Source organism: Ochotona curzoniae, unplaced genomic scaffold, assembly GCF_017591425.1.
Source record: "Ochotona curzoniae isolate NIBS_2020 unplaced genomic scaffold, NIBS_Ocur_1.0 contig_66, whole genome shotgun sequence".
In the NCBI taxonomy this organism is placed as follows: Eukaryota; Metazoa; Chordata; class Mammalia; order Lagomorpha; family Ochotonidae; genus Ochotona; species Ochotona curzoniae.
The window spans coordinates 23,284,322-24,340,770 of NW_024466512.1; the positions used below are offsets into that span (position 1 = coordinate 23,284,322).

A 1,056,449-nucleotide genomic window follows, 5' to 3' on the forward strand; every position below is an offset into this window, starting at 1 on the left:
AAAAGTGCTTGGTGTAAGGTCCTAAGGACTTGAGTCATTTTCTGCTGCTTTCCCAGCACTAAGCTGGGAGCTGGATGGGAAGTGGAGCAGTTGTGACAGAAACTGGTGCCCAAAGAGGATGCCAGGGCCACAGGTGAAGGATTAACCTGTTTGATACCATGTTGGCCTCAACCACCAAATTTTTTTAAAGACTTATTTCTTTTTATTGGAAAGGCAGATCAGATTTATGGAGAGATGGAGAGACAGAAAGATCTTCCATTTGCCAGTTCACTCCCCAAATGGCCACAACAGCCAGAGCTGAGCCAATCCTAAGCCAGGAGCTTGCTCCCAGTCTCCTGCTCAGGCTGCAGGGTTCCAAGGCTTTGGGGCATCTTCTGCTTTTCCAGGCCATGAACAGGGAGTTGGATGGGAAGTGGAGCAGTAAGGACATGAATTGGCACTCATTTGGGATTCCCACGCTTGCAAGGTGAGTACTTAGCCACTAAGCTATTGCACTGGACCTGATCACCAGATTCTTAATGATTAAGCTATTGAGTCAAACAAAACCCACTTTGTCTCTGAACATACAATTATTTGAGCTAATAAATGCCTATTATTTAAGCCTATATGAATTGTGTACTATTTGCATTTTGGTATGTTTGGCAATGTTTATAATTAAAAGGTTGTGGCCAGGGCCTGGTGCAGTAGCCTAGCAGCTAAGGTCTTTTCCTTGAACGTGCCAGGATCCCATATGGGCACCAGTTCTAATCCTGGTGGTCCCGCTTCCCATCCGGCTCCCTGCTTGTGTCCTGGGAAGGCGGTAGAGGACGGCCCAAAGCCTTGGGACCCTGCACCCGTGTGGGAGACCTGAATGAAGCTGTAGGCTCCTGGCTTCGGAACGGCGCAGCTCTGGTCGTTGCAATCGCTTGGGGAGTGAATCAATGGACAGAAGATCTTCCTCTGTCTCTTCTGCTCTCTGTAAAATCTGACTTTGCAATAAAAATAAATTAAAAAAAAAAAAAGGTTGAAGCCAAAACTTTTCCAGATACTATTCCTTAATTATCAGGCTGGCAAAGAATAACATGTCTGATATCACTGTTGAAAATGGGGTATAAAAACACTCTATCCTTCCACATGCAAAGACCCCAAATCTTGGAGTCATATTTAATTCTACAGTTTTCACACGTAACACTTAGGCCATCAGCAAATGTATGTATCCAGAACACAGCCGTTTCTCACTAATCCCACTGCTGCCATTCTGGTACAAGCTATTACATTTTTTTTGCTGGATTATCACAATAACCTTTGAACTGGTCTGCATAGTTCTACCCTTGCCCCCTGTTGTGTGTTCTGAACTACAGTCAGTGTGAACCTTTAAAGCAATCGTGTCACACCTTACATTAAAGTCTCATTTTTATTAAAAAAAAAAAAAAAAAAAACTTGCTACAAGCTCCTTATGAAGGAAAGATATACTTATTTGGCTTATCACTCAGGATGATCAAGTCCAAGGTTGGAGGTCCCCATCGGTTCGATCTCTGATGAGTGGTGGATGAATACGGTAGAATAGAGATAGAAGGGCACATGCTAAGTTGGGGAAGAACAGAGAGTAGCCAAATTCAACTTAGTTTTTACAACCAGCCTTCTTATAAAAACTTCCTTCCAAGGGTATGCTTTGAATGGCCTTAGGGCCTCCCACTGGGACCAATTTCTAAACACCATAATTGGATTAAGTTACACTCTCTTAGTACTATTACCTATGAGCCAAGTCAAGCCCTTTCTGCCCCTCCTTAGCCTCTCCACCCCTTTGCACAGTTCTGGGCACACATGTAACAAAAGCCCAGTAAGTAACTCTTGGGGTGAGTGAATTAAGTACAAAGGTGATTTTGTGTCACTTTGTCACTGTGAGGAAAAATTGCACTTTCTAAGAGGCTTGATCCTTTGGAACAATTGATGTGAAAGCCTGAGTTTTTAGATACTGATTGATAATGAGTAATCTGTCAAAGAAATATAGGCATAAAGAGGAATGAGCTGGTAAATTAAAAGTAGGCAATGAAAAGAGCACTGTTGAACAGAGCAAAAGTTTAGGTAATAGGGTCAGGAAAGCGCCTGTAATAAAATGTAGTAAAAAGAAAAAAATTGGATAAGGAGTTGAAGATTGGCCAGGGAAATCACACACACCCCACGGCCTTATGTGTTATGTGTTAATGTGGTTTTCTATTACTAACAATGCTTGCTATTGTTAACGTTCATTGCCTCTACTGATAATGCATCCTATACTTATAAATATGTATCTATTCACATAAACAACCCAAACATCATTCCTTGCTAGTAATGTATCTTCTTTATTGCTTGAGAGTTAGACAATATGATGTTGATTTCTATGATGGTAGATAAATACTTACAAGGGAAAAATAAGTAAACTAGTCAACATATACTCAGTTCTACTATTTGCCTAATGGTGTACTAATCACTTCATGTTCCTTTTTAAATTGAATCCTCAGTTCAGATATTATTACTATTCCCACCTTACAGATGAGGAAATTGGAGCTTAGATCAGGTAAGGGCACTGCAGCGACCTTGTGACCCTGCCTCACACTCATTTCTGAGTCGGGGCCAATGCAAGAGTAGGGTGAGTCAGAGATAAAGGTTTGCAGTTTCTCCTTCTGTTAAGACAATCGTTTGGCCTGACGATTTTGGGGTTTTACTGTGTTGACGTAGAGAAGCAGTGCATGGTGTGTTTAACAGTCTGAAGTCAGGCAGATCAGCATTTGAAACCTGGCTTCACACTTACTGGCTGTGTTCCATGAGAACTCTCTCTCTTTCAAGTTCATTCCTTATGTACCACCCTTACTTCAGAATATTCACCCAACTTCTAGAATTACTCTTCTCAATATTTTCCCACATAAACCAAAACAGCCTTTTCAAATGGAAAAGTGACCATGTTAAGTTAGTCATGTCTAACTTAAGTCCACAATGGGATCAGATATGAACTGATCCCCTAAATATTACTTTCAAATCCTCTCGTGGTGTGGTATTACCTACTTCCAAGAACTCATCTCAAATTGTGCTTCCCTGGCTCCCTATATACTGGCCTTATCCTCTCATCACAGGATCTCTGCAAAGGATATTCTCTTTGTCCAGAAAGGTCTACCTGTCTCCCCTCCATCTGATATACCCTAATTAGCCCTTATCTCTAAGATTTTGTTTCAAACATCAATTTCTCTGTAACATAAATTCCTAGATTAAGTCCTCTTAACATGGGATTTTTGGTACAACATGAGCCTTCCTTTCCTTGCACACATCCAATGTTGTAATTCTACATTTCTGAATGACTGGTTGGTGCCTGTCTGCCCCAGGAGACTCTAAGCTCCACTAGAGGCTGTCAAGATTTATTCATCCTGTATCCCCAGTAGCTAATTCAGTCTGTAAGCATACTGTCAGAAAGACTGACTTAGCTCACACCACTAAGTTTTGCCGGTTCTGCTGAGTCATAACCAAGGAAACACCAGGTGTTTGGAACTGGTATGGTGCCAACAAAGTAGTATTTCTCAAAGTATGAACTGTGGCTCACCTTATATGACATGCACAGTGCGTTAAGCAACTACCTGCCATGCTGCCATCCCATGTAAGCACCAGCTGCTGCACTTCCAATTCAGCTTCCTTTCCTGATGTACCTGGCAAAGCAACAAAAGACAGTCAATGTAGTTGGGACATATGCCGATCATGTGTGGAACCTGGATGGAGCTCCAGGCTCCTGGCTTCAGCCTCACCCAGCTGTGGCCACTATGACCATTTGGAAGGTGAAGCAGTGGTTGGAAGATCCCTTCTGTCTCCCTTTCTCTCTGCAACTCTGGCTTTCAAATAAATAAATAAGTCTTAAAAAACAAGATTGCACATTCCCAGGCTTTACCCTCAAAACCCTATGTTCTTTTTAGGCCTAATCTAGGATAGAGTCTAGAAGTATACCTGTCTATAAAGCTCCCCTGGTAAATTTGAGAACCACTGGTAAGAAAAGGAACAGACCGGTATGTACTTTTTAAAGAAATTCTCACAAAGCGGTGGCAGGGGCTGTTTCTAGTCCTGGCTCCTGAACGCACTGCAAGGCCTGTTACTCTGGAGAGAACTTCCTAGAATGAAGGCCAGAATTAGGAAAGGAATGAGTTTTGCTCCCTGCTTTCTTCGATGGTGTTCCTGGTTACTACACTGCAGAGCATCTAGGAAGGTTCGACAGGCTAGGCACCACCTAAGGAGAGATGGCAGCGCAGACTCAGCTTCCATGAGTGGCTCGCTCATTACATATTCACGCAAATAAAGCTGACTGAGAATTTACAATGTTCCAAGTTCTCTGCTATTCCGAGAATAAAATTGTGCAAGGGATGTTCCATGGCCTTTATCCTGGTATTTGTTAGTTAAGCTGCCACAGAGACAACCTCAGCCCATACTGCTTCGATTTCTGGCTGTTCCACTTCTGACCCAGCTTCCTACTAATACATCCTGGGAGGCAACAGATGATGCTTCAAGTGCTTCAATTCCTGCTACTGGTGTAGGAGACCCATATGGAGTTCCAGGCTCCTTGCTTGGGCCCAGCCCAACTTGGCTGTTGCAGGCATTTGGAGAAGTGAAGCATGGTTGGAAGACTCACTTTCTTTCTCTGCATTTCAAGTACACAAACATAAGTAAATAAACAAACAAGCAAACTTTTTTAAAATACTCCTCTCCCTGATGAGACTTGCTGCTGGGGACAGAGACGTAACTTAAATGTCATGCAAAACTACAGTAATATAAACTATAAAAGAGAATACCTGAGGCATATACTGGGAGGATGATCAGGTTGGGGAGATGACGCAAATAATGTCTGAAGCAGGGTATGAAGATATTATAACTAAGATAGCAATTCCTCAAAGTCAAATAAGGTTTTGATGAATAATCACCTACATGACAAATAGAATGTTAATGAACCATACCCTTAAGAGATGGATGAGGCGTTTGAAACATTGTAAATTATATCATGGATAGTTAAGTGACTCTCAGCTTTTGATAAGTGAAATAGAGTTCATCATCAATTCTGTTTCAATTTAAAAAAAATACAGATGCGAATGCCATGGAGACTTATGACATAAATAAATAAATGTGATTTTGCCAACTCTGCCATTCGATTCTCCTATTTTTATACATTTTGTTATAGGATTAGAAACCATCTCATTTGCAAAAGGATGCCATGATTCATCAGCATAGTCATTGTCTCTGGAAATGTCACCCAAAAGGTTTTACCAAGGGCCAGCATTGTGGTGCAGTGGTTTAAGCTACTGCCTGCAATGCCAGCACACACATTAGCACCGAGTGAAATCCCTGTTGCTTCAATTCTAATCTAGCTCCCTGCTAACGTGCCTGGAAAGACAGATGAAGATGGCCCAAGTGTTAGACTCCTGTCACCCATGTAGGAGACGTAGATGGAGTTGCTGACCCTGGCTTCTGCCTGGCCTGGCCCCAGCCATTCGAGGAGTGAGCCAGCAGGTAGAAGATTCTACTGCTTGTCTCTCCCCCTTTCTCTGTAAGTCCGTCCCTCATATAAATAAATAAATCTTGGAAAAAATTTTCACCAAAACTTGTCAGGTGATGATTAATTGTTCTTGTTATTATTTCATTAAAAGCATTTTTATTTTGAGCTAAAATTAGATGAAATTTAAATTAGAAATTTCACAAAATTGGAATCTGTGCATTTCACAGCTTTCTTGTTGATTGTGAACAAAGCCCTATTTCAATTACGTAGATAATTTTAAAGCACGTTAGAAGATATCATAAATGGGCCCTGCAGCGTGGCCTAGTGGCTAAAGTCCTCGCCTTGAACGCACCAGGATCCCATATGGGTGCCGGTTCTATTCCTGGCAGCTCCACTTCCCATCCAGCTCCCTGCTTGTGGCCTTGGAAAGCAGTCGAGGATGACCCAAATCCTTGGGATCCTGTACCCGTGTGGGAGACCCAGAAGAAGTTCCTGGATCCTGGCTTCAGATCTGCATAGCATCGGCTGTTGTGGTCACTTGGGGAGTAAATCATCGGACGGAAGATCTTCCTCTCTGTCTCTCCTCCTCCTCTCTGTATATCTGACTTTCCAATAAATAAATAAATCTTAAAAAGAAGATATCATAAATGGAAAGAAATTACTATTGTAAAAATAGTATATTCAAATTTATAATGTCAATACTTAAAACAGTAAGCTTAAAATTATATGTTAGAATGTAACAGGATACATTAATTTCCAAGCAGAAATGAATTCTAACTGATCAGTGGTTTCTTAAAAGTCAGATCCTCCTAGTCTACATTGTATTTATAGAATATTTTGTCTTTCTAGGCTGGTCAATAGGTGCTTGACAGAAAAAGAATAAAAAGTAGAGAAGGTATTCTGCAACCAGTAGGTACAAGGCTTAAAAACAGGAATAAAAATGATTGTTTGGGGGTTGTACAATTAATAACAAGCTCCTGTTAAGATAAAATGACTATGAAATAAATGAATAAAATTGGCAGTGATAACATGTATGTCTAGATAACTACTGATTTACTAAATCAACTATTTTCCCCTAACTGCTCCACTTCTCATCCAGCTCCCTGCTTATGGCCTAGGAAAGCAGTGGAGGACAGCCCAGAGCCTTGGGACCTGCAGCCATGTGGGAGAACCCAGAGGAAGCTCCTGGGTCTTGGCTTTGGATTGGCACAGCTCTGGCCAATGGGGTCTTTCGGGTTATGAACCAGCAGATAAAGATCTGCCTTTCTCTGGGTCTTTTCCCTTTCTTTCCTTTTTTTTTTAAGGTTTTTTTTTTTTAATTGGAAGGCAGATTTACAGAGAGAAAAAGAGACAGAGAAACAACTTCCATCCATCTTTTCACTCCCCAAGTGGTCACAATGGCCAGAGCTGAGCTGACTCGAAGCCAACTGCCAGGAGGCTCCTCCATGTATTCCACATTGTGCATGGGCAGGAAGTGGAGCAGCTGGGACGCAAACCAGAGCCCACATGGGATCCTGGTGCTTGAAGGGAGGGGATTAGCCTATCAAGCCATTGAGTTGTTGATTTACTCCCCAAATGGCCACAATGGCCAGAATTGCGCCAATCTGAAGCCTGGAGCCAGGAGCCCCTTCCAGGTCTCCCACGTGGGCGCAGGATACCAAGGCTTTGGGCCATTCTCAACTGTTTTCCCAGGCCACAGGCAAGAAGCTGCATGAGAAGTTGGGCCAATGAGATTAGAATCGGCACCCAGGGATCCCAGCGCATGCACAGTGAGGATTTTAGTTGCTAGGCTACCGCACAGGCCCTGCAGATATTTTTGTCAGGTTATCCCCAAGTTAGCTGGTCTAGAGCTGTTCTTAGAGTTGCAGAGGTATGTGAGAGGATATTCTCCAGGGTACTATCCAATTTTTCTATTTTTTAAAATTGAGGTAGAATTCATAGAACATAACCGGTTTAAAATGAACATCTTGGTGGTGCTGAGTTCATTCACAAAGTTGTGCAATCACAGTATATTGCTAACCAAATTCTAATACATTTCATCACTCCAAACGCAATGTCCATACTTGTTCAGCAGTTAGTCCTGCTCCCTGTAATCCTAGACCACCAGTGTGCCAATATGCATTCTATCTCCACAGACACACCTAGGCTGGATATTCCACCTAAGTGGACAGTACCTAACTGAATTTGGCTGCCTTTACTTGAGGTTTTCAAGGTTCACTGACGTTAGAGCCTATGCCAGTACTTCATTCATTTTTGTGGCTATATTATACTCATTTCATATATATTTTTATATATAACTGCATATATAGATATATAATTTATCCGTTCTTGTGTGATGAGCAGATGGACACTTGGACTGTTTCCACATTTTGTCTGTGGGTTGAGGTGCTGTTACGAACATGCAGGTACACATGCTTATCTGAATCCCTATTTTCAGTTCTTTTTGGATGCATTCCTAAAATTGCTACATCATGTGGTGAGTATATGCTTCACATTTCAATGCCACCACCAAACTGTTGTCCATAGTGGATGAATGAGTTTGCATTCCCACCAACAATTTCCCCACATTCTCTGTGGTTGCTACATTTCAGCTATGCTTATGTTTATTGGTTATAGATACCCTAGTGAGTATAAGGTGGTATAACTGACAATCTTTTGGTAAGGGAAAATGAAAATGGGTAACTGTTCAAGAAAATATACAATATGAATATTTTTTGATATTGCTTCCTTTTAGTTAAAAGGACTAGCTCAAAGGCTCAGCTAGTTAATCCTCTGTCTACAGTTCCATATGGGCACCAGTTCTTGTTCCAGCTGCTCCACTTTCTAGTCAGCTCCCTTCTTATGGCCTGGGAAAGCAGCAGAGGATGACCCAATGCCTTGGGATCCTGCATCCATGTGGGAGACACAGAGGAAGCTCCTGGTTCCTAGCTTTGGACTGACTCATCTCTGACCACTGCGGCCATTTGGGGAGTGAACCAGTAAATGGGAGAGCTTTCTCTTTTGTCTCCCTCTTTCTTTCCAACAATAACAAAAAGAACAATAACAAAATAACAACAGTAACAAAAAGAAATCTTAAAAATAGTGATTTGTGAAGCAGTTAAACATATATTTCTCTATATTTTGGAAATAATGTGAAACATATGGACAAATGAGGAACAGCCTAGAATTACACACTTCCTTGTTTCTTTTTTACTCATAAAGGAAAGGATTTTCTTCATGTATTTCTTATTGTAGTTGAAAGGCAAAAAGAGAAACAGATGGGCACAGAAATTTTCCATCTATTGGTTTATTCTCCAAAAGTCCGTAACGGCCAGGGGTGGGCCAGGCTGAAGCCAGGAGTCAGAAACCCAATCTGGGCCTCACATGTGAGTTGCAGGAACCCAAGTACTTGAGCCTGTATCTGTCATCTCCCAGGGTACACATTAGCAGGAAGTTGTTCCTGAAGCAGAGCCAGGACTTTGAACCTAGGGACTCCAATATGAGATGCAGACGTCATAAGCAGCAGGTTAATCACTGGGCCAAACCCTCATGCCACTTTAGTTTTGATAACAAAAGGGAAATCTGCCTTTTGTACCTCATCACTACTTCCCGGCACGAACCTAAGTAGTGACAATTTTATCCCTGAGACAGATAAAGCACAGACTTGCCTTGCATGTGCCACCTTAAGGCTCTACCCACCACTTTCAATCTTCTGTTATGCTCTCTTGGCTTTCCTGTCAGGGCAATCACCCTTAGAAGTAAAATTTTTAAGATGTATTTTTATGGGAAAAGCAGATTTACAGAGCGGAGGAGAGACAGAAAGATCATCCATCTGTTGGTTCATTCCCCAAGTGGCCACAATGGCTGGGGCTGAGCCAATCCAAAGCCAGAAGCCAAGAACTTCCTCTGGGTCTCCCACACGGGGTTCAGGGTCCCAAAGCTTTTGCGCCATTCTCCACTGTTTTCCCTGTTAAAAGCAAGGAGCTGAATGGGAAGTAAAGCAGCTGGGGCAAGAACCAGCACCCATATGAAATCCCAGTGCTCGCGAGGGGAGGATTTAGACATTGAATCGTCACACCAGGCCCAGATTTTCTTTGACAATGGGCAGGCACTGGAATGGGTGGTATAGTTAACTAAAAACCCACTCTTGCACTGTACTCTACAAACATACACATAATAGATCACAAGGTCCAAAGTATGCATTCTCATCTGTGTTTCACCCTTCACAGAAACATACACAAGTCAGAAAAAAACCAGAAAGTCTACAGTTCTACTTCTGTTGACTGAGGCTTGGCCTCCACCAGAACTGTCTTAACAATTTGGAGACTTTTATGATCTGGGGACCTGGGGAATGAGCCACAGTAAGACAGAGGATAGGTGAGATCATGTCTGCTTTTTTTTTTTTTTTTTTTTTTGTAAGTTGGGAGGACAGATTGGGCAAGGGGAGGAAGAAAAACACTGTCTCAAATTGCTTTTGTAGTAGATGAATTGGAAAGAATACATGCAGATGCAGAGTAACAAAATACCTCTTTGATAACTTGTTCTCCACATATCCCTTGGAAACTCTTCCTGTACACATGACATGATTCAAGTGGAAGACTGCTGAATTCCGTAACACTATCTCCTCAACCCTTCAATCCTTGTTTTGATGGTCCCGGGAGTTCCTGCTGCACTCAGGCCCATTCTTCCTCATTTAGGAATCAGTTTCTCTTTAAGTGGCTCTAAAGAAATCAGTCTTTTCTTCAAGTACAGACGGTGGAATCAATCTCACTGAAATTTTTTACTTTCATTGTAATGGAAAGGCACAGAGTAATATATAGACTTCAGATCTTCTATCTGCTGAGTCTCACCCTAAACGCCCTCAACAACCAGGACTCAGCCACGCCAAAGACCCAGGATTCAGCCTGGGTCTTCCACACAAGCGTCAGGAATACAAGTACCTGAGACATCATCTACTGCCTCCTCCAGTGCACATTAAGAGAAAGCTGGATCAGAAACAGGGCAGCCATATCCCCGCCCCCCCACAGACATATTTCTCTCCTCTCCTCCATCACTACCCCTACCAGAGGCCCACACAGGTCTGCAATCCACATCCCCTCACCTCTGTAAGGATCACTCAAAAAATTAATGGTTAAAATGAACAAATAAAAGAAATAGGGTAGCCAGGATGAAACTGGGCACTCCAATACGAGATGAGGGCATCCCAAGCTACAACCACTATACCGAAAACCTACCCCTCAATCTTATTTGATATTACACTCAATCCGCATGTCACCTTTGATGGCAGTTCAGGAAAACAGGCTACTATAAGCCAGAAGCAAAGGCAGGGTCCATTTTGGACCTTCAAGAATGAGTTTTAAGGCAGTTGTTGCTGCGTACTGGGCTAAATTAGTGCCAGTGTGCCATATCGGTACCAGTTTGTGTGCTAGTTGCTCCATATCCAATCTAACTCCTGCTTGTGGACTGAGAAATCAACAGAGTGTGACCTGAGTCCTTGGGTCCCTACACCCATGTGGGAAACCCAGAGGAGGCTCTAGGCTCCTGGCTTCAGATCGGATCAGTGTTATCTGTTGCAGTCACTTGAGGAGTGAACCAGTGGATGAAAAATCTCTCTTTCTCTCTCTCTCTGCTTCGCTCTGTAACTGCCTTTCAAAGAAAAATAAGTATTTTTTAAAAATGAGAATTTTAAAAAGAGCAAATGAAAAAATAATCCAGGAAGAGTAAATGTTGCTTGGAATCTAAATTCAGCTGCTGTTACCAATATCCAGATGAACAGCAATTGCTTAAACAAGTTCTCTCAGGCCTGAACACAGTAGCTAGAGGGAAGAGGCAGCTCCGTGTTATTAAGGACACAGGTTTCTTCTCCTGCTACCTACTATGGTACAGATCTGACCTTGTGGCTAAAAATGGCTAACATTGTTTGAATCTATTATACGTTGATGAGGAAGGAAAAAATAAGCAAGAGAAAGATATACCCTTTTCTTTTAAAGGTAAAACTCAGGCTAGTTCATGCACCATCTTCATTCATCTCCTATTACATAGACCTTAGTGACACAGCCAATGCTAACTGCAAGGAAGGTGGAAGAAACATGGGTTCTACCTGCGAAGCCACGTGCCCGACTAACACCTGGGGTTTCTAGCACTAAAACAGACGTGATAATTGAGGCAACTAGCAGTGTTACAGGTAGATGGAGGAAACACCAAGAAACAGGAGGATGTGGAAGGCAATTGTCCCGGGAAGATCGGAGAGTCAAACAGTCCTTGACTGGAGAGTGCAGGTAGAGGAAACCACTGAATTTCTAAAGAGTAACAACAAAAGGCTGCTGGTGTGTTTACTGTTATTGTTTAGGAAGGCTTGGTGCCACTTCGATACAGGATAATGCGCCTAGGTGTGTGTGTAGGTGTGACGAGGGGAGTTCATCAGCTTGTCAAGATGGATTGGTTCTTGTTATACAAAATATGGTTCAGGCAGCCGGCAAGGTATTGTGGCACTGGCAAAGCAGAGCAGACAAATCTGACCCTGTAATGCCAGAATCCCATATGGGCATGGGTTTAAGTCCTAGCTGCTCCGCTTCTCATTCACCTCTGGCTAATGGCTTGAGAGTAGAAGATGGTTCAAATGTGTGGGCCCCTGTGTCCATGTGGGAGACCTGGACAAAGCTCCTGGCACTTAGTTTTAGCCTGGCTCAGTCTGGGGAACGAGTCAGTGGATGAATGATCTCTCTCTAACCATTTCAAATAAGTAAATATATCAAATATATTACACATATATATGTAACACACACACATATATATATGGTCTAGAACTGGTACTATGGAATGGCAAGCTAGTCCTCTGCCTGTGGTGCCAGCATATCATATGGATGCCAGGTCAAATCCTGGCTGTGTCACTTCCAATCCAGCTCCCTATTAAAGGCCTGGGAAAGCAACAGAGGATGGTCCCAGGCCTTGGGTCCCTGCATCTGTGCGGGAGACTGGGAAGAAGCAGCTGGCTTCTGGCTTTGGATCGACCCAGCTCTGGCCATTGTGACCACTGGGGAGTGAACCAATGGATGAAAGATCTCTCTCTGGGTTTCCTTCCTTCTCCATAACTCTGCCTTTCATACATAGATACATGCATGTGTATACACACACACACACAAAATACAGTATCTGCAGCACATGGGAACTTATCAGAAATGCAGACTCACAAGCCTCTGCTGAGACTTTCAGAATTATTATCTGCCTCTTTACCAATTCTTCAGGTGACAATATCACACTGTAGTCTTGGAAGCACTGGGCTGGATCACACTATCATAAGAAACAGTCCCAAAACTTCTGCATCTTAAAGAAGCAAAGATATGGGACCGGCACAGTAGCCTAGTGGCTGAAGTTCTTGCCTTGCATGCACTGGGCTTGTGGCCTGGGAAAGCAGCTGAGGACTTCCAAAGCCTTGGGACCTTGCACTCACCTGAGAAACCCAGCAGGGGCTCCGGGCTCTTGGCTTCAGATCGGCAGAGCTCTGACTGTTGTGGTCACTTGGGGAGTTAATCAATGGACAGATCTTCCTCTCTTGTCTCTCCTCCTCTCTGCATATCTGATTTTCCAATAAAAATAAATATCTTTTAAAAAGAAAAGCAAAGACTTACTTCCTCATACCTCAAGTTCACCCAGGAACAGGGAGATAGCAAGTAGGGGTTTCTCCTTCGCATCCCCCTCACTGGGCCAAGCTGATGGAGCCCCATGTGAACATCAGTAGTCATGCGGCAAGGGAAGGGAACGCACAGCTCCTGCACCTCCTGCATACTGCACTGGCCCAAGCAAATCCCATGGCTAGACCATCTTCTACAACATGGGAAGCAGAATCCCACAATGAACCTGGAAGGAGGACAGACAAGACCCCAGGGAAGGTATGGGAGCCTAGAGACCCAGGGATGTTTCTGGAAGCCATTACAACACAGATGAAAAGTCATCAGATTCAAGAAAAGAATGTCAATGGGAAGGGGAATAAAAAAGCTTAAGGGGAGAAGGCATAAAGTAATTACTGGAGACAACTGGCAGGAAAGAGAATTAGCACTCCAACAGGACTGAGCCGGTTTCTCAGAGATGAGCAGCAGAAGGAAGACACAACGTGCTAAATGGGACTGCACAAGTCACCACGGAAGCTCAGAAGTTACATGCAAAATTTCATGCGTGTCATACAGGGTGTGAGGTGTAGTTTCATTAATTACCAAAAGGTCGTGACCCAAAGGTTATTAACTACTGCTAAGGAGAATAGGTGAATTTTTTAAAAGGGGGGAGGGAGGGAGTTACCAATCTAAAAGTTAAAACAAAACAATAGTAGCCCAGGGAAACGCAAAGCTTCTGAGAGAAGAAAAACCTCTTCCCTATTTCAGGAAGCCCTGTTAACGGATGAGAGCTCACAACTGCATCAATAAGTCAGCTGGGCGGCCAAGATTGCGCTGCAGCGAGCAGGCAGGCGTGCACAAACTCACTCTGAAGCCCTGCCACGCCTCAGCCTGGCCCGGCTTGACAGCCAGCAAGCGACCCTCTTCATTCTCGGGCCAGCCGAACGTCACGCTCGGACTGGGCTCTGTGTCATCTCAGGGACAAGGCGCTGAGGTTTCCGCACCAAAGTGCGCCCCAGCCGCCCCACAGCTGCCTTTCTTCCCCGCCTCCAACTCTCGGCCCAGCGCCCAGCGCCCAGCCTCAGCCCGGCTCACGGAAAACCCGCTCATTCATTCAGTGAATGCGCGTGGTTCACTCAGCGACCTCAGGGACCCAACCCAGCGCCCGGAGCCGCAGAAGCCCGCGGTCCTCGGGGAGTTAGCCCTTCCAGATCCGACCGGTGTCTAACGGGGGCTGCCAGCCCGGGCGGCCCTGGCCAACGTGTCGCAACCGCTTCCCAGATGGACACTCAGTCGGTGCCAGGGGATGCCCGGGCCGGCCGGCTCCGCCTCCCGCGCGCCACCAGATCCCGCGCGAACAGTGTCGGGGAACTCAGGGCGCGCGGGCAGTAACGGCATCCGCCGGCGGTTTGACCTTGAAGACATGGACACCGCCCCGCCCCCTGTGCGACTCGGCCGCCCGCTGGACCCGCAGCGCCCGCAGCTGCCCGGGCGCCGGTCAGGAGCTCCGCGTCGGGCCCCTCAGAGTCCCCGGGGCGCTCGGCTGCCTCGCTCGCTCTCGGCAGCCAATCGGAGGCCGGCGTGGCGACGGCCAATGGCCGCGGCCAAAGTATCAAGAGTGGTTGAACCTATCAAAGTTCAGCCTTAAGTTTTTCCCGCCCTCTCTGAAAAGTCGGAGGCGGGTTGATCTTACCTGTCTGCCAATCACTGACCAATAAACAAGAAGCTTCCAAGATCAAAGGGGAAAGGGTGGGCTCTGGCAGCTAGCAACGCCTCCGGGAGGCTGAGTGACAGGCAGCTCCGCTAATCACACAGACCTGTTTTCCCAACGCAAGGTAAGGGGTGGAGCTAGCGTAGCATCCGCGCCAATGGTTGGCCGGGGGGCGTGTCCGTGAGGGCCAAGCGGGAGCCGGAGGCCCCGGGCTCTCCGGGCCGTGCCTGAGGCGGACACGACGGGGCCCGGGGGCGGCGGCGGCGGCGGTGGCGGCGGCGGTGGCGGGGGTGGGCGCCGCAGCTGGCCCGGTTGGATGGAGTTGGAGGGGCGGGGCGCTGGCAGAGTGGCGGGGGGGCCGGCCTCTGGGCCCGGGCGGAGTCCCGGGGAATCGACGCTGCTGGACGGGTGGCTGCAGCGGGGCGTGGGCCGGGGGGCCGGCGGCGGCGGGGAGGCCGGGGCCTGCAGGCCCCCGGTACGTCAGGATCCGGACGCGGGTCCGGACTACGAGGCGCTGCCGGCCGGAACCACTGTCACCACGCACATGGTGGCGGGCGCCGTGGCGGGGATCCTGGAGCATTGCGTGATGTACCCCGTTGACTGCGTCAAGGTGAGACCTGCACCTAGCTCCGAACCCGACCTGGGGCTGACCTGACCCGTTGGGAGTCCCCGTGCGGAGCCAGGATCCCGGCCGAGAGAGCCTCCCGGGCTCCCGCCACTACCACCCGATCGGAACCGATACTGCGTACCAAGCAAGGTCCTGTTTCTAGCGCCAGTGAGATCTGAATCGGCACACAGGACCGAAAAATCTGTCAGCCAAAGCCTTGGATCCCACCTGGGACTAAACAGGATAGGGTGGGCTGGGGGATCCCGAAGCACAGGTAAGTGCTACGAACTGCATGGAGGTGACGCCAGTGGGTGTCCAGCAGAGCCCAGACCGGACCCCTCAGCCTGCTAGCGTAGACCGGGTGTCTGGATCTCTCTTGAATAAGGACCTGGATGTTGTGAGTGGCTGGGAGTCATGTTGCAGTCGGAGTGGAGGTCCAGACTGGAAGTAAGACGGGCAAGACGCTGGTCAGGGAAACTTTCAGTTTCTCCTCGCAGTGTAAAAGCGTGGTCTCCCACTTACTTCCGGAATAGGAAAGTAGCCAGGATCAGGAGTGTGTGTGTGTCCGCGTGCGCGTGCTTGCAGCTGCCAAGCCAGAGAGATGAAAACAGGCAGTTTGTGCCGTAGTCCACCTGAAGCAAAAGGAAGAAGGGCAGTGTAACCGTGTTGGAAAAGGAAGAGTAAAGAAAGTGGAATGAGAGCAACGTGAGGACGCAATTGCTATGCAAATCGTCTAATTGTATCTACCACCCTGCAGGAGGATGAATGGATTCAGAAAGTCTGATCTTTCTGCAGAGCCAGGGGAAGGAGGGGACCGACCAGTGTGTTTGACAGTTCTTATTTTTCTGCAACAGTGAAAGTGAGGGCTTTTTTGAGGAAGAGGTAAGCTCGCCAAAGGACTATAACAGTGACAGATCTATGCCTCCTTTGGGTCTTGAATAGTCAATATCCTGGCAGATGTCATAAATTCAAAAGGAGGATAGTAGCAATTTTGAAAATGCAAAGATCTCTTTCATGCCTCTCCCTCCCCCTCCACGAGGCACGTGGATGAGGAAATCAGGAAAGTCCTTCACAGAACTTTGTAAGTGTCACTGAGTTGGCAGGAGTCTTCTGGCTAACTGTCCCCAAGGGCCAAAGCCCGTGAAAATTAACTGAATGGATATTAGAATTTTAAATGCCCCTATCAAAGTGGAAAAATAGAAATCAACAGCAAATCCCATGGGAGAGAAGCAATTATTGAAATGTAAGATGATTACTTTGAAATGAAAACAATTCAGAATGTTATCTCAATTATGTAATGCCTTCTGAGTTGAATGGACTATGAGTTGCTAAAGCTACATATGCAAGAATTACTATGATCTAGTTACAGAGTAACCGCACTTGAATTGCCCTATGAGTCGAGTACTGGATATAGGGTGCCATGTTTCAGGATAATCAAACAAAACAATCAGGGAAAATTTTCCGTGGCTTGATAAATACAATGTAAAAGAAATACAGTGTAATAATGCGGACTGCCTTAGATGACTAAACTTGTCAATGTAATTGTTGCAACATTATAGTACAAGCGGCTGTCTTCTTTGCTCCTTATATTTTCAGCATGACATTAATTCCTCCATTTTAGAGATACCTTTTGAACATTTGGGTACATGTTCTTCATGGGGGCAAACCTTTGTCCTGTGATAAGGTGGAGCTGATTTGGTAGTGTCCGAAATGACTAAGAATCAGATCTGTGAAGTAAGATGAGAGATGACCATGACTGGTCTTGTTTGGTGTCAGCGATGGGATGGACCTGGAAAGCAAGGGCACTGCTTTGCTCCCGTGGCCTATAAACCCGGACAGCTGAACTGTTTTGCATAACCACAGCATTGCTGGGAGCACTGCTGGGATCTGGCACCTCCAGCCTCCCAAGGTAACTGCTTACGAATAGTTGCTCATTTACATGAGCTTTGGAAATTAGTTTCTATTTATTTATTTATTTATTTTTAGAAATGAGTCATGTGACCCTATAACCAGGCCTCAAAACCTGACATTAAAGATGGTTTGATCTGGAGGAAAGAATCTCTGGACTACACACACTGATGTCAGAAGAATCATTTTTACTTGCTGTGAATGCTAAAATTAAAATGATGAGAAGGAAGGGCTAGGAGAAGCCAGTGCTAATTTGGCTTTTGTGCAGACAAGAAAATAAAACTCAAATCTGTTCCTTCAGGAGGAGCTTCCAAGTTCATGCCTCCCCTGGTAGTTAGTCTCTTTTTTTAACCATAGGAACTCTGCCCCAGCTCACCCTGAGCGAGGAGGCAGGTATCCATGTTGGAGCCTAGAGAATGACCACAATGTTTGCAAATGAAAGCTGACATTGCCTGCTGGCATGCAAGCCTGTGTATTCCCAGCCACTTATCAGGGTCAAGTTGACTTAAATTATCCTTGGGAGGGACTATGAGAAGTCAGCATAGTCATGGTTATTCAACCAGAGATTTCCATGGTCATAGGGAGGATTAGAAACCCAGATAAACTCCAGTTTGCTTTTCTGGGCCTCTGAGACAAGCATTCGGTTCAATCCATAATAGGCAGGCTGTATAACCCCAGGCAGTCAGAATCTTTCTGAAAATCTGGCCAAGTAGCCACTTGTCACTAAGGGGCTATTTGGCATTCTGTGGTGGTGAAGTGAATATCTATTCACAAACTAAGCCAGAGAAGAGCAGAGGTCTTCTCACAGCTTCAGATGTACGTGGCTATCTTTCTGAGCGTACACCCTTCAGTTAGGAAATGGAAACACTGCCTTGATTTTCTTGCAGCTCACAATGCTAGTTAGTACTCAGTAGATGCTGTCTGTTCATATGGGCCGAGCACTGTCCGATGTGTCTCACAGATATTTATTCAGTTAATCCTTCAAACAAGTTCATGTAATAGACACCACTTTCCTTAGTTTATAGATGAAAAAAAGAAGTGCATGAGACGGTTAGATAGCTTGTCCAAGGTCATTGAGCCAGTCTTTCTTACTCCTAAGCCTTCTGCAAAACCACTAGACTAAATTTTAAGAACAAAGCAAGAGGGGTGGGTGTTTGGTGCCGCAGTTAAAGTACTGCTTGGGACACTTGCATCCCACATAGGAGTGTCTGGGTTTAAATTCCAGCTCCTCTTCCAATCCCAGCTTCCTGCTGAGGTGCCACCTGGGAGCAGCAGGTGACAGCTCAAGTACTTGAGACCTTACCACTTATGTGGGAGACCTGGATTGAGTTTTGGATTTTTTGGCTTGGGCCTGGCCTAGCCCTTGCTATTGTGGACATTTGGGGAGATGAGGGAGGCAGAGGTGGAGCAGTGGCTGGAAGATCTCTGTCCCTGTTACTTTGTCTTTCAAATAAATTGAAAAAAAACAAAACAAAACAAAAACAAGCAAAGCACAAAGTTTCACAATTTTAGACTCATCCCTGAAAATATATGACCTTCACGTTAATACTGAACATGTAAATCATAGCCACAGAGAAACTTCAAACGAAAACAAACAAAATATGTATATATATATATATTTATATTCGAACTTATTAGGGGCTAAGGACCACTTTGTTGCCCGTGCATATTTGTGACGTGACTGAGACAAGAGACAGCGTTGCCATGAACTGGAAATCATTAGATATGAATAGATCAGAATCGCATGGTGTCTTATGAATCAGCAGCAGCTTCACATGCCCTACCACTCCCAGGCCCCCAGCAGCCCTCTGAGCCAGCCATTCTTGGAAGCTCAGAGAGGTAAAGTGGCACGCTGAGGACCACGCACCTGGCAAAGAGCCGACTCAAGCCAGCCTCAGTACCAAACCACACTCCTCCTTGTTAGTTCATGTGGTTCTTCTCCAAAGCCAGGCAGTGGTTTTTCATACTGTCAGCTTCTTATACATTCTTCCTTAGAGAATTCATCTTCCTTGGAAAGGCAGATTTAGTGCTCCGCAGATCTAGGGTGATACGGCCATTTTCATATTTGGCATAGGTTTCCCCAGGTTCTTTCCGCAGGGAGGTTGTCTTTGAGTTAGGATTGAGTTTGATTCACACATGTGTGGGGAATGTTCAGCTTGCTCCCGGGGAGCGAAGGCCTCTGCAGACAGAGCTCTAGGACTGCCAGGCATGCCGCTGACTGCGGCAGAGCAATGCCATTTTTCTTGATCGGCTTCCCACAAGCAGGGAAACATTTATTCAGCCCCCAAGAGCCATTTATCTTGGTTTAGTAGCTATCACCAACATAGACCCACAGTCTCTATAAAAATCTGCTTAGATGTATTTTATATCCTTGGGCGATGTGAAAGATCAGTAAGCACATCCTTTATTGAACATTCATGAACCTTTTTTTTCCCTCTTCAAACTTAAAAAGAATCTGTTAAATTGTAATGAATGACACAGTGTGCTTCCGATTGAATTTCCAATACTTAACCTTTTAAACTTCCGATTGTTTGTTAGCAGGCAAGAGAAAATAATTCTAGAGGAACTTGGCCTTGCTCATAGCTCACCGGAACCTGTTCATCTGGCTAGTTTACTCTCATGATCTTGAGAAGTGTCACTGTTAAGATACCAGTTGGCTAGCAGGAAGGTCTGCGCGTTTAGCCCTGAATCAGTGGACATCACTTGCCCTGTTGGCTCACCGATGACCATTCTTGTGTTTAGCTACATGACAAAACACTCATTCGTTCACGCAGCAAAGAATCCCTAAGTGCCTACTGAGTGCCGGGCCCTGGACACTGATTGCATAGTAACCATTATAGTTCATGCTACTTGAATCTTGTAATGGGTCACTAGTAGAGATTATCATAGAGACACACCGTTCAGGGAAGGACTGTGATTCGGGGAAGTGTTCCAAATAAGATGAATTCCCCTACTTCTAATAAAACGTTATCCGGACACTTCATCCAAATTGTCTCTCCATAATGGAATCCTCCCGATTCTGAGGATTCTGTTTCACTTTAACCAATTTTCTTGGCTGATGCCACTTGGGGAGTTTGGTGCTTGAAACCAGAAATCCAGAAGGCCCTTCAACGCTAGAGACGAATTTTGTTTCCAGCTAGATCCTCAGCACCTTCTTCCGCAGGAAAATGAGAGCAGCACACATTAGGAAGGCTGCTTCTGCCAAGGACTCCAGCAGCCCCAGCCGTGACGGCCAGATAGTCTGGAAAGGTATCGAAAGATGAGCCACCATCTTATTAATGTAGTGTGTGGTAGGGAAAGCAGAGCCAAGGTCAGGGTTTAGAAATAAAGCATCAAGTATGTTGTAGATAGTACATACTTGAATTTCAGGTCCCTTAATAAACAGCTGTCAGCCTGGGTTTAGGATGGCACAAAAACCACATCTGAAACATGCGCAGGAGACTGGTTCCTGGAACTGTGAATCATGGTGACATTCCAGGCCACTTAGCAAGTGGTGGTACTCAGGGAAAATGACATTTCACTCCTGAAATGACTAGGGAAAAGACAGGTCCCAGACTTGCAAGGATCTGGTTTAGGATTGGAAAGACACAAAGCTGGATGCCAGGCACCACTGCCATAGATTGACACAGTCCCACGTGGAGTTGCTGCCCGGTGTCCAAAGCCAGAGTATTGAGGTTGGTTGAGAACTTGACCTCACTGACATTGCCCTTCTTGCTGTGATTTCAGACCCGGATGCAGAGTCTGCAGCCCGACCCAGCCGCCCGCTATCGCAACGTGTTGGAGGCCCTCTGGAGGATTATAAGGACAGAGGGCCTGTGGAGGCCCATGCGGGGGCTGAACGTCACAGCCACAGGCGCAGGGCCTGCCCACGCCCTCTATTTCGCCTGCTACGAAAAGTTAAAAAAGACCTTGAGTGATGTAATCCACCCCGGGGGCAATAGCCATATTGCTAATGGTATTGAGCCTTCCTGCACTGGTTTCCCTGGCCTCCCAACTCTTTGGGCTTTTGCTGCTGTCGGGCCTCAGTTTGACTGGGAGCGGAAGCCTTGGGCTGGGGTAGGCCGTGTCACAGGGAGGGCCTTCCGATCCTGATGCTCTCAGACACTGGGCAGCTTCTGTCCCACCCCTCCTCCAGGAAGCCTCAACAAAGGGGCACAACAGCCTCTCTTGCCTACCAGCTTGACCTTCTTCTCACCTCCCTGGCCTCAACTTCTAACGCCCCAGAAACACGGAGATAAACACACACCCTGAACTACCCTAGTGGGTATTCCTGGGTAGTTGGGTGGTGTCCTGTTCCTCAGGATCAGGATCGGAGGGGACCGAGTCACCCAAGGAAAGTGCCAGTGGAGCCTCGGCTCTCTTCGCTGCACCTTTTCAGGATCCCAGCTGACCACTGGCGTTGGTCTCATTGAGGGAATGCCAAAGCCTCCCCCAGGCGACTAGAGGTGGGTGGGAACAAGCAGGAACCAGCCAGTTGGAGGCTGTGTGGAAGGAAGGGAAGGGAAAGCAGCCTAGGGGTTCAGGATTGAAAACCACATTGAGTACGGACAGGCCGAGGGCCAGTATGCCTTGGAGGAAAGATCTGGATGGACAGGTGTTAGCAGCAGGCCGCAAGGTCAGATTCTGTAGTGATGCTCTGACCACTTGCCTGCCCTGCCCCGAGTTCTCCCTCCGCTGGTGGCAGCTGCTGTGCCAGCCTCCCTTGGCCACAGCGTATCTTCCAAGAAACCAGCGACATTTCTTTTCAGAATCACCTTCCTTCATACAATCCAGGCTGTTCTCTGATCCTTTTTGGCTTTCCCGTCACAGACGCGGGCTGCACATTGGTGACCTGATTAAGTTGGTGGGAACAAACGCTTTCCTTGCTTGGGAGAGAAATTTGGGAGCAGTTCCTGTCTTGTGGACTGTTAGCGCTGCCTCTCCCCACTGGTTTAGCACAGCCGGGTCGGGGTGGAGGAGCCTCAGTGCATTGGTTGTCCGCCTTCTCCCGGCTTCACGTGTGACGGTGCTTCTCTCGTTTGCAGGTGCCGCGGGGTGTGTGGCCACATTACTGCACGATGCAGCCATGAATCCAGCAGAAGGTAATCTCAACCTGATCTCACTGGCTGCTGCAGCCTCACCCCTGGGCTTTTCCTTCAGGATTGGAGAAAACCCAGGAACTCTGCTGTTTCGGTGGGAAATCCTGCCGTGTTGCTTCGTCTTGTCACTAGAGGGCGCCCCCTCCGTGTTTTTAGAATTTAGGAACTGCTACTGGCACCCCCAAGAGAGGAAATACATTCTTTGAGATTTGTGGCAAAAGATAGGATTCCACTTGACCTGGTTTGAGACCTTTCCAGAATGTCCTTTGTAGTACATTTAGAGTATTTCTAGTTTTTTGCCTCAAAGAAGTGAAGATGGATTTTTGAGATGTAAAAATATCGCCTTTTTTTTTTAAGATTTATTTTATTTTTATTGGAAAGGCTGATACACAGAGGGGAAGAGAGACAGAAAGGAAGGTATTCCATCTGCTGACTCACCCCCCAAGTGTTCGCAACGGCTGGAGCTGAGCCAATCCGAAGCCAGGAGTTTCTTTTGGGTCTCCCACATGGGTACTGGTCCCAAGGCTTTGGACCGTCCTCGACTGCTTTCCCACACCACAAGCAGGGAATTGGATGGGAAGTAGGGTCGCCAGGACTAGAACTGGCACCCATATGGGATCCCGGGCGTGTAAGGCGAAGTCTCAGCCACTGGGCTACCACACCAGGCCCAAAATATTGCCTTTCTTAATGGAATGAGGATAGCTGAGAAAGGAATGAAAGGTTGAATTCTAGAACTCAGTCCCTACACTGCTGCCTGGCTCTTGGCTTCTCAACTAGAGCAAAGTTCTTTCAAAACATTCTCAGTATGAGACTGAAGCAGCCAGACAATTGTAAGGGTTCGGGTGACCCAGTAACCGTGACCAGTTCTGTGCCTGTCCGGGCAAGGCCAGAGCTAAGCCGACGGACACCTGGTAGGAGAGGTCTGGAAGCTGAAGCGAGCCCCTGGCTCAGATCCTTGTTTTCCTTCTGGTAGCATTTGTCTCCCCTCCCCTCACCCCAGGAGGATGGCAGCCTCATGCCTTGACAGTGGGTGCCCTTGGCATCCAAGAGCGGGGCCGATGGGGCTCTTGTGTTCATGACTGCTTCCACTGGGGCCAGGTCAGTCCTTGCTGGGAGCAGGGAAAGGGTCAGATGGCATTAGACAAGGCCTGGTTTCCAAGGGAGCCTCTGGAGCTGCTAAAACCCTAGACACTGCCTGCGTGCCGATTGTCGGCCCATTTTACAGAAAGTCTTACGGGGTGCAGGTTCATTATAGTTCGACTGTTTGCCAACACTCTGAGAAAGGCGAATTTGCCAGGTTAGCCAGCAGCTCATTCTTCCTTTGTTCTCTCTCCACTGCCTTGGCTGGTCTGCTGCCGTGGGACCTTGAACCTGGACACTCTCACCGGCTGGTGGCTGTCACCCTTTCCTTCCTGGCTGATGACACTCCCAGTGGTCAAGCAGAGGATGCAAATGTACAACTCGCCATACCACCGGGTGACAGACTGTGTACGGGCAGTGTGGCGGAACGAAGGGGCCGGGGCCTTTTACCGCAGCTACACCACCCAGCTGACCATGAACGTTCCCTTCCAAGCCATTCACTTCATGACCTACGAATTCCTGCAGGAGCACTTTAACCCCCAGAGACGGTACAACCCCACCTCCCACGTCCTCTCCGGAGCCTGCGCAGGAGCCATCGCTGCCGCCGCCACTACCCCACTGGACGTTTGCAAAACACTGCTCAACACCCAGGAGTCCGTGGCCTGGAACTCGAACATTGCAGGACACATCACAGGCTTGGCTAATGCCTTCAGGACGGTTTATCAAGTGGGCGGCGTGACTGCCTACTTCCGAGGGGTGCAAGCTAGAGTCATATACCAGATCCCCTCCACAGCCATCGCGTGGTCTGTGTACGAGTTCTTCAAATACCTAATCACCAAACGGCAAGAAGAGTGGCGAGCAGGCAAGTGAAGGAGTCCCGAACGAGGCCAGGGTTCAGACCACACCGCTGCCTCCCGCCCACGCCAGCTACATCCTCAGGTCTCCTGGCGTGTTGCGGCCTCGCCTGGAGTTGGAAGGAAAGGTCCAGGGCTCCCCCAGCCCGGCTGCTGCTGGTTTGGCTGACGTCACTTCCTGCCAGGCCCTGCCGCCACCATCTGCTTGCAGGCCTGAAGCGGATGCAGCGGATGCAGCGGAGCCCCGCACTTCAGACGGCTCTCCATCGTGGGCCAGAGGGCCTGCTCCGGGCTGTTATGGAGGGTTAAGCAGCACTTCCCCCTGGTTCCTAATAAAACACCTCTAAGTTAAATGGCTTCAATAGGTTTGTCTTGCCAAAAGAGAAGCGAAATGCTCTCACCTAAATGGAAAGGGCCCAAAAGGGAAGGCTTGCTGGGTGTCTGTAGTTTTTGTTTGTGGCGAGAGTCATGACCTTCCAGGATTTTAGACCCACTCCTTCTAGTAGGCCCTAGTGGCTGGGACAGTGGGCCTTGGGCAGACCCCCAGCTATAAGGGGAGGCCTGACCACTCCTGCATCTCCCCTTGGGGCATCGTGTGGCCCAGAAAAGGGAGAAGTTATCCAGGCTCATAGTTGCAGAATAAGTTTATTCAGTGAAGTTGCAAACCCTGAAGACTGGTTAATAACACACGGCAGTAGACTTTAGGCTTTTACACAGTGTTAGAGCACATGTGCTCTCATTTGGTTCTCATGCCATCCCTGAGGTGGGCAGTGCAGCTGTCACTTCCATTTCACAGGCAGGGAAGCCCCTTCATCAGGCAGAGAGTTTCAGCCCAGGAAGTGAATCTGTGGCTTCCAGCGCACAGAAAGGGAGCTGAGGGTGAGTGAGCTGAGGGTGGATTCCCCCTCTGCATCTGAAGACGCTCCCTGCCTGGTGATTTTTCTGGCTTAGAGACTTAGAGATGAGGCTTTAGCCATGCTTTGGGTGTCTGTTCCTTTTGATGCTTTTTATTTTAATTTAAACATTTTTCGATTGAAAGGCAGAGAGAGAGAGATCTTCCATCTGCTGGTTCACTGTCTGAATGCCCATCTCCAGGGCTGGGCCTGAAGCCAGGAGCCAGGAACTCCATCTGGATCTTCCCGATGGGTGCAGAGACCCAGGTAGTTGAACCATCACCTGCTTCTTCCCAAAAGCTGCGTTGGAATCAGAGGACCAAGGACTTGAACCAGGTGCTCCAGTAAGAGATATGGGCATTCTAAATGGCAAATTAACCTCTGTACCAAATGCCTGCCCCTCTGTTCCTTTCTAGGGTGTCTCCAGTTACTGCCAGCCCCCGTATACAGAGAAGAAATTTCCCTGACGCTTCCACGCGTCATTCTTAGGTCACCTGTTATTCATTCATATATTCTGTAATGATTGAGCATCTGTCGGGCTCTGGTGCTGGAGATCCCTTCACAAATAAAACAGTGTCAACCCACAAGGAACTCACAGTCTGGAGGAGGAAGATTCATGGCAATAGGCAATTACAAGGCGAGATGACAAAGGAAATGACATGTAAATCTAGAATATTGTCAGAGAGCAAAGGAATACTCAGCCAAGCCATGGGGCGACACCTGGAAGGCAAATAAGTGAAGGCAGCACAGGAATGTTCCAGGTGAAGATTCCAAGACAAGAAAAGGATCTGGGTTCAGGCTGCAAGTGCACAGGAAGGCTGGAGACAATCAGGGCAAGGCCTGCAGCCCGACCCCCGAGCAGACTGGGCCTTCAAAGCCACGCTAGGCAGTTTATCCCGAAGGCGATGGGGAAACATTACCAGGGATTTAAGCAGAGGTGTGGTGTGATTCCATTTACAATTTCAACAGCTCACTCATGCTCTCTGGAGAAGGGATTAGAGGAGCAAGATCAGACAGGCTAGGCAGCCCGAGCAGGAGGCTGCGGCTGTAATCCAAACAACTGCACGGTGGTCCGAGCAGGCCCGTGGCAGGGAGCCGGGAGCCATGTTAGGGCTGTCAAAGCAATAGTACTCGATTACAGAATACATCTTGTTCCCCTTGCACCTGACAGCTCTTCAAGTGTCTACAGAGAATTGTGTCTGAATGGACTTTGGAAAAAGCTAGCAGGGTTTCCTGTTCCAACCGAGCCTGCCTCTCGGATTTAGCGATGGCGAGATATTACTGTTGCCAAGCAGTAGTTCACAGAGTTTGGCTCATTTGTGGAGTAAAAAGCATGATGATGACACAGGGTGGTTGTGAGGCAGGAGGTGGGGCCAGGGCCGCCCGCAAGTGCTGCCTGAGCAGCAGGACAAAGGGATGGCTCTCCAGACACAGCCTGTGCCCTCAGCTCTGCACCCCTCCTGTGTGGTGCAGCAGCTCCCAGGATAGGGTACCAAGTGATGTCTCAGGGACTGCTTGCCGCACAGGACTCCCTTCCAGCACTATGAGACAAGGACATAAAAGGGACCACCCAACCTCCACCTACCAAAGGACTTCAGTTTGGGATTGGACAGGGCACTGAGTTCCACAGGTCTTGTGGCCCAGAGGAGACTGAGCCAGGACAGTGTGACCCAACCCTTTGATCACCTCCATGGCTGCACTCACTGTACCCAAGACAGCTGTGCGGATTTGGGGGCATCCCTCGGTCTAGAGCCTCCTTGGAAAGCCAGGTACATTATGTGACACCTTTGAGGACCATGCCACCATCTGTCCGGTGGTTAATTCCTAAGCACAATGTGGCCAAAGCAGACTTTTCTTGACTGGTGAGACAAGATCAACAACAGTGAAATGATCTTATAGTTCACAGGCAGGACATGGCCATGTCCTATATTCTGTACAACCAACAGTGAGCTTTAGATGCAGAAAAAAATCAAGGTAGGGCAGGGTGAACAGAGAAGTCGGTGGCTTTGATGAATATTAGAATACAAATATTTTCATAAAATTTGAATCAGACTAATTTTATAAAATTTAGAAAATGTACAGAAAATACCTCTCAGAGATAATGATATGTTGGTATGTGTATCATCTATGATTCTTCCTATGCTGTTTTTTGTTATATGGCTGCTAATTTTTCAATACAAGATCCTGTGGTACTCAGCTGCTTTCACATACTAGGATATAGAGTCCAGCTCTCCACAGCCTGACATTTTCATCCATCACTCCCCTACAGATGGCCACACGACATTCTGTCATAAGACTGTATTACACTAACATAACCTGCCAGGCCCTTGTCACACCTGTGTCATAATTTATTATGATGAACATTGCTGTGGGAGGAGGACCCAAGGGAGCCAGCACATAGGTACGGGCTGCAGTTTGGCGCCACCTCCTGGCAGGCACTGACAAGATCCTGCCTGGAGACCAAGGTGCCAGTCAGGCCACAGTGAGGCCAGGAAAAGAGGCTCCTTAGAAGTCATCTTGCATTGCATACAGCATCCTGGATGGCCCCCTGGCCTCTTGCTCCTCGGAACCAGTCATGTCCCTGTTGCCAAACCTGCTAGAAGGTCTTGGTGTCCAGCCTCTACTCTAGGTTCACATCAAGGCTTCCCTGCCTCCATTGTCCCAGAGGCAGTACAAGTGGGGCATGCATGGGGCTGGCATTGCGGTGTATGTGGGAAAGCTATTGCTTGTGATGCCACCATCTCATACGGGCACCAGCTCAAGCCTTGGCTGTTGTATTTCTGATCCAACTCCCTGCTGGGAAAGCAGGAGCAGATAGCCCAACCAAGTAGTTGGACCCCTCACCTATGTGGGAAACCTGGATGAAGCCCCTGACTTCAGCCTGGCCCCCAGTCCTACCTGCTGCAGCCATTTGTGGAGTAAAACAGCTGATGGAAAATCTCTAACTCTGCCTTTCAACTAAATAAGTCTTCTTGAAACAAAAGCTATGCATGCATTTCAGTGACTTGCAGTAAAATTCAATCTGACTCTTTTTTTTTACAAAGTTTCTGAAATTCCTTCATATTTCCTCTAGTAAGGTATAAGATTTTGTGTGTAGGGAAAATGTTCTTTTTTCCTTTTGATTTTCAATTTTTACAGTAATTGCCATGAATTTTCACCCAGATTTGCTCATTGCTAACATTTTATTTAGTTCATCTGTCACTTTATTCTCCTTATATACACACATAATTTTTTAAACTATTTATATCTCTCATATCTAGAAAAAAATAAGAACTATTTTCTACTCAACCACAGCACGTTCAACAAAATCAGGAAAAGTAGCATTGCTGCACAGCTCTTATCTGATTGCCAGTTGTTGTCTGAATTTTACCAATCGCTTCCACAATGCCGTTCAGAGCTATTTGTTCTCATTCAGCATCCAAAGCAGGACCACACATTGCCTTCACCGTCCATTTCTCTTTAGTCTTCTTCGATCTGCAGCCCATCTTTAATAAACTTTATTTTGAAGTGGTTTGACTGTGGAGATCATAGTCCAGTTATTACTCAATTTGATGTTTCCTCATAACTAGATTCAGGTTATGCAATTTGAACAGGTGCATCCCAGAAACCATGAGTCCTTTTAAGAGAATCATATCAAAGGGCGCACGAGTGCAGGCGTTTCTATTGCTAGAGCTAATATTTATTAAGCAGTTGTGGTCCTGCTCACCAGGTTAATCAATCGTGGAGTTAATGATTTTCTCTTCATAGTTAATCAGTTATTTATAGCGAGGTCCTTTGAGTCTCTGTAAATAACCTGTTCATCCTCAAACTTTGGCGCCCTCTTTATTTCATCTGGATCATTCTTGTCTAAGTCCGTTATTGTTACAATGCTTCACAATGATGATATTCTAACCCCATCACAGCATCTGTATTTATCAACTGATGCTCTGTTATAAGGAACAGCTATCCTTTTAGTGTATATATTTTTTATATCAGCATGACCTCGTAGATTCATATTTTATTCTATGGTTAGTCCACGATAATTGTTCTGTTGTCGTTTACTTTGATGTCCAAATTGTCCTAGATCAAGCCGGTGGAGGTTCCTCTGAGCTCCGTGCTTTCTTTATCTCTTTAGTATCTCCTTGTTTTCTAACACAACATGATATTCCAGGATTACCCATTTCTTCCTTTCTCAACCCTGGCCATCTTTCCAAAGAGCTCTGGTTTCTTCTGGTGGAAATGGTGTTTAGGAACCAAACTCTGGATGCTGGCAGTGCTCAATCCTACTGAGGCACTTCCTTCTGAGCCCTGCAGCAGGCAGAACCAAGAACTCTAGCTATTTGTATTTCAACTGATTTCTATCTATGCATATACACAAAACCATGACTTCACACAGCTAGATCCTATTCCATTGCAACACCAGACGGCTCAATTTTCTCCTTCTGCACAGGTGCAGTGTTCTTGTCCAGTCTCCCACCCTCTCCAGTGCATCCACACATTTGCTCGGTTCGATAACACCCAAAGCGTGCTCCAGATTGCCACTGCCAGCACTGCTGGGAAAGCTCCTACTAACCAGAGTGCATGCTCTGTCACATTCGCTTGTCTTCCCCCTCTCTGTGCTGTGATGATATTTATTTAAAGTTGTCAGATTCATTCATTTCTTTTTAATTTAATTTACACTTTAAAAATATTTATTTTATTTTTGTTGGAAAGGCAGATTCACAAAGAGAAAGAGAGGCAGAGAGGAAGAACCTCCATCCATTGATTTACTCCCCAAGTGGCCAAACGGCTGGAGCTGCACAGACTCAAAACCTGGGGCCCAGAGCCTCCTCCAGGTCTCCCACGTGGGTGCAGGGTCCCAAGGCTTTGGGCTGACCTCAACTGCTTTCCCAGGCCACAAGCAGGGAGCTGGATGGGAAATGGGGCCACTGGGATTAGAACGAGTGCCCATATGGGATCTTGCAGCATGCAAGGTGAGGACTGTAGCTACTAGGCTACTGCCCTAGGCCCAGATTCATTCATTTCTATGTATTTTCTATTTTAACTCTTTTTTCCTACCTAATAATCTTGGCTGATTTTTTTTCCTCAAACAGCAAGTGTTTCCCACCTGTGACCATGGTTTTTGTGGATGGACCTTTTGGGGTCTGGACACTCCCTAACCCATGGGAGTTCATGCAAAAGACTGGCTGTGCCAGCAAGAGTGGGAACATAGTGCAGCTAGAAACTGCCCAAGAGCTCAGAGTGGTCTTTTAGCTAAATATTAGGAAAGAGAAAAAAAAATCAGGAATCCAGAGACTCTGTGATGAGCTGGGGAGGGAATTCTTCCAGACTGTAACACAGGATCTTCCGTCTGTCTCCAGGACTCAATACACATGTCAGTGTGGAAGGAATAGAAGCCCAAGCAGAGGAGAGGAACATGGGAGCGAATCTGTACCTTGAGGCAAACTTAGGATCACATTTCCTTCTAAGGATCTTCCTACCAAAGAAACTGGGGCACCAGCTCATATGTCCTAAATTCTGCATCAACCAGGGCTCTCCTACAGCTAAAACACGAGAGGGGGGCTGGGGAGATGACACAGCCTGGGCATCTGTCCACAAGAAAACGTCCAAGGAAAACATGCAGAAATCACTCTGTGTGGTACCATGCCTACTTCCCAGAAGAGAAAACTGATGCCAGGAAAGGTCAGGCAGCTGCCATTATCACCCAGCCAAGCACCAGCGGGCAACCCCATGACCCTCACACGTGAGCCTCACCCTGCCTGTGCACACAGACCTCATGTGCTGAGTTAGCAAGAATCGCAGGGATCTTATACAATATTTGGCTCAGATCTGCTACCCACTTGCACTCTGAGCTCCAGGCATTGACTTATCAAAGGTTATTAATTCAGCATGTTCAGGGTCATTGGCTGAGTCTGGCCTGCCAGGTCAAATGCCCAAGGAATGAAGGTAGGAGCAAGGGCATGCGAGGGCCTGGTGGTCAGTCCCACCAGTCACCCACCCCTTTTTTTCTAGAAGTCCCGAACACTCCACTTTCCCTGACTCCAGCTTGGAGAGGACGTGGATACTAGAAGGTGGACAGGGCATTGGGTCCGCATTGGGTTGAGCAAAGGCAAGACCTGAAGGCCACTGCTGTTCCTGCCTGCCAGGGTAGAGACTCAGGAAGGCATACAAAACACTGATGGTCACTTTAAATCTGTGCAAGCCAACACACTTCTATCACCTCATGCCCCCCGCAGTACCACCTTAGTGCTGGAACCCTCACATGGCTACCCATTCACCAAGTTCTGCCATGTGAGGGGTCCTGGCCCACACAAGCACACAGCAGGATGGTTCTGGTAGGTCTCACCTGCGGGACATGTGAACTTTAGGAGCCTTTTGTTTCTGGCTAAGCCCTAAGACCTCTGCTTTATCGTCTACCTGGTTCACTTTGTTCTGAGCCGGCAGCAAAGTGCCAGTGGCAGGGGTCGGACAGGCACAAGGGCCACATAGTAGGAGACTCTGCTTCTTCATATTATTTTTTTTTAAAGATTTATTTTTATTATTTTTTATTGGAAAGGCGGATATACAGAGAGGAGAGACAGAGAGGAAGATCTTCCGTCCGATGATTCACTCCCCAAGTGAGCCGCAACGGGCCGATACTATGCCGATCCGAAGCCAGGAGCCTCTTCCGGGTCTCCCACGCGGGTGCAGGGTCCCAAAGCTTTGGGCCGTCCTCTGCTGCTTTCCCAGGCCACAGGCAGGGAGCCGGAAGGGAAGCGGGGCTGCCGGGATCAGAACCGGCGCCCATATGGGATCCTGGGCGTGCAAGGCGAGGACTCAACCACTTGCGCCACCGCGCCGGGCCCCGCTTCTTCATATTATTGCAATGAAGGACTCCACCTGACTTCTGCCTGAGAACAGCTGCTAACACGGGGTTGGAGGAGGGGAGGACTGGCATCATGGCACAAGGGGTTAAGCCTCTGCCTGTGATGCTGACATCCCATATGAGCACCAGTGGGAGTTCCACCTGCAGAAGACAGCCCAAGAAAGGAACCATGTCACCCCGTGGAAGACCTAGCTGGAGATCTAGGCTCCTGGCTTGAGCTTGACCCAGCCATAGCTATTGCAGTCATTCAGGGAGTGAACTAGCAGTTGTAAGATCTTTCTGTCTCTGTTACTGTGCCTTTCAAATATGTAAAATAATCTTAAAAAGAAAAAAGGGGATAGGAATTGGCATTGTGGCATAGCTGGTTAAACCTCTGATGGTAATGCTGGCACCCCATATGGGCACTGGTTAAACTCTCAGCTGCTCCACTTCCAATCCAGCTTCCTGTTAACATGCCTGGAAAAGCAAAGGGAGATGGCCCAAATGCTTGTGCCCTGGTACTCACATAGGAACCCTGGAGGAAGCTCTGGGCTCCTGGCTCCTGGCTTCAGCCTGGCCCAGCTCTAGCCCTTGCAGTCATCTGGGAAATAAACCAGTGATTAGACAATCCTCTCTCTCTGTCTCCTTCTCTTTCTGTAACTCTGACTTTCAAATAAATAAACAAGTTCTTAAAGAAAGAAAAAACTCTTTTGGGTGTGAAGTCTAGCATGCCTTGCTGTGACATCTGCTCTCCCCCTCCCCCAGCAGGCATTTTCAGGTGCTCACACCCCCAGCCTCTGCAGTCGCTCAGCACATGAATTACTTCATGGGGTGTTCTCTAACTTTGAAGCCTTTATTCCACAAAATGCATTGAGCCCCGCCTATGTGCAGTGTCTCTGGAATGTGGTAGTGACTACAAGGAATGTCATTTTACATTTAGCACATGCTGGGCCCTGTTCCTTTCCACAACCACCCTGGAAGTCAGCTCTTGGAATGCCTCCACTTTACAGATTAAAAACCAAAAAACAAAATGGGGTTGATGCTATGGCTCAACAGGCTAATCCTCCACCTTCAAGGACCAGTATTCCATATGGGCACTGCTTCATGTCCCAGCTGCGCCACTTCCCTTCCAGTTCCCTACTGTGGCCTGGGAAAGTAGTGAAGGATGGCCTGAAACCTTGGGACCCTGCATCTGTATGGGAAATCTGGAGGAAGCTCCTGCCTCCTGGTTTCAGATCAGTTCAGCTCTGGCCATTGTACCCATTTGGGTAGTGAACCAGCAGATGGAAGATCTTTCTCTGCCTCTCCTCTGTCAAACTGCCTTTCTAATAAAAAATAAATAAAACTTTAAAAAGAAAGATCTCAGTAAAACAGGAAATATGCCAAAAGTCACACAGCAAACAGCAGGAGTCCAACCCTACAGGGCTTCCAAGGCTAACGGGCTCAACACTGTCCACCCCTCCCCTGGGCCCTGAGAAGTGATCGGGGGTCTGACCACGGAATCCCAAGTCGGAGGGAAGAAGCAGGAGTGTGGGTGCATCAGCATCCCTAAGCACTTGTGGTTCTCACAGTTTTTCTTCTGCCTCTTCCTGCATTAGGGCTTCTGGTTGGAATTGTCAAAGGAAGAACTGATCTTTCTGTGGCTGATCCCGTGCATGTTGTCAGAGGTCACAACCAGACAGGCCAGACCTGGCTGACCCCATCCTGCCACACCTGTGGACACTCATCCCTGGATGCCACTGGCTCCTCACTTCCTCCTCCTCTCACCTCCCCACCCCTCCACCAGCAGCCTGGCTCTGTGCTTTTAGGTGCCAGTACCTGTTGGGAGTTCCACTGCATGCTCCTTTGTTTGTTGTCTGTCTTTCCCAAATGAAGGGGGGACTACTCTATTCCCAGCACCCAGAATACAACAGGTGCTTGACAAGGAATTTATCCATGGTACGTGAATCTGATCCTTCTAGTGATCCTGTAACAGGAGGAGGGTCTCATCAAAACCCCCAAATCTCATTTTACAAACAAGGCAATGGCCTCTGAGGATTGATTCACTGGCCTGTGCAGGCTCTGCAGTATGCACGCTGTGCTCTCGGCATGCTCTGAGTTACCACAGCAATAAAGAGAGAAACTGAACCATATCAGAAGAGTCCTTCCTGACCCCTGGGCAGGGTGGGGTTCCAGCCTCAAGAGCACAACTCAGCTCCCACACCAGTGTGGTCTCACAGTACATCCCTGGGAGCAGTAGGCCCAGCCCCAGGCCCCCCGGAAAGCAAGAGCAATGGCTCAACCTCACCCGGGTGCAAGGACAAGGTGCAAGGCCTCTCACCTGGCCTGCCTTGGTTCCTCAACAGGAGCCCAGGAGCTGCCACTGCACATCTGTCTCTGCAGGTTCAGTGGGGAGGGAAAGACCTGCATACGAGTGTTGCAGCCCACATGGGGCAATAGGCAGCTCCTAGCGTAGTGAGGCTTGAGGACCTGGTGAAGTTCCACTGGAGGTCTCCTTCACATGTGGGTGCTCAGGGCTGGGCAAGGCAATGGGATGCATGTGTGTACATACGTGGCAGTGGCAGCTTCAGAGCTCATCCAAACACACAGGACAGCAGCTGGGAATTTGTCCCCTCCCATCAATGGAGACCCTTCCTTTGCTAACTGTGAATAATAAAATGCACCTGCCAGGTTACTTCTTGTAGTCTACAAATCAAGTCCCACAGCAAATATGTGAAAGCATCTTGGACGGTGGGAAATATCTATAAACACAGGTGTGCTCTCCGTACCTCTTTCTGGCTAAACAGGAATGTAAACATTCTTGAAAGTATAATCCAAATATAAAAGCTTAAAGAAACTAAAAATCATGACTCCTCAATACTGTTGAATTTGTTACAGACCCTCTGCAGTACCCCCTGCAGATGCAGTAACTGAGGGGGTGGGGAACTGGCCTGGAAGGAGAACTGTGGGCATGCCTCTGCTGATGAGCATGACAGCTAGGGTTGGGTGCTGCCAGGCTGGTCAAAGCAGTAGCACCCATTGGCACACAAGCGGGTTGAATCTGGGGTGGGTTGGGCTGAGCTAAGCTGCAGCACCCATGGGTGTACATGAGAGTTAGATGGGATGCAGGACAGACTGGGGATAGGCATGGTAGGGCTTATTGGGGATTGTCCTGACTATGTGTGAGGACTGGGCCTCTGGTGGGCTGGGCTGGGCTGGGCGGTAGCAGCCATCCGTTCCTGTGAGAGACGGGGTTGTGGTGACATTGTCCAGGCAGCTGCATCCACTGGCATGTGCATTGGCTGGTGCAGACATCAGACCAAACCTCATGCTGCACTGGCTGGTGCACACAAGTCAAGTCTGAGGTCACTCCAGGCAAGGTTTCTTGGAGGACTCCCTAACTAGATGGTTGTACTCAAACTGTGGCCACAGGGAAAGTACAATATATGCGGTATGACCACGGCTGGGGATACATAGAGTGCATGTATGGGGACCAAGCCTCCTCAGTTGCTGATGCCTGTGCAGTGGACAGCATACCCAGACAGCCAGATCATCTAGGCCAGCAGAGGACATCAAGTGCCTCGTCAACGAATGGAAAGCAGAACAGGTTGGACCACTCTCCTGGCCAAACTTTGCAACATGTTCCTGGAAGCACACCGAGGAGGACTTGGTCAGCCAACAGACCCTGGAAAGACTTTATCAACCCTGATGCAATGAAGCTGATGACATCTAAGAACTATTAAAACTTGGAATATTCTTCCCGCATCAGGTTCTCTAAAGCAGTATCAAATGATCATCCTCTATCTTCAGGTGCCAATGTATTTTTTTAAATTGTTTTTTGATACACTTTAGTTGGCACTGGGCACTCCCCTCTCCCGAGTTCTCTCTCCTCCACTCCGTTCTCCCCTCCACGTTCATAATGTGTGTCCATCGTGAATTTTCCCAAGCTCATCATGTTTCCTCTGGAGTGTCTCCCAACCATGTAGGAGACTGTCATTTCATTGTGGGTTCATTCTTGTATCCTGAGGCCCTAATGCAGGTACAGTGAGGATTAGGTCTTTGTTGTTTATGGGCAGTACAGGTAACAGTGACAAAGGGGACACTGACCATGTCAGGTGATTATAAACAATCAGCCTCTTATGGATGCCTGATTAATGAATTACATCACAAGTTCTTGTTACATTAGGTGCCAATGTAATTTGACAGTAAGGAGTGGCCTCCTCCCCTCCCCCCTCCTGCAGTCACAGGAGAAAATAAAGCATTGAAACATTTGTCCCATCTACCTTCTTCCATACCTCAACCCTCCCTACCCTAATCAGAGTCCCACATGGGCGTCCCTCTCAGCTATGTAAATATTAAAACTAAAATAAAAATAATAATATGTGTTATGATCTTTTCCATCATTTATCAAAAGCACATACATGCAAATACTTAATTACAAATGTGTGTGCCCACCAACACAAACCCAGATTCTACAGACTTACGTACCCCCCAGGGTTTCTTAGGAATTTTACCATGAACTTCCTTTGAACAGTGACCTTGGCCTGTGCTGGTATTTTGTTATTGCTCTGCCTAAGACAGACACTGGAGACACTCACTATTGATGCTTGCTCAGTGCTCTAGTTTGATGCATGCTAAGTTATCTGCAAGATGGCACACAGGAGAAAGAATAGTTGAGTTCTCTTCCCAGGAGATTGGCTACACCAGGCAGAAGCCACTGGGGCTTGGTTTCCTCTTGGCGGAATGAAAGCTGTGGTCTATGTCTCCAGGACCAGATGAGACTGCACACAGGAAAGCAGAAAGCTCCATGAAGGGGACGGACAGCTCGTATCAGTCTTGTACAGCTAAGCCAGGTCGGGAGACACACAGGCATTCCCACTAAGTCCCTTGAAGGTGTCCCAGCAATGTAAGCAAAGGCGGCCTTGGAGAGTCTGCTAGCCTGCAGCATGGAATGAGGAGTCACAGCATCTGCACAGAGTGGAGGTGGTCCCAGAGTGGTTTGATGCCAGCAGGACTCCAGGCCAGAGCCCAGTGCTCATGGAGTGAGGGAAGCGTCCCCTCGCTGGCCAGCTGCTCCTGTTTCTTACCAGTGTGTGTAGGCGTCTCCTGCAGCTGGACCAGGGCTCTCAGGGACCCAGCCGAGAACGAGAGTTCTAGAGAACCAGGGCTCAGGCATCACCAGGGTCCTCCAGTAAACACACGGAGAATGACCTCGCAGTGAGCAAGCCCCGTGTCGCCAAGTCAGAACTGCAGAACCAGCACTCAGTTCCTCTTCCTCCTCCTCTCCCTTCTCCTTCTCTTCTTGATTTCAAAAACACACGCTTTTTCTCTTTTATCACACACAGTTCAGTGCCAGGGAATCCTAAGTGTTGGGCAGTTCTGCTTCACAGGGTTACAGAACTTGGATTTCTTGTTCAGATTGAAATGTTCAAGGTGTTTTTTGTTGCTGTTTTGTTTCGTTTTGAAATCAGCAAGCAGGGAAAGTGGTTTGAAACACAGCAGTGAGCAGCCAGGATTTTTTTATCTGTCAGCTGAAATTGTTAGGGAGTAGACAGAGGAATTAAATACTTCCACCACCGAAGCCATGTGCTCTGCCCCAAACTCACCACTCACCAGGCTGAGTCAGTATGGCTGAAGGCTCAGCATACCCACTCCCACCACGCACCTGAGCCTCACTTTGCTTTGTGTACCATCATGGCCATACACATGTATGTCATGGCCCTGTGTGGAGGTTCCACATCTTCTTGGAGATCCCCATGTGTGCTGAAGCCCCACCCAAACCATGCCCCACGTGTATGTTCAATTAGTTCAGTCTCTACCCTCTACCTTAGAAAGGGGTGACCCCAGCTTGGTGGAAGCAGTAGGTCTTCCTCATGGAGGGAGGTTGACCTTTGAAGGTGTACAGTCCCTTTAATTAAATCTTCCCTGCCTGATCCTCTATGTCTTTGCCTTGAATTTCCCTCCTGAGCCAAGACAAAAACTTGGGATAAGTGCAACAAGGGACCCAGTTCCCTCACAACACAGAGAATCAGCTGGGGAAGACACAGAAAGCATGTTTTAATCATTCGTGCCTTTGTGCATTCATTGTTTTCATCACAGCATCATTAACATGGTTGGGTGACTGGTACTTGGAACACAGCAGCCAAAAACAAAACTTGGGACTCAGTGTACCAAGCTGCCCCGAGGGAGCCAGCCCAGCCACATTCTCCCATCACCCTCAGCCTCCCTCTTCTGGGAAGGACAGGGTTTGTGTGGGCCGAGTGTCGCATGCAACATTTCTTTTTCAGTTGTTATTTGTGGGGAAGAGAGTGAGAGTGCAGGAAAGCCCTCATTGGCTGGTTCACTCCTCAAATGCCTGCAACAGCTCTCAGCTGGGAACAGAAACTGAGAGCCAGGAACTCAGTCCAGGTCTCCCCCATGGGTGGCAGGTACCCAGCTGTTTGAGCCATCTGCTGCTGCTGACTCGCAGACTGTACCCTCGCTGGAAGCAGGAAGAGGAGCTGAGCTGGGACTCGGAGTCAGACTCGGTACTCTGATATGGGCTGTGAGATCACAGCAGCATCTTAACTGCCAGACCAAATGCCTGTTCCACGCTGCAGATGGGCCTCAACCTTGGTTCAAAAGCAGAGCCCAGCTTTGGGGTAAGCAAGAGACTCTCCTTCCGCAGCATGCTGGACACCCACGCCAATGCCTGCCAGTAGAAGGCTGGGCAGCCCACCCAGAGCCCATAAATGTCATCTCCTCTGACTTTAATATGGTTTTCAATGGGTTCCCACTTAAGGAGTCCTTGAGAAACTTGGAAAATCTGGCTGTGCGAACAAGTTTCAGAAAGCAGGGTAAGGAAATTCGACGCTACTGCTTCAGGGGCCCTGGTCATCCTTGTAGTTTCTCTGCCCTGCCCTAGGCACTCTGTGAGCCATCCCCGCCAGGCTTGATTCTGGCTCTGTCCTCATCCCAGGGGTCTTAGGGCGTCTCACTGCCTGCGGCCAAGGGCCTGGTGCAGCTGTGAGCAGGGCTGAGAACAGCACTCACATTAAAACGAAGCACAAAGGAGGCATAATAGAGTGATTTAAGCCAGTAAAAACACTGTCGGCTCCAACTTCAAAATCTAAAATTTGAAACCACTCTGAAATATATGGAGCTGAGAACATGGAGAATAACACTTCGCGGTGAACATAAACTTGGTCTTGAGCCATCTTTTTGGACACCAAGCACAAGTAAGTACTGGGAGGAGGGAAAGCGTTGCAAGGGCAGAAATTATCCATTGGGTTCAGAGTAGGGAAAAAGTTGGGGTGCTGCAGCCCAAGGGCATGAGGCGGCCAAGGCTAAGGAAACTGCTCAGAATCTCTTGTCTTTTGTTCAGTCAACCGTGTCACCCCCCAGCTACGCACCTGCTAGAGGCAGAAAACACACCAACAGTCACTGTGGATACTTGCAGCCCCTGCTGACTGTGTCCCCCGAAAGGCAGAGCCCTGCACCAGGCGATTTGTGCATCTTCTCTCACTTGATTTTTCCAAAAGTTCTGCAAGGGACGTGCTTGCATTTGCTGCTGCATAGGTGATCTTGCTGGGTCACCCAGCTCAGACAGGATTAAATGCAGTCCCTGCCAAAGCCTGCTTCTTGGTTTTATTTTCAATCACATCATAGAAATGATGATTATAAGGACCTGGACTGGTAATGACGCCAGCATTTCTCATCTTTTCCCCACACGGATTAGCACAGGAGGGCACTCCCAAAGGCTTGGAGAAAAATGAAATTGAAAGACAAGTTTATTTTGATACTAAAAGATACCTGAAATCTGCAATTTTTTTTTCAATTTACAATGTGGAAACTCCACATGTGCATGAATTTCAAACTTGTTTTGCACCAAAATAGTCATTCATTTCCATTATTCCACAGATCTTTTAAAGTATCCTTACAATGTATCTTTTAAACATGTACAAATGATATATTTTGTTCATTTTTATGAAAATCAAGCCATTTAGATGAACAGAATGAAAGTAAAAACTCTCCTGGACTTTCCCTAGAAGCATACAGTAATAAACACACATTGGAGAAATCATTTTAAAAAGAATAAAGAGGCAAAATCAACCATCCCTTGTCTAACAACACAGTGAGGAGATAGAAGGTTCTTGTTCAGCCTTGCACGCGAGATCAGCTCTGTGACAACACGCCAGGTGTTGTCCCCTGTGTCCTGTGTCCCCTGAACGTCCTGGGCACTCTGGCCATCACCGACTTCTCTTCTTGGACCTGTAGGGAACACTGCAGAGCCATGACCTGCTTCATCGCCCCTTGACTGCTGAACATTTGGTTTGTTTCCAATTATCTGCGAGTGTAAAATGCACGCTGTGAATAAGATTGCCATACTTTTTTTCCCCTTTCCCTGCTTTGGATGATTTCCCTAGCATTCCCAGAAGTGGAATTACTGGGTCAAAGGGTGTAACCATTCTCGAGGCTCTTGATCCAGGGTGCCAAGCTGTTTTCCAGAAGGATGGAACCAATTTTCAGTGTTTGCAAGATTGCTTCTCACTGGACGCAAAGTTCTGGGGAAGACTTTGTTTAAGGCTTCTTCGCCGCTTAGCTGAGATCATCATACTTCAATCTGCTCTGTCAGACGGCCCTCTCAAAGTCTGTTGACAGAGTTTGACCATCTGATTACTGAGTGCAAGATTTGTGTTGCTCTCCTGTCTCCGGGCCCTTCCTGCCTTCAATCTGTTTGGCACATTTCAGCCAGATTCGTTCTCTCAGACACAAATCACTTGTGTCCCGCCACTGCCTTGCTCAGAGACCTACAGCATTCCCGCAGCCCACACCTCCCCGCCGAGGCCTCTGGGACTCTCCACAATAGAGGCTCAGCCTCCTTCCCAATTCAGCCACGCCTGGAGCCGCTTCCTCTCTCATCCTCGATTCATATTCCATCGCCATCCTTTTTACTTGTGTTTTCACGCACCTGGAATGCTGCCTCTTCTTTCTGCTTAATCCACATCCTCTGCTCTCCTTACTGGGTGGTTCAGTCCCACCCAGTAAGGATAGGAATTCAGCAAACAGGAACCAGAGGAAGAGGGGGCAGACCAAGAATGAGGAATGCAGAGAGGGTGGGGGACACAAGAGGGAGAGCAGAGGGGGTGCTGTGCATGAACCGGGCTGGGAGTCAGGTACCCCACAAGGCAGGCAGGAGTGGGTTGTCAGTGGAGGCCAGAGCTGGGTGCAGCTTCCATAGTGGCTTTCTCCAGTGGCCTAAACACGGGGTCTCTGTGAGACAACAGGATTGTGGGTGGGCCCTAACAGAATTCATCATAATAATTTTAGCACCTTAGTCATGATGAACTTCACTTTGAGAATTGAAAATTAGTTTAGATGTGAGAAAAATTAATGTATATTTTACCAGAAAAAAAAAAATCTTCAGACAGTTCTGAGCTGGAATGGCAGTTCCCTGCTTGACAAGGGACCTACAACTGGGCTCTCTGCTTTGCTCCCCACTAGCATGAACCTCCTCCTCATGCACCAAAACAGCAGTTGGGACACCAGCCATCGCATCTAGGATCCACACCAACCACAGAAAGATGTTGACAACTTTCTCCTCCACTTGGAGACCACCCGGGAGTCCCATGCAATACTTCTGCTCACAGGAGTTTTCAAGGAAAAAAAACTCAAGAAATTATATTTCTACAAAACAATTCACTTTCCTTTAGAACATCCAAGGAAAAACAGCTTTCACAGCGGGATGTTTACTGAACTCATTGTCCACAGGCATTCACTCTTGATCGTGTTTTGAATGATTGCAGTTTTCCTGTAAAAGAAATGAACTGACTCATCACCAACTAGACCGACTGGCAGGTGCGCTGAAGCTAACTGGGTGACAGGCTGGCATCTCAGACATGAGGAAGTGGACACACGGCGTGGGGCTGGCAAGGATCATGGCGGGCAAGGGTGAGGCAGGATGATGGGGAACAGAGAGCACATTTAACTAGAAAAGGAAAGTGGTTTTAAAGGGCTTTCAGACAGATGTGGGCCGCAGATGACGGAGGACAGGTAGGGGTGGACAGTGCGTCAAAAAGTACAGTGGGCATGGAGTGGGGGCTGGGCACTGGAGTAGCAGGAATTGCACATAACAGTCTCACATTTGTGCCACTGACACCCAAGTACTTCTCTCTGATACCCCAAGGCACCCAGCACCCTTCATTGACACCCCAGCTTCTCCTCACTGACACCCCAGCTTCTCCTCACTGACATCCCAGTTACCCCCTGACACCCCAGCGCCCCTCACTGACACCCCAGTGCCCCCTGACACTCCAGTGCCCCCGACACCCCAGTGCCCCCTGACACCCCAGTGCCCCCGACACCCCAGTGCCCCCGACACCCCAGCACCCCTCGCTGACACCTCAGCACTCTAAAATGGTGCCTCAGTATACTTCCATACCTCTCAAGACCATTTAAAAAATTTTTTTAGGTTGGGAATTTTCAGCTGACATTTTTTTTAAAAAGCATTTATTTTTATTGGAAAGTTAGATGTACAGAGGGAGGAGAGACAGAGAGGAAGATCCTCTGTCCAATGATTCACTCCCTAAGTGACTACAATGGCAGGAGCCAAGCCAATCTAAAGCCAGGAGCTCTTCTGGGTCTCTCATGCAGGTACAGGGTCCCAAGGCTTTGAGTCATCCTTGACTACCTTCCCAGGCCACAAGCAGGGAGCTGGATGCAAAGTGGGGCTGCCAGGATTAGAACTGACACCTATATGGGATCCTGGTGCATTCAAGGTGAGGAGTTTAGCCACTAGGCTACCGCACCAGCCCCTAGCTGACCTAGCTGTCATATTTTAAAGTTATACCTACTCCTGGGTTACCTTTGATGATTTGATTCATATATACCTTGGGCAATATTCCAATCAGGGCACACAACTCCATCTCATCTAACATTTATCTTCACAATAAAAACACTCAAAAATTTTGTCTTCTAGCTTTTTTTTTTTTTTTTTTTTAAATCCAAGTCTAATTTCTACAGAAGGACTGCAGCTCAAGAGGGATTGGTCCGCAGTAATGACCAGCATCTTGCCAGGATGCCCAGCCTTCTGTGATTGAGCTGGCCAGGCCTGGCTGCGTGCCCCAGAGAAGGGGCTTTCATACCGTGGAGCAGGGTCAAGGCCGAGCACCTCCAAGGGAGTGAATCCACAGGCAACCTGGAGGAAATGCTGATTCCCAGGCAAGTGGGGTCAGTTTGGCTTGGTGATACATTCCATGCCAGGGACAGCACTGGTCCTCGAGTCCCCGCCCTTCATCCAATCAAGATCTTTTGAATGAATGAATGCAAGACTACAAGGTTACAAGCTGGGAAACCTCCACAGCACCTGCAAGATGGCCTGCGGGAACAAGAGAAACTCTGCTGCAGGTGGCTGCCCTGGCCTGCTGTATCTTCCCTGTGATGATGGGGGCCCAGCATGCGGAAATCTCCAGCACGTGGGTGGGGCCTCAAAGGGCAGAGGCTGAGAAGTCTCAGGACTGAAGGCCTTGTACCTGTCACGTCTCTGCCTGTCCTCTCCCTCCCGACTGCGACCTGCTGCTCACCCATCATCTGTGGCACCTCTGACATTCCAGCACCATCCTCACAACCCAGACGCAGAAACTGGCACGGAAAGGGGCTAAACACCCTGCCTGCATGACAGCCATAGGAAGCCAACCCTGCCTCTGTCTGTCCCACGTCACCCCTGAGGTACCTGCTACCTCACCTGGTCATAGGCTGCTTCCTGTCCCTAGCCAACATTTTTTTTTCCTTCTTCTACTTTATTTTTAATTTTATGATTCAATTCCATAAGCTCTGGGATTTCCCTTACCCCCTCTCCAAATGCCCTTCCCCCAGCTGATTTTCCCCATATTATTACAATAGTAGAGTCCCTCATAAGCAGTCATAGGTGCATCAGTTTGCTATTTAAGTGCTTCCTGACATTGCAGGTACAGACAATGCCAGAGTCCAGCATCCTATTGTCAAGATAGCCAACATTTTCATTGGGAGTCCATCTTGCATACTGCATTGTATCTTCCCATCTGAACATGATAGTCTCTATTACACAGTTACTATACATTCCCTTAAATGCAAAGCCACAAACCAAACAGACACATCACACATAAAAAACAAATAGGGTCCCCTTAGACCCTCCGTCCACATTCCCCCACCTGGGCCATTTGGCAGGGAGGTATCAGCGGCCTTTTCTGGCTATATCTTCTACTCCTTAGGACTTCACACACAGTGAGCACCAACCCTCGCCTAGGGCAGCAGGCTCCACTCACAACACGAACCCGAGCGACAACGCAACAGATGTGCTGACTCCCAGCATTCCCCCAGAGGACAAGCAGGTCATCCAGTGCCTCGCCAGTTCGACAGGAAGGCTGCTGAGCAATGTTCCAACTTCCGGGCTTTGGGAGTCCCATGAGCTACAACAGATGTCTACACACAGGAAGCCTCCTCCATGAGGCTGTCAATTCCGTTCCAGCGGATGTGTGCCACCCTCTATACACCAGGGCAAAGAACATGAGTGGGCTATGCTCCTGGTGGCAGAAAGTGGGGGGAAGAAAGCAGCTAGAGCAGAAAAGAGGGCGTTGGTAGGAATTCCCCCGCTGGTCTGCCACTAGGGAACCTCGTTTGGGGAAAACACCTCCCAAGTATTTTGGAAATAAAAACTAGGAGAAAGAGAGGCAGAGGGCGGCAGGCAAGAGAAGATGGGACAAGCTCTTGCATGAATACTGCTTCCTGTCTCACTCGAGTGGGTTTGGCAAAGGGTGGGAAGGGTTTGGGAAGGAGGTTCTATCGGGCATGAACCTGGAACAGTGTGGTTCTGAGGGCAGGCCTCGAACATGCACAGAGCACCAGGTCAGCTCCCCCTGGCCCTGCTACCACCCGGCAAGTCTAGTAATTAGGCCTAGACCAGTGACTGATGTTGCTGTGACATCACACACGTGGAACAGAGGGCCCATATGCAGGGAAGTGGCAGCCACTCTGCCCCCAGCTCCAGTCATCACACCCTCCAGCCTTCCTGGGCTTTACCCCCCCACCACCTTGGTTTCTCCCCTCAGACTGGCTGGGAAGACACCATTAGGGAGTTATGGGGTGCCCTGGCCCAGTGAAGTGGCATCCAAGCGACCATATGGCTGCCAACCAGCCAAGTGGCTGTGTCTCTCCTCTGAGTTTCAGTTCCTGCTCTGTGAAGCAAGGCGTTGGCCCCCTTGCACGCAGGGGGCATGACAGGTGACAGACACTGTGTTTGTTGAGTGTCTGCAATGGCTCCCAGCACACTTGCAGGTGTCACCCTTGCTTTCTGATACAATGGGATCGAGCCTGCTGCTCTCTCCTTTAAGAATTTCTCCAGGTTACCAAAGGGCTGGGATTGACTCCTGTGCTTAACAGCTCTGTGACTTTGGACATGTCACTCAACCTCTCTGAGCCCCAATTGCAAAGTGGGAATCCTACCACCTATTTCAGATGCAGCAACACAGGGTGGCGCTAAGGCAGTTGGGGAGACTCAGCTTTCCCCCCTCCCTCCCCGTTCCTCCCTCCCCATTCCTCCCAGCACCACTGTGGACAAGTCAAGGCTTCTGTCTCCTCGTGGCCTCTCCTGCTGTGAGCTTCTACACTTCTCCTCAATGGGGTCAGCAGTCTATTTTCCGATAGGAAACTGCTGGGAGGCATGGCTCAGTGCTCGGAGATGCCCTTGCTGTGTTCTATTCCATACAGCTACCATTCCATCCTTCTCGGTCATGTGTGAGCCTGAGGGTGTTTCCAATACTCCATCTAGGGCAATTAGTCCTTTTGACCCTTAGCAGGGGAAATATCTCCAGTTGGGGTGGAAATGAAGTTGTCAAACACAGTCCTTAAGGGGAGGGAGATTTATTGGGGATCACATACAAAAGCCCAGGAATTAAACAAACAAACAGGGAAAGAGCACTTAAGAGCTCAGACCAAACAATATATACTGCACGCCATGCTCGGGCAGGTCAACCAGTGGCCTCAAGTCTCCCCCAGCACCACCCCAGCACAACAGCCCGGACAATTGTTCATCTTCCAAGTCTTTCCCAGAAAACATAGGGTTGCAGGAAGGTAAAGCCGATGACCTCGTCGAGGGGAAGGAACAGCCACACACAGTACTGGCCTTTGGCGACCATTTTCTTTTGTAATACTTGCCTTTGTGTGGCCTGAGATTCAGCCCCGTGCTCTCTCCCAGCCCGCTTCCCACACCCCTCTGCCAACTGCCTGATGTCCTTCCAGCTCTGCTCCCCAGGTCTCAGATCTGGGGACAACCTAGGGTGGCCACTAGATTCACATGTAATTCTTGCATCAGAGATGCCCACGTAAACCACGCATTTTTTTTAAAAGATTTATTTTTTTATTATTTTTTTATTGGAAAGGTGGATATACAGAGAGGAGAGACAGAGAGGAAGATCTTCCATCTGATGATTCACTCCCCAAGTGAGCGCAATGACTGATGCTATGCTGATCCGAAGCCAGGAGCAAGGAACTTCTTCCAGGTATCCCATGCAGGTGCAGGATCCCAAAGCTTTGGGCTGTCCTCAACTGCTTTCCCTGGCCACAAGCAGGGAGTTAGATGGGAAGTGGAGCTGCCGGGATTAGAACCGGCGCCCATATGGGATCCTGGTGCATTCAAGGCGAGGACTTTAGCTGCTAGGCCATGCCGCCGGGCCCAACCACGCATTTTTAGCCTAAGTTTATGTATACATGCTTTGGGATATACTTATCCTGAAAATGATTCATGAAATTTTGCTATAACTGGACATTCTGTATTTGAATTGGCTAATCCAGCAGCCTGGTTTGAAGGAGCTTTTCCTTGCTCCGACCTCCGTCCAGGATGTATCACCTGCTCATCTCCCTGGGCTGATTCCTGGTCACTCAAGCTGCACTGCCCAGAGAGACAGTCTTGTAGGTCAGGCCTGAACTAAGGAATTTACATTTATTTTTCCTCTTTTTCTCTTTTTCTTTTTTTTTTGGGGGGGGTGAAAGTTATTTATTTGTTTGGAATTTATTTATTTATTTTTATTTATTTATTTACAGAGAAGAGGGAAAGGCAGAGACAGAGCACTTCTATTTGCTGATTCACTCCCCGCAGTGGCCACAACGGCTGGAGCTGTGCCAGTCCAGAGCCAGGAGCCAGGAACTTCTTCCAGATCTCCCAGATGGGTGCAGGAGCCTAAGCACTTGGGCCATCTTTTGCTGCTTTCCCAGCCAGGACTTGAACTGGTGCCCATAGGGGATGCTGGCACTGGAGGGGGTACTTTAATTCACTATGCCAAAGTGTGGTTCTTAGGAGTCCCCATTTCTTTTTTTTTTTACTATATTTTTATTTTGAATTTTGAATTACGTGATACAATTTCATATAGGCTAGGATTACCCCCCAATCTCCCACACCCTGACAGATTTTCCCAATTTTACTACAATGGTGTAGTCCTTCATAAGGAATCATAATTCTATCAGTCTCTTATTTACGAGTACCCCGACATTGTTGGTACAGACAATGTCAGACAGTCCAGCATCCCATTGTTTACACATGTCCAACAGTTTCATTGGGAATCCATCTTTCATCTGGAAGCAGGGATGCATGTTCCACTATACCCCCACATTTGGATATGGTAGACCTTAGTACTCCATAATTATACATTTCCATAATTGAGAAGCCATGAAACCAGGTCAACAACTGGTATGAGTTAGAACAGCCACAAGAACAACAACAACAACATCAACAACAAATTACAGCACCATGAAAAAATGCCCCAATGAGTGACCAACACATGAGTGACAAAAAGGAAACACAAAAGTCTCTTGGGAAAAATGATGTCACCGTGAAACCCGTGAGCCAGTGATGACTTCAACAAGAGAAAAGAAATTACTTGGAATAAACAAAACTGAAATAAAAAAAAACATATTACCAAAAGCAATATACATATTACCAAAAGCAATACACAGATTCAATGCAATCCCAATCAAAATCCCAACAACATTCTCAGAAATAGAAAAGATGATACAAAAGTTCATCTGGAATCACAAAAGACCACAAATAGCTAAATCTATCCTGAAAAATAGAAATCAAGCTGGAGGAATCACAATTCCAGACCTCAAGACATACTACAGAGCAGTGGTTATCAAAACATTCTGGTACTGGTACAAACAGAGAAGAAGATCAATTATTTTAGTCATCTGAAAACAATGCAAGCAAAAATCCTGGTCTCTTCAACAAATGCTGTTGGGACAAGTGGATAGCAGCTTGCAGAATTAAGAAACAAGACCCACACCTGTCACATTATATGAAAATTAGCTCTAAATGGATTAAGGACCTAAATCTACACGCAGAAACCATAAAAGTGTTAAAGGGGTCCACATTTCTAACAAGTTCCCAGTGGCGTTCCTGCTGCCAGTTCACGAGTCTTACTCTAGGAACCCTGAGTGATATGGGAAGTGTTCTACACTCCCACTGTCCATCACGGCAGCCACTTGTTGGCTGTGGTCGCTGAGCACTTGAAACATGGCCGATGCACCTAGGAAGTAAATCTTACACTCCATTTCATTTTATTAATTTCAGCTTCAATGGCCCCCTGTGGCCTGTGGTGAGTATTGGACAGTCTGGCTCAGCAGCGGGAGTTCTCAGTCCTTGCTGCACATGAGGCCCTACCAAAGCACAAGGAGAAAACAGGGTTCTCCGTGGACCACTTTAGAGTCTTTGCTTTGGGAGGTCTTAGAGCCCTGGTGGGATTTGCTGTTTTTAAGCTTTCCTGGGTTATCGCCAAATCCTCTGAGAACTCGAGGACCCTATCTTAGGAGTTTTCACAGCAATAGTTCCCTCTGCTCATGTTCTCCTCATCACAGCCTGGACAACACCTAAGACAGGTGTGCCTGTCTGCCACCCATACCACTTTGCTGAGAGCAGCAGGAAGGTGAGCCAGTATCTGACAGCCAGGACACACAGCCCCATTACTTCCCCCACTCAGTCTCTGCCTCAAATCCTTTGTGAAAAGGGGCAAATCTCCCTCCATCAATCACTCGTGCGAAAAGAAGCTGCTTCCCGACCTTCCCCACCAGGCAGCCCTTTTCCATCTTGGTGGCCTCTGCTAGCTTCCATTTGCTTTCGAGGTTTTCCCTCCCCAGGCCCTGGCCTGGCCTTGATCTTGCCCAGGGAAAACAGCTGATAGAAATCCTCGGCCTGTTTTCCTCGTGGATCCAAAAAACCCAGGGCCTCTCTCCAGCCCACACAGGAAAGGAAATCCAAGCCGATCACTCCCAGGGAACAGGCCTGCTCCGCTACGCCCCGCCTGCTGTGTCCAGCGTGGTGGGGATGCCTGTTTCAGTTTGAATTGAGAAATAAAATCCATGATTTCTCTGACACAAAGGACCTACCAAAATTAGCTGGTTAAAGGACAAAGAAAGGCCATTTAAAGTGAACACAAAGGGCCCAGTGTGGTAGCCTAGCTGCTGATGTCCTCGCCTTGCACATGCTAGAATCCCATATGGGCATTAGTTCTAATCCAGGCAGTCCTGCTTCCCATCCAGCTTTCTGTTTGTGGCCTGGGAAAGCAGTCAAGGATGGCCCAGGGCCTTAGGACCTTGCATCCATGTGGGAGACCCGGAAAAGATTTCTGGCTTCTGGTTTCGGGTCATTGCAACTCCGGCCATTGTGGCTGCTTGGGGAGTGAAACAGCAGTCGGAAGATCTTCCTCTCTCTTTCCTCCTCTCTGTATATCTGACTTTCCAATAAAAATAAAATAATTCAAAACAAAACAAAACAAAACAAAACAAAAGAATGAAGGAAATAGCAGCAGGCTTAGGCCAGGGCAAACATGGCAGCAGCGGCCTGGGTGTGCTCCCTGGGCGGATGCGGATGTGGGTGCGGTGGGCGGGGCGGACAGTGCGCTTTGTTCTGGAGGTCGGATGTGGAAGGGAAGGCTCCCGTGGAAAGATTCTTATCCATAGCACTTCTTTCAGTAATAAAAAATGACAAGAACTCCATTGTCTTAGAATAATGACCAAGAGAGCAAGGCATGAGGTCTCATGCACTCCATCCCCCACCCTGCCCACCTGCACTGTGAGGCCCCGCTGAGCGTAGGACTGCCAGCAACTTCAGCCTTTTCAAGCCCCAACACGCCCCAAGAGCTACCGTAGTGCGCCCACAGCTCAGCCATTGCTGTGCTTGCAGCACTGGAACTGTGCTGGAGCTCGGAGTCCCAGGTCCAACCTGGCTCCCTACAGAAGCAGCCAGGGAGAAGGCTCCCCTTAGAACCTATAGCACCAGCTGTCCACAGCCAAGGTCCCTCTGTCTCACCGGCCCCTGCTGCTGCAGGCCCCTAGTGGCTTTGGCTCAGAGGGTCACTGCCAAAGGGGACCCCTCACTACCCATACAGCAAGCCCTCCCCAACGCTCAGTTCAGACCTTTGCTCGTCAGCTGGGTCTCAGATCTCCCTGGGGAAAGGATGGCCACAACCCTTGGGATGTGTGGAGGGAGCAGAGGCTGGCAGTCACAGGTTGAGAATGAAGATGAGTTAGATCCAGCTGGTAGAACTGAGTGGGCCACCTTTGAGCAGCTGAACACTCACAATTCACCGCAGGCGACCTGGGACAGGCGGGCGACCCAGGAGGGGTGTGGCAGGGAGTCAATGTCAGAGACCCCCTATCGCCAATGGAGGACATGTACATGGTTATATGTGTGTGGCGTTCCACTGAAAGAAGGAAAACTGAGAGCTGGGGTAGTGTGGGTCAGGTGTCTGCCAGGGGGGCACTCAGAGGCAGCTGGGCATGGGGTCTTTGGCACAACCTGGGGGACCAGGGGCTCAGATCTACAGCCGGGAATGGGCTCTGGAGGCAGACAACACTACACTCACCCTCACAAAAGCAAAGACCAACATCAGCTTTGAATACTTAGTGGCAGGCAGCACTTTCAAAGCATTTAATTCTTACAACAACCTATTAAGATAAAAAGTTAGACACCTGATATCTTCATTCTACGGACGAGCATTCAAGTGACAGAGCCATAGCTGGACAGTGGATGCTGAGCTAGCTGGCATTCACAGCTGTGAGGTGCTGCTCGGATGGCCATTCAGACCACACTCAGCCTTCCGCCTCATGCCCAACAAGTCATCCATGGAGCAGGGAAGCTGCTGTCTGAAGCCGACATCCCTATGGACACCGGTTCAAGTCCCAGCTGCTCCACTTCTGATCTAGCTCTCTCCTAATGCACCTGGGAGAGCAATGGAGTATGTCGAAGGGCCTGGACCCCCTGCCACCCATGTAAGAGATCCAGAAGACACTCCTGACCTGACTGGTCAGCCTGGTCCTGCCCTGGCATGATAGCCATGCGGGGAGCAAATCAGTGGATGGAAGGCAGATCTCTGTCTCTCCTTTACTCTCTGTAACTCTGCCTTTCAAATGAAATGAATCTTTTTTTTTTTTTCTAAGTTCAAGTAACACTGGTGAAGTCAGCTGAGTAGGGTTCAAAGCTGAGCTCTAAGTTATGGCTAATACCTGTTGGGCAAGGACTGTGAGGATGAAAAGGGGAGACCCACTCAGAGCACACAGCAGGGTGTAGCACACAGGAAGACCTCCATGGCTGCTCACACTACTGACCAGTGCGGTCTCCTTGAGTCAGCTTTTCATGGCTACAATGAACTGAGGCGGCTGACTTTATAAAGAAGAAGTTATGGCAGCTTATGGCTAGGAGGGTACAGTCAAGGTCAGGAGTGGCACATAGTTTTAGCCTCTGGTGATGACACCTTGTTTTAGTTTATTAACTTAAGACACACACAGTGTGTGTGTGTGTGTGTGTGTGTATGTGTGTGTGTGTTCCAAACCACTGGTTCACTCCCCAATGCCCAGGAACTCAGTCTGGGTCTCTCTGTGAGTGATAGGGACCCATCTATGCTTGAGAATAAATTAGCAAGAAGCTGGTATCAGGAGCAGAGCTGGGACTCACACTCAGGTACTTCGACATGGGACATCCCAAGCAGTGGCTTCCCTGCCAGGCCCAATGCCACCCCTGGTGACAGCAGAGTTCCCCAAGTGCAGGAGGGAGTGCATATGTTTACAGGGTCTCCTTTAATAAGCGCGGGAACGCCACCCTCATCACCCAGACCAATCCATTCATTTCTGAGAGGATCCACCTTCCAACATCAGCACCAGATGAAGTTTTTGCCCTCCTGCCTTTAATACAGATCCTAGGAAGCAAGCCTTTCGCACTTGGGACTTGCAGCGCAGTTAACATCCAAGCCAACATCTGTACCACAGCACTTGCCGCAGGTGCATCTCAGTAAGCCTCAGGACAACAGTAGCTCCCATTTCCTGAGGGCTTCCCATGCACCACGCACTCCTTGGAGAGTTCTAAGCACACCCTCTGATCTGCAAGGCATGGAATGTTACCACCCTAACTCAAAACATCTCAATTATCACTGATGCATCCGCCCCTGGTGAGTTCAGCAATTTCTCCAAAGATAAACCTCTTCTGAGTACAGAACCAAGCAGCACCATCAGGCCTGCAAAGCTGGTGTCCAGATTCCCAGAGCATCACGGAGTGCCCCGCTAGCCCATCCAGGCTCTGCCACCTGACACTTGGAGCCACCTCTGTAGCTGCCACAGGATATACCTGGGACACCCTGAAGCTGCTAATCCTAGCATCAACACTGTGCTTTTCCTGGAAGGATTTCCTTTCCTTTCACAAAACTGGTACTGAACAATAGTAACACATAATCAAAAACTGTAAACGCCATGCCTGGGAGATGTGTGCCTTCTGGGTATATAGTAGGTGTTATATCCTTATGAAGTTAATGAATCATGTGTACTATAGAAAAAGGTATAGATTTCAAAGTATGAACATATTACCTATGTAACCTTGACTTTTTTATAACCAAAATAAACATATCTTTTTGTTAAACCACTTTTCACACCAACATATCTTTTAATTATATTTTCCACAAAAGTACCCTCATGTATGCTTTAAATATTTCACGTACTATTCTCACCTAATAAATGCCATCCATCTTTTCACATCAGAGTAGCTACACAGCTCTAGATCATTCTTTAAAGGACTACGTACAAGGCAGCAGGATGTTTTTTAAACTGGTTAAGAAGGATTGGATATTTTTTCCTATTTTACTTCTCTATATTCTGTAATACTTCAAACATGCAGCTATATTACCTACTTGAAAAAAAAGACATCCTAAATGCTTTTTGAAAATGAGTATTGAAAAGTTGATGGAAACACTTTGGAAACCCAGCCAGCCTCATTTTTATTATTTTCCAGTTCTTGATTTCATGGGGAAACTGGAACAGATGTGTTTTAGCTGTATCCACATTGAAATGCTCCAGAGTCAGGCTGCATCAGACACGTCCCTGGAGGGTTTAAGCTGAGAGCTGCATGACTTGGATGGGGAGAAGGTGCTTGCCTGAGCCATCAGACAGCTTCCACAGCCAAGCATGGGGACAGACCTCTTGACCAGTGGAGTCCCGGGACTCCTTCTCAGAATGAACAAAACTGAAATGTGCACATTCCCTTCTCAATACTTTCAGAGGCTTGCAATGACATGCAGGAAATTACAAAAGAAACCAAGCATATTGACATACATTTATCAAAACAAAAAAATATTTTTAAATTAAAAACGTATTTTTTAATGTAGAAAGAATATACATACTGTTCTGTGCCTTAAGTAACAAGACTCAGCCGTGAAACTATGGTATAGTTTCAAAGTCAAACATTCTGGGAGTTCTACCACACAGTGTCGCGATTTCTATCACCAACAAGTCTCAGTCATTGCCACAGCTGCGGCTTAGAGAATCTCAACTTGTATTTGCTTTGTAAAGATGAAAGGAGAAAATTAATTTCTTCTCCCCTTTTGTTTCTCATAAGACTTACTGATATTTAAAAACAACAAAAAAATTTGTTTTCCATTACTTTGAAAGCCCAAGACACAGAGAAGCAGACCTAAAGCAAGCAAAATCTCTCTGCTGATTCACTCTCCAGGTATTTACACCAACCAGGACTGGATGAGGCTGAAGTCTATGGGTGATAAGGACCCAAGGACTTGAGCCGTCTGCTCCCTCCGAGGGTGCATGCCAGCAGCGTGCTGGCAGGGAGAGCACGCAGGCATTCTGGTGTGGGACACAGAGGTCCCCAGCTACAGCCTTGCCACTGCACCCCTGCCCATAGCGCTCAGGCCATGAGCTGATTCAGCTGGGAGCCTTCCGCCATCTCTGGCACCATCTGCTCAGCGCTCCTCCCTGAGCCCCGGGCCACACTCCGTGCACCCACCGAGAGAAGCCGCTCTTGCCATACCCCGCACCCCAGCAACTCTCACATCTGTGCCAGATTTAACAAGGCACCCCTCTTCCTTCCTGACAGCTCTGAAGTGGTCGAACAAGTCCCGTCAGTTCTGAGAGAAGGAAGTTGGATAATCCACCTACTTATGGGGGGCTGCCTAATCCAAATAGATGTTTTTCATCACCAAAGGTATTTTCCAGAACTCTGCAAATCCCGAGGATCAGTCTCCTTCCTTCACACAAGCATCGGCACCGGCTTCGTTTCTGAAACCACCGGCACCCAGGAGGCTCTGGTCTTGGCCCAGCTCTCCAAAATTATCTGAGATTGCGTTCAAATACAAGCACACTGCAATTGTGTGTGGTAACTTAGACTTATAGGGGTCATGTTCTCCTACAAAACATTGATATCCCAGAATCAGGATGTGGACCCAGAGCTCTGGATTCCCAACCAAGTGGGTATTGCATGATGCCATGATCCCATTGTGACTATTTTCATTATAACCAAGTAGACATGTGACCTCACTGGTGTAACATGACAATCTTATGTTCTCTTGGACAACTCTGAAAATCTTAAATCCTTAAAATGGGAACACACATTTCGACCTAGCAGCTAACATGTCAACATCTTGGGGCCAACGAGACAGCTTATCAGGTTAATCCTCTACCTACATGGCCCACATTCCGTGTGGCCACTGGTTTGAGTCTCTGCTGCTCCACTTCCAATCCAGTTTCCTGCTTATGGCCTGTAGGAGATGGCTCAAGTCCTTGGGCCCCTGCACCCTTGTAGGAGATCTAGAAGAAGCCCCTGACCATTTGGGGAATGAACTGGGGACGGAATATCTCTCTCTGTGTGACCCTCCTTCTCTTATAAATCTACTTTTCCAATAACAAAAATAAATATTTTAAATAATAAAAGATAAGATACCAACATCCCATATGGGCATGCTTTGTTCTTAACTTTAGGTTCAACTACCTGGGTCCTTGCAACCCACAAGAGAAGCCTGGATTGAATGTGCAGTCCTTGTGGACTCTGGGGAGTGTCCAAGTAGACAGTGACCCTGTCTGTCCTTTTCTGTCTTTCTGCCACTCAAATTTAAAACAAAACAAAATTTACAATACTGTGGCTAAATCCAAATCAACAATGTAAATTTATAACAAATACAGATTTTATTTGATTTTTAATTATGACATATAAGCCTATTTAATGCCAATCCTGCCATATTCTACAGTAACGAGATTGCCAAGGAACCTTCTGTCATGGGTACCCCTGGAGGCTAGATACCCAAGGAGCCTGGGTACCCTGGGTAACTGGTCATACATAATCATTGTCAATGTGGGCTTCAAGTTGCTTTTCCATTGACCCAACTTTTTAAAAAATTTATTTTTATTAGGAAAGCAGATTTGCAGAGAGGAGGAGAGACAGAGAGAGATATTCCCCCCATTGGTTTATTCCTCAGATGCTGCAAGGCCAGAGCTGAGCTGATCTGAAGCCAGGAGCCAGGAGCTTCCTACCAGCCTCCCAGCTTTGGATCATCCTCTGTGCTTGCCCATCCATCATGCTCTGTGCTTGCATAAGCAGAGAGCTGGATTGGAAGTAGAGCAGCCAGAACATGAACAGGTGCCTATATGGAATGATGGCACTTACAGATGGAAGATTAGCCTCCTGAGCCATTGCACTGGTCCCTGTGGGCCAAACATTTAAAAACAACAACAGTAACAACAGCCTCCTGTGTACGGTGAGAACTAGCATACAACAGGTGATGATGTGGCCACACCAGTGCTGCTCCAACAAATGTGGGTCCTCACCCATCAAGGCTACACTATATAGTCACATTCAGCCAGACATAAAATATGACCCGATACTGATTTCTCTAAATGACTTTGGCAATTCAAAACATGAGTTGAACATCTTTGTTGTGTGAGATACCCTGGAGACTTAGTCATTGCTTACAGTGGAATTACAATGGAATGTGCAATTAAATGCTATAAAGTTAGACTTCATTGATTTATAAATAGAAACCAACTCACTTTGAGCAGATAAGAAAGAATATCTCAGGAAAATATGGATTGACTCTAAAGAATCCAAGGAAACCTTGAGGAACCAAGCTTTGAAAAGGACAGGAGACAGTCTAGCTCCTGGGGTCCCCAAGTCATAGGAAGTAGTGGGTGATCCCTTTAGGGTCTGGATGAGCAAACCTTTTCTGACCAGGTGCAGGCTTTGTGGGGCAGACAGCTGCATGTTGTCATGGCAGCACAATGACACACACCGACACATTGGGGTGCCTCCCCACAAAGCTTTATTTAGCCGGAGCAGTACCCGGCTTAGGGTGCTTCCTCTGCTAACATCTTCATGTCACCAGCCCCACTTTCAGATTCAAGGCTGAGACAGTATCATCAACACCTCAATCGGCCACACGTCATCCAATCAGGATTTGCTTTTGCCAAGCAAAATTATGGCCTGTCACCAGAAGCAGGTGGGAAGGCTGCAGGCAAAGCAGAAGCAGCAAGGGTTTAGCCTACTGTCTTCCTCATTTGCCAGTTCCTCGTCTCCACTTGACTCCTAGGGAAGGAGCCTGTGGGACATGGGCACCAGCATCCTCTGCTTCTGCTCCTGTCCTTGTAGGTGAGCCTGTATGTATGGCCCCACTTCTCCCGGTCAGCCACTGGACTTGAACTTTAGGAAGGGAGAGACTCATCGATGTGACTCCTCCGATTCACAGAGGAAAAAATGGTTGCTTACAAACAACTGCCTGGGAGTACATTCACCTGTGTCTGTGAGTGGACTGGTTGGCCAGGCCTTGGAAGAGGTGGCTGGCCTGGTGTTACACTTATTCCATGGATGGAACGGGATGAGAACTTGGTCTTTTGACTTACAGTCCTCTGCTGCATCACTAAAAAGTCTAATTAAGCCCAAGGTTCCTTCTCTCTCCAACTGAAATCATCCCCTCTACTGCCCCTCCAAGCAGCAGGGCCTGCCACTCTAGTCCTTGTAGAGTCATACTCTGCTGCACTTCTGGGCAAGCAGGCACAACTTAGTGAGCTGGATTTGAGCAGCTCCTTCTTTCCCCAGTGACCTGGTACGATTGATTCCTGCCTACTCCTAGGAGGATGAGCGGAGCAGGAAAGCACTGCTCCCTTGCATCCTAGCCAAGTAAATCCTGATGAGACTGCTTTGTGGGGACCTGAACTCTCCTTGCCTGGTGTTTTGGCCTAGCCTGATTCTGGTCCTTGCTCCCTCCCCAGTGCTGCTCCCCCAGCGCCGTCCTCCCCTTTGTGGGGATGGGAGCTTTGATCTTGGCTCAGGTGCAAAGCAGAGGAAATCCAAGATTAAGCTTCTGATGGCCAGAGAATGCCTAGCAACTCTGGGGAGGGGCACTCAACTGGAATTTCATAAGAACATGGGTGCCATGTTGGTGAAAACGATCTGCATTTTACAATTTCTGTTAAAGCTGAATTAATCAAGGCAGAAACTGAGTAAAGTGGCTTTGATAGAAGCAGAACACACGTTTTTCATCACTAGCTCTGACAGTAAGGTTCGGGTCGACCAGATGCCTGGGTTTGCTCAAGCTTGATACATTTTCTTGGGATATTTAGGGACAATACAGGACAGACCTAGCAGGCAGGGAGGGGCTGGTCCTTTAGGGGTAAATCATGACAACAATGGTGCCTCACTGTGCACGTCACATTCATTCACATCCTCGCCAACTCAATGAGAGAAGGTCTATATTTATTTCTGTTTTATGAATGAGGAAACTGAGGATCAGATAAGGCAAGTAACTCACCCAAGGTCACAGCTCCGGAAGTACCAAAATGGGATGGAAATCCAGGTCTGGTTCCCAAATCCATGCTTTTAAGCAAACATCATAAAGGTAATTGCATACAGGGCTGGGTGTCCCAGGATGACTGTCCACAACAAGGTGGGACAGGTCATGCCTGTGACCACTACCCAAACTGCAAAGAACCTTAGGAAAACAAAGTTTTGTTTGTTTTGCTTTTTCAATTTGACATATCTTGCTTAATTACTCTTGTCCTGGTAACATACCAACTAGTGGGTAACACCACATTCCCCATCAGACTGCTTGCTGATCCAGCTCCCTACAGAGGTACACTCTACGGGGTGGCAAGTGATGGGTCAAACACTTGGGTTCCTGCCACCCGTGTGGGAAAGTTGGATTGATTTTAAAGTTCCTGACCCAGTACTGGCTGCTAAGAGCAATTGGAGTAAACCAGTGGATGCCAGATTCTCTCTCTCTCTTAAATAAATAAATATATACATAAAATGTATTTTTAAAAAGAAAGAGGAAAATACAAGTAGCAGTTTACTGTTATATAAAGCTAGCACTTCAAATCAGTGAGGAAAAAGTAAGGATTAGGAGTCCCATTTGAAAACAAAGCCGGGATTCCTGGTTTGTGTTTTATCCTGAAAGGATTCCTAATGGACCTGGATCTGTGTGCGACAACACAAGCACCCAACTCTCAGAGGGAGCATGGGGGTGGAGAAACCAAAACACGACGCCAAAGACAGAAGACATAAAAGAAAAAGTGGCACATTCATTATTTTAACAAATACTCAGGATGACAAAACAAAGTTTAAAAGATAAACTAGAGAAAACATTTTCACTGCTCATAAACCCAAAATAAATTTCCTTAATGGAAAAAGCTTTTATGCAAGTCATAAGAAAAAGACAACAGGGAAATCATGAGGATGTGAACATTCAGTTTGTAAAAGACTGATGTTGAACCATCTGAAAACATGTCCATTTTCGCTGATAATGAGAAATGACAAGCAAGGCTCCAGTGGATCACTATGTCCCACCCGCCAGAACGGCAGAAATGGGAAGTCCAACAATTCTGTGTCAGCCAGGATGCAGACGCGGTCGCCTCAGAAGGCAACTGGCCACACATCCATCACAATTTATGGCAAACCATTATCCTTGTTTTGACAATGCCACAGAAACACACACGCAGGACAATGATGTGGCTTTGTTGGCTAATTTTTAAATTTTGTAAATTTATTTGAAAGGCAGAAAGACTGAGACAAAGAGATTCACTGTCCAAATGTTCACCGTAGCAGGAGCCAGGCCAGGCCAGGCCAGCACAAGGACACTGGGTCTCAGGCTGGGATGACAGGGTCCCAGGACCTGGACCATCACTGCTGCTTGCCCAGGTGTGCAGCAGCTGGGCCCTGAGTCAGGTGCTGTGATACAGGACCTCCGTATCACACATCTTCACTGCTGCTTCCGATGTCCACCTGTTGTCCTTGGAAACAACCCTTACATCCATCAAAGTGGAGATACAGTGTCATGCCTACTCAGTGCAAGATGGCCCAGCATGGAAAAGAACAAGGAGATGTTATCTGTAGGGATAACGGGTGATCTCCAAGATATGTTGAAAAAAACTAAATACAAACCACTGTGTAAACTATGTTACTATCTGTATGTGTGTGTCCCGAAGTAACACAGATAATATACCATACGTGTATACTTTTGTCAATGGATGAAAATCTTCAGAAAGATAAGAAACTGGTGGCAGTGGATCCTACAATGAAGGCAGCTAAAGACTATTTTTGTTATCTTCTAAAATGTGAAATCTGTTTATGCTAAGCACCAATCAATCAGTCAACCAATAACAGAAACTTTAAAACATTAGGCAGGGGCTGACATGATGGCTCGGTGGCTAAATCCTCACCTTGCAAGCTCCAGGATCCCATAAGGGTGCTGGTTCTAGTCCCAGCTGCTTCGCTTCCCTTCCAACTCCAAGTTTGTGGCCTAGAAAAGTAGCAGAGGATGACCCAAAAGCCTTGGGACCTGCACCCCATGAGCGACCCAGAAGAAGTTCCTGCCTCCTGACTTTGGATTGGCTCAGCTCCGGCCATTGTGACTACTTGGGGAATGAACTAGCCGATGGAAGATCTTTCTCTCTGTCTTTCCTCCTCTCTGGAATTTTCTTTGCAATAAAAATAAATAAATCTTAAAAAAAAAAAAGTAAGGCAGACACAGGGCCGGCATCATGGTCATGAAACCCATGCACTTGCAAAGGGCTCTGCTCCTGGTTTCATGCTCCATGCTATGTCTTGGCGATTGCATTGCAAGCCAGCCAGGCATCACCACAAGCCACACATATACCCCACGATGATAGGGCATGCCCTCCCTGGGCCTCAGCAGTCATGCTCAATTCTTCAAAAACGATCTGACGGTTCAGCTCTCCGTAAAAGGAAGCCCTGTGTAGTAAAACTCTTGTATGGTTTCTGCCCGCCAAGCAGACTAAACACAGTCATGGTTCCACTGAAACATACATGCACAAGATATGTGGCTTTTGGGAATTTTTAAAAATTATATCCCTGAGTGGCGAACAGCAGCACCAACTCCCATCTCATGTCCTGGGAGCTGTCGCTAAGGATGCTTCTCTGAAGACGAATGTGTTCTAAGCCTATTTGATGACAGCACTGGAGAACAGCAAAGAGAACCAAAGTCCATGCTTAAGGGATCAGGCGGTAAAAGACAAAACCACGAGGAGATGCAGCCCAGACAATGGTGAAGCGCACGTCTTACATGTTGGCTTTCTCAGCTGTAAAACACCACCTGTTTTTCCACAAAACCAAGCCATAAATTAAGTGAGAAATGGATGTGAGTCTGCTTTGTAAACTGCTAATTACTAAGGCATCAGCCTTCGTATTAGCATGTGAGGATATTGTTTCGAGTGAGTATTTGTGGTTTGACCACTGGCATTGTTCCACAAAGGAGGAGTCTCACCGAGCGCCTGGCACTAACAGACCTACGTTACAAATGTGAGACACACGGGCCTTCACACCGTAAACACACAGGGTGCGAATGTACGTCTTGCTTCACTCTCTCCCACAACTCCCTCTGTTAGCACAGGGCGAGTTCTCCCAGGAGATTTTTCTTTTACAAGAAAATGTCTCAGGGGTGGGCATTTAGTGCGACAGTGGAGACACCTCGGGATGCCTGCACTCCACAGCCAAGAGCTGGGCTTGAGTACCAATTCTGCTTCCAGTTGCAGCTCCCCGCTAACGCACATCCAGGAGGTGGCTGGTGGTGACTCCAGTTACTCGGATCCCTGGCATCCCTGCAGGAGATCAGGACTGAGCTCTGGGTTCCTGGCTTGGCTTAGCTCAAACAGATTTATATGCCGTGGGTTCAGTTTCCATGCTAAAAACACCCTGGCACAGGTAATCTGGCTCCCATCCCATACAAGGGGGAGTCAAATCCCATTCCCAGCTCATGGCTTTGCTTCCTCTGGTTGTTGTGGACATCTATAGAGTACACAAGAAGATGGGAGCACATATTCTCCCCATAATATTGAATAAGTGAAAAAAAATTTTTTTAAAAATCTAACTGCTTCTGGGCCCAGTGCAATAGCCTAGCAGCCAAAGTCCTTGCCTTGAATGCACTGGGATCCCATATGGGTGAGGGTTCTAACCCCGGAGGCCCTACTTCTCATCCAGCTCCCTGCTTGTGGTCTGGGAAAGCAGTTGAGGATGACCCAGAGCCTTGGGACCCTGCACCCATGTGAGAAACCTAGAAGTTTCCAGCCCTTTGCTTTGGATTGGCTCACCTCTGGCTGTTGTGAGCATTTGGAGAGTTAAACAGCAGATGGAAGATCTTTCTCTGTGTCTCTCCCTGTCTCTGTAAATATGCCTTTCCAATAAAAGCAAAATAAATTCCAAGCAGAAAAAAAATGCACAGGTAGGGAATTGGGGAAATAGGACCTTGGCCTTCAAGTGATGAAACTGCGCCCCCTCGTGGTCATCATCTGCAACAGCAAAGAGTCCCAGAAAGGGAAGGCGGGCCCTGCCTCAACTGTCATTCAATCTCCCTCAACCCAGTAATCTGGATGCTGGCAGTGTCTTCTTCAATGCGGTGACATTTGTTTCAATTTTTATGTCATTATTTATTTTCAAACCAGAGAAACAGAGACCAACACATAGAGCTACCATCTGTTAGTTCACTCACCAAATGCCCACATCACCTGGGACTGGGCTTTGTCAAAACCAGAAGCCTAAAACACAATCCAAGTCCCCCAGATATATAGCAGGAAGCCATCACTGCCACCTTCCAGCGTGTGCACTGGTGGGGAGCTGGAGTCAGGAGCAAGGGCTGGGAGTGGCGTCAGACACTCCAGCATGAGGTTAGACACCTGCTACTGAGTGTCTGCATCTCCCCCTCACCCCACACACATACAGCAGTCACAGGCAAGGCTTCCTGCTGTCGTTGTAGGCACTCCTGCTCTCTCTTGCAGCATGGCGAGGCTCGGAGGCACAAGTTCAAGGCCTCACGCTGCAGCCACCGCACTCATGCACACATGAGCACTTAACACGCAGGGAGCTGACTGGAAGGAAGACCTACACCTCCTTATGTGGATTCTCTGTCCAGGCCTGAGGATGGCAGAGATACTAGACAGGAACGGTGGGCTTTTATTTTTTATGTTTTGCACAAAAACACACACTCTTGAATTACAGTAAGGGTCGCCCACACAGGGGCTGCCACTTCCGGTGTGTGAATGAGCAGGAAGCAGATGGCTAAAGCTTTAATCCAGCGTATCATACAGTGATTTCTCCTACCACTAGGTGTCCTGGAGGCTTCATCTCAGGTGCCCAGTCCATGGACCACACTCTGAGAGATCTCACACTTCCGGCCTATACCATCTCCCCTGGGGCCTTCAGTCCTGCACGCCCCAGTAGTAAGGGTTTGCCTGTTGCTATTATCTGGACTATGGAGCAATCCCACCTCCTGCTCTGTAAAAATACTGGCTGTCATCTGAATTTTTTAGGATTTATTTATTAATTATTGGAAAGGTAGATTTACAGAGAGAAGGAGATACAAAGAGAAAGATCTTTCATCTGCTGATTTACTTCCCAAATGGCCACAAAGGCCAGAGGCAGGCTGACCTGAAGCCAGCAGCCAGAAGACCCTCTGAGTTTCCCATGTGGGTGCAGGGTCCTGAGGTCTTGGGCCGTCCTCCACTGCTTTCCCAGGCCATAAGCAGAGAGCGGGATGGGAAGTAGAACAGGTGGGACAAGAACCAGTGCCCATAAGGGATGCTGACACTTCAGCTAGAAGATTAGCCTGTTCAGCCATTGCATCAGCAATTGTCCTATGATTTTTTTTTAAAGATTTACTTATTTATTTGAAAGGCAGAGTTACAGAGAGAGGGAGACAAAGAGAGGGAGAAAAAGAGAGAAAGAAAAAGAGAGAGAGCTTCTATCTACTTGTTCACTTCTCAGATCCATCTGGGTCCATCCCACGTGGGTGGCAAGGCTCCAAGTACTTGGGCCATCTTCTTCTGCCTTACCAGGCACATTAGCAGGAAACTGGATTGGAAGCAGAGCATCCCATGGACCAAGCGCCATGGTAACCATTAAATGTTGGACTGTTTGTAATTTCCCCAAGTGCAAAATGTGACACTCTCTCCCCACAATATGTAAATACTTTGACTTTTAATTATTTGTAAATAATTTGACTCCATGTCCTGGAGTCAATACCAGGAAAAGCCCTCTCGCTGCTACTCACGCTGTCCCCAGCCCCCTGGAGTGCTCCCAAACTGAAGGCATCTTTGTATGGAAACAGGAGAGAAGGGCTGGACTTCCCAATCAGCCCGGACCCCAGGACTGTACTGATGGTGACTTGGGCCCTGCTCACCCAAGTCCTCAGGCCCTGCTGAAGGTTTCAGATATGAAAAGTCTTAGATCAAATGCAGCATGATATACAGCACAGAGGCAGGCTCATGATATACGGCACAGGGGCAGGCTCATGGATAGTGGTTAAGATACCCGCATCCCATATCAGAAGTCCTGGGTACCAGTCCTGGCACTACTGACTATGGCAGATCTGTACTCATGAGCCCTGGGAGGCAGCAGCTGACGGCTCAAGCACTTGGGTGCCTGCCACCACATGGGAGACCTGGCTCAGCCCTGCCTGCTGCTGGAATTTGGCAGTGAACCAGTAATGGAAGATTTTCTCTCTCTCAAATAGAGTGAAAACATGTGCTTATATGAATGTGTCTGCAGAGATGTTCAAACACGATTCCGCTCCTGGTAGACACACGGAGCAGCGACAGCATGTCCACACAACAGCTTGCTCACAAACACTCCTTGGCATGTTGCTCTCAGCAGTCACCGAGAGCAGACGACCCAGACGGCATTCAACTGGGGAGCAGATGCAAAACACATCCAATACAGGAGTGTTGGTACATAGAACTCTCTGTGATTCTGCCTTCCAAATAAATAAGTAAATCTTAAAGTCAGTCAATCAGTTCTTTGAAGGAAATGGTGTCCAAGGGCCCAGGGCTTCAGGATTTCCTCTCTGACCCCAGACTCACCTGCTTGAACAGAGGACAGGATGGGGTCCCTCGGAAAGCTTGTCTCTAAGCTCCAACGGGGAGACAGCAGGAGATCCTGCCATTCATGTCAAGGCACCGGACGTCTCTGTCCCTCCTAAGGGTGCATACGTGGGGACAGATGGCTCCATCCTAGCATCTCTGGGCCACCATGTGACCAAGACTCCAGGGCATGAAGTGACAAGATAAGTGGTATAGCCTGGTCAACAAGGACAGAGAGAGCCAAGGGGTCCGAGTCATCCAGATAGGGCTTGGGGCTTGTGTGTGTGTGTGTGTGTGTGTGTGTGTGTGTGTGTGTGTGTGTGTGTGTGTGTGTGTGTGTGTGTGTGTGTGTGTGTGTGTGTGTGTGTGTGTGTGTGTGTGTGTGTGTGTGTGTGTGTGTGTGTGTGTGTGTGTCTCCAGTCTGGTCCACACCCAGGTCAGCCTGCACAGTGGCCTCTGAGCCCTTGTGCATCACTAATGTCCCTGGCTGTGGGCTAAATCTTCCTGCAAGATCTGCAAGATCCTAGGGAGGTGAGAGGAAAGAACAAAGAAAGAGAACAACTCATGAGAACCGGGGTGAGCAGGGATGGGTGGCAAGGTCAGCGACGGGGGCATCGCTGTGGCCGCTCCCTCTGCTGAAGGTCTCTGCTCCATAGTTGACAGGTGTTAGGAGAGGAGAGCACAGCTGTCCACTGAGTCAGACTCCAGCCAGCGGTGCTGGAGTGTAGGGTTCTCCAAACCAGCCCTCACGGACTCTCGGGAAGCACTGGGTGCTGCCTGCGTGCAAGGGTGCTGCACTCAGCTGATCCAAACTCCATTTGTGGCTCTGCGGCCTTGAATGGTGCACTGGCATCTCTGAGCTTCCCTTCCTTGGTTACAAGAATACTGGGGAGGTGGGGGGCAGGTGGTTAGGAGGTGAAGATGCTGGTTAAGGAGACCTATCCCAGATGTGAATGTCTGGATCTGCATCTGGGAGGCAGTGATGACCACTGGGCTTCTTCCACCTCTGCTGGGAGACCCAGACTGTGCCCTCAGCTTCCAGCTTTGGCCTTGGCCTGCCCTGCCCATGCAGACATCTGGCGATGACCAGGGCATGGGAGGGATCCCACTTGCTCCCTCTCGCCTCTCAATTTTTTTTTAACTAAAAAGAAAGATTTCTGGAAAATGAACTTGCAAAGTTTATGCACTTTAATTTGGAGTAATAATGAGATCTCAGAGACTTACTCTGTGGATTAAATGAAGGAACCTAAAGTACTTAGGTTAGCCCTGGCATAGATTTGTGGCCTACATGAACTTAACTATATACAGCTATGAGACTGTTTTTGGTAGCTTCAGGGAGCCACCAAATGTTACAGACCCTGGGGGACCAGCCAACCCACCTCCACCCCACTCTCACAATTCTCAAAACCAAATCCTACCAGACTTTGTGTGTCTACCAGACACACCTTTCCCTGCCAGTAGTCAGAAAAACCATCTGTTGCAAAACCTGATTCCAGCTCCAACTGCAAATGGCACGAAAGGTCAGCTTGTGGGAGACTCCACAACCTAGAGGTAGGGTGTGGTTAGCCTTCAGGCTTCGGGCCACACGGAGCCTCTGACAGTATAGCGAGACATAGCTGATTTCAGAACAGAGCTTCAGGAACCATCCACAAAGGTGGAACGGGGAGGGAGGGCTTAGTCAATTCCTCTTCTTTCTCTTAGCCTGCAAGGATATGAAATGACGATGAATTAGTCTAGCCCATATGCATATCTTGTATGCCACTGATTTTAATAGTGAGAACTCATTTCTCTTTGTTTTAAAATACTTGTTTATTTTTATTGGAAAGGCAGATTTTACACAGAGAACCAAAGAGAGGTCTTCCATCCACTGGTTCATTCACCCAATAGCCACAGTGCTCAGAGTGGGACTGATATGAAACCAGGAGCCAGAAGCTCCTTATGAGTCCAGAAGGGTGCAGGGTTTTGGGTACAGGGTCCCAAAGCTTTCACCATCCTCCACTGCTTTCCTAGGCATAAGCAGAGAGCTAGATTAGAAGTGGAGCAGCTAGGACATGAACCAGTGCCCATATGGGGTGTTGGCACTAGCAAGCAGAGGCTTAGCTTGCTATACCATTACACTGGGCCTAGAGAACATGCATTTTGAAAAGACACACACCTGTGACCAGCCCGGAAGCACAGACTTCTGGGGGCCAACTGCTTGGCTCTAGTACCCTGGCACTTCCAGAATAGCAACTTTCCCCAGCAGCTCAGATCCAGATTTGGGGCCCATCGACACTTGCCAGCTGCCCAGATGCCAGTCAGCTATTCCTGGACTTTCATCTGGGGGTTAATTAGGACTTCCTGTGTCTCTGAGGACACTGCGACTCAGAGGGGTGACATCACATGCCCAAAGCCACAGAGCAGCAGGAGACAAAGAAAAAAAGAAATGAGAGGTCAGCATGGTTGGCTCGGTGGGGTAAGCTGTGGCTTGCGATACTGTTATCACAGTGCCAGTCAAGCCCTCGCCACTGTATTTTCAACCCAGCTCCCTGCTAACGCACCTGGAAAAGCAGCAAAGGATGACCCTGGTGCTTGGGCCCTTGCAGGCACATGAGAGACCCAGATGGAGCTCCAATTCCCTGGCTTCAGCCTGTTCCAGCCTGGGCGGTTGCAGCTACTTGGGGTGTGAATCAGCAGACAGAAATTGATATCTCTCTCGCTCTCCATCTCTCTGTCACTCTGCTTCTCAAGGAAAGAATTAATCTTTTCTACAACTGAAAACAAAACGAGCATCTCCCTGTAAATGTGGTGTTGCACTTTAGGTGGGGAGTCTGCTCTTTAACAGACTGAGGTTGGCCACCAAGCCTCTCCCTGCCCCCTTCCCATACAGCCAGTCAGTCCTCAGTAATGAGAATGGCATAACCTTGTGGTCACTCTAGTGCATCTCATTTACTTCCATTTGAGTGCTAATTTCATACTAGCAATTGACTGCGGAGTGATGTACTCTCTTCCGTTGGTCTGGTTGAGCACTCCAGGCAGTTCACACTGCCCCATTCCGGCCCAGGGCCAGACCACCTCCATCTAGAATTACAACTGGCTCAGGGCTAGAGTTACTGCACTTAGCTGGAAAGGCCCCTCATCAGGGCCTGATAGGACCACGAGGTTAATCAGTCATCGCTGGCCAGTTGGCCGGTGCCTTCTGGGCTTGCTTTGTTTCTGTTGGGGCTGAAAACAAGCAAAGGGTCAAGGACCTTCAGAAAGGCAGAAGGCCGGGCAGGGCTGGGGGTGCCAGGAACAGGACGCAACCAGAGTGTCAGGACTTGTGGAGACCTGTGAGGGTGAACATTGCACAGGTCACTGGGGCATGGTCCCCAGCTGGGATCACTGAGGGTCTATATGGTGTAAAGGACTTTTAATGGGACCTGCTTTGAGAGGAGCCCTGTTGGAGGATAAGGAGGTGTCCTCTTCGTGTATCACCAGCACACTCAGTCAAGCTGTTCCTCCTGGGGTCCCCTCCCACTCCACTTGACATACTTCAGCCCCCAGGAGCAGATGTCCAGGAACCTTCTCACCTAATTTAGGAGCCCCACCCACCTGGTTCCTTCCCCGTCACAGTTGATCAAGAACCACATCCTACAGAGGTCACCTCCTTTCCTGCGATCCTGTCCTAAAAGCTCACAGAATACCACACAGGCCTCCCCGGGCTGGGATCTGCACCTGAACCTGCCCCTTCCCCTCTACAGCCAGATGGTCCCTCGGACACTCATGCTTGGCCATGCCCGGAGTTCCCTCACTGCCTCCCACCCATGGAATCGAGCCTCAGCTCGACTTTTGAAAGGCAGAGAGAGGGGAGAAGGGAGGGAGGGAGGAGGAGAAGATGAAGGGGGAGGCGGGGGTGAAGAAGATGAGAGGAAGGAGAGGAAGAGTGAGATGGAGAGGCAGAGTGGAAGGGAGAGACGGGGAGGGAAAAGAAGGGGGAGAGAGAGAGAGAGAAATTGATCTTCCATCTACTGGTTTACTATCTAAAACTATATAACAGTCAGAACTTGGCCAGGCTAAAGTCAGGAGCCAGAAACTCAAACTGCTTGGGCAGAAGGAACCCGAATCCTTGCACCGTCACTTGCTGCTTTGCGAGGAAGCTGGCATCGGCAGCAGAGCCCGGATGCAAGGAAGCTGGCATCGGCAGCAGGGCCAGGACGTGGCCCCAAGCACCCTGACACAGCAGCAGGGTGTCCCAAGTGCTGACTTAACCACTGAGCCCATCACCCACTCCCACCCTGTCCCTCCCATCCTGAGCCCTTTCTCTATACCTGAAACTAAGCTGGGAGCAAGAGGACGGGCAGGAACAGAACAGACCTGGTCTGTGCCCTCAGGGAGTGGGCAGCCTTACTGGAGAAGACAAACCAAATGAGGAAAGTGAGGGCCACGTGGTGTAGCAGCTGCCAGCAGGACGGACGGTGGCAGTGACGCCTGCTTAGCTCCACTCAAGGTGCCAGGATGAGGAGGCAGATGTAGAAGGAGCAGAGCAGAGAGGAGCTTGAGGTATTTTGGAAACTGGAGAAAGAACTGCTGGCTGTACAGGGTCAAACAAGGGCAGAGTCAGGAGGGGGAGGCAGACAGGGCCAGGGCACCCTGGCCAGGTCCTGGGGAAGAGCTGGGATTTATTCTGAGCACACAAGCAAGTCTCCAAAGGCATGAAAGGCACATTTTCAAAGCACTTTTAGCTGGTGATGGCACAGCAGGTTGAGCCACCAACCCAGTACACTTTAAGTTCAGGTTGAGCCACCAACCCAGTGCCCTTTAAGTTCTGACCATTCCACTTCCAATCTGACTCCCTACAAATGCATCTGGGGAAGCAGGTCTCCCACATTGGGGTACCTAGATGGGGTTCCAGACCCAGTCACTGTGGTCAGTTTAGGGGGTGAGCCAGTTGTTTGAAAATGACCTGCCCAACCTTGTAACTGCTTTTCAAATAAGTACAACCTTTTTTTCCCCTAAAGATCATTTCAGTGGCTACCTGAAAAATGGTCCAGAGGAACTGAAAGCCATGTTACCTGGGGGATACAGCCCTATCCAAATTTAGACAAAGCCCCAATGCCCAGCACCTCAGATGTGACTGTGCTCAGAGAAAATTAAGCTAGAGGGAGGCTGTCTGGGTGGGTCCAGACTGCCTGGTGTCTAAAACAAGGGGAGGATTAAGGGAGAGATGCCTGCAGAGAGAAGACCATGGACAATGAAGCGAGAAGGCAGCCACCTGAGGACCCAGGAGAGGGGCCAGCTAGAAGCAGCACAGTGTAGCCCACACCCTTGGCTCTGACTTGCAGCTGCCAGGTCTGTAAGATGGGCTCTTGATGCCTAAGTCACGTGGCCACAGCACACCTTGACCAGCAAAGTGGGCACTCGGTGCCATAGTTCAGATGCCTTTTGGGTCTGGAGTACCTGGGTCTGTTTCCAGCTTCCTGCTAATACACACCCTGGGACACAGCAGGTGATGGCTCCCTGCCACATACACCCCAACCCCATGTGTGTTCAGTTCTGAGCTCCCGAATTCAGTCTGGTCCAGCCCCAGCTGTTGCAGACATTTGGAGAGTCGACCAGCAGATGGAGAATCTTTCTGTGTCTGTGTCTCTTTGCCTTCCAAATCAAATGAATACGCGGTCAAAAACAAAGGCAGAGAGGCCTTCGTGAGCAAGCTAGGCTGGCAGAAAGGTGGCAGGGGCTTGTTTCGAACTGGAGGAGGAGAGGACTGCAATGAGAGTGCAAAGTGCAAGATACAGAGCTAGGTGACCGGCCAGATGTGGAGCCAGCAGGGTCAGGACCATGCAACGTGGGGATGGCAGCCCCTTCAATTAAGCCGGCAGTGGACAAGGGAGGGCAGGTGGGAGAAGATCAGGGAGATGGCATCACAGCCTCCATGGATGGCCCTGTTCTCACTGACAGCTGAGACAACTGTGGCTGCTCCCATATTTCCAGCCATAACCAGAGAGCAGGACATGTCCCAGTGGCACTAGCCTCTCCCCTCACCCTCATGATAACACTGTGAGCCCTGGGGTGGGGGAGCTGTGTCCTGTTATATCTGTACTGCTAGTGCCCAGGGATTGGTGATAGTAAACAGCCCACATGCATGGAAGTGACAGGTGCCATTCCAAGAACAAAGAAAACGAAACAACAGTCTCCAGGAATCCAGGATGTCAGAAGCTCAAGACCGAGCAGCCAGGCTGCCTATACAGCGCAGACTTCAGCCACACTTGCCACGGGAAAAAGGCCTCCAGGGGCGCAATAGGCACCCAGGAGAGTGGCAGATGTCTGTCTGGGAGCTGCAGTCCAGCACATCAGCGGGCAGGGCCTGCTGCGCGTGAGAAGGGCCAATGCAGCAGGTCGTCTTCCCCGTGGGTAGCAGCCGTAACCCTGACCCTCAATACGGAGACCTGGTATGTGTGAATGGGAATGAGAGGCGACAGTTTCATTCAGTTGGAATCTGGTTTTGCCCTTCTCTGTTGCTGCCATGGCTGTCTTCCCCTTGCAGGCCACAGGGTACAGGCTGCCCTTAGATGGCGGGCAGCTCTCGGGAGGCTGTTTGAGGTCCCACAGCTCCCGCAGAAAAGAATATGATACCACCTGTGCAGGATGCCAGGTGTGTTTTGCAAACAGGCTCCCTTGATTTCTTGCCATGAATCGGCTGTGTGACTTTGGAAAAGTCTGCTAACTTCTCTGAGCCTCCATCTTCTGCATGGGGCGGTGAGGGTGTGGATCAGCAAGCCCATCCTCATTGTCTTTGGCTGCCAGCTCCCATGGCTCTCCCCTCGGCACCCTCGCAGGCACGGACCAGACTGAGGCTGCTTTTCTCCACCCAAGGTCACTGACGCACAGGAAAAAGGCAAGCCACATGGCTGCTATTTCTTACATGAGAATTCTAAGTGGTTCAAGATGTCCAATCTTGTATTTTTTGGCCAATCCAACTTGTTACTATTGGACAGCTAGAGACAGACATGACGATTCCACCCGCTGGTTCACTCTCTGAGTGGCCACATTAGCCAAGGCTGAGCCAGGCTGAAGCCAGAAGCGCAGAACTTGACTCAGGTCTCCCACATGGGTGGCGGGGACACAGACACTCAAGCCATGCCCTGCTGCCTTCCAGGGGACACATCAGCAGGAAGCTGGACTCGGCAACAGAGTCAGGACTCCAGCCCAACATGGGGCACAGTGACCCAAGAGATGTCTTAACAGCTGTACCAAATACCCATCCTAGGACTTTATATACAAACTATAGAGTATGTAAAGCTATTGAATATCTTTAAAAATATTTAGGTACTTTGAGAGAGAACAATCTTCCATGGGTCGGTTCGCTCCCCATAGGACCGCAACAGCCAGCACTGGGCTTGGCCAACTCCAGGAGTCAGAAATTTCTTTCGGGTCTCCCATATGGGGTGCAGGGTCCCAAGGTCTTAAGCCATCCTCTGCTGCTTGCCTAGGCCATAAGTAGGAAGCTGGCTGGAAAGTGGAGCAGCCAGGACACGAATTGGTGCTTCTGTGGGATGTCAGAGTCACAGGTGGTGGCTTCACCTGCAATGCTAGCTGCTTGAATATCCTTGAATCCAATTATAAGACAGTTAACAGAGAAAAGTGACAGGAGGGAAAGGGCAAGAGAGGAAGAGCAAGGACAGAGTTTGGAGGAATATGGCTACACAGAGCAGAAAGGAAGGGCTGTGGGAAGAGGAGAGCCAGTGAAGGGGAAGGAGAGAGAGATGACCCACAGTGCGGACAGAGGAAACAGCCCAACATCCTGCTGGCCCAATGTCCCCACCTGTCTGTCTTCCTGGCTCCCCAAGGGCCGGTCCCTTCTCCATCACTGCCACAGCACAGGTCTGCATCTGCGAGTCACTCATTGTAGTGACTGAAGGGAACGCAGCCACCCTGGGAGCCACAGTTGGTTAAAGGATTCTTCCTTAGCCCCCTTGGCCAGTGACAAGGGCAGGATCTGTCCCTTGCCTGGGGAAATTCGGCAAACCATGTGTGCAGGAGAGGAGGTGAACTGAGAGAGAGGCCGGGTTGCTGATGTATCGCAGCCAGCATGTCCCAAATTCAGCACCAGGTTATTCAGGGAGGAGATGTGTGGTGGAATAGTACCCAAGCTGCACAATTTGTCGCATGAGTTATTTACCAAGCAAAAGTGCATAGCCCAAGAGAAATGCATGTGCATGGGCCACACCAAGCACCTGGCAGAACTCGTGAGCACTTGGAGGAAAAGACGCCTTTGGCTAACCCGTCCAGAGGTGGCCACAGTCCATGTGACCGGGGTCCACTCAGAGCAGTTGGCTCACCTATCTGAAGGATGCTGTGATGCTGTGGTTGGCACTGGTTCTGCAGGTAGGCACCAGAGCCCCAGGACAGCAACGGGGAGGGCAGGAAATGGCCTCACTCTGCCCACCCACTGCCCATGAGCTCCAGCTGAGCCCCACCGCATCCCTCTAGTGCAGGGAGCCAGAATCTCCATGCTGCTTACAGCAGCACACGTTCCTCAGAGAGCTAAGACACCTGCTCGAGGTCCTGTTAAATAGGCCTGACACCTGGCATGATGTCAGGCATAGGTGTGTGTCAGTAGGCTACAGAAGCTAAGGACAGGCATCAGCTGGCAGACATTGAGTCCAGTGCTCCTGCTGACCCCCCAGAAAAAGAATCTGCTGGCAAGTCCCGCTCTGATCTGGCTTCAGTCACTGTCAGATCACTGGTTGGATCTTCCTTAAAGGACAAGCAGGCGCGGAGACCCACAGAACCCAGGACCTTCCTCCAGGGAACAGCCTGGGGAGCCAGGGAGATCTGTGTCACCCCAAAATCTGAGTCTGGTTTTTGGGTTCCTGGCCAAACAGAGGAGGCTGGCAGAGATCTTCAGGCTGCCAGAAAGAGGTGCACATCCCCCTTTGTGACCACGAGAGGGCGCAGGTAGGGCAAGGCTTCTGTAAACAGAGTTGAGGTAGGTCCTTGCTAGAGCCATCACCAAGAGCAGCTACTGAGGAAACGGGCATCCAACTGAACATGTGGACAGTCACTCATTTTCCTGGGATACTAGCTGTGTAACCCAGAGCAAGTTGTCTGGCCTCTCTGAGCCTCAGTCTTCCCATCTGTATGATGGAGTTACTATGACTTCATAGAGTAGCTGTCAGCCTTCTAAAATGCCTGGTATATTATCTCACACCCTCATCAGTGGAGTTACGATTTATTATTATAAAGACCACCGTGTGAGTGGACCCAGGGACATCTCAAGAGGGCAGTGGAGCCTTGACCAACCAAGGTGGTGGGGTGGATGAAAGCGATTCAGAAGTAGGACTTGCCAGTGAAGGCTACACCCCTCTCTGTTGTTGGTTACTGGAGCACGCATGGGCACAGCCTGGGAGGGATTGTTGTTTACATTCCCCAGAGCACCAAATCAAGGCGGAGCGCAAACTGGAGGGGGTAGAGCTGGGAGAGGGTATGTGAGAAAGGAAACTTGCCTGGGAGGAAGAAGGACTGGGGATAGATGCAGACAAAAAGCTGAAGAGATGGAGGCACATAAATGTATTGGGAGGGGCGGGAGTTGAGGAACCACTGGACTAATCTCCAGAAGAAACTGGCCGCGAAGGCCAGGGAGGTGACCTGGGGACAGCTGGGCCCCTCTCTGGGATCACGTTTTCCCCTTCATGATGAGGCGTCTGGCCTGACCCTGTCTCATGCTGACCCCTTCTTATTCGCTGAAGAGCTGGGGACACAGGACCACGCCCACATCCACTCCAGGTCACGCCTCCTGTTGCTCACTCCTCCAGGTGCTTAAGCAGACGCCCAGCACGTGCTGGCCACTGTGCTGAGGTGTAGAGGGAAGCTGGACAGGCGAGCATGACATGTCCTGGAAAAGCTGATCCTCCTGTGTTGCAGGTGGCTGTCCTGGCACTCTCTGAGAAGACAGGAAGGCGTGGCTAAAGAGCAACTGGAAGAAGGAGCAACCCTGAGATGGCTTTACCTATGGGCTCCCTCAGATTCTGCTTTCTGATGAGCCCATGCCCAATACATAAATGCCACAGAGCTCATAAAAATGAACATTAAGAATGATCAGCTTCCAGGCCCAGCATGGTGGCCTAGTGGCTAAAGAACCTCACCTTGAATGCCGGGATCCCATATGGTCGCCAGTTCTAATCCCAGCAGCTCCACTTCCCATCCAGCTCCCTGCTTGTGGCCTGGGAAAGCAGTCGAGGACGACCCAAAGCCTTGGGACTCTGCACCCGTGTGGGAGACCTGGAGGAAGCTCCAGGCTCCTGGCTCCAGATCGGCACAGTACCAGCTGTTGCACTCATTTGGGGAGTAAATGAGCAGACAGAGGATCTTCCTCTCTGTCTCTCCTCCTCTCTGTATATCTGACTTTGTAATAAAAATAAATAAATCTTAGAAAAGAAAAAAAGAACGACCCATCTTCCTTACATTGTACCTTGCTTTCCTATACATTGTCTCCTAAATTGTTACATTTATACCCATCTCTGAGTCACAGGAAGGAAGGGGAAGACACGATCCTTACCCTCTGGAAGCTTCTCTTCCAATTAAGGATAGAAATGAGGAGACCACAGGAAGATGCCGGGCCAAGGTGGAAATGCCGCAGGTAAGGTCACTTTAGCTCCAGGCAGAGAATGTGCAGCTGCAGCAGGCTGGACTCGCCTAACTAGGGGGTGCCTGACCGAGGGTGGGGAGGGAAGAGCTGAGAGATTCCTCCAGGGATGCCAGGCAGGTGGAGGAGTGGGAGGAGAGGGACGGGAGAAGGGCGTCCAGAAACAGAAGCAAGCAGGTGGACGAAGGGAAACACTGGGGTTCTGGTGGCTTGGGGTGTGTATCCCGTACCTCACGCTGAAGAGCCAGTTAAGGCAGAGAAAGCATTTGATGTCTTTGAGCACTTTGGGAAAATGAACTGGCACCTGCATCAGGATAGGCATTGTCAGCCACGCACCTGAACTGGTACAGCAGGCATTAGAGTCACACAGAACTGGATTTGAATCCTCAATTGTCATTTCAGTCCTGGGTGTCACTAGCAAAATGTTTGTATTTTTAAAATTTGAGTTCTTGGTCCTAGCACAATGCCCTAATGGCTAAATCCTCATCTTACACATGCCAGGATCCCATATGAGCACTGGTTCTTGTCCAAGCTGCTCCACTTCCCATCCAGCTTCCTGATTTTGGCTGGGAAAAACAGTAGAGGATGGTCCAAAGCCTTGGAACCTTGCACCCACACTTTAGACCCAGAAGAAGCTACTGGCTCCTAGTTTCATATCAGCTCAGCTCCAACCACTGTAGCCACTTAAGGAGTGAATGAGTGGACAAAAGATCTTTTCTGTCTCTCCTTCTCTCTGTAAATCTGACTTTCCAATTAAAAATAAATAAATCTTTAAAAATAAAATAAAATTTTATTTTTGGTGGTTGACACTTTGGTGTAGCAAGTAAAACTGCTGCTTGTGGTGTTGGCATTCCACGTGGGCTCCAGTTTGAGTCCCAGTTGCTCTGTTTTCAATCCAGCTCCCTGCTAAGATGCCTGGGAAAGTGGTGGAGGATAGCCCAAGTGTCTGGGCCCTTGGACCCACATGGGAGATCCAGGTGAAGCTGTTGGTTTTGGTCTGGCCCAGCCCTGACCTTGTGATCATTTGGGAAGTGAACCAGTAGAGTCATGATTTTTAGATCCAGAAAAGAAATTGTACAGAAACTTTAAGAGACACTTTCAGAGAGAAGATGGATATGAATTCCTCTAAAGTGTAAAGAATAGAAACGTAAGTTGAGTTCACAGGGGAGAGCCTCCCAGTTGGTCCAGCCACGGCAAGGAAATGTGAGCTGCTGGATGTGTCTCAAGGCCCCTCAGGGGGCCCTCCCATGTGAAATCATAACAGCCCAGGCACACCAGAAGCAGGAGGGCCAGAGACCACATCGAAGAAGGACCAGGAAGCTGCAAACAGAAGGTCTACCCAGCAGCCAAAGGTTGACTTCAAACCCCCAAGAGTTGCTATGCAGGAGTAAACACCTGTGGGAATAGGAAGAGCCACTGGTGGATGTTGCAGGAAGACAGATTCACCATAAACAGAAGACAGAAGCTCCTTGCTTACAGAGGGGCAAGGAGAGTACTCCTGTGCTGGTATCCAAGCGATGCGGCTGCTGGTTGTCTCCGCACACGCAGTCAGAGTGTGGCATCAGAAGAGCTGGATTGTGGCGATTCCTAGCCAAGATGCTATCGCCGCATCTACAGGAAAGTCACAGGCATAAAGATTCTTGGGACTGGAAAAACCATCAAGGTCATCTAACCTACCTCTGTGATCAAAGGCTAAAGAATCCCCAGCTTCAGGTTTGTGTTCGCCAAGAGCCACCAGATGCAACGAGGTCGCAGTCGCTCATCAGTGAACTGAGAACGAATTGACAGTCCTCCCAGAGAACACATACCCTCCAGATGGGTTTCCTAGGACTTGCCTGATAACCCTCCCCAGTGCGTCAGGGAAAACACACGAACTACTGCCGAATCTGGAGTGTAATTTAGAGTGGCATGGCACTTTGGGTTATCATTGAAAACCCTAAACTCATAAAACAAATACCAAGCTATTGTTCAGATTTCAAAGATTTCTACACCCTATGGAATAATTCATGCTGGGATCTTCTTAGGTAAGAAGCCAGCTATGAGCTCGTATTTCACCTTGGGGCTTCTGAGCCTCAGGCAACAGCTCTTGGCACACAACTTTCCAAGAACTCCCTGGTCACACTCAGAGCGAACTCCTCGGGTACTGCAACATAAATGCTTCCTTTGCTTGGATGCCCCCTCCCCTCCCCACAGGGCCCTGGCAGAGGGCATCCAACCTGCCACAGAGATCTGTACCACTCAGGGCTTTGCACAAGGGAATAGAACATGTCAGAAAGTACCCTGAGTGGACGGATTCAAAGTCCTGTGGGGGTTACCTCAGTACAGCATGCTAGCTGTGGGCCTGTGAGGCGGACATTGACGTAGCCTTTCAGAGCCCTGGCTCCTTCTTTTTCAAAAATATATATTGTGGGAGGGCTGGCGCAATGGCTTGATTGGCTAACCCTCTCCCTGCAAGTACGGGGATCCCATATGGGTGCTTATTTATGTCCCAAACCACTCCATTTCCCACCCAGCTCCCTGTTTGTCGCTTGGCAAAACAATAGGGGATGGCCTGAAGTTTTGGGGCCTCATACCCATGTGGAAGACCCAGAAGAGGCTCCTGGCTCCTGGCTTCAGATTGGTTCAGCTCCAGCCATTGTGGCCACTTGGGGAGTGAACCAGCAGATGGGAGAGCTTTGTTTCTCCTTCTCTCTGAAATCTGCCTTTTGATAATTAATTAATTAACTATTTAAAAAAATTACTGTGGCATAGCAAATAAAACAGCTGCCTGCAATGCCAGCATCCCATATGGATACTGGTTTGAATCCCAGCAGTTAAACATATGTCCCAGTTCCCTGGTAATGGCCTGGGAAAAGCAGTGGAACATGGTCCAAGCGTTGGGAATCCTGCCACTCAAGTAGGAGATCCAGATGAAAATCTTGGCTTTGTCCTGGCATAATCTCAGCCATTGCAGTCATTTGGGCAGTAAAAATCTCTTTCTCCTTCTGGCTTTCAAGTAAGTAAAAAAACAAACAAAAAAAATATTTTTAAAGTATTTGAAAGGCAAAGAGAGAGCATACCCAGTGATTCATTGCCCAAATACCTGCAACAGCCAGGTCAGGTCATGACCAAGCCAAAGCCCGTAGCCCCCAACTACATCCAAGCCTCCCACGTGGGTGGTAGGAATCATCTATTTGAGTGACGCCCCCTCTGCCTTTCCTGTGCATGAGCAGGGAGCTGAGAGGGAAGTGGGAGAGCTGGAACTCAGTCCAGCACTCCAGCACAGGCATCTGAAGTGATGGCTCACCCTGTGCACCACAACACCTGCCTTAGCTCCCTCTGTGTCCTCAGGGAACATTTCACTGGCACCGCTGTTCTGAGGATTAACAAGAATGGCTACAAAGTATGCTTTCCCCTCCCTAACACACAGCCTGACACACTGTAGGGAATGCCGCTGCTCCCTCACGGGGCTTGACTTCCCTTCTTACCGGGCCAGGGAGCTAGCACGCCCATAGATTCTTAAGGGTGTTTTATGCAGGGCAGGGCCAAGCCACGGACTAAGGCTGCAGCCAGAACAAAACCTGGACCCTCCACGCTGGTGGCAGCTGCCAGGAAGTTACACTCTCTCCTCCTCCAGTACCTAACAGCAGGGGAAGAGGGCTGTCTGTCAGAAAGGCATGAAGTAACAGGAGTTGGGGTTGGCAGAAAACCACCAGTGACACTGCCCCCTCCCGTGGCTGATGCCAAAGTGGCTGAGTGGGTGGGAGCTGGGACTGCAGGGCTGGGGCGGGGCACAGGGTAACATCCCCCACCTCCAGGACACACAAGCCTTCAGCATCATCTTTACTGTGGTTCAAGGGAGCAAACAGAAGCCTCTGTTAACTGCTCACCAGAAGGACTAATGAGAAATGTGAATACCGTGTGTGGAGGACCTCGCGGGGCTGGCTAGAACATAAACAACTATCAACAATGGAGGAAGACTGGCAGACTGGAGTCCCGCTCCACAACACAGCAGTCGCACCTGGGTGCACAGAAAAGCAGGGTAAGAACTAAGCTGCACCACACAACAGCCCTAACCACGCGTAGCTGTTTCCACTTGAAGCACCATGACTATAATTTTAGAAAATTAAAAACACCGTTCCTCAATCACACCTGTCATGTTTCAAGAGCTCAGAAACTGCATGTTACCATATTAAGCAGCACAGTTCAACAGCACAGATACGGAGCACATTTATCGTCAACGAAAGCTCTATCACACTGCTCACAGCAACCAAAACAAGAAGCCCTGCAAATGCCCACTAGCAACAGAATGGATCATTACACGGTATATTCACACAGAACTGGAATAAATCTCACAAGCGGCACACGGCAGGCACCTGAGGACACACTGCAGCCGGGCTGTGGAGTCTGCGTGCACTTTTCGCACGTTAAATCGCCTCTAGATGATTTGTATTATACAATGGCAATACCGTGTAAATAACGTGTACACTTTAGTTGTTTAGGGAACAGTGCCAAGGGAACCTCTGCACACTTAGGTACAGATTCAAGTTTTCCGCTGGGATTGGCTCAATCCAGGCATACAGAGCTGGGCTCTAGGGAAGTCAGCTGTGCCTGATTCCACTTACAAAAGGCTCCCAAACAGGCAAAGCCAACCTGTGAGAAGCCAGAAAGAGCGGATAACCCCTGCAGGTTTTAGAAAAAGGCGGGTAAGCAGGAGGCTCTGGGGCTCCCTGAACGACGCGTTCCCTCAGTAGGAGCAGCTGAGAAATGAAGGGGTGAAGACCAGGAGCACCGTGCACCTGACTTCGCTGTGATTCACGGCTTGCAGGGTGTTTTCTGGAGCGTTTTTCTGGGGTGGGCGTTCCCTATCAGCCAGACACGGGCAAGAGGAGGGCGGAGCGTCCTTTCAACAAAGCAAAGCAAACCTGGGCCGTGCCCCCTGCTGAGGAGCCTCCCGTGGAGGTCTTCAGCGCGTCCCCACCCCATCCCGGACAGCTTACCTCTGGTCTGCGTGCTGGGCTCGGCTTCCTGCCCGGCTGGCGGTGCTCAGTGCTGTTGGCACTTCCAGTCCGGGCTCACTTCGAGCCGACCAGGCTCTCCCGGGGCCGCACTCCTTGCAAGGCCAGCTCAGACCGCCCCTGCCTGCCTGACGGCCTACCTGCACCTGCGCTGTCCCCGGTTTCCCTTCCGCGACCCGGCGCCGAACTCGTGTCCACTCGGGGCAGTCGCCGTCCTGGCAGCGCGTGGGCCCCTGGAACTGGGAGAAGGCACCCGGGAAGTCCCCTCTGGATCGCTGATGCCTCCAGCCAAGCCGGAGGAGGCTGCGCCCGAGGCCTGGCAGCACTCCGCCTCCCGCACGCGCAGTTCTCCAGGGAAGCGCCCGCCCCTCCGGCCCCACCCAAGCGGGGGATGCGGGACCCGAGGAAGCAGCGTGAGGCCGTTTTCCCTCCGATCCTTACCTCCCTGGGATCCTGGGCTGGAGGGGTGCCGTGCCTCCGTCTGGAGCCGAAGTTTTCCACCTTCCTCTCCAGTCAAATTCCCCAGCCCTGCAGCCCCCGGGAGTGCTGCCTGCCCCGAGTGTAACTGCCCAATGGTGTGGGGCAAGGTTCGGAATCTTCAGGCCTGGGAGTGCTTCAGGGAAGGGATAGAGCCGGGCTTGTTCCAAACTCACCTGTCCAGGGCCGGCCTGGCCTAACACTGACCGCAGAACTTGATCGCTGTTAGCCCCGGGGCAAGCTGCTTTTATCTCGATCTTCACCTGCAACTTTCAAAAGTTGACCGGAACATGAACACTCGCCTATCTATGCAAACATTAAGTTCTATTGCAAATATCTGGTCTTTCATAAATTAAAAAAAAAAAAACTCACTATGAGTAGCCGCACCATGAGTAGACCCATTCTATGGAGGGATGACTGAGGCCCTGGGGCATCTGACTTCAGAAGTCTCAGACTCAGGAACCATTCTTAAAAGACTCCTCAATATTGAACTCTGCAGGGCGGTAAAACTGCAGGCCACCTAGCACATCTTCTCCAAGTGGTGAGTGGTGGCAGCACCAGTGCCAGTGGGAGACGTTATATACCCGCAGGAATACAAAGGGGGCTTGACCTGAAGTTCCTCTGGAATCAGCCAGTTCTCTCTCTCTCTGCCTCAGAGCTCAGACAGGCGACTCCAGTGACCTGCTGAAAGTCTCCCGGGTCTGCAGAGAATTCAGTAACGCTGCTGGCTGAGCCTGGGACAGCCCTTCCATGGTCTCAGCCCTGGAGCCCCAGCCATGACCAGTGCAGAGCTCCTCCAGCTATTTATACCTGGAGAAGGTGACCCCAGAGAGGGGCCAGAGAGCAGGGAGGATCTGCTCCCGGCTCCCTTAAGTGTCTGGAGACACGCAAACTCCGCGGAAGTCAATCTGTGTAGCCAGCTCGATTTCCTCTAGCAGGGTCACGCACCTCTTTCTAACACTGGAGGGGACGCAGACTGAAGGAAGTCCAGCCTGACCTGGGAGGTGAGGGTCTGGTGCTGGGGAGGCCAGCGTGCAGCAGGATGCTGGACTGGGTCAGAGAGGAAAAAAAAAAGTTTCTTACTTAGGAACCCCCAAGGGGAAAGGGGCTGCTACCACAGACTTGGAAGAGCACACTCCTCCCAGTGTGTGGGAAGGAGGGCAGGCTCACCCACCATTCCCATCACCGCTGGACCCTAAGCAAAAGCACAACTGGCTCCCACCTGCAGGTTTGAGATTTAGCTCCTGGTTCACGCCCGAGCCCTCCAATGTTTTCATCGAGTTCTCACTCAGCCTGCATGCTGAGATTCTGAGTTGTAGAGTGAGGTGCAGCGGGGAGAGGGAATGAGGGCATGTTCCCAAGCATCACCTCAGGGTGCAGGAGGCAGGACCCTGCCCTGGGATGGGGCTGGATTTCCAGGGCACCAGGAGATGGGCACTGTTCCTCTCTCTCACTGCCAATGCCGTGTAGGGGCCATTTGCGGGCCCTGGAGCTCCAAAAAAAGGCAGCAAAGAGGAGTCTGCACAGGTATCCACTCCCGGGAGCTCCTATGAAGGTGGCTGCCCCAAGTTGGCCCTCAGTGACCTCAGGTAGAAGCAGAGACGAAGTTTTCCACCATGTATGCCCTGGCTTTTGGAAAGCACCTAATACTTTGACGCCACAGAACAGGGAGCCTTAATCCCACGTGGGTGGCTCAGGAAAGAAGTTTGGCCTTGGCAGGGTGGGGGGGGAGGTTACAGGGTAGCCAGAAAGATGAGGATGCCACTGTTGTAGGCGGAGGTGAGGGCAGAGGGAGAGGCACCTAGGATGGGTTTGTCACTGGGGCATTCTGTAAATGATGCGACCTGCTCACCAGGGTGCCCCTGCCCGCCTATCGGAAAAGGACTCCTTTGCCATGATTGCAGTCTACTTGTTAATTAGAACCACTCTATCACGGTAGCATGCATTTGAATTGTCTGTCTCCCTACATACACACACTCCTGCAAATAATCATGGAATTTACGGACATCAGATTTTGTTCCACCGTCCAAGCACATAGAGCAGTACCCGCAAAAACACCGCGGGTGCTCGAGCTGTGCGTACAGCTTTACGTATGGGCAGACGGATGGACAGGTGTGTGCATGCTCGGGTAGGGGGACAGACTGGCAGGTGGATCGATGGATCAATGTTTCGCATTTGCAGGCTGTGAGACCAGCACAGAAAAGCACAGAAAGTCAGAAATTCCCTTTCCAGTCCTCAGCTTGGGCAATCCCCCAGAGACGGCGGTTCCCGAAGAGGGGCTCCGGGGCTAGGAAATCGGCCGGGAGCACCGCGGGGATCGCAACGGTGGTGGGCGGCGCGAGAGGGAGGCTGCGAGGCCGAGGCGGCCGGGGGAGCCCGGCGGCCCGCAGCGTGGTGCCCTGACGCACGCTGGGCTCCGAGTCTTTTCAAGTTTCGGGCGAGGCGAGGGAAAGGAGGGCGTTCGCCCCCCAAGCTCCGCTCCGCCAGTCTCCCGCTAGGCCATTCTGGACTTGTCCGCGGCGCATCCTGGGCGGTCAGAGGGCTCAAGAGGGCTTCCCGGCTGGCCTCCCTCCCCCCTCCTCGCGTCCCTCCGGCTCCCCAGCCAGGCGGCCTCCACCCCCTCCTGCAAGGGCGAAATTGCTAAACTTGTAGCAATAATGACCCTGCTTTCAGGCTGCCGACTCCCGCTGAACAGCTCCGCGCCCCGGCCAGCCGGGTCTAATCAGTGCGCCCCTCCCTGCTGCCCGCCCAGCCCCCTGGCACCCCCTCCCCCAGCGCACAAGAAACGGGGAACAAAACCCGCGCGCATTTCTCCGTCCCTCTGTCGAGCAGACTGCAGCACAAAGCCCCCGCTCTGAGAAGCAATGGGGAGCTGGGGCGGGGGACGTCAATCCGACGCGCTGGGGTTTTTGTTCGCCCAGGGGACCTCGCCTTCCTACCACACCTTTTGTTCGGGACTCCAATAAAAAGCCATTCTTTCCGCACCTTCCCGGCCCGGAGCCGGCTTTCAGCAAGGCCCGGCCCCACAATGGTGCGGCGCTCTGAGGCCTCCCCATTCACCCGCCTTGGCACGCTCACAATCGGCCGTGTGGCAGCACAGGCCTCGCGCAGGCATTCTCGGCAAGTGACAAGGAGCCGCATAAAGCCGCGGCCGCCGGGGGAGAAAGGCGGGCGGCCGAGGGGGAGCGCTCAGCCACGGCGGGGCGCAGGGCTGCGTCCCCGGGCGGGCGCGCTGGAAGGCCCGGCGGCGGCCGAGGAGGGAGCTGCCTTCTCGCCGTCCGCAGCTAGATCTAGGGGAGAACCTTCACTTTTCCCCGGCGACCCTAGAATCGAAAGCCGAGGGTCCCAACGCTCTTCTTTCTTACCAGAGAGCGTCCAGCTGGGGGGGGGGGTGGGAGGGAGGAGGAAGGATTATAAAGCCCTGGACCTCAAAAGGCCCAATCTCTGACCTGCCCTCCCCGCAAAAGGGAAGTTAGTGAGCAAAACCGCGGAGAGCCGGGACGCGCAGCCCGAGCCAGGCTCGCCGAGTCCAGGCTTGAGATCGACCCGGGACGGCGGCCTTCCCTCCGCGTCGTCTTCCCGGTCCCTTTCGGCGCCGCTCCCCTCCACAAAGGCAGCCAAGGTTGGAAATATTGCACCTTGTTTATTGACTCCTGTAGTGTGTGGCAGCGCTGTGTACACGGCGTGTGGATACAGTTACATAAAAATAATATGTGCTGGATACAGATACGAAACAGAAAGGGATCTGGTCACCTCTCGAAGGGCCACGGTCCCGGATTCCTCCAGCGGCCCCGTTCAACCTCTTATCTCCTGTGGCAGGTTTTCCTCCCAGAGTCCCACCTCACCCCCTGGGCCCTCGGGGAATCCGGGCCAGACCCAGGTCTGCTGTGGAGGGAGGCAGCTGGAAAACGAAGGTTGACTGTGATGGGCGACCCAGCGGCCAAGGACGCATCGGGCCGGAGATGTCTCAAACCACAACCCCTCCTTGTTCTCCTCTTTAAGCTTTCCTCTCCCTTGGGCTCCCCGCCGACGCTTGAGTGCGCGGGGAGAGCCGGAGAGACGGTTCTCGCTTGGACAGAATTCAGCACAGCCAGCCTAGGCCTCCCGCACTGCCCGGGGCCGCCGCCGCCGCCTCTGGGCTCACAGTCCACTTGTCTGTCTCTGAGACAGTCCTGCCACCGGACGCGGGCATCCTCCTCGCCCCGGACCTCTTCCCAGGCCTCGGGTGGGCTAGGGGGGAGCGAGATGTGTCTTTTTTTTTTTTTTTTAACGAGGGGATATGGCCCGGGAATCAGATCTTTCTCATGCTTTTGAGTCCTGCGGCACCAGGTTGTGGCGGGGGCGCCGGCTGCATGAATCTACCCCGTCTCTACCAGGCCCGAATGCCCTGCAAGGTGCCTTGCGCACACGCGGCCCCGGCGGCCGCGCCCTGGTGCAAGGGCTGCGCGCCACCGCCGCCAAAACCGCCCAGATTGCTCACGTTCACGAAAGGTCCTCCCCCAGCCGCGCTGCAGGCGGGTGGCATGGCCGTGGTCGCCGCCGAGGCCCCGCTGCCGGCTCCTCCACCTCCGCCGCCGCCGCCCGCCGGGTACGCACAGCCGTAGCTGCCGCTGTAGGCCGCAGCGGCGGCGGCAGCGGCGGCGGCGGCGGCCGCGGCGGCCGAGTTCCCGTAACCGTAGGCAGGGAAGCTGTTGTAGGAATAGGCGCCGGCGCCCACGCTGTAGGGCGCGCCGTAGGCCTGCGCGCCGGGCGTGACGCACGGCTTGCCGTCCCGCACCAGCACCGGCACCGCCACGCGGCGCGGAGGCGGCGGCGGTGCGTGCGCGCCCAGCTCCAGGGACTTGTCCTGCCGCTGTCTCTTGCACTTGTACCTGCGATTCTGGAACCAGATTTTCACTTGCGTGGACGTGAGTTTCAGGCTGCTGGCCAGGTGCTCACGCTCGGGCGCGGACAGGTATCGTTGCTGCTTGAACCTGCGCTCCAGCTCGAAGACCTGAGCTTGCGAGAAGAGGACCCGTGGCTTCCGGCGGCTGCGCGGCTTCGGCCTCTCGCTCTCCTCCGCCGCCTCACAGTCTCCGGCCGCCTCCAGAGGTTTCTTCAGCGGGCAGCTTTCTGTGAAAGAAGCACAACAGTAGCGTTCAGGAGCTGTTTTCGTCCTGGCCTCGCGCGGCTCCCTGAGCTGCTGCGCCACGGTTCCTTTCGGGGACCGGGGAGGAACGAGCAGTCCTTAACCACCGGGGCCATTTGGAGAGCTGGAGAACCCTGCCACAGCATCAGTGCCCTCGGCGGCTGGAGTAGCGAACGTGCGCCTATTGGAATCCCGAGCCACTGCTGAGGGAGATGCCCTGTGATAAGCACTGTTTTTCCATTGGAAATAGATACCGAATTTGCAACTTCGCCTGTCTTCCCGGTCGCGCCGGGTGGCTGAAGCTGCCTGAGCTGGACCTCTTTCCGTTGGAAATGCCCGAGGCTTACCCAGCGCCTGGCCCCGCGGCTGCTAAGTGCTTATAGAAGACTATATGCAAATGCGTGCGTGACGGTGTCTGCATTACCTCAGGGAAGAAAAAAAAAGTTTGCGTGTAGGCGGTTTCTCAGAGGTTTCAGGCCCAGAGGGAGCTATCGCGGCAGAGCCTGGGCCTCAGACCCTCCAAACCTCCTCTGGTGGTGGAGACTGGGTGGGAAGAGAATCTTTAACAATGAAACCTCTGAGAACGCTTCCTGGGGGTGAAGCTGGGGTGTTACTCAGCTATGCGTTCTCCCTGCCCATCCCACGCACCGCACCGCAAACTACGTTGTGCGGTTTTCTTGGGGGGTCCGCAGCCTGGGACACAAAGCAGAAAAGCTGGAGTATCAGGGGTGTGAGAGCCAGGAGCACGTAAAAGATAGTATTCTCACGCACACCCCAGTGTGCCCTCCCTCTGTGCGAGCGAAGACGCGGATCCCCAAGCTGAAAAGTGAGGCGTCCACCCACTCTGCGCCCCGTGGGATGCAGGAGCCACAACCTGCCAGAGGAGGGACAGCTGCCCTAATCTCCCAGGCCCATTTCAGGACGGAAGGACAGTGCGGGACCCTACCCTTTCTTGAATGGTGGGGTATTTTTTTTTTCAGTGAGAAGGTCCCTATTAGAGGGGAAGAGCCAACGCTGGCCAGTGGTTGGGGCCCGGCGGCCGCACCCGTTGGGCTCCTCCAGCAGTTGCCTTTTCCTAGGGAGCTGTGCTGCCTCCGGCTTGGTAGTAGTCGTTGTCGGGTGGCCGCGACCTCCCCTCCAACTGCGCCTCACGGGTGCCTGCGCCTGGCGGAGCTGGCGACGACCGACCCGGGCGGAGGCACAGCGTGGCCCCCGCCAAAAGGTTAAAGGGGCGGAGGAGGTGCTGGCCAAGGTTTACTTTGGGGCATATATATTTTGCGGGCGCTCGGCCACCTCCGCTCCAGGTGCGATTCCTTCCCAACCCCCGCCCCCCTCTACTCACTTTGGCTCCTCTCCCTGCGGACCTCCGACTCCTCTTCGTGTTCCTTGGGCCCACCGCACGAGTCTCGCAGCACTGTGTGGACAAAGCTCTGCGGACAGAGCCCCGCGTCTCCGTGCGCGTCGGCTGCGGCCAGAGAGTTCAAATAGGACAGTTTGTCACCCTCCTCGTCTTCGTCCTCGTCCCCTCCGTCCGAGAACTGCGCCCCCTCGGCGGCGGCCAGCATGCAGGGCGCCGAGTGGAAGTGCTGCTCCAAGTCCGCCTGTAAGTGCGCTCCGTGGAAGTGCTGCTGCTGCTCCAGATTCAAAATGTCTTTGACTGAGAAAGGGGTGGAGGTGACCGGGCTTGGTAACATCATCAGGGCCACTTAATTGTCCAGTCCAAATACTCAATAAATCCCGGCGGGGGCGGGGAGGCAGCGCGGCGGCTGCAGCTCTCCCTCCTGGACTCTGCCGCCGCTGCCGACTCGGACTTTTTTTGACAGACGCGGTCCCGCTGCAGTCTAAACCGCCTCCATTGGCCGGGACCTGGGGGTCTGGGTTTTGTTAAGCCACTGCAGAGACTGGGGCCGGGGCTGCCGAGCCTCTGGCCGGGGGCTCTCGCGTCACGCCGAGGGGCGGAGTGCGCGCCAAGCCTCCGTCCCCATTGGCTCGGGCTGCCGCAGGACACGCCCTGCCCGCCGCGTCCAGGGCGCCGAGGCCGCGGTGCCACCAGAAATAAACGAGAACCAGACCCAGAGCGGTGGAGTCCCAGGCGCTGCGGGCCGGGCCGTGCTGACCCGAGTGGCCAGACCACTCCCAGGCTCCAGCCCCGCCTGGCTGCACCTTCCTGATCTGAGCTACTTCTGGGGTGGGGGGTTTGGTGGCCGAGAACCAACTCCTGGGAAGGATACCCACCCCTCCAGAAGTGTGGGGCCGGGAAAGTTTTCCGGCGAGTTGCACCAGGCGCAGGATCCACCGTTGTAGTCTTCGGATGAAAGGACGTTCTTGTCCATTGCCGCCTGAGGCCTCAGAGCAAGCCGCCCTCTCCGCCTGGGATGTCGTGCTGCCCTGGTCGGTTCTCCGAGGCGGTGTTCAAGGAGCACCTCCCACGAAGACGCACTCCTCGGTCCCCTGGCCCGAGGGCCTCTCTTGCGCCTCTGCACTTGCAGCTCTCTTTAGCAATGAAGTTAGTGGTGTCATTGATGGCTTCCCACCTAGTTTTGTAGCTGAATGCACCTGCCAGACACCCTGGTTAGACTGCGAGCCTCCACCTCCCCCTCCGAGGGCAGGGTCCCTGTAGGTTGCTTTTTACCCCTGTGGTTCTCTCAGCTGCTGCCCAGAGCAGGTATGTGAAAACATGATGGGTGTACTGACAACTCTGGGTTCGAATCCTGATCTTCCTCAGTGTGTGGCCCGGGGCGTGATGAAACCTGTTTCCTTCTTCAGGGTTATCAGGGTTAAATAGGGCAAGACACACCAGGGACCTAGTACAGCGATGCTTCTGGCTCAGGGTCGGCTCACAGGTCACCTCTGGCTGCCCTGGCGTGTGCCGTGGCCCTGAGGGCTGCGCGCACTAGGTGGCCCCACGCAGATCTGACAGCAAGATCTGTCCTTGCAAGGGTAGGGGCCCAGAAATCCTGGGTGTCTTCCGCCTATTGAAATGGAGTGCTTTTCACATTTGTTGACCCACGGGTCTTCTGGGGTCCTGATGAGGTCACAGTGGGTTTTTGTTAGGGGGGGCAGGTAGAAACCCATGGGATCCCCAGAGATTCAGGAAACTCGCGCGCGGGAGGGTCATCTTTCCCCTCTACAGTAGGCATTCGCGCCAGTCACCACGCCCAGCGCTGGGAGGAGCAGCGCGGACCTTGGAAAAAAAATGGGGGCCTGTTCCCGCCCAACCGTGGCGCCCCTCATCCGGCCACAGCCGCCCCAAGCGATTTTTGGCGGTAAGGATGGCAGAACTCGGAAAGATTGTGCTCAACTGGAAGAGGCACATATAAGGTGCAAGGGCTGCTGACAAGGCCTTGGGACAGCGGCGGCTGGCACCGGGTTCGAGGGGAGATGAAAGTGGGGAGCGACCCTGCGGAGGGTGGGGGGTGCACCACTGGGAGACAAATGGGTGCCCTAGGCCAAGCAGAGAGAAGGGGGGGGAGGGTTGGAAAGGCGGGGCTATTCAGGAAGGAGGCGGAAATGTTATGGGGGCAGCTCTTGGGGCCGCCTGGGGGAACCTGGATGAGGCGCACCCCACGTGCAACGGGGCTGTCGGAGGGCAGTGGGTAGAGACCCTCGGTGGGCTGGGCTTTGCACTCCACGGCCGGCCCTCAGCGGAAGGGGCACCAGTGCCTTTCTACTTTAAATCTTAAAACTCTTGGCGCCCTAGAGGTAGGCCGGTGTCTCTAAACCAGGCCGCGAATCTGCTGCGGGAAGAAGGCACCTGGTTTGGCCGTGGATCCCGGGCGTCCGAACCCAGTGACCCGGAGACAGCGGTGAGTGCGCAGCGCTTCGGGTTGGGGAGGCCTTGGCGTGCACAGGCGTCCTCCGGAGCGCACAACCGGGAATTGGTGGCGGGGCCCCACTCCCCCAACCTACCCCCAGGGCAAAAAAAAAAACACCTTCCTCCTCCTATCCGCCCTGCCCCACACCCCCGACCTTCTCCGGCTCTTTGGTGATTTCAAGATTTGGAAAACATTTGGAAAAAGACAAAAGCCAGCAAAAAAAAAAAAAAAAAAAAAAGACACTTTTCTCTTCCTGGTTTCCAAGGGAAGCCGGGATTTCTCTTGGCTACATTCCCTTTATTCGTCAGCCCAGCGGCACCTCCCTCCCGGGCCTTCGCTCACTCTCACAGGTCTCAAACCTGTGGCTTGAGACCACCGCAGGGACAAAACGCCCTGCTGGGCCGGGGGGCGCGGAGACGCGCTCCAAAAGTCTTACCACACGCAGTTCAACATCAGCCCCTCTAGCTCACTGACCGCCTCGGCCACTACCGGGCAGGTGGCCATGGCAGGACCTGAGCCACGGTGCTGCCTGGCTTCGCTGGCCGGGACTCAGCTCCGTGCAGCTGGAGCACAGAGGGTCGGGAGGCCTACGGGAACTCGGAACCCAGAGGCCTCGTGAGCGCCTTCTACATCCCATCCCCCCCCCCAACTTTTCCCTCCTCCACCGCAGATGGAGAGAGAAAACGAAACTCCTACCGCTACTGCGTCCCTAGGGTTGATCTTGGTTTAGGGCCAAAGAACAGGGATTCCAGGGTACTCCTGCTACTTTTTCTTGTCTGATCCTCCGATCTCGAGGAACCCGCAGGGTCAGTCCTGCCTCCCAGCAGGCCAGACCTCGGTGGGCCTGTGCCCCGCGCTGCAGAGGACCGCGGACTGCGGTTGTCACTTACCGGCTGGTGGGACTCCAGTTCCAACGAGGATCCAGTTTCCAGAGCGTGCGGGATATTTGCATCTCCTGGTGCGAGGAGGGGATCTTTGAAATCCACAAGCTGTGTTCAACTAATAATGGGTTTTCGTTCCAGACTGTTTAGCTAATTACTGTCAGATAAGGTAAATATTGGTTGCATCCATGGGAGCGTGTGATTTGATTTTAATCGAGTGTATCTGCCGTGGTATGCTTTTGTTTCATTGTCCATTTATGCGACTGCTCCTCCTCCCTGGAGTATATGATTAATGATCATCGTTAAATGGTGGCAAATTCCTTGAGGCGGAAGTACCATATAGTTGCATAAATGATACATTTAAACATATCCTAAAAAAAAAAAAAAGACAAAACCTTGTGCTAACCATGACAGCAAATACATTACCAAGAGAAAATGTGATAATTCTTTGAAGCCTGCGAAATGTCCTTGTAACTGTGATCCTGTACACAAATGTTGCTTAAAGCATATGTGAATCTAGGCAGTCCACGGATGCTCTGAGTTAGGTAAGCCTCTGCTTATCTTGTTGCCTCCCAGCTAGTACAATGGCCATTTAATTATGTAAGCAAAGCCACAACAAAGTCGAAAGTTGCTGCGGCTTTCTAATCTAAATGTGACACCACTATCAAAAGTGATACTTTCAAATTGTGAAAAATCACCCCATGCTGGAATTTAGCCGAACAAAGTTGGACATTTCTGGTGAATGTCCCTACTATTTTATTGCTCTCCTAAAATTTCACATTCAATGGTATCTTAGGGAAAAAGGCAAAACAGTGTTAAATGCACCGTGTTAATTTATTGTTGGTGGTAGGGATGTGTGTGTGTGTGTGTGTGTGTGTGTTTAGATCTTGGGAAAACAATCCAAAACATTTGAGAAATCTAGAGGTGTTTTGGTTGTGAGGAAGGTTCTACTTTTAAAATGTCAACTAGATTAAAATGCCCTAGAAAGCATGAAATTGATCTAATTTCTGGGGAGTACTTTTTCCTTGAAGTAATTTTGTAACATATTTTAAATATTGTGCCATTTATTAGACTGTATGTGCGTATTTGCATAAATGCCAGGCATCGCTAGATTTTATTTGGAATCAGATTTTCTAAATAACCTGTCATTTCTCTTACCTGGGAGAAAGTCTGTTCAAATTCAGAAATTCTATACAGCTGCTTGTTAATTACCAGACTCTTTCGGAGAAAGTGAGTTTCGATTTCTCCTGGAGAGGGTTTTTCTCGAGTATCTGTATATCTGCCCCCCACCCCAACTTCCGAAGACAAAAATGTAAATTGAAGCTTCTGGTCCAAGCTGTTTATTTTCTGTTCATAAAACACTGCGTTTGTCGAAGAAAATAATCAGTTCATTATTAATTTTTTTTCGAACAATGCTCAAGCGAGGGACACGTGAACAGAAATTTATTTTTACGATTTGCCCGTGTTATTTGGGGACGCAGTGAGCAGTTTTAACTGGAGGATTAAATTGGAATTCTGAATGCATTCCTTAACTATTTTTTCTTTTGGTGTAAATTTAACTTCTGTAGAGATTTGTTAACGTGTACAGACTTTTAAAAATGCAATCTGACTTCAGAGGGGCGTTGCCAGTTTGGACAATTGATTCTCATAAACCAGGGCGCCGGCCTGCTCCCCGTGGCTCCAGGGCATTGAAATGGGGAGTCTCCAGGCACAAATGCTTCGTGGGGCTTCCTGGGAGACACCTCGGCCTCCTGGGACGTAAAAGGCTTTTTCCAAATGCCCCCTGGGGGTACGAGGGCACAAGTACCCGCAAACGCATCTGAGAGTCAGAGACCATCCTACCCCAGTGGAGGAAGAAGCGTTTGCCGCGGCTTGGTCTGATACGGCGGAGAAAGTCCGGAGCCCAGAAGGTCCGGAGCCCAGGCCCGCGTCGGCAGTGCGATTCTCCAGCTGCAGCGAGACCTTCGCGGTCAGCTGAGGGCGACGACTGCGTCCCCGGCCACCCCCTGGGCCCAGACTCCCGAAGCTCCTGGGGCGTCCAACAGTTACCACTGCCGGGGCAGCAGTCTCGGTTCGCCCGATCCCGAGTTTCTGGTCTGGCTGGCCGGCAGCCGGGGACCGGTCGTGGAAAGGCCCGAGGCCCCTTGGCTGGCGCGCCTCACCTGGGCACACAGCGGCAGGGTGAGACGGCGGGAACCGCCTCGGGAGCCTCGTCCAAGCCGGGAACTGGGGGACCTGGGGCCGTGCTCGGTGGAGACGCCTGAGTTTGCGGCCCTTCGGCTCCAGGCTGCAGGAACTTGGGGCTGGGGCCTTTTAGTGTAGCCCGCGCATTTAGTGAGTGCCAAGGCAGCCAACAGTGCAGGAGCTTGCCCGCGCCGCGTAGCTCTCCAGCTGCCTGCCAAGGGTCCGGGGGGGCGCAGTGAGAAGGGCCGGGAGACTTGGACAGCTGCGCGGGTTGGATCTTTGTCCTGAACCTTCCGGTAGGTTCTCAGGCTCCCCTGACCCTCCCTTCTTCCCAGGAGGAAGGTCTTACCTCTCCAGGGTCGTCTGCAGAGACCCCGTGAAGCTTTTGCTGGGGGTCCGGCAGTTCCAGCAGCCTCAGGGCCTTCATCTCCCCTTCGCTGTCTTTCCCCCTTTTCGGCCCCTTCCTCTTCCTCGGAGCCCCTCCTACTTCTCCACGTTTCCCCCCTTCCTCTTTCCTCACTCTCCCTTTCCCACACTGCCCTCCTCCTTTCCCTCTCACCTCCTTCCCCATCTCTTCTGCTTCCTCCCGCCCTAACAGGTCTCCACTCCTACCCACCTGTCTCACTCTCCCTCACAGTCCTCTTCCCCCTCCCCATCTTATTAAATCCCCATTCTCCTCCCTTTGTACAGGACAAATCTGATGGGGGAGCGGCGGCTAGCGCAGGTGTTTGAGAGCAGAGGAACCTGGGGTTGCAGAATAAGTAAGCCCAGTGGAGCAAGAGCCATCCTTGCTGGGCTCCAGACCCCTTCCCCCCGCTATTCCTTCCACTCAGGGCTGGCTCTTAGGAGTTGCCCTGCACCTGAGGCCATGCAAGGCCCTTGTTCCAGCCCTGGCCCCCTAGCACCTCTGCAGTGGCCAGGGTGGCAAGCTTGGCTGCCCGCTCCTGGAAATCCCCGCTCCAGGCAGCTCCTGACCAGTTCACGTTTCCTTATATTGTGGAAGTGTTAGGGAGACTGGAACAGAACTGGAGGTGATGAGCAACAGGAGGGTTCCTGGGTCCCCAGGCTTGGGCCAGGCCATTCCTGGCCCCCACTGTACTGAGGTAAGACCAGGTGGGAGCAGACTGGCTGCCTCCCGTTAGACAAGGTGGTGGTCCTTGACATCTCCCCAGCTGGGAGCCACTTCTCGGGTTGCTTTTAAAACTAGAGGTCAAATCTGGGAAAGGAGAGTGGAGTTCTTAGTTTTTCAAACCAGTCAACAAGAGTAAAGATTCTGGGTTTAGCATTATCTCAACTTGTTGGAGCTGCTGGCCCTGGGGGCCATCATGGAGTCGCTGGTCTCGTCTAGACCTTTTATGGTGGACTCCCTAGCTACGGGGAGTCACACTTTACCGTTTTTATCTTCCATCAGCACCCTGTGGGTTGCATCACCCAGAGAAATGTGGGTGATCTAGGGTAGATGAGGCTCCAAAGTGTGTGCTTTTAGGAATTCATCTCTGTGCTTGAGTGACGGGGAGGGTGTTCTCCCCTGTGAATAGGCAGGGTCAGCACCCATCCTGAATCCTCCCCACGCCCGCCCCACAACGATATGGATTACATGAGATTGGGGAGAGCTGTTTATATGATCCAAATTGAAGAACAAGCTTCCAGCACTATCAGATGCACTATTTCCATACAGGCAATTTATAGGATCATTACAATTAGTCTTGTACAAGTGGTCCCCTAAGGACCTGTCTAAGCTAGTCAGGGAAGAGGGAAGAGATTTTATTACCAGAGTTGTAACAACTGTGTGTGTTCTTGGAAGTAATAAAACCATATTGAAATTCTCTGCAATTTAGACTTTTAAAAACTCCATATGCCATGCCTGGCATTTAGTATGTTAAAGAGAGAGTGGCCTGTGTGTAGGTATGTGGACAAAGTATGTCCTATACTAAGTCAGCTTGTGTGTGGCTATGTGTGGCCATGTGACCCTTTATTATCTCCCGCAGCCAGTGAGCAGGGGTGTGGATGGGTGCACCCCGGCTTCCTGAACACGCACAAGATGGGGTTACACAGATGACCCTTCTCCCAAGTGAAGCTAAGTTGGGGTGGGCCTGGGGATGTGTGGCTTTCTCTACCTCAGGGTCACACCTCCCACCTCTGTTTTGGCCTGGAGCCCAGGCCCTGGAGGGCTCCTCCCAGAGTTAAGTTTATAGTCCACAGTGGCCACAGCAAACAAATCGCAGGCCCAGACCAAGCTTCCCGCTCCCACAAATGCATCATCTTCAGTTGCTGTAAACAAATCAAGTCTCATGTCCATGTTATTGTGTTTAGATATGAGTCTGGCCAATTAGTGTCTGTTCTGGAATGCAAATAAATCAGCTGCCTTGGACCTACCCTGGAGGTGGGCAACCATCTTCTACCCTCCCTGGCACTGGCTGGCTACTCCTTATCTATTTTTGCCTCTGGTTTGGGCAAGAAACTTGGGCCTTCAGATTTCCCCAGTTTCTGGCTTCTCCATTGAGTCCCAGACAACTGTGTGGCTTTAGATAAGTCACCTATCCTCGCTGAGCCCATTTCCTCTCCTTAAAGGGAATTCCCGATGACTACCTCTCAGGGTAATGAGCAGCAGGAATAGCGCAAGTAACACAGCTGACCGCAGTAACAACAATGATCCCACCACCAATGACCATATCGATGATTCCTGGCTCCTTTCCCCAGGCCCGGCATCAACTGGCTGATTGTGGTGGTGGTAGGGGAGGGGTCACCAGCCACAGCTCCCCGTCGTAGGGCTAGGAGTAGGGGTTGAACGGACTCCCACATATGAAGATTTCCGAAGAACAGCAGGCTGCAGTAAGCTCTTGTCAACTATCCCCAGTTGTTACTAGTTCTGCTGTTGCAATACCTCCCATCCTTGGCTCAATGGATGGAGTCATTTCATAGAGAGGAACCCAAGACTCAAGAGAGGTGAGACAGGTGGCCCAAGGCCAGTCAAGCTCCTGGCCTGCCACACAGGGCTTCCTCTGCGGTCTCTGGGCAGCCCAGCTGGTACTGAGACTGTGCCCCTGCAGGGGCTGCCCGCCTGCCCAAGCACTGCTCTTCCTACTTCTGTGAATTCTTGTGCTCAGATCTTCCTGTTGGGCCCACAGCCCCAAGAGGAATGTGCCCTGCTGACAAGATTGACTGAAGGCCACCTTGAAAATAAACACGGCTAAGGTGGTGGGGCAGAGGCTCCTTCAGCCCCTCCTTCCCTCCTTCCCAAGGGCACCCCTCCAGCTGCTGCTTTTTTCTTCTCCACTGTCGCTCTCCCCTTCTCCCACTGCCCAGGTCCCAGCAGCCAAGGCATCCTCCAGTTGCTATTAATTATGATAATAAACTCCCCCATTGAGACAGTGTCAACCCCTCCCCATTTTAGAATCATAGCGGTCCACAGAAGCAAAGACTTCTGTAAGGTTATGGTGGGCCCGGCGCGATGGCGCAGTGGTTAAGGTCCTTGCCTTGTACGCCCGGGGTTCCCATATGGGCGCTGGTTCTAATCCCGGTGGCCCCGCTTCCCATCCAGGTCATGGTTCAGGTGAGACTAGAGTGTGTCCACCCTAGCTGGACCCCAGGGATCTGGAAATCACCACCCACTTGGCACCAGAAAACCCTTTCCCAAGCACTTAGGGCCAAGACTAATTCTTGTCCTGGAGGCGTCTCGGTGGCTGCTGTGCCTATGGCCCCAACACTAAAGCAAGGCTCCTAGAGACCTGGGGACTCCTGCATTTCCACTAGAAACGGGTCACAGGGTTTCCTCTGGTGTCCCCTCTTCGTCTATCCTGACCTCTCATCTCTTGGGAGAAGCAAGAAGTTCTCCCACTGCAAACCCATCCCTTTTCCCTCCACACCCAGTCCCACGAGAGAGCTGGAAGCATGGCCAGGAAAGGCAAGCAAGTCTGTGTCTATTGAGTGTGCCCTGCGGGTCTCCAACCGCAGGATCGTGGGTTCAAGTCCTGTCCCCAGCCGGCGCCGGGAATTTGCCATGCCCTGAGCCCTGCTTCTCTGAGTTGTACAACTAGGCATACTCAAAGGCTCCTCGTTCATTGGTCGGAGGATGGACGATTATCTCTGTGACGCTCTTAGCACCTGGCCTGGCACAATAAACGCTCGGCAACGTTGGTTTGTTATTATCAGCCTCGGGACCAGAGGAGGCTGCGTTTTTCCGTTTCTGGGCGTGAGCTCTGCATCCCCGAGCTCCTCGAGGCTGAGATGGGTTTGCGGCTGGCCCAGGCAATTACGCTCCGCGATTGATTACGCGGAGCGCTGGGCGACCTCCCGGCTGCGCGCCCATCGCGGGCAGCGTGCGTGCGGGAACCAGGTCTCCACCACTGCGCTTTGCGGGGACCTTGCTGGCGCTGGTTTCAGATTTCAGCGGGTAGGGGACCCTGCGATTCACCTGACGGATGCTCGGCATCCACGCTGTGTACACAAACCCGCGCGAGGCTGGAGTCTCAGGGGGGGCTAGGCCTCGGCTCATCGAACAATTTGCGCTATTAATGGTTATTTTATTTATATCGTTAGAATTGTCCCTCCGGGTCTGTTTACACCAAAGTCTGGCCGTCCGGCCGCAGTGTTTGGACAGGGGATTACACTAATGGATGGCAAGCTGGGAGGGGAGAAGGAGGCACGGCTGGAACCGGGGCTCCAGGCCTCCGCGCGGGGTGGGCCTGGAGGGGAAGGGGGAACGGCCGCTCCCAGGCGCAACCTCTGACCCCAGAGGGGAAGGAAACCTGTCTGCTTGCGATAGGAAGCCTTGGCCTCCAGCGGGCTGGGGGCTGCTTGCGGGGCCCCTCCCCCGAGCCAGGGGCCCCGCTGCGGGCTCGAGGTCGCCACGCTCGGGTGCGTCTTCGTCAACAAGTAAATAAGACGCAGAGCTACTGGGACCGAGCCTCTTTCATTCTCTCCTGTCGGTGGCGGCGGCTAAGTGCTGCGGCTTCCAAATCCGGATGGCAGCCGAACCCCGGCGCCTGGCGGGCGGCCTGCAGAGTGACGGCCCATCTTCTAAGGGTTGCTACCCTGGGTGCGGGAGCGCAGCTTGGCGAATTGGGGGGAAACCTGCAATGACCGGTCCTGGCGGCCACGCACCTGACGCTCCCTGCCAGAGGCAGAAGCTAGACCCCACGCCGTGGGGCGCCTGGCAACCTGCGAGGGCCCGGTGGCTGGGGGTGGGGGGATCGGTGTCCTGGGAGTCTTCCGCTGCGGAAGACTAAGCCTGGAATTCCTGGCGCTGAGCCAGGCATCTTTGCAGCCCCCTAAACCGCCCCCCTACAGCTGGGGGGTTGGCGTGTAAAATGAACGTTTATTTAGCGTTTACCTTGTGCGAGACCCCGTGCCCAAGGGCTTTTCCTTTCTCTCAGCCTAGGAGAGCAGCAGGGGCCTCAGTACCATCCCCCCCACCCCACCCGCATCCTGGCAGCCCGGAGCTCCGGAGCTGGGAACTGCAGGCTTGGGCGGGGAAGTGGGGAGCGCGCCTGCCTGGGTGCTGTGAGTTCCAGCCCTGGCTTGAGAACTGTTCGAAGCTATGCGCCCTCTTTCCCCTGAAGAATGCGCCTGGTCACCAAGCAGGCAGTTGCTGGCAGTGCCGGGGCCTCACGAACCAGCCTAGGCCCATCCGTGGCTGACTCCGACTAAGCGAGGAACTTAAATCTGCTGTGAAAACAGATTCTGTGCGTTTTTCGTCTGCAGATTCCTGAGGCTCGGAGAATGAGTCGCTTGTTGGGGAGACACACTGTGCGTCAGCGTGCAGCTGGACTCCAGGGTCTCCTTGCGCACACCACCACCGTGCCTCCAATCTGTGCTGGTCCCGAAGGGGTCCCCTTCCAGCAACACCCCCTCTCTCCCCTGAGGCTGGAGGACTTGTGGCTGGTCTATAGGAGACCCTGGGGGCGCGGGGGGGGGGAGCTCCCTGGGGGTGGGTGGGGATCCGTGCCAGGCCTGAGCTGTCCTGGGCTCTGTGCACCGCGCTGCCAGGACGCGCGCTCCGGTAAACGGTTTATCTAAAGACAACTTCTGTTTCTCGTTCGCTGTCTGGAGTTGCCCTGCAGCCAGCAGTGAAAAATGCGCCTTTTCCCTAGCCTCTGGCGCTGGTGATTTATGTGGGAACTGCCCTGGTCCTTGAGGCCTGGGCTTCGAGGCCTGGCCCAGGGGGTAGAGGGCGGGGGGTGGGGGGGCGGGTGGTCTGGAAGGGAAGCTGGTGCACCCGCCCTCCCGCTTTCGCGGCGCCCCCTTCTACTCCCACCCCCACGGACATTTTACAGCCGCTCCCCCAAGAAGCTGAGCGCTTTATCGCGGTAAAGTAAACACCATTATCCCAGGTCCATTAACAAGGAGATTTCGACGTTGTAAATAGACCCGCGCGAGAGAGGGACCAGCAGCCCCCGCGGACTCGCTCGGAAGATGCGAAGGTTCGCTAAGATTTATGGCTGCTCGTTGGCCCTCAAACCTTCCAAGAAACCCAAGTTTTGGCCAAAGGCAGAAGGTGGGGCATCCAGCATCCCCATCTCTACCCCCAGCGCCTGGCATTGGGGCTGCTAGGGTGGAGAGTCCTCAGGACGCCTCTGCCCTGGTCATTAATTTTCCAAGTCACAAACCCAGGAATGCTGATTCCTTTCCGGCTGTGGATGCGGAGATAAACCCTTCGCAGGGAGCAGTGGGTGTAGATGGTGCCCCAGCCCCGCCCCGGGGGGCCAGGATGCCTGTGTTTCAGGCTCCTTCCTCATTTGTAAACTGGATAGTGCTTTCAGCAGCTACTTGGAGTCTGTCAAGCTCTCGGACGGACGGGACTTGTGCTGGTGGGCACTGCCAAAACACAAGTGACCCAGGGCAGGCATTAAGCCAGCGGATGTGGCCTTGCTTCTCTTTCCAAAAGGATATGCCCACCCTGTTCACTCTCGGGCCAACCTAGAAACATGAAGGCAAGGCAGGGAGGCTGCTGGCACACCACTCCGCAGTTACCTAGCTCACCTTCCCGATGCCTGCGCAACCACCCATTCCAGGAAGGTCCCTGGGGCTCCACAGCTCGGTTTTCTTAACCCCTCTTGTCAGCAGATCGGTGGATTCCGAACTAGGAAGTGCGTGGCTAGGTTTGATTTGGGAAAACAAAGGGAGAAGTTCTTTAGGCCAAGGGAAGCTGCAGAACCCAGCCTCTCCTAACATTTGCCAAGCTCTTTTTTCAGGACATCCTTGGAGCCTGGAGGGGCGTACTCCCCTAGCTGCAGCAAGAAAGTAATTCTTGTGGAGCTACCATCTGGCTTTAGGGGTAGCTTTCGGAGAGCACTGAGCAAGAGAAAATTGGGAACAGAAGAGTGCAAGAAAGTGTTTTATTGTATTTTATGTTATGTTATTTTATTTTGGGACAACTGATTCTAGAGCAGTAATTCCTAGATGTGTGTGTGTGTACGCTCACATACACACATATGCAACAGGGATCTCACTGGCAATGTGATGAGGCAGCAGACCCCAGATCCCACCAACCTCTGAGACAAACAGTTCTAAATTTATGAAATAAAACACATAGATTACGAAGGGAGCCATTGTTATAAAATACAAGTTTTGAAATATTCCTTAAAAGTAGAGAGAGAATAAGGTTTGTGTTCATTTACTGATTAAATGAGAGCTGGAGGCAGGTCAGCAACCACACTTTCAAAGCAGTGATGAGCATAAGTGGAATTTACAGGTGTCTACAGGCAATAATGTGCTATAATGAGATCAGTTATTTCTGTTGGTGACAGTCATAATTCATACTGGGTTTGTTGCTCATATGCAAAAGCATTTGAAATAGAGTAAATCCCAGCTATAACTTGAAAAAGTATTCCTTTCCATTTCAACTTCATCGATCCTCTGAATTCTGTCCTCAGCTGCTTGGAGATCCATAAACTGACAGGTTAAGAACCATTTCTCCAGGCTCCAAACCCAGACCACTTCATCTGAGAGTGATCATCTACACCAGAGCCTTCTGGAGGAAGGGGTGTGCACATTAGAAGATTCTAGGGCCCCTCCTGTACCTATTCCATGGGAGGACCCAGAAAAACTGCATTTTAAGCTTAATCCTCTGATAATTGTTCTCTACCAACTGTAAGAATCACTTGCATCTGGATTTGACTGATACTCATCACTTTGGTTGACTGAGGGATGACTAAGGATGGTCCCTCTGGAGAGGTGCAAGATGGAATCAGAAAGTGGGGGACTGCATAGAGGTGATGGGCATGAATTTAGGGGGCACCAGGAGCTGGGCATGTGAGAATGTCAGGGAAAGAAGCTGGGCTGGCACAGCTTGACGGAGGATCCTCACATATTTGCCAGATGTTCTGAAACTTCTAAACTCTAGGAAGCACCTCATCCCTATCCCAATCGTGATCATGCATTTTGTTGCTGAGACGGGGAAGTTGTTGAAGACCACATTACTAATAGTAGAGATAGTCCTGTAGGTGTCAACTTTAATTCTCACTCTTGCTGATAGTTAAGGAATAACCATATTGTCTGTGACAAAGCTCCTTTGCTATGTAACTTCTCCTTCTCTTCTAAGCACTGGTTTCTGTTTTATATTCAAGTGCTCTTGAGTTCTGAATTCCTTTACACTGTTTTTCTGAGTTGGCATTTAATTCATTCACTGAGTAGCTGCTTGTCATAGACCTTAACTTAGGCACTACAGGAGACAGAGAAATCAGTAGAAAGTAGTGACTATCCCTAAAAAAATTTCAGATCTACCTGTTTCAGTGCAATCATGACAGTCATCACACTTCTTTTGGTAACGATTAAATGTAAAAGTCCCAAAGATAAAGAGTGTCTAAGAATGGAAGAAGAGCTTTTAGCATATCGATTCATCAGGACTGGTCTTCATTACAGTGTTAGTGTTCAGCAAAGCGGAAGGCTTGGTCCAAAAGTTAGGAACTGCACAGCAGGGGGCCTGCATGACCCCACAGAGAGTTGGAATGATTGTAGAGGACAGCACAGAGCCAAGCGCGCTGTCACATGTTTCCGCTTGGCATGAGCTTCCACGCCGGCCACCGAGTTTGCCACACTTTGTGTTCTTCCATGTGCCTTCAAACAGGTCACTTTCTTCTAAACGGAAAGAGGCTGTGTGAATCTGTGCGCCATTCCGAGTCTAATGAGAATGGAAGAATGTGAAGGACGTGGAGTTCATCATTGAAAAGTCTGGATTCCAATTCTGTTTCTGTCACTTAGTAACTCTATGAGTTGAATTTGGGTTTTCTTTCTGGTCAAATGGGCTTAGCAAAAGCCAGTTCACAGATTTGTTGGTTGAAGTAATATGATGCAGGATAAAAGTGTCTTGTAAACGGCAGATGTCTATGATGCCAACAGTTACTGAATATTTTTGGAGCTAGGTACGCCTTGGTTCTTTGCCTGTCATGAGCTACTTCTTGCCACTTGCTTAAGTTGTTTAACTTTGTAAACTTTCCTTTCCTCATCCCTAAGATGAGATTAATCATACCGATTTCTCTGGATCACTTTTCTAAGAGCTCAGCGAGAGCACTTAAAGTGTCCACCACATGGTAGGCAGTCCATATCTCCTTGTAGCTCACCAGTGTTGGAATGGCAATAACAGCATCCTTTCTGTGTCTGTAGAACACAGCAGACTGCTGCACACAGTAGGCTTTTAATTTTTGTGGTGTAAGAAAGCTTTTTTATATGTATCCCCAAGCACAGCACAAGCTATCATTTACAAAGTCCTCATTGGTTGAACAGAGCTATTCCCGGGTTGCTTTTAGCTGCAGGTTTACCCAGGTGAGTCCATTACATGCAACCCTCTCCTTGAAGGGAACTGGGGTCATCATGAGGCTCAAATAGTCAGCAGCAACAGAAGGCTCCTCCAGCACGTATGTTGGGAAATGGTGCACGCTTTCAAATCACTGTCCATTCATCAGCTGTCAGCACATGCTTGGTAAGGTCTGACGGAGCAGTAGGCATTGCCTGAGGTGTTTAAAATTTACCAATCCCTTTAGCCAGCACAAAGGGCCCCTCATAGAATTTCTGTTTCTTTCCTTATTTTCTTCTTTTGAAGATATGGAGGCTGAGTTCTAGAAAAATTGCTGCAGTCACTGAGATGGTCTCTATTTGAGCAATTCAAGGATATTTAAGGACTGGAGCATCAAGCCACAGTAAACATTAGTCAGCAAGGATGAAAGAAAGAAATAGAGACTTTTATTGCTGGACAACAAACTATCACAGTGATTTACAAATATGAATAATTTAAACTTTTTTTTTCTTTTTGCAACAAGAACATTTAAACTGTATTTGCACGTTTGAATATATAATGCAGTCTTGTTAACTACAGTCACCACGCTCTACATTAGCCCCACAGAACTCTTCATTTTGTCCCTGGAAGTTGGTATGTTTTGACAGATGGTCGCTCACTGCCCCCACCCTCACCTTAAATGCCATCATTCTGTTCTTTTTTTTCTTTCTACTAGTTCAGCTTTATAGATTCCACACGTAAGTGAGATTTTACAGTGTTTGTCTTTCTCTGCTTAACTTCTATCCATTAGCACAATATTCTCAAGGCTCCACAATGTCAAGAATGACAGGACTAAGGGAGCCTTGCGGTACTGTTGCTTAGTTTGCTCTCATCCCATATTGAGGTGTCCAGTTCAAGTCCTGGCTACTCCACACTTCCAACCCAACTTCTTGCTAATGTGCCGGTGGGGGGAGGGCAGCATGTGGCTTATATGCTTGGGCCCCTACCACTCAGTGGAAGCTGCTACAGGCATACTGGGAATGAACCTGCGCAGGGAACATTGATCTCTCTCTTTATGTCACTTTGCCTTTCAAATAAATATAGAATTTCTTCTTATTTTTAATTCCCAAGTTATAGTACATTGTACATAAAACCGTGATTCTTGTATTCATTTATTTGTTGGGTCTGAGTTTATCTTATCATATAGTACTACAGGTCAGAAGTGTGACATAGTCTCACTGAGATAGAATCTAGGTGTCAGCCTGTTCGGGAGCTCCAGGATAAAAATTCATCTCTTTGCATTTCAGCTTTTAGAGGCTGCTCGCATTGCTTGGTTTGTGGCCTCTGTGTCCATCTTTACCACCACAAGCTGTCTCCTTCAAAGTGTCCCATCTCTGCTTCTTTCTGTATTCTTGTCTCTCTCAAGTCACAGCTGGGACACATTCTCTGTTTTCTCTTGTCCATTGTTTTGTTTTTATTTTTGGAGAGAAACATGCAGAGAGGCTCCTGTCTGCTAGTTTACTCCTCAAGTGCTTCAAAAGGCCAGGATTGGGCAGGGCCAGAGCTGGAACCAAGGAATTCAGTGTAGGCCTCCAGTGTATGTGGTGGGAACCCAGTTACTTGAACCGTCATTGCTGCCTTCCTGGCTCTGCATTGGCATGAAGCCCCAGTGTGGAGCCAGAGCTGAGAGCGGAACCAGGCATTGTCACATGCATTGTGGGCATCTGCACTGTTGTCTTAGCTGACAGGCATAATGTCTACCTGGATCCTCTGCTTTTAAGAACTCACCATTAGATTGGCCTCACCTGGGTAATCTAAATCAGCTCGTGCTGTTAAGTCCCACTAATAATCACACCACAAGATCCCTTTGTTTTCTGTAAGGTAATGTACTTGTGACTTCTGGAAATTAAGGTGTGAACATCTTCAAGGACTCTAACATACCATGTACACACACACACACATACACACTCACACACAGCAGAGCAATGGACTTCCAGTAACTGAACAATTAACCATCCTGCTAAAGGTCCACATTTTCTAGTAAATTCTGTTCCAGTGTTTGCTGCATATCCAGCAGCTGTTGACATTACACAGGATGCGCAAGGCACCAAGCAGTACTTTTTAAACTCTTACCTCCTACTCTCATGTAGGAGACCCTGCTACCTGCCCAGTATAATTGAGTGAACTGGAAATCAGCTCCTCTTTAGTTGCACTTTAATCTTTGTTATTGTTTCAGGATTCCATCTGATGCAAGAGGAGTTCCAGGCCAAGCCGTGCAGTAGCTGCTTTGTCTTTGGTGCTACACTTGTCTTCTGCTCAAAGTGTGGATGCAACATCTGAGGATATTTTTCCTAGGCACACATATGGGGAAAGACTGGAAGACAGCACATTAGCACAACAGTATTTACTAGATGGTGAAATTGTGGACTTCTTTTTTATTTTTCTTAAAAAAAAACACATCTCCTTTCTGCATTTATCAGTAAAAGTCTGAACGCAAAAGTGTTCATCATTTGATGGAGAATTAGTGTCACAATGTGGACCTGAGTTAGAGATCAGAATTGAGATGCTATTTTGTTTCTGAGGAAGCAGCATTGCCCAGGAGTGAGGACAATGGGAGGCACAGCTGGGTTGGGATTCTACCTTCTCCCCAGGGAGCCTGGTTGATCCTGGGCTAGTGACTTAGTTTCTCAGTTGTAATATAAGGAAATTAAGCAACTTTTACCTCTCAGTGTAACTGTAAGCATTAGCTTACATAGGAATGTAAACCTTTTGGACTGGCATCTGGCACACAATAGACTCAATAAGTGTACTTTTTACTTTTTTTGAGGTTGAATACTCCTTAATCCAGACCCCAAAGCAAACATCATCTCTGCTCTCAGGGACAGCATGGTGGTGGCATTCACAGTTTTTGGATGTGATGGTCACAAACAGAATGTGTTTCTCTTTGAGAGCCATCAGTCTGGGTGAATGTCCACAGTGACTGAATTGTGCAGACAAATGATTTGCAAGGCAGAACATAAACACAAAGCACAGCAAAGCAGCCTTGCACATTTATTTACTTATAACTCACGGGCACTGGTGTTTCTCAGGCCCTCGAGAGACAAGTCTGTCTTCTCAAGAACTTGGTATAGCAGGGAGGAGAAGGGTTGAACACAATCAGAAAAAAAGACAGAAGAGACAAATGGTGGAGTGGCCATGTGTCGCTGGCCTGGATGGCTTATCTGGAAGGGAGAGTAGAGTGTAATTCTGCATTGTCAGGGCGAAGCTGGATCTTTGGTTTACGAAGATGACAGCAGAGGAATTCTTGATGATGGCAGTGCTCAGAACATTTGGTTCTTAAGTTGGACTGTCCCAGGCAGAGCTGGCCATTCTCTTCAATGGGGGCAGAGCTATTCTTCTGGGGTCTCCATTGCTGGCTCTGGGGCTGCCTCTGCTCTGCTGGCTGGTGTCCTATGGCCCAGGTGCTTCTCATGGTTAGTGCCTGAATTGGTAGGCGCAGCAGTTCTCCAAGCTTTGGCCAAGGGAAGGGTATGTGGGGAGTCAGTCATCTGAGACTTTGAATATCTCAGAATTACCTTTAGCTTACACTCATATTTGGACTTTTTAAAATCTTGAATTATTGTGTGGAAAATAATTTTGTTTTCAAATGTGGAAGACATTGCTCTATTGTCTTCAAGCCTTCCATGTTAGCATTGGGAAGTCCAATGCTCTAATTCACCTGTACTTTCTGTGGGATTTCTATAGTTGTTCTCCCCACTCCCCAACGTGAAATGATAGATCAGGTGCCTTATTGTGCATCTGTTCTCATCCATTGCGCCATGGACTTTGCATTTTCAAGTTCATGTCCTTTCCTTTAGGACATTCTCTTGGATATTTCATTGGTTTTACCTCCTCTTATTTGAACTGAGCCTTTGTTTTGTATCCTTCCATTTTTCTTTCTCACCTCTGATGTGTCACTCCACTGAGAGATTTTTCTGGATGGTGCCTTTCCTACTCAGCGCCTGAGTTTTGTTTTTGTTTTTTTTTTTCCTTTCAGGATTTTAAATCTTGTCTCTTCGGGGCAGTACAGTGGCATAGTGGGCTAATCCTCTACTTGTGGCACTGGCATTCCATGCAGGTGCCAGTTGGCGTCCCAGTTGCTCCACTTCTGATCCAGCTCACTGCAGATGGCCTGGGAAGGCAATGGAGGATTGTTCAAGGCCTTGGGCTCCTGCACCCATATGGGAGATCTGAAAGAAGCTCCTAGCTCCCGGCTTCAGATGAGCCCAGCTCTAGCCATTTGCCATCATTTGGGAAATGAACCAGTGGGTGGAAGATCTCTTCCTCTGACTCTCTCTTGCTTTATAGCTTTGATTTTCAATTAAGATAAAAATATTTTTAAAATTCTCAATCTAAACGAGGGGCTAGCATAGTGGCATAGCAAGCTAATCCTCAGCCTGTGCTGACATCCCATGTGGGTGCCAGTTTGAGTCCCAACTGCTCCTCTTCTGACCAAACTCCCTGCTTACCGCCTAGAAAGGCAGTGGAAGATGCCCAAGGCCTTGAGCTGCTGTACCTACATGGGAGACCTGAGGGAAGTCAGGAGCCATTGTCAAATCATGGCATAAAATAGAAATGAGAGGATCTTTTGTTTATTTTTGCTTACACTTTCCTCGATATTTCCCTTTCCTGACCTGACCATACATCTTTGTTTTTAAATTGTGTTTTCTGTTTTGTGTGGTGCTAATTATTTGCTTGACTAGGTATTAAATGAAACATTTTCATGTTTCACGGGGTTTAAGTATCTTACTTTGCACGTTTTTAGCTCCCAGTTTTCTTCCAGAGGCAGTCGATGTTATAAGTTTTTGTGTCTTTTAGAAAAACTGTGCACATTTCAATAAGAGTTAGCACAGACTCATTGTCTTCCCTTTCTGCCTTTTCCACAAGTGGAAAGCTTGCACATTCTATACAAGGTTCCTGCATCTGTCTGCCTGCCCCGCCCTGCCATGGCACCTGCTGGACTGGCACCTGGCTGGGCCAAGCTCTGTTCATTCTGTGCCTACTGATGAGCCTCTGCAGGATTTCACTCCTAATTTTTCCCACGAGAGCTTCATTTCCTAGTATTTTATCTCCATGTTTTTCCTTCTTTATATTTCTAAAAAAAATACAGTCTAACATGTGGGACTTTAATTGTGACTGCCGAATTACTCACTAAAAAACGTATAGTCACTATTAAAATAGCGAAGGTAGGAAGAGGTCACAACAGATGATGGGCAGAAACACAGCACAGAGGGTGAAGGGTGAGGTCTTGAGGGAGGGTGGTGACTAGGGCTAGCAGGGGAAGGAACTAATACAAATCAAGGAGATGGAGAAGCAGCAGAGAGAGAGAATTAAAGGAGGGCAGTGTGGGGCCACCAAAGGCTGATGATGACAAGTGTCGCCAAAGGAAGCAGGGTTGCTCTCAGCAGAGTTCATGGCATGTGAAGGGAGATAACAGAGAAGCAGCCACCTGGTGTGATGAGAGCTGAATAGGGGGGAAAGCGGCCCTGAAGAGGTGAGAATGGGCTGAGGTACAGCCACAATGAGCCGATGACTGTGTGGCCTCTGCAGCCCCTGGCCTTGACAAAGCAGGAGGACGCACTCTCCTGTCTCCCTGCTGCTTCACCTCTCAGCTTGTATTGCATTTTCAGCACCTGTTGCATCAGACCTGCTATTGTTTTTCAAACTATTTATTTCCTCAATAAAAATATTGACAAGAGGTTATAACCCAAGTGTAGGGCTCTTTGCCCTGCAACATCAAATGCCTTACATAGCAGATTCAGAATATTCATGGGAGGGGTGGGGATCCTGGTAGCAGTGAGATGGGAATGGGGCAGAGGAGGCAGAGTGAGAGACTGTACATGTGTTTAATTGAACATGTATGGGAAGGCACACAAGTGCGAAGCACATGGTTTGGTGACCTTTCGCCCAGCACACACGCTGTGTAACCTCTTTCCAGGTCTGATCCAGAATGTCTCCAGCACCTACAAAGCTCCCTCAAGGCCTCTGGCTGAGAAAATGGAGAACTGGGCGAACTTTAGGCAGAACACATGGTGGGGAGACGGAAGGGCAATCCTTGGGAACAGCACAGGGAATATTCCTGTGTTGCATTCCTCCTTCTGGACAGGACCTATGCTAGCAGTCCTGACTTCCATATTCTGGCTGCTTCTGAAACTCAGCCAGAGGATAAGAACTGCACATGGGGCTACTGCTTGGGTTTGAATCTTGGTTTTTTACTGCTTAAAGCACTGTGGCTTTTCATAACCTTCCAAACCTCCTACATTTCTAAAAGGAGCAGCATTTAGAAGGTGGAGAGGGCTGACAGAGGCCCCGAGAATATTGCTTGACACACAGTAAACTTAATCAATGAAAGTTCTTTTTAAACCATTGATGGGAATTCCAGGTGCATGGCCAGAGACAAGGAACGTGTACTTGGGGGTGAGCTACATTGACCTGCACATCCCATTTTCAGTTGCATCCATTTTGCTTATCTGTAGTCAGGGCTTGTAACTTTCTCTCCTCACTCTTACATGGGTACATACTCCTTCCAGAATGCAGTCTCTCCAGGTCATCCCTCTTCTATCCTGCCCTTGGGTCCTGCATGTACAGCAGTTGGAGCGGGAATGCCACAGCTAGCTTAAATGCTGACCTTATCGAGACTTTTCCGTCCTACTCACTGGGTTGTCGGAAAGGCTCTCTCACTGTCCAAACACTGTCCAGCTTCCAAGGAATTCACAAGTGAGCTGGAACTGGGGATGTGTGCGGCCCTCTGCTGCTTCCAGGGCTTGCCTCTTCCTCTCCCCACCCTGAGTTCACCTCTGGAGTTGGACCAGCTCTCCACAGTTGCAGCCAGGGTGACAGCAAGGTGTGATGGATGGATAGGGAGCTGTGGAGTGGCAATGCGCTTGGTCAGGAACCCAAGGCTGTGTTTATGAGAAGGAAGAGGCTGTTTCCTGGTGCAAGCATAATGCAGCTCTAAAAAAGGCAGGGGAAATACATCATGCGAAGGAGCATAACCCTGGGAGGGCCGCTGGGAATCTGAGCCGCAGAGAAGGCCTGGCAGGTCAAGGTGCCTCTGACAAGGCCGTTTTATAGGCCATTTGCGTGAGGGTTAGCTGCTGTTCCCCACGCAGTTGACAGCCTCTCAAGGCCTCAGCGGGGAGCTTGCAAGCTAATCAGCTGCCGCTCTCCAGACTGGTCCTGTTGATGCATTTAGAAAAGAAAAAATTCTATTGTTTAGACCAAACCTGCAAAAATGACAGTTTTGGCCGTTGTCTCTTACACTGTTACAAATAGATCAGAACCATCCATTCTGTACTTTCCTTCCAAAACCATGGCAAAAGAAATCTTAACTGGATTCTTTCAGTGGTCAAGAGAGCTGCCAACTGCATCTCCCTAAATAGTGTAAATATTTGAGTCTATTTCTAAGGATCTTTTTTCCTCTTTTTTGTAGCTCATGATGTGCTGTAAGGGAGACGTGGGGTAAAATGAGCTCTTGGTCTTAGCTTTTTCTTTTATTTTAAAAAGATTTATTTTATTTTTATTGGAAAGTCAGATATACAGAGAGGGAGAGAAACAGAAAGAAAGATCTTCCATTCGTTGATTCACTCCCCAAGAGGCTGCAATGGTTGGAGCTACACTGTTCTGAAGCCAGGAGCTTCTTCCAGGTCTGCCACGTGGTGCAGGGTCCCAAGGCTTTGGGCCATCTCGGCTGCTTTCCCAGACCACAAACAGATAGCTGGATGGGAAGTGGAGCTGCTGGGATCAGAACCAGCGCCCATGTGGGATCCTGGCACATTCAAGGTGAGGACTTCAGCAGCTAGGCCACCATACCGGTCCCTGGTCTTAGCTTCTTATGGCTGTTGTGATAACTTGATAGCAAAGTTAGTGGATTTCCATGACAGAGATTGATTATGGTCTGGAAGTGCAAAGTTCAAGTTGGGTCCACTGAGGTTAAAATCAAGGTACCAGGAGAGTTGGTTCCTTCTGGAGACGGCACAATAAAGTATCTTCCTTGTGTCTTCCAGCTTCTGAAGGCGATGGGGAGTTTTTGGCTTATGGCCCATTCATCTCCTTCAAAGCCAGTGACAAAGCTACTTCCATCTCTGAATCTCCTTCCCTCTTCTCTCACATGGCCTTCTTTTGCAGGCTGATATTCCTCTGCCTTCTTCTGATGGGACATTTGTGATAAATTTAGAACCTATCCAGAAAATTCAGTATGATATTTCTATCTCAATATCCTGCAAAGTCTCTTTTGCCAATCTTCAGGGGTTCCAGAGGATTAGGCCCTGGGTCTCCTTGGAGGTTGTGATGGTCAGTTCCATGGCTTCTTAATTGGGCTAAGGGATGCCCAGATAGCTGGTGAAGCATTTTCCTGGTGTTTGTGAGGATGTTTCTGGAAGATAGTAGATTTTGAATTAATAGACTGGGCAAGGAAGATTCACCTTCTCCAATCTCCTGGGCCTCTGAATACAGCAAAAAATTGAAGAAGGCTCATTGCCAGTTTCTGCTTGTGCTGAGCCATCCCCTCGCCTTGGACAATGGATGTTAGTGTTCTTGTTCTTGGACGTTACTGCTCCATCCAGTGCAGATGCCATTGGCCCCTCGATTTTCAGGCCTCCAGACTTAGACGGAATCACATCACCACCATTCTTGGTTCTCCAGCTGGCAACAGCAGAGGGTGGGGCCAAACCTCCCAAACTGCTGGAGCCAACATCTGTAATATGTATCTATGGATGTCCTGTTGGTAATGTTTCCAGAAGCCAGAGGAACATATTGAGTATTTACACATCACTAAGTGAGCATTACACATCACCAGTGCTGTGTTAAGTGCTTTAATGCAGGCTTCCTTTTGGCTTTCCAACCCGAAGTGAGTACTGTTCACAATTTGCAGACAACAGGTGACACTCATCTGACTCTTAGAATATGCCAACGTTTCCTGGATTTTAGGGAAATTAACTCTTTGAACTCTGACAGCAAGTTGTACAATAACAGGACTGATAATTTCTATCTCATACATCTCTTCTTTCGGGTCTCCCATGTAGGTGCAGAGGCCCAACACTTGGACAGTCCTCTGCAACTTTCCCAGGCACATTAGCAGGGAGCGGGGTCAGAGGTGGAGCAGCTGGGACTCGAGCTAGTGTCAATAAGGTATGTCAGTGCTACAGACAGCAGCTTTACATGCTATGTCACAGCACCACCCCAGCAAGTTAAATAATTAGCCCAAAATCTGCTAATAAGAAGGAAATTTAGGATGTGAACCCAAACATACAGCTGCTGTATTTGTGGTCCATTCACTTTGATTCTTCCTCGTTCACAGGGAGCCTACCTGGTTCTTGATTGTCCTTATTCTACTGACAAAGGGAAAGGGTTACTATGATGAAAGGATCACCCAGAAGGGTGGTGTTGTGGTGTAGTAGGTTAATATTCCACTTCTGGCACTGGCATCCCATTTGGGTACCAGTTTTAGTCCCAGCTGTTCTACTTCTAACCCAGCTCCCTGCTGATATGCCTGGGAAAGTTGCAGAGGATGGCTCAAGTGCTTGGCCCCTGCACTCGCCTGGGACACTCACATGAAGCTTTTGACTCCTGGCTTTGGACTGGTCCAGCTCCTACTCAGAGCTGCCCTGGAGAGGCTCCCACTGATGTGGAATATAATTATAATGCAATACCCAGGCTGCAAACTGGCAACTCAGAGACCTAGTTCTACAAGCAATGCTTTTGCCAGCAAAGCAAAGCATTTTGCAATCTGAATATGAGGAGTTTTTGTTTTGTTTTGTTTGGGTTTTGATAGGCTGTGGGGGTTTAACTGGTACTTAAAGTGTTCTTTAAAATGCCACCTCTGCCCCACACTGGTGTCTGAGTTTGATTTCTATATATTTTTCTTTTAATTCCATCTTCTTGCTAATGTTGACCCTGGGAGGCAACAAATGATGGCTCAAGTAGTTAGGTCCTTGTCATTCTTGTGTGAGACCTGGATTGAGTTCCAGGTTCAGTCTGGCTCATCTCTGGCTGTTACAGGAATTGGGGGAGTGAACAGGCAGATGGGAGTATTTCTATCTCTCTGCCTCTTGAATTTTTGAAAGTTAAATGAGAAATATTTTTTTAAAGTTAAGCATGTAGTTTCCAGTTCATGACACTTCCAACATTCCACAAGGATGTATCTTCAACCCACTGTGTTATTTATCTAGTCCCTTAAAGCGGTCAAGTGTATAAACTTTGGGGTAAGATCTTGTACCATATGCCAGAGACTGTCAAAGTTTCAAATTTGAAACTAGCAGGTCAACAAAAACTAAGTTTATAATCATTTACTAACTCTGGAAGGTCACATTTCAGTCTAATTTGGAAGACCTACATGTCATGAATTATACTGAATTAAGTTGTAGAGATATTAATTTTCATTTTGTCTTCCTTGGCTCTTCCTCTTCTTGAGTAAATGGGAAGTTTTTGTCTTAATGGATTCTTTAAAATGTACTTGCTTGTTCATTTGAAAGAAAGCAGTTTCCCATCTATTGGTTCACTCCCTTAATGCTCATAACAGCTAGAGCTGGGCAGTAGCCCAAAACCCAATCTGGACCTCCCACATGGGTGACAAGGGAGTCATCTGTGTGAGCCATCATCTGCTGCCTCTCAGTGCATGTTAGTGCAAAGCTGCAATGGCAAACAGAAGTGGGACTTGAACCCAGATCCTCTGATATGAGATGCAAGTATCCCAACTGTCATCTTCATTCTGTGGTAAGTGCAAGCCCCTCCACGACTTAAAAGATGGGAAAGAGTGACCACCTTATGCACATTGGTTGCTTAGCAAAGAGGGTAGATTGAGTCAAACCAACACTGTCTCAGATGACAGTGATAGGACATTGGAGCTACTAGAGGGGCGAGACTCATTTTCCACTTCACAAGGTTTATTGAATTCTACTTTGGTCTCATGAGTTGCCTAGAGTTGTTCAGCTTGTAAATGATAAAAACAAGAGTGAAAATTGGGACTAGACACTGATTCTGAAGTTTTTTTACTTCCTGTCAACCTACACATCCTTCTCAGAGGTTTCTATTCTCGGTCCTCTTTCACAATGATATGTCTCAAACAACGTATCTACCGACACTGGCCTTATTCAAGTCCCCTGAGCTTGACTCTCTGCCAATTCTCCCATCTTCAAGAATTGGGTAGTTTGTCACCTGTGTATGGAGCAGTTTCCTTTCTTCTTGCTATGTTACTTCCCTTCCAACTTTATCACATTCAAAGGTTTCATTGCTTTCTCCGATTACTGTATTTCTACCAGTGGACTAAAACTTTATTTAAATAAGAGATTTTATTTCACAAAATCATACATGCCATCTGATTTCATTTATTTGAAATTCATGAAAAGGGAAATGCTATGTCCTGGAAGTTTTAGAACATTCTAGAAAAGGGAAGTGGATCACTAGTTGTCTACTGTTAGGGATGGGATGCTATTGCACACGGGCACTCTGGAACTTTTTGGTGTGATGGAAATATTCTGTCTCTTGAAAAATGAGAACAGACATTTATCAAACTACACTCAAAATGTGTTCTATTGTTTGTAGAGCACAAAATAGTTTTTTTTTTAAGAAAAAGAGAAATTTTGAAATAGGCTTGACTTCCTGAGAAGAGGCAAATATAATGTGTCTACTGATACAGAGGTGGAACTTTAAATGAAAATGTGTGGATGTGTGATTCTATGCAGTGGGGGGGTGAGACTGCAGAAATGGATCTAGTCTGCTCATTTGGTCTCATTTGCCTTGTGCCTGTCATGAAATTGCATTAGGCTGCGAAAGTGCAGGAGATGGGATAGGGGAGAATGGAGATCAATATGATCTTTAAACACAAACCAAAAATTCCATCTAGTATTCAGTTTACTATCCTTGTCCTGGAGTAGAAACTGGCTGGGTTAACTTACGGAGATGTCTTTAGAGAGACATCTAAGTAGGGGCACATCTGTCCTACTTTACGTCTTACATAAGGTCTTCTCAAGCATCGTTTTTGTTATATATGCGTTGACTTCAGACCTTTACTACTTCATGTAAAAATCAGCTCTTCTGTATGTTTTCAGCATGACTGGAGGCTAAAGGACAAACACTCAATTCTAGGTCTGTCTGAGTCTAATTTGTCTCCAGGGAATTTGACACAATATTTTACTGGAATTTTTTTATGTTTTAATTTCTTCAAAATCTATTTCCACTATATTTGAAAGTTGAACAGAGAGAGTGAAAGAGGGAGGGAGAGAGATCTTCCATTTACTAGCTCATTCCACAGATGCCTACAACACCAGGCTAGGCCAGCTGGGTGCCAAGCTCTCTCATGTAGGTGGCATAGAGCACCAGTTGTCTGCCGGAGTAATAGGTTAGAATCTGGAGTGGGGATGGGAATTGAACTCAAGCACTCTATTACGAAATGCAACTGTCTCAATTGACATCTCAATCCATTGTGCCAAATGCCCACCCCTTCTCGGGCGCTTGACAAAATTCAACAACATGCAGATAAGCTTAGTCCTGTGTGTGTCTGCGTATGGATGTCTGGGATGCACATAAGTACGTGCCTACAGCCTGTTGCCTCCACAGCACTTTTATCAATTTACAGGATTCCTCCAACTCCTGTGAGTATCTGATGGGCCATTTGAATCCCTCTCCTTTTCCAATCTCATATTGTTCTTTTTTTAAAATAGGAATTTTTTTCTTTGTTTAAAAATATTCATATTATTTAGTTGAAAGGTAAAGAGAGAGGAGAAAGAAGAGAAAAAGGGCTACTTCATTCACTGGCTCGTGCCCAGATGTCTACAATTGTGGGGCTAAGCCAGGCCAAAGCTGGGGTCCAGGAATTCAATCCAAGTTTCCCACATGGTGGCAGAGACCCCACTGCTTGAGTCACCACCGCCTGCTGCCTCCTCAGGGTGTGCAACAGCAGGAACATGAAATAGGAAGTGGAGCCAGACTTGAACCCAGGTATTCTAGTATGAGATATAGGCATCCCAAATGTTTTCAAATTATAATTTTAATGTTATGTTGAAGGAGCCCAGTTACACATTTGTTGGCGTACAAGACCAAATCCCTACACAGAGGCAACAGAGTGGATGAGACCATCTTAAGGTGTCTGAATTAACGGAAATAACTGTATCCCAGCCTCTTGATGATGGGCAGTCCCTTATGGAAAATGATACTTGTAAAACTCAATCCTAATAATAACTTAAATTTGCTGGGTATTTAACACATCTTGTGGTACTTTTACATGCATTATCTTCATAACTGGACTGAAAAGTACATTGGATAAATATTGTCCCTATTTCATGTATAAGACAGCCAGGCTCAGAGAGGACATGAGTTCCCCAAAGTTCTGTAGGGAATTGGTGGGAAAGCTGGGACAAGGACCAACTGTCCGGGATAATTAACTAGACAATGACAGAACTAACATCAAAGGATTCATCAGAAAAATCCATGAGGAAGCAAACCACAGTTTATTGAGTATGTACCATGTACCAGGCATTAAGAGGTTCCCTATCTATATTGTTCTATTCAAGGTCATAGAAAATATGTAGGATTGGGATTTTGTGAAGAATATGGCTTTTGATTACCCCACTTTACAGGAGACGAAATTAGAAGCTCAAAGAATGAGTAACTCATTCAAAGCACTAGAACGAAATGAATTCATCACTTCTTTTTATTTATATTGATTTGCTAAATTTAGAAATTAAATGTAGAAATATAAAGTGTATTTATGGATTTATTTTCACGTGTCTAAATTGTGTAATGCCTAAAGCAAATGAATTAGCATGTCCATTTCCTCATATATTTATTTTCTATGATGAGAACACTTAAAATCCACTCGCCACATAATCTTCAAGTATATACCACATATTAACCATGGCCTCTGTGAGATCATTAGATCTCCTGCTCCTCCTGACCAACATCTTCCAGTCCCCACCTCCTTGGAGAGCAGAACGACAATCACCATTCTACGCTTTGATTCTATGAATTCGACTTTTTAAGATTTCATATTTAAGTGAGGTTACATGGAATTTTTCCTTCTATCCCTGGCTTATTTCACTTAATATAAAGACCTACAAGTTCACAAATTCATCAATGTTGTCAAAGATGACAAGAGTTCTTTCTTTTTTTGAGATCGGATGGTATTCCAATTGTCTATCTTCATTATCTACTAACTGGTAATTGGTTGATTCAATACCTTGGCTATTGCTGAAAATGTGGCGATGAACATGTGCCGATATTTCTTCAACACTCCAATTTTATTTTGTTTGGATAGCATTCCAGTGTACTATACTTCTACTTTTAATTTTTGCAGTTCTTATGCTATTTTCCATAATGACTGTACTAATTTGTCTTCTTATCAACAGTATGTTAAGATTTCCTTTTCTCCACTTCCTCTCTAACACTTAACCCTTTGTCTTTTTGATAGTAGCTAATCTGACACATGTGGCATGACAGTTTTAATTTACATTTTCTCTGATAATTAGTGAGGTCGAACATTTTGTTAAGTACTTGGGACCATTTGTATGTCTTATTTTGAAAAATGTCTGTGTGGATCCTTTGCCTATTTTTAAATTGGGTTACTTATTTTGTTGAGTTCCTTTCATGTTCTAGACATTAATCCCTTATCAGATGTATGGTTTTCCAGTATTTTCTCTCATCACATGGGTTGTCTCTTCACTCTGTGAATTACCATCTCCTTTTTAAGACATATTCCAGAATGTACAGATGAGTGTCATTCTTCAGCCTCCATCCTCATGACTGTTCATTGCTTCTGCTTCACCTTCAACACATTCTCAGTCTCAGCCTTCGTCTTCTCTTGGATCTCAGTCAATACGCTTCAACAATAAGGAATTTCACATTTCCTGAACAACCCCACCTACTCTTCATCTTGCCAGCACCGTTCCTGACACGTCATCTTTCTCACGCCAGTCTGTAGATCATTGTTTTTAAATATTTATGTTGAGTCAGTTTGTGTTTTGTCTTTTCCATTATTTTTTATAAGCTTCCTCAGGATAGGAATTATGGCTGTGCTTTACACTAAGAAGTTGGCAAAATCATTTTTGCATTGTGGGAAGTTACTATGTATTTAAGGGTGCAAACATGATTACTCTCACACAGAATCTGAAGGATTTCTTTACTTACCCATTTCATTTGTTTTTTGGTTGGGCCCAGAAGTTTACCATCTTTTCTTATTTTCATGGTGTACTATTTAATATTATCATTGGATTTTATTTGATGCATTAATTCAACAAATATTTACCATGCTAAGTAACAGAAATACGAAAAGAACAACACACAATCTCACTCCTCAAGTCTAGTGACATCAATGAACTTTTTCCTATTTTGAATGCAATTTACTTATTTTGGCTTTGTGTTTGTTTTAAAAGTCGTAATTTGACTTGAAAGACTGAAAAAAACGTTTGCTTAGTGCAAGGACCAGTAGAAGCAGCAGCTTTTAAGACGCTATGTGACTTTTTATAAAAAGATTTTATTTATTTTTATTGGAAAGGCGGATATACAGAGAGGAGGAGAGACAGAGAGGAAGATCTTCCATCCAATGATTCACTCCCCAAGTGACCACAATGGCTGGAGCTGAGCCAATCTAAAGTCAGGAGCCTGGAGCTTTTACCAGGTCTCCTGCATAGGTACAGGGTCCCAAAGCTTTAGGCCGTCCTCAACTGCTTTCCCAGGCCACAAGCAGGGAGCTGAATGGGAAGTGGATCTGCCAGTATTAGAACTGGTGCCCATATGCGATCCCAGGTGCATGGAAGGTGAGAACTTTAGCAGCTAGGCTACCATGCTGGGCCCGACCCTGTGTGATTCTTGTCAATGGTCACTGGATCACACTATGGCTTAATTTATACTCACTGGGTTTGCTTTGCACTCAGCCAGACTCCTGTGACCGTTTCCTTTCCACAAGGAAACCTTAGGTTAAATCAAAAGGACCCTCAAAAGCAGCCAGTACCAAAGAAAAATTAGGAACAGCTGAACAGAAACAAAAGAAGGACCCTTTCCAGATTCAGTCTTCACTCTACTTGATGATTTATACCCAGCCACAGATAAAAACGAAGTGCCCGTGGTTGGGCAATATGGTACCTGGAGTGGTGGCATTCTTAGCAGATTGAATCTTGGTGTAGGCCTGTGTGGGGGTCGTGCTGCCCTTGCTTCCTGAGGATGGTATGAGTTTGAACAAGGGAAGGTTGAATGTGGAAGAAAAGAGAACCTTCCGGCTAGGAAGATGTTTTGTCCACCTTCTAGAACACTTTCACCAAACAAATACCTTGTTTCTGAATTCATAAAGAATAAAGCTCAAAGCGCCCCCTTCCTACATATAGAATTTATGTTACTGATTATGTTGGCCATATCTTGTTGCCATTGTCATTGTCCAATGCAGTTCACTCTGGTGTCTTGGCAGTACAGGCAGGATACTAAATACTATAGGAGAGTGGAGATATTGCATATTCTGTAATGCAGACCAGGCAAGAAACTGGTGTGTTTCTTTTACCTACTATCTTTACACTTTCCAACATTTTTTTCTAGATCTTTCATAATCAGGGACTCCCTTATCTTCCTGCAATGCCTTTTCCATATGGTTCCTCCATCCAAACCGTTCTCACAGGTTAGGTCAAGCTTCCTCCCCAACAGGATACCAATCCTTCCCTCAGTTCCCCCTGGGAGGAGTGACTTCTCTGCTTTTCCCAATGCTTTCCTTCCTCCAAGGTCTACTTTAGACCTATATCCTCCATCAAGTCCTCCCTGACAGCTCCTGCCCAGTTCCTTCTTCCCTGTCCGACCCCCCAGTATACAATGGTGTGATAATAATAGCCTTCATTGACCCAGTGGTTGACAAAGTACTGCATTCACTTTTGACTTTCACAGGCTAAGAAGAATTTTCTTGTCTGCCACCTGCACCATCCTCCCCCACCCCAGCCCCGCCCCCGCACTGCCCACCCACCCCCAATTCCATAACTATGAAAAAACAGCCCAAGGCCATTTGCAAATAAATAGTGAAACTGGGACATCACTCTGAGCCCTTGAAATCCAAGGCTTTTGCACTGCAATGTTTTGTTTCCTTCTTACACCTTTCTACCTCAACAGTGCCTACTTCAACATCAGGAACAACTGTGTGCTACAGTAACTTGCGGATTGCAGTAGTGGCTTTGTCAGATCTTCATCTTTCTTCCTGCATTCCACCTGCTCAGAACTCAAAATGGCTATTTAGCATAGATCATAAAGTATGCGTGTGTGAGTCTGCAAACTACCAGCAGTGGAGGGAAGGTCTGGTTTTTGTAGATGTCACCTATGAAGGAACCTGCAGATCTGTGAGGACAGAAGTCTGTTCTCTGGGCTGACTGCCTCCTTGGAAGGCACAGCAGGTTGAAGACAGGATTTTAGTTGTTTGCCAAGAAGGCTTCTTTTAAAAACCAAAGAAAAGGGATATTTAGAAACCACTAGCAGAGAGAATCTCTCTCCTTTGAGTGACATTTCATGCTTGTTCGTATCAGTATATCATTAGACAAAAGGAAGAACTGAGTGTTTCCCTAATCACAGCCCACAGGTAATGAATGAAGCGTTAGGACTGTAGCTGAGTCATTGATATTTGGGGTAGGGGGACTAGAGGTCTCCTTCTCCCTTGAGCACTCCAAGGCCATAGGCATGCTTAGGGCCACGGATACCCTCGCCTGCTGGCCACAGTCACCCTTATTTGCTAGCCATAGTCACTCTCACCTGCTGGCTGCTGGCCACAGTCACCCTCGCCTGCTGGCCACAGTCACCCTCGCCTGCTGGCCACAGTCACCCTCGCCTGCTGGCTGCTGGCCACAGTCACCCTCACCTGCCGACTTCCAGCCACAGTCACCCTCACCAGCTGACTGCCTTTGGGGCTGGTGCGCTCGGCATTCAGAGATGCAGCTCCAGAATGTCTAGTCATCTTTACTTTTTTGGAAATGTATCTAATCAAGATTTGATGGTTTGCATTTCATTTTAAAATAACTTATAGCAATTAAAATCTCTAAGAAATTGCAACAGAGTATAGGGAATTTCTGTGTGCCCTACACCCAGCTTCCCCTAATGATATATCGTTCAGCTGTAGATGTTTGCGTCGAGGTAGTGTTTAAGAACAAATTATTTCTTATTACCTCTTGTGGTTTCAGGTGGAGAGGAACTCACCTGGTTGTCACCGTGGAGGGTCTGTGAGACAATGCCGGGGCCATGCTAGGGCTGCTTTGCTGACGGTAGCTGAGCCTCCACAAGGCCCCTACTGACAGGGCAGCCTCAGTGGGATCACAGCCCTTTCTTGGTGGCTGGCTTACTCAAAAACAATGACTGCAGGAGGCTGGAGTACAAATTGCGAAGCTTCTTACGATCTAGTCTAGAAAGTTTCAGAACATTACTTCTGTCCTTTTGCATTGGTCAAGCAAGTCAAGCCGGGTCAGCCAGGTTCAAGGAAAGAGCAATCAGATACTCCACGATTCTAACGTAGCAAAAGATGGGCAGCTGTCCTTAATCTGCCACAACTGCCGTGAGGCTTGAAGGCCACCAGGTGAGCAGACAACATACTAAGGAAGAGGTTGTTAGTGCTTTTGTGAAGGGTGTGAGACATGTCCTCGTGTCCTTTGGGAAGTTTCATCCAGTCACTGTGCCATAGCGCCAACGGGCAGTTGATATTCAGTAAAAGTTACATGACAGAGCAACTTTTCAACCCTTGTGTAATAAATAAGAAGGTAGTGACCATCTCTGCGGGCTCCAGGGCACTTTGGAACTGCCTTTACTCTGCTGTAGCTTCCATTCTCCAAAGGCCCTGGAATCCTTGTGATGCTTTTTATTCTCCAAGTGGGTCTTTTAAAAAGTTCCTGAAAAATGCATAATGTGGAACATATACACGGATATAAAAATAGGCTCTTGCTTCCAAACAAAATGACCTTGCTATTCCATGAAGTTTTTGAAGAAGGCTTGCACCTGAGTCTATTAACAATCAATTGGCTGGAAGAGAGAAGACACTGTGTTAGGTGCGATGTCCGAGCGGACTGCAAGAGGACTCTCGCTCTCAGGAACCCTAACAAAATTCCTCCCCACCTTTTGCTGGAGCTGCATTTCGCAGCCTGGTTGTTGAGCACCTCCTGAGAGACCCTAGGTGGCGAGAAGGAACCGTTAGGAGAACCAACGGCCCCGATGTGGGGTGGTGGTTATTGGCAGCTTCCTTCTCCGCAGTAGCCTCAGTGACTTTCCGATGGAGAGCAAGGAGTGGAGCTTAGGATCTTGAATCTTTTTTTTTTTTTCTAAAAAGGTTTTTCTTTTCCGTGCCCAGATGTCAAATTACCCAAAGAACAATTCTCTGAGCACGCATTGTTGGGAAAGAGACCGTCCTTGCAGGGTGGGGCGCGTCCAGCCGACGGTGGGTGGAGCTGGGACCGTCCTGGGCAGGCGCACAGGGGGCTTCAGTGAGGAGCCAGCTGAGCATGCAGGGCAGGCTGTCTGAATTAAAGGAAAGGCTCCGGCTGAACGAGTCAGCTGGCGTGTGTGTGGAACACGCTTCCTGTGATCCTCTTCCTCAGACTATAGATGATTATCACGCCAGTCTTGGGGCTGGTAGGAGAGGAAATTCGATTAGGAAAATGGGCGTGTCTGCCAGCAGCAACCGAACGGAATGAAAGAGCTCCACCTGGAGGCCGTGCCTGGAGGTGGCGGCGAGAACGTGGGGTTCCGGGGAGACCTGGGGCAGGAAGAGGCGAGGATTCTTCACCTGAGACTCAGGTGGGTGTCAGGTTGCGGTTTCCAGGGTGGTGCGGTGGTATGGAAGAGAACTGTGCGTATCCGAGCAGGGGAGGCCTCAGACGCCTGCTGTGGCTGAGCTCAGGAAAAGCGCTGTCTGCTGTGGCCAAGCCGCCCTTGTGCATGGGCCGCGGTCCTGCATGCCCCGTGCCTTTGTCCTCGGAGTTCTCTGCGCTCTTCCCGACTCCGGTTGGTACGAGGTTTGAAGATTGAGATGGAACATCAGGACCCCTGGGAGACCTTCTCTGGTCTTTCTCAGTTCGGAATCAGGGTTCCTCCTCTGTGTCCACCTGACTGACGTGAGTTGTTCTACTGAGCGTGAGCACCTGACTCCAGGCAGGTGCACAGAGGTAACACCTGCCTCTGTCTGGCTCACCGTCACATTGCCAGTGCCTAAAACGTGTACGTTGTCGATTATGGCTTATTACAGGATGAGCTGTTGGTCAGTGTGAAAACTCAGATCAACTTAGTTTTCCAAGGACATCAGCTCAGAGTCTGGGGACTAGAGGGTAGGCCGTCGATATTTGCTGAATGAACATTACAAGGGGAAGGGGAAGTGTGGGCTACAGAGGAATGGTAAATGATGCCAAGATTGGATGCACTGGGCCGGGCACGGTGGACCCTAGTTGCTAAAGTCCTCGACTTGAACGTGCTGGGATCCCATATGGTCGCCGGTTCTAATCCCGGCAGCTGCACTTCCCATCCAGCTCCCTGCCTGTGACCTGGGAAAGCAGTCGAGGACGGCCCAAAGCTTTGGGATCCTGCACCTGTGTGGGAGACCTGTAGGAAGTTCCTGGCTCCTGGCTCCGGATTGTGCAGTTCCAGTTGTTGTGGCCCCTTGGGAAGTGAATCTTTGGATGGAAGATCTTCCTCTCTGTCTCTCCTCCTCTCTGTATATCTGACTTAGTAATAAAAATGAATAAATCTTTTTTTTAAAATGAATAAATCTTTTTTTAAAAAATTGGCTGCACCATGAAATCACCAGGGCAGGCAAGTCTCTGAGGAGGGGCCCAGGGATCCACGTTAAATCAATCAATCAATGTGATTTTAATGCTGAGACTGTCTGAGAATAACAGTTGAGTGCAGAATCCAGTCTGCTGGAGAGGGAGGGGATTTTGTTCTCTCCCAAAACTATAGGTATCAGAGCATAAGGAAAGAAGGAAGGCTGGGTTCTATCCTGACACTCGGTGGCTTCTCTCTGGGACAGTAGGTGAGGTGACCAGTGCACTTTGTTTCCAATAGATCGTTTTCTAGAATGATTCCCATGACAACTGACTCAGCGTTGCCTGGGAGGGAGCTCAACATTCGTTTTTATACAGGATCCCCAGGTAGTCGGTGCACTCTTTGAAGCCCCCTAGGAACATGGTGATGAAGTAGTTGTTCTCAAAGTGAGACTGGGGCCCTGGCATCACCAGAAGGTGCGTGTGTGGGGGCGGGGGTTGGAGTGTGGTTCTTACACTTTATCCTACAACAGAATTGTGTACAGGATTTGTTCATCACATGTTGCTGGGACAATTCCCAGTTCAAAGGGAAACCGGCACACCCATAAACCTGCTCATTGGACAGGTGTATCTGAGGCACAATCATTTACATTATTAATGGCTTCCTAGGCAATGTTGATGCTGCAGGCTCATGGAACGCATTTCTGGGTTATTACAAATATGGCTGTGATTGCCATTCAAATACCAGTATTTCTGCATACGTTGCTTTTGTTTACTTTGGGTAAAGACCTAGGACTGAAACTATGGGACCCTATGAGAAGTATATGGTCAATTTAAGAAACTGTCAAACTTTCCCCCATAGCTGTTGGACCAGTTTATGTTCCTACCAACAGTGACAAGTGTTCTAGTGCCTCCACATCTTTACCGTGGTATGGTCTGTATTTCAACTTTTGCCATTATACTGAGTATATAGTGATATCGCATTATGGTTAAATTTACATTGACTTAATGACTAAGTGAAGTTGAGCATCTTTGCACGTGCTTTTTTCTCTCCTACATGTTCTCTTGGTGAAGTATCCATTGAGATCATTGGCCATTTTCTTATGGCATCAATTAATTGCTCACTGTTGAGTTTTTTTTTATTTTTACTGAGTTTTGAGAACACTTTATGAATGCCAGATATAAGTCCTTTTTCCTATAAATTATCTGTAAACGTTTCCTTTCAATATGCGATTGTCTTCATCCTCCAGGCAGTGTCTTTCAAAGTTTTAGCTTTGGTGAAGTTCAAGTTATGAATTCTGTTTTTAACAGAATGTGCTTTTGAGGTTGTGACGAAGACATCCACACCTGTCCCAGGGTCACAGTGGTTTTCTAGAATGTTTTCTTCTAGAAATGTTATGATTTTATGTCTTAGGTTTAAATCCGTGGTCTATTGTTTGTACGCAGTATCCGATTTTTTTTCCAGCATTGTTTGTCAGAGACACAAGCTATTGCATCGCCTTCCATTCTGTGAAACATCAATTGTTCACATTTGTATGGGTTTATTTCTGGCCTCTTTATTTGGTTCCTTCGGTCTAATTGTTTATCTTTACTCTGATACATTGTCTTGATTATTGTAGCTTTATCATCCAATAGCTTTAATCCTATTTTGTTCTTTCTCAAAGTAGTTTTGACAGTGCCAGGTCCCTTGCATTGCATGTGAAATTTTAGATGCAGCTTTACAAATTCTACTCTCCCCCTCCCCCAAAAAAAAGAGAAAAAGAAAAACCTCGCTGAGACTGTGATTGGGGATATTCTGAATGTATGAACCACTTAGGGAAGGACGTGGAGCCTTCCGAGTCATGAACACAGCAGCTCTGTGGGGTCTTTCATTTCTGCCAACATCATTTTGTAGCTCTTAGTGGGCAGCTATTTTACATCTTTTGTTAGGTTTATGCCTTAACATTGCATGTCTTTTGATGTTCTTGTAAATTGTACTGTTTATTTTCAATATTTGCACGCTGATCTTATGATACTTTCTGAACTCATCTATTAGTCCTAGAACTAACTTTACAGAGCTGTGTGATCTTTATTCGCAGATTCATATAACCTGTAAATAAGCATAGTTTTCTATTGCCTTTCCAATGCAGGTACATTGATTTCCTTTTCAAAGGAAATCATATCCACTAGATGCCCGGGACAGGGCTGCACGGGAGGGCCCATCTTGCCACACTCCTGATTGTAGAGAGGAGGCAGGCAGCCTTTCACTGTTAAGTAAAATGTCAGATTTTTCTGAGGTTTAAAAACAATCAAGTTGAGTGTATTTATGAGTATTCCTAGCTTATTTATTTTTTTAGAAAGTCAGGAATGGATGTCACATTTTGTCAAACGATTTCTCTGGGTTTTTTTTGGACATGCTTTTTATTTTATTAATAGGAAGAATTACATCAGATTTTGAAAGTGAAACTAACCTTGCATTCCTGAGATAAGCTCTCTTTTGTCATGATGCATCGTCCTTTTTATATATTGTTGGATTCATTCTGCTAAACTTAGTTATGAATTTCGCACCTATCTTCACAAGGGATATCGGTTGTTTCTTTGTCATCATTTTAACTGGTTTTTTAAAAAAAGATTTATTTTTATCATTGGAAAGTCAGTTATACAGAGAGGAGGAGAGACTGAGAGGAAGATCTTCTGATTCACTCCCCAAGTAGCTACAATGGCCGGAGCTTCACCGATCCGAAGACAGGAGACAGGACCTATGCAGGTGTAGCGTCCCAAGGCTTTGGGCTGTCCTCGACTGCTTTCCCAGGACAAAAGCAGGGAGCTGGATGGGCAGCAGGGCTGCCTGTATGGGCTCCTGGTGCATGCTAAGTGAGGACTTTAACTACTAGGCTACCATGCCGGGCCCATATATGTTTTTTATATCATGGTAATGCTGGCCTCATAGGATGAGTTGGAAAATAATCCCACTTTTTCAGTTTCCTGGAAGAGTCAGTGCAAAATTGTTATTATTTATTCCATAAATATTTGTTATAATTTGCAGCAAGGAAGCTAGGCCTGGAGTTTTATTTTTTTTTAATTTAAATTTATTTATAAAAAGGGAACAAATCTCCTGCATTTCAGATATACAGTGTTAAGTGTATATATCCCATCCACTTTTCTCTTCCTCCTTCCTTTTCTTTTAGTTGCTATAATGAAACACTCTCAATCCTCTTCATGATCAGAAAATTAACCTTCTACTAAATAAAGAATTTAAATAGTAGGTAGGAAAACCACTGTTTCTCAAGGTATAAGTACTAAAGATGGCAATTTTGCTCATATACGTTACTTTTTTTTTGCACTCTTTTTATTAGTTACCACAAATCAGGGAAAGGATAGTCATTTGTACTTTAGGACTGGTTTGTGTCACGAAGCACAATGGCCTCGTTTTATGGCTGAGTAGTATTCCCCTGTGTATACTGCACCTGCCATTCCTTTATCCAGTCATCAGCTGACAGACGCCTGGGCTGATTCTATTTCTTAGCTGTTATGGGTTGAGCTGCTAAAAACACGGGGGCACAGAGAATTCACTTCATATACTGACTTCCTTTCTTTTGGGTAAATTGGAGTTTTCCCTATAGAAATCTTTTAAAGGCCAAATTCTTCAATAAATAAAAGGCTATTCAGGTCATCTCTTTCTTCTTAAGTAAGCTTTAATAGTCTGTGAACTTCAAGGAATTTGTTCATGCATAGGTATTACTAAATTTATAGGCATTAATTTTCAACAGTTACCCCTTATCCTTTTAAATACATTCATGACCCATGGTGATGCCACCTCTATCATTACTTACATTGGTAATATTTCTTTCTCCTGATGAGTCTGCTTAGAATTTTGCTGACCTTTTTTTTTTTTAAAGATTTATTTTTATTATTATTATTTTTTATTGGAAAGGCGGATGTACAGAGAGGAGAGACAGAGAGGAAGATCTTCCATCCGGTGATTCACTCCCCAAGTGAGCGCAACGGGTCGATACTATGCCGATCCGAAGCCAGGAGCCTCTTCCGGGTCTCCCACGCGGGTGCAGGTTCCCAAAGCTTTGGGCCATCCTCGACTGCTTTCCTGGGCCACAGGCAGGGAGCTGGAAGGGAAGCGGGGCTGCCGGGATTAGAACCGGCGCCCATATGGGATCCCGGGCGTGCAAGGCGAGGACCTTTAACCACTTGCGCCACTGCGCCGGGCCCATTGCTGACCTTTTCAAAGAGCCAACTTTCTTTCTACTTCATTGAGTTTTCTCTATTTTTTCTGACTTCTATTTCATGTTTTAAATAATAATAATTCATTTTCTTTTTGATGACATTTACACAGTTGAAAGAGATGCGTGCCCATGTGGATCATCGATTAGGGTGAGAGGTCAAGGAATGGGGGAAGTGGATGAGACAACTGCCTTCATCTGCTTTTTCCTTCCTGTATCTGGGGAAAGTGGGGATGGAAGATTTATACATTAAAGATTTATTTATCTTTATTGGAAAGGCTGTTCGCAACAGCCCAACTGCATCAGTACCCAGGAATGGGCTGCTCATCTGATGACATCCCACAGCCCCTGCTGTGGAGATGTTCTGAGGGTAGGTACTGCTTAAGTGGTTTTGACAGTTTTGAGATGCTGTTGATTTCATTGCTCCAAAGTTGAGCAAATCTTTTCAAGGTCTATTTGCTAACACAGTGAACTTTAGAGTCTTGATTTGTACAGATACTCAATGTCAAACTCAATGGACCAGAAGAGCTGTCCATTTTGCTTTGCCCTTCATGGTTTTTTTTAAATCTATTTCTGCTCTCATTACTTCATATCTTCTATTTTTCCTAGTTTTTAAAAAGAATCCTTTTTAAAAAAATTGTAGATTTATTTATCTTTATTGGAAAGGCAGATTTAAAAAAAAGATTCATTTTCACTGTAAAGTCAGATGTACAGAGGGAGAGACAAAGAGGAAGATCTTTCATCTGCTGGTTCCTCCCCAGATGGTCACAACAGCCAGAACTAAGCCAATCTGCAGCCAAGGGCCACGAGTTTCTTCTGGATCTACCATACAGGTGCAGAGTCCCAAGGCTTTGGGCTGTCCCTGACTACTTTCCCAGACCACAGCAGGATGGGAAACTTGGCCATCGGGACTAGAAATGGCGCTCACATAAGATCCCACCACATGCAAGGCAAAGACAGATAATTTACAGAGAGAAGGAGACAGACAGAAAAGACCTTCCATTCATTGGCTCATTCCCCAAGTCATTCCCAAGTGCCCACAATGGCTGGAGCTGAGCCAATCAGAAGCCAGGAACCAGGAGCTTCTTCCAGGTCTCCTACTCTGTTGCAAGGTAGAGGGTCCAAGGCCTTGGACTATCCTCTATTGCTTTCCCAGGCCACAGGCAGGGAACTGGATGGGAAGCAGAGCAACGGTGACACAAACCGGTGCCCATATGGGATCCTGACATGTGCAAGGGGAGGACTTAGCCTCTAGCCAGGGAACTGGGCCCTCCTAGTTTCCTGAGAAGGAAGCCTAAGGCCACTTAGGGGTCAGCATGTTGACCTGATATCCTTTTTCTTTTCTAATATATTTATTTAATGTTCCATGTTTCTCCCCAAGTAGTTACAAATCTTGATATGTTGTGCTTTCACATTCTTTGTTAAAATATTTTATAGTCACGCTTTTGACTTCTTATTTGACTTGTAGATTTACTTACAAGCTGTCATTTATTTTACAAATTCTTCTGGGGTTTTCCAGAGATTTTTTGTTTGTTTTTACTTTAATTCTACTATGTTAAGAGCACATACTTTTATTTGGGTTAAATTGATCATGTTGGTATTTGTTACCTGTCCTGTCCTTCCACTCTTACCTTCTTTCTGCCCTTCTTGGGTTAAATATTTTTTAGATTCCACTTGTGCTCTTACTTTAAGGAAATCTACTGCCCCCCATTTGTTCTTGTGTATGGAGTGTGTCTTTGTTTTTATTGTGGTTACTTTCAACATTTTGTTCCTTATCACTTATTTAAACTTATGTGGTTGAGTATGTAATTTACCTTGGTAAATGTCCCATATACATATGACAAGAATGGGGATTCTGCTGTTGAGTGACATATTCAAAAAGTGTGAATTTGATTAGGTTTATTGATAGCATTTAACTCATCTATACCCTGAATTTTTTTTAACTGTATAAATTATTCAGAGAGGGGTCTTTAAATGTCAAGTTATGTTATGGACTTGTCCATTTATTCTTGTAATTCTATCAGTTTTTCCTCTGTATTTTTAAAAAAAGATTTATTTATTTTTATTGAAAAGTCAGATTTTACAGAGAGAAGGAGAGACAAAGGAAAAGATCCTGCAGCCTCTGGCCCACTCCACTGGTCACAATGGCCAGAGCTAAGCCGATCTGAAGCCAGGAGCCTGGAGCTTCTTCCTGGTCTCCCACATGGGTGCAGGGTCCCCAGACTTTGAGCTGTCCTCTGCTGCTTTCCCAGGCTACAAGCAGGGAGCTGGATGGGAAGTAGAACAGTTAAGATATGAAGTGGTGTCCATATGGGATCCCGGCACATGAAAAATGACTTTAGTCACTAGGCTACCGAGCCAGAACCCATCTATATATTATTAGGTTGCTATTAGATGCATAAATGTTCGGGATTGTTGTGTTACTTTGATGACCGGAAACTTTTATTCCTGGTAATAGTGTATGGTCTGAAATATATTTTGCTATAAATTAACAGATCCATCGCATATTTCCTTTGCTAATTGCTCTTACAGCGTATCTCCTCTTATCTTTTACTTTTGACCTACCTGTGTTCCTATATTTGAAGTGCGTTTTATAGACCATGTATAGTTGGATCTTGCGTCTTTGAAAATCTAATCTGACAATCTAATTTTTTTAAAAAGATTTATTTTTATTTTTTTTTATTGGAAAGGCAGATATACAGACAGAAGGAGAGACAGAGAGGAAGATCTTCCATCCGGTGATTCACTCCCCAAGTGAGCGCAACGGCCAATGCTATGCCGATCTGAAGCCAGGAGCCTCTTCCGGGTCTCCCACACGGGTGCAGGGTCCCAAAGCTTTGGGCCATCCTCGACTGCTTTCCCGGGCCACAAGCAGGGAGCTGGAAGGGAAGCGGGGCTGCTGGGATTAGAACCGGCGCCCATATGGGATCCCGGGTGTGTAAGGTGAGGACCTTAGTCACTGCGCCACTGCGCCGGGCCCCTTTTGTTGGTTTTTTAATAATACAGGCTAAATATATCATCTTGCTATTTTGCTATCCAATTGTCTTATCTATTCTTTGTATCCTAGTCTTCCTGCATTCTTTGGATTAAATTTCTTTTTGGATTCTATGTTGTCTCTTTTGTAGGCTCATTACCCATGTCTGTTTTTTATTTTCATTGTTGTCATGGTGTTTATATGTGTAATATATTACAATCTACCTTCGAGTGCTTTTAAACTGCCTCACGTACAGTCATTAGTACGTTTTTACTTCTCCTCTGTTGACTTTTGTGCTATTGTTGTTAAAACTTTTACTTTTGCATTCAAGTCCAATCTACACTACTATTTTTGCTTAATTAGTTTCTGAGAACATTTAAATAATTTTAACCCATGCAATTGCCACTTTCACAGTTCTGTATTCCTTTCTGAATTTCCATCTGTCTTTGTGTTTCCTCTAGTACAAGCATTTCCTTTAATCATTTTCTTAGTGTGGATCTGCTGGTGAATTATTTTGTCTTTTGCTTTAGAAAGCTGTCTTCGTGGGTAGAGAATTTTGGTGTTTATTTTTTCTTTCAGTACTTTCATGATGCTTTTCTACTGTTTTTATGTTGCATTTTTTTTCCTAGCAAAAAGTCTACAGCCTGCTTCCGCTGCTTTCTCCATAGTATTCTCTTTTTCTTATTTATCTACGTTTAATATCACTGCTTTTGAAAATTTGTTTATGATGTGATGTGACATAGTTTTCCATGTGCTGTACGCTTAGGGCTCATTGCGATACTTGGCTGTATGGGCTTTCATAATGTTTATACATTTTTGGATGATTTATTAAATATACTTTTGGCCTGCTCTCCTTTCTTTATAAGGTTCCAATTTTGTGTAAACGAGGCTGCTTGAAGATGTCTCTGATGTCATTCATACTGTTTTGCGTTTACTTTTTGATTATTACATTGTTCTGCTTTATTTTATATCTTCTAAATCACTAACTTTTCTTCCTGCATCTAATTCGACATTAATCTCATCCAGAGTATTTTATCATATTGTTTTCATGTCTACAAATGTGATTTGTATTTTTAAAACATACATCTTCATACAACTCAACAAAAAACCAAATAATCCAATTTAAAAAATAGGTAAGGGATTGAATAAACACATCTCCAAAAGTGACCTACAAATAGCCAACAAACCTGTGGAAGGATGCTGAACGTCATTAATTATTATGGAAATGCGAATCAAAACCACAGTGAGATATTTGGGGTGATAGAGAATGGCTAATGAGTTCATGAGTTGCTTAATGACTATAGGTTTTCAGTTTTGCAAGATGAAAAAGTTCTGTGGAATCACTGTACAACAATGTAATTATATTTAACAATATAATTATATTTATATTGAGTCATACTCTTACAAATTGTTAGAATGATAATTCAAAAAAATGTTTGCACTTAAGTATCCTTTCTTTGAATAGGTAGGAATTAAAATCCCTGCACTGTGCTATACTTATAGGTCACAATTTTGGCCAAGATGAATATAGTTGTGGTTCCCATGGAGTTTAGGATGGTCAATTTTGTTATACATTTTTACCATAATAATAATAATAATAATAATAAGTCATAATGTGGGACTTGGCACAGTAGCCCAGTGGCTAAGGTCCTCACCTTGAATGCACTGGGATCCCATATGGGTGTTAGTTCTAATCCCAGTGGCCCCGCTTCCCATGTAGCTCCCTGCTTGTGGCCTGGGAAAGCAGAGGACAGCCCAAAGCCTTGGGACCCTGCACCCATGTGGGAAGAAGCTCCTGACTCCTAGCTTCAGATCGGCTCAAAACCGGCTGTTGCAGCCACTCATGGAGTGAATCAGCGGACAGAAGATCTTCCTTCCTGTCTGTCCTCCTCTCTGTATATCTATCTTTCCAGTAAAAAAAAAAAAAATCACCAAATAAAAAAGATAATAAGCAAGAAGTCTATCAGTGTAATGCCAAAATGTTGTTGGGAAAAGTAACATTTTTTGGTTCCCTGAGAAAGTCCATTTTTAAAGTATGTTTTTTTTTCTAGCCATATGATTATAAATAAAACAAAGTATATTTGTTTTTTAGGAAATCTTCTGTGCCTCTACTTAACTTCTAGAATTACTGTTATAATTTAACAATGATTTTTCATGTCCTCCCTGCTAAATCTAACATCTGTGCCCATCCTGTGTCCACTTCAACCACTTTCCCCCATCACTACGGCTTGTACACTTTCCTGCTTTTCTGGTGTCTGGGAATTTTTCAGTAGATTGCAGACTTTGCATTTTACTTTTGTTGGTTGCTAAGTATTTCTGTATTCTTAAGAAGATTCTGGAGCTTTATCTAAGAGTTGGTGAAATCAGTTGACTGATGTGTGCTGGGCAGGGCTTACGTTCAGGGCAGGCGTTCAGTCTGGGACTCCTCAGGAGTTGCAGCTCCGCCCTGTGTGCCCTATCTGCCCTCACCCCTGAGGAGTGGCAACAACCTCCGATCCGGCGGGTGGGGACAGACACCCCACCCAGCGCCGTGTGAGCATCAGTCATTGCGGCCTCTGATCTTGCTCTGGCTTCGGTTAGCTGTTGTGTCTAGGTCCATGCTTTCAAGTCTTCAGGTGAACACTCAGGGAGAACCCTTGGCCAAACCCCCAGGTCATCCTCTCTCCCCGCAGCTCTCCTCTCATGGACTGTGTCGCAGAGTCTCCAGCAGCCTTCATCTCCCTGGACTCTCAGCAGCGACTCCTGAATTCAGAGATTCTGCCCGGCTCTCTGGGTTCCCCCGTCTCTGTATGCCATGGCCTGAAAACTCTTGCAAAGCAGAAAGCCACGGCAGCTATCATGCCAGCTTCAGTGGTTTCACAACTCTCAGGGGCCAGTGCTTCAGATACCAGCAATGCGCAAACCATTGCTTGCTAGACTTTGTCTGATTTTTGGTTGTTTCGGCAGAGAGGAAACCAGTGTCCCCGTGACTCTTTCTTGGCCAGAAACAGAAGCCTGTGTTAAAACATTAAAGTGTATTTTTATCCTAATGGTTATCTGTGTATTTTATAGAATTTTAAAAAATTGATTACTTTCCCAAAGGAAACCATAGCTTTGTTCACCTGAAAACTATTCCTGGGTAAGCCAACTGCCCTTTGCTTTCATAGCAACCCCATTGCTCAATCTGAGATGTTAGCACAGCGCTGCATCTGAGTATAAACCAAGCTGCGCTAAATCACTGTGTGTGTACTCCACAGTGACTGGTAAAGCACAACTGTAGTTCTAGGTACAGCCACTTGAACTAGAGCAGCAGCATTAAATCTCTGCCTCACTCAAGTACGGCCATTCTGTGGTTTGCTTTACAGCTGACACGTCAAAGACATTATGAGGAAGAAGATGAAACTCAAAGGTAAGATTTATAAACACAGGCTCCCTGCTCTTACATTAAGTGTCCCTGAAGACTTCAACCTAAAGTGGATCTCTCTAAGACAAAACCCTGATCATGCATACACCAATGTCATCTACTTGGAAACCAATGGAAACTGCCACGTGACTTACATGTAAATCTGACAGCAGTGAAATGCAAGCACTTACTGGACAATGCTGGGCGAGTGGAGGGGTAGGGAAGGGATGAGGTACAAAATACGGAGGAGGAACAAACGGGAACTTCCTGTAGCCAAAGAGAACTGACAGGAGTATTTCACACATGTACTGGTATATTGAGAATAAGTGCCCCATAGAAAGAACTTGGATTCAACTCCTATCTGTGACAATTACAACTGCATAACTTTGGGGCAGTCATTTCACATTCCTGTCTTAGTTCCCACAGTACTGCCTCATATGGTTGTTGTAAGAATAAAGTAAAGGGAACTGGTATGGTGGCTCAACTGGTTAGTCCTTTGCCTACAGCACTGGCATCCCCATATAGGCACTGGTTCAAGTCCCAGCTGCTCCATTTCTGATCCAGTTCTCTGCTTATAGCCTGAGAAAGCAGTGGAGGATGGCCCAAGTCCTTGGGTCCCTGTACCCACATGGGAGACCAGGATGAAGCTCTCAGTTCCTGGCTCTAGATCAGCTCAGCTCTGGCCATGCAGCATTTGGGTAATGAACTAGGGTGGAAGATCTCTATCCCTCCTTCTCTCTCTGTAAATCAGCTTCTCAAGTAAAAAAATTTTTAAAAATCTTAAAAAATGAATAAAGTAAAATGTTGCAAAGTGCCTGGATATGTGCGCTCGAGGCAAATGTCTCTGCTGTCACCATCATCATTGCTGTTAATACAGAGAAATGCACCTGCAAAGCAGGAGGAAATGCCCAGTGTGGTGCATCATGGAGTGGGGGTGGAGTCTGAGCTGGGCTCTGGAGCACAAACAAAACTTCAAATGAGGGAAATAGGCAGTGCTTCTGTGTCTAGGAAATTGAATGAGCCAAAGTCCACAGAAAAATAAGTTTGAAATATGCTTACAGGAAAAGTTGGGGATCTAGCTGGAGTATAGGAGCCTGCTGGGGAGTAGAGACTGATGAAACCAGAAAGGAAAGCATTACAGAAATTAGCAATACTTCAGAGTGGCAAATGGAGGAGAAGGAGGTGTCACGTGGGACCCAAATATCAGCTGGACATCCTGTGGTCCGTCCCAAAGCAGCAGTGAACTGTACCAAACCGTCTATGCCCACTTATTTTAAAACCAATTCAAAATGCTGCTTGTTAGTCTCCCAGAGCACTTAAAAGTCTGCAATCCCTAAGCTTAGAACAAGTTTTGAACATCCTTTCCTCCCTTCAGCGAGTCTTAGCCAGTGTTGGCGTATTTCACTCCTTCCTTCTCCATCCCTGTGGCTCTGTGGAGCCCTACAACTCTTCCCAAACCCCAGCCCCCGAGGCCCTCCCCCTTTCCTCTTCAGCCTCCCTTCCCGATTTTGAATCCAAAACCCCAAGAAAGGCAGAGCTCTCAAAGAGGGCAGGCTTACCCGAGCCACCAAAGGCAATATCCTCTTTATGGGTGGGTGGTAGAAGGGTTGAGAAGAATAACACGGACGAGAGATGAATTGGAGCATCATGACAAGGTGTAGATGGACAAAAGGAAGCTGGATAAATAGGGCAGAGATTTAGTTGGATTTAAGTATCATCCTCAAAGAAGAGGCAGTTGATAATGCCAGAATGAATGGGAAGAAAAATACATAAAAATATGGAGAAACACAGGAGTTCCAGACAGAACTTGAGAAAATAGCTACGTTTCAGGGTGGGAGTTGACAAGAGGATTCACAGAAAGAAAGAGAAGGCCTCGTGCAGACCAGTTCCCCGGAGGCTGCCTGGAGTGGGGCTTCTCGGGTTAGCATGGCTTAAAGCCCTCCACGTGATCCTAGGAATAGCCAAGGCTGAGAAGCACAGCCTTAATGACTTCTCGATGCCTAATGCAGCCTTGTGGGAAAGCAGTTGTTAAGGAATCAAGTCCCAGATTATTGGCTTTAAAAACCAGAAGCTAAAATATTTGCATTTTGCTGAAGAACCCGTGGCTCAAAGAGATTCATTAACTTTGGGCCGGGAACAAAACATTAAGTAAAGTTCCTCCCTCCTACTTGTCTCCTGCTTGCTGCCCTGGATACAAACCCCTGCCTCTCCGCTTCTCTCCCTTCACTTCCCCTAGCCCAGCCCCAGTCCTCTGCTGCCCTTGCCTGAGACGCCCTGCCTCTTGCTCCAAGGCTTTGCGTCTGGGGTGGAAGACTGTATTTCTTCTAGGTTCGAGGCTCACTGAAGGTCTGGCTGTCACAGGTCAACTGATGGCTGGATGTGGCAGGGCGGGGCCTCTGCCTGGAGCCTCCGGAGTTGAAGATGCCCCCGCTTCTAGCACAGCCCCTTCATCGAGTCTCCAGCAGCACCCTCCATGCTGTTTACAAAGTGGCGTCGAAGTCTGGGGCTGTGGTGGTGAGTCCTGCCAGAGCTGACGAGGACACAGCATTTGTGGGAATTCTGTGACTCCGAGAGGCGAAAGGTCAGTTTCTTTTCACTGACAGTGTTCTTGCTGCCCAAGAGTTTATCTCTGAGAATCTTGACTGGCTTCCAGGGCCAGCCTACACCTCCATTGTTATCTGCAAACACAGGAATGGCCCTTGTGGAGCGCCAGGCTGGGTTAGACAGTGGATCCACTCCCCGTGCGCTGCAATCACGCCCTTCCCCCACAAGCAAAGCTGTGCACCCTTCCCAAACAGCTGGGGGAGGTTGCTGAAGCCACACGACCCCTGCTCCTGTCCCTCTCGCCTGCATATATTTTCCTGCTTGTACCTATTTCCCTGTTGTGCCTATTTCATTTTTTTTCTCTGGCTCCACAAAAACAGCCCTGAGTGTGAACCAGCCTCGGAGCACACCCTGGAGCGCGAATTTCCAGCTGACGCCCCTCTGTCTTTCACTTGTCCCCACAGTAGCACACAAAACCTCTGACCTCACATAGGCTCCAGCAGCCCACAGGCATGCTAAAAGTGGATTCAAGTTACACAGGGGATGCCTGCACCTCAGCTGCCACAGTCCTCGCTGGAGGCGTGTATACACAGGGCCTCGTCTTTCCTGAGACTGCCAGCATCACACGTATGCCTCTTGGATGGGCTCCTTCCGCTCTGTTCTCAAGCGTCGCCACCAGGCTCTGCGGGACTCACTTGGTGTGCTGGGCTCCAGGGTGGATCCTCACCACAGACCCTGATAGGACTTTCAGGCCAGGAGCAGCCATCGCTTCCCCAGCAATGTCTGCTTGGTTCCTCCAGCTGTCTCTGGGGTGATTCTCCCTGAATGCAAACTATGAGCATTTCCTGTTAAAACATTTGTAATAAATAAATGAATACATCATCTTCCCTTCCCCAAGCAGGTCCGAAAGCAGCCTAGGAGTGACTCTGAGCTAAGGACCGACATGGACCACCCAGCACCAGCCCACTGGCCCAAGGCCAAGGCTGCTTTTGTTTGAATTCCTGTATGAGTAACTGCTCAAGCTGACGCCAGCCAAACACAGTGAAATATTATTTTTAATATTAAATAAATACATGGTGGGGTGTGTTGATCTTTCCTTTTTTTTCCCCCCTCTCGGCACATTGCAGTATCGCAACCCAGAAGCCGGCTCTTGTAGCCACATATCCTTGGATAGCAGAAGAAAGGCTGACATTCTCTTTGACCTTCCTCATGGAACACTTACCCCCCAGGAGGCAGAAAAGTCCCAGTTGGTGTTGACAGGACCCAGTATGGAGAAAGCTGGGAGCTCAGACGGTAACCAAACTTACAAAGGACCACCGGCCCTTTTGGCTTCATTTGCTTAACTGTGTCCTTTCAACATACAGAAAACACGTGCTTGTTGATATAAAACTCAGAAAATATAGAGGAACAAGAGGACACGAAGGGGATTACCCAGTTAGAGATAATTACTGCTACATTTTGTTGAACATTCTTCTTGGCTTCTACAAATATTAATAATAATTATATTATACTCAGTATATACTGATTTGAGAGAAATGGGCTGAGATTGTATATGAGTATGTACACACATATATTTAAGAGTTTATGTATTTATTTGAAAGGCAGAGTGGCAGAGAGAGGAAAAGACAGGGGCAGAAAGAGATCTCCTGTTCACTGGTTTACTGCCCGTATGTTTACAACATCCAGGGCTAAGCCAGGCCAAAGCGGGAGCCTGGAATTCCACCTAGGTCTCCCGCTTGGGTGGCAGAGCTGGAACCCAGGCACTTGGGCTGTGATGTGCTGGTTGAAGTAGCAGAAATGACAGAATGGAAGCAGAGGGCTCAAGCAAGCCACTCCCATAAGGCTTACTGTGTGTCACAGCACCTGGCCACCATGTGTATTTGTTGCAGAGAATTAATTTTGGGCACCTATTTCATAAGACATACTCCCTGAACTCTGCTTGTAAGGGCTGCATAACATCCTATCATGTGAATATGAAATGATATGCTCCACAAGCCTCTCACTGTTGCATCTTAAGGTTGTTTCTAAGCTTTTGCTGTTAGAAACAATACTCTGGATAATAGTCCTTGCAGTGGCGTCTTAAAAAAAGGAGAGATTTATTTATTTTATTGGAAATGCAGATTTACAGAGAGAAGGAGAGATAGATTTTCCATCTGCTGGTTCACTCCCCAAATGGCCACAATGGCCGGAGCTGAGCCAATCCAAAGCCAGGAGCCAGGAGCCAGGAGCTTCCTCTGGGTCTCTCATGTGGGCACAGGGTCTCCAGGCTTTGGGCCATTATCTATTGCTTTCCCAGGCCACAAGCAAAGAATTGGATGGGAAGTGAAGCAGCTGGGACATGAACTATAGCCCATATGGGATCCTGGCACATGTAAGGCAAGGATTTAACTACTAGGCTACCATACCAGGCCCTGCATTGGCATCTTTGCTTACCTCTTTAAATATCTTTTCCAGATAAAACTTTGGTCACATATTGCCAAGCCACATTCTGTAGTGATTCTCCCAAACTACATCAAAACGTTTCCCTGCTTGCACCCCTGCCACACTACATATTATTTTTCGAAAACTATCTGACGCCTTAGGAAACAAAAAAGAGGAACCAACCTTCCCCATGTAACAGGAAAGGCAAGTGACAGAGGAGTTTTGCAAGTCTGAGTCGTGGGCAGCTCCTGTGCTGGGCAGTGAAGGGGGCAGTGCAGACCCTGGCTGTGCTCAGGCAAGGGAGCCAAGCCCCTGCACCAGGCTCAGCCTGTGACCCGGTGACCCAAGTGCAGAGAGAGCGCAGACAGCAGCAGCTTCTACTGTGGAGTTTCCCAAAATGTATCCGCGATGAGATTTATCAATTTGTTGGAAAACATTGAGGTCAAAGAGGTTTTGGGAGCCACAGTGTAGGCAGAGTTAGGCTAGCTTCTTGACAGCAGGATTTCTCAGAACTCATGTGATGCTCAGGGAGGGGGCGGCCTGCCGGATGCTGAGCAGGGCCGTGGCCTGCGGAGCTTCCGGAGCGTGCTCAAACACAGATCCACGCCGCTTGTTCCCACAAAGCATCTCGGGCAGGAGGTGTGTGGCAGAACGCTCTTTGGGAAACAGATGCCATAAGAAGAAAATGGGCTTCACAGAAAGGGTCGATAATGGGAACTGGGACAAGAAAAGAAAGGATGGGAGAGGGGAGGGGGAGGGGGAGGAAAAGAAAAAAATCAGATGCGGTCATGGTGGGGGGGTGGCGGTCAGGAGAAAACCACCACAGGAGAAAGAAGAGAGAAAGAGATGCAGAGAGAGAGAGAGAGAGAGAGAGAAAACGAATCTAGGGGAATAAGGGAAAGTGGGGAGCAAGAAACTCATCAACAGAGAGGTCCCTCTTTGGTCCCTCTTAAGTCCCCACTGCTTTTGAGGGTGCCCAGGGCTCCTGTGATGCTTGCTGGAATCCTCTTCACTTGAGGCTATTGCAGTGTCCCCCCGCGTCACTTTCCTGAAGCGCTACCGTCTCCCAGCCTTCTCCCCAGAGGCTGCTGTTATTTGGAAGGCATGAGTCCATTTATGAGAAAAATCCAGAACCAAGAAATAACACGGTGATCAACCAAAGAAACCCAGATGCAACCAAGCAACCAGTAAGAAATTCCCCCAAATATCTCATCTTTCATGTGTCCTTCATGGTCATTGTGGAGCCTGCAGTGGGAGCACAACAGGACATGAACAGAAGGAAACCGAGGCGCTCTACCCCGCCTGGGAAGCCTGGTGCCTTCTAGGGTGGTCAAGGCAAGCCCAAGGCTCTGCAACGCCAGCTAGCCTCTTCAGCCCGCACACCCGCTTCCCAGCAAGCTTCAAGCCCCAGTGCGGTCAGAATAAATTCCTCCGACCTTAAATGCAGTGCATGTGTTTAGCGCAGAACTCTTGAGAATCCCACAACCAAAAGACACGGGATGATTTAATAGAAACTTTTTGTTATTTTTAAGAAGCCTCATTGTATGCTGCAGCGCACAAACAGGCAGTTGGAAATAAACACACGGTACATTCATCCAGCTCTGAAACTCTCAGAATTCGCAGAAACGCGGGGTAGGGCTTGAAGCCGCTGAATTGAGATTGACAGCACATTTCATTCCAACAGTGATGCTCAACCCCGTAATCTGCAAGAGTCCCTTTTCAGCAACTTTCCCTGCAGTCACTTATCTTAGGTCGTCACTCCGTATTCATGGTCACAGTTGCTTATGGTTCAATGGGCACATTGGGACTTCAGGTCAACCAATAACATTCTCAGGAACTTCTGTATCTCAGCAAAAGTAAATCAAAATGACTGCAATGATACACCCAGGGTTAGTGAATGGAGTAGATTCTATTCTATCTGAAAGGAAAGGAACTTGACATTTAGCTGACATGGTTAACCCTCTCACAGATAAGAAACCGAGCCTTTACGTTAGAAAGAAATAAAATGTAAGTCATTATTATGGACTTTGAAAATGTTCCATGGGTCAGAGACCCCCAAGGATGGAAACCCTCCCACATCTGATATTTTCTTGAAAATCTTCCAGCTTTCAATAATGGCTGCATTTGTAAGAGCTGACTCATTTTTCAGCCTCTAAAGCAGGGATGGCCAGGTCAGTGTTGTGGCACAGAGAGCTGGGCTGTACCTGTGATGCCTGCGTTCCATATTGGAGCACTGGTTCCAGTTCTGTCTGCTCTGTTTCCAATCCAGCTCCTTGCTAAAGCACCTGGGAAAGCACAGAAGACTGCCCAAATGATTGGGTTCCCAGGACTCCCATGGGAGACTCTAACGTACTTCTAAGCTCTGGGCTCCTGGCTTTAGACTGACCCTGCTCCTGGTGCCATTTGGGGAGTGAACCAGCTTATGGAAGACCCCTTTCTCTGTCTCTCCATCACTCTGCCTTTTAAATAAATAATTATTAAATTCTCTTTAAAAAATTATTGGAGAGACAGTGAGCTTGCATTCATCTGCATCTGCTCCTTTGAAATGTCTGCAAAGGCCTGAAGTGGGCCAGGCTCAAAGTGGAAGATGAAAATTCAATTCAGGTCTCCTGTTGGATGGTAGGAACGCAAGTACTGGGGCTGCCACTGCTGCCTCCTGGGACCTACACTAGCAGGAAACTGGAGTTAGGAGCCAGAGACAGCTACCAAACACCACAGCTTCTTCAATGTAACCACTAGGCTAAATGCTCATACCAGATTTAACTTTTTTTTTTAATCTATTTTATTTGAGAGGGAGAAGGAGAGAGAAGGGAAGAAAGGTAGTGGGGGCAGGGAAGCAGAGAGGGAAGAAAGGGAGAGGGGAGAGAGAGGGAAGAGAGAGATGGGGAGATGGAGAGAGTGTATGAGAGCGACCTCCCATCTGCTCATTCACTTGTCAAACACGCAGGAAATGAGAATCAATCCAGGTCTCTTATGTTGCTGGCAGGGACCCAGGTACGGAAGACATCACCTGCCGCCTCTGAGGCTGCCCACGGCAGGAAGCTGGAGTTAGGAAGGGGAGCACAGGAAGGAAACAGAACGAGGGTTTGTATCAAGTGGCTGTCAGTGGGGATGGGAGAGAAGTCAAATTCCTGTCTTCACGTGACCCTACATCCCTTACGTGGCCCCTCACTTCTGTATCTTCCATCTGCATTATGGGATCCCAGGCATCCCTTGTGCGTGCCTAGTGAGCAAATTACCTAAGACCTCAGGCAGAGAAAGGCAAATTGGCTTCATCTCCAGTACTAGCTGGAACTTGTTGATTGCTTGGAACACTGAATTTTAAAAATAAAAGCTGGGGAGTAGAGTGAGGTAGGCATTTCACACAGCTATTAAGACAGTGCTTAGAGGTCCAGAATGGTAGCCTAGTGGCTAAAGTCCTTGCCTTGAATGTGCCAGGATCCTATATGGGTGCCAGTTCGTGTCCCTGCTGCTTTACTTCTCATATAACTCTCTGCTTGTGGCCTGGGAAAGCAGACAAGGATGGCCCAAATCCTTGGGACCCTGCACCCACATGGGAGACCCAGAGGAAGCTCCTGGTTCCTGGCTTTGGATCAATTTAGCTCTGACCACTGCAACTACCTGGGGAGTGAACCAGCAGATAGAAGACCTTTGTCTCTCCTTCTCTCTGTAAATCTGCATTTCCAATAAAATAAATAAATCTTTAAAACACACACACACACACACACACACACACACATTCTCTCTCTCTCAGCTCTTGGCTTCAGATATATATATATATGTATGTATATATGTATGTATATATATATACATAGACACAAAACCAAGGCCCCTTAGAAAGTAGAATGTAGTCTTTGCATGCATTTTATGAAAAAAAAGATTCTGATGATATTGCCCTATGGCAATGGCCATTCTGGCCAGCCTCACCGCAGGTGGGCTTTCCCTGTCTCTGCTCTGCCAGGGGATATGGACAAGAGGTGCTACCTGTCGCCTTGCGCCTTTTCTCTCTTCATTTTTCCTCTTTTTCCACTCCCTCCCCTTTGTTTTCTTGGTCTTCATTTCTTTTGGTGACCTCACTACTTTTCCAGCACCCAAAGGAACTTTGTTTGCACGATTAGTGCAAGGCCTAGGGCCGCCCTCAGGGCTGCAGTGCAGAAAAGGTTGGGAAGAGGCTGAGTCACTCTTGCTGGGTAAGAGTGGACTTGCAGCTGAACCACTCTGCCCTAGGGGCCTACGAGTGCATCTGTCAGCACAGGCTGCAGTGACAAAATAGTGTAGGGTAGGTGGGTTAAAATTAGGTCTAGGGGCTGGAAGTCTGAGTCTGGGTGCGAGTGTGGTCAGCTTCTGGTGAGGGCTCTCTCCCTGGCTGGCAGGCAGTTGCTTTCTCACTGCGTCCTTACATGGCAGAGAAAAAGGTTGTGTAGCATCTTTCCTTTTAAGGATAATAATCCCATCAGGATGTCTACCCTCATGATCTCATCTAAAATTAATCACCTCCCCAAGGGCCCATTTCCAAATACTATCACATTGGGAGTTGGGGCTTCCACAGATGAATTCTTAAAGGACAATTTCAGTACTCAGCAATCAGGGTAATGAAATTGTAAGTGATAGAAGCTCCAACTCAAAAGGACTTAAAGAGCATCTACTGGTCCAGATAACTGGAAGCAAATTAAGACAAGCTCCAGGGATAGTTGGTCCTGAATAGGGTCAGGCACAATTCGAACATGTTACCAATGACTGTGATGTCCACATACATAGTATTGCCTTCATACAAAGATTGTTTTATTCTTCACTGTAGCATGTCTGAGATTTTGTGTTTTGCAGTTTGTCTCCAGTGAATATATCTCATTTGTGGTGATCAGTGTGTCACAGGCTCATTCCCAAGTAGATCACTATGACTTAGGTAATGGGCTTTACTATGCATTTCAACCAATCACAAAGTCAAACCACCCAAATTCCATAGCAACTTCATTAACTGGGAAAGCAAGGATAAGAGTTGATAGGAGACTGTGCGACCCAATACAATATCTTCTTTAAATATCATCTACTTTAGGGGCCAGCATTGTGCGTTAAGATGCCACTTGTAATGCCAGCATCCCATATTGGAGTGCTAGTTTGGGTCCCAGCTGCTTCACCAGTGATCCAGTTTCCTGCTAAGGTGTCTGGGAAGCCAGTGAAGGAGGCTGGCTTAAGTACTCAGTTCCTTGCTATCCAGGTGGGAGACTAGGTTGGAAATCTAGACTTCTAGCTTTGCCTGGTGCAGATCTGGTTGTTTGACCATTTAGGGAGTGAATCAGTATATGGAAGGGCTCTCTCTCTCTCTCTCTCTCTCACACACACACACCCTGCTTCTCAAATAAGTAAATCTTCAGAAAAAGTTTACTTCAAATTGTTTACTTTTGACTATTCACTTAAAATGTTAGAAAGTGACATCAGCTTAAAAAACGAATTTCCATTGTCTTAACCCATCCAATTTGTTGCATTTGATTGTGGCTGCCTGAGCTGCCTAACACACTGATTTAGATTCCCTGGACTCCCTCATGACTTTAGATTGTTAATGAGCACAGCTCTATTCATATAGACACTGCCACTTCGCATGCCTGCAGCGTGTAAGACCTGTGGGCAACTTCAGTTGACCTGGTCTAGCTGGTCACCTGTCTGAGCTGTGGTGAACATCCTGGAAAACCGCAATGAAAGGTTGGGCTTCCCAGAAAACAGAAGGCTGTGAGTCTCAACATCTGTACCCCTCTTATGGCAACATAAAGGAATTCATGAAAAGGCAGAAGCGCTTGGCCCCCAAAGCCATATTTGGGGCTTAACCGGGCTGCGCTGCATCTGAATCAGGTCCTCTTCCAGATCTTGGAAGAGCCATCTTTATTCTTCTTTCTTAGGGAGGATGGCAATGAGTCATGTCAGCCTGTCAGGACTCACATTTTACTTAGAGTATTTACTGTGACCTATGTCCCTACATCTCTTTGCAAATGACATTGGACTATGTTTAGCTTAAAAACTGATAGTATATTATGCTAAGTGAAACAAACCAGTCTCATATGCAAAAAATACTGTAAGATTCCAATTATATAAGGTTCCTAGAATTATCAAATCCATAGAGACAGAATGGTGGCTGCTAGGGGCCGGTGAGAATGCAGGTGTTAAACATGGTTTCAGTTTATAAGATAAAGAGCTCTGGGGACAGGTGGGATGATGGTGAATGTTCTTAATGCTACCTGGGAAAACGGCTCAATCATAACTTTATGGTTTGTGAATTTTGCCACAGGAGTCATGTGTTATATTTCCCGTTTGACTTTCCATCTACCATCATATTTTTTAAGACATTCTTTTCTAGTTCTATATAAATATCTCAATTTGACAGCAAATAAGATGATTTTTTTTTGTGTGCTCGGCCCCAGGCTTAAAGATTTTTTAAGGATTAAATTTAGATCTGTTGAAGCATTCTGGATTGTTTTCTTGATTTACTGTGTGTTATTTTTCTTCTAAAATCTTTCCATTTTTATCTTTTTTATATGAAATTCTTTCATATCTGTTTCTTTTCCACAAATGGATTACTTCAGAGGCTGTCAGAGTTACCATCATCACATGTTCCCTTGAATGGGTCAGAACAGCCCGGTCACATGTGGGGAAACATACAGCAAAAGCCAGACTCAGCCACTTCCCGCAACTGCACCGAGCCTTCCTCAGAACTCAGCGGTCAGCTCAGCTGCCAGGCTGTGTAGGAAGGAGATTTCACCCAGGCGTCATCACTGCTTCCCTGGGAAGGCTGGGACACATCATCATCCCAGACACGGGGGCCCTGCGGTAAACCCAGTAACTTGTTCAAACCTCACAGCTGATGTTCTTGCCTGCAAAGCATGGGGAGGTCTCTGCACCATTCTGCCCCATTCGGTCTTTCCCTTCCACTCCAAAGCTTAGGAGTAGAAAGCTTACACTCATCTGCAACCTCCTGGAACACTAGCTATCATCGATGGGAGTATTGAAAAGCCTGTTAGAAAGGGCTCTTGGTCAGAGTAGAGACATCGTGGCTTCCTGGTTCACCTCCCACAGGCTCCCCTTCCGTCCATCCATCTCTGGTACTCCAAGTTCCCTGCTGTCACGCCACAACCAATCTAAAGGATACTTGGATTCCCTCTCTGGGCCAACTCAAATTATTTTCTTTCCTTTGTTTAAGAGCAGTCAGCATGGTGCTTTCCAAAAGTAAAGGGACTTTGGCCATAGAAGGAAGATAGGTCAATTGAACTACCAACTGGGAATGACTAAAGCACCAGAGTGGAGGTTCCGGCTGAGTGAGGAGCCTCTGTCTCATTTAGCTGCCTAAATGAGAGCTGAGCCAGCTTCAGTCCACACCCCACCTGCACAGCCACTTCCCTCCAGGGGAAGCAGAATCCCCATACTCTCCTCCTCCTCAGGCCAACAGGGGTCAGAGGAGCCAGCTGGACCATGGTGCCCAAGGAGGGTCACAACCTTCACACTCATCCAGCACCAAGTGCCTCACCTGGAACCTGGTGTCCTTCTACCCTGCTGAGAGGCGAGGGAGACTGTTGTGTTGATGAGAACTTGGCAGGAGCTCGGTCTTCAAGGCCACCCCCACAAATAAGGTGAGGGAAGACTCCAGAATGTGCTTAGATTCTGGCATTGCCCACCACCAGCGGCAAGACCCCAGGCTGGGCAAACTGCTCAGCACTCCTAACTTCTACCTCTCTCCCACAGGATCAGGGGGATGGGGTGGTAATCAGATCCAACACCCCATCGCTCTCCACAAACCCTGGCAGCAGGCAATGGCCCTGCCAGCAAGAAGTCAATACCCCAGTCTTACAGGTGAATTAGTCTTTGAATCCTGGCCTGCTGTGGCTCTTCCCCGCCCCCTGCTCTGTGGCTACAGCAGTTACAGTGCTATGGGAGCAATGTTCTCACACTGTCTTCTACCATTCCCAGGTTGTGTATTTGAAGAGGCCTGAACAGCCCAAAGTAAACAGCTGTTTGAATTGAATGCACGAATGCCCATGTTAGTCAAAGCAAAGGAAATGATTTGAATATGAGAGACAGTAAAACCACTTAAACCAGAGGCTAATAGATTAATTCTTTGAGACAATCAGTTAGTTAATATTTACTGAGTGATTGCAAGATACTGGGCCCACTCATTTAGTTCTAGCATTCTGGTTGCCTGGAGGGGATGAAGAAGGCAGGATGAGGAGACTGGAGAAATGGAGAAATTGGTGTATAATATTTTTAAATTATAATTTGCAACATTATCGTGTCATTTCTAGATCATTTGTAATCCTCAAACTTAGATAAAAGTTTTGTTAATTATAAATTATAACTTTAATAACTAGTAGCTATTGTTATGTGAAACATGTCTCCTTTTCTATCCCCAGATCCTGGTTACATGAATATTTAACATCATCTCGCCAAACTAGTGATCTTACATGCTAAATGAAAAAGGTGAAGGCTTTTACTGGATGACTGCGACAACCGGAAGGAAGCTGAAAGGGAGGTACCATCCCCGGGATTAGAGGACAAGGGTCCTGGGGGTAAGAGATCCTGTCTTGAAGGTAATTTGTGCTGTTTGACTCAGTGTCATTCATTGGGCTGAAGAAGGGGACACGCAGCTCCAGTAGGAATCCCAGGGTGGGGGGCATGTGCAGTTAGTTGAGGGTGACACTGGCTTTCCTGGGAATACTTGATGCTGCCAGTGCTTGAAGACGGATAAGTGGATGGGGTGGAGGCGGCAGATCTAGGGCCGAGAATCCCTCAGCTTCGGCATCTGCAGGTTGAGGCAGGTTCGAGAACAGGCAGGTTGAAGCAGGTGGGATCGCAGCTGTCATGGTGAGAAAGGGCTCCTAGGAGCAAGCTCCTGAACACAAATCCTCCAAATGAGCACTAAAATGGGAGTGAGAGGACTCTGGGGATCTCACTCCCTGCAGTCAACCAGAGCCATTAAGTGGATTGATACGGAAAGGGGACTTGTGGAGGCAGCCTTGGAAGTGCCTCCCAGCATGTTTGAATGCCAGCCTGTCACAGGCTGAGTGATCTTGGTAAAGTATTTAATCTTCTGGCTTCTACTACCTCATCTGTAAAGTGGGGACAACAACAATAGCTCCTGCCTCCCCCAGCTGGAGGATTAAATGACTTGAGTGTCACGTACTAAGCACTATGCCCAGCGCCTAGAAAGTACTCAACAGCAAGCAGAGACAATTATTACTCCATGTGTAGGGTCCAGAGCTGCCACCTTGGATGTGTGAGCACCTCAAGGGCAGGTTTTACAGCTTTAAGCATTCATGGAGTTAGTTAGATCATCATCCTTACTGTTCATGAAATCATGCTCAACTCTTTCGGTTCCAGTGGCGATACCTGATACCAACCTCTGTAGGCCAGGAACCAACTCTTCCAAGATTTGTCCATTGACAAAGAGGTCATTGAGGCACTGCCACACAAAGTAGCTGCTCCTGGACCACCCCTGTGCCCATCCCACATTCTTACACTACTACTCTAGCCTGGCCCAGCCCTGGGATGCTGTAACCATTTGGGGGAGTGAAAGAGCTGTTGGAAGAACTTTTGTCTCTCTTTGTCTCTCCCTCCCTTTGTTTAACACTGCCTTTTAGACAAATACATCTTTTAAAAAAAATTCTTCAGTTTCAGAATTGAAAAGGGAATAAATGAGGGCATTTTTCTCAGAAACGTGCTCCACGATTCACATTTTTTTGGATAAAGGTTTAGGAGACAGAGCTTCCCCATTTAAGTTACAAGGTGTTCAAAACTGACATTCTGCTCTCTCAGGGCCAAGTGTTCTGGTCAGAGCCAACTCGGGCCATCTTCTCAACCCACAGGCATCCCGCACTTTGTCACTCTCAGTAGGGTTTGCTGCACGGTCAGAGTCTTTGGGAGAAAAATTCTTCAAAAGCATGTAGGGCCACCAGCTTCTGATATCTGAATGCCTGAATCCCAGGTTCCCAGGCAGCCCCAACAGGCAGCCCAAGCTGCTCCAGATAATGCAGCTGAATTTTCAGAGCAAACATTCCTGTGTTTGGTCATGATAGTTATTTGTTTAGCAAACTCTCTTACCATGAATGGCATTTTTAAGAAAGATTTATTTATTTATCTGAAAGTCAGAGTTATGAAGAGAGGGGGAGGAACAGAAAAAGAGAGATCTTTCATCTGTTGGTTCAGTCCCCAGATGGCCATGATGGCCAGGGCTGAGTCAGGAACTTTTTCTAGGCCTCCCATGTGGGTAACAGGAGCCCAGGCATCTGGGCCATCTTGTGCTGTTTTCACAGGTTCATAAGCAGGGAGCTGGATGGAAAGCAGAGCAGCCAGGATTCAAACAGGTGCCAATATATGGGATGTCTGTGTCATAGGCTGCAGTTTTATCTACTATGCCACAATACCAACCCAACAGTTATTATTAGTTTGCAATAGCTACAGTTTATTCCCTTCCTATCAAGGGATTCCAAGTTATCAGTAACCAAATGATTACTATTTCTTTTTTAAAAAATTTTAGAATTGGAGGTAAAAATGTGTTTATACACTGTGGATCTAGCCTCCTCGTCCCGTTGTCCATAACAGTGGCCTCCACTTCTGTAATAGCTAACACTTCTGGTATTACTCCATGCCATGCTTCTAATGATTTGCATATGGAATCAAGAAAATGTCATAGTTTAAATAACTTCCCTTAATTGTTCTCCTGTAGGGGCCCAGGACATGATAGCAAATCAGCAAAATAAGGAATCTAAACGCTGTCTAGTCCATCCCCCGATTTTCTAGCTGAGTCCCGGAGAGGGCTTGGGTTTCACTGAAGACCACTCAGCTACCAGGAGTAGCCAGACAGTATCCTGAGTACCTGAGGCAACAAGCTGCTACTCACAGCCAAGATTCAGTAAAGAGAGCTTAGGAGTCTGAATTTTGGGGGGGAGGTAATAATTTGCCTCATCGGTAATTCATAACTGTTGAATTATCAAAACCTCTTGAGCAGGATCCTCGGAGCATGCCCCACATTGGGGTCCCTGGGATGGCATAGAATGGCTGTCCTCCATCCCAGGGTACAGAGGCGGTCGGGAGGCTGGGTGTGGCTTCTCTCCATATCTCTCCCCTTCCCCCAGATACAGGAAAGAAAAAAAGAGAATGTGGAAATAATGGTGTCACCTACCTTCCTGTACACCCTAATCAACTATGTAAAAATCATCAAAAAGAAAATAATCTTATAAAAAAAGAAATTGCTTCATATTGCTCTACATGTGGATAATAATTTGCCAGAAGGTACCAAAATCACCATTCTATTTTTACTACTTTAAAAAAAATGATGAAGTGTTAAGAGGCAGGACCGGCACTGTGGCATATAGGCTAAGCCTCCACCTGCAATCCCGGCAGCCCACATAGGTGCCAGTTTGTGTCCTGGCTGCTCCATATCTGATTTAGATCTCTGCTTATGATTTGGGATGGCAGCAGAGGATGGCTCAACTCCTCTTGGCTCTGTGCCCACATGGGCAACCCGGAAGAAACTCCTAACTCCTGGCTTCAGATTGGCCCAGCGCTGGATGTTATGGCCATTTGAGGAGGGAACCAGAAGATGAAAAATCTCTTTCCACAAAACAAATAATTTGTTCTTAAAAAGTTTTTAGAGGCGGAAACACACACATACATATACGTATGAGAATGAGACAAAAGGAAGCAGATAAAAAGCACTCCTGTTCCCTGGTTCATTCCTCCAATGGCTGGAGTGGGACTGGGCCAAGCAAAGGTGCAGAGCTGGGAACTCAATCCAGGTCAACCATATGTGTGATAGGAACCCAGTGATTAAAGTCATCACTACTGCCCCCCAGCATCTGTACTAGTCAGAGAGACACCCCAACACCAGACATTTGGCATTCTCGTCCAAATCTTAACTGCTAAGCTAAGTGCTTGTCCTCCCCACCCGCTTCTAAATCTTTAGTAATAAGTCTGGGAAATGGAAAGAGATGATCCAAATGCCTAAAATGGAAATTCAAAGAAGTGTTTCTTTTTTTTACAAGGAAATTATCATAGCTGTATGTATTAGGGGAAAACACTGAAGACTGAATTTCAGTTAGGTTAGGGGTGAAATTTTCCCTAATTGTCTGAACTTTGCTGTGCTTTAGCAGCTGCAAAGATAGTGTGTGGGTGTCAGAGTCACACCCACCCAGGGCTTGGTCCTCCATCACAACTGTGGGAGCTTGTGCCTGTTGCTCAACCAGCCACATCTGTGCTGTCTTCCACATGGGAGCACTTATCTCACAAGCCGTGGAGGTTTCAACCAAGATTCTGCACTTGGGATAAATTTACAAAGTGCTAGGCATGTAAGTACGTACACACGTGCGTGCATGTGTGTAGATGAGGAATTGGGCTGTTGAAGGCCTGTTCTAGAATGTACAGGATTTGTCAACAATTATACTAATTATAAACCAAGCATAAAACCAGAAATGTATGGAAATGAGAAACAGAAAAAGAAGTTTCATGGCTGCTAAGAACCCACCTGTTTTGGGACTAGCATGATGCTCAGCGGCTAAAATTCTTACCTTGCACACACCGGGATCCCATAGGGTGCTGTTTCGTGTCTTGGCTGCTCCACTTCTCATCCAGCTCCCCGCTTGTAGCCTGGGAAATTAGTAGAGGGTGGCCAAAAGCCTTAAGATCCTGCACCCTCATGGGAGACTTGGAAGAAGCTCCTGGCTCCAGATCAACTCAGCTCTAGCTGTCCCAGACATTTGGGGAGTGAACCAGCAGATGGAAGATCTTTCTGTTTCTCCTTCTCTCCATTGCTTTTCCAATATGAATAATTCTTTTTAAAGATGTACATTAAGTACTTCCTATTTATGCATTCAGTGTCCTCTGCCACACCAGTATTCAGGACTTAAGAATGGTCCTTGTCCCCAAAAAGCCAATAATCCAAAAACAAATTAATTCACTTGTGAAAGAGACAGTTATGCTGCAAAGGAACTGCTGCTGGTGGAGCCTCGGAGAGAAAGTCCCTCCAGAGGCCAGACACTCCAGTTGCTGTGGGCAGGGGAAGATGACAGCAGGACACACCTTGAAAGCACCAGTCCTTCGACTGCATGACAGGCACTTGTGAATGTCTGAGACTGTTGGTTTTGTCAAAAAGATAGTGGTGAAAAAAATGGCCAGATTCTCAGAAACCACAGAAAATCCCCCAAGAAGGCCTGGTAGCCTTCCTGCCCTCGTGCCTGGGGGAAGGGCACGGGCATCCACTGCATCCTCCCGCTTCCCTTATTGGGCCTGAGCGTCACAGACACCCTTCTCCGGGCTTCTCATCCAGATCCGCTGCAAGCTCCATTTCTTTCTTTTCCCAGCAGATCCCTGGAGAGATGTCCTTTTAACCTCTGTGTCTGCTAAATGCCTGTTGGAGCCCATTGGGCGGCTGGCTGGATTTCCTTAGGATAGGCCTGTTGGGGTTGGCCTAAAGCCTCCTAAGGCAAATCTTCTAGGTTGGGGAAACGTGGCTACTCCCACAGGTATTCCCCTGACAAAGCCCAGCAGCCCTCCCACAGAGGGTTAATAGTCCCCCCCTTGCTGCCATCCTCCCCTCCCCAGCTTGCTGCCAGAGATCAGCTAATCTGATAATTACGGCAACAAACACAGTTTAGACAAACAAGACCTGACCCTGAGGGTTTGGAATGAAAACATTTACTCTCGCCCTCCCCAGAGAGACAGTGCCTGGAGCACATACACAGAAGGACACTGGGAAAACAGGCTTGCGCTGGAGCAACAGGGTGAGAACATCTGTGTTCAGGCGCAGCTTAGGAAGATAAAGTTAATGGGGAGAAGCAGGCGGGAGGGTTGGGGCGGGGGTGCCGGCCTAGGGCCTGCATGTCTGCAGCAGATGGAAGATGTACCCATCCCTGGAGATGTAAGCGGATTGTAATTGATTTTGCAACAGGGACAGCGTGAGTGGAAAGGTGGAGGATTCCAGGGAAAACCTGGGAGTGGCCAAGTAGGACAAACTGCTCCAACCCCAGAGCAGGGTTTATTCCTGGGAGTTGGAGAGGAAGGGACCCCCTCAGCGGTTCGTAATGCTCTGGGTTTCCTCTTCTGCCTTGGAGACCCAGGCGAGTTCCTGCCACAGACCTTGGCAGTTTGGTTTCTAAGCTGAATATGCCCTTTTACTGCCCCTTGCTGTCTCAAAACTTGACCTTTTTTTTTTTTTTCTCTTTTACTTAGGCAAAACAGCTTCCTGGGTGCCATCATTCTGAGTTGTTTAAGCCAGGGGTCCTGACTTTGGCTTGTTTCCACCCAGAATCCCATCCGGGACTCTCCTCTCCATCCTCACATCTTGTCCACACATCAGCGCCCTGGTGGCCAGCGATCTTCCTGTTTGACAGCTGCTGGTGGTGTGTTAGACACTCCTTTGAACTCTGCAGATGACCTCTAGGCATTCAAACCCTTGGGGGATTTGCAGATCCTAAGTATGGTTGGCACCAGGCTAAGAGGTCTCATCCAGGTGATGGATGAGAGGCTCAAGGCTCGAGATGAATTCCATAAGCTGAAAGACAGCCTCAGATCAATAAGAGAGGATGCACCAGGAACCATGCAAAGCATTGCAATTTAGATCTGGTGTCAGTTACACGAGTATTGGAAGGTGAAACCCACAACATAGCAGTGTGTGTAAAAACAAACCAGAATCATCTGGCTTTACGGTCAGTTTTATAGGCAACAAAACCGAATCTATCTTAAACAGTGAATATAGTTGTAGTAGGAGCCATTGAGTGTACTGCAAGCACACTAATCCTTTATCACATTCTTAACAAGGGAAAGGATAGTGTAGAGACTGCACATAACTTTTTTTTTCTTTTTAAGAAGTGTAACTGTTGGCTGACCAAGAATACAGAATCCAGTAGGCTATGCAGAGCAATTTTATTCGTTTGTATTTCAATTTAACTACAAGTTCAAGTTCTGTTACAATTTATACAGGGTCCACCTTGGCAATCGTGAGTGGCTCCCATGCTGTGTCCATGTGGTCCCACATGCCCATGTGTTTTGAATCCTATGCAGGATCACCAGTTGACCCTCAGGAGGTTTGTGCAGAGCCCCCACTTCCAAAGACGGATACCTCCTTCCAAAAAGGCCAGTCTGCTTTCTGAACCTCACACACCACAGGTCCCTCCATCCTTCACTGAACATCTCCAACGTGCCACGTGCTATTCCAGGAACTAGGGATTCACCTGTGAACCAGCAGAGGCCTTTCTCCTCCTCAAGCTGAAGTTGTCAGGGAGGTCGGGATGGAAAATTTCAACAAAACTGTCAGACAAGTAGGTAGGAAAAGTCACCGGGTTCCTGAGATGCCATCTGTGCAGCTGGCTCAGACTGTTCCCTCTGCTTCCCGAGGAGCTCAGGTTCCACTTTCCCCTTGGAGGCAGACAGCCCCTGTGAGCCTTGTACATCATTTAGCACTGGCTGCTCTCTAATTGTTTTCCTAATGCTAATTTCATCTCCCCAGCTGACTCCTGGAAGTTGTTGGCTGCTGGGATCTGCCTTCACCTGAAACACATTCAGTCAGGCTCCAGCTAGGATCCTTCTTTACAGGGAACTGCGAGGCACAGTTCAAACGGGACTTGAAGTTTTAAGCTGATGGCCAGATAGCAAGAGAACTTCCACCAGTGCCTTCCCCCACCAACGCCCCTCTTCAACTCCCAATAAGAATGTCAAGTTAGGACAATAGTTTGTTTATTTGCTGAACTTACATCCTCCAAAGAGTCCCAGCCTCTGTAAGGAGATCTTTAAAACAACAAACATACCTTAAACGGACTAGGAGCCAGATTAGAGAGGGCAGCGGGAGGGAGACATCCAGCTCAAAGATGGGGGAAGGCAGGGACAGACAATGGCCAAGTCAGAAGGATACAGAGTCTAAAATTTAGCTCAAGTAACCCTCTTCTGGGCCCCTCTGTAAAATAAAAGCAGGTGGGAAAAAAAAAAAAAACCCAGTTCAAATGGCCATCAACAGAAGATTGTGAACTGATAACGTGCAAACAAGAGTAGCAGAGTATGGAGCAGAGAAAGTTGCAAACCCAGCACAGAAAGACAGGCCACTACATTCTGTGAGAAGCGAGTCTTGGCGCCATCCTGATAATAAAAATGAGACATATATGGGTTGAAAAATGCATATGAGGATTTAAGCCAGCTTGTTAAGTTGCATGTTTCTGGAGATGGTAATAGGTAATGGGGCTGGGGGTGGAGACATGTGGCGGGGTTTAATAACTTATTCTTACTTCATACACTTCTGAAATGCATGTAATTGTATTTTTTTTTAGAACAAGCACTTACTGTTTTAATAAAACAATAAACAATTTGCCAGAGTGTTCATTAATCTGTCTTTTGGAGAAGATCCATGTGTTGTAGCAAACACGATCACTACTCATGTTTGGTTTGCCCTGTGGGGGATTGTGGATGCCCAGGTTGGCTTCTGAATTTCCATAGATGTCCTTGTGCCATTTGGAAGAACTTCACAAAAGAGTTCAGACATTTCTCAACAGACTGCCCATGGCTGTTCCTGGAGGGACACTCCTGGGAGGAAGGGCAGCATATCCAAACCAAGGACTCGCCAGGGCACACGAGAAGAGAAACGAGCGGCAGCCAGGAGCACATTTCACTAGCTGGCTTCCTTAATGCAATTCAAGAATGAATGGAGCAACTTCCTCTCTATGTTCTCTGCTGCATATATGAACTCTGGAAAAAGACGAACAGATGCAATTTTTGTGCCAACCTTAAGTTTAGACACTAAAGGGAAAACAATATTTAAGTGATATTGAGGTCAAGTGTGTGGCTTTGCAATATCAAACACTTGGATTCCAGGTCTGCCACTTAGGCAAATGATGTTACTGACATGATTTTCCTCTTAGGGTGCTTAGTCTCTTTGCAAGTCCCCTTCTCCTGCTAGTTCCCGGAGGCTGCGGTCCCGGACCACACTGCCCCTTCCCGCTGTCACTGCCACATTAGACCTGAAGCCTCTCCTCAGCCACCAGCTTGCCTAACACTGTCATGTCTCCCCACTGAGCACACACCCATGCCCTTTGCTGTGCTCTTCAGGATCCTTCAAAGTCTGGCCCCAGAAGACCTGTCCAACCTCATCACTTGTACCTGCTCCGATGAGAACACACCACTTCGCAGATAGAGGACAAACTGTGCCAGCAGATGTCTCCACTCTGGGCTTTTGTGTCCACTGGACCCTCAGCCTGGAGCCCTTCTCTTAGCAGAGTGATTCTGAGCTCAGCTGAGACCTCACTCCAAGAAACCTCTCTGGTCCTCTTTGTGTGAGCCCAGCAACGACCTGAGACGGTGCTCCTTGCACTGCACTTCACACATGTGACACACGACCTAGATCCACAGCCCCATAAAGGTAGGGGGTGGCATTTATGTTATTTGTCTCTGTGTACTTGGAGCACAATCCCTAGTGCTAGTAAATACCAGTGTCAAAATAGGTATTTGTTGAATGAAGCATTGTTTTTATTTATTTAATGTTAAATCTTATTTGAAAGAGCCACTGATTCACTCCCCAACTGCCCAAGCAACGTACAGGGCTTGGGCCAGACTATACCTGGGAGCCAGGAACTCAATCCAGGTCTCCCAACTGCATAAGTTGTTACCTGCAGCCACCCAGGGTGTGTATTAGCAGGGAGCAGGATTCAGGAACAAAGTGGAAACTCAAAGCCAGGCACTCTGATACGGGTGTCAATGGCTCAAGCAGTATTTTTAACTGCAAGGCCAAAACCACCTGTCCCTGAAGAATTAATAGGAACAAGTACTATGATGGCTAAGAGCTGGGCTCTGGGTTCAGATTTTTAACTGTACAGCCTGACAGCTGTGCAGCATCTGGCATATAATGAGAACTTACTCAACACAAGTTATTATTGTCATTAACGTTTTTTGAAATGGCAAAACAATCTCCAGTTAGTTTTAAAGGATTAGATTTTTGAGTACAGATTTTCTTCAGCTACAGCTCATGTCTGCTTGGCAAACCAGGTAGCAGTGATATAGAAAGCTATTAGGCATTTTAAGGGAGCCAGCAATTCTGTTTAGTGTTAACGTTTTAGTGTCAGCTTTTGCCACCCCATATTTTAACTTTATCGATAATATTGTTTCTGTGGCTATTGTATTGGTTCTGGATAGCAACTCCCAAATGTCAGCGTGTGAGTACTGTCCAGTAGCTGGCTAAGCTACTGACCAACAACTGCTTATATCCCCTCGGGTTTGTGGCACCTCACCAAACTCTCCTGATAATTCTGCTGCATACTGAGATTTGAAAACCTAGAAGCTAAAAAATGAAAATGAAACAAAACAAGCGGTTACAATCAGCAACCCACACGATAGAATCAAATGGCAGGCACGTTGATAGAAGTTACCAGCCTGGATGGGTGGCTCTGGGAGACAGCGTGCTGTTGGCAGTAGGCCCTGGAGGCTGCTGTTTCCTTTAGGAGTATGCTGTAGACGAAGCAGCCCCACCTCAGATGGAGACGGCTGCTGAGAATCTGCTATGGGCTTGTCAGCCAAAAGAGAGGGGCGCTAGGGCCAAGCAGGCAACCGGGAGTGCCACAAGCAGCCCTGGCCAGCTTGTAGCAGGTAGTGTCAGAGTTTATCAAAGGGATCCCAGGACCACCCACATCCAGAACTACTGTGTGTTTGTTAAAAACACAGATTTCCTGCCTTTCCAGACTTTCTGAATGAGGGTCTGTATGCGAAACATACTCCACATACATCTGACGTTATACTGAAGTCAGAACCGCAGAGAGAAGGGTGGGTTGAGCCAGCCACTGCCATGTTGGGGCGTTGTGGTTTTCACACTCCCTGGCTAACAGCAACCTGGCTGAGCTGGAGGCCCAACGTGTCCCCCTACCCTCCTGCTTGTGGAACCTCCGGCTGACTTCTCAGATCTAAAGGTGCCAAGACCAGCTGGAGGGGACGAGTCTAGACCCGATGTTTGTAAAGTAAAGTATCATTTTGTTGGGCTCCTGCGCATTAGACACATGTGTCTGGGGACCACTGAAGGGACATTTGGTTCTCAGAACTGTCCTGTTAAAAAATGATTTCCTCTTGCCAGAGATTGCAGCCATGGTAGGTTAGCCAGATTCTTCCCAATGGGCTGCGAGGGGAACAGGTCCTCCTGGCCCTCTTGTTTCAGGTGAGCCAAGTCTTTTGTAGATGACACCTACTCTGTTACCTGTCAAACAGAAGGAGACGAGCGGGGGCTCAGCTGCCACGGGGGACATGACCACCCTGGTTTGCCCATCAAACTCTGTCAGGCCATATGACTTACAGAAATGAAAGCAATCGGAGAGGGACAGTCAGGAGCTGTCAGCAGGACCCTCATGGGCGTTGGCAGGCAGCCTCTCAAAGGCCTATGGCTCTCACTGTGCTCTGACGTTCTCAGGTCCAAAATGCCTGCATTTCAATCAGAGGAAAAGCAGCAGTGGCCTGGGGCTGAGAGGCTCAGCTGGGTGAGTCATTCCGCTCCGTCTGTACTTCCAGGACGTAATGGCCAGTTCCAAGAGGAAAGGCCAGCAGACTGGAGAACTTTGCCCAGACAGGATGCACATCCTGGGGAAGGGGGCTCTGACTCCACGGAAGGCAGAGCTGACAGCGACTTTTAGAGTGGAGCCAAGGAAGGATTTTCTCAGTACTCATGGCAAGATGCCTCCAGACGCAGGGTCTTCTTCCTAGGGGAAACAACCTAAGGAGCCAGAGAGATGGCCACACTCAACGTCAAGTTTGACGTTCAATAGATAAGCCATCTAGAGAAATCGATGCCACACCCAGGATGAAGGAGTAAAAGCCCTAGGTGCCCTAGCAGTTTTTGTCTTGAGAGATACTATGAATTTGTCTCATTTTTGCCAGCCACTATACCATTTGTTATAAAATTAAACATTCAGGATTATATTATAATTAGTTTAAGTGTTGTGTGTTCTAAGATTTCGGCTGGTATATGATAGTCAGCAGCCCTGAAATGCGCTTTGGAGAGTTATCTGATTAAGTAGTGTGTGAATATGTTCTTGTAAAACATTTAGAGATTTACACAGCAAATGTCCCTTTTCCTCCACTTCCCTGTTCCCGGAAGTCAGCCCTAATGAGGTTTCTAAACATTTACATGTACATGCATGTCTATGTGCACACGTCTTACATGAATGAGATCCTGTACCACCCACTGCTATGTAGCAGGGTTTTGTTTGATTCACTTAATAGGTTATGTCTTGGGGACATGACCATGGTGGCACACGCAGGTCTGCCTCCAGCATTTTAACATCAGCACAGTGTTGCACTTATGGATGTGTCCTACTTTCCCAATTACTCATCAATTGGTGGGCAGTAAAACTGTTCCTAGCATGTTTGCTCCTACAATGTTGCAATGAGCCTTCATGCTCATTTTTAAAAAAGATTTATTTATTTTTTATTACAAAGTCAGATGTACAGAGAGGAGGAGAGACAGAGAGGAAGATCTTCCATCCAATTATTCACTCCCCAAGTGACCACAACGGCCGGTGCTGTGCCGATCTGGAGCCAGGAGCAAGGAACTTCCTTCCGGGTCTCCCACACAGGTGCAGGGTCCCAAGGCTTTGGGCCGTCCCTGACTGCTTTCCCAGGCCACAAATAGGGAGCTGGATGGGAAGTGGAGCTGCCGGGATTAGAACCAGTGCCCATATGGGATCCTGGTGCATTCAAGGCGAGGACTTTAGCTGCTAGGCCATGACACCAGGCTCCATGCTCATTTTTTAAAAGACTGATTACTTTGAAAGACATACCTACAGGGAGCGCGAGAGAAATTTGCATCTGTTGATTAGAGCCAGGTCTGGGCCAGTCAGAAGCCAGGAGCCAGGAACTCTGTCCTGGTCTCCCACATGAGTGGCAGACTCAGTTACTTGGGCCACCATCTGCTGCCTTCCTAGATACATTAGCAGAGAACCGGATCGGAAGTAGAACAGCTAGGACTCAAACTAGTGCTCAATATAGGTCACAACTTGCAGTTTAACCCACTTCACCACAATACCAGCCCCTTAGGTTTTACTTTTTTTACTTTTTATTTTTTCAATTTTATTTTTAATATTGTTTACATAGTTGAGAGGGATGCATACCCATGAGGGTCTCTGATTAGGGTGGGGAGGGTCAGGTATGGAGGAAGGTGGGTGGGACATTTGTCAGTTGTTTTTTTTTTTCCTCCTGTGTCTGCAGGGGAGGAGGGGAAATGGGCCACTCCTTGCTGTCAAACTGCATCAGCACCCAGGGATGGAGGATGCTCATTTGATGATACCTTACAGACCCCAATGTGGGGAGTGTTCCAAGGGTGTTACTTGAGCGGTCTTGACAGCTCTGAGAAATTGTTAGTTTTATTGCTACAGGGTTGAGAAAATCTTCCCAAGGTCTATTAGTTGATGAGCCTACCTTAGTGCATCCACAGACCCAGGAACATGTTGCAAAGGTTGGCCAGGATTGTTCAACCATTTCTGCTTTCCTTTGATGAAGCAGTTGACGCCCCCTGCTGGCCTAGACAAGCTGGCCATCCTGTCCCCTGTGTGTATCTGGACATGCTGTTCGCCGGGCAGACATCAGCCACTGCGGATGTCTAGTCCTGCTACATGCACTTGAAGGTAGGACCACACATCCTGTGACTTTCTCTGGGGCTGGGGTCTGAGTCCAGTGGTCTTGCTGGGGAATCCCTTAAAAATTCTTGCCTGGTGTGACTTCAGATTTGACTACTGTATATACCAGCCAGGTTCAGTCTGTCACTTGCACCAGCCAACACAGTTCCGCCCCAGCCTTATATCTCATTTGAACTGATGGATGCTGTGACCCAGCCCAGCCAGACTACCACAGACCCACTCCTCACACATACCAGTGGGTGTCTCAGCCTAGTTTGGGTACCTGCAGTAATCCCCATCAGGCCTGCCCCCGGGCCCTGGTTTCTGCATGTGCCAGCCTCTGCAGCAGCCTAGCCTGGTGCAGCCTGTTTCCTGTCCAGCTCTTGTGCACAACAGTGGGTGCTGCGAAAATTTCTTTTTCTGTCTCTCCCTCCCTTTCTTTATTGCTCTACCTTTCAAAAATGAATAAATCTGAGAAAGATACACACACAGAGAGAAGCCAAGTGCTAATGAGATGGATGACAGTTATTAAGAGTTAATTCTGGATGGAAATATGCTAATGATCTGTTATACAAAAACACACATACAATTGACATGACTGTACTGGATGTTTGAAGATGGTCAAGCTGGTGCTGCACGTTCACCACAGTTAAAAAAAAAAGGGTTCTGTACTCTAAGTCCATGCTCCAAACCACTCCACAAACATTTGAGTTCCTAGTACCTACCAAACATATCTTTTTGTGTGTGTGTGTAAGATATCTGGGAGTACACTCTATGGTGTTTGTTCTCAAAGAACTGATGAACAGTCAAGTTGAAGGAAAAAGTCTGTGTGAAGATTAGTAACTTCAGGAAATAGGATGGCAACAGAAGAAGAGAGACAACACGGAGTCTTATAGGGGCTTAGAACAGGCAGGAATATCTTCGGGCTACAGCGATGAAAGCACTCGTTAGGTACTCTAATGATGTGCAAATGTCGTAATACGTATCTTCTAACTTGAGTGTTTTTGTAAATCTGAGAGTATTATCTCTGCTCAGCAGATGAGGAAACAAAAAGACTGCAAGGTTTAGCATTTGCCCAAGTTCACGTGGCAGTGTTGGGAACAAGGCGCGATGACTTCCAGCTCTTGTTTCTGGTGAGATTTATTTTAGTTGAAAGAAAAGTTGAGAGGGTCAGAGTGGAATCCAAATGGGCTAGGAATACTGTAGTGAGGTATTCGCTAAAGTTAGACTCTGTCCTGTCATGCTGCCAGGGAGCATCAAGTAACGCTTAGTACCAAGCTGCAGCGTATTTTTCCGTTGCTATTTACTGCACGAGGGAAACTCAAACCATACTACGATGGAGTGAGGACATCGTACGAGGCTTCAGTGTCACAGCTATCAATGCACAGCTGCTTAGCCAGTTGCGTGGAAGATAGGCTTCATTCACTCAAAATACATGTGCTCCCTTTGAGCCAGTTTTGTTCTGACACAGGTATGGCAGACAAACACTGACCGGCAGAATAGAGTTACACACATTTTAAAAACCACATGCAAAAAAAAACCCACATGCAAGCCTGGAAGATCAGGAGCCTTAGCTGTGTTCACACAATAACTGCATTTATTATCCAGGTTCCAACCACGCTCTATCTTTGCTGCACAGAATCCATATCTGAGGGAGGTACCTATATAAAACCTTCTGTTTTCACTAATTCCCACTTCAAGGCAATGCAGACCCCAATGTTCTTTCTACATAATTTCATCAAAATACAAAGAGACTCTAGTTTTCAAAAAGCATATGCTGAAAGCTTTGCTTTTTTATTTTTGGTTCTCAGCAGGGTGCATTTCGCAAAAACAAGGGCAGTGCTGCCCTCTACTGCTTGATGTTGGAATTGTAGAAATACATTTCCCTGGCTCTGCCACCTGGGCCCAACAGGCTTAAGATAAAACATTACCGTTATACGCTGTCCCTTTAGGAGCTGTTCTAAAACACAGTGTATTCTTGGAAAACACAAGGAAAACTGAATTTGTTTCCTTCATTATATATTCATCAATCACCACCTTTTGTCCAAACCAGGATTTTATGTCATGACCTATACACAAAAGCAAAAAAAAAAAGTTTTTGGGTATTTTTTGGGGGGAGGGGGACAGGTGAGAGGAGACAGGGGCAGGGGGCTTAAAATATTGCTCTGGAGGAAAGAGACTGTACTTTGTGTGATGCATGTAGGGAGAAATGAGGCAAGGAGAGACTGTGACTTCAGATATGTAGTCTTCCCATTCCTTTCTCACCTGCAGTGGCTTCATGTGCTTTTTGCTAAGGTGATCCACAAGCATTTCCTTCTTTGCCGAGAGTAGTAGCGCTTCTACCACACTGTGCTTCAGGGGAAGACAATACAGAAATATGAAGAGTGATTATTAATATATTTACTTTCTTATCAAACATGTCTTACCTGAATGTCTGAGATTTTACAAGTTGTATCATAGGCAACGCTTTTTTTTTAAAGGATTTATTTATATTTTATCAGAAAAACAGATTTACAGAGAGAAGGATAAACAGAGAGAAAGATCTTCCATCTGCTGGTTCACTCCCCAAGTGCCAATAATGGCCAAAGCTTAGTTGATCTGAAGCCAGGAGCTGGCTTAGTGGTGTATTGGCTAATCCTCTGCCTGTTGCTCTGGCATCCCATATGGGCACTTGGGCTATGGCCTGGCTGCTCTACTCCTTGCTTGTGGCCTGGGAGGGTGGCAGAGAATGGCCCAAATCCTTGGGACCCTGAACCCATGTGGGAGAACCCTCTGGCTCCCAGCTTTGGATCAGCTTAGCTTAAGCTGTTGCAGCCATTTGAGTGAACCAACAGATGGAAAACCTTTCTCTCTCTCCTTCTCCCTCTGTAAAATCTGCCTCTTAAATAAGTAAATAAATATTTAAAAAACAAACAAACAAACAAACAAAAACTATTTTAAAGCATAAGCCTGCAAGGGACCAACCAGATCAGATAAACTTTAAAGAAACCAGTGTAACCATTACTCTAACCAGCAATGAAAGTTCCATCTCTTGGACACCAGTAATATTTCTATAACTGTGTTAAACAGGTATATGCATCAACACTAAGCAAACAATCTTACATTGTTTCATGATTTACAAATAGGATTATTAAAATACAAATTAATTTATCAAAGATCCAAAACTAATTGGATTCTAGGTTCAAGTCCTTGCACTGTTTTTCTATGCTGCTCACAAGCCAACGGAAATGACAGATTTCAAAGACAAATGCCTATAAACACCTGTGACTGTGATGATGACCCCAGTTTACACTTACAGAATACTCATAAAGTATGCAACTCAAATAATTTTATATGAAATAATTAATCACAGTAGATCATTTAAACCTCACCACAGGACTGGCCGTTAGCCTACTGATTAAAATACACATATCCAGGACAGGTACTGGGGCACAATGGGTTAAACTACCACCTACATGCTAGTATCTCATATGGACACTGGTTCGAGTCCTTGCTGCTCCAGTTCTGATCCAGCTCCCCGATAATGTGCCTGAGAAAGCAGCAGCAGATGGCTCAAGTGTAAGCTTGGGCCACCCACATGTGGGAGACCTGGATAAAGTTCCTGGCTCCTGGCTTTGGCTTGATCTAGCCCTAGCTATGCGGCCATTTGGGGAGTGAACCAGTGGATGGAAGATCTCTCTGTAGCTTTGCTTTTTGAATAAATACATCTTTAAAAGAAAAAAAAAGATGCCCATAGCCCACATTTAAATATCTTGATTTGCTCTGCAATTTCTGAGTCCAGCTTCCTGCCAACTGTAGATCCTATTAAACGAGGGGCACAAGTGATGAAGGCAGGAAGAATTAATGGGTCCCACCCAAGTAGGAGACCTGGACTGGTGGTGGATGTTGGGGGGCATTGAGGAAGTAAACAAGCTCTGGGAGCCGTATGTGTCTCAAATCCACAAATATCCCAGTACCATCTCCCTGTAATCCCAGTAATATCTCCATGCTACAGGTCAGGAAACTGAGGCCTAGAGAGGAAACGTGGTTCCAGAGGCCATGCCTCAGACAATCAGGCTACACTGCTTCTCGAAGTAAAAGAGCACGATGATTTCTGAGTGGTGCCGTGGCGGTCACATTCGCCAAGCAGGAGTCCTAAGTCCTGTTGATACTGCTGTTCATACAAAGGTCTCAGCAGCTTTCAGTAAAGCTATGCACATTAGAACATTAGAACACACCCACTCCAGGCCTCACTGGACACGCCCTTCTATGAGAGAAGAATCACCAAGGACTTCTGCGAGTTCCAATCCATGTGTTCAGGTTGGGGGAGGAGTCATACATGAGGGAGGGAGACAGAGAAGGACCAAGATATGACTCACCATGGCACAGGGAGGAAACAAGCCAGTTCATCTGAAGGGAGAGGCTGAGAAACTATCACTTTCCTTAGCAAAAGACTCACTATAGTGGCAGAACAGCCCTTCCTAAGGTGGCTCTACCCATCTGATCACCCACTAGTCCTGCACAGACCTCCTCTCACCACTTTGGTTTTTAAAGAAACACTTAGTACACAACCCGGCTTCTAAATAATATCCTACCCTTGGTGCCGGCACACGCCCAAAGAGAAGCATTCTGAAGCACTTTGTGCTTGAGTGCGAAGGGTGACAGGCGCCTCTCTCCCTGACTTGTTCCTAAGTTTAGATCTTCTGGGTATTCAGGGGCAGGTGTGGACTGGCTTAGAGAGCCAGGCAGTGGCCTCTGCTGTCCTGCCTCTTACACTCTGGGACAGCACCACTGAGCCCTGACAGCTTCAGATTACCAAGAGGACACTCTGAAGGAATCCACTCTGGATGAAGCCAGTGCAGGGTGGGTTTCCAGTTCCTCTCTTCTTTCTTTTGAAGAAAAGATGGGGCCAGGGAAGCAGAAGGGAGCTGACAGAAGGATGCTGGAGCAAGAGTGTGCTCAGCATAGCCCCTTCTCTTCTGCCCCTTTCCTGCCTCACTGCCTGGCTGCCTACTGTCCAGGCAATGTTTGGTTCTGAGTTTTTGTGCTTTAATTAAGCATTCGGCAAAAGAGGCCATGTTGAATTAATTCTAAGTCAAAGTGTTAAAATTAGCCATGACCTGGAAAGCATTTTGTTTATTTCAAGACTGACATTTTAGCTGGAGGGTCTGGCTTTAGGGCTCAGGATAGAAGGACACTCCACTTAAATCCTGAAGAACTCCATATCTCTGAGGACAGAAGTTTGAACCTTGGATCCCACTTGACACACAGCCTTTCGTCCCCAGCCCTGCCTACCCCCAATTACTACCCTTTCTAAAATTTGGGGTAGGGGACAGGCACCTGGTGCCTAAGTTAAGACATGGATTGAGACACCCACATCCCCTGTTGGAGTGCCTGGTTTGAATCCCAGTGCTATTCCCAATTCCAGCTTCCTGCCAACACACAGTCTGGGAGGCAGCAGGTGATGGCCCAGGTATGTGGGTCCCAGTCACCTATATGAAAGACCTAAATGGGGCTCTGGGACTCTGGCCTTGGCCTGGCCTAGCCTTGACTGTGTCAGCAATTAGGAAGTGAATGAACAGGATGGAAAAGTCATTTTCTGTTTTTCTCTCTTGCAAATAAAATGAAAGTAAATTAAAATTCAGAACAGATGTTTTGGGGACATGAAAACTGTGTATGACATTAATGGCACTTGCTTTGTCCCCATCAGCACTGGCTCAGTTCTGGAGCTGCTTAGGTTGCTAATAAATATTTATTTGGCCTTAGTGAAGTCGATAGTGTTTAGGTAACCTAGGGTTGGTTATTTATCCCACTGGGAATGAGGTAGGCAGTTACCATGATACTGTTGGCCAACACTGTGAAGATCATACTTTCAAATCAAATTTTGGGCAACTCAGGACATCATACTCCCCTCTCTGCAGCTTCCCTGGGTTCTACTGTTGGTAGCACAAACAGTACACTGCCATTTGACCTTCAGCGTCTTTCTGCAACTCATGGAGGAGGAAAGTATTGTTAATACAACGTGGTGGGCAGTTCCTTTTAAAATCAGAGGTGAAGTTTCTCAAAAGAGGTAGATGGTGAGGTGAGCGCAGTGGTGGAACAGTGTAACTCTCCACCCTGTGGTGCCAGCATCCCATACTGGCACCAGCTCATGTTTTGGCTGCCCTATTTCCAATTCAGCTCCTTGCTTATGGCCTGGGAAAGCAGTGGAGGACAGCCTAAGTCCTTGGGGCCTTTGCACCTACATGGCAGATGCAGAAAAAAGCTCCTGGCTTCCAGCTTCCAATCAGCTCAGCTCTTTTCATTGCAGCCATTTGGGGAGTGAACCAGCAGACAGAACACCTCTCTCTCTGCCTCTCCTCTCTCTGTATAATCCACCTTTCAAATGAAATGAAATGAAAACAACAACTAAGCAGCTAGTCCACAAGGTTGGTGGGTATTACACACAGTCCTTTGGTTTGTGTTTACGATTTTGAGAAATTCACTTTAAAACTTGCATTATCTGATAGATTGTGATTCAGCTTTCTTCTGAAACACGGAGAGAATTGCCACCTTCTGTCATTTGTTGGATAAGGGCAAGAAAATGAGAGCAATTTCTACAGGGGAAGATTCCCGGTTCACAGGAGCTTAGCAGCTGCAGCTATGGGGCAGCAGCTAATAGTAGGCAGCGCTTACTATGTGGAACCAAACCCTGCATGTGTATTAATGTAATCCCCACAATAACCCCGAGGAAAATATTATTCTCTCCACCTTACAGAGCTGTAATGGGGAAGCTAAACAGTAACTTGTCTATACTTGCCTGAGTTAGGATACAATCTAAACCTAAGCTGTCCAGCTGGGGATCAAGGTTCTTAACTGCTAAGGGCATTTTCTACAGTTGTAGCATGGCCACCAAGGCACACACAGAGACAAGCGAGATAGGTTTTGGACAAAGCAAAACCTAAGGGGTTGGCATATGATCCCGGTCTCAAAAGTCAGAAGGTGGCAAAGGGGTCTGGAAAGAATCTAGGTGTAAGGGAAGGGGAGGAACAGCTCAGTGCATTCTGGAGATCAGCCAACTGTAAGGCCGCCAAAAGGTGCTCTAATGCATGTTTGGGAGAAAGCCAGGGAGGACTGAGCCCCTTGTAAAGGCGCGGGAGGGCAAAAAATCTCAAGATGGGAGCCTGACACTAACAATTCGTGGCCACCCCTCAAAGGATTCTCCTTGCTAAAAACCAAGGTGCGCAGCATGCCCACGTGTCTACCAGGGGGGCATATCCAACTCAGATGGTCAAGGTCGCCCGTATGGGCTCCGGAGCAGCTTGTGCCAACCACTGGCTCGCGTCCCGGGCACAGACGCTGGGGACTTGGCGGGCAGCCCAGAAGGGCCAGGCTTGGTCAGGGACGTGCGCACTGCCGGGACTGACCATCACCATACCGGCTCGGTGAGTACACAAAGACCTGCACTCCGAGTTCCCGCCGGCCACGTACCCCTGGTGTGTGGCCCGCGAAGGTCGAAGAGAGCGGCCTCAGGCTCCACGGGCTCTCGGCTCCTCCCCTAGGTCTCTCCCCACAGCCCTCAGGAACAACGGCCTCAGTGATAGGAGCTTTCTCTGCCAATCAACGCTGGCCGCCGCCCACACCTCAGCTGACCTAACTTGGATTGGTTGCATTATTGCCGGCCTGCGATAAGATTCTCTTCCAGGATTCGCTAGCAATATCCCCTCCCGCCTACCGCCTCTGTGTCAGAAGCTCACTATTGGTTGGCCGCGTTGCCAAGCTCCGGACGCGGCTCGACCATTGGAGGCCGCGGGCCCGCCCCCGCCGGCTAGGTGAAGGTGAGAGTCTCCTCGAGTCGCGCCCAGACCGGATTGAGCAGCTCCAGGAACCGGGAAGGTTCTCGGCAGCGTGCAGCTCTCTCGTCATGGCGCCTCCGTCCGTCTTTGCCGAGGTTCCACAGGCCCAGCCGGTGCTTGTCTTTAAGCTCACCGCTGACTTCCGGGAGGATCCAGACCCCCGCAAGGTCAACCTGGGAGTGGGAGGTAAGGATGCGGTGCCCAGGGAGCGTGAGCCGCTGGGCGTGGAGCGACCCCGGTGTGGGTCGTAGGGGCGCAGGCCAGAAGGAGGACCCTGGGGACGAGCGGGGTCCACGAGGACTAAGCCCAGCCTAACCAGTTTTGCAGATGAGGCTGTGGAGGCGCTGGGAAGGGGCGATGTGCCCAAGGTCACATGGAACGAATGCAGCAGCTGGTACTCAAGGAGCTCCGTCTTTCTGATGCTCCATCCTGGGTTCCTCCTCCTCCTCCATCCCCCTAAGAAACTAGATGGCCAGGGTCTGTAAGGAGAGGAGAGAAAAGATGACGCCTGATGGATGGGCTTGGGGTCCTGACCGCCGGGGGCTGGGTGAAAAGACTTCTGGGAGCCTTAGGGGCAGCTCTCGCCTGGGCCAGTAAATATTTGGCCAACGGGTGACCATCAGGAGCCTTGTTAAATCTTGTGGTGGGAGGTGGAGGCTTCGTTTTGTCCTCGCAGATTTAAAAATCTGCTGCTGTGTGTGCTGCGGTAGCTCCCCAGGTGCCTCCGATCCCAGGTGCCTCTGACCCTGGCTCCTGCTGCGTGTTGTAGCCGGCTCCGGCCGCTGTGGGAGGGAGGGATGCAGTCGGAAGGCGAGGACTGTATTCTTAGCTCGCCCTGTCTTGGGCCTTGGACAGCTGAGTATGGGCGGCAGTTTCCTCATCTGCCAAGATTTGTCCTGGAGGGCCTCTGAAATTCCTTCTGTGATCTTCTCTGATGAAGGCGTCATTTCTATCCCTATTCCTGGGCTGTAGGAAGCCCCAGAAAAAGACGTTTTCTTGTTTTTTCATTGTGCCACGTGCTCAGACCACTCAGAGAGAGAAAAGTGAGCCTCATGATGTTCTGTGTGAGGGAACACACGTAGCAGGAAGGGATGAGGGATTTGGGCATGAAGACGTGGAATTCTTTTTGTAGCAGCAGTGACATGAAGCAGATTTCCCATAGAGAGTGTGTGCACAAAGCACTATTGAAATGTCTCCATTAAGGTGGATGCAGGAGAGAGTAAGGAAAATTAAACTACTAGGAAAGGGGAATCTGTTGGAGTTGGGTACCTGTGCACACACTGTATTATTCTTTCAAATTCTGCGAGTGTTTCAAAAATCTTCATAATAAAGGATTAAAAAGTTAGTTCAGTACTGCATAGCTCTCTGCCCACGAAGGGAAAGCTTCTAGTACTAAGAGAAATAGTGAGACACTGCGTTGAGTTAGGACGGGTACTAGTCAAGCTTTTGATTTAAAATCTAATTTAATTTTAATTTAAATCTAATACAGAACCTCCAGAAGTTGAGTATGGCCAAAACCTATGAAAGAACTAGTATTAATACCAGCCTGAACCTCAAATTTTATTGGTTCTCCTCCCTTTGAACTGCCTTACAGATTTTCTTCTTTCTTAAATTCATTAAAGGTGCTTAGGATAAAATCTGGCACTTACCTAGGAGTTATGCAAGTGTTAAATATTTACTATTATTGTTGCTTTGGCTTTTCTTTTTTGAGTGGGTCTCAGAAGAAGTTGAATAAAAAATTTTAGCTCTAGAACTGTACCGTGGAATCATTTATGCTTTTGGTTTGGAAAGAAGCTGCTCATGCCGAGAAAAAGCATCCTGCTATTCCAGGCCAGAAATGATTGGCTCAACTTTTAGCCCAGGCAGTGCCTTTGGAGATGTTGTTTACCAGGAGTCCAGAGCTTCACCTTCTTACTACTCGTTACTGCGAGCAAATGAGTTCTGCTTGTGATGTCATAGCACACAATATACGGAAGGTTGCTCGTTGGTTACTCTTACTCAGAGCTAAGGAAGCTCAGGCTTAGGGAGTTAGCAGTTTGTCCCAAGTCTTATGACCACTAGACGTTAGTCTGGGAATCCTGGCCAGGTCTTTCCAGCCCCAGGGTCTCTGCTCAGTCCTCTATTTTTGATACTTCAGGAGGTTTGGAGGCAGCCAATGAATTGTCTTAGAAGGAGCCAAAAGACCTGGGAACAGGCCCAGCACTAGGATCCAGCAGTGTGACCTTGGGAAGATTATGTGACATCCTGGGGACTCAGTCCCGATAGTGAGGAACTGAATGGCATCTAAAATTCTGCTAAGATCTGACTACTGAAAGTCTCCTCCAAGCTTTTCTAGCACATTCCATGACTATAATGTAGGGTAATAATTTTACTAGCCTTATCAGTTGACTTGAGGGTTAAAAATGTGAAATGTGCTATATGAATGGAAAGTGTAACATATAGGTGTTAATTTTGAACGTCCCTGCAGTCTGTCTTTGTAGATGGAAGAGCCTTGGATAAGGATTTCGACAGAGTAGGGTAAGAGATACCCTTGCAGCTTTTGCAGCCTTTGTAGTCTCAGCTTTACTTACACGTAGCACAACGTATTATTCCAGGAACCGTCATGCATTGCTAGCTCTAAGGACAATGTTTTTTCCACCCTCCAAGTTACGATAAAACCTAATAGTGGTTAGGTTAGCTCAGATTCCAGTGACTTTTTTTTTTTTAAAGAATAAATGGCAACTATGATCTCATTGGTTAGTTCGTACTTCCAATGAGTTTTCCTTCTTGCTGTGTTGGCTTCATGTTCCATGCAGTTAAATAGAGTATAGTATTACATTTCCCACTGTGAGGCACAGCAGTTTTTGAGTTGATCATTTTAGTGCTTCTGAAAAATTTCAGACTAAAGTAGTTTTAAGGGCAGAGGAGATATGAATAGAACAGGCTATAGCAAGAAATTTCTTCCAAGATTTCAGTTTGTTGCTGGGGTCCGTGCAGTGGGTGTGGAAGACACGAAGGTGTGAAGAGAACTGTTTCATTGCAGGCAGGGCTGCAAGAAATTTCCCGCTGCATGGCAGGGCCTGTGGACGTCTCTACAACCACCTGAAAAGCAGTTTCACCTCCCTTTTGCATGGACACCCGACAACCCCACTGAGAATTCTGTTATCTGTTTAAGCATTGTTTGCCACTGCAGGAGTTGGTTTTTACTGTCAGTGTGAGCTTGGAAGTTGATGTTGCTGATAGTATCTTGCAAAAGGGCCTTTTATAATTCTTGCTATCTCTGTCTCCCGTCTCTGTTGCCCCATTGACCATCCTTGATCTTTAGCTCCCTCCTTCTGTGATGCATTTCCTCCCTTAACTGATTCAAGACTAAGTTGTAAAATGAGGATTGTAGTGGGAATGTGTTACTGATTGATATGTGAGAACTTCCTGACCACAGGATTAGGACAGCTGATATCCTGCCTCAAGGTGAAACAGTTGGCAGAACTATCCTTAGGAATGCCTGCTTCACCAGGAGTGAAAAGTTGGTGCCAGAGTTTGTGAAGGCATCTTCTTGCATGGCCCATTATCATCCTGAAATTGCAGTGGTCTGTTTATTTTCTCTGCGTCAATTCACGCACCCCTCTCAAGTTCCAAGCTCGGCTGGAGCTGGACTCTGGCTGTTAATTTTTCATGTAAACTTGCCTTTCTTTTCATCCAGATAACCTACCTGTACTTCTGTACTTGCTTTATTATTTGTTGATATTTTCAATGTGATTTTCTAGCACAAATAAAAAGTTGTTAAGGATATATTATCAGATATTTTAAAAATTTTTCACACTAAAAAATCTTTTACTCTTTTTTAATTTAGGAGAGAGAGAGAGAGAAAGAGAGGGATGCTTCCATCTGTTGCTTCATTCCCCAGTTGCCCACGATGGCAGGGACTGACCAAGCCGAAGCTGGGAACAGGGAACCCGATCCGGTCTCCCACTTGGAAAGCAGGGACACAGCCATTTTTGAGCCCTCACTTGGTGTCTTCCAGGATGCACACTAGCAGGATGCTGGGGGTCAGGGGACAGAGTGAACCCATGGACACTGTGATGTGAGGTGCAGGCATCCATTCCAAAGCAGTGTCAGGTGCCTAAATACCCACTCCTACGCCCTGTGCTCCTGAATACTTCCTGGTCCTCTCCCCGGGATCTTAGTGGGAGGAGGAGCTCAGGGACAGAACTTCACAGATCTTGGGTGGGGATGGGGGGGAGGAAAGTGGAAATGTTAGCAAGAGGATGAGAGTGTTTTCTTTAATTCTGTGTGTCCTTTCTTTCCTTCAGGCCTGCTTGTGACCTGTGTGACTGCTCTAGAAGGCCTTGTCCCCTGGGGGAAGGGCAGGGACACTTAGAGCTGGGGATCTTGCTAGGACAAGACCCTGACATAATCCCCCTGGGCCTGGCCTGCTTCCCAATTTTTGTTGCATTTTTACTCTTTAGAAAAGCACATGGGCCCTTGAGCTTCTGTGGCAGCCTCTCTGTCTTACTGTCCTTGTGATCTTGGGGAAATGATTGACCCTTTCTGGCCTCACTTGCAGATCCCTAGCACAGCCATCCCAGTATTTTTGGTGTACTGTTAGAACAATTACATGAGAATAAAGACTCGCACATTCTTCATAGATGTACAAAGTGTTTAGTAAATCCTGCTTTTCCTTGGGCTTCAGTTACCATTGTTGTCTGTCATTAGGAAATTTTTCTCTCCATCCTTGATGTCTCTGAGAGCTAGGCGCCTCTTAGACACAGCCCATCGCCACCTCACATTCACCGTATTCCCAGCAGAGCTCTTCAGGCCCACCTTCCCCTCTTTTTTCCCCCCTCCTAGTGTTCTGTCTCTTGGTAAGGTGCCCTCTTCTCCACCATCTGCTCCTCATCCAGGCAAAGAGCAGACTGGAGTCAGCAGCAGCCCATTCCCCAGTCCCAAATCAGCTGATTTGGTAATTGGATCCCATCTGTTTCGGGTGTCTTTCAGTTTGTGCATTTCCACTGCCAGTGCCTTCATTCAGACCCTGTTATTTCCCTTCTGGATTGGTGCCACACTGTGCAGACTTTACCTGCCTTTTGTCCTCTTCAGCTTACTTTTCACAGTTTCTTTCAAATGATCCCATTAATGTGCAGCCGTCCCTGTCAGTCTCTCACGGCAGTGCTCACTTGGGTCCCACTGCAGTGGAGCTCCTTAGAAGATGCTCCAAGTGCTTGGAGACATTCCCTCTGCTTCCTCAGTGCACCCCACTTGAGAGCCAGGAAAACAGAGCTCCTCTGAAGCCTCCTGGGGGACCTTGTGCAACTCTGGGGCTGGCCCGGGCTTCTTCCCCTTCCTGCCTTTGAAACTGTTCAGTCATTCACACTCCATCTTCCTGGTGAAATCTGCCCCTCTAAGGAGAAGGCTTCCCGAGGCACATAGCACTTCCTGCTTCAGGCGCAGCCAGCTTCTGGCTCAAGGTGGATTAAGTGAATGAGAAGCTCATGACTCCACAAGCAGCAGTAGAAATTCCTGGGCGATCCTGAAGGGTGGGTATGGGTGATGCTTGCTCCACTGCTGCAGTTACCAAGAGGAATCTGCAGCTGGGCCGGGCTTTGGAGCTAACCCCAGGACTGAGCCTGGAGGCAACGAGCAATGAGGCAGGAAGACTGGGCAGTTTCTCCTCTGTCACAGGTAGTGACACAGGGTTATCTAGTTTCACCGTGTGTACAGCAGTGGCAAGAACTGTAGTACTACTGCCACTTTCTCTTTCATTAATTTTACTTGTTTATTATATATTATTCATGAGTGACTATCATAAATATAAATGCATACATAATTGCTTAATACATATAATATTCAAACCCAGACTTGACATGTAAAATAATGGGCTTTCTATGAGCATCCACATTTTGTACATCTAAGTAGTATCCTTTCTTTTTCAATACTTTTGTCAGTCTGTTGCGGTTATAGTCATTTATTTACTTGTTTATTTGAAAAAGAGGGGGAAGATACACAGATAGAGCAATCGATTGGTCAGTCAATTGATCTTCTATCCTGTGGTTCACTTCCGGGCTGCTCCAGGCTGAAGCCAGGAACCTGGAACCCCATCCGGGTCTCACACGTGGGAGTCAGGGGCCCAAACACTTAGGCCATCATATGCTTTTCCCAGGGATGTTAGCAGAGAGCTGGATCCAAAGTGGAAGAGCTTGGACTGTGTAGGATGCTTGACCTACTGTGTGCCACACGTCAGTCCCTAAATAGTATCCTTTCTGTGTAATCTAAACTTGCTACTCTTCTACAGAGATTTCTGGAATGGCCTTTGAGGCAAATAGGAGTCACCCCGGAGTCCCTGTCTTTACAAACACGGTTCTGCCCGAGTATTCCCAGTGCTCTTTGGTGGCAGTGATGCAAGTACTTCTTTCTTGCTTTCTTACTTTCCTTCCTTCCTTTTTTTTTTTTTTTTAATTTTTATTGGAAAGTCTGGTTTACAGAAAGGAGGAGAGACAGAAGGATCTTCCATCTGCTGGTTTACTCCCCAAGTGACTGCAATGGCCAGAGCTGAACATGACTAAATTCTCACCTTGCTTGCGCTGGGATTCCATATGGATAGATAATTCAAGTACTTTTTGTAAAAATTCAGTTGACTTGCAAAGAATGAAGATTTGGTGGCACTACTGGGAATATTGAAAATAATGAGAATTCCCTCTGAAAACGATTCCGGAAGTAGTTCCAAAAATGTCCTGACAATGATGGCATTGTGATCACAGGGCGAGCTGCTCCGTGAGCAGCTCCCACTTGGAAGTTGTTATCTTGGTGTATAAGTACACCAGACCTGTCTGGTACAGTAGACTTTGTGAATTTGCTGCATGGGCAATGGTTTGCGTGCTGTGAGTGCCCTGCAGGTTAGATTCTGCTGCCCAGAGACTTGGCTGGCCAGTGGCTGTCTGGAGCTCTCTCCCTGTGTTTGTTGCTAGCTAGGTATGTTTCTCAAATTTGCAGTTGACACATTCCTAGAGGGTAGATTTAACTGTTAAGAGAGGGCCAATAAATTTAAATATCTTATGAAGTCATATTTGTTGTATACCTTTTTTTGTTTTGACATTTATTTTTATTGGAAAGTCAGATCTACAGAGAAAGAGAGATAGAGAAAAAAAGATCTTCCATTTGACCAGAGCTGCACCAATCGGAAGCCAGAAGGCAGGAGCTTCTTCCAGGTCTCCCGCATGGGCACAGGGTTCCAAGGCTTTGGGCTGTCCTCCACTGCCCTTCTAGGCCACAAGCAGGGAGTTGGATGGGAAGTGGAGCAGCTGAGACACGAACTGCCACCCATATGGGATACTGGCACGTGCAAGGCAAAGACTTTGGCCACTAGGCTACTGACTGGGCCCTGTTTTATACCTTTGCCTAGTAATATTATATTTAGAATTTTTCTTTCTTTTAAGATTTATTTATTTGAATGACAGAGAGAGAGAGAGAATGCCCAAGTGATTGCAGCTTTGGGCAGCCCAAAGCCGTGAGCCTGGAACTCCATCCATGTGTTCCACATGGGTGCAAGAGCCCAAGTATACTTGAGCCTTCTTGTGTGGCTTTTTCAAGTGTATTGGTAAGCGCTGGATTGGAGGTGGAGCAGCATGGACTAGAATGGCTCTTATGTGGGATGCTGGCACTTAAGGTGGTTGTTTAATATACTGAACCATAACCTCCTCCCCAGAATTTTTTTCCAGGAAGGTGCTGTAAGTATGTATAAAGATATGAGCATTTATCATGGTTATAACAGAATACTTAATAAAATATGCATAGAAGGGACTATTACCTAACCACTAAAATGTTATAAATAGTTCATTTATATGAAAAAGTGCCCAATTGCATTTATAATTAGAAAAGTGTAAATTAAAGCTACCTTGAGATATCATTTATATGTTCTAGTTGGCAAAATTCACTTGGGGGTGAGACTATTACAAGTGAACATTTTTATGCAGTGCTGGGGGAAAAGATTGATACATCCCTATGAAGGACAATTTGGTAATAGCTATCAAAATTATAAACATACACACTATAGCCCATTCTTCCACTTTCAACCCTGAATCTTCTAGATACTTTTACATACATGTGAGAGGACATGGGAGCTTTGTTTATATTCCTATGAAATATTGCCTCAACTCCTATGTCTGTCAACAAGAGACTGGCAGGACCCAGTGTTGTGGGATAGCATGCTGGGATCTCATCAGAGCGCTGGTTTGTGTCCTGACTCCGCTTCCGACCAGTTCCCTGGGAAAGCAGCTGAGGCTGGCCCGAGTGCTTGGGTCCCCGCCAACCTGCAGGAGACCTGGGTGGAGTGCCTGGCCCCTGGCTTCAGCATGGAACAATTCTGGCTTTTGCAATCACTTTGGGAGTGAACCAGTGGATGAAAGATCTCTGTCCAAATAAGTAAATCCTTATGAAAATAAGCAAGAGACTTGCAAAATAAAATGTGATACATTCATCATTCAGCCATGAAAAACAACAGTACTCTGTATACACAAATGTAAAAAGGCCTTTAACTAGAAAAAGCAAGGAAAAAACAGTGTGATATACTACGTTTTGTGTAAGAAGGGCAGATGTGATAAGCTGTTTTTTTCTTGTTTGCACACAGGAAAATTCTAGAAGGATACAATAGAAACTAAGAATGCCTATTTCTTAAGGAGAAAGGATTTAGGAACCAGGCAGGTGGGGATAATGATGGTGCTGGGGCATGTAGAACATGTCACTTGTTAGAAAAACTGTTGATGATGAGCTATTAATGTTGAAGTGGAAAGCAGGATGTTGAAAATTCTGATTACAGTGTGATCCGTGGGAAATGGGTTGTTTTTTTTTTAAGTCCGGGATTAATTCTGGGCCGAAATCAACAAGATCAAACAATCAGAATGACTATAATACTTTGTTTTCATCTTAAAACCACTTGCCTAAGTATAGGATTGCTGGGAAACCTAAATATTCGAGCAGAATGCCAATGACCTCTGCTGAGAAATTTTGCTTAGAGAGATTACCGGCCTGGACGCAAAGCCAAAGCAGCTGCCCACGAAATGCTGTAATCCTGTCAGAGTCCAGGGGGAAATATCAGCGCCAGGACAGCTCGGCACGGCCTTCAGGTACTTTCAGTGTAGAGTCGAACATGACTAACAACAACTTGGAATTTTACTATAAAGTGCGTTAAACTTGGTGAGATAGGTAAATTTCGATCATTGAGAACATGAGGCAGAGTGAGTAGGACGGACAGCCAGGTGAACACTGCCTGTCATGTCAAGTGACAGGGCGAAGCTGTGCTGAAGTGGTTCCTTGGGTGATGGCGAAATAAGTTGTCGGACACTCGTGTCAGGTGTGTCTGCTTGCTGCTTATCCCAGTTCTGTTCTCAGGGCTTGAGGAGAAAGTTGGCTTCCTTCCACCCTTCTCTTGCCCTATGCTTAGGTTTGAATGTGCCAACTTCCTGGGAAGTAGAACCCAGACTTCTCTGGAAACCTTGGGGAGCTATAGAAAGAAAATTCCTGGGCCTGTGGCAGTAGAGATGTCAGTGCAGCAGTAACATTGGCCTGGTCTTTTGTTTTTGTTTGTATAAGGCAGAGGGATAAAGATATTTACTGGTTCATTCTCCAGATGCCAGCAACAGGCAGGGCTGGGCCGGGCTAGAGCCGAGGACTGCGTCATTGCTGCCTCCCAGGGTGTGCGCTAACAGGAACTAGATCAGAGTAGAGAAGCCAGGACTTGAACCCAGGCACTTTGGTACGAGATACAGGTGTCCCAAACATGGTCATAGCTTCTACACCAACCATGACCCCAAGCTGGCATCTTAAAGACTTTTTTTAGTTTGTAGATTAAATTTTTAAAAATTTTAAAAAGACTTATTATTTTTATTGCAAAATCAGATATACAGAGAGGAGGAGACAAAGAGGGAAATCTTCCATCCATTGATGTACTGACTCACCAGGTGACCACAAGGGCTGGAACTGAGCTAGGAGCCTCTTCTGTGCCTTCCACATGGGTACAGGGTCCCAAGGCTTTGGGCCGTCCTCGACTGCCTTCCCAGGCCACAAGCAGGGAGCTGGATGGGAAGTGGGGCTGCCGGGATTAGAAGCGGTGCTTATATGGGATCCCAGCACCTTCAAGGCGAGGACTTTAGCCACTAGGCCACCATTCTGGGCCCCAATTTTTAAATCTCTTATGCTTTTTTTAAAAGCGTTCAAGGCAAGGACGTTAGCTGCTAGGCTATCACGCTGGAGGTTTTAATTTTTTAATTTTTTGATATAATTCCGTAGTCTGGGATTTCCGCCCTCCCCCCACCGACTGATTTTTCCCTTATTATTACAGTAGTATAGACCTTCATAAGGAGTTATAATTCCATCAGTCTGCTATTTAAGTGTGCCCCAATACAGATTACTTTTATATGTACTCTCTTACATGGTCAAGCTTTGTGCTGGTATGGTTTTATTTTTGGTGAGCACAGATTTTAGAGCCAGAAGTTCCCGTAAGAACCATGTCTGTCCTGTTTGCCTGGCATCTATCTCAGTGCTTGGTCCACAGTCGAATCTCAGCAAGTAAATGAGCTTTAATCTCCTTCATTATAATTGAATTATGTTTATTTATTTGAGAGGCAGAGAGAGAGACTAACCGAAAGAACTTCTGCTTTCTGGTTTACTTCCCATATGCCTGTAACAACCAGGCCTGGGGCAGGCTAAAGCCAGGAATTCAGTCCAGCTCTCCCGAGTGGGTGGCAGGGACCCACCTTTGCTCAAGCCATCCCCTGCTGCCTCCCAGCGTGTGCCTCAGTAGGAATCTAGAGCTGGGATCCAGAGCAAAGATTTGAACTGGGACTCCGGTGAAAAGGCAGCAGTTGTCCCAAGCAAGGTCTTAACCACCAGGCCAAATCCCCACCCCCACTGCTGTGCTGGAGTGGGAAGTGTTGGAATTCTCTGTTAGCAGTTCCTACCTCTTGCTTGGGCGGAGCTGGGCACCCCACTGTGTGTGACTCTGTGCTGTGTTGCAGCTTATCGCACCGATGACTGCCAGCCCTGGGTTCTGCCAGTAGTGAGGAAGGTGGAGCAGAAGATCGCTAACGACAGTAGCTTCAACCACGAGTATCTGCCCATCCTGGGCCTGGCCGAGTTCCGGACCTTAGCTTCCCGCCTGGCCCTTGGGGACAACAGTCCAGCTCTCAAGGAGAAGCGGGTAAGTGTGGCATAAAGCTCTGTTGCCTCTTTGAAAACTCTCAGAGCCAAGAGGAGTTGAAAATTCAAAATCCTGCTTGTTTTTTAGTTTGTACTGTGAAATCTAGTGAGCTATTGACAGGTAAGTCGTCCAAATAAGGTGTGGGATCAGGAACCTGGGAGCCCAGGCACTGTGGCCGTGTCCAAAGCACAGCCTCTTTAATCATTAAGGTTCTCCCAGCGCGTGATCCGGTCGCAGCTGCTGGATTTAAAGCAGTCACTGGAGATGCCAAGTTCAGGGAATTTGATGAAATAATGACAGACTGAGTTCCAGACCTCACCCCACCTTTACTTTTGACTGTAGGAAGGTCATTTACCTGCCAGCCCCAACATCTCTTATAAAATTACTAGTCTGTGATTTATGGGCCTATAAGGAACATCTCACAGCCCTCTGAAAGTCCACGCGGAATTTTGTATATATTGATTTCTGGGGGAAGGATCATACCCTTATTAGATTTTCCAAGGGTGTCTGTGGCCTCCCAAAAGTTCAGAACCACTGGTTCAGATGCTGTCTGAAGTCTGTGCCAGTTCTGGTATTCTGTAATATTCTAGCCTTCACCCCAGCATCTCCTGTTTAGCTCCTGGTGTGTGTTCTGTACATGACTGGAAACGTGTGGAAGAAGAACCCGTTTGGATGCAGCACCTTGAGCTAGGTTGTGTGTGTCACGAAGTGATACGGGACAGGTTGTAGCAGCTGAGGAGGAAGACCCGTGAAGGCCGCGGGCAGGTCTTCGGAGCCTCGGAAACAGTGTAGGCAAGGCCGGGGTGCTGCCCCTTGATGTCGGTGTATGTTTCTGTCAGCTGGAGGGGTTTGAAAACCATGCTGATGACTGGACTCCATGGCAGACCAGTGTGAGGTCAAAGGCTGAGAGGGTGGTGCCCTTCCCCCCTACCTTTCATGTATGTTGTCCTGCTTTTTTTCTTGTTTCCCCATGGGCTTACTATTTATTTATTATTCATTCATTCATTCATTCAAAAAATTGAACGGCAGAAATACAGAGACAGACAGAAGGATCTCCCTTCCCATCTTCTGGTTCACTTCCCAGATTCCCACCACAGCAGGTGCTTGATCATCCTGAAGCTAGGAACTCCACTTGGGCCTCCCTCCCACATGGCTGTCAGGAACCCAGCTATTTGGGCCATCAGTTGCTGCCCTCTGGGGTGCATGTGAGCAGGAAGCTGGAATCCAGACCTGAACTCTGGGATTGTGATACAGGATGTGTGTGCTTTAACTGCTGCGACACACGTACTTACCTTGGCCATATCCCTTCACAGCGCCCCCCGCAGGTGACGTGCAGCTGTGGTCAAGAACCACAGTTCTGAACACAGAGGGGCGTTCACCTCAGGGGCCAGGAGTCCAGGGCCAGAGGTTGGTGGCTGAGAGCCCACCTGACAGAGCCAGACGCAGGTCTGAGCAGAAGACTTGCCCAATACCAGTGTTGTTTGCAGGAGATAGGCCTGGCTGGGATGGCAGGGAAAGGGAAAAGCTGGGGTTTTTGCAATAGTCCAGTTAGGTATTGTGCAATTCCATCCAGCTTGCCCCAGGCTCCTGTTCAGGTGTCAACAGGACCACCTCACGGAGTCAGCCAGCCTGCTCCCCACCTGCTCTTCACAGCAGGTTTTTCCTTTGGTGTATCACACTGCCCTGATGCCCTGGAAGCTGAAGCAGGAGGAAATGAAGGTCACACTTGTGTGAGTTCTTAAACATGCCTCGGGAAGCAGGGACACTGGGTGAAGGTGCTGGAGCTCAGACCAGTCATTAGGCAAGGAGTTAATTAAGGTTTTAACTGGGTTCTTATGAGACATTGAGGCTTGCCTGCAGAGCAGGGTAGAGATAACAGAATGTAGAGATTATGTTGCTTTGGCAAGTTGCTCCAAAAATTCAAAGTTTCTACAGAGGGATGGGAATTTCCTACTGACATTTGAAAGCAGGGAACTTTGACTGCTCGGGGGCCTGTCTTAGCTGCTGTAGGAAGATTGATTGATACTTTGGTGTTGATACATGGGAACACCAAATTTATCTGTGTTTGGGAGCTCCTTCCTTGAAGACCTGCTCTTAGCAGCTATGTAAGGTGCTTGCTCCTCTGCCCAGTGAGCCTCAGTTTGGTCACTGCAAAGACCAGTAGCTTGTGGCCTTGACCTGGGAACACCGCCTGCTTCCTCAATCTAGTTTACTCAGTGTTGTACTTATGATCACAGAACAAGCTTAAACAGCAGTTTCACAGCACTCCTGTTTGAAGACACGTTTTTGGACTGATTCACTGTACTCTCAGTGTCGCTTATCACCCGAGGTCCCAACTGGTTCTAAGTTCTGAGAGTTTCCTCTTTTCCTTGGGTGTGCCCTCCATCCCCAGACTATGGTCTTCCTTAGCTCTGTTCTCCACAATCTCATCTGGATTCTTGAAACAGCATTCTAATGGGTCTTCCTGCCTCTACTCCCTTCCTCCATTCTAGCACATTCAGTACACTGCAGTGGAAATGATCTTAGAACAAAAGCTAATCATGTCCCATGTCCATCCCCTACATCCCTCAATAGTAGTTCACTACCTGCAGGGTAACATCTAGATTTCAGTTTTTGAAGGTTTGTATATTTACTTGAAAGTCAGAGTTCCAGAGAGAGAAAAGATGGGTAGAAATCTTCCCCCTATTGGTTTGCTCCCCAGATGGCTGCAATCAATGGTCAGGGCTCAGCCAGCCTGCAGCTAAGAGGCTGGAACTCCATCCAAGTCTCCTCTGTGGAGACAGAGGCCCAAATATGTGGTCCATTTTCTTCTATTTTCCTATGTAAGTTAGTGGGGAGCTTGATTGAAAATAAAGCAGTGGGCACTCAAACTGGCACCCATGTGGGGTGCTGGCATTAGAGATGGTGGCTTGACTTGCTGTGCCACAGTGCCAGCCCCTAAAATTTGGACTTTGAGCTTGGCATGTAGTGGGTTTAGTAGACAGTCTTCATCTTCTTATTGCAGTTTCTTATTCTTCCTTATCCCTCTAGGAGTCAAGAGTTTGGCTGTTTTCTAGACCCTAGGCCCCTGTCATGACCTGGAACCTTGGCTCCTCCCTCACGTCTCCAACCTTCCAGGCCCTATTTCCATGTCCTTCAAGACCTGATTAAAGGTCATCACCCTATGTGTCTTTGGCTTTCTCAGGCAGTTAGTGTCCTTTGAGTTGCCAGAGGACTTTGTTCCCAGCCTGAGATAATAGTTCCCTGCTTACCTTAAAGCAGATTTTAAAAGTCATTCTCTCCCACTGTAACTTCTTTCAGACCAGGGACAGTAGTTTACCCATTTGCTTTGCGTGCATTCAGCACTGAGCTCCTAGCTTGGCACTCTAAGGTCCACAGATAAAGTTTAAGCTTAGTCATTCAGCTCACAGGTGCTCACTGCTAGGTCTATGCCAGGTGCTGGAGCATGGCGGGACCCGAAGCAGAACCTTTGGCCTAGCTTTCAGCTTTGTATAAAATAACAGACCAAACATAATAAGAAAATGATATAGCATATTAAAGATGATATGTGCTATGATGACGGAGCAGAGGAGCCTTGATAGGAGTGCCAGGGGTGGAAATGAGGGTGGATACGGGGTTTTTTTTAAGACCATATATGTTTTTAAAGATTTATTTAACTTTTTTTTTTTTTATAGAGTTACAGAGAGGAGAGACAAAGACAGAGGGAGAGGTTTTCTGTCCTTTGGTTCATGACCCAAATGATTGCAATGTCTGGAGCTGAACCAGTCCCAAGCCAGGAGCCACCTTTGGGTCTCCCACATGGTGCAGGGGCTTAAAGCCTTGAGCTGTCCTTCACTGCTTTCGCAGACCACAAGCAGGGAGCTGGATCAGACTTGAACCAGTGCCCATGCGGGATGATGGCACCACAGGCAAAGGCTTAGCCTAACTACACCATGATGCCACCCTGTGGATAGAGTTTTAACCAGGATGGCCATGGTAAAAACAGAAACTTTATTTGAGCCTGAGTGAAGGTGATGAGGCATGAAAGAATGAATGAACAAAAAGCCAACAGCATCTTCCTTTTGCTTCTCAAGGTTAGCCCTGCCAGGTTCTTTTCCTAATTTGAAGAGACCTATCTTCTGAACTCCCCACTGCTTCCTGTTACCTTTCTGCTCTCAGAAAAGGATCCACACAGCATTCTGAGCCCGTGTAGGTGGGAGGACTGTGAGCTGTATGACACCCCAGTCTTCCTGACTGTCACCTCCGGCAGCCTTGAGGCTTGAGCTGTGGATCAGGTCTTTTGACACTGCCTGCTTTCTTCATCTGGATCAGTATATGTGTGTGCAGTACCATGTTTTGCTAGGGGCGTGGAGATTAATGCAGCCTGGCCGTGTCCCCACAGCTCCCAGACAGCTCTCCTATTCCCCATAATGTCAGCAAATTGTAATCTCAGGCCAAGGTTTTAGAGGCCAGCACCTAATCTGATTGTGTATTAGATACTGAAGGTACCAAGCCTGCCTTGTGTAGTATTGTACCAATTCTTTCTGCTGCCCTAGGCATTCCTGTTTAGCCAGAGGTCCAGCTGCTTGAGAGTCTGTGCTTATTTCCTTTGAGTTCACGATCTTCCTTAATGCCTGCACTAAGGGTCAGTTTGCCAAAAATTGTTCATAGAATGACCCACTTGCTGTGTGATGGAGTCACCCAAGACTTGTTTGTGTTACTGGTTGCAGGTTAGAGCAACTTCAGTTGCATTGAAGCCACCTAGGGTTCAATTTTTTTTCATTTTCTATTATTATTTTCTATTATACAGTTTTGTAGATTAGGGATTCCTCCCTCCCTGTTTTCCCCTCAGCATTTTCCTCCATATTTTTATAGTCTAGTAATTGTTACGTGTTTAACATTCTGCTGTTTTAATGTATCTTGAAGTTGTAGTTATAGAAAGTGATGGAAAATTTAGTATCAATTTTCAAAGTAGGGGCTGGCATGATGGCTCAACTGCTCTCTCCTCTGCTTGCTAGCTCCAGCATCTCATGTAGGTGCTCCACTTCCCATCCAGCTCCCTGCTTTTGCTGGGAAAGCGATAGAGGATGGTCCAAACCCTTGGGACACTGCTCCCACATGGGAGACCCAGTAAAGTCTCTTGGTTCTTGTCTTTGTATTGGCTCAGCTCCAGCCATTGCACCCATTTGGGGAGTAAACCTGTGGATGGAAGATCTTTCTGTCTTTCCTTCTCCAAAAATCGAATCTGCCTTTCCGATGAAAATAAAAATGTATTTAACAGTTCTGTTAGGTGTGCTTCTTTTATTCAGGATTAGAGATGCATATTACAGTGCATCTTTATTTCCTGATATGGTAGTCTCTATTATACAGTTCATCTATGAGAATATATGTATATATTTGTTTACCTGTGTTGACCTCTTGAGAATTTATTTTAAGTGTTATCCTCATCATGATTGTTAAGAATTAATTCACGTTGGGCCCGGCGTGGTGGCGCAGTGGTTAAGGTCCTCACCTTGCACGCCTGGGATCCCACATGGGCGCCGGTTCTAATCCCGGCAGCCCCACTTCCCATCTAGCTCCCTGCTTGTGGCCCGGGAAAGCAGTCGAGGACAGCCCAAAGCTTTGGGACCCTGCACCCGCGTGGGAGACCCGGAAGAGGCTCCTGGCTTTGGATCGGCATAGTATCAGCCTGTTGCGCTCACTTGGGGAGTGAATCATTGAGCGGAAGATCTTCCTCTCTGTCTCTCCTCTCTGTATATCTGCCTTTTCAATAAAAATAATAATAAAAATAAATCTTAAAAAAAAGAAAGAATTCACGTCAGTGAAGGTAGGTGTTTTTCTCCTAATCTAGTCTCCTGGTTTCCTGATTTCTTGTAATGTGAGTCGTTGGGAGATCAAGGGTGGTGTTAGTAGTTGAGCACAGGAAATTATTCCTGAGAATGTTTTCACATATTTCTGTGCATGTCTGTCCTGTTTCTATGGTAACCTAAAACTGTGTTCCCAGGAAACCTTGCTCCTCTGAGTGGAAAGTATTAGCATTTCCAGAATCGCTAGGGTGTCTGACATGTAAAGTGATGCATGAAACTTTTTCCTGTATCTAAGATGATTTTTAAGTCTGTTTGAAAGTTGAGCATGCAGCATGCGTGAATCTGTGTATGCTGTCACCTCGCTTCCCCAGTCACCTGTGTTGATGTGGTTAATCATGTGTGTCACTCCCCTCGCACTCCCCATTCCCTTCCCACTGCCAGGCTGGATTAATTCTCATCCCAACGCAGTCATCTAAATAGTCTCTTAAAACATTTTACAAATGATGTATGAACACATTGCTCTTGTTTTAGAAGACAACTGTCATATTGGATCAAAGTCTTTCTTGAGCATTATGCTGTCACCTTCTCCCCGGAGTGGCCACAGTTGGGAGACTCGTGTGACCTCCTTTTATTCTCCTTTGCTGGACAGGCTTGTATTGGCCAACATGCAGTTGATGACGTTTCTCTCCTGAAAGGCTTATGCTGAAACCTAGTGACAGTTTTGAAGGGACAGACTCGGATTGGTATAATAACATAAGCGAGGCCTACAGATTAGACGTAGAGTGGTCTTTGTGTCTAGCTCTGTTGCTTCCCAACCTCGGGTTGTTTTGTCTTGCCACCTTCCTGTATCCCTTTTCTCGTAGGGAGATGGGGATATAGAACTTGCCCCATGTGTTGGCATCCAGTGAGAAAGAATTTTGTGACTGGTGAGATAAAAGGCCCCTAGCAGGTCACTGTAAAGGTGGAAAGGAGGTGATACTGGCCTATCACCTTTGTTTTGCTAGGACGTGTTTCTAAGGCTTATGAAGTCCAAGTCCTAGAGATGGGAAGGAATGCCGCAGGTTGCTGTTGAGACAAGCTAGAGACCCAGTTTTCTAGGCTTCTGCTGGAGGGATGGGAGCTGAAAATGGTGGGTTTGCCTTGCAGGGCATACATGACCTGTTGTGGTGGAGTTGGTCCTCCCCCTCTGTGGTTAGAATTGGAGCTCCACCTTGGGTTAGAACTCCTGGGTTGCAGACCTGGCCTCATGTTCAGGGGGTGGTAACTTTGAGCAAGGTGCGTCACCTCTGTAAGCATCAGTTTGTCATCTGTAAACACAGGCCAGCAATCGCGCCTTCCCTGTGTGGTCATGTGAGGTTTCAGTGAGATTCCACCAGCACAGGACTTTATACCGAGCAGGCACCAATCCGGTGCTCATGATGACCTTACAACCTTCGTTTGCTGATATCATCTGACCTGTTCCCCATTAGCAACCTGCTGACCCTGCTGACCCTGCTGACCCTGCTGCTTGTATTTCAGGTTGGAGGCGTGCAGTCTTTGGGTGGCACGGGTGCCCTACGAATTGGAGCTGAGTTCTTAGCACGGTGGTACAATGGCACGAACAACAAGGATACACCGGTCTACGTGTCCTCACCTACCTGGGGTGAGTATGCTGTCACCAGAGGAGAGAGAAGCCCTAGAGAACTGGTTCCACGGAGAATGTAGCACAGCAGCCTTTGGGGAATTGCTGCAGCGGTGGGCGATGGACGTGAAACAGTGCTGACTCAGATCAGGGGTGGTTTTTCCTGAGACTCCTGGTAGACTTGTGTTTTAGTCTATGTTGAAACTCCCTAGAGGTGACGTGAAACGTAGATTACAAGAAGTACCACCATAGTAGCATGCATTAATGTGACGGGTTGAACTTGCTCGTGCTTTATAGTAGTTCTTTATTTTAACTTCTGGCGTCAGCGATCCCTGTGGACATTGAACCTGTGAGGCCCCGGAAGTTCACGTAGGTCCTTTCCACTTAGGCCTCCTGCTTATGTCTGTCAGAGCGTTTAACATTTCACCCCTTTGCTTGCAGAGAATCATAATGGTGTATTTTCTGCTGCTGGTTTTAAGGACATTCGATCCTATCGCTACTGGGACGCAGAGAAGAGAGGACTTGACCTTCAGGGTTTCCTGAGTGATCTGGAGGTGGGTGATATAGAAGTCAAAGTTAAAAGAACCCCAAGGGGTCAGGAACAGAGAGGAAGGTCTTTGGCTCAACTGATTAGCAAGAGAAAGTGAAATATTTTCCCTAACAAGGTGATAGTTTCTGAGCTAGTATGTAAGAGGGAAACCACCAGAGGAACGTGGAGAAAAGCCAAGAACACAGGTCCCCTTACCCCTTGGGGCCAGAGCGTGCGCGACTGACCCTGCCTCCCTGTGGCACTGCTGCTTTCAGAGCTGACACAGCTTCCTTCTCCCCAGAATGCCCCCGAGTTCTCCATCTTTGTCCTCCATGCCTGTGCCCACAACCCAACCGGGACCGACCCGACTCCGGAGCAGTGGAAGCAGATCGCTGCTGTGATGAAGGTAACCGTCCTCTCTGAGCATCTCCTAGCACAGCAGGCTCCTCCTGCACTTTCCCTGCTCCTGCTGCCCAAGGCAGAAAATATACAGTAATTAATCCTGTTATCCCAAGGCAGACACTGTGAGTGTTTGGGTACAAGATTGTTGAACTGTGTGTGTGTGAAACAGAGAGAGACAAAGAAGGGATCATTTTTGTTAACACTTTTATGTAACAGGCCTTGTTTTTTTTATTTGGACTGCTTCATGCACATCACTAAATTTTCTTCACAGCTCTGTTGCATTCCTTTCACAGCCATGCTGTTAGGAATTAGGCAAATCACCTGTAGGGTATCTAGGTATATTTACAATTTCTTAATCTTATGAACAATTATTTAATTAAGCTTTATTTTCATGATTTCTTTGGGATATCCTATATTTGAATCTTGGGCTGTAAGCAGGTATATTCTTCAGTAATGTGCTTCTAGAATGCTTGGTGAGCTGCCATGTGCTGGGTGCCATGGGATGCAGTGATGAACCAAGCAGAGCCACAGTCCCTGCCCAAGCACAGGAAGCCTCTGTGGGATGACCAGTGAGTACTAAGCAGTTGCTATTCTGGGATAGGCATGTTGATAGGGTTCTGTAATCCAGACTTGAGGCAGTGTGTAGGAAGCAGTGAAGAAAACATCGACAGGTGAGCGCTGGCAGAGAATAAACATTCCTTTGGGAGGAAGGTGCATGGTCAAAGCCTCAGGATAGATCATGGCTCCCTGAGGAAGGGACAGTTGTTTCTGTGTGACCTGGAGTGAGGCCTTGGACTGTGATCTGTGGGCTGCTGCAAACTCTGAAATCTCTGCTGTCAGGGCAATGTGAGTGTATCGTACGTGGTCCTGTGATCACCTGGCTCTGTACTAAGTAATGGAAGGAAGGGAGAGCCTTTAGGAGGTGACTGCCGCTCTCCAAGTAGAAGCTGCTGGTGACCAAGCAGGTGGCAATGGGGAGAGTGAGGTGCAAATGGATCCTGGAGTTTTCAAGGAACAGGATCAATGGGACTGGGGTATGGTTGGATGTGGGGGATGAAGTGCAGAGGTAGAAGTTGAGGTCCAGCCAGTCTGGGGCCCGGAGAGGTTGGGAGAGGGATGCAGCATCCACTCAGCCATAGGAGGAGGTTTGGTACGGAGGCTCTTTGTGGAGATAAAAGTGATGAGAACAGAAGCTCCTCTGCTTTCCCTAAAGTCAAGAGGAAGCTCGGGGGATACCAGGGCTCACATAACTAACTTCTTACACCAAGGCTTTGTGGAGAAGAAGCTCAGGACCTCCATGCCTCAGCCCTGTTGGCAGAGCTGCATAGTGACATTCTAGGCCATCTTGGAAAATCTGCTTTAAGATTAGGGATAGATGTTGTGGCTCAGCGGGTTAAACTGCTGCTTAGGTGTTTGCGATTCATGCTGAAGCACCAGTTGGTGTCTTGGCTCTTCCTGCCTCTGAACCAGCTCCCCATGAATACATCGTAGGAGGCAACAGGTTGTGTGTGACTCAAGTGCGTGGGGCCCTGCCATGCATGTGGGAGACCCGAATGGAGTCCTTGGCTTCTAGCATCAGCCTGGTCCAGCCCTGGCTGTTGTAGCCATTTGCACATTAAACCAAGGGATCGAAGATTTTTATTTCACGCTCTCTCTGTTATGTCTTTAAAGTATGTGAAAATAAACAAACATTTGAAAAAAAGTCAAGTTTACTCTGGGCAGGTGTGGTGCAGCCAGTTTCACCACTTGGGATAACTACATCCATATTGGAGGGCTGGTTCTGTCCCTGGCTATTGCAGTTCTGATCTAGCTTCCTGCTGACACATCCTGGGAAGCAGCAGATGATGGTTGAAGTGTTTTGCCCTGGTCACCCATGTGACCTGAGTTCTGGCTGCTGGCTTCAGCTTGGTGCAGTCCTGGCTGTTGTACCTGCAGCCAGTCTATGTGAAGTCTCTTTCTTTCTCTCTTTTTCCTCATTCTGCATTTCAAGCAGATGAAAATAAATAATTGTTTAAAGAAGGAAAAAGGCCAGGTTTACTGAAATTCTCCTGCTTGTTGGTTGGGATTCCGCTAAACAGAGAGACACGTGTAAATGGAGGCTGGCTGCATGTAGACTAGATGCAGGAGACACAGCCCGGGTTAGGCGTTGCTTCCAGCAGCAGCTGGGGCCAGAGGCCAGTGTCTGAGTGCGCTCGGAAGGATTGCCCGCCCTGACTCACTGTCCTTGCTCGCAGCGCCGGTTTCTGTTCCCCTTCTTTGACTCAGCCTATCAGGGCTTCGCATCTGGAGACCTGGAGAAAGACGCCTGGGCTGTTCGCTATTTTGTGTCTGAAGGCTTCGAGCTCTTCTGTGCCCAGTCCTTCTCCAAGAACTTCGGGCTCTACAGTGAGTGCTCGCCCGAGTGACTCCCTTCCTGCCCTGCTGCCCCTGCCTCAGCACGCAAGGCTCATGCCTCTGTTCCCTCTAGATGAGCGAGTGGGAAACCTGACAGTGGTCGCGCAGGAGCCCGGCTGCATCCTCCGGGTCCTGTCCCAGATGGAGAAGATTGTGCGGATCACGTGGTCCAACCCTCCAGCCCAGGGCGCTCGCATTGTGGCCTGCACGCTCTCTGACCCCGAGCTCTTTAAGGAATGGTAAGAATCACGAGGGGGAGGGCTGGGATGCTGAATGGTGATCATCCATTTCATTATATCTCTGCTTTTCATCTTAAAATTTTTTTTATGTTAGTAAGAATTTCTAGTTTTTAGATTTTTACTTATCTGAGAGGTAGTTGGCAGGGAGGAGGAGAAGAGATCTGTGTGAGAGAGTATTTCCATCCTCTGGGTCACTGGGGGGCAAAGTCATGAGTCAGGAATGGCACCCCCGTGTGGACAGCAAAGACCCCAAGTCCACACTCTGTGGCTGCTGCCCCCCAAGGTTCATGTCGGCAGTAAGTGGAATCGGGAGCCGGAGTGGGAATGGAATCCCAGCACTCCGGGGCGGGCAGTGGGTGTCCTGACCTGTGGCTTCACTGCTCAGCCAGAAGCCCACTCCATTTGCAGTCTGGCAGGCTGTGATCCCGTTTTCATCTTGTGGCTTAAACTACACTTCTGAAACTGTCATGATTCTGTGTCCTGTCTCTCCTGTGTGCCTTGGCTATGCTGCTTGTCCACGCGTCAGGACGGGTAATGTGAAGACCATGGCTGACCGGATTCTGACCATGAGATCGGAACTCAGGGCACGGCTAGAAGCCCTGAAGACCCCTGGGACCTGGAATCACATCACGGAGCAGATCGGCATGTTCAGCTTCACTGGGTTGAACCGTAAGTGGCCCTGACTGCATGAGCACTTGCACCTCTGCCCTCTGTTGCAGGTCTTGAGCTTGCCTTTGTCAGCTGTTGCTGTTCCTTAAAGCAGCCATTGCATAGGACCAGGACCAGTTCGGTGTCCTTAATGTGTCCCAATGTCCCCTGACTCCATCTCAGAAAGACCCTGTTGTGCTCTGCCACGTGGACCCCATAACCCATATACTTCCATTTTAGGAAGTGCTTTTAAGACAGCCACCGAAGGCAGTAAAGGGGCTGGAGTGGAGAACAGATTCATTTGAGTCATCCTGAAACAACTGTAGAAGTAGCCAGTGTAGCGGAAATGGTCCCTAGTAGTTGAGTTCTGAGACCACAAGGTGAGGATGTCTCCCCAGCAAGTGTCTGCCCTGCCTCTGGGCAGAGTTGTTTGTAAATGGCCAGGCCTGTGTTCACTACATACAACTTACATTTTTAGCACTTGACATCATTTAGCATCTTTTTTTTTAAAGGATTTATTTATTTTTACTGGAAAGTCAGATTTACAGAGAGAAGGAAAAACAGAAAGCAAGATCTTTGATCTGTTGGTTCACTCCCTAAGTGACTGCAACAGCCAGGGCTGAGCCAGGTCAAAGCCAGGAGCCTGGAGCTCTGTCTGATTCTCCCACATGGGTGGCAGGGTCCCCAGTTCTTGGGCCATCTTCCGCTGCTTTCCCAGGCACAGTATCAGGGAGCTGGATTGGGAGTGCGTCAGGAGGGATTTGAGCCAGCTCATATGGGATGCTGGTGTTGCAGGTAGTGGTTTAATTTGCCAGATCACCTTGTTGATCCCACATTTTCCCCCTTCCCCTCCTAGCGTGTTAGTGGGAGAATTTAGAGAATGCTGGGAGGAACTGTGCAGGGACCCTATTCCCTGTGTCCAGTGCTCGTGTCCCGGCACCTTCCTGATGACCTTTACCAGTGTGGAACTTGCCCTGTCCCTCAGGAAAGTCTGAGTCCCTGGAGTTAGATTCAAACAATGAAACTCTTTCTAGGGAAGAAGTCCGATGCTTTTATTAGCTTCTCAAACAGCAGCACATCCCTCCTCCCAGAAAGTGGGGAAATTGCATTTGTGCTTGAACAAAAAACAAGCCAGGATAGGAGCTATGGGCTACCATCCAGAGCAGGGCTGGCCCGTGGCCCTGTAGGCTGAGGGGCTGGGCTTTGTCTCTGCAGCAACCGTCATTCACAGTGCAAGCAGCTCAAGGTGACTTCCAAAGTGGCCTGGCTGCCTTTGTGTTTTGTTTGGCCAGCCACGTGGGTAGCACGGAGTCCAGGGTCCAGGTTTTCACTGCCATAGAGAGGGAGCTTAGAATTGTGGCATGAGAGTCACACTGCCCACCATTCACCTGCTGTGTGATCAGCAAAGCCATTTGATTTCTCTCCACTCTATCTGTAACATGGGGATGATAAGGTTATTGCCAAGATTAACTGCATCAGAAATAAAAGTACTTAGAGCACTGCCTGGCATGGGTGGCATTTGCTTCTTATGTTATTGTGATGATTTGGTTGTTATCCCGTGCAGTCAGACTGCTGACGCCTCAAGGTTGCTCGTCCTTTAGGCTAAGATCAGCAAGAATTACATCATGGACTGCCAATAAAGCAAAACTACTCTAGTGACTGTAGTATAAAGAAAATTAAGGCTGTGCTTTCCTATTTCACACCTGGGGCACTTGCACAAATGCAGAAACCCTCCTGCAGCTGGCAGGGAGAACGGGAAATGACCAGACTTCTAATGGTGCCAGGTTAGAGGTCTTCGTAGATTTTCAGCTGTTGCCTCATTCACACAGCATGTGTCATAGCAGGGACCTGTCCCATGTACTGTAAAATGAAGTGTCCAAGGGGAGTGGCTGCCACGTGCTCAGAGATAAATAAGCAAGTCGGGAGAGGGAGGAAGATCACCTTGTCACTGTTAACGGGCTGTTCCCAGGCCTGCTGGATGTTGGTAGGTGACGTGGTGCCCTGGGAAGGTGACGTGCAGGATTTGGTGGAAAGGTAGTACCCGGCTGAGATTCCCACTGGAGGTAGTCATGTTGAGCTTGCTGTGGATTAGAAAGTTAGCTGAAAATATTTTCCAAAATTTACTGATTTTAAAAACTTAGTGTTTCAATTGGCAGGCTGAACAAAAAAGGTCCTTTTGCTTTGCTTTTCTTATGTTAAGAGAAGCTGTCAACATATGATCATGACACCTCCACCTTACCCTAACGGAATCTTGTGTCTCCCACAGCCAAGCAAGTTGACTATCTGATCAAAGAAAAGCACATCTACCTGCTGCCCAGTGGTCGGATCAACATGTGTGGCCTAACCACCAAAAACCTAGATTATGTGGCCACTTCCATCCATGAAGCAGTTACCAAAATCCAGTAAAGAAATACCAGCCAATCCTGCACCACCACCACGGGTCTCTGTCACGTGTGCTCCCCGCCTGCACCAAACCAGTTGTACATACGGTGGATTCGAGATGACTCAAGAACTGAAAAGGGCGGCTGCTGTTTAAACTGGTCCAGGAAAGAGAACGGCCTTGGGAAAATCCCGGGGACTTGGGGCTGGAGCCTTCGGGAGGCCAGGGCCAAGGAAGCCTTTTATTTAAGAATAAAGCACTGCTTTGACGGTGAACGGGAGAATCCTGTGCCTCTTGCTAGCAGCAGGAGTGAGGCCCGTGGTGGTGGTCATGTGCTTCTGCGTGTTGCTCGGCTCTGCACCAAGCCCAGTCCCAAAGATGAGGTTGCTGGAAGGAGGCGAGTGTGCTCAAGGGTGTTGGCTGTGACATTGACATTCGTCATCTCCACCCGCTGCGTGCCGTCTCCCTGCTCCTTCTGCATGGTCGTGTCCCTGATCCCAGCTGTTAGTCTCAGGGTGAGTGTGCTCAGAGATAAGGTTTGCATCGTGACACACATCTGACATCGAACAAAGGTTTCCTGAAACAATACTGACCCTTGCTATGTGTAGTGCATTCTGATGTTTTCTAGTCCATTCTGTTGTAATCTATTTCACTAAAAAGATTACTTCATAAAAAATAAAATCATGATCAAGATCCATGTCATTGCTTTTTTTTTTTCCCCTTTCCCAAGATTTATTTTTATTGGAAAGTCAGATTTACAGAGTGAAGGAAAGAAAGAGAAAGATCTTCCATCTGCTGATTCATTCCCCATGTAGCCATAATGGCCAGAGCTGAGCCAGTCGGGAGCCAGGTGCGTTTTCTGGGTTTCCCACGCGGGTGCAGGGTGTTGGGCCATTCTCTATTGCTTTCCCAGGCCACAAGCACGCAATTGGGAGGGAAGTGGTGCAGCCGGATATGAACTGGCACCCAGTGGGATCCTGGGTATGCAAGGCAAGTACTTTAGTCACTAGGCTACTGAACCATGCCCACCTTTGCGTTTTTTCTTTTTTCCTTTATGTGATGTATAACCCGTAGTTTAAAATGAAGGCCTTGGAGGGATTTACTAGTGGATGTGTTCTCAAAATAAAACTGACTCCCTCTAGCAAATGCACCACAACAAATCTTATATCCTTGTGTGCAGGTCGGGCGGAGACCAGCTCTCTTGTGATACCACTGAAGAAACTGTACTTTGTGGACTTGCAGGAGGGCTGGTCACTCGGGGTGATGCTAGAACACCAGCCCTTACAGCCGGAGGACGGCCTAGGCCACTGGGACAATTAGAGCAGTTAAACACAGCTCACAGTTTCCAAATCCTTCAACTCTCACATGGTGCGTTTAGAGAACTTGCTGGGGGTCCGGGTGGTGGGGAGCGAGTCTTCAAACGAGGATTACTACTAGAAGTTTTGAAGTATTTGAAGTTCATTTTTGTGTATACAGGATCTGTACCTTTCTGGAACTCTGTAAAAACCATTGTCACTGGCCGTGACCCTGCCTCTACCAGGCAAATGCCTCTTGGGGGCAGACAAAGCAAAACAACCACGGGAAGATGGCTGTGGCCTTCCAAAGCACAGTGAAGCTTTCTTCTTTGGTATTTGACATTTCTTGTTGGGAAGAATTCCAGCTTTTGTTTTTCTTCTCTTTTGGAGTGCACAGACTCTTGGGAATAGTTCAGAAACGGTACCAGAGTGCTAGCATGCTAGAAATTTAGCATTTTCAAAAAAAAAATTATTATAAAGTCAGATATAGAGAGGAGAGACAGAAGATCTTCCGTCCAATGATTCACTCCCCAAGGGATCGCAACGGCCAGAACTGAGCTGATCCGAAGCCAGGAGCCAGGAACTTCTTCCGGGTCTCCCACATGGGTGCAGGGTCCCAAGGAGTTGGGTCATCCTTGACTGCTTTCCCAGGCCACAAGCAGGGAGCTGGACGGGAAGTGGGACCACCAGGATTAGAACTGGTGCCCACATGGGATCCTGTTGCATTCAAGGTGAGGACTTTAGCCCCTGGGCCCTGGGCCTAGAATTTTTTTTAAAGACCTATTATCAATAGGAGTTAAGCTTTTATAAAAAAAGTCAGAGACACAAATATGTGAGGAGACTTATCCACTGTTTCACTTCCCTGGTACCCACAGCAGCTGGGGCTGGGTGAGACGGAAGTGAAGGGCTTGAGCCATCATCTGCTGCCTCCCCGGATACACCTTATCAGAAGGTGACTGGAAGCAGAGCCATCTGGCCCCAGGGGTTCCAGTATGGAATGCGGCTATTCCAGGTGAAAATTGCTGTGCTAAATGTCCATCCTGGAATCTTGGCCAGCTGTCCTCCCGCTTCCAGGGTTCTGTGCAGGTGTGGGGGAGCTGCAGTGCCTCACTGGCTGTCATGTCCTGGGGATTTCAGAGGCAGCATTGAGCCACAGATTTCTGACTGCTCAGGAGGAGGGTGCTGTGTACGCCTGGCCAGTCATCCAACCTCTCTCGAGTCCATCCGATGGACACAGATGCCTCCATAGGCTGCCTTGAACAAGCTAATGGATACTGAGCACAGCGCCCACCACTCAGTGTGCACAGCAAAACACTTGTGCCTCTAGTTTGCCATTACTGGTTGTGAGGAGTACTCACTGTGCAGGCTCCTGGTTAGATGTGCTTGTCGTGCTGGCTTGTCAGGGAAGGTAGTGGTAGGGGTGTGGTCGCAACCAGCCTTCCTCTACCGTGGGATGCCCAAACAGCTAAAACTGTCACCCGTTCCCTCCCCTGCCGCTGGTTTGGAACTGATCTGGAGCCTGGCACCCAGTCCCTTTCCCTCAGCCTTTAGTTGGAAATTGCTAAAACTTCTTTCCTGAAGAAGCCAGTGTGGCCAGCACATTGTTTTGGGGGCTCGGTGGGGTCTGGTTGCCTTGAGTGCAAAAGGCGCCCAGCTCTAAGTCTCGCCCATCACGTGGGTTCTCGTCTTCTCAGTGCTCCTTCCTTTTCTTCATCCACACCCTTGGCTTCCTGTCCTGGCATTTGCCAAGTGGGGCTGCTGAGGCTTTCCTGGCATCTCACCACAGCCTCACACCTGGCCTCTTCCGGCAGGTGTGCCACTGTGAGATAATTACCCGTGTGCACCGCCCCCCCCCCCCCCCGCACCTCTAGTGAAAGCACCTGAGAACTCCAGGACTCCAGGGCCAAGGAAAACAGCCACATCCCAGGCAAGGATTTTTTGTTTTATTTAAAAAGTATTTACAACTTATTGAACCTTCATAAACTTGCTTTATCTTAAAATCCTTTTGTTTTAAACTTATATACGTATTTTTTAAACCTGAAGAAAATCTTGGCAGGGGGGTGCAGGGGGACAGGGAGGGTAGTGGTGACAGGCTCTTTGGGGACTGCGCAGCGGAGGGACGTCACAGGATGGCAGTGGCCTGAGCTGATGGCTCAGGTGGTGAAGGGCAGCTGAGCCAAGCAGTCCCCCTTGGGCCAGTGGCCAGCTAGACAGCCAGAGGCCACAGGACGGCAGCTCCTGCTTAAGCTTCCTGCTGGGGGTCTGGGGCAGAGGGCACCCAGCCCCGAGGAGGCGGCTTGGTGTCTTCCTGCCAGGCCAGAGCGGGTGTTGGGAGGGGGTAGCTGTGCGGTTGTCAATGAGCAGTCATGCATGGTTGAGCCTCGGGCTGGGTGAGGGGCCAATTCCCCCGTCAGTAAGACGCTGCTGGGGGGAAGCATTTCTAGCTGCCAAGTCTTCCCTTCTGTGACCCTCCTGTCTACAACAGCGGCTCTGGGTGGGTGGGGATGACGGGCCAAAGCTTTGCGGGGTGTAGTTTGTACAACAGGTTGTGCTTGGAACTTCTGGGAACTCCCACTTCTTGGTGGGTGCCAGCCTTCCCCTCCGAGGGATGGACATTGGAGAAGACCACGTGTGATTAACCATCTGACTCAAACTTCACTCTGCATTGCAAAAACTCTGGGCCCAGTGGGCCTTCATGGTAATGAAACCACTGAAACTTAGGAAATCCTTAACCCTCTGGAAAACACACACAAGGACACCTGACACTAAATTCTGACAGTTCGGGTGATTTCACAAACCCTTGAAAGTCCAACTCTGGACCCCTAGGGTAATGGACCCCAAGTGTAGAACCCCTGAGTTAAAGGTTCCCATGGGTAAGCATTTTCTTTTGCCATGCAAATATCCCAGAGGAATTACTACTCCTCCCACGTGATTATTGACTGAATGGCTGTAGGGGTGGGAGTAACCATTTTCATAGAAAGGGAAGGGATGCCAGGACAGCCCACTTGAGGGAAATTTGGGAAGGGCCTGGGATTCAGCAGGTAGCACTGGAGCACTGAGTACCTGGGTGAGGGCTTCCAAAAGGTGACTGACAGGCCAGAAATGGAGACAGGTGTCCCAAAGGCAAACTTCGCCCTGAAATTTTCCCATAAAGTCCCCTGTGGTTCCTGATATGAGCGCTTTCACTCTCAGGTACGTGCAATCCTGCCATCTAGTGACTCTTTCTGGAATTACATCTGCCCCAATGTACAGGAGAAAAACCAGGAATTTATGACTGAGTTCTTGTAATAAATACACTTAGCTGACCTGCTGTAGTGTCGAAAGGGCTGTGGGTCAGGGGGATCAGACGACAAAGAAGAACGACTCTTCAACATTCCCGTGTGATGCACACTGAAGTCTCGTGAGAGCACACATCCCTCTTGACTGACATGGGCACTCTTTGGTTTGTCATGGCTACACTTGCTTTAACAGCTTGGAATCTTTTGCCAGTCATATGAATTTTTCTCTTTCATGATTATTTTCTTAAAACCTGAAGTTTCATCTCTGGCTCCCACTTTCTGCTCTTCCTCTTCCAGAGCAGATATACCCATCAATGCAGGACTATGGACTGGGAGCCAGAACAAGTGTCCCTGGGAAAAACGGAGGCTTGAGGCTCTACCTCCCGTTCTGTCCACTCAGCTGTGACTCCTTCCCCTGGCTCTCTCCAGGCTGCGGGAGCCTTGGTCTAACAGGAGACTGGTCCCCGACTGTTCTGTGCTCGGACTTAGTTGCACGCGGTATAGTCAAGTTCCACCGCCGCACACAAATCCCTGGGGCTCTTGGTGCGTCCCCTGAACTGACCTTCACCCCTGGCTCCTCCAGCCTTCTGTGTGCCTGGCTGCCAGTGGCACCTTACAGTAAGATAAGCGTGAAACGTGGCAGAAAGGTGTCAATTTGGAGGAAAGAAAGGTGACTTCCGGGACACAGGGGAGCCCAAAGAAAGGGGAACATCAGGGGTCCCAGGACGGTGCTGTTGGCTTGGGCTCATCTCTCCTCCAGTAACAGACTGTGCTGTGGACAGACCATGTCCAGCTGGTTTCATCGAAGGCACCTCCCTCCATGACAGCCGCGGCAAGGCTCGCAGTCAAGTTGGAGGCAGAGAGGGGAGATCTGCCAAATGGACAGCTGGGGGCAGAACAGTGGCTAGGAAGGCAGAAGGCCTTGTCACCTGGGGGAGGCCCCGGGAGTGGGGAGCAGGGGGTGGGGACGGGATCTCCCCAAAGCTCTGGAATCCTCCACGCCCAGCCACTGCTGCCCTCTCTGCTCAGGTGATCAGAGGCGTGAGGTTGGAGCTGTCCTCACAGGCTCGCTCTCCATCTGGCGACCGCTTCCTTTTCCGGCCACCTGAAAAGAATCAGGCCATGAGAGGGCGCACTTCGCCCTAGCTGGTCTAATCTGCCCGTCTCCTGTTGCTGAGCACAGCTACATCTGGAGGGTTTAGGAAGCACCTCCCTCCTAAGATGACATCTTTGAAAAGCCACAAATCCAGGGTGAGGCCTGGCACGTCGATTTCCTGGAGGGATTGAGTGAAGCCTGTAACCACTCAGGATCACGTCTTTCCTGCCCCGCGGGCGCCAGCCCCACTCCCCACTCACCCTGAGACACCCACTGAGGGAGGCAGTGGCTCTCACCGTCTTTAATGTCCCAGGAGCCAAGGTTTGTGGTTGCAGCTGCAAGCCCCACCACAGGGACTTGGTTCTCTAGCTCTGAAGGAAGTGCCGTTCCGCACGGGGGCGGTGGGGTGGGAGCCCCCAGCTCTGGCTTTGCTGATGGTTGGAAGGCGCAAGATTCCATCCACCCCCAGCCCCACCTGGACCACTTTCCCATGCTCTAAGTCAGCTGGACACAAGTTTCTTCTTTTAAGGACCACATAGTAAATGTTACAGGTTCTGTGGGCCAAATGGAGTCACAAACAAGTACTTAACTCTGCCACTGTGGCCACAGGTAGCACATGGGTTTTTCTGGTCCAGAGTATTGATAAGAGCAAGTGGAGGAGGGACGTTACAATTTGACCTACAGCCACAGGCCATAGACTTCCCTATCCTCAAGACCACCACCAGGTGCAGCAGATCCCCCCACTATCAAGGGTGCAGTACTGGCCCAACGACAAGTGAACCTCACTAAGGTTCCCCAAGCAGCTGGTGCTTTTCCTACCAGCCAGCAGTGGGGCGGCCTCAATCGGGGACAAGTTTACTCACTCAGGGTTCTCAGCAGCTTCTTGCCCATAGTTTCCTCAAAGTCGCTACGGCAAGGGCTGGTCTCTGAATCCACGTTGATGTTGAAACATTCCTTATCTGACGCTGAGACAGGAAAGGTGAGAGAAAACTCAAGGTTTTTCAACCTACACACCCAGGGATTTAGGCAAGATAGTTTTGGGTGACCAACCTGCAGCAGGTGTGGCAAGGGAGGGATGACCTGGAGGGTGTTGGCTCTGATGAGTCAGCAAGAGGCATTTCAGTGCCATAAAAGGAGCAAAAACGCAGTGTGCAAGAGCAGGAACCCAGAAGGCCCGGCAAGGGAGGAATGACACCTTCTCCCCAAACACCACTTGGCAAAGGAGGTATATTCTCTACTCTGAATCCTGGCCAGACCAAAAGCTCATGCAGGGACAAGTGGGGGTGTCTCCTCCTTTACTCACTCAAACCCTGGGCAACAACCATCAAGCACCTGTCTCCATTTTGACCCTCAAGAGGATGCTGAGAGCTACAGAACGTCGTAGCCAGGAATTGCTCAAGGCTTGTGGCAAGTGCAGAACAACCCAAGCAGGCAGGCAGGCAGGTTGGAAACTGCATTGCACCAAGCACCACGAGACTGAGCAGGCTTTAAACACAATTTTGGGACTTGATTAAGTCATTTCCCTTCTCTGGGGCTCCAGAGATCCGTGTCCCATGAGGAGTGAGGACTAGGTGAGCTCCAAAGACAACGCCCTGCCTCCTTTTGGATTGCTTTGAGCCATTCTCCTGCTTTGCGCTACAGTGATGGATTCCATGTGTAGGGGATAAAAGCAACTCCAGTTCTAAATTCAGATATTCAGATCCAAGACTGGGTTAGCCACACATTGTGACAGGTTGCTTCCTGACCTTCTGAGTTTGTTTCAGGGCCTTGCTCTGCCTCCGAGGGCTCTGATACATTGGGTTAGGGTCAGTCTGAAGGCTCTTGGTGGTGGTGGGGGGGACTGCTGGCCTGAAGGCAGTACTATTCCTTCTGCTCGTCCTAAAGGGGGCTACTCAAAGCTTGAGAATGACCTGTGTGAGCCAAGCACAGAAACATGTCAGGATTGCTGGAGCGCCTTCACTGCCAAGGCCAAAATGTCCAGTGTCTCAGAGGGAGGCTGTGTGACCTGAGACCTCAGGTAAGGAAGGATAAGAATGATGGCTGACTTTGGTGTCCTAGTTTGCGAAGCAGATGAAATAGTAACTAGCTAACACAGATAAACACTGGGACGTGCATCACCCTTCACACGTTATCCCACTTATATTCAAAGCTCCTTTCCAAGAAAGCTACCATCATTTATACCTATTCATGTAGAAAACCATCTGTTGAGATAAGGAAATCCAGTCTTAAGTAGCTTGCCTAAGATTGCACAGCTCCAGCAGGAAGGGGCCACGGTCTGAACCCAGGCAGAGTTCTGGCCCCTAACACCGCCTACTAACAAGGGGCTTAGGAGAAGGAATGAGACGGGGCCCAAGGCATAGCAGGTGCTTCGTGGCTGCTCATGTCTGTTCTGTGGCTATGTCAGGGCACGAGAAGTTGTACTCCAGGACTGGAATCCCAGGGTTCCTCGACCCAGCTTGCCCTGTGGCATCTGCTCACCCAGGATGATGCTCATCTGTACCCAGCCTGCCTCCCTGACCTGTTTGTGTGGGACCAGCGGCCGGAGACAGTGACAGCTGCTGTGTGCTCTGCTCCTCGAAGTCGGTTGGGTCTCCTTGAGTGAAGGCGAGCTCCTCCATCCTCACGTATACCACCTCGCCCGGGCTTCTGAGCCCATCTGAGCGGCTGCCTGGGAGAGGGGACGGGGGTATATCAGCTCTGTGAGGCACACGAGGGGGGCTCTGGGTAGGTAGGGCTGGGGCAGGAAGGCAGAACCATCTGCCCAACAGACTCACATGGTAGGCTGCTCCTGTGGTTCAGGAATGAGACGGCAGCAGGGTCGTCCTTGGGTGTCTGCGGAGTGCCCCGGGTCGTGGGGGCCTTGGTGGAATCCCCATCCGTGAGGGCTTCCATGTCAGGGGACTGGGGGGAGCTGTCCATGTGGCAGGCAGTCAGTGCGTTCTGGTACTGCTGCCGGGTGATCTGCAAAGAGGCAGGTGGAGGGTCAGGAGGAGCAGGCCAGAACCTGCCCGTGAATGCCCAGCTCAGAAGCAGCCCACTCATGTGCCTGTGAGGCCCGAGAACCAGACCCTGCCCGTGAGTGCCCAGCTCAGAAGCAGCCCCACTCATGTGCCTGTGAGGCCCGAGAACCAGACTTGTGTAGCAGGGCTGCCAAGGGGCCCTCGATCGTTTGCCACCAACTCTTGTGGCTCCATGTAATTGGCACCTCCCAAACTGATGGCGCAGTCCGAGAAGCCTATCTTAGTCTGTGTCGCTGTTGCTATAGGAAGTACCTAGGGCTGGGTTCTTTACAGAGAGGTTTCCTCGGCGCGTGGTCTGGTGGCTGGAGGGGTCAAACAGCATTGTGTTGGCAGCTGGTAAAGCTTTGCCTGGGTTTCATCACAGCATGGCTGAGGAGCAGGCATGGAACGGCCAGGAGCAGAAGGGGCCAAGTGCATGGGTGGCCTCACTTTACGACCACCTGCTCTCCTGAGAACTAACCCAGTTCTGTGAGCATCACATTTATCCCTTTTCAGGGTGGTACCTCTTGAGCTAATCATCTTCCCTCAAAACCCCGACTCCTAGAAATCTGCCACCTCTTCATGCTGGAGACCCAGGTTCCAGCACATAAACCTTTTAGGGAACACACTCAAACCACCCCATAATCAAACCTCCTGGAGAGGTTAGCGCACACCTCAGTGAGAAGCATCGAGCACACGTTGGTCCTTCCGACGAGCCATCTCCTCCCCAGGCAGTCAGTGCGCAGGGGGACCTTAGGGAGATCTTTCCTGCCCAGGACTCATGTCAGAAGCTGGAGGCTCCGACTAGCTAAGCACAGGCCTTTCTGACCTGGGCTTAGCCAATTGCCACACATAGGAGCACAGCCCAGCTATCTCTCGGCTGCCCCTGCCCACCGGCCGACCACCGCATTTTCCTGGCGTGTCAAAGTTCACCAGCGAAGGAAGGCATCTGGAAGACTGGGCCTGAGCTAGAGCAGAAGGGGAAGCTCGTAATTTCAGGCAGGAAAGTTACAAAGATGGAAAGGAGGTACTTTTTGTTCCTCAGTGTATATTACAGTTCTCTCTCTCTTCCTTTCTCTAAACTGTTAAAGAAGAAGAGGAGGAAGCCTGGTGGACTGTGGCTGGGTGGATGGGCAGCGGGGAGCGGGAGGGCAGGTGATGATGGGTCCTAGTGGTGATGGTATAAAGGGAAAGCCATCACCCTGCTGGCTGCCTCCTCCATGTGTCCCAGCTCCTTGCTTTCACACTGCTTTATTTAAAATCTTTCCCCCTGAACTCTAAGTTGTTGCCATGCCAACATGTCACCTTTAAAGAAACAGCTGACAAGATAACACCCCGGGAGGTGTAGCACACAGGAGGCAGCCTCCGCCCCGCTTCTCCCCAGCTACCTCTCTAAATTCAAGCATCATTCCTGGCCCGCAGGGATCCAACAACCCAGAACAGGACTTTATCTAGCACAGTGCTGGTGGCTAGGAATAGAATGTGCATCAGCAGGTAACTGACAATTTCCTCACAATTACATTAACCAAAGAAAAGAAGGTGAAATTAATTTGAATAAGGCATGTCGCTTAACATATCAAAAGGTAATTAACAAGGACTTTGACATTCTTTCTTGTATTAAGTCTTCAAAATCCAATGTGCATTTTCCACTTAGTATGTCAGTTTGGATAAGCCACAACTCAGGTGGCCAACAGCTGTGTGTGAATGTCAGCTACTGCTCTGGCAGGAAGGGCCAATAGACCTGCCCTACCACTCTGCCCTGCTTGATAATCTGGCCTCGCATGGCCAGCGGCCGGCAGCTGGCTCAGCTCCTCTCTCCACATGGTCCCGTCTAATGGCCCTTCGTTCTCTTGTTTGTGGGTTTGCTTCATGTGGCATTGCCTGAATTCTTCTGATAAAGGTTCAGTTCTCTAGCTAACATGCTGCTTTCAAAATGCCTCATAATTTTATAACCAATTAGATGCTCTCCTGCATTGGTCATTGTAATTTAACCTGAATTTCCACTCCCTAACTTGGTCTTACTGTACTTACAAGACAGGTTACACATGTTTATGTAACAGAAGATGTTGGTAAAATTTTTTTCTGATTTTTATTTATTTTCATTTTCTTCGGAAGAGAGAGGGAGAGGAGGAGGGGATAGAGAAATGACTATTGTATCCACTGGTTGGTTCTCAAATGACTTCAACAGTTGGGATGGCTCAGGCTGAAGCCAGAAGCCCAGAAGCCCATCTAAGTCTTCCAAGTGAGCGCTCTCCACAAGGCTCTCTGACCTGGGATGCAGGCATCCCAGTCTCTCAGCCACGGTGCCAAATGCCTACCCCTCAAAGTGCATTTTATACTCATGCTTCTTTAGTACATCTCATGGCACCCAGAACTATGGTTAATGCTCAAGAAATACTTATTGGTTAGTTGACACAGGGAATAAAACTATTTTTCATAAGACAGCCTGTTTGCATTTTTATCTTCATTGCTGTAGATACAATCATTTCTTCCCAACAGCTTAAATTCAGATTCTCTCCTACTAAGGGCAGTTAAGAATTCAAGCACCCTGGACGTGACAGAGGAAATGGATGTCCGTTTACCTTGACGCTCACAGAAACATTTACCCCCTTTTGGACCTAGCAACCAAGGTGTCTAGAGTCAATCTTAAGGCCAATGTGATGTCTCCTGGTATGTTACGATGCTTTGTTTTCACTTTGCACTTTTCATCCCTCAAAACAACATCCTGCAATACAGGGATTCTGCCACCAGATGGTGCCGGGGCACCTTGGTCAAGGTTGTGTACACCAGACTGAGACATCGGTCAAATACTTGCAGCTTAACAATGATACCTCACAGGACATTGTTCAATACAAATACAAAGATTGGTTCGTACCATCAAACCTTATTAAGTGATGTTATTATGGCTTCGTCAAATCATCATTAGATGCACCTTTTTATCCTATTTTGTAGCTTATGTTGAGTTCTAAGGACTCCTAGACTTAACACTGTTTTGGAATTTCAGTCCATGGGGCCTGAAAGCTCATGCAGAACCCTCCTTCAACCATACACAGGTTGTGCAGCTTGTGAAAACCCTTTTTGCAGTCTTCTTTTGATTTCTCACCAACTCCTCGCAGTGGCTTAACTGTTAAGATGTCCACATTCAAGTAGCTGGCTTCCATTCCCAGCTCTGGGTTCCAACTCCAGCTTCCACATTGTTGGTATAAGGAGGCAGAGGTTCCTAACACCCATGTGGACTGAGGTCCTGGTTCCTGGCTCTGACCCACTCCCAGCTATCGGACATGTAGGGAGTGACGGAGTAAATGGGAGCTCTAACTGTTTCTGCCTCTGAAATAATTTTTTTTTTAAAAAAGATTTATTTATTTTGCTTGAAAGAGTTACAGACAGAGAGGGAGAGACTGAGATCTTCCATCTACTGGTATGCAATGGCTAGAGTTAGACTGATCTGAAGCCAGGAGCAGGACCTTCTGGGTCTCCCACCTTGGTGCTGGGTCTCAAGACTTTGGGGACATCTTTCACTGCTTTCCCAGGCCACAAGCAGGGGAGCTGGATGGGAAATGGAGAAGCCAGGACTAGAACCGGTAACCACATGGGATGCTAGCACTGCAGGCAGAGGCTTAGCCTGTGCTAGGCCTTCAAATAAGTACATTTAAAACTCCTCATATTGAAAAAGGTTGAGGGCTGTGGAACAGGGCAGACAGGTGAGGGCGATAGAAACCACAGCAGTCTAAACAATGCCTCTAACAAAGCTATTCAATGGGAGGAGGTAATTTTTAACTGTAGCCTAGGCTATAATCTTGGCTTACCTGAAAAAAAAACAAAACAAACACTTTGTCAAAACAGGAGGGTGAACTCACAAAGTTCTTTCTTGTAGAAATGTCTACCAGTTTTCTAAGGATCTATTTCAGAATCACAAGTCGAATTTAGATGTCATTTCCCTTTTTATGAAAAAAAATTTTTTCTTCCATTTTATTTGAAAGACAGGGAGTCAGAGAGAGAAACTGACATTTTCCACCCATTTCCTTTCCCAAATGCCACCCACAGGCAGTGCTGGGCCAGCTTGAAGCCAGCAGCCTGCAGCTCCAGCCAGTCGTACAAGAGGGTGGCAAGGACTAAGCTACCTGAGCCATTATTAACTGCCTCTAAGGACATCTATCAGCAGGCAGCTGTGTCATGGGGGAGTAGCTAGGACTCATACGAGGCACTCCAGTATGACAGGTGAGTGTTCTGAGTCAGGTTTTAAACAGTATGCCAAACGCCTGTCCCTATGGAAATTTTAGAGAGAGGGAAGCTGCAAGCTTATACTGATCTGGAGTGACACAGTAATCGGTGTCTATTTTCTGCTCCACTTCCCAACCTCTAATATCTCATCCTCTTAGTTTCAACATGTGTAGAAAGGACACATTCTGTGCTGTAGGTCAGAGAGGTCTGAGCAAAGGTCTTCTGGGAGTGACCCAAGGACAGATGCTAGCAGCTGCCTCTGGACTGCAGCTTCCTGCTAATGTGGACCTTGAAGATGACTTCCCTTTTTTTGTTGCTTGATGTTTTTTGTTTCCTAAAATTCATATCCTTAAGGCCTAACCCCATCATAGTAGTTTTAGGAGGTGGGGCTCGTGTCAGAGGGGTCGTCATGTGGCACAGCCTCCATGTTAAGCTTTAGGAAGTTTAGGAAGAAACCCTACTCCCTGTCTCTGCTCTCTACAACATGAAAGACCATCCACAGGCCAGGAGGTGGGCCCCCCGCAGACCAGGTCTGCCAGTACCTTGAACTTAGATTTCCTGGCCTCCAAAACTGAGAAATCGTGCTTACCATCCAAGTCACCTGGCGTGTGCTAATTTACTGCAGCAGCCTAAAGCAGACAGATTGGAGAAGCAAGCTTCCAAATCCTGCACCCCCTCCACAGAACAGCATCCAAATCTCTCACTTTGACCTCAAGGTCACAGGTGACACTGCTTCTGACCCACATTCCACACCAGCTTCCACCTCTCTGCCCACCAGAGGCCAGCACTCACATCCCTGGCTAGCATGCCCCTTCCTGCCTCTGCTGATTCTGTCTAGAACACGCTCCCCCTTTGCTCAACTTGCTGTGAGAACCATTTCCACCCTAGCATCGTAGCCTTCTGGGCCTAATCTCTGCTTGTCCCAGGGCTCTGTCTGTTTTCTGCACACACTACCTGGAATTATCTAGATCCTGTACGTGGTTCCTCATTTGTCCATCTTGTCCTCCAGATGTGTAAGGTCCACAAAGGCAGCAGCTTGGCCTTCACAGTGCCAAACATAGAGCAGGCCCTCATGAAGGGCTCATGATCCGCACACTCAGGCAACCACATGTCTAGTCCTACAAGCCATCAGGCATCCACACATCCGAGTTTCTCTTTGCTTTTTCACCACTTCTACATTGAAGGAAGTTCTGTGTTATCACTGAAAAGGGAGGGTGGGGGAGCTGTAGGCCAATACTGTCAAGGTTTCACTTCCTTGCACGTTCCAATGTCCTCTGCTAGACACCATGGCTGTTGCTCACTGACTCAGATGGCTGCCCAAGATCACTGCTCCCCAGCTCTTCCCCTGGGATTTCCTAAAGTCCAGGGATTTCAGAATTCAACCTTTGGGTACTCAAGTCTATTGCAATGGGGAATGACAGGAATACTTACCTCGGAGAGGAACAGTGACAATAAATAGGTAATTCAGCCAAGGGCGTTGGCCAGAGCCCCTTATAAATGACACTTATCACCTACCTCATTCTCCAGATCTGTCCCTCCCCCTGGCAACTTTGCACGGTTACTTTAATCTGCTGGAGTCAGTGTTAGCCCAGGGCAGCCACTGAGTTCTAGAACACAGAAAGCCTGCCAGCACACACTGCTCTCTGAAGGGTGTGTGTTCTGGACAGAATGACAGATACTCTGCCACCTCTGGCATCTCTGCTCACCTCTCATTGCCCAGACTGCATCTGGAACAACAGGTACCCAGGGAACTCATGGGCTGTGTTGTTGGGCTGGACCACATACAGTCAAAGTCTGCGATGGTTTGCAGAATGCCAGAAAGCCAAGCAAGCAAAACGCACTACTGATCAACAGCAAGGGGGAACCGAGAGGTCCCTGTGCCATGCCAGCCTCTAACCAGGCAGCAAGGGAGTCTGTGAGCGAGCAAGCAGGCCAAGGCCCTGGCATAGGGGTCCTCTTCAGACAGCTCCTGACAGGTTGCAACAAAGGATTTTTAGAGAACAGGGCAATGATGTTTCAGACTTCAAGCATTAAGGTGTGAAAAACACACTGTGATATGCAAAGTATGGCATGGTCTCTTCTCGGACATTCCGTTCCCTAAGCACCAGCAAACTCACCTTGAAAACAAAATCAGCAAAATCAACCTGGTGCGGACCTTGTGAGATTCAGAGGATGCACTCTAGGGCAACTTATCAGGAGCAAGCCAACCTCCTGCTTTGTGCCTGCTTTCCCAGGCAATGAACAACAGCGACATTTATTGGAAACAAGGCCCTTCCAGTACCAGCAAGCATGACAGGCTGCAGCACAGGGGGAAGGAATGAGGGTCTCCTGGTCCCATGAGCTAAGCCAGAGGTGACAGCCATCGCAGTGGAGGTACCTTTACAAACTGCACGTCGCTGAGGATGTGGACTGAGTAGTCGGGCGTGTACAGGTTGTTGTTGCTGCCGCAGAGCTGGGTGCTGCTCCCCCCGAAGTCGCTGCGTTCGCGGTTCGGAGACTCAGAGCGATTCAAGCCGCTGCAGCGAGAAGGGGACCGGTTTACTGCAAATGGAGAGGGAGGAGGGCGGGAGAGAGAGGAGAGACAAGGGCACGGGGATTGGAGTGGGGGAGGGGGAGGAAGAACGGGAAGATGGAAAGAGGGAGAGAGAGACAGGTGCTGTTTACTGAGGCCCCCTGAGTGGTGGCGGTACTGGGCGGTGGAAGAAGGGAGAGCCCATCGCACTCTCACCTCAGCCCCCCACCAGAGCCCAGGGCAGGGCCAAACTGCTGCTACTCATGGGTGGGGTGGGATGGGGCAGGATGGGGAGGGCGGGCAGATCCCTAAGACACAGGACACCTGGCTCTGCTGGGTTCGTAGGCTACCCAACCTCTCCCATGGAGCAGCTGGAGCGTTTGCTTCCTTTAGGTGTGTGTGTGTTTGGGGATGGGGCAGGGAACGTGCTTCCTGTACAGCATGTGTGCATGCGTGTTTGTGTATGGGGGGTTGGAGGGGAGAAGGGTTGTGAGCATGGTTTCCTACCCAGACGAGACCCTTGACTGTGAAATAGTTTACAGACTCCACCACAAGCCTTATTTTAGAAAGGCCAAGATCTTCGATTTGGTCTATCTGCCTACTATCACAGTATGGACAGCCAATCCTCACATTGGTGACACATTTCAACAGGGACAATGCAGGTCTGCCCAACATTGGCAGGAGCTAGGACAACAGCCCAAACAGGCCCACAGGGCACAGGGATAAATATTTATAGGCTATCAACTGCATTTACCAGTTGTTGAGATGAGGTCCATCCTTGTACTTGACAAATGTGTACAGCAGCTCAAATCCTTTGTGTTCTTAACTGGAACAGGCTCAGGGTGGGAGGGCCGCCCCTGCCCAGAGCTGCTCAACCTCTTATCGTCCCCTACCAGGGCTAGGTGAGCAATTCCAGGATTCTAGGTTTCTGGCATGTGGTCTAGAAGGAACAACATGGGCTCTGGGAAGGTGCATGTCTGGTCCTACAAGCTTCTACATTCACATAGAGCGGGTCCCATTTGGTTAGAATACTAAAGAATGTCTAGAACACATTGCTCAGGGATAACTGAATACACTCCCTGCAAGGATACAGCACCTGGGAATACGGTGACAGGAATAACATACTACAAGAGAAAGGCTCATGGAAACCACATCACTTGACTATAGAATGGCCGGCACAGCTGTCCTCCCAAGAGCAACATGAAGGGCACTGAAGGGAACCCTAGCCCTGCCTCATCCCCGGGACAAGTCTGTACACCACAGCAAAGTCCTTCCACCCCTCGGCTTCCTTTTTTAAAAAATATTTATTTATATATTGAAAGGCAGATCTACAGAGAGAAGGACACAGAGAGAGAGAAAGATCTTCCATCTACTGGTTGGCTTCCCAAGTGTCTGCAATGGCCAGAGCCATGGGCTTCTTCTGGGTCTTCCATGTGGGTGCAGGATTACAAGACTTTGGGCCATCCTCTACTGCTTCCCCAGTCCCACAAGCAGGGAGCTGGATGGGAAGTGCAGCAGCTGTGATGATTTAGCCACCAGGCTATCATTCTGGGTCCACCCCTCTGTTTCCAGTCAACACCACTCCTTTCCCAAATGCATTCCTTTCCCAAAAAGGTGGGGGTGGGTTAGAGGTTTCAAAGAAGAATCTGTTTCTTCACAGATCCCAGAGATTCAGGTTCTTACTCTTTCAGGGTGGAACCTGGGGAATTTAATCAATCTCCTGAAACAACACTGGCACCAACTCAAAGATTTGATCTCCATCTATCTGGAGTTGAGTCATGCAGGGTCAGGATCAATACTGTTTTGCTGCCAAGCTGTTACTGCCTGGCAAACCATGCAGCAGAAAGACGAAAATAACACCAGGTTGAGTAATTTTCTCATTAGAGCTACTATAATAACTATCTTGAGATGTCTCTAGAATTAAAGCCTCCACTGCCAATCTCCCTCTTCTCACTTCCATGCTGTGACTTAACCAGCAGCTCAGCAGTCATCTGGGCTCCTGTCACTCTTTCAGGCCAACCCTGCCTTCAACACGAGAGGTCCATTTGTTCTGTCTCTATCTCCAGCAAAGGCCCAGAGACCACCACCCTTCCTTCGAGTCCCCCACTAAGAATCGGCTTTCATCTCAGCTGCTGGAATAACATTGCAAAACCACAAACCCACTTCTACTGAATGGAACCCAAATTCCTTGCTATGGCACCTAAGGCCTCTGTGCCCTTGCCCCCGCTTTCCTGAGTGGTCTCATTTTGGGTCCTTCTTGCCCCTCCTGGCTCATGATAGCCCATAGGCCTCCTTGGGTCTCTGGGATCACAAAGTTTCCTCTTCCTCAGCAAATGCCATCTCTTCTCCACACCCCAACCCCACTAATGGCTGCTGACTGTTTGGTCACTAGCTGTCATCTGAGCTCTCACCTTCACAGGACCTTGTCTGGCCACCCTGCACAGATGCCCCTGGTTTCTTCCATCACTGCCCCCTGTGCATTTCTTCCAAGCACTTCTCACAAACGCTAATTATGTGGCTGCACATACTTGGCAATGATTTTGTGTTTTCTGATCATCATCCCTATATCCCTCATACCCAGTACATTTCCCGACCAAGGGCAGGTGCTCAGTTAAAACTGCATGGGATGGGGGCAGGTATTGGCTTACAGGTTATGTCTCTCACTGGGACTCCCCTTTTCCATATCTGAGTGTCCACACTGAAATACTAGCTTGGCTCCCAATCCAAGCTTCCTGCAAACACAGGGGTGATGGACAAGTGACTGAGAGCCTGCCTTCCACATGGAGTCCGAAATTGAAATCCTGGCTCTCAGCTTTGGAAAGCTCAGTCCCCACTGTTGTGGGCATTTAGGGGTGAGCCAGCGGAGAGAAGAACAGTCCATCTGTCCTATCAACTTTAAAAACATGTAAAATTTCAAATGTCTCTTATGGATATTTGATTTAGAATCTAGATATTGTTAAAAATGGCTCCAAAGCTCTCAAGTTCTAGAACCAGAACACTTTTTCTCCTCAACCTAGAGGAGCTCTACAGAAGCTGTTTTCCCCAAGGAGTTAGGGGTGGAGGCAGGATACCTCAGGAATGCAGTAGGTAGAGTTAAATCCCATGCAACAACACTTAAAGGACACCAAGAAGCCTCAGAGCTTGGTCTGGTAATTTGAGAAGGCCACTGGGCACACCAGGATTCTCTGCTTGTCTGGCCAGGTAATAACAATCTGAGGAACAGGTGGTTTTTGAGTCAGGTGTGTAGGGTTCTATGTATGCACTGGACAGGGACAGGACCCTCTCCCAGAGGACTCTGGAATGTGAGGGACAATGATAGCACCACAGAGAACAGAGTGAAGCACTAAGGTGATTGAAACACTGGACAGAAAAAGGTGCTTTTCATGTCTGACTCTGGTCCCCTGAAAGCAAAGTAATGAGTTCTGGTTTGGCCAGACCTATCTGTGACTATTCTAGGATGGTATGTGGAAGGCAAGTCAAGATTCTTTTCTCAAAGTTCAATGCTGTGAATAAGATGGGTGGGAGCAGGGGGGATACAGTCCTACAGGAGGTTGACATCTTTGGTTTCTGAGTAGAATCCAGAACAACCTACCTTATCCTGGTTGGTCAAACTTCCACTCCTTTTGGACAAACCCAGGGTACAGAGCAGGGTCTGTGGCTTATAGTTTTCCTAAGGACTCACCACCCTTCTTGATGGTGCTTGGTTTTGCCTGGCCTAACCTGAGCTGCACATAACCCGACCCTTAAATTGCAACTTCAAATACATTCATGGAGGACAACAGACAAACAGAGCCTGGGTGACCTGTCAACCTCCTTCCACCCAAAGAAATTTCTGAATCATTTCTCCTCACTGCAAAACAGAGGCAGCAACTATATGCCCAACCCCTTCTCCTATCCCCCACAAAAACGCCACTCACCGTCTCATGGGTACCTTGCTGCTACTCACAGGGGCTCATAGGTCAAACACACTATTGTGCTGGGAGGAGAAACATGTCTTTCTTTTTAATCAAAAATTCTATTAAAAGGTTTGTTTAGTCACAAAATCTCCAATGATTGCCCATACCAAAAGGCACAACTGTCCTACAAAGGTCAGATCTATAAAAGCATTTTTTTTAAGAAACAGGAAGCCTCATTTCATGACAAAGAAGGTCTCGGCTCATCTGAGTGTTGTGCAAGATCAGTGATTTTGTTTCCCACAGCCTGACATTCCTCAATAGGTAGGATGCTGATGACTTGGCATTTTGGTAATTGTGCACATACACTCAGAGATTTCTGAGCAAGGAAAATGGAAATGAAAAAAATGCCTTTAATAAAAAAAAAAAAGAGAAGAAATCAGTAACAGACGAGTGTCCCCACAGCATGGCAAACTAGTTCAAGTTGTTTAATTCCCCTTGGCATTTCCTGCAAGCACAGCAGCACAACTTGGGGGAGTGAAGCAAGGAAGAACATCCTTAGTTTAAGCAGGTTGGAAAGGACACAGATCAAGCAGCGATGGGTAAAACTGACCATGGGACCTGTCACAAGAGGTCCCCCATGCCCTTGGCACGCTTTGCACTTACATGACACCCTCAAGTTGGCTCTGGCATGACTGGGGGCAGGGAGCTGGATTTCCTGCTTTAGGCCCCCAACCAGCTGCTGCAAATGTGTCACAGACCTCATTCCTGCAGCAACTGAGGCATTGATTTGCAAGAGATATCTGTCCTGATTGGTTACTTGGCATCCCAGAGGTTGTGTAGAGCAGACAGTGCGATGGAACTGGATGTGCAGCAGGAGAACGTGTGGAAGAGGATTTCACAAACTGGTACTGAGGCTGGATGACTCTGGGACTCTGGCTTTTCTGCTGCCACCTTCATCTAGGGAGCCTCACAACCCCATCCTGGAAGTAGGAGCCAGGACACAGAAGTAGAATACCCTACTCCCCCTTTCAGCTTGAGGATTTGAGAGAAAAGGGGGGCAGGGTGGGTGCCTGCCTATGGCTTTTGTAGCATCGGGAAGGACAATGGGGAATCACCTCCTTTGGTCATGGTCACTGTGCTTTGGGCCATCTGTGTTCTCTAATTTGGATGGGGGAGTTCAATGACCAGGCTTCTAAAAGTACATGCTAGAATTATTAAAATTCATCCTCTGTGTAACATTTAACATCAGAAAAGCAAATGCCAAAAGCCAGCCCTCTGTCAAAGCTACAATGTGAACTCCTCAAGTCAGCCCAAGTTAGGATCCCAGATGAACTCGCTCACATTACATGAAGCTTTAATGGTTCCCAAATGTTTACTACAAGAGCCAACCCAGAGGAATATTTCCACTTGCCACGTTTTGAAAAGTAAAACAATTATTTTATTTTTTGCAGAATCTGAGAGAAAACTCTCATTATCATTGATTTCAGAGCACATTCTGGATGGACAGTTGCGCACTGGAAATTTCTGACATTGGCTCTGACATTTCTCCCTTCTCTGTACTTCTGTGGATCTGGAAGGACTGTCATGGATATTCTTTGTTACCTTCATCATCAGGACAGGGAAGAATGAACAGGAGTCGTGGGTCTGCTCAGATGTTTCACTTCTAAATGAAATTTCAGTTGGCTAATTACTCGACATTGTGGGGAAAATCCACAAACCACTCAGCTGAAACTAAGGCTAAAGAAACTCCCTGTGGCTGGTGATTCGTAGTCAAACAATAGGTTGCAGTATTTGGTGCAAGGACTCCTTTGAACACCACATTCATTAGCAGGCTGCTTTTAAAATGCAAATCCGTACCACGTGCCTACATTCAAAGAAGCTTGGAGGCCTCTGGCCAGAGATTCTAATGCCTACCCTAGTAACTTGCAGTATTTATGATTCCTTTGGTAAGATGGCATTAATACTTATGATGTGTAGTAATTACTGGATCAGAACCAGAAATTAAATATGGGGAAGAAGGAGTCCAGGACCCTTTTCCACAAAATTCCAGGTGATATGGTCAGAAAACAGTGTGGCAGAGGGAATCCAATACTATAGGTCTTGGGAGGTCACCTGAACATTGAGAAGGTAGTGAAGTTGGCTGTGAACAAAAACCAACAGAGAGCTAAAGAAGAAGGAAAGATGTTCTCTCTCTCTCCTTTCCTCCCATTGCACCTGTCATTTTGCTCCACCCAACAGAGTTGAGCCTGGGGTTGGAATCAGCATTGCCCTGGCTCTTTTTCTGTCAGATTGAAGACCCACAATTAGGGAACACGTGTGGATGATGGAACAAGCTCTAAGGGGCCCATGGCACCAGCAAGGCTGGATCAGGAATATCAGGGACTTCAAAAAACCAGCCACTTGACTCTGCCTGACATGTGTTACCATGACGTTGTCACGATAAACACTGATGAGTTAGAATGTACCTCCCTAAACTGGAAATTTATAGTGAACTGGGTCATCAAGTTAACAAAAGGTTAATTCAAAAGGAAAATAGGGTCTTGCTTTGATCCCTTTGGCTGAAAAATCTCTTAGAAATGTGTGTCCTCCCTCTCTTGTGGAACTTTCATAGCACTTGCTTGGCCTTCCCCAAGGTTCTCTGCATGTGAAGGATCTTGAAAGCCCATGAAGCAGTCATTTCTAATTTTGTTGGCATGTGGGAGTAGACCATTTGGTTGAGGAGGGCAACTCTATTCTCCAGGAATTTTCATGAAGGCAGGAGCTCTCACAAAGCAAGAAAAACTCGTTCAGTGGAAAATCACTCTCCATTGAGACAAAGACCATTGGTGAGGAGATAGTGACTTGTCCTATGAAGATAAATGTGGGAAACAGATGATTTTTGATGGGAAAACAAGGTTTGAGAGAAAAGAGACCAACATAGATACCTGTCAAGTTGCAGATTTAAGGGCTGGAGGTCTTAGAACACAGCCCCTTTAAAAGCTGAGGGTGTTTAATGCAGGCAACAAAATATAACTAAATTGTTGATGACAGAGGATACAGTGAGATCTCACAACTTAGCATTGGATTGTATTCTAACTGCCAGGCAATTTAGCAAATAGGTTCCTGTCTTGGTCATTACTTGCTCTACAAGCATAAGAGATCATTCTCTACAGATGAAAATAATATGACCAGTTATTTGATAGTTCAGATTTATTACATTTTATTCAATTGGATCATCGTAGAGCTCCACAAGGAGCTACTTTATTTGATTAAAAAGAAATCCAGTAACTCATTTCATTAACAAGAGAGGTTAAGCCTAATGAAAAATTGGTTTGGAAATTTTAAGAACAGCTTCTTTTGTAAGAATAGAGCAGAGGGAATATGATGATCACATTTTAAAGGGGGGTGAATATGGATTGGTGGCTAGCTGTAGGAAGAGCTCTTAGACGGGAAGGTGGATGGCAGCAATAAAGCAAAGTGTCACCCAATTTCTTCCTATTTTTCTTTTGTTCACTGCTTATCCCCTAGACAAACCACAAGGAGAAACTCCCACTGCCTCTACCCTCATCATTTTTCCATGTGTACTGAGATCTGTCCCTCGAAGGCAACTTCACAAACGATGCTACAGAAGCAGCAATGCTGGGTTGTGTGTGCATGACAGCATTATTTATGTGACACACTATGTCTTTGACGTGGGCATGCTTGTTGGCAGAGATTAATTCTCATACAGGATAGTGACCAAGACCCAAAGCTGCTTGTACACCACTTGGACTTACAGAGAATCGAGACATCCATGCATGTTTACCTGGTGAGCCTGCCAGAGAGTCCCCTCTGCTGAAGGCGAAGGTACGTGACACAGACACAGGCACTAAAGAATCAGGGGCCAAGGATGTGTGAGTTGCAAAAAGAGAAGATAAACACAAAAGGAAAGAGACAAAGAGCAAAGTGGGTGAGACAGTCTGGTTTTGCATCTTCATGACATCACTTCTCTACAAAAAGGGATCATGCCTTGGGAAACATGGGGACGGGGTTCTCTTAGAAAGTCACTTTCAAGAAAGACAAGAAAATACAATGGACCATGCTGAGGGTGACTCAGAGATCAGAGATGCCAATCATAAGGCCAGACAGTGCCCCTGTGGGGAGCGTGTGGGCAGCATTTTCTCTGGGATGCTCTTCTGGAGCTGACAAGTGTACAGGGAGCCCAGCACTGCCTTCCCACCAGGCACTCCCAGCTGCTGTGTTTAGCCTGCTTAAGTATTCATGACATGAAGTATTCATGAATATTTATGAAGATGGATCAGAAATGTGGGGAGGGAAAAAGAATCAAATACTTCCTTTCAGCTGACTGGTTTGAAAGGAGAGATCAGTTTCTGTAGGTCTTGTAGGTTCCTCCTCTCACTGATAACCTGGAGGATTGTGACAGAAAGGACTAGAAACAGGAAAGGAGGATAGCATGTTTTATCTTCCTTCTACTTAGAAAATCTAAGTAGATTTTTAAAGAAAGATTATCCAGTCAGGTGGGAAGGGGAGCCTTATGTAGCCCTCCTTCCTCAGAGTTCCCACCTCTTTTGACCTTCTGGAACTTTCTTCAGAGTTTCCACCTCTTTTGATCTTCTGGAACCTTCTTTAGAGTTCCCACCTCTTTTAATCTTCTGGAACCTTCTTTAGAGTTCCCACCTCTTTTGATCTTCTGGAACCTTCTTTAGAGTTCCCACCTCTTTTGATCTTCTGGAACTTTCTTCAGAGTTCCCACCTCTTTTGGTCTTCTGGAACTTTCCTCAGAATTCCCACCTCTTTTTGGTCTTCTGGAACTTTCCTCAGAATTCCCCCCTCTTTTGGTCTTCTGGAATGGGCAGAACAGACGCCGTTTGATTGCAACCTATCACAGTCCTAGGAGTATGTTAAGGAGTCCTTAACGTGATGGATGGTGGAAATCCTTATTAGGGATAAAGGTGTTCCTCCAATGCTGTGTCTGGTTCCTCACTCATCTTAGATTCTGCCACCAAGCACGGATGCTCCCTTCATCAACCCTGATGGAGATGGTTGGCTTCCGTCAGTCTAATAATGCACTAGGTACACATCTTCCTCAAGTGGACTGGCATGTAGACTTCATTTTAGCCACATGCCTGGCTAGAATGTGAAATTAATCACACTATAAATTGCCCCATTATTTCCATATTGTGTTCCAGAATATGGTTGCTCTAAAATCCGCATTTTTACTGTGCGGTGTGAACTAGTTAGGGCACTGGAATGCTTCTCTGTAAGTTATCAACTTGTTGAGTAGTTTGTAGCAGGTCATTTCTTCAGTGTCTCATGTTCAAATGGTATTACCTTGTCATGCTCCAGGGACTGTGTTACTATATGCAGGGACCCTCTGATAAATCCCAATACAAAGCACTACACAAAGAATCCTTTTCATAATGAGAAGAAATACCTCATTTGGCATTAACATGGCCACCATGCACACTAACTGCTGAGAGCAACGCGACATTGAGATCAACAAATGAAAAGGAAATCTAGAGAAACAACTTTTTTTGGCTCACACTGACATCACCATCAATTCCATGCCCTGCAAACACAAGTGCAGTAACAGCGCTCAGGGGGCAGCCAGAAGGCACAGCACAGAGAGAAAAGAGCAGACCAGCCATCAGCCTTGTGCCAGCCCCCACCAGCAGCATGCACAGCCAGCTGGCAGCCACCTTTGCACCACCTGAGAGGAGGGTGGACAAACACTAGACTGGAGCCTACAGCCCCAAATCCTGCACTCACTTCTTACTGAGGATTAGCCCAACAAATACGAAAAAACAGCACATGAGAGCTTTCAGTTAAAGGCAGGGAGGTGAATGATCACTGTGGAGAAGGAAAGCTTGAGCCTGCATCCACCAAAGCACACACACATCACCTGCCTGCCTTTCCTGGCAGATGGCAGGAAGTGGTGCTTCCACTCACAGCCCCTGGCCCTCCATTTCCCTACTGTTCGTCACTTGCCTGTGAGCAGAGAAGCTGCAGGAAACATTCCAGACACACACAGAACCTGAGCACCCACAGTTAGTGGGTACCTGGCAGACAGCAGCATTCCTGGCAGAGCATCACAGAGACTGCCAGCATCGGTGCTTGCCTCAGCCCTGGCTCACAGTGCCTGTGGTCCAGGTCCCCAGAGTGGGATGAGGCAGGACTGTGACAGGGAGGATGGGGAAGGGGTTGGAGGGATACATACGAAAAACCGAGGATCCAGCCAGGCTCCCAACCTTCCGCACATCATTATCTAAGGAGAGAAGGATGCACTCTCAGAGGCAGTTCAGAAGACACATCTTTTCAAGGGAATCTCCCTTCATCTACTCTACCCTCAGCTCCAGACAACCCTGTAAGACCAGGCAATCGAATGGAAGGGTAGGAAACTAGAGCAAAAAGCCAGGGAAACCTTATCTTGCTGAAACTAAACCACTCTCTAACGTGAACACTTGATAATGTGAGAGCTTTTTCCTGCTTAATTTTTTAACACCTTAAACAAATATATTTATTTATTTGAAAGGCAGAGTGACATATACCCACAGATCTTCTATTTGCTGATTCACTACCAAAATAGCTGCAACAGACAGGCCAAAGCCAGGAGCCAGGAACTCCATCAGGTCTACACCATGGGTGGTCAGGGCCCAAGGCTTGAGGCAGCACCTGCTGCTTCAGAGGTGTGTCAGCAGGGAGCTGAATCCAAAGCACAAGAGCCAGGTCTTGAACCATATGGGATGCTGGCTTAATCTACTGCACCACAATGCCAGACCTCTTTCGTCACTTTTTTCTTTAGCACAAATGAATTCTGAATGAAAAGTGACTTTTACACTCATTTTGCAGAGAAGAAAACTAAAGCAAGTTAAATAGCTTGTCCATGGTCTGTTCCAGGAATCAAAGTAGACTTGCACCTGAATGCTTTTTCTACATTTCATTGCTTCTCCAGTAAGTCGCGGCTTGGAAACTGGGATACCTGAGCAGGCAGTGGTCATGATGGCTGGGACCCCATAGTAGGTGAAGGCTCCATTCTCGAAGCGAAGGCCTTCCTTTCCAACCTCCACCTCTACTTTACCCTGGAGAAGGAAAGAAGCATGATAAGGGTACACATGAGCGCATCCGGCTCTTTCATTGACTAGAATCGCAAGCACGTCTGCTGTTGTTATCACAGGAGATTGCTAATTCTGCCCGGATTTACATTTCACAAACAGCACCTCTAACGTTGGCAGTTCTTTACAGTAAATTCATTGCTTCATTGCTCACAAAGCAGCATCTAGTCACGAATAACCCAGCTTCTTTGAAATTCTGTGACACAGTTCCACGTGCCAGCTAACCCATGGTCCTACAGATTAGAGTTTTATTGAGTCTGACTGAGATAAAATATATCATCACCAATAATAAGAGCAAATGTGTAGTGCTTAGCGTTTGCCTAGGGGCCTGTTGCTGTGTTACATGTACCTCATGGAGTTTCCTTCAGTCAGTCTACAGCCACAACAGGGATCCCTTGTTTGCAGACAAATCAAGTTTCAGGCTCAGAGAATAACTTGGTCAACCGTAGTAGAGAAATGGTAATATGAACATTTTAAATCCACATCTGTACGGTTTCTGAGCCTACCCTCTTGCTATTACATATATTATTTAAAAATCCATTTTTATATTAAGCAGAAGACAATAGAATACATATGTCCCTTACATTATGTAAATAAAGTAAAGGGGCCCTTCTTGATTCCCAGCAGTGAAGAGCATGAGGTCTCTTCCTTGAGGCTTGTTGAAGGCTGCTTGGGAGGCAAATCAGAGTCTGAACATCAGGTGGACGACAGCACAGGGAGAGTGTTTCTAAGATAATGTGAGCTTCATCAAGGCTTTAAACCACTCCTCAACTTTGGGTCCATGAGACTCTGTCAGCAAGAGACAGAGGATCAGTGACAGAGCTGGCAGAGGATGCAGGCTAGGGCAGAGTAGGGCCATGAGCCAGAACCAAGCCTGACTCTTTTCTAGGACCCAGCTAGGCATGCAAGGGAGAATGTGATGGTCTGTAGGTGAGCATGGGAAGACACTGCCCTTCTTCTACTTGGTCAATTTCCCCTTCCTGATATTCCTAAGGGAGAAAATATTCAAAGCTCTGTGAAAGTTGCACTATGGCTCCTGGAGAACAGGGTCGGGTGAGACATCAGCAAAGGGAAGGGTTTCAAGAATTGTCTAAAGTGCAGGAGGGAGTAGGCTGTTTCATTTTTGCGGGAGATAGTCAAAGATAAAGAAGTGTTACTGAATGGAAGTTCAAAAGCAGACTCTCTACAGTGAAAGTATTCACTGTGTGAGATACCAGACACTGCTGAGTAGTCAGAAGAGATGCTGTCGAAGATCCTACCACGTCTTGACTTCAGTCTTCCAGGTCTGGGCCCTTACTGCGGGTCATGCAGAAATGCCTACCAGCCCTTGTTCTAGGGGCAAACAGCCAAGTGTTGAGCTTGGCACTGAGGGAGGCCTGGCCATTCCTCTTCACCTTGAACATGGTCTTGTCCTCAGAAGTGCCTTTACTTTCCCACCTACCTGAAGAAGCAACACAAAGTAGTCCACAGGGCGGTTGCGCTGGTAGAGGTAGTGTTCTGGGGCCTTCTTGTTCTTTTCATCAAACTTCAGTTCTTGGATCACATTGGGATGCTTTAGGAGCCGGAGCAGGATCTTCTCCGAAAGGTACAGAGACTTGAAGGGCTCTACTTCTAAGTGAGAATGGTGGAAGGGAGAAATTAGCACCTCCTGGGTCTCACCTCTTGCTGCAGCAACAGTTGGCAGGAGTCAGAGAGTAAAACAGGGGTTGTGGCTGGATCACTCCCATTGGGCTCGGGGCACCCAGCTGGCAGGACTTCTGAGGTTTCCTTGGGGAGGGCAATCCTAACCTAAGTATGCATCCCTCAGGGCTGGGGATCCCTAGATGTGCATCTCAAGAGAAACATGTCTGTTTTGGAAATGTTCGTTTGTTATTAGTGTTCTCTTTGATTTTAAAGTTGGGCATGGGTAACTAAGCCATGTGAATGACAAATGCTATAACCGAATGAAATTCTGAGAATTAACGTTGAATGGAATGAAAGTCCAAGTAGATGGAGGCAGGCTGTTCTTTAAGTGACGAGTTGTCAGTAATGTGAATCATCACTGCATCATATTTATATATTATCTCTCTATATATATTAAAAAGATGCAAGTACAGCTGTTTGCCCTAGGCAAATAGGCAGAACTTACAAGCAATCTATGTTCAGAACTAGAAGACATGTTGAAAAGCCTTCTTTAAAGAAAATTCATCTTAAAATCTTCCTCTCCTTAGCACCTGGAGCTGTGCTAACACTGTTCTAAGAAATATATCTGAAACAGAGGAATTACATAGTAAACCTAGAGATGCTCGCTGTAGCACAGCACATGTGTCAGCATGGATGACAGGCTCCCAACTCAAAGACAAACTACCTCTTCACAAGAAAGAGCTTATCTGAGGATTCTCTGATCTTTTTTTTCTTTTGAAGACCCCAAGATTCACAGCCCATTTCCGTAGTTTCAGAATGCTGGTCAACAATGGACCCCAGAGTCTTGCAGCTAGGTAGGAAAACTACTTTCTCACCCGAATACTCTGGGGCACCCCGACTCTAACAGGACGGGATGGCCTCAAACTCCAGCCAGGGAGCGGGCACAGGAAGGGGAGAGCACAACCATGGCTTCTGCAGTTGACTTGTCTGCACCTCAGCCCCTTGACGTTCAGGTCTGGGATACACATGACAGCATGTGGCATCTGCCATCCTCTCTGAGGCCATTTCTTTCCCACAACAGTGACTGGCAGCACCAGCTGCTTGTTGCAATGAGATTAGAAAGCACCTGCATCTCTGGTCCCAATTCTGCCTCAGCTGGTCTGGAGTGTAGACCCAGGGAGAACGGGCAGGGTCTTACCTGTGGCCATGAAGCGGTGTGTGGCCAAAAGAAGCTGGGGCGAGATCTTCACCCTGATCTCTGAGTCGGAAAGCTTGAATAAGGAGAAGTCATGCCGCTTCCTCTCCCGGTGGGGGACCCGCTGCTTCTTCCGATTGTCAGCTTACGGGGATTATAGGGGACAGAAGACAGCTATGTCAGAATCACTGCTAGTCTTTGGAGGTTTACCCAAAGTCACACAGGACAGGGAGATCCTTTGGGACCACACACACATTTCTGCAGCACCAAGCATGGGACCACACCTCTTTCCCAGGGAGTGGAAGGGTGCTGCTGAGCGATGGAGGTGGCTATCTTGGTCTAAACTGGAAGATGGCTCTTATCATCTCAATGTTCTTCACACTTCGGTGGTGACTATGGAACTCTCAAGTTCAAGGTGCTAGGGTTTTCCTACCTTCTAGCTTTGCAACATCTCTATGCATCGGTTTTTATTTGCTTGAAGCTACATAAGGAGGCTGGCAAGAATCAGCAACAGCTTTCTTACTCATCCTGTACATTTCTTAGGAGAGTCCCACTGGAAGTTACTGTGAAAGTCCTTACGCAGTCACACAGGCGGGAGGTACCTGCATTTTTAGCATCAGGGGGTTGGTGGGTCTCAGGGAGTGAGTGCCTGCCTCTGTTCCTTCCCTTTTCCCTGGTCTTTCTCTGGTCACTTAAACCAGGGTCTTGGTGGCAACCCGAGGCTTGCAAGGAATGAGAGCAGACATCACCTTTTCTGTTTTATCCTCTGCTCCTCCACTGGGGAAGAATTGAGGGAAACATAGAAAAAAGGAAAGAGAAGAAAAAGTAATGGAGCTACATTCTATGCAGGTGAGCAGGGGCCTGTGGCTTGGCCTGGAGTCTCAGGAATGTATGTATTGGGCATGTGGTTACTGATTAAGAAACTGTTTTTCCTAATTTAATGTGGTATGGGGAATGTTTTCCATGGACATTTCTCTTTTGCCTTCCTTGAATTTGGCATAAAACATTGAAACTGTAGCCCTATCTCATCTGCTTTAAGGGGAACTGGGCAGAGGAAAGGAAGGGAGGGGGGTTAGGGCTTTCTCCAGGAATCTGGCTCCCCTGTATGCACCCTTTCTTCTTGGGGAGTGTTTTTGCCAGATCCTTTGGGTTTCTGTGTAGAGGGAGAAGGTGCTCTTCCAGCCATGCAGTTCGTTGGGGACTGCCTTTAACTGGAGGCCTCTGTAGTCATCTGGCCCCTGAAAGGAGCCTCAGCTTGCTCAGCTTGCAACAGTGCGCAGGCCCAGACTCAGAAGCCCAGATTCTGTAAGAAGTAGCAGTCATGCAAAGAGAGACACAGTATTCTTGGATCCTTGCTCTTTGATTTCACAGCTGGTCTGGAGCATTAGCTGGTTTAAATGTCCTGGGAGGACATTTAGACTTCCACTAGCCACTAACACTTTAGTGTGAATATTTTCATGTATTTGCCTACTGAGACTCTTGGGAATTCTAAAGCATAGCTGGTGGACCAAAGGTGGAGAAGGGGGCATGGAGTGGTGAGGGAGAGGGCACTTCTGAGCTCATTCCCTGCCTGGCCACCTGCTTCCTGGTGAGGGATGTGCTAGTTCCTGAGAATATGGGGACCACCATTTAACTTTGCGTTCTTCTTAATCCCAGGCAAGCTACTCTGTGTACGGCTCCCTGCCCTACTGCCTGGTAGTATCCAAGTTTGATATCCAAGCAGTCAGTTTCTGCAAGGCTGCTTCTAGCCGGGGAGGAAGAGATGAAATCCTGAGGAGGAAATGTTTCCTGGTCCGGGGATAACATTCCCATCCCAGAGACCCAAAGACAGCACCGCCTTTGGAATGGCTGCCAGCAAAGCTTCGATAAGGCTCAGTAACCCAAGTAGACACTCATATCATTCCTGGAGCAGGAGAAGACAGGAGAGCAGCCCAGGGACTGGAGACAGGCAGGTGCCTTGCAGGGAGAGAAGTTGGGGGAATAGAAATCTGGACTGAAAGGTTTAAGAGAGAAGCAGAGTGTCGGGGCAGGGACATTGAAGGTTTTGGCTTAGGATGGGTGGGCAGCCTCATGATCATGAGTACACTCTGATTGGAACCCCAGGGGCTATAATCCAGGATTGAATCCGGGTAAAAGAAGAAACAATAAAGGAGTAACACAGGACTGAAGCAAAGGCAGAGAGAGCTTGGGGCTCCATTCTGGGTACCCCTTGTTTTCTTCAGTAGTTCCTTTTCAAAGTCTTGGCTCCAATCCCAAAGGTGCCCTTTGGGTAAGCATTTAGCTAGCATGGTCCCAGTGACTCGGGTGAATCCATAGAGCTCTTGCTGAGACACCGTTCACACTATAGCAATAAGGGCTGTCCCCGCAGTCTCAGAGGCAAACAGGATAACCTTGGAGAAGAGCCAAGGCCATGCACTTACTGTAGAGGTCCGTTTCGTCCAGGATCTCTGACTTGATGATCTCCTCAATGATGTCCTCCAGTGTGACAATGCCCATCACCTCGTAGAAGGGGTCCCCTTCTCCCTCATTATTCACCCGCTGGACAATAGCCAAGTGAGATTTTCCTAGAGAACATATGGAATCACCATGAATTATCTGGGACATTTGCAGAGATTTTTCTTTCCTTGTGAGAAAGGGATACAAAATTGCTGTTTGATCAATTTCAGGACTGAACTCATCTCAGAACTTTCCTAAAATACGATGTGTGTCAGCTCTTACAAATGCAAACCTCATGAGTTTTAAAAATATACAGTTGTGCATCACTTAACGCTGGGGACTTGATTTGGGAAATGCATTGTTAGGCAATTGCATCACTATGCTAACAGCATGAAGTGTACTTGCATAAACCAAGATGGCCATAACATCACTGGGCAATATAATCTCATGGGAATGTGTTCATATAGACATCTTGCACTTGACCAAGTCATTATTACGTGGTGCATAACCATTTTCAACTGACACATAATAGTTGTATATATGTATTGGGTATAGTGTTATTTCAATACATGCATACATTTCTCCATGTTGGAAAGATTCAAAAGCTTCTCTACTAACATTTTGCGACGAACAATTACTTGCTGCCAACCACAGTCACTCTACCGTGCTAAAGGTCTCCTTATCTGGCTGTGGTGTAATAGGTAAAGCTACAATTTGTGAAGCCAGCATCCCACATGGACACTAATTTGAGTCCTGGTTGCTCCATTTTTTTGATCTAGCTCCCTGCTAATGGCCTAGGAAAGCAGCAGAGGATGGCCCAATTATTTGGGCCCCTACACCCACGTGGGAGACTCAAATGAAGCTCCTAGCTCCCGGTTTCAGACTGGCCCAGCTCCAGATGTTGCCGCCTTTAGGGGAGTGATGCAGAAATGGAAGATCTCTCTCCTCTCTTTGTAATTCTACCTTTGAAATAAATAAATCTTTTTAAAAAGTCATTCCTCCTATACAACTGTACCCTGTTCCTCTTGATCATCCTTTCCACCTTCTCCTTTTCCCAGCCTCTGCAAACCTTACCCTTTTATCTCCCTCAGGCTTTCAGAGAAGTTTCTTGCTATCCTCAAAGCCAGTTAAATTTCTTTCCTTCCAACTTTCACATTTCAGGAAACATATGCTAGCTGAAGGAGGCTGAATACTCTGATAAGAAGACCAAGGGTTTACACTAAGAAGAATCAAGTCAGAAGTCCTTTCCTGCTCCCAACAACCCCCTAGCTAACTATTACAGTTACTATTGTTGAGCAAATCAACCTCTGGGCAAATTAACCTCTACTATGTAACAACCTCTCACCCAGAATTAGGAACTAGTATCACTTAAAACATTCTCCAAATCAATGCCTCCCACGGAGAGGTGTGATCTTGCCTTCCCCTCAGTCTGGTGGCCTTGTGACTATTTTTACCAACAGAGCACAGGGAAGGTCCACCAGGGGACTTCTGAGACTAGATGATAAACAGACTTGCTGCAAAAACACTCTAATTGCTGCCCTGAAGCCACTGTGAGAGGGAGGCCACTTGGTGACAGGCATCCCAGACAGGTTCCAGTAATTTAGGCAAAGACTTCCTTGCAGTGGACTCGCCAGTCTCGGCCAGTCCAGTCCCACCCTTTCCCTCGGCCTCCTTTCATATCCTTTCCAGCTGCAGCCCTGGACACTCAGCAGAGAGAACCCACTTTTGCTGAACTGCTTCAGAATTGATGACTCACACAGTCTGTGAGCAGCAAAAATGGACTTCTTACGCCTCTAGAATTCGGATGGTTTGCTAGCAACAGCGGTCATGAGAACAGCCATCCATGCACTGTGGAGCTCCACTGACCTGGTGGATATGAGATGGGTAGACCAGGCTCAGTAAGATACAAGGTATCACGGACAGCTGCTTCATTCCTATTGCCCAACAACTTAATGAAAACAGAACTCATTTGTTGAGCTCTTACTACATGTCAGGCAATAGTGAGAGCATCTTATAGGTGTCCATTTATTTATTCCTATTTTATGGATGCCAGAACTGAGGTGCAGAATGGTTAAGTAACCCTCTGCAAGTGGCAGGGCTGCAGTATAAACCCATGTAACCCCTGTAGCCAGACTGAATGGGGACACAGGGACTGAAGTTTTACCTAACAGTCCTGCTTCATGTCAGTTTGTTTCTCATGACATTTTCTGGTCCTGTCTCTAAAATGCAAATGTGGGTAGTTCTTTTTTTTTCTTGGCAAAGGGACATTTAAGGAGAATATCTAGGAGACTGACTCAGATGTTATTCTTGCCAATAAACACATTAATAAAAAAGAAAGTGTGTGTTTTATTGATACTGGTCTTTGAAGCTTTTGTTTGGCCACTGCTAAAAATACCAGACTAGAGCAGCAGTCTCTTTTCTGTACCTGAAAACACAGAATGGCTACCCCTTGCGATTTTGTCACTGAAATGAAATGGGAAAGATGGAAATTATATTACCTTGGAATAGGCTCTGATTTCTTCCCCACCTTCAGCCTAATCTTTGGCTTTCTTTTATGCTGATGAGATCACATGTAGCCCTGGTCATGGTCCTCCAAGGCTTCCTCATACCCACAGACCCATTGGTTTAGTTAGGGAGCCTGTCCGATGTGGCTCTGCTCTTTCTAATGGCATGCTCTGCTAATCCTCCAATCACTCTATATTCCAGGAGTGCCAGCCTGCCTTCACTCCCTCAACTGCCACACGGACATGTCCAAGTTTTTGCCCCACCCCATGCCTGCAGGCCATTCCAGTTCAGCTCAGATGGTGGTTCCTCAGGAAGGCTCCTCTGCATCTGTCCTGCCCTCACGTCTTCTTGCCATGTGCTCCTCATCCTTTGATAAATGACAGCATTAATTGCAATTCTTCCTGTTTCTGCTAAATAGCCATGTATATGTCCCATGTTAACAGTGTTCCTTCATCAGATGAGCTCCTTCTAGAAAAAGGATCATACATTTCATCATGGTCCCCATCACCTAGCAGACGGCCAGTAAGTGTCGGGGAACTGAAAAAGCTGAAGAGTAAATGAAATCCATAGCTGCTATGACCGATGGTATTAACACAGGACCCTTGTGCTTCTAATAAAATACTATGTGTTTAAATTAAATTTTAAAGTCTGCTCCAGTGGTTCTAAAATCATCATTCTTTGAAGCAGTTGCATCCTACCCAACTGAAGTATTTGTAGCTTAAATTAGAATGTGTTAGAATATGCTAAATTTAAATGTTTAAAAAAATTTTGAACACATTTTTCTTAAACTTATGGCACCTGTTCTCACTTTTCTGCTGACATGTGTTAGCAGACGACCAGAAAAAAAAAAAAAAGACTAGTATAAATGAAAACTGGAGAAAATAGTTTCTTAAAATTGTCTCCCATAACTGGATACATTTTGTAAAGTGGAATGCAGAATACATTACAATATAGCCATATTCCTCAGCACTATCATAATTAATTCATATGATGAAACTGGATAAGTTCACAGATTTGGGTGTTTTACAGAGTACTATTCCATCCACATGAGGAAGTCACGCTCACTTTCTGAGGTCATTCTGAGGACACACTATGTTATCACTCGGAAATAGAGATTTTTAAGTCCTAATACATAGTATTCAAGACACTGTACCTGTACAGTCAAGTTGGAAATATTTTATCATTTATAACCAGCCTTTAAAATTCATTCCAGAGCCTGCCGAGGTCTACAGACAATGAAAGAAACCATACTTTATTAGGTGTGGACTGGGGCAGGGACCAGCAATCACACAGTCCTGTTATGAGCTGACAACCTCAGGGGCAGGAAAACCAGATGTTGCCAGCTATTCACATATATAAAATAAATCTAAAAGACAATTCTGTTGAAAAATGTGCAAATGACTTGAATCTATTTCTCCAGGTGAAATATGATATTGGTCAATGCACACAAAAGAGGCTTAAGATCAAGAACTCTATAACTAGCAGTTGACAACTAGGCAGCTCTATGCAGAACAAGGAATTTGGATACCTATCTACTCCACACATGATTAGCCCTAAAGAGATACAGTATCTAAATAGAAGTGAAAACTATAAAACTTTTAGAAGAAAACATAGGACAAATTGTCCATTAGACAATGAATTCTTAGCACACAAAAGTACAATCAAGCAAAGAAAAAAATAAATTGGACTTCACAAAAATTAGAAATGTCTGCTCATCAAAGAAGCCATCAGGAAAGTGAAAAGAGGGCCTGGCACGTGGATGACTTGCAGAGAACAGCAAAGCCCTGCTGAGCTGTAGGGATCACGGAGCAAGTTAGCCAAGTGACGTGCTTGCATACACTCCATCTTCACACAAGCCCAAAGCAATAGGGCCTGGCTGACACCTTCCAAGTTCCTAAAAAGAGCCATGACAAAATTGAAGCCTGCCAAGTCATAGGGCATGTTATACCACACTAAAAATATAGCAGAGATAAGAAACTTATTCCAAAAGCAGAAAACTTTATATGACATTTTAAATGTCCATTAAACATACGTGAAATTGTTTACCAATGGATAGAAAAATCTTTAGGCTGAGTTACCAGATAAGAAACAGTGGATTCCTGTAGTAAGTCATTCCTAAGCATGAAGACTATGTCTCCAATTTGTACAAAGCACATTTTACTCTGCGCCCACTGGTGTCCTACTTCTGAACTGGAAGCTACAGACTCACTGGCGTCTGGTTTGGATCCCTGACATATTCTTGGTGTTTGGCTTCACAGCAGCCTGACTCTGTCCTGCTCACACTGGCCTTGCCTGATTTTTAGCAGCTCTGTGTTCCTTAAGCATTAGGTTGTCACATGTGAGCTTTGACTGTTTCTTCCAAGTTTCTGATTTAATTTCAATTTCCGGTTCCAATGTTGTCCATACGTCGGTGAGACACACAGTAGAGAAGGCATAGCTGCAAGCTGAGCCCTACTTGGATCACCATGTGAGAACAGTTTTGGTTGGAATTAGAGAAGCCATTATCAATGAAGGATGAAGGATTGGAGCCAACTTTTCTAGGATTAAATGATTCTTTTTTTTATTGAAAAGTCAGATATACAGAGAGGAAGAGAGACAAAGATCTTCCGTCTGCTGAATCATTCCCGTAGTGCCATAATGGCCAGACTGCGCTGATCCAAAGCCAGGAGCTAGGAGCCTATTCCAGGTCTCCCACGCAGGTGCAGGGTCCCAAGGCCGTCCTTGACTGCTTTCCCAGGCCACAAGCAGGGAGCTGGATGGGAAGTGGAGCAGCTGGGACATGAACCGGCACCCATATGGGATACCAGCGCATGCAAGACAAGGACTTTAGCTGCTAGGCTACCATGCTGGGCCCCAGGATTAAATGATTCTTTTTTTTTTAAAGATTTATTTTTATTATTTTTTCATTGGAAAGGCGGATATACAGAGAGGAGAGACAGAGAGGAAGATCTTCCGTCCGATGATTCACTCCCCAAGTGAGCGCAACGGGCCGATGCTATGCCGATCCGAAGCCAGGAGCCTCTTGTGGGTCTCCCACGCGGGTGCAGGTTCCCAAAGCCTTGGGCCGTCCTCGACTGCTTTCCCGGGCCACAGGCAGGGAGCTGGAAGGGAAGTGGGGCTGCCGGGATTAGAACCGGCGCCCATATGGGATCCCGGGCGTGCAAGGCGAGGACCTTAACCGCTTGCGCCACCGCGCCGGGCCCGATTAAATGATTCTTAAAGAGACCTCTCACTCTTCCATTAAACAGGGTCCCTGCCAAAACTCCTCACTCCAGCTCAATGCTGTCCACACATCAGAACCACCTGAGAAGCTTTAAATACATTCCAGAGTGGATTCCACACCTGAAGATTCCTGATTCACGGTTTGGGGCAGGGTCGTGTCACTCATAATTCAAAATGTTCCTCAGATGATTCCAATGTTCAGCCAAAGTTGAGAACTACTAAGTTGGCTTACTGTCACAGTTTTCAATGTGTGGACCCTGAAGAGCAGAATCAACATCAGTATCACCTAAGAACTAATCACAAGTGCAAATTCTTAGCTCGGGCCCAGTGCGGTGGTGGCGCAGTGGTTAAGGTCCTCGCCTTGCACACCCAGGATCCCATATGGGCGCCGGTTCTATCCCAGCAGCCCCGCTTCCCATCCAGCTCACTGCCTGTGGCCCGGGAAAGCAGTCGAGGACGGCCCAAAGCTTTGGGACCCTGTACCCACGTGGGAGACCCGGAAGAGGCTCCTGGCTTCGGATTGGCATAGTATCAGCCGTTGCGCTCACTTGGGGAGTAAATCATTGAACGGAAGATCTTCCTCTCTGTCTCTCCTCTGTGTATATCTGCCTTTCCAATAAAAAAAATAATAAAAATAAATCTTTAAAAAAAAATTCTTAGCTCTATCCCAGATCTAATGAACCAGAATTTGGGGGGCGTGCATCGCAATAAGTCGTGGTTTAGTAAGTTCTACAGGTGGCTCAGATGCAGGCTACGATTTCAAAACCAGTGCTTTACAGGTGGACTATGTCACTGTTATTTGGCGAATTACGAGGAAGGTAAACAAGCAGTGAGACGTCTAATAAATCTTAGGTGCATGGTTTAACCGTCACAACGTATTCATGAAAAGAACCTCCTATAACAAAGGCAAGCTGATGAATGCGTTCTCGTTGATGACATGGGGGGTTATGGTATTTTGTTGACATGGGCAAAAGTAGCTGTTGATTGTTTAATGCTAGCCTTGGGAATCCTAAAATAACAGTCACCTCTGAGACAGCCTGAAGGTTCTGCACTCTCATTCTTTGCATGAATGAGGTCAGTAAAATAAGGTCACACTGGTCTTTCCTGCTGCCCCAGGAGTCCAGGGGGCATTCTTGGTGCTGGTTACAGGTACATGTGTAAGATTCTATTACATCACCATCTGCTATTAATGTAGCCAAACTACAAGTCAGATTGCCTAGAACAGTGATTGGCTCACAGATCTTGCTTCTACAGCAATGATTCTCAACTGGGGGGATTTAGATGCCCCTACCCTCTGAGGGGAGGCAACTGGCAATCCCAGGGATAATTCTGGTTTTTAAAACTTGTGGAAGGGGACACTGCTGGCATTTCAACGACAGAGGCCAGGGAGGAGGCTAAACATCCTATAATGTACAGGACGGCCCCCCATAACAAGTCATTTTCTGGCCCTACATTTCAATACTATAGTGGTTGGAAACTTTCCTTTAAGGAAATAGGAAGTCAGATGGCAGCAATATCACAGCTACATTTTGGTATTTGAAGAAGGCAAAACACCCTCCAATACCCTTTACTAAGTATTGCCTCATCTGCATTAAAAGATGTAGATGCTTCCTCATAAAACAGCTCTCCAGGACCCTGTATATTTCCTATGCCTTAAAAAAGAAAAGAAAAAAGCAAGTAATTGATTTGGTTCCTCCCTCTTTTCAAAAATAGCTACAGCACTCTGGCAAGGTAATTGTTGCTAAGATAAAACAGAGAAGCTTAGGAGGAGGGCAAATTGCTTGGAAATGGAGAACTAAGGAGAGCAGATGTTATGGTTTCTGCTTCACTTGTGACCTTCACCTTGTAAAGCACAGAGTATTTTGCCACATTCTTCTCTCTGATGCCCCTGCAGCCTCTTATTCTCATTTGGTAGACAGTAATGAGGGCCTCCTCTCTCTTATCTTGGTCTTGGGGACTTGAAGCGTATTGCTAAGCATAAAGTGTATTGCTCCTAGCAGCAGCATATACATTACCTGGACAACCATTCAAAATGCAAGTGTTGGGGCCCTAATTCTTCATTACTGAATTAGGATCTAGGGAGTAAAAAGGGGCTGAGACTGAGTGTGGATTTAGAAGGACTGGAAGCACTGCCATCACCTGGGAGCTTGTGAGATGCAGAAGTTCATTCCAGCTTTTGGAATCAGAATTTTCATCACAATCTGCAGATGATACTTAGTTATGAGAAGAATTGGTCAAGCCATTGTGGTTTTCTGCCAGATTAGGACTTACGTTTTTCTGTTTCCATTGTGGATTCCTTTATTTTATCTTTATCTATAGGTGATTATATTAGTCTGTAGCTCTGCCACTCTCAACAATGGCTATCCATGGGAACCACTTGGAATCTTCTTTCAAACCTGTTGACTACTTTGTCCCACCCACACGAATTCTAGCCTAATCGATTTGAGTTACGGTTGGGGCACTGGAATATTTAAAACTTTGAAAAATTCTAATGAGCTGTTACATTTAAGAGTGTCTGCTTAGTCCTTGACCTTGTCCTTTTCTTTCAATGAAAAAATCCCAGAAGAGCCTGTCACCTTAAATCTCACTACCTTAACATCAGCATCCATTCTGAACGTTTGTCCTGTTTTAGGTATTTTGCCAGTGTACCACTCTCCTCTCCTTCAGTGTTGCCCAAAATCGCTTCACAGCTCCTGATTCTCAAGACCCACCATCCTTGCTCTTCCTCTCTTTACAACAGCACATGGCACCAACCTTGTAGTTACCCAGAGTCATATGTACAGCCATCTTTTACCTTCTTCTACTACTAAAAAATCCCCACATTATTTCAATTCTTCCTTTACCCTCTAGTAAGTTGTTAATGCTTACCATGTACCAAGCATTCACATAGATAACTCAAGTACAGCAATGAGCACAACAGACAAAATAATTTTGCTCTTGCAACTTTAACACTCTTCTAAGTTGGGGGTGAGAGTTAAGAAACAAGATCAATAGTTAAGCCATCTACATAGTGGGAGTATGCAAGCAGATGTTACAATTTTAGGTCAGGTGGATCAGAAAAGAACTCCCTTAGAAGCTAGTGTCTGACTAAAGATCGTGAAGGTGGTCAGAAAGGCAGCCCCATGAATATCTGGAGTGATATCTTTAATAGCAGAACAACACCCACAGGCCCCACATTGAAATTTTAACTGTGTGTTGGAGAAACAGCAGGGAGGCCCAAGTGGCTGTTGTAGTGCTGGAGAAAGGACAACAGTTGGAGCCAAGATGACAGGTGGGGGAGGTGCAGAGGTGACAAAGTCTAGAAAGCCTTCACAAGAACTTTGGATCTCATTCTAAGTAATTTAAGAAACTAGAGTTTTATGTTTGTGAGTAATTGTAATTTTTTTTAACCAAAAATTGGTATGATCTGATTAACATGTCAGAAGGAAATCTCTAGCTCTGGGTTAAGAATAAATACCAAGTGGGCAGAGGTAGAAGCAGCGAGATCTGATAGGATGCTCTGGGAATGAGATAACTGGTGGTGTGGACTAGGATGGCAGTAAAGGAGGTGGAAAGGTGGTGTCAGATTCTCCAGCTATGTTTGGAAGCAGAGTATGTCTAAGGGACTGGATGTGGGATGACAGAGAAAAGAGAGGTTATGGCCTGAACACCTAGAGGAATGCAACTCCCGTTAACAGAGCTTGGGAGTATTGCACGGGAATACATCTGGCAAAAAGAGAAAGAGCATGGTTTTGAGATGCCCTTTAGACTTACCAGTGGAGATGTGGAAATAGCAGTTAGAGCTTAGGTTAATGATCTCTTTGGGAGAATCAATGAAATAATCAAGTGAGTGTAATTATAGAAGAGATCTATTTCTGAGCCCTGAGACGGTTTCAAATTTAGAAGCCAGAGAAATACAACATGCTGGCACTCATTTCAGTGTCTGATATGAGCAGACTGTCTGATTTCCACATGCGGAAGATACATCAGAAGATGTAGGAGACTGAGAAGGAATGACCAAAAGAGAATGAAGTCTCAAAGATTTTCCATCCTTTTAATTGCAAGCGCATTGTCTCAATATCCATGTCCTCATCCTATCCTGGATATCTGCATTAACATCATAATTGATTCCCCTTTGGGAATTTCCAGCTCTGGCTTATCCTATACACTAAAACAGATAAAAGATCCCCCCAAACATCACATTTGTAACGATACTCCCAATATCAACGACATTTGCCAGCTGCCAGGGAAGATTGTTTTTGAACTCTTTCTCCTGGCATTAGAGGTCCCAGGTGTTTTTGGTGTCTACTTTGCCTTCCTTTCCGGTACTCCATCAAAATGTGTTGTGCTTTTTCACTTTCCAGAAAGTAACTTATCAGCTAATAAACAATGGAGCCAAAATGTGAATCCAGGGCCCTATTAGGACCCACCCTGGCTAAGGTTTGTGGAGAGCTTCAAGACCTAACTAACATGCTCACTTTGGCAGCATATATACTAAAATTGGAAGACTTAAATAAGACTGGACATTTTAACCTAAGGCCTCTCACACACAGAGCTCATCACGGAGGTCACATATGGGGTCAGTTTGATTCTCAAATATAACCAGGACTTCTTGCTTGAAAACCTCCATGATAATTTGGTTTTGGTAGATGATGTCATTTGCAGACCATGAACCAACCTCAGGTTTGAGGAAGGTACATCAAGAGATACAGAAGACCGACTTTGGTCATCTAGCAATTCAGGTAATTGTGGTAAGTTTAAAGCCTATGTTCCTGGCTTTATTGAAGTAAGCTAGACACCTGAAATGACCTTATAACACACCCTTTGAAGGATTTTATTCGGGTAAAGGCAGCTGGCAGCTGCTCCAATGCTCTCTGCACTGTGCTTGGTCTAACACAAGCTGACTCCTGAGAGTAGGGGTTTTGCCCTAGAGGTGACTCCAACACCTGTTGTACACTGGCAGCATATATTACCTCTGATTTTCATTATTACTGCAAAGTGAGGATTGTTATTGCTGATAGACACAAGGAAGCTGAGACCCACAGAAATGAAATAACTGTGCATGGCCAATCATTTGTACCCAATGGAGCCAAGAAACTATCTGCTCTGCCTACCCTGACAGCCTAATGTTCTTTTCCACACAATGAACTTTTTAGGTCAAATGTCAGTTTCCTGTGGCAGATGTATTAAGAGTCTTGGACCCATATTTTGTAATGCCCAGAGCCTCTAGGAAAGCATGCAGAGGCAATCTGCTGCACCTCCTTATTAGTGAGTTACCAAGAGGAGGAGGGCTTTCTGTTGGAAAGTTCCAGGAGTCACAGTTCTGCCTTCCCTGATGACAACTGCTTTCTGTTCCAACCTTTCCTGTGATACTGATAATTTAGCCTCATGAGCTGACTGGAGCTCTGAGGAATTTTGTTTAGATGGCTATATTAACAGATGGCCATGTTTTACTTTGCCTGAGATGTCTGAGGAAGGGCAGGATGATGGGAAGAAAACTACCTCTAACTGACCACAGGATGAAGAATAAGGCTCAGTGTTGGTCTCTTGGGTCTTGTCAATGGGCTGGATTAGAGAAAGGACTTGTTATAATGAGATGACAACTACAGTCAATTCATTTACCTATGTCGGGAGGTAAGAGGCACACAGCAGAGCATCTTAAGTACACTTACATTTACAATACAGTGTCCCTATTCTCCCCTCCTGTAAAAAATTTATTTTTGTGTTTATTTGAGAGGGAGACACATACACACACAAAGGCACGGGGATAATCCCGCCTGGATCTGGGAGCCATACCTCCCGCGTGGGTGGCAAAATCCCAATTGTTTGAACCATTACTCTTGCCCTTCAGGGTCTACATTAGCAGGAAATTGGAGCCAGGTGCTGAAGACAAGTATCAAAATTAGGCACTCTGACACAGGAAATGGCATTTTAACCTGTGTCTTAACCACGAGGCTCAAGACCTGTCCCAACAGTTCCCTTTTAAGAAGATGGAAGATAAACCTTGGAGTGATGGATGACCTGACCAAGTCACACAGGTAGCACATGAAGGAGATCCAAGCCCAGGCCTCTGGTAGTCTCCGTCTGTGTCCATGTCTCCATTGATTGGAGTGTGAATCACAGACACGAGTTCTGGTTCTACCTCTGTCACTGACTTTGAGCAGGATATTCCAGTTTCTGCATCCCAGGTGCCTTAGAGATATGAAATGGGGCTAAGAGCTGCTGGCTTCACATTCTCAGTGAGCATAAAGCGAGTAGCTGCCTTGAGAAGGTGCAGCATATGCAAAAGGCTTGGCAGCTATCAAGGATCACCACCACTATTTTTGCTCATCCTTTCTGGGTCTCTCAACCTTTAAAATTAAAGGGCAGAACAGGGTCATGACCGGGTTTCTTTTTCTGCTTGCAAATTACATGTTCTTACAAATCTAAACAGTCCTGTGCTGCAAAAACAGTTTGACTTCAGAGGATGCGTTTTGTGTGATGACATATGATACAACTATTTTAACGGTGTCAACAGTTTCAGCTTGTCTTTTCCAAGAGCTGTGGACTCTAATGTTTATATCTTAATACTGAAGAACTCCATTGGCATGAGATGAGAAAAAGCTACCTTGATCTGTACCAATCAAATAATTTTCTAACAAATCAGGAAAAGAAACATCACAACCATGTACCAACCACACGAGTGTGGAAAGACAAAACTGAATCTCTAGCTTAAAAAAACAATTCTGAACTTTGTAGTAATTGTCTTGTTCTAATTTATCGGAAATAGAGTAATCAACACCTCAATCCCCAAAATATTTCTTGAGCCACAAAAAGGCAATTATAAAAAAGCCAACCGTGTCATCCAGAGCACCATGGCAACCAACATCACTAAGACATGAAGAAAACAGTTGTTAGTCACTAGAATGTGAGCCAGTTGGCAGTTTGACTGCCGAGTAACACTGCAAAAATAGCAGAGAAGCGACCCATTATCTGGAGGTCTTGCACAGCTTTGAATCTGGTTCCAGAAAGAATTATTGCAGGTCCGTAGGCCAAGTTCACACCTGACTATGCCAGTTACTGGCTGATTAATCATTATTCAGCAGGTATTTATTGAAGATTATTGTATACCAGGAATAGCACTCAACATGCATGCTTATGTGAATTCTCAGTAAAACAGAAGCTGTATGAGAGATGGACAGAAAAAGAGTGGTTCTGTGTAGAGTACGATGGGGTCAGGAATCTGCCCGAGGCTGACTCAAAGAGAACTAATGTTTGACAGCCAGAGTGCAGAAAAAATTAGGGAAGTAGACAGAGAACTGCATAATATATTTTCTCATAACCACAACCCTGCGTCATCAAGATTCAGGTATATTTAGCACCCTTTGTTAAGGAAGGCAGGAATGGTTCAAAAACATTTTAGAATTATTGCCATCAAAAACGGTGAAAAATGTAGTGCTGGCACCCAAAGGGAACAAAAATTACACTTGACAAATGAGTCACTGTGCCCTGTTGTGCTGGCGGGAAACAGCACCAGGATCACTGTTTTGCCAGCATTCAGACACAGCGTCGCCTCCCCCCTCTGCCTTTAGGTTGCTAGCTCAAATTCCTGCCTCGGCTACCATGTACTTCAATTCAGCCCTGCTTATCAGAGTCGTTTTTCAAGGCTGAGCTGAACTTGTGCCTTCCTCAGAGAAGTTTCCAGGCCATGCAGGGCACGGCACAGATCTTTTCTGGATGTCTTTGCTTCCAGGCCACCCTGCCTCATACCTTCCCCTGGGGACCTTCCCTGCTGCCTTCATGTTCCTGGAAGGCCAGTGATGTGTATCTGTCTGGAGCCCTGGCACGCAGTGAACAGAGCTGAACTGAACTGCCCTCGCCATAGTGACAGTCACTGGGGAGGCAGGAAGGCAGGCTGTCAGCAATGATGCTTTCTCCAACTCCTGTTACACAGCCTGGGAACCTCGCTGGGCACTGCACTGGCCCTTCTTCCTTAGGGTCATTGCTGGTGGGCTCCCTTCCCCACGTCAGAGACAAACATCTTCTGACCGCTTTTTAGGGGTTCAGTTCAGTTCATTTGGAGAGAGAGGAGTCTTATCCTACCTAAAGACCTGTACAGGACCTTCTGCCAGACACTGCCAGAGTTCCTTATTCCTTGTATTCGAATAATTTATTGCTTATTGTAATTATTCATGATGACTCTCTCCCTCCCTACTTGGCTGCAAGCCCCAGGAAGGCAGGGATGGTATCTGTCTTGCCCACACTGAATCCCCACCGTATGGCAAAGCCAAAGACCCACTCAGTGTACTTGTATGGAAGGAAGAATTGAGAAGAATCTCCATTTGGGAAAAAGGACACAGAGAAGCACATCAAAAGAGCATGGAGAGTTGTTACTGTGACAGGCCAAGGGTCCAGCGGTGAACCAGTGCAAAAGAACCCTGACACATAAAGCGCAGAACGTGTGACTGCAGCTGAAGGACCGAGTTATTGTAAGACACAGGGGACAACGAGGAGGAGAAGAGGAGGGAGGAAAGAGAGGGAAGGGAGGGGAAAGCCCTATACCTGCAAAAGCTGTGTAATGGAAGACAGGAACTGAAAAAAGGCAGCCTAGCAAAGCCCACAGACCCCTCCCAAAGGGAGAGCTAAAAACACAAACAAGTGGATCTGGTGGTTAAAAAATTGGAACTGAGGGTAAGACAGGATTGTCTTCAAATAAGAGAAGTCAGGAAGTGTGATGAAAACAGAAAATGGAGTTCAACCACAGGCTGTGGTATGCAGATCAGATAAAAAAGATAGTCTGACAATGGAGGCTGAGCTGGCCTGGAAAGGAGAACTTAAAAAAACAAAAAGTTTGAATTAGATTCTCCTTCAGGCTGTTTTTAGCCTCTTTCCACTTCAGGCTCTATTGTTACTTTTCTTTGCCTGAAGGAAGGTGAAGAAAAAGCATATTACATAACAACATTACAGAAATCACACTGAAAAATTTTAAAGGGAGAAAAGTCAATCTACAGTTTCATCATCTTACAATTAACTTCATTTTTCCCTGTTTGTTCTTCCTATCTGTGTGTGATGGATTATGCTTTGTTTTCTGCTGACTCTGTTGTTTAGAACGCAAACATTTTCTTGTTCTACATTTTATTAATTGTTATCCAGTAATACTTAATATTTTTGAAAGCATATTATATCTTACTATACCAGAGAAGAGTAATAACTTAATGAAGATATTTTAATTTTCCTTTTAGGGGGACTGACTAAGGCACTAAGGTTTTGGTAGATTCTTTTCTGCAGAATTAGACAATGGGATGATTAGTCCTCTTGCTTATATAGTTTACATTAGCATTTTAAGTGTAAAGTGACTAGCGGACTCTTCTGACCAGATTATTCCTTACGTAAAACTTATTCTGTGTCTGGGACAGAACTGACTGGCTGTAGGGACCTCTGGGGGGCCTTCAAAAATGTCACTGAAAACACAAATCATGCAAAAACCATGCAAGGATCTCAAACATTTCTTTGGCAATGAAATACACATTATCTTTGACCTCCACAGGCCCACAAACTTTTTAACTTGCTCTTGTACTTTAGGCAACAAACTACGTGCAGGAAGACCCAAGATGGAGGATGACAACATGCAGCTACATAGGGATAGTCAGAGCTGGTCTTGGTCGGCACGGTATTCCCAGGGCCTATTGTGGTGCCAGGCCCAAAGCAGGAGCGGGGTGGGTGGGTGGGAATTTACTGATGCAATCCACCAAAGAGTGAAGGCTGAGTATGAAAACTGCAATAGGTCCTATTGAAGCCACATGGTGCGGTGCCAGTCTACAGATAGAACAAGCCTGCAAATGAGGGCTGGGACTGTCTTTTGTTTGTAGACAATGTTACTGACATAGCAGAGTTTTCTAAATGAGTTAAATACCAGAGCTGTAGTGCCCAGAGGCCTCTGATTTCAGAACAAAGCTTTCTTCTTCACCCCATGGGTTTCCCCCGAAATAAAAACTCTAATAGAGCTGTAAATTTTAGAAGCACTATAAATCTCTAAGACTCTAGTTTATAAATTAGTCCTACCAAATTACAGAACTCACCCCGAGGAAACTGTAGTGAAAATAACACCATCACAAAAGAAAAGCACTCCAGGGTCTTCTGATTTGAGGATAAAGGCAGGATAATGGGTTTTCCCCCTTTATTTTCTTTTTAAACATTTGACGAAGGTTATTATTATGTACATTTCTCATAGGACAAAGCAAAGTTACTTCTGGGCAGTGGGATGGTTATATTCAGGTGAGTTTCATGCATTTTTTTTCCTGTATTCTATGTGCACAGAAACCAATGTCAATAAAACTTTTATGAAAGCAAAAATGACCCCTATTCCTAATTACTATGTCCCCCACGGTTTCATTGCATTTTCATATCTCCATTATAAATATTTTTGTTCTGATGATTTATTTCTAAGCTGGTCCTGTCCATAAGGTTAAATAAAGACACTTATATAATAAGGTCATGGAAAATGGAAGTACAAGCTAAGTTCATTTTAGTGCGAAAAATTCAAATCATGTGTAGTCTTGTCATAATACACATTTCCACCACATTTTTGTGGTCCCCTTGCATTTGAGCTGTGAGCTGCCATATCACTGGAAGTCACTAGAAAAGGTAGTCTATCTTCTAGTTTTGCAAGGGGAGTCCCTCCTACCCCCACCATACTCTAGGGTCTTTGGGAGTAAGGACTGTTAGTCCGGAGGGTCTGGGGGCAGGCAGAAAGTCCCTAGGTGGTGCCAAAAGTTCTAGTGGAGAATAGCAGCCTGGGACTCATTCAAATGGAGCCAACCAATCAGAAGGCTACATATACCTTTACTTCAAGTTCACCACTACTTAAGCTAGGCGAGCCTCATTCCAGTGCAACCTTTCCAGCTCACGCCATTGCTGACAGGTAAACCTCTCCTGGGAGCAGACCTCAATAAAAGCATGGTTTTATCATCATAAACCCTGCTATATCATCACAGCCCAGCTGTTTGGTGCAGGTTTTTATCTAACAACATGCTCAACTCTTCAGCACATGCTTTGTTCATGATTAGGAACTGTGGCAACAAATAAATGTGCCTGGGCTGGTGTGATGTCCTAGTAGCTGTAAACCCTTGCCTTGCATCCACTGGGCATCCTATATGGGCGCTGGTTCGTGTACTGGTTGCTTCGCTTCCTATTCAGCTCCCTGCCTGCAGCCTGGAAAAGCAGTCGAGGACAGCCCAAAGCCTTGGAACCCAGCATCTGCATGGGAGACCTAGAAGAAGCTCCTGGCTCCTGGCTTTGGATCAGCTCAGCTCCACTGATGCAACCCTTTGGGGAGTGAACCAATGGAGAGAAGATCCTTCTATCTTTCCTCCTCTCTGTAAATCTGCCTTTCCAATAAAAATAAAATAAATCGTAATATAAAAAAAGAAATAGATGTGCTAAAGAAGCAGACAAATAGTATGTGCATCACATGTCTTCCAACGTAGTCTGTCCTGCTGCGGAATAGTCCAACACGAGTGGACTGGAGATAATGATTCGTTTACTAACTCTCCACAGATCCCTTCCATTACATTACGGTTTAATTCCTTCGATCACTCATTTGGTCTTTCAACAAACATGACCGAAACTTTACTCTGTGTTTCTTCCATGCATAGATGCTAGAGTTACAGTCTGCCCTCTGGATGGTCTTTCTACGGGTAAGGGGCGCTTAGAGGCAAGCACAAACATGGTCTGTTGGTTCACGAATTGAGATAAGCACATGGAACAATGAAGTTAGCTAAAACCGGAGTTTACAGGAGAAGCTCGCCAGTGGCCTCTGAGCTTAGTGTTAAAAGAGCTGGAGCTGGATTAGTCAGGCAAATCCTGACAAACAGACCAGCATGAGCTGAAGGAAAAAGACAAGAAACTCAGGGCTACTGGAGCCTAGCATTGTAGCATTGTGGTTGAGTGGTGAGTGGCAAGGCCAGAGGGGAGAACAGCAAGCTGGTAGGAGACGGTTGGCATGCCTGGTACCAGCTTAGACTTCATCCTGCAGGAGGGAGCTGCAGAAGGGTTTCAAGCAGGGATAATACTCCTGGAGATTATTTTAGTGGCCCTGGAGAGGATGGATTTGAAAGAGACAAAAATTTGAAGTTTAACTTCTTTGGAAGCATTTGAATGAATGAGTAATTTATTTGCATTTATATTAAATAATTCCAGCTAATGCTTAGCACTTAAACAAGCAGTATAATGCAATGGTTTCAATGTTTCAAACAGCCCTATAAGTAAATACTCATTGTACAGCTAATGAAGCAGACATTGCTAAGTAGGTAATTTACCCAAGACTTATATCAATCCAGGCCAGCTGGCATCAAAGCTTGTGCTCTTAATCACCACTCCATGTTTCATTTCTGTCTCTTGTATTAGAACAAAGTGCACGTGTGTTGGTGGTGTTCTCCCCTATGAACACCTAACAGGTTTATAGTAACTATTTGTTGAATAAAATCAATGAATATCCTAATAGAACAGTGTGCTAAATTATGCATCGATTCAATAGTATAGATGCAATATTAACAATTTTATGGTTTAAATAAATGGACTTTCATGATCATGATGGATTGAATGTTTGCTCCCCAAATTCTCACACTGAGCCCTGAATGCTTCTCCCCCTAGCTCCCGTCTCCCACCTCTAAGGGAGCTTCTAAGAAAACAGTTACAGGAGGTCTTCAGGGTAGGATGCAATCCAATAGGATGGAGTCCTTCTAAGAAGAGGGGAGAGCAAAGCTCTCTTGCATTCTGTGTGCACATACTGAGGACAGGCTGTCTGAGGACCAGAAAGAAGGCAGCCACCTGCATGGCAGGAAGAGAGCCCTCACCGGAAACTGAACTCGCCAGAACCTTCACCTGGACCCCTAGTCTCCAGAAGTGTGAGACAATTCATCTCTTTTGCTGAAGTCTTCCAGTCTACAGTGTACTGCTGCAGCAGCCCGAGCAGACTCAGACAGGGGTGGACAGTGGAGGCAAGGTTCCCAGCACCGGAGCCTGGAGGGATGGTGTGCTCACAGTTGGGACAGAGAGCCAGGAAAAGGAAGAGGAGAGATTTGTTGTGGTCATCAATGGAGTAGCTCTAATTATTCTATTCTTAGGATTCACCTCCCTCAAACATAGAAATATACAAGTTAGTTATTTACATCCTAGCTATCAGAGAGACACAAATCAAAACTTCTCTCTGTAGGAAAGGCTAAATTCCAAAACACAGAGAGTAACAAATGCAGAAAATGTGGAAAGGGGATTCTTATACACTGTTGGAGGGAAGGTAAGCTAGTGCAGGACTGTGGAAAACAGTATGGAGATTTTGGAAAAAACAAGACAAACAAACAAATAACAGCAACAATAACAACAACAACAAAAAACAACCTGAAAATAGACTTGACAAATGGCCCAGCAATCCTACTTTTGGCCATATAGACAAAAGATATAAACCCATTATATCAAAGAGACACCTGCACCATCATGTTTATCACAACACTGTTTACAAAAGCCAAACCATGAAATCAACTAAGGTTGATGGATGAAAGGATAAATAAAATGGGTCACATACATACAATGGAATATTATTCAGCTATCAAAAGGAAGAAATCTTCTCGCTTGCAACAAAATGAATGCAACTGGAGGACGTTGTGTTGAGTGAAATAAGCTGGACACAGAAAGATAAATCAGTGCATACTCTCCCGTTTCGGTGGGAGCCAAAATCAAAAAAGAAACAAACAAAAAGGACAAAAAAGAAAAGAAATACCTGTGTCAACATTGCCACAAATATAGTTTTATCAAATTTTTGTTTTATATCTTCATCAAGTCAATGGTTAAGAATGTTATACTACATTTTTAATGATCTGTAACTCCTTTAAAATTTCCATGTGAGTCAAATGGCCATTTTTCCAATGGACTATTGTTTATATCCCTTGGCTATGTTCCCTGCTAAACTAAACTTATTAAACTTCTTATCTGGCAGAGCACTAAACCCTTGACTGTAATATAAATTTAAAAATGTATTGTCTTAAAATCTAAAGAACAAAAGGAAGACAGGAGGAAGGTAAGGAGAAAATATTATAAGAATTGTCCATGAGGAATATTAAATTTGTTAAAAAAAGATAACTTATAAATATTTTAAAAGTAAAAAGAGAAATTTTTTAAAAGAGAGGAGATAGTTGTAGCACTGGGCATGGCGGTTCTTCAAGGTCTCACATTTCTGAGCACAGGGCCCCAAGGACTTTAGCCACCCTCTACTTCCTTCACAGGCCATAAGCAGGGAGCTGGATTGGAAGAGCAGCTGGGACTTGAACCGGCACCTACTGGGATGCTGGCACCACAGTTGGAGGCTTAGCCTACCATGCTAGCCCCTCAAACAGTAATTTAGAGTCACCTATTTGGGCAGGCATTTGGCCCAGCAGCTGAGACAGCACCCGGGTTTGTGTCCTACCCCCACACTCGTCTCTAGTTTCATGCGAATGTGCATCCTGGGAGGCAGCCAGTGAAGGCATCAGTAGCTGGATCCCTGCCACCAATGTGGGCGATCCATATTGAGTTCTGGGCTTTGGAGGAAACAAGGGTATGGGATATCTCTTGTTAAGAAAGAAAACGTAAAACCATGAATTCAATAAATGCATTGAATCCCCTAGCCATGATGGCCACTGTCCCTATCCTGGACTACAGAGGCAATGCGATTTATTCTCTGTCCTCAAGAAATGTACAGTACAGGGCCTGGTGCGGTAGCCTAGCAGCTAAAGTCCTCACCTTGCACATGCTAGAATCCCATATGGTCGCCGTTCTAATCCCAGCAGCCCTGTTTCCCATCCAGCTCCCCACTTGTGGCTTGGGAAAGCAGTGAAGGATGGACCAAAGCATGGGGACCCTGCACCTACCTGGGAGACCCAGAAGAGACTCTTGGCTCCTGGCTTCAGATTGGCTCAGCTCCCACTGTTGTGGTGGCTTGGGGAGTGAACCATTGGACAGAAGATCTTCCTCGCTGTCTCTCCTCCTCTCTGTTTATCTGCCTTTCCAATAAAAACAAATAAATCTTAAAAGAAGAAAGAAATGCACAGTACAGAGGGGAGAAACAGTTCTCGCCTTTGTACAGCTAGCACACTTGTTAGAAAAACCAATTTCTTCTTCCCACGTTTAAAGACCTGCAACTAGGAAGTCAACAGGCAAAATCCCACACAGTTCAATCAAGTACTAGCTAACTAACGTGAGCAACCGTGGTACTGATCTGAGGTTTAGGATCTTTACCTGTAAAATAGAATTAATAATACTACCCAGCAGAGTTGTAAAAGGCAGAGCACCACCTCAATTCGAGGAGTTACAGGCCTACTTCTCTTTGGTGATTTAGCTCCCTACCAACTAATTACTAATAAATATTGGCAAGCCTTATACGCTTCAGATTTAGAAAATCTTCAGAAAAATTCATTTCAGGTCAATAGTAACTTTTCTGAAAAACCTACTTTGTGCAAGTAACTGTTGAAAGCACTGGAGAAACAAGAGCTATGAGGCAAGTCCTGCAACCGAAGGCTGCGCTCACTTCAACACAAACTCTACAGACAACTTCTGAATACTTTCTTGCCTCCTCTGTTGCCTAAAACTGTACAAAAGGGACAAAAGCAAGAGTTCGCAGAAGTTTTACTAAACACTATTGTACCTCAAAAGAGTCCATACGTTAGAATGCGGCCATAAGGCGGGCCCTAATCCAATCTGACTAATGTCCTTGTAAGAACAGAACACTTGGGCACACGAGTAGACATCAGGGGTTCATGCAGGAAAGGCAGTGTCAGGAGACAGAGGTGGCCATTGGCAAGCCAAGGAGAAAAGCCCAGAAGGAATCAGAGCTGCTTGCTGACACCTTCATCTTGGACTTTCAACCTCCAAAACTGTGAGAACATAAAACTTCCGTTGTGTAAGCCACCATCCGTAGTTTTGGTTACAATGTCCAGAACAGACTAATACAGCTTTTTCACAGCTCTCATAGCCAGATCTAAGACCCTACATCTGAAGGGGACACACAGAATAACCAAGGACCAAAGAAAAAGCCAGAAGATGAGCCATTAGCCCACACTGGGTTTAAGTGGCTGCCACACCCTCAGTCCCATCCTTGTCTCATGGCACCAACTCACTTAGCCTATTCTGTGTTGCTTATTGCAGAACACCTGAGATTGGGTCATTTACATATAAAACATAAAATGTATTTCTTATAGATTTGGAGGCTGGGATTTTCAGGAGCCTGGAGCTGGCATGTGGCCCGGGTCTCTGCTCCCTAACATGATGGAAGGACACTACGCCCTTGGGTGACACCCACACGACAAAGAGCCAGAGTTTGACTTGCCTTTATAAAAACCGTCTCTCGATAACTAATCCCTACCATGATAACAACTTTAGAGGGACAACCCTCATTTCCTATCTAATCACCTCTTAACACAATTAAATCTCAGCATGAGAGTTTTGGGGAGACATTGAACCATATCAGCAAATGGCCTGGATACAGTCTGGAGCTGTTCTCCCCAAGTTGGAGGTTGCAAGCGGCTTTTTGACATTTGCCTCCCCTTCCCAGGCTGTATTTGATATTTATAAAATTTTCAAAAGATTTTAGCTGGAAGAAGATCCCCAGATTTCTCTCTTTATTTGAACTCTTAGTATCTATGATGATAACATAATGAGATCAAATTATTGGTCAACAATGGATAAAAAGGTCATTCAAATAAGAATCCGGCTAGCCACAGAAAAGCTACATTTGAAGCCTGGTTCTAAAGCCAGGGAACCACTCTGCTTTTGTTTTGTTTATAACAAACATGTCAATCTGTATGCACAAAAAACATGCATCTTTCAAAAAGAGCCAATCTGGAAAGTTCTAACCACATCCTTGTTCCCACACACATCTGGAGTTGTCCTCAGGCTCTGTGAAATAATCTCTCAAATGTTCCCAACAGTGACACCTCAAGGTAGATCTGGTTTTCAAAAGCAACCAAGGGTTCTTCTGTACCTAGGCTGGAGTGCCAGGGGACCTGTGGAACTATGGGATTCCACGAGGATTGACTCCCAAATACGTGCCCTGATCTTCCTTGAGTAAATCCTAACTCACAACCTTAGAAGGTCATTTTCAATGACAAAGCTCAGACGTGAAGTAAACATGTTAGGGGCATGACATCAAGCTGAAGCTCAGGAGAGCAGCAGCAACCACACTGAAGAAAATCCTGCATTTTCGGAAATGAATGATTCCTACGGTTTCCTCGACCCAGAACATTTACTCAGGCCAAGATCTACCCTATGTCACGAGACTTCAAGTTCAGGGGCCCTACTGTCCCAGTCGCATCTTAATCTCCGAAGTGGGTACTTGATGCATGTTGCAGCCATAGCTGATGCGAAGTTAAATACGGAGAAGAATCTAAGGTGCCTGGGGCTGCCTCTCCCTGACTCCAAAACAGAACTCTGGAAATCCAAATGTCTGCTCCACGTAAGGGAGACACTGTCAGCAGCAGGAGCTGTCCAGCAATAGATTGTTTGTTTTGAACACTCCAAGCTTCTAGCAGTGGAAGAGTTGTAAGGAAAGGCTGTTTGCTTAGAGAACCTGCAGAGGTGCTCATTGTGATGGGTAAGGAGCCTTGCAATGACGCCCCGGGCCATCGGGACTGCAACCTGCACAAACCGGAAACTTCTCAGGCCCATGAAAACCGCTAGTGGAACAAAATAAACGAGGGATATGGTACATCTTGTGAGGCGAGAAGGGAAAACACTGGGGCTCACAAGATGTACTGCAAGGAAAGTAGGTAGAAAAAAGTGCAAGAGCACAGAGGGGGTGGGAGGGCGTGTAGGACATACAGGAGAGAACTGGCTTTGGGCAACAGAAACTTCACAGGGGATAGGAGCTGAGGGTCTAGGGTGGGACAGACCATTGCTCACCTTTCTTAAATTCCTCCAACACCGTGTCCAGGCGTGTATCATTGAAGACACAGTGCAGGGGCCGGTTGTAGAAGCGGGTGACAGTGAGAAGTGGGGTGCAGTCGTCGGGGTCCACAAAGGCCAAGTCCTTGACAAACAGAATGTCCACAATGTTGTGCCGCTGGTCGCCTTCGTACACCGGGATGCGAGTGTAGCCACTGCGCAGGATCTCGGAGACAGTGGCGAAGTCCAGCACGGCGTCGGAGCGCAACATGAAGCAGTCCCCGAGCGGGGTCAGAACCTCCTCCACCACCTTGGTGCGCAGCTCCAGCGCGCCCTGGATGATGTTAAGCTCCTCCTTCACAAGGTCGCTGTAGGGGTCTGCCGCCCGCAGTGTCTCCAGCAGCTTCTCCCGCGTGTAGAAGGTGCTGATCTCCTGGCGCAGTGCCCAGTCCAGCAGGCGACCCAGAGGGTAGCACACGGGGAAGGCGGCCGCCATGAGGAGCCGGGTCAAGCACACGCTGTGAGACGCAATGGCCAGCCCGTGGCGCGAACAGACGGAGTAGGGGCAAATCTCAGCCCCCAGGAACACGGCGCCGGTGCACACGAGCGCAGGCAGCCACGGGAAGTGAATCCCCGCCTCGACGTAGTCTTCGCCTGGGCCCCCGACGCCCGGAGGCAGCGAGGCGTACAGCCAGCCGGCTAGGGCGGCGTTGGCTCCGGCTTGGCCCAGGAGCAGGGTGCAGAGCAGATGGGTGCCCCTGCCGCGCACGGCCTGCACGCGGCGCGCCTGCTCCTGCTCGGCGGCCGAGCCGCTGTTCCGCAGCACCCGTAACTCCACCGGGTCCAGCGAGAGCAGGCTGAGGCGCAGGCCGCTGAACAGGGCAGACAGGGCCAGCAGCAGGAGCGCCCCGAGCGCCCGCAGCCACGCGGGGGGCAGCAGGTCCCCACCCGGGCCATAGAGCCGCGGGCGGACGCGCAGCAGGAAGCCGCCGGCGGCGCCGTGGTGGTGCCAAGCGCGCCCATCCCAGGCGCACAGCGAGAAGAGCTTCCCGCCACCGCCCGCGCCGACCCGCTCTGCCTCGCCTTTGCGCAACTCCCGCACCCGCACCTGGACCAGGGCAGAGCCCGCCACGCCCCCGGGGCGCAGGGGCCCGAGGACTTCCACATCCGACGCCCAGTCGCTCTGCTCCCGGCAGCGCTGCGGTCCCGGGGGCCGCGTAGGCACTGAGCTGGGCGCCACGCCGTTCCCGCCTGGAGGCTCCTCGATAAACACGAGCCTCGGAGCCCAGTCGCCGGTGCCGTTCTCCCCCGGAGAGAGGGTGGGTGAGGGCACTGGCGCTGAGGGCGCTGAGGGCCCGGGCTGGAAATAGACGCGCAGGAGGAAGCTGGTGCCTTCGGCCGCGCGCAGAGTGCCCCCTTCCAGAGACACGCGGCCTCCAGCAGTGTCCTCAGGCCGCAGGCCCAGCAGCCAGGCGGCGGCGGCTGGAGGCCGAGGAGACAGGGAGAAGAAGAGCAGGAGCACGGCGCCCCGGCTGCAGCAGTCCCGGAGCCTGACACCCGGCGCGGCTGCTGCCGCCGCCATCCTGCACTTGGCGCGGCTGCACGTGATACTGCAGAAAGCCTAACAAGAGAGAGCCGGAGGGAGGAGGAGCCGGAGCCCGGAACGCAGCTCCAGGCAGGTCACCACGTGTGCGCCCTCTACGCGCGTGGGCTGGAGGCTGTGGAGGCACAGACGCTGGCGGGGCAAGGTGCTGCGGTCGGAGGCTGGAGATAGCCACGCATCGGTAGGCACAGTGCATAGCCCCATGCACTTGGGTATATCTAAGCTGCAGCCTGAGGAAGGCTTCGCTTGGCCTGCCCCCATTCCCCCCCAGCGGTACCGCGCTCCGCCGCACCGCGAACTCCTACCCGGCAGTAATTCCCTGCCCGTCCTACGGCTTCCTCATTGGTCCGGGAAATATCTCAGTGTTTCCCGTACCTTCTTGCTACTTGGCTTTTTCCCTTTCAGTCAAAAGATGTTGTGGAGGCAAAGTCTGGAGCCGATGAAAACCTTTTTAGTGATTAGCATCGAGTCCAGCTGTCCTTTTGTGTTGTAAAAATTTGCAAATTATTTCAGCCCAAATCCTCGGAAAGGTCAGAGTCTAGGGTGTCATGGTGACATTAGGGGTTAAGCCTCAGCCTGTGGATTGGGCATCCCTTATGGGAGCCAGTTTGAGTCCTGGCTGCTCTGCTTCCCTTCCAGTTCCCTGTTAACAAGCCTAAGAAAGCAGGAACAGATGTCCCAAGTAAACCTTGCCACCCACATGGGATAAATGCCCGACTCCTGGTTTTGATGTGGCCCATTCTACACTGTTCCAGTTGTTTTGGGCTATGAAACAGTAGATAGATCTATTTCTACCTCTCCCCCTTGTGTCTCTACCTTTCAAATATCTACTTTTTTTTTTTTAAGGTTAGAATCTCTATCAATAAGGAACAGGAAGTAAATGATGATACCACTGTGCAGTGGAATACTATACAACAGGAAAAAGACCGAGGTGGATCTATTGCATTTGTCACGATGAAAATGTGCCTCCCCGAGTTCTCATCAGCAGGAAGCTGGAGCTGGGAGCAGGGCTGGCTGGAATCTGTAGTAAAACTCACTTTTTGGTGTGCTGTCCTATGAGCCTTGACAAGTACAAACTCATGATGCCATCATGGCAATCAAAACCAGTTCCATCACCTCCCTAAATTCTCTTGCTGTCTTCTTGCAGTCAGCCCCTCCCACGTGCCTTTTTGGAAACTGCTTATTTGTTCTCCCCTATAGTTTATATTCTCTGAATGTCAAATAAGCTGAACGACAGAGTGCATGCCCTTTCTGAGACTGGCTTCCTTGACTAAGTACAATGCATGTAAGACGTATCCATGTTATGTTTATCAATAATTCGTCCTTTTTTTAAAAGGGGGATTTATTGATTGATTTGTTTGGAAGGGAGGGGGACAGAGTGAGACAGATCTTCAGGTTCACTCCCTGAATGCCTGCAGTAAGCCAAGGCTGGGCCAGGCTGAGGCCGGCAGTCTGGAACTCCATCCACATCTTGCGTGTGCGTGGCAGTGCCCAAGCACTTGGGCCATTCTCGCATGCCTCCCCAGGTATATCAGCAGGGAGCTGGGTGAGAGGTGGGACTCTCACAGCTGGGACCCCAACTAGCACTGCAATGAGGTGCCAGTGTCACAGGAAGCGCCTAAGTCACTGTGTCACTCTACTGGCACACTGTGGCTGAGTTGTATTTTATTAAATGGATGTGTAAACCTGTTTACCCACATAACGAACACTTCCAATTAGGGGCAATTATAAAGAAAGTGGTTGTAAATGTTTGTGTATAGGTTTTTGTGTGAATATAAGTTCTGATTTCTCTTGACTGAATTTACTATCAATATACATTACAATTTTTCTCTCTTTTTTTCAAAGATTTATTTTTTATTGGAAAGTCAGATCCACAGGGAGAGATTGCTTCTCGGCCTTTTGGCTAAGATCAAGTGTAGATTCACAGGGAGAAGGAAACACAGAGAGAAAGACTCTCTGTCTGCTAGTTCACTCTCCAAGTGGCCACAATGGCTAGAGCTGAGCTGATCCGAAGCCAGCAGCTTCTTCTGGGTCTCCCACGCTGGTGCAGGGTCCCAAGGCTTTTGGCCATCCTTTACTGCCTTTCCAGGCCACAAGGAGGGAGCTGGAAGGGAAGCGATGAAGCCAGAATATGAACCAGTCCCCACATGAGTTCCTGGGGGATGTGAGGGGAGGACTTCAGCCACCCAGCCACACTGGACCCTGCATTACTTTTTAATTTATGTTTACAGACATCACAAGTTGTAAAAAATTTTTATTTTGAATTGCGCAAAAATAGTCTATAGAGTATAATGTGCTTTTTTACAGCTTTATTTATTTGAAAGTTAGAGTTGCAGTGAAAGGGCTAGACCTTCCATCCACTGGCTCGTGCCCCAGAGGCTGGTATGGCCAGGGCTAAGCTGTGCTACACAGATAGATGGGGTTCTAATCTGAAGAGAAACCATTGAAAGTGTAGGGGAGAGAACTGGTGTAAGCATGTGATAGTTTTTTTTTTCTTTTTAATTTGAAACATAGGGTTGAAGGGGGGTGGGAGAGACAGAGAGAAAGAGTGTACAAGCCCATTGCCTGCTGGTAAGCCCCACAAATGCCAACATTAAGACTGGGCTAAAACAGGCTGAGAGCCAGCATCTGGAAACTCAATCCAGGTTTCCCTGTGAGTGACAGAGATCCAGTGACTGGAAGTAGGATCTGAAACTGTAATGGGACTCTAACGCAGGGACTCTGATGTGAGATGGGGCATCTTTTCTTTTTCTTTTGAGAAGGGGCTACCCCATTCCCTGGTTCACTTCCCAAATGCCCAGCACAGCTGGGACTGGGCCAGCCCAAAGCCAGAAACTGGGAATCAGTCTAGCCTTGCAGAATCTGTGTTATAAGGAAACTTGAATTGGGAGTCAGAACCAGGACTGGAACCCAGGAATCTTAACTGCCAGACCAAATGCTTAGTCCTGGGATTATATATATATTTTATTATTTCATACACACACAAGAGCCCTGTGAAGATGATATACTTACAAATATACACATTTTACGGAGCTGATTAATTGAACTTTTTTGGATTCTAGATTGATGCTCCCTTCCATTTTGCAGAGCTGGCAAACACCAAAATGAAACTTTTCAAAAATAACACAGTAGTAATTAAAAATATCTAAATTTCTAATTATAAAGTAGATGTCATTGAAAATAATTTTTAATAAAGAAACCCATAAGATAAAACTAAGTCATAACTCTATCCATGATAAACATTGCTAATGTTTTGGCATAATTCCTTTTATTTTCTACAAAGATGAGCAACAAGTACATACATGAGGTCACCATATATTTGTATATTTTATAATTCAGTATATTACACTTATAATTCTTGCCTGCTTCTGTCACATAGCATATTATGAACTCCACTACATATATAATAGCAAATTCTCTCAGAGACATATATATTTTTACTTAAGTTTTGTATATATACACAAATTCACTCAAAACAGCTTTTCAAAAAGGTCATGGAAAATACATGTTATAGAAAACCTATGCATGGATTTCAAACTTTTGTTACCACAAAATAAACTTTTTTTTTTTTTTTTTTTTAAAGATTTATTTTTATTATTTTTTCATTGGAAAGGCGGATATACAGAGAGAGGAGAGACAGAGAGGAAGATCTTCCGTCCGATGATTCACTCCCCAAGTGAGCGCAACGGGCCGACACTATGCCGATCCGAAGCCAGGAGCCTCCTCTGGGTCTCCCACGCGGGCGCAGGTTCCCAAAGCCTTGGGCCGTCCTCGACTGCCTTCCCAGGCCACAAGCAGGGAGCCGGAAGGGAAGCGGGGCTGCCGGGATTAGAACCGGCGCCCATATGGGATCCCGGGCGTGCAAGGCGAGGACTCAACCACTTGCGCCACCGCGCCGGGCCCAAAATAAACTTATTTTTAATTTCATTTTCTATGAACTTCTTGAAGTCACTTGTAAGAATGAGCCTATGGTTAAGAAATGTTAGGCTTAGGAAAATGAATTCACATTTCTGGGCCAATTCCTCATCTGTGAAATGATAGACAGTTTTATGTGTCAGGTGTCAGCGAGCAAAGTTTAATGCACCCTGGGTATAGATAACCTGGAGAGCCCGAGTACTTTTCCTTCGACTGAACAGGAGGGTGTGGAAAAGTACTGGGTTTCAAGAGCTCTGCTGTAACTGAAAGGATTCTTGCAGACAGGTTTTCTGGCTGTGTGATTGTCCTAAGGAAGAGCTGCCAAAAATAGCTCCCCACAGCCTAAATGTTCACTCCCTTAGTAGCTTATAAGACAGATACTTCCTCGCTTCTCAGTTGAGTGGAGGAAATAATGCCAGCCTCTACTGTTATGACTATCAGAATGCATGTGTCTAAATGCTTTTGTTGGCCACACCGGAAGAGGCATGTCCAGGCCTGTGCTGAGCACAAAGGTGCTGTTATACGGAGTCTAGTGTGATCTCTGTGAATTTTACTGGCTGCAGAAATGGCCAGATCCTACCACTTTGCCGCCAATTGGACTGGTTTTCAGAAGATCTTGATTCTTCAAATTGGATTTCTTTGCTGCAAATATGGTTGGTCAGGAATTTTTTTTTAAGCTTTATTTATTTATTTGAAAGGCAGTTACTGAGATGAGAGACTCAATCTTCCATCTAGTGGTTCACTCCCCAAATGGTCACAATGGCCAGAACTGGACCAGTCTGAAGCCAACAGCCAGTGGTCAGCAGCCAGGAGTTTCTTCTGGATTTCTCACGCAGGTGCAACTGCCCAAACACTTGGGGAGCTGAATCAGAAGTGGAGCAGCCAGGACTTACACTGCTGCTCACATGGATGGTAATGCCACAGACAAGGGGCTTTACCAGCCAAGGCACAGCACCAGTCCCTGGTCAGGAATTTGAGTGACTCAAATGGAATCAAATGGGCTCACAGTCCTTGACTGTGACCCTACTGTATCTGCAGAGAGTTCCTCTAGGATGCCCTGGTGTGAGACTGTTGGATCATAGAAAATACATCCACTTGTCCTGCTGACTAATTTCCACTAACACTGTCTAAAGTTTCCTCTTTTTCTCAATCCCAGATTGCACTTGATTCTATTCATTTTCCAAATTTGGCTAAGCTGATGAATGTCTCTGATTTCTACTAACTTTTAATATAAGTACAGTTGTTAGCATTTTATGGGTAAATTTGAGGCTAGTGTTTTATGTTGGCATTTGAAATAATCCTGTGGAATGGACATTTGGTACAGTGGTTAAGACGCCTGCATCCCATAGTGGAGTTCCCGGTTTGTGTCCTGGATCTACCTCCAATCCAGAGACCTATTAATGTGTACTTCAGTAGGTTGGAAGTAATGACTCACGTGGTTGGGTGACTGCCACCCACACGGGAGATCTGGATTGAGTTCCTGGCTTAGGTCTGTCCCATTCTTGGATGTTGTAAGCTTTTGGGAAATGAATTGGCAGATGGAAGACATCTCTCCTACTCTCTTTGTCTCTGGCTTTCAAATATGAATAAATAAAACACATGAGCTCTTTTTAAATAGGACAGTTTACTGTTTGATTTTGCTTAATTGCTGAACGCACATGAGACAGAAGCTGGGAGACAGGGTTCCTGTTCAAGGGCAAAGACTTGACTGCTTTTACACCTGTGATGTGCACAGCACCTCTGAGATACAGGTGTTTCTATCACTTAATAAAAAAACTCCTGTGTGGGGCTAGGGGAGTTTGTTCTCCCAAAAAGTTTCTCTCTCTCTCTCTGTGTGTGTGTGTGTGTATGCAGAATTGGAGAGTAATTAATTTCCAGTAACCAGAAAGCCAGAAGATTGGTTTCACGTGGGCCTGTAGCTAATCAGTTTATTCAGTACATGGAACCAGGTTATTCAGTGTGGGAGTTCAGATCACAGTGAGTAAGAAACAAGAGCAATGATCTCTCACTAAACAGGAAAAAAAGTGTTGAAGATAAGAGGAGATGGAAAAAGTGTTTATGTGATTGAATTGAGTGTTGTTTTTCAGGATAATTGAGTTTTCAAATGAGTAGGAGCGAAAAATCAGTCTGACTGAGACAGATTTTAATGTAGGTAAACACTCATAGTTTTTCTTAATGCAACAATGTTTTTCAAAAAAATTTTTTTTTGCATAGCTACTAGAAGAATTTACGGAAAACTGCTGATAGTATTGCCTCTCTATGGGGAAACTAGTATGTGGGGAACAGGAATGGAAGAAGGACTTTGTGCTTTTGACCTTTAAAATTTCATGTAACTAGCATACATTGCCTAGTACAAATAGTTGACATTTAATTTTAAAATACACATTCTTGTCTCCATTTCTATTTCATTTACTGAAAGAGAATCCAAGAATCTGAATTTTATACATTTATTTAAAATGTGCAATGCTTGTTTATTTTTTTTGCATTTGAAAGGCAGAAGGAGAGGAAAAGAGAGAGGGACAGAGATATTGCCCATGTTCTGACTGACTCCTCAAATATGCATAATAGCAAGGCTAGGACAGGCTGATGCCCAGTCAGGAGTTATTTGAGCTATCTTCTGCTGCCTTTCAGGGTGAATGTCAGAGGAAGCCAGAACAGCAAGTGGAGGCAGGGCTTGAACCCACACATTTCATGGAGATGTGGGCATTCTGAAGTGTTGTCTTACCACTAGGCCAAATGCCTGCCCCAATAATCTGCTTTTTTTAAAAAAAGATTTATTTTTATTTGAAGGGCAGAGTTAGAGAGAGAGAGAGGAGAGAAGAGAGAGAAAGACAGAGCTCCTGTCAGCTGATTCACGCCCCACCCCCCCCCAAATGGCTGCAAGAACTGAAGCTGAGCCAATCTGAAGCCAAAAGTCTGGAACTTCTTTCCACATGGATGTAGGGACCCAAGAACTTTAGCCATCTTCCCCTGCTTTCCCAGGCCACAAACAGGGATATGGGTAGGAAGTAGAGCTGCTGGGAAACCAGCTGGCACATATCCAAATGGGATGCCAAGACCTCAAACAGAGGATTAGCGTACTATGCCACAGTGTGGCCCCAGCCAAGAATCTGCACTTAACAAATATATCATGTGATTCCAGTAAAGCTGATTGTTTGATCATTCTATGATAAATATGATATGAGAAGAGTATCTGCAATCTTTTTTGGATTCACACATACTAGTGAGATTCTAAGGAAAGTCACGAGTCTTTTCCGTGGAAAACTGCACATCTATGTCACAATACACTGACAGGAATCAGTTGTGAACACAACTGCTGGGGGTTCAGAAGAACAGCATCATGGCCTGTGCTCTTCAGGTTCAGGACCCCTAACAGAGATGACGCTGTGGCAAGCAGGTTTTATTTTAAGGAGAAATTTTGTTCAGGAAATTGAGAACAGTTGTGTGTGTGTGTTTGAATGTGTATGAGAGAGAGAGAGAGAGAGAGAGAAGAGAACAGAAGTGATTTCTACATTTAACAAAGATATTCTTTCTCCATTTCTAGACCTAGTACCTAATAATGGAACCGAAGATGGGTCCCTCAACAATTCCTTTCTAGTTATATCCTGTCCTCCACACACGTTAATGAAATTTTCAGATGGCCCTAATAGAAGACATGCTGCAAACACAAGGAAGGCCAGAGAAATTGTAGAAAACATTAGCAATATGGCAAAGAGAGTGACACTTCACTTGGAGAAAATTCAAGAAGAGGTGGCTTGGGAAAAGCAATTGGAAAGATATATATATATTTTTATTGGGAGGGCAACACCTGGAAAATAGTAATGTCTGTAAGAGGCCCAGTGGTGATGCTAAATGGCAAATTAGATACATGACTGCTGTGTAATATTGCAAGAAAAATATGACACCAGCCGCCTTGTCATAAAGCGGGAAGATAATGGCTCTTTATTTTTGAGCCTCATGAGATAGCACCTGTGATGCTGTTTTTAGTTTTGGACACTTCATTAGTAGAGAATTGTTGATTAGCATTTGGGAATTTGAAGGCAAGAAATAAGAACAATTAGCAGCATTTATGTGATGTGACAGAATCATTCAAAAGCAGTGGTGCAAAGAGAAAAAACAGCAATAACAGCTCGCACTTAGATTATGTTGCTGAGAAAAAAACCTCTTCACTTTCAATTTCAGCATAGAATCAGTGTTTATTGAAACTGGGAGACTTTTTGAAAATGTATTTTTCGTCACCTTTAAGTTCTTGGGCAGTGCTAGCATTTTGTTCACTGGACAGGTTGCTCCTGAGTTATATATGGTACCGAGACCTGGAAATGTTTATCTTTAAAGCATAGCTCTGAAAATATCTACTTGCTTACAAGCCTTCAGCTTTTCCATGGCATTTTAAAGAAATCCAGTCTCTTCTCAGGCTCACATGATTCTGATGGTCTACTGCCTAAATCTTGACTAACTTCTCTTGAGCTCAGCAATCTTCAGCCATTCTGGCCTCCTTACTATTTCTAGAACTTTCTTTCCAGCCTGATAGTTTTTACATTTGCTGTTTATTTCTTAATCTTGCATTGCTGATCTCTTCTTATTTTTCTTCCTAATCTCTGTCTTTTATTATCCTGTTTGTAGCAGTATCATAATATGTAATTATTATTATTATTACTATTATCTAGTTACTTATTATAATCTTTTCCTTTTGTTAGGTTACCAAGTACTGGAGCATAAAGATTTTTTGTATCTCATTCACTCCTATAATCTCAGTACTTAATATACAATAATAGCCAGAATATATTAAGTTTTTATTATATTCCTGACCTTTTACAGTTTTTACATGTATTGACTCATTTAATCCTCATAGTAACATGTGATGGGTTATTGTTATCTTTGTCTTACAGGAAACTCCATGGAAAAATCAAAATGCAAGGAGGCTGAGTGCAACCCATGGCTCTACGGCAGGGAAATGGAAGGGGCCGGGAGTTAGCCTCAGCAGCATGAGCTGCCCAGGGTCTGGGAACAGGCAATGGTTCAATTTCTTTGATAGTTATATGCTATTATCTTTTCCCCTATGAGAAATTCTAGTAAGTAAAAATTTGTCTCTATACTTGAGAATGTGTGATCTTAAGTCATTTCTTTTGGGGATAATGAGGAAAAGAGACACTTTAGGAAAGAGGACAAGAATAAACATAGGAAGCAAAACATATGGTAGAGTAAGATTTAAACTTTTTGTCATACAGTTTTGGGGGAGGCAAAGGAAGCTAAAAGGACATAAAACAAAGGCTTTTCCAGTTTATTAGAAGGCAGGGAATTGTGCTAGTGTAGGAGGAATTGTGCCTTTTTATGAACTTACTTATCAGGGTTGAAGCAAGACCTGTGACACTGTGTGCTGGAGAGAGGATTGAGAAATACCTGTTTAATTAGGCCAAATGGAGTAATGTGCATGTAAGTCTTTTTCTAGGCATCCAATCTGTGTGAACCTGTGGAACCCGTGACATGAGAGTCAGTATTGTCCTGTGTTACATAATCAGAAAGATATATTTGAATGAGGGAGCCAACAGGGGTGACATATTAGTTTGCTTGTTATCTGGAACTAAAACACATTTCCAAATGCCTGGTTAAGCCTGAAAGGTTTTTAGCTAACAAGGTAAGCTAAATGGACATTATTCCGAGGCACCACTATTTATTCATCTAAGTGTCCATTAACATGAATGGCTTTCAATGTTTTATAAACAGGAATGAAAACAACCCATAAGAGATTTCACTGATTCACTCCTGGAGGTATGAGGATTCAAGTCTATTTTGCCTGATATTGGTCTTGTTTTGTTTCTCTCCTCTTTTCTTCAGAATGCAGAATATGATTTTTTTTAAAGATTTATTTTTATTGGAAAAAAAGATCAGATTTACAGAAAAGGAGAGACAGAGAGAAAGATCATCCATCTGCTGGTTCACTCCCCTAATGTCTCCAATGGCTGGAGTTAAGTCAGTCTGAAGCCAAAACCCAGTAGCTTCTTTCGGGTCTCCCATGTGGGTGCAGGGAAGATTTAGTCACTGAGCCATCACGTTGGACCCAGAAAGCAATCCTTATAAAACATGAATCTGATTGTCAATCTCCTACTTGTTGCTTACAGGATAAAATGCAAACTCTTTAATAAGGGTTGTCAAAATCCTTTTGAGCTTTCTTCTCTGTTCTTTTTTTGTTATTGCTCTGGTTCCTGATGGTGCTAAGCGGCAGAATCTGGACTTGAATTCAGAAAAATTCTTTCCAGAGCCTGTATTCTTAACCACTTTTGCCATGTTGTCCCAGTATTTGGCCAAATTGAAGTTCTTAAGCTATATTTCATGTTTAAAATATGCACTTATTTATTTGAAAGTCAGAGTAACAGACAGAGAGAGAGAGAGAGAGGCAGAAAGAGAAAAGGTCAGCATTACAATGCAGCTAACTAACCTACCACTTGTTACACTGGCTTGCCATATCAGAGCACAGCCTTGGTTGATCTGTGTCCTATATAGCTCGATGTTGATGTGTCTGGGAAAGCAGCACTACATGGCCAAACTGCAGTCATGTGAAGGTCTGGATGGAATTTTTGGTTCCTATAGCCATTTTGTGAATGATCCAGAGGATGGAAGATATCTTTTTCTGTCACTCCTCTTTCTGTCACTCTCCCTTTCAAGTAAATATTTAGATCTTTAAGAAAAATAAAGGGGGAGAGGGAGAAATAGATCTTCCATGTTAATATTGCAAGTAGATATTTAAACCACTGTGCCACAATAGTAGCTCTCTCCCCTCCCCTATCACATTTCCCTTTCTATCTCAAAAAAGATTTATTTATTTTTATTCAAAAGGCATATTTTACAGATAAAGAAGGAAAAGTGCACGCATGTGAGCACACACACATACGTAGACTGGGTTCATTACCCAAATGACTGTAGCAGCCAGAGCTGAGCTGATCCAAAGCTGGAATCCTGGAGCTTCATCCTAGTCTCCCATGTAGATGCAGGGGCTCAAGGATTTGAGTCATTCTCTGCTGCCTTCCTAGGCCATAAGCAGGGAGCTGATTGGAAGTGGAGTAGCTGGGGCATGAACTGGCATGCATATGGGATGCTGGTGTTATCAGAGCGTTAGGCTATACATCTTATTTTCCCCTCTTTTAACTTTTCAAACCCAGACTTTTTTGAAAAAATGTTTATTTGAAAGGCAGAGTGACATAGAGGAAGAGATAGAAGAAAGGTGTCTTCCATCTTCTGGGTCTCTCCCCAAATGGCTATACCAGCCAAGTCTAGGTCAGATTGAATCCAGGAGCCTGGGAGTTTATCCAGGTTTCCCACATGAGTGGCCAGGGCCCAATTACTTAGGCTATCATCAGATGACTGGAGCAGGATTGGAAGCAGACCAGATGGGACTAACTCCAATATGTGGTGCTGGCATTGTAGGTGGCAGACTAAGCTGCTGCACCACAGTGCCAGTTCCAACCCCAAGCTTCTATTGGCTGCATGCTTTTCTTACGTGCTGTAGCCTCTGCCTGGAATTTATACTTTCCACTCTCTTGATTTAGAAAATCTCCTCCTTATTTATCCTTCAGGTATTAGTTTTGAAGTTTTTCCAAGCTTTTATGTTTTCTTTGTCTTCTCCCTAAGATATCCCAAATGGAAATAGCCCTTGACTTCTGTGCTTGTGCTTGTGTGGGTGTGTGTGTGTTTAACTTGATGCCAATATGCAAGAGCAATATGAATTCACTGGAACTGATTTTGGAATTTGACCTTCTCCTGGTCTAATTTTTTATATACATATTTATTTATTTTTATTGGAAAGGCAGATTTACAGAAAGAAAGAAGGGACAGAGAGAAAAATCTTGTGTTCTGGTGGTTCACTCCCTAAGTGGCTGCAATGGCTAGATCTGAGCTGATCCAAAGCCAGGAGCCCAGAGCCTTTTCTGGGTCTCCCATGGGAGTGCAGGCTGCCAAGGCTATGAGCCATCCTTTACTGCTCTCCTAGGCCATAAGCAGTGAGCTGGATGGGAAGTGGAGCAGCCGTGACACGAACCGGCACCCATGTGGGATCCCGGCAGCACATGCAAGGCAAGGATTTAGCCACTGAGCCCTTGCGCGGGCCCAGCACTCTACTTCGGACACTTTCCCATCATGCAGAGGAGAGGCAGCAGAGGCAGTAGTCAGGGGGGCGAAGGCACAGATGATTCCCATCGTCCGCTGTGTTACTGAGCGAGGAGACTCTTCTGTTAGATGTATCAAAGGTGTTTTTCCTTTATCCGGTTTCTAATTTGTAGCCAATTGTAAATTGAGGAGCACTTGTAATATAATTGGCCAAATTTGGATTTTTTGGGTTTAGGAAATGTGATCATTGTAGCCTTCATTATACTCTTTGTGTACAAATAGAAAGACGGATGTAAAAGTCGGTTAACAGGGCTTTTATAAACTTGACACTGGGGATGGAGAAGGGAATACTGTAGTTATCTTCCCGTTGAGATTTTCTGTGGGATCACAAAACACAACGAAGGAAAACCTCAATGGCGGCAGAGATTTTAAGAGCGAAGAGATTGAGCCACACAAAGCTGCCTAGGGAACGAGGGAGGGGGTGGGAGGGGGAAGAGCCAAGAGCCCAGGGAGCCGGAGTGCGCAAGCGCGACGGCCTTCGCCATCCGGGACCTGTGGCGTCTTGCGCTCTTGGTTATTCGGTTTTTTTTTTTTTTCTTCCTCAAAAACCCTTCTTTGGGACTAAAGCTGTGAGGTCGGAGAGTAAAGCCACACACAGTTCCTAAGAGATGTCGTGAACCCGCTAGAGGCCGGAGGTGGTTGCGGTTGGGTTGCGGAGTCTCCTCACAGCCAGGAAACCTTGTTGAGAGCGTCTCAGGGGTCATGGAAAGTTCGGGAACTTCCTCACAGGGCTTCGACGACTGTGCCTTGAGCGGCCCTCCAACACGTGTTTCCGCCTCTGCCCCGACTTGCCGTGACTTGGCCACCCCGGGACACCGGCCTTGAGCCCGCAGCAGAAGACCGGGGTGTCGTGACTGGAACCCCCAGAGCTCGGCTCGGAGCCCCGGCGGGATGGCGCGGGGGGGCCTGGCGGCGGGGCCCGGGCGGAGGCCTGTGCGCGCCCCGACGGGCCGCGGGCGGAGAGCACACCGCCTGCCGACGTGCCTGGTCGGAAAGACTGCCGCTCCTTCGCTCGTTCGGTGGGCAGAGCAAGCCCAGGGCGGCCGGAGAAAACAGAGAGGTGAGCACCTGCGGCCTTCTTCCCTCCTGAGGGGTCGTGGCAGGGCTCACGGTGGGGTGGGAGTGGGGTGGGAGGGAGAAGTCCGCGAAGCAGCGGACTGATGACGGGGACGGGGCTGCAAGGTGCAGGCCTGGTGTGAAGCTTTATGGTCGCCACCGGGGAGAGCTGTGGAAAAGAACTGGTTCTCTTGGGATTAAGCTGCTGCAGTCCGGGGACTAGTTTGTGTGGGCAGGACACAGTTATAAAATCTGTCCGTTAACCGACGTGTTACTGTAGAATCACCGCGGAAGTAGAGACGGCATGGACAACATCTCCAGGCGTTGTTTGCTTAGCTTGGGTCCGCAGCTTGCGCCGTTAATTTCTGCTTTGCTTGCGCTTACTCCATATCGCCTCCCTGTCCCGCTGCGCTACTCCCCATCCTAGACTGCTTCTCCACCTCTTGCTTGTCCTTCCTAAGCCACGAGTTCTCAATCCCAGAATTCTGGTGGTTTGTGAACTAGAGTGGAACGAAAATCACATCTTCGCCTGACATCCAAATAAATGTTGGTGTCTTCATCTGATATGGGAACAATCACAAAGCCCCGGGCGGATTAACAGAACCTGTATTTTTGCCGTCATAGATGTCATTCACCTTGTGGCATTTATTGCTGTTTTTGTGAAGTGCTGGGAAATTGAGTTATTTTGCCTGCCAGTATGTGTATGTGTATATATTTATATATAATATATATTATGTATAATACATATTTATACATAATTTATATTATATACAATGTAAAAAACTGTTTATTTGGTGCATTAATGTTAAAACATTCATTACACTGTACTACATATTCTCATGACTGTAATTCAGTAGAATTGGTTTCCTTTGTGTAGGTCTCATCTATTCCCAATCTTCACTGTGGTACATGTAAGAGAAATTGAATTCAATACCCATGGATTGGGAAAGAAAGTACTGATTATGTAGACTTTTTTTCTTATTATTTCTTCCTTCTTATTTACATAGTGCTTACCTTGTACTAGGTATTATAAATAATAAAAAGCTGATTTGGAGTATATGAGAGGGTATCTTTAGATTATGTATGAATACCACAGTATTTTATGTGTGTAATTTTTATTGGAAAGTCAGATTTACAGAGAGAAGGAGAGAGGAGAGACAGAGAGAAAGATCTTCCATCCGCTGGTTCACTTCCCAGGTGGCCGCAGTGGCCAGAGCTGAGCCGATCTGAAGACAGAAGCTTTTTCTGGGTCACCCACACAGGTGCAGGGTCCCAAGGCTTTGTGCCATCCTCTACTGCTTTTCCAGGCCACAATCAGGAAGGGAATTGGAGCAGCCAGGATACAAACCAATGCCATATGGGAGCCTGGTTCATTCAACGTGAGGACTTTAACTACTAGGCTATTGTGCCGGGCCCTTAATTTCTTAATTGTATCATTTGAAGCATGACACTTGTCTATGGCTATACCACCCTGAACGCGCCTGATCTTGTCTGATCTCGGAAACTGCATTAATGCAACCCTTTTTACATTGTTAGCTGAAGAAAAACACATGGTCATTAAAGATTTTTTTTTAAATTAGGAAATGAAAAGAAGCTTGAAGGAGCCAAATCAGGACTAAATGGTGGTTACCTGATGATTTCCCACTGAAGCTCTCACCAAATTGCCCTTTTGTGATGAGAAGAGTCAGCAGGAACATTATTGTGGCGAAGGACTCTAGTGAAGCTCTCCCAGGCTTTTCTTCTGTTCAGTCTTTGACTTCTCAACATTCTTCTGATCGGGGATGCTGCCATTCTTTGGCCCTTTAGAAAGTCATCCTCAAAATAGATTGAACTTCCCAAAATCTGTTGCTATAGACAGAGTGGAGCTGATCTGAAGCTGGGAGCCAGGAACTTCTTCCTATCTAGCTGCAGGGGCCCAAGGATTTAGATTATCCTCCACAACTCTCCTAAGCCATAAGCAAAGAACTGGATCAGAAGTGGAGCAGCTGGGACATAAAGCAGCACCCATGTGGGATGTTGGCCCTTGCAGGTGGAGGATTAGTGTGCTGTGCTCTGGCACTGGCCCCTGGCTGGACTGCTTTTACGTCTTGGTAGTGATACTTTGATTATGCTTCGTCTTCAGGATCATATTGTGAAAGCACTGTTTCATCTTTTGTGACAATTTGTTGAAGAATTGCTTTAGGATTTCAATCTGAGCTCTTTTCTCAGTTGATGTGATAGTTTTTTTTTTTTTCAAACTGATATCCTTAGTGTCTGAAACTGTGTCCTATTCAAACATGTTATATATAGCAAGTTAATAAAAATTTATTTTGGAGATGGAGAGGGAGTGAGAGGGAGAGAGGCATGCATTTTTCTCTCATAATATACATTTCCATGAACTTTAAAAAAAGAGTTTTTGTATAGTGAGTGGAATTTCAAGGTAAAATGGTAATATGCAACTTTTTGAGAAATTACCAGACTATTTCCCAGTAACTGCATTTTTTTATATCCTCACTAGCAGTGTACGAAGTTCCAATTTCCCCCGTTCTTGTCAGTTTGTTTTTTTGTTTTGACAACCATCCTAGTGGTTGTAAAAAAAAATTGTACTGTGGTATCAATTTACATTTTCAAATGATTAATGGTTGAAGTACCTTTTTATCTGTCATTTCTATATCTTTGCAGAACTGATTATTCAAGCCTGTTGTCCATTTAAAAAAGTGGGATTTTTTTTTGTCATTGAGTTGTAATTCTTTATATATATTTTGGGTAGTAAGCCCTACTTAGATACTTGATTTGAAAATATTTTCTGTCATTTGCTTATTCACTCTCCTCCTAGTAGATTTTAATTTTAATGAAGTCCTATTTATATATTTTTCTTTTGTTACTTGTGTCTTTGAGGTTATATTTGTATTTTTTGTTTATCAATTTTAAGTGAGGAGTATGCTTATCAATTTTAATTTGATAAGTAAGTCAAGCTCTTTTAATAAGGAATCCAGCAGTCACTGAATTTATTACAACCTTAATAATAAAATAAATGAAAAAGAAAATTCATAGCCATTGTTTTACTTAATAGAAAATTTCCTATATATACTTCTTAGAAAGTAGCAATTGAAATATTAGAAGAGCAGAAATACATTAAGTGAAACAATGAGTTGTAGAAAGTTTTAGGAGTTAGAGATTACTCTTACAGAATGAAACAGCAGTTACTAATTTGCTTTTACACATAGCACTTTTATTTTTCTATTTTTAAAAAAATTATTTATTTATTATTTGAAAAGCAGATTTTTACTGTGAGAGAAGGAGAGGTAGAGAAGGTGTTCATCCACTGTTTTACTCCTCCAAGGGTCACAGTGGTCATAGCTAAGCTGAGCTGAAGCTGGAAGCCAGGAGCTTCTCCCACGGGAGTGAGGGGCCCAAGTTCTTGAGCCTTCCCATCAACATGGAGCTGGATTGGAAGTGGGGAGGCTGGGACAGGAATCAGCACCCATATGGGATGCTGGCGCCACAGGGCAAAGGATTAGCTGGCTGCGCCACAATTGTGGCCCTCAAATAACACTTTTATAAGAATTGGACAATATTTTGTGTTTTTTGAAATGTTTCTAGTAGAATAATTTGAACATTTTATGAATTGTTTATACCATATTTTGTATTAAATATAGTGACTATAAAAGTAACAATGATATTTAATGGTAATAGATGTTGTTTAAGCAAGGTGCCAAGGCTGACATTTTGACAGAGTGGATAAAGCCTCTGACTGCAGCTTCCCATATGGGTATTGGTTCATGTGCTGGATGCCCCATTTCTGATCCAGCTTCCTATTAATGACATGGGAAAAGCAGCAGAAGATGCCCTAAGTGTTTGGGCCCTGCCACTCCTGTAGGAGGCCTGAATGAAGCTCTTGGCTCCTGGCTCTAGCCTTGCTTAGTGCTGGCTATTGAAGCCATCTGGGTTTGAATCAGTGAATGGAAAATCTATCTGTGTCTCTCACTCTCTCCATAACTCTGACTTTGAAAATAGATGAATGAATAATTTTTAAAAATTCTTCCTTTAATATCCAGGACTGTACCTCACTCATATATTTGTTGAGTGAATGAACAAAATTACATTTAATAAATTAATAAACCAAGATCCAGGGAATGTAAAAGCCTTGTTCAAGGTCTCACAGAGTTATTGAGCGTAGGCGTTTCAGTTTGATTCCGTAACTGGAATCTTCATGATTGAGCTGCATTGCCATGCTTGTGATGTGAGACAGCCATCAGGGTGGCAGAAAGTGAAGGCTTGCAGGTTAGGTGGTGATGATAGTGAATTTCTGAATTTGTTGGGATGTGCCTGTCTCACTCTTTCACAAAAGCTGGGAAAGGAAAGAGGAAGACTTGTCATTGCTTAGCTGCTCCAGTGAAAAGTGTGGAAGAGGTTGATGTCAGCAACAGATGATTGAATCTGAATCTCAAGTGTCTATTTTGTTGTAATTGGAGATATTTGAGCCTTTACTATGCTTCAGATTTTAGATAAATACAGGCATGTTTTGAAACATATGGTAGAATATTCTAACTAGATTTTCCTTTTCAACCTGTCTCCCGATGTTACCCATACTAAGTCTGCACTCTCTAGGTGACTTGGTTTTTTCGCTGTCCCCTAATAGGCTTCATTCTTCCTTCCCTAAGCGCCTGCCTAATCAGGCCTATAACTATAACCTTACTAGTGATAAATCTTGAAGAATTCAGCAAATAATGCTTTTAGAGTTGGGAAAGGAAGGGACTTTGAAGAACATCTAATCCAGAAGGGTTAAGAGCCTTGTCTAAGTCACTTAATGGTTAATGTCAAACCAGTTAGGAGCCCAGTGGCTCTGCAGTCACAGGCTCTGTGTTCAGCCTTACTCTGCCTCCTAAGGGCATGCCTAGAAAGCCTCTGGGTCTCCTCTGATATCAAGTTTAAAATATGTGCCAGTGTGAATTTTCATTTACAGAGTATGGGATTTTTCAAGAAAGTCACGTCTGTTTTATTTACTCTCTGTAGTTTCTGACAGCAATATGCAAATATAGAATTTATTTAGTCTGCCTCCTCTGGTGACTTGCCAGAGACCGAGTGGGGAGGAACACATTTTATATTTCCCATGGGTTTTGTTTGTCATAGCTTGATTTCCCATAATGAAAAGAACCCTGGGTAGTCCCATATGGGACAAAGCTGGAGATTATTAAACACTTCTGTCTTATGTGTATTGGGCATTCATACTTACTTATGAAGTTCCTCATGCATTAAATTTAGAACTTGCCAAAACCTTCAACTCAAAAGTTGCTTTCTTGGATATTCAGATGAGCTATAATATTTGACAAAAGAATACTAGGTTTTTAGTTGACAGTGTGAGAATTGTAATGTGGATTTTATTTACAATTTAGTAACCTCTTTTAGTTAAGTGCATTCTCTTTGGTTAGAAATAAAAATTTTTATTTTTATTGAGAATTGTAAATCCTTTCATCTCCATATTCCCTGTCTCTGAGTGCTGTTTATCATGAATACATGTCCTTGATGGAAAAATCTAGTATCATCCTGCTGTCCTATGTATTACTTGTAGTATCATTGAGATAACTAATTTATGTACAGTCACTTTTCAGGAGATCAGGGAAGAACAGTGCAACCTTTTAATGAAAAGAAATAATTTCTTCCTTTTTTCTAATTGTTCTGTCATCTATTAAAAAAACAACCATTCAACCCTGTTGTTTTGAAATGTTTCTTTTTGTCCCCTGAAAATAAATGAAGATCCAGGGAATTCATATGGCTTCAGTAATTAAGAGAGAAATACAGTTCTTGCAAATTACAGTTTTGATGATTTAATGAGTTATCTTTGGTAGCTTGAAGTCTGGAATCAAACATTTTTTTAAAGGGAAATAAAGTATTTAGAACATAGCCTTAAAAAAAACCTTTTCACTATCATTCTCTATAGCAGAATGTGGTTGATATTGATCAGAAAATATTAAATAGGGATTGGTGCTGTGGTACAGTGTGTTAAGCTGCCACCCACAGTGCCAGCATCCTATGTGGGTGCCAAGTAGTGTCCCAGCTGCTCCACTTCTGATCCAGCTCCCTGCTAATGTGCCCAAAAAAGGCAGCAGAGGATGGCCCACATTTTTGGCCCCAATTCCACATGGGAGACCCAGAAGAAGCTCCTGACTCTTGGCTTTGGTCTGGCGTAACCATGGCCATTGTGGTCATTTGGGATGTGAATCAACAGATGGAAGTTATTTTTTTTCCCTGTGACTTTTTCAAATAAATAAAACTTTAAGAAACCCCAAAATGTTAAATGTGAAAAGTCAGAAGTAGACAATTCATAAGTGTTCAATTACATGCCCTTGTGAGTAGCACAGTGCTGCATCCCACCCTGATGAAGTCATTCCTCTGTCAGGCAGAGGTGTGCTACACACAGCACAGCTGTCCCTGCGGCCACAGCCATCAAATCAGCTGTCCCAGGGTCCCAGTGCTTGTGCTCAGATAACCTTCTCCCACTCACAAATGACCCCACGTGGCAAACACAGTTGTGCTGGTAATCTGACTCTGCCAAAGAGAAGCCACAGAGTGTTCTCTGTAGGAGAGGGTGGACATCCAGCTTTGTTTGGAAGGAAAAGAAACTGGATGCTGAGGCTAAGGCTTGAAGTAAGATATGACATTGTGAAGGGAAAAGAAAGGTGTGCTGGTTTTTCTGTTGGACCTTGAACTGCAAAGGTTACAGCCACAGTGCATTGCAGGTGTTTCAGGTAAGGCAGAAAACAGAGGATATTTGAAGTTTAGCGCTATCCATGCTTTCAGGCATCTACTGGGGATCTCAATCTGTTGGATTTGTTCTGAACAGTTTAAGTGCACTGTATGCTAAATACTTGCTTTCTTGAATTAATTTTTGGAAAATAAATGTTGGAATATAAGTAAGGCATTCCATAGAGGTAGATTTTGAATCTGTAGTATTGGGAAAAAGTTTTTGTTTTTTTTTTCAGGTTTTGATTAACACGTTAATGCTTTAAAAAAAATTATGGACCAGCAGACTTTCTAAAGAGAATTACAAAAACGTTCTCCTGATTTAAATATAGGGTTCAATTTTTTCCAGGATTCTAGTAAAAAAAATTTAGAAATAATTGGCATTTATTGTGTTATTTCTATGCATCACTGCTATGCTAAACATTCTACTTAGTTCATCTTTTTAGACAGCTCTGTAGGCAATTAGGAGAGTAACATTTGCATTCCATAAGACAACTGAAATACTCGCTTCAGTGTATGTAAAAATTTACAGCATTTAATACTTAAGAAATCCCATAAAGTTTTGATTAGCCTCATATTATATATGGAGAATATCAATCTCAGAGAAATTAAGCAACCTGTTAGAGGTTGTACAGATTAATGTACAAAGTCTGCTGCAGGAGAGAAAGTTCTAAAATGATCATCCATTTTGTCTGCACCTTTGTACAATCCCCTCCTCAGTTTAAATTTATTTAAAAAAAATTTTTCCTTCCTCTTTCCCACCCTTCTCCCTTCTTTGTTTTCATTTTTTCTCCTTCCTTTCCTCCCACCCCTCCCTACTTGTCTTCCTTTCTTCTTCTCCTTTTTTTCTTTTCTTTTTTTTAAAGATTTATTTATTTATTGGAAAGTCAGATATACAGAGAGGAGGAGAGACAGAGAGGAAGATCTTCTGTCCAATGATTCACTCCCCAAGTGAGCGCAACGGCCGATGCTACGCCGATCCAAAGCCAGGATCCAGGAACTTCTTCCAGGTCTCCCACACGGATGCAGGGTTCCAAAGCCTTGGGCCATCCTCAACTGCTTTCCCAGGCCACGAGCAGGGAGCTGGAAGGGAAGTGGAGCTGCTGGGATTAGAACCAGCGTCTATATGGGATTCTGGCGCGTTCAAGGTGAGGACTTTAGCCTCTAGGCCATGCCATCAGGCCTTCTCCTTTTTTTTTTTTCTAGCAAAATTTGCTGTGTCCTCTGATACTTTTTTTTTTTTCTTTTTTAGTGATTTAGGATGCACTGAATCCCTTGAAGAAGTTTGCGTTTTTGTGCATGAGTGTGTATGTATGTGTATTTGGACTTTATAAAATCACAAAATGATAGGGATTATTATATGATGATACATTATTTCTACTCCTGGGAGATATCCTGATTTATACTATGTAATTAGGATAAATTGAATCCTCACTGTTTTCCAATCTTTGCCTTAAATATTTCCCCTGTAATTAGATTAACAATCCACAAGATGGCAGTCAATATCCGTGTTCATTTTGGTCTCTTCCGTTGGGATACATCCAGGTGTTTTCTGTTTTTCAGATTATGAGACCAGACTGTCACAATGGCATAGTAGGCTTAGTCTTAGCTTGTGATGCCAGCCTCCCATATGGGTGCCAGTTTGTCTCCTGGCTGCTCCACTTCCAATCCAGCTCCCTGCAGCCACATGAGAGACTTGGCAGAAGCTCTTGGCTCTCAGTTTCAGAGGAGCTTGGCTCTGGCCATTGTGGCTGTTTGGAGAGTGAATCATCAGTTGGAAGATCTCTCTCCTTCTCTCCCCTTGTTTTCTGTAAAATCTATCATTCAAATAAAAACAAAATAAATCTTAAAAAAGACTAGGATAAGTTAAAGATTATAACTGGGTAATAGTGCAATAACGATTTTATTTTCTAACTAGGTGGTGGAAGTAGAAATAGTTGTGTTTGTTTTATCAGCAGTGTTTGTTTTATTTCACATTTATCAACACTGCCTATTATTGCAGTGGGATATTAGCTTTGTATTATAGAATGCTTTCAGTACATAAATCACTTCTAATAACTAAGTTGGTACACTAGGGTACTTCTAAAGGATTAAATGATGCTTTAAAAATAAATTTACCTCTTTGTGCACTTGTGTCACCGTTACTGACTTAGCATCCTCTGCAGAAAATGGAATTCAGTGTTGTTTCTTGTCTGCTATTACTAATAGCAGCTTATCTTCCTTGCCAGTTACTGGGTTTTCCAAGACTGTAAGCAGGAGGTAGGAGCTTCCTCCATATCTCCCTCATGGGTGCAGGGTCCCAAAGCTTTGAGCCATCCTCAACTGCTTTCCCAGGCCACAAGCAGGGAGCTGGATGGGAAGTGGGGTTGCTGGGATTAGAACCGGTGCCCATATGGGATCCCAGCTTGTTCAAGGTGAGGACTTTAGCCGCTAGGCCACCGTGCTGGGCCTATAGTATTTTTTTTTTTAACAAAACAAAAATCTGGAACACATGAAAGAACATTATACATGCAGCTATGAATTCCAAGATAAGAGCACTGAGAAAAAAGGGGCTAAATGGTTATTTAGAACATGCATATGAGAGATTCATGTAGATAAAAAACTGCGAAGGAAGCAAATTTTGTATTTATTTATTTGTTTTAAAGGTTTATTTTATTTTTATTGCCAAGTCAGATATACAGAGAGGAAGACAGACAGAGAAAGATCTCCCAGCTGCTGATTCACTCTCCAAATGGCCAGAGCTGTGCTGATCCGAAGACAGGAGCCAGAATCCTCTTTCAGGTCTCCAACATGGGTGCAGAGTCCCAAGGCTTTGGGCCATTCCCTACTGCTTTCCCAGGCCACAGGCAGAGAGCTGGATGGGAAACAGGGGTGCTGGATTAGAACCAGCACCCATATAGTATCCTGGTGGATATAAGACCCAGAGGAGGCTCCTGGCTCCTGGCTTCAGATTAGCTCAGCTCTGGCCATTGCCGCCACTTGGGAGAGTGAACCAGTGGATGGAGGATCTTTGTCTTTCCTCTCTGTAAATCTGCTTTTCCAATAAGAAAAAATAAATCTCAAAAAAGAAGGTCACTAATAAAACCAAGTTTTAGTATCTCTGTTTTGCTGTTTTCTTTTCCTACTTTCATCTGTGATACTATATGCTATTTTTTTTAGTTTATATAATGGACATTTTGTTCTCAATGTATTTATTTATTTTCCATGAAACAGTTTTGTAGGTATAGGCGTTTCTCCCCTCCCCTGCCCTTCCTCCCTCCTGTCTTCCCCTCCTGCCATTTCCCCCTGAATTATCCCAGTAGTATAGTCCCTTAGTAACAGTTACAAGTTTAACTCTTATTTTAATGTGTCATGGCATGGTATATATAGGCAAAGGTAGAAAATGCAGTATTGTAGTGTAAAAGGTATATTTAAATGTTTCATTGGGAGTTCCACGTTTATTCTGGAGTAAAGACATGTACTGTGATGTATCCTTTCTTCCTAGTATACTAGTCTTCATTATATAGTTCATCTATGATAAAATATGTATATGCTTGATTACCTGTATCTATTTTATACTTTGCACAAAGGCTGTCTTATATTAGAGAGAACATGTGATATTTTTCCTTTTGGGACTGGCTTATTTCACTAATCATAATAATCTCCAACTGGGACCCTTTTCTTGCAAAAGGCAATATTTTTTTTTGTTTTTTTTTAGATTCTATGCCCTGTCTTTCTGTCTCCATCACACACACAGCCCTTACTGTAGCGGTCCCTTCCTTCATTCCTAGAAGGAGGGTTCTCTTACAGTTCCAACTCTGAGAAGTTCTGCTGTGAAAGACGCTGATCTGGGATGGCACCTGGGGTAATGCTGATTGCTCTCAGGAAGGGTGCAGGATTGTTTGTGGAAGAGAGACAGTAGACAAGACTCGGAAAAATGATTAAGTTGTAAAGCAGGAGAATTAAAAACAAATGGTGCTTATATGGAGCGTGAGATTGAAGGGATATAGGAAAATAGGTTAGAATTAAGTGGAGAGGGAGGACTGTTGGGGGACAGTCTTGTGGTATAGAGGGGATACTGGCATCCTGTATGAGTGCTGGTTCAAGTCTGTCTGCTCTACTTCTGATCCAGCTCCTTGCTGATGTTCCTGGGAAAGCAGAAGACAGCCCAAGTGCTTGGGACCCTTCTGCCCCCATTCGAGTCTGGGATTTTAGATTCCTAGGTTTGGCCTTTTCCAGTCTTAGCCACTGCAGCCAATTGGGGAGTAAAAAAATGGATAGATGTTGTCTCTCTCCTATTTTGTCTATGTGTCTCTGTAACTATGCCATTCAATTAAATAAAATAATCTTTAAGAAATAATCCTCTGCCTCCATCATGGGCAGCCACTGGGAAAGTAGGCTCTAGGTTTTGGGCCTCTGCAGCACAGGGGAGATCTGGAAGAAGTTCCTAGTTCCTGGGTTTGGATCAGCTCAGCTCTGGCATTGTGACTATTTGGGGAGTGAACCAGTAGATAGATTGTTCTCCTTTTTCTTGTTCTCTCTGTAAATCTGCCTTTGAAATAAAAATAAATACATGTTAGAAACTTACCTTTACAAAAAAAAAATAGAGGGGGAAGGTAGGGAGAGGCTGTTTGGGATATTCTTTCTGGCCCTGGTAACTGAAGCAGGTAATACTTAAGGAGACCATAAAGAGTTTGTCAGGAAAATTCACTTTATTTTTGGTCTCTCAGAAGTGTTCCATGTGTAATAAATTGCATGGTCGCCAACATTCAATACTGGGCATAAGGTCAAGAAAAATTCCTGGCTCATGCCACATAATGACCACCTCCAGAGAGGATAGGGATTCACTGAGGAGAACTGTGAACAAGAAGGGATAATTGTCAGTTATTGAATGATTTACCTGTTCCTGTGTTGATCTGTCTTTCCATTATCCATCTGGTCACCCACCCCTCTAACCATTTTCTACATTTTCTGTCCATTTTCTACATTTTTTCCATATAAATCCATGTTAAGTAACACAAGAGAGATTTGTCTTTGTTTTTCTTGATTAGTCCCATGTTTGCCTGTAGGGAACATTTAAATCTTGGATCTGGTTCTCCAAAGTTTAGTGCCTAGGTTTAGAATATGAATTTTTAAAAAAGCGTTATTTATTTTTATTGGAAAGGCAGATAAACAGAGAGGAGGAGAGACAGAGAGGAAGATCTTCCATCCAATGGTTCACTCCCCAAGTGGGCGCACCAGCTGGAGATGAGCCAATCTGAAGCCAGGAGGCAGGAGCTTCTTCTGGATCTCCCATACGGTTGCAGGGTCCCCAAGACTTTGGGCTGTCTTCCACTGCAGGGTCTTTGACTGCTTTCCCAGACCACAAGCAGGGAGTTGGATGGAAAGTGGGGCCACCAGAATTAGAACCAGCGCCCATATGGGATCCTCTAGCTATCATGCCAGGCCCCGATTTTTTTTTTAAAGAATGAGAGGGAGAGAGAGAGTGTGACCTTGCATCCTAGGGTTCATTCCCCAGATGGTCACTATGACTGGTTTGAAACCAGGAGCCAGGAGCTTCTTCTGTATCTCCCATGTAGTTTTCAACGGTCCAAGGGCTAAACATCCTCTGCTGTTTTCCCAGGTTATTATATTAGCAGGGAGCTGGGTCAGAAGTGGAACAGTGGGGACGCTAACCACTGCCAGTATGGTTTGCTAGTAACACAGGCTGTGAGTTAGTTTGCTGTGCCACTGCACTGGCACCTAGAATCCAGTTTTCTTAGATTTCATGTTAGTCATTTCTAATGATTACATTTAGGTCAAAGATAGAAAGAGCAGAATTCTCAGGTGGTGATTTTATTTTTTACTTTAAAAAACCCTTTTGTTGTGGAGTGTGTTCAGGTGACCTCCAGGATAGAATTGTAGTATCAACACCAATGTATTTATCATCAAGATTCAATAATTTCAACATTTAGAGTATTCTAAACTAAATCTCAACGTGCAACTTCACTTCAAAATATCAGGGTATATCCTAATTCCATGACTGGCATGATAGTATAGTGGTTAAAGTCCTTGCTTTGCACGCCTGAGATCCCATTTGGTCGCCGGTTCTAATCCCGGCAGCCCTGCTTCCCATCCAGCTCCCTGTTTGTGGTCTGGGAAAACAGTTGAGGACGGCCCAAAATTTGGGACCCTGCACCTACATGGGAGACCCAGAAGTAGCTCCTGGGCTCCTGGCTTCAGATTGGCTCAGCTCCAGCTGTTGTGGCTGCTTGGGGAGTGAATCATCGGATGGAAGATCTTCCTCTCTGTATATCTGACTTTTCAATAAAAATAAAATAAATCTTTGAAAAAAGTCTAACAAGCATAACAGTCTAGCCTGAATTTTGTGTAATCCTTGACAAGCTAGATTTTACATAAATGGAACTTTCATAATAGTAAGAACTTAAGAAATGAAGAGGAAGTTGGGGTTTGTAGATTAAGTCATGGCAGCCTGTTAACAAAGGCCAGAGTAGTTTTTGGAAGGAATTGTAGCCCTTCTTTAAAATCAGACAGATGAGATCAGAGCTCAAAGGCTGTTTACTTCTAATATTGCTGTGGTATACGTAATCTCACCACAAATAAATGCTGTATAGGATTCCTCAACACCAACTGGAAGCTTGAAGATATTTTCATAAATATTTCTAATGTATCTGAACAGTATTTTTTTTTAAAGTAAGCATGTATTTATTTTTTAAAGATCTATTTTTGTTGGAAAGTCAGATTTACAGAGAGAAGGGACAGAGAGGAAGCATGTCGTTATCTTTATAGGCGTTATCACGTCAGAGACCCTTTTGGACTGGTGATGGTTTGTAGGCTACATTACTAATCTGAACTAAAAAATGTAATGCCAAATACATTCTGAATTTGTAGCAATACTTCCCATTCAAGTATAGTGCTACCCATGTTTTATTTGACCTATTCTTTTTATTTCTTAATATTGGACGTTATCCTAGTTTGACTTTAGTTTTTACTTAGAACTTCAGAGCTCTGTGAATGCTACGTGTAATAGAGTAAAATAGCACCTAAAATTCATTTGCTTAGCTCACATTACACATGTAACAGGCTAAGGATAAAAGTACTAACCCTACTGGCAGCTATAATGATTATTAAAGATGTGTAAATTACTGTGCCTTAACATCACTGAAAGTAGTTCCCCTGTGTGGTTATGTCCCAAACTGGGGACACATTTAGGTAGCTTTGAATTTTAAGAGAAAATTTCAAAAACTGATTTTCTCTGATAATTAAATAAAGCACTGACATGGTTCAGAAATCAAGTCAGTAAAATAAATCAGTATTTTAGAAGATTAATACTTCCATATGTCTTAGTACTCTTGTACCTTGGTTTTTCTCTTTTGACGTCCTATTGTGAACAATATTGAAATTAGCCAGTCTCTTCTCACTCTCATTTCTTCTCTAACAGCAGCTGATTTGAAGTAATATCCTTTTGCTCCCTTTTAATAATCACAAGTCAATCACTTGATTTATTGTATTCCTTTCACTTTTTACATTTTATTTGTTAATTTGTTTGAAAGGAAGAGAGAGAATGAGAGAGGAAGAGAGAAATGAAGAAGGAGATCTTTCATTCACTGGTTTACTTCCCAGTGGCTGCAACAGCCAGAGCAGGGCCAGGAACCAGGAACTCCTTCCAAATCTCCAAATTGGGTGGCAGGAAACCAATATTTGAGCTGTCATCTGCTGACTCCTAGGCGTGGTAGCCGGAAATTGGACTGAAAGCAGAGGCGGGACTTGAGCCAGGCACTCTGATAGGCAATGTCGACATATCAACAGCAACTTAATTCTCTGTGCCAGAATTCCTATCCCTCCCATTATTTGATAATTGTACTGGATTTACATAGTGGGACCATGTAGCCATTGACTACTGTTTTTCTGCCTTGTCGCTATCATATAGTCTTTGTTCTGTAAGTAAATATATGGTTAATGCTTTCCATTAGTTCTCAACCCATTTCTTTCTAGTTATTCCCAAATGACTAGATTTTATTATTTAATAATTTCACCTAGAAAGGCTCATGGGAACAATACTTATATTTGTTGAATTTCTGTATGCACCTAATAGTTTTCCTGTGACATTTATACTTGAAAAGTCAGTTTCATTTGGTATAAAATCCATGGCTTGTATTTTATATCCTTGAGTATCCTAAATTTGTTATTGTCTCCTAAAATGAAGTATTAATATTGAAAAACTGATGACCAGCCCAGTTTCCTGTGTCCAAAGAAGCATTTCTTTTCCTTTTGCTTAGTATTTTACTAGTGATTGCTCATTCTGTGTTGCAATGTGCCCTTTCAAAATGCAGTTTTATGTAATTATAGCTTTTCTTATTTTATTCTCCTTTCTTTTGCATGTGTTAGATATTTTTTAACATCTATTTTCTGTTTTTGTCACTTGCTCTGAAATTCTTTTGTATTGTTTCCTTTTTATCCCTCTCTTGTTTTTTTAGAAGGCAATATTTTTATGTTTTCTTTTTAAAAATATGCATTACAAAGTGAAGGGGTTACAGTCCCATGTGCACTTCCTATTCCAATTAGGATGGAATAGGTTGGGAAAAGGAAAAGGTGTGTGAGATGAATGATTTTCACCTTTGCCTCTTGTGTCCATGGGAGCATTGGGACAGTGGAGAAGGGAGAGAGGACTGCTCCTTGCCATCACACTACATCAGCATCTGGAGGCGGATAATTTGTTTGATGTCACCTTTGAGGCCCCCATGTGAGGAAGAAAGTCCCAAGGGTCTTACTTGACTGGTCTTGGTCTTGATTGTCCTGAGAGGTGGTCAGCTCTGTTACACCAGAGGTACAAAATTCTTTCTGAGGCCTGTTGGCTGTCCTGATGAACCTTAGTGTGCCTACAGACCTAGGCGCTTGTTGTAATGTCTGAGGTGGAGTGTTGTCTAGCCTGTCCTTCTTCCCACCTTTTGGTGAGGTACTCAAAGTCTTCTGTTGGCTTGTATGAGCTGGCTGTCTTTTCTCTCTTGTTGATCTGGGTATGCTCTCCATTCTTGCACAAGAATTAGCAACTGGCCCTGGCACGATAGCCTAGTGGCTAAAGTTCTTGTCTTGCATGCGCTGGGATTCCATATGGGCACCAGATTGTGTCCTGTCTGCTCCACTTGCCATTCAGCTCCTTGCTTCTGGCTGGGAAAACAGTTGAGGATGGGATCCTGTACCTGCATGGGAGACCCAGAAGAAGTCCCTGGCTCCTGACTTCAGATTGGCTCAGCTCCAGCTACCATGGCTACTTGGGGAGTGAACCAGCAGTTGGAGGATCATTCTCTCTGTCTGCTTCTCTCTGTAAATCTGACTTTTTATTAAAAAAGAAACAAAAATTCCTAAAAAAAAAAAAAACAAACAAACAGAAAAAGAACTAGCCATCAAGGTGGTCCAGTGCTACAATATGGGCTTCAGGGTCAGACCACATATCTGTGATCTTCCGTGAGGTTGGAGATTGAATGTAGTGGTCTAGTTCAGGAGCTCCCTAAAAAACCTCATGTGGGAGGTCTCAAGACCTTTTTCTTGTGCACTAGCTAATGCATGTACCAGTGAATACAGCTGCCTGGTCAGTCTTGCCCCAGGCCTGGCTCTTGTGATTACCACAGGGTCTTATGGCCTAGTCAGGGTGGCTTCGAAAAACTGTTACTTGGTCTGCCCCAGTCCCAGTTTTAGCTTGTGTCAGCGGGTGTCATGTCCTAGCTCTACCCAGCCTGCTTCCAGCTTCAGCTCTGCATGTACCAGCAGGCACTGCAGCCTAGCAGGGGCGTCCCTTACCAGGAGCACCTCAGCCTGGGTTCTTGTATGTGCTAGTTGGTGCTACAGTCCATCTGGCCTGGGCCACCTCCAATCCTAGCTCTTGAAAGCAGATGCTGTCACCTAGTCTGTCCTTGGCCACTCCACAGACCCAGCTCTCACATGCACAGATGGATGCTGCAGCCTAGCAGAGACATCTCCAGGGATCCCCTACCAGACATGTCCTACAACCTTGGACATGCTGGTGGGTGCTGTGGCCTAGACTGGTGTGGCCTGTCCTTAGTCCCAACACTTGTCAGTGGGTGCTACAGCCTAGTTGGGGCAACCCCTAGGAACCCTTATCGCACTTGCCTCCAAACACAGATCTCATGGACACCAACAAGTACTGCAACCAAGCCTGGCCCGATCTGCCCAATTAGCCCCTCAGGATTCCTCCTTCTGTTTCACCCCATCTCAGCTTCCTCTGTTACCTGCGAGTGCAGTTGCCTGGTCCATGTAAGCCCCTAGAAATCATTTTATGTATGTCAAACAAGCCGTCAATGGCCCCCATTTTTACCTATCCCTGGCTGCAAGTGGTACATGCCCCTCGTCCTTGTGACGGTGATGGCAGTTGGGTGGTTTTGGCTGGTGGCACTCTGCTTGCTCTGTCCTCTTAAAAAAAGCAGAATAGGCAACTACGCTGGTACATTGGTACAGTTCACACAGAGTTGGCATTAATCAGGACCAACATGCCTCCCAGCAATTGGTTGATTATCTCCCAGTAGTGTAACACTTGCCTAGGTACAAGGCAACCTAGGAAATTGCCTGCAGCTGGGTGAAATGTTATTTTCCTTATTGTTTCTTTTCTGAGTTTTATCACTCTGCTTCAGAGTTTTTATAATTGTGATATATATTTTTTCGTATGGTCTAATTTTATTAATTTCTTTTGCTATGTTAAATTGAAGCCTTCATGGTTCTCATGGATGGCTATCATTGCTAGGGAGATGATCGACTTTGAGTTTCTTTCTCTTACAATATTTTTTTTCATAAGATTGATTATGTTTTTAAATGTTATGCAAAAAGTAGGTTTTCTTGAACATTGAGGAGAGTGTAGTGGAGTAAGAGAGCTCTTTTAATCTTAAAATCCTAGTGTTCTCTGTGTGTGTGTGTGTGTGTGAGAGAGAGAGACATGCACATCTGTGTATGATAATAATTTTGGCCTATTAGTTTCTGAGACATCCTGATTTTGTGTCCATCCTCTGATTTTATCTGGGCTTCTCGTTGCCTTTGCCTCAGTTACCGTTGTATAGTTTGATATGGCCTCTTTTCCTAAATATTTCTTGTGGGCTTTTGATTATGGAATTGTTGGTCAATTGATTCTATGGGTTCACAGAGCAGAAAGAGTACTTCAGGCCTTTCATACTTTGTGTGGATATTTGGATCCATTGACATGTTGGGATATACAAAACTTGCTTACTTTTCTGCTGCTGTTTTTAAATATGCTTGCTGCTGGGCCTGGAGCAGTAGCCTGGTGGCTAAAGTCCTCACCTTCCTTACACCGTTGGGATCCCACGTGGGTTCTGGTTCCTGCTTTGGCTGCTCCACTTCCCATCCAGCTCTCCGCTTGTGGTCTGGGAAAGCAGTTGAGGATGGCCCAAAGCCTTGGGACCCTGCACGCATGTGGGAGACCTGGAAGATGCTTCTGGCTCCTAGTTCCTGGCTTCAGATAGACTCAGCTCTGGCTGTTGTGGCTACTTGGGGAGTGAACCATTGGACAGAAGATCTCTCTCTTTCTCTCGCTCGCTCTTTGTCCTGTGTATTTGCCTTTCCAATAAAAAAAAATCTTAAAAAAATTAAGCTATTACGATCTACCATTTAGAGTTGTTACTAAGATTAATTGAGGTAATTCGTGAAAATATTTTACACATATACTTGTACTATGAGAAAGTTATTTATTGTAAGGACTCATATTATTGTTGGTCTGCATGGGTTGGGGAGTTAGATTTTTTACCTGAAAAAATGAGGAAAAGGTTTATACTTGGGTGTCAGCTTTATTTAGAGTAGTTGCATGTATTTTGAGTCTTTCTTCCACAATAATCGCTTTTGTCTGTTTGACTGCCCTCAGACTCCAATAATGACTTTGGATTTTGTTGTGCTGTGCACATAATGTGTGTGCGCTAGAGTCCCTTAAATGACATGAAATCTTGTTAGTGGGTGTTTTCTCTTCTCTAAATCAGGGTATGAATTAGGTGATTTTAAACATTCCATTCAGGTCCAAGTACCCTATGATGGACATGATAGTTTGTGTTTTCCTTTTTGAAAATTAATTTTTAGATAGGTGGAGAGGAATTTAAAATGTGCCAGCAGATGGCACTGTAGCATTTCTGCAGTAGGCAGCCCATAGCTATTAAACAGATAAAAATCAGGCAAAACTGGACATATTAAAAAGAAAAGCTATGAAATGCTTCAGTTATTATTATGATAAAATTACATATGTAGCAATTAATAGATCAATAGATACACAAAATCGATAAATTCATCTTTGGATTCCAAGGTTAGGGAGATAATAAGGACCTGGCCCCACAGTCAGCACTCAATAAGAATCACTTGTTTTGATTTCCCAGAAAATTTGGTAAGTACTGCCTTGCATGCAGAATGTTTATAAACGTTGGTCTATGCGAAGTCTTTTGTTTTATTTGCTTCTAACATTTATCTTGTAACTATCACCTCTAATGTGTTTTGATGTATATGCTTTGTGTTTATGTGTCATTGTAAATTATTTCCTGTGTGTTCAGTTTGTGTTAACATTATTATACTATTCAGATATTCTGTTTTTTGGTGTATGTTTCAGGCGTATTATTGTATTTTAAAAACACCTTTGTTGTTGAATACATTTAATTCATTGCTTGTAACAGCTGTCGTCAATAATATTACACATCCATTTTTCTGTGATGGATATCTAAGCCTCCAATTCCTCACTCTTTAATTTAGTGCCTCAGAGGCAAAAATTCCTATACCTACAAAACTTTATTATTGGCCATCCTCGTTACATTTCTTTTCTATACCTTTTCAGAGTTGTGCTGGAGCTTATGCCTGGTAGTGGGGTTGCTGGGCCCTAGGGAGTATACATACTGAATTTATGTACATATTACTAGACATTCTCCAGAATGGCCCTTCAGCATGCAAGGTTTCCATGTCATTCCATCTACAGTTAGTGTTATCTGGTGTTTGAAATTTTGCCAATCAGGTGGTGTGAAGTGAAAATATCTCCTTTTGAAAATATTTATTTATTTATGTTAATCTACTTAAGAAGAGAAAGCTAGAAATAGAGAGAAAGGTAGCTAGCTAGATATAGGTTTTCTATCCACTGGTTTGTTCTCTGCAACAGAAGGGATTGGACCACACTTGAGCTGGTAGCCCAGAGGCTCTTTTGGTCTCCCACCTGGTAAAAAGGATTTGCGTACTTGAGCCATCATCTGCTGCTTTCTGAGGATGTACGTTAGTAGGAAGTTGGACGAGATGGAGGAAGAGGCAAAACATTATGCCAGGCATTCTAATATGGAACGCAGGCATCCTAAGTGGTGGCTTAACACACTGTACCACAGGCCTGCCTCTAAAATATATCCTGAGTGCAGTAATGAATGATTGAGAATCCAGTAAAGTTAATAAGATTGATGCTATTTACTTGCCTGATTTTTCTCCCTTTTAGGATGATCCTGTACAGAAAGTCTGAACTTTCTGTTGTCTAAATTTAGGAATGAAATAAATAGCAGTAATTTTTGAAATATCCCTTTGAATCTGAACTTGTTATTATTTGAAGTCTAGGAACCAAATAGATTCAAATAATGTTATATCCCTTGTTATCTAAATGTACTCTGTAAAATAAAATATGAAATAAAGTTGTATAGTCAAGGATCCAGGTGATGTTCAGAGTCCACTTAAGTTAGTTGTTAAAAAAAAACTCCTCGGGTGATTTTGAAGTGTGCAGCCATGGATAAGAATCACTGATTTAGATTATCATATTATTTTTATTTCTGCCTGATGGGGAAAGGATTATTTATAAATATTTAAAGGTAGGGAATAAAATTTTGCTCCACTGGTCAGATTTCAGAAAATCCTAAGAACTTAGCATTTAGGTGAATTATAGAAATTAATTGGATTTCCCTAGAACATGTGTCTGTAGGTGACTAAAGAGGGCTAGAAGTAGAATAATTTTGGTGAGAGTTGAGGCTGGTATGGCGTCACATAACTGACTTAGAACAAAAGAAGGATTTGGATCTGGTTATGTGGGGACAAAACTACTTTGAACAATTAGAGATCTAGATATTAATTCAGACAGAGGGAAAATATTTAGCTAAATAAGTATTTGCTAGTGGAGTTAAGAGTTTAGGAGTTGATTTTGATGGTTGAGTAATGGGCTGAGCCAATATAAGCCTTCCGCTATCAACATTGGCATTACTATGAACTTAACGCATTGAGAATAGGGAACCAAAAACTACAATCATAGTTAATCAAGCTAATCACTTTTTAAGGGTAGGTGAATAATTGCATTCCAGCTAAAAGTTTATTTAAAGATCCAGTTTCTCCATGTTAAGATTATGGTAGTGAGATACATATTGATAATTAATATGTTTAGCTTTTTAAAGTTTTATTTTATTAGTCTTTTTATTGGAAAGTGAGATTTACAGAGAGAAGGAGATACAGGGAGATAAATCTTTCATCTGCTGGTTCACTGCCTAAGTGGTAACAATGGCCAGAACAGAGCTGATCTGGGCCAGGAGTCTTGGGCCAGGAGCCAGGAACCAGGAGCCAGGAGTCTTCCATGTGAGTGCAGGGTCCCAAGGTTTTGGACCATGCTCTACTGCTTTTCCAGGTCACAAACAGCGAGCTGGAGGGAAGTGGAACAGTCAGGATACAAACCAGTGTCTGTATGGGAGCCTGGTGCATGGAAGGCAAGGACTTTAGCCATTAGGCTACCATGACAGATGCATATATTTAGCTTGTTTAAAATCTGTCTTTAGCATTAATTCTTATGAACCATCTAACTAGGAAAGTAGAATGAACAGTCTCTCCTCTGTCTGTATCTTTCTTTCTGTCTAATTGGCTAATTGTTAGTAAACCATAGTCTGTGAAAGGCAATCTAAATGTTTACCCTTGGAATATTGTTTTTTTTTTTTAAAGATTTATTTTTATTATTTTTTCATTGGAAAGGCGGATATACAGAGAGGAGAGACAGAGAGGAAGATCTTCCGTCCGATGATTCACTCCCCAAGTGAGCGTAATGGCCGATGCTATGCCAATCCGAAGCCAGGAGCCTCTTCCAGGTCTCCCACGCGGGTGCAGGGTCCCAAAGCTTTGGGCCGTCCTCGACTGCTTTCCCAGGCCACAAGCAGGGAGCTGGAAGGGAAGCGGGGCTGCCGGGATTAGAACCGGCGCCCATATGGGATCCCGGGGGTGCAAGGCGAGGACCTTTTAACCACTTGCGCCACCGCGCCGGGCCCTACCCTTGGAATATTGTATGCAAAGTATCTCAGTTATTTTCAGTAACAAATACACCAAAATTATAGTCTAATTATCAAACTAGAGCTGGCTTTACTCTCAAGCTCTTTGAGAAACGGCTTGAACTTTTAGAATCTGTTTTACTTACCTGAATTATGGATTGAAAGCCTATTCAATCTGTGCTGTGAGCATAAAAGGGAAGTATATACATGTAAGTTATTATATAACGCAAAACCCTCAGTGTTAGGTATATAATTTCCTTCTGTTCCATCTGTGAAGAATTCAGTTCCACCATTAACTCCAACAAGAAGAAGAGAAATGACTTGTTAAATAGCAATAATGTACGTGGTGCTAAGGTAGTACTTCACTGAATTTTCATAGTGCATGTGAAGGCAAATAGGCTGGGGAAGGATGAATAACTTGTGCAACAACAGTTACATTAGCAGATCGTAAAATGTGAACTAGACTTTAGTAAAAGTCTGTCATACTAAAAATGTCATGCTTTTGCCAGTAAAATGTTTTGCAGGATTTTCCAGAATGTATGAGGGTACTTCAAAAAAATTTATGGAAATGAGATTGGGAACTAAATTTGTGTTGGTGTAAAATTAAAAAATATATATATATTTTAAATTTCTGCATAGAATATGATGGTAATAAAAGGAATCAAGACCACCCTACCAGAGTTTTCTTGTATGGTGAGGCAAAATAATCACAGAATTATAAATGCCTTTCTTCTTCAACTTGCTGGATGGATAAGGTAGTGTCATCTATCTCTTCTCCAAAAAGTTCATGGAGATTTCAATTTTTTTCATCTAAATAAAAACTTATTTCAAAATATTATTCAGAAACACAGAGAGAGAGACAGGAACAAAGAGACACAGAGAAAGGGAAAGAAAGAAAGAGGGTCTGACCGTTAATGCCTGCAAAGGCCCAAGCCAGGATCAAGCCAGGTCTCCCAGGAGGTTGGCAAGGACCTACCTACTTGAGTTTCAGTGTTGCCAGGGTCTGCATCTGCAGAAAGCTGGAATGGGGACTGGGACTGGGACTCAAACTTAGGTATGGGATGCAGGCATCCTAACCAGTGTTCTAACCACAGGGCCAGATGTCTACCCAAGTGTATCTTTTAATTCTGTTTTCCCCATGAACTTTATATTTGAAATATGAATTTTAATTTATCTGCTTAAAAGAAAGGACAACGGAGGTAAGGGGAAAGGCTGAGGGAGGAGTGAGGAAGAGATGAAAAGAGAGAGAAAACCTGCCATACACTGGTTCACTCTCCAGATGCCTGTAACTGGGCCAGACTGAAGTTGGGACCCCTGAATTCCGTCTGAGTCTCCCACTTGGGTAGGAGAAACTCAGTTGCTGGCCCTCATCCACTGCCTCTCAGGTGCATGAGCAGAAAGCTGGATTGGAAGTGGAGTGGTCATGATTGAAAGCAGGCTCTGATATGCTATGTGAATGTCCTAAACGGCACAGCACCGTCCACTCCTTCCCATCTATAAACTTTTAAAAATTCCCTTATATAAAAGGAAGAACACACAAAGGTGGTATAGACTCTTTAATGGATACGGATAATTTTAATTTTTTTCCATTTTGATTTTCTACATATAACAGTGCTTCAAATAACTGTCTTCTCTACTCCCAAACATGCTAACGTATTTCAAACTGAACTCATAATCAAGTACATTTATTATTGATGTGATTTTTTTCCCCTGTGAATTTACTACCTGATGATAATAAAAGGAATCAGGCCAGTCCTGTCAGAATTTTCTTGTGTGGTGAAGTGAAACAGTCATAGAACTAAAAATGCCTTTTTTTCTTCAACTTTCTAGATGGAGAAGGTGGTGTCATCTGTCTCTTCTCCAGGCAGAACAGAGGTATGTCTTTATGGTAAAGTAGCACAATCATAAGCAGCTGGTCCTTTCCCAACTCTTCTTTCCTGTTTTTTAGTAGAAAGTTAAAGAAATCATGGAAAACCTACTCAACATTTTTGTTTGAGACGCTAAGTGACAGAAGAACCTTCATGGTTGAAACATGTGGTAGAAATTTGTTTATTACTGCACTTTTGACGTCATATTAGATACAGCTGACTTTCTGTTTCAAGCTTACCACTATGATATTTATATACAGGTTTTAAAAAATATTTATTTCTTTAGTTGAAAGGCAGAGTTGGCACAAGAGTGAGAATGACGGGGGAGGAGATGGAGATAGAGATAGAGATAAACAGAGAGAGAGAGAGAATTGCATCTTCTGGCTCATTCTCCAAAGCTCCAAGTGGCTGAAATGACTGGGATTATGTCAGTCTGAGGCCAGAAGTCAGGAGCAGGATCCAGGATCCGGGAGCTACTGTGGACCTTCCACATGTGTGGGTAATCCTGTGCTATCATCCCAGGTGCATTAGCATGGAGTTGGATTAAAAGTGAAGCAGTCAGGACTCCAACCAGTGTCCAAATAGGATGCTGATGCTGCAGGGGGCAGCTTTACTGGCTATGTGACAGTGTCAGCCATCGGTCCCTATAGCTTTATTCTTACCATGGTCATAACTTAAGGAGACATGTTTGTGCTAAGCATGGGAGTCAGTGTAAAAGAACAAATAAGAAGCAGCACATTTGTATGTTTTGGAGTTTATAAAGCATTTTCCTTGTACATAATCCTACTCAATTCTTACTCTGTTTTTGGATATTATATTAAATACTACAGAGCTGGCTCCTGAGTGCTCCAACTTTTACCTAGAGTCACACAGCTAGATCTGACAAAGTCAGGACTTAAAACTCTGTCTTCCAACTCTTACTACAAGACTTTTATCCACTGTACACTGATAAGTTATAGAGGGTACGTAATATTTAGATTTTAGGATTAAGAACATAAATACAGTTTTGCCATCAGGTAGCTCTGAGTTTCAGTCCTGTGTTGTCACTTACTAGCTATGTACCATGAGAAAATGGCTCAACATCTGAGTCTCAATTTTCTCATTAGCAAATCAGAAATAATTATATCTATTTCCCAGAGCATTAAAGATTAATAAGATAATGTTTATATAACCCTGAGCACCATACCTGGACATGAGAAAAACAAGATCTTGAAAAACACCCCTGATTTATTAAGGACAAGCACAAAAGCAGTAAATGATGAGATATTCGTGATTTTCAGATTCTGCTAAAGTGGGTAATTTTGCTTGCTATTACATAGCTACATATGATTCTTCCAGAAGGGGAAAATAGACAATTAGATAATTAGGCTCTGAAGGTTTAATATAAGGAAAGACAGGTGTCAAATAGAGTCAGTGAGTTTGTGACAACAGAAAGTAAGAAAAGAAATCCCAGGAAAATTTTAAATGAAATCCATGATAACTCATCAAAAAGTAAGTACATCTTACAGCAACTCTAACTAGATTTGGCCTCAAACTCAGGATGTATTAATCCCAGTACACATGTTGTTGACTTGCAGATTTCCATTTGTCTGAGATGAAATGATAAATGTGATAATATAGTGATTTTTCATAAATCTGTTTATTTAGTTTAAAACCTGCCTTTTATTTTGATGTTGTTTCAGCTCTTTCTGGTTGTTGAAATGTTATTTCTTTTTGGAAAGTGATAGTGACAAGCAGTCAATAGATCTTTTTTTAGGGTCGTTATAGTCAAAATGAAAAGTTGGCAAACATGTACACTTCTCCGTAATAACTAGTATTTACTTTGAAATCTGAAAATCTGGAATCACTGAATCAGTTAATCTTCAATTTCTTGGGACTGTTACAGTTTGAAATTTCTTATCTAGGCTCATAGATATCGAAGATTTTTCTCTATAAAGACTATTTAGTACACACGAAGCAGAGTGTTTTTTCCCCCTAAGATTAATTAATGTATTTGAAAGACAGTTACAGAGGGAAAGGGAGGCATACATACATTCTCTCTCTCTCTGAGAGTTACCTTCCATCTGCTGCTTCACTCCCTGAATGATCACAGCGTTTGGAGCTGGGACAGGCTGAAGTAGGGAACCTACAGCATCTAGAACTCCAGGGCTACCATATGGGTAACCCAAGTACAGGGCCAACTTCTAAGCCAAAGCAGAGATGCAGATTGTTGACCTCTAGCACACAGAAGGTAAGAAAGAAACATCAATCAATCAAAGGCTAATAATTTATTGACAACATGCAGTTTAAGGGAAGACAAAAAACACACAAAATATGGGAGAAAAATATTTATAAAAGTTCTAGGAATCTGTACCTAAACTAATCCAAAGAATCGGATTATCTTGGAGTTATCCAGGGTATCTGGAACTCTTTAAATGTTATTGAATTGATTTCATTCCCCTGATGTCCTGAGGTTGGACATCACTGTACAGTTTTTATGCTAGAATAGAGATGGTTTTCATTAGGAATTAAGAAAATAAATAATTTGTTTTCTTGACTTTAATATCTTAAGGTTATGATGAAAACATTTAATACATTAAAGAAGTGAGGCATCAAACCTTTACAGACTGTTGTATTATTAACTAGACATTATGAAAATTCATAATTAAGCAGATTCTTATTATATTAAAGTTCTTCCTTAGTCTTAGGAGTACTTGCTTTTGAAATACACTTAAATTACAGATACCTAGTGGGTAAAAGTGATTCGTTTCATTGAAGCAGAATTTCACTGATCCCAATACATGTGACATGCAAAAGTATATTTACTTGTGAGACAGGGCTTTGGGTCTTTGAAAATCTGACTCAGTGTTAAAAAAAATATGTGTATATATATATATATATATATGTAACTCATTTTAATTCTGAAGTAGCAAATGAACTAATAATGGTTTTGAAAGATATGTGCTAAAGGAGATGGCAAGGAATTGCTGATGACTGGGAAAACAAATCACTGAACAGAGATCCAAAACACTATTCTATTTACTTGGACAAAAGCACTTATATTTCATGACCTCTTTCTTGAGAGTAACGTGATTTCTATTAAAATACATTGTTATTATTATTACTATTTTATTGGAACTATACCATACCACACATTCCCAGCACACTTTTATAGGATCTAAGAGTTTTAGAAATTTTCAGGAACTGAGTAAAACAGACCTTAGGGCTGGAACCAACACCTAATACTTCAGAGTACAGCAGCTTGATTTTTAAAAATCATCTTTAAGTGGTGTAACTTGGGTTTCCTTTTTCTTTTAGCCTCACTTTATGTGATTGCAATTCTAAGTATTCAAGGCTCTCTTGGTTGGTCTGTTGTAACATAACCTGAATTCCCTGGTTGGATGGGTTGATAGCTGCTCCTCAGGGATCCCAAGTGAGGGTCATCTACCTTATCTTTTTTCAGATTTGTTAACTCCAGCTCCTGAGGGCAGGGAAGATGGATAACCATTACAGTGTTTGCAGGGCTCCGAGATTGTTGTTTGCACACCCATTCAGGAAGAAATCTTTTGTCTGGCATTTTAAAGTTTTTTTTTTTTTCTGTTTGATAACAAGGAGCCGCTGGAGCACTCCTGTGTTCCTATAGTTCTAAAGTAGTTCTCTTACTTTGCCAAGTAAAGATCCATTTTGTTGCAGAAGCATGAAGTGGGGACCAGCAGGAAACTGCACCTGTTTTCCATGCTTTAAGATGGAACCAAGAGAGCCCTGCGCGATAGCGTAGTTGTTAAGGTCCTTGCCTTGAAAGCACCAGGATCCATATGGGCACCTATATTAATCCCGGCAGCTCCACTTCCCATCCAGCTCCCTGCCTGTGGCCTGGGACAGCAGTTGAGGATGGCCCAAATCCTTGGGACCCTGCACCCACATGGGAGACCCGGAAGAAGCTCCTGGCTCCTGGTTTTGGATTGGCTCAGCTCCAGCCATTGTGCTCACTTGGGGAGTGAACCATCAGAGGGAAGATCTTCCTCTCTGTCTCTCCTCCTCTCTGTACATCTGCCTTTCCAATAAAATGAAATAAATCTTAAAAAAAGAGATGAGACCAAGAGCCATGAGCTGTTGTAGGTTAGCATGCCTGAGCAGGGCCAGTAGTGCAGCTGGTGACAGATGGCCTCTTCTCATCCAGCGTTGTGTGGCCGACTCTGTCCTTGAGTAGGGGTTCCAATTGTATTCCTTTTTGTAGGGTTGCATTTCTCACTTCTCTTTGACCTTGAGGTGGGGTCCTGGGGCCCCCAATTTTGCCTGTGCAGTGGAATATAGTGGCCAAGCAGTGGTACAAATGTGTGGACTGATGTGCAGCACATGTCACTTTGACTTGGTCAAAGCCAGTGTGTTTTCAAGGACCTCAGACCCTTACTAGAGCACTGAAATCAGAGGAGAGCCAGGGCACAGACTGGTCCCTTTGGCTTCTCTGGTGAAGTCCTTTGTCCTGCCCAGCGTTTGCCCGTGTCCTCAGAAGATGCTTCTGTGTGGGTGCCCAGCATGTCTCAGAGGTTCAGGTTCCTGTATATTGAGTCTTCCTCTGAGGTTTTTGCCTTGGCAAGAATCACAGTTGCCCCTACAAGAACCCACTGAATCCAGTGAGGCCAGCTTTTGTTGTGTCAGCCCGTAGAGAAGGGCACCTAGCAAAGTGCCTGAACGCTGTCAGGACTAACAGGCAGGCAGTCGGTGGGAATGCATTACCCTAGCCTGAGGTTGGCCACAGTCACAGTTTGAACTGCCCTTCTTCCAGCCTCATGTGGAGGGAAGTAAAAACAAGACGTCTGGCCATGTACTTCAGCCCTTACAACAGTAGTGTTCTGATTCCTCCCTCCGTTTCCTAACCCTAGAGGGTTAAATCAGGAGGGTACACCATTACCCCTCCCTCTTATTTCCCGCCTCCTCCTCCCCTTACCTTTAAAAAGTTAAAAAATGTCTGCAGTGGAAATCTCTTAAAGGGGCGGTGCTGGTGAACGAGTACTCTTGGCACGAGTTGCTGAGAAGGCTGGCTAGGGGCGTGAGTTTGCTCCACCAGCACCAAAACACTGGAAAAAAAAAAGAGAGAGAGAAACAGAGCGCGAGCGAGCGAGTGAGAGTGGGGGGGGGGGTGGGGAGGAAGGGAAAAAGGGGGGAAAAAGGCAGACACACATTTTAGATAAGGACAATTAGTCACTCGCGAGACCCAGTAGGGAGAGAGGCTTAAATCAGAGAGATTTAATGAGGGTGCTCCGTGCCTTCCCCGAAGCCATGCCCTCTAGCGACTCCCGCCCCCCTGCGTGCCTAGCCCTGGTGGCTCTCTCCTTGGCTCTGTTGCTCCATCTCTCCCTTTCCTCCCAAGCTGGAGATAGGAGACTCTTGCCTGTAGACAGAGCTCCAGGTTTGAAGGAAAAGACCCTGATTCTACTTGATGTGAGCACCAAGAACCCAGTCAGAACAGTCAATGAGAACTTCCTCTCTCTGCAGCTGGATCCGTCCATCATTCATGATGGCTGGCTCGATTTCTTAAGGTAAGGCAGGGGCTTGGATGGACCATTTACTTTTTTTTTTTTTTAAGCAACACTCCCCAACCCCTTCCTACCCTCCATTCGAGAGGGGGAAAGAAGAAAGTAAGCCAAGTGGATCTCTCAATGAGAATAAAAGAGGTTTCCCTCCTCCTGGAATATTTGCTATGAGGCTGTAACTAGTGATTGAGAAAAGCAGTGTTTTCTATTAAGATGCACATGTTTGCAATGCAAAAGGCATTTCAGAAACTTATCAGTTATGACTGAAAAAATGTTTTGCTTACATACATCCACAATTAGCCTCCCTGTCTCCTGAAAAAGAAACAAGAGGTTAGGGCAGTTAGGAGAGGGAAGAAAAAGGTCTCCAGCAACAAAGAGAGGAATGGGGGAGTGTGGGGTGGTGTGTGTGTGTGTGTGTGTGTGTGTGTGTGTGTGACAGAAAGAGAGAGAGCTAGAAGGGGGGAGGGAGAAAAAGAGGGAAGGGAGAGAAAGAGAGAGAAACTTAAAATGGGGATTGCATGAAAATGGATTTTTCTACAGAAAGATAATTTCATCAGAAACGAATTTAAGAAGAGATTTGAGTGGTGCCCAGTCTGGATAGGAGTTGTAACATTTATTTGATATTATCTGCTGTCCTCTCTAGTGTTTAAGACTTTGTAAGGCGCTTTTTATGGTCAGAATGCACCCCCCCCCCATCTCCTGTGGTAAATTGCATACTTAAGTTTTCTTTTAAAGAAAGAAAGCAAAACAAACAAACAAACAAAACAACCTTGCTCTGGTCACAGCAGTTCGAAGGGGAGCTGTAAGATCTTAGAAATACGTGGGGGTGGGGGCGGCCTGGAGGATGTTGCAGAGTTCAGTCCTAGGCTCTCCATATTCGTGAACTGGGAGGTTTGTGATCCCCTTTGCTCTAGGGCTTGGAACCTAATTGGTTTCGCCCTTTCCTCCGATTCTTACTTTTCAGTAGGCATCTGCAATCCCTTCCCATCAGGTGGAAAAATAAATAAATAAAAATGATCTGCAGTACGAATCCAAGTGTTGAGTTTTTTAAAAATTCCCTCCAAATCGGAGCCTCAGCTGCGGGCTCCCTTGAAGAGTCCTGTGCATTCTCAGCCCCACTCCTCTGCCAGAGGCCGTGTCTGCCGTGCTCTCTTGTGAGTATTTTTTCATTTCTTGGGAAATTGGAGTTTTACTCTTCCGGATGCACGCGCCCTTCATCCCTTTGGGGTTTCCTCTTGTCCCGGCCGGGTCTGTGGATGCGGCAGGTAGTGGAAAGCGCCACGTGGAATGTGCCTTCCACTTGGAATGCTCCTTCCACGTGGAGGAACATAGCCCCAATCTTAGGTGGTTGTCGCCGCTGCCGCGGAAACGGTTCAGTTCCTTCGGGTGCAGACGCAGGGAGGGCGGCGACAGCCCTGGGCTGCCCAGCTTCCTCTTCCAAAGTTCTCAGAGCTCATCCTACCGGGGGGCGCGCCGGGGGTTTCCTGAAATGCGTGCCCCACTTGGACTGCATTCTAGCAGTTGCACAGAATCCTCTTATTTACATTTTAAAAAGCAGTCTTTTTGCGCTAAATGGCTGCTTGCCGCAGACAAGATTCTGGAAGGCAGTTCTTTGGTGAAGAAGCCCTGGCAGGGATCATTTGTATTGGCTATGCAGACTTCCGGACAGAAGGTTGTTGGAAATGCCGCATTTCTCCGGCTCCCAACCCGCACAGAAGTGTTCTCTGCCTGCGCCCAGTCCTCCCGAACCGTAACTGCACGCGCCCTGGAATGCGGTCTGGCCCTCCCGGGGCTGCGACGTCTCTTCGTCTCCTCGCAAAACTCTCAAAAGTCCCCCCTGCTTCTCTGCTCCTGTCTTCCTTGACAAAGTTCTTATTTCATTTGGATCTGGGTTTTCAGAACCTGAACCTGCAAAGTGTTAAAAAAAAATTTGGATCGGTGGTCCCCTCAGCGTTATAGACATCTGCATTACTCTTTCCTTGTTCCTTCCCCAAAGTAGCAGCGTTTGGCTTTTTAAAAACCTATTGATAGGAGATCTGAACTTACACTAGATTACATGTACATGTTATTTTTTCTGGTGTTCTTGAGGTTTCCCCAATGCACAAGTTCCCATATTTTCAGCAAACTTCACTTTCCTTAGCACTTCCAAGTGGGATGGAAGAAAGTGGAAGCCCAACATCGTTGGTGGGAAGGAGGATGCTCCCTTTCTTGAGATCGGTCTTAATTATTTCATGGAGCGGGGCAAGAGACCTGCTTTTCCTGCAGGTGCTGAGGAGGAGACCTGAGAGTTACAGAAAGGCAAGCACTTACCCCCAGACCCACTCCGCGCGTTGGTTTGGGGAACAATGAGATGGTTACAGAGTTAATGAAAAGGAAAAATCAATTTCATGTTAAAAAAAAAGTCGGAATCCACTTGGTCTCAGGCTCTGGGCCTAGTTTGGAGTTAAAAAAGTAGAGTTTCACCTTTTCTGTTGGGGTAGCAGCGCCCACGGAGCTCAGGAGGCGAGGCCGGCTTTCCGCGGATTTGTTTGGCAGCAGTCGGAGACTAGCGTTGCGCATCTCCGCTAGGAGCGCTTTCCTGGCCGGCAGAAGGCAGTCATTTGCGCCTTCGCTCTGTGTTCTCAGCACAAGTGTCCGCCAAGCCTGGGAACCAGCACAATCAAACTCTTCGGAAATCAGTACCTTGCATTAGCAGCTCTGGGATGCCTGCCCAAGCGGGCTGCTGCGGCAGGCAGCTGGGCGAGGAAGGCATAGTACCAGGAAACCCTGTTGGCCAAGGGCGCACCGGTCTGGCCGCAGGGTTGCCTCGGACAGCAGAACAGCTGGGGCTGGCGCATACGGCGAGCTGGGGTGGGCACAGCGTCCTTAGCCACGGCTAGGTCGCCGGTAGGGAGTGGGAAGAGGCCATTGCCCCGTGCCTCTCGGGCGCCTGCCTTCTGGGATCCTTTCCTCTCTCCTTCTCTACCCCTGCAGCTCCAAACGTCTGGTGACTCTGGCCCGGGGACTTTCACCCGCCTTTCTGCGCTTCGGGGGCAAAAGGACCGACTTTCTGCAGTTTCAGAACCTGAGGAACCTGGCGAAAAGCCGAGGGGGCCCGGGCCCGGATTACTATCTAAAAAACTATGAGGATGGTGAGAAATTGGTCCTCGTTCTTGTTGGGTGGGGTGATTTGAGGGGTTGGGAGCGAGAACCAGCCGTGTGCCTTTAGACGTGGGTGGATTTCTGAGGAGAGCCCTGTGGATGCTCTCTTGAGAACCTGGAAGCTGCAGGCAAGGGGGGAGTTGGAGTGTGGGACCCCTAACATGAGTGGATTCGCTTAGGGGCTTGCCAGGGTTCCCTTTTCCCAGCTTTCCATGAGCTGCAGACTCCACTGAGGGTGAAAACTGGCAGGGGAAAGCGCAGCAGGTTTCCGAGGAAATTCAGCCAGGTTTCTGCATTACTAAAGGGTCAGAGACATAGTTCATTCCTAAAACTATAGGCACAAGTGGCCTTGGCTGATTCTTATTTCTTCTTGCTTTCCTAGGATGAGACACACACGGATTCCATCTTAATAAAACAATTCAAAACACTGTAGAGTTTTCTGGAATAACCCTCTTTAGATTGGTTTCTTGCTGAGGAGGGTTTGAGAAACTGCACTGGATGCTCTTTCAGACTGACTAATCTCAGAATTACAATTTTTTTTTAAACTTTAAAATGGGATTACAAATGTTAGCCTTCTTTCCTGCCAGGATCAGATGAATTAAGGGTTGTAAGGGCTTTGAAAACTTCAAACCGTTTAGACTTGGACATCTCATTTTTAACTGATTAAAAAAAAAAAGAGAAAAATGGTATTTCAAGAAGTTTGTTCAGGAGGTTTGAAGTTCGTATCTATGAACTTTGTTGCTGGAGGGACAGAGTTACTTTCAAAGAGGCACAGTGGGAATTGGTATTCTTTCAGACACTGGCTGGTAAGCTTGGAGAGAAGAACATTAGTGTCTATTCTTGGAAGGCAGTCATTTCCCTGCTCCCTCTTCTCCTAAGTAAGCTATACTTTTATTTTTTAAAGGGCTCAGGGCCAGGTTTTCAGAGTCTCCTGGAATTTTGTTACATCTTGTCTTTATAAATCAGCTAAACAAGACAATGTCCTTATATTTTCTGGGCCTTTACTTTGTGGGACTTCTAGGGAGGTATTGGGATTTATTTCAAGGCTGTCTGAGGAACATATTTTTCAGGTGCCAGAATGGAGGAAAAAAAAGGGTAAGGTTGGGACTTAGTTTGAAACATGACTAGGATTTTTCTTAAGAACATGTTGGTGCTTAATTTAGCCTCTGTATTTTCAAAAGTAAAAGTCCTTGTCATAAAAATATGGGTTGTAAGTTGATTTTACTGTTATTCAGCATAAAATACTAAAAGGTAAAAGATGGTCTCTTACAACAGTGCTGGTATAATATGACACAAATTTTATAATTTCTGGGGTCACTGTCAGCTTTCTGATCATATTCAAGAAGGGAGAATACTGATGATTTTTCTGATGAGATAGTTCTTCAGAATCATTTAAACTGCTTCCTCTTTAATTTGTGGAGAAACTTGTAAGACTTTTATGATTTGCCGGGGGTGGGGATAGAAGATCATCATGAATTTAGTAATTAGTCTGTTTCCTGCAATGTCTTATACTACTGAATCATTAAGAACACTTACATCTTCTTAAAATGGACACAATTTGTTTCCCATTGTAAAAGGAGAAAGAAAGTGGGTATCATGAGGAGAAAAGAAATTGGCAGGACTCTGTGCCCCATAAAATTTCAAAGAATTAGAAGAATCAGAAGTGAACGCCATCTAAGAGGTCATTTTCAGTCCACCCACCACTACAGGATCTTTCCATATGGATCCTTTTCTTGCTTTGTCCATCCTGGTGTTAAATATCTGTTGGAATGCACTTTCTACCTCTCCTAGGCAAGAGAACTCATTTGTCCCATAGGTTTTTGCTGGAAAATTTATCCTGAATTTCTCCTTTGTAAATATTCTTTAAGATATGATAATATTTGCATTTTTAAGATATATTCCTTCAGAGTAAAGTCTTTTTGGTGTGGGTGTTAGTTTTTAAAAAGCCAAAACAAATAACCAAACAAACAAAGAAAAAATGATTTCTTCATGGCTGTTTTTTATCTAGACTACCTGGAATTAATTCTTTTAAAACTTTCTTTAAAGTCAGTTCTTCCAGACACTAATCTGTTTTATTGCTCTTAGCTGAACTCCTTTTGATTTATGTGTCCCTGGTAATAAGATGCTCTGAACTATATCAGTAGTTGAGGCTTTAGCAGACTTAGGGAGAGTAGGAATGTCCCGTTCCTGCCCTTTGATGCTCAGGTATCCTTAAATCACCCATATTGTCTTTGTGGTTGCACATTGCGTTGCAGAAGTTCAGGCAAAAAATTTTTGGTATAGTCTTAGCAGTTTTGCAAACATTGTACTTCACTTGTCACTTTTTTTTTTATCAGTGATAATGTCTATTATCATGAATATCTTGCAGATAATTATGCTTTATTAGTAAAATGCCCTCTAAGGAACACTTGACATAAGGATATTTTATTGAAAAAACATGTTCATTTAAATATAGAATAACATTTATTTTGAGAAATAAGATGTACCTATTAGTACATTATAAAACTCAGAATTTGGATTTAGAAAACCTACATGTACACCTGGCTGTATTGCTCATGAATGTGTGTCTTGGGCTCACCTCTTCCCTGTGGCGTATGGATGATGACAGCACATGTTGGGCAAGAGTTTGTGTTGAGTGTTAAGACACTAAAGTAAAGCTAAGGATTCTTTTATTAAAGGCGATTTCAGGAAATTTCTAACATTTGTTATTTTAAAATTGGATTAAAGAGTGAATAAGATTGGATGGCAGGGAAGTTCATACAGAAGAAGGAAGAAGATTTAAGGAATTGTTTTAGAGGATTAAGAGAATGGAGACAATTATATTTAAGGAAGAAAGGTGTGGGAACATAAAAAGGTAGTTTTTTTTGTGTGATGGTGAGAGAAGAGATTAATTTTACTGTTATTATATGCTAATAGTAAAATCAACTAGGAGTCCTGGCGTGGCCAAAACTCACTTTTCTGGATTTCCCGATGTGATTTTGTTATTTGTTGTCTCCTCCATCCCCTGAATGAATAATGCAGTTTACAGGTCATGTGGCTTCCATTTTCTAAATACCTTTGAACACATTTAAGCAACTGTGTTTTCTTCAACTTGGTAAAATTATTTCTTATATATGACTTTGGGAGCTTCTCTGGTCACTCCTTTAATGCAGTTAACCTAGTTTCTCTGTGTTTCGATAGTCTGAATCCCATACAAACATGGTGATTATGAAGGAAATAATAATGTTGTTCCTCATATTCTAGGAATCTTTCTTTTGCTTTACTTCTTTTCTGTTCTTTGTGATATTATACCTTTTTTACTCCCAACAAAGAAATCTTGGATTAGCCTGTTAAGTTTCTTTTGTGCCAGTTTGCCCATCTTTGTTGTGTATTTCATGTGTTTTATTGTATATTCATCTTGTTATAGCTGTAATCATGTTTAATAAAGATATACAGCTTATATTATATACATCAAAAGGCATCTTAATATTTCTAAAATATCATTTATCATCACTCTTGTGAAAAAATAATCTGGATTATTTTTGAATTGTTTATAGAAATGCTCGAACTTCTCAACTTTGCATACAAAGTTTTCCCATTTCAGACTCAGTTTACTTTTTGTATCTGATGGCTTCATATTCCTTTTTATTATAGTTCTATTTGCTTAGTTACTGTTTCTTAAAACACTTTTATGATTCCAACCCGAAACTTTTGTTGAATAGTTCTGTCCAAATCTTACTCTCACCCTTCTTAATTCCTAAAGGCCTGTTGCCAGTGTTTCTTAATTATACATTATTCTACAATGATTTCTTCTTTTCTGGGCTTTCTTCTCTATGCTTCTATTTAGCCTTTCTGTTGTTTTCATATTAAGTTTTTAATCTGTTTGTTTATTTTACCTTTGTAGAAAGATACTCTATTTAATTATTATATGTCCTGTGTTTTTTAGTGCATTATTTGACATATGGCTATTTTTCAGCTGAGTTTCTTGGGTATGAAGTACATTAAGAGCACTGGGAAAATTCAGGTGACCAGTAGAGATAAAAGTGAAGTATACATGAAGATTCTAATCTTCAGCATATATGAAGAGTATTTTTTTTTTGTTTGTTTTAAAAAATTTATTTTATTTGGAGGGCAGAGTTAGAGAGGAGAGTGAGAGAGAAAATTTCCATTCACTTGATCACTCTCTAAAATGGCCGAAGTTGAACTGATCTGAAGCCAGGAGCTTCTTGTGGGTCTCCAACATGGGTGCAGGGTCCCAAGGCTTTGGGTCATTTCCACTGCTTTCCCAGGCCATAAATAGGATAGGAGCTGGATGGGAAGTGGAGCTGGTTAGGAAGTGGAGCATCTAGGACTTGAAGCGGTACCCATATGGTATGATGGCAGGCACTGTAGGCAGAAGGTTAGCTTGCTATGCCACTGTACCTACCCCATCAAGTGTTTTTCTCTCTCTTTCTCTCTCCCTCTCTTCCTTCCTTCCTTTTTATTGGAAAGTCAGATTTACAGAGAGGAGGATCTTCCATGTGTTGAATCACCCCCCCAAAAAGTGGCCGCAACTGTCAGAGTTGAGCCAATCCAAAGCCAGGAGCCCAGGGCCTCTTCTGGGTCTGCCACATGGGTGCAGGGTCCCAAGGCATTGGGCCATCCTTGACTGCTTTCCAAGGCCACAAATGGAGCCAGATGGGAAGCAGGGCCACTGGGATTAGAACTAGTGCCCTTATGTGATCCTGGAGCAAGGTTAGGACTTTAGCTGCTAGGCCACTGTGCCAGGCCCCAAATATATTCATAATTATTTTCATGACACGCTTTATTATTTTTACCATGTATTTATTTGTTTTTAGTCATCCAAGTTATCTTGGTTTCATGATATGCGTTAAATTAACTTTGCCACTCTGTATAAAGTCTTGTATTGGAACTATACTATTTGTGTGTTTTTTGCCTTTGTTCTTGCTTACCTTTGTTAGTATTACATAGTTTCTATGCCTAATTTTTTCAATTCCTGACTTAATGTGCATTTTTGCAGCTTTCAAATCTTTTATATCCTCATAAATATTTTTCTCTTCATAGAGCTTCTGAAATTCTCAATGAGTATGAGTATACTTTGTTAATTTGAAGACATTATATAGCTATTACATTTTTCTCCCCCAAAATTTTGAGTTTTAATAAAAGTGAAGTTTAGTGAATTACTTTTCTTTGTTTCCATTATATTAATCAAGACATGAAGAGTAGCACAATTCTCAAAATACATATTTGCCTCGAACTCATCCATTTTCACTATCCTATTTTATTTTATGTACCATTAATCAGTGTTGACATTAGTAAGTGGAACTTTATTTTTAAATTTGTTTAAAAGATTTAATTGGGCCTGGCATGATAGCATAGTGGTTAAGGTCCTCACCTTGCATGCCTGGGACCCCATATGGTTGCCGGCTCTAATCCTGGCAGCCCTGCTTCCCATCCAGCTCCCTGCTTGTGGCCTGGGACATCAGTTGAGGATGGCCCAAATCCTTGGGACCCTGCACGCATGTGGGAGACCCGGAAGAAGCTCCTGGCTCCTGGTTTTGGATTGGCTCAACTCCAGCCATTGTGCTCACTTGGGGAGTGAACCATCGGAGGGAAGATCTTCCTCTCTGTCTCTCCTCCTCTCTGTATATCTGCCTTTCCAATAAAAAAAAGAATAAATCTTTAAAAAAAGAAAAAAGATGAAACCAAGTAACAGAAGTGTTTGTATTCAGCAAAAACTCTTAGGGGTTACTTAAGTACTGTGTACTGTGGCTGGGTTGTCATTGAATCTAGAACAATCTTTGTTCACAGCTTGTGATCTTCACCACTCCGTATTATAGCACAGCAGCATTATGTTCCTCATTCCTCTATGAAGTCGGCTTCAAATGCTTTTCTTCAAGGTTTATGTTAGCTGTAGTCTGATTTGAAAGTTTGAGAATAGAGGTAATTGATAGAGATTGTTTCTCCTGTGTGTGTTTCTTTCTGGTTTGGGCCATCAACATCACACACCTGTTTGGTATCCTCTCTTGTTGGGGTTCCTGTCTTCATCTTTTTTCCATCTTGCTGTCTGATTTATCTTTCTGAAGCTTCACTTCCCTTGACTCTCAGTGATGTCCATTGCCTAGTAGCTCAGGCCTTCCTAACTCTACTGTAGTTTCCTAGGCCTGTCTACAGCCAGCCCACAGTCCTTGGCCATGGGAATCAGAATCTGTTTACAAAAGGTGGTAAATCTCCCTTTTAGAACTTCCTGTGTTATGTGTACTGAAGTAATACAGTTTTAGGCATGTAAGTGGGATCATATTGCATACAACTTGCTTATCTAGATAACCCTTTTTAAAAAAATATTTATTTGAAAAGAAGAGAAAGAGAGTGCTAAAGAGAGAAAGAGCAAGCCAGAGAGAGAAAGAGAGAACCTTCCATCCTCTGGTTTATTCCACAAATGCCTGTGACAGCCAGGGCTGCACCAGGTTGAGACCAGGAGCCAGGAGCCAGAAGCCAGGATCTCAGTGTCTGGGTCTCCCATGTGAGTCCCTGAGCCACCATCTACTGCCTCCTAGAGGGTTAGCTGGAAGCTGGAATTGGAAGAAGTGTTGCATGGAACTATGATATAGGATGTGGGTATCCCACACAGTTTGCTAATCTGTGTGTTAAATTCTACTGCTTGATGTCTTTCAGTCAATAATTATGGTCTTTTTTAATAGCCAAAGAATAATCTATATGAAAGAGCTGTTATTTATCCATTCTCTTAAATTGGCAGTTATTTTCATTTCACAGGAACTTATATGTTTGCTATTTGCTATATAGTTTTTAACAGAGCAGTGCTGTATTTCTCTCTATTTACTAGAATTCTCTTGGATACAATGGAAATAATTTTTTCAAAGACTGACTTATTTGAAAGACAGATTATTACAAGGAAAGACTTTTTTTGATCTGCTGGCTCACTCCTCAAATGACTGTACAACCAGGGTAGCACTGGTGGCACTTGAACCATTATTCGCTGCCTTCACAGGTGTGCTAGCAGGAATCTGGACCACACTGGGACTCCAGTCTGTACTCTAAAGTTGGATTCTGGCATTGCAAGTGGTGGTATCACAATATTGGCTGCACCTCTAATGTCTTTAAAGAAATTACAAAAATTATGAAATACCTAATGTCTTTTTCAATACTTTTGTCCATCTTAATACTTCTAGGTATAATACATTTTTGGATAAATATTAAGAAAATTGCCACAACAAAATTGAACTTATATATCAACTTTCATTTATTAAAATAGGAGCTTTGTAAAATGTTGGATATATAGAGAAAGTGACGCTAAAAATAGTTTTGACTTTTGTTTCAAATAGTATATTCCTATGTGATTTGAGAGAAATCTGGATGAGCATTTTTAACTGCTAAAGCTTTTTTATTATTTTATTTATGATTATTTATTTTTATTTTAAAATTACTTATTTATTTAAAAGGTAGAACCGTCGTGCCCAGCACGATGGCTTAGTGGCTAAATACTCGCCTTGTAATGTGTTGGGATCTCATATTTGTGTTGGTTTGTGTCCAGCTGCTCCACTTCCTATCCAGCTCCCTGCTTGTGGCCAGTGGAAGCACTGGAGAATGGCCCAAAGGCTTGGGGCTCTGCACCTGTGTAGGGGACCTGGAAGAAGCTCCTGGTTTCTGGCTTTGGTTTGGCTCAATTCAAATCATTATGCTACTTGGAGAGTAAAGCAGTGGACAGAATATGTTTCTGTGAATCTTTAAAACAATAAATAAATAAACAAACAAACAAACAAATTTTTTAAAAAGGCAGAACCATACAGAGAAGGGGTGATATGGTTAGAAACATCTCACACTTGCAGTTACTCCACTCCAACAGCCAGCCACTGTGGCACAGTTGGCTAAGCCACTGCTTGCAACTGGTGCCTAGTATCCCATAAGGACACCTGTTTGAATCCCAGCTGTTCCACTTCTAATCCTGCTCCTTGCTAATAATGTACCTGGGAAAGCAGGAGAAGGTGGGCTAGGTCCTTGAGCTCCTGTATCCATGGGGGTTACTTGGATGGAGTGCTGGTTAGAGAATTGGCTACTGTGTTTCTGATCCACCTAATGATCATGTGCCATTGAGCAAATCCTTGTGTAATCTGTCAAGGACTTTGGTTATTAGTTACAAAAGGCTTAGCTGGAAAGATGAAGTTGGGTTGCAGCTGGGTTGGATCAGATTGTGGAAGATCATCTGAGAATTAGTTGTAAATTAAGAGTTTTGGATCTTAGTCTTTAAACTGTATATGTAAAGAGTAGAGGAAAGATTGAAGAAAAGTATATGTGTGAATTTTAGGAATATTTTTCTTATGGTCCCATACAAAACAGAGTAGAAAATTGTTGTAGGTGTCTATCTTCAGAGGAGCCAAGGATAAGCTAGTGAAAATGCTTGGGACTGAGGTGAGGACAGTTTGCATCAGTACAACAGCAGTAGAAAAGGAAAACTTAAGAAGTCAGTATCAATGGAAAGTGGACAATATTTGATAATTGATTTGATGTATAGCATCCTTTGCAATGAATTTGTGTTCTAGTTAAAAAATGAAAGATTAATTTGTGCTTTTTTGTTATTGTTGAGAATTGATTGGGATCAAAAGATACATATGAATGAAAGGCTTGATAGCATGGACACATGTCAAACTTAGTTTTTAAAAAAATTTGGTCAGTGCAGAGCAGATTTTTGGCTGTGTCAATTCAACTGGAAAGAATCTTCATCTCTTTCTTCCTCTCCCTGGGCTGCTTTTTCCTCCTTTCTTCCTTCTCCCCACATTCTCACTCTTTACCTTTTAATGCCTATGTCTTCTCCCAATAGGCAAAATATGGCCAGATAATTTGATGGATGAAAAGGGAATTTAAAAAATATTTTAAAGTTTTGCAGCATTGGCAGAAAAAATACTTTTGTATTTGTGACTTCTCCTTATGCAGGTGTATATATATCCTATATTTGTAACTAGATATGAGTAGTTAATTTATAGGGGAAAGTCATTTCCATAGTTGATACTGCACAGCTAAACCTGCCTTACTGTCTTACAGCTGTGTGTTCTTGCTAATAAACAAGGACTGGGTAAGTGATTGGCTCAGTTGGTTGTCATCATCATCATTGACCTAAGTATTTATTGTTAATGACTTAAGAATTTATTCATATAAAGAGAACAGATTTTATATGTTTCATGTAATGATTTTATATAATCATTTAGTTGAGTTAGATTTGTGTTTACATTATAACAGTTTTATGTAATTCTTATAACCTTTTTTGTTATTATATAGAAAGGTTAGGCTAGAAATATTAAATATTGTGTTCAACATTATACAACTAAGTAACTGAGTTAGGAAAGTAACCCTATTCACCTTGACCCTAAAGCAATAGTGCATTTAATAAAACACTTTCAGGTAAGTACGTTGTCAGCAGAAACATGAAGAGCACCAATTTTAGAGTTTAAAACTTGCAGTGTATTTCCTAAAGAGAAATGTCCAACCTCTGGCTCACTCCCCCAAGAGGTCACAATGGTCACAATGGCTGGGGCTGGACCAGGCTAACCTGTCGGGTCTTGCCATGGGTACAGCCACAGCTGTGATAGAAGACATTGGTATCTCAGGCAGTGGCTTAATGTGCTGTGCTGCAATGCCTGACTCTGGGCAAAAATTCTTTAGAAAATGTTTGACATTGTTTCCTGATGGCTACAAACTGAACACATTACATTAATTAAGGGACTAATAATAATGAATCACTGTTTGCCCAGATGTGTCTTTTATTATGATTAAAAACACAAAATTCACAACCTTTGAATATAAACTCTGTAAAGCTGCAGAATACAAAGTATGCAAGCAAAAAAAAGTTTCATTTTTATGTACCAAACATGATCTGAAAAGGAAACGAATAAAGAAGTCTCATTTAAAATAACATCAGTAGACAGAAAATGCCTAGGAATAGGTTTAACCAAGGAGGCAATACTTACATAATGAGAAAAATGATGAAAAAACCAAGAGGGTACACATAAATTGAAAGATATTTCATGTTCATGGATTAGAAGACATAATGTCAAAATGGTCGAACTATCCACAGAATTCTGCAGATCCAGTGCAGTTCTTATCAAAATCCCAGTGGCATTTTTTTTTTTAAAGGAGAAACAATCTTAGCATTCACAAACGACCTCAAAGAGCCAAAATAATTTTGAGAAAGAATAAAATTGGAGACGTGTTGTGATTTAAAATGTATTATACAACTATAGTGATTTAAACAATAAATATGGCATATAGACAAAATATATATGTATCTATATATAGTTGCACATGTGCATGAGTGCGCACGCGCGCGCGCACACACACACACACACACACACACACACACCACACACCACTGGAGCAGAATTGAGAGCCTAAAAATAACACCATGCAAATATGGTCAAATTGATCATGTGTTTTGGCACCAGAGTGCCAAAAACATCCATTAGGGGAGTAAGTGTCTTAAAAAATACTGTTGGAAAATATGGGTATTCACATGGAGAAGAATGAAATGGGGCTTTTGTCTTATACTCTGTAAACAGCAACTCAAACTCATGACTGCAACAGCAATTATAATGTCTGCGCTCTGTGTCAGTGCCTGGGTTTGAATTGACTCTACTGCCAGCTCAGGCTTCCTGCTCATGTGCAGCTCTAGAGGCAGCAGGTATTAGAAGAATGAATCTTGAATCAGTGGATGGAATATTTCTCTTTTTTCCCCCTTCTCTGTGTCCCCCTACCCTTTAAATAAATATATAATGGATTAAAGGCTTAAATATTTTAATGTAAAACCAGAAATTGTAACTCACAGAATACATGTAAGGAAAAACACCATGATTTAAAAAACTATATAAATTGAATAAATTTCCTGTATTTAAAAATATGGATTCAGGAGCATGATAATATTTTACACCTTACCTTCTCTCCTGCCTGCTTTCCCCAACCACACTTCTTCCTTTCTTCTTCTTCTTCTTTTTCTTTCTTTCTTATTCTATTTTTGTTTTTTACAATAACATACTTTCATTTCACTTCAGAGTTACAAGTTTAACTTGCCATTGGGGAAAGGATTCAACAATTAGGGTCTGGTGCAGTGGTTTAACAAGCTAATACCCTCCTGGAAAGTACCAGCATCCTATATGGGTGCCAGTTTGTGCCTTGGCGGCTCCACTTCTGATCCAGCTCTCTGTGACCTGAGAAAGCAGTGGAGGATGGCTTGAGTCCTTGGGACTCTGCATCCGTGTGGGAGACAGGAAGAATCTCCCGGAATTCTGGCAAACAGGAATAATTTGACTTCCTCCTTTTTAATTTGTATTCCTGTGATTACTTCCTTGTTTATTTTCTCCCTTCTTCCCTCCTTTCCTTCCATTCTTCCTTTTCTCCTTCCTTCCCTTTCTTTTTTTCCCTAATAGCTCTGGCTAAAACTTTCAGGACTGCTTTGAATAACAGTGGTGTGAGAGTGGGCCTCCTTGTTCTGAATCTTAGTGGAAATTTCTTCAAAATTTCCCCATTCAGTATGATTCTGTACATGAGTTTTTCATATATTACACTGATTGTGTTTGAGAAGTGTTTTTTGTATACTCAATATTTGTAATGAGACATGTTGTATTTTATCAAATGCTTTCTCTAAATCTTTTGGAATAGTAATATGATTTTTACTCTTCAGGTTGTTAATGTGGTGTATCACACTTACTGGCTTTGGTGTATTGAACTGTTCTTGCATTCTAGGCACAAATCCCACTTGTTCCAAGTAAATGATCTTTTTGTTATGTTGTTGGATATGATTGTCTTGTATTTTCTTGAGGAGTTTTGCATCTATCATCATCAGGGATATTGGGCCATAGTTCCCTTTGTTATAGTTTTTTCTGGTTTTGGAATTAAGGCAATACTGGATTCATGGAAGAACTTTGGGAGGCGTCCCTCCTTTTCAATTATTTTGAATATCTTAAAAAGAATTGGAATTAGTTCTTCTAGAAGAATCAGGTAGAGTTCAGCAATAGAGCCATCTGGTCCTGGGAGATATCCCACTCTTTGCATGGATTTCTTCATCTTACGGATTTGTTTCCCTGTGCTTCTGTAATCGTATTATCATTTAAAAAATTTATTTTCAGGCATTTAATCAATCTTTGATCTTCACAACATAATATTGAAGTGTTGTGTTCCTCTTGGGGAGTCTTCCCTGTTCTTGTTTCTTATATTTGTGTGTTTATTTTTAGGTATTTGTATACACACTTTTTGGTTTTTTCCTCTGGTGGTTTAATCCTTGAGGGTTGCCCTTATGCCTTAGTGGAATGTCTCTGTTCCTTCATTGGACTTTCAGAGGTGTGTGCTGGGTGGGGATAATGAGCTCTTTTCAGTGCTCAAGTATGGGACAAGAAAATAGAGTAACACTAAAGTTGGTTCTGATAGATCTCCTCTGTTGTCAGCATAGGGGAAGTTATGATCATGTGTATTGAATTCTCACTTCTCTTGAAAGGTGATTTATGCCTGAGGTTAGACCACAGTGGGTACAACCCTGACCTATACAGTTGCATGAACCACACAAAGGGTCTCTGGGATCCTTAGGGTGTGAACACAGAACCCTCTGCCATGATTCACTTAATTAGGGAACATGGTGTGTGAAGCAAGACACAGTGATTTCCCAGAGATACAGCTACACTCCTTTCCTTGTTGTACAGTCACAGAATTCCCATAGTCATGGTGCACAGGGCTCCCAGAGTTACAGAGGATCCAGACAGCCCTGCAGAGGGCAGAGATGTTACCAGAACCAGCTACCTGTGGGTACTCTGTGTTGGCAAATTGAGCTTGTGATAGGCTGGGAAGAAGAGAATGCCCCACAGTCCTGTGGTACCCAGGCTCTGCTAATTTTCCAGGTCATCTCCAAAGTCAATGGAGAATATGGATTTATCCCTTTGACAAAAATTTCCTAGGTGCACATACATATAAGAGCCATCACAGTCTACTGGATTTAAGATGGCTCCTTCTTCCTGCTGATCACCAAGTGCCCTTGTTGATGTATGGAGAGCAAGAAATGTGCATTTCCTTCATGGACTTAAGTGGGTACCCTCTCCCCCTCTAGGGTTCAGGACAGGACTCCAAGTCATGTGGCCTATAAGATTCTGTTTCAGGCAGTGTCACCAACACAGGGATCCTGTTCTCACCCTGCTCTTAGAACCTGGTGTCACCTCCAGTCTGGCTGCTGGAGTCACAAATGGTGCCCCTGCAGCATGTCTCCTCTTTCTGTGGAATTTTCACCACAAACTTCCTCCCCATGTTCCTCTGGGAAGGCACTTCCTCTGCCTTTCTCCTGATATCTTTCCCCTGATCAAAAATTATCATGCCGTTTGTCTATTCAGCCATCTGGGAATAAAAAATGCTATTAAATTTTTTGTTGACTAGTTATCCTTCAAAATTTTAGCATTCTTTTGTCAGTCTAATAGTCTTTTAATGGAGTCTTGTGGCTCCTCTTATACAAAAGGTGATATTTATCTGCAAACAGGATAATTGATTTCCTTAGATTCAATTTGTGTCTCTTTTTTATTTATTCATTTTTTTGTAGCAAAGTGAGATTTGTTAAAGACAGAAGCCTCCCATCACAACAATCAGGAGGGTGGCTCCAAGAAAGGAAAACCTGAGAAAGTGGTGAATGTAGTGTCTTTTAAGTACAGTTCAGGTGAGCAGAACAACAACCAACAATCATCAAGAATGCAGGGTCAAAACCGACCAGAAAGCCAGAGTTGTAATCCTGTCTAGCATGCTTATCATAAAACAAGTCATAAGGGTTTGACCTATAACTTCTTTCTATTATTATGGTAAAACTAGAAACTCTGAAGAGTTGAATAGCACTGTTGTCTAGCTAAAAGCACCTTCTGGCAGAAGCATGCATCTTGTACGCTGTTTTTAAAATTTTATTTTTGATAACTTTTACATGGTTGATTAGAGTGCTTTTTCTTTACTGTATCTGGGGTGAGGGTGTAGGGGAAGGGGAGAAGTCACACCCAGGCTCTTAACCATTCCAGGGTCCCCGATATGAGGAATGCTCCGAGGGTCCTGCTCAAGTGGTTTTGATAGTTCAGCAGTTCTGTATTACTGTTGATCTTGCCATTCTACTCATGATGAAATATTTCCAGAATCCACTGGCTGACAGAGTCCACCTTAGAATCTCCGTTTGCCCAGGTAGGTATTCACTGCCAACGCTTGGCTAGGGTAGTTGATCCATTTGTTCTGTCCTTCGTCCTCTGCTATGGTACCAGGTATCCTCTTGCAGGCTCCACTGTACAGCCATATCCTCCATGTTCATCTGGATATGCTGTCCACTGCTCCATCTAAGCCACTGAGGAGGCCCAGGTCTGACACATGCACTCCATGGTCAGACCATGGAACCCGCAATTCTCTCCATGGTTGGAGTTTTGAATCCAACAGTTCAATTGTGGGGATTCCCAAAGAAACCTCATCTGAGATGATCCCAGACCTGACTCTTGTATGTGCATGCCAATACAGGGTCTGACGCAATCTGTTGCCCAAATCAGCCTACGCACACATCAGTAATTGCAATTGCTGGGTCAGTTCTGTCTCTAGCCCTGTCTTCTACACAAGCTAATGGGTGTTGCAGTCCAGCCTAATCCTACCCACCACACATAAACCATTGGGAACTGAAGCCTAGTTGGAGTGACCTGCAATGACCCTCACCAGGCTCATCCTGGTTTCTGTGCTTGGCAGCATGAACAGCAGAGTGGTTCAGTCTGTCTTACATCTCATTCTGCTCCTGTAATTGTCAGTCGGCATTGAAGCCTACTTCAGTTCAACCAGCACTACTATCTAGTCCACACTGGTGCTAGCAGGTGCCACTCTGTGTCTAGCCAAGCCTGCCCCTAGTCCTTCTGGCACTCGGATTTGCTATCAGGTGATATGAACTGGCCCAGCCTGGCTCGCCCCAGACCAGAGCCAAAAGTATGTTGGTGGGTACTGTAACCTGGCCTGGCCTGGTCTGGGCTGCTCCATTTCTTGGTTGGTTGCGCTCACCTGCAGGGACTGTGTCCCAACAGAGGAGTTCCCCAAGCTCCTCCATCAGAACCTGTCTTGATGCCAGGTCTCATGCACACTGGTGGGTCCATGGGCCAGCCCTACTTAGTTTACCTCCTGTCCCAGCAGGAATAGTAACCTTTCCTGACTGGCCCTCATGCATTCCAGTTCTTACTGTTGGGTGCTATAGCCCAGCCAAGCCTAGTCCATACTCAGACACAGCTCACACATGGCTCAGCAGGGTCAGAGACCTAGCCCAGTATATCCTATGCCTATCCTGGTTCTCACGAACACCAGTGGATGCTGGAGTATAGTCCAGACTAGCACACCCCAGACCTAGCTCACATCCGTACTGCTGTCATGTCCAGACTGGGTAGTAGCCCCTCCTCTTTGGCCCCCACACTCGCCAGTGGAGAACCACAACCCAAGGCGGTCACCTTAGCTCCCCAACTAGGTCTTTTCCCAGCCACAGATCTCATGCATGCCAGTAGTTGCTCTGACCCAGCTTGGCATAGCCCCTCACCTGTCTTTGCCTTTGCCTTCGGATGCTGCATCTTGGCCTGGCCCAGCTGACCCTGCTTAATCTACTTGCATCCCTGCCTCATGCTAACCCATAGGTGTAGCTTTTCTTAAAAAAAAAAAGGTTGATTTATGTGAAAGGGGGAGAGAAAAAGAGGGAACTCCCATTCACTAATTCACATCTTAAATGAGTACAATAGACGTATCTGAGCCAGGCTGTGATTAGGAGCCAGGAACTCAATCTAGGTCTCCCACATGGGAGGCAGGAAGCAAAGTACTTGAGACACTACCTGTTGCCTTCCAGGATGTGCAATAACAGAAAGCTGTATTAGGGAGTATTGCTGTGACTTAAACCCGGGTACTGTGATATGGTATGTAGGCATCTGAAAGCATCGTTTAACTCTTGTTTGCTTGTATGTACTAATTTCCCTCTTATAAGGAAGCCAATCAGGTTGAATTAGCATTCATCCTAATGACCCCATTTAAACTTGTTTGACTCTGTGAACAACCTGTCTTCAATCAGTCATGTTGTGATGTATTGGTAGTTAGGACCCCAGTTTATGAATTTGAGGATATGTAATTCATCCAGTATCAGCTAGTGTTTCTATAAGCAAAAAACTGGCAAATCACTTACTTAGTGATTAAAGCATTACATTTCTGTTATTTCAATTAGACATGTTACCAATCTAGGATTGAAAGTGACTTAAGTATATTTTGATAGGACACAACATGATAGTCATCACTGTACTAGAGAGGACTTGTTCTCATAATATTGTCATCATTGGCCATACATCTTCTGTATGTTTACTTCTTTTAAAAAATGTATTTAATTGTGCTTAAAAGGCAGAATTTAAAGAGAGATGGTGAGACAGAGAAAGTTTTCCATCTGCTGGCTTATTCCCCAAATGGAAGCAACAGCCAGAGTTGGGCTGATCTGAATTTAGGAGCTCTGGGTCTCACTTGTAGGTGCAGGGGCCCAAGTACTTGAGCCATCTTCGGTTACTTTTTCCAGACTGTAAGTAGGGAGCTGGAAGTGGAAGATTGGAAGTGGGACCTGGGACATGAACTGGTGCCCAAATGGGATGCTGGTGCTGTAGGTGGAGGAAGGTTTACCTTGCTATGCCACTACATTGTCCCCTTGTATGTTTACTTCTATCCATGCTTTAGACCTTAAGGAATTTAAATACTGTTGGAAAGATATCAACAGTTTCCTTAAAATTAAAGCAACCTATAAAGGCCAACATAGTAGTAGATTATCTGTATTAAAAGCTGTGAGAGTTTAGAAATGTTGGTGTTAATAAAATCTGACGAAATAAGAAAAAGCTGTGTGACACCCTGGTGCTCAAGGTATTCCCTGAAAGGTAAACATTTTTGGATAAATGAAAGAGGATAAAAGTAAGGGGAATAAAGTGTTCATCATGATTAGAAAAATTTCTTTGCATAATGAGAGTGGACTTTTCTGAGATTGGGTCATTTTCACTTAACATATTTAAACACAAAAGACTTTTTTCTTTTATTGCCAAAGAGGGTCAACAATGATTATTTTAATAACCTTAATTATTAAAATAATTATTTTAACAACTTTAATTTAAAAATGATTATTTTAACAATATTAACAACAATCAATATTTAATTAAAACAACTATTTTAATAATATTAATAATAATTAATATTTTAACAATATATTTTAATAGTTTAAACTCATTTATTTTGAGGTATTTATACAGTTGGTTTTTTTTTCAGTTCCAGGTTGGCAGGCCAATTGTAGTATTTATGTAAAAATTCTCAGATTTAATTTGTAGAACTAAAACGAATACCACTTATGTTCTCAACATTTTATTTTCTACTTTGGTTAAAGGTAGCGCAGTGTACTGCTTTTCTTTAGGAAAACTTTGAGCTGTTTTTAACTCGTTCTGAACTTAACCTCCCATATTCATTTGGCACCAGATACAGCTATTCTGATGTGTGGCACTCTATTTCCTGACACTACCGTGCTGGTAGGCCTTCTCACCTTGTTACTGGAGTATTATGACAACTAATAGATCTTTACCACAGATCTATTATTTTCCTTACATTTTTATCCAACTTACTCTAGTGAATAGCCCTTGGTATGTCACTTCTCTGAATCATATCCTTTGATGTATCCTCAGAGCCTGGAGGATAAAGCTTGAATGATAAGTGTGTTCCCAGACTGTCTGTCCAGATTTTTCACCACTCTTGTGCTATAGTCTTATTATCATAAGTATGGTAGCAGTTGAAAAAAGAGTATTTTAAATAGGAAAAAGAGGCAACAAAGGCATTAAAATACAGAAAATACTTGATTTCGACACCAAGTAAGTTTCTACTTGCCTTTTAAGGCTTGGTGATGACATTATTGTGTTTACTATGTTTTTCTTGATTTTATTCCATTTCTTGATTTGCATGGAGTGTAGTCATTTATTACATTGTTTCTGAGATTTTTTTCTTGAATGTTTCCATAGTAGGTTGTGAAATTTGTGAGGGGAAAGACCATCACTTATTCATCTTTTTATTTCTACTGTCCAATAAAGTATGTTGGTCTTGCTTTAGGAGCTGGAATGCTTGTTTGATCTTTAGCACATATAACTAATACTCTCTCTGAAAGCCTAGTCCTTCCCAAGACTAGGTCCCCTGAGGCTGCCACTAGGAGGCTCCAAAGCCATCCACATGAGGAAATTGGTTTGCCTCCAACGTAGACAAGGAACTGATGACGTTTGACAAAATCTTACCAAAAGTTCAAATGTCTAAACCTTTATTTAAATTTTTAAGTGTTTTCTTGTTGATGTTGGAATTTGGCAACTCTGAATTACACCTTACTCTTTGAAGAATGTGTACCTAAATTATGATAAGCCAAGAATGCAAACATTCTACTTCTGGCCATTCTACTCATTCCATGGGCAGAAAATCAAATCCCAAAGAGGCTGAGGTGTTTTATTTTTGTTTTCTGCATTTTTTTTTCTGGCACAAAATGAAGACAAGGCTATTGACTCTATAATTCAGGCTCTAAATGTTTCCTTTTCTTGTTAGAAGGATGTATTACGGGTGGTTATTGGTGCCTGTCTTTTCCTTTAACTAAAAGAAACTTGTTTTTGGCAAATCTAGTGTGTGTGTGTGTGTGTGTGTGTGTGTGTGAGAGAGAGAGGGGGGGGGGCAGAGAGAGAGTGAAAGAGAGAGAGAAAAAGAAGAGAAACAGAAGAACTTTTTTTATTTGCTGGTTCACTCCTCAGTTGTCTACAACAGTCCTCTGGCTGGGGTCAAAGCTGAGGAACCAACAACTCCATCTAGGCTTCACACATTGGTAGCAGAGATACCACCACTTGAGTCATCTCCTGTTGCCTCCCAGCATGAACATTAGAAGGACAATGGAATTGGGAGTACAACTAGGACTTGAACCAAGACACTCCAATGTAGAATGTAGGAATTCCAAGTGGTGTCTTAACTGTTGTGCCACTTTCACAGGATTTTATATACCAAAATCTAAAATAAATTATGATTTAAAATTATTGCTAATTAATGACTCCATGTGTCGGGCTCTAATGGACAGTAATGACTGCTACTTTGTTACAGCCCATCCTGACTATTTCTTAGAAGGTTATCTCTTTGGAGTCCTTTTGTTATTGGGATACTTCACAGTTTCTGTTTGAAGGTGAAGAATAAGAGAGGAAACTGCATTGACCTCCCCTGTCTCTGTCTTCCATATCTAAATTCTGTTTGTCTTCATAACTTTTCATCTTTGAGGATTTTTCCAGATTCTAAGAGTCATCTTACTAAATTCAGAATTCTACTAAGTGTAATTTAAAATGGTCCCAAATAAGCTATGTGAACCAACAAATGGCTTCATTTTGAACTAGGCCAGTTATGTAACTAACTGTTCTCATCTGAGTCAATCTTTGTGTCAGAACCCATGTTTTTCTTTGAGCTGTGTATATCACTGCTGACAGATATTTGTGATTACTCCTTTTATATAACACTTTTGTGAGGAGTCAGTTAGGCCAGACAAAATATCTTTGTGGATGGAATCTCAGCAATTGCAGATGAAAGAAATGAAATATATGTAATATACTGTGATTCATTGTACAGATTGAAATTAGTCCAGTTTTATAGGGACTTTGCCTTTAAAATAGATCCCAAGTTGATTGGGTGTGAGTCCTGGTATATAGATGAAAAAATCAGAGCTATGGTCAATACTTGTGATGAGGGCTAAAGAAATAGTTAATAAGTGGAGATTTATGCTAGCTTCTTATGGGAAAGCTTTGCTGATGGGTTCAGCCTCTAGCCCAATTGTATTGTATGTTTTCATGAACATTCTTGAGATGAAACTATAGTGGCTTCATCTGGGAATGGTGCAAAACTAGTGGAATAATGAATGCAGACCACAGAGGAGGGAGCTGGAGCAGAGACTTGAATATTCATGGACATCTGCCAAATGTTCATATATATTTGAATACATTTAGAAGAAGTGGATAAAAATACTTACAGAGCATATTCTGCCATGGTGTTCTTTTTCTATGATATAAAGTAATGAAAGAATGCCAGCAGTTAGAGGGCCTAGATTCTAATCTTTTTGGTACAAACTGCTATGGAACTTCTAGCAAGTCACTTCACTCCTGGCCCCAGTTTCCCTATCTGTGAAATTTATGAGCATTCTACTCTCCAATTGCTCCTCTAAAGCAGGAGTCAGCAAAGTGCTGTCTGAAGACCAGTTTTTTCTGTCACCTGTTTTCATAAATTTTATTGGAGTATAGCTGTACTCATTCATTTATGTTTCATCTTTGGCTTTTGTAGCATTCCTAAAGCAGGGATGAGTAGTTGTGATGAATGTATAAAACCTACATAATCTAAAATATTTGCTATCTTGTTCTTTAGAGAGAGTTTGTCAACTCTTGCTGTAAAGAAAAAGTTAGTGAGTTTTGGTCCTTGAGACTGAGAAACTAGTGGTATCAGATTGGTAAGGGCTAAAAATGCCAAAAATCTTATAGGAAAGGGTATAAAGAACAACTGCCTTTAGTTTCCAGTTACCCCCTCTTAAGAATTCTTTCTTTTTTTTTAATGTTGTAGTGAGAGCCACATTTGAAAATTACACTAATTCCATTAGGCCACGAAGTATCATTTGTAGGGCAGGTTTGGAAGAGGCAAATTTTAAACTTTTCTTTTACTGTGGAAGAATTTTATTTCATTTTCAAAGGCATAAGAAAGCTTTGCTGGATATGTTTTCCTACCTGACAATTTCTTTTAGAATCTGGAATATGTCACTTCATTCTCTTCTTGCCTGTCGAGTTTCCCATGAGATATCTCCTGTGGGTTTAATTGGCATCCCTTTATATGTTAATTGATATTTTTATGTGCACATTTAAGGATTTTTTTCCTTATGTTTGATTCAAGAGAGCTTGATGATCATGTGTCATGGTGGAGATCACTTTTGATCAAGCCTGTTGGGAGTTCTGTGCCCCTCCTGGATGTTGTTTCCCAATTCTTTCTCCAGATTAGGGAAAAATTCCCTTATTATTTCATTAAATATATTTGTAAAACCAGTTTCTCTTTCTTCACCTTCTGAGACTCCCATAATTCTTATATTTGGCCTCTTCATAGTGTCTTTCAATTCTTGAATACTTTTTTTGGCCTGGTCAAGCTCTGCTTCCAGGTTTTGTTTGCTTCCCCTGGTGACAGGAAATAACTTCCGATTCTGAGATTCTTTTTTCTGCTTGCTTCATTCTATTTTGGAGATTCTTCACTGTATTTTTAATTTGCTCTACTCTGTTCTTAATTTCTGATACATCAGCCTTGATTTGCTTTATTGCTGCTATTTCTTGTGTAAAATATTCCTTAAATTCTTTAAACTCTTGTATGTGCTTCTCATTGTTGATCTGAAGCTTTATAATGAGTTTTCTGAATTCTGTATCCCCCATTTAATCTGTGTATTCCTCAGTGAACTCCGAGTTTGGCATAGAGTTTTGCTGCTTTGCAGGGGAGTCTTCAGTAATATTCATTGTGCCTTTGTCTCTTCTTTTGTTCTTGGTCATCATACTTCTACCTATCAGATTCTTCTCTTTGAGACAGGTTTCTAAGCTGGGTCACCCACAGGTCTACAGTTCAATTTTACTTATTGCAGTTGATACATAGCTCTTTGCTTGCGACCGATTGTGCCACTCCCTCCAGCAAGTTCCAGGTCTGGGTTTTCATGTTAGATTTCCACCATGGTCTCCATAGCCCCAGCTCCTGGCTCACCACTTTCCACCTCCTGTGATCCCATGCTGTGGCTGCACCATTGTCTCTGCAGCCTTTCTCCCTCTTCCAGTTGGAGCAGGTCCCAGGATTAGGGAGACACCAGGTGTCCTATATAATTAGGTTGTTGGTGGTGTTGATCTTGCCAGAACCTGTTGGACGTTAGATCTGGGTACCACACAGATCTATTTGACCCATATGATGCCACAGTCGGTATTATTTTCCCTGCGGGACCAGTGCAATCCACTGAACTCAGTGAATTCTCGTGAGCTCAGCACATGCACAGTTCACTGTTGTCCCTGCAGTCCCAAAACTTTTGCCACACTGTAAAAAATGGCACCTGAAGTGCCACTACTAGAGTTCTTGATCTGCTGGCCATCAGATCTGAGGGCTCCCCAGGCCTGTCTTGGGGAACTTGTAGAATGCCACGTTGCTGCAGTTCACTGAGTCAGAAATGAGTTCACTCCCAGCTCAGTGTATGCTCAGTCCTTTCCCTTGTGTTTGCCTGCGTACGCAAAATGGCGCCCAGTTCAGATCTAAGGGGCTGACTGGGCTGTGAAATCCACCCTGTTCCTGCGCTGCTGGTCTGGGATCTGCTGCTCTGTCTCTGCTCCTGGTCAAATCAAACGAACCAGCAGGTCTGACGGTCTTTTTGGGTTCACCTGCCGGGGTCCCTGTGATGGGTGTGGAAGACAGGAAGGTGTGAAGAGTATTGTTCCATTGCAGGCAGGGCTGCAATGGAACTTCCCACTGTTTGGCAGGGCCCGGCGGATGTCTCTACAACCACCTGAATGCAGCTCTGCCTCCCTTTGCATGGACACCGAACAATCCCACTGAGAATTCTGCAATCTATTTAGGCATTGTCTGCCTCTGTGGAGTTAATGTTTACTACTGATGTGAACTTGGAAGTTCATGTTGCTGATACTGTTTCAGCCAAAGGGCCTTTTATTATTGCTGTCTCTGCCCCCATTGACCATATGCTAATCAAGGGTGTTCTGTCTCCAGGTGTAGTGGGAATCTATTCTTTCCCTCTTTCTTTGATCTTTAGGTCCCTCCTTCTGTGAAGTCCTTCCTTCCTTAACTGATTCAAGACTAAACTGTAGAGTGAGGATTGTGGTAGAAATGTGTTACTGATTGATAATGCGCCATCTCTTGAGAACCCTTTCCCAACCACGGCACCAGGAGGATAACATCCTGCCTTAGGTGAAGCAAACTGCAGAATTATCCTTAGAAACACCCACTTGACCATGACGTAAAAAGCCTGAGCCAGATTTTGACTACTTCTGTATAAATAAAGTGAACAGCTTTTTTGCATTGTCCGCAATGATCATGGAATCCTAGTGGTCCATCTTACTCTCTTTGCGCCTCATCCACGCCTCGTGAGTTCCGAACTCAGCTGGAGCAGGACTCTGGCATTCGCCTCCCAAGCTCTTAGTGAAAATCCCTTCCCACCTGGTTGCTGGTGGACTTCTGGCTGCTGGTGGAGTTCAGATTGCTGTTAGCTGAATGCTGCTGGAGTATCAGTCACTGCAACACCACACCACTGTTTTCGCTGCTTTCCTGTGTATGTCAGTCTCCAGGTACCCCTCTGCTATTGTTCTGTCCTCTCCTATTTCCTGGAATATGTCCTCTCTGCTTCATCCTGATTAAATGTTTTTCGGTCCATTTAAACGTGTCCTTACCCTATTCCACTATCTTGATCCCTCTGCTGAGCTGTTGTTATCTTTTTTAAAGATCTATTTATTTTCTGTTGGAAAGGCTTATTTGCAGAGAGAAGGAGAGATAGAAAGAAAGATCTTCTGTCCACGGGTTTACTCCCCAAATGGTCACAATGGCTGGAGCTGAGCTGATGAGAAGCCAGAAGCCAGGATCTTCTTCAGGAATTCCCACATGGGTGCAGTGTCCCAGGCACCCTATACTGCTTTCCTGGGCCACAAACAGGAAGCTGTATGGGAAGTAGAGCAGCCTTGATAAGAACTCATACCGGTATGAGATCCCAGTGCTTGAAAGGAGAATTAACCAATTGAGCTGTCACTCCAGACCTGGAGTTGTTATCCAGATACCTTTTGAAGAACCTACCTCCTAGTCCACCATAGTGACAATTACATTTTAATTTTTTTTGTGGAGACAAGCAACCAAACTGTAATGTTTGCTGTAATGAGTTGTATTAGAGGAGAGTGAACCTGAACTTAGGAAACTTTAATATGATAGTATTAGGTAACTTTAACATCCCAATTTCATCAAGTGTTTTGGTTCCTACCAACATGGTGGGAACCCCGAGGAAGCGCCTGGCTTTTGACTGACCCAGTCCTGGCTGTTGTGGCTTTTGGGGGAGTAAATCAAGTAGATGCATAATTTTCTTTCCCTATAAATTGTTAAATAAATAAATATGCTTTTAAAAATCCCCTTTAATATATATGGATTTGCACATTATTCTCAATAATACATGAAACATTCCCCAGGGTAGATCATATGACTAGTCACAAAACAAATCTCAGGAAATTAAAATAAAAAGACCCCAGTAATCATATTTAGTATCTTTTCTGACTACAATATACAAATACTAGAAATCAGTAACAACAAACACTTTGGAAATCACACTGAAATAGTTTCTGAAAAATAAATGAATTGAAGAGACAAAGGAAGAAATAAAAAAATGTCTTAAATGAAAATGAAAACACAGCATATAAAAACTATGGGATATAACAAAATCAGTAGTAAGAGGCATGTCTTTAATAATGAATTCCCGCATAAAAGAAACTCAGAAAGATCTCAAAGAAACAGCCTACTGCTGTACTTAAGGAACTGAGCAAAAAGACCACATCAAACCCCAAATAGGCAGAAGGAAAGACTAAAAAACCTGAGCACAAATAAATCACACAAAGATAGCAAAAATAATATAAAAAAAGAAACAAATAGATGATTCTCTAAGAAGAAAAATGAAATTGACACTATTATCTATACTAAGGAAATGGAAGGAGTTTCAAATTTGCAACATCAGAGAATGAAAATAGAGATATGCTTGATACCACAGAAATACAGAAGATTGTGAAAAACTAATGCAATTGCGTTGTTTATTTTTTAGAGTTATTTATTTGAAAGTCAGAGTTAATGAGAGAGAGATTTTCAGTTCCCTGGTTCACTCCCCAAATGGCTGCAATGGTTGGAGCTGTGTCAGTCTAAAGTCAGGAGCTATGAGCTTCTTCCAGGTCTCCAAGTGGGTGCAGGGACCCAAGCACTGGAACCATCTTGTACTGCTTTCTCAGGTGCATTAACAGGAGCTGGATGAGAAGTGGAACAGCTGGAACTTGAACCAATGTACATATGGGGTGTTGATGCCACAGGCAACAACCTTACCTACTATGTCACGGCACCAGCCCCATACCAATAGATTTGATAACCTAGAAGAAATGGATATATTATTGGACACATACACTTTAACTAGGTTGATACATGGAGAAGTAGAATATTTAATTGGCCAATAATGTGAAGTGAGATTGAATAAATAACAAAGTCTCCTGTGAAAGAAAGCTCAGATCTAGATGACGTCTCTATTAACTCTTATCAGACAACTGAGGAGTTACCATCAATCTTTATTTTAAAATAGAAGATAGGTGCCCGGCTAGCTCAGTCGGTAGAGCATGAGACTCTTAAAATAGAAGATAAAAGTTTTTCAAACTCACTCTGAGGAACCAATCTTGCTTTGATACAAAGTCAGACAAGGATACATGAAAAAGAAAACTGCAGGTCAATATCCTTGATTAATTTATATGTGGACATCTGCAACAAAATGTCGGAAAATCAAATCCAGAAGCTTATTGAAAAGATTATATTAGCCTGGTGCTGTGCTGTCACAGTTTGAGCTGCTGCCTGTAACACTGGTTATCATATTGGAACACTGATTCTATTCCTGCTTGCTCTTCTCCCATTCCAGGCCCCTGATAACGTGCATTGGAATGCAGTGGAAGTTGGCCCAAGTACTCGAACCTCTTTGTGGGAGAACTGTGTGAATTTCCAGGCTTCTGGCTTTAGCCTGGCACAGCCCAGACCATTATGATATTTGGGAGTGAACCAATGGGTGAAAGATCTCTTTATATCTTTCTCTGTCATTCTATCTTTCAAATAAATAAACCTTTTGGAAAATTAAGAATATTCACTGTAAAAAAGTGGGATTTATATGAGGTATAAAAAGACAATTGACTCTGCAAATCAGTAGGTCATGTAGTTGATTCAGTGGGTACAGACAAGGCATCTGGTAAAGTTATGCATTCCTTCATAATAAAAATTGAACATAGTTGTTATGGTATTAACATGCCTCAACATGGTATAGGCCATAAACATCACTTAATATCACACTGAATTTGGAAGAACTGAAGGCCTTCTTTCTTTATTTCTTTTTGCTTGTTGTTGCTGTTGTGGCAGGGTGACTTCATGACTGATGCTAACATATCCTTTAGCATGCACAGAATGTTCAGTTCTCTCTCTGATGATGATGCAGTTCCTTAGGTTCAGGGATCTCCCTTGCCCTATCTCAGTCCCTCTTCCCCCAACTCTTTTCTTCTGTATCATAACACTAGTCTAGTCCTTCAGCAACAGTCACAAGTCTGTCATTCTGCTATTCAAGCATATCATGACATTATAGGCATAGACAATGGTAGAAAGTCCAACATTCTTTTGTAAAGATGTATTTAATAGTTTCATTGGGAGTTCATCTTCTATTCAGAAGTAGAGATGCATACTGTGATATATCTTCACTCCATGGTATACTTACCTTAATTATACAGTTCATATCTTGATCTCTTCATATTATATATATATAATATATTCATATATACAATTCTTGCCTCTGTATATTATATATAGATCACATATATGATTCCTCTTTCTCTCTCTCTATATATAAATAAATAAAATTCTCTCCTTTCTCCCCTCTTTATGTGTGTGTGTTTGTCTGTATATCTGGTTAGAAAGCTTTATTTTTAAGATACACATATACACATATTGTGAGAAAACCTTATTTCTGAGATCCAAGGCATGAAAGAGGTGCCCAGTTTCACCATTTTACTGTGTTTTCTGATGCTAAGTCAATGTGCAAAAGTATGTATTATTATATATACTGATAACAAATTATCTGGAAACGAGAAAGCAGTACCATTTTCAACAGCTATAAAATTATAAATACATTTTACTGAAGGAGGTGAAATATTTTTGTAATGAAAACTGTAAACTACTGATGAAAGAAATTGAAAGGACCAAAAGGAAACAGAAAGGTAGTTTATGTGCGTGAACTGGAAGAACCAATATTAAAATATACATACTACCCTTGATCTATAGATTCAATGCAATCTCTCCCCAAATACCAATGATATTTTTCACAGAACTAGAAAATACATTATTAAAATTTGTATGGGACCACAGAAGATAGACTAGCCAAATCAGTCTTGAACACAAACAAAAAACAGTCCTCCTAAGAGACTTTTAAACAGGATTTGAGTTATACAATATTACAGGCACTAAAACCTGCCATTTAAAGAGCAAGACACTTTTTTTCTGTATTATTTGAGGCAATGCAACAAGATGGTTAAAGTCATGGATTTTAAATTCAAACAGAAGTAAGCTCAGATCCCAGCTCTTAGGCTCATTACTAAATCTCTCAATGCCACTCTTAATAATAGCCTATTTGTGATCACAGTATCTCCCCTGCCAGGTAAGAATAATGCTAATAGCTTATTTATAATGAACTTACTACAACAAAGACATGCTAGATGCTGAATAAGTATGTGTAGTTGTTAACAATAACATCACAGGGGCCAGCACAGTTGTGTGACAGAATATTCCACTTCCCCCATCCTGTGGTGCTGATATCCCGTGTGGGTGCCTGTTCAGGTCTCAGCTGCTCCACTTCCAATCCAGTTCTCTGCTTACAGCCTGGGAAAGCAGCAGAGGAGTCCTTGGAATCCTCACCCACGTGGAAAACCTGGAAGAACATCCTTGGTCCCACTTTTCGATAAGCTCAGCTCTGGCCATTGTGGCCATTTTAGTCAACTAAAATGGAAGACTTTATATGGTCTGTTTATTTCAAGATTGTAGTTGTAATGGTATTGATCATATCAGTTATGATGGTTACTTTGCACTCTGAGCAATATATTTATTGCATAAGAAATAGTTTATTAGATATTTTACTCTTTGAGTTAGATTTTATCAGAAAATATAAAAATAAAAGGAACTGTCCTGTCTTTCACTCTTTTTTAAAAATAGTACATAACATTCATTTCATTGGAATTCAAATTTTTGAAAAGCAGAAAATCTAATTATGTGCTTTAATTATTTTTCTCTATTCAAAACATCAAATGATTTCTTTACAATCCTTCCCTAGAAGTTACATTGATTCAGTGTTTGGTATCAGGTTTATCTTACTCGCTTTAGTCTTCTAAATCACATGACAATATTTGAAACCTGTTGGTTGCTTCTTTTTTGTATCAAATAATAAAGGCATAAAATACATTTGAAGTTGTTCATATATATATAAATTACACATTTCTTAACAATTACTAGTATTAAAGTAAAATATATCACATGACTCTTACAGTTTATCAGAATTATTGGTATATGTTTATGTTGGCAGAAAATAACTTTGTCTATTTGCTGCATAACATTGCAGACAAGAACAGTATAAAAATAAAGGCTCTTGCCTAAATTGATTCTATCATAATTTGTTCTAGCATGCTCAGCAAGAACTCATCTACCAGGTAGACAACTACATTTAAATGCTTTACTTGTTGACCCACTCTGAACTTCCTTATGAACAATGTCTTTTAGTTATTCAAAGTTGAGAATACCTATTGATTAAGAGGCATCTCAATTTTATCAGGCTCCCTGCCCCACCAGATTACATTGTTATTACTCAGCTCTAGTAGGGCAAGCTACTTCTCCTGGAAGTCTTCTCACTTCTATCGAGGTGAATCTTCTGATAGAGAAAGGAATCTGAGGGTATGCTTGAGAGTCATGTTACCAACATCCTGTTAATATTCTGAGTAAGTGCAATAAAAGGCCAAATCCTTGAGAGAATTTCCTTTAGTGGACATCCAAAAATCTCTGAGTTCAAGGATGGTTTACGCTTTTGTGGCTGGTTGATAGCAGTCTGGTGTAAGGTCTTATATGTTTAAATTCCAGAAAAAGTGTGCTGGCCCTTTATGTGGTCCAAAGCAGCCTGGAAAGAAATAGAAGGACCTTGAAAATCCAGTCTCTAACAGAGGGTGGTGAAATGATCCAACTTATGTTTCATTCTTAAAAATAATATGTAAAATGAACAAATTTCACATATTTCACAATACAAACTTAGTAGTATAGTGGTATTTCCTACCCTCCATTTCTTCCTGCCTTTTTCTTTCCTTATTTTTCTGTCCTATTCTTTACAACAGCATACTCTCATTTTCATTTCACAATAACAAACTTAACACTGCATTTGATAAAGATACCAACACATAGCAAATAGAAGATAAACAAACACCCCCAACCCCAATATCCCTTAGGAGTATAGATAAAGGCTATAAACAATAGCCAGATTGTCTGTATCATTCACATAGATGACACTTTTTAGGTCCACTTTGTATTATTTATCACTAATTAGGAAAATATGATATTTGTCTTTTTTGGGACTGACTGATTTAAAAAATTTTTTTTAAAGATTTCTTTTATTTTCATTAGAAAGTTAGATATACGGAGAGGAAGAGAGACAGAAAGGAAGATCTTCCATCTGCTGATTCATTCCCCAAGCAGCTATAACAGCTGGAGCTGAAATAATCTGAACCCAGGAGCCTCTTCCAGGTCTCCCATGTGGGTGCAGGGCCCCAAGAGTTTGGACCATCCTTGACTAGTTTCCCAGGCCACAAGCAGGGAGCTGGAAAGGAAGCGGGGCTGCCAGGAGTAGAACCAGCGGATATGGGATCCCATGTGTATGCAAATCAAGGGCTTTAGGTGCTAGGCTACCATGCTGGGCCCTGAGTTATTCCACTAAGCATGATAGGTTTCAATTGCATCCATTTAGCTGCTCAAGATACAGTTTTATTCTGTTTTATGGTTGAGTAGTATTGCATATTGTAGAAATGCCGCATTTTGTTTATCTGTTCACCAATTTAAGGTCATTCCATATTTTAGCTATTCTGAATTGAACCTCTATCACTGTGGAGATACGGATAACTCTCATATGTTGATTTCATTTTGCTTGGATAAATTTCAAATAGCAGAGTGACTGCTCTATTTTCAGATTCCTGAGAAATTTTTATGTTGTCTTCCATAAAGGTTGCACTAATTTATATTCCCACCAACAGTGGATTAAGGTTCCTTTTCCCAAACATCCTTGCTGGCATTTCTTGTTTTTAAATTTTTGGATGTTAGCAATTTTATTGGGGTGAGGCAAATGGTTTGATAAATCCAAGCTTTTTTTTCATGTCTGTTGGCCATTTGAATTTCATCCTTTGAAATATGCCTGTTCATGTCATTTATCTATTTCTTAACTGGATTGTTTTGTTGTTGTGTTTCTTGAGCTCTTTATAGATCTGGGATACTAATTCTATCAGTTGCAAAATTTATTAAGTATTTTCTTCTATTCTGTTGGTTGCCTCTTCACTTTGTTGATGGTTTTCCTAGACCCAATTTGCTTATGTATATATATTTTTTTGGCTTGATTTTTGATCATGAAAGAATATTGTATTTTATCAAATGCTTTCTCTAAATCTCTTGAGATAATCATGTTTTTTTTCTTCAAACTATTAATTTAATATATCATATTTATTGACTTGGGTATGTTGAACCGTTCCTGTGTGTCAGGAATAAATCTTACTTGATCTGAGTGAATGATCTTTCTGATGTGTTGTTGGATTTGACTAGCTAGTATTTTATTGAGGATTTTTGCATCTATATTTATTAGGAGTATTGGTCTGTGGTTCTCTTTCTTTGTTGTATATTTTTGGTGATACTGGTTTTTTTTTAAAGATTTATTATTTTATTATTTTTTTTTATTGGAAAGGCAGATATACAGACAGGAGAGACAGAGAGGAAGATCTTCCGTCCGATGATTCACTCCCCAAGTGAGCGCAACGGCCGATGCTATGCCGATCAGAAGCCAGGAGCCTCTTCCGGGTCTCCCACGCGGGTGCAGGGTCCCAAAGCCTTGGGCCGTCCTCGACTGCCTTCCTGGGCCACAAGCAGGGAACTGGATGGGAAGCGGGGCTGCTGGGATAGAACCGGCGCCCATATGGGATCCTGGGAGTGCAAGGCGAGGACCTTAACCATTTGCGCCACCGTGCCAGGCCTGATGCTGGTTTTATAGAAGGATTTTTTGGGGGATTTCCTCCCTTTAAATAATTTTGAGTAGGTTGACAAGCATTGAATTAGTTCTTGAAAAGTTTGGTAGAATCAGCAGTGAAGCCATCCAAACCTAAGCTCTTTCTGGGGCAGGTGTATAAATAATTATCTGTCTTAGTTATATGTCTATTTAGGCATTCTAGATCATCATGACTCAATTTAGGTAGATTGTATGTATCTAAAAAGTTATCCATTTCTTTTAGATTTTCAAATTTGTTGGCATATAACTGTTTTTAGTAATTCCTGTTTACTCTTTGTATATCGGTTGTGCCCATTGTTAAATTTTTCCTTTTCATCACCAACTTTACTGGTTTACATTTACTCCCTTTAAAATTTTTTTGTTTAGTTGAGCCTAAAACTAAAAGTTTGGTTGCTTGGTGATATTCCATAAATCTTGAAGGCTGTTTGTGTTTTTCTAGTATTTCATCTTTTTTTGTCAAACTGAGATGTTTTCAAGGTTTTGTCGTTTATCTTGGGTATTATTCTACTTTTCCAAACCTGCTGTTGAGGCTTTCCACTGTATTTTATGTTTGGCATGTTGAGTTCTTCATTTCTTGTATTCCTGTTTGGTTTCTTTTCAGAGTCTCGGACTGCAGATTTTTTCACTTATGTCTTGTATGCATTTATTTTGATAATTTGTTTATGTATGCTTTAGAGTAATCGTGTCTTCATTCATTTTCAGGCATTTCATCATTTTTTTCATCTTAACTTCATAATTTTGAGAAATTGTTGTTTGTTCCTTTTGAGGAGTCTTTGTTTTTATTTCTTGTATTCTGCATTGATTTTTAGGCAATTCTTGGAGCACTTGTTTTTCTGCTTTGATGGTTTTTAATCTTTAGACTATGCATATGTGGCTTGGTGGTGTGCCTGTTCCTTAGTGGGTATCTGGAGATGAATGTTGTATGTGGGCAGCACACTCTGGTCAGTGCTCAGGTGTGGGTTGGGAGTCCAGGATGACACTCAGTTGGGCTTGGTTGATCTCTTTTGTCTGTACCAGGTAGTGATAATGATTGCTAGTGGAATCACAGCCTCACTTTCTCTCAAGGTGACCAATGCCCTGGGGCTAGCACTCATTGGCTACAACCACTGCCCACACCACACAAGTACCACAGAAGATCTGCACAGTTCTTTGTGCACTCAGAGACTCAGCTACATGCCACCTATTTTTGTGGAGTCACAGAATTTCTACAGTCTTTATGAGCAAGACTTCCATAGTCACAGGGTCCTAAAGCTCCTCTCAGCCTTAAGAGTCTGCCCTGTCCATAGAAGACAGAAGCCTTTCCAGCGCCCACTATCTCAGAGTATTCCATCTTAGTGTCCTGCAGTGCCACACCTCCCTTTGGGGCTTGTAGAAGGGTAAGGGTGTGTGCTTGCCTTACCATCCCACAAGTGTGTGTTGCCTCTTTCAAACCACTAGCCCTGAGCAAATCAATGGAGAGCATGGCTTTATCTTTTTTAACAGAACTGCTTAATTGTGTGCTTTTGCACAGATACAGGCACACAGATACAGGCTCCACAGCTTATCTCACTCCAGGGGTTGTTCCCAGCAGGTCTGTTCCAAATGGCAAATTCTACCTGGTAGATTGGGCATTTTGTGGGAGAATGGCACAAACCACTTTGCTTCTCCTTGCAAGGTGACCGATCACAACCCTTCCCTGGCTGTGGCTCCAGTCTGAACCCGGTGTCAGTGTGGTCAGAGTGATTTTACCACAGGCAGTGCCAACAGTGACTGATCCATCCCTCCCTCTTTCCCTAGATCTGCTGTTTCCCACAATCCCCAGATAGGTGTCTCTTTCCTGAGATGTCCAGGGTGGCTGATTGCAAGTGGCGCTTCCAAGTTTTGTCTTCTGGTTGCTTGGGGCTTTCCCTATTCTCCCCTGCTTCTTTGCTAAAAATCTCTCATCAGTCAGACTTCTGGAAATACAGTCTTTTCTTCATTCTTTGCACATTGCAGAGCAGCCCTAGCTGGTTTGGTTATCCCTATTCAGCAATCTTGGATCTCTCACCTTTTTCATTCTTTATAGTATGTTTTACTACAGATTTTGTGACTTTTTCTGATGAAGTATCATATAGAGTTCTCTGGTAGACATTCTATAATAAACTACTGTTAGTAGTTTTTGGTAATGTAAATAATTTTACATAATAGTGTGTTTTGAATTTTAAAATTATTCAATATTGTCATTATACTATTAAACTTATGAGTTTCTGTATAGAAGTGACATCTAGAAAAGGCACTGGATGTGACTTTGAAAGTTCCTGCATTTGGGGACTGACTACGCTGTGTGAACTTAAGTTACTTAAAATTTGTAGACCTCATTTTTCGAATAAATTAAACAGAGTAATAACAATGCTATTTATAATTTACTTTTAAAATCAGGTAAGTGGCTACTAAAGGCATGTAGCAAGGGTCTTCAAAATGTTTATGGAAAATGTGTGATGTGAAAAGACTGTTTATGAATTAAAAATTTGTCTTGCACCAAAAGCTTTCTTTTTTTTAAAAAAAAATTAATTACATTGCATTATGTGACACAGTTTCATAGGCTCTGGGATTCCCCCATTCCCTCCCTGTACCCTCCCCCCATAGTGGATTTCTCCACCTTTTTGCAATATTGTAGTTCAGATTCAGTCAAGATTCTTTCAATGCAAGCATATACCAAGCGTAGAGTCCAGCATCTCATTGTTCAGATAAATTCAATGGTTTCTTGGGGAGACCATCTCTGATCTGAAGGTAGAGCTGTCAGAATATCTTCTTGATCAATTAAAAAACCCGACATAACATCAACAACAATTTACAACATTATGGAAATAATTGACATGGTATTGAGTAACCAATATGTTAAAAAATGCAAGTTCTTGGGCCCGGTGTCGTGGCCTAGTGGCTAAAGTCCTCACCTTGAACACGCTGGGATCCTATATGGGCGCCGGTTCTAATCCCGGCAGCTCCACTTCTCATCCAGCTCCCTGCTTGTGGCCTGGGAAGGCAGTTGAGGACGGCCCAAAGCTTTGGGACCCTGTACCCGTGTGGGAGACCCGGAAGAGGTTCCTGGATCCTGGCTTCGGACTGGCATAGCATCGGCCGTTGCGCTCACTTGGGGAGTGAATCATCAGACGGAAGATCTTCCTCTCTGTCTCTCCTCTTCTCTGTGTGTCTGACTTTGTGATAAAAAATAAATAAATCTTTAAAAAAAACCCAAAAATGCAAGTTCTTAACCACATCCTGTGACTACTTCATTGACATTTCAATTTTAGTTTATATGCAACCGGCTTCTATATACCTTTAAATGGCAATAGGGTACTATTCAGCTGTCTTGTGTCTATTTCAAAAGCTTTCTTTTACTTGCATGTTTCCATGAACCTTTAAAAGTTTGTTCATATATGCATATATGCATAGTACATTGGTCTCACATAAAATATCAAGAATAGTCAGCGTAGTACAATTATGCTCTGCCAATAAAGATGTTAGAGACAAAGATACTTTTAAATTTAATGTCCTTAATGAGTAAACTTTTCCTTCTTACTTTTTCACTTATGACCACTTACTGGTTATTGTTACTCTGGACCTTATGTCAATGCTTCAGGCATAAAGAATAGGAAGGACTGCCAGGGAAAAACTGATTTTTTCCTTGTGAGGCTCTGTCTTTTAATATGACTAGGGAAATTCTTTTTTGGATTATCTGCCTGCAGTTCATTGGTTAGAGCCATGTTTCATGACCATTCTTTTCTTTAATGAAAGTTTGGAATTTATGTAGTGTACATTTTTACTCTCTGTTATAGGAGAAGGCAAGAGAGAATAGATTATGTTTAGGATTTGGGTCAACCAGCCTGCAATGTTTGCTACATACTTTCTGTAAGGATTGTTGGGAAGATTCAGAGACAATGTAGTTAAACAGTTTTTTTTTTTTTTTTAAGATTTACTTATTTTTTATTTGAAAGGCAGAGTTACACAGACAGAGAAGTAGAGGCAGAGAGAAGAATCTTTGGTCCACTGATTCACTCACTCCCCAGATGGGTGCAGTAGCTGGAGCTGGGTAGGTCTGAAGCCTGGAACTTGGAGGTTCTCCTGGGTCTCCCGCGTGGGTCCTAGGAGCCAAGAATTTGTGCTCTTCTCTGCTGCTTTCACAGGCCATTAGTAGGGAGCTGGTTTGGAAGTGGAGCCACTGGGACCTGAACAACTCCCATTATGGGATGCTGGAGCTGCAGACAGAGGCTTAGCCTGATATGCAACAGCATTGGCCCCAACATTTAAACATTTTGTGGATTATAATTTAAATTAAAAACCTGTTTATTTTTCTTCTTGCTTTCTATTGGATGTTTTAAAAATTAGACTGTATTCTTGAATTAACTTATTCTAATTTTGTATATAAAGTATAGATAATCTAGTCAAGAAGCTACTTATGTTAGGTGAGTTCATTTTGTTTATAATATTCTAGAAATTATTATTATTAGCATGTTAGGCATCAATACTGCAGTATTCCCAACCAGCTCTCCAGTTTTCTTCTAAGAATTAGAACTATTTCTACATCTTGCTGATCTTTGTACATCATCTATCCTAATCATCATTGCTAGGAGTATTCATATTTAGGCTTTCTTTTTTAGAGATCTAAAAGAAAAGAATAGCTTTCCAGAACAATATTCACCACACATGTCATATTCTCCATTTTCTCATAGGTATTGTTAAATATTTTTTAGAAAAGCCTATTTTTTCTTATAGGCACCATTAACATGGGCATAATTTTTTCCCTTTTAAGAAAAAAAATGAGAGAGGAGTTATTTTTTAGCTCTTTTTACTAAAATTATTCCTATGAGGATCTGTTAAATTGTAAGTCAGTTTATAAAAGTGAGCAAATAACCTCCAGGCCTGATGGTTTGTGGAGTGATCTCTTACATTTGGGAAGTGTTCTGTAGAATGTTTCTTTTTTAAGGAGCACTGTTTTCTGGAGAGTACATCTGCTTTGAGTGACAGCCATACTGAAATATAAAAAGCAATCTATCGGGCCCGGCACGATGGCGCAGTGGTTAAGGTCCTCGCCTTGCACGCCCAGAATCCCATATGGGTGCCGGTTCTAATCCTGGCAGCCCTGCTTCCCATCCAGCTCCCTGCCTGTGGCCTGGGAAAGCAGTCGAGGACGGCCCAAAGTTTTGGGACCCTGCACCCGTGTGGGAGACCCGGAAGAGGCTCCTGGTTCTCGGATTGGCTCAGCTGCAGCCATTGTGGCCGCCTGGGGAGTGAATCATTGGACGGAAGATTTTCCTCTTGGTCTCCGCCTCTCTGTATATCCGCCTTTCCAATAAAAATGAAAAAATAAATCCTAAAAAAAGAAAGCAATCTATCAATAGTGGGGAAAATGTTAGCAGAGGAGGCAGAGCTGCAAAGTGACTCTAGACCTCCTGTTGCTCTCTCTCATCAATGTCCTGTAAAATATTTTTGATTTGAAAAGAGTGTACCCTGACTCATCTTTAAGCCAACAGGAAGACCCTGAGCAGCTAATGTACTGAATGACAGCCCTAACTTGAACTGAGTAACTTGGCTGGGTGTTGAATTTGAAAATAGGCTCACTGTTCAAGAATATGTGTGCTGGAACAATCACATGAAGTAGGAGAAATGACCTTCAAATCACTAGTATTCAAAATTGTATGTATTTTTTTCCTTGTGGGTAATAATAAAGATGGAAAAGTTAAAGCAATTTTTCAGGAGGTAAATAATTCCTGGAAGCTCCCTGAAAAGGGGAAGAGAGGAATGAGAATGAAGTAAGAGAGCTAAGAAATAAAGGCATCTCTGAAGAATTTGGGGATTTGCAGAGGAACTTGTGGGATGTTATGGAGTTCTGAGACCATCAGGTTTCTTCTGCATTTTTTTTCAGTCTGATGAAAATGATGGTAGTTTGTAAATGTTGTCATTTGTGAGGGAATTAGACTTTGATGTGTGTGTGCTTTTTGTTTAAGCTTTAGCTTTTGCTACCTGTCTTCTTTCTTTCTTTTTGCAGACATTGTTCGAAGTGATGTTGCCTTGGATAAACAAAAAGGTTGCAAGATTGCACAACATCCTGATGTTATGCTGGAACTCCAAAGAGAGAAGGCAGCTCAGATGCATTTGATTCTTTTAAAGGAGCAATTCTCCAATACTTACAGTAATCTTGTATTAACAGGTAAGACTGCTGGAGTCAGCTGAAATCTTACAGCATCTGTTAATCTCCATAAGTTAGCTACTTGATGCTTGGGGAGCACTAAAGTGGAATCCAGATGGCCCCGTATCTGCCTATGTCCACCTACTGTGTCATTTTTCAAATTGTGACAATTCTTGTCTTTCCATAACAAGTATTTCTTTTAGTTAAAAAATTTTGTCTTGACCTTGTGGACAGTTGAGTATGGGTTTTCTCAAAAGACAGAACCAATGAAATTTAATGAAGTTTTATAAAAATATGGCTTTCTAGTTGTGTGCCAGTAGATTTAAGAGAATTACTAAATTTGGTGTTTTTTAAAATGCAGCAATTTTTCTCTTTCTGTGCATGTCCTTTCTGTGAACCCAATGAATATAAAGATGAAATGTAAAAGATAATGATTCTTAGAGCTGCTGAGAATGTCCTATTCCTGATGGAATTTGAAAATATCTGGTAAATTTGGTTTTCTTTGTAATTACATCTTTGGTTCTAGGAGGAGAAAAGTATGTTAGAGCTGCAAGGAGAAACAACTTTTTGCAGGGCTCCCTGCAAACGTGGCTGGTAAAGAGCATGCGAGTTGCCTATCTTTGAACAAAAATGTAGTAGCATACTCTAATGTGAGAATCATAAGAATTTTAGATGAATTAAGAATAGCCTCAATTACTTACATTTTCTTGAGAGTCTGTCATACCTGCTGTGTTATGTTGTTTCATATGATCTTTAACAAGTCAAAAGTTTGCTTTCCCCTTTTTATAAATATTAAAAAATAATAGAACATCTTACAAGCTGTGAATATCTCACACTTATTTTTCTAATTCAAAGTAAAGAAAAATTAATCTTTTTGTAGGATTCCTGGCATTTTACCAGGAATCAGAGAGTGGCAACCAAATTGTTTTGCTTTTAAAAAAGTGTAAGACTCTGAAATTTTCATCTTGTACCAGGTAGAAAATCCAACATCGTGAGATGAAAGCCAGATTTAAATATGGCTTTGGAGAGCAGGGACGAGGATTATGGATTTCTTAAGTATAGACTCGGTGATTTGCTCTTTGATAGCTCATTAAATGAAGGAAGTCTTCAAAGTGATTTGCAGTCAGTGCATGTGTATTCCCCTAAATTGGTTAACTGAATTAAATTTAGATGTTTGGAAAGACTGTAAGGCTTGCTTCAACTTTCTCCAGCCTACCTGATATTTGAAATGTATGTATATTTAGTATTTTCTAAAGCAATGATCAGACATGAAATATTTTAATGTAATCCTGTTCTAATATTTTTAGGCCATATTGGAGAGGTCACACCCTATGTTCTTTGATGTGCTATAGAAAAGACTTAGAGTAATTCTAACCCTAAACTGTGGATCCAGAATATGGCTTGAAGGCATATTATCCTTGAAAACACAAGTGTTCTATTGAGTTCAATGGAATTTTTCTAATTCTCAGTAACATAATCCCTTTGGATGTTTATTCACAGTTCAAACTGTTGGAATCAACATTGTCAACTTTTACCCTGACAACTTGCTTACTTTCCACTAAACAAACGTACCCTACAGAAGAGCCCTTTTTCCTGCTCTCACTTCTCCCAAGCTTCAAAGGGTCCTCAGGCATTTTCCACATTTTTCACCCAAAGCTTTTGCAGAGGTGGGACCTTGAAGTAGACAGGGCATTCAGTGCACCCCAGTTTGTTTACATGAAAGTTCAGAAGGTTTTGGTTCCAGGTGTAGGGAAGAGATGGAGTCCTTTTGGTTTAGCACCAATGGTAAAACTATTTTAATGTCCTTTACTAAGTCTTTGATTTTACCCAGTGTGGTTTTCTAATTGTTATGAAGTTTAATCCTTGATTTCTTATATAAATCCTGAGAACATGGTCTCCAGACAGCTAAACATAATATTTAAACATAACTAAACTAACTTTTGTAAATATTTCCCTTTTCAGTGATGAATGTATATTGGTAAGGAGAGCGAGGTTGAAGGGGCAGGGACCTCTCAAATGAAGTGACTTTCTTTACCAACACATGCAAAACACCTCTAGAATTCTTGTTTGGTGATATCCACTTATTTTGTGTAATCCTGAATAATGTTTGCAATATCTGCAATGAAAATATTTGTGTGAGAATAGAATGAGGAAAGTTGCCTCTAAATTCTCAGAGATCACTGTTTTCACATCTTGCTCCTATCACTATTCATTGATAGAATTTCATAAGTGTGGTTATCAGAGTGTAGTAATTGTTCCTGATCAGTTAGTGGTATGATATAAAAATGGTAAAACTGAGATTCTAGGTGTGGTAAGCATTTCATGAAATATCAAGCAATTAAAAATCATGTTAAAAATAATAGCAACAAATCCTCATTCATAGGTGTTCTGCTTTTATCTGATGTAATGGTTAACTGTTGAGTTGAGAGACACACCTTTACTTTCTATGTTTCAGCTAATGATCCTTTTTAAGCAGAAACCCCTTAAATAGTGGTCATTAATTGTCTACATTTGATCTTAGCAAAAGGACCAAGAAGCAGTTCATTAATAGTCTAATTTCAAAGGTGTAGTATCCATTTTATAAGGAAACCCCTCTAGTGATAGCCCAGTTAACAGAAACTAATATAAACTAATAAACCTTAATGCATTAATTTTATTGGATTTTTAGACAAGTGGATTTTTTTTCATGTTTTTATGCATACTTTTAAACATTGGTTAAAGTTTTCTGGTGAATGACTTATATGGTATTGGAAGTAATATTTTCCTCACTCAGCCTAAAAGATTTATGAAGTAAACTATAAAGTTATGGGAATGTGTGTAGTAATTCCGGTAGGACATCAGCGGTGGAAGATAGGTGAACCAAGTAGTGAACGTTTACACCAAGTTTGTATGTCCTACTCTTGAGTCTGTGAAAGTTGTCACTGTGCATGTCACTCAAAGATTGGTAAGTAAGAGGGAGAATTGAGTGGGAGATTTCAAGGAAAAAAACGGTATCAGTTATTTTTTTGTGCTTCTGTATATTCAGTTTTATAAATTTGTTGAAATGAAAGTCCTTTTTTACAGAATAATATAAATGCTTGCTAAATCAGTTTTATAGAGTAAGCTTCAATTATTTGTTGCTTGTCACCTGCCCGCTCTCAGTTTTGAGGTGAAAATTGAATTTTTGTTGCGAATCCCTGGGAATCAGATGGGAAATGTGAAAGTTACGTCAGTTATTTCCTTAGGAGGAAATAAATATCTTAGGACTTTATTTGGAATCTAAACTCCCAGAGGACAGAGACTATCATATCTGTTTAGCATTATTAGTACTATGAAGTCATCTGGCTAAATGTCCTCTTGACTGTCCTCCTGTTGGCTTAAAACCTACCCGTTATAAATGGGTGGCAGAATTCAATATGCTCTATTGGGGTTCCCACCGTGGGTATTACATCTTTTCCTTGGTCATTTGTGATTTCTATGCGCAACTCTACTGTGTTACTGCAGCAAGTGAACTTAGCAGAAACAGCATGTACTTCTCTGTTGTGGCTCATTCTGCTATTTCCAATTGAGAAGAAGTTCTCAACTCTGTGGCACATAGACCTGTTCTTTCTTTCTTTCTTTTTTTTTTTTTTAAGTTTTATAAAATTTTATTTTGACATTCTTTACATAGTTGATTAGGGTAAGAAGGTTCAAGGGCTACATGAAAGTGGATAATACTAGTATGTTTTCCATATTGTTACCTTCATGTTTAAAAGGGGTTATTTAAGGGAGAAGGCCCACCCATTTTCCCACCCTCCCCAGGTCCCGGATGTAGGGCATGCTCTGAGGTTCTTGCTCAAGTGGTTTTGATATTGCAACAGTTATGAATCGTTGTCAATCTTGCCACTCCAAGCACTATGAGGGCTTTGAAAAATCCACTGATTGACATAGTCCATCATAGCTGAGATGGTTGGTTGACCCGTTCTGTCTTCTCTCTTTTCTTCGTTAGGGTTTTGAGTCCAGCATTTAGATTAGGAAGATCTCCAAAGAAACTTCTTGTATGTGCTAACAAGTACAGGGCCCGGCACCATCCATCGCTCCAATCAGCTGGTGGTTGCAGTTGCTGGGTTGGTTCTGTTTTCACTCCCGACTTCCACTGGAACCAATGGGTGTTGCAGTCCAGCCTAGTTCTGCCCAGCACATACTTGGCCCTCACATAAACCAGCGGGAGCTGCAGCCTAGGTTGGAGCGACCCACAATAACCCCCACCAGGCCCACCCCCTACCCTGGTTTGCCAGTAAGTGTAGCAGTAATCCAGTCTGTCCCACACCCCATTCCACCCCAGCCGCTATCTTAGTTATCTTAGTTTTATGTCCTGTGGAAGTGGTAACCCAAGAGGGATGAGCCCACTATTTCCCTCCCAGGCCTCTCCCACTCCCAGATTCCAGTTGATGCTGCGTCTAAGCCCAAACAACCCTCGCCCACTTTAATTTTCTTTGCACCAGTAGGAATAATCCACCCAGCCCGGCTTTTCCCTGATCTGGTCCGCACGAAGCCCACAGGTGTGGTAGCTCTGCCTAGTCTGGTCTGCCCCCATCCCAGCCCATGCTCTCCTGCGGAAGTAGCTGTCCTGCAAAGGAACCCTCCCTTATTCCCCTGCCGGCTCTGCCCACTTCCTTTCTTGTTCTCAGGCTGGTAGGGCGCTGCGGTCCCTTCCGGTACAGGCAACCTCACCTCGGCATTCCATAATGTGCACTAGTCTTTGTTGCGACCAACCCTAGGTCGACCCACACTGGTGCCTGGATTTGCCAGTGGATGACGTGGACAGATTCAGCCTGGTCCTGCCCCCACGTCAGCCAATTGTATGCCAGTGGGTAGCTTTCCATGGCCTTTTCTGGGCTGTTTCCTATCATGTTTCTTGCGTTTACCTGCCGGGTCTGTGTCCTGCCAGAGGAGTTGCCCAGGCTCCTCCATCAGAACCTCTCCCAATGCCAGGTTTCACGCTTACCAGTGGGTCCATGAGCCAACCTTACTCAGTCCACCTCCTGTAATAACAGGAACTGTGGCTTTTCCTGACTGGCCTTCCACCCAATCTGGTTCTTGCTGTTGGATGTTCCAGCCCAGCCATGGTTTGTCTATACCCACATATGGCTCACACATGGCTCAGTAGGGGTTTGAGACCCTGCCTAGTCCATCCCACATCTGCCCTGGTCCTCCAGAACACCAGGGGGAGTCGGGGTCCGGCCCGGTTCGGTGCATCCAATCCCAGTCCACACTTGTGCCAAGGGAGACTACAACTGTTTCCAGATCAGAACGCAGCTCCCCTTCCAGGCCATGTGCCTCTTGGTGGGAACCTCAGCCCAGCTAGGGTTGTCCCCTTTGCTCCCCAACTGGGTCTGTTCCCAGCCATAGATCACTTGCCTGCCAATGGATGCTCTGACTCAGCTTGGCACAGCTCCTCACCTGTCCCGACCTCTGCCTTAGACACTGTGGCTTAGCGTCCCTGGCTCCAACAGACCAGCAGGTACAAGAACCTAGCTCGGCAAGACCTCTGCTCCCTCCTGGTTTCTAGTTTTACTTGTGGGCTAAGGTTTGTTCAGTCGTGCCTAATCTACTCTGTTCCATTACCAGTTGACACATTGGCCAACTGTTGGAGCTACTTTTGCAGGACAGGCCCCAAGCCCTAGCTTCTGCATGACTGCTATTTGGTGCTCAGAATTATTAGTGACTGAAAGTTTTGCTAAGGAAGAGTTACTGCCTGTTTCAGGTCCAAGAAGCACAATGGGTTCAACCTGGAGCGAATTAAGCAGCAACTCAAAGAACCAAATCCCCAGAGCTCCCCAGCAGGGCGGCCAGCAGGCAGAGCCTGGCACCAAATGGCGCACTGGCCGCCCGGGGACAGCTCAGCACATGGCGGCTGTGCCCATGGCGGCTGTCCGGGATCCAGGCATGAGACGCCCCGTCCTGAGACCCACCAGCTGCCAGGAGGCTGCTGGAGGTTTAAATAACCCAGGCCCAAGGTCGCGCCCCTCCCAAATCCCATTCACCGCCCCATGAGGGCGGCGGGTGGGTCCCGGGCCTGCCCAGTCCCAGAGGCCTCCCCCTCGGTCTACTCACCCCGAAGGAAGCGGCCCCCGGAACCAGCAGGCCCGGGGACAGCTCAGCACATGGCGGCTGTGCCCATGGCGGCTGTCCGGGATCCAGGCATGAGACGCCCCGTCCTGAGACCCACCAGCTGCCAGGAGGCTGCTGGAGGTTTAAATAACCCAGGCCCAAGGTCGCGCCCCTCCCAAATCCCACTCACCGCCCCATGAGGGCGGCGGGTGGGTCCCGGGCCTGCCCAGTCCCGGAGGCCTCCCCCTCGGTCTACTCACCCCGAAGGAAGCGGCCCCCGGAACCAGCAGGCCCGGGGACAGCTCAGCACATGGCGGCTGTGCCCATGGCGGCTGTCCGGGATCCAGGCATGAGACGCCCCGTCCTGAGACCCACCAGCTGCCAGGAGGCTGCTGGAGGTTTAAAAATCGACCTGTTCTTTCAATCCCCATATATCATAGATCTCCACAAATCTCAGGAGTCTATTTTTGAGTAAGCATAAAGCTATATAGCTGATCAAAAGCTGAATATTACTTTAGAATTGAATTATTTCTCTGTGCACCTTTCTTGATCACTTCAAAGAATCAGAGAAACATTTTTTTTAATTTTCATTGTTATTTTAATAGTTGTCTGTGCCATTAATTTGACATTTTGGCGAAAATTTAAAAATGATTACTGTTCTTGTTGATTTTACTTGTCTCACAATTAATTTTATTAGTGATGTGAGTAAATAATTTCTATTCTCTAAATGGCCCCTGTAGTTAGTCATAGTGAGTCTACTTGCTGTGTGACTTTTGAAGTCCTTCTGTCTCTCCAGTGGACTTATTTGCCACCTTTACTTCCTGCACTTAATTGGATCTATCATAAACTTATCGGCACTAACTTTATTTATATATATTCCATATTTTCTTCTGCTCTACCCCAGATACCTGGATCAACTTCATGTCTCTCATTTTCCAGTTCTATATTAACTCATGCAAAAATATCCTTAAATTTCTTTGTGCAGTACCACCATGCATTATATTAGTGTCTGAATACAAGGAAATATCTATTTTGTGACTTTTTGCTTTGTAGGAGAGAAAAGTACAGTTATGATTGTGAAATTCAGGTAATGTGGTTGACTATACAACATAACTAAACCCCTGGCATTTACTTACAAATTTGCCAGACAAATGTAGTGTGAAAATTGTGTGAAAAGTGATTAGCATACAGCATCTTAGCCTATTTTGTGTTTGTGAACATCTTATAAAGTAATGTGTTACATCACTCTAGAAGACTCTTCTGGAGGGCTAGGAATAATGTTGTATTCACACACACACACACATATATGATATATGTATCATATATATAGATACACTATAAATTGGGATTTCTAGATTTCTAGGGTATCTTCTCAATATGCAAAATCTGTAGTCTAGTACTTCTGTTTTTGTGTCCTCCATAAAGAAATAAACCATTATATATTATATGTTTATGAAAATATATTTGTAGATAGATATGTTAATACAGGTACTGTATTTAACATATTTTATATGCAATATTTATTAAGTGTTGCATGTAAACATATAAATAAATAAGGAGAAATTGCCTCGTATGATTAAGGAGTCCAAGAACTTGGTATTTGGATAGTATGGCTTGGTTCAAGTCTGAAAGCTTCAGAACCAGGACGACTGATAGTGTAATGTCAATTTTGAAGGCATATAAACCCTAGGCTACTGGTTTAATGCTATAGTTGCATGGCAGGACAATCTGGAGTTCTGATGACGAAAATCAGGAGAAAAGGAATGTCTTAGTGCCCTAGTTCCAGGAGAACCTGAAATGGGTGGGAAAGTTGGAGTATATAACATTTCTTTGTTTTTGTTATTTTTTATGTTGGTCTGCTGCAAATTGGATGGTGCCTGACTACTTTGGTGGCAGATCTTCTGCTATGGCTTATGTAATAGTTTGGGTGTCTCTCAGAGGTTTGTGTACTATGAACTTGGTCTTCAAAGTTTTACGTTAATGGTTGATAGATTAAGGGTACAAACTTGATCCAGTTATGGTGCCTGGAGAAGGGACCCTTGGGAAGTGATTGGATTGGAATAGGTTAATAGGGTGAGGCCTTATGAGCCAATGAGAATGGTATTATAAGTAGAGATTTAAGGTTATGAAGGTGGAGCGTGTTCCATGTCTCTGTTAGCTTACCATATGGTAAGCTACCATACTCTGACCTTACTAGATGTCTAAACCAATGGGGGCTGGCTAGTCTTGGGTTGTAAACTTTCAAAATGATAAACCAAGATAAGCCTTCCTCCTAAGAACTCTGCTCAGGTGTTTTAGTTAAAATAATGGAAACATGACTAATTCAGCCCCCATTGAGCTCACTGGCTCACGTGACAATCTTTTATCTGGGAACACCCACAGAGACATACTAAAAAATAATGCTTTCACGATTCTCTAGATATTTTTTAATCCAGTCAAGCTGACATCTAAAATATACTGTTCAGTTAAATATGTATCTTAGAAGTCACTGACAAATGAAATCTCAGATTTAACCATTTTTTATAATTACATGAACTAAATAATCATAACTATGTAGCTCTGAGTGAGCTTTTTCAAGTAATTTATACATATGTTGAGTACTCTGTCATCAGACTTCCTTAATGCTCTTTTTAGGCCAGGAGTCCCATGGTCTGGGTGGCAATAGGGTGAGGTAACTGTTGATCTTGATTTGTCAATTCCAGGCTAGTCATCATGATCTGAATAATTTTGGTACTAGTGTTGTAGAGATACAAACCCAGTCAAGCCTGTCTGTGCATTTCACATCAACTGTGAAGTGAAAATATTTGAGGAAACTATGGCATCTGTTTTGAATATGTATGAAATTTTTATTACTTCCTGAGCAATATAGTATAACAACTGTTCACATAGCATTTACATTAATTAACTATTATAAGCAATATAGAGATTTAAGATATTACTATGGGCTATTTTGTTCATTTTTATAAATAATTCTATTACCTTACATTATTATGATTTAAATTATATGGGAATATATGTAAATTATATACAAACAATATGCCATTTTATATGAGACATTTGAGCCTCTCAGATTCTAGTTGGTGAAGGGGCTCCTGGAACCGATCTTCCACAGACTGTATTCTACGTAGTTTTAAATATATTAAAAATGTAATTGGAATGTTATATTTTAAAAATAGCCCTATGTCTGCTTCTCCAATTAAAATTTTACATTACATGCTACTCATTCTGTCAAAATTATTTGAAAATGCTTCTGAAGGCCAAATTATGCTATATATGTATCTAAATATAATACTGATACTTAATGTTTGCTTTGTTCAATTAAAAGCACATTATATATTGTAAAATGTTGAAAAATATAAATCTTCCATAATCCTATTTCTTAGAGATTATGATGTTCACAATTTTTGTATATTAAATATTCATGTATGCAGTTAATATGAGGGCACTCCAAAAAGTTTGTGGAAACTGGAATTAAAGATAGGAAAATTGGAAGTCAACACATCTGAGGGAATCGTGGAAAAACTAATGAAAAGGATTGGGTATATGTGCTGAGCTCAGAGTAAACTCACTTTGAGCTCAGTGCATTGCACTGGTCCCACAGGGAAAATAATAGCGACTATGGCATCATGTGGGTCAAAATAGGTCTGGGTGGGCCTCAGATCTAATAGCCATCTGGTTTCAGCAAGTTCAACTTCACCAACAATCTAGTTATTTAGGATACCTGGTGTTGACCTAATCCTGGGAACTGCTCAAATTGGAAGTGGGAGAAAGGTTGTACAGACAATGGTGCAGCCACAGCATGGGATCACAGGAGGAGGAGACTGGAGAGCCAGGAGCTGGGGCTATGGAGACCATGGTGGAAGTCTTAACAAGAGACCAGACCTGGAACTTGCTGGAGGGAGTGGCACAATTGTCTGCAAGCAAAGAGCTGTGTATCAACTGCAATAAGTAAAATTGAACTGTAGACCTGTGGGTGACCCAGCTTAGAAACCAGCCTTAAGAAGAATCTGCTAACCAGTACAATAACCAAGAACAAAAGAAGAGACAAAGGCACAATGAATATTACTGAAGACTTCCCTGCAAAAGAGCAAAACCCTATGCCCACTGAATTAACTGAGGAATACACAGATTAAATGGGGGATACAGAATTCACAAAACTCATCATGAAACAACTGCTTATCAGCTATAAGATACACTTACAAGAGTTCAAGGAATTTAAGGAGTATGTTACACAGGAAATAGCAACACTGAAATAAAATCAAGCCAAATTATTGGGAATGAAGGATGCAGTAGAGCAAATTAAAAATGCAATGGAAAGTCTGCATATTAGAATGAATGAGGCAGAAGAAAGAATCTCAGAATTGGAAGATATTTCTTGTCGCCATGTGGAAACAATCAAAAAGCTGGAAGCAGAGCTGGGTCAAGCTAAAAAAAAAAAAGCATTCAAGAATTAAGACCCTATTTAAAAGCCAAATATACGAGTGATGGGAGTTCTAGAAGGTGCAGAAAGAGAAGCTGCATTTTATAATGTATTTAATGAAATAATAAAGGAAATTTTCGCTAATCTGGAGAAAGAATTGAGAAACACAATACAGAACTCCCAACAGAGTTGACCAAAAGCAATCTTCACCACAATACATGATAATCAAGTTCTCTTCAGTTGAACAAAAGAAAAAGATCTTTAAATGTGCATGTGAAAAAAAAAATCAAATGGCCTCTAGAGGAATGGCAATCAGACTCACAGCTAACCTCTCACATGAAACACTACAGGCCAGAAGAAAATGGAGTGACATATTTCAGATTCTAAAAGGAAAAAAATTCTTGGTCCAGAATAACAAACACAGGAAAGCTTTGCTTTGTTTTTAGAAATGATGCAAAATTATTCCACAGCAAAGAAAAACTCAAAGAATACACCTCTTTTAGACTTGCCCTATAAATGATATTTAAAGATATTCTCTTGACAAAGAAAAGCAATAGCACTCAGCAAAACCAAAGGCAAATGTGAAGAACATCTTAGTAAAATAATAGGAGACTAAATGAAACAATGAACCACCCATTGCTAAAATGACAGGACCAAATTAACACCTGTTCATATTAACCAAGAATGTAAAAGGCTTAAATCCATCAATCAAATGTCATTGATTAGTAGATAGGAATAAAAAAGTAAAACCCACCTATCTATTGCTTACAAGAGGCAGATCTCACTGGGAGACACCTTTCACCAACAAAAATCAGCGGAAACTATATCTCATGGATTTTGATGTTTTTGTTTTAATTTTCATTTCTTTAAAACAATTTTTTTTCTTAAACTCTTCACTGACTTATAGGTCATGCAGTAGCATCATTTTCTTTAAGAAGGTTCTTGATTTTCATTTCTTCAGCAACACATTAGTCATTCAGTAGCATGTTATTTATTTTCATGGCATTGTGAATTTCTGTTTTTCTTCCTGTTGTTGATTTTGTTTTGTGGCTTTTCCTTTAAGGGGATGTATAGTAACTGTATGATGGAAACTGTCATATCCAGATGTGATGATACAATCCAGTATGCGTCTCTACTTCCAGATCAAAGATGGACTCCCAATGAAACTAATATATTTATCAAGACAGTATGATGCTGGACTCTTTGCCATTGTCCATGCCTGTAGTGATGAACATATGACTGATTGTGAAGAACTGTACCACTGTAATAACACAGGGGAAATCAGTGTGTGAGCAGAGGAGATTTGGGGAGAGGGTAAAAGGAAATCCCAGAGCATATGGAACTGTATCATGAAATAATAACAACAACAACAATAATAATAATAATAAAATGGAAAAAAAATTATTTAGAGAAAGTATAAAATTAGCTGTGGAATTTTGTATGTGGATAGAAATTATATTTCTAAATTAAATTATTATCGAGGAATACTGTGTTCTAAAATAAGCTGTTACTTGTTTTCTCTGATGTCTTGTTTTTGTATTAGCTTGTGTTGCAGCAGGTTACTTTTAACTACATTCTCTTTTTAGTTTTTGCCTGTTACTTCAGTCATAAAATACTTGGTTATTATGTTTATATTGATCTCTCAGAGCGTAACAAATTTTCAATAAGTGATCAAATCCTCCAGCACAAATCAGTTTTCAAACTTCTTAGTTTTTGTCACGGCATTTTCAGGTTTTTGATAACTGATAATTCAAAATGACAATTATGTTTTTTAAAGCTCTATATTATTATTATTGGAAATCAGATTTACAGAAAGCATGTGATACGAGAGAAAGATTTTCTGTCCACTGGTTCACTCAGTAAGTGGCCACAATGGCCAGGGCTGAGCTGATTTGAAGCCAGAAGCCAGGAGCTTTCTCCTGGTCTCCCACAAGGGTACAGGGTCCCAAGGCTTTGGGCCATGATCTACTGCTTTCCCAGGCCTCAAACAGGCAGCTGGAAGGGAATTGAAGTAGCTGGGATATGAACCAGCGCCCATATGGGATCTTGGCGTGTTCAAGGTGAGAACTAAAGGTATCATGCTGCACCCTGATAATTATCTTTGTTTTTTTTTAAACTCCCTCAATGTGGGCATGGACATTGACAATTATCTTTTAATTCTACTGTAGCTCTTAGCTAACTTTGGAGAGAAGGCATGTGATGTCACCTGTTTCAGCTGTTTTTATTTCCTTCATTTTGAGAGGAACATAGCCCATTTTATTTTAAAGGAGTTAATTCTGTATTTTATATCCTGTTTGAAAAAGCAAAAACAGATTTAGGCTGCCAAAAGGTCTCCTTGCAGCTTTTACTATTTTGCTTCTTAGTGGGATATTAATATTTACAGAACCGAATGGGGTTCCTTCCTAGAATGATGAATCCAAGAACTATTAATACTCGCTTTGTTTCCTTTCCTTGTTCTGAGAAAGCTATACCAAATGAGAGGTGCATGTTGAATGTTTGTCTGGACGCTCATGAGTTTCTATAAAAATTGCTAGCAAGTGTGTTGCTGGTATTTTGAACACATAATAAACCAATATTAACTGAAAATCAAAAGTATAAGTGGTAGTTACTGTAGAGAAAATATATATATATGTTCTGAATATCCAAGGCAGCTTACATAAATACAGTGTTAAATAGTGTTCTAAAAGTATTTGCTAATATGAAAATGTTATTTAGAATTATAAAATTAATAGGCTGTTGTAAAATTAAGTTGTTTTGGTTAATGGTTATTGTTGATTGAGGTGGAGGATGGCATGGGTTTTTAAAGACATGGGTCTATATTGCTAAAATGACAGGACCAAATTACCACCTATTTGTATTAACCATGTTTGTAAATGGTTTAAACTCATTGATCAAACATCATAGATTAGTAGACTTGATTAAAAAACAAAACCCATCTATTTGTTGCCTACAGGAACCGTATCTCATCAACAAAGATCAGCGGAAACTATATCTCATGGAGTTTGATGTTTTTGTTTTGTTAGTTTCATCTCTTCAAAACATTTTCTTCTGATTAAATTATTCAATGGCTCATAGATCATACAGTAGCATCATTTTCTTCAAGAATGTTCTTGATTTTCTTTTTCATTTCTTCAGTGACACACTGGTCATTCAGTAGCATGTTATTTATTTTCATGGCATTGTGAATTTATGCTTTTCCTCCTGTTGTTGATTTTGTTTTGTGGCTTTTCATTTAAAGGGATGTATAGTAACTGTGTAATGGAGACTGTCATATCTAGCAGCATGTTATTTAACTTCATGGCATTGTAAACTTCTAGTTTTCTTCCTGTTGTTGATTTTGTGTTGTGGCTTTTCATTTAAGGGGATATATAGTAACTGTGTAACTCAGACTATCAAATACAGACTTGAGGATACAATGCAGTATGCATCTCTACTTCCAGACAAAGATGGATCCCAATTAAACTGTTTACTATATCTTGATAATAGGGTGCTGGACTCTTTGCCATTGTCCATGCCTGCAATGATGGACATAAGGTGTATAAAGAACTATACTGTAGTAATTATATAGGAGAATTCAGTGATAGGGGAGGGAATTGGGGATCGCATAAAGAAAATCCCATGATCTATGGAACTGTATCATAAAATGATAATAATAAAAAGAAGTAAAATTAATAAAAAAAGATGAGTGTCAAAACTGCAACATTCATAACATTTGAAATTGGGGGTATAGTAATGACATTCATGCCCCCACAAAGCAGTCAATTAAGGATATCTAGGGCAGAATAATGTGATGGTAGAGCAATTAGAAGCACCACATGGGGAATGGAGGAATGGAGCACAAGGTGCCACATGGAACATGCTTAGGAAACTCTGTCATTTGTGTTGTGTTTTGCTCTTATCAGAACAATTTCTTTTTTCCTTTCTTTCTTTCTTTTTTTTTTTTTTAAAGAAAATAGAATTGGGCTAGAAACATAACACATCATGGTTGCGGCTTTAAGGAATTGTTTTATTTGTAGATCTATGCAGCTCTGAATATTCCAGAAGTAACCATAGAACTCAGAGACCTGGGTTCAGTTTTTGCTCTTCAAGCTTCAAATAAGTGGCATCATGTTAATTATTCTTTTGCTTACAAGGTTCAGGTTAAATTAGGAAGTGAATATGTTAACTTTGCTACGTAGGAATAATTTAATAAATTTAGTTGTAGCTCTGTGCTTTGTTGAGTACTTAAAACAGGACCAGGATATTTTATACCTCGTGTTTCATTTTCTAATTTCATGGGATCCTGTTAAAAGAAAATGCTTGGGATTAATATATAGTTCAAAAGGAATATTTTTTTCCCATTGGGTTTTAGGTGAGTGTTATTTAGTCTTTTCCTTTTATTATTTTACTAAGATGTTCTTCACATTTGCCTTTGTTTTTGTTGAGTGCTATTACTTTTCTTTGTCAAGAGAGAATCTTTAAATATCATTTATAGGGCAAGTCTAGAAGAGGTGTACCACTTTACCAGTTTGTCTGCATTTGTAGAAATGTCCTGGAATTACTCTAATTCCAATTAATTAAAAAGAAAAGGGAGAAATACAGAACAAAACAAAAGTATTTAGTGGGTAATGATGAAGATGACAATAAAGTTGTGTGGTACTGAGTACAGTTCTTAGTTTAACAATTATAACTTTAAATAATTATGAACAATAATTGGAATATAAGTTTTATTTTCTCTGTAGGAGATATTAAAAATGCAAAATATTGCTCTGAGCTAGACAATAGCAGACCACAGAACTTACAAGACTTCAAATTATGTTCCTTGCGTAGGTCAAAAGGCCACTGAGGATACCATCAGGCTGCAAAGCTTTTCATTTGATCTCAGCCTTCATGCATCACTTCTGGTATTGTGTGCACATTTAAGAGGAAAGCAGCCAAAATCAAACCAGTCTTAACAAAGACTATTTCAGTAGTTATCTTAGGAGTATGCAGAGGACCATGGTCTGCCCTCAGATGCACACCCAGAATTTCCATTGACGTCAATACTTATTGCTTACTCATATCCAACGGCAGAATCTGGCCCTTAGAAATTAAATTAAATAATTCCCTGTGTGGGACGCCAGAAAGTATCACAAATCTGCTGAGAAGGACAAGCTACTAACTGTGAAAGAGAAGTTTCCTGAGTTAATGTCAACGCTGGCAAACTGAAATGGCCCTACCCACTATTATTTTAGTTTACAAACATTATGACTGCAAATATGTTTTCAAGAGCGCGTACATGTTTTCAAACATACAGAAGATGGCTCCAGTGAAGTTTTGTCTTTGCCTGTTTTATGCATTTACATTTAGAGAAACCTAAACCTCAAAATGCCAAAATCAGCTTTGTTAGTTAATTTTAAAGTAGGAATAGTACAGAGAAGACCCACATTTTTTCTACTAGTTCTTCTTTTCATTCACTGCTAGCTGCATTTCCCATAACGAGGGTGTCTGTATTTTAAGAAAAGGAGGAAAATAATATTCTGCATTACACTATGAATTTGGAGTTGGATAGAGATCAAGCTCCTGTCAGTCTTCAGAAGGGGAGACATCGTCCGAATTTTTGCTCTACATTAATGTAAATTGAAAAGAACCTTCATTTTTTGATCATGTCACAAAATGTGGAAAACACATTTGCTCTTTGAATGAAAGATGAGATTAAGATAGTTTGTTTTCTATAAGAAATTCAACTCACATGTATACATGTCATTTTACTTTTTCAGAGTAGAGTACTTTTCTGTATTACCATATTTACTATGTTTAATGCTAATTAAAAATAGCCCTCATTCCCCAAGCCTTTAATTCAGTTGCAGAAACATTTATGTAGGGACTCTTTTTAGCTAGTTCTAATTATGGCAAATTTTATTGAAAACTCAGTCCTAATGGTCTAGATGCTCAACTACTGTTGAGGTTCCAGACCTACAGTGTTATACATAGAAAACACACACTGTGGTATGTGTTGTAATAGACTTTTGCAAATGAAATTTTGAGACAGAATGAAGTATGAGATAAAGAGCTTTAATTTGCTGCTTTTGAAATGCTTTAACTATCCCTGATTGTTTGGGAAGCCCTTTGCAGATGAGTGTGCGTTTGTTGGGTGACATGAGTGGACAAGATGATGTGAACAGTATTGCAGGTAAATGCCAGCTCCAAACAAAAATCTAAGTGCTCTCTTGAAATGAATGTTAGGGAACAGTGAGGCTTCTGGTATGATCAGAGCATAGGATACAATGAATAGTAATAGTATATGTAAAATAGATGACTCCAGTATTTAGATTTTGTACCAAGTTACCAAGTTGAGGAATTTGAAATTTGATCTGAATGCCCCTTACATTTCTTAGTGTTCTTATTTAACCTCACTCCATATCAAGACAACATTGTAGTCATTTGTTGAAAACAGTCTCACAGATATTTTTATTATCTTTGAGCCTGTTACAATCATACCTATTTTTTCTATTTTTCTACTTTCTACTGATACCTTTAATATGTGATTCCCTATCCATTTTGTAAGTTTTGTTTTTAAGATTTATTTATTTATTGAAAGGCAGATTTACAGAAGAGAGGGAGAGCAGAGAAAGATCTTCCATCTGCTGATTCATTGCCAGATTGCTGCAACAGCCAGAGCTGAGCTGATTTGGAGCCAGGAATCAGTAGTCCCCTTCAGGCATTCCACATGTGTGCCGAGTCCCAAGATTTTAGGCCATTCTCCAATGCTCTCCCAGGTCACAACCAAGGAGTTTGATGGGAAGTGGAGCAGCCAGGACATGAACCGTTGCCCACATGGAATGCTGATGCTTGCAAGTGGAAGATTAGCCAATTGAGCCATCATGTCAGCCCTTTAAGAAAGTTTAATATTGAATAAGTAGGTTTATGAACTAATATGTTGGAAATCATAAAGGGGATTCAAGGGTAAAAAGACACTAATATTTCTGAAAATATTTGGGTGTGAAAAAGACACAAGAGGGAGAAAGTTCATATTTTCCTTTGGCAGTTTTCTTTTGCTTGAAGATGCTGTAGGTTTCAAGGATGGTTCTAGTTCCAAATACACAGACTTGGACAAATTTCTCTGGACCTCATTTTCTTTAAAGCATTCACTTAAATAAGTTCAGGGTTGTTTCTTCTTCCAAGATTGAATACTGAGAAATCATGTCTACACCTAATTGAGAGATCGCTTTCTGATTTTTCTTTGCTGCTGATGGACAGTACTAAAACACTCAGCATCTCATTCTTGTATCTGGCTTCCCTTTCTTCCTCTTCTTGTCTCTCATTTGTAGACTCAGCGAAGGTTGTGGAAGAAAAAACAAATGGAATTAAAGGAAATAAGAGGTACTAGAGGAAGGGTGGATGTTAGTAATCAAAGGTGTTCTTTTGAAATTGAGGTGTGAAGGATACATGTAAGGAGAGGGATAATTTAAAAATAATCAATATTAATCTTTCACCTTGTTGAGTTACTGCATGTCAGACAATGTTGATTTTGGCATATTGGTCCATCGGCTTGTTTTTGTGTGTTCTGCTCTTTAATTTACTTAGATACAATTGCTGACAACCAGAGGCTACAATTATAATTTCTGCTTTTTGAATTTTTTCCTTTGGGAGATAAAATTCAAACTGTTGACCTCATGCAAATCAGTTTTTTAAAGATTTGTTTGTGTGTTTGAAAGAAAGAGTTACAGAAGGACAGAGAAATGGGCCTTCCATCTGGTTTACTCCCCAGATGGATGCAATGATCAAGAGGTTGAAGCTAGGAGCCTGGCACTGGTCTCCCATGTGGATCCAGGAGTCTAATAACTTAAACCATCTTTAGCTGCTTTCCTAGATACACTGTCAGGGAGCTGATTCAGCAGTGGAGCAGCTGGGTTTAAACTCTCACCCTCCTATAGGGTGCAGGGATTGCAGGAGACAGCTTAAATCTTTGTTCCACGACAGTAGATTTGCAAACCAATTTTTAACAAGAGAAGGCAACCTTCCCAACAAAAGTGGCTGACCAAGAAGATGCAGCAGTGGTTTGGCTTGCCTTAAGATAAAATAACCTTCTTGTGCAGTGATTAGGATGCTGCTTGGGGTGTCTGCATCTCATGTCAGTGTCTGTGTTCAAATCCTGATACAGCTCCCAATTCCAGTTTCCTGCTAATATGCGTGCTGGGAAGTAACAGGTAATGACCGAAATGACTGGATTCTTATCACCCATGTGGAAGACCTGGATTGAATTTCTCAGTTCCTGGCCTCAGCCTGGCCCAACCTTGCCTATTGTGAGTGTTTTGGGGAGAGAAGAGGCATGAGGGAGATTGCTGCTGTCTCTGTCTCTAGTTACATGACTTTCAGATAAATAAATAAATATCAAAAGAAAAACCCCAGACTCTACGAATTATGCCATATATTCAAAATTCAAAATTAAAACAAAAACCTTCTGAGTGAAAGGAAAATTCATACCTTGAGTACATTTGGCTCTTTTCTCCATGAGGAAACTTGATTTATCTGAGAACTAATGTGTTAAAGTAGGGGGTATACCTGTTTACATGAATAATGAGGTTACTTTTATTCCTCCATTTGTTCCCCAACACTTTCCTTAATGGGAAAAAGCTTGAAATAATAGTTTAGTCCTTTATTCTCTGGAATTGAAAATACAGACTCCAGTGCCCTTAAATGCACTGGTTACCAAGAAAAGCAAACGCTTCTCTGTGGCATTCTGTTGACATTCTGAAGCATTACTGTGTCTAGCATCTATTTCAGCGTGGGGGAGGAGTTGAGTTTTATGATCCTTGCTGCAAAGAACACTAGCCAAACAAATCTTGGACTTGTAATCTGGCTGTGAATGGCAACTGTTTCCCAATAGATTTTGTCTTCTATTTCAAATGGAGTATTAGGTAATTGGGTCTGAAATGACTTTTGAGAGAAAAATCTTAAAGTTACTTAAAAGAAAACATGAAAGATTTACCTTCCACTGTAACTTTGTGGGTTTTCAGGCTTTTGCAAAATTCACATTGACTCAACTGTTGTTCTTTCCTTAAGACATTTTCTTTTCTATTGTTGACCCTAAAACTGTATTTATTGTAGGAAAAGAAGCTCAGTTTTTTTCAATAACTACCTCTTCCCAAGAAAAGGAAATGAAAAATACTTGAGAAGGGATGGAGAACTTGGTTTACTTAAAACAAAGACTTCTTATCTACAGCCTGTGCTTTTGTAATTTTGCAGCTTAGGAAGAAAATATGGGATACCACACCATATAAAACTAAATTGAAAAGGCGAAAGACATGAAATACTATCTAAATGTAGTATCTTACAAAAAGTGAAATGTCTTAAAAGATCCCTTAAAAACAACAACAAAAAAAGATCTCCTAACCCTATTATGTTTCTTACTTTAGGTACTTAGAAATGTACTATTTTTCACAGATGATTTTGCATACAAATTTGAGGTATTTAGTTTACACTTTCCTTTTGATATTCACTTATATTTTAATGATGGCTTATTTCCATAAAGCTCCATAGGGTAGGAGAATCTGTATTTCTTTTGGTAGTTCTTTTTAGTGTTTTACATTCCTTGAGATCTGAATTTTTATATTTTATCTAAGAACCTGCTGGTTTCAGTGAAGTGTTCCATTCTCAGTGGAAACATTTACCAATATTTATGAAATATTCCTTTAAATTCTGAAATACACAGCTTCTGTGGGTGGAATATGTCTGTTTTCATTATGATTTCTATGTAGGGCATATTTCCCAAAACTATTCCTCTCAGCATCTTCTCCATCCACCAACTTGTTTTAGTTGTAGAGATCCCTGAGTGAAAGTTCTCTTAGTGTTGGGCCTGACATGGTAGCCTCTAGTGGCTAAAGTCCACACCTTGCACATGCTGGGATCCCATTTGGGTGTTTGGTTGTAATCCTGGCAGCCCAACTTCCCATCCATGAAAAAGCAGTCAGGGGTGGCCCAAAGCTTTGGGACACTGTAACTGTGTGGGAGACCCGGAAGAGCTCCTGGCTTCTGGCTTTGAGTGGTTCAGGTCTGCCAGTTGCGGCCACTTGGGGAGTGAATCAGTGGACAGATCTTCCTCTCTGTCTCTCTGTATATCTGACTTTTCAATAAAAATAAAATAAATCTTTTAAAAAAAGTTTTCTTAGGTTCATATTTTCTTGTGTTCTTTTATGAGTTCTGCACATATAAAACGCATGTTGTTTTGCATCAGGTGATAAGGTGTTATAGATTTTTATATTTAGATATTTGACATTTAAAAATTTTGCATGATGAAGCTCTAGGACTTAACTTAGGAGCTGAGTAACAACTCTGAGCTTCCATTAAAATAGGTGGAAATAATAGCATAAGTAGTGCTATTTTCTCTTTCTGCGAATTAATTTTTTTAATTCATTTAAAAAATGTGTGGTAATAATTAGGCATTGGAAATTTAGTGATTTAGTAATAAAGGTGACAAAATCTCTTCTTGTAGAGCCAGCCATTGAAATCAAGTATTTCTGTTAAAGCTGTCTGGTGTAAGCATGTAGCTTGGGTTAGATGTGTACAGTACTGTTAAGAAGATCCCTGCTCTATCATAGTATGGAATATATGATCCCTTTAAGCATGAATTTTTGAGGAAGTAGCAATAACAGACTGATCAACATTCTGGAGCTTGACTCTGCTGCAGCTTTTCTTTCCCACTTATGTCTCACTGTATTATTGTGCTTGTGAATTGTTTTATCATAATGGTATCCAAAGTCTTTTGGGAAGTTTCTGACTACTATAGCAAGTGTGTGAAATCTCTTTGACTTTATAGTGTGGGAGCATTTCAGAATTTTCCTTTTTTTTTTTTCTTGCCAGTTAAGGTTAGGTTTAGGGTTAGGGTTAACATTCTTTCTCACAGATGTGGTTTCTGTGCATAGTCAGTTCTGTCCTTTTATTATTCCTTTTATTTTAAAAAGTATGTGTAATAGCTTTTATAGAGTACAAATGATAGACTTTGTCATTTCCTGTAGGAGTTTGAACAGCTATGGGAGATGGATTAACTATAGTATAACTTACTATATGGAAGGGCTTTGTGATAATGCTATTAGGAGTGAATTGGAAATTGTAGCATAGCCATCATCATCATCATCTTCTTCTTCATCATCATCATCATGATTTATACTAGTAGTAAAGTCACAGGCATTTATTTGTTTTATGTGTCTAAGTGCTGCATGAGGTATCTTATATATGTTATTTTTAATCCTCAGCAACTTCCTATGAGCATTTTTACTCTACTTTGCAGACGGGGAATCCTAAATTTAAATATTTTGTTAAGGCCCAGATTTACTGTGTTAAATGCCAAAAATGGCAGTATAGTCAGGAGATTAAACCTTTACATGGAAGAAGATAGACCACCTTTATATTGTGCCAAGTGAGTTTTAAATAAAACCTAAGTTGTATTCAAAACTATAGGAATTGCACTATCTGCCAACATCCTCTTGGTTTACTGGTGAATACTTATTGTTGAATAAATGAAGTGTGAAAAGAGAAGGAACTCTGGGTTGGTTGTTCCATGTTTCCATTTTTTTTCATGTTATCATTTTCATTGTATGTGGTGGACTAATGCAAGAAAGGAACATGAGTAAGAAAAGATTTTATAGAACTGTTTGTTGTTTTGTGTTTTAAAATAACTGTACCTTCTTTCTGTGTTTGAAGAAAATCCTTATTTGAATGGATAAGGGATGCTAGTGTCCCTTTTCCTCAGTTGACAGTGAGCGTGTTTGCATTGCACTCACTAGAATTTCTTATATTGTGGTTTCATTGTAAGTCTATGTTTAGTGAACACTATGAATGAAACCTGTGAAAGGGGAAGCAGGGAATGGCAGAAAATGTGTGTATTGTTCGTATCTGCCTCTACTCATGTTAATTATAACATTGAACCTCACTTACTAAGTATAATTTTAAAGATATAATTAGGAATTTGAAGAAAACAACTTTATTTCCTTAAACCGAGAACAGTTTTAAGCATAGGTCCTTGTATATAAGATAAACATATTACAGAAACTATGCAGTGGGCACACTGGAAGTGGTATGCTGATGTGACAGCTAGGAACTGTGATGGTCATGAATACCATGTACATTCACCCGCCATTCCTCCAGCTCTCATGATCCCTTGTTTCGTTGAACTACACTTATGCAACACAGGTTAAAAAGACAAAAGTATTAAGAATTTTCAAGTAACAACAATCAGCATGAAGCACAAGACCTTTTTGACTGTGAGACAATGTAGATTGCATACCTATGAAGATTGTCCTGGCTTCCTTACTAACATTTCTAAAATGTGGGATGAGATGACTCAAGGTTGAAATCAAATGGTCTAGTTTCCTGGAGCACCTACTTGTGGGATCCCTGTGTGATTTGGGCTTCTCTTCATCTAGTGATTAGGTTCCAAATGGATACGCTCAAACAGAAGTAAAGAATCTCTGGCCTTTGGCCACATAGGGCCGTAAACTCATTTGAAATATGTCTGCCAAAGAAACTGCAGATAGGACTTGGATTTCAATACATGCATATTGGGTTGATACTTTAATACTTTAAATTATTTATTTATTTATGTAAAGTGAATGAATTTGATATACTTCACAATACAGATTTAGCAGCTCAGTAATATTTCCCACCCTGTTCTTCTTTCTGCCAACATTCCACACCCATCCTCTGCCTTACTTATTTCCTTTTAATTTTTATAATAGTATATTTTAATTTACTTCACAATCACAGACTTAATACTCCATTAGTAAAGGTATCAATAATGAGAAGGTGGAAAAAATACCAACTGTTCTTCAAGAACATAGGATCAATATTCAATATCAGTCTTGGAGATTGCATTTTTTTCCTTTGGTGCTTGGTGTAGTGGTTACTACAGACCAGGGAAAACATGATATTTGTCTCTTTGGGGCTGATTTACTTCATTAAGCATAATGGCTTCTTATTGCCTCTGTTTTGTTGTGACAGACAGGATTTAGTTCTTTTTTTTTTTTTAAAGATTTATTTTTATTATTTTTTCATTGGAAAGGCGGATATACAGAGAGGAGAGACAGAGAGGAAGATCTTCTGTCTGATGATTCACTCCCCAAGTGAGCGCAACGGCCGATGCTATGCCGGTCCGAAGCCAGGAGCCTCTTCCGGGTCTCCCACGCGGGTGCAGGGTCCCAAAGCTTTGGGCCGTCCTCGACTGCTTTCCCGGGCCACAGGCAGGGAGCTGGAAGGGAAGCAGGGCTGCCGGGATTAGAACCGGCGCCCATATGGGATCCCGGGCGTGCAAGGCGAGGACTTAACCACTTGCGCCACCGCGCCGGGCCCCAATTTAGTTCTTTTTTTATGAATCAGTAGTATCATATATCATATTTTCTTTATCTAGTCATCTGTTGATGGTTGCCTGGGTTGATTCCATATCTCAGCTATTGTGAATTGAGCTGCTACAAAGATGAGTATACAAATAACTCTCCTAATGCTGATTTCATTTCATTTGAATAAATTTTCAGGTGTGGGATATTTGGGTCTTATGGTAGACCTGTTTTCATCTCTGGGAATCTCTGAACTGTCCTCCATAATGGTTGTACCAGTTTATATTACAACAGACAGTTGATTAGTGCCTTTTGCTCTGTGTGCTCACCAGAATTTTTTGCATTTTTAAAATTTTCAGAGGTTATTTATTCAAACTGGAGAGAGGTGAAAGTTAATTGTGGTTTTATTTTCATTTCCCTGAAACATAGTGACCAAAGTATTTCTTCTGTCTCTGGCCACTTGAATATCATCCTTTGAAGAGTGCCTGTTCATGTGCTTTACCCATTTCTTAACTGGATTGCTTTGTTGTTATTGAGTTTCTTGAGCTGTTTATAGAGCTGGGCTGTTAATCTGGTATGAGTTGCATAATTTGTAAATATTTTCTCCCTTTCTGTTGCTTGCCTCTTGTTATTGATAGTTTCCTTTGCAAAACAGACATTTTTTTTTCGCTTGATATAATCACATTTGTTTATCTTTGCTTTAATTGCCTGTACTTCTGGACCCTTTCCCATGGTTGTGTTTTGTAGAATTTCCTCAGGATTTTCCTCTAGTTGTTATTTGATTTAGATCTTTGATCCATTTTGAGTTGATTTTTGTACAGAGTATAAGCTGGAAGGTCTTGTTTCATATTTCTGCACACATAGATTCCCTTTTTCCAGCACTATTTGTTGAAGAGACTATATTTTCTTTCTGGATTGATTGTCAAAAATCAGTTGACTGTAAATGTGTGGATTCATTTATGGGATTTCTGTTCTGTTCTGTAGATCCACATGTTTGTTTTTGTGCATTTGTCAGGCTGTTTGGGTTATGACTGTATCTGAAAGTTTGGTACTGTGATGCCCCCAGCTCTATTTTTGTTGTTTAAAATGGTTTTAGCTATTTGTGGTCTCTTATGTTTCCGTAGGAATTTTAGCATCATTTTTTTTCTAGGTCAGAGAAGAATCTCCTGTCATTTGATCAGGGACACATTGATTCTGTAAATTGCTGTTGGAAATTTGAACATTTTTATATTAATTCTACCAAACCATGAACATGGAAAATTTTTCCATTTTTTGATGTTTTTATTTCTTTAGTGTTTTGTAGTTTTCCCTTACCTCCTTGTTAAAATTTATCCCAAAGTATTTAATTTTTTTTTGCAGCTATTATCAATGGGCCTTGTCCTACAAGTTCTTTCACAGACATGGAATTGTTTGTATATACAAAGGCTTATGATTTTTTTTTGGTGTTGATTATATGTCTTTCAATTTTGCCAACTGCTTTTGTGACTTTCAGTAGTCATATAGTCATAGTAGAACTTTTTGGTTCCCCTTTATAGAGAATCATATATAACCTACTAACAGGGATGTCTTAGCTTCCTCCTTTACAATTCATATATATATATATTTTTCCCTAATGGCTCTGGCTAAAACTTCCAAGACTATATTGAATTTCAGTGGTGAATGTGGAAATTATTGTCTGGTTCTGAATCTTAGTGGAAATGCCTAGAACTTCTCCCCATTCAAGGTGATGCTGACAATGGTTTTTCATACATTGCATTGACTGTGTTTGTGGAATGTTTCTTCTGTATGCAGTTTTCTTAAGGTTGTTATCATGATAGGATATATTTTATCAAATGCATTCTCTATGTCTATTGAGATAATTACATAATTTTTATCCTTCAGATTGTCAGTTTGATATATCGCAAGTATCCACTTGGATGTTTGAACCATCCCTGCATACCAGGGATATATCCTACTTTTTCCAGGTGAATGATGTTTCTGATGTGTTGTGGATCAAATAGCTAGTGTTTTACTGATGATTTTTGTATCTGTGTTTGTCAGGGATATTGCTGTATAGTTTTCTTTCTTTGTTGCATCTGAACAAGGTTTTGGAATTAAGGTGTTGCTGGTCTCATTGAGGGTTTTTTTTTTCACATTTATAGGTCTGTAATAAATACATATTGGTTCAGTTTATTTGCCTTAAGTTTTTGTCTTACATAATGTTTAATATAGAATATTTGAAACCATGTTTCTGAATTCGTGAAGAATGCAATATAGGAGGGATGGTAAAAAATGAAGATTAAAAGACCTGAGATTAAGGCTAGTAGAAGTGCTTGTATTCAAATGTGAGTGGATGGCAAAGGGCCTGGTGCTACAGCCTCGCCTTACATGCCTGGAATCCCATTATGTTTCGGCTACCCCACTTTCCATCTGAGTCTCTGCTTGTGGCCTCTGGAAGCAATAGAGGATGGATCAAGGTCTTGGGACTCCGTAACTGCTTGGGAGACCCGAAGGGAGCTGCTGGCTCCTGACTTCAGATCAGCTAAGTCCCGGCCATTACAGCCCCTTGGGGAATGAACAAAGGATGGAATGTCTTTCTGTCTTCTTCTAACTGTAAATCTGCCTTTCTGATAAAAATAAAAATAAATCTTATAAAAGATTACAACAAAGAAGAAATTTTTATATATATATATATGTCCATTGTGTGTGTGTGTATGTGTGTGTGTGTGTGTGTGTGTGTGTAAAATGTATGGCCCTTACTGTAAAGTAATAAAGCCTATTTACATAAAGGATATTTAACTCATCTGTCATTTGAATCATGGATTCCAACTCAGTCTTCTTATTTCAAAGGATAGTGCTTGGGGCATTGCCTTAAATCTCAAATACCACTTATAAAACAGCAGTTTGATTTGTTAAGTGGAACTAAATCAAAAGTATGTAGATTTGGCATCACTTAGATTTATAGAATGATTGAACAGTGGCAGGATAATGCCAAGCAAAACAATGTGATGAACTCTTAAATATTATTTTCTAACATACCTATAACTACAAAATTATAGGCTGTCCAGAGTCAATGCCAATGATGTCCTCACTCTGACAGGAATAGCATTAAAAAGTAAATCATGGTGTTTGTCCCCGGTGGCATTATCTTCCATATGCCATGAACTTGGTAATACTCTTTGTTAGGTGGTCAAGAAGCAATGAAAGCATTTTTGTTTTGTTTTTGACATTTGTAAAGTGATGTTTTATAAGGAATATTAGGCTGACAACATAGAGCCCAGATTAAATCTTTTCAGAATATGAGATTATTGTGATGGGTGTTTGACCTAGTGGTTAAGGTGCTGCTTGGGACACTTTCTTCCTGTGTTGGAGTGCCTGGGTTTGAGTCAGCTCTACTACTGCTTCAGGTTAGTCTTGGCCCAACCCCAGCTGTTGGAGGCATTTGAGTATTAAACTGTTAGAATCTCTTTTTCTTTTTTCTGTTTCTCTGCCTTTTATTTTATATATATATATATATATTTTTTTTTTTTTAAGATTTATTATTTTTTATTATTTTTTCATTGGAAAGGTGGATATACAGAGAGGAGAGACAGAGAGGAAGATCTTCCATCCGATGATTCACTCCCTAAGTGAGCGCAACGGGCCGATACTATGCCGATCCGAAGCCAGGAGCCTCTTCCGGGTCTCCCACGCGGGTGCAGGTTCCCAAAGCTTTGGGCCGTCCTCGACTGCCTTCCCAGGCCACAGGCAGGGAGCTGGAAGGGAAGCGGGGCTGCCGGGATTAGAACCGGCGCCCATATGGAATCCCGGGCGTGCAAGGCGAGGACCTTTAACCACTTGCGCCACCGCGCCGGGCCCTGTTTCTCTGCCTTTTAAATAAATTAGTAAAAGCTTCAAGTACATACGATGGATGGTAAGCTCTAGGTTTTTTTCCCCAACAAGCACATAGATTCAACAACTTAACATGGAAAAATTCCATGTGAATATTCAGGAAGTCATTGAAAGTCTCCTATACCCTGAGTTAGTATGACACAAGCCACATAAAAATTGGCAAGGAAATTCAGCATACCTTTTCATCGTTATCTATACTGTGGCACATCACCAGACATTCAAAAGGTTAAGCTTCTCCCTGTGGCACTGGCATCCTTGCCAATTTGAGTTCCATTTGTTCCACTTCTGATCCAGCTCCCTACTAGTTGCCTGGGAAGATAGTGAAAGTTCACCCAAGTTCGATGGAAAATCTCTCTCTCCCCTTCTCTCTCTGTAATTCTGTCTTTCAAACAAAAATAAATAAACAAGAAAAAAAAAAAGACAGTGGGCAGATCTTTGCTTCCCTGGGAATGGAGTTAGAACACACACCTCCAATGCCCCAATTTTTAAAAAGAACTGCTCCGAAGACTTTTTTGTCTTGCCCATTCTGGAGGGCTGGCATACCTAGCATATTTTAGCTGTCTGGGAGAATGAAGATTTTAGTTAGGCTGACAGTCTTAAAGGCCCATCCCCTGATTCAGCCCAGAGTGTGTTTATGAAACGCTTCAGCTCCTATTTCCCTTTGGTGGAGATTTTTTCATTAGCAGAAGGCTACACAAATGCACATGGCATAGTCTCCAAAATTGCTCATGTGTTAAGTTATAAAAGACATTTTATAAGTGTAAGACTATCGAAAGTATGCTGAGTGGAATGACCACAGTGAAATGAAATTAGAAATAAGTAGTAGAAGAAAATTTGGAAAATTCACAAATTTGTAGGAATTAGACAACATATTTTTTTTTTAAAGATTTATTTTTATTATTTTTTCATTGGAAAGGCAGATATACAGAGAGGAGAGACAGAGAGGAAGATCTTCCATCCGATGATTCACTCCCCAAGTGAGCGCAACGGGCCGATACTATGCCGATCCGAAGCCAGGAGCCTCTTCCGGGTCTCCCACGCGGGTGCAGGTTCCCAAAGCTTTGGGCCGTCCTTGACTGCTTTCCCAGGCCACAGGCAGGGAGCTGGAAGGGAAGCGGGGCTGCCGGGATTAGAACTGGCGCCCATATGGGATCCCGGGCGTGCAAGGCGAGGACCTTTAACCACTTGCGCCACTGCGCCGGGCCCGACATATTTTTTTAATAGTTAAAAAAGTGAAGAAGAAAGAAGAGGGCCTGGCATGATGGTTCGATTGGAAAATTCTTGCCTTGCAAGTACCAGGATCCCATATGGGTATTGGTTCATGTCCTGGCTGTTCTGCTTCCCATTGAGCTCCCTGCTTGTGGCCTGGGAAAGCAGTAGATGATGACCCAAAAATCTTGGGACCCTGCACCTGCATGGGAGACCCAGAAGAAGCCCTAAGCTCCTGGCTTCGGATTGGCTCAGTTCCTGGGTTCAGTTCAGCTCAGATCCAGCTGTTGCAGCCATTTGGGGAGTGAATCAGCAGATGGAAGATCTTCCTCTCTCTCCTCCTCTCTGTATATCCGTCTTTCTAATAAAAATAATTAAATCTTTTTTAAAAAGAAAAAAAGAAGACGAATTGGAAAACACGTTGACACAAATAAAAAGGAAACACAGCATATCAAAACTCAAAAGGATTTGACCGAAACAATACTAAGGGGAAAGTTTATAGTGACAAATGCCTACATTTGAAGAGAAGAATCTTCAATAAACAACCCAACTTTATACTTCAAAGAAAAAGAAAAACAAAGCAGCAAATTTAAAGTTATATATGGAGGGACTAATAGAGATTAGAGTAGAAATAAATGAAACAGATAATAGAAAAACATTTAGAACATCAGTGAAGTTGAGAGTGGGCTTTTTAAAAAGATCAATACAATTGACAAACTTTTGTGTAAGCTTACAAAGAGAAAGAAGACTCAGATAAACAGAATTATAAATGACAGAAGAAACATTACAACTAATAATCCCTGAAATACAAAAAAAGGTTACCATGGGAAATTATTAGCCTTATCAAACTTCCAAAAAACTGAAGAGTAGGGAACAGTTCAGTGCTCTTTTTGAGGCTGGCATTATTCTGATACCAAAGCCATATAGACCTATACATTTAGATGTAAGAGTCACTGACAGAATAGAAAATAAAAATCACGAAATCATTTCACCATGTGCAAGAATGGCCTTTGACAAAACCTAGCATCTTTTATTTTTATGATAAAAATCTCTTAGAAGGTTAAGAAAAACGAAACTATCTCAACATAATCAGCACCATACATGAAAAACCCGTATATAACATACTCAGTGATGAAGAACTGAAGCTTTACCCCTAAAATTATGAATAATTCCTTATGTCTACTCTAGTCACTTCTGTACAATTGGAAATCTGGGGCAGAAAATTAGAAAAGGAAAGTAAATAAAGAGTCCAAATTAGAAAAGTATTAAAAATTATCTTTTTAAATGATGTAATCTTACATGCAGAAAATCGTAAAACTCCACAAAAAATTTTTAGACTAAATGAATGCAGTTTTACTAAAGCATCCAATATCATTACATAAAAGTTGTTTTGTAGAATTATGATTCATCCCAAAAGGAAATTAAGAAAATCCCTTTAATTGTAGCATTATCAAAAAATAAAAATAATGTGGAATATACTTCACTAAGGAAATGAAAGTCTTATACAATTAAAATAATGTAACATTAGTGGAACAAGTTTGGTACAAATAAACGAATTTATCTTCTATTCATGCATTGAAAGACTTGATATTATTAAACTGTCCATACTACTCAAAACATTTGATAGGTTCAGTTCTGTTTCTTTCAAAATTCCCAGTTTTTTAAAAAGTAGAAGGACAATGCAAATATCCATGTGGATCACAAAGGATCCAGAAAACCAGAACTGCAGATTGGAACATAATTGAAAGGCTAGAAAGTAGCCCAGCATTGAGGGACCAGCATATAGTCAATCAGGAATCATGCCAAGAATACATATTTGGATATATTTCTGATAAATGGTGCCGGAAAAATAGTATATCTACATGCAAAGTAATGAAATTGGATCTTTTTCTCATGCCATTCACAGGAATCTAGTCAAAATAGATTAGAAAATTAAAAGCAAGGTCTGAAACTGTCCTAAAGGAACCATGGGAAGAACACTTCAGGACATTGACCCAAGGAAGTGGTTTCTCTGACACGACACAGAAGTACAGGCAGCAAAAGCCGGAAACAAACACATAAGATAGCATCTAAGTAAAAAGCTCCATGCAGTAAAGGAATTAACAGCATTAAATGCAGCCTATTTGGAGAAATTATTTACATGCTACACATCTGACACAAGATTGATAAACAAATTATAAAAGGAACTCTAACTCAATAGCGAAAAAGTCAGGTAACAGGATTAAACAGTGAGGATAGGACTTGAGTAGACATTTTTTCATTTTGTGCATACTTTTGTATGTACAGCTTTATACAAAGATACTCAACATCACTAATTGTCAGAAAAATGAGATAATCAACTTACAACTGTCAGAATAAATGAAAAAAACAAAAGCACAAGCAAAACCATTTTTGCAAGGATCTGTTTAGCTTGGAACATTTATACTCTGTTAATGAGAATATAAATGTGTTGTATCCACTATCAAAAATTATGTAACATTTCCCCAGAAAATAAAAAACAGAAATACCATATTGTATAGAAATTCTTTTTCTGTGCATTTCTTCAAAAGAGTAGAGGTCAGGATAGGAAGATACATATTCACTTTTAGTTTTGCTGCAGTGTTATTAACAATAGCAGATATGGAAACAGCCTAAAAGTCCATCAGCAATTGACTTGATAAAGAAAGTGTGGTTAATATATACAGTGACATATTCTCAGAAAAGCTGGAAACCCTGATAATATTTTGAATTTCTGTAGGTTAGTTGTAATGTGTTTTATCATTCCTGATTTTAGTCATATTTTATTCTTCCTGGGCCTTGTAGAAGTTTGACATATTTTTAAACCATCTTAGAGAAATGTGTTTTTGGTTTAATTCATTTTAGTTGATTCCCACTCTGAACTTTTTTTATTGAAAATTTTTTTTTGTTTGGGTTGATTTTGCTCTTTATTTTTTTGGATACTAAAGGTGGAAACAAGCCTATGATCCTGTGATTTGAGATCTTTTTTTCTTTAATGTTACAGGCTTTAAAGCTATAAATTCCCAAGTATTGCTTAGCTGAAAATGGATAAATTTATTGCTGATTATTTTTACTTCAGAAGATATAGTAGCAGCTTGTAATCTTGGTTTGGCAGAGACTATCCAGATATTTGTTCTGTTTGGACATTGGGGTTGAATATTTACTACCCTGCCAAAACTACAATCTTTAGGAGCATATACACTGTTGCTGGGAATCAATTTTGTCCCAAACATTTGTCCCCTAGAAAAAAAAATCCTAACAAAACCATTTACCCAGCTGTCTGCCTACACTTATTTACTTTTATTTACATGTATGGTTTTCTGTGACTTCTCGTTTTACTACATCAGTTGTTTTCCATGATCACTTAAAGCTGAAGAAAGGTAAGGAAGTAAAGGAAATAGTATTCTAAATGATGAGAGGAACTGGGAGTTGCAAGGCGTGGATTTTGTTCCCATTTTCACTGCTTGTTAGAGCCAGGCATTTGTTTTAGATCAAGACAGTGTTGTGATCTTAGAAGTGCTAAGAAGTTGTTCTTAGTTCCTTCAACTCATCTTTGGTTAAAGCTCACTAACTTGGTTTTGATAATTCCTTTTCAAAAATTCTGAGTTTATTCATGGAGACTTATTTTCTCCTAACACTCTGTCTTAACCCTACTAGAGCACTCATCACACTTTCACGTACTGCTTCCTTGCTTATCTGTCCTTCACGTTCTCTTGAGGACAGAACTCATCAATTTGGTTCATGCTTTATATAGTATCTGACAGTATAAGTGTTCATGCAAAAAAAAAACCAAACAGACAATTTATAGACAGGGCAGATTTCTTTGCATGTTTCTTTTTCTTTCTTTTTTTTTTTTTTAAGATTTATTTATTTTTATTGCAAAGTCAGGTATGCAGAGAGGAGGAGAGACAGAGAGGAAGATCTTCTGTCCGCCAATGGTTCACTTTCCAAGTGACTGCAACAGGCCAGTGCTGCGCCAATCCGAAGCCAGGAGCTAGGGACTTCTTCCAGTCTCCCACGCAGGTGCAGGGTCCCAAGGCACTGGACTGTCCTCAATTGCTTTCCCAGGCCACAAGCAGGGAGCTGGATGGGAAGCAGAGCTGCCAGGATTAGAACTGGCACCCAAATGAGATCCTAGCATGTTCAAGGTGAGGACTTTAGCCGTTAGGCTACCGCACTGGGCCCCTGCATGTTTCATTATTCATCAGTGCAAATTAATATTTTGCATTCCTTTCCTTTGTACTGAGCGCAGTATTGCCAAGGCAGTATGAATGGCAAATTGAGCATAGAAAATGAAAATGGGAACACTGACACAGAATGAAGTGATCACATAGTTTCAGCCAGTGTTGCTCCACTTGGCTGTGAGCTTAATTTGACCTCACATAGACTGTTTTGTGTGTGTGCTAAAGCTGTCACATTTTTGTCTTATGGTTTGTGCAGAAATGGAAATAGTATATTTTAATTTGTTAATCTTGCAAAATTGAGTCAGTGATGTTGCACCTGAGAGGCGTGTGTTCAAAGTTACATGATGCCAGATGGCTTTCTTTATGTTCTAGGAATAACATTAATGGCTGTCATATATTGTAAGCATGAGAATAATAATAGAAAAGGGAAATAGTTATGATAAAGAAATTATCTTTTTTTCTGAAGAGAGCTACATTTTTATATTTTAAACTTATTATTATATCTTATATTTAACACTTTTTAAAAAAGATTTTTTGACAATTTAAATTCTGGTGAGAAAGGATTATACTTCAGGCTTATGCAATCACTTGCAATTCCTTTTGGATATAATTTTTCATTCATAATGTCTTTGCTCATTTATGGTATGCAAAACATTTTTCTTTAAAAGTTATGAAAGTTTATGTTGGGTGAAGCAAATTATAGGATATACATGTAATATATATACACATACATGTTATGTAAGATTTCCTCTACTCATGTCCCCAAATAATCAATAATTCCTTGGAATACATGTCATTAGGAGTTGTGGAAACTTTTTTCTTTTTCCTTTTTTTTTTTAAGATTTATTTATTTTATTGGAAAGGCAGATGTACAGAGAGAAGGAGTGACAGAGAGGAAGATCTTCCATCCGATGATTCACTCCCCAAGTGGCTGCAAAGGCTGGTGCTGCGCTGATCCGAAGCCAGGAGCCAGGAACTTCTTTCCAGGTCTCCCACATGGGAGTAGGGTCCCAATGCTCTGGGCTGTTCTTGATTACTTTTCCAGGTCACAAGCAGGGAGCCTGATGGGAAGTGGAGCTGCTGGGATTAGAACTGGTGCCCATATGGGATCCGGTGCATGCAAGGTGAGGACCTTAACCATTATGCTATCATGCTGGGCCCAGTTTGTTTTTCTTTTTTAAAATATATGTTTATTGGAAAGTCAGATATAAAGAGAGGAGGAGAGACAGAGAGGAAGATCTTCTGTCCGCTGATTTACTCCTCAAGTGGCCCCAATGTCTGGAGCTAAGTCGATCCAAAGCTGGGAGCCAGGAACGTCTTCTAAGTCTCCCACTTGAGCACAGGTTCCCAAGGCTCTGGGCTATCCTCGACTGCTTTCCCAGGCCACAAGCAGGGAGTTCGATGGGAAATGGAGCTGCCAGTATATGAACTGGTATCCATATGGGATCCTGGCATGTGCAAGGTGAGGGACTTAAACCACTAGGCTTCTGTGCCGGGCCCAGCAGTTGTGTAAACTTCCAAAACTTTCTCTGTTTACATTTAAATATATTTATATGTGAATACATAGCATAGCCAATCTATAAGTAAAAAAACTAAATATTACATATATTTGCAAATAATTTACTTATTTAATCTGCATTCTTGAATGTGTGTTTTTGTGGATTTTTGATCAGTACTTTTGTTGATAGTTTTCATAGGAGTAGGATTGATAGAGCAGAGTACTCCCTTCCAGTGTAAATTTGACTACCCTTTTCTCTCTCACCCTTGCCAACATGAGTATTTATTGATTTCTGCTGAGAGTGATGTGTCCCTGTATTTGACAATGTCCTGAGCTCTTAGAGGCTGAGTGTCTTATTCTCCCCATTTGTATGAGCTGTGCTCATGTGTATGTTGATTGTATTTTTCTTAGCAATTTGGAATTTGGATTGTATGGATATTAACATTGTTAAATATCATTATAAATGTTTTATTTTTTTATTTAAGGAATTTATTAATGCATTATATTCTCAGAACTACAGCAGATATTTGATAATTCCTAGAGCAAAATTCTCATACTCATGTTAATGTGCTGCTAAAAGAAAGAGAACAGATTCAGGGTAATGAATAGATGCAGTTTTAATGATACTCTTCTTCAATCCTTCCTTCTTCTTTTTCCTTTATACTTTCTTTCCTTACCTTTTTCCTTCTTCCTCCCTCCATGTCTCTCATTCTTTCTTTTTACATTTTTGAGACAACATTTTAACTGTGCATTATAGTCAAAGAGTTAATGCTCCACTGAGTAGAGAGTTCAGCAAGTAAAAAGAAAAACACCCTGGTTCAGAGGGAATGTAGGCAGGGGCTAAATAGAATAATCAAATGAAAATACAACCATTTCACTAATATGTAATGCATTTTAAGGCATTCATAGGGCACAACAAGTATAGTAAAATTTTTCTGGTTAAACTATTTTAAAACATTTTTATGATTCAGTTTTATAGGCTTGAGAATTTTCTCTTCCACCCTCACCATTTCTCCTCCTCACACTGATTTCTCTTATGTAATTACAATAGTGTAGTCCTTCAGCAACAATCACATGTCCATCATTCTGCTATTTAAGTGCATCATCACATTGTAGATATAGACAGTGACAGAAAGTCCAGCGTCTATTGTCAAGATATATTTAGCAATTTCACTGGAAGTTCAACTTTTATTCAGGATTTGAGATATATGCTGCACTGTATCTTCACTTCTTGGTATGCTAGTCTGCTTTATATAGTTCCTCTAGATGAATATTAGCATATACATGTCTGTTTATCTATTGACCTTGTAGTTTTCATGAAGATCCGTATATCAGAGTAAACATGATATTTGTCCTTTTGGCATTGGCTTATTTCACTGAGCACGATGTTTTGTAGTTGGGACCGTTTTGTAGCAAATGCTAAAATTTCACTCTCTTTAATGGCTGAGTAGTATTCTGTGGAATGGATATACAGTTTCTTTATCCATTCCTCTTTTGATGGGCCTCTTGGTTGTTTCAGTGTCTTTGCTATTGTGGATTGTGCTGCTTTAAATATAGGATTACAGATCCCTTTCTTATTTAACTTTCTTTGGGTATATTCCCAGAGGTGGGATAGCTGGATCATATAGTAGATTGGTTTTCGGTTGTCTGACTACTCTCCATACTGACCACCATAGGTTTTAATTTTCTTGTTGTGTTTGAGTCTTTAAAGGTACTGGCAATCAGTCTAAGTCAGTGACTTGCAAATATTTTCTCCAGTTTTGTTGCATGTCTCTTCACTCTGTTGATTACTTTCTTTGTTTTGCAGAAGCTTTTGAGTGTGACATAATCTTATTTGTTTAGTTTGGCTTTTGTGTTCTGTGCTTCGGACAAAAGAAGCCTTTAGCACTATCCCTGTTCCGCTCCAGAATAATGAATGAGCCGTTAGTCAACAGGTATTAAGGAGAGCATGCTTAAATGATAGTATGACAATAAGAATAATTATCTTGCAATGGACTGTAGGTGGTTCTGGGGATATGAATTGTCTGTAACTCCTGTGGATTGGTTTTGACACCCATTTCCCTTTCTTGCCTCTCTTTGCCAACTTTGTTTGATGTCTCAGCTCAGATCTTGGATTTTAAGTTTGCTACTCCATGGCTTCTGGCTCTGACCATTGGCTGTGCTGATGGACAATTACTGGCTAAAATTTCAGTGGATCCCTTGGTTCCAGACCTTCATTTTGGTCCCATTAAAGGCCATAATACTTAAACTGATCTCTTGTGTCTATCAGTGGGTGACAGAGCTATGGATAGTTGGGTGAAGCAATGGGAAACTATTTTAAATGTTTTCAGAATGGTAAATGAGAATATTTAGTTATTGGATACCAGGTATCTGTGAGCAAGCAGGGGAAAGTTAGAGAGTTGTACATTCTTTTTTTTTTTTTTCTGGCTCTAAAGAACTAGTTATGGGCAGTTTCTCAGCATAGATGAAATCATATAAATTTCCTGTAATCACTCTATCATCTAGTGTTGGAGAGGAACAGGGTAGACATTGGTATGTACTCCCTATCCAATATAAAATCTAGAAAACCAAGGAAGACATATATGAGGAAGTTATTCAGTTGAAGAAAAGCAAAATACAGAAAAGTGTGCATAGTATACTGTTACTATAAAATACTTTCCTAGAATGTTATACTGGCTAGAATTCTAAGTCATAAGCCATAAAAAAACAAGTCTGACTAATTGAAACAAAATCTCTTGATAAGGATTTTGGAGGTAAGTTGATAGAAATCTCAGAGTAGTTTGTTTGCTTGTCCATTCCTCCCTCTACTGTATACATTGCTTTCGCCTCACATCACCATGAGGTTTTTAAAGGCATATATAGTCATCATCTCATTTTAAATCTTGCAGAAAAACCAGTATTCTTTACCCCAGTACATTTCAGGAGATGGAAATTCCTATTTTACAAGCTAGTTCTCAGTAACATTGTATTTTAAGCACTTTGTGTGCGGTATTCCATTTGTAACTCACAATAATCCTATTAGCAGTTACGGGGCTATAAGACACAGAGTGTAAGTAATCTGCTTAAGTTCATATGGCTAATAAATGGCAAAGCAGAGGACTCCAGAATCTACTCAGTGAGCCATCTTGATTACTATGCTGGTAAAATAGGATACAGGATGAATGTTTTGTTTAACAATGGCCAATGGTTATCACAGCCCTTGTTTGTTGTTTGGTATGTTCAGGACATGCATTGCTTGCCACACATGTAAACAGTTTCTAATTGAGGTACTCAGAACTTCATGCCACCAGCATATCACATGACTGTGTAAGTTAGCTCACCTCTCTGAATAAAAGATTTATTTCTAACATTAAAGCATAAGATAAAGTCATCTTAAACCTATTTTCTGGTCTTACGATTTACTAGTTATTGCCTTAGATAGATTATATAAAGTTGATGTCAGACTATCTTTTAGTGTGGTGTTACCAGGCTGTCCAGACTGACATTGTGTTGAATCAATTTTTTTGGATTCTTTTTCAGTTTAACTGAGTCTCTGCCATGGCAGACAAATTTCTTTCCTGCCTACATTTTGCCTCTGTAATGTTGCTCCTTCTTTTCCCAATCTGTATTTCTTTTCTTTAGGCTTCTCGATTGTCATCTTTGTTGTCAGATATTTAGTCTTTTTGAATTATTTATTGTTTTGTTATTTAGAGATGCTTGCTTATATTATACATTTTATTATTATCTTAAAAATTCGGTAGAATTTTAGCCACCTCAAATTTTAATACACAGTTAATTTTTAAACATAGAAATATGTCCCCCAATATATGCTTAAGGACATTCATTTGTGCTCATATTATCCTTTTATTTTATGCTTTTTGCGATATATTTCCCATATTTTGTTATCTTTGAATGACTCTCTTTTTCTCTGCTAGTGACTCTTATTTATCTATAGTTGTTTTGGGTGATGTAGGTACAGAGAAGGGCTACACTGTATTAATTTTTCTGTATGTGTGGAATTTTCCTCATTTTTTGGTAAGTTTTTTTTCAGTATATTTTTGAGATCTGAGATTTTCCTAGTACAATTCTGTGAGTTTTCCTTTATGTTATGTTTATTTGAAATTCCATATTGATTGTCATGAATTTTAAATTTTATATATGTAGAATTATGTTGTTATTAGTCTGTATGTGTGTCTAATACCACCACAGCTAGGCTGAGTGTTTTGAGAGCAAGATCATATCTGTGGACAAGCTTCTGGCCTAGTGCTTTCAGCAACATGTAGTTCCTTAAATAGAACTCTGAGAAGTGTCTGATAATTACACATTTTAAGCCTTTTGTATTTTTTCAACTCTTTTTCCTCTTTCAAAATGCTGTATTAATTTGTTTTTCCAAACAAAGGACTTGTTGATGTTTCCATTTAAAATAGAAAAGTTGTGGCACTTGTTAATACCTTATTATCAGCAAAGTAAAGCACTAATAGATACTTCAAAATGTTTTTGGTCATCAAGAGACTACCCTTTCTTGATACTAATGAGAACATATATAGAAAAAGAATATAGAGGGTTAGAAATTCTTCAAAGATAAAAATTGGGGTTTCATTGCATGCATGTATTTATTTAGATCTACAGGTTTCTGTTCATCCTGAGAGAGGCTTATCATAATTCCTTACAGTAAGATAGAATGCTGCTTTTTTGTTTTTAAAGAACTATGTTGAGTGAGGTGTCATGTGATATTCCTTTGCAACCGTTGTTCGGTTCTGGAAATGCAAGTTGGATAATTTTTATTGGTATAAAACTTTGACCCACATACTGCCTGTTTCTGTAAAGTCCGTAAGCCACCTTTTGTTGCTTTTTTTTTACTAAGCTCTAACCTTCTTTCTCATATTCTGAATTCACACACACACGCACACACACACACAGTCAATATATACAAGCATATGTAAAAGAAGGAAGCCCAAAGTCTTTCATTATTATGAGGCTTTGTGGTTGCTCTTCTGTTTCTAAATGATAAGTTTTTATTTTAAATATGGATTTTGGAGCATTTGGGAAAGTACACAGAAGGTCTCAGTAAGTAGGTTGTCCATTGGCAAGAGCTGAAAGTTGTCAGTGAATGCTAAGTTTTAGCAAGAGGAGTGAGACTGAAAATGAAGCATTCTTGGCCTGTTCTGGAGAATTTGTACTTATTCCAACAATTTGAGTGCCATTTTTTCATTGCTAAACTGGGATTTTTAAAAATTCTACTTTTTAGAAAGACTTCAAGGGTTAACACATTCAGTTGTTTGTGAGGAAGTAACGCCAGACTTGAGGCTCCAAGAGAAGGCTAGAAGAGAAGCTGAAACTGATTCAAATAAGATTTCATTAACTAATTTGGGGAACATTTGAAGTTGTTCTGAGCTATACAATTCTCCCTTTTACTCATCTCCACTGGCACTCTAAAAATCAGATCACCTGGGGGAAGCAGACTTAAAAAATTCCAGATGGTGTCTGTGATGCTCCAGCTGTGGAGAATCTCTCCCAGTCAGGCAATCTGCCTTTCTGCCGGAACCCTCTAAAACCGTGCTGCCCATTTGTCATGCTTCTCCAATTGCAGCCTTCTGGATAGCTTCTTTTTGCCTGTCTGACTCTTCCTTTCCAGTTTTTATCATTCCCTGCCATGAGCTAATGTAGTAACTTCTCTTCGTTGGCTATAAATCCATAGACGAACCCAATATAAAATATAGTTTTATAAAGGAAAATTAGAAAACATCTGTTTTTTTTACCCATAAGATTCATTGTTCACTTGTCTTGTATGGGACGTGACTGTTTGTGCATGTGTGAAAAAGAGAAAAGACAGAATGATGGTGGGAAAGGATAGCATGAGGGTGAGCAAGAAAGAATTCATACTTCTGTTTTTGCAGCCAGCTGGACAAAATAAATTCATCTCCATGTCAACTTCATTAAAATCCTGGGCTAATGTTGGGAAAGGTCAGTCTTACTGGCTTGAATGACCTTGATGGAGCTACTGAGGAAATATGTACTTACGGATTGGTCCTGGCTGTTGTCTTGATGACGAGTTTTCTCTGGAGTCATTCCCAGACTATTGTGGCAGTTCCTGAAAGTTGATTGACACATCTTACTCTGCAGAGAAGTCAGGTGGGTTTTCCTTGGAGATTGAGCAGTGTTGGGGATTGGGAGGTTGAAGGAAGAAGCAGATGCCAAGCGAAGCTGCATGCTGTTTGCTGCTTTCTGCCCTCATTGAGTCTTTGTCTTGTGTTACTTTTCAATCTTTAGAATATTAAATGGGTAAATTTGGAAATTTCAGTTTCTTATATTTAAATTCTATATTTTTGACATTATACATACAGCATATTTTACACATTTAAAACATTTGAAAAGCTTATTTTACTTATTTGAAAGTCAAGAGTTGCAGAGAGAGGGAGAGACAGAAATTTTTTAGATGCTGTTTCACTCTCCTAATGGCCACTACTTGGCTGAATCCAGGAGTTTCTTTAAGGTCTTCTATCTGGATGTAGGGTCCCAGGAACTTGGGCCATCTTTTTTTGCTTTGCCAGGCAGATTGGCTGGATCAGAAGTGTAGCAACCAGGATTTGAACCACTGCCTTTGTGGGCTGACAGCCTCACAGGTGCCAGCAGCTTTACCCGCTAAGCCATAATGCCAACCTCGATTTCATGTATTTAAAAGATATAACTATAATAACGTAACAGTACTTCCTTCTCTATCCTTTTTTCCCTGTGTCACAGTGTGTAATTAGGTTCAAGTATAGTAAATGCTTAGTATCCTTTCAAATCTGGGTGGAAAATACATAACTTGGCAAGAACTAAAGGGTTTTTTTTTTTCACAATGCCACTTAAAATTACAGTAAAATTTATATATTACAAAATGCAAGTATAATACCTAAGTGTAAAATTTGATCAGTTTTAATAAAAGCACATATCTATGTAACCACAACTTCAATTAAGATCATGTTACTGTCACCCAAAAGGTCCTCTGTTATCCCTTTCTGCTCAATCCTAGCCTGCCAACAGTAACCCCTATGTTGATCTCTATCACCATAAATTATTTTGCCTCTTCTTGAACTTCCTATGAACTCTTTTTTGTTATGGGTTTTTTGAACTTAATATTTATCTATTATTTACTGATTATTTATGTGTATCAATAGATCACTCAAAATTTCTCCTGATTGTTTTAGTATTATGACTATCCTACCATTTGTATATGCCTTCTTATATTAACTTCTGTTTTCAGTTTTGTGGAGTATAAAGTTTTAATTATGATAAATCCCACTTTATAAAAAATTTTCTGTGTGCTTAATGCTATCTTCCTGTCACTAAGAAATATCTCTCTACTTCCAAGGCTACCGAAATTTTGCTTCTCTGTTTCCTTTTTTGCTTTTTTTTTTTTAAGGTTTGTTTTTGCTAGGAAGGCAGATTTTATAGAGGGAGAAGGAGAAATAGAGAGAGAAATCTTCCATATGCTGACTTACACCCCAAAGTGGCCACAGTGGTACAGCTGAGCTGATCCAAAGACAGAAGCCAGGGACCTGGAGTTTTCATTGCAGTGTCCCATGTGGATGCAGGGGCCCAAGGACTTGAGCCATCTTCCACCACAAAAGCAGAAATCTGGATTGGAAGTGAAGCATCTAGAACATAAACTAGTGCCCATAGGAGGTGCTTGGTGCCAGAAGGCAAAGGATTACCTTGCTACACCACTGCAGTAGTCCATGCTTGTCTGTTTTCTTCTAAAAGTTTTATAGCTTTAACTTTTACAGTCAAGTCAATGATCTGTTTCATAGTATTTACTTTCAGGTGTATTATTTGTTTCAGATGAATTAATTTTGTCAGAAATTTTTTTACCTTTATATTTAAATGTTCGTTCCAGCAACACCTGGCCAAAATCTGGCTGTTGTGGCTATCTGGGGAGTGAACTGCAATATAGAGATTCTCTCTCTCTGTCCCCTCTTTTTCTTTCTATCACTCTGCCTTTCAATCAATCAATCAATCCATTTTTAGAAACAGCTCATTTAACTTCTCTTTTTCCTATTTGAATGCCTTCTGTTTCTTTCTTTTGCCTAATTGCTCTTGCTAGGACTTAAAGAACTTTATTAATCAGAATTAGTGGATTGATACTCCTTGTTTTGTTTTCTTCCCCTCACTGCCAATGATTGGCTGGGGGAGTTGATCAATTTGTTCTGTTCTCCATCCTCTACCATTGTACCAGGTGTCCTCCAAAGGCTCCAATATACTACCATATCCTCCATGTACATTTGGCTATTCTGTCCTCTACTCCATTTGAGCCACTGAGAAGGCCCAGCTCTGACTCATCTACTCCCACAGTCAGCCCATGGAACTTGCAGTTTTCTCCATGGTCAGGGTTCTGAATCCAGTGGTTCAGTTGGTAAGGAATCACCCAAGAAATCCCATCTGAAGTCATCCCAGACCTGATTCTTGTGTGTGTTTGTCAATACAGGACCTGACATAGTCTGTCACCCTGTACACACATTGGTAGTTGCAATTGCTGGGTCAGTTCTGTGTCCAAACCTGTATTTTACGAAACCCGATAGGTGTTAGAGCCTAGCCCGATCATGCCCACCACATACTTGGCCTTCACATAAACCAGTGGGAGCTGCACTCTAGTCGGAACGACCCACAAAAATCCCCACCAGGCCTACCTCCTGCCTGGTTCTTGTGCTTCTCAGTATGTACAGCAGACTGGTCCCATCTGTTCCACATCCCATTCATCTCTTGTACATGTTGATGGGTATTGAAGCCTAGTTCGTTCCAACCAAGCCCATTATCCAGTCCACACTGGTGCCAGTGGGTGCCACCATCTCTCTAAGCCATGCCTGCACTTGACAGAATTTGGTCCCTATGCCAGCATCAGCCAGCTGATGCTGTGGCAAAGCCCAGTCAATCCACACCAACACTGGCTTATGCTTGTACCAAAAGGTACAGTCAGCCCAGCCTGGCTTTTCCCTGATCCAGCTTACATGTAGGCCATTGGACATGCTCCTGCCCAGCCTGGTCTGCCCCCATCCCAGCTCTCACGCTCACCAGGGAGAGTAGTGGCCCAGCAGGGAGAGCCTTCGCAGCCCCCTCACTGGGGCCATTTCTACCTCCCCCCAGTGTTTCATATGTGCTGGTTGGGTGCTGTGGCCCAGCCTGGCATAGCCCCTTCACTTTGGCATTGTAGCCTGGCCTGGCCAGGCCCACTCTCAATTCCAACTCATGCTGGTGGGGGGGGGTTAGAGCTTAGCCCAGCCCTGCCAGGCCCCAATCCTGGCCCTCATGTGGACTGACTGGTATTGCGCCCTGACCCGACCTGACCCACACTCCATTCAGGCACTTGGATTTGCCAGTTGGTGATATGGACTGATGCAGTCTGGCCCGCCTCCAACCTGCACCAAATGTATGCTAGTGGGTGCAATATTTTGGCCTGGTCTGGGTTGCACCCCATCTTGGTTCTTGCACTCACCTGCAGGGAGAATGTCCGAACAGAGGAGTTCCCCAGTCTCCTTCATCAGGATCTCTCCCAATGCCAGATCTCGTGCATACTGGTGGATCCATAGGCCAACCCTACTTAGTCCATCTCTTGTCCTGGCAGGAACAGTGGCCTTTCCTCATTGGCCCTCAACCATTCTGATTCTTGTTGTTGGGTGCTGCAGCCCAGCCAAGCCTGATTCATACCCAGACACAGCTCACACATAGCTCATTTGGGGTAGAGACCTGATCTAGCCTGTCCTATGCCTACCCTGGTTCTCACGAGTACCAGTGGGTGCTGGATTCTAGTCTAGTCTGGCGCATCCCATACCTACAACCTCTCCACTGGACTTACTCCCTGCCCTGGATCTCGCGTTGTCCTGCTGGTCCTGTGGTCTGGTTCGACAGGACTTGTCCCAAGTCCCAGCACTTGTCAGGTAATGCTGCAACCAGCTTGCCCTTCTTCTGGCTCATGCCTGTACCTGTGGATATAATTGGCTACTCTAGCCTGGCTCTTCCCTTAACCCAGTTCACATGTAGGCCAACGGGTGTTGTAGCCCTGCCCAGCCTTGTCTGCCCCAGTTCTAGCTCTCATGCTCGCCAGCATGAGTGGTGGCCTAGCAGTGGAGTTCCCGCTATTCCGCTACCAGGCTCACCCTCACCATCCACACTGCCCTAGTTTTGCGTGTGCTGGTAGGTGCTGCGGCCTAGCCTGGTATGGCATGTCTCGCCTTGGCATTTGCTGGCAGGTGCTATAGCCTGACCTGGCTCAGTCTGCCCCCATTTCATCTTGTGCTGGTTGGAGCTGCTACCCAATCCAGCACAGACAGCCCCCAGTCCCAGTCCTAACATGAACTGGCTGGTAATGTGGCTATACCCAGCCTATCCTGCATCCTATATGACAAGCTACTTTGAATGGATCACAGTTTAATAGAACTGATTAAAAAGATAAGGGAAGAGAAAAAAAACAAAGAGATAGAAATCTTATTAAAGAACTCTGCATTTTTTCCATTGTTCTCCACGTTTTGCATTTTTATGTTAAATTTGACTTCTTTCAATATTGCCTGTATCTTAACTTTTTAGTATAGTGAATACAATATTTTGTATTTATTATAATAAGTAACATTTAGTAAAGATATAAATGTTTACAATGTTAGAGAATTCTGAATATGTATAGTTATTCTTTTTTTAAAAAAATCATTTATTTATTTATTTTTATTTATTTATTTATTTTATTATTAATTACATTGCATTATGTGACACAGTGTTATGGGCACTGGGATTCCCTCCACCGCTCCCCAAACCCTCTCCCCATGGTGGACTTTTCCACCTTGCTGCATTACCACAGTTCAAATTCCGTTGAGGTTCTTTCATTGAAAGTATTTACCAAGCATAAAGTCCAGTGTCTTATTATCTTAGTGGGTTCGATGATTTCTTGGTGAGACCATCTCTGGTCTGAAGGTAAAGCCAGCAAAGTATCATCCCAATCAATTAAAAGCCCCAACATAACATCAACAACCATTTACAACCTTATGGCGTTAATCAACATGATATTGATTAACAGCATGTTAATAGGAAAATGCGGGTTCTTAACTACATTCTGTGACTTCTTCATAGACATTTCAATTTTTGGTTTATATTCAACCGGATTCCATACACCTCAAAATGGCTATAGATTACTATTCAACTGTCTCATCTATTTTTATTTTTGTATTTATCTGTTTATAGTGTTGAAGCCTGATTTTGCTGAACTTAGTTGTTTTTTAGATGGTCTGAACTGGCTTATAACTCTAGCAAGACATGTGTTATCAGTTCAGGTACAGAACATTTTTTTTAGGATGGGTGTGCAGAGAAATCCTCAATACCCCATGAAGCGTAACTCTCTGGTCCTTGCCTGGCTCCGACTCTGGGTCCTCACCTTCCCTCGCGGTGACCATTTGGATCGCTCCAGACACCTCTCAAAACAAACGAACAAATATACAAACAAACAGAAATCTAGAATGGACAGACAACAACAAGGAAAGCTTAGAATTAGATAGGGAATGGCCAGCGTGGATCCAATCATGCCTCACTAGGTGGAACACAAAGAAAAAATCATTTTTTTTATTTGAAAAGCAGCATTGCAGAGAGAGAAGGAGAAACAGCGAGAGATCTTCCATCTACTGGTTCACTCCCCAAACAGCAGCAAAGGCTGAGCTGATCTGAAAGTGAGAAGCCAGGAGCCAGGAGCTTCATCTGGGTCTCCCACACAGGTGTAGGAGCCCAACACTTAGGTCAATTTTTGCTGCCCTTCTAGGCACATTAGCAGGGAGTTTGGTGAAGCAGAGAGGATCAAACTGGCACCTGTATAGTATGCTGATATTGCAGGCAAAGGCTTAGCTTACTAGTACAGAGCACTGACCCTATAAATTGTTACTTTTGATAATAAGTTTTATTCCTTCTGGTATTTTCTTCTTATTTGTTAATATCTCTTTAAATAACTTTCTTCAGCATTTCTTGTATTGCAGGTCTGGTGGTGGTAAGTTCTCTCTGTTTGTATGGGAATGTTTTCATCTCATATCTAAAAGACAGTTTTTCTGGATGTAGTAACATTCTTGGTTGGCAATTTTCCCTTCAGTTCTATGAAAGGTTCATCCCATTCACTCCTGGATTGTAAGATTTCTGCTGGGAAGTCTGAAGCCAGATAATTTGAACCCATTTGTGTTACTTGCTTCTTTTATCCTGCAGCTGTGAGATCTTCTCTTTATCTTTAATCTTGGAGAGCCTCACTTAATATGTCTTGGTGTAGACTTGGTTAGGTTGAGTTTGAGAGGTGACCTTTGGCCTTCTATATGTGGATAGTTGTATCTCTGCTTAGGTTTCAGAAGTTTTCTGTCATTATCTCTTTGAATGTGCTTTCTGCCCTTTGGATATTCTCAAGGCCGTCTTGAATTACAGTAGTTTGAACAATTGCTCTTATTTTGCTATCCCATATTTTATACAAGTTTTTTCTTGAATTTTTCTTCTTTCTCCGCCAGGTGGGTATTTTCATAGCTTGGGTTTTATTAACCTGGCACTGAGTCCCAAAATAGCTCTGTAATTCTTTGCTATCTTCCCAAGTTGTAGGAGAGGTGATACAGACAGCCTCTCAGCTAGTCAGAGAGGTCCAGAGTGGGTCACACCTGGTGTCATAATGGCCAGGCCCTTTGCAGTCTTGGAAGTACTCCATGGTTGGCCTTAAAGAGGCTAATGGTGATATCTGTCAAAACAAATCTGTCTCACCAGGGTGTAGGTCTCTGTCCAAAACCAGTGCAAGTCCAAACATTCTGCCCACAGGTACTTACTTTAGGCAGAAACCATTAGGATCTGCCCTGAATTTGGCTTTGTCAACACAGCTCTAAATCTCAAAACATAGTCCTGTGGCCTTTTGCTGTCTGCTCAAGATGCAGGAGAGTGATAAAGGCGACTCTGACTATCCAGACTGCTTCTACTTTGTGACTTCATCATTTTTTTTGTTTTATTTTTCAGTGTATTGTTCTTTAGAATATATTTTATTTGGATGCCTAACATTGTACCTTAGTTAGTATCACTCTGATCTTTGCATATCATTATTTTACTTGCTCAGAAGCTGGATTTTTTTTAAGCAAACATGTGTGGGGACTTCATATTCTCACTCTGATAAGTAATAGGATGAATTACTTTTATACCTGAAATACCTAATGTACTGATTCAAATGTGAGATGATTGTTTTAAAGAACAAATACATCAGGTAGTACATTACAATGCTGTCTCAAAGAAAGGAAGCAATATATACTCCATTGCCATATTAGCTTAGAAGTCTCCAAACGTCAGTAGGGCCAAGCTTGAAGTCAGGGGTTTCCTTGAAATGAGGTGATAAAACTAGCAGTCCAGGAGAACCCAAGGTTCCATAGTTTGCTGCACATCAGAGAGAGCTTCAGAGATGTTCAGATTGTCCTTGAATTTTCACCTGACTGTTGATCCTCATGTGTGTTATCTGTCTGAGGCCACAAAATGTCCACTCCATAGAAGCAAAAGAAATAATCATCAGGTTTTGTACAGGTATGGAAATGGTTTATATCCTCTTCAGGTAGAGAAAAAAAATCACAATTAATATAATATTGGATACATTTCCCAGACAAGGTTTCTTTTTAGTGAGACAAAATTGAAATTAAAATAAAGATGGTTATGTTCTTCTAATAACACATACAAAAAGCCTCATCAGTTTTGAAAGAATCAGGCTGATTCCATGAGGGAAGTACTTCTGAAAATGACTGAGTTATGTGCTTTAGGGAGCATTCTTGAGTTGGGCATGTATGGCTTTGATCCTAAACACCATATGAAAAACTGATAATCCAACCAAGACAAACTCCAGTTCTACTGGAGTAGGGTGGAGCCACAGACACAAGATTATACTAAAATAGATTTTATGGTTTTCAAAAACAGTGGTCATTGATACATAGCCCAAGTAAGGCTGATCTGAAGTTTTGGTGCTTAAAATTTCTTGGTAAATTGCCAACTAAAACAAAATATCAGTATGGTCCATTGGACTAAGTACTGTCAACTATCTTTATGTTATTAAAAATGTGCATTATTCCAAATTTTGTGATGTACAGAAAGCTGAAAGTATCTCAACTTGGCATTGGAAAAATGCAATAGATGCTGATGGCAATATGATTTTGGTGTTGGAATTACCTGACGGAACTTCTGAGGTAGTTATTAATGCTGTTCTATTAATACAGCACCAAACTGAGGTGATAGTTTTTAAAACAAATGGAAATATAGACTACCTCAGTGGGGAATTGGAAATATAAAACAGAAGCAAATTCAAATTTAGAACCTTTAGAACTGAAAATATCACTGCAAAAGTTTAGTAGCAGAATGGAGATGACAAATGCAAGTGACAGTGAATGTGTAGGTAGCTCAAGAGAAACTGCTCTGAGTAAAAGAAAAAAAAGATTGAAAAATAATATAATAGGCCCTACATAACTGTACCATAAAACTCAAAATAAAAACATATGTGTTACATTAAAAAAAGAAAAATAATTTGACAGATCCTTATAGACTTTTTGAGCAATATGAATAGGTGTAATATTTCTATTAAATTCTACAGGCAGATGAGAAAAGTTGCAGTTCAGATATATAATGTAAAGAAGCAGTATCTTTGAAAAATACCAAGTTTTCTGGATGTAGACTTGCAGATTCAAGAAACTCAGAGAACTTCAAAGAATCTAAATGCAAAAAAAGTCCATTCTAGGTGTGTCATAATAAATTTGCTAAAATGTTGAAGCTATGAGAAAAAAAAAGCAGTCTTGAAAACTGGCAGAGAAAAAAATATTATTGATGTGAGAACTTACAATTCAAGTAATTGAAGATTTCTCTTCAGAAACCATGATAGAAAGAGGGAAATAGAATAAGATCTTTTGTAGTTGTGAATGTAAATTCCAAACTAGGAGACAGCATCCTTTAATGCGCAGGTAAAACAACAATATTCTCACACTTGACGAAATAATTACCAGGAGTGCTTTTCTCAAGAATCACTCATGGGAATTCTTCACATGGAAAAGTAATGGTACCGAAGAGAAGCTGGAAAAATAACAAATGAAAGAAGAACATAAAATGGTAAATTTTATGTCATGTGAGTTTTTAAATTACAATAGAAAACCTCAAAGAATAGAAAATGTTATTCTGTGTAAATCCTAATCAAAGGTGGAGAGATTACATTAACGTCAAATAAAATTGATTCCTGAGCAAAGAAAATTGTGCTGAGTAAAGAGCTGACTATATAATGATGAAGGGGTCGGGCCCAGCGGCGTGGCCTAACAACTAAAGTCCTTGCCTTGAATGTGTAAGGATCCCATATGGGCGCCAGTTCTAATCCCAGCAGCTCCAGTTCCCATCCAGCTCCCTGCTTGTGGCCTGGGAAAGCAGTCGAGGACGGCCCAAAGCCTTGGGACCCTGCATCCATGTGGGAGACCTGGAAGAACTTCCTGGCTCCTGGCTTCGGATCGGCATAGCACTGGCCGTTGTGCTCACTTGGGGAGTGAATCATCGGACGGAAGATCTTCCTCTCTGTCTCTTCTCTCTGTATATCTGACTTTGCGATAAATAAATAAATCTTTTTTAAAAATGATGAAGGGGTCAAGTAACGGAGAAAATGTAACAAATCTTATTGTGTTTATGTGAAATTGTACAAAGTGTTAACTAATATAAGACAGCAAAATTCAGACCACTGATTTTCTGGGAACAAGCAGGCAGGATTACAGAGGGTCAGAAGGAAGGTTTCAGGAGTAATGGATATGCTCATTATCTTGATTTTAGTAGTAATTTTTTTCAGGTATATGCATATTTTAAATGGAATGTGTAAACTTACCCTTATGACTCAGTAAAAGCAATTTAATTTAAAGTAAGGGAGTATGTGAAGGACACATATCAGAAAAGTAGTTTCAAGATCTTGAATCTTGAAATAACAGGAGTACAAGTTATTTATCAGGTTAACCTACTGGAAGAAGGCAAAAGTAGAAAATGGCAAATGTTGGTAAGGATGAGGACAAATTGGATTGCTCATTGAATGTTAATAAGTTGATTGTGATTTGAATGTATGGTGTACCTCCAGGGTGTTATGTGGGGTTTGAACTGATGTCTTGTGTGCTTGTATTCATTTTCATTAAATGAACATTGAGAAGTTTTGTAAACAATTACTGTGCTATGATGATGTGAATTTTAGAGAAAAGCAAAATGACTCAGGCAAGCATTAAGACTGTGGGGTCCTAGAAAGGAAAGAAGATTTCATTTCAGCAGCAGTTTATTATATGTGGTCTTATTGCTCCTTATAACATCTCAGTAATGTGTAGGTGATTTTATTCTTATTTTATGAACTGGCAAACTACTGACATTTCAATGTAATTAGTGCTAATATAGTGAATTTTATGCCATGTTATCAATCACTTAACACTACTAATATCTTCATGAGAGATGACCTTTATTTCTCTGAGTTCTGCCTTTCTACTTGAAGGACATGATCACTTGCCAAGTTTCCCAAAACTTTTTTAAGTTTAAGGAAAATATTTGTAACTGCCCCCCATTTCCAACATGCCTTTGGGGTACAGTTGGTTACAATTGTAGCGTTCCAAGTGTAGAATTATAGAAGTATAAATTGGAGTATAATACTGGTTTGATGACCAACAATCTTGTGTTGTGTAATTATTACTGATTATGACACTTTATGGCTGAAATAATGAACTTTTCAGGATAGTGTCTTAGAGTTCATCAACAAGCTGTCTATGTGTCCATCATGAGAAGTACTATATTGGGTTTAGAGATTGAGAGAAAAAAAAAGGTGAAGGTAAAAGTGGAACTTGTCAATGTTAGATTACTATTAATTTTTATGACTTTGTAAATTTTATACATTATTCCAAGATGATGTTTTCTCATCAATAATATAGAGATAATGATAGTATATTTATTAAAAAATTTTTCTGGGGCCTGGCGTGGTAGCCTAGTGGCTAAGGTCTTTGCCTTGCATGCACCGGGATGCCATATGAACACCGGCTCTAATCCTGGCAGGCCCACTTCCCATCCAGGTCCCTCTTGTGGCCTGGGAAAGCAGTTGAGGATGGTTCAAAGCCTTAGGACCCTGCACCTGTGTGGGAGACCTGGAAGAGGCTTCTGGCTCCTGGCTTCGGACTGACTCAGTTCCAGCTGTTGTGGCCACTTGGAAGTGAATCAGTAAATGGAAGGTCATCCTCTCTGTGTCTTCTCATCTCTGTAAATCTGAGTTTCTAATAAAAATTTTTTAAAAATGAGAATTCTTCTGAGGGTGAAAAAAGTTGTGAATATAGAAGGGACATGGATAGTAGTAAGCCTAAGTCAGAGTAGGAAATAAATTAAATATTAGCTACTATTGCTAGTAAACTCATTAATGAAGACAAGAATTATATATACTGGTAGTAAAAATCTATTAGAGAACACTTGGAAGTTGGAAGAGGGCAGACATCTTTAAATAGAAGAGACTCACCCAGAGGAATTTTTCCAGTTGAACGTTAGGACTTTCAGAAGTCAAGTCTAATGTAAAGGATAAGTCTTGGAAGAATGGATAGATCCTGGAAGAATGAGAGCTAGAGATCTCTGTTCTTAACCAATCACTAAAATAATGAGGAGAAATATTTCCTGGACTTGGGACCAGAAGTGTAAAATGATATTCCTGGGTTACAGTCTCTAGGTCTGAATAGGCAAGAATGGTGCCTTCCTCTGAATGATATGTATGAACTCAAGAATCATCTTGGGCCTTGTTGAAGCAAGTAGTGTTTTATCTTTATGTCAAAGACAAAGAAATTGGAAGAATGGGTTTTACGTGTTTCCTCCTTTTTCTCTAGGGTTGAAATTTAGGCTCAACAGAAACCACTGCAACAGGTGGAAAACATTTTTATTGCTGCTGCCATTTCCTTTATTGGTGAAGCCCGAGTGATTGGAACTTTGCATTTTATTATAACTGTATTTGAAAGCATTTGTCAGCTAATATTTAGAAAATGCTTAGAAAATGCTTCAGTTGATCTAGCTTATAGTTTCAGTTATGATTTTGTTTGGGAATGTGGTAGTTGCTATTTGTTTCCCACTTTGTAGCCATCCCTTCCATTCCTCCTTTCTAAAAAGGGTCTCAGTTTTGTTTGAGACAGTCAATTATGCATTTCAGAGAAGGCTAATTCCTTCTCAGCCTTCAGTTGTTAGAGCTTGATCACTTTCACTTAATCATAAAAAATTCTAATCTCTTCACTAGTGATTAATTGGCCAAACGAGAAATGGAAAACTATTGTGGAACTTCTCTGAAAAATGTCCTTATTTTTAAAAGAAATGCGGTGGGAAGTACAGCCGCTTTTCTGCCACAAAGACTAAATATGTGAGAAGATGATTTTTGCATCCATTGTAGTCATCTATTACTAATATTACTAATATCCTATTAATATGGCTTGGTAACATGATATTTCTATTGAGATATAAGTCTTCAGGAAAAAAATCTAACACTTAGAGTGTGTTTAGAAGACAGCGGAATCTAAGTTGGAAAGAATTTGCATGATTAAAGATACTACTGAACCATTGGATTTAGTAGAATCTAAAAACGCTTCATTTTGTGTTAAGCTTTTTATGTAAGAGACAATATAGATTTTCATGTTAGAGGTTACATGCGTTTTTGTAGTGGTACATTACTTTTATTCTGTTATTTTCTGTTGAAATTGCCTTACTGCTTTAAAGTAGGACTGTGTAGTGAGGTACTCCGTGTTTTTCCTGAGGGAGACAATAGATAGGGTGATCAGGCTCCTGAGGTTTGAAGTGGATCATATCTATATTTTAATATTGCTCTTGTCTTTTGTTAAATTATAGCCTAGAAAAATTATTTAACATTTCCAGGATTCTTTTTCTTCTCATTTACTGGGAATTACAAGATTATAATGTTAGTAGGATCAAATGTGTGGATATGCATTCTCAGGCTTAACACAGTATGTCTCACATATTAACTGTTTAATATACTCTTTATTAATGCTTACGAAAAGCATATTGATGCCATTGTCATACATTTAATTCATTCAGCAACTATTAAGTATGTAGTTTGCAGGTTAAGTATTAAGGAAGACTTGCTTCTCTTTTGTGGGTACAGCAATCTAAGCTCTAAGATGAGTTGTATTTATGGGAGAAAGTCTTATAGTTTACAGGAATTTGTGAAATTTTAAATAGAGGGATCAGATTGCTTGGAGTTCTTTATGCCTGTGTTGTTTAAGATTTGAGAAGGAAACTGACTGCCCTGTCCTGAAACCCTTCCTTTTGGAAAAGAGAGAGAGGAAGAGATCTTTCATCCACTAGTTCAAACACTGACATGGCCAGGGCTGGGCCAGGCTGAGGCCAGGAGCCTGGAACTCCATCTGCGTCTCCCATGAGAGTGGCAGGGGCCAAAGGGAGCCATTTTCCACTGTTTTCCCAAGAATATTAATAGGGATCTGGATTGGAATTGGAACAACTGGGCCTCAAACCAGTGCTGTATGGAATATTGGCACTACAGGCTATAACTTAATTAATTAAACTACAGTGAAGTTAGGTGTTTGATGATTGTGACAGGAGGCTTGTTTTTGTTTTGTTTTGTTTTAAATGGAAATCTCTGCTCTGGAGTATTGTGAGAGTAAATTAGAAATGGAATGTAAGATCATCTTTTTTTTTTTTTTTTTTTAGTACTGAAAGCATTGTGAAGTGCAATTGGGTACATTGGGGAAAAAAAAAAACTAGGATAGGATCCAGGAGACAAGTATTCTACAAAAAACTTACTGTGAAACCTTAGAAAATCACTTTACCATTTGCTGTGTGTGTATTGATATATCCTTAGTTAATGACTGTGCTTTCAATTGAAAATGCCAGAAAATAATTATGAAAATATTTAAAGCTAAAGAAATGAATTTATGATATGAAAGGATCCAGGGAGAAAATCCCTGAAGTCCCTTTGTGTTCTACAAAAGGAGAGTTATATTTCTTCATATGCTCCTGAGTGTAAAATTGAGTAGTATTTCCTTTAAGAAAGTATATAAGGATCTGTGTTTGTGGAATTAGCAAGTAAACTGCAGCCTGTGATACTGGCATCACATATGGGTGCCAGTTCAAGTTCTGCTCATCTCCACTTTTGATCCCGCTCCCTGTTAATGCTCCTTTTGAAAACAGAGAAAGATGCCTTAAGTGCTTGCTCTTGTGCTCACATGGGAGACTTAGAAGAGGCTCCTTGCTCAGAGTGTGAAATAGCAGATGGAAGATTAAGTCTTTCTCTTTCCTTTGTGTCTAATTTTGACCTTCAAACAAATCAAATCTTTTTTTTTAAGAAGAAAAGAAAATTTACACAATTGTGAGTGACAGGCAGAAAATCACCTCAAGATAAGTGAGACAGTAAAAAAATATTTGAGGAAAATATGGCTAATGTAACTAGGCAAGCATAGTTTTGGCAAAGCTTGAATGTATATGCACATACACACTTATCTTGAAACCCAATGTACGATCATATAAAGGTAAGATCATTACCTTGACTGTTTGGTTTTAATCAAATATAAGAGAAAATCTAATTCCTTATGTGTTGAAATAAATTTGGGGGCTTCCATAGTGAGTTGTTGGGAAACTGAAAAATTCTGTAGGAAAAATTGACTCCTATATGTGAGCTGCCTCTGATGTGGAAGACATCTTGAAGTAATATGCAACTCTTGATGACACCTCTTCAACACTTAGTAAATCTGACCTCTCCTTTCATCTGTCATTATGTTGAATCACATGGCCCAGCAAGCAGCTAACACATTGCAGCAAACTCCACAACTGCGGGTTGGAAACATGTGCTCTCTCAAATTGATTAGTGATATTACCAGTGTTTAAACCCGTTTCCTGTAACCTTGGAGGATGAAGGTTACTTGACAGGAAGTCATTCTGCTGTCAACCAACAGGGCTGCCAATGCAATTCCTTGCATTTGTCCATGAATAGAGAGGCAGCTGATTTTACTCTGGCCTAAAGCTTTTGCACATGTTGAGTAAAGCAGCATTTATTGTTATCATGGCAGTACCTAGTTTTGTGCATGTTGTTAAGATTTTTGAGTTCCCAAAAGTTTTGGCAAATGCTATCATGAAAACTGTTTTAGTTACAAATGGGCTTATTTTATGTTTAAAAAGTCCTTTTGTATTAACCATGTCTTCAAGTCAATTTTGAAAAATCACCTCTTTGGGGGGTGGATAAAAAAGAAATCCCAAGAGACAACACATTTCCTCCAATAAATTGAAGTAACTTTTTTCTTTGTATTGAAGATATTATTTGTTATACATTTTCCTTGTCATATTGAGCATTCCCAGATCATCATTTAAAACAGATTGGTAATTTGGCCCTTAATTTTGGCACCTGTACATCTTTTAAAACTCTGGGCTGTGTTTGGAGACTTTACTACTCTGTAAGTTAATACCCTTTTAGGGCCTAAACACAACCATTAACAGCAAACTGGCCTCTCAGGATGCTGAATAGAACTATTTTTTATATTTATTTGTTTAATCTTTATTAGCCAAAGTTTATCCAACAGCTCTAAAGGAGTGATTTGCCCATGAGGCTTGGAGGTATTTTTAAATCTTTCCCTATAACTTCAGGATTAGGACAGAGTTTGATATTATAAGTACTTTAGGCTGCTTAAGACCTCAAGTCTGTTTCTAGGAATTCTTGAAAACTCGCCATAAGTTGTTCCCATTCCCTGACATATTAGGACTAAACAGTCTTGTGCTTTCATAGCTTTAGAAGACAGAGAGATCATCTGGTCAAAACCACTTGTTTTACAAGTAGGCAAAGTGAAGTACAAAGAGAGAAAGTGATTCAACTGCAGAAGTTTTAAGTTATTTCCTATCAGCAATCGCTACTCTATAGCACAAGTCATCTAACACAAAAATTTCAAGAACCAATAGAAAGAATTCATACTGGTAAGAGTTTTATGAACTGTTATGTGGTGAGAAGCTGTTTTTAAGGGACTCTCTTATGTAGATGCCTACCCCTTCTATTGTTTTATTGTCCTTCTTCAGTTCTCCATTGTCAGGAGGGTTCCAGTCTTAAAGTTGAAGGGGTTTCAGTCCACATGCACCAGCATATGTTTCTGCACAACATCTAAGTACAGTGCCTGGCATGAGGTTGGCACTGAAAACTGTATATTGAAAGCATACACCAAAGTAACTGATCTAATGAACAGTAGCATTGTATTGAAAAAAAGAGCGTTATACTTAGGAGTCCGGATTCCCACCTTCTCATGGTAACTCAGTCAAGAATGACAAATTATTTGAGTTATCATTGTTCTGAGATTATGTAACTAGTACTATTTTTAATGGTTTTGTGTCTATCTTAAGGTATTTGACTAATCTTTTGCTGGTTATTGGCTATCTGGACCTAGACTCAGAAAGGGATTTTAGATTCTTAGTTTTATGCTCTCTTGGAGGTTGTCTAGACTAATGAACTCCGTGAACCTTGCTTGATTTCTTTCCCTAGTAGGAAAATCACTAACTAGATGGGACTTAAGCATTTACAGAATAGTGCAGTCTCCCATATCATGAAATTGTCCAGTCATTTTTTAAAACGAGCTTAAAATGTTTTGCATTAAATACAAGTTCTTGTCTTAGCTTAATATTACCTCCTGTAAAAATTTTAACCGGGCCCAACGGCGTGGCCTAATGGCTAAAGTCCTTGCCTTGAACACACCAGGATCCCGTATGGGTGCCGGTTCTAATCCTGGCAGCCTCGCTTCCCATCCAGGTCCCTGCTTGTGGCTTGGGAAAGCAGTTGAGGACGGCCCAAAGCCTTGGGACCCTGCACCCACATGGGAGACCTGGAGGAAGTTCCTGGCTCCTGGCTTTGGATCGACACAGCACTGGCCGTTGCGCTCACTTGGGGAGTGAGCCATTGGACAGAAGATCTTCCTCTCTGTCTGTTCTCCTCTCTGTATATCTGACTTTGTAATAAAAATAAATAAATCTGAAAAAAAATTCTTAACTATGCATGGTTGTTCCAATATAGGGAATCATTGGAGTCAAATTGAATGTCTCTTCTGGAAGACTGCAATTCATGAGCTTGTTTAATGCCTAAAATTGTGAGAGTTTGTTGGTAACACTATAACTAAATTCTAAGGAAACGTGAAGATTCCCTAACAGGCTGGTTCCATGATCATTTCTTCCCACCCCAAAGTGTGTTTTTATCTTTTATAAGGTCCTGTGCTGAAATGTTTTTAAAGAGGAAGCTAATAAAAACATTTAATTTCTTTGTTGGTCTTTTGCCTTTCCAGAAGATAGTTTAAAATGACTAAATAAATACACAATAGCTTAGTATACTGTTGCTGTGCTCTAAACATTTCAGTGGCCATGACCATTTGTTACCTCTCTCTAGATATTACTGAATGTTACAGTGGCACTAGAAAAAGTATGGTCAATGGATAGAAAACATTGAAATTACTACAGGCTTGAATGAAGTGAGTTCCTAGACCCCACCTTGGAATTATTGGATCAGAATCCCGAGGAATAACCCTCTGAGTCTGCCTTCTGTTAACTTCAAAAATCCTTTGGAATGATAATGTTTGTGATGAAATCATATAAACCTTTAAAACTGATGTTAAAGATTTGCTGAAATGCTTGATCAACCGGTTTTTTTGCTCTTTATTTACTTTTGTTACTCTTAATCTTTTTCCAAGTTAAAATGTTTAATAATATTCTATCAGAGATTCTTAACTTATGTTATAATTAATTTTTGATCATTAGCAGTCAGTCTGTATTAATGCCTTTATTGCCTTTTCCCCCTGAAGATCCAGTTAAAACATGGCCATTTTATAAGGACATTAATAAGTCTCCAAGTATAAAGCTTCCTCCTTTTTTATACACTGGGCTGATAATTTGTATCTCCTTATACATTGTGTTCATCTCGCACGTAAAAATGTAAATTATCTTTTCTTCATACCTGAAACCATTCATTAGCTCATCATGATCATTTTTAAGGAAAAATCTCTTTTTCTCAACTTTGTAAAAATCATGTAGTCATAGGTTAAGAAATGTTTCTTGAGCAAAAGATCGTCTCTCAATATAAAAACAACATACTCATCAGAATTTAGAGATCAGCCTTCTGCTGTCAGGTTGATTTCTTTGAGCAAGTCCTTTTATGTCTCAGGAAGTTAATATTTTAGTTAATAAAATAGAAGAGTTGAAACTAGCTCACTGTTCTCAATAGATTTGTGTGGGCAATCACTTCTGAGTTGGTCTGCTACCTGGTGGGCGTGGCTTAGAACTTGTGCATGGCATGAGGCACAACAGCTTCCAGGCCTGTATGTGGAACATGGCCTCTGATATAATTGGAAGATCAGGGGAACCAGACATGTCTTATAGCCAATTACAGTGTCTTTGGAGTGCAGGGGTTCTGCCAGAAGATGCCCGCTTGTCCTCTCCTTTCTTGCCCTTTAAAAGCTGCAACCTGTGCATAATAAAACCTGGACATTCTTCACCAGTTTGTCTCTGGTAGTTCTTTGGGCAAGTTGCCAGCAGATTTATAGATGAATTCATTATTCATAGGCAAATGCCAGTTTGTGATGAAGTTTTCAGAAATGAGAGAACAGGAGGCAATTAAAATGAAACTAAATTCAAGTGGTTGTCATTTAAAATTTTTTATTATTATAGTGTCTGTAACTTTCTAAAATGGTGTTGATAATTGATCATAATTACACAAAAAGGGACTTCAAAAATCCTCTTGTGGCAAATCCAACTATTTCTATTTTTAAAGAAATATTACTTGTTCCTAAAATTCATAATTATGTGAAGTAGTAGCTTAAATGTTCTCCAAGTCTCCCAGGGTTCAGATTCTCTATTCTGTGAATTTTGGTCTCATCAAACTTTGACATAATCTTCCAGTTGATACCCATGTGCTTCAGCAACTGAACTTTGGCGTTCTAGAGGCTGACTGCCTTGCTCTGCTAGGCCACTGTTGAATCAGTACTTGCACATAGTGGTCAAGACTATGGCTGCTGGTAACTCTACTCTGGAAGAGAGGGTAGTCAAAGCTGGCCCAGGGACTGAATTTTCTTTTTGTCAGACATGCTCTGAAAGCTTTAGTCAAAAAATTGTGTAACTGAACCAAAATGAAGTTTTTCACATTTTCCCCAACTTAGCTGAGTTTTTGGTTCACTTTTAACAAGGCAATATTAAATCCAGACTGATGTTAATTATTGGTAAAGGAAATTTTTTTCTTAAGTGATGCATGTTTTCACATATAGTGTTGATCACTGTTGCAATCATAAAAGGATCTTTTCAGAAAAGTTTATCGAACATGTCCTCAGAATTGCTTCATTTTGTTTCAATTTCAGTCACCATGTCCCTCCTAATCCACTAAGCACTGAGTCTGGCTGCTTTAGTATTCAGACTGAGGCTTTCAAGAGGATTTCTGCAACTAATTTTACAGTAGCATATCTTTCAATTATTAACACATTAAAGGCAATATACTTCTAGCTTAGAAGTCTGATGTTAATTGGCTTTGGGATATTTTATTTTAAAAACATTTTCCAACCATTTGAATGGTTTGGTTTCTCCATTCAGAACTAAAGAAAACATTACTTCTGCCAGGAAAAGATTGTTCAGTGGGGCAGAAATTAGAGCCTTGGAGTTTACCTGTCAATCATGTATTTTCACATCCTTTCTCTGAAAACAAGCCTACAAGCTAATTGACTTCTGTTCCTTTCCTCTTGGCCTCTCATTTTTCTGAACATAGGGACTCAAATTAAAACAAAGATAAAATTCCAGGGGAAGCTGGCATTGATCAAGGCTTGCATTAAATTAAATTAAGTGCTTTTTATTGAACTCAGCAGTATTAGTTATTAAAACCAGAAGGCTTTACCATTGCTAGTGTAAAAAAAGAAAACAATGACTCATACTGCAGCACAGATTTTAATGGGAAATTAAAGCAGTCATTTTCTCTTATTCCATTAAAACTTTTGCAGACAAACACATGTAAACAAGATCAGGAGATGGAAAACAGTAAGGAGTCAGTCATTCTGGAATCTGGTGCTTCATAGCACACAGCACATAGGTACAGAAATTTAAGGGAGGAAATAATCTTATCTGAGCAGAAAACAGGAAGGCATATTTAGGTTTTCTTTGGGAGAGGCATAAGTCAGTTGATTTTCCAGATTGCTTCCTTGTTTATGGGATAATTTGGAATTAGCACATAGGATAAGGAGAGAAAGCAGCAGTGCAGTATAGCTTAAAGAGCATGAGCCATGCAGTTGGAACCTGAATCTCTGCTTTAGGTACACCAGTTTCAGCCTGGTTGACCTTGAGTAAGATTGTGAACCTCCATGTTTCTGCTTTCTCAGCTGCAAAGTAAAGAGCTAGAGTCGGTGCTTTCAAAAGGCACAATTCTCATTTTATCATATAATCTTTGTTTCTTTTGTTCCTGTGGGAGACTATCATGACCGCTATTGGGTATACCAATTAGCCCAGACTGGGTTAAATAAACTCTAGCCTTGGGGAAAAATCTGACTTGTCATAGAACTACACACACACACACACACACACACACACACACTGAAGTCAGCAAGAGGGCAGAATAGAACTTTCTGGGGAACATCATTCCCCTAACTGCCAGTTTGAATAACTACCCATGTATGCAAATACATGCACAAGATTTCATAAAACCAGCCGAGAGATTTCGGCACCACATGATAGTGTAAGAAGAATGAAGAGATCCATGCACCTATGGATATGGGTTTTAGCTCCACCTAGTGCCCAATCAATTCCTGGGGCTCCAGGTTTTAGGCCTAAACAGGTCAGCATTCCTGGCCTTAAACACCAGACCAGGACTTGGGGACACAGATTTCCAGGCCTACCTGAGCCAGCCTCGTCTGTGCAGGTCATCCACCAGGTCAGCCCCTGCAGCCCCATGTTCCCACAGGCTCATATTCCATACCTGCTGCAGCAGACCCTGGTTCGAGGACTACAGCTTGAGTCAGAATCTAGAACTACCCCTTTGGATTCAGGCCCCAGCCTCACATCAGCTCTAGGCCAGTTTCTTTGACTCATGCTCTAGGCCTTGTCAGTGAACCCAGATGTAGGTACATTCCATTATCTGGCAGGCTTTTAGGTTCAAAGCCTACCTCAATGCCAGATCAATTCCTGTGGAGGTGTTCTTCTGTAGACCCAGGCTCCAAGTATGCCCTATGCGTCAGATCTAGTTCTCTAGGACCCAATCAATAGACCTATCCCAGTGGGTCAAGAGTCTGGGCCCAACTCAGGGCAATTAAGAATGAGGGTCACCCTTCTGATGAACCAAGACAGCCGATCATTCTGTCTGAAAATTCCAGAACTCAGTTTGCTTGTGATCATGCCAGAAAACATGCCTAGAATTTAGTCTGGGGCCTAACATAGTAGACTAGTGATTAAAGTCCTCGTCTTGCTTGTGCCAGATCCCATAATGGCACCTGTTGTTATCATGGCTGCACCACTTCCCATCCAGATTCCTGCTAGCGGCCTGGGAAAGAAGTAGAGCATGGCCCAAAGCCTTGGGACCCTGCACCTGCGTGGGAGACCTGGAAGAAGCTCCAGGCTCCTGGCTTCAAATCTGCTCAACTCTGGATGTTATGGCCACTTGGGGAGTGAACCATGGATGGAAGATCTTCCTCTCTGTCTTATCTTCTCTCTGTAAATCTGCCTTTCCAATATTAATCTTTAAAAAAAAAATTTAAAAATTAGGCTTACTAGTAAAAGGCTTTCTCATGCAAAACCAGTCTGCAAAGACTGGCATAAATTGCTGTCTTTTCGCATGCACAGAAATCAATGCAAAGTATCAAAAACATGGAAAATTAAGAAAAATAGTCTGTAGGAGGAATGGAATAACCTACTTGTTGCTTACCCTAAAGTAGTGTAGATTGTGGACTTCCTGCAAATATATTCAAAAACTGTAAGAAAATCAACAAAATTCAAGAAAATGCAGAGAAACAATTCAGTAAAATTGGGAATGCAATGAATCAGCAAAATTAAAAGTTGAATAACAAAAAGTGATTTTTAAAAATCAAATGACCATGACAAATAAGATGAAAAATGTTAGCAGAGGGCAGCAGTTGCAGTATTGAACAACCAAAAAAAGAGAATCATAAAAGTTGAAAAAGCTTATTTGAAAATATTTCTGTAGTATAGTCAGAAGAAGAAAATATGAAAAAGAATAGAGAAAGCTTGCAAAGTTTAAAGGACAGTATTATTGTAGCACATTTTTGAGATACATGAGTTCAAGAAGGAGAACAGAGACAAAGCATTAAAAACGTAAGTAAAGAAATAGCTGAAAACTTCACAAATTTGTGGAAAAATATAAATATCTAGGTATAGAAAGGTTGGAGGTCTCTAATTAGAGTGAAGTAAAATGTGTGATACCAGTCTTTATTGTATTTATTGTAATGAAATAATCAAACAGAGAATCTGAAAACGAGAATAAAGAAGCGATTCACATATAAATGAGTTACAGCAAAGACAACAGCAGACTTCTCAGAAGAAACCTAACAAGAAGAAAGGAAAAGATCTGATTTGACATGTGAAAAGAGAAAAAAAAAACCCTGTCAACTAAGAATACAGTATATGGAAAAACTGTCCTTCAGAAGTAAAGGAAAGTAAAAGATATTCCCAGGAAATAAAAAATGAGGGAATGCATCACTCCAGATTGGTTTTACAAGAAATATTAAGTTGTTCTTTAAGCTGAAAGGCAAGGACACAAATTAGTGATACAAAAACATAGGAAAGCACAAAATTCACTCCTAAAATTAAGTGTACAGTCAAATGATGCTGTAAAAGTGCTTCAGAAATCATTTATATGAGGTTACTTAAAAAAAATCATGGAAAAAAGGAATGAAAAGATGCTTATTGATTGTGCAAGTTTCTTTTAAATTGATGTTTAGTTTATTCATAATATATACCATAATGTATTTTATATGTATTGTCATCACACCATGATGAAATATCCCAATTTTATTATACAGTTTAAAACATGTAACTATTGAATTAAATAGTTATAAAGTATTATATAACTTACATAAGGTTATTATATAACTATAATAACTTTAAAGTATATACAATATTAAAATGTGTGATTGTGGCATCAAGGCATAAAATGGGCAGGGGAGTAAAGTGCTGTGTTTTTTCATGTATTAAGGTTATTAGCTTGCCATAGTCTATTATAGCATGGTTTTTATAGGTCTTATGGAGCAAAGTAGCGTGGTACATACCAAAAGATAAAAAGTAAGGAATCATAGCACACTGGAAGAGAAAATTTGTTAATCATTAGGAAATCAATGAGAGAAATCAATGAGAGAAGAAAGCAATGAAAGACCTACAAAATAACTAGAAAATGATGAATAAATGATAATTTTTTCCTACAAATGACTACCTTGATTGTGTATTAAAATTTTCAATCCAATAATGTAAAGTAATTCTTTGGATCAAAACAAGACCTAACTATATTATGCTTATGTAATTAATTTACTTTTAAGTGAGGGAATGGAAAATGATATTATTGCAAATTAAAACCAAAAAGAGCAAAAGCAGTCATGCTCGTGTCAGATAAAATTGACTCTATAGCAAAAATTATAAAAAAGAGGCAACAATTTTATTATATAATTATACAAGGGTCAATTCTCTAAGAATATATCAATTATACATATATATGTACAGATACATGTATATATGCAACTACCATTGATGTACCTAAGTATAAAAAGCAAAATGTAATAGCCCCAAAGAGAAATAATCTGAAATACAGTAATAGTAAAGATTCCAGTACCTTGCTTTCAGTAAGGGACAGATTTTACATGTAGAAAACCAATAAGGAAACTTTGGACTTGACCAACATTATAAACCAAAGGGGCCTTTTTTGAAGTATACAGAAAATCCCAATTAACAGCAGCATGGTTAACACTCTTGAAAAATATAGAGAATATTCTGCATAAGTAGGCTGCAAAATAAGTATTAACAGTTAAAACTTATCTGCATTATGGTAACTTTTCTGGCTGTAGTGTTGTAAAATTAGAAATCAGTGATAGGAAATCAGGATATTCATATATACAAGGAATTTTAATAGAATGCTCCTCAATAGCCAGTGAATCAAAGAAGAAATTGGAAAACAAAAACAATATTCTGTGTCTATTGAATGTGGACAAGCAACATACCAACCTTCTGGATTGCAACAAAGCAACTCTGAGGTGGAAGTTTATAGCAGTTAACGCCTAAATCAAAAAAAAAAAAAAAAAAGAAAACTCTGAAATAAACAATACTTCAAGGAACTAGAAAATAGCAAATTTTGTTCAAAGTTATCTGGTAAAACAAAAATAATAAAAGATATAGCAGTAAGGAGTGGCATAGAGACTAGAAAAACAGTAAAAAAAATCAAAGAAGTTAGGAGTTGGATTTCTGAAATGATAAAATTTACAAACATATAACTAGACTAAAGAAAATTAGAGAAGACTCAAATAAAACCATAAATAAAATAAGAGAAACTATAACTGGTCTCACAAAAATACAAAGAATAATTATGCATACATAATTTTGAAGAAATAGATAAATTCCTACTAGACACCTAAAGTAGACCAAGAAATGGAAAAATCTAAGTAGATTAAATAACTGGTAAGTCGATTTAAATCAGTAGATTTTATCAATAGTAGAAACAGCTCTTGTCAAGGAAAGACTCAACCTGATTGCTTCACCACTTAATTCTATCAAACATTTAAAAGAAGATCTAATACCAATCTGATACAGACTTTTCCACAACATTGAGCAGGTGGGAGAATTCACAAACTCATTTTATGAGGTCAGAATTACCTTTATGCCAAAACCAGATTAAAGAAATTATAATACAATATGCCTGGTGAACAAAGCTGAAAAAATCTTGGATAAAAATAATAGCAAGCAAACTCAATAGTATGCTGAAAAGATCAGTTACAATGATCAGATGATTTATAGAAACGTAAGGCTCATTTAACATACAAAAATTTATAACATACTACATTAATAGAATGAAGGACAAGAGCTAATTATGTCAATGAATGCAGAAAAAGTGCTTAAAATAATTCAATATTCTTCAGTGAAATTCTCAGGCTTTAATTTTTTGTTGAGAATTACATAGAAGCAATGTAGAACATATTTGTCAAAATCCACAGTGAACATAATAATCCTGAGATGTTGAAAGCTGTCCCTTTAAGAAAGGCACAAGACAAGACTGCCCATTCTGATTCTTTCTAGTTATTAAAGTAGTTAGAGTTCTAGCCAGAGCAACTAGGTAAAAGGAAAAAATAGAAGACATACAAATGGAAAAGTGGTTGCTGAATTGTTCCAGTTACAGACAGCATGGTTTTCTTTATAGGAAATTGTAGACTCCACCAAAAATTGTCCAAATGGGTGGATTAAATAAAATTTTAGAGTCCGTAATTAACATATAAAAATCAGGAGAATTTCTATTACTAATAGAATACTATGTGAAAAAGAAATCAAGAAAACATTTCTATTCATAAAAGCTATGAGTTATTTAATAACCAAGGCGATTCTGTACCATTAGTCTTGGCAGTGACTTTTTAGATATTGCTCCAAAAGCATTGACAACAAGCGTGAACACCGACAAATGGGGCTAAATCAAATTTGTTGCATCTGCATAACCAAGAAAACAGTCAGTAGACTACAGAGACATCTGTGATACAGAAGAGAGTTGTAAACCATGTAACTGGTAAAAGCTAATATCTAAAAAGTATGAAGAAATAACGGGCTGTAAGGAAAGTAATGCAAATGATCTGATTTTAAAAATGAGCAAAGAATTTGAATGGCCATTTCTCAAAAGAAAGCATTCCAGTGGCCAACGGTATGTGAAAAGGTACTAAATACCACAAATTATCGAATAAATGCAGATTAAAAGCACCATCAGATATCATTTCACACCTGTGAAAATGGCTATTTTCAGAAAGATGGTAGATAATGAGTTCGGCAAGATGAAGAGGCAGGGAACTCTTCTTCATTAATGCTAGAAATGTAAAATAGTACAATCATTATGGAAAACAGCATAGAAGTTCCTCAAAAATTTTAATTTAGACTACGCCAGGATCCAGCAATCCTGTAAATAGCACGTGTGCCAAATAAATGAAAACAGTATGTCAAAGAAATAACTGCATTCTGATTTTCTTCATTACATTGTTCATAATAGCCAAGAAACGGAATCAACCAGTGTGTCCAATAGTGAATAAACACACAATGGAATATTGTTCAATCTCCACAACTTTGATGGAATAGAGGACATAAAGTTATGTGAGATGAGCCAGGCACAGAAAGATTAAAACCACATTATCTGTCGTTTCAAGTCTACAAAAATTACAGAGAGTAGAATGAAACTCTTGATGATAAGAAGATGTTGGCCAAAGAATTCAAAATTTTGGCAACATAGGAAGAAGTCTAAGAGATCTCTTCTGTAATAAGGTGGCTGTATTTTGACAGCTAATCGTGAAGTGTATCTTAAGGCTCACTATAGATAACAATGGATATGTACAGAAATGGATTAACTGAAGTGAGCCATTCCACAGTGTATTTGTATTTCAAAACATGCATGATAAATTCATATTTTTTGGTTTTCAGTAAAACATAATGTTTTCTAATATGAAAAACTGTAATCCAAACTTTATTCTTACTCTTTTATTTATTTTTGAGAGGAAGTTTTAATCATCATCACTCCCTATGTTCCTCTGAAGTGTGGTAGGTTCTCAGGCATTTCTTGTTTTTGATATGAAGAATATATCCTATCAACATGACTTGCCATTGTTGATGCTGCCTGACTGTCTTACTGAAGTAATGTTTAGACGTTTCCATGATAAAGTTACTTTTCTTTCTGTTTTGTATACTATACTGTTTTTTGGAGGCTGTCTTCATGCACAGCCTGTGATTGAGAAGTGAAAAGCTGTGCCCCATCCTGATGAAGTCTGAGTAGCTGCCAAAATTATTCCTATTCCTTTGTATAAGACATTTGTTTCTTCCTCCCATTTTATGATTTATTAAATTATTTGTTAATATAAGTATGTGTTGTGAATATTTATTTTATTTTGTCTTATAATGAATCAGTTTTGTTGTTCAAATTATTCTACTTTGGGCTATGTGAAGCTCTTTCACTTGGCTCCCCTGACCGTTTTTATACCACATCATTGTGAGTTTTATTATTGTTGAACAATTGCTTTTTCCACCTATGTTTGTAAATAAACTTTTATTGGGACATGACTATACTCTTTCATTTACAAATTCTTTTTATAAAACATTTCTTTTATTTGAAAATAAATTTTACAGATTTATAGACTTTGCAGATTTACAGAGAGAAGATCTTCCATCTGCTGTTTCACTCACCAAATGAAAGAGAGAGAGACAGAGAGAGAAAGAGAAAGAAACAGAGAGAGAGAGAGGAAGATGAAGATCTTCCATCTGTTTCTTAGCCAGTCTGAAACCAGGGATCAGCAGATTTTTCCAGGTCTCTCATGTGGGTCTTAGAGCCCAGAAATTGGGGCATCTTTTGCTGCTTTCCCAGTCACATTAGCAGGAAGCTGGATCAGAAGTGGAGCAGTCAGGACTCAAACTGGCACTCATGCTGGTACCAGAGAAGGAGGCTTAGCATTCCATGCCATGGTGTTGTCCCCATTTATGTAGTCTTTATAATAGAGGTAAGTGACTGCAACCAATACCATATGGCGTATAAATTCTTAAATATCTGTCTCATCAATTATGAAAAAAAAAGTAAGTTAACTCCTGGTCTAGGTTCAGCCATTCTCCTCTCTTTCCAGTAATCTACTCGAATTTAAACTTAATGTAGTATAATTCCCAGGTTTTGTCGATTTAGATTATTGTCAAGTTTTTTACTTAGAACATGATCCTGACACTGAAGTACAACAGTAAATGATACGATCAACAAACATGTACCAAGCACCAAGTTTTCAGTAGAAGTGCTTCTTTTTGATAGGAGTTCATATCAAAAAGATTTGTATTTGGTCAGTAGCTTTTTTTTTTTTCATTAAAAAGGTAAGTTTAAACATCAAATCTATCTCGTATCTTTGCTTTTTACTAATTTCAGTTAAAGTTATTAATATATTTTTGCCTTATTTCTTTAAATGTATTTTAGAAATTTAGAAATGTATTTTAGAAATTACATGTTGATAGCACTAATTCTACACTATGGAAGATAGGTGGGGGATTTGATGTGAACTGAAGAGTGTTGAATGGAATTTTGTATGAATATTTCAAACTTAATTCATTGGTAAATTTAGTCAAATTAGAACCAAAGATACCAGTAGTTCTAAACCATATGCTGTGACATATAGAAAGAAAACATATCATCATGTTTCATAGTGTTTTAATATCTACACATCTGGATTTAAGCATAAATATTGTTTCATTATGGTTTTCACACTCCATCCAACATTATCTCACTAAATGAGATAACTAAAGTTGTCAATAGAGAGTGATTAGGGAAAGAGGGTGACTTATTTTAAATAATAAGTGCATTTAAAGTCCCAGTGAAGCTACACTTTTTTTATGAATTTAAATTATAATTCAGCCCTGAAATCACACAGGTATGAGTTACGTGGACAGGACTAATAGTCCTATGCTTTCTCTAATGTGTTGAGACAGGATTTAACCCACAGCATAGCCTATTTTGGATTGTAGAAATTGTGCTGTTTCATAACAGTGTTACTACGAAAATTAAAAATAATGAACTGAAAGAATCAAAATTCCCCCAGGCTTAGCACATATTAAGTTCTGTCTTTTCTAAATGAGTACTCAGTTAACTTGACTTTTTAATTCATGCCTTCATTCAGTCTCTGAAATCTATCATTTTCTCACATGTTTATTCTGACCTTGAATTCTTGAAGGTCACCATGCCTCATAATTGCCAAATCCAATTGTTTTCCCCCAGCATGGTTTTCTCGATATGCAGATACAGTTGACAGTAGGTTGCACCTGTGTATTTTGTTTTGTATTCATTTACAGCTAGTTTTTATCCTTTGGCTTTCATCATTCAATGCGGTTTTCCATGGTGGTTTGTTCTGTACATGGGCTCTAGGCAAATGATGGTCAAAGCTGGTATTTCTTCTTTGCCATTATTTTCAGTAAATATTTTTGTAATGTGTCTTGAATACTCTGAACATCACTGTCCTTATTTAAATGTGTTTTTTCTTTATTAAATTTGGCTTCATATTCCTGAATTTCTTTTTTCTGTTAATGATCCTATCATTATAGTTGCTTGGATTTGCCAGTAGAATGATTAGATATTTTTGTTTTCTGTAACTAGCAAGTTAAGAAATTCTAGTGAGCTGGGACGTGAACCCAGACACACCTACAGAGGCTGCAGGCATCTTAATCACTGTACCAATATCTGTTGCTAAAATTTAAAAACTGAAAAAATACCATGACAGTATGTTGAGAGGATTAGATAAGTATACATAAAAATTCTTTAGTCATAGTATCTGATACCTGATAATTGCCCACAAGTGTTTGTTGTAACTGATTCTCCAAAACCAAATTATAAAAACATTGTTGCACAGTTAATTTTTTCTTGTTATAGTTACTAGTATAGTAAATCATCAGTTTGTGATATTTGCTCGTCCCCCACCTTCTCTTCCTGAACACACAAACATGCTTTGTATTACCTAGCAAACTACCCATGTACTTGAATCTAAGCAATAATGATAAATCTGATTCTGGCCCTATTTGGAATTGTATTTCTGGCCTGCCTTGTTTTTAGAAACAATTAAAGGAGAATACATGGTTATAATTTGACAGTTTTCTTAGTATTATTTGGTATTCAGGAGATGTCATTCCAGCCTTAATTAGCCTTCTGAAAGGGTGGATAGACTATACCTTTTGCATGGGTGGAGTTCTTACTTTAACAGAAATTTTGGTACTGGATTGTGTTCATCTGTCTTAATGAGTATGCATACCAAGGAGGAGGTATTAAAACTAGTGGCGTATGGGACTGGTGCAGTGCACACTAATCTTCCATCTGCAGTACTGGCTTCCTCTATCAGCAATATTTTGAGTCCCAGATGCTCTTGCTTCTGATCCAGCTCCCTGTTAATGTGTCAGAGAGCAGTAAAAGGTAGTCCAAGTGCTTCAGTCCCTGAGTACATGTGTGAGACCCAGAAGAAGCTGCAGGATCCTGCCTTTGGATTGGCCTATCTTTAGTCATTGCAGCTATTTGGTGAGTGAACCAGTGATGAAAGGTTCTTTCTCTCTCCTTTCTCTGTCTGTTCTTCCTCTGTAAATCTGTCTTTCAAATAAAAATAAATGTAGGTCTTCAACCCCCCCCCCCCCCAAAAAAAATCCCTTACTATAATCCTGAGAGTGATGGTGACTTGCTTTAAGGCTGAGTGATCTGTTTCAGTTATGCAGCATGTTTGGGGGAAAACATCACTTGAAGCTTAGCATCTAGAAAAGTTTGAGATAACTGAAGAAAAACTTGATTTCTAGGGAGCCAGATCCAAGGTGTGATGATTACAGGATTATGCTTGCCTTTTTTACAAGAAGCCTTTGTAGGCAGTCATACCAGCTTAAATCATGTGAAGAATTTTTTATCTTACAAGTTTTCTGCATTTAGAAGTTATCTGTAGGCCCAAAAAACAAAATGAAACAAAAAACTAGATGAGCTTTCATCACAAGAATACTTCAAGGCTGTCACAGGAGGAAAGTAAGTTGAAATTTTTCTTCTTTAATTTAGCGAAACAGACGTTTTCAAAACATTCATACCAGGCGAGTATTTGGATAATAATGTTTGTAGTTCTTAACCCAAATCACAACTTTATCTGTTCTGTTTTCTTGTGATGAAATATATCCAACTAAGTGTTGGCTTGACCTTATTGCATCAAAATAAAGACCTTGTGAGATGTCAGCACGATTAAGTTTCTGTGAGGTACAGTGCTTTGAGTTGCAAGCTCAGGGAAGAATGATGACCTCCGGAAGGAGTGGTTTGAGCATGGCTATCAGCGGCATGTTTCTTGTTGTTTAAAAGATAAACTAGTACTGTGAAGTACAGAAAAAGGTAAAATCTTGTGGAACGTGCCTTCTGTGAGATGAGACTCTGACCACTAATGACACTTGTGCTTTTCATTACGACAGACGTGTTAACCACATCAGGCTGGCTGTGCTCCAGCCCCAGCCATTGCAGCCTTATGCTGCTGCAGCCTACCTCATCTCGGTTGGCTGTAGAATTCCTCACTTCCTGTCCTAAACTTTTGTGAGGTGTCATGACTGTTAAACAGCTGCCATGTTGCAGGCCAGATGTAGCTGCACTTTAGTGTGCATGAAATGTTCCTCTTATAAAATATTAGATAGTTTAAAATCTGTTTTGAAGGTTTGTAAAACAGTTAGAATTCCTGTAGATAAGAGGATTATTTGTATATGCTTAAATTGTATGTGGAAAGTCTGCCAAAGTATCGAATACACAGGATGGAAATACTGCAGTTCCTTCAGTCTGCTGCTTATGAATGTGTTGCAAGAAGCTACTTTGAAGGGAACAAGTAGATATAATCCAATTAGACTTTCAAAAATCTGTAATTAAATGCCTTTAAATTTAGTCATTGCAATGAGTTTGGAGTAGGAAGGAACTGTTTTGACTGAAGTATTTATTTTAGGAATAGGAAACAAAAGGAAGTAATAAATGCATACTTGTAATACTACAATTATATTAAATATATTTTATCTAAGGTGAAATATGAAGATCTTAAGTGCGCACTATGATCAGTTTTCACAAATGTGTACCTTTGTGTTACCCCAGCACTATCAGCACTTAGTACATATTTTTATGCCAGAGAGTTCATTTATAATTCTTCCCAGTTAGTACTTGGAAAATTTAACTTCTTGGCAGCCATTGGTGTGATTTCTATCACTATAGATTAAAAAATTTGACTATTTCAGAACTTCACATAAATAGGATCATGCTGTATGTATTTTTTGTGTCTTTTTATTTTTCACTTAGTAAACTAAGATTCACTTATGTTGTAATTTATTCACATTTGAGGTTGAGTGCTGCTCTGTTTTATGAATAAGCCATACATTGCTTATTCATTGTTCTATTTATGGACATCTGAATTGTCAGCAGTCTCTATTATTATGAGTAAGACTTCAGTGAACATTCTTAAGGTTTTGTTTTTTTTTAAAGATTTTTTTTATTATTTTTTTATTGGAAAGGCGGATATACAGAGAAGAGAGACAGAGAGGAAGATCTTCCGCCGATGATTCACTCCCCAAGTGAGTGCAACGGCTGATACTATGCCAGCCAGGAGCCAGGAGCCTCTTCCGGGTCTCCCACACGGGTGCAGGGTCCCAAAGCTTTGGGCCGTCCTCGACTGCTTTCCTGGGCCACAGACAGGGAGCTGGAAAGGAAGCGGGGCTCCTGGGATAGAATCGGCGCCCATATGAGATCCCAGGCGTTCAAGGCGAGGACCTTAACCACTTGCGCCACAGCGCTGGGCCCCATTCTTAAGGTTTTTAAAAAACAATTTTCTTTTTATCTCATATGCATATAGAGGAATATAATTACTTAGTAGTTCAGATATGTGCAATGTTTTAAGTAACTTGCCAAATTATTTTCTAAAGTGGTCCTACCATTTTATATTTTTACCATCAATTTTTGAGAGTTCTGGTTATTCTACTTCTCCCCATATCATTAACTCTTTCACTACTTATTCTGGTGGGTAGTGATCTCTCAAGGATAAATTAAATTTTTTTAAAAATAATTTTGAATTTACAGAGGCATTGCAATTTTTTAAAGACTTCTTTATTTTTATTGGAAAGTTAGATATACAGAGAGGAGGAGAGACAGAGAGGAAGATCTTCTGTCCAATGATTCACTCCCCAAGTGACCGCAATGGCTGGTGCTGCGCCAATCCAAAGCCAGGAGCAGGAACTTCCTCCAGGTCTCCCATGCAGGTGCAGGATCCCACGGCTTTGGGCCATACTTGACTACTTTCCCAGGCCACAAGCAAGGAGCTGGATGTGCCAGGATTAGAACCGGCGCCCATATGGGATCCTGGACTTTCAGTGTGAGGACTTTAGCTGCTAGACTACCATGCTGGGCCCTAGACATTGCAAATTTTTATGACCTCTTCATCCAGCTTTCCCTGGTAGTAACATCTTTCACTGATCCAAATTATGTGTTTATACATCTATTCATAGTAAGAAATTAATGATTGTTAAAACGTGATGTACCATCAGTTTTTTTTTTTCCCACTAAGGTTTTTTCATTGTTCCAGAAGTGTGTAAAGAATACCATGTTGTATTTAATTTTGTTATGGCTTTCGTTACCTACTTTCCTGGTGACTAATGATGACCATCTTTTTTGATTATTGACTATATATAGTGATGACCAAGATGCTGTTTAGGTACAAGTTGTGCAGATTAAAAGTGATACAGGGAAATGAAAGGGAATATAACCAATGCATTAAAAAATGCAGAATATGGACAGTGTGAACATGATCTCCATGACTAGATCCCAGTGCAAATAATAAGAGGATCATTATTGTTGAAACTTCCTTCATAGGTGGAAGCTTAAGTAAAATGAAATAAGAACTGTTTTATGCAGTTTCAGGAACTTTTTAGCTGAAGAGGAAGCAAAGGGTAAAAGTAAAAATACATTCAGAGAAAAGGATAAAGGGTGTAGTGGCAGTTCCATGAATTATTTAGGGAAACTGGACTGTGACAGGGAGGAGACAAGAGCATTCTGAAGCTTTGAAATTGATGTCCAAAAAGTACAAAAAAATTTAGCGAAAAGACCGAGAAGTGATCAAAAAGTACAACTAAGTTCAATGTTAACAAGTTTCAGTGCTAAATTTCTGAATGTTCTGTATGAGCAAATTGTTTTTTTTTTTTTCTGGAATATAAAACTGAATGCTTATGTTTTTGTATATGTGGCTCTGGGGCTCCAATTCTCTAGAGCTCTTCATCACTGCAAGGGCCAACTCTAAAGGCACTTCTTTTGTGAAGCCTTGCCCAACATTTCCAGTCATTTGGCCACTGAATGCTTTGTGGTTCTTGTAATTTATTTTCCGTTTTGATACCAATTGCAGTATTATGAAGACCATACCTCCGAAGCTTTCCCTGGGTAGATCACGTCATTCTAACTTGATGTGATAAATCTTTATGTCAAAGAAAAGTATTATCTACCTATATGTCAAGAACTAGAAACTGGACTTTGATCGATTGTAGTAAGTCTCAACATACTTTTGATGAACAGAGACCAGGAGAAATTAAATAATTCACCAGTATCAAACTGCCACAAAAAATATAACCGTGGTTGGAACTCAATGGTATTTAACTTCAAATTCCATGCTTCCAGCCAGTACAATTTGAATTTCTTTGGTTCTTGTATCTCATTTTTTAAACTTTATTTATTTATTTATTTATTTATATTGGAAAGTCAGAATACAGAGAGGAGAGACAAAGAGGAAAATTTTCCGTCTGATGATTCACTCCTCAAGTGACCGCAATGGCCAGTGCTATGCCGATCTGAAGCCAGGAGCCAGGAGCTTCTTTCCAGGTCTCCCACATGGGTGCAGGGTTCCAACGCCTTGGGCCGTCCTCGACTGCGTTCCCAGGCCACAAGCAGGGAGCTGAATGGGAAGTGGGGCTGCCAGGATTAGAACTGGCGCCCATATGGGACTCTGGCCCTTTCAAGGCAAGGACTTTAGTCACTAGGCCACCGCGCTGGGCCCGTATCTCATTTTTAGTAACTCCATACCTGGCTACCTTCTAGCATAACTGTAGGAAAAGAGGAATGTCAACTTAGCGGTGCCATGCCTCCTTTGTAGGTATCATTCTCTCTTCCTTATACAGATGCCCCACAAGTTAAAATGGGATTGTGTCCTGAAAAACCTATCATAAGTTAAAAATAACAATTAATTAAAAGTGCATTTTATATATACCTGTCCTATTGCAGACTGTTGATTATTTACATTCATGATGTAGTGGCTGACTGAGAGCTGTGGCTTATTGCCACTTCCCCGCTGTAATAAGAGAGAATCAGTCTTAATGTATATCAGTGGCTTGGGAAAATATCAAAAGTTTGAATTTAAGGTATGGCTTCTGCACAATGTATGGAGATCGTTTGTATGTGCTTTTTTGTGTATTAATCCTCTTGACTATCAGGCTTTTATTTATTTCTGCCACAGATCTAGTACAATGACTTGCATGTACTAGGTGCTCATTGAAAATTTATTGAATTAAATTCTAACATACTATAATAATTTAGCTCTGTGGCTAGGCTCTCACTTGGCAATAAAAACTTCATTGCTGTAGCTTCTCTATAGATCTTCACAGTAAATGATTGGCAGCAATATAAATTCATGCCTATGTTCTGAACTATATTACCATTTTCTATTTTTAAACTTCTTATTTTGGCCCTTTCTGAGTGTCGTTACTACAACCTCTATAAAAATCGCAAGCTGGCTATTCTGAAAAAAAATATATAGCATCAGTCCTAAAGAAGCCAGAGAACTAGAGGGGAAAAAGGATATTCTAGTTCCCCTAGTCCCTGATGACAGTGAAGTATTTTATACAGTAAAACTTATTTTTGTCATTTTTTAGCATTTGCTTTTTGAAAAATAACCTTGCCTTATCCAGTTTACCCTGAATTTAGGATCATGCCTCAGCACATCTTAAGGAAATTAAAATCTGTTTAGGAAGATCAGATTAAAGTAAAAAGGTACAATTGATTCACGTACATGTGAATGGGAAAACATTAGTGCTCCATGTCTTTATGGAAATCCATTTGTTTATAAAATGAAAGGGGTGATTTAAACCTGGAATGATGATAGAGGGTTTTGGAGACTTTGGTACAGATCACCAGATCACCAGGATACGGCCTGTTTTTTTCATTTTCTCTTCTTTCCTCCAAATCTACTACTTTCTCTCTTGCTTAGTTGCATTGGCATAGAAACATGGATCCTTTTTTTAAAATTAAAAAAAGTTTTTACTTCTTTTTATTGTTTTATGATATAGTTCCATAGGTTTTGGATTTTTCTTATCCCCTCCGCAATTTCCTCCCACCTCACTGAGTTCCCCTATAACATTACTATAGTATAGTTCTTCATACACAGTTATGTGTCTATCATTGCAGGCATAGACAATGACAGAGAGTCCAGCACCCTATTGGTAAGATATAGTAAACAGTTGCATTGGGTGTCCATCTTTGTTTGGAAGTAGAGATGCATACTGCATTGTATCCTTACATCTGGATATGATAATCTCCATTACACAGTTAGTATGCATCGTCTTAAGTGAAAAGCCACAATATAAGTTTAACAACAGAAAGAAGCATACAAATCTGCAACACCATGAATTTTAATAACATGCTACTAGATATGATAGCCTCCTTTACACACTTAATATACATCCCCTTAAATGAAAAGTCACAATATAAAATCAACAACAGGAAGAAAAATAGAAATTTGCAACACCATGAGGTTAAATAACATGCTACTCAATATGGAAGTCTCCATTACACAGTTTCTGTACATCCCCTTAAATGAAAAGCCACAAAATAAAATCAACAACAGGAAGAAAAGAAATTAACAACACCATGAAGTTAAATAACATGCTACTGTACAACTAATGTGTCGCTGAAGAAATGAAAAAGAAAACCAAGAACATTCTTGAAGAAAATGATGCTACTGTAGGATCTCTGAGTCATTGAATAATTTAATCAGAAGAAAGTATATTGAAGAGATGAAACATGGATCCTATAAAAGCTATGTCAAGCCACATGACTCTTCTCAAAACCTTAGTAGCTTCCCTGTGTCTCAGATTAAAGTCACAGTTCTTACGGTAAGCCGAAGATCTGCCATCCACTTCCCACAGTGACCCAACTGCCTGCCTGTCCTCTGACGTTTCTAATACTCGTGCATCTGATGCTCTCACTGACCACCATGCTGGTCCTTGAAAACAGAGTGTCAATGAAGTAGTCACAGGATGTGGTTAAGAACTTGCATTTTTTAACATATTGGTTACCCAACACCATGTCAATTCCATAATGTTGTAAATTGTTGTTGATGTTATGTTGGGATTTTTAATAGATCGGGATGATATTCTGCCAGCTCTACTTTCAGACCAGAGATGGTCTCCCCAAGAAACCGTTGAATTTATCTGTACAATAAGATGCTGGACTCTATGCTTGGTATAGGCTTGCAACGAAAGAATCTTGACTGAATTTGAACCGTAATACTGCAACAAGGTGGAGGAATCCACCATGGAGGGAGGGTGCAGGGAGGGGTTGGGGGATTCCGAGCCTGTGAAACTGTGTCACATAATGCAATGTAATTAATAAAAAAAAAAAAAAAAGGGAAATATAGAGTGTGCTTTATATAAGGACTCCCAAATTAGCTGTTTTTTTTTTTTTTAATTTATTCATTCAGAGATGTTTAGCTTGTTACTCATTTGCTTCAGGTCTGTTCATGTATGTAATGAAGGTTTTCCTTGGCCACTTTAAAAAATATCATTACCGGGCCTGGTGTGGTAGCCTAGTGGCTAAAGTCCTCTCCTTCAACATGTCGGGATCCCATATGGGTGCTTTTCATGTCCTGAAAGCCCTGATTCCCATCTAGCTCTCTGCTTGTGGCCTAGAAAAACAGTTGGGGATGACCCAAAGCCTTGGGACCCTGTAGCTGCGTGGGAGACCAGGAAAAGGCTCCTGGCTCCTGGCTTCATATAGGCTCAGGTTTGGCCCTTGTGGCCACTTGGAGAGTGAATCAGTGGATGGAAGATCTTCCTCTCTGGGTCTTCTTCTCTCTGTATATCTGACTTTCCAATTAAAATAAATAAATCTTAATTTAAAAAAACACTACCCACTCTGATCTCAGAATTGTCTTGCTTCTTCAGTTTGCATCCCTTATCTTCATTTTTTATATCTAGTAGTTTATTCATTTATTATGTATATTTTCCCATTTTAATGTAAGGGGCATTGTTTTGTTATTGTTTTGTTCTGTGCATAGTCTTAGGATGTACGTATTATAGACATTGACTAAATGAATGAAAGAATAAATGAAGACATTTAAAAATCGTTAGATAAATTAGGAAGGTCATTCAATGTTAAAGAAATTATATGAGGAACAGAGGAGAGTGGTTAGATGCGTGATCAGTTATTGAGACAGTGAGTAGACAAGGATGACTGGGGCACAGAGATTGAACTGGGACATGATAGGACATCATTTAGACAGCTTTGTGAAATATATTGCAAAAAGTCCTGAGAAATGACCGAAGATACTTGTGATAGGAGTCTAGATACAATGGGATGATTGCAGAGGAGTGTTTTGTATGCTGCTAGATGGGACAGATAGATTCAGTAATGCAAACAGTCTTGCTAGTGTCCCTGTTGTAGATGTCCAGAAAATAACATTGCTTATTTTGAGTGTAGATAAAAATTTTAGTTAATTCTCATTCTTAAGCTGGAAGACATATTTGACATCATATTATTCAGGTTACTACCATGATACTGAATTTTCTAAGCAATAATCCTTATAGAATTGTCTGAAATTTGGCAGTAGCCAGTAAATATTAGTTGTATGAACTCTTTGATGAGTACCAATGAGAAGTACCAAAGAACCTGAATGGCTTAATTTAAGCTAGTTCAATTCAGTGGCTCCCAAACTCCAGGCATTTGAAATTAATTTCATGATTTCAAGTGATTAACCACATAGTCCAGATTCTAGACTTGATTTTTTTCCCTTTAAAGATTATTAAAATGTGGTAGTTTTATTGTGATAGAGGTAAGCCACAATGTAAGATAAACTCTGAAGTGAAAAAGAAAAAGAACTATATGCACAATTAGTTTTCCTGTTGACTCCTATTTCTAGCTAATTGGTGTATTAGAATAATCTTAACTAAAATGGACAGTGAGTTTTCTTTACCATAATTAATATTATCTGTAATTTTGGTTGTCTGTCAACAACGTTGACATCAGAAAGTTATATTTTAAAAAAAGGAGTATTACATGTTTTTGGTTGTTTAATTTTTTTCTTTGATTCTCAAGTTTATTTTTTCTTAAATAGCAGGAATAAAAAATATATTTCCTTTGTGTTTGCAAAACAAATATTCAAAACTGCTTTGGGCGTTTGGGGAGTAAACCAGTGGATGGAAGCTGTCTGTCTCTGTACCAACACAGTAAGCATGTGATACTGATTTTCTAGGTAAAGATAATTTTCCTAATATCTCATTCTAGTGTATGATAGAACCAAAGTAAACTCTGTTTGAAGAGCCCATGCTCTTCCCATTTGTATGACAGTGATTATGATATATACAGACATAAGGGAAAGTTGGAGAATTTTAGAGGTAAAGATTAACAAGCACACAGGTATAGGACAGATGGAGAGCATGAAAGAGTAAGTTGTCCAAAAAAGAAAATACAGTAACTCAAGTAGTGTGACAATCTACTTAACCATTAAAATCTTTTTCAAAACCAGATTTCATCAGTGTGGAGTTAATTTTATTTGAGGTGCATATCATTTCCTGATGAGGGCAAGAAATGTTAAAGAATTGTCTAAGGGTGCTTAGGTTGGAACACAGATTTAAGCCAAGGTCTTTCTGACCCTAAATACCCTTTCTTGCCTTTTAGGATACCATATCCATTTCTTAAGGAGAATTTCCAATGTGAAGATATTTGTAGTAATAATTACCTGTCTGTGGTATTTAGCCTGTATGAAATGTATTATTTCAATTTCAATTATGCTGTGGAAGATTATCTTGCCTCTTTAGCTGCAAGTGACATGTGGAACTGGCATTAAATATATCAGGAATTGGACACATGTTTACAGTTTGAGAGCTGAAGCAATAAGATTTAAGAAATTGTTTTTGAGTACAAGTAAATGTTAAATGTTTGAAGAGTTAAATATATGTACTCCTAATAGACATTGCATAATGTGTATTAATACTGAAACATCATTATGTAGTAGCCCATAAATATGTATAATTTATATCTCTATTTAAATTGTCCTAATTAAAAATTAAGATTTTTCTATTTGTAAGTTAAAGAAATGCTAATATATTGTGTTGTATATATAAGAATATGTGAAAGGAAGCCAGTGCAATGGCTTTTGATTGGCAAATCCTCCCCTCTTAAGCACCAGGATTCCATATGCCTGTTGGTTCATTTCCTGGATGCTCCACTTCCCATCTGGCTCTCTACCTGTGGCCTGGGAAAGTGCTGGAGGACGACCCAGAGCCTTGGGCATCTGCACCCATGTGGGAGACCTGGAAGGTGTCTTGGCTCCTGGTTTGGATTGGCTCAATTCCAGCTGTTGCAGCCACTTGGGGAATGAACAAGAGAATGAAAGATCTTTCTCTGTGTGTCTCCTTCTCTCCTTTCTTCCTTTTCAATAAAAATAAATAAATCTTTCAAAAGCAAGGAATATGTTAATGATGCATATGAAATATGCAAAAAACAGACCCATATTTCATATATACTATTGCGATTTAATATGTAAAATTCATAAATATAATTTGTAGGTTGTGAGCTAAATGTGATCATTTGTGTGAAATACAGAGCACAGTTTCACTTAAATATACAAACATTTTTAAAAGAGCATTTTTTATTACTTTAAAAAACATTTATTTATTAAGTTTTTAAAGAATTTTTTTTAAAGATTTATTTTTATTATTTTTTCATTGGAAAGGCGGATATACAGAGAGGAGAGACAGAGAGGAAGATCTTTCGTCCGATGATTCACTCCCCAAGTGAGCCCAATGGGCCGATACTATGCCGATCCGAAGCCAGGAGCCTCTTCTGGGTCTCCCACGCGGGTGCAGGGTCTCAAAGCTTTGGACCGTCCTCCACTGCTTTCCCGGGCCACAGGCAGGGAGCTGGAAGGGAAGTGGGGCTGCTGGGATTAGAACCGGTGCCCATATGGGATCCCGGGCGTGCAAGGCGAGGAGCTTTAACCACTTGCGCCACCGCGCCGGGCCCAAGTTTTTAAAGAATTTGTTTGAAATGCAGTTATATAGAGAGGAGGAAAGACAGACAGAGAGAGATCTTCCATCTGTTGGTTATTTCCCCAGATAACTGCAACGGCTGCGGTTGGGCTGAGCCAGAGTCAGGAGCTGAAAGCTTCTTCCCGGTTCCATGTGGGTGCAGGGTCCCGAGCGCTTGGGTCAACTTCTGCTGCTTTCCCAGATGCTTTAGTGGAAGAACTAGCACTCAAATGGGATGCATCCTTTTGGTTTTTTTGCATCACACACAGAGGCTGAACATGTTGTGGCATAGACTGCCCTCAGAAACTGTTTTCAATGAGATTATAATAGTAGTATTTGTATCACCATTGTTATTTAACATTTCTTATATAATTAAGCCCCAAGGAAGTTAAGTGACTTGCTCCCCAGATTTTATCACCATGAAGTCTGATTGCTGTCTCTCTTAAGAAGTTACAGTGAGTCCTCTCTTTCTACTACTAGAGTACTAATTAGAAAATAAAGTAATAAATCTTTGAAATGACATGTGGGTGTGGATCATGTTTATTGTTTTTGTGGTTCCTGATTGACTAGCTAATTCTTCAGGGAAGAGTTGGTCCTAGTGCATTATTACTGAATCAATGGGTTAAATGCCTAAGGTGATTACAGTTTTTGTTTTATAAATCAATATTCATGTTTTCCATTTCCAGTTTCATTCAACAGCATTTTTGCTACTCCCATAGCCGCATTTCCTAGACACAACTATACTGATAGAGGGAAGGCTAAAAAATACATAAAAAATAATTTTAAAAAAGCTTAGTTCCTGTTCATGAATTGTGTAGCCTATCACAGACAACAGATGGGTGGTGAATTGATTCCATTTGGTTATGCAACAGATCATCACAAACATTATTCTGTTAGGCAATGGAAACTTATTCCTGCAAATTTCTGGAGGCAAGAAGTGTGAAATTAAGATGATGCAAGGACAGGATTCATTAAAAGACTCTAGGGAAAATTCTGTTCCTTGGTTTTTATAACTTTTGGTGACTCCAGACGTTTCTTGGCTTAGGGCGTCATCATCTGATCTTTGACTCTGTGGTTACATTATCTCTTCCTATTAGATCTGTTCTCCACTGTGTGTATTTGAGTAATTTTTGTTGGATTGAGGGCCCACTCATGTAATCCAGGATGATCTTGCTCAAATCCTTAATTATATTTGCAAATACCATTTTTCCAAATAAAGGAGCATTCATGGGTTTCAGGGATTTGATGTGGATATTTTGAGTGTCCTTTTGGCAGCCTACCCTAGTTAGAAACAAATGTCAAATCTGTTTTTATGAGGGTACAAATACTTCCTTTAGGTGTGAAGAATGACTGTGTTGCCAATTATAAAGAAGGCCATGGTAATACATACAAAATGCATTTCCGCTATACTGAATAATTGCCTTTTTAGAGTATGTTAGATTCTAAGTACCTTCCCAACCACCTATGCTAAATTCTTATTTAGAAATTTAATATGCAGCTGTCACTGCAATGCCTGGAAAGGTAGTGGAATGCAGTGGAATCTGGGAAAAGACTGCTTGACTATAAATCCAACACCCTGTTTGTCGTTTTCTAGCTATTGGTCTTTGGTAAGTGTTGCCTGTTTTATTTTATTTTTAATTATTTATTTTATTTATTTAAAAAGCCAAGTTGGAGAGAGAGAGAATGCACTTTCACCTGCTGGTTCACTTTCCAAATGGTCCTGACCACTGGGGCCAGACCAGACATAAGCCGAGAGCCAGGAACTCCACCTGGGTTTCCTTGGACCCATCTTCTGCAAGTTGGGACTTGAACCATTGCTTATATGGAATGCTGGAGTGGCATGCATGGCTTAGTCCACTTTGTCACAATGCTGGCCCCTTATTATGTGTTTTCTTTAAAGAGAGAGCCGGAAAGCTCCTGTCTGAAATAAGGAGGCCTGCGTTCAAATTGTGGTGGAGGAATGGAGAAGGATTGGATAACTGAAAAATCCTCATGGAAACTTGGCCTTTGTTCTACGTGGCTATGAGCAAGAGAACAAGGTTTTTCTCATTCCATGCTATTTCTAAAAGCTGCATTGATCAGCCCTTTTTTTTTTTTCCTTTTTTTTTTTTTGGCTAAGGAGGCTTACTTATAAGATTGTTAGAGGTCTCAGGTTTTCTGAATCTGAGCTCCTGTGATTTTTGAAAAAGTCCCTCAGGTGTTACAACTTTTTCAGGTAAACTGAATAATCTATGTTTACATTTGTCTATATGCATATTCTCTCTTTCCAAGTCATTTCTGTGATGAATATGCATAGAATTAAACAAGAACAAAGATGAGCAAATAGCTAAATTAAAGTTAAGGATATTTGTATGATGAAGGTTTCTAGGACAAAATGTAAAAGTTGATGATGAATGTGTTTTGAATGTTAACAAGAGGTTAATATCAAGAATAAGGAAATTGGGCCCGGCGTGGTGGCGCAGTGGTTAAGGTCCTCGGCTTGCATGCCCGGGATCCCATATGGACGTTGGTTCTATCCCAGCAGCCCCGCTTCCTTTCCAGCTCCCTGCCTGTGGCCTGGGAAGGCGGTAGAGGACGGCCCAAAGCTTTGGGACCCTGCACCTGTGTGGGAGACCTGGAAGAGGCTCCTGGCTCCTGGCTGGCATAGTATCAGCTGTTGTGCTCACTTGGGGAGTGAATCATTGGACGGAAGATCTTCCTCTCTGTCTCTCCTCTCTGTATATCCGCCTTTCCAATAAAAAAATAATAAAAATAAATCTTTAAAAAAAAAGAATAGGGAAATAGAATCATGAAGACAGCAACAGGAAAATAAGAATAGAGGTAGGTTAGGAACAGAAAATTCACTTAGAAAACCCTAAGAGCAAATAAAGTCACACTCAAAACTCATTAATAACTAGTGATTTTTTTAAGATTTATTTTTATTATTTTCTTATTGGAAAGGCGGATATACAGAGAGGAGAGACAGAGAGGAAGATCTTCCGTCCAATGATTCACTCCCCAAGTGAGCCCAACGGTTGATGCCATGCCGATAGGAAGCCAGGAGCCTCTTCTGGGTCTCCCACGCGGGTGCAGGGTCCCAAAGCTTTGGGCCGTCCTCCACTGCTTTCTCGGGCCACAGGCAGGGAGCTGGAAGGAAAGCGGGGCTGCTGGGATAGAACCAACGTCCATATGGGATCCCAGGCGTGCAAGGCGAGGACCTTAACCACTTGCGCCACTGCGCCGGGCCTGTAACTAGTAATTTTGAAGATGTACATGATTAAAACAGGATGGATGCTTGATTTGGTAGTTGAGATGCCTGTTGGTATACCCACATCCACGCTAAAGTATATAGGTTTGGGTCCTGGTTCTGTTCCTCACTGTAGATCCTTGCTGATGCACATTCTGGGAGAAGGTGGGTGGTGATATCCCATGTGGATGGGTCTCTGCCAAATGCGTTCCTGGTTTTGGTCTGACTTCGACTGCCTCCAACTGTTGTGGGCATGTGGGGAGGAAGCTACCAGAACCAGTGAAGAGATCTCTTGTCTGACTCTTTCCTTTCTAAATAGATTTTAGAAAGAAATGAAAAACTAACAAGCTTTTAAGCAGTATCAACTGTTGTAACTAATATACACAGTTTTGAAAACTCTTAATGTACATAAGTGAATCTGGAAAAAGGGGAACTGTGTGTTATTTGTTAATTGTGACAAACCTACTAACATGCGATATTAATACAAGAATGAGATGAAAGGACATGTGGGAGCTCTTTATTAATGTCTTAGATTTTTGTTTTGTAAATTAAAATCTATTCTGAAATAAAATGTTAAAAATTATCAAAGCAACAAGATTACTCTCTCTCCTTTTTAAGCATTTCTTTATTTTACTTGAAAGAGTTGCATAGGAAGAGAAAGAGGGAGAGAGACAGAGAAAAATCTTCCATCCACTGATGGAAGATTCACTGCCCACATGGCCACAATGGCCAGAGCTAGCTTGATCTGAAGCTGCAAGCAAGGAGCTTCTTCCAGGTCTCCCACATGAATGCAGGAGTGCAAAGCCATGGGCCATCCCTCACTGCTTACCCAGGCCATTAGCTGGGAGTTGGATCAGAAGTGGAGTAGCTGGCATTAGAAACCAGCACCCAGATGGTATGTCAGTGCTGCAGATGGTAGATTAGCTTTCAGCATCACTATGCCAGCCCCCAAGATTGCTTTCTATCTGTTAGACTGGCAAAGTTAGAAATTTTGAAAATAACAGGTGGCAGACAAGAAGGGACATAGCTTTTAAAAATATTTTACTTACTTATTATTTGAAAAGCAGAGTTGCAGAGAGAGGGTGATATATATGGAGAAAAAGAGATTTCCCATCCATTAGTTACCTCCCAAATGACTGCAACATCCAGGGCTGGGCCAGGCTACAGTTAGCATCCAAGAGCTTTTTCTGGGTCTCCTACCTGGGTACAGTGAGGCCATTTCTGCTGTTTTTTTTTTTTTTCAGGCACATTAGCAGAGAAATGGAGCAGCCAGGACTCAACGTGGTGCCTATGGATGGTTTTTCAAAGTATTAAACTGTAACTACAAATGCGTTTTCTTGAAGGAGTCTCAATATAAAAGCGTATCAATTGTGACCTTGAAAAAAAAAAAAGCAGATGTGAGGGATTGAGGAGCATGAGGTACAAGAACCTCACGCAGAGCTGGTAGGGTTGTATATTGCTACAGTAAGTCTGGAGAGCAACTCAAGCGTGTCCTAACTCTCCAACTTGGAAAAAACCCTGTGGATGTTCTCATGTGGTTTTATAAAACCACACACAGTTGAATGGATGAATGAATACAATTAATTATTTTTCAAGAATTTTGTATTCTTTACAATTGTTATCTTCAAGTTTTAAACTTCTTGAAATCCGAGAAATAAATATAGCATTTCTGCTTTGGTGGCTCTGTGTATCATGTCACAAATTGTTTTAAAAATTAGAGGCTTCTTTATCAAAAATTTGGTTATTTCCATAGTTAGATGATTTATTGGTGCCATGTAAGTTCTTAAGGGAAAGGTAATTTTAAAAACTTTTGGATTCAGTTTGGCTTCTGACTGAATAGTTTTTGCTTCATCTCTATCTTGAAGCAGAGCTCAATGTTGTAACACATCTGTATCTTGAAGCAGGGATCCATGTATTAAGGCATTTCTTTCACTTCACAAGTGTGACACGCTATTTGATGACCTTTTGACTCTATACATACGGATCTTTAACTTACAGATTGATAAGTGGTTTCAGATAATGGATACAATAAAAAATGAATATTTGGGGCCAGTTACTTGTTCAACACTGGTTGGTATTAGGGACTACACATTTGAGCTGTCATTTGCTGCCTTCCATGATGCATTAGCAGGATGTTAGATAAGAGGTGGAGGGACCTGGATTAGAATTGGAACTCTTGTATGGGATGCAGCCATTGTCAGTGTTGCCAGTACCTGGTGTGCCTTACTAATGATGAGAGACCTAGAATGTTGCTAAGAAGATGCAGACAGCATAAACTATGGGAAAGGCAAACTAAGCTTGTATTCAGAGTGCCAGTAAAAATAGAGGTACTGGATTTTAAAGAAATAATTGTTTTTTTTTCCCCAGAAGGTATGGAAATAGCCATGCTGGGAAAGCTAAGAAATGTATCAGATTTTCTCACGCTTTCTTTCTTTCTTTTTCTTTTTTCTATGTAGATTTGAATTGCTCTTATTTTGAATTATATAGTGGGGAATGTTCAGGGAAGGGGAAATCCAGCCTTGTAAAGGTCTCAGTCTTTAAGTTGAATAATTTATTATTCAACTAGGAAGCATTTGTATATATTATAGACTCTCCTTCCCTCTCCCCCAAGTATTCTCTAAGACCTCAGAATTTTAATCTTGAGTGGGTGAAATATTCCCTCCCTTTTTCTTCTAGCCTCTGGTCAATTTGAAATAACACCCACCATAATTGGCTTGTTTTTGAACTCAAGTCAAGTTGAAATCTTAAATGGCATCCATCCCTAACAAGTGGCAGTTTGGGGTCACTAGTGGTTACTCAACTGAATCATCATCCAAATATTTTATTTTATTTGCTTTACCAGTTCATTATTTAAATTATTTTACCCCAGATTTAGCCTAGAGTCTGTCTGAAGTTTGACCATATGTGAAGTTTGACGTTTTAAAGGTCAGCTGGTTTGAATTACTTGTATGTAAATGTCAACAGATTTTGTTTTTCTTTAAACAGGGAGATGTCTATTGTTTTTTCCACTTCAAAAAATAAGTAAAACAGAAATATCTCATGAGCTTTCCTCAGACTTTCCCAGAAAGTGTTTGTATTTGTGCTGAGACAAGCAAAGGGAGTCACAAATTCAGAAAGGTTAATATTTCACAGACTAATAGCTGAAGGGTTATATATCAGAGTAAACCTGAGAAAGAAAAACATATTTGTTTAAGTGAGGAGAGGAAAATATGACTATATCTGAATTAAAACACTCAATGCTATCATAATTCCAATATAGATTTAAATTTAGGGCATGGCTTGGATGGGTCTAACATGGTCTTCTTGTATGTACTAAGTTGTTTGTTTATAAACTTATTTATTTGACCAATAGACTGAAAGGAGTAGAGAAAGGGCGGGGGGGATATTTGCTGGTTCACTTCTCAGATGTTACAACAGGCAAAGGTAGACTGAATCCAGGAAGTCCATCAGAATCTATTACATGAGTGTCAGGAGCCTAAAGACTTGGGCTCCATCTAGTAACCTTAGCAGGCATGTTAGTAGGAAGCTGGATTAGAAGCAGAGTGGCTAAGCTGTGAATCTACACTCCAGCACAGGACATGAGGTTTGCAAGTTGCATTTTAACTAGCCAAGGTGCAGTGCTGGCCTCCTAAGATGTCTGAGGAATGTTCAGTTGCTCCTGGGCTTAAATCCAGCTGCAATATCCATATTAGCTTTTTGAGGTTATGGTCTCTATGGAATCTGCCAGCTAAACGCTCAGAAGAGACTATTTGGAGTCTATCATATCATCTTTTTCTAACTAGTCTTTTAAACCATAGTTCACATGTCAATGGATGACTTTTTTAGATTCCAAACTAGATAATTAACTTACACTAAGCACGAACATTTTACTGCAGCCTAGAAGATCTCTGGATGATTTCAACTCTGGCCTAAAAGGATTTTAATGTCAGCTGAGTTGAAGGGTAAGCCCAGTAGGGTGTGGAGAGTCTGACCAAAATAAAGCACCACTGTTATGCTGTCTTCTTTTTTGGAAACTCAGGTAGCTTAAATCTGCAACCTTAGAAGTCTTCTCATTATAGTCTTAACAATTGCCACTTAATATACTATCAGCAGTTTTTTTCTTTAATTGGAACTTTGATAGGATGTGCTTAGGAGAAGAAACAACTTCCTCTACTCTGCCACCTTACTTTACTTAGGTCTGGACCCCTTCTGCTTCTGTACCTCTGTTTTTCTTTTTTAATTTTTTAGTTCCTTTAATTTGCAAAGCCATTTCCAGTCTCAGGACCCTCCCACAAACTGTTCATTCTTCCTGGAAGCATACCCTCCTTTTCTTTACCTGGAAAATATATACTCATCTTTTGGAACTTGGTTTAACTCAGTACCCATCAAAGAGTACTCACTATAAATGACTGGCTGAATGAGTGGAACATAAGTATGTATAATGAGGAACAATATAGAGTAATAGCTATCAAAAACAAGTGATATTACTGTGAGTATGTGCTCTGAACACAAAAAGTTTACGATACAAGATAGCTGGTAGGTTAAAAGCCTTGATATCCTGGTGTATGCAGTGGCTACTTTAGCTGAAATTTTTTTTGCTTTGGACCACTTTAGTTTGAGCATGATTTGGCTCCCCAATTCAGGCAGATATTTAAACCCTAAAGTCTTATGCCAAAGGCCAATGAAGATAAAGGCTTCCTATAATTATGGCGTTTGAAAGTAGGCCTTTGGAAACTGATTGGATTGAATTAGAGTTCTAGGGTGAAACTTCATGATCAAATCATAGTGGCCTTGGAAGAGACCACATGGATGAGTAAGCTTCCTGACTTGCCATGTGAACCTCTCTCTATAGGGTTTCCACCATCCACCACCCCGATCAAATGCCAAACTAATGGAGTTGCACAGTCTTATAAAGTGGAACTCCAGAAACATGAGCTGAAATAAAACTTTGTTCATAAGTAGCTTCTCTCATATATTTTGGTTGTAGTAGTGAAAAACTGACTAACACATATACTTACCAGAACTTAAAACTTTTGAAGGCAGCTTGAAGGATGGTAATATTTATGTGTAGGCAAAGAACAGGAGCACAGGGGCCTGGCAGTGTGGCCTAAAGGCTAAAGTCCTCGCCTTGAACACGTAAGAATCCCATATGGGCGCCGGTTCTAATCCCGGCGCTCCACTTCCCATCCAGCTCCCTGCTTGTGGCCTGGGAAAGCAGGAGAGGACGGCCCAAAGCCTTGGGACCCTGCACCCACATGGGAGACCTGGACAGGAGTTCCTGGCTCCTGGCTTCGGATCGGCATAGCATCGTCAATGGACGATGCACTCACTTGGGGAGTGAATCATCAGACGGAAGATCTTCCTCTCTGTCTCTCCTCCTTTCTGTATATCTGACTTTCCAATAAATAAATAAATCTTTTAAAAAAAGAGCAGGAGCACAGGAAATGGAAGCATTTCTTGTGGAGTCATTTGGACACCTGATAGTAAGGAAGTCACTAGTGATAGGAAAATCCCCACCAATAAGGAAATTATTAGTGATAGGAAAGTACCTAGCTAGTAGCAATCTACCACACACACTCACATATCCTGGATTATAACCCATGTTGCCTCAGCCTCTCACTGTCTTGCCATGCTGCTATATGCTTTCTTGCAGTTTGTAGCAACAGCCAGCTAGCCCTTAGCTGCCCTGCCTACTTGCTGCTGTCTTAGAATGTTCAATAATCTAACTCTGCTCACTCTTTCTCTTGCCAACCTCAATCAGTAACTTCCTGTGACATCCTTGTTTGGGTAAAGGGAATATAGGAAATCTGGACTGGAGATTAAAAGGCTGGCTAGAGGAGAATCATTAGACTGTAATTGTAGAAGAAACCTTAAATTCAAATGTTTTTGATTATCATGATCTTGTTGGAGTTTTTTTTTTATTTAGCTAATCTTTATCCTAGCTTCATCAAGACAGTGTTTGTGCATCCTAGATGAATACATTAAGAATCCTAAAAGTTAACTAAGTTGCTTATAATCACATAATTAACAAGTGACAGAAACTGATTTTTGAAAACCCTTATTTCCTGACTTGTAATCTGGTATTCTTTGTTATATGCTATTCTTACAAATGGTCCCAAAATGATAATCTTGGATTAGAAACAAATTGAGAGGAAATTAGGTGAAATTGAAACTTTTTTCAAATAATAATAGGTATTAAATATTTTTGTTTGGGGAAACTACATGATGAAAGTAATATTTTAGGAAGCTGTTCCTGTCAGGTATATGCTGGATAGGCTAGAAGTGGGACAGTCTAAGGAGATAGCAGTAGTCTCTGCCTGAAGTAGTATGTGGCCCTCTCTAGAAATGGAAAACAACTTATGAATATTAGGAGGTAGGTCTAGGAAGAATTGATGTTACTTAGGATTAACTGTAATGGGATCAAGTAAAAAATCAAAAGTGACTTCAGGATTTTAGATTATCTTAAGGTAATGATTTACTTCCATTAAGACAGAAGGAGGAACTAATCATTGACCTTGGTTTTGTGGAAAATACAATAAAATTACACGATGCATTTGATGATAGCAAGAGGTGTAATTAGAAAAGTTTCACAGATGTGTTTAGATGTTCCTGAATGTTGGAGAGAGGTCAGGGATTGAGGAACAAATCGAATAGTTGACTAAGTAAAGGGCACATGTCATGAATGAAATCTCCAGGAAGTAGAGGGGACAGTGCAGGCCTGCAAAGAGATCTTGAAGAAATATTAACATCTAGAAGGATGATGAGGAATTAAGTACTTGAAATATAAATAGGAGAGTGATAAGAAGGGTGAGGACCAGACTAGATGAACACCATTGAGAAGAAGGAAGGAGTTTTTTTAAAGAAATCAAATGTGATCGATAGTATTAGGTACTTAATACTTGTGAATAATACAGTTTCTAGGTGAGTGTTAAAATAATAAACATTATGAACTAGGGAAAGAGCTAAAATGAAAGTAATTCCAATGAATACTAGGTAACTACCTAATTTCACTCTGGGTACCAAACGTTGTTTATAATATATAAGGCTGTTTCAATTGAAAGATCTTAGATCTCCATGCAGGAGACTTGAAAAAGAGATTGCTTTCATTTATAGAGAGGAAAATAGAGCTACGAATAAAATAAAAGTAACTGAAAACAAAGTAAAATATATCTGTAAAAGAAATAGTAAAAATAATACAATAAAATAACCACAAATAAAGTAAAACTCAAAGTTAGGCAAAAGCATGAATAAAAAGTAAAACTCAGGAGGATAATGGTCACAGTCTGTGGACACACTGCCACGGGGAAGGATGTTTGTGTGGAGTCATTGAGTTATGCAGGTGTTAGCTGATTCTTTTCATTAGGAATTAGGTATACTTTTCTTAAGCTTTTTGACCACTCAGCTGTTATTGTTATTGACTTAATATGTAAAGTATCTTATTTTCATTTGGCATTAAGGATAGGTAATAAATTCTACTTTTCTGAGTAAGTATTCTTTACTAAGCTTATAGCTTTATTTTAATTTTTGGCCTCTACTCTTTGCAGTTCCATAGGCCCTGGGACTTTCCTCACCCCCTCCTCAGTTCTGTCCCCCCTCCGCCTCTGAGTTCCCTATATTATTACTATAGTACAGTTCTTCGTAAATAGTCATATGTCTGTCATTGTGGTCATGGACAATGGCAAAGAGTCCAGCATCCTATTGGCAAGATATAGTAAACAGTGTCATTGAGAGTCCATCTTTGATCCAGAAGTAGAGATGCAGTAGAGATGCACACTGCATTGTGTCCTCATATCTGGACATGACAGTCTCCATTACACAGTTACTACTCATCCACTTAAATGAAGAGCCACAAAACAAAATCAACAGCAGGAAGAAAAGAAGAAATTAAAAATGCCATGCAGTTAAATAACATGCTACTGAATGAGTTATGTGTCACTGAAGAAATGAAAAAGAAAACCAAGGCTGCTACTCTTTAAAGACACCTCTGTGGTCTTTTCTAGCCCGTGTGGTCTATGATTCTGTGACTTATCCTTAATTGGAAATGCCCACTAGTGATGCTTTCCAAACTAAGAAAAGAAACATTCTGATTCATCTTTTTTTGAAACTCTTTATTTCCTTTAAAGTTGTGGAATGCCTCTTCTTGGCAAAAATCTGCAAGGGGATATTTATCCCCATACTTCTGTGTTTTTTGATGTTTCTCAAGATTAATCATTCATATTGCTAATATATAGAAATGAAGTACAAAACAAAAGTGAGAGGATGAGTGATGAAAGCTAGGAACACAATTGGATTTTCAGTGGTGAAAATAAATGAGAGACTGGAAGAAAACATCAAAATGTTCTTAGTGGTTATCTGTAGGCTATTATGCCTTCCTTTCATATTTTGTAACTTTTTGCTTTTGCTTTTCATATTGTCTAAATTTTCATCAATTAGTTTACTTTTACTTTAACAACCAGAAAGTAAAGTTGTAAAAATATCTTTTCCTTTGTAGCTCTTGGGGCTTGGGCATGATAAATGATCAGAAAGTATATGTTGATTATCTCTTGACTGATCTTAAATATGAGAGTAGTGAACATCTTGCAGGGAGTAGAAATCTTATGCTTTTTCTAAAAAAAAGATTTATTTATTTTCTATTGCAAAGTCAGAGATACACAAAGAGGAGAGAGACAGAGAGGAAGATTTTCTGTCCGATGATTCACTCCTCAAGTGACCACAGTGACTGGTGCTGCTCCGATCTGAAGCCAGGAGCCAGGAGCTTCTTCCAGGTCTCCCATGTGGGTGCAGGGTCCCAAGGCTTTGGGCCATCCTCGACTGCTTTCCCAGGCCACAAGCAGGGAGCTGGATGGGAAGTGGAGCTGCCGGGATTAGAACCGGCGCCCATATGGAATCCCGGCACGTTCAAGGCGAGGACTTTAGCCGCTAGGCCACGCTGCCGGGCCCAAATCTTATGCTTTTAAGTATCCTGAAATTCCTTGAAGCAATTGCCACTATTTTACAGGTGGAATTGAGGGGAATCAGTTTCTCAATGAAACAGACATTCACAGATTGTACTCATAAAGGAGGATGTTTAACATCAAGGAGAACCTCCAAAAATGAACAAGCCAAGACCTCTGACTTCCAAAACCTTACATTCTGGGCCCGGCGCGGTGGAGCAGTGGTTAAGGTCCTCGGCTTGCACGCCCGGGATCCCATATGGGCGCCGGTTCTATCCCCGGCAGCCCCACTTCCCTTCCAGCTCCCTGCCTGTGGCCCGGGAAAGCAGTCGAGGACGGCCCAAAGCTTTGGGACCCTGCACCCGCGTGGGAGACCCGGAAGAGGCTCCTGGCTTCGGATCGGCATAGTATCGGCCATTGCGCTCACTTGGGGAGTGAATCATCGGACGGAAGATCTTCCTCTCTGTCTCTCCTCTCTGTCTCTCCTCTCGGTATATCTGCCTTTCCAATAAAATAATAATAATAAAAAAAATAAATCAAAACCTTACATTCTGTTTAGGGAAAGTAAGGAGTGCATATGGCTAACTATATTTCAAAAAAGATGAATAACCTTGTGTTAGAGGTAGACATATGGCTGTGAAATTGCAGAAGAGGGAGAGATTAACTCTGTCTTGTGGTAGTACAAGATATATTTCAAAATGTCCTGTTTTCAAATTATGAAAAAATTAGAATCTCATCGCTTCATACCCACTCATCCCAAGCTCACTTTTATGCTTTTTCTTATCTGCATCCCACTTTTACACTTAGCCATCTTTTTAACTTTAGCATATTCACATGAATGAATTTCTAAAGTAAACTTTATTTCTATAAATGGAAAAATAGTTCACTCACCATAAGTAGGCAAAAATAGTTCACTCACTAAAAATACAGTATAAACAAAGTGATGTATTAAATTCTATCTAGGTAGCGTTGCCTGTTCCTTGGCTCTGAGACTGAGTTCTTATAAAAAGAAAGCTTAGCAGAGGTTGAAGAAGTGTGAAAGACATATTAGCGGAGATCTTCTTAACAAATAAGAAATTCACAAAAGGAACTGAAAATGAGATGACCTTCTTTCATTTGTGATATTACTTGTTACCTTTCCTTGCCTTGTGGTACTGGTCTCATTTCTTAAGGCTCGACAGTCCAGATTTTAGTCTCAATGGGTATGAAGAAGAAAAGCGAACAAGAGATAGAGTTCTTGAAAGAAGTGGTGCCTGAAGCCTTTAGTTTGCATAATCTGAAGCAAGAATATTTCTTCCTGTGAAAAAACTGCAGAAGCATACTGGCTCCTAGTGTGGTAGAAAGGAGAAAGAAGAGGATGAAGGCTTGCTTCTGCTGTATAGTCTCATTTTTCCATGCTCCCCTTGCCCGGATAGTTGAGCTCATGTTTGGCAGTAAGAATGAGCTGTATTTCTGCATTCTTCCCAGTTCAGTCCGTATGAAGGCCTCTGTTCTCAGCTCATCTGCATTTCTGTTTTGGAGTATAAAGTCTTCTTCAGATGTTAATAATGACTGCCTTTTTAAATGTGAAGTTTCTGAAAGTGGACTCCACTAGTGAAGTTTGCTGGAATTTATCAGCTTCAGAAATACAACTTCTCAACTGTCCATTATCTAACACATTAGTATGATTTCACAAAACATCTTGGGCACTAACAGTGCTTTGATGCTTTGAAATTCAGATAAATGCTGTCAGTCAAAACAGAATGTCTCTACGGATTAGACTGTGAAGAGATTTCAGTGTTTGGATTTGGCAGGACAGCAGCAGCCACTGGGACTCCATTCTCACTGATTTTTTTTTTCCAGAGATAACTTTGACAAGAGACTGGAGACAGTCCCTCCCAGTTCTGTGGGAAATTAGAAACTATTAGACTTGTAAGATATATTTTGCTTGCTTCAGGAAACTCTACTTTAAGCTTATGAAGAAATGTGGTTTATAGCAGAATGCAGAGAAACAATTCAGAGCAATAATGCAGAGTGCTCAAAGTATGTACTCACATCTGATGATAAAATTCACAAAATGAACAGTATTCTAGTCACCCTTGTTTTGAAGTAATAAACATATTTGGAGTCTTATTTTTAGTGTCTTCTGTATTTATGAGGGTACTTTAAAATGTTGATGTAAATGGAATAAAAAGATAAGGTTATTGCAAGCCAAAATTACAGGTTAGTGGATTAAGCCATGTCTGTTGTACCACTATCTCATCCATTTCAATTCAGCTTCCTGTTGAATTGCCTGAGAAAGCAGCACAGGATGGCTAAGGGCTTTTGCCTTATTTGGAAGACCAGGATGAGACTCCAGACTCCTGTCTTCTGACTGGCCCAGCTCAGCCCATTCGCCATTTGAGGAGTGAACCAGTGCATGAAACAGCTCGCTCTCCCTTTTCTTTGTAACTCTGTTGTTTGAGTAAACAAATCAGTCTTTTATAAAGATAAGTTTATTGTAGGACAAAACTTTTTGAAATCCAGACAGATGAAAAGTTTCCATGTAATTCAATAAAAATACATATAGTGGAAAAATATATGCCTTGCTTTAAAAAATTTGAACCAAAATAGCTTCACTTTTTAATTTCATTGTCCATGAATGTTTTGAAGTATCCTCATAGTACGTGCAAAAATTTCTTTTACTTCATATCTATTATCTCAAATCTTCACATCGACTCTTATAAAAAGGATGTTTTCCCTCTTTCAGATGGGAAAATTGATACTCTTAGGGAACTGGGTAATGTTACACAGCTCTAGTACTTAATAGCCATTAGATTTGGTAAGCAATTTAATCTCTCTTGCACTCAGCTTCTTTATAAATTGAATATAATAACATTGCCTATTTCTTATGGTATTTATCATTAATTGAGATAAGGCAAATGAAATCCTAGGACTTTGTCTTGCATGTAGCAAATGCTCAATAGACATAGTTTAAATAATTATCATTATTCATTTGTCTAAACCAAGTTCAGTTTTTTTCTAGAGCATTAGATTATCTTGTTTCATAGTTCTCTGTATGACATAATTTTTCCTTACATGATTTTTAAAAAAATCCATTCTATGTTTGATTACTCTTCTTCTTTAGCATGATCTTTGTTATAGCTTGCCAGGTTCTACATGTGTTTTAAAAATGTGTCATATGTAAATTATTTGATTCAACTTTTGTATATGCATATAAATATTTATGTGTTGTGTATGGACAGTGAAAATCTTCTGGAGCACTACTGGGCTTGTGGGGGCATTATTTTGTTAACAGCCCTACTGATCTCTTTAGAATGCAGATTCATATTTAAACAGCTAAACTTTCTGGAAATGCAGTGACTCAGATTGTCAAAGCTTATGGACAGCAAATGCTGTAAGAAGAGGTAATTCCTCCAGCTGTTCCCTTTCTTCTCTCTGCAGATGTGAACACTCCTCACAAACTCATATGGAATCTGGGGGAAGCACAAGGGAAACTGCTGAGCTGTTTATTTTATTGCAAACAAAGGTTAAGAGAGACTTTTCTGAATATTTTTCTTGGAAGCCAAGAATGAAACCTTATATTACTTGACTGATATGTTTATTTTGAGGAAACTTAAGGTTTAACTACCTTGAATTATATCTCTGTTCATGACATGCTAACATGATCTTCTTAAAACCTAAATGCTGCAATGCAGCGAGTAGGAAAAGCTGCTAAGAAGTTAGAAGTGGCAGAATGAGATTCAAGAATCAGAGTCAAATTATTCTTGGAGTATGTTGAATCAGAGCCATTTACTCTATGGGCATGCGTCTACAGAAAGGAGGATGGAGACATTGCATGCTAGATGGTCTCAGGCTAAGGTATCTATCCATTATCACAGTGGGGATGGCCCTTTAAAAGGGATTAGAAATATTGCCTTCTAAACTTACTGCAGTGATCCTATTACAGTAATATCTAACAGATCACTCTTCTTGACTTTGGGTTGCATCACTCTTTCCCTTTGAATTTTGTCAGCACCCTAGCATCTTTTAATTCCAAAGATGCCACACTACTTTCCCATTTCACAGAGTTTGCACTATTATTCCCACTGATTGAAATCCCCTTTCTTCTCTTCTGTGGCTGCCTCTTTCACATTGTTGACAGCTTTCCCTGTGTGTTAGTCCTGATATCCTTTGCCTTCCTTCCTTCCTGGAGATACAGCCACAGAGACAGATGATTGCATTCTCCAGCTTCTGTGATATTTGAGGGGAGTGTGTGTGTGTGTGTGTATGGAGGAAAATAGGGATTTCCCTTTGATTAAATGCTGTTAGTATGTGGAGGGAATCTCAGAGAGGAAGGAATAGAATTATGAAGCCATGGGGCATCAGATTTCCTCCTAGAGAAAAAAATGAGACTTCTGGATTCTTAAAAGACAAAATATTATGTTAATTTGTGTAATCCATATTAAACTGTAGCAGATAATCTAAGTAGTGAGTGCATTTTGGTTTCATTTTGTTTTTATTAGGTCCTGTTAAGTACATATTTTTGGAAATAGTTAAAGGAGTAGTGCTTTGTTCCTGCCCTTATAGAGCTTTCAAGTGTGAATAACAGCATGTAGGATTCCCATGAGATTGAGAGACCTCATAGACCCCAGGTCTTTTAAAACGTCATCAAAATTCCTGTTTTGTGGTGTAGCCACTGTCATGTTTTCCTGCACGTAGTTTATCTGTCTTCTTAAACCTTTTGAAGTCAGCTATGCTAGCTTTTTTTTTTTTTTTTTTTTTGCGTCTTCCTTTCTGGCCCTGTGCACAATGGGGCCAAATATTATACCTCATGCATTACTTTTGTCACTTCCCTGGTGCTTCTCCAAAGCAGACCCTTTTCGTGCATACAAAGAAAGGAAGCTTTTTTGGAAGTACATCTAGTCCAGAGGCCCTCTGAATCATACATGCCAACTTTGTCATTTGTAAAGCCATATAAAGCAGCTCTGTAAGAATGATTATGATATCTTAATGGTACCACTTAAAAAGAAAATATTTGTTTCGCTTCTCCATTAGAGCCACAGTATTTTTGTAGTTACACAGTTGCCATCCAGAAAGAGAAATTGAAACAGGCTTTCAGGCTTAGGAAAGGGTCAGTGCTTATTTCTTCATGCAGACAAAATATGGCTGTGTCGTCTTCTCCTTCAGGTTGCACTCTATTTATTTCTCTAGTTAAATTGGTAGTATAAAAAAGGGTCTAATCAGCGCATCCCATCATTTGTACTTAACATCCCTTACATTGACATTAAAGGTGCAAACCTTTCCCAAGAGCTAAACATTGCCATGATACCATGTGATTTTTGCGAGAAGTAGCATATTATCAACTCATGATTTAATATGTGAGTTGCTCATTCTCTTGAATAAGTTATTTGAGATAGGAATGCTGACTTGCTTATTGAGTGAGCACATGTAAATATTGCACTGGAAAAGGTACTGATATTTTCTGCCAACACATAATATCATGGATGCCAAGTTAGTGGTATTGAATCTGTGACTGTGTACCTTTAGAGAATGAGTAAGAGACAAGTTGGCACAGCAACAGATGTAGTGAGAAAAATTGGAAATATGGATAAAACAGCAGGGAAAGTATTAATTGACTCTCTCAGAAAGGATATAATCCTTTTATCTTTTCCATTCATATAATCAGTTGACAAATATTTGCTGAGTATTCCCTACTATATTTCTGTGAATCTAAGATCCTACTTGTGAGATTTATCAGGATTTCCAGAACCAGTGGCATCTCAAGTTGTTCATGACATGGCTCTTACTGATCATGTTCTCGTACCTTTTGTGTTTGGGCAACTATTGATTAGGGACTGGACCTACTAACTTGCTTTTAAAGAACAGAATATAGCAAATCATGAAGGTGTCCTTTCTGTAGGCAACAATAGACTGACTTTAACCTTGCTAGATTCTCTCCCTCCCCCACACCTGCTCTTCATCCTTCTTTCCCTATCTCTTGCACTGTTCTTTGCCTTCCTGCTTATTTGCTCTGATGAAGCCACCTGCCATAGTGTAATACGCTCTTGAGAAAGGCTCATTTAAGAGACCTGAATCAGAAGTTAAGCTGCACCCAGACACTATATAGAAAAAAAAAACAGAAAACATGTAAAAAACAGAAAACAGTAAAATGCAATCAGCATTTTCCACGAAATTTTGAAGATTTCCCTAAGCATCACAATCAACTGACCTCTTAAATTTATTTTCCATGAATGTTTTAAGTGCCCTCTTTGTATGTATGTGTGTGTGTCTGCAGATATATTTGTATTTGTATGGCATTTTTCTCTATTTGCCATGTTTTTGCTATTCTGTTCTATGCTTTCTCTTTATAATTCCTTTGTTTTCTTTAGCTCCTTTTTTTTTTTTTTGCATGGTATGTATCCTTTCACAGGGCAAATGTGTGCTTAAAGACCAAAATTTCTGACTGTAGTCTTACTGAAATTTTCTGATTTTTAGGTTTCTAAATATAATACAAGAATAATAATAACAAATGGGACAAGATCAATTTCATGTCATTTTATTACAGTTCAGGCCAACTTAGGAAAACGATAAAAATAGACATTTATTGGCACAGGTGACACAGAAATGGATGCAGTTGAAGCACAAGGATTACTGATATTGGAGGGCTACAGTGTTGCAAGATCTGTTGCTTTGCATGAGGCTGGTGCCATGGCTTGATGGGCTTATTCTCCACCTGCAAATACTGGCATCCTATATGGGTTCTGGTTGATGTTCTGGCTGCTACACTTCCCTTCCAGCTCTCTCTTTGTGACCTTGGAAGGCAGTGGAGGATGGTTCAAATCCCTGGGACCCTGCACCTGAGAGGGAGACCCGGAAGAGACTCTTGGCTTCTGGCTACAGATCAGCACAGCTGTGGCCGTGTGACCCAGCAAATGGAAGATCTTTCTCTGTCTCTCCTTTTCTCTAAAAATCTATGTTCCCAATAAAAATAAATACTTTGAGGAAAAAAAAAAGAAAAACTGTTCCTTTCCTTCCATAAACTTTGCTTTTCACTGGTCTTTATGTTCTTAACCTTGACTGTGAGTGTGGTTACCAGAAAGTCTCACTTCTGATAGTTTTACTACTAGTGAAAGACTGCATTTCTTTTCTTCAGTCTAGGGTGTTTTGTTTTGTTTTTAGAGGCACCAGTACCCCGACTCCATTGTAAAAAAATACCTGGGAAAGTCTGATCATGTATCTTGGGTTATATCAGTTCTGGAGAATGAAAGAAGTCTGTATTTGGCAACTTTCAAGAGAACCTGGTTAAAAGTGTTCATGATGAGTATGACACTTCTTTTTGGAAGAATTTCTATTAGAGTTTGAAACAAAAAAATTTCTAAACTTGATTATATTATTGTAGTTGTTTCTTTTTATGAAAAAAGGAAGAGTATATTAGATTTCTAAACTTGATTATATTATTGTAGTTGTTTCTTTTTATGAAAAAAGGGTAAAAGGAAGAGTCTCATCTGTGTATTACGCAGATAGAAACTGTGTGTGCTCTGTCACTAGCCAGTTTTAACATTGGACAATAATGAAACAAGAATTAGTGCTATTTAATTGTCTCTCTTTAGGTACTCTTAAATTTTCTTTTTAAAGAGCTTTTACAGGGACAATTATAGATGTAAGGTAAAATAGAAATTTTAATATGGAAAAAACCATAGTCTCATTTACTTAACATGTCTTTGTATATTCCCTTCCAGATTTCTTCTACATCCCCAAAACATTTAAATTTATGCTTGTCCACTAAAAATTTAAATTCTGTATTTAACATGTAGTAAAAGATTTCCTGCTAAACAGCAATCAGCATGATAATATAATGGGTATATATTATTAACTCCGGTAAGTTGGTGGGATTAAATGGGAGATGAAGGAAATGAAATGACCTTTTTTGGTTGTTGTCAGTTCAGAAAGCTACAGTGGAACAAATGTGAGCAAAAGGACATTTTAAGAGGAACATGCTTTATTTTTTAAAAGTATTTATTTAAAAGAGCAACAGAGAGAAGGACACACACACACACACACACACACACACACACACACACACACTGTGCTTCAATGTTCTGATTCACTTCCCAAATAGGCCAGTTTGAAGATGGGAGCTTGGTACTCCATCTGGTGTTCACACATGGGTGGTTGGAGCCTAGGTGCTTGAGTCATTTTCCATGGCCTTGCTAGGTATATTATCAGGGAGCTGGATCAGAAACACAGCTGAGACTCAAGACAGCACTTAAAAATGAGTGCTGCAGCCTAATTCACTATTACTCAACACCAACCCTGATTTTTATATTCTAGTACCTGTAAATATAATATGGATAATTATAATGCTTGTGATTTGTGGCATTAAGGAAAACATGGCTATCAGTAAGAATCAGCTTCTGTTCACTAGGAAGAAATCCTGCCAAAATAAATTAGCTTCCTTTTTGGGTAGTGCTAGTTATTCAATGATGGAGCAATTTTATACTCTAAGAATATATTGATTTTGGCAAACGATTTACAGGTGCTTCCATGTCACATATCTTGTAGCTAAATGATCAATCTGAGTGTGATTGAATTTGCAAGCATTATGGTAGCAAAACTCTCTAAGCCAGTTTTTGGTTTCATTAATAGGTGTATACTGTGCATGAAAAGGTACAAAATGATCCTACTGGTTGTTAAAAATAAGTAGTTCTCAGAAAGGCTCCTGGCTCTCAGGTATGCTTTCATTAGTAGGGAAGATGCAAGAATAGATGTGTAAAATGATAAAATGTGATAAAATGTGATAAAATGATCAAGGATGAAACAAATTGAGATTAGCCACGGATTTCAGTTAGGGGAAGGAGGAGCTGTTGCTGTTTAAGGCAGTAGGCAGGCATTGTGGCCATGTCAATCATGTGTTATATATTCCTGAAGTATTGTATCTCGTTGGCTTTTAAAATTTTTTCTCTTCCTTAAAGCATAACATAGTATAGAACAGAAGAAATACTCAGTCAATATTTACTGAATAAATTATTTAAGCATGTATACATGTATTTGATTGCTTCCTAGGCTAAGATGCTGTATATCTGAGATGACTAAAGAATTCATCCACTGCAGTGCTACTGCCACTAGCATCATGCAAAGGGCATTCTCTGATGACAGAGCTTGTAGTCATCATATGCGACTCATTTCCTTTTTAGACAAGAAAGCTCACACACACACACACACACACACACACACACACACACACCATTATTTTTAGTCATTCAGTCTTGAACGTGACATATTGACTTGCAGCCAACATTGGAAACATATTTTAAATAAAGGCTCTGGTAGTAAATATTTTAGATTTTTAGGCCATACAATCTCTAACGTATCTATTATACTATTCTTGTAACATGAAAATACTCATAGACAATAGTAAACAAGAATCTGTATATTCTATTTATGAGCAATAAAGTTTGAAATTTCAAACATGTTTTTGATATCTTGAAATATTCTTTCCATTTTTTTTTCAGCCATGAAAAAAGGCCAATTTTGCCTCAGGCAATAGTTTGCTCATCTGTATTCTAGATTGCCTTATGCAAATATAAGCAAATAGGAGTTAGTAATTTTATTTTTTCTCTATTAGGAATGCTGTATGATTCTGAGTCAATCCAAGACAAACCTTTTATCTGTTGTCTCTCAATTTTTAGTTAGTGGAAATTCTTTGGCAACTACTTTAGGTCATAAGCAGCCATTTGACATGTATACTTTTATAAATCTGGGCTTTTTCTCCTTTGGTTCAGAATGAGAAAAACGTTAGTATATAATGAATGTCCTGTATTAGTAAGGCTAGAAAGAATCTTGGATATCAACTTGTCCACTTCCCTACTCTTCTCTTCATATTGCACATAGACAGTGAATCCAGAGATATAAGCAGTACCACCACTCTGATCACAGGGAATCTTGCATTGGTTTAGATCATAAATAATGGCAAAATGGAAGATTACGTGGTCTGCAGTGTCAGCTTTGTCTGCTGAAGACTCCAGTTTCTCTCTTTTTTTTCTACTTGGTACATTAACAGTGGGGTGTAATGTGTATTACTGCAACTTCATGTCTGCAATTCATGTTTACAAGAGCACGGTTGATGAAGCATGAGTACTAGGAATGTTACAGGATGTCGATGACTGCAAGGGAACATCAGAGGCCAGGGAGGACTCTGAGGACGGTGGGTTTGATGTAGGTTTGTGGGATTGTATGGTAACTAGATAAATGAAGCTTTAATCTTACATTTCTGGCTATTCTTTCTTTACTTTCTTAAAAACCTATAGTTTGGAAAGAATTTTTAGTGGCATATAAAAACTAAGGATGAGTAAGGGACAAAAATAACTTTTCCTTTAATGTTTCTTAATTGCTGATCTTTTTGACTGTGGGCTTCATGGAAAATGTCTTAAATTTAATGGTACCTTGCAGACATATTGATGTTTGTTGTCATGCCATTTTGGGGAAAACGTGATTAGAAGGCAAGGCAGTAGGAAGATATTTAGGTAGATTGTGGACAATTCAAAGAGAAAAACATTTTTCTATTTCCCATAAAGCTAATATGAAACTCACTTCTTTCTCATGCTTCATTTAGTTTTTGGTGATCATGTGGAATGTGGAGGGACAGACTACGTCAGGATGTATCTCTTTAGATGTTGCCCTATCTCCTTTCCTCAGTTTTGCTCTGAATGTTTTATTACTGTATGGTTTCAATTTAACTTTGTTTTCTTTTTTTTTTTTTATTGTTGCTTACATTGTATTATGTAGTACAGTTTTATAGGCGCTGGGGATTCCCCCCACCCCTCCCATACCCCTCCCCCCATGGTGGATTCCTCCACCTTGTTGCATAACCATAGTTCAAGTTCAGTTGAGATTCATTGCTTGCAAACACATGCCTAGCATAAAGTTCAGCGTCTTATTGTCCAGATAAGTTCAGTGGCCTCTTGGGGAGACCTTCTATGGTCTGAAGATAGGTCTAACAGAGTAAAGATCCGGTCAGTTAAAAGCCCCAACAAGGCCTCAGTATCAATATACAACATTATGGAATTAATTGACATAGTATTGGGTAAACAATATGTTAAAAATAATGCAAGTTCCATTCTTCGAAACATCTGGGTTGAGACAGTATCAATGACCGGTTCAAAAAATAACAAACAACCAAACAAAAAATTACAGGTTAAATCAAGGCAAACATGTGGTATCTAACCTTTTGGGATTCGCTCATTTCCCTTAGCATTATAGTTTCCAGTTGGGCCCATTTAGCCACAAAGAACTGCATTTTGTTTTTTTTAATAGCTGAGTAGTATTCCATGGAGTAGATGAACCAAAGCTTTCTTATCCAATCTTCTGCTGATGGGCATTTCGGTTGCTTCCATGTTTTTGCAATTACTGATTGTGCTGCAATGAACATAGGGATGCATGTTGGTTTGTCGTAAAACAGGTGTTTTGGATATATTCCTAGGAGTGCTATTGCTGGGTCATATGGTATGCAGATTTTGAGTTGTTTGAGTGTTCTCCAGACTGATTTCCATAAAGGCTGTACCAATTTGCTGCTCCACCAGCAGTGGAGTAGGGTTCCCTTTTCCCCGCATCCTCGCCAGCAAGTGTCGTTGGTGTTCTTGTTTATGTGGGCCAATCTTACTGGTGTTAGGTGGTACCTCATCGATGTTTTAATTTGGATTTCCCTTATTGCCAGGGAGCTGGAACATTTTTTCATATGTTTGTTTGCCATTTGGACTTGTTCCTTTGTGAAATGTTTGCCCATTTCCCGTGCCCTAACTTTGTTTTTTAAATTTTCTTTCTGTATGAAACTTTCCTTCCCTGTTCCTGTTCACTTTCAAGCTTCTTCCCATTGACTTAGTGGCAATTAAAAAAATAAACTTCTGTTATTTCTTTTATGATAGCACTGTCTTTTTAAATTCATAAATTTATGTAACTATCATGATCATACAGAAAGCAAGCCCTTTTGAAGTTTGTTTTCTGACAAAGATAGACAATAAAAAATAAAGCATTATCACTAAATAAATACAGTGTTCTAAAAGGTATATATAGATAAACATATATGTACATATATTCATCTAGAGGAACTGTATAATGGAGACAAGCATACCAAGAAGTGAAGATACTTTGTGGTATGCATCAGTACTTCTGAATAAAAGATGGATTCCCAATGGAACTGTGAAATGTATTTTGACAATAGGATGCTGGACTTTCTACCATTCTCCTCTATGGCTACAATATCAGGATACATTTAAATAGCAGAATGAAGGATTTGTGACTGTTTTTGAAGGTCTATACTGTTTTAATAATATAGAGGATACCAGTGGGAGGGTATGGTAAAGTGGGAAGGGAAACCTAAGCCTATGGAAGTGTAACATAAAAAAAAATTTAAAACTAAAGTAAAAGGGAATGTATCACTTCTATTTCAAATGTGATAGAGTAGGTGTATTTTCCACTATTCCTCTTGCTAAACACAACTAAGAACCCTGTATCTCTCATCCTCTGGTATACTTCCCCAAGTGACCTTATCTGCTAGGTCTAGGCCAAGCCAGCCCAGTAAGTCAGGAGCTTCATCTGGGTCTCCCACATGGATGTCAGGTGCTAAGCACTTGAGCCATCCTCCGTTGCTTCAGACCATTAGCAAGGAGCTGGATAGAAAGTAGAGCACCCATACTGTGAACTAGCACCCATATGTAGTGCTGGTACCACTACAACACTGTATTCACCACTGAGTTGTATCCATTTAGGGGTGAATCCGCAGATGGAAGGCCTTTCACTCCCTCTGTCTCTCTCTATAGCTCTGTCTTTAAAATAAACAAATAAATTTTAAAAAATCTGTGATTATGTTGAGAATGGAGAAAATATAGAAATTAGTGAAAGAAAATAGAGCAATAAAACCTACTCCATCTGAATTGAAAGAAAAGGAAAATAGACTGAAAAAAAAAAGAAAAAAGACTGTGGACTTTTAGAAGTATAACAAATAAGTATAACAAACAAATATTCCTTTTGTTAGAATCCTGCAAAGTGAGAAAGGAATGAAGCTGTTAGAGTGTTTGATGATATGAAATGTGATGGTTGAAAACTTAGTAGGACAAATAAACGTGCAGATTCAAGAAGTTGAATTAACCCCAAACAGAAACAGCTCAGAGAAATTCACAAGACACATTATAAGTACATTTCTAAGACTTGGAAGTGAAGAAAAAAAATCTTTAAAACCACCAGTGAAGAGAGGTACCTTAACTATCATGGGGAAGCAATTTAAATGGAAAAAGATAATTTTCATCAGAAACTACGGAAGCCAGAAGAAAGTGGTATAATATTTTTCTAGTACTGAAACAAAAGAACTTTGAGCCCAGAATTCTACACCCAGTAAAAATAGTCTTTATAAATAAAGGAGAAATTGAGACATTCTCAAAAGCACAAGTATAATATGTTCTCTCTGATATAAGGTAAGCTTTATGCAAAATACAAGATCAATATATATATAAGTAAGTATGTATATGCATACATGTATCTAGAGGATCTGTATAATGGAGGCAAGTATGTCATGAAGTGAAGATACATCACAGTATGCATCTCTACCTCTGAGTAAAAGATGGACTGCCAATGGAACTGTTAAATATACCTTGGCACTAGAGTGCTGGACTTTCTACCATTCTCTATGCCTACTATGTCAGGATACACTTAATTAGAATAATGATGGACTTGTGAATGTTGTTGAGGTATTAAACTCTTGTAACAATATAGAAGAAACAGTGAAAGAGAATGATGGGGAGGGTAAAGGGAACAATCTCTGAGCCTAAGGAACTGTATTATGAAAAATAACAATTTAAAAATGAGATTCTCAAGATAAAGGAAATCAAGAGACTTTGTCCCTGGCAGACCTATTTTAAGAGAATGACCAAAGGAAATTCTCTAAAGAGAGAAGGAAAGAAGGAAGTTAAGAACTGGGAACATTAAAAAGGGAAACCTCCATAAACAAAACTATGCGTAAATACTATAAACCTTTTAGTTTTTGGGTTTTCAAATCATCCTTGACAGTTGGAGCAAAAATTTATAGCACTTTCTGATGTGGTTCTTATTGTAGGTAGAGAATTTGTTTAAAGCAGTTATGTTATCATGGAAGATGATAAAGAGATTAAAGAGACCAATGATTTCTAAATTATGCTTGAACTGGTAAAATGATGACACTGGTAGAATATAATGGCTATATAAATAATGTAGTATCTAGAGCAACCAGTAGACTTGTATTATATATATTATATATGTATGTATATGATGTAGTCTAGAATAGCTACTTAAATGCTATACAAAGAGATATGCTCAAGATAACTTTAGATAAGCAGAAATTTTTAAAATGTTCAAATATCCCAAATAGTAAACAGAAAAACAATAGAGAAAAAAATCAATGAAACAAGCAAAACCCAAAACAAATAAACCAAAACAGAAACTATTTGAAAGGAGCAATGATTGATTAGCAATACAGAAAAAAGAGAGAATCCATAAAGTACCAATAGAAATATTTGACTAAGATCTCATTTCAGTTCCTGCAAGCGTCAAAAGTATAAGGGAATGTTAAAAATAACTATACGTATAAGCTTGACAGCATAGACTAAGTGGAGCACTTCCTCAAAAAAATACTATACTCCAAGGTACTCAATATGAAGTAACTAATTTGAGTAGTTATATATTTATGAAGGTAGTTGAGCTTGTAATTTTAAAACTGAAAAAGAATTTTCAGCCTCAAGTTGTTTCGTTGCGAAGTTTTATTGCATCATAATGAATTCTACAGTTTCTCCCTAAAATAAGAGAACATTTTCTAATTCATCTTTTAAAGCTGGTATTTCCTTGCTAACAAAACAAAACAAAACAAAAAAAAAAAAACACAGTACAAACTACAGACTGACATTTGTCATTAATATAGAGGAGCAAAAAAAAATTTTTTTTTAGATTTTTATTTTATTTTCATTGGAAAGTCAGATATACACAGAGGAGGAGAGAGAGAGAAAAATCTTCCATCTGATGATTCACTCCCCATGCAATCTCAATGGCTGGAACTGCGCTGATCTGAAGCCAGGAGGCCAGGACCTCATCTGGGTCTCCCACACGGGTGCAGGGTCCCAAGGATTTGGGTCATCCGCTACTGCTTTGCTAGGCCACAAGCAGGGAGCTGGATGGGATGCATGACTGATGGAATTATAACTGGCGCCTGTATGGGATCCTGGCATGTGCCAAGTAGAGGACTTTAGCCACTAGGCTACCATGCTGGGCCCTAGGAGCAAAAAACCTTTTAACACAACTTTAGCAAATAGAATAATTAATTACTTACCTGACCCAGGTGGGGCTTATTCCAGAGATGTAAAGCTGTTTAAGTATTCAAAGATCAATATGTGTAATCCAACATATTAACAGATTAGAACAGAAATTTGATATATCAAATGCTATAGAAAGAATAATAGACAAAATTCAATATCTATTCATAATAAAAATGGGAACACATGTGGAGGCTGGGCAACTTCTTTGACTTGATAAAGAACATCTACATAAAACCAATTGTTGGCGTTACACTTAGTGGTAAAGAATAAATACTTTCTCCAGAGTAAATACTTTCTCCCTAAAGTTAGGGACAGTGCAAGTATATCTGCTGTCAACACTCATGCTGATATAGTGGTAGAAGTTTTAACTGCTGGAATAAAGCAACAGAAGGCAATTTCTGTTTTCCATTTTAGATTACTATTAGTAGTAGTAGTAATAGTAGTATTTTATGGCGCAGTTCCAAAGGCTCTGGGATTTCCCTTCCCCCTCCTCAAATCCTTCTCCTCCTCAGTGATTTTCCCTATGTTATTACAGTAGTACAGTTCTTCATAAACACTCATAAGTCCATTATTAGAGCATGGACAATGGCAGAGAGTCCAGCAGGTATTGTCAAGATAAATTTAACCATTTCGTTGGGGGTCCATCTTTGACATCTTTGATCTGGAAGTAGAGATACATACTGCGTTGTATACTCAAATCTGGATATGATAGTCTCCATTACAGAGTTACTATACATTAAAAAAAGTGATTTACTTATTTGACAAGAAGAGAGAGGAAAAGAGTGAGTAAGAGAGAGACGCCCAAAATGGCTGCATTGACTAACCAATGCTAAGCTAGGCTAAAGTCAGGAGTCAGGATTCCATTTCGGTCTCCCTCACGTGTGGCAGGGCTCCAAGTACTTGAGTCATTTTCTGTCTGGAATTGGAACCAACACTCTCCTAACATGGAATACTTGGTTCACAAGTGACCACTTGACCCACTCTGCCACAATTATTCCCAGCCTTTAAAGGTCATATTGGACAGAAAGGGAAAAAAATCAAACTATCTATATTTGGAAAACACTTTTCAATAAAACTAAAACTAAAATAATCATTTCAGCAAGGTTACAGGATACCAGATCAACCGTTATGAGCCTGTTTTGTTTCTGTTTTTAGCAATAAACATACAAACATCAAAATGAAAAAAATGCAGTTCCATTGACAGTATTCAAAAAGCTGAAATGCTTAGGTGTAAATCTATCCAAATGTGTGTCATCTTGCATACTAAAAAGTATAAAATGCAGATGAGATAAATTTTGTTTGTTGATTGGAAGACAATGCATTAAAGATGTCAATTAAAAGTATAATTAAAAAATTAATTCAGTGTTAAACCAAAGTGGAGTAGGGTAAGTGGATTTTGGATTTGCAAGGAAGAGATATGATTTTAGTCTAAATGAGACTGACATTGTCGGCTAGCAGATTAAGCTGTCCTTTGAGATGCTGGCATCTCATGTTCAAGTGCCAGTTTGAATCGTGACTGCTCTGCTTCCGACCCAGTGCTTGTCAATGTGCCTGAGAAGGAAAAGAGGAGGGCTTAAATACTTGGGCCTCTGCTACCTGTGTAAGAGAGTAGAATCAAGTTCTTGGCTCCTGGCTTCAGCCTTGACTACTGCAGCCATTTGGAGAGTGATTCAGCACATAAAGATTTCTCTCTTTCTCTCCCTTGTCACTCTTCTTTTCAAATAAATAAATATTTAATAAAGTAAATTTAAACATTTAAAAAGATCTAATTGACACAAAGACTCTACAGGTTGTAGAGTAACTACAAGTGTATGTAGAGAAAAACTATTCAAATAAAAGTAGCAGCCAGGGAAACCAATAGCTTGTGCAACTTCTAGTTAACTGTTTATAAGTTGTTGGCTGCTAAGATCTGGGCTGCTTTAAGACTTGGTTTATGTCAGGCCCAGCTCGGTAAATTAGTGGCTTAAGTCCTTGCCTTGCATGCACCAGGATCCCACATGGGCACTGGTTCTAATCCTGGCGGCCCTGCTTCACATCCAGCTCCCTGCTTGTGGCCTGGGAAAAGCAGTCAAGTATGGCCCAAAGCCTTGGGACCCTGCACCCACATGGGAGACCTGGGGGAAGCTCCTGGCTCCTGGCTTTGGATCAGAGTAGTTCTGGCCTTTGCCTCCACTTTCAGTCTGAGTCATCAGATTGAAAATCTTGCTGTCTTTCCTCCTCTCGTATCTCTAACTTTCAAATAAAAATAAATAATTATTTTTTTTAAAAAAGACTAGGCTTATGTTTAATTGCATGTGAATTTCCAGTGCCTAGCTGGACACAAAAACATTGAATAATTTCATTAATCCTATCACTAACTTCAGTCTTGTTTGCTATTATATAGCTCCAACACTCATTATTCCTAGAGTTCTATTTATAGTGTAGCAGGTAGGATTATGGTGTAACTGTTTTTATGAAGGCATACGCTGTCACCAAAACAGATATTCTTTTTCAGTTATGGAATACCAAGAACCCTGTGCAGGAGGGTGGAGGGAATGAATAATTTCTGTCTCCCTTTGCCGTCTTTTTCTTTTGTAGTATATGAACTAGGTGCTCCAAAGTCTTTCTTTTCTCTTTGTTTCCCTTCTATTTTCCCCTTAGTTTCCTTCTTCTAGGATGTTGACGTCATGTTGGTGCCATGCTTATACTCGAAAACTGTTTCAGAGTAGAACCACTCCCTAGACAAACATGCCTCCTTTGTTCCTGGCTTCAGACTGACCCAGCTCTGGCTATTGCAACCATTTGGGGTGTAAGAAAGCATATTCAAGCTCTCTCTGTCTCTCCTTTTCCCTCTGTAACTTTCCAACAAAGATAACTTAGTCTGTAAAAAACATAAAAGGGATTTATTAAAGGATATCAGGTAGTGAACAAAATCTTTTAAAAGTTCCAAGTAAGCAGGTTTGGAAACTACATAGAAATCTTAAAATGACAGATTCACGGTCAGCGTGGATTCACTCATACCTCACTAGGTGGGACACAAAGATTAGTTACGCCTCACTGGAGTATTGGGGATTTCTCTGCACACCCCTCCTAAAAAACAATAAAAAAAATGTTCTATACCTAAACTGATGACACGTCTTGCAAGAGTTATAAGCCAGTTCAGACCATCTGAAAAACAACTAAGTTCAGCAAAATCATGCTTCAACACTATAAACAGCTAAATACTAAAATGAAAATAGACGAGACAGCTGAATAGTAATCTATAGCCATTTTGAGGTGTATAGAACCTGGTTGAATATAAACCAAAATTGAAATGTCTATGAAGAAGTCACAGGATGTAGTTAAGAACCTGCATTTTCCTATTAACATATTGGTTAATCAATACCATGTCAATTATTGCCATAATGTTGTAAATTTTTGTTGATGTTATGTTGGGGCTTTTAATTGAGTGGGATGATACCTCCCACTCAGCGTTACCTCCAGACCAGAGATGGTCTCACCAAGAAATCGTTGAACTCACTAGGATAATAAGACACTGGACTTTATGTTTGGTAAATACTTCCAATGAAAGAACCTCAACTGAATTTGAACTGTGGTAATGCAGCAAGGTGGAGGAATCCACCATGGGGAGCGGTGGGGGGAGGGGTAGGGGGAATTCCAGTGCCTATAACACTGTGTCACATAATGCAATACAATTAATTTTAAAAAATGACAGATTCACAACCCGATGAGAATGGCTTGCGCAGGGCTTTACTACTGGCCATATGCAAAACAACTTAGAACATGTTTCTATGGATTAAAGAGATTCCTGAAAGGGTGGTATCCAGTTTGGTAATCATTAGCCACATGAAAATATTGATCTCCTGAAATGTGGTTAGTTCAAATTGAGATGTACTGTAAGTATAATTACACACAAGGTTTTGAAACTGTAAAAATACAATATTAAAGATGCTATTAATAGTTTCTGTATTAAGGATTAAAATATGTTTGAGATATATTGGTAAGTAAATTAATAACATTAAAATTGATTTGAAATATTTATTTTTTCTTCTTGTGGCTAGTAGCAGTTGCAAATGGTGTTTGTGTTTGTAACTCATATCTTATTTCTGTTGTACAGCACAGCTGTCATGTGATCTTTCCCCATAAACTGTCGTGTACTAATTGATAGTTGCCAACCCTTATCTTAACATGAGCTTAAGTGACAGAACAGTATAGATGATATTCACTTAATAACTTTCTGAACCTAAATTAGAAGAGGTGTTTACTGCACTGGTTTCAGCAAATTTCCTCATAGGGGCACTGTGTCCAACCCCTTGGGCATAGATTTTGAGAAAGGACCGTGCTGATAAGTGACATCATGGCCAGGCAAAGAAATATGTGCTAATGAACCATGCAAAGCTCCCGTCACTAAAGTTGAGGTTTACAGATGTGTTTTTATGGATCCTTATTCACCATGAACATTTAACTGGTAATTGGAGCACAAATTGTCTGTTAAAATAGTTATTTCAGCTTTCCCCTGACCATCGTAATCTTCTGGTAATCCCTCTTCTGGCCCTCTCCAGCTGCTTGCCCTGTATCCAGAGAGGCCAGCCTCCCCTTTGCTGCTGTAAGTGAAGGCTGAGCCTTAATGTGTGGCCGTTTAAATAGCTTCTCAGTTTTCTAGTCCAAAAAGATGCCAAAGCATGTTATGTGGCCACGAGTTTCTCTAGTGGGAGTAACAACTCTGTCTACTTCCAGAGCAGATGCTTTCACCCAAAACAATGACATAAGTAAATAATTTCCAGTGCATGCTAGGAACTGTATGAAATGCTTATCTTCCTAGGCTTGTTTAATCCTCACAAACATACAAGATGGTGTGGATATTTTACTACTTGGTTTATATGTGAGATCAGAGAATACAAGTACCTAGTCTGAGCATCTGTTGGAAACAGGATTTGTACCCAGACTCACAGAAGTACAGATCCTGTGTACTGCTGTGCCAGACTGCTTCTCTTGACTAGAATTCCTGTGTGTTGACTTTGAGGCAATGTCATCCAAGTATTCGACTGGCAGCTGTATGAAGCTGCTCACAGCAGGAAAGACCAATTCTCCTGAGAAGGTAAGCTCAACGTTGTATTCCAGGGGAGACTCTGTTGTCTGCTTGAGTTGTTTGTGCTTCTGGGGCTCAAAGAGGAGACTACGATTATTTAAGTTTAGAATTCCTCACAGATCAAACTAAAATTCCTGTGGACTGAATTTTCACTATTTTTAGTTCAATCTAGTTTTTTTATGGGAAGTTTAATTTAATTCAATTATATGAAATGTTAGTAAAAGATGTTCTGGAAGTTGGAGTGGAACATATTACCCCAGGGAGGTGGCTAAGTCATTAGGAATAAAAATGCCTTGACTGTGAGGGCTGTTAGGCACTGGGCTGAATTGTGTAAGCTCAGAAAAACCCACAGGGCCAGCTGGATTTCTGAGTTCCCTGCAGGGGAGTTAGGTGTGAGATTTTGAGGATGGGCCTATGTCTCTGTGTGATTTGTATTCTTTTTCACTTTATTTGACTTTTGTGTTAGTTCAGACCCTCTGAGAAGGAGATGGCAAAAAAAAAAATGGGTTAGACATGTATAAGTTTTATTTGGAGAAACATTTCACACAAAGAGCAGAAGTAGGCATGGGGATCCTTTGCCAGCGATGCAGGCCTGATACCTGTGGAAGGAGCAGAAGAAGAAAAAGAATTGAGCAGGAAGAGCATCACATCGGACACATTTCTGAGAAAGTTTTGGCCAGGCTGGTGGTGAGACTTTAATCCAAGGCCTGGTTAGTGAAATCCTGCTTGGAGGGGCTGGTTTAGCTCTGTGTGCCTGTTGTGCTCCCTCTTCCCTTGGGAGCCACACCGAGTCAGAGGGGTGGAGAGGGGACATGGCCTCATAGTGATTGCCCCCATAGATCTAAAGCAACAGCAGCCGGATGCCATCTGGCAGCTGTGCTTCTAGCAGCAGATCCTCTGGAAGAGAGATGTGGACAGGACTCCTCCATCTCAGCAGTCATGTAGAGCCGTGCCAAACTGGTGAACTTCCTTAAAATTCACTGCTAGTGTCAAGTGGACAGGGAAGCAGGTTTTCCATTTCAGTGGTATTTTTCTCTGACATGTAAATGCCATAGCTTCAAAGTTCATCATCTGTAAAAGTCTCTTCATCTATTCCTTTGTAGACATCATATCCTGTTAATTGGACTTATGATTTCATTTTGCAATCAGTTGTAGCTTTTCTACTTTCAGTGTTTTAGCATTTTAATTTCTCTCAGTGATTCAAATTTTAGTTCTGATGTAAGCAACAAATAATATTCTTATTTATACTCTTCATTTTGCTTCCCTAAAATATTCATCAATCCTAATTATTATTTACTTTGTTTCTTGAATATATCTAAAATCGATTCTTTTTCTCTAGGTCTTGTGCTACACTCAGTTTCCACATCCTCATTTTCTTGAATTGTTTCAGTAGCTTTCCATCTGTTATCATCCCTGCCTGTACTCTTGCTGCTGTTTAGTTCCATTCCTTATTAAAAAAAAAAATCTTACTATTGCCTATTTTATTGTATAAAATGGTTTCTGAACTATTGTATCATGTTTTATATGCTTTTTGAATAAACCCTCCTTCTAAAATGTAAATAAACATTTTTTTAAAGATTTGAAAATTTTTAAAGGATTGTATTTCAGGGTTTCTGACCTTTCAAGATTTACAAAGTCAGAATTTTACATTTGGGATTGTGTTTTTCAGAATTATAGCCCACTTTCATTTAGTTCACGCTCTACACAATTGTTAAAGACAAGATTGACAGTTTTTTAAAAAAGTCCTGCAATGACCTATAAGTTTTTTAAGAGAGAAAACAAAACAAAACAAAACAAAACAACGATTTTAAAAGATGCTGTCTAGCATGGTCTTTAGGACAGTTCATGAACTTATCCATGCCCACCTGATAACTTACCTCCTTCTCTTCTCCCCATTGTGCTGTTTGTTTCAGTGCTATGGCACAGATCAGCACATGGCCTACCTGCATACGTGCTTGCTTTCTGCAGAATGTGTTGTGCTTTTGCTCTCTTACTGCTCCTAGCATTCCGGTCCGGGATCTCATCCTTGTTGAAACTTTTCTTGAATCTGATCAGAGTCAGTTACTTCATCTTTTTGCATTTCTAGTGAATTTTCTATCAGTCTCTAATATCTAGTTCCATGCTTTGTATTGTAATTATTTTTACCCTTTTCTCAAGTCCCCTAACTGTGTCTTATTCTCTTTTACAATCTCTGTACGTAACTGTGTTTGGCTCATGAAAGGTGCTTGGTAAAATGGTTATACTGAACTCAAATTGAGTTACATTTTTGTATTGTCCCATAGTATCTCCCACAGAGACTTGTTGAACAAACACTGTCTAATGGTCTGTAAATGAGTAAAATGAAACTGGCTTTAAGAATTTTCTATTTTAGTATTCAGTACGTGGGTTTATTGCTGTTTATATTTACATGTTAGTCTTAGCATGTTCATTCCTTCAGGTCAGTTGCTTTATTTCCCTGACTCCTGAGTCAATACCGTTTTATTGCATCATCACAATCTCGGTTATTGTGATGATGCAATAGGCAAAAACTGAAGACCTGGATTATCTTGGAAGTAATGGTCCTGCTTATTTTCATTTCTACTTAATTTGTACCTGAACAGTCGTAGAAGGTCTATCTGAAGAAAGCATGTCCCTAGTGATGTATGACAGCTTTGTGGGCAGTGCCACCATCAGAAAGATGAATAAGAAAAGAAACATAGCTTCCTGCCTGGATGGCTACCAATCTTTTCTAGTACTGTTAATGAGGGTATTTATCCTTCATTCCTGAGTTTTCCTGCATTTATTTAAGGCTTATCATTCATTTTACAGCAGAAAGTAAAAGCAACCCATGCGAAAAATAAAAATAAGTAGCACTGATTGAATGCCCATGAAGGCACTCATCCAAACTAGGTGCTGCCATTTTTGTAACAGTCTATAAGGGAAAAAAATCTTGTTTTCCTTTAAGATTAAGAATTGGATCTTCAGAGAAACTAAGTGGTAGGATTATAATCTGAACCAGGAATTAGTCCTGTACAAACATCCTGTTTCAGGATTAATATACAAATCATCTAATTTACAATCCTTCCAATTAACTCCCGTGGAGATTAATTAAGTAATTTATATTGCTGAGTGTTTTTTTTCCCCCAACATCCTGGAAATCTGATCATGGCACCTTTTACATTAGTTGATAACCTTCAAAATTGAATTCTGAAATTACTGTTTTACTATTGAATATCTTCTGTGTATAATTTAGTTCTGTAATTTAGTTCTGATTTTGCTTATAGGATTTTTTTTTATAAAAGGAATTGTTTCTTATTACAAATGCTGGTGGCTTCTCTTGTGATGATATATGGAGGCTATCTGTATTAAGTTAACAGTGATAAAATAGTCTTCAGTGTATATATTTTGTAACATTTATAAATGGCTTCCTACTTCCCTACTGCTCTCATGAAGTAAAACAAGAATTGAAAAAACTGGGCACTATCTGGATTAGTTGCCTGCTCCGCAGGCAACTAATTTTAAGTTTAACTTTAATTTTAATTAAAGGAGGCTTTAATTTTGCTTTTAATATTATAAATTTTTCTTCCCAGTATGGTACTTTTCTTTTTATTTCCTTGATAGGTTTTTTTTTCAAAGAAGAGAAGTTCATCATTTTAATAAAATCTCAGTTCTTTTTTTTTTTTAAGATTTATTTTTATTATTTTTTATTGGAAAGGCGGATATACAGAGAGGAGAGACAGAGAGGAAGATCTTCCATCCGATGATTCACTCCCCAAGTGAGCCGCAACAGCCCATACTATGCCGATCCGAAGACAGGAGACTCTTCCAGGTCTCCCACACGGGTGCAGGGTCCCAAAGCTTTGGGCCGTCCTCCACTGCTTTCCCGGGCCACAGGCAGGGAGCTGGAAGGGAAGCGGGGCTGCTGGGATAGAAGCGGCGCCCATATGGGATCCCGGGCGTGCAAGGCGAGGACTTAACCACTTGCGCCACTGTGCCGGGCCCAAAACCTCAGTTCTTTAAAAAAAAAAAAAATATATATATATATATATATATATATAGGTCCAGAATGGAGACTCTATTTGGACCTATAGCAGTTTCGTTTCCTCCCAGTAGGAGGCCTAGTGAGCAACAACTGGGTTTTTAGAAGAGATGCTCTGGAGATATTCTAAGTAATGTGAAAAGGGAGGACGACTGAGGAGACTAAGGAAGCTGAGGATAAGTTATGTACAGAGGCATGGGCCAGGCCTGTTTGCTAAAGCAGGGTAGATCAGAGTAGATCTATTTGCTAAATCAGAGTAGATGATCTAACTATGTCCCAGAATATAAACACACCTCCAAACTTAATGGCACTATTTATGTTGAAAGACATCTAAAACAAACTTACGTTATTTGGAATAAATCTGTGCAGATGGTAAGCAGAACCATAAACTGTTTGAAGTTTTGTGACAAGCCAGGGGCCTACATGAATGTGATAACTTTTCCTTTTTGAAAACACTTGATTTTATCAGCTAGTTTACCTCTATGTCACATTAGAGCAAAAAAACCACCCAAAACAAAACAAGAAACACTTGCATAGACTGATATCTGAGAAGTGTGTTCCTGGTAGTTGAGAAGCAACTCCAGAGTTGTGTATCACCTCTCTGTTCTTTGTTAAATGCAGTAATAAACTAGTTCTTTGAAAATTATCTAACTGGATATCAAATAATATGTGTCTATGGGTAGCTCTATAGTAAAGGGAAGACATTGTCAATGTAACAGATTGCTATTTTGTACCACTGTTTCATACCCTTTTGCAGATAAAAGTGATTTGTCAGGTTCTCAAAATTCACTCTGTCTTTGCTAAACAAAGCAAATGATTTCTGTCAGTTTGCTATCCTTTATTCCTCATCCAAAGGGCACCATCTAGATATATGACAAACTTAGATGGTTATCACAGCTGGAACAGAACTGGTTAAATCTCATTTTCCTTCCAACAGGGAGCTAAATGTAATTGCAAAATATTTCGTCCCCCTTGGCTCTGCATGCAGATTTAAAATTAAATTGGTTCTGGTTAGCAAGCTAGAACAGGGCAACTAAATTGAATTTTCTGAGGAATGTTGTGAATCCTATGTGAAAAAAATTATAGTTTATATGTTTCTTGCTATCCTTTTTTATACTCTCCATTCTCTTGTCCATTGCACTGTTTATGCACATTTCTCCCTGTTGGTAATGACGGCCTAAATTATATCTCATTTGTGGTTTTATATGCATTTCTACTCATGAGTATCCTCTGAATGTTTCTGTCACTCCTAGGCGTTGTTTTCAAATATTCATCCTTTCTTTACATGCTCACTCTCTCTCTTTTTTCTCTTCCCATTCACTCACTTCTGGAACAAAGTTATTGTGAGCATTTTATCAGGTTTTCACAAAGGAAAAGTGGATACAGAAGAGATTACAGCATGGGTCCTCTGGAGTATATGATTATGTCATTAAAGCACAATGCTTACTTTTGATGATGCTAATTCTCAGAGTAGATGATGATGTTCCCTAGAAGATTTTGGTATCCTTCTCTTAGAACTTTGTTTTCCCTAAGTTTTCTTATTTTTTATATATATATAAATAATATATTTATTGTTTTTCATATATATATATATATGAAAAATTGAAAAAGTGTTTGTCCAGTGTAGGAGATATGGAAAAAATTGAAAAGTATATATAGTAATATAAAAAGAATATTGAAATTTATTGAGGAATGTGGAAGTACCTAGAAGAAGAAAATAATCTCACCATTAAAGACAGTAGTCACTGATGATTTGATAAATTTTTCCAATAGTTTTTATAATTGCCTACTAATTTGTAAGTTATTGAGACTATACTGTACATACACTTTTGGTTGTTGCTTTATCTTTGTAAAGTTTTAACAGAGCTTTTTTTTAAAAAAAAAATTGACCGTTGATGTAAGGGCCTGGTCTTGGGATAAAGCTGTCACAGACCTCTGCAGCATAATTGTCTGACTTGGAGTTTATTTAGCAGGGCATCTGGAATCTGATAAATTGTCTGCAGTTCGGCAGCAATGGATGTCTCTCTTCTATTTTCTCTTTGTTTTTGAGTATAGAGGGCAGGTATTTTAATGTTGTCCTGGCTTAGATTTCTTAGTTTTCACTAGGGTTTTTTTTTTTATAGGATCAGAGTAACTTTCCTTGTTAATGATACATTCTGTGTGTTAAGAGGATACTAGATCAGACACATATTTGATGTTACAGCAAGTTACTAAGTGTGGTTGCCCTGGATTAAGAAGTGTTGGCTATTTTTGGCCTTTAGGCAACATATTGGAGCAATCTTAGTTTTTATTTTATGGTTTCTTCCAGCAAGAAAACTTCAAATGGCTCTAAGTTGTGTAGATTTGAGAAATTCATAGTGTTTTTATTTTGTTTTGTTTTGCCTCTTATTTCTGTTGAAAATATAGTACCAGGTCTCATAAGACTTAACTGTTTTCACCTTCTAAAATTTCACTTCCATCAATAATTTTATAGAAAAAAAAATATATGTTTACTATACTTTGCTTAATTATTTGTGGAACTAAATTCTAACAGTCATTTAGTATGATACTTTAATTTTTTTTAAAGGAATCTTTCTTCTTTTATATTCTTAAGCACTTCCCTTTCAGAATCTGGTTAACGTTCTTTGAAGATCCATATGAAATGCTCCAGTGAATTTTTTTTCATTTCATTTTGTTTGCTCTTGCTTGGGCATCTCTAAGCCATGATGGGAAGGTTGGCTTTACATACCCTGGGCCTTTTCAGTGGCATATGGATGCTCATTTGGATAGCTTTCAGATCAGTTTTTCTCACAAATGATATGTCTTTTAATTAATATTTTCTGTGTTTCAGAAGGAACTCAAAAACTAGGAATATTTAGTCTTTTCTGAGACCAATTATTTATCCACATGTTGTTGGGTACGCCTCTGTACACAAACGGAAGATGATGTAGGAGATTAAACGGATTTGTGTACAGTGAATTTCCCTGTATGAAGATAGTTTCAGATGCTTCTTATTCTGCAATTCATCTAAATAGTTCTGTAGTTAAAGCAGATAAATAATTTTAAATGATGATTGACTTACAATATGTATGATGCTTAAGTTTCAGAAGAAAATTCGCCTTTACCAATTAAGTAGAGGGAGATATTAAAATTAACTAGAGAGAGATTTTAAAAGGAAGAGAGACCCATGTTCATACTAAATGGCATTGTTGAGGATTCTGTTCTACTGGGCATGGTACTTAGCTAAACAGAATATTAGCAATAAAATGAGTTGTTTTGAGAAACGCTTACTAAAGAGAACTAAGATACAAGATTTTTCTTTCTACATATCTTAAAATACAGGTTTTTCAGTTAGTCCCCAAATCTTATAAATGGTTGCTTGAATCTATTATTTCATTCTCAGTGCCACTGTACTAATGGCATTTGTTACTAACATTAATGACCTAATATGTATACTTAAAGGCAAATTATGATATTTAATTCTCATAAGAACAATTCTGTTAAGGTAGGCATTGTTATCTTTATTTTGCAGAAGAGGAAACACGTTTCTTAAGGTTGAACAAAGTGTAAATGACTAAGCTAGGATTTAAATCCGTATCTATCTGGCTTCAAAACTACTTCACCCATTATTTGTGCAGACTCCTAATTTTTCTGCTTCCCATCCATCTCATTTCTAGCTCTTTCTAATCCTTTTCTCTTTTATTATGATGTTTAACACATGAAATTATGTAGCCATAAGAAATAGGACTGAAACTCTCTGAAGCTTCCTGTGTAACTTTTGTTGATTTTTTCCAACATTTACTTATTTATTTAAAAAATATTTTTATTTGAAATTCAGATTTACCAAGGGGAGGGGTAGAAAGAGAAAGATCTTTCATCTGCTGGTTCAATCCACCAATGACCATAATGACCAGAGGTGAGCTGATCCAAAGCCAGGGAACAGGAGCTTCTTCCAGGTTTCCCAACCGGATAGAGGATTCCAAGGACTTGAGCCATCATCTGTTGCTTTCCCAGGCCATGAACAGGGAGCTGGATCAAAAGTGGAACAGCTGGGACATGAACAAGCTGCTGTATGGGATGCCAGCATCACAGCATGAGGATTAGCCTACTAGGGCACCATGCTAAGGACATTGCACTAAGGACAATGAGGGTGTCTGACTGTAGAAAGCTCTACCTGATAAAATATGATCCACTCAAATTCATTCAGGTGAATGATTTTGGAAACATTAGGGACAGAAATAAGTATTCCTGTGTAATCATTTTATTTATCTATTTATTTTATAAAGATTTATTTATTTTTATTGGAAAGTCAGATATATAGAGGTTGAGAGATAGAAAGGAACATCTTCCATCCGATGATTCACTACCCAAGCAGCCGTACCATACTGTACTACCACTGTTAGTTGGAATGTAGACTAGTGCAGCCACTATGGAAGTCAGTTTGGAGAGTGCTCAGACAGTTGAAAATTGATCTACTCTATGACCCATCTGTGACATCCCTGTGAATCTATCCAAATGAGGTGAAATTGCAGATGAGAAAGCAACCAGAAACCCCATATTTAAGAGAATCACAATCCACAATAGTGAAGACATGAACTGCAGTAGAACTTTGTATTTAAATTGATATAGGAGAAGATATATTTTTTCTTATCACTGACATTCATTTTTATCTTTTCTTTTTTTTTAAGATTTATTTTTTTATTATTTTTTTTATTGGAAAGGCGGATATACAGAGAGGAGAGACAGAGAGGAAGATCTTCCATCCGATGATTCCCCAAGTGAGTGCAACGGCCAATGCTATGCCGATCCGAAGCCAGGAGACTCTTCCAGGTCTCCCACGCGGGTGCAGGGTCCCAAGGCTTTGGGCCGTCCTCCACTGCTTTCCCGGGCCACAGGCAGGAAGCTGGAAGGGAAGTGAGGCTGCAGGGATAGAACCGGCGCCCATATGGGAACCCCGGGCATGCAAGGCGAGGACTTAACCACTTGCGCTACCACGCTGGGCCCCATTTTTATCTTTTCAAAGAAAATTTATGTGCTTTATCAGGGTATTTGGAAAACTTATAGCTCTCACTAAAATTCCTCTTTTTCTTCAAGGCCTGCTTTTAACATTGACTTTTATCACATATATTTTTGTTCTAACTTACTCTATGATAGACTTGTCTCTTCCAACCATTATTTAACCCTTCTTCACTACAGTTCTCTGTCTCCTTGATCAGCCTTGGAATCATTATGTTTCAAGCCATTTCCCTCCTTTTCCCCAGAAACTGTAGAAATTTCATGTTATTCTCAGTTATAGAAAAAATCTGATACTTATTTTTTCAGAGCTTAAAGCGCTTTGCTACCTTTAATCTTCACCAATTTACAAAGAAAGGTAAAACAATATTTCTAAAATATTTATGCATCACAATATTCTGTAATGTGTAGTTTACTTATAGTTCTGTTTATATTTCACTTTACCTGGTGATGTATTGGTATTTTCTCAGTTCTACAATTTTAAAACTTAGTCTTAAGATACTTAAGTGACTTGTTCAAAATCACAGAACTTTAAGTGCCTATTTTATTTAACTTACATTTTCTGACTGTAAGTCCAGTGCCAAAGTCTGTTCTCACTTAAGGCTTTCACATGCTCCAGTTATGTTTCATGATGACTTCTGTCTTTAGTACTCTTACATGTTTACATATCTGCCACCCTTACTACCAGGCTGCAAACTTTTTGATGGCAGGTACCAAGTCTTATTTGACTTTGTGTTTTAGGCATTTAGGAGAGTACCTGACATACTAAAACCACTCACAATTTTCTTGAGTGAATGAATGAAATCAGGAAAACCATACAAGTTAATGTAGTCCAAGAACAAAAGTGAAATTTGCTCTCTTTCCACTTATTCAGTCTGAGACACAGTTTCCTAGAAATATGTAAGAAAATTTTAAGTGCCACTAAAATAAGAAACAAAGGGAAAAATCAGTAAGACAATTTTGTGGTCATGGTACTGAAAGGATAAATGGGGACAAGATCAGATAGACAAGTACATTTTGGTCATGATTTTTAATTTTTTTTAATAGTTTGTTGAAATAAGTTCACATGCCATAATAACTAAGAAAATATTTCACTGTGTAGATATTTCAATGTGTTTATCAGTTCTGCTGCTGATAGACCTTTTGTTATTTCTACCTTTTAGCCATTATGATTTATACTGTTATGAACATTGTTTCTAGTGTTGCTATGGTTATACACTTGTATTTCTCTTGGGAATAGATCTAGAAAAGAGTTTTTGTCAGATTATGTGGTAATCACCTGCCCATCCATTTTATTTTATTTATGTCTTTTTAAAGATTTATTTATTTTTATTACAAAGTCAGATATAACAGAGAGGAGAAGAGACAGAGAGGAAGATCTTCCGTCCGATGATTCACTCCCCAAGCGGCCATTGGTTGGTGCTGCACCGATCAGAAGCCAGGAGCCAGGAAGTTCTTCCAGGTCTCCCACATGGGTGCAGGGTCCCAAAGCATTGGACTGTCCTCGACTGCTTTTCCAGGCCACAAGCAGGGAGCTGGATGGGAAGTGGAGCTGCCAGGTTTAGAACCGGCGCCCATATAGGATCCTGGTGCGTTTAAGGTGAGTACTTTAGCAACTAGGCCAGTGCACTGGGCCTACTTCCTAGTTTTCAAGACCATACTCATATACCACTTCCACTAATAGTTCTAAAATAATCATTTTTAATCCTTCCACACTTACTATTTGTGTTAAGTAATTATCACCTAAGTCAGCATTTTGTGTATTCAGATCGAGGCATCAGATCAAGGCTGGAACAAATAATGGATAATGGGTTTAGTCATTATTACATAAACAAAATATAATGTATTCAGACAACCTGGTTGTGAAGAGTTGCTAAGTTAGAGACTTAGAGATTTTCTTACCTGTTATTGATGCCTAGGACAGAAGATAAGGAGAGCTGGTAACAATAATTGATCCTATGTCATATGCCAGGCGGTATATGAAATGTTTTATATGCATTATTTCTTAATGCTCACAGTATTGTTATTGTGAATACTTCGCAGCTGAAGAAGCCGAGGCCTGGAGATATTCAGCAACATGCTCGGTCACGATTACTCATAGGTGATATGACCATGATCACATCCTAGGTCAGTCAGACTCCAGATCCCATATTATTGCAGCTTTCCCTGCTACTATGTTGCTAAAATCACATCTTTAACCTGTAAAGTCTGTCCAAATAAATTATATTAGAGTAGCTCCAAAGATAAGACTTGGACCAAATATGGCCATTAAAGAAAAGTATATTTGGATTTAGAGAGGGAAGTTCTGATAACTGTCAAGAAGTGAACAAATTGGCATTGTGCTTTACCAGGTAAAGCTGCCACCTGCAACACCAGCATCACAAATGGCTGCTAGTTTGACTTGCAATAACTGCTCTAATGACCTGGGGAAAACAGCGGAAGGTGTTCTATGTATTTATGTAAATATCTGTTTATGTAAATATCTGTTTATGTAAATATCTGTTAGGTCGATTTTATCTATCACATAGTTTAACTCCGATGTTTGATAATATTTTGTCAGGATGATTGTTCATGATGATGTGTTCTAGTCTACTATTATTTTATCTGAGTTTTGCTTTTATATCTAGTGATATTTATTATGTAAAATTTTAGGCAGTACATATCTTATGGTTTCATTATTTTTAGTTTGTGTACATTTAGAGTCAGTGATAAAACTATGTGCTGTCATTGTGCTGGTTTTCTGGTTTATTTTAACATTTTTTATTCTTTTATTCATTCACTTCACACTTGTGATTTGGTGATTTTTCTGTATTGATAAGACTTGATACTTTTCTGTTTCTCTTTTATGTGTTTGCTTTTAGAATGGATATACTTCTGCATCCTTTTATGATTTTTAAAAATATTTGAATGTATTGTGTTTATATTCTGTAAACAAATTTCACATTTACAATACAGATTTAGGAGCATAATGATACTTTCTTTTTCATAAACATGTTTTGTAAAGCTAATGTGGTGATGATCAATTACCTGAGGCTTTTATTTTTGATTGTTTCTCTTTCAGTTGTGAAGGACAACTTGAGTGAAATAGTACTATTGACTGACTTTTTTTCTTTCATAACTTAGAATATGCCATTTTGTTACTCCTGGCTTGTAAAGTTTCTGCTGAGAAATCAGTTAGTTTAATGGGGTTCCCTTATAGGAAAATATAGAGGAAGGAAGGGAAGGGGAAGAATCCCTATACCTACCAAACAGTATCATTGAAACTAATACCAAAACCAATACCACCACCACTACAACTACTACTATTGATACTACACTAGATCTTAGCAAAAGGCCAAGAAGCGATACTAATACTAATACTAATGCTAATGCTAATACTAATACTAATGGAAGTGGAATAATATGGTTCCCTTACACTTTCTTAGCCTTTTGTAGAGAAAAATAACACAGTGCTTCAGACCAGATTTTGTAGATATTCAATTCTAAATAGTAAATCATAAAATTCTAATGAATCTGTTTCAAGATTTTAAAATTCTCTGGGGAAAAAAAAAGAGCCTTTTTAAGCAATAGAGTTTGCCATGTATTTCCTTTTTTTTTTTTTTTATTGCTATGCAGGTGAGGCACTATATAAGTCACATTCCTTTTAGAAAGACAATGGAAGACTTTCAGTTTGACACTGTGACCAAATCATTATACCAAGTAGAGATAACAGTATCAATAAAAGAACCCTCCCAGAATAGCAAAGACTTTGCCTAGGACATGTGAGGTCAAATAAATATGGAAATAGCTTTTATTGCTAAGCCTTTAGAGGCAGATCAGAAAAGAGGGAAAGGAGAGAATGCAAATAAAACTTAATATTATGCAGACTTATACATTATTTTTTAGTATTTTTAAAATGTTGGGTCTTTCAGGCTGGTTTTGCTTTCTATAAAATTTGTATGGTTTGGTTAATTGACTAGTGATTTAGTTTTATATTTAAGCTGCAATTAATCTTTTTTGGTGATATTTTTTGCCTTTTTCTAAAAGACTTCAATATTTAGATATTTTGTTGGATCTATTTAGAATGCCATCTGTATGGCAATATATATTCTTTTAAAATACCACGAACAAATATACTAGGAGTGCGCCCTTTTAATCTTTACTAGTTATTGTGAGATGCTGTGTTAGTTAACATTTGTAAATGCATTGTTTGCAGGAAGAAAATTTCTGAGTTGTAACTCAGAAAAAGCCTGCTGAACTTATGTTGTAAGCATTACTTAACACAGTATAAAGATGAGAAGACAACAAAAATATCTTCATGATTCCTTGTCTCCTCATTGCAACAAAACGCTTAACAGGGAAGCCTTATTTCCTGTTCTCCTCCACTCCTCACTTCCTGTCACCTTGTACCATTCAGAGAACACCTGGATTATGGATCTGCATAGAGAAATATTTTCACGTATTCATTAGCCCATCTACCCGTAAATCATACTCAAATATGGGATGGAGTTGTAAAGTGCTTTTAGGAGACAATATTATTGTTAAAGGCAAGGATTGACTCTTTTGTTTTATTTTTACATGGCATGTCCTGAAATAAATATTGATTCAATATGGCAAAAAACGTTGTCCAACAGTTGTTCGAATCCTGTTTTTTGTGTTGGACTGTTGAGAATTTTACTGTACTGTGTTGTAGTGAGGATCTTTCCTGATTATGTCTCTTTGGTATCCTGTGAATGTCTTATTGGAGAAGTTTTCAACTATCATTTTGTTGGATAGATTTTTTTATGCCTTAATGATTTCCTTCCTCAGAAATCCCCAAAACTCAATATTTGTCCATTTAGTGGTATTCCAAAGGTCTTCAAGTACATTTTTCATTCACTTTTATATCATTATTAAACTAGATTGTGTGTGTGACTGGGATATTTCAGATGACCTGTTTTCAAGTTGAGGCATTCTTTTTTAAGCTGAATTTAATCAGCTGTTAAAGCTTTCATCTGTATTTTTTATTTACTGAGTTCCTCATTCCTAATATTTCTTTTCACTTCTTCAAGATCTCTCTTGGCTGAATTTCTCCTTTTCAAAATCATACATTGTTTTTGTAATTTCATTCAACTGTCTATATTATTTTATATATTTGAATATCCTTGGTAACAAGGTTTCGAATTTTACAGTAAGTTTTTCTTTCATATTTTTATACATTTTTTTCAGTATTTCAGTTTAAAGACAGAGAAATGGAGGGAGGATGAAAGGGAGAAGAGAAGGGAGAGGGAGAGAATATAAATGTGTTCCATCAGCTCGTTCACATCCCCAAATGCCTACAGCTGCCAGGAAACTGGGTCGAGGCCTGGAGCCTGGAACTCATTCTGGGTGTCTGATGTGAGTATCAGGGATACATTTCGTGACATATCATTTGCTGTGTTCCAGGATGTGAATTAAGAGGAAGCTGGAATCAGAAGCAGGTCTGGGATTCAAGCTCAGGGATTCCCATGTGGGATTTCTTGTCTCAAGTGACCTCTTCATTGATGTGTTAAATGCCTACCCTGTTAATTTTTTTAATCAGACCCTCCATCAATTTGCAGTTTCTTTGGAATCTGTTGCTGAAATGTTACTACGTTCCTTTTAAGGTATCATTTTGCCTAATTTTTTATATTCCCTGTGTTCCTACATTGACTTGTATTCATCTGCTGGGTCACTTATATTTATCACCTTTACAGAGTAGCAATCCTGGATTATAGGCTTTTCCTGAAGATGCATCATTTGATAGGCTGTTTTAGCCATGCTGAAATGTGGTCCTCCGAGTATTTTCTTCTACTTTAATCAGTTGAAATAGTGGGGAGAATGTGAGGAACACCTCATTCCCATCAAGGTTGCATGAGTCTCATGAGTGGTATTTGGTGTGCAATATGATTTTGGAGTGTTTTTTTCTCAGTCTTTTGTTGATAGTTTCACAAAACTTACTTGTAGTCCCAGAGGGGTCTCGTGTGTCTCTGGGATGGTATGGTCATGGTAGTGTTGCCTCAAAGTCTGGCATGGCATGCTGGCATGAAGTCTCACACTAGAGTGTGAATTTTGGCAAAGACCTGGCCAAGTTTCTGATAACATCAACCTGAAGTCTGGTTGACACAAGTAAGTGACTCAGCAGTCATTTATGTCTTTTACAAAGATAAGGAGTGAGGGGAAAGAGGGGGCTAAGCCTGTAGCTTTGAGGTCCTACAGGTAGGACCCAACCTGCTGCACTGAAACCCTTGTACTCTGTTGTGAATAATCTTGCTTGTATTAGGCTGTTGGACTCACGGTTTTACTGATTTTAGTTGGATATATAAGGCAATAGTCCTTTTGTTACTATGGCAGAATGTCTATCCTAGTCTGTGAATGAGGATATATGTAGGTCTCTGTCCTCTTTGGACACTATGAATTCTAGTACTGATTCTTTCTTAAGATGATACCACACTGCCATGGCATGCATTCTAGGATTGGAGGAGGGCATACTTCAGGTAGCTTGTTTCCTGGACTCCAAGCCTTTGTTCACTATAGATACATCCTGTTAGAATTACAAATATCTGGCATTTCTGGAGGTGGGTTCTGCTGAACTCCAATTTATATTTCCCCTTTAATGGGACTTCTCTCTGTGAATCTGGGAATGTGATTGTCATTATGTATTTATCCTTTATGTCTCTCTGTTCTGTAGGATTCCCATGTCTCCCTTGCTGAATTCCAGCGTGCTCCTTCAGGCTCTTACCTCAAAGTGCATTTGTTTACTTTTTTTTTTTTTGTAATGAAGGAGAAGGTAGTGAGCTCTGTGCTGTGTTATTGATCATCTTTGAGTCTATATAAGCCCTATACTCAAATATTGGAAAATGTATCATGGTTGTTTTTAGTTTGAAACAGTTATTAATAAAGTTATTAAAATAATGAATGTTTAAACATTCACATTCAGCTGTTTTGTGGACACAAATTTCTAGTCAATTAGGTAAATATATGTTAGTGTATAATTATTGTATGATAAGATTATGTTTAGCGTTTACTTTTTAGTGCATTTGTGAAACTCAAAGTGGCAAAATCATTTTTACTCCATTTGTAATACTTCAGTGACAAATAATACTGAATATCTTTCATATGCTTTTTTACCTTTGATGTGTTTCTGATGTAAAATCTGTTCGTATCTTTTACTCATTTTGGTTTTGTTTATTTTTCCGATTAGTTTTGTTATTTTAGACAGTTGTTGCTATCATCATTCCTGTCTTGTTATTATACTCAAGGTTTCACCAATCTTCTCTTGTTTTATTGTAGAAATCCTATAGCTCTGTATTTACCATTAACATACATGATCCATGGTAAATTTTTATTGGAGCAGGTGTAAAATCTGTATGTAGCTTTTTTTAAATTGGATATGAGTATCTGGCTATTCCAGCTCCATTTTTCAGGAATGTGCCTGTGCTTCTTTATTAAAGATCTTATGATCACACTTGTGTGACTTTCTGGGCTCTCTGATTGTCCCATTCAATGTATTTAGTGTCTTTTCTGGTCTTAGTACCATGTTATCTTTATTGCAATTGCTTTATTACTCTTGATTACTGTAGCTCTATGCATATTTAGTTTAATATGCTGAAAATCACCAAATCTGTGGAAAGGAATCAAAGCCAATGAACAATGAATGCAAGGCTATTTTATATTCAAAGATTCAGAGAATCAATACTATTAAGAACTGAATTCTTCCCAACTTGATCTACAGATTAACTGATCTATATTGATCAGTGCAATCCCAATAGCATTTCCAGGAACATATTTTTCAGATACCAATACACTGATTCCAAAGTTGACCTTGAATAGTCAAAACAATGCCAATGAACAAAATTTGGAGGATTCGCACTATTCATTTTAAATATTAAACTGGACATATTTTATTAGGCTTATTCCCAGTTTCTTAAAAATCTTGGTATTAATTATAAATCTTAACAATTCAGTTGCTCAGTGCTTGTATGTAGGAAAGTCACTGAGTTCGGTGTATTATTAGCCTGTGGCGTATGTCTATGTTATCCTCACTTATTAGTTCCAGGATTTTTTAAAAATCTATGATAGTTTTTTATATTGTACAGTTTTCATAGGGTGTTTTAAAAATTTCTGGGAAAATGGAATTAAAAGATACATTTATTTTGGCACAGAAGTGTTTGAAAATCATGTGTAGCTTTTCGTAATGTTAGTTTTTTTTGAGTTTGTTGAAGATATTTCCCATGGAATTTTCTAATTCTTTTAAAAAGGTTGTTTATGTATTTACTTATCTGGAAGACAGAATGGCAACGAGGGAGATAGAAAAAAGGAGAAAAGGAGACTTTCCCATTCTCTGGCTCACTCTCCAAAGCTTGTTACACGTCTTCTAGGTATTATCTCCAATTCTGTCTTCCATGTTCTTTCATACTCTGTTTAACCTTTTACTGAGCTTTTAATTTAAATGAAAATGTTTTTCATTTATAGACATCTTGCTTGATTTTTCTTGAACTTTCATTTCAACTTTTAAAGATCTTTACTGTATCTTAAAAAAAGATTGCTATGTTTGTTCTATAACTGATAATTCACTTAATCTTAGCTGAAAGGCCGGGAAATGATGCAACTGATAATTCAATATATGTAGTCTTTTTGATCTGATTCTGTTGTCTGTTCTTGTTGCTTCTCCTTACTCATGGGATCTTGTTTCCTTGTCTTGATATCTGAGGTTTTTTAGTACTATAATGATGGTTTATGTGTTCTTCAAAAAACCATTTGAAGGTTATTTTGCAGAGTCTCTTTGGGCACTGCCAATCCAGAGCCACTTAAAGATAAATTTCAAGATTGTGATTGAACTACACATTAGTGTAAATTTACATTCCATACTGATGTGAAGGCAAATCTGTGGCAGGTGTTTTGAGAAAGTATTCTTTTTTCGTCATCAATTTATATATTTCGTGCTAAGTCAAAAAGAGGCAGTTTCTTAATTTCATTTTTACAGGATTTTTTTTTTTAGTTTGCCATTTTAAAGTATTTTTCTGGTTTATCGTTTCACTGTGAAGTAGCTGTTTGAGATCTTGGCTTCGTGCAAGGATCTTCTCTCTGCTCTCTGCTGTGAGAAGCTTTGATTCAGGAGGGTGGTAACGCCAGTGCTCAGCTCGCCAGGAGGTTGGTGCATGTTCGCAGAGCTTTGGGCTCTTGTGCTTGGATTTCTCACAAATCTGAATCTGCTGTATGCTTTTGTTTCTTGTTGTGTCAGTAATCTACTGCTTCAGATATTTTTATGCTTTATTCTGAATTTAACTCTTTGCAATTCAAATAGAGGGTCAAATTACCTATCTGTCCTGATATGAAGTTAAGGCATCTTTAACATTTTTAAAAATACTACTTTTGGTAATTGTTTTTAATATTCAATCTTTATTTCGTGACAATCTTGTTATAACTGAACTGTGTAAATGCAGGAGTTTATCTTTGTGGAAAAATATGTCTTTTCTAGTTTTTTTGACTGTGTGCCAGTTACTTAACTTTAATACTCTCATACAAAAGTAAGGGTGATGATAATATTTACCTTATTGCAACACTTCAGTGAGATATTACATAGAAAGCCTGTGTTGCCTTTAGTCAGTACTGGAATCAGCTACTCCCCTCCAGTCTGCAGAAGGGAGGATGATTTTTCAAAGGTTAAATATTGAAAATAAAACAGACTTTTTCAACAAAGTACTTCTCGCTTCTGTCACAGAAGTTAGTCATAATTCTTGGCTACAAAAAATAATTAAAATCATTCAGGGGAGTGAGAGACTTGTCATAAGGCCATTTATTTTAGCTGTCAGTTAACTGGTTGATGAATTATTTTGCGGTTTTTGGAATCTGGGACTGAATCACAGTTCAGCAGAAAATGCATTGGCGCGTTTGTTAGTATCTTACTACTAATTAGATCTATATAGGATAAGAGAGTTTCCTTCGCAAGTATCTAGGATTTTGTAGGTTGGGAGATCTGGAAGATAAGTCTTATATTTGCTCATTTCTGTATTGATTTCTTAACCTACTATCGTGCCTTGCATATGGCAGGTATTTGCTAAATTAAGTATAAGGTAGTATCAGGTTATGTTGAATTTTTTTCCCAAAGCTCATTTAGAATCTTTTGTAATGTGATGAGTGTTCTGTTGTCAAACTGAATCTTTACTTTTGAAAATTGAGGGCATTTGGACAACATAAAAGAGCTCTTGTGCACCTCTGCCAGAGCACCATCTTCTGATAAAATTTAATTTCCTTACAGTTTTTTTCTTTTTACTTAATTTCCACAAGATTTTTAAACTTTTGCTCATCTTGTTTTCTATTTCTCATACTTGATTTTGTATCTGAAAGATTTCTATCAAATACTGTTATACAAGTGATTTTCCGACACTCTCAATTTAAGATGTAACTGTTAAATGTTAAGAACTGGTAATATAATTCCATTACATTCCACAAGCCAATTAGAAATAAATGTGAAACATTTCATCTTTCAGCTGAAATATTCTGTGTGGTTGAATATTTTATTCAGTTTGTTCTTTATTCTTTCATGCCTGTAGGACCATTTTGAAGTTTCATTGAATTGCTATTCATATGGTTTTCATTGGATATTGCTAGTAATCTGGATATGGTTTTTATTTGGGGGGGGTGAAGTTCTGAGAAATAGGAACACTTTATATGTGTTCTAGAGCCTAGACCCTAAAGCTCTGAAATTTTGAGATGAACAGATTTTTTGAAACAGGGGGAGGTTGTTTAATACTCATAAATATTAAAGAATTTATCAGAAAGTAGAATCACGGTAAAATACAAAAAATAGCTTATGCATTACATGAAAACTCACACATTCATATAAGTTACATTAAAAAGCTACTATTTTGAAAAGTCCCTTCTGAGTTCAAATGGTATTTGGAGTGGTTACTTTGATAGAATTGCCAAAGAATCTATTTCTAAGAGTTATTGTATTTACTTGAAAAGGAATTAGAGGGAGAGAGAGAGTTTTCCATCTACTAGTTCACTTCATCGCCAGGACCAGGAACTAACTATATATGGTTCTCCCACAGGGGTAACAGGGCCATTTTCTACTGCCTACTCGGCCAGAAGCAGAGCTGCCGGGAATCAAATTAGTGCTTCAGTATGGAATGGCAGCATGTCAGACAGTGGCTTAACCCTCTGCATCACAAAACGGGCCCTGAATTTCCAGAACAGTTTAAATTCTAGTCTTGTCCCTAAAATAACCATATCAAAGTTACCTTCACATCACTCTGTGTGTATATACTATAAAGATGTGTAGGGATTACAAAGCCTAGAATGATCTGGGCTTTGAGCTTCTATGAACTCACTTGTTAATACTGTTACCTAGAATGAAAGGTTTATTTCTTTGGTACCTATGCTTTGTTTGTTTTTGTCTACTCAGTTAACTTTTAAACATTTATTTATTTATGAATGACATACACAGAATGCCTAATTAAACAACTTAACTAGATGAACAGTGTAATCATGTCACTCTGAAAATTGGATATTGTTACTTGGAGCCACAGTGTGAATCATGTGTTGTAGGTGTATTTTACCGAACTGTTCCACTAAAGAGATACATTAATTTATGACAATTTCCATGCTGCTCTGTCTAGCCAAGCAGTGAGTGAAAACGAACCTCATAACTATTAGAAACTTTTTATGCATTCTACTACCCTCTCAAGCCTCTCCTACTCCCAGCTCAATTTTGTTAATTTAGTTGAAGCAAGAAGTACAGTTGATAATACAATTTTGGAGTAGAAGGAAACTCAGAAACATCTTATTGATAAATAATTAGTGATTCAGAAGTGTGCTGATTTCTGTCCTTCCTCTGTTCTCTTTTCATGGTGAAATCTGGTCTACTAAATTATGTTTTCCTCACAGCACAAAGCCGTGACTCTTCGTTCAATTGATTCTACTTTACGTTTTCACTATCCAGTTGCTTGGGTGTGGATGTTCCTTCGTTTCTTACCCCATGGCTTTCATAATGCTCCTCGGTGTACCCTAGTTCCTTCTTTCTTAATCTCACTGATGGCTGTATTTATTGAGCACATGTTCGCATTTTTTTAAACCGGAAACATCTGCAAAAGGAACAAATGGTAATAATAAATAATTAAAGTTAGCACTTTACATCTCTTAGACATTTTAGTAATGTGATTTCTTTCTTTCACATATCAGAGCCAGTAGGTAATATCACATTTCTATCATAGGAACAGGGAGTTTAATAACTTGAGGAAACTCAGGTATTAAAGCTGATATGAATCTCGGTCTTGTTCTGAAAAAGCTGTCTATAGAATTTTATTCAAAGTGTTAAGCCTCTTACTGTGAAATGAAATGAAAGTAGGCTAATGTGAAAAAAAAGGGAGGGGCCAATGTGGTGGCTCAGTGACTAATCTTCCACCTCCAAGCAACAACATCCCATATGGGCACCAGTTGGTGTCCTGGCTGTTCCATTTCCCATCCGGCTCTCTGCTATGACCTAGGAAAGCAGTGGAGGATGGTTCAGAGCCTTGAGACCCTACTACAGCCATGACCAAGGCCTGGAAGAAGCTCCTGACTCCTGTCTTGTTTGGCTCAGCTCTGGCCGGTGCAGCCATTTAGGGAATGAACCAGCAGGTGGAAGATATTCCTCTTTCTCTCTTTTCCCTGTAAATCTTCCTTTTTGATAAAAAAAAAATCTTATAAAGAGAGAAAAATAGGGAAGATGGAGGGTGGGTGGGAAATGCAGGCAGGATGGAAAAAAGGGTGGCAGATATCACCATGCTCCTAAGTCTATATTGTGAAATACATGAAATTTGTTCAGTGCATATAAAGAAGCTGTAAAAAGTGAAAATTACAATTTTGTGACATAATAAAACTTACTGTTTATATATTAAAAATTTAAAAATGTGACATTTTGCCAGTCAGTTCTGTTCTGACATGTTACATTGTTACTTCCATAATTTTTTTAAAGATTTATTTTTACTAAGTCAGATATTCAGAGGAGGAGAGACAAAGATATTCTGTCCAATAATTCACTCACCACGTGAACACAATGACTGGAACTAAGCCAGTCTGAAGCCAGGAGTCTCTTCTGGGTCTCCCCCTGGGTCCAGGGTCTCAAGGCTTTGGGCTGTGTTCTATTGCTTTCACAGGCCACAAGCAGGGAGCTGGAAGGGAAGTGGGGTCACTGGGATTAGAAACGGTGCCCATAAGGGATCCCAGTGAGTCCAGGGTGAGGACTTTAGCTGCTAGGCTATTGTGCTAGACCCTGTTACCTCCGTAATTTTATAGATGATCCAAAACTATTGAGTATGTGCTTTGCCTTCTTCAGAAATAAAAGATTAAGAAAGATCTGGCACATTATAATTAATTGCAAATGAATCCCACTGAACTTCTGAACTGTTTTGAAATGGTTAGTTATGCTGTTATATTTGCCTGATCCATGATTCTTATCACTGCTCTGTTTACAGAATGTCCTAGCTTCTCATTTCTAGCTGACTTTAGAAACTACTACAATTGTATCTGGCTGACTCTGCATTAAAATACATGCAGATGAATTCTTTTCTTGTGCTTTTCTTATTGTTTCAACATTATCCTTGCCTTATCCTCACTATTGAGAAATTTATCTATCAGACCATTCCAGTATCTGGCAATAAGCCTACAATGTTGGAGGGACTCCAACACTGTTTTGAAAGTTTGAATCTCAATGTCTGTCCCAGCATGTTTGTTCATTGCTTGTCTGTAAACTTTTCTGGCTCATTTTATGATGTCTTCTTTTGGTGTCTTTCCTTTGCTATGGTTTGTATATGAATCTTTAACATATATTTTTTATGCCCCTTCATAAACCTTTAACTCCTTATGGCTAAAAGTGTGTGATGCCTTAGTGTTAAGGAATCACACGTAATAGATGCTCTATAATGTGGAATTGAGCATTTGTGAAAAAAAATAAAATTAGCTTTATTTAACATATTAAATTAGATTAGCTTGGTATGCCTTTCATTTAGTTCCAGGAAATGTATATTAGCTTATATATCTATAAACATGCTACATGTACAGAATATTCATATAAACATGACTTCTTACTGTATTCCTTTTCCTATCTTATTTTTTAAAATAGACTGTGGCAAGAGATTTGTGACTGAGAAATAATAAGAATTTATGGAAAAAATAATTTTAGTGGAACTGAGATCTCATTTGTAGATATCTTTATAAGATTCTTCATTTTGTGTATCTCGGTGTTAATACCTCACATGAAAAGTTTTCAGGTTCTTTTTATCCTGAAGATTTTTTTAAGGATTTTAATATTTTTTATGGGAAAGACAGATATATGCGGAGAATAAGGTACGAAGAGAAAAATCTCCCATTCACCAGTTTACTTCCCAAGTGGTAACAATGGCCAGAGCTGAGCAGATGTGAAGCCAGGAGCCAGGAGCTTGTTCGGGGTCTCCCATATGGGTACAGGATCCCTTGACTTTGGGCCGTCCTTGACTGCTTACTTTCCTAGGCCACAGGCAGGGAGCTGGATGGGAAGTGGAATAGCTGGGATATGAACCAACACCCATGTTAGAACTTGGTGGATGCCAGATGAGGATTTGGCCACTAAGCTATCTCATTGGGCCCTTCATTCTGAAGTTTTAATAAGATGTTCATATGTTGATTTTTGCAGATTAGCCAAAAAAGAAGTCTAGAAGCTCTAGAAAATCCAAGAAATAATGAGCCTTGCCATGTAGAGATCCATGTAAATCATTTTTTGGGTACAAATTGATTGGGCTGGTTTATAAGTTGGTAGTTTTTTTCTCTTTCAGACATCTGTAGCCTCAGTGGATCTCAAGAAAACAGTCTCACAGCCGACCATGTTTGAGTTAATCCTGAGGACCCACTCTAGCTGTGTGTGTCTGTGTGTGTGGGGGGGGTGCATGCACGTGTGTGCATGTGCAAGATGCATTTCTGCAGAATTCTACTCCAACAGGGAACATGAGTTTTACATTACAGTTGTTTGCCTTTCCATACATGACTTTGCCTTCAGTCTTTTTCTTGCTGGAACTACAGTGCTGGTCTACTCTGATGTTTCTTCAGTGCAGCTGGAGGCATGTCTTTTGGCAAGGTTCCGTGTTTATTATAATCTCTGTGATGTGCAAAAGTAAATTTCTTCTTTAACTTTCTCCTTAAATACTTGAAATTATGAATGTGGTTTTAATTAAGGATTTCAAATTGAAACATTTCCTTTTTCTTACGACAGTCTTCAGTTAGAATATTTTAGGGTTTTGAGAAATACCAGGTCCCCAACTCACAAAGTGCAATATCTATATATATAGCAGTCACTTCTTTAAGCTGCTGTGGTCTGACAAAGATCGTAGAACGAGGATGTCAGTCATTGTCACAACTCGGTATTCTGCAGTTCCTTTTCCCTCCACCTTAAATGGCCACGACCTATTTGTACATTTAAAAAACCGTTCCCAGATCATATGATGAATGATTTTCCTGTATATAAATTTATGCCTCATAGGGATGGGTCTTACTCCATACCTTCTGATCTTGACAAGTGTAGTTAGTCTCTTTGAACCTCAGGAGTTTCATATATGTGTCTTGGATGTGTGCTCTTACCATGGAGACATGAATATTCAAAATAAGTGATTCTGTATGCCCTGTTTCTCTTAAATATGAAACATATATACTCTGTGTGTGTGTGAAAGAGAGAGAGAGAGAGAGAGAGAATGGGTTTTTTACATGGAAATAGCTATGTAGAGTTGTTATAGAACACAAGTAACAAATATGACCTCCTTCTAGAAGGTAACTGAAGATAAGAGGGAGAATTATTTTCCACCATATATGTTTTGATATCATTGAATTTTTCTTTCATGTTTAAATATTATTTCGAAAATAACAGCAAAATTAGTATCTGGTAAAGTGTGAGAAATAATCCTAAGTAATCAATTGTTTTTGTTATCAGTGGGAGGTCTACCCCACCAGCAAGGGATTTGTACTGCTGTATCAGCACTGCTCTAACTGCTCTCTGTACCTATAGTGCTGCTGCTTTATGTCAGAACAGCCCTTAGGACTCACTAATTTCTGCCCAAAAGCATAACTTGTTTGGTGTCTGATTTAGGCCTCCACCTTCCTTTCCCCGTGGTCTCACAGGCTCAGCACAGGCTGCAAGCAGCTGCTCGCAAAGAACAGAGAAAGTATGATGAACTCGCGGAATTGCCAGTGTTACCAGGAGGTCTATTTTTGCCGGAAGCTGTCAGCTCTGTTTTTATGAGTGGGGGTTCCACAGTTTTCCTAGTGGAATCATTCTCCCTGTGCTGACAGTATAAACCTTCTGTCGGTGACTTGGATGAAGGCAAGGAATGCATGTATGACAGGAGGTGGGAAGGCTGTTAAGTGATAAAGTCAGAATCTAAAACCATCTGAACTGGCTGTGAATAAATTAAATACTGCAAAAATGGATTTACCTATGCATATAGCCAGATTATCTGTTATTTGATAGGTAGACATGTTTGATAGTCTATTTGAAAGAGTACTGAAGTTTTAGATGACAGTGATGAAACTAACAAAGAAAAATTAACACTTAGATTATTCTAAAGTGATAATGATGCATAGAATGGGGACTATAATAAATCCATCCAGTGAAACTGTGCCATCAATAGTTGTTTTTTGTTGTAGATTGTGCTGCTGTACATATAGGATTTTAGGTCACTTTCTTATATGTGAATTTCATTTCCTTTGGATATATTTCCTGAAGTGGGATAGCTGGGTTATATGGCAGATAATTTTTAGTTCTCCACTCTCCACACTGACTTTCATAGTGGTTGTACTAATCTGCACTCCCACCAACAGTGAAGTAGGATACCTGTCTTCCAACTTCCCTGCCAGCAGGTGTTGTTAGTAGAGTTATGAATGTAGGCCAATCTAACTGGAGCTAGGCAGAACTCAATGTGATTTTTATTTTTATTTCTCTGATAGCTAGGGAGCTTGGGCATTTTTTCATATGTTTATTAGCCATTTGAATTTGTTCTCTTGAAAAATGTATGTTCATTTCTTTTATGCATTTCTCCACAAGATTGTTTTGCTTCATTGAGTCAGTGGAAATCAGTGAGAGGAGGAAAGTTGTGGAGGAGGAGAATGGAAATCTCTGACTAAATAACTAACTAAATAAATAGTTCGTAAAATGTGACAAAATTTTAAAAGCAAGCAAACCAAAACAACCCTCCCAAGATCCCCGTTGTTTTCCATATCAATACGCTCTTCTTTTTGAGTGGAATACAAACACATTTCATCTATAGGAGAGCACCCAAAATGTAGAGGAACTTGGATCATTGTGATGATATTTAATTGTGACAATGAACACTTGTATACCAGCTTCTAAATACCAAAATAATTGCCGAGTGCTTGTATTACGTATTGCTTCATAAAAATAATGGTAGGAAACTGAGTCAATTTAAAGCAAATATTCATTCCACCATCCTTTCATTAATTGGAAAAGTATACTTTTCCAACCCACTGATGCAATGTACCCAACCCATGGATACATAACTTGCTTTGAACTCATGTTGGGCAGATTTTACTTTCCTTGCTTTTGACTTTGGCCTTGGGCATATGACTTTACTTTTGATGAGTATTAAGCTAGTAGACATGATAGTCAGAAGTGAGCATTTGGGGTGTTTTCTGAGTTGAGTGTGCTCTCTTACCAGTTCTTTCACTATAAAATGAACATACCTTGAGAGGTTACTGATCTCAGAACGATAGGGCATATTTGAGGCAGACCCAGAGCAAATCTGCAGACTGTGAGTGAATTCTAGCCAATACGTGGTTGGGAGAACTAGAATGTTTCTGGTTTTACACTATTGCATTTTGGAATAATTTATCATAAACACAGAAGTTTATGAATATTGTCACAAACAACCTTGAAATTTCAGTGGCCTGCAGCAAAAAGTATGAGTTAATTATGACTGCTGCACTTGTCTCACATAGGTAAGGCTTCAGACTGCAAGGTAAATTCATGTCACCTTTGTGTGTTTCCTAGTTTTTTTATACTGGTGACTCTGGGACATGTTTTTGTAGAATATTGTCAGAAAGAGACCAAGCTGATCGTTAAAAAGTGTCTGATAACATCACACTAATGTTTCATTCATTTAAGCTACATTAGGCTAGAGTTAATATCATTGAGGTAGGGGATTATTCTCCAGTCACCGTGATAAGCCTGATATAGATCAGCTAATGTGTAATTTTAACACAGAGAAGCCTTGAAAAGTTCAAAACTGTAATGGTCCAATCTAGTCCAATAATCTTGATTATTTGATTTTTTTTTTGCAGCAGTACTGTGAAAATAATACCATTACCATTTCTTTTTTGCAAATAAAGGAAACAGAAAGATAATTAGTGTTCAAATATTATACAATCGGCAGGTGGTATTTATAGGATTTTGACCTTAGTGCTTTATCAGTATGATTCACCTCTTTCCAAACTATTCTTATGAGCCAAATCTAAAGCAATTAGAGCCTTTTCTTTCTTTCCTTCCTTCCTTCTGCCTGTCTTTCTTTCTTTCTTTCTTTCTTTCTTTCTTTCTTTCTTTCTTTCTTTCTCTCTCTCTCTCTCTCTCTCTCTCTCTCATTCCTTCTTTTTTTTTTCCATTTTTGCTTGGAGAAGCAATGTGTTGACCATCCTATATCTGGGAAGCTATGTTATGGAAGAGAGAGATAAGATTTGTTTTATATGTCATAAAATGTAGTGCCCTTGGTGGAGATGGTAGGTAGAGAGACCAAAGTATTATAAATGTTGCGTAATCTAAAGAATAACATTTTAACAGTCATAATTTCTCAAAGATGGAATGTATTCAAGCAAATACCCTGGTGACCAATAGATTTAGAGAAGGTTCCAAAATTATTTGGAGAATCAGATTAATATGGGACAGAGTTGAGACCTTTATTTTAATCCAAGAAACTCTATAATTTTGCAAGATGTAAATTGTTTTGAAAAGAGATAGTCATTGTCAGTTAATAAAAGATTTTATTGCAATGGCAATAAAACAGATTTTCCCAGTGTTCAGAATAGCTAGAGCTTTTCTAGAGTGAGCTTGTAATTAAGATTCTTATGTCATGCTGTGAGTCAGACATGTCCCATTCTATAATATTCCATATGTGGAATAGATAGCTTAGGCGTGGGTTATTTATTACAGTAAAATAGTAAAAGTTCAGTGGACTTGCACACACTAACTTACTTCCTTTATCCAACTTTGAGCTCAGTTTTCTCTAATATAAAATGTTAGACTAGATACTCTCTAAACATTTTCCTATTGTTTCTGATTGTACATGTAAACACAAGAATTTAAGAATTTTTAATTGCTCATTTTTAAAGATAATTTAGCAATACAATATTTGCACTGGTTTTTTTTTTTCCTAAAAATAGCACTAGATGTGTAGATCATTGTCCAGAGGAAATGTGGAAAACAATATATCATTCCCACAGGTATCTGTATTTCCTTCATTTTTTCTCTTCCTTTACTCATTCTTCTTCACCATTGAGTTTTGTGACAAACTTTTAATTTCAAAGTTGAAAATTTAAAACTCACATTAAGTGTAGTTAGCATTTAGATATTATATTTAACTACTTCAAGTATTCAAGACATTTTTAACCAAAAAGAATGGTAAAATATGGGGCTTGTTTTGGCATAGGATGTAAAGCTGTTACCCATGAGGCCGACATCCCATGTAGCTGTCACTTTGAGTCCTACCTATTCCACTCCTGGTCTGGCACCCTACTAATGTGTCTGGGAAGGCAGCAGAGGATGTCCCAAAGTCTTGAATCCCTGCACTCATGCAGGAGACCTGAAGAAAGCTACTGGCTTTAACATGGCCTGTCAATGTCTGTTGTGGCTATCTGGGGAGTGAACCAGTAGACTGGAGATTTTGCTCTTCCTCTCTGTCTCTAAAACTTGCTACTTGCGATACAGTATGTCTTTCTCATAGAAATTTTCTGTTCTTATTTATATCTTGAATGCTCTGAGAAATCTTGTCAGAATTTTTTTAAAAAGATTTATTTATTTATTGGAAAGTCAGATATACAGAGAGGAGGAGAGACAGAGAGGAAGATCTTCTGCCCGATGATTCACTCCCCAAGTGAGCGCAACGGCCTGTGCAATGCCCATCCAGAGCCAGGAGCCAGGAACTTCTTCCAGGTCTCCCACATGGGTGCAGGGTTCCAAAGCCTTGGGCCGTCCTCGACTGCTTTCCCAGACCACAAGCAGGGAGCTGGATGGGAAGTGGAGCTGCCGGGATTAGAACCTGCGCCCGTATGGGATCCCTGCACATTCAAGGGGAGGACTTTAGTCGCTAGGCCATGCTGCCAGGCCCTTGTCAGAAATTTTAACACTATTCGTCTTCTTGATGTATTTTTGACCTTATTTCTTTGTCTTGTTAGTTTTCCTGTGTAACAAAGGACTCCAGTATCAAGGTAGGAAAGAGGGAAAATCAAAGCATCCTGCTTAGTGTGGAGAAGCAAGGCCCTGTGGAAGATACAGCTCAAAAGAAGAGGCAGGAAGGAAATATGAAGGCAACAAAATGTGCTCTGTAAAAAAGCTAGAGGCTTCAGAGCCCCAGAACCCAAGTCAGAGCTGGCATTCTCACCATACTCGTGGCTGGAAGCCTGTAAGCCCAGCATCCCTTCCTCTTGTGGCAGTCTCTCCACTATTCTCTCTGGGTCCTTATGGAGACAAGACGGCCACAGAGCTCTGCAGGATGAGATTCACTGTGTGGGTAAAAAGTCAGCATCCCCTCTAGCTCAGGCACCACCAAGTGCACTCGGGGAGGCCCTCTCTGGGAAAAGGCTCCTCTGGCAAGTGGCACATCTATAGCCAGAAGTCTTCTGGAGACAACCCAGAAAATTTTTTGTCCAGCTGGTCGGTTTCAGAGTTCTCAGAGGAGAAGACCTTTGGCTGAAACAATTCTGCAGAGATATAGCTGACATGCCACATGTCCACAGGTCTGGCAGAGGAACACTACAGAAGAATCTTAGGAGCATGGTACTAGAGTGTAATGACCGCATGTGTAAGCACCATTTGGTAGCTGTGGATTCAGGCCAAACCAGTCAGGCAACTTGATGATCTTACTGCTTGTCACCAGAATGTTCTCTGGCTTAAGGCCTTGGTGAACAATGCAGTTGGCATGGAGGAAATCCAGGACTTTTAGAAACATGAAACCCTTGATTATCTCTGCTGGCAAGCCCAGTGGGAGTGCGTTTGCCCAGAGGCATCCTTTGGTTCTAGTCTATGTGCTGAAACACCAGGATCACCTTGATCTCCCTATCAGTTTGGGAGGTTGCATGGATATCCATTAGTCGTATAGCAGTGGGGTGCTCAAAAACCTGTGGTTGTCTCAGTAAAGCCACCTGCCAAATGGTGTTTTGGGCAGGATCCTCTGGCTTTCCCTCCACTGGAATGTACATGCTCTTGGGGGCCACAAAGTGGCCACTGTGGGGGATTCTGGGCTTTGTATACCTTTCCCATAGGCATACATGTCCATAAAGGTTGTAATAGTTTACATTCCCATCAACAGGGTTTAGGGTAGCTTTTTTCCATGCACACTCACCAGAATTTATTGCTTTCTGAATCCTGTCTTGTGGTCATTCTAATTGGGGTGAGTTAAAACCTCATTGTGGTTTTTATTTGGATTTCCCTGATGCATGATGTCTTGAGCATTTTTTTTTTCAGTCTGCTAGCCATTTTAATTTTATCCTTTGAAAATTACCTATTCATTTCCTTGCCAATTTCTTTTCTGGGTTGTTCGTTTTTATTGTTATTGAATTTCTTATAGATTTTGGATATCAGTTCTTTGCCAGTTGCATAATTTGCAAATATTTCCTCTATCTTTCTTCACTTCATTGACTGTTTTCTCTGTAGTCAGAAGCTTCTTAACATGATATAATTCCATTTGTCTATTTTTTGCTTTTATTGCCTGTGAGAAAATTCTTACATTTACTTAATCAACAAAAGTAAAAGTGTTATTGCTGTGTATGCATATTTTATATAAATCATATCCTAGCTCTGCCATTCACGAGGTAGATGATTCCCCTCACTTCAAAAAGCTCATCTGTAGATGATTCATAATACCTGCTTCATGACCTTGTGGAGGAATTAAATAAATCATAATAGTTACAAAATGTTGGTGGTGGATTCCAGACTGCAGTTAAGTCATCAAATATGTGAGTCATTGTTATTGATCATATAATTATTCTTCAGTAAACACCTATAGCTCTGTTCATTAGCATCCAACTTAATAGTAACTGATTCCATAATGAAAACTATTTGCCATTGTAGTAACTCGTGCTAAGAATGATTTCAGCATTGCATTAGCCATTAAGAAAGAATATCATGTCCTTTATGTAATTATGTTTCTAAAACTTTGACTTTGTGCTTTTTAACAATATGTTAAGATGTGGCACTAATGATAAAAATAATGGACAATGTGTTTCACATTTATTTATTATGTGTATTTCAAATTAAAATTCCAGTTAGTTAAGCTTTAATTCAATTTATATAGAATTCCACTTAAAACAGAATTGTGCCAGATCCTTTAGCTTTCTGAAATAAGTCCTAGAAATGGTTTCTTTTTGAGCTAGTTCTATAGAAATAAAAGGCAAATAGAATACAATAAAATACAATATATACACATATATGTGATTCTTCCACACCCACATATTGGATGATTTATGATTACATTGGTGAAGCCAAATCTTCTTTACTTGGCTTACTGATTGAAATTCTCATCCTTTTTCAGAAACACTTCTCACAGAGAAATAACATTTAACAGCTTGTGTGCATACCTTACTTAACCCAGTAATGTTGACACGTAAAATTAGCAATCAGAAATTCTTTATATATATATATATATATTTATTTATTTGTAGGGTAGATTTTAGAGGGAGGTCTTGCATCCTCTGGTTTGTTCCCCAAATGGCTGCAATGGTCAGAGGTGAGGTAAGCTGATTAATCCAAAGCCAGGAGCTTCTTTCCAGGTCACCCACATGGATGCAAGGGCCCAAGGACTTGAACGATCCTCTTCTGCCTTCCCAGCTCATAAGCAGGGAGATTGATTTTAAGTGGAGTAGCTTGGACATGAACCATCCCACCTATATGGGATGTTGGCACTATCGGGTGAAAGATTAGCTGGCCATGCCACTGTGTTGGCCCCCACAATCATTAAATTCTTCATGTAAATGATCAGAGAATATATATGTGAGTGTGTGTTTTAGTCTTTGTGAGCCCATGTTTCTATCTAAATTATTCAAGTCTAATCCTATGTATGACGCAGCTGTGGTACATACATGAGTGTGTATGGGTAGAGTCCAGAAAACTTACACCATCCTCAGCTGCTTTCCCAGGCCCATTACCAGGGAACTGGATCAGAAGTGGAGCGGCCATATGGTATTTTGGTGCCGCAGGTGGTGACTTCATTGATTATATCACAGTGTTGGACCTTCAAAATCAATCTATATGTTGTACATACTGTTTTTTTTTAATCAGTCCACTTTGGGAAATGTAAATTGTAGTGTGTGTGGTTCTCAACCAATAAAAAGACAGTTCTTACTCTAAAACAATTATAGTTTTCCACTATGGCTGGCAACTGGAGGACTGGATTGCTTATACATTGTAGTGAGCTATTACCTAGCTTTCACAGATATGTAAAAATGTGTTATTTATTCTGTTATATTTATGTCTAACTGTAAAGTACAGAAATGAAATTTTGTCTGCTTATGAAAGTATGTTACACACAAGGCTGTAAAGTAAAGTAAATGCTTCTAGAATACATAGGAAGGGCTGATCATCATGATTAGGTAAATAGAAGGCCCCAGAAAGGGGACTGACTGCACAAGTTTGATAAGACAATTCTTCTGAGTGGCCTTAGTAATTATAACATTTTGTGAACATTAGAACTAAAGAGAGGAGTCAACAAAGCAGAAACAAAGTGTAAAAATTGACAGAGGGCTTAGAGACATGATCTGTGTTAGGGAAGGGTAAAACACCCACTGGGTCACTGAGTCTGAACTAGATTATAACCGATCACAGGCCTTTTTGAACAACAAGTATTCATATGTGAGAGTAAACTAATGTTCTTTCTGTTACAGTGTTTCTGATTTTTAATGGAGACAAACGATAGCTACATTTGGGATAATTATGAAGTTCTCAAAGGTTTTATTTCTCCAGCATATTTTTCCAATTTTTATTCAGCAGAATATACAAAACAAAATTTTTACCTTTATTGCACAATGGCATTAAATGTATTCATATTGTGCAACCATCGCCACTGTTTATTTCCTTTATGTCTTCAAAGATGTTTTTGTTGCTGGTGGAATTTTAGGTAAATACTTATTTTTTCTTTCATTATTTGTCTTTCAACTTACTCCAGTAATTTTTACCTTTTTCTTTTTTTTGTATATTTTTTCTCTTAACAGCCTATAAGAGGTTTCTTTAGTTTTCATAAGTTTGAATTTGATGTGATTTTGAATACACATCTATATGACTATTTCTTTATTTATTTAAAAAACCAGCTTACTCAGCTCTGAACTTTTGAATCTGGTCATACATTTATCCTCCTTTGCTCGTAAAACCTTTAACATGTTGATTATGATCACTTAAAATTCTTTATCTGCTGAGTCTAGTTTCAGAGTGATCAACTTCCCAATTTGTGTGGAGGTTGACAACTTTCCCATGACCTGCTTCAGGTCAGTAAGTACAAACAGTTCAACTCTCCTTGGAAATGCATGTATTTCTGAATTCACACTTGTTTATTCACTCTGAGATTTCTTGAACTTGCTGTGATTGGTTTGAGAAGATACTCTGTGGATCATAGGAATTTTTCTTGTCATCAGGATAGGTGTTAATCTTTTTCCAGGTTTTTGTGTTCTAATCATATAGCAAAAATCCAGTACATAGATATCTGCACTTTATCATAGACATTGAATTGAAAAATTTTGTTCCATTTATAAATAAGATATATGAAGAACCTCATGTGATTTACAATAATATCGTATAAAACTAGACATGTATATTAAGGGATTAAGTTTTCTTGCCCCTTGGCTAGTAGTGTGTGTTGCTGCCTCTAGAGCCCATGGATCATAATTTTCATGTATTTTCAGTACACTTCCTATCTATATTACATCTATTTTTACCAAAATTTCAGCTGCTTAAGGGAAGTAGGGCAATTCAGTATTATTTGTCTTTTTCCACACACCAGCATAGGGCCCTGTAGCAGTGGGTTCATATGTGTTTGCTGAATTTTAGTTACAGAAATTCATCCATGAATATAGATCAGTAAGTTGCCAGGTTTACTTTTAAGATTTAAAAGATAATGCTTGGGCCCGGCGTGGTGGCACAGTGGTTAAGGTCCTCGCCTTGCATGCCCGGGATCCCATATGGGCACCGGTTCTAATTCCAGCAGCCCTGCTTCCCATCCAGCTCCCTGCCTGTGGCCTGGGAAAGCAGTCGAGGACGTCCCAAATCTTTGGGACCCTGCACCCTCGTGGGAGACTCCTGGCTCCTGGCTTCGGATTGGCATGGCGTCGGCCGTTGCGCTCACTTGGGGAGTGAATCATCAGATGGAAGATCTTCCTCTCTGTCTCTCCTCTCTGTATATCTGCCTTTCCAATAAAAAATAATAATAAAAATAAATCTTTAAAAAAAGAGAATGCTTAAACAGTTTTAACTGGTACATAAAACTGGGGGAACCATGTGACGTTCCCAAACATGATTATGTTGTGTATAAGTATGTGTCATTTGACTTCCTGAAGGAAAAGTTGAAAAGTCATGAGTTAGCCTTGATAAGCCAGGAAAGGCTGACTTGTTGTGGCAGATGATACATTTGGGGGAAAAAAAAAAACTAGTAAAAGGTTTCAGTTTTTTTTGTGTGAACAGCACATTCAGCATTTCATAATTGAATTTCTTGCAAGTGAACCTTGAGAAAGCACTGTCTACTTGATTGCACAGTAAACCATTTCTCATAAAAGAATCATCAACTCATAAAGTAGTCATTATGATGTAAAGTGTGCATAAAACATGCAATGCAAGGAAAGGAGCCTTGAAGAAATTAAGAGAAAGAACAGAGGACATTTAAGTTATCATCACTTTCGAATTCTCATTCTTGTATTGAGGATCCCAATTCTCAGAGTGAATGAGCAAGGAAAGATTTTGTAGGTTTTTTAAAATGATTGATATTACAAGTATTGCTTATTCTCTTGGTATTACTGGTTATGTTACCTAGAGACAAATCCTGAAGAAAGTGAAGATAATAGTTCCTTATATTTGTCTATTATGTTATTTTTTACAAAAATTTTGCATACCTCATATGTGAAATTGTCAGGACCTTTATTATGGAGAAAATGTCTCAAACTCAGAGGGATAAATGCTGCCCCAAAGTCATACAGTTAGCAAGAAATAGGGTTTAATTATCTTTTCTGGAAACCATAATGTATAATGTCTCTTTCTAACTGCCTTATTCTATGCAGATTCCTATATGTCTGTGTATGTGTATATTCACATGTATTTCAGATACATACGGAATGATTGGTTGGTGCTGGGGAAGAAACTACTGTGAGCAAGTAGGGCTCATGGGGGAGATGATACTTTTACTTCTTTTCTATTTTATTTTAAAGAATGTCATCTCACTATGCCAAACTATTTTTCCCAGTGATGTATATGGAAAGGGGAAAAAATGAAAAGACAAATCATAAGGAAATGGGTGTAAGAGGATAGAAAAAATAATGTGAAAAGATAAGCAGATCTGTTTTTATTTCCATTGTCAACATAAAGGAACAAGTGCAATTAGAATTCAAGTATAGAGTCTTTTTGGCTAAAGCATCTTACTTCTATGAAGACGAATAGAACAAATTCCTACAGTGTCTTATTTGGCTTTATACAAACATAAGACGGAAAACATCTCTACTCTGTGTTTTCTTTGAAAGCCTTCCACAATGCTGAAAACCTTTAGTTCTGTTGTTTCTCCTTATTTAATTGTCAGAATAAAATGGCTCAATCTTCCACATATTTTTAGTGCATAGATGCTTCTAAAAGAAGATTAATATGGATAATTGTGAAAATATCTCTGACGTAACTATTCAGAGATTGGATCTTGCTGTTTGCATTTAGCTTGCATTTTAAAACATTTATTTTGAACTTTAACAGGAGAACATAAGAGAACATAAAGAGAGCCTTGACACTATGTAAGCAAAAAAAATGAGTTGTTCAATAAATGTAATATGTCAGTAGGTGGCTTGGCTTTGCAGTTCTTGTTTCAGGTCAGCAGGCCTCTGGCAGAAGGTGAAAAGAAGGACTCATCTTTTTTTTCCAGATTCATCTTTTAGTTTCATCTTTCAGTTAATTGTTGTTTCAGAAAAAAACAAGGGACTATAGATTGACACAACCTTCATTTAAAAAGGATCAGTTCTTCAAATGTAAATGAAAGTGGGGGCTGCTAATACTGGAAATTAGTGTTGTTCTTTGCCGACTCAGTTTGATATGGATTCATGATAAATCAAAAATAGTCATTTTTTAGTCTCCATCTCTGGTTTACCCTCTGATTACTACGTGTATTCCTCCTAGCTATTTGGAGAGAGAATGTAAATGTGAAATTGCCAATCTGGTTTTGCCTAGCTGATTGTGATTCTGACTACCTAAAGCATTCAGTTGTAGTGAACAGAATGTTAGATATAATTGATCCGAGCTCATATAGAAAAATTATTGGGGATAGAATTGAGTTTATTTTCAAAAGAGTTAAGGTACATACTGTTTTGCTCTGTCTCAATGATTTAAGAAACCAGCAGTCTAGCTAGGTTTTTTTTTTTTTGAAGATTTATTTATTTTTATTGGAAAGTCAGATATACAGAGAGGGAGATCTTCCATCTGATGATTCATTTCCTAAGTGGCTGCAATGGCCAGAACTGAGCAGATCTGAAGCCAGGAGCTTGTTCTAGGTTTCCCACGTAGGTGTAAGGTCCCAAAGCTTTGGGCCATCCTTGACTGCTTTACCAGGCCACAGGCAGAGAGCTGGATGGGAAGTGGGACCACCAGGACATGAATCAGCCTCCATATGGGATCCTAGCATGTGCAAGGTGAGGACTTTAACCACTAGGATACTCTGCTAAGGACCCAGGTTGTTTTAACAGAAGTATATGTTGGATTTTTTTTTAAAGTATTCCTTTAATATGCTAAGAAATCTGGGAAAGAAATGGAAAATCAAGGAAGAACTATAGAGAAACACTTGGTCCACCTGCAGAGAAAGACTTATTTCATATGAGAAATATTTGCTTGTTTCAGAAGTGTAGACAAATCCAGAGAGTGATAAAAGGAGAAGCATGAATTGGATATGAGACATTTTCTTGAAGAATACCTTTCTGGTTTTGTGCTCAGCAAACATATAAAGCTTTTTTACTTAAAAAAAAATCTCAGGCCTGGCGCGGTGGAGCAGTGGTTAAGGTCCTCGCCTTGCACGCCCCGGTTCCCATATGGGCGCAGGTTCTAATCCTGGCAGCCCCGCTTCCCATCCAGCTCCCTGCCTGTAGCCCGGGAAAGCAGTGGAGGACGGCCCAAAGCTTTGGGACCCTGCACCCGCGTGGGAGACCTGGAAGAGGCTCCTGGCTTCGGATCAGCATAGCATCGGCCGTTGCGCTCACTTGGGGAGTGAATCATTGGACGGAAGATCTTCCTCTCTGTCTCTCCTGTCTGTATATCCGCCTTTCCAATAAAAAAATAATAAAAATAAATCTTTAAAAAAATCTCTACAGCAAGACATTAAGGACAGGTTGCAAGGAAAACTTTAAGATATAGAAAGAAAAATGTCATCATTAAAATTTGGAGATCCCAGTACTCTGTGGTCAGTCAGACGTTAAGTCTTAGATAATTTCCTGCCTCTAACATCAAGTCCTTATGTGTTTTTAATGCAAATGTCTAAGATCTGGAACATCTAGATATCCTCCTGAAGTAATACTTTTTTCTTTCTAAAATCATCTCTACCCAGCATGCATAATTATCCATTTTAGCCATGGTATTACTACAGAGAACAGTCTCAAAATGTAAATTATGTTAGTTTTGGTCACATGGTCAACATGGCTTCATAATAAATGTATTCTTATAAAAGCTATTTCCAGTCTCTCTTTAATGTTCATATGCTAAGTAGACATCTGTCTCTTCCAGTTCTGTTATAGGAGAAACAAAGAAGAATTGGTGTCTACCTAATTTTGTTTAGGCAAATTATTCAAGCTCTCCAAACATTTCCAATTAGAAAAATTATAATGCTAATACTATGTCTTCTTGCAAGGATATTAGGAATATTAAAATATTAATTCTAATTCACTTAGCAAAATACCTCGATCCAGTGAGCACAGAAAACTACCACTTGGTTTCAGGTAAACGTTTTTCTAAAGTTGTAAGAATAGTTCTCATTCGTTTTTCCCTCATCACTTCTAGGCTGTCCTTATGTAAGAGCTTGGGAAATCTGTCAAACAGTGTCAAATAGAAATATAGATTTGCATTCCACTTCAGATGAGATGATTTTTTATGATGCAGAAAGATTGTTTTTTTTTTTATCAAAAAACTTATTTATTGTTAGCTTATGTAAAAATAGCCCTGGCAACTAAAGTAATACCATTGATGTATTTGATTTTCATTTTTCCATATACCAAATAAGAACAGATATTTTTGAAGTTAATTTTTTCTTTCTTTACTTTTTAAAAAGTAGATTAATTTGGATTAGACTGTACTAAAAAATTAAAGTACCTTATCTTAAAGCTAATTATAGTTTCTTCAGATTTACACATGTACTGAGAAAGAAGAGTTTTTTAAAATTTTTATTAAAGATTTATTTTTTAATGTGAAAGACAGATTTTTTACCGATAGACGTCCCACTGCTTCACCTTCCAAATGGTTGCAATAGCCAAAACTACGCTGAGATGAAGGTGGGAGCCAGAAGCTTCATCTGTGTTTCCCACATGGCCTTGGGTCATACTTCTCTGCTTTTCCAAGCCACAGACAGATGCTTGATCAAAGTAGAGCAGCTAGGACTTGAACCGATACCTGATGGGATGCTCATGCTGGCAGGTAAAAGATTAGCCTATTGAGCCATTACACTAGGCCCAAATCACTGTATCTCTAAATCCACTGTTTGAGAAAGAAGAGTCTTTTCACTTTCTCCCGTTCTCTTTACTCTTCTTGATTGTCACTTCCAGAGCTTTTTGTAATCTAGTTATTTATTGATTCTCAGTAGAGGATCCTGTACACTCTACCATGCTAGGTAATTTTTAATTTGATGTTTTAGGGTGTTTGCATAGTTTATCTGAACCTTGAAATGTATTGTCTTTAGCAAGCAGAAATATTATTTCTAAATATTTCAAACTTTAGCTTACCCTTTTATCTGCTGTGATTCTTTGTAAAAATTATACTAATTTAAACTTGTGTAGTCTTTTGTAAAGTGCAGAGTACTTTATGTGTATCTAGTATTACACTTTACACACAAGAATGTGTGTATATACACATATCAAAGTATATGCATGTTAAGTATTCAGCACTTGGCAAACTTATTACTGGGAGGGAAAATTACATCATAAATTATTTTTTCACTTGTTCTTTCCTTCTGTCTTTTCCTTTAACCATATCCTATGAGAGATAGTTCATCTCAGACTACTTAAACTCTTTGGGTTTCCGTTGCTTTATTTTAAACAGGGAGATAGTGTTTATTGCTCTCTGTGAGAGAGTGTTTATAAAGTACCAGAAAGTGATAATGGATTTTTTTTTTTGCCACTCCACTGATTTGAATGGTAGAGAGGGAAGATGATGCACTTTTATACAACTAAGGGTTTGCAATATGGCAAGTCTTCAAAAACAATCTTATGAAAGAAAAAATAAAAAGGAAAGAAAAGGAGTAAAGAAGGGAGGGAAATATAGAAAAAGGGAGTACACAAGGGAGTTTAGAAGCTAACGGGAGGGCCCGGCATCATGGCCTAGTGGCTAAAGTCCTCCCCTTGAACACCCCGGGATCCCATATGGGCGCAGGTTCTAATCCCGGCAGCTCCACTTTCCATCCAGCTCCCTGCTTGTGGCCTGGGAAAGCAGTCGAGGATGCCCAAGGCTTTGGGACCCTGCACCCATGTGGGATACCTGGAAGAAGTTGCTGGCTCCTGGCTTCGGATTGGCATAGCACCGGCCATTGAGCTCACTTGGGGAGGGAATCATTGGACGGAAGATCTTCCTCTCTGTCTCTCCTCCTCTCTGTATATCTGACTTTACAATAAATAAATATATCTTATATATATATATAAAAAAGAAGCTAACAGGAAAGAGAAACGGTGTAAGAGAAATGTTCAGTGCATTTGGCACTTTGTCATCACAGCTGAGTTAGCAAGTTAGAGTGTGTGAACCAAAGGGATGTGTTGCAGCTAAAGGCAACCTTTGTCCTAAAGTGCTGGTTCACTTTGTCCATTCCTGTCACCTTTGGAATGTATATTCTTTTCCTTGTGCCCATAAAACTCATTCTGAACTGTTTTGTGTGGTGATAAAAATTGCCATAACCTAAGTAGTAAGTAGATGATTCTTTCTTAAATAGAAGCAATGACATATGAGGTTCTTGCTCTGATCTCATTTCTTCCCTTTTCTCTAAAATATTTTTTCCACATTTACTCCCTTTGTTCAGCTCCTATTATTAAATTTCTTGACTGTGAACAAATCTACTTCATCACAGTTATAATACTTTACAATCCATTTTGTGCCTTAATCTTTTTATGACTTATATGTACAAAGAACAAACAGAAGTTCCAAAGGATTTTTTTTTTTGCCTTTTTTAATTGACATCACAGTTCTTACATTGTTTTCCATGCAAATTGAGCCATAATTTTGCATGGAAAACTCAGATCTGATTTGTGTTTCCCTTAAAGACTACAATGACCATGTGACCTGGATATTCTAATGAAGTATTAATTATGGAAGTTCTGTTAAGTAGACAAATTATGTGTTCTGATATTAATCTCACAAAGTATATTCACATAGATAGTATATAAGTTAGACTTCAGAATATATCACATATCTTACAAGTGGAAACTACTTCAAAAAGGTCATGGAAAACAAATATCTTTTGTATTTCATTTTCGATGAGCTTCTTGTGTTACCCTTGTTTGTAAAGTAATAGTTGCAGAAAAAGCATTACCTGGAAAGAGTTGGCAAATAAGTTATTCTTTGTTATTATTACCAGTTTTTATCCCTTACCACATAGATATCAATAGATGATCATAATTGTTTTTCTCACTGAATTCATGCTTCACCCAAGAATCCAGTAATGTTTTCCAATCCTGGTGAGTTGTCAAATGAAGTGAATCTAACAGGCATTCCTGACATGTGGTTAAAAATTATAGGCTTTAATGTTAGGCAAGTTTGAGTTCAACCCTTGCTCAGTCATTTATTGTAACCCTTCTTATGTTTCATTTAATTTTATAAAATGGATTGGGGCAGGCGTTTGGCAGGGTGGCTTCAGTCACCACTTGAGTGTTTGGTTTTAGTCCTGTGTTTTGGCCTGGCTTAGCCTTAACTGTTATGGATGCTGGGAAAGTGTTAAAAAGGTTAGGTACTATTAGTTTTTATTAGTACTAAAACATTTTTGATATAGCATACACATAACTCTGGGTAAACTTCTTAATAAATCAACTTGTATCTCCTGTCAAATATTGATACTGAATCTAGAGAGGAATGTTGAACTTGAAAGTTAACTATACCAGATCATGCAGGGATCAGCTTAGGCAAACTTCACTTGCTAATACTCTTTCTCTGTAGCCTAAGCTTACTTGAAAATTCTCGAAAGTTGTGAATTCATTTTCCCTCTGCAGTGCACCCTCTGCTACTGAACAGCGGTGCAGAATTCATCTCCTGGAAAAAAACCATAATTTTTGTCATTGGGTGTGATGGGCCCTAGGGCAGATTAGCAGGTCCTTAGTGAAACTCATTTTTAAAAGAATTTGTTTACTTGTAACAGGCTTCTCTGATTGGTTTCAGTTTCAGAATTTTTCTTATTTCAGTTTTACAAAAAGAAATTTCATTAATAAATGAAACTATGTGAACTGTGCATCTGTTATTCCAAAGAGAGTTCCAGCATGTGCTGCCACACCTCCTGTGTTTCCTCAACAACAAGGAAAATATGTATGTAGGAGATGCGTAGAAAAGCCTGTTTCTCTGCTGTTGTGTTCACATAAAGCCTTTGCTTTAAAATTCCTTTCCATCCAATCAGAAATTGAAAATCCAGGTTTGATTTACCTCATAGTCAAATAATTGAATAATGAAGATAATCAGAACATTCTCTTTTTCAAAATACTTTCCGATGAATATATTTTCATAGTGATTTCAAGAGGTGCAGTGTCAGGGCATAACAGTTATAAAAATGTGTACTTTGACTTCTTTCTTTTTAAGAATAAGATTCATTTAGGTTTTGTTGCTATTGTTGCTTTTACCCAGCTGACTTCTTATTAAGGTATATAGAGACCATATTAGTATACTTTTGACACGATACACCTCTAAAGAATTAGCCATGACAAAAACTCATCTGACTGTGAATAAACTCTAGCTATAAAGAGAATTTTTAAGATATCTTGCTTGATAGGAAACAGAAATCCCTTACCACATGCCAGGTCCTAGGCTTCCCAGGTTACATCTGTTCAAGGGGGGGATACTGAGAATGGAAAATAATTCCAGTGGGTTGGGAAACATAACTATTGGTAATTAAAAATTCCCATTCCTTTGCTGACTAGTCCCCAGGCAATCAGTAGGAACTTGGGCTCTAAAGACTCCAGCTGCCTTCAGGCTGCAAATGACCCAGTTCCCAACCTTGTTCTAGCCCATGACACACCTGTGAATCAGCTAGGGCACACTGGAGAGTAGACAGGAAGTCCCCTGTCCAGCCGGCTCCCAGCCACATCAGAGACACACACCAGGTGTGACTGAGAAGGAATGAGGCTCCCTTACAAACAAAACAAGATAACTGAACCAAACACAGGATTTATGACATTCAGTTGAGGATTGTTCCTCAAAGTGGTCACCATGGAAAACGTAAACATGCGGCCATTGCTCATATCACTTTTAGAATATCTCCTTGAAAGGGGTCTTTAGAGATTATGAGCTTTTCATGAAAATTTGCCCACTTTTTAAACACTCAACATGTTAGTTTTTTAACCAAAAAATATTGTGGTATGTAGAAGAATGAAAAGAAGAGGCAGACATCCTCAGAGATACCTCCAACTGCATATTAAAAATAGTAGAAAGTAGTCAAGAAACTCATGTCAAAGCTATCATCAGGCTACTCATCCAATCTTCAGCACTGCTGCCTTGGTTTAATTTGAATGGGAAAAGTTAAAAAAAAAAAAAAAAGACTTCTCTGACCAAAATAGTCTTCCTTATCTTTTGATCAGCTCCGAGGCAGAGACAAATTGTGCAGAAGTATTCCTCTGTCCCTCAATCTCTGCCTTGTTCTAGCCATTTTTTAAAAAACAGACTTCCCCTTTAAGTTACAACCTCAGGGATTGCTTGCATTTCATTTCTGAAAACTTGACACTCCCTCAGCCAGGAAGTTAACCTCATAAAGACATTCATCAGCCATCTTACCTTTCATGTAAGAAAAATAAATATTCTTGATTTGATATAGTTTTCAAATGGAGAAGACACTTGAAGAAGGCCAGATTTTCAGTCAGAAAACTAATGTTGTAATTTTGGTGTCCTCAGTCTCAAATCTCTGAACTTCAAGTTCTTCATCTGTAAAATCGAATGTTAATTAATACCTGTGTCTCACATTGTTGTAAAGGTTAAATGGTATAAATATGTAAGTGATAGACGCCAACATTGTGCCTGGAACACAGTCTGTATTTAATGTGTTGGAGCCATTTAAATGGAGGAGAACTTCAGGGACTAACTTTTCTACTGTTACATAACTGACTGATAATCGGGTGTGGACACAGATTCAAATGTCTGGAAATTATCATTACTACTAGTCCAGGGTGGTGACTTTTAATTTCATTAATATTTCTCCATCTTTTTCCTTGACACTTTCCTTCATTCAGGTTAAATAATAGCAAGTGCCTAAATCCTTCAGTCTATTGCCTACATATAAGGAAATTGTTGGGTTATGGTATAATTTAAGTAACTATCAAAATTGCATAAGAACACAAACTCTTCACTATCATAACCTAAAACATAATCAATAAGCTAAAAATGTAAGTTGATGCCAATGAAAATTGGTGGAGACTGACAACTCCAAACAAACCAGGTAGTACGTTCTGGTTGCTTAATGGGCTTCCATGGATTGGAATAAAACCAGATCATTTAATTGATGCTTAACCTAATTGTACCCCTCCATGGTAACTCCTTAAGAAGTATCAAGAAACTCCTGTCTTACAGTTAAACTACCATTCTAGAAATGAAAGTGATTCTTTTCCTAGAATTAGAACAGAAGTAATAGTACTTGAGATATATGTTTATCTAAAATTAAGTTTTTTAAGAAAAAAGACCCTCAGGATTTTTTTTTCTCATCAAACAATAGGCTTGGAGGCTTTGGATCTTAAATATTCCAATATGCACTAGTACACCCATTTAGAGAGAATTGAAAATTAATCTTTGTTGAATTTCTGTAGAATTCCCATTTTTATGAGATTAAATTTACTTTCTATAATGACTTTATGGATGGGAATAGCTTTTAGCAGAAAGTAGTTTAGGGAATTTGAAGAACTTTCCTTTTTTTTGCCATTACTCTTTATGTTATGGTTTAATTTAATTATTGAAATTTTATTTAGTTTATAAACATATCTGTTTTCAAATTTAAGTGCCTAAATCCCAAAGGCAAATATGAACACATTTGAATCGGCTGTTTTTATCGTTTCATTTCAACTTTGTAGTAATTGGGAATGCATTGTGTTCTATATTGATTGCTCCTTTTCAGTACCACTCATTTTTTTTGATGCAAGCATTTTTATTGCAGAGGAACATTATAATTTTAATTTTATATCTATGCTTTTTCACTGTTAATTTTATTTTAATGTTTATATGAAGTAATCGAATTTCATATACTCAGATTTAAAAGTGCAATGAAACTTCCCACTCTGTGCTTTCCCCAGTGATCCCCCCTCTGCCTCTCGCCTTTCTTTTTTTCCTTTGATTTTTACAATGGCATAAATTTAATTTATTTTATAATCTCAAGATAAACGCTCCATCAAATAAAATATTTAACAAGTTGTAAGTAGGAAAACTACTGTTCCTTGATGGTATAGTCAATATTTAAATCTCCAAATGTCAGTTTATTCATATGCAATGCTTTTTGTTCTCTGTATGTTGATTATACGAGTCAGGGAAAACCTATAATATTTTCCTCCTAGAGGCTAAATAATTTCACTAAGCCTATTGGTGGTTTCAAGTTGCATCCATTTTCTTGCAAAAGAGAATTTTTTTTTTGTGACTGAATAATATTCCATAGTGTGTTATATATATAATTTACTCTGTGCCCCTATTTGAATCTTAGTTTAAAGCTCAAAGAATCAACCTTACTATCATTAACACAATTTTAAAGTAATGAAATAGATTGTTTCACAAACTCAACAAAACCAAGCCCATTTAATTAAACACTATAGCTTAAAAGAGTAGGTTTATAAAGACCAGGAGCATAGCCATGAACACCTTGGAGCCTAACTAAGATATTGTCCCTAGGCCATCACGTAAAAAGATAATTCTGGTAACCTACTCTGTCTTTAGACCCCTTGGTTTCCCTACACTAGTTCCCATTGCTCCAACAACATACACAAATATGTTTTGAGTATCAATTATGAGTCAGAGTAATACCATAGCAATCAAGGGAGATTAATTCCTGACAAAAATTATGGAGTCTGGATTCTGTTGGGAGAAGGCAATGTCATTTGTGTCATATTCATAACATCACTTCTATTAACATATTATGTTAAATCTGTTAAAAGGGAGAATATGAAGAATATGCTCATAACAAGTCATTATTGCTCCTGTTTCACACAAAACTGCAGTTCTGGAGCAAGACTGACATATGATTCCAAAGGTGTACATGTTAACTGCGTAGAAGTCAGAATGAATCTTAGCAATGCTAGTTGAAAAGAAAGTACATTCTGAGAGATTGTTTAGAGTGTAAGTATTAAAACTGAAGAGATACCTGTTTTCCATAATACATACTTCTGTGAACTTTTTGAATGCCCATTGTATGTATGCACAGTCAACATATGTTTTAAGGCAAGGAAATTGGAAGCAAAATATTGGTTTTTAGTTGCTTCACAATAACCACAGTCAGAGATACAGCGATAGGGTTAGGGAGGCAACATATTAAATGTGTGTTGTTATCAGCATTATATTTTTGTCAGGTGCTGGCCCATACATGTTAATTAGCTAACTAAGAATAGAATGTATTATGAACCTGATAAATAATTATGAATATTATGAATATGAATAATTATGAACTGTTTACTTTTTTAAAGTTTAAATGTAATAATTTAAGTAATCAAACATGGTAAATTTGACTTCCTTTCATTTTATTTGTTCTAGGCAAAATATGCTAATTTCTTTAAACCATGAATGTATCTTTGTATGACTGAAACTGAACTCACCATTTTCTTCCCAAATGTTCTTTTTCCTTCAATTTATGTTTCAGTTGATGATAGCATCTTCCTCTAAGCCACTGACGCTTGATATTTTAAAAAAAGATTTATTTATTTTTATTGCAAAATCAGATATACAGAGAGGAAGAGAGACAGAAAGGAAGATCTTACGTCTGATGATTCACTCTACAAGTGGCCGCAATGGCCAGGAGATGTGAAGCCAGGAGCCAGGAGAGTCTTCTGGGTCTCCCACGTGGGTGCAGGGTCCCAAGGTTTTGGGCCATCCTTGACTGCTTTACCCAGGCCATAAGCAGGGTGCTGAATGGGAAGTGGGGCTGCCTGGACCAGAATAGGTGGCCATGTGGGATCCTGGCACGTGCAAGTCGAATACTTTAGGCATTAGGCTACATTGCCGGGCCCAAGGCTTGATACTTTTGAATCACCTCTGAATCATCTTTTTCCTCCTTCCAAATCCAACCAGTATTCAAGCCCTCTGGGTCTGTCTCTTTCCGCCTTTATCTTCTCTGTTTTCACTATCATTATCACATGTCAGTCTGGTATCCTCCTGTGATGACTCAGTCCTTCTGCCAAATGCCCCAATGATATTCCCTACTTTCCTCCTATTCTCACCATGTAACTCCTCCCACCCAATCCTTCAACTGAACTATTTTTTTTTATGTTTGTATAGTTTCATTTACTTAAAAAGCTGAGTGAGAGAATGACTTTCCATTTGTTCATTCACTCACCAAGTGGCTGCAACAACTGGGTTTAAGCCAGCACCAAGTCAGGAGCCGAGAATTCCAGCTGGGTCTTCCACATGTGTGGCAGGGCCCCAAGCACCTCCTAAGATAGGTACAGGTGCTCCAGCCAGTACTCTGATGTGGGATATAGCCATCCCCAAAGCAACCCAACCCTGCTGTACCACAACACAATTCCCCTTTTCACCTCCGCTTGATCAATTATTAATGCACTTTTTCTTACTAAGGTCTTGTGTTTTTCTCTCTTGTTCTAATAGAAGATTTTTGTAATTAAAGTGGCTTATATATTGTAAATAACAGACATGAAATAAAATATCTTGTTCAAGTTTGCTAGTTTTAAGATATTGGTCAGATGACTGAGTTCCTTTAATCCCCAATGTCATCATTTACAAAAAAAGAAAGCCCAATTAAGGATTGTCTTAACATTTATGCAAGCATGTATATTTTTAAAATGCTTTGTAAAATATTGCTACAAGTAACTATTTCCTCCCAGTTTAGCTTATCAAAGATTAAATGGTAAGTTTTCATTTACCATCATTACCCCTTCCTCCAACTAAATCTTAAAGTCTTCTATTTCTTGGAATCCTAGTATCACTTTCTCTTTGTTTCATTCCAACCTTATTCACAAATGTACTGAGAGTTCAAGGCGGTTGTCTGAGGACTCAGGAGGTCAGAAACTCAGACAAAATGGGAAAATGGGCATCTGTCCACTTTCCTTTACAGTTACTTGAATACCTAGCATTGTATCCCTGTGAGGAATATGAAAATAAATCAGGTCTGGCAACTTAACCTGTACACATTTTAAAAAAACTATTTAAGTGTATGTTCCATTTCTCCTACTGAATTGTACGGATTTGGGAGACTGAGTTTTTATCATCTCATCTTCAATTTAGTATGTCTTCAATATCGTGGGTTTATATTGTGCTAAATGATAATGAATATAAAGACATGATTGCAGAGATATCATTCCCTTTTTGAAATCTGTTTCTGGTCAGTCTTCAGTATATCTTTCAGTAATGTAACACTGTTGATGTTTTGGGAAGGGTATGAGTTTAATAGGAGTGTTAGCCTTATAACCAATATCAAATACAAGAGTGCTACATGAGTTGGATTGCCACTTCATCAATGATATGAAATAATTCTCTCTCCTAACTTCTGCATTTAAAATTTCAGTCTTAATGTTGCATAGCTGTGGGTTTGGATTTTAATTTATAAAGTTGGTGTATTTTAATTATATCTAGATAAATGAAGTGAATGTTCTTTATATGGCTCATTACCTGCATTAGTAAAAACATACTGAAGTAAAATTTAAGTCACGTATTTTTGCCAACTTATTTCTGGAATTGATCTATTACAGTTTTATATTAACTTCTCTAGAAGGTTTATGAATTTTAAATATGGACTGGATCATAAATTTCCAATCTTCCAAAGGCCCACAAAGACTCTACCATTGGACCATGTGTGCAGCCAGTAGAGCTCTTGTCTCGTAGAAGTGAAGGCTTTGAGGTTCAGAAGGCCAGTTGCAAGGGCAAGATGGAGAAATCAGCCTTTTTTATGTTCTGTTACATTTATGTGAATATCTGGCATGGTTCTGGTGCTGTGAGAAATGTAAAAATGAATGAGTCCAGAATTCTATAAAATCTTCAAAGAATCTTCATGTATAGAAGAAATTTTATGAATATTTTGTAAAACATATGCCAAGATAATTATATTGTAGGATAGAAATAATACAATGTTGGACTGGTATTGTGGTGTTGCTGGTGAAGCTGCCTTTCCTAGCTCTGACCTATGCAGCCATCCGGGAGGTGAACTGACATACGGAAACTCTCCTCCTCTCTGTATTACCTTTGACTTTCAAATACATAAGCACATGTTTTTTAATAAAAAAATAATGTAATGGATTTAGTTTTCTGTGTTACATGCTCCGCACCTTAGCATTGCATTTTAATGTAATCAACCTTTCTAAAGGTTGACAGACATGCTATTTTCTCCAGTTTGGGGGCTTAAAAGCTGAGGCATAAAAAGACGTGATTTTTCAATGGTTACACAATGAGTAAGCTGTGGAGAAGAGAGTTCATCCAGTTTTGTCCTTTCAGAAGTCAACTGTTGCAAGAATTGAGCCAGAGGTAGGAGGTGCAAACATTCATGGTAGATGAAAGGGAGAAAATGCTGTCAACCTGCAGTTTTAGGACATGGTTTTAACGTAGATGAGTATGCCAACGTGCAGGTAACTGTAGAGAATAGTATTATTACTAATGTGTTCCCTACCCAGGTTTGTCATATGTTAGTATTTTATCAAATGTGCTTTAGGTTTTGTTTTGTTTTTTGTTTTTTTTTTTTTTTTTGCCTAACAAAACTCTATTAAGTATATTTGGAAATTTCCTTGTTCTCATCTTAGATCTGATTTCCTCTGCCTATCCAACCATTTAGTAACATAGAACTCTAGATAATAATATGAAAGTGGTTTTTTTTTAAAGATTGATATATTTTTATTGGGAAAGGTAGATCAGATTTATTGAGAGAGAAGAGACAAAGATCTTCCATATCCTGGTTCAATCACCAAGTGACTGCATCGGTGGCTCTGGGCACTGATCCAAAATCAGGAACCAGGAGCTTCTTCTGGGTCTCTCACATGGGTGCAAGGTTCCAGGGCTTTGAACCATCCTCTACTGCTTTCCCAAGCCACAGGAAGAGAGCTGGATGGGAAGTGGAGCAGCCAGGACAGGAACAAGCACCCATATAGGATCCTGGTACATGCAAGGTGATTAAATTTAATAATCAATTTCTTTCAATTATGGGACTTTATCTTACTTAATCTGAGTGAGCCTGATTCAATTGAAAGTCCTTTGAAGAAAGTTTTTCAGTGGGAAGAAGAAATTCTGTTTATGAGAAACAGTTTTAGTCTGCATCTGTTCTGGCCTGTCCGATGGATTTGGTTTGTCCAATGGATTTTAGACCTACTAGCCAGATTGCATAATTGCATGTCTTGTGCTGTTTCTGCTTTTCTGTTTGAACTTCGATCTACACATTGAAATTTCTGATAGGAAGTCAGCTTTTTCATCTTTAATTCTATTTTGTTTAATATGTTGCTACTATTCAATAATTCATAATTGTTTTTTCCCATCTTAAATGATTTCATTGGGATTTAAGTGACACAAAGTGCACTTGTCTGAAGAAGCTTGAAATTTAGTGAAATCTGAAATTTATTTAAATATGCAAACATACATGAATGCATATCAGGATACCTGAAGAACTTAATGAAAATGAAGTTTTAAAATACTTGTGTTGCAAAAGTATTTTTTAAAAAGATTTATTCATTTTTATTGGAATGGCAGATTTACAGAGAGAAGGAGAGCCAGAGAGAAAGATCTGTCTGCTGATTCACTCCCCAAGTGGCTGCAAAGGCCGGAGTTGAGCTGGTTGGAAGCCAGGACCAGGAGCTGCTTCTAGGTCTGACCCATGCGAAGGCAGGGTCCCAAGGCTTTAGACCATCCTCTACTGCTTTTGTAGGTCCCAAGCAGGGAGCTGGATGGTAAGTGGGACAGCCAGGACATGAACTGGAGCCCATATGGGATCCTGGCACATGCATGGTGAAGACTTTGACCATCAGGCTATTGTGCCAGACCTGCAAAAATATATTTTAAAATATTATTCATATTTATCCCATAAAATTTTCCATGAATTTTGAAGGTCTCTTATGCATAAGTTTCAGAATTTTTACACCAATATAAAGTGAATTTTTAAATTTTATTTTCCAAGAATTTTCTGAAATAACACTTATATGTGTAGAATTACCAAACAAGACAATGATTATATAATCACTATAAAATTTTTATTTGTGTTTTTTTCTCCCTCCTTTCTTGCATCAAACCTATTTTTATATTCCATAATTAACAGTACACTGCACATAATAGGTACAATATACATGTTTGCAGAATTGATAGCCAATAGCCATTCCTCTCGATTTCTGATTTTCTAGGCTAACAAACTATAAGCCTACAAACCAGGCAAAAAAAGTTGTAATAAATATAAAGTTCATGAAGTGTAAAAATAGGCTCTAAGTGAGGGTTGAAGAGCAGTGTAAAGTATATGAACTTCTTTCCATCTGACTCAGAAATCTGAATTTTCATAAGAATTCATTTAGTTTGTCAGATTCATCATACAATTGGTTTCCTGTCAGTCTACTTCAAGGGGCATCTATGTAAATATGGACAAGACTGCAAAGCATTCTAGGTTCTGTGCAATTGATTTGCGTGAGATGCTTTTTTTTTTAAAGATTTTATTTATTTATTTTATTACAAAGTCAGATATACAGAGAGGAGAGTCAGAGAGGAAGATCTTCCGTCCGATGATTCACTCCCCAAGTTACTGCAACGGGGTGGTGCTGCGCCGATCCAAAGCTGAGAACCAGGAACTTCTTCCAGGCCTCCCACATGGGCGCAGGGTCCCAAGGCTTTGGGCCATCCTCTCCTGCTTTTCCAGGCCACAAACAGGGAGCTGGATGGGAAGTGGAGCAACTGGGATTAGAACTGTTGCCCATATGGGATCCTGGCACATTCAAGGTGAGGACTTTAGCCGCTAGGCCATGCCACCATGCCTGAGATGCTTCTTGAGGGAAGCTGACCACTCGATAGCTGGATACTGACTAAGCATGTAGAAAACTTTTCTTTTAAGATAGTTTCAGACTCCATCTAAGAATAGCACTTCAACAAGTGGAATTTTAAAGACCAAATTGGCTTTTATTGGCAGTTAGTGAGCCGTCATTCCATCAACTGCTCTGCTGTGCTGAGCAGATTAGGTTGGCTTGGTAATATTGACAGAAAAGGCCAAGAAGAGCAGAAATAAGAACCACAAAGATTGGTCACTTCAAAGCTACCTTCCTTGAATGGATTAGAGCAGAGGGAATATTCTTATCATGCTGCCTCGGGTAACTGACTCCCTTTTTAATTGCTTACTCTGATACTCCTATTTTTACTGTAAAAAAAAAAATGAACTGTTTTAAAGTCCCATTTGATTATATGACCTTGAGTGATCCTATGCTGTCATAATCAGGTCTGTTTAGTGTAGAAGCTTAGTTCAAACTGAATAATAAATTGTATTAAATAATTTAAAATGTTTTTAATACAATATGAAATTTATTTCACAATTTCAAAGAAAAATTATGAAAACCCATGAATAGGGGTACAGACCCAAAAGTTTGACAGGCACAGATTCCAGAACCATCTCTTTTAGTTGTAACAACAATCCATAGAGTGTAGTGGTTATTCCTACAGTTTTCGGCTGATTTCTATACTTCCAAGGACTGAGTTCAGAATAACTTGCTATACCTTTTGATTTTAAGAAGGATTCTTTATAGCTTGATGAGTTCTTTTAACATTGACTCATAATCACTACTCAGGTGGAGACAAGGATTTTTTTTTTTTTTTTTTTAGCAACCCTGACTCCCTTTAAGATGTGCATCCCTACATTCTGTAGTTTGGTTTTAGTCATTTAAAAAAAGTCCTGCATTTGAAATCTCTTTTAACCTAAGAGTTTTTTCTTTACCCTTCCTGTTCCTTATAGTTTTTGTGTGGAAGAATCTAGGACATTTGACATGCAGACTTTCCCAAATATTTGAACATGTTCCTGTCATCTGTAGTTCCTGATAACTGACAGCTGGATCCAGAGGCTTGATTAAACAGGTTCAATCTTTTTGGCAAAACAAAAAGTTCTCAAACATTTTAATATCAGGATTCTTTAATTTCTTTGAAGACCCCCCAAAAGCATTGTTTATTTGGATTGTATTTATCAATATTTGCCATATTAGAAATTAAAGCTGAAAAATTTAAAAATATTTATGTAATACTTCATCTTAAAATAACAATAATAAACCCATTACAAGCTAACATAAATAACATTTAAAATCATAAATAACTATATTTTGGGAACTGGAAAAAAATCTGATGAGAAGAAGGACATTGTTTTACATATTTTGCAGATCTCTTTAATGTCTGGGCTAATAGAAGACAGCTGGACTATAATATCTGCTTTTACATCCAATCTGTTGCATGATGTTGTTTTATTTAAGGATATAAAGAAAATCTGGTCTCATTCAGACCTGTAGCTTGAAATTTAATTTTTACGTATTTAAGAGCATAATGATACTTTCCACCCACACTCCCACACTCCTAACCTTCCCTCCTCTTTTCTTAGTTTTTCTCTTAATTTTTAACAGTGATGTAGTGTCAGTTTTTATAATTACTGATTTTAACCTCCACTAAATAATTAAACAAGTAGTAAGTAGGAAAACCACTGTTACTCAAGAATATGAGACTATGAATAATATCAAATTTCCAAATGTCAGTTTTCTTATGTATAGATATCTTTGAGCTATATGTATTATTTACAGATATTTTTCTTAGATGTATATAAAATAATAGCATGTATATGATTACTAGCATCTTATATTTGGTGAAATAACTTAATTGCATTAATGTGCTTCTTGTATCATCAAGATGTTTCTTGCTTAACATTTCATTGAAGATTGTTAGGAATCACTCCTCCATCATATTCTGTTATCTGAAATACTCATACCTCAGCTTACTTTTTGATGGGACTAAGAAATGTTGTATTTGCAACTTCTACTCAAATATCTCAATGGATGGATTTAATCACATGATTGCAATTCAAGTGCAAGAGGATGGTGGGAAATGAAGTCTACTTTAGACCTAGCAAAAGGTGGTGTGATGAACATAATAATACATTTTTATGTAAACTTCTTAAATATCTGTGTCTCAGTTTCTTCATCTTTAAAATGAGGCTAGTAAGATCTTAATAGGCTTCTTTCTGTTAAGCTATAACTAGCACATGTAAAATATTTCAGGTAGTTATATTTTCATTGCTTAATAAATGTTACCTATGTATAACAATATAAGTCAATAGCTATGTCTTAAAACAATTTTCAAAATATTGTAGAAGTTGAAACATTATTGTTCTTTAAAAAGAATTCCTCAGAACACTTTTAGATTCAAGAAGCACAGAAGGCTTTGACAGATATACTTGTGTTTTGAACCAGTCCCTTAAAAAGTTCATCTTTTTTCAAATTCACTTTGGATTCTTATCCACTTGTCAAGAATAAAGGTCTCCAGAAAAAAATATATAGTTGGTAGTTATGATTTGGTTTTTGCTTCTCCAAGGAATCCAGTTCCATTTTTGTCTAAAAGCCTCCTGGGTTGTTAGGTGCTCAGAGAGCCATCTGTTCCTTGACTATTTGAAAATGCTTTAAAAAGTTTCCAGAAACTGCTGTTTGTTGATAAATCAAAACAATCAGAAAGAAGAGTATTAGTGAAACTGTAAAAGTAAGAACAAGATTTTATGCAATGGTGCCAGCTGTCATCCCACTTAGGAACACACATCATAGATTTCAGTGCTTTTCAGACATCTGCTCTCTTAGCCATATAAAACAGTCGTTCTGTCAGCAAGATTCCTGGCAAAGGAACTCCATTATTTCAGAAATCACATTCCCAGGCCTGGTGCCTGAATCCCTCTCAATAGTTATGGCTATGGAGAAGTCACATTAGATGCTCTTGCAAAATTAGCTCATGACTTAGTACTTATGTATGCAGATTTTCTTTTGCTTGAGCTGGAATTGAAGCTCCTTTCTACATTTAGCTAAATATGTAACATTAGGTCAATGGTTTGTGGGTACCATCTCTATCTTTTAATCTGAGAAGAGTAGCCACCCTTTAAATCCTTTCCCACATGGATCACAACCACAAATTATCTCTAAATTGATCCGGTGCAGATTCTTAGCTACCTCACCTAAGCTTTTAGAATTCTCCAAGTTGAACTCATTTCTCATGACAATTATCTAAACCCTTAACATTTTGAGATTGAACCCAGATCTTGCAGTTTATTTCAAGCTGTTTGTCAGCTTTCACTTGAACCTAGAAACCATTGTTGTCATTTGAACTCTTTACCATCTGACGATTGAAACCAGACCACAGGTTGGTCTTCCAAGCTTTTTAATGACAAGAGATTGAACGCAGAGCTCATTCCTGACATCCAAAATTCTTACCATTTGAGGATTAAACTTATTCCCAAATATCAGCCAGCCTCCATGCCATTTAGGGACCAAACTAGATCTTAGGAGTTTTATCTACGTTCTTTACAATTTCTGGATTTAACCCATGCTGCTCATAAGTTATCAAAGCATCGTATCAGTTGGAGATTGCACACAAGAAGGCGGACAGCCAAGCTCTTTAGCGGTTGAATATTGGACCCAGACCTCACTGAGGGTTGCCTTCCAAGTTTTGTGCCAGCTGGATTTCAAACCAGTCTGTGGCTGCCTTCCAACCTCCTTATTGATGGTGGAGAAACAGAGGTCCCCAAATCATTTTAAGAATTCAGTCCTAAGGGATCTAACCTATCTGTGGTCATTATACAACATCTTTACCAGCTGTGGATTGGAGTCAGCTGTTAAAAACCAAGCAGAATGACTGAGTGAGAACCTATTCATCTTTTAAGCTGTTAAAGATTTTGAAGGGTGATAGTAGCTTTGAGGTTCAGGATTTCTTAAAACATAGCTTTTCCACCACCTGCACAAAAATCACCTAACCTGCTTATTAAACATCATATTTCTGGGTCCTATCCAAAATCTTCTGGCTCAGAATTTTTAGGCCTGTGGCCATGGAATCTGTATTTTAGCAAGCATTCAGCTGATTCCCATGCATACTAAAACTTGAGAACCATTGCCCTAGAGCAAGATTCTCCATATCTGTTGGAGAATAATCCCAGATCTCCCAGCTGCCATCCAGCTGCTCAACAGCTGGGTCTTAAATGCAGGTTCTTATTAATATATTCTATCAGTGCATTACTTTATTAGCGTGGATGTATAAGCCAAGTTTTTTCCTGTTATTCAATTGTGCTAGTTTATAGAATCAGGCTCATTCCCCTTGTTCATTAAGTATGGTGAGGGGAACAAGTAACTTGATTTGTGGCAGAGCACAGCAGTCTTCCACGGTTTTTTAATTCCCCACTCAAAGAGGACCACCAGTGTACCTTGCCTTAGGGGAGCACACAGCTTCTCTGCATGCATGTTCCTCAAGACCATACTCCTCTACAGAAACAGAAAGGCTAGCGTGGTTTCTGTGAGCATGAAAACTTGGCATAACTCTAAACTTCTTGACCATCCTGCTTCTTTCTGTTTTCTTGTGTTACTCCCTCCTCTAATCTAAAAACAAAAATTACAAATGTCCTGTTTTATAAGGAAACACAGAGGGGTGGAGAATGAAAAACAAACAATCTAGATGTTAACATCTGGAGCAGACCAAATTAAGACATAAGAACTCGTTAGTGTAGCAATTACTTACTAAGTCTGGGAAACTTAAACCTAAATCTGGGTTGAAAATTTTCAAGCATGCCTTAGTATAAAAATAACTTGGGAAAAATATGCAAGGTCTATTATGAATCAAATTGAATTTCATGTCCACTATTGAAAATGCATGGCCCTGTTTTCGCATTGATTCTGAGAGGATCAGCTTCCTTAGGCTGAAACGTGTGCCTTTATTTTGGCCAAGGAGTATTACCAGTACAAAAACACCTAATTTTTAAGCCATTAACTCTTTCCCAATGTGTTAGTTAGTTGTTTATTTTTTAAACTTTCTGATTACTATGAAGCTAAAATTCACCCAGTATTAAGAGGCTGTTCTTTAGTTTCTTAATTATTCAAGATAACTTTTGCCTATTTGTGATCTAATGTGTTTCCAGGTGAATGGATGTATCTTTTTTATCTCTTTATTTTTAACTTTTAAAAATTTTACTTCTGTCATTATTATCATTTTATGACACAGTTTCATAGACCCTGAGATTACCCTTACCCCCTCGCCAGTCCTCTCTCTCCTCACTGAGCTCATTATATTTTTACTGTAAACAGTCATATGTCCATCATTGCAGGAATGGAAATGACAGAGAATCCAGCATCCTATTGTCAAGATATAGTAAACAGTTTCATTGGGAATGCATCTTTGGTCTGGAAGTAGAGATGCATACTACACTGTATTTTCACAACTGGATATGATAGTCTCCATTACACAGTTACTATACATCCCTTAAGTGAAAAATCACAATACAAAATCAATAACAGAAAGAAAAAAGAAATTAATAATACCATGCTACTGAATAAATAATGTGTCACTGAAGAATGACAATCAAGAGCCTTCTTGAAGAAAATGATGCTACTGTATGATCTATGAGTCACTGAAGAATTTAAAGAAAAGAGTGTTAAAGAGATTAAACTAAAAAAAATGTGAGTTACAGTTACCACTGATCTTTGTTGATGAGATATGTCTCCTGTAGGCAACAAATAGATGGGTTTTGTTTTCTCTAATCTAGTCTACTACTCTATGATGCTTGATTGATAAGTTTAAGCCATTTATATTCAGGGTTAATATGAATGGGTGCTAATTTGGTCCTGTCATTTTAGCAATGAGTTGTTCATTGATTTAGTCTTCTGTTGTCATTTTACTGGGATGTTCTTCACATTTGCCTTTGGTTTTGGTGGGTGCTATTTCTTTTCTTTGTCAAGAGAACATCTTTAAGTATCCTTTGTAGGGCAGGTTTGGAAGAGGCATATTCTTTTAACTTTTCTTTACTGTGGAAGAATTTTATTTCATTTTGAAAGACAAAGGAAAGTTTTGTTACATACATTATCCTGGGCCGACAATTTTTTTTTTTCTTTTAGAATCTGAAATATGTCACTGCATTCTCTTCTTGCCTGTAGAGTTTCCTGTGAGAGGTCTCCTGTGAGTTTAATTGGTATTTTTTTGTATGTTAATTATTTTTATTGGAAAGGCAGATTTACAGACAAAAGGAGAGATGAAGATCTTCCATTTGCTGGTTCACTCCCCAAGTGGCCTCATCAGTTAGAGCTGAGTCAATCCAAAGTCAGGAGCCAGGAGTCTTTTCTGGGTCTCCCATGTGAGTACAGGGTTCCAAGGCTTTGGACCATCCTTTACTTCCCTTACTGATTTCACAGGTCACAAGCAGGAAGCTGGATGGGGAGTGGACCAGCTGGAATGCAAATTGGGGCCCATATGAAATCTTGATTCTTCCCCAAATGTTTGTTTCATGTTTACTAACTCTGAGAAGAATTTTTTGGGGATTTTGATTTGTGTTGCTTTAAACTCTGTGTATTAGTTTCATAATATGGGCATTTTGATTATGTATGTTCTGTTTATCCAGGAACATGGTGAATTTCTCCATCTTTTAATGCCTATTCTTTTGTTTGTTTTTATTGTCTTATAATTTTCATCAAAAAGGTCTTTCATATCTTTAGTCAGGTTTATTTTAAGATATGTAAGGTTTTTGACTATTTTCATTGGCACTGTTCTTACAAATTCTTTCTTAGCCAAAGAGTTGTTTCTGTGTACTAAGACCATTGATTTTGTATCCTGCTACCTTGCCAAACTCTTATGAATCCAGTAGTCTCTTTGTTGAGCCTTTTGGTTTTCCTGTATATAGAATCATGAATTCTGTGAGCAGGGATAATTTCACTTCCTTGTTTCCAATGTGAATTACTTTAATTTCTTTTTCTTGCTCAATATCTTTAGGTGAGACTTCCAATACTTTGTTGAATAATTGTAGTGAAAGTGGACATCCTTGTCTAATTCCAGATCTTAGTGGAAAAGCTTCCAGTCTTTCCCCATTCAGTTTGATCCTGGCATAGTGTTTTTCATATATTGCATTGATTGTGTTGTAGAATGTTCCTACTATGCCTATTTTTCTTAACGCTTTTATCATTAAGTAGTGTTGGATTTTATGAAATGCCTCCTTTGCATCTATTGAGATGATAGTATGGCTTTTATTCTTCATTTTGCTGATGTAGTGTATCACATTTATTGATTTGCATGTTAAGCTTTCCCTGAATGCCAGAGATAAGCTCCCCTGTGCAGGTGAATGATCTGCCTGATGTATTGTTGGATTCTGTTTGCTAGTTTGTTTGTTTTTTTTTTCAGGATTTTTGTGTGTATGTTCATCATGAATATTGGTCTGTAGTTCTCTTTTTCTGTTTATCTGTTGTGCCTTTGTCTGGTTTTGATATTAAGGTGATGTTGACTTCAAAGAAAGATTTTAGAAGGATTGCCTCCCTTTCTGTTGCTTTAATAGATTGTGCACGATTGGATTAAATTCTTCTTAAAACATTTGGTAGAAAATAGCAGCGAAGCCATCTGGTCCAGGGCTTTTTTCTTTGTTGGGAGGGCTTTAATTACTAATTGCATCTTCAGTCCTGGTTATAGGTCTATCCATGCTTTTAATTACTTTGTGATTCAGTTTGAGTAAATTATATGTGTCTAGAAATCTATCCATTTCTTTTAGGGTTTCTACTTTGTTGGTGTATATTTGTTTGTAATAGTTTCTGATTATTTTAAGCATTTCTGAGGTATCTGTTATTATATTTCCTTTCATCTCTGATGTTGTTGATATGCTTTTCTCTTTTTTGATCAATTGGGCAAATGTTGTATCTATTTTGTAGATTTTCTCAAAGAACAAGCTCTGTGATATATTGATGTAATGTATTGTTCTTTTGGTCTCTATTTGGTTTATTTCCTCTCTTATTTGGATTTTTTCTGCTAATCTTGTGTTTATTTTGCTGTTGTTTCTCTTGTTCCTTCAAATGCATAGTTAATTTGTTTACCCAATGCCTTTTAGTTTCTTTTTTTAATTAAAAACTTTAATTTAAAATTTTGAATTTTATGGTACAATTCTGTGTAGTCTGGGATTCCTCTCACCCCAATTTCCATCCCCAGCTCATTTTCCTCATATTGTCACTACTCATTTCTTATAACAAATCAAAAACCCTAGTAGTTTACTATATTGGAGTCCATATCTCCATTTAAATGCATTAACAAGTGTTTCATGTAGACAGGTAACCCTAGCATTTGGTGTTGAATGAATTCCTTAGTCATTATGTGGTATCCTTTTTCATCTCTTTTAATGCTCTTCATGTTTAAGTCTATATTATCTGATATTAGAATGGCTGCACAACTTGTTTTTCCTTTTCATTGGTTTGCAATATCCTTTTCCGTCCAATACATTGTTGGTGAGATATATATCTTATAGGCAACATGTAGATGGGTCATTTTTTAAATCTAATCCACTAATCTATGTCTTTTATTGATGAGAATTCATTTGCATCCAGGGTAGTGATTTGTTTCTGTCATTTTAGTGTCGGTTTTCTCATTGTCTGATTAGGTTTTTGTGGTTTTATTGAAATGTTCTCAACTTTTGTCTTCTTTGGCTATTTTTTCTATCTGTAGCATATCTTTAAGTAACATTTTGTAGGGATAAAATGGTAGAGGCAAATTTTTTCCGTTTTCGTTTGCTGACAGTCTTTTGTCTCTGGGATCTGAAATCTTTAATTCCATTATCTTCTGACCTGTATAGTTTCCTCCGAGAAGTCAGCCCTGAGTCCAATTCCTGTTCCTCTAGTGCATATTTTACTGCTTTTTCTTAATGTTCAACTGAAGAGAACTTCATTATAACGTGATATGGTGAGCAAGACTTTAGTTTGAGTCTCTTCTAGGTTCTATCTCTTTTCTGTATTTGGATTCTCTTTTCTTTGTTCATTTAGGGAAGTTTGTGTTTATTGTTTTGTTGAATACAACTTTAAATTCAGCTTCTCTTTCCATGCCTTCAAGAACTCTTAATACCCGTATGTGTGTCCTCTTAATGATGTTACTTAAATCTTTGATAGTTTTCTTAGCTTACTCAGTTCTTCTGCCTGATTTCTGACTGGGAATTTTTGCATGTACTGTCTTTTAGATCTGTGATTTTCTTCTGCCTCATTCATTAATTTGCTCTATTGAATTTTCATTTTATTTCTAATAATCAGTTTTATTTCGGTGCTGCTATCTCCTGTGTAACATACTCTTTAACTTCTTTGAATTCCTGTTTCTGTGTCTCACTGGTTTCAAAAAGCTTTATAATGATTTTTGAAAACTTCTTTATGTGGCAGTTCCTTGTTGTGTTCAGCATCTAATTTTGAGACTGAAGCAGTCTTTTGATCCTTGTAAAGGAGGTGTTGATAACATTGCCTCACTTAAGGTGCCTGTGCTGCTTCTTTTGCCCTTGGCCATTGTACTTACATTAGCATATTCTTCTTGGGCCAATTTTATTTACAAGCTGTGGCAGAACAATTGTACTGGTCTTTTATGGTGCCCAGTTCCTCGTTTGTGGCATTTGCAGCACTTGTGCCTCTCTTTCAAGAAAGTTTCATCCTCAGGTTCCCACACTGTATATCTGTGGCCTCCACAGCCAGTGCCATCCAAGTTGCCTGTCTCCAACTTTTGTGATCTTGTGTCATGGCTGTGCCAATGTCTGCTCGGCCTTCCTCCTGCTCAGGATTCCAGAATTAAGGCGGTGCCAGCTCTGTCTTTAAAGTGTGTGTTGGTCATAGGAGTGCAAGCTGCACCTAGTTCCCTGTTTGCTCTCTGCTCTAGACTCATTCCATGCAAAACATGGATTTTTTTTTTTCTTGCCAGAACCTGCTAACAGGTCAGGGTGCAACCTGTTTTGAATGAAACCTATGAAATACCAGGTTGCTATTATTTTCCTGGTGGCTTCAATGAAGTGCATTCATGGTATCAGATTGTGTGAAAGACCATTAGAAAGCAGGATGTCGGTTCTCTCTGAGCTTAGTGCATGCATGTATCCCCGTTTCCCCAGACACTTTGCTGCCGTACTCAAAATGGCATCCAGTGTGCCATTGGTAGTGGTGGTGGGGAATGTGGGAGCTGGGTTAAGTACTCTACCCCACTCCCATCTACAAGGGCTCAGCTGCACTTAATCAGCTCATGATTGAATTAAAGATAAGCAGAATCCACAATTCTATGACTTGAATCACCCCTGCATCTCTGGTGATCTCTTCCTACCTGTGTGCCAGTGAGACTCTGGGCACTGATGGATATCTGGTCACATTGCTGATCCACCATCTGCTGGACTCCCAACTACTTCTTTGCCACCTCCACTTCTGTTACCTGCCCTTTCTGCTTCTCTTCTGCTAATCCTTCTCTGTACTGTTTAATATATCCTTACTCTATGGTCCAAAATCTTTGCTATTTACAACAAAGGACTTAAAATCCATTCATCTGCTTCTGACTTTTTGTATTGATGTCATTTGCTTTATAATTTGGTATGTTTTTTGAAGTTTCCACACGCTATCAGAGTATAAACTTTGCCTCTATTGATAATCTCTTTTGATCACCAAGAATTCAGTTAGATAATGGCTGCTACTTATTCCTTGCCTTTCAGATATTATATAAATCCTTTTTGACTGACTCTAATCCTAAAATTATAGAAATTTGAATAACTAGAGTACCCATCTTAATCATAGCATAGCACAAAGCATCATTCTCAGTATGTCATTTTCCTCCAGAAAAAAAAAAAATAACTTTGTTGCTAGCAGACAGAATAGGGACCTATTACCTTAATCTAATTTGGGTCTGTGCTGGCCAGAAGCTTGTCCTCTGTGAGGACTTTATGGCTGATTCATTCTCACCCCAGGGTTGCATCCTTTCAGAATCCCCAGAGAAAGCTTAGGAAATCCACTAGTGATTTCCTCCTAAGCTGCAATTATTGTCATGTGCTACATAATGATGTTTCAGTCAACAATAGTCCTATAAGAGTATGATGAAGCAAAAAAAAATTTCTGATTTCTAGTGATGCTGTAGCCATCCTAAAGTAGTGCATATGTTTGTGGTGATTTTGATGCAAATAAACCCACTGTGCTGCCAGTCTTCTAAAAGTGTAGCATACGCAATTATATTTAAAACACAATACTTGATAATTAAAATAAATGCTTATGTTACTGCTTTATGTACTTACAATAATATATTTTATGATACTTTTAAGTGTTTGTTTGTATATATTTTCATTCTTATCAAAGGCAGAGAGACAAAGACAGATGTTCTATCCACTGCTCACTTTTCAAATGCTCACAAAATGCAGATTGGGCCAGGTGGGAAGCAAGAGCCCATCTGCATCTCCCATGTGGGTAGCAGGATCCTAGCACATGTGACAACTTCTGCTATATCCAGGGATACACGGACAAGAATCTGGATCACAAACAGTGTAGGGCCCGGCACAGTGGCGCAGTGGTTGAGGTCCTCGCTTTGCACGCCCTGGGAACCCATATGGGCGCCGGCTCTAATCCTGGCAGCCCTCTTCCCATCCAGCTCCCTGCTTGTGGCCCAGGAAGGCAGTCGAGGACGGCCCAAAGCCTTGGGACCCTGCACCCCCACGTGGGATACCCGGAAGAAGTTCCTGGCTCCTGGCTTTGGATCGGCATAGCATCGGCCGTTGAGCTCACTTGGGGAGTGAATCATCAGATGGAAGAGCTTCCTCTCTGTCTCTCCTCTCTGTGTATCCACCTTTCCAATAAAAATAAAATAAGTCTTTAAAAAACAAAAAAGAAAAGAAAAGAAACAGTGTAAGAAGGTTCTCAGGGTGACTCTCCAATATGGTGTGTAGACACTGCAACAGTGGCTTAACCTACTGTTCTAAAATCCCTGCTACTATGAAATTTTAGAACGTGTTTCTTCTACTTATAAAGTAAGGTTACTGTGAAATAATATGTAATACTATGACAACATTCTCATGTTTAACACCTGTCTCAATCACTCAGTCACATCAAGAAGCTACATAAGATATTACCTCAGTTTGTGTAACTACCACCTGTGATGTTCACACAACAGAATCATTTAACAACATATTTGAGACCACTCCTGTCATCAGTTGGCACATGAGTGTATTGGTATCCCAAAACTGTGACAATAATGAAAATTGCTCTTAGTATCTCAGTCTTCGGTTTCTGCTTTCTCCTTGTCTATTCAGTGCTATCTCTGTGCTGCATGTTAATCAACAACTATTTTAAAAAGAAAGTCATGAATGAATATACAGCTAACTTCAGAATCTGATGCATGTCATGACAGGTAACTCTCTGATGCCTTCAGGCTAACTTTTAAAATGTTATGTCTCTAGTTACTCTCAGCAAGAATATAGTCTAATATAACCTGGTTCTTCATAGACAAAAAAGATAAATCACTACATTGTCTTTAAACTCAGCTGAAAATGCATAATACATTGGGTGAAGAAGAAAAGACAGAGGTAATTTTTTTTAAGATTTATATATTTTTATTACAAAGTCAGATTTATAGAGAGGAGGATCTTCCATCTGATGATTCACCCCCAAGTGACTGCAGAGGGCCGGTGCTACACCAATCCAGAGACAGGAGCCAGGAACTTCCTCCAAGTCTCCCACATGGGTGAAGGATCCTAAAGCATTGGGCTGTCCTCGACTGCTTTCCAGGCCACAAACAGGGAGCTGGATGGGAAGCAGGGGTGCCGGGATTAGAATTGCACCCATATAGGATCCTGGTGCTCTTAAGGTGAGGACATTGGCCGCTAGGTCACGCCACTGGGCCCGGTAGTGTTGAAAATTAATAACTTTGGGCCCAGTGTGATGGCTCAGTGGTTAATGCCTTGCTCTGCAAGTGCCAGAGTCCCATATGGGTGCTGGTTTGTGTCCTGGCTGCTCCATTTCACATCCAGCTCCATGCTTGTGGCTTGGGAAAGAAATGTAGGATGATCCAAAACCTTGGGACCTTGGGACCTTGCATGGGAGAACTGGAAGAAGCTCCTGGCTCCTGGCTTTGGATCAGCTCAACTCTGGCCATTGTAGCCATTTAGGGAGTCATCCAGTAGAGAGATATTTTTTTCTCTGTCTCTCTCTCTGTGAATCTGCCTTTATAATAAAAATGAATAAATCTTTTAAAATGGAATCAATAACTTTTGCTTCTTTCTACATATCTAATTTATTTTATTTTTTATTTGAAAGGCAGAGAGTTAAGGGAGAGCAGGAGATATGTCTCTCTGTCTCTCCTCTGTCTGTAAAATCGGCATTTTAAATAAAGATAAATCTTTAAAATATATATTTTATTATGGAAAAGGTTAAACATATAGCAAATAAGCCAGAATTTGCATAATGAAATCATCAGTCTTTCAACAGTTGTCTTTAGCACACTAATCAATCTCAAACAGAATAGTTCATGTTTTCTCTGACATATAACAGTTACCATAGAACACATACACAAAGGAATGAAATGGTCCACTTTGGAATCAGAGTGCCATATTAAGCACATGTTTATACTCCAGTGGAAATGTATTCTTTTTATTTTTTTCCTGGTTGATCATTGTGATATTGGGACTTAAGCCTGTAAATATTGAGTAGATTGAAATTGTGACTGTTAAGATACTGTTTCAGAGCATGCTCCGGGGCAGCAGATATAGGCAGGGGCAACAGGGGATGAGGGACATGTGCTTGTCTTCTTGAGGCTGTGCCTGTGGAATCTGTTCTACCTAAACTAATAAAAAAACCTTGAATGTGAAAAAAATGATCAGATTTTGGCTAATTTTAAAATCTGTTTCCCACTTTTATACTTACTTCTGAATAGACGATGTTAAGGCTAAGATTTTGCTAAGCAAGTGCAATAATTGTGACTATATTTGTAAGTGTATTCTTGTGTGCTTGTTATTAGAACTTTGGTCCCCAGCCCATGGGAATGAGTGAATGTCAACTGGAGGTATTCTGGGAAGAGATACCCAAGAAGATAGATTTCTGGCCTGTACATAATTGTGAGACAAAAGCTAAGCAGAAAACTGAAATCTGGAAGTTAGCTGTTTTATTGCTGGGAACTTGCTTTTAATGGAAAGCAGTCATTAGATGTAAGTGTTCTTGGTTAAGATAGGCTCTAGCTTGCATGTTAAACTAGTATACTAAAACTTCAGCGCTGTGTAGCTAGGACACTAATAGGAGACTGTTGAGACTGGAACTTTTTGACACCTTAGAAGGCCTCTCTAAATGTAATACAAATGTAAGTTTTTATGGAGAAACAATACAAATTAGGGAAATGTGAGCTTTTTTAAAAATAGGGCCAGATTTCACTCAGATTTTGTTGATGTGATTTCTATGAAGATTATCAGATGTTTGCCTTATTCAGACTTAGTTATAAAATAACATGCTTTATCAGTAAAGAGAATTATGTGTTTTTCTGGCTCAGGGGAAAAAAGATTTATATCACTTTGACTCTACTATTTACTAAAGGGCTGCTGAGTAATGACACGTAATTTCTTAGAAGAGTTCAGATTTTGATTTCTTGAGTAAGCATTATATGCTACCAGCTAATTTCTTAACTGTTTCATTAATTAGGCCAGAAAGTTGTAATGCCTCTGTTAGTAAAGTTGTGAAAAGAGTAGAGAAGAGAGATATTTCTAAGGAAGAATCACTCTTGGAATTGTAATGGAGGATAGGGAATTTTAAAAACAGAAGATGAGGTTATAGTTTAAGAGGGTGGTTGTACCATCAGCAGAAATAAAGGATTTCTGGAAGGGAAAATAAGTTGGGGTGATGGGTTTAGCCTAAAATATACCCTTTTGTGGTTTGGAAAATTCTCAGAATGAGACCCTTTGGCTGGCTGGACAGTTTGATTTTTGGACATGTTATATAGAGCTATAGGTTGAAGCCATACAAATAAGTCATCCATTGAACTCATAAAAAGGACTCAAAATGTAGGAGTAGGTATTAGGATAATTCTTTATTTATTGTGCAGAAGAATACCGTGAAGCTGTGACGAACTTATCAGAGATATAGACCCTAATTAGAGGCATGACCTCTAAGAGGAGTGTCAGCAGTGACTCCATCATTGAAATAAAAGGAAATCAAGGTAACTTTATTTGCCCATTCATATACTTGAGTAATGGCAGCAACAATTGAAGGAACTCTTCACTAGTACTAATGAAGCTTAATCTGTTGCTTTTGTAATTGTTTTGTATCAACCACTAGAGTATAGAGAACTCCTAATTACTTTTCCCCAAAACTGATATAAAACGGGAAACATATTTAAGATTTACACCCCACCTATATATAGTGCAAGGGGACTGTGAAGAAATGGCAAGAAAATACTCCAAATAAAACTTGGAGCTATCACGTGAGTGCAATGAAATTCTTTGTGTTATCAGCACTTCTTTTGCAGCCGTGTGAGTGGTGGAAGTAAGCAAGCTACCATTTATTGAGTACCTGCTATGTGACATTACAGAGTATCTTTGAATTTCATGAAAATTTTAAGAGATAAGTGTTGTGATACTCATTTTGCTAAAGAGGAAACTGAGATGAAAGTAAAAAATATAAAATATCACTTTAGAAAGAAATTAAAGTATTAGATGTCTCATATAAGAATGAATAGGTCTCATAATCATTGCATAAATAGGTGGGGAATTGGTAGATGTTTCAATGATACAAGGACATTGGACACAACAATTTGAATATATTGAATGCCACTGAACTCTGTGCTTAAAATATGAATAAAATGACAAGTTTTTTGTTACAGTTTATCACACTCACAGTAAAAATGACATTTTTTTTAAATAATGAGGCTGAATGATGTGTCTAATGGATCTCATTATACTCTGTTCATTTTATATGCTCATATACTCATGTTTGAAATTTTCTGTAATTAAAATTTTACAAAAATAATGTTCTTTGAGCAGTTTAAAATTCATGTGCCGTATTTTCTGAAGCATAACAATGGGGGGAGAATTAGGGAAATAAAATATCTGTTATACAAAATTCACATAATAATCTAATCTCTTGAACAGCATTTCATTCTTTTAACCAGATATAATAACTTTGAGATCAACATCATCATATATTCTAATAGTTTTATTGTTTATTTTTCACAAAACATCTTTAAATACTGTATATATAACATTTTAATGAAGGATACAGTATAAATTAAATGAATTAAATGTAATCCTTATGTAAATGTCATAAAAGACAAAGGATGAGAGAAACTTATAGATTAAAGAGGACTATAGAAGCCTGACAGTGGCAGTGCGAGATCATGAATTGGATCAATAGTTTCTAAAAAAACATTTTGGGGACCATTAGCAAAATTAGGAAAGGTCTATAAATTAGTGGGATTAAAATCTGAATTTTATTTACTTATAATGTCATGATTATATGTAAAAATTTCATGATTTTTATAATTGTGCTTTTCATATTAGTTATTGTTCTTAGGAAAGATACACCCAAATATTTAAAAATTATAACAAAACAAAATCTTTATGGTTCGGGAGATTTGGTGGGTATAACTTTTTGATTTAGTAGCTTCAGCTTGCCTTTCACAATTTTTCAGAATTCATGTCCTACTTCCTTTCATCAGGATTCAACAACACTGGCCTCAATTTGTTCTGCAAATATTCCAAGCTAATTCTGCCTCCAACAGTTTTCTTGCTGATTTATCTGCCTATTTCTTTCTCCTTCAAGATCTTGCTTAGCTGGCTTGTTGTCAGCATCAGGCCATGGCTCAAATGTGACACTCAGGTTAACAGTCTCTACTCCAACAAAGTAGTTCTTCACCTGCTCCAACACAATAACTTCCTTTCTTGTCCACATGGGACTTATCATTGTTTGAATGCATGGTGTTTATTTCCTGTGACGTCCTTCACACTCTTGCTTTTCAGTTCCTACTAATTTAAGATGTTGGATCTATGAAGGCAGCTTTTGTCTTGATGACTCCCATGAACCCATTGTCTAGAGCAATATCTGGCACACAGCAGATGCTCAGTAATATGATACACTTCAAAAATTTGTAGAAAAAGGAATTGGGGCAAAATGATGAGTTTTCTTAGATTTGATTTATTTATTTGAAAGGCAGAGTTACAAAGAGAGTGGAGGAGAGAGAAAGAGCGCGATCTCTCCAACTTGGGACTCCATCCAGGTTTCCTATGTGAATCTCATGGTCCAAGCACTTCAGTTGTTTCGTACCGCCTTTCTTGTATGCGTTAGCAGAAAGTTGGATACGAAGTGAAACAGCCTGGACTCAATCCATTATTCATAGGTGATGCTGGCATCACAAACTGCATGCAACGTAACATGTTGAATGGAGATTCAGGTCCTCGGTGCGAAACAATTTTGTATGGGATGTGGTTCTTCAAAAAATTACTAGAAAACTTATATTGCAGAGGAACTCTGCATGGAATTCATTTTTTTCTTTGAAACAAAATAACTTACCTTTTAATTCCATTTTCCCATAAACTTGCTGCCGTGCTCTTTTATTTTTTTGTTCTTCAAAAAGTTCAGCAGAAGGAAATTAGTTGCAGATAATCAAAAAATTACTTAACTTCATCAGCCAGTTGATTTTACAACAGAATGTGTCCATGACCCTAAATGAGTTATCACTTAAAACATTCTGACTTTTTCTTCTGTAATGGTAGCAGTTACTGGCTACATTCCATCTATAGTAAAGGCTGAAGAGACAGGTCATGGTATAAAAAGTAAGGAGGTTTGGGACCACTGTTGTGGTATGACAACATCCCATATGAGTGCTGGTTCAAAGCCCTAGGTGTTATTCTTCTGTTCCAGATACCTGCTAATGTGATTGGGAAAGAAGTGGAAAACAGCACAAGGCCTTCAGCTCCTACACCCATGTAGGAGATCCAAATGAAACTTCTGGTTCCTGGCTTTGGCCTGGCCCAGTACTGGCTATTGCAGCTATTTAGGGAATGAAGCAGCAGATGAAAGATTGATTGATTTTATCTCTCTCTTTTTATCTGTAACTCTGTGTTTCAAGTAGGTAAAATGAATTTAAAAATAGTTAGGGAGACGAGTGTTCTTGAACTTCTGCAGTGTGAAAATTAAGTGAGATGTATGAAATGTAAATGATCCTGGGCTGTTCATGAACAGTAGATATATCCATGAGAGAAGGAGGAGTCTCCATAATGGAAAAAGGACATTCATGTGCTTTCAAAACAACCCATGGCCTGAGGGCTCATCCTAATGAAAATTTTTGTCTGTGAAGTGGGCATGTCATTATTACTTTACCACATTTTGAGATGTGCTGGAGAAGAACTAAGACAAGCATTTGTTTAATAGTGACACTAAGTAACCACATTCCTCATTTCATCTTCTTCTGACCTTTTCAAAGCTATTCTCTTTGAGGCTGTATTTATTCCATATTAAATGTCTCTCTGTGTAAATTCTTTGGTTAAAGGCCAATCTTCATAGCGTTCTTGCTAATGCAAGACTTTGGAACTATCTATAAATGACAGGTTCCTTTTACACAATTGGTTGGAGCAATAACCGCCTTTCTGACCCCTGGGTGGCAGGAACCATTTCCCACTCTGCTTGTAGGAATTTGTACAGAGCTGGGCTTCATTAGACTCTTTTAAATGCTTAAAAATGCCAACTATGCTTCACAGACATGATGTTTTCAGGCTTGTAAGTTCAAAATACGCTTTATTCTTTCCAACTCGGTAAGAAGCTGTTTCCCATGGAGGTCTACCCACAAAGCAAGTTTGAAGTTTAGTTTGTTTAGTTTATATGGAATTGTTGGTGAACTAGTTATAGGAGACCCTCCACCCTTTTCTTCTCTTTGGGGAGGGGGAGTAAAGAGGAAGAACAAAGCTTACAGGCATCGCCAGTCCACTCTTCCTTGTACTAAAAGTCATCAGGTAGATTTTGCTTTGATTCACATAAAAGCTGATACACTGTTCATCTTGATGAACAAAATAGATTTATTGGTTGATATAAAACTGTTTGAATTGTGTAATGAGACCGTGACCTGGAAATAACCATCTACCTGAAACAACAGGTACAATTTTGCCTATTTTTAATTGTCACATTTCCAAGATAGTAAGGACAACTTTGAAACAGGATAATTTCATAGCATTATCGACATTCTATAAAGTTAGAGAATAAATTAAAATTTTTGTGTCTTATATTTGACACCAGAAATCAAATGATAGGAAGAATAGCTTAATAGGACTATGGAATTAGACAACAGAATTGCATTCTGTATAGATCTCAATTAGAACAGTCAATGGTAAATATATTTTGAAAAATAGATATGAAATTATTTGAAAAGAAATAAATACTGTAATACTTATTAACTAAAGGGGTTATTTAGTTATGTACAAATATTTCTGCAACACAACTATATTCACATTATATAGATTTTTTTCCTGTGAGATGACTGCCATTTAATAAGGATTTTGATTCAAATATTTGAAATGTACAAATAAGGCAAGCAATCCCTTATTTGGATAAAGAGTCCTTAAAAGGAAAAAATTCACCTCGTTTCCCTCCTTTCTTTCATAGCAGATGTGCTAAACATGTATTCTGGATTCACAGCTTCTTCTTTCTCAGCACATTCTTACTCATCAACACTAGGCTGTCTGTCTTCCATTTTCATCACTATTCTTAGTTTTCTTGAAGTTCATTAGTCATATGGTGGTCAAATCCAACAACTCTTTTGCAACAGCATTACACTTACTTCTTCTTCCAAATTACAATCCCACTCCATGTCCCATCAATGTCATTCATTATATCTTCATTTCCTAAAGGGAAAATAATATTAAGTTGTGAGGAAAGGACTGTACATGAAACATGATGTGATCTGTAAGCTGTGCAATACAATGTATTCTCTGTTCTATGACAATAAAATACTTGTGAAACCTTTGATAGAAACTCAGGAAAAAAAGGGGGGGGGGGAAATATGAGTGCCATCTTGTGGCAAGGCATGCCTTGTCACATCTAGTTTGACATACCCCATCTCACTCCCAGATATTTTAGCTGTGTTCTGCCTGTCTCTATGTGTTATTTGACACTGAAGGCCACTCTATTTTTGACAAATTTTTGTTCAGTCTGTAAGTCACTGTAGTATTTTCAAGTCCTGTTTATCTTCATTTTTCAAGAATTCAGTGTTATATCATCTTATTATTTTGAAAATCACCTATTTCCTTGAATTTCATTACCAATACTTCATCTGGATTCTTGGGTCACTCTAATACACTCTCGTACATTTTCTTGACAATTTTACTTTTTTCCTGACCCCTGTAGTTTCTTTCTATCTTGACTCTGGCTTCAGTTGAGTTTCCAGACAAATCAGGAGACTCATTAGATATGAATTTAAACAAATACTACGTAATTTCTTAATACAGGCATGTCCCATGTAACAGTTGTAACATACTTATGTTGAAAAATGTTTGATGTTTGTTTGAAATTCAAATTTATCAGGTCATTTTGCATTTGTATTTGCCAAAACTGAAAATGTTTAGCTGTTAACCTCGTTTTCTTACTCTGTAGACATGAAGATATATTGCTTAGATTTTTCTTCATAGAAACGCTCTTCACTCAGCTGTGGGGAATGAGGTCAGTAGGCAAACCTCCCTCTGCCAGCTCCTGTAGTGTCTGCCCTGGCTGCAGAGAGTTGCCTCCCCTGAGGTCAGCTTTCTCAGGAATGCCCACAACAGTGGATTCCTAAGATGAGGCTGTGAAGGTCAAACCAGTTTTATCTGATCCAGGTTGACTCTGCCAGGCAGAGTTCTCTTGGATCCCCACCACATTGGCATTTTGAATTTACATTGTGGTTTGACTTCTTCGTATGTCCAACCTTCTTCCTTACTTGCCTTTCAAAGATGTTGATCATTAAAAACAATCCAGTCTCTTAATCAGCTTTTGCTCTTGCTCCCTGATCTCATGGACCTTATATTCTATTGGGAGAATAGATAATAAAGAAGATAAATAACTATAATACTTTCTAAGTTATTGAATGACAGACAATACAAAGACAAATGAGAGAAAGATAAGAGGTGTGTATTTGTAATGATGTGGGTTTTTGTTTTGAAAGGGAGCAAAGGCTTGTGCAATTTTAGATACAACAGTCAAGAGAACTATATTAGTGAGAATTAGCTATGCCACACTGTAGTACTCAATTGAGATGTCACTGGTTTAATGTAGCCAAAGGTTAGTTTTTGTTCACAGTAACTTTGAAATAGCTGTCTTACCACCCTGTCTAACACAGGAACCCAGGCCTCCTCCGTAGTGTGATGCTGCCACATTCACATCTAGGTGCAAAGGGAGCTGAAAGTAGATATGCATCTATTCAAGGCATTGATTGACACACCACTCCTGCACACACTGCCATCTGCCAAAACTAAGTTACTTGTGCAAACTCTGGCTATATAATGAGCAAGAAGGTGGCCGTTTTTGTGTGTTGTCATAGGAAGCTTCATTGAAAAAGTAACATTTGAACTAAAGGCCTTTAGTTCCTGCCACCCATTTGGGAGACCTGGATGGAGTTCCAAGCTCCTATATTCAGCTTGGGCTGTCCCTGTATTTGGATAGTGAACCAGTGTATGGCACATCTCTATCCCTATTCATTCATCTCTCTCTCTCTCTCTCTCTCTCTCTCTCTCTCTCTCTCTCTCTCATGCTCACTTTCATCTGTCTCCCCTCCTTTCAAATAATTAAAAATAGACAAAAGACATTTAAAAGAGAATGCATTTTGGATTTCTGTTGTGTCGTCTACACTATATATACTCATGTTAACTAGACTGAGATTTGGAATGTCATCATTTATTTAATTTTCACATATTCACTGAGGTTACTTAAGAAATGAAAACCTTTTCTGTACCAGAGTCTATGCTGCTTTGTGATTTATACAGAGCAACTTCATAGACTGAGTATGTTGGAAAGAGCAAGCATATGAATATTGGCATCCTCCTGATTTACAACTCCTTTGTATATGTGCAAACTGAGATCCAATGAGGACAAAGAATGTGTCTAAATAATCAATATAGAAATAATTTAGTTAAATTTATATTGTCTTTGGCATCTGTTTTGAATTAAAATTTAACAGTAGAACTCATTTACTCTTGATGCAGTTTCTACTCTTGTACCACCTCCCAGTTCCTTATTGTGGTTAACCCACATATCTTTGCTATAACACTAACTGCTGGTGTCTACTTCTCTGTGAGCCAGCTAGATAAAACCTATTTGATTCACTGCAATGATTCTTGTACTCTGAATGTCTGTATGGGTATGTTATAAAGGGGCCAGCTCTTAGTCACAGTGTAGAATTATAAAAGACAAACAAATCAGTAATTCTATTAACAATGACTCAACTATTCTGGTTTTAAAAGGTTATGGTGAAAACTTCCATATTAGATAATAATGTACCTTATTGGTTTGGTACTTATAAGAACTCTAGGACACAATTCAGTTTGATTTTTCCTGAACTTCTTCATTACTAAGATGAAGCTAAATGTTTCATTTATTGCGCTGTTTAAATGATTTTTTGCTTATAATTGTTTTTTATATTTTTGTCTTTAAAATAATGGCTCATTTGAATTCAGTTTTTCTGTTGAACTACCTATCCACTTTTAGGAAAGCTCTGGATTAACTTGAGTTTCTATGCTTACTTGGAAATTAAGCCTGCCTGGTACTGGAGATAAGATTAAATCACTATAGTAAACAACAATAATGAGCTCCATCCTTTTTGTTTTTTAAATTGTAAAAAGTTTAAATTATTCTATAACATGGAAATGAACCATTGATAGACCTTCTCCTCCCTTTTCTCTTTTAATCCCATTCTTCTGCAAACATTTTATTTTGAAAATTTTTAAACCCAAAAGAAAATTGAAAGACTAAATCAGTTGTTTACATTTTATATATTTCTTTATCACTTACTTGCCGAATTGCTTTAAGAGTGAGTTGCAAACATTCCATTCCTTAACTTTTAGCATATCTCTTCCCAAACCAAGAGAATTCTTCCAAACCACAACATTACTGCAACTAAGAAACAACATTTATTGATTCAATATCATTTAATATACAGTTTATATCCAAATTTGTGCAAATTATTTCAATAATGTCCATGGTAACTGTTCTCACCTCATACTGCACCCTCCTGTCCTCTACATCATGAATCCAAACAAACTCCATGCTCAAGTATCATTTTCTTGCCTCTTTTAGTATTCTTTTTTAAAAGACTTATATTATTTGGCAACTCATATATACAGAGAGGAGGAGAGACATAGAGGAAGATCTTCCATCTGTTTATTTACTCCCCAAGTGGCCACAACAGCTGGAGCTGAACTGATCCGAAGCCAGGGTCTCCCATGGGGGTGAAGGGTCCCAAGGCTTTGGACCATCCTCAACTGCTTTCCCAGGCCACAAGCAGGGAGCTGGATGGGAAGCAGGGCTCATATGGTATCGTGGTTCATACTAGGCGAGGACTTTAGCTACCACACTCAGCTCTTAGTTTTTAGAAGAGTTCCCCCAATTACATTTTCTGTCTCTAGTGACATATTTTGGAGGTGTATAGGCCAGTTTTCTTATAGAATGCATCTAATTAAGTATTTTTCTGATTGTTTCCTTCTGTTTATATATGTTTGGTTCAAATACTACGTGAGTAATGTGTAGATACACTTTTTAGAAAGTGTAGGTTGCTGTAGGGAGAAGGTATTGAAGGAAGACAAATGGAGACATTTGGGTGAATGGCCTAAATTAGACTAGATGAGGAAGGACTAAGAAAGAACAAATCAGGAAAGGTTTAGCAGATGGACTTGATGAGTTCGAGCTGTGAGTGGTGACATGAAATAAGGAATCTATAACAATTTAGCATTCAGGGTTACTGAAAATGACTGTGCCATTCATCGATGCAGGAATTTTAAGAAAATATGTTTTTTGGAGTGGCTGACTAATTTATTTTTCACACATAACATTTGAAATGTCTATGAATCATTCAAGTAGAGAAAATTAATATGCCCATTATGAAGCTATGAAGAACATAGGACTTGCTATTTAACATTGGAAATAAAATATTGGCATATACTTAGAGGTTAAATACATGGAGATGAATCACATTATCTAGACAAAGTATTAGATGAAGTCAGAGAGGTGATGGTGCCTTCTAAATTGAGATTTACCCATAGTACATTTTGGGCCTGGTACAGTAGCTCAGTGGCTAAAGTCCTCGCTTTGCATGCAATGGGATCCCATATAGGCACCAGTTCTAATCCCAGCAGCCCTGCTTCCCATCCAGCTCCCTGCTTGTGGCCTGGTAAAGCAGTTGAGGACGGTCCAAAGCCTTGGGACCCTTCATCCCCATGGGAGACCCAGAAGAGGCTCTGGGTTCCTGGCTTTGGATCAGTTCAGCTCCGGCTGTTGTGGCCACAGATGGAAGATCTTCCTCTATGTCTCTCCTCCTCTCTGCATATCTGACTTAGCAAACAAACAAACAAACAAATAATAATAATAAATCTTTTTAAAAAAGATTTAGCCATAGCACATTTTTAAAAAGTTAAATTATTTGTTTTGAAAGTCAGAATTAAAAATAAATAGATACTGGGGCTTTAAGATTTAGCTATAGCTCTTAGTCCTATATTTGTTGCTTGCTTAGTTGTTTTTTGTTTTTTTAGAATTTTAAGTTCTAAAGTTGTTCCACTGATGTGCTGTTGAGAGAGCAACTAAACTCAAACTTGATTCCCTTCATCGCAGGTTGCATTTGCTTTAACCTGACTAGAGAACCACTGGACCTAACCCCCCTATGATAATCAGTGTGATCCATGTTCCATCTAGGTGCTTTAGATAAGTGTGAGAAAGTTTCTCCCAAAGGAACCACACCCGAGTTGAGACTGCCAGACCTCCCCCATTGTGACTTGGTTCAGTTCCAAAATGTGCTGAGGCACATTATGCAAATCAACAGAACACAGTGAAGATGATCATACATCAGCTGTGGTGTGCACATGTGTGTTTCTACAATCTGGATTTCAATTCTGTGATGGAATAGTTCCAGACTGACCTAACAGAAGAAAAAGAAAGAAAACCTGAAGAATGTTCTCCCAGGTTTATTTAATACTTTGACTTCATCGATTAATTTGTGTGCTGTGATTCTGCCTGTTGCCCTCAGCATATGGAGAAAACAAGCAGTATTCAATCATCCCTCAACAAAATCTTTCATATTCTTTTCTAGGTCACTAACCACACTAGAGAGTGTTTTGTTAGGCCCTTGTGGATTCTATTACCCCCAAATTCCCCATCTCCAACATTCTTAAAATATCAGATGAATATCTATAAAATGGAAATAAACTCTAAAAGGGATGAAGGAGGTGGGGAATGTATGAAGGGAAAGGAGAACCCAGATACTTCTTGCAGGAAAAGGGAAGGCTGAACCCAGAGGGAAGAGTGAGTGTTCAACTGCCAATATTTGTTATTTACAGACTGACATCTTCCAGCTATCACTTCAGGAAAGTCAACGCCTGATTTCATTTAAAACTGTAGCATCTGCCATGCTGCTTTCCCCAGACCAACCCCATGCCCCACCGCTAGCACTATGAGGGCTCATGAAAGGGGGATGCAATTAGCCGCTGAGTGGGGGTTTGGGAAGGGTGAAACCTCTTGAGAACCTCTACCACAGCACTGTCTTACTGTACAGCTGACTTGTATTACTCCCATAGGTGTAACACTAGCAAGCCAAGGAGAAAGGGAGGGAGAGAGCAAGCGAGAAAGAGGAGAAAGGGGGACAGAGAGAAGGAGAGAGTAAGTGAGCACACAGTACTGTCACAGTCATTTAAAAATAATGCTTTTTTTTTTTTTGTCTTGGTGGTGGTGTTTATATGTTAATAGCTGCAGCTCTCCAGCTTCTCCTTTCTTAAAACCCAGTAGTGCTTGGTTTGCAGGGCAGATAGGACCAGTTTCTCTTGAACACTGTATTAGAAAAGATGCACAGGCCACTATTCAGTTATTGAATTCCTTACTGTGTTCTCTGTATGCTTGTATGTGTGTTGAAATACATGTATGTAAATACACACATAAAGTGTATACATATCTGCAGCTGAAGATGATCCTGATGTTAATTTTAATCTGAAAACAAAGTCTCCATTGGGACTAGAATAAGGAAAAAGCTCAGAACTACAGTAAACATACAGCATTTTGGAAGCACCAAGTTATTTATAATGAATTTTGTACAACCCAAATCTATTTGTTGTGTTCTATGCTATAGACGTTTTATTTACTCTTCTATAATAAATTTAGCCTCGCGCTCTCTTTCTCTTCCCCCTTTTGCCCTTAAACCTGTGAGAATATTCTTATGCAGTTTTACCCCCCCCCCCAGTTCTGCTTCATGAGAGAAAAATTTTGGACTTTTTTCTAATGTAGTGTGTGTATTTTTGAAGCTTTCTAGAAATATTAGCTCCATATTTTTTTCCAGAGGAGTTCTTAAACTTTTATAAGGACTATGTGACTTAAAATATTCATAGGGAGATTGGATATTAGGGCAATTCTAAATTGTAAGGGAGGTTTTTAGTGTAAACCCTGAATGTTTCCCGATAACTGTGGTAGATATTATTGAGAATTAAGCAAGAGCAGGTCCTATCTATCTGTCATGACTGGCTTAAACAAAGAACCAATCTAAGAAATGGGTCTCTGACTCCCTGTTGATGATGTACTAGTTGGAACGTAGGTAGTGATTGTATCAAAATGAACCCACAGGATCTGAGGTGCAGAATACTACAAATCTGGTCTCTTTCTGAAGATACCTGGGGATATATAGACATAATTTCTCATAGTAGAAAATAGTTAAGTTGTAATGGACTTGCTTATGTCCGTACTGAATAAAATACTCTTAGTACACAGATCATTGTTGACTTCTGGGGTAGATAGTCATGTGCCACTTTCTAAGATTTTTAAGTATATGCTGAGAGCCTGTATGAAAATAACTAGTCTCCTCTTTTCAGTCAAAATTCTTTGATGACCTCATGATCTTATTTTAAGCCTAGTGGAAAAATTGTTCTTGCAATTTTTTCTTTCCTAGAAACCTCTGGTGTTTAATAAATTCCTGTTCAGAATTCCAACCTCCAATCAGTAAGTCTCATATTTAACACTTTTTGATAATTACATTCATTTTTGTCTATAGATTTTGTATATGAAAAATTATTTTGTAGCCACATCTAAGGGATAAAACGTCCTCTTTATTTTCCATAGCTCTTCTTACAATGAATCAAATCCGTGAATAAGTAGTTGGCATGTAACTGGCACTTGGCACAATTTTAGTGCTCAATATTATTTAACTTCCATAACTTGCACTCTTACATAGTGACTCTGGTGATACTTTGGGTCTCCAGGTGTTAATGACTACCCAGACCTGTGTAACCATTCCTACAAATAGCTAGGTTTTCCCCTGTCCTCAGTCTAATACTCAAGTAAAATGGTCACAGATTCCCTTGGGGAAATAAGAATTATAAAAATGTGTGATGACACAGTATTCCTCCCAAAGACCAGGCCAGATGTTTAAAGGGTCTCAGCTCTGCAGATTATTTGCCAACCAGCATGGGGTACGTCACCCTCAGATTCTCACGCATCTTTTTTTGGTCTGTGATTTCAAATGTGAAGTAACACTGTGTTGGCTTCCCTTCTGTTTACTCTGAAGAATATCATGTTCTATTAACTATCTCTACAACTCCTTGCCAGTCAAGACACTTTTGCTTCCCCTTGCTAGCCATTATGGTAGTTGTTACTTTTTGAGTTCTTGTAACTAAACACTGATGCCTGGGCTCTATAGTGTTGCTCTATCCCGAACCCCATCATCCTTACGGTTTTTGATGAATTTAAAATAAGAACCCACGCTGAGTGTTTCAAGTGATGTTGTTCCCCTCAACACACCCTAGTGACCTTTGTGAATGATATCATTTGGATTTCTCCTTGGAACATAACCCTCTGACGAGTCTCCTTCCAACATAGCACATTCTTTCAGTCTTTTGTACACCTCTGTCTTCCATCTTCCAAGGCAACTCAGATACTTTTACTGTGTTCAGTATGGTCACTACTTTTTCAGGCATCCTAAAGAAAATCTGACTTTCCTTTGGGATCCTTGCCAGGGTGGTAAAACCTGTATCTCAAAGAAACAACCCCAGAATCACTGAATTCTTTATTATCCAGTCTTACATCCTGGCTGTCTTGATCAAGACCTTCAAAATACAACCCCAGGTGTTCTTCTTGGCCTCTGATAATAGTCACAATTCCTTAGCTTTATAATGTCTTCTTTTCCTTATTTTTGTTATGTTGAGTTTTAATCCTGCTCGTGAGCCTGAAACCAGGAAAGGAAGTGGGGGCAGCTCCTGAAGGGTCAGCGGTTGTCTTCTAAGGGCGGATTCCGCAGTTTTCTATCATAGGATAGCTGTGAAAAGGAGACCACTCTCTAAGCTCAGACGGTTCAGCCCTTAATACCTGCGGTATCTACCCAAATGTCTCTGACTTAGATTTTATATTACTACTTTTTTCCCCCCCAATAAAGCTGTGATGCTGTAGCAAATCAACCATAATTGAGCATTCATACATCTTTGAAGGCCTGTGACTAGTAAATCTTCAGGTTTTTTTTTTTTTTTGACTAGTTACCTGTTCTTCCTTTGAGGTGGAATATCCAGAAAAGTCGACTGGTTCTCACAATTAGTCATTAGTTATTTGCTAACTGCTTCCAGTTGCTGTTATTTTTCTTCAGAAACTCAAAGCAGTTTTACAGTATTGAAAGAGTTTTTTTTTGTAGATGTCTTCTCTCCTTGTCATTAGAAATTATTTATTTATTTAGAGAACTGTCTATTTGGAAGGTAGAGAGGCAGATGGGCATATATGCACACACATATACATACAGGGGTGAGAAAGTAAGCAGAGAACTCATACCTACTGCTTTCCTCCCCAGAGGCATACAGCAGCCAGACTGGGTCAAGCCAAAGTCAGAAACTCAGACTCATCCTGGTTTCTTACATGGGTGGCATAGATACAAGTAGTTGAACCATTCCTGATGCTGCATAGCATGCACATTAATAGGAAGTTGAAATTGGAAGTAGAGGTAGGGAAAGAACCCAGATACTCCAATATGGGGTACAGGTATCCCGAGTAATAGATTAACCACACCATCAATTGCCTGTCCCTCCCTACAATCTTTGAAATCTCTGAAGGATTAGAATTACATCCCTCGGGCCCGGCAGTGTGGCCTAGCGGCTAAAGTCCTCACCTTGAACATGCCAGGATCCCATATGGGTGCTGGTTCTATTCCTGGCAGCTCCACTTCCCATCCAGCTCCCTGCTTGTGGCCTGGGAAAGCAGCTGAGGACTGCCCAAGGCTTTGGGACCCTGAACCCATGTGGGAGACCTGGAGGAGGTTCCTGGCTCCTGGCTCTGGATTGACATAGCATCGGCCGTTGCGCTCACTTGGGGAGTAAATCAAAGGACGGAAGATCTTCCTCTCTGTCTCTCCTCCTCTCTGTATATCTGACTTTGTAATAAAAATAAATAAATCTTTTAAAAAGAAGAACTACATCCCTCCATCTGGCTATTTCTCGTATAACTACCAATGAAATACTTATTTAAAAATACTTATTTATTTACTTATTTATTTATTGGAATGTAAGATATATAGAGAGGAGAGACAGAGAGGAAGATCTTCTGTCAGCTGACTCACTCCCCAAGTGGCCACAGTGGCCAGAGCTGTTCCGATCCAAAGCCAGGAGTCAGCAACCTCTTCTGTGTCTTCCATGAGGATGCAAGTTCCCAAGGCTTTGTGCTATCCTCAACTGCCACAAGCAGGGAGCTGGATGGAAAGCAGGGCCATCAGGATAAGAACCAGTACCCATATGGGATTCCAGTGCATGCAAGGCAAGAACTGTAGCCACTAGGCTACTGCGCCGGGTCCCAGTGAAATATTTTTTTTTTAAATACATATTTGGCCCAGCGCAGTGGCCTAGTGGCTAAAGTCCTCACCTCGAATGCACCAGGAGCCCATATGGTCTCCAGTTCTAATCCCAGCAGCCACACTTCCCATCCAGCTCCATTATTGTGGCCTGGGAAAGCAGTCGAAGAAGGCCCAAAGCCTTGGAACCCTGCACCCGCGTGGGAGACCTGGAAGAGCTCCAGGATCCTGGCTTTGGATCGGCGCAGTACTGGCCTTTGCAGTCACTTGGGGAGTGAATCATCAGGATGGAAGATATTTCTCTCTGTCTCTCTTTCTCTCTGTATATCTGACTTTGCAAATTAAAAAAATAAAAAAGAAATAAATATATTTATTGTTATTTTTTTCCATTATGCAGTTTTGTAGATACAGGAATTTTCATCCCTCCCTTCTGCTTCTATTTTCCCATCCCGTCATTTTCCCCCATACTATAGTCCTTCAGTAACTGTTACAATTTTTTGATAGTCTGGTTAAGTATATCATGGCATTATAGACATAGGCAAAAGTAGAAGAACTGATATAATGTCAAGGTATGTTTAAATGTTTCATTGATAACCTTCCTTTTGTTTGGGGGTAGAGATGTGTGTTACAGTTCTTCACTTTCTAGTATACTAGTCTCCATTGTACAGTTCATCTATGAGAGTATATGTATATACTTGTTCAACTATATATCTGTTTATCTTGTATTTTGCATTTCTATCAGAGAGAACAAATATGTGTTCTTTTGCATTGGTTTATTTCACTGAGAATAATGATCTCCACTTGGTATCATTTTTTTTGTTGCAAATGGTAGAATTTAATTCTTTTTAATGGCTGTGTAGTATTCCATGATGTAGACATATTGAAGTTTCTTTTTCTTTTTCTCTCTTTTTTGAAAGATTCTTTTATTTTTGTTGGAAAGGCAGATATGCAGAGAGAAGGAGATACAAAAAGAAAGATCTTCCATCTGCTGGTTCATGCCCCATTGGCCATAATGGCCAGAGATAAGCCAATCTGATGCCAGGAGCTACTTCTGGTTCTCCCATGTGGGTGCAGAGTCCCAAGGGCTTGGGTTATCCTCTATTGCCTTCCCAGGCCACAAGCAGGGAGCTGGATGGGATGTAAAGCATCTGGGTCATGAACCAACACCCATGTGGAATCCAGCACATGTAAAGCGAGGATTTAGCCACTAGGCTATCATACTGGGCCCAAATGTACCACAGTTTCTTTGTCCATTCCTCTTTTGATGAGCATCTGTGTTATTTTCATGCCTTTTCTTTGTGGAGTGCTGCTATAAATATAGGATTAGAATTTGGCCAGGAATAGGGTAGCTGGGTCTTATGATAGATCACTTTTCAGCCGTTTGAGTACTCTCCATTCTCACTCCCTGGTGCCTGTACTAGTCTGCACTCCCAGAAACAGTGGGATATCATACATTTGCTCTACATTCTTGCCAGCAGTTAGTAAATGTTTGTACTTCTCCACCAGTATGACTAAATGTGATTTGGCTCAAACTTATGCAGGAATCTAAACTCCAGTCCTAACTTAATGATACTAAGAAGGTGGAAATTTAATCTAACTATGATGTTTTACAAGGTAGACCTAATAGGAATTCATTAGGTCATTGGTGTTTGCCTTCAGAAATTAGATCTTGCAAGAAGATTGCTAGTGAAAGCAAGCCCGAAGAGTAGGTCCTAACTCTTCATCTTGGTTACCTTTAACCCTTCCTCTGCCCGTTTCATGCTCACCCCTGCCACCCTACAAAAGAGGCCATGCATACCAAGGAAGCAGCTGACCTGAACTTCAATGCCCAAACCTTTAAGCTGTGCAAACCTTTTATCTTGATAAAGTTATGGGGTTTTTTTTTTTTCAGTGTTTCATTGTAGTTGATGAAAAATTATCGATAAGCTTGCCTTCCCAGTTAACGATGGCTTACTTTTGGCCTTGCAGGTGTGTGTGAACCAGTCCCAATTCCTCCTCATCTTTCTAACGTTTATCACAGGTCATTTTCAATATTTTTTGTGGTAGTTTGAGACTGTTAAGGCATAGAAATCAATGTAGAATTAGATGTGACAGAGATTGTTTTGGGGCACTGGAGAGTTGGTAATAGGAAAGAAAGCCTTCAGACCATTTAGAAAGATTTGATTTAGAAAGATTTGATAGGAAACATTGTAGAATACAGTAAATCTTCAAAAAGTGTTTGGTCAGGCCCATATGGTTTCCTAAAGCCCACCTTGTCTTTAGGAGGATTCTTTGCCATGCTGTCAGTGGTCTGCCACTACACGCAGTAATCAGCTGGGAGTAACTTGTAGTAAGTACGGCTTTCACATGAAGTATGTCAGCTAGAGCATGAAGTAGGGCAGGCGACCAGGTACATTTTTATGATTGCTACACACACATGCACACATATACATAAACACACACATATTTAAGGAATCAACTTCTATCATATACATGCACAAAAAGGCAACAGCTAAGTAGAGATCCTATGTGCAGAGAGGGTTCAGAGGTGTACACCTAGGGATCAGACTCTAGCATACTGTTGCTATTATGCTGTCTCATTCATAATATGTTTTATGCAAACCTTTCTAGAGTTCTAAAGAAATGACCTCTGTTTGTGGTTTTGTTTTACTGTGAGAAAACATACCATGTATCTAACAGTTGACTGACAAATTAGATTTTGGAATACAATAAAATTATAAACTGAGAACTTCCTATAGCCAAGAGGAGCCACTTAGGTTTTTTCTGAGCACTTTGGGATGTGAATAATCAAATGTGTGATTAGTTAGTAGCTTAAAAATGAACTTCCATTTCTCTGCCTTTTCTGGACAAACTTTTTCAAGTTAGCGACAACAATCCATTTTTACATCCCCCTCCCACCCAAATACTGCACTGCAAAAAATATGACTTTTGTTTGTGATCAGCATGACCTGTGCATATATTTTTCTCTCATTATTCTATCCTTTGTTGATAATCTATTTGTTGTGTCCAAGTTACTATGTCTATGTCTATAAATTCCTTGAAGGCAAGGACCATGTCTCATTTTTGATTACACTCCGTACCCAGATGAGTAATTCAGTGCCAAAAATATGAGGTGACCTCTTTCCTTAACCCTCTGCTTCCTTCCCTGGGCCAGCTCTTTATAGTTTCACATCAGGATCTCTGCCTTTGGAGAGGTGGCCCATATCTGCATAATCATTGCTCTTCCTTGTGTTATTTAACAGCCACACCCCTCACTCATGGGAAAGCCAGGTCTGTCTTATAGTCAGATTAGGTTTAAGTAAAAATTGTTGTGCTTTTTTTTTTTTTAATTTACTCTTCTTTGGTAAGAGTTATCATTGGCTTACTGGAACCTTTGCCAAAGAATCGGTTAGTTTATCATGCATCTTAAAAAATGTCTGCCTAAAAAAGTATCTTTGTGACTAAAGAAGCTAGCGTCTATAATATCTCTGCCCAAAACAACCCTCACTCCAAGCCACCGTAACAGCAAGCCATATTCAGAGGCTTCAATATTGAAAAAGAATTTTTTACGTCAGTAACATGTTTTGAAAAACGATGGACTGTGGATATGTAGGTAATAATCTGATCTGTTGAGAATTCCTCCTAGTCTTTCAGCTGTCTGCTAATTTCTTCAATTTTTACATATTTCATTCTTTTCAGAAACAGTATATTGATACTCATTTTCTTATTTGGAACTCAAATGAGACTTGGCAAGTAGGCGAGACAGGTGTTATTGTTGAGTTGAATGATTTATCCAAAGAGACAGAGTGAATTTGTGGTGGTCAGTGACTGGAAAAGAGAGGCCAGGTGTACTAGAATCTTCAGGAAATAACGAAAATAAAGACTTAGTATCTGCTGTAGTCTGGATGTGAACCCTGGACTGTGAAACAGAAGGTCAAATAAGATCAAAGCATCAGGAATTTAACAAATGGTCCTTAAACGTTTCTTATGTAAGGTAATAGAAATTCTCCTACTGTAAATGTAAATAGACAAAGTAACAAAATACTACAGAGACTCTCATAATGAAAATCAAGAGTCAACATTTTTCGTCAATACAATTATGTTGCACCTCTTTTCAACATTTTAATTAGTAAAAAATTAAATTATACAAAATTAGAATTATGCAACAAATAGATATTACTCACCAATAGCTAACATTAAGATTAGGAATTTTTGCATATGAATATAAGTATTTATTTAAGAGAGAGAAAGAAAGAAACTGATTGTGAGGACAATTTCATCCTTAATTGCGCCTCTCTAGATGCCTTCAACAGCCATAACTGCATCATGCCCAAATCTGTGAGTCACAGAACCAATCAAGATGGTAGAAATACAATTAGATGAGCAATTTACATGTCTTTCAAGGCATCACTGTACTTTATGTAAATTCTTAAGTGGAAAATACTCTGGGTTATATCTTGTTATGAATAAGCAGGATTTGATTTTCCAAACTCACGCAGATGTTTGAACCCCAATGAATTAATACTAATGGTGAAGATGTAGGGTGAGGTTATACCACTGGGAAACCCTACGGTCTTTAGGGGTCTGTCCCTAGATGGCAGTTCTCTTGAAAGTATTGGTCCTAGCATCCCTCCTGCTACCTGGCTTACCATGGGCTCATTTTTCCATATACCTTTCAGTGAGACTCCAGTAGACAATTTACTACTTGTGAACAGTGAATCTCTAAACTGTAAGGCAAAGCTTTCCCTTCCCAAGATTCTCCTCATGAAATTTCCATTAAAGCACAAAAAACAAACAAACAAAAAAAACCAACCAAACAAAAAAACTGGCCAGTACATTCATAGTATCTTATTTTTATGTGTTTTATTTGAGGTTCCTGGGAGATAGCTAAGCCAACAGTGGCAAGCAGGTCCAACTCTGAGAACTATAGAGGCTCTTGTTACAGGAAGCCGCTCTCGGTTGTCCTGGAGCAGCAGGATTGTCCTGGCTTGAAAACCATTTCCTGTGCCTACCACCATAGCTTAATGGCTAAATCCTCATCTTGCACGTGCCAGTTTGTGTCTTAGCTGCTCCATTTCCCTTCCAGCACCCTGCTCATAGCCAGGGAAAGCAGTGGGTGAACACTGCACCCATGTCTGAGAACCAGAAGAAGCTCCTGGCTTCAGATTGGCTGAGCTCCCACTGTTGCAGCCATTTGGGGAGTGAATCAGCAGATGGTAGATCTTCCTCTCTGTGTCTTCTTCTCTCTGTATATTTGATCTACCTTTCCAGTACACGTACACAGAAAGAGAAAGGGGGAGAAGAGGAAGGAGAGGGGAAGAGAAACTCCCTTCTACTGTTTCACTTCACAAATGCCTTCTTTGGGCAGGGGCTAGACTAATGCCAGAGCGGGGAGCTGAGAAGGCGATGCAGGAGAAATAGACCCAGTTACTCAAACTCATCATTACCTCCTATACACCACACTATCAAGCAGCTGGAGTCAGGAACCAGAGCAGCTATCAAATGTGAAGCACAGGTCTCTTAAATGCCAGGCTAAGCACCTACTCCCCTTATTTTCCTTTTGATGCTATATGGTTTGTAACTATTTCTCTCTCCCATTCTTGATACTTTGTATCTTCCCTTTTTTTCTCAGTTCATTAGAGTTTTATTAATTTTATGTATCTTTTAATATAACTAATTTTAATTCATTATTTTAGATATTTTTAAGTATTTGTACATTATCTGTATTATTTCTTTCTTTATGATAAATTGGGGTTTGATTTTTACAGCTTTTTCATTTTTACAGATTTTTTTACATGTGGAAAGCTAGATTAACCATGGGAAAAATCCCTTCTTTTAAAATAAAGATATTTATTGCTGTCTGTCTCCCTAAGCACTGCTTTGGCTTCATCTCACAAATTTTGATATATTTTATTTCCATTTCTATTCTGGTTAGCATATTTTCTAATTTTCCCTTGATTTTCTCCCTCACTTAAAAGTTATAAGTGTGATTTCATTTCCAAATATTTGAGAACATTTTCAAAATATCTTTTTATTATTAATATCCATGTTATTTTTAATATGGTCACAGAAAATATTAGTACAATTTCAGTTTTTGAAATATTGCCATAAATTTGTTCTGTGGCTCAGTACATAGTCTTTCTTGATGACTATTTTATGTGCATTCATAATAAATGTATATTCTATTATTGTATAAGATACAAAGTACTAAACTTCACTCATGATAAAATAGATGACAAGAATATCAAGCATCGGGCCCGGCGCGGTGGTGCAAGTGGTTAAGGTCCTCACCTTGCACACCTGGGATTCCATATGGGCGCTGGTTCTATCCCGGCAGCCCCGCTTCCCTTCCAGCTCCCTGCCTGTGGCCCAGGAAAGCAGTCGAGGACAGCCCAAAGCTTTGGAACCCTGCACCCACGTGGGAGACCTGGAAGAGTCTCCTGGCTTCGGATTGTCATAGCATCGGCCGTTGCGCTCACTTGGGGAGTGAATCATCGGATGGAAGATCTTCCTCTCTGTCTCTCCTCTCTGTCTCTCCGCCTTTCCAATGAAAAAATAATAAAAATAAAAAATAAAATAAAATTTAAAAAAGAATATCAAGCATCTATTAAAATATCAAATTATTATTTAAAAACTTCCAAATATGATGTGTTTATACTTTAAACTTCATGTATATTTGAAGTAATTTAAAATAGAAAAGTACTGCATTATGTTTATTTCAAAATTTCCTATTTCTGTCACTGTAATTTCATTTTCCTCTGAAATTATTTTTTTGTTAAATATTTATTTATTTATTTTATTTGAAAGGCAGACTTACAAACAGAAGGAGAGACAAAGTAAGAGAAATCTTCCAACCACTGGTTCATTCCCTAAATGGTCACAATGGCCAAAACTGAGCCAAACCAAAGCCAGGAACCAGGAGTGTCTTCTGGGTCTCCCACATGAGTGCAGGGACCCAACAACTTGGGTCATGCTCTGCTGCTTTCTCAAGCTGGAAACAGTGAGTTGGATCAGAAGAGGGGCAGATGGTACTTGAACGCATGGCCATGTGAGATGCCAGTGGTACAGCAGAGGGAGGATTAGCGGGTTCGAGCACAGCACTGGCCCCTTTTGAGATTATTTCTATTTAGCACAATGAACTTCCTTCTTTTATAGCTGGTCTCCCAATAAATTCTTCAAGTTTTGTTTATCTGAAAATGACACCAAATCACCTGCCTTCCTAAAAGATATTTTTTAGATAGAGAACTTTCAACTGACAAGTCACTTCATGTTCAGTACTTTGAACATCTGCTATCTTCTGGCCTCCATGTTTCAAAAATGAAATATGTAGTAATTTAAATCTTGTTTTATTATATAACATATTTTTTTCCTTATTTGAATTTGAGCAGCATGATGATTATAATGTTGAGTATCTGCACGTGTTGGTGGTTTTGTCTTACTTCTTAGTCAACATCATTTGAGAATTACTGGATATTTGAATCTGTTACATTTAGTTTTAAAGTTAGAAAAGTGTGCAGCTACTGTTTCTTTAATTTTTTTTTTCCCTCACTGTTGTCTTTCTTTTTCTCTGCTGGCCTGCCGATGATGTGAATACTAAAAAATTTGGGGGATAGTCCCACAGTTCTCATACTACATTCATTTTAAGTATTTTTTCTCCAATATTATGTATATTTTCAAATGTGTCATCAACTTCATTGATTATTTCTCTGCTATTTCTATTCTGGTATTAGACTGATGAAGTATATATTTTTTAAACATTTACTTTATTTTTATTGGAAAGTCAGATATACAGAGAGGAGGAGAGACTGAGGGGAAGATCTTCCATCTGTTCATTCACTCCCCAAGCGAATGCATTGGCCAGAGCTGTGCCGATCTGAAGCCAGGAGCCTCTTCTGTGTCTTCCACATGAGTGCAAGGTCCCAAGGCGTTGGACCGTCCCTGCTTATGGCCTGGGAAGGCAGCAGAGGACAGTACCCATATGGGATCCAGGCATGCAAGGCGAAGACTTTAGCCGCTGAGCTCCTGCACTGGGCCCTGAAGTAGATTTTTGTTTCAGCTATTGCATGTTTCAGGTTCAATTTTCTATGTAACTTTTTTTTTCATTTAAACATATTCATTGGCGTGTTGTGGATGATGACTATAATAGCTGCATTCAAGTCTTTGATAATGTCAGTGTTGGGGTCAACTGAGGGTTGGTCTCTGTTGATTGGCTTTTCTCCTGAGAATTTGTCATATTTTCTTTTTGTTCTTGCTGCTTAATTTGAATCATACTCTTAGTATTTTCAATATTATATTATGAAGCCTTGGATACTGTTTTTTGGAACTTGTTTTTGTTTTAGCATGTATTTAGTCTGGTTATGTTTAGACTTGTTAATTTTGTTTCATCTTCTATGGGTGTTAGTTTCAATGTCAGTTTAGTTTGCAAAGCCATTGTTACTGTGTTTTTGTCTATCTAATATATCACTCAGGGATTATTTTGGGACTTGGGATATGATTTATATAGCATGTCAGTCCTTAACTAATTTTTAGGACTTCTTTGCATCTGTTCTGCTTAGTGATCCTAGAGCTCAAGTTTCGTACCTTAAATTAGGGCTACCCTCTCCTCCCTGGAATTCTGTCTTTTTCATCATCAAACTCTCCTCCAATGCACATACTTCAAGCAATTAGTTTTCTCACTTCTTTTTTTTCCAAGTATTTTTTTATAGGGCTTTGCTGGCCATGTTTTCAGGCAGTTCTGTAAGGCTAGTAAACCAGAATAGAGATTTAAAAATAGAGAGTTCTTTCATATTATTTGGAAAACAGAGGCCAATTTCTCAGTCCCATTATGCAGAGAAAATTTGGTGCCTGTGCAACACTGCCACAGACATGAAACCTCACAATTATGTAGCTTGATGTCCAAGGATAGGAAACAGAGGAGAAAGAAATTGAAACACTCAAATGAATTCCTGGATAAAGGACAGTCTCTTCAACAAATGGTGCTTGAAAATTGGTTCAAAGTGTACAAGAGAATGAAACCAACTGAAGAGCTGACACCATGGTGCGTGTTAAGCCTCCACCTGTGGTGCTGGCAATCCTATAGAGATGCTAGTTCAAATTCCAGCTGCTCCACATCTGATCCAGTTCCCTGATAATAGTCTTGGGAAAGCAACAGGGATTGACCCAACTTCTCAGTCCTCTTTAGCAATGTAGCAGACCTGGAAGAAAATCCTGGCTCCTGACAAGCCCAGCTCCAGTCATTTTGGCCATTTAGGAAGTGAACCGCTGGGTGAAAAATCTCTATAATTCTGCTTTTAAGTGAAAACAAATGTGTTTTTTAAAAATCAACTCAAAGTGGCCAAAGGATCTAAATTACTTGAGATCTTTAGGGAAACCTTATAAGACATAGATGTAGGCCTAGATTTCTAGGAAAAACTCCAGGAAGTACAGACAATTAAAGCAAAAATAAAGTAAGAAGCATCAAGGCAAGAAGCTTTAGCACAGCAAAGGAAACTGTCACCAAGAGACAACTAACAGAATGGGAGAGAATGTTTACAAACTATGCAGCTGATAGAAGATTACTATCTGTGATCTGCAAGACTCATGAGACGCAACAGCAAAACAATTCTGTTAAGAAATGGGAAAAGAACATGAGCAGGTAATTTTTTAAGGATTAAATTCAGCTGGCTAACAAACACATAAAAAAAATGCTTGGGTCCCCTAACCATGAGGGAAATGCAAATAAAAACTACATTGAGGTTTTAACTCACCCCAATTTGAATGGCTATCATATAGAAACAGAAAACAATAAATGCTGGTGATGGTGTGGGGTCAAAATACCCTAATACACTGTTGATGAGAACATTAACTAATACAGCCATTATGGAAGATTATATGGACATTTCTCAGGGATCTGAAAATAGATGTATCATATGAGTTAGCCATCTAAATCCTATGGACTTATCCAAATAAAAGTACATCTACATATGAAAAAATTATCTGTATTCCCATGTGTATAGCAGCTCAATTCATACTTGTTAAAATATGGAATCAACCCAGATGTCTATCAACTGATGACTGGATAAAGAAAATATGGTACATATATACTATGGAACATTACTCAGCTGTAAAAGAGAAATTAAATCCTGGGGTCCAGTGTGGTAGTTTTGCAAGCTAATACTCAACTTGCAGCCCTGGCATCACATATGGTGTTGGTTCAAGTCCCACTCTTCCACTTCTCATCTAGTTCTCTGTTAGTGGCTTGGGAAAGCGTCATAGGACAGCTCAAGTCCTTGCGCCCCTGCACCTATCTGAGAGAGACACATGAAGCTCTTAGTTCCCGGCTTCGGAGTGGCCCAGGTATAGCTGTTACAGCCATTCAGAGAGTGAACTAGCAGTAGGAAAATCAGTTGTCTCTTTCTGTCTCTTTTCCTGCTCCTGTAACTTTGACTTTCAAGTGAAAATAAATAAATCTTTTTTTTAAAAGAAGAGTGAAATCCTGTATTTGCAACAAAATGGGTATAACTGGAAACCATTGTGCTTATTGAAATAAACCAGCCTCAAGAATGCAAATATTGTATTTTTTGTATATGTGATACTAAAATTGTATAGGAATGAAATGGTCATCTTTTTAGGTTACAATTGTTTTTACATGCATTTATACTTTAAAAATGTGATTTTTCTACTTTTTATTTGTTTAATGTTATGATTGTTGGTGAACTAAGCCTGTGAATATAGAGTAATTCTAAATTATGTCTTTGAAAACAAACTGGTGAAGGGGAGAAGGAGTATGGGGGACATGGGAGTAAGAAAAATATAGTTGTCTTCCTGGATATGTACCTACTGAATGCATAAACTCTGTTCTCTGTGTATTAATAAAATATTTTAAAAAGAAGAATTGGTATGCAGAAGATTACATGATCCTGTGGCTAAAAATAATGTTTTGTTTTCCAGAATTTTTGTGCTATTTAGACCCTTCTTCAGTCAAAGCTTAGAGAGAAAGGAAGAAAATAATGCTATGAAACTTTCCCAGGTTATAGATTGCTGTCCAAATTTTGAAAATAGTCCCAGCTACTTGATAGTATCTGTCTTTCAGATTCCCTCAGTAGTTATCCTTCATATTCTGTGCTGAAATTTTAGTTGGCGTCTATGTGAGATATGCAGTGTAATTGGGTTATTCCATCTTTTTTGACACTGGAAACACTATCCTCATTTTCAGAAGTCTCTGAATATATGATTTTATATTTATATCCTTTATATCAGAATTTTAACCTAGAGGGAACTATATAGCAATAAATGTGTACATTAAGGAAAAAAAAGAATCAACAACCCAACTTTCCACTAAAAGGAGCTATATCCAAAGCTGTGTGTAAGAAAAATAAATATAAAAATATCCTTGCTACTCAAAGTGATGTATGGGTTGAATGTCATCATTATTAAAATTCTAATGATATTTGCTATAAAAGACCTTAAATAGTCAACGTCATCTTGACTAAGAGACTCAAAGGTGTAGTCATCATATTTCTTGGCTTCAAAACGTATTACAAAGCTACATTAATGGAAAAATTGTGGCACCTGCTTACAAACAGAGAGTTCACAAATAAGCTCACACATTTACAGGGAGCTAATCTTGAACAAGGATATCAATATCACACATCATGGAATGCACAGTTTTTTCAATAAAAGATGTTGGGAAATTTGGATATCATATACAAAAGAAGGAAATTAGATGATTATCTAATGTCATACACAAAAACAAACTCAAAATGATTTATGTTTTCTCGTATTAAACTTGTGTTTTCCATTTTTTGGTAAGAATTTCACAGAAGTGATAAAGTGCCATTCTGAGTTTCATGTCAGGATAAGTTATGTCACTTTATTTAATTTTGTTTCTTTTGCTTTTTTGTCCTTATCTGAAAAACTTGCCTGTGCCAGTATCGTAAAGTGTAAGCCTATGTTTTTTTCTAGTGGTTTAGTTGGTTTAGTTCTTTTTAAAATTTGTCTAATCCGTAGCAATAATAATTAATTTTTTAACATTCAATGCAGAAATGAGGGTATGGGGGTTGCTGACTAATGTGGGTTTCTAGTGAGAATGGAGAGGGGATGAATAAGTTCCATCATAGAGAAAGTTGCAGGGGGAAGAGAATTTATAGTTCCTTCATGTCATGTCAAACTGCATCAGTAGCAGAGTGGAGATGGTCTACTAATACCACCTGGGGGGTTCTTGGAATGGGAAGAATGCCCTGGGGGTGTTGAGTGGTATTGTGTGAAAGGTGGAGGTGACATATTCCACCTGTCCTCGCATTGGCTCTTCTTGGTTTTCTCTGTGTAAGTTTCAATGTCTGTTGGTTGTCTGTGTCTCTCTCAGAGTGTCCACAGTCCTAGGTACTTTCTACAGAACTTGATCTGCAGGTGTTGTGACACTTGTTTTTCTTTCTATCCTTTGAAGAGATATCTGAGGTCTTCTATTGATTAAAGGACCGAGTTGTCTTGTCATTTATGTACTCTTTGTCTTTTCTCTGGAGTCAGCAATGTGGTGACCTGGTCTTGCAACAAGTACTTTGCAGTTAAACGATGTGTCCATGGGATTTTCCCCAGCCCAACCCTGGCTCCAGTTCTTACACTCAGCATGTGCTACAACCTGGTCCACATGGCTGGCTCCTCCATTTTCTGGATGTTTCTTCAGATGTGTCACCATCATGCTACTGTGTGACCTATGAGTTAATGTGGAAATAATAATAATAATAAAAACCTCTTGAGGACTTGCTCAGTAGCCTAGCAGCTAAAGTCCTCACCTTGCACACTCCAGGATCCCATATGGGTGCTGGTTCTAATCCCGGTGGGCCCAGCTGCCCATCCAGCTGCCTGCTTGTTGTCTGGGAAACAGTTCAAGACAGCCCAAAGCCTTGGGAACCTGGCTTTGGATTGGCTCAGCTCCAATTGTTGCAGCTGCTTTGGGAGTCAATGAATGGATGGAAGATCTTCCTCTCTTCCTTTCTGCATATCTGATTTTCCAATTAAAATAATAATAAAATAAATCTTTTTAAAAAACAAAGCTCCTTTGAAGGAATGAAAATAAAAGCAAAAATATCAAAATGCCTGAGATGTAGCACAAACAATATTGAATGGACCCTTGATCTTGTATTTTGCATGAAGGTTGCTTTATATCCGAGAGAACATATGTTATTTGTCCTTCTGGAATTGGCTATTTTCACTGAGCATAATGGTGTCTAGTTGGGACCATTTGGTTGCAAATGGTGGAATCTCATTCTTTTAAATGGCTGAATATTAATCCATGGAGTGGATATACCACAGGTTTTTTTTTTAATTCACTCCTCTTTTGATAGGCATGTGGATTGTTTCTATGTCTTTGCTGTTCTAGAACGTGCTTTCTCATAAGCAGACTTCATTTCCTTTGGATATATTCTCAGAAGCCAGATAGCCTGATTGTATAGCAGATTAATTTTCAGTTCTGTTAACACTCTGCATACTATCATAGTGATTGTATTAGCCTACATTCCAACCAACAATGAAAGAGGGTACCTTTTTCCCCACATCAGATGTTTTCAGTAGAGCGCTTTTTTTTAATTAATTTATTTTTATCACAAAGTCAGATATACAGAGAGGAGGAGAGACGGAGAAGAAGCTCTTCCATCCCATGATTCACTCCCCAAGTGACTGCAATGACTGGTACTGTGCCTATCCGAAGCCAGGATCCAGGAACTTCCTCCAGGTCTTCCAGGTGGTGCAGGGTCCCAAAGCATTGGGCCGTCCTTGACTACTTTCCCAGGCCACAAACAGGGAGCTGGATGGGAAGTTGAGCTGCCGGGATTAGAACCGGCACCTATATGAGATCCTGGTGTGTCCACAGTGAGGAGTTTAGCCACTAGGCAACTGTGTCGAGCCCCCAATACAGTTTTAAATGTAGGCCATTCTCACTGGAATTAGGTGGAATCTCAGTGTAGTTTTCATTTGTATTTCCCTGACAGCCAAGGAGCCTAAACATTTTTTTTCTCATATGTGTAATAACCATTTGAATTTGTTCTCTTGAATTACTTCCTTGAAATATTTCCTTTGCCCATTTCTTTCACAGGGTTGTTTGTTTTGCTGTCATTGAGTTTCTGAAGCTGTTTGGAAATCCTGGATATTAGTCCTCTATTGGTTGTGAAGTGTGAAAAGATTTTTTTCCCATTCCGTTGGTTGCTTCTTCACTTCGTTGATCGTTTTCTTTGCTGTTCAGAAGCTTCTTGGCTTGATGTAATCCCAGCTGTTTATTTTGGCTTTGACTGTCTGTGCTTTTGGTGATTTTTCTAAATCTTTCCCAGTTCCTATATTTTGGAGAGTGCTTCCTGTGTTTTCCTCTAATAGTTTGATGGTTTCTAGCTGCAAATTTAAATGCTTGATTCATTTAGAACTGATTGTTGTTTAAGCTGATGGGTGGGGGCGGGGTCTTGCTTCTGACCTCTTCAGACTGCTATCCAGTTGTCCCAGCAGTATTTGTTGAAGAGACCAGGCTTTTTTCCTGGATTGTTTTCAAATTTCTTGTCAAAGATTAGTTGGCTGTACATGTGTGGGCTCCCTTCTGGGCTTTTGTTTACTGAACACTTCTTCAAGATTTGCCTTTGGATGTCAGTTTGGTAGGTGACTTTGGCTTCAGTTTAGGGGAGCTCCTTTCAGTTCCAGCAAGGTGGAGGGGACCCACTGGCAGTGGCCGAGATCATAGCAGTGCCAGGTCCAAGCCTGATGTGAGCATTCATAATTATAATACATAAACCCTAACTCAGAAGTCACTCAGAAAGGGAGAAAAAGAGCTGCACTGGGTTTTAGCCCAGTCTGTAGTCTGTTCATGGTGCCATGCATGCATAGGTTACGCTGGGATTTGGCACTGGTAATTAAAATCTGAAGTTGCAGTATGCAGTTAGAACCTTTTGCAGGCCTCATAGAGGAAACATACATGACTCTGGAGTTTGTGGGAGAAAAAGCAAGATGAGTGAAATAGGAGAATGATTGGTGGGGAGATGAATTGACAAGATGGGAAGACTCTAGAAGCAAATAAACAGTGCAATAATTTGTGCAAGTGGAAATGATAGCCAAAACAATAGATGTTGGAAACAGAAATTAAGGAATTGAGTGGGAGTGATAGACACAGTGACAGTAGATGGTGTCTGGCATTAGTCTGTCAGTAGACATGTCTCTAATAATGGCTGTAGTATTTTGATTCTCAAAAATATTAGATATCTAGACTGGAGTGAAGTTTGTTGAAAGTTGTCCCAGACTCAACAGTTGTCCAAGACGGTAAGCTAGCCATCTATGCTGGTCTTCCCTGACACTATTTCTCTCATCTTATGCAAGAAAGTAGACCCAGTAGGATGAGGTCTTCTGATTTATTTCAAGAAAAGTGGTAGATCCAGTGACTTTTTGTGATCTCCCAATTTTTGAATGTCAATAATTCAGTTTCATTACTAGGGTATTCTGTATTGAACCTTTGGTTGCAAATTTGCAATTTCTCTATAATTCTATATATTGTATAGAACCTGTTTGTGTGATTTCTTATTAGCATGAAGCTCAGAAAGGCTTTTAATAATAGCTAGTATTGGCCTTTGGTTGCAATGTTGATTTGAAAGTTACAAGCCTTTCTCTATTTCTTCCCAGCCAGGTCTTTAGATAAACTTTATAACTTTGCTGATTGCTCTGGACTCCACCTGATATTTGCTCTAAATGCACTGCGTCGTAATCCCAATAACTCCTGGAACAGTTCTAGTGCCTTGAGTCTGTTGAAGTACAGTGCCAGCAAAAAGTACAACATTTCTTGGGAACTGGGTAATGGTAAGTAAAGACGTTATTTCCTCTGATTTGAAAGGCTTGTGTGTGTGTGTGTGTGTGTGTGTGTGTGTGTGTGTAGTGTGGTGGGGGGGTGGATGGAGAGGTTGGTATAAGATTTAGTCTCAGTCAAATCATCTCCATTGGCACAGAAAACATTTGAAGTGTTTAGCCATGGGTCAATCAACCAAATGGTGAAAGAGAATATGATTAAAAAACGTACCAACAATGTTGGGGGTACACTTAAATAAGAGACTGATAGAATTATGATTCCTAATTCAAAATAAAAATATATTTAAAAATTTTAAAAGTACATTTAGTAAATCCATGCTGTCTGCATCTATAGTGAGCTCTAGTTACATAATTTAAAATGTGGAGGAAATTTTCACAAAGTGGGGAAAATACGGTGATTTATGCCTAAAAAATCATGTTAAAACCAGCTAACATGCTAACATGTCTGATTAGCTTGAACTGTATTTTACAATGTGTTCCATAGAACATTGATCTTACTTCTTAAAAATTCACAATTCATGTTAGCCTATAAAATATTGAGTACTCTTGCCACAGAAATCTATTTAATATTTTTTAACCTAGTATTTCTTAAACCATTGCACCAAAGTTGGCTTTAGGCTTAGAAGAAGACATGCTTGGCCTAATGCTCTGTTGCCACTTAATTGAAACTCTTAATAACATTATCAAGGTGATTCACACTTTTATTTTGCATTGGGCTCCAAGAATTCTATTTAATCATGGGCTGTGTGTGTAACAACGATTGTTCTTTCCATGAAACCTTCCATGCTTCATAAATAATACTGTTTTTCTAAATTTTATATAAGTATGGATAGATGTTTACATAAATGTGAATTATATACATATATTACAGATTCTACAATATAATGGATATTTATGTATCTACTATGTATGCTAGTGTGGAATATAGGAATCTATGCAGTATCTGTGATTGTAATATCAAATCAATTAATGTGGGTTACAGTTTAAATTATGGGTGGTATAAATCTGAATGAGCTGATTTTTATGTTGAAAGAATTTGGTAAGCCTTAGATCAAAACAATTGAGCTTAACAAACTAAAACTTCTTTAAAAAATATTCATCATAAACTGATTCCATCATTTTTGTCCATGGCCCTATATGCCTTCTGCTGACTCCCATTATTTAAGCACAAGGTGCATGTGTGGACATGTACACTCACAAAAACATGTATATGCTCATATTATGTATTTGTTACATCCTGGAATCTGAGGTTAAATAACATGGAAAGGGAAGAGAATCTTAAGAATAAATGTTCTCTTTTTCCATCAGTAGTCATTAATTGGAATGTGACAATTGGAGTATGACTCTCATTTTCTTTCCTTTTCTCTCTCTCTCTCTCTTAAAATGGGAAACCTTTGGGGATGGATCTGGAGAAAATTTAATTATGGGACAATTTGCTCAAGTAACTTGAGAATTTCATATTTTAAGCCACTGTAGCAGAGTGACGTGATAATCTTTGAACTGGTAAATTATTGGTTACTAGGAAAAGTTTTATTTATCTTCCAAATCCTATCTTCAGTGTTTTTGAAACTCTTTCATATTCTTTTTGGTATACTCATGATCTTACCTTGCTCTAATATCAGATTATGCCCATTCTAGCTCTTCCCTGGGGACAGCAAATATTCTTTAAGCAGGACACTCTCCAGGGACCAGTAATATTATACTCTTCAGAGTGGTTCGGCCTGTGCTGAACTGAAGAATACATGCCCCATCCAAAGCCTTCGTTTGTTGTCCTTGTAAAATATTGTAATATCTAAGTAAAATTGCTTTGCACACAGAAAAACTGGTTTTATAACTTTGAAACACATAAAACTTACATATGATTGATATCCAAAATAATTTCTCTGGGGTTTTTGAGGTCTGTAAGTGTGGAAGCTAAATGATACAAAGCTTAAATTGGTGTAACTAGAGTGATTTTGTGGTAGAGAAGGGCTCAAAAAGAGAGTATATACAACTTTCTTTATATCTTTATTTATCCTAGACAGTTAAGGACTTATGCCATCCCAACTCACTTTTCCCAACTGCTTCCTCCCAAGGTGTTTACTTTGCACGTAGAGCTAACTACATTGAAAGAATGTTATATAGTTACTTCAACCATGCAATACTTGATTCCATTCATTGTTCTTTAAAATTTTTTTTTAATTTATTTGTATATATATTATGTTTAAAATAGTTTTTAATCTTTATTCATTTGTTCTTTTAAAATTTTTATAATTTATTATTTATATATACACATTATATATATGTATTTTTATTGAAAGTAGATATACAAAGAGGAGGAGAGACAGGAAGATCTTCCTTCCAATGATTCACAACAACCGGAGCTGACCTGATCTGAAGTCAGGAGCCCAGAGCTTCTTCTGGGTCTCCCAGGTGGGGTCAGAATCCTAGGGCCTTGGGCCTTCCTCAATTGCTTTCCCAGGCCACAGGCAGGGATCTGGATGGGAAGCAGTACCACCAGGATTAGAACCTGCACCCATATGGGATCGCAGCACGTGAAAGGCAAGGACTTTAGCCAATAGGCTACTGTGCTAGGCACCATTCATTTTTCTTTTAAGTGTTTCTTCAAAGCTTAACAAAAACAAAGAATCATTTATGAAAAAAAGCCATTATCACATATAAGAAAACAAATACATAAATAAAAGCGGATAAAGAAAATATGAAATCTACAAATTAAGAATTTAATAAGCTGGAAAGTACCCAGTAACATTTTGGAAAGTATTTCTTTAGATGTTACATGTATCTGTAATCAGGAAGTCTGAAGGTAGTATTTTCCACTTCTTTTTCTTTGAAAAAAGTGTACTTTTATTTTTTTATACAACTTGCATAAATCACCTGCCCAACTCAATGGGTTTTTCAGGGTTTGAGGAATGTATATTTTACTTATTTTACTGTTTCTTCTAATTTGTTTTGAAACTAATGATAGCTTTTCCTGTTTTAGAATCATGTCCCTTAAAATATCCAAAGTATTCTGTTCTCAACTATTCTTTTTTGTGTATTTAGCCCCTTCCTTCTAAAAGCAGTTATCTGCATGGCCACACTCCTGACATATACTTACTTCTCCAGTCTTCTGTCCTTTTCCTCCATGTAACCTTACCCTTTTGGACAAAGACTAAATGGACAATGGACTGACCATTCCTCTTATCACCCATGTTTCTATCTACCAACAACCTGTTAACATATATTTTATCTATAGCACAAGTCTAGCATTGAACAACAACAACAACAAACTTAAGAGAAATACATTTTTTTGTTTTTCTACTCAAATGTCTAAGCTATGGTAAATAATCTGTTACCTTTTCTCCTTTGAAATCAATCAGTAGTGTGGGTTAGATACTGTTTAAGAAACACCTATTAAACTTTTGATTATAGAGTGGACTGAAATTATGATTTGTGCAGAAATTAAGGGAAAAAAAGAAAAGAAGGAGGGGATTGAAGGAGGAAAGGCATGAATATTTTCTGAGAATTGTACCTGTGACAATAGATGCTGGACTTTATGCTAGGTATATGCTTGCAATGAAGGAATCTCAACTGAACTTGAACTGTGGTTATGCAGCAAGGTGGAGGAATCCACTATGGGGGGAGGGTTGCGGGAGGGGCGGGGGGAATCCCCAGTGCCTATAAAACTGTATCACATAATACAATGTTAATAACAATTAAAAAAAAAGAATTGTACCTGTGAAATGAGTGAAATTTGTATTAATACAATTTAAAAAGTAAGAAAGACAAAATTAAAAAAAATCACTTGGCATATCAAAGTCTATGAATGAATGACTGTCTTTATATAAAACTTTTACCAATTACATTTTGTGGGTATAAACTGTTTTCTTAAATGTCCATAAATTGTAAATATTGTAACTGATTAATGCCAAGTGATGTCTGTAATTGTTTGTATTTTTGTCAACCATTGGTAAGCATGAAGTAAAGAAGAGTTGGGGAATTTTGAATCTGGGACACAGATCCTGGAAAATGTCCATTTTGCACAAAGCTGTTTACAGATTCAGTGCAGTCCCCTTCAAAATATCCCTGACATTCCTCAGAGAATTAGAAAAATGTTCTAAATGTATATGAAAACACTCATACACAAAACAAATATCAAAATGATTTTGAATAATAAAAACAAAGCTGAAAGAAACATAATAACAGATGTTAAGACATACCACAGCGCTGTTGTTACTAAATCACCATGGTACAGCATCAGAATAGACTAGTGGAACAGAATGGAAATCCAAGAAATAAATCCACACAAATATACCTAATTGACCTTTGACAATGACCCCAAAAACATACACTGAGGAAAAGGCACTCTCTTCCGTAAGTGGTATGGGAAATCTGAATATATCTGTGCAGAGGAATGTAACAATGTACTGCCTTCACGTTCCACCCTACTCAAAAATTAACTCAAGACTGATAAAACATATAAATGTAGGACCTAAAACTATTAAACTACTAATAGAAAAGATAAACATTTCAATATACTGACATAGGCAAAAATTTTTTAGAAAAGACACAAAATGATAGGCAACCAAAGCAAAAGTAGACACATGGAAAGAACTGTATCAAACTAAGATGATCCTTCTCAGTAAAGGACGTGAACAGAGTGAAGAAACAACCTAAAGAGTGGGATAAATATTTGTAAGCTGTGCATCTTATAAAGGATTTATATTTAGAATATATAAGAAGCTCAAGAAATTCAACAACAAAAGAAATGCTCTAATTAAGAAATAGGCAAAGGGATAGTACCCTAGTGGATGAATAGGGAAGAACTGGCACTGCTTTCAGCCACAGACAGATACAACAAAGGAAAAACAAAGGAAGAATCACATCCCCAAGGGACTGACTCAGAGTAATGTTCAGTGAAGGCTGAAAAGCATAGCAAAGACTCCATGGAACAATGGGGAGAGAGAACATAGAGTTGACAGCCATGTACCATTAGCAGCTCCTGCATATTCAAGGTGGATCCCAGAAGAAATACAAAAAATAATTAGGGATTATTACATCATCATTTACCAGCAAATTGTAAAATCTGTTGAAGATTTGTAGAAGATATGGGCAGATTTCTGGACACCTATACTTTACCAAAAGGGTGTCAAGAGGATGCAGAGAAAGAAGATGACTGGCTGAAGCTGAGAAGGGAGATAGGTTTGGACTGAAAAGTGACAGCTGAAGAGATTTTTTCCTGGGATGATTGATGCATTGCATAGTTTGTTGTGTTGATGGTTGCATGATTGTACCTGAGCTAGAAACCATTGAATCATGCACGCTATCAGTACGTTATTTGGCAGGTAAATTATATCTGAAAAAAGCAATTACCGAAAAAAAGAAATTGTGCTTTGTCTCTTTTATTTTAAAGGAAAGAGCAATGCAAATCCTAACCCACTACATACTGACAAAGATTTCTTAGGATGTTTATATTTAAATTATAGACGATATCACGATGTTATGTTTACAAAGCTCTACATTTATAAAGAAATTAAAAATGAACTCTCCTATGTTGTGCCAAAAATGCTCCCTAAGTACCCAATAAAGTATATTTACAGATAAATAAAGGGAAAGGTAGATTGGAATGGTGAAAATACTGTTAAGCATTCAATTTACACTGGGAACATGAATATAAAGATATGTATGTTTATATATACCATGTACTTTTTTTAACATTTGCATCACTCAACATATACCTTGTGTCACTAGCAGTCTGTTACTATTCCCATTCCTGAGACACCCTGACTTACTTATTGTCTTTGGATATTTGTGTTTTATGGGCAATTCATGTAATTGGATTCATACAATATATAGTATTTTATATCCACTTCTCTTTTAATGTAATACTTTGGAAATTTACGCATGCTGTAGCATGTGTAAGTAGTTCATTACATTTTATTGCTGAATATTATTGTAATACATGGCTATACTATATTTTTTATTTTCCATGCACAACATAACAGATATTTGTATTGTTTCTACTTTGGACTGCAATGCTTCTGTCAACAAGCATTCACCTACAAAACTATGTAAGCACGTTGTCTTTCATCTCCTTTTAGGAATTTACTGAGAGTGGCATTGCTAGGTCACATGGTGAATTTATTTTTATTTTTAAAGAAATCAGCAAGCTGTTTTCCAAAGTCCTACATTTCAAAACTTTCTAGAGTTCAATTTTACACTTTTATGACCAATAAATAAGGGCTTCCATGTTTGCAGTGGCCTTGGCAACACTCACTATTCTCTGTAATTCTTACAGTTTAATAACTGCATACTCTGGGACCACTGTGTGACGTTTCTGTATATATATGCAATACATACAACAGCATTCGCCCTTGTCTGACATACCTTATGACTGGAGGCTTTCTTCTGTTTGTTCGTATGAGACACATGAGGATATTAGAGCTCTAGAGCTTTGCTCCATGCCCAACACACATGTCTGTGCGTCTAGGAATCACCATTCTGTGTTCAGATTGGTCAAAGAACAACATACAGAAGTTGTCTTTGTCTGGCTTTTTTCACTAAGTGTGATATCCTCCAGTTCTGTCCATTTTGCTGCAAATGATAGAACTTCATTCTTTTTTATGCTGAATAATGTAGTCATGTATGTACAACATACTTTATTTGTTGTTCATCTGATGCTGGTATAGATACTTTGGTTAATTCCATAGTTTGACCATTGAGAGCAGTGCTACAGGAAGTTTGGTGAATCAGATATGTTTTTGATCGATTTTCATGTCTTTGAGATGTGTATATACACACACAGTAGTGGGATTGCTGAATCACATGCAAATTCTTTTTTGCATTTTTAAAGAGCTTTTCGTACTGTTTTCTTTAGTTGCACTAATTTATATCCCCACCCATAGTGTATGACACTTTCATAGTTTTGCGTAAACTTTGGGATTATTTTCTAATCCTCAAAGAATAACATTGCTATCTTGATAGGAATTTCATTGAATCTATAGATTACTTCCGGTAATACAGACATCTTAACAATACTTACCCTTCTAATCCACTGACAGGGAAGGAATGTCTTTCTGCTTTTGCGTGTTTTCTCTTAAAAGTGTTTTATCATTGTCACTGTAACTATTTCTTACTTCTTTGGTTAAATTTTTTCCCAAAAAAATAATTTCTGCAGCTATTGTGAATCAGATTTCTTTCATAGTTTTCCTTTCAATAAAAACAATATTGGTAAATAAAAATACTGCCAATTTTTGTGTGTTGATTTTATCTCCTGTGGCTTTTTTGAACTGATTTATCAGTTTTAACAGCTTTCTGATAATGTGTTTAGGATTTACCTCATGCAAAATCACACATGGATTTTTCACACATGGATCCCTACACATGGATATTTTTACTTCCTCACTATTCGTTTCAATGATCTCTATTTCTTTCTCCTCTCTAGTTGCTCTTGCTAGTAGTTCTAATACTGACTTGAGTAAGAGTCATGAAGTAGACACCCTTCCTTTGTTACAGATCTAAGTCAAAATGCCTTCAGCTTTTCCTCCATTCACTTTGTTATTGCCGAAGAGTTTGCCATATACATTTTCTAAGTTGAATATGTGTCTTCTTTACCTAATTTGTTGAGAGGTTTCTTTTCATCGTGAATGGATGTTGAATCTTTTCACATTTTTTCTGTATCTGTTGACATGATCATATGATTTCATCTTTTGTTCTGCTGATGTGATGTTGATTGCAGGTGTTGAGTTATCCCTGAATCCCTGGAATAAATCCTACTTGATTGCAACATATAATCTTTGTGACGTAGTGTTGGGGTTGGTTTCCTAATACTATGTTGAGAATTTTATTTCTGTATTCAGCAAGCATAGAAGTCTGCAATTTAATTTTTTATGTTGTATTTTATTTTATGTTGGTTCATGGTCTCATGAAGAAAATTTGAGTTCCAGCCTCCTTAGTATTTCAAAAGTTTGAAAAGTACTGAAGTTAATTCCTCTTTAACTGTTTTGCAGAGTTGAGTTATAAAAGTCATTGAGCTTTGAACTTTTTCTAATGGGAAACTTTATCCATAACTTTAATTTTCTTATTGTTTTTGATCAGTTTAGTTTTTCTGTATCTTCTTGGCTTAATCTTGCAAAATTGCATGAATCCAGAAATTTATCCATTTTTGGAGGTTTTCCAATTTTTTGACATATTTGTTCATACTAATTTACTTACGATCATTTTTAAATGTGCATGATATCATTATAATGACTTTTTTCACATTTGTTTGACTTTTTCTTCTTTTTCTTAGTCTCATTAAAGGATTCTTTATCTCATTACTTTCAAAAACCTGAATTTTCAATTCTTGATCTTTTGTACTTCTTAGTTTCAATTTCATTAATGTATGCCTTGATTCTTATTATTTCTTGACTTCCTCTAATATGGGATTTGATTGGTCCTTGATTTTCTGAGTTTTTAAAATATGTCATTAGGTTGTTTGTTTGAAGCTTCTTTTGAATATGTGCACTTACTGCCATACTCTCCCTCCAAAAGCCACTTTTGGTGTATCCCAAAGATTTTTGTATGTGTGTTTTTACTTTCATTACTTAAAAAAATTCCTTTTTGGTTTTTCATTCATCCTTAGATTTAGGATGATGTTACTCTATTTCCATGTAACTTGTAAGTTTTCTATAATTGTTCTTGTTGATTTCTAGTTACATTCCTTTGTGGTCTAAGAAGATATATGATATGATTTCAATTTTAAAAAAAATACTACTGATATTTCAGTTGTGATCTAAAATATAATTTATACCAGACACCGTTACATATGCTGGGAAGAAGAATGTGGATTCTATACCTATTAGCTGAAATGTTCTATAAATGTCTCTGCAGCATGGTTTTACTTTGATATAGTTTTATTGACTATCTGGAAGTCAATAAATAAATCAGTTATCATTGATGATAATGGGCTGTTGAAGTCTTCCATTATTACTCTATCACAGTCTGTTTCTTGGTTTAAATCTTATAAATAGATACATGCCTGTCACAAAATTACCTAAATATTTAAAGCAAATAGTGTAAGTTAGTTACAGCTTTCTTGTTGAATTGCTATTCTTATCAACATAAAATACCCTTCTTTGTCTCTTTACAGCTTTTGTGTATCTCTACCTGTGCAGTGAGTCTCTTGTAGGAAGAATATGGTTGATCCCTGTTTTTAATCCAGTCAATCAAGCTGTTATCTTTTGACTGGAGAATTTAATCCATTTATGTTCATTGATTGTTTACTATTGTTGTATGTATTCTGTTTCTTTATGTACTTCTTCGATGGTAGGCTTTCAAATAGGTTTGAAATAGATTTTTATTTTTATTATGGTTTTAATTTGTACTTCTCTAGTAACTGGGGGTGGTGAGTATTTTTTCCTGTGCTTATTAGTCATTAATGCATTTTGCTGAAATGCCAGCTCAAATCTTTTACCCTTATAAATTGATAATTTATCTTATTGAATTATATAAATTCTTTATTTTGCATATACTATTAAAAGTTAAGCTTTTGGTTTACAAATGACTTTCCCCATCTGTAACATATTTCCATTCATTTCAATGAAATTTTTAGAAGTGTAGAATTTTTTAATTTTTATAAACTTCAAGTTATTCAGCATTTATTTTATGGATCATGCTCATATTGCCATACCTGTGCCTAACACAAGACCACAAACTATTTTTCCATCTACTTCCTAATGGATGTTGTGATTTCACTCTTACATTTGGAAATAAATCCATTGAGAGTTGTTTTGTGTACCATGTGAAGACTTTGAATTCATCTTTTTCCAGCACTATTTTTTAAAAGACCATTCTATTTACAGTTAAATCATGTTGGTACCTTTATTGACTATAAATAGTGTTAATACTAGAGTCTTTATTCTGCTGATTTTACTATCTATGAATATCTTTTCCTGTTTGGGACTGTTATATGTTTTTTGAAGAAATTAATTAATTTACAGAGAGACAGAGACAGAGATGGAAAGAGGGAGGGAGGAAGAGAGAGAGAGAAAATTAGAATCTTCCATCTGCTGATTCACTCCCCAAATGACTGGGATGATCAATGCTGGGCCAGATTGAAGCAAGGAGCAAAGAGCTTTATCTAGGTCTCCCACGTGTGTGGCAAGGACCCACATAACTTGAACCATCTTCCAAGACCCTTCCAAGGCCATTTGCAGGAAGCTGCATAAGAAATTCAGCAGCCCCAGTACAAGAGCTAGTATGGCCTGAGATGCCATCTCTACCTGCTATTTACTACCTGTGCTGCAATGCTGGCCCATGTTATATAATCTTATTCATAATAACATTACAATGAAAGCTGAAATTCAGAAATGTAAATTCTCCAATTTCGTTTTACAAAAATTTTTTGGCTGTCTTGGGTATTTCATTTCTAAGTTAAGTTGGGGATCAGCTTGTTAATTTCTTTTCTCAAGCCTGCTGAATTTTAACAGAGACAAATTAAATTTATATTCATAATATCTCAGGAGTACTGAGTCCTCCTATCCATGAATGCACATTTTCTTCCTATTATTTTATTTTTATATTCTCTCAGCAGCGTTTTGCATTTTTCAGTGTGAAAGTTTTGTACTTCCTATAATAAATGTATTTTTAAATACTTTGTATTTGAATAGAGTTGTTTTAAAAATACTTATTTTATTTATTTGAAAGTCACAGCTACATAGAGGGAAGAAGAGAAAGGAGGAAAGAAAATGAGAATCTTGCATCCACTGGTTCATTGCCCAAATGACCACAACAATTGGGGTTTGGCCAGCCAAGCCCATAGGCCAGGAGCTTTTTCCAGGTCTACCATGTGAGTAAAGGGGCCCAGGTACTTGAAGCATCCTCTGCTGCTTTCCCAGTGCATTAGCAGGGAGCGGGGTCTCAAACTGGTAACCATATGGGATACCTGCACTGTAGCCAATAACTTAACCCACTACAGTGCAGTCCCAGGAATGATTTTCTTCATCTCATTTTCAGAATGTATATTGCTAGTATTTAAAACTACAACTTATTTTATAAATTACTTTTGTATCTTCCAAACTTACTGAACTTTTTTGTACGTCTTAAATTCTTTTCCTCATGGGGTTTGAACCTTGGGATTTTCTGCATATAAGATTCTGTTGGGCCCGGTACCGGTGGCGCATGGCGCAGTGGCGCAGTGGCGCAGTGGCGCAGTGGCGCAGTGGCGCAAGTGGTTAAGTCCTCGCCTTGCACTCCCAGGATCCCATTTGGGCGCCGGTTCTATCCCGGCAGCCCTGCTTCCCTTCCAGCTCCCTGCCTGTGGCCCGGGAAAGCAGTCCAGGAAGGCCCAAAGCTTTGGGACCCTGCATCCGCGTGGGAGACCCAGAAGAGGCTCCTGGCTTCGGATCGGCATAGTATCTACTGTTGCGCTCACTTGGGGAGTGAATCATCAGATGGAAGATCTTCCTCTCTGTTTCTCCTCCCTGTATATCTGCCTTTCCAATAAAAAAAAATAATAATAATACTTAAAAAAAAATCTTAAAAAAAAAAAAAGATTCTGTTGCCTGGTTATTTTCTTTTTCTTGACTCACTTCTCTAACTAGAACCTTCAGTACAAATGTCAACTATAAGTGACAAGAGCCTATATATTTGCTTTGTTAGTGTTAGGGGGAGTAGGATATTAGCTATAAGTTTTTCCTAAATGCGTTTTTGGATCAAGAACATTATGTTCTATGCTTAGCTTATTGAGGATATTTTTTAGGAGTTGGTGTTGGCTTTTGTCAAACTATTTTTAAAAATATGTATTGATATGATAGTTATTTTAATATTTTATTCTATTCATATGGCAATTTCCATTAGCTTGATTTTGATATTAAATTAACTTTGTATTCCTGGCAAACATCCTACTTGGTCAGTGTATATAATTTTACTTATATGTTGCTGGACTCCCATTTATAATTTTTTTATTTCAGTATTATAGAAATAGTGGCCTCATGAAAAGGTTTGAAAAGTATTCCTTCTTCTTCCATTGTCTGGAAGTTTGTGAACATTTGGTATTTCCACTTTAAACATTTGATAGAATTTAACAACTAATCCATCTGTGTCTGTGCTTTCCTTGTGAAAAAATTTTATTTACTAAATAAAAGCCTTGTTACATGTCTATTCAGATTAACTATTTCTTTCTTTGAGTCAGTTTAGTAGTTTGTGTATGTCATGGAAATTTTCTGTTCTGCCACAGTTGTCAAATCATTAGCATACTGTTGTTCATAGTAATCCTTTATTAATTTAATTACTCCCTGTTCTCTCACTCTTGCAAGTTTGATAATGACTTTCTTGTCTATGCATGTTTCTCAACCTCAAGTCATCTGAGATGTTGGCCTTCCCTAAAGGAAAGTGGGTATTCCAAATAGATTAGCCAATTTAGCCATCACCTGCAGGCTTTTCAGACTTTATGTGCCCCCAGCAGTAGTGACACATTAACGGAATCTGGAGAAAATGTTTTTGTCCAAATTGTTTAACTCGAATATTGTGTTATTAGTGAACATGAAGAGTTCTTTATTTGGGGGGGTCATGAGGTGGGAGGAACTACCAACAGGCTAATTCTCAGCCTGACAGCAGTGGTATCACATGTGGCTGTTAGTGTCCTGTTGCCACGCTTCCCATCCAGCCCCCTGCTTATGACCTGGGAAAGTAGAGAAAGACGGACCGAGTCCTTGGGTCCCTGCACCCACATGAAAATCCTGGAGCTCACCTCTGGCCAATGCAGTCATTTGGGGAATGAGCCAGCAGATGAAAGATTCTCTCTGTGTATAAATCTGTCTTTCCAAAAAAAAAATAATTTTTTTTAAAAAGAGGTTTTGTTTTGTTTTTCTAACTCTTTTGCCCAGGACTATTAATTTTTCTATTCTTACTCCTTATATTGATTTCCTAAGTTTTTCATGACAAATTATCACAAACTTGGTGGCTGTAAACAACAGCGAGATTATTATTTTATGATTAGAAAGACAAAAATCTGAAATCAGAGCATCAAAAGGGTTGGTTCCTTATGGAGGCACTAAAGAAGAATTTATTCATGCCTCTTTCCTAGCTTCTGGTAGTTGTCAAAAATTATTCCCATAGCAGAATCTCTCTAGTTTTTGTCTCCATGGAATTCTTTCTTGTATGCCTGTATATCTGACCTTCCTCCTTTATATTATACAGGACCCCCCTCTAATCCATTAGACCTAATCTTAATTAATTATGTGTTCAAAAGCCCATTTCCAAGTAAGGTCATATTCTGAAGTTCTGGTAGAAATAAATTTTGAGGCATATTATTCAACTCAATAAACCATCATGAACTATCCTCTGAAAATCAGTATGTTGTTTTGTGCATTAAGTGATCTTTTGCGAGGGTTAGTTTTAAAATGCCAAAAAATTAGACATCATGATATCACCTTTTTTGGGAATGGTTCTTCAAGTTAGAATAATTCATTAGTATGCCGTTATTGTCATTATTTTATTCAAGCCATTAAGAAAGAGGCAGAGAGATCTGGATAGGAAGGGGTTGGTGGAGAGCATAATTCTTTTCAACTCTGATTTATGTGTCTGCTTTTAATCTAGAACCAAATAATTATCGGACCATGCATGGTCGGGCCGTCAATGGCAGCCAACTGGGAAAGGATTACATCCAGCTGAAGAGTTTGTTGCAGCCCATCCGGATTTACTCCAGAGCCAGCTTGTATGGTCCTAATATCGGGAGACCCAGGAAGAATGTCATCGCCCTCCTAGATGGGTAGGTCAGATTACTTAGCCAATTATGACATTCCTCATTTAAAATAATGAACTGATGATTTTTTTTCTGATCATTTTCAGTCTTTAGGATTGAGGATTTTCTTGCACGGTGGCTTACCCCTCTTAAATCAAGGATTCTGCATCAAATAGTGGTATAACTTACCTCTCCAAGACTTGCAGAGTCACCAAAGGGGTTTGGAGATCACAGTTTGTAAATTCAGCTTGGTAATAAACATTATTCAAAAAGAAACATCTAATATTACACTTAGTAATTTTGTATTTTAAAAAAAAAAGAGTGCCCCTATTCTAGAGATGTCTTCCTAAAAGTAAAAATTGAAAAATCCTGACCAACAGAGCTGGATTAAAAATTTGAGAAATGAGGGACTAACATTATGGCATAGTGGGCAAAGCCATTACTTGCAATGTCGGCTTAGCACATGGGCACCTGTTTGAGTCCTCTTGCTCTACTTCCAGCCCAGCTCCCTGCTAGGATGCTCAAATGGGATATACAGATGTAGCTCCTGGCTTCAGCCAGACCCAGCGCTGGCTATTGCTTCCATTTTGGGAGTGGACCAGCAAATCTCTCTTCTTTCTTTCCATATCTTCTTCTCTTTCTGATACACTGACTTTGAAGAAAGAAATGATCTTTAGGAAAAAATTTGAGGAACTTTGAAAATACGTGTAGATTAAAGCAAAAATGAACTGATAAATATATAATCAAGTATTGTAAAGAATGCTTCCATTCCATTCATAAGAGTGCCTCAAAAACTTGTGAAAAGTATAAATTAATAAAAGATGAGTTTACTTTGGTATAAAAACTTAAAGCCTGTGTATTTGCTTTTTGTAATATGAATTTCCCATAAACTTTATGAAGATGTTTTTGTGTGCGTGAGTATAAAAAAATTTTACTAAACTCATCTTGTACACCTATTTTTCATGATCAGAAGGAACCTGGTGATGAGAGACAGAATAAAAGTGGAATTACAAGTGTGTTTTGAATACAAACATGTGTCTCCCCTTTTCATCTCTGATTTTATTGATTTGTGCAAGAAAGATACTTAAGACATAATCTAAAATATAATCTAGGAGTTTAACTAGACAAAAGTGGTAAGTGAATTGTATCAGTATTCTTAGCAGAAAGGAAAGTATATACAAAAATTTTGAGAATGAAAAAGGGGCTAGATTGGCTAGAGAAGGTTAGAGTTAGACAAGCAATTAGGAACTATGTTATAAAGTGGACTAAAGATATCATGCAGGGCTTAAAATTTCTCCCAAGTGTTTTCTGGAAGATATTGGATACTTTTAAGCTAGGGGAGGAAATCATATTATTGTATAAAAAGTGTGTTATATCTACTCTGGGAGAAATGAATCAAAAAGAGAAAGCATGTAAATCAGTGACTAGAGAAGGTTGTTGTAATACTGGAGAGAAAGAATGATAGAGATCTGAACTAAGGCAGAGCAGTGGAATCATTGAAGGTAAAATCCATGAGAATTGATGATATATTATGCAATAATATAATGTTACACCTATGTGTAATTGTTGGGTAGATGTCTTAGCATTTCCTGTTGAGAAGGTAGGGAGTAACTGGTTCATGAGAAAAATCATAACACCATATTTTTTCTGTTATACTTTCTAAGCTTCAATCTAAATAGAGATTTCAAATATACCATTGAGTATTAATCAAAGGATCAAGTTCTCTGCTAGAGATATTAATCTTGGGAGTCATTAACCTGAAGATGAGCCAATCACTTGATGAGAGAGGTTGGAGAAAAAATAAATAAATAAAGGGGCAATGATGGAAGCCTTGGAGAGGGCCCTAGAAAACTTGCACATGTAGAAGTACAAGAAAGATGAATGGCTGGTGAAATGAGGGGAAAAGGGGCAGATGCAGTGGCATGGTTCAATAATCCTTCATCCGTTAGTGCCAACATCTCATAGGTGCTGGTTCCTGTCTTGGCTGCTCCACTTGCCATCCTGCTCCCTGCTTGTGGCCTGGGAAAGCAACAGAGGAAGGCCCAAAACCTTGGGACCCTACGCTCATGTGGGAGACTGGGAAGAAGCTTCTGGCTCCCAGCTTTGGAGCAGCTCAGCTCTGTTTAGGGAGTGGACTAGCAAATGGAAGACTCTTGTCTCTCTGTGTACAATCTACCTTTCCAATAAAAATAAATTTAATTTAAAACTCTAAAAAGAGCAAGATGAGCCAAAAAGAGAGCCTGGGTAAGGAGGATTTGCTTCTAGCACATCACTAAGCTGAATAACAAGAGCACAGAGAGTTGGCTTTGTGTTGGGTAACATGTAGAGAGTTGGTGACTTTGAGAAACACTTCAACAGAATGTTGGGGACATTGAAAGAAAGCAGAGAAATGAAGGAAAATGTGTAGTCAAGGAAGGTGAGGGCATTTTCCCTAATTACCGTGGGAGATAATGTAATAGGTTTGCAGGTTGGTGAGATATAGTTGTGAGAGGAGACAGATAATTCAAGAGAAGGAAGGAAATAGTCAATGTAGAGTCCTAAGGTTAGGAAAAAATGAAACCCAGAGAAATTGACCTTCATTAAAGGGGGCCATTTGATAAGAAACAAATGTTTTTCTATGTAAAAAATTAAACTGCACATTTATTCTGTAGAATATTACTCAACCATAAGAAATAATGAAACCTAACCGTTTGCAACAAAATAGTCCCAGCTGGAATCCATTAGGTTCAGTGAAGTAAGGTAAGTTCCCAAAAGGACAAAGATCATATGTTCCCTCTGACATAGATGATTAATACACAAAGTGTAATCTATATCTATGTTTATATGAACTGTACAAGGGAGATTAGCGTACTAGGAACTAATGTTTGTATGCAATATGCATCCTTAGTCCTGAATAATAAAAGGATTCATATACTTACTATGACACATTTAAATATCAGAAAGTTACGCTTGTATCTGTGACCTGAGTGACTTTGCTTTTATAATTTGGGGACAACTAGTGAGAGAAGAAAGTGGTGACAAAGGAAGGTGAGAGGTGCTTACAAAACAGTATGGTGGAAAGTAATAATTAACTAATTTTAAAATGATTAGACCATCAGGCATAGGAGAGGTCCTAACCTGATACATGAAGTATACTAGGGCATTTCTGGCTCATGTAATTTATGTAAATGTGACACATGGATACTGGATTGTTACACATAAGTCAAAAAAACTTGGGGCAAGACAGTAAGAGACTTATTACACAAATGAGATTGTGACTAGGTTGTTATGGTAACAAATAGGGAGCTCTACTTCCTTTATATTCCAAAACTAAGATATGGCTCAAAAGATTAAGAAAAATATCTTATGGCAAAGAAAGATGCTAATGAGCTTTTTTTCATTATGTGCCAGAAAACACATGCAGATTTATCTTTCTTTTTAAAAGAAATTTATTTGTTTTAATTGCAAGGATAGATATACAGAGAGAAGGAAAGACACACAGAAGATCTTCTGTCTGCCAGTTATTTGTATGTGACCTCAGTGACTAGAGCTGAACAGATCTGCAGCTAGGAGCCAGGAGTTCTTCTAGGTCTCCCACGTGGGCACAGGGTCCCAAGGCTTTGGGCCATCCTTGACTGCTTTCCTGAAGGGAAGTGGAGCCACAGAGATACAAACTGGTGCCCTTATGGGATGCCAGTGCTTGCAAGGAGAGGATTTAGCCACCAGACCATCACTCTGGGCCTGAGATTGATCTTTCTTAATGCATACTAACTATATAGTGAAACAGAGCTAGAAACACATAAACATCCCCAGCAGCCCTAATAAACAGCAACAAAATTGTTAGCACTATAAATTAGCAGCTCTGAAGTCTTTTCTGACGTTCCTGGTTATACAGATGTGTTCTTGCCAATTGTGATCATTGTGTATGAATCATTTTGAATTCTGCATTTTTCACTTATTGCTTCATACAGCTCCTTTCTTTTTCTACTTAGTGCTCATATTTGTCATTCTTAACAGCAATAAAATGTAATGTTGCATCAGCGTACCAAAATCTTGCCTAAGCATTCCCTCAGTGTTGGGCATTAAGGCTGTTTCCAATTTTTGCCTGTAATATATACCACAGCTATAAGACTATTTTTTCACAAATATATGCTTTAGTTTTTGGAATTACATCCTTGGGATAGTTCCAAAAAGTTGTGGTTCTCGATCAAAGCATATAATAATTCTTATGACTCTTACATTTGTTGCCAAATTTCTTTTCAGAATATTTTTACCTGGTTGCAGGGCAGCCATGAATTTATGTGTGCTTTGCCCTAATATCCCACAGCAAGCACTATGTCATTTTGTTAATTTATTCTATTGTAATTATTACAAGACTATGCTGCATGATTGTTTAAATTTGAATTCTGTTAACCGTGAAAAGAGCTGAACGTTTTCCAAATCTTTATGTTGTCTTATTTCCTCTTATCCCAAGTTTGGCTAATAACATTATAGCCATTTTGCCTGAGGCTCACACTAGAAGCCATTTAAAATTCAGTCCTTTCCTTTGTTTGCATACTCAATTTGTTATTAAGCACTGTTATTTCTTACTTAATAGTTTCACTTATATCCTATTTTCTTTGCATGTTTATTTTAAACTTTAACACTTTTACTCCTAATTTTCCTGTAACTAGTGTCAGATTTTGATACCTTCCTTTTTTGTAGATTTCTGAGTAGTTTCTTTCTTATATTATTTTTTAATGCAACATCTGGTCAGTTTACTCTTGATTGAAATCCAAACTCTTTCAGATGCACTCTTGGCCTCTAGGATCTGGGCCTGCCTAAATTTGCATTTAATAAGCCATTATGTCCCTTAAATAACCTACCCTCTGGCTACCTTGAAGTATATGTAAATATTGGAAGATTCTATAACCTTTTTCTACATTTGCAAGTTTTTGTTTTGCATCATTTTGTTTTGAATATGAGTACTCTGTTACCCTCTTGGTTTTTCCTAGTCTCAGACATCTTCAAGCAACATTTGAAGGTTTATCTGTCTTTGCATGGCATTTTATTTTTCTGCTACAGCACTTAACAAATGATGATGGCTTATTTGTTTACCTTCCTCCATGATGGACTATAGACTAGGACTGTGCTGGTCTGTTTTAATCATTCTCACAACTCAGAAGTACAGTATGTGACTTATAAATGCTTGTTGAATGAGTAATATCTTATTCAACATTGTTTCTAAATTGACAAAAAATTATAGGTGTAATTGTGATTGTAAATCATTGTGAATCATACTGTGGAGATATGAATAAATTATGATTTTGATTAATCATAATGAACAACTGTAGTTTTTAGAGAAAACCAATTTCAAGTCTTCTGATTTAGGAAGACAAGATTGTTTCCTCAGAATGTAACTCCATTAGTTCCAAGGTGGAATTTGCATATTTGTATATTTAGGGAGAAGCATGTTGCCTGGAAAATGGGAAGCATGTAATAAAGGTTTGTTTTGTTGCTTTCCCCACTTGGAAGCTGACTCTTCCAGCACTGACTTTTATCTAAAGTCTTAAAGATTATCGAAAGTCTTGCTCTTCAGGGTTATAAAATTTTTCTTTTGTAAATTTTTCTGTATCATTTATGTAATGGCATTTTTCATTCAATTTGCTTTCTTTTTATCTTGAAACTTTTTAAAAAGATTTATCCTATTTTTATTGGAAAGTCAGATATACAGAGAGGAGAAGAGACAGAAAAATCTTCCATCTGTTGATTCACTCTCCAAACAGCCACAACAGCCAGAGCTGCGCTAACCCAAAGCCAGGAGCCCAGAGCCTCTTCTGGGTCTCCCACATGGGTGCAGAGTCTCAAAGCTTTAGGCCGTCCTTGACTGCTTTCCCAAGCCACAAGCAGGGAGCTGGATGGGAAGTGGGGCTGCTGGGGCACAAACTGGTGCTCAAGTAGGATCCTGGCAAGGCAAGGATTTTAGCCACTAGGCTGCCATGCTGGCCCCATCTTGAAACATTGTTTTATTGTTTTAGAAATCTATTTACTTTTAAAATAAAGATTTATTTACATATTTGAAAGAGTTAGGGCTTGGCACGATAGCTTCACTAACTAATCTTCTGCCTTGTAGCACTGGTGTCACCATGGATACTGGTTCATGTCCCAGCTGCTCCACTTCTCATTCAGCTCCCTGTGAAAGCCTTGGGTCCCTGAACTCCCATGGGAAACCTGGACGAGGCTCCCAGCTCCTGGTTTTGGATCAGCTCAGCTCTGACCATTGCAGCCTTTTGAGGAGTGAACCATTGGATGGAAGCTATTTCTCTCCATCTCTCCTTTCTCTAACAATCTGCTTTTCCAAAAAAACCAAATAAATCTTAAACAAAACAAGTTATAGAGAGGGGAGAAAGAAGGATCTTCTGTTGACTGGTTCACCTCCTAAATGGTCTCAACAAGACTTGGCTAGGTTGAAACCAGGAAATAAGAGCTTCATCTGGCACTCCCATGTGGGTATATAGGCCCAAGGACTTGAACCCTCCCCTGTTGCTTTCTCAAGTACTTTAACAGGGTGGTGGATCAGAAGTGGTGGACTCAAATTGGCACATAAATGAGATGCTGATGTTAGATAGTAGCTTCATTCACCACCCTCTGAAAAAAAATTTTTTTTTAAGTTGACCCAAGAATTGCAATTAAATATCTGTACTATTCTTGGAGAAAATAATGCTACTGTGTGATCTTTGAGTAAGTGAAGAATTTGATAAGGGAAAAGAAACTATTTTAAAGACATTAAAACAAAAATAAAAATATCAAAACCCATGAGTTGCAGCAAAAATAGTACTGAAAGGGCTATTGATCTTAAAATTTGCATAAAGGTTGCCTTGTACAGAGAACATATAGTATTTGTACTTTTGGAATTGACTTATTTCATTTAGCATAATGGTCTCTAGTTGGGACCATTTGTTTGCAAATTGAATAATTTCATTCTTTTAATGGCTGAGTAGTATTCTATGGAGTATATGTGCCACAATTTCTTTAACCATTCCTATTTGGATAGGCATCTGGGTTGTTTCCATTTATTTGCTATTGCAGATTGTGCTGTGTAAAGATTATAGATCTCTTTCTCATATGCAGTTTACATTTTCTTTGAATATATTCATAGGAATGGGATAGTTGGGTCATATGCAGGATTTATTTGCAGTTCTCTAACCACTCTCCATACTGATTTTCCAACTGATAGTAGTTGTATCTGCATAGCAGTGAATGTGGCTCTACCTTTCTCCCCACATCCATGCCAGCAAAGTGTTGTTAGCAGAGTTCTTAAGACTCAGTCAAGAAACTATTGGAACTCATAAGAGACTTTGGCAGGGTAGCAGGATACAAAATTAATAAACAAAAATCAATGGCATGAGTGTACACAAATAATTCCATGGCTGAGAAAGAAATTGTAAGTACAGTCCCCTTTAAAATAGTGGAGAGGAATTTTAGATACCTAGAAATTAATCTAACCAAGTATGTGGAAGACCACTATGATGAAAACTATAAAACATGGGGAAAAATAAATAAAAGACAACATTAAAAATGGAGAAACTTGGGGCCTGGCACGGTGGCCTAGTGGTTAAAATCCTCACCTTGAACATGCCGGGATCCCATATGGGCATCATTTCTAATCCCAGCAGCCCCCTTTCCCATCCATCTCTCTGCTTGTATCCCGGGGAAGCAGTCAAGGACGGCCCCAGGCCTTGGGACCCTGCAACCATGTGGGGGACCTGGAAGAAGGTCCTGGCTCCTGGTTTTGGATCGGCTCAGCTACGGCCGTTGCGGTCACTTGGGGAGTGAATCATTGGATGGAAGATCTTCTTCTGTCTCTCCTTCTCTCTGTATATCTGACTTTGCAATAAAAATAAATAAATCTTTTTAAAAAATGGAAAAACTCACCTTGGCCCTGGATCGGTATGATCAACATCCTCCAAATGTCCATATTATCAAAAGTAATATACAGATTCAACTCAATCTCAATAAAAATCACAACAACATTCTTCTTAGAAATGGAAAAGAAGATACAAAAGTTAATTCTGAAACATGCGAGACCAAATAGTTCAATATATATATGTATATATAGGTATAGATATAGATAGATATTTTATGACTTGATGTAGTCCTCTAAGCAATTCAGAAACTTAATGAGGAACGAAACTAAAAAGATTCGTTGCAACAACATATCCACATTCTTGTTTAGAGTGGGACAGTGCACAGCTGAGAACAACTTGGTGCACAGTGCAATTATCACATTGTTATTCCTCATAATTTTTCTATTTTATTTCTACTGTGCAAAAGCTATATTACTTGCCCAAACTGTGTATCTGAACCATTTCTTTCTACTTTTAGAAAGAGATCAAGCTAATTAGTGCTCATTTTCAGGAATCAAGGACACTGCCAGGGTCTACTTTGTGTGTGGACAGTGTTAAAGTGTGTTAGCACACTTAGTTAAAGTGTGTTAACTCCGCAACTTCTAAACTTGCTTTCTTTATTTTTTTCCCCTTGCAATGTACCCCTTTCCTGATTGGAGAAGCAGCTTAAATTCCTGGCCCAAATGCAAACTTATGAATTATTGCCATCATTCTAATGCCAGGTGATGTCTTTCTCTTTTTTTTGATACCAGAGATGTTCATAGATTTGGTACTTTACGAGGCAAATTGGTCTCAGAAAGTATACTTCCTCCCCTTTTTTTACTTTTCCATTCCTTTGCCCCTTTCCCTCACAGCTTTGCTTTTTTCCCTGGAATGCTCTGCCCTCACAGGTGCTGCCAGGATCAGAATTTGTCAAAGGTGTGGCTTATGGCCCTGCTGTGTTAGAAACACCTAGATGGACCGTTCGGAATACAGTGGGAGGCTTTAGGCACGTGTCAAGCTGTCACTTGTAAGGCTCCCATCTCATAGCATAGTGCCTGGGGTTGAGTCGTACCTCCACTTCCGATCCAAATACAAATAAATAATATCTTTAAAAAACCTGATTTGCAGGTCCCAGCCTGGATTGCTGAACCACAGAATGTGGAGATGAGAGCCACATACTGGAATTCTGAACAGGGATTGCAGAAAAGTCTGTACCCAGAGTTTGAGATTCACCAGTTTGTAACACATATACAGCTGGTTTTATCATTTTTATTTTATAGATCAGGAAAAGGAGTCACACAATTGGTAAATGACATCCCCAGCTCACTAGTCAGATCCAGGAAGAAAAAAATTGCATTTATTGAATGTCAGCAGTGTACTAGGCACTATCTTTTTTTTTTCTTTATGTATGTGTATTTCTTACAATATATGTGGGAATTTGGTGCTATTCTCTCCATCAGAAAAGGTCCAAGGAGATCAGATATCTTACCAGGTCACAGAGCGAGTAAGCTGTGCTTCTAGGTTTCAAATCAGTTATCTCACTTTTAACCCCATTTGCTCTCTATCCTTTGGTGTTATTATTTTCCTAAAAATTCATTGTTAGACTAAGCCAAACAGCATAGCATACAAAATAAAGCAGAAACATTTTCTACCTCCATTCACAGCATTCATTCATACAGACAGCTTCTTAGCAGGCCTTGAGCTTTTGTCAAGCTCCCTTTTTCTCTGTGAATGCTATAATAGCATCCTGATGTGTTTTTCCTCTTTCCCATCAAGTTCTGTAGCCAGGGCAAATCATATTAGGTAAGTTATAGACCTCTTTGCTTGAATCCAAGTCTTTACAACTTCCTAAGCAGAATTTTAGACTGTCAAGATAGTCTGTCATAATATTCTCCCGATCAGCATCTTCAAGCTCCAGCAAGAGCCTTCCAGATGTATCTCAGCAAACCATCATCATCCTTCTGCTTTTCAAATTAATTCTAATCAAGCAAATTTGTTTGGTTATCCTATACATGTTACTGTCTTATATTTGCCACTCTCTTGTTCCCAACATTATTCTGTATCCTTCCTTCTCTCAGTGCTACACTAACAACAAGTAAGATTCATCCTATGGGCCACTTCTAGGTAATCGTGCCTGGCATTCTATCTTGGGAAAGAGTTTTATGCCAATTCTGAGAAGACTGAGGGATTATTAGATGTCTGTCATTGGCTCAGCAAAAGGCAGCAAGCAGTACCACATGTGTTACATTTGTTTTCTGCGTCATTGTAAAACAGGGCTTTATAGTCAGATTAGGATTGAATCTCAGCTCTGCAACTTACTGCTGGGTGATCTTGAACACAGTTCCTGAATTAATAAAATGAAAGTAATAGTACCAACCTTATAAAATATGTAAGCTACTTAACTAAATTAAGTTTCTTGAGTATAACTTCTATCAATAAGAAAGACTGGGTGAAGAATTTCACACTTCTAAAGTTCTATATATTTTTATTATTCATTTTAAAAATTTATTTTACTATTTTTATTTTAAAGGCAGAGTTCCAGAGAGAAGGAGAAAGAGAAAGATTTTCCATTCTTTTGTCTTGATAAATAGATCTTCCATTCCATTTGTCAAGTAACCGCGATGGCCAAAGCTAAACTGACATGAAGTGAGAAGCCTCTTCCAGGTCTCTCACATGGGTACAGGGTCCAAGGGCTTGAGACATCCTATGATGCTTTTCCAGGCCACAGGCAAGGAGCTGGATTGGAGGTGGAGCAGCCAGGAGATGAACCCATGCCCATATGGGACACTGGCACTGCAGGAAAAGGCTTAGCCTACTACTTGGTGCCTGCCCCCGAACTCTTTCATATTAAAGGCTCTATAATTATACTAAAGAGAATGTAAGCTCTCAAAGGAAATTCCAAATGGCAATAAATTTAATACATGGCTATCCTATTCTCCAGTCTACTGCCAGTGGGAAATTAACAGGGATGAGGAGAGAAGGATAGAGTGAATGAATAAGAAATGAATGAAGAAATGGAGGGAGAGAGGAGAGATCTAGTGAGACAAAGAGGTGTCACTGTTTCATTTATTCTATGCAGCACTTAATAGAGCTGCCTGTCATCAGTCATGGAAAAGTGGATGGCTTTGAGCCAAGTGAAAGTTGCTTCTAAATCTGCTCATCTATGGTTCAGCCTGGTTTGCTGTAACTCAAGATTAATAATTTTGCCATATGTCTTTCCTAGCCTTTTGTGTAGAATGGATATCATGTCTTATTCATTTTAGTTATTTAGGCAAAGATTCTCTCTGTGGACAATGAAGATCAGGCTGCTGTGGTATTATTTAAGTGTGTGCTCATTTATAGTCTAGTTCCCCATGAAGGATTTAACTTCTTCCTTGGAGCAAGATTTGGAATCTTAGCATCTGGGATTGTATTCTGTGGTCCAGAAATAGAGATCAGAACTCCATACATGAATACAGATGGGTCTTATTTATAAGAGATCTCTGATATGCCCTGGAAGAGGAGGCTCAACAATATTTCATATATGTCATATGTACAGGTGGAAAACAAAACAAAACAAAAAAAGAAATGCTCCCAAATTTGGAGTCCTCTAGGGGAAAGAAAGGAACTCTAAGAATGAAAAGGTATGTTTGCATTTAGACTTATTTGTTTTTATTGGAAAGTCAGATTTACAGAGAGAAGGAGGCAGGAAAAGATGTTCCATCTACCCATTCACTCCCCTAGTGACCTTGTTGGGCAGAACTGAGCTGAGCTTAATCTAGGAGCCAGCAGCTTCATCCAGATCTCCTGTGCAGGCACAGAGTCCCAAGGATTTGGGCCAACCTTGACTGCTTTCCCAGATCACAAGCAGGGAGTTGGATGGGAAGTGGAGCAGCTGAAACAGCTGAAACACAAACCAGGAACTATATGGGATCTCAACACATGCAAAGAATTATGATACCAATGAATTCAAGACATAGTTCAGGGCGGTAGTAATCAACAGCCTGATACTAGTACATAAATACAGAAGATCAATGAAACAGATACTATAAGAACAACATAGAAAACTCACACTTACACAGCCAAATGATCTTTGAAAAAAGAAAACTGAAAATAATCCAGCCTTCAACAAATTCTGTTGAGATAATTGAACATCCACTTGCAGAAGTAAGAAATGACTCCCATTTTTCACCTCATACAAAAATTAGCTCTAAATTATTTAAGGACCTAAATCTGTATCCAGTTACCATCAAATTACTAGAGAAAAGCATAAGGAACACTTTACAAGGCATAGGCTTAGGCATAGAGTCCTAGAAAAGACACCAAAAGCACAGGCAGTCACAGTCAAACTAAATAAATGGAACTACATCAAACTAAGAAGTTTCTGTTCACTTAAGGAACTGGTCAACAAAAGGGCAACTAACAAAATAAGATAAAATATCTGTACATGATGAAACAAAGAGGGGACTGATATCCAAGATTTGCAAAGAGTTTCAGAAATGCAAAAATAGCAAAAACTAGGATACGGGTAAATCCAATGAGCAGACATTTTTCAAAAGAAGAAATTCAGAAGGCTGATAGATACATGAAAAAATGCTTTAGCTTTCTAGTTATTAGGGAAATGCAAATTAAAACCACATTGAAGTTCCACCTAATTACAGTGAGAATGGCCTACTATAAAAATCAACTAGCAACTGCTGGTGAGATTGTCGGGGGGGAAAGGTATCCTAACCCACAGTTGATGGGAGTGTAAACTAGTCTAGTCTCTGTGGAAATCAATATGGAAAGTATTCAGGAAACTGGAAATTGATGTACAATGCAACCCAGTTGTACCACTCCTGGGACTATATCCAAATGAAATCAAATCTGTTTATGTGGAAGTGACTTGCGACCCTATATTTATAGCAGTACTCAACAAAGCAAAGGCTTGAAAACAACCCAGATGCTCATCAAAAGAGGAGTGGATAAAGAAACTTTGATACATCTACTCCACGAAATACTACTCAGCCATTAAAAATAATAAAATTCTACCATTTGCAACAAAAATGTTCTGGAGATCATTATGGTTTGTGAAATAAATCAGTCTCAAAAGGACAAATATCATATGTTCTCTCTGATATCAGATAGCCTTTATGCTAAGTGTAAAATAAATAGACATAGCTAACTAAGTTTATATACATATTACCAGAAATAAACTGTTTAATGGAGATTAATAACCTGGGAAATGAAGTTGCATTACAGTACATGTCTCTACTCCCAAATAAAAGTAGGACTTCCATTAAAACATGTAAATATGCATGTACAAAATGATACTAGATTTTCTGTCTTTCCCTGTACTTACCGTGTAATTACATGGTTCAGTAGCAGAAAATTAACCTTGTAACTGTTACTAAGGGACTGTACTACTGTGATAATTCGGGGGAAAGAGGAGGGAAATGAAGAAGGAAACGTAGGGGGAGAGAGGAAACTTTAACTGTATCATAGTAATTAATAAATATTTTGAATAATAATAAAATAATAATAAAAACATACTTATTAATATCAGCATCAAACATCATCTCCTAAGTTTGTCATCATGAACAATAGCATTGCTTCAATAAAAATTATGGCATCCTCTTTTCCTCTTAAGCATGCTCACACATTATCGCAATCATCTCTCCACTTTGCTATTCCCATATTCCAAAGCCTTCCATCTTTCACAATAATCTCCTGCCAGTTTAGCTACACAAGTAGATAATCTTAAGTATAGCCAGAATGATTTTCTTAAAATCCAAGTCTGGGGCCTGGAGCATGGCCTAGCGACTAAAGTCCTCACCTTGAACATGCCAGGATCCCATATGGGTGCTAGTTCTATTCCTGGCAGCTCCATTTCCCATCCAGCTCCCTGTTTGTGGCCTGGGAAAGCAGTTGAGGACTGCCCAAGGGCTTGGGACCCTGCACCTGTGTGGGAGACCTGGAAGAAGTTCCTGGTTCCTGGCTTCAATTCAGCATAGCACTGGCCGTTGTGCTCACTTGGGGAGTGAATCATGGGACGGAAGATCTTCCTCTCTGTCTCTCCTCCTCTCTGTATATCTGACTTTGTGATAAAAATAAGTTCATTGTGTATCCTGCTACCCTGCCACATTATTTTATGAGTTCCAATAGTCTCTTGATTGAATCTGTTGGTTCTTCTATATAGAAAATCATGTAATCTGCAAACAAGGATAATTTTAATTCCTCAGTTCTGAGAACTTCCAATACTAATTGAATAGCAGTGGTGAAAGTGGACCTCCTTATGTAGTTTCAGTTCTTAGTGGAAAAACTGCCAGTCTTTCCTCATTTAGTATGATGCTGGCATTGGGTTTTTTGTATATGGTTTTGTATTTTAGAATGTTCCTTCTATCTCTATTTTGCTTAAGGTTTTTAACATGAAATGATGTCAGATTTTATCAAATGCCTCCTCTGCATCTACTGAGATGATCATGTTTTTTTTATTTTCTATTTGTTGATGTGGTGAATCACATTTATTGATTTATAAATGTTAAACTGTCCCTGCATGTCAGGGATAAATTTCACCTGCTCCGTGTGCATGATCTGTCTGATGTACAGTTTGGTCCCGTTGGTTAGTGGGGTGTTTATTTTGTTGATTTTCTCAAAGCACCAGGACTTTGGTTCATTGATCTTATGTGTATATTTTTTGGCTCAACTTGGTTTATTTTCTGCCTTATGCTGGTTATTTCTTTTGTACTGCTAATCTTGGGATTGTTTTTGCTGTTGCTTTTCTAGGTCCTTCAAATGTATGGTTAGCTCATTTACTTGGTGTTTTTCTAATTTCTTAACATAAGTATTGATTGAGATGAACATTCCTCTTAGCACTGCTGTGATGGTGTCCCATCAGTTTTGATATGCCGTGTTGATGCCTTCATTTGTTTCAGTTTATTCAGTGACACATTGTTCATTCAGTTTTGGGCAGGGAAGAAGGGAAATCCTGGAACCTATAGGACTGTATCATGGAATAATAAAATAAATAAATTTTTATAAATGAAAGTCTGAACTTCATACTCTTTTGATTATGTTTAACCACAGGATAAAAACCAACAAATAAACATAAATAATAATCTACCTATATATCATATTCGGTGCTAGTTATACAAAGATAAATAGGACCTGGACTTGTACTTTTTTGTGAAGGTGTGAAGGCCACACTTGTTACCATCCTGTGCCTAGCCAGCCTGATCTCCTGCCATCCTGTTACTTGTTCTTTGATATACAGCCAAACTGGACTCCTAAACACACAACTCACCTTTTAATTACCCTTCCTACTCCTATTTCAATGTCAGATTTAATGCCACATGTGATAAAAACCTATCCCTTCTTCTAACACCAGAGAAGGCAAGCTAATTGTCCTATTGGTTGCAATCAGTTACTCTGTACCATTAGTGTGGCACATTGGACTTTGATAGCTAATGATCTACATTAGCTGTCTCCTAAGCTTCACTGCAGTTGCCTTTTAATAGGGTTCCTGAATCAGTCACCTGGATACCTGCATTCAACACTTTGTTTTTATAAATAAGCACTGAACTGCTCCAATCTGAAAGGGAACCGACAAGAGAAGGAGGTACTCAGGCCTAACTCACATTTCTAATTAATATGGTACTGTTTACTAAGGCAGAAATTCAACTTGGTTTTGTTTGTTCCTAGCATTGGGCTGTATACTTCTTAGTCTCAGTAAAAACAGCTTGGAGACAGCATAGGATTCTAGGTATATAGGATTTAAAATCAGGGAAATATGGTTTGGTTTGTGCTGGCTGAATGAATTTGAGCAGATCACATAGCCTTTGTGAAACCCAGCATCCTCCATGATAAAATAGGAATATCTACCCGACAGGTTTCTTGTTTTTTTTCTTTTAGAACAATATTTTATTTTGAAATTTGGAATGTTCACAGCATCAAAAATATTTGGCTGACTATATTTTGTATAATAAAATCACAATATACACATTATTTATTAACATGTAAAATCACCATTATTCAAAACTTGGTCTATTCAATCAGGGAGCAAAGGAACATTAAGAGAAGACTTAGAAATACAGAAAGTTGAAGAATAAAGATATTTTCTGGTAGTTACAAGAAAAAGTGGATCATCAAACACTTTTTCGGATAGACTCAACATTCAACAGAAGGAATTTGGTGTGTGCCTATGCGTATATGTGTGGCTTTTTAGGGGTAAATGTTGGAGCAAAAGCATGGGGTTCAGTCAACTCAATTAAGATTTCCTGAGGGCTGCGTACTGTGATGAGTACAGAGATGGTGATAAAAGAAATATTGCGTTAAACTCAATTGTAGATTATTATAATATTGTGTATGTGCTCTATTGGAATATAAATGACAGCTGTTTTTGAAAATTATGCAAAATTAGGTAAAGAAGCAGAAAAGAACATTTTAATTAATAAGCTCTAAAAATGTCATTTTCATTCTTTTTATATGAATATGAAGATATTTACATATAAAATGTTTCTATTTCAAAGATTTAGAAATTATTTAGAGAGATAAATCCCAAGTAAATATGCAGTTTTAAAAAATTTGTTTTGTATTTGTAAAATAATGCTTGCATCTAATATTATCTAAGTTTTCTGATTTTTAAAATATCTTTTGGGGGTGACATGGCTTAATTCATACTGTTGAATTTGAGGGGACATAGTTGAATTCATAATGTATATGATTTTATTTTGATTATTTTTATTTTATTTTAAAATTTTTTTAATATTGATTTTTATTGGAAAGTCAGATATACAGAGAGGAGCAGAGACAGGGAGGAAAATCTTCTGTCCGTTGATTCACTCCCTAGGTGGCTGCAGTGGCCAGAGCTGTGCCGAGATGAAGCCAGGAGCCCAGAGCCTTTTCTGGGGTCTCTCACGTGGGTCCAGGGTCCTAAGGCTTTGCACTGTCCTTGACTGCTTTCCTAGCCATCAGCAGGGAGCTTGATGTGTAGCAGGGGTGCCGGATTAGAACCGGCGCACATATAGGATCCCAGCACATGCAAAGCAAGGACTTCAGCTGCTAGGCTACCACGCTGAGTCCAGAACTAGTAATTTGTGTAATGGGGTCAATAATGGTCAGCAAGAACTTAATGAGAATTTCAGAAGGTAACTCATGTGAGTACCTGGTGTTAAATAGGTACTAAGTAAACATATTCTCTCCAACACACATGCACTCACCACACCCATGCCAATGCTGGATCACCCTCATGTTCCCCTTTTGACACTCCTGGTCCTGGACTACTGAATGAATAGTACTGGAGAAAAGAAAGGCTGAACTAGACAATTTCTGTGGGATCACTGCAGCGCCCCCTTGCCCCATCTCCTTTTGTCTTTTCCCTCCTCCTTCTCACTTCTTTCCAAGCTCCTTCTTCTCATTCCCCTTCTTCTAATATAAACTTCACTCTGATATGAACCCAAGTCCTGATATCCAGCTCTTAGGCTTCCTCTCATCCACTCTACTGACAGTCTGCTGACATCACAGCAAGGCAAAGCCTCTGAACAGAGCACAATGCCTGTTTTTGCTCATGCAAAGGCCCTGCAGAAAACCAGTCTCTTTCTTGATTATAAAATACATTTAAAGAGTATTTCTCTCTAGAGAAAAATATTTCTTGTGAGTATTAAGAATGAAATGATATCCCAAAGATCTCAGATGGTGCCTTCAATTTTCTAAGACTGAGCATTAACTCTCTCAAATAGCAATAATCATGGGGGCATGAGATGGGGAATCATGGAGTTAGTCACAGACATGGGTTCATGATGCCTTGAACCGTCTGTGAATCCGATTGCCTCCTCCTAGGTGTTTGGCTGTCTTGGCACTTCCTGTGAGTGAAGCTTAGATTTGTGTTTTCTCTTGAAATGAGTGTTCTGGTCCCATGAGACTCAGTCCTCTACTTACCTGCTTGAAATTAGTGAGTTTCTATTAGTGATACTCAGATTTCTAGACTCAGCCTGTCGTTGGGATAGACTGGATAGTACTTTATTTCTATATAAATAAATTGGGTTTTCCCACATTTTCCTGTGGAAGACTGGCCTGCAGGTTTTCCAAGGTATCTATTGTGTTATTCTTGGGAAATGCCATTGTTTCCTAGAAGAGACTTAAATGCTTAGAATATGGAAAATGGAACAGATAAATTTCAGCTGTGAGAAAGTTGATGCCATCAGTCTCTTCTTTACAGTTTGACCTTTAGTAATTATGGCTAGGCTGTGAATAGGCTGTGCATTCTCTTAGAAATCATAGCTGCTCAGGGATCTGTGCAGTCGGTCGGTTTTGTTTTTTATGCTTCTGTTTTTATGGAGAGTGTGTCTTATTTTGACCTTTGGAAGATAGTTTACTGAAAGTTGAAATTTTTTTTTCCTTTTTGTTTCACACAGATTCATGAAGGTGGCAGGAAGCACAGTGGATGCAGTTACCTGGCAACAGTAGGTATTCACTATTTTTGCTTTTACTTACTGCCAGCTGCTATGAAATAAAATGTAATTAGTTGTCACCAAGTTCATAGCTGACATTTACTAAGCTCTCATCTTTGAGAAAGAAATGTTAAACACAAGCTGTTACTACAGCATTGTAATGTTTGCTTTTGGGGGGGGTTGTTTTCAAAAGATAAAGCAAAAATACTGGCACGTGTTGGAAAGCTCAGTTATTATGTGTACCTTGAAATTAATCTACCAGAAGTGAAAGGTAATGGGGATCTAAGCATATTGCCATTTTCCGTAGGTTTTGCCTTTGGGAATAAATTTCCTTATCTAAAAATAGGAAGTAATTTTTCATTGCTCCATTTAGCAATAGAGAAAAACATATAAAATTTATAATTCTTGTTTTGAAAAAGAAAAATAGAAATATTTCTTTATATTAATATAATTCTCTTAATAAGTGCCAAGTGACTCACTTATGTGAAGCAGGTTCAGAGGAATAACAGCATCAAGAAAATAAAGCTGCAGAAAGAGAGGAAATATACTCCAGCATTCCACGAAGAAAATTTCCATCAAAGTCCTGCAATCCTGAGGGCAGCTTTACTTACAGATACAATTAGCGGATACATAAAGTTCAATATTCTATCGGTCTCCATAGGATGTTTGTCCACGTCACACTGTCTCTCCAGTGATACTGGGTTCCTGTTCTTTCCTGTAAGAATGTGTCTCCTACCATCTTACAAATCGTTTCACATTTAACATTGTGCTAACTGGGCAGACGTGTTCCCATTTGGGATCCCCACAGCCCATGGCTGTGACCTTCTCTCTCAGTAATGCTAACCCTGTCCACCTAGTGCTTAAGACCTTATGGTCAGCCTTCTGTTTTAAGTGAATTACATTATCCACAGTGGATTCATGGTGATTACAAAAGAAGCAAAAATGTATGAAAATTTTTCATAAATTTCTGAAGGGAATTTTGCTTTGTCATCACTAAGTAACTGTGATTCATAATGGGAGCTATTTTACTCTGAATTTCCATGCACTGTTAGACACAAAACAACACATTTCAAATATTTGTGGAAATTCTTTTCCTTCTTCAGTTGTTTTGAGAGTCATAGATTGAATATGTTTGAGGATCTTGTTCTTTGTCTTAAAAGCCTGCCATATCTTTCCTTTTCTACTTAGGCTGAAACCCAAACTCTGCTCTAGCCTTTTGTGTTTTGATTCTGTGTCTTCCAGTTACACCTGAAGCATCTTGCCCTTACTCATTCTGCACCAGCACACTGGAGACTTTGCAGTCCTTTGAGGACTTGTATACATGTCTGCCTCAGGATTTTTGTGCATGTGAAATGTTTTCTCCCCACTCTGGCTGGCTGGCATCGTCTCATCTTTCAAGGTTCATCTTACCTGCCATCTCATTAGAGAGACCTCTTGATAACATTACCCAAAATAGGTCCCACATTTAATTCTTCTTAGATCTTTTTTTTTTCCATAGCAATTACAATAACTTAGATGATTTTTGTCTCATAGCTTATTTTTAAATTTTCTTTTTCTTCAAAGTTACTTGTTTAATTTACTAATAATATACTAATTATCTATTAGGTACTTTACAATAACAATGATCATAATAATAACAGAGTTTCAGGAACTATTCTCAAATTCTGTATATTTGATTACATTTGATTCTCCTGACAGTTAAATGAGGCAGGGACTATCCTTATCTCTGTTTTTCTGTAACTTAGGAAGTTGTAAAAATTCAAAAGTGGCAAGATTTCAAAATTACAGTAGAATTTGTCTCATGCAAATGATTACTGTCTTAATTATGACCACATTGATAACAAAGCAATGTCTGTTTACTTAAATTCTGTTCAACATTCTCACTAAATACTATCTGGTTAACATGGTATACAGGCTGAATCTTGGGGAGTGTCTTGGCGTGTCAAGTTAAAATTCTACCTGCAGCACTGACGTCCCATATGGGTATCAGTTACAGTCCTGGATGCTTCGCTTCCATTCCAACACCCTGATAATGGCTGGGGAAGGCAGCTGAAGGTGGCCCAAGTGCTTTAGGCCCCTTCATCCATGTGGAGACCTGCTCCAGGCTCCTGTTTTTGGATTGGCCCGGCTTCACCCATTGTTGCCATTTGGGGAGTTAACCAGCAGATGGAAGAGCTCTCTTTCCGTCTCTATCTATTTTACTTTTATTGGAAAGGCAGATATACGAAGAAGATCTTCTGTCCGATGGTTCACTCCCCAAGTGCCCACAATGACCGCTGCTGTGCTGCTCCGAAGCCAGGAGCTCTTCTGAGTCTCCCACATAGATGTAGGGTCCCAAGGCTTTGGGCCATCCTCCACTGCTTTCCCAAGCCTCAAGCAGAGAGCTGGATGGGAAGCAAGGCTAACGGAATTAGAACTGTTGTCCATATGGGATCCCAGCATATGCAAGGTGAGGACTTTAACCATTACACCATTGCACCAGGCCCAAAAGTACATAAATCTTAAAAGGATTTTTTTAAAGGCTAAAGCTCAAAGAAGTTGCAAAATTTGTAGAGGGAGACAAGTGAGATTAGTATAAGAAAGTTTTTGGTATAGAATGCATGGTGTCAGTTGTGATAACTAACGAAGTTCAGAGAAGATTTTTTTCTGTGTTCTGGCACACTCCATGACACAAGCAGAATGAAATGAGCATAATGGAAAGAGGAAAGTAATGGAAAGAGGAATTTTTAATAAATGCATTTTGTTTATTATCTCTTTAAAGCATTGTTCATGTCTCAAGATAAATATCACACAGTTACAGCTACCCGGCACAGGGTTGGGGCGGGGTGGGCAGGGGAACAGAGAGGTTGGTTTCTTTTTCTCCAGGAAGAGCACTCATTGGTATACATCTTCTAGCACCTGGAATCTACCACTTATCTCTTCAATTGTAGTGTTCAGTTAAGACGTGGTGTAGTCATGAAAGCAGCCCAGGAAACCCTGATTAGGAGGACTCAGTAGAAATTAAAGTCAAATGCCTATTTCTTCAAATCTGGAAATTATGAGTCATCTTAAAAAAAAAATAGAATTTGTCATTTGTGACTATATGGATATACAGATGGCTAAAAGAATTAATTCAGTGTTGATGAGCAATGGATTTTGAACTTTACTTTGAATAACCAGAACTTTGACTATGAATATAAAAAGAAACTGACTGTTTTTGGTTTGGGAACTTATACTTTGGGATTACTGTATTTTAAAAATTTGTTTGAAAGGCAGAAACAGGCAGGCAGACAGAGAGCTTCCATCAGCTGGTTCACATCCCAAATGCCTGCAATCCTTGGAAAAGCTAAAGTACAATTGAGTCTCCCACATGTGTAAGAGTGAATCATTGCCTGCTACCTCAGGGTATGACGTCTGAATCACAGCAAGCAGGAACAGAGCCAGGCCCTGAACCTAGACATGCCATCTGATGCAGAATAAATGTGTCTTCGCTGGTGTCTTAACTGATAAACCAAATACCTACCCACATTTCACCATATTTCGAGAACAGATATATGACTTAATCATTTGTCCTGCCCACCTACCCATGTAGGAAATCCAAAAATACTTAAATAAAAATCTAACTATAAGAATAGTAGAGTGGCTTACATCAGAGTAACACTCATATAGATAGCAGTAATTTTTTTTTACATATAAAGTATTGAAAGGAAAAAAAAAACACTAGAGAATGACAAACAGAAGAAAGGAACTCCTTCTAGAGGACTCCTGCAACCCTGCTGGCTGAGATTTCCTTGTATGTGGCACTATTGTTCTTCAGTAACGTTGCATCCTGAACTACCTAGAACTCACATAGAAGTACATGATTGTATTAGCTTGTTGTGTCAGAAAGAGTCAGAGGCCAGACCTTGAGGGAGGAGATCTTAGAAAGAAGCAACTACAGCAGGAAAAATGTCAACTGTGCTTATAGACTTCTCTGAAGTCTTTGATCTCTAAAATATTTGTATTTGTAGATTGCTTTGGGACCCGAACAACAGCTGGAAACCTGAAAATGTCTCTTCTTTTTATCTACTTAATGTTTCTTTTTGAGATAACATTTTAAAAAATATTTACTAACAAAAAGATAACATAGCATATATTTCTTAGATAAAATTATGAGAACCATACTTGCCTCCCTTCCTTTCTTCCTCAAATCCTCATCCTTCTTTCTTTTCTTTTTCCCTTAATTTTTGCAGTAACATTTTTTGTATTTCATATGTACATATTTAAGAACATAATATATCTCACCATACCCTCTCTCACTCCCTCCCTTCCTTGTTATTTTTATTTTTACAGCGACACACTTTCAACTTTATTGTTTATGTTTACATATTATATGTTATAAAGAAAGTTAGGCTTGTGATTCAAGCCTCATTGCCACTATTTAAGTAAGGAATTCGACATGTAGTGAGTAGAAGAAAACGTGTTGACAGCGATTTCAGCTCCTTTCTGTAACATGTGAAATAGAGTTTATAACCTGAATATCAGAAATTTGGAGGGACATGATAAATACCTTGTACCTTACACTGAAATCAAAAAGTTTTACATTAAGCATGAACTTTATATCCCAGGATTAAGTACTTACTCTAAGATTAACAATCAAATAGTTTTACCAAAAGTGTAAATAATGCTTCCTCATGAACAAAGTGTATGCCAGACAATAGAACACTGTTCAGCAAAATGAAGGAAAACTAATGATACATGCACAGCATTATGAATTTCAAAATCATTATGCAGAATGAAGAAACCTATGCAAAAGAAAGCACACTTTTGTTTTCTCCAAATTATGAAGTTTTATGAGATTTAAAGAATCAGAACATTGACTGTTTCTGTGGATGTGGCAGGTGGAGATGTCAATTGCGAGGGAAAGGGGCATTAGGGAATTTTGTGGCATGATAACAAATGCTCTATATTTTGTAAGGGAGTATGTATTTGTTGAACTTCATTAAATCATATGCCTAGTATTTGTGTATCTCGTTATAAATGAAATTTTCTTATGCGAAAGAAACTTTAACTAATTGAGCTGTGCTTAATAGTATAGCTGATGACATTTTAAGATGACGTGTAATAAAATCTACAGCCTACTTTGAAATTCCTCTAAACATGAGTCCCTGGATGCACAGAGGGATAGACAAACTGGCGGATTTTTGTAAAGCGGGGATGGTAAAATGTTCATTGTAGGTCCTAGGTGGTGTGTATACTCCTGTGTTTCTCACTGTACAGTTCTCTCCATCTTTAGGTTTGCAAGTTTTCCTAATAAAATATTGGGGAAGAGTCTGAATGGTTACACCTAAGCAAACAGTCTTACCTATTATGAAATAACACATTGCTGTGAAAATTTATGAAGAACACAAGGTGAAAATTTTTTCTTTAAATGAATAAAGTGAAATATAAAATGTATTATTTCAGCAATGTAGAAAAGGAACATAAATAAAAATAAACTCAATGAAAAGGCATCATTTGGGTAATAGTGTTCATCCTTGAAGTATAAAAATTCTTTTACACATTTTTGGTTTTGGTAGTTTCTAATTTTTAATTATAAGATTATAATGCATTTTTATTTATGGTAAAGAAAATCATTAGTTCCTGGCTCCATCATTCCCATACCCAATGTGCCTATCTCAGAAGTAGCCTTCAGAATTTTAACTACTTCTATTTATTTCTGTATTCTTAATAACCATGTGATGCTACTGTTTCTCGATTCTTTTCCCAGTTTCAATGTCTAGTAATTTCTGACTAGAGAGGAAGGTGAGAGCTAGCTTTCGTACCTCCTTACCCCTCACAGTCCAAACTTACTTACTTTCCCCATCAAACATATTGCATATGCTAAGTCTTTATTATTAGTCTTTATTAGTCTTTATTAATGCTCACATTCTTATGCTGCATATTTATGATTCATAGTAGAAACATGTGGTATGGTGTGCTATGATGTATTTTTTCTTTCACAATTCTTTGTTTTCCCTGGACTTAATCACTCCCTTTTTCTATTTGCTTAGTTTCCTATTAATCTACCCTTACCTCTGTACCAGAGCAACAAATCTCCCCCTGTGGATATTCAGGCACCTCAGATAGCCATCCGCTTCATCTCCTGAGCCATTCCTCCTTCTGTCCCCATCTGGGCTGGTTGAGCTCTATGCTTCCTGAACATCTGTTGTCCTGGGATTGCCCTTCACCATCATCTTTAGATTGCTTTTCAACTCTCTTATTTGTTGGATCCATGCCCTTGTATGAGGTTTACTCCTTCATTTTGGTGTTGCATTTCTCTCAGGAACTTCCTGAGGAAAGATAAATGAGGGATAAACATGTTGAGACATTGAATTATTAGTTTGACTTACATTTTGGATGCACATAGATTTCCCTTAAATTTTGACACTTTGTTCCATTTTACTCTTCAGTTTCCTTATAACAAGCTTTCCAATTCTGTTGTATTTCAAGTTTTCCTATTCTTTTGTTTGCTCTGCTTTTTTCCTCTCTTGACACTTTTAAGATCTGCCCCATTTCCAGTGATTTTTTTCTCATGTGGTTCTCTTTTTTTATTTTTTTAATTGTTCTTTGATACACTTTTGTTGGTACTGGGTTCTCTGTTCTGTTCAGTGGGGACAAAGTTGATGCGTGCAATCTGAAATTCATGTTCTTTAGTTCAGGGAAATTTATGTGCATTTTTTATCCTTTGTGATGGACGTTTTTCTGTTCATTTCTTGTGTTCTCCCTTTTTGGACTTTCTGGTAGTTAGATATTGGAACTCTCAAACACTGCTTTAGTCTTATATATTTTCTCTCCTTACTTTTTACTTTCATTTTCTGGCAAATAATTTTAATGATCTCTATAGTCTGTTGAAATTATATTTCTGATGTCTTTTTTTTTTTATTAAATTTCATTTTATGACATCGTTTCATAGCCTCTGAGGTTCCCCAATCCCCTCCTTGCACCCTCCCCTCATGGTGGATTGCTCCACCTTGTTGCAGTATTACAGTTCAAATCCAGTCTTGTTTCTTTCATTGCAAGCATGTACCATGCATAGAGTCCAGCACCTTATTGTCCAGATCAATTCAACAGTTTCTTGCGGAGACCGTCTCTGGTCTAAAGGCATAGCTGGCAGAGTATCGTTCCGACCAATTAAAAGCCATAACATAACATCAACAACAGTTTCCAACATTATGGGGTTAATTGACATGTTTTTGAGTGACTGATATGTTAGAAAATGCAAGTTTTTAACCACATCCTGTGGCTACTTCATTTTAGTTTATATACAACCAGCTTCTATTTACCTTAAAATGGCTATAGGATACTATTCAGCTGTCTCGTGTCTATTTTCATTTTAGTATTTAGCAGTTTAATGTATTGAAGCATAATTTTAACTGAACTTGGCAGATTTTAGGATAGTCCAAACTGGTTTATAGCTTTAACAAGGCATATGTCACAAGTTGAGGCACAGAACACTGTTGGGAGGGATGTGCAGAGAAATCTTCAATACCACACTCAGGAGTGACTTATTTTCGTGTCCTACCTAGTAAGGTATATGTGAGTCCCCACTGACTGTTTCATGTCTGGTTCTAAGCTTTCCTTGTTGTTCTCTATCTATTCAAATTTTTGTTGTTGTTGTTTGTTTTGTTCTGTTCTGTTTTTAAGGGGGGGGTAGGCTCCAGGATGACCCTGATAGTCATTGCAAGAGAGGGTGGGGATGCAGAGTTGGAACTAAGCCAGGATCAGAGAAAGTTCCTCTCCCTAGTCCTGAAGGGAGTTTACTGTTCTTCTGTTTCTGTAGACTACTCAGGGCTCCTGGCTCTTGATCCGATGATACTGGGCTTTGTGAGGAAGGATTTGGGCTTCTTCCATCCCATGTGGGAGATTCAAATGGGAGTGGATGACCTCAGTGTTCTCGGACTCTGAAGGCACTCCAATTCGCCGTGGTCTCCTTGGCAGTTGGGATGTAGCCTTTGGTGCCTGAACTGCTTGGTGAGGATCCTGGAGTCTCCAGGGTTGGGATACAAGCCTTCTCCCCTCTGGGATCCCCCCCTGCACAATGCATATGACCTCCTGTTAAGAGGTTGTCGGGACAGTTCTTTGTCTTATCAAGAATTTGAAATAACTCTTTTCATTCCACAAAACCACTTTTAAGGCTTCTTCGCTTGTTCTGAATGTTAAGATCTTTTGTTTTCACTCAAGAGATATCAATTTTAGTTGCATTCTTCTTCATTTTTCTTACTCCTTTTTTCCTTTTTTCTTTTCTTCTTTCTTCCATCTAACCTTTTTCTTTCTTTTCCAGTAAATTTTTATGATCTCTGCATTTTTTTCATGTCTTTCTTTACTCTTTGCGTGTACCAGAATTTATTTTAATTTCTGGCTTTCACATGAAAGATATGCCTCGAATTTCTAATGACCCTGAATTCTCCACTCCTATTTGAGCCAGACATGAAAAGCAGATTGGTTGAGTTGTTCATGAGCCTTTTCTTCTTAGCTAGTGAGGGTGTATGTGTGTGATCTGGAAGAATCCTTAGGGTGCTCCTACCTGTTCATTTCTGTTGATATTTTCTCTTGGACAATTCAGTTGTCCCGGAGAATTCTCTGGTCCTCCAACTTGAGGATATAAATTTGCTATATCCAAAGAAAAGGACTAGGTGACTCATTTTTTAGAAGATAGGCTTTCACTTAATTCTCTAGACTCATTTTATTATTGTTACCATTTGAAATGCAGGGAGAGAGGGAGGCAGATACAGAGAAGTGTTGTCTCTGTTGGTTCGTTCACACCCCAGATCCCCACAATGTCTGGGAAGGGCTAGGTCAAGCCATATCCGGGAGCAGAAACACAATCTGCGTCTACCATATACGTGTCAGGGGTCTATATATTGGCCTATCATCTACTACTTCCCAAGGTATGCATTTGTAGAAAGCTGGTATCAGACTGTAACACTCTTCTTTCCTTAGTCTTCTATTTTACAGTGTAATTACCCTGCAACTTAACTGCCCATCATGGCATTGGCGCTACCCCAACCTCAAATGCTCTGCTTTTGGGGAGATGAGGCAGTTTCTTAATCGTATGTGGCAGTGGTTCTCCAACTTTTTCTCAAGGCTCTTTTTCACTCTTAAAAAATATTCAGGATACTTTTGTTTGGTTATATGAATCATATTTATAGATACTATGTTAGAATTAGAACAAATTGAAGATTATTTTTCTTTTTGGTAATAAATAGTATCATTATGTTTGATATGAATAGCTCTTTTTATGAACAGTAACTATATTTTCTAAAGCAATAAATTTTGTTGAAATAGTGGCATTTTAAACTGTTCAAATTTCTTTTAATATGTGACTTATTGAAAATATTGAGATTACCATATTCTGCATTCTACAAAAACACATTGTTTTGGTTTAAAAAATGAAAAATATTTAGCCTCATTGAGAGATATAATTGGAAATTATTCTTCTTAACTTATACAACAAAATTCAATATGTAGTAGTTTCTTAAAGATTATCAGCAGTTAGAATATGAAACCATATGGGTGAACTTTTCATAATCTGACACTTTAAGCTCTATTGACTTTATACTTTCAATAGATTTCCCATGCATGATTTTGTAATGCCATGATTTTATAACATCCTGATTTTGTCTTACAATATCATATAATGTGGTTTGCTTTGTAACATCATGTAACATCATGTTTTGAAAATATTATTTAACCAAGTTGTAACTCAAAGAGATTTTCCAAATGTTGACATGTTTCACCATAAAAGTAATTACATCACATTAATTAATATCACTGCTACTAAATTAACCATATGTCTAAGTTTTGAGAAGTTGACAACAATATTATGATGGCAGATACAAATTTTCTGACCTTAATTTTTCACTTGACAGCTCAGAAATAATCATCAAATTCTGTCAGGTTTTCATGCCTTGACATGAAAAGATCACTTTGTTTATTTTTGAGAAAATGTCTCCTAAATATCCAATGCTGAGTAGTCATCTGTCAGATTTTCTTCCAAGTAAAAATATTGTTCCATTAAAAAAGGAAGACTTCAGCTTGCAACACAGTCATTATAAGTTTGTCCTTGAGATACCAGTCATCCTTTACAATGGAGCAATGCAGGTGTATTTCCCACTAAATTACTCAGAATAGCTTTTAAATTGTACTCAAGGGGTTTGCATGTGGTGCCCTGGGTTCTGCTACTGTACCTGATGCTGGCATCCTATATGGGCACCAATTTGAGTCCCAGGTAGTCCACTTCCAATCTCGATCTCTTCCAAGGTGCATGAGAAAGCAGGGGAAGACGGCCTTAGTGCTTAGGCCCCTGCCACCGTGTGGGATACCAAAAGGATTTGTAGGATTCTGGCTTCAGCCTGACTCACGCTTGGCTGTTGGAACCATTTGGGGAGTGAACTAGTATGTGGAAGATCTCTCTCTCTCTTTGACTCTGTAACTCTTTCAAACAATTAAATGTTTTTTAATGTGCTTAAGGATGAAATTTTAATCAAAGTAATGTTTAGGGGTCAGCATCACAGCTTAGCAAGTTATGCCTCTATCTTCATTGCTGGCATCCTGTGTGGGTGCTGATTTGAGAATGACAGTGCCACTTCAGTTCCAGTTCTCTGCTAATGTACCTGGGGAATCAGAAAAGGATAGCTAGAGGTTTTGGGTCCTTGCACCTACTTGGGAGACCTGGAAGTAGTTCAGGGTTCCTGGCTATGGTCTGGATCTCTCTATCTATCTCTGTCTCTCCTCACTGTAATTCTGCACTTCACATACGTAAAAAAACAATTTTTAATAAAGATTTACTTATTTTATTGGAAAGGCAGATTAGATTTAAGAAGAAAGAAAGAGAGACAGAAAGATCGTCTGTCTGCTAGTTCACTTCCCAAATGGTCACAGTCCTTGAAGTTGACCCAATCTGAAGCCAGAAGCCAGGAGCTTCTTTTGTGCCTCACACGACTGCAGGGTCCCAAAGCTTTGAGCCATTCTCTACTGCCTTCCCAGGCTGTACGGGAAGTGGAGCAACCAGGACACGAACCAGTGCCCATATGGGATCCTGATGCTTGCCTGGTAAGGATTTAGTCCATAAAATAATTTTTTTTTAAGATTTATTTAATGAAAGGCAGATTTTACAGAGAGGAGGAACAGAAATATCTCCGGTCTGCTGGTTAACTCCCTAAATGATCACAATGGTCAGAACTGAGCCAATCTGAAGCAGGAGCCAGGAGCTTTTGCGGGGCTCCCACATGGCTACAGGGTCCTAATGCTTTGGGCTGTCCTCTACTGCTTTTGTAGGTCACAAGCAGGGATATGGAATAAAAGTAGGGTAGTGGGAACATGAACTGGTGCCCATATGGCATTCTGGCATTTTCAAAGCATCGATTTAGCCACTAGACCGTCATGCTGACCCCCCACACACACACCAAAACAAAAATCTTAAAAAATATAAAAAGAGGGCCCAGCACAGTAGCCTAGTGGCTTTAGTCCTTGCCTTGCATGTCCAAGATTCCATTTGGGTGCTGGTTCTATTCCTGGCGGACCCACTTCCCATCCAGATCTCTGCTTGTGGTGTGGGAAAGCAGAGAAGGATGGCCCAAGTCCTTGGGCCCCTGCACCCACATGGGAAACCTGAGGGGAGACTCCTGGCTTCTGGCTTCAGATTGCACAGCTCTAGCCATTGCTGCCCCATGGTGAGTGAATCAATGGACAGAGGATCTTCCTCTCTGTCTCTCCTCCTGTCTGTATATCTGACTTTCCAATAAAAATAAGTAAATATTTAAAAAAATATGTAAAGAGAAATGTAATGTTATTCCTTTTTCGTGGACATTAAGTGAAATTGGCTATTTTTTCTAGGTTTGTTTATTTGTTTGAAAGACAGAGTGACAAAGAGAGGGCAGAGTCAAAGAAACAGGCATAGTCACCAGTTTACTCCCAGAGGCTACAGCAGCCAGGGCTGAGGCAGGCTGAAGTCAGGAGCCAGACCTACACCCACGTCTCCAGTGTGGGTGGCAGGAATCCAAGTGCCCTCCCAGGTGCTTGAGCAGAAGCTGTATAGGAATCATGGAGTATCTACAGCTTGAATTGGCAATCTGATAGGCATCCCAAGCAGCACTTTCAGGGAGTGTACCATAATGCAGGAGCCTATAATTGGGAATGTAGCTGGGACTCAACCCAGGGCACTCTGAAGTGTATCATAGGTGTCCCAATAGACATCTTGACCACGGTGCAAGCTCCCACCCCACCACAGTTTTAGTCCATCACTCAAAATATCTACAGAATTCAGAAAACTCACCATAAAACTTCCTCTTGTCAACTATGAGATGCACATACAGGAGTTCAATGAATTTAAGGGGTATGTCACTCAGGAGATAGCAGCACTGAAACAAAATCAAGCCAAATTATTGGGAATGAAGGATGCAGTAGAACAAGTTAAAAATTCAATTGAAAGTCTCCATAATAGAATGAATGAAGCAGAAGAAAGAATCTCAGAATTGGAAGATATTTTTTGTCACAATGGGTAAAAAAACCAAAAAGCTGAAAGCAGAGTTAGGTCAAGCCAAAAAAAGTATTCAGGAATTAAGAAACCCTATTAAAAGGCCATAGTTATGGGAGTTCCAGAAGGTGCAGAAAGAGAAGGTGTATTTTAAAATGTATGTAATGAAGTAATAAAGGAAAACTTCCCTAATCTGTAGAAAGAATTGAGAAACAGAATACAGGAGGGGCACAGAACTCCCAACAGATTGATGGAAAAAGTCTTTACCATGACACGATAGTCAAGCTCTCCTCAATCGGACATAAGTGAAAGCTCCTTAAATGTGCACATGAAAAATCAATTCATATATAGAGGAATGGCAGTCAGACTCACAGCTGACCTCTCACAGGAAACTCTACAAGCTAGAAGAGAATGGAGCAACATACTCAAGATTCTAAAAGGAAAAAAATTGTCAGCCCAGAATGATGGTACCCTGCAAAGCTTTCCTTTGTCTTTGAAGATGAAATAAAATTCTTCCACAATAAACAAAAGCTGAAAGAATATGCTCTTCTGGACCTGCCCTACAAATAATACTTGAAGATATTCTCTTGACAGAGAGAAGGAATAGCAACCACCCAAACCGAAGGCAAATGGGAAGAACATTTCAGGAAAATAACAGCAGAAGACTGTTGAACAAACCCACTGTTAAAATGAGAAGACCAAATTAGCACCTATTCATATTAACTTTGAATGGAAATGGCCTATACCCATCAATCAAAAGTCACACATTAGCAGACTGGGTTAAAAAAAAAAAACCCATCTATCTCTTGCCTACAGGAGACACATCTCACCAACAAAGATCAGTGGAAACTATTTCATAGAGTTTTGATGTTTTTGTTTTCATTTTTTCAAAACAGCTATTTTTTCTCATTGAATTCTTCGCTGACACATGGATCATACAGTAGCATAATTTTCTTCAAGAATGTTCTTTGTTTTCTTGTCCATTTCTTCAGTGACAAATTAGTCATTCAGTAGCGTGTTCTTTAACTTCATGGTGTTTTAAATTTCTATTTTTCTTCCTGTTGTTTATTTTGTTTTATGACTTTTCGCTTAAGGGGATGTATAGTAACTGTGTTCCAGAGACTATCATATCCAGATGTGAAGATGCAATGCAGTAAGCATCTCTACTTCCAGACTAAAGATGGACTCCGAATGAAACTACTATATCTTGACAATAGGATGCTGGACTTTCTGCCATTGTTCATGCCCACAACGATGGAAATAGGACTGTTAATGAAGAACTATACTATAGTAATGATATATAGGAAATCAGTCATGCAGATGGGATTTGGTGAGGGAGTAAGGAAAATCCCATAGCCTATGGAACTGTATCATAAAATAACAGTGATAATAAGAAATGGAAAAAATAAAACGTTAATCAATCCAAAAAAAGTCCAGGTAGATGAAATCTTTTCCACTGAGTGGGATTTAGTGCTAGCAAGGAGTTTATCCCTCAAATAACCACTTCTGGGAGCCATGCTCATTTTCTTTCTTCTGGAAAGGAAAAAAAGAAAAAAAGACGTACTCAAGGTTGAGACATAAAAGAATGTAATAGAAAGAAAATTCTGTGGGCACCAGCACCATGCCCAAATGAATGGCTGCTACCTAGGATTTGGAAGGAGAAAATAAGGATGGAAATCGTCAACTACATATGGACATGAAAAATAAAGTGGGAGGCACAAATGGACAGTTTTCTAAAAGCATGTTAAATAATCAAAGAGCTTTTTGTTTAAGAAAGAAAACATATATATACATATTTTCATATCCCTCTGTTTGTATGTATATATTTTATTTTAATTTTTTAAATTTATTTTTGATGATACAGTTCCATAGACTCTGGATTTTCCTTCCTCCTTCCCCAAATACACGCACACACACACTGATTTCCCCTGTATCTCTACAATAGTATAGTCCTATATTTGAACTGAGCATTTGGGAAGGTAAAACTGTAGTAAGTTTAACTGTGTAACAGGCTTGAGATCTAAAGCTTAGCATTTCTCTCTGCATAATCTTGGGCAAGTTTCTTGATAGCTCCCAGAGCCTCAGTGTCTTCGTAGATTAACTACATAGTTGACACAGGCAGTGGACTCCTGACCATTTGTACCTGGGCTGCTTGTAGTTTTCCTCAGAATAACTGTAAAGCGATGTAGTTCCCGTAATCTCTCTCTTACCTCAGTCACTCCCAGAAAATGCCTCATTTTTGATTTGGGTGACAGAGGATGATATATTCATCTTTCATTTCAAAATGTGCACAAATCCATAAAATCCAAAAGGATTGTTCTAGTTTTGTCACCAGGGAATGTTTATGTAGTAATATCTACATTATTTTCTCTGTAATGAATTCCAAAAACAGTATCATTAGAGGAGAAGAAAAAAGAACCTGCTTTGTTTAATTCTCTTAGATCTAGGCTCTAGATGTAAATGTGGAGCATAGTGGCCAGCTCTTCAGAGAGTGACCCTCAGCTGGCGGGCAGTGCATGTCTGAACCCTCTTCTCCACATCCCTCCCAGTATTCGTTTCACTGCAAACCTTCAGCTAGCCAAAGAAAATGCTGCCTCATAAGCTAACTGATTTCTCCTGGCTCATTGAGTAACATAAGGCCTCAAGAAACTAATGATTATTTCCAGCAAAGCTTACAACTTCACTTTCCCAAAGAGGACAGTGTTTCCCAATCATAGGTGTTTGGCGAGCAAGTATTAAAAGCCATAGGATAAACAAAATTACATTTTTCTGATATTCCGTGAAAGTTAAGAGTGAGTCTGGAGAGCCAGAAGTCTTCATGAAATTTTTAAACATTTTTTTATTAGAAAAGGCAAATATGCAGAAGGGAGGACCCCATGTTAAGCCATAGCTTGCAATGCTGGTATCGCACACCAGAACACCATTTTGTACCCCAGCTGCTTCACTTCCAATCCAGCTCACCACTATTTTGCCTAGGAAAACAGCAGCAGATGTCTTCCGTGTTGGACACCTGAATGATATTCTAGACTCCTGGCTTCACCCTGCCTCACCTAGACAGTGTGGCCCTTTGAGGAGTGAACCATCAGACGGAAGATCTCTCTTTCTCTCTCTTGATCTCTCTTTTTTCCTCTGTCAGTCTTCCTTAAAAATAAATAAATCTTTTAAATTTATCTATTTATTTGAAAAGGAGAGTTTACAGAAAGACAACAAGCTCTTTCCCTGGCACATTAGTACAAACCTGAGTTAGAATGGAGCAGCCGGGACTTGAGCTGGTGCCCATATGGGATGCTGGTGATGATGCAGGTGGCAGCTTTATCCTCTAAGCCACAGTATCATCCCATAAATAATGTTTTTTTAGAAAGCTGTGAGAGAGGGTTCATTAACTGCCAGCTTTGTCTATAGGTGCTTCCTCTGTCCAAGGAGGGAAAGTTGGAGAAACAATAATTTAAAGCCTAAAACATGGAAAAATAATACCTGGCGGTCATTAAAGTTTCTCAAGAATATCATGACAGTTTTTAATAGGCATCTACTAAATGTGTGGGTGTTAGAAGGGCTGCTGCTTTTTTCCTTTGGGGATCCTCCCAATTGAACTGCCAGACTCAGAACTCTAACCATGAAAAGACAGAGGACAGAACAAGTCAATCAACCACTTCAGCTATATATTGGCAGTGAAAAATTGGGCAAATGGAGACTCTATGATGGACTATGTCAATCAGTGAATTCTTCAACGACCTCATCGTGCTTGGAGTGGCGAAATTAGCAGCAATTCATAACTGGTGAACTATCAAAACCACTTGAGCAAGACCCTCAGAGCATGCCCCACATCAGGGACCTGGGGTGGGTGGGAGACTGGGTGGGGCTTTTCCCTTAAAATTCCCTTTTACTCCAGATATATGAAGGAAACAGTGTGGAATTAATTGTCTCACCCATTTTCCTGTAATGCTTGAACTTTTTAACCCTAACTATGTAAAGATTGTCAATAAATAAATAAATTTTAAAAAGTGAAAAAAAAAGAAGGGCTGCTTTCATAACCTTACTTGTTTGACAGCCCCTGTCACTCCTTCTTTGTGTCAGGTTACCCTGGAGTTCAGGTGAAAAGGCTGAAAATTAAATCTACCCTTCCAGCAACTTCAAGAGAAACCAGAAGTCTGGGTAGCAGACTGTTTGGGTTTTAACTCTTAGCTCCAGTGCTTATTTATCTTGAAGTTCTGTTATTTTATCTGTAATACAGATGTCCATTCATTCAAATAATATTTATTGCCTACTCTGTGCCAGACAATTCCCCAACTTCTTGAGCTAGCGTAGTGAAAATAATTTGAAAAACAAAAGGTGACCTGGTGTGATAGTGTAGTGGCTAAAACCTCACCTTACATCCACTGGGATCCCATATGGGTATATGGGCACCAGTTTGTGTCCTGGCTGTTCACTTCCCATCCAGCTCCCTTCTTGTGGCCTGTGAAGGCAGTCAAAGATGGCCCCAAAACCTTGGGACGCTGCACCCAGAAGAAGCTCCTGCCTTCTGGCTTTGGGTCAGCTCAGCTCTGGCCATTGTTGTCCACTTGGGTAGTGAACCAGTGGACTAAGGATCTTTCTCTCTGTGTCTCCTCTCAGCATATCTGCCTTTCCAATATGTATGTATATATATATATATATAATTTTAATAAAATACACCAAAATCTCTGCCTCTATAGAGCTTACACTCAAGGGAGTTTAGGTAAATAATAAATATGATGACAAATTATATGGTATCTTAGATCATAGGTTGGAATATAAGAAGTGCTAGGGGAAAGATAGCCAGAAATAATAATAGAGCAATCAATTAAAAGTTGAGGTTTGAGAAAAGATGTAGAGGAGGTTAGGTACTTAATCAAGCAGGCCCTCCGGCAAAGTGTGTATCAGCCAGGGGGGGCAGCTAGACTGAAGGCTCTGAAATAGAAGGGTGTCTTAGGTGTGAGAATAGTGCCCACCACACAGAACTGTTATGAGGAAAAATACATGTGATGCACTGAGCACAGGACTGTCAATCATGAGAATTCAGTAAATTCTGGTTATGATGATTAATTATTATGGAAGTTACATTTCTAAATGTTCAATATGTTGTTGAATCTTTAAAAATGATCCATAGAGCACATTCTTGTAATGGTGCCTTTTTGAAGTTGCCATTTTCCTTCATATATATTCTTGACTTTTATACTTATAACACTTTGACAATTTTTCTTTGACAAAAAATATGGGAAGGTGTAAATTGTCATGTTAAGATTTTCTATGAAGCTAAATAGAAGCTGTGAGTACTGATCTGTCTTCAGGTGCTTTTATCAAGCTTTCAGTGTTTTTTATCTGAACGTTTGATTCTGTCAAAAGAACAACACTCTTTTATGGAGGACTATCCATTATTTGCAACCAACCTAGCATCTTTCATTCCTTTTTCCCTTTTTATTTCAGAAGTAGAGAACAGCAGATTTTATGTTATTAGAATTCTGTTTTGCTTTCTCATAGTGCAGATCCTTAAAGAACAGAAATTCTTGCATATATCGTGTCTCATATAATGGATTAAATGATGATAATGATGAAGATGAAAGAAGTAATGTTAACTGCAAGTTATGTTGGCTTTCACGTGCCAACTTTGGTTGCAACTTCATCATAGAAAGTTAAATCTTTCAAAACTTCTACACTGGCACCAACAGCAGCAGAATTATTAGCCAAGGATTTTAAGAAAGGGAGACTCTTGGGCCCCTCCCTAGACTACTGAATCTGAATTTACATGTTCATAAACTGCTAGTGTTTCACATGCACACAAAAGTCTGAGAAGTACTGTCCTAACAAGACATGTCACCTGAGATCTGACATCTTCCTGAGATGTGGTAAGTCAGCTCCCATGGGGGCCCAGAAGCTGAGTACATGGCAGTCTGGGATGTCACTGAGGCCTGTCGACAGAGCAGAAGCCATGCCCTCCTCACTATACTATACTTCCCCCATGAGTTCTTTTTAATAGACCTACTTTACAATGTATTTTATAGAAAAGGTAAATCAGTCAGCTTCCACTTGAGTGCACTTTTAAAGCATTTGCCCAGAAAGACAGGCTGACTGTAAACACCTGGTTCAATGAAGATGGATGGAAGATGGTCGAGTCTGTGTGTGGCTGTGGGTGGATGGGTCACATGCTTCTCAACTCTGCTGAGGTAACCTGCCTTTCTGTTGGACTAGGGAATCTAAGTGTAATTACTGGCAGGATTCTTCCAAAATCCTACTCTGATGAGCAGAAGAAAAGAGCAAATGGGGAGAGGCGGCAGCTCATGGCCTGAGGAGATGAACAATCTGGTGCACAAGACAGGGAATGTCTTTTTTATGAGCAAGAAGGTATTTTTATGGTTTGCCTTGAGTGAATAACTCTGATGTTGGGAAAACAGACTTGGAACAGCTGGACCACACTTTGGATTAGTTGCCACAACAACTTGATACATTTGTCTCTGGTGTCATCTGATCCCTTTGAGCGCTGTATTAACTCACTTTGGATGTTTGACTTTCAGGCTTACTCTGCAGTGAACAGTGCTGTTTGATTGTGTTCCTCAGATTACATGGAGTGTTAATTATATTCATTTAGGAGTTTGGATTCTAAGATTACAGAGGATGATAATGTCACAGGGGACTGAAATCCAGGATCTTATAGAACAGTTATTCTATTTACCAGTCTCAGAATTCTGATTTCCAAGGGCAAATTGTATCTATTCAGAAAGTCATCACCAATTTTGTATTTCAGTTAATATATTCCACCTTTCCATTTCAGATTATTTCCACAAGGAGCACTTTTCAAATTTAATCTCAGTTCAGGTTATTGTTTTTACCTCTTTCGCACCATTTAAAGATTTGCAAAGTAAAATGTAATACACTATATGACTTCAAAAACAGTTAAAAATTTTTTTCTCTAGGAAATTAGAAATGATTAATGTTTTGATGACAAATTGAGAGCTCAGCTATTGCCATTAGAGAAAAGGCTGAGCGCTTTCCAGTAAGTCATTTACGCTTACACACTTGTGTTCTCCTTAGGAAAAAGGCTTATTTTTCCTTTTATCTTTTATGAGAAAGCATCAAACACTCTTATCCCATCTCCCAAATACATCATGGCTGAAAATAGAGGTTCTAATAAACTCATATTACCATGTTTGTACTGCCTGATCGCCACCACCATTATCTTCTCAGAAACTCCTGGTCTTTTCTGAGGCAAATATATCATTAGAGACAAAGAACCCCAGAAAAGCACAAAAGCAACAGCAAATAAAATTGTCACTAGAAGTTACATGGTTTTGTGCATATACAGGATGTAATTTCATTATTGTCTAGATTTACATGGCTGTTTCTGGGATCAAGGAGTTTCCCAAACAGAATATATTGTTGTTAGATGACAGTATGCCTGCGGTTTTTTGCTGAGATTTTGGTCCAGAGATGGATAACTGTTTCCTGACAGTTCTACCCTCACCATCCCTGCTTTTTTCTGCCATCTTATATCATCTCATTAAGTAAAAGGAACAAAGTTAAAGATACCTTGAAGCAAACACCACTGGCCACTACTTCTCTTATACCTCACCTATAGAAGTCAGGAATTCAAACTTTCTAGTGTTTATTAATTTGCATTGTGAGTGATGAATTTTTCTAATGCTTGTTCAACTGTCATATAGGATGTTTATTTAATGTGAATCACATGAAAAATGTGGTCACTTATAAGTACTTTAACATTTGCATGTAGATGTTTTTGCAGGTTTTGGTTAGCTTGATGGGCTTTTCCAGGGACAAACAGGGAGTTGGCCAGCTGCGTTTGAAAAATGACTTTCCTGTTCAGATTTTTGGCATGTCCTGCAGTCTTAGGAGAGTGATTTAGCTGTAGCCTAAGGGTCATTTTCATTTCATTGACAGCCACATTTTGCTATAACACAGAAAAATCAGTGATACTACCACCTGATAACTGTTTGAATCAACCTAACAAGTGGGCCAACTATGGACTGACTAAAAATATCAAGAAAAAAATTTCCATTTATAAGAGATTTCACATAATCCTTTCCTCTTACCACAAGAGCTGAAACACTAATGCTACTTCTTTGGTTTTAAAGCATTTTTAAAAAGACATTTATTTATTTATGAGACAAACAAAGAGAGAAACAGATCTCCCATTCACTAGTTCACTCTTCAAATGCTTACAACAGCTGTGACTGGGTGTGATCAAAATCAGAAGCCAGAAACAGTCCAAGTCTCCCATCTGGGGAAAGCTGGAACCATTGCCTCTGGAGGCTACATTAGGATGCTGGAGGCAGAAGCCAGAGCAAGATGTGAAACCCAGGTACCCTGATACAGAATGTGGGGCTGTTACCTGTTGTCTTATGGCTAGTCTAAATGTCTGCTCCCAAAGCATATTTAAATAGAATCAATCTTTTCACAATTTTAGTAAAAATATTGATCTTGGGGGGAAAAAGGCATACATAGAAAAACACAATTTTTCTTAACATTTCCAGACTTCTTTATTTGTAAGCCCTGGAGACCATTGATATACCATTAAAAATCCAAGGACCCAATGTTAAGAACCAGGTTTAAGAATCATTTCTACTCACCCTCAAATCACACTACTATTGCCAACTCCAAAATTACTCTTAAAATGTTTTTGAAAAAGAAAAGAATAATGGCCCTAAAGTATATATAAATTAATTTATTCTTCTGTAATAAAAAGACTAGAATGGATATGGTGGTACCAGGACAAAAATGATTCTTCCCTCATCTCTTCTGCATTATTTTGGTCAGTGTTTTAAATATGATTGGTGCTCAGTAAATCACTATAGAAAGAAATGTTTGTGACACAAAGAAAAGATATTATGATTATCTGAGGATCAGCCCTCCTCAGATCACCTATTTTGCCCAGGTTTCATATTTGTCAGAAGTGGTGGTCACATGTTTGTACATTGAATATCATGATCCATTAAGTTTTTGTGAATTACCCCTTTCAAGACTCAGTAAGTATTACTGGGTGGCATGATCTCTTTTCAAGAACTTCTGGGAACATCTTTTTGGGGCAAGAATTTTTACTACAATTATACTAAGAATTTTAATTAGTAGATGAATGCACAATCTATATACAAAGCATTTAGTGAATATTGTCAAAAGCTACTGAAAAGTCTGGCACATCATTTTGCATCATCTGTTCAACAGTTTATAATTACTTTCTATTTTCTTGCTTTTGTGGTGAATTTCAGATTTCTGGAAGCTATGCTGGATGTGACTTTAGCAAATAAATAGGAAAATCCTCTTAACTTTAATCTCATGGTCTTTGTTCTCTACTCAGTGTGGTTGCTACCTCCATTCACTTAGATTGTAATCACTTGCTACTTTTTGGGCACCATCGTCATGTGGCCACTGTTGCTCACCCTCTTTCCTCTGCCTACCGCACACACGTACACACATTGTTGAAGCTACACTTAACAGTATCTTCAGGAGAAAGGAAACTGATAAGTATTTGTAGATATTATCTTTTTGTCTCTTCTCTGAAGCCCCTTGCAGCTTCTCAAATCACCAGTTTTTTAAACTGCTGTCCTTTCAAAATCACACTGCTAAGCCGCTGGCTTTCTAATTTATGTAATATTGTGTGGTATGTAAGAAGTTAATCCAGAGATCTTAGAGTTGTAACTAATCTACTTGTCAGTTGCAGGGTATTAAGCAAGTCAATTTAATTTCTCTGAGCTTTGATGTCTTCACCTGAAAAAATGGAAAAAGATCATCTACTTCACAGAATAATTAGAAGAAAAATGGGAGGTAATATGTTTAAATGTTAGGTAGAACAATATGAAATGACAGTGCCCAACTATTTTTGATACACAAAAAAGGCAGTTTTAGCCTAACACAGATTCCTTTAATTGGAAGACAGTGAATAAATGTTACATGTGAATCAGATTTATTTGGAGGTAAAGCTAAGCTAAGATCATTAAAGATTGCTTTTGAGACAACTTCCCTGATATTGCTGTGTGACACTTGCTTTTTCCCCTAAAGGACACCTTTAACATTCCTGTGGAGGGAACATTCCAGGCCAACCCTATATCATCAGAACTTCTTACTGAGCATAAAATATAAAACTTTCAAGGCTATGGAGCTATATAACAAGACTTTTTATGCCTCATTATTTAGAATACACTTAAATACAATAATTTTAAACTTTCTTGTGGTCTGGCCAAAGCTATAGTAAGTTTGTTTGTTACTTTTTGTGATATTACACATTTATGAAGCCTGCTGTTCCTGAAATATGCTTTTGAGTAAAAACGCTACTTTTTCTTTTTTTTTCTTTTTTTTTTTAATTGCATTTCATTTTATGACATCGTTTCATAGGCTCTGAGGTTCCCCCATCCCCTCCACGCACCCTCCCCTCGTGGTGGATTGCTCCACCTTGTTGCAGTATTACAGTTCAAATCCAGTCTTGTTTCTTTCATTGCAAGCATGTACCATGCATAGAGTCCAGCACCTTATTGTCCAGATCAATTCAACAGTTTCTTGCGGAGACCGTCTCTGGTCTAAAGGCATAGCTGGCAGAGTATCGTTCCGACCAATTAAAAGCCATAACATAGCATCAACAACAGTTTCCAACATTATGGGGTTAATTGACATGTTTTTGAGTGACTGATATTATTAGAAAATGCAAGTTTTTAACCACATCCTGTGGCTACTTCATTTTAGTTTATATACAACCAGCTTTTATTTACCTTAAAATGGCTATAGGATACTATTCAGCTGTCTCGTGTCTATTTTCATTTTAGTATTTAGCAGTTTAATGTATTCAAGCATAATTTTAACTGAATTTGGCAGATTTTAGGATAGTCCAAACTGGTTTATAGCTTTAACAAGGCATATGTCACAAGTTGAGGCGCAGAACACTGTTGGGAGGGATGTGCAGAGAAATCTTCAATACCACACTCAGGAGTGACTTATTTTCGTGTCCTACCTAGTAAGGTATATGTGAGTCCCCACTGACTGTTTCATGTCTAGTTCTAAGCTTTCCTTGTTGTTCTCTATCTATTCAAATTTTTGTTGTTGTTGTTTGTTTTGTTCTGTTCTGTTTTTAAGGGGGGGGGGGGGTGGTAGGCTCCAGGATGACCCTGATAGTCATTGCAAGAGAGGGTGGGGATGCAGAGTTGGAACTAAGCCAGGACCAGAGAAAGCTCCTCTCCCTAGTCCTGAAGGGAGTTTACTGTTCTTCTGTTTCTGTAGACTACTCAGGGCTCCTGGCTCTTGATCCGATGATACTGGGCTCTGTGAGGAAGGATTTGGGCTTCTTCCATCCCATGTGGGAGATTCAAATGGGAGTGGATGACCTCAGTGCTCTCGGACTCTGAAGGCACTCCAATTCGCCGTGGTCTCCTTGGCAGTTGGGATGTAGTCTTTGGTGCCTGAACTGATAGTCCTTGGTGAGGATCCTGGAGTCTCCAGGGTTGGGATACAAGCCTCCTCCTGTCCACTTGCTCCCCTCTGGGATCCCTCTGCTCTGTGCATATGACCTCCTGTTAAGAGGTCGGGATTGCTCTTAATACCCTCTATGTCTTTGTGGTTTTACTATTGTCTAATGCTGATTTGAGTCTATTGTCTCGAAGTTACCTGTTAAAAACATAACTTTTTCTATTTTGTATATAACAAGTTAGAAATCAAGAAAGGTTGAAGAACGTAATCTGTGTATTACATTTATTTAATATGATAATTTAGTATGCTTTGAACTTATATTTCTAGAATTTCATGTCTTTGTTTCCTAACTTGACTGGACAGCTAACTTGTTGAGCACTGTTACACAGCTAACTCTGCTGTCCATTTCAGTCTGACAGGATGGCTTATTGACCTGATCTACAAATCCTGCTGTCTACCAGTCTCTTGACTTGCTATGGTCAAGTCTTTATCTGAAGTTTTTCTAATTTTTAAAATTAACTGTTTATGTTGAGTCATATAAAGAGTTCATCTTAGTTCTAAATAAGAAAAATAATTGTCAAGTGTCCTTGTGATGACTAGTGTTACTTTTCTTGATCTAACCAAAGAGGTGAATTAAACATCTGTAAGTAGACTAGAAACAAGCTTAATTCACTGCAGAATAAATTTTGTGATGGCAGGATGAATCACTTTACAAAAAATGTATTTTGTGTACATCAAGTGTAAGTAAATAAGGCAAACTGAAGGATCAGGGGAATAGGAACGAAAGAAGATAAAGAAATGAAGATACCAGGGAAGACACAAAAGCTAAAAAGTTGTATGGTGTATTTAAAATATTGAAAATTATGATAATTTACCATACTTTTTAAAGACATATTTTCTTTTTCTTAATATTCACTAGGAAGATAGTTTAAAGGAGTTGAAAACTGGGAATACTAAAATAAGTTTATAAGTTTGAATGTAAACAGTTTCTCCATGATGAGGACTTCTTTAGTATACACATTCAGAGACATCAGATTTGAGGTAAATTATTTATTAGAGTCTTCAAATTAGATAGAGATGTACCCACCACATTTCACCCAGAATAAAAAATTCACATCAGAGGGAACCTGTGGGAACAAGTTCAGCTGCTGCTTGGGATGCCCATAATCCATATCAGAATGCCAGTTTGAATCTCATCTATTGTACTTTCCATCCAGCTTCCTGCTGAAGTGCCAGGAAGCGGAAGGTGATGGCTCAAGTGCTTTGTTTCTGCCACCCACAGGGGAGACCTGGATGGACTTCCTGTCTTCAGTCTGCCCAGCCTTAACTTTGTAAGCAATTGGGGTTTAAGCCAACAGATAGAAAGCTGGGAAGTAGTTTCTCTCTCTTTCACAGCAAACGAGATTAAATTCAAATACATTTGTTTTTTTTGAACACTGCTACAAAGTAATATGTAAAATATATGAAAGTTATTGGCAGTTAATAATTTTCATTCTGTTCAACAAAATACTTGTTGACTGTACTAAAAATAAGTATGCTTGGTCTATTGACCTCAAACTAAACTGACTGATCTCTTTGTGTGGTCAAGCTCACTTCTTTATTTCTTCTCATCCCTGCCACCAGTTCTCCTTCCACATCTGATTATAACATTCTCTGGGTTAAAAAATAATGATCCTTTCATTAACAATCTGTATTACACCTGCCATGTACCACGCATGTAATAGACCACAAAGTACACTGGGAAACAAGGCTGACATAGGACATGCTATCATAGAAAATATGTTCTAAAAGTTACTTTCCATTTTATCTGGTAGGATTAGATTCTTCCTAATCTAAATGTCATTTGCTGTCCAGTTTTATCTCTCTCCACTCTTCTTCTTTCACAATTCTTGTGCTGTCCTCTAACTGAGCCAGTGCTGCTGCTTCTACTGTATGCAGTTCATCCCCGTGCTGTTCTTCCCAAAGTGCCTTTCATTCCTTCCTCCATTGTATTGGCCCCTCTCTATAAATATTAAATAGCCTTCATCTGCTTTCTTTATTTTTCTTTTCTTTTTTATTATATTTTTTACAATCTTTATATAGTTAATTAGGGTAAAAAGGTTCAAGGGCTATAGGAAAGTGGGTAAGACTATTATTTCCATATTGTTTCCTTCATGTTTAAAGGGGAATATTAAGGGAGAAGGCCCACCCAGTTTCTCACCCACCCCAGGTCCCAGATGTAGGGCATGCTCAAAGGTTCTTGCTCAAGTGGTTTTGATGGTTCACCAGTTATGAATCACTGCCAGTTTTGCCACTCCAAGCACGAGCCTTCATCTACTTTCAAAAGCCCATGGTTCTAGGCTAGTCTCAACATTTTTTTTCTTTTTTGTTCTTCAAATTTTATAAATTTATTTTGCAGCTTTCTTTAATTGTCCTAGACAGATGCCTGACTCTTTAAAGCAAGTCAAACACTATTTTACTCACCACTGTCCAACCATTTGTGAAATGCTAAAAATCTAAAACCTCAATGAATTCTTAGCTTTAAAAGAAGTTGGAGCAGACTACACTTATCTTTTCTCAAAGAGTATACTAACAAATATTAATTCAACAACATTAATTAACCCTTGGAAAAAATGAATCTATTTAAAATGAATTTGTTAAGCTCTTGATTAATTCATGTTTGTTAACTATGGACTTCTCAGTCTAATGTACACTTAGTTTCCGGAAAATCATCCATTAGGGTGAGAGTTTAATGTACATGCCTTAGAAACATGCTATATTGAATAGTCCTGAAAATTCTTTATACTTCCTAACAGATAGGTCCAAGGTATAAGGCTGCATAGCTAAAGAGCTTAGACTAACACTTGATTGTGTTAGCATCATTGCATAAAGTTATTTACTGTGGTTTGTTTGTAGTAGCAAAATACTGAAAAATCCACGATAATTTACTGATAGGAAATTGGCTGGATAAACATCATCATATAACATGTAATGGGATACTAATGCAGACTGAAAGGAGAAGAATTTAGTGCACGAACATAAAATGGTCTTCAGATACAATATTGAGATAAAAAATGCAGAGTCAAAAGCAATGTGAATAGAATGCTAACTTTTGTATAAAAAATACGCAGGAAGAGGATGGATAACTCTATTTTCATGAACAAAACAACACTGACATACATTTCTTGCCTCCAAGGAGGGAAATGAGGTCACCAGGAAGGACACTTTCTTTTTTACTATAAATTCTTTGGTCCTTTTGATTTTTAAGGACTTTATGAATCTGTTGGATATCCAAGAACTGAAATGGGGTATATTAAACCAATTCTTTTTTATTTTCATTTTTCATGATACAGTTACATAGGCTCAGGGATTTCCCGTGTCATCTTACCCCTTCCTCCTCAACCCCCTGTAAAAACCAATTCTTAAGCAACAGTGATGCAACAGAGATTTGGAAATTTCTAGACTATATTTTGTTCTACTAGACCAATATCCTCTGAGAGTTCATTATTTCTATCATACTACCCCCAATACTTTCCGTATGTATCCTTTGAAGAAGATGATCAGTACCCACTCCCTTCACCAGCACCCCCTACTGCTTGTGCACAATGCAGGCTTGTGATTCCCAGGGAGCACAAATGTAGTTTATTTGGAGCCAGATAGGGTCACACTGCCTAAAAGCAGAAAGCTGTGTTGGGTTAAGGAGTGGCCAAGCAATGACTTGCAGCTGGGATTCAAGGTGGGTGTCCCAGAGATGAGCCATGGCTTCTGGTGCCAATTCAGCCTGCTGCTTCTGATATTTCAACATTCTCTTCCAGACTACTGAGGTAATAGAGCTTGACTTACGTAGATTTTCGGGTTCAATGAGGGTATAAATGAAAAAGTATGTGGCAAACACAATGAATTCCACATAGATGGAGGAGAATAATTCATTGTGGAGAGAATGTTGCCCAAAGGACAGTCGATGATGACCATATAGTGGCACTGTCAGGGATTCTGACTGCTCTTCCATTTCACATGGAGGAAGAAGATGGCACCCATTTTTTCCTCAAGTTCCGGGACTCAGAACTTCATTCTTAGTGTTTAAGAGACCTTACGGGTAACTGATGTGCACAACACAGCTTATGCCAAGAAGTAACTCCCCAGTTCCAATGGAATCCCTTGGCAGCCCTTTGCCTAGGACTTCTCTGTGGCCAAAGGAAGATCTGGTATACTGCAGGTACATTTTAAAATGTGCCTTTTTCGTATCTGTAAGAATGCCCTCAGAATCATATGGTCTCTCCTAGTCTAAAGCAAAAAAAAAAAAAAAAAAAAAAAATTCTCCAACACATCAGGGAAAAAAAATAAACAGACAAAATCCTGGGCATCTGTGCAACCCTGCACTGGTACCGTCATCAAAATTAGGAAATCAATTTGTAGTCAGAACTCTTCTAGGAGGACAAATCCCTCTTCCTCATTAGCACATTCAGTTTTATCTGTCCCTCCAGCAGCACTTTCTCTCTTCATTCATATAATCAAAACATAACCAACTGATAGCTGAAAATAAAATCAGTAGCAGACAAAAGAGCTTCGTTTTTATGATGCTGAAACCAACTTGACTTGGACAAGGATTCTAACTGTGCATTCTGAGCCCATGAACACTTCACAGGAACTTAGTGAACTTTAGTCACAAAGTTACTGACACTCAGATTCTGTTGTCAGCTCTTATCTCCACTTCTACAAGTGGACCCTTTGTCCTGTATAATTTAAATTTCGCTTTGACCCAGATCTTATTTGTTTTCTTTGCGTCAATTTTTCTGTATGAAGCTTGTTCAGAGAGGCCTCTTTACTGACTCTGGGGCTTAGGGGGATTTTCACCCACAAGACAGCTTTACTGTCCTTGTAAGTTAGAAATGGCAGCAGAATCATTGTATGAAAAACACCCAGGCATCTCACCATTCACAACTGATTGATTATTTTCAGTTTGTTTATGTTATTTTATATAAAACAAAACATTATAGGTGCAAATTGAAGTGCACTCATTTTCCTACCTTGTCCTGTTGCTTTCCCAAGGGAAGTAAGTTCTTCCATACTTTTGATTGTCCCCTTCCACCTCCCACTTTTATTTTTAAAATGCATATTTGAGCATCTACAAACTATATCATTATTTATATGATTTAAAATGAAAATAAATTAGTTATAAGTAATATAAAATTACATCAATAAGGAGTCATAACCACTATATTGTATTCTGAAATATGCTTTTTTATTCCACATGTTTTGTATTGTTGTTACATGTAAATTTATCATTCTGCCACATAATATATTACTATGTGAAAAGAATTGCCAAATGACCCAGCAATTCTGTTCCTCAAAGAACTGAAAACAGATAGTCAAACAAATATATATACTTAAAGATTCATTATTCACAACAGACAAAAGGTGGAAGCAACCCAATTATCTATCAACAAATGACTGGATGAATAAAATAGGTTGTATATAATACAGTGGGACAGTATTCTACTATAAAAGAAATGAAACACTGGTGCGTGGTATAATACAGTGAAATTCAACAGGCTAAGTTTTAGCCTCTCACTATAAAGTAAATTTAAAATTTTTCAAAAGAGATTTTTTTTTTAAATGAAGGAAAAGAGCAGCAAGGAATTATCATTATATTCTTAGATTGTGTATGAATTATATTAAAAAGATGAATAAGTAAATAATAAAATTACTTGCTTAGAAAAGAAAGTCAGTGATGAAGGGCCACATATTTTATAATTCTTTTCATGTGAAATACCACAAATAGTTGATTTTGTAGGAACAATTAAACAAGATGAATGGTGGTTTCCAGGCCCTAAAAGGAGTAAAAAATGATTGCTCAGTCAGTATGAAGAAAAAAGTCTTAGGACTAGATAATGATACTGGGTGTGCAACCACTAAATACTACTGAATTTTATACTTTAAAATGTTGTTTTAAAGATTTGCTTATTTATTTATTGAAAGACAGAGTTTCAGAGAGAGAATGAGACAGAGGAGGAGTCTAGGCCAGTCAGAAGTCATGAGCCAGAAGCTTCATCCAGGTCTCCCACGTGAGTTTAGGGGCCCATGGATTTGGGCTATCTGCTGCTTTTTCACATGCAACAGCATGGAGGTGAGTTGAAGTGGAGCATTTGGAACTTCAACCCCTGACCATATAGGATGCTGTGCATTGCATTCAGCAGCTTAACTCACTATGCCAAAATGCCAGCCCCCAAATAGTCATTTTTTAAATTATGTGGCTTTTATTTCAATTTAAAAATAACTTTTAGAGGAAAAAATCCCCAGCAAATTTTAATCAAAGGACATGAAAAGAAAACCACATCTAGATAAATTAGTTAGATGGCTAAAAGCAAAAATTGGCCATTTAAAAGTGTGAGTTCATTATCTTCTAGTTACCATAATTTGTATTGGTAAGTCAAGCATAACTAATATGATCACTGTTTTGAAATAAAAACCATGGGCTAAATATCAGGCACGGCAGTGAAGACTCCACTTGGAATATCCGCTTCTTGTAGTGCATTGCCTGAGTTTCAGCCCATGCTCTACTCCACTCCAGCTTCAAGTTTTCTAACTGTGTGCACCTTGGGGAACAGCAAGCGATGGTGGATTTATTTGGTTTCCTGCCACCTATATGTGAGACCCATGTTGAATTTCTAGCTCCTGTCGTTGGCCTGGCCCTGCCGTGTTTGCTATGGGCAGTTGGACAATGAATTAGCAAGTATATGAGTACCTTCTTTTCTTCTTTCCTTTCTCCCTTACTCTGCCTCCACCCTTTCAAATAAATAAAATAATATATATTTTAAAGTTTTGTTTATTTTTATTGGAAAAGAAGATTTACAAAGAGGAAGAGATGGAGAGAAAGAGCTTCCATCTGCTAGTTCACTCCCCATGTGACCTAAACAGCCAAGGCGGAGCCAATCTGAAGCCAAGAGCCAATAACTTCCTCTGGGTCTCCCACGTGGGTGCAGGGTCCCAAGGCCTTGAACCATCCTCAACTGCTTTTCCAGACCACAAGCAGGGAGCTGGATGGGAAGTGGAGATTTGGGATACGAACCAACATCCATATTGGGTCCTGGACATGCAACGTGAGGATTTAGCCACCAGGCTATTGCTCCAGGCCCAAATAAATTTTTTGTATAGAAATAAAAGTCATGTCATATTTTATTTAACTACTTCAAGAATTTGTATTGGATTCATTCTCCACTTGATATATAAAAATAAAGTAATTCAGGAGAGATCATAGGCCTTAAATGAAAAGTAAAACAAAAAAAGCTTTAAAAGAAAATGAATGTTCTCACTAACCCTACAAGAAAAACCTGATTTTTTAGATTTTATTTTAATCAATGAAAATGACATTTTGATTCACAAATTGAGTGAAAATTTTTGCCACATCCAATCCATTGGATTTTGTATAGTTAATGACCCTAACTACATACCTTTTACTTTTGTAAGTGACTGAAAAAAAGGTAAACAATTACACTGTGTAATGTGGAAATTATATAAAATTTACATTTTTGTGTGCACAGATGAAGGTTTTTTCTTTTTTGGTAACACAGCTGTGCTTGTTCATGTTATAACCTGTCTGTGCCTGCTTTGATATTACAGTAGCAGAGTTGAGTAATTGTAGCAGGCAACATAAGCTCCCGAGGCTGTACTCAACATTTCAGCATGTGTTCTGTCGACACAACAAAATACTGGGTACTTTGGCTGGGTACTTTATGAAGTTTTTTGCCTCATGATTCTGGTGGCTGGAGTGTCCGAAAAGCATGGGGCTCATGTCCCGGCAAAAGTTCCCCAGCTGTGTTCAGAACATGACAGAGCAATGGATAGGGAGCTGGCCACATACTAAAGAGGCCAAGTGTGTGGAGTGATGTCCCTTTATAGCAATCCACTCTTAAAAGAGCTATCTCACTCCACGAGGCCAGCATCAATTACTTCAGTGGGGAGGTGCCCCTATGACCTAATGCCTTCTACTTGGCCCCACTTCTCAAAAGCTCTACCAGGGTGGTGCAATGGTATAACAGGTTAATCCTCCATCTGTGGTGCCAGCATCCCATATGTGCACCAGTTCAAGTCCTGGCTGCTCTGCTTCTGATTAGCTCTTTCATAATAGCCTGAGAAAGAAGTGGAAGATGGCCCAATTCCTTGGACCCTTGAACCCACATGGGAGACCTGAACAAAGGTCCTGTATCCCAACTTTGGAGCTGCCCACCTCTGGCAGCAGAGGCCATTTGGGGAGTAAACCAGCAGATGGAAGACCTGTGTGTGTGTGTGTGTCTGTCTGTCTGTCTGTCTGTCATCTGGCTTTCAGAATAAAGGCTTCTACCACCTCTGCACTGCCATATTGAGAACCAGACTTTCAGCATGTGAATGTTTAGGATACCCACTCAAACTGTAACAAACCATAGTACTTACCTGCTGGCTCTTTAGAGAAACAAGCCTATGAGCCCTGAGATAAATCTAAGGGTCCTCATTCCCACTCTAGGAACCATTACTTACCTCATAATGCCAAGATTGCCTTTACCATCTGACTGCCCATCCCACACACCCCAACCAAATTGGGGCCTGGAAATACCTAGATTTTCTTCATTGTGAAAGAAGAGAAAGCAAAAGCAAAGCTTGTCCTATTCTGATTCAAAGGACTTTTTAAAAAGTTTTTGTTTGTTTTGTTTTTTTATCTCTGAAGTCCTCTGAGATCTTTGGGAAATGTCCTGGAAATACCAAGTAGTTCTGATTAATCATTTAACTTTACCAGCTGTTGCTGCCATTTAATATGGTTAATTCTAGTCCCAGGAAAACATCGAAATGTCTAAAAATTCCAAGAAGGAGAAAACCATTTACAGGAAGATACATGTTTTCGTGATACTATCTCAAACTGTTTGTATCAAATAAAATTTTTGGTCTAGCAAGAAAATGTTTTAAACTCTAAAAGAGAATAGAACTTACTCAGTCTTCCCCAGATATATCATAAAGTTAAAACAAATGAATATTGGAGGAAACTAAAGCAGGAAACCAACTAAGGATCTTTGCATTTCACTGTATGGAATAACTGATCATAAGGTCCTGTGGTTTAACTTCCAGCTTGTGCTGCAGGAATGCGTGTTGAGATTCCTGGCTTCTCTGCGTCATCTACAACAAATAAACAGAGAAGCAAGGATTGCAAAGAAAGAGAGAGATCTTCCATATGCAATTTTCCTTTCCAGATACCCACAACAGCTGGGGCTAGGCCAGGCCAAATCCAGAAGCATAGAGCGTAGTCTGTGTGTCCCAGGAAGATAACAGAGACCTGAGTGATGTCTCCCATGGTGTATGCGAGCTGAAAAAGGAAGCAGAGCTAGGCTACGTGGTCTATGTATTCCCAGTGCCGTCTTAACTACTGCATCAAATATCCACCCCCTCAAACAGCAAACTTTGCGAAACCTATTGGCAAGTCAGTAGGCTTTGCTGTTTTCACCTGTTTATTTTCAGTTTGTGCAACTTTTGTTGGTTATCATCCCACACAAATACAATTTCACTTCTACCTGAGATATAGGGTCCTCATATAGCTAAAAGGGATATCCTATGTTGTCATTCTATTGTGTCAAAGAGAAGAGAAGAGCTTTTTTAAATCCAAAAATAGCTCTAAAAATTTTCATCAAAATAATATGTATGCAGTGACTGACACTATAGCATAACAGGTAAAGCCACTGCCTGTGGTCCCAGCATGGCCTTTGTGAGTCAGTTCTTGTCTCAGCTTCCCCATTTCTTATCCAATTTCCTACTAATGGCCCAAGAAAACCAGTGGAAGATGGCCAAAGTGCTTGGGCCCTTTCCACCACTGTGGGTAACTTGGATGAAGCTTCTGACTACTGACTTTAGCCTGGCTCAGCTCTGTCCACTGTGACTACTGGGAGAGCAAGGCTGCAGATGAAAAAGGCAATCCTTTTCTGTAGCTCTGACTTTCAAATCAATAAAACTTTTAAAAATGACACACAGTGTCATATATATCTTAATTCCTTACACAGAAATATGGCAGACCTTATTAACTGATCATATAAATTAGTGTACTTGTTAGTAACACCAAAGGAAGATAAAGGTTACTTTAATACTACAACCTTTAATGCTAGTATTGGCAGAGGTTAGTGTCGGTATCCTTGATAAGAATACTGTAATAGATTTCTGGTGTCAACTCAGACATACAACGTTCTGGAGCTGTTAGTCTTAGCTTCCCCCGGCCCCCCCAAAAGGTGGATATGCTGAAAATCAATGACTTTTCTTAGATCTGCCAGACAATTGATGTTGCAGGGCAAACCATTACTTAAAAGTATGGAAAAAGAGGTGACTCTAGAGGTGACTGTCACCACTAAAATCTACTTAGGGAGCAGAAATTACTGAAAACCATAAATTGATTGCAAGACTTAAATGGTAAGCTTGATGAACTGCCAGACTGTAAATGTGGACTAAACTGAGAGTGAAAAGTCCCTAGGACCTGCAGTCTTTGGGGACTCCGCATTCATACGAACACAAGAAAAAGCCAGCTCTGGCAGGAGGAAGATGCAAGCAGCATGGCCTACTTCATAACACAACCGGCCCTCCTTTGGAGAAGTAATGGCTAAAAACTCCCCAAACTTGGCAAGCAGAGGCCTACAAATTCAGGAAGCTGAACAAGTCTCAGACAGATACACAGATCTTTATCAAGACACACTGAATCCAACTCATAAAAGGTAAAGACAAAGACGTTGGAAGCTGTAAGAGCATAATACCTGTAAGTAAAAACCTATTCGAGTGTCAGCAGCTCTTTTTCATCAGAAATCAGAGACCAGAGGCAGTGCTGCAACCATTTTAAATATGGAATGGAAAAAATAATGGGTCCAGATTGCCAAATCCAATGAAAATGTCCTTCATAAAGTCAAGACTTCTCAGATGAAGCAAAGCTAAGTGAATATGTTAGTTGAAAACTTTGCTAAAAGCATGGTTGTAGTGAGTTTTCTGAAAAGAAAATCATAAAAGATGGAAATTTGAAACATCAGAAAGAAAATCAGATAAACAGATGAACAAATCAATAGAATACCTTTCTTCTTGAGTTTTAGATTTGATGTAAAAATTGCACCACCAGCTAGAGTAGTTGTCACTGTTGTAGAGAAATAGAAGTAAAGTACTACCTTTCACAATTAGCAGCTTGCATATGCAGTCTGAAGTTGAACTTAGTTAAAGCAAAAGTCTAACAACTCCATCCTTTAAAAGTTTTCCAAAGAAATTACAAGGAACTAGTACCTAATACTTTTCCATTGCTTGTTTAACTTATTTTTCTGTTACTTTAAAATACCAATATGGGGCCTGGCACTGTTGCCTAGCAGCTAAAATCCTTACCTTACATGTGCTAGGATCCCATATGGGAAACGGTTCATGTCCCAGCAGCCCTGCTTCCTATCCAGCTCCCTGCCTGTGGCTTGGGAAAGAAGTTGGGGACAACTCAAAGTCTTGGGAGCCTGCAATCATGTGTGAGACCCAGAAGAAGCTCCTGGCTTCTGGCTTCAGACCAGCTTAGCTCCAGCCATTGCAGCTGCTTGGGGAGTGAGTCAACAGATGCAAGATTTTTGTAACTGTCTCTCCTTCTCTCTGTATATCTGACATTCCAATAAAAATAAAATTAAAAATTTTTTTTTAAATACTAGTATGGCTTGATCCATTTTGTTAAGTAAACATAAATGATATAACATGTTCTAAACTGGTTTATATCTATTAGCATTTTGTATATGCTACAGAAGTATGTATATAAATTAATATATATATGTGTGTGCGCACATACAGAGCTATCTAGCATGAAGCTACTATGTTGGAATTTGGTATGATTATGATTCTTATGTATTTTATCAGGTTGAAGTTTTAAAATTAGTCCTATTTTTGTAAGAGAACCAAGTTATTCTATTTAAAAATTGTGGATCAAAGAATGTAAGAGGAGCTGCTATTGTGGCATATAGTGGGTGAAGTCACTGTATACATCACCGACATCCCTTTGAGAGCGCCAGTTCAAATCCCAGCTGTTCCACTCCCCATCCAGCTCCCTGCCAATGTGTCCAGAAAATGTGATTTCCTATCCTCAGTGAGATGTGAGACAATGAGAATACTTCAGGAAGTCTGCTTCAAACTCAGCTCTGTTACTGAATGAACACAGAAGTGTCTATAAACCTAAGGGAGAGAATTGGGTGTAGAGTGGATGTGGAAGGCTGTCACTGTCTGATATGTGACCTTCAATAACTGAACTCCTGTCCAGCAGTGTAGGCCCCATGCCCTCTTTGGTCATTAGTAATCACCTTGATTACGGTACTTTTATTCCAGGCCCCGTTTGTCTAGATAGAATAAGGATGACATCTCCTCATCAGCTTCTTTGTGATATTACAATGAATGTCATTGTTTAGTCAATTCTTGACAGAGTCCAAATCAATACAAACTACAGATGTAGGGCCTTCTTCAGGCTAATTTTTAAAATAATGTAGCAGATTCTTTGTAGGTTGATTTGTATAATACAGGTTTATTAGTAAGTACTCATGTGATAGTATAATACAGACTGCTTTAATTATCGAGCTCAAAGATCCCGTTGGTCTAAAGTAGGAAGTCTACTAATGTAACCGTCTGATGACGTGCTCAGTGAATGGCCTCACTTGTGGCCCTCTGGGATGCAGGACGTTACCGTTTTATAGTTTCCTCTCAGACTTACTCGGTCATTTGGCAAAGGGAGAAGACACTATAAAGAAGACATGGTTTCTTAATTTCAGCCCAGGAGTGATCTTGTCTCCATCTATGACAGCCTGGAAGTGATACATCACTCTTCTCACGTTGCTTTGTCATTCTCCTCCCCAACCCCACGCCTGTTGTGAAAAGGGCAGAGAAATAGAGGCTCTGGCGGGACAGCTGATTCTTAGCAATAGCTCTATACCATGAAAAGGAGGCGCAAAGATTAGGTGGTCAGTAGACCATCTCCACGCCACCTAGAGGAACAAGGTGAGGAAACGTGATGCTCACTCTGTGTGCCTCCCATCTCAAGAATTGCCACTTGAGTTGGTTGCTGTCCAGTTCCCACAAATGGCTATTTGATACATCTTGTCTTTCATTTTTAGTTGTGTCTTACACAAAGGTAATTATGATACCAGGAAGCTGGAACAGGAAGTACTATTGTGTTTATTTTAACCCAGCATTTATTAAACTGATTCATAGAGGCCCCTTTTCTTCTTACATCAATTACCAAAGCACTTCAAAGGACACTTTTGCAAAAAGTAGGATTCTTACCATCCCCCCTAAGTTTTTGTTTTTGCTGTTGCTTCAGTTTAGTTCTCATCATATTGCAATTCTTTCACTTCTTTAGCTCACATGAATTTAGCTCGTTATTGTTTAAAGGGCAGGTGTTTTGAAGCAAGCAAAACTAAAAGCAGTTGAAAAGCTGTTACATGTGATTTCATGAGAAAGTAAGCACAGTGCTTTGGCTTGAATACCTGGAGTATCAGGGTAGAGGGCAGAGTTTCCATATTCATTACTTAGTATTCACATGGTCTCTGGTTTCCTGCTTTGTCAACCGTAGTTTTTAATCTGCAAAATGGGGTGTTGGTGACAATTATATAACTCGCAAATAAGAAGAAACTTAATACATATAAAGCTCCTCTTCTCTCCCCTTTCTGTGTTCTCCCAGTTAGCAATGCATTGGTTTTATTAATGTAAAATTGTGCTATTCTGTCACAAACAATGAAAATTATATGAAAAAAATCAAAGAAAGAATGCAGTAACTGTATAGGCAACTTCCAGTTTACAAACACTGAATTTAAAAAAAAAAACTACACTTAGTTGGTTGGATTCTGACAACCGACACCCTGCCATTTGTGATTGATACCCTGCTGCTAAATTTGCCTTGAGGTTCATGAATTCAGCTCTGCTCTTTACTCACACTGATTCGTGTAAGGGTTGGGAGTTGTAGATTATCAGGGTGGGGGCAAGTTACTATTGACTAACATTTCTGTGGAAACATTTCTGGTAAATTGCTGAAGAACTCTTAAGGTTAAAAAGGACTTGACTCTCTAAATTTTGGGCAGTTTGTTGTGATTTCTCTTGCCATTCTACATAAATATTTCAAAGTAAATATTGTATTCTGTACATTTGACTTCTTCTTTTAGAGAGTCCCGCCCCCACCCCAACTGTTAAGTTTCAGACCTAAAGCGCATGGATCTACTCCTGCCACAATTCTCATGACATCAGTTGCTGCCTCCATGAAAATTCAGAGAGCACTACCATGTAACTGCCTAGGACCCTCAAAAGACCTTCCTCCCCCAGCTTCCTGGAGACCTTTCCTTCTCACAGCTGGAGTCAATGTCCAAATAGTTGGGTCTGTGCAAACACACCGCTGTCTCTCCACACACAGCTTTACATGGGTGAGGAGAATGATACAGACTTGAGAGGATTCAAAGGATGCAAAAGTTAGGAAAGAGACCAATGTTTGGGGCCCTTGGCAGAGCATATGAATCATGGAACCACCTCTTTAGCTCATTGTGGGTTAAATTATCCAGGCACTCTTCTTTCATTAACCATATATTGTTTTTTAGAGTGCTCATTATTTGCCCATGAGTTATCTTCAATACTGAGGATCACTTGTAATGCCATTTAATAACATTTTTCTAGATATAAACACTGCAAATTCTCAAACTATTGGATGACTCAGGTGTAGGTTTATATGAACTAACTTAAAGGGAAAAAAAGGAGGGTAGTAGTTAAGATACTGGTTAAGTTGTATGTATTTCTTATCAGAGTTCTTGAATTGGAGTCCCAACACCAGTCTTAATTCCAGCTCCTTAATAATGTGCATCCTGGAAGAAAACAGATGATAGCTCATGTGCCCAGCTGCCACCCACATGTGAAACCTGGATTGGTTTCCTAGCTCCTGTCTTTGTCCTGGTCCTGACTCATTCACCGTGAGCATCTGGGGAGTGAGAGAGCAGATCAGAGCTGTTTCTCCATGTCTATCTGTCCCTCTATTTGCCTCTGCAATTAATTAGTTAATCAATTTATTACATTTTAAAGCAACGAAGAGGAAAGGCCATTGAGCCCAGCAGGTAGTATTGCCATCGAATATGCCCATGTGTCCATGGAAGACAAAGGTTCATTTCCCTGCTCTGGCTCCAGCTCCCTGCTAATGCAGACCCTGCTAGCTGTGTTGATGGCTCAAGTTGCTGGGTTCCTGCCACCTAAGTGGGAGCCCAAAACTGAGTTCCTAATTCCTGATTTTGATCCCATCCAGCTTCAACTGTTAAAGATATTTGGGGAATGAGCCATTAAAGATCTCTCTCTCTCTCTCTCAGTCTCTCTCCCATGCCCTCACTCACAGCCTCTTGTTAAAACCAAAGAAATGTTTATTCACTTCTCTAGTATCTTTTTTTGCAACTATGTTCTTAACTTTCCTATCCAAAGTAGTTAGAAGCCAGGATGAGGAAGGTTGACCTATTGAAAAGCCTTGGAAGTAAACCCTGATGGCAAGTGTCCTGAGGAGTGTGTTTAGCGGGGACCTGGGGTGAGGGCTTTTGAAGGAGGGGCAAGTGCAATTTATAAAGCTATAATTTATAGGGATTCAATCAGCCTTCTCCAGTGTTTGGCTTCAAGGTGTCAGAATGGATTTTATAGGTCAACAGGGTTGCTCTAATGATTATCCGAGCTTCTGCTCCTTCAGTGGGGAAAGCCTCAATTTTATGGGTTCGCCCTACAAATTCAGCAGGCTGGGTGTTAGAATTCTGAACAGACTGTGTCCCTCTTGCTTGAAAGCAGCAGGCAGCAAAATAGGTCCGGAAATTCCTGAGCATTGGGAAGCCAGCACTAATGCAATTACCTGAAATAAAAGAAGGGGTCAGATAATAAAGGGCAAAGGTTTTTCCTTTTAAAGTAGAGCGCCAAGTAAACAAAACCAGCTGTCCCTGGAGCCAACAAGCTCTCCTCATTAACGATTTTAATAGGCTAATGGGCTCAAGTGGCTAATTGTAGAACAGTCCCAAAGAACTAAATCTAGGGGCCTGGAAAAGAGGGAGTGGGTAGCATGGATATGGGGTTAAAGCCAGCAGACAGAGACAGAAAAGAGGCAAGACCTGTCCCTGGAAGAGACTACTCAAATAGCCAAGATGGGATTAAGGCAAGAATAAGAAGCATGGACAGGGAGTCTCTAATGTTTCTGTCAGTATCCCTGCAATGTGGACTTGGTAATCTCAGCTAAAGCCAAATTTTAAGTTTATATGCAAGTTTAATAGAGCATGAAATAGTTTAAAAAATAATCATGGGGAGTTTTATGTACATTTTCTATGAAAAAACTAGAAAGGTATTTAACAAAATGAGCTTCTGTAGAGATTGGGATTTGCTGATTTTGATTCTCATGTTCCGATTTTATGTTTGTTTTCCATTCTCTCTGCAACATTTGCTTCTTTTATAATAAAACATGGAAGTCTGTTTAAAATAAACATTTTAAATAAAATGTATATCCCACCGAAGATAAAATGTAAAACTAATGAGGACAAGAGAGCTGGCAATCTCATGATAAGCAGTTCTACTCTGTGCACTCTGCCATCTTTGCCACCTCCCCATAGCGTGAGCTTCATGTGAGCTGCTCACCTAGACACAAGAAGTATGGCAGGGCATCCAAAGAGATCAACAGTTTGTGCCTACACTTATTTCAGCCTCTGTTGCATTTCTAACAGCTTTAAACTAGCTCAGTCACTTGTGATGTCATCCCAATAGTTGCTGAAATTCAAGATAGATGGAAGAAGACTTGAGTTTGCCAGGGTCTGTTTGGGAGGTACCAGAGCACCTTTAATTGATGAACTTCCTACCTCTCTCCCTTCTTTTCTTTTCTCCTTTTTAATGTATTTGGAGTTAAGAGCCTTTGTGGTCATTTTTTAATTAATTCTTATATAGACCAATGGATGGCTGATAATCTTTATCTTTCCAGTGAGAGAGACAGAAAAGCAGCAAGATTTACCCCCAGATCACTGCTCAGTCAGCCCGAATCCAACCCAAATTCTTTTTTACACAATCTGTGTTATAAATCATCATCTTTATCACCTTGAACAACTATTCTTACCAAGTAATCACTGCAGACCACTCTGCCTCGCTCATGCCCAAATGTAAATGATATATTGACCGCTTCAACACTGGCAGTTATGAACAGAGAACAAGCACATATTTTCCAAATAGTAACAGATTGAAGACATTGAATGTTTTCTTAAAAGCTCCACATTTACAGAGATTAAGTGTAACAAACTAATTATCCAAGGATTCCCCCAAAAATTTTTACATATTTATCAGATTCATGCTATGTGCTATGACCAAAGTTTATATTTCTGTAGTGCAATATAAATGAGGGTTAAAGGTTGTAAATGAATCTTTCTAAAAGTTGCCATTGTATTTTAAATGTGAATTGGACTCAGACTAAGGTTATTGAAAAGATGCTGAGATGGTCAGGATGGGAGAAATTCCAATATGATATAGACAGTAAATGGCAAAACTGAGATTGAACCAAAGTTTTCTATATTTAGGTTCTGTGTTTCTGAGCAAAGGGACAAAGTGAAGGAGGGAAAGAACAAAGGGACCTTCAGTTTTGGGCCGTGGCCTGGGGACACTCACTATGGTGTTCATAGGGGATTGTTCCTATCGAAAAATGACATCTGGCACTTTAATGTCAAAAAATACTAAACTATATGGATTGCCAACAAAAACTAAAAGTGCTGATGTTTGATATAATTGCTACAGAACTAATAAACAGAAAAAACAAAACTGACATGTTTGATTAAATAAAAGAAACAAAACACTTTTTGTCATTTACCTAGATATCCTATAATATAATAAGTACTCGTATCCTCAAATTTTTGTTAAATTGAAATTCCATAAGTTATTTATTTTAAAGCACTTTTTCACATGTTATTTTTAACACGGTTCTATTCCAGCATCCTATCTTTCACATAATAGGTCATTTATCTCAATTTTTATTTCAATATTTATCTCAAATATAGAGGATGAGTTTTTATGGCACAGCACATTAAGTCACCATTTGGGATGCCTACAATCCCATATCAGAATGCTGCTTCTGCTTTTGATTCAGTTTCCTGTACAACCTAGGAGGCAGGCAGCTGAGGATAATTCATGCACTGGGTTCCTGCCACCCACATGTGAAACCCAGTGGAGTTCCTAGCTCCTGCCTTCAACCTGCCTGTTCTAGCAGTCATGGACATTTGGGGAAGCAAAGTAGTGGATGGAAGACTCTCTCTCCACCTCTGCCTCACTCTGTTTCTATCCATAGCACTCTGCCTTTCAAATAAGCAGACGTAAATAATTAAACTTTAAAAAAATAGAGGTACTGAAAGTGAAGTACTAATTAAAAGAGATTGTAGAGCTCTTACAGTGGAAGACATAGACATCCCCAGTAACTGTGTGTTGCACATAAGTATTTATTGGATATGAATCTAGCATCTGTATCAAGGATAATGTAAAATGCCATATAGTTATTTTGTTTTATTGTCTAGCATGAATAACCATTAAACTTTTCCTCTCTGAATAGCGGCTCCACCTTTTGGAGATTCTATACTCATACCTAATGAATCCCCTATCATTTGTTTTCCCATCTTTGTGAGCTGGAAATATGGGAAATTAGCAAAGAATTAAAAGTAATTTAATATCTATTCTGTGCCACTGTAATATTGTTGTCTTATCTATTCTTCAATTAATCCTAAAAGTTAATGCTAAAACAGATGCCTGGATCCCATATGTGAATACCAGGGTTCAGTGTGGGCTCCTGCCTCCAGCTTCCTGTTTGTATCCAAAGCCTCTCGGAGGTGGTGGTGATGGCTCCGGCCACTGAGTTCCGGCCACCAGGTAAGATACCAGAATTGAGTTTCTGGTGCCTGACTTAGCTCTGCCTGTGGCCGTTGCAGACATTTGGGGAGTGAACCAGGTCATCATATGATAGCAGGGAGACTTAACATTAAAAAGAATTTTCACATAATTCTGTAATAGGTACTGTCAAAGAACATCTTATTAAAAATGAAATAATCTATCACTAGCCATCAACAAAGGGAGGGGACAGTTACTTAAGTATTAGAAGCATTTAGAAATCTAATTAATTTAGAACTGTTGCAAAGGTGGAGTAAGGAAAAATTTACACAAATAAAGGTCACTTACCCTGGGCCAGTCCCAGCATCTTCAGAGTAAAATATGCTGCAGAGGAGGCCCCATGAGCTGATTGTCCTGTTTTGGTCAAATGTTCATGACATGATGTCAGCGCAACATGATGTTTCATTTAAGCTACCTAATGAAAATCAGATCAAAATCAAACCAAAACAAGAACAGCAAATACCAAATCTTTCCTGCTTCAGAAAGGGTCCCTTGAAATGTAATTAGTTTAGTTCATTTATTTGTCAATTCATTTGTTGATTCATTTTCATCTGTATATGGTAGAACATGGATTGAGAACATTAGAGACCTACTAACTGCACTAATTACTCTTAATAAAGAGGACTGACTCAATGTAGTTCACAAATACAATTCTAGGAATATAATGGTATTCCCCTGCTCTCTCTTTTTGTCTCTCCCTCTCTCCAATTCTTAAATTTGTGAGAGGAAGCTTTTAATTTACATTATAAGGGAAGGCTTAATGCTCAACTGAATAAACAGTTCAAAAGTAGAAGAGGTTCTAGTTCCGTGGGAATATAGGCAAGGAGTATAGACAATAGTGAAATGACAAGATAGCCAACTCATATGCAGTAAATTTTAAAGCAATCACAACATTAAAACTATAGTAATATATCATTCTTAGCTGTTGGTTTGATGAAAATATGTAAGAGTTAGACAAACCTATATTTGCAGTGTTAATGATTCAAAGAGGCATTTCTCTTATTTTTGTTTTTTGATGGTTTTATTTTCCTTTAAATATTAGCTCCCACATACAAGGAAAAACATACAGTACTTAGCTTTCTATGTCTAGGTTGTTGCACTCAACGTGGTACCCTTCAGTTGCATGCATTTTGCTGCGAATGGTAGAATTTGTCTTTTTAAAAAGCTAAATATTATGTGCATGTATGTGTGTATATATATTCCAACTTTCCTTAGCCATTCTACTGTTGATGGGCACCCTGGTTGATTGATTCCATAATTTGGTTATTGTGAGCAGTGCTCCTATAAACATAGTGGTGCAGGTATCTCTTCGATGCAACGTGCTCATATCCTTTGAGTAGATTGCTACGGGCACTGGTGGGATTGCTAGATCAGAAAACAAATCTGTTTCTAGTATATTCATAAATCTCCATACTCTTTTCTACAGTGGCTGCATTAATTTACATCTCCACCAACAGTATGTGAGTTCTCCTCCCTCTACACCCTCACCAGCTTTTGTTACTCTCGGTCTCTTAGAAAACAGTCACTTTGCCAGGGCTGGTATCACCGCTCTGATGGCTAATGATGTTGAACACTTTTTCATATATTTTTTGACCATTTGTATTTCTTCTTTTGAGAATTATCTGTTGAGGCCCTTCACCCGTTTCTTTTTTTAGTTTTTAAGATTTATTTCTTTTTATTGGAAAGGCAGATATACAGAGAGGAGGAGAGAAAGAGAGGAAGATCTTCTGTCTGATGATTCACTCCCCAAGTGAGTGCAATGGCCGATGCTATGCCGATCCAAAGCCAGGAGCCAGGAACTTCTTCCGGGTCTCCCACACGGATGCAGGGTCCCAAAGCTTTGGGCTGTCCTCGACTGCTTTTCCAGACCACAAGCAGGGAGCTGGATGGGAAGCAGGGGGATAAGAACCGGCATCCATATGGGATCCCTGCACATTCAAGGCGAGGACTTTAGCGGCTACACTATCATGCCTGCCCCACCCCCTTTTTTTTTCTTGGAAGGCAGAGTTACAGAGAGAGGCTGTAATGGTCTGAAGTCAGGAGCTTTGAGCTTCTTCAAGGTCGCCTATGTGGATTCCAGGGCCCAAGGTCTTGGAAGATTTTCTGCTGCTTTCTAGGTGCGTTCGGTAGGAAGTGAAACAGCTAGGACTCAAACTGGCACTCATATGGGATTCCCTGCTGCAGGAGGAAGCTTTACCCACTAAGCCACTGTGCCATTCCCTGCATGTTTTCCCCTGAAATGTTTATTTTACAACTTCATTGAAATATGGTTGATATACCAAAAATTGTACGCGTTTAACACACACAGTTTTGCAAGTTTGGACACAGACAAGCATCCATGACCCCATCAACATGACAAAGTTAGCAAATACATTTATTATTTCCAAACAATATGTGTTCCAAGTGTATTCTGGGGGCATTTGTTTTATTTTCTTTTCTTTTTTAAAGAAAAAAAATGTACTGTCTCTTAAATTTTTAAGTGCATGATGAAGTGTTTTTTTAAAGATTTATTTATTTTTTTATTAGAAAGCTGGATATACAGAGGAGAGACAGAGAGGAAGATCTGCTGTCCAATGGTTCACTCCCCAAGCGGCCGCAATGGCTGGAACTGAACCAATCTGAAGCCAGGAGCCTCTTACGGTCTCCCATGCAGGTGCAGGGTCCCAAAGATAATGAAGTATTTTTAATGATGGGCTCTGTGTTGTACAGTAGATCTATGGAGCTCTGCCCTTTTCTTAACTGGATTGATTGTGTTTATTTTCTTTTTGCTGTTGAGAGTTTTGAGTTACTGACATCTAAAGGCTGGCTACTGCCCCTTTGTCAGATAGGTAACTTGCAAATATTTTTTCCATTCCACTAGGTGTCTATCTTCACTTTATTTAATTTGCTCTACAGAAGCTTAGGAGTTTTTTGTAATCCCGTTTGTTTAGTTTTCCTTCTTTTGTCTGTGCTTTAAGGATATTATCCAAGAACCTGTAGCAATATCTTGAAGTGTTTCCCACATATTTTCTTCCAGCAAATTCATAATCTCAGATCTTACACTTAGATCTTCAGTTGATTATTATATATGATGAAAGATTATGGATTTAATTTTATTCTTCTACATATGAACATCTAGTTTTGCCAGCACCATTTATTTAATTGATTATCCCTATTTCAATGTCAATGTGTGACTTTTGTCAAAAATTAATCACCTATACATGTGGATTAATTTCTGGACTGTCTATTCTGTTCCATAGATCCGTCAGTTTTTATGGCAGTGTCATGCTGTTTTAATATCTTGTTTTATGCTTTTAAGCCAGGTGTTGTGATATCCCAATATGATTTTTTTTTTTAGTGTCAGGATCATTTTGGCTATTTTGATTCTTTTGTGATTCTATATTAATTTTAGGGTTTTTTTTTCTAATTTTGCAAAGAATGTTGTTAGGTTTCTGATAGAGTTTGTCTTATTTGCTTTGGTGTATTTTCTCACTTAAAAGTATAAAAACCTCCCTCATACCTTTATTACTTTAAGGTAGGGATCAGACTGGACATGAATGTGTGATACATGCATTTCCCTAGGGAAAGAAAGTAAGCTTGTTTCTGTTATCCAATTTATATTGTAGAATTTCTATCAATTCCCATATAGCAGTTAATAGTGTTCACTTTACAGAAGTTGAAGAAACTCATGGCTTTATCCCACAAATGGAGTTGGATATTAAAAAGAACTAAGAAATATATGCATTGCTTATTTGATAGATAGTTATTGGTCATATGAGAGCCCAAGTGGAACATGGGCTCTTCAGGCAACAAAGACCTCAGGCTGGAGAGGTATATTTGTAGTCCTCTGCTTGAGATTTTATCTGATTCTTACTTTATTTTTATTCCAGTTGCTACATTGATGGCCGTGTGGTCAAGGTGATGGACTTCCTGAAAACTCGCCTGTTAGACACACTCTCTGACCAGATTAGGAAAATTCAGAAAGTGAGTAAAAGTATCCCAGAAAGAAGAGGAGCAAGTTTCGGGAATAACACAAGAAGTCCCGGGTTCCAACTGGACTTCAGCACTGTGGCAACCAGGGTGGGGAAAAAACGAAGTGAAATACTTTAGGCTAAAGTTACTTCTCACAATTGATGATTGTCTTTTATTGTTTTCCTAATTCACAAGTGTCTGTATGTGTCAATCAAGGTTTAAAAGGTTCTCTTTGTAAAATAACCTACTTCTAAATTGTGACTTCAATAGGGAAAGGATAGGCTGACATTTTGTGATTAGAGTTTAATTTAGATCATTATGGGGAGACCAGTAATTATAGTCATTCTGTAAAATTCTGGTCCTGGGGTAGTTAGTAATTCTGAGCCAAGTTTATGCAATTCCTAGGTGTCTTAGAATCAACCAAGTAAAGTCGCATTTTGTAAGAAGGAGGAGGAAACTTTATCATATAAAATAATTCCACAAAGGTCAGTGTTTCTCTAATTCAAATATGGTGAAAATCACGGTGGTCTAGTTTCCAGTGTCACTCCTGATGTTCTCATTGAATAGAATTGGAATGGATCCAAGTGATCTCTAGTTTTAGTAATTATAATCCAAGTGATTCCATGTAATACAGATGGTCCTAATATCATATTTTGAGAGGCATTAGATTTGCTGATTCTGAATTGCTAGACATCTTTTGTCTACAATTTCAGTGAACCTCTCTACAAAATAACATATTTTTCTTTGCACAGTCAGCTTCTTTCCCAGGAAATGTGGACCCTTTGAGGATTTTGATACCTCTTGGGTGTAATAAATAAATCTTTTCAGAAAAATTGCAACAGGTGATCCCTCAATAAATATGAACTGAATGAATAAATGAATGTACAACTGAGTAGCTCATGTATAAAAATAGTTCTGAAAGAAAATCCTATTGGAAATAATCGTGGAAAAGCACTTTTGAGTATTGAGTTAGGAATGGTATCTTTTTTTCTGTATTTGTAACAATACTCAAATTACAAAGAAATTCGTATCACTGGGGTTTTAGAGACTGAGAGGCTGTCTGCTACCTCTAGGAGCCAGGTACATTATCCAACGCCCTCTTTTGTCCTTGGAAAGGATTGGGGCACTAAGTGAGCTGAAATGTTCCTAACAGTTCTTGTCTGGCATTCATTCACCAAAAAATATTTATTAAACACTTAACAAGTACGATATAAAGTGTGCCACAAGCTGGGGTGTAAAATCAAATAACACATGGTCTGAACATTCAAGGATTCAGTTTTAAATTTTTTAAAAGATTTATTTATTTTATTGCAAAGTCATATATACACAGAGGAGGAGAAACAGAGAGGAAGATCTTACATCCAATGATTCACTCGCCAAGTGACTACAACAGCTGGTGCTGCGTTGCTCTGAAGCCAGGAGCCAGGAACTTCCTCCAGGTCTCCCATGCGGGTACAGGATCCCAAGGCTTTGGGCCTTCCTCAACTGCTTTCCTCGGCCACAAGCAGGGAGCTGGATGGGAAGCAGGGCCACCAGGATTAGAGCCGGTGCCCATATGGGATCCCTGTAGTTCAAGGTGAGGACCTTAGCCGCTAGGTCACCATACCGGACCCTCAGTTGTAACTTTTAATACCTAGCTTGAAGAAGTTAAAAACTTACTACGCAATGCAATAGCATTTCAACCAATTGAAAACAAAAGGGCCTTTTAAAAGATTTATTTATTTTGAAACTCAATATTACAGAGACAGGGAGAGACAATGAGAGAGGAAAAAAAATCTTCCATCTGTTGGTTTACTCCCTTTGGTTGCCTATACCCCAGCTAAGGCTGGGCCAGACTAAACCAGTAGCTAGGAGTTTCTTCAGGTCCCACGTGGCTGGCAGAGGCTCAAACACTTGGACCATCTTCTACTACTTTCCTAAGCCATTAATAGGGACATGGATGGGAAGTGGAACAGCTGGGATAAGAATAAGCACCCATACAGGATGCCAATGCCACAGGGAATGACTTTACCTGCTATGCCACAACAGCCCCACAGTGCAGTATTGTAAGCACAACGTGTTAATTCGGTAATAGGTAATGCAGCCCAGGAAGGGAGAATTGTCATTCTTACAGTGTGTATTGAATGTTTAGGCCTAGGCTTTCAAAAGTAAATAAGAGATGGACAAAGAATGATTTTTAATGCCTGTATATCTACAATTCTCACCCAAAAGTCAGAAGTGAGGTTTTCATTTCTTCTCTACTAGTAGAAGTTATAAGAAATCCTTATGAAGTCCCCATTTAAGCTCATGGTGATTAGATAAGATAGAGTTTCCCTAAAATGCAGCCATGTAGGAGTAGTTGGATAAGTCAGTGATGGGGTTGTTTGAATAGGAGATCAAGGGCATGGGATCTGAAATCTGATGAGCTGTGTCCTTAGCCAGGTGATTTCTGTGGGCTTTTCCATTTATAAAAGAGACTCCAAACTACTATCAGTCCTCTCTCTTAGGAACAGTAAGAAGGCCTTGCTTTGTTAACTCTGTTGAATGCTAAATCTTATGTTATTATTGTTAGTTATTAAAATTACCTTTAATAATAATTTCTGTGATTACAGACGTTTCATGCCTTTATTCTCCACTTATTCTTTGCTCTTGCCCCGTAGCTCCTTTTTCTTTGAAATCTGAGGTTTATGGTAGGTATTTTTGTTACCTTAAAGACAGTCAGTCAATTGCTAAAAACAGCTTTGATTTTCAAATTTAGACTGTCACTTAAAGAAGCTGTCTCCATTTTCTGAACAGTGACTGAATTATCTAATTATATGAAAATCTACATGATGCATTCGGAGGCCAATCAGAGAATGTTAGGACAATGTTTAAACAATCCGCTTCTTTAGATTACCTATACAATCTCTCACTTCTATCAAAAAGAGGATAATCACCTGTACATTGGGAGATGATCAAAGGAAAGAGAATTTAGTATTGAATGCAGGGAAAAATCAGATGAGAAAATGAGAGATCTGAGACACAGAGCAGATGGTACAGTGTAGATAGCTTGGGCTGACTCCAAAACAATGACATAGGAAACAAGAAGAAACACTTTGGTTAAAATCCTTTGGAACTGGTACTGACACAGTGGCATAACAGGTTAATTCTCTGCCTGTGACAACAGCATCCCATATTAGCACGGGTTTGTGTCCCAACTGCTCCACTTAAATCCGGCTTCCTGCTTGTAACCTGGGAAAGCAGCAGAGAATGGGTCAAGATCTTGGACCCCTACACCTATGTGGGAGCCCAAAAAGCTCCTGGCTTTGGATTGGCTCAGCTCCAGCCATTGTGGCCACTTGGGAAGTAGACCAACAGATGAAAAATCTCTGTTTATGTGTATGTGTCTTCTTCTCTGTAAATCTGCCTTTCAAATAGAAATAAATAAATCTTTTTTAGAAAGTCACTTGAAATCTGTAATCTGTATCTTTATCTCCTGGAGGAATCAGAAAAGGAAATAACACTTTGTGATAATCACAGGAAGGAGTTGGTGAAATCCCAGTCATAAGGGAAATATTTCTAAAAGCACTGTCCACATGATTGCAGTTTGAGTACCAAATAAATGGAGCAATAGGCTTCCACAGTATTTAGAACGTTCCTTTCATCCATTCATCTCGCATTTAATAACTGTTTATAATGTCTTAATATTATCCAGGCCTCTAAAATGGTAAACAAAACTTATGGTTGTATTCAGAGACACTATGAATTAATGGAAAATAGCTAATAAAACAAGCAGTTAATATAAGATATGAAGAATTCTATAATGGGATATTGTAGGAGCCCACAGTGGGAAGTATCTACCCAAATTTGTATAATAAGGCACATCAGGAAACTCCTCAGAAGTAATGACGTTTAGACTAACACCTAAAGCACAGACCCCTTCAATTTATGAAGTCCTTCATAAGTTGGATCAGAGAATGACTGGTAGGGAATGATTTTATGGATCATAATATCACCATGATGATCCATTTGCTAATATAATCATCTTCTATGACTGCTTGTAACATTTAGGAAAGAGGGATACTTTTGAAATTTCAATAAATGAAAAGATGTTATACTACTTCTTCCAATATATCTTAGTTTCAGGACTATAGAAGTAAGTAAGACAGAAGGCTATGTAATACTTCTGAATTTATCAACACGTTTAAAAATACATCTTTGTTTCATCTGACCTCTCAGTTTACCAACTTAACTCAATCTCTTTCTTCCAAAAAGAAGGGAGCAAAAACAGAAAGTACTCTTGAAAACTGTATAGTAACTGGAAGCACAATCAAAGAGAAAACAAGAACTCTAATAAAGAAAACTGGAAAACGAAAGCACATTATTAGGGTAATAATAATACAACCACAAAATCAGTTTTTGATTTCTGTGTTTATTAACTCGTTCATTCAACAATGTAAAGTTGTTATTTCAGGCCAGTGCCTGCCAGAGTGCTCTGATTGAGGTCTGTAAATGTTAGAGACACAGAAGAGGCTACAGAAAATGAATAACAAAGTAGGAATATACTACTAAAAGCAGTAAGATGATAAAGGACACGGCTTCTTTTCTTTCATTTGTGTCTCACAATTTCTGTCTGATGTTCACGCTGCACAAGAAACTTAGTGCTGCTAACTGTAGCATAGTATTTAGTAAATAGAGACTGGTTTAGAAACTCATATTGGCAATACCTACAGTTAGGTATTGCAGGAAAGTTTCTTCTGCATGTATGTTCAGAGGTGGAAAAAATGGTCTTTTTTTTAGCCCAAACTAACATTTCAGTTTGTATGTTAATGCCATGTATTTTATTTGAGAAAAATATTTTTTCATTCTATGTTAGGAAGGCAATAGAAATGAATAGAATCTGGGAAGAGATAGAAATGGGAGAATTGTAGTTTGTGCTAAGCAAGGGTAAAATTACCACTGAGGCTGCTAGAGCCTGTGGCTTGTAAGTGAGTAAAGCCTCCAGGAAACCGGACCGGTTACTTAGTCACAGATAAGGACTGGGAGAAGGAGGAGGTGTGGTTCACATTCAAGGGGCTGCTTTCCAGTCTAATGCTCCACCAGCACTTGTTCTTGAACACAGAGCTTTGGGACACTGTGAGTCTTCCATATTTCCCTGCATATGCTCATAATTCCCTTGGCTCCCCAGTGGCTATTTTTTCTATATGTTCTTATATTAATTTTTTGCTTTGTTGGTGGTTATATTCAATTGCTTTTCTGTGGTTTGAGATAACAAGAGTAGAGAATGCAATTTTAAATCCTAAAAATGTCACAGAAACAGCAGCCACAAATTAAAAATTGATCTGATACCAAAATAAAATGAACAAATATGGCACTCCGGAACAGGGAAATGATAAAAATAAATTATATAGAAAAAATTAATGAAACGGATAGGAAGTGCATTAGACAGGAGAAATAAATCAAGAGAAATGGGATAAGATTAGAGTGACTCATTTTAAGTAAAAACCCATCCTCTCTAACCTAGGAAGGGCATGTTAAAAATGGAGGCAGTTTAGTCAACCAGAAGCTTGGTGGTCTTCTCAGATAGGAAAATTCAGGAGGAAAAAAAAAAAACAGAGCCCTGAGCTGGAACTGTGAGAATTTGGTGTTTGCCCTTGATGCCCTGAGAATAGTAGTTAGCCTTTCTGAAACTTACCCTTCTCTTCAGTAAAATGTTGTTTCTGTCATTTATTTAAGAAATATTTAATAAGCAAAAATATTTAATACGTACATATATAATATATACATATATATTTGAAAACTTTGGAACTTTGAAAAGTATTAACTTTCTGAAGACCTGAAGAAAGTTTCACAGAAGAGCTAAAATTAAAATAAATTGCCTTAAAAAATATGAGTATGTGTAATTAGCAAAAAACTAAAGCACACTGTATAGAGGAAAGGTGGTGAACTCATTCTGTGTAGATAATCTCATAGGGAATTATGGGAAAAGTGGTAACTGAAGGATGCTTACTTGGAAGCCATGTTAAAGCAATAGATATCATATCCTGTGGGCAGGTGCTTTTCGACTTTATTCTGTCATGTCTAATGGGCAGTAGATAAGCCAGATATGGGCTATAGTTGCTGGATTTTTAGCCCCCTTTCCCATTAACAAAACGCTTAATAATTTGGGGGGATGAACAGAATGTTGTTATGACACATTTGAATCCACTTGCTTTGTTTTTAAGTAAGTGATCCTCCATATCACCACTTTCAGATGAGATTAGTCACAATCGAGGTGGTGTGGCCATTGACGAAAATCACTACTTTCAGTATGATCAGAAACAAGTTTCTTACAGCAAATGTCTCAGGTCATCAAACAGACCTCTCAGTGAGCATGAATGACTGGGAAATCACTAGCAGGTCTTAAGCTACAGATAGATTTCTCAAGTTAACAAATGGCAGCAGTGTGGAGGATGGCCTAGAGGAAAGGGATATAAAAGCAGGAAGATCAAAGAAAAAATAGTAAGATTCAGAATTGGGATGGACAACGAGAAAGAAGAGGAAAGAATCAACATGATCCCCCTCTCTTCAAGCATAGAGTTGAAAAACACACAAGAAAAATGGCAAGAAACAAGACCAGCAATGAACTCTCTCTCTGACCCGTTCTAAGTACAATTAGGAATAAAGACTGATGAGAGACAAGAGCTGTATGCATAGGTGAGGTTTAAGAAGCTTCAAGCTGTTCTGCTCTTGAAAACTATATGAAAGACCAGTTCTGGTTGCCTAAAGAGCTACTGTTCTTCCTGAAATCCTAGGGAAGGCTGATTTTCAAGTAGATGGACGCTGGAATTAATGGACTCCAGCTTCTTTTGGAGGATGGGCCTCCTGCCAGGGCTGATTAGCCCAGCTGGCCTGTCCACTATTCCTGTTTTATTGCTTCCTTTCTCATTAAGGAAGGTGTTGGGTTTGGATAACCATAAACAACATGTCTGCTGCTATAAGACTACCATCTCTTACACAGCCAGTGACTGAAGCCAGGCTCTCAGGAGTCTTTTTAAAAGACTTGGATCACAGTTTTGGAGGAAGGATATCAAGGAAGTGTGGGACAAAGAAGCCCAGTCTTGAAAATTGTCATATAAATGATCTTTCTCCTGTTTCTGTTACTTTTTTCCTTGCTCACTTCTTAATTAAAAATTTTAAGGAATATAAAACTTAAAAACAGATGGCTGTTTGCCCTCTATCTTCTCTCTCACTCCTCTTCCATCAGTATATCTGTATGAAACAGTTCCTGTCAATACAATCCTGAAATGGAGCTAGAAGGATTTCCTTTTACAACTTTGCAACAGGCCCAGGGATTCCGAACAGCCCCTAGCCACTTACTGAGTTCTTCTGTGTAAGTCTCAAAATGCCCTTGACCACATTGGCCCAAGGGCTCAAGGCCATTTGGGAACAAAGAACTGCTGGACAGGAGCCAACCACTCAGCCAGTTTCTCTCTACCCTCACTTCCGTAATCTCAGCATTTACACTTGTCGCTCCCCAGACAATTTATCCCTCAAGATAACCTTCACTGTCACATCATTTCTTAACAGAAACTGTGTCTTTTTCTTTCCAGCGATTTCCAATTTTCTCTTTCCCAGCCAGGGAGAATCATATTTACTTAGAAAACCACAGTGTTGAACTATAGACCTCATTTCTTAGAATTTCATTTTCTATGGGAATTTACAGCTGGTTCCATCTGCTTTTCCTGATTTTTTTTCCTGTCCTTTTCATCCTAAACTGATTTCCTCTCAAGACCAACCTGTACCCACCTTCAGTACCTGTGCCTCTATCATACAGAGGGACCTTCTCTGTCAGTGGAAGACTCAGAATTCATCAAAGCTCCTACTTTGTCCTAAATAATAAAAGCTCAGAAAATATTTGTTAGTTTGTGCTGCTGCTACTAGAATCTTTAATCTTAATACTTTCAGGAATATTTTCCCTACAAGACAGTTGATGTAACTGGTTTAGAATATGTGTCAAATGGATTACTGTGAATGCTAATTATGTTTAAGCAGATTATCCATGTGTGTTCTAAACTGGGCTCTCCCATTATTAGTTTATATCTTGTGTGTTATCTGTCACCACAAGTAGTATATCAGAAAAGCAATCAGCTCTAATATTTATTAATATTTGCTAAGCACAACTTGGTATGTGTTCAACAAGAAGGGTATTCTAGACAGCATCTTTATTCATACTTATAAATGCTAACACAACACACTGCTTGAGTGTTTTACAAATATTAAGTAATTTAGATTCCATAAATCTTGTGCTGTGGGAATGGAACACAGAAGTCATTGTAATACACTCCATATCATGCAGTGAATAAACAACAGAATGATTCAAATGCTGGCATTCAGTTTCCAAAGTCCATTCTGTTGACTACTAATACATGCTATCTACTACCTCACTAAGAACAGTTTTTACACTGTTTGCTTTCAGATCTCCCTAAAATTAGAAGCTCATTCAGATTGGCTTTTCTTTACATCATGTGTATCTCTGTGTACATGGTAGTTTATGAATCTGTCCTCTAGAATTAAGTCTTCACCTGAATAAGCAAAACTTTAAACTCCATTGAAAAAGCCATTCCCTACAAATTGTCCCTCTGGGTTGGGTTTACCATCCTTCAACTTAGATCCTCTCGAGGAATAGTAGGTGATGAGTACACGTGATTGTCTCCCTTGCTTCATTAACAGTACCCTAAAGTGAGCTTGATATTTTCTAAAATTTTTCTGGTGTCTCAGTCACACTGAGTAATTTTCATTTAAGATTTCTGAAATTATTGGATTTCATATATGAAAAAGGATTTTCTTTTTCTGAAATGAAGAGAATCCCAGGTCTGATATTCTAAGACTAAGCAAATAAATATGCACTGCTTACATCTGCGTCTTTCATGTGGTCAGGGGTTTTCAGTGTATGTCTCTCTATTTTTTTTTATTTCTAAGAGTGTTTTCACAATATGCATTTACCTTTCAGTGCTTTGGCTGATTTAGCTGCCTTCTCTCAGATCACATCACTTCCGTAAACAGTGGCAGTTTACTTTGAGCTCTCCCAAGGCAGGTTTGGAATACCAGTCATCATTTGGGTTTATAGAGCACTACCTAATACCTGCTTTAGTTAAGCACTTCTCCTATCTTTCTGATAAAAGTGATATATAAGTAAGCAAAGCAGGATTCTTTGAACCCAAAGAGATTCTGTGTTTCCTGAAAATTTCCTAGGATTTTGCTTGGATCCTAAGTAGCCGTTCAGAACTCTACCACCAAACTGTACAACAGTTGGCACTGCTGAAGGTATGCCATCACCACAGAGAAACTCATATAAATGTTCATCTACTAGGACTGCGGTCCCTTTCCACTAGTTCTTAGAAACTTCATGTACTTGGCATAATGTTATTTATCTTTGGATAAAATGGATAGAGTCCTTAGCACAATTACTGTGGAATTTGGAATTTTTCCCATTGTTTGAATGAGGAAATTGAGCTAAAAGTGCTTATTGAAATAGCAGAACTCTAATGTGTATATCATGTTTTGTGCTACATAGATGCACACATTTACACATTTATTTATAGACATATAAATAAATAAATATATATATGTATGTATATGGTTTCCTAGAACCTAAGTCAGATCAGATTACTTCTTTGCTTAAATCCCAATAACTTTGTGTCATACTCAGAATGAAAATGTCTTCTTGGGCCCGGCGCGGTGGCGCAAGTGGTTAAGTCCTCGCCTTGCACGCCCGGGATCCCATATGGGCGCCGGTTCTAATCCCGGCAGCCCCGCTTCCCTTCCAGCTCCCTGCCTGTGGCCTGGGAAAGCAGTTGAGGACGGCCCAAAGCTTTGGGACCCTGCACCCGCGTGGGAGACCCGGAAGAGGCTCCTGGCTTCGGATCGGCATAGTATCGGCCCGTTGCGGCTCACTTGGGGAGTGAATCATCGGATGGAAGATCTTCCTCTCTGTCTCTCCTCTCTGTCTCTCCGCCTTTCCAATAAAAAATAATAAAAATAAATCTTTAAAAAAAAAAAAAAAAGAAAATGTCTTCTTTCTTCTCTGTTCTCATTTTCAATCTTTCAGTCCCTTACTACACTCCAGATGGTATTCTTTGGGTTCTACAAATAACAGTCCTATTCCCAGGTCCTTTTTTGTGCTGCCCTTCCAGATTCGAAGGGACTAGCTTCTTCTTAGTCAAAATACCAGCTTCCACAGTATCCTTCCTGCTTAGTCACTTGCAACTATATTTCTCTGTTTTTCTGCCTACATTATTATCTAAATTTCTTTCATTTAGTTGTTAGTATCCTTCTCTTGACTAAAATGTGAATGAGAATGGAGATTTATTCTGATTCGTTGCTGAAAAACTTACCCCTAGAGCTCTGCATGGCATATAGCAGTTACTCAATAAATATTTGTTGAATTAATTATTGCATTTGTTAGCAGCTTAAATTTTTAGTATAGAAATTCTTATCCTTTATATGACCTAATTTTTTAATAATTTCAGTAGGCAATATCATCTGTTCCTGTGGGTTTCTGTATCTCACTGTTTGCTAGCACAAATCTTTGCTTCTGAGATGGACCATCTCTAAGTTGTATTTGATTTATTTTTGATCTCCCATACTTGTCAACTTAAAGATACTGGACCTTTGAGTGTCAGGATACCAAAATACCAATACTTCTTAACATTGTAATTAGAAGAGACTTAAAGTTCATGTGCTACAAATCCATGGCTTCAAATATCAATGAAGAAATTTAAGCCCAAGATAGTATCTAGCATGTAATAGAACCCTACATTTCCAGGACATGTTCCTCTTTCCACCCTTGATCTTAGCCAAAAGGCCAAGAAGCAATCCTCTTTCCCCATTATGACTATTGGCCTACTTAAACTCCTCTTTTGGTAATGTGATATGCATACCATAGAGTTCACCCTTTAAAAGTGTGAGACTTAAGAGATTTTACTATATTCATAGAATTTTAAAATCATCACCACTTTCTAACGTTAAAGCAGACTCACCACCTCCAAAAGAAGCCCCTTACTCAGACACTTCCAAGCTGCCCTACTCACAAATTCCCCTTCCCTCTAACCCTAGGAAGCCATTAATCTACTTGCCATCTATAAATTTGCCTATTCTGGACATTTCATATAAATGGAATCATACAGTATGTGGTCTTTTGTATCTGGCTTTTTTCACTTAGCATAACATTTTCAAGGTTCATTCCTGTTTCAGTGTTTACCCTTTTTGGCTTTTGTTTTGTTTTGTTTTGTTTTGTTTAACTAAACCCCCTTCCTCTAACTGCCTCACTTCAGTATCTGGTTTTAAGCACAGAATTAAGCTGAATACTGGAAGCAAAAAGCAAAAAAGAAAAGCACAAGTATATTTAATCAGCTCTACTTAGCTAGCCATAAAGGAAACACAAATTGATCATTGCGCAAGTATTTTGTGGCACTGTATTTTAAAGAGAATTCAAATAATCCCTAAATTTTATTTTGTGTCTTGATCATTTAAGGTATTTTTCTTTTATACTGTTATTATTTTCAGCCTGTTTTTGGTTGGGTGCACAATTATCATGGTGTTCCAAATAAATTTTATTTTTCCATGTACAAGGATAACTTTTAGTTAATCTTTAGCATTCTGATTTTACCTCCTCCATTAGTTCTCTGGATCTTTCTTCCATTCTTGAGCTTTCAATCCTTAGTTTTGTTTCAAATTTGAGCAATGTTTTACAACTTCATTTCTAAAAAGGCCATTAATTTGGCCATCTTTCACAGTTAAATAGACTCCAAATAATGAAAATTCTCTTGTAAATGGAGCAGAGAGGACAAAGTTTTTCCTAGGTGCAATTTAAAGATATGTGATCGCTTGCTGATGTCTAGCTATGGGTTTGTCTCGCCCTTTTCCTTTGTGTAAGGGAACCCTGCAGAGACTTGAGTCACTCAAACCACATCATTAGTTCATAGAAGGTCTAGTTTTTATTTTCTCTTTATCCTCCCTGTTAAATGTGCCTCCTTATGTGCTGTGTATGTAGCTTCAAGAGCTGTATACCTAATGCTATTTAGTGCTGCTAGATGTAAATGAATAATGACATAAATAATATTGTGCTATGAACTCATGATTTCATTCCGGTTTTTTTTTAAGACTTATTTATTTTACTTGAAAGTCAAAAGTTACAAAGGAGAGAGGGAGAAAAATCTTCTATCCACTGGATCACTCCCCCAAATGATCACAAGGGCCAGAGATGAGTCATTGCAAAGCCAGGAGTTAGGAGCTTCCTCCTGGTCTTGGACCATCCTCTTTTGCTTTCCCAGGCCATAATAATCAGGGAGCTGGATCAGAAATGGATCAACCAGTAGTAGAATCAGTACCCATATGGAATGCCAGCACTGTAGGAAGCGGATTTGTTTGCTAGATTATCATGTCAACCCCCATTCTGTGTTTTTATTGTTGTTGCTTTCATTTTCATTTTTGATTTTTTTTGTGCTATTTACACTGAGTTTATTGTTTCAATTTTTGCAGTGTTTTATAGTACTATGTATCCACCACATTTTATTTTTCCATTTCTCTATCAAAGGACACTTGTCACAAACAATGCCAAAGTGAGTATCCTATATTTATATCCCTAGAGATCTGAGGAAGACTTGCTTTGGTATATTTGTTTTAAGAGGGATTGATGAGCTATAGGACCCTTCCTGTGTCTAACCTCCTACTCTCACTTCCTGCTCTAACCATCATTGCAGACATGAGAATCAAGCTAATGTGAGAGTGATAATAAACTGGCTGCTAGTGTTATATGGTTATCCCCTATGCCTTGTTTCCTGTCTGGGTCTTCTCTGAAGCAGAAATGTAGAATATTCAGGAAATCTTACCCAGTACTCAGACATGCACATGAAATGGGCTTAGAGGGTGGGAATCTGGAGAGTGAGAAACCGCCAACCTGTCCTTTCAAGGATAGGAGCCATGACTGAAATACTTCCTATATAAGCTGTGAGGGAGACATAGTTCAAAAGGCCCTTACTCCAAGAGCCCTGAGATATTGAATTCAGATTACCAACAATGGCTTCCAGTGTGCAAACACAATCTTATATTCATTTCTTTGATTCAAACCCTTTATTCCTCATTCATGTTTCTTTTGTTTTTTCTAAAATGTGTTCTTTGTAGTCAGTCTTTGAATCAGCTCTGCTATCCAGGCCTACCTAGTTTACAGTATTATCTATAAATTGCTTTCCATAGTATCCTCCTAAATGGGGTAGGATAGTTTGGCCAGTCTCCAACTTGCAGAGCAGAGACTGGGCCGTTTCAAAACTTCAGAGGGTCACCTTCTGACAAGGGAATTTGCATGGATGACATGCAGCTGTAGTTGCTCCCCGGTAGTCTCTGACTTGTAGGTTGTTTTTAAAAGTGGTTTTCAGTATCAGGTTTCACTGATCATAAAATATCTTCCCTGAACATTGCTCTCTACCATCCCCTGACTCATAACTTCTTACGTACTGGCAGTGTACTCACTCTCTCATGGATGTGTCACAACAGAGGTCAGAAGAAAACTGCTTCTCAGAGGGAAGCATCATACAATAGTATTTCCAGTGAATGCTGTTGCATTCAGCTTACATGTTAGATTTTCTTAGGGAGAAAAAAAAAAGGACATTTCTTTGAGTAGACATGTATCCATGTTAATTTTGTGTGTGTGAGATTGTCTCACTATGCTGGGCGCAACATCATAAATCAGGCACAAATCATGACTCTCGGGGAAGCAGGGAACTGAGGAAACTTCCTTGAGGGAATGTCAGTTGCTTCTCATTTGGACTTGGCTTTTAAAACCCCATTATCCTTTTCTGCTTGTTGTGTGAACAGGTGGTTAATACCTACACTCCAGGAAAGAAGATTTGGCTTGAAGGTGTGGTGACCACCTCAGCTGGAGGCACAAACAATCTATCAGATTCCTACGCTGCAGGATTCTTGTGAGTAATGCTTGGAATTTCACTTCTTGGAAGGACAGCAAAACTGATGCTCCTGCTCTCATTCAGCGCTGTGCAAGGTTCTTCATCCATTCATTTGTGAATGTCTGTAGCCATTCAAAACACAGTGATGTATGCCTTCTCTAGATACTACACAGTTGGACACAGGCATCCCAGCATAGATTATAGTAGTATGGTCACAGTAGTATGGTCAAGTTTTTTATTGCCTACAGTTCAAAACAAAGTACCAATAGCATACATTTTTTCATATAAGTTTCACCATAGTCATACGTAAGTTGTACAATAAGATAGAGATTTTGCCCTTCAGAAACAGAGGTAGCCAACTGTTAGAAGTGGATAATTATACTACTTTTAACTAGTGCTTACCATATACCATATATTGTCTGAAGTGTTTTATAGATATATTTAATAGTTTAATGAATTAAATGAGTCCTGTTGTTTTAGTAACTACCTGATGAAGCAGGTGCTATTATTACCCACATTTTATAGAAGAGGAAACTGAAAGACACTTAGGCAAGTCACTCAGTGGCACAGTGCAGACTCATCCCCAGGCAGTCTGCCCCGGAGCCTAGCCTTCATAGTAGATAGCCTTTTCTTTCTGCCTCACTTAGTGTAGGAAAAACAAGAGGCATGCAGACAAAATGAAAATCTCTCTGACATGGAGTATTCAGGAAGAACTTCACCAAGAAAGCATCATTTGAATGAGTCATATGATTACTCTAGTTTCTACAAATTGAGAATGGTAGTGACAGCACAGGAGAATATTCTAAACCAAAGAAAGCTTATGGGTAAAGTCACAAAGGAGAGGGCAATGATTCATGTGACTAAAGCCTCCTTATCCACAGAGATAAAATGAGGTCTGAGACTAGGAGACTTATCACCAAATCAGAGGGCTTCTTGAAAACCAAGTGGAAGAAATGAAAAGAGCCCTGTCCTATACTCAGGACAAGGCCTTGAGGATTTTGAAAGAGGAAAGAGATGCATTCTGATATGTTTCTTGAAGCCTTGCCTTTGGTAATAACATGTACAAAAATTTAGAAGAGACAGGAAAATGAATGTGAAACTTACTGCAATCTAGAGATTGACTTAAGCCAGAAGCACTAAGGGCTTCTCACTGACCTTCCAGTGTTGTGTGGCAGGGACAAGCACCAAAGGAATATCGATTAACCAAGTGACTTTTTCCTGGTCTAGTATGATTCTATGGTCATGGCCTTTTGGCTGAGGAAGGTACTCCTAAGAACTGTAGCTACACCCTCAGCTCTATGTTCTACTAGTAACAGCTGTTCCTAATTTTATATGTATAGTTGCCCTGCTCTGGGGTAGCTCCTTTAGTACATGTGTGAAGGATAAATCAGACTATGGAAGTAAATTGCCTTTACAGATGGAATTATGGCAAATGTGGATGAAGATAATAGATCAGTGTAATTCATGGTAGTACAATAGGTCTTCCATATCTGTATCTTCAGCATCCAGCAATGTGTAACACAGAGCAGTTGAGCAGAAATACATTCTGTACTGGTTTAATGTGAGTCAGGGTGGAAGGGTGAGAAACAGCCTGGCAGTCAGGAATGCAGAAAGCCCCTTGGAATCACTAGAGGAATTGTGATTTTGCTCTGTTATCACCCAAAGAAAGGACTCTGCTGCAGAGCCCAGCCGGCAACCTGCTTGAGTTCAGCTGTTTTCATGAACAGTCCTCCCTTTGGGGGATGATGTGAAATGAGAAATACCTCAGAACGTCATGGAAGCAGCTGCTACAGAGATCTGCCTTTTTGTGAACATGAGCCAAATATTCCCAGAGCTCTGCATTTATTTTGCAGAACACAGATAAACATAATTGTTTAGATATGGGTTGTAGTTTAAATATCCAAAGTCTGGTTGATACAGATCAGGTGAAAATTAATTTGCTCTGCTTCTGGTCTTACCTCTGTGTCACCCGTTTGATCCACACTCTACTGGCAACACTATGTTCCCAAAGAAACATAAATGGCTTCCTGGAGGAAAAATATAAAAAAGAATTCCAGGAAGCTCGAGAGGGTTAGTAAGAAATTAAAGAGAAGGAATTATTCCCATCATTTTTTCAAAAGCTCACTAGCAGACCTACAAATGCAAGCATGAATCAGAATCCCCTGCTACAAAGTACTTGACAGTAGTGTTTTCCAGTCAGAGCTTTGTGAGTCTGACACACTGCAGAGGCATCACTGGCTGTTGCATCTCCAGAAAGTACTAGTGTCTAGCACGAGTAGATTAAAAGAAAAAACTCCTGTGAAATGGGAAACCATGCTTATAGCAACATTCTTAATGGTGTATACCAATCATTTTAACAACTTTCTTTACTTGAACTTTGAAGGGAGTCTTGAAAGGCCATTCACTTCCTGATTTCTGAGGGTTTGTGTCAAGGAAGGGAGTTGAAGACAACTTCAACACCAACTGCTCTGAAAGCCACACAGGGAAACAGTGGTTCTGCTGCTCCAGATTCTCAATACATACATAGGCCTTTGGGTGTGAAGATGATGGTACCTGTTATTCTCTTTCGCTTTAGAGCTTCTCCAACAATTCCCCATGCTCTGTTTTACTAAGTTAGCCTTATTTGTTAATGTTAGAATCTGTGCATGTCAGCAGGGGGCACAGGTAGGAACTGGATATCATCCCTGTAAATGTGTATAAGAAAGTATTTGCATACCCAGCAATTTGCCAGTTACTTACATGATCACATTGGTATGTTGATGTTTTCAGTGCTAAGAACAATGCCCAATGTCTACTGATAAATGTTATTGAATAAATTATGAATTAGTGAATACTTGACATCTTTTCATGTGTAAGAACAAGATACAGTCTTGTATTAATACAGCAATGATGCCAGGTTTAGGGTCTCACGCATATGCAATATCATGTTTTTTATTCATTGTTTTATTTTTATGTTCATTCAACAAGTATGATAATATAAAGGTAAATAAGACATACTTTTTATAGATAAGTACTTACAGACTGTCATATTGATGTTCATTCAATGTGGAAAGAACACTAATGGATGTAGGGGGCTTTATCCTGGATTCGTGTTATGTTTCTATCACAGTGCATGCTGTGAAAAGAAAGATTTGTAATATTATGGCTAAAGGAGAACTGAACTTGTCCTGATCTTATAGATTCCCAAGTTAATAAAAAGAAAAGTAGCTTAGCCATACAGTATTCCAAAAGCAATTCAAAATCTGTGTGTCACAATGTCCCAATTTGAACAACAAAATGATTCTTCTGTATTATAGTTCAATTTTCCTTTCAGTGTAAATTTTTGGTTATGTGTTTTATTTTTGTTTTGTTTTGTAACTTTGTCAGTACATGTTTGTTCACATTTTTAAGGATAAAATATAATTGTAAATGTGAAAAGGATCTGAAAATATGAATAATACTTTTTCACAATTCAAAATTAGCAATGCTTTTTATTCTAGCACACAAAAAAAAATGCTTCAGTCTTTCACAAGTCATGCATCTGGAGCTCCACATGACTTCAGATTTGCAAAATCATAACTGTGTGTGATTTCCCTCCACTGTGCCCAGTATTGATTCTCAGGGTCCAACATTATGCAGCTGAATTTCATCATAAAGAGTATTGAGCACCTTAAATGTTGCTGGATCTGTGATGGGTGTTTTGGGCACATGCTGAGGCATTGTGTCTATAGTTGATAAGCTTGTATGACGAAGAAAAGGAATAGAAATCAATAAATTGCCACTTGATGGGCTCACAGAGAGTGTGAAAAGGATTCTGAGGAAGTAGAGCAGGTACTACTCTTGGCTGGAGTAACAGCAGAACTTAGACTAATCACACTTGATTTGGAGATTAGTAGATTCAAAGAAAATTGTCAGATGAATAGAGGTAGGTGAGAGAAGAGGAAATAAATTTTTAAAGGAGAAGTTCGAACATGTACATTCAGGTAAGAATGATGAAGCCTAGTTAATTTGAGTAGCAAAGAGTAGTTTTACGTGGCTTAGAGCCCGTGAGGAAGAGGGGTAAAAGAGGTAACAGATGAAGCTGGACACACAAGCTGGAAACGATTGTGAAATGCCCTGTCTTTCAATGGAGAAGATGGAAAATATAAGTCATATTTATTAAATACACTGTGTATATGTATGAGAGAAAGAATGAGAATGAATGACTAGATGAGTTAATTAAATGTGTACCTAATGAAGGTAGACAGCAGTGGAGAATCAAAGGGCACTACTGTTGAAGGATGAGGTGTCTGGAAAGAAAGTGTTTGAGATGACGGGGCATGTTGTAAGAATATGAGCCATGCAGGGGTTTCAGTGCAGCACGCTTGTATATGTGGTTGTAGCATTAAATTCCCCGAGTAATTAATTATAGCACCCAGAAAAATGTTACGGAGACAACTCTAAAAGTGATGTATGAACATGAGGTAAACAAATAACTGAGATACTCTTGCAGGGGTTGTGAGTGAATCGTTTAGGGTCCCATGAAAGATACATGTATAGTGACAGACAGTAAAGATGGGATGGATGCTGTGTTTGCTTATGCGATTATATATCCTATGACCAGAGGGATGGCATTAGGTTTACAAGTAACTTGGGCAGTCATCTTTTAATACTCCAGCAATAAAAAGTAAGTCATTAGCCATAGTAACTTTACAACCAAGGATAATTCATTGTTTTCCCCTTAATCTCCACTTCTTTTTCCATAAAGTGAAGAATTTGGATCTGATTATCTGTAAAAACGCTTACAGTTTCTTTTGTTTTGTATTCTTATTAACAGAAACAGAAGTACTTATTGTAATTAACATGCAATTCTAATATACTGATACAAGTAAAAAAAGAATATACTGATAATTTGTTCTGTCTTTCTTAGTTTTTGACATAACATTTTAAAGTTACTTCATTGTCGAAGACCTAATGTCCTATGATTTTCTCCTCTAAAGTACTACATAAATTAGGCTGTAAAGGATTGGCATGTATGTGTGTGTTATTGCCAATTTGTAGAGACCTTGTTATATGCCATTTTAAAAGTGTATTGATGTAGCTTTTCACTTTGCATTTTAGATGGTTGAATACTTTGGGGATGCTGGCCAACCAGGGCATTGATGTAGTGATACGGCATTCATTTTTTGACCATGGATACAATCACCTCGTGGACCAGAATTTTAACCCATTGCCAGTAAGTGTGGGATAAGATTCCCAAATCTTCTTCCAAAGCATTCAGTTCTTTGGATTATGACTTGTTCCATTCTAGGACAGTTTTTTTCTCCTTTTGCTGTTACAAGTTAATTTCATAAGTTGGATAGAGTATTCTTATCTTTCTCTCTTTGACTGATTTGACACATAACACACACACACAGATATACGTATACATTCTGCATCTACTTGTGGCCTGTTTGAACTCTGCTTGAGAGTGAATTTTTCCAGATTGTTTCCCATTAATGCTAATAGGAGACATAAGTTAATGTCAAGTGTAACATGTTGAAAGCATATGGGTAGTGTGAGCAACATCAGATTCAGTAGGAATTCATCTCTTGGAGAGTAACTGGATTGCACTTCGTCATAAAGCTAGATATTGATCCCCACATGACAATGAGGGGATTTTCTGTGGTCTCTCAAAGAAACTAAAGGAAAAAAGAATAGAGTAGCATGATGAGAGTAGAGATCTGTGTTCTTCTAGTGATCCTGCTGGATGGTCAGAGAAATCCCGCCTAGTCCTGAAATTCTAGACTTATCCTACAGGGGTTATTCTGTTTCACAGAGCGCATGCTCAGGGTGAAAGGTCAGGCTCCTCTCATTAATTTATAGGATTTCAGGGCTACTTTTTCCTAAGTTCTCCAGTTCTACCTCACTTAACAGAAGGACGAATGTTGGAGCAAGCAAGAGGAAATATGGAGAAAACCCTGGACCCTTTTCTTGTGCCCTGGTGCAGTGCTGTTTGTACAGAAAGGCTGATGCATAGGTGTAAGCAAACCCAAATTGGAGACAGTAAATATTCCTGACATTTTCTTCCATTTACCTATTTCTACCCCAGCCCCTCTCTGCTCCCTCACAAGTTCTTAAGTTATTAGGCTTCTAAACCCAGCACAGGGGATTGCCTGACACCCAATAGCACTCTCTCCATATTGCTGAAAAATTCCTATAGGTTAGAATGCTAAGTAATTATTCTAGCACTAGGGCTGCATGTCTCCAGGATTCTAGCTAAATCACAAATGTTAAACCCAACTAGTACAGTTGCTTTTGCCTATAGACTAAAGATACCCTTTGCAAAATATGTATGAAAATTGGAGGTGAGAAGGAGTAGAGAGGGAAGTCTCATTATGAAATCATTAAAGATTTTTGTTTGTTGGCTTATACATTTACATAAAGAAATAAAATATAAAAATACTTAAGTAAGCATTATGTGACAAGCATTATGTCACACACAAATAAATATTTATTGACCATCAGGCACTCAGGAAGAGACTAGTAGTATGAAAATGGATAAATAAACAATAGAATACTGTAAGGACTGCTTTAGAGTAAATTAACAGGAGAGGCCACTTGGACAAGGTGACATGTATGCCAAGAACCCAATGACAGATTTTCATCTTCCAGCTTTTGCACAACTTTCCAGTGTAAGAGGCCTAACAGTCCTAACACAGGTGCAAACTTAGTGTATTTGAGAAAACATAGGAATATCAGACTGAGGTATGGTAGGAAAGGGCTTACCTGTTAAAAACAAGACAGGTAGGGCTCAGAGCACACAGCTCTGATTTATAAGCTAAAAGATATTTGAGTTTTATTTTAAGAAGTATTAAAAGCTACTCGAGGGCTTTAATCAGAAAACTAATTTGGTGTAACAATTTTTAAAAGATTATCCTGGAATAATTAATACCATCAAATCTTAGATTTTTATATTATGCAGATAATAATGTACAGGTCACTTTCTTGAAGTATATGAACAATGTTTTAAATACTATGTTGTCCTTCCCTCTGGCCTTCCTTTTTTTTTTTTCTTCTTTGCTTTGTTCCTTCCTTTACTCATTCAAATTTCATTCATTCTTCTTGACCACATACTATGAGCTGATTGCTGTTCCTGGCATTGGGCCACTGTGGTGAACCAAACAATAAGTTTCCTGAACTCTCAGTGTTTATACTGTAGTAAAGTGTACTGAGAAATGGAAAATAAATAAACATATGAGTAAGATAATTGCTCTTTCACATGGTTGCTCTGAAAAAAAAACCTGATGAGATGATGCAACTACTTTACTCATCTTGCTGACAAGAAGCTATACTATATGAAGTTATTAAGTGATTTGTGCAAGGTCAGACAGAAAGAGTTGGAAGTCTCAGAGTATTTAAGTTCTACATCCCAGTTTCTTTTCATACTTTTTCTTACAATACTCTCCTGGGTTTATTCTTTGTGATCTTAATGCCAATTTTGCCTTAGAGTTGAATCTGGAGATTAAAACAGGCATACTAGAGAAAAAGCAAACATAGGGCAGTGAAATACATTCTCCGGATGACAAGAAGGGCTTCATTTCCAGAATTGGATAAACTTAGGTTCTAATTGTGACCTATAGATCTGAGTCCTCGTAACTACGTCTCCGCAAATGAGAGTTCTACTAATGCAAACACATGACACAGAAGACCTCGCTGCATATGTGGTGACAGTAACACTGTTAAAAGTTCACTGGGAGCTAAGGCAAGATCCATGGACTTAGCACAAAGACTCGAATGATCTGGGCAGCAGTATTTTTGGAAGCACCATACATAAGCCATATGTAAAAGCACTTTAAAAGGTAGCAGTCTTTCTTTTTATCTTTTTTTTCACACTAATAAATTCTGTACCTTGTGAGTAGAAAACTTGGAAGCTGGTAAAGTATGTCCCAGGTCTTTCCTGGAAAGAGATTCTAAGGCTAGACCAGGGCACCAACCTGACAGACATTACCAGGAGGCACCTGGAATGTGTAATGAAGTCAGGCCTGGAAATCAAATTGGTTGCCACTTGAGAGAGTTGTGCAAAAGATGAACAAACACTGCCAATAAAATCTTGCGTATTTTACATCATGATTAACTCTTCAAGGGGGTCTTGTTAAGAGTTAAGGGAATTAGTGAATTGTGTTTTGGTTGGTTTCCAGAAAAAAAAATAATCAGTGTTTTCTATTGCAATTCCTTCATATCCACTTCAGTGATTTTCAAGAAAGAATCTTAACTTAAAAATACTGTCTTTTGTTTGTTTGTTTTGTTCCCTTAGACATATTCAGAAAAAGTGAGAATTTTAGCCTTATGGTTTTTCAACCTGTATCCTATTTTTACCTTTCCCCTGGGGTGCATTCCACTTTGATCCCAGCTTGTGGCATTTGAGCCCAACTCTGAAAGTACCATTCGAGTAGTACCAGTATATACTGAGAGAATGTGAGACTCACTTTTTATATTGAGATTTGTTCATTTATTTAAAACCTGAAGAGAAAGAGTGTGAGAGAGAGAAGAGGAGAGAGGAGGAGGGGAGGAAGGAGAGGGGAGGGGAGGGGAACAGGAAGGGAGGGGAAAGGAGGGGAGGGGAGAGAAGGGGAGGGGAGGGGAGAGAAGGGGAGGGGAGGGGAGAGGAGGATATAGGAGGGGAGGGGAGGGGAATGCAAGATCTTCCATCCACTGATTCAAGGAGCCAGGAGCTTCCTCTGCGTCTCCATCTTCTGCTGTTTTGCCCAGGCCATTAGCAATAAGCTGGATAGAAGGTGAAGTAGTTGGACACCGACTGGCACCATAGGGGGTGCCAGCACTGTAGCTGCTTTACCTGCTCTGCCACAGCACAAAGTAGGCTCATTTTAAAAGAAACATTCTTAGAAATATCATTTTTATCTACATCCCATGTTCTTCATGGGTATTCTTGAAAAGCGTCATCTTTCCTTCTGTTGGGATATTTCCCTTCTCCTGGGATGAGAACACTTAGTTAAGCCATGGTTCATTGCTCCACTCTCAGGCTTTTTTCTTGACCTGCCCCCCCTTTGGAAAAGAAGGGATGTGTGACTCTACAGCCAGTCAGTCACAGGCTCCCTTGGGAGCAGGCAATGTTTGTACAGAATAGATGTGCACATTTGGTGGACATAGTCCAGACCCCACCAGCCATGGGCATTTCTCCTCAGAGAGGGTTTTGGAATTCAACATGATGCTTTTTTTAAGAGCGTGATTTACAGAGCTTTCAGGGAAAGGCATGGTGACTCACTAGTCATCATCTTAACTCCCACACCAGGCTAGCAAAAATCAGGCTTCACACAAATACGATTCAATTCATGCAGCATCGTCACCTCAAATGCCTCTGGCCCTTGCCCAGCATCTTGCAAATATGCATGGAAATAAGATGGTGCAGAGCTGATGCTCTGAAGTATATTTGTGGAGTCACATTTCAGTGCCCTCTATTTAGAAGAAAAATTGAAATTAAGATTGAAATACTCTTTCTGAACAGGATATAATGGTGCAAATGTCACTAGCCTTTCTTTTGCCTACTACCCCTACCAGATATTAACAGCCATTCAGTTAAAGCTCAATGCACACTTATTGAGCACTGCTGTATACATTGTTCTGGAATTTGGTCATGGATACAATGCAGTTTACTAAGCTGTAGTGAGATTGAACTCGTGGTCTCAATTCCCATAGAAACATGATTTGCACCTAGGTATCACTATTTAGATGTCACTTGAATGTTTTGACTTGTACTGGTACCTGTTTAGTTCAGTTGATTAGTATAAGATCCCAGGATAATATCCTGATTGTTTCTTCCTTGTTTCCCTTTAAAATGTTACACTTATACACTATGGCCATTGTGTATAGACACAGGTTCAATTTTCATGGGTGGGGACCGTTTCTTCTTCCAGTGTGATTTGAGTGTTCACAGTGTCATTCATGGACCATACAAGTTTATCAACCTAAAAGTTAGCCTGCTACAAAATTACTGAATTTTCAATCTCCACTGCAGTTGCTTTGTCAGGACCACACCAAATGATTTTACCAATCCTGGAAATCTTTCCTTTTCCTAGGGAAGAATCCTCTCCCACCCAGTTACAAATCCTATATGTCCCGTTGAAATAGAATGATGCACGAACACCATCTAATTAGGAAGTGTCCCTGAGAGCAGCAGGAACGTAGGACTCCTACGACATTCATGGTCTATATTGCTAGCTCTGCCCTTAATTAGATGGAAAATTAATGCCTCTTAATTAATTAGATGTATATCCTTAGGTTTCATTTTCTCATCATTTAAGTTAGGATAACAATTGCTCCTTTAATTTGAAAGTTGTTATTAACTGTTCTTGAGAAAATTAGGTATATGAATAGGATCCCGACTTTATAACTATGTCTGCATCTATATCATCTAGATCTATATATAATCACTAGACAAGATGTAATCTAAATCTCAGGATCATTGCCTTTGAAACATGAAAAATGGGCCATCTTTAATCAAAATATTTATTTTTATTAGAGACAAAAAGAGAAAGACATACCATCAGATATTGCCCATATTCTGGTTCATTCCTCAAGTGAATGCAGCAGTTGGCGTGCAACTGGACCAGACCAAAGTTAGGAACCTGGAACTCAATCTGGATCTCTCACATGGGTGCCAAAGACCCAGTTATTTGAGCCTTCATCTGTGCATTCGCAAGAAGCTAAAATTCAGAACAGAGCCAAAACTCAAGCCTAGGTATGCTGACAAGAGACATAGGCACCCCAAGTGGTGTATTAACAGTTGTACTGTGCACTCACCCTAAAAGTAATTTTTTAAGGAAAAAAAAATCTTGAATGAATTAAATGGTATAAAGAGCTCAGCAAATGTGATCTCAGTGGTAATAACTTATAAATCATACTTTATCTATTGTAAATACTTACTATGCCCAAGCAGTATGCTAGAAGCTTGTGTCCTTATCCCCTAAGACAGTGGGGAGGATCTTCTGAAGGCAACAGCATATGTAAAAGTTCAGAGGCATTAATTTTCCAGGGAGTCATGGTGGATGAATTATGAAAAATCATTTCAGTAAGCTTTTTCCATTGCTGTCCAGAGGCCACACATGGTGTGTGAAAATTAAAGAGTTTCAAAGCTGTAGACCTGGGGGCAGTAGGAAGCAAGGAGTAACAAAACCCAGGCAAACTAGCCTATGACCTGTTTCTTAGTATAGTCTTTTTTCTTTCCCGTGGGAGCCATCAGGAAGATGAAAGAAGCAGAGTGTACCTGTTTAGAGGTAGCTGTGATGTGAAACTCAATCTTCTCATTAGGGGCCCTGTGAAGACTTCTCCATGTGCAGCCTTCCTTTGTGGGAACCTGCAGCTGCTGAGAGAAGGGCATCCTTGGCTGCAGGATCAATCACTGAGACTCACACTGGCTCCACTTCAGTGTCCCACATGCCTGGGCTGCATGCCCAGTGGACATGACTTGCTTCTTTTCTTCTATTTGCCTCTAACCCCCTGCTCCTCAGATCAGGACCCTGCTGTGCTCCAACTAGGAAGGATGCTCATTGCTTCTGCCTTCATCTTCTGATTTAATGCGTTTACCTTGACTGTCTTAATGTCCTTTCTTTCTTTCTTCCTTCCTTTCTCTTTCTGTTCTCTTTCTTTTTCTTTCTTTTGTTCTATCTTCTTTTTCCTTTTCCCTTTTCTCTTTTTCTCTTCCTTCCTCCCCTCTCATATCCCTCCCTCCTTTCTCTCTCCCCTCTTTCTTTCTTTCATTCTCTTTTTCTTTTCTTCTTCCTTCCTTCCTTCCTTCCTTCCTTCCTTCCTTTCTTCTTTCTTTCTTTTCTTTCTTTCTTTCTTTTCTTTCTTTCTTTCTTTCTTTCTTTCTTTCTTTCTTTCTTTCTTTCTTTCTTCCTTTCTTTCTTTCTTTCTCCTCCTTTTTCTCCTCCTTTTCTCTCTCTCTTCCTTCCTTCCCTTACTTTCTTTCTCCTGCACTTATCAACCTGAGCAATGTCTACAGGGTGTCAGCACCATACAGCAGTTCTAACAGCTCACTCAGATGGAAGTTGCCTAACAAGTAGAAAGAACTGGAGCTAACGTCAGAAGATGCCAGTTCAAATGCAGCACCACAAGTCTTTAGTCACACGAGTCTTCATTTCCTCCTCTATAACAAGGGCTAACTACTGGGGCTTGAGACCAGAAGTATTTGAAGTACTTCCAAAGCATGGCTTTGGAATCAAAGACTGATCTGTGCTTTAAAGTCAGCTAGATCGACCAGCTGTATGTCCTTGGATTCCCTACTAATCTTCAGTAGGCACCAATCTGTTCTCATAAAATGTAGTATCCATCTCATAAAATAAAGTGCCTATTTCAGAGATTTGGAAAGGATTAAATGAATTAATTAATGTATATGTCTCTTATATACATGGTTACTACTCTCAGTGGATGTTTATTGCTGTTATTATGAAGTTAACTTGTAAAATGTAAAATTGTGTAAATCACAGTAATAATTTCATTCAAAACTCGAATGTAGAAACAACATATATTTAGATTTTATATAGAGATCTAGAAATCAGTTCAAGTATTGATGCTTAAACTATGAAAGTTTTTTTGGTAGAAGTTGAATTATTGGAAAATTAAAGGAACAAAAAAAGGGAAGTTATGATTTTTGCAAGTGAGAGGAATTAATTGCAAGTGGTTAAAGACAAACTAGAAGTTATATTTTATTTAGCTTCAGAGAAGAGGCCGTCAGACTTCTCCCCATAAAGATGATCAGGCAGCACTCAGACTGCAACAGCAGCTCTTACACTTTCATTTGGTGTTTATAAATGGGAACCATGATGTGTTACCTTGGAGTGCTAATGACAGCTCATTATGGGATTCACTGCAACACAGTAATTGAAAAGCCCACTCTGCTATCACCCATTTATATTGTTCCCAGACTGTAATACTGAGAAATTACAGCTACAGCAAATTATTTGGCAACCTGGATAATTTCAGGGAAGAAGCAGTGAGAGCTTGCCTGTGCCTGAGCCCAGTATACCAGCCTTGCCGCCTGAGGTAAGGAGGAGCAAGTTCCGCTCCGGAATGAGTCATGTTCCTCTCCTAACATGACTTCACCAAAACTCTTCAACTCACCAAAAACTCTTTAAAAAATACATTAAAAATATTCAGATGAGAATGAAAATGAAGGAGAGAGGAAGAGATGAATGGATGGATGGAAGGAAGGAAGAAAGGAATATATAACTCAGTTATATAATTGTCTCTGTTTAAATAAGAGCAGTCATGTTTTAATAAGTAGAAATAGAATAAATAATCATAGGTTCTTTCTTAAATTTTTAAAAGATTTATTTATTTTTCTTGGAGAGTCAGATTTACAGAGGAGCTTTACTTCCCAGTGACCAAAACAGCCAGAGCTGAGCCCATCTGAAGCCAGGGGCCAGGAGCTTCTTTCAGGTCTCCCAAGCAGCTGCAGGGTCCCAAGGCTCCTCGACTGCTTTCCCAGGCCACAAGCAGGGAGCCGGATGGGAATCGGGGCTGCCGGGGTTAGAACCGGCACACATATGAGATCCCAATGGATGCAAGGTGAGGTCTTTAGCCACTAGGCTACTGTGCCAGGCCTGCATTCTTTTAAAAATTCTTACTTAAAAACACTATACTGATTTTTTATTTAAAAATAAATCAGTGCTAAAAGTACTTTAATTACTTTCTGTTGTTACCAGCCTCCACTTACTTTATTTCTGATTTGGTTCTAAGTATTGAGAGGTTTAAATAAAACACACAAAAAGGTTGAAATGCTTATTTATTCACCCATTCATTTAGAAGGAGGGGTAGGAGGAGACAGAGATATTCCATTTGCTGGCTGATTCCCAAATGGCCACAACTTGTAGGTCTGGATTGAGCCAAAACCAGAAGCCTGGAACTGCAAATATTTGAGCCATCTTCTGTGTTCCCCGACACGTTAGCAGGGAGCCCGATCAGAAGTGGGGCAGCTGGAACTCAAGCTGGTATTCTGGGATGGGATGCCTTAACTCACACTGCAACGATACTAGCCACCATTTTTTCTTAATCTAAAGTTGGCTGGAGAAGACCTGCCAAGCCAGCTGGCCTGTAGAGTTGTTACTGCTTTTTCAGTCTTGAAAGAGAGTCCAATGTTCAACGAGTGCTCAGAACCCCTAGGCTTCAAGCGCCCATTTACTGTGATCAGATTGGAAATTACCCTTTCTTCTACTCCTCTAGGCTTCAATTACTGAGTTTTTAACAAAATATTTTGGCCTATCATTTACCCGTTTGACAGATGTAAATGAAGTGTTTGACATTTATAGTCTGAGAACACAGGGGTTCTCAGGAGAAAGACAAAATTTCTGCCTTCGTTGTAGTTATAGCCTGGAAGAGGAGACCAAAAATAGATGAGTAAACTGACAATTAATCATGAATTCAGGATGTTGTATAGGAAGAAACTGGGTGGCTAAGTTGAATCATGTTGACAGGCGTCTTCCTAGACAGCATAGCCAAGAGGTTCTCATGAGAAGCTGCCCTTTACAGCCTGGAGGAGGAACAGAGTATTCTATCAGAGCGTCCAGCCTACGTCAGAGGCCAACCAGTGTCCCTGAGAGGATCTAGAGTAAGGCTCAGGCCACCCACAGCCAGGAACACGGCTTGGTACAGGTTCACTCAAGTTTCCTGAAGTTCAAGTCACAAAAATCACGCCAGTGCATTCATAGTATTTTATTTTTATTTTTAAGTTTTATTTGACTGCCTGGTGTGGTAGCCTAGTGGCTAAATCCTTGGCTTGCTATTGCTTTGATCTCATATGGATGCTATTTAACATTCTGGCTGCTGCGTTTCTCATCCAGCTCCCTGCTTCTTGCCTGGGAAAGCAGTGGAGGACGGCCCAAAGCCTTGGGTCCCTGCACCCACTGGGAGACCCGAAAGAAGCTCCTGGCTCCTGGCTTTAGTTGGGCTCAGCTATGGCTGCCGCCTTTGGGGAGTAAAACAGCAGATGGAAGATCTTTCTCCTTGTTTCTGTAAATCTGACTTTCCAATAAAAAAAAAAAAGTAAGTCTTAAAAAAAAAAAATGAAGTAGGCTGGGCCTGGAGCAGAAGCCTATCGGCTTAAGTCCTCGCATTGCATGTGCCAGGATCCCAAATGGGTGCCGATTTATGTCCCAGCAGCCCCACTTCCCAACCCAGCGGCCCAGCTTCCCATCCAGCTCCATGCTTGTGGCCTGGGAAGGCAGTCAAGGACAGCCCAAAATCTTGGGATGCTGCGCCTCCGTGGAAGACCTGGAAGAGGGTCAGGGCTCCTGGCTTCGGATTGCATAGCTCTGGCCATTGCAGCCACTTGGGGAGTGAATCAGCAGACAGAAGATCCTCCTGTCTGTCTCTCCTCCTCTCTGTATTTCTGCTTTTCCAATAAAAATAAATAAATATTTTTTTTAAATATTGGAATATTTATTGGAAAGTCAGATACACAGAGAGGAGGAGAGACAGAGAGGAAACTCTTCCGTCCGATGATTCACTCCCCAAGTGAGTGCAACGGCCAATGCTATGCCGATCCAAAGCCAGGAGCCAGGAACTTCTTCCGGGTCTCCCACACGGGTGCAGGGTCCCAAGGCTTTGGGCCATCCTCGACTGCTTTCCCAGGACACAAGCAGGGAGCTGGATGGGAAATGGGGCTGCCGAGATTAGAACTGGCGCCCATATGGGATCCTGGCACGTTCAAGGCAAGGACTTTAGCCACTAGGCCTTAAATAAATATTTTTAAAAATATAATTAAAGTGACAAAAGAATGTGGTAGAGCTGCCTCTTCTTGTGTTTGCCATCTATTTTGACTGACAAAACACAAAACACTGTGGACAGTTTACAAGTGATAGATGAGAATATTTTATTCTTGCAAGATTCCCAGAGCTTAACCTAAGTTGTTCCTTACATGAGAAGTACTGAACAAATATTAGAAAGTGAAATTTTTGTTGTAGGGTTTTAAGTGGCTATTGTGTACAGAGGTGGTATATCGTGGTGCTTATGAGTCAGACTCAAGTGAGATGGATCTGGATGTGATTCTCAGATTTGTTATCTTTCTACTGTGTTACATTTGGCAGATTTTGCATTTTCTTCTATCATCTGTATACTTAGGTTACTAATCATCTTCACTCCATGTGCCTGACAACAACTATGTAATAATATTACCAATATTAAATTTCTACATAGGTGAGAAGTATTACTTTGAATTGGGTGAAATTTTAATGTTATAGGAAACAGGAGATTACCTAGGAAAAGGCCATCCTAAGTGGTACTATACAGTGTTTCTTACAGATTATCAGTAACAAAAGATTTTAGTTTCAACAATGTCAGTTTGCACATAGAGTCAATTTCAGAATTTTCAAAATCTTTCACATCTCATTTCATACTCCCCAATCTCATAGAATGATAGTTTTAATTCTTTAGATTCTTTGACTTTATTCATTGTGACCTGCAGTAAGTTTCTATGGCTTGTATATTAATGCATCTCACCTTCCCAGAGTCCCAATAAGGCAGGTAGGATAGATACAGCCACCCTGGAGCTATCTCAACAGGTTAAGCTGTTGCCTGAGAGCCTGGCATCCCTGCTGAGCACTGGTTTAAATCTCAACTTCACCACTTCCAGACTAGCTCCTTTCTAACATGCTTAGGAAAACAGCAGAAGATGGCTCAAGTTATTGGGTCCCTGCACCCACATGGGAGACTTTAATGGAGTTCTAGGATCCTGGCTTTGGCCTGGCGGGGCTCTGTCTGTTGGGACCGTTTAGAGAGTAAATCAGCAGATAGAGGATGTCTTTCTCTCTCTCTCTCTCTTTCTCTCTCTCTCTCTCTCTCTCTCTCTCTCTCTCTCTCTCTCTGTGTCATACACATCCAAGATATAAAACCTAGGACGTAACAGTGTCTGATTTGTAGACTTACATTTTTATTGAATAAAGAAGAAAAGAAATAATAAATTTCAAGATTTTTGTTTATAAAAATGAAACAAATCTCATGTTTAGTTTTAAGAGCCTAATGACACTTCCCACATTGTCCTCTTCCTGTTTGCTTCTTTTCACCCTTCTTCCTTTATTCTCATTTTTCTTTTATTTTTCAAAATTTTTATTTAATTAAATGTTTTTTAAATTATTCATTTATTTTATTATTTTATGATACATTTCCATAGGCTCCAGATTTCCCTTCCCTGCTCCCCAAGTCCCTGTTCCTCTATTGATATCCCCCATGTAATTACAATAGTATAGTCCTTCCCAATCAGTCGTAAATCCCTTATTCTGCTATTTAAGTGTATCCAGACATTGTAGGCATGGACAATGGCAGAGAGTCCAGCATCCTGTTTTTAAGATACATTCAACAGTTTCATTGGGAGTCCATCTTTGATTTATAAGTAGAGATGCACACTGTACTATATCTTCACATCTGTATGTGATAATCTCTACTTCACAGTTACTATATATCCCCTTTTAAAGATTTATTTTTATTTGAAAGGCAGATTTTACAGAGAGAAGAAGAGACAGAGAGAGAGGTCTTCCATCCACTGGTTCACTCCCCAAATGAGTGCAAGACCAGAGCTGAGCCCATCCAAAGTCAGGAGCCAGGTGCTTCTTCTGGGTCTCCAACGTGGGTGCAGGGTCAAAGGACTTGAAAGGCATTTTCTACTGCTTTCCCAACCCATAAGTAGGGAGCATGGTTGGAAGTGGAACAGTTGGGACATGAACCAGTGACCACATGGATGCTGCTGCCACAGACAAAGAAGTAGTTTGCTATGCCACTGCGCCAGCCCCAATTTTTTCTTTTAAATTTTACAGTTATAAACCTCCACTTTTCTTTATAATTAGCAGCAGATTAGTTTCATAGCTCATATCTATTATACTAACAGAGCATTATAGAGTGTTTATCTGTGTTATACCAGCTATGTTGCCCCACTGTCGTATGTGTGCATGTATACATGTATAGCCTCTTAAAAGTGGGAAATTTTTAATATCTTCTTCCATTAAATGTAAGCAATGCAAAGATCATCCTTAATGTATAACCATCTAATAATGATTGGCAGATCCAGAAACTGTTAAATCATTTTAGAGGGCTATCCCAGAGCATTTTGCTTCTTGCAGGAAGTTCCACAGGTGATTTCAAACGACAGAAGATCCTTAGCATCTCTTCACCTTCCTGGGAAATAAGGAAAACATGCACTGACATTGAGGACTTTCCCATGAATGTGAAAGTGTTGGCAATGCCCAAGACAACACACAAGTAGCATCAGTCTGAACATTGGACTTAGTAATAGTTGTAATGTTGGAACAGCTGGGACTACAGTAGTAAAACTGAATTCAGTTGGGAATAATCCACTCTAAATCTATAGTTGCTGTCCCCCTGGGCATTCAGGGATGTAGGTTGAAATATTGCATCCATTAACTATCCCTGCTGCTTTTTAGTGCTTATGAAGGAGGCTGTGAGCTCCTTTCCTCCTCTTGTGTTCTCCTGAGACAAAATAGGAAAAGTATGGTGGGAGTGACTTACATGTCTCCATACATGTGACTGTCCCACAAGATTTCCCACTACTTCTGTATGTGTGATGTGACCACCAAGGCTCCAAGTTTTAGGACTACTCTAGCAATAGATTAGACTGCACAGTCCTAGTCAACAGTCTGGCTCCTATAGTTTCAGTCTCCAAGCCAACCCTGGTAGATAAAAAAAATCTATAAATTCACCCAGCACCAGCACCAAGCCACCCACTATGACCCAAGACTTTGGGTCCCCGCACTCCAGCAACAGGTTGTCATAACTGACCTTGGACAAGAGGCTGACCTCTGTACATATAGACTCCAGCCTGTCCAGAGTCCTGCTGATTCTTGTGACCCCACTTCAGACGAGCCCCTGCAGCACCAAGCTCTATCAAACCATGGACTCCAGTGGGCCCAGCGTGCAGGCCTTCTTGAGTAGTCCCAGCATTATGATCAACACTATCAGATCTCAGACTCCAATGCCATTGTATAAAAGTCACTAGTCCCCATGGACTCAGACTGTAGGTATGTACCACTGGACCCACATATGTAACCCAGAAACAAATTCATACATTTGCATACAATTGTTTTTTACAAAGATACCAAGAATACACAATGGAGAAAAACAATTTCTTCCATACATGTTGCTGGGAAAGCTGAATGAAATGAAATGAGGTGACACCTTTATTTTATACCATGTACAAAAATCAGCTCAAAGTAGTTTACAGTTTTAAATGTAAAACGTGAAACCACAAAACTACTAGAGACAATTTTGAGAGAAAGCTCTATGATATTGTTTCCAGCATGACATAGAATCACAAGCAACAGAAGCAATGGGACTGCGTTTAACTAAAAAACTTCCACAATATGTTAAGAGAAATAAGCTAAGCATTGAAAGACAAGTAGTACATAATCTCACTTACATGTTAAATCTGTAAATATTGAACCTATAGAAACAGAGTATAATAGCTGTAATGAGCAGCTCATGGGTTGAGAGTCAAAGAATATGAAATTTCAGTTAGATGGGAGGAATCTTTTTAAGAGATCTGTTGGAAGGAGGGTGATATAGGCAAGAAAGAAGGCAGGAAAATGATTGATACCATGTGCTTATTTTATTGTATAAAAATCACTGAATATATTTTTAAAAAAGAAAAAATAAGACATTGTATAACATTGAGAAAAGAGTTAGCAAGGTTCTTGAAAACCAATAAGAAAATGGATTGTAAGTGTTCTCAACACACAAACAGAAATATATGTGTGAGGTCATTCATATGTCAAGTAGCTTTATTTATATTTAAACATTCTACAATATATATACATTTCAAGGTATCATGTTTTATATGATATATTATATATATATTTCAATTAAAAATTCGAATGAGTCAACAAGAATTTATACAGATATTTGTGGAAGACCTTCAAAAAGACTACAACAAAGTCTCACAGATATAAGGTGCCTGAATATTCAGTTGTCATAAAAATCTTAGCTCAAACATGTCATAATCATCTTTATCTTCTGAGCTACTGTGACGAAGAGACAGCCTATTATATGCCATATAAAAACTAGATCATTTCGTATTATTTATTTTTTTATTTTTTAAACTTTCACAAGGTCACATCTCTTCTTGGCCGGAGGCCAAGGAGATATTATATGTATATTTTTAACTATTTATTTTTATTGAAAAATCATATTTACAAATAGGAGACAGAGAAAGATCTTCCATTGGCTGGTTCACTACCCTAAAGGCCAAAAGGGCCAGAGCTGAACCGATCTAAAGCCAGGAGCCAGGATCTTCTTCCAGGACTTCCACATAAAGTCCTAAGTCACTCTCTACTGCTTTCACAGGCCACAAATAAGGAGCTGGTTGGGAAGTGAAGCAGCCCAGACACAAACCAGCACCCATTTGAGATTCTGGCAGTTTCAAGGAGAAGATTTAACCACTAAGCCATCATGCTGGGCCCATCATATTGCCTTTTTCAAACCCTTATGACAACAAGAATCCAATCTACTGTTGAGAAAATGAAGGCCCAGGGAATATAGATAATTTGCCCAGATATCATTTATAGCCTATCTAATCTGCACATCTTGTTCATCTCTAAGCCCTCCAAAATTTATCTCACTAATATATTTCCAAGCGACATCTTCCATTGCAGCTACCTCTAGTCTCTGTCACTATAGAGTCTCATTAACTTTTGTCTGTATCATCACAGAAGCTTCATTAAAGATTTCTCAGTTTGTAGCTTCTGACACTTCAAATCTGTCTTCCGCATTGTCAAAGGAGTGATCAGAGAAATGATTATGTCTTCCCTGTTCTTAAGAAAAAAAAAATACTGTTGATTCCAGTTTTCCTAATTGAACTCCTAATTGTTAGAGTCAGGGCTAAAGCCCCCGGACATCAGGGTGCAAGCTAGTCAACCCCCAGAGAATGACAAAGAGTCTCGCTGGTAATGCAAACAGCAAACAGAGTTTATTGCACCAGCATGCTGGTGTCAGACCGCACTTGGGGCACACAGGCCAGCCAAGCGGGGCGGTCCGACCCCAAACAGCCCAAGACAGAAGCTTATATAGGCCCTTTTGGGCTGGGAAATACATCAAAAGTAACAACTTTAGACATGTTCATTTTTATGGCCTTCAGGCACAGGCAGCCTGTTCTGTTCCCATACCCATGATCTGTATGGCTCATTCCCATTCTCACACCCTTATCTTCCTCCTGTTCCTGGGACCGGAAAAGAACTGTGTCCTTGCCCCCCTCCCCTGCACCTGGGTTCACAAAGTTGCAGGACAGCAAAGAACAGTTTTATCACTAAAGTGGAATCCTCCCAAAGTCCAGGTGCCTCCTGGCCTAGCAAAGTAGCAGTTCTCTCTACACAAAGGAACCTCACACTGCCCAACAATAGCATTTTACCCACACTCTAACATAATCAGTCAGGGCTTTCCATAATCTGGATTTGTTTTGTCTTTCTCATCCTATTTCCAATTAACCACTGCCATAGCCTGTCTTAGAACTACCTTCTCAAGATTACCCCCAGCATACTCAGAACTTTGCTTTATGACCAACCATATTGTCACCTTCTCTAATGTCCCAAGTACCTATCTCTTAACCTAATTCCACCATAGCACTTTGACTAGATGTGTGCTTGTTCTTGCTATCCAGTGCTATTGTAAATATCCAAGTCAGTATCTACTTCTGGATAATGAGCAAATTAAAGAGAGAAAAGATTATAACTTACTGTGCCTAGTACATAATATATATATAGTGACAGATTTTTAAATTATGTCGGGTTGAACTGAAATTACTCAAGCTGGCATGGTAACCTAGCGGTATATTCCTCTGCCTGCAGTGCTGGCAATCCATATTGGTATCAGTTCATATCCTGCCTGCTCCACTTCCAATCCAGCTCTCTGCTTATGTCTTATGAAAGAGGCAGAGGATGGCCTAAGTCCTTGCTTCTTTACACCGATGTAGGAGACCTGGAAGGAGCTCCTGACTCTTGGCTTGATCATCTTAGCTCTGGTTGCTATGGCCATTTGTAGAGTGAACCAGTAGGTGGAAGATGTTTCCCACTGTCTCTTCCTCTCTCTCTCTCTAACTTTTTCAAGTAAAACAAACAAAACTTTAAAAATTTAAATGCATTTGAACTTTGAGCAAATTAGACATCAGAAGCCATGTCTACTCTGAGAAATAGTTACAGCTGCTGCCTAAAGGGATAGGGATCACAAATGTTTTAATCATTCCATACCGAAGATAATCACTGTTCAGTTTTATACCAATCATACAATGGACAAAATAACATCTCGGACTTCTTTTCCAAGTGTTGAGACAACATTAAAAAGCACCTGGCTGAAGTTCCATACCAACTCAAATAAGACTTAAGGGAAGATTTGAATGGTGAGAGAGAGGTAGCTTGCCAAATGAATTGTCTTAGAAACACCAGTGTAATGGCATATACAAATTAATCATAAACATATGGATTAAATTTCCCTAGAAAAGACATGTTTTGGCTCTCTCTGGACCATAAATGATTTAAAAATGATTATAGATATTTCCTGAGCCCAAAGCCCAAAAAGGAGCAGGTCTATACTTTTTTATGCAATAGATAAATTATCCAGGGGGTTTAGGGAAGTCAGAAATATGGACAGGAAGTAAGAAAATGAGATTTGGCTTGAAAGCATGCTCCAGGTACATCTGGGGCAAAATAATCAGAAACAGAGATTGTGTTTAAAGATAAACCCAATAAGGTTGCAGTGACTATAAGACATTTGAGGTGACAAGTCAGTAAGGCCCATGTGATAGAAGGCTGGCCATTTTTAGTCCCTAGCATGCAAGAGGAAAGTCCCTGGACTATGGGATATGAAGTGATAGCCATGGCCCACCGAATGTCAACAAGGTCTTCATGTTTGATAGAAAACTCTACCTGGTGTAAGAATGATTTAGCTAAAATTAGCAAAATCTTCCAGATAACTCAAGGAAACAAATGACCAAAATTACAACTGTGGTCTTTGAACAAAGATTCCCAAAGCAAGGTGAAGTGTTAGATCCAAAGCAGAAGCAATCAACCCTCAAGTTGGAGCAGGATACCTGGCTTCCCTAGGGAATGATACGATCTTTGAATCCATAAATACATTCAACCACAGAAGACCTTCTTGGAAGTGTTTTATGCTTTTCTGTCATTAGCAAACACTTTTTGAGATCAGATATCCATACATATAGGCCAAAATGAAGTTCAGTTATTAGAAGTGAGTTCTGACCATGGAAATTGGGCCATGTTAAGCAATATTTCATAAGTTATCTTGAACTAAAGATCAAATGCTCTAATATCAAGGCAATATGCCAAGTAAGTGCGAAGATGTTTTCTTCATGTCTGTTAACATGGTTGAAGGAAATAATCTGTTCTTTTCCACAAAGCAGAATGTCTTGATCTTATAATAATATCTGGATACGCAATGAGTTGTAATAAAAATAGTAATAACAACTGTCTTTTATATTCTGCAGCCTATTGTCATAAGGTCTTCCACATAAATTGTTTCACATTCTTCTCAATGTCTACCAGCAATATTACTATCTCATTTTTGCAACTAAAGAAACTGAAGCACAGAAATGATAGTTTGCTAGCTAGTGGCAGGATCAGACAGAGTCTGGTTCTTCTGACCCATAATTCAATATTCTTTGTAGATTTAAGTAACTTCTGAACATATAACTGCACAAGGAAGAATTATAGTATCTTGTTCACAATTCACACCCCTGTTGATTGGATTGATGGTACATCCTAAGCGCTTGATATATATTAACTCATTTAATGTTATCAGCAACACTATTAGGTAGATCTTATTATTTTCCTTATTTTAAAGGCAGGGAAACTGAAACATACAAGGATTAAGTGACTTTTTCACTAGCTAATAAGTGGAGGAGCTGGAATTAAAAACCAGTTAAGCTCCAGGACTACTCTAGCACTGTACTACTAACTTTGAAAACTATATCAACTTAAATATTGTTTCCATCGTGTGGGAAAAGCTGTATCACATTGAACTGGCATCCAACCTGGGTTTGTCTAAGGTACAGATTTTTTTAAACTAAGTATGTGCTTCTATAGCATATAAAGGTTCATATACCTGTGATATACCTATCTACAGAAGAGTACATTGAGGGTATCAGAGACACATAATTCTTTTCTTAGCCACAATTGTGACCTCTGAGACCTGAAGGAAAAAGAGAATTTCATAGTGAAAGACTAAGGAATATTATCTAAATAACATCATGGTTAAATGATATGATCTCCGGACACAGAAGCAGAAGTTCTGAATAACAGTATAGTTATTTCATCTTAATAGTAAATGGAAGGGAAATCTTTGAGCCTATGGGACTATATCATAAAAAAAAGTAAAAAATAATGAATGGAGAGAATGAAAGTTATCTTTTTTAAGACAAAAGGGAACTGGCTTTGGCTGGTGATGTTGAAACATGCAGGCATCTCTGCCTTATCCTTTTTTTTTTTTTTTTTTAATTCTTGCCTTGTACAGAAGTAGTGACCAAGGTACTTGGACCCAACCACTGACCTTCTCATGAAACTCATCTCTGTTTAAATCTGCCAGCTTAATGGAGACAACACAGGGAAAATGATGAACATCTGGATAGTTGAGTCACAGCTGGCAGAAGGCCTTTTCCTGACAAGCTGACTAAATTCTGTGGTAATTCCAAGAGGAGTTTGAGGCAAAGATGAGGATTCAAGGGAAACTAAGAGAATCATCCCAAGCATGGGTAAATGTAAAAGTGGAGACTCAGTGATGTGCAGTATTGTGAAGGAAGTATAGATAACTTACATAAACTTTAGCAGAATGCATTCTGGATGGTGAAGGAGCTGTGAATCATATATGATTATAGATTGAAAGTTCTAGAAACTGTAGGCTAAAGAAGGGCGAAGTAGAGGAAACATTTGGTACAGTGGTTAAGACACAGCATAGGACACTTTCTTTCAATACCAGAGTACCTCCTTCCCTTGCCAGTCATTTCACTTCTGACCTAGCTTCTTGCTAATGTACATCCCAGGTGGCAGCAGGGAATTGCTCAAGTACCTGGGTTCCTATCATCTATGTGTTGAGTGCTAGACTCAATTCCTGGGTTTGGCCTTTGTTGGCATTTGGGGCAGTGAATGAATTGATGGAGATTCTCTCTCTTTCTCCCTCTCTCTTTCAACTAAAAATAGTCTTTAAAAGATTTGTTTATTTATTTATGTGTAAATCAGAATTACAAAGAGAGAAAAAGGGATTCCAAATGCTGGTTCACTCTCCAAGTAGTCACAACAGCCAGAGCTGTGCCAGGCTGAAGCCAGGAACCAGGAATTCCACTTAGGTCTCCAGCACGGCTGGAAGGGACACAAACTCTTAGGGGCCATTTTCTACTGCTTTTGCCAGGCTATTAGCTAGGAGCTGGTTTGGAAAGGAACAGCCAGGACATGAGCTGGCACCTGAGCTGGCACCCGTATAGGGTGCCAGCATCTCAGGTGGCAGATTTACCCACTATACCAGCAGAGCAAACTACCAAGTGATATGAGTGTTGTTCTGACATCTGAAAAGTTGTCATGAAAAGAGTTTAGGTTTCTTACAGAGAATGTAGTTTTCTTGTGAGACAGAGGTCTGGTTGGACACTGGAAAGATTTTTAACTCCTTTCAAAAGGTGCTGTCCCACTGGAAAGATTTTTAACTCCTTTCAAAAGGTGCTGTCCCAGGACATAAAGGCTAAATTTGACCCCAGAGCTCATCATTTTGACTATTATGTTATTTTGATAGGGTGCCTTGAATTTACACTCTGTAGCTTATATTCAAACAAAAACTAAATAAAAACAGTAAAATATTATTTCCCTTGAGTCACTAACCCTGCTTTGGAATAACAAAACTATGACAACAAAAATAAATCAACTTTCTAATCAAAGGTGATTTACTCTTCTTTCTGATTTTTTTTTTTCAAACTTTGCAAATTTCCCTCTCTTTCTCCTTTTTTTTCCCCTTCCTGGATACCATGCAAGTGCAAAGAGAGGCTTACCCTGCAGGCTGGCCCTGAGAAAAAACCTCAGAGTTCAAGTATGATTGTCTGGTTACCCACTGACCCTCACTGAATCATCTCCCACTCCCAGTTCCTTGGCTCACCACCCTGTTACTTACTGAGGTGTAGTGGGTGCTTCCAGATGTTTTTGGCTTCATAATGGCACCTACTATTAACATCACCATTGTTCCATATTCAGGAACTTTGTTGTGCTGTCACCAGGATTCTCCCAGAGCACCAATTCCCCCAGGGAACACATAGGAGATGATAGACTTCCTCTAGCCGAGCAAACATCCCAACAGGTTGGGAGCACCGACTCAGACCTAGTCTTTGCAGAGTCATATCCTGCTGGTGTTTTGTGCCACTGTGGTTGCCCTAAGTGGATGGGTCAAATTTCTCCTCGAAGTTTTATAGAAAAAGTAGGACATGCTTGTGTGCCTCATCGAGTTCATCCTTCTCAGCCGAAGAACTAGCAGGAAGAGCACTGGGCTTCCTTTCTGTGAACCAGGTACTCCCTGCCTCTGATCTCATCCCCTTCAAACCTTCATTTCGTTATATCATACGTTTTTGCTGCATTAAAACTTGTAGTACAACTTTGTTTTGACCTCTCAGCTTTATTGTGTTAAGAAAAACTATGAATTCAAAGGAGTAAAACTTAATACCTGTTTCCCGAGACTTTACCTCACTAATTATTTTAGACCAATTTTAAACTCAGAGCTGAACACTGACCTTTTTGTTCTAACCTGCAGGAACTTGAACATTCATGATTCCATGTTTGAAGAGGTGAGGGGCAGTGAGATTTATAGACTAAAACTGAAAAATTTGGCTATTTCATGTATTTATTGGTTTCAGTGAACTGTTTTGCAAGTAAACAAATTTACTTGTGGCAGTTTTGGCACAGCAGGTAAAGCCACAGCCTACAATGCCCGCATCCCATAATGGAGTCCCAGTTCAAACTCTTCTGCTTCCAATCCAGCTTCCTGCTAATGCGCTTGGGAGGCAGGAGATGGTTAGCCAAGTACTTGGGATTCTGCCACCCATGTGGGAGACCTCAGTGGAATTCCTGGCATGCTGACTTCAGCCTGTCCTAGTTGTCACTGTCGCAAGGAATGAACCAGGAATGGAAGTGCTTGCGTGTGCGCTCTCTCTATCTCAATCTGTCTCTCTCTCTCTCTCAATCTCTCTCGTGTTTCTCTGCCTTTCAGATAAATAAACTTTTAAAACATTTAGCTTTGCTTCAACATCTGAAAATATTCTCATTACATTGAAAGTTTGCTTTCTTTACTGAGTAAGACCATCCAGAGCAGGTTAGCATAGGCTTTTACCCAAAACTGCCAGTTGAAGAAAGGTTCCATAGAAACCTTCCAGCTTGAGGGAGCAGGGCAGAAGCTCCTACCGGACTTCAGAAGGGAGGTTAGCTGGAGGTCAGCAAGTTTCGGGAATAGTTGGATCAGGACAGTTCTCAGAAGAGGGAGGAATTGTACTCAAGAGTTAGCAGCCATTGTTTGGGCAGTTTGAATTTTATTAAGAGGTTTGGGAAAGAACAGCTGTGGGAGACAAGAACGTGCTAGGGACAAGGACATATTGGAAAATTCTCTGACCTCAAGTGTCTTTTCATTTACAGAATGGAAAAATACACCAGTTTGCCATCTTCGGCGTGTGTGAGGCTGTTTGCTGAGAAACAGTTCTAATGAATACCATAATTTGCCTTGTGTTTTCAGTCTCTTGGTGACTAAACTTGGCAAATTTTTTGCAATTACTGATATAGCTCACAGTTAGAACACAGTAGGCTTTCACTCCGTGTCTGCCTTGCTGGGCTGAAAAGGGCCCTGCCTTGGAATAACTCAACCAAACAACAGGTGAGACAGTTGTAAATAAATCATTATGTAAACGTTAAAACATTTTCAGAGCACTGTGAAATGTCAGGGAACAATGATATTTTTATAGATGGGATGATATTTATCCTCACCTTGGGAGGAAGGAAGTGATGATAATGCTGACTGTGTCTTTAAGTAGAAGTTACCTTTTCTTAAGATCTGTCATGTGCTAACTACTTCATAAACACATTGTCCGAATCCTTCAAATGCCTCTCTGTGGCATATCTTATTTGTTTATGAAGAAAAAGCAAAGCTCACAGAATGTCTGAATCCAAGGTTATAAAAGGCAAATCTCCGAGTGTAGCCCAGAACGCTCTGGCTCCAAAGCCCACTGGACCAGAGTCTCCACTGAGGGTGGGAGCAAGCAGTGGGGTGCTCTGTGACAGTGACCAGGGGAGGCATGGCATGGCTGGACGTAACGCTGAATCCCACGGGGAGAATTACTTGTTCTGCATTCCATGCCAAATGTTAGGAGGATCTTTGAGGAACTGAGTAATTAAATTGTTAAAAACCTCTCCATGAACTTGAATTTCACAGAAAATTTAAATTCTATTTTCTTTCTTTGTTTTTCTTATTTTACTACAGCAATATTTTGTAACTGTTTTATGTTCTCCTTAGTAACACAGGTTCGTTTTACTGCTCATTCCTAGACAGGTCTGACCTTTTACACAGTAAGGCAAGATACCTGGTTGTTGATGTATGTGGGTTAGCCGGCTTCCTGTCACAAATATCCACTGTCAAACACTAGCTTCCCAGAACATCTCTGAAACCACCCATCAATAAGACCAGAGTTTGTTTTTACTAATAGAGCAAACAACACCAAAATTAAGTCTTAAGGTCATGATATATTATAGTATTCATGAATAGACAGGGGAACATTTTGAGATCAAGGATTCAAAGGAATCTTAAAGCATAAACTATCATTTGCTAATTTCCACTAATAAGTTGGTAGATCTTTCAGAAGTTTCTACAATACCCAGAGAAATTATAAGTAACTTCTACTTTCCTGGGCAAGAATTTCCTGGGATGGTAAGGTTAGTTTACTGTGGACAGTAAGCAGTGTAGACTTGGTTGATTTCAGTCCTTCGCCCCAAACTCCTTGCTTTCTTATTCTCCTTTACTCAGATAAAGACAGTCCAGTGAAGGCTCTTTGGTGTTCAGGGACGCACAGTGAGAAGTCTGCAGATTTTGCGGTTTTATGTGTTCAGCAAATGTTTATTTCCTTCACCTTCTTTTCCCTTTCTCTGCTTTTAAAGGCTTTTGTTAAGAGACAGAGAATTTTGAGCCTTCTGCATCACTGGTGGGGTTATAAAAAGATGCACCCAGTTTGGAAAGCAGTTTTGCAGTTTATCAAGCATTTCTACTGCTAGATATATACTCAAGAGAATTTCTAAAAAGCGTCTCCACAAAAGATTATGTATGAATATCCATTGCAGCATTGCTCATGGTCGCTAAAAAAATTAACATCTAAATGTTCATTACTGACACGTGGGTAGATAAAATATGACCTGCCCATGCATTGAAATTTTATTTGACAATAAAAGGAACAAAGCACTGATCATGTTACAGCATAAGATGAACCTTGAAAACATTTTGCTAATGAAAATGTCCAGAATATACAAATATATATAGGGAGAAAATAGATACATGCTTGCCTGTGACTAAGAGTTTAGGGCTAGGCTATCAAGGAGAGTAAAATTGTGAGTGGGAGATAGGGAATACCACTATGGAGTGGTATATATATAGTGGTATTCCCTCTCCATAGGAGTACCTATGGAATTTTTTTTCTAGGTGATGAAAATATCCTAAAATTGATGGTGGTGATTCTTGTATAACTCTGTGAACAACCCAGAAAACATTGGATTATACACATTAAATGGATGAATTATACAATATGTGAATTATATCTCAAAAAGGAAGGTTTTTAAGACTCCTATAAAATGTAAAGATTCCTTAATGAACATCATGCTATAAAGGAATATGTTAACTGGTTGCTGATACAAAAACTTCCTAAATGGATTATTGGATTGATAGAAGTTGGGAAGGTACCAGGAAGGAGCAGGACACGAAGGAAAGGGCACAGGTAAGGCTGAGGCACTGCTCTGGCCTCACCTTCTCCTGACACTGCCCCAGCAACCAGACAGAGCCCACAGGGACACACTCAGTGCACATGACACCTGGAGCAGGGTCACCCTTACCACTCCCTTCGCCAGTAGGAGAAAGCTATTTGTAGTGAAAATCAGCAATAGAATTATTTTCTTGATTCCTTTAATAGTCTTAACACAGTTGAAAATTTAAAAGTGGATATGATTCTATCTTGAAGACATTTCTATTTAAAGATGTTGTTCACATTCAGTAAAATATTTTAACATGACCTAAAATGTGTATTTGTCAAACAAAAATAGTACATCTCATAGCTTGTGCTCTGTTTTACTGTTTACATTTTCAACTCAAAATCTAGAAGTGGTCATATAAAATGATAGATTTAAAATAGCTTTAGTTTTGTTTTTTATTTTGCTTTTTATTTTTCAGATCAGTATGTAATCATTGTTTAGTTAGAAACCTCTGTTTAAATGTAGGACCACATAGTACTATGGTATTTGAAGATGTGAAGTGCTGGCTGGAAGAGTATTTGTGTAATTCTCAACAGCTCACACTGTGAGAAACTTGCTCTCATCAGGACCATGTGTATAGTGAACCCACTGAATAACTGGAAATTCTTGGAATTAGCTTCCATGTAGGGTGCAGTGTTTGCTAGGATAAATTATTAAAATGTGCTAATTTGAAGCTTACACATATATTATTAAAACTTAACGGTAACCACAAGCGTTGTTTAGAAGTTACACAAACAAAGGACTTTTTCATGGAAGGGTATTTTATCACTGGCATTGTCTAGAATTGTTGGCACATGTTGCTAATAAAAAGCAGACTAAATTTTAGTCTATTTTATTGTTTTGAAAACCTCTGCACACAATGTACCCTGCTTAATGCCTGCATCCATGGTGGACTGTTTCCATCACTCTACGTGTGGGACACAACTGCCATTAAGTTGCATAACTCTGCATAGATTAAGCCATTTTAATAGCAAATGATTGCCTCTACTATTGTTCCTATGGTTCATATGTGTTAGTCTAACAGTAAAAAAAAAAAAAAAAAAGTTTGATTTTAACTCAAATTTGCTATTAGTTTGTATTATATCATCTTAGTCCTAAAGTCAAAAAGTTGTTTGGTAGATAGATAGATAGATAGATAGATAGATAGATAGATAGATAGAAAGATAGATAGATAGATATGTGGATAGATATTTATTTATCTTATTTATTTTAAAGAAAGAGTGGCAGAGAACAAGACAAGACAAGGATGAGAGAGGGAGAGGGAAGAAAAGGTTTGCATTTCCTGGCTCATTTCTCCAAATGCTCATAGCAACCAGGACTAAACTAAACCAAAAGCAAAACCAGAAATTTCATCTTTGTCTCCCTGTGGGTGGCAAGGACTCAGACAATTGAACAACCATCTGCTACTTTCCTAGACACATTAGCAGGAAGCAGGATCCAAAGCACGGATTAACCAGGACTCAATCCAGCAGTCCAGTATGACTTACAGATGTCCCAAGCGGCAGCTCACCCCACTGTGCCATGACACCAACACTAAATGTTAACTTCATCAATTATCTAAAGTTCATGAGAATCTAAAGTCTACTCTATGCTGTAAAAAGTGAAAAATGACTTATCAAGGTAAAAAATTAGTTTTATTGATGAGGAAAAAAGACTTATTTTTGCAAACTGCTTATAACCAGATGAGGAGCACTTTGGGATACACAATATAATTTTTTAATATGGAAATTATTTTAATATAAAAATAGCTAGTATAAAAAATGATAATCATCAGCAAATGATTTTAACAATACCACTTTTGAAAGCATTTGAAAGCATTTGAAACCAAAGCTTATAATGAAATCCTGTTCAAATTTAATCTCTTTTAATTGGAAAGATGATATGAAATGTAAGAAAAACACATATAGAGAAAAGAAGACCAATTGATCTTTGTATAACATGAGTTATTAATAACTATTAGTATGCTTTATATTATTTAATCATATATTAGAAATGTTAAAATGTCTCTATAAGATCCCACTTGAGACAACTCGCACATTCCTCATAAGAGTGCCTGTGTTAGAGTCCCAGCTTCTCTCCCAGTGCCATCTTTTCTACTGGTACACATCCTGGGAGGTAATGTCTCAAGTAGTAGAGTATCTGCCTGCTACAGGATTGAGTTGGCCTTCTGGGCTCAGAAGAACCAGCCCATACTGCTACAGGCTGCAGACACTGGGGAGTGAACCAGTGCATAGGACTTCTCTCTCTCTCTCTCTTTCTCTCTCTGTCTCTCTCAAATAAATAAAATAATTTATTGATTTTTATAGTCATCTGAAAAACAAAATATCCCGTTAGTCCCTTTTTGTTTAAAAAATTTATTTATTTATTTGAAAATCAGAGTCACAGAGGGAGAGAAAAGGAGAGAGCTCTTCCATCCACTTCCATGTAGGAGTGCCTAAATGGCTGCAGAGACAGGGCTGGGCCAGGCCAAAATCAGAAGCCTGGAATTTGATTCATTTCTCCCAAGAATTTGGTCCATCTTCTTCTGCTTTTTTCAGTTCATCAACAGAGGGCTAGACAAGAATTGGAACAACAAGGATATAAACCAGCACCCATATGGAATGGCTGATGTCACAGACAGTAGCTTTTCCTGCTATGCCACAACACCTATTGCCTGTTCATGTATTCCAAATATTCTTCTCTCTTTCTACCTACTCTCCTTCCTCCCCCCCCCCCATTCTTCGATCAGTTTATCTTATATTCCAGGGATTGTGCAGAGTAATGAGTTACAACTATGAAAAAAAGTATTCTTTCTACCCCGAAAAAACCTCTTCCTGGTAGCAAATACAGCTAAAACTTGTTTTTTAATTCACTGTGGTTAGTGTTGTAATGTAAAAATGTGTAGAGAACTACAGAAACAGCCAGTAGAGGATAATTAGATCCATAACACTTCAAAGAAACTATGCAAAAGGTGATATCCAAATGAGCTCAAAGGGTCAGAAGGTTCTGCAGGAAGTGCTGCTTGTCAGGGGAAGGTGATGCAGAGCGGAGGGAAGACATTCTGCAGGCAGAACCCAAGATCACCTCACCTTCTTCTCCTGTTCCCCCTCAATTTACAACTCAAGTCATTTAAAAGCTGTTATCATGGCCAGCGCTTTGCTCAGCACCTCCTGTGTTCAACATTCAGTTATCTGCCTAACCAATCATTAATTCGCTTATGGAATGAATTGTCAATCTCACTTAAATAGGAACTTCATAAATTTTAATTCTGACCCAAAAATTTCTTTTATCTCTGCTTTAATATCTGGGAACTCTATGAGTTTTGGATAAATGTTACTTTATAACTTAAATTTTTTAATCAATTCAAATAGTTCAACAACTTGGAATATGAAAGCTGCTTACCTACCCTTGAGAGCAGTCTTAGGGGAGCTAACAGCCTTTTCAAATGTCCTTTTCCTCAGAAAATTCTGTAAGATGAGGAGCCTATTCTGCTTGATAGGGCCACGTTCCCCAACCACTGAATGACCCAACTTGTAGCAAAATCAGATGATTGAAAAAGAGAGGAACTTAGAAATTAGAGATACTCTCATCTGGACTTAGATCGGTGAAGCTTCAATCAACCAAAAACCTAAAAGCACTAATATTCAAATGAGCATAACAATGTCTGTCATACTCTTTCCACGGAGCGGAGGGCTCTCTCTGTTTCACCTCCTGCTCCAGCCTTTGATTCTGGGCAGATCACTGTGACTAGGCTCACTGGCAGTGGAAGATACTCTATGTGACTTTTACAGTCATCCAATACTGGACCGTTCTCTTGGGGTATCTAACAACTGTGTATCCCAACCTCCATGCTATGAGGAAGCCCAACTCACCTACACAAAGACCACATGGAGAGGCAATGTCAGGGTTCTGAGCAATAGCCCAGCTGAGATCCCAGCCAACAGCCAACATCGACCACAAGACCCATGAATAAAAATGCCTACAAGATGATTGTGGCACCCAGAATTTTATTTTATTAACATTTTCTCAATTGATTTGACATTAGTGACCCTTGGCTATTTGATCTAAGACCAGCATTGTATCACATTGTGTTGAGCCACTTTGTACTACACAGGCTTCCTAAATTAGCACTGGTTCCAGTCTCAGCTGCTACATTTCTAGTTTAGATCCCTACTAATGCACATGAGAAAGCAGAAGATGGCTCAAGTATTTGAATCCCTGCCGCACTCCTGGGAGATTTGGATGGAGTTAGCTGGGCCAGTCTGGCCCACTTGTGGCCATTTGGAGAGTGAGCCAGCAGATGGAAGAATCTCTGTCTCTTTCTGCAAGTGTGTGTGTGTGTGTGTGTGTGTGTGTGTGTGTGTGTGTCCTTGTCCCTCTCTTTAACTCTGCCTTTCAAATAAATATATGAATCTCAAAAAATTTTTCTATATGACCTAATATGCAAAAATGCCCTAGGGTATAGCTAGCTCTACCATGACAGATATTTTGCTTCGAAGTTTGTGTTGGGTGAACCGAGTAGCGTATCTATTATGGGAAATGTCACCTAAAAATATTAAGGAGAATTCTTTTCATTTCTTTCTTTTCACATCTGAAGGATTTAAAAAAGAAGCTAGTCTAGCCACTCTGCCCCCTCCTGAGATTATAATGCTTTCATCATGGCTAAGTCTCTGAGAGCTGCAAAATAGGATCCAATGGGAATGATTTAAAGTAATCGCACCTGTCAGGCTGTCAGCCCCAAGTTGGAATTGAACACTCCTCTGTACCCTTATTTCCTGACTCTGCTTCAGCAGGACATGTCACTCCAGCCGACTTCAGCATAACTCTGCAGTCTCCTAAAACTGTAGTCCAGTGGGTGGAAGTCTTGGGAGTTAGAAGAGAAGGAGAACATTGGCATGTCTGTGGTTTGGGGAATAATAATACTTAGTTAATTTTGTATACTTTTGGCAGTTTCACATACACAGTTTCTTAAGCTGTGTATGTGAAATATATGTAATCTGTTTTCTTTACATAGAGTTAATAGAATAAATGATTTACACCATTTAAAGGATACAGAAAACCTATATCTCTCATGCATTGCTAATAGCAATGTGGAATTGTATAACCACTGTAAAAAGCTTGGCAGTTTCTTAAAAACACATACTTACTATTCAACCCAGAAAATATACTCCTCAATATTTATTCCAGAGAAATAAAAACTTAGATCCACATTGTAACATTTATTGTTGCTCACAATTTTATTACAACCAAAATGCCTTGAGAGGTGGAACTGTAATATATCCACACCACAGAATTCTACTCAACAGTAGAATAGGAATGAACCATTTATGTAAAAGACTTAGTCTCAGTGGCTAAATCCTCGCCTTGCATGTGCCAAGATACATGCAAGCTCATGTCCCAGCTACTCCACTTCCCATCCGGCTCCTTGCTTGTATCCTGGGAAGGCAGTAGAGGACTGCCAAAAGCCTTGGGACTTCACACCCACATGGGAGACCCAGAAGAAGCTCTTGGCTTCAGATCGGCTCGGCTCTGCCCATTGTAGCTCCTTGGGAAAGAACCAGAGGACAGAAGATCTTTCTCCCTGTCTCTCCTTCACTTTGTAGATCTGACTTTCCAATAAAAATACAAATAAGTATTTTTAAAAAAGACTCAGTCTCAGTCAGTTTTGTGCTGCTATGACAGTATGCCAGAGAATGGGCGATTTTTAAAGAAAAGAAATTTACCTCTCACAGTCTTGGAGGCTTAGAAATCCAAGATGCAGGCACCAGCAGGTTAACTGCCTGACTGGGGCAATCTGTGGAAAGAGGAACACTGGGATCCCCTAGCAGCAGAATAGAGGGTGAGAGAGGAAGGAGACATGAAGCATCTTTCTGAAGAATCTTAATCCCATTCACGAGGGAGGCGCCCTTACGGCTTCCTCAACTCCTCAAGGGTCTTCTACACAAAACGGTCAGCTTGGAAACACACGAGTACACACATTGGAAGCTACAGATTTCAAGGATAGTGCGCTGAATCCTTGAAAAGCATATCTCAAATGGTCAATAGTATATAATTCTACTTAGGCAATACTCCTGAAATGATGAAATGATAGAGTTGGAGAATGTATTCATGGATGACAGGGATTAGGGAAGGTTTAAGTTGGTGAAATAAATGCGGCTATTGAGAGCATGAGTATTCATGTGGGAAAGTTTTGTGTCTTGATTGTGGTTATGGTTATATGTAGTAACGTGGCATGTGGCTATACACACGTGTGCTAATGTCAGATTTCTGATTTTTGTATTATTCTGTTGATTCAGCCACTGGTAATGTTACTTTTGCTGGCAAAGTCCTGAGGTGACACAGGGCACATGACAAGAGACAGCATGAATATGTCTACATGAGTCCTTGTAAATCCACTGGGATTGCATCTTGGGGGCTTCATTCAGATGGTATAAGCCAATTAAATCACTTCCCACACGCTAGCTTTAAACACCACAATTGGAATAAATTTTTACCATATTAACACATGAACTTAAAATTATGCATGAATTCAGGGACCGAGTAATATTCAAACTATAATGTAAAGTATTTTCAAGTTATAGATTGTGGGAAGTATCTACTGTTTTTACATTTTTTTTTTTGTCTTGGCCAAGGCTCACATAAAGAATTTGGAGCTTGGATTTCCTTTGGATACTTTTTTATGGAAATTAAACTCTGAGGGTTTTTTAGATATATATTTACTCTGTTTTTCACTCTGGAATATTTCATAAATGAATAAATTGTGTTCATGAAAAAATCCTGTCATTATAAATTATCCTTGATGAAATTATGCATTTACTAAAATATAGTTAATGAATTTGATTTTACATCATTGTCAGAAGCAGGAAGTATGACATGCAAGGTGATAGCACTAGGTTTAGACTGAGATAAACCCTAAGAACTTGGCAATTATTGCTTTAATGATATGGCTGTGCATCTCATGATTTGGGTTCCCAACCAAATTGTTAAGTCATCGCCAATGGGAACACTTAATTTTAACTTCTTGGTAGGACAGAGTTTGGAGGGAAAGTCTATAGAATGAAATTTCATGCAAATACATGGTAAGTTCTAGTAAGGTTTTTTTTTTTAAGATTTATTTTTTTATTTTTATTGGAAAGGCGGATATACAGAGAGGAGAGACAGAGAGGAATATCTTCCGTCTGATGAGTCACTCCCCAAGTGAGCACAACGGTCGGTGCTATGCCGATCCGAAGCCAGGAGCTTCTTCTGGGTCTCCCACGCGGGTGCAGTGTCCCAAATCTTTGGGCCGTCCTCGACTGCTTTCCCAGGCCACAAGCAGGGAGCTGGATGGGAAGAGGGGCCGCCGGGATTAGAACCGGCGCCCATATGGGATCCCGGGCGTGCAAGGTGAGGACCTTTAACCACTGTGCCACCGCGCCGGGCCCAGTTCTAGTAAGGTTTTGAAAACTGGTCCAAAGAATAGTTTGTTCAATAGTTTGTCAAGAGGAAACTTTCTGAATATCTTAGTCCTTGGGACCAGCTTGAAGCTCAGACTCTGGGTCTTTGGCCTCCCGCCTCTGAACTTTCCTCTTAAAGGAAAAATAAGAAATGACAAGGACAGAAACAGAGAGGAGATTACTGCCAAGAATAAATCTTATCAAGTCATCAAAGGATTCCTAAAAAAGAGTCTGTTAATCCTGGGACACAAAATAAGCTCAGCATTTAGATCTCAAAGAAATGAAATGAAATGATTTGAGCCAGCAGTCCAGGACTTGTCAAGGTCAGAGAGATCCCAGCAGGAGACTGGAGCTTAGAACAGAGCTAGTTTTCAACGGAGACTCTTAGTGGTAGTGAGATCTCCTCTGAATCTCGGTGGGACTTCCAAGGTCGTTGGCCACAATTCAGAAACACCACCCAAGTCACCTGCTAGAAAAGCAAAACTGAGTATATGGCATACTGTGGCTGAAACAAAACAAAACAAAACAAAAAAGCAAACATAGCTCTGCAGAGTTTTAGTACCATCTCAGAATAGACTAAGTCAGGATACTTGAGAGACTTTTGTTTTGTTTTGTTTTTGAGGTCTGGTTTAAAGTAGGACTTGGTGTGGGGGCTTGATTAGGACTGATTAAGTATCATAATATAATTAGTTTAGGGTTGCTGGACACAGCAAAGCAAGAAGTCTGAGGAGAGTGTTTCAAAGGGTTTTCAAGAGTAAACAGTCACTTGATACTATCACTAGAAAGCCTGAGCAGTCTGATGTTCATCAAAAGTTCCTGAAAGAAACAACAAACATATTTTCAGTTTGTGACTTTCTGGGCAAGAGCTTCCTAGACAAGTAAGTCTTGTTGACAAAGACAATGAAATAATAAAAACCAGCTAACTAATTAGCATTATATGTGGTTGATAACAAAGAAATTATAGGTTAAATATGCTGTCTGAAATTGTAGCAGCGAACAAAAGAGGAAGCAAGAATATAATTTAATCATGGTGAGAAGAAGACAGAGGAACTAGAAAGTTCGCATTTTTAAACTTCTCAGTTTTCCTCTTCTATACCAGAAGTTCAGTCCTGGTGTGTTTGGCGGGAGATCCAATACTCTTCATTATAAGCCTTTATGTGGCAGATTTTATTTTTTTCTCTAAGGATATGTACGTACGATTTTGGTAATTCAACAACATACATACAGTGAAAAAAGAAGGGGTATTGAGCAACTGAAAGTTTAGTGGGAAAGCTCTAGAAAACAAGGGCTGTGATCAGAGAAAGGCACTCGCCGTAGTGAGGCGCAAAGGAGGGAGCGCACAAAGGGGCAGAAGGCAGAAGCACTAGGCGCCCTTGGGGAGCTCAGGGCACAGGGAAACCCAGAGGTCAGGTAGCCTTGAGGAGGGCACCCTGTGAGAGCCAGCAAGGCTGACACTGACAGATGCATCCCTGCTGAGCTGCCCGCTCCCTCTCGCCTGCCACCCCACCCCCACTCCAGCTCGCCTCTCTCCTTGGCCTGAAGTCGTTTTCATTACAGTGTGGGATGTATTTATTGAATATAGTTTTATGTTTCCTGTTCGTAATTGAAAAAGCAGATGAACTCAGCATTTTCTGTTTCTCTCTCACACACACACAAATATATAAATATATGTTAAACCAACGCAAGTTGCTTTTTCACTGCTCTGAGTGAACAGCCTTCGTAGCTTCCCCTGCCTACACTATTCCCTTTGGTAAACGTCATCTACCTTCACACATGCCAGAATTTTTATCTTTCCCCGGGGGATTCATGCTGATCCATGACATCTTTGATTATTTTAACTTACTGTGGACTTTATCTGTGCGATATTCTAATCTTATCACTTTGTGGTTTAATATGCATTATTCAAATTATTTCTGAACTCACTTTTGATCTTCACATTTATTTGCTTCAAGAAAATATGAAGCAGAGGCTTCGTTCCATTTAGAAACTGAATCAGTTTTAATGTTTAGCTCAATAATGGCAAGAAACACCTGAATTGTAAATATCAGCATGTGGAAATACTAATTGGAAATTCACACAGAACTAATGAAATCCTAACATGATTATTTAATAATATTTTTATCTTTATCAGATGGATTTGGCTCAAAAATACAGTTCTAAATAACAAAAGATTAGATAGTCTGACTTCAAAGTGGTAACTAGGGAATTAAGGACTGTGATGATTTTAAGAAGCCTCGGGAAAATCAAAAGTTTGCATCACGGCATGGCAGTAATATTAACATAGAATCAGAAGATAAAATTTCTATCTTTAACCTCTCAGTAATTGTAATTATAAGAAAATTCCTTAGTCTCTCTGTTTTCATTTCTTTATCCATAAAATGTAGATAATGAAAACATCTACAATCTAAGACTGTTGTGAGAATTCATTGAAAATAATAAATAAGAAATATTTAGTATAGCACTTTCATGCAGTAAGCACTTAATAAAGATTAACTGTTTGCCATCAATATTATATGACTATTGCTACTGCAGATTCACCATTTGGCTCCAGGGAAGCGGTCTTACCTGTGTGGGCATCTGTTAGAATAGCTGTTAGATTTTACCTCTTTTTTGAGTGACACTCCAACTAAGCTGTCTTCTGCCTACAATCCATCATTTACTAACACAGTTACTTGGCATTCTGTAAAAAATGGGCACCCAAAAATAAAGCCTTGTATTCCATCCCTAAACAGATAGGTAGAAAATATTTCTTCTGAGATTATTTCATAATTGAATTCAGTTACCCTTAGTTTTAGGAAGCACCAGTCTGCTGAGAATGAACCTAGCTTCTTCCTGTGATACATAATTTGCTGCTGAAACCCTTAATCCAACCTGAAGTCTTTGCCTTTTCCAGGTTGCTTTACTCACTTCCTTAAGGATTCTCCCTCACAGTGACTGACTAGAGTCCACCTACTTAGCATCCCTCTTTCCTGCTATCCCAGAAAACAGTGAAGGCAAAAAGGAGAAAAAAATGGGAACAGGTGTTTGCCATAACAGTTGAGATGCTAGTTGGGATGTATGCAATCAGTACTGGAGTGCCTTGGCTGAGGCCCTGGTTCTATGTTTGATTCCAAACTTAGGGACTTGCTAGTGCAGTCCCTTAGAAGCAGAATGTGATGGCTGAAGTGAATGGTTGGGTCCCTACTTCCCAGATGGGAGACCTGAATTGAGTCCTAGCTCTCAGCTTCAGCCTGACCGAGTCCCTGCCATTTGTGAAGAGCTGGGGGGAGCTCCTCCCTCTGATTATCTCTGTCTTTGTCTCTGTTTCTCCAACAAGTAAGTCACTTTTAAGAATAAGATTCTTTTTCCCCTTAAGTTTTAAGAACTCTATGGAGACTGGCGTTGCAGCACTGTATGGTAAAGCTATCTGTGCTGTTTACATTCTTGTGTCCTTTATGCTCCACTTCTGATCCAGCTCCCTGCTAATGGCCTAGTACCTGACACCCTGTGGGAGACCTGGAAGAAGATCCTGGCTCCTGGCACAGGCTTGGCTGAGCCCTGGCCATTGTGCACACTGGGGAACAAGTCAGCAGATCAAATGATCCCACTCTATGTCTCTCTTTCTCTGTAACCTGACTTTCAAAATAAATAAAAAGAATCTTTTAAAAAGAGCTTACTCTGCTAACCTTTGTGGAGACTACTAAAGTTAAGGTGGTTTCCAAGATTGTAAAAATTGGATCCTCATCTCAGTATCATCATCTTGGCCAGTGTAGTTCCTGCTTTCCTTCTGTTTCCTTGATCTTGTCTCTCTCTCTTTCTTCCTTTCTCTCTCTCTCTCTCTCTCTCTCTCACACACACACACATACACCATCTATGACCCACAATTCCCAGTGTCCCTATACATTTTCCCTTAAATTAGTAAGAAACTAAAGATCCTAGGATTGTTCTGGTATAGGCCATATTGCTGATTCCAGTGCACAATAAAGATCATCCTAGCCAGGGAGTTTCCCTGCATATTGGATTCCTCCTGGAGCTTTTAAGAAAAATTCCTACTGCTATGGTTTACAGTTCTAATTTTTAATTGATTTTCATTATAAAAATAATATAGAAAATAATCCTAGAGGAATTAATATTTTCTAAATAAGAATTTTTTTAATATTCTTTCTCTGGTTTTACTTCTCACTCTGCCACCCTAAAGGTCTCCACTTCCACAATTTGATGTATATTCTTTCAAATTTTACATTTAAATAAATGTATTAGATATTCCCAATATATGTAGATTGACATAATTTTGAAACATTTGTGCTTATTTCAGAGACAGAGACATTGAAAGAAACAGAGAGAGAGTTCAGATCCATTGATTCACTCTCCAAGTGCCCACCACAAGAAGGGTTCAAGCTGGTAGCCAGGAACTGGATGCCAGGGACATTCACATGGAGATGGAACAGAAGTGCAGCAGCAAAGACTCAGACCAGCACCAGCATGGCATTCCAGTGTTGCAGGCAGTAGCTTTACCCACTGTTCCACAGTGCCATGCCCTACTAGTGGCTTTGAACCTCTCTACTGCTAGCATGTTCTATGGGAAGTGTGATTGCCAGAAAATAAAAAATAAAATGATTTCAGGCTAAATCACAGCTTATGTGACCCATGGCCTCTGTGGAAAAAAAAAAATCAGCAGACAAGTGGACAGGGATGAGCAATGCTGAAGGCCTGCTGGTTCCCATTATGTATCCTAAAAGCAGGAGTAAAGTGAGAAAAATACCTTCACCACATTTCACCTGGGGTTCTAGAATAGAGGACAGCAAACCCAGTGCCCTCCTCTTTGTCCTGAAGCAATAAACAATACTTGCCAATGTGGGTTCTCAAAAGAGCCCATCTTTCAATGCCTCATGATAAAAATAGCCTTTTAGGGGACCAGAGAGAGGTTCTGAATGCTGCTTCAGGGGTCAGGCTCACCAATAAACCTGCAACAGCTTTCTCAGATGAACTAAAGGCATGTTTGAAAGCTTTTCTACAGGAGAAATGAATTCCAGATTTTATCTGACCGCCTCTAGGGTACTAATAAGAAATGCTGCTTTTATATTTAAAAAAATAATAATAACTATGAATAAGTAGATGCCATTTATTGAGTTCCTAGTCTGTATCATTTGCTCTATCAAATCCTCACAAGAGCCTCTGAGAGATAGCTATTGTCTCTTTTTATAGCTGAGGTAAATAAAATTCAACAATCGCTCAAGGTTACTGTGCTGCCCCAAGGCCAATGCCTTTTTTCCACTTTGCTGTCTTCTGTATTTTAGTCATGACTATCATGCTGTAATCCTTACAGTTCTGAGAGATCAATGGATCCCCTGCTGCATTAATCCTTGTCCTCCTCATCACTGCTAGCAGGATGCTCAGCACACAGTTGTCTCTTGTATACGCTGCTAGAAACACATTCTCAGAACCTTTTCATTCCTGGTCTCTGCAGACCTTGCCTGAGCGTGGCCGTGCACCACCTGAGGCATCCGAATGGGGAGTTCACAGAGGAGGCCTCAGGGAGCTTCTGGCCAACTCCAAGAAGGGATTTTCTTTTTAAGAAGAGGATGTTAGGAACAGTCTAAAGGGAAATGCTAGGAAATTAAAATCTGTGGAATCTGCATGAAGGCTGCTTACGGATTGCATTAGTCATGGAAGGTGAGTTCATTCTCAGGAAAGCAGGAAAGTGGAGAGATGAGGAGGATGCAGTTGGTAGGATGCAGATGACAGGTACAAGAGTTCACAAAGTGTCTCCAAAAGAAAGAAACCCAACTCCAGCCATCCCTAATGTCCATGAGCAGGTGTAGATCAAATTAAGAAAGAGAAAATTGGAACAAGTAGCCAAAGCTGAAAGATGTACATTGAAAAACAAAATTGACTTCTGAAAAATGCAGATGCTATCTCAAGAGAAAAAATAAATCATCAACTAAAGCATCTCACCTCAATAGAAAGAGATAGTGTACTTGGAGAGCAGTAAAGTTACGGCCAAATAAGAAAGAAAACAGAGAAAAGGAATCCTCTTACTATGAATTACGGCTCAGAGGACTTAGTGTCCCATAGTAAACAGATTACAGTCCTAGAGAGACTTAGAGCTTTGAAACTAGACCTACTCTAACTGCCAGTGCCTGAAACGAACCACTCTTGGCCTACAATCTCTCCTTTCCCTAGCAATTATTTGTTTTTATGAAATGTTGTCCTAGGAACATCTTTGAGTGCCCTCACTTCTGCTCATAATTTCTTTTTTAAAATTAAAATGAATTTATTTTGAAAGCCAGAGTTTGAGAGAGAGAGAGGTCTTCCACCTACTCCACAGATTCACTCCCCAGGTGGTTACAAGAGCCAGGGCTGAGCCAGTCCGAAGCCAGGGACTTCATCTGTGTCTCCCTATGGGTAACAGGGAGCCGGGTACTTGGGCTGTGTTCTGCTGTGCAGACAGTTAGCAGGAAACTGGATCAGAAGAGGAGCAATAGGGACATGAACCTGTGCCAGCCTCACTAGAGGAGGCTTTACGCACTATGTCACAGTGCCCGCACCCTGCCCAATTCCTAATCCCATGAAATAGATTAGCAGTCCTAAACACTTTAAAACTAGAGTCAACAAATGGAATAAGTAAATTTTTACATCAGTCCTAATATATGGATAGATTAGGAGACACAGTCTGTTGCTGAGTTTCTTTTTGTATGACAGAGGTAGTGTAGTTTTATTGACCAGTTACCTCAAAATAAATGCTTTTAAAATTGTAAAATTATTTGACTCCTTTGATACCAATTCAGTAATCATTCATTATTTATCTCCTTTGTGCAAGAAACAGAGTCACTGTGATATGATCCCTATGTTTAATCCACAGGATTAGTGTACCAGGCAGCAAATAGAGCTAACACTGAATTAAGTTAAATCTATCCACTTTCTTTCTTGCAAATAGCTCTCCTGGAATCCAACAGTGGAATTCTTGACTTTTCAAAGTTTGGGTAATTAATCTCTCATTACACAGGTTTAACTTTATTTACCTGAATTGCATTTTAAAAAAGTAAGTTATAGCAGTTCCACTGCCCCCAAAGAAACCACAACAGGAATATGTTATTGGATTTATACACTTGATATTTTACACTATACAGTACTAAGAACGCTGAGCCTACAATAATTAACACTACTGGTCGGAAACAGAACATTGGAAGTTTTGGTGTTTTTTTATATTCAACAGAACAGATCACTTCAAGCTTAAAACTTTGTGAGTCCAAAGATCTAAGGTGCAGTTCTAATGGAAAGACTGCCATCCATCTATCCTGTTAGAGGGCCAACTGTCGCAGACATGTAGGGCCTAAACCAATAGGAGGAAACTTTTTCTCTCTCTCTCTGTCTGTCTCTTTCTCTCCTGCCTCTCAACTGAATTTTTTTTTCAGTGTTTTAGAAAGTCAGGACATTGTGGTGCACTGGGTTAATCCATCACTTGACAGGCCCACATTCCATATTAGAATGCCTGGTTAAAGTCCCGGATACTCCATTTCCTGTCCAGCTCCTACTGATTCATGCCCTTAGAAGCCAGAGGTGATGTCTTCCAGCTGCCACCCAGCTGGAAGACTCAGATGATTTGTGGGTATTTGAGAAGAGAATCTCTCTCTCTCTCTTTCTCTCTCTCTCTCTCTCTCTCTCATTTTCAAATAAATAAATGAAAATAAGTACTTTTTTAAAAAATCAAAATGATGACAATAAGTAGCCTTCCTCTTGGTCAAGAGGCATAGCTCTGTGAAACAGGCAGAAGTTTTTCTCTCTCTTTTTGAGATTTTTTGATTTATTTTTATTGGAAAGTCAGATATACAGAGAGGAAGAGAGAGAAAGGAAGTTCTTCTATCTGATAATTCACTCCCCAACAGACCACAATGGCTGGTGCTGCACTGATCCGAAGCCAGGAGCCAGGAGCCTCTTCTGGGTTCCCCACACAGGTGCAAGGTACCAAGGCTTTGGGCCATCCCCAATTGCTTTCCCAGGCCACAAGCAGGGAGCTGGATGGGAAGAGGGGCTGCCAGGATATGAACTTATGCCCATATAGGATCCCAGCACGTTCGAGGTGAGGACCAGGCCCCAGAAGTTTTTCTTTTATCCCCCCCCCCTTTTCTTTTTTCTTAGTTAGCTCCTCTCTTCCTTTCTTTCTTCCTCCCTTCTTTCCTTTTCCTTGCCTTCCCTCTTTCTTTCCTTTCTCTTCTTCCTGCCTTCGTTCCTGTCTCCTTCCTTCCTTTTTTCTTTTTTCCTCCCTTCCTTCCTGTCTTCCTTTCTTTCCTTCCACTTTTACTTATTTATTTGAGAGGCAGGGAGACAGAAGAGACAGAGGGGCTCCCGAATGTAGATTCACTCCCCAAAATGACCCTAATGCCAGTGCTGAACAGGGTTGGAGCTAAGAGCCTGGGACTCAATTCCAGTACCTCATGTGAACAACAGGCATTCAACTGCTTGGGTCATCACAGTTGGCTCCCAGAGTATGCACTGGCGCAGATTTGGAGTCCATGCCAGATCCGTGTTACTAGAATGTGGGATGCGGGTACCTTAACTGTTAGACTAAGCACCAGCCTAAAGAAGTTTTTCCTTAAAAAGAAAATTCACATAATCCAACATTGATTTGCATAGTTACCAAATCATGTACAAAGTATTGTACTGGCAGAAAACAGGAGCCATGTCCTGCAGATAGTACCTGTAGGAACAGAATATAGAGCATATGCTGAATGCAGAAAGATCAGGTGAGTGGAGTAAGATTCCCAAGGGGAATATTTCCTTCTGGGAGAAAAAAAAAAAAAGTTTAGGATTGGCTTTGAGAAGAAGCAAAGGGCAAGACAAGGATCCTACCTACCAGAACACCTGAGACACCTAGACAGTCTTCTAGAGCACAGTGGGCATCTTGTGAATTGACTAGAAATACCAGTGAAACATGAATCAGTTGGGTCCGAGAAGGCCTCTTAAGACTTAGAAGGGGCTCGGTGCAGTAGCCTAGTGGCTAAAGTCCTCACCTTCATGCACTGGGATCTCATATGGGCACCAGTTCATATCCCAGCTGCTCCACTTCTCATCCAGCTCCCTGCTTATAGCCTGGGAAAGTAGTCAAGGATAGCCTAAGGCCTTAGGACCCTGTGCCTGCATGGGAGACCCAGAATAAGCTCGTGGTTCCTGGCTTCAGATCAGCTCAGCTCCAGCTGTTGCAGCCATTTGGGGAGTGAACCAACAGATGGAAGTTTTCTCTCTGTCTCTCCTTCTCTCTGTAAATGTGCCTTTCCAATAAAAAAAATAAATAGATAAATAAACAGAAGCAAGGAATGTATGCTTGTGGTAGCTGTGGGGCAGCCGCTGGAGTTGGAGGATCCAGGATGTGGGAGGGTTGCCTGGGCATTGGTCCTGGTCTGAGATGGAGACCGAGGAGCATTCCAGAAGGAGATGAAAGAATGGACAAGACCCTGAGGGTGGCATGGTAATATCTTCCTTTACTCTCCTTGGCTCTGCCTCTGGAACCCATGCCCACAAAAAAACAGATGGGACCAATAGCGCTAGTTTGATGACTGGGCATAGAGGAAGTCTGGTTAAAGAGACCAGGAAAAGCTTCCCAGACAAAGCTAGAATGGTTGCATTCTCCAGGCGTGATATACTTGAGGAAGAGAAAGAGAGTGGGAATCAGTATAAATTAGGAGGGCATGCAGGTGATATCAATCTTGATGCAAAGTGGAATATGCTATTGAATGGTTTTTCCGACTTTAATAAAATTTAGGTTTCAAATTTGTAAATTACATGTATAATAAAATTATGTTTTAGCTATAACTAGAGAAGGATGGAAAATGGAAAGCTAGCTAGTGTGACCTGTATTTTGTAAACTGAATCATAATAAAATTCAGCTGTTTTAAGTGTTTCTTTTTCAAATATATTTGCAAACTTTTACAACCATTACCATCATCTAATTGTAGTTTATTTTTAGCACCTACCGCCCTCCAATCCTATCCCAGTTAGTCTGGCTAATATTTTATGTAATCGCACAAACATGAGCATTGAGGTGCTATTGCCAGGAATTTTGTCATCCTGAGCTGGATGAAACCTTGAATGACTCTCCTTCATCTTTGAGTCCCTTGTCACTGCCGCTTTAAGGGAGGGCATCCTTGTGTGGTGAGATTACAATGTGATAAGAGAAAGGACATGGAGCCCAGAAAGGATATAGACGAGAACTTCAACAGAGAAAAAGAAATTGTTAGGCCTGGAGGAAAAGAGAAACCAACCAAGTTTGGAGAAAAAAATAACAAGGGAACACCTTTGCCAGCAGCCCAGGAACCTGAGAGTTTCAAAGGACAATCCTGAATCTTCCCTGTCCTCACAGGACCTCTGAGACTTGGCTAATCGTTAGGATGTTACTTGCCTTTTTCTCCCCGTCCTCCCTGGAGCAGTGCTCATGCCCCGCTAGGTCATGCTTCCCACTCTAAAGCTGATATAGCTATCTATCCCTCATTTCCATAGATTAATTAACTGAAGCTCATTGAAGTTAAAGTCACTTTGCTCAGGGGTCATACACATGATGAGTGCCAAAAGTACTTTCCAACCAAAGAATTCTCCCAGGACTCATTTAGTTTCAGGATTGTTAGTGTCCCTGCCTCAGTGCTATCAGCATGGCTTCTAAAGATTTCAATTCTTCCACATCTCTCTTGATACTTTAGAGCAGATGATCAGAACCAGGGACACGGGGAGAGGAGGACCCTTGCACCCAAGCCTGATGAGAACACTATGGCGATTAAGGTTAGAAAGAACCTTTGAACCCCTCACTGATGTTTCTAAGAGCTATACGGTCTTCCCACCAGTGTCTTCTATGTTAGCCCTTTGCACATCTGGCATGCTTGCTCCCAGATGTGTGATTTCCATCCCATGGGGTGGGCCACAATACTGGATCCTGCCGGCTCAGCTGCACTCTCCAAAACCTGGCTTTTTTTCTCTCTCTCTTTGACAGAGCCAGCAGGAGGTGGCTAGTGGTGGTTTTGTAACCCCTGATTTATTACTGTCTCCAGTCAGAAACAAGTGCTACACAATTTAGTGCACACGCATACACAAATAAACACACACAGAGACGCATACCATTCTTTTGGAGAGCAGCGTAAAGGATATACTCACAAGGCATCATCATTGATTTCCCTTTTCTCCCAGATCAACTGGTCTGACTTCTCCCTGCTGCCTCCTTTGCCTGTGGTCTGTCAGCTGGAGGTGATGACAAGGAATATTTCAGACTCTTTCCCCATCTGCTCCAAACACCAGGAAGCTGCAGGCCTGCTTCCCTCCAGGCCAGCTCAGAAATCCTAGTGTCAGGATAGAGCAGGCTTCCAAAAGGCAACCACAGAACATTTAATACCTGTGCAAACCCCATGTAGAATTCATATGCCACAGGGTCATGGCTTTACGAGTGTTTCCATGACATGGTATTATTACACCCCAGATCTCTCACCTCATATGTCACTCAAGCATTCTCTGTCAGGAAACCAAGGAATAAACATCCAAAAAGAAGATTAATATTAGAGAGACTAAAAGAGTAGAGTTCACCCTACCATATGGTTCAGCTCAGAGAGATGTGTGTGCACCCTCCTCTGTGTCCCTTCACCCCCTGCCTTACACCTCATCCTGCCTCACACTCCAAGCAAGGATCCCTTTACAGCACTGCTGCTTGAGCTACCTGCATCTGTGTCCGCAGGGAAGCTTACAAAAATGCAGATTCCTGGGAATCATAATTCCTGGAATATCACTTAGAAATCTCTATTTCCCAAGCTCCCCAAGAGATGTTGTCGTACTACAGATGACCTTACCCCTCCTCTAGAAGCCCAAGCCGTACACCCCTGTTTGAGTGCATTTAGTCACAAACTTCACCATTCCCTGAGCAACTAAGTCTAGTAAAAGATAATGGTAATGGAAGGAAAGATATCCTTTTTTGAGCTGATTTTGACTCCCTATGGTTCTAATTCATTTTTCTCCCCATTTTAGAGCTCCCTCTGCAGTTTCCAAGAATAAGTCACCTCTCCTTTCATGGGAGAGCTTTCCATGTCCTGCCTCAGGAAGCAGAGACTGGAACCTACCTGCAGGACTTGGGAGCGAGCTGCCCAGCAGCTCTCTGGTTCGTCTCTCTGCTCAAGTCTCTTTGGCCACGTAAAGTAAATGTGCTGCCTTGACACAACGGCTTAGATAAAAGGGACAGAGAATTTACCTACTGTGGAAAACGAACTTGACTTTTTTTTTTTAAATTTCATTGGCTTCTGTGCATGTCATTCAGAGGGACAAATGAAGAAGTTATGGAGTTGGGATCTGAAGGCGGCTAGAGAGACTCTGTGTCCAGATGCCCCACCCCGCCTCCCACCACCATGCACTTGCCATGGTGTCCAGAACTGCCCTGTTGCGTGTAGTTGTTGCTATTACAGGGCTATTCAGTTAATGTGCAAACACCCACAGAGAAGACACATACTGTATCATTAGCAGTTTGGTAAAGAGGAGTGAGAGCTAAGTCCTAAAATGCGACAGGCTCTCTGTGCAGTGTGTTTTCTCTATTGGCCTCAATCACTCATGCATTAAATACAAATATTTATAACCTTCCTTCACCACATCACAGTATTGTGAAGCTTCAGGAAGATCCATGTGCATTTCATACACTTTGGCATGTTTTGGCATGTTGTTATAATCCATTCTAATAGGCAGAGTCAGGAGGGTGGGCCTCTGCAAGGTCTTGCAGGAAGCCTGAAGATTAGTGTCTTGGCTAAGAATCCAGGTCGTGGATTCCAACTTTAGGCAAGTCCTGTCTGTGTAGCCTGAGATAAAGTTCATTAATTTTGTTCTTCTCCTCTTTTCTCTCTTCCATTTTCAAATCTTCAAATCAAGGATGTGGTGATGGCAAAAAATGATGATAATTGTTTTTTTTAATTGCATAAAATATACATACAAAGCCTTCATCAGGTTGCCCAATAATGCATACATTTTCATCATCATTATCACCAAATCATCATCATCAAGTGGGAGGAAGAAGAAAACCTTTTGCTTCAAGTTTCACCTTCTTGGGCTTCTTCTTTTTCCTTCATTGCACATATCAACAACAGCAAAAAAAAAATTGAAGAATATATAAGCTTGTTACATAGACTAGGGGAAGCATTTATTCTTTTCTGCTGAATACTAAGTAAAATATTCTGTGTGACATTCATAGCAGGATGGATTGATGATATGTTCCAGTTTACCTAGAATTGTCTCGTTTATCATGACAAATTATTGAGTTGTTCCACACATTGAATTTTCAGAAAGGATTAGAAATATTAACACATGTTGCTAAGAGAGTTTGTGAAATTTTCTTCTTTGAAATACTTAAAACTGCCCATCTGGCTGGATTTATTTAAGTCTGCAAATGGGCACTCATTTAGAAGACTGATAAAATGCTTTGTTTGGTTTGGTTTAACTACACTGCGTGCCCTGCCTGCAGGAGATCTGTAGGTAGTAAAATGAATGGAAACAACATTCTGCACTACTCGTGTGGCCAAACAAAACCTGCTTTATGTTGTGGGCTCCTGGATGTGGACGAGCAACCATGATGAACTTGGAGACAGTAAAATTTTGCTTCAGAGAGTAGGAAAGAAATACTGGCAGACTGGAATTTCACAAATTATTCGACAATTGTGATTTAGAAAAATGTAAAATACTAAGTAAGAAAATGATAAAAGATAGTTAATACTGTATCAGATTTTAAATATATGAACACATTTCATTCTAAAAAAATCTGTAAACTTACTGTCTACTGTACACATATTTAGAGGTGAAAACATCAAGTCACAAAGATTTAAGGGACTCGCTCAGATTAAGGTAAAAATCAGAATCTGTCCCAAATGGCTTAAATACAGAGCCCTTCTCTCATCCATTAAGATCCCCATTCCTGATAAAAGGTAAATGAAAGGGACACAACAGCACTGGAGGGTTTTTAGTGCATCTCAGCTGGTCATGGTGAGAACAGTCGACCATGCGACTAAGGAGAACAAACTTATCCTCACCAAGGAAAAAAAAGAAAACCAGCACTTAGTGAACTTGTATTTAATCCTCATGACATCCACAGGTAGATGTCATCATTCTCACTTAACAGGAAGAGGAGGGTTTAGAGAGGTTACAGGGTTCGTCCAGATCTCAAGGACAGGAATAGCATGTGACCACAAACGTGTGCTCTCAACATCTGTGCAAAATGCTTGTGATTACCAATAAGGTAGACAAACAGGCTACAAACTTGAATATAGAAAATGACAGTAGGGCTCAGCACGATGGTCCAGTGGCTGAAGTCCTCGCTTGCATACATCAGTATGCCAAATGGGCATCGGTTTGTGTCCAAGCTGCTCCACTTCCCTGCATGTGGCCTGGGAAAGCAGTAGAGGACGGCCTGAACTTGGGACCCTGTACCCATGTCGGGGACTCAGATGAAGCTCTTGGCTTCAGCTCAGCTCAGCTCTGACTGTTGCAGCCACTTGGGGAGTAAACCAGCAAACAGAAGATCTTTCTCTGTCTCTGCTTCTCTATGTAAATCTGACTTTCTGATAAAAATAAATAAGTCTTTTTATAAATGACAAAAGCTCGCGTGTGTGTGCATGTGTATGTGTGTGTGTGCATATGTATATGTGGACATGGTACATAAGATAGTACTTTTTTCTGAGTAATAGAGGAAGCAGTAATTTGTTCTCTATTTCTTTATTTTCTAAGTTTTATTACTGTATTGTTTTAATAAGAGCTTTATATGATATGTGCATTATATTACATACAAATTGCCCACTTAAAGGGCACAACTAAATGATTTTAGATTGCTCACTTAATTGTGCAAGAGTCACTGTTAGATTATCTTGAATATCTAAAAAGGAAATTCCATAATCATTAGCACTCACCCTGTATTTGCCTCCAATCATCCCAGTAATCAATGCTCCCTCCAAAGTAATCACTGACATGCTTTCTGTCTTTCTAGAATTAGCTGTATGAGCATTTCATGTAAACTAAAGCAAATGCTGTGATATTTTGTGAATGGTTTCTTTAACTTGGCATATTGTTTTCAATATTTATCCATATTTTAATGTGTGTTTGCACGTGATGTCTCCTTACTGAAGAATAGTGTCTTATCACATATACTGTATTTGACTTATCCTTCCATTAGTTGATGCACATTTGAATCATGGTCACTTTTTTGGCTCTTATAAATGCTCACGTACAAGTGTTGGTGTGAACATATATTTTCATTTCTGCTGAATGTGTTCTCTAGGAATGAAATGCCTAGGTTATATGGTAAATCTACATGCAATCTTTTTTTGAAGATTTATTTATTTATTTGAAATGCACAATGAGAGGGAGATTTTTCATCCAGTGGTTCTTTGTGCAGATGGCTGCAACAGCTGTGGTTGGGCCAGAATACCGGGACTTCACCCTGATCTCCCACATTGAAAACAGTCATACTGCTTTCCCAGGTATATTAGCAAAGAAATGCAACCGATCAGCCAGGTCTTAAACAGCATTCCAGGATGGAATGCCAGCACTGTGCTATGCCACAGTACCAGCCCCCTTTTTAATCTTTTATAGAAGTAATTTTTCTGTTTCAACCCAGAAACTGTTTTCTGTTTTTTAAGTCAATTCAGTGAACCATCTACAGGACACTTAGATGTGGAAAGATTGCTTAAAATCGGGCATTCCATAGCAAGTCTCTTATAATATCAAAAAAAGAAAAAATTAATCCTCAAAAGTGATTGATATGCACACTGAATCATTTCTTCATATTACAAATATTATTTACCCTATTCTATACAAGAATGGACTAGTGGGGCTGAAGTCAGAAGGCCTGCTCAGTGCCTTGCTAGGATCTCTCAAACGGGGTCCCTGAGAATCCAATAGGATCAAGCACTTTGTAAGTGGCCATTCCACTATGGAAGACTTGTCCTAGGAGTGATCTACAGAAGGCGTTGTCCTCCTGAGATGGACCAAGAGCACACATTTAGTGTGGAAAACACCTTGAGAGGCAAAGAGGAAGGCAGGGCCTTTGTGTTGACCAGGCGGCATTTTGCTCTGCGGGTGCTCAGTATCTCTCTGGAGATTGTGAGAGGCAGGAAGTGCACAGGCCTTCTGTGAAGTGTGTTGTAGGGGACAGCCAAGTTCACAGTGACTTCAGCCCTTCCTCCGGGATTGCTTAGCCCAGTGAAGGCTGATTGAGAAAAGGTGGTTTATCAAGTCACACTTTGAAGAGATCCACATTTATCAAGAAAGAAATTGGGAGAAAGTAGCAGATGATGACTGTTACCCCCAGGACTTGAGGACTGTTGTGCCGATTGGAGGAGGAGACTTTGAATTTAGAGGAGATATTGGAGTTAGTAATGGGGAGATGTCGCGCCCACGTGTCTTACCGCCCAGCAATAAGACGCAGACGCGTGTGAAGTCTCCTGCGGTAAAATTTATTGTGCACACTAACATGAGGAAGGAAGCGTGAATCCCGGCAGGCTTCTACTCTTATGTGCTGTCTGGCCCCGCCTCCGCCGATGATAGGTCGGCGTCATGATTACGCAGGGTTCTGGGCGACTGGATTCGTCAGTCCCAGTGTTTACGTGCCTGCCGCGCCGCAGCTCACTGCGCATGCGTTAGGCGCATGCGTGGTACTGCCAAAGCTACGTGACTATCCACCAGGCACCAAGATCTAGCCTCTCTGGCCGGCGCCATTTTGGGTACGGCATGTAACCAGTATATACAGATATGGCTGGCAACATCTCCCTCCTTCTTATACAATAGAAAAATAAACTGGTATGGGCCTGTCTTAGGTTGTAGACTCAAGGCGCACGATCCGTCATAGGGAGGCTGCGTGGCTTGACGTAGTCCCTGTCTTAGACCGATAATTGTCTGGGTCTATCTTACCCGTCATGGGCTACAACCGCGGTGGTTGTAAAGAGCAATGTCTCGACAAGTTAGTTATAAGATTGACTACCCTCTCGCGTGCAATGGATAAGACCTGCGAGGTGCAAGGGCTAGTCAGGTGCATTATGCATCATGCTCGAACTCAGTGCAATGCCATAATGACCTGAGGTGCAGGAGCCATGATGTCCATGCTCTTAACTAAGCCTGTTGAAGCATGCTCAACCATACCATGGGGGAGTCACCATACTGCATGGCTAGTAGGGCTTGATGTATTGTCACACAATCTCGCTGAGCGCGGTGTCTCAAACGACACAGGCAAAAAAAGGCATAAGGCACAGCCTGCACATAAGAGCAGAATTAGCACAACCACTCCCACCCATTCCTTAATATGGGAAGTGATGTTCCAAATCCAAGTGGCCAGGGTTTCAGCAACAACAGGATCCACCCGTGTAGAATTAATCTGGACAATGGCAATTCTCAACTCCGACTGTAAAATATCAAATTCTCTCGTCCAATTTCCTAAAAGATAGGAAGAAAGCTGGCAAGAAAGATTAGCAGCCATTGAAACATTTTGAAAAGGAATAGAAGTAACACATAAACCTTGACACTAAAATTCTCAGGAGACGCTTGAAAACAAAGCGTGTCCTGTAGGGAGAATAAAAAATTACTCATATTCTCCTTAATATCATCATAAGGGAGAAAAGGCAAATCCAAAGAAGAAAAATCGAGGAAACACTCGGGCTGAGTGGGCGACCGGTAAGGGTCATGGAAAAACACTCAAAACTCCTCATCGTGGCTCAGCAATCACGATCCTCACAAGCGCCATACAGACCATTAGTTGCACCATCAGCCGTGTTTGCACTGGGCGGGGCACCATTGTCCTGTGGGATTGTAGGAGGAGTTTCTGATTGCGGGTCTGCATGAATCCTCCCCAAGTCAGATCCTCGTGCAAGCGCTCCAGCAGTTGCAGAAACGTCAGAAGGCGGTGATGGACAGGAACGAGTCAATCGAGCTGGAACCCAAACCGGAACTGGGGCGTCCTGTGGAAACACACAAATGGCTCCTCGAGCCTGCCTAATAACTGGGTCTGGGCCCTTCCATTTGGACTCCAGAACATCCTTCCACTTGACCCAAGATTGCTCTTGCGCCGTCTTGAGGGAATGACGATCTGCAGCACTGAGGCCTTTCTCATCCAGCTGTAAAAAATTGATGGTGAAGAGAGCCAGGGCTAGAGTGGCCCGAGGGCTCTGACTGGCGAGGCCAAGTGATTCCCAGGTGGTTTTTTGTTTTTGCAACAATTCCTTAATAGAGCGATGAGCACGTTCGATTATCCCCTGACCTTGTGGATTATAAGGGATGCCAGTCACTAATTTAACGCCCATCTTCATGCAAAAATCACGAAATTTGGCTGAAGTATAGGCGGGGCCATTATCAGTCTTAATACACTCAGGTTTACCCCATGCGGCCCATGCTTCTAAGCAATGTTGGATTACATGGATGGCCTTCTCCCCAGTTAGAACTGATGCAAAGAGCACACCAGAAAAAGAGTCCACGGATACATGAACAAATTGGTTCCTCCCAAAGGATGGGACGTGCGTCACATCCATCTGCCACAATTGATTGGGTCTCAATCCCCTGGGATTGACCCCCTCATGTGAAGCAGGTCTAAATTCGCAGCAGGCAGGGCAATCAAGAACTATCTGGCGCGCTTCCTTTCTAGTGATCCCAAATCGGAGTCTGAGGGTCTGGGCTGAAACATGAAATTGTGAATGAAACTGGCGGGCTTTCTCCCCTGAGGATGGTGGAGACACCATCATAATCATGATTTGGGTTCTGGTGGCGGCATCGGCAAGAGCATTCCCTCGAGCTAATGGCCCTGGTAAACCTGAATGAGCTCGGATATGGGTTATATAAAAGGGGTGGCTTCTATGCCAGATGGCCTGTTGAATTTGTTTAAAGAGATCCGCCACCGGGCCGGACCCTGAAATAGAGCCAGCGGCCTCCAAAACATTCACTGCATTAACTACATATTGAGAATCAGAAACAATATTCAAAGGTTCTAGAAAGGTTTGTAAGGCAAAAAGCACCATATGGCATTCTACCCTCTGAGGAGAAACCGTCGCAAAGGTCTTTTTTATCACAGTATCTCCGGCAACTAAGGCTCCGGCTCCTGTCGAGGAACCGTCAGTAAAAATTGTAAGAGCACCAGGGAGAGGACAGGCACTGGTTCTCATCGGAAAGACCACAGGATGTCGCTGTAAAAATTGTAGTAATGGATGCCTTGGAAAATGATTATCAAAAATTCCCTGATAGATAAACATTAAGATGGACCACTCATTGCTACACCCACTCAGCACTTGTAATTGCTGAACAGTATAGGGGACTATTATGCGGTCCGGATGACGCCCAAAATGAATTAAGGCTAATTTTAATCCTTTAAACACTATTGACGCGATCGCAGATGGATACCATTGAATAGACTTAATCTGAGAAACCTGAGAATGAATCCAAAGTAACGGGCCCTGCACGGCATTCCCTTTTCATATGTCCTGGTTTACCACACTGAAAGCACACAGGTGATGTTCTCTCCCTATGATTAGACCTCAAAATGGCGGCTGCTAGTCCATGAGCTGTTAAGGGGCCTCCTGTATCCCTACAAACCTTTAGCCAATCTGAAATTCCCTTGGACTTACGATCCTTGAGTAGGGCTCTACATTCTGCATTACACTGCTCCCAAATTATCTGCTCTTCCATTTTAGTGTTCTGATCTCCCTCTCCAAAGGTCCTTTCCACGGCCTGCATTACGCGTGCCACAAAATCAGCAAAGGGCTCATCTGGCTCCTGCTTAACCTGTGTAATGCCCAGTTTCTCTTGCCCTTTAAGTGAAAGGGCCTTCCAAGCCTTTATAGCTGCAGTAGAGATCTGGGTATACACTGGCCATGGATATCTATTTTGATCATCAGAGTATTGGCCTTGTCCGGAAAGCATATTATAAGTCCAGGTCAAAGCATCACCGCCACGCTGCTGATTTGCGCGGGCGGTCTCAGCCAAAAGCTCTTGCCATAGGCTCTTCCAATTTAGATATGATCCGATGTTAGGGAGAACAGCCTTCACCACAAATTGCCAATCAGAGGGAGTCATATTCATTCCCCCCATACGTTCTAACAGGGACAAAGTGTAATTGGCATGAAGACCGTATTGCTTTACAGACATGGCCAATTCTCGCACTAATGCTGCATCTACCTGTCTGTGAACTCTTTCCCTTTCTTCTTCTAAGACGGGGAACATATCTTGAAGTTCCCGGCGCGCGGCTGCATCGATGAAGGAAGAGCCGGCACCATAACTCATGGGCGGGGCAGATGGCGTCACAGGAGGAGGAGCCATTGATGAAATGGCTCCAGAGTCCTGAGGCCATGGGCCACGCGTGGCCGGCGCAGTAGCACCGTCATTATCTTTCTTCTCCTTTTCTAATCCTTGTCTATTTCCTGCAGGTTTACGTTCTAAGCGCCTATCCCACTTATACCCTTCCTCAGCGTCGGAAGTCTCCGAACTTGATGAGGAAGATACTGCTTTAAGTTTCACCTTTATTTTTTGCTTCAAACCGGTTCTCCTCTCCCGCTCTGTTTCTGAGAGACTATCCTGGGCAGACTGAAGGGCTTCATCACTCTCTCTGACCGCTCCCTTATGCGGGGCATAAACCATCTGCAAAAATTTCACCAGAGAGACCTGTGCGCCCATGTCTATAACCAGAAGCGGCGGCTCATATACCTCCGATTTATGCTCCTAGTCACCCGAAAGTTCTCCCTCTCAGAGCTCCTTACCTGTTTTATGGCCGCAGTTCTGACTCCGTCCCGTTTTGAACGGGAGGCTCCCTCCAGGTCCCGGGTTCTCGGCACCAGTTGTCGCGCCCACGTGTCTTACCGCCCAGCAATAAGACGCAGACGCGTGTGAAGTCTCCTGCGGTAAAATTTATTGTGCACACTAACATGAGGAAGGAAGCGTGAATCCCGGCAGGCTTCTACTCTTATGTGCTGTCTGGCCCCGCCTCCGCCGATGATAGGTCGGCGTCATGATTACGCAGGGTTCTGGGCGACTGGATTCGTCAGTCCCAGTGTTTACGTGCCTGCCGCGCCGCAGCTCACTGCGCATGCGTTAGGCGCATGTGTGGTACTGCCAAAGCTACGTGACTATCCACCAGGCACCAAGATCTAGCCTCTCTGGCCGGCGCCATTTTGGGTACGGCATGTAACCAGTATATACAGATATGGCTGGCAACAGGGAGAACTTAAAGGGGAGGCTAATGTAGCTAGAGCAAATGGAAGAGATGAATGTGGATGAAGACATACTCTTTATAATCCTAGTCCTACGCTTTATTTTTAAAAACCTGTCAAAAGTTTATCACACCACAAGGAAATCTTACTGAGGTCAGTCTGTGACCCTCTGTCCTACGACTCCAGCTTTACATTTCAAACTTACTTCTCACAGCTACCCTATAAGACATTGAACCACACTGAAGTTCTTGCTCTTAAGTGAGTCAGAATGCAGCCTTTGTCTAGAATAATGTCTTTCATCACTCCCACCATAATCTCTGCCTGTCCAAACAACTGCCACTTCTTCAAAGAATAGCTTACAAACTGTCTTGCACTAGTACCCTCCAGAACACCCACACCCTCCTCCAGACAGAACTACTTTCAGACTGGCCAGGCTCCTACAATGCTTTACTTGGGTAGTGACTCACAGAGTATCTTTACTTCTTATCAGAGATTAAGTTAATTGGGCACAAACTTTCCCAGAACCCACCTGCCCTTGATATAGAGTGTGACACGTAACAGGTGCTCAGTGTTTGTTGAGTTAGTGAGTGAATGAATTAATTGGAGTGGGGATGTTGTCTATAAAGAGGAGGAGAGAAAGACTTGAAGGATGTAAAGGTACTCATAATCTGATGAATGCTAGCACAGGCTAAGAAGGAATACTCCAGAGTTAGATATCTCAAGACTGTGTTGAGCTGTAAGAACAGTGAAGAGTGGAGATTGGTGGAGGAGAGAGGGCAGTGGTGTGCCTGGGAAAAGAGCAACTTCTTATGATTTATGAAAAATGTCATTTTTTTCCCCAGGGTACTGAATCTGTGTTTTTGACATGAATCAGATTATCAAATATGTGAAGGACTGCTTCTGGACTGTTATGTGTCATTTGTCAGTTTATTCTTAGTTTCTATGGCTTACAATAAGTCTTCATATCTGATGTTATAACACCCTTTCAACTTTGTTTCCTGCTTATGAAATTACCCTGGATATTTTTGGCCTTTTGCATTTCCTCATAAATTTTAGCATCAGTTTGGTAATTTCTACAAAAGAACCTGTTGAAATTCTGAATCAGTAGTTTAATTTAGGGTGAGATAATTGAACTTTGCAACATTGAGTTTTTCAGTTTATGACTATAGCAAGTTGTTTATTTGTTTAAATTTCTCAGTTCTCCCCAACCATATTTTATATTGTCCAAAGTAGAAGTCTTACATATCATCATCAAATATATTCCAAGGTATTTGATATTTGAAGTTACAACTTTCCTAAAGTTTTATTTTTCATATAACCATTACTAATATATAGTAGCCAGTTTGATTATTGTAAGTTGCCCTTACATCCTGTGCCCTTACTAAATTTAAGATCATTCCTAATAGCTTATAAATTCCCTTGGGATTTCTATATATACAATGATACTCTTGTAGGTAAATAATGATTATTTTATTCTCCTGTTCTAATGATAATAATAACTGGCTTTGAGTGAGATCATCTGTTTGCAGAAATATGCAGATGGAACAGCGTGCACTTGCTGTTGGGGCTTGCTCTTCATACCCTTTTCCAGCAAGTTCTCCCTGCTGTTCTCATGGGAATGTATTCCATCTTGGTCTCTGCAGCACACAACCCTTTCCCCGGGATTTGGACTCTGCGTTTCTGTCTTTTGTGCTCATCCTTCTCTTTGTCCCCAGCAGTCCTTTTTGACTGTGTGTGTAATAAGAATAGGAGTGACTAAGCAACATGATTTTTTCTTCAGCTCAGTCTTTTCTGGGGCAGGAAGCTAAGTCTCCAGACACACCCTGTTTTCCTGATGATCTGCTGCTGCCCTTGGATGTCTTAGTGCTATTAAGAGTACAATTCCAGGTCTATGACACTTTTCAGGATTCTTTACCCCAAGCTAAAAAACGTAACAGTTAGCAAACAGACTTTTCAAACTGTGCTTTGTGCTATGGCTAGCTCTTAATTTCATTCATAATACGTCCCTTTCCAGCATTAGGAAATTTTTGTCTGTCAAATATGCTTTATTGTTTTTTTAACACTTTTTATTGCTATTATTATTTTTCATGATATGGTTTTATAGAAATAAGGATTCATCCTTTTCCCTCCCCTTCCTCCCTCCTCAAATGGGTTTTGAAAGAGAATTTCTTTATTCCATCATTGATGACAAAATGTCCTCTTCACACTTTGAAACCTAAAATTTATAGTTTCTTTCTGTTATAAGCTTTACACATGCACATGTTCATTGTAGAAAGTATGGGAAATAAGTGGGAATTTATAGAAAAATACAATAATGTTTTCTTGAGGTAAAGGCAGCAGACTTTAGTATCACTGCAAGGCAAGAGGTGTTAATGGACAAAAGAATCCCTTAGAGAGCCAGAATATGCCAAAATATACAGCCCTCAAAGAGGAGTTTAGACGAGTCCATAGAACAAGCCAAGTGTGCAGCACAAACAGCCCTCAGAAGGGAGATCTGGACAGACAAGCACAGACAGGGTCCTGTAGGAAAGAAGAGGCTACAGAAAAGGCATCAGGTGCAAACAGCACCGTACTCAGAGGGGAGGCATAAAGAGGGTGGAATTCCATGCATTAGAGGTGTTGGAAGACTTATTCAGTTGCATTCGAATCCCTGGGGCTAATGCTGAATCATTCCCCACTAAAGATTCATTTAATGCATTTTGCTAAATGGCCTAGGAGGCAACATGGCTTCCCCAGAGGAGATTTTAAGACTGCTACATTTGGAAGTCTCACTGAGAGACTTAAGCCATAATCTCCCAACATGTGGTCTGTGAGTGGCAGACGAAGTCATTTTAATGATATATAAATTTTTGTTACTTTAATAGTTAAATTTATTAGAATTTATATTAGCAAATGATTATAGTTACCACAATGTAAAAACCGCAATTTCACAAGCTCCTTTATTTAGGATGAGACTAAAGTGAGTAGTAATATTAGATCTGTAGTGATTCTAAGAAAACTACTAAACAAATAAAGCACAGCCATTGTACAAATGCTTAGGAAGTAAGAATGGTTTGGTAAATACTGAACTAGAATGACCCCCCTCATCTCAGCTATTGGGAGACTAAACCATATAGGAACATGAACCCGAGGCAAATATCCAAATCTTAAATCAAAAACCAGATATGTGCTTTCTTCTGCAACTGAGAGATTGCCCTGCTAAATTGAGAGAGATCAAAATCAGAAAGGTTCTAGCTGTGCAACTTACTCATCTAGACTACTACTTACTTTTGTGATCTAATGTGTTTTGTCAACAGCTCTTTGTCTTCATGTGATTGTCCATTTAGCAAACATTACAGTGTAAATTGAGGTGATGTCAGTAATACTGAAATAATCATGGAGTTCGGACCACAAAGAACTTAGAATTTTTTGGATAATTATGTATGTTTTTCCATGTACAGAGACTTCATGAAAGAGTTGCTGCTGAAATTGGGCCTAGGTAGGACTCGATGAACAGAAAGGATGAAAGGCTGTTCCAAACTTGCTGAAATAACAGAAACAAACACTAAGAAATAGCTGAGTGTATGGGGAGCTTGGATAATTTTAAATGTTCTGATATAGCTGGGAGCTGAGCGTGGAGGATGTTGTAAGGGGTAAAGTTTGGAGGACAAGCTGTGTCTGAGTCTCAGCAGGCATTGAGTGGATGCAGTAGAGAGAAATTGAATTTCTCCACGATTATGAGAAAAGGTAAATAATATTTAAATGTTACTAATTTGGTGATCATTACACATCTGTATCCTCATTTACTTAATACTAAAAGTATTTAGAATACCATTGGCTCTTTGGAGAATTCAGTGGAGAGAATACTCTGGGAACAAGATTACAATAGCAAATTATAAGATTAAAAGAAACAGGGATTAGAGGGCCAACCAAATTGGTTGTCCAATTGACTGATGTTCAGAGTAAATCCGAGAGGGATGAGAAGCACTTCCCTCATCAGCATGGGAAGAACCACCAAGAGAAAGGGGGGAAGCAAGCAGCGGTCATCAGTGGCAACCAGGAAGTCCCTCTTGGCTGTTGTGACATTGCAGGGGCTTTGAAGCCCTGGAAAAGAAGGGAGGCAAAGGTCCAGAAAGGGAGAACTAACATCAGATCTGGGTTCTGAGATTACTCATAATTAGCAACTACTGCCTTTACACATAGTTAATGTGTGTGTAAACATTGTTCTCTGTGTAACGTGGGATAAGATTCTGGTCCTTCCTTACTAGTGGGAATGCTAGGAATATGTTGTGTCACTCAGATACACTGTACTGTTTCACACCTTTGCACTATTAATTCTTTTTTTTTTTCAGTGAATAACGTCCTAGTAATCAAGCCAAGTAGTAGGAATACAACCAGAATCCAGAATACTCCTACATTTATGGATTTACATTTGGAAGATGAGACAGATGTTAACCAAGTAATCTCAAAACATTTGTAATTACCATTTTAAATGCTTGAAATAAACTATAAGTATGTCATGAGAAAATAATAAGGATGCAGAGACAATAAGGGCTTCCCTGAAAGAGTAGCATTTGAGCTGAAGAAATTAACTAGGCTGGGAAAAGAGGATGTTTCTAATAGAAGCAACACAGGCTGGGAAAAAAATGGTATTTAAAAGGAACTAAAAGGAAGCCAACATGACTGGAACATAGAGGAAATGATATTAGAAGAGGTTGGATCAACCAGAATAAGTAAATCAAATAAGAAAATTTCCTTTGGAAGGAGAATGTTTAAACTTAGTTGGATTTTTTTTTTAAGTGTAGCAAGAAATCCAGGTGCCAATGACTCCTCTTGGTCAGAAATTCTGGAGTGTAAATTTAATCAGATATTAGGCCAAGGATAGCGATTTGGATGTCAGAAGCAGAAATGAGCTGTGAATGTACAGGATAACTACTGAGGGCTGTATCCCATAGAAGCAGGCTGAGGACAGTTAGGGAAAAGTTCATAGCTGAGAAAAATATCAGAGAAAGCTCACGCTGGGACGGAGGAAAATAACTCAAGTAATTAAAGGGCAAAGGGAGCTAAACAAAAAGAATTTCAAGAAAGAAGTTGTTGTTCAGTATTCAATTACTAATGGTAAATGTGGAGGTGGGGAGAAATCAGAAAAGCCTTCAGTCGGTAGGTAGAGGGATGCGTACTGGTGGGAAAGATGAATCTTGACACCAGATTTGTTAGAAGGCAACCATGCGGTAGGTGATTTTAAGAGACAGGGATTACAGATAATTTTCCAAGAAGTTTGTCAGTGCTGCTAGGGATAGATAGCCACAGTAATATAGCAGGAAAAAATGAAATATTTTAGAGTAGTGAGGGAATAGAAAATGGAAACAAGTCAAGATTTAATATGTATATAGAGAATCAACTTCTTTTTAAATTTTTAAAATTTTCTTTTTCATGTTGTTTACATAGTTGAGAGGGATGTAGATCCATGTAGGCCTTTTATTAGGGTGGGTAGGGTCAGGTACCAAGGAAAGTAAGTGGGGCAAATGTTTCAGTTTTGGGTTTTGGGGTTTTTTTGTGTTTCGTTTTCCTCCTGTGTCCACAGGGGAGGACAAAGGGGCAGCACCTTGCTATCAAACAAGGAATGGTCCATTGATGACACCTTAGAGACCCTGACGTGGGCTGTTACCTGAGAGTCTTTTAATAGTTCTGAGAAGTTGTTGATTCTATTGCTCCAGGGTTGAGTATAGTGCATCAGTGTCCAAAGGAAATCAGATACTTGACAAAAAGATGTTTTTCTTCATTTTCATCACTGGAGCAAAAATATAGCAGTTATTTTTCATCTTTACTAAGTATCAAAACTGTTCTTAGTTTAGTAGTATTTTATTTAATCTTTTTAGCATTACAGTGAATAATATTATTTTCCTCATTTTATGGATGAAAAATCGGAGGCTCAAAAATTTAAACAATCTGCCCAAGGTCTCAAAGCCAGTAAGTGGTATAAGCAGTAATACATTCCAGGTGCTTGATTCCAAAATCTTACTCTTCATTGGTGTACTTCAAGGTTGCTGGTCTGCAAGTTTAGGATGCTCACATAAAGGAGCCTACAACTTAGTGGGAAAATAGGATGTGAGCGGATCTGCTGTAGGTGAGTCACAGGAATGATTTGGAATCCACTGCATGCAAACTCCAAGCTGGATCCAGTGAAAGACGAATCAGGAAACTGATTTTCTTTATACCTGCCTAGTGAGAGAACTATGACAATCACAGTCATATGGGCTTGGTTTTCCTGAAGCCTTCTAAGACACATTCATATATTCAAGTACTTGGTTGTAGAATTAAGGGGCATGAAATGGGCTTAAACCTTAGCTTCACAGCACGCTCATAGGGGATTCCTACTACAAAATGCTTAACTCAGTGCTCAAAGAGCGCCTGCTCCTTTTTCTGAAGATTGAAAATAGTAAATATGCATCTCTGAATCTCTGAGGTTTTACAAGGAAATAGAGGGAAGGGGAATCTGCCAACCCATCATTAATGTGTCTTGTTCCACCTAGCACCTCCACTCAGTCATCGGAGAATCAGAATTACAACCAAAGTTTTAGGAGAGCTATCAGTGCTGAGCGATGTATCATTCTCCACTGTTTCCGCAGTGTGCTGCCCTCTTATGGAATATGCAGCTAGCATTATGTGGTGGTTCTTTGTCCCCCAGAGATTTCATCAGCTTTGGGATTGGTACGTTGTTTTGTTCATGTCTGTATTTCCAGGACCCAAGACAGTACCTAGAATCTCACACTTAGTAAGTCTTTACATTGAATGTAGATGGAAGGTGGTTCGTACATTGTAGAGGAGAAGACCTCTACAACAGATGGGAGCCCAACTGCTTGAAAATTATGTCTTATTCATGGGCCTGGCAAGATAGCATAGTGGTTAAAGTCCTCACCTTGCATGCCTGGGATCCCATATGGGCTCCAGTTCTAATCCCTGAGGCCCCGCTTTCCATTCAGCTCCCTGCTTGTGGTCTGGGAAAGCAGTTGAGGATGTCCCATAATCTTGGGACCCTGCACCCGTGTGGGAAACCTAGAAGAGCTCCTGGCTCCTGGTTTCAGATTGGCTCAGCTCCAGCCATTGCGGTCGCTTGGGGAGTGAATCATCGGACAGAAGATCTTTCTCTCTGTCTCTCCTCCTCTCTGTATATCTGCCTTTTCCAATAAAAACAAATAAATCTTTTTTAAAAAAGAAAATTATGTCTTATTCAAAGAATTGTGAATGCAAATGAGTACTTGGCCATGGAAGGGTCAGTTTTAATATCCTTAGATTAGTTTGTATTGTAATTTGTACAGACAGTTGCAGTGCTTCTGTAGAGATAATATTTCTTATGATTTAGAATTTGACTTATGTAGCACATTTCGGAAGGGCAGGGTTCACCTTTGAAATATTGAATTTTCACCATACTAAGGTTGCACTATAATAATATCCTAACGTCAAAGCCTTTTTAAGCATAATCAAAAAGTAGGACATTTTTTTCTAGTTAGAATGATTTTAAACATTTATGCCACACAAAATTATTATGTTAATATCCTGTTTTTAAGTGTGTGAATGGAACAGATGAATACATCTATGTCTACTGAGTCATCTGACTCCTAGAGATTATTTCTAAAATAACAACTATTTCTTTCTCATATTGTACTTATTTTTAATTTGATACAGTTTATATTATAGTCCTTAGGTTCATACAACTTTAAATTTAATTATATTGATATTTCCTTTTTACATCTAGAATCCAATTATATCATGGTAGATGCATTTAAAATGATTCTTCACTGCCAACTTGCTGTTTTTTAGCTGGATTACAAGTCCTAATGTGCTATGGATTAATTGCTTGTATTTACCTAATTTTCTTGCTATTTAGCTCTCCCTCCAATTTGCAAGCTGTATTTTCAAAGAGCAAACATTGTGTATTTCAGTTATTTGTGTGGTTTTGAAAAATTTACCTTTTATGACTTTGGTTTATTGCTCCAGGATCCTTTGGATTTTACCTCTGTTCATGTAGCCTGTATTTTGTTGAGTTTTTTTTTTAATGATTTTTTTTGTTTTGCTTTGTTCATATGCTCTTGATTTTCTCAAAAATGTATTTAAGGCACATTTGTAAATGGTTTGAGAGAATGGTTAAGAAGACTATAATTGCATTTGGCCTACTGCATCTTTATGGTCCAGTGATGGTCAAGGTTACAAGCCCTTTACCACATGGGCCAATTTGTGTCACACCATTTACAGATCATAAACCTTGCTCAAAATTCACACAAATGTATATTTTCATATACAAGAGGAAATATAGAAAAACATATGTATGAAAAAATCCAAATCCAACCCCATGCCTTAAAAAAACAAAGATTCAATGTGCATGCTTCTGACACTTTTTTCCTGGGGATACACTGAACAGAAGAGACCATTGTACTCCTCATGGCATTGTTATTATTTTCAACCTCCTTACCCATACTGTAGATAACTAACATGATCATTAAATAAGATACATTATTAGCCAAGATAGATACTAAGGATTAAAGAAAAAAGCAAATGAGATAGTTGGAAATATCAAAGAAAAATATGAGATTTTGACTAGGGTGTCCATTTGGCACCTCCTCTGGTCTATGAAAATGGTTAGGAGGCAGATAAACTCCTGCCTTCAGCGAGTTCACAAATGCAGTAGGTAAAACAGATATGAACAAACAGTAGCCAGCCCACTGGTTGTCCTAAAAGGGGGAGAATCAAATACGTCTGGCCACAGAGTGCTAACCTGAAGGTAAGGGAAAAGTTCCCAGAAGTGACTTTTCAAAGAAGACCTAAGTGAGCAGAAGTTAGTGGCTGAAAATATGAGCAGCATCTCAGGTGAAATATTAGGGTTACCTCCAGATGCCCGGCAAAGGAGAGCTGACCCCAGCACATCCCTTTTTCCATATTTCCCATATTTCCCCATTACATATGGGGAAACTAACAAGATTGAATGGTATACCCTCCATTTATACAACTAGGGACAGGATTAAACTCCAAAATGTAAAGCTTCACAGGATAGGATTTTTGATCTGTATTTACCACTTCTGTATTTCTAATGCCCTGAACAATAAATGTTTGTTGGACCAAAGAATGAATGAATTGGCCTTGACTAATTTCTCCATGCCTTTTTCCTTCACTCTGTGATAAACTTAATACATAAAGTTTTGCTGGGCCCTTGGGGCTGAATGTGGTGTGTGAAGTGAAACAGACACATTCCCTGCCCTATGTTTATCGTATTAGACTAGCAAGTCTCAAACCTTTGGTCTCAGGTTCCCTTAACAATCTTAAAAATTATTGAAGAACCCAAAAATGTCTAAGTTATAGCTATCAATATTTACTTTATAAAAATTAAAACAGAAACATTTTAAATACTTATGTATAAAATCCTTCAAAATATATAATAATTAACACCACTGCATGTTGACATACATAATTCATCTTACGAAAAATAACTATATTTTCCAGAACAAAAAAAAATTTGTGAGAAGAGAGGCATTGTTTTACATTTTTGCAAATCTTTGACTTAACAGAAGACAGCTGAGTTCTCAGCTGCTTCTGCATTCAATTTGTTGCAGGGTGTTGTTTTGGTTTAGCTCTGTGGAGAAAATCTGTACTATAAAGGAATGAGGTTGGGAGAAGGGAAGATTATTTAATAGCCCTTTCAGGTAATTCAGAGATTCTTGTTTGATCTTATACCAACTCTCAAATAGTTAGTGATTTCTCATAGGCTGATTACAATATGAAATTTAAAAATACTATCAGTGACACTACAGTCTGTTGTCATTTGAATCATGTTTTAGTCACATGTGATTTTTGTATTATTCCTCACCACTTGGAAAATATTGACTTATTGAGCTACATAAAAATCTGCATGTTATATAAATTTATTATACTATGTCAAGAAATCACTTTATTAGTTAGCTCAGAAGAAAAGTCATAAATATTGGGAAGCTGTCAGAATCACAGAAATCCATACACCTTTTCCAAAATTCTAATTTTCTTCTGAAGGTTCAAACATCCTTAGTGACCAACATGCATTGCCATTTTCCATTAAATGACAGGTTCACTTCACTCATTTTGGAGAAAACATCTCCAAAAATATCCAAATGCAAATAATCATAGTCTGTCAATAATTTATTTGAGAGAAAAAAAAAACTTATTTCATGAGAAAAGCTGCTAGTTTATCACACAATTCATGTGGAACCCAGGTACTTCTCAAGATAATCACTGTACTTGTACATGCAGAAAAAGTGCTCCCTTTGTCAAATGGAACATTAAAAAGAGAATTAAGAAAAAAAGAAAAGTTTACCATTTCATTAAAAATACTCTCAGGTAAAACTGGTTTTGTTACTGCTGTGGTGGTGATTTGCCACAGGGTGTGGTGGTGGAGCACAGTTGGTGTGCGTCCCCTGATCTCAGTTCTGGCAGCTGTAGCTCTCTGTCGTTTTTCCATGGTCAGCCCACATGCCAGTGGTGCACCTGGGAAAGCTGTGAACCATGACCCGAAAAGCTTGAACCCCTGTACCCATGTAGGAAATCAGAATGGAGTTTCAGATCCCCTGACTTCAGCCTGGCCAGCCCAGGTCCAGCCATGCTGTGTGTGTGTGTCTTTTCTCTCTCTCCCTCTTTTGCTTCCTCCCTCTCTCCCTCCTCCCACCATAATTCAACTTTTCAAATAAAATTTTTACAAGTTTTGTTTTTATTTAAAAGGCAGAATTGCAGAAAAGTGCTTTGATCAGAGTATCCAGAAACTGAAGCAGTAAGATGTGTGGGGGAAAAAAAAACCAGAAAGAGTGAAGAAAGGAGATAGGAGAAGAGAGATCCAGCAACAAGGGAGATACCAGGGAGAAAAACAAGATGAAGGAAAAGTCACTGAAGCAGAACGCCACCCACGCTCTTCCAATAGTCTAGGTAGAATGTTATCAACAGGATCATGCAAACAGCTGTCTTAACATCCTTTTAAGAAAGGGTAAGCAGCATGCCCTGAAGCTACCAGACTGCTAAATGTTGTGTAGCTGATTTGTTGATAAAATGGTTTGACAAGGCAAAGACAAAAGCAGACTTAAACCTCTTCACCATTTCCTTGAGCTTAATGTAAGCAGTCAGTCACCTGTTGCTCTCTCCTATGCAGTCAGTAAATAATCCCAGAAACAGTCTTCTGGTTCTGCTTGGAGCTGCTTCTACAGAGCCAGCATAGTCACTGGATAGCTAGGTACAACTTAAAGATGTATCAAGTAACTGACAGTACGCATGCCCCCATTGGCTGTGGCTCCACCAGTGCCTCCACCGTCCCCACAAATGGCCGTATTCGCATTTCATTTGCTTGCATCCCCAGGAACCTATTCAAATTCTTCAGTTGCTTCATTAAGATAAAGAGAATAATTTTGTAGAAATTAGTGTCCATCCTGTATTAGAAAACAGTGATGCAAAATCACTGTGTAATAAGGTAGACTCAAGGACAGTAGTCTTAAGCTTGGCTACACATTTTTAAAGGTTTAATTTTTTGAAAGGAAAAGTTAAAGAGAAAGAGACAGGGGGACAGAGAGAGACTCCCCCAAGAAAGCACATTGAGTCACCTTCCACTTCTTTCCCAGGTGCATTAATAGGGAGCTGGATCAGAAATGGAGCAACCAAGTCTCAGAGCAATACCCATGTGTGATGCTGGCATTATGGGTGGGGGCTTTACCCACTGTGTCACATTATCAGCCCCTTGACTATGTATTTAGAGAAATGTGGAGAACTTTAAAAAAAATTCCAATATGTAGGCAACATTGTAGACCAATTAAATCAGAATACAGGGATGGTAAGATGCATATATCCGTGTATTTTACAGCTTTCTATGATTCCATTATACAGCCAAGGTTGAGAATCGCTGACTTGGCCTTCTAAATGAGATATGGTGAGAGACATCACACAGACCTAGAACATAAATAATCTCCCCTCTTTGGTCCAAGCTGTACCAAGAAAAGAGCGCAAATCTACCGGTAATATTAAGTAAGCCTGGTTTGGGAAGGATCCAGGACTGTGAGGACCCACAGAAAGATGGAGAAGGCCCAGTGGAGGAAGGGCTGATAGATGCCTGACTTTGAGCCACCGTTCTTTCCTGGCTTCCTGCCTACCTCTCTGGCTACACTTCATTTTCTTTATAAGCATGTGTCCCTCTACCCATCCTATAAATATCAGTACTTCTCAACGCTCTTCTTTCTAGACCTACTTCTTCTCATTTTACATTATCTGCTCTCTGTGATCCCATCCAAGTGACACATCTCCAGTTACCATTTGCCCTTCACTCAGACGTGTGCACGGTTACCTGTTTCTCCTTTCTTGCCCCCAGCTTCCACTAGGTTTGCCTAGTTGGATGTTTTACACTCATATCTGGGTGTAATCTCAGCAGCTCCATCCTCCTACCCGTCTATCCCTAGCCATAATTTAAACATCCTCTGATGTGTGCATCCAGATGAAATGGTACCACTATCTACACTATTTCCTGAGCTGAAAAAACTTATCCTTTTATCTCACTCCCCAAATCTTGTTTCTGCCCTCCTGCCATGCCTCTTTTCTTTAATCTATTTACTACACAGTATAACAGATTAATTTTATGACACAATACTTGGTAACACTTTCGTAAAACCCTTTAATTGTTGCCTGTGGAATAAAATTCCAATTCCTTGGAACAGTCAGTAGGGAGTAGCAGCTTTGTCCTTTACCTGTGTCTCCAACAGTACATATTGTTATCCTGTTCTCCAGCCAGTGAATTTAGCTCAGTCCCGTGAATGTAGTTTATTTCTTGTCTCTGAGTAAGCTCTGATGTGTTCATTGCTGCAATGCCAGTGACAACACAGACCCGGGTGCTGAATCAGTACCCAGGAACCACTTATGTGCACATGTGTGAAAGAGTAAATATATATTCAGGCATTTAAAGCCTTAGACATTGCCTCTCTGATCATGAAATTGATTCTAGTACTAATTGATAGGTTTAAAGCTAAATAATATTTCTCTTGCCCTCCCTTTGATCTCAGTTTTTCTCAGCCTTGAGTAGATCCCCATAATTTTGACCTCACTCCTAATGTTTCAACACCAACTCCGACCTCCCCTCTTCCTCCCCTATTTCTGGTAACCAGATTCATCTCCACGTCAGTCCACCTTGATAGCTCGGTAAGAAGCACTGTTACCTGTTCACATTGTAAGTGCCTCTGTCTAGCATCACCTGCCCTGCGTCTCTAGTAGTTATGTTAAGAGATTTTCTTTCTTTCTTTCTTTCTTTCTTTCTTTCTTTCTTTCTTTCTTTCTTTCTTTCTTTCTTTCTTTCTTTCTTTCTTTCTTTCTTTCTTTCTTTCTCTTTCTTTCTTTCTTTCTTTCTTTCTTTCTTTCTTTCTTTCTTTTCTTTCCTTCTTTCTTTCTTTCTTCCTTCCTTCCTTCCTTCCTTCCTTTCTTTCTTTCTTTCTTTCAACACAAAGCAAAGCACAAATTCCGTACTTTTGTCTGAAGTGATTCTTCTAACAATGAACGAAGACTGCCTTTTCGGTTCTGTGTTCTGATTGCCATTGTCTTTGCTGTTATGATTAGGAACTTTTCACTTGTCCCTTTAAGCTGAGGCTGGTGAATGTAAAATGCCCACAGATTATAGCCAGACCATCCATGCAGGACATCCTACAGAGTTACCCCAGGCCATTCTGAACCCAAATGACATGAAATTCATTGACTGCCTCCTATCTACATGTGAAAGATGGCCAGAGGTTAATATGAGAGAATATTGTGTCAGTCTGGAAGCTGGGACAAGAGTAAAGCCCTTCCTTTCCACTCCAAGCCTTCGGACCCAGAAGCTTTATAGGAGAATTCCCATATCATGTTTCTTCTTCCCTTCTGTTCCTTCAGAAATTAGTGGGAAAGAGGATTGAATAAAAATAAATGAAACTAAGTAGCCCCTGCCTAAATATAATTTTCTGATTTTGATCAAGCCTAAATAGGCCAAGTTATGGATAAAACTGGATGAGAAACTAAATTTTTGATAAAATATTGGCAGGATTATTTAGTATCTGAAAATGATATTATTCATTAATATCTGGAAGGTAACAAGTTTGCTTTGAGATGATATCCAAGGACGGGAAAATCATTTTTAAAGGTGTGTAGTTGTTTTACGTGGTACCCCACCAAAGTTAGCTCTTTCTATAAACTCTAACACATACACTCCTGACTGCTAAGAGTAGATGAAGAGGAGGGAGCGAAGGAGGGGCAGCCTCATATTCCAAGTAAGTTTAAGAGGTGGCATGCTAACTTTCTATCAGTTATCCCAGAACTTATTTAATGAGATAAATTGAGTTCATCTCAGAAAACAGCATTTCAGAAGACTCTGCAGTTCTTTGATTGATATTATCTTTTCTCGAGTAGCCTGTGATATCTATGTAGAAATTACTTTCTGAGTTTTTGGCATATCCATTGGTTCCTTATCCATCACTAATACTTATCTTTCAGTAGCAAATTGGATTTTTCTTTTGCTATACACAAAAGCTATATGAAATCAAGATTAATGAGTAGAGTAGATAATTAAACAGAGAAATTTGACTTTGTTGTTAAAAAAAATCCCAGGTTCTGTCTATGAAGTGGATTTCTTCCATGCCTTTTATTGGTTCAAAAGGTGATTCCAAATTAAATATACACATTGGTATGTGCCATGGCAGTATTACTTGAGGCACCAAGAGGGAAAGAACTTCGAGAATCAAGCTGATATTTTGAGATTTGAATATTGACTATAGCTCCCGAGGAACGGTTGTTTTTTTACTCACTACTCATCAAATTCTGTACTCAGTGGATTTTTAAGCTTATGATTATAAAATAAATTTAAAATATGTCATTGCAAAATTAAAAGGAAGGAGGAGAGCGAATGGGAGTGAGCTAGGGTAAGAGGAGAAATATCATTATGTCCTTAAAACTGTATCCGTTAAATAAATGAAATTTGTTCCCTTTACATAAGTTTTAAAATTTTTAAAAAAAGAAAGAATCAAAGTGTCTTCAGTCTCACAATCAGAGCGTTAGTTATCCCCAGGTCTCATGTTTCTGTCCATACTTCTCGCTGTAATATCCCAGCATCTAAAGCCTTATGTCTCAGCCTCATTTCTGTTGCGTTTTAAACTGTAATTTTCTTCTTGTCCTGAAAGGCTAAGTCATCTCCAAACCTGCTTTTGTTCAGACAAAACAACAAGCACAATGGTTGGACACCAACAGAAAGTCTGGTTAATTGCTCTCTGAGGACTGAGACAAACTGTTTCACATCATTAGAAAAAAATGAAAATGGTCATTTTGAAATTCAGAATGACTATTAATGACCAACAAAATCAGTATGTTCTCCATCTGCATTTAAAGTCCCCACGAAAGGGTTCTCACACTGGCTTTCATTATTCTGTCCAATTTTCAGATTTCCAGATCTAACTAGAATCTGCCCAGCAGCTTCCCAACTGCCTCCATTTCTTAGAGCGAGCAGCATTCACTGATCTGTCCCAGGCCTTCATGACTGGCCTCATGAGGTGGCCTTCCAGATTTTCTGCTGACCCTGTTGCTGGAGTGATTTAAGGATTTCTTCCTACCTTGAATACCAATCAAAACCATGCCTCAAAAAAAAAAAATAAAACAAAAATTAAAAAAAAAAAAAAACAGACCCTAATTTCATCAAAGAGTTAACTGATGTTTGGAACCATACAGGTCTATTCAATATAAAAAACATATGTTTAAAATTGACATTTGGACCAATTTTTGCATCCATTAGATCCCAGATTTAGAAGAATTGCATGCGATTAACATTACGAAACATAAACACTGTGTTCCAGTGACTCAAAACAAAGCCAGGAAATTTTGTATTAAAGTATTATTATACCTTCAGAAATATCCCATTGTGACTTCCATAAATACCTCAAAATGCTTATCTACTATAAAATTCTACTTTGTGCTATTTGAATCTCAAATTATGGGGATATTTCTTGACATCACAGTTGCTTCATTTTGCAGTCCTAGCCCATTGGCCAAGATCTCTCTTACCCACGCTGTCCTTGAATGCATCCAGCTTTGCCGCAGTCAAAGCCAAGGATCAGCTGGGAAAAGGCACCAGCTGACATGCACAGCCTTGTGGAGCACAGTCCTACAACTGAGACTGCTAAACTCCAAGGGATTAGAGGACTCCTAGAGCATTCAGACAAATGGAAATAAAATTGGGTCCATGAAAGAGAAAGTCGGACCCTAAGGTTCCATAAGGCCAGAAGTAATGGTCCAGATAGACAAAAGCAAAAATAAGAGAACACACACACACACACACACAACGGGAGCTTTCTCAGAGTCTGTAGTCTAAGCCTCTGCAGGCACAGGGCCAGGGGGAGAGGGAAGAGAGAGAAAAACACAAGCATAGAAAGAAGAGAGTTCTGCCCTCTCAAAAGGAGAGATATTAAGTTAAAATCAGCTCATTAGGCCTGCAGTGACCTTTCTCCTTGCTTATTTCACAAAATAGGACACTTAGGCCCCAAGACTTTTTAGTGACACATTGGAACTAAAACTCTGATTTCAATTCTCATTTTCTTTCCATTGTACTAGAAGAATTAGTATTATTCAGTGGTTATTACACTCCCAAGCTCTACAGTCATAATGTTTTACCTAAAATATATCGTAAGTCCTCTCGACAGCCCTTGAGGTAGGCGCTTTGTCATCTCCCATTCTCTCAGAAAACTGAAGTGAGGCAAAGAGCAGCTTACAGTATAGGTTCAAGATTTTCTGTCTCTCCCTTTCTCCCCTCCCTGCCACTCTGTTTTCAAATACATCCATACACACATAAATACATAAATAAATAAATGTTTTTAAAGGACATTGAAATTGGAAATAAGGGACTTTGAGAACCAACTGACGTGAAAATACATTTGCTTGGATTAGATATCCATAAAAGAAAAAAAAAACAAGTAACAATATTGATTGTTTGCATGTTAATTACATTTATTCTAATAATAATCCTATTATTTTGGATATTATTATCATCGTTCGTGAATAAGAAAACTTCAGGCACAGAAAGAGAAAGTAACTTGCCAAGGGTGACAGAGTTAGACGTCATACAGTAAAGTCAGAAGTGCAGAATTAGTCCATTTCATATGTCACATAGTGGGAACAAAAGAAAATCTAAAAAGCACTTTTCTGGTAAGCCTGAAGTGTGGGCACAGGTGGGAAGGTAACGATCCCACATGATAGAACCTACAATCTAGTCTTAGAAATTTCTACACTAACTGAGACAGGAGATATGTGATTACACATTGTGATTACTATGTATGAAAATATGTGTGTCTTGCTAAACGAGCAGGAAACGCCTATCTGCACGGCAGAACCAGAGATGAATGTTTTGAAGAGTGGGTCCGAAGGATGGTACAGCATTTTAGGTATGTGAAAGAGCATTTGTGGGTCCCTAGAAAAGAAGCTGCAAAGAGGCCAGTGTGGATGAAAGGTCATGGATGAGGAGGAATGACATGAAACGATGATGGAAAGAGAGAGATCAAGCACACACCAAGTATTGTAAGGAGTGGCGAGGAGTTGAGTTTTATCTGCGCTGCTGTGGCGAGATCCTGGAGAATTTCATTCAGAGTAGTATGATCATTCATAGTAAAAAATTATTCAGCTGCTCCGAGAACCAATCAGAATGGAGCAACCAATGAGACAAGGTGGGAAACTGTGTCAGTGGTCTGGTCAAGATGCTGATGGATAGTTTGGGTTAAGTAACAGCTGAAGACAGAGTTTCAGTATCTGTGCAGAAAATAAAAACTAACACTCGCAACAGGAGTGGATGTGGAGGTTAAAGAACAGGTATCTAGGCAACTGATGCATGATGGGACTTCCACTTTGATGAGGGAGAACAGACTGGTGAGGGAGTGACAGATCAAAAGTCCCCTTTGAGCATGTCACGTTTGAGATGTTTGTGAGACATCCGCTGAGAATACCAGGCAGGAAGGGGCAACACAGATCTGAAACTCAATGGGAATTTTTGAGTAACAGAATGTGTCAGTACATCTAAGCCCAGGTGAAAGTGAGAGGGGTGGTGATGCAGAAGACGAACGGATGAGGCGATAGACACCCACCCTAACCTCACTTAGGGCAACAGTGCTTCAGGAGAAAGAGAAGGGCAGAGGCAGCCGTTTGAAGACGAGGTGGTGGGAGCAAAGGGTTTCTCCCAAACCTCGGCTTCTTGCATTGCCTGAAGCAGGAGGTAGCATCATTGGTTAAAAGGAAGGGAAGGGAGTTGAAGCGGAGGTTCTGAAGAGAAAGAAAATAACAAACTAGTCAGCTGAGATCAGAAAAGCTAGCTTGATGGCAAAAGCGGACATACATTGTAGAATTATCAGCAGTGTTAAGAGGACATCTGACAGTTGACATCTTGTTCACTTGAAACCTGCCTTTCAAATGCTTTTCTGCAAGCACATTCACACAATCCACTCCTTGAGTGTGAAAATGGAGAAGCTGATGGACCAGGATGTCTTTGGAATTTTTGTAGTTCGGTAGTAGAAATACGCAGAATTCCTTAGTCAGGGGTCATGTCCACTTTAAATGCTGAGTACCTGTCCCTGTCCGACACTATTAGAAGGCTTAACTGGGAAATGTTTTAAATACAGTTTTCATCCCTATTTTAACACGTCTTTTTAAATTTTTTAAAAATTTTTTTAAGATTTATTTTTTTATTTTATTTTATTACAAAGTCAGATATACAGAGAGGAGGAGGGACAGAGAGGAAGATCTTCCGTCCTATGATTCACTCCCCAAATGAGCGAAACGGCCAGTGCTGCACCGATCCGAAGCCAGGAACCAGGAACTTCTTCTGGGTCTCCCATGCGGGTGCAGGATCCCAAAGCTCTGGGCCACCCTCAACTGCTTTCCCAGGCCACAAGCAGGGAGCTGCATGGGAAGTGGGGCTGCCGGGATAGAACCGGCACACGTATGGGATCCCAGTGCGTTCAAGGTGAAGACTTTAGCCACTAGGCCACGCCGCCGGGACCCACATGTCTTTTTTTAAAGATTTATTTTATTTTTATTGGAAACTCAGATATACAGAAAGGAGAGACAGAGAGGAAGAGCTTCCTTCTGCTGATTGACTCTCCAAGCGGCCGCCAGAACTGAGCCAATCTGAAGCCAGGAGCAGAAGACTCCTGTGGGTCTCCCACACAGGTGCAGGGTCCCAAGGCTTTGGGCCGTCCTTGACTGCTTTCCCAGGAAACAAGCAGGGAGCTGCATGGGAAGCAGGGCCACTGGGATTAGAACCAGCGCCCATATGGGATCCCATTGCATGCAAGGCAAGGACTTCAGCCACTAGGCTACTGCGCTGGGCCCAACACATGTCTATTTTAACATAATAAAAATTGAAATACTGACTTGATAAGATTAGTGAGACTAATATCTCAAAACTTTCAAAACAGAAAAATTTAATGTAATTTGGAGGTGACCTTACCCTAAATGGACCCAAAGAAATTATGATTGAGCCACATGTGTACCATCAGTGGTTTGTAGTTATTGCTACAGATTTTTAGAACACATCACACTGTAAAAGTCTCTTGTCGGGAAAACAGTGTGGTTTGGTTAGAGTGCTGGCGTTTTCTGTGAGTGGGTGAAGCTGTCAGGTTTATATGGCTTTTTCTCTTAAAAATAGATGGCCTTCCTTTTTCATTCATGGTAACCTAAAGTCCATTTGGGGCTGTTGCTGTGCTCCAATGAATGCACTGCACGTCTCAGAAGAGCTGCCCTTCCGGGTGACACATCAAATAGGAAACTCAGCCTGGTTTGGTCCCCACATTGACTCCTGCTGTCCTTGCTTCCACAGTCCTTTTCTTTCACTTACCAGTCAAAGGTTATTGTAGCTAATTGGGTGTCTGTTCTCCACTGGCTCCCACGGTTCAGTCTGCACACACTTCACTTTACTGATAGGATCACCATGTGGTCTGGGGAATGAGTGTTGATCAAAGTATAGTCCATCGTCTTTCTTTCTTACTCTTTTTTTTAACTCCAGCTCTGTCTCCGGAAATGCCCTCTAAAACTCATATCATGTGCTTTTAAAATATATATATATATATATATATAATGACATTATTCAGAAAATATAAGGATCTAAAATTATAAAGCCCAGCTTTGAAGATTTAAGTGTTTTTGAATCTAAGCCAATCAAGTGCACTAAAAGCTGGCTGGGGAAGGTAAACACAAGAGAATAAGCCGCACTGGCTGAGCACGAGGCGCCTGATGGACAGAGGCTGTCAGGTGTACAGAACCTTTTCATGGATTCTCTCAGTTCCACTTGTGAATCTGGAAGGCAGACAGTAAAGCACCATTGAGTGTAAATGTGATATGAAATGTAAAAGGCATTTTCCAAAGCATGGAAAATATAGGTAGGAAGTACACAGAGAAAAAAGAATTTGTTTCCAAGTTGCCACTAATATAATAAACCTAGCCATATTCCCTGTCTGCCTGCCCCACCTCTGAACTTGGGAGCTTAGAAATATGCATGCTATCTAGATACATTTGTCAGCACCGTGGCTACAGATGCAATCCTTGGGAAAGACAGTGGGTTCAGAGGTCCACATTTTTTTTAAAGATTTCTTTATTTTTACTGGAAAGTAAGATACACAGAGAGGAGGAGAGACAGAGAGGAAAATCCTCTGTCTGCTGATTCACTCCCCAGGTAGCTGCAATGGCCAGAGCTGAGCTGATCCAGAAGCCAGGAGCCTCTTTCGAGTCTCCTGCATGGTTTCAGGGTCCCAAGGCTTTGGGCCATTCTCGACTGCCTTCCCAGGCCACAAACAGAGAGCTGGATGGGAGGTAGGGCTCCCAGGATTAGAACCAGCGCCCATATGGGATCCTGGTGTGTGCAAGGCAAGGACTTAGCCACTGGGCTACCGGGATGAGCCCCAGAGGTCCAATTTTCAAACATGCTGGGTACTGTGCCAGCCTTGTGACAAAAGACAGGTTTTTTTTCACTCTATGAATATTTAGAAAAGCTAGTTGTGTGCCAGCATGGCACTCAGAATTGATAAAGGACAGAGACAAATAATAAATAAGTTACCAAATTAATGAGATAATTATCGCAGATAATGGGAAAGGTAATGAAGATTTGGGGAGTTGTGGGGAAGTGGCTATTTTAGACCAAGTGGCAAAGGTAAGTCTCTGGAGGACACTTATGCAGAGGCCCAAGAGAAGAGCTGAGGCTTTGAGAGGAGCTAAGGGAAGCGGTGTGTGAGGCAGTGGCCTTAGCAGAGACAGAACCCAGAAGACTCACAGGACATAAAAGACAGCTGCACTTAATGAGACAGTGCAGAGCTAGCAAATGGACTGGGAGAGCTGGCAGGAGCAGAGCAGGCACAGCAAGGAGCTCAGCTTGAGAGGTCTGGATTTTATTCTAAGAGTAATGGGCACCAGTGAAGGCCTTTCACAAGGAACTGATATGATCAGATTTTAGTTCTAGGAGGATGACTTTAGCTGCTGTGTGGAGAACAGATCTTAAAGTCTAAAGTGAGACAGAGAGCCTAGACAGGAAGCTATTTGCTCAACTTAGATAATGGCAATGAAGAGGGCAAAAGGGGACAGAGGAAAGATAGATTAGGGAGTAGAAAAGAAAGGACATGCAGATGCACTGAACGGGAAAGGTTCAGAGGGTAGCCAAGAGATTATTTTTTTATATTCTACTCGCTTTTATGCTAAACTTAGGATGATATTGTCCTAAATCACATCAATACTATACAAACCCCAGAATGAGTCTGTGCTCCTCTAAGAGGAAGAAAAAAGTCTTCATAGCTTCAAGCAAAATTTGGCCGGCTGAAAGTCTTTGCAGTGGATTTGAACTGATGTTAGCACAACTGACCGTGGACTACTGTGCCCCAGAAATGCGTACAAGTTCTGTTCCCCAGCACTGGGAGCTCTGATTCTGATCTGTTCATGGACACACAGCTGCCAGCCTTTCCCATCATTTACTCTTATGGCTAAAATATTCTCTACCCAAAAATGTGTTCCTAACCCACGCCTCTTCCTGTCGGTGCCATCCACAAATGCAACGAGGACCACTCTCTGTAAGTCAGCCTCGGGGTCCTTCGGGACAGTGCTCTCTGCGTTTGTTGTTAAAGCAGTGAGCAGATAACCATGTTGCATGAGCACAAGCACTGAAACATACACCAAAGAAATATGATTTTTGGACTGAGTCTGCTTTCCCATGATTAGTGCTCAATTTTGTATTATAGGGCTTTAATTTAATAAAGCAGTAAGTGTTGTAATCAAAGTAAAACTTGGATCAGAGTTGCTCTGATACATCTAAAATGTGATTGCTGTTGTGAAATAAGTGACACTAGTGTGAATGATCTGCACACGTTTCTGTTTCACAGCCACAGAACAGTGTTGTAGTTTCCCTCATAACTCTTTAAACATTAACTCACACCGGAAAAAGCATGTTTCTATCTAGACCTTGCTTACAATCTGACTTACTTACTTTATCAGGATCTTCCTTGAGCCCTAGGGTTGTTACATTTCAAGGCACCAATAGAGCAGAATGCCAAACACAGGACAGATCTGAACCAGGGTTCTTCTGAGCACGGGGTCCTATGGTCAGATGCATGCCATGAAGCTGACCCCGGGACTGTAAGTCATAAGGTGGCTATCCGAGAAAGCAGGTGGAGTAGGAACTCTTGACACTGCCAAAAGAAATTTCGTGTTATATTATGGAAAGCCCCTACCCTGTTGGGCTTTCTGGTTCCATTTCTGTGAAAAAGATCTGAAATTTTTATTTCTGTCTTTGGCTGAGGAGGAAGAGAGGAATGGCCTCTGCCAAAGCTCTTCTTGTTGTTATTACTGTTGACAAGGAAACTTGTCTGAGGTGGAAGTGAACCTATATTACACATATTTCTAATTTCTATTCACAACAGAAAATTCTAAACACATTTTCAGTATCCCACTTATACCTTTGCAACAACTGCTGGCGCTTTAAACTGCAGAATCATTAAGAGACAAAAATTAAATAAAATTTTCTGTCTAGCTGATTTTATACGGAGAGTTTGGGCGCAATTGAAAACTTATGGCCATTATACTTTTGCAAGTGTCAGAATGATCAAGGTTTGTAACGAGACTTACAAATGTATCTTTGTTCTGGAATCAAGAAGTTGTTTTCCAACCTTCTGTTTGCTGAAACTGGATTTTTTTTCGACTTTGAAAATTTTGCGCATTTCAAAGAATCTATGTTCTATTTCATACTGAGTTTCTTGGCCAAGGTTGCTGGTCCTTCCAACTTCTCCACATCTGTTGTATAAAGACATATACAAAGGCTAGAGACCCCAGAAAGAAGCAGGAAGCCCTTTTGGTTTGTAGTTATTAATTTCCAATATTTGGGTATTTGTGGATGAGCGCGTCAGAGATAGTTACTGACTCGGTCCTGTGGCTTCCCGTTTGTGACTATTGTGGGAATTTGAGGAACAAACAGTGGATGAATGCTGACCCCCTGGCTTGTTTTGTTTCCCTTTGCCTAATCTCTCAAATTGATACATAAACTTACCAAACAAATAAGAATAGATATTGGCAAAGTACATGCTCAGAAGTGTTCTGGTCACTCCTGCATGATAAGTCCAAAGTGATGGCTATTTTCAGAGGCTCTGTGTTATGCTCAGCCGAGCACATTGTGAGTGGCCTCTAGGAATAGGGCATCATCCACATAAGAAAAATTGACCCAGAACCCAGAAAAGCCCACCGTAAAGGTAGCTGTGTATAAGGCCCAGAAGAAGATGCAGGGCTGCTACCCATTCTCTCTGCTGCTCTTATCTTGTGTTTCAAGATTTACTGATAAAAGCAGCCTTATTCCACAAGGTCTGTTTTCCCTTACACTGGAACTGCCTGCCTCACCTCAGTGCTGTTCTGTTTCCATCATGGAACAGAAATAAGGTTCTCTGGCCCTTTCCATTTTGATTCTTCATTTTCTTTACCATATTTTCATACTCATGCCCTGACTTTGGGTGCAGAGGTGCACTTTGGAGGTTGCAAACTTAACTCTTTTTTTTAAATCACAGTAAGGCTTGTGTCCATAAAAATATCCTAAAATCTGTTAGTTATTCTATTACTATTTTTAAAGATTTTATTTATTTGTTTGTTTATCTAAAAGGCAGAGATAACAGGGAGAGAAAAAGAGAGAATCTTCCACCCAGTGGTCTACCCAGATGGCCACAACTACTGGAGCCCCTGTCCCAAGCCAGAGATGTCTTCCTGGTCTTTCCCAAGGAGTCAGGGCCCAAGCACTTGAGCCTTCGTCCACTGCTTTCCCAGGCCTGTAGCAGAGAGCTGGATCAGAAGCGAACAGCTGGTACTGGAACTGGTGCCCAATGCCAGCAATCCAGGCTGAGGTTTAACCGGCTATACCACAATACTGGAATACTGGTCCCTGCAGTTACTTCTTTAACAATGGATCTTACTTCGGAGACCATGTTATGTGAGGTTTAGATTCAGCTGAGTTGATAATGGGAGACCAGACAACCTTTGTGGATCCATAAAATCACATACAATATATTCTACCTTAAAAATTGGAATGTTGGGGGATGTATTGTGATACAGAGGGGTTGCACTGCTATTTGCAGCTGCTGCGTTTCATATCCAGGTGTTAGTTCAAGTTCCAGCTGCTCTGCTTCTGATCCCACTTACTTCCAATGTACCTGGAAAGGCAGCAGATGATGGCCCAAGTATGGGGATCCCTAACACCCACATAGGAGACCAGGTGAAGCTTCTGGCTCCTGGCTTGAGCCTGATCCAACCCTAGCTGTTAAGAACATTTGAGGAGTGAATCAAAGGTGGAAGTCAGTCTCTCTCTCTCTCTCTCTCTCATAAATAAATAAATCTTTTTTTTTAAAGATTTATTTTATTTTTATTGGAAAGGCGGATATACAGAGAGGAGAGACAGAGAGGAAGATCTTCCGTCCGATGATTCACTCCCCAAGTGAGCGCAATGGCCGATGTTATGCCGATCCGAAGCCAGGAGACTCTTCCGGGTCTCCCACGCGGGTGCAGGGTCCCAAAGCTTTGGGCCGTCCTCGACTGCTTTCCCGGGCCACAGGCAGGGAGCTGGATGGGAAGCGGGGCTGCCGGGATTAGAACCGGCGCCCATATGGGATCCCGGGCGTGCAAGGCAAGGACCTTAACCACTGCGCCACCGCGCCAGGCCCAAATAAATCTTTTTTAAAGTGAAATGTGAATATATTTGGGACTATTTCCTGAAAATACAGTTTAAACCTCTGTGTAGATGGCCCTAGAATCTGTCAGTTGTGGTCTGTCTAACAATTTAGTTGTTTTGCTCACGAGTGAGCATAGAGAATTAGGGTCTGGCCTAATCATCTGCAGCCAGAACTTTTTTCCCCTAGGAAAGACCCTGAACTTGGAGTGTTCATGTGTAGAAAACCTTTACCCAAGGCTCAGAAAAAGTGTGGGAAATGGCCCCTTCTCCCTAATCCCAGCTGAGATGTGGGCGCACATGTCCTGCAGAGGCCGACCTGGTGGTAGAAGGACTAGGGGACTAGGGTCGTGCTTTCTTGCCGACTACACATTGTAGCCATTTTGGGTTCAGCTATGCATGCCAGATTGAATTAAACGCCTTTTTACAGTCTCCAAAGCAGGAAAACATCTTTCTCTGACTAGTATTTTTTTTTTATTTGTTAATGAGTGCACTATAAAGCTGTGGTCTGTAGCTTGTTTTCCAAGGAGGAATCCAATTTGGCTCTTCTGGATGTTGCTGCCTCTCAGATATAGTTTAATTATTTAATTGAAACAGCTGCAAAGTAACTTGTGGACAACTCAGTGTTCCACAGGCTTTGCTGGGAGCCGAGTGGAGATCACCTTGACTTTTGAGCTCTGAATCCCCTGAAGTGTTCAGAGTAAGTGTCAAGAAAAGGTCTCTGGGGCTGGTGGACTCTGCTGTCAGCCTGCTAGAGCTGTGGTTACATCTGCAAATGACTTCCCAGGTTCAGTTAGTCTCTTTGTAGTCAAGCAGGAACTAGTACGATGCCACCCAGCACAAAAGAGTCAGTCCATCTCTCTCCATCTGCCCTTCCAGAAACTTCTCCAGTGGCTCAACTTCTGTAAGGTAACCAAAAGACAGTGAGTTATTACACAAACTCTTCTCACGGGCGTTTTACCTTTCCTGACTTGTACAGATACTGTTTGTGTAGGAAAGCTTAGGTGGTAAAGGAAAGGAAGAATATTTGGGAAGAAAAAAAAAAGGACTTGTTCAAGTCCAAGGGGCACACCTTTCTGCTCACCAACATCCAAAGATAAGTCAGTTAAGGAAGGAAATAAGAACTTCAGAGTCCGTTCAAAAACTGTACTTAGAGACCTTTCTGGATTTTGGCCAGCTGAACTGTGACTTCTTTGTGGTGTGAGACTAAGTCTTGGCTGTTTCCATGTGTGCAGTGAAGCACAGGTGCTTAGCAAATAGTGGCTTAGGAGGGGGGGGGATTTAGCCAAAAAGTCCTTCTAGCATCCTGAACTTCAAAGATGCTTCATCGGCTATCCTCGTGCTTCTGAATGACACCTTGAGAGCTGCGATTCTGTAGCCTGCTGGTTGCTCTCCTCTGCACATTCTCAGGTCTGCTCTTATTTCAGGTCCCTCCTCACAGTGTGGGCATCTGGACAATGACCGGTGCTCCAGGATCAGACTTGATTCAGGTATTCAAAGCACAGCCAAGTGGGATGCAGGGCATCTAGGGCAGTTCAGGTGAGGAAGAGTGATTTGACCTTTTGCCTTCCCCCTATCTAATTCAGCCAATAAATTGCACCCATATCACTCAAATATACAATTGGATCTTTGAACATTAATTGTTTTCTGGTTTTTCATCCACTCAAAATAATGTTATAATGACCACTGAGACTATTAATATTCTTTGATCATAAAAAAGAGGAGTTGTGAAGAACACATACAAATAAGAAGGCCTGTGATGTGGCCACACTGTGGAGAAAACTGTAGTCTCACTGTGATGTAATTAACAAGAATCCCTAACTTGGAAGGAGACATTATCCTGAAAGCATCAAGAGCCACCCAAGCCCAAGTGCGTTAAAGACTGAAGAGACATTATCATATTTGCATTTTAACAAGTTCTTTCACTAGGAAGGGAGCAATGACAAATATAGTTGTGTGTGTTTAGATGTGTGGAGGACACTTTATTTTTTTTTTTTCATCAGAATGGGGATAAGTAGAAAAGTTTGAGAGACTTTTAGGAGGGAAAAGAGACAGAATATGAATTTTGATTGCACGTGTAATGAGTGAGAATGAGTTAAAGGATGATACTGGGGCTTTTGACTTGAATAGTTAGGTGAGGAAGGGTGCCATTCACTAAGATTATAAATATGTGGGGCCAATGTAGCTTATCAGATACAGCTGCTGCCAGACAGGTGCATCCCATATCAGCACTCGATCATGTCCCAACCTATGATCCAGATTCCTGCTAGTTATCTAAGAAAAGCAGCAGAAGGTGGCTCAAGTGTTTAGGGGCCCTGCCACTCATGCGGGAGACCAGGATGAAACTCCTGGCCATTGAGGCCAACTGGAGAGTGAACTGATAGATGAAAGATCTCCTGCTCTCTCTGTAAGTCTGACTTTCAGCCAAAACAAAACAAAATCTTAATATATATCATATCTATTGTCGACATGGGAGAAGAAGCTATTGAGAATATGATGTGGAGAGGGAAGAATTGATACAATTGGATATTTTACATACTGATTTTGATGTCCAGATATATAAAAGACCATTTTAGAAAAATATAACTTTAAAAGTGGAGAAATAAATAAAACTTATTTTAAACCTGAGGGAATTATCAACAGAAATATGAGCATGCATTTCTTAGGAAAAAAACTTTCATTTTTAATGTTCATTCCTGAATGTCTAGAGATTAGTATTAAGAAGAAAATACACTGACCTAATAATCCAACTACACAGAAATAACTACTACTTTGATTTAAATATACAAATGCATCATTTGGAATTAACTACAAGACATTTTATCTCTTCTCAGATGTAGGACTATCCTGTTTTAGAGTCTGTTCTTCTATATACTATAATGAATATCTTTTGACACCACTAAATATTCTTTTAAAATGTAATTTCTGACAACCACAAAGAATCTACAATTGGATCTTTGAACATTAATTGTTTTCTGGTTTTTCATCCATTCAAAATAACGTTGTAATGACCACTGAAACTATTAAGATTCTTTGATCGTAAGAAAGGAGGACAGAAATTTGTGGAAAATGTTATATTAATTACCTTTTAAAAAGTAGAAGCACCCAGCTTGAAAATACACTTGTTAGTAAGGGCACACCACTGCTGTCAGAGTTGCTAACGAGAAAGTCCTGGTCCTGAATCACTCACTAAGCAAAGGGATGAGAGCCTGAGTCAGCCATGTACAATCATGGCTGAACATCCGGCTGCTGGAATCATGAAGGAAAAGGAATTGATCTTTGTGCTCAAAACCAACACTGTCCGTTATACCAATTTTACAGCAAAACCTTGGCATGAGTTTATGTGTATTTCTTGGGAATACATTATGAAAAGTGAAATTGTTGGGTCAAAGGGTATGCAGCAATTTAAGGTTTTTTATACATATTGCAAGCTGCTCAGAAAAGTTTTTTCTGGCAATTCATGCTTTCTTTCTTTTTAATGTGGTTATATATTGTATATGTAATATAGAATGTGCTGCTTTAATAATTTTCATGTTTATCATTCAGTGGTTTTAAGCATATTCATAATGTTGTGAAGCTCTATCCACTATCCACTTCCAAAATTTGTCATTGTTCCAAATTGAAACTCTGTAACAGTTAAGCAGTAACTCCATTTTCACCTCCTCCCAACCTCTGGTAACTTCATTCGACTTTCTGTTCTTATAAATGTGCCCTCCCTGCCCCCCTTTTTTTTTTAATTCATGTAAGTAGATTGTGTCTGGCTTATTTCATTCATTGTGTTTCTAAGATTCACCGATCTTGTTGCATCAGAACTTTCTATGTGTATGTATGTGTATATGTATACTTCATGTTTGTTAATCGTTCATTTGTTAATGGGCATTTGGATTGTTCCTGCCTCTTGAGTATCATGAAAGATGCTGCTATGAACGCTCATTTACAAGCACCTGTGTGGCTGTTTTCAGTTCTCTCCATTGTATCTAGGAGAGGAAATGTTGTTACATGGTAATTCTGTCTTGAACTTTCTGAATAAGTCCCAAGCTTTTCCAAGGTAGCTACTCCATTTGGCAACTGTTTTATTACCAAACACTGGCATATTAGATCTTTACTATTTGATTGTCCATGTGGTAAAAACAATTCTTCATATGTAATTCTCACTGTAAGTGTATTGCTTGCATTTTTATTTTTTAAATTTTTTTTAAGATTTATTTATTTTATTACAAAGTCAGATATAAAGAGAGGAGGAGAGACAGAGAGGAAGATCTTCCGTCCGATGATTCACTCCCCAAGTGAGCTCAACGGCCGGTGCTGTGCTGATCCAAAGCTGGGAACCAGGAAACTCTTCCAGGTCTCCCACACGGGTGCAGGGTCCCAAAGCATTGGACTGTCCTCGACTGCTTTCCCAGGCCACAAGCAGGGAGCTGGATGGGAAGTGGAGCTACCGGGATAGAACCAGCGCCCATATGGGATCCCGGGGTGTTCAAGGCAAGGACTTTAACCACTAGGCTACGCTGCCGGGCCCACTTGCATTTTTATACCACACTTATTAGTTCTTTCCCTTGGCTGTTTGGACCCAGGGAGCATCACCTACCTTCATTCTATGAGCACATGAGGTCATGTCTTCATAATTGCTTGTGCAAGGTCATGTTTGCTTCACTTGAAGAACACTTAGAACTCTAACACCATACCACAGTGCTCCTGGAACTCTCTAACATTCAGTGTCCCTGCTGTTCAGTGCTGTGCTTTAGGCAATATTCCCATTTTATTGGATTCAAAGTTTCTCGTTGCCACCACTGGCTGTTCATTGAGCCTCAACACAACCAATGTCTCCTCTCCCGCTTTGCGGGCCTAAGATCAATGGTGTTTTCTACAGGAAAATCCTGCGCTTTGTTCCAAAGTCAATGACTTGAAGTGCAGCTGTAGATAAAAGAGAAGCAAGGAAAAAGAGTTTAGACCAGGGGAAAGTCGGTTCTCTGGGTTGTCTTGTTTTTGGTTGAACATTCTTATGTTCTAGATAAGATGTTAAGGCCTGAGGATACATAGTCTAATCATGGACTCTGTAGTCTAGATTCAAGAGGTGTATGAATCAGATAAGCTTACTGTTGTCTAGACACAAGCAGACTCAAGTGTTGGAAGAGAGATAAATGCTTCTATGAGAATGGTTGACATGATATGTGACTCAGCCCAGGCAGGTGAGAGTGGTCCAGGAAGAGCTCCCTGGGGAAGTGATCCTTCAACTAAAAACTGAGTTAACGTGTGTGTGTGTGTGTGTGTGTGTGTGTGTGTGTGTGTGTGTGCGCTTGTATTGATGGCATGGGTAGGGTGAGGGCAGGAGGCAATTAGAAAAACAGAAATGCCCTGTTGGTATTGGCAGGGAGGAAGAAATTCAATATCCTTGAGCACAAAAAGGCAGGTAAAGAAAGGTGAGGTGGTAAGAACCCATTCATTTCAAAACCACTGATCTTCTCCAGCATGCCTGCAGTGGGAAGCCCTGTGAATGTTTTTAGTGATATAGCAAAAACAGGTTTGGAAGGAATTGTTTTTCTTCTAGAAAGGGAAATAAGAGTTTCTAAAGATGCTTTAGTCACAAGGAAACTTTCTGGATCTATCTTGCGCAGCTTGCTCTCTCTGCAGAGGAAGTTGGAGGAGTGCGTCTGTTCCTTTACATTTTAGCTCTGCCATCCAGCCACATCTGGGGCATGAACCAGCAGTGGTGTTCTGTTTCCTTTCTTGTTGTATGTCTAAGGCCAAATATCTAGATGAAGAGTAGCTACTGCTGTAGCATTTGTACCCACTTAGAGTTAGTTAGGTTTATGGGGACTTCGAAAATCACAGAAGAGGCCCCATGAAGGAAAACAAATTTCATTGTGCTGTTACACTTCAGCATATGAATATTTTCCAGAAGCAGAAAACACTGAAATTAAATAAGGGGTGGGGGGACTTGCTGAAAAGGCTTAACAGAGCTCAGACAATCTTTCAAAGTTATTGTTGTACCACCATTTATCCATGGAGGGTCTCTCATCAGCTTCAGGAGGTGAATCTTAATTTGAGTGTTACTTCAAAGAATATTTATGGAAGAGCAATGACTAGGGCACTGAGGATGCAGAGATAAGCCCTGGTCTCAAGGAGCTTCCTTCCAATATTCCTTCCCCAACCAACACACACATGCACGTACATGCACGCACACACACACACACACACACACACACACACACACACACCAATTAGGCTTTCAAGGAAACTTAAAACATGACTGTGTATGTAGTAGAATACTTCAGTGAAGCTGAAAAAATATGTCAAGGACTAGAGAGAATAATAAGAAACATTTATTAAATGTTGTTATGTAGCAGGCACTTTGATAGATGTTTCTAGATTTATTGTCTCATTAAATCCCTATGAGGAAACTGAGGTTTAGAGATAATAAATAACTTTCCAGAATTTGAATATATATCTTTCAACTCTAGGCAAATTACTTCTCCACTTTTATTTCTCTGTGAAGCCTTGCTCAAATTCCCCTACTCATAAATAATTGTTTCCTCTTCTGAACTCCCAAAATACTACAAGTGGTTCCAGCTCATGTGGTGTTTACTTAAATCAGCCTCATTTCACAGGGAGTTGTCTACATGTATCTTTACTCCTAAATCCTCAGAGGACAGGAAGCTGTCTGGATCATCTTTGCATCTCCTGGGCTGAACACTGCTAATGCATGCTCAGAAAATGTCTGTAGAATGAATCAACAAATTTATTCATAGCTTTCACTGGTTAGTCAGAGCCTAAAGCCACAGCCAGCCCCTTCCTCCTCTCTAGCCCTGTGAGATCTCATCAAAGATCTCACAAACTCAAGGCCTGATCTCACCTCCATAAATAGGTTCTCTCCTGCCACCTTTCCGAGCCTCTGACATGCACTCCAAAGCTTTGCCTCACCCTTGGGAAGTCAGACCTCAGGTAATACCCAAGAAAATCCTGGGAGCAGGTTAGAGATTGAGCAGAGAATCCCAGAGTCCTGGTTAAGCACAGGACAGTCTAAAAGGAATACTAACTCAAATGGACAATGTCCCCTTGGCTGTGCCAATTTCTTGCCTCATAAAGAGGGGCACAACCAAAGAAGGGCCAGAACCTAATCCATTGAAGCCAGGGTCCCTTACCTACCTCTGTATTACTGGAAATAGGAAGTGTGAAAAACAGGAAGTGGAGTAAATAGATAAAGATAAAATATTTCAAAAATATACATTGGATTCATATGTACTAAAAGTGATTGAAAAACACCTCAGAACTGAACGTTAAGGACATATCCCATACACTTGCTAGCTTTTGCTGCTACTCTTTTTGTTCAGATGTGTTCTTTATGGGATTTTACTGGTAGAACTTGATGTTTTTAAAATTCTGTGGACTAGGATTGCGTTAAGAGGAAGTGGGACCAAGGATAGAAGGGCAGCATTACTGCTTTCACTGCACTACCAATAGCTATCTTGTCTTCCAGAATGTAAAGAACTTGAGTATTTAGAAAGCAATGAGTCAAACTTTGTGTTCTTTTTCTATATCCAATCATCCAGTCATATCAATACTGTCAACTACATATCTCTCAAATCCCTCTTTTCAATTAACTTGCTTATCTTAATCAAAATGATCATGATCTGTCTCTTAAATAATCTCTTAATGGTTTTCTCTATTCCATTTTCTGTGCAGCTGTGAAAGGCCTCGTAGAAGTCAACAGTGACATCTCACTTATTTTAAGATGAGGTCTATAATGTTTAGATCCCTATGAACCATCCTTGCCATCCTCATCTTGTTGCATATTCTTACCTGTGTTTGTTGAAGTCTACCTGAGTTTATCTGTGTACAAATTCTCAAATACGTCAAATCCCTTCACATGTCAAAGCCTTTGCATACCTCTTCCTGTTACCAAAAATATGTTCTGCCACTCACCTCTATTCCTCCAATCTTAAATGTCACTTCACTAGAGACTACCTTGCAAGCCCCCAGTTTGGATAATATCTTCTATTACATGATCACATAAAATCCTTCCCTACCTCTCCATTATTATTAGCACTTCCAAAACTAATTATAACTCATCACCTTGAAGTTTATCTTTTGGGGCTGGCATGGTAACTCAACAGGCCAATCCTCGCCAACATCCCATATGGGTACCAATTTATGTTCTGACTACTCCACCCCGAATCTAGCTCCCTGCTTGTGGCCTGGGAAAGTAGCAGAGGATGGCCCAAGTCCTTGGGCGCCCTGATCCCATGTGGGAGACCAAGAAGAAGCTCTTGACTCAGCTCAGCTCCAGCCAATGTGGTCATTTGGAGAGTGAAGCAGTGGATGGAAGATCCTCTCTCTCACCTTTCTGTAAATCTACCTTTCAAATTTAAAAAAGTAAATAAATCTTCATTTTAAAAAAGTCTGTAAGCTATGCTGTAACTTTCATATTGGCAAGAACTATTTATATTTCACTTTTCATCTTTCCCTAATGACTAGCTTAGAGCCTGAGACACAGCAGGAATTCCATAACTGGATTCTGACACCTCCTCTAGGCCAGGCATTCTACCAGGCACTGAGCTTGAGGAATTGGAAGGGAGGTTTTTAATCACAAGGCACACACAGCGTGGCAGTTCGTCCAGTAAATTCTGTAACCTTTTGTCCATTTCTCTCTTTCTATTTATTTCGGTTCAACTCACTCTGTGTACTGCCTGTCTGGCTTTCAGACATCAATTGACTTTTTGACAAATACTGAAGAAAAAGAGAAGATTTAAAACCTCTGTCTTTCTAATGTCATCTGCTATTAGTTTTCTCTCTCCAACTAGTAAATGGACTCTATTTTTCTTCAATTTCTCCTCATGTCTGATACACTTAAAGAATGTTTGTCTGTGTCTTTGTCCCTTGAGAATGGCAATGCCTTCCTTTGAATTTATTATTATCGACATAAAAAGTCATTATGTGACTGGCTGCCTTCCCTCTTAATGAACGTTTACTGTCGGAAAACTTCTCACTGCATTCCATCTTTCCTGAAATAACATTTCTATTGTTGTTAGATATGTATATGTGTTCTTTATTTTTTCCTGTATGTTCTGTGCATACTCTTCAGGCTTTTCCATGTCATTTCCTTCAGAAACATGTGGGAGTCATTTCATTTATCTTGCTTCATTTGTTTAATGAATGATATATATTCCTAATAAAATATAAGAAATAAAGGGAAGAAGGGAGTAGGAAGGGGAAAAAAAGAAAGAAAGAGAAGAAAATATGGGGACTGGCACAGTGTCTCAATTAGCTAATCTTCCCCTTGCAAGCACCAGGATCCCATATGGGCACCAAGTGTTCTAGCTGCCCCACTTCCCATCCAGCTTCCTGCTTGGGGTGTGTGAAAGCAGTGGAAAATGGCCCAAAACCTTGGGAATCTAAATCCACACGGGAGACCCAGAAGAAGCTACTGGCTCTTGGCTACAGATCAGCCCAACTCCGGCCATTGCAGCCATTTGCAGAATGAACCAGCAGGTAGAAGATCTTTACCTGTGTCTCTCCTTCTCTCTGTCAGTCTGCCTTTCCAATAAAAATAAATTTTTAAAATAAATAAAATCAAAAAGAAGACAGAGAATGCAGTTTTCTAAAAAGAGATAGGATAAAGAACTGAAAAAATACCAAAGATGAAAAAGACTCCACAAGTGAAAACTCTTACCTACCATTAACTAAGTTGGCAATCAGAATCCTCCATTCTTCTGAAGGAAGAGAAAGTAAAATGAAAGTAAGCCACAGTGTGTTTTTATGCAGAACCATTCCAGAAATTGCCAGCTGACGGGTGAGTCAATAATTCCATCTTCCCAAAAGAAGCTCTGATGAGCAAATCATACATAAATTGTCATGTATCTCTTTAATAGATTATCTATGTCTACGTGTTACTTTTAAAGCAAACTGATGGAATCAGTACCTGTGAATCCACCACTCAAAACTGAAACATTACCAATAACTGCTGCCAGCCTATCCTCACTAAAACATTGCTGATTCTCCTTGCCCACCCAAAGTAACTGTTACCTTGTTATGTTGATCAATGTACCACATATACATACACAAATACATGCAGTCTTACTACAAATGCATATTTTTGGACAATATGTTTTTATGAGCTAATTGTTAATAATTCTTTCACAACTCTAAAGGCAGTTATTTGCATACAGTATGCAAGACACATGCAACTATTATCTAGATCACATATTTTACTTGTGCACCCATCTTTGAATAGGGAGTAGAGGCAGGAAATGAAGATTTTGCATAGGAGTGTGCATTTTTGGAGATAGTAATGAAGAGATTCATCATACATAGTTTTCCTAGAACACCAAATGGACACATACATGGGGATGAGAGGCCCATAGAAGTACTTTGAAAGTGTGTTCTCTAGAAATGGAAAGTCTGCCTGTATCTTATCTGCCAACAGAGCAGGTCCAGGGCTTAACACTGGAGTCTGCTCAACGCTATACTTACTACCAAACGATTAACAGAAAACTCCTAAAAATAAAAGTCTTTCATTGACTGAACTAGAAAGATTTCCGTGTTTTCGTCTTCATTAAAGACACAAAGAAAACGAGACATTTTCCCTCCCTAGAAGTTATTCTTTACTTCTTTTAATATTTGTAGCTAAAAAGACTAAATATCATAAAATGTAAATTGTCCTCACTTGATTTACAAATTCAGTGCAGCTCTAAAGTCCCAGCAGATATTTTTTAGATATTGGATAATCTGATTCTGAAATTTCTATGACTAGCAGAGGACCAAGATTAGCAAAGCATTACAGCGAGGGACTCACTCTGCCAAGTCTCAGGATGTGACATAAAACAGCAGTAAGTAAAGCAGCATGGGATTAGTGTAGCTCAGAACACTGGGACAGAATGGAACTCAGGAACAGATCCATGAATATATGGGACACAGAGGACATTGCAGATCACTAGAGAAAGGGGATATTGTGTAATAAATGATGTTGATATCATGGACTATTCATATGGAAAAATATGATATTCAATACCAATCCCTCACTCTACCCCCAGATCATTCTATTCTGATTAAAGACTTAATCACAAAAGAAAAAAGTAAAAAGCATAAAAGAACATATATATACATATATGTGGGGGGTGGGTGTGTATTAACTATAAACTAGATACAGGGAAGACTTCTTCACAAACAAAGCAGCATATTTTGTCTACTAGATGGGCAAAAATTAAGAAGTTTGAAAAACAAGAAGTTTTGACAAAGATGTGAGTCAGGGGAAGTCTAAACAGACTGCTGGAAAGAGTGTGATTTGAAATAATGGCTATCACTTTGGGAAAGTTGAACAATAGCCTATAAAATTGGACATTTCTGTGATGTAGCAGTTCTAGCCTTAGGCGATCTAGAACCATGCTTCTCAGACTGGAATGAGTGCCAGAATCGCCTGAGGCTCACACAAGGACCTGACCTCTAGAGATTGATGTGTAGTCCCAAACCTGATGTGGGAGCACTACACGACATGGCTGCTGCTACGTACCGGTTGCCGTGGAAACAACACATGTTAGGAGACGTGAGCAAGAGTGACAAAGTCTGTGTACACCACAAATAACCATCAGCAGAATATTAAATAAATAGTGTGGTAAGTTCACAAGATGAAGGATTATACAACATGGAAAATGAACAACTGTACATGCATGCAACAACCTGGATGAATTTTAGAACGTTCTGGCAAAACATAGAAAGTGGAAAATAAACAAGCAGGGCTTTCCACATGTAGAACAGAAATCATGGTAACCTCAAACTTGTTTGCAACAGTGAACACTACAAAAATTGACTTCAAAGTTTATTTGGAACAATAAACGGTTATTGCTAATGAAAGAATGCTTGAAGAAAGAAAAATTGTAGTGAAGTAGACTTGAACTCCAGATGTTAAAATATAATCATTCAAGTATGTGAAACTGATTTAAAAGATGAAGGACTCATTGGATGAGATAAGGAGACTGTAGACACAGAATTACATATAAAATTTCTTATCAATATATTATATACACATGATAATACGTAAATAAAATGTAAATAATATGTAAATAAAATGTCATACTTAATCTAGGACAAAAATAGGCTTATAGACAGATTGTTCACTATTTGATACCACAGGAGTAAATTGTGTAGAGAGTATAAAAGTCAGTAGTGTATAATAATCATTTTTAGTGGATTAAAATTTTAAATTTTAAAATGATAATGTAAAAATGCACTAAAAAATATAAATGAAGATATATTGGATCCTTGCATGAGGAAGGACTTTTTAAAATAGTAGAGATGGCCCAAATTCTTGGAACCACACACCCCCCGGCTCCTGGTCCCCAGCTTCAGATCAGCTCAGCTCGAACCATTGCAGCCATTGGGAGAGTGGACCAGCAGTTGGAGGACCTTCTCTCCTGTCTCTCCCACTGTCTCTACAAAATCTGCCTTTCAAATGAAAATAAAATAAATCTTTTTTAAAAATGGGAGAAATCTAAATAAAAGTATTGACATTTTCCATAAAATTTTTTATCCTCCATATCAAAAAAAATCACAAAAATGTTGAAAAGCAGCCAAGCACTTGAACAAAATATTTGTACCATGTACAACTAAAGAGGACAAATTTTATGTCATGTGGATTTTTCCACAAGTAAAAGTCTTTAAAAAATGCAAATTAACTCCATCAACTTCTTTTGTATATATCTCAGAATCTCTTTAGAGCTCTATCTAAATCTTGTCTCCTTTCCTAGATGACAGTTTCACCTTTGCCTATCCCATAATGAAAACTATACCAAGTTTAAGTTGACAAATCAGAGTATAAATTCAAATTTATCACAGTGGTGAAGACTGGCCAGAGGGGCTAACTAGCCGTGAGGGTGGGCTCCCAGGTAGCAGGGCTCAAATCAGGTGGTCCAGGCCCATTGGCAAGCCATGGGCTAAGAGCCAGGTGGGTTGGTTTGTCCCAGAGGTGGGGCTTGAGTCTGAAGATTTGAGCCCATTGACCTGCCGGGTACTCGGAGAGGTTGGTTAGCCAGGCCCAAGAACTTTGCCTGGCACCATTAGCATCTGGGCCACATGGTAGTGGGATCTTGAGGGGCGAATGCAAGGACCTTTAAGACTGAAGCACCAGCCCTTGTGGGATAGCACAGCTGTAGTTAGTATTGACCGATGCTGAAAACCACTCACCGGTGCACAATGACACCAAGGCTGGGGGTCTACCTGGCAGGGCTAAATCATAGTACTCGCCAGCGAGAGTCGGAGCAGGGGACAAGTAATACTAGGCTGGGCCATGGCACTAACCAGCATGCAAGAGAACTGGATCTGGGGGCAGTCTGTGAGGGATGTGTGGGCCCACCCCTGTGATCTGCAATTTCAACTGGTTTGCTTGGAACTGGAGGTGTTGACAGGCTGAGCTGGGCATGACCATGAAACTCCCTGACACTTATGGGTACTGGTGTTGTGTATAGGCTGGGTTGATCCAGGCTGCAGCACCCGCAGACACACCCAAGAATACAGTGTGGAGTGGGCCAAGCCACAACATCTACTGCTCGTACATATGCAGGATGGAGGGAGTAGCCTATGACAGTAAGGGACTAGCACCCACTGGCATAGGCAAGACCTGGATCTTGGAGTGGGTCTGGTAGGGGAACTAAGGAAACTCCCCTAATGCACCATAGCTCCCGAGGGTGAGCATGTGATTCAGGCCTGTGTGTTGTTCAGACTGGGCAGGGTAGCTCCACCTGTCCACATGTGTGTGGGTTGGTTTTAGAAGGGATGGACCGGGCAGGGCCAAGCCAACCCTAGTTCACTAGCAGGTGCAGAAGCCAGGCTGGAATGCAAGGCATTTGCATGATTTGCATGAGTCAGAGATGGGAGCAGACTGGGCAGCGCCAGGCTATAGCACTCGCCAGTGAGAGTTGGGACTGAGGGCGAGCCAGGTCAGACCAGGCTGCAATATCCAATGGCAAAAGTCAAGACAGGGGATGAGCTATACAGAGCTGGGTTAGAGCAGCCACTGGCATGCACAAGATCTGAGGCTGGGAATAGGTCTGGTTGGGGAGCTAAGGAGATGCCCCAGCTAGGTTGTGGTTCCCACTGGTAGTAAGCATGACAGCTGGAATGGGGGTGGGGGTGGTCTGGGTTGGACATGGCTGCAGTGTCCCTCGGCATGAGCATGGAGAGGTTCTGGGTTAGACTCCAGAATCTGTTGGTGTTTGTGAGAGGTGTAGGACAGGCTGGGCTTCGTTTCTGCTCCCACTGGGTCTCATGAGAGCTGTGTCATGGCATGGACTAGGTGTGGCTGGGCTGTAACACAACAATTAGAACCAGGTTGGGTATGAGCCAGTTGGGTAGAGCTACTGTTCCTTCCAAGACAGGAGGTGGACTAAGTCAGCCCGGGCCAAGGACACACTAGTGCTTCAGGAACTCCTTTCTCGGGGTGCAGTTCTTGCAGGTGAGCCCAAGAACCAAAGCAAGGAGCAACCTAGAGCAGACCAGATTACAGTGCCTGCTGGCATACATGTGACTCAGTTAGGGGCGTGGGCCAGACTGGGCCAGTTCATAACACCCATTGGCAGATTTGAGAATCAGGATGGGATGTAGGACAGACTGGATCTGGCCACATCATCTGGGGCAGGGAATGGTCCAGTGGGAAGGTTGTGGGCTCCTCTCTGATGGGCTGCAACTCCCACCAGTGAGCATGAAAACCAGGACTGGGGAGCGGGCCTGGCTGGACAGGTGGCAGCACCTGCTGGCATGAATGTATGCAGGAGGCTGGAGTCAATTGGATTGAGTTAAGCTTCAATGCTCAATGATGTATACAAAATCTAAATGGGACGTGGGACAAACCTACCAGTCTACTATACATACTGACAAACACAGGAACCAGAGCCGGGGTCCGGCCTATAGGGGTCTTTAGGGGTTGCTCTGACTGGGCTGCAGCTACCCTTGTGATCCATGAGGGCCAAGCATGTATTGGGCAGGGCTGGTCTGGGCCGCAGCATCCACTGGTTTGCTGAGGATGGAGAGCAGAACAAACCGATCAATTACCCCAGTGAAGCTTGACAGCAAATTTCTGGGCCATTGGAGACTTGCAGGTGAACTATGACAGCCAGTTGACCTTGGAAGGATTTCCTCATCCATGGAGCTGTGATAATCAGCAGCATCTCAGAACTATAGAAACCACACGAGTAGAATCCTCAGAAAATGCTCCACAACGGGGCCTCTGGGGTGACATGGAGTGGCAGTTCCCCATCACCCCGGTAATGCGCCAGTTGGGGAGGCTGGGCATGGTGTCTCCTCTTGTATCCCCTTCTCCCCCATACACAGGAAGAAGAAAAACAAAATGTGTAAACAATGGTGTCACGGTCCCCTGACCCTTGACCATTCCCACCCTGATCAACTATATAAGCATCATCAAAAATAAATTTAGGGCCCTGCACCATAGCCTGGTGGCTAAAGTCCTTGCCTTCCACACACCGGGATCCCATATGGTTGCCAGTTTGTGTCCTGGCAGCCCCACTTTCCATCCAGCTCCCTGCTTGTGGCCTGGGAAAGCAGTTGAGATCAGCCCAAACCCTTGGGACTCTGCACTTGCATGGGAGACCTAGATGAAGCTCCTGGCTTCCGATTGGCTCAGCTCCAGCCATTGGCCACTTGGGAAGTGAATTAGCAGGTGGGAGATCTTCCTCTCTGTCTCTCCTCCTCTCTGCATATCTGACTTTCAAGTAAAAATAAATAAATCTTTTTAAAATAAATTTAAAAATAAAATTTAAAAAAATCGAAATAAAATGATGTGTAGCACGAATTCAACTATGTCCTCAAAAAAAAAAATTCCTAAAAGGAAGCCTGAAGGAAACATGCTAAAATGCTAACTATTGTAGCCTAATTTCTTCCTCACACTTTTCATACTTTCCACAATGGGTACAAGGCACTTTCAGCCCCAAACAAAAACTGTGCATTGTTTTTCTTAAGGAAATGTGGGATAATCCTACACGTTCTGTGCAACAAACTTGCACTTTATGCAAGTGTAGAAAGTAAGAAAACAAACTAATTTCTCTCTCTGCTAGTAAAAAAAAAAATAAATAAAAACAGTGGTGAGGATTATTAACTGGTTCTGAAGTTTACTTTTTATTATTACATAAATAGTGAGAATTAAACATAAGAAATATCTCTTATCTAACTAGCTTACAAATGTCAGATGTATAGTTACAAATATTTTCTCCCATTCTGTAAGCTGTTATTTGCTTTGTTGAGTATTTCTTTTTCTGTGCAAAAGCTTCTTAACTTGATCTAGTCCCTTTGCCTGTATTTGCTTTAATCACCAGGCTTGGGGGTCTCATAAGAGGAGTCTTCGCCTATGTCAGTTTTGGCAGTGTTTCCCCTGTGTTTTCCTCTGGTAATTTGATGGTTTCATGTTTAACTGTAATTGAGTTTTGTGTAGGGCATAAGGCAAGGGTCTTGTTCCATGCTTCTGTGGGCTGAGCTCCTCGTTGCCCAATACCATTTGCTGAAGAGACTGTCCTTTTCTGCAGGGAGTTATTTTACTTCATTTGTTGGTTGTAGATGCATGAATTAGTTTCAAAGGTTTCTATTATGTTTATTGATCTACATGTCTATTTTGTTGCAGCTGTAGGCTGTTTCAGTTATGACTCTCCTTAATATGTTTTGAGATTTGGTGTTCTGATAACTTCAGGTTTGCTTTTGTTTTTTAAGATTCCTTTAGCTATTTGAGGTTTCATTCATGCATATGGATTTATGCACAATAAATGAATTCATTTGTACATATGAGTTGGAGCATTTTATAGATATCAGAATAACATATAGTATTTGGATGGGGGTCACGTAGAACTGTGTTGAAAAGTAGTTAGTAAAGTGGGCATCCTTGAGGTCACAGCTGTGGCACAGCAGGTGAAGCATCCGTATGAGCTCTAGTTCGTGTCCTGGCTGCTCCATTTCTGATTAAGCTCCCATGGTCTGAGGAAAGCGTGAAAACATGGCCCAAGTTCATGGGCCCCTGCCATCCAAGTGGGAGACCGGGAAGAAGTTCCTGGCTCCTGGCTTTGGCCTGACCCAGTACTAGCCATTACAACCATCTGGGGAGTGAATGGAAGTGAATCTCTGTCTCTGTCTCTGTGTGTGTCTTTCCCTCTCTCTGTAACACTGACTTTCAAATAAATAAGTAAATATTCAAAATAAAAAAGAAGAAAACAGGGCATCTTTGGTTGTGTCTCTTTGCTCGGTATTGTGCTGGCAGTGGTGTTGTTGTTTGTTGCCTTGAGTGTGTTGCTACGTGTTCCTTTTGTACCCAATTTGATTAAGTTTTTTTATGTAGGACACTTGCATTTTATCAAATACTTTCTCTGCATCTATGGATATAATCAGTTTCAGTGGCACACACAGATCATGACCAAGCCTAAATGCAAATTTGAAATCGAGTTTATTCAGCTTATTCAAATTTTCTGAATTAAAAAGAAACAGGGTGCTTGTGATAAGAAATAGGAATGAAAGACAAGAAAAAGGGAAGCAAAATGTTGTAAAAGCTGAAAATAAAAAAACAGAAACAGAAATGGTTTGTGTTTTTATCTTTTTTCTAAATGCTCTGATAGTGTAGGAACCAGAGGTTAAATGGCAATAACTTTTTATAGTGAACTAAGGCTCCTTTCAGAGTCTCTCCTCATGTTAAATTCCTGCTTTGCCAGCTGCTTGGATCTTTGTGTTGTCTAACTACACGTCGCGCAGAGCCAATAAAAGTGTGGTACAGCCGCTGGATGCACATAGGTCCCCTATGCTGTCATAGGCATTCGTGAGCGTTACGGCCTAGGATGTACCTTTACCGCTCCTGAATGCATTTCATATCTGTAAATCATCCCTACCCAGAGGAGCTACTGAGAAGATACTGGCTAGTTGTAGCTACCTTAAATAGTCCTCTGAATTGTTGGGCTTTGTAAATGAGTGTCATTTTTGAAAAGTGGAAAGTCCATTGGAATGTAATAGTCATGTCACAAAGTAAGAAACAGAAGCTCATGAATTGTCATCAACTGAGAGCAAATTAAGGCAATGGCATTTTTTCTGCCTATCTGATTCACAATGATGTAATATTTCCTTTTTTTAAATTCATTAGGGAAAATAGTTGAACAAGGCTTAGCTTTCAGTGCTGGTAGCACATTTGGAGCTGATCTAACAAAGGAACTTTGAACTTTGTTCTGATTTACATAACTCACCAGACGTGTCTAACTAACTGATATTATTATCACACAAGAAAAAAATAAGATGTTTCTGCCTGGAATAATGAACCCTAATAAGACATGGCTAATTTTTCTTTTTGCCTCATTTTATATATAAATGTTTATATATAGACATTATGAAAATGGTTGTTTAGGCATTTATTTATTTGTTTGAAACACAGAATGTCAGAGAGAGGAATTGAGGAAGAGACATATCTTGTGTCTGCTCATTCACTTCCCCAAATGTCCACAACAGCCAAGGCTGGAACAAGTCAAAACTGGGAACCAGGAATCCAGCCTGGTCTCCCACATGGGTGTTAGTGGCCCAAAGGCTTACACCATCATCATCTGCTTTCTCATGCTCATTAGTAGGAAGTTAGATCAAAAGCGAAACAGTCAGAACTCAAAAAGATCACTGCAGTACGGAATTCCAGCACTGCAAGCAGTGTAACCTGCTGTGCCAGCATGCCACCACCGACAGAATTGTTTTTAAAGTATTGAAGAGTATGCATAGTACATCCACAGAGTTACGGAATGTGGAATAGATTGTTAAGCAAATGAGGAAGCCCACTTAAGTTATGTATAATAAACACTGGGTGATAAGAGCTTACATATTAGAAATGCAAGCTTTATAGTGGTATCACATTCAAAGCAAAATATGACCATAGGAAATACAGCTGAAATTAAGCCAGTAGTGAACAGGTTTCTGTAAGCTCAGATACATGTGTGGGCGACAGACTGAGTATTTATTAATCAGTTCCAAATGGACATTAGAATGGTTGAAGCATTGCATTATTTTTAATTCAGAATTACTTTGTTTAATTGCAGAACTACTGAAGTTGACCAGGAACTTTTAGCATCTCATATTACTGACAAGTTTAAGGGTTAGAACTGTTCCATTCTACATTTAAACAGAGCTCATTAACCAGTATGAAAGTCATGGGACAAGAAAGTTGAAAGTGAGTGAGGAACCTGAGTGCATTTGTTCCTGTGCTGCTCTGAGTCTGCCTCCCTTGTCTTGCAGTTAGGCGGAAGGAGCAGTCTCAGCAGCACCCATTGAAGCAGCCCCTGAGGGAGTGCTTCCTTAAAAGAAGCCTTGCCTATAGCTTCATGTCTCAGGTGACTGGCTGGGTGTGGCCTCTGCCTGGACACTGGTTAGGTTTGTTCAGAACATCCCAACCTGCGTCCTCCCCCTGACGCTCTGCCTCTCGTCTCCTCAGGACTACTGGCTCTCCCTCCTGTACAAGCGCCTCATCGGGCCCAAGGTCTTGGCTGTGCATGTAGCTGGGCTCCAGCGGAAGCCAAGGCCTGGCCGTGTGATCCGGGACAAACTGAGGATTTATGCTCACTGCACAAACCACCATAAGTAAGTATACGTGGAGGTGACGAGGAAGATCACCCTCAGTAAACTTGAGCCTGTCTTGGATTGCCATGCCATCTGGAACTCCCTTGAGATTCAGCCGTGTCCAGTGATCTTGATTGAAAACTCCCTGATTCTCTCTGCAATCACCATTCTAAGTGCAGATTTCTGGTTAAATAGCTTCTTCTCCAAATAAAGCCCCCTTCTTGTACTTGTGAGATTTACTGATAAAGGTACATCAAATTGTGCTATTTGTTCATTCCTTAATTGACCCCAATATGTTTTTATTGAGCATTTTCTTTGTGTCTGCTGCCGTAGTGCCCATGAAGCTCTTCTGTGTGCCTAAGCTTGAGCCAAGGCAAGATGCCCGATCTGTTTCTATGATCCAGCAGCAAAGCTTGAGGAAATCTGTCTCCATTTCTGAGATACCTGCTGGAGAGCTGAAACATTGAAAATCTAGCCCTGGGCCAGCATCTCCCATTGATCTTCCCCAGAAATACAAGAGTGCCCAAAGGTAGTCAGGCCAGTTTTTCAAATATATGCTCAGCTTTTTTAAGTGTTAAGAGATCAAATAAAGCAAGGCTTGTTTTGGATCAAAACATAGACATTTAGCAACGCAGTACAGTGTTACTAGCAAAGCTCAGTGGATTCTCTCCTCAGCTTAATGTAGAAATAAAAAGCAGGAAAGCTAGTGCAAGCATTAATACAATCTATAAAGATTCTATTAATCAAAGCAAAATAATCACAGCAAAGTCATAGGAAAGCACTGTCCCACAAAGAAGTGGGAAACTGGAGTGCCCAACTAGACACTGGTTTAAGCAAAACACCTTGGACTTTTTTAAGTTTTCTTTCTTTTCATAGTCATGACCATAGGGAGGGGACTCAGGTGTCTGGGCTGATCAGGTGTATTTTTCAAAGATTTATTGCTTTTTTATTGGAAAGGCAGATTTACAGAGAGAAGCAGAGACAGAGAAAGATCTTCTGTTTGCTGGTTCACTCCCCAAGTGGCTGCAACAGTCAGAACTGAGCTGATTTGAAGCCAAGAGCCACGAGCTTCATCCAGGTTGCCCATGCAGGCACAAGGACCCAAGGCTTTTGGCCGTCCTCTACTGCTTTTCCGGGCCACAAGCAGAGAGCTGATGGGAAGAGGAGCAGCTGGAACATGAACTGGCACCCATATGGGATCCTGGCGTATGTAAGGCGAGGATTTAGCCACTAGACTATCTTGCCGGGCCCTGATGAAGTGTGTTTACTGAGAGTATTCTAGTGACAATCTTGTTCTACTCTGGGAAAATGGACAGCAACTTCCCACCACTTAGGTCTGGGCAGAGAAGCAGAAGGGAAACTCCCTTCCTCTTGGTTGTCTTGGCAACTGTCTTGCTTTGTACTGCCAGCTCAGATAGGACGTGCAGACAATGAACAGTGAGATGGCGTCCAAGAAGTGGGCACTCTCCCTCCTCCCAAGCGCTGGACCTGGCCTCAGTAAGGTGTAGTTGTTCTCATTTTTGTTTGACGTGCTGGTTGTCATTAGAGTGGTCTTTAAGCCAAACAGGAAATTTAACCATCAGTAAATGACGTTTGACTATAAAATATTTTAAAACATGGAGATCATAAGGGAAAAATTTTTAAGTAGGCTTAAAACAAAACCCATCTGGTTAAATATGGCTGTCTTACATCACTTCCTGTGGAAAGCAGAGTAGGCTGCCCTAGCAACGAGAATTTTCTTTTCTCAATGCACAGAAATCCTGCAGGGGAGGGACGGCCAGCAAGAGCCTCTGCCAGACTTCACTCCACCACAGCCTATCAGGGGCTGATCAGGGCAACAGGATAGAGTGGTCAGGTTTCAACAGATGCTCCTTCTCCTTCCTTGATGAGAGAGGAGCCAGGCCAGTTAATTTATCATGATAAGATTTCTCAAAGAATCACTTTGGGCAGAGGGGGCCAGGGGCCAGTTGTCCTGTCCTTACATACAAGTGCCTATTGTAGATGAGGGGAGGCGGACTTGGGCAGAGGCCAGAGCCTTTCAACATCCCTTTTGCTCTACAGGAAGCTTAATGCAATACCTGACAAGAGAGTGACTGCTTTATGGCCTCTGCCTGGAGTTATCTGATCATCGCACAAGGAAACATTGTATTCCTTGTCTCTGCTCTGGCCTGAGGTAACCACCCAAAAAGGTGGATCCTTGGCCTCAGAAGAGAAAAATTACTCTTGGCACCTTCCATGCATGGTGGAAAGCACAGCGGCCTGTGGTCTTTCTACTACTGATCTGAAGACCTAGGGTAAAAATGGCAATAACCATGAACTTAGCAGGATCTGCCCCCTCAACACACATACATACACACACACAGAGAAAGAGAGAGGGAGAGAGGATCTCATGGTGCTTTTTATAGTCTTCACTTGTGGTCTGAATATACCATGAACTCAGGCCAATGTCTCATTAATTTTGATGTCTAATACAGTAACTGGCATGAAGGTCGTAACCAAGGTGTTACCACTGATTTAGTTACAGCTGCCTTCCCCATTTGCTATCACCACATAAGCCAGAATGGGGTGTGGGGGAGGGCAAGGGAAGATTAGGAATTTTACCATTCACTAGCATAAGACCGCAAGTAAATTAGCAAGCGGTCTGGAGTCAGGGTTCCTGCACGTCAACAGCTCACCTCTACGGTTATTGATACCTTGGTCAGTGCAGCTCCTCTCTCTGTCCGTTACAAAGAAGGAAATGATGGCCATAATTCATCCACACATGACCCAAATGATAATGACTGCAGAGAAGTTTTTTTTTTTTTTATTACATTCATAAGGAGAGCCCACAATGGAGACACTGCGCTAGCTAAGGCTGAGGTGTCCTCCGTGCCAGCAGGTGTCCTGTTTTCAGATAGCAGGCTAGGGTAGAAGGATCTGTTCTCTCTGGGGAGCCACGTGCCCTGTGGGTGCTCTTATATCTGCCACAGCAATCATAAGGAGGCACTACTGCTTGGTCCTGTTTACTTGTGGCCATGAGATCAAAGTCAAAGAATTGTTCCAAAGCAGGTGTGTTGGTGTTACATTGATCAGTCTTGCCCCATATTCTGGAACATGTCTTCAATAAAAGCGGGAATGGAATGAGAATGTTTAAAATCAGTAATAGAACCATCTGACCAAAGGGTCTATTCAAACAACTTCTACACCCCAGTGTGCGTTGAATCCTTACTCTGTGACAAGCACCTTCTCAGGTATTTGCATTTATATTATCTTATTGAATTCAAATTCCATGGAAATAATTGATAATGCAAAGAATTTATATTTTAAAAGGCCCAAAGAGATCATTTGGCCGAGTGGCCTGAATTTATTTGAATATCCCACTGCCTCCCATGATAACCTTCAGCATTGCCAGTCATTCCTGATGGAGTTGTCACTTGTCAATGATAAAACAAAACAAGTTAGAAACTCATACCAACACTAGCAGGTGCTTTTCAGCTTCCAAGCTGGAGTTAAGTTCTCAACCTAAACTTTCATGTTCAGAGCAATCAAATTTTGACTGGAAAACCTTATTTCACAAGTCATTCTATTGAGACAATGTATGTTTCTAGGGTGGAGCCAAGGTCCTTAGCCAAGTTTTGAACCAATTGGAACCTGGTGGAGGTTGAAGCAAAATTGGGCCTTTTGGGGTTCAAGTTCATTTATTATTGGCAAAACATGACTTCCTGTTTTTCAGAAGAACTTTTTTAGAGACTCATAAAAAAGGTTCCCGAGGCTTCTTGGACATCAAATGGCTCTTACAGAACAATATTTTGATGAGTTAAGTGTAAATGAATCAGAAACATGTGGATTAAATTTCCCTTAAAATACACAGGGGCTTTGAAATTAAGGGGAAAAAATGTTTGGCAAAACATGGCCTGACTTTTACCGAATCTAAAACTTTTGAATTAGATTTGGAGACAATGGACCAACCCAGTTTTTGAACACATTGACTTTCACCGGGAATGACCATGGACTGCAAAGTGTTGTCTTCCCTTCCTTTTCCCAGCCTCCCAGCTTTCCTGGAGACATTTCTAGAACATGACTGTTTTCTATCTGGAAATCAAGATGCACCTCCCCAAATGACATCCCCCACCTCTTACATTCAGGATATTCCAATTCCAGCCTTCCTTCCCTGACTCACTTCCTCCTCCCATGGCAACACAGAAAAGATGTCAAGCAGGCGAAGAACAGCCAGAAGAGATGAACTCCAGACACATGGATTCTTTACTGAAGACTAAGAGAGACATGCAGCAAGATAGCTGTTCAACCCCGTTAGCTTCTCTTCAGAAAAGAGAATTCACAAAAATAACCAAAATCCACCTGAACCGGATGACATCAGAGGCCAAAAGTTGCCTGCAGGCCAGGCCTTCAGTCATAGTTTCCTTAAGGAACAGATACTCCTCCAAGATTTTTCTGTGGGCAGGGAATATAGATTCTTCAGAATTACATTTCTTCGGCCAAGAATGTGTCTTCACATCAAAGGGCCTATACTTTATGCCCTTGCCCCCATCAGCCAGGCAGGGAGAGGAGTGGCTGAGGCACTCTTAAATGCCAGTCCCCTAACTGGGGAGGTTCCATGAGTTTTGGGACAGCCTCTACATGTTGGTACCTGGCCTGCATTGGTGTGTCTTCCCATGGGGAACCATGCAAATGGAAAACAGACCATTGCTTGAAAAGACAGCTTCCCTGCTGTGCTTTGATTCCAGGTCTCCCCTCCACCCACCACTTCCCCACATCCCACCCTTCTCTTCTGCTGTCTCTAAGTGCTCCTTCTTCCCCAGCCCTGCACAGGAGAAACTCCTAAATGCAGGCATGTGGCTCTCACCCCCGTCTACTGCTGGCCATGGAGAGTATTGTTCAATAGTAGCTAACAAGAGTTTATCAGAGTCTGGAAAAATTAGTACCCACCACACTTACTTCACTCACACTCTGAAGCCCAGAATGACTTCTTCAGTTTTTCACTTTAGTTAAGCCAAACTGAGGACCCACCAAAGGAATCTGGTTGTTCTTTGAATGATGGTCAACATTGACACAGGATGTCAGCAGTTTGCTCAAATCAATTAGCACCACCTTCTGCCCTAACTCGTTTTTTCCTACCAAGCTATTCATTTCCATGCTGCAGTGGATTTAGAGGACCCAAAGGAGGAGAAATCAGACAGGAGATTCATTTACTCTTGCATCAAAACAAATAACAGGCATCCACAAGGCCTCGAATAGAACCATGTGCCCTCCTACAGATGCGAGAAAAGAGCACAGCCAGCAGGAGATAGTGGGATTTACTCTTAGAGCCTAAACGGATGTTCCTAAATGAGGTGCAGCCAAATAGCTCATCTGCCAGGTAGCCCAGAAATGTATTTTGAAATACACATTCCCAGGCCCCAGTCCTAAGCAGAATGAATCAAAATCTCTAGGGAACCACTCTGAGAACTATATTTCTCTTAAATGTCCCAGTTATCATATTGACCTGCCCTTGGCCACTCAACTCTTAATTAGCACCTTTAAAAACAGGGATGAGTGACCCTGAGATGGAAAGGGGAAATTCAGCAAGGAATGATGTTTTCCTCTGGGCAAAGCTACCTTATGAGTTTCTCTGAATTCCTCCTTTGAATGTGGGGCAATCATTTTTTTCTGTTTCCTCTCATTAACCCATCCAGATGGGACCCTTAGGGACCCCTTAGAAACAAGGTCTTTTTTCCTTCAGAGTGAAGGAAATCATTAGAGTTTTGTTGATACATGTTGAAAGACTCTTGCATGGAGGCATATAGTCCTCCCAGGCTTCTGAACATCCTGTGCTAGCTTAAAAAGATTCCAGCATGGTGAATAGATTTATAATCCTGGGATAGATAAAACAGCAAAATGGAAAAGATAAGTACATTGGTCCACAAAAAATATTTAGCTTTTATATATAAAAATACAATGTAAACAAACTGAAATAGTCAAAGAAAATGAGAATAAATTGGACAGCAGAGAGATAGACAAAGGACTGCTATCTGTAGTAAATAGTAATAGCTTTTATAAATCAAAACAAAATAGGCAAAAATAGCAAAGCTTACAAAAGATGGACTAAAATATCAGATGGACAAATGAATAAAGTGCTGCACTTCAGTATGAGTTGAAAAAAGTACCAATTAATACAATACTGAAATCTCCTTTTCAACTCTCAGATTGCCAAAGGTATTTTGCAATGCTAATGTCCATTATCCTGAAAAGTATGACTAAATGGATACAGGAATGAAGGAAGAAATGTGGTACAAGCTTTGTGAAGAATGTCAATGTTATGGAAATGTGTGTATTTGTCAGTACACAAAGTTGTGCTGTGGCAATCACAAAACCTTGAATCCCCATGACTTCCACGGGGATGCTGAATGTCCATCACAGCTTGGCCACAGCTGTGCTCCACCTTGTCATCACCACAGCACTTGATTCTAGAATACTCCCGAGCAGTCAGAGGAAAGAGACATGGCCCAACGTGGCTGCCCCTTCAGGCTTCTTCCCAGGGGTTTTAACATGCCCACCTACGCTTCATACAGTGAAGCAAGCCATGCAATCAGGCTAGGCCTAGGGTTTCCCAGGATAAGGACATAACATCTTCCCCAGGAAGGGCCGCCACTCAGAGTGGTCCTGGAGAATCTGTTAAGGAATCCTGCAATACACGTTCCCCGGGACTTAACTGTTTCAACTTCTGAGACTTTATCCATCAACAAAAGCTCATGAAGTGTAAAAGTTTATGTACAATGAAGTCCTTCATGATAAATTTTTTAAGATAGCTTTTATAACTGACATTATAGGCAAAGGTAAAGTTGCACCACACAAAGATTATGTCATGATTTATGATGTAAAAACTGAAAATAACATAAACCTATAAAAGTAGGTTACATAAAACTATGTTGAGTTTCTGTGATTAAAAAGTTTTAGTATTTTTCTACAATTAGAATTATATAATAACATAGGGAGATGTCTAAGATGTTGTTAACAGGAAAAAAAGTGTCAGTCTGGTTCCTAGTCTCTAAAAACTGAGCATTATAAATATATACATGTCAATATTTGTCAAAATAATAACTGAAAAATACTGGAAACATGTTTGCCAACTTGTTCATGGAGCTCAAGATACTGAATTATGGGAAACTTTCTTTTTCCACTCTGTATCTCTAGTTTTTCCTTTTTATGGTAATCATCATGTTTTATTCCATTCTCAGAAATTGTTTTTTCTAAAACCTTTGCAATAATTTAAACAAAAGCAAAAAGGAGTATGGTGGGCAGCTGGGAAGCAGTTATCTTCTTTGCAGGAAACCACAGTAACAAGGCCTTCCTGTGTGTGAAGGTCTGTGGTGTCCAAGACCCATGAAGTAAAGGCTCTTTTCTGAGGTGGTCTTATTTTGTGCAGCCCATAAATTATTCAGGGGCATCTAACCGGTCATTTTGTTTCCGTCTTTTCCCTCCCTCCCTCTGGATCTTAGCCACAACTATGTTCGTGGGTCCATTACGCTTTTTATCATCAACCTGCATCGATCAAGAAAGAAAATCAAACTGGCTGGGACTCTCAGGGACAAGCTTGTCCACCAGTACTTGCTGCAGCCCTATGGACAGGAGGGCCTGAAGTCCAAGTAAGTGCTGCCCTGGAAACAGCCTAGGAGCAAGGGTAGCGGGAGCCGGGGAGGGCGGGCCTGGAGTCACCCTTCGCTGGAAAGCAGCAAGGCTGTTGCTGATTCACTGGGGCTTTGTAGGAGGAGGTAGGGTCAACAGCAGTCTGGGATTAAGGGACTGCTGACTTCATCTCCTCGGGACTCAAATTCCTCCCTGAGTATGGATGGGTTTAGAATCCTTTTCCACTGTTAAGTCAAATGGTATACAAGAATATTGGTATTTGCGGGAGATAGCTCATGGGCAGTAGTCTCACATTGCGAGGTGTTCAGTATCTGTGGCACCTGCCTGCTAGATGCCGAGAGCGGCCCCCTGGCCATGAGACAGCCAAAAATCTAGGAGTTGAGAGCCACACGTTTGTTAGTTCTAATGTTCTATAGTGTTACAACTCCAATTTTGTTATTTACCATCCTTGCAGGGCTTAGAGAAAGGAACACTGGACCAAAAGTCAAAAGTTCAGGATCAAGAATCAGTTCTATCTCTAACTTTATAACTTTGGACACATCATTATATCTGAATATTTCCATCTGAGTAATATGAATAAGACTGCATTCTGTGGTCTGTGTGAGCTTTTATAACTCTATAGGATCCTTCTATGACACTCGTTACTTCTTCAGTTTCCAATTAGACAGTTGACAATACTTACCTCTACCAACAGAAATCAGCTCAAGGCCATAGACCAAGGCCACCCCAGCTACCCCAGCAAGGCCTCTTAGAAGGGTATGGGATGCTGTACAGACTGGGGGCGTTCCTATTCCATTTTTAATGTTTACCAACTTTAACAAAGCTGTAAACTTGGAGCAGGTGGCTTGCACTCCCACGACTGCCCACAACTATTTCTGCTATAATTGTTCACTGATTTCATTGCAACCTTGGTGGCTTGCATTTGGCTTCCAACTGCATGTGCAATGGAACAAAACACAATTTGGAAAGTCACTTATTGAATCTCTTTAGCCCACCCTAAGTCTATGTTTTTAATCCTGGTTCACATAATGGCTTTTTTCTTTTGGCTACATGTACGTTGCTTCTATATTTCTTTCTTCCTATGCCTGTCTGTATCAGTAGGACTCTCTTGGGTATTTCAGTTCTGGCTCTCCACATTGCAGTAGTTCCTGGCTGTTGTGTTGAATGCTTGTCCTTCACCCTAAGCAGGACACCCCAATTCGTGTCCCAGCTTTCATCATAAATCATCACAAGAACAGAAGATCCACTAATCCTAATCCATTGACCTCAGTTTCCTCAGCTGCAGAATTCAAGGGTTGCTGTGTATTTGATGAGGTCCCTTCCAGCTCTAAAATTCTCACCCAGGGTCTGCATTTACGGGAACTATAAGGGTATTTAAAGTTTCCTTGCTGTCAACTAATAGCCTCTTCAGCAGGAACTGTGATGGGTTATGGTCCTCCGGACTGAAGAGTTTGGGAAGACCATGAGCCCTGTGTTGAAGGACAGGCCAATGCTTTAAGGGCTTAGGCCAATGTCTCAGTCTCTGCTCTGCACTGCGCAAGTTATGTAATCACTCTAAGCCCATTCCCTAGCTAGTCAGCTTCTCATGTGGGACAGAGTAGATGAGGTATTCTTCCAAAAGTTCCCGACACATAGTAAATACTCAGTAAATAGCCATTGTCTTCCTTTGTCTCAATTCAGAACTCCAGCCTGTTGAGGAAGGGGATGGCAGAGGCACAATTTACTCTTAACTACGAATATTGTTTTACAAAGGCATCTTCCAATATTTTTGAAGTAATATGTTAAGACATTTGGTAAGATAAAGGGCACACTACACAAATACATAATCAGTCGTTCCAAAAGACCCCTTGTGGGCTGCTCACGGATGGCTTCGGTGTCGGCCTCTGCAAAATGGTACAGCATGGTGTAGCTGAAGCAGTGAGTGGCTGTGTGGGCATTGCAGCTGATTCACAGTTATGTTCAAGAAGAGCTACCAATCTCCAGTGTCCAAGTCCACGCCAAGTCCTGGAAGCTGTCCCTCTGTGCTGAGTGGGCAATGGTGCTTATTGAAGGTATGCTGTGTCCCAACGTAGAGCACCAGTGCATTGGTGAACTGCAGGCTGTAGTGAATGTGGGCGCATTCCAAAGTTTAAATGCACTTTTTCACTCTTGACCAAATTTTAAAAGATGCTGTAATATCATTTTGAATTGTGTAAATATATGAGAGAGAAAACAAAACAACACATAAATGCCAACTGTGAAGCAGAAGGAGAAAGAGGTCCAGGAAGCATCTGTTCATGAATTCATGTCCCCACCAACTGTGTTTCTCCCTCCCCCGCCCCATCCCTGCCTCCAAGGTCATTGCTTTGCTGTTTATCCAGCTGCTCCCTGGTCCTACTGCTGCTTATATAGTTGTCCTTCGTGGTGACAAAAGTGACTGAGTCTTCTTGCCTCGTGAGACACTTAGTGTTCAAAAATTGCTGTCAGAATGCTGATGAGGAATTGTGACCATTGTTATGAATACGGGAGTGGGACAAGGACAAAGAGAAAGCCATTGCAAGGGGCTCCTGAGGAGGACTTTGGCACCAACTCCCGATATCAGCCAGTAAGGTCATGTACCTGGAGGAGCAATGGAGCTGAAGTCGGGCCTGAACCTGAATCCAGGTGCTGCCATCTATCTGAGTGATCAAACCTCAGTTTCCCTATCAAATGAGGTTATTGTGAGAAGCAGATTAGAGGATGTGGGCGAAATAAAGCCATCCACAAATGTGAATTCCGCTATCCACATACCTGTACATCTAGAAACTTACCTCTACCAACAGAAATCAGCTCAAGGCCATAGACCAAGGCCACCCCAGCTACCCCAGCAAGGCCTCTTAGAAGGGAATGGGATGCTGTACAGACTGGGGGCGTTCCTATTCCATTTTTAATGTTTACATTTACAAGTATGAGTGTACATATATTGTATCAGAGTTTTAGATCAAAAGTTAGAGGGTTTGCCCCTTTTTGCTTCCATTAACGCTCTGAAAATTTGGCCCTTCCCTCACATTTCAGAATTTATTCTTCTCCTATAAACTACCACTCATTTCACACCTCTCTGTTCTAGTGCTTGGAGGCTGTGAGCCTGTGCTTTGCTGTCTTGATCTGTAAGCTGCAAGGCAGACCGGCAGGACAGGCGGGACAGGCGTGCCCACTGTCCAGCCGTTCTGCAGCGCTGCTGGGTGGCTGCCTACGAGGAAGAGCCCTTGCTGGCTCTGGGAGGGGGCTCACAGGAAGGCTGCGGTTTCAGCAAAACAGACTGCACTGAGAAGGATGAAAGGAAGTATGGGAAGTGATTTCAGCAGTTGGTGTCTCTCTCTCTTTTATAAGCCTCTAGGGCCTGGCTCTGTATTCTGTGCTAATTCCTTGCTACAGCCTAAAACCATATTTTTCTCAAAAGAGGATAGAAAGTTTTAGAAGTAGAAGAACCAGGAAGAGCATATAGAGCAAGTCAGTGCCCCACTCAAGGCCCCAGCTGGCATTAAGGTCTGGGACTTCAGGGATAGGGAATTCCAGAAAATCTGTTGGTTGCAGGGGGCATGGGGTAACTTCTGCTCTTCAGAAATTACTCTCAGGGCTGAAAAGATTTAAAATCTCTAACAGGGTATCCGCTTGTGAACTGGGAACTGAGGTGTGCCAGCTGTCACACAGGAAGCACCCTCAGTGTTACTCGTGAGGCATGGTCCAGGTGTTCCGAGATGGTTTCCGTTCCCCTTCGCCCTGAGCGAGCAGAGGATGAGACTTCCCACTCAAGTCTCAACCCAGAGGGAAGAGTCTGTTCTCACTCAAGGGACCAGATAAAAGATAAGTGCTGTCTGGCCTACAGGACAGATGTTCTAGAAACCTGCAAGGGAAGGATAATCTAAACCTGGGTAAATGGCTTTCAAGGAATGGCTGAAGGAAGTGGAGAAGTTTAGTTCAGAGGAAAAAGATAAGGTGAGTTGTGAGGACAATTTTTGCATATTCAAATTTGCCCAATGAAATTGAAAACCAAGGAGTACAAATTGAAGAGATATTACCTGTGAGTCAGCTCATCTTGTACCAGATCACCTAGTCTGAGAGGGGACGCAGGGTAGACGCAGGAGGGAGAGCAGCTGTCGCAGAGGTGCCCAGTAGGGGGGCAAGTGAAGGATGGCTGCTTCTCATGAGCTCTGAAACAGTGTGCTTCTCCTCTAGTCACCTCTGCCCCTACTCCCACCTCACCTGGGAAGCAGTGGTGACTGTGGTCACCAGCAAAGCAATTTCTTCAAGCCAATAAAAGGCCACACACAGAGGCCGGGTGTACTCAAGGAGGGAATGGCGACGTGAGATGCTTGGTTTTTTTCCCCAGCCAGTCTCCGGCTCTAGGTGCCTCCCTTGTCATGTAGCCTGGTTTCTGGTTGCTTCTGGAAGATGATTCCATTCATACCTAGACAGTAGTTCCCTTTCTGGGAAGTCAGAGAGGGAACACTTTGGGGAAGCTCCACCGTCACCAGAGAGGGTCCATCCATCACCTGTGTCATCCCAGATCAATAAACATTAATCCCCTCGAGAATGCATCCTGCCTGAGACATAAACAAAGAAACAACATGCGGCTACACTACGCAAGTCAAAAACAAAAGGACCCTTCCGGGGAAAATGCAGACTAAGAAAGGGTTTGAGGTCAGAGCCCAGTGTTTTTTTTACATGTTTCTGGTTCAGTTCCATTTGAAGGGAAACTAATCCAAAGGTTAGAACAGAAGAAAGGAACTTTGGCTGTTCTGTTCTGACACATTGGCCTGAGGGAACTGGCAGCTGCTAAGAACACTGGAGTAAAATGACATTCTAAAGTGATCTGGTTTATTCTCCTGCCCTCAGAAAGCCTTAGCTAAGCCATGTGGATCAGAGAATGCTCCACGTTTAAAGACCTCTGAGAAAAGAGTGACCACAATTTCAGCCTGTCGAAACACTTGATTTTTATAACATTAGAGCCCATGGAACGTAAGGAGTGACTTTATACATAACAGAAAGCTGTAATAGCCATTGTCCCGTGTAACCTTCTGAATGGCATCAGGCGCCTTTGCCTCCCATTTCAGAGCTGAAGATAGCGAGGCTTTGAGTACTGGGTGACCTGTTCTACAGTCACACAGCTAGCAAGTGTAAGGCCAGAAAGTGCCTCCCACCCTGTTCTCCTGACCCCTAATCTACTGTCCTTTCTTCTACAATGTACTACTCCAGTGACCCGTCACAGAAAATTACCGTTGCTTAGGATAAACATACAGTATGGATAACCAAACTCTGTCATTATACCGTCTGGGTTCATTTCACCTTAAGCTGTTTATAGAATGAATCCATCTGAAGTGTTAGGTTACCCAGCAGTTCTCTGCTTCAGGCTAATTCATACCAGATCTTTAATTTTTCTTCACAAGTCCTAATTTTCAGACTTGTCTTAAAAGTTCTTCTTTTAGTTGCTTCTAGAGTTGCCTCTCAGCCATGGATTTCTAGTAAAAGCAGTTTTTTTCCCCTCAATTTGAGGAATTCCCTCCTGTTTCTTCTGTGTTCTTAGACAAAGGGATCATTAAATCCATTTGATGTGAGATATGGAAAAATCCACATTAATATATTCTAATGCAACCCCAGCACTCACAGGCACTTTGAGCTTGCTTATACCTGATGGAACCCATCCTCGGACAGAGCCAAGATGACCCCCAAGGAGGCTGCCCACGGAAATAAGAAACTATATATCTTCCAAATTATCAAGTTTTAATGAGTTACTACTCTGTACTAGAAGTAACTTCTTTTCAACAACCTAACTTGCAATGGCAATTAATCTGGCTAAGATTTTAAGGGAATAGTGGTCCCCTGACTGGGAGCACTCAGGAATAGCAAATTGCCAGATTAGGGGAAATGTGTACATGCAAAGTTTAGTGTGAACACATTCAATCCAAATGCTTCTTGATCTTCCTAACGCTAGGCCACGCTGCTGCGTGCAAGAGCTGTGTAATGTAGGATATTTGCAAGTGAGGATAGAGGGAGAGGCGTCCGTGTCCCTCTCTCGAAGCACTACAAACAGCTAACAGGAAGCAGCCCGTGGTGGTGCCATAATAGATGTGCAGAATATTTGGCCTTTGGGGTTAATGGGTTCCACGTTAATGCTTAGAGTTCATATCTTCATCAGTTTCCCCTTTACCTGCCATGACCATAGCTGAAAAAAAAAAATCTCAACCAAGAATCATATTGCCTATTCTGTGAAGGAAGAAACATCTTCTTGCCCCTTTTTCCACAAACCACTGCTCATTTTTTCCATCTGTCTGGGATATGACTTTCGCTTTGATTTCGTCCTCATTAAATCCAATATCAAAGGAAAACACTGGCATCTCCCTGCATGCCTTTAGGGAGGTGTCATTTGACGTTAGCCAAACAGAATGGTTCTGAAAATACTCAAGTGATTCCCAGGTGCTAAGACTTTCAAAGATTCTTCATGTCCCTTTTGGAGCAGACTATATATTATGTTATTTCATTTCTGGTTTCATACTTTGGCCAATGTGAAAAGTCCTAAGGAATGAATTGGCTACCACTTGACCACCACAGTCTCTCACTAATGACTGGAAGCACCATGTTTAGCATTTGGCCACAGATAGGTCTGGTTAAAAAAACAAAACAAACAACTCCAAAAATTTTATATTAAGACTCTTCACACTCCCCAACACAAAGTCTAAAGACCTGTTTCCTGGGACCAAGGAGCCATTAGACCATTGGTACCAGAAGACTCAAGACATTTCACTGTCTAAGCCTTTGCCAGTCTTAGTGGGTTCCTGGATTTTTGTACTCTGAACAACCAGACATATGCATGGTGAACTCCATTACTTTCGTTTACCTGGGAATCATTTAAATTAGCTTCCTTTTTAAAAGAACTATTCTGAACAGTCTGTAGTTATTAAAAGATGACTGTATAGAGGAAAAACTTACAAGGATTCTGTGGATCAGGACTTTGTCCTAAATTGTCCCCGTAAGACAGGTCTCAACCTCTGTTGAGCAGCCTGTCTCATGAAGTGGTCCACTCTAGTACTAGACACCTCTGATTGTAGCGGGATCCTTCTGGGGCTTCTTTAAAAGCTCACAGAAGGAACATAGCAGGTTAAGCTTGTTAAGCTTTGTGACAGAGCAGGTTAAGCTACGACTGCCACCTTCCCATTTCCAAGTGCTGGTTCATGCCCTGGCTATTCCTCTTCTGATCCAGTTGCCTAGTAATGTGTCTGGGAAGGCACCTGAAGACGGGCTACATAGGAGACCCAAATAGAGTTCCTGGATGGGCTTCCAAGCTCTTGAATTTGGTAGACATTTAAAGATTGAACCAACAAGTGTGAAATCTCTTTCTCTTTGCTTTTCCTTCTCTTGCTTTCCCCTGTCACTCTCCTTTGCAAATAAATTACAGTTAAAAAAAAATGTTCATTGAAAAATGGAATTCAAACTTTTTTTTGGTGCCAAAAAATCTTTGAAATATATGCATTTTTTTTCATAATATAGGTTTTCTGTGAAACTTTTGAAGACAGATGGTATGCTCTTAGCATTTCTACCCTTGTTGCCAAAAATTTGGCAGAGTAGATCCGTCTTACGGTAATCTTCCAATGGCACGCTCCTTACGGGCCTCCACGTTAAACACTCAGCTCTTGCAACCATTCCTCAAATGAGCTCGTTTCCACATTGTTCACCTTGGAATCTGTCGCGTTACGTGGCATTATCTCAAAGAATTAGCTTTCAGATGTTCCGAATTCAGCCAAACCACTAGAAGAAGAAGCAGGATGTGTAAATTTACTTTTATAACCTACCTCACCAACACAGCATGGTAACCTTTTCACATTTTTGCCAAATTCATAACGAAAAAAGTATTCTTAATTTGCATTCTTTGAAAATAAATGATATTGAAGATTTTTCTTTTTTTTTTAAGATCTTTCATGTGTTAGTATTGCATTGACTTTTCGAATTTTCTGTGTTTTCTTACTTTTCTATTTTGTTTTGTTTCTTACTTTTCTATTCTATTTTGTTTTCTGTTTTGTTAAGTTGGCTGCAGTACGGGAATTTTCCCCCTTAGCAATCTGCCATATATACTGAAATATTTTCTCCAGTCTTTTATTTGCTGTTTTTCAACAGCTTAATTTTCAGGTTATTACCTTGACACACAAAAAGTGTTCCCTTTTTACATAGTTAAATGTGCCTTTTGCTTTGTGGTTTCTCCTGTTCCATTTATATTCCTGTAATTAGATAAATATGCCTCTTTACTTTCTTCTGTTTGTTGTTGTTGTTGTTTCATCTTTATATTCACTTCTCTAACCTACGTGAAACTTGTCTTGAAATTCAGTAGGAGATGAAGGGCCTCAGCAGTTGCAGCGTTCAGGCTGAAGGAGGAAAGGAACGCCATTAACCCACACGGAGCTTAAAGTATCAATTTTTAAAAGTGGGAAAAATGAGAATTCTTTTATTAAAAAAAAAAAAAAAGCAAGCCTTGAAGTGGAAACTCCTTTTGCCTGGAGAAGTCTTGGTTGATATAGGTGCAGCCACATTAGTTGTGGCTATGTCCTGGTCATAGCACTTTGAGCCCTTCTGATGGCAGAACAGTGTGGAAGCTGGGAGCATCTATGGCAAAATGGTGCCTGGGACCACGGAGGTTTATAGGCAGGCTGCAGAGGAAGAGGCAGACATGGTGCTTACCCTAAACACCAACATTCCAGTTACCGTTGCAGTTCACAAACACTAAAATAGTCATGTTAAAAGACAAGAATATGGGACCCATCATGGTGGCCTCGGAGCTAAAGTCCTCACCTTCATGCACCAGGATCCCATATGGGCGCCAGTTCATGTCCCAGCTGCTCCACTTCCCATCCAGTTCCCTGCTTGTGGCCTGGGAAAGGAGTGAAGGATGGCCCAAAGCCCTTCCTCAGCAGGGACAGAAGACAGCCGCCTCCTGGGCAGGCGCACCTAAAGGACACAGGGACCAAAAGGCGCACAGCCTATGCTGCAACAAGACTTGCCTTTCTCGAATCGCCATCTTTTCTTTAGGTTAAAGATGTGGCCATCTGATGTGTGCGCCAAGTGGGTTAAAAGAAAAGAAAAAACCCGCTATTCAAAATGGATTCAAAATGTAGCAGTGAGAAGTTAATTAGTTTCCTTCCCTCCCAGTTGCAAATGCATTCCTGCCTCTCCCACTCAGGGTGTTCCACCTTGGCTCTGAATCACCTGGGAGCTCTAAAAACCCCAGTGCCCAGCCCACACTGCAGACCAATTAAACCACATCTCCGGGCTGGGACCCAGGCCCCAGCAGCCGTGACAGCTCCCCAGGTGATTCAAATATGCCGCCCTGGTTGGCCAGCGCCGTCCTCCCATAAACAGCTGCAACAGGAACCCAGACGATTTGCATGTTTGATTTCTTTGATGTCTCCCAGATCGTATTATTCATGCGGGCACCCGGTCATTTTGCCAAAGGTGTGAACCTGCCATGAACCCCCTGGGAATTCTCTGGGCCTCAGTAGAAGAGCCTCCTGGCTCCCCGAAGGTTTTTATTGTTTGTTTTGTTGTAAATCCCTGATTAGTAATGTGCAGATGACTGTGTAGATTAGAGGATTATAAAACACTTGTATATTTTCTAGTGACTTGACATCTTAAACCAAGATGTTTAGGAATTCAGGCTTTTCACTGTTATTTTCTAAGTTTCTCATTCGTCCTCGAGTCAGGAATATATTTTCTTCCACCTCCTTCCCGGCAGCTGCAAAGCTTCTGCACAGCTGTCTGTCAAGGCTGTGCTCTCCCCTGCCCACCCCCTCTCATGAGGACCCTGCTTGCAGGCCAACATGAAAGAGTGGGCAGCGAGCACTTTAGTCTCATTAACATGTTTCTGAAGAGTTGGTGCTGAACTGTGGGGCGGAGAAGCAGGACACAGCTCCAGTGGCCCTGGATTACCTGCTTTGTACACAGCTTCCAAACAGGCTGTGCTGTGGTGCAGGACAAACATAAGCAAGCCGCACGGAACTTGTGAGGGTCCTGCAGTCCACCTGACGTCACAGGGAAGCGGAAACACTAACTCCTCGATTGCATGTGTTCACATGGACATCCGGGGGCCTAGTGGTGCTCGCTGGGCATGTGGCTTAGGAGCCTGGGTCTTGTCCTTTCACACGGGAAGAACTCATCTGTCGACACGCCTGTGTGCACACACACCCCGCCCTCTCACCGGACTCTTCTCTGCAGCCAGGAGCTGCCTGGAAAGGAACAGTTCAGACCACCCCCACGCTTGCCCTTCTGGCTTGGGGAATCTGGAACCTCTGCTTTGAGGATACAAAACAAAATAGATCCCACAAGGGTAAACCCAAAGACTAGGAACGTGAGGAGGGGACTCAGGAATCTGAAGTTCTTAGAGCTGAAGGCATGGAGTAGGCCCTGGAGGATGCACCATCGTTCTAGAAAACACTATAGGAAAGTAATTTTCCGCAAGGATGGGTTTACTGAAGGCTTGTAAGGACAGAAGTTCAAGGCTCATCTCTGGAGGGAGGTACAAATCACCTCATGTGACTGGAATATAAGAGGCTTTGTGGGCTGAGGGGAAAGGCCACCGAGACATGTTAGGCAGAAGCCCCTGAAATACAGACTGAATATTCGTCTCCTTCCATCTTTGCTCTGTGTGTGTTTATTATGTGCGTATGGCCACACATTTGTATGCTTCTGTGCTTCTGCCTTAGAGGGCAAAGATGAAGTCTGTTATAATTAAACTTCTGTAATACCAAGCACAGCAGAACTATGGGCAATACCCCTTAAACACCACTGGTGAATGTCAGTAGCCATGGCATCAGTTCTCTGCAGGGGCACGGGAGGAGGAGGGCAGAGTTAGCCCTAGGGGAGAGCCTCTATGGTTTTGAGATGGCTAGTATCTGTTGTGTCCTGTGATTTGTGTGGAATATGCCTCTGCATGGAGCTTTGAAATGATTGTAGGAATCAAACTTTCTTCCCAAATGGTTCCCTTCTCTGTTGGAGGCTAACAGTGTCGGTATAAATGAAGATTCTTTAGCCAGGATCTCATCCTGTCTGCCAAATGTGCAGTATTAAGCCCTTAGACATCCTTGGTAGAGCACCATTATGGCTTCGGCCATCGTTACAGACTTGGATAGAGCACAGATCAAATCCTGATCCCAGATTGGGCTGCCTGGAGGAAGAGCCTCCGCTCCCAACAGTTTGTCTCTGTAGCATGCCTCCACCCGCACCTCGCTGCCCAGCTCCGTTGGCGCAGAGGGTGCTAGAGTTTGCTCTAGTCAGACAGGGAGCTTAGCTCAAAACTCGCCATTGTTCCGCTCAGCTCCTCCAGGGTTAGGGTGAAGCGCAAGGATCTTACAGGAACTTTTTCAGCACGGGTGTGGGCTGTTGGACGGGTGACGACAACAGGAAGCTTGGCTGCCCCCGCCCCTTCCCCGGTCTCTCTTAGAGCCTCCTTTCTTCCGCAGAGATGGAGGGAAAGTTTAGAATATCCAGGCAGCCACAGCAGAACTCCCGGAGAGGGACTGCGTGGGACTTGAGGAGTATTAACCGAACTCCCATCACAGGAAGAAGACACAGAGCCATGTACTACTGAAAACTAAGGAATGAAAACAAAGCAGCCCAGCAGACAAAATGACTGGAGCACACAGCTTTCCTTAAAAGGGGCGGCTGGGGGTGGGGGGACGCTGCCGAGAGGGACTCCTGCCCAAAGGCAACGGGCCCTTCTCCGTGTGGGCTGTCGGGAAGGTTCCGCACAGAGGGCCGCGTGGGACAGGGCCTGGAAGGAACAACAGGCTTATGTGAAAGGCAGAGTGACAGAAAAGGGAAGAGGAGAGACAGAGAGAGGGAGAGACATGGAACATGAATCTTCCATGCCCTGGTTCACCACCCCACCCCACCAACCCCCAAAAGTCCACACCAGCCCGAGACTCCGTCAGATTCCAGGCACGGAAAAAGCACCTAAGGAGCAAAGCCCCGGGACACACTAGCGAGGACACGGAACTCCGCTCATCTCAGGGCACCCCAACCACTGCAGGGAGGCCACTGCCCCACTTACAGCCCCGCCAGCTGCCCCTGCACGCCTCCTCCCTCCCGCGGGGACTCCAGAGGCACAGCCTCTGAGCGCATCCTGAAGCCAGACTGGGCCCCTCCAGGCTCTAACCTACCCCTGACCTGGAGAAGGCAGGGGGTTGCACTTGCCAGCTTCCCAACTCGGCGAGGCGGCCTCGAGGGGACCACAAAGCACAAACAGGTGCGCTACGGGCCGCCGGGGTGAACGTAGCCGACGCAAGACCGGGATCTGGGACCCGGGAGAGGCCAGCGCCCGCCAGCCCCACACCTGCACCGGGACGCCCCCAACTCCCCGCCTCCCACCCCAGCACACTGGCTGGGAAGCCGGCACCCCGGCAGGAATTGCAGGCCGGCTTCGCACATTTTCTTGAATATCAGGTCACATTCCACATTTGGTGGGCCCCCTGCCAAGTGGACCACAAGGAAGTCTGGGTTGAGATTTGATTGATATTGTGATTTGTTCCTCCGAGAGGCCAAGCAGGAGGCACATCTCTCGGCCTTCCAGGGACTGCAGAGCAGGCAGCAGGGACAGGCCCAGCGGTTCCAGCTTCCTGGGAATCCGCGCTAAATCCGGCTCCGCCGACCCTGTTGCGTGGGGCAAGACTGACCTCTAGTGGCCAACAAGGAAGCACCTAGACGGAACCGGGGCGTGTGTGCCTGTGGATACCGCTTCTCTCTCTACTCTCCCTTTCACTCCCTCTCTTCCTCTCTCCCTCTCTCTCGTGTAACAGTTCAAAAACGGACCAGTAGCCTGTGCTGACACATCCAGACCTGCATATCGAATGTCCTAAATGGAGGTGAAACTTGTTTCTGATCTTCAAGTACACCATCTTTTCTTTCTAGGTAGTACCTGTCCTTGCATGTTGACAACCTGTAGTCCTTCAGGGACTGTGCCCTGTGTGAGTGTGTGGGCAGCAGAGTGACGAGACTGACAAGCAGTTGTGGTAGATACTGAGGCCCAAACAGTGCTGGTCATGTGGGAGCACTGGGAAGCTACAGCTGTTCTGCACGTGAAGGATAAGGGTAGTGACCAGGAGATGGAAGAGGAAGGCAGACTATGGGGAGACCCCCCCCCCAAGGGCAGGAACGCCGCCATCAAAAACTCTGAGTTTGGAGAGACCATGATTCACAAAGTGGCAATGCAGAATAGCAGAAGGTGCATGGGTGGGGGGCAGCTGGAGTGGACGGGAACTATCATGAGCTCCTCAGGGCACCACATAAGAGGACGTTAGGGCCTGCTGTTGGGGACTGGACCATGTCCTCAGATCAGCAGGAAGACCCTGGCCGTTTAGACAGGGCGATGTCATGCTCCGTGAAAGAGCCCTTCATTTGTGGCATTCGCCTTTGGCCCAGCCTAGCTGGCAGGCACGGGCAGTGTGCCCGGAAAAGGGTCGAGCCAGAAGGATCCTGAGATTCATCTGGTCCATCACTTGTCATCTTCCAGAAGGAGAAAACTAAGCTCCAGGAAGGCCAGGAACATTCTCGGAGAGGCTGGGGCAGAACCCCCTTCGCCTCTCACTCACCAGCTTACTCTGGCCTGACCCAGACATCAACTCCCAAGGCTGCTCCACTGCACCACAGGCTTCCCACAGAGTGCCCCCCGGGGCCGAGCAGAGTGCCCCAGACCAGCCCTGGGACGGGCAAGAGTGGCCCACTAGGCCTTCTTCCCTGAGACCTCAGGACCCTTGAACCCATGCCTCAATGTCCGTGGCTGTCAGAATCAGTAACGAGAACCGGCATGGGGGCAGGGAGGGTGACCGGGCTAAGGGGCTCACAGGGAGAATTGGGGAGCAGAGGGCTCAACTCCCAATGGACACATGGAATCCCTTTTCAAATAACACACAAAATTAAGAAAACAAGTCCTGGAATTGGAGAGTAACTCAGACTTTGTACAAACAGATGGTGATAAAATGCAGTTGTCCTAATATTTGGATAATTTAAGTGCCCTCAGCAGTTCAGGCAAGCTAGGGAATTAAGAGAAGGAGTTTAGCCTGGGCCGGATCAGTTAGCACTTGCTTTGAAAAGTCACAGGCGAGTAAGGAAGTCCTAGAGTATGACGAAAATACAATAAGAAACGTTCTTCAAAGAAAGAAATATGATGCCAGTGAGTGGCACCTGCCATCAGAGAGACTCCATGACACAGTAGAGCGAGATGATCAGAAGGACGGACTTTGAGACCTGATTTGGCACTTATTAGCTGTGTGACCTTGCCCAAGCCACTTAACCTCTCTGACCTCATCTCGGTAGTAAAGTTACAACAATAACGCTGCCCTGTGGATCTTACAGGGCTCTTTAGTAATCGCTTGTGACGGGAGAGCCTGCCACAGACGTTAGCTAAGGCATCAGTGCAAATCTCAGCTGTACCACTGACTGGCTGTGCAGCTCAGGTGAGCCTTAAACCCCTCTACGCTTGGACTTCCTCGCCTCTGAGAGTACTGTGAGCCGCCTCAGTGGCCCTAGTGACCCACGTGCCGAGGGAGACAGGAAGTTGTCACGATGCCCTCGGCACCGCCATGATCCAGAATCCGCGATTCTCTTCTCTAATGGGATCACTTGTGCCAACTTCCTTACTGTTCCATGCACATAAACGGAAGGCTGTTGCAACATTTAGCATGATATGACTTTGCTGGGTAAGGAAATAAGTACTGAAAAGGAATAAGCAGGAATAATGAATGGGGGCAATCATATGTGCCATTCATGTGAGGACTTGGGCCCCAAACCTTACAAAATCAGTTCACGTTGACTTAGCTGAGAGCTGGTCGTAGAGATCTTTATTAAGAGTGAAAAGCACCAGCAGTGATGAATGGCTTATGTCAGGTTGGGATAAGATAACTAGTGAGTGACTGTGCAAATGGTGATAACTCACGTTTAATCTCTGCTCCCCAGTGAGAGCAAGAGTAATTGGTAGTTAATGAAATCTGCAAAGACACTCAGCCCATCTCCGGGGAGCCTCTTTAGGGCTGGAGAAACTCAACCCAGGAAGACCAGAAATAACTTCAAAAATCTGTTCACTTTCTCAGAAAATATTTAGTCCCTTTAGGCACCGTGGAGTCACAAACCAGTAAGGGGTCCAGGGACTGGGGCGCAAGTTCCAGGCAAGTGTTAGAGCTCGGAGGCGGAGCTCCTCTCTCAGCCAGAGAACATCCTCCCAGGCAACACTGGGCGGACTCCTCGGCAGGCCTGTCTCAGGCAGGTCCTGCTGCGGTCCTGTCCAAAGAGGACGAGACTGGACTCCAGACGGAGGGGACAGCACACACACAGCGACCCAGAAGCAAAACCGCAAGTCACTTAGTTTGGTCATGCTGGAGCAAGGGTGCCTGCCCCCTTCCATGGCCCGGAGTTCTCAGGCCATGTCCCGGTGGAAGGGCTGGGGAGATGTCCGCTTGAAGTGGGCAGTGAGAGTGCCAGACCACTCGGTCAGCAGGTTGGCACACACACAGAGGAGAAAATGGAGGTGATTTGAGAAACATTGAAAGGTAGAGTGGATTTGACTTAGGATTCCTGGACATGTAAACTGGGGGAAGCTCAGAAGCTTTCCTGGCTTGGGTGGTTGGACAAGTGGTGGTTCTGCCACAAAGAGGAATTTTTGAAAGACAGCGCTAAGGTGGGATTTAAGGTTTTGAATCTGGACGCAGTGGCTTTGTTGTTCCTGTGGAACAATGGCGCAGAGGGGCCTAAGTTAAGAGGGAGACTGCAGGCTGTAGATAAAGGTTTGGGACCCATCAACATGTGGGCAGCAGCCCTGGGCACGGCTGTGAGTGACAGCACCCCCGGAAGAGGCCAAGGACAATGTGCCAAGAGCCCCAACAGCCGAGAGGCAGGGACCGGGAAGGAGTGTCCAGAAATGAAATGAGAAGGCAGAGATAGAGGGGCGAGAGGGCGCAGAGGGAGGCATGGAAAGTGTGTGTGCCGCAGGCAACCAAGGATGCTGAGGACCAGAGTGACCAGCAGTCCAGGACAATCAAGTAACAGCAGCAGCACTGCGTCTCACCTGCCTCGCTCCTCATGTTTTTAGAACACTGCAGTACTGAGTTTGTTTGGTTCACTGACGCCATCGCTCTGTCACATGCTTGCAGAAGTGGAATCTCAAGAAAGTTCAAGGAGACGCATGTTATAAAATAACTATGCATGCATTTCCAATGTTTTTACTAAAAATTAACTGCTCTTTAAATTCCACTTCCAACTTTTGGAAGTACCATTATACAAGAGAGAACCCTCGGAGGTTTTCAAGCAGAAAAGTTACCTGAATAAGTGCTTTAGGGACTGTTCACTGTTGTCTGGCTGTCAAACACATCACGTAAAACAAAATCGTGACAATACACAAGAGTCAGCTGGGTTTCTTTTGCAAGAGAATCCCTCCCTGCCCTCTGCCCCCCAGTGCGACGGGTAGTCTGCACCAGCGAGGGTCACTCCTTGCGCTTGGAAGTCACAGCCGCCTGCCCATCTGAGATCACACCTGGCCTCGGTTCCTCCACCTGCACAGCATCTGGAGGCAGCAGGCGCACTGGCCTGCGGGAGGAGGCGGGCTCGGTGGCTGCCTGTCGGGTCTGGTCCCAGCCCACGCATAGCCTCGCAGGCAGGCTCTCCAGCAGGAGCCATTCACAGCGCTCTGGCCTCTGGGATTGTCTGCTCTGCTGGACATGAGTCCGATCATCTGTCTCCAAACCTGCCTATCATTTATAGCACAGAAGTAACAGTAAACAAGGACCTCCGCCGATGTAGAACACTTCCCTCCTGTTAAGGCTCAGATGATATCATTGCAGGGTTATCGCGCGGAGGGTTGGCAAGGCCCACACTCATCGCTCAGGGCTGGTTTCTGACGGGGATGCACAGCCTCGTTGCCAGCTGGTGGCCCGTGTCTGGCCTCTTCCACTGACCCATAGTGCTGAGCTCCTATCAGAGGGCATGGCTGTCAGAAACAGCTGCAGAGCGGCTGTGTGACCTGTGGGCCGGGGGTAGCTCCCCTCCTGTCCAGCTTCAAGCAGGCTGTTCCTCTCTTCTCCCCGAGCTGCTATGGATACGGCCCTTCTGCACTGTGAGTGTGCTGTGTATGTGAAAATGGCTGGCTGCACCCGGGAAATGAGAGCGAAAAGGGTCACAATACTTACTTTCTCACTCACTCTGTTGTATTGCTAAGATGAAAACATTCACTATACGAAGACTCCAGACTACGAACATGCAGGGTTGTTAGAAAGGCCTGTGCTGCTCTTGGGAATAGCCGTAGGACGTGCTGGGATGCTGGTCCTCCAATGCACTGACCACGCCAGAGATGGTGCGTCACTTCACGGCTGGGAAGTCTCAAAGCGCCAAACTGAACTATCACTAGGATTCTTTTTTGTTGTTGTTGTTGAAGATTTATTTATTTTTATTACAAAGTCAGATATACAGAGAGGAGGAGAGACAGAGAGGAAGATCTTCCACCCATCAATTCACTCCTCAAGTGGCCGCAATGGCCAGAGCTGAGCCGATCTGAAGGCAGGAGCTTCTTCCGGGTCTCCCACGTGGGTGCAGGGTCCCAAGGCTTTGGGCCGTCCTCGACTGCTTTCCCAGGTCATAAGCAGGGAGATGGATGGGAAAGCAGAGCTGCTGGGATTAGAACTGGCGCCCATATGGGATTCTGGCGCTTGCAAGGTGATGACTTTAGGCACTAGGCTACTGCACCAGGCCCACTTTGATTCATTTTTAAGATTTCTTCATTTTACATGGAAGGGGTATGGGGAGGGGGTGGGTAGGACACGGGAAGGGATAGAAAGAGAGATGTTCTACCCTTTTGCCCACTCCCCAAATGGCTGCAATGTCCAGAGCTGGGCCGATCTGAAACTGAGACCCAAGGGCTTCTTCCTGGTTTCCCACATGGGGCAGGAGCCCAAGGACTTGGGTCATCCTCCACTACTTTCCTGGGTGCATTCGGAGTAGGAACTGGGTCAGGAAGTGGAACAGCCGGGACTTGGAGCATCGGGGACTCGAATCAGCACCCGTATGAGGTGCCAACATCTCAGGCAGAGGCTTAGCTTGCTACACCAGCATGCCAGCCCTGCTACCATGATTTTTTCAAAAGCATGAAACATTTTTGTGTTCTATATCACCGACTTGTCGCTGGATTAAGTCATGTGTCTGAAGCTAGACTACCAAATTCAAACCCTAACTTCCACACGTGCAGGCAGAGTGACCCTGGGCGAGTCCTGAGCCATCTGGAGGAAATCAGAATTACGCTAGTTACATGCCTCGGGGGGTTGCTGGGATGCTGAGTGATCAACTCAGGGACCTGGCCAGTGCCAGCTGCCAGGCTGACCAGCAGGCGATGCGGGGCATCCAAGCTTTGCTGTGACGGTTCTCTTCCAACACACTGACGAGTCTCACGCCGTTTTTCCTCCCTGTAGGTCTGTGCAGTTGAATGGCCAGCCCTTAGTCATGGTGGACGACGGGACCCTCCCGGAATTGAAGCCCCGCCCCCTGCGGGCCGGCCGGACATTGGTCATCCCTCCGGTTACCATGGGCTTTTATGTGGTCAAGAATGTTAATGCGTTGGCCTGCCGCTACCGATAGAGCACCCTGCGCTTGCCAGCTCCCCGGGGGCCTGCCGGACTGCTCTCCAGCCTCCCAGCCCCGTAGTAGCCTTACTCTCCAAACCTCTCCGCAGCCAGTTCCACTGCCCCTGCTGCCGTCCACACAGACTTGCACTCCGCAGATACTTAATGCTGTAGCCTGAGCTTAGCCTAGCTAGAGCACACAGCCGCAAGGAGACCATGGCCATTGTCTGTTGCTACATCAGGACTGAGGTCCTCAAATAGAGCTGTGTGCTCCCACTTATGCTCACCAGGCCAGATGTTGCCAACGCCTTTTCCCCTACCCCCAGTCAACACACACACACACACACACACACACACACACACACACACACAAACACACAAACACACACACACACACGAGCAGTGTGGCCCTACACCCTCAGCCCTAGCCTTTGTGGTTGCTGCCCTCAACAGGAAACAGACCCACAAGAGCTCAACCGTTCTAACTCCCTCCCCTTTGTCTGCTTCCTGCTGCTGCCCTGGGTTTCCTTACACCCCTCTCTGCTTGGAGGGGCAGGTGGGTGAGCAGCCCTGGCCTGCTGGGCGAGCTGTTTGTGTAGTTTCTTGGCTGATGTATGAGTGTGTGCATCTGGGTTTCTGACAGTGGCATCCATCACCGGCTGTTCCTCTGGGAAACGGGTGCTTCGCAAGTAGAATTACACTCACGCTCCGGACTCTGTGAGAAGGCACTGTTCCTCAGTGACTCCAGATCCCCCAGGCTTGGAATGGGAGTCAGGTAACACCCTCTGTTGAGTGTAGAGCAATGTATTAGCAATCACCATCCTTCATGCTGCTGTGGAGGGGAGGGTTTCAGGACAGAGAGAAAGTACACTTCAACATCAAATGCACACACTCACACGGACCTTAAAGCAAGTTAGACCTGCCTCCCCCCACCAATGGAGAGATTACTGAGGGCTTGATAAGGCAAGCCAAGCCCTTAATTGTTTGGCTGACCAAACCGTTTTGTAAAAGCAAAAGGTGTTATTCGGAGGTCATCACTATAAAACACAGTTGCATCTACCCTCGTTTCTTCCTGCCAACAGCTGGCTGCCTCTCAGGCAGAAACCCAGCCTGGTCATTACAGATGACTTGAGCACAGCGCATGGCTTTCAGTGAGAGCAGGGGGAAAAGGGACCTGGGAGGCTGAGGCAAGACTGGGATGCAGAGTAGAAGGCTTCTGAGTGCGGACGGGAGGGGTAGAGTAACTTCAAGGTGGCGAGAGGATCTGAGGGCTCCTTGGCCCCTGGCAAGCACCTGGACCCAGGTCATTTCTTTCCTTTAGTAGTTTTCTTTCTTGAGATAAATGATGCAAATAATACTTTAAAAATAGGAGATGTTTGACAATGCAATTTCTGATAGCGAGAAAGATGAGAATTGGGGTGTGGGGTGGAAGCAGGGACCAGGGAGGTTCAGGACTTACTTGAGCTAAGTCTGCTGCAGGAGTGATGGGAACGAGAGTAGACAGAAAAGGGAGCGTGCAAGCCTCAGGTTGGAAAAACGAGAGGTGGGCAGCAGCTGCCCTTTGTAGAAGGAAGATGGCCGGAGTGGGGGGAGAAGCACCCAGGAGGTGTGCCACCGGGAGCAGACAGGGCCACGCCCCGTCAGCAGCTGTGCATAGGACGGAAGCACCTGGGGAGGAGGCAAGACCCTGAGACCTCGCAGCCAGATACCCAGGCAGGGAAGTGCCAAACTGGCGGAGAAAGGAACAAGGGGACTAGAAGCAAGGAAAGGGGAGGTAAGACAGAGATTCTTTCTCCAGGCTTGAAAGACCAGTGCAGATAGCGAAGGCTGTCCTTTGCACCCCTGGGCACAGCCGCAGGCCCCTGAGAGTTTGCTACGAATGCTTGAAAGCCCCATAGCGCTGCTGCTGCTGCTGCTGCTGCTGCTGCTGCTGCTGCTGCTGTCACTGCCTTAAGGCCCCGTTGTCCCCAGATTGGGTACATCTGGTGACTTGCTCTAGGTCACCTAGGAAGCCTGGGTTGCTGAACACAGATCCCTGCAGACTGCCCAGCTGACCGCAGTGCTTGGCAGGTGCACAGATCGTGGACTCACCGCATCACCTCTCCATAGGGTCAGCTCACCAGGTCCAGCTGCGGCCTCCAGAGTGTCACTCAAGCCCAAGTGTACATAGGTGCCGGGTCTTCCTTCACTAAGCTTTGCAGAATGTAGGCAATTCCTGCTGCTTTGGTCTTTCTCTGTGTATTAAAAAATGCTCCCAAGAGGTGTAAGTTTTGTTCATTTTTTGGCTAACAAAATGGGAAGGGGGACGCTTAAATTTGCTTGGAGTTCTGCAATTCTCCCTGTCTCTGGAATGAAGGACTTGCCTTGTTTGGGAGAGACCAAGATATGCTGACGTTGCTGTCTGCAGAGATCCAAGCCTAGGGCCTCGGCCTTCTCCTTGGAATAAGAAGAACACTGCCAGGCATGGGGATGGGCTGTTGATGTGCAAAGGGAAGCTCGGCATCAGAGCCACGCCGTCACACCGAGGGGAGGTTTGCCAAGTTGGAACCAGGGACGGAAGTGTGTGGAGCTCATCCACCAGCTTCCCCAGCTCAGATCTCCCCTTCCTCAAGCCAGACACAGCCAAGAGCAGCTAAGCCTCAAGAGCCCCGTGCTTGAAAAAAAAAGACTAGGTTTGCAGAACAGCAGATTTGAAAGGGCCGTGGTGCCTGATGAAGCATCTGTGCCTTTTGTCCAGGCGGTTTTCTGCTCCTGTTACTTCGAGTAATTATTTCCTTTCTCATTTGTTATCCAAAGGGCTCAGAACAAGTTTCATTGTGATTTAAAGGCAGAGTCCCAATTCTTTTTGTGCCCTTAAAAAAAAAAAAAGCTGCAAGTATGGGATATTAGCACCATCTACAGTGAGAAGAAAGCTTGCCAATACAAGAAACCAGGCAGGCAGACCAAGACCTGGGACAACAGGGCCACTGATCCCAACAGCCCACTGGTCCCTGGAGCCCCGTGCCTCCATGGCAGCTGGGCAGTACCTAGAGGCAGGGGGCCCCTTGCTCTCACCCAGGCAGAGGTGCTTGTCAGATTGCCCAAGAGACCCCGACTCTAGGCAACCTCTGGGCCCCCTAGAAGGGAGGACTTGGAGGGGCTGTGGTGCAGGGCAGCACCTGGCACATACAGTGCGTGGATGCACCCACAGGATTCACCTCAGACATCCACTGAGAGGGGCTTTCAGAAAGAAAAGGACCAGGTTTAAGCTCCACAGTCACAGAGGCAAACCCTGTCACCACCAGTTCCACACTGCAGTGTCCATGGGACCGACAGCTCTTGAGCAGTGTCCACATCTGGCAGTGCCTTCCCCCCGAACACTTTATCCCCACTCAGAGGATGCCAGCCAACAGCCATGGTGAGCAGTAAGGAGAGTTGGAGCCAGCTTGGGCTTTGGCAGTTTTGAGTACAAGCTCACTTGTCTCACCAGCGGCCATCCTGCTCTGCTCATTTTTGTTGAACTATGTAAGGACCACTCCCAAATGCCAAAGGTTGACTTTGCATTCCTGAGTTTTGAGAGGCAAGTGGCCAAGCCAGTCAGCCCACACATGCTCCCAAGAGCACTGTCCCCACCCTGCCCTCTGGAGGTTTGGAAGCCCCTTTCCCCAAACTCATTAACAAATCCATTAGTTGCTGAACTCAGGGTAGCCATTGCAAAGACCACTCTAAAACAAAGTCGAACTACAGCAGCCAACTGCTCTGGCACCACTTCCCTGCAAACACCAGATCCTCCCTGCTGAGTGTCTTGGAGAGGCTCATCAAGGGCTCATGAAACAATCCCACTGTCCTACCGCAGACTAAGCGGCCCTTCCTGAAGCCTGTGTCAAGAACATTTGTCTTCTAATTATTACTCATGAAACCCTTCCAGGATTATTTTCCAAGTTGTAAATGTTACGTAATAAATTATACTTTTGGAAGAAGCACAAAGAACCCTTAGTTTTACTCACCTGGAATCTGGCGTCGTGAGTACAAGTAGTTTCTCTGTGAAGGGAATCTTAGCAGGTGTTAATGTTTTCTTCCAAGAAACAGACTATATCATAGCTTATATGCACCTGGTCATGGCAGAGAGTTTGATTTGTAAGTAATAAAATGCAATTGCTCTAACTTTCTGTTCTCTGGGTGTTCTTTGGGGAGAGGGAGGCAGCTGCGGCCCACACCGCGCCTTGGCCTTCAGACTGCTGGATGGACTAGCACAAGCTGGGGAACTTTGATTTCATGGCATGTTATTCTCTTCCCTCTCCCCTAAAGCTTTGCTGCAATTATCTTAGGTACAATTCAAATTTCATAAATCAAGTTACCTGCCACTGACTGTATGAGAATAACTGTTAACTACAGTAGCAGGCAAATGCCAGAATCGCAATGGTTTCACATAACCTAAGTTACTTGCTCATAACTCATGAAGACTGGTGGTTACCAGGGAAGGGGACAGTGGCACGTGGTCATCTAGGGATCTGGATTGATGAAGAGCCACCTCTCTGCATTTGATACCTCCCTCCATGGCAGCTCTGGCCATTAGCGTGCAGCTGGCAGAGGACACAGCTCATGCAGGATGGCACAGGGGCCAAGCCTGGAACTGGCGCAAATCCTTCCACCCAACTCCACTGGCCAGAGTCAGTCACATGGTTCCATCTAGATGCTGGGAGCCTGGAAATGAAGTCCTTACCTTCCTACAATTGCATTTTTTAAAAAAGATTTATTTTTATTATTTTTTATTGGAAAGGCAGATATACAGAGAGGAGAGACAGAGAGGAAGATCTTCTGTCCGATGATTCACTCCCCAAGTGAGCGCAACGGCCGATGCTATGCCAATCCAGAGCCAGGAGCCTCTTCCGGGTCTCCCACGTGGGTGCGGGGTCCCAAAGCCTTGGGCCGTCCTCGACTGCTTTCCCAGGCCACAGGCAGGGAGCCGGAAGGGAAGCAGGGCTGCCGGGATAGAACCGGCACCCATATGGGATCCCGGGTGTGCAGGGCGAGGACCTTAACCACTGTGCCACAGCGCCGGGCCCTACAATTGCATTTTATGGAAAGGAGCATAACAATTTTATAGATGCCAGGAGACCAGTACATAAGTCAATGGTGCTCAAGCCCTCCATTGATTTGCCATCTAATCGTTTGGGTATGCTGAAATCTAAATCCACAGGGCTTTTCTGCAGTCTCCATAATGACCTAAAAATCCTTCATTCCCACCCTCCCCCCCCTCCCCTTGGCTGGTTTACATCACGATGCTTATCCCTCGCTAGCCAGTTAGGATGCGCGCAGTACTAAATGCTGCGCCCTCTACTGGGCATGAGAAAAAATGAAAACATCGTTTGAAACTAGGCCAAATGAATTAGAAGTCACTGTCCCCCACCCTTGGCAGGACAAATGAACACCCACACCCGGAACTGACAGTGGTGCTATCCCACCGGTTCTGGCCACCTCAGAAGTCAAGTCTGTCAGCCCTTCTGGCCCTCAAGCTTCCTCATCTGTCAAGTTGAGGACTTTGGATTGAGGTCCCCTGAAACATCCCTTACCCAGTCCTGTGTCCCAGAGTCCTTGTTCTAGCTGCTGTGAACCTATGTGTTGGAGACAAAGGTAAGTCAGTACATAATGAACGGACAAAGCTACCAACTGGTCCTTGATCAGAGCAGACACCTGGAAAGAACTTGTGTCCAAATATACAAAGCAACAAGGAGAAAAGTCAGCTTTAAAGGGAGCATAAAGAACCTGCTTGTTCTCTGCCTTTTGTGATTCTACCTTAATGGCTTGGCTGGGGGCTGTGGGAACTCCAGGCCTGATAGTCTACGTGACAGCCGTGACACCTGTGACACCCCGCAGGACACCTGGCAGGTCACGTAGGCAGACCACTCCTCAGGAAGGCGGTACCTGGTGTTTGATAAGATTCACCGCCCTATAGCTCATTGATTTGTCCTTTTTGAAAGTTACTTGATTCAAACCCACCAATAGAAGCCTGCTAAATCATGACTGTATAATTAATAGTCTGAAATGTATAAGAACTGGGGGCTCTGGCTCTTGTGCTCTGGCTCGCGCTTCTTTTTGCCCTCCCTGCGGATCCTGCAGCAGCCTCTGCTGCGGCTGCCTCTGCCCCGCACCACCCTGCAGGGCTGGAGGAGGTGGCTGGGAGACCTAGGCTAACCTGAATAAACCACCTTTATGCCTTAGCACCGACTTCAGACTTGATGATTATCTGGGGATTTCAAAATCCAGCACAAGCACAAGATTTGAGCACTTCACAAGAGTGATGCATGGCCAGGCTTATTAGTTATACTTACTAATGGGATATTAGTGTGTTGGGTTAGTAGCTATACTTACTGGAATGATGGAAGTTTTAGAAAAGAAGCACAATATCAAGTGCTAACTAAGCTACGGAGCAGCTAAAGATGGGCACGGCGCGGCAGGGCGCAGGGAGGCTGCGGACACAAGACATCCACTGCAGGGAGTGTCTGGCAGCTTAACACACCTTGCTACATGGACCTGCCGTACAGGCCAGGCACTTGCCCAAAGTGAAAACGTAAATTGAGCCACCTCACACCCATTCACTAACCAAAAAAAAAAAAGTGTTGGTGAGCATGTGGAAAAAAACTGGAACCCCTGTGCACTGCTGGTAGGAATCCAAAGTGGAGCAGTCACTACGGAAAACAGCATAACTTAAAAACAGGATTACCATAGGATCCAGCAAGCCCATTGCCAGGTGGGTGCCCCAAAAGAGCTGAAAGCACCCCAAATTCTTCACAGCACCGTCCACAATAGCTAACAAGCGAAAGCACCCTGAGGCCGCCTCAATGGAGGAGCCGCGTGTGGGGTTTACGTGCAGTGGAGGGGCGTCCAGGGTTCACGAGGCAAGAGCTGGGCATCCATGGGCCTTGAGTCTGCTCTGCCAGGTGGAAGGAGCCGGTCAGAAAGGAGAAGTACTGGCGGAGTCCCCCTGTGTAGATCACTCTGAATTGGCAGTTATGGAGATAGAAAGCAGCTCTGTGGGTGCCAGACATGAAGCAGGGCAGGGAATGGGTCTTATTACAATAAGAGCAATGGCGACAGGTGACAGCAATGGCTGCTCAACATTATGAATTTATTTAATATCACCAAAGTGGATGCTTAAAAATGGTTAAAATGAAAATCATATGGATATTGTACCACAATAATAACAAAATTTTTTGGCACAAAACCTTATAGATAGCTAAAAATACATTGAACTGGGTTAGGTTAACATTAAAAATGTTGGTGCAGGACCAGTGTTGTGGTGCAACAAGTGAAACCCGTGCCTCCAACACCAGCATCCCACAGGGTCGATTGGTTCGAGTCCAAGCTGTTCTTATTCTGATCCAGTTCCTTGTTAGTGTGCCTGGGAAAGAAGCTGAGTGAGGATGGTTCAAGTGGCCCTGTGGGAGACGCAGAAGGAGCTCCTGGCCCCAGCTGGCCCAGCTCTGGCCATTGCAGACATTCAGAAAGTGAACCAGAAGATGGAAGAACTCTCTGTCTCTCTCTGTAATCTGACTTTCAAATAGAACAAATAAAAAGAAAGACAAACCACCTAATGGGAAAACAACTTCTGCAAATCATGTATCTGATAAGGGACTTACATCTAGAACATATTAAAAACTCTTACACTCCAAAAATAGAATAATAGAATTGACATTTATCAGAAGCAGATCTACAAATGAGCAAATATTACTAGCTCGGTATTAGAGAAATGCAAATCAAAATCACGAGTGGGCCCTGCACACACCCTCCAGGATGACTAGGAGGGTCTCGTTGTCCTGAAGAATTGCTCCGGCAGGTGGGACGGCCCGGGACAGCGTCTGACAAACAGCTGCGAGTGCAACCCCCCAACGTTTTGTCCCTCTGCGCCCTCTTGGACCACCGCAGAAGGAACATGTTGAGAGAATCAGGGGATGCAGACCTCAGAGGAGGCAGTCTGAAGAAGCAGCAGGCGGTCGCGGCAACGCCTGGCAGGGGCGGGGCTCGAACCTGCGGGGCGGAGCCGCGAGCCGGCCCCAAGCGGAGGGAGTCACGTGGCGTGGTCATGTGGCCCAACCCGGAAGCGCGCCCGTGTGCTCGGGGCGGCTGGGCGGTGTGGGCCGCGGTCCGGTACGTGAGCCCCCGGCCCTGGACCAGCGCCGCCCTGGACGGTGTCTCCGCGGCCAGCAGGGTCCGCGGTCGGGGTGTGGCCGTGGGACGGTCGCTTGCCCTTCCTACCCAGAGTTTCTGCAGCTGCCTAGGGGCGGGCTCGCTTCCGGGGGCTGGAGGTGGGCAGCACGGGGTTGTAGGGGAGATGGGGATTTAGGGGTGAAACGACCCCGTAAAAGTGTGTGTGCTGGGCGGCAGGTGGGCGGCCACGAACTGCTAATCCTTAGGGCTCAGACCGGGCTTGGGGAGGGTGGGAGCCAGACCCCGAGGCCTCCGGGGCAGCGGCCGGCAGGGAGGGGACCGCCTGCCCTCCCGGTGGTGAAGATAGGCCCTCGGTGGGAGCGGTTCCTCAGGGTGGCCGGTGCCACCTGCAGCTTCCTTTGCCCCTAAGAGTCCCCTGAGTGCCCCCTTTGAAGCAGGGTGGGGTACAGCAGGGAAATCACGAGAAGCCACCTGCCAAGTTCTGCTTACAGCAGCCTAGGAAGGGAAAGTAGAGCCGTCGGTGCGCTGCAAAGCATGCCTGCCCTGGCGGAGCTCAGGGGTGCTGGGCCCCTCCAGCTTCCCCGTGCTGAGTCACTGGCAGCTTAACAAGCTCGCTCTGCAAGCCTCCCTCATTCAGCGTCTTCCAGTTCCTTGCATTTCCCCCTATAGGAACGGATCTGAAATCAGTTTATTTAAAAAGAGGTGGAGAAGTAAGGACCATGACCCCTCCACCCCCCACATCTGCACAGGGTGGCATGGAGGGGGCTTCAGAGAATTGGTGGGATAGTGGAATTAGAGGACAAGGCGTGTTTTGCCCTAGGCTTTTGAAGGCCCCTGCTAAAGGAAGCCGGTTGGCTAAGGTTACTTACCAACCAGCCTGGCTACTTACCAAACATCCGGTGGCTTTGGAGGGGGCTGGATGGAGAGCTGGGGCTCACCCCTCCATTTCCCAGCAGCATTGGAAGCTGCGGGAGGTTTAAGTGGCCTGGCCAGCCCTATTCTGTTAGAGTTTAGTGCATAGCCCAGGAGGTGCTGTGCGCAGGACAGAGGGGATAGGACCTGCTCTGCACCGAGGGGCTCCCAGCACCCCTGGAGAGAGGCAGAGGGACAGAGAAACGGACTGTCCCGAGCAGACTGACCACCCGAGGCCCCTCAGGAGCCCTGTGTCGCTCAGGCCTCTGCTCTGTGCCCAGGGACGGGGGCAGGCTGAGCTCTCGCACGAACCACTGACCGCATCTGTCTGCCGCAGCCTGCGCTGACCCTCTGGCTGCCTGGAAGCGTCCCTGTGCTCCTCGATAAGGTAGATGCCCCCTGTGGCACATGGACTGGCAGCACCCGTGGGGCCTGTGGGAGGCGGGCAATAGACTGAGTTCTCCTGCACTCAGCAGACACGCTCCTCACCACGGCCTTCCCCGGGTCCTTATGCCGCTGTCACCCAGCTCCTGAAGCCTGGTCTCCTCTTTGTCTCTGTATCCAGGTGTCCGCTAGGCAGGCCTGCTAAGTCTCTAAGCTGCGCACCTTCAGCACACGCTTCCCCTCCGCTCTTAGCCTCCCCCGAGGCAGGGCGTGAACCCATGGAGACAATCCCTAAGCTGCACGGGTGGGGGTACTCAAGGGTCCAGCTGATCCTGCCACCCCCAACAAACTTCGAGCCTCTGGAGGACCTGGACATAGATGGCTGCAGGAGCCGCCGCCCAGCTTTCCGGTCCTTGCAGCCGCTGCGTACACACACATAGCCAAGCGTGTGTGTGCATATACACATGTCCCCACCCCGAGGCTCACCAGGGGGGTCTGCACCACCACGGCTGGGAGCTGTCTCCAGGCTCCTGGAGCTGCGCTGCCTAGGGCCAGGAGAACCCTGGGAAGCTCTGCATGGAGACTCTCCAGTTGTTGAGCAATGAAACCCCCTCCCCATCATCACGCATCCAAATGTGTGGCCCAGGAGGCACAGGTGTGGTGGGCCCTGAGGTTTGGAAGGGTCAAAGACCTAGGCAGGTGGGGGCGCGGCTGAAGAAGCTGCAGGTGTGAGAAGGAGCCAGGAGCAGGTCCGCTTCCTCAGAAAGCAAGGGCTCATCTGAATGAAGTGGCAGGAATGCTACAGTGTGTGCAAGGCAGTATAACCAAGTAGACACTGGAGCTGCCTCTTGAGAGGGGGAGGCTGATGGGCTGCCAGCCCCCAAGCGTGGCTTCCTTGGTGGGTAGACTCTCAGACCAACTGCATCCCTTCCTTTAAAAAATATATACACACACATATATATATTTAATAAAACAGCAAGATGGGGAGACGCTGGTACATGTATCTGCCGTCTCACTACCCAATGGCTCCAATGGTTAGGGCTAGGTGAGTCTGAGGCCAGGAACCAGGTGCTTCTTCTGGGTCTCCCACATGGGTGGCAGTGGCCTAAGCACTTGGACCATCATCTACTGCCTTCCCAGACTCCTTGGCAGGGAACTGGGTTGGAAGCCAGCCAAGCAGCGGACGCTTGAACTGGCACACGGATAATAGGATGCTTACATTGTCGTGACTCAGCCTGCGGTACTGCAAGGCTTGCTCCCAGATCTCCTTACGAACTTGCTTCCAGGGTCCCTGGAGTAGGTGGAGAGAAGGTTAGGGTTAGGAGTGACCGGTGTGAGCCCCAGCACCGGCCCTGAGACAGGCCTGGGTTCACATGCCAGCTCTGCCCCTTGAGGCTGAGCCTGAGCCCTGCCCCTGAGGAAAGGAGTGACCACAGGCCCTACTGGTCCAGCAGCAAGGATGCAGAGAGCTGGCACCTGCAGGGCCGCTCAGGGTCACTGCCCTGTGGCCCAGACCCTGGGAACGGTTGGGGGCATGAGAATTACCGTTCAGGCTGAGCTCGGGGGTGGGGCCGGCCATGACCCAGGCCCCTGCTTCTTCCTGGCAGATGAAGTGCGTCCTGGTGGCCACTGAGGGCGCCGAGGTCCTCTTCTACTGGACAGACAAGGAGTTTGAAGAGAGTCTCCGGCTGAAGTTCAAGCAGTCAGAGAATGAGGAAGAAGAGGTGAGTGTGGCGCAGGCAGCCCCAGGGAGGGGAGTGGTGGGGGGGAAGGGGGACAGCGACACTACTGCCCTAGGGCTTGCCAGGCTGGCCGAGGGAGAGGGGAGGCAGAGCTCAAATCCCATGACAGTTGTTCACCTACAAAGCTTAGCATAAACTTAACACATTCGTCTTTACTTAGAGTAATTTGATATGCATACAGACCTATGATTCTTTGAAAGACAGAGTTAACTGAGACAGGGAGTCCTGAGAGAAAGAGCCAGGCGCTCTCTCCGAGTATCCCCAGTGGTGGCAGGGACTTAAGCACTTGAGCCATCCTGCGCTGCTTGCTGAGCAAGAAGCAGAGTAGCCAGGACCAACTGGGCCTCTGGAACGGCTTGCCTATATCCCAAGTGGAGGCCTAACCCACTGCACCACAGTGCCCACCCTAAAGCTGTGATTCAGTCAGTAAGATGTTTGTCATCCCTCCTTTCCTTGTCATTCTTGCCTTCCTCCTGCTAACTAGCCTATGATTCGGTCTTGATGGACCGGTCTGTTTTTATAGACCGTCTAAGTGGGATCACGCAGACCTAATGTGGTATAGTTTGGGGTTTGGCTCTGGCTGTTTTCATGCAGCGTAATTATCTGCAAGTCATGCATGTTGTAGCGTGTCAGCAGGTCGTTCCCCTTGCTTGCTGAGTGGTAGCGCGCTGCATCCGTTCCTCAGGATGTGTCTGTTCACTTGCCTGCTGCTGGACATTTCCCAGGTCCCCCTGTTACAGATAAAGCATTCGCTCCCGCTGACGCGCAAGGCTTTGTGATGGCACGTGCTTCCATTCTCGCCTGGGAAGGACCGGCTGGCCCCTGGCCGCACCTGCTGCACTCTCTGAGAAGCCGCTGGCCTTTTCCAAATGGCTCTGTCGTGTCACATTCCGTCGGGAGTGTGAGCGTTGCAGTCCCTCCGTGTCTTCACTGACACTTGGCTCTGCTCATTTCAGCCACTCTAGCAAATGCCTACTGGGCTTTCATTTGGTTTTAATTTTCCTTTCCTTAGACTACTGGTGTTGAAGATCTTTCCATGTGCCTTTTTTTTTTTGGTCCATTTTTAACATTATTCTGAATTTTGAGAATTTCTCATCAAGTTTGGATACTAACCTTTTATTAGATACCCATTTTGCAAGCATTTTTGTTCTAGTTCATGGCTTGTTTTTTCGTTCTGTTAAGAATGTCTTTGGCAGATCAGACGTCTGTCGCTTCGGTTGCCCCAGCGCATCCAGTGTTTGCCCAGTGGACACTGGTGACCATCGCCTCGCCTGAGGTCACAGAGCTCCCCCTGTATTTCCTCTGCAGGGTTTAGAGTTTGGGTTTTGTATTTGGCCCAGAGAGATACAATTGGAATTTTTTGAGCATGTTGTAAGTAACGGATTAAAGTTCATTGTGTTGCATATAGACATCCAATTTTAACACTTTAATATAGTTTACAAATAGTTATCATCTGTAGTTTTGGTTTTTTAAGATTTGTTTGTTTGTTTGTTTGAAAGAGTGAAATGAAAGGAGAGAGAGAGAGAGATCTTCCAATTGCTGGTTCATTCCCCAGATGACCACAACAGCCCAGGCTGGGCCAGCCTGAAGTCAGAACCAGGAGTTTCTTCTGAGCCTTGCACCTTCTTCTGAGTACAGGGCCCCAAGCACTGGAGCCATCCTCTGCTGCTTTTCCAGGCACGTTAGCAGGGAGCTGGATCAGAAGTGAAGTAGCCAGGACTCAACCAATGCTGCTATGCGATGCTGGCTGGCTTTGCAGGCAGGAGTGTTACCCACTACACCACAACACAGTCTCTCTCATAGGTACTTATGTGATGTCCATTCTACATTTTAAGAAATTAATTTATTTAAATTTTTTTCCAGTTAAATTTTGAGTAAAATTAAAAACTAAGAATATTTTCTTAGAGATGCAGTGGGAAGAGCCCTTTCATTTCTCGTTCCTGCAACAGCGTGGGCTGTTTGCTCTCCGTGCCCTTGCTGGCTCTGTGGGCCAGTCGTCAGTGGGCCTGCTGCACCTTCGTGGGCCAGTGCCCGGCGTCCTCCCTGACGGCCTTGTCCCATCAGACAGCAGAGATCTTAGACATTTGGGTGGGTTTATGTCAGCTAAAAAGCAGGTTTATTTGTTCAGCGCTTTTTTTTTTTTGCAGTAAATGCACATTTTAAATTAAGAATTTTGAAATATTTTGTTTCTACAACTATTGCCTCAACCAGATCAACTTAAAAAGCAGACTGTGTGGCACCCTTCTCTTTCTCTTTATTAAAAATCAGATTAAAAGAACAAAGCCCTGACTTACCAGTTCCTGAATGAATAACAAACTGGGGAAAGTCTTCAAAGTTTTTTTTTAAGATTTATTTTTATTATTGGAAAGTCAGATACATAGAAAGGAGGAGAGACAGAGAGAAAGATCTTCTGTCCACTGATTCACTCCCCAAGTGCCCGCAACAGCTGGAGCTGAGCCAATCCGAAGCCAAGAGCCAGGAGCCCCCTCTGGGTCTCTCACCTGGGTGCAGGGTCCCAAGGCCTTGGACCATCCTCGACTGCTTTCCCAGGCCACAAGCAGAGATGGATGGGAAGTGGGGCCACCAGGACACAAACTGATGCCTATATGGGATCCTGGCACAGGCAAGGCAAGGACTTTAGCCACTAGGCCCTCAAAGTTTTATTCTTTATGTTTGCAGCACTTACTTTTTTTCTGATCATAAAAATAACATAGACTAATTGTGGGAAATTCAGAATTGCAAAGAATTATTTTTTAAATGGCCCATAACTCTACTACCAAGAGCCGTTAGTTCTTTAATAACTTGCCTGGGCTCTTTATCTTTTATATAGTTGGTATCATCCCAAGTTAGAGTTTTATTTCCTGGTTCTTTTGGTTTTTTACTTGCCATTATATCAAAATCCTTCTTCTACTTCTGTTGAATATTCTCAAAGGCAAAATTCCAGTGCAAGTACTATGTTCCAGCAGATGAATAAATGTGTCCTCGTTTGTTCCCGTAGTCCTGGATATATACTCGTGTGTGACTTCTAGTTGACTGTCTCTGTTGCTGGGAAATCTGTACCTGAATTTTATGCCACATTTAATTATTTCCTCAAGGTTAGTTTCTAAAAAATGGAAAGATCCCACCAAAAGGCGCTCAAAGAAACTGTATCACTTTATAATCCCACCAAATAAAGTGTGGGAGTGCGCCTGTATGCATTACCATATGCCATAAATCATAATCTCCCATAAACGCCTGCCTCACTTGCCAGAAAAGTCCCTATTTTTAAGCTGAGTAGCTGTACACAATCGGGACTTTTAAGTAATTTTCTGTTAATAAAATTTGCTGATGACCATTAAAGAAATCTGTAGCACGGGAGGAATTTAGCAAGTATTGGTTCTTTGTGAGGGGCTAGTCATTCAGGAAGCATTGAGAAGCTCCTATGTGTCGGCGGGCAGCAGCACGCTTCCTGCCCTGTAGTGCGGCGATGGACCGGGGCCCAGGTGGCAGAGAGACACTGTGCCTTCAGTGATGATGGACAGATGATGGGTGGCAGCACTGTGTGAGCCGAGCATTGTCAGGAGAGGAGCAGCTGAGCTGGGACAGGAATGCTGGAAAGGGTCCCCAGGGAAAGCTTGGCAGGGCAGCCTGGAGTGCGCACGTGGCCCGTGGTTACAAACACTGAGGATGCTGGCAGGGTACAGACAGGTGCCGCGGCGCCGTAGTCCACTCCTGTTTTAAAAGCTGCACGTTATCGCTGGGCCGTTGCCTGCTCTTTTCAAGGCAGGGTCTTACTCAGCTCCTTGTGGATTCGGAGCGCCAAGGTAAGCCTCGGCTCCTCCCGACTCCAGTCCAGGGCAGCACAGTTGTTCTCTCCTTTCATCCCGACATTGAGAATCGCAGCAGTTGCAGCCGTTCTGCTGGCTGCCTCCCACTTATATTCATAGATTCTCAGCTCGCTGGTCCAGTTCCTTTTCGGTTTTGTTGACTTGCTTTGTTCCTTCCATGGAAGGGCAGCAAGAATGAACGAGAAGAGCTTATCAGAGAGAAGGCCTGCTTGCTGTGGAAGACGGGGAAAGACACAAGCAGGCAGGGCGGGGAGGCCAGCCACTGGCAGAAGTAACTGCCTCAGTATTGTTCCAGTGCCTTGCTGCTTCTGTGCTTTTGTAAATATCAAACACCCAAACCTCTTTTTTTTAATCTGATATTGTGTGAGAGGAATTGAACAAACCATGGCAATGTTCGTATTTTAAGTTTTGAACCCTTTCATGGTTTACATGCACAATTATTTATCAAATTACTTCTCTGATGCTGGGTGAGTCCGTTTTACTTGAGTTGTTTGCAATTGCAAATTATGCTGTATGAGCCTCTTTGTACATGCAGCTTTGTCCTGCTCCCTAGGGCAAATTCCTGGCTGCTATGTACATGGGACTTCCTGAGTTAGCCAGTTCTCCATTAGTCACCACACACATCCACCTGTGGCCAAGTGGCCCAGCTCCAGAATGACCAGGTGGTTTCGCCTGGCCTTCCTAACCACCCCACCCAAGGTGCTAGGCCATTTGTCCTTGCCACGCTCCCTGGCAGGTTGCAGACTGCCCCCCGAGGGGCGGCCTGGTCTTGCCTGCCAGGGCCTCTCTCCGCCGTGTCTGGCACTAAGTGCTGGTCCTCTCCCCATGGCTGCAGCTCCCCGCACTGGAGGACCAGCTCAGCATGCTGCTGGCCCCTGTCATCATCTCCTCCATGACGATGCTAGAGAAGCTCTCGGACACCTACACCTGCTTCTCAACGCAGAATGGCGACCACCTGTATGTCCTTCACCTGGTGAGCACGCGGCCCTGGGCCCACAGTCCTCTTCTTGGCAACATGCGCAGTCCACCTGCCATGCCTCATCTTGAACTTGCGAGTCCTTTGGAACCTTTGCCTCCCCTGAGCGTGGGGCTGGGGGTGGGGAGGGGCTGGCTGACATGGCCCGGCTGTGCCCACAGTTTGGTGAATGCCTGTTCATCGCCATCAATGGAGACCACACAGAGAGTGAGGACGACCTGCGGCGCAAGCTATGCGTGCTCAAATACCTGTTCGAGGTACACTTCGGGCTGGTCACCGTGGACAGCCAGCTCATCCGGAAGGAGTGAGTCCCCAGAGCTGGTCCCGCCCTGTCCTGGGATGGGCACCTGCTGTTCCCTTCTCTGCCACTGACCATGCCCTGTGTCAGAGCAGCAGCGCTCCGCGGACCCCGGGAGACCATCTGGTCTGACCCTTTCATTTCATATGGAGAAACTGAGGACGAACAGCATTAGTTCCCTGCTGCGGGCAGTCTAGCTGGCAGCTCTGTGCAGCCTAGCGGGTTGGATTCAGAATTCCCGTCCCAGGCTCTGTCCACTCCCCAACATCAGTCATCTGCTGCCAGGAACCCCATCTGTGCCAAGGCTCCCTGGCTGCTCAGAGCTTGTACATCCTCCCTCTCACCCCTGGGCACTCCTGCAGCCTGTGACCCTTCTCCTGGGATTGAGGGGTGCCGACCCGAGTCCATCCCCACGCCTGCAGGGAAGGACCTGGCAGAAGAGAACCGTGATATAAAGCCTGTGCAAGGTGGGTGGGGCCCAGGAAAGGCGCTTGGTGGAGATGGGGAGTGCAGAGAGCGAGGTTCGTACAGTCACTCCCTGATCACCAACAGGAGTGGAGAAGTTACAGAGTTCAAACCTTTTGTCTGCTTAGTGTGGAGGTGACATAAGTGTGTGCTGAGCAGGGAAGCAGTGGGAGTGAGTGCTGATGAACAAGGGGCCACTGCTGAGCTGGGAGGTGAGGAGAGAGGTCAGAGGGAGGGTCCATGCTGAGTGGGGGGGAGGTGAAGAGCAGGGGGGAGGTGAGGAACAAGGTCAGAGGGAGAGCCTTTGCAGAGCAGGGGGAGATGAGGAGTGAGGTCGGAGGGGGGGGCCCATGCTGAGCAGGGAGGTGAGTTGGGAGAGTGCCATGCTGAGATACCTGCCAGTTAAGTTAGCAAAGGCTGAGCTGGTAGTGGTCCTCTCCCAGGAAGGGGCTGGTGTGCCTATGACACACACGGTGTTTGTGGTACCGTCTGCCCGCTTAAAGCGGCCTGACCCTGGATGTCATGCAGAGAGCAGAGCCCAGGGGTCTGTTTGCAGAGCCATGGTGGCTGAGATGTGTAAGGAAGTGGACTCCACCCTGGCTCTCTCTAGCTGGCTCTGTGTGATGGATCCATGTGGAGAGGCCCAGGAAGGCCTGACTCCCGGATCCCCACCCGCCACTCCTTGAGGGGCAGCTGGCTGGCCCCGGGGTACGGGGGGCAGTGCGTGGCCATCCAGGCACACTCACCCAGGGCTGAGCTCCTTGGGTCAGGGCTGGGGAGGATAACCAGCTTTCGGCTCTGCCCCTAGACTGCGGCCCCCGGACCTGGAGCAGCGAGTGCAGGTGTGGAAGCATTTCCAAAGTCTGCTGTGGACCTACGGCCGCCTGCGGGAGCAGGAGCAATGCTTTGCTGTGGAGGTGACTACGGGGCACGGGAGGGGGCATCCCGGTTGGAGACCTGGTGACAAGGACATTGCGGCCCCTAGCTGACAGGTGTTCTCTCTGGCTCCGGGTTGGGCCCGATTATCAGGTGTGCCTTCCTGTGTGAAGGCTGCTAGATCCCGGATGCAGCTTGCTCCTTGTGGCAGTTAACAGAGCTCTCCAGAGATAGCCTGGCACCCCGGCCCCTCTCCCCAAAAGAGGAGGTTGAGCTGAAGCTAGAGTGGGGCATGATAAAAACAAGCCAGTCAAAATCAGCACCAGAGGCAGGCCTGCCCTGCCTTCACATGGTACCGACGGTGCCACCAGACAGCAGCCCCAGGCAGTACCGGCCTGGGCGAGCTGAGCCCTCAGTCCCCGCTGAGCCCTGAGCCTGAGCAGTCGCAGCAGCTGTGGTCAGCTGTGGGCAGCTGGCTCACTGTAGACAGACCCCACTTCTCCCCAGAACAGTGTGCCTGCACTCCAGTGTTCTTCAAGCACACCTGCCGGGGGCGGGGGTCTATTGCTGGGCCTTGTCCTTGGAGGACCTCATCCGCTGGGTCTAGGATGTGGGCGCTCGAGTTCCCTGCTCTGATGCTGTTTGTGCTGCCGCAGGAACCACACCTTGAAAACCACTGCAGATTAACATTAGACAGAAATGGGTTCCCACTTAAAGAAAGTCAGGAGAACAGGAAGATGCGTGGGAGTCAGGAGAGGTCGAAGGGTTGGCCCAGTGAGCTTGAAAGACTGGAATTATTAGGGGCAAAATATGAAACAGCTATGAAATAGTTCATATGTCAGAGTCACAAAATGAACAAATAATAGGAGATTTGAAATGACTAGACCAGTTTGACTAAGATCCACCCCCCACCCCCCATATAACTCCATTTGGCCATTTCAGATGTGAAAATGTGAATAAACAGGAAAATAGATCTAAAGAAATTCATTCTCACGCCCCCACTCACTGGTGGTTCTTTAGAGCGTTCTGAGCCCCTCCCCCCGACCTCGCTCCTCACCTCCCCCTGCTCTGCAAAGGCTGGCTCACTCAGCCGTAGGAGTGCATGCTCGAGGTGTCAGCATCTCGGTGCCACCAGCGGCGTGGAGGTTGTCACTGTCGACTCTGTGGGGCAAGGCTTCCTCTAGGAGGTGAGCTGCTGCAGTCAGGATGAGATTCCCCCTTGTTCCCGTGTGATCTGTTGCCGTTCTCCCCCTCCTCCCCCACCTCTCCTGTCCTCGCTTGCTGTGCCCTGGCCCTACATGGGACTTCTTTCAGCTTCAAGAATACTCCACGTTAACTAGCTCATGTGGTAGCTGTTGGCTGCATGTGGCTGTCGAACACTCAAAATGTCCCTGGTCAACACTGAATGGCATTGTGCACGTAGAATTATATGCCAATTTGGATGACATAAGTGCGAAAAAAAAAAAAAGAAAAGAAAGAAAATGAAGCATCCATTATTCATGTGTTTGTACTGTATGTTGCTGTCTGTTTGGATATAGTGGGTAGAGCACGATGTTAGGATTAGTTTCACTTATTTGGTTTGAGGAGGTCTTAAATTATGTGTAGCATTTTCCTTGTGTTTGGTTGGACAGCCGTGCCCCAAGCTCTGCCCAACCTCAGGTGTGTGCTGTCGCCTCCACTTGCAGTGTCTGCCCCTGCCTGTCTCTGACAGGCTTTCCCCTCCTCAGGGACATTTCTGTGAACACCCCACAAGTTTCCCCAGCTCCGTGCTGTGTGTTTCCTCCTTAGACTGACTTACTTGCCCATTGTAGCTTCATGCCCCTGCGTGCAGTGAGTAGTTGTAAGGCCGGGGAAGGCTGAGGCCGTGGCTGGGCCAGTCTCCCTCTCCGCAGGTGTCTGGGGCCAGATCAGAGCCCAGGGCAGCATGATGCAGACTGGGGCTGGCAGGCAGGCGGGCAGGTGGAATGGCAAGCTGTTGATGTGGCCTCCTCTCTGCCCCCATCAGGGCGGTGTGAGCGCATGCAGCCTGGGACCTGCAGGTGGCCTGGCAGGCAGGTGACACGGCCTCTCCCCACTGACCCCACCAGGCTGTGGAGCGGCTGATTCACCCTCAGCTCTGTGAGCTGTGCATTGAGGCGCTGGAGCGGCACTGCGTCCAGGCCGTCAACAGCAGCCCCGAGCGGGCCGGTGAGGAAGCCCTGCATGCCTTCCTGCTTGTGCACTCCAAGCTGCTGGCCTTCTACTCCAGGTGAGCCCGGGTGTGCGTGCCGAGGGGGGAGCCCTGCCCTCCCGCGCTCAGCCTGTCTTTGTTTAGTTGTCTTAAAGATGAATTTTACTTATTTGAAAAACAGAGTTACAGAACTAGAGAGAGAGAGAGAGATCTTCCGTCCTCTGATTCACTCCCCAAATGGCCTCAATGGCAGGGACTGGGCTGGGCAAAGCCAGGAGACAGGAGCTTCTTCTGGCTCTTGGATTCAGGGGCTCCAGCCCTTGGGTCATCCTCCGTTGCTTTCCCAGATGCATTAGCAGGGAACTAAATCAGAAATAGAACAGGCAGGACTTGAACTGGTGCCTGCATAGGATGCCAGCCTAGCAGATATTGGCTTTCCTTGCTTTGCCGCCACACCAACCCATTACCCTTTCTTGTTCCCTCTGCCTGTAGAGCAAAGAAAATCTTAAAGACCCATCTCCTCTTCCACGAAGCCCTACCAGTTGAGCCTCTCTCAGCTCACCCGCTTTTCTGGATTGTTTCCTCCCTCCAGGCTGTGCTGAGCCCTGTCATCCCTGATGCTTATCCCTGCTGCTTCCCTCCGCCATCCTTCCCTCTCTCCCTACCAACAGCAGCTATACACGCTGCAGACTCCTGTGCTCTGCCTGCCACCTGCACGGACGCTCCCTCCTCTCCCCTCCAGTCCCCAGTAAGCACTGACGGGCAGCTTCTTCTCCTGTCCCCACAGCCACGGTGCCAGCTCCCTGCGCCCGGCCGACCTGCTTGCCCTCATCCTCCTGGTTCAGGACCTGTACCCGAGCGAGAGCACAGCGGAGGATGACAGTGACACTCAGGTCTCGGGGCAGCTGTGTGCATGGTGGGCAGCCAGCGGGGAGATGGCCCAGCAGAGCTGCCACCGGCATGGTGGGCAGGCCCCCCTGAGGAGGCCATGTGGTCTCCAGGTCGCAGCTCTGGGCCTGCGGCTAACCATTGCTGTTTGTTGCCCCTTTCAAATGGTGGAGAATCATGTTGGCCCCTGAGTTACAGGTGCAGAGTTTGGAATGGGGCCTGGTTTGAAACCTGGCCTCTCTGCTTGGCTGTGTGAGCCGGGCAAGGGCTTTGCCCCTCTGAGCCTCGATTCCCCGGGTCAAACTGTGGGGATGGCATTGCCATCACCTCTCAGGGTTGTCGTGAGGGATGGAGGTAACAGTCCACATAGAGCCAGCCGTGCTTGGGCACAGGGAACTCTCGGGGGGTGCTGGCCACTGTCATCATGGGGTGGAGGGTTAGAATTCCTGGAGTTTCAGAGGGTTCTGGAGAAAGACTGGACCCCCTGAGACTGTAACAACCACAGGGAGTGTGGCCCGTGTACTCAGGGCATGCCTGTGCAGAGCTGTGAGGCGGAAGACCAATGCAGGGGAACCAGGGCAGAATTGTGCTAACCTGTGTCTCCTGGACCCCTACAGCCTTCCCCACGGAGACCCCAGAGCAGCCAAACCCTCCCCGTGCAGCAGGCCTGGCGCCCTTTCCCTGCAGGCACACGCGGGAACAGTTCCGTGGAAACAGAGGTGTGTTCAGTACGTGGCATGGTGCAGAGAGGGCCTGCTTCGCCTCCTGGCCCGACCTGTGGCACCTCCCCGGGGAGAGCAGGGCCTGGAGTGGCCACACTGAGCTGTCCCCTCTCCCTCCCAGGACACAGACAGCCTTTCCCTCCTAGAGGAGTACTTCACGCCGGCTCCATCCCCCGGGGAACAGAGCTCAGGTGTGTCCAGGTGGGGGCGGGGAGGAAGTGGCAGCGGCACCAGCCAGTGGGCAGCCCTGGAGATCTGTCTTAGAGTTCAGGGCACCCCCACACCCAGTCAGTTGGGAGCTATGCTCAAGCTTAGCTCCTTCAGCTTCCTAGAGTGCCCCTCCCCCCTTTCCTTTCCCCACGCCCACTTCCCTGCCAGCCCCAGCTTGCACCCAAGGGTGGCCAACGCTACTCCTTTAAAGCTTTCAATGACAAGTTGATCTCATTTAGACTTTTCGTGTCTACCTGTGCCTTAGCCTCATCATTCTTCCTTAAAGTTAACAAGTAAAATTCAGCAGCGATCATTGCATTTTAAGTGCATTTTAAGCTATGAATGAATATTCGGTCTATTTTTTTTTTTACCTTTTTTTCCTTAAAGTATGTAGGTAAACAGTAAAAATGAGAAGCCATGAATAATCAAAAAGTATTATGACAGAAAGACGACCTAGCTCAGAGGCACAGGCAAGCAGAAAGCCAACTGCCTGGGTCACCGTGCCCTGGCACAGGTCTGCCTGGGCTTCATCATCCGAGGGCAGAGCAGGGTGGGCTGAGCCGAAAGGAGGTTGTGTGGAAAGCCGCTGGGCTAGAGGTCGCTCACTTTGGGTCCTGGGATGTGTGGGTTTTTTTTTTTTTTTTTTTCTGTGGGAAAGGCCCTTAGCACTATTTCCTAAGTGCTCCAAGAGACCAAGAGAATCAGCCCCGCTTTTGGCACTCCTTGCCCTCATTCATCATGCGCCTCCTGTCTCCAGACCTCAGGGCTGTGAATAATGCCGCTCCCCTGTGCCCACAACACACCGCTTACAAATGGCTCCAGTCACACTCGTCTGTTTGTAACTCAGATGTTGAGCACGGGCGTGTGTTCCCCCCAGAGAAGTGTGGTTATAAATGAGGGCCATTTACAATGAGATCTAAGAGAGAACAGTATTATTACAAACATGTGATATTTCAAAACATGCAGTGGGTTCCTTGTGGGGTTTTGTATGCTAGATTAGGAAGGAAATGCAGCACCATTCCCAGCAGGTAGTAGGGCCTCAGAACTAGCTTGTCGAGTGAATACACAGTGTATTCACTCAACAATACACAGACCTCTGGAGAGGGCAGAGTTAGGAGGCCCCTGTCCCTCCCCCAGTCCCCCAGCTGCCAGCCGCACCCCCAGGATCTCTGCTCTGGCAGCTGTCTCTGGGTGAGGCCTCTGTGTTCCCCGGGTGCTTGCTGACATGGAGAGGATGAGAAGCAGTGAGTGGCCACAGCCACACTGAAGCCCCTGTCCCTACCTGTGGATGGCAAGAATGCTAAGGCTGTGGGGCTGCGAGTGTCCCGTACCCCAGCCCAGGCTGCTACTGCATCCCTGTCTGCGCTCCCAGGCTGAACACTTCACTCTGTTCTTACTTTGGCTTCCAGGGAGCACTGTCTGGCTGGAGGGGGGCACCCCACCCACCGATGCTCCACAGGTGAGTCCACCCTGGCTCTGCCCAGTCACCTGCTGATCCTGCGTGCTACAGTGGGCACAGGGTGTTCCAAGGCCTCTCTCCAGGATGACTGCCTGGCACCAACCTTCCTCGTGCCCACATCAGGGCTCATCCGCCATGACTGGTCCCTAATGCCAGAGGGCAGCCCTGGCTGGAGGGATGCCTGTGTCCCCTCCTGCTCGTGTGTCTGCCTGCAGGCACTGGGCCTCAGCCTCCGCCAACTCTCCACTCTCCCCGCTGTGCATTCACCTTCATGTTAGCTTCTTAAAAAAATGTATACATTAAGTCACTCCGGTAAAATTTTGGAATATAAAAGTAAAGGTTTCTGCCCTGCCTCCCGTCGCTCTGCACACACAGGCTGCAGGTGCACATGTACGCCTGTCTGTGTTCTCCGTCGAGCTTGAGCTCTGGAGCATTTGACACTGCTGCTTTAGATCCCCTGCAGCGGCATCAGGGTGCAGGGAGCGCTCCTGGAGAGCTCACCCTTGCACATGTGGCTGTTTATTTAGCAAGTGCCTGGGATCAGCAGGCCATTGTGTCCAGTTGTCTACAACATTGGAGTCATCCTACTGAGAAATCTCTGTGGCATTTTCAAGAAGTTTCAATAAGTTCCTCAGCTCTCTGATGGCTCCCACTAAGGTCCTTTTGACTCAAGGCTTTGCTCATTTGCTCATTTTCTGCCTCAGTTTCCCCAGTCTGTCAGGTGTTGTGAAAGTGGCTGGTGGAGGAAAGGTAGAGTGCCTTCTTCCTGCATTCACCAATGGCCTTCACCTTCTGTCCCCTCCCGTCCCCTCCTGTCCCCAGCCTCTGTGGCCCTTCTCCACAGCAGCAGAACTGGAACTGCAATGACAGGGTGTGGGGGTTCGGAACAGGCCTTTGCTGGTGCTCATGGCTGACAGCAGTGCGGTGGGGGAGGCCAGCTGGTTCCCGCATCCTTTCTCACCCCTTCCTGCCCATGTGTCTTGCTTCACAGATAGCTGAGGACACCCTTGAGACACTGGTTCCTCCTTCCCCAACACCCTCAGGCCCCAGAAGAATCTTCCTAGATGCCAACGTGAAAGACAACTACTGCCCCTTGGTGCCCCATACCATGTACTGCCTGCCCCTGTGGCCCGGTGTCAACATGGTGCTCTTGACCAAGGTACCAAGGCCCCGAGGCCAACTGGCGATGCACAGGTCCTGGTGGCTGCTCTACCACCAGCCACCCCCTTTGCTGTCCTGCCCTCTGCTTGTCCCACAGAGCCCCAGCACACCTCTGGCCCTGGTGCTGTACCAGCTGCTGGACGGCTTTTCCCTGCTGGAGAAGAAGCTGAAGGAGGGCCAGGAGGCCGGCAGTGCACTGCGGTCCCAGCCGCTCATGGGAGAGCTACGTCAGAGAATGGACAAGTTTGTCAAGAGTCGAAGTGGACAGGAGATGCAGGTGAGGTGGGGCCTGGGTGCAGCTGCCCTCCTGGGAGAAGCACAGTGCAGCTGCCCCTGCATGGGCTCAGGAGCCAGTGTGAGCTGTGAAGGCTGCTATAGGACAAGGAAACTGAGGTGACTTGGCCAGTGTCACACAGTTGATGGCAAAGCCAGAGCCTGAGTGTCATAGGTTTGGGGTCTGTCCCTCCATGTGTCCAGGCTGCTGGGTGTCCCCATTGCCACCCCTGAGGGATCTGGCGAAAAGCTAAGGCCGGAGGTATAGCCCGCGTGTCAGCCCAGGGCCGCAGCCAGGCTGGACAGGGACCTCGGGAAGAGGAGCTGCTGAGTCCGTGCAGCTGGGGCTGTTTGGGGAAAGGGGACGCCCTGTGGCAGGTTGGCCCAAAAGTGAGCAAAATAGGAGGAAACAGCAAATGCTGGAAGCCTCAGACTTCATTTCCTTGGCGCCAGCAGGTGGTGCAACACTCACGGGGCATTGGACATCGTAACAGGCATGTGGGATAGATGGCACTCTCTCTTAGTGAGGTCCAACTCACCCCCCATGAGCCCCTCGCTGGCCCCTGTCCCTGAGGACCTCTTCCTTCCAGACCACCTGCAGCCACTGCCTGTTCTGTGTGTTCCCTCACTTTGCCAACCCCAGGCGTCCATGCACTTGACCCAGGAAGATCACTCTGTAGACATCACCCACTGAGGGAGGGGAATGTGGGGTACACGGTACAGGTGGGACCTGCTGGAGGAGCCAGCTTTGGCCAGAGGTCTGGGGCCTTCTCAAGGCCCTGTGGGGAAGGTGTCCTCCTGGACGTCATGGAGAAACATGGTCAGAAGCTACCTCACCCCCATCCTCCTCACAGAGCACCTGGTTGGAGTTCAAGACCAAGGCCTTCTCCAGAACTGAGCCAGCAACATCATGGGAGTAAGTCGTGGGCTCTGAGGGTAAGAGCACAGTCATTTGGCAGGGCATCATTTCCCAGAGACCACCGTGTCCTTCAAGGCCAAGAGCAGAGAGAGTTCAGGGAGCAGCATCCAAGTGGAAGGGTCCTGAGGAAGCTGAGTCCAGCCCACAGTGAGTCTGGAACGGCCCCCAGTGGTGGACCAGGGCCTGGCCTCCAGCCACTGCAGCTCCAGCACCAGGCTAGTTCCGGTTCCCCCACACCCGAAATAAGCAAAGTGATGAGGCTGGACAAGGTGCCACATGGCAAGGAAAGCCCAGCAGGTGGATGTGGAGTCCCAGTAGGAAAGGTCTAGGGAGCCACCCCTGTCTCACGGAGGCCCACACAGTGCCCACCTGAGTCTGTTTGAGCAGGGGTGCCCCCCAGGGCTGAGTACCTTCTAGGCCTTTCTCACCATAATGCCCTCGCCCCCGGTGCCCAGGCTGCTCCAGGCATGCGGGAAGGTGAAGCGACAGCTGTGTACCATCTACCGCCTCAGCTTCCTGAACACAGCACCAGACAGGGGTGGCCCCCAGCTGCCGCAGCACTTGCAGGACCAGGCCCAGAAGCTCCTACAGTAAGTGTGGCATGGGGCCTGCACTATTGAGTAGGCCTGGAGCCTTATCCCACACAGCCTAGCAGGGCGGTCACAGGCCTAGGGACCTGTCCCACACAGCTTAGTGGGGCGGTCCCTGGCCTGGGGACCTGTCCCACATAGCCGAGCGGGGGTGGTTACAGACCTGGGGGCCTGCACAGCCAAGCAGGGCGGTCACAGGCCTGGAGGCTTGTCCCACATAGCCGAGCGGGGGTGGTTACAGACCTGGGGGCCTGCACAGCCAAGCAGGGCGGTCCCAGGCCTGGAGGCTTGTCCCACAGAGGCACTTCCTTGGCAGGGAGAAGCTGAGCGACTGGAAGGACTTTCTGCTGGTGAAAAGCAGGAGAAACGTCACCATGGTGTCATATCCTAATGCCTGAGCATCCTCGCACCTGCCTGTCCCCTGTGCCAGCTCCTGGACAGAGCTGCAGGCTCCTGGGCTAGGGAGCCCCCTCCTACATAGCTGCTTCATAATCACAGAAATGCAGGATGCAGTGTCCTGGCACCCCACCTTAGGGTATCTCTCCAAGTCCAAAATTACAAATATCCCCACTGCCCCAAAGTTAATTCAGCAGTTCTTCATGCCAGCATTGTCCAGTGAGTTCCAGTGAGGGCCAAGGAGACCTGTCCAGTGACAAGTCTTCTGTGGGGGTAAGAAGGGAGACTGCTGCAGTCCCCTTGGTGCTGGAAGGCCATGTCCTCCTTGGATTGTCACCGAGGAGACCCGCAGTGGGCACTTGTCCCTGCTCGAAAAGCCATTTCTAAGTCGCCTTGGCCCTTTCAGCATGAGGCGCTGATTAGCACTATGGGAAACAGATTTTCTGAGGGCTTCTATGTAAAGCAGTGTCTCCTCTCCTGAGATGGCTGTTGCATCAGGCGCCAGTCCCCGGAGGGGTTTCACTGGACCGGAGAGGGATGCCAGGGCCCTTGTGGGTCTGCCACCACGCTTCTGCGGGGTCTATTCTGCTCTTGAGTAGGAGCCTTCCCTCCCTCAAGGCAACCTGTGCAGACTGGCAAGACTGCAATGTTGTGTCCAGCACAGCTCTGCACTCCGTACAGCTGGCCCTGGCCCTCAGTGGGGGGACAAAGCCCAGACCTCCTCCAGGCTCACAAGCTCCCAGAAAGCAGGGGGCTGGAGCCACAGGCGGCCTTGCAGGGGCATCGTATGGCTGTGTGGGCAGCCCAGGACGGGCGGAGGCCACTCCCCGAGGTCCCAGGCTGTACATGGACCTTAACCCAGGCCCTCACCTACCTGGAAGACTTCCCAGGCTTGGTGCACTTCATCTACGTAGACCGCACCACTGGGCACATGGTGGCGCCGTCCCTCAGCAGCAGTGACAAGACGTCCTCAGAGCTGGGCAAGGGGCCCCTGGCTGCCTTCATCAAAACCAAGGTAACCACAAACCCCTCCCCAGGAAGAACAGGCCCCCTGGGGCTCTGCTCCCCTCCCCCTACCTTAACCTTAACCTTTGCCATGCCCTTCTCAGCATTGCCACGCCCTCATGGGCCTGCTCGGTCAGCTTCTTGACACAAGGGGTCCAATACTCACTGTGGGGCAGCACCTGTCAGTGCACCCTACTGTGTGTGGGCTGGCAGGGTGCCTAGGACACTGCAGGAAGTGCCTGGAGCCTGGTACACTGTTCACGAGTGTTTGTTGAATAACTAAAACAGTACAGAAGGCAGCCAACGCGGGCGTCAGAAATGGAAAACCACAAGGGGTCTTTGCTAAGGCCTCGCTCTCCGGGAGCTTTTTTACTTCCCGACAACTGACCCTTCTTCATGGATGCGAGGAAGAGGGGCCATCTCATCCGCTTTGTAAGCAAGACACGCACGGGGTTGCACGCTCAGGGAGAAGGGCGGCCAGCGGCCTGTGCGGCAGACCCTGCTCTCCTCCGCCCGGCTCTGGTCTCAGGTACTGGCCTGAGTGCAGGAGGGGACGGTGCGTTTTACTTCATGGCAACCCTGGGATGATTACGTGAGATGATGCATTAATGTTGGGTACAGCACGTGGCACCTGCTCAACTAGAATTTCTCAGGCACTTAATGGCACCAGCACCCCCTTGCTTTCCAGCCTTTTGCCTAGAGACGGGTTTATCTGGTAATTTTCCTTCCTTTGTTCTCGGCAGAGAATGAAAGCATTCTTGCTTTCATTTCACTTTGCACCAGGTGCATTTGTTCTTTAATTCTTTATAAGCATAATTTTTAGTTCCATGATCGTCTCTTGTGTGAATCTAACATCATTCACTTAGTCATCTGCCCGCTGTTTGAATGGCGAGACAGTTTCCAGGCTCCTACAGCTGGGAATGATTCCGCAGGACACACCTCCTCCATCCTCGCCTCAGGCCAGCTCCTTGATAGGGATTCCCGGAAATGGAGTCTTCAAGTCAGACGGGGGAATGTTTGCAGGGCTGACTGGCCCCAGAGCACGCTGGGCCCCGTGTGCATTTGCAGAACTCTGTCAGCAGCATGCTGTGACTGGACAGGGGGCCCTCCGTGCCCTGGGGGTGCAGAAATGGTGCCTTCCCTTGGGCACTCAGCAGGCAGCCTTGGTGACAGTCCCTGCATTAGCAGGAGAACTGGCCAGGGGGGACCGACAGGTCCTGTGTGTGCATCTCATCACCTGGTGAGCCCTCACCTGGACAGAGGGCATGTGTGGCCTGAACAGCGGCACACACCAACATGCTTCCCCACATCCCCCTGCTGTGGCATCCACAGCTGCAGTTTCCAGCCCCACAGGAGCCTGGATGAGCACCTGACCCCTGGCAGAGGAGGCTGGCCAACTGGCCACATCCTGACCTCCTTCTGTGTGTAAAGTTCTGCAAAGTGCTTCTACCCATGCTTTCTGGCACAGTAGCTGCAGGGATAGTCAGTCCATCCACCCCTCCAATGATGAGCCATCCCTCAGCTCCTGTTCGGAGCCAAGGACCCTCAGCTCACTGCTCCGCCTCCCCACAGAGCTCAGATGGGCGTCGAGGAAAGGCCATGGCCATGAGGGCAGTAATGAACGCGCTTCCTCCTCCCCCAGGTCTGGGCTCTGATCCGGCTGGCGCGCAGGTATCTGCAGAAGGGCTACACCACACTGCTGTTCCAGGAGGGGGACTTCTACTGCTCCTACTTCCTGTGGTTCGAGAATGACATGGTGGGTGTGGCCAGGTTCCCAGGGCAGGATGGCCCGAACCTCTCTCCATCCCTGTAACTCTCCCCTTTTTCTTCCCAATCGTGTTCTGCTGTCAGTCGCTTCAACTCTTCTTGCCCTGGTAGGACAGGTAAGCTCTGTGAGCAGGGACTAGAGCTAAAGTGCCATTCTCATGAGGGCATGTGGCATTGTGATCCCTCTCCCATCCAGCTGGTATGCTGTGCCATTGCCTGAGGGGCATCAGGTCAGCCTGTACTCAGATGGCCACACTGACCACACTGGCATTCCCAGCATGCCCCTGGATGATCTAAGGGTGGGAGCAGTTACCCAGCCCGCCCAGGGTGGCATGATGTGGGGCTCAGATCTCTTGCCTCCTGGGCTTGGGCTGCTTCCTCTGGACTTTACTGAGCTGCCATGCCAGCCCTGGAATGGGCAGCTATTTTCTATGATTGCTATCTCTCCCGTTCCTTTCCTTTCTCTAGATTCCCCCTGTCGCTGCAGTTGTTCCTTCTCTCTAGGGGTCATGCTTTCTATTTTTCACGGCCCTTGGTCTCTTGGGCCGCATACCCCCATCCCCTCCCACCACCTGCCACTGCTCTGGGTCCACTTGGTCACAGCAAGGAGAGTGCCTGCGTGTCAGGTGACACGCTCCTCACTGGCTCTGTAAGTAATTATTGTTGTCCCCACTTCACAGATGTGAGGTCTCGGTAACTGGAGGCCGCATGTTCTCTCCAGCCCCCAGCACAGAGTGATGCTGTGCCATCCCCTGCTCCCCTCACCCACTATCTCCCTTCCTCCTTCCTCAGGGGTACAAGCTGCAGATAATTGAGGTGCCCGTCCTCTCTGACGATGTGATCCCCATTGGCATGCTGGGAGGCAACTACTACAGGTGATGTCTTGCTAGAGGTACCCAGTGCTGGGTGCTGAGTGCCAGCTGCCCCCTGGGGGGGCATCCTGATTGGGGGCATGCCTGTCCTCAGCAGGCCTCCAGGAGGATGGATAGACCACGGCCTAAGCTGGGCCTTGGAGTTTGAATCAGTGAGGAGTCAGATCAGGCACCGTCAATCCAGGGCTGGAAGCCTCATGGGAATATCCAAGGGTGTGGGCATCCAAGGGTGGGCTCTCCCATGGCGATGGGTCGCCTGACTGCTGGCTCCTGAATACTTTTCTTCTACTGCCTGCACCCACAGGAAGCTGCTGCGCTACTACAGCAAGAACCACCCAGCCGAGGCCGTAAGGTGCTACGAGCTGCTGGCCCTGCACCTGTCAGTCATCCCCACGGACCTGCTGGTGCAGCAGGCCAGCCAGCTGGCCCGACGCCTGGGGGAATCCTCCCGTGTCCTCCTGCCCTAGTCCCACTCTATGCCGGTGGCACAGTCCACCTGTACACCTGCCAGCAGTCCACCTGTGCTTGCCAGTGTTCACCACAGCATGAACCTGTTCCTGGCCATGGTGGCATCTTGAGTGGAGGTCAAGGCCACAGGCTTCCTTGAACTCCACCTGGACCACCAGGAGGACCCTTCAGCCCTTCCCTCTGGAGGGAAGGTCAAGATGTGGGTTTTCAGTTATCGCCCTCTGAAAATAGTGGCTGTGGCCATGGGCCGTGAGGAGAATGGAGGGGAGTCCCCAGTGCGGAACCCCTCCATTTACACTGTTACCTGAGCAGAGGAAGCTGCTTCAAGTCCCAGGCACAGGGTTCTCGTTGGCAAGGCTCCAGTTCCAGCTGTGCCACCACCTCATTGAGCTCTGGGCAAATTTCTGAGGCTTTGCATCTGCTCCCCGACACTTAGAGGATTGTCAAGTGTTTGTTCAGTGCTTGATAAATGTTATTGTCACCAGTTACGTCCAGCATGCCGGTTTCCTGGGGCCCTCTGTGGCAGGGGAGGCCCTCACTGGATCCTGGTCCTTTCTGTCGGCCGTGCCAGCCTCTGTTTGACCTGGGGTTTTGGCTCTGAGCTCTAGGCCAGGGCCCAGGGATCCAGATTGACTTGGTGGGTGTGTTTCTAGATTCTGGGGGTTTCTAAATCTTCCCATGACGGATCCAAGCACAGGAGACCATCCGAGAACACTGGGAACAGCAGAGGCCGGTGCTGGCGTGAATAGAAGTGACCTTGCAGCAATAAGTGTCCCCGGCTGTGAAAGTGGTTGCCTTGTGTTGCACAAACACAAGACTCACACACAAGAGGGGTCTGTCTCTGGGGTGCTGAGGAGCTGGGATGGCAATGGGGAACAGTGTCTGGAGAGATACCTGGGGGGGAGTGTACATTTGTGTGGGGAAGTCAAAAAGGAATTCACTGGTGGTAGGAGGTAGGAAACAGGAGAGGCTGGAGTGTCACGAGCAGCCAGCAAGGCCAGCACTGCTGTGGGTATGCCCATGCGCTCCCAGCCCACTGCCTTGACAGAGCCACTGTGTGGCGTGCTGTGCCCCTTGCCGCCAGTTCCCTCCAGTCTCTGCTGTAGCTGACAACAGGTGCATGGGTGGAGCGAGATTCTGGCAGTCACACACAGCATCCACCTGTGTGCCATGCACAGGTGGCAGTGCCAAGAGGGGAGGGCCCTCCAGCAGCCCTTTGGCTTAGAAGCCACTTCTGCACACAGTCTCTGGCTCATTTTTTTTTTTTTAATCTGTATTCGTGATGGAGAAACCCTGCCTCTCCCTGTGCAGGGAGCAGCCTGCTAAGCCTGCATGAAAACAAAGGGCTCCTAATTCAAACTGGCCTCCAAGGACCTGCAGTTTGCTAGTCTTTACTCCAGCTGAATCCTGTAGGTGGCACTGGACTTCCGCCCGGTTCATAGGCATCTCCTGCCATGCTGCCCTGTGCAGACTCCCAGCAGGAGGAGCAGTGTCCCTTGGTGTCCCAGATCGAAAGCTGACAGGGCTGTGGCTCCTCCCCCGGCTCCTTTTCTCCCCGCCGCCTGGGGAGGCCCAGCCCACGACAGAAATGGCTGCCCATGCTCTCCGTCTCCGCCGGGCTGCAGGCTCCTCTCTGTGTCCTGCCTGGAGACAAGCTCACACAGTAGGCAAGGGACACCTGAAGCCTGAATACGACGCAGTGGTGATAGGAGCAGGTAACACCGGTGGGCTGCGGGGAAGGCAGACTCCGTGACCTAGCTCATTCCTCACTCACCCACTCAGTGCACTTGGGCGGGAGTATGGAGCAGAGCCAGGTGCCCAGAACTCTGCTGTAACCTCTGGCGACAACATGCCCAGGGGCTGTCGCAAATGCTTGCCTTCTCTGGGATTGGATCTCACCGCCTCAAATGACGAGAGGACCAAGTTAGGTTAGGGGGTTCCCTGCATCTGCTGCAGTTAGTGTTCCCATATGTTCTTGGAAAGCTTGTGGCCCCAGGGTTGGGAAGAGCCAGCTAACCCCCTGCCAGGGTTCCCATGGCCACCACCTCTCCACTGGAGCTCACTCTCTCCGGTGGAAGCCACAGTCGGTTCCTGAAAGGGAGTGAAGGAGAAGCACCTGCGCCTCAGGGCCGTGTTGTGTGTCCCTGGGGCTGTGGCCCCACTGCCCTCCCCTCGGGGACAGCCAGATGTCCTCCTTCTGCGGTGGTCTTGTAGCACAGCTGACCCCCAGGCTACCGATGCCTAATGAGGCAGAGGCTCAGAACCAGATTTCCTTCCCTTCCCAGCTTTCTGCGGGACTCATAAAGGTCCCCCGGAAATGTTGGTGCCAGCTGTGTCCCCACAGAGACAATGGTCCTGAAAGGTGACTCTTGGCACTCAGCTTTTGAGTGGAACTCTCTAGTTCTGCTTCATTTTTGTATATGCTGAGGGTAGTTGCCAGCTGCTGGTAGATGTGGAACAGGAAGATGTGTGTATGTGCACGCTCACATTCACGTGTGATTCACATATAATATAGGTGTGTCAGTTCACCCATGCAGAGTCAGCTCTCTGCGTCCATAAGTTCCACATCTGCAGATTCAACCATACACGAACCGTGTACCTTGTCATTAAGCTACAATGGCTATAGCCAAACTGCACCGTGCAGACTTTCTTGTCATCATCCCCTCAGTGGTGCAGCCTGGCACCTAGGCATGAGCATTTATATCGCAGTGGCTGCTCTACATAATCCAGAGACGCTTTAACACCTGGATTGCTGGGGAGGGACAAAGGCAACGCTAGAAGAATAAACGTGGTTGGACCTGACCGTGCTTACAGTGATCTGCATCCGACAAAACCAGCCGTGGCTGGCAGCAGCCATGCACGGGAGCTGCACTCCCCGGCAGGTTCACTGTTCCAGCCAGCCTCAGGACAGGACACACCCATGGAGCAGCCGCCTGCACTGACCTTCCCTACCATGACACCTGCTCCTCCCCCACGTGATGGAAGCCCTGGCGAGGCTTTCGTGGGATGACTGATTTCCTGTTGACCTTCACTCCAGCGTGGAGTCACTGATTACACTGGGGAACTGGGTTCCACTGAAGCCAGGGCAAGAGCTAGCGTCTTCTGACTCCTCTCCCCAGATACTGCCGGAAAGCTTGAGTGTGTGTGTGGTGGGGAGGTTGGGGCAGCTAGTTCTAGGACCTTTACAGGGCTGGGGACAGGGTGAGTGACCTCGTGTCTGGAGCAAGGCATCTGCCTATCTCCCAGTAATGCTCTCTTGCCTTCTCTGTCTCATTGCAGGACACAACGGGCTTGTGGCTGTGAGTAGCTCCCCCTTGACCTCACTTTATCACCTCCCCACAGCCCGTGGCTCTCAGCAGCCTTGGGCTGGGCTGCAGCAGGGAGCAGGAGCGAGCAGGCAGGATGAAGGTGACGGCAGAGAGGGCAAAGCAGCTTCTGCCATCCACTGCTCTCAGCAAGGTGGGATGGACTGCGTACTAGGGCAGTGTGGCTCCCTGGCCTGGCCTGGTCTGAAGGCACAGGATCACCCCTGCACTCTATGAAGGGTCGGGGTCTTTGCAAAACATGTTGGGGAAAGTTGGAAGGCATGTGACCCACACAGCCTGGGAGCTGGCTCGAGCCTGGGGTCAGGTGCCTGGGGCTGGGTGTGACCTGCTGGCTTCTAGTCATGAACTCTCTTTATAGAGAGCCCTGTGCTCCCAGCTCAGTACCCGTGCTGCATATCCAGAGTGCCCTGGAAGCAGAAAAGGCCAGGCAAACCCAGGCCCAGGGCCCCTTCCCAGGGCACAGCGGCTTCTCGACCCCAAGCTGTGGCTGCTCCGCTCAGGCGCACTTCTCACACCACTTCTCAAATCATTCAAAGCCACAAAACACAGAATCCAGCAACACGGGGTGCTACAGGCCTGATGTGTACCTTAATACAGCATCTGTCTTATCACACCATTCTATATCAACATTTTACAGGGAAACATACACTACTCAGCTGCTCAGTAATTTCACTTGTTTGAGAGGCAGACAGAAAGAGATCTTCCATCTACTGGTTCATTTCTTAAATGCTTACAGCATCCATGTCTGGGCCAGGCCCAGGCCAGGAGGAGGAACTCCCGCCCGGCCTCCCAAGGACAGGCATGGAGTTAGTGGTGAGGACACTACTTGGGACACGTCTCATGCTGGTGCTTGGATTTGGGTTCCTGCTATGTGTCCAGTTCCAGCTTCCTGAGTTCCACACCCCTGGATGCCTAGGTGCCTGGGTCCCTGCCACCCACATGGGCACACAGTAGAGCTCCAGGTCCCCCACTTTGGCCAGTCTCAGCAGCTGCAAGATTTGGAGAGTGAACCAAGACAGAAGATTCTCTCTCTCTCCCTTTAAGACAAACGTGTTAATTTTTTTTTTTAATGAGGATCTCCCAGCTTGGTATCAGGGACCCCACTACTTGAGCCACGCCTTGGCTTTGCATCCCAAGGTGTGCGCCTTAGGAGAAAGCTGGAGAGGAAGCAGAGCCTGCCCCCAGCCAAGGCACTCCCACACAGGGTGTGGACGTCCTGAATGGCAGCTTGGCAGCTTAATGTCTAGGCCAAGCACCTGCCCCTGATCTGTAATTTAGAACATTGATTTGCTGTCCATCGGGCATGATCTCATCTCCCAGTCTGCTGCTTTCTGTCCATTAAAGCTGAAGACAAATCTCTTGGCATCTCAGAGCCACCGTCGGGACAATGGCAGACCCTCCCTGCACAGAGCTGTTGTGAAACTGGCCGGTCGCAAGCTGTGAGGACCTGGCCACAAAGCTGTACACACACCACAGTGCATGTAGTTAGAAGCTGCCAGGCTGATGAAGGCCTGAGTCAGTGCCCTTCAGCCGAGGAGCTCCAGGGCCATCCCTGTGGCTGCTGAGGTGGACTCATTACCCAGTACAGCAGAGGAGACTCACGCCAGGGGTGTCTCAGGCAGCCCTTCAACAAGAGGCTGGGCAGAACCCGCTCCAGGGTTTGAGGGGGCATCTAGGAAAGCATGCATGCTCTAAATTTCAGATTCAGAAATTGAGACAGTCTTTTGGTAGGGTGTCTTGGCAAACCCTATCTATGGAAACAGGGACGCATACTAGGATTGTGGGAACTGAGAAGTAGTGGCCACTTGTTTGGGCTGCGAGAGCAGGAGTCACGGGGACCTTGCTTAGATTTGTGCCATGAACCTACTCGCCATGGCTTCAGGGTGACCCTGTTTGAGGTGGTCACTCTACAAACCCAACCCATGGCTGATGCAAGAATAACTCAGCCACCCCTGCATGCTCCCTAGCTAATAGCTGCTCCTTCATCATTCTCTCTGGGGTGTGTTGGATGTGTAGACTGCCAGGGCTGGAACCCCAGCTTCTCTATCCATCAGCTCCAGGAGCCCGAGGCAGCCTGTCAACCTCACTGAGGCTTGGTTTTCTCACTTCCATACCTGCTCCAGCATAATAGAGTGTGTGATATGAGAGGACATGCCCTCTTAATGCCTAGTTCACAATGCAGCTGCCAAAGGGGCTTTTCCAAAATCTACCTTCTGCCCTGAATTCAGGAAGTTGTGTTGTGTTCCTAGGGAGATCAGCACAGCTCAAATCAACAAAACCTGTACTGTTTCCCATTGCGTGAAGACTACCACAAAGACCCCTACAGTCATTGTTCTCCCAAATGAAATTCTGTGGACACCACAGTTTCATGTGTGGTACTTGCCTCCGCTGTGTGAGGGATTGTTGTAAGCCCTACCTAGGGACCACTCACCGTAGCACAACAGAGCAGGCAGAGTGAGCCAGCTGACCATTGGGCCCGTTTTCCCACACAAGGCGCCTGAGGCCGATGGGTCAGGCACAGCAGCTGCACCTGCAGGAAGAGAAGGAGCAGCTGAGGCAGAGCAGTCGAGTTTCCCCCTCCAGGCCCAGCCTCCTCGTGCTGTCTTTGCTGTGCCCACCAGGGCAGAGGGGCAGCCTGGGATGTGCTGGGAGAGACTGTCCCTTTCTGCTGGGAAGGGGCAGGCGGGAGCAGGCATGGGGATTGGAGGAGAGTGAGGGCACCAAGAGCCAGGGGATGCACAGGCCCCTCAGAGAGGACCCGAAGGTACAGCCAGCCCTGGAGATCCCAGCTGTTCCCGAGGGTAATGGGGAGCCTTGTGCCTCCCTCAGGCAGCGTACCTGCAGCGACTAGGAGTGAACACGGCGGTCTTTGAAAGGCGCCATGTGATTGGAGGCGCAGCTGTCACCGAGGAGATCATCCCAGGTGAGTCCTGAGAGGTAGTGGGAGTGAGGCAGGCAGGGGGAGGGACAGGGAGGTGGTGGCTGGTGACTGAGCAACCACATCTGATTCTCTTCCAGGGTTCAAGTTCTCCCGAGCATCCTACCTCCTCAGTCTGCTGAGACCACAGATTTACACTGACCTGGAGCTGAAGGTACAGCAGTCCCCTACACCTTGGGGTGTAGGAGTGCTGGGGATGGGGCAGCAGTCCCATCCTCCCACCCTCCAGGTTCCCTGTCTTATACCAGGATGACCTCCTGCCTGCCTGCCTGGGGTGTCCTCTTCTTCTGTTTGAGGGTCCCCATGACCCCCTGCTGTCTTCTGCTGAGAAACTTACACACTGGGAAATATCACAGGAAAATTGGGCCTCTTGTGAAGAATAAGCTATGTCCGCATCAGACCCATGTTCTCCATGGCAGCTCCTGGCTGGTGTCTGGGAGGGAATGGGGGCCCACCAGGCCCCATCCCATCACTTCCTGGGGTCTTACCTGAGCCTGCCAGGTTACCTGCCTGCATCCCTGGGCATCCACCTTAACAAAGCAGCCTCAGGCCTGAGCCCTGTTTCTGCAGGTGTTACCCTTCCAAGCCTGCTCGGTGCTCAGCACCTGGAGCAGGAGTCTGGCCCCCAGGACCTTCACCTCCTCTGGCCCCTGGGCTGCAGAGAGGGGATCCTGGGGCCTCTGGCTCCCCCTTGTCTACACTGCTGAAACCTTCCCTGCCCCATCTCTTATCAGCTCCATCCCCATATCCCCAAAGCTGACTCAGTGCTAAATCACTAATCCCTCAGCCACCTTGCCCCTTTCCTACCATTCTCGCCTGGGCTGAATGTGTGTGCTGAGAAATCCCATGCCTAAGCCAAGGGACAGCTGCTGGTGGCCTTGTTTCAGAGGAGAACCACATGACTGGTCTAATCCAGTGATCGTTGAACTTTGTCCATGCTCTGCATGCAGTTAAAACCATCAAGAATGCAAAGGGCGCCACTTGTAAGAGAAAAGTTCCAGAGTCAGATGCAAATTTCATTCACTTCAATTTTTTACTCTTGAAATAATTCCTGGATTGCTACCAGGTCTCCTGGTGGTGATGGGAGGGTATTGGTTTGTTCGTTCATTTGAAAAATGTTTCTGAGCCCCTGCTCTGTGCCAGGCATTGAGAGATGCCCCGGGGGTCGGAGTGGTGAAGGAGGGAAGCAAACTTCAGGTAGATGTTGGTAGTACTAAGAAAGAGATGAGGCAATGGGATAGAGACAGTGGTGACTGGGAAATCCCCCTTCAAGAGGTGACACTTGAGTTGACATTTGAATGCCAAGAAGTCATCAGCCACGCGGACACTGGATCAAAGAAGCAAGTGGAGGAAAACCAGTGTGGCCAGAGCAGGCAGGTGGTAGGCAGAGGCCGGGGACAGAGGCCAGCTCAGAGCTTTCTGCCCAGGATGAGGAGTATGTATTCACACTATGGTGTATGGTGCGGTATACAGTGTGGTGTGGAATGATATGTAGTGTGGTGTGGTACAGTGTGGTACAGTATGCCTTATTTTGATACACTATGCCAATGTCATTTATTACTGGGTGTCTGTGCCAGCAAGCTTGTGATAGCTTTTCTTATAGAAATGGGAACCAGCAGCCATTCCTCGGGAACCTGTGCACAGCAACCTAACTGCTCACACCCTCACCAGTAGAGGAAGGCTGAGGTAGACACTGCGATCTCTCAGCTGTCACTCTGTTTGTGTTCCACAGAAACATGGGCTGAGGCTTCACCTCCGAAACCCACACTCCTTTACCCCAATGCTGGAAGATGGCACGGGGGGCAGGGTGCCCAGGTCCCTGCTGCTGGGCGCAGACATGGTAGAAAACCAGAAGCAGATCGCACGCTTCTCACAGAAGGATGCCCAGGTAGGGAGAGCGACCGAAGCCTGCCCTCCTTGGTTCTCAGTAGCCTGGAGGTAAAAAGAAGTGGATCTGGTTGGATTTGTTCTGGAACGCCGTTGTTCAAAGGTTATGGGGGCTTGAACAGGCCACTCCGCCTTCCCAGGAGGGTTCTGTCTGTGCCGGCTTGGATCTCAGTCACTGTGAAGAGGGTCACTGGAGGGCTGAGGTTAAGACCAGTGGACGCTGGGGGTCTTGGTCTGTGTGTGGTCAGGGTCAGGGTGAAACCACTGTGCAGGCATCTTGCCTGCTGGGTTTTCCACAGCATGCACTGACCCCATGTATGCCTGCCATCCCTCCTTCCTGCCTTCATACAGAATTCCAAGTGGTTCTCCATGTCAGAACACACAGGAGCCAAAGAGGAGCTGGAGGGAAGACAAGGGTTAACTCAGGTTAGAATGAAGTGGATCGGGAGAACTGAAATGACAGTTGTTCATTCAACTTGGCCTCAGGCCCTGGCAAGCCCAAGACAGAAAGTATCTGCCATGTGTGCAGTTCTAGGGAAAGGAGGAGCATGGGAACATCACCCCCAAAATCACCTTCTAGGAACTGCGGGGGAGCCCTGCCCAGATGAGTCACTGAGGGATGCAGGTAACCACACAGAGTGTCCACAGGGCTGTTCCTGTACCCAGACTGGATCTAAGATGAAGGTTGTAACATAAAAGCAGATCTCACTGGAGAGATTTTTTTTTTAGGAGTCTGTGTCAAAACAACCTAAATATATTGCTTCTTGTGCCAGTCTTGTGGTGGGTAAAGCCTAGGCAACCACAAGCACAGCCCGTGCAGCTCTAGCTAGCGGTTTCCAAGCCCACGGTGAGCAGAGTCACCTGCAGAGCTTAGCATTTAAATTTCAAAAATCTGTTTGTGACCTAAGGAGTTTCTGTCTACCGCTTTCCCAAATGCCCGCAATGGCAGAAGCTGAGCCAGGGCTGAAGCTGGGAGCTAGGGACTCCCACATGGGTGATATGAACCCAGTTACTTGAGCCACCCATCGTTGTCTCAGAATCTGCACTTTTAGGAGTCAGAAGCCAAAGTGAGGTTGCTCCAATGTGGGATGCAGTTGTCCTAACAGCTACGTTAACCGCCAGCTGCAGGGAGCTCAGCTCTGCAAAAGTACTTCACAGGTGGACTGTATTGTACCCCCACCTTGCCCTAGATCCTGTCCATCTGAGGATCCCTGGGAAGGCTGCAGTACAAGGTTGGTCCAAGGGGCCTGCAGGACTGTGCTGTGCCCCAGGCCGATGATCACACGCCCAGGAAGCACTGACTTATATCCCATTGCAGGGTGTCCTATCCTAGCAGCCTGTCAAACATCTGCCCTGGAGAAAGCCATTTACCTTCATTTCTACCCAGACTTCTCAAATATCCTTCCACACACAACTGTTTTTTACTGCAAGGCTTTTAAAAAGTCCACAGGTAGAGAAAAACCAAGATGAAAGACCCCAGCAGCCCTCCTGGTCCCAGCCGCCCATCCAGTGGAGGAAGGGTGTGGGCCAGAAGCCTGACAGAAGAGGTGGTGTGGGGTGATGGGGTGCCGGCTAGGCACCTGCGAGTGGTCAGGAGGCATGCCCACTCTTCAGGACAGGTGAGGGCCATCAGCTCATGGGGAGATGGGGATAATGAATGGAATGACAAAGGCCAGAAGGTAGAACCTGAGACCTCACCAGGGTCCTGCTTGTTTGCTGTGGCTGCTAACTGGTCTTGTCCAGCACTGATCCCTGGTCCCTGGGTGCTTCCAGGACTGGACGGGGGATGTAGTCACCAAGGAGAGGTGACCTGAAGAGTGGGAGCTAGAACAGAGTCCTTGTGGGATGTAGGAGGTGGCGCCTGGACTTGGAGCTCTGTTCCAGGCCTTTCCCAGATACGAGGCGTTCCTGAGTCGCTTGACGTCAGCGATAGATCCCCTGCTGGACGCAGCCCCTGTGGACCTGGTGGGCCTCCAGCGAGGGTCCCTGCAGCAAAGGCTCAAGTCGCTGTCCACCCTCACACCTCTGTTGAAGGCAGGTGAGTCCCCAGGCCCAAGAAGTAACCTTTGTGGGGGTGTGACACAGCCTGCCCCTCCAAGGCAACCTGCCCTAAGGCGTGCTTGGGACACTTTCCTGAGAAAGTCTTAGTCTAGAGTGGAACCCCCTGAAATATGTACATGGAATTGGTTCCAGTACCTCCTCCCCCACCATGACACCCAAACCTTCGGATGCTCACCTCCCTGTGGAAAATGGCACAGTATTTGCATGTAACAGATGAACAGCTTCAGACAGTCTCTAGGTCACTTATAACACTTCAAACAGTGCAAAGGCCGTGTGAACGGTTCTGATTCTGCACTGTGGAGGGAGCGATGCTGTTGGGGTTACGTTGAGTGAAGCTGATCAAAGCCAGCACGGAGCTCATCTCCAAAGCTAGTGCTAGAATAATAATTAGGGGACAAGAGAACTTGAAGTGCTTCCCCCGATACATGAAGGATGCTAGATCAGGACTCAGCAAGAAAAAGTTCAAGGATCAGTTGGTGATGTCTTCTGTGGCTCTGAGAAGGGAAGATACAGCAGGCACACTATTGTTTTCTAAAACCCTTTAGGGGATGCAGACCAGCTTAGCTTCTGTAGAAAAGGCCTAGAAAAATCCCAAACCTATTGACCATGGACACACACTCACACCACAAAACTCCAGTGGCCAACAAAACCAAGCCTTTATGCCCCCATGTCTGGCTCTGCTATGCCCTGCTGGCCCAGCTGATGTGTGCTGTCCTCAGCACGTGTTCACAGCTGACGCAGCTCTGCTTCTGGCATTTTCCATCCTCATCCTGGAAGCAGCAAATTAGCCCAGATCTGGACTTCTCACAGCAGTGGATGGAGCTCGGAGGCCAAGCCCTGATGCTCAGGCCTTTCGCAAGCTTGGGTTGTGTCATATCTACAAGTGTTCCACGGGCTAAGAGAATAGTGCAGGAATAATGTGCCAAGCTGAGGAGCAGGGCAAGTGCCAAGTTGAGGAGAAGGGAATAGAGGCCCTGCCGAGATCCACAGCAAGCAGTAAGGATTTGGAACCAGGGTGGGGGTGGGGTGGGGGGGTAATCTATCACACGTGCTCAAAATAGATGCTGCTTTTCCTGTTACCAGTCCAATACCGTCTGTGAACACCTGCTGTGTGCCAGACAGCAAACCAAGAGCTGACGGCCACCATTCCTGCCCTCGAGGCACTGATGACAAAACACTGCGGAGGATGATCTGCTGAATCCAGTACCAAAAGACCCAAGCTTGGGGTACTTGTTGCCTCTGGGTTCAAATGAGGGGATGGGGCAAGGTTTAAAAATGTCCAAAACCAACTCCAACAGCTGGCATGTGCCTGGCGCTGACCGAATGCTTTCTGTGTCTCGTTTTATCCTCAAAGTGGCCCAGGTCACAGCCAGGACCAGGAGACCTGTAGGGCTCAGACAGCGGCATCTTGGTCCATTTTGTGTTGCTATAAAACTAAGCAGCTGATTGTGGAATGCAGAGCGAGGGCCCGTCGCCTGCATTCACTGTGCTCCATGGGCTCCCATCCCCTCCACCCCTTGGTGGGGCCCATCTGGGTCTCCGTGGCCTGTCTAAGTGAATGCCATGCCCTCTCCCATAGGCTTCACCCTGGGAGTGCAGCTGCCCCGGTACTACCAGGTCCTCGTGGCTCCCATCACCAAGGTCAGTAACTCCTGGCCACCTCCAAGGCCCCGCCGTGCTGGAAGGGGGCCTCCTTCCCACCCTCCTCCTACCCTACCCCACAAACCCCTTCCTGGGACCTCTGCTGTTTAGGTGCTGAGTCACTGGTTTGAGTCTGAGCCACTGAAAGCCACTCTGGCCACAGATGCTGTGATTGGAGCCATGATGAGCCCCCACACCCCGGGCAGCGGGTGAGTGAGGGGTGGTGCAGGTTCTCCCACGAGAGGAAGGACTAGCACAGCAGTGGCAGCAGCTACTGTGACCCCCACGTACCAAGCTGACCCCGGGAGCCCAGTGCTCACTGCCTAATCAGCTTACCCCTCCAAGCTGTGTCTGACAACTCTAGTTCAGAGAAGGGAAGTGTGTTGCCCAAAGTCACACAGCTAATGTTGGAGCTGATGCTGAGCCCAAATTGAACACCCAAATTTGTCTTAGCTGTTGCCCCAGGAAAAGCCTCAGCCCCACCCAGCACTGTGGCAGCTCGGCAGCAACACCCTCCTCGCTCCCTTCCCCCAGCCTGTTCTCTCCTGCCACTGCCAGCCTCCTACAAAGCCTGCTGTCACTGCTCTCCTGCTGCTCACACAACACACTCACACACACACAGGAACAGCACACACACATATACACACTACACAGCAGCACAGGGCGCTTTCTCAGGGTACGTGGGGTGTGCACTTACAGCCCAGTCTGAGAAGTGGCAGACAACAGTGAAGACTGACTTGACTTAATGAGCCCCTTGTAGAGTGGGGAAAAAGGTGTGTGTGTGTGTGTGCCCATGTGTGTCCATGCTCATATCTTTATGTGTTTCTGTGTGTGTATGTATGTCTCTATGTGTCTGTGTGTGTGTGCCCACATGTGTGAGATTGCTGCCAGGTGCTGGGCCATTTCCAGTGCAGCAGCAGACACTGGGAGAGGCTATAAGGCTATGGCTTTTCTTTCCAGGGACAGGCACACCCCTTGGCCAGTCCCCCAATCCTCAAAGCTGCAGAGAAGGAGATTGGCAGCAGTGGGTACCCTTGGCCGGGCCCTGTGATAGCCTAGCCAATTTGCATCTCCCACTTGGGGCCTCTTGGCCTTTTCTCTTGGGGTTTTGGGGAGGCCTAGCTCCCATTCAGCTTGAGAAAATGTGCCTTGCAGTGACTGTTTTTGTTTGTTGATCACTGATGGAGCATATGCCTGCACTGGGTGCTGGGGCTTGGCGGGGGAGGTGAATGGATCAGGAATCTTAATGGGAGAGACCTGGAGCAAGTGATGACCACAAAGTGTCATGAATGTAAGACAGAAGGCAAAGTCGGTGCCTAATTGGTCTAGGCCAAAGAAGGCCTCCAATGGGGGAAGAGATGTTTGATCTGAAACCAAAGAAGCAGGAGAAGTGAACTAACTAGAAAAGGAGTGAGGAAACCTCCATGCCTCAAGCAGGGCCCAGGCTGGAGTGGAAGGGACATTCCTCATGCAGGGAACCCAAGGGGAGTGCTGTGGAAGGAACACGGGGGGCAAGGTGTGGTGAAGACCCAGACTATGGGGCACACAGGGACCCTGGAGTCTGCCTGATGAGCCTGGCTGATCCCTGTGAGCAGCAAGGAGAGGAGGGTAGGAGCATGTGGGCACCTGCCAGGCAGGAAGCGTGGGCTAAGGTGATTTGGCGGGGGGCTAGTCTTGCATGGCCTCACAGGAGAAAAGGGGCAAGCAGGTGAAGCTGAGCATCCACAAGAGCGGAGGCTGGTGACGTTTGGATGGGGTCAAGGTCGACACCCTGGTTTCTGTTGGAAACCAACCTTGCCATTCTCTGGGAAGGGGAAGAACAAAGGGGAAGGGGTTGCGGTGGCGCGGGGTGTCGCGTTTATGATGATGCTTACCCCGAAAAGCAGCCAAGCAAGCCAAGTCCACAGTAGCCACACCAGTAGACTGCAGCTGACGTGAGTGTGGGGTGCCTGAGATGGTCAGCACTCCAGCCTTGCAGGTAGATACCCCTTAGGGTGAGCATGTGGAGTGAGCAAGCAGAGGGCTCACTCATCCCTCACCCAAAGCCTCATGGGGAAGGGCTGATTGGGGCACAAGTACAGGATAGGGGGGAATAATTATACTTATAATTTGACCGATATTGAATGCCACTTCCAATCCCTGATTCTGATGCCCTGTCCTTCCTTAGGTATGTGCTGCTGCATCATGTCATGGGGGGCCTGGAGGGCAGGCAAGGGGCCTGGGGTTACGTCCAGGGTGGCATGGGTGCCCTCTCAGATGCCATCGCCAGCTCTGCCACTGCACATGGAGCAAGCATCTTCACGGAAAAGGTGCAGGGGCCCCTCCCACTGCCTGGACTCCTGGCAGGGATACCAGGATAGAGCAGAGCCTAGGATGGGGCTGCCTCCTCGCACTTATGGCCAAAGTGGAACCCAGAAGCCAGGAACACTTTCAAGCAGCCTGGACGGTGGCTATGCATTGGTCACTGAGCACCCTATCCACCTTGAGTTCACCACTCCCTGAGCCACTTGTGGGCTCAGCCTTCTGGGGGAGGGAGAGGGAGAGAAGAGGGAGGGTTACAGCTTCACAGAGAACCCAGTACTTGACAGGTGGATTTGGGATGATGAAGCTGTGACTTGGGGTAGCACAGACAGTGGCAATCCCGCAGGAGCTGCACTGCATGTACCTCCCTTCCCTGCGTTCTGAGGTTTCTCTCTGGTGGGCTCCAGACAGTGGCTCAGGTGCAGGTGAGCCACGAAGGCCGGGTGCAAGGCGTGGTGCTGCAGGACGGGGAGGAAGTGAGGAGTAAGGTGGTACTATCCAACGCATCGCCACAGACAACCTTCTTGAAGCTGACGCCACAGGTGAGGCCCGGGGTGTGGGCGAGGTGTGTGTGCCGAGAACTGGCTGCAAGGCAGGGTCTGTGCCAAGATTGTGGGAAGTACAAGCACCAAGGCTATGTGCTGTGGACACAAGCAGCACGTGGAGAGGTGGCCAACGGGGAAGAATTCTCATGAGTGAGGCGAGTGGGTTCAGGCCATCAGCAGAGCTGGTGCTAGAATCCGGCTCCGAGTTTCCGATCTGGAGCTCTTTTTACAGCTTTTCTAACCTTCCAATTTTCTCTCCTCTCACCAGCACTGCATCTCTGTCTTTGACAATGATCTGTTGCCATATTAATGCAGCAAAACAAACAACCTCAAAGCGTCTGGGCACATAAGGGCATGCGTTAGCTCCCAGATTGAGAGCACTCTGTTGATCTTGGCTGAATTCATCTTCTCTGGGCTAGCTCATCCATCTGCGGTCATCTGTGGGTCAACCAGTTGACTATGCTGATCTGGGCAGGATTTGTTCATATGCTTGGGGTTGGCTGGTTCTGGCTGGTCCAGGGTGATTTCTACTAGAGTGACAGGGACAGCTCAGACCTGCTGCAGGTGCCACTGTCCCCAGGCCAGTCCTCCAGACATGTTCTCAGGGTCTGGTAGCAGGCAGCAACACACAGGCTCAGTCAGGCAAGTGCCATCCTGTTTGTCTGCTAACACTGGCCAGAGCAAGTCTCCCAGCTGAGTTCCTCAGGGGAGGGGCAAGGATATGGGACAATTGCTGACTACACCTGCCCCATCCTTAAAAGATAATACTGTAGTACTGAGCTCCCAGAGGCAAAGCACCACCTCTCCCCAATGGTTGCACTGACAAAACCCACTGCATGCTGTAACACATCTCGTTAAAGTGGTTCCAAGGTGCCTACAGCACCTGAGAGCTTTCACTCCAAAGAGAAATGAGGCCTGCAAAACAGTGGCTCAATCCCAGGCAGGCAGGGCTGTGTCCACTGGTTGAGAGTAGATGAGGGTTAACTCTGAGTGGGAGGCATCTCGGAAGGCTCCACAGAGGAGGTGGTTTGTGCTGAGCTCTGAAGGAGGAAGAGGGTTTCCTGAAGCAGGGGCTGAGCAGAGGAGGAAGGCAGCTGCTTTGGGGCTGTCACAGAGCCTTCTCCTGCCAGGAGTGGCTTCCTGAGGCGTTCGTGCAAGAGGTCTCCCAGCTGGACACGCAATCCCCGGTCACCAAGATCAACGGTAAGATGGAGTCGTCTTGAACATTCTCAGAGTGAGGGCCCTGCAAGCTGGGGGAGGGACACCTGCCTCATCCCCAGCCCACTAACCCCACCCCCAACTTGGAGGTGAAGCACATTTTCCAACCTCCACACTCTTGGTCCAGCACTTGAGTGAGACTGCGCAGGGCAGAGCCTGGAGACCCAAGAACCTTACCACCTACCCTCCCCCTGGCCCCCTAGTGGCGGTGGACAGGCTGCCCAACTTCCTGGCAGCTCCCAACACACCCTCGGGCCAGCCACTGCCCCATCACCAATGCTCCATCCACCTGAACTGCGAAGACACCCTCCTCCTCCACCAGGCCTTCGAGGACTGCCTGGCGGGTCAGCCCTCCCACAGGTGGGTAGTCCCAGGGCACAGCAGGGATCAGCTTTCCCTGCCTGATGTGGAACCTATCATGGGGACTTGGGATCATCCTACATCCATACATACCTAAGTCACAAGGACAGCAAGTGGTGCATATCATGCAAGAAACCTGCAACCAGGACTGGTGAGCGGATGTGTCACAGGTTAACTGAAGGGGTGGGGCTCTGCAAGGCCTTTGGGGGGGAAGATGATTCCAGAAGGAGGAAAGGAGGTTCTGTGATTGTCAGGTCCCCTCTTGCATATTGCCTCCCATGCCTGAGAAGTCACCTGCATGCAAAACTTGCCAATCAAGTCCCAGCTCTGGCACAGGTGGCCGAGGCTGCAGCTGGAGAAAGAGACCAGGAGTGAGCACACACGGGATTTACCCCTGGGTGGGAAGAGGGGGTTGGGGGCTTGAGTGGAGACGTGCAGCCCCCAGAAAGGAGTTTTGGTTTCTTCTTTAATTTTTTAAAGTTTGGGAAGAACACACAATGGGTCGTTGAATCCTCAGATGTGGAATCGTGGTTTCAAGGGCCTCACCAGCCCCAGGCACTGCCTTCTCTGGTCTTTTTAGGAGAGGTCTCAAGGCAAGGGTGAACTCCAAGAACACACCTTCTCCCTGTTTCCCCCCAGGCCTATGATCGAGCTCTGTATCCCCTCCTCGCTGGACCCCACCCTGGCTCCCCGTGGCTGCCACGTCATCTCCCTCTTCACCCAGTACACGCCCTATGCGCTGGCTGGAGGCCAGGCATGGAGCGAGCAGGAGAGGAATGCTTATGCAGACAGAGGTAAAGCCAGGACCCCAGTCCACCCCGACGGCCTCCTGCAGGGGCTGTCCTGGGATTGGGGGGTGGTGGAAGTGCCTGAGAGGGGCTCTGGCTTGATGTTTGCTGGGGTCAGGCACGGGGCTAAGAAAGTCAGACACAGTTCCTGTCCTCAGGCAGCTTCCTGTCTAGTGGGGGAGACCCAGACAGTGGCCACTGCAGCACCACTCACTAAGTTGAACAAAGAAGGAGGCGCTGAGCTTTCTTGGAGAAGGCACATTTGGGCTGAGTTTTAGAGGATGAGTAGAAGTGGGCCACACAGCAAAGGTCATGCCAAATGACAGAAAGCCTGAGCAAAAGTGATGAGGTGACAAAACTTTACATATTCAAAAGGACAAATCATCTCATGTTTAAGGCTGGGGTCAGAAGATGGGAAGGGGACTGGACTGAGCTCAGATGCACAGTATAATTTGCACATGATAAAATAACCTTTGCAGCATATAATTGAATGAATCAGCGCTCTCTCCTAGCTCGGTCCGTGTAGGCCTCCCTCCTGCCTAACACCGGCCTGTGTCTTGTGTCTCTGTTGTTGGCTCACAGTGTTTGATTGCATCGAGGCCTACGCCCCCGGCTTCAAGGGCTCCGTGCTGGGCAGGGATGTCCTCACTCCTCCTGACTTGGAGAGAGTCTTTGGGCTTCCTGGAGGGGTGAGTGTGAGCTGTGAGCCTGGGGTCCCCGCTGCCTCCCCCTTCCTGCCCAGGCATCACTGCGAAGGGAGAGCAGTGGCAGGGGGTCACAGCTAAGTGGGGGCCAAGAAGTGGTCACACCTAGGGAAGGGGGCAGGAGTGGGGACATCAAGATACAAGCAGGATGGCATCAGCTGGGAAGCTCACCAAGATTGTGGCCCCTCTGCTGATACCAGCCCCGTGGATCCCAGGGTCCGGCTCAGTTGGGGCTGCAGCCGGTAGCCATGTTCCTGAAATGGGCAGCTACCACTCAGGTAGAATATATTTTTTTTAAGGTTTATTTATTTATGTGCAAGGTAGAGTTCCAGAGAGATAAGGAGAGAGATCTTTTGTTTACTGGTTCACTCCCCAAATGGTCACAACAGCCAGGGCTGGGTCAGGACAAACCCAGCATCCACAGACTTCATCTGGGTCTCCCACAAGGAGGCGGTGGCCCAAGCACTTGGGCCTTTTCCCGCTGCCTTTCCCAGGTGCGTTAGCAGGGGCTGGAACAGAAGTGGAGCAGCCAGGACTCAAACCAGCGCCGATATGGGATGCTGGCACGCAGGCAGGGCTTTACCTGTGCTACCACACCAGCCCCACACATAATCTTCTGCTCCTCAGACCAAACGAGGGGATTCAGGGCCCACAGCCGAACCCCTTGCTATCATTCCCCCTTTCCCTCCCCTGGTTGGTTTCCTCTTCCCGTAAAAGCCCCAGGGAGATGTCCTGGAAAGAGGAAGACAGGGGAGGGGAAGCCACCCAGACAGGGCAGTGGACCTGCCGTGCCCCAGGCTAACCGTGGGGTCCTGCTTCCCGCAGAATATCTTCCACTGTGCCATGTCCCTGGAGCAGCTCTACTTTGCCCGGCCTGTGCCCCTGTACTCTGGCTACCGCTGCCCACTCCCAGGCCTCTATCTCTGCGGAAGTGGGGCCCATCCTGGTGAGTGACCACAGTCTTGTCTCCTCCTGGTCAAGAAAGGAGGCAAGTGGTGGCAGGCTGGGGGAACTGGCAGGGGAGAAGAGACACGTGGGCCTCTGCCCCAAGCACTTGGTCTCCGTGCAAATCCTGGGTCCAGGATCCACCCTGCCAGCTGCTGGGGTCTGAAGTTGCAGCTCGGGGAGCTGCAGTTCATATCCCAGCCTTGGCTGTGAGAGACCCTTGTTCTAACCCATGCTTCTCCCCTGTACCTCTTGCAAGCTTCTCAAAAGCTGCTATTTTCACACTGTCACTTTTTCCGGGCTTATGAGCTACCCAGAAGTGGCTTGTACCCTCCTGTCTTCCTGCCCTGCCCTGCAATCAGTGTCCCAGCAGCCTGCCTGCTAGAAGAGAGTGCCAGCCAGGACTGTGGGCCCAGGCTGTGGTGCAGAAAGCCTGGAGGGCCTTGAGTCTTGCCCCTCATCCCCAGTGGTTGCAATGCCCACCACCTCAGTACCTTTCCTGATGCTGTCCACAGTGCTCTGCCACCAGCTGGCCATCAGCCCTGGCCCTGCCAGCTCTCCGGTGGCTGGTGAGTGGAGTTATGGTTTACACAAGATCCTCTTCCAGGAGGAGGTGTCATGGGAGCCGCAGGGCGAAATGCAGCCCACGTGGTCTTTGGGGACCTCAAGAACATGTGAGCCCGAGTCCACTCACCTGCCCGAGCCTGGGAAGAATTCACCACCTAGCCCCCAGGTGCCCACCGAGACAGCTTCCCAGGCAAGTCTGGTCCAGAGGATGTTACTGGAAGCAGCCAAGTCCTGTGCAGGCTCATCCCGTGCCAGCTAACCTGTATCCACACTTTTGTGAGTGGCCTGGGCCTGTTTAAATAAAAGCAATGGTGAATGCAGAGAGCTTGCCTCTGTTTCTTTCTCCTGTGCTGTGGGCCTGTGTGATCTAAACAGGGCTGGGCTTGTCTGAGGCACCCAGATTTCTCCCAACATCCGTGGAGAGCTGTCACCTAACCACTGCAAGAGTCTGGCCTCCCTACCCTCACCTGGGCCGCAACTGCTGGCTGACGGGGAGGACTGTGCTGTGGCTGGCATGCTCCTGGATAACTGTGAGAATGGAGCCAACGGTCCCCAGAGCCTGGCAGTCACCTGTGGGGGTCACAGGCCCCAACAAGGCTTGGCATCTTGAGCTGGCAGAACTCCAGCCATACCCACAGCAGCCTAGGTGACTGCAAAGAGGGTTCAGCTGAGGGCCTGGGAGCTCCCACTTCTGCCTCCAGAGTCCTCATCTTCCTGCCTGCCAGCAAGCCTGTCACATCACCACAACCTTGCTGTGCACACCTAGAGTGCTCCTAACGAGCTGGGTCAGGACTCTCATAGTGCTGGGCCGGCTAATGCAGCTTTTCCAGCCACAGCCTCTCTAACGAACAGTCAAGGCCATGTCCAGAGCAGCCCCATCGGCTTGGAGGCACAGGCTTCTCTGGTCCAGTGCCACCCCCCTTTCTCCAGGTCAATTGGTCCCACCTCACACCTTCAAGCTGCTGGGCTCAGGATCCTTTCCTTCCTCCAGTTTGGGTGTGGAACAAGCCTTGGGAGCCTGATGACCTCCATGATGACCTGCCCCTGAGGCTGAGTTCTGAGAAAGGAAGTCCTTTCCACCTGGAACTGAAGGGAGCCCAGTGGAAGCTCAGAGGCTGGGGCTGGGTGGACTGGCCAGACTGGGCAGAGCTGGTGCATTTAGCACTGCTGGGCTGTGTTGGGATTTACCTTTCTCAAGACTTCCCAGAGCCCACAGTGGGGAAAAGATGGGAGGAGAGCAGGGCGGATGGGAGGAGGGACCAAGGAGGGAGAGGGAAGGAGGGAAGGGAAGGAGATGTGGGGCTGAGCTCAGGGTCAAGGTCTTTAGCTGCCCTTCCAGCTCCCTTGTCCATGTGCCCCCTGGCCTGGAACAGACGGGTCCCCCTTACTTCCCTGACAGTCAGAGCCGCCTGGGCCACGAACAGGAACTCAAGAAGTACCCAGAGGCCTGTGCCACATGACACTAGACTTGGTCTTTACAAATAGTAATGCTTGATTTTTTTTGGTGCACAAAATCATAAATGCCTAAAATTTAAAAATTTAAAAATTATATAAAGAAAGTAGCTTAAAGTACATACATAATCTTACCTGCAGAGGCAGTCATGTCTGCCATATTTTAAAAATTTATTTTTATTTGAAAGGCAGTTTTATAGAACAGGAGAGACAGAGGGCTCTCTGCCATGCGCTGGTTCACTCCCCAAGTGGCTGCAATGGCCAAAGCTGGACTGATCTGAAGCCAGGAGCCACATGGGTGCAGGGTCCCAAGCAGGGTCAAGCTACCCTCTGCTGCTTTCCCAGGATGTAGCAGGGAGATGGATAGGGAGTGGAGCAGCCAGGGTAGGAAATAGCTCCTAAAGGGGATGTCAAAGCACAGGCAGATTTACTGCTCACCGCTGCACCAGCCCCACATTTGCCATTTTATGATATTTCTAGCTAATCCTTCTCATCATTGGGATCATATTCTATATGTGGGCTTTATATCTTTCGTTTTATTTCATGTCACAAGCATTTCCCAGCATCATAAAAATTCTCTGAAAACATTATTTTTAATAGTTGCTTAATATTCTCATGGAAGGGCGCACTGTAATTTACTACAGGACAGCAAGTTCAATCTTGGGCTTGGTTGCTAATTAGCTCCTCTTCTATTGCATCCCGTCACGACTCCCTATCACGTCCTGGGTCGTACAGGGTGCAGCTGCTGCCCAGGCAGACCAGGCTGCTAAAAGATGAGGAGCTGGGAGGATGGGGGGAGGAGGATGAGAAGTGTGAGCCCTGCATGGAAGACTCTCCCACTGTGTGACTTCCCGTCTCGTCTCAGGTCTCTGAAAGATGACTTGGTCCAGATGTACCATCAGGCCTTGGCCCTACAGGAGCCTGCGTTCCTACAAGCCCCGAGCCCTGCCCACCTGCAGAGCAAGGTGGCTTAGAATTACTAAACATGATGATTCTGCAAATTGGCCATGAACCAGGCAAATGGGTCCCTTCTGACTGCAGCACATAAAGCTCTTCCAAGGACAAGCAAGTCGGGGCCACATGGTCACCTGATTGATTGTCCAGTTGCCCACCTCCCCAGGAAAGGTGAGGAGTACTTCCTGTGCGGCTCAGTGCTGGGAAAGCCTGCCGGGCTCAGCAGCCTTGCCTCACCTGGCTAAGTCATTAAGCCTTGTCCCGGCCCTCCCAAGGCTCAGCGAGGTGTGAGGCTCCCAGCTCAGGCAGGACTGACAGATGTGCTGAGCAGCTGCAGGAACCAGCCTGTTTGGAAGGCAGTTGGCAACTGCTGAGTTCTGCCAGGGACCCTGTGAAGGAGGGGATGCAGGACCACAAAACTGGTATCTGGGGGAAACGGTTACAAGGGAAATTAACAAAGGAACAACACAAGTGGCCAGTAAACCTGAAAAACATATATAGCCTCATCAGCAGGCAGGTAAATACAACTAAAACCAAACTATCATGGCTTAGCAATAACTAACAGGAAATCACCAAGATGGGAGAAAAAAGACCTCCTCCTAGGTGACCGACAGAGGCATAAAATTGTGTTTGATGATGTGACTCAAATACCAACATCCATGTGCTTCGCTGAGTCATTCCACATCTTGTCACTTGGGTTAAGGAAAATAAAAGTGATGTCCCTAAGGGTTAGGTATGAAAATATCCATGCAGTGTCGCTTACAATGGCAGAATGTTGGAAACAACCTAAGGCCCACAAACAATTAACTTAATCATGGTGAGCTATAGGTAATTGAATATCAAATCACACTTTCAAGAGTTAAGTTTTGAGGAGGAGCACTTTATTAAGTCACATGGGAAACTGATAATGAAAAAAGATGAGGACTCACATTGTGGCACAATGAGCTCAGCCCCTGCTGGGATACATTCATGCCATATAGAAGTGCTGGTTTCAGTTCTGGCTTCTCCAGTTCTGATCCAGCTTCTTCCTAATGTGCGTTGGAGATAAGGAATGAAGATTCAAGTACTTGAGTCCCTGCCAGCCTCATGCGAGACCTGGCCTTAGCCTGGCCCAGCCAGGATGCTGTAGGCATCTGGGGACTAAATCAACTAATGGGAGATCTCTCTCTCTCTCTCTCTCTCCTCCTCCTCTCTCTCTCAGATGATTATGAAAATTGGCCATGAACCAGAGAGAGAGACTCTACCTTTCAAGTAAGTGAAAAATAGGCAAACATTTTCTTAGAAAAGTAAGATACAGTGGGATCCTGATATGGTACATGGCAGAGGAAGGTAATGATGCACATGTGTGTAATTTACATACAGTTACCTCTTGCTGTCTGTGGGGGGATCGGATACTAAAATCCAGAGGTGCTCAAAGCCCTTATGCAGCCCGGCAAAGTATTTGCACAGAACTTGCACACACCCTCCTGTCTGCTTTAAAGCACCTCGGGATTACTTATAATAGCTACTGCAACATAAATGCAATGGAAACAGCTGTGTCAGTTAGGGAGTAAGGGCAAGAAAAACCAATCTGTACGAGGTCAGTACAGGCAGATTTTTCCTAATCTTTTCAGCCCATGACTGGTTAAATCCATGGGTGTGGAACCCATGGGCACAAAGTCAACTGTACTTACAAAACATATAGAAAGGAAGAGAGACAGAAGGACAAAGACCAAAATGGAGAAGACCAAAAACCGAGACAGACAAACTGGAAAGAGCAAAGCACAGCCAAGGGTCAGCAGCAGCCTCTAGCCTTCTGGGCACTGGGTGGCAGCTTGGAATCTGCCCCTACACTACCTCCATGTAACTGCTTCAGCCCAAGAGCAAGCCTCAACTAGACGGGCGCAGCTCTGCAGTGTTGAAGATGATGCTGTGGGCCTGGGCCCAGGGGTTTGTGAGTGACTTTTACTGGTCTTGAGTCAGGGGATTCCAGTCATGATCTGGGTCTCCTGTACCATTAGGAAGACAAAGTCGGTGCAGTTGCAGTAGCCTAACAGCCCAATTGGAATCCCACATTCCTGCAAGGAGGCTTCAGGCTGACTTCCAATCTGCACTGTCCCCCCGAAATCGCATCTGCTCTGCCAGGCAGGCTGTGCTAACTACCACGGGGATAGGATGGTGAACTGGAAGCCACAGTCTGGGGCTGTTCTCCTGGTGTGCAGAACTCTTCCAAAAAAGCGAAAGGAATAAAGTAGCTTGTCGATACTGAGTGAACCAGGCCCATACTTCCTCTCTCCATTTGCTCGATCTTTTAGGACCTGCTGACATTTGTAGGTAACTCAAATGCTGTTGTGTGGAAAGGGGGGATGGGAAGGCCATGCATGTGAACACGCCTCCTATGGGACCACGGAGCCCAGCGCCGCTGCTCCTGGTGGGTCAGTCCCAGATACACTCACACCTTCATCAAAGGACACCCGCTAGCCTGCTCAAAGCCGTGCTATGTAACACCTCTACCACCCTCCAACAGCATAACGGGTGAGCAAATGGAAGTGTGTTCCTATTGTGGAATATACCTAGCAATGAAAACAGGCAACCTAAAACCACATGGGACAACACCATGGTTAGGGTCAAAGGAGCCAGCCCCACTAACACGTGCCTCAGGATCCCACTCACAAAAGGAACGAGAAGCAGCTTCAGGAGTGGGTCCTGTGAGAAGTCCGCCTTGGAGCAAAGGCGTGCAGGCGCTCATGATGTTCTGTTGTTTGAACCAGGTGGTGATCACATCGGCATGTTTGGCTCACACTGTAAGTCATCAAACTCCACACTTAGTGTGCTAGTGCTTTCTGTATGCACGTTCTGATTCCACGGGAAGTTTGAAAATTAACCAGCTTGGTGCCCGGAGCACAGTGATATTACCTAGCAACACCACCCTTCTAAAGGTCTCAGCTGATGGCAGAGTCCTGGGTCTTAGCCAACATGCAGAAGGAGGAGGCTGAGTGAAGACGAGAGGGATGGATAAAGGTGATGGGATGTACAGAGCACCCACGGTCCCTGCCTGCTGGCACCCATGCCTGATGCAAAGGTGAGACCTGTGACTTGATTCTATCTGAGAGTGTGGCCATGGCAATGAGACCTGCGTGGCTACGTCACAGGAGATGGGCAGCACTCACCTTGCCAGGCTCTCCTCCTGGCTGGCTATGAGGAAGGCCTGGGAATCCCGGAGACTGACACCTGCTGGATGCCCTCCATCTTACACTCAAGGGGCAGCCACCTCAAGTTGCCACACCCACCCGCTGCCTGCAGCCTGGTGAGTCCACAGGCAGCAGGTTTAGCTCAGCTGGGCAGGGCTTCTTGGATGGTGGAAACTGTGGGATAATCAGTGTGACCTGTTTGAAGCCCCCAGGAATGGAGCAGTTTGTTGCATGGCGGTCACTGAGGGAGGAGGCCGGATTGTGCACGGGAAAGTGCAATGTGTCTGGTGTTAGGCACTGATACTGTGCTCCTAGGTATCCTAAGCATGCCCACTCACAGTGACTGTGTGACCTGGCCTTGGCTCTCCCATCCCTGGCAAGGCTGGGCCTTGGTCAGTCATCAGTGAGAGCACCTGGTTAGCCCATGTAGGTTTGGATGGGACTCTGTCTTTAGACCTTGGTTGAGTTCCTCATCGCTTCCATGTCTGCTGCCCGAGTGACGATTCCACCTGGCATGAGGCACTCAACAAAGATCTATTTTTTTCTTTCTTACAAAATGCCGAGTTGCTGTTACATAGCAATGAGAGGCATTCTGGAACATTATGCACCCACCTGAAGCAAGGGAGTAATTTTAGCCAACACACATGAAAATGGAGCAAAATTCCCTCCAGTTTAAGGTGCTGAACACCCCTTAGTCAGAGGGCCTGAAGCTGGGGTTTTCATCCTGGAGCTGCCCACTCCTTACCCCATCCCCTTGCCCCCAGTCCTTCCTGACTCTCCAATATGCTGCACCAGCTCACCAGGGTGGGAGGGAAGAAGGCAGGCAGGCACTTTGCCAAAGGCAGACTTCTGTGGGTAAGCCATGGTGCTGTATTTCTGCCCCCGCCCAAATCAATGTGCCTCCTCTGAGTCTGCACCTGTAATTGGAATCTCGCTTCTGGGAGGGGGCTGCCTGGCACCCTCAGGGTCAGATGACAAGCCCATGGTTTTCCTATGAGACATGGTCTTCCCTGGACCCTGGAAGGAACCTGCACCACATGGGGGCAGCAGCAACAGACGAGTGGGCTAGGAGACACAGGACCTAGAAAACAGCCTCTCCCTGCTGGATTTCCAAAATTTGCTTTAACAGTCTCTCCAAGCCGCCTCTATAAACCAGCCACTCTACTTACCTCCCTTTTGTGGAGTCTCCTTGTTGGCAGGCTTCACCAGCCAAAAAAAAAGTTAGCTCATGGCTCTGAGCCAGGCACGGGTTCATTAAGTGCTTCATTACATCACTGAAACCCACCACAATCCAGGAACCCATTACAGTGGACTCTTGTTACAGAACATACAGAACAGGAAACAAAAAGCTGAAATAGTTTGCCTGAGGACACAGAGCTGGTAGCCGACACAGTCCACATTCTACCCAAGGCTATTCTGACACCAAAAGTCAAGTTCAAAGCGGGAAGCTACACTCTGGTTGTGCGGTCATCGGGCCCACGGGCCCCTCATGTGCAGGGTTGTTTGCCACTGGGAAGCAGTTTCCCCAGTCTTGAAGCTTTGTAGTCCAGAGAGAGATGGAGAAGATGCATGCGGAGTTCTGAACAGCTTCCATGGCCATGGGACTGCACCAGCACCTCGCTGGGCAGGAAGGAGCACAAGGCCAGGTGTAAAGGGAGCGTTTGAATTCCACTGGGGAGCCTGCAACAAGGGCAGGGAGCTCGGTGCTCACACTAGGGTGGAGAGGGACTTGCTGGAGCGATGGCCAGAGCATCAAGGTCCTGGGAGTCCTGAGCCTGGTCCCCCTCTGCAGCCACCATTGGGAGCCCCCAGGAAGCTGTGTAGAAGGATACCCTGTCTCTTTGCTTATTTAAGTGGCCACATTGGCAGGGTTGGCAGAGGCCAGGAGGCAGGCTCTTGGGCTACCTCCTGCCTCCTCCCATCTCCTAAGGAGCCAGAGGAGCTGTCAGACATGGCGGTGAGGGGTGGGGGCTTGTCAAGATGATGCCAGAACCTGGGCTGCCCAGGCAGGATCCTGATGTTATGGTGTCACCAGGAGGCCAGCCTGGCTCCTGGTCAGGAAGAACCTCAATGCAAACGGCTTCTCAGAGGGGAGAGATGGGCTGTGGATCCTGGATTTGAGAGGCTGTGGTCGGTAATTCCTGAGTGAAGCAGCCCTAGAACTTGCCCCGTGAACACCTGTGCGGGGACTTGTGGCCAATTACACTTCACCAAGGCTGGGATACACACAGGACCTCCGGGCAGGGTTTCCAGTGCCCAAGCCAGCGGCTCAGCTGCACGCAGCGGAAACTGGGACAGCCCATATTTGGAGCTGAGAAGCAGCCTAATAATAGCACTCAAACTTCTTCGGAGTGGGGTAGCCTAAAGGGGAACTGGTTATTAAGAGGAAAAAGAGCCAGCCCTGTTTTCATAATAACCCTCTGTAGTCTATAATGAGAAAACCTCGCTTCTGGACGAAGCCGCCTCACGTGCGTCACCCCACGCCTCGGCTTCCGACCGCTGCCCGCCAGCCCCAGGAGTGAGAACACAGCGGAGCAGTCAGGTGTAAATTATAGACACCCAGCAGGGCAGGAAGCGAGGTGAGTTATAATCGTAGAGTAAATTAATTTCACATAAGTGGAATTAGCAGTTAAATAAATAGCAGCCCCTCCGCTCACCCCGTCTGGAATGCTGAGGGTCATCCCCTGCCAGCGGAGCAGCAGGAGTTAGCTGACATCCACGGTCACCTGCCCTCCATCAGGGACAACTTCTCCAGCTAAGCCTGAGATGGCAGAAATGTGTTTAGATGGAAAGACACTGCAAGATGCGGACAGGAGACGCGTGTGGGGAAAGCAGGCTCCGAGAGATGACTCGGTCACCTCTGATAGGGGCTGCCGTGCTTCTCAAGGCTTTGGGACCCTCAGGACGTGGGGGCAGAGGGAGGAGGCCACCCAGGACAACTGGGGACAATGAACTCTGGGGTTGGATCCACCAGGAGCTTCCGTTCTCCAGGTGAAACGGTGTTCTGGGTTCCTTGGTGGGGAGATGAGGACGAACCTGAACCAGGTCAAGGCGGCTGGGCTTGAATGTCAGGATCCCTATTACAAAGTGGGATGGGGAAAGCGGTATAGCATGGCTCTGAGTTCAGTTACGTCAGAATTGAAAAGCCCCTCAACCTGAGCTCCTACACACTGAAGATAAACAGCAAATCAACAGCCACGCCCTCGCCTTCCTCCAAAGTGTTGGATCCAGATGAGACATGGCGTGGTGGACATGGTCCCCTCAGACCTGTGCTCAGGTAGGCAGAGCAGCCGGCCCTTCAGTGGGGTCTCCATCCATGCGACAGGAGATGCTGTCCGAGGCCAAGTCCTGCCTCTGGGTGGAAGGGCAGCCACGTGCCAGAGGCCAGGGCGGAGGAGCCTCTGTGAGTCCTGTCATTTCTGGACCGTGCTCTCTTGATGAGGACGTGGGCCGCTGGCAGCACTGCTCCATCCCGCTTCTCTCGGGCACTTGGGAACGAGTGGGGTGGAGCTTAGAGAGGATGTGAGAACCTGAAGGAGCCAGAGGGAAACACAGTGAGCTAAGCTTCTGGAACCTTCACAGGAGAAGCTGCCATAGTATCCCTCACCGACACTGTTATCCCAACTTTGTAAGGCGAAGGTTGTGAAAGCAGCACAAATACACAGTCAAGCAGGCCTGCTTGAAGCCTCCTAAGGAATAGGGGAGCGTCCTGGCAAGTCCCTCTGCCCTGAGCAAACCTGGGGGCTTGCCATCTTTCATATAAGCAAACTATAAGAAAATGTGAATAAACATGCTTGAGCCAGCCTAGTGCCATAGTCTAGTGGCTAAAGTTCTCACCTTGAATGTGCCAGCGTCCCATATGGACTCCAGTTCTAATCGCAGCAGCTCCACTTTCCATCCAGCTCCCTACTTATGGCCTGGGAAAGCAGTTGAGAACGGCCCAAAGCCTTGGGACCTTGCACCCACATGGGAGACCTGGAAGAGGCTCTGGGCTCCTGGCTTCAGATCAGTGCAGCTCAGGCTGTTGCAGCCGCTTGGAAAGTGAATCAATGGACGGAAGATCTTCCTCTCTGTTTCTCCTCTCTCTCTATATATATATATCTGACTTTCTAATAAAAATAAATCTTTAAAAAATTTTTTTGAATAAAAGTGCTTGAGCCATGGGGATGCATGAAAGATTAACCACTGAAGAGCAATTCATTTGCATGTAACATCTGGATATTAAACAACTCTATAGAGCAAAAAAAAAATTATTTTAAGTAAACACTCCTTTCAATCCATTCTAAGACAAACCAAAAACTCTCATGAGACTAAATGGAATGGTGAGGACACAAAATCAACAGTAATGTATAAACAAGCAGTATGAATAACAGTGACTGTGGAAACCACACTAGCTCCAAACAACAGCTGGAGAACAAACTAAAAGGCATCCTCCACAGGCTGGAGAGACTCCATTTACATAGAGTGTGGGGTAACAAGTGCTGGTCCTCAGGAAACCTTGGGATGCTAATTTTAGCCCCCAGGCACCACATTTGTGTGGACTGCTGGCCAGGAGCTCTCAAGGGTACTAAGCAAAATGTCTGTCAAACGTGGGTATGGCTCCCATCCCCAGGAAGGAGCAGGTCCTTGCCCACTGGTCTTGTGTGGTCCATCCTGTGCCTGCCAGAACATGCCAGAAGGAAGCACCCTCCTTGCCTTAGGTAGCTTGCAGCTTGGGCCTGGAGCTGGTGGCTGTAGAAGCAGAGACTGTGTCATGCACAGGGAGTCAGAGGAGCCTATCTGGTCCCTCCCCTTCTCCTGAGGGTGCTGGGATATGAGTGCCTGCTCCTGGTCCTGTGCTTCCTTCCAGAGCCACTTGACATTTTCCTGTCCATGCTCCATTTACCAAGGTCAAGTGCTTTGATGCGCCATCTTGCCTTTCACTGTGTTTGCCTAGAACAAAAGCATGAGCTCATCAGATTGCAGGGAAGGGACCTGCCTCTGCAGAAATGAATCGATGTGTTTGCTGCCTTGCTCTTACCGCTGCCATCTTACAGACACAACAGACCGCTGGGCTTCCAGGCTACTGTGTGGTCTGCCAGCCCAGGAGTTTCCACTCAGTGGAGAGGACAAGGCTCCCGTGCTGGGCTGGTCCCAGGCACCAGAGACAGAGCAGGACCCCAGTTTGTTCAAAAATGCTTATCTATTTTCATCTACTTGAAAGGCAGAGCAACAGAAAAAAAAAAGTAGAGGGTTGACGTCTGATTCACTCCCCACATGCTGGCAACAGTCAGGTCAGGGCCACACCAAGGCCAGGAGCCAGGAAACCCAGCTTGGTCTGCTAAGGGTTGAAGGGGCCCAAGCACCTGAGCCATCCTCCACTGCCTCCCAGGATGCACTAGCAGGAAGCTGCACTGGAGACAGCAGCTGGGACTCAAACCAGCACTCAGAGCTGGGGTGTGGGCTTCCCAAGTGGCGGCTTAACTCGCTGTGCCACAGCACCCACTCCAGCTCTCACAGTTAGATGTGTTGACCTGTCTGCCAGCCAGGGGCTGTCTCTGCCCAGGACATGAATGCTTTGTTAATCTCCCCTCTCCTGAATAAAAAGGAATGATGTAAGAAAAAACTAACAAAAGAAAAAAAAATCTCCCATAGTCATAGTTCTTGAGAACAAATATTGTTAATAGTGTGGTACCTGGTAAGCAAAAAGACTGAAACAAAAAGGTAACATTGACTTTTTCACACTCCAAGAAGGAAGAGGTAGATTTTCCCAGTAAAACATTTCCTCTCCCCCTGGGCTCCAGTTTGATGACCCTGAGTTTACAATCCTGTGGCTTCACTTGACACCACAGCCAGCTTTTCCCCTGCTGTTCCAAACCCTTCCTTCCATTCAAAATAACCATAATATTTTATAGATGTGTAATTGTCCATTATACATAGAAGCCTTCACTTACTCGAACAGTCCCTGTAATTGGACATTTTAGCTTTGGGTTTGGAATTTTTAAAACGGGAATTTTATGTTTTACTTTTAGCATCAAAATTTAGATCTTTTTATCCACAGGGGTCTGTTTTGATTAACAAATAATAATTTGCTTTGTCACTCCCCTTGGGTGGACTTGTTTACTTATGTTTTTTCACCATGTTCTCTGCTTTTCTTGACATTATAATCTTTTAGTACTTTGTGTCCCAGGATCCAATGGGTTTGTTTTGTTTCAACACATAATGACCAAGTGTGTGCCTGCACCACACTGCAGCCCAAGGCATCCTTCCAAGCAATGGGAGGGACAATATTCCAGGGCGAGAAGCATGGGTGCAAATGAACCATGGTGACGAGCAGACCAGGCCCCCTGGGCTGGATATCCAGAACCCATGAGTGCTGCTGTTGACCAGAGCCCTACAGCTGCTAAGAGGCATCAGATTGTACACAAAGCGTGCCCAGTATCCAATCTGTTTGGTCCTCGGGGACCAACAGCTTCCCTTTTGCTAAGGTAAGTGAGGGTTTGTGAAAATCTGTTTAGAGACAAGATTCTTTTGAGGTAAGGTTCAGCACACCCAGTCCAAAGCAAGTGATGGACTCCACGACAGGTGGCATGCCGTGCCCACACAGCCTTTCCTGTTGTGGGTCTGTCTCCTGTTAATTGTGGAGAGAAGTGCCAGTGTGCTACCTGGGCCACAGGTCAGTCCCCGGCTGTGCTCAGGCCTGTAACACAGCAGGAAGGCGCAGGACCCAGGTGCAGGACCCGATCCTGGCCTTTGAAATGTGGAATCAGGGGCCCAGGCCATGTGGAATCCGAAATAGAATTTGAACTACTGTGAGCAATTTGTGCTCTGGGCTCCCCTCTTCCACTTCTTTTCATCTGAGTCCCTTCCAAGCACTGAACTAGAAAACAGTATTTTCTTGGTCTTAGGTGATAATTAACCATGGACTTGGCCCTGCTCAGCTCCCAGTGGCGTTGGAGGCAGGAGCCCCCAGGCCAGAAGGGCAGAGGCTCTGTGGGGTGGGGGTGGGGGCGGCCTGCTGCTCCTCTGTTCTGAGCCAGAATTCAGTTCAGATGAGCCTTCTAACAGGTGCCCAGGCCCAAGCGAGCCCCGATGCCAGGCATTTTATGACTTTTAAGTGACTCACTCCCTTCTTCAGAAGATGCTGCTCTCAGACTCTTCCGTTTTCCTTGGAAAGCTCATGGTGACATTATCCCAGGGTCCTCTTCCCAGCCTTCTGGGAAGGAGTGCCTGGACATCCCAGGAGGCACTAGGGCTTGTTGAGCAAAGCTGTACTAAACGTACACACATTTATTGTAGCTTGTTGTTATGAATTACTCCAAGACTTAGTGACTCAAAACAACAAGCATTGGTTGCCTTGTAGCTTCTGTGTCAGCAGTTCAGAAGTGGCTCACCTGGTGGCTTGGAGTCTAGCTGCCACTCGCACTTACAGTCAACACACAGCTTATCTGAGCCTGGAGAAACCTAAGTTCACTCAAGGCTTTCTGAGGCACCTCCTTGCCGGCAGGAAGCCTCAGTTCCCCAAATGGGCCTCTCTTCACAACACAGCAGCTTGTTGACCCCAAAGAGTGAGAGCAAGTGAGAGAAAGAGAGAGTGAGAGAGAACCATCTGGGTCATATATAGGCACTGGTTCATGTCCTGGCTGTTCCACTTCTGATCCAGCCCCCAGCAAACAGGCTGGGAAAAGCCACAGAGGATGATCCAAGTGTACAAGCCTACGATTTTTTAAGTACCTTCATAGAGTGTTGCAAACATCAACATGAACAGCTTTAAAACATTCTCATCACTCCAAAAAGAAACCCTGTAACCAACAGCCATCAACAGCCCCCTCCCCATTTCTTCTTAATTTCCCCAGTGCCAGGCAACCAATAAGCAAACTTTTTGTCTAAATAGAATTGCATGTTCCCCACCATTGATATGAACAACAATCACGCAATTGGTGGTCTTTTATGGTTTTTCTGTTCATTTAGTATAATGTTTACAAAGTCTTCCTTGTTGAGATGTGTGTCATTATACCTTTGTATTGCCAACAATACTCCATTCTACGTTTGCATCATTTATCCATTCTGTTTGTCCATCTGATGGCCATTGAGTTGTTTTCACTGCTAGGCTGTGACAAATAATGCTACTCCAAACGCTTGTGTCCGGGTCCTTGCCTGCATGTATGTTTTTATTTCTTTGGGAACATACCTAGGAATTGCAGATATAGCCACAAAGGGGCCCCATTTATCCTCCTGTACTCAGCCAATTCACGGGCTCACATAGCTGTCTTTCAGGTTACAGAATCAGGAGTCAAGGGGCTACCCATAGCTCCAGTGGGCCCTCTCTAAATACACACACACTTACTCCGTGTTAGAAAACAAATGCTTTAATCCTCCACTTATTAGGGGGAAATCTAATCTCATCCAGGCAGGAAGTAGCAGTCAAGGTAACATCCTTGGCTCCTCGGACTTCCGTCTCCTTCGCCTTCCAATCTCCGGGACATGCGTCCTGGGGCTGGGTGTCACCTGCTTCTCTGCCAACCCCAAGCCACATCGCTTCATTTGCTCTTAAAATCAGTTTCCTGAACATTCTCAGACACACACACCAAGGAGCCAGGAGCAGCAGCCTGCAGAAGATGGAGCTAAAGGATCGTGTCAAGATATAGACTATCGCTTAACTTTGTGTTTGCTCTTTATAGTTTATTTTGAATAACTGAGGTCCTTTAGTCATTACAAGTGTAGTGTTTTCCTTTAAAAACACACTTTAAAATACTTCACAGCATCAAATATTACTTTTACTACAACTTGGAATTAAAATGCTTTCCAAAATAAATACCACATTTTATAACTCAAGATAAGAAAATAAGCCTCATTGCGCTCTCAGAAATGACGCTGCTGGGGATTTTCACGTGTGCCAGTTCAAGACGAGGCCGGGCGAGTTCATCACTCCCTCTCTGCTTCCTCTGCCTCTCTCTGCCCGTCCTCTCCCCTGCCCCCAAACCTTTGATCTCAGGAGAGTCAGAGACCAGCTGATGGGCAAAGAGTCAATGGAAATTTTGTTTTTTTGGCCCTCAAAGAAATTTAAAACCATTTTCCAGCATTAAGGTTCTTGTGCCTTTTTGGGAAGGGAGGGTTTTACAATCTGGGGTGTATGCTATTTAACACCAGCTACTGTTTTTGTCCTTTAACACACACACACACACACACACACACACAGCAGTCAGGTGAGCTTGGGCCACAGACATTTGTGTCCCACCTCCAACAGGGGTGGAACATCCAGCCCCAGGAAATGCAACTCAAAAAGCTTAACCAGACATGGAAAAAGCAAATATACTTACAAAGGGTCTCACTTATTTTGCCAGATGTAGTCACTTCCTGGTCCTCACGTGGCTGGCACATTCCTCCAGGTCACAAAAACAAGCTCTGGTGCCAGAGGGAAGCGTGTAGGTCCTGGTGGCCCTACACACACACACACACACACACACACACACACACACACACACACACACACACACACTCACATGCACACATACACACAAAGCACACACATGCACCCACCCTCACATGCACATACACACATGTTCACATGCATACATAGCTACCCGCACAGGCCCATCATCTAGCTGCAAAGCAACAGCCAGCTCCGGCCACTGCAGCAGCTTTGAGCTGTCCTTCCCACCTCTGATCTTCCTGCCTCTGTTCAGCCCCACACCCTCATCTTTCTCAAATGCCAGTGCTTATCTGCTTGAAATCAGTCAGATAGCAACCGAGGGAGCTAGGCAGGTATCCAGAGCATCCCAACAGCAACTTGAAGGAAAGACTCAAACCTGTATCTGAGAGCATCTGCCGCTCCAGCTTCCAACTGGCAGGAAACACGTGGACAGAGGATGCAGGCTCATGCCCAACAGAACCATGAGCACACAGCCACAGAACCTCAACATGGGCTATTCTGCTGAACCAAAGTCCAAATTTCTTCATCATTTCCAAGAAATAAAAAGAGATGAAGGAGAGCTTATGAATTAAGAGGCTTTAGAAAGCAGGGTGTCTGGTTCAAGCCGCTACCAGTAATGCTGGCATCCCATATGAGCAATGTTGTATGTCCTGGCTGCTCCGCTTACAATTCAGCGTCCTGATGATGGCCTGGGAAGGAAACAGAAGATGATCCACATGCTTGGGCTCCTGCCAATCCACATGGGAGACTCGGATGAAGCTTCTGGCTCCCAGATTTCATTAGCTCCATGCTGGTCACTGCAGCCATCTGGGGAGTGAACCAGCAGACAGAGAATCTTTCTTTCTCTTTTTCTCTCTCCATAATTCTGACTTTCAAAATAAATAAATAAATCTTTTAAAAAATAAAGAAAAATGTGTTCTGAATCAAGTTAATACTAAACTGTTTTAAAGAAGAGGAAGCTGGCACGGTGGCTCAATGGGCTAATCCTCCGCCTGCAAATGCCAGCATCTCACATGGGTACTGGTTTGAGTCCCAGATACTGCATTTCTGATCCAGCTCCTTGCTTGTGACTTGAGAAGGCAGAAGAGGACGGCCTGGGTGTCTGTGCTCTAGCAGTCCGCATGGGAGATCAGCTGAGTTTAAATCAGCCCAGATCCAGCTGCTGTGGCCATGGGAAAATGAACAAGCAGATGGAATCTCTGTCTCTCCTCTCTATGACTCCACCGTTCAAATAAAAATAAATAAATAAGCCTCAAAAAAAAAAAAAAAGACAAGAGACCAGGATGAAATTCCTGGCTTCTCACTTGAGCCTGGCCTAGCCCTAACTGTTGCCACCAATTGGGAAATGAACCAGAGAATGTAAGATCTGTCTCTCTTTCTTTGAATGCAAATTTCAAACAAAATAGATACTTTTTAAAAACCCTCTTGACTAAGGTGCCCCGGTGTGGGTCCCTGGGTGAGGTCATCTGGAAGCCCCACTTCCCATCACGTCACCAGCATCTTAGAGCCAGCTTTGACCCCTCCCCCACCCTCCGATGGCTCTGTAAGCGGTTTTGGTCCACGTCTCATACACACCTTCTCAGCGCCTTGGCCTGACCCATCGTGGCCCCTAAGGTTCCGTGTGCCTTGCTGGCCTCCTGCTCTGCCCACCGCTTTGCAGGGAGAGCTGACTCCTTCCCTGCCTCCCTGTCCTTGGTCCTTCATCTCTGCTTTTCACTGCGGACCTGTCCCTGCAGCCTCAGTTACCACTCATGTCTCCTCCCGGATTCTGCACAGACCTTGACAGGTGCCTCCTGGCCTCCTGGCCTCCTGGCCTCCTGGCCTCTGCCCAGGCTCACGCTGGGTGCCTTGAGTTTCACTCTAACAACTTTTCTTTCTTTCTCTCTTTTTTTTGCTGAAGATTTTTTTTTTCTTTATTGCAAAGTCATATATATGTATATGAGGAGGGACAGAGAGGAAGATGTTCCGTCCAATAATTCACTCCTCAAGTGACTGCAATGACGGGAGCTGAGCCGATCCGAAGTCAGGAGCCAGGAGCTCTTCCGAATCTCCCACACAAATGCAGAGTCCCAAGGCAAGGAGCTGGATGGGAAGCAGGGCTGTCGTGATTAGAACAGGCGCCCATATGGGGTCCCGGCGCATTCAAGGCGAGGACTTTAACCACTAGGCCACTGTGTCAGGCCCTTCTACAGCCTTTCTAAGCATCCGCAGCCTGGAGGGGAGAAGGTGCTTTTGTTTTTAACTGAAAATTATAAATATTTATGAGGTGCCATATGATGCTGCGAAACATGCATTATTTAATGCTTGCTTGCATCAGGGTAAGCATAGTTATCTTCTCAAATGTTGATCGTTTCTTTTGGTGATACATTAAAATTCTTTCTTCTTGCTCTTCAAGAAAATATGTTCACTGCTGTTATGAAAAGCCACCCTGCCGGGCAAGAGACCGCCGCGCTTCTTTCTCCCATTGTGCTATTACTTTCCCATCCTCGCCTTTCACCGCCCTGCTCTCCTCGGTCTCTGGTGGCCGCTGTCTCACCTTCTTTGGGCTCAACTTTCTTACACCCGCACACGTGACAGCCCGTGGGATTGTTCTTTCTGTGCCCAGAGTGTTTAACTCACTACGAAGCTCTCCAGTTCCATCCGTGTTCTTGCAAGTGGCAGGCCTGCATCCTGGCTGTAGCTGCACGTGGTTCCCTTGTGTGTGAGTAGAGCATCTCTTTACCCGCTCGTCACTGGATGCCCTCACAGGTGAGCTCCTTGTCTTGGCTGTTGTGAATGGTGCTGCACCAAACATGGCGTGCCCGTGTCTCTTCGACAGGCTGATTTCATTTCCTTGGGACAAACACGAGGGCTGGCCTGCTGCTTTCTGGATAACCCATCCTCCTGACCTCTTCGCCCTTCCCGCCTTCCAGAAAAAACTCTGCTGCTTCTTGTGTCATAACTGCAATATTAACTAACGTTGGAGTCTAGGCAAGAGGCATGATGGGGGACATAAAGCAGGTCTTGCAGTGTGGAAACACCCGCTCTCTTCATGTCATTACTTGTCACCAGTAAAACAGAGACAACGAGACACAGCAATCCGCCAAGAGGCCCTGGTTGGAGGTGTGCATGGCTTTGCCAGACTGCATTCTCAAAGCTTGTGCAGAGCGCCTCTCACATACTCACCCACACGGTGGGTGTTTGTTTATCACTCGAGAGAGGGAAGAAGGACCTCAGTTCTCCTCTATCTCATGTTCCTGTGCTCCAGGTCTCCCCTGCTTTGTGAGATAAACAAGTAGGGAAAAGAACATTCCCAGAACCCCTCCACATGCCGTGTGCTCCCGAGGTTCCCCTGCCCCCAGCCAGGGCCTCCGTGGGCGGTGGTGGGAGTCACACTGTGCCCATTTCGCCAACCTTCTCAAAATGCTGAGACCTCCTCCCGGCACACTGCAGAGGTCCTGCCTTTGCAAGCTTCTTCAGAGAGAGTCCACCTTTCCTTTCCTGAACATTAAAAACTTCAGGAGCCAGTATGATGGCTCAGTTGGCTAATGCTCCATCTATAAGCTCCCACATCCTATAGAGGCACCAGTCCATGTCCTGGCTTGCTCCACTTCCCGTCCAGCTCCCTGCTTGTGGCCTGGGAAAGCAGTAGGGATGACCCAAAGCCTTGGAACCCTCCACCCTCATGGGAGACCCAAAAGAAGCTCCCAGCCACTGGCTTTAGATCAGTTCAGATCCGGCTGTTGTGGTCATTTGGGAAGTGAACCAGAAGACAGAAAATCTTGCTCTCTGTAAATCTGCCTTTCCAATAAAAATAAATTAATAGTCTTTAAAAATAAAGACCTTTATATCACAGCTGGGCACTGGTGCAACAATGAGCCACCACTAAGAACCCTAGGATGTCATTTTCCAGTCCCCGGATTCTTTTTTAAAAATTATTATTATTTTATTATTATCATTTTATGATATAGCTTCATAGGCCCTGGGATTTCCCTTATCCCCTCCCCAATTCCCTCCCCCTCTCTGTGTTCCCCTATGTCATTACTATAGTATAGTTCTTCATCAACAGTCATGTGTCCTTCATTGTGGGCATGGACAATGGCAGAGAGTCCAGCATCCTATTGTCAAGATATAGTAAACAGGTTCAGTCCGTGGATTCTAATCCCAGCTCCCTGCTAACACATCCTGGCAGGTAGTGCCAAACATGTGGAAGCCCAAGACTGGCCCTGAGAGTTCTGGTGAGATCTGGTGAAGTCCAAGTTGCTGTGGGTATTTGAAGAGTAAACCAAGGGATGGAAGATCTCTCTTTGACTCTGTGTACCTTTCAATTAAATATATATTCATTTTCCAGAACAAAACTCTGCAAACTCCTCGCCATCCTGGAGCCACTCAGTGATCCCCTTCCATTGCAAGGCAAGCACCCATCATAGCTACCCAGCCTATCACTACCAGACTCCGTCTGCTTCTAACAGTTTCCTTGTCTCCCACTGGGAAATCGCTTCAGAACCCGACATCCGTTCTAGGGATCATCTCTAACATGGTGAATGTCTTTGCTTTACCTTCGAAACACACTGGCTGATAATGGATCACCCCTGACAGTGTCCTTGGGGTCCGGAATCATCTCCAACCCCTCATTGCTTTTCCTGCAGGATGTCTCTTGCTTTCAAAGTCAAGTGTGGGAAGGTCTGGGACTGGAGCAGGCCCCATGGTGGTATCTCCAGCCCTCTAGGTGTGCCTGCCATGAAAGTCACCACCTTCCAACTAGATTAGGAAGGTTCCCACTTGGTAAATGAGATGCCTGCCAGTCAGCACCCTGGGACTTTTGGGAATGGCCTCTGGTGGCCCACTGATGACAATGACTCAGGCACGTCTTGCTCTTTTTATGGCTACAGCATTTCACAGTCACATGCTGATTGCCTCTTCACTGCCTACTCTGCAGGCTCTGCTGGCTCTGCTGGCTGGGAAAGGCTTTAAGGGTCTCCTCTCCATGTGAAGCAAGACCCCCTCCCCACTACCCCAACCCCTGAGTTCCAGGCTGACAGCAGACTTGGACACCTTCCGTCCTGTGATGTGGGACAGTGCGGGCCTGTCTGCGGTCAGGATGCAGGAGGTACATCCCCAGGGGGCCACTCTATTTCAACAACAAGAAAAATGTGCGGTTCCTGCCCTCAGTGAGGAAAATGCACAGTGGGTGCCAATCTCCTGGGTGAGTCCAGATGTGCGCTCTCTGCCGAGCAGCCTGCTGAGAAGGGTCAGAGCTAGCACCCAGACAGCTGTTTCCCACAAGCAAGGCCTGTAATCCAGCCCCACGTGTCCTCTCCTGCTGTCTGGAATTGACATCGGCGATGGCCATTAGGGGTATTTGGACAAGAGTTGTAAATCTCTCTCTGCCCTTGGCTTGATCTAACCAGCATGTGGCCTGCTGGGTCCTCAGTGGGGCACCCCAGCCATCCATCAGGGGGTGGTTTGGGGTGTGAATTATGGGCCCAGGGGACCTGCTCTTCCTCAGAAGTTTTGCACATGGAATCATTACCGGGAGGCAGGACAGAATATTTCAGCAGATTGGCTGAGTCAGCTGTGAGCCCCACATTGTACCGGGAGCAGCTTAAGACGTCACAAGTCAAGTGTGCGTGTGGCAGACAGAGAAGAAGCCGGGGCAGGGAAAAGGTTTGCTGCCCCTCAAGGGAGCTGGTGAATGGGCACTTCCGCTTCCATGTCTGGGGGCCTGATGGTTTACACAGTGGCTGCTTTTTTTTTTTTTTAAAGGATGACATGGAAAGATGTTCTCCTTTCAAGATGAGTAGCTTTCTTCATTAATTTATCTTTGTTTACTGAAAAGTCAGTCCATGAGACAGGCAAGCAGAGACAAAGAGAACTCCCATGCATGAGTTCACACCCCAAATGCCCTCCACAGCCAGTCTTTGCCAGCTGGAAGGCAAGGGATCTGGAACATGGGCCAGGGCTCCTCCTTGAGTGGCAGAGACCCATGGACTTGAGTCATCACCAGCGACTTCCCAGCAGGAAGCTGCAGTCATCAGCAGGGCTAGAATGGGAAATGAGGCATTTAGCTCCAGCTTGTGACTCCCATCATTTGGACCGTCGTGCCAAATGCCTGCCTGTGAGTGTATCTTCTTTTAATTCCAACATATTCCAAGCTAGAATCTTCTCTCACCTGATCCTCAGAACAGCCCCTGCCATTGGCATTGTGATCTGCATTCTAACTACACTGAGGCTCAGGGAGGCAAGGGGCTGCACCCAAGCACCCCTCACCACCACCCCTTGCCCCAGTAGTGAATGTAAAACAGACATTCAAACCATGCCATCCTCCACCCCTTAGCAAGGTGTCATTGCTCAGGCTGTCCCAACCCAACATCAAAGAATGGGAGGCTTCAGTAACAAAAATGCATTTTCTCCCAAGTCCGGAAGCTGGATATCCGAGGGGCAGGGAGCAGCTCACTTGGTTTGGAGGTAGTGCTCCCTTGAAGGCTTGTGGGTGGCATGGTGTGTTGGCCCCTGTGCTCCCATATCACCTCTCTCTGTGTGTAGCCAGAGCTCCCACGTCCTGGTCTGTTGTGTGTAGACGGAGCTCACACACTCTGGTCCGTCGTGTGTATATAAACAGAGCTCACATGCTCTGGTGTCTTTTTTCACAAACACACTGCTTTTACCAGCGCAGGGTTGCACCCTTGTGACCTTCGTGAACTTGAGCACTTCCTGAGAGGCACCATCTCCACACACAGCCACACTGAGGCTAGGGCTTGGGCGCACGGATCTGGGGCAGGGAGGAGATGCCAACACTTGGTCCATGACTGACAGCTGCCGGTCCTTGTCAACACAGAAAAGTTGAGGGCCTACACCAAGAGTACCCTGTGCCAGCTCAGCAATGAGTCAACAGTTGTCTCCCATGGGCTAGGGTGGGGAGCTGACCCTGACCCCATGTCCTAGGAAGAGACACAGTTGTGCTTGCAGGTGTACAGAAGTCATGGGTTGTTCTGAGAGGGGTATGGGGGTGTCAGGGTTCCCTGGAGAAGCCCTTGTTAGATGATGGAAAGGATTCTTAAGGAAGCAATATGGCTCAGACCCCCACATCCTCCCACATGTTTTCCCTCCTTCCTCCTCCTCCTTTTCCTCTCTTCTCTTTTCCCATTGGTGACTTTTGCCCTGGAGCCTTCCAGGGGCCCCACAGCTGTCCTTAGAGCCAAGGAGCCATCCATGGGGCTAAGAGGCCATGTATGTCTTGCCCAGCCCCTGGTTCTTGAGTCCATCTCCAACCCTGAGTGCTTCAGACTCATGCCACGCCTCCCTGGTTGCTGCCTCTCAAGCTAGGCCACTCTACTTTCAAGAATCTTTCCCTGAAACAATCTCCATCTCTCTGTACATATTGGTTCTGACCAGAGAGCAGGGAAATGGAGTCAGCCCACGAGAAGACAAAAAGAACAAATCTCTTCCTATTCAAGATCCACAGACTCCACGTGCGTTCTTCATGTTCACGGCTTCCTTTCAAACATCTCACCCCCAGTTCACCTGTTCACTTTCCAAGCCATATTTCCAGACCAGCGTCAAAGTTGAGGGACATTTGCCTGCATTAGAAAGCTGTGTCGGCTGCTCCTTCCATGGCTGCCTTTGAAGCCATCAAGTACAGTACATTACTCAAAGGCCACTGACTGAGCACCATCTTGTGCCGAGACTTTCCCCGCCCCCAGGCACGGCAAGAACTGTACTCACTAAGACACACAGAGTTCTGGGTCTCCCAGAGTGTTTAGTCTAGTGGGAAGACAGGAAATAAATGAACACACAAAGAAGAAAATCAAGTAAGCAATTCTGGGAAATAGCATTTTCTTTCACAATCTAACTGCACTTCCAAGGTCCAGTGAGCACTTATATGGAACCAATAATCTTGCATACAAGTGAACTTCTTAAAAATGGGTTTCACAGAGTTTTGTGTGCTCTGCTCCTCCGAAAAACTGAGGATGGCTGTCACTTTTATTATCAAGTCCATCTTACAAATGAGGAAACAGAGACTTATTTTAGCAGCGACTCAGCCAGCGAGCATGCAGGTCCTCTGTCACCACACAGTGCCCGCTATGGCAGATTCACAAGGGTAAGATGGCATACCCCAGCTGCCTCAGCCAGCTTCAATTCCATCGTGGGCGGTATTGCCGGCTAGTCTCTGACCGATCAATGAATTATGGAATGCCACTGGTGGTTTGGAAAGCACACCTTGAGTCACCGCTGCTGCCTGACCTGGCAGGGACACGGAAAGCCAGGAAAAGGCCAAGTAGCACCAGGTGAAAACATGCAGAGCAGGGGCTGGTCTCCACCTTGGAAAGTACGGATGGAGGCATGGGTGGAGGGCAAGTGGCCACTCCATCAACAGCCAGGACATGGGGGTGGGAGACGAAGCGGCATAAGCCTAGCTGGAAATCCCACATAGTCGGGTCACGGGCACAGCTTCGGAGAACAGCCCTATTGGGCCACCAAATGATGCATCTCCCAGCAGTGGAGGAGGCTGCACTGGTCGGACGTCTGTTACACAAGTTGGCAGGAAAAAAAAAATGCCGCTGGCTTCGTTTTAGAGCTCTGTTCCCAGAGGCTCTGCCCTGGTCGGATCTAGTCCTTCCTTCTAGCACAGCAGAGGATGGCTCAAGAGCTGGGATGGAGCTCCAAGCCAACCAATGAAACCATGTGGGGAGTGAATCAGTGGATGGAAGATTCTATGTGGGGGATGTGTCTCCATCTCTCCATGCCATGTCACTCCATCTGAGTTCCAGGCTCCTGGCTTTAGACTGGCCCTGCCCAGGTTATTGTGGGCATCTGGAGCATGAACCAGCAGATGGAAGATCTGTCTTCCAGTCACTCTCTCTCTCTCTCTCTCTCTCTCTCTCTCTCTCTCTCTTTCTCTCTCTCTCCCTCCCTCTGCCTTGACATTGTGAAATGCACGCACAGGTTTTGTTTTTGTTTTTTTCCACCATATACATTTCTGTGAACTTTTTGAAGATCCAGCATTTGTATAAACTTCAAAAATTTTGCACCAAAATAAACTCGTCATTTAACTGCATTTTTCATGCACTTATCGAAACCCCCTCATTTTTACGTAGCACTTATACATATCCTCTAGTGTCCTCTAAACCATCTCTGGATTATTTATAACACTAACTACGGTGTAAGTGCTGTGAAACGGTTGCTGTCTCCTATTGAATAGAGAGTAATGACAGGAAGAAGAGGCAACCTGTTCAGCAGAGGCCATTTTCTTTTCAGTGCTTTCCTCTGCGGTTGGTGGACTGGTAGATGCGGAACCCACAGGAGCGGGGGGCTGGCTGGGGAGCCACGCCTTGCATGCGGGCAGTGTTTGCTTCCTAAGCAGATTTGCCTCTGACATGAAGCGGGACTCTATGAGAAACATCAACCTAAATGGAGGTGTGAGCGGGCTGGCACCTTCAAGTGACTTCCCCGGTCCTATGCCAGAGTGGAAGGAAACAGTCTTGGCAAGGGCGAGGAAGACAGGAAGCCAAGGGTGTGCACAGAGAGAGTAAAGGTTTCTATCCTCGCCTCCTCCTGCCTTGGCCTGAAGAAAAGTCACCCTTTCCAACCCAGCCTGGTCCCAGGGGCAGAGAACCAGGGGTGGGGCTGAAGTCTTTGGTGTTATTGGTGCCCAGGAGTGGCTGGGCCGGGGCACCTGACATGCCTGCCAGTGTTACACCGCTTTGTCCTACAGCCACAGGTGCAAGTTGAGCTTAAAATGTCATGTAGGATAAAAGCACAGTGGAAACCAGAGGAGTGAGACAGGAAGTCTGTAAGCCAGGGCGTCCAATTCAGGTGACCTTTGATTTGTTGGGTGACATTTCATTCGTTTTTCAATGAGCCATGGGAGACTCTGATTAGGTCCTGAAGCCTGTTTCCTGGCCTGTGACATGCCAAGGATTGGCCAGAGGAGGCCTGGGGTCCTATCAAGCTTATAAACAGCAGGATCTTGGGAATAAGCCCGCAGGAGGAATGGGAGGCAGGAGGAAATGGCAGAGAATTCCTCTAGGACACTAGATGTGTTAAAATCTTGCTAAGTTGCCTTTCTCTTGCCCTGCATTTCCCAGCTTACGATGTGTTCACAAATATCAGTTCCCTCATGAACCCTTCACAGTGACTGGAAGCCATTTGGTTTCATTGAGAATGTCTGTGGCTCTGAGCAGGCTGTCTGAGGAGGCATCGTGCAACATTAGGACACAATCTGGAGTCACTGTGGCTCCGCATCTTGATCCTGGAGCCAATACGTCAAACCACTTTGATCTCCATTCCTTCTCGTTCACACCAGCTCTGGCCACTGAACTTCCTTGACTTCTGCTGGTCCCTTGCCCACACAGGGCTGGGATTGTTCTTCAGCCTCCTGTGGGCACCCATCTGTCCTCAACCTGGGGTGTTGTTTGTGTTTGCCTGCTGGCTGCAGTTCAGCCCTGAGACTTCCTGTGGTGCCAGCTGCCGTGGTCAGAGTCCATGCAAGAGACTTTGACGATCTCCTTACAGAGCAGGAGGGTCTCTCCGCCACCCCTTGGAAGGAGAAAATCAATTCGGCAAATATTTATTGGCACTTACCCTGTGCACGGCACGATCTGGACATTAAAAAGAGAAATGGTATGGCCTTGAGGTGGTGGAAAAAATTAAAACGTGGTTCAACCAATTTGTAAATGTCTGAGGAAGAACGGGGAGCAAGGTAGGCTCCATAAAGCACTTGTCTGGTGGGACTAATGTCTCTATTTATTCCACAATAAGAATAGCGACAGCTCGAAGGATATGTCATCCCTCCGGACAGCAGGTGACTTCTCCCCCAGAAGCCAGACAGTGAGCCACATCCGGAAGTGGTGCTGAGCCTGAGGTGATGATTCAAGCCAGCTGGGGAGAGGCAGGCACTGCAGGCACACTCAGGGGCTGATTGTCAAGGGAGAGCCCAAGGTCAAGGTGAACTGGGAGCACTCGTGCCAATTGCTCTGCTTCCTACTGGGACTCTTCCCAGAGTGCCTACCTCCTTCCACTGCTGATAACCTACTGTGAGTCCACGTGGCTCCAGCATGTCACAGGAGAACATCGTGTACACTTTCTGGACACAGGAACCCAAGAGATGAATTCAAGACAGCTGGGACTGCTTGCACCTGATGGAAATGAAAGAAAGCAAAGAATGCTCAGGCCCCCAGAGAACGCGCCCTGAACAGTCAGGCTACAAACAAGGTCACACTGGGGCAGCAAATGCAGTCCCTGCGATACTACATCTCTACAAAGGGCAGGTGGCTGCAGCCAGGCTACCTGCAGTCGGCTCCTTCCTTCTGCCTGTTCACTTCTCCAGTAATTTCCATGTGGTGACCACAGCTTCCACACCGCTGTGGATGAGCAGGAGTCCCAGCACGTTCAGTGTCTGGGGCCTTTGAGCAAGGCCATGAGCTCCCAGAGGACAGGGAACAAGCCAAATATTTGAGAGCCCTTACACCCATGAAAGAAATACCAGCTCAGGGGCAAAACCCTGCAGCTCTGCCCAGAGCTGCCTACTTTTACCAGCCTCCAGACTGGGCATCATGCATGATGTGTGTGCCAGGGCTGGGAGTCAGCAAGGAACCCTCTCTAGCTGCAAGGTGGAGATGGATGGATGGGAGGAGCCTTGAGTGAGAACAGCCAGTCCACTTGACCAAGGTGAAAAATAATGGTGTCCTGGACAAGGTGGCTGCGAAGGGCACAGGGCCATGTGCGCAGATTGGGGGTATTTTGGTGGCAGTGAAGCCAGTCAATAATTGCTGAGTGACTCATAGGACCAACGCTCGAGGCCACTTTCCTTTCACTGAGCCCCCTTTTGTCCCCTAGCTCTCCCTAGTAACAGTCAGAAAACCAGAAAGCTTTCAAAATAGGCCCACACTTCCCTTCACCTGCCATCTAAACACAGTCCCTGGACAGCAAAGCTGGGCCAGTTTAGGGAGCAGCCTCAGACACGGTGGAGGCTGTGCTTCTAAACCCCTATTTTTAGACACCAAAAGCTTACTAGAGAGAGTGGTCTTACGACGTGTGTGGATGTTTACTTCTTGATGACTCCCAGCTCACCGTGGCATTGCAAGAGGCTGGATGTTGGGGAAAGCGACAGCCTCGCACCACCTTCGAGCTGCCCCAGGTTTATCCCTGGGGTGTGAGCCTATTTGCAGATGGCTTTTCTCTTCCCACTGGCATGGAACTTGCCAAGCCATTCCTATACATAGCTGGAGAAGAGGCTGCTGAAAATAGCCACTCGGAGAAACAGAGCAATTGGAATAAGTAAAATAGCACTTTGTGGTAATACGAGTGTCTCATTCTAAATATTGATTTCCGTGCCCTCTTGAGCGTGGTTTTTCGGGAACTGTGTGCACAAACAGGTGACGGCATGGCCCTTGCGTATTTCCTGATGCACACAGCACATACGGCTCTGTCTATTCAGAATGTGGAGACCAACCAAGACAGAAGGCACAGTTCCCTGAACCTGCAGCTACCACCCACATGGCAATCAGAAACTTCAGGCCACATGCCAGGGGCCCCTTCCCTCCACGAACCGTGATGCCTGACTTCAGTAAACGAACACATGGCATCTATGCCTGACAGTGATGGGCTCACTCAAGTGCTGCTTGTACACACTTCTCTTTGCTTTACTGCCCACTGCCAGGTGGCTCCTGGAAGCCAATGGTGTTGCTTCAAACAGCCATTTCCGTCCTGTGAGCTCCTAGGTGGAGGAGTCAGGGCACCTCCGGGTGGATAAGTGGTCCACAAGCTCCTGCTGAGCACCGAGGCTTTGGACCTGTCCACACAAGCACAGGGCTTTAGACCCGTCCACACGTACATGCCAAGCTCTCCCGACAGCTACAAGCCTGGGACTAAAGCCCCCAAGCCAGACCCGCATCTCTCACTTGGAAGTTCCCTGTTCAGCCCGTCCAGGGCACAGTTACTTTAAAAAAAAAAAAAAGCTAAGACAAATGCAGTTTTGCCCAAGGACTCTGTTTGTTGCCCTGGCACGACGCTTCACAGAAGTGTGCCAGCGTTGACTCATCAGATTGTACATCTCAGTGGGTTCTCTGACAAAGCTCAGGAAAAGACTACTCCAAGAAAATGAGTTAGCAGGGCCTGCATGCATGTCTAGAGGAGCCGTGATTGAGCCCAAACTCCCCTTCCCCCTCCAGCTTCCTGCTGATTCACAGGCAACAGGTGATGTTTCCTTCAAAGTGAAAGACCTGGATGGATTTCCTGGCTCCTGGCTTTGACCTGGCCCAATTCCAGCTACTGTAGGCATCTGAGGAGTGAACCAATGGATGGAAGCACTCTCTCTCTTTCTCTCTCCCTTGCTCTGCCTTTCAAATAAATAGACTCTTAAAAACAGAAAGATAGAGAAGTAGAGAGGGGATGTTATTATTCCTGAGCCATGGCAACGGCCAAGGACTGCTCCTGCACCAGCCAGCCCCACACTAGGCCTGCACTGGCGTTGTCTCTGCACCCCTCATCCAGCCTCAGGCAGAGAGGTGCAGAGACACAGAGTGATCTGTTCAGACTGTCCCATGAGTAGGGGCTGGAGCTAGAATTAAGCCTGTTTCAAAACGACTCTACAACCCAAGTTGTTAAATCAAAAAGTGGATTCTTTCTGGGTCTGGCACTAAATGGCCACGTGACTGAGCTGGAAGGGTCCCCAGGTAAGTATCTTCCTCGAGCAATGCTTATTTATAGGATGTTCTGTTGTGGGCCCCTAAAGTGGTCACAGCTTCCTGAGGCTGCTTAGTTATGATGCTGAATCTGACTGGGGAATCGCCACTTGGTTTGAAACCTGAGTGAGCCCATCATTGTCAGGCATAAATGCCATGTATTCGTTTACTATTATTTTCATTGGCTTGAATGGCAGAGAGAGACAGATGCCTTCATTCACTTGTTCACACTCAGCCAGGGCTAGGCCATGATGAAGTTCAGAGTGTGGTCCACAGGTGGGTGGCAGGGGCCAGGCATTTGATGGCCATCACCCGTTACCTCCCAGGGTGTTCATTATCTGGGAGCTGGATCAGCAGTAGAACAGCCAGACTCCAGCCAGGCACTATGCTATGGGATGCTGGCATCTCAGATGACATCTGTCCCAAGTATGCAGATTTTTTTAAAGATTTACTTTTTATTTATTTGAAAGGCAGAGTTACAGACGGAGGGAGAGAGAGTGATGGAAAATCAGGAGAGAGAATCTTCCAACCAGTGGTTCACTCCCCAAATGACTACAATGTCTAGGACTCTGCCAGGCCAAAGCCAGGAGCCTAGAATTTCTTCCAGGTCTCACACAGAGATACACACTGGCAGGGAGATGAATCGGAAGTTGAGCAGTCAGGTCTCAAACCGGCACCCACAGGGGATGCCAGCATTGCAGATGTAAGTTTAACACACTACTCCACTGATCTCCCCAGGTAAATACTTTGAAACAATGGGTTGCATGTACCTAGGAAGCTCCTTTGCAGGAGGACCCTACTAGCCACCTCTCTGGGAAGCTGAGGTGACAGGCCACCCATGCAGTTGATGCTGTTGACAGATCCCTTCTGAGCCCATGGACACAGGGCCATTGCTCTCCCACCAGAGCAGGCAGCCCCAGAATCTTCTCCCAGTCCAGGACCCTTTTCTTCCCATGCTGCTGGAACACAGGCTGTGCGTGCACTCTTTGCCCCACAAGTCTCTAAGCGTTTGCCAGCATCTGCCATTCTCATTTGGTGGGAAAAGAACCTACTGCTGATTTCCCCTCTGAAACGGAAAGTGCATCTCTTAACCAGCCCAACACCAGGACCTTGAGTGAGTCACCTTGGCTTTGCCTTTCATGCATAGGTAATAAAAATAGCCAAGTGGCAAAAGGACAGGGGGCAAACCACCTAACCATGCTGGGTCTCACTCTTCTCATCAGTAGAATGGGATAGTAAGACCGACTCCCAGACCTGTTGCCAAGGATAAATGAAATAATGGGAGGCACGTGCTCCGTCTGGACAGAGCCGGATGCATCAGCCGCAGCTGCAGGCTCTGGTTGACTCTGGTTGAGCGGCGGTTGTCTTTCACATTGACCAAGAGCTTTGGGTGTTCATTTGGCACCCATTTTACAGAAGAGGGACCAGGTGTTTAAGCAAATGAAGTCACATAGAGTGTTGGCGCATGTTGAACCAGAGCTTGAGCCAGGAATGGAACAGATGTTGAGAAGGTCCCGCTCTGACTTTCTTGCTTTCAACATCAGGGATGATGATGCTACCACGTTTCCCGTGACCTTGAATCAACAGCAATCTCCAAGGACACACACAGGCTTGATTTAGAGTGCATCTTCACGAACCAGATGGAAACCAGGGACAGCATGCCAACACTATAACTTCTGATCCTTCTTTATTTACTGCTACAAAATCTCAAACCTTCTTTGGCAGTGCAGCAATCTAGTTAAGGAGAAACCCTAAGCCGAGTTTGCCTTCAAAACTGACAGGCCAAAAAGTAACTCTGATGTCTGCTCTGTGTGGGTACTGGATCCCGCAGACCTCCACGCCACGGGTGAGGGCAGCAGCAGGCCGCTCGGGGAATGTGGAGGTGAATGCTCACGTCACTGGGCCCCTGCTATGCATGGGGATTCCTGGATTGCACTCCCACTTCCCGGCTTCAGCCCAGCTCAGGCCACTGCAGCCGTTGGAGGAGTGAGCCTATAGATGCCGTCTGTCTCATCCTCCTCACATCCTCTCCTTGCCTCTAGTATCTAAAACAACATCATCTTGAAGTTACTATTTATGCTCCCTTTGGCTACTGATATGGATTAGGGAGTTAAAGATTCTTAAAAGGTCACAACCACTGTCCATTCCAGTGAACCAACAGCATTCTCATCTTGTGCTAATTGCTACCAAAACCCAAAACAAAGTAAAGTAAGTTTTAAAGCCTCTCATGAGAATCAATGAGAAACTGATACTGCTCTGGTAAGACAGAAGGAAGTAACCCTTTGTTTACAATCTCGAAAGCAAATAACTGACTCAGGCCAGAAACAAAAGGTATGCACTATTTTAAAAGCAATGCCTCTGGTAAACAGTGGGAGTTTGCCAGTGCCAAGGCCAAAGCCCTGTCCTGGGCATTTTCACCTGTTTGTGTCATGTTGTAAATATTGGCCCTGAAGAAGATGGGTAGGGCCAGCACCATGGCATAGCGATCTTCAGTTGTCAGCACCTGCATCCTTATGGATACTGGCTTGAATCCTGGCTGCTCCACTTTGAATCCAGCACTCTGCTTATGATCTGGGAAACCAATGGGGGGTGATTCTAGTCCTTGAGACCCTGCTCCCACATGGGAGATCCAGAAGAAGCTTCTGGTTTCTGGCTTTGGATTAGCTAAACTAGGTCATTACAGCTATTTGGGGAGTGAATCAGTGGATGGAAGAGCTCTCTGTCTTTCCTTCTCTCTCTCTAACTCTGCCTTTCATAAATGTTTAAGGAAGGCGAAGAAGGGCATGGTCTGGCAGAGAGCACACGCTCCTGCCTTCACATTCAGACTCCCCTGCTCGTCAGCTGTGCAGCTTCAGGTGAGTTCCTCAACTCTCTGAACTTCCGTCTCAGCCTGGGGATGAGGACATTTCCCGTGGCCATGAAAGGCCTAGGGAGACCCCAGAGAGCGCGTCGGCCACCTCTGGGAGGCCTCACACTGCACCTGCACCTGGCTTTCTGAGAAGCACCTGGAGAACCATCCAGTCCCTGTTAGGGTCTTGTGCCAGACTTGGCACATCGTCCTGGCAGACCGCTGGGTCTTTGCAAGCCTTGGCCTGCTGTGCTTGGTGAGTACTTTGTTCCTTCTAATGATTTTTTTCTGCAGGTCTTCATTTCAGCCAGGCAGCCCTTAATCCCCCATGCAATGTCTGTGGCACGAACACATCTATTCTTTTCCCTGAGGACATTGCCAATACTGCTTGGAGCTTATAAAATAAGATACAACAGGAGGATAAATGGCCATGTGTCTGCAAGGAGGAGCCTCACAGCCAGCAAGTGGACAGGCTGCAAAAATCCATCTGAATCTCGGGGGGTGTGGGGTTTGGATGCCGACTTGGAAGCTGGCGTAGTTCAAGAAGGATGTGTCGTCTTAAGAGTCAGCCTGCTGTCTAGGCCGGCACACATTCTTGCTCCTGTCGCTGTGATTTTTCACATCCGGTCGGGCGTGTCTCACACAAGCTGGGGAATGCAGCCGTAACTAATCCTGCATCATCTATCTACTGGGGTGAGAGAGAGGACAATAGAGACAGGTCGCTGGGGATTCAGGCTCGCACAGGGGGACAAAGAGAGAGGAACAGAAGAGACAGATGAGCCAACACGGCCCTCATTCAGTGCAGCTCCAGCTTCCTGTCCTACAAGCGGGACATGCCTGGATCGGGTCATCTGTTCCATGGCACAGTGGGATGGACCACCACTGGCAAGGCTGGCATGTCCAAGTGCTGGTTGGAGTCCAGGCTGCTCTGCTTTGCATCCAGCTCCCTGCTCATGAGCCTGCGAAGGAAGAAGACAGCTCAGATCCTCAGGCTCCTGCACTCACATGGACTTCCTGATCACTGCCTTTGTCCTGGCCCAGTCCCGGCTGCTGCAGCCATTCAAGGAGATCAAAGATCTCTTCTCTGTGCTCTATCTTTCAAATAAAAGATAAATAAAATGTAAATGAAACCTTGGGAGAGAAAGGGAAACCCTAGAGTCCGTGGAACTCCAGCATTTCATGGAATAATTAAATAAGTTAATTAACTTTTAAAATGTTTCTCAGAGTTCATCCACATACAAGAGTGTTGTTCTAGGTTTCCCACAGGAAACAGAACTGTGGATGTTGCTGTTTGAAAAAAAAAAGTATGGAGATTCCAACTCGCACATAGGAAAGTAAAATGAAGATAGTTCAATTGGACATAAAGCAGATTCTGAAATTCATGCACAGTGTTTTTATAGCAGGAGTGTTTCATGATGGTCGCCGATATGCCTTTTCTTCCTGTTTCCTTATGAGCAAAGTGATATACGCAGCAAAACAGACAAGTAGCCAAAGCAGACCAACCCAAAGCAGGGGCACGGACATCCCACTAACACACACATGGCCCTGAACCGTTGCCACGAAGAAGCCCTCCTGCTGGCTGTCCTTGGTGAGGGCTGCACTGCCTTCCTTCAGATCAGCTTGTTTAACTGAGTCTCGAATGGTAGGCACTGAGTATGTTCTCCCAACTTTAGAGAGTCGGTCTTCGCACGATACTTTTCTCGGCCTCAGTTCACGTCTGTAAAATGAGCATACATGCCCTTAAAGCCACCGCCCCCCCAGTGGCCAGTTTTCCTGCCAGAGACGTTGTCCCAGGGAAGCAACAGCTGCCCCAGCTGGCCATTCTCTTCCTAACTCCACCATGAGCTCCTGCAAGGTGGCCAGTGCATAATTCGTTGAGGCTGTTTGGAAAGGTGCAGTTGGGCTCAGCCGCTGGTGGGAGACATAGTCCCAGGGAAGCTGGCGGGGCTCTGGACATGCAAGTCCCTGTGACCTGGGTAAGTGACTTCAAGAAAGCACATGTGGCTGCACATGAGCTCCTTGCCACAGCCCAAGATGCTCAGGATCGGGCTTCAGCTAGACTGCCTGCTGTGCAGGGACATCAGGGCAGCTCAAGGTCACAACAGGATCCTCACGGATGCCCCAGTGGGGCAGGTCCCCAGTACACACAGGTGACTGTGCACTCCATAGTGTGAGCTCTTACATTCCTGTCTAAACCAAGGCCTCTCCAATCCCATAACACTTGGGACACTGCCCTCATGTGGCTTTCACCCTTCCAAGGTGGACACAGGCCATGTGGGGTCCTGCCCAGGTATCTTGTCTCAGATTGGCCCCTTGGAGGGAGGTCATACGTCTCTCCCGAGGCTGACCCCGACTCCTGCGCTGGCCTTGCCAACACTCCTTGCCAGGCAGCTGCAACAATCTATAAGCCATTAGCCAGGCTGTAGTAAATCTGGAAAGGGTCATCCTTGAGACTTTGGCTCATATCAGGGTCGATAGGATAAACGAGCGACTGAAGAATGTTCTGCATCTTCGGCAAAAGTCTTGGAAGAGAGTGTCTGCTCCATGCCGCCCTGCCCCTTCTATTGAGATTCTTGTGATAAATCGGGGCTCACGTTGAGTGTCAGGGAAAAGTTTGGCCCGCCTGACAAATGACCATGCTTTCCCTCATCCAATAACTCATCCCTCTTGCCCCTTCGCTTTCGCTCAGTCTAGTGCACAATTGCAGTAACTATCTTCCAGTGGGTTCTGCTTTAATCATTTCCTCCCTTCACCCATGAGACTTAGAATATATTTCCTTTCATCTCATAGGCCTAGGGCCTATATTTTTTAATTGTCAGTCATCTCAAATCTGTTTGGAAATTAGGAGGAATACGAATCATAAATAAACAATAACCTTGAGCACGAGGCCATTGCTTTAAAGTCAGGCCTGCCTCGTTAATTCATGATTCCCTGCATGGTCCTCTGGGATTCTTCCCGGGACTACCGGACAACTGGCTGCCTCTGCAAGAACCGATGTGAAGCCTAGCCGAGAGAATGGGGACTTGCAGGAGTGAATGCCGGGGTCGCTTCATCATTCTGCTGCACCTTGAGTTCCAGTAAGTCTCTCTGACCCAACACACACTCCCTGACATTAACAATGGACGAGAAAGGTAACCACTCCACTTGCAAACGCACTTGGAAGCAGGTAGGGAGAGGGTCTTGGCTCTTGGGGTTGGGGCTTTGTCTGATTGCCCTGGGGCCCAGGCTGGTGGACCCCATTGCTTCTGCCACCTCCATCCCCCCAAGTCCCACCATGGGCCTTCTTGAGTGTGTATCTCCCCACGTTAGAGATGTGCTCCAGGGATCTCCCTACCTGCCCAGCTCACTGCCACTCCTCGTGATCCATACCCAAGTCCCAGGTCCTCAACCCCCTGCCACCACATCCTTGCTGTGACCTCACCAAACAGAAGGAACCTCCCTGCTTTCCAACTTCAGGTTGGGAACTTCAGGCTTGGCCAGCAGGAGGGACCAGAAGTGAGAGCATACCAGGGACAGCCCAAGTCTTTGGGAGCTGCCTGCCTGCGTGCACAGCTTCTCCAAGGGAGTTCCTGCTCCTTCCGCTGAGGGCCTGTGTGAAAGGCAACATTCCTGATGGCTCACAGGCTCATGAGCAAAGCAGGTGCATGTTGCTGTGCTGGAACTGTCTGCTAAGCAGCAGACGCTGACAGATGCACTCTGCAGCAGAGCTGAAAATCAGCCAACAGCAAGGCTGAGCTCACGGTGGCCCAGGAGATCCCGGGGCCAAGGTCATTTCACAGCTGGGGAAACCAAGACCCACTTTCCAGAAATGTCAGCAAGCTTCAACTTCTGGAGCGTCACCCTGGTCCCTTGTCTCCTCTTACAAAATCTATATGTCCCAAACACACGTGTGTAACACACATTCATGTGTTAATTGGTCCAGCTGGGACTTGACTGTGACACAGTACACTGGACCAGACAGCGCTGGGGGCTCCTGCAAGGTCCAAAGTGACACACCTGCCTTTGCACACCTGGCCCAGCTCCAGCCAAGCCAGGTGGGGGTGTCCATATCGCTGAAACAGGGCCCATCCTGGCCCCTCTGCACACCACAGCCCAGGTACAGGTGGATTTGTGCCTCCCACAGGCCTCCTGGGAGAGGGACTTGTTTCAGAGCAGATGCGTGCAGATGTCATCTTGCAGAGCTTTCCCTAGCTCACGGCCTGCTCCCCTAGTCCCCAGCGGCCCTCTCCCCCACTCCCAACAAGGTGCCCCTCCAGGAGAGACAAGGCTCATTGCCCCAGAAAGGCTCTGGTCACTTCAGGAAGCTTTTAACAATCCCCCTACTCCATAGGGACCAGGCCCCACCTGGCGTCCACCTCCGCAGTGGCCCACAGCCCTTAGCTTCCTCTTACAGGGTGGCTCCCAGAGGCCACCGACCCTTGTTCCTCATCCTCACTGCCCTTTCAAAAGTCAGCTGTCCGGGCCAGGTGCTCTCAGAGCCTCTCAGTGCTTTGCTGACCCCTCGCCTGATGGGCATAAATTGGTTCACAAATCCTGCAATTCACTTAGCTCATGCTCCACTGAGTCCTGGGCGATTTTCTGGTTTATTGCCCATTGCCTGGTTGCTAAGATTCCTTGTAAATTGCGTTGCCCTCTGTTCTGTTCTGACATTTGTCCGGGCTCAGTGTGAATGCCATGGACCCCACACTTACCATGTGCTGGTCACGAATGGCTCTAAGGCAACTGCTGGGCTGCAGGCAGGCCTGCCACCTATATGGTGAGGAGGCAGTGGGGGACACAGAACCAAGGGCATGGGGCTAATTTATACCCCCCGGGCAGAACTCATCTTTCTCTCCTGTCTCATTGCAGAGGAGGGATCAATATATTGAGGTGCTGGGGTGGCTTGGTGCTCTTGAGCTGTCTCTTGATGCCATCACATCGCGCTCCAGGGACTGCAGGAGACTGAAAGACAGATTACCTTCTGCTCACTGATGGCGACCAGCAAGAGGGTAGAAAACCAGGCTTGGGTTGGATGATCTGGGTTCAAGTGCAGGCCCTGCTGCTTCCTAGTCCTATGGCACTGAAAGCTCTCTGGGATGCCTTTCCTGTAAATGCAGAGAACACGAGTTCTAGCAGCAGTGGCTGGTCACAAGCTTGAAATGAGATCATGTCTAGGAAGCAGGGGCCCTGGCACATGCTGAGTGCTCACTGCTTGTCCGCTGCTGTCACTCTTACCACCAATGATAGCAACACCACAACTGAGTGCCATGCCCATGTCACCCCCCAACCCAGCTGGGGTGTCTCCCGTCTGCCATGCTGATCTTCTGATCACCCCTCTGGCTTGGTGTCCCTCCCTCTCCAGCTCCTTCTGGTTAACTCCGTGGCTTCATATTCCTGGACCCTTTAATTGTCAGGAAAGATGAGCCACTCATCATGGTGACAAGTGGGGCCCAGCCCAGCTTTCACACCCACCCCTTCAGAGCAGGATGAGCACAGACACACCTCATTCATACAGACACTACGTACTTTTCTAATTAGTGGCAGTGGCTCTGTAACCCATTCCTGGGACACTTTAAATAGATGGGGCCTTGATACAGAAAACCCCATAGAAAGGCTGGGTTACCATCCCCAGGCCTGCTCAGCACCTGCTGTGAGAGTCCCATGTGCTAGTCATCCTCATGTCTGGGAAGTCACTTCTGTGAGGCTTTTTATGAATCCCGAGGGAACGGGGACTTTGGAGGCCGTGTAGTTCACACACCCATCACACCTAACAGTCATCCTGCAGCAGGCAAGGCAGGAGCTCTCCGGGGCGGAGAAGGTCTGCTTCCAGAGGGTGGCTCAGGACTGGAGAAAGTCACTCCCAAGTGGAGCTGCTTCTCTTGGCTGGCAGACAGTGGGATCACGCTGCCCTGCTGGATGCAAGCAGGAGGCTTTCCCAACGATGCCTAGTGTGCTGCCAGCTCTCATCAGCCATAAGCCCACTCATCTGCAGGCTGAAAACTCCTGAGTCCCCACACTTCCCGCCCCACTGTCCTGCCTCTTCCCCACCCCGGACATCTCCTCTGACCACACTCTGGTCTACGATGTGTAGACACAGACCAGGGGGAATGTATCCTCCTCGACTTACCAGGGTCTCCTGTCCTTATTGTGCTTCCCCGGTGCTCCGTCTGTAACTCACCACTGTGTTGTGATTTACCAGCCTCCCCTGAGCAGCCTGCACAGGGACCAGTCCTGAGCAACGCTCTCTTCCAACACGGAGGTTTAAATGCAAAGGTGGAAGTTTAAACCTGATGCTTTGGCTCGTTGGTTCAGCCTCTCCATTCACTCTCTCAGGGGTGACTAAACCTTGGCAGAACCTGTGCTGTCTGTTGGGCTTGCCCAGCATGTCTCACCAGGTACTCAACAAACTGCTGACTCAACCTCCGACCCGCTTGCCACTCCCTACACATGGGCCCAAGACCATGGCACAAAGGAATGCTCTCTTGCCTGTGGCATGGTGTCCCTCACCAGAGGGGTCTGTCAGTGTGGGCTGCAGTGGGATGCAGGGGCTCATGCCACATCTTAAATATGCCTGTAGAAGAAAGGAGTCCAAATGTGGCATGGATGACGCTGGCTGGAGTATGGCAGGAGGCGTCTGCTGCTCGGCTGACCCACATCAGGCTGGGCTGGCCTGGGGCTCATGCTTGCACCTGCAGGCCAGCAAGGGGCACAGCAAGTGGCCCCTCCACCACATGCATGGCAGTTGCTACCACAGGCAGCGTCCCTCATCATACCTATTTACCTGGGGGCTCTGTGGGGTCCCAAAAGAAAAAGCAGAAACACACAAAAGGCCCCTAGGCCTTGGCTCAGAACTGGCTCAGTGTCACTCCTCTTGCCAGAGTAAGTCACAAGTGCAATATAGATTTCAGGGATGGAGATAAAGGTCCCCCTCCCCCCACCACCACCTCTTCATGCAAAGAATAGAAAGACTGCATGGTGAAAGGTACGGCTGAGGTGGGAAAAGAAGACACGAGCCATTTTCGTGGGCTTGTGCCTTTCCTTCCCTTCCCTTTCTCTACCTCCTGGCCTTCCTCCTATTAACCCAGCCTTCCATCCAGTGCACACCTGCTCCAGGACAGGCCTACGCTGGTGACCCAAGCCCCTGAGTTTGAATGAAGCACCAACCAGAGGAAGACAGACAGCATGGAGACAGACAGGTAGAGCTGCTGGTAGCCACAGCATTGCTTCCACAGGCATCAGCAGCCTGTGTCTCACTGTGGTCGCGGGTGGATGGTCCCTGGGCAGACCTCTGGTGGCACTTGTTTACTTCCATGACCAGACGGGACCCAGGTGCCCAGCATTGCCATGTACATGGCCACACCGCATGCCACTGCAACTGCAGGAAGGACACAGACAGCTGATAGGTCCTACAGGAGCTTTTTTTTTTTTTTAAGATTTTTTTTCTTGGAAAGTCAGATTTATAGAGAGAAGGATCTATCTGGTGATTCACCCTGCAAGTGGCCTCAATGGCTGGAGCTGAGCTGAAGCCAGGCGCCAAGAGCTTCTTCTGGGTCTCCCACATGAGTGCAGGGTCCCAAAGCTTTGGGCCATCCTCGACTGCTTTCCCAGGCCACAAACAAGGAGTTGGATGGTAAGTGGAGCAGCTGGGATGTGAACCAGTGCCCATATGGATCCTGGTGCATGCAAGGCGAGAACTTTAGCTGCCAGGCTACTGTGCTGGGCCTCTGCAGAAGGTTTCATTGACTGCAGAGTGTCCCAGGGTGACTCAGGACGAGGCCAACCACCCCGGCTTGGGTGCAGCTCAGGACAGAGGGCTCTCACCAAGCTCCAGCAGGGCGCTGTTATAGCTCAGTTTTATGAGCTCTTAAATTTCACCGTGTTCTAAAATGAGAGAGCCGAGCAGGAAGATGAAGTTCTGCTAGGCTTTTTCAATCAAGCACGCCAGCCTTCCTGGGGGCTGAAGTTGCTTTGGGCGCTGGCAGGATCTCTGTAGCCAAGATGCTGGGAAATCAGCAGCCATTCAGAGCTTACATCCCTTGCCAAGTTCTGCACCTGACCAGCTGTGTGACCTTGAGCAGCTGACCCACTTCTCTGTGTCCCAATGTCCTCATCTGCAAATGGGACTGGAAGCAACTTAAATGAGAATGCCCTAGTGAACCCCTAGGTCCCCTGGTGCAGGATCCTATGATTCTGGGGGCTCCCTCCACAGCAGCAGCCCCTGGACTGATCTGGTGAAAGCCCTAGGTCCTTACACCACCAGACTGCCCTCCCCAGGGGGTGGGGAGGACAGTAAGCTGTGGCTTCTACTGTGTTCCATATAACTGGGAACCCCAGACAGGCCACTTCGCTCCCACCCTACTCCCCCACCTCTGAGGAGGGCCCCTTGTGCTCCCAAGGACTTGGGTGGGCAGAACTGAAAGACCTGTAGAGAATATAAAATTGTGTGATGCTGTGTCTGCATCCTGAGGAGTTCACACCATGGAGAGAGAGGCAACGGCCACCGTCAGCACCGCCCTTTCTTTCCCCAGGGCCTGGTATGGTGCGCTGGTCCACAGGAGGGACTGGCCAGGACACTACTGAGCGCATGCCCCATCCCCTCTCTGACTTCCCTTTAGGAACCATCAGGCAAGTGTGGCATCGAGTGCCTGGCCATTCTCAGCCTGAGCCCTGCAGGTAGAGGGGGGGACAAGACTGTCTTCTGGGTCTCTAGACCCTTGTGGCAGCAGTTCGCAGGGCAGGTGGCAAGGATGCCTGTAACAGGGAGGTCCCGCAGAACATGATGGGATTGGCGGGAGAGCACGGGACAGGGAGGTTGAGGGAGCAACACAGCTGGTATGGACAAGTGTGTGCTTGCTATCTGCCAGGGCCAGGAACCGAACACGCAGTGAGCAGGTCAGAGATGGGGTGGGGTCTGGGCACTGTTTTTAAGTAGCCAAGAAAGCAACATCAGCAACTGCAGGATCCCACCAGCTCTCTGGGGAGAGCCAAGCAGTGCTCCCCAGCAGCCTTCCCCAGCGGCCTTTCCTGAGCTCTTACTCTGCAGGACTCTGTGCTAAGTGCACAAGTGCATGCACACACACACACACACACACACACACACACACACACACACACACTCACACACACACTACAGGAGAGGCCCAGACATGGTGACTCTATACTGAGACTGTGCCCACCCAGTGAATCCAAAGCAAAGTAGGTTCCAGACCTAATCTTCACACCCACTGGGTCTGGCATCCCTCGGAGACCCTCCCTTGTCTGCACCCACAGCACCTGCAGCCCCCACCTGCCTGAGAGCCGGCCCCATTCATGTTCCTTTCCCTGCTTCCCCAGGGCCAACCACAGAGCCTGCCTGGAAGTCCATCTCCAGGGCATGTTCTTGGAAATCCCCACAAGGCTCTCAATGTGGGAAATTAACACAATGAGCTCGGAGCAGGTGATATTTACAGTCAAAGCATTCTCGAAGATCAAATATTGATATGCTGGTGGGCTCCACGTGGGGCTGCTTCCGGGCTTCAGGGCCACTCCTGAGGATGCTCCCAGCACCATTTTGCTCCTGGCTGTTCCTCCCCAGCTCTCCAGCTCTCTGGCTCCTGGTTGTTCCCTCTCCATCCACTGCCACAAGGATGTCCTTCCTGGTGTGGGGGAGACGCCCCTCCCCAGTCAGATCCTGGGCCTCCTGTGCCAGGCCTAAGCACCTGTTATTGTGCTCAGCACTGATGCCTCCAGCCCACCCTAAGGAGTTCACACTGTGAAGAGAAGATAACTCTCCTCCCCACAGCCCTTTCTTTCCCCAGGGCCTGGTGCGGCACCTGACCTACACCAGGGACTGCACAGGTCGCCACTGAGCGCACACACCACCCTCACTCTGGGTTCCCTGTATGAGCCATGGTGGGTCCATCCAACGGGGTTTTTGTTCAGCCCTTTGGCCTTTAACCTTCTCTGTGTGTTTCTTCATAACAGCCTTTACTTTATAAACATCCTTTTTATTTGATGTTTCTATGTATGTATTTTCAGTTTTACTTAAGAGATGGAGTTAGAGGAAAAAAAAAAACCCCTCCCTTTTGTTGGTCCACACCCTACATGCCCACAACAAGCCAGGGTTGGGCCAGGACAAAGTCAAGAGTCTGAAAACCCAACCTAGGTCTCCCATGTGGTGTCAGGGACTCATGTACTTGACCCATCACCCGTTGCCTTCCAGGGTGGGTGCACATGAACACAAGCTGGGTTGGACTCCAATCAGCCACCTGCTATGGGGCCACACACACCCATCATGGATGGTGTTTTAGTACTGATTTGAAGTCACCCTTTCAGATTTCAAATGCATCACGGGACGGGCATTGTGGCATCGCAATTTAAGCCACTGCCTGTAGCACCTGCCTGCCATAGCCACATGCCAGTGGGCAGTGAGCCAGTGCCTGGCAGAGCTCTATCTCTGTATCTTTGCCTTTCAAGTTTTAACGTTTTAAAAGAATATCTCTTATTTTCTTTTTTTTTCTTTTTTCTTTATTTTGACAATCTTTACATAGTTAATTAGGGCCCAAAGGTTCAAGGGCTACAGGAAAGAGGGTAAACTGTTATTTCCACATTTTTTTTCCATGTCTGGGATAAAGGGGAAGATAACGGGAGAAGCCCCTCCCAGCCTCCCACCCATCCGAGGTCCCTGATGTGGGGCATGCTCCGAGGGTCTTGCTCAAGTGGTTTTGATAGTTCAACAGTTATGAATTGCTGCCAATCTCGCCATTCCAAGCACGATGAGGTCGCTGAGGAATCCATTGATCTCTTATTTTCTTGTTTTTTCTTTATCATTTTCTTCTTTCTCATCTTTACCTTATGATATCATTCTATTATTAATAGTTCTGTCTTTACTTAATTGTGTTTCTATGACTACTTTCTTTATTTCTCTCTTTATCCCCAAGCATATCCCCATGTCCACAGCAAGCTTCATGCTGTCTCCAGCTGAGGGTGGCTGGTGATCAGGACCCCTGGCCCACCCCAGCCATGGCTAACCCATGGCCGAATTCAGAGGTAGAACAGCACTTTCTGGCAGAGGCCCACATCCAGGCTCCCGACTTGGCAGACGTCTTTGGGTTAACAACGGCAGGGCACAGTGCCCAGCAGCTCTGGGTCCGTGTCCTGGCTTCCCTCTGGCAGCTTTGTAGGGCACGATTCAGGTAAGGTGCCTCACCACCCTCCTCCTTGTCCCCAAGTCTGCTGTATGAGAGGTGGTCTTATGTAGTCTGAGGCCAAAAGCATCATCTGGGATGTGGCTTTCCACACACCGCACCATCTGTGTGGCCAAGCTGGGATAGAGGAATCCAAGGGTGGCCATGACGCAATAAGGATATGTTTGGCTCATGATGTGATGAAGCAGAGTTCCTGATTTGGCTCTCAAGACCAGAGAAGATCTTTTGGGATGTTTTACATCTGTTCTATGAGAGGTAAAGTCTAAACAAATACATTCCAAAAGAGGCCTGTCCCTGGGACTTCTCGGGTGGAATGTGTGCGCATGCGGTGACCATCTCCTGGACATGCTGCCGGGCCATGACAAGCAGCTTCTCTCTACCCGCTCACGCCACCCCCCGCCTGCTTATGTACTCAACAATTTTGCCCTTCGGTATAGATCAGTGGCTGCCAGACTCGGGCGTGTGGCTGAGCACCTGGAAGCCATGTGGCTGTTTGCGGAACACCATGAAATGCTCATCTATTTAACCCCATTATACGAGCCGGGAACACTTTTACCGGCAGAAAATATGACTCTGTTAATGTGTGCAATATAATATCATGACCACAAACACACGTGTCCTGGAAAACAATGGCGAGAGACTGCTGGACTGAGGCCACCTGTGCAGAGCTTCTCTTCAGTGTTCTGGCTGCTTGTCCATCTGAGGACGACCAGCGGTCAAGGACGGAAGTCACTGAAGCCTCAACAAAACCCAATGGGCGGGTGGAAACGCTGTGGCAGCTCAGGTAAAGCTGCCGCCCCAACCCGGGCATCCCACATGGTCACCAGTTTGAGTCCTGGCTACTCCTGATTCAACTTCCTACAAATGAACTGGGAAAATGGTGGAGGATGATCCAAGTGCTTGGACCCCTGAACCCACATAGAAGACCCCAAAGGAGTTCCTGGTTCCTGGCTTCAGAGTAGCCCTGCCCTATCTGGAGTAAACCAGTAGTTGGAAGATTTCTCTCTGCAACTCTACTTGCCAATTAAATAAGTAAATCTTTAAAACAAAGAAATTTAAAACACACACATTGTAGGGCTAAGCTGGTAGGCTGGTAAGAAAGGTTTTCTTACTTAAAAGAAGAGTCATGGCTTGGGAATAAGTGGGAAGACAGAGCAGCTGTGTGTGGGACTTCCATCAGGAAAGCCATCCCCAGCTGCCCAGATGTGGACTATGGGGCTCCAGGGGCTCTAGCCTAAGGCGGATGCCCCAGGGTCTCCACTGTCCAGAGCCCTGCCACTGAGGGCTGGTGCGTGGAGGTCCTGCATTTGAGCATGCCCTGTCATGCTAGGGGACAGCCCAGCAATCATGTGTACTCCCATACCCTTCACCACTGGCAGCATCGGAACCAAAGACAGACTCGGCAGGGCAGAGTTCCCAGGTGGTCTGGGACCACCTCCTCCCTGGTGGGAGTTTGTACTCCCTAAGGGTGAAGACAATAGCTCTGCCCCTTCTGTGCCCTCCTTCCGATGCTCCCCCCGCCCCCAGGCCTCCTGCCTGTTAGTGTCCTATCTGCGTAGGTGCCGCTGTGCTCATGGGTTGGGCTCCTCAACCAGCCTCATCATCTATTAGCTCCATACCCAGTGGATCTCCTTCCTGGGGCTGCTGTAACAAAGTGCCACACATTTGGGGGGCCTGTGACAATGGAAATGCCTCCATTAACAGTTCTACAGGCAGGGCCAAAGGCAACATCCCTGGGAGGGAGCAAGGTGCCAGCAGGTCTACTCCTCTTCCACAGGCTCCAGGTGTTCCCCTCGGATACACTGCTTAGCCTCACGGAGCTTCAGTGTCCCCACCTGCAGAATGGATTGAACCAAAGTCTGGAACTCCCAGGGCTGCTGTGATGGACACTGGCAGCTGTGAGCACCAGGCAGAAGGCCGCCACCATCCTGTCCATCCGTCCAGCACTTCACAGCTCGTAGAGTCGCTCCCTGCACTGTCAAATAACAGCTTCGCAAAGCTGGCCAGGAGACTCCGACTCGAAGGTGCACAGAGGTGGGAACTGCCCCCATGTCGCACAAGAGCCCAGGACTCCCGGGAGCAGGCTGAGGCAGGGCCATGTCTGGGACACTGGGAGCATCCACTGGGGCACAGCGCCAGGCTATTTCCCAACCCAGGAAAAATGTCACCACACCCTTGATGCATTTCATGTGGGCACAGCCCCGGGACCTCAGCTCCCTCTGGCTCTGCCATGTGTCACCACCAAGAAGAAGCCCCAGTTAAGAGCCCACAGCCTGTCTACAGATATGCAATCATTGGTCATCCTGCTCCTGCATGCCTGGCGCCTGCCCAGCGGAGATGAAAGCAGAGCCCCATGGACCTATCCCCCTCCCATCCCGCAGGAGGGCCAATGGCTGCTCTTCTTTCATTTCTAGTGCATCCTCCCATGTGGGTGGCCAGCTGGAGACTGCTCTGGCAGATGTCAGGGGAAACTGTGGCCCTATTGATATGCCCCAATCGCTCCTTGACTGACCCAGGGGACCCCTGTAGCTGAAGGTCCCAAATGATCCCCCAGCTCTCCCTTTTAATAGATATCCTTCAGCCTGGCTGAGTTCTGGCTGTTGCAGCCTGTTGGAGAGTAAAACAAGATAGAAGATCTCTCTCTCTCTGTCTTGCTTTCTTTCTTTCTGTTACCCTACCTTTCAAACAAAAATAAGTAAATCTTTAAAGAGAAAAGGAGATATCCTTTAGACAAAGCAGCCAGGGCCAGAGCCAAGCACCAGCAAGCACATGCTGTACCTAAGAGAGCAAATCGAAAGGCCAGCAGCTCACGGTACACCACCAGAGCGCACTCTAAGAGGATGTGTTTCTTTTCCCTTGCCAAGTCCACTGTGTCCCAAAACATGTTCCCTGGAACATTCTGAGGATGTAAATGACTATTCCACCGTGGAGAGAGGGCACTGGCCAGGGGAGACTGCCCTGCCGAAGGTCAAACTACCCCCTTCCTTCCCGAGAGAGCATAGGGGCTGGGAGAGAGGGCCTCCCAGAGACTCAACTCCCGGCATGAGGTGGCTCTGCGCTGAACTTCATGGCCTGTGGCCAAGCCATGTGGTGGCGCCAAAACCACCCTCATCCCCACCCGGCTCATCTCTGCTCCACCAGAGTGTGTTGCCCTGCCGCTGGCAACAGTGAGCAGAGATTCCTGATGGCCTTGAATTGCTGGCACCCTGGTCGCCAGCAGCTTTCCAAGATCTCTGTCCTTGCGAGTCTAGAGGTTGAATTTCAACGCTTGCAGGTGTCTGTGATTGCCTGGACTAATGTCCCTATTACCCGTGGAGGGAGTTCCACCCTGGAGGTGGCAGGGGTCCAGGCCCTGAGCTCACAGCAGGGAGCTCCTTGGACCCACCCCTCTTTCTCATACTTCCTGGGCTTGGGTGGAAGGTGTCAAGAGAACAGAAGGGGCATAACCAACATGTAGCATGAACCCCGTCCTTGTCACACATCCAAAACTGCGAATCAGGTGCAGAGACAGGGTCAGCCTAAAGGCAGGAAGGACCTTGAGAAGCAGCAAGCTGCATACCTCTGACAAGGCCACAGGTGCCGAGAAGGACTGGCGTGCAGCACTCACACACCCACACGACACAGCTGTGCAGCTTTGCAAGCTCCAGAGGTGAATTTCTGCCTGAGCCAGCCCAGCCAACAGAGGTGCTTTCCAAGAGAAAAGGCGGCTGGCTACACTTAGAACCACAGGTGCCTGGTGCTTCGCCTACAGTTTCAGCAAGTCATTCAACTCGATCGCCAAGCTCTACTTCGCATTCAAAGCACCCCAGCTTATACTGTGCACCTCAGAGCTCATGGTGGCCAAGCATGGCAGGCCGCAGAGAGACTCATGCCTACCTAGAGTCCCCACCAGCCACCTTGTAGCTGGGAGAGTCGAGACGAACCAACGTCTTTGAGCCTCAATTTCCTTGGCTGTCAAATGGCGATGTCAAAGATTAAAAAACAAAACAACAATAACAAAAAAAAATGGACCAGAAGGAAAAGACTTCACAGTCATTTGCTGCTCAAAGAGAAGCTGTTCCAATGCCACCTGTTGGAAGAAACCCAGGGCTGTGTCCATGGCAGCTGGGGTATTCTCTAACTCTCCAAGGGGCTGGGTGGGGGCGGCCCATGCCTCTCTCAAGGATCCTGAATATCGTGGGTGTGAGCAGTGGGAGGGGGGTCTGGAACCTGGTGCCACAATTCTACTGCTGTGCCACAGCCTGGGTACCAGTCACCTGCAAGGTGCATGGGGGGGTGGGCATCACAGGAGCTGGCAATGTGACTGAGAGCCCCACTCCACACCTTTCACTTCCAGCTTAGGATTCAGGTAAACCTACTTCCCTGTTTGCCAGGATTGCACCTGCTATGTCCAGGCATCCAGAAGCAAAGATGCCACAGTGAGGATCTGATGAGTATGACCACCACCTGGCACATCTCCTTGGGGCCATGGCCAAGGAAAGGCAGCTTCCTCCCAGGCCCTAAAGGAAAAGCAATGGGAAGCCGCACTCAGGACCAAAGTCCTTGTCTTCGGTTCTTTGGTTGTCATCTTCTGGTCACGTTTCCCGTGCAGAGCTAGTGGGGCCAGCGGAGGTGAGCAGGAACCCATGGTGGGATCAGGGAACCATGCCTACACCCAATGCTGCTAGAGCTGTCACCATGAGCAGCAGTTGGCCTTGACCTTGCCTTTGGCCTGCCAGGGCACCCAGGAGGTACCTGAATGAGAGTGTGGGCCAAAGCACCTCAGCTCCTCCATGCTCTGACTTCCTAATCCTTCCTGTTGGGCGCTGGCCACGGGTCCCCTCCTGTAGACTTAACTTGAGAGCAGGGCAGTGCTGTCCCTCTCCCAGCCAGCCCAGGGACATGCAGAGGCAACAAGGGAATGGACAGAACATGCCTGGGAGATCCCAACCTTGTAAGAGGCTTGGGTGAGCCTCTGCCACCCTTTATTGGGTGACCCAGGGAAGCACCCCAACCTGTGCCTTCGGGGTAGACACAGGGGACTCTCAGATGCATGTCCAGCATCAGAGCCTGGATCTAGCCCCCTCTCCCGCCTGGGCCATCCCTCCAGGGGCAGTTCCTTTGCTTGCCCATTTCTAGAGGTCCTGGTTGCTTCTGGAACATTAGCCCTTGCACTTGCATTTATCCTCTTCCTTCTTTGAAGTCTGTTGAGTATATGTTGCACATGAGCATGGCAATCAGTGCTGTGTGTCATCGCAGTCCTCATGGCATCTCCACTTGCAAACTAAGGAGGAGAATTGAGAGAGGAGGCCACGTAGTCAACTATCAGGATGGGGACAGTTCATTACTTCGAAAATTGAAGGTGAGATGGGAAATTGCCCTGGAAGGGAGAGGAGAAAGAAGAGGTAGGACCATTTCCACCTTTTAAAAAAAGATTTTTTTTTAATTGAAAGGCAGAGGGAAGGAAAGACAGAGAAAGATCTTCCATCCACTGATTTATTCCCCCAAATGGAGCTGGACTGATCCAAAAGTCAACTTCTTCTGGCTCTCCCACATTGGATACAGGGACCCAAGCATTTGTGCCATCATCTCCCACTTTCCCAGGGATATGGATCAAACATGGAGTTTCCAGGACTTGAACCAGCATCTATATGGGATGCTAATACCACAGGCAGGCAGAGGCTTAGCCTACTATACCACAGTGCTGGCCCTCATTTCCACTTTGAAGTACTATCGACCAGGGTGTACCCTGACAGCAGTGCTATTGAGGCATAAGCTGCAATTGCTTCACTTTATTGTCCAGCAAACACTGGGTCAGAAGCGCCAAGTCAGGCCCAAGTTCTGCCGCTCAGCAGCTGGAGAAGGCTGGGTTCCAAGCCCAGAGCATGCAGACCAACACCATGATGCCTCCTTGAGTGGCCACTGCAGGCTGGGTACTGTGCCCAGTGGCCCTTACCACTGAGCTCTGGTGCAGTTTCCCCATGGGAGTTCCTATGCAGAAGACCAGGAGAAAGATGTGTACCCCGCACCTGCAAGGCCACCCTGAACCCCCCAGAACCTTGGCCCAAACCTGCCAACACAAGCTGGCTTGGAAGATCTCTGCCCTTCACTGCCATGCTGTTTCTGCTGTTCTGAGCAGAAATCTCTTGCCACCCAGCCTGAGTGCCTCCCGGGTGTCCCGTGGAGCCACCTGCACGTTCAGTTCCGCAGGGAGCATCTACTGTGAGGAGGCATTGACTGCTGCTTGGCTTTGACATCAACAGGCCCTGACCCCTGACTTCCAGGAGAAGGGATACATCACAGCGTTGTCCAGAGAGCTCCTATACCAGGCAGGAGAAGGGCACTTATTAACATTTTTAATTGATATTCACTTTTGTTTGAAAAGTAGAAGAGAGAGGGATTGGAGAAGCATGGATCAATCTTACTCGCACTGGTTCACTTCTCAAATGCCTGCAATGAATAGGGCTGGGCTGGACCAAAGTCCAGGGTCAAAACCCCATCCAAGTGTCCCAGATGGATGGCAGGGGCCCAAAGACCTCAGCCATCGTTTGCTGCTCCTCAGGTGTGGATTTGCAGGCAGCTGAATTGCAAGCAGAGCTAGGACTTCAACCCAGACACTCCCAAGGGGTGTGCTAAGCACCGTCCCAAGTGCTGCTTTACCACACAGCCTTCTTCACAGTCCCATTCTTGGTAATGTGCATATTTGCTCATCTAACTCTGGGATTTATTTTTTTTTTTTGTCTGAAAGTATGGAATTTGTACCTAATAAAATCTTTCTTTACACCGCCACCATATGACAGCAGCCATGGTAACTAGGCTCTGGTAGAATGGTAGCCATTGTCAACCCTTGGAGACCCAAATCAAGACTGTACGAACAGTCTGTACCAAGACAAATCATGCAGCAGCTAAATGATAACCACAGGAGTGTGTAGTTGCAAAAGATATGATTATGTAATGACCAAAAACAGAACAAAATGCCAAGTGCACCACAGTTCCTGCTGAGGAATTACACAGCCAGGAGCAAGCGGCGGGAGGGAGGCGGCTCAGTACAAGTGGCGGCTTTGCAATAATCAGGTCTTACAAAGAGGGAGAGATAGTACACCTGCTCCTGTCCAGCTGTGGGCTGAATGGATGCCGGGAGCAAGGGAGGTGAGGAGAGGGGCGAGACAGAAGACTCTGCACCCCCCACAGGGTCAGCCTTTGATTTCCAGCAGCCAAGAGCTGTCTCTAAGCAGGAAGAGGATGCCTAGAGTGGACCTTACTCCCTGCGGGGAGGAGAGTGGGGTCCAAGGGTCATCCCCAGGCTGGTCCCTTGGGGAAGGAGCTTCCCCAGGCAAAGGTGAGCCTTCTGTCACTCATCTAGGAGCCAAGTCCAAGTCACTCTTACCAGGCTGATTGCCAAGCCCAGCTTCTCTTCTGTGGGGTCCCTGGGCAGGCTGACAGCGAAGAATGGCTCCAGGCGGCCATCAGAGGGCAGGAGAGGGCTGGTAATGGGCTGGTGGCTGCCTCTGCCTGTGCGCACCTTGGCTGCTGGAGGAGGCTGGGCTGCAGTCTGGGCTATGGGAGGGAGCAGGGACAGAAGAAGGGACAGGGAGGAGGAGGATTGAGTTTAACTCTGGCTGCCCATAAAGCCTGAACTGCCAGTGGGAGTACCAGCTGAGCCACCCCTGGCTGTGTGAGATATAAAGCTCTGAACCCAACGTTCTGGGCTCTGCTTCCTTCCAGCAAAGTGGCAGGTGTCAGCGGCAGCCATGTGGGACTCACACAAAGAAGCCATCAACTGTACTGCGCTAACACCAAGGCCTGTCCCACACACAAATTGTGACAATGGGATTAAAACCCATGTCTATTTTGGTGAAAAACTTGAAGTCCATGAATCTTTTTTTAAAGATTTATTTATTCCATTTTTATTGGAAAGTCAGATTTACAGAGAGATAAATCTTTCATCTGCTGGTTCACTCTCCAAGTGGCCAGAACAGCCAGAGCTGAGCTGATCCGAAGTCAGGAGCCAGGAGCCTCCTCTGGGTCTCCCACGTGGATGCAGCATCCCAAAACCCTGGGCCATCCTCAACTGCCTTCCCAGGCTACAAGCAGGGAGCTGGTAGTGGAATAGCCAGGATACAAACCAACGCTCATATGGGATCCTGGCACATGCAGGGCAAGGACTTATCCACTAGGTTACCATACTGGGCCCTATCGTTTTTTCCATAGCATACATTTTCCACGGACTTTGAGAAGATCCCATGTGTGTACATAAAGTGAGAGGTTTGCATGGCCAGGGGTGGCGTGGATCTCTACTGCTGGCACACACTCCTGCCCTGATTCTCACAGCCACTCTTGTCACTTCCCCAGCAGCATCTCTGCTCAGCCCCCTGCCAGCCAGGATGGGTAGCCAGCTGTGGGCAGCAGCTGTGGAGCTCGCTCCAGCCTCAGGACCCTGCCTGTGAGCTCTCATGGCCTTCCTCCTCAGGTTGGACAGAGTCCAGAGAACATGGGAAGAACGTGGACACATGTGCCGTGTATACACACATGTGTACAAGCCATCTCTGAGCCAGTGACAAAGTGCAGACCCTGGGCACTTTTACCAGAAGACATGCAGGGTGGTGAGGACTCTGTTCTTCCTTCTCTTCCCTCTCTGCCAACCACACTTGCCCCCTGCAGTCTCTGTAGGACTTTGCTCCACAAGCCACAGGGTCAGGGAGAGGGGACACGCTCTCCCTTTACCAATAGCCGCCGGGGCTGGCACAGAGTGGGCAGGAGAGCCCTGTACGCTGTCCTTCCAGTAGCGGATCACACCTTCTTTTGTCTGCCCTCAACTCCCTCAATGTGCACCAAACACTGTTGGTCTGGTCCCTGGATGACACTCTTGTCACCTGGTGACAGGCGGATCTACATGTGTCCCTGAGTTCCTTGGTTGTGGCCAGTTGCCTTGTCCTTATCCTGTGCCCCTGCCTCCAATGCTGCCAACAACAGCAGCTGGACCCGGGCGCTACTCAACAACTTACGTTCCTGGTCCTCTTTGAGGACTCGATGTAAGCCTTCGCTTCCCCACCTGACATGCCCAGTGGCTCGGCACTGCCTGCAGGAGGAAACCCAGGCTTTCTGCCCAGCTTCCGAACTCTGCCCACTTCTCTGGCCTTAGCCCTCCATGCTCCCTGCAGACCTGGAGCTCTTGGAGGTCTGCTGCGCTCTGGCCCTGGGCCTTTGCATGTCCTGCTCTCACTCCCAGAGTACTCAGCTGAGCTCTCTTCCCCTCCTGCCCCAGCCAGCTTCTAAGGGGGTCAATCCCACACTTTCTAAATGCCACACTGTCCAGGAAACCCTGCCTGTTACTCTTCCCAGAGCAAGGAGAGGCCCCTGCTCTGTGCCCACCACCCCCAGCTTCCTCCTTCTCCCTGCCATTGTCCCACTCAGTCACAGGCTCCATCAGGGTAGTGCTTAACCCGTCAACCATGGCAACCCCAAGGGCAGCAGTGCCTGGCCTATGGTAGATCAGTTGCTCCAGAAAAAGGATGTTGAACAAATGAATGAATGCATACCAGGGTAAGGCAAGATGTCCCCAAGGAGAGGTGCAGTTCTTCTCTGCCCCCTTCCAGTCCCTCCTCTCTGTGACCCACCCCAGCACTGGACTGGAAAAAATCTTGGAACCCAGCTGCTTTCGGGAACAAAACAAGAGGAGTGGGTGTTCTGTGTCCTGGGCTCCTCCTCCACTTCTTCCCCAGTGAGAGAGGGCAGGGTGCAGCATGCTCTGTGTGGCTGAGTCCAGATAAGCTCTCACATGGATCCCTGGATCAGGCTCAGATCCCCAGCAGTCCCTGCCTGTTCCCCTGGACCGGTCAGCGGGCAGCTAGGGAGATTCCATTTTCTCTCATTTGTTGTCACCTTGTGGGTATTTATAACATGATCGTGGCCACCGGAGAGCATGATGGGCTTTTTAGGCTAAACCAATTAAGGTCTCCTCCCGTAAGTCACGTCTCCCAGATGGCTTCTGCTGCCCTTTCTCTGAACTTGCTCTGTCTTCATTATCACAGCCTCCAGGGCAGACGGAGAAGCAGCCCAGCCTGCGGATACACAGAGCAGTATGGGTACCAGGGGATGTGTGCCTCCTTGTCCAGCTCCGCCCAACCCTTCCCATTCCATGGGCCATGTAGGCGTCACCCTTGCAAAGCAGAAAATGGAAAGTACTCAAAGGAGTCCTCTGGGGCTAGGGTTGTGGGGCAATGAGCGGAGCTACAGTCTGCAACACTCTCATCCCATATAAGCATCAACGTGAACCCTGGATGGTGTGTTTCCAATCCAGCTTCGTGTTCATGCACCTGGGAAGGCAGCAGAAGATGCCCCAAGCACCTGGGGTCCTGAACCTGCTCGGGAGACCTGGAGGGAGTTCCAGGCTCCTGACTGAACAACCAAGCTCTGTTTAAGCCATTTGAGGAACAAAAGATCTCTCTCCCATCCCCTTTTCCTCTTCCTTCCAAATAAATAAATCTTAAAACGGGGGGAGAGGCTGGCATAGTGGCATAATAGGCTGATTTTCTGCCTGCAGCACCAGCATCTCATATGGGTGCTAGTCTGTGTCCCAGCTACTCCACTTCTGGTCCAGCTCTCTGCTTACAGCCTGGGAAGGCAGTGAAAGATAGCTCAAGTTTTTGAACTCCTGCACCCATGTGGGCTCTCTTGGCTCCTAACATTGGGTGGGCTCAGCTCCAGCCATTATGGCCATTTGGCAAGTAAACCAATGGATAGATGATCTTTCTCTTCTCTCTCTCTCAATCTCTCCTTCTCTTGAAAATCTGCCTTTCAAAAAAAAAAAATAAAAAACTTAAAAAGAGAGCAAACAGGGAGAACAAGGAAGACTTGGACTTCCTTTCCCTGTTTCCTTCCCTCCTTCCACTTGCCCAGCAATGTTAACAAAACTCTACAATTGACAAGTTTCTGACTCTGTGAAATCCACTGGGTTCCCTCAGTGATGACCACGTTCCAGCCATATCCCAGGAGCCCTCCATGCTGTGGCTGCTGTTGAGAAACCTCTCGCAGTCTGGGACCCCCCAAGAGTGCACGGAGACGTTGCCAGGGACCCCTGAGCTTAGAAGCAAGGAGAGCGGGTTTCCATGTCTTTCCTCTGTCCACAGTTAACTACGATTTCCTAAAGGGCAGGGCGTGAGCATTTTGTGATCAAATAAACACGCAAGACTCCCGTGACTGCTGGTCACTCTGCTCAGGCCTGCTCCCGGGCCAGTGGGCTTCCTGTTATGTGGCATGAAGCTCGTCCTAGGTTCAGTCATATTCAGCTGGATTTACACGCAGGACAGACCATTAGTTTAACTCAAGAAGCGTAAGAAATGCTGAGCTGGAAATACAATATCCAGTTAATGAGCAATATAAAAAATAGACTAATTCTAAGATTTCCCCAGCACTTCACAAACCAGTGCTAAGAAGAGAAAAGAGGGGCAATTAGAACCAATTTAGCTTTTTATTTGTTGAAAATAAAGATGATCTATTCCCATAATGTATTTTTAAGAAGTGTTTGCAACTAGCAATTTCAAACTTTCCCTTTAATCTGATTTTCAATAGAAGAAAATCCTTCACATTTTAAAAAAAAAAAGAGTTGATTTTTCAAAATACAAAAATTCAATACCTCCAAGAATGAGGTCCTAGAAGCAGTTTTCACAGACTGTTTATAATTACAATCTGAATTTTAAAATACATTCAGTGCTCAAATGAAACACATATCAAATTAAAATTGGTCAACAAATCACCTTTTTGCATAATTAACTGAAAGTAAATTAAATAGTATTTATCACTTATTCAAGGAAGAAAATGCCCCAAATCAGCTTTATACATAATGGGTATAATTCAAGAATGATTATAAAATAAGCCTTATAATGTAGTTTTAAATAATATATTGATATGAAATAATTATACTTTAAAAAATCATTCTGTGTACTAAAGAAAAATGCCTAAATGACTTTCACAAGCGCACTCGATTGCTCTGGGGCAGGTGTGTGCAGCCCAGGCCCCTGCAGGTGAACGAGGTGCTGTGGCTGCTCTAACCAAGAGCTATGGTGGCAGACTCTGAGCCCTTGAGGGACCCTTCCTCTCCGGCACACGGACAGAGGCTGGTGCATCTCACCAGCCCCTCCTGCGGCTAGGACGGGCACGGCTCTCTTGCTGACCCACAGTGGACATGCTGACCCATCAAGAAGGTCAATGTCACAATTGAAAACCAGTGTGGCATGGGATCTGGTTGTCACCATGTCTTCACCAAGCCTGTCCTGAGATGCGGTTCCCAGAGCAAACCCCAGAGGCTGTCCATCAGCTGACCCGACACCAAGGCATCTCTGTCGCTAGGGAGATAGCTGGATGGGCTCGGACCACAGAACAGACACACACCCATGCCTGAATCCTGGACTTGCTTTGTGGCTTGCAGGAGTTACTGACCCTCTCTGAACTTGGCTCCTTTCTTCCTTAAAAGCAATACCCACTTGGATTGCTAATCCAAGAAGCTAGAAATAACATAGGAAAAAATCTGACTCAGAGTCTGACACAAGAACACTTTAAACACAGAAGCCACCATGAGATAGTGCAGTAAACTTACACTATTCTTGTCTTTCCAGTACCTTTTTAAAAGAGGATTTATTTATTTAATAGGTCAAGTGAGAGAGAGAGAGAGATCTTCAACGGCCAGAGTTCAGCATCCCTTTCTTTTGGCAAACTACTCTCTCCCTGCTATAACCATGTGATGGCACTGAAGTGCCCTGGCTGAAGTGGCAAGTGTGCAGCCAAGACCTCATGCATCCTTGTCCCACTCACAGTGGTTGATCAAAGGGCCGCTGTATGATGTTCCCATGGACTTGATGGGAGAGCAGCTCCTCCATGGGAGTGATTGTAATGAAAATCTTGGAGCTGCTATGTAGAGAGTTCTTCAATGGAAGACAGTGAAGGCCCCATAGACAGCCAAGTTGAATGATGGAGTGATGGGGAGGAAGGGAGGCTGGAAGCGAGGGGAGAGATTCTCATCATGGCTCTTCTTACCCACTGCCAGCACCACCTCTTTCTTGCTAGACACATAAGTCAATGAATTCTTCATGGGTTAAGCTATCCGGAGTTGAGTTCCTGTCATGTGCAACCAAAAGCAGTCTAATGAACCCAGGTAGCGAAAACAACCCTTAGGACTCACACACAGCCCTAGTACAAGTCAGGCTGGATATCTTGAGCATTGCAGAAGCTGTGCCAAAAGCGAGGCAAAGGGGAGCAAGCAGTCATGCACTCCGGCCAAGGTGGTCGGTGGTCAGGAAAGTCTCCCAGGGGAAAGTGGTGTACTATGCAAAGCCTCCAGGCCAGTGTGTGGTGTAGCAGGTACAGGTTCCAGACCTGGCTGCTCTATTTCCAATCTAGCTTTCTGCTAAAGGCAACAGAAGATGGCCCAAGTGCTTGGGGCCCTGCTACCACGTGGGAGACCTGGATGGAGTTCTGGGCTCCTGGCTTTGACCTGGTTCAGAACTGACTGTAGTGGCCATTTGGAGAGTTAGTCAATATGGGAGATCTTCCTTCTTGTCTCATCCTCTTTCTATGATGCTCTGCCTTTCAAATAAATAAATCTTTAATAGAAGAAAAGGAGAAGGAAGAGTAGCAAAGCCTCCAGGAGAGATGCACTGTCGGGGCAGTTGTTCATTTCACCTTTTCAAGCTCTGAGCAGAACGTCCTCTGTCCCCCTCACCCCACTGTACTCCCTCATTCCATTGTCCTCATTGTCCTGCTGTCCCCCTTGTCCTGCTGTCCCCCTTGTCCTGCTGTCCCCCTGTCCTGCTGTCCCCCCGTCCTGCCGTCCCTCTCACCCCCAGCCTTCAAGTCCAGACAAAAGAGCCAGAGGGTGATGAGAGTATGCCCCGCTCTCCCTGGCTGCAGATTAAGGTGGTATTAAAGAAACCATTTCTGAGAGTTTCCCAGCAATGTTTCTGAAGCCCTGCAGTTTTCTCACATTCCCCAAATTCCAACCAGATGCCAACGAAGTGGTGAGAATTGGAGCCACCCAAGTACACAAGCCTCAACCATGACTGAGAGCTGGCCCAGAACAGTGTGGAGCCATCCAGGTGCAAGCTGTGGAAGAAAGCAGCTGAGCTGAGTGACAGAGCAGCAGGGTGTACATTTCAGTCCATCCCCAGCCTGTTTAAGGAGGAGATGCCTGCTTGGCACTGGACCAAGGTGAGACTGTCAGAAAGGAGACAGTGCAGCAGGGCAGCGCTCGCGTGTGCATAGCTGCACAGAGATGGGAAGAGCCAGGTGCTCCGAGGAGTTGGGAGCAGAGCAGAGTAAGCACCAGGAGGCTGAAGAAGGGGGTGGGAGGAGGCCAGAGAAGCTGTCAAGGAAGGGCTCAAGTGTGCAGAGTCTTAGGGCAGGGCAAGGAGTTGGAGTTTTACTAAAGGCATGGGAAGTCCCTAGAAAGCTTTGGTTTTTAACTTATTAGAGAGAGGACTTCTATCCACTGGTTCACTCACCCAAATGTCTAAAATAACCAGGGCTGATCTGGGGCCGGGGCTAGAACCAGAACCCAGAAACCCAAGTCAGGTCTCCCATATGAGTGGCAAGAACCTGGTCACTTAAGCCATCACTTCCCAGGGCCTGCATTAGCAAGGAGCTAAAGTCGGGAACTGAAACCAGGCCCTCTACTATGGGACACAGGCATCTTAGCCACCAGGCCAGAATCCTGTCTTCCCTACCTCCACTCTGTGTTTGACATAAGCTGTAGAATGATCTCTCCTGTTCCTATTGCTTCAGGCCCCAAGCCTAAATCTTGCTCCATTGGGTAAAGAGACCCATGTACCTGACTGGTAGCGTCTCTCCTCCTGGGTCCAGTGTCCCATCCAGCAGTGATGACCATTAACCCCATATCCAGGTTACCCCACATCTGGGTGCCCAAAGCTTTGACCTTGGCCATATTCTCTGAGATGGGATCCTGGACTAGATTTACCCAAAATACGATTCCTAGAGCATATGATTCAGAATCACCCAAGGAGCTTGTGCAAAACCAACCCCACAGCACCTTCCCCAGATGAGCAAGCCTGGGGTTCCAATTCCGTAAAAGCTTCTGAAGGCTTCAGAAAAACCTTAGAGTGGGTGATTGGGGCATCCTTGTCCCTGGTATCCCTCCCCAAGGTCAGCCACTTGCTGACCTCATCATCTGTGCTGCCCAGCACTCCCCAACTCCCCACGCGCCTGCTGGCATACCTGCCAGGCTCACAGCCCTGAAAATCTCTTACAGGCCACCTCCTCGGGTATGGACCACCTGCCTGAGCCACCAACAGCTGTCTCTCACTGTGCCCTCCTCCCCAGAGTCCAGGCTTGTCCACTTCTCATTGCTGAAGCTCGGATCCCTGAGGCAATAGGCAGATTTCTTGCCTGCACCGTGCCCTGACTGAGCACATGGGCCTTATGGCTGCACATCCTACCATTGCTATGGACCAATTGGGTGACTTTAAGTAAAATATTTCCCTTCTGGGAACTTCCATTTATAGTCTGGGAAATAGAACTCATAATTTGCAATGACCTTGAAGTGTATGCCCTTCAAAATTCCTTGCCTAAAATTCTTCCACCAGTGTAAAAGAGTTGTTGGAGGTGGTGCTGTAGGAAGGTGATTCCAGGGCCCTGAGTGTGGCATCCTCGTGAACGCTGTCAATCACTTTCTAGAGGGGGACTCCAGAGATGGTCCTCATTGCCATCCCAGAGGGGGAGGATACTGAACCCTCAGCAGTCTGCAGCCTGCAAGGGGCCCTCACCACAACCTCAGCCCATCAATACCCTTGCCTACCCCAGACCTAATGAGAAAGAAGTTCCTGCCATCAGGAGACTGGTAGCTATGGCATGCTGTTAGGGCAGTCCCAGCAACTGCAATAAACTCTCAGACATCTGCCATCAGAATAGATTGGGATAATCCATGTAATAGCACCCAGCATACAGCCAACACTCAGCATTGGTATCTATTCCTATGAGGGCCACTGCACAAGTCCTGGCCATGTGTGCTTGGCAACCGAGCTCTTTGTTAAGTGATGACACAAGCCTCTTCCCCCACTGTTCATCCCTGAGTGAGTACATCTGCACTGCATCCGAGCACTGCATCCCTAGGTGGCATCATGGCCCATGCTGGTTTCTCACCAAGGAGAATTTGTATCCACTCCCATTTTGATGGTTCTGGTGAAAGTCAGTTTTTCTTGACTTTGCACTCCCCAGAGTTGAGATGTCTGGCTTCAGGGAACAGCTTCTGGGTGGTGATGGGGAATGGTGGAAGCGGGGGGTGGGAGGTGGGGGGGAATAACTCACACAGTCTCAAGCCCCTTTCAAATCTCTTACAGGAGGGGTTCTGTGGTGCTGGCACCCTGGAGTGTCCAGCTGGGAGACCAGCTGTCCAGGAGCTGGGGCCATGGAGCTGGGTTGTGGCAGGCTCAGCTCCCACATGGGAAATGAATGTGTTTTCTTCTAGCCAGGCTGCCTGGGGTGGTCTGGTGAATACAAACTCAGTTGTGAGCTTTGGCCTCACCTGGCACGTAAGAGGAGCTCCCCCAAGCAGGTCAACCAATCAGAGCTGGCAGAAACCACCCCTCCCCACTCATCCATACATTATTGGGGAACTAAGGTCCAATGGGGCAGCGGGGGGGGCGGGTGGGGGGAGGGCAAGGGAAGTGCTGTCTGAGCCCACAGTAAGGCAAAGCCACAGCTCCTGGCCTCTCGGTGACTCCTGTGGGGAACTCGCTGGCTGCTTAGCCGGTCACCCAGTGCCCTCAGTAAACAGCTCCACACCTGGCTGAGCCAGCACCCCTCGCTGCTGCCTGCTGGCCCCTGGGCCTACCCTGCCCACATGGCCTCCCTGCTTGTTTTCTTACGGGAATAGCCAGAGGGGCCAGGCAGGGCCACAGAGATTGAATGGCCCTTGTGAAGAACAGGCTGTTATTCCAGCGCCTCTGGAATGTCTAGAAGGAGGAAACGGAACTGCTGTTTGCAGGGCTGGGGTCGGGTTTGGCCCCTGCTCCTCCCTGTGTATATTATGAGGTCAGAGTTTTTAAACAACTCCAGCTTGCAGATTCCAAAGCTCTCACGCCTCGCCCTCAGCCTGCACCTCCTGTGGTCCTGGGGTGGAGGTGGGGTATGCTTAGCAGCCAGCTGCTTCTATAGACAATCTTCCAGGCTTTGGGGACCCCACATGCCCATGATCCCCACCGGGCATCCCCCTGTCTCCATGACTCTTCCTACCCCAAGTGAACATTTGGGAAACCACTTTAGCTTCATGTTTCTGGGGCCAGATAAAATGAGATTCACTTTGTGTTGACCCAGAAAGTCCTCAAAACACATGTGGAGGCCAGCCCACATCTTCATGCTAAGTAGGAATAGAGACCTTCACCCATCACACCGGACTCTGGTTGCTGAGAAAGCATTGTATTCCACTGACTGTGTTGGGACCAGGCACCTGTGAGAGCCCATCTAAACACTTGTGATGCTCAGACGCGAATGGGACCTCCATGTAGCATCCATGGCTGTGTGTGGCATTCCAGCCTGAGGGCAGTTGCCGGCTCTGGTCTCAGATCTCGCCCAAGTGGCATCAGTAAGACATAGATTGTCCCTTCCCCTGCCTTGAACCTAGATCAGCAACTGTGGTGAGCCCAGAGCTCCGGAGCAGCCGGATCAAGCCCTGAGTTGGGCCCTCTGAGTCCCCTCCACCATCCCCATCACCAAGAAACAGCTAGAGGTCCCAAGACACGGCTAGGAGTCCAGGAAAGCATCTTACTGGAAAAGCAAGAGCAGGGCAGGAGGCTGGGAGCTGCTCCTGCTAGGCCCTGTGGAAGAGGCTGGAGGGAGACACCTAGGAGTCTACAGGGGCAGACATGAGGCACGCAATGACAGATCACCCATACAGCACTGAGACTGCCTTCGGGGTCCCCTTAAGCTTAGAGGTAAAAACCCTACCTTACCTGCACAGCCTGGGGACAGAATCACCAGCATCTCTCCGAAGGGAGGGAGAAGAGTCGGGGCCCAGGGGTTCTGAGTCATTGCTCTCTCTCCAGGAGCCAGGAAAGCAGTTTTGCCCACCTACCCTCATTCACCCACTCCGCCCTCCCCCCCCCCCATCTAGCTGGGGCCTCGCTCTGGCCCTGGCAGCTGGGCAGCTGGGCTCATTATCTGCCCGGTGACATTCAGGACAGCCTCATTAACATCTCACAGAGGCAGCCATGAAGAACAAATTCAGGAAGCCTGAACCGGCCAGCGCTGCCCACAAAGAGCCAACTGAAATGCCAAGTGGGAGACCCGTTCAGTGTGTCACAGCAAACCCACATCTAGTGCTCGAGGAAAGCTTACTACTCCAGGCTAATGCAGAGGGGGCTACCAGGGAAGATGCAGAGAAATTGCCTGCAGTTCTTCTGGGCAAGCGTGTATTAAAATCAGCAACCACAGTCATGGGCAGATGTGTGATAGTGGCCCGAGCATGGCAGTGTAAGGATGCTTTGATACACACACATTTCGTGTCCCCATGGCCAAGCTGTATGTGGCCCCTGCACAACTCATAATTTCAAACCTTTTAGTATGCAAAGCAGCCAGCTCAGTTCTGCACGGCCAAAGGAGGCCATGTCACATCGGCCAGTGACCTCATTGAGGAAAGCGTGGGTGGTTAAGTCACTGTCAACTCTCTTTTTTTTTTAATACTTATCATTTATTTTTAATGGAAAGGCAGGTTTACAGAGAGGAAGCTCTTCTATCCATTGGCTCACTTTCCAAATGGTCTCAATAGCCAAAGCTGAGCCAATCTAAAGCCAGGAACCTCTTCTGGTCTTCCACGTGGGTGCAGAATCCCAAGGCTTTGAACCGCCCTCCTCTCCTTTTCCAGGCAATAAGCAAGTAGCTGGATAGGACACAAACCAGTGTCCATATGGGATGTAAGTGCTTGAAGGTAGATTAGGCAATTGAGCCATGGTGCCTTCCCCCGACTCTTTGGATAGAGAAACCTGGGTATCCTAGATGAGCACCACCTGTCCAAAAGTTGATGCAGAGACAAACTTGCAGTAGAGTTGGGTGAGTTGGTAAGTAGAGGATAATCTGGGATGATCCTTGGATCACCCAGGATATGCCCTCCCTGGGAATGACAAAGAACAGCCATCCAGGCCGGAAGGCTGGTAGAGGTTCAAAGCTTCTGGGAAGCCTGCCTGGGGCTCTGAGGATCTGGCAGGTCCAGTCTTTATTGGTCCTTAGGAGCTCTCCAGGGTACTGGACATCCTAGGCTTGGAACTGTGCTGGCCCCGTGGACCCTCAGGCTCTGGCCAGGGACAGCTGCTTCTGTGATCCCGGAGACAGTACAGTTGAAAGAGGATAGCTTTCCAAGTCACATTGAGTTGAGTCTGAATCTCAGTTCTGCCCCCTCATTATGGAAGCTAAGTTTGTTTTTTCTTCTGGACCTGCGTTTCTGTCAAATCACATAGTCACTCTGGCCACTTAGGCCACACTGGCTGTGGAGATCTTGAAAGTCAGAAGGCATAAAATACTTATTTTGTGTCTGGTGTGTAGCAAACACTCAAAAACAGAGGCCTAATGTTGACACCTGAATCAGCCTCAGGTCAGTGTCCAGGTTGCTCTTAAAATCTGCCAGTCCCGGGATTGGTGACTTCATTTCCCCCCTTTTCCTGGACATATGAGTGAGGTAACAATGATAGTAAATGACAGGAAATGGGCCTTGACTGATACCTGGAAAAATAGGTTGTGTCATATGAGTTGTGGTTCTTCACGGGCGCCAGGAGCAGGGACTGAGCACAGCAGGTGGGACCTGGGAGCTGCAAGATCACCAGGATCATTACCGTCTCCTGGCTCTGCCCCTCCATGGCATCTCCCTGCTCCTCTCTGGGTCTATTTTTCCATGCACTCAGCAGACTGTGCCCTCAGGCATGGGCAGTCACACCGTGTAGCTGGAATAGACACCTGAGCAGATCAGCTGTTTCCTCGGTCCCAAATTCAGTTTATGAGAAGAAAATATTTGGATTGGACCTCTTTGGAGCCACACTTGTTACACACAGACCAGACTGGGAGCCACTTCTCTGGAAGGGCAGAGCAGCACAAATCACTCTTAGAGAAGATAAGATGAACACATCCAACAGCCACACTTGAACTCCCAATAGCAAGCCACTTTCTGATGCTAGTTGGTACCTAAGAGCAGATGTTTATAATAGTGGACGAGATAGATGGCTGATAGATATAGATGGATAAATAGATAATAGATGATAGATATATAGATACATATGTGACTGTTAGATAAGCATATAGACAGTTAAAGATGGTGGATGGATAGATGGATGGATGGAAAGATGGATGGAAGGATGGATAGAGGGACAGATACCCAGTCAAGACTTTGGAAGTGCCGAAGGCACAGCTCCTTCACACACATCTTCTTAAATGTGGTTTTCCAGTTATCAGTCTCATGTAGAATACAAAGTTAATGGTCTTCATGTTAGTGAGATCTCCCAAGACCATTCAGTAACTCCTACTGTCCATGGCCATGGTAGAAGATCCTGCAACACTGTGTTCACACAAGGCCCCCAGAGGCTCTGTGGCTCTGCCTGGCCCCTTCCACCAGCTTGGACAAGCTCACTGTGAGAACATACTGGGGAGGAGCAGGGCTGTGTCTGGGCTGTCAGGGACCTGGCCTCATCTTCCCAAGAACCCTCGGCAAAGTGGTGCCCGCAGGCTTACAATTTGAAAAAGTAGTGCTGAAAGGCGGCAGTACACTGCATGGGCCACCCGTGACTACAGGTGCACTTGTGGCCTCCACCGTGCCACAGCCCAGCTTGTGTGCTAGCAGAGTGAGGGCCCTCAGGGTCCTGCAAGGGCGGGAGGGCAGCAAGAACAGGCTGAGTCAGGGCAGTGGGCCTGAGGCAGCTTGAGGGCCAGGGGCTCAGGAAAAACTCCTGCCTAGGTCACAGGAAGCAGAGAACTCTACTGACTGCTCAGGACATCCACCAAGAGGGCTGCTGATCTACTTCAGCCTTCAGAGACTCAGAGCCCAAGTGAGGGTACTAAGGCCTGGGGCTAGGCAGGCTCCAGAAACAGAGTGTGGCCTTGGCTGTGGGTTCGCCTCTCCCACTGTGTGACCTTGGAGATGCTGCCTAGCAGCTCTGGGCCTCGGCTTCTCCATCAGTAAAACAGCAGGGTGAGTTCAGCCAGTTGCTGGATGACCTTCCCACTCGGAAGCCCTACGCATGCTGCCATTGTTGCTGTCTACCCCATCTGTAGCACCTGCTGCAATTGTCTCCTCCAAGTCAGCACTGAGGCTCCATGCTAGGGGGACTGTGGCCTGATAACTGACAGTAGGTAGAGGGATAGGTGGCGGGGACATGGAACCTGGGCAGGAGACAGGAGTGTCCCATTGACATTCCACTGGAAAGGCGGAGGAGTCCACAGGCCTAAGGGCACCTGAGGACCAATCACTGCTCTCATTCTGCTGTTTCTGTCCTCTAGGGTGTTCAAAAGGACCTACAGAAAAGTCCCATCACTTCTGAAGATAGAAGGGAAGGGTTGGTGCCATGGCATAGCAAATAAAGCCACCACCTGGGGTGTTGGCATCTCATATGGGCAACGGTTCTGATCCTGGCTGCTCCACTGCCCATCCAACTCCTTGCTAATACTCCTGGGAAAGCAGTGGAAGATAGCTCAAGTGTTTGGGCCTTTGCACACACATGAGAGTCCTAGAAGTAGTTCTTGGCTCCTGGCTTCAGACCAGCCCAGCTACAACTGCTGCATCCCTTTGGGAAATGAACCAGCTGATGGGAGAGCTATCACTCTGCTTTTCAAATATATAAGTAAATCTTTCAAAAGAAAAGAAAAGACCGCCCATAACCTTGCTCCTGACCAGGCCCCATGAGCTGATTGAGGTCTGAGGGTTTGGGTTTTGGGCTGGAATGGCCCAGTGAAGGGTGGCAGCTAGCAGACGCCAGCATGAGAGATGCCGCACTGATCCATTTCATGGGCTCCAGCACTGCAGCAGCAGCACGTACAGGTTACACGAAGGCAGCCCCACGGAGCAGCCCCACTATATGCAGCCTAGGACCGCCCCTCCTCCTCTCCAGGTCTCAGCCTCACATCTGCAGGAACAGAGATATGCAGCAAGTGGGGGCAAGGAGAGGGGCCTCCCACTGGGACAGGAACAGCCCCCCAGGAGAAGTTCAAGCTGGAGACACTGGGTGGCTCCAGGCTGGCCCCGGCAGGTGTCCCCCACAGGCCCACAGGAACGTGCTGCCACAGGCTGGCCTTTGCGGCCCGTCCTGACTCAGACCTGAGGTTTTCCGAGAGAAGCTCCAGCTGTGCCTCGGGCGGTGCCTGCCCTGTGACTCTGTCACGCCCACGTCTACATGACATGGGGCTCGTTCAGCTCCCAGCATATTTTCAAAAAGAGAAAATCTGGGTCAGGCAGTCGCCATCCAAGCAAGGAGCTTCAAAGGACTTTCCATTGCCCAAACCCTTGCCTTTGAACTTGGCCGAAACTTTCCTCCTGGGTTGAGGTTTCTTCCTAGGAATGAGAGCCCAAAGGTAAAAAATGCAGGGCAGTGCTCACCACAAGTGGGTGGGGTTGTTTTTGAGTCTGATGAGTAAGTGGGGAAAAGTACTACAGCTGAGGTTGGCAGCCCTGGACATGCCCAGGATGGCCCGTCACTCATGCCACCAGCTGCCACTTCAAGAGCGCCCCTCCTGGAGTGGCTAAAGCCACCACCCTGGCCAGTCTTCTCCCTGCCTCCTGGCTCAACCCTATAGCCTGTGGGTCATCCATGGAGCTCCAGACCTCAGAGATGGGCTGCAGCCCAGACATGGCCAGGAGCAACTGCCAGTGCAGCTGGCATCGCCACTGGGAAAGCTGTGCCCTTGGGGCTCCTCTTTTAGCATCCTCAGTCTGTATTCAGGACCTGCTTGCCCCAGGTTCCCAGCAAGCGTAGCCAAGGCAAGCTGCTTTGTTTCCCCCAAGAACATGCTGGCATAGCTGCTGCAGGTTCTTCCAGGTACACACAGGGTTTGGAGGGGAAGTGAGGAGTGGTCATGCTTTCTCTGGAATCCCTGGCAGTGGGGCAGAGCTCAAAGGAATAAAAGCCCCACCTCCCTCCCAAAGGTCCTGGCGCCGCAGAGGAGTCGGGGACAGCCAGAGCTGTGAAGTTCCCTCCGGAGAGTCAGTTGCTGCGGGTCAGAGTCCCGCATATTGCAGCCAGCGCCTCCAGCTGGCTGGATGCAGCCAGTGTGGGAGACAGATGCAGCCAGTGTGGGAGAACAGAAAGGCAAGTCCAGGAGGACCAGCCCGGGGCCACACCCCTCCTCCAGAGGCAGTCTCCACCCTGTCATCAGTGCTGCTGGGACTAAATTGCCGGATTGTTCCGGCAGACACTTGCTTTTGTCTCTGGTGCACAATTCAATGAGTTTGCACACATGGATAGGTTCATGTGTCTACCACCTCAGTCGGGACCCAGGGCAATCGCATTGACCCACAACACCCCCTCACCCTCACCCATAACCCCTACCGCGCCCTGCAATCCATCTTCCATTAACTATGGCTTTGCCGTTTCCAGAATATCTGATAAGAGCAGACACCCAGTCTGTAGATGTTGAAATTAGCTTCTTGTGTTCCTCACAACACCTTGAGATTCACCAACAATCTGCCTCTCTTACATAGCAATGCATAGCAGGGACACACCAGGCTGTTCACGTAGTCACTGCTACAAGAGGTGTGCAGTGTTTCCAGGGTCTTTGAGCCAGTATGGACAGAGCAGCCAGAAGCATTCATGTGCAGGTTTCCGTGTGAACATTTGTCTTGATTTCTTTAGAATAGATGCTCTGGAGGGAGCTGGATCCACTGGTGTGTGTGTGTGTGTGTGTGTGTGTGTGTGTGTGTGTGTGTGTTGCTTCATAAGAAGTTGCAAATGTCTGCAGGCCGGCTATCCTGCTGCGTACTCTCACGGCACTGCACATTCCTTTTGCCTTTCATCTAAAAACAGAGTCATCTTCCCTGCCCAGTTGGAGGTGCAAGCCCAATGAACTGAAACCAAACCCAAGTCCAGGAATGAAGTCAGGGGTGGACCAGAATGATAGTCGCGGGGCACTGGGGCTTTCCCTAAGACCCCAGCTCTGCTGAAGGCTGAACACCCTTCAAGTTGAAGCTTCAGTAGGACATGAATGTGGGAAGAACACACTGGGCTGAATTTCACTACAGGGAGTTAGGACTGTGCCCTGCCTGCAGGCAATTGGCTTTCTTGGGGTTTTTATAGGGATTGATTCTTGCAGAGCCCAGGGCTCCTGGAGGCTCTGCCTGCCCGCTCCGTCTCTCAGCTCTGGGTCTCCATGTTCTCCAGCAACCCCCACGTTGCCCCACCAACACACAGTGATGAGTTACCAAATCAGATGAATAGAAGCTTGGGTTTGAGTCAGAAGACTTAGTTCAATGCTGAGCCACTTCCTGTAAAAGGGGAAAGTGAGAGGGCCTCCCATTTGGGAACTATTATTAAATCCTGTGCTGCCAGGGTGTTTCAGGGACAGTCAGGTTGTGTTGCCTGTTGCTTGGTTGCTGTTTTCCTTCAGAAAAGGAAGCTAAACTGGAGACCACTAGGCTCACTCCAAACTCTTAGGTTACACAAGCCAGCAAGATTTACATCACCCACTCTGGAATTTAAAAAATGTTTTTCATTTTATTTAAAACACAGAGACAGTAAGAGAGAAAAATCTCCTGTGTAGTGATTCACTCACAAAAATCTCCACAAGAGCCAGGATGGGGCAAGCCAAAGCCAGGAGCCTGGAGCACTACCCAGGTCTCCAATGAGGGTGGCAGAGACCCAAGTGCTTGAGTCATCGCCTGCTGCCTCCCAGGGTGCACATGAGCAGGAAGCTGCAACTGCAAGCAGAGCTGGGGCTTGAACCCGGGCACTCTGATGCAGCATGAAGGTGCCTCACGCAGCATCTAGTTGAAGCTGTGTCAGTACCTGCTCCAACTCTAGAAACTCCAAGTTAAGCAACCGATTCCCTGGAAACCAAGCTACTCTGGAAGAAAGGCTGTTTCTGGCCCATTCTGATTCCCAACCGATTTCGGTAATGGTTTTGCTTACAGAGGACCAGAAATTCTAGAGCTCCTCTGAGCTGGAGGAGTCGTGCCCGACAGGTCACAGGCCTAGGTTACTCTGAGCACCCCTTCTTGCCAGAAACCCCTACACTCCATGCTTTAAAGCTGCAGAAGCTTGCTTCTGGTCTTGGTCTTGGCCAGTCAGAAATGTATGAACAGACCCATGCTTCAACAGATCCCTAAAAGCTGGATACTACAATGGATGGTTGTGGAGCAGCCCCTGTCGCCCCATAAGCAGGGGACTGTAATTATCCACTGGCTGGCCAGCGGTGACGCAACAGCACATTTGCCACCAATATAACCAACAATGTCGTAAAAGCAAACACTGTGTGTCTCCATAATCACTTAAAATGCTCAAGTTATGTTCCAGGCCCTATAAACTGAGCATAAATCTGCAGGCCAGTTTATTACACAAGGGGACCAATGGCTAATCTGCAACAGAGAGGCAACTATAAAAAATACAACCGTGTCATAAATTTGAACTAAAAGTAATATTCTAGCTTTAATGGACATGACTTAAATATTTAATTAGTGCCAGTCTTGCTTAGAATTCAGGACTAAGTTGGGATGGAGAATTTGAGCAGCTCAAGTCTCCTTCGTTTCTCACTGGTGAGGGTTCCAGAAAGGGAGCAGTATCTGCTTGAGGCCTGGGGTAGCTGAAGGATGCTCCTGGCTCTTCCCACCAGAGCAACATGTGTCCAGAAAGCAGAGCATCCTACCTGGGGGGGCGGGGAGGAGGCAAGGGTCAGGCTCTCCCACTCCTTGTCTAATGCAGCTGATGGGAAATGGCCCTGCAGTACTGAAGGTAGCCATGTGGCTGCTGTGCTCAGGGAGCCAGTCCACAGGATAATCACAGGGGTGCCTCAAAGGCCCACTGATGTGAGAACTCAGGAAGCTGGTCAACACATGCACATCTGGGCCTTTCTCTGATGTTCTACCTCTGTATGGCTGCAATGGAGCCTGGCAATCTGCATTTTATTGGAAAGGCATATCAGATTTACAGAGAGAGAGAGAGGAAGATCTTCCATCTGCTGATTCAGTTCCCAGTTGGCCACAACAGCCAAAATTGAGCCAGTCTGAAGCCAGGAGCTTCCTCAGGGTCTTCCAAGGGGGTACAGGGTCCCAAGGCCTTGGGCCTTCCTCTATTGCTTTCCCAGACCACAAGCAGGGAGCTGGATGGGAAGTGGAACATCCAGGATTCAAGCTGGCACCCATATGGGATCCTAGTGCTTGTAAAGTGAGGATTTAGCCATTGAGCCATAGTGTTAGGCCCAGCAATCTGCATTTTTAACCAGCTCCATGGTGAGCCCAGCTCATGCTGGGATTGAGCATCACTGCATTGGGGTTACTCTCGTCTCACCCCCATTTGGTCACCACTGCTCCCCCAGCCACACAATGATAGGATCCATTCCCTGTGTGCACCTATTCTCTCCTTCCTATATTTAAAATCCATTGTAAGTATATAAGTAATATTGGGATACATGCTAATTGTTTAAAAAAATGAAACAAAAACAAAAATGGAACAAAGACCAATCTGAAGCCCTCCTTGCCCTCTCCTGGAGCCTCATGTCCCTCCCTAGAGGGAGGCCTGCCATCGCTGGTAGTGCCTCCCTCCAGATCCTGGTAAAGTTGCATTTGCACGCCAAGTTGAGGGCTTGGCATTCATACAGATGGCATCCTCCCTGCATTGCTGTGGACTTGGATTTTGTCACTCTGCAACATCTGGGGCCATCAGTGTCTTCTTGCTCTTGTTCATTGTTCTGTTGCATCAAATCCCAAAGCAAGGCTCTAGGCAGGTTAGTCAGCCACATCCCTAGTAAGGAATGCTCAATGGTTCCTTGTTCTCTCTGCCTGGTTATGAGCCATCCTTTCACACTCAAGTCCTTGGGTCATTCCCAGTCTAGGGTACACTTCCCAGGCTCCAGCACTGGACTGGGACTCAGAGACAGAAGCAGCTGGCCCTGGTGATGGTGGGCCAGCTATGCCTTACCTATAGGGTAGGCAGTGCTTGCTAGACCCCATGCTTTAAACAGCTACAGGCCCTTAGCACATACATTAGTCCACACCTAGAAGGAGTGCCCTCTTCCCTTCACATGTGGGACTCCTCCCAGTGCATCACCCCACCTGGCATCTCCAGTTGGAGCTAAGCCACTGCTTGATTCCATCATCCCCCGTGAACCTGCCACCTGGGTGGCCTCCGTCTGCTGTGCCTATGGCACAGCACCTGCCTTTTTCTCATTCTGGCAACTCGTGCTGACCTGATGCTCCAAGCAGCCAGGAATCTGAGTCCTGTGGGGTAGCTCCATGCACAAATGTTCTCCCCACATGCAAGCCTCCCCCTAGCCTGTGCCCTCCCTTGCAAAGCCTTCTCCCTGCCTGGTTGAAGCTTTTCACCCACTCAGCACTAGTGCCACCTGTGTGCGGGTCTCATCTCCCCACAAAGCGCTCAGCAGCTCATGGCCCGGATACCGCATGTATGGATCCCAATGCACAGAATTCCCATACTCGGCCCCCTTCTTCTTCCTTTCCAGCCCTTCCTGGGGGTTGTGAACCTGCCTCCTCCCCTAATCCAGATAATGACACCTCACAGCTGTTAGAACTGCTTACACAGAGGCTGCAGACTGTCTGAGGTCGGCTCTGCCCCGCCTCCGCATTCTCTAGTCTGGCAAAAGAACTTGGCAGCCGTGTCCTTCCTCCTGCCCTGGAAATGGGCCCCTGGGGCATCCTCAGCGCTCAGCCCCAGCTCGGGCCTTCTCAGTCATAGGTACTATTGGGGTTGTTTTTCCAGGACCTGGGGCAGCCACACAAGGCCCTGAGTTCACCTGGAGCCATGCTGGCAATAAGGAGATGCCCAGGGCCTCACAGCATAGTTCTCCATCACATCACATGGGAGATGGGAGGACCAGAAACTCAGATCCTAGCCCCGTCACAGTTTCCATTTTGAAAAGTTATTTTGCTTATTTGTAAGGCAGAGAGAGACAGTGTCATGCTGCAGGAGCCCAAAGTCCATGCATCATGTTTGTGATTTTCAAAGAAGCCTCTAGTCAGTCCCCAGGGAGAAACATGACCTATGCTGCCCAGAGGGACTGATGGTAATCGGTTGGTTAGTAATCCACCCTGCCCAGCCGTGGCACCTAACATTCAACAGTCACCAAGCATAATTGGCTCCACAGGCAAACAGCTCAGAGAGAGCCACAGCTGGACTGGGCTTCCCACTGGAGCCTGCCTGCGACACTTGCACTGGAGGTGGGTATGCTGCACCCAAAGGGCACCCCAGGGTACAGGAGGCTTTGCCACCAGAGTGGAGGATGAAATGGGCTTGGGCTAAGCCCCACAGCTGCCTCCTCTTTCTGCTAGGGGAATTTTATCCTCTTTCTGCTGGGGGAGTCCCTCTGCCAGCCTCCCAAAGCCTGGATGTGCCCATCTGGCACTGGGCTGATGGCATGGAATGGCTGTTGGCTTTGTGACAGAGTGCTTTAAAGGCACTGCTGGCCTCAGAATCAGTGGAACTCAAACCTCTCCCTATCCCAGCTTGGGCCCTCCGTCCCCTCCCTTCTGCACAGATGTCTCATGCGGAGTCTTGGGACACTTGGAAAAGCTGATGAAAACAATGGAATTTCCTCCCAATGGAAGCAACACACAGTTTCAGGGGACATCACAGATCTTCCTCCCTCCACAGCCCTCCTGGCTCTCAAGGTAAAAACCCCACTCCAGAGGCCAACGTGGTGGTGTGCTAAGTGAAGCTGCCACCTGCAATGCCAGCATTCCATATGGGTGCTTGCTCATGTCCCAGCCGCTTCACTTCTGATCCAGCTCCCTGCTAACGCACCGGGGAAAAGCAGCAGAAGGTGGCCCAGGTGCTTGGGCCCCTGGTACCCTCATGGGAGACCTGGGAGGAAGAAGCTCCCGGCTTCTGTTTGGTCTACCCCTGGTCTTTGCAGCCATCTGAAGAGTGAACCAGTGGATGGAAGATCTCTTCTGTGCCTCACTCTGTCTATAACTCTTTTGAATAAATAAATAAATAAATAAATAGATCTTAAAGAATAAAAAATAAGAAAAGAATAACAACTCTGCTCTAATTCAGTGGCTCAACCTGCATGGTGCAACAGACACCCTGGAAACTTGGTCAGTGCAGTTGCCCAGGGCCCCTGCAGCTCTGCCTGACACCATCGGGCTGAGATGGAACCGAAGCCCTGTCTGTCTGAATGTGCAGCAGCTGGACCATCACTGCCTTTGACTCCTGCGCCCCCTGCCCTGCCCACACCATCAAGATCTGAAGCAGCTCAGGACCGTCACTGCTTCCTTGGGCTTCAGGGCCAGACTTGAACATCTGTCGTCTGCCATGATGATTAGGCAGACTGGGTCTTCTTGCCTCCATGCCCAGCCCCTCAAGCGTTCCCCACCCTTCTTCGGGCCTCGTCCTACAGCTGCTCTGAGGGGGTTTCTGCAGCAGCCACACTTGCCTGCACCCCCGGGAATGGCTGTGTGCCCGTTAACTAGGCTGCTCCTTCCACTTAGATCCGGATTAGCTGGAGACAGAGTTGCCGTTCTGTCCCATTGCAGAGACAATCAAGCAGCTGCAGGGGAAGGTCTGCTTCAGCACCGGGCAGACCACAGGGTCCGAGACGGCATCCCAGGAGGGTGTTTTAAGATTTCCAGAACACGGGACTCCATAATCAATACCAGGAGACAGCAAGGAGCAATTTCAATTGATTAAGTCAAGTGCTTAACTAGAACACTCACAGTCTAATTATTGCTCAGCACTGACTGGAACTAAAAACCCTATCTGTGGCCTCCCTCTTCCTGCCCTGGGTCAGGGGGCAGGGAAGGTTGGGTGCAGGGGTGGGGGCTGGGGAACTGCTCCTTACTGCACAGCGGAGGCTCCTGTCAGCCCCAGGGCTTCCCCTTCATGGGCACTCAGATGTCATTTTCCCTTCTACCCCCCACGTCCCCCTCATTCTGTGAGGTCCCCTCTCCACCTGCTGTCTCCTTGTTGAGCAGGCCCAGCACAGCATGAGGCCAGGCCACACAGTAGGGTGCAGTCAGACCTCCTCTGCTTGGCAGTTTAAGCCAGTGTTGACCCAAGGCTAGCACATGGCCGTGACCTGAGACAGCTGCTCTTGTGTTCTGGGCTTCTGAGTCCTGAGCCTTCCTTGCACCTGACTGGATCACCCAGCTTCACCTAGATCCTCCCCACAGATCCCTTTGCTGTTGAAACTAGCCCACGTTGGTGTCTTGTTTGTAAACATGAGTTAACTGGCCCGCGCCCTTCCTTGTCCCTTCCAGCTTCGGGTGGCCCTTGGAGCTCTGTCTCGTGGCAGTCTTACTCCAACCTCTGGTTCCATTCAACATGGCCTTCTCCCCAGTTTTTTTTTTTAAATAAAGACATTAATCATTGGGCTTAGATACTACTCAAACCCAGGATGAACTCGATTCAAGATCCTTAACTGTATCCCCAAGGTCCATTTTACCAAGGTAAGTGCCCGGCCCAGGCTCCAGGAGCCAGGACGGTTCGGATTTGAGTCCACTCTTGAATCCACTGGACCAGCAGGTATGTGAGAATAGACTCAGCCCCACCTAACGCCTTCCCCGATTCCCATCCCTGCTGCAAAATGGGGCAGACAGCAACAACCCAGGAAGGCAGGCTGCCTCTCATGAGAGGGAACTGACACAAGAGGACACCTAGTTGACTAAGAGACTGGAGAAGTCAGGACCAGGTTAGCAGAAACTAGGCACAGGGTCAGGTCATGCCCCAAGATGAAAATACACTCGTGCTCGAGAAGAATGTGGGTACGGACACTTTGTGTACCTGGACCCCACTCTCACTGAGAGGATACATGGCGCATATACACCTGGGCTGGGTAACACCTCAAAGGCAGTGCTCCGTAGCGCAGGATACACACGGAGAAAGACGTGGGAAACAAGCCCCACCCCTCCCTTTGTCGGGGATTTCTCAGGTCCTTCCAAGGAGAGCCTGCAGTAGATGGAGCTCAAGGACATGCTTACATCTTAGTCTTTGTCTCAAGCACTGACTTCAGGGGAACCCTGACTAACCCCATAGGTCCCAGAGGTGGGATCCTGGAAGCATGGAGGAAGATCCAAGCCACCAATATCAGGAAGGCAGCAGACCCTGCAGAGATCAAGACGAGAACAAGAGCATACGGCAGTTTACTGGACACATGTTCATTTGCAAGTTTGACACGGATCTGCTATTAAATGCTCATCTAATGCTCAAAGGCTGAGTGACTTTTGAGAGCAAGACCGGGAGTTTACTGTCAGCCCTTCTTTCCTCTTCATACAGAGGTCCCAGGAAGTACAAGAAACAGAAAAGGAAGACATTTAGATTGGAAAGGTGAACTAAAACTGCTGCTATGCACAGGTAATGTACAATTCTATGTAGAAAAGTCCTACAGATATACAAGCTACCACAAGTGAAGGTTCGAATTTCACAGGATCCAAGGCCTGTATGTAAAAACTGAACTTACATACGAACAATGACCAATTAGGAAGCTTTTTAAGAAATGTAAGTGTCATATGATGAACTTGAGACTGTTGTTGAAGGATTATGCTGTTGTAATAACATAGGGGAAGACAGTGGAGGGAGGAGATGCCTGGGGAGGGTGGAGGGGAAATCCAGTCCCTGAGCCAATGGGATTGGATCGTGAAAAACAAAAATTAACAAAATTAAGTTTCATGTGAGATATTATCAAGATACAGAATACTTAAGCATAACTATGACCAAATTTTGTCATGTGTAGATCTCTATGCTGAAAACTACAAATCACTCATTAGAGAAACCAAAGAGACTACACACAAATCAGGACTAGGCTCGTGGGTCTGAAGATCCAATTCTAAAATATTGTCTCTCCTCAAACTGATTCGCAAATTCAGTGCAATCTCAATTAAAATCCCAACAAGCTGTTTTAGTAGAAATTAACAAGCTGATTCGAAAACTCACACCAAAGGGCCAAAGGAACTGGACTGACCAGAGACATTTGGAAAGTGAACCAAGTCAGAGGATATGCCCTGACTGATGCCAGACGTGCCACAGAGCTGTGTCAGTCAACACTGCATGGGATGTTGAAGAGAGGCCACAGGCCAGAGGGGTGGGACAGAGTACAGGGACAGCACAGCGGGAAGACACTGCCTTCGTTCTGTGCCTTGGAAGATGTCAGCTTTAGAAGTGTTGAGAGATAACATCTATGAGCAAAGCAAAAAAAAAAACAAGGTTAAAAAAAAAAAAAGGAAGAAGCACTATCTCCTGGGGCCTGCATTACATCAAAGCAGGTGAATCTGCTGCCGGTAGCACTGGCATTCCCCAGTAAGAGCTGTGTTTGGGTCCCAGCTGCTCTGCTTCTGAACCAGTTCTCTGCAAATGTGCCTGGGAAACCGGAAATGGTGGCTCAATTGTGTGAGTTCCTGACCCTGATGGGGAGATGGGAATGGTGTTCCTGGTTCCTGACTTTGGCCTGGCCTGGCCCTGGCTTTGTGGCCAACTGCAGAGTGAACCGATCTCTCTCTCTCTCTCTTCCTCCCTATTACTCTTGCTTTCAAATAAACAGACAAATTTAAGAAATTAAGAATAATAATAAAAGAGATAGCCCTTCTTGCCTGGATCTGGCCCTCAGCATTTTTTTTTTCAGTGCACACCGGCAGCAAATGTTGGAAAGATTTTTTGTGAAGTTTCTCAGGTGAAAAACATCTCTGGTGGTGAAAGAAGGGTTCAAAGTGGGGTTGGGAAAATTCTGGAATCTCCTGCAGATCTACAGTCTCTTTCACAGTCACTGTTGACCAGCTAAGAACTCCTAAAGGTAAACTGAAGGAGAAGGCGATGGAGGGGTTGGACATGGTGCTGGCAGTGCCACCTGAGTAACAGCCAGGAGCCTGCAAAGAAGGCCATTATGACAATGTAACCCAGCAATGCCAGGAACTTGGGAACCTTGGCCTCCACGCCCTCAAAGCACCTACCTAAAAATGGGTGCTCAGTGAGTATCTGCTGGCTGTACGAGCCCATGAATGAGCCCATTGAAGCCAGCAGATCTCCATGACTCAGGCAGCTCACTTATACAACAATTCATGACTTCAGTGACCTAGATTGAGGACAGGAACTGGGTCTTTTCCTCTTTGGATCCTCACAGTGCCTAGCAAAGTGCACTCTTTGCAAATATGATGGCTCCATGCCTTGGTAGAGGACAACACCCTCATCTGAATGAGACACACTCACCTCTTCAATCTGATTCATGCACCCTTGCCCAGGGCATCAGGCAGCCCCCCAAGTTCCCGTCATGCCCCTCCTTGCCGTGAGGGCTGGCGGACAAAAGCTTGGGCTCATTGACAGGTAGTGAGGGGAGGAAACCATGTCCCTGCAGACACTGGTTTCTGATAGGCTAGTGGGATTCTTTCCCAGCCACCTTGCTCACTAGTGCTCGATGCTAAAAGAAGACATCACCCAGGGGGGTGGGAGGCAGTGCAGGGAAGGATAGACAGTTCAGCCAACACCTTAGAGGTCACCCTGTTCTAAGTGGCTTACAGTTAATAGCTGGGAATGAAACTTTTCTTATTTTTGTGAAATAAACTAATAGCCTTGTAGTTATTTCACTCTTTTTTGGCCACTGCTCTATCTGGAGTGGTTCTACTACCCTGGATCAGCTGAGAAGCATGAAAATCAGGACCAACCCTACCAGAAAAGCAGACATTCAGAACAACTTCGGGTCCCTTCCACCTGCTCAGAAATGCCTAGTATCAATGACACTTGCTGGCCAGGAAGGTCTCAGATCTTCACAGTCACTTTGATTCTATAGTGCCAAGTAGATATTGAAGTTTCTGCCATGTAGAAAGATTCTGCCAGAGTCTAGAAGCTGGCCTGACACCCTGCTCCTGGCATAACATAGAAAGGGGCACTTGAGGACAATAATGAGGACAATAATGAAGAATCATTGCCACCACCACCATGATGGACCATCAGGCACCTGGGGCTAGAATTCTCAGTGAGACTGAAGATAGGGCCCTGCCACCTCACCTGGGCATGGCTGGAATGCATTTGAGAATAACTAGGATGCTGAAGGTAGTGTCCCTAAAGACTCAGCCCATGGTCTATGAAGGAGGCCCCTTCCAGAGCAAGAGGGCCAAGCAACTCTCTGGGCAGGTCTGGAATGCCAAGGAAGATGGCAGACAGGGTGCCAGATTCTATCAGAGCACATGCTTTCCAAGACAGAGGTACAGAAGGGCTTCTCCAAGGTCAGCAGGGGCTGGAATTACCTGGAGGTTCTTGGCTGGTGGATGTGCAGTGGAACCCGGTGCCTGACATTTCTGGCACATTCTCATGTGATGCTGATGTCTGGTCGAGGAGCATAGTTGGAGAACTGCTGGACTTGAGCACGGCCTTGCCAGACCTGCCGTTGCCTTAGCAGGTCCCTTAGCTTTCACCATCACTTCTTGTGAGCCTTTTCCCTTGGGCCTTACAGTTTGGTCTGGGATTGGCCTGATGTCAGCGTCACCTCTTGTTCCAGGTTCTCTTGGTGCTGGTCTTGGCTCAGCTCTTGCCTGATCTTAACATCTATCTGACCTCTGCCCTGGCAGAGCCTCCAGCCCCCTGGAAAGCCAGGGCAGGAGCCTTCCCCACCAAGGAGCTCCTTGCTGTCCCCGTCTGGTTCCTGGAAGCTGAACAAAGGACTGGCATGAAAATCAACCCCCTGGAAGTCTCAGCCTTCTCGAAGCCTGCTTTCCAGCTGGGAAGATGCTGCCAAGTCCTCACAATCATCACCGTGTTCACGGAGCTCTGATCACCAAGAGGGTGCAACTCTGAGGCATCCTAGGTCACACATACCTTGCCTCAATCCCTAACTGTGATCCCAAACTCAGAATTCTCACTGAAGACTTCTGTCGAAGCTGCAACCAGCAATGGTTTCTAAAACAATCATGTTCAGTCTACTTTCCAACAGCGAAAGATCTTCCCAAAGGGGCCAAGAAGAGGCCAAGCCCTGGTGTGGAGGAACACCATACAGGCTAGCCCAAGCTAGCCCATGAAGGCCTGCTGACCCCCTCTGCCCTAGGAAATTGGGAGAAGCTGAGCTGTTGCTATGGTCACCATCGAAAGGACTCAGGTGCAAGGTATATAGTAAGAAAAGGCTTTTAATTCAATGTGGTCAGTGCAGCCTTTTAGGTGGTCCAGAAGGGAGCTCGGGGCTTTGGGGCAGTGATACTCAGTGTTAATTATTTTTAAAAGTTAAAAGTTCTAGTTATTACGATATTATTATGCACAGCTAATTCTCACAACCTGGTTCTTGACCGTGAGTGGAAAACACCAAACACAACGAGGTATCTTAGAAGGTTTATTCCAGCAGGGCAGGAACAAGTTGGAAGTGGTGGGAGATCAGTGGGAAAAGAGAAGATGGACACACCTGGGGCCCCTTATGTTCAGGTAGGCCTGCAAGGTGTGGAGGGCGGGATTGGGAGGGATTGAGGGCAGGCCCCAGGGGATTGGTGCCTGAGACCGTCACAGGTGATTGCCTAACAATGATTAGCATGTGGGCAGAGCTGGGGAAGGGGCTGGGATTCTCAGGTGAAATGCCAGGTTACACGTGATTGGTGCACGGCTAGACTGGCACGAATTTCGTGATCTGTGAGGAAGATGAAATGGTGCCAAGTCCAGGGTGGGATATTCGAATAAGCCCCAGGTGTATGGCTTAACTTTACAAAGAGCAGCACAATGAAGCATGGTGCCTGTGCTCAGCTGCTGAGACTGGGGCCTTGAGGGTGGAGCTACAAGTGGCAATGGGGAAGAGGGTGATTGGGAGGGGGAGGGATACTCTTAGGGACCTGGAGAGGGGTTGGAGGAGGGTTCAGGATAGGTGTAGCCAAGAAGGAGAGGGGGAAAACAGGAAGAGAACACGGCCTGGAGGGGGAAAGGAATAATGATGGTGATGATAGTGATGCCACCACAACCACCTTCATCCTTGGTCAAGGAGCATGAGACATGGGAGGGGGTGGGGACAGCGAAGAATGCTGTGGCAGACAGTATGTGTCTGCTTGAGGGGGCAGGGAAAAAGCACCAGGGAAGAGATGAGAGTTAAGCTAATGACTTCAGGTAGACGTGAAGTCCAGACCTCCGTGGGCATGCAGAGTGATTGTGCTGGGCTTTCTGGAGGCGGTGGCAAGCCTAGCTTGCTCCTGCTTTGGCAGCCTACAGACAACTTACTAAACCCTGCCTCCTCCCCAGTCGGCTCAGGGACTCCTCAGACCGTGCTCCGGAGCAAGGCCCCTGCCTCCAAGGTGAGCACGCTAGGCATGCTGGCTGCAGGGCAGTTGCATGGGAGGCTCACGCAGAGCTCCATGCACTGCCAGCCAAGGTCCCTCGCATGTGTGATGGAGCAGAGGTGGGGGGGAAAGGTGGCCATGCTGGGGCAGAGTAGGGGCAGACACACCCACAATACTGTGTTCTGTCTGCCCAGAACTTCAAGAATTGAATTCTGTATGCAGCTGACCTTGGGTATTCCCACACATGTGTCTGTGAAAGGGGAGGACACGGCTTGCTTTACTCAGTGATGAGTTGGCTGGGTGTATGAGTATTAAGCACTTAAAGACACTCATGGTGAGGCCTCCCTGGACTGTCATCTCGGACTCTGTAAATGTGGGGGTGACTGATGCAGATATTTCTGGTTCTCCAACTGAACAAGGGGAACAAGTGACATTGTATATCACCAAGCAGAACTTCTCCACAAGCTGGGGAGCCGTGGTTGAGCTGCTGCTGGGACACCTGCCTGTCACAATGGAGGCCTGGCTCCTGATCCAGCTTCCTGCTAAGGAGGTCCCTGCCACCCATGTGAGACAGTTGAGCGGAATTCTAGGCTCCTGGTCATCCTGGCCCGGGCATTTAGAGAATGAACTAGTGGACGGGATAGCTCATCTATCAGTCTCCCTTTCATTTACTTTCTGGTTTTCAAAGATCTGAACAAACAAAAAACATTACTAACATTTCTCTTTTTAAAAACTATTCTATTTGTTTGAAAGGTAGAGAAAAGGAGACACGGAGAGAGATTGTGCATTTACTAGTTTACTCCTTAAGTGGCCAAAATAGCTGGAGCTGGACCAGGCTGAAACCAGGAGCCAGGAATTTCATCTGGGTCTCCCATGTGGATGCAGAGATCCAAAGACTTGGGTCACCTTCCCTGGGTGACTTTGCTTCCCTGAGTGCATTAGCAGGGAGCTGGATTGGAAGTAGAGCAACCAGGACTGGATCTGGCACCCATACATTGCAGGTGGTGGCTGAAACCACTACACAGCGCCAGCACTACTTCCTAACTTAACCAGTTGTGTGTTTCCCCCAAAATTTCATCTCTTTACATCAGGTGCTTCTCCCCACACCAGCCGTCCTTCCCAGAGACCTGTTCCCAGGCCAGCCTCTCCAACTTTCCTGGAACTCCTTCCTCACTCCCCCAGTCCCCACAGCCTCTCAGAGCCCCTTCAGCTCCTGCTCCCTTCGAACAAAAGCCCTGTGCCTGTTTAAACCGTCTCAACCGAGCAAAGGCCCGTCCTTTGCCAAAAGGCTTTACTCTCCCCGCCTCCCACCGCTGTTAGTCCTTCTGCTGCTATCAGTCTGTTTTCCATCACCGTTGCATGTCCTTAAGTCATCTCACCCACTGGCCAGGAAGCTCCTCCAAATTGTGCCTGGTGCAACCCTGTGACTCTTCTAGCACTTTTTACCTTGACAATTTTCTCTGTCTCTTTCTTTCATTTAAGCTTATTTATTTTTATTGGAAAGAAAGATTTTACAGAGAGAGGAGAGACAGAAAGAAAGATTTTCCATCCACTGATTCACTTTCCCAATGGCCACAATGGCCAGAGTTGAGCCAATCTGAAGCCAGGAGCTTCCTCTGAGTCTCCCATGTGGGTGCAGGGTCCTAAGGCTTTGGGTCATCCTCCACTGCTTTCCCAGGCCACAAGCAGGGAGCTGGATGGGACGTGAAGTAGCCAGGACATGAACCAGTGCCCATATGGGATGCCATGTTTGGAGGTAGAGGATTAGCCAGTTGAGCCACTGTGCCAACCCCAATAGCTTTCAAACAAGAACTCTGACCTGGACTCCAAGTTTGGCCTACATGTGGAAATGGAAGGCAAAGAGGAAAGGAGCTGTGAGTAGAGGCATCAGGAACACAATAGCGATCTGCTTGCATGCTGAGGCAACCTCAAGCCATTGACGACTCTGGCATATCAGGAACACCAGCCTTTGCCAGGACTAATGCAACCAAGGACAGTGAGGTGCAGGAAGAAAAGAACAGTATGGAGGCTGCCCACAGCAGAGGTGCAAGTCTCCCAGGTGAGTACAGGGGCCCAAAGATTTGGGTCGTCTTCCACTGCTTCCCCAGGTGCGTTAGCAGGGAGCTGGAGTGCAAGTGGTACTGGATGTCAGAAGGGTGGGATGTACAGGCAGGACATCCGGACGCAGGAAGCAGTGGCAGCGTGGGCTCAGCCAAATGACCTGCCTGAGGCGGCACGGGACAGAAGCAGAGCTCCAGTGCTCAATGCCCAACCTGGACAATTTCTTTGGTACTGGGTCCCCAGGAAAGTAAGGCAAGCACAGAGTATGGATAGCTGCTGAGGCCCCAGCTGCTCCTGCAGCTTGCCTGCGGCCCGCCCCCTGGGAAGGGGAGATGGGTGGGTGCTGGTACTTGGTCCCTGAGGACTGGCTGAGGGATGCGAGCAGGGCAGTGTAGCACAGTCTGCCACTGCAACACATAATTCCTTCTGGCCACCCAGCATCAGACCTATCCTTCAAGGCACCAGGCACCCCCGTGCGGCCCCTGACTCTCAGGACCTGCCTTGTATGGCCTCACAGTCTGTGCTTATGCCGCATTGTGACTGTGGCCAAGTCCCCTAAGCCCTCTGCTGTGCTCCTTCTCTGTAAAAGGCAGGTGCTCACTATACTGTCGGTGAGTCTTCGAGCACTGAGATGAACTGATACCCAGAGCACCTGCTCCCCACCTGTATTGCGACCACACCTTTCTTTGCTGGCTGGTTGTAGATCTGTACACACACACACACGCCACCTCTCAGTCTACTCCTTAAGGACAAGGTGGAGATCATACTTGGCTTGTCCCCCAGCCCCCAGGACCTGCAGAGCTCTGTGCACACTAGGCTCACTGATCCAGTCCAGGAGCCCTGACCGAGCACCTGCCTGGTGCCAGGCCCTGCTCCCACATCTCTGAGAAAAGCAGACCTGTCCCTGGCCAGGCAGGGCACAGAGAGGCTGGCAGGGGGCCCCAGTCAAGTCAAAGCTAAAGGAGATGTACCAAATCGCCCCCGGAACCCACAGCAGCAGCAGCAGCAGCAGGGAAGGACATGTGGATGGTGACCTTGCTGAGAAAAACCCACCTGACACCCAGACTCTTCACTTCTCCAGGCCAGGGACTCACAGTGACCCCTGAACAGAGCCCCCTCCCCTGGCCCCAGCCTCAGCCTCTGTCCGCAGAACTGCCAGCTGAAGGGCCTCCAGGCAACGTCCATTCATTCTCTGAACTCTACCGGATGCCAGCTCCTGGGTTCAGGGTATTTTTAGTCCTGAGCCGGGAGGCCTGGGTGGGTGATTGGCAGCAAGCAGAGCCCAGGTTTCCCAGCCCTCTGTGTTGCTCCTGGCTCGGCATGAGAGGTGGCTGGGCACGGGGAGGGGGCCCAGGCATACCTGGCACCCTGGTCCACAGCCGCTTCATTGTCCCTGGGGGAGGAGTTGGGCTGCTGCCGCTGCCACTGACCCGGGGCTCGGAGCATTCTTTCCTGTTGATTCATCCCAGGGAATGTTTTGGGCCCAGCTGGGACAGGGCGGGAGCATTGGGAGGACATCTCAGACATGAGCGGCCAGAGGTGGGCAGCAGGTCCCCCTGCAGCAGGGTCAATGTGACCAGATCATCACCCAGGGACCAAAAAAGCCCACCTTGCCACACTGCCCCTTATCATACTCTGCCTCCCCCATCAGATTGAGGAGGTCCCCTCCCAGCACCCAGCACACAGGAGAACATCAATAACAGCTTACTGAATGAATGAGTTCTTTGGAAGAACTTTCAGGCAAGGTGTGGGCAAAAGGACTAGACCAGTCCCAGCCTGAGGAGAAAACTTGGTACCCTCTGCCCACTTAAGAGATGCAGTCACTGAGGCACTGGGGTGACCAAAACTGTAGGAAAGAAACTGGTTCTGGGACTACCCTGTCTCAGCCATTTCCACTTTTTTTTTTTCACAGCCTACTACCCCACAGGGTACCCATTCCCTTTCACTCATCATCAGCCAGAGGATTCTCATCCAATCCCGTGAGGGGTGCAGAGGAGTTGTTAACGGCTTTGCTACTTACTGGATACGCCCTGGGGGAGCCACTCCCCACCCGCGTCCCCATGGTCCTAAGAGACCACACTCAGAGGTCTCAGGCACTGGCAGAAAGGCGCTCCCGCTGCAAGGGCGCTGTGCGCACCTGCTCGGGATGCAGCGGGTGGGCTCGTCGCCGGGTTGAGGAGGTGCGGGACTCACGGGCTACTCAGGAACGCAGAGCCCCTCAGCCCCTCCCGCTGCACTGGGGGCTCCAGGGAGCTCAGAGAAGCAGCAGCTGTCTCGGCCCCCAGCAGTTCCCCCCCGCGACTCCCCAGTCGGGGACTTCCCGGGCGGGCTCCCCAGCCCCCCGCGCTGCCTCCTGTCCCGCTGGGGCGTCCTGTCCCTGGCGGAGGGCCGGCCGGGCGAGACTCCCGCCCACTCGTGGCCCGCCCGGGGGCGGTGCCTGCGGGGCCTTGGCCGGGGCCGGCTGGGGGCTGAGGGCCACGGAGACTGGCAGATAAAAGGGCCCCGGGGCGCCCCGGGAGGCCCGTTCCCGCCGCTCCACCCGGCCCAGCCCTGGACCGTCCACGTTCCACCGGTGAGCCCCAGCCTGGCTGGCCCCTGGGTCTGCCTCTTGCTGTGCTGCCTGTCCATCCTTCTGTCTCTCTGAGGGTTTCTGGAGGCTGGAGGCTGGGGGCTGGTAGGGATGGAGTCCCGTGCGCGGCCGGCTTGGCCCCCTTGCGACTGAGCTGGGGAGCTTGGTGGGTGGCCCGCGCCCTGATCTCTGATGCCTGTGCGCCTGCTTGGAGAACAGGCTGTGTTCTCTGCCTTCCTACCCAGGGAGGGGCTGGGGAAGGCCAAGGTGGTTCAGGTGTCCGCTCCTGTGACTGGGACAACAAAGGCCAGAATAGGGCAGGCGGTGCTGGGGTGAGAGGAGGAATTAAGCGTTGCAGTTTCCAGCCTGGAAAGTGGCAGTGCTACCAAACAGGATAACGGGCTGAATACCCAAGGAGCTTCAGGGAAGGGGTTGTGGGGGACTGCCCCGCCCCAGAAAAGCACCCTCAGGATCTATGTTCAACACCTTTGGGCTATTGCCCGCCTGCAGCCCTCCCTCCCAGACCAGAGCCCCAGCGCAGGTCAGCAGGTGCCACTTCCGCCTGAGCTGGCAGCATCCCGGGACTGTCACTTGGTGGCACTGGGTGCTGGCACTCACCCCAGCACCCTAACACCACCGCCGGGCTCCTTAATCAGCCAGTCACAGGGTGGAATTTCATTCAGCTCCCAGCTTCCCTTTCTTGTTCTTCCTCTCCCCGCATGGGTTTGAAATCCAGCTTGTAGCCAGGCTGCTTGGATTTGAATCCTGCGTGGGCAATGAACGTCTCATTTTTCCCATTTTTTTCATCTGTAAAGGGGAAAGAAGGATTCAGTCAATATTTCTGCATTTATCATTATCCTCACCTCCTTCTCTACTGCACCCCCCACCCTTCCCTCGCTCATCATGCTCTTGCTTCCCTTCAGAAAGCAACTGTCAGCTGTGGAGGCTGCTTCCTTCTCTCCGGCTGACTTTGCAAGCCGGGTCCCCTCATGTGCCCAGGCCTAAGGGAACAGGTGTGTGGCATTAGGAAGCCCACACACAAAGTGCTAGGAAGCTAGGGGAGGTCTCTATGAAGGGGTGTTTGAACTGGGTGCTGACAGCTGCTGGGAGCTTAACAGCCTGAGTTAGAGGGGGAGGGTACTCCAGGTAGGAGAATGAGGGCACAGGTGTGACAGCTGGGTGATGCACACAATGCTTGGGGGACATAGTGAGAAGGCAAATTTGAGACAACGGGAGTACTGCAGTTGGGAAAGGCCAAGGAGAGGGGCTCCCTCTGAGTGCACCTGACTTCTAGTGCCAGCTGCTGCCTGTCCACCTCTTGGTGGCTTTTCAGGAAAGGGGACTGCCCTGGCCTGGAATCCAGGGCCTTGAAACAGAAGCCCAGCCCTGGTGGGGAGGGAAGCTCCTGACCTGGAACTGTCTCCAGCCTCCAAGCTGTGGACACTGAAGCTACAAGCCAGGGTGGACCTGTGCAGCCCTTCCCAAACAATCCAGGTGGAGGAATTCCCCAATACCACTGCCACCCCTAATTTTACATGTATCACAGCTGAGACTTCACCAAGGAGACCCCTGACTCCAGGCTCGCAACCCTGTGAGGGAAGGGCCAGAGCTTCCTGACTCCCGAGGGTGCTGGGGCCTGGGGCCATTGCTCAGTCCAGACCCCATGTGACCACTGCATCCTGGCAGCTGGGGGCCCTCAGCCAACCCTCCCCTCCTTGCTTGTTTTCTGGGGAATGTCCCTACTCAAGGCAACTTTAGCTTGGGCCTGTCCCAGGCTGTCCCCCTCCTTCATAGGGAAGCTCAGAGGAGGCAACGGAACCGTGAAGCAGCAGAGAGCAACAGTCATGACTGATTGGAAGCTCTCACTTTGCACCCTGTGTGTTTGTTTCTGAGACTATTGATGACCTCTGTATTAACTTTAAAAATTAAGAAAACCGCATTGTTCCTGATAGAAACATGAGCGCTGCTTGTGGGGACAGGCTCCAGGGACTCAGAGCAAGGAGTGACATGAAGAAAACAGTTTTTAAGTTGGGAAAGGGAGCCCAGGAGGGTACCCAGTGGGGAGAAAGTTTGTCGTGAGAATGCCATGGCAGCAGTTCACAGCCCTGGGGAGGGGGAGAATGGGATGCTGGAGGGTGTGGCACAGGGCTCCAGGGACATGAAAGCAGGCAGTCTGACCCCCCAGTCTACAGTCTTTAGCACCGTATTATGCCACAACCCATCTATGCAGCCAGTTCCTGCTTCCACACCTGGCACCACTCTGGGTGCTGGAGACACAGCACACAGTCCCCAACCCCATGGGCCTCCACTCCTCAGCCCCATGTGGATCCTTCCAAGACAAGTCCACTCCACTCAGCCCTGCCCTCTCTGAGTCAGATACCACCCCTATACTCAGTGGTACCTACAGCCATGGCTGGAGGATGTCATTGGGTACCTGAGCCCAAAGAGCTTTCCAACTTTACTTTAGAGATAAAGTTTGAAAGCTTTGCCCAGCAAATAAGCCTTTCCTATTCAGTTGTCCATGCACTAGTCTATCATGAAGGGAACATTTGCACACCTGATCGGGATAGCGCAGCTGGGCATCTCACACCCATGGGGAGGGGTAGGCAAACTGCTCTTCCAACCTGTGTGTGCCACAGAGGTCTATGCTCGGGGTAGAGTGGTGATCCGTCATGTTTATTCCACAGGTGCCTTGGCCCCAACTGACTGAAGCCGCCATGATGTGGTCCCTACCAACCACCTTGCCCCTGTTCCTGCTGCTGCTGCTAAACCAAGCCCCTCCTAGCAATCCACAGTCACTGGGCACAGCAAAGCTCCGGCTGGTGGGCCCAGGGAGCAGGCCAGAGGAGGGCCGCCTGGAGGTGCTGCACCAGGGCCAGTGGGGGACAGTGTGCGATGATGACTTCGCCCTCCAGGAGGCCACAGTGGCCTGCCGCCAACTGGGGTTTGAGGCTGCCTTGACCTGGGCCCACAGTGCCAAGTATGGCCAAGGGGAAGGTGAGTGACTGGTGGACAGCAGGTTTCTCTCTTGGGTGGGGCTCACTTTACCTCCAACAGAGCATATTGGATACCCACCCATCTGTTCTTTAACACCAGTTCAAGTGGTCTCCGTGAGGCCTTCCTCAGCTCCAGCTGCAGATGACCTTAAAATAAGGCATCATCAGTATCACCATCATCACCTCTAAATTTCTTATCATAAAAGTTGGCATGCACTGAATGCTTAGCAAACCTTACTGGATGGATGGATGGATGGGTGGATGGATGGATGGATGGATGGATGGATGGATGGATGGATGGATGGATGGATGAGGGTATAGGTGAGCCACTACATTGACCCGAATTTTTGGTAAACAGATTTCATAGGACTTGATGCTAAAAAGAGGCAGTAGGCAGGGTGTGAATTCTAAGACTCCAGGGGGACCATCAACCCTCCTGAACCCCACTTTCTATGTGTGGGGTCTGATCTAGGAGGCAGAGCTCATCCTTGAGCACCACCCGTGCCCTCCCCAACAGGACCCATCTGGCTGGACAACGTGCGCTGTTTGGGCACAGAGAGCTCCCTGGACCAGTGTGGGTCTAACGGCTGGGGTATCAACGATTGCAGCCACTCAGAAGATGTTGGGGTGGTGTGCCACCCCAAGCGCCAGCGAGGCTACTTTTCTGAGAAGGTCTCCAATGCCCTTGGGCCCCAGGTGAGGAAGCTGTTCAGGCTCAGGCCTGAGCCAAATGTGGGACCAGGCGACAGAGTCTGTTGGATGATAAGCCTGGAGAAAGAAGGACAAAGAAAGAGTAAAGAGAGCAGAGCATGGGCCAGGCAGCATCGTGGGGGCCCTGGCCAGGAACAGGTACCTGGGTAGAAGGCAGGGCAGGGCGTCAGGGTCTACTGGGAACCACGGAAGCTGCTCCCCATCAGGGAGGCAGAAGCGGAGAGGGGGCTGCTTCACCCACAAGCCTTGGCCACAATTGCTGCCTCTTCCCAGCACAAACAACCCAAGCTAAAAACAGCTCAAGCCAAACAACAGGAGTGGGCAGGGCAGGGCTCTGGCTCCCACCCTCTGCTACCAGGCAGCCTGCAGCCTAAGGCCAGTGGCCCAGCCCGTGGTGGGAGACACTTCACTGGTTCAGGTCACTCGGGACTAGGGTTGGGGGTGGGATTTCTGGGCCATAGGATCCTGCTGGAGTTCTCGAGCAGCTCTCTGTGCCCATCTTGGTTCTCTCCAGCTGGCCCCTCTCTAAGCCCAGCAGAAACCTCCCCGACTATAGGGTCTCCCATCCTGATCCAGTGCCAACACAGGACCATCTGCTACCCTTCAGTTTAATATATTTGAGGAATAGGAATGGTCCCACACAAACACATTTGTTACTTACTCAACATGTGGCTTTCCAAGAGTACCTCTCCCTTCTCTGTTCCTTGGCCTGTCCAGTGAGGAACCAAGGTGAATGGTTTGAGCCCTGTCCCTTACCCCTACCACCCTGCCACCCACTTTCCTGAGTGACAATTTGAAGGAGCTCAGAGGAAGGGCTGGGACCCTTGGGCCCATGGTGACTGTGCCCTGCAGGGCCGGCGGCTGGAGGAGGTACGGCTCAAGCCCATCCTTGCTAGTGCCAAGCGGCGCGTTCCAGTGACCGAGGGTGCCGTGGAGGTGAAGTACGAGGGCCACTGGCGGCAGGTGTGTGACCACGGCTGGACCATGAACAACAGCAGGGTGGTGTGTGGGATGCTGGGCTTCCCCAGCGAGGTGCCTGTCAACAGCCCCTACTACAGGTAAGAGAGAGGGTGGTGGGATTAGAGGGTGCTGGCTGGGAGTACATGTACATGCATAGAAGTCTGTGAGGTGTGTGCATTTGTGTGTATGAGTGTTGGCATGCGATATGCCCATGAGTGTATGTGTGAGTTGTGTGGAATGTGCAGGAGTTCTGCACATGTGTGATGAGTATGTGACAGCACGTGTGTAAGAGTTAAGGTGTGAATGTGCATGTGTAGGTGGCCTTGAGACCCTATGGGGTTCAGTGAGGGTTGGCAGGTTGGGCTGGCAGGTGTGGGTTTCTGGGGCAGGACACTGAGCAGGTGTGGAAGGGGGAGACAAACAGGCTAGTTGTTGATAGGACAGACCCTGGGAGAGACCTAGGCCCAGGCAGAAAACAAACGGTATTTACCAGTCACAAAGAAACAAGTGGCCATGCACAGGACACTCTGACACTGGGAACTGTGCACAGTGCCATGTTCCTGATTCAAAAGCTAGATTTTTCCTGAAGACACTTGCAGAGCTACCCCCTAGGCCTACTATATTTTGGTCTCAACTCTGCCAGTAACTAGCTGGGGGCCTTTGGTATGACATTGATTAGCCATTCCACTGGGGATGTTCTCCACTTGGCCCTCATGTCTTCTGCTCTGATTCAGGCTGTGATTGGACTGCATGTTAGCAAGAAGTGGCGGGGCGGCTTTGGGGAGAGGAGGCATAAACTGTCAGAAATAGGACTGCATTGCCACAGTAGATTGCATCAGCCCTACAAATGACAGTCACTTTCATAGTTGCAGAAGCTCCACACGCGTGCGAACTCTCCCCATCACCTCAGTTCACCCACCTCGGGTTGTCACGGTACATTTAGGGCATTGGGAGCCCTTGCCGCTCAGTTGTGTGACTAGAGAAAGGGGGTGAGGGGCTGCCACGTGGCACCAACCCTGGGGAGGACTGTGACGCAGGCCCCTAGCTGCTCCTCCTCACTACTGGGTAATTGCACAGCTGGGTCCTGCTGACTCACCACACTACCCATGACAAGGGCAGCTATGATTACAGCCTGGGTGTCCTCCGGGTGGCAGCTTTCTCACTCCCACCCCAAGCAAGGCCCTCAACTGCCACCTGTCCCCAAAGGACCTTTCCCTGGCCCCTGATTTCAGGACATTCCATGAAGGTCCCCTTGCATCTGGACGGGGCAAGCTTGAGTTGCCTGGCCAAGGGGCAGTCTGGAGAAAAAGAGACCCACTTTAGCTGAGGGGGACCCTGCTTGCCTTCCCTGTAAAATGGGATCATTGTTATTTGTGGAGTGGCTACTTACCAGGATTGGTATGAAGCTCAGTATTAAAGTAAGATTTATGACCAAGTCAACGTACTACAAAGTGTGATGTAAATGGAAGGATGACGTAAGAAGCCCGGAGGGTAGGGACTTCCACACCCCTCCCCTCCTCATCCGTTTTCTCTCACCCCAGGAAAGTCTGGAATCTGAAGATGAAGGATCCCAAGTCTAGGTGAGGAGTTACACCCGCAGGGGAGGATGCCAAGGGGTATGGGATTGAGGGGGCATCTCTGCGCCCCCAGCTTGACCTTCCTGCAGTTGGGAAGCTCTTCCCTCAGCCCCTCCTCCACCTTCAGTCACCCCTCTCTTGCAGGCTGAAGGGCCTGTCGAGTAAGAATTCCTTCTGGATCCACCGAGTAAACTGTCAGGGCACAGAGCCTCACATGGCCAACTGCCAAGTGCAGGTGGCTCCACCGCGGGACAAGCTGCGGCCGGCCTGCCCAGGAGGCATGCATGCTGTGGTCAACTGTGTGGCAGGGCCCCGCTTCCGCTCCGCAAAGGCAAAGCCTCGGCGCAAGGAGTCCAGGGAAGAGGTGAGCCGCAAGGGGCCCTAAGGGTTTGGGGGCTGCTGGGGCTATGGGGGGATCTGGGACAGACAGGAGAGAATACAGCTGAATCGAGAGGAGGAGATCAGGTCATAAAAGAGTACACTCTTGCACTTTATCTAAAAGTGACTTTATCTAAAAGTGTGAACACCACCCACCAAGAATAAAATACAACCACACACAAAAAATCATTAAATTACAGCAGCAGCCTATTGGTGTCAGAAAAGTGGGCTGGCATTGTAGTGCAACAGGTTAAGTTGCTGCTTGTGACACACTGGCATCCCAGCTGCTCCGCTTGTGGTCCAGCTCCCTGCTAATGCACACAGGAAGGTAGATGGCCTGAATTCTTGGGTCCCTGCCAGCCATGTGGAGACCCAACTGAAGGTCCTGGCTTCAGCCTGACTTAGCCCCCAGACTATGGTAGCTGTCTGGGGAGTGAAGCATCAGATGGCATGCACCCTCTCTCTCCTCTCTCCATAACTCTAACTTTCTAACTTTCAAATAAATCCTTTTTTTTTCTTTTAAAGCAGATGACAGGTGCTAGTGAGGTGTTTATAGAAGCATCTAGTACCACACTGATGACCCTGGGGTATTTAACTGTCATTGAAGGAACAGGGTGGAGAAAAATGGTATTCCAGGTGACCGTTGTAGGTAGTTAGAGGCCCTACCCTGGCCGTGGTGGCTCAGCCCCTGCTGACTGCCCTCACTGAAGCACATTTCCTCCCCCAGGAGCTGCGGGTGCGCCTGCGCTCCGGGGCCCATGTGGGTGAGGGCCGAGTGGAAGTGCTCCTGAACCGCCAGTGGGGCACAGTTTGTGACCACAGGTGGAATCTCGTGTCTGCCAGCGTCGTGTGCCGGCAGCTTGGCTTTGGCTCAGCTCGAGAGGCTCTCTTTGGGGCCCAACTGGGCCAAGGTGAGTGAGGGGGCCCAGCCTGGGGTGGGGAAGAATCTGACTGTATTACTGCTCTAGCTGTTGGTGGCCTTGGGATGCCAGGGCCCAGGACAGGAGAATACCCTGCTCTTTGGAGGGGAAGCCACAGGCATGGAGCTCTAAGGCTGGAGCCTCCCTGCACCTCTCTCCACACAGGGCTGGGGCCCATCCACCTGAGCGAGGTGCGCTGCAGAGGATACGAGCGTACCCTCAGTGACTGCCTGGCCCTCGAAGGGTCCCAGAATGGCTGTCAACATGAGAACGATGCTGCCGTCAAGTGCAACATCCCCGACGTGGGTTTCCAGAACCAGGTAGGACCGAGCCTGGCCTTAGGTACCGCATGGACCCAGCAGAGGGTCGTGCTAGCACAGAGGGGCTCCCTTGGAAACAGTCTGCTTTCCTTGGAAGTCCAACCTGACCGTGCCCACGGTCTCAGAGATGTCAGGGGACCCCTGAACTCTGCCAGTGTCACACATTCCCACTTGCTGTTTCAGGGGCCCTGTAAAGGTAAGAAAGTGACTAGGGGAGAGTGCCACAGCTGGCAGTACCAGAGCTGTATGGGATGCTCAGGGTTGCTATGGGCAAGTCACTGGTATCCTGTAAAATGGGGCTACCTCTCTCTCATGGGATCACTGTGGGGGGAGGAGGACAGGAGGAGATGGACATGAAACCATTTTGTAGTTGAATCTTCATGTGTGGTAGGACTTCTGGTAGGACAGCAAGAGCCCCTTGCTCAAGTAATTCAAGTCAGGTTGCTGTAACAGGGGGAACATACAGACTAGCTAGTACACCGCCCTTCCTTTATGGAAGACACAAGTCAGAGAACGGTCCAGTCTTGGGTACCCGCAGTGAGGTGGCTTGAGCAGGAATCAGCTCACAGGCCTGTGTTCTCACTCAGGCCCTCCCATGGCTCACTTACCTGTGACCACTGCAGGTGCGCCTGGCTGGTGGGCGTAGCCCTGAAGAAGGCATCGTGGAGGTACAGGTGGAGGTGAACGGTGTCCAGCGCTGGGGAACTGTGTGCAGTGACCACTGGGGACTCAGTGAAGCCATGGTGGTCTGCCGACAGCTTGGCCTAGGTTTTGCCAACCATGCCATCAAGGTAGGTTCCTGTCTCGCTCTTTCTCTACAGAGTATGAGTCTCCTAGATCAAGAGGGTCAAAACTTCTTCTGGAGCTGTTGGCCCTTCACCTATTCATTCAACAATTCATGATTTTTTAAATTTCTTTTAAAAATATTTATTTATTTATTTGAAAAGCAAAGTTACAGAGATAGACAGGAAGAGACAGAAATCTTCTATCTGCTAGCTCATACCCCAATGGCCAGACCAGGCCAGACTGAAGCCAGGAGCTTCCCGTATCCTATGTGGATGCAGGAACCCAAACTCTTGGGCCATATTCCACTGCTTTTTCTTAGGCCAGTAGCAAGGAGCTGGATTGAAGTAGAGCTACTGGGGCTGAAACCAGCACTCATGGGATGCTGGCATTGCAGGCAGCAGCTTTACCTGTTATGCCACAACATTGGCCCCAACAATTCATTATTGAGTAAAACTATGGGCTGATGTAATGCTGGGTGCTGGGGATTCTGTGGTAAACAAGATATAGTCCCTGCCTCACAGAGCATGCTGTCCACTGAGGGAGGCAGTCGTTAATAAAATGTTCACACAATCAGGTATATGCTACCGATAAACAGGGGAAGAGCAGGAATAGTTGGCCCAGGTAAAGACCCTGTACTTGGGGAAAGCTTGATTTGATTGAAGAAATTAGGGGGAGAGAGGTATGAAGCAGACAGGTGGAGAGGAGGAAGACCATTCAAAGCCTGCACTTTAGCTTTTTAAATGCCTTTTTTCCTCTGTTTGGAAAACAGCTGAGACTAACACGGAGGAAGGGATGCATACTCAGGAGGCATGAAAAAACAATGTTGGACTGCAGCAAGCTAATGGCAACCTGGGAAGAAATAAGTGGATAGACCCAAAGAGTCCCAGTGAACAAACCAAGGGGCGCGGCTGTAATGGAGAAAACCCAGGCTCTGTACCCTCCTGGGGCTGCCGGCCAGTGCTTGGGCAGATTTCACCTGGAGAACTGGGCTCAACCCAGAGCACAGCCAATAGTGTGGGCAGCGTGAGGAAGAGGGGAATACAGCATCTGGGCATGTGAGGAAGGCACACGTTTGTCCTCTTCCAATAGCAAAGGGTTGTCCCCTGAAGAGGGTTGGGGTCAGGGCCAAATGGAGGTCGCTCACAGGACTTTTGCCTCCATACATGAAGAGCTTTCTGATATCACAGGGATTCCCAGTGTGACATGAACTGGCCAGGGCTTCCTTGGGGTTCAGGATGTTCAGGAAGGGCTGGGCCTGCTCCAGACAGAGTGTTCTAAAGAGATCCAAGCCTCATGGAAGTGCCAGAGAGATGATTCCAGAGGTTCCGCTCGGCTCTGACGGGGTGATCCTCTTTCCTTAGGATACCTGGTACTGGCAGGGGAGCCCAGGGGCTGGAGAAGTGGTGATGAGTGGGGTGAGCTGCCTGGGCACAGAGCAGGCTCTGCAGCAGTGTCAGAGGCACGGCCCAGTGCACTGCTCCCATGGCAGCGGGCGCTTCTCAGCTGGAGTCTCCTGCACCAACAGTGAGTAATGGGAGGGGCTTCCCGGGGTGGGGTGGGGCTTCCATGCCAATCTTAGCTCCATGGCGGCAGAGCAGGGCAGCAGAATCACCAGCTTTGCCATTTCCCCATGGTGTGCGGCTAAGTCACCTGTTAAATCAGGATACAAGCCCTGCCATGCCACCTCTTAGAGTTACTGTGAGAATGAAAATAGAGTAGGTGAAAATGTAAGGACACAAAAGTTTGTTTTGTTTTGTTTTTGTTTGTTTGTTTTTTCCCAACTCCAAGGTTATGGCCAACAGTTGCAAAACAGAATAGAAAACATGAGTATATTTGGTAATGGTGGTGTTTTTTTTCTTGGGGTCATGTGTGTGTGTTGGGTTACAACAGAAAATTTATTGTGGTGAGGAAAAAGTTTTGAAAATTGTTGTGGAAGATAGCAAACATGAGGGGCCCCAGCCACCCAAGGCCCGACTGTGTTTTCTCCCGGAGTGGTGGGATTTATCACAAAGGCTTTAGGGCGAGACCATTTGTGGCACAGATGATTCCCCTCCCCACGCACAGATTCTCAGGGCAGCAGCACCTATTTGACATCTGCCAATCATGTCCAAGATAACTAGGCTTAGTGTGAAGGCCATGGGCTGGCCCCAACCCAAGTGGCCACCTAACCTTCACAGCCAGACTTAACATTTGTCCACTTCAGCCTGGAAAGACCACCAGGCCACACAATGCACCCTTGGCCTGAGAGTGGGCCTCCCAGGCACAGGAGGACCACCCCCTGGGAACCTGACATCCTTGCCTGTTACACCCTCTGAGGTGGCAGCTTTTTTGAATGTGTTTCATGTTTGCCAGCAGCTGGGTATCTCAGCTTCCATAGTCACCCGTTCTGCCCCTCTGACTTTCCTCATTTCCTTCTTTGACTTGCTCATTCCCTGAAAGCCCTCCTCCTTCCCCTCAGGAACTCTAGGGTCAGTGGGCATATCCTGACTCTCTCCAACACATGTCATGAAAAATTTGACAGCATTTTTAGTAATAATTCAGGTATTATTTAATATTTAGTAATATTTAGGTATTTAGTATTATTTAGGTATTTAGTAATAATTGTTCCAACAATTTCGCTGCTGCACACTTCTGTGACACGTGGAGGCCCAGAGACGGTAGAGACCCATGTGGCTTTAGGGGAGGGCAGGGGTCCCTGAAACAGGGGAAACAGAGGACGAGGCCCTGAGCTGCCTGCTGAGCCCCATGTTGAGCCCCCTGCCCCAGGCACCGGCACAGGGAAGCTTCAGAAATGCCCAGGATGCCTAGGAAGAGCTGTGATGGGCCAGCTGGGATGATCAAGTCAGAACAGGCGCCCTGGAGTCAGCACGGACCTGGGAGCTGCAGGATAGACTAGAGCAGGCAGGGTCAGACCCTTCTTCTCCCTTCCGCCCTCCGTTGCTCTCTCCCGGTGGCTTACACTAAAGGAACTGAGACCCTGAGAAACACCAAGCTGGGCAGCAGCAGGCCTGCCAGGATGCGATGAGATATTTTTATAGGCTGAAAAACATTTACACAGAAATACTGGCTCAAACTAACTGCATGTTTCCTGTAGGCCAGACACTGATCTAAGCACATCATAGGTATTACCCTATCAATAGCATGATCATGATCTGTATCTTACAGATAACAAAAATGACAAAAAGGCTAAACAGTTACAAGGGCTCGTTAATGGCAGAGTCAGAAATTAAGCCAGAATAAACCCAGGGAGCCTGGCTCTGAGGCCAGCAAGCTTAACCATGGCACCTCTTAGGCTAGAGTGATTGGTTTTTCCTTCTGTTGTTACTAAAACTCATCTCCTGAATCCTAAACTGTCCTTTTGTCCAGAGACCTCCCAGAGAACTTAGTCTGGGGACGAGCCTGTGTTCCACACAGATCAGGATTGACTGCTTTCCTACCCTTGGTCTCACTGCCACTCTGTGCCGCCCAGGTGCTCCGGACCTGGTGATGAACGCCCAGCTAGTACAGGAGACAGCCTACCTGGAAGACCGTCCGCTCAGCCTGCTGTATTGTGCCCACGAGGAGAAATGCCTCTCCCAGTCGGCTGACCACATGGACTGGCCGTACGGGCACCGACGACTACTGCGCTTCTCATCCCAGATTTACAACTTGGGCCGAGCTGATTTCCGTCCCAAGACTGGCCGCCACAGCTGGATTTGGCACCAGTGCCACAGGTGTCTGCCTACTTCTTGGCTGTAGAGGGCTAAGGACATGAAAAGGCACATTTTCCTGGGAGGAGTGTGCACTCTGGATCAGTCTTCCTTCCCAGACATATTGACCTTGTCCAGGCAGGCAGTCAGGGAATTAGAGTAGCATCTGCTGGTTCTCTCCATGTGTTGCCTTACCTGGATGAAACCATGTTGATGATGTGCACGAGGGTTGTTTCCCTCAACAGTGTCCCGCTGAGGATACTGCTAGAAGCTGTGCTCATTCAGAACAGTATTGAACAGTTTTTTTTTCCCCCTTATGTTGGGTTTAGGCCTTGTCTTTAGAAGCCAGGTGAACAAAGCAAGAACTTGCAGAAAGCGGGAGGCTCAAAAACAGATACACCATCCAGGACCCTGGCTCTGCAGAGAAATGTGTTGGTTCCTGCAGCAGCAAGGCAAGTGCAGAGAGAAAGGCACTAACAGGCAGGTACTAAAAAGGAAACAGTGAACATTCTTTCCTATCAGGAGACTCCAGGCCTGACAGGAGGAGAGAATACACAGCTGTGGGTGGAAAATGGGCAGACTTGGGGACCTGGCCTTGCCCGAAACCAACAGGCACCTTCCTCCTCATAGCATGAACAGAGCTGTCATTACAGCTGGATTGGAGTCAATGGCAGCAGTCTAGTCCCAGGCTCACAGGGAACAGAGTTCCCCTGCCAGGAGTCCAGCTCTGCGGCCAGTTGTGCCAGGCGTCCCTTCCTCCTACGAGGCATTAGGTGATGGGAACAAAGCAGGTAGTGGACCACACCAACCCTGGTGTAGTGGGAGAAGCGCAATGTCCTGTTATTGTCACTTTCCACGGTGGGTGACGACAGGGCCCAGTGCCTCGGTCTTCCCTGCCAACTCCCATCATGTCGGGTTGACGGCTCTGCCTTTTCCACAGGCACTACCACAGCATCGAGGTCTTCACCCACTATGATCTACTCACTCTCAATGGCTCCAAGGTGGCTGAGGGGCACAAAGCCAGCTTCTGTCTAGAAGACACAAACTGTCCAACAGGTACCTAGCTTCTTGTCAGCATATCCTCCTCGTTATGTCCCTTAGCCCCTGAGGGGTCAGGCTCCCCTCAGCCCCTTCCAATGGCCCTGGCACCCTGTGATGTGGCTTGGGAACAGCACTCCAGGTAATGACACGAATAATAATAATCACCCATTTTTTACATCCCGAGATCTTAGATGAAAGGTCTCTACTTCCTATGAATTCCTGACACACTTGGCACCACTTTTAAAATGCTTGACACCATCTTTGTTAGCTAGTAATTGTGGCTCTGTCATCTCTGCTGAGGACAGTTTGTTTGATTTGGATTGGCATGTCCAAAGTTCCTAGCCCTCAGGAATGGCATGGTGAACACTGAACTTCAGAGGGTTGGATGCACTGAATGATGGAGACAGATACATTGATCAGTCTAGTAGGGCTGGAATTTTCTTTTTTTTTAAGATTTATTTGTATTGGAAAGGCAGAATTGATCTTCTCTCTGCTGGTTCACTCCCCAAGTGGCCAAAATAGCCAGAGCTGAGCTGATCCGAACTCAGGAATCAGGAGCTTCTTCCAGGTCATCCACACAGGTGCAGAGTTCCAAGGCTTTGGGCCGGCCTCTACTGCTTTCCCAGTCACAAAGCAGGGAGCTAAATGGGAAGTGAGGCAGCTGGGATATGAACCAGTGCCCATATGGGATCCTGGCGCATGCAAGGTGAAGACTTTAGCCACTAGGCTACTACGCTGGAATCTTTTAATCACATTTCCTAGACCAACAAGAGATTTTCACTGTAGCATCCAAAGTAGCAATCTGTCACAGAGGTGACTTACTGTGGTGTTGGATTTCAGTTAGTAATAATGTCGGCTCCAATATTCATGCCAGTCGTTTAATGAAGCCTCAGGTCTTTATATAATCTGTGAACCAAGCCTACCTGAACTGAGCTGGTCAAATTGGTGTGAAAATTAAATGAGAGCCTGAAAGACCTAGCAGAGTGCTTGGGCTCAAGTGCTTCCCAGCGCCTCAGCTACACCCTTCCCTACAGGACTGCAGCGGCGCTATGCATGTGCCAACTTTGGAGAACAGGGAGTGACTGTCGGCTGCTGGGATACCTACCGGCATGACATCGATTGCCAGTGGGTGGATATCACGGACGTGGGTCCGGGGGACTATATCTTTCAGGTAAGGATTCCAGGCAATTTCCCACGGGAACTTCAGTTTCTCCAGACATCCCCACATTTTCCCTGACATAAATGAGGGCAGAGAGCTTCCCATGTCGTCTCCAATAGGGCTGTCACTTAAAGGAGCTGTGCTGTCATGGAAAGAACACTCACTCGGGATCCAAAGGACCTGGGTTTGAGTTCTAGTTCATCAGACATTACGAGGATCACAGCTTTTCTCTGTAAAACAGGCATTTTAATACCTATTCCTGCGGTGATGTTAATGAAGCAAAGAACAGAAACACACAAAGTGCATACAACATGAGATGTGGGAGATGTTACACCTGGCCAACTCACCTAGAAATCAAATCAATCACCCTTTTTCAACTGTGCCCCCCCATGCCAGGTGGTTGTGAACCCCAAATATGAGGTGGCAGAGTCCGATTTCTCCAACAATATGATGCGATGTCGCTGTAAATATGATGGACACCGGGTTTGGTTGCACAACTGCCACACAGGTATTTCTGAGTCACTTTGTAAGACTCTAAAATGTTCTTTGGGTGTGACCTGTATGTGTGCATAAAAGGCTAAGGGTAGGCCAGAGATGAATTTCTTCTGACATCTTCACAGGTGTATTTCTGTAACTGGTCAGACCGTTGACTTCACCAAAAAGCTACTCCTACACTTGTTTGCCCTCAAGGGTGTGTACCTGTAAAATTGTTTCTAGTCTGTTCTAGAATCTTTACTGTTAGCTCAAGCCATGTCAGATTTTCCAGCCAATTATTTCCCCTCTCCTGAATGCTCTCAGTTCTCCTCCTTCCTAAGCTGACACCATTCCATAGTCCTCCTCTGTGGTTTGTGTTACTACCTCGGCTATGAGACACAGGGAACATGGACAGAGGGGCAGGATTGAGAGTATCAGACAAAAGAAGCTCAGAGTCTGGAGTTACTTAATGAAGACTTGTTTAAAAAAATAAAATTTATTTATCATTTTGGAAGACAGAGTCAGAGAGGGGGAGAGAGAACGAATCTCTTGTATCAGCCATCGAACTCACCAAACGGTTGCAACAATTGGGGCTGGCCCACATGGAAACCAAGTGCCTGAAACCCCATCCAGGTCTCCCACATGTATAGCAAGTGCCCAAGTATTTGGGTTATGTTCAACTGCTTTCCCAGGTGCACTAGCAGGGAGCAGCCAGGACTTGATGCTAGTGCTACAAGTGGTAGCTTCACCCACTGTGCCACAATGCTGGCCCCATGAAAGGACTCCTTACAGAGGAATGCACGGAACCAAGGAAACAAGGAATGTTGAAACCTCTTTTTCAAGAGTGAAACACTATCACTCCTTTTGGGCTTCAAGGGGTGAAGAGTTTTCTGGAGACAGAAGGCTCAAGTCAGGACAGAGGGTGAATCAAGATGGAGCTGGAGTCAAGATTGTCGCTTCTGGAAGAAATGCCCAATCTCTCTCCCTTTTCATCCTCTTAAACCTCCAGCTGTTGCTTCAGAAGCCAAAGGACAAGGAGCCAGGGCAATGTCCTCTAGGGCTCAAAATATAGAGTAAAAGTCAAAAAATCAGTCTGGGGGAGTGGGCAAAGGAGAAGAACCAGTACCACCCGCACCCTGCTCACAGAACAGTCTAATCTTCCTGGTGGTCTGAAAGCACACCACTGGCCAGGGCCGACTCTATAGAATGTATGGTGTGTGTGTGTGCGCCTCACTGATTCTAAGGGTAAGCTGGGCAGAATGGGGCTGTGACCTGCAGGGCCACTCAGCTGTTTTTCTTTGGCCCACAGGAGATTCATACCGAGCCAATGCAGAGCTCTCCCTGGAGCAGGAACAGAGACTCAGGAACAACCTCATCTGAAGCCATTCCTGCACACTCCTAGCTGCTGCCCACATATCAACACCAGATACCTCAGCTGACTGGAGCCATGTCCTTCACAGATGCCTCATTCACAGGCAACGGGGCCGGGGCCAAGGGACACCAAGAATCTGCTCAGGAAGCCTTTTGAAGTCAAGATGACCAAACCAGGATGGTACTGCTCCCTTAGGGTAGCCATGGGCCTCTCTCCTCTAAGGGCCTGTGGCCTATGGCCTCCATGCTTTGGACAGCTGAGCTTCTCTTCCACAAGACCTAATCCTTCCTGGATCTTGCCAGAGTTCTGGATTCAGGACCAATGCCCCATCTAAGTGGTTCCTTGTGAATGACTTGGAGGATTTGAGAAGAGAGGACTCGAATACACAGGAGACCAGGAGAAGGGGTTATCTCACCGCTAGCAGCACAGAGCAACACTGTGTCAGAGTCACAAGTACCAGCAAAGCTGATGCATTTAGCCCTCCCTGTACTGGTCCCCATTCAGAACTCCCCTCTACTAAGAGTCTGTTTTTTCAGCAGTCTTAACTTTATCCTGTTGCACACAGGGGTGTTCCTACCACCCATGAAAGCTTAGGCCTCAGGCAGACCCTGACCTCCTGATGGAACAACATCACCAGTTACTGAGCGCTTGAGAGGGACAAGCTTCATGGCCAGACAGGTCTTTTGTGCAGGGCAGCAAAAGGTGGTTAAGCAGAAAGACCGTGGAGGTAATAGGGACCTCAGCCCCTGTCAGGGCCCTATCAAGGGGAAAACAAAGTCTTGTATGACCTGAAGATGATCTGGTCCCTCTCAGGACCACCACGCGGTTCAGGATTGGCCTAGACTTCAGATCTCAACCAAAGAACTTTGCATTGAATGAGTTTTTGTAACGGAGAGAACATCGGTCCATCAAGCCACTCATCTCTATGGGAACATGAATACAGGTCTGATAATAGAGTGAGGGGTGAAAGACTGGAGAAATCAGAAGGGGGAAGATTTAGCTTAGTCAAGGATTGAACCAAGGAAAAGCCATTACCCTGCTTGGCATGACTGCACTATGCTCTTGCTCAGGTATAAAATTCCGTGGTCATCTTGGACATGATTCTTGATTTCTTTTTCCTTTGAGAAACATTTAAAAAATGATCCTTGGGCCCGGCGCGGTGGCGCAAGTGGTTAAAGGTCCTCGCCTTGCACGCCCGGGATCCCATATGGGCGCCGGTTCTAATCCCGGCAGCCCCGCTTCCCTTCCAGCTCCCTGCCTGTGGCCTGGGAAAGCAGTCGAGGACGGCCCAAAGCTTTGGGACCCTGCACCCGCGTGGGAGACCCGGAAGAGGCTCCTGGCTTCGGATCGGCATAGTATCGGCCCGTTGCGCTCACTTGGGGAGTGAATCATCGGATGGAAGATCTTCCTCTCTGTCTCTCCTCTCTGTATATCCGCCTTTCCAATGAAAAAATAATAAAAATAAATCTTTAAAAAAAAAAATGATCCTTATAGGTGTGACCCCCTACTGTCAATAAAGGTGGCTCATTATGGACCGTTATGAAAACAAGAGCAGCTGTGGTTGCCAGCACATTAACTCTACCCTTTTTCACAGCACATGACATATAAAGTACTCATGACAACTCCAGGAGGTTTCTCAAATCAGGTATTATCCTATTATCTACTTCCCAGTTACCCTTCCCAGGTTCAAGGCTGAAACAGGGGTTGGAAAGGCTAGGAGATGAAAAGTAAGAACAACAAAGGTGAAAACTAAGGATTGGAAACTTTTGTAACAGAGGTTCCAAAGCCAGAAGGAAGGGTACCAGGTAACTTCATAACAGCATTCCCCTCCCCATATCCTAAGAATTGCCCTTTCCTTAGGAAGTAAAAAAAAAAGACATGTTCTTAGGGTTTCCTCTATGAATACAAGGGAGTGCTTTCTCCCTTTTCCTTTACCTACTCTCACTCTTCATCTCCTTCCTTAGGCAAATGAAGCATTATATTTTGGCATGGCAGTTTAGGTAAACAAGGGAAGGACTGATTTCCTGTTGGATTCAGCAAACACCTTCCAAACAGTAACGACATTATACTCATACATGCAGCTACTGGCCTGTGCAGGGAGGCGCAGCTCATGGGTGAGGTGTGGCAAGAGCTGACTAGGTTTGGGTATGGAGGTTACCCTCAGCTTCTCGTTGGATCTGGTTTCCAAGAGGGCTACAAAAAGCAGACCAGGCAGAGAGCCATCAGCTCTGGTGTCAGTCTTGCTGCCCACTTCACGTCTGATGGGTGCAGCCAGTTCTAATTCCTGGAAAAAGCTGCACAAAGGTTGTGCTGTTATACCTCTGAGTTGGAAGGGAAGACCATGGGAAGACTGACGGCTGGCAGAGCTTACCACCAGATGAGGGATATTAACAGAATCTCAATCGACAAATCCCAAACAGAACCCAAAACCTCAGAAGACTTTTACTTTGCATACTTTAGTCTGTGACATTATAATGCTAGGAACCTCCACTAACTCATTAGAAGCCTAACCTACCTCTGTTCTATATTAGGATTCATGGGGAGTATGCCTTTCTACTATAAATTCCAGGTGATCATGGATTTAGATGTTTCATGTACATGAAATGTTACATGACCAGCAGACTGTATTAACTGTCTTCCTAGATATCCCACAATGGAGCCAGGAACAGCTATTGGACACTTTCCAACTAAGTCAGCTTATGAAGACATGGGTTTAGATATGGCCAGATTGGTTCCCCTTTGGACAAGCCTGAGGTAACGTGTACTGGGTAGACTGTCTCATCTCCAGTAGATCAACCCAAACTACTGGAGACTGTAACTAAAGAGCATTCTCTGCTGATTATCAAATGAAAAGGGGAACAGGCTACTGGTACAGAGTATTAGAATGAAAATAAAAATAATAAAAGTAATTTCGCAAAATCATGAGAACTACTAAAAATGTGGAGAATAAACTTGGGACTATGTATACCATCAACAATGTTCTTCAAAGCTAAATACAGTCAGAGGGGGGAAGCCCCATCTCGGGGAAGTGATAGGGACAGTCATCTCTTCATCGCTGCTCAAGGCCACTGTTAGACTTGTAGAAGAATCAAAACAGAACAAGGGTTTACATCAGAGGTATACCACTAACTATGAAGCCATGCTGCAGCTCCCTATCTTATCTTTCAAATGCAGCCATACTGCCCAAGACATCTACCTATGATAGCAAAGTCTGTTCTATGAAAATAGTGAGCACAAGTTCTGCAGCTGTTAGCTAAAGAGGGGGCCCTGGTCTTAGCTATAGAGACAGAGAACCAACAGAATGACTTATTTAGTCCCCCAAGCTTGACATGGAAGCAACAAAAGAGAATAAAAAAAGCTGGCAGAACTGACCAAGGATGAGAATACTAGGAAACAGTGAGAAGCCTATCAGACTGGACTAGCAGCAGGAATAGGTGGGTCAGGACTAAGACCCAAGTCTGGGGTCCGCTGAGGAATATCTGAGCTGAGCCCCATTCTCCCATGTTATAAGCAATGCTGATGATCCATCAGTCATGGTTACTAAATCACAGCATGAAACTCCTGCCCAAGTTTAAGAGTGGGACACTACTTCTTGCCACCTCAGCACAGAAGGTCTAGCACTGCCATTTTTTGAGTGCAGAATTACTTTCCCCAAATACTGAGGATGCAGATATGAGATGGGTAGCGGCTGATTTGGGGGTTCTGACTTGTCCATGTCCTTCAGGAAGTCTCTCTCGCTGCCTAGGGATGTTTATTTTATCCTGGCTGCTCATCACTACGACGGATGGGCTGATGCTTCTTGCCAGGTGACTCTGGCAAGGCTATGGAGAGCATACCAAGAACATTCTGTGGGCCACATGTTTTCTGCAGGATGTTAAGACCTGACAGAGATGGGAAAAGGCAATAGGTTGGGGAAGGAGTGCCCAAAAAGATAAGGGGAGAGGAGCTACCACATACCCATCCAGGAGCGGTCACTTTCACAGTATGTGCTGGAACAGGGAGATGACTAGCTCTCCACTCAGTGGGTTTAGTAAGGCAGGAAGAGAACTGTTCTCTTATTTGTGAAAATGATAAGACTGACACATATCAGAGGTGTATACATCATAAAATGGGCTTTAATGTCTCCTTCTTACAACCTGATGTCACTGTTTAAACTGAAACTGGCACTCAGCTCCCAAGGTTGGCTTACTATGAGTAATGAAGCTGGCACTAGCTGCTATGCAGCCTGGGCAGCCCCAGACACTTAGTTCAATACAGACGCTGGAGTCCAAATACCCACATCGGCTGCATTTCATCGACTTTGGCGTACTGGAACTGGCAGTGCAGATTCTGTGTATCCCATGTCCACCATACACTATTCTCTCTCTTTGTAGTGAATGTTCCTTACTTGCTCCCCTCCTATGCCCCATATTGCTGTTTTCAGTTCTGCGAGATACTAGGGAAGGTTCTGCCTTGTGTGGGGCCTGACTCTCCCATCACTGCAGATATGAATTCTCTGCTTTTCTTCCAGATTATCTTGGTGAACCATGCTAACATGACTTACACTGTCCAGAGGACTCGTGGAAGCCAAACGTTCCATATTTCTCCCTGGGTGACAGCTCCCTTCCACTCCCACCACAGTAGTACATTCTAGAGAACTGCTTTTAGGAGTGAAGACAGGTATCTGTCTTCTTTATATACCCAGTCAGTCTTTGCTCCATCACTTTCAACTCTATAATGGGCACACCTGCATGTGCACAGAGCTCTGGAAAGATCCTCTCATCTGAAGCCTAAGAAAACATTTTCCAATCATGAAATTATTTCCTTCTTTGGGTGACATTCAAACTGCAGACTGGTCTCTGCCTTCCCAAATGTCTTCTCGTTGCTTGGCTTCCAATCGTTTTCTCTCTGTAAACAAAGAGAAGTTTTAAACATGGTTATGCGTTTCACACAACTAGCAAATTAACAAGGCAACTTAAATAATGAGACAGGTGAATATCCTGGACTCATCTTACCTAATTCCAAGGGTTAATGTCTTCAACTTTCCCACTGTGTTCTAAGTGGAATCAATACTACTGGTAAATCTTTACATTTTACTATTATATATTAAAAATAAAAAAGCTGTAGAACTAATAGAAATTAAAAGTATATGGAATAAGTCAGAATCCTGTAGGACCTAGTCTAGTTTTGCTGATACGTTATTTGTATTGATTGTTTTTAAAATGCTTCATGTTTCAGTATTGTTCATTTACTGATCCTTATAAATATTTCAGTAAGGATCAAGAGTATTTTTATTATTATGATTTTTCCAAAGAGTATGTTTTAATATTCTTCTGCTATCTTATTGTTCAAGTGGAAATAGCAGCCAGTAAGCCTTATTTACATCTCCCTGTTACATCTTTTTGAAAAAGCATTTCAGAGGCAAACCAGACTTCTATATTTGTCTGAGTACTTTCAAGAGTTACGAATATTCTGGAATACAAATTTCCAATGAAGGAAAAAATAAAAAGAAGTGTACAAATCTGGGCAATCCATATCCAAATTCTTAGTATGGAAGCTTGGTTCTTCATTTAACATTTTCACCAAGACCTAAGAAAATATAGAACATACATGGTTTAGCTGCCCAGGAGCGCATTAGGTGCCACAAAACCAATTCTAATTTCAGGGTTGGTAATTATCTTGACACCATGTCTGTTGTAACCTAAATGTTTCCTTTGAAGGACTGTTGTTCCAAACTGATGTCTATTAAAGACCTTGTCATGAACCAGGAGGATTATTGAAATCAAAGTTTAGAGTTAACACTATTTTGACACTGTTCCCTATCAACTGAATTCCTTATAACATTCCTGAACTATTACTGCCTGTATTCTAATGACCAAGACATTGCTCAGGAAGCTTAGCTGACTTACTTGGAAATATGAGCGAAATCTGCTGCTATTTGGGCACCATCTTGTGGCATTAGCTGAATATAGCAGCAAAATTACGAGAGACAAAAATGGAAGAGGGGTTGGGGGGGCACGTAGGCCAGCTGCCAACCAAGACAGATTAATGTAACGCCCTGTGACTGAGCTCTAAGAAAGGCTCGCATTGGGCTGGGGTTCTCCAGGGGACAATGTGAAAGTTAACTGCCTTGGCTAAAGGACTCCAGGATTCCCTTAGGAAGGCAATGTGGTTTGGATCTTATGAACACAAAGAACTTAGGAAGAGATGTGAAGGCAACTCTTGATGAAATCAATAAAAATCTGGTTCTGCACTCCAAGGAAAGGTGAAGACATCAGAAAAGTGAATTATTAAATTTTTCAGTAAGGTTGGAGACAAGTCTGTAGGGTAATATGGAAAACTAAAGAACTCCAGGACAGGACCCATAATCAACAATGCCACAGTCAAATGAGTTTTTGAAAACAAGGTTTTTCCTCCCAACTTTGGGCCCAAACACATTTGTGGTGGGACGCTCACATCCAAGATTATTAGGCTATTTATAATCTTCAGATATCCTGTTCAATGTGAATGAATAGTCTGCAGAAATTTTAATGTTGATGTGTCTGGTTTTGGTGTTATGAAATACTTATTAGGGATGTCATATTACCATCCTAAAATCTGAGAATCTAAGAATTCTGAAACATTTCTTATCCTAGTGCTAATCCTTTCTAATAAAAGAAGGTAGCTCTATTATCAAATATATATAAACATAAGAGGAAATTCTAGTGGCAAGTCATGAGAAAACTAGTAGTAGCAGAGACAAATTAAGAAGCACACACAATACAAATAGTAAAAACGTGGGAGCACATTTCAAAACATAGAACATGAAGAGAGAAATACAGGGTGGGACGAAACACTGTCCTCATCTCGGAAAGAAACTTGGGACGCGTTAGTGACTTGACAAATATTACAAAATCAGTGAAAGAACTGAAGTTGGAACCCAGATTCTTTATTGCTAAACAGCATATTTTCCACTATTTTGGCATCTGAAAATATCTACAAAGAAAATGAATTAAAAAAAGTGAAAAAAATGTATTGACTGACGGTAAAGAAACATGCTGTTGGAGAAAGGGAAGCAGATAATACTGACAGACTGCATTTCAAAAGCATCTATCAACTTTAGCTTTGACAATTAAAAAAAAGTCAACAACAGCTATAAGGACAAGGAACTAAAGAAGAATTGCATTGGCATAGAGAGATTCACCTGAAACATTCACCTAAGCTGGCCCTGGAGACTTTCATTTCCCGGCACCATAAATAAATCAACAGAAATGACTACATTAAGTGGGTGGATTGAAATCACAATAAAGTCAGTTACCACTTCTCACTGAAGGAACAGAAACTGCTGAAAACTGAAAAAAAGGTCAGTGTGGTGCTGTGCTTTAAAAAATGATGATAAAAGGAATGTAAACCAACAACTTTCTATTCTTTTCATTAAAAAAATTATTTATACATAAGGTAGAGTTACAGAGAGAGGGAAGAGACAGAAAGAGATCTTTCAATTGTTGGTTTACTTCCCAAATGGCGACAGTGGCCAGAGCTGGGCCCGAATCAGGAGTCCAGAACCGCATCCAGGTTCCCATGAGGCACATGGACCCAAATCCCTGGGCATCTCTGCTGCTTTCTCAGAGGGCACAGCAAGGAACAAGACTGGAAGTGAAGCAATTGGGACTCCAACTGGCAGCACTGTAGGCAGTGGCTTACCTTGTTGCACCACAACACTGGCCCAATGATTTGCAAAATGTACTTGTCTATCTAAGAAAAACATCACAAAACCCACTTGTAGACACCCAGAGTATAATAATCAACATCTTTTATGAAGAGCAAGTCTGACCAAACTAATCTAATTGACTTATTTTAATAAAATGACAGCTTTGGTAGATCAAAGAGAAGTAATCTAAGTACTCTCTTAATTTTAGCAAAATTTTAGAATGAACTTACCAAGTATTTGTATTTAATCACCAATATACTAGGAAAATATAGTCCATATCACCTAACAGGGCATTCTGATAACAGAATAATTATCAATGTGTTGGGTGTTAATACAAGAAATCATGTACTATTTACTGTAGCAGTAGTTGGTGAACTAGTCGGGTAGTCTAAAGGTTAACATTTTCATCTTCGATGTATGCAAGAGAAGTAAATTTATTGAATAATAATCAACACAAAAAATGGGTTAATATTGCCAATCAGAAAAAAAATAACTAAAATGAAAGAAAATGTGGCTTAAAAATGAAGGGAGCTTCTAACATCAAAGGAGAAAACATCAAGAAAATATCCTCCCTCTCCCCCCGCCCCCGTGGAGTTGTACCATAAAATTCAAAATTAAAAAAGAAAGAAAGAAAACACCCTAAGATCCAGATTAGGAGTTAGCAATGTAGCAGTGCCCTTTAAGGCAAAATAATGGAACACTTAACATGGATCTCAGCAAGCACCAACTGTGATTCAATTTGTTTTATTACAGCTGACTAAGTATCCTATAGAGATGATTTTTAAATTCTTGGTTATTTAATTAATCAAACTAGGTGACCAAGCTGTTTACTCACTTTTGCCTTTCAGGCCTATGACTCAAACGATGGCCTTTTAGAACCAAGCAATTAATCACTTATTCCACAGAATAAAATGCAAACAAGTTATGAAATAAAATTACAGTAGGCTTTAAAAGTGAGAGGGTAGCTTATTCTGAGAGAAAGGGAGAGTAACATCTGTCTCCAGTTTTAGGCAAGAATAAGTGTTTGGGTAAGAGGAACACAGGAAAAATCTTAACAAATTCCTGAGTTCGGTCTTTAAAAACATGTCTTTATGATTAAGTCAAATACAAAGCACTTAAGGATGATCTGTGCTTCTGGTTCCTACTTTCCTTGCTATTTTAATATACTCTATCACATTCAAAATGCTTTCCTCATGTTTGGGGACTATTATGAAAGCTCTTTTCTAATACGTACTACATAGTTTGCCCCCAAATTACAAAGTTCCAAACACAGTTATGAATGTGCCACATGTAGTATTCAACTCTGGTTTCTAAAAAAAAATAAATAAATAAAACAAAACACAAGAACTTAGGAATTTCAGTGAAGAATAGTCAATAAGGTGGAAGTAACCAATGTCATTCATGTATTTAGTTAACAAAGATGTACTGAGCATCTTTCTGTGTCCTTGACATTGTAATAGGCAGCACATTTGTTCAAGTAGAAGAAAACCTGGGAAGTTATTATAAAGTGTTATTTACTAATGTGTATTGGGATAGCATACACATTTCCATTCCTTTGCTACTTTTTATCACTTGGCAATGGTCACGTCTAAACTCAACAAGAAAGAATGCATGACCCGCTGCCATGTGTAATGGAAGGGAAGCAGCAGTGCTTCCTACATACATTCATAAAATGAACACGATTAATTACCAACAGTCACAGAAAATAGATGAATTGGTAAAACAAAGACATTTTTACATATGATCATTTATGTTGTGCTCAAAAAATTTTCCATGATTAGGTAAGGTAATCGTTACTTTCACTTTGTAAGAAAATGGGAGAAAGAAACAGGCTTAACAGATTTGTCCAGCACCATACAGGTAGTTTATGGCAAAAACTCAATTGGAGCCCAGATTCTCTCATTCCTAAATGGTTTGTCTTGATCTTTGTAGTTATGAAGTTTTTGAACAGAACAGTGTTCAGATAATCTCTATTTCTAGTAAGAAAAAAGAGAAGAGGAAATGGGCTTATATTAGTAATAAACAAGGCATTTGCAACTTTATACATATTTAAATGAAGCAAAAATATGATCTATCGGATGGTGAAAGATGCTAATCATTGGTACAGGTTACTAAAAAACAAACCTGTGATATTTTGTTCTCCGGAGGTTTAAAACACATACAAACACACATACACACACACAAGAAATTTAAAAAAGAAGAAGAAGAAATACACACACATATACTTTAGTGCTGGGAAAAATATATTATCTCAAAACTTCAAGAGGGGTTACTAAATTACAGAAGCATAGGTTTCAATTAAGAAGTATATTCAAATATACTTATATTCAAATATAAGAAGTATATTCAAATCTCCTCATAATTTATCAACTGGATTATCCTTAAGCCAATTATTTAACTTCTCTGAGAAAGCTCTAAAATAGAAAGATAACCCACAGAAAGATAGGTAACAGGAAGATAAAAACCCATCACAAAACTCTAACACAACATCAACACCACAGTGACACTGATTTGCCTTTAATCCTTTTCCAATCTTTTTAATCACCTTAATATACCCATGCTTCTAAATCTGTATTATAAAATATGTGAAATTACAAATAAGTTAAAAATAGATAAAAAATAAACTTAACAAGTTTTAAGAAATTTGCCAAGAGCCCAGCATGACAGCCCAGTGGCTAAACTCTTCGCCTTTTGCATGCGCCAGGAGCCCAAATGGGTGTTAGTTCATGTCCCAGACACTCCACTTCCCATCCAGCTCCCTGCTTATAGCCTGGGAAAGCATCAAGACCAACCCTGCATCCATGTGGGAGACCCAGAAGAAGCTCCTGGCTCCAGATCAGCTAAGCTCCAGCCATTGCAGCAGCCACTTGGGGAGTGAATAAGCTGATGGAAGCCCTTTCTCTCTGAATCTCCTTCTCTGTTGTATCTTCTTTAAAAAAAAAAAAAAAGAAAAGAAAAATTTGTCAAAATCATAGTTCAAGGTTGACCACTGTATACTTAACGCCTAGCATGGTTCCTGTTGCATAATAAAAGTGCAATTTCTAAGTATTTAAATATCTGTTCTGCTTTGAAAAAAGTTCTAGCCTTTTTCACCACTTAGTGCTGATTTCTCAATAAACGGTTTGAGATATTTTCATGAAAAAAATTCTAGGATTGAAATGGGAGGAGAAATACAAACCAAAATATCTACTGGAGGCTCATCTCCTGTTACTGAAGACACACCCACTAGACTAAGTGTTAAGGAGAGAGATGAGCTCATGGTGTCTCACTCTCCATCACTGGGAGCACAGTCCCTGCCACAGGCTGGTGCAGGTGCTCAGCAAATGCCAGGCGGAGCTGAGAATAATATAGGAATTTTCAAACAAAAAGTGAAATGAAAAATAGGGACCACGTGTTGATATTGCTACTATTAGTAATGAAAACTGTGGCAGCTAGCATTTATTATTTATTAACTATAGTCCTCCTGAAACAGAAGCAAGAGAATTCCTATGGTTTCTGAAGGGAACTATCTTTTCATGGATTCTCTCACTTGACTTCCATTTTATGGACTTGGAAATGGAGGCTTTGAACAGCAACTCATTTATCTAAGGTCACACAGTAGACTATATACAAGAACTAAGATGTGGATCCAAGCAGGCTGATTCCAAGCTCTAAAATGCTATCCGTGATGCTATCCTGATCCCTCCTTCCCCAGGATCCGTTAAGTGAGAAGCCCTGGGCTCCATGTAGACACACAGAGAGACACGCAGCAGATTTTCCACAGGCATGTTCTCAGATACGGAGGATGGAGCCCTCAGAAGCAGGATCAAAGAGAGCTCCTCAGTAAAGCACTTTCCCTCAGTTCCAACAGCACATCTCTGTCGCAAAGAAAGGCCATCTTGAGAAAAGTGATAGGGCACCTTCTTCAACCAACAGCTTCATTTTAATTGCATTGCTAAAATGTCCTTTGTAGAGTTAGACATCTAAAGCAAACACTGAAAGTGGAACTGAATGCTGACGTGCCCCCAGATAAATAAAGGGGAATTCTCAGATGAGACCTGCAGAGGAGTACTGCAGTGCAGACACGGGCAATAATGCAGCCATTCGGAAGGAAGCTCAATGTACTGCAAAAGCAGTCCCATCTGCCTTCACAGATACTACTGTCTCATTACCTTCCACTTAAAAGATAACTGAGTTATCACATGGTAATCATTTTCTTAGAGATAACCAATTAATAAAGGGTTAAGATTACTTCAGTCTCCTAAAAAACCAGAGGATTCCTCTTCTGTTTTGATAGTCTGTAAAAGACCCTGGAGTGCAGAACTAGAAAGTCAAAATGCCTCATTATAATCATTAAGGTTTCAAAAATTAGTTAGGTTCAACTGTGAAACTCTAGCACCCGCCATGACACACTCAGTCACTGGTTATCTGGCCAGTGCAGCCGAGACTCTGCAAGCTGCCTGCTATCACCAAAACAGAGTGGACAGGAAGTATTAATGGCTTTGTTATACCGGCAATAAACAAGGAGTTTGAAACTTCAATTCGTTTAATGGAAAAATGAAGTTACTTTTTGGTAACTGGAATTTTCAAAATAAATTGCTTTCACAGATTTCACAGATCTTGGGCTAAGGCAATGAGACTGTCTAAACCTGAAGGTTGATAAAAAGTACTTAAGTGCCAAGCCTGCGTCCCAAACGCAACAGCCTTTTAAAAGGGGAGAGAGAGATTTTAACCTCAAATTATAAGGAAAGAAAAACCCTGCTTCTGGACTAGTGGAAATATCTCCAGAGAACTCTTAGATACTGGAATATAAGTATATAAGATAGCTGAATCTAAATGTACTCCAACTGAACAACTCAGGATTGTTTGTAAAAAAGACAAAAATACCTCCCACAGTTTCTATCACCACTGTCACTTGCTGGCTTCTCCTTAATCTGTCTTCCACCTAAGGTCTAAACCATCATGGTGACATCACAACCCAGTAAAACCACAGCAAATAATGTTTTCTCTCTGGGAGACTGTTATGTCTTCATAGGAAATTTTTTTCTCAGGGTTTGATATAAAACCCATAGAAAAAGGAGTGAACTGAGAAGGCAGAAAAACGATCTCCTGGAAAACAACAGCAGGAGCATGGATTAGGATGATGCCTTGAAACAGGCAGATAAATCCTGCAATGGTAACCTCCTGAACATAAGGCTTGAAAATAAGGGAAATTTCCAGGAAATGACAAAATGGAATCAGCTTGTCATATCATTTCCCCCACCCCTTCAACACAAGCACATATTCTGGCGAATGCTGGACAAAGTGGAGACCAACACTCCTTCGGCTTACCCCGGGCTGCCTGCAGCTTCTGACGCTCTGCTTCCCGGTCCCGCGGGTTCTGTCTGCTTCGAACCCCAAGGGCACTGATGACCAGCCTCCTGGCCAGGGCTGCTGAGGTCTCGGGGCGCTCCTTGGCTGGCTGCAAGAACTCTGAGTGGGAGACAAGGTGGCAGTAAGGAAGGGAAAGCATTCCAGATCCAAGTAATTAACATACCAAGTAGACTAACAAGGGCTGCATCAGCAGTAATTAATACAGACATACAGATGATGATCAGAGGAAATTAACATGGCAAAGCACAAACCCCCCAGCTTCATTCTGAGCCTTACACACTCTATCCAGAGCGAACAGAAGGTAAACAAGGTAGCAACACCCTCAGGCACTGCTGGTGCTCCCGCCGCCTAAGGAGCTACTCAGATGCCCTATTTCAACAAGGAATTTTTTCTTTTTTGTCCTTAAGAAACTAAAATGCCTTTACAACTCTGTACAATGTACAACTGATAAAAAAAAAACACACACACAACAGTAACTCCACCATTAATAAAAAAAAAAAAAGGCAGATTACTGGCTCACCAGCAAAAGCTCTAGCTTTGGCCTTGGCTGCTCTGGTGGCCTGTGACAAGGGTCGAATCTTCACCATGGAATGTTTAATAGCCAGAGCATCACGAGCTGCAAAGAGGAACAAATACAGCAAAGTATACATGAAATGGAGTGACAAAAGGAAAAATTAGAGGCTACTTCTTGGCATGTTTCTTAGATGTTAGGCGGGGTTTTTTTCTGTTTTTTTTTTTTTTTCACAGCAAAAACAAAAAAAGAGATTAAAGATAACATCTGTAAGGTACAACTTGGTTGTGATTAATTAATGCTACCTGATAGGCAAACAGAAAGGGCTCTCATTTGTCCACTCTCCAAACGCCTGCAACATCTGGGGCTGGGCCAGGAACTTAATCAAGTCTTTTAAATGGGCAGCCAAGGCCCAGCCATCTGAGCCACCAACAGCTGGATGTATATTAGCAGGTAACTGGAATTAATACCTGCTGGCGTCTGAACTTCATTATAATATGAGATGTGAACATTCCAACCAGAATCCCAACTGCTATACCTGAAAGTCCACTGAAGTAAAGATTTTTAAATAACATTTATTTTATTTTTTATTTAATGGCAGAGTTGAGCGAGATCTTCTGTCCAGTAGTTCTCTTCCCAGATGGCTGCAATGGCCAGGTCAAAGCCAGGAGCCTGAAACTCCATCCAGGTCTCCACGAGGACGGCAGGAGCCCAAACATTTGGGCCATCCTCTGTTGCTTTCCCAAGAGCATTAGGAAGAAGCTGGATTGGAAGTGGGGCTGCCACACTGAAACTAGTGTCACAGGAGTCAACTTCACCCACTTTACCGCAACGCTGGTCCTAAGTCCTGATTACCTTAGATCAGAGACCAGAAAGCACAACGCTGCTGTGATCAAATCATCCAAACATACGCTTTTGTAAATCAAATTTTATTGACATGGAGTCATGCCTGTCTGCATACTATCTGGCTCTTTTTGTGTCTGACAGAAACATTAAGCTCTATGCAATCTAAAATATCAAGTGGTGCTTTATAGAGTAAGTATGCAGATCTGTAATCTAGGTGATTCAGTAAGGAACCAACATCCCAACATATTTAGTTTCTTTGAATGTCTCTGCACTGTACTTATTTAAAAAACCCCATTATATATGTGTGTGTGTGTGTGTGTGTGTGTGTGTGTGTGTGTGTGTGTGTATGATGGCCAAATCACACAGAGGGTGAATACTACAATTTTTCACTGGTCCAGTAAAACGGTTACTTCAAATTCATTTGTCTGAGAAAAAAGAAAAATAGCAATCATTTTTAAGATCTAGTCCCACAATCCTGTTAAATCTATGTGCATAAACTGTTTATTGATATGTATGCAAATAACCTTGGAAGTTTTCTCTCTAAATACTACTGGATTACAATGAAAAGGGGAGGGGGCACACAGGTATCAAAGAAACCTGCATCAGAAATCTGTATCGAGGGGTGGGTACTTGGTTTGCATCCTGTTTCCCAGTGTCTGGGTTCATGTGTCAGCTCTGCCTCTGACTCTACCTTAATGCTAAGGTGTACCCCAGGAGACAGCAGGTAGTGGTTCAAATATGTGGGTTCCTATCCTGCATCCCAGGCTTTAGCCTGACCCAGTGCTGGCTGCTGGGGGACTTGGGGATTGCAGCACATGAAAGACCTCACTCTCTCTACCTTTCAAAAAACAAAAATACCTGTTTTAAGAATTTGTATCTTCTATTACATGTGCTGGTTGAATAAAATGCCAACTGGCTTGAATAGAAAGGAAATCAGAACAAGCTGCAGGAGAAAATTGACGGTAAGAAATGAACAAGAAAATTACGAGGTGGTTACCTGTAACTGGACTGGAGAATATTCCCAGGGCATGTGTATCATCAACCCATTTAATATCAAACCCTTTCTTTCTGCAACAAAAGATAACAATTTTATTTCTTAAAATCTGCTTTCAAGAAACATCTTTCAAATTGTCTCATAATGCTTTTCATGAAATAGAAGGAAATACTCAGTACGTACACAGGTGGAATGGGTATAATGAAACAAAACAGCTTGGAGGACAGAAGAAGCCAATGAATTTTAAAGGCAATAATAACACCATAAAGAACAACCAGGGAGTATTTTACATTCTCAGCCATTTTATAGACATCAACTAATTAATCCTCACAAGTCCCTTGGGAAGGTATTTAATGTACTATTTACAAGAGATGTTCTTCTAGGAAGGGAATGAAAAGAGAAGGAGGAGGGAGCAGAAGAGAAGCAGCACAACAGAAGAGAAGGACATGGCAAAGGTCAGTGGGAGCGAATGCAGAGTCAAGCCTGTTGGAGGGGGCGGGAGCTTGGCGAGTGAAAAAAACAAGACTGCAAGTAATAGGAAAAATAGCTGACTTTCTCATTTCCTATAGAAAGAGAATAAGGGAAATGGGAACAAATGTGACAAAGTAAGAAAAATTAAGAATAAAAGTAACAGCAGATCAGATTAGAAAGAATTAGAAGGATTAACATTTAAGTACTAGAAAATTATTAGCTCATATTAAAAAACGTCAATCAGCACATTCCCCACCCCTACTAAATACAAGACACCATTAAGAAGAATTTATAGAAACCAAAAAAACACCAGAAACAGAATTAAAATGACTGCAAGTAAAGAGATTTCACAGGGAAGGTGTGAGGTACAATAATGTTCAAATGAAGACCATATGAAGTAAATAAATTTGGGTCCAGAGAGATGGCTCAGGGCTAAATCCTCGCCTTGCATGAGCCTGGATCTCTCTGCTTGTGGCCTGTGAAAGGAAGGCCCAAACCTTAGGACCCTACACCCACATGGGAGACCTAGAGGAGGTTCCTGGCTCCTGGCTTTGGCTCAGCTCAGCTCTAGCCATTGCAGCCACTTGGGGAGTGAAGCAGCAGACGGGAGCTTTCTCTCTACATCTCCTTCTCTGTAAATCTTCCTTTCCAATAATAGATAAATCTTAAGAAAATAAATAAAGTTGAATACTGAATATATAAAACAGTAGTTGTGGTAAATGGAATGTAAAAGGAAAAATGTTTCAATTAAGTAGCTACAGTAGTATATAAGATGAGGAGGGAAGAGTGAGGAACTAAAAGCATTAAAAAAAAGGAAAAATATTAACATTACCAATGAAAAGTTGAGCATGTATTTTGCAATATCTAGAGCCTTCACTGAATAGAAAGTTTATCATTTTTATGAAAGCCAAACAAGAAAAAAAATCTTAATCAACCAAAATGAAGGGAAAAAGACAGGACAAGTAAAACACACACACACACACACACACACGATGCATTGTGAAAAAACTTAATTAAAAGATAAATTTACTAATTAAAAACTTTTTAAAAAGATATTTATTTTACTTATTTGCGCAGCAGAGAGACAGAACTCCAATCCAGTGGTTCACTTCTCAATCGCCTGTAATAGCCAGGGCCGAATCAGAGGAAGGCAGGAGCTGGGAACCCAATCCAGATCTCCACTACTGAGCCATCATTTGCTGCTTCCTAGGGTGTCTATTAGCTTGCAGCTAGAGTTGACAGTGGAGCCAAGAGTCAAAACCAGGCAATTCTACAGCACCTCCGAGTGATCTTAAACCAAACACCTAACCTAATGAATTACAATGTAAAAAAGGGGACCAGCACTACAGCTTAGCCAGTTAATATCCACCTGTAGGGCTGGCATCCCATTTGGGTGCCAGTTCAAGTCCCAGCTATTCCTCTTCCCAACCAGCTAACTGCTAACAGCAAGGAAAGCAGCAGATGATGGCTCTAGTCCATCTACCTATGTAGGAAATCCAGAAAAAGCTCCTGGCTTTGGAACAGCCCAGTTTAAGCTGTTGCAGCTATTTGGAGAATTAACCAGCAGGTGGAAACTCTCTCTGTCTCTCTTCTTCCTCTATATAAAAAAAACTTAAAATCCATACACAGGATTTTCATAATATAAATTTTTCATAATCTTTGTGTAGACCACTGGATTTCAATTTTTTTGCACCAAAATAAGGTCTTACATTCATTTTTTAAAAACCTTTTGAAATACTTTCATGTACAAATGTCTAATTTACATATATATTCAAGTATAAACATAATTATAATAAATACAAATAGGCTAAATGAATACTTTGGTTTCTCTTCAGATCGTATAAATCTTTCGTCTTTTACAAATAGGCTAAATGCACCATGAATCAGAATCAGATGAAGCCATCACCTTGAAGAGAAGTCTTAAATACTAAAATAGGATCTAGAAAAATTATCCTGTATTTAATGAACATGTGGAAGAGTAATTAAATACAATTTATTTTTAATGGATCTGAGGAAAATAGTGAACAAACTTGATACTCAAGTAATCTGAAATATGAAAACAAGTTCTTTTTCAGCAGACATTTTAAGAAAATTTCATCCCACCTTTCCTAACACCAGCAAATACTTACTGATAACTGCAGAAAACCCGCAGAAGGTCTTCAGTACGAAATTCTTGGGGGAAGTCATAAATTTCAATGACATGAGGGAATTCACACTCACTGAGGTCAATATCAGGAACTTCATGGCTGTAATAATCAAATCTAGGTTCCTGGATGCTTGCTTTGTGTACATTCCCTGATAACTAGAGAGGAGAAAGCATATATAAACAACTGTTACAATAAGCCTGGGCATTATAAAGTGCGTACTCGTTTATAAACAATTCTGCTCCTTGTCTCCATCCCTCCCCCTGCATTTCTTATTCTTTCACATTCTCAGTTAACGCTTTTCACCAAATCAGTGATGACCATGGGTTTATCACCCAGTGTATATCACACAGGTAAAAATACTTGAAAGAGACATTGAACTTCTGGCAGATTGGCAATACATAAAATCCAATTTGCATCAGTCAATCAGCAGGAGCAAATATATACACAACACATTGAGTTACAAATGTCACATGTTAGAAACTGACTCACACACAAGAAGGATAGACTGACAACTTGTTTTAATTTCAGATAACTGATCACATTCATCTCAATCTCTCTTCTGGAAGTAAAAAATGATAAGATATTTTTAATTAAAAACAAATTCACCTTTTGTTGGATTATTACATGGTGAAGAGAAAATTCATAGAGGAATTTATTAGACAAATGTAAATGGTACAAGTACTTATACTCAATTTCTCTGGCATGAGAGCCACCAAAACTTTCCCGCATAAGAGAATAGTGAAGAAGTTAGTAATAATGAAAAATATTTCAAATTATACTGTCCCATTAAATAACTGGAATCAGAGATGGAAAATGGGAAGGCCACAGCAAAGTCACAACAGTCACTTTGCCATTCAGCTGTTATCAAATCTAGCTGCTACTGACTTCTTACCGACCCGAAGCTGCTACCTCTTGAGACCTTTTCCTTTTTTATCAATCAAAAGTCCAATGAGATCCCATTAGGGTTTCCTTCTTTTGTACTGTCTCTTCTCCCATCAAATTGAGAAAGAGAACAAGGAATCTACCTCTTTTCTCTGGAGAAGTGAAAAATGGATTCAGGTTTTATCGGAGAGGAAGAAGGACAAAAAGTGATGCAGGTAATCAATAAGTTTCTTCCTGTTTTCCAGTTCTTTCTCTGCATTAAGTGTCAGTTTTGAATCCAAGAAACTGATATAACAAAAGTGCCCACAAGTCAGTTGTGAGGATTAAATAACATGATACAAAGTCCTTGGCATTTAGTACTCAATCAATTCAACCTAAACTAATTTTAATGAAGTGGTAAATCTACTGCATGCCAAGCACCATGTTAATTCCACTCTGCTTGGGATGCAGAGAGCAGGAAGATATTATTGCTCTAATGGTAACAAGGGAAAATATCAGCTGATCCACAAAACCATTACTTTTCCTGACTTCACTAGAAGCTGAGTTTGCAAGACAACCAAGGGAACTAACATCCATAGAATGACAAGTTTCCTAAAGAGAAAGAGAATCTAAATTATTTTACTTTCAGCAGATGTGTATCATACAAGTAGCTAAACAAAATCTCAGGAAAACTGATAAATTCCAAGAGGAAAATTCTAAGGGAAGACAGTGTTAAGCACAGAGGATAACTTGGATTCCCTAAAACAGACAAAAGGATTCTATAATTACCTGCATGTCAATCTTGTACCAGGGCCACAGTCCACATTACCAGAGCTTTACAAAAAGTTATGAAATCAGGACATCTGAGTCCTACAATTTCGTTGGTTTTCAAAAACACTCTGATAGTTGCAGTCCCTTGCATTTACACAGGAATTTAACGATTAGCTTGTCAATTTCTGCAAAAATAGGCAACTGGGACTACAGAAATATGAAAATAAATTTGGGGAGTAACAATAACAGATGATCATGGGATGTCTTCCTATTTACTTACTCTTTTTAAATTTTCTTTCAAATGTTTTTTAATGTTCAGTATACATATTATGTCCTTTTGTTAAATCTATTCTTAGATATTTTATTATTTCCGATGCTATTGTAAGTGGAATTATTCTCTTCGTTTAATCTTTTTGATGGGTGACTTTGTGAGTTACTTCACAAAAAACCAAACCAAGTGAAGAACTGCATCTTGTGCTGTCATAAATTGGGGCTAAATAAGCACTATGGAAGACATAAGGCAAACCACAAAATATCTTAGAAATCGAAACACTAAGAACTGATTATTAAGAAGGAAAAGTACAGTCTGGCCAGGAGATTTGATTCCAGTTTCTTGCTCTGACCTGGTCTGCAAAATTGAACTTGCACATATATGTCTCACTTCTGAGGTAACTATTAAGCGTTTTAGCTTCTGAGACTTGTTGAAAACACAATGAAAATCACAGCAAAAAGATGTAATTATTATTCTATGTTTCGTGAAATTACAGATACAAAGCCCACAAATTACATCTCTCTTCCCAGTATGCTCGGAAACATTAGGTAGAAAGATATCACTGATAAAGTTGAAAGCTAAAGGCTGGAATAATAAAGCCAACTCAAGCAGAAGAATCCTAAAATCCACAACTAGCTCAGGTACTTGGGTACTGTTGTAATATTCACTGACAGTAGGTACCCATGAAGCCTAAGAAAAATTGCAGTGCAGACAAAATTGGCATTCACTGCTACCCACTTCTTGCTTGATTTCTCCAGATCAAGATCCACTTCTCCCTTATACTACCTTGACTATCTCAATTCCTGTTACACAGACAGATCTTTCCTGGTTTTAAAAAAAAAAAAAAAAAAAACAGCTCTTTCCTTAGTCTACAGTCTTTGTCCATCTCAGCAACAGGTAATAAATATGTCCTTCCAACCTTCAGTAACTGGCTCAGACACATTGGATAAGCAGCAAGCCAATCCTGACCTAGGGGAACAATGTAACAGTACACTCCACCATCTTGAGGCTTTAGGATTGGTGCCCCGTATTTATGATTGTCCCCTTAGATTTTTCTGAACAAACTCAGCCTTCAGCCAAAGAACATGAAACACCTACTTATTAGCATGTGCATCTCTGCCCTGTATGGGAAAATCTTATTTTTTCCAATACCTCAACCCCAGAGTCATCACAACAGAAAGAATTCTGAATTTAAGTATATTTTAGACTCTCCAGTACATATTTCAGTAGCTACACCTATGGCTAAATCACTCCCTTCTTCACTAGAAGTTCTCTCCCACAAAGCTTTGCCACTAACAATCCAATTTTAGAATATATGCACTTCCTGATACCACAAATGATTAACATAAGACGAGATGTGTGAAGGATGTAATTCTCCCAAAGGTATGTTTCTATCCCTAACCAAAGTTTTTAAAAATCAATGAATCCTTAATACTTGTACATAGCTGGCTCTTTTTCTCCCTGCTATTGTTACCACACAGCTCATGAATTCAGTGGGGTAAGCATTAGGACTCATGCCCCAACCACACCTGACACACTGTATCTTGCTGAGTTCACTGAAACAGAAACATTGCTAAGGAGAAATTGAGGCACACCAGAAATCTCTGAAGCTACAAACAAGAACTCCAAAAAGCTTCCTTTATACTAGCAATATAAGCCTAGAAGGGTCTGCCTTTCTGCCAGAAATCAAAATGTTGCTGGCATGTATGCTGACTCAAAAGAAAAAATATGCAATAAATCCAACAGAGCTCAGAAGGGAACTCTTCAATTTTAGGAATAACCTGGCCTAAAACAAAAAAACACCCTATATGAGTAACAAAATCTTCATATTGTTTTGTGTTAATCAGAGGTCTAACAGAATGAAGAGCACATAATTCAATCAGACCCTTTGCTAGATGCCCTGGGTGATTGCATTAGAATGTACAACATCTGGAAGGTCAGTCCACAAATCACCACTCAAAGAGTCAACAACATGCCCACTCAGACACAGTTATAAATCTGTTAAAATGAGTTGAGACTAATAAAAGATACTGTGAAAAAGTAATTAGAAATAGAAGAGTGAGGGGGTACATGGGTACTGTTAACTTTTTTTCATAAACCTAAAATTCCTCAAGAAACAGACTATCAGTCTTTTTTTTTTTTTTAATAGGAATAAGGAACATAAAGCAATACAGAAGTGGAACTACAATCTCTTACCCCTCTGGCCCTGTCAGCATGCAACTGCATCAATCAGTTTAGCCCTGGGGGATCAAATCTCCTTTTCAAATTTTGGCAGACAATCAAAATAACTGTTTTTATATATATCTCTAACAAAGCTATTTTATATGTTGATTTATATTAATTAGCCTTCAGACTGCTATGTAGCTATCAAGTCACACGGTTACATAGTGTCTGTACAAAAAAATGTAAGCAACTGCAGAGCAGAGAGAAAGTCGGCATGAAGTTTACTATTTTTAACACAGTACTGATAACATAAGCCTAGCTATTTGTGAATTACAGTTTATCAAACTCTTAAGTACTCAAATTTACTATTTGACTTAAAAGTGGAGTAGGATGTGAAGGGATTTCCTCCCTTTGTAATCTGCTTTTAATGGCTGGATTATAATTTTCCCTTTCAGAAACATGGGCTGGATTGCCAGTTATGGCTTCTGTTCAGTTTACCGCCCATGGAAAGCAGGAGAGACGGCCCAGGTAACTGGGAGACTCAGACTGTGTTCCTGACTCCCAGCTTTGGCCCCGGCCCAGGCACAGATACTGCAGGCATTCAAGGAATGAACTCATGAATGGGAGCTCTCTCAGGTATGATGAATCTAAATTCCACTTCAGGGATGTTCTGAAACCTTTGGAGATCATTTTTAAAAGTCAGAGGGTTCCATCTCTGCCTTTTCATCTGTGCTCGTTAGAAACCACTGAGCACTTCCATGTGTAAATGCTCGTGTGCCAGGTCCTTCCGCAGGAGTGGTGCTCTCTTTCCTACAGGTTTCTTCTGCCAACTCCTGCAAACACGCCTCGCTTTCTCAGACTAATGCCCTCTCACAATGATCTGATCCTGGAAATTCATCTAACTTACCATTGTAACTATTTCTTAACCTGATTTAGGCCTCAAAAATCTATACTAAAAAGTATATTTTTTAAAATTACAGGCTGCTATCGCTTCTCGGCCTTTTGGCTAACATCAAGTCTAATTACAGACTAACAGCTCTACGGAGCTTCTCACACTCAGATGTACACATACATTTGAACAGACATTCTCGAGTTTCACTTCTGGGGCAGGCACAATGGTGCGATAAATTAAGCTGTCACCTGCACCATCAGCATCCCATCTTGGAGCACCAGTTCGAGCCCTGACTGCTCCATTCCCCATCCAGCTTCCTATTAATATGATTAGAAAGGGGGCAAGAACTTAAACTTCTGTCACTGACGTGGAAGACCCAAATGAAGTTCCTGCCTTGTGGCTTCAGCCTGGCTCACTCCCACCAGCACAGCCATTTGGGGAGTGGGTCAACAAATGGAAGACTTCTTAATCTCTTCTTTGTGTAGCACTGTCTTGCAAATAAATAAAACAAACTTGAAAATAAAAATATATTGGGGCTATGGCACAGGCTAAACTGCCAACTGTGGTGCTAACATCCTGTGTGAACAATGGTTTAGGTCTTAGCTGCTCTACTTCCAATCTAGGTTCCTACTACTGTGTCTGGGAAGGCAGAGAATGATGGCTCAGGTCCCCACGCCCAAGGGGAGACCAGTATGAAGTCCCTGGTTTCAACCTGACCCAGTTCTGGCTGACGCAGCCATGTGGGAAGTGAACCAGCAGATGAAACATCTCCTTCTACATACAATTCTGCCTTTCAAATCAATTTTAGGGGAAAAAAAGGAATAAGAGAGTAAGAATAGGGTGGGCATGCTTAATATTGCGAAGTCAGTTCTGTCCAATGGGCTGCCCTCTTCAGTCTTATGGTAATTTTTTCTATACTTTCAATTTAATTTTCAGAGAAATCGCTTTGTACTTAAAAGGCTCTCCAAAGGGCCCAGCGTGATGGCCTAGCAGCTTAAGTCCTCGCTCTGAACACGCCAGGATCCCATACAGGAACCGGTTCTAATCACAGGGGCCCAACTTCCCATCCAGCTCCCCGTCTGTGGCCTGAGAAAGCAGTTAAGGAAGACTCAAAGCCTTGGGACTCTGCAACTGCATGGGAGACCTAAAAGAAGCTCCTGGTTCTTGGCTTCAGATCAGCTCGGTTCCAGCCGTTGTGGTCACTTGGGGAGTGAGTCATCAGACGGAAGATCTTCCTCTCTCTATATCTGACTTTCCAATAAAAATAAATAAATCTTACACATATATATTTATATATATATATAAAAGCTCTTCAGAATGGCTCAAACAAAATGTTAGGTAAGGAAACTGTCTGCTAGAAAGAATATAAATGGTGTATTAAGATAGAAGAGACCAAAATCCTGATTCGGCTTTTCCCAAGAATGTGACCACTAAGCTTCCTTTATAAAACCAGGGGATCTTCTAGGAAAAGAACTTTTCCCTACCAGGCAAGGATTATGTGAACCACGCAAAGGAATAAAAAGAGGCAGTGGCTCTTTTTTAAAACCTGTGGTTCCAGTTTATGGCAACAAACTTGTTTGCTAGACAGAGTACCTGTGTAACCTTAAAAAGACTGAACTAAGTCATTTCTTTTTAAAGATTTATTTTTATTATTTTTTTATTGGAAAGGCGGATATACAGAGAGGAAGATCTGCCGTCCGATGATTCACTCCCCAAGTGAGCGCAACGGCCGATCCGAAGCCAGGAGCCTTTTCCGGGTCTCCCACACGGGTGCAGGGTCCCAAAGCTTTGGGCCGTCCTCGACTGCTTTCCCAGGCCACAGGCAGGGAGCTGGAAGGGAAGCGGGGCTGCCGGGATTAGAACCGGTGCCCATATGGGATCCCGGGCGTGCAAGGCGAGGACCTTAACCACTGTGCCACTGCGCCGGGCCCTGAACTAAGTAATTTCTAAGATGTCTTCAAATCCAACATTTTTTTCATAAAATTTATTTTTCTCTGAGAGTCCAAATTATGGAGAAAAGAAGACAGAGTTCTTCTATCTGCTGATTCACTCTCCAAATGGCTGCAATGACCAGAGCTGAACTGATCTGAAGCCAGGAGCCAGAAACTTCTTCCAAGGTCTCCCACATGGGTGCAGAGACCCAAGGACCTGAGCCCTCCTCAACTGCTTTCCCAGGCCATGGGCAGCAAGCTGGATCAGAAGTGCAGCAGCCAGAACTCAAACAGGCACCCGAATGGGATACCAGTGATAGAGGCTGAAGATTAGCAAGCAAGCAAAGCCACCATGCCGGATCCATTTAAGTCCAACACTTTAAACTACAACTTATTATCATGTCATTATTTATTTGCATTTTTTTATAAATGTGATTTATTCTTCAATTTTAATTCAGACTAAACTTAAAAGTAATCCTATTTTATTTTACCTTACCTTCTCTATTTCCTTTCCTCTACAGTGTCTAACAATATTTCAACTTCTAGTAGGAAATAAATGTTATTAATAGTAATAGATTATTCTCTACCTTGTAAGTAGGCTAGTGTAAAATATATCTTGTCAATACAGAAAAGCATTTGCAATAAGTGTCTCTCATGTTTCCTCAGCAGATAGTCAGAATCCATTACATTTATCTTTAATCTCTTCAAATAAGATAACTTAGGATATACTTATAGCAACAGTTTACTTCTGTATGTTTTAACTTTCTTAAAAAAAAATCTATCAGGGCTGGCCCATAGCATACCATCCACCTGCGGTGGCAGCATCCTTTATGGGTGCCAATTTGAGTCCCAACTGCTCCATTTCATCACCTGGCCCAAGTCCTCCAGCCCCTGCACCAGCATGGGAGACCTAGAGGAGGCTCCAGGCTCCTGGCTTTGTACTGTGGTCATCTGGGGAGTGAGCCAGCAGATAGAAGATCGACCTCTGTCTCTCCTTCCTTCAAATAAATAAATATTTAGAAAAGATTAAGATATATCAGATATGAGGAACTTCAAAAAATTCACATTATCTTTTAATTCTAGACTCCACAAGCTTTTTGAAGCCCCTCAAACTGTCCTTAAACTGAATATGTATCAATGTATGCAAATGTCTAGCAACAGTATCCCCAAAATCCCAGGATTCTCAGAATTTACATGTTGTCTAAGCATCAAGCAATTCCTGCACACCTCCTGTAGTAGACGGGGATCCAGGCAGTCACCATCGTCATTAAACATAGATTCCCAGCTCTCCTCGGGATCAGGACTGTCCTCCCCACAAGAAGTGTCAGCTGTTTTCAGTTCCGTGAGTGTTCCCATAGAAGATTCTCCACCAGGAAAGGACATTCCGAGTTCTGTATTCTCTGAGTCACCCTGCTCTTCTGTTTCGACATCTTCAGCAGTCCTCAGTTCAAGTGACACCTTGGTTGTATCGCCAGTACTATCTGCATCACTGCCTGAGGCACAGTCTGCAAATACTTCTGGGCCATTTAACACACTGAGTTCAGAGTCCAAAAAAGTGTGACAATTACCATCAGCAATCTTCTTTCTAGGGAAGGAGGAAGTACAACCTGACGAGTTCTCTGTCAACTTTCCTGTTGACTCTGTAAAATCAGATAAAACATTCTCACCATAAATATCTGGGCAAGAAATCAGGGTGCTGAAATTTTGTGCGTCATCCCCACTTCTAACTTCTTGAGGTTGGGCCGCACTTGCACTTATTTCTATATATCCTGAGAAATCACACGGAGTAGCACAGGTCTCATCAGCTACTCCACCTGGAACCTCACAAGGACTGTCTGTAGTTGCATGATGACATAGATCTTCTGCAATGTCCATCACACATGCCTTATTGGTAATATCATCTACATCCTGACACCTACTATTTCTGTCTGTTTCCTGAGCAAGGACAGCTGTCTCAGAAAGTCCGTACTCCACACAAAACTCACTGGCACTGATGTTATTCTTCTCACACTTTTTAATTTTCGTTGGATCAACAATTCCATTTGTGCTCCTGAATTTATTGTCTGTAGTCTCTTCAGGAGTGACAGGGCCCACAGTCTCAGGAATGGAATCTAGACCTTTCCGACCAAAGACAGAATCTGTATTGTTGACTATATCACCTATATTCTCAGATGCAAAGTTGGCAGAGGCTTGATCAATGACAAGATGTGGACATGCAGAATCAGCGACAGCCGTGACATCTCCACTGCTGAGCCTCGCCCCTCCATCTTGTGGTGCAGTTGAAGAATCAGAGCTTAATTTTACTGATGTACTCAGACTCTCAGTTTGTGATACAGAACTAAAAACTCCAGGAAACTGAGACAGTGTCTCTACAATTTGGGCATCGGTTTCAATTTTGCTTTCCAAATCTCTGTCTTGAGAAGTTTCCGCCCTTAGTTCATTCAATTCCATGTTTTGGAGTGGTGTGCTTAGAACTTGTGCCTCAGGGATTTCTGAACAGGACTGTGATACAGGAATCCTCTCACATCCTGTCAAATCTGTGGTTTCAACCTCCAAACACTCTACCTTCTTTGGTTTAAAATGCCCTTGTGAAGGTATACCAGGTGCAATATCAACATTTGGGACCCTGTGCTGGTGTCCCTGGGATACTTCTTTGGATTCTATAGGCCCTCTCTTGGTACAAACCCTATCTTTATTTCTGTTTTGAAGGCATGTGTATTTCCTTAATCTTGCTGAATAAGTCTTTCCTTCTTTCCAGTTAGGTTCCTTTCCATCAGGATTGTTACTCAGTCTCTGAGCCTCAAGTTTGTCTCTAAGGACCTCCTTTTGGGAGAGGCAACTGTTTTGTTCCTCTTTCACCAGAGAGTTTACTGAACTACAGCTTTTTTCCTTATCACCGGTCTTGAGGAGCACTGTGCCCCTTAGAGCTTTGGGGACATAAAGTGCCATATCAGGCCTTCTGGCGCGAACTCTGCATCTGTCCCCTTCTTGCTGCATTGCACCAACTCAACCTGCAAGAAAAAGAAAGGATGATTTAATTACCAGGAACTAATTACAACATATTGAACCCATGAGGTAAAGGGCCTACTAATCCAGCCTACAGATACCTTCAAGTGCAAAAAGAAGCAAAACCTGCCATAAAACTAATTAAGGTGCACATCCCAAGGAGAGCAAGTTCCAAAAACAATCATTTTGGATTTTATTCACATATTATCCAGATTTATATTCTTTAAATCATCTACTTTTTAAATAAGTAGCCTTAGTTAGGCTAAATTAAAGTGTATCAGAATTCAGTGCTCATGAAACATGATCACCTTTATATTCTAAGAGCTATGGCTTTTACACTGTAGAGTGTAACTAAGGTGAAACCCTCAAAAACCATTTATGCAACATAAATATATACACAAAAAACAGTGATTTGCTTAATGAATATCCTGAGAGGTAGTAGATATTACTGCAGGTCCTTGAGTCCCACCACCTATGTGGGAGACCAGATACAGCTGAGTTCCTGGCTTCAGGCTAGTCCAGCCCCAGCTGTTGTTGGCATTGCAACAAACCAGTGGATGGGTAGAGGACTGATACACACACAGGTAGATAGATATGTATATAAGACTATCTAAATAGTTCCAAAAACATATATAGATAGAGATATATCTTTCAAATAAAAAGCAAAAAAGAAATCTAGGAATACTTGCCAAAGAGGCCTAAATGAGAGTATCACAACAATCTTTACCCCTAAAGGATTACTTGCTTGCATTTATAAAAGAGAAAAAAAAAATCTGTACTATCTTTCAGTGTTCTTATGCTTCTCCAGAAGCCAGTATCAGAACCAACTGGTACAAATTAAAGTACAATCAAGTTTAACACAAGGCCCCAGCGCAGTAGCCTAGTGGCTGAAGTTCTCGCCTTACATGTGCTAGGATCCCATACGGGTGCCAGTTTGTATCCCAGCTGTTCCATTTCCCTTCCAACTCCCTGCTTGTGGCCTGGAAAAGCAGTAGAGGACAGCCCAAAGCTTTGGGACCCTACAACCACGTGGGAAACCCAGAAGAAGCTCCTGGCTTCAGATCAGCTCTGCTCTGGCCGTTGCAGCCACTTGAGGAGTGAACCAGTGGATGCAAAATCTATCATTTCTTCACTCTGTAAATCTGACCTCCCAAGAAAAATAAATAAATATATATATTAGACAAGAAACAGCTCTACTTCTATAGTTCTCCAACGCACATATCAGATAACAAAGCTGTCTCTAAAGCAATTTAAATAAAACTGGACAACTGAAATACACTAAAGAAGACATTTCTATTCAAATAAATGACAAATCGGTCTAGATTAAGCATTCTTCAAGCCCTAAATTCTATGATTTTATTTCTGATTTGCAACAAATCAGACTACATATCTGAATTCTTCAAATCACTGAATTCAGGTATACCATAACCAACAGTGTGCTGGTAATTCGGTAACTAGATCTCCAAACGCAGTTTGTAGTACTGATTGATATTTTTGTTTACATCAATGATGTCAACCGGATGAGTGACTTTTTTGCTTAGGCAGTTGATAGCTTTTGAATAATGGGAGAATATATCCTCATTTTTTGAGCTATTCACTATATAATAAAGACATGACACATCTGCATTAGCATTTTCTCCATCACTTTATGTCTAGACAATCTTTAAATAATAAATAAAATCTTGATTTATGGCATTTGCCAATCTCTGCCATGTAAATATACTTACCATGGCTAGTTTCAAACAACCAATGTGATATCATTAAATATGGAATTAAAGTCCACATAACTACATCCTTACACAGTATTTCAATCATAGAACTACTATATATACTCAATCTTCAAGAACACAGATCATACCAAAATGTAATAAGATCATCAGAACATGGTAAGTTTAAGAGTTTACAAATTACCCTTCTAATAGCAAGCCTACATAGTTTAACTTGCCACCCAGGTCCCCGCTTGTGGCCTGGGAAAGCAGCAGACGTTCAGGCGCCTTGGGACCCTGCACTCACATGGGACACCTGGAAGAAGCTCCTGGTTCCTAGCTTCATATTGGCTCAGTTCTGGCCATTACGACCATTTGGGGAATGAGCTAGCAGAGGAAAGATCCTTCTCTCTGTCTCTCCTCTCCAAATCTGCTTCTCATAAAAATAATTAAATCTTTAAAAATAACTATGATTAAAAATTTTTTAAAACTTGTAAAATTTTAAGAACCAGCTCACAGGCCAGTGACAGATGCTCCAATTACACCAAAGTCACCCACTGCAATGCTGGCATCCCATATGAGTACCAGTTCCTGTCCTGGCTGTTCCATTTCCAATCTAGCATCCTATTAATGTGCCTGGGAAAGCAGGGGAGGATGATCTAAGTACTTGGGCCCCGCACTCACGTGGAAGATCCAGAGGAAGCTCCTGCTTCCTCACTGAGGAATGGCCTGCTTCCAGCCATGGTGGCTCAGCAGATGAAGACCTCTCTCTCTCATTCTCTCCCCATCTCTCCTCTCTGTAGCTCTACCTTTAATAAATAAATCTTTAAAAATAATCCGCAGTCACAAAAAATAAGTAAATAAATAAAAAAAGTTAAGCATCCCCATCTTTTAGACTTTCAAGATACTGCCAATTTATCTGGTGCTTGTTTTGCAACTACAGTCAACAAAGGTCTTTAAACCAGAGACAGGGCTGTTCATTTACAATTACAACACTATTACTTAGACCAAAAGTGTCCTACGCAGATATTTACGTAATGTTTTCCGCTTTTTCAATGTACTAAGTGCTTCTATCAGTCCAATTTGCTTCTTAACTAGAGGTCAGTAATTAGCTTTTTGACGTGCATTTTGTGGCTAATTTATTCTGTATAGGCCATCAGCATGCAATTTTGTTCAAAGTCATACTTTCTAAAGGAGATGCAAATCTAGACTTCCTTATGATGAACAACTGACTGCTACCTCAAGCCTTTAAAATAACGAGGCCAAATAATTTCCTCTATATACTTCAGAAAACTGGGATCATACCTGCACACCTGTCCAACTGTTTCTATAGTTTCAAAATCCCCTTGAAAGAAAATTTGAATAATCATCTTACCCTCACAAAAGTAAATGAGCACAAAATAAATCAGGCTTTCATTTCATAACACGGCATCGACACTATCTGTCCTATATTTGGTTATCTAAAGCATGGATTCCTCTTCAACCACATTCTAGTACTTAAGATACTCACTGGATAATGAACCCATGAACCGATCTGATCTTAATTTAACAAAAGGCTCACTGCGACATTTGGTATTTCAGAGAAACTACCTCACGGGCATGATGACTACTCATGCTTCTAACAAATACTCTAGGCTTCATTACTTCATTAGTGCATGAGAAACGTCACAACTAAACATACATAACTTTTATTCAGAAATAATTTCAAGCCAATGGCTCTAAAACAGAGTACACATCCACCCTTTAATCATATCCACTGACTACAAACATTCCACCTCACTTGTCATTTGCAATCACACATGTTTTCTCCATTCTCTCTCTCTCTCTCTCTCTCTCTCTCTCTCTCTCTCTCTCTCTCTCTCCCTCCCCCCCTCTCTCTCACACATACACTCACACATACACACATATAGATACACCTGAACATTTTGAGGGCAAATTGTAGGCATCATGGTTCTCCTACATATCTGAGCCTACATCCTAAAAACATTCCTCACATAATCATAATACAGTTAACAATGTCATCAAATCTAACATTGATAAAATTGTTTCTTCTAGCATCAGTACTTTAGTTTTGTCAGTTTACCCAGCAGTGTCCTTTACAGAATTTCCTTCTCTGATAAAGGTTCCATTGTAGGGTCAGGTACTGCCTTAGTTGCCATGACTTTTTAGTTTCCAACATTCTGGAACATTTCCAGTCTACTATAGTCTATTATGACACTGACAATATTTTTTTATTATTATTTTAAATTTTATTATTATTATCATTTTATGATACAATTCCATAGGTCTTGGGATTTCCCAAGACCTCACCCCAGGTCCCCTCCCCACCATTGAGTTCCCCTATATTATTATTACTACAGTATAATTCTTCACAAACAGTCATATGTCCATCATTGCAGGCATATCCAATGGAGTCCAGCATCCCGTTGTCAAGATATAGTTAACTGTTTCATTGGAAGCCCATCCTTTATCTGGAAGTAGAGCTGCCCACATGATAGTCTCCATTATACAGTTACCATACATCCCCTTAAATGAAAAGCTACAATACAAAATCAACAACAGGAAGAAAAATAGAAATTTAAAACACCATGAAGTTTTCAAGAGGTTTTGATAGTTCAACAGTCCTGAATTGCTGTTGATCCTGCCACTCCAATCACGATGAAATCTCTCCAGAATCCACTGGCCGACAGTCCACCTTAGAGTCTCCGCCGGCCCAGATAGTCACTGTCAACACTTGGCTAGAGTAGCTGATCAACTGACACTGACAATATTTTAAGACTAACTCCCCTTCATCCTTCTTAAAAGAGAACATTTATCATTTAAGGTTAGCTTTATGTCTTCTACAATCAGACTAAGGTTACAGACTCTCAGCCAGAATACTACAGAGGTGGTGATGTGTCCCAGAGGACATGACTCCCACCTGTACTTCCATAATACTCCTAACTTGGCCAGCCATTCAAGATGTTGTCCAATTTTTCTACTATGTAATTGCTGCATATTTTCTACCTTGTGATTAGTAAGCAGTTTGTAAGCACACATTTTAAATGTGTAAGTACCCTGCTTCCTCATTAAAATTCCATAGATTCTGCATTTAGAATGCTAATTTACAATTTTTATTATGATGTCCACAAAACGACTTTCCAACTCTAACAGTCCCTCAACATATCATCAATTAGTGGCAATGAAAATGCAGGGGACACAGCACTGGCACTAACGACACTTTCCATGATTCATAAGATGGATTTATTAGATAAGATAGGGAGAGATTTCCAAACCTAGGGCGTGCAAGGCCCCCAGTCTGATCATGAAAACCACAGGCTGACCTTCAATGGTAATCAGCAGGAAGCAGCTATAGAAGATGACATGGAACTACACCCTTCAGCAGTCTTAAGGATAGCGGCTAGAGGGCCCAGCATAATAGCCTAGTGGCTAAATCCTCGCCTTGCATGTGCCAGCATCCCATATGGGTGTTGGTTCATGTCCTTGCTGCTCTGCTTCCCATTCAGCTCCCAGCTCTCAGCCAGAACACAGAGGACATGACTCCCACCTGTGTAGAGGATAGCTCAAAGCCTTGGGACCATGCACCTGCAATCCGCCTTTCCAATTTAAAAAAAAAATCTTAAAAGGGGAAAGGGAGGGGCCAGGCCTGGGCCTGTGCAGTAGTGCAGTAGCCTAATCCTCTGCCAGTGGTGCCGGCATCCCATATGGGTGCCAACTCATGTCCTGGCTACTCCACTTCCAATCCAGCAGAGGATGATCCAAATTCTCAGAACCCTGCACCCATGAAGGAGACCTAGAGGAAGCACCTGGAAACTCAATCAGAAGCAAAGGTAGGACTCAAAACTCAAACCCTCTGAAATGGGATGTGGGCTTGGAGGTTAACCTTGTACCAAATGTCACCCTACCCAATTTATTTTTCTTGAGAGTTTTATACTTTTGGCTATCAAGGTAAGAGTTGGTCTATTTTGAGTTAAACTTTGTTCAGAGGGTCTCAGTTTATTCTTTTCATGGCTACCCAGTAATTCCCAACATCTTCTGCTGAAGAAACTATCCTTTTGCCAATATGCAGCCTTAGCACCTTTAAAAAATGGGTGTTGGATCTTCCTCCGCCAAAGGCCATTTGGATATTTGTAACATCACTCAAGAGCCACACAAAATTATCAGCTCAAAAATTAGCCTGCTGCATATGTATTGGATTCCAAGTCTTGCCCCCCAGCAGGGCCCCTGCTTTAGCTAATCATTTGATTATACTTAGGCAAGGCTTTACTTCTGAGGCCTCTCTAATCTGTGCCACTGACCCATATGCCAGTACCATGCTGCTCTGACTACTTAAGTTTTGTAGTAGATGCTGAAATCAAGGCTTCCAACTTCATTCTAAATTTGCAAGATGGCTCTGGCGGTTCATAGACCTTAGTGATTCCTCATGAAGTTTAAAATGATTTTATACATTTTTGCAAAAATGCCATTGGGTTTTGATATAGACTGCATTCATCAGATTGCTTTAGCTAGTGTGGACACTTCTTAAAAAGCAGTTTGTTAATCAGAAAGGCTCAGTGAGCATGAGAGCAAGTGGGCTCTCCAGCTGTTTGCTGGCACACTCCCCCAATGTCTGAGCTCGGGTGGGGCCAGGCTGAAGCAGCAACTTTGACCTCCTCCGAATGAAGAACTTCTGAGACTGCTAAGAGAATGGAGAGACAAGCCACAGTCTCAAAGAGAACAGATGCAAACTGCATCTCTGAACAAGAACGTTTATCCAGGAGCTGGCAGTGACACAGCATGCTACTCCTCCACCTGCAGCACTAGCATCCCCTACGGACACAGGTTCAAGTCCTGGCTGCTCCACTTCCAAGCTATTTCCCTGCAGACGGCCTAGGAGAGCAGTAGAGGATGGCCCAAAGCCTTGGACTCCTGCACACAGCTGTGAAACCTGAAAGAAGCTCTGGTTCTAAGCTTCAAACAGCCCAGTTTTGGCCACTGCAACAATTTAGGGAGTAAATTAGCAGGTGGAAGATTTGTATCTGTCTCTCCCTCTTTTTCTAGCTGTAAATCTCCAAGTAAAAACAAATAATTCCTAAAGAAGCTTATCCAAAAAATAAAGATATTCCAAAATTCAGTATCAAAAACAACTCTGAACTGCATCACCAAAGAACAAATGATGCTTAGTCCAGTTCCTGTCACTGTGATACAATATCTGAGACTGGGTAATTTCTAAAGAAAAGTCTGGGGCCCAGCGCAGTAGCCTAGCTGCTAAAGTCCTCATCTTGGCCAGGATACCATATGAGCGCCAATTCATATTCCAGTGACCCCACTTCCCATCCAGCTCCCTGCTTGTGGCGTGGGAAAGCAATCGAGGACGGCCCAAAGCATTGGAACCCTGTACCCGTGTGGGAGACCCGGAAAGAAGTTCCTGGCTCCTGGCTTCAGATCGGCGCAGCACCGGCCGATGCGGTCACTTGGGGAGTGAACCATCAGATGGAAGATCTTCCTCTCTGTCTCTCCTCCTCTCTGTATATCTGCCTTTCAATAAAAATAAATAAATCTTTAAAAAATAATAATAAATAAATAAATCTTTTTTTAAAAAAAGAAAAGAAAAATTTGTTGAACTCATAGTTCTAGAGGCTGGGAGTCAAAGATTGGAAAGTTGCATCTGCCAAGAGCTTCCTGCTATGTCAATGTTATGGCAGGGGGAAAAAATAGCAGGGAAGGCAGGCAGCAGCAGTACTCGCCCTCGTATCACGCCTCTGTGGTGAGTACCGGAGTCCCCCAGAACAGCATCGGTGTCTTGGTCGGAATTTGCAAAACATACTCTAACAAATGTGAATGTTCCTGCAGGCAACCTTCATTTTTGAAATGCACCAACACCCTGAACAAAATTGCACTAATTAGACTAAAAAAATCATTTCCTTTTTTTAGAACTTGACGATACATTCTTTCCTAATTTAATTCTGCAGTTATTATTTAAAGCATTCATTGGCTTACTCAACTTTGCATGAATATAAAGATTATGAAACCTTTGGTTATCACCTTTAGTAGTTCTTAATCTATAAGCAAAGCACACAATCTTTTGTACTGCAAGCAGGAGACACACAAAACCACATATCTCATTTGGCAGCTTTATTCAGAACCTTAGAAAAAAGGACACTGAGAATAACCTACGGTACTGTGGCAACTCAAAATGACATTAAAACATCAAAATGCAGTAAGATTTCCCTAAAATACACCCCCCTTTTTTTTTCATAATTCTTGTTCAAGAACTTGTGGCTCACCAGAACCTACCATATCTTGACTAAGTTTACTTGGCACTCAAAGGTCTCCGTAATTTAGGGCCAATCTACTGTTTCAATTACATTTTTGCCACTCTCAAGACACAAGCCCTCCATTCTGGACAGGGTGGCCCCACAGCTGCCATATCCTTCCACCATGCCTGATTCTCTTCATCAGTTATCAGCACTGTTCATTCGTAAGGCTTATCTCAAATTCAGCTTTTTCTTAAAACTGAAGACACTGATTCTATCCTTTTGAAATTTATATGTACTCATCATATGGCATTCATTTGTCATTATACATTGTATTATTTATGCATTTATGAATAGCTCATGCGCTCTTAAGTTTCCTGAGGGCAGACACTGTCTCTCACATTTCTTATATCCCTAGGACTACAATAACTGCTCAATAAAAAAAGTACATAAATTCTTAAATTCCCTCAAATTTTATACTAATTTTAAATCAATTAAAATTGCTAGAAAAGCTTATTTTATTCTTTGAGAAACGGAGGTGCCACATGCACTTCATTCATGACCCCCACAGCTGAATACTGGGAAAACACTAAACAATAAAAGGAAAGCACTAAAACAGTTAACTTAACTGAATTTCACTTTCTAAAGTCAAAAAATAAGAAACAAAAATGTGGATTTCTATGGCGGTCCTCCCAAGATTATGTTAGAATCTGAAACATTCTTTTGATTTCTCTTACCTATTCATATATTCTCTGTGAAGAGACACAATATCACGAAGATAAACGCTGTGCCTTCTTTCTTTATAAAGCTCCCAGAGCAACTAGCCCAGAATTGAGCATGGTAGCTTGGTAATATTTCCACTCAATTTCTTAAAAGCAATACCCGGGCAGCTCATACACACTTATCTGCCCCGTGTAAAAACACGCTTAGTTACTCTTCCTATCGGGAAGATTTACTTCTCATAATCTTTGGCACAAATTCTGAAATGCTATCCGCCAAGTCCCATACCCCAACAAACATGCATCCACAGCAATTATGGAGATAGATGGCTTATGGAGAGGGGGCACTCTTTGGTCAGGTCCCAGGCTGGCCTGTGGTTAGGGGAAAGGGAGAGTGGGGGGAGGGGCGTGGCCTCGTGATTAATCACTGCCCACTCTGCTTAGGGGTATTTATCACAGCCCGCTGTCAGGTAAATCACTGGAAAAACACCTCTTCGGTAATTAATGTGAAGTGACGGATGGACAGCCCCTGGGCCCATTAATCAGGAACATCAGCAGCCTACTGAGATTATGAATGTCAGGATGCATAAACTGCTGGTAGATCAATAGGCCCAGGAATTCATCCAAGGCTCTCATTTCCAAGGCACCTCCAGGACATTAGGCGCTCTCCACTCCTCCCCCATCTGCAGTGAAACACAGGCTTCCGAACAAAGAGCAGCAGCTAGGACCCCAGTGATAGACCACTGGCTAGAGGAGGTACCAGGACCTGCAACATGGGCACAAAGCACTAGACCACTCCAGAAGCTCTCATACCCGGGCAGTGTTCTGCAAGAACCAGGAAGACACTGTTCCCATGAAATTATTCAAGCTCAATTATCCATCTTAGGGCTTTCTGGCTTCTCAAGAATACAATTTTTTTTTTTTTTGGTTACTTAAAAATCTAGGTTAAAGCTCTGGCTTAACTGGAGAAAGAATCTGTATAGAGTCATTTAATTAACTGAACCTTATCACTCAAGATCACCATGAATGGGGAATTATCAGCAGAAGTACCAATGGTATTGGAACACCAAAAAGGCATACGCAACTTGTGGAACAGTTTGAGACTGGAGAATTACTGCCTCTGTGTCATCCCCCAATTTAGCCACATTTTGCATGAAGCGTTATAGAGCTATGGCCTCACGTTGAATACTCTCCAGGCTGACAGTGACGGGAAGCTGCACTTGCTGTTACCGCCCACCAAACCCCAGGGCCGTGCTTTGTGGCCAGGCTCAGGCCAGGACTGCAACTGCTGGTCAGAAAGTGTCTCAGAGTTATGGCTGCCTGTTCCGCTAAATCTCATTTCATCCTACTGATGGATGGATGGACAGATGGCCGCTTGGTGAAAGCAGCATTATCAGCCAGCCTCTATGCAGCCTCGGAATGATGGATAGCCCTCCTTCCACTTTCTCCAAACCACCATCGATCCAAGCCATATTTCAGCGGTCAGAAGCCCAGCAATATTAAGACGCACAGTCAGGTTAAGTTACTTACAACGTAAACCTCTACAACAGAAACCCTAACACCTTGGCTCTGCTGTCATGAGCCAGGTTGAAAATGTACCATTTCATTCTCTCTAGCAGTAACCCCATGAATTCCATCAGCCCAAAGCCCAAAGGGAACAAATGGGCTCCATTCCTAGCAGTACTTGAAAAGCTAGCTTGCCTGCCAAAGGTTTTACTTGCCAATTCATTTCCGTGAAACAAATGCTACTACAGCAGCAGAAAGGTCCGTGAACATGTACATAGAGTGGAGTGTAAAGCTTTCAGACCCACCGCACCACCTAGAGTTCATCGCTGAGAAAATCACCAGCCACAAATATGTGTGGAGCCTTAGATATCACAAGTGAACCTGTTTTCAACAAGGATGGTGACTTACACCTGGACAGATTAAAAACTCCATCTTTTGTACATTATCCTAAAATGCTGTTTCGCTCTGGTCTGCTTCACTGGCTTCTGCCCCTTCACATGTGCACAGATCCAATGTAAATACTAACCCTTGCCTCTGTATCCACTGCTCTGTTACCTTCTAGACATTCAGCCTGACTATTTAGACCTCATGTCTTTGTTTCTTCTCAAGACTTGTGCAGTGGACTCCATATATCAAAGTTATTTACACTGGTATGGCTGGAATAAACGGTCGTTGACTCCAGCTCTGTGATAGATTCCCAGAACACACATGCCTATTTTTCAAATATTCATTTATTCTCAAATGACTTCTCTAAATGCTTCACTATCAAGTACATCTCAGCTCAGTTTGGCCTGGCTCCTAGTCTTAGTTCCTCTTGACTAAACTACTGCTGCCTTGAGAAAATACTCATGAAGGATTTGTTTGTGTTTGTGAGGTCAGAAAAATCTCTCAGGGTCAGCACCATGGTGCAGTAGGTTATGCTGCTGCTAGCAGCTCCAGCATCCCAAATGGGCAACAGTTTGAGTTCTGATTTCCACTTCCAATCCAGCTCCCTGTTAATGTACCTGGGAAAGAGCAAAAGATGGCCTAAGTCCTTGGGCCCCTGCCATCCACATGGGAGACCCACAAGAAGCTCCTGGCTATTGAGCTCAGCCTGGCCCAGCCTTGGTCATTGAGGCCATCTGGGGAGTAAAACAGCAGATGGAAGGCATCTCTCTCTATAACTCTGGCTTTCAAATAAATAATTTTTAAATATTATTTTTATTTGAAAGGCAGATTTACAGAGATAGAGGTTTTCCATCCTCTGGCTAATCCCCCAAATGACTACAACAGCTCAGCAGCTAATCTGAAGTCGGGAACCAGGAGCCAGGAGCCAGGAGCCTCTTCCAATATGTACTGCAGGGTCCCAAAGTATTGGGTCATCCTCAGCTCCTTTCCCAGGCCATAACGAGAGAACAGGGTGGGAAGCAGAGCAGCTGGGACATGAGTCAAAACCCATTTGGGACGCTGACCCCACAGGATAGATTGCCTTGTTGGCCATAGTGCTAGCTCCGATAAATAAATCTTTAAAAAAAAAAAAAAAGGTTCGACAGCATGCAAATATCTTCCTTCTGGCTGTGTAACAGCTTAATGCTTATACCCTACCGGTGTCTACAGTTCTGTTTCCACAGTAACACGTATGCTGCTGGTCAAAGACATCACCGGATTACATGACCTACTAAGCATACAGCTGTCTTCATGTCAGCACTGAAGAACTTCTACAGAAGCTTAGGTTACTAAAGGGATCATACAGGTGAGAAGTCAACCATTTGTTTCCCAAATAAATATATACTGAGATATATACTGAGGATATAGAGTTGTAACTTGGTGCTGTCATGGGTAGGGATGCTCCTTTGGGCTCTGGTTCGTGTCCTGGCTGTTCCATTTCTGATCCAGCTCCCTCTGATGGTCTGAGAAAAGCATCAGCAGATGGCCCCTGTCTTCTATGTGGAAGAGCTGAATGAAGCTCCTGGCTCCTGGCTTCAGCCTGGCCCAGCCCTGGCCTTTGTGGCCATTTGGGAGGTAAACCAGCAGATGAAGATCGCTCTCTCTCTGTCTGTATGTCTGTCTTACTCTCTCTCAAGAACTGACTTTTAAATAAATAATCTTTTAAAAAAATGTTGTAATGTCCATGGTTACATGGGTACTGGTACAGCAGGACCAAACTTAGGTTACAAGTACTACACTGCTATACTGTTTCTCAAATATTTCCCTTTTATCCTTCAAATTTCAAAATGAGTAATTGTTTGTGCACATGTACATATGAATTTGTGGAGAAGAAAACAGTCACAAATTATTAAACCTGGTCATCTATGTTACTAGGCTTCTAACAAATGATACCCAAAGGTCATCTGCAAGCTATTCTGTCTTAAAGAACAAACTTAGATGAATCCCAAACAACTAGAAACCTCTACCCTTTTAAATATTTATCCCAGGCCTATCCAGTAGGTTAAAAAAGAAAAAAAAATCAAAAACATATTATTCAATTATAAGCATAAAGCAAGATACTCTAAGAGACTTTATTATAAATTAAACAATGGACAAATAACACATGCTGTCTTCATTTCCAAGAATGCTGCATTTTGTTCAAGCAGAGTGCAAACTAACTGACGAGACTTCACCCTCTAGTGGCCAAAATGTGCCATTACTGCACTTCCTGATTCCAAGCTGCCCTGGTATCTTAAAACAAAGAGAATCTAAAGAAATCGAGTTATAAACTCATCATAAAGATGAGAAAACCAGCTGAGGAACTTATCTAAGACTTAAAGCCATTTGAGTGGGACTGAGATTAGGACCCAGATCCACCCCCCCTTTTTTTTGTCATCAATCGACCTTTAATGTCCGAAAGAGGCATGAATGTGAAACATAGATGTGGCAGGGTCGAGGCCCTGCTCCAGAAATGAGGGACAGGACCACAAACCTGACACTTCCAAACCCTGTGCCCACTGAAGGGTTTGATAGCAGGACTTGGTCACCACCCTCCCCTGCCAGCATCACAGAGAGAGCTCAGCACAGCCTAGTTAGGGGAGGGGACGGTTCCTGCTTCCCCTCCAGCCCCAAGATGGACTTGGAAAATTAAAAATGAGCTGGATCCCCCACCCCTCCAATGTCAACCCTACACGAGTTGTGAATCAGATTAACTAGTAACTAAACCAGTAGTTTTATTACCAACAGAGTGGTATTGCCCAGTTTTATATTCAGTATATTCTCAGGACCCATGAGAAGCAAAGTTTAATCAAAGTTAACTGTGCTACAAAAATAGTCACATAATGCATGTCAAACTCAAATATATTATCCACATTAATGCTCATCTCCATTAACCTAAGTGGTCAGGATGACTTTATATTTCATTCTCACAAAAATTTGCCTCAAAAATTTTCCAATAAAAAAAATGATTAAATCTTAAAAAAAAACTTGCTGTACCATAATACCTGTTCTTTACATCAATTTATTCTATTTATTTATTGGAAAGTCAGATATACAGAGAGGAGGAGAGACAGACAGGAAGTTCTTCTGTCCAATGATTCACTCCCCAAGTGGCTGCAACGGCTGGAGCTGAGCCAATCTGAAGCCAGGAGTCTGTAGCCTCTTCTGAATCTTCCATGTGGGTGCAGGGACCCAAGGTTTTGGGCCATCCTCAACTGCTTTCCCAGGCCACAAGCAGGGAGCTGGATGGGAAGTGGTGCTGCCGGGATATGACCGGTGCCCATATGGGACGTGCAAGGCACGTGCAAGGCGAGGACTTAGCCACCAGGCTACTGTGCCAGGCCCCGTTACATCGATGTTTTACATTAATCTGAAAAGCTACGTAGAGGCAGAACAAAGCTCCTTACACTTGATTTTAAAAGTCTTTTTACAGTTTCTATTCTTTTAAAATGATCAAGTCGTGCTTAAGAATAAAACAATGACATTTTTTCCAAAAGCTGCTACTGTGAACCATGTCTAAGTATGTTTTCTACTTCATTAAGGTTTAGACACCATAAGCAAAAGTGAGGTAGTGGTAGAACAGCAGTAATAGACAAGGGGAAAGAAGAAAGCTCCATTTAAAGCATGCTTACGTGGAGGGTACCGCGAGTATTTGGGCCCTTTAGGCCCTTATGTCCATGCGGAAGACCTGGACACAGACCTGGGCTCCAGGCTTCCGCCTGACCCCAGGCTGGGCCACTGAGGCTATGAGGTGAGGAAATCAGCAGATGGGAGGTATCGCCATCTCGTTTTGTCTCTCCTTGTTTTCCCATAACCTGGCCTTTCAAATATATAAATATATACATTAAAAAAAAAGAAGAAGAAGAGCACTTATCACAGGGATTGTGCTAACTGCTGAGCCCACATTATATCTCATTTGGATTCCAATTATCACACTCTGAAGTAGCTATTACTTGCTCAGTTTCATAGAAGAGAAATCTTGAATAACTCAAGATCACACAGCTCTTCAGTATTGGTTAGAATTTCCGAGTCCCTGCACTTAACTACCAGCCTGCACGACACACAGCAGTATCACCCTACAATAATGTATTAACTTCCTAAATATTTGCAATTTGTAAATGCACAGTAACCAGAGTCCACAGACTGCCGCAGTATAACAAAGGAACTTTAATGTTTCATGGCATGACTACATCCAATAACCTTCCATACTTAAAAGTGCTGACAATAATAATTCACCGTCGTCTCTGAAACTTCCTCATTCACCTTGTCTCACCCTCAAAGCCATATGGCAAAGAACCTCACCAGGTGTCAGGAGAGGAGCTCCTCTCTGCTGTTCCCCACAAGAGTAATCTCCCTCTGTCTTCCCATCAGCCCCCAGGCACTTGAAAACGTGGGAACAATGACCAGCAAAGACTGAAAAGACAGTTCACGGGCTGGAGGAAGTTTCACATCAGAGTTAGAGGTCACTTTCAAATCTGAACCCAACACAGAAGAAACCTACACATCAGATGCCAAGTGCAGACGACATTTTCACGTGTATTCTTTAAAGACAACAGTGACAGCATTTTGCAATTACTCTGCTTCGGATATTCATAGCCTTTGTTCTTCTGCATGCAGTTGGACAAATACAGCTTATACAATGAAAGAAACACTACCTGACATATCTGAGTATCAAGACCATGAAAGATAGTGGAAATAATTTCAACAGAATTTTGGGGTTCCCAAAGCACATGAACTATAGCATGAGAAGGTTTTCTGTGCAACATAACACAATTCATGCCCCAAACTTATTTTACACTTCATTGGCTACAGTTGCCATGCATCAGCACCTACTATTTCACACTTTATAGCTGGCAAACAGGCTGCAGCTTAGTCTCTTTCACACTCCAATGACATGGTAACATCATGGTTCACCAACTTAACTGTCCCAAGTTTAATGTCAGTACCTATTATTCACTACCTCAAAAGGTAATTAGATAAAAGCTTTCATATTTGACTGAACAACAGCAATATATAATAGGAAGGTGGAGAGAAAGGGCTGCTTCCCTCTCTGTATATAGCAGGTGGTGAGGACAAGGAGAGAAGGTCTGTGTGTTTTTTTTTAAAAAAGCTCTCCTAAAACGTCTTTTGCCTTTACTATACATCTGGAGGTCGGTTTGGGTTTATGAAGACTCTCCAAGCTAGCTCCTCTCCTGAGTCTATCCCAAGTTATATGGACATTCTACAACTGACAACATAGGAGTTCAAACGAGGAAGCTTTTGGGGTGTATTTCAACAATGATACGCACTGTTAGATTTCTTCCCTTTTTTTTTTAGGTTTTACAGACTAAGGTGAACAGATCACTGAATAAATTTTCAAAGCAGTGGCCCTACTGACTTACAGGTAACCTCAATTGATACAATCCTAATAGTAAACCAGCAAAAAACCTAAAACGTGATCACAGCCTTGTCAAACAAGTGTTGGCTAGGATTTTAAAATCCCCGTGCTAAAGTATTATGGTAGACTAAAACATAAGCCTTCTAAAAATTGTGAAGCATATTACAGGTTAATTTTAAAGGTATCAAAATGCAATGGTAACCAAACGGAGCAGAGGTAAATGAGGTATAGTTGTATGCTAGAGATAAAGCTAGTTATGTATCTCCTCCTCCCTATGCTAGCAAGTGTGAAAGTTAAATGTATCTGGTTAGAAAGAGAGATGAGAAGATCTAACATCCACTTGTTTACTCCCCAAGTGCCTGCAACGGTCAGAGCAGAGCTGATCCGAAGCCAGGAGCCAGGAGCTTCTTCTGGATCTCCCATGCAAGTGCAGGGTCCGAAATCTTTAGGCCGTACTTGACTGCTTTCTCAGGCCACAGGCAGGGAACTGTGGGAAGCAGGGCTGCAGATATTAACTGGCACTCACATGGCAGCCTGGGGCGTGCAAGGCAAGGACTTTAGTCACTAGGCTACCGCACCAAGCCCTCATCCTACAGAATCACAAACATAATCAGCAAAGCTCATTTCCATTCAAACTGCCCACCAGAATCTAAGCAGTGTTCTGTTCTAGCACGTCACCCCCTCCTCACTGCCTCTCAGACACAACCACCCTCCTCTGCTGTTCTACAATTCACAGGCTGTCACGGATTGGCAGCACCACCTTTGGGGACCAGAGAAGTACTCTTGTGGGACAACACAGTGCATTAATACGACATTTTCTCAGACACAATGTCATTCTTTATAGCCAATTGTAAATGATCTTCTTCTTCTTAAAAAAAAAAATACTAATAAGACAGGTACAAGGAGATTTCAAATAACCAAGATTAAAGCTTTGGTTTGTTCTGAGATTTAGGTCATTTTAGCATGCTTCTAGTTATATCAACCATGGGTCTGGATTCCTTTTTTTTTTTTTCCCACTTTAAAAAATATTTATAAGTCAGAGTTACATTCACACACACACACACACACACACACACACACACACACTCAGACACAGATTTTTCCATCTCCTGGCTCACTCGTAAGATGGCCCCAGAGTTGGGCCAGGTCAAAGCCAGGAGCCAAGAACTTTATCCAGGACTCCCACAAGGGCAGCAGGGGAATAAGCCCCTGGGCCATCTTCTATTTCTTTTCCGGCACATTAGCAGGGAGCCAGATTGGAATAGGAATAGCTGTGTCTCGGACAGTCACCCATGTGGGATGACAGCACTGTACGAAATTTAACTTTATTACAGCACTGTGCCAGCCTCTCAGGCTATTATAATAAGTCTTCAAATTCAACATTTGAAGACGTACATTTTCCACTTAAAGTATATCTCAATCCATAATGTAAATATATTTTCAGCTTATAATACTTTTCTACCTTTGCCTGTACTTACCATGTCATGATACATTTATCAGAAAGATACACTTGTAACTTGTCCTAACATACTACTATCATTAACACAGGGACAATGGGGGGAGATAAAAATAGGAAGGGGAAGAGGGGAGAATGAAGAAATACCTATACCTACGTAACTGTAAATAAAAATAAACAATCAGAAATCAATTCACATGGTTAACAGACACTCCATTGTATAGCTGAGGTTTAGACCACCTGCATTTAGGCTAGCAGGAGTGGGGCATGTCTGGCCCACAAGTCTTAAAAGGTCCATGAAATCATTTGCCCTGGACATGCCAAGGAACTGCAGGTGGTACTCAAAATTCAATAAATCTATTGCAGTCTAATTTTTAAGTGGACAATTTTGTATGGCCCACAAATCATGTTATAAATATCCAAATGGCACTTGGCAGAAAACAGGTTCACATCCTCTGGCCTAAGGAAAAAACTACAAACACATGCAACTCTATTTACTATGTGTCTTTTAAATGGTAGTATGAGTTAGCAATTTACTGAGTATCTGCTGATATTCCAGGATTGAATCAATAAAAAAACATGAATAATGGGGCCAGTTTTACCACTGTTATAAAACACTATGGAGTGCAGAAATAAAATCTGCAGTGTTGGATCAGAACTGGAGCTACCAGTACAAACACACTGCTTTGAACATCAAGTGCTGAGTGAGCACACACCCATGTGCATTCCTACACACTCACATCACATGGCTCTCTTCCTCCATGTCTGCTGAGGCCTGGAAGCAAGGTACTCACTGCCAGCTCGGACATGCAGAGTCCAGATTTTACCTTTCAAGGCTACTCTCTACTAAAAGGAACCAGGCCTCCTTGAAGAAGTCACTCATCCTGAGGCTTGGGAAGTAAAGATGAACCCTTTTCTGGTTTAAAAAAAAAAAAAAACAAAAAACTTGGAAGGGCTCCAAGAATAACAGAGGCATATCAAAAAGATATCAACTGCTTCATACATTGATTTGAGGAGGCTCCCACTAAGCAAATTCGGAACAGCATCAAAATTATGTAGATGGAATGACTGAATTACAAATTCATCTGGTAGTGGTCACCAACAGATAGTGAAACCACTATCAGTGGCAGTCAGTGTTGTGGCACAGTGGGTTACACCAACAGCTCAATCAAGCACCAGTTCAAGTTCCTCTGCTTCACTTCCACTCCAGCACCCTGCTAATGTGCCTGGCAAAGCAATGGACCCCTGCCACCCATGGGAAACACAACTGAAGCTCCAGGCTCCTGACTGGCCTGTCCCAACCCCAGCTATTACAGCCCTCCGGGAAGTGAACCAATACATGGATGCTCTAACTCTGAAAATAATCGAAAATAATAAAATTAGTGAGTGAAAGTTTAAAATATGGATATTTACAGTCTGTAAGGTTTCTTTTCACAAGACATTTTTATAAACAAAATATGAATTAAAGGGTATGTAATGCCACTGAACTGTATACTTCAAATTAGTTGAAACAAAAATTGCTAGATTTTGCCACAAAAAAATAATTACAAAAGAAAAAACATTAATAAAAGCCTGAAAGACACTACCTTAATGAAGTGATTTAAAAACACATTACCACTATTTCAACATTTTATGCTTTCAATGTAATACCGTAAAAGCATATTGTTTCTGCAGAACTCTGGCCACAGTGTGTGACCTGAATTCACTTAGCATAAAATACAATATAAACCAAAACTGAAGGTGGTCTACAAAGTAGCCTGCATCTTCAGAACTATCAATATCATGAAAACACAAAGGCTGAAGCACTGCTCCAGATCACAGGAAACACCGCGACTGAACACTTCTCATGACACACTGGAACAATGGGTGAGATCAGAACAAGTCGGATTATAATACTAAATCAATACTGACTTCATGATTTGACAACTGAAACTATACGTGAAACTGTTAATAGTGGTCAGTTCTGAGCAGTGGAATTAAAACAATTCTTACTTTCAGCCTTATGTTTTGTCTAGTTCCCTTACAATGCAGAGGAATGACTTGCATGGTTCTAATGACTTGCATGCGCTCACTTGGGGAGTGAATCACTGGACAGAAGATCTTCCTCTCCGTCTCTCCTCCTCTCTGTATATCTGGCTTTCCAATAAAAATAAATAAATATTTAAAAACAAATAAATAAAGGGACAGCTCACAAAGGCCTCACATCCTTCCTTTTCTACAGTAGCGCCCTCTACAGAACCACCTGAAAGGTGAAGTACGTGAGCACCGCATTCTGTTACTTCACCTGTCACATATTAAATGACGATCATGAAGTAGCCTATCATGTAAGAAAATTCCTGTTGGACTTACCAAATGAGACCACAGGGTGGAAAAAACATCTGGGACAAAGTTCTCTCCTTTTCGTTGGAAAACATTCATGCTTCTAACAGTGCAAGAACACAAATACACAAAGTATGGAATGTTTAAAATTTAAAAAAAAACTTAAAAAGCAAATAATCATCAGCTAAGTGGATAGAGAGAATTCAGTAATTGTATTACTAGGAAGATTGTAGGTTTGGCCTTACTTACAAATTCATTAATGATCAGGAGACAGTGCAAATAACACATTTAATTAAATTTGCTCATTTATCTATTTTGGGAAATACGATTAACAGCACTGAGAGAGAAGCAATATAAAAGGACAGAGACGGATTAAAAACATTGGCCCCAAAATAACCAAACTGGAGAGCAGATAGAAGACTGGGTAAAATTGCAGGCATTAAATAATAAAAGAGGGACAGCAAAGGCTTATTTTCCAGCAATTTTACTGCACACTGTTGCCACATTAAGTAATTCAGGCTAACATTAATGTTAAAAAAAGAAATATATATACGCACACTCACATGTATATACGTACATATACATATTTCTTTCTTTATGGGAGACTGATAATCCTAATTAAACAAGGATTCAAAAAAGGATTATACCTTAAAAATGAAGCACTGTTGATATAATTTAATAAAAGTAGATTTATGCTCATAGTTTCACAATTACAGAAACTCTATCAAGGATTACCAATAATTAAATAAGCATTCTTAAGAGCAGGTAACCGTTATCTACCCTGTATTCATCTAGCTACATACGGATTATCCCGACTATTCCTGCCTTCACTCCCAGGGACTGACGGTTCAAAATAAAGCCTATGTTTCCTAGTCTCTTCAGGACCAAGGCGTGGCTATGTAATTAAAATTCACCAATGGCTATGAGCCAACGCGGCACACATCACTTCCAGTGAGTATCTTTTTGAAAGCAGCATCTTTCCTTCCTCCTTTTTTTGGCTGAAATGTAGATGAAAAGACTGGAGCAGTAGCAGCTACCTTAGACACCAAAGGGACTCTGAAAAGGAACAGAATCCACATGGAGCAGTGCAGCAACATGACATTACACAAGCAACTACACTCCTAAACTATTACTTTTAGAAGTCCCAGCATCAAGAAAAATAAATGTCCTATCATGTTTAAGTCCCTGCTACATGAATGCAACAAATCTGCTTCTAATAAAATCCCTATATTAAAATTCACTGCCAATTTACTCATAGAAACAATATCTTCTTTGCCAGTTCCTTTTCTACCTCCAATTCCATTACTATGAGCAGTCACCAAATCCCAGCCTTAGTCCTTTCTGTACTTCCACTGACCTCTAGGTCAAACATTTTTAAAAAACTGTACTTCTGGGGGCCGGCGCGATAGCACAGTGGTTAAGGTCCTCGCCTTACACACGCCAGGATCCCATATGGGCGCCAGTTCTAATCCCAGCAGTCCCACTTTCCATCCAGCTTCCTGCTTGTGGCCTGGGAAAGCAGTCAAGGATGAAAGCTTTGGGACCCTGCACCTGTGTGGGAGATGCGGAAGAGCTCTGGGCTCCTGGCTTTGGATTGGCTCAGCACCAGCCATTGCGGTCACTTGGGGAATGAACCATCGAATGGAAGATCTTCCTCTCTGTCTCTCCTCCTCTCTCGGACGGCAGATCTTCCTCTCTGTATATCTGCCTTTCTAATAAAAATAAATCAATCTTTAGAAAAAATTAAAAACTGCATTTCTATGCCTCATCTTTTTAGCTTCCAATTTTATCTGCTACAGCCTATCATATTCTGAGACATAACCATCAAGAACATAATTGATTTTTTTAATAAAACCGATAAAGTGTCAGTGATAACAGCAATAGTCACTTGTACAAAACAAAATAAAAAACAACAAATAGCTGGTGTTCACTCACATCTTAAAGCTGGCCGGAGGTCCCAAGCCCAAGAGCTAAGCCTCCTATTAAGTCTGAGGTGCCAAGTATTATCACACCCCATTTCACAAATGGGGAAACAAAGTCTCACACAGATTAAAGAACTTGCTGAAAATACAAAAAGAATGCAGCAAAGAGATCATTCCATGCTCCCCAGACCCACTCTTAACCAGCACACACGAGGGGCTTGTTCCAGGAACACTATCTCAGCTTAAGACCTGTTCATATTTTTAACTGTTTTTAAATCTCAGTATTTTTTATAAAAATAAAATTTATGCCTTTGCAGATTAGTTTCTAGAAATTAAAAATTATCCTTTAGAAACAAATATGCTCAATATAATGGGTGATCAAGCAATACTCTTTTGGAAACAGGGAATGATCACCAAAGAAAAACACTATTTTTCTTGTATGGCTCTAGTAAGTCCAAAGTAATTCCTAAAAACATCCCAAAGAATATTGAGTTGCTAGAATATATGACCTCAAAAACAATTTTTTTAAGTCACAGCATTAATTTTAGCTTAATACACTGTTATGGTACCACATTCTTCTAAAAATTACAACTTAAGTTATCTAACACTTAAAATTTAACATATGATAAACTGAATTCAACTCTTTCTCCTAGAGCGATCTGAGATCTTTCCCCCAATGTTACCATCAACAAAACAATACAATTGGTCGTTCACAATTTTGAGGTATTTTGACTCTCCCAACACTTTTAACCCCAGACCTTAATGTTCTTCCTCTGTGGCAGGCACTACATTCTCTATTTCCACATTTTTTTTAACATTACTCTATAGCAGTGCTGAAAAATAGCCTACACTCTCCCACTGTACCACTGAAATATTCTCTAACCATTTCCTCTTGAAGTTCTCATACAAAGCTGCCAAAACAAGCTTTCTCAAACGCTGTTTCATTGTATAACTCAACCAGAGTATTGTCATGCATTTGGATAAAATCCAACCATGGTCTCAGGCAACACTTTACAATTAAAATACATTAATATTTCTACGAAGGAGATATGAATTGTTACACTTAAAAGGATAAAGACTCAGATTAACAGCTTTACAGACTGGATCAGATTGGATGCTGTCAACTGAGTTTGCCAAAAATTGACAAACAACGTTCAAGCTTCAGACTCGTGTGAATGGAAGAGCCTGCATTAAGAATTACAGACCTAAAATGAGTTACATCTGGGAGGTGAGATCATGAATAGATTTTGCTTCTTTTCTGATTTTCCAAGTTTTCTACAGCAAGCATATATCATTTACTATTCTTTTAAAAACTAGGTGGAACAAGGTCCTAGAAAAGAAATTGACCAACTTGCAAACTAAACTAAAAAATAAATAACAAAATAAATAATTATTTTTCAGGGCCTAAAAGTCAAGACCACAATTTTAGATTACAACTTCTCACAGCTAATAAAACACTGTCAGCAGTAGCGAGAGTCCCAACACTGAACAGGACACTTACTCACTGACATTTTAAAAATGACACTTTAAAAAAAAAAATAAAACCTCATTTGCTTTAGCTTACTACCTTCCATTTCAGTAAGTACTTGAGACAGGCTACCAACGATGGCAAGTGTCTTCTGCGACCCATGGTTTTCCCAACCGTGACTGACAGTCCTCCTATAACAAATGAGTCCATGGAACCATCGCTCTCCTTACACCTGGTAAACCTGAGACACTGATAACTTACAAGACTCAATTATAAAAGGCAACTCAGCTTCCACCTAGCTCTCTCTGCACGCTCATGCCTAGTTTCGCCACTATGTCACGTGGAAAGATCCTATGGAGGTATTCTGGGTTAAGAGCTAAACATCAACCAGACATGTGAGTGAAGAAGACTTCAGGTTCTAGTGCCCAGCTGTTACTTTTTTTTTTTTTAAGATTTTATTTATTTATTTCAAAGGCAAATTTACAGAAAACAGAGCCAGGGAAGCAAAGATTTTCCATCCACTGGGTTACTTCCCATATGGCCACAGCAGCCACAACTGGATCAGGCCAAAGATAGGAGGTAGAAATTTCTTTCAGGTCTATATACATGCTAGGGACCAAGTACTTAGCCATTCTCAGCTCCTTACCCGGGTACTTAACAGGGAGCTGGACAGGAAGTTTAAAGCTGGGACAAGAACCAGCTCCCATACAGAATGTTGGTAGTACAGGTGGTGGCTTTATCCACTAAGCCATAGTGCCAGCTCTGATTTTTTGACCTTTCCAGGTAAGGCTCTGGAAAGTTATCACCAAACTGCTTTGTCTGAATTCCAAAAGAATCCATTACCAATAACAAAATGGTTGTTTTACACCGTTAAGTTTTAGAGTAGCTTGTTAAACAATAAGAGCTAATCAGAAAAAGTACAGTTTGCTAGTTTATTAGCTTCAGAGCAAACATACACACAAGGTTATCAGGCTAAGACTCCACCTGCAGTGCTGGCATCCAGCATGCGCATCGGTTTCTGTTTCACCTGCTCCACTCCTGATCCTTGCTGCTGTGCCTGGGAAAGCAGCAGAAGATGCCCAAGTGCCTGGGCCCCTATACCTAAGTGGGAGAACCTGAATAAACTCCTGGTTCCCCTGCTCACAGTGGCCCAATTCTGGCCACTGCAGCCATTTGCAAAGTGCACCAGAGGATGAAAGATCTCCCCTTCTCTCTGTAATGCTGCCTTTCCAATAAAAATAAAATAAAACTTAAACACACACACATCCTAAAAAGTTGAGCTTCCTTCAACTTGAGAGAAGCTGCAATCCACCAATGCACAACTGGGCAGACATCTCTAAACAAGACAGCCTCTACAACGGGGCTTAGTAATTCATCTCAATTATCTTCTGAGTACCTATTATATATGACACTTGGCTATATGCCTAAGACACAAAGATGAATAACATGTAGTCTATGGTTATTAAGTTTATAATTTTGAAGGGAGGAGAAAAATAGGTACACAAATAGTTTATGAAAGTACCTAAGTGTCAGAATAGGGATATAAAGTTTACTACAAATGGACTTACAGATTTTTTTATTCCTTTAGGAAAGCAAAAGAGATTTAATAGACATCTAGGAAAAAAGGCAAAAAGAAAAAAAACTCATAAAAAATGTAGGCCAGGTTATGTTTATTTTGTATGAGAGACAGAGCTTCCCCTTCACGAAGTTTCCTCCCCATCTGCCCATCAACACCCGAGCCTGGGCCCGGAGCCAAAGCCAGGAGCTGGTAACCCCATCCAGGTTTCCCACATGGAAACCACCCAACTACCTGAGCCGACACTGCTGCCTCCCTGGGTAAGCACCAGTAGAAAGCTGGAGCCGAGCCAGCACATGGAGTACAGGAGTCCCAACTGACGTCTCCACCACTGGCCCAAACGTCCACCCCCCAGGTTACTTATACGTCTTGCTATTCTGTCAGTTGTTATCCTTTAAATTTTTCTGTATTTTACAAATATTTTACAGTGTATATTTTCATTTTTAAAAACTATTTTAAAAAAAGAGGGACAGTGTTGTGCCCCAGCATTTAAGCTACTGCCTGCAATTAATACCAGCGTTCCATGTGGATGCTGGTTCCAAGTCCAAGCCACTCCACTTGCAATCCAGCTCCTCATTCATGAGCCTGGAGACACAGCAGAGATGGCCCAAGCACTTGGGTCCTTGCGACCCACATAGAGACCCGGCTGGAGCCCAGTTCTGGGCACTGCAGCCATTCCAAGTGAATCCAAGGATGGAAGTGTGTCCAATAGCTCTGTCTTGTGTGTCTCTCTCCCCTCTGTCCAACGCTTTCAAAAAAATACACCTTACAAAGGAAATTAAAACTTTTTTTTTTAATGTGTTTAATTGCAAAGAGTCAAATCATTAACAGGTCTGCAACACATTAAGCTGGGCTGGTTATATGCATCTTAAGTATGCAAACTAAACTCAAGGGGAAATGTTCATGCAATGAAAAATGCTTTACGTATGTTCCTTGAGATCCTATTATATGTTCTTCTTCCCTATCCTAACTATAAATATTTACAATTTCTCCTCAAATACTAACTAACTCAATGAGCCGTCCGTGTCTTGGTCATGCCCTCCCGGTTGTTTCCTCGTGCATTCTTTGTCTCTCTCCCTGCATCTTTAATGGGTCTTTAACCCATTTCAGAGTCCACCCACCTCGGTCGGCCCTTGCTCCACATCTCAGTCGCTCTGTTTGTGTGTCTGCCTGTGTGACAGGCCCCCAGTATTCCTGACTTCTCTCTAATCAACTCTCTGCCTACTATGTATGTCTCTGTGTCCTTCCTCAATTCTGTTTGTGTCTCTCCTCCATCCCATCCCATTTTTCAAAACTGTTACTGTTTTTAACATTTTTAAAACATTTGTTTGTTGAAGAGGCAGTTTCAGAGAGAGGCAATGGGGACGCAGAAGAGCAGAGTTGATCTTTCATCTGCTGGTTCACTCCCCAAACGGCCACAAAGGTCAGGGACAAGACAGGCTGAAGCCAGGAGCCACAAACTCCCTTCTGTGACTCCCACATGACAGACAGGGGGCCCTATCACTTTAGCCATTCTCTTAGCAAGGAGCTGCACTGGAGGTAGTCAGGATTTGAACCAGTGCTCCTATGGGATTACCAGCATTACAGGTGGTGGCTTGCTGGCTGCAACACAATAAGAAAGGTTTGTATTAGTTCCCTACTTTATAGATAAGAAAATAAAGACTACTGGTATATATCTGAGAGGTTGGGATTCAAATTCAAGTGCTTTCTGTAGTTTGTACACACTGCTGGCACTGCATGGCAAAGAACCTGAAAGAGCTTAACCGTAAGCCAATATGAACACTACGCATATGAAGACGCTAAGAGCTGCATCTAATACTAAAGAGTGCTACACATCTTTTGCATACTTTTTTGACTGCACAAACTAAATGCTAAGGATCGTCAGCTACCTGCCTATTCCAGAAATCCACACACACAATCCCAAGTTAGTTCCCTTAATTTGGAAATCTCACAATACCAGAACTTGCTGTTCCTAAAAGTTCTCTGTTTTCACTCTTTGCCCCAAACCAGAACTGTCAGTAAAGCACATACATACACAATGACAACAGATATTAACCACACTGAAGAATATACATGAATGGATAGCTACATAAAAGGCTAGCATGAACCAGTGGAAAATGGACACTATAGATTGAGAGCAACTAGTCTGTTTAATTGAAGAGAAAATTCTCCCCCAAAAAGCAAGCAACACCCTGTAACTTTTCTTCTAATGTTCTGATAACTAGAATTTCTCTAAATCAGTGAGATTTTAGGAGTTACCCAAACTTCAACCATCCTGCTAGGCTCATTAATGGAGACATTTTCCCCATAGCTAAGAGCACATTTTCTGGTGGGTAAGCATGGTAGAAGCAGGGTTCTCTTTCAAGGCATGAGCTGCCCAGTTCCATTATTCTCACTTTCCCTAAAAGCAGGAGGCCTACGACAAATATAATTCAGTAACTAAAAGAAATGTGTACATTTTACTTCAGGTTGGCAGTTGTCAAACACCATCCAACTCACCAGTTTATTCACAATCTGAAGACTAGCCTTATATTTATATAAACTTGTAATTAAAAATTTATATGACTTGATTTACTTATGTCAAACAAGCTGTATGAAGACTAAATAAAAACATACCAAGTTTTCATTTATTCTGGTGAGATTTGATGACTATCTGACTCACGGAGTTAATGAAGGCAGGGTCAGGGATCAAACTTCATGTTGGCCAATTAGCTTTGCTGTGTTTCAGGGTTCCACAGTCACAGTCAATAACATTCACCTCGGCTAACAAAGAAATACAGTGATGGTGTGAACATCAGAGCAAGGGTGAGGAAACTCTTCTCTGCCAAGGGCTATCTGGATGTTTATAACATCATTAGTGGACCACACAAAATTACCAACTTTAAAATTAACTGGCTTTAGATTTATGGAATTTCAAGTACCACCTGCAGCAGCTTTGGTGGAGCCAAACCAAATGATGCTGTGGGCCTCACACAGCCTGGACAGTCCCCACCCCTGCATTAGAAGACTAAATATATCCACAACTATTAGAAAAAATACATTAAAAATTTTTAAACTGGAATAACAGCACCTCTTTTACTAAGTCTAACTAGTATGTGCCTCATCCAAATAATCTGTTTTCAGCCATGCACATCCAATATTATTATTCCTGATTTACAGATTTTGTTTTTAAAAAAAAAAGTAAATTCAAAATGCTTATATGAACCAAAATCCTGCAGGGCCTGGATTCCAGTCTTGGCATACCTGACTCCAAAGTGGGATAACTTCCACCAGACACACACAGCCTCTGCAGAGCATGCCTCGGTGACAGAGGAAAATCAATTCAGTGCTTCTATTCACAACCAGTCAGCAGATTAACTAAGCACCCACCACACAGACTTTGCTGCTACCACCGAGATGGAATCTGCCTTCTAAACTCCTTTTAAGTAAAAAGGAAAAAAAAAGCATTTAAAACATGAAAGAAAAAAACTGCATTATAGCACACAGTCTGTAAGCTTTGTATGCATGTTGCAAAAAAAAAAAAAGTTCCCTTGTTAATTCACAATTAAAGGTAAGAATAACACAGGCAAAGAACAATAATCAGGAGACACCACATTGTAAAAGAGAATAAAGGAAATGCTTCCTAAACATCTGAACCTGCAGATAGCGTGTAGCCAATCTGGCTTCAAAGGACGCAAAAAACACCTCCATCTTTAATGCAAAGTCTTTGCCTTGTCAACATTGCTTTGCTCTACAAGCCCTTTCTCACTGGTTTCTCTGAACCCCTGACTCTTCGCACATGCACACACCCCTACATCATCAACCACATCAGTCTCATGGAACATCCACCTTGAGGTGCAAGCACACAGTGAAGACATGACATGGGCTCCAGTGGGAGCTCAGCTCACATTCCAGCTTCCCACGAATGCATGCCCTGGGAGCAGCTGGGTGCCTGCCAACCACAGCTCAAATCTGCATTGAGTTCCAGGTGGTTCCACAGCCCCACCTGTCGCAGGCATTTGGGGAGGGAACCAGTACACAGATTTCATTTTCTGCCACTCAAGTAAATAAAATAAAGATCAAAAAGAAATCATCACCTTTAAAAAACAAAGGTCATCAAGGTACCTAAGGCTTATCAACCACAGGTTGAAATTTTAACATCAAAAAGTCTCATTTTAAAAAGGGGGCAGTGCTGTAACCTGGCAGCTAAAGTCCTCCCTTCAACACACCAGAATGTCATATGGGAACCAGTTCTAATCCCAGCGGCCCCACTTCCCATCCAGCTCCCTGCTTGTGGTCTGGAAAAGCAGTCAAGGATGGCCCAAAGCAGTGGGACCCTGCACCCGCGTGGGAGATCCAGAGGAGGTTCCTGGCTCCTGGCTTCGGATTGTCTCAGCTCCAACCGTTGCGGCTGCTTGGGGAGTGAATCCTTGGACGGAGGATCTTCCTCTCTGTCTCTCTTCCTCTCTGTGTATCTGACTTCGCAATAAAAATAAATTTTTTAAAACAAAGCTTGGGACCAGCCTTGTGGCTGAGCTGCCTTGATGTTGGTACCAGTCTCACACGAGTGCCAGCATGAGCCTCAGCTGCTCCACTGCTCACCCAGCTCCCCAATAACACCTGAGAAAGCATTAGACAAGAGCTCCTGGCTCCTGAATTCTGCCTGGCCCATACACTGTGGCAACTGGGGCAAGAAGCAGCAAGTGGAGAAACGGCAGTTTTCTCTCTCTCTCTCTCTCTGTTCCTTCCCTTTTAATATGAAACCAGAAAGGTGAGAAAGAACTAGATATAAAACATTTGAACTCTTAAAAAAAAAAATAGTAACTCTCGCCATTTTAATACTATCTAAAAGTTGAGGGGAAAAAAAGCTTAACACAATTTTTACATAAAATCCAGATGCTAGAAATAACCCTGCAAACTAAGAACCTCCACTTATAATACAAGACTTGTGAATTAAAGACAACCGTCCTGATCCTGCAGTGTAGCTCAGCTGGTTAAGCCACCACCGAGTCCCGGCTGCTCCACTTCCCAGCCAGCTCCCTGCTCGTGGCTTGGGAAGGCAGAAAGACAGCCCAAGTCTTGGGTCCCTCCACTTACATGGGAGACCAGAAAAACCTCCAGACTCCTCCCTTCAGCACAACACAGCCCCAGACATTATAGCCATTTGGGTAGTAAACCAATGGACAGATCTTTCTGCATATGTGTAAACTCTGCCTTTCAAATAAGTAAATAATTATAAAAGGGGGGCATCACCTTCACATTACAAGTAAATAAATGAAATCTCAGGAAAATATTTTACTTACAAATTATGAGGGAGGCAGTATGGTGACTCAACAAGCTAATCCTCCACCTGCAGCGCCAGCATCCCATATAGGCATTGGCTCATGTCCCAGCTGCTCCACTTCCCAACCAACTTCCTTCCTGTGCTTTGGGAAGGCAGTGGAAGATGGTCCAAGTCCTTGGGACCCTACAGCCATGTGGGAAAGTTGGAGAATGCTCCGGCTTCTGATTGGCTCAGCTCTGGCCCTTGCGTCAATTTGGGGAATGAACTAGTAGCAGATGGAAGATCTTTTTCTGTCCTTCATCTCTGTAAATCTGCCTTTCCAACAGAAACAAACAAATCTTCAAATAACAAACTTTTTAAAAAGCAAATATCATAGTTTTCAATGTCATCATCTAACAGTATAACAAAAGCTTGCCTGCACTACTAGGCCCTTCAATCACATCTTATTTAAAAATCCCTACAGATACCTTGTGAGCTAAATGCTATTTCCTCTATCTTACCTGATAGTAGATAAACTCAGATAAATCAACTAATTGGTCCCAAGTTAAACATCAGTAAGCCCCAGCACCAGGATTTGGATTCAAATTTGCTCAGCTTCAAATTGTGAATTAATACACATTAATGACATCCTGTTTTTCTGGGACACATTCAAGTATTTTTCAATTACTGCGGGGCACACATAGGCTAAAAATACTAACCGCTACACCTCCCTCTATAACCCTGTTGACTTGCAAAATCCATATTCTCTGAGAGGAAAAGCAAGACAGTAAGCAACCTGTCTAGAATAGCAAGCTTGTCAGAAAACAGACCAGAATACTGATTATTTGTATTCTGAATCCTGTGAGAACCATACATGGATAACGATGCTGACCAGCCTGGCTTGCTTGGTTGAGTGGGGCCCTGTCAGCAGGGTCAGCCTTCTTAGCAGGTGAGTGGCATCTGAACACGGGATGACACACGAGCTGGCACGGGCAGCTATTAGCTTAGGATCATACTCATGGAATGTTAAGTGATTTCTGGTCCCTGCGTGGTGCTTTAGGTGGGTTACCAAAGGACAAAAACGATGAGCGGGGATGGGGGACGAAATCCCAGTTCTAACGGAGCTTACAATCCACACAGTTCAGACTGACATCACAGAGGGTACGGCACGAAGGCCACCTGCTCACCAGGAACCTCGCAAGAAAATCAATATGTGTGGGGTATCTATTAGCAAGGGGCAGGCCAAGACTAACGCCGGGACTCCGGAGTCCAGCTCCTGTGCTCGCTCCCTGACACAACTCCACGAGGTGGCTGTACATACATAAGGAAAACTTTTGAAACAATCCGAGTTTTCCGCCCAAGAAAAGCAGGAAGTACATCCACCCTCCGACCTCCGGGTCCCAGCCATAGCCCGGGGCTCGCGGGCGGCCGGGGCTGGCTGGAGGTCCAGCCACCCACCGCCAGCAGCCCTGGGGTCTCGGGGGGATCGCCGTCGGCGGCCCACGCCCCCCAAAACCTGAGGGGATCGCCACGATCCCGCTCCAGCACCTGTTGAAACCCCGGAAAGGGACGTCCGCTCAGCAGACAGCAGGTGGACGGGGGTGGGGGGGCAGAGCGGTTCTATGACCCCCCAGCCCCCGTGAAGGCAAAAGGAGTCCCAAAGGGTCCCACAAAGGTCCCTCTCCACCCAGGTCCAGAGGGTCAGAAGGTGGAAGCTTCCTAGTAACCTCTGCCCCAGGCGGGGGCCGACCCGGCGAGTCACGTGAAGGGGAAAAAAAATCCGGTCACAGGAGAAAAGGAAGTTCTCATCCCCGCCTGTGAAGGGCAAAGAGGAGGCAAGGGGCTCCGGGCTGAGGTACACACCGAGGGAATGAGAAACGGGGCCGTAGGGCTAGTCGTTACCGGTGCGCCGTCGCTCTGCGCTTCCGTCGCCTCCGCCAAACCGTGCCTCTTCCGCTCCCGCCGCTGGGGCGCGCGCCAGGCCTCGGCTCCACCCCGTCCGCCGCGCGGCCTTCTGGGAGTGGTAGTCCTCGCCACAGCCGGCAGCGCCCTCTGCGCGCGGGTCACGTGCGGGGGCGGAGCTGGGAAAATGGCGAGGGCGTTAGGTCGTTAAGCAGCCAAGCTTTCAACCTCCCTCCATTCCCCTTCGTTCTAAATGTATTCAGATCTCTTCACGCCTCCCTCCGTTTAACCATCTCCCTTCTCTGTTCATCACCAGTTCTTTTTTTTTTTAAGATGTATTTTTATTGGAAAGTCAGACATACAGAGAGGAAGAGAGATAAAAAGGAAGATCCTCGTCTACTGATTTACTCCCCAAGTGACTACAACGGCTGGAGCTGCGCCGATCCGAAGCCAGGAGCCAGGAATCCCCTCCCAAGTCTCCCACGTGGGTGCAGGGTCCCAAGGCTTTGGGCCGTTCTCGACTGCTTTCCCAGGCCACAAGCAGGAAGCTGGATGGGAGGTGGAGCTGCCAGGATTAGAACTGGTGCGTTCAAGGTGAGGACTTTTAACTGTTAGGCTACAGCGCCGGGCCCATCACTGGCAATTCTTTAAGAAGTGACCCACACCCAGTGTCTACTCCCTCACCTGTGCGCACTGCCCTGCTCGCCCACGCGCGGGACTTGTCCTTGTTGACAAATCCACTCGAGGTTTTTACGGCTCGTCTGACACAAGCACTAGTCAGAGAGGGTGATGCTGTTGGACTCCAACGCCTATTGTAGATGGATCTAGATTTCCTCCTTTCAAGCCGTTCTTCAGTCTTTCAGAACTCTGTCTAACCCACCTCCGCAACGCCGGTGTTCTAAGCTCTCCGTGGGGGTGGGAGCGTGGGTTCCAAGCGCCTTCTTCCCAGGGCTTGTCCGTTGTATTCCCGACGTCCTGAAAGACCTCCTCATCCTCCAGGCCCGTCAGTTCTGGTAGATTCTGCCTTCCAAGTGGCTCTTGAATCCCTTCCCCCTGGGCAGCCTGGGCGGTGCAGTCCTCTGAGGACAGAATGGGCTTCCTTACAGCTAGCTGCCTCTGGTCCTCCTTCCGCCCTCATGGCCGGGTATGCAAACAGAACACGCAAACAAATCACATTTGTAGTAAAAACCCTTTAAAGAGCTCCGCTTGAGTAGATCTGGGAAGAGAAATGGAGATGAATACCTTGGGCGGCTTTTCTAAAACTGAATCCTGGCCCCACGGCTCTCCCATTCTAGATCGTAGTGAGGGGATTCAGAGAAGAAGGGTAATAACAGATTTTATAGTGGAGTAGGTGGGCATGGTGCATTTTTGTTTATTTTTTTAATTCCTGGGCTAATTCCATCTGGCAAAAACTTTATTTTTTTTTAATTGCCTGCACTAGTATTGTGTTGTGTCCTGAGAAAATAACATATACAGAACAGATCCTGGCCCTTGTGAGGTTTACATTGCCTTGGGATAGACAGATACCGATCAAGTGATCCTGTAACAAAATGCCCCATGATAACCAGCTGCGCTAACAATTGTGCAAGCAAATGATTCGGTTCCTTCCCTCCCCTCCCTGCTGCCTGCTCCAGCCCTGGCCGGGAAGCAGCCCATACAAGCCTGTCTCCCCATCCCCTGCCCCTGTCATCTACCTTTACCCAACTGCTGGGTCTCACTTTTTCTCTCGTGGGAGTTGTTCCCATGTTGGGAAAACTTGCCTCCTCTCCCTTGACAAGCTGCCATCATTGTCTTCTGCTGGATTCAAAGCAAACTCGATAGGAAACCAGCTACACAGAGAAAGGCTTGCAGAGGGTTGGACCAAGTTAGGTAAGAGCCCGGAGACAAGCCACATGGACCTTGTAGGAGAAGTAGCAGCCACTGACTGTGACGTATGGGGGAGCAAGGCTACACTAGCCAGTTTAAAGACATGAGGTCTGAACCAACACATGAAGCACGAATGAAGAATCACCTCTGGCCAGGAGGCCGTTGCCCAGCCCAGTCTCCCCCACCCCCGCCACTTCCACTCTAGGATGAACTAGCGCCCCTTTCCTGGGCACTCATTGTACCTATGCTGGCTTCTCATCTAATGGTTGCACAAAAGTCACCTTATACAGCTTTGACGAGCCAACTGTTAGATAGTCAGGAATTTTACAAGTCAGTTTTTAAGCCACAGAGAGCTTGGGATGAACTATAACAAGCATATATATTTCCAGCATGAAAAGCAGGCAAATGACACATCAAAGTTGTTTTTTTTTTTTTCTTTTATGGAGAATCAGTACCAGCACTGCACTTGCCTTTGTTATTATACGCCACTCAGCCCCACACTGCAATTGTATTATAGAGAATTTTTAGTGGATGAATTCCTTATATCAACTTACTTGAACAAACATGTGTTAATGTTTGTTAGCGTGCACCAAAGACTTAGCAGGGTGCCAAGGGGGTGTACAGTGGAGAATAAACAAGCATGGTCCTGAATGACAGGAGTTTACAGTCAAGCAGATAAGACCACAAATAAAGAACCCTATACTTTCAGAGTGGTGGTGAACATTGAGTAGTACATTGCTTTTTTTAAGATGTATTTATTTCTACTGGAAAGGCAGATTTAAAGAGAGAAGGACTGAATGGGCTTTCGTCTGCTGATTCACTCCCCAAATGGCTACAATGGCTAGAGCTGAGCTGATCCAAAGCCAGGAGCCAGGGGCCTATTCCAGGTCTCTGATGCTGGTGCAGGGTCCCAAGGCGTTGGGCCATCCTCGACTGCTTTTCCCGGTCACAAACAGGGAGCTGGATGGGAAATGAACCATGCCCGTATGGGATGCTGGTGCCACAGGTGGAGGATTAGCCTGTTGAAGCACCATGCCAGCCTTGAATACTGCATTACTTTAACAAGATGGCCCAAGAAGGCCTCTCTGAAGAGATTTTCCCACTAAACACTGAGGGATGAAAAAGAGACAGTGAAGGGGAAAACAGAGTATTCACCCAAAGGAACCACGCTACACAGACAAGGCTAGCTATCCGAGGGACAGACGAGCAAGTTGAGGGTAGAGACCGCATGACATGTGCAAGTCTAGATGACAAGATTATCAAGGCCAGGAATGCACAGCTTTGGGTTAATGGTGAGAACCCAGGATTAAGGTTAAGTACCAAAGGATTTTAACAAGGGGACAATGTTTTCTGACTCATGTTTTAGTGCAACCATTCTTGAGTTTGCTTTTTTTTTAAGGACCAGAGTAGAAGTGGCAGCTCATAGGGGTTGCAGTGGGTGCATGTGGTGCAGTGCATTGAGTCGACAGGACTTGCATTGAATGTAGGGAAGGAAGGACTGGCAAACAAAAGAAAGTTCCCAACAGCAGAAAAGTGCTTCACCTGTCTCCGCAGCTTCAGTCCCCAGGATACACGGGAGGCAGTCTACAGTTTTGTCAGATGGATGCACCTGTTTTATGTGTTAAACACGGTGTCCCATTACTGTCACTTTGCATCAGACAAGCCTCTACTAATCCATATCAAACTTTTGTGCAAATTATGAAGAAAGTACCTCCTTCCTCCTGACAGGCACAGCTCAGCATCCAAGTACAAAGTGGCAAGCAATACGTGGACTGGGTTTCCGTCCCCACTTACTCCCTCGGCTGGCACCCTTGTGCAGTGCAGAGTCTGCATAACTGACAGCAGCCCCTGCTTCATTGAACACCCCTGGGAAGACAGTTTTGTGGCAACAAGCCCGGCATTCATGGGGAGAATTTGAGGTTCAGAGAGGGGGGGGGGAAAGCAGCTTTCCTGGGGTCACCAGAGCAGCTAAGCTTCAAAGCTTTGGCCTTGAGTCCCTGGAGACTCTTTAGCCTTGGAGCCACATTGTCTCTCCCGAGTCACTTAGCCCATCAATAAAAAAGCTAAATTCAAAATGGTGACTTTGCTTCCCTGAGTTTCTCATCTGTCTCAGTTACTATTGTTAGAGTGTTTCACATTTACATAGTATCCAATATGTGCTTGGTGCCTTACAAAATACAATAAAGGAACATGAAACCCAAGGACCTTGGTTTTTTTTTTTTTTTTCCCCAACAGGATACGTAGGCAATGGCTTGTTTAAACGGCCCCTCACTGTTGGATAAAAATGAACTGTGTTATATTGGCTTGAGGTAATACTGTGAGCAATAAAAAAAAAAAAAAAATCTGCCCCTGCAAGCTGCTTTTCCTTAGGAACCCCCGATCAGCAGAAGAAGGGGATGTTGGAGCAGCTGGCTTCAGAATAATGTACTCGGAAGAGGGTCAGGGTGGAGGTCAAGGATGTGAGGAAGAGAAAGTAACCCCCTGGAGGAGGAGGAAAAGCACTCTCCCTTAATAAGCAGAAGCATTGAAGAGTTAACAAGTGCTTAATGCCGGCCAGGAGCTGTGCTAAGCCCTTGCAGTGCCTGATCTGAGTTAATCCTCACACACCGCTAGCAGATAGGATCTACACATGCCATCACGTTGAATTGGAGGAAACCGAGACACGGAGCAATTACATAATGTGCCGAAGGCTATGCAGCTCAGAGGTGACAGATCGGAGATTCCAACCCAGACAGTCTGTCTTCAGAGACAGAGCTCTCAACTGTATCGTGCCGGCTCTAGCACAGATGTTCCTGGTGCCAGGCCAACTGTATTGGCGTGACACTTTGGAGTCCTAAGAACTTGCAGTGGAGATCTGGTTCCCAGACTCTTAGGATCCTATGCTGTCTGTTCAGTGATTAGAGGCCATGGGATCTCCAGTTGAGCTCCAAAGTTAACAGTTTAAGGTTTCATTTGTTCTTAAGTATTTATTGGAAAGGCAAAGAGAGATCTTTCATCTACTACTGGCTCATTCTCAAGTCCCTACAACAGCCAGGACTTGGCCAAACAAAGCCAGGAGCCAGGAACTCAACTTGGGCCATTGTCTGCTGCCTCCAAGAACAAGTCAGCAAGGGGCTGAACTGGAAGCAGGATAGTCAGGAATTGAACCAGCACTCTGACATGGGATGTGAGTATCCCAAACAATGGCTTAGCTCACTGTACCACAATACCTGTCCTGGTAAAGACTCTTTCCTTGTTGACTTTCAGCCCCTAATCAGAACAGATGAGAATTTTACTGGTGTTTGGTTATGGGATCCTTCGCTCATGCCTAGCAATGGAAATTAGAAATGTCACTATCAAGCATTGTGTGGATTTCAGGCATCAACTGAAGGAACAGTAAGTTTTTATTGGACATTAGGAAGATGGGGCATCAACAGAGAGCTTTGAGTAATTCAGGAAAAGCAGAGCAGAGAACACGGACAAGCTGCAATGACTCAAGACCCCAAAGTCTGCATTAGGAACCAAGAGGACTCTCCATCTCTAATCAAAGCCACCTTAAAAAGGGCATGCCAGCAACTATTGTTTTAACTGAATCTTCAAGCTATGAGTAGAAACTTCTAATGCTGTTATCCAATCATGAGTTGAACCAACACCCTCATGTACCCCAGCCATACAGACATTCCCTCACAATTAGCTTCCTTGCATCCAAACTGTTTTATCCACCTCTTGGTCTCAAGACATGCATAGCTAAACTGTCCAATGTCATAGTGCCCACTTGAAGTGAAGGGCTTCACAACTTTAAACCCACATTTATCCTAACTGTATCATCTGAGAACATCTTGACTCCTTAGGGCTGTAATCGATGGTGTGATGAGTTCTTCCACTTAGGATTTCATGGTTCAGCTCTGCCCACACCAGTGAGATATTGAGAGCTGGACTTTTTGGTCCCACCAAGGCATCATCTGTGCTCTGATTTTGATGATCTCAGCACCTGCCTCAGGATGTCCATCAAGGCACACTTCCCTTCTGAAAGCACTGCCAGGGAGGTTCTGGCATTCATCAGAGGCTGTGAAAGCTTTTAGCAGGAGTTGGAAGATAACATGATCTGTTATAAGGGAACAAACCTGAGAGCAGAACCCCCACATTCTCAACTATGAAAAAGCTTATAACCACATGTGACACATTAAAATATCTGGAGACCCTTACATCTCCTGCCTCATTGGATAATCATAATGGATAGACCATCTAGTAGATAGAAAATGGATTGGTATGCTACCGAGGGCTAATAAGGAATGTAGGGAGGGCAGTGTACATTACAAAGTTTTTCCTGTAAGTGACAGAGCTGAATAGAGAAAATATATATTTTTAGTATTACAATTGTAAATCATTTTGTTTTGGGAAAGTGGTAAACATAAAATGACTCTCAAAGTTTACCCATTTTCCCCCATAGCCCATTGTGCTCATAAGACATGATCTCCTATTAATGGCACCACATGTAGTATCTTGTTTATAATAGAAACTTTTCCTTTTTGTAAGATGGAGTCTTCTAGTTCACTTTCCAAATCTTCTGATGGCCAAAACTTAAACCAGAAGCCAGAATGCAAACCAGATCTTCTGTGTGGGTGACAGAAACCCAGTTACTTGAGCCATCACCACTGCTTCCCAAGTTCTGCATTAGAAGGAAAGTGGCACTGGGAGCTGGAGATGGACATCAGACCTGGTTGGATTCTGCCATGGGATGTATGGATCTTGACCTGTGTTTTAACCACTAGGCTAAATGCCAGCCTGAAACTTGATAAATATTTGTTGTACAATTATCCTTTCTATTCATCAACAAAATCCTGAGATGAGAATTTGGCTTTACAAGCCCAAAGACTTACATTCCCAGGGACACCCTAGAACTTGTAAGTCAATCCTTTATTCAGGGCTGAAACATTTCACATTGATCCACTTGTTTCAAAGAGAGCAAGAAACACAACTCCAGCCATGCTAGACGTAATGCCTTGGAGCTCCCGAGGTCAGCCGCTTCAGTTCCCACCTCCCTTCCTTCTGCACATGCTGTTCCTTTCTCTCCATCCCCTGCTTCCCCCAGGATCCAACTCATGTCACCTCTGCAAGCTTCCTCAAGCTTCCTGGACTCATCAGTGACTTCTGCCTCCTCCCTGCACTCTCCCTCTTTCAGTGACCTCTCACAACACTAGGTTACCATGATACCAACAAATCATCATGATTTATACGTGCCTCTAGCCACTGGAGCAAGTGTCTTCATGGAACACAATGTGTGGCACATGGGCTCCACACTTGTTTTGGGGATGAACTCATATTTTTCCTGTCCTTCAGGGAGGGCTGGGATGCAGAGCCTATGAAAAACTCCGACAAAATCAAGTATCCAGCCACATGAGGTTAGATTCTCATTCCTCAAGAATACCTTTACCGACAGCTACCTCCCCACCCCCACCCAATTCCTTTACCTCCAGAAATAATCTTGCAAAGCAAATGATGAATTGCCTGGGAATAGGCAAAACTTTACCACTTGACTTGGTTCCTCTACCTACACCTGACCTGATTCATAATATTTTAAACCTCTGAAAATGAATAGCTTGGGTTGAAATCCTGGTTCTACTAACTACTGGCTGTGCAACTTTAAGCAGGTGACTTTATGTGCCTCGGTTTTCTGTTGCAGTAAATAATAGTAATGACATTGCAGAAGGTGGACAAGGCTTGTGAGGATCATGTGATAAACTATGCCAAGTGTCCTGCTTTCAGCACATAATAAGCACTCTATCAATGACAGCTAATTTGGAAGTAGTTTGGTTGTGAAGATGACAAACGTATTCTGTTGAAACCTTCAGAGAGTTTGACTTGGTTCAGGACATCCTGGGCAGGGAGGGGCATGGGAGCTGCTCTGGAATTGTCTGGGGGGGTCTGATCATGGTTATCATCAACCTTTGGTTCTGTCCTGGAACCACTGCCCACCAGCTGTGGTGCTAGCCTAAGCGGTTTACTTTCCCAAAGCCTTGCTTCCCTGGCAAGACTAGCAGTACTGAGCTGCCTCACAAGGGGGTGCCAGAAAGATCAATTCATGTTAGCAAAGTGCTTTGGAAATGTAACATGCTAAATATTAATGGGTCTCTCCGAGTGTCGGGAAATGTGCAATCTGAACTCTGCTCAGGGCGAACCGAAGGTGGGGAGAGTAGTTCTGGGCAGTCCGATTGCCACATCCTTGTCTAATTGGGAGGTGATGCTGATGAGGGAGCAGTGAGTGCAGTGAACGTGTGGGGCTGGCCAGGAGGACATCCTGAGGAAGCACCTGATCCACAAATAGAAGCCTGGGGCTGAGTCTCAGGCAAACCCAGAAAAAATCCTATGATTTCTTTATGGGGAGCAAACACAAGCTCATTGCTTGCTATGCTCTCTGGCTCATTCCTGAACCCTAGAGAGGATGGCGCCGTGAGGCCCTGATAGCCATCCGAGCTCCTGTCCTCCTCTCTACCTCCCTACCCCCATGGGCATGGGGAGTAGTAGATATTTTATTGATCTTAGTCAGAGCTCTCAATTGGAAACCCTCAGTGTGGCCAGCCATCGGGGACTCTGCCTGCCCCATCACTGCACAGCCCTGGAGTAAGGCATACCTTAGATTTCTCAGACTCAACCAGGCTGGGCTAGGAGCTAGTCTCTGGGGCTTCCACAATGATCTGTGCTTGTTTCTGTACATGCCTCTGACCTCACATTCAGGACTCTGCCCGCATTCTCTCCGCATCGCCATTTGCTACACACTGCCTCTGGCCAAACATGTGCTTGTCCAGTGGTCAAGGTGGGCCAGCAGGTAGGCATTTTTAGGGACAGTCTCTGTTTCCTCACCCTCAAAAGGAATGAATGACACTCAGCTTCTGCACTCTCTCTAGTCCCTAATGAGACCAAGCCCCTGTTGCCCACAGCAGTACCCTGCGTTTCCTTCCCAGTAGCTTCCTATTCCTCTTCTGGTACTCCTGCGATCACTGCCTGGGACTGCTTCTGGGGCTCCCAACTGTAGCTCACTGTCTGTTGACAGAAAGTAAGATTTATACTTCTTTCTCACTAGATGGGTGCTACTGAAGAGATTTTGCCTCCTTCGTCTGTGTGATTTTTTTTAAAAATATTTATTTATTTGAGAGGAAATGACAAAGAGAGGGAGAGAAAGAGATTGTCCGTACTGTGGTTCATTGCACAGAAAGCCGTATCAGCCAGGACTGGAGCTTAGAACTTCATCCTGCTTCTCCTACATGACAGGAGTCCAAGCATCCAGGCCATCTTCTGCTGCTTTCTCAGACACAATAACAGAGAGTTGAATTGGAAATGGAGCATCCAAGACTCAAACTGGCTCTCTGACACAGGAGGCTAGCAGCATAAGCAGGAGCCTAACGCACTGCATCACAGCATTCACCCCTTCCTTGGTCTTTCAATCCTCAGTGTTTTGCATGGCAACTGACATATAACTGTTAGTAAATATTTATTGAATAAAGCAATCAATGATCAAATACAGGACCAAAGGATAATATTTATAATATCTGGCATTTGCTAAGTTTCTATATGACATTCCTCTCTTCTCAAAATCAGCCCAAGAAAAAGGCATTTTTGCCCCAGTGCTTAAAGGATTCCTATGAGAACTGCACTTTGCAGGTGTGATCCAAACTTGCTTGCACACCACAGCGGTGAGCTGGCATCCCAGGCCAGCTGCTCCCCAGAGCTCATGTATCTCTTGCCGCTCTGGCCTCAGGGAATTTATCACCTTGGGTAGGACAGCCGCGTCTGCTGTATATAACAGCAAGTGCTCCTTTCTGCTCACGCCAGCTCCTCGGGCTTCTGTCTTCTCTATTCTTCACATTGAAGAGAGAGAGGGGGGAAAAAAAAAAACCTGGCTGGCTATTTTTCATGCATTTTCTGCAGTGTTGCCTTTCTTCCTGACTTTTTTACTTTCTCAGTGCTAAAAGAAGGGGAAGAGCATGAATCTATAAGAAAAGCGTCCAAAACACTGAAGCCAATGGTTGCGCCAGTGCTCCAGGAACAGCTCCTAGGAGCCAAAGGGACTCAGTAACTCCGTGTGAAGGACAGCAAGAGCAGGCTAACCGCACTGAGCATGGGAAGGGGTGGGAAAGCGTGTGTGTCACGGAAGGAGTCAGACTACTCCACGGCTGGTGTCGCTTTACAAAGGTGTTCACACTGGATATCCTGTGACAACCGAAGAATGCATCAAAATCCAGCAGAGGGAAAGCACATCAGCAATGTACAGCAGGGCCACTTCCCCAAACACCAGTCCCAGCATCCGGGCAAAGAAACAAACAAAGGGAGGGTGAGAAAGAACAAGGGAGTCATTTCAACTCAAATAGTCTGACACCTTCTGCGTGCCTTCCATCCACTCATCATCTGCCCCATGATGAACTTGGAATGAAAAATAATAAAAACACTTGCATGTGACCGGTGTTAACACTAAGAACCTCATGTGTGTTAATGAACCTGTTAATCAACCCAACCCTTCAAAACATGCACTATTATTATCCCACTTTACAGATGAAAAAACTGATGCCCAGAGGGGGTGGCATGCCATGCCTATAGCTACATGGCAAGTAAGTTAAGTGTTGCAGCCAGAATTCAAAATTAGACAGTCTAGCTCCAGCACCCACGCTGAAAACCACTTTAGTTCTACCGGGGGATATAAATTGCCATTCTCCTTGTCAGCCTCAGCACCCGAACACCTCCAATAGGAAAAGCACCTCCCCCAGCTAAGAGTGATTCAGGGGCTCAGAGATCCGTATTTTTCACGCCACATGGCTCCTAATGCAAACAAACCAATTCCTTGGATGCACAACTGCAGAATCAGTAATCTGTCGTGATGCTAGGAAACTTCCAGTGATATGTCAATTTTCCTTTTCTGTGCTGACTTGAGAGTGTAACCTTGTGCTAGATGAGGATCTTCTGGGCTTGCAATTTGTCCAGATCCGTGGGCCCACACGGAAAATCTCCCAGACAGCTGAAAGAACTTAGAGATCTTAAGAATCACAGTCCAAAATCTTTCAGAAATTATGAAAAAGTGGGAAATATCACAGGATTTCTAATGAGATGCTGTTTTGGCTCCATTTTAAAAAGATGGGACTTGTCTCTAGAAACTACAGACAAGTACAACGGATGTCAACATTACCTGCAGCTAACTTGTTAGAACAGGTTATCAAAATGATTACACCCATTCATCCATTTCACAAATATTTACTTGGAACTTGTTGTATGCAGGGCCCCATTCTTGGCACTGGAGACACAACGGTGAACAGAAAACAGATTCCAGCACCATCACCCCCGTTACCAATCTGCCCCAGAGCTCATACTATGCTAGGAGATCAATAGTGGCTAAATTTTTTCAAAAGGCCAATTTTAAGTAATTTTAGGTAACTGTTAGTGTCAGCTGTTAACTAAATAAGACAGGATAGCTAGACAGCAAGGAACAAGTTGTTGGGTGTGGGGGACATTTTGGGTCTCTGTGGGCTGACAATCCAGTGGAGACCGAATGATGGTAAGGTGGGTAGGGATGTTAGAGAGAGAGAATTCCCAAATTGGGAAACCCGTGTGGCAACTGTGAGCTAGAAATTTAGCAGCAGGACGATGGGATAGCGAAATGGCCAGGTGGCCAGAGTGCAGGGTCCTTCAGGCACTGCAAGAATTTGTGTCCAATTCTTAGTGTAAGAGGAAACCTGGAAGGATTCTAAGCAGTAGGTAATACAACTTGAGTTAATTCTCAGAGGGATGGCTGGCTCCTGTATAACCCTTGGAGCAGGCCATCTCTGCCCTGGCTCCCTGTGTCCTTCCATGCACGGCCATGTCTTAACCACAGCATTTGTTCGGCTCTTTTTTATGTCACCCCCTCTGGAGTGTCAGCTCCTTGGAGACAAAAATCTGAACTTATTTCTCCTCTCACATCTTGACTCTCCCGTGGGGAGTGCCTATGTCCACCTACTCACACAATACCAGGAGCTGTGTTGAGCAAAGCAGCTTTTCAGTAACTGAAAAATGAGGAGTGTTGGCACAAGGCAGGTGTCTGCTAAGAAGGGGGAACTTTTGAACAAAGGAGTCAAAAAATTGAATGGCTACCCTCCGGAACCATGATGTTCTCCATTACAAAAGATTTTGCAAGGAATGCTGTTGCCTGGCCATTTAATCATCAGACAGGTGAGTGCACATTTGAAGAAATCTTTGTAAATCAGGGCTCTTATAATCCTGGGAATAATTTTAACCATGTAAGGTAAGCTTTGGTTCATATAAGAAGTCACATAATTCAATCACATTCAATTTTCACAAATTTCTCCACGTACCTTGTTAGCTTAAATACTGTTTTTCACCTTTCCAGACTCATCTAGTGGTGGGTATATTGTGTCAAGTTGCCATCTGCAATGCCAGCACACCACATTGGAGTGCCAGTTTGAGTTCCAGCTGCTCCATTTCTGATCAGTTTCCTACTAATGCACCTGCAAGGGCAGCAAATCATAACCCAGGTACTTGGGCCCTGCCATCATGTGTGAGCTCAGAATGGACAACCAGGCTCATGGCTTCAGTCTGGATCAGCCCATGGCCATTGTGACCATCTGGGAAGTGAACCATTAAATGGACAGCCCCTCTCTCTCCCTTACTATCTCTGTCATTCTGCCTTCAAATAAACAAAATACACCCCTTTTTACAAAAAGGCATATCTAAATGTTCCTGTGCTCTGGTTTGTCTTCTGAATGTGTGAGATCACAGATGAAGTGCTGTGGGCATTGCAATTTAAGAGGACTGTAGACATATTAGGGCATGACCAGCAGAGACTAACTCAAGAATGAGAGGTCTGAAACCAAACACTGTAAGAAAACAACTGTAGCTACATCTAGAAACAAACAAACAAACTAAGACTGGGGAGGCATGGCCACCCATCCAAGTACAGAAAATGGTTGTTGTGTGTGTGGAGAGAAATGTAAGAATTTCCAGAAAGCAGGGCAAAAATATCCAGGAGGAAGAGTTCTTTTCTGCTGAAGAAAACACCTTCTCAAACATAGCCAGGGCCTTTGCTGCGGTAGGAACACAAAGCGTCTTAATTGAATTGGAGGTTTAACAATCTGAGCTATTCAACAATGAAACACGCTCACAAGGCTGCTAGGGCAGCTCTCCAGAAAGCCACAGAAGAAAGTCCTCCTGGAATGAGGTTAGGCTGAATTAGATTGGGATGGGCAAAAACCTTTGCATCAAGTGCCACCCAGGATTGCTTGGTGGTGGCTGCTTGAAAAAGTGGCCAGAACACTTTGAAACAGCATCTGTGCTTGGTCAGCTTGTGTATGAGTCTCAATAAGCAATGTCTGCCATGGAAGAGGAGTAGATAACAGCAGCAAGATTGCCACTTCCAACATCTAAAGACTTTTTCAAGGCTCTGATTGCATGATCCTCAGTTGCTACGTGCTTATGTACAGCACACAAGGCCTTTAGAGTCTCAGGTACAGTGGTTCATACGAAATTCAATAAAGTGTCACCCAGTCTCACCCAGGAACACACCGCTATATTTCACCAAGTCAGTGTGGGGCCTCCACCCATGGGCCCCATGGCTTTCGAATCTGCTTTGAGACCTGGGGCTGCTGATATTGATTCTGTTTGTTTCCTTAGAAGGAATAGTATTGATCTACCGCATCGCAAAAACTGCTCTTGGGTCGCAGAGTTCCAACAAGCAATTCCCTTGTCTCCAGCAGCCACTTCAAAGTCCCCTAGACACTCCGTTCCTATTTGGTTCAGCCTCCAGCGAACAGGCTGCTTACGCTGGCTACCGTCGAGCAGCACCTGGTTTAATCAGTGTCACCATCCTCTCTCCATTTCAGGAAAAGCTACTGCACTGAGCATTTCAACTGCTTCCTTGCCAGGAACACTGGACACTTGGAGGAGGCTGGCTCCTCACTCCGGTGTAGACAACAGATAAAGGGATAATTTAGTCAGTCCAGAATAGGCAATGATGCAAAGAAAAGTAAAATCATTCTAGAAGATGGAACAGGGGAGGGAGGCCGAGTTCTGCTGGGGAGGGGATGGCATTGGCCATGGCTGAGGGGATTGTATGGTAGAAGGCTCAACAAGAAAGTGGATCTTGAGCAAGTAAACATCTCTCTGACAGTAATTAGTGCAATGTTGTAGCTTGGAAGTCACCTCTAATGACCCGACACAAGTTTTGAAAATCAGTCAACAAAGTGTGAAATCAGGGCCAGTGCTAGACAAATGGTGAGCCAGATCAAGCTTGGCATTTTCCTTCTTTCTGAATCCTTTCTCTCACATGCAGATCATTCATCAGATGCAGGGGGCCATCTCTTACTCCAACCCCAGTCTGTCCCAGAAGCTGGTGACTCTGAACCCTTAGGTCACCCCTGCTAGCTCAGAGCTTGTCTGCTCACGTTCCTGCTAGGACGCTACCTCATATGAATTCTTCTAGGAGCCTGAGAACATTCCAGCTTTTACCCTCCAAATTGACCTTCCCTCCATGTTTATAGCAGCATTATTTACCATAACCCCAAAGCAGAAACAAAGAGGTGAAAATAAAACATGGAACATTGGGCCGGTGCAGTAGCCTAGCCTAATGGCTAAAGTGCTCGCCTTGCATGCACCAGCATCCCATATGGGCACTGATTCTAATCCTAACAGTCCTGCTGCCAATCCAGCTCCCTGCCTGTGGCCTGGGAAAGCAGTGGATGACAGCCCAAAGCCTTGGGACCCTGTACCCATGTAGGTAGACCCAGAAGAGGCTTCTGGCTCCTGGCTTCAGATAGGCACAGCTCCAGCCGTTGTGGTCACTTCTGTCTCTCCTCCTCTCTGTGTATCTGACTTTCCAATAAAAATAAAAATTTTTTAAAAAGCATGTAACACACCCACGCGACTATCATTCAACCTCACAAAGGCGGGAGAGGCTGACACCTGCTACACCTAGCATGGATGAACCTTAAGGACCTTATGCTAGATGAAGTAAGCCAGTTACAATAGAACACATACGATGTGATTCCACCCAGATGAGGTTGCAGGAGGGGTCAGCTTCATACAGACAGAGACAAAAGTGATGGTTACCAGGGGCTGGGGGCAGGGCACAGCAGGGAGTTATTACTCCATGGGAATAGAGTTTCATTCTGGAAAATTACAAAAATGGAAGTTACAAATGGAATGCTAGTAAGGGTTGTACAACATGAATGTGTTTAACTGGATTAAATTATAACTTAAAAGTGGTTAAAATGGTGAGTCTAATATTGTATATATTCTACCATAATTAAAGCAAGGTTTTTTTGTTGTTTATTTATTTATTTTTAAAGATTTATTTTTATTAGAAAGTCAGATATACAGAGAGGAGGAGAGACAGAGAGAAAGATCTTCCATCCGATGATTCACTCCTCAAGTGAGCACAACGGCCGATGCTATGCCGATCCAAAGCCAGGATCCAAGAACTTCTTCCAGGTCTCCCATATGGGTACAGAGTCTCAAGGCTTTTGGGCTGTCCTCGACTGCTTTCCCAGGCCACAGGCAGGGAGCTGGATGGGAAGTGGAGCTACCTGGATTAGAACCGGTGCCCATATGGGATCCTGGTGCATGCAAGGAGAGGACTTTAGCCGTTAGGCCACGCCACTGGGCCCAATTAAAGCAGTTTTTAAATTACAAATATAAAACCATCCAACTCAACAAGAACAATAAACACCATGATCTTCCCTGGGTGCCCTGAGCCAGAACTATGAACAAGCTTCTGGGAGGAGCTGGCTCTCCCGGTCCTTTCATTTGAGCATCTGATTCTATGATCTTTGCCAGGAGGGACCAGAGCAGCCAACCAACTGCTTGTGCCAAATGGGCAGTAACTGGATAAAGTGGTGTTCTTCCCAGTTAATTCTCTGCAACCAGAATCTCCTGGAATTCATTCCTGGACACAAAAATATCATATGTATGAAAGGAACTTTAGGAACTGTGTCAGTCCTTGCACCGGGAGGGCTTGGACGCTTAATGGACTGGAAGCTTTGTGACTGGAAGCCCATGTTTGTCTTCCTCACCACTCTACCCTAGCCCCTGTCCCCAGGACACTCAAAATAAGACATTCAAAATTATTATATTTGGTTAGGCTTTTGCATAGTAATTAACATGCTATGTGGGACACCCATAACAGAATGCCTGAGTTCAAATCCCATCTCTACTTCTGACTTCAGCTTCATGCTAATGCACATGATAGGAGCCAATAAGTCATGCTCAAGTCCCTAGGTCCCTGCCGCTCACGTGGCAGACTAGGACTTACTCTAGATTTCTGGCTTCATCCTTGCCCAGCCCCAGCTGTTAGGGAGAATTCAAGGAGTGAATGAAAGATCTCTCCACTCTAACTCCTCACCTTAAAAAAAAAAAGAAAATTTAAAGAGAGAAAGAAAAATGGTTATGTTTTCCCCCAGTAACAGTGAATGAATACATTAATGAGTAAATGAGGCTGGACCCTTTAAATAACACGAAGTAGACAGTTTTATGCATCGGGCATCTTAAGGGAAATGGAGGATTATTTTCTACTTGTGCACTGAACAAATTGGTTTTGTCTGCTAATACCCTCCCTTTGGAGTAGCTACTTCTCCCTCATCCCCTGAGGTCTGAGGGGCTGATCTCCACTGACCTTTCCCCACCAGTCACAGGGACAGGGATGGCACCTAGGCTGAGCCCACTGTACTGCTGCATTCTTTGTACCCACTGACTGGCTCACATGTGAGCACAACACCCATGAGATTTACACATAGACACAAAGATGGTGCCTCCCTCTTTTGGCTTACAAGCCAGCCATCACCTTTCCCCCAGCCGGAAGGGCCCAACCTGAGAATGAACCACAGAGGTATGGCCCAGAGCTGGAGAAAAAGAGGCAGCATCTGGAATACTGCATTCTAACCCCTGGAGGAAGCTGCGCTTAAGCCAGATCTCCCCTAGAACTTACAAATTTTGCGGGGGCAAGTAATTCTTTCTTCCCACTACACTTTTGGTTTTTGGTTTTGTTTTGTACTGCATATATAGACCTTGCAACAAAGAATCCTGGCAAATACAGTTTGTTCATTTCAGCTTGAGTATTTTCTCTACATGTTTCACCTTATGACATTGGCTATTTTTAAGAGTCCACAAAATGTATTCTTTGCATCTTTGTATGCAGTTCACTACGATGCAGCATAAAAATGTGAAGAGAAAGAATTAGAAAAGCTAGTGTTTGTCCTTAAGGGACATTCTAATGGGGGTGAAGGGTTGGGAGAAGGGAAAATTTTCATTTAACGAGTATTTTTAAATTTTAAATTATCTGCTATGAGCCATATGTTTTCACAAGTAATTGCAGTTAATCATCACCAACCCTGAAAATAAGGCATTATGAAATGCCTACTTTATAGGAAAAAAATCTTGATTCAGAGATGTTAGATGATTTGTTCAAGTCCACCTGCTATGAAAGTAGGGGGCACCTTCAAATTCGGACTCCTAACTCCATGTTCAGTGCCTTGCACAGGTATGCCTCTTGGGTCGACAAGACAAGCTCAAGAATGTGACAACGGAAACAAAGGAATTTGCTCACTGATCTATTTAATAAAAAAAAAAAACTTATTCAGTGTCTGGCCTTCATGAAGGCTGCAAAAATTCTTCTTAAATAGTATATACACTACATAAACACAAAATATTCTCTCCATGTGCAAGGCACCATGTTAGGCACTGGAGAAGGAAGGACATAAAGATGAATCAAATCGCCTTTTCCCTCAGGGGCATGCAATAGAGTAGGCCTAGAAATATTACATGGCAAAGTATGATTAATGGTGTAAGGGAAGTTCAAAGTGTTATGAGAGTTCTGAGCAGGAAATGTTTACATCTGATGGAGGGAGCCGGAAAGACTTCTTGGAAGAAAAGGATATTAGGTAAGTGCCAATGAATGCACTGATAATGATGCATTTCCCCAGGTGCCTGTGAGGTTTGGGGGGCAATGAAAAAGAAAGTGAAAGAGCTAAGTAAGGAGGGAGGGAGAAAGAGGAAAGAAGGGAAAGGGTGATAGAGAGAGGAGAGAAGGGAGTTAAGGGATGCAAAAAAGGGAGAAAGGCAGAGAGAGAAGGAGGGAAATATGGAAGAGGGACGGGCAGCCTGCAGTTGGAGGAGCAGCATGGTCCTGGGGCGGTGGCCCAGGAAAGGATAAAAGCTTTCTAACCTTTCTCTCCCGAGAGATTCAGCAGGGCATAGCCTCCTCTGGATCACTCATTCGATCTACTTGCTACTTTGAAGTAACTCTGATTACTACTGAATCCAGTAAGCTCCACAATTTACAGCAGAAGGAAGCTTATACTCCTCAAATTCTAGAGGTTTTGGACTTGGGTGGGAATAAGAATGACCTGGGAAGCTTGCCCAGCTGCAGACCCTCTAGGCCCAAGACTCATTTTCAGTAGCACTGGTTTGAGTCCAGGGAAAATGCACTTTCGAAAGCCACTCAGGTGAATCTGATGCAAGTGTTTTGTGGATCACACTTTGAGAAACCCAATTATTTCACAAGTAAAGCAGTAGAGTCCCACAGAGGTTGAAAGACAAATTCAAGGTCACACAGCTAGTGTAAACATCTGGGCCCAGAACTCCTATCTGTGAGCTATCCACATACAGTTGCTCAAGTAAAAACTAGCAGTGCTAGAGATAACACAGACAGACAGGTGTTGTTATCTTGGGGTTGTAGGGGAATCATCTGTGTAGCTCACAGAAGCTCCCGGAATGGGTGAGAGCAATAAGATACAGAAGTCAAAAGGACAACAGCAAATAGGGCTATAATGGTTATGTTTTAAAATTGTAAGTAGCAGAAATCCCTATACATTGTGATTTAAATAATACAAAGAATTTATTGGCTCCAGTAGAGTGGGCTTCTGGCATAGTTTAATCATGAATGTGAATTCCATTACACTTCATTTCTCTAAAGTGTTTTTGCATGATTTTCTTGCTGGATTGCCACTGGAGTTATAAAATGGTGGGCAGAACAATTAGGTTTACATTTTTTATCACTTAGAGCCAAGAAATGGGGCAGGCATTTGACACAGTGGTCAAAGACACAGCTTGAGATGGCTCAAATGCTTGGGTTTCTGCCTCCCATGAGTTCCCAGTTCCTGGCTCTAGTCTGCCTCAACCCCAACTGATATGGACATTTGGGAAGTGAACCAGAAAAATGGAAAATTGCTCTCGTTTTCTCTTTCTCTCAATTAAAAAGAGAGAAAGAAAGAAAGAAAGAAAGAAAGAAAGAAAGAAAGAAAGAAAGAAAGAAAGAAAGAAAGAAAGAAATTGAAAACAAAAGAAGAAAGAACTAGTTTTCAACTAGGAAATCCATCTTGAATGTAGCTCTAATTGAATCACCAAGAGGTCACGGGTGAATATCACATATTAACTGGTCAATTTTGGTTTTCCTTGAGCCATCATTGGAATAAAAAGAATGCATTTGCAGTAATGAGCTTAGACCAGTCATAGCTGGAGGTAGGACCAGTTCCACTTGATTCTCCTGGCTGCTACACAACAGGTAGCAATCATTTAAAATTCACTAGAAGGAACAAGAACGTAATCTTATAGAGGTACAATATTGGTGAGGTAGAAGGAGCTCTAAGGAAATTACACTGCCATGGAAACCCAGACAGAAGCATGCTTCAATGAGGACACAATGGCCAACGAGGTGGATGATGACTGATAAAGGGTCACTTGTTTGGCTGATTAAGAAAATTATTAGTGGCCTTGAGAAGGCAGCTCTAGTTGGGTGGTGGCCACGAATGAAAGAGAGCAAAAGGCTGAGAAGGAACAGGAAAATGAGAAAGTGACAGGGAGACTATTCTTTCAGAAAGACAAATGGTGATGGAAGAAGAGAGTAGTTCAAGGGGAGAAAGGAAAATTACTTATTGCTTTCAGGAAAAGGAGACCTGAGGACATGGCAGGCTGTAGGGAAAGAGGGAGAGATGGATGATGTGGAAAGGGTAGAATAACTGATGCCGTCTGGTTTGGAAGAGACAGGAGAAGAGAATGAGGGCAAACAAGCAGGCAGGGAGGGTGGTCGGGAGAGGAAATTGGACACCTCTTCTTCAGAGATGAGCCGAGCAGTGTAGCCAGGATGAAAACAGAAATGTTGATGGGAAAAGAAGTTCAAACTCAGGAGCATATCCGCTATTCTCTCAGCAAGCCTGGCCACCTCTGGTGAGGTGGCTACATGCCCCAGGCAGGCCAAGAAAGTGTGGCACAATCAACCGAGTGGATTCCTCAGGAGGCCACAAGACATTATGACAAAGAAAAGAGAATTAGCGAATGTGTACAGTTCCTGGAGTGCAGCCCAGCACCTTACAACAAAAGTCATAACAGTGTCTCTAGCCTTTGACCCAAGAATCTCTCTCCTGGGAATATATACCATGAAAACATTATGTAAAAAAGCTATCTGCAAAAAGATGTTTATGACTACTTTACTTACAATGAGAAAGATCTAGAAAACATTCCAAAACTCCATAACTGGGGAAAGTTTAAGGAAACTATGGACCCTTTGGGGGATGGAATATTATATAACCATCACTAACGGTAAATATGGTACTTGGCCAACACTTGAGGAGGTGTACACACACACACACACACACACACACACACACACACACACACAAGTTAGATGACCGAGGCAGAAAATGAAATAGGATGGATAAGTTGGCTTCCACCATGAAAAATGATGTTTCCACAAAGGTGTGGTTCATAAAAGGTCACTGAATTATGTAAATGGTGTGAAGAGGTGAAGAGATTCTTTTTCCCTTTAGAAATTGTTCAAACACACATTTTATAAACAAACTGGTGCGAGCTGAAGCTAGGAGCATGCATTTACCCTGACCTGCAGGACTCGCGGGCAATCTCCTATTCCAGAGGAAGAAAGGAAGTGCGGGTGACACTCGCAGCCATAGACTGCCAAGGTAAGTGGGTCGAGAAGGTCACAGAGGGATGACAGAGCTGTTTGCTGAGACAGCCAATTCCGTTGTTGGCATTGTAGGGAGGGGAGCAGAAACAGAGGAGGTGGGGAGACCCTGGACGGTGAGAAGAGGGTGAAGACTGAGGCCCCCTTGAGGCATTAGTTATGCCACTGGAGTGAAAGAATGCCCAACACTGAGAGTCACACAGGGTGTGTTTAGAACAAATGGTGGTGGGGTGGGGAGAGAAGTCTCTGGCTTGAAAGGTTAATGATGTTAGATAAGCCAATCTGGAATGAGTACAAGTACAGTCAACGCAGGGACCATTCATTCATTTCTTCACCCAACAGATATGGCTACTACCAATGTTCTGGGCACTAGAGAGCCAACAGTGAAGGCAGCAGAACAGCATGATTTGTCCCCACCATAGACAGCGTGCCATCACGTGGTCCTGAACCACATTTCCTCTCTAGTCCCAGAACATGGTTGGCATCCACACCTTCTGTTCATTGAATGCAGAAATGAAATGAGTCATTCTGGTCTGTTGACGCAGGTTGTGTTTAGTGTGCTGGGCCCAATGACCTGCCCCAGGAGCTGACACCCACAGTGGTGGGCACAGTGGATATGGAAAGAGGCAGCCTCCTTCCTCGACCCACAGTGGGGAATAAGACAGATACAGGGAGAAAAAAGATGAAGAGTTGGTATTTTGTATTTAACAACAAATTCATGGAAGGCTCTAGGTATTTCCCAGGAAGTCATTTATTTACCATTTACCAGGCAGGTCTACGGAGGTACGTGGCTCCTTATTAGGGCTTGCAGGGACTTTAGAATTGAAAAAAAAAAAATCAGCTGCCACAGTCAAGAAGCTTTAAAAGCTGTAAAAATCAGAGTTGGTGCTGAAAATTGGGGCTTATGAAGACAGGAGCTTCCTCTGGATCCCCTGGGAAGAAAGCAGCTCTGACAACTGCCCAGGGCCCTGTCCCCTCCAGGACAGTGTGAAGCCTGGAGGCAGAAGCAGAAACAGCATCTGGTGAAGGCTGTCCTGGGCATGGATGGAGGCAGGATGAGCCCTCGGACTGGGCTGCCAGACAGACAGCAGGGCACTGTGGCCACACAGCAAAGGCTGGGAGCAGGCCAGGGAGGCCATGTCTGGAAGGTGTTGTGGGAATGGGAAGGGAGATGGTCAGCAGATGGGGCTGGTTCCGGGGAGGGGCAGAGATCTTTCTCCACGACCTCATCTTGTTCCAGAAGATGCACAAGAAGCCACTCAGCAGTAGTGGGATGCCCTGGGGCAGAGAAGTCTGTGCTGGCAGAATGGAGAAGGGATAGACTGCTGGGGTCTGGGCAGGCAGCTGAGGGCTCACAGCTCACGGGCTGGTCTACCTGGCACGCACGAGGGATGTCTGTCAACAAATCCCTTTTGTGTTCAGATTGCCCTGGTTCCCAAGTGCTGCTGTGCCACACATCAACTGAGTGTCCTTAGGCGGGTCACTTCACAGCCTTAAGCCTCAGAGTCCTCATCTTGTTGCACAGAAAGTATTGTTCTATGGATGCCATGAAACCAGGCATGCCAAGAACCCTCAGAGTGCTGGATAAGCCGCCGTAGCTGGTAGCTATTATTTTTTACTAAGAAACACGCTTAGTTGTGTGGACACACAATCCTGATGGAGAGAGAAGACAGATGATTAGGACAGACTAGAACGTGGTCATTGTCAAACAGTGGCAGCCCTGCCACCAGAACGTGGAAGAGGGAATCATTAGTTCTGCATGGAGAGGGCAGGGAGGGCTTCCCTGAGAAGGGGACATTTGAGTTGAGCTGTTAAGTGGATCACCTGGCAGAGAACAAATGCTGCGCAGGCAGAACAACTGCCATGAGCCACAGCAGACAGGCATGCAAGGGCAGTGAGCAACAGGGAGAGTGTGCTGCCAGGCCTGTGGCTGAGCCGGGCATGGGCACAAAGCTGCAGGATGGTTTGGGGAGCCCAGCAAGTGTGATGGATGTACCCCTGCCACAGTGGATAGTCTCTCAGCTAGGAAGTGGAGGGGGTTGCTGGGGAAGACAAGGTATTCAGGTGAGACAGGAGAAGGGGAGGCCACCAGAGGTGGAGGGGGGCATGCTGCAGCCTTGAGGTCCCATTTCCTGTCCAGGAACCCAGGCTTCCTTCTGTGCAGGTCATCACAGGGACCCACAGTGTCCATTCCCCGACCCCCACCTGCTGCCACCAACCAGCCATTCCCTAGGGCAAAGAAGGGAGTGTCCCCCGGGACACTCAGTGCCAAGGGGCCCCGGCTCCTCACCTGTCAGTTGGGGTGCTCCGTGAGCCTCACACCGGTGTAGGGGCTGGCAGGAGGCAGCCTGGTCCCGTCCACCAGAGGAGCAGAGGGACAGTCCCCACCTGTTAAGCTGATTTTCCTTTTCAAAGCGAGAGCGTTGCTGATGAAGAGCGATAAGTGTCTCTCGCCGGCGAGGAGAGGATTTTAATAACGTCTGCTGATGACTCTTGCCCTGCTCCGCCGAGATACAGCCTCATTCTTCTTCGCTTTAATAACCCGGCGTGACTGTTGGACCCAGGAAGCCGCTCCAGCTCCTTCTCGCCCCAGCAGCGCTGTCCGCCCCGGACGCCTGACTTGGGCTGGGCCTGTGCTCTCAGCGGTCCTCCGTCCTGGGCTGCGGACTCCACAGACCCTTCTTTTCGAGCCTTTCTTCTCATTCACCTGCCAGGCCCCGGGGGCAGAAGGACCTACACGCAGGAAATGCAAGGAGACTAACAGACGGGCCAGCAAGTAGTGAGCTTTCTATAACCCTGTGGGACTCACCCAGGCCGGAGATCTGGCCCAGGAGGGTCATGTTTGCTGCAATGTGCCTCTCGGTCTTCCGCTGCAAAGGAATCTCCTCCAGGACTTGCTCCGGAGTTGCCAGCCCTGGTGGGAGTGTCTGCCAGCCAGGGCTGTGGAGGGCGGGGAGACGTGTGGTTACACGAGCCCTCAGGACACGTGGGCAGAAAGGCAAGCGCATGCCGAGGTGCTGAAGGCCTGGCTGGGTGTGGCAGCCACCTCAGACGTCGCTGCTAATCTCGTCCACTGGCCTTTCTAGCTTCTCTTCAGCAGTCCATACGTGGCGCCATCTTGGCTGTGTTAAAGTTGGTTTTGTGAGGCAGCCATTTCGCCTAGCCATTAAGATGGCCACAAGCTCCCCGGGGGTATCAGCTTTCCGAGTCTCAGCTCTAGCTCTTTGGCTGCAGATCCCTGCCAATGTGGACCCTGGGAGGCTGTGGTGAGGGCTCAGGTAGCTGGATTCCTGCTACCCACGTGGGAGACCAGGACTGGATTCCCAACACCTGACATTGGCTTCAGCAGTTGCACGCGTGTGAAGCGGTAGATGGGAGCTCCTTCACCCGCTCTCCTTAATTGATTAATGAGAAACATAAGTTGACTTAATAATTACCATAGCTACCATTTGTTGAGTGTATGTGTACAGGGAGGCCAGACGAGCGCTTTCCATCTGCACTCGCCTCCACATCTCCCCCTCCACCCTAGGGTGGTTTTGTGGTTCCCTCTCTTGCCCTTTTGTGACTTGCCCAAGGGCTCCAGGCTGGCAAAGCCAGATCCACTGCTGAGATCTGAGACGGCCTCAGTCGGCTGAGCCAGTGCCTGTGGCTCCACTCCCACCGGGCCCGCGGATAAAATCGCTGCAGCTGGAGAAAGGTCATGGGAGAGGAGAGACTCGGAGAGAACCATTGTGGAAGCTGCTTTTTCAAAGATAGATAATGCCTGCTTCCCCATCAGTTGCCTTCCTCCAGTCTCCCTGACTTGCCTTGCGATTCTCTTCTTGGGTAACTCACTCCCTTCCTGCCCACAAACAGCAAGCCAGCTGTTAGCCCCCGTCAGGCCTGCAGCAAACCTGGAGCTCCCTGGGGTGCTCTCTGCCTCAGCCCTCACCCCAAACTCTGGTTACTCCTTTGCTGCCGCCTCCCTGGGCTTCATCCTTGATCATTTGTTGGTGCCCACATCACCTCCTGTTATCCCCACCACCTCCCAACTTCACGCCTGGAAGACTTTCCTCATTCATTCCTAGCTGGAACTCTATCCCCTATCCTCCAGTATTCTGGGAGACTCGCATTGGTGGTGTCTCCCTAAACCCAGGGCTACCATCTTGCATTACCCTGCTTAACATTGGCTCTTGCTTTCCACACGATCCTAAAAGTCCTGCCACCCTGGCACATGCCTCAGGTGCAGCAATACAAATTCTACTTTCCTGTGTCTTCCACGTGGGCTGCTGCACTCGCTCAGCCACTAGACCCCTGCTCACGTGATTTCTGCTGTCGGGGCAGCTCTCCGCTCTCATTTAGTCTAATCCCAACCCCTACTTCCATTTAACAGCTCCATTCTAGGCTCTTTACCTCCACAACCTTTTCCCTGGCTGAGCCAATACTTCCTTCCATTTTTAATTCTCAGGTGCTCGGTCTGCACGGTTGACATCACACACCATCACACTTCTGTGTCTATTGTCTGAGTCTTATTCTAAGGTTGCTCTGGGTAGGTGTGTTTTTCTGTCTCCAGCCACATGCCCTTGGTGTTTGAGAACAGAAACAGACCTTCTTAGCACCAGCACCTCAGAACACAGTGACTGACTTGGTAACTTTGCATTGAATTCAAACAAGCCCTACACAGCCATCCCTTTCATTACAATGAATGGCTCTGAAGTCCAAAGCCAGTGGAGTGTGTGTTTTGTGGAAGCAAATGATCAGGTAATATAATGGGAACAGTGAACATAGGGCCAAAAGACAGGACATCTGTTTTACAATTCTGTTTTCTGCTGACCAGTTGTGTGGTCCAGGGCAAGCTTTTCTATTTCTCTGACCTTAGGGGATCAGGATGGATAGGAGGGTAATTCAAAAAGTTCATGGAAAATGAAATTCAAAGATGTTTGTTTTGTGTAAAAAAAAGTTTAAAATGCATACATTGAGGGGTCTTTAGAGAAGTTGATGGGAAATGCAGAAGATGAAAAAAGGGTACACGGATTTAAAAAAAAAAATGCTTGCCAAAATAAACTTATGTTTAATTCAGTTTTCTGCAAAGCTTTTTTTTTTTTTGAAGGCCCTTCATATGCAATGAGGCCCTTTCCAGTGTTTTCGTATCCTGTAATCTGTACTAATCCAGCCACCTGTCTCCAAGCCAGTGATCAAGACCACAAATGCTTCTTTAGACCTTACTTTACTTACATGTGAAATGGAAACTATGGCAATAGTGGCTAATTTATAAAGCTGTTGTAAGGATTAAATGCAACAATCCAGAAAGCTCTTAGCCTAGAGCATGGCCCATAGAAACTGATCAATAAATGGTAGCTATTATTAAGTCACTTGGCCAAGGTTAGGAGGATGAAGTGTGCCCCAGGGACAGAAGAAGGCTTCCCCCTTGTATTGGGATCCAAGAGGAAGCTCAAGAGCCCATGAAGCCATTTGAGCTCTGCAGAGGTCAGGCCTGAGCCTCTGTGCTGTGGCCCTGTCCAGCAGCCTCGCAGTGAGTGGAGCACCCACTTGCCCATTAATGACAGTGCTGCCAGTGGTTGGGGTGACCCTGTTGTACGATCCCATCGATTTTCCCATTACCCTTTAATGCTGTGTATTAAAGGCTTTGCAGCTCCACTCCAGTACCTGCTTTCTTTATTAGCTCTGGGGCCTGCCCAACTGCCTGGGAGGGTTAGACTGGATGGATGCACTCAACGTCAATGCAGGGGTGAGAAGACTGTTCTTGGGCAATACTTAGAAGCCAGGAGCTTGGAGTACTTCCTGGACTGCTTCTCGGACTGTGCACAGACCAACAAGGACTCTGCAGGGAGCCCAGGCTATGCACCCAGGGCTGATGTGCAATCTATTGCCAGCTGGAGCAGGAGCTGCCACTGCAGCCAGATCCTCAGTCCTCTCCCCCATTTCCAGTCTGGACTTACCCACTCTCAGCCTGCTCCTTGGTGGCCACTGTGTTTGCGTGATCCTCCCCTCCAGTGGCCCACTGCTGACTTCCTGTTGGTCCCATCTGTCTCCACCAAGTCCCCAAGATCCATTCCTTGGCTTTACCTCCTTCTTGTTCTCTTTGTTCGGTGATTCCACTTAACCTTCATGATCCTAGCACGGATGTGGCTTCCTAAAAAGCCTTATGCAGAACTTGAACTTGCTTTGCTTTTCTCATCTGTGAATGGGACTGTGAGTCCTCCCATCAAGACTGGGGAGAAATGAAATCCATATGGCTGTCTGAGCAAAGGAGGCCAAGGGAGCAGCATTGCAGTTATTTTTGAGGTATGACTAAAGATAATGAAGCTGATATTTCATACTACAACTCATCTATGCAAATTAATTTTCTCCCATTCACCTTGAAAAGCAAAACACCGACTCACAGATGTGCCCGCAACACATTTTCAGCTGCCATTCCAGCCAGCAAGTCTCTGTCCTCTGAGGGCAGACTTGGGTTTTGGACATGATCAATCAGAGCAAAGGAAGAGATCAAACACAATAATCACCCCTCCCTCCTGAGGATACAGAGCTAGGCAAGGACTTTATTGTTGGATTGGTACTAAGGGTTATCTCAATGGAGACTTGTAAAAATTACTTTGGAATAAGTGTTGCTTTCCAAGGTGACAACTTTGAAGGGAAATGCACTTACATGATTATGCTTCGATCTATTTGTACAGCAAACTGGAGTTTATTGGTGGCAGATGAAAGCAAACAAACTCAAATTGACATAAAGGATGGAGGGGGTAATATGCAAGTTATTGTCTCAGCAACTAAAATACCCTCAGTTACATATGAATGCCACAATCAGGCATGGCTGGATCCAGGGGCTAAACTAATGGGATCAGAACCTTTCTTCATCTCTTAATTCTTTTCCTGTGCTTTTTTTTTTTTTAACTTTCAAGCAGGCCTTCTGTTTTTTGTTTTTGTTTGTTTGTTGTTTCCAAACAGGCATTCTGAATACCATGGCCTCCAGCAGCTCAGTCTTCACAAGAAATGAAAAGGAAGCTTTGCTTTTCAATCAGTTTCAATAACAGTCCAGGATAGACTCACTGGTCTCATTGCAATGATGCTCTTTCCACAGCAACCACCAAAGCCAAGGGTATGCAATTCCTTGGGTTGGCTCTCAATTCTTCCTTCCTTCCTTCTTTTTTGCTTTCTCTTTTTCTTTCTTTCTTTCAAAGGTGTATTTATTTATTACTGGAAAGGAAGATTTACAGAGAGAAGGAGAGATAGTAAGAACGCTCTTCCATGCACTGGTTAATCCCCAAATGGCTGCAATGACCGGAGCTGAGCCCATCTGAAGCCAGGAGCTAGGAGCTTCTTTCTAGTCTCCAATGTGGGTGCAGGATCCCAAGGCTTTGGGTCGTTTTCTGCTGCATTTCCAGACCACAAGCAGGGAGCTGGATGGGAAGTGGAGCAGCTGGGACACAAAGTTGTGCCCACATGGGACCCCAGTGCTTGAAAGGGGAGAACTAGCCAGTCAAGCTATGGTGCCAGGCCTTCAGCTCCGCATTCTTGTCAGGTGGTAGCTCCATAGTAGAAAAATGGCATCCTCTACCAGAGGGGGTTGGGCAGGTAAAAGAGCATCAAGCAGACAAAAACAACAGATATCCATTATGCTTTTTTAAAAAAATGGGCTTCATAATGGTCACATTAAAGTGATAGAATCATGAAAGATTTTCTTTTAAAATTGTACTTTATTCTTGTATTACAGTTCATAGAATAAATTGAAGTGTAGATATCCCTAAAAAGCAATTTATAACTTGAGCAAAATTAAAAAGCAAAAACAAAACAAAACAAAACCCTATTTATTCATTTCAGGTGTGTCTTACGGCACCCCTGCCTTGAAGTGCAGAACATTTGTTTGGCGAGATTGTCAAGACAGTCTAACCAAACAGCACGGATATGTTCTCATTCATTTTCCCTCTTCACACAGTGTCTGATTGCCTGTTGGGCAACACTCTGTGGTGTTGGAATACCAGGGTGGTTTCCAAACCGAGGTGTGACTCTTTTCAAATGTCAGCACCTATTTTGTCAAGCACATAAAACTAGAGCTGCTCTGGCTGACCATGGGGGCAACTCAACTCCTACCTGCTAAGCTTTTTCCTTGCCTTGCTTTCTTCTCCTTCTCTGCAGTCTCTGATTCATGACTGCAGAATCCCAAGGCTCCCGGAAATGTAATTTGAAAACCACTGGAATATAGCAAAGGAACTGGATCTCTAGAACAAGGTCTTGGCTTCAGCCCCATGGTTAGGAAAGGCACAGAATGGACACTTACCAAGCACTTAACTGTTAGGAGTTATACCTACTCTTTCTCATTTAGTCTCTATGGTAACCTCATGAAGTAGCAATTAAACAATTTTTATTCATTACTTATGTTCATTTTATTTAAGTGACAGAGACTAAGAGACACAGAGAGATATTTCATTTGCAAATTTACCCCCCCCCCACCGATGCCCATAATGGCTGGGGCTGGGCCAGGATATAGCCAGAAAGCTGGAACTCAGTCCAGCTCTCCCAGCTTGGCAGCAGGGGCCTAGGTCCCTGAGCCATCAACTGCCACCTCACTGGATGTGCTTTTACAGAAACCTAGATCAGAAGTAGATAGTTAGCACTTGAACCAGCCATGCCATTATGGGATGCTGGTGTCCCAAGCAGTGTTTCAACCACTGTGCCAGATACAGACCCTCAAATCCAATTGTTCATGTCTTCTCCAACATTCAAGGAATGCCTATCAGATGATAGGTCCTGGATCAGACGCTGTATGTCATATGTTACTCAAGGACAGAGATGCACTCTGAACTATTAGGCAACCTTATTGTGCAAACATTATGTGTACTTATATAATTCTAGACAGCATAGTGTCCTACACACCCGAGCCCTGCAGTAGCCTGTTGCTCTGGACTACAAACCCCCACAGCAGTGCTACAGACCACTATAAACCAATGATAAATAAAAGTTAACTTCAACATTCCTCAACATAGAAGAGATGCAATCAAAAGCTTAGGGGCGTGGCGGGCACTGGTCCTAGTGTGAAGAAGCCAGTGGGACATATCAAAACACCTGGATTTGAGTTGTAACTCCAGCTCCCAATTCCAGCTTCAAGCTAGTGTGCACTCAGGTAAATTGTCGGTGATGGCTCAAGAGGCTGGGTCTGTGTAACTCACAAGAAAGACCGGGATTGAGTTCCAAGGTTTCAGCTCAACCCTCAGCCCGGGTCCTGCAATTACAGATGTTTGGGAGAGAGAACCAGGAGACACCATGCTCTCTCTTTCCTCTCTTCCTTCCCATTCTCTTTCTCCCCTTCTCTTCTTGTAATCTCTGCCTCTCAAATTCACACAAAAAAGTACTGGGTAGTAGGAATTATTTCAGCTCCTCTATCATCTTTTCTGTCATATCTTCGGTCTGTTGTCGACCGAAACATCATTAAGCAGTGCCTGATTGTGTTTCATTTGATTTGATCCCTACAAAATCCTGCAAGAGAAAGAATCTAGACACAAAGAACACACAGGGTATGACTTTACATAAATTTCAAGATACCTCACCTAATCTGTAATGATAGAAAGCAGAAATAGTGGTCACTCTTGTGGGCTGGGGGTGGGGTGGCTGATGGCACTGACAGGGCAGGAGTCTGAGGCAGCCCTGTAGGGTGCTGGCAACCTTCCCGCATGGTCTGAGTGATGATCACATGGTGCACACAAATCGAAAAGGTCATCAAACTGTTTGCTTAAGGTTTGTGTGATTCATTACGTGGCTTTATACCTCCATTTGGTTATTTCCATTTGGAACCCACTTGTTTTTAACAATTATCATTGTGCAGAAAGGTGGCTAGTCCAGGCTCATGCTTCTTCTCAGAAGGGCTGTGACTTTCTGAGGGCTGTGTGATCCCATCTTCCTGGAGCCTGGGCAAGTGCTCCCTATTCCCAGCACCCTGTTCAGAGGAGCAGCGATGTGCAAGGTGTGTTGGCCAGAAAGAGATGGGTATCATTCAAAATGGTGGGGACCACTGCCTTCCCCTGCTGCACCCCATCCTCTGCTCCATCCTTTGGGGTTTGGTTTCGTAGCATGTTAACTAATATCTCTGAGTTGATGAGGTGGCTAGCAGGACTTCCTTGGTGATGTGGAAAGAACTGATGTGAGGCATCAGGAGAGAGTCTGCGGGTGGGTAAAGGGTGCGGCACCTGAGCCTCAGCACCCCATTATCGCTCCCAGAACACCTGTCCTTGCCCTCAGAGCCTGTTGTGCTCCCCAGAAAGCCCTCCAGGGATCACTTCTGTCCATGTAAATCTTACCTGGGTCTTTCACCCTTTCTTTTACTCCATATAAGTGGCTTCTATTTTTAGGTCCCATTGTAAGGGAGACCCTGGGATTGAGGCCAGGGATCCAGGGAGCTGAGAAACCACAGTCCCCAGGGCCAGATCAGCAGCATAGCTGAGTGAATAAAACGACAGCAGCCTTGGCATGAACTAGGTACAAATCTAAGTCTGATGATGAATCGCTGTGAGACCCCCAGCAAGCCTGCAGCTTCTGGGATGTGTAGACATTGGGCTAGAGTCATGCTCAGAGTGAAAGAGCTTTCTTTTGTCCCTTTCCCATCAGCTCCCCCATAACATCTTCGGAATTTTCACCCCAAACCCACACCTGACCATATCACTCTTTCATTTAAAACTCTTAAATGCCCCCTCCTTCCATCTAGTAGCAAAGGAGAACTATGGGCAGCTTTACAGCAAGGCAGTGAGTGCAGTCATCAAGTTGGTATTTGAGTCCAGTGCTAAAGGATAAGGAAGCTTTTGCAAGTAAGCCTCTGAGGACTCATGAAACACGAACATAGAATGGTTGAAGAGCCCCATTTCTCAGGGCTGAACAAGCTGAGGTTGTAGGACTTTATACACAGGCCCTGGCAGCCATAAATGTTCTTGAATAGACCAAGAACCTAGCCATAGAATTTAAAACTATTCCAATTAGTAGCATCCAGAGAGATAAGTGACTAGAGGCTGAAAGCATTTATTGAGGACCTACTACATGCTGGGCAGTTGTACCGGGCCCTGAGAAAATGATGCAAGGAAAATGCAGCCATTGGCCTACTGGCCTTCATCATTCACAGGAAGAGCTATTGAACAGGAAATGACTGATGAATGATGGGAAGGAGCAGACTCATATGTGACAGATGGGAGCGCTTACCGGGAATGTTTTGTCTAGTCTTGAGGAGGCATGAACCTAGGGGCCTGAGAAAGACCATGTAGGCCTTTAAAGATTTCTCTGGCTGCCGAAGAATGAATGGGGGTGAGAGTAGGAGGGATGCAGGCCAACCAGCAGGAGGTCATTCAATGCCAGGAGAAAAATGATGAGAGGCAGGAAGTCGGCTGCAGCAGTAGGCAGGTGGAAAGGAGCTGGATGGTAGGACTTTTATGAGCTCAGAAATTATAGGACGCAGGATGGAGGCAGCAGTAGAAGGTCAGGGAGGACCCCAGAGTCCCAGGCTGGGAAGTGAAATCCTCCCTTCCCATTAGTCCTTTCTGTAAACCAATATTGTGTCTGAACTTTGTCCTTTAGCTTCATCCTAGAAGCCAAATACTGGGACTAGCTTTGCCCTGGATGCCACCTGCCCCAGAATCCTCCAGGTTACAGGTGCTCAGTAAACAGCCACTCAATGAACAAGGATCCTGAATGCAGCCACAGCCCAGGTTTCCTCCCTTCACCCACACCTACTCCTGAGGGACAGGCAGAGCCCAGGGGCCAAGGGGCAGAAGTAGCTTGTGGGCACAGTGCCACCTGGAATACTTAAAACATGAATTGCGAGTCAAGTGGCCCCTCTCACAGTTAATCGATGGCAGCATATCCTGATCGCTTTCATTATTATTATTTTCTTATGCATGTGTGATCGGGAGATTTATTGTTGAGGCTACAGAGGCAAAATCAATTATTCATGTTATAAATTAGAAAATGATTTATGTCTACAGGAGACGGGGCCTCAGCGAGCCGAGCCCATTACAGATAAGCTTTGCTGAAAGGACCAAGATTTATCTATAAACTTCACAAATTGCAGCTCACCAATCCCGTCTGTTCCCAACCCCTCCCCCCAGGGCACCCATCCCTCTTCCTGAGTCATCCTGTCTTTTGTCCACCATCCCCTTGACTCCTGTCTCCTCTCCAGGATTCCCAATGACTTCCCTTTGTTCTTCTCTCCTGCTTGTTTGTGTGTTTCCCTTTGACCGATGCTCAATCACTTGCTCCCATTGCTTTTGGAGGCAGACAAATTCTGAACAAACTTTCTGGTCTCTGGGTATGGCCTGCCCTACACAGGGATGAGTCAGGTTCAGAAAGAAGTCCCGGTAGTACAGTTCATCTGCAAAGTTGTGAGGGTGAGAGGCTGACTTTCGTGTCTCAGAGCAACCACCTCTTGCCTGGGGAAGGGATAGCCGTCACCTAGCGCCTGTATGCTACAACTCTCATGTGCTCTTTCCAGAGAAAAGGGTCGTGAGAAGCAACAGGTTGATGAAGTTGAACACACAGAGGGCAAAATCCTACCTGTGTTGTCAACAGGATGACCTAGGGAAATGGGACCTCTGGACCTCAGGTTCTGAACCTGCAGAATATGGGTTTCCAGCATCGGCTCTCATTGGATTGTTGAAGGAATGAAGGATGACCTTGAGAGCAGCTCAGAATTATGCCTGGCCCAGAGGGGACACCCCTGAGAAGTCAGTTTCATTTGAGCGGACGAGAGAATGGTTCATAGATGATCCCTGTGCCCAGCTGGCACTTGCTATCTGAGCTGCCTGGACTTTCAGCAGGAGTTCAGCTGGGGCCCTGAGGACAAGAAGGAAGCATGTCCTGATGGCAGCCACTTCCAGCAAAGGCGTCAGCAGCAAAGACCATTGGAAACCCAGGGTGACAAGCTTGCTCTCTCTGACAAGCCTGCGCCCAGGGCACAGGTGCTCTCAGTCTCATTTTGCCCTCCTGCCAGATGGGGATGAGTAGTTGCCATGCCTCTCCTGTAGGCTTCGGAGGGTAGGCTCAGCAATGGTGACACAACATCATGTAGTAGTTCTTATTGGTTAGTGTCAGAGGGGGAAAATCGGCCCCCAAGAAGGAGCTTTGGGTAACTGGGGGGAGAAATCAAAGCAGAAAGGCATGTTAGAAGAATCGATCTCTTAAATGATAGTGTGGTTGCCCTGAAATGGCCTCTATGCCTTCTGAGCATTCTGTACCCTTACCAGAGGCCGTGGTGGCCCGGTTAACTCACTGACACCTGAGGTCTAGCCACACAGACTCCCAGATCAGTGGTTGATATGACAGCATTGGCACTGTTGTGTCTGGCTTGGTACTGAGACAGCAAGCTGGGCCTTTGCTGAGTGCCTGTGGTGTGCCAGACACGGGAATACTACTGAGAGGAACAGTATAGAGGTGCCCTCAAAAAGCCTTCAGCTGGGCAAAAGAGATGAAAACGAAGCACACTGCTGTGGTCTGAATATTTGGTCATGTGTTCAAACCCCACACACAAGATAATGGTACCGAGGGGGTAAAAACATAATCTAATCATGGCATTAAGGAGATGGACCTAGGTCATCGCAGAGTGCGGAGTGCCCTTGGACAGTAATTCTTGCAAGAAGATTGGTTATAACCAACCCAAAATGCAAGATCCCATTTCATGCTTCAGAATTCCAGGCCTGGAGGGGGACCCAGCCTCTCTCTCCCTCTGCTTCATGGCCCACCATATGACCCTTCCCCAGCACTGAGACCACCACTGTCACCTGCAGCTCTTATCAGAGGCCTCCAAAGTTGAGCTAAATAAGCTTTTTTTTTTTTTCCCTTATAGTTAGCTGCCTGGAGTATTTTTTAAACCAACTAACACAGGCACATTAACCTAGAAATTGAGAAAATTCTATGGTTAAAAAAAAAAAATCAGAAGTTATGACATCTAAGCAGGGGGGATTAGCTCTAGGCTAGGGCATTGGACAAGTCTCCCATTGAGGAGGCAGATCAAAGCCAAGGCCCAAAGAACTAAAGGGCAAGCAGGAATTTGCTGTGGTCTGCAAAGGTATGTCCTCCTGACACTCCTAGGTTGAAGCCTAGTCTTCCTGTCATGGTGTCAGGAGGCAGGACAGCAGAGGTGATTATATCAAGAGGGTGACGCCCTCATGATTGAGCCCTGTGTGATTCTAATTGAGACGTCTGAAAGCTCCCTTGTCCCTTCCACCCAGAGAGGTCCCAAGGACAAGGCACTATCTAAGAACCAGAAAGTGAGCCTTTGTCCGAGGCTGTCTGTGGAAGCTTTGACCATGAACTTACCAGATTCCAGAACTGTGAGAAATGAGTTTCTATTATATGTATGTGTTCTGTTACAGCCGAGCAGACCAAGACTGGGTTACCAGGAGAAAGGGGCAGGTGGGTAAGGGTGTGTGAATCTCCTGTGGAGAAGGACCTAGGGCAGGAGAGGACAGAAAGAAGGTGAGGGAGGCAGGAGTGTAGCAAGGCAAGAGAATAAGTGTGAGAAGCCAGGGCAGAGCTCAGCTTTCAGAGTCCAAAACTGCCACCAGCTCCCAAGCCAAGAACATGCTGCCTGCTGCTTGGTAATTGTCTTACTAAAGTCCAGGAGCCCAACCCCAGAGGTGTAGCCCTGGCCTGAGAGACTCAGTCATACCTTCTCCAGGACAGTAGATCTGTCCTCATTCAAAGGATCAAACATTGAAAAAGAGCAAGTCCCCTTCCACCAAGTGATCATGGGAGGCCAGATTCCAGGCTCCCTGCATTCCAGAAGTCCACTCAGCTCTGCTTCAGAGCCCTGAAATCTTTCCCCATTGCCAGGGGACCCTGGACCCCAGGACACAATATCTGGAAGTAATTTTTCTCTACCCCCCTTGGCTCCTCCGGAAGTCCTAGTGCCTACTTTGTCAACATATGGGACAGTGGGGACCCCTTCTGTGCCTGTCCCTATGAGATAGTCCCTAAAACCCCTTCTTTGACCAGGCATGAGCCAGCCTTGGTGCCTTTCGTCTACATGCCTGCCCTGCTGTTGACCAAGAGGGCTCAGACATGTTCTAATTCTAGCAGCGTTCTCCCTGGACAAAAACACTCACTCTAACCTTAGTGCTTGCATTTAAGTCTCCAAAGACGGTGATGTCAAACATTGCACTAATCTCAAACCCTGGATTTAACGAACCCACTTCTCATTCATCGTTGCAGTGCTTCTTCTCATTGGTCATGTCTATGCTGAGCTTCAAAATCATTAGCATAAGGGAGAGGGTCCTGGAAATGAGGCCCAAGCTCCCCATCATGTCCACATCCTATCTGCTCTCCAGGAGGATGACCTGCCACACACTGTGCCACCTCACGCGCCCCACAATTTCTCTCCACAGCCCCCACCGTCATCCAGAACCCTACCCCTGCAGGAAGGGGACAGTGCAGGGTAGCAGAGAGAGCTGTGTAACCTCATACAAGACATTACTCCTAGAGCACAGGTCTTTCCAGCTCTGAAGAAGAAGGGGAGAGGGAGTACTCACCCCATTTTCCTTGTGTAGCGGGGCAGTCTACCTGTGTAGGCAAAGAGTGAGGGCTTGGGGTCCAAACCCAACTGAGGAGACAGGTGAAGATATGAATGTGGTCTGGGCCTTGCAGAACTACCAAGTACACAGGGGGAGCAACATCTCATTGCTCCCACAGAGCGGATTTGAGGTCCCAGAGGACAGGGCACCTATGAAAGTGTGAGGTAGGTGTTAGCAGAACGTGGCCCAGATCACCAAGACCACCAACCCCAGCTCATCAAGGGAGAAAATGGAGGGGAGGGGCACGGGAGGCAGAAGAGGTGGCAAACACAGACTCCCAGCAGGAACCCCAACCTGGGCCCCTGGGACACCATCTGCCTGCGTCAGGCTGGAGCCTCAGCTCCTGCTCGAGAGAGATGCAGGAGGTTGATGAACTAGCTTTGGCAACGCTTGGTTACCTTGTCCTGCCAATAAAGTCACCAGGATTGAAAAATGGAACTGACTTCCTCCCTTGCCCTTGTCCTCGGGCGTTCTATGTGTCTGAGCTCTGTCCTTTTTGCTGCTAAATCACCTTTGCTCCCCTCACTCTAAAAGCTGGTGGCAAAATGGCCCTCCCCACCATGGATGTAATACAGCTGCCCCTTGTTGCACTACAGGTGCAAATGGGGCTGGAACAAAGGTGGTTAGACTCCCAGGGGAAGGAGATGGGTCAGAAGAGAAGGCACCTGGCTGATCTCATCCCCAGGGGGAGCCCATCTATGAATCTCCGCTTAAAAAGTCAGTTCAGTGTGGTGATTATTAGCACTGGTTCAAAATCAGGAGACCTAGTGCAGAATAGGGTTTCTGCCATACAATAGCTGAATGACCTTGGGCAAGCTCACTGAGCCTCTCTGTGCCCATCTGAAAATGGGGAAAATAGGAGCAATGTTTGCCTTAGGGACATTTATTTACTTCCTCATTAAACAAAGTTATTTGTTTAACATAACATGTGGCATTTCTAGAACTTCTCAGTAAACAGTAGGCAGTATTATTATTAATAACCCTCCTAGTCAAACCCTGCTGCTTCCCCTCGGAGCCTTGAGAAAAAGGGCAGGGATTAAAGTGTAGCATAGCAGGGCAGAGAACATGGCTGAGAAGGAAATAGGCTTGTAGAAGGAATAGACTCTTCCCGAGAACTTGAAAGCCTTCCCTCAAATCCCTTTTGGCATGTCATCGATCTGAGGAGTGGGCAGAACAGAGCAGTTGGCAAGATTTCTCCTGTCCAGCCTGAGTGGGGTGCAGACGGGGTCTTCCCAAGACCCTGGACTGGAGCCAGGCTAAGTGTAACTGGAATGGGGCCTGAGTTTTTCCTTCTTTAAAAGGATCTCTTGGGCTCTGTGCAGAAGAAAGGCACATATCAGTGTAATAAATGCTTAATAAATTCATGCTGCATGGAAGGAAGAGAGGTGAAGGGGGAATGAGAGGGAAGAAGCCGGCAGAAGAGGAAGAAAAAGGCAGATCCTCCAGGAGGAAGTGGGCAGATCCTCCAGGAGCAGCATGGGGGCACTGGGCTTTACACCTGCTCACTGCCTGTGCTACCTGCCAGGAAAGCGGTCTGCAACTGGTCAGCCATGCAGCCTCAGAAACTCAGCTGTGTGTGGTCCACTCTGATCACCCCTCACCGTGCTCCAAGCCCTGCAGCTGGTCTACGATCCAGTGGTGCGGATCCTGGCAAATCCCACAGCCGCTCGCCTCCAGCCCCTAGCCTCAGGGGGCATGGCACAGGTAGCAGCTAAGAATCCTGGGACGCTGCCTGCCTCCCTCCTCTGCTGACCCCTGTGTCTTTTCAGCTGACGTCCCAGCTCCTTTCCTTGCATCACTGCCCAAGCAGCTCATCAGTGCACTGTCCGCAGGCTTCAGAGCTTTCCTCACCTTTCAGGCACTGGCCTGCCTTGCCCTTCCCAACAGTGGCATTGCCTGAAACCTCCCACCCCTGCTTGCCTGCCTGCTTGTCACTGCCTCTTCCCTTGCTGCCCCTCTGGCAGACCACCCCCCACCACTGCCTGAGCAGCCTCCAGTCCTCAGAATGGTGGCACCATTCTCTCCCTTTCCAATAAAACCAGAGGATCTGGTCCTACCTGAGTGGGTGCTTAGATATCCAGGGCTGTGTCAGAAGACCTCCCCTGCCCCCATGACATCCTCTCCAAATGTACTTACAGCCCGGGGGTCAAAGAACATTCTTAACTCCCCATTCCATCTTTTGTCCTACCAAGTCTATAGATGACGCTTCCCTCAGTCCCTATAGCCTGTTTATCTTCTCCAAGATAGATTGTACATAAGGCCCATCTCAATGGTCATCACCTCCATGAGGCCCTCCCACAGTGTCACCATCTGAATTTTTCACCAGCACTTTGTTTCAACACTGTTTGGAGCACTGGTTGAAGTCATAGGCTCCCTGCATTGGAGTCTGTTGTGTCCCTCCCTCCCCATCAATGCCCTGCTCTGAGTTTCACCACATTCTCAGCGATGTCGCCTTCAATACAGAGGACACTACAATAATGTTTGCTGGGCTGACTGAATGGCAAGCACTTGTGGCTTGGTGGAGTTACCAGGCATTCAACTCCCTTAGAACAGGAAAAACAGGTCATTGAGAAAGATGGGCTTCAGGGTCACCATCTGCAGGCAGAGAGCAGCATCCTGACTGCCCTCCAGCTCCCGGCTTCCAACACACATACGCTGTCCCCTGTGCGTGTGACTTCCATCTCCACTTACACCCCCATGCTATGGTCATTTGCTCACAGTACTTATTTCTGCTTTGGAGTTTAATGCTTAGGGTTTATTTTCCCCTGTTTAGAGACCCCCCCCCAAAATAGTTGTGACTCACTCATATGTATAATAAGCAAAAAAGAACCTAATTTGAGTCAGCGTTCACTTCTCCCATTTTTCCTGTTTCCTTTTTCTTTATCAATGACACCTTCAGGTTGAACACTTCAAGCACTTTTGCCTTTCCTGGTTCAGTTCTTTCTTACACTCTACAAGTCCACTGATTATTAATGAGGTTTCTAGATTCACCCTATCCCTTCCTATTTCTGCAGTTATCATTGTTATGGCCCAAGTCTCCATCAACTCATCCTCAAAGAATAGCCCTGATAGACGTATGCTGTAGAAAAGGACATTGGCTGAAATCCCAGATGAGGAAACGGGGGCTTAGAAGTGAGAAGTTGCCCAACACCTCACTAAAGAAGAGAATACCCTCATGGGGCAGGTCCACACCTACAGATGCAAGTCATTATTCCCAGGGCCTAGCAAGATGGCACAGAGCATCCTACTCAGTAAACTCAATGCTTGACTGGCGACAATGGGTTCAGAGCTGGGTGTTGTGCTCCTAGCCTAGAACTCTTTCCCCCTGAAGTGCAGTGACTGCCTGGCTCATCCCCCAGCCCCCGGTCCACCTGATAATCTAAATGGCACCTCAATACCCGACAAATATACCCTTTCTTGTGCTGTTCTCCTACCTCAGAACTTGAAATGGATCCTATTAATTGCCTTGTATTAAAATATGTACTTTTTCACCCTTTCCAAACTATTTGGACATGAATTTTTGTCTTTTAGGAAAAAAAAAACAGATTGGATAAAATAGCACGTGTTATTGAAGGTGCTAGGAGGAAGAAAATAGCCTTAGACATCTTAAATTTGTAGAAATCCAGAAATGCTCTACTGATAATATGATCCCAGGTCAGAAAAAGGGTGCAAACCAGCAGGTGTGAAAGAGGGCAGGGTCAGGCAGGATGTGCCTACCAGGGAGGTAGGTTCTGACCAGGTAGGTAGGACTCCGGGGATGGGTTCATAAAGGGGTGTTGCCACTGAGGGCTTCCTTGTTCCTGGGTCTCTCTTTTTGCCTCTCCTGAGTCTCCCTCAATGGCTTGAGGGTGGCCCTCTCCTCCTTGTGTCTTCACATCATTCCCCCCAATACCTGTTGAGATCCAAATTTCCTCTTCTCATAAAGATGCCAGGTATATAGGGTTGAAGATCCATCCTCGTGGCCTCATTCTAAGTTAGTCACTTCCATACCCCAAACCAGTCATGTTTTGAAGCAGTGAAAGCTACAATGTTGAGTGGGACTTAGTTCAGCCCATAGTACCCTCTCAGAGGATGGAGTCCAGGGTGGTATGGACATAGAAAAATGGCTGCAAAGGCTTCTTATTAATATCTGTCCATGGACAGGACCTGGAAGTGAATGGTGATTGATGAGTGCCTATGGGTTTAGCAATTTCCAACTGAAGAGCTTTGGAGGATACTGCTTCAGAGACTCTGTTGGCAACAGGCTAATTCTGGGCATTCATGATCTTTCTCACTGTGGTTAGAAAGGTAACCCCAGCCTAAATGGGAACACCTAAAAGCCTAACTGGGTAGAAGCAGTATGGAGACTTACCTTATTGTTTTACTTGCTAACGTGGGCAGCAGATTGCACTCAAAGCATGGGAGTTGGAGCCAAGGGAGCAGCCCACTCGGGAAGACCAACACGATGGGAAGTAGAGTCCCTGGATATGGGTTTGGTGGTAGACTGAGTGCTTTGGTGAACTGTGCCTTTTCTCCTGTTGTTTTGTACACCTGCCCTTTCTGACTCTAAACTTGGTCACATAATCCTTTGGCCAATGAAAAGCTAACAAAGATGTTTTCAAGCAGAAAAATGTGTGTTCCCATTCAGGATATGGTGGAAATGTTACCATGCACCTCTCTGGCATGTGAGAAGATGCCTGCTGAGCTTTGTTAGAGAGTTGGGTCATTTCATTCTTTCCAGTCCTCCAAGCCATCTAGTAGAGGCCACCCTGGATCAGACAACCCCCTACAGATGGGACAGAATCCAGCCATGATAGTCACCTTCCTGGCTTAATGCAGCCTCAGCCACTGACCCAGAGCAAGTTAACTAAATGCTCTTCATTTTAAGCCTCTGAATATCGGGACAGTTTGTTACTCAGCATTTTTTTGTGGCAATAGGAAACTAACACAAGAGACAAAGTGAGACGACAGTGTCCAAGCACTTGACAGCAATGAATGACCCACAAACCCTGTGATCTGACAGAGTCCAAAACCCTAGGCGATGGGAAACCGCACTGGCAGAGGGCAAGGGCTGGAGGCAGAGCACCAGTCGGGCTCAGACTCTGATGTCGTTGTGGTGTTGTTGCCTTGTACCCCGATCCTCCCTAAGTCCTGCCCTTCACCTCGGCTTCAGTCAAGAGTAAATGTGTACATGTCTAATTTCCACATGCGGTTTAATGCATCTTGTTTTATCCATCACTGTCTCTCCCTGGCTTTCCATCTCCCGCAGGTGCCAGAAAAACACATTGCACCGAGAGCCAGAAGCCTGGGGTCTGACTGTGGCCCTGCCAACACTGGATGACCTTGGCAGCTCACTCTTCATCACTAATGCTGAACATCTCTAAAGAGAGGGGTGTAGGGTTGGGGGCACCTCAGAGCCTATGAAACAATGTTATAAAATGAAATGCAATTTTAAAAAAAGAGAGAGGAGTGTGGCCTGATGGCAGGGAGGTCCCCTGGCCCTGAAGGTGATCCTAGACCTTTCTTCTAAAGGCGCTATGCCTTCACCCTCTACTCGGCAGTGGTTGTCCTTGCCTTCTAGTCTGTATGCAGTTACTTCCAGCTTCCCAAAGAACAAAGCATTAAAAACCTATGCATTTCTGGTGTCATCTATTATCAGCTTTCTCTCATCATCTATTAGGAAGAAACATTCCCCCTTATCTTTCTCTTGTTCCTGGTGTATTTTAAAGAATGTTTTTCCATTTCCTTTTATGTGTTTTGCAGGTTGCATCTCATTTCTTTCTTTGATTTTTCTCTTCTCACGCCTATAAATTCTAGCTATTTCTTTGTTCTCTTCTTGGGCAATCGGGCCAAGCTTCCTGATTTTGCCTTTCCAACTGGCAGAGCTGTTCCCTCTGCAGCTTTTTGCCTGGCCAATGAAATTTGTCCTTTATCACATAGCCAATCTTGTTCGTGTTGGCATTTTTTCATAGACCTTTAATTAATTCAGTGTGCTGGAGAGCAGGTTGACAGCCACAGTTCTGCAACTTAATGAATAGAGTGACCTTGCTCAGGTCATTTCGCATCCCTGCGCCTCAGTTTTTTCACCTGCAAAATAGGAAAGTAACACCTGCCCTTCCTGTCTGCCAGAGTTACTGTGAAGCCCTGCGAAGTTGGTGGATATTGTTGTATGGGTTTTGCTTGGTCTTTTACCCAATGAAAGTGAGAGCTGCAGGTAAACTGAGGGACAAAGACTGCTTCTTCGCCCCCATTGAGCAAGACCATTTGCCTTTTTCATGCTATACTTCCCACAGCACCCACCCCTAGGAGATTAAAAGCAATTAGGCACCCCTGACCAAACTGGGATGAGCATTTCCACTGTAGCGGTCCGGGCTTTTAATCATTTTTGTTTTTCTGGTTTGAATGCTCACCAGCTTTCCTCTGATTCTTTGGGAAATACTTCTCCACTTCTCTGGACCCTGTCTGAACTATCACTCTCCTGCCCTGTGTGCCTTTCCTCCCCATAGGATTCCAGCTGATCAATCAGAGCATGCACATGACCTAAGAGGGCCAGTCAGAATCTTACCTGTGATTGACATATGGAAATTGGAAGAGAAGATGCTTTTCTGCTAGTGCTGCAAATCAGGGAGGGTGTGATTTGGGGACTCCTAACAACTCTCTCGTCTCAGGTGATGGGAGCCAATCTTGAGAATAAAACAAAGCAGAGAATGAAGACTAGCTAAAGGGACAGAGCCATGACGACATCACGTGTACCCATCACCCCACTACCACTAAGATGCATATCTGAAGCTAGGTCTGTCCTTAGGCTTCCAGTCTTGTGGTGAGCTAGTGACCTTTCTGATTCTGTGTATTTGAGTTGAGATTGTTGCTCCACCCTGCCATCACCAAATGATGTTACCCCAGGGCCAAGATGTCAAGACATTGGAACAAAGGAGCTTATCTTTCCCCTGCACACTCAACAAGCAAGCTCTGGGCTGATGGCACTATAATATGTGTTCAGATTCTGGGCTATTGTAGTCACTGACAAAATGATACTCATTATCAAAAGTTTGTTAATTTGAGATCAGTACTGTGATGCAGCAGTTTGAGCCCCATCTGCCACACTGGCATCCCATATAAGCACCAGTTTGAGTCCTAGATACTGTGCTTCTGATCCAGCTCCCTACTAATGTGCCTAGGAAAGCAACAAAGGATGCTGCAAGTGTTTGGGCCCTTACCACCCACAATGGAGAATCATATAGAATTCCAGGCTCCTGGCTTCAGTCCAGCCTACCTCCATATGTTGCAGTTCCTGGGGAGTAAACCAGGAAATGTATGATATTTCTCTCCCCTCTCTTTGTTTCTCACTTTCTCTTTGTCACTTTGCCTTTAAAATAAATAAAATAAATTTTTATTTTAAAAAAACTTACATAAGGGGCCAGTGTCGTGGTGCAGCATGCTAATACTCCACCCAAGGCACCAGCATCCCACATGGGGGCTGTTCTAATCATAGCCGCTCCATTTCCAATCCAGCTTCCTACTAATAGCCTGAGAAAGCCGCAAAAGATGGACTAAGTGCTTAGACACCTGCACCCGCATGAAGACCTAGAAGTCCCTGTTTCCCAGCTTTGGTCCAGCACAGATCTGGTCATTGCAGCTATTTGGGGAGTATAACAGGAAATGGAATAGCTCTTTCTGTCATTCTCTCTCTCTGTGTAACTAATTCTTTCAAGTACAATAAATGAATATTTATTTTTGGAAAGATTTATTTATTTTATTTGAAAGGCAGATTTAGAGAGAGAAAGACAGAGAGATCGTTCATCCACCGGCTCACTCCCCCATTGACTATAATGAATGGAACTATGTGGACCCAAAGACAGGAGCCCATGTGGTACAAGAGCCCAAGGACTTGAGCCACCCTCCACTGCCTTCCTAATCCACAAGCAGTGAGCTGGATTGGAAATGTGGAGCATGGGGACTAGAATCAAAATCCACATGCGATGCTGGTGTCATAGGTGGGGGACTAACTTATTGAATCACCCTACCAGCCCCAATAAATAACTTTTTAAAACTTGTTTAATACTTCTTAATTCAAATTTCTAAACTGAAACTATCTTTTATGTTTTCTTTCCTATTTTTCTAGTAAACTTCGTTTCTGGTGATTTCTTTTGAGGTTATCTTCAACTTTAAAATACTAAGTTTTCTCCTTCCCTATTATATCTGGACATTGTTTTCAAAAACAGGCCTTTAGGAAATGTTTGTGGATGAATGAATTTAGTGAGCAATGAGTTGGAAAACAAGTAAATTCATGCTCTACTTTCAGCACCATGGAGCTGTCCACAGCAGTCTGGACCTGCAGAATGCAATCAGAATTTCGAGCTTAAATAACGGATTGTTTAGCAGACTCCTTTTTATTTTTTTTTAACCATTTCAAGTGTGCTATCTGACATCTCCAACATGAAAGTAGGCTTTATGCATATATTCTGTGTATTCATTAATCAACAAAATTTTCTGCAGCTTAATTATAAGAAGAAAGCTACTATCCTCAAAGAGCCAATAGACTCCCAAAAGTAAAACTTCAGAATACTTTCCTCCACAGATTCTATCCCAGGATCTCTCCCATGGAATAAAAATAAAATCACATGTTGGTAAAGGTGGGGAAAAAAAGCCTTATAAATCGTTAGATACTGTGCTCTGCACCACCCTTCACCTTCCCCACTGTAATTTATTTATAAGTGTAAAAATTATTTATTCATAAATACAAAAGCTGACACTTTATGTTCTCCATCCTGACATGCCTCTTACATGTTATTCACTTTCTAAACAAACTACATAATCTTTGTTGAAGGATACCATCTCTGGAGTTCTGAGAATCAGCTCCAAAACTTTTCCAGTTGTCCTTCTGATCTAGAGCTTTCACCATGAATCTATGTGTTTTTTTCCTCTTCATTCTGTCCAGGAGACTGCCTGTGGCTCGTGTTCAAGGCCTCACCACTGCCTCTTTCCTTTTTCTGTGTGCCCTTGTCCTACTGATCTCTCAGATGCACCTGGCCACAGATCCAGCCCAGAATTTCAATCATGCACAGCACATCATGGTCACCAGTTCCAGGAACCCCTCTGGGGAGGATGTTTTACAGATTGCCTCTGGGAAGTCAGAATTTTCCTGCCAGAACATTCTGTCTTTCTTTCCATCACCTTTGGCTATAGAACATATTCACTATTTTTCTCTTCTTTGCTCAGTAAAGGAAAACTCCTCCATGCCCGTACAATGCATGCCATTCAATGAGGGATGCTCTTCAGACAAGGGACATTTATCTGACCCTCAAAAAGGAAACAGGAACCACTGACAGAATCAGGCAGAGAGCAACCCAGATAAGATTTCCAAGAGCTTTCCAGATGTCCCCTTACACCTCGTGTTTCACCGGATCACTACCAGGCTGATATGCTTGGAGCTCTTTAACCTGGATGCACCACTGTTTTCTTCTTTTGTCTCTGATTGAGGCTTTCTGAGCAGCCGCTGTGCTTGGAGGAGAGGAAAAGGAGGTGTGTGTGCTAATTTCTGGCTGTTTTTCTCATCAGAATATAAGCTCCATGAGGACAGAAACCGAGTCCATTATAGTGACATTGTTTACACAGCTCCTGGAGCATAACAAGTTCTTTGATAAATACCTGTTGACTGAAGAATAAATAAAAACCAAACAAGAAAGAAGCCAGCGAGGCAAGGAGAAGAGAGGCACTTCCCTGTTCTCATGTCTCTGTCTTGTAGCTAATGGAATGGGATGGATGAGAGAATGGCTGGTCCTCGGAGACGTGCAGAGGGGCTCACGTGCTCCCCCTCCTCACACGAAGGCCAGGGTTGCTTCCCGTGATTTCTGATCCAGGGCTGACATTAGTCCTCAGAGGAAGACACAATGGGCGGCTGCCTCTCTCTGCTTATCCCTGTCCAATCATCTGGAACTGTGACAGATGGCAACCAGGGAGACTGCATGTGAACAGGGGCAAAGACAGTGAAAAGACCAAGGCAGAGAGAAAGGAGCAGCCTCAGGGCTTCAGAATCAGGTCACTTCTGAGTTCCAAGTAGGCGAGATGGACAGCCTTTCTTTGCTTTCCCACACAGGCTGAGTTCTGTCTTCAGCCTGACATGCAAGGCTCTGGGGACGTGGGTGTTCTGGCCAGTCGGTAGCAGTCTACGTGCAAGGCATTACAGACCAGCTTCTTACGGGAGGGGCCTGACTGCCAGAAGTTGTCTCAGCTCCCTTAGAAATGCCCAGAAGTACTATGTGCTCTGCATGTCTTGGCTGGACAATCAAAACCTCCATTATTTGACCTTCAAACTACTTTACCAGCCTCATGGCCCATTACACTCCCTCTATGCCTCGTGGCATTCCCTTCTTGCCCCCTACGATTTTTCAGGGAATTTGATTAGCAACTTCAAAAATTCAAATGGAAAAGTCAGTGTGCAAGAAGAGCCATAACTATTTTGAAAAAGAACAAAGAGAGAGTGCTTGTCCTACCAGATGTCAAGACATATTACAAAGCTGTGTGAATTTAAATAATGTGGTATTGGCTCAGGTACAAAGAGAACAATGAAAAAAATCCAGAAACAGGCTCAAGTATTTAAGAGCACTTGCTATATGGGTGGGGGGGGGTGTTAGGTAGTGCTTTCATTAGGGGAAAACAGTGGAATGATTCCTTAGTGTTGGAACAATTAACCATTCTTATGGAGGAAAATGAAGTCAGATCCCTACCTCACACCACATAAAATGTATCAAAGATGAGTACCGATTTTTAAGCATCTTCCACAAAACTGCTCACACTTCTGTAAATGTGGATTTTATTGGACAGAAACATTTACGCCTCTCTGCCTTTGCTTGCATTATTACCTCTGTCTAGGGTAACACAGGTCCTCTATTGGCAGTAACTCCCCTGAAGGCCAGGCTAAGTTCACCTCCACATTGAGGCCTTCTCTGGTTTGTGAATTGGATTGGAAGCTTCTTCAAGACACAAATTCCATTACATCTTTACACAGCTATGCTCAGAATCCACAGAAGAGTCTTGTAAGCACAGAATGCTCTGTAAATAATATACTGCTGATTACAGTGAAGGTGAGGAGTTGAAGGGATCTCACTGAGTGCTCTGGGAAATGGATCAAATGACTCACAGTTTGTAAACAAAATCATGATCATCAACTCCTTAATTAGATTGAGAGTCAGGAGCTCTATTTTATTTCTCTCCCTGATATCTACATACTAATTCCAGATTTGGGATCCAGAACTCAAAAGGATATTTGCCAACCAAGGCTATCCAAGATTTTCCATGGCTTATGCTCACTGAGGTTAAAATACCACTACTTCAAAATAGGTAGTAAACTCATAGATATCAAATAAAGGAAATAAAGAACTGTCACCATCAATGAGTTAATTAATAAATGGTTATTGAATTTTCTCTATGTGCCAAGATCTATAGACGGCACAAGAAATTAAATTCAAAGTGCCAGTTACAAAAGATAGATAGCAGTATATGGTAAATGGTAGTTCAATGAGTAACAACATGAAATTTGAAATCAGAAATACGTGGGTCTAAATCCTAACCTGCCACTTATTATTCATGTGGCCTTGAATGAATTGCTTCACTTCTCTAAGTCTATGTTTCCTCATGTATAAAATGGAGATAATACAGTTATCTATTCTATAATGTCATAATAATCAATTGGAAAAGTATGTAAAGCTCTCTGTATTGCAATGGGCATGTAGGAAGGACTCATTGTACATCATCAATGCATTGTTTTGCTATTGGACAGCAATTTCCAATCCATAGACAACATATCTAATGGAGTCTAAAAGTTATTAAAAAGGAACATCAAGTCTACATGACAACTAAGAAATATCTACCGAATGAATATATACAGTAACTTTCATACTTGTATTTTAATGTTTCTCAAATGGATATAAACACTGCTATAATGAAACAAAATCATCTAAGACAAGAAACATCACTGCTTACTTTATCACCTGATACTGTGATATCAATGTCTAAGCTACCAAGAAATTAATTGGAAGATAGTATGATTATTTTGTTTGATTTTTCCCCCCTTAATGAACTCAGAAACATGAAAAAGCACAGTTTTTTCAAAAATTTGTTTCCAAAAATTCATTCTCAGTGTGAGAGGGCTTTTTAAAAGAGAGTTATTTATTTATTTGAAAGGCAAAGTTACAAAGAGAGGGGGCAGAGGGAGAGAGAGATTTCATTCACTGGCTCGCTGCTTTAATGTCTGAAATAGCCAAGGCTGGGCTGGACTCAAAGCGGGAGCCTGAAACTCCATCCACGTCTTCCATGTGGGAAGCAGGGGCCCAAGCACTTGGGTCACCCTCCACTTCTTTCCCACGTGGATTATCAGGAAACTGGATCAGAAGCAAAGCAGGTGGGATTTGAATGGATGCCCATAGCAGATTTTTGTGTCATTGGCAGTGTCTTCCCCTGCTGTACCATAATACCTGCCCAGTCTGAGAGTTCTGTGAGAAAATCCAAAGTTAGGGACGTGAGCTAAAGGTTGTGTTTTCCTTTCACTAACTTTCTCTCCTTCATTAGGGCTCACAGACAGAATCAAAAGACCAGGGTCCTTCCTGATGGCAGCCCTCAGCATAGGATGGCAGTACCAGGCTTAATCCCCCAATTTTCACATAACCATCCTTACAGAAAAGCAGAGACAGCTCGAGGCAGAAACCAGTCCAATTGGGGAGGGTCCTGGTAAGCAGAGACCCAATGAAAGGTTGAAGGGCCACATCTTAATAGAGCATAAGGGATTTGGAATTGTGAAAGGCAACATTAAGATTGATTTCCCTGCAAAGTGCCTTTTTCGTAAATGCTATCTTTGGGTGTTTAAGTGGATAATCTTTATTTTCAGGAACTTTTCTGAGGGAATTGGACTTGAATCTTTTAAATGCTGAAGTTTCATTTATCGAAATCCCTGTTGGTCTCTGGTGGCCCAACATTTTGGTCTCCTCCGAAGGTATTGCCAATTTTAGATTTCCCAGCTAAAAAATCCAAGCATCTGGTGGGAAATGTGGCTGAGAGGGCACCCAGAGACGGCAGGGGTCAGCACAGTGATTGCAGACATTTTACAAGGCAAGACCCAGACACAGAGGCCAAGTGCTCAGCCCACTCAGCCTGGATTTCTTTCTCTCTCTCTCTCTCTCTCTCACACACACACACACACACACAGGGAGAGAGAGAATCATCATTAATTTCAAGAATTACAGAATCAACGTGCTGTTGAAAGTCAATGGGAAGGCTCTTCCTTTCCCAAGGCCAACAAACAGCATCCTTAAAGAGACAGCATTAGAATTCACATCTTGTGGCTCATTCATTACTCCATCTAAATATGCCAGGTAGGAAAACAAAGCCTAATTTTATTCAACTTTCCCCATGTAGCTGTTGCATGGAGATGGGAAAAAGATTTGGGAAGTATGAAGATGAGGAAGACTCAATAGATTTTTCTTGAGATATGGTTAATAATCCTGAAAAGGGCAACTACTGGCTGCTGGTTCCTGTTCCATCACCCTTGGTAACACAACTCAAACTTACCAAATGTTCAACTTCTTCAGTCATGGAGACATCCTAGCCTGCCTGTGTTAAGTAGCATTGCAGCTAGCGATTGAGACATAGGAATAGACTCAAGGAATCAATGATGGGTATAGTTCCTGGCTTGGGAGGGGTTGGATACCAGATGTCCTGGGCCTGTTTGAAGTGTGAAGATCTCTCCTGGCTGGTAGATAGGAGTGGCATGGTGACTCAACCAGCTGGATTACTTTTTGGAAGACAGGATACCTGGGATAGTGTCATTCTAGACACTATGTAGAGTTATGGGATATTCCTGGATATTCTGAGATGCATCCACAGCCCAATTCTCATCTCTCCCAGTCAGGTTAATTCACCTCTACAAACGGCCAAGTCAGAGAAGGAGTGAAACATCTGTCATCAAATTTTCAAGTTCCAGAAATATGGGGGAAATGGGCAACACTGTCTCTGGTATCCCTTCTAGGCCTGGCCTCAGGAACACACCTGATATTCTTATCCTTGTTCTTCACACTTAACCCTGCACTTCTAACAAGTGCCAAACCAAAGGCATTGGATTCTGTTTCCAAAATCTGTCCCATCACCACCCACCCACCCACCATCCATATCCACATTTGCCAGTTTTAATCTCAGGGCATGCATTCTTGCTTTTTTCTGGTTTCCAGCCTGTTTGGTTCTGCATTAGATTTCTGGATACTAACAGCAACACTCACACACTCCTTGCCGATGACCCCTGTGGATCGTCTTCCTCTGATTCAGACTTTGTATTGTTCTTCTCATTATGTAGTAACATTGTCCTCCAAGTCTCTGGAACAATTCCAAGACCCCGGATTCCATCTCTCCAGCTTACCTCTGCACTAGGGGCACAGGATAGACCATCTGCTTATTCAAGATCTTTGCAGAAAGTGTAGCCTCTTGAAACCCTTTCTCTTTGACTGCTACTGCTCATTCCTGGAGTCCCATTATGCTAGATACTAAGAGTGCATAAAAGAATAAGATAAAATTCCTACTTTCAGAGCGCTTGCTGTCTGGTTGGAGGGGAAAAAAGCAAGAAATGAGAAAGAGCAGTCAAGAGTTAGTTTCAGGTACAGGTAAAAATTTAAAAAAAAAAAAAGGAAAGGCTTTAAGACATGGAGTTATTAGTTCATTATACCATAAAACTTAAAAGTTGAAGGGTAGACCAACTTCAGATATGGCCTGGTCCAAGGCTTCTAATGGTAGCCTGAGCAATGTGTCTCTTCTCATTCCACCCCTGACTTTGTTTTCTGACAGATTCTCTTTCCATCACATCCTCCACTCCCATGCAGATATTCCAAACTTACAATCCCCAACAGCAGAACTCCATCCCCATAGCTCTTACATAAATCTACAGTAGACTTCCTTCCTATTGTCTTAAGTCAAATCATATGCCTATTACAATGACCAGAGAAAGGCAAGGCTCTGATTGGCTAAGCCTAGGTCACATGCCTATGAAATCCATGGACTTAATATTAGAGGAAGGACCATTCCTCCACAAGTCAGGATCCTGTGTCTAGAAAACATGCTGCTGATCAAAACTACGCAGCAAAATTATACTGACTCCCTAAACCTTCCAAGGCTTTCCAGGCCATCAGATGGCTGTTCTAACACCTAAACTGACTGACATGTCATTGTGTGTTACTGCATTCATCTGCCAGCACTTTTCCAGTATTTGTACCCTTGATCTCTCATCAAAAAGCCCAATGTCTTTAGAACATACTTTCTAGCAGCAACCAGGGGCAAAATATAACAGCCCCCAAGGCACAATGGGGGTGGGAGAATTTTGAGAAAGAGCAGCGTTTTAGGTATCTTGCAAAAGCCATACCTCATCAGCTGTTATTCCTCTGATTCCCAAAGAGCTGACCCTAGCTAAGGCCACACTCTACTGATCTGTAACATTCTTTTAATTGCATCATTTAAAGGCAAACACAGCTGTTTGTACAATGAAGACTGAAGTTTTTCATCACAGAATGTTTGTGTATTTGTGTGCATGCCTGAGTCTTATTTTAAGCACAAACAGCCCAGCTTGAATTGTTAAAAGGCTTAATCATTTGCAGTTTACAAATATTCCCCCTCTGTCTTCCACCTACCTCTGCCTACCCTTGAGATTTTGAAAGCATTCTGTGGAGATTAACATTCTGCTAAAAATTCTCCAGAACAAGGGTTAACTTTGCTCTGGAAAAAGAAAACCAAGAAAACCTATAGGTTGACTAACCAAACCACTTGGCCTACATCATTTGTTCCAACTGCCACAACATTGGCACTGTCCTGCCAAGGAATGACTCAACATTGTCAAGAATTCAAGAACAGCTAAAAAAAATTTTTTTGAGAAGTCTACCTGCCAACCAAGGGTGATTCACTCAACCTGGAAAATATTGTGCTGGCAACAAAAGCCAATGGGCTAAAGGCACAATGTCATGAGGCCGTGCTCTCCCCCAACACTGAGCTAAAATATTCTCCATAGCCAGGGGGCTGGGTGATTCCTGAAGGCATCATGAATCTATAACTTCAGCAGGACTCTTCCCTCCAGGAGGGCCAGGAATATGAGGAGAAAGAATCACCTTCCTTAGGCAACTCTATAGGATAGAAAATGCTAGCATTTAGGATTAAACAGATCTGAGTCTAAGTCTTGGATCTACCACCTATTTGCCCTGTAGTTAAGAGCAAGCCTCAGTTGCACATTCATAAGACAGGAATAATAACACCAGCCTTCCAGTTAAAAGTGGAAATTTACCAAATTTACTGACTATACTCAGCTACTCATTTTCAGACTCAAGACCAACTCCAAGGCTTCCCCATCACAGAGCTACAGTGGTTTAAGTTATGGAATCATGTGTACCAAGTAATTGCCTTATAGGAAATGGTAGTTACCAGTTATGATGGAGACCTAGGGTTAAAGAATTTGAAAGCCTTATTTCCATCTGGGCAGCAGAATGCCTAGGGATTAGGAGGCATGGGAAAGGGTCCCAAAAGACCTAAGAAAGTGGGCTGAGTTGAAGTTCTCCCTCTAAAGGAAAAAGAAATAACCTGTTGGTGAGGTGTAAATGAGCACTGACACCTTAGCAGGAAGTCTTCATCAAGGCTTAGTCTGGGTAACAGAATACTCACAAAATTTACTGATAGATTTTTGCCCTCATCTCCCCAGTGATAGAATCTGTGGCTTAGTCTCCAGGAGGGTAAGCAATAGAGCTGGGATCAGTATCTGAGGCTTCTTGATGCCAAATGCCATGCTATTCATCTCAGCACCAAAGCACCTTCCACTCCAGCTCCCGTAGAAGGATGTGGGATTCTTGAGCTCTAAAGGAGCTCAAAGGTCTACATCCTGCCAAAGACATTAATCCTACACGTTACTCTGAATGACAGCCGTTTATATTCATTCCCTAAATAGCCTTCATGGGCCAGGCACAGTTTTTGTTTTGGGAACACAAAACTGGGCAAGACAGACCAAAAACAAACAAACAAACAAACAAACAAACAAACAAACAAACCTCTGCAATTGTTGGGTTAAGAAACCCAGGTCTCATAGTGGAGTGCCTGGTTCCTCTCACCTCTGTCTCCTGACTCCAGCTTCCTGCTAAAGCACACTCTGGGAGGCCACAGATGACAGCTAAAGCAGCGGGGTCCCTGCCACCCATGGAGGGGCCTGCATTGAGTTCCCAGCTCCTGGTTTTAACTCCCCAGCTCCTGCAAGCCAGCATTTGGGCGTCTGTTCTATCTCTCTTTATCTTAAATGAATTTTTTAAAGATCTCAAAAAGAAATCTATATCTTAGTAGAACAGAGATACTATAAGCACAGTAAGTAAGAAAAATAGGTGGTAGGTCACACAATGATAAGTGCTAGAGAGAAAAATAAGTGGGGAAAGAGGTGAGGGAATCCTGGACAGGACACTGCAAACCTAGGCGGAGTAGGGCCAGGGAAGGCACAAGGAGCAGTGGGAAGGGAAGTAAGCCCTGAGGACTTCTAGAAAACCAGGCTAGCGAGAGAGCCCAGGGCAGGGAGGGCTCAGTCTTTGCACTCATTTCAAGCATGTCAGAGTAGACAGGGCAATGGCACCCAGGATGATGTGCCTGGCATCCCTGCAATTATAGGGAGTGATCTTGACCAAGGCTCTTGGTGCTGGCTTCTGGAACTGTTGCCTCCTGTTGCCACACTTCCTATGAGTTCCTCCAAGCCAATGGCTGAGCTGCAGAGTGAGGGACACAGGACAACTGCTGGGGGACACTGGGCCCTTTTGCCTGCCCACTTTGGCATGACAATTCCCCAGTGGTCCTGCTGAAGCTTCTTCAGTTGCAAGGTGGTGAAGTCAGCTTTTACCCTACCTCCCTGCCTCCGTCTCTTTGGCTGGAGTTCACACTTGCATCACTTCTTCCAGCCTGGGTTAGGCCCCACCCATTTTTTCCCACATAGTTGTTTCTCGTAATAAGCTGTATGTTCCTTTAATTCTATCTTGCTTCTGCTTCTTTGAAGATCCATATAACACAAGGGGAGGTGGGAGAGAGTAGGGGGACAGAGTGAGAGTTGTTGTCCAGTGGTGTGTGCTCGCTTGAGCTAATCTTGGCTTATGGGATGCCTGCTCAGCAAACTCTTCCATTTCTAGGCTTTTGTACTTCCTCTGATTTGTTTCTGTAATGTACTAGTGGAGTTCCTTTTTAAGTAAATGACAACAACGAAAGCTCGGTGTTGTCTCAGCTAACCCTGGGGGCTGCAGGCGCTCATCCACATCTCCGCACACAGTGGAAGCCGATGACAGTGGCAGGGGGATCGGAGGCCAGATGTGGTGGTGGCAGCCGTTAGCCTCATGGGAGGTTGAGGAAGGCATTAAGGCTGGAGGCCATCCAAGGTAAAGAGTGGGGAGGAAGGAGAGAAGGACTGTCTGTGAGAGCCTCTCCCACACCCCCTGGCCAAGGTATCACTGGTGTGGGGGTGGGGCAGGAGGGTGACGCGTGTGGATTTCTGGAAGGAAGGGAAGAAGGACTGGGAACACAAAAACCCTTTGCAGGGTTCAGCAAGATCTGTCCTAGGCTCATTGACTTCAGTTTCCCTATTGGTTTTGAAGCCGAGTAAGTCATTTCCGGCTGTTCTGCAAACATCAGCTCCAATCGATGGCATCGGAATCGTTTCCCTGGCCCATTTGTTTCCAACAGCCAGCCACCAGCGGTCCCCACGCTGACTTCCTCCAGCGGCAGCTGTGCTCCCAGGGCTCCCTGGCGGGGCACCGCAGCGCTCCCCAGCAGAGCAGCAATCACAAGTACAGGCCTTTAATCTCTTGCTCAGAGGGACAAGTCCCTGGGTTTGCTTCTTTGAGCAGATTACAAGCACTTGTGGTGCCAACAACAGTCAGCCCTCCTTTTCCTACTCGTCTGCTTTTGAGAATTGCATCTCTGGGTTAAGCAAGCCCTTCCCTCAGTCACAGCCACTCCTGAGGACTTCATGGTCCACAGCAGCTTGCAGGTAGGGCTGATGTGAATCTTCCAGGGGGAAGAGACTCAGCGAGAGATGAGGGGCCAGGGCCCCTGATGCAAAGGCTGAGGGGCAGGTCTGCTAGAGGATGCAGCACTGCCACACCAGATGTCCCAGAGCAGAAGCTAGCACTAGAGTGCCAGCTCCTGCTCTCTGGCACACACATCAACACGCTCCCATCAGCCATTCACCCTTCTATCCCTTTTTGTTGAGCAAATCATTGTGAACCCCCTGTACATGTTATGTTACCTAGTGGGGTAGGACACACATAGCCCTGGCCCCACTGACTCTGAAGAGAGGGCCATGTGGGTGACCAGTTGCCACCACTCTTACCCAAACTGAAAAGGTTGTCAGGTTCTAGGAAGCAGACGAGTGGTCTGGGACCAAGGCGGGAGGGCCTCTGGCTTTGTCACTTTTTTCTTGTGTGTTAACTAAGTTTGTATACCAATACAGATGTTGCCTATCATGTATACCAGTACAGTAAGTAGATCTTAACCATCATGTGGATTGTTCTATATGGATGACTCCATGTGCACACATGCATGCAAACACACACACACACATACACACACACACTATTACAGAGTTGATCAGAATAGAAACTAAATGTATGAAGTGAGGGCTCTGGATGGAGGTGGTAATTGTCTCGCTAAAGGATGAGCTCCCTGTGGGCAGGAAAGGCCAGATTACTTTGTCCATTGCTAACTCCCAAACTCCCAGCACAATGACTGGCACTTAACAGATGCTCAGTAGATACTTATTGGATGAATGAGTATTGGATATATTGACAAAGACTGAAAAGAGAGATGTAATTTTAAAATTCAAATCAGGAGCTATGGTATATTATTTATTAAAAACAGGAAGTAATGATGAATGTATTTCTATTTATGGCTAAGTTAGAGTGGTCACAGGAAGAAACACAAGCAGAAAAGTCACCAAGACAGGGAGAGAGAGACACCAGGGTGAGAAGAGCTAGGGCAACCAGTGATAGGATTTCTTGCTTGTGTCTCTGCCCCATCTGGGTTCCCTGTTCAGGAACTCTGCTCTGCTACCCAACACTTGCCAAATCCACCCTCCAAGTGACTTGGATCATTCATGTTTCAAGCCCCTGGATCTATCAACATCTATGGCTGCCCGGTCTGGAAGATCGATGTATGCCATGGAAAGTGCAAGGGTAGAGCATGCCTGGATTGCCCCATTCAGCCCTCAGAGGAGCCCGTGGGTCTACCACTTATTTGTCTCACATTCCATAAAATACAGAGAACATGATAACCTTCTTCGCTTTCCCTATGGGGAAATGAGGGCTCCAGGGGTTAAGGCAGATGTCTAAGGCCACACAGGGAGTAGGTATCAGAACTGGAAGTTCTTCCACACCAGAATGAAATTCAGGTCTGCTTTTCATAGGCCACTACCTATGTGACCTTAGCCAAGCCATTTCACCTATCTGGGCCCCATGTGTAAAATTAGGCAATTGTGGAACATCTACAGAACAGTCCCACCCCCAGGCTTGTTTTTTCATCAGGGCAGGCACAAGTCCTCTTTCACACACATCTCCTTGCAGCATGAAACACCACTGAGCAAAAAGTGAATCTAGCAATCCAGTGGCAGACCTGACTCCTAGGTCTGATGCCCCATCTCCCCTGAAATTACTTGCTGGCCCCAATCCTTCAGCCAGCTAGGAACCACTCCTCCCTTTCAGAGTGTCACCTGAACATGAGATTCCCAACTGAATCTGCTGCTGTAAATACTAGGAGATGTGCAGAAAGGGACAAGCTGAAAAGTACACCCTAGGTGGGGGACCATTTTCCTCCTTGTTCCTATCCTCTACATCCCAGAACCTGGAGCTTAGTCTTCTCAGCAGAGTGGCACATAGCCATTTATAATGGATGCATTGTCATGTGGCTATGTAGTGGAGAGGACACAGGACCAGAGTGAATGGCTGGGAGAGACAGGCAAGGAGTGATGGCTGGCACAAAGCACCAGCCAGGGCACCTGGGCAAATGTGTTGAAAAAACAAGCCAATATCTTGGCACATCCTCTCCTCTTGTGTTTTGGACTGGAGAACACAAGGTTGCTTCTCCGCCTTCCAAGAGAAGACTGAGAGGCGGGTGGGTGGCAGAACCCTGGAGGAGCAGGTGGTGCAGTCTCAGGTTTCCTGCCCTGGCAAAGTCACAGATTGTACACTGTTCTGGGACACAGAGTTAGTACACCACCAATGACACAAGCCTGTTCCTGGGCCATGCCCAGTGCTTACAAAGCCTTCTCACCATGGGGCTCATCTGATTCAAGTAATAATTCCATAAGAAAGTAGGGCATGGATAGGCTCTGCTTAACAAATGAGAAAACTGCAGTCAAATACACCAGTCAAGCTTCTTTTTTCTTTTATTTCTATTGGACAAGCATATTCACAGACAGAAGGAGAGGCAGAAAGGTCTTTCATCCATTGGCTCACTTCCAAAACTGCCCTAACTGCTGGAGCTGAGCTGATCTGCAGCCAGGAGCTAAGAGTCTCTTTCAGGTCTCCCATGTGGGCGCAGAGTCACAAAGCTTAGGGCCATCCTCTGTTGCTTCCCCAGGTAATAAGCAGAGAACTGAAAGGAAAATAGAGCAGCTGGTTCATGAACCAGCATCCATATGGGATGCTAATGCTTGGAGGTGGAGGATTAACCAGTAAGTAGACCCATCATGCTAGCCTACCAGTCAAGCTTCTGCCTTTGCCAAGCACTGTTCCTTCCAACAAAACCCTGCACAAGAGAGAGATGCAGTGATGACACAGGACCAGAGAAGGGATGCTGTCCTCCCAGACAGGCAGTGTATCACCATGGTTAACCACCTGTTTATGGAACCATCATTGCTGGGTTTGAATCCTCTCTAACTTGTTGTGTGACCTCGGACAGCTTTGTGTGCTTTCTATCCTTTAACCTCAATTCCCTTCTCTCTTAGCAAATGATAGCATTTATTGGATGAGTTTGGAGAATTAATTTAATTGTGGCAAAATGCTTGACACCGCACCAAACAACCACAGAAATATCACCCTCGTGGTGGGCAACAAATTGAGGTGGCTGGTTTTGGATAACATCATCTGAGCAAGGGAGCCCGCAGCTGCTCTCTGCATCTTCACCAAGACTCAGTGGTGGCCTGTCAGAGTCCTTGAATAAGTCTGTCCCATCAGTCACATAGCTAAAAGGGAGTGGAGATTAGTCTATGAAGCAGATCCCCTTGCTCTCGTCGTTGTCTACGGTGCTAATTCTGCATTGCACCTAGGCTTAGCCAACCACCGTCCCAAGCACTCATCATCACTGACAAAACAAGGGTGGGAGTCCCAACAGGGCTCACAAGTTTGTTTGGGCTTATTATTCTGTGAACAGCATGCTCACAAATGGGCTGGGCTTTTTAGAAGGAGTGAACAACCAATTCAGGCTCTGGGCACAGTGCTTTCGGAAACAGCAGGCAGTCTGCCAGCTCTGACCTTGGATCCCTTGGTGGCAGAGGGAGATCAGAGGAAGTGGAGCCCTATCCATGATGGCCCCACATGCCCACAGAGCTGATTTGGCCCCTCCCCCATGCTCTAAGGAACTCCTCACTTCCAGAATCAACACCACTATTGGGAAAGCAGGCTTTTCCTGTCATGTTTGTTGACTTTTTCAAGACCCTGGACCCCTTTGAAAATATAATTAAAGCTATTGACTTTCTTGCCTGGAAGCTGGTTGGATGTGGATGCCCAAGAAGCTTTATACACAGCTCTGAGGTCATCTCAGACTTCCCTCAAGACTGTCCCGGGGTCCCTGGCTCAGGGCACACCCTTGGATCTAAATGAAGCAGCCTGTTAGTAATAATGATTTGTATCTGTATTGGAAACGCCACACTGCAACAAATGTTTCCCATTCCACCTCCTCACAATTCCTACAGCCATTAAAATGAGCTTCAGATAAATTGAGTGACACTCACCCAAGTCATGCAGTGGGCAATAATAGCTATAGTTTACTATAACTCCCGCTAGGCGGTGTAGACAGGTTAAATCCATTTGCTCAACAGAACTGTGAGGTTGGCGTAATTATTATTATTATACCCAGTTTGAAGGGCGGGGGGGAAACCAAGGCTCAGAAAAGCCAAGAATCCGACCTAAGATAACACCAGTTCCAAGAGGCAGAGTTGGGATTCCAACCCAGCACAGCCATAGTGCAAAGCCCCTCCTGAATGGGATACAAAAGAATGTTTTTATATAAGCAGGCTATTAGGTGAACAAAGGAAAGGATTTTGCTTAAAAGAAACATTTGGGGGTGGTGTGAGGGGGACATTTTTCCAATGCGAAGCAGGGAAAAATGTGTTTAGATGCACCTAACCTTTACAACAGCCTACCCAGATGTGAGTTTGCAAACCAGGTCAAACCTCCCAGGGCACTCAGTTGCCCTAATGAGAGCAAGCCCTGGGCATATTGGTTTTCGCAGGCACATTGGCTGCGAAAACCCTGGAGCCGCTCAGCGTGTGCCCACTTCTGCTCCTTGAGGTCTTTAGCACCTTCCTCGGCTCCTTCCCTCTTGTCAACAGTCCTCTCTAAACCCGGTGTCTGATAACAAACTGGCCTGTCCTTGTTTTAGAGCCCTGGTACCTTCCTCAGTTGCTCTTTGGGCTCCTCCTCTGCTCTCACTCTGGTCCTCTCTAAGGCCTCCCTCCCTCCCTTCACACTAATCAACCCCATGGCCAGGCACATTCTGTCTCCCCTTGAGATGGGGATCGGACAACAGTGATCTGACTTAACAACTGGCTGCTGATTTGGTCTAAATGAATCAGTCATGCATCAATTAGCCTCAGTCCACTATCAACCCGGTACCAGATCCCCAGGTGTCCTCATTCTTGTGCCTTTACTGTGCCAGTCCAAATGTCAGTGATCTATGAAGCATTCACCTGCGCTGTGGTCACTGAGGCTTGTATGCACACATGCACACACTTATCAAGCACCTACTGGGTGTATGTCCTGAGCATGTCTGAGGACTAGTACTTCTCAGTCTTCTGTATTGGTCTAAGCCCAGGGCTGAATGCTTCTTATAAATTCTTATTCAACAATTAAGACACAGTATTAGGGCATGTATTAAAATTTTTTGGTGATAATATAAAGCTGATGTAAGAAAAAGAAAAATTTGGAGGCTCATAGGGAGATTAAAGAACTACAACAATTGTAATGCATGATAGAATATTATAAGAAAACAACATAAGGGAAAAAAATTGCACTTTCTGGAAGGACAGGCTTTGACTTTAAGTGGTGTTTCCACAGTGAATCACTATCTTCTTAGTCCCTTGCACACTTGTTTTTCTTCTCCACCCCCAGACAGGTAAATATCTTGCCTGTCGCATGCCAGCAGCAGTTCATTCAAGCAGAAGATCAAAGCAGTGATATGGATCCAATGTATCTTGATTTCACTGTGGCATTTGACAAACGTTTTACCTGGTGCCCTTGAGGACATGATGTGGAAATGAGAACTGGGTCAGAGGACAGGAAGTGGAGTCATAGCTGGATGAGCAACCACAGTCAAAGAATGTTGATTAGATTTTCTGTGTCAACCCAAAGGAGGTCTCCAGTGGCGCGCCATGGAGCTTTGTCCTTGGTGCTGACCTCATTGGCATTGTTACCTGTGACTCCGAAGGCAATGTTCAAGGTGTTCTAATCAAGTTTGCAGCAGACACAAAGCTGGGAAGCATAGTTACCACTACAGATGATAGAATGGAAATAAGAAATGACCTCAACAGGAAGGAACATAGAGCTGCAACCAATAAAATGGAAAGAAATGTAAGAGAAATGCAAAGTCCTGCATTTAGGTTAAAAATTAATTGTACAGCACCGGATGGGGTAGACCTGGTTTGGCAGCAGTCCATGCAAAGATGACCTATTTGTTTGTTGTTCCGTAAGTTGACCACTAACTCAGCCAGGCCCAGCTGTGTTATGTGGTTGATACATGAGACATAAAGTGAGCACAATCTTGGCTACATTAAGGGGTGGGACGCATCTCTGATCTACACTCCAGCAAGGTCTCAGGGTGCTCAGAACTGGACAGTGCTGTCTGGAGGACCGTGCTCACGCCTGAGCACTGGGAGGTAGGAAGGACACTGGGAAGTTGGAGCATGCCCTGAGAATGGCAGCCAAATATGCAGGAGCTGCACACTGTGCCCATTCAGAAGGGCCTGAAGGAGCTGGGACTCTTGCGTCCAGGAGAAGCGACAACCCAAGGGGTGCAGGAGTGTGGCCTCAAATATGCAGTGAGTGGTCACATGGAAATGAAGGCAGACTGCCTCAGTGGATGTTTCTAGACCGGCCTTTTCCAACGATGCTCATATGAGACTCATGTGACCCCAGTGCAAAACAGTGGCAGACCTCCAAGTTGGAACTGTCTCTCTTCCCATATTGCAGCAAAGTGAAGAGCTTAAAATAGCTTATCATTGTCACAATCATCAAAGCCACCCTAGCCGTGATGACTTGCTGGCCTCCAGAGGAGTTTGGTGGTTGTGGAAACATCAACCTCTCTTCCTGCTCTCCCCCACATCCTAGCAGGCTGTGGGAATTGAATTGGCCTACTACACAGCTCTGCTCTTGGGCCCTCATGCTCACATCTACTTCCTGCTGGCGAGTGTGGCTTTTCCTAGAGCTGAAATGCTGGAAGCCAACAATTAGGCAGACACTTTGGCAAGCAAATCAGCAGGGCAGGCCTTCTGGCTGGCTTTGGTTCTAGGCTGTCCTCACTGATGTAAAGGAGTTCTCAGAAGAGTCTAGCAGGGCTCACTGGATAGCTCTCGGGAAAAAGTCTGGATGAACCTCACCAGCCGTCTCTGACCTTCATGGAGTAGTTAAGGCCTGACAACAAAAACGAACCTGCAAATCCTTCCCTCAAGACTGTTCTGTTTCTCCCTCCTAAGATGCATTTTATTTGAAAGATAGAAGGAGATTTCCATCAGGTCCATTCCCCAAATGAATGCAGTGAACTGATTCCCACCTTCCAACACAGGATGCTGGCATCAAGGGTGGTACCTTCAGCCTTTGCACTAACATTCCAGTCCTGACTTTGTTCTCATTTTTTTGTTTGTTTGTTTTTATCAGTTTAGGTGACCTTGAACAAGTTATCATCTTGCCTTTTTTCCCCAGTGTCCTCATTTACAAAATGGAATCAATAATGGTTCCATTACAGAGTTATAGGAAATAACACAAAGAAAGTTCTGGGTAGTTATTGTGACTTGGTGGGATAAGTTGCCACCTGCAACACTGGCATCCAGTATGAGAGCCAGTTCAGGTCCACTGCTACTCCACTTCTGACCCAGTCCTCTGCCAGTGCACCTGGGAAAGTAGAAGAGGATTACCTAAGTCCTTGGGCTCCTGAACTCTCATGGGAGACATGGAGGAAGCTCTGGGATCCTGGCTTCAGTCTAGCACAGCTCCAGCCATTGTGGCCATTTGCGGAGTCAGCCAATACATGAAAGATGTATGTGTGTGTGTGTGTGTGTGTCCCCATTCACTCTGTAATTCTGGATGTCAAAAGAGGGAAGGAAGGAAGGAAGGAAGGAAGGAAGGAAGGAAAGAAGGAAGGAAGGAAGGAAGGAAGGAAGGAAAGAAGGAAGGAAGGATAGAAAAGGGAAGTAGGAGGGAGGAGATTCTGAGCACTTGCTGGCCACAGCGCAGGCCCAGCTATTGCTGTACTTGTTGACCCAGCCCTTGAACTCCTGTGTTACTGACATCTGCACAGAGATCAGATAAGGTGGGTGTGCCCAGCACTCCTCGGTGGCAATAATACCACACCCTTCTCCCAATGACCATAGTCTCTGGAAGGCAAGTGAGTACAAGTGGACACTACCAGAGGAGGAACCTTGAGCCTACATGATTAGGCTGAGAAGTCAATCTTTGAGAACATTTAGCCCCTTTATTTTTAAAATGTGTATTTATTTTATGTATTTAAGAAGAAGCTACACACAGACATAGAGACCAAGAAAGCTCTCATCCACTGTTTCTCTTCTCAAATATCTAACAACAGGAACTGGACCAGGATCAAAACTGGGGTCTGGGAACTCCATCCGGGTCTTCCACGTGGGTAGCAGGACCCCACTGCTGGAGCTATGTCACCTGACCCTCTCCCAGAGTAACAGAAAGCTAGAATTGAGAGCACAGCTAGGACCCAAATCCAGCCAGTCATTCCAGTGTGGGATGGGAGCATCCAAGCTGGTAGCTTAACCACTGCATCAGACTCCTATTCCTACTCAAGAAAACGTTACTGACAGCATAAAGCGCACACTGAACACCCTGTGGGCACTGTAACACTAAGTCTGAGAGACCCTACTTGTGGATCTACTTCTCTTGGCACTGGGAGGTGGGGCGGAGTGGGGAGGAGGGGATGGGGACAGAAGCAGAGACAGAAAGAGACACACACATTTCTGGCAACACTCCAGGAGATTTTGATTCAGTAGATGATCTTAACGGGGCCCTCAACTTCTTGCCATATTTTCTGGAACTGTGAAAAACATAGTTCCAGAAAATAGAACTAAGGGTTATTTACGGAATGTAAGCTCCCCATAAAAGCAGGCTGAATAAGAGCAAAATGTTTCTAAAAAGTGGAACTGTTTGAAACTGCATGAGCAGGTAGGGTCATGGAAGGCACCCATGCAAGGATCTTCCAGAAGCCCTCGACACAGGCTGCCACCTTGAGGGCAGTAGGGACCAGGCCACCTGCCTCTGTCCAGCCATCGGTGTGCCCAGGCAGCTCACTGGAGAGTGGCTGAGCCAGATGCGAGTCCTGTGGCAGAACTGAGAAGTCAAGCCCCATCATTCCCTCATGCTTCCCTCAGTGTGGTTGGCAGGTAAGGTACTGAAAACTCAAGGTCGACGACTTAGTTGCATCAGATCATTCTCTGTCCTGGAAAAGCCTGGGCACATCATTCTCAGAGACATCTCCACTTTAGCAAGGAAATTCTGATGCTGACAGAGCCCTAAGAACTCCCGTTTAGAAGCTCCAGTGATTTTACAATCAAATCATCGCCTAGCATGTCAGTCTCTACAAATCTTCCCTGCCATGATACTCTCACAGGCAGACATGAGCAGGGCTTCGAGGCCATGCGGTCCAGTAAAGATGTAGTGTGGACTCCACAGGCCGTTTAAAAGGTTCTGGTAGCCATATTAAAATTAGGGTGAAGAGACAGTTCAAGATGATTTTAATAACATTTTTAATCTGGTTCAATAGAAAACCAAAATATTAAACTTGAACATATAATTGGGATAAAAATTGTTAATGAGAGAGCCTGGTATGGTAACTTAGCGGCTAAAGTCCTCGTCTTGCAAGCACTGGGATTCCATATGGGTGCTGGTTCTAACCTCAGTGGCCCCACTTCCCATCCAGCTCCCTGCTTGTGGCCTGGGAAAGCAGTGGAGGAGGACCCAAAGCCTTGGGACCCTGCACCCGTGTGGGAGAACCGGAAGAGGTCTGGGCTCCTGGCTTTGAATGGTGCAGCTCTAGCTGTTGTGGCTGCTTGGGGAATGAATCATTAGATGGAAGATCTTCCTCTCTCTCCTCCTCTCTGTATATCTGACTTCACAATAATAAATAAATAAACACCAAAAAAAAAAACCTGTTAATGAGCTGTTTTGTGCTCTCCTTCTTTTTGTGTTGTCTCTTGAATGGGGCGTGTTCTTTACAGTCAGAGCACGTCTCAGCTCAGCCCAGCTATGTGCCAGAGACTCAGCATTCACTTCTGGCAAGTGTGAAGTTGTACTAGAGCCCAAGCTACTCTAAAAACTCCCATCCTTTTTTTTTTTTCTTCTTCTTCTTACTGGCACATGACCTCGGGCCAGTTACTTCACTTTTTTTATTTGACTCTTCTTCTTCATAAACATTCATGATAATAATCATTACTGGGTAATAATACATAGTAATAAAAGCTTCTCTTGTGGTAATGCTGTTATGAGGATTAAATGAGTTAGTATATCGAAAACATTCTGAACAGGGGCTAGCACAGAAGGCCAGCCTCCTCGGCTCTGTCACCTAGGAAGGGTGTGCATAAGGCAGGAGAATTTATGAAGCTCCTACAATGCATCAGATCTGAAGCTAGAGGACATGGCCTTATTAAAGTCTGTAATATCTCAGAGAGGGGGTTATTGCCGTGTCCCAGGGATGCAGCTCAGAAAAGCCATCTCGCGTGTCTCATACCACACAGCAAGGACATGGCAGAGCAGAAATTCAAAGCCAGTTCCCTGTCTCCAGGAATTCTGTTCCTTTCACCGAATCCAGTGGCCCGAGATGCAGAGGTGATCCGAGCGTGGAGGCTCACAGTGGTGGCTTGCATAAGCGGGGCACATGATCAGGGAGAGCCCCCCCAGGATACCTTCCCCTCACATCCCTTTGGCTGGCTTCCCTTGTTGACCAACAGAAACAGATCTTAGCTCCTGAGCTGAAGAGGCAAAAGGTGCAAGGAATGAGATTGGTTCAGGTTCACCAAGGAAACTCCAGGACCTTGGAACCCTGGGCTTGCCTGGGGTCCACCCACTTTCTGTCCTCCATGTATTAAAAGAAAGCAATATGCTTTCTAGCCCAAATGATGCAAAAGGTTGTGTGGGTGCCGCCCCACACCTCCCATGGCCCCCAGACACTCCCAGTCCTAGCCTGCAGGTGAGAGGTAAGCAGAGGAAAGGAACAATAAGAAAATCAGGAGACCCAGGAACCAGGATCCCGTTACAGAAAGAAACGGGGGAATGAGATGGTGAGAGCAATCGAGAATGGCGATGCAGCAAAAAGCGCTTTTAGTGATAATGAATAATTAACATTTCTAATGATATCCCGGCGACAGGAAGAGGCCAGCCCAGAGCTCTGGGGGCACCAACCGGGGTGACCGTGACCTCCAGGAGGACCAGCAGCCCAAGGTGTTTTAGGCATCCCAAGCCCTTGAGGCCATGCCACCAGTGAGCTGTTCCCTGCCGGGGTGGACATTGACACAGTAAATCCAGTAGCGGGGGATGATGGGGATGGTGCAGTCACGGGGGTGGGGTGAGTTGTGAATGTGGGAGGGCTCTCAGGAACCCCCTTTCTGGGCTTGCAGGCCCAGCTCCTACGAAAGCCTAACCTTTCTCCTGGTTGTGATCGGCTTGTGGCTTTCCCTTGGCCAAGGCGAGCCACCAAGGGAGGAAGTCATGTTCAAAGACATAGAAATTCCTGAGAAGCAGCATAGTGCTTAGAGCCAGAGGAAAGGGTAAGAGCAGTGAAATGCATGGCGCTGTCTGTGCAGGCAGCAGCTCCTCCCGACAAGCAGGAGGGCCTGCCACAGCCAAGAGCCAGAGGGACCGGTTGCATGATCGTGGTTATGGTGGTGGTGGCCAGTGTGGATGATGGTTATGGTGGACTGAATATCTGTGTCACCCTCAATTCCATATGCTGAAGCCTTAATTTCAGCGTGACTGTATCTAGAAATAAGAGCTTCCCCAAAACGATTAAGGTTAAACCAGGTCTAGGGGTGTGGCCCTGCTTTTAAGAGAGAAAGATACCTAGGAATTCTCTTTCCTGGTGTGAAAAGGAAGGCCAGGGGAGGACATTCAAGAAGCTGCCCATCTACAAGTCAGGAAGGAGTGCCAATCAGCCAGAACCTGGATCTTGAACTTTAAATGGAGAGCATTTTTGGGATGCACAACTTTCAGGGCCATAATCGGGACAGTCTCATGCAAAGCAGGATAGTCAGTCATTCCACCTGGAAGTTATAGTGGCCTGATGATTAGCTGATGTGTCACATTTCATGTATATTATTTTACAGATTCATCCACTTCGAAGTTGCCACATTCCCCAAACATGTGAGATGCTTTAAGCTCTTCTACATATATGGTGCTTTGAGAATGCAAAGCATTTTCACAAACACATCTGCCCCGCCAACTTGAGCCAGCTCTGCCCTTGCCAAACTCAACATTGGTCAGTGTGAACTGTGCCAGCTGGCAGGAGCCTTCTGCTGCCAAGGCCTGGCCCCAGGGAGCCCTGGCTTCTCCACTGTGTGCCAGGTTGATGCCCACACCTCCCCCTTGGCGCTTCTGATGGCTTTGAGCTTGGTTGAGGCCTGGGCTTTCGCATGGGCTAGTTGACATTTAATCCCAGTTTCCAAGAACGCTGTCCAACGTGTTCAATAGTGACTCTTTCTGCCCCTACCTGCGGGTTTTAGCTGCAAGTGTTGCTGGTGCTTAACAGAATATCAAACTTGGAGAAAACTTTCAAGAACTATGTAAAAGCCTCATAAATCCCCTTAACCCCAATTCACCAGCTGTTCACATTTGTTCATTTGCCTCAGTATCCTTATTTATTCTGAAAAGATTTATTTTATGTGAAAGAGTCACATACACACATACATACATACATGGGAGGGGGCAGAGAGAGAGAGAGAGAGAGAGAGGAGAGAGAATCTTCCATTGCTGGTTCACACCCCAGATGGCTGTCATGACTGAAGTTGGGCCAGAGCAGGAGCCCTGAACTGCATCAGGCTCTCCTATATGGGTGCAGGGACCCAAGTCCTTGCACCATCCTCTGCTGTCTTCCCAGACACATTAGCAAGAAACTAAATGAGAATCAGAGCAGCCAGGACTTGAGCTGGTCCTTCAGTGTTGGATGTCAGGATCACATGCGGTGACCTAATCCACTGTACCACAACACTAACTCCTCTTATTTGTTTTAATCTAAAATAAATAAATAAATAAATAAACCTAAGCCTTCCTTGTGTTCATGGTGCAGACTGGCAGCAAAACAGCCATGAGGTATAGGAAAATGCACGTGCATGCTGGGTAGTGTCTGTGTATTTTGGCAGGTCAACAATTGCTTATTGATGGGAATTGCCATTGTCACCCTTGATCACCAAGACCATGGTCACCTAGGGCTGAGGGTGAATTGGGGCTGACTGAATTTTGAGGCTAAGAAGGTTTCAGGGTGATGGAAATGTTCAATGTCCTGATTGTGGTGGTTATACAAATAACAGCCATTTGTTAAAACTCATCCATCCAGATGTGCCCTTACAATAGGTGCACGTTATTATATACAATTTATAGCTCAATAAAGTTGATTTTTTTTAACGTAACAATTTTTCAGAGTAGTGGCCTGTTCTGAAGAACCCAGCAGAGAAAAATCCAAAGTCCAAACAAGTGTGGATTTTATGCCCTTAATTATGAGGCACTTGCATAGTTTTTATTAGATGTCAGGCCCTGTTCTAAGCACTCTGCAACACAAACTTGGGTAATCCTCGCAACAAGCCCATGGTATAGAGGTTGTCATGGTCACTATTGTGCAGGTCAGCAGGAGTGGTCAGCCAGTGGCCTGAGATGGAGAAGAAGCAAAGCAGGACCTTGCTGCCCAGCAGGCTGGTCCAGCGCTCCAGCTCCTGCCACTGTGCTGAGCTGATTCTTTATTGGATGGCAAAGAGCAGCCCCTGATCTCCCTGGACCAGCCAGTGCACCAACCAGAGCTGACTGTCCTTGGGGCTTTGCCGCTGAGCACCCAGGCACACACCCAGGCTTTCCCCTCTGGTGTTTTTCCAGCTGCCCCATTGTCAGTGCCTATTAGCCTGCCCTGGTGCACTGGGCACAGGCTGGATGTCTGAGCTGCCCTGTCTGACCCCGAGAGATAGTAACAATAACAGAGGGCAGCGTGCGACTTGCTGAGGTTTTACCACCTGGGAGCCAGGACTCGCATCCTTGGTGGGTCAGGTATCATTGGGAACCAGGACTTGGCTGCCAACCTGCTGTGAGGGGAGGTGGGTCCCTTCCCTTCCCCAGGGATCAGATTTCTCACCTAACATACCAGCGGACTGTAGCAGATGGGGAATGTCTGGCTCCGTAACTCATAGGAAGCCCACAAATGGGCTTCAAATATCTAGGAATCCCTGCATGTGTGTGCCAAGCATTTTATGTATATAGAGAAAAGGGCTCCGAGAGCCCCTCGGAGTTTAAAAGGAATCTCTTTCCTTCTATAATTTAACATCATTTGCCTGCCAAAGTCCTTTCCGGTTCTAACATTCTTGGGGCAGGCTTTTTGCACAGGGGCTAAGCCACATGGGACACCTGAATGTCCCATCAGAGTCCCCAAGTTCAAGTCTCAGCTTCACTTCCAACCGCAGCTTCCTGCTGCTGAACACCTGGAAGACAGAAGGTGATGGCTCAAGTACTAGGCCTCCTGGGACAGGAGCGATTCAAGCTCCCTGGCTTTGGCTTGGTCCAACCTCGCCTGTCGCATTCTAATTTAGGAAGTGAACCAGGAAATGGAACCGTGTGCGTGCGCTCTCTCTCTTTCACTTCGAAATAAAATGAAAATAAAATTTTTAAAAATCTGATTCTAGGACTTCATGACTTCATCTCTCCCTCTACTGCGTGCCAACCTGGAAGCCTCATTCACAGAATATGGCAAAGCAGACCCAGGGCACTGGTGACACAGCCAGGACCCCCAACACATGATGTCTCTAAGTTCGGTCATTCATTCGCTCAACTTCTATCTAGGCAGCGATAATGCCTGACCATAGTTCCAGAAGGACTCACAGCTTCCAGCATCCCCCAGGGCATTTAAGACAGTACCTGGCACGCAGTAGGACGCTATTGGTGAATAAAACAGTGAAAAGAGGAGGCTGACTAGGTGCTGGAGTTGTGTAGAGGAGGAGAGGCTGAAATCCTGAATCAGAAGACTCAAATTTTGGTTTTAGCCTGGCTGCACGTAGAGCCTCTGCCCGCTGCCCCAGATGGAAACTGGGGAACCAGATGAATGAAGCTGCAAGCCCCTCTCCTGGATTGAAGATCTGAGAATGTGCAGACAGCCCCTGACCACTCAGATGGGGGCTGGGAAAGAGCTGTGCCAACAGGAGCTCTCCAGCGCATGTCGCCACAGAGCTCTGTCATTGCAACATGAATCATTCTATGTTTAGCAACCTCATACAACAGGTACTAATTACAACATGATTTCTGAGGGTTAGGAACGTCACACAGCTGCTCGGTGTCAGGAATCCAGGAGCGTTCTGCCTTCTCTCCCCACTGTACCCTGAAGCCAGCAGCTGGTCTGGGGCTGCCAGCCTCAGTTCCTTGCCACCGGGGCCTCGCCATGGTGACACTGGTGTCGTGGCAGTTGTCTTTCCCCAGAAAAAGAGAGATAAGCAAGGTCACACACAGATGAAGCTGCTGTGTCTTTAACTCTGTCTTTCGCTGGTTACACAAGGTCAACCCTGGTGTGACACGCAGGTCAGCGCATGGCGTGAACTTGAGAGTGGGGAGACATCTAAAAGGCTGGAGCCACACCCAGGCTGGAGCCGCCTCCTACTGGCCTCCACTTAGACAGGCCTGGTGGGATTCCAGTGGGGTGAGCTGGTGCATGAGCCAGTCAGCGCCATTAGTGGAATGTTCCACCTGCTTCTTCCCAAAATGAGTCCAGCAATTCTATTAGGCACCTTGCAGAAGCCCCACTGCCCAGCACCATCCTTCGAGGGGTGAAGAGAGAGCAGCCCCAGGAAAACAACCCCTTTAAATAACTCAGAAGAACCCAAGAGCTAAACTAAGTGAGCCAGGACATTCACCCAACCAGCTTTTCCTTGATTCCATCACTTCACACCAAAGATGCTGTCAAAATTCTGTGGAGGATGATCAAGAGACCAACAACAGGCACGATTACCATTGTCGAGATGGAAAGAACGCCTCCCAAGGTCTCCAGCCACAACTGAAATATTATGAGGCGCTGTAAGATCCGGAATGACCAGGGACTGAGCTGTGCTTTCACTCTGTTTGAGAAAGCAGAGAAGTGGAATAAAACAATTTAGGAAGTTTCTTTAAAAAAAAAAAAAGATCATCATTTCTATCAAAGCCTCCCTTGTGGAGAACTTCCATCTAATTAGGAAATTAAATTAGCCGGACCATTTCGCTTCCTTAGTAAGTGGGATTGGGTTTCCAGTGGCGACTCAGACTCCACTCTCCATCCCCTGACGCTCCCAGGCCTGCCCCTGCCTCCCGCCCTCCCCTGGCCTGGGATTCCTGGCAAACCAGGAGTTTGGGTGAAGTGTGGCGTCTGGGCTCTGACCCATCGCCAACCGCTGATGCTGGGTGGTGCTGGGTTTCTCTGACCCCCTGGGCCAGGGTGTTCTCAGATCTCCTTACTCTGTCACAATGACCAGCTTTCATCAGTCTCTCTCTCTCTCTCTCTCTCTCTCTCTCTCTCCCTTCTGAAAACCAACTGCTTTTTCAGGATTCAGATAAAACGCTGGCCTGCCTTATCTCTGCAGACAGAAGTAATTTCTCCCTTCTCTGAGCTTCTCCAATTAAGTTAATAGACGGTAACACATTGTTCTGTGGGTCGTGTATAACATATACGCACATCTGGTCTCCCATAGAAGACCCCCGCCTCTTCAAGGACCAGAGCTTGGTCCTTGTTGCCTTGACATGTCACAGCACTTAGCAGGTTGGTTTGGACAGAGTCCGTTGTGATTTTACAGCACATCATGCACCGTCGGCCTTCAGCCAGCAGGGGGAGCACTTTGCTCCTTAAAGGAAGAAGTCGGCTCTTGCGGGTTAGGGTTGAGTGGCTCAGGGATGGATTTCCTTCTGGGGGAAGAGGCGGTGACCAGCCAGGTGGGTTATGAAGGTGAGGAGGAAGAGGGAGAGGCTATCGTTCCTAAGAACCCATCATTGCTGCTGCTTCTTGGCAAACAGGATCACCTCCTAGGAAGGGAAGGCCCCTTTCAGGAGAAGTTGGGTACCCTCTAAGACTGGCAGGCTGCACCCTGCTATCCCAGGGGATGCAGCACATGAAACATCATGTGACATGGAGCATTCAGTTTATGATCAGAGAAGGGGATAGAACCTTGCAACCTCAGGGCCCGGCACCATGGCCTAGCAGCTAAAGTCCTCGCCTTGAACGTGCCGGGATCCCAGATGGGCGCCAGTTCTGATCCCGGCAGCCCCGCTTCCCATCCAGCTCCCTGCTTGTGGTCTGGGAAAGCAGTTGAGGATGGCCCAAAGCCTTGGGACTCTGAACGCACGTGGGAGACCTGGAAGAAGCTCCTGGCTCCTGGCTTCGAATTGGTGCAGCACCGGCCGTGGTGGTCACTTGGGGAGTGAATCATCGGACAGAAGATATTTCTCTCTGTCTCACCTCCTCTTTGTATCTATCTGACTTTGCAATAGAAAATAAATAAATCTTTAGAAAAAAAGAATCTTTCAACCTCGGTTCTTTTGGGGATATCTAATTACAAAATTGTATAATGAAATTTGCAGCTTCTCCCTCAAGAATGGGCCCCCAAAAGGTGATGCCAATAGAATAGGTGCAATAGGGCTTTCCAAGAGCCCTCTCTGTGCTGCTCCTCTCTGCTGAGAGGCCACAAAGAGTAGAGAGGGTGCCCTCTGGGGAGGGTGGTCTGCCCGTTCCCATGCACCTGCAGCAGGACCTGGTACACTAGACAGCCGGGATCCCACAGATGACAACGGGCTGGGGCAGACACCTGCCAGTGATGGGCAGTTGTCAGCCCTTACACCGTCATACGAACTACAACAATCAGCTATTGGGTCTCTCCATTCCCGGGATCTCCTGAGTCCGAACACAGGGAGCCATGCCTTCCTCCTGTTACAGGTGATGTATGTGAGGATGGAGCTGGGCCCCGGGCTCCGGATCCCTGAGTGGAGGTCAAGGGCATGGCCAACCGCTGCCCTCATGGCTGTGCAGGACATGACATGCATGACACTCAGCCTGTACCTGGCCCATACTGTGCATGGGATCCTACAATTACAGGCTCATTCTGTGTGCAGCAGGCTGGTCTGCGACACGAGGTCCACTGCTTGTGACCTACATCAAGGTCAGCAGGGAACGGACCAGCTGAGCTCCCTGCTTCCACAGTGACCTGGTAGTCAGGATTGCAATGCTGCTTCCAGGGGTCAGGTATTGGAGAGCTGTGGACGGAGTCACCAGAAGTCTGTGACCAAACCCAAGTGCACTGGTTGGTGCTGCAGCTTTGGCCACCAGGCTGTGTGGTGCTCATGCTAGTGCCCCTGCAGGGAAGATACCAGTGCCACCCACGCAGAGGAACCACCCAGGCAGCAGCATGCCACCCACGCAGAGGAACCACCCAGGCAGCAGCATGCCGCCCACGCAGAGGAACCACCCAGGCAGCAGCATGCCGCCCATGCAGAGGAACCACCCGGGCAGCAGCAGCAATGTGCTCTCCAGAGCTTGCTATTACCCCCAACCCCAATAAATAACCTAGGACCTCAGTGTTTCCAAGAATGTGAAAGTTTATCTCGCTTGGTTTTGTCTTTGCAGTTGAAGACAGGATAGAGGATGAGAAAGCGGCTGGCCCAGGACAGAGGCCGGGACCTGGCTCCCTGTGCAGTGTTCACCTGGGGGGCTGTGGGCTGAGTGCTTTTTCCCTCTCTGGGAGTATGACTCTCCTCACTCCTTGCATCAGCCAAGCTTGCACGCCCATCAGCCTTCATGGTCTCTTCTTTCTGAGCCCTTCCTGTCTGACCATGAACTCATGCGCATAAGCGTCCATGTTCTGCTCAGCTTTAGCAGGCCTCTGAGGCCAGGCTGGGTCTCAGCTTCTCCTTGTAAGTACAGAATTCTAAATTCAAACACCCAAGCCACTGTCAGTGTCCTGGAGCATGCCCAAGTGTGGATAGTGAGAATAGGCACTTTATAACCCTGAGATGCTAATCTGCCTTTTCAGGTTCTGAACATGCTACGCGAAGTAATAAAGTTGGGGAAGAGGATAGGTTCTGGGCCGGAATGACCAATTAAACCTCTCTCTAAATGACCAAGAGCAATATCTGTAAGATCCAAGCTAATTACAAGAATTAACAACAAGCGCTACCGAGAACAGCCCGACACTGGAGCTACATCAAACACTGGGGCCAGAAGAGCAGCCGCCTGCCTCCTGCTGCATCACAAGTTTCCTGGGCCTTTGCTGGTCCCAGCCAAGCCCTGGCTCTGGCCTCAGCTCACCCCTGGTCCAGCCTAAGGAGAGAAGGGGTCCAGAAGAGGTGAGCTGTGGGAGGGATGAGAAGGCCACTGAGGGTGAGATGGAGGACAACTTGCAGGGCCTTTCTCTCCTGCCACCTTCTCCGCCAGTCATTCATCCAGTGACCAGTGCTCCGGCACCTGCTACCAGGCACCTGCTACCCAGGCACCTGCTACCCAGGCACCATGCTAAGCACTGAGGCACCACAGCCTCAGCCCTCCTGCAGCTGAAATTCTGCATGGAGAATGCAGACAGCAAATGAGGAAACCACAAACTGGTAACAGCAGAGGCTGCCAAGCCCTAAGGTTGGTTGGTTGATGCGGGAACAAGGGACTGGCCTTGAGCGTGGCCAACTTGAAGCGTGGACAGCGGCATCCTGGAGGAGGTGACTGGGACTAGCAGGAACCTGTGTGAGAAGGAGCCAGCGGTGGGTAGATCTGACAGCAGATCATGGGCAGAGGGCCCAGGAAGTGCAAAAGCCCCGAGTGAATACGAATCAGAGAGAGACGACCAGAGTGGCTGTAGCTCCGAGGGTTGAGAGGCAGCAGTGTTCCAGAGGTAAGGGGTGGGGGCAGGATAAGGGCCTGGGGTCAGGCAAACCTGGATTTGAGCCTCAGCTTCAGAACCTTGAGTGGGCTACTTGGGCTCAGAGCCTCAGCTTGCACACCTTTGCAATGGGGATGGTGGCAATCAGCGTCACAGGTTAAAGGGAGCAGGAAATGGCAGTAGCTGTTGGAAGAGCTCAGCAGAGCCCCTGGCACAGAGGGACCAACGAGGTGCACTTGTGCTCTCAAAGACATCTCAGGTCAGATGGTCAGTGCTGCTTCTCACCTGCCCAGGCCAGGTCAAGACAGGTCATCCTAGTCCTCACCTAGTAGCAAAGGACGAAGACCCAGTGCCCCCAAAGACAGAGGGGCTCAGGGGGCCAGAAATGCAGAGGGGATGCGTTCTGATTTCAGCAACCAAGTGAAGGAAGGAAGGTCAGCATAGATACAGATTGGGTCCCATGTGCATCTCACCCACAGCCCAATGAGCTAGGCAGTGCACTGGGTCACCCTGGACCTCAGAACCCACCACCCCTCTATCCCCACCATGGTATTGCCACAAGCACCAAATGAGGTCCTGTGTGTGGCATGACTGAGGGCTCTGCCCAGTTGGGCATAGGGACAGTCCCAGCTCTGCTGCTTACTTAACCTCAGGCTTTCCATCCGTAAAATGGACACAGTAACAGACTCCTAGGCGTGTTGGGGACAACAAGCAGTCAAGCTTCTGAATAGCACCCAACACAGGCAGGTGCAGCCTTAGCATACCTGGCACCACCTGGATAGGTCAGGACCCGATCCCTGGCTGCAGTGGGTTTGAATTGGCAGGAAGGGGGGGTGATGTATACAGAAAGGAGATTATTTGGCAGGCAAGCAAAGACAACTAGGAAGAAGCAGGGAGGGCAGTCCTACAAGCACCTGTGCACCAGTGGGGAGGAGGTGCAGGATATGGGGATACGGGCATTGTCCAGTGCCACCCCCGCCACATCGGTACCTAGGCCGTCTGGTCCTTTTCTCTTTCTGAGTGGACTGGACATCAATTCATGACTGCGCTGTAAGCCCCTTGAAGGCAGAGAAGGCCTTATTTATCTTTGTTCCCCCACCGGCCTAACACAGAGCCTGCACCTAACAAGCCTTGGATAAATGTTGGCGGATGAGCCATCCATCCTGGGCCACGCAGGAAGCGATCACTTCCCCGGAGACCCCGGGCTGTGCACTGAGCCAGAACTCCACTGGCCCAGCCTCGGAATTGCACACTCTGCCTGTGACCTGCTTGCTCGATGTGGATGTCCTTCCTTGTCCATCTGTGTGGCATCCCAGGCCAGAGGGGCATGGAGCCGGGCACCGGCTCATTTGCCTGGGTGTCTTGCGGCCACACTGGGTATGGAAGGGACTCTAGAGAGAGGCACGTGGTAATGCCTGCTGTGTGATTGCTTCTCAGCAGGAACGGGTGTTGGAGGACTCACAGGGACACCAGGAGGGGGAGGTGACATGATGGCCCAGGGAGATCTGCCATGTGCCCAGCCCCGAGTAGCCTGTGAGGCCTTGAGGTGCTGGTAAGGTACCCCTCATCTTCAGGAATCTACTTTGTTATCTCCACAACAAGAAAGACACATGAGGGGTTCAAAAAGTGGTTGGAAAGTGAAATGAGGGAACATGTCTGTTTTGATGGAAAACATTTGGGACATCCATGCCTGGGTACTTCCTGGTTCCTGGCACACAGGAACACACCCATTTAGATGCCTGCTGAATGTCCCACTGAGCTGTGGGTCAGACATTGCCTAGGCCATTCTAGAGCGTTCCTCTTAACATTTTTCTACCGAGGCACAATGGGTTAAGCCATCACTTGAGACACTAGCATTCACTCTGCCTTTCAAATGAAACCAAGAGAAACAAACAAAAGAAACAACTATTCTACAAAGTGCCATAAAGGTGGAAGAAAGGGTTGTCAGATGCCTCCCAAGGGGAATCTGAGGGGGGCTCCCCCAACAGGCAGCTGTTGGTCTTCTCAAGGCTCATAATTTTCTGGGATATGCTGTGTGATTGTGCATTCAGCTCCACAAACTACTCAAATTTAATAAAGTGGAGGTTATATTTCTATTCTATTTCTCAAGAGATTGCCTGCCATTCCCTCTGCTTGTCCCTATCCACAGCAAACCTTCTAGGAAGCGCAAATGCTCCAGGGAGATGCCTGCCCTCTGGGACACTCCGCACCCTGAAGACTCCCAAGCATGGCCGGGGAGTAGTGGCCAGTGTTTAACATCCAGATGGGCAGCCCCTGCGTCCTGCTGTGGTGCTATCCCTGTGTGTCCATCCGATCCACCGAGGGTCCACAGCAGGCTTCTCGCCCCGACGCTTTGGCCAGTGCCTCAGCCAGCAGGACCACTGAAAGCCTGTGGCTCTGCCCCAAGACTCCTCTTGTCACCTGGACCTCCGTCCACCTGCCCCTCTGGGACCTGTCCTTCTCTCCCAGCCTCAGTCCTGCTCCCCCCACCCCCACCCACACACCCTGCTGGGCTTTGCAGCTCTCTCCTTACCTGCAAGGTGTAAGGCCAGGTGGCTGCTTCCTGAGCCCGCCTCCCACTGACTGCTGTGCCCCAGCCCTGCTCCCCAAGTTGTCCCATGTCACACTCCAGCTCTTGAAGATCTCCAGGGCAGCCATCGTCTGCACACCCCCGCAGGAATCTCTTTCTAGACCCCCCTAAGGCCCATCAAGAAGAAAGACAGACCATTTTTCTTGTACACTCAGTTCCTTTCTGTTGCAACGAGTGCGGATCTATCTTTATTCCCTGCCAGTCCGGGCTGCACTTAGGCCTAATTCCTCATGAGTTCCCCCTGCCCCACCAGACTGGGGGATATTGGCTTGGCTAACCAGCAGCCCTCAGCAATCACTTGCACATCTTGGCTTGGCAAACAGGCACCTAACCCTAGGATGTAAGCAGGGCAGCCCTGAAGCAAAGCAGATCCTTTGATCACACAGGCTGAGCCAATAGAGGGGGGACCTGTGACCCCTTAAGTGTCAGGAAATGAGTCAGGACCAACACTTGGTGGTTTCTTGGGGACAGTAGGTCTCCGTCCCCAGGAATCTCACCGGGAAGGACTCAGTTACTCAAGCACTGTGTGTGCGCTGAGCAAGGCATGTCAGCTATCTTTCATCAGCTGTGCCACATCAGGCAAGCTGCTTGACCTCTCTGAGCTCTCCTGTGTGAGTCCTGGTCTGCCTCACAGGTAAGTGCTAACGAGCATTTTCTCACTCTGCAAATTGCTGTGCAAATGAAAGGATCCCTCTGGATTGGGCTGGGGGCAGCTGGCGGTGTGCTGTTGTGGGAATACAGGGGCGTCAGGAGAAGAAAGGGAGTGCTACAGGAAAGGAGATGGGAGGAGGCAGGAGCTGGGGGAAGAATGGGCTGCTTACAGGACGGCAGCCAGCAGCCGAGGGGGTCTCACTCCGCGGTGTGCCTGGCAGAGTCTCGCGCTCTCTGCACACTGGCTCCAGAGTAAGGCTTCAGCAGCAGCAGCCTGCTGTTGTTACCTGCCTGTGCACACCTGACCTCTGACTTCCTGAAGCTGTAAGAAAGCCATCCTGGTTTTAGCGGAATTTGATGATGGGGTTGAGGGTGGAGTTTGGGAGGACCAGGAGGTGGTAGGGAAGGAGGGTGCGCAGCTAGCTTTGGCGCCAGGATGGGTAGATGAGCAAATGGCAGCCCCAGTGGTTCTCAAGCAGGTGTCTTAGTCTTGGTCCACCTGCCCTGTTAGCCCCTGTTCCTATCCTACCTCCTTCCTGGAGTGTCCATCATCCTCCCAACACACACACACACACACACACACACACACACACACACACACACACACGCTCTGTATTCTTGTGTCAGTGCTGGTCTCTGTTGATGACAAGATATCCTTGCTCTGCCCATCCAACAAACACAAACTACACCCGTCCTCCCCACTCCTAACCTTTCCACTCCCCTATCTCTCCTCAGATTCTTCCCTCCTGTTCACCCACTCCTCTGCCTGCCCTCAGACTGGCCCTGGCAAGGGCACCCCACGCCCAAGAGTGCTCCGACATTTGCAGTGAGTAACTCTTTGCCATCACAGCCCGAGGGCTTCAAGAACTCTTTTAAGTCCACAACTCTCAGAGACCTGCCTGGGTCCGGAGCTAGAAATGTCAGACCAGGCGGAGCTGGGACTGGGAGCAAGCCCTGCCCACCAGTGCCAGGCCAGGATCTGGGCAGGCGCTGGCAGCTGGCAGTGCGAGGCAGAAAAGCAAGACTCAGGGTATGTCACAGGAAGCTGGCACAAAGCAGCTGGCCACAGCTAAGGAGGTGGCTGATGTCACAACTGTGGGGCAGCAGCCATCGGGAATAAAGGAAAGTACCCAGACCTCAGAACCCTAGTCCCTGAGGACTGGGTCACAGGGCCCAGTGTGCCAGGCTGGGAGAGTGAAATATAGAGACTCAGTTACCAGAGCTAGGGGTGCTGGCTGGAGCCCTGCCAGAAGAGAAGGGCAAAGAGGACCTGGCCAGAGAGAGCTGGACCAAGGTCAGCAACAAAGACGACCTTGAGATTCTCCATCAGGCGATGTGAAACGTCTTGCTGGTGACTTTGAGCTCTAGGGAGCCTCCTGACCAGAGAGGGGGACGGCTGAGGAACAGACCTATACAGGCTGGGGGTCTTCCACAGTCCCAGCTCCTTCCCTGGACCACACTCCCAGCCAGCACCTCTGACAGCAGAGCCACCCTGCCTATGATGTGGGAAACCACGAGGTACATGCCCAGGTACATGTGACAGGAGACTCTGCCTGCACCATGTCCCCGGGCTCCCCCAGCGCTAAGAACCTCCTACCCTCCTACCATACGCCCCAGCATCCCATCCTGTCCTCCGCCGTCCACCACCTTTTCCTGCTCCATTCTCTATCTAAACAGTTTGCCTGTGGCAGGCACTCCCGGTCAAGCTGCACTGAACCAGCTCTCTCTGGCCATCTGTTAGACTCCTTCCCTGCCCCTGGCCTCGTGGCTTCTGCCTGCCTCCTTGCAAAGTCCATCTGTACATCTGCCTCTTATGGTACAACAGTGTCTGGAACTGTCCTGCCCCTTGATAAATGCATCTTCCTGGCAGGAAAGGGACTCCACTCTGACACAACCTGGTTGAGAACGGGTTACTTACCCATGCTCCCTAAACCCTTCACTTTGTTCAGTTGCCCATTTTCTGCTGTTCGTTGCTGTTTTACACCCACAACTTTCAGGTCCGCTGGGATAGCCAGGCC

The 1,056,449-nt window shown here is 43.7% G+C and overlaps 9 protein-coding genes, 1 long non-coding RNA gene and 1 pseudogene across 23 annotated transcripts; 6 read left to right on the top strand and 5 right to left on the bottom strand.

Annotated features, from left to right (window-relative positions):
* The first annotated feature begins 14,985 nt into the window (after positions 1-14,985).
* SLC25A28 (solute carrier family 25 member 28) lies at positions 14,986-24,656 on the top strand. Of its 2 annotated transcripts, none has more exons than XM_040992328.1 (4): positions 14,986-15,386; positions 21,018-21,246; positions 22,316-22,372; positions 23,802-24,656. In XM_040992328.1, the coding sequence occupies exons 1-4, from the start codon at positions 15,093-15,095 to the stop codon at positions 24,317-24,319; spliced, it is 1,098 nt and encodes a 365-aa protein (XP_040848262.1). In that variant the 5' UTR covers positions 14,986-15,092; the 3' UTR covers positions 24,320-24,656. The 2 variants fall into 2 exon arrangements, with proteins under 2 accessions (XP_040848262.1, XP_040848263.1); XM_040992329.1 differs by having other exon boundaries at positions 15,322-16,242.
* A 60,419-nt stretch (positions 24,657-85,075) lies between these two features.
* NKX2-3 (NK2 homeobox 3) lies at positions 85,076-87,718 on the bottom strand. Its single transcript, XM_040991820.1, has 2 exons — positions 87,177-87,718; positions 85,076-85,818 (listed from the first exon to the last, which is right to left on the bottom strand). The coding sequence occupies exons 1-2, from the start codon at positions 87,529-87,531 to the stop codon at positions 85,076-85,078; spliced, it is 1,098 nt and encodes a 365-aa protein (XP_040847754.1). The 5' UTR covers positions 87,532-87,718.
* Positions 87,719-161,037: 73,319 nt separating this feature from the next.
* Positions 161,038-164,516, bottom strand: LOC121163995. Its single transcript, XR_005884994.1, has 3 exons — positions 164,316-164,516; positions 162,558-162,644; positions 161,038-162,361 (listed from the first exon to the last, which is right to left on the bottom strand). It is a non-coding gene; the product is annotated as an uncharacterized LOC121163995 (long non-coding RNA).
* Positions 164,517-167,992: 3,476 nt separating this feature from the next.
* Positions 167,993-193,965, top strand: GOT1 (glutamic-oxaloacetic transaminase 1). Its single transcript, XM_040992330.1, has 9 exons — positions 167,993-168,292; positions 179,092-179,273; positions 186,578-186,701; positions 187,122-187,234; positions 187,511-187,615; positions 189,846-189,996; positions 190,079-190,244; positions 190,771-190,913; positions 193,159-193,965. Exons 1-9 carry the CDS (start codon positions 168,175-168,177, stop codon positions 193,296-193,298), a joined length of 1,242 nt encoding a protein of 413 aa, XP_040848264.1. The 5' UTR covers positions 167,993-168,174; the 3' UTR covers positions 193,299-193,965.
* A 4,707-nt stretch (positions 193,966-198,672) lies between these two features.
* Positions 198,673-250,110, bottom strand: CNNM1 (cyclin and CBS domain divalent metal cation transport mediator 1). Of its 4 annotated transcripts, XM_040992331.1 has the most exons (12): positions 248,525-250,110; positions 224,899-225,042; positions 222,482-222,622; positions 221,102-221,271; positions 219,528-219,627; positions 218,766-218,813; positions 216,354-216,416; positions 208,539-208,702; positions 201,716-201,902; positions 201,460-201,609; positions 199,805-199,906; positions 198,673-198,950 (listed from the first exon to the last, which is right to left on the bottom strand). In XM_040992331.1, exons 1-12 carry the CDS (start codon positions 250,086-250,088, stop codon positions 198,871-198,873), a joined length of 2,913 nt encoding a protein of 970 aa, XP_040848265.1. In that variant the 5' UTR covers positions 250,089-250,110; the 3' UTR covers positions 198,673-198,870. The 4 variants fall into 4 exon arrangements, with proteins under 4 accessions (XP_040848265.1, XP_040848266.1, XP_040848267.1 ...); XM_040992332.1 differs by lacking the exon at positions 216,354-216,416; XM_040992333.1 differs by lacking the exon at positions 201,460-201,609.
* Positions 250,111-292,223: 42,113 nt separating this feature from the next.
* On the top strand, positions 292,224-767,068 carry HPSE2 (heparanase 2 (inactive)). Of its 3 annotated transcripts, XM_040992335.1 has the most exons (12): positions 292,224-292,586; positions 295,554-295,711; positions 332,852-333,013; positions 544,501-544,674; positions 558,238-558,409; positions 576,600-576,647; positions 623,277-623,370; positions 637,171-637,277; positions 642,339-642,453; positions 740,441-740,586; positions 748,041-748,187; positions 766,632-767,068. In XM_040992335.1, exons 1-12 carry the CDS (start codon positions 292,297-292,299, stop codon positions 766,795-766,797), a joined length of 1,779 nt encoding a protein of 592 aa, XP_040848269.1. In that variant the 5' UTR covers positions 292,224-292,296; the 3' UTR covers positions 766,798-767,068. The 3 variants fall into 3 exon arrangements, with proteins under 3 accessions (XP_040848269.1, XP_040848270.1, XP_040848271.1); XM_040992336.1 differs by lacking the exon at positions 544,501-544,674; XM_040992337.1 differs by lacking the exons at positions 332,852-333,013; positions 544,501-544,674.
* On the bottom strand, positions 471,284-477,356 carry LOC121164333 (annotated as a pseudogene).
* A 7,806-nt stretch (positions 767,069-774,874) lies between the features above and the next one.
* Positions 774,875-797,788, top strand: HPS1 (HPS1 biogenesis of lysosomal organelles complex 3 subunit 1). 7 transcript variants are annotated; one of them, XM_040992341.1, is made up of 20 exons: positions 774,875-775,066; positions 776,123-776,229; positions 777,833-777,949; positions 782,630-782,767; positions 782,932-783,074; positions 784,342-784,450; positions 786,497-786,657; positions 787,367-787,472; positions 788,085-788,186; positions 788,311-788,380; positions 789,809-789,858; positions 790,850-791,017; positions 791,117-791,296; positions 792,147-792,208; positions 792,667-792,801; positions 793,118-793,183; positions 794,068-794,212; positions 795,845-795,958; positions 796,762-796,844; positions 797,146-797,788. In XM_040992341.1, exons 3-20 carry the CDS (start codon positions 777,833-777,835, stop codon positions 797,306-797,308), a joined length of 2,112 nt encoding a protein of 703 aa, XP_040848275.1. In that variant the 5' UTR covers positions 774,875-775,066; positions 776,123-776,229; the 3' UTR covers positions 797,309-797,788. The 7 variants fall into 7 exon arrangements, 6 of the variants coding, with proteins under 6 accessions (XP_040848275.1, XP_040848276.1, XP_040848277.1 ...); XM_040992342.1 differs by having other exon boundaries at positions 776,179-776,229; XM_040992339.1 differs by lacking the exon at positions 774,875-775,066 and having other exon boundaries at positions 775,158-776,229; positions 777,812-777,949.
* An 891-nt stretch (positions 797,789-798,679) lies between these two features.
* PYROXD2 (pyridine nucleotide-disulphide oxidoreductase domain 2) lies at positions 798,680-816,785 on the top strand. Its single transcript, XM_040991821.1, has 16 exons — positions 798,680-799,024; positions 800,589-800,608; positions 803,465-803,558; positions 803,654-803,727; positions 805,306-805,461; positions 807,345-807,498; positions 809,101-809,162; positions 809,274-809,371; positions 811,330-811,471; positions 811,871-812,005; positions 813,139-813,211; positions 813,430-813,586; positions 814,226-814,380; positions 814,957-815,063; positions 815,904-816,024; positions 816,631-816,785. The coding sequence occupies exons 1-16, from the start codon at positions 798,898-798,900 to the stop codon at positions 816,699-816,701; spliced, it is 1,746 nt and encodes a 581-aa protein (XP_040847755.1). The 5' UTR covers positions 798,680-798,897; the 3' UTR covers positions 816,702-816,785.
* Positions 816,786-902,951: 86,166 nt separating this feature from the next.
* LOXL4 (lysyl oxidase like 4) lies at positions 902,952-916,625 on the top strand. Its single transcript, XM_040992345.1, has 14 exons — positions 902,952-903,231; positions 903,748-903,926; positions 904,794-904,999; positions 906,443-906,481; positions 906,623-906,842; positions 907,584-907,767; positions 907,942-908,096; positions 908,720-908,887; positions 910,244-910,406; positions 912,352-912,595; positions 913,512-913,627; positions 914,647-914,783; positions 915,168-915,279; positions 916,555-916,625. Exons 1-14 carry the CDS (start codon positions 902,952-902,954, stop codon positions 916,623-916,625), a joined length of 2,274 nt encoding a protein of 757 aa, XP_040848279.1.
* A 2,117-nt stretch (positions 916,626-918,742) lies between these two features.
* R3HCC1L (R3H domain and coiled-coil containing 1 like) lies at positions 918,743-976,379 on the bottom strand. 2 transcript variants are annotated; one of them, XM_040992346.1, is made up of 7 exons: positions 976,298-976,379; positions 942,724-944,507; positions 934,590-934,762; positions 931,993-932,063; positions 930,159-930,254; positions 929,597-929,737; positions 918,743-921,504 (listed from the first exon to the last, which is right to left on the bottom strand). In XM_040992346.1, exons 2-7 carry the CDS (start codon positions 944,491-944,493, stop codon positions 921,437-921,439), a joined length of 2,319 nt encoding a protein of 772 aa, XP_040848280.1. In that variant the 5' UTR covers positions 944,494-944,507; positions 976,298-976,379; the 3' UTR covers positions 918,743-921,436. The 2 variants fall into 2 exon arrangements, with proteins under 2 accessions (XP_040848280.1, XP_040848281.1); XM_040992347.1 differs by lacking the exon at positions 976,298-976,379 and adding an exon at positions 964,257-964,762.
* Positions 976,380-1,056,449: the final 80,070 nt, after the last annotated feature.

Excerpts from the sequence above, each read along its gene's own strand:
- NKX2-3 (XM_040991820.1), bottom strand. The coding sequence starts at position 87,531 with ATGATGTTACCAAGCCCGGTCACCTCCACCCCTTTCTCAGTCAAAGAC. Across the intron at positions 85,819-87,176 it reads CCGCAGGGAGAGGAGCCAAA|AAAGCTGCCCGCTGAAGAAA; the intron begins GTGAGTAGAGGG and ends CTTCTTTCACAG.
- GOT1 (XM_040992330.1), top strand. The coding sequence starts at position 168,175 with ATGGCGCCTCCGTCCGTCTTTGCCGAGGTTCCACAGGCCCAGCCGGTG. Across the intron at positions 189,997-190,078 it reads CAAGAACTTCGGGCTCTACA|ATGAGCGAGTGGGAAACCTG; the intron begins GTGAGTGCTCGC and ends TGTTCCCTCTAG. Across the intron at positions 190,914-193,158 it reads CAGCTTCACTGGGTTGAACC|CCAAGCAAGTTGACTATCTG; the intron begins GTAAGTGGCCCT and ends TGTCTCCCACAG.
- PYROXD2 (XM_040991821.1), top strand. The coding sequence starts at position 798,898 with ATGGCTGCCCATGCTCTCCGTCTCCGCCGGGCTGCAGGCTCCTCTCTG. Across the intron at positions 803,559-803,653 it reads CACCGAGGAGATCATCCCAG|GGTTCAAGTTCTCCCGAGCA; the intron begins GTGAGTCCTGAG and ends ATTCTCTTCCAG. Across the intron at positions 815,064-815,903 it reads TCTTTGGGCTTCCTGGAGGG|AATATCTTCCACTGTGCCAT; the intron begins GTGAGTGTGAGC and ends TGCTTCCCGCAG.
- HPSE2 (XM_040992335.1), top strand. The coding sequence starts at position 292,297 with ATGAGGGTGCTCCGTGCCTTCCCCGAAGCCATGCCCTCTAGCGACTCC. Across the intron at positions 544,675-558,237 it reads TTCTTGGGAACTGGGTAATG|AACCAAATAATTATCGGACC; the intron begins GTAAGTAAAGAC and ends CTTTTAATCTAG. Across the intron at positions 637,278-642,338 it reads TCCTACGCTGCAGGATTCTT|ATGGTTGAATACTTTGGGGA; the intron begins GTGAGTAATGCT and ends TTTGCATTTTAG.
- SLC25A28 (XM_040992328.1), top strand. The coding sequence starts at position 15,093 with ATGGAGTTGGAGGGGCGGGGCGCTGGCAGAGTGGCGGGGGGGCCGGCC. Across the intron at positions 15,387-21,017 it reads ACCCCGTTGACTGCGTCAAG|ACCCGGATGCAGAGTCTGCA; the intron begins GTGAGACCTGCA and ends CTGTGATTTCAG. Across the intron at positions 22,373-23,801 it reads AGCCATGAATCCAGCAGAAG|TGGTCAAGCAGAGGATGCAA; the intron begins GTAATCTCAACC and ends TGACACTCCCAG.
- CNNM1 (XM_040992331.1), bottom strand. The coding sequence starts at position 250,088 with ATGGCGGCGGCAGCAGCCGCGCCGGGTGTCAGGCTCCGGGACTGCTGC. Across the intron at positions 225,043-248,524 it reads GTTGGAGGAATTTAAGAAAG|GAAAATCTCACTTGGCTATT; the intron begins GTGAGCAATGGT and ends TATGTTCTCTAG. Across the intron at positions 201,610-201,715 it reads CCACAGGAGCAGCCTACCAT|GCAGCCGCTCAGATGGGCTC; the intron begins GTGAGTCTGTTG and ends CCCCTCTCCCAG.
- HPS1 (XM_040992341.1), top strand. The coding sequence starts at position 777,833 with ATGAAGTGCGTCCTGGTGGCCACTGAGGGCGCCGAGGTCCTCTTCTAC. Across the intron at positions 791,297-792,146 it reads GAAGTGGACAGGAGATGCAG|AGCACCTGGTTGGAGTTCAA; the intron begins GTGAGGTGGGGC and ends TCCTCCTCACAG. Across the intron at positions 794,213-795,844 it reads CTGCCTTCATCAAAACCAAG|GTCTGGGCTCTGATCCGGCT; the intron begins GTAACCACAAAC and ends CTCCTCCCCCAG.
- LOXL4 (XM_040992345.1), top strand. The coding sequence starts at position 902,952 with ATGATGTGGTCCCTACCAACCACCTTGCCCCTGTTCCTGCTGCTGCTG. Across the intron at positions 903,927-904,793 it reads CCAATGCCCTTGGGCCCCAG|GGCCGGCGGCTGGAGGAGGT; the intron begins GTGAGGAAGCTG and ends TGTGCCCTGCAG. Across the intron at positions 910,407-912,351 it reads TGGAGTCTCCTGCACCAACA|GTGCTCCGGACCTGGTGATG; the intron begins GTGAGTAATGGG and ends TGTGCCGCCCAG.
- R3HCC1L (XM_040992346.1), bottom strand. The coding sequence starts at position 944,493 with ATGCAGCAAGAAGGGGACAGATGCAGAGTTCGCGCCAGAAGGCCTGAT. Across the intron at positions 934,763-942,723 it reads ATCCCCGTCTACTACAGGAG|TTATCAGGGAATGTACACAA; the intron begins GTGTGCAGGAAT and ends TCTCCTCTCTAG. Across the intron at positions 921,505-929,596 it reads GAAGCTGCAGGCAGCCCGGG|AGAGAAAACGATTGGAAGCC; the intron begins GTAAGCCGAAGG and ends CTTTGTTTACAG.